The sequence below is a fragment of the Onychostoma macrolepis genome, chromosome 25 (genome assembly GCF_012432095.1).
Source record: "Onychostoma macrolepis isolate SWU-2019 chromosome 25, ASM1243209v1, whole genome shotgun sequence".
Classification (NCBI taxonomy): domain Eukaryota; kingdom Metazoa; phylum Chordata; class Actinopteri; order Cypriniformes; family Cyprinidae; genus Onychostoma; species Onychostoma macrolepis.
The window spans coordinates 10,580,330-11,512,829 of NC_081179.1; the positions used below are offsets into that span (position 1 = coordinate 10,580,330).

General features: G+C 36.1%; 38 protein-coding genes, 3 long non-coding RNA genes and 1 pseudogene across 94 annotated transcripts in view; 23 read left to right on the forward strand and 19 right to left on the reverse strand.

Moving 5' to 3' along the window:
* Window positions 1-15,323, reverse strand: part of wt1a (WT1 transcription factor a) — a 23,621-nt gene extending 8,298 nt beyond the window's left edge. The window contains 6 exon segments of the mRNA XM_058766857.1: window positions 972-1,071; window positions 4,820-4,900; window positions 8,607-8,709; window positions 11,387-11,509; window positions 14,653-15,015; window positions 15,018-15,323. Coding sequence (XP_058622840.1) covers window positions 972-1,071; window positions 4,820-4,900; window positions 8,607-8,709; window positions 11,387-11,509; window positions 14,653-15,015; window positions 15,018-15,048 — 801 coding nt within the window. The 5' untranslated portion in view covers window positions 15,049-15,323.
* A 15,786-nt stretch (window positions 15,324-31,109) lies between these two features.
* LOC131534169 (coiled-coil domain-containing protein 73-like) lies at window positions 31,110-43,518 on the reverse strand. Of its 4 annotated transcripts, none has more exons than XM_058766847.1 (19): window positions 42,889-43,007; window positions 40,377-40,422; window positions 40,145-40,282; window positions 37,962-38,033; window positions 37,665-37,736; window positions 37,498-37,533; window positions 37,294-37,368; window positions 36,732-36,770; window positions 36,132-36,267; window positions 35,766-35,845; window positions 35,500-35,628; window positions 35,364-35,423; window positions 35,152-35,256; window positions 34,384-34,494; window positions 34,111-34,251; window positions 33,808-33,961; window positions 32,373-33,623; window positions 32,177-32,295; window positions 31,110-31,534 (listed from the first exon to the last, which is right to left on the reverse strand). In XM_058766847.1, the coding sequence occupies exons 1-19, from the start codon at window positions 42,990-42,992 to the stop codon at window positions 31,301-31,303; spliced, it is 3,102 nt and encodes a 1,033-aa protein (XP_058622830.1). In that variant the 5' UTR covers window positions 42,993-43,007; the 3' UTR covers window positions 31,110-31,300. The 4 variants fall into 4 exon arrangements, with proteins under 4 accessions (XP_058622830.1, XP_058622832.1, XP_058622833.1 ...); XM_058766849.1 differs by lacking the exon at window positions 42,889-43,007 and adding an exon at window positions 43,362-43,518 and having other exon boundaries at window positions 31,111-31,534; XM_058766848.1 differs by having other exon boundaries at window positions 31,112-31,534; window positions 42,894-42,977.
* On the forward strand, window positions 43,404-57,611 carry tcp11l1 (t-complex 11, testis-specific-like 1). 5 transcript variants are annotated; one of them, XM_058766855.1, is made up of 10 exons: window positions 43,404-43,542; window positions 45,475-45,625; window positions 45,714-45,846; window positions 46,090-46,210; window positions 50,938-51,158; window positions 51,231-51,367; window positions 51,521-51,696; window positions 56,052-56,233; window positions 56,319-56,491; window positions 56,574-57,611. In XM_058766855.1, exons 2-10 carry the CDS (start codon window positions 45,478-45,480, stop codon window positions 56,789-56,791), a joined length of 1,509 nt encoding a protein of 502 aa, XP_058622838.1. In that variant the 5' UTR covers window positions 43,404-43,542; window positions 45,475-45,477; the 3' UTR covers window positions 56,792-57,611. The 5 variants fall into 5 exon arrangements, with proteins under 5 accessions (XP_058622838.1, XP_058622837.1, XP_058622839.1 ...); XM_058766854.1 differs by lacking the exon at window positions 43,404-43,542 and adding an exon at window positions 44,685-44,945 and having other exon boundaries at window positions 45,472-45,625; XM_058766856.1 differs by lacking the exon at window positions 43,404-43,542 and adding an exon at window positions 44,685-44,945.
* A 1,634-nt stretch (window positions 57,612-59,245) lies between these two features.
* On the forward strand, window positions 59,246-95,986 carry hipk3a (homeodomain interacting protein kinase 3a). Its single transcript, XM_058766846.1, is given in 17 exon segments — window positions 59,246-59,267; window positions 59,270-59,320; window positions 62,206-63,385; window positions 78,452-78,575; window positions 83,518-83,637; window positions 83,787-83,873; window positions 84,577-84,761; window positions 84,850-85,012; window positions 85,106-85,229; window positions 88,702-88,823; window positions 88,969-89,087; window positions 89,185-89,346; window positions 89,495-89,788; window positions 90,986-91,132; window positions 91,228-91,487; window positions 94,005-94,135; window positions 95,558-95,986. Coding segments are annotated over 17 exon segments (3,720 nt in total).
* Window positions 95,987-100,789: 4,803 nt separating this feature from the next.
* On the forward strand, window positions 100,790-150,986 carry kiaa1549la (KIAA1549-like a). Of its 5 annotated transcripts, none has more exons than XM_058766840.1 (23): window positions 100,790-101,407; window positions 120,879-121,229; window positions 122,384-122,992; window positions 124,151-124,266; window positions 126,336-126,558; window positions 126,822-126,955; window positions 127,084-127,252; window positions 128,483-128,542; window positions 128,979-129,130; window positions 129,603-129,774; window positions 131,818-131,978; window positions 133,192-133,227; window positions 136,569-136,756; window positions 140,679-140,806; window positions 142,723-142,847; window positions 143,077-143,315; window positions 145,294-145,423; window positions 146,582-146,950; window positions 147,097-147,194; window positions 148,799-148,938; window positions 149,046-149,203; window positions 149,410-149,484; window positions 150,411-150,986. In XM_058766840.1, exons 1-22 carry the CDS (start codon window positions 101,206-101,208, stop codon window positions 149,437-149,439), a joined length of 3,990 nt encoding a protein of 1,329 aa, XP_058622823.1. In that variant the 5' UTR covers window positions 100,790-101,205; the 3' UTR covers window positions 149,440-149,484; window positions 150,411-150,986. The 5 variants fall into 5 exon arrangements, with proteins under 5 accessions (XP_058622823.1, XP_058622825.1, XP_058622824.1 ...); XM_058766842.1 differs by having other exon boundaries at window positions 149,046-149,197; XM_058766841.1 differs by having other exon boundaries at window positions 140,682-140,806.
* Window positions 150,987-200,868: 49,882 nt separating this feature from the next.
* Window positions 200,869-272,808, forward strand: spon1b (spondin 1b). Its single transcript, XM_058767642.1, has 16 exons — window positions 200,869-201,544; window positions 202,879-202,985; window positions 209,208-209,341; window positions 217,643-217,716; window positions 218,100-218,216; window positions 219,716-219,864; window positions 253,624-253,688; window positions 255,347-255,548; window positions 257,597-257,737; window positions 259,193-259,268; window positions 262,912-263,097; window positions 266,755-266,925; window positions 267,039-267,206; window positions 268,581-268,745; window positions 268,958-269,221; window positions 271,589-272,808. Exons 1-16 carry the CDS (start codon window positions 201,316-201,318, stop codon window positions 271,750-271,752), a joined length of 2,412 nt encoding a protein of 803 aa, XP_058623625.1. The 5' UTR covers window positions 200,869-201,315; the 3' UTR covers window positions 271,753-272,808.
* A 24,984-nt stretch (window positions 272,809-297,792) lies between these two features.
* Window positions 297,793-327,593, forward strand: syt9b (synaptotagmin IXb). The gene is made up of 7 exons (XM_058768140.1): window positions 297,793-298,473; window positions 306,606-306,969; window positions 307,185-307,731; window positions 321,779-321,899; window positions 323,649-323,820; window positions 324,685-324,814; window positions 327,140-327,593. Exons 1-7 carry the CDS (start codon window positions 298,326-298,328, stop codon window positions 327,209-327,211), a joined length of 1,554 nt encoding a protein of 517 aa, XP_058624123.1. The 5' UTR covers window positions 297,793-298,325; the 3' UTR covers window positions 327,212-327,593.
* Window positions 327,594-339,200: 11,607 nt separating this feature from the next.
* Window positions 339,201-343,561, forward strand: olfml1 (olfactomedin-like 1). Its single transcript, XM_058767653.1, has 3 exons — window positions 339,201-339,806; window positions 340,279-340,564; window positions 341,349-343,561. The coding sequence occupies exons 1-3, from the start codon at window positions 339,696-339,698 to the stop codon at window positions 342,122-342,124; spliced, it is 1,173 nt and encodes a 390-aa protein (XP_058623636.1). The 5' UTR covers window positions 339,201-339,695; the 3' UTR covers window positions 342,125-343,561.
* A 1,600-nt stretch (window positions 343,562-345,161) lies between these two features.
* Window positions 345,162-399,185, forward strand: ppfibp2b (PPFIA binding protein 2b). Of its 14 annotated transcripts, XM_058766895.1 has the most exons (29): window positions 345,162-345,269; window positions 355,614-355,721; window positions 359,507-359,712; window positions 370,643-370,729; window positions 373,650-373,763; window positions 376,922-377,059; window positions 380,822-381,025; window positions 381,789-381,881; window positions 384,235-384,346; window positions 385,018-385,050; window positions 386,493-386,554; window positions 386,682-386,757; window positions 386,846-386,958; window positions 387,786-387,853; window positions 388,070-388,144; window positions 388,933-388,993; window positions 389,215-389,250; window positions 389,586-389,727; window positions 390,759-390,791; window positions 392,373-392,405; window positions 392,501-392,636; window positions 392,847-392,969; window positions 393,056-393,206; window positions 393,656-393,767; window positions 394,235-394,323; window positions 394,650-394,772; window positions 394,879-395,004; window positions 396,702-396,890; window positions 398,346-399,185. In XM_058766895.1, the coding sequence occupies exons 2-29, from the start codon at window positions 355,658-355,660 to the stop codon at window positions 398,547-398,549; spliced, it is 3,003 nt and encodes a 1,000-aa protein (XP_058622878.1). In that variant the 5' UTR covers window positions 345,162-345,269; window positions 355,614-355,657; the 3' UTR covers window positions 398,550-399,185. The 14 variants fall into 14 exon arrangements, with proteins under 14 accessions (XP_058622878.1, XP_058622881.1, XP_058622887.1 ...); XM_058766898.1 differs by lacking the exon at window positions 389,215-389,250; XM_058766904.1 differs by lacking the exon at window positions 380,822-381,025.
* A 100-nt stretch (window positions 399,186-399,285) lies between these two features.
* rep15 (RAB15 effector protein) lies at window positions 399,286-404,891 on the forward strand. The gene is made up of 3 exons (XM_058766909.1): window positions 399,286-399,651; window positions 402,778-402,849; window positions 403,820-404,891. Exon 3 carries the CDS (start codon window positions 403,859-403,861, stop codon window positions 404,603-404,605), a length of 747 nt encoding a protein of 248 aa, XP_058622892.1. The 5' UTR covers window positions 399,286-399,651; window positions 402,778-402,849; window positions 403,820-403,858; the 3' UTR covers window positions 404,606-404,891.
* Window positions 404,892-405,374: 483 nt separating this feature from the next.
* On the reverse strand, window positions 405,375-409,877 carry LOC131533967 (NADH-cytochrome b5 reductase 2). Its single transcript, XM_058766490.1, has 9 exons — window positions 409,363-409,877; window positions 408,505-408,663; window positions 408,333-408,405; window positions 408,121-408,227; window positions 407,885-408,014; window positions 407,583-407,666; window positions 407,378-407,463; window positions 405,885-405,984; window positions 405,375-405,777 (listed from the first exon to the last, which is right to left on the reverse strand). The coding sequence occupies exons 1-9, from the start codon at window positions 409,375-409,377 to the stop codon at window positions 405,605-405,607; spliced, it is 927 nt and encodes a 308-aa protein (XP_058622473.1). The 5' UTR covers window positions 409,378-409,877; the 3' UTR covers window positions 405,375-405,604.
* On the forward strand, window positions 406,765-415,059 carry LOC131533969 (uncharacterized). 6 transcript variants are annotated; one of them, XR_009269275.1, is made up of 9 exons: window positions 406,766-407,063; window positions 408,470-408,656; window positions 408,774-408,797; window positions 409,977-410,156; window positions 410,410-410,488; window positions 410,670-410,778; window positions 411,803-412,015; window positions 412,119-412,254; window positions 414,932-415,059. It is a non-coding gene; the product is annotated as an uncharacterized LOC131533969 (long non-coding RNA). The 6 variants fall into 6 exon arrangements; XR_009269272.1 differs by having other exon boundaries at window positions 406,765-407,063; window positions 408,470-408,670; window positions 409,983-410,156; window positions 410,410-410,778; XR_009269271.1 differs by having other exon boundaries at window positions 406,765-407,063; window positions 410,410-410,778.
* Window positions 410,772-417,868, reverse strand: LOC131533965 (ovochymase-2-like). Of its 2 annotated transcripts, none has more exons than XM_058766486.1 (16): window positions 417,693-417,868; window positions 417,428-417,600; window positions 417,240-417,335; window positions 416,986-417,137; window positions 416,640-416,835; window positions 416,356-416,470; window positions 416,131-416,264; window positions 415,902-416,045; window positions 415,060-415,190; window positions 414,582-414,675; window positions 412,832-412,963; window positions 412,240-412,320; window positions 411,801-411,978; window positions 411,656-411,710; window positions 411,313-411,505; window positions 410,772-411,075 (listed from the first exon to the last, which is right to left on the reverse strand). In XM_058766486.1, exons 1-16 carry the CDS (start codon window positions 417,866-417,868, stop codon window positions 410,918-410,920), a joined length of 2,208 nt encoding a protein of 735 aa, XP_058622469.1. In that variant the 3' UTR covers window positions 410,772-410,917. The 2 variants fall into 2 exon arrangements, with proteins under 2 accessions (XP_058622469.1, XP_058622470.1); XM_058766487.1 differs by having other exon boundaries at window positions 410,945-411,072.
* Window positions 416,004-420,093, forward strand: LOC131533970 (uncharacterized). 2 transcript variants are annotated; one of them, XR_009269278.1, is made up of 6 exons: window positions 416,004-416,097; window positions 416,198-416,318; window positions 416,417-416,607; window positions 416,744-418,305; window positions 418,453-418,574; window positions 419,407-420,093. It is a non-coding gene; the product is annotated as an uncharacterized LOC131533970 (long non-coding RNA). The 2 variants fall into 2 exon arrangements; XR_009269277.1 differs by lacking the exon at window positions 419,407-420,093 and having other exon boundaries at window positions 418,453-419,375.
* Window positions 420,094-420,187: 94 nt separating this feature from the next.
* far1 (fatty acyl CoA reductase 1) lies at window positions 420,188-451,478 on the forward strand. 2 transcript variants are annotated; one of them, XM_058766489.1, is made up of 12 exons: window positions 420,188-420,358; window positions 428,442-428,662; window positions 430,109-430,284; window positions 433,706-433,885; window positions 438,314-438,491; window positions 438,581-438,625; window positions 438,739-438,866; window positions 438,988-439,055; window positions 442,433-442,604; window positions 446,856-446,985; window positions 447,179-447,306; window positions 449,224-451,478. In XM_058766489.1, the coding sequence occupies exons 2-12, from the start codon at window positions 428,474-428,476 to the stop codon at window positions 449,384-449,386; spliced, it is 1,557 nt and encodes a 518-aa protein (XP_058622472.1). In that variant the 5' UTR covers window positions 420,188-420,358; window positions 428,442-428,473; the 3' UTR covers window positions 449,387-451,478. The 2 variants fall into 2 exon arrangements, with proteins under 2 accessions (XP_058622472.1, XP_058622471.1); XM_058766488.1 differs by lacking the exon at window positions 442,433-442,604 and adding an exon at window positions 442,827-442,998.
* Window positions 451,479-451,793: 315 nt separating this feature from the next.
* Window positions 451,794-460,972, reverse strand: dkk3b (dickkopf WNT signaling pathway inhibitor 3b). Its single transcript, XM_058766491.1, has 7 exons — window positions 460,668-460,972; window positions 460,057-460,182; window positions 459,853-459,933; window positions 454,431-454,523; window positions 453,308-453,452; window positions 452,566-452,716; window positions 451,794-452,111 (listed from the first exon to the last, which is right to left on the reverse strand). The coding sequence occupies exons 1-7, from the start codon at window positions 460,863-460,865 to the stop codon at window positions 452,054-452,056; spliced, it is 852 nt and encodes a 283-aa protein (XP_058622474.1). The 5' UTR covers window positions 460,866-460,972; the 3' UTR covers window positions 451,794-452,053.
* Window positions 460,973-462,034: 1,062 nt separating this feature from the next.
* mical2b (microtubule associated monooxygenase, calponin and LIM domain containing 2b) lies at window positions 462,035-500,999 on the forward strand. Of its 3 annotated transcripts, none has more exons than XM_058768069.1 (26): window positions 462,036-462,235; window positions 471,638-471,980; window positions 474,427-474,634; window positions 475,570-475,686; window positions 476,641-476,742; window positions 479,079-479,234; window positions 479,540-479,640; window positions 481,083-481,340; window positions 481,815-481,930; window positions 482,035-482,161; window positions 482,243-482,333; window positions 483,936-484,083; window positions 484,700-484,899; window positions 486,896-487,002; window positions 487,096-487,161; window positions 487,249-487,380; window positions 490,115-490,231; window positions 492,394-492,708; window positions 492,841-492,945; window positions 494,093-494,215; window positions 494,374-494,466; window positions 495,110-495,214; window positions 496,066-496,252; window positions 496,364-496,428; window positions 497,459-497,537; window positions 499,030-500,999. In XM_058768069.1, exons 2-26 carry the CDS (start codon window positions 471,717-471,719, stop codon window positions 499,068-499,070), a joined length of 3,423 nt encoding a protein of 1,140 aa, XP_058624052.1. In that variant the 5' UTR covers window positions 462,036-462,235; window positions 471,638-471,716; the 3' UTR covers window positions 499,071-500,999. The 3 variants fall into 3 exon arrangements, with proteins under 3 accessions (XP_058624054.1, XP_058624052.1, XP_058624053.1); XM_058768070.1 differs by having other exon boundaries at window positions 499,407-500,999; XM_058768071.1 differs by lacking the exon at window positions 499,030-500,999 and having other exon boundaries at window positions 462,035-462,235; window positions 497,459-498,045.
* Window positions 501,000-506,959: 5,960 nt separating this feature from the next.
* LOC131533850 (F-actin-monooxygenase mical2b-like) lies at window positions 506,960-509,221 on the forward strand. The gene is made up of 2 exons (XM_058766278.1): window positions 506,960-507,950; window positions 509,112-509,221. The coding sequence occupies exons 1-2, from the start codon at window positions 507,146-507,148 to the stop codon at window positions 509,219-509,221; spliced, it is 915 nt and encodes a 304-aa protein (XP_058622261.1). The 5' UTR covers window positions 506,960-507,145.
* A 1-nt stretch (window position 509,222) lies between these two features.
* LOC131534937 (F-actin-monooxygenase mical2b-like) lies at window positions 509,223-515,592 on the forward strand. The gene is made up of 5 exons (XM_058768068.1): window positions 509,223-509,375; window positions 509,678-509,771; window positions 512,317-512,416; window positions 512,492-512,565; window positions 514,422-515,592. The coding sequence occupies exons 3-5, from the start codon at window positions 512,340-512,342 to the stop codon at window positions 514,604-514,606; spliced, it is 336 nt and encodes a 111-aa protein (XP_058624051.1). The 5' UTR covers window positions 509,223-509,375; window positions 509,678-509,771; window positions 512,317-512,339; the 3' UTR covers window positions 514,607-515,592.
* A 2,252-nt stretch (window positions 515,593-517,844) lies between these two features.
* Window positions 517,845-530,616, forward strand: parvaa (parvin, alpha a). The gene is made up of 13 exons (XM_058768060.1): window positions 517,845-518,120; window positions 521,730-521,819; window positions 521,919-521,989; window positions 522,084-522,186; window positions 522,337-522,477; window positions 523,004-523,119; window positions 524,025-524,083; window positions 524,927-524,946; window positions 525,505-525,566; window positions 525,646-525,714; window positions 527,701-527,802; window positions 528,170-528,242; window positions 529,584-530,616. The coding sequence occupies exons 1-13, from the start codon at window positions 517,985-517,987 to the stop codon at window positions 529,658-529,660; spliced, it is 1,119 nt and encodes a 372-aa protein (XP_058624043.1). The 5' UTR covers window positions 517,845-517,984; the 3' UTR covers window positions 529,661-530,616.
* A 4,944-nt stretch (window positions 530,617-535,560) lies between these two features.
* Window positions 535,561-575,978, forward strand: tead1a (TEA domain family member 1a). 2 transcript variants are annotated; one of them, XM_058768057.1, is made up of 13 exons: window positions 535,561-535,625; window positions 536,707-536,808; window positions 548,641-548,895; window positions 564,878-564,942; window positions 565,381-565,443; window positions 567,706-567,840; window positions 567,929-567,969; window positions 568,088-568,143; window positions 569,126-569,250; window positions 570,861-571,034; window positions 572,835-572,975; window positions 573,714-573,866; window positions 573,980-575,978. In XM_058768057.1, the coding sequence occupies exons 3-13, from the start codon at window positions 548,694-548,696 to the stop codon at window positions 574,091-574,093; spliced, it is 1,269 nt and encodes a 422-aa protein (XP_058624040.1). In that variant the 5' UTR covers window positions 535,561-535,625; window positions 536,707-536,808; window positions 548,641-548,693; the 3' UTR covers window positions 574,094-575,978. The 2 variants fall into 2 exon arrangements, with proteins under 2 accessions (XP_058624040.1, XP_058624039.1); XM_058768056.1 differs by lacking the exon at window positions 535,561-535,625 and adding an exon at window positions 536,007-536,389.
* A 2,419-nt stretch (window positions 575,979-578,397) lies between these two features.
* rassf10a (Ras association domain family member 10a) lies at window positions 578,398-582,061 on the forward strand. Its single transcript, XM_058768054.1, has one exon. It carries the CDS (start codon window positions 578,508-578,510, stop codon window positions 579,828-579,830), a length of 1,323 nt encoding a protein of 440 aa, XP_058624037.1. The 5' UTR covers window positions 578,398-578,507; the 3' UTR covers window positions 579,831-582,061.
* Window positions 582,062-591,558: 9,497 nt separating this feature from the next.
* Window positions 591,559-638,051, reverse strand: si:ch211-266k8.4 (USP6 N-terminal-like protein). Its single transcript, XM_058768055.1, has 13 exons — window positions 637,973-638,051; window positions 637,717-637,888; window positions 636,597-636,722; window positions 636,190-636,313; window positions 635,891-635,960; window positions 634,451-634,565; window positions 634,147-634,264; window positions 629,178-629,290; window positions 617,684-617,788; window positions 616,280-616,461; window positions 616,014-616,123; window positions 603,108-603,302; window positions 591,559-591,894 (listed from the first exon to the last, which is right to left on the reverse strand). Exons 3-13 carry the CDS (start codon window positions 636,691-636,693, stop codon window positions 591,816-591,818), a joined length of 1,308 nt encoding a protein of 435 aa, XP_058624038.1. The 5' UTR covers window positions 636,694-636,722; window positions 637,717-637,888; window positions 637,973-638,051; the 3' UTR covers window positions 591,559-591,815.
* A 1,880-nt stretch (window positions 638,052-639,931) lies between these two features.
* On the reverse strand, window positions 639,932-642,190 carry LOC131533851 (serine/threonine-protein kinase pim-2-like; annotated as a pseudogene).
* A 573-nt stretch (window positions 642,191-642,763) lies between these two features.
* Window positions 642,764-665,579, reverse strand: smc1b (structural maintenance of chromosomes 1B). Of its 4 annotated transcripts, XM_058768039.1 has the most exons (27): window positions 665,375-665,578; window positions 664,561-664,749; window positions 664,366-664,478; window positions 664,070-664,273; window positions 663,756-663,994; window positions 660,715-660,973; window positions 660,258-660,398; window positions 660,056-660,138; window positions 659,652-659,859; window positions 654,543-654,728; window positions 654,219-654,404; window positions 653,968-654,114; window positions 653,564-653,701; window positions 653,320-653,436; window positions 652,771-652,877; window positions 652,511-652,652; window positions 652,196-652,341; window positions 651,958-652,111; window positions 651,760-651,855; window positions 651,519-651,675; window positions 647,123-647,277; window positions 646,884-647,035; window positions 646,699-646,768; window positions 646,504-646,614; window positions 643,220-643,366; window positions 643,034-643,142; window positions 642,764-642,910 (listed from the first exon to the last, which is right to left on the reverse strand). In XM_058768039.1, exons 1-27 carry the CDS (start codon window positions 665,481-665,483, stop codon window positions 642,855-642,857), a joined length of 3,921 nt encoding a protein of 1,306 aa, XP_058624022.1. In that variant the 5' UTR covers window positions 665,484-665,578; the 3' UTR covers window positions 642,764-642,854. The 4 variants fall into 4 exon arrangements, 2 of the variants coding, with proteins under 2 accessions (XP_058624022.1, XP_058624021.1); XM_058768038.1 differs by lacking the exon at window positions 642,764-642,910 and having other exon boundaries at window positions 642,948-643,142; window positions 665,375-665,579; XR_009269472.1 differs by lacking the exons at window positions 642,764-642,910; window positions 643,034-643,142 and adding an exon at window positions 643,905-644,551 and having other exon boundaries at window positions 643,248-643,366; window positions 665,375-665,577.
* A 324-nt stretch (window positions 665,580-665,903) lies between these two features.
* Window positions 665,904-668,576, reverse strand: cpa4 (carboxypeptidase A4). The gene is made up of 11 exons (XM_058768058.1): window positions 668,445-668,576; window positions 668,281-668,362; window positions 668,059-668,193; window positions 667,777-667,875; window positions 667,580-667,681; window positions 667,405-667,506; window positions 667,224-667,334; window positions 666,788-666,878; window positions 666,517-666,716; window positions 666,301-666,385; window positions 665,904-666,215 (listed from the first exon to the last, which is right to left on the reverse strand). The coding sequence occupies exons 1-11, from the start codon at window positions 668,507-668,509 to the stop codon at window positions 666,028-666,030; spliced, it is 1,260 nt and encodes a 419-aa protein (XP_058624041.1). The 5' UTR covers window positions 668,510-668,576; the 3' UTR covers window positions 665,904-666,027.
* Window positions 668,577-669,484: 908 nt separating this feature from the next.
* On the reverse strand, window positions 669,485-675,735 carry LOC131534926 (carboxypeptidase A2-like). Of its 2 annotated transcripts, XM_058768053.1 has the most exons (11): window positions 674,830-675,735; window positions 674,648-674,729; window positions 674,404-674,538; window positions 674,163-674,261; window positions 673,972-674,070; window positions 673,794-673,895; window positions 671,274-671,393; window positions 671,076-671,172; window positions 670,795-670,994; window positions 670,627-670,711; window positions 669,485-669,990 (listed from the first exon to the last, which is right to left on the reverse strand). In XM_058768053.1, the coding sequence occupies exons 1-11, from the start codon at window positions 674,892-674,894 to the stop codon at window positions 669,803-669,805; spliced, it is 1,272 nt and encodes a 423-aa protein (XP_058624036.1). In that variant the 5' UTR covers window positions 674,895-675,735; the 3' UTR covers window positions 669,485-669,802. The 2 variants fall into 2 exon arrangements, with proteins under 2 accessions (XP_058624036.1, XP_058624035.1); XM_058768052.1 differs by having other exon boundaries at window positions 670,795-671,172.
* A 1,519-nt stretch (window positions 675,736-677,254) lies between these two features.
* On the reverse strand, window positions 677,255-682,092 carry LOC131534925 (carboxypeptidase A2-like). 3 transcript variants are annotated; one of them, XM_058768050.1, is made up of 11 exons: window positions 681,974-682,092; window positions 681,414-681,664; window positions 681,233-681,314; window positions 680,989-681,123; window positions 680,754-680,852; window positions 680,562-680,663; window positions 680,378-680,479; window positions 679,770-679,889; window positions 679,291-679,668; window positions 679,104-679,188; window positions 677,255-678,366 (listed from the first exon to the last, which is right to left on the reverse strand). In XM_058768050.1, the coding sequence occupies exons 2-11, from the start codon at window positions 681,476-681,478 to the stop codon at window positions 678,179-678,181; spliced, it is 1,356 nt and encodes a 451-aa protein (XP_058624033.1). In that variant the 5' UTR covers window positions 681,479-681,664; window positions 681,974-682,092; the 3' UTR covers window positions 677,255-678,178. The 3 variants fall into 3 exon arrangements, with proteins under 3 accessions (XP_058624033.1, XP_058624034.1, XP_058624032.1); XM_058768051.1 differs by having other exon boundaries at window positions 679,291-679,490; window positions 679,572-679,668; window positions 681,414-682,092; XM_058768049.1 differs by having other exon boundaries at window positions 681,414-682,092.
* Window positions 682,093-682,236: 144 nt separating this feature from the next.
* Window positions 682,237-685,723, forward strand: atp6v1e1a (ATPase H+ transporting V1 subunit E1a). The gene is made up of 9 exons (XM_058768067.1): window positions 682,237-682,421; window positions 683,656-683,721; window positions 683,805-683,914; window positions 683,992-684,058; window positions 684,155-684,244; window positions 684,558-684,626; window positions 684,735-684,829; window positions 684,911-684,998; window positions 685,086-685,723. Exons 1-9 carry the CDS (start codon window positions 682,389-682,391, stop codon window positions 685,146-685,148), a joined length of 681 nt encoding a protein of 226 aa, XP_058624050.1. The 5' UTR covers window positions 682,237-682,388; the 3' UTR covers window positions 685,149-685,723.
* A 155-nt stretch (window positions 685,724-685,878) lies between these two features.
* Window positions 685,879-729,477, reverse strand: slc25a18 (solute carrier family 25 member 18). 5 transcript variants are annotated; one of them, XM_058768062.1, is made up of 16 exons: window positions 729,288-729,477; window positions 717,520-717,728; window positions 712,155-712,738; window positions 711,478-712,020; window positions 710,008-710,099; window positions 709,735-709,815; window positions 698,849-699,073; window positions 697,278-697,459; window positions 697,034-697,156; window positions 696,114-696,169; window positions 695,876-695,966; window positions 693,886-694,001; window positions 693,476-693,668; window positions 691,436-691,605; window positions 688,127-688,202; window positions 685,879-688,045 (listed from the first exon to the last, which is right to left on the reverse strand). In XM_058768062.1, the coding sequence occupies exons 8-16, from the start codon at window positions 697,295-697,297 to the stop codon at window positions 687,904-687,906; spliced, it is 987 nt and encodes a 328-aa protein (XP_058624045.1). In that variant the 5' UTR covers window positions 697,298-697,459; window positions 698,849-699,073; window positions 709,735-709,815; window positions 710,008-710,099; window positions 711,478-712,020; window positions 712,155-712,738; window positions 717,520-717,728; window positions 729,288-729,477; the 3' UTR covers window positions 685,879-687,903. The 5 variants fall into 5 exon arrangements, with proteins under 5 accessions (XP_058624045.1, XP_058624046.1, XP_058624047.1 ...); XM_058768063.1 differs by having other exon boundaries at window positions 709,735-710,099; XM_058768064.1 differs by lacking the exons at window positions 717,520-717,728; window positions 729,288-729,477 and having other exon boundaries at window positions 712,155-714,857.
* On the forward strand, window positions 700,191-728,528 carry LOC131534919 (chromatin remodeling regulator CECR2). Its single transcript, XM_058768037.1, has 18 exons — window positions 700,191-700,657; window positions 714,882-714,976; window positions 717,273-717,456; window positions 717,575-717,702; window positions 717,800-717,859; window positions 717,990-718,057; window positions 718,553-718,713; window positions 719,967-720,056; window positions 720,143-720,287; window positions 720,896-721,025; window positions 721,194-721,231; window positions 721,349-721,440; window positions 721,522-721,648; window positions 722,050-722,408; window positions 722,547-722,696; window positions 722,805-723,537; window positions 723,655-725,443; window positions 725,594-728,528. Exons 1-18 carry the CDS (start codon window positions 700,538-700,540, stop codon window positions 725,649-725,651), a joined length of 4,527 nt encoding a protein of 1,508 aa, XP_058624020.1. The 5' UTR covers window positions 700,191-700,537; the 3' UTR covers window positions 725,652-728,528.
* A 35-nt stretch (window positions 729,478-729,512) lies between the features above and the next one.
* On the forward strand, window positions 729,513-739,463 carry ada2a (adenosine deaminase 2a). The gene is made up of 10 exons (XM_058768048.1): window positions 729,513-729,631; window positions 731,471-731,804; window positions 735,417-735,636; window positions 735,713-735,923; window positions 736,023-736,150; window positions 736,423-736,513; window positions 736,595-736,703; window positions 736,849-737,006; window positions 737,153-737,355; window positions 737,494-739,463. Exons 2-10 carry the CDS (start codon window positions 731,504-731,506, stop codon window positions 737,582-737,584), a joined length of 1,512 nt encoding a protein of 503 aa, XP_058624031.1. The 5' UTR covers window positions 729,513-729,631; window positions 731,471-731,503; the 3' UTR covers window positions 737,585-739,463.
* Window positions 739,420-741,881, reverse strand: ribc2 (RIB43A domain with coiled-coils 2). Its single transcript, XM_058768061.1, has 7 exons — window positions 741,569-741,881; window positions 741,405-741,486; window positions 740,650-740,961; window positions 740,343-740,461; window positions 740,001-740,228; window positions 739,759-739,925; window positions 739,420-739,558 (listed from the first exon to the last, which is right to left on the reverse strand). The coding sequence occupies exons 1-7, from the start codon at window positions 741,683-741,685 to the stop codon at window positions 739,480-739,482; spliced, it is 1,104 nt and encodes a 367-aa protein (XP_058624044.1). The 5' UTR covers window positions 741,686-741,881; the 3' UTR covers window positions 739,420-739,479.
* A 302-nt stretch (window positions 741,882-742,183) lies between these two features.
* Window positions 742,184-746,692, reverse strand: LOC131534923 (probable polypeptide N-acetylgalactosaminyltransferase 8). Its single transcript, XM_058768047.1, is given in 11 exon segments — window positions 742,184-742,474; window positions 742,569-742,736; window positions 742,814-742,909; window positions 743,047-743,147; window positions 743,150-743,183; window positions 743,330-743,515; window positions 743,623-743,737; window positions 744,344-744,538; window positions 744,617-744,800; window positions 745,026-745,192; window positions 745,486-746,692. Coding segments are annotated over 11 exon segments (1,860 nt in total). The 5' UTR covers window positions 745,965-746,692; the 3' UTR covers window positions 742,184-742,339.
* A 144-nt stretch (window positions 746,693-746,836) lies between these two features.
* Window positions 746,837-750,993, reverse strand: ndufa9a (NADH:ubiquinone oxidoreductase subunit A9a). The gene is made up of 11 exons (XM_058768059.1): window positions 750,844-750,993; window positions 749,916-750,086; window positions 749,728-749,825; window positions 749,536-749,627; window positions 748,816-748,957; window positions 748,583-748,685; window positions 748,373-748,443; window positions 748,198-748,274; window positions 747,985-748,080; window positions 747,188-747,254; window positions 746,837-747,108 (listed from the first exon to the last, which is right to left on the reverse strand). The coding sequence occupies exons 1-11, from the start codon at window positions 750,896-750,898 to the stop codon at window positions 746,938-746,940; spliced, it is 1,143 nt and encodes a 380-aa protein (XP_058624042.1). The 5' UTR covers window positions 750,899-750,993; the 3' UTR covers window positions 746,837-746,937.
* A 598-nt stretch (window positions 750,994-751,591) lies between these two features.
* dyrk4 (dual-specificity tyrosine-(Y)-phosphorylation regulated kinase 4) lies at window positions 751,592-786,821 on the reverse strand. Of its 7 annotated transcripts, XM_058768040.1 has the most exons (15): window positions 786,698-786,821; window positions 786,038-786,107; window positions 766,710-766,793; window positions 764,956-765,099; window positions 763,954-764,095; window positions 763,618-763,781; window positions 762,689-762,825; window positions 758,043-758,183; window positions 756,822-756,960; window positions 755,737-755,818; window positions 755,321-755,493; window positions 754,966-755,026; window positions 753,805-753,934; window positions 753,542-753,708; window positions 751,592-753,238 (listed from the first exon to the last, which is right to left on the reverse strand). In XM_058768040.1, the coding sequence occupies exons 1-15, from the start codon at window positions 786,727-786,729 to the stop codon at window positions 752,970-752,972; spliced, it is 1,935 nt and encodes a 644-aa protein (XP_058624023.1). In that variant the 5' UTR covers window positions 786,730-786,821; the 3' UTR covers window positions 751,592-752,969. The 7 variants fall into 7 exon arrangements, with proteins under 7 accessions (XP_058624023.1, XP_058624027.1, XP_058624025.1 ...); XM_058768044.1 differs by lacking the exon at window positions 766,710-766,793 and having other exon boundaries at window positions 786,698-786,820; XM_058768042.1 differs by lacking the exons at window positions 786,038-786,107; window positions 786,698-786,821 and adding an exon at window positions 780,102-780,170.
* Window positions 786,822-788,488: 1,667 nt separating this feature from the next.
* Window positions 788,489-801,922, forward strand: c25h12orf4 (chromosome 25 C12orf4 homolog). Of its 2 annotated transcripts, XM_058768026.1 has the most exons (14): window positions 788,489-788,597; window positions 789,036-789,219; window positions 789,346-789,491; window positions 790,830-791,011; window positions 793,690-793,789; window positions 793,890-794,011; window positions 794,407-794,513; window positions 795,640-795,837; window positions 795,944-796,072; window positions 797,179-797,250; window positions 797,335-797,537; window positions 799,187-799,244; window positions 799,598-799,665; window positions 800,410-801,922. In XM_058768026.1, the coding sequence occupies exons 2-14, from the start codon at window positions 789,042-789,044 to the stop codon at window positions 800,500-800,502; spliced, it is 1,656 nt and encodes a 551-aa protein (XP_058624009.1). In that variant the 5' UTR covers window positions 788,489-788,597; window positions 789,036-789,041; the 3' UTR covers window positions 800,503-801,922. The 2 variants fall into 2 exon arrangements, with proteins under 2 accessions (XP_058624009.1, XP_058624008.1); XM_058768025.1 differs by lacking the exon at window positions 788,489-788,597 and having other exon boundaries at window positions 788,617-789,219.
* Window positions 801,923-803,781: 1,859 nt separating this feature from the next.
* Window positions 803,782-832,624, forward strand: LOC131534808 (solute carrier family 45 member 3). Of its 2 annotated transcripts, none has more exons than XM_058767843.1 (6): window positions 803,782-804,369; window positions 820,692-821,036; window positions 825,105-825,932; window positions 829,164-829,429; window positions 829,749-830,184; window positions 831,180-832,624. In XM_058767843.1, the coding sequence occupies exons 2-5, from the start codon at window positions 820,856-820,858 to the stop codon at window positions 830,166-830,168; spliced, it is 1,695 nt and encodes a 564-aa protein (XP_058623826.1). In that variant the 5' UTR covers window positions 803,782-804,369; window positions 820,692-820,855; the 3' UTR covers window positions 830,169-830,184; window positions 831,180-832,624. The 2 variants fall into 2 exon arrangements, with proteins under 2 accessions (XP_058623826.1, XP_058623828.1); XM_058767845.1 differs by lacking the exon at window positions 803,782-804,369 and adding an exon at window positions 818,599-818,796.
* A 1,118-nt stretch (window positions 832,625-833,742) lies between these two features.
* On the forward strand, window positions 833,743-840,588 carry fgf6a (fibroblast growth factor 6a). Its single transcript, XM_058766796.1, has 3 exons — window positions 833,743-834,404; window positions 834,896-834,999; window positions 837,149-840,588. The coding sequence occupies exons 1-3, from the start codon at window positions 834,068-834,070 to the stop codon at window positions 837,323-837,325; spliced, it is 618 nt and encodes a 205-aa protein (XP_058622779.1). The 5' UTR covers window positions 833,743-834,067; the 3' UTR covers window positions 837,326-840,588.
* Window positions 840,589-841,772: 1,184 nt separating this feature from the next.
* tigara (TP53 induced glycolysis regulatory phosphatase a) lies at window positions 841,773-847,341 on the reverse strand. The gene is made up of 6 exons (XM_058766795.1): window positions 846,062-847,341; window positions 845,390-845,427; window positions 845,092-845,213; window positions 844,747-844,824; window positions 844,531-844,641; window positions 841,773-844,192 (listed from the first exon to the last, which is right to left on the reverse strand). Exons 1-6 carry the CDS (start codon window positions 846,091-846,093, stop codon window positions 843,806-843,808), a joined length of 768 nt encoding a protein of 255 aa, XP_058622778.1. The 5' UTR covers window positions 846,094-847,341; the 3' UTR covers window positions 841,773-843,805.
* A 548-nt stretch (window positions 847,342-847,889) lies between these two features.
* On the reverse strand, window positions 847,890-872,995 carry ccnd2a (cyclin D2, a). Its single transcript, XM_058766794.1, has 5 exons — window positions 865,008-872,995; window positions 863,438-863,653; window positions 859,962-860,121; window positions 855,334-855,482; window positions 847,890-851,747 (listed from the first exon to the last, which is right to left on the reverse strand). Exons 1-5 carry the CDS (start codon window positions 865,200-865,202, stop codon window positions 851,571-851,573), a joined length of 897 nt encoding a protein of 298 aa, XP_058622777.1. The 5' UTR covers window positions 865,203-872,995; the 3' UTR covers window positions 847,890-851,570.
* Window positions 872,996-902,212: 29,217 nt separating this feature from the next.
* LOC131534122 (uncharacterized) overlaps window positions 902,213-932,500 on the reverse strand; it is a 115,107-nt gene continuing 84,819 nt past the window's right edge. The window contains exons 2-3 of the long non-coding RNA XR_009269317.1: window positions 906,257-906,295; window positions 902,213-903,266 (exon numbers count right to left, since the gene is read on the reverse strand). This is a non-coding gene — a long non-coding RNA (uncharacterized LOC131534122). The remainder of the gene's footprint in view (window positions 903,267-906,256; window positions 906,296-932,500) is intronic.

Here is a 932,500-nt window from a genome sequence, read left to right on the forward strand (position 1 = left end):
TTTTTCTATCAGATATTTCTATCTATCTGACATTTTTCTATCAGATCTATCTATCTATCTATCTATCTATCTATCTATCTATCTATCTATCTATCTATCTATCTATCTATCTATCTATCTATCTATCTATCTATCTATCTATCTATCTGGCATTTTTCTATCAGATATTTCTATCTATCTATCTATCTGACATTTTTCTATCAGATATTTCTATCTATCTATCTATCTATCTATCTATCTATCTATCTATCTATCTATCTATCTATCTATCTATCTATCTATCTATCTATCTATCTATCTGGCATTTTTCTATCAGATCTATCTATCTATCTACACTGCAAGTTGAGAAGTCATTCTAAGTTGCCCATCATGCATTTATACAATGAAGAGGGAACGAATAAACAGAGAAGTGAAGAAAGGCATCCCATTCTGAGCGAGAGCAGCTCTGGAGTATCTCTTCTTTTACAGCTTTAAGGCTGTTGACAGACATTAATTAAGAGCTAATGATTTATATGCATGAGCAGCAGGCAACTGGAAACTGCAGCTTTACGGCTAATGGACTTTTTTAAGTGATTCCTATTTGCTTTTCATCCTGAAATGCCTTTCAAATCTCTCAACTATTCTGGCAGGGGCCTGCTTCCTCTCGCATAGCGTTCTCATTGCGTCAGATGGTTTTCTTCAGCACCTTCTTTTTAAATTACATTTGTCTCTTTTTTTATTAGTTATTTAAGGCACTGTATCACACTTCTAAATCTCGAGTTTTTCATTTCTTTTTGGATTATACATCATTTTAGCAAGTTGTATAATCAACCTTTTGATTAAGGGTTGTGTGTGAGGTGTTTGTCAGTGTCAGTGTGTCTTTGTACGCTGTGGCCTGACCTTGGCCCGATGTGAGCACATCCCAAGAGCACAAAGAATCTTAGTTTGTCCTGAGAGTGAACTCAAATGAGCTGTGAGCAAGAGATACTGACCTGAAGGCCTCTGAAGACGCCGTGGGTGTGGATGCGGTACTGCGTGCTGCAGCTGTAGACCATGGGTGTGCTGGGGTCACTCTCATAGCCTCCTGCATGGCTGTTTGTGATTAAACAGGAGAATATTTAGAGTTAATGTCATCATATGGAATAAAGTAAGCTTATTCCAAAAAAAAAAAAAAAAAAGGAAATGCAATTAATTTTTCTAGCTCTAAGTATAGGCTAAATCTTGTGATTTTTTTTTTTTTTGTATTTTTTTTTTTTGTTTGTGCTTAAAACAAGAAAAACATTGCCAGTGAGGTATAATAAAAAAAAAAAATCACTTCTGTTTAAAGGGGCTAAAAAAAAAAAAATTTTCCAGCAAGGATGCATTACATTCAAAATTTACAGTAAATACATTTAGAATGTTACCAAAGATTTCTATTCATCGGAGAATAATGAAAAAAATAAGGTATCGTGTTTCCACAAAAATATTAAGCAACACAACCATTTTCAACTTTGATAAGAATAAGAAATGTTTCTTGAGCAGCAAATCGGCATATTAGTGTGATTTCTGAAAGATCATGTAACACTGAAGACTGGATATTTTTAAATTATATTAAAATAGACAAGTCATTTTAAACTGTAATAATATTTCACAATATTACTGTTTTTACTGTATTTTGTGATCAAATAAATGCAGCCTTGGAGAGCATAAGAGAAGTATTTCAAAAGCATTTAAAAGCAATCCCAACATTTGAACATACTGTAGTGTATATTAAAAACAAGCCATTGTATAATAAATTTTTACTCAAAAATAAAACAATACTGATTAACAAAATTATTAGCTTTTTCGTAATGTTAAAAATGTTAAAATTTAATATATATTTAATGAACGAACTTTTAGTTTTAAACTTATACTATAAGTTTTATAAGTTTGTACTATAACTAGAATAAAACATGTCTATGTCTGTTGATGCATGTAAAACATCAACAATTGCTCCACACTAAAGCAACTGTTCACCAAATGTAATTCTACTTAATAACTTTCTCATTTATGCGCAACAGCAGATACAGTCCTTCCTAAATCTCTCCATGCATTATTTCACAAAGTTTGGATGACACAGAGGGCATTGCTAGTCATAAAATACACAGAGTCATGTCTTTGTAATTCATCTTGACATTGGGGCAAATTGCTCCCTGTTTCAAAGAGCAATATTTTTGCCCTAAACATTTGAGGTAGGGCCAGTCAGAGAGATGAATGGGGAATGTATGGTCTTGCTCACTGTTGAACTTCTGCCTGAACCTCAGCGGTATTGCTTTTTACGTCACGCTGTAAATACACGTTTCTCAGGACAATTCTACACCATGTTTCTCCGCTTTGGAGAAAAGACCACACATTATGGAAACTGTTTTTCGTTACTGTGCAGATCTTTCCCAAAATTTCACAAATTTAGGTTCATGAGGAATAAAGTTCTCTTTGTCTGACCAGCCAGACAGAAAAGACAGTCCAAAACAGCGTCCTGCAGTAAATCTTCTCACAGTTCATTCATTCACCCAAGCCGAACCACCTTGGGCTTGCGACAGGCATGGGATTTGGAGGTATGTGAAGAGCTATAGATAGTTGGACGTGTATAAGAATGATTAAGTTTGGCTTGAGGAGCCACAGCAACGCTTCCATGGCAGCCCCCTTGAGATCGATCAGCGTGTCTGATTTTTCCTCAACTGAAACCAGCCCCGTCCCTCTCATTTATCAGCATATGAATCATTCCGTCACCCAGGGCTCCTCAGACTCTTTCAGGGAGGCTGGGGAGAGGTCATAGCCTCCTCCCCGCCTGGCCGAACGTGACTGCGGATTCTCGCTCTGGTCCCAGGGGGAGTAGAAGCTGTCCCATTGTGCACTGATGCACTTCCATCTCCCCCCTGCGTGGCTCCCTTCCTCCCAGCGGGCCGGCGCTCGGCCTGGTCAAGGCTGAGGTGCCACTGCCAGAAATATATGGCAGGATATCGTTCTCTAGCCAGACAAAACAGAGGCTTATTCTGCATGTGCACACTCTAATCTCTGGCACAAACAGAAAGATAAAGAAAGTTGCAGAGAATAGATTTTTAGATCATGTGAAACTGGTCCAATTGAGTTTTTCAATGTTAAATATGCAGACACGACTATAAGTACATCTACAGGTTGATTTCGCCGAAAAGTGCACAACTGCAACCGGATCTTATGAGAAAACTAGTATTTGTTTTGTATATTTATTTTTTGACATTTTTGCCTTTATTATGATGTGGGAGAGGGGGGGGGGGGGATCGGGACTGTTCGGGATTCGAACTCAGGACGCCCGTAGCGCAACGGCACTGCATGTCGGCGTGCTGCCAACAAGGCTACCTGCGCCGACGAAAACTAGTATTTTACAGGTTGGTTATTTAGTATGAATTAGTAAAATGTGTGTCACATAAAAACATACAATTTTTAGAAAAAAGTACATACAAAGCTCCACCCCTAACCCCACCGCTAAACTGAATCATATGATCTTTGATTCAGAAGTCATTCGTTCAATTGGACTGCACTAGCTGCGCTGTATATTTCTGATTCGCTAAAAGGAAATGGCTCATAAGAGTCATTTGTTTGGGAATCAGAAAACATTGTTTGCGCTATATCTTTTTGATTCGCTAAAAAACAACTAATTTGTTCGTGAATCAGAGTAAACTGGTTGCGCTGTAATACACTACAAAGAACCGACTCATTCACAAGAGCCATTTTTTTCAGAATCGGACTATACTGATGAGGTATTTGTTTCACTAAAATGAAGCAGTTTATTAGAGTACCTGTAATCTATAATCAGTAACTGTGATTACATTGATCAAGCTGTCTGTTTAGCGCTGTTTATTCAGTTGAAGAAGAAACGCAGGAAACTCAGTACGGTATTCCGCAAGAATAGTGAACATCACTCGGTTCTGCTATTTAAAAAAATGGAACCAGTTTTTAACAAAAAAGAAGCGCTTCTTAATTCTGACACCTATCGTTTTATCCAACCAATAACAGAAGTTTGGGATGAGCGTTTAAGAAACCTGTCAGTATTTTTGCAATTCATTTTGGTGGCGCTAGAGGCGCAAAAATTCCACATTTCACCTTAAAATAAACATTTAAAAGGCCCGTTCACACCAAGAACGATAACTATAAAGATAACTATATTAGCACCCAGACCAGTGGACGATATCTTCTTTTTATTCTAAGCGCATGCTCATCTGCTGCTTTAAATTCTCAAGCTCATTATAGCAAGATTGATTCTGATTGGGTGTCAATGTTTTTATCGTTCATCAGCTGGAAAAAAAAAAAATTGTTTTGAAAGTGAAAATCGTTTCTCTGTGGTGCGGACTCTGCTATTCTTTAATATTGAGAACGATTTTTAAAACTACTGTATATAGCCTATGTTTATCGTTAGCTTTAAAGTTATCATCCTTGGTGAAACAGGTCTTATTACTCAAATAAAAAATCCATTTTATTTTGTCATTCAACTTGTAAATAAAGTGTATTTTTTTTTTTTCTTCTCTTTTTTTTTGATCTGGCTAGTATTGTACTATCTGCAATGAATCTGGTTTTCTGACATCCATGGCAATGTACCATAAAAGAAACAGAACCCAAACCATTGTGGTTTGCACACATAATCCAACTTGAATTCAGACTTATTATCAGGCCCTCACAATAATTTCAATTCCCATTTTATTTTCCCAGCGTAAATACCAGCTTAAATGAAGCATATTGTAAGTTTTAACCCGTGACACACTTCTCTTCTCTTAGCTGAAACAAATGTGTGCTTATTCAAATCACAGAAGAATTTCGTACATGACAGGAGTGGGTCGCGTCGACCTACCTCTTTATAGTGGACGCCAGAGGGTTGACGGGATTCCACGCCATGCATTCCAACTGTGACGCCATTTGATATAAATTATCACTGCTGGGATTGAAAACAACAGAAATACTATTTAAGAAAATATACATATACAGTAACTTCCTGTACTACAAGCACTCTTAATCTTAAAAAACAGCAACCACTGTTAGATGTAAAGAATGTGTGAATGAAAAATAGCCCTTTTGACAAAGGCATCCTGGGTAACAGCGAATGAATGTGTCATATGTGCAAAAAAAAAAGGAGGTTACCCACACCAGGGGTGATCAGTTAATCAGGACATCCCTCTGACCAAAAACCTGCCATACGTTATTAAAAGCCTGTCTGTAGGACCATTAGTTACCCTGCCAGGTGCTCACCCAAACACATAGTTTGGATTTATCTACAGCAACTCTGACATCATAGTGTTTCATCATAGACAGGCAACAGTGTACGGCGGTATGAACTGGTACCTGGTACTGCGCTTGCTTCACTGCCGAAGAAACATAACAGTATTTCAGCATCAACAGAGTTTGTTTTGAGAAAATGCTGGCTGAAGAAACTAATTTGACACGTTTGTGTTAGAAATGTTTCAGGACTCTTTCGATAATGATAACTTCTGCACATCAATAGTATTTGTGGCATAATGTTGGTTACCACATAAATACAATTTGTGGTATTTTTTTTTTTTTTAAAGAGATTAATACTTATATTCAACAAGGATGCATTACATTTATCAAAAGTGACAGTAAAGACTTTTATAATGTTACAAAGTATTTCTGTTTCAAATAATTGTTGTTCTTTTGAACTTTCTGTTCATCAAAGAATCTTAAACTCTATTAAACAATAATAATATAATTTTCTTAAGCAGCAAATCAGCATATTAGAATGATTTCTGAAGGATCATGTGACACTGAAGACTGGAATAATGATGCTGAAAATTCAGCTTTGCATCACAGGAATAAATTAAATTTTATCATATATTAAAATAGAAAAAGTTATTCTAAATTCTAATAATATTTCACAATATTACTGTTTTTACTGTATCTTAAATAAATCAAATAAATGCAATCTGGGTAAGCATAAGAGATCTCTTTAAAAAACATTAAAAAAATCTTACTGACCCTAAACTTTTGAATGGTAATGTATATTTTTAGTGCATTCAAAAAAAGTCCATGCAGAAAATGTATTAAACACAAGTTAAACAGTATTTATGGAATAATGTTGGTTACCACAAAAATACATTTTAAATTATTTTTCTTGCATTAACATTTTTTTATTGATTGTAAAAATCATGATTTTATTGTGTAAAAATTGCTCACTTTACTGTGCTTACTTTGCATTATCTTTACTTTGTAAAGTTATATCCAATGTTACTATTCATTGCCATAGCTATATAACGCCTAAATCATAAAAATGATTATTTATACAGCTCTGCATCTTAAATAATACACCGGTTTTAAAAGAAGAATTAATATCAGTGCTTTTATAAAAAGAACCTGGTATATTCCTTAAAACAGAGTAAAATATAATGAAGCCAAATAGGTTAGAAAGCAATTTTTTAAAGCTATATTAAATTTTACAATCCATTGGCATGACAATGTAATGCTTAAAACCATAAAACTTTAAAAATACTACAGGCAAATTACTATTACTAAGGCAAGCCTTAAACTTTAAAATACTCACTGTTTCAAAAGTAAAGCCACAAGATGTACAGTATAAACACTATGTGTTAATATGATTTAAGTATGCATTATGCAAAAATTGCTTACTAATCTTTTCTTTGTAAAGTTCTATCCAATCTTATGATTCATTGCCTTACAATTAAACCTTAAACATTAAAAAGACAGTACAAATTGATTTACACAGCTTTGCAGCTCAAATAATACACAGAAGAATTAATGTCAGTGCTTATATAAAATGAGACTTGAAAAATAGTTTGTTCAAAGATATAATATATGGTCTGGTAAGCTCCCCCGTTCAGCTTTGCTCTGTGAACTTGGTCTGGATCTTTGTTTTTCCTTTTAGACACACCAGACACAGATGCAGGAAGCCTGTAGATTGTGAAGAGTTTACATTTTCGTACACTGCATCTGCTTTTGAGATTAACAACGACCTAATTTTACTTTGAAAATCTGGATGTGTTTTTATTCCAGCCACCTCGTGCTACCCAAAAAGCGCTTTAACCGGAGGCCTGTGTAAATACAGGGCTGTAGGTACCAGGCATTTGATTTGAAAAGCAGCACAGTATTCTGATTTGAGGATTCACAGCCGCCTCGCTGCGGCCCGATAGGAGACTGTTTATTACAGCGCCGAGAAGCTGCAGTTCGACCTGAGTCAAAGTCCTCTTATCATCCCAATTCTGTTATTTTGAATCTTTATGTTCCCTCTGCGCTGGAAAAACAACATGGCGAAAGCATCCGAGGAATGCGAGATCATTTCGGGGCTGTAGTACTCGCGCTGTTAGCCGAAGTTGCGAAGGGAATTCCACCGAGAACAGTTAACCACTTATCAGAATGAAAGAATTCAGAGCTGGTCTGAAAGTGCAAACGGGTGGTGGATTAAACCGTTTATCTTGGCGTAGTACACAATGCTGTTCAGCACTTGACCTTTATTAAGCACGTTTGACAGAACCCAGCTTTGATTTGGCAGTGTGTTGTTAAATTAAATTATACCAATTTGCATTTTAAGCCGTGACACACTCATATTTTATATTGATGAAATCTGCAATTTTTTTTTTGTTTGTTTGTTTATATAGTGGCATTAGAGATTACATTACCGTTTAGAAGTTTGGAGTCAGTAGGATTTGTATTTTTTGGAAACGCATTAAAAAAGGACACATTAAATTTATCAAAAGTGACAGTAAATACATTTATAAAGTTACAAAAGATTTCTATTTCAAATCAATGCTGTTCTTTTGAACTTTTCATCATCACTATTCATCAAAGAATCTTGAAAAAAAATATTTCCAACATAATAATAATAACAATACAAGTTTCTTAACAAGCAAATCTGAAGGATCATGTGACACTGAATACTGGAGTAATGATGCTGAAAATTCAGCTTTGCATCCCAGGAATAAATTACATTTTAAAATATATTAACGTAGAAAACAGTTATTTTAAATTATAATAATACTTCACAGTATTATGGATTTTATTGTGTCTTTGGACAAATAAATGCAGCCTTGATAAGCACCTCTTTGAAAAAAAACATAAAAAAATATTTTAGTAGTGTATATTTTTAATGCGTTTTTTATTTTTATTTTTTTATAAAAGTACCCGAACTTTATTCGAACATCCTGTGCCTCCTTTTCCTCCTCTTGTTACCTAACTTCCGCACTTCCTCTACGTGCTCAGTGGCAGCGTGACTTTTTGGAGTCGCCATAATAACAGATTTTGACGTGTCTCTGATTGTTGCACAGGCCTGGTTATTGAACAGAACTGGATTTGAACTTCCTGCACCCCGTGTGTCCTGACAACTATCAGTTGTACTGTCTGGACGACTTTTTTTTTAAAGAATTCGGTGGCCATGTGCATGACTTTCTCATTTCATATCTCATTTCCTTCAAATCTTTTTGGATACATATTACATTTTGTGAAGTCTGTTTTTCGGTTATGAGGCATTTAAGAAACTTCTGAAGCGGCAATGATTTACATGTCTTGTAGAGAGAGAGAGAGAGAGAGAGAGAGAGAGAGGAGTCAGATGTGTAAAGAACATGTTTCAGAAGGCCTTGAGATGTTATTGGTGATGGATAGGACTGGAGCTGTACCTGTTGTATGGGTTCCTCAGGAGCAGAGCCTGACTTCCTGTACAGCTGTCAGAGGGAGTGTGGCAGCCGTATACCGGAGGAGGAACAGGATACTGCTGCTCACCTGAAATGCAACAGAAATATGAACGAAAAGCCTTTGATAGTGTTTATTTCTGGTATTGATTTGATTTCTAAGATCTTATACCCAGGCTACAATATCTCTGTATTGGCCAAAAATTAGATTTATATATTTTATATGAATATATTTATATTAATATAAAAAGAATCTAAAGTAAATAATGCTACTTGTTTTTATTATTGTTAATTATAATTAATAATATTTTTATAAACACATTATTTTTACATAAATTTTATATTATAGACATTAACGTAAAAAAAAAATACATATTGTACAAATAACTTTTTATTTTTCTTAAATTTTTCTTGTGTATTATATTTACATGCCCTTTTATCTTGTGTATTATTTAATGGTCTTTTTGTTTTTTGTTTTCGTCTTATTGTCATGGTTTTAAATTAATCTCAGTATTAATATAAACATTATATAAATATTGTAAAAATAATTATAAAATGTTATAAAAATACAAAAATAGACACTTTTGTATATGTTTTGTATTATTTAATGGTCTTTTTGGGTGTAATACTTTTTCTATTTTCTTGTCATGGTATTAAATTATAGCGTATAGTATTAATTTTGTCACGATACCAGGAAGCACGGAGACGAGGAGATGAGGAATACACAAAATGAGAGTCTTTAATATCCAACTGGGTAACACAGAACACAGGCAGGGAAAACATTCAAGAACCGACAAAACCTAACTGAAAGGACAAGACCTTAAATACACAGGACAATCAGGGAGGAAGACGAGACACACCTGGAATCAAATCAACGTGAGGGAGAAACTGGGTCACAGGGAACACATGGGGAGCAAAAACACAACAAAACAGTCCAGGGGCATAACAAATACACATTATATACATTTTTCCTATTTTCTTTATTTTTTTTGCTTTTTGTTTTTGTCTTATTGTCATGGTTTTAAATTAATCTCAGTATTAATATAAACATTATCTAAATATTGTAAAAATAATTACGAAATGTTATAAAAATACAAAAATAGATACTTTTGTATATCTTTTGTGTGTTATTTAATGGTCTTTTTGGGTGTAATATTTGTACTATTTTCTTGTCATGGTATTAAATTTACTTGAGTATTAATATACACATTATATAAATGTAAAAAAAAGAATTATAAAGTACTGTAAAGAATAAAAAGTTTACTTTTAATACTGTGTCTTCTTTAATTGTTTATATATATATATATATATATATATATATATATATATATAAAATCTAGAAACAAATGGTGCTATATAGCACTAAAAGTGGTTCTTTGGCTCGTAATCATAGGGGAACCACTTTTGGTGCTGTATAGCATCAAATCTTGGTGCTTCAGTGGTTCTTCACCGGTTCTTTGGCATGACTGAGGAGCTATATAGCACCACTACCATATACAGAACCTGTTAAGCTCCTGTATGGTTCTTCAGCGGTTCTTCAGTGGTTCTTTGGGGTGATTAAGGTGCTATATAGCACCTGTTAATCCCCTTTAAAGGTTCTTTACAAGCCAAAGAACCACTGTTGGTGCTGTTTAGCACCATTTTTGTTGAAGAAAAACAATGCAATATGGCACCTCTTATGGTTCTACATAGCACCATTTGACAAAGGTCAAGATATGGTGCTATATAGCACCTAAAGTGGTTCCCCTATGATTACGAGCCAAGAACCACTTTTAGTGCTATATAGCACCATTTCTTTTTAAGAGTGTGTATATGTTTTCTTGTCAAAGTGTTCTTCTTAGTTGTGCAGAACTTTGTTTTAAATAAATAAATTATAAATTAATACATAAGTCAATTATTTTAAATAAACACGACTTGATTCAGTGCCTATGCAAGAGATAAAGAAAAAAATGTTTTGAAGAAAAATACAATTTTTCCTTAATAACACAAAATGTTCTAATATTTCACCTCGATCACTCTTTGGTTAACCACATTGTGTGATTGTGTTTTAATAATTCTCAGCAGAGTTTAATTAACGGGAATGAACATTTGTGCACTCTGTTTGTCTTGAGTCCCTGATGGAAAATATCCATGCCTGGATGGTCAGAGTATCATAACTTTGCTGTTCCAGCGAAACGCATGATCGAGCATGTGTGGCATAGTGCATCTTACAAAGGGAATATGAGCGTGAGGGAGGGTTATGGAGATGCAGCCGAGTACACTTAGCAGTTATGAAAACAACAGGCTGACTTTCTTTGAAGCCATAAAGCACGCAGACCTCTCCCTCTCTGTTTCAAAGTGCAAATGAGGAATCGCTGCTTTGGCTCATCCGGCCCCCGTATTGTGGATGCGTCCCATGGTAGTTCTAAACATTCCGAAAGGCATCTCGCATTGCCACAAGCGCAGAGACCTCAGGCAGAATTTACTGCGGCACAGTGAACACCAAATTGTCCGGTTAGCTGTTTGCTGATGTTTAACATTATGACGTGCGTAAGAGCAGAGAGGACTATGGGGAGAAAAAAAAGGTTTCAGCTGATTTACTGTTCAGCAATGGGACGTTTTGTGCAACTTGCCCCCTGAATGACATTACAGAGATCGCTCTGTAAGTTCAAAGAGCAAGGGCCAGATCTCAAACACGCAGAAAGTGTTTGTAGATTAGAATCTCTTCCAATATGAGCATTTGTACAAACACTATAAAATGTAATTTAGTGCATGGTGTGTGTGTTTACCCATGTTGCTTTGCTGCGTGATGGGGTCCTCGTGTTTGAAGGAGTGGTTAGGAAACTGCGAGGTGTGATGGGAAGGTGTGTGTCCGTAGTTTGTGGCTCCATCAAAAGAAACAGCACCGTAACCTGTGACAGATAATATAAATGAAGTATTGCAAATATAAATAAATATATATATATATATACGTACAGAGAGAGAGAGAGAGAGAGAGAGGTTTAAAATACATTTAAAAAATATACATATATGCATTTTTACTATTATATAAAAAACTATTATATAAAATATTATTTAAAAAATACACACAGATCTTATGTTTTGGAAATTTTAGAATTGCATAATTATTCTGTAAAATATTCAAATATTTGTTGACGTGGAAATATAAATGAAGTTACAAATATTTATTTTAATGTTTAAATATCTTTCACATATATTTTAAATATAGATTTTGTACCATTCATGTTTTAGAAATTGTAGAATTGCTTAATCATTCAGTAAACTTCAATTATTACTTATTTTAAGATATATAAATGAAGTCAGAAATATTTTCATAATATTGTGAAATAAAAAGAAATATATTTATTATTATATGCACATATATATATCTGTTAAATATGTTATGTTAAATATACATTTTGTGTTTTAGAAATGGCAGAATTGGCAAATTCTATTCCATAAGCGTATAAAATATTTTCATTTGAGATGGAAATATAAATGAAATATTTTAGAATATTTTACTTATATATCTTAAAATATTTTAAAAACTTTTAACTATATATATGTTATACCATTTTATTTTAGAAATTTTTAGAAATGGCCTAATTACTCCATAAACTTCAAATATTTTGTTAATATAAATTAAGTCAGAAATATATATATCTAATTTCTAAAAAATCTATTTTAAATATTTCAGAATTGCCTAATTATTCTGTAAACTTCAAATATTTTTAGTTGAGATGGAAACAACCTATTTAAAACATCATCAGAAAATCTGTATTAGCGGTTATTAAACAGCAAAACACAGCTATTCTCCAGATAATAGGAATATTCTTCCTTGGATCCTAATCAGTGCTCCGTTCCCCAGCGGGGGTGAGCGGACAAGCTGTGCGAGGAAAACAAACGCTGGCAGGACGGTGTAGCCGAGAGCCGACACCAGGTTTAGGGGTGAATCATGCCTCGGTGTAACCCCAGGTCAGACTTAACATCGTAAATCACGGTCTCCCACCACCATCTTCATTAATTACAAGCCAACCACTTTCACCTCAGACAGAGAAAAACTCATTAAAGATGACCATTTCTCTTCCACCCTACCAGGTCTCAGCAAGAGTTTTAACCTGGGAGTCAGTGAAGAGCTGGAAGTGTGGCCTGATATTGCTTAGAGTGGCACTACCCACAATTAATTGTAACTTTAAGTTTCCAAAATGCAATTTAGAACTAAACGAGTATCAGATGTCTTAGAGAGTGATTGTGTTTTTTTTTTTTAAAAAAAAATTATCCTACGTCTGGGTTAACTCAACCACTGAAGATGTTATTTATTATTATTGATTATCTTATTTTATTACTATTGACAGAGGAGGGTTAAAAGTTACAAAATATTAATTTGAATAAAATGTAATTAAATTACTCCCCCTCCCAAATAATACCAAATAGCAAGTATTGGAGTAGCAATGTGGATTAAAATTGTTAGAAGGACTGCAAAATATGTAGTAATTTTGTAAGTTGTTTATTGATGAATAAAACGAGATCTAAAATCATAAAATGCATAGAAAATATGAAATATGAATTTTATTTAACTAGTAATACAGGTGTCCAAACAACGTATCGTCAGAAAGAATAAAACTTTTTTTTTTTACTCTTCTCGTTGTGTGTCTCTATTATCTGTTCTTATTTATAATATCTTATCCAGTCAAATATAATTTCAAAAAAAAAATTTTTATTCTGTTAATTACTTAAATACAGTCTCCAATGATTACTGAATGACGACATGTATTCAAATTTAGTCATTGTTACGTAAAATAAAAAATTAGTAGAATAATATTAGCAGTTTTTCATCTTTATTTTAAAAGATGCAGTTTGTCAAGTTTAAACCCCAAGCCAGAAACCTCAAGTTTCTTCACACTGACACAGTAATGAGTCAGATGCTTTAAACGCCTGTGTGATGAGGTGTTTGCAGCATATCTGTAAAATAACTGGGAACTGTTTCGCCAAATACAGGAGCACTGAGATACATAATTACTCAAGGCAGACAAATATGTGTGAGCTGATGGACCTGATGATGGATAAATCACAGAATACATTTACTCATTAACTTAAACAAGTTCATACAAGCAATCTACAAAATTTACACAGTTGTCCAATAAAATACTCACACTCTAAAAAACTCAAAAATGAGAAGATGATAAACTCTATTCTTTTTAACTGTCAATAAATTGTCTTAAAGGAGGGTTTAAAAATAATGACGACCCGCTGGAAGTCTTAATTGCTAATACAAATGTATTTGAATAAATTAAAAATGATTGTAGAAATGTGTAATTAATTTAATAAATTAAATATAATTATAATAACATTTATAATTAATCATTAAAAATTACCAAAAAATAAAATTAAACGTTTTTGCGAAATCAATATTTCTGAACACTCTTGTCCTACTTTGACATTTCATCTAATTTGTTAATAGTGTCTTTTAGGCCAATAGCTGAGTCATTTAAATGGTCCAGTTTCAACATGTTATGACATTTAGAGTGATCACAGCTAAAAATAAAGAGCAGAAAACTCTGAATTTTACTTTCATTTTTTTTAAGAAGTGCAACACAAAAGCTGAAGCTTTATTAAGCTTGAATTAAATGTATTAAACAGATGAAATCTAAACTGAATGACTGAAATAAAACAGAAGTTACAATAAGCTGTCAATTTATAGGCCCCATACACTCTTAAAAATAAATGTTTCAAGTGGAAGTTTTTGCCGCGATGGGTTCCACAAAGAACCTTTCAGTGAGCAGTTGTTAAAAGAACAATTTGTCTTAGTGTGATTAATATTTTAATCATCTTTTTCCACTATTAAGAACCTTTTGTGGAATGGAAAGTTCCATTAATGCCAATAAAGAACCTTTATTTTTTAAAAGTGTAACTCTAAAAATGCTTTTTGCCCTTAAGAAATATATTAAAATGTATACTTATTGATAAAAACTGGCTTATCTTATTCAAACATTTCAAAGCAATGTCACAAAGAAGCAAGAACAGAATAACAGCGACATTTAAAGCAGTTTCTCACCCTGATTCCTGGAGCTGGGCTGGCTGTCCATGCAGTTGGAGAGGTAAGGGCCATTGCTGAACATCCTGGGCTGACTGGGTGGAGGCTGGCTGGATGTAGGGGCCCCGAAGGCTCCGTACCTGCAGGCCCCAGTGCCAGTGAACTGTCCAGAGAAGTGCACGGTGAAGGCACTCAGCCCGCAGTGAGGGTCTTCATGGGGGTCGGCCGTGCCCCAGCTGGGCTCCTGTTTGATGAAGGAGTGCGGGGCCAGCGAGCTGTAGGGAGTGCCGGTGTGAAAGTCCAGCATCGGAGCCCACTGTGGGGTGCTGCTCACGGGCAGGGCGCAGTTACCGTTCCCCCCGGGCAGTGGGGGCACGGGAGGAGAAGAGTGTTGAGGTCACGTACATCAGAACCCATTTTTGGCTACTTACAAAACAGGCCCAGCTGAGAGACGTTTGAGTTCGGAGCTAAAATCCCAAAGTCAAGGTGTCATCGCTGAGTCAAGTTGGGTCACGGCCAGAAAAAAGTGCAACGGCTTTTCGTTTTCAACAGGAATAGTCCATGTCACAATGGGAGAAAGCAAACGGGGGCTCGGTCGGGAGGTCCCAGCAGGGCCGAGTTCTCGCAGGCTCTGTGAATGGAGTGAGGAGAGAAGAAGAGATGTTCCTCCTTTCTTGCGTGTCTGTTTTCTTTGGAGGCCCAGGAGCTCACACTCTGAGGAGTCGGGAGGAGGAGGAGGAGCCACAGCTAGTGAGGAAAGATGAGCGTAACACTTCATTCATTTACTTCTCCCTGTACAATACTCCTCCCTGTATACTCATACAGCATGCTGGGAGTCTCAATAAACTGTGTGTGTTTGTGGGAGTCGGGCGGACGGATAACAATGATTCAGAGACTGGCTTTTTATGAGCTTTCAAACACATTTTAGCAGACACTGTAAAAGTGTTAATACATGTACTTCAGCCTTCGGCTGCGCGTGTACAGTACTATGCAAATGTCTGAGGTGGTTATTTAAGAGGCAGAAATAAACTTAAATTCCGTTTTGAACTGGAATTTTTAAATTTGAATTGATTTGTGAAAGGACAGGCTTTTAGTTTCATTTATCCTTTTAACTCTATGCTCCGGTTAAGCAGTCTTTAATTTTGTTTCAAGACTATATTTTGAGGCGCGTGACCTCGCAGCCTAGTAATGACCGCGCGCAAGCTCGCGCTTTATCATTAACATCCATCAAACTTAATGCTTTTTTTCTCTCGTTCAGACGGAAGAATACGTATTAAACAAATGCAGCTGCCCTTTTATAAATTAGTGCGTTTTATGAAACTCTTCTAGAGCATTATGGCCGTAAGAAATTCATGCATTGAAGGCAAAATTATGAAGATTATTTTCTAAGGGGATTGTTGTAACAAAATCTTTATGAGAACGGATATTGTTCATTATTAACTGTGTGTTATTGTTTGTCACGTTTTTTTGATTTATGGAAGATGGAAAACCCTTAAAATAGATCACTGACTCCGCAACTTTTAAACGAGGATAGCATAACAGCTATATAATAATAATAATAATAATAATAATAATAATAATAATAATAAATGCCCAATCAATTATTGGTATTTAATGTTTTAAAAATGGGCTACCCAAGCGGCCGTGTCAGCCCTTATATCGCATAATTTATCGACAACATTATAGGCTGCAACGTGCCTCGATTTCTTTCCTTTTAAAAATACAAATTTTAAAATGAACTTAATGTATAGGCAGCAATGAAAAGACAAACTGTAAAGAAAATAGACAAAAGATAGTCTTATTTCTTCTTTTATTTTTTTTATTTTTTTAGTTATTAATATTTCATAGTTGATTTTTATTTTACCGTATTCTTAGATTTATTCATTAAGCTCTATTATTCATAATGTTTCTCATTGCCTAATATTTATGAGCCGAAAGCGCTGCATAATTAAATGAAACTACTTGCTTTCTGATGATTCAACTCACTGCTAATCAGAAAAATAAGGCTAACCTTGAGGATCCATAGGAACTGTGTTTTAAGTGCAGGGCGATTTTTGTTTAAATTAAAAAAGGTTTCTTATCACCATTTCAGTATCGAGTGAGAAACTTATCTGCAGGTGCTTCACTTGAACCTTTGAACTGTTGAATAATTTAACAGTCAAATACAAACGGAATGAGTAACGTTCTTTTTATTAAAAAAAAAAAAAAAAAAAGTTAAGTTAGAATGTCACATTTTAAATGTAATCCGTCGGTCGTTATGCAAAGCAATGAAGAGCGTTTGATTTATCGAATCAGAAAGAAATTCCACGCAGGCAACATCAGTTAAAGCTCATGTAGAAATGTACTGATGAAACGGTTTTGTCTTACAATTGGCGACCATCAAGTGCAGGACGATGAAAGGCCGATGAAAAATACGCGATGTTGCGATGAGGACATGAGGAGGGATGAGTCAATTATAACCCTGCAGAATCTGCCGTGAGGAAGAGAGGACTTACACACCCCTACACACACTCCCTCAGCAAGGGCTGAGTTCCTGCTTAACCTCTGGCTCACTGTCTGGAAGAGAGTAATATTACTGGAGTCCACAACTCCAGCCTGAGATGGACCTCATCTGGAAGTCCTCATGCCTTCAGGTTGGAGATGTGAAAACAAACGAATCCTGTATTATATTGTTAGCACTTAGTCAATTTTTAGCTTTAACTTTTAAGCAGGGCCCATGGACATTCATAACCATTTGTAGAATACTTGCAACAACAATAATAGACAGTGACGAAGGTTTTAGTTCCACAGTGGTTCGAAAAAATATGGTGTGACACAACACACGCCCGACATCCAGACGATTTTATGGTCCAAGATGAAACAATATAATGATGTATTAATAGAAGTATGCATAATTATTGTAAAATACTGGCAATATAGTGCATTTATCTGTAGAAGAACTAGGAAATAAGATGGGGTGATAATCAAACATTGGTGAACGATGTACACACGTTAAAGTACACATACCCTAATATGAATTATTAGACCTATATACTCCAGTAAAAGTATAGACTACGTAAGTTTAAAAAGCTTGATTTTAAGTTAGACTATTTAAATATCATTAGGAAATAGTACAAAGCGATGGCTCATCATTTATTATTTTGCAATTTTATACGCTCTATCCTACTGCCCAATACATATTTGGAGAGACACGAGACAGAATAAAGCTTATGGAGGTTTGAGCAACTTAGTTCTCGCGCAATCAGTTCAATAATAAATAAACTCGAATCCTGAGGATGAAATTTCTTCCGGTTTTTGTTGCATTTTGAGTCAGACAGGGCAAAGTTAATTGAGTTGAGTGGCATCTCCAGGTAAATTGAATCAATGAGTTTTGACTCGTGAATAGCTGCAGCCTCCATTTCGAAAATGAATCATTCAGTTATATTTGTGAACAGATTCAACATGTTCATAAACAAGAATCGTTCAAGTCTCGGTTAGCCTAATGAATCGCGCAGGTTTCTTCAGTTTGAAAGAGCGATTGCTGCAAACAAATAATGACAAAAATGGGGATTCACGGAAGCAACTTTTCTTCTGAATATAAATTCAGTATAAAATCAATTTTGATTAAAAAAAATAAAAAATCCTAAAGTAGTTTATAATGTATATAAGTGAGTGTGTTGTTCACTTCACAGACATTTGGTTCCTTGATGAAAATGTTGGCTGATTTATTTTATCACAGGGGGCAGCTTTTAGCCTTCTTGAAATTTTCTTTTGTTTTGATGTATGATCCCTTTAAAGGTTATCTTTTCTGTTTCTAGTCTTGCCATCCATTTTGCTTTCATAGCAACAGTTGCACACAAACATTGCAGACAACACTACCGTATATTGCAAATCTAAGAGGTGACTGTTGCTATAAACTTTACACTATGAGGAACAGAAAAAAAAAAATCAAAAGTCATTTAGACTACCACATAATGAATAATGTATTTCATTACACATAAACAACCACTTCCTCCATTTCAATCACAAATGTCTTTAAATGAGTCTGAAAGGCGACATTCAGTCACTATGATCTCAGAAGCCTTCAAAAGGTCACGAAAACTGCTGGATCTGAATCATATTTCGCTGCCAGTTTTGTACACGAAGGCCATCCCTTAACCAATTAACCGAAATCCGTCTTTATTTGTCAAACGTTTAGGCCTCGGTGTAGCCGGAAGTATTGGCCAAGGAGCAGGACGTGGCTAAGCAGAGGCAGTTCTCATTGAATTGATGAGCTGAGATCTGGTCCTACTTCACCATCTGGAATTGTAGTCTGGGGTTCTGCTGAAAGCTGCTGACCCAGGATTCAACTCTTCAACTCAGGGAAGAGGAGAGCAAGGAAAAGAAAAAGTCTGTCATGTCAGCAGAAGTCACTGTGTCAAAGTCCTTTATCTTGTCATCAAGCTGAAGAGCTTTGGAATAACGGCTTGGATTAAACTAGCTCTTTGGCAGCACCAAGAGGCAGAGATCCAAAGTAAAGGGTAGATGGAAGTTACCAATCTAGTCCCACGTACTCATCATTCCAATAATGATTTGTGATCATTTGTGTTGTATTTTTACATTGTTATAGGCTACTGTACTGTAAAGGGACAGTTCACCTAAACCATGAAAACTGTTATATTTTACTTGTTCCAAACATGTATGACTTTCTTCTGTGCAACACGAAAGAAAATATTTTGAAAACATTAAACCTCATTAATTTCCATTGAATGGACAAAAAATAAATAAATTCAATTATTTCTATATAAAGAATACATAGCCTATAGGCCTAGGCCTAATTATTTTTTCGTCTGTCTTCTATTTTTATATTCTTCATTACATGAAAACTCAAACACATCGTTCCTTGTTATTTTGAGGGAAAGCAGTCGAGGTCTGTACTGTAACACGATAGCCATTTCTAAAATTATGATCAAATTATTCTTTCGAATCGATACTTTTGAATCGGTTCACAATAAACGAGTCATGCTCGAACTGGACTGATAAGGTGGAGCGAGTATCCAGTTATCGTCTCAACCGAATTGTTTATTTCAGATGCAAAATGAGGCAAAAACCGCGAGGAATATGATGCTCAGAACTCACGAACGCGGAGGATTTTACTGATAGCGCGAAAAGTGAAAAAATTTAGGAAACCGTTGCCTTAAAATGATTAAGTACATATTAAAAAAAAAAAAAAAGTTAAGTGAACTTTACAATTCAATTAACTTATTTTTTTAATTATCATTTACTTTAAAATTTTAAGGCAACGGGTTTCCTCAATTGTTTTAAGTTAAGTCAACTTATCACTTTTTACAGTACCTGAAGTGTATCAGAAAGAGCTTTATTGCCAAGTATGCTTGCGCATACAAGGAATTTGTTTTAGTGTCACAAGCTTCCAGTACACAGAGACAATAAAAAATTAGGATGAGAATAAAAATACACACACATGTAAATATAAATAGAAAAAAAAATTAATTGAACAAATAAAATAAATTGTATGTACAGTTGTGCTATAGATGATAGAATAGGAATAGAATAGAGTGAGATCCAGGGATGGATGTAGGTGGTAACAAATAAATAGAAGGTTACTGCATCCGGCACTAACATGTTGTTGAAACTGAAATGGTGAGAGAACCTGAGTAACACACAAGCTAGATGAAAAATGTAATAATGTTTGGCTTCAATTAGGCCGAATACAGCACTATAGGCCTACTGAGAAAATAATGAGTTTTAGGTAACACTAGGTCTCACCTCATCTTCTTTGCTGAACTCCCTTGTTCGCACACACAACACCCACTCTTTGCTATTTCTGCTGAGAAAAAAGACCATAGGTTTTTCTGGGCTCTCCCGAGGGGTCGGAGAAATTCTGTAGATGTCTAATGCCGCATTTCTGAAACAACAGCAGAGAAAAAGAATGGCTCCCCTGGCCATTGAAGTGCATTTTTCCACTTAACAAACAACAAATTATCTTAAAATAAAACCTAGCCGACTTTTACCCAAGTGCTCCACAGGCTCAAGAAAAACACAGCGGTCCAAGTGACCCTGAAAATATTTTGTTTTTCCAAAGCTTGCTATTGCATCAAAGCGATCTGACTTCAAGGTAGAACCTCTACCGACTTCATTTGTACAGCAGACTAATTGATAGCCCCAGATGATTTCCACTTGTTTGATGAATCTCTCTTGGAGTCCTCGGAGAACATTTAAAGGAAATGAGAAATGTTACTGCTCACCCATGACAAAGGACACCAAAGTTTGAGTATGCTTGTGGAGTCTTGAGCTAACAGATTCCACTTGAAGCGGCGATTTATTGTAAACATGAGAAGACTTGTGATTAAAGTCGTAAGTAATGAAACAGACAGGTCCGAAGACCATGGACGACAAATGTAACGGATGTCAACGCTGACAGAGAACACACTATCTTTGTCAAATAAATAAAAGCTCTGTTAGCCACAGATGTGTGGTGAAATGAATCATCGTCCTTCTTATCAGCAAGGGGCTTTGGTGAAATGCTACGTTACATCTCTGGACGTGAATTTTCTCTTGTCTGTTTCAAAACAATGCCCCACTGTTCATGACGATTTTTCTCACACTCACAAATATGCAGGTTCAACACGATTGGTCAGTGTTTCTGATGTTAGAAATTCCTTTTGATACACAAAGTGTGTCCTAGACAGACAGGGAGGACGGTAAAGCCACTGATATTGAGGGTGAAAATTAAGAGCTCCTTTGTTTGGCGGCTAAAAAAAAAGGCCTTGGACACTCCCATGGCTTTTATCTGCTGATACCGGGGTCCGTTCACAACAGTGCGGTTTGCTGACCCAAACGCCACGTGCAAAGTACCAGAAACACGGCTGCACAGGTGGCACAGGGAGGTTCAGTACTGCTCTTTTTGTGGCATATTATCACAGAAAATACTGTTTCAATGCAAGTAGGGCCAGACAGACTGCTTTAAAAGTATGGCCAAAAGATGTTATGCTTTAAGATAAGACTAGACCAGAAAAACATTGAATTTGCATAATCAGAAGTTCATCCACAAACATTCCCCCTTGAAAGAATCATTTCAATCTATTTACAGATCAAAAACTAAACAAGTTAACATTGAATTACACATGAAGTTTTGAAGAAGAAGATTGAAATAGTACTTTCCTGTAAAACCCTAATATTACTGCAAAACTCAAATAATACTCTAATATTCTTTGAAACTTTAAAACTTTGTGCAGTATATGCACATTTGCTCGACCAGCATGAAATATGTAGTTTTTTAGTGTAATATGAGCTTACGAAGTGCAATATATGATTCTATGATTGTCTGATTTTTATACCTGAATTGAAATATAATTTTGTCAAACTTACATAGATTTTGGTCTTTACCGCACTTAAAACTGTAACTGTACATGCAACACTGTACTATTCCCGTTAAAGGAATAGTTCACCCAAAAATGACAATTTTGTTATCATTTACTCACCCTTATGCAGTTCCAAACCTGTGTAAGTTTATTGTTGTTTGTATGTTGAACACAAAAGAAGATATTTTGAAGAGCCAAACAGTTGTTGGTCCCCATTGACTTAGTAGGGAAAGAAATACTATGGATGGATTACCAGTATTCTTCCAAATATCTTCTTTTATGTTCAACACAAAAAAGAAACTCATACAGGTTTGGAACGACATGAGGGTGAGTAAATGATCCCAAAATTTTCATTTTTGAGTAAACTATTCCTTTAAGATGGCCACCAAGTGATGGCCAGAATTTTTTTTTTAACTGCAGGGACATGTCCAAATAATTTTCTGTGCTAATTTACAAACTGTACACAGACTTGTCCTTGAACTAAAGTTAGAGACTGTTTGAGACAGTGCCAATTTAGCATTTTTTGTGATGTGTTTGGTTCTTTTCAAAGAAATGTCAAGTGATTAGAGTGAGAAGTGAGAAAAAATCCTAATACTTAAAAAATGAATCATATTAAAGCTCTTAATTTTAAGCATAGTTTGCATTTTTAGGGCAAAATTAGCTCTGGAACTTGGCCTTGTTGGTGCTACACAAGGCCTGAGGCATTGGGAGATGCTATTAAAATAACATGCAGGTGGTTGTGGATTTGTGGTGAACTGCCGATAAGGCAAAGGCTGAGAATCGTCTGAGATCCACTGAGGTATTTAAAACACTGGCTTGCCTTCAAAAAGTCAGAACGCAGAGAAATTCAGCATTTAAACGGATGCGGGAAAGTGTCCAACGTTACCTAAACATGGAGAGGGTATCAGCCGGAGTGGTACCGCCAGCTGCAAGGCCATTAATTCATTCAATTCGGTATGCTCACACTGGAACAACCTTGAACATGTGGAAAGAAAAAAGAAAAACATCAAACATTTGATTTAATTAGAACTCCGAGGGGTTTTAACAAATGCATGAACCCCTCTGACTTACATATCATCCTGTCAAAGCACCATTATATATTGCTCTTATACATTATGTGCTATACATACTATTGTTCTAAACGCAGGGTGATAGTTTTGGATGGGAGACATCGTGAAGTCTTTCGCTCTACAAATAGCACACAATGGAACACTTATGAAGAAAGGGCTCCTTGTTTAATAAAAGCTGAGAGGTCTATATCCTAAGCACACACTATCAATCTCTGGAGATGAAATTTTTCAGTCTCCACTTAAGTTTATGGGGAGAGAAAACTTTACAGAGGCTGGCCGGGCTCCAGGAGAGAGGAGAAATTATGTCGGGACATTTCTTCAAAGATAGTATCTCTATGTTTGAGCGCCACGGCATCGGTTTAGTAGGAATCGAATACCACATCTACAAATCACTACAAAGTGCTTATCTTGAGCCAAATCATGAGCGCTGAACTGAGCAACAAGTCAACTTTGTTGCAAAAAAGGGATCAGATCTGGAAATAATAAATGCTGAGGATGGATTGGTTTGATAAAAAGTCAAAAGCGCATGTAGATACACCAACACAAGAGGTTGTTGTGGGTGCAGATACAGGCTCTTGTTTTTCTTGCGGTCACCGTTGAGATGTTTTTGGATCCATGACTCAACTAGATAGTGATATCGCTCTGTAGGTTGTTTGTGTACTGGTTGTTTTCGGTGGTAGGGCATGTCGTGGAGTGCGTGCTACTGTCTAAGCGTTATTTGAGGAGACATTCTGTTCCGTATCTTCTAGTCCACAACACACAAGACCATTTTTATGGTTCAGCAATTAAAAATGCTAGTTTGGCATAGAGACGCTTGCAAATCCTTTCATGCCAGATCATTTGGCAACAAACTTACAAGAGTACAGTTACTTGAAGAGAGATGTCTCTGACTGCGTACGGGTTCATGGGCTGGTCAGGATGAGGGGCTTTCCACAGAGAAGACTGTTTTTAGTGTTATCATTCTGCTCAAGACTTTCACTCCAATTAGCAATGAAAACATCAGCATTCAAAACAACACAATGTGTTGGATCACTCAAATATCTTGTGATGTCTGCGAATAATAATTTCAATTAAGCAAATCATTTAAAAGATTTAAAATGGCTAATTATGATTAATTTGGCAATCACCATAAAAAACCCTTCCAAGTTCTTACAGTCTTGTGAAAACACTAAGAAAAAAAAAATATCTAGTTGTACTTCTCACAATTGTGACTTTTTTTCAAAGCAATAGGAAATTTATAGCTTCTATTGCAATTTTGTCTCAATTGTGACTTTTTCACAACTGCGATTTATTTTAAATCTTGTAATTGTCTTAACTTCTCAGAATTGTTACTTATCTCGCAATTGTCATTTCATTTGTATCAATTGGGACTTTCTCATCATTTCTATTTTAAATCCCACAATTATCTACTTTTCTCAGAAATGTGACTTTATAACCATCTTATATCTAGTTATGACTTTCCTGCAGTTTCGACTTCTCAGAATTGCGACTTTTTATTTCACAATTATGGCTTTATCTCGCAATTGTGACTTCATTTGTATCAATTGTGACTTTCTCAGAATTGCGACTTTAAAACTCACAATTTGACAAATCTTGCACTCATGACTTTCTCGCAATTCCAACTTCTCAGAATTGCAACTTTATAACTCACAATTTGACATTACATCTTGCAATTATGACTTTCTCGCAGTTGTGACTTCTCACAATTTCGTCTTTTTCACAATTGTGGCTTTATCTCGCAATTGTGACTTCATTTGTATTAACTGTGACTTTCTCATAATTTCTACTTTAAATCTTGCAATTGTGACTTTCTCGCAATTTCAACTTCTCAGAATTACAACTTTATAACTCACAGTCTGAGATATCTTGCAGTTACGACTTCAAATCAAAGTTGCAGCTTTATATCATGCAATTGTAACTTTATATCACACACTGTGGCTTTATTTCTGAGCTTAAACCTAATCTCGCAATTACCTTTTTAAATTTTTCCTCAGGCAGAAATGGGCTTCCATAACAAACCCCTCAAATCTAACCAACTTATTCGTTTTCTCTTAGCCGGTCAGCAGGGTGAGCGGTTCAGTGAAAGCACACTATATAAACACTCCTCAGGGACCAGAAAGTGATCCATCATTGTGCACTGCCATTGTAATGCTTCTAAGACTGATTAAGTCAAAGCCAGCTAAATCATCTGAATTCCTGCTGTGCTGTGGCCCTTGCTTTCTAGATTAAGATGAAAAGGCCTGCACATTCCTCATTTGATAATTAATGATGCAACCGTAACCCATTTCTGACGGTTGCGTAAGAGCTCATTAGCCATTTACCTTCAATAAAACACATTTGGATGAACGCATTCTTTATTAAATGTCTACAGCCTGAATGAAGCATCAACTGTTTACTTTTAGTTAAAGAGCATGCGAAAGGTGAACGTCCTCACTGAGATCCAGAGACACAGTCTGGATTCGAGGAAGTCGTAAAGTATATTTGTAAATGCAACATGGGTGATAACCAAAAAAAGAAAATCAGCTTGTGGCTTCCGATTTTGTTTAGGAATGATCTAAAATTGGAGTCAGTGGCACCAATAAGGCAGAATGGAACAGATCTGAATCTAATGACCTCTGAGCTCATTTTTCCTGTAATCGGACAGGTCATGAGGTTACACCAGTGGTCATCAATCTAGCAGTAGGGGATAAATACACATCTCTATTTCCCGCTGAAAATCTGACAGACTGATTTAAAGATTATATTGTGCTAAAATCAGCGAGTTAAAAAACATAGACACTCAAGTCATGCCCATTTTTTTGTCTTTAAGGGGGAGTTTGGTTATTAGAAAAGTAAACAAGATATCCAACATGTGGAATGCCAAATGCCAAAAAAGCTTTCTTTGGGAACAAATCAGTTCTTATTATTTGACAAAGGAGCTGTCACACAAACATAAACACTGTGAAGAGTTTTGTAAACCAAAATCTAAGATGTGTGTAAAAATGTGAATTATGTTAGCATGATGACTAAGAAATTAAAAGGCAAGTGCAATCTGTCTCTTATGCCTCTACTAAAAACCAAACTAAAAATGGACAAATATTGGAACTCAAATTAAACACATTATTTTATATACTGTCCAATCAAGATGGTTTAATTATAAATTTAAAAACATTAAATTGAAAACAAGAAATATTATGCAAAATAAAAGGCTGTGTTGAAAAAAAAAAACAGCACAGGATATGCCGTTCATGCAGTATACAGTATGTGATAGCGAGAAAGAGCAATTGAGAAGCTTAGCTCATCACTGAGGAGCAGTTAAGGGTCGCCGACTGAACGTAATGGTGCACATCATTGAAGCCTCACTGAGGGGGAGGCTCTCCGTATCTATTTTCTCTCTGGGTTACAGAAACAGTCTGCCACTTAAATATCAAAAACAAAATGAGTGAAACAAAAAGGCCTGAAGCATTAGGCCATGAATAAATGTTGAGAAAGTTAAAATCCAAACTGCTCGCGGACAGTATTCATATTAAGCTTTTACCCCTTGTGGATTACAGATATACTTCCATTCAAAAGTTTGGGGTCAACATAATTGTTACTTTTTTTTTAATTAATGCTTTTATTCAGCAAGGACACATTACATTCTAAAGCTTTTTATTCAGCAAAGAATCCAATTTTTTGTTTTAATCATGTTTCACACAAATGTATATATTACAGTACAAGTTATTTTAAATTGTAGTAATATTTCACAATACTACTGTATTCCTGATCAAATAAATAAATAAATCTTCACTGTAAAAAAAATTCCGTAGCTTTTACAAAATAATTCTGGCAGCTGTGGTTGCCAGAATAATTTTGTAAAAAACTGAAAAACTGTAAACACATTTACAGAACAAAACTGTAAAATTTACAGTATAAAACTATAATTTACAAACAGGGAAATTTGAATGTAAACCACTAAATTAAACAACACACACTGCTATTAAAATCTGTTTTGTACCTTTAACATACTGACAGCCACCATAATAAAAAGAGGTGGTAAAAGAGAAAGCCAGATGAAGAATCAGGGAGCTTCGCCACAAGCAGAAGTATATACTAATATATAGAAGGTGCACAGGGTCATTCGTGCAAACACAAAACACCATCATGGTAACACATGATACTTAAATAATGCAATAAACTTTCATTAAACAACAGATGTAGTAACATAAAGCCCAAATGTACATAACTGATAACAAAAACTATTAAAAAACATGATTATTTAAACAAAATACTTTCAAATGTGGAGTGTCACGCAGGGAATTCTGGGAATATCAGTTTACAGTTTTTGACTGTAAATTATACATTGATTTGTTATTTTTACTTCTAAAAACTGTACAATTAACAGCATTTTACTGTAAAATTACATGAAATGTCTGGTTAGATCTTTTACAGTTTTCCCCTGTATATAGTACAGGAACTCACAGTTAACATATTACAGTTAAATTTTACAGTTAAAATTACACTTATTTTTTACAGTGTTACCAACCCCAAACTTTTTTCCTCCATTTAAATTGAGGATATCAAATAATATTTAGATTTATACAAGTGTGTGTGTGTGTGTGTAATATTATGCATAATATTTCAATAAGCATACTGAGATTGTTTTTTTTTTTCATTGCAAATACTTAGAACCATTGATCAGTTGTGATTATAAAGACTGAAACCTTACCTTTTAGTTTCACTCACTATACCCAACTTGATTGACTGTGAAGTTTAAACTGACAAACTTTACAAGCACATAACTTTTATGAGTTTTTTTGAGTGTAGTACTTCAACCAGGAAGACCCTTGCTATACCCTTAGTAAGTAAGTAACCAAATACGTTTGTTGCTTAATGGATCTCAGCGTGTCATTCACTAGTTCTGATTTAGCACGAGGGGAGACCGTGTCGAGGAGGAGTCCGGACTGGGAGTAGAGACCGGGGGCATGCAAGTTTTACAAGATCCCCTGGAGTGAAGAAGCGCTCTCCATCATCTGGCTGTGACATCCCACCGAGTAAGACTTATGGGCTGACACCTCAATAGGGACACGGCTAATGCAGGACGGCATGTGGGTTAAGACAGGGCTCCTGATCGCCCCCCACCCATCACAGCCGAAATGGCTCATCCTTTAAGAGGTGCACAATGGCGGCTGAACAGATATATAGGTGGAGATGACATACTCCACGTATGGGGAGTACCGTTTACCCGTGTGATCGCTTCTTACCTCCTCAGAATTAAAAGCGTATGGGCCTGCCATGGTGGTCCTTGAGGGGTATAATTCAATCAAAACAGCTGTCCGCTGAGCATTCCTATTTCTCATTGGATTCGAAGTACGACGAGAAGATTAACAACTGGTTGAAAGAGAGAGGAAAAGTCAGAACTTTGCGTTTGGGCTAATTTAAGGCCATATAAATGATGTGGATGGTGAACTTTAAACTGTGTTGACCTTTGACAGTAGTGGGCAGGCTGGGATTATCTTCTCGTCTCTCAATGTGAGGTAAGATGAGAAGGCCAGAGTGGAGGTGATTCACAGCTATAGAGGGAAAACAACAGTATACTGCCTTTTTTTTTTTTTTTAAAAAGGGAGGGTTGGGGGATTGAACAAAGAGGTTAATGTAATTATTCATCCACGTGCCTGGTTTGGTGCACACTTTTGGCTTTCCTATTGAAAAAGGAAATTGTGGCAGGACATTTCGAATGGCATTTGGATACGCTATACTGAAACCGCAAAGCGAAAAACAAACAAATGATTCAAGTAAATTGGCTCTTTTTAGTGAATTATACGAATACACAACCAGTGTTTGGTGTAAGTGAATCAAAAACATGCAGTGTTACCAGTGCTCTCTGATTCCAAAATGATTGACTCATATGAGCTGGTTCTTTTTAATGAATCAGACACAAAATGCAACCAGTGCAGGCCGATTCCTGAATGAATGATTCTAATGAGTCAGTTCTTTTTTTAGTGAATTCAACAAATACAGTGAAACCAGTGTATTCAGCGTGCTGAACTATTCTATTCTATAAATATTCAAAAGAGTTGGTTCTTTTTGTGATTTAAACAAATACAACACAACCAGATGATTCCTGAACAAATTACTCTAAAACAGTTGGTTCTCTTTAGTGAATTAAACAAATACAGCACAATCAAATTAGTCTGATTCCTAATCAAAAAATTCTAATGAGTTGGTTCTTTAAATGAATCAAAAACATACAGTGCAACCAGTGCACTGATTCCCAAACAAATGACTCTTATGAGCTGGTTCTTTTTAATGAATCAAATCCAAAGCGATTCTAATGAGCCCTTTTTAGAGAAATAAACAAATACAGTGAAACCAGTGTAGTCCAATTGCTGAACAAATTGCTCTGAAAGAGTCAGTTCTTTTTGTGAATTAAACAAATACAACACAACCAGTCAATTCCTGAACATTATTCTGAAAGCATTGGTTCTTTTTAGTGAATTAAACAACTACAGCACAATCAGTTTTGTCTGATTCCCAAACAAATGATTCAAATAAGTCGGTTCTTTAAGTGAATCAAAAACACACTGTGCAGCCAGTGTACTCTGATTCCCAAACGTATTGTATTTATGACTCTTATGAACTGGTTCTTTTTAGTGAATCAAAGTGCAACCAGTGTAGGCTGATTCCTTAATGATTCTAATGTATCAGTTCTTTTTAGTGAATTCAACAAAAACAGTGAAACCAGTGTAGTTTAATTCCCAATCTAATGATTCTATTTAGTCACACCTCATAATTCGCCATGGAATGCAAATATGTATTCCTTAAAAGTACAAAAAGGAATTGTTAATGGAACTGTGGAACTGTTCAGAAAAAATAATAATAAGAGGAACCATTAAATATTTTATAATTTCTCAATCCATTTTAAGCAAAGCACAGTGACCTAAACTCGTAGCATCAACAACCCTAATAAACAGAAGTGGGCTTGTTTGTGCTGAATGTTATTCTGAAGTTAAAGGAACACATAGCGGCCTAGCGGTGCGCACACAGACGGGTCAGGCTAATTTGCTGTGGCAGTCAGGACACGGTGATGGAATGTGAATGTCAGCAGGCTCTGTATTTACACACGATATAAAACCGACTAGTAATTAACACTAGAGCCCTCCCGCGCTCAAGTGTAATTGACTGTTTCAAAGGACTGCCACTTCATAATCCAGTGTGTGTATTAAAATTACGCTCTCCATATTGCCCACTCCCTCTAAGGATAAGGGTCAGTACTGCTGGCACAGTGGCTGGAACGCATAAGATTTCTTTACGAGGACATTAACATTTTGACATATTAATAATGAGTAAGTGTATTAAGGTGAACCTCTGAGGGACCTTGTGCTTTCATCAGGAGGTGCGCATTTGCTTTCTGCTGGATGATTTTAGTACTAGGCAAACTGTTTTTGTGAGGCACTTAAAAGTGCTTAATTTGAGATAGAAACTCATTTGGTTTATTTTCCTAAAATATAGCTTATTAAATATTACCACATGGGCTAGTATAAGTAGCATTACAACATAAACCAGGTTCGTGCTGTAAGACAAAATGCAAGAAAAACAAAATTAAGATCTACAGATGACATATTCACTCAGATTTTTTTAATAAATTAAAAACAAATGCTCAATTGACTCAGTCCAAGTATCCACTTTCATTGTGACCAGTGTCGACATATGCAACACATTTTGTCATCTGTATTGCCCTAACATGTGTCCACACGGTCCCCACAGCCTATTTACCAAAGACATAAAGTTAATGGGAGACTAATTTGCATTTGTTAATTTGGCTTGATATGTGCTAATTGATTCTTCTTACTTGTATATTTTAATTATCCCAAGTTATAGTTGGCCACAGTTTGTGTATCAAATGTAAATTAGCAATGTTTGGCCATTAAATGCCCTCTGAGGAACGAACATGCTGGTCTGGGAGTAATGAGTGTTAATTAGCTTGTGCAGTGTAATTAACAGGTTTTATGTTTATTACTTACCTTGTTTAGCAATAGGTTAACATGATGCAGCGGATGCAAACATCTGACCCTTTTAAAAAAGTCTGCGAAAAATAAAGTTGCTTGACACATTGAACATTTATTTAGTTAAATTATTTGGAAACATAGTAAGCAATTAACACAAATATGGTATTCACTGTATCTACTCACAAGGAGGGTTAGAAACATACCCAAGCAAAAACATTTTAAACTCTGTAACGACTTACGAACGCATGCATTTCTAGCACATATCAATCAGTTTTGAGTCTTTTTGGAGGCATTAAACCTTCAGTTGACATAAATTCCTCAATTTTTGCAATTTGGCCATTATGTCAGATTGTTTTCGTTCTTTTCCTTCAGAGCTAGATTCCATAGGCCGGGTCGGTTTCTCCACGCTCTGGAGTTTGGGAGGAGGAACGGTAGGAGTGGAGTTTTGTCGCAGCCCATTACCCACAGAAGAAGAGGTTGGACTGCCACTCAGAGTCGAGCTGTAGGAGATAAGAACTTGATTCTCCTGCGGGAAAATAAAATGGGTAATAAAAGCACCATGGCACTATAACTTGATTTAATTCTGATGGAAGTATTGATGGAAATGAAAAATTAAATCCACCAGATTTGGACTACTTTGAGTAAAACACACTGCAAACAAGCACATTGAGAGTTGTTTAGAATTAAATGAACAAATCAATTTAAATTTCGGACACTTCTGCAGTGAATAGGTGTCATTAGAATGAGAGTTTAAACAGCTGATAAAAGCATCAACGCAAAATTTCTCCCATTCTGTTTTGATCTACATCTTTTATGGCTTGAGGGTGAGTAAATTTTGATTGATTTCATTGGAGTAATCCAGCAAAAAACTATGTTGAAACCGGATACTACCATGTTATCGAAAACAACAGCCTTGAAAACGATCTCTGGTTTATTCCATATTAGCCTTTTAGCTCCCTTTGGAGTTGGGTTGCATCTCTGTGATTTATATGCAGAGACTTTTGTCCTGCTGCTTTCTATCAACATTTAATTGAGAAAAATGCTGCCATTTCACCCTGCTGATATACTTCTGGGAATGGAAGTTGTCTTTAGGCACTCAGCGTGTGCTGCAGCGCATGCCTCTTACGTTAACTCACTAGATTCTTTGCTGGCCTGTGTGGAAACTTACTTTCTCTGTTAACATTTCAGAAAAAGACTGCTTGATAGCATTCCACTCTCCTTGACAGTCACTATTTTGGTGGGGACGCTTGCTTGAGGTTTCCAGTCTGTCAGGAGTCTTCATTATGGCTGTGAAAATAGGATTATTGTGGTCAGATACTGAGTCCTATTATAATAAAATACTCTGTTTACATTACAAGACAGACCTGTTTTTGGCAATTTATTCTTCATAAATATGGGAGCACAAAATGGAGAAACAAGTTCATGAAATCCAGAGGACCACAGCTCAGTTCTTAGCGGTTTTGGATGTGGCATCTTTTTCCCTTTCATAAATGTGTCCCATGCAAAGGACGACTGACATCTTCTATTTCCAGGATGGTTTGAAGTATCTACCAATGGAATGCTCTTCTGGTCAACATCTGATTGGCCATTTGCTGTTGTAGACCCAGGAGAAGAAGGATCTTGTTCTGGGTTTGTGATCTTGGCTTCTTCAGTAGAAACACTAATTTCAATCTGTTGAGATTTCAATGGTTCTGAATCATTTTGATCGTTATTTTCTGATATGACCTCCAATGTGTCAACTGCAGTCACTGAAGTGGTCTGATCAACAAGAGGCAACTCTTTAGATTCCAGCTCGTTGACCACATTGTAGAGGCTTGTTTCAGTTGAGCCGCCCACCTGGCTTTGTGAGTGTTCACAAATCAATTCAGGTGGAGAAAACTGATCTTTGGACTTGTGGAGGAGTATATCTGAAGTTATTGTGGCACTCGCAATATCAAAGTTGGTTCGAGGCTCCTCATGAACGGTTTGGTGGTATAGGCTTGGTTGGGCATCAATCATTTCTTCTGTAATGGTCGTTTTGTCGTAAAACACAAGTGTGTCTTGTGGATTTGAGTTTGCAGTTTTGTCTTCTGAAAATCTCTCTGCAGTTGTTTGACTTTCCTTTTGTGAAACTTTGTGGAGAAATTCAGGTGCGGCATTCTGGTGGTCTTTGACTTCTTTGGACTGAGATGTAGCATATCCCTGGCTGTCCATGTGTTTATCTGATGTCTGGGATTCAGTCACTTCAGAAGTACACAGATTCTGCTCCAGTGGTCTATCTTTTGGTTTCAAAGCCAAAGGGTCGCCGTCTACGCCATAAACAGACCTGGTTTCAGGCCCTGATAGCTCAGCAAGACAACTGTCTGTGTCACTTTGGACTGGGTTTGAGGGGCATGCTTTATCATCTGCACTGCAGACTGGCTCACTTTCACTGACACCGGTTTTTGTTTCATCACACAGCTTTGACAGTTGATTCATCATGGGATTGATATCCTCAGGCCTTAAGATGTTATCAGTTGAAACCGATGGTGAGACTACAGGTACTGTTCTATCTGCCTGCATTGGAATGTCAAGTTCCTTGTTGTTGTTCTGAGAGCAGCCATCTTTTCTAGCCTTTTGAAACTCGATGCTTTCATCTGTGTGAGGAAATGAAATGCATGCATCATTATGAGAGAAAAATTAGAAGTACAGGTAAGCTTTCTTGATAAAGAGACTCCAGTAACCATCTCCCTGCACTTCACATCATTCTGTATAAAAATATTAGTTATAGCGGCGCCAAGCTTGGCTGGAGAAGACAACTGTGCATTCTTTCTTACTTACCTGGAACGTCTTTATCAGGGTGACACGTTGGTTCATGGTTATCATGAGGACTGATAAGACTCTCCTCAAGATCTTCATGGAGACTGCTCACCTTCACAAGGTTAATCTCATTAGATGTTGTACAAAGAGAATTTTCTTGATCTTTTACGGCAATCTGTAATAAAAAAAGACCACAGTTAGATTAGAATTCAAATCACTTCATAAATCAAATACCATTTCAAAAGTTTAGACCTATTTATCCATGTCCAATCTACAAGCTTATTAAACAGTCACTGGTTATGAATGTATAAGTAATCATCCCACCTCAGAGTTATGAATTTCTTTGGCTTTATGAACTGCAGAAATAGACAGCTGTTTGCGCTCTTCTTCAAGTTGATTATAAGCCTCTTTTACCGCTTGCAACTCTTCTTTACCGGACTCCGTTGACATTTGCAATCGCATAATCTGTGTGAGAACACCGATATTCACTTAAAAAAAATATTATAATAATAAAAATACCATTTTAATAAAAAAAATTTGTGTCTCAATTCCAGCTCCTTTGTTTTTGTGTGATGCTTTTCCGGAACTCATCGTCACCTCTTTTTCCCAAGTAAGTTTAGAATTTTGGTATTCATCTCTCAAGCGAACAAAGCTGCCGTCTTTTTCTTTAGTCCTCTCTTGATTCAATTCATGTTCTGTTTTAAGAACCTGCAATGAAATTAATCACCCAGAAAATTTTTAATGCAATAATAAATTTTTATGTGTTTATTTAACCTGGACAGAGGATTCTAAACAGATGGAGAGGCCAATACAAATCAGTTGGCCTTTGTCATGTTAATAATGGTTTTAATCAGTGAATGACTAAGTGAATTAAATAGAGAAATGGGGGGAATAAAAGAGAAGGAGGCTGTAAACGGACATTAAACACACTTACTATTATTGAGTTGCACTTCTTGTGTTGTAAATGTGCAAAAGTGATTTTCAGTTCATTCAATCAATTTTATGAGTACTAGGTGACAATTGTTTACTCCTGAATATGCATACCTTATTAGGTTTGCCATTTTAAGAAAATTAAATTACAATACATATCTGGAAAAAGTTAACAGATTTTGCTTTTTTTTTTTTGCAAAATATTTTATTTTGTGTATAAATGTGTTTATCTAGTAGGTAGAGTTCATTTTCCTTTATTTAATTAGCTAATTTTATTTATTGTTTATTTGATCACATAATTAATATGTGAATTGTAATTGAAGTCTGTTTGTGGCTGTAGCCCGTTCCTTAGATGTGCACACAGCACACAGTAAAAAACATAATAATGCGGGGGGTTTTTTGTGTTAAGTGGAGTTGGGTTTTGGGAAGCCTGACCTGATATTCCTCACGGAGTTCGCGAAACTCCTGCTCTGCTCGGCTCAGAGCTTCCGTCTGTCTCTGCAGCAAACTCTGACTGTGGTTGAGGGATCTCAATACCTCCTGACACACACACACACACTTCATTTCATCCAAGTGTTAAGTCCGATGTTACCCTTGTTAAATGATACTAACGCACAAAAAGGTCCAGCTTTTTCTGAAGGGCTTACCTGCTTCTCTGCCCTTTCAGTGGCCATTTCATTTCTCAGTTTTTTGTTAAATTCTGTTTCCTAAAGACATAAAGTATAACATTTACAGACATCCTGGTATTACCTTTTATGTTTAACAAATTTAAAGAGATTCTACCACAAGGAGTTTGTGCTGAAGCAGTTGAAACTCTTGCTCTTTCAGAACATTCTGTAAACGTTCCTCTCCAGGTTTGCAGACCGATGACACTTTGAATGTGACCAGCTCTTTGTTGATTCTCTCCAAGTCCTAAATATGAAATAAAAAGGTGCAACAATTTGTGACACAGTGATGTAGAACTTCTTCTAACTTCAAAGCAAATCAATTTACAAAGCAATAGGAGTATCGCCAATGGTACAAGAATGATTCAGTGCTTGTTTTTATACCTCTTTCAAGGTTTTAATCGACGATTCTCGTTTTTCATTGATGGATGTGAGCTTTTTATTAATTCGCATGGCCTCTTCAACTTAAAAAAAAAAAAAAAAAAAGATTTAAAAAAAGTTTGGCATTGTTACACAGGCTTTCTTTTAGCATTCACCTACAAAGGCCAAATAATTAATGTTCAAAGAATGACAAATCAACTCAACATCAAATCTGTCCAGAGTGAATGAAGAAAAATGATGAATACCAGACTAAATGTTTTTCAGGTCTTTTAAATTAGCTGGAGAGTTTAAAGGCAAAAGATAATCAGGTTTACACCCCTGACTAAAGACATAAAGTAAAGTTTGAATTTATTTGTTTGTCAGTCAAACCATTTTGTTCGAGTTTGTCATGGGCCTGTTTGACCATGGCACACTGTCTGGAGATGGCAGCGAAACGCCTCTCCACTTCTCCCAGCTGGTTCAGGTGGCTGTCTTTCGTTTGTGTCTGCAGCTGCAACTTTTGCTCCTGAAAAGTTTAAAAACACATTGTCCTCCCTTCTAAGAGGAATATCCCCATTTGGTCGTACAAGTAATAACAGTTTTTCTCAGCAAGGGCAGACCGTGAATATATACCGCATCGGAGAGTTTGAAGACCTTTGTTTAACATCTCGGCTGAGTGCTCCTTTCTGCTAGATAAGGAGTCAACTTCCAAACATGCCTGAGGGGCTTTTATGTGAACCGCAGCCCGTTACTGTTTGATTGTCTGTATCAAACTGATTCCCCTCTCCGCCATCGAAAGGTTAAACAGAGCGAGGCTCCGATATAAAATATTTTAATAGTGGTATTTTCACAGCGGCGCTGGCGGTTCACGTGTCACGCCCTCCCTATCCGTTACTCCTGATGATCCGCTCTCCCTCTCAGTTCCTCCTCTTTAATTCTTCCCACTCCCACTTGCCTCTGTCAACAATTTATATAATTGGAAATCCTTACCAGCTCGCCTAATTTCTTCTCCGAACTGTACCTGAGCAACTGTAAGACAGTAGTAAAAGAAGGAGAAAGTGGTTTAGTGAGTTGTTTTCACTGAAAGAGCAGAGAGTGACATTTCTAAAAGTTGCAAAGCAGCATGAACAGATTCAGTGCTGTGGATTCGGGATAATTGCTGAAAAGGTTTAAACTGAAGCTGAAATACTTTAACTGTCATTTTATTATTATTTAAATATGATATTATATTAGTAAACATGGACACAAAAAGGCACATAAATAAGAGCAAGGAGTGTTTAGATATGAATCAAATTGCATTATCAAATGAAAGGGTAACAAGGGCCTTTATCGGCCAACCTACGGGTTTGATGAACCGTAAGAGAAACCATTCATCACCATGCAACATCATTTATCTGACAACGCCAAATAGACCTACACAGACCCCCACTCAAAGGTCAGCTATGAGATGGATTTTCCCACTGTTTTATGTATATGTCCCTAAAGCAAGAGAGAGGTATGGAAGATCTCGTCATGTAAAGGTGTGTGGTGTTATTGTATTGATTTTGTGTACCTGCAGCTGTTTTAGTTCTTCTTTGAGGCTGATGATCTCTTTGTCTTTCAGTTCGGCAGCCAGCTGGTTCTTACCCTTTAAGAGGTCATTAGTCAAACGATGATTAATTCATAATTTAATGAAGTTACTGTTTAATAAGAAAGATATGAATAAAAACACAAACCAATGCACAACAGATGGAAATGGAAATATAAAGTGACCAACCTTTTCTCCCTCAAATTTTCGGATTTGGGCCTGAAACTTAAAATTAGACACAAAAATGTATATATATACACAAGTTTTCATATATTTTTTGAAATATACTTCTTCCTCTTATTAATTTTTTTATTAAAATAAAGTCTTACACGCATAGGTTGAGTGAGGTGTCATACCTGCTTTTTTGCAGCGGCGAGTGACTCAGAATTTTCGTTTGAAATTCTAGAATTCTGACTTTGTAAAGACTCCTGAAAAATAATAAGCTGTTAATATTGACATCAACTTTAGCAATATAAATGGTTTATATCTATAAATGCTCAGTCATTTCCTCAAAATCAATCCCTTTTGCAAAAGTGTAAAAAAAAAAAAACCCTCTAACAAGGTCTTTTTTAACTTTTTTTTTTAAAATGGAATCTTAGGAAGTTAATGGGGGAAAAAAAAAAAAAAAAGTATTTTTATCAATCCTAACAAACCTTTTGCCATTCCAGCTCCTGCTTCTCCAGCACAAGTTTACAAATCTGCTCCTCATATCTTGTTTCAGCATCCTGTATCCAAAACGTATATAAAACACATCAATAATTAATATAATAATAAGAACGGACCATACGGAATTTAAACGATTTACATTTAATGCAGGTATCTGAACATCAGAGAGGAGATTTTCACATAAACCCATCATTGTCCTGCTTTCATCTAGGACTGCCAGTTTAACTCAGTGGTTTTCTACATAGTGGCTTTTATTTGCGTGTAGGAGTTTATTTACATTTTCCTAATAAAGTGTGCTACTAGCTGTTAACGTTTCATGGAAGGACAATAAATTGAATAAATGTGGTCTGCAGGTAAAAAAAAAGAAAAAAAAGAGCACTAAAATTAGCGGGTCATGTGAATCTTTCAGGACAGAAACTGATTGCATATGTGATTAGATGTATGAAGTCTAATAAAACAAAGGACACATAAAATGTGTTGAAATAAAAAAAGACAGCATGCAAAATATCACTCTAGAGTAGTGTCATGCATCAGGACAATGCACTTTTAGGATGTTCAGATTTCCTGTATCTGGCAAAACGGCTGACAACATCGCAAGCTAATACAGTCATTTTAATGGAACACACTTTGCACTCTCTTAAAAGAACATAAGAAGTGACGACATTCAGCTGAGGGTGTTTGTCTGGCAGGAAATCCTCAATCTTAACCCCGGCCCTATAAACCAGAGAACTACAAAGTGTTAGTTTAATGGCATGCCTGAGGATCACATTGATTTAATGTCTTTGTTCCTCACCAACCTCATAATAACAATAAAACATGAGAGATACAATTGTTTATTTTTGCTCGTACAAGCTTTAAACATGTCCAGCGTGGGATTTTAAGTGCTTTGCTCGAGGGTACCAGTCATGCAAGCAAATATGTGAATTTGTCAGGTCCTGCGGCATGACCCCATTCTAATGTATGTGTAACTTCTGCTGGCTTATATCCAGATGGACAGAAAGTGCCGTTTGCTTTTTGGTCTTCTGAACGCTCATGACACTCCTCCCACAAAATTACATTCCTCAGTTCCTCATGAACACGCCAAATAGAGCCGTGATGCCATTCGGATTCTAATAGACTGACATTCCTAATATATTGAGATGCCATTTAGCAGCCTTTTAGGGTGCTGATATTTGTCTGAGATTGCTCAAGCCCAATAAATGTGTGCACATGTCTTAGGTTAAAACTAGCATGAAGATTTCTCAGCCAAGAGAAACATTAGTAAGTGTCTGATGATCTGACACTTACAAAATGATTTTGGCATTTTAGAAATTTTTGAGTTGAATAAACCAGCTAATTTAAATGTTGCCACATCTAAAAAAAAAAAAAGTTTCATTACTTTCTGACATTTGCTTTGTTGCACAATTCAAATGTTAATATTTTTTGGAAATCCTGGTCGCTAATTATCTATGTAAATAAAGAAAGAAAAAATGAATGATCAGTAAAAAGATGAATAAGTAAAAAATATAATACAAATATTTAAAAAATGAAAACAAACAAATAAAAATGAGTTATTTCTACCTGATCTGATGATTAAAATACTTTCTTTACTGTAACCTAAGGTAGATATGTTAATTTAGTCATTTTAAACCAGATTTAAAATATTATTTTGTTGATTTCTGTCACAGTTATCACACTGTTTAATTAGTAATATTTTTTGCTAATTGTGAAGAAAAAACTAAATAAATAAATACAAAATATATTTATTAATATTTTAAAAATAGAGAAATATTAACTAAATGAATAGTATGAAGACAAACAAGTTTCTACCTGAACTGACACTTCCTTAAACTGTAACCTAATGTACTTTAATTTAGTCTTTTCAAATATATAATTTCATTGCTTTCTGTCAGTTATTGCACTATTTAATTAAGTAAATAAATACAGGATGTGAAGAAGTGGGGGCAAAGGAAAGGTGACACTAGAGGTTTTGCTATTTTTGTCTTTATCTCATTCAATCAGGTAATTAATTTAAATCGTCTTTAATTGTTAAGCCTGGCAGGGCACTAACGGTAATGCAACAACAAACACCTTAAAAAACAACAATGCAATAAACATCATTGTTTCCTCCAACTTTACATCTCTTGCTTTGTTTTCTCACACAAAAGGATAAAAGTAAGACCCCATATACCCTGTGAATATGCAGCTCTTCAACCGCCTCCAGAAGACTTGTTTTAAATTCCAGTACTTGCAGTGAGATGGTACGCCCGTCATTCTCTACAACAATGTTTGGGGTCTTCGGTTGGCTGAGGGCACCTTTATCATCCATCTACAGACAAAAACAGCAAGAGTGTGTAAATCTTGTAGTTTCATTTGCATATAATTTAAAACACATCGTTCTGCTTTGGAATATTTCCACTTACCATGGAGAAAAGCTCTGTTCCAGAGTCCACACTCGACTCCATGGCACTTGGGAAGAAAAAAAAAACATTAAATCAAACAATCTAAACAGAACCTACAGATCAAATCTGGTATTTTTGGTATTTAAAACAACAGCAATATGATTAAATACATCAATGGTCAATAAATCATTTAACTAATAGAAATTATTATAATAAAACCAGCAAAAAATAAAAATAACAACAATACATCAAACAATCTAAACAAAACCTACAGATCAAATCTGGTGTTTTTGCTTTATAAAAGTGAAGCGATATGATTTTAGCCCAATTGCAGGCTTTCTGTGGTTGCGAAACAACATCCACATTAACATAAAATTCAACCAATGCGTGGTTATGATTCAACCAATTTCATATCATTTAGATAATATTATAGTTATTAGTAATATTTTTTAATTTCTATTTTTGTATTTTTCCTTTTAATTTTAGTTAAAGTTCTAGTCATTTTGCTGTGTTTTGTCATTTTTATTCATGTTTTTAAATCAGTTTTAGCTTTAGTTATTACTATGGAAGCCCATTCCCACCACAGGATAAGAAATAAAAAAGGTAATTGCGACTTTGTTTCTCACAATTGTTTTTGTTTTGTTTTTTTTGCAATTCACAGTTAACATCTCTCAATTCTGTTTACCAACAGAATTGCAAGGAAGAAAAGTCATAATTGTGAGACATAAACTGAGAATTACAAGAGAAAACGTCTGGATTGTGAGATAAAAATAAGCCGCAATTACCTTTTATGTTTTTTTTTATCATGTGGCGAAAAAACAGACTTCCATATGTTTCAGTACAATGAAAATAATAATAAAAATAAAAATGTTGCCTTGAAAAAATAGTTTAAGTTTTTATATGTTGTCATTTCAGTCAACAGTTACTTTATGTCGAGTAATGAAAAATAAATTATACAAAAGTAATAATGAAAAAAAATTTTTTTTTTATGGATTTGCTTTCAGTTTTTGTTAAATATAATAACCCTGGTTGATCACAAGTGCACATATCGGCTCTAAACATAGCTCATCCCATCAGAATTTAGAGCTAGAACTATTGGTTTTATCGTACAGCATATGACAAAAACAATACTACTACATAAATTTTGCCTCATAAGAATATATAGACCACAGCTATAGACAAAGTTCAAGCCGTTGCATCAGAAAAAGCATTTTAAATCCCATCTCGGAACCTATCAAGGTGAAAATGGCAGCATGGTAAGAGTGTAGGCTAATAGGGGTCAGGGCCATAACACCGGATGGACAGATGGCGCTGTCATTCAGAAGGAATTATATAAGATATTTAATTTGACCTGTGCTTGGTCCGCTGTCTCCCCATCATCATGACTGACTTGGAAAGTGGGAGGCCTTCATTCTGCCTGGTGTTTTAATAGAAGAAAGGCTTTCGTCCATTTAGCCGCTGCTGATATATCAATCATGTGCAGGAATTAAATGATCCCGTTAGAATTCGCTACTATCACAAATGACCTGGAGGGCCAATGTCTTTATTCGCTTCCTCCACTGATTCACCTCAGCAGATATTAAACAACTTTATAAGCCATGAAAGGCAAAATTAAAAGGACACCATCCATAAAATGGGATAATTCCCTGTCTGCGGTATGATGTCCATATTACTGTCATAGCTGCTGATCTGTAAATGTGAATGGCAGTGGACGGGACTTTAGGTGAAAAGCTGCTAGAAGTTAGAGCAGAGATCAGATTTAACCTTTGACCTCAGCTGGTCAAACATTGGTTTTGCTTAAGGGGAGAAATTTGGATTTAATGTCTGAGAAGACTTTTAACCCCTAAATATACATTATTACCATAAACACTGTTCTGAAATATTAAGTAATATTCTGTCATGGTAAACAATGCTGATTTACCTAAACTGAAGTAAACGAGAGCACCTTTTCATAATTTTATTATAAGTAATATTTTTAAATACAGTTCTGCTGTGGTAACTCGTATTTTTACAAAAGCTATTATAGTTACCGTAAATTATTGTTATAGGCTAAAACATTTGTATCACTCTGGACTTACCCAGTCTAATACGTTTGGAAGATTAAAAATAGCACATTTAGCTATTAATAGCACACTTTACAAATATTTTAGTAAGGTAACGTTAAGCAAAGCTAGCCTATCTAGTTAGCTAAACTATCAAAACATTTATTTATTAGTACTTTTTTTCTCACACGTGACTAAACAGCTGAGACGAGTGCTGCAAATAGTTAAAAGAAAATTAACGATTGTTTAATAAGCATACATTTATTAAATTATTACTTTAAACAGGCCTTGGCGACTTTTGTAGCCGCACTGACTGGATTTGATGTGGTTGAAATCCAGTCAAGGTTACGCTATATCTTAAATAATAAATTCTGGGATTTCTGTGCACTTTTCTCTCAAATATCATCACCTAAGATGTTTAAAAGCAAATAGTGATTTATTATTTTTCCGAGCTAGTATTTTAAATCATGTCCCTCCGTAAACCGACTCACCCTACCTGTGTCGTCCATTCAGCCGCTAAGAAACGTTGCCTTTGCTGCCACCTAGTGTCCTGTGTGCACCATTTATGTTTATACTTTTGTGTATGTAACAACATTTTTTTACACGTTTATGGCATGGCATAATAAAAAATAAGTCAAATATTTAGGACACATTAATTACAGGGTCGAAGGAAACTAAAATCAACTTTTATGTAACTAATTAGGCTAATTTTGTTTCATTTTAGAAATATAACTACATATGTACATTTAATCACAACTGTGATTGTATTGCCTTTGATAATTAAATAATCTGGAATTTAATTATTAACCATTTCACCCAACCCTCCCTGTCCGAAGCACATGCGCTAGGGGGCGACTAAGGTGATCGTTCTGTTGGGAAATGTAGTTCTGTGCTTCAAAACACCGCTTTGGCCTCATTGAAAATCACATATCAAAAAACTACAAAGGAGCGTTGAGAACCGTACTTCCGTAAATACACGCATTAGGTTGTATGGATTCATCCAGAACAAAACGTTGAGGCTGCTATTTTGATACCAGCTGCGTCCCAGTTCTGCATCCTTCGGAGGACGCTCCGACTTGAGTCTTCAAGGATTTCCTGATGCGCGAGCAGGTGTTCCTGATCGCTGCTCCTGTCGCGCAGCAACGGTGCGAGAAGAGAGCTGCCATAGATGTTATTTGTTAATGAAAATAACTGGAGCCTGAATTGTTAGGTTTTGACTTTTAATTACCGAATTACACTTTAAATGTAAGCATTGGGTTTCGACTTACTTGAATATTGTAATGACATGAAAAAATACAAAATATAAAGCGGTTATTTTGGACCGCTGGTCTTTGTGCTAACGTTACCCTGTCAGATTTCCCTACCTCCCATTAAAACAGTATTACTTCTTGTAGTTTCAACTTATAACACAAAAACAAAACAATGCGCAGAAATGACTTTGCTTAATTTACAAATAACTTAAATTACAAAAGTAATGTACAGAACAACTTAATTTTTAAGTTTCACAGCAGACACATTTTCTCCAGAACTGTCCTACAAGAAGAGAAAAAAGAAAGACATGAAAATTATTAGGGCAGGGCATGCATACAAAATACTCCAGAAATCATATTTCTGGATCATCAAGTTTGCCTAAAACATTTGTGGACACATCTAGCATGGCAGCAGTACAATTAATTATCTAATTATTAAGTAGCCTTATCTACTTCTTGTCTTATTGTTGTGGCCTGCCAGAGTTTTTGTCCCCAGTAAAGGAATTATCATATTCAGCCCTCAATTTAATAAATACAAGAACTTTTGCTTCAGACCATCTAACAAATGAATCTGTGCAGCGGTATTGTTAGTTAAGTTCACATTTTTTAAGACCTGACTTTTAACATTTGTTTCGCTAGCTATTTGAGTAAATTAAAACACAATACTTACATTTATAAGTGTATTTGTCGGCCGCCACAGAACCATCACCCATTATTTGTTTGAATAAAAGTCCTGTCGTGACCGGCGCGCTGTGAATTCTGGGATAGGGTAGGCTGCAGACATCCATCTGATGTATCCTTCATTTGCCGGAGAAACGGAGGGTGCTTCTTTAACATACAAAAAGATCAAATTAATGAATATTTTATTAAATGACCTATTATTAGGCTGCTTCTTGCAAAATTTCATATTTACCGCAGTAAATTCACTAATCGAAATCCTTTATTTATTGTTTTTAAAAAAGAGGTTCAACAGTATATCCAAACTATTTCATCTTCCAATAATCTTAAAGCTCTTAAAACAGTTAATCTATTTCAATTTATTTTGTTAAAGCTTTGTTTTGGATTATTTACTTATTGTTACATACATCTAGAAATGGTGCTTTGCATGTAATGTCACCTCTTTGTACGTAATGTTGATATTTTCTGTACTTTTATCTTTGGTACCTTGGCATTAATTAAAAAAAAATGAAGTCGCTTTAAAATTACGTCAGCCTTCGTCGCGCCGCGGTGAAGCAATCGGACAACAAATACGCACTTCGGAGGATGCAGCTTACGAATTGTGACGCAGTTTATATGAGGTGAATTGCAGCTGCATTAAAATAAACTTTAGACGGGCGTTCGGTGTTTTAACTAATCAAGGTAAGCTGTAAACGAGTCTAATGTAATTTTGAATATTTTGGCTGAATGAATGACCGGATGTTAGAGTGCAGACAGATGCGACAGAGCATCAGCCTCTCAGAGGTTTTAGTAATGAGATCAGGCTGGTTGTTTATGTCACAGCGCAGTAAACCAGATCAATGTAGATAAGCTAGTGAGTTTATAGAGAAAAAAAAAAAATATATATATATATATATATATATATATATATATGTATATGAATACGACTAATATAGAGGGATGAGGCTACTAGAGAGCAATTGTTCATCGCCTTAAAAGGCACTCTAGGCTTTTCCTCCTGCTTCGAAATAAAAACAAAACAACTTCACACTCAGCTCGTTGTCAGAAAATGTTCAGTGTTGGCATTTCAGTGTGGAATTGGATAGAGCAGCTGATACTGTAGTCTGTGTACAGATTAGTTTAATTTCCCAGCTTTTTTGTTTTCAGCAGAAGATGCCCAAGGAATCTGATGAGTCCTCCAAGGAGGAGCAGAGTAAGATTGACAAGGATGGGATAGAAAACACTGCGGAAACATCAGAAGAAATGATCCGGAAGAGGATCAGAACAAATACTCCCAGTCCTCACAGACTCACCCCCCAGTGTAAGGAGAGAATTTATTATATTTTACTTAAGAAATATATGGCAGTTTTAACTCTAACAGTGTTAACATTGCGTTCAAACACTCACAGCCAGTCCACCCAGGTTTGTGTCAGTGGAAGAGCTAATGGAGACAGCCAAAGGAGTCACTAATATGGCATTGGCCCATGAGATAGTAATGAACAGTGCTTTTCAAGTCAAGCCTTATGAGCCAGAAGAGAGAAGGTAATAGACTCTATAAAAATGTTATCATGACACTGTCATAATGTTCTCAGTGAGCTAAACATATATTTGAAATGTTAATATGCTAATTTAAAACTCTGATTATACTGTATTGCAATGCAGTGATTCTGAAGTGATACATATTGTGGTCAAATATTCACTTTGGGTTTTTTTTGCTCTATGTTTTTAATGGTTTGATTTGAGAATGTTTAGTAATGTTCCAACATATCATTCTTGTGTACTCAGTTTGGAGAGACGGGTCAAAGAAATAATGCAAAAAGCATTCTGGGATTGCCTTGAGTCACAGCTGAATGAGAGCCCACCGTCGTACAGCCATGCTGTCACACTGGTTGGTGAAATTAAAGAGGTAAAGAAAAGAAGCCAGATCTACTCATTATCATATTGTATATTAATTAAATTTGTGTATATATGTATATTTGTGCTCAAAATTATTCATAAATCTGCATTGTTAATCCTTTTGATCTTTTATTTTAAAAATGTACAAAAAATCTAACCTTTCATTGGAGAATAAGAATTTATAATGGGAGAGAAATCTCATTATGAAATAAATGGTTTTCTCTAATACACATTGGCCACAATTAATCATCTTTTATTCAATACTTTTTGAAACCTCCTTTTGCCAAGATAACAGCTCTGAATCTTCACCTATAATGCCTGATAAGTTTAGAGAACACCTGACAAGAGATCAGAGACCATTCCTTCATCCAGAATCACTCCAGACCCTTCAGATTCCCAGCTCCATGTTGGTGGTGCTTCTCTTCAGTTCACCACTCATTTTCTGCAGGGTTCATGTCAGAGGACTGGGACGACCATGGCAGAAGCTTGGTTTTGTTCTCAGTGACCCATTTTTGTTTTGGTTTTGATGTTTGTTTGTGGACCTGTTGGAAGATCCAACCATGGCCCATTATAAGATCATTAGCATGGAAAGACAGTCAGTTTTAAAAAAAATTTATATGTTGGTATTTAATTGAATCAATGATGCCATGTAGCTAAACAAGATGTCAAGGACCTCCTGCATAAATATAGGCCCACAACATTAAAGATACAGCAGTATATTTCATTGTACACATGGGGTACTTTTTATCCCTGTGTTCACCAAACCCATCTTGAGTGTTTGCTGCTAAAAAGCTCATTTTTTAGTTTCATCTGACCATAGAAGCCAGTCCCATTTGAAGTTCCAGTCGTGTCTGATAACTGAATATGCTGGAGTTTGTTTTTGGAGGAGCTCGGAGAATCATCCCAACCCCCGGAAAAACATGTGGTGATGTAGGAGCCGGTTTTCTTTTTCTTTTCTTTTTTTTTTGAGGCTTTCTGATCCCAAGATTCAACTAATCTCTGCAATTCTCCAGCTGTCATCCTTGGAGAGTCTTTAGCCACTCAAACTCTCTTCCTCACTGTGCACGTCCTCTTCCAGACAGATTTGTAATATCTTTAGTTGATTGGAACCTCTTAATTATTGCCCTGATGGGGGAAATGGGGATTTTTAATGCTTTAGCTCTTTTCTTACAGCCACTTTCAAAATTTGTGAAGTTCAACAATCTTTTGCGGCACATCAGAAATATATTCTTTGGTTTTAATCCCTGTGATCAATGATTAAGGGAATTTGGCCATTGTGTTCCTCATATTTATAATCCTGTGATACAGGAAGCCAAGGGTGTTCCTAGTCACCCTGGTGTGATTAAAAAATACAAAAATGAATGGGAATATACTTCATATTAGCTGTTTTAATCATAAGAATTTCTAGAGGTACCAATAATTGTGGCCATTGTGTACTAGAGAAAAATATTTATTTCCTAATATGATTTTCCCCCACTTTCACTTTTTCTTTTTTTTTTTAAACTTCAATGAAAGGTTAGACTTTTTTTTTTTTTTTTTTAAATGAAAGATCAAATGGATAAACAATTTTCACAGCCACCTTTGATCAGATTTACCAAGGGTATGAATAATTTTAAGCACAACTGTATATATACTGTTCCAAAAATGTTTTATTGGTAGTGTAATTATATTAGTGCTGTCAAATGATTAATCGCGATTGATCACATCCAAAATAAAAGTTTTTGTTTACATAGTATATGTGTGTGTACTGTGTATATTTATTATGTATATATAAATACACACACATGTGTATATATTTAAAGGGCTCATCGGATGCAAAATTCACTTTACAAGTTGTTTGAACATAAATGTGTCTTGGAAGTGTGTGTACACATCCATCCTATAACGATAAGGAGGAGTCTGTAAGGAGTCTGCTCCTCACTCCATGGAAGAGAGGGGCGGGGCGAGCAGAGCTCATTAGCATTTAAAGCAACATGGACTAGAATGGCTTGCTAAAAACAGAGCTGATTTTGACAGGGTAAAAAAGTTGTTTTTTACACTAACATACTTTGGTTAAAATTTCTCAATGGTACAGACTTTTCATTAAAGGTCCCATGGCATGAAAATTTCACTTTATGAGGTTTTTTAACATTAATATGAGTTGCCCTAGCCTGCCTATGGTCCCCCAGTGGCTAGAAATGGCGATCGGTGTAAACCAAGCCCCGAGTATCCTGCTTCACCTTTGAGAAAATGAAAGCTCAGATGGCCCAATCTGGAATCTTCCCTTTATGTCGTCATACGGGGAAAGGTTACCTCCCCTTTCTCTGCTTTGCCCGCCCATGAGAAAATGAGCTACTACCGTGCGAGGCGAGCGCAAGAGACATCATGGCTTGCAAACGAGCGAAGCATGATAGTTGCTCAGTGTTTGGATGTACAAATGAACACCGAAGTATTTTTTTAGTTCCTTCATCCGAGCCTATGGCTAGCATTAGCTACATGATAATAACTGTAACAGCATACATAAACAAACCAACTAAAGTACCGTATCCAGACACAATATTTTAAACTAACCATTCGGAGACATCCTGCTGTAACCGCTGAGTTACAACTTCTTCATCCGGTGCTTCTCCATCCGGATCAGATTCTGGGTCAAACTGAAAAGCTTGAAGGACTGTGTGTCTACTAGGGCTGCAACAACGAATCGATTAAATCGATAAAAATCGATTACTAAAAGCATTGGCAGTTGTGTCGCGCGACGCGGAGACGTTTGATTATTTAAAAAAAAAAAAAAAACTTTAGTTGAGCGCGGAGTGGAGTGAACACACTCGGTCTCTCTCGCGCACGGATGCTAGCAGAGTTTGGCGCCTCATAAATAAAAAACAAAAAGTAAAAAAAAAACGAGCGGAGGTAGAGGAAAGATACATGGCGGAGGCAGAGAAATCCGTGCGACCCAAGTCATCCAAGGTGTGGGAGCAGGGGCGGCGTTTGCGTATGGCAGAGTATGGCAGTTGCCATACCCTAGCCCAGTCAGGTGCTGTGAAAAATTATCCAAACTTGAGTCGCTTATAATTCGTTTTTATTATTTTAAATCAGAGAGTTTTAAAAATAGTAAACCAATGATAAGCATTAAAATAACTTGTCAGTAAAACTTCGTAACGCCATTGGATCATCAAGCTCTCAGCGAGACCTCGTACCTTCACCCGCCTCCGTTCAGATTGACGCGCGCACAGCCTGGAGAAGATGAGATCTCTGCTTTTTCGCAATGCAAGGGTGAATAAATAATTGGTGTTTGAATAGTACAGCGTTTTCTTTACTCAAACACTATGTCAGTAAAGGATAATGTTTTTGTGTGTTTGAAGAGTGGAGAAGAATTAGTTATTTGGTGTCTATATACGTTTTAAATATCCTGTGCATTATGTGCATAAGCGCTTAATTTGAGATTTTGGCCAAGTGTATTAAACAACAAGAAAAACTAAGCGCCCATATAGCTACAATCAAAGTTATATAACCTGTAAAAGTTGATGAAAGCATAATGCACTTAATGCACTTATGCACTGCATAACAGCCGTTCTAACGACAGACAAAACACTCCATCTCCGTCATTCTCTGGTCAAAAACATTATTAACTCCATTTGAGCTTGATTTTCATATAATGTTAAGTGCAGGTGTCTGATACAATACCAACGCTAACGACGCAGTGTTGTTAAATTATTTAATTTTTTGCACTTCCCCAAAAAGTCTATATATTTGGCAGATGTAAAGCATACATGTGTATGTTTTTTGTGTTAGTCCATTTTTATTTTATTTTATTATTATTATAACAGCTCAGGGATGTTCAAGGAGCAACATGTTTGTGCACTTTCTAAAGATTTTAGTTCTGTTTTTGAATAAAGGGTTGGAAATGAATGCTTTTTTTTTTTTTTAATCCGATTCATCGATTAATCGAAAAAATAATCGACAGATTAATCGATTATTAAAATAATCGTTAGTTGCAGCCCTAGTGTCTACGAGCCATTGCGATACATCCACTGTCGACATTAGCGCATGGTAGCGCATGGTAGCTCATGGTAGCACAAGCTGGTTAAGGCCACACTCCCAACCTCCACCTTGCCCCGCCTCTCTCCTCCTCATTAGCATTTAAAGCTACAGACACAGAAATGGCACGTCCTAAGGAAAGCTCTTTGTGGGACTGCCTCATAGTGGCTGAAATTCTGCACCAAGGCTGAATTTCGGGAAACAGACTTCAGATACAGTTTTAGGGACCACTTAGGCCTATATAAAAGCATCCAAAAAGCAGCATGTCATGGGACCTTTAAGACCCTAAAGAATCATATCAACTTGTGGAAAATGGGCATCCGATGACCCCTTTAAGAAAAATGTGTTACGTTTATATATTAAATGTTTATTTTGTAATATAAATTATATGAATATAAATATGATACATGAAATATATACATGTAAACATTTTCAATATATATACTGTATGTGTATTTATATATACATAACAAATATACACAGTACACACACATTATGTAAACAAAAACCTTTATTTTGGATGCGATTAATTGTTTGACAGCATTTATATATATATATGTGTGTATGTGAGTGTGTGTGTGTGTGTGTGTGTGTGTGTGTATATATATCTTGATTAAATATATTAATATTATGTACTTTCTTAACATATCTGCATCTTAACATTTCATATAACTAAAAATGTTTGAAGGTGTTCATTAGTTCCCTGTCCCCCTGTTTTTCCAGACCCTGCTGTCTTTTCTATTGCCAGGACAGAGCCGACTGAGAGGGCAAATTGAAGAGGCTTTGGACCTCTCATTGATCCAGCAGCAGGCTGAGAATGGAGCTCTAGATATCAGTAAGGTAGCTCAGTTCATAATTGACATGATGGGCACCTTTTGCGCACCCTGCCGTGATGAAGACATCAAACAGCTGCGTGAAATCACTGACATTGTGCCCCTTTTTAGGTAAGTCTCACAAACAAATCAAGGTGAAGGTCACGTGACTTCAACTCCCAATAAAATTATGTTTCTTTGCAGGTCTATATTTGCAGTGCTGGACAAAATGAAGATCGACATGGCCAACTTTGCTGTGAGCAGCCTGCGACCTCACCTCTTACAGCAGTCGGTGGAATATGAGCGGAAGAAATTCCAGCAGTTCCTGGAGAAACAACCCAGTAAGAAAAATCAATTACTTGTATAGTAATTACACAAAATCAATGAATGTTATGTTATGCAGGGATAACAATGGATTAAAAAAACATGGATAAGCTTCTTGCACTTCAGTAAATGCTAATCTCTTTAATTGAGTTATGTATTCATGTTTGCAGATGCTTTGGATTTCACAAAGAAATGGCTCCAGGACACAGCAGATTATATAACCGGAGGAGGAACGGAGGGTGGAGCAACATGCACACCAAATTCTGCTCAACTTCCTCTAACTATACACAATCATGCCTATTTACGACTGTTAAAATGGGACCATGATACTGAGTCTTTTCCAGAGGTAATGTATTATTAGTGATAAGTGATCATTTATTTTTTAAAATTATAAATGCAATTCATACATAATATACCTATTGTTTCTAATTTCTCAATTGAAATATATTTTTGTGGAACAAATAGTTTAGATATTTTTTGACCCGCATATGGCCAAACTGTCTTGAAACAAATGTTCTGATATCATAATGAAGAATTTTAGTTTAATTTAATTTAATGATATTTGTTTTAAACAAAACAATTCTTGATTCTTTTTGGGTCATTATGTTTTGTTTTTGTTTTTCAATTTATGGGAAATTCAGAAAGAATCCATTAAATTAATCAAAAGAGACAGTAAGCAATCAATATAGATTGAAGCAATCAATCAATCAGATTCCAAACTCTCCACCATGGCCAACATCAAAGAGCTGTCTAAGGATGTCAGGGACAAGATTGTAGACCTACACAAGGCTGGAATGGGCTACAAGACCATCGCCAAGCAGCTTGGTGAGAAGGTGACAACAGTTGGTGTGATTTATTCGCAAATGGAAGAAACACAAAATAACTGTCAATCTCCCTCGGACTGGGACTCCCTGCAAGATCTCCCCTCGCGGAGTTTCAATGATCACGAGAACGGTGAGGAATCAGCCCAGAACTACACAGGAGGATCTTGTCAATGATCTCAAGGCAGCTGGGACCATAGTCACCAAGAAAACTATTGGTAACACTACGCCGTGAAGGACTAAAATCCTGCAGCGCCCACAAAGTCCCCCTGCTCAAGAAAGCACATGTACAGCCCGTCTGAAGTTTGCCAATGATTCAGAGGAGAACTGGGTGAAAGTGTGGTCAGATGAGACCAAAATCAAGCTCTTTGGCATCAACTCAACACGCCCTGTTTGGAGGAGGAGGAATGCTGCCTGTGACCCCAAGAACACCATCCCCACCGTCAAACACGGAGGTGGAAACATTATGCTTTGGGGGTGTTTTTCTGCTAAGGGGTCAGGACAACTGCACCGCATTAAAGGGACGATGGACGGGGCCATGTACCGTCAGGGCCAGGGCATTGAAAATGGGTCATGGATGGGTATTCCAGCATGACAATGACCCAAAACACACGGCCAAGGCAACAAAGGAGTGGCTCAAGAAGAAGCACATTAAGGTCCTGTGGCCGCCAGTCTCCAGACCTTAATCCCATAGAAAATCTGTGGAGGGAGCTGAAGGTTCGAGTTCCCAAACATCAGCCTCGAAACCTTAATGACTTTGATCTACAAAGAGGAGTGGGACAAAATCCCTCCTGAGACATGTGCAAACCTGGTGACCAACTACAAGAAACATCTGACCTCTGTGATTTCCAACAAGGGTTTTGCCACTAAGTACTAAGTCATGTTTTGCAAAGGGTCAAATACCTATTTGACTCATTAAAATGCAAATCAATTTATAACTTTTTTGAAATGCGTTTTTCTGGATTTTTTTTGTTGTTGTTCTGTCTCTCACTGTTCAAATAAACCTACCATTAAAATTATAGACTGATCATTTCTTTGTCAGTGGGCAAACATACAAAATCAGCAGGGGATCAAATAATGTTTTCCCCCCACTGTATATATATATTAGTGCTGTCAAACGATTAATCGCATCCAAAAGTTTTAGTTGGCATAATACATGTGTGTTCTGTATATATTTCTGTATATATAAAATACACACACATACAGTATATATTTAGAAAATATTTACATGTCTATTTATATTCATATAATTTATTATTATAAATAAATATATTTGATACAGTGAGGAAAATAAGTATTTGAACACCCTGCTATTTTGCAAGTTCTCCCACTTAGAAATCATGGAGGGGTCTGAAATTGTCATCGTAGGTGCATGTCCACTGTGAGAGACATAATCTAAAAAAAAAATCCAGAAATCACAATGTATGATTTTTTTTTTTTTTTTTTTTTTTTATTATTAAAGAATAGGAATATCAACAGAACTTGGCAAACAGTTGGCTGGTCACCTTTGCATCTTTACATAGATCTTATTAACAGAAGCATACAGAAGTCAAATTACAGAACATAAAGACATAGACACAATCCATTTTTCCCAGTATTGAAGATATGTGTCCATCCGTAATTTTAATGCGAAAGTGATTCTTTCCATATTTTGTACACTGGTTACAATGTCCAACCATTCAGACCTTGTTGGAGGTTCAGACTGGAGCCACTTTCGTGTAACAGCTTTCTTGCTGGTTGCTAACAATATCTTTAATAAGTACTTGTCTCTCACCATCAAATGAGCTGGCAAGTTACCCAAATAAATTGTAGAAAAAGAATAATCAATTGCATCATCAAAAATATTGTGTATTACTTGTGTTACCTCCTGCCAGTATGGCTGAATGGTTGGGCAGCTCCAAAATACATGAAAGTGATCTGCTAGTTGTTCCCCACATTTCCTCCAGCACAAACCACTACCCGTCTGACCATTCTGAGTAAATTTTAACTTGGGGGTTATAAAGTACAATGTATGATTTTTTAAACTATTTATTTGTATAACACAGCTGCAAATAAGTATTTGAACACCTGTCTATCAGCTAGAATTCTGACCCTCAAAGACCTGTTAGTCTGCCTTTAAAATGTCCACCTCCACTCCATTTATTATCCTAAATTAGATGCACCTGTTTGAGGTCGTTAGCTGCATAAAGACACCTGTCCACCCCATACAATCAGTAAGAATCCAACTACTAACATGGCCAAGACCAAAGAGCTGTCCAAAGACACTAGAGACAAAATTGTACATCTCCACAAGGCTGGAAAGGGCTACGGGGAAATTGCCAAGCAGCTTGGTGAAAAAAGGTCCACTGTTGGAGCAATCATTAGAAAATGGAAGAAGCTAAACATGACTGTCAATCTCCCTCGGACTGGGGCTCCATGCAAGATCTCACCTCGTGGGGTCTCAATGATCCTAAGAAAGGTGAGAAATCAGCCCAGAACTGCACGGGAGGAGCTGGTCAATGACCTGAAAAGAGCTGGGACCACCGTTTCCAAGGTTACTGTTGGTAATACACTAAGACATCATGGTTTGAAATCATGCATGGCACGGACGGTTCCCCTGCTTAAACCAGCACATGTCCAGGCCCGACTTAAGTTTGCCAATGACCATTTGGATGATCCAGAGGAGTCAGGGGAGAAAGTCATGTGGTCAGATGAGACCAAAATAGAACTTTTTGGTCATAATTCCACTAAACGTGTTTGGAGGAAGAAGAATGATGAGTACCATCCCAAGAACACCATCCCTACTGTGAAGCATGGGGTGGTAGCATCATGCTCTGGGGTGTTTTTCTGCACATGGGACAGGGCGACTGCACTGTATTAAGGAGAGGATGACCGGGGCCATGTATTGCGAGATTTTGGGGAACAACCTCCTTCCCTCAGTTAGAGCATTGAAGATGGGTCGAGGCTGGGTCTTCCAACATGACAATGACCCGAAGCACACAGCCAGGATAACCAAGGAGTGGCTCTGTAAGAAGCATATCAAGGTTCTGGCGTGGCCTAGCCAGTCTCCAGACCTAAACCCAATAGAGAATCTTTGGAGGGAGCTCAAACTCCGTGTTTCTCAGCGACAGGCCAGAAACCTGACTGATCTAGAGAAGATCTGTGTGGAGGAGTGGGCCAAAATCCCTCCTGCAGTGTGTGCAAACCTGGTGAAAAACTACAGGAAACGTTTGACCTCTGTAATTGCAAACAAAGGCTACTGTACCAAATATTAACATTGATTTTCTCAGGTGTTCAAATACTTATTTGCAGCTGTATCATACAAATAAATAGTTAAAAAATCATATATTGTGATTTCTGGATTTTTTTTTTTTTAGGTTATGTCTCTCACAGTGGACATGCACCTACGATGACAATTTCAGACCCCTCCATGATTTCTAAGTGGGAGAACTTGCAAAATAGCAGGGTGTTCAAATACTTATTTTCCTCACTGTATATAAACATAACCTATTTTTCTGAAATATATACATACATGTGTGTGTATTTATATACATAATAAATATACACAGCACACATACATATATTATGTAAACAAAAACTTTTATTTTGGATGCGATTAATCACGATTAATCGTTTGACGGTAATAATATACATATACTCAAATATTTAAATACTCAATGGTTACTCCACATGACAAATGTTTGAGTCATTATTGTAAACTTTTCTTTAAAATTGCCCCCCCCCCCCAAAAAAAAACCCCAATATGAAACCAGCATGAAAACAAAGTGTCAATTTCTAATAACTTGCATGTGTGTTTTAAACTTTTTTTTTTTTCTTATTTCTTTTGTCATTGATCCCAAAACTATTCTTTTGCCTTTTCCTCCCTCCTGCTATCAAACAGACTTTTCTCATGGATCAGGGCAGATTTCTGGAGATGCAGCGGGAGCTGGAGCAACTGGCACTGGTGGCCTCGGTCCTGCTCATAGTCTATAACAGTGCTGGCGAGGCCATTTCTGGACTCCCAGGCCTCATGGAAAGACTGAAGAAAACCATTAAAATTCTGTTAGCGGAGATGCACACTTCGTACGTTTGTAGATTATATTACATTGTGTTTCAGAAGCCTTCTGTACACTTCTGTAGAGAAAACAATTGTACTTTTCTCTTATAGGTCCTTTAAAGCGGATGAAACTTTTGCTGTGGTTGCAGAGAAATTGTGTGTGGAGCTCAGAGGATGCTTGTCTCAGCATGGCTTTTCCCCATTTTCCTCTGACAGAGAGAACACGTTGAAAGGCCAAATTGTAGCTGCAAAGTCTGCGGACAACCCCATACGCAAGGTCATTGGTAAGCGTGTTGGAATCAAAAAGCAGTTGGATTTTATTTAGAAGTGAAGAACTCTAATCTAAAACTCTACTTTCCCTATCAGACTCCCGAATCCAGACATACCTTCTTGGCTTCCTGGAATCAAGCACCCACCGGTGTGCTCCGGCTCTCCCTGGAGGTCTGACACCCATCAGCAAAGAGTTAGAGGAGATTGCCGTTAAGCTGGGACGTTTGGTGACCTACAACAAGCTAGTTTACTCTCCGTTCTATCACAAGATCCTCCAAGATGTTCTGAAACAAGGGGAAAGTTTAGATGTGTAAACAAAACTCCTGAAATACTTAACACTAGTGTTCCTGGCTTTCACATTCTGTAGCTACTGTATGTACAAATTAAAGTGTCTGTAAATTAGCTAATTAACCCCTTGAAGCTCACACGCTAGCACTAACAAATATTTAAGGGTTAAGAGTCCTGACCTCCTCTCATTGCATTCTATATCAGGGAATATTTATGAACGTTCAAGAAATTTGAATTGCCTAAAGCTTGGATTACTTTAGGCAATAACTGATAACTGTTAGAATAGCATACTGAAATGTAATTGAGGAGAACCTTGCGAATACTGTTGTTGTGTGCAACAAAATAAAAAAGAATACTTGCATTTTACAAAAGATTCACTTCCAACAACATTTTGAGTAGTTTCAAACATTTGCTGTTGTAGCCTGATCCCTTCCGTAAAGGTGTTATTGAGGTTTCCGGTTGTGAGGAAAAGGATGTACAGTACAGCATTTGACTGGTGCCTTTTTTTTGTGAAGTGCCACTCATATTTTTCTCTTTACTGCTCATTTTAACCTATAGATTACTCCCATGTTGTTCCCATGTTCGCGGAACACTTGGAACACCAAGCATGGTCTTTTTAGAGTATTCTTGATTTTAAAAAAAACAATGTTTCTATCAACACTGAGCATGTTTTACAGAAGACAGCTTCACCTCACAAGCAACTATATTCCCCAACAGCCCCAACTGCACATTTCTCTGTTCTACTCTCATGAAGCTCTAAGGTGTATCTTATTAATGCAGTATTACTAATGGTTATTTTAAACTGAATGCTGACTCCCAATAAAATGGTTAATGGAGGTGTGTAGAAGCATTGATTTTGTTTACTGTTTTTTTTTAATGCAATTCATTTGGCATTATATTGCATGATATTTAGTTTTGTTTTATCCAGTATTAATCAGCTATCAATATTAAATCAAATAAAATTAGTTAATTCTGGAAAACATAATCTTCAGATATATCAATATAAAAATTGTTTTTAATTATTGTAATTAAAAAAAATGTAATTACATGTTATTTGTCATGCATACAATACAGCAGTTATTGGAATAATAGATTTAAATGTTATAATTCAAAAAATATCAATATTTTATATTATATAAAATGTACTTTATATACAGTAAAGTACTATATTTTATATTTTAATGTTATATATAAAATATTTAGTTTTATCTACTTACATATTTTAAGTTACGTTTACTAATTACTACATTGTTTCATATTTGATAAAAGATTTTTAAGTTATCAATTATTGTAAGTTAAATTAAAAAGTATTATTGGCTACAAGTTGCATTACTTTCAGATATATCAATTATTTTATTTTACAGTTTTACAGTAAAATAAATTATAATTTTACTGAAATACTTTTTTTATTTTGCAGTGAAAGTGACATTTCTTTTTCTTTCTTTTTTGCATAGTTTAATTATTTAATGTTTATTATTATTATTATTATTGTTGTTATTTATTTATTTTGGCAAAAATTGTGAAGCCTTTGGCCAAGCACAGCTCTTAAAAAAAAAACACACACATTTTAAACATTTCAACTGATACGTTCTGTTCAATTTATATGTTAATATTTTTATGTTATCAGTTATTATTGTAAGTTTAATTAAATTTGTTAATTAATGGTTATGAGTTACATCACTTTCAGATATATCAATCTATTTTGTAATAATTATGTATACAATATAGAAAAATATTTAAACGTTACTATATTATATATTACATTTTAAAGTAAAATATTAGATTTCAATAATTATAAATGTATTTTTATTAAATGTGTTGACATTTTCAGCTATTTTATGGCAAAATAATTATATAGACAATATAGCAATATTTACGTGTCATTATGTTACATTGTATAAAAATGTTTAATTAGCATGCAAATATTTATTTTTATAACATTTACATATTACAATATAACATTTATATATATTTTTTGTTTTGTTTGTTTTTTTAGACCTGCGCTTTGCCCAAAACACCTCCTCACGCGCTGCATATCCCCACCAGAAGGGGCCACTACACAACAGAACTGTGTCCTAGTTCCGTGGGCGTCTCATGTGTTGTGCGTTGACTCTCCAGCCCTGTCCACGGCAGTACAGCAGCACAGCAGTCGGATTCCTCTCTCAAACTCACAGGAAGAAGCGGCTCAAGAGCATTCTCGATTGAGTGCTCAGCTGAGAGAGCTCCAGCGAGTTGAGCTGACAGAGTTTGTCCGTCGCCGTCAGGAGGAAACAAACCAGGGGGGGCTTAAACGTCCTCGACATGACGACAAAAACCTCCCCTGACCGAAACGGATATCCTTAACTACACGCTGGACCCTGTTCGGTTCCCGTGGATGGCCTAGCAGGCGAGTTATGCGCAGTTGAAAATGAGGGAGCTTGTGTTTTTTTCTCCCTCGTCGTCCAGCGAGAGGACAAGATGGCAGCGCGAGCGCGTCGAGCATGTAGTGGGTGCGAATTAAACCCGAACATGTTCACAAAAAACCCGCAGTCCGACCACAGCTGCTGTCTGTGAAGGTAAGGAATATTTTAACGAGTTGTACATGCATAAATACGCTTCTGATAGTTAATAGTGAAGGTATCAAATCAGGCTCGACTTCGGAGTTGTGATCGCGAGCTCGTAGCTGTTGCGAAAAAAGTTGCCACGCCACACCAAAAACTTTAAAGCAATGTTTCGCAGGGGTTGACAATGTGTTTTGGCAGCTCTTGCGGTCCTGGGTTTACTAAAAAACTAAGTTTTTTTTAATTTTTATTTCTTTTACCCCACAACTTTTTATCTTTAAATGTTCGCGAAGACTTGCTGGTAACCAGCCAAACCCATAATGTTTACCTAAATCCTGCTACTTAAAAGCATGGCGTAAAGAAGTTCAGTTGATGTATTTAAGCATTAATCATTTGCGTTGTAAGTGTTCGTGCATATGATTTGTAGATTTTAAAGTGAGTTGTTTTTTTCCCCCCGTAGAAACTCGCCAGTTGTTGATCTTGTACTATAATCTATAGTATATACTATAATCAAGCCATATGCTGCTCAATCCTCCTAAAATGCACAGGTCTGGTAATCGGTTAGCAGCTGATTTCTGCTTTCGTCTGTAACTTGACAGTATGCTGGTAAGACTCAGCAAAAGTTGAACCTAAAAATCTCTTGCGTAATATGCAAGTTGCATTTCCTGTCTGCACATTGAAATATAATCTCTCATGCATTTCCTATAGAAGCTAGTTCAGAAAGCTGTTTTAAACTGTTGTTTAATATTAGAACAATGCTTATTTCATGTATATTTTCGGCTGGGAAAGTTTTGTTTGTTCCATAACTTCATGTAGCGTTCCTACTGTCATGGAAAACCTGGAAATATTATGGAATTTCCATACCTGTAAATGAATATAGATTTTTTCCCCCTCCCTAGTTATGGTCAGCTGTAAAAATTTCTTTGGCAAATTTTTTTTATTTTTTTTGTAATATCCTAGAGAGTAAATGCAAGAAAAGTGTATTACGACATAACGAAACACAGAGGAACACAAGTTCCTCATTGTTATCGCATTGTTATTGCAAAATATTTAATTGCTGTATTCAAATACCTGTTATTTTTAGAATGTTAAATTTAGCTTTATCTACTTGTTTAATTTACATTGTTTCATATTATTTTGTGAAATGAAATTAATTAATATTGTAACTTAATTACTAGTTAAAAATTACTTTACATCTATATATATGTAAATATTTTATAATATTATCTATAAAATATAGAAAACGTGTGTTAGTCTAGTATATTTTTTAGTGAAATAGATTATTCAAATAATTAGGCTATTTTTACTAGGTGTGTTAATTCTGGAAAACCCTGTTTTCAGATATATTATTATTCCTAATTTTATTGGTTATAATTGTTTTGTGCATTTTATATGTAAAATGTATGTGTGACTTGAGAAAGAATCATGGACAAATTATGGAATTTCATTCTACCCCTTGCCAATATGCCTAAGAATACTCCAAAGAAAACACATATTACAACATAATGAAATGGGAGTATTGTAAGTTCCTCATTGATATTTCATCATCGCTGGGAAAATTTGTGTCTGTCAATTCAGTAAAGTTTACTTCCCAATCATTTCCTGCCGTTAAACTTTTATAGCCTGAGCAGTTGCAGTATCAACAGGTGTCTTCCCTGTGCCATCTCTTGCCTAACCCCATTAGGTCTTGACATAGGAAAAGGTCAGTCACCACCTGCTTATAGCAGAAGGCAGTGGCGTTTGAAAACAGTAGAGAGACCTGTAACCCAAAACCTTTGCTGGTGCCTCCTTGCTACTGGGGGATTACACTACTATGGGACAGACCTCATAAAAACACTCCTCCAGATGGGACTGTCCTTTTAAAGCTGTTGAGTCAGTCTCTGGTTGCAAACCTAGATGTTGTTTACACAGTCAGGAATATAGACGTAATTGAAATGCATGATTTAAACCTGGAGTTTGGTATGGTAGTGTGAATGAATGAGGCCTTTTATAGCGGCTCTGGAAGTGAAATCCATCAGATGTGCATTCTCCATAAAACAACGTGACATGTTTGCACCCCTTTTATGTTTTATAACCTCAATATTTGCCGTTATGACATCCAACCTAGTGTGCCAGAGTGTTAGCGGGCTTATAAGTGTGTGAGGGAGTTAGTATGTGGGTGTGTAAGAGCCACACCTGTCCTCGTGTCTGAACTTGTGCCATATGTTGTGCCAGCATAAGTAGTCTGTCTCCCACGAAACTAAGACAGCTAATCCCTATTGGTCACTTGTCTGTCTGAATCTGCTAATATGATATCACTGGTTTTATTGCACACTAGGGCTGAACGATTAATCAAAACTAAAATCAGAATCGCTATTTGGCTTATTAATCGACGTGCAAAGGCTGAGATTTATTTAAACAAACATATGTTAATGTATTAGAGTGAAACGTGATACTGTGTTAATTTACACGCATAACAGTGTTTAGTGTCTCAGTTCAGAATTACTACTTTACACAATCTGTATTTCTGCAATCGCTGCAGTTGCTTTGCTTATAACGTGCAGTTGAGACGCAACACTCGCCAAACATTTCACCAGCTTTTTTTATAATGAAGTTTAGAAACCAAAAAACAAGAACCTTTTTGCTAAAATAAAAATTGTCATAAAAATCATGCACTCCCATGACACACTTTACAATGCTTTTGGAGCTTTATAAATTTTTCCTTCAGGCGTTAGTGAGATCTTTTTTAATTTGGCCTCTGTTTTTCATGTAATTCATTCAACAAACCCTCTTGCTTATTTTGAGGCTCTCATAATAGCATAAGGTTTTGTTTTGATGATTGTGACTGTATAAAAATGTAAACAGTATCTGTGAAATGACTAACACAAGCTAACGCTTTTCTTCCCCTCTGTCCTTTATAGGTATGGCCTCACAAGTTACGGTCTGCCCACCACATGTTTATCAACCCCAGACAAGTGCCTTTTGCAGAGCGAAGAAAATCGATCCCAGCAGCTGTGTTTACCATGAGAAGATCCCTCGCACTTACGTGGTCGGTGTGAATCTAGGCATTGCGCACCCTACCGATATTATACCTTTATTGAGAATCGAAGCTTTGACTAGCGAGAAACAGACTGATACAGCTCCACAGGAGCTCCTCGGAAGGGCTTCCTCGCCACACAAACGTGTGGCATTGGAGGGCGACCTTCAGTATTTCTCCAGAGCGGCCGCGGCAGTTGAAGAAGAAAGTGGAGACAGTGGCCAAAACAGCCAAAGTAGTAGTAGAAGCAGTGGCGGTGCTCCAGAAGGGCCGGAGCGAATCGAGAGGAACGGTGGTTTGAATTCGTTTGACAGAACCCAAAGATGTGGGTTTAAATGCAAAGGGGAGGAGCTTGAGAACGGCAAGAGCATCATGCAGATAGTAGAGGAGCATTCGACTCTACCTGCCATGTTGCAAACAAATGTTGGGAGTTCGACCGCAGTAGGCGTGGCCCCACCTGAGCAGAACGCAACCAGGACGGGAGCCGTGAGCGGGACAGGCGACGGCGACTATCAGTTGGTCCAACATGAAGTGCTGTGCTCCATGAAGCACACCTACGAAGTGTTGGAGTTCTTGGGACGTGGTACGTTCGGTCAGGTGGTCAAATGTTGGAAGCGAGGCACCAATGAGATTGTGGCGGTGAAGATACTGAAGAACCACCCGTCGTACGCCCGCCAGGGCCAGGTCGAGGTGAGCATCCTGGCCCGACTGAGCGGGGAGAACGCCGAGGAGCACAACCTGGTGAGGGCTTTCGAGTGCTTCCAGCACAGAAGCCACACCTGTCTGGTGTTCGAGATGCTGGAGCAGAACCTGTACGACTTCCTCAAGCAGAACAAGTTCAGTCCATTGCCGCTGAAGGTGATTAGGCCCGTTCTGCAACAGGTGGCCATGGCGCTGAAGAAGCTCAAGAGCTTGGGCCTGATTCATGCCGATCTTAAACCGGAGAACATTATGCTGGTAGATCCCGTGAGGCAGCCCTTCCGTGTAAAAGTGATTGACTTTGGCTCTGCCAGCCACGTCTCCAAAGCTGTGTGTTCGACGTACCTGCAGTCTCGCTACTACAGGTAAGCTGTGCTTTATTTTTTTGTTTCCTCTAGCAGGCTGACTACCGGTTGTCATGTCTGTGTTTAATCATAAATAGACTTTTGGAATTTTTGGCAAGTATAAAGATATAATTTGTGGTGTTCGTTTAGAGGAAGTCGAACTGAGGAAGGTTTACTTAAGCCGCACTTCCTGTCAGGACAATTATGTAATTCTGTCTATAGCTTTTGTCAAAGTTTGATGGTAAGCTGTCTTTGTAACCGCCATGGAACTACACCCATGCTAACTTTATGTAACTCCTAAAAAAAAAAAAACATGACGCACTGAGTTTTCGACTAGTTTGGTTCCCTCTCATCTGCTTTTTTTTCCTAATGGGGTCAGTTCAGTCCGTGATGGCTGTACTTTGTGTCTCTATGTGGTTGGCAGTTCTTTAGGAAGAATGTGGTTTGCTGAAGTGATTCATGGAACGTGGAAGAACATGGAAACGGTCTTAAATTTAGAACATTCCAGATGTTTGTGTTTTAAGTTTTCTGTCAAACTTAATTAGTATTTTTTTAACCCCAAAACTTCCTTTCATGCTTTCTGTCTATATTGTAGATGGATAATGAAAACTCAACCACATGTTGTTCTAAAGATGACTTTCTTGCTTTTTCAGAACACGCAGTGCACAGTATATTATGCATTATGCTTTCAAAAAGTTTTGAGTCGGTAAGAATTATTATTATTATTATTTTCTTTTGATTTAGCAAGAATTCTGAACTTCTATTTGAAATGAATAGAAACCACAAATCTTTGAATGGTAGTATGTGCATTTTGAAGATTTTATTTGATTTTTCAGCTGTTTTTGTCTGTTAGTGGGGTACAAGACAACATTAAACTCAATAACTTTCACTGTGTGGACAAACACTTTTCAAAACATCTTAAGAAAATGGTTCAGGTTTGGAACAGCATGTGGTTGAGTAAATTGTTATTTTATTTTTGGGTGAACTGTCCATTTAAGTCATTTTTGCCACTGAAATGCATACGAATAGGTTTTGAACATAATGTGACATTGTGTTGCGGAGTACAGTCTGTCTCTGTAAACGTACGCAGTTTGTGGGGAAGCTATCAGCGAACAAGATAAAGAGGAACTAGGCGCTAGTTTAAATAGGCCATTTGAACTCTTTGTACTTTGGCACAGCCGCAGTTTGATGCCTGCAACTGTATGAACTCACGGCCCATGCAGGTGTCACATGTGAATGCGTCGCTTTGCATGGGAATGAGATGCACTGAGGAGCGTGTCTGTCTGTTGGTAGTGCTGTCTTTGCACTCAAACGAAGTGTGATAACACAGATGTTTTTATAGAAGGTTATAAATAATCATTCACACTCGCTTGTTTGTCCCTTTTTCTGGGTATTTGGTCATGGCTCTTTGCATAGTGTTCATGTTAAATCATTCCAAAAGTACTGAGTAATTTTAACAAACAACATGTACTTAATGTGCAATTATTTTGAGTGGTTTGTAATTGCGCATTGTTTGCTATTGTAAGAAATTAGTCACAAGTAATGTTTTTTAACATTATCATTGTAATATAAAGTTCTTCCCCTTCTATTTGTTTGTAAAGTGCGCATTTTGTTCTATAAACAAACGTAAGTGCTTATGCTTAACTCGATTAGTGTTCAAGTATTTTGTTAAACCTAATATTTTTAGTTATCAAATTTGAAGGATTCTCATATATTACGCTATGCCTTTGCATGTCAGATATTGCTTTTTTTTTCATAAGCCCCATGTTGTGGCCTATATATGTAGCATTTGCATCCCAAACTGGGGGAAAAGGGCAGCGTTTTCCATTTGTCCCCGGTTTCTGTCGGCATGATCGATGTCGTAAGAATCCATAGCTTGTTCCCAGCACAGATCTGTCTCACCTAAATTTAGGGCGGATCTCGTTGTGTTCATAGACGCTGTGGTATGTGAGGTTGTCAAGACAAGCATTTATTTTTTGTACTTGGAGCAGGCTGTGTTGAGCACGTACCCATGTGTCAGGAAGTGAAATTTTGCAGGTGTTGTCAAATAGCAGAGCTGTTTTTGTTTCAAACTCTTTTAGAACTGGCGTCTGTTTGTGAAACATTTTCTCATTTTTATGAATAGAAGAGTGACATTTTGAGTGAAACCTTTTAATAATTTAGGCTAATCTTTTGTACAGCGATGTAGTACTTATGTTTTCAGTTCAGTAGCATAGAAGGATATTTTTGCATTCTAATTAAACTGTTTTGGTTGATAATTTAAGCTTAATTTTCACCCTAGTCAAGCAGAAGTTAATGAAAAAATGTCAGTGTATTTTAGACACATTTGTCACTGAATATTAATGATGCTTCAAAATATTATTAATGATTTCTTTTGTTAACAGCAGAGCCAAAATTAAAGTGTTCATTTAGCCGAAAACTGAAACCAAAGATTTTGCTGATTAAATTTGTGTGCTTTTGTATACTGTGATATTTCAGCTGAACAAATTTGACACTTAAGCACCATTTTTGCTAGGAAAGTGTGTCCATGCTTTTGACATTTTGTTGTAGCTTATCCACATTAGCCGTGTTTCGATTACCCTTCAAATTGAGTGAAATACACCCAATGGAAACACATACATTTCGCAAAAACTCCCATATATCGCAAAGGTTTTTACACTCACATGAGGTGCTTTTTCAGGCGATTCGAAAAGGAATATATCACAAAACAATATATTCGCATTTACAGGTCACCTGGCGTACGTAAAAGTCATTCTGATCATTCTTTAAAGTGCCCCAATATGCCATTTCCAGTATTGCCTTTCATGCAGTATGTAATGTAGCTGTTTGTGAAGAAAAAAAAAAAAAAGCAGAAAGTGCACAATAAATAGTTATCTCCCAAAATAAAGAATCGCCTCTGTACAGCCTAAACGAGTCCTTAGTAATTCGAATCCCACATCACGGGGTAACACATTTGCATAATTCCCATGCTCTATGTTGGCCGGTCGCGAACTTGACCCCACCCACAAGCACTGATTCTCTAATCTCAGGGAGTTTAACACTGGATTCATAGAGCGCTTGCTCTAGAAAGATGCTCAGTACCCAGTTTATTTGGACCAGCTGGCTCCACTGAATCTCAGACTGTATGATTAATAATTGATGTTTATGTTTTCCATCAAGCATTCAGAATATGAAACTATTGGTCTTGGTAGAGAAGACTGGGCCATCTGACCAATAAAAGCAGAGTAGACTCACGGAAAGGAGGGGTTTAGAGAGACTGAATCTTGACTGAAACTGCTTTGAACGAATTGTTTGCGAATCACTGAAAAATGAGGTGGTATTAAATGCATATTTTGAGAAAACAAAAGCATTATTTTGACCTTGCATGCATGTAAACCTTTTGTAGTAGACTCCCAAAGCAATATTAGGAACCTTGGCATAATGGGGCACTTTAATGTACTATAATCTTCTCAAGTATAAGGGGCTTTCCTTGCCATTAGGTAATGCTTTGATAACCCCTTATTAACACTGCATTACAGCTCTGAAACGGCCACCAGAACTGATCGCGACCACTCTAGTCAATGTTTATACCAGCCACGCCACTGCATGATTCAGAAGCGTCCCAGAAGTTGCTCTACTTGCTGCTTCACAAAAGATACACACCTACGTCTCCTTCGATTAAAAATAATGGTTAGTGAGGTGGCTGCAATATACGTAAACCTACAACATCCATCACCATGACTTATAGCTAGAGGAAAAAAATAAGTTTTAGTTGCATAACGTTTGTTAATGGAAATGCTGTAATTTTCGCAATAGTTTTTTGACAGTTATGAAATATCACAAATTTTGTGCAAATCAGTAATGGAAATGCAGCTATTGTGTGCATGAAATAAGCAGGAAAAAAAGCATCATCAGAGAAGTGCTAATTTAAAGTCACTGTTTTGGCCCTCCAAAACTATTTTGTCCGAAACCGAAGAGTTCGGTCACATTGGAAATTGTTTTCCAAAATTGTGGTGCATCACTACTTGATAATGTTGCAGAAAAGGATATCAAGTGTTAATAGTGGTATAGTCCCTAGTTGTAAGTCTGGTAATGTACTAGTGGCCCTTTGTTAAAATAACCACTGTGGCCCATTAATAATTCACTGTGTTGCTTAGGTCAGTGTGTGTTGAGTTCCACGTCAAGTGAGGTACCTGCTTTGGTTTCAGGTTGCTACAGGAAAGGGTCATTAGGTGCCATGGATTTTTATGGCCTCCTGAAGTGACTCATCCTGTTGTTTCCTTGACACCCATGCTGCCTTTGTTTGGCTGAATCATAGGATTCTTTCTTCTCAACTCAAAAGTAGTTTGAAGTATCCAATAGTGGCCACTTAAATGTCCATCCTTTCCATGTCCAAGTGAATTTTCCATATTCTGGTTAGCTTAATTTTTCCTCCTTTTCTCTGTTTATGGGAGATTGTCAAGAATTATAACCTGGAGAAGGCAATGCACTTTTGTGATGCGCAGAAAGCCCTTAAGTTGATTTTAGTCTGCTTTAAGTGATCCAATACAGTTGATGAAGCCACTTTAAGTGACAAAAATAAATTTGTAGTGTTGCAAAATTGATTTAACTCAAATCAGCTCCAGGTTTCCCCATTTAGGTCTGGGTTTTGAAACGGGCTGTTTAACCACCAGAAGGATAATGGTATCAGAACATTGGAAACAGTGTTAAAACCTAGGAAAACTGATATACATAGGGCAGTTGCATAACAAGCCACTTGCATTTAACAGAAGGCCGAGTGACAGGACCTGTGTCTGGCCTCAATGGATTGTGTGTGCTGTTCAAATAACCAGCAGTATGTACTCGGAGTCCTGCAATATATACCCTAAAGTTGGGCAGGTGAGAGAGGCCCTCCATGTGGTTTCAGGGTCCTTGGATTTGCTGAATTTTCATAATTTTGGAATGCTAATTTAGTGCCTGTTTTTATGTGCAAAAGGAACATTTTTGGTACTGCTTGTAAATGTCAACTTGTTTTTCCTAGATTTGCTGCCTTCAGATTTTTTTGGTTAGTAGCTGTGCCTAATTTTATCCATTTTAGTGGTATTTCATATCCTGTAATGTACATCTTAGCAGTTTACTTCATACCTAGAGAAGTGTGAAAGACATTGGCCTTGTTTCAAAATGCAGACACTATCATATCTGTGCAGGCACACCCATAGAAATCAAATGACAGGTTTTGCCACCAGCCCATAATAAGCATTATGCAACACTTCTGTTTTTTGTTTTTTTTTCCGTCTCCCTTATTGGTCATAAAGTCCTTACACTGGCCTCACCTCTGCTTTAATAAATCTGTTTTTGCTTCAGGAAGATGTGGAGTGAATCATTCAGCTGAAGTGCGTTCAAATTTAAGACTTTGACGTTGCCCAATGTCAACCATTTATTCTTATGCCCACACTTTTTTTTGTTTTTGCACGTTTTCCCACTTAGCTTCCTTGAAGCCTCACAATAAACAAGACTAATGGTTCGCAAATAATGCACAACTAAGTGCAGCCTCCTGCACAGCATCTAAAAGCATAAGTGGGCCAATGTAGCATCGCTAGCAGCAGTTGTGATTTGTTTTTCACGTAAGACTACGGTCTTCATGCATCCATATGTATAATAAATCTTGACCGAGACCTGCATTCATCTTCGGCCTGAGGAATGACCGTAAGTATGAACGTCTGCTTTCTGTCGGTGTGTTTTAGATCATGTGAATGCCTGGCCCCCATTTGGAACGGACTTGCACTCGCTTCAGATGAAGAAGACCTAATTGGCCAGATTCCTGGACTAATGAGCAGCCTGAAGGGTTCGGTGGTATGATGCACTTGGAAAGAGAGCAGACATCTAGTTGTTTGTGTATTCCAGGCCCTTTGATGCAGCATTCGTGCATCGCAGACATGGTGTCAGTGGGTGGGTCAGGCTTTGTTAAACTAGGTTTCGAATGCTATTTGACCTCTGACCAGATGGTAGTTACTGAACCCTTACATGTCCGTCATGAATAGAGGCACCATGTTTTCATCCTTGGTGTTCATTCAGGATGTGTAGTCACTTGATGGTCTGATCTTGACCCTTTCACATAATTGACTTTAGCGTAGCCATGAGACAAGCACTGCCAGTAGCATTCACTTTAGTATATGGATCAATTTTGCTGTGTGCACATAGTGATGCATCATGCAAATTGTCCATTGCTGGTTGCGTTTAGGTCAGCGGTAAATCGAAATTGAAATCAGGCCGAGAAGGTTTATGACTAGTGGTTGCCAGCTGTGTTTTAAGAGCCTGGAATCAGTTTCTGCACTTTGATCCATTTGTCAGATCATCTTGATATGTCGTGGTCTGTATATCATCCACTTGAGGATGAAACCTGATCGCACGCCGCTTCCTGTAACAGCTTACCTTTGTTGTTCGACATTTTGAATTGGGACAGGGTAGGTTACCGGTGTGAAGCCCTATACCTTCCTTGGAACCTGGAGTTTGTTTTACATGCCATCTGGTATAAGGTTCCAATTTCATCTGTAGAAGCTCCTGGCTCGCTTCCCAAACTTCAGAACTCACGGCATCAAAAGATTTTATGCGTGCGATTGCAGTCTCATATCACCTTAGTCACTTCTAGATCCAGTCCTACTCAAAACCTTCACATGAAAGGCTGTTTTTTTTTTTCTTTTTTCTTTAGGCGTAAGCTAAAAGAACATACTGAATCTGTGCCTGCAGAATTCCACAAAGTTCCGTAGATCTGTAAAATTCTACAAACGCTTTCATTACACATTCTCTTGAAAATTGACTAATTTGAATTTGCTCTCAACTAGGGCTGTGCAATTAATCGTATTCGATTATCATGCGCATCTCGTCAGTCAAGCCGGTTTCGTGATTAGCAGTAAATCGCCATCACCTGCTTTTTAGATGGAGCGGCAGTTAACACACAGAGCCGTAGTTCACGGACAAGCTACGCTAAACCGCGTTCATAATCGAAGGCGATTCGTCTTCGATTATGAACGCGATATTGCCTAGCTTGTCATACGATTACAATTAATTGCACAGCCCTACTCTCAACTATTAATCAGAGTGCAGCACTCTTTGTTTAACACCGTTAAAATTGCACTGGTATCAGGACAGAATAAAAAAAAAAACTACAGATCAGCCGAATCATCAGATGTTAAGCAGTTAGAAGCCTTTAATGCAGCTTCACTGCTTAACTCGGTCTTCTCATGAAAATCTAAACCAAATCAATACCTAATAATATAGCTGTTCATGCTGTTGCTTCCTGAGATAATAAGGCCTTTATAGTGGATTATTTTCAGCTCCGTCTAATGTACATTGATTCCATTGAAGCTGGCCAGACTGTCTGCATTTCTCAACATTTCCGACGGGAACTGAAATGATGCAGCATTGAAAAGGCTTTGTTTATTGCTCTGGTGCCTCTGCCTCATAACGCTCCATGCAAACAACACTTCCGTCTCTAAAGAGCTTGAAGAAACTGAGCTTAATTTTGTTTGTTTTTTAAGAACCTGGTTTGTTTACCTGGCAAAATAATTGGTTGATCTACCTGAATCAATTTATATTCATATTATTGAGATGCTGTAATAGCTTTATTAACATAACATTTTGATTTAGTTATTTTTATATTTTCTGTTTTCATTTTTTCAAATGTCTACATAGTTATTTCATTTCAGTTTCAGTTTCAGTTACAGTTGTTATTTTAGTACAAATTAAAATTAAACTATATAGGCTATGCACAAACCCATATACATTCTGCTGTTCTTATCTTTATTTAAGAACAATTAATCTAAAAACAGTGATTTTTTTTCATTTATATCAATATTTCATACCTGCTCATCATGAGTATAAACTCATTTTATATTTTGAACCAGATGGTTTTTATTTCTTTAGTGAATCATTTCCAAAAACTGATTCAGTTACTCTTTGTAAACATTTTGCTAGCTTCAATATGTTTTGATGTTGTTTATTACTACACTTTGTTATAAACTGCTGTGTCTTCTTGTTTTAGCTTCATTTCACCCATTCTCATAACCTAAACCCTCTGATGGGAATCTGTTTTGCTGTGACCTCAGGAATGCCTAGCTTCCATTAAAAAAAAAAGATTGGTTGGTGCTATAAACCCTAAACTCTCTTCTGGAATAGCTCTGCTTGCGAGGTCCCACAGAATGTGATTTTCTAGCCAATGTGTTCTCATTGTACACTCTGCTTCTAGAACTACAGGGCGGTGCACGAGCCAGGCTTTAGCTATGAGTGGTATGTTGTACCCTTTGGGCGTTAGCCGGGGAAAAACATTAGCTTGTCTGTATGTTTTGCAACACATGACTGTTATGGTTGGAAATGGGAATTAAGGGACTTGCTTCATGCTAGAAAAAAAAAAAAAAAAACTAGTAATGATGCACTCATAAAGATAAATGTTCCAAAAGGGGGTTTTCACAGTAATGTCCCATTTTTGGTTCCCCAGAGAACCTTTCATTAAACAGTATAAAGAACATTTCACTAATTTAAAGAACCTTTTTGCACTATAAAAGAACCCTCTGTGCAATCAAAAGGTTCTGTTGATGTTCGAGGTTCTTAATGGAACTGTAGATGCCAGTAAAGAACCTTTAGTTTTAAGAGTGTAGCTGCCACTTCTTCAGGACACGTTCTCCAAAAACTAGCAAACGTATTGTGGGTGTTGTCTGACATATCTGAAAAAGGGGTGTCGGAGGTGTTGCATGACAGATTTGCAGCTTACAATCGCGTTTCATGTTACTTTGCGTGTTATTAAAAATCCAGTACGCTACATGATGTACGTAATGGCTCGGGTTGTGTAACTCAACCTAAATTTCCTTTCAGATTTCCCAAACCCCCATGATATATGTACCTTTTTGCAAAAGGACGTGTGGCCCTCACGGAAAAGTTTTGGATGACTTGTAGGGGAAGTCCGAATAACTGCTCTCTGCAGTAGGAGATTAGATAAGTAGTGTTTGGGTGGGATTTCGAGAGCTCTCTGACTGGACGCTGAGCAGGAGGGGCGGAAAAAACCCAGTGACCCATGTCTTCTCTATCTCGTTCACAGAAGCTGCTGTTAATGAAAGGCTTTAACACTGTTTCGCTCCTGGCAGGCGCGTGTGGATCATCATCTGTGGCTACGTGTTCATATTCGGCTCTCTCCGGGCGGTTGACTGTGTGCCAAAGAGAGTATAATGTCCTCGCCCCTTTTGTGAGCAACACAAGACGTTTAAAACCCTGGGGTTAGGCTGGGATGATCAGCTGGGGGCGGATTTCTGAAACTCCCACACCCTCGCACGCTGCCTGTTTGCAGTGAGAGACTGCTGACAGTGGTTTTGACACAGCTGATCTCCCTAATCTCACGTCCCCTGACACGTTCCGCCGCCTTTGTTTTTTTTTTTTTTTAACATCCCCCGGCTGAAATCCCATCCTGATCATCGCGCTTTTAGACAACGTGCCTTACGCTTGTTTTTTGAACAGCTGCAGAGCTCCGTTGGTCTTCAGAGAGGTTATTGTGTGGTCAGGGCTCGTCATCCCAGTAGCCGCTTTATACTGCGGCCGCTCTAGGCTTTCCGGCTGCAGCTTGAACCAGATGACTCTGACCCCCCTCCTTCCCATCCCGCCGACCTCACAGGAAATAACTGATGCTGGACAGGGGTTCAAATTTAGCATGGCTTTGCTTGACAAACACTGACTTATTGGTTCGTACTCGCTCAGAAAATGGCCTTCTAGCATGTGGCCACCATTAGCACTGCTGGTAAATTCCACCTTTTAGTCTTTCTTTTGGTCTTTAAAACATGATCTTGGTAGAATCAGGTTGCACGACAGAGAACAGTGGATACACAACACCTCCCTTTGAAAACACTTTTGGTAAAGTTGACGCAGATGGTAAATGTTCTCATGTTGCTGTTGTTTTCATCTTAGGGGTGGGAGATATGACCAAAATCTTATATATTTTGTTTCACAGCAAGGATACATATCACAGTATAGTTATTTTTGCTTTAAATAAGGTCTTTATGATATAAATTTTTGATACCATAGAAATTTCATCATTCTTGTCACCGGTGTCAATATCACAAAAAACTAATACTAGACTCATTTAATAAAAAAAGTGAGTTTTTTTTTTTTTTTTTTTTTTAAACTCACTGAAGACAAGTAAAAAATTGGTGATTTAAATAAGAAACTAATTGCAAACAATAGGACAAAAAAAAAACCCTACGGAAACTAAGAAACGCTACACACATTGTATAAAGTAATCAAATGTAGAAAAACACTGCGTATTCTTCACTGTGTAAATTTAAAAATATATTTCTTTTTTATTAAAGTTACAAAAGTGATTCAGTCAAGAGCAGTGAGAGATTTGTTTTCTCTTTTGTTGTTTGATTAACATGAATAACAGACAGCAGGAATATTAGACTGCTGTCACTTTAAGAGCTACCCAGATCCAATATACTGTTTTCTTTCACAGCTGTTAGCTTTCAATTAAGACCTAAATTAATGTGTTTTATGAGGATACTTGCAAAGATGGGTATTTTGACACAAAAGTGTGTGTATTTAATAGGGTTATGCCGATAGACGATAGTTTACTGTATTGACGATAATCGGAGATATATCTGTAGCTGCTTTTTGAATAACTGAGGAAATGTAAGCCTTATGATTAGTAACTTCACAATGTTTCTATTCAGTTGTTATCATGTTAAATACAAATTCAGTCACATTAAAAACATCAGGTTGTTTTTAGCCTTATTCTGGAGTTGGTTCACTTTCTGGCAATAAAACTAAGTAAATAAATAGCACGATAATATCGTGTATTGGCGATCTCACAGGATGATATGACAATTGAGCATATCGCCCAACATTAGTATTTAACCGTTCAAGGCTTGTAAAGCAGCAGTAATAACTCTGTTCAATACTCCCGCGCTCTTATGATCACCGTCTTCACGTGCGGACACCTCTCCGACAGCACTCAGAAACAATCTCTCGCGCATATAGTGAAATGAGTTCTCTTTCTCTGCTGATTGCATTTCAACAGCTTAAAATCACTTGTTTTTAAACTGCAATGCTTAAAAACACATGCGATAGAAATAACAGTCCAAAATCTCTGCTGGTTTATCGTGTCTACCGAAGAATCGCACACCCCTAAATCTTACCTTATGTTGTTGGCTGGTCCAAAACAAATCTGATTGTTGGAGAGATCAGGACCTATATCCATCAGTTTCATGACTATTGCAACAGTAGGAGCTGTCATCTTTTGCTGAAATGAAAATAATTTTCTAGAATTGAGTTCATCCATCGTAGTAAGCATTTATCATCATTATCGTGTTGCCAGGGACTTTGTTTTTAATGAAATAACATTACATTTTTACTCTAACTCATGTTTTCAAATATTTGTATGCGTGTAGTTGCGTGAAATTAGAAATAACGAGAATAACATCACACTGTTTGTTTTTAATTCACACTGTTCTTGGCTGTTGTTCACAAATTGAGCTTTGCACTGAAATAAGCACTATATAATCTTACTCTAGGGGAAAAGGCTTGAACATTTGAAGTCTGGTCTAGACTCAAGCAAACATAACACGGGTGCAAATGCCGCCTCTAAATAGTCTTAACAGTAACTCTCTTTGTTTGAGTTGGGAAGTCCAGACCTGCCGTGTTATGTCATCATTCTTTTTGACCTGATTTCTGCAACTTCCCCTGATTCTTTTACCTGAAATGCAACTTCCTGCTGACTGTGGGCTCATGGGAATTTTTTTTTTCTAAGATTTGCAAAACCACAATGATGTAAATAGCATTCTTAAACCTGAGTACATTTTTTTCGAGCGGAAATCAATTGCGGTTACAATAGAATTTGGCAGTATGCAAAATTAACATGTTAGTGATTACGGACTGGCCTAATAGCCTCTCGTCCTTCAATGCCCCTTGCTATTAGATTTCTCTGTGCAGCCGGAGCGTGTGGTATTATGTGTAACTTATGTTAGGCTTTGGATTTAGTCTGTTTGCCCATCGCTATGCTGGAGGTTTATTGGGGTTTAGTCCGTAAGATCTTGTGCAGAATATAGAGCACTCCATTTGTTCTGTCACTGTGCCAAACATACTCATGTTTGTACTGTCAGTTAAGCCATACTGTTACCAGGGCAGAAAATAACTTCTCGTGCCACGATTTTAATAACAACAGAACTTTAAACAGTAGTAGTTCTGTGAAAACAGCAACTGTCTGTAGAGTTCTTAACTGTGTTCTTATGTTTTTTTGTTATGTTATGGCATATTCACTATATATCATGATATAAATGTTTTTGCAGGACATTTAATGGTCTGTACATGAACCATGCTGATTTGTTTAAATAGTTTGGCTAATTTAGTAGCAAAGTATATTCAATATGAATTTGTAATAGTTTTAGCTCTATCCACAAAACAAACAAACCGTTTTTTTTGCTATGTTTAAACCCATTCTGCAATTTCTTTCTTCATAATCTCTGAAAATGTAAAGGAAAACTCCTGCGAATTCTGTTAAATTATTTTTAATTTATAGTAATAATAATAACGATGATGATAACATCACTATTAAAACTATTTGTTTGTATTTTACTTTATATTTTATATATTATTTTATAATAAAAAATATCCGTGCAGGTTTTGTCTGGGCTTAGCTATATTATTATTTTTTTTCAAATACAAATATATTATTAATATTAGTAATAATAATTATAATGATAATATGAATTTTAGTAGTAGTAATAATGATTATAATAATTGTTGTTATTATTATTATTATTATTATTATTATCATATTTTTAATAAGAAATAACCCTGCAGATTCTGTCTGGGCCTAGCTGTATTAATCAATTAAATGCCTTATTAAAATTGAAATTCTACTATAATAATAATAATAATAATAATAATAATAATAATAATAATAATTATTATTATTATTATTATTATTAAAATTAAAATTAAAATATATTTTGGAAGAATAATACATGTTGTAAATAATAGTAATAGTGTTTTTTTTATATTCAATATTTCAGTAAAACACTTGAAAGATACTTTTATCTTATTTTTTTTTTCATCTGTGTATCAATTGAATTTTGCTTCACACCCAAAACCTTACAAGATTATTGCATTTTTTTTCTTCACTTTTGCATTTAAATACTGTAAAGCAGTCCCATCCACTTATAGCTGCACAAACACACCTAGCATTGCACCATGTAGACCATCCCAGCACTTTTGTGTTTGACTGACTTGGTGATGACTTCTGTTATAATGTGTCATTCTGTGTGCGCAAATAATGGGTTGAGCAGCTTAAAATTAATCACAGCATTTGCTGCTGCAACACCTTTGACTAGGAAGACAAAAAATGCAATAAAGAAAAACCTGTAAGTTAATTTCAAAGCACTGAATTTAAAAGGCAGTGTCACATAGCCAAGCTATTAGTGAATTATTCACAGCAGCTTTTGTTACCGCATACATAAGGTACTGTTGGTAGTTACAGCTGCTTACTAGTGACCTGGCATGACACATTCTGGTATCAATAGCTGACTGTTTTAACTGTGTATCCTTTAGGTGCTACATATATGACAAGCTCGGACATACAACAGAGCGTTAGTGCCTGAGGAGTTTGCTCTGTAGTTGATTATTAATGCTTACCAGGGTTAATTGTGTGTCATCAGACGACTCCTCTGTCATCACCCACTTTTGGTGTTTAGATCCGTCCTCATCTGTCGCTAGGCAGCCAGCATTTTCCCTCCGGTTGTCACGGTAGCAGATGTGTATGGGCCCGTTGACGTCAAAGCCCAGAACCAACGGCAGACCCGCTCTGCATCAGACCAGGAATGTCGCGTCATTAGGCTCAGGTTCATATCAATATGGATGCAAAGCATGACTCTTGAGCTCAAGTAAGAGTGAGAGTGATAGTATTACTCAAGTTTCTCAAACCCAACCTACTGTGTCATAAAATATTATGTTTCAAGGTGACATATCATGAAAAACTGACTACTTCCGTGTTTAAGTGCTATAATCAGGTATCAGGTGTATCTACCAACCCAGAAAATGTGGAAAAGAACAACCAAGTAATTATTTTCCTCTGTAAGCGTGTGGAAAAATTAGTGTCAGATTTCGCTCCCCCTGTGACGTAGAAAGGGGACCTTATTATATTGTATAACCGACCCTTAATCTGCGAGTTTCCACCTACAGCGCCACCATTGTGTTTTCGCAAGCGACAATGGTGTACCAGTTCTAACGCAATGGCGAAAGTTCAAGCAAAGCATGCTAACTGTTCTGTCATTGGCTGCGCGAGCACAGAACACTATTTAGAGTCCCAGCCTCAGAGGAGACAAGAGAGCAGTGGATTTGATTTCTGTCCTGTGTATTACACTGCTGCCACACAGATCTAATATAAACATACAATTTCTTTCCCAGCTGTTTACCTTCACAGACATAACCAATTGTTTTTGTAACTCGTGTGTTTAACAATCTTGTGTGTATTTGACAGTTTAAGCGCAATAAGACATAAAAGAGAACTTGGTTTAGTACTCACATGCCGTGTGACGGATGCTTTCTGTACACTCAGAAAAACGTATGTATGAAGTTTAAACTAATATGGTTTAAAACGCATGATTTCAGTGCGGTAGACATGATAATCAAAACCAAACGGATGTTTTTTGGTAGAGTATCTGAGGTACAAGCTGTAAAAACACAGCCCTATTCTGGAAAAGGGGGCTAATTTGCATTTAAAGAGACATGCACGAAACCAGTGCGTTTCCGCTTACACTCAAAATAGGCATTTTCAAAATTATATAATAAATGATTGGTGGTATTTTGGGCTGGAACTTCAGTCACATTCTAGGGAATGTGTACCTGAGACTTGTATTACATCTTGTAAAAAGGGGCATAATATGTGCCCTTTAACATTAGATGATGTGTATAAATCATCTTGATATTATCAATGATTTTTTCAGTTCGTATTGTAGCGTTTGCTCATTCAAACAAACGCTTCTTCGTCCTTCTCCAGAGCTTTCGTAATGAAGTGTCCTACTGCTTTTCAATCAACAGCTTGTTGTCAAGGTAACACTCCATTAATTCTCATCCTTTCCTGATAATGTGTTCCAGGGCTCCAGAGATCATCCTGGGCTTACCCTTCTGTGAGGCCATAGACATGTGGTCACTGGGCTGCGTCATCGCTGAGCTCTTCTTGGGCTGGCCGCTTTATCCAGGAGCGCTGGAGTATGACCAGGTAAGATCAGCCAGTGATCTCGGATAATGACCCACTTTGTTGCGTCTCTAATAGGTGGCATTTTGGAGGATGACATCATTTGCTTTTTTTCAGTGGAAGTCTTTGTGAAGCGTTTCTTCTCAAAGAAAATAAAATTGATGTCGTTGGTAGTAGCAGGCTTGTGCAAAACTACACATTTTCAGAACCTATGAGTTGGTGAGTGCCTGTGTAATAAAACAAGATGCAGGCGTCTTGTGACTTGTTTTTAAAAGAGACTATTTTTAACTTGAATTCAGCATGTTAACACAAGTCGTGTCGCAAAACTCAGTTAATGCACAACATGCTAGTTAGAGATTGACCAATAGTGGATTTTGGACGACTCTAGGAAGCACCAACAAAAATAACTTCATAAAAGTATAATTAAAATGTATGCGAAGAAAGATAAAAGTATATAATGTATAACCAAAAATGCAATTAATTAAATATTTTTATTTAATTTTTTCTTTTAATTTTATTATTATTATTATTATTATTATTATTGTTGTATTAATTAATTTTTGAGATCATTCTTGACACCCAAATAAATAAATAAATTAAAAAATGTATATTAATAGGGTAAGCCCAAAATTAAATTAAATTTAATTTCTTTTTATTATTATTATTATTTTTTTTACAAATCAGCCTTAGCTTATCCCATTTAAAATCAAATAAATTAAATTAAATAGTATATTTTATTTTAAGAAATCATCCTTGACTTACCCTAACAATGTCTTCGTTCATTACTATGTAATAAAATAAAATCATTATTGTAAGGAAATAATATAATATAATATGTAATAAAATAGAATATAATATAATACTTAGATGACCATTGTGAATCTTGGTGCATGTAGATAACACTGTGAATTTACACTAATTTAATTGCACATTTTTATTAAACTATCTGGGTAGTATTTTCAGCCATCAGTAAGAGTATAGTGTGGTATTTAACACATTTTTCCATAGAAAATTGCATAATATACAAAAACTAGTTTGCAGATTATATAATGGACTAGTTTTATTTATTTATTTATTTATTAGGTTTGTCAGCTCAATACTTAAAGCGAACATCTTCAGATAACATCAAAGATGACTCACACATTAAAAACATGTGAACGCATTTACCGTCATGGACCAGTGCTGCTGATAAACCAGATGTCTGAGGTGGTGTAAATGGCGCTTATGACAGTAGCAAAACTAGCCGGCTGTGTAAGAATAGGGTGGTTTGGGTTTGCTGACCACAAACCCCCGAGCCGCCTGTCCGTGCCAGCAATGGGTCTAGTTCCACTCCACACAGCAGAATGTATTTATAACCGAAAGCCCCGCTCGCTCGCACACACACGCACCCTCTCTCTCTGCACTCTCAGCAGGTTCTCACTTCAGCGCGCTCTCTGTGTTTGTGCAGCGCTTTGGCAACCCGATCATGTCACTATAACACCCCTAAGATGCCATAAACACTGCTTGTTTAACACGGCTGTGTTGAGCCTCAGCGCTTGTAAAAGGAGAGGTGGCGTCATTGTCGAGAGAGGAAGAGACAGAGAGGAATGAGAGCAAGCAGCCAAAGAGGGCTTTGTAGTGGCTTGTTTTCACTGGTAGAGGCCCACTATGACAGAGTCTTTCTGAGAAGCAACAGATGCACGCTTGAAGGCGAACGTCGGCAGAGTTCACTGACCAGTAATACTCGGTTTGCCAAGGCAACAAGAACAATGGTGTTTTTACACAGAGACTCATGCATTGATGGGGTTGAACTGCTCCTGCCTTTCCTAAAAAGACAGCGCTGCAGTTAACCAAACACTGTTTAATGCCTTTGTCATGTTATTTGCGTTATGAAGTCATTGCGTTTATTTATAAAAGGATGCTATGGCAAACAAATCACAACAACACAAAAGCAGTTGCTTTTTTTGTTCTTAATTTGTTTAAGGCATAGGTAGTTAAAAGGGAGTAATGTGGCATAATGATCTAAAAGATCTGAGGTGATGACCTGTTACTACGAAGTCGAGTTAGACAAGTTATTGAAATCTATTCAAATGAAAATGCAGGCTGTTTTGAGGTCATTAGTCATTTCTGGAAATGTGTTTTCAGCATTTTGTTGATTAAATAATCGATACAGAGGGCAATATTTGTCCCTGGAATTGATTTTTAGGGACTGTTTTATTTATTTATTTTTTCTTATAACTGTAGACACACTGTTGTTGTTTATTTCTTTTAAATCATTTTTAAATGCATGTTTTGTCTATTTATTTGTACTTTTTTAAATCAATGATTTGAAACTAATTCTCTGTGAGCTGTAATGGCTGATATAGAACCCTGTGGCTTCCACGATGTGGAAAATGTGGACTGAATTGTGGAATCCAGTCATAAAAATGTTATTTACTGTATAATGTGGAGTGTCACAGAATTTGCCAAATTTTGGATGGATACATCAAAAGTAGATCAGAAACCGTGACGGAAATGTTTCTGTATGTAATGATAGTACAAATGCTAATAATAAAATTATTATTAAAACATTATTTTTAAAGGAATATTTACCAGAATTTATTTAGCAGAAAAATGTAAATAGACAACAATTAATTAGAGTGCTTTTGATTAATTATTATTTGTTAAATTGATTTTGGAAAATATTTGGTAAAAATAAAACTGAATTTAAGGGGGGAAAAACATTTCATAGGGCTTAATGTAATTTTTGTTAAACTTTTAATAAATTGCTGTAATATTGTTAGTTTCATGATTTCAAGTAATTAGACTTACTTTTTGATGAATAAAATTTTATTTAACCATTTAAAACGGAGTCTAGAAAAAAATTTAAATGGGGAAAAAAAAACATAATTTATAGCGCCCCAAAATGAAATCCATATCAAGTAGCTATGAACAGTTCACAAGCTACACTACCTTTCAAATGTTTGGGTTCCGTTAGATTGTTCAGTCTTTTTGAAAACAGTCTTGGATAACTGTTTTCTATTTTAATGTCTTAATGTAATTTATTCCTGTGATGCAAAGCTGAATTTTCAGCATCATTGTAATATGCTGCATGGATGCTGCACACTGGTGATGGTTGAGGAGAGAAGTAACCCCACACTTTTGAGTGATCATGTATAATGGTACTGTAAATGTTTTTGAGTAAATTTTCTATTCAGTTTTCTGTTTAGTGTTCGAAAGCAAATGCTGGTCTAAATTGACAGCTACAGGTCAGCTATGAACAGTTCAGAGATGCTAGCCTGATACCCGTTTTAAGTGTAGAATAACATGAAATATATTAAATGTTAGACGGCAGATAAAAATCCCATTTGAAATGCACTATCGGGGCCATTTTTTTCATCCACATCGTACATTTATGGAGCGTTTTCGTCACTTTCAGGATCATTTTTGTTACTTCCAGCGGCATTTGCCCTGATCCATGGTTCATTTCTGACCCTGTCATTCACTTCAAAGTAAAAGCAGCATTTCTTGACTAAGGTCAGCTGTGCCCTTGAGTGAGACACTTAAATTTAAGTTGCTTTATAGATGCTGTCCATGTAATGAGGTGTACTATAAATCGATCTGGATTAAAAACATCAGCCAAATGGTAAAGAACGCATTTCTCAATGTTGGCTTGCCTGTTCGGTGTGAGAGGATTGACATCTGTTGTGGGCAGAAAGAGTGGCCAACATCTTGACTTGGCATCTTAACAAAGCCTTGAGTAGCAGCAGACCCCATACTGCGCTCTGTATTAGGAGTGAAACACTGATCTTTCCATCATGAAACACTACTCAGAGCTTGAAATAACAACTGAAGTTATTTGCTTATTTTTGTCTCTTTTGTTGTGCGGTTTTTGCTGATTCATGTTGATGTCACTGTGTGGTTTGTAGCTTCGTGAAACCTTTTTGTTTCCATCCTGAAGATGCACAATCACAGGTGACGTCAATTAATATTTGATGCCTACAAATAAATTCAAGCCATTTTTATCTTTAGTAAGCACAAGGCCCATGGTATGAAAATACCTTTCTGGGGTGCGTTTCCCAAAAGCATCGTTAGCCAACTATGGTCGCAAGTTCCGTCGTTACCAGCATAGTTCAACGATTCGGTGTTTCCCGAAACCATAGTTCAAACGAACGTTCGCAATCAGCGTCGCAAACTTACGTGGTTGGAACTGCAGCTCTCGATCTGTGGTTAGAAGCATAGTTTCTTGTTAATAAGATATATGGGCTTAAATAAATGTTTTTGGGCACAACAAGCAAGCTAACATGCAATACTATCTGTATCTCCCATTCTATCTAAATATAAAATGCATTTTAATTATGTATTTTTGTAAGTGCCATTTTTGAAAAGTGCGCATGTGCATAAATGCCTAAGGGAAGCCCAGAGTGTGACGTAAGAGGGAACTTGCGACGAATCAAACATCAAATAAAGCAAAATGACAGGGAACAAAAAATAGTAAATTAGTCAGTAGGTGCCATGTTCAATACAGCAGCATCTCAGAGATCTCTAATCAGTTAAATGGCAGAAGTTATTCCTCCACCACATGCATGTGACGTCATTACCAATGGACCTATGTTGCTGAACCAATGTGGTTCAAACGACGGAGATGCGACCGTGTTCGGGAAACAGTCGTGACTAGTTAGTTCGTTTCCAAAACAATGCATCGTACTTTGGTGGTTTATCAGCGAGTTAAGTCGTTGTTCGGGAAATGCACCCCTGAACGGTTCGTAGGTATTTTGGCACCGTTTTCCTGTTGCATACCACTTTCATGGACCTGCCTATTCTAGACCAGCCTCATCTCATATTACTTCCTCTTGGAATAGTGGCAAAGTACCACATGCGTGTTTCCATCTTGTTGTTCTTTGTGAATCGATCAAGAGATTCTTGTCAAGAACGTTGAGATGGATTTAGCTTTACTCATCAGAAATGACAGTGTTGAGATCCACTAATTCTGTAAACATCTCCGCAGATTCGTTACATCTCTCAAACTCAAGGGTTTCCCGGAGAGCAGCTTCTGAACGTGGGGACGAAGACGGCCCGATTTTTCTGCAAGGAGTCCGATTCACCGTACGCCACCTGGAGACTGAAGGCAAGGGGCCATTTATCGTCCACTTAACCAGACATTGCTGTTATAAATTTACAGCATAGCTCTCTGGATCGAGTTACTGTCTGCTCCGCATAAAGTTTTGATGTAAAGTTCTTATGTAATGACTTCAAAGACGCTTCCTTTTTCTGCAGACGACTGAAGAACATGAGACAGAAACGGGACTGAAGTCCAAGGAGGCGAGGAAGTACATTTTCAGCTGTCTAGATGACATTGGACATGTACGTTTTTGCTTACAAATGCTTGTTTCTCATCATCATGAGAAATAAAATTGAGAAATTGAGTTGTTATTATTAGTAGTAATATTTACAACACTTAGCATTATTATATAGAATAATAACTATTCTAATTATAATGTTATTTTTATTTTATATATATATATATATATATATTAATTTGATTAATTATAACAATTGATAATTTATATACAATATTGTATTATATTGTAGGTCTATATATAAAATAATTAATGATGTTTTATTATATTAATGTTTTATAAATATGCTCTCTCTCTCTCTCTCTCTCTATATATATATATATATATGTATATGCATGTATATGCAAGTAATAAAAACAGTAATTGTTGTTGTTATTAATACTATATATTATGGTTAATAATAATATACAGTAATAATATTAACACCATTATTTTATAGTATAATAATGATTCTAATATAAATGAAGAAATTATATTATATTTTAGTTAATACTATTAATGTTATTTTTATTATATGCAATTTCTATTAATAATAATGTTAATGATAATTTTTATACAATAATATTAATTAACATAAATATAAAATTATGCTGCAAACGATATGCTGTTGTTCTTGTTTTACATATATATTATATATACTATTATATAAAAATAATAATAGTAGAAAAAATATATAATAACTCTTATTTTTTGTATTCATTTATCAGGTGAATCTAATGCTCAACATGGAGGGCTGTGACCAGTTGGCAGAGAAAGCTGACAGGAGAGAATTTGTGGACCTGCTAAAGATGATGCTGATGATTGATGCCGATCAGAGAATCGCCCCTTCAGATGCACTTACCCACCCTTTTGTCACTATGCAGCACCTGATGGATTTCCCCCATTGCAACCAGTATGTCCAGACTTTTTTTTTACTGCCAGTTTCACTGACTGTTTTCTCTATTATGTGTGGTCATTCTCAAGGAATGTGTCTCCAACAGTGTCCAGTCTTGTTTCCACATCATGGACGTGTGTCACTTAAGAACCAGCATGTACGATACTCTCAACCGCAACAAAGCACCCCCACTTATGAAGCCTGTGACGCTTCCAAGTGCTCCAAATATCACTGTCGCCTTCAACAAAATGCCATCTGTCCACTCTCAGGTAAAAGCGCACACTCTGAAAAGACTTGGGGTTTAAGTGCAAGAAGACGACAGATTGTTCCTGATAGTTGATCTATTTACCTTTCCGCTTTAGACCCTGGCGCCGTCTGCTCCACCTGTGGTGCATCCGGGAATTCCCATCCAGACAGGAAGCGCCCAGTTTGGGTGTAACGAGTCCTTTCAGCAGGCACTCATTCTATGCCCTCCTGCTCTTCAAGGTAGTAGAAAGCACATCGTAATGGGATGTGCATAATAATTTGAACTAGGGATGCACGATTTGAGGCATGATTGCATTGCAAATTTTCTAAAAATCTTCTAAAAAACAACAAAAAAACGTTTGTTGTACTTCATTTTAGGGCTGCACAATTTGACCTAAGATTTTGTGATTATGTTTCTAAAAATCTAGTGATTTAAAATGTAATTTAAGAAGAAGAAAAAAACTTGTACTTTGTAGGGCTGCACAATTTGGCCTAAAAAATGTGGGACTATTTAAATCAATATGATTATAAAATAATAATGATTATGATAATGTTTCCTGTAAAAATAATTGTTGTAATTATTACTATTGTTACTACTAAATTAAAATATTTAAAAAAAGAAAGAAATATTACTTTTTAGTAATTTTTAGTAGTAAGAAATATTTCACTGTAAAAACATCCTTTAAGAAAAATAATACTAATATAGTAATAATTTTACAGTACTAATATTTATGGCTGGCTTTATTTTCAAACATTAAACCTAAAAGATCTTAAAGCTCCTCTTTTGTTGACAACAGCCAGTTTATAAATGCTTATATGATTATAGAAGAATCAATATGATTATAAAATAATGATGATTATGATAATATTAATTGTACTGTAAAATGAAATAATATTAATTTACTTTATTATTATTATTATTATTATTATTATTATTATTATTATTATTGCTAAATAAAAATATAAATACATTACTCCATTACAGTATTTAAGAAAATAATACTAATATAATAGTTTTATTGTACAGGACAACCATCAAGCTTTTATAATAGTGGAAACCGTAGGGAGATCTCAAAGCTTCTCTTTTGTGGACAACAGCCGGTTTATAAAGTTGCATGATGCATTCTTAAATGCATGTTATAAGCGACATATCCATATTGCAAATTTAGAATTTATTTAAATTAATCTTGCAGCCTTAATTTCAATTGAGCATTACTATTGATTTTCAATGTAATAAATACTCTCTGGTAGGGCTGTAGGAATGCACTGATACCACTTTTTCCAGTACTCGCCCGATACCGATACTTTTGTTTTTGGTACTTGTCGATACCAAGTACCGATACTGATATTTTCATTGCATTTGTGCATTTTTTAAATATTGGGTACAGAAACCAACAGAGTATGTATAATGTTAGTTGGTTAACTTAATTTATCAAATAGATAGTCAAACCAAAATTTATTCAGACACCTTCAACATTTCTCACATTATCACAGTTTATTCGCTATAGTTTATGGTAGTAAAATATGACAAGAACTCAGAGTTAAACTGTGTCAGAACAAATTCAGCTCTATAATATCAGATAACTTTGATAGAAAGGTATGTGATGGATTACAATCAACCAAAATTATTCAGACAGCTGTTAGTATGACAATATTTACACAACTATCAATACTTTGTCAGGCCACCCTTATCCTTAATGACAGCCTGTAGTCTCCTGGGCATGCTGTCAACCAGGTTCATGCAAACCTGAACTTCAGTTTTTTTCCCAGACTCGGTCTGAATAATTTTTGGTCCCAAATTTGTATCAATTTTATTGGTAGTCCACTGTATGAAGAATTTTTGGATATAATGTCACAGTTTACTTTATTTTGCTATCCTCACTTACATAAATGAACTATAGTGTCCTGCACCCACTAGTAAAAAATATCAAAAATTATATTTGGTCTCTGAATAATTTTTGGTTTGACTGTATATCCTTCATTTTCACACTTAATTATGCACATTAAAATTGTACATAGAGCAAAATTTTTTTTTACATGTATGGTACATCTTTAATTCAATTGCATTAGAGCTGCTAAAATTACGTGCTTTGCTGTAATAATGCAGGGAACCACTCGTTATAAATCTCCTAACTGTGATACTTTCAGAAATAGAAGTCGCGTTTTTCTTTGCTTTTCTTTCTAATGCAGAAACACTCATGAAGCAAGCAAAACATGCACAACGTGCGCACGTATTTGTTCTGGTGCAGAATGAGAGGGACAGTACAGCCTAGCGCATTTCACACAGGCTGCTAGTTTCACTTTCGCCAGAAAGTCGTGTATGCTTAAGGTTGAAAATAAATGATTTATTTTATAGTGAATGCCCCTATAAATTCTTATATTTACGATTCAGTTTTAATCCAAGTGATGCATGCTATGTGAGTGAACATCAACAAAGATCACAGAAGTGCGCACTCGCTCGCTCTATCTCTCTCTCCCTCCCTCCCTACCGTTAAGTAACTTGTGCATTGTTTTGCTTACTTGTTTTTGACACATCCGACTGAACTACAAACGTTCCAGTGATGTCTGTGAGAAAAGTAGATTCACTCGACAAGCTTGCGCATCTGCGCGGCCGCGCGCTCAATCCACTCAGCGCTTTGCTTTTCAGTTCGCACACATCAGCTATAAAGGCATTAATACTGAATGTTTAACATTATTCATTGCGTACATCTGCTTCGTAGACATCCTTAATCTCTAATAACTCCATTCTGCTGCATGTTGTCCTGTTTCTTTGTCTGAATATGACACTTATCACATGCTGTGAGGTATCGGGGCATTTTAACGAGTACGAGTACAGGAGCTCAGTATCGGGCCCGATACCAGTATCGGTGCATCCCTATAGGGCTGTCAAAAAAAATTTGAATTTCGAATATTCGTTAAATTTCAAATAAAAATCCACATTCGAATGCGAAAACGCTGCATTCGAATTTTAGATGTGCGTCAGGCAGCCTTATATGTGGCACACAAGATGCGATGACGATGTAGGTGACGTTGCATTTTAATGGGTTTTTTTTTTTAGCCTATCCAGTTGAACCCACTGGATGCGGCGCTGCTCATTCAAAATATTGCAGAAAAAGAGAACATCAATGCGGAGATGTTGTTGTTTACCTCAGAACTGAAACCAAGCTGTTCACACAACGCATATCGCATTTTCTAGAGGGACATCTATCACTGTTGCACTCGTGTCTCGCACGAGAGCCGCATGTTTAGAAAGCCATGTAAAATTAATGTAAGTTCAACTTTTAAAAAAACATGTCTCGACTTTATGGCGGTTTTTCAGCATCCCACTGCATCTCATGTTTTCGGTCCTTAGTATTAAACTATACATACTTACATGATGCTTGTTGTTTCTAATTGTTTAAGCAACGTAATTAATTATATATGGTTTATAAACATTATTTTAAACATTATGCACTTTTTTCAAATATAGTCTTGTTTTTTTATTGCTTTGAAGAAACTTGCATTAGTACAGTAATATTTTGCTCAATGCGCCCTCTTGTGGCCTCGAGAGAAGCCAAAAGCTTTTTTTTTTGCCCCTAACAGAAATTATGCCTTTTAAATTTGAATATAATTTGAATTTTGATAATATTTTAGTACAAAATTTGAATTTAGTTTTTTAGCCTATTTGACAGCCCTACTCTGTGGAGCTGAATTTGGTTGCTTGACTCTACAGGACTCCCTTCAAACCCAAATCAGCCAGCAGGATATTCGGTTAGAATGGAGAACACTCTTCCTCTGGTGACCCAAGCCCCAGCTATCCAGCCTTTACCCATGAGACCAGGAGTTATAGCACAAGTAAGTCCTCATTTCACAAGATGATGTGGAAAAATAATGGAAAACAGCCGAGGGTTGTTATTCACGTTGACATAACAGTTTCGATATTAAACTCGAAGCCAAATACATTACAAAGGTTCAGCATTGCCCTTTTTTGACCTTTCAGCAGCCCTGGTCCAACAGAACTCCACAGATCCTGGTGCCAGCTTGGCAGCAGGTCCCACCACCTGCTACGAGCTTGGCATCCGATACAGTTGTTGGACCGCAGAGACGAGGAGACTGGGGGTAAGAAGATCAAGAAAGAGCCGCACCTCAAATATCAAGTGCTGACGCCACCACGTTTCGGTGACCTAAAATGTGTTGTTTTTTTAATCCGTTAAAGGAAAGTGCGACCACACAGCAGCCATTACAGTTCGGTGATGCCCCAGCCTATTGTTCCCAACCAAATGGCTGTGTCAGCCCATCAGCCTATAAACATTGGCATTGCTCATGTGGTCTGGCCTCAGCCTGCATCTAACAAGAGGAACAAACCCAGTCAGAACAGGTGAGCAACAGCCTACAGTCATTGGCAGAGCCTCAAAACACCTCCATTCGAACCTTATGATACTCTTGTTAGGCAGCTCATTTGGGTTTTTACTGTTTCACCGAAAGGCAAAGTTGACCTGATTATTATCATTTGTGCTGCTTTTTAGGAGTATGAATGTCTCGCACTACACGGACACACACCCCTCAGTGTGTCCGTCACCAAAGATGGCGGACAGGTTGGCGAGTGCGGAGCCACAGCCGAGCTCTCCTGACAGAGAGGTGCAGACCCAGGTGAAACCGGAACCGGAGCAGGTGGAGGAGGGTTGCTGTAAGGTGGCGGTGGCCAATCAGCAGCGAGAGTCTATTATTATCAGAGAGTCGCCCAGCCCAACAGTAAGCGTCATTAGCATAAGCAGCGGCACAGATGAAGAGGAACAAGCACAGAGGTGCTCCCTTAACAAGTGAGTTGAACATTCATTATGCACAAGTTTTAGTGCTTTTTGTTTTGTTTTTATACAGTAAAAATACAGTAATATTGTGAAATGTTATTACAATTCAAAATAACAGTTTTCTATTATAATATATTATAAAATGTAATTTATTCACGTAATGGCAAAATTGAATTTTCAGCATCATTACTCCAGTCTTCAGTGTCTCATGACCCTTCAAAAATCATTCTGATATGCTGATTTTCTGATCAAGAAACATTTCTTATTATTATCAATGTTGAAAACCGTTGTGCTGCTTAATATTTTTGTGGAAATCGAGAGATACACTGTGGTACTTTTTTTTTTTTTTTTTTTTTTTTTTAACACAAATAGAAAGTTCAAATTAAGGCCCTATGATATCCATTTTATTTTTTCCAAATTGTTTGTTCCATTTAATTTTTCTGGATTCCTTTTTTTTTTTCTCCCATCATTTTAATTTGTCTAGACTCTGTGTTAATGGTTAAATTTTATTTGATTAATCCAAAAGCATGTCTAATTAACTGAAATCATGAAACTTACACAATTTAAGAGCAATTTATTAAAAGTGTAACACAAATTAAATTTTTAGGGCCCTATGAAATACGTTTTATTTTTTCTCAAATTCAGTGTTATTTTTACCGAATTCTGTTTTTTCCATTTTATTTTTCTGGATTCCATTTAAGTGCTTTAATTATATTTTAATAATCCAAAGCATCTTTAATTAATTGACTTATATTTTTAAAAAAATTAAATCATAGAGCCATATCAAAAGAACAGCATTTATTTCAAATGAGAATCTTTTGTAACATTTGTCAATTTCTTTACAATTATCTATATTTTTGAAAAATTTAATGCATAATTGTTGGATAAAAGTATTGTTTTATTTCCCTTCCCTAAAAAAAATGCTACTGTAAATATTCAGCAACCTGGAAGTAGTGGTGTGAATTATTTCACAGATTAGCCAATCATAACGGAGGTCATTTGCATATAGAACTCTTAAAGGTGCAGTAGCACCCTCTTTAATTCTGAGGGTCAGGTTTTTTTATGACTTTTTGTCCAAGTAGATTTCAGGGAAATAAACAATATGCTACAAAAAAATACTGTCAATTGTGGACAAAAATTTCAGATTCTGTTTAGCTTGCATACATATGGCCCTCGTAGCTAAATTGAGTTGCGCGTGTTCTTTGACAGGTGTAAGGGCAGTCCGGAGTGTGAGGCATGCACAGGCTCTCTGAACATGGAGCGAGTGTGTTCCCTCAGCAGTCCTGATAGCAGCCTGAGCACCAGCTCCTCAGCCTCGGCACAATCCAGCCCCTCGCCATGCAAAAGACCCAGCAGGTGCGGTATTTCATTTTTAAAACCAGTAGAACTGAGGTGAGGTTGAGTCTACGTGTATTTTAATGCAGGTTGTTTTCTCCTGTGACTTACTGCAGTATATCGGAAGACGATGGCCATGAAAGTGGGTGTGAAACAGTAGATGGCTCGCCCCCTTCAGACTCCTCCCTAGGGCCCCACGACAGCCCCTTCCCTGAAAGACGCTTCCTGACCAATCAGAATCAGGAACCCCAGGCCAGGCGTGGACACCCCAACACAGCGCTGAATAAACCTGCGGTGAGGACCGTGGTGGTGCCGCCCATGAGAGTGCTGAACAATAACCATCATCCCAACAATGTGCAGCACACAATCGGCACAGGTATGGAAGAATAAGTCCAGTTGTAGGTTATCAGAAACATGTAAAAGGTTCTAATGGAAGTTAAGCAGTTGTTGGTGATTTTGATGTTTTCTTAAAATAACGTTCCGGGTTTGATACAGGCTGTTTTGTACTAAGAAAAATCATGTTAATTTGTCTTTCATAAATAATTCTAATATGCTGATTTGGTCTTCAAGAAACATTTTTCATCAATGTTGAAAACAGTTGTGCTGCTTAATATTTTTGTGGATAATATTTCTGGTACAAGTTTTTGATGAATAGAAAGTTCAAAAGAACAGTGTTTATTTTAAAACTAGGAATTAGCGCTGGAAGATATGACCTAAAATCAAAATCTCGATTAATTAAATACTTAACCTTTTTTTATTTATATTTTTGCCCTCATAGTTCATTAAAGGTTTGTACTATAAGTATACTCACCATTAAAGGTGGGATATTTTTTTCTAATAAAAGAGTGTATTTCTTTGTGATTTTAAAATAATTAAAAGAAACAAACCATTTATGGTTATTTGTTGAATATTTTGAACAATTGAAATCAAAGCACACATTGCTTGAAAAGAAGTCTTATGGAAAAAAAGTCAGTTTTATTGCAAAAAGCAAGTTTCCTAAAAAAAATTGAAAATAACTTTTATTTTGCATTTTTTGCAAACAAAATAAATAAATATTGCCATGTCAAAAGTAGAAAATAACCAGCATCTCTTGCAAATAAAATACATGTTAAATAATGTTATGCGAAAAGTAGTATAACTTGTATCTTTTGTAAATTAATATTATTTTAAATAATGCAATGTGAAAAGTGGAAAATAATAACATGCATCTCCTGTAAACAAATGTTTTAAATAATGTAAGTAGAACACTGCTGATTAAGAGAAAGCGCAGGGCCCCATCTCAGTGATTTTGTCCTGTCACTCTAAAGTATTTACTCTAGGTTCTTACTGGCCATTCACACAGAACATGTCTTTGTGTCTAAAACTGTGAAACGCAGCGCTCCGAAATGGTTTAAAAATAAACGCAGAATGCCTAATCCGCCATGTTTTGTCAAATACAAAAGTTGCCATGCCAACCTACTACTGTAAACAAATGTTCGCAATGCTTGCCCCGCCTCTGGGGTCTTCTGATTAGTCCACTGTTTTGGAACTGACATTGAGTTGCACTGCGTGTAAAAGTTTAAATTATTTTAACACGCCACTCACGTGCGAGATGCTGCAAAAGACGTGAGCACAATGGTCATTCACAACCGTATAGCGTATCCTTGCTGAATAATAGTTTAAATTTCTTTTTATAATGGTATTTATTTCTTATTCTTTTTATATATTTTAATGGCTTTACATGACATGAGTTTGGAGTATAAATTAGCAAAAACTAGTGCCGCCTTCCCTTTTTTTTTTTTTGTGATAGAACATATTTAAGCGTCACAGCTATATTTTCAAAAACGTGTTTTAACGTGTATCCAAGTGTGATGCTATGCTAAATAGATAAAAATGATTTTCTTTGCCATTGGACCACAAAAAACTGTTTGAAGAGCTGAACTACTTTTGTCAAACCCAGAATGTTCCTTTTAATGTCTTGTGCAGGTTAATGTGCTACTTAGCGAAAACGTAAACTTGACTTGCTTCGTCCTGTAGCTTTTGACAGTTGCTGCTCGTTCAGATCTAGTTTTGTGAAACTGTTGTTTGTGTTCTATACAGACTGGTTTCTCTAAATGGATTTTTTTTCTTCCCCCAGTCTCAAATTGGGCCATTAATACAAAGTTCCTTCTGCACAACCAATTTTTTTTTAGTGTGGTCACAGCCAATGTCTACTTTACAGGTCATAGGAGAGAAACAGGAAGTTGTCACAGAGGCTATCGCAGGTGATTATGGGTATAGCGTGCACTGCGACCCAGTGTCTTGTGCGCGACATCCCAGTGTTGAGTGAGACCCTTTCGGTTTGAGCTTCCTCTCCCATACCTGATCTCTTCATTCCCGTCTTCATTTTTACTCTGCGTGTTGACTGCCCTAAATTTATTTACACTTTTGTTTTTTTGTTTTTTGGAAAATATTTCCCCAGCCTCCCCCTTTCGTACCAAAGCATATCTGTCCTGTTTCCTACGTGGAGCCAATGCTTTGTTTTCGACGCATGCTATGAAAGAAATATTGCTGGAGCGGTAAACTCTTTCAGATGCTTCTCATGGCACTTTACCCAGGCAACATGTTTGTTTTGGGGGTGTCCATGGAAAGTTTGAGGAGAGTTTATGTTTTAGATACATTGCTATCTAAGTTTGTTTTATAAGTTTTCAACCTCGCAGTTCATACTTGTTGGTTTTGATGTTTAATTCATTTTCTTTTGAACAGAACGTCAGTGAATACTGGCAGCCGATTCAGTTCGTACAAGCTGCAGTTCTTGTGCCAAACTGCAAATGTTCATTTATATAAGCTGAAGTTTTGCATTTAAGTTTTGTCATCTTTCTTGGGCGTTTTATTTAACGACCACTCACTTTTTGGTCTTTTCTACTTTCTGCAGTCTTAGAATCCTCCTGCCAGTCCAGAGGTCGCTGCGGCCCAGGACGACTGAGCCACCTTTCCACACCCACACTGCCCCGCCAGCAGAAACTGAGCTCTTCATTCCAGCCACAGCCGCCAGGCTTTGGCCAGGTATGTCTTTTTGGCTTTTCTCTGTAATACTGTACAAATTGTAAATGTAGAGAAATTTTCTGTGGTTCATACTAAAAGTTTGACCATCTACATCTACATTTTTTTAAGTTCGCTCAACTTTTTTTTTTTTTTTACAGTGTAGCAATTCATACACTGTAAAAAAAAAAAAAAAAAGTTGAGCGAACTTAAAAAAACATTTTTTTACCAGCTTCAGCAGATTTTTGAGTTTGCTCAACTTGTTTTTGTGGGAGATTCTCAAATTTTGTTGCCTTAATTTTAAGTTGGCTCAACTTTTTTTTTTACAGTGTAGTTTATGGTGTAAACTAAAAACTATTGGTCTATTTAAAAAAATAAATAAATGTCACCCTATCATTTTTGTAAATGCATGTTTTAGATTAAGTCCCCTTCTGATTACACTTGGATGTCCATCCCCAAAAAAAGGAAAAGATTTGTCACTACTTCCAAATTATTGTGATTTTAAATAAGAAATACATTGAGACTGGGCAGTTCATAGGGTCTTTCAAATGCTATTTAAAAGATTAGTTCACTTCCAGAATAAACATTTCAATGATTTACTCACCCCCATGTCAGCCAAGGTGTTCATGTCTGTCTTCAGTCGAAAAAGAAATTAAGGTTTTTGAGGAAAACATTCCAGGATTTTTCTCCATATAGTGGACTTCAGTGGGAGACAATGAGTTAAAGTACCAAATTGCAGTTTCAATGCAGCTTCAAAAGGCTCTACACGATCCCAGCCGAGGAATAAGGGTCTTATCTAGTGAAACAATCAGTCATTTTCTAAATAAAAATGTATATACTTTAAGCACAAATGCTCATCTTGCATTAGCTCGACCTCACGCATTACGTAGTCACGTTGGAAAGGTCACGTAGGTGGAAGTACCGGCCCAGTGTTTTCAAAGCAAACATGCAAAGAAAGTCAAACACCCTTTATGAAAAAAGGTAAAACTACGATCTCAAATGTTTTTGAAGTTGGAGGAGAAAATGAGATGTTTTTCACCTTACCCTACCTTTTTGAACCGGAGTACACAGATGAAGAACTAACCATGCGTGACTTTTCCAACATGATTACGTAATGCATGAAGTCTTATTTATTTTATTTATTCATTTATTTTTTAGAAAATGACTGATTGTTTCACTAGATAAGACCCTTATTCCTCGGCTGGGATCGTGTAGAGCCCTTTGAAGCTGCTTTGAAACTGCAATTTGGACCTTCAACCCATTGGCCACCATTGAAGTCCACTATATGGAGAAAAATCCTGGAATATTTTCCTCAAAAACCTTAATTTTTTTCCACTGAATAAAGAAAGACATGAACATCTTGGATGACATGGGGGTGATATCCTTTAATGACATCCTTTAAATTGTTGAAACGAAACTGACATGGTTTTGTTTCCTCCCGCTCAGGTCCAGCATTACGGGTCGTGCCACAAGGAGTGGAACGGCAACTACCGGCAGCCACGCCGGCCACAGGCTTTCATCCCGCCCACAGTACACGGCCCCACCTTCCCGCTTCCGCACGGCAGCCCCACACACTCGGCCGGTCACCCGCCACCTCCCGCCCTCCTCTCCTATCCGCCTTCTGCACCCGTGGCCCACCTCTTGCCTTCGCCATGCCAACCGCCGGCCCCTCGGCCCGTCTTGCAGCCCGCCTACAGCCTGGTGCACCACCAGGGCATCAGCGTGGGCATCAACCACAGGCTTCTGCCCTCCCCCACCCTGCTCCCGCAGGGCCAGTTCAAAGCCCTCTTTCCCCCGCACTCCTATGTGGCGTCACCCGCCTACGCAGGCTTCCCCCTCAGCCCCAGCAAACTCAGTCAGTACCCATACATCTGAGCTGGAGCCCGCGGCAGCCGCGCGCACGCAGCCGGCACTGAGCCGCCACATCTTTCTTTTCTTATGAAGTTTGACAACAGTGATGATGATGCAAATCGAGCTTTATAGATATCATGGAGAATAAAACAAACGAATGCGTGAGTGAGCGAGTGGACAAAAAACACAAAAACTCACTTTTAATGTGTTTTTGCACATTTGATACAACAAAATCCCTAGTCGCGAGACCCTCGGCGGAGGGCCGCAGCAGATCCCCTATGCTATTTTTCGATATTGCCTTCTGACGTGCATATTAGACTCTCGTTCAAGCCATCGCTGTCTCCAGTGTGTGTGCGAGTCCCCCTTGTGGCGACCTGGTGTTACCTGTCCGTATTTTTCCGTAGCTCCTCAGTGTTAAGTCTCCTTTAGATCGGTGTTGGAAAGGTTCTGTCACGCTGCATGTCTCTGCATGGGCAAAAACCGATGTCGGACTTCAGAAAAAGGGGGGGGAAGTCCTGCAAACCGTCGCTTTTTGCCCTCTGTGTATGTGTTGTACGACTTGCTGCATTGAATCCATAGGGGTTCAATAAACAGTGCCTTAAAATACATGTTGTTGCAAGTTACCCCGACTCCCACATGCAGTCACAAGTGTACTGGACTGCAGCACTTGAAAAACTTTCAATCGTTCTTTGTGATTTTTATATTAGGGCTGTTTCATACCGTAGATCTTTTGGTTTTTTTCGTGCTTGGTGCATTAGCGCGTTCGTTGGCTTACATAATCTCTACATCGGTGTCGTTTCTACTTATTTCATTCATCTCTTGGGGTCGCGACGGGAGTTTTTGTTCGGAAAGCTGATTGGGTGTCGAACCAAACACGGCCTAATGGGTCTCGTGTCAATAAAATCTCGCTATTCGCGCCAAGATTAGGCTCATGATTTGCCCTGTAGAACAGGCGAAATGTTTAGTTTGACGCCTTAGATGATTTGCGCAATATTCAGAAGCGAAACAGTCCTTTACGTGTGGTATTTACAGGTGGATGTATTGCGCTGAGTGGTAGCAGAGTTTGATTCCTCGAGGATAACGTGCTTCGCCGTAGCAGAGGCCGATGAACTATGTATAGAAACGTTTGAGTACTTTCATATTTGATAATCTGTTTCTACTCTAATAGTATTTACACTGTTTAATGAAACTGCAATACAATCCATAGTTTTCGGGGTGTGTTTTTCGTTTTGTTTTTTTCATCGATTCTATGTTATTTTTAGAGTTAGAAGTGTTATCGGTGTTGGATTTGTATCAGCAGATAGCTCTTTGATGATATTGTATGGTTTCATGTTTGCTTTGTGCAGAATTATTCAGTATTGAGTATCCAACTGTAAAGTCTATCGTTGCTGGAGTATTCAGTGCTTTATAAGACGAGAGTTGATCGTGTGCAATTTCCTTCATAGATGCATGTGACAAGATTGGATTTTGTATTCCCTCTCTCACCATTTAATTGCTTTTTTGACGCTGGCTGTTTTGATTTCGAACATTCCGTCAGGGAGAAATAGCTTTTTTTTGTGTGAATTAATTTTTTTTTATTATTAGATTTGAGTTTTTCCATTTATAGGTGCATCCTTTCATTATGCTTTCGCTACACCAAAGACAGTAATTCATTTCTTAAGCAGAGTAGCTACTGTTTTAGCGTAGACCTCGAACGTAGTGTAGTTGAGGCCGTATTTAACAGAAAAATCTATGTAAAAATGTTGAGGTTGATGTTTAGCTTTTTGGGCAAGTTATGACTTTGTTTCATTTATTCTTGAATGTATCATAGATAAGCTGCTATATACTGATTGCCACTTCATAATAGCTGTGAAATTAGATTAACTTTGTTCTTAGCCTTCTTATTTTTATATGTCTAATTACCTTGAAATAGAAGTGAGATTATTATTATTATTTTTTTTTTCGTTTTTGTTTGTTTGTTTTTGGGTTTTACCGTACTGACTGGCATCAGAAGCATTTTAATGCCTCTCTCTGTTTTGCTTTCTTTTTTTGAAGTGTCATTGTAACTACTGTATTGCAAGTAATGGAGATTTTGGGGTTTTTGTGTGCGTGGGTTTGTTCTTTTACGTTTCGTTTGCATCAGTGTTTTATCTGTTGTTATCTTGGGGCTAATCTTACGTATTAGATGCATATTGGTGTATATCTATCTTAGTACGTATATTTGCATTTTGTTAAAGTATAGCTTGCAGGATAGATTTAACTTTGTTTTAAATATCAATATAAATACTATATTCAATGACCCATTTCAGACTATTAATTTCAGTAATGCTATTAGCACTTGATACTTTCGATAAACTAGCCAAAATTTCGGGTTTGGGCAAAAGTCTCATTTGGGCGTCTCATCTCAGTAACTACAGTGCTTAGATTTTTTATTTAATTTCCCCTCTTATTATTGTAAGTGTACATGAAATCGTATCAGGTATGTTAATGTGTTTAGACATTAAAAAAACGATACAAAATGTACATTTTGCTTGTTTTAAAGCGGACTGTTCTGAATTACTAGGGCATCCGTTCTCATTTTGTGGGCGATTATTATATGGGTGTGTTCGTTCTCGCACCGGTCCCTGATCTTTAAAGCGAGCGACACTGCATTTAGTGCCTTTGAAATATGCTTCAGACCTTTATATCCCTTTTACAAACACTGCCTGCCAGCCTCTTCCTCTCTTTCAAGCTCCCTCGGACGACGAGACCGAGGAGTGAAAGCGTAACTGCAGTGTTTGATAGTTGTAACTGAAGTGCTGTTCCCGACCAGTTGCTTAAAAGTAGACATCCTGTCAGATGTTGATAACCTGATAACCAATAGCGAGTGTAACTTGATAGTCATGCAATGCAGTAAACACCTTTAAGGTAGAAAAATGGAGGTTTGTTTCTCAAAATTGTGGAAAGGAAATCCAATCATGCTTGATTAATCTATATTTTTATGACCAACGACAAAAAACAATAATGAAATGATATCAGGGATTATGATTATTATTATGCTGACTAAACACCCAAGACACGGTTTTCTCGTATTTGGGGAGCTATACATGATACACTGTGAATGTAAACCACCATTTGTCAAGTAGAATGAACATTGCCCTTTATTATAAGAGTTTATTGCTTTAGCGGCGCCGACTTCATGGAGATACAGTCCAAAAAGTGGTGTGGTTTTTCACATTATGTCCCTATATTTTATATATTTAGCATGTAGCACTAGAGACGAGTACTAAATTGCTACTCATGCGCACATTATATGAATTCAATGCATTAATTCACTGCATTTCAGAGATGTTTTCATTCTAACAAGGTCTACCAAACCCAACCTGATGAGAGCGAATCTTAGCGCAATCGCTAAGGACTGAGGGATCTGCAAACTAAAGTTGAAATGTCTTTGAAACTCCCAAACCAAACAGATTTTGTTTTAGTTTGTTTTCTTTGATTCGTGTTTTTCTTTTAGACGTTCTTGTACAGTTAATTCAGGGTCCTTGTATTTGTCATATGTGCTACTGTGTAACACTTGCCGTAGGATTTGGGTTGGATTGCTTTAGATCTATTTTTAACTCTTCTGCAGATTATATTTTAGTAAAAGTTAAATCTCACTGCAAGTTATCAGTAATATTTAGACTTAAGAGCAAACAGACTTGATTTACTAAATCTGAACTGTTACTGTTTTCATATTTGTACATTTTTTGTTTTTTTGTGGCTTTCTGTTTGCTTTTGATTTCTATGCTACATTAGTTTGCCATGTAGCCACTGCACTGTGCAATATTCACTATATGAGGACTGGGAAACCTTTTTTGTTTTTCCTTTTATTTTTTGGATGTAATGTCTCTTACAGTTTGCGGTCGTATTTCTCTCTAGTTCTCAGTGATTTATATGTGACCAAGCCTTATGTACTTTGTCACAAAAAGCGGGTTTTCCTGGTTACTATTGGTGAGTGTCAAATTAAAGAAATTATGGTGTATTGTCAAAATTCACTTTGAATTAAAATATATATTGCTGCGGGCACACATTGTCTGTTTGTCTTTATTCAAAGAAATCTTGAAGACATTATTTTCCAACTAGAAATGTTCATTTCAATTCTTATCACACAAAATACAAGGGTTTTATTTTCTGCACATTGTTTTCTATTATATTTTTTGTTATAATTCTATGTAAAATTAAAGCACAAATAATATGGTATTAGAAAACCGTACTTGACAAATAACCAAAACGAACCGAAACGGTCTGGACTCGAGTTGAAGTTGACGAAATTGCGCCATCATGTGGATGGAATCCAAATCTTTATGACGTCTGATATAGGTGCTTCCGGTCGTTATGTAACAGACACTTACCATATGAGCACACAAGGACATTTATTCTGCTAAAACCTCTTTAATAAGTACACGTATTTTAATACCCGGATATTTATTTGAAAATCATTTGGTTTTAAGGAGCAGTTTCGGGTCAATTCATGCTGCAGTTCCACTGAATTTGTTTACTTTTATATTTATAACATTTTAACTGCATTATTTAACTATATAACGAGAAACCACTGAAAACTTGTGATTTTAAGATGGTATCAACATTACATTTTGTGCAACTAAATGAACTTTGAAGCTTTCGGTTTTTGAAGGTATAGCAACACAAAATATTACATTATTAGTAGTTTTTTTTTTTTTTTTTAATAGGCTATGCCAATTTATGGCATAAAATGTGTACAATCATAAAGAATTTCATAGAATGCCCCATAATAACAGGCTGTATGATGTCGAGGTTTTCATTGGTAGCCTACACATGGGCACCAGTCATCCTCGTGCAAACCCAGCAGAGGTCGTCTTCCTCTCGCGCATCAGTCTTTATAATAACGCGCCTCATCACCAGTTCGCCTGCATACGCCGGCTTGGAGACGCGATATTTTTTCCCAATCAAAAGCAGCCGATTTTCCGTCGCAGAATCATTGATATAATAGCGGGATTTTAGGATCGACGCTGCTGGATTCCTATGCTGATTATGCGTTTGATGAAGCGCGATGGACAACCTGCTCCTGTAACGCGCGCGTGATTGATGTGGTGGTCACGGATGCTTCTGAATGCGCTTTGCAGACGCATCGCCTTTAAAGTTTCAATGCTGGCATAGAGCAGAAAAACAGTGGAGAGAAGACCTCAGTTTAAGGAACTGGAAAGGATAGATCAAATGTCTTTTTCGGGACCTTTCGGCCTATTGCTGAATTTATCTCTAGCCAGATGGCCCCAAGAAATGCGCGTAACAATTTCTACATTTTGGGCTCCGGTAGCGGGAATGGCAACGCTGGAACCCAAGGCACGTCGGAATGGATAGGCTTGTCCTTGTGCCGAAAATGTGTTGACTTGGACGGAGTGTGGACCAAGTGTCTGATATCTGTTGGAATTACATTGCTTCTGGTGCCGTCCATATTTGCCATAGACGGTGAGATATATATATTTTGGGTTATTTTGTTGACAACCTGTTTGAGTGTCCAGGTTCCAAACCTTTCCAAAAAAAAAAAAGGTTATTTTGTTTATGTTTAATTTCTGAAACTGTACGTTTGAATTTGAATTTAGAAATTCGAATCATTTCAGTAGAACTATATATTTTTTGGAGGTTCTAATTGTTAAACGCAATGCGGAATATAAACTGACCCTCTTATGAATACGTTCTTTTAATGAGTCATCTAGATTAAAGACAGACCGTATATGTTTGATTAGATATTAGCCGCCTGTGTGTTTGTTCTGTCTGCTATATGTTTCGTTCCCTATGGCAGTTTGCGAGCAAAACAGCAGAAACAAACAGACACAGCAGAACCTCTCAGACAAAAACAAGATGCAGGTAGCCCTACATCACTCTGAAGCACTTGTGTATAAACAGCATGTGACGTCTGATCACGGCATTCGGTGCTGCAGTGCTGGGCGCTCTGTGTTCGCTCCTCTGATATATTTTTATTATTTATTTCCAGTTCTTGCTGATTTTGCGCACTCGCAAAAATCACCAAGTGGCGGGGGGAATATGGAAAAGTAGCTGAGGTGAAGGAATTTGGAGGATTTGATTGATCTCAGTTACTCGAATCCTTTGAATTACCAAAAAGATTCACTGATTCGTTCATTTTCTGTTATATCGATTCGCTATATAAACAACTGATTCGCAAAAATAAATAAATAAAAAATCACCAGTCTATTCCCGATTCGTTAAAATCTCTCACAAACTGTATAGGATATTTTGTTCATCCACTTCGAGACCATGAACAAAATGTTTTGTTTATTGATTTCATTGGCAAACTACATGTTTTGTTCATTCAAATTAGTTAACGAACTAGATGTATGGCATTAAAAGTTAGACATGAACACAGCGCCCAAGCGAATTACAGTAGCCTACTGCGCGCACAGTAAAATGTAAACCTGAAGAAAAATTTCGAGCACAAAAAATATGATTGTGTGCACACATGCCAGGACAAATAACAAAACCATAGACAGCAAGGTTACTACCACGGTCAAGGCACAGAAAGGTAGTAAAAACATCATTAAAATAGTCCATGTGACATCAGTGGTTCAACCTTTACGAAGCTACAAGAATACTTTTTGTGTGCAAAGAAAACAAAATTAAGGACTTTATTCAACAATTCCTCTCCTCTACTTCACCCCGGTGCCATTTTGGAGAATATCACAACACATGCGCATGCTATGATCAAAATGTAAACAATGTATGCGCGTGGTGCTGCATGCGCTGCGCTGTTTACGTTCAGATCAAAGCACACGCATACGTTGTTTAACGATGTTCTTACTACGTTTCTGGGCCTTGAATGTGGTAGTACCCTTGCAGTCTATGGAGGGGTCAGAGGGCTCTTGGATTTCATCAAAAATATCTTAATTTGTGTTCTGAAGATGAACAAAGGTCTTAGGAGTTTGGAACTACATGAGGGTGAGTAATTAATGATACAATTTTCATTTTTGGGTGAACTATCCCTTTAAGTTTTTGTTGCGCTCAGAATGGCGCAGTTCTGAAAAACAAACAAAAACAAAAAAAAAACCTATCACTTCCACGATTTAGAACGGATTGCTTTCATATTCTATGCAAAGCGTACCTAAGACACATTCACTCCAATGACAGAACGTCAAACGGACTCAGTTCAACAGCAAAACCACTATGTGCACCTTGTGAACAAAAAATGTGTATGAAAATACACTAGAACAATTTGTTCAATTAAATTATTTATTCAACTACAAAAACGGTTTGGTTCAGGTGGCAACTGCAATTACGGTTTACTGCTGTAATTCGTTTTGAAAGCCAAGACAAGCCAAGATTTAAATTCAATTTTATTTTTTATTTTTAACCATAAACTAACATTCTCACAATCTTCCAGGAACCAAGAAGTGTTAATTGTGTCAAAAATACATAAGAAGGGATCTTGTGATGATTCACATTCACAGTTATTACACATCATAAATCTAAGTCTTTTGCATTTTTATTAGAGATGCTAATTTTCAGATTTTTTGGAAGTGTGACCTGCCGATACCGATTTTTTCCAATTTCGATTTTCTTTCCAAGAACTATAATTGACAGCATATACAAACAAAAATCTATGCAAATTTCAATGCAAAAAAAATAATTATTTACATAATAAAAGAAATTATTAAACATAACAATTCCCCCAATCTGGACTAAGTTACAGATTTTCTCTCACTTAAACAACTCTCAAAATAAAGTGCTCTGTGACTGGAAAGAGGAAGAAATAGTTAACTTAAAATGAGTCGCTGTATGTAACAAAACAGATGTCATTTCCTACTATGTTTATAAATGGTCACCCCCCCCCCCCCTTAACCTTATTAAATATGTCATCTTTCACATCAAATTCTTACTTTGTTTCAATTAATTCAGTTAGCATAATAAGAAACTGTAGAGTTGTTACCATTCAAATGAAATTAGTATTAACAAACTCTGTCTTTCCACTGCTGAGGAAACAGAAGCTGCATCTGAAGTGGCATTAGATGCATTTACACAGACTGTTTGATGAAGCTGAGGTGCCATAAATGCATTTACACTGCAAAATTTCAAATGCATAAATTATTTTATAAGATTAATGTTTTACATATTTTTTTTTTAAAACATACAAATAAATGTTGAAAAAATGCAATGATACTTTTAAATATGACTAAACCACCAGTAGGTGGCGGCAAGTGTCTGTTTTAATGAGTGAGTCATTTATTCATTCATTCAGCCGATTCATTCAAACAGCTGATTCATTCAGAAACGATGCAAGTGACTGTCCTTATGAATGGGCCACTGAATCATTGACTCACTCGATTCGTTCAAAATCACCGCTGTGTGTTGCGCGGAGACACACATTTGACCACCATAATCTATCTCTAATTTTTTCCCCCCTCTTTAGGAAAGTCATAGAAACGCTGTTGAGGATTTTGTCTTTTTCTACTGGATAAAATGAGAACGCAAAAAGTATATTTGTTGAGGCTTCCATTCACAATTATAAAAGTTTACCCAATAAGACGACTTTCACTTCTCAGAACCCTGGAAGTGTTAAAAGCACCCATTTACCAAACAAGTGAATACATGGCCATGAAATATTTGAGCTATTGAATTATTTTATTATCTTGTAGAAACTGCAGAGAGACAGAACGCCAGCACAGCCAGTCAGTTATACAGTGTTATACTTGACTATAGTAATTTATTCATTAATAGTTGACTGCCGAACGATGCAACTAACCAATCAGAAGCAAGTATTCTAAAGAGCTGTGTAATAATAAGATACAATTGATTTTCAGTCTACGTCAGTGACAGTAGCAAAGTAAATCCGTGTTGTTGGCCATCTCCTGACATATCAATTGTTTTATCTCTTCCTAATACCCCATCCCCATTCCTCCTCAAAATGATACTGAAGTATAGACATTTCTAGTGGTACATTAATACGGCACTTCCAACCCCATTCACTTCTCTACTAATGAAAAGTGTTGCAATATATCTGTAGCCTTTGCCTGAGGACCAGAAGCGCATTTAACCAAAAAATGATTTAATTTGTGCAAACAAGTTCAGCGTTGATTATTTGAACTAACTCCAGGCATGACGTCCCTTTCTCGAAACAGCACAGATATCAAAAAGGCAGATTAGATTTTCTAAATCTAGAATTACAAGATAAATACATTTCTAAAGCTAGAATTACACCAGATTAGTTTTATTCGGGCACGCAGACATGCATCGGTCTGGACCATAGGCTTAATACACAGAGGTAAAGAGCCTATGCCTTTTCATTCATAAATCCGCCATTGTCCTTTTGGCTTTGAGCTGGGGCTATGGCGTATGGCCAGACACACTTGTGGCTTGCTGAGGATGAGGCATCTCTCCTCAATGCCCCTACAGTGATGCTCCTGCTAGTCAACAGGAGCCTGCTGTGCTATGTTGCCATGGGAACTGATCTACATTTTTTTTAAGCGGAGTGGAAAGAGCGAGTGTATTACCAGAATGACAGTGATGAACTGCTCCGTTTGATTTTCAAAGGCCTTTTTGTGGCCTCAGACCTGCAGTGACTGAGTTCAGCAATTAGTTGAACAGAACTAAACCGGATTCATGCTTTAATTGACTATTTTGTGGGATTGTTGTTTTGTCACCTGTCAGTTGAAAGGTTGTGTGTAACGGGGAACCATAGCCAAGTTTTAATGGAGTAGGCATAGTGTTTTTCCCCTGTGATCTGGGTGTAATTATTATAGCGGGTCTCTCGGTGCTTCTTAAGAAAAATCGATGGTGGTTTTGTTCGATAACTCGCATTTGAAAACACGGACCAGTCAATCTGATCCTCTCAAAATGTTTGAAGCATCACTGCAAAACCCATCTGTTCACCCTCAGGAGGAGAACTGCATTTAAAAAAAAAAACATGCAATGACAACAGCGGGAGTCTTTGATTCACAGCCATGTACTGTTCAAATGACTGAGAACAAAGGGAGAGCTCTTTACATAGTTAATACTGCCATTAAAATGATTTGCAACATAAAAGACTTTAGGGAAAAAATGAAATATGACATTGCTGTGAAATATTGATGTGCTTAAAGACAAGGTTGGCACAATATATTATGTATTAACTGGGCCTGTCAATCGATTATAAAATTTAATCTGATTAATTTCATTATATACTGATTATATATTAATATTTGCGGAGAAAAAGCATATGAAGATAGTTTCAAGACAATATATTATAGTTGGAGATGAGTAAAACATTAAACAGAAATCAATAAAATGATTATTTTGATATCTTGCAATGCATTTTTCTGAGACTAAGGCTGTAATTATCTACAGTATGAAGAGTGTGTTATGTTAAGTAATTTGGGTTTAATATTATTAATAATATTTTAATGAATTGGTATTAATAATATAACCCACTATTAATTAACAATTAATAAATATAATAATAAATAATAATTCTAACGACCCCTGAAGTTTAATACTACTAACAATCAATCAAAATAATAATAATTCATATTCTAAACACACCCCTAACCAGAATATTGAAGCATTTTTCAATGGCTAAGGCTGTAAATATCTACAAAATTATGAAAAGTGCCATTTAAGCTGTTTGGTTTGAATTAATTGTAGATGTTTAATACAATGAATAATAATTAATAAAAAAATTAACAACAGTAATAGAAATACTAACGATAATAATTATAATAATTCATAATTTGAACACACCTCCAACCATACTGTTGAAGGAATATCGATACAGTGCTGCCTTTCCATTATTTTTCAGTGTCTTCTTAAATTCACAATGTGGCCACACAGATGTCAAATAGTCGGTGAATTGTATCAGCAAAGGTGAAAAACCTAAATAAAGAGCATGGTTTTATTACTTTAAGCCTTTTGGCTTGTGCTTTAACCATTCATTTTGTTTGTCTTTACACACTCCATAGAATTACATTAGAGCCGGAATAAGCTTTGTTAGCACCAGGATTCTTTCCAGAGGGTCAGCGCCTGCCAGGAAAAAGATGCTGCACACACCACAACTAGTGTTGAAACGCTAAAATATCACATTTTAACAACTAGACGTGTGGCGCCTCAAACTGAAGCACAATTACAGTTTCCAGTAGGACAGAAGTCGGTCTTTTAATACGTATTTCTCTCAGTCTAATTACTGCCACTAGAGTCCTGAACCAGTTAATTATCTGCTGATGTCAGCTAGGACCAAAGCAGCTGATCTGCTTCCCTGACTGACCGTTTTCACAGCTGACATGTTCTCATTTCCGACGATTCCATGCTTCATTAGCGAAACAGTCCGTGTGAAAGTTGATTATGTCGAGTCTGATGCGCACGCTCTGTTTCCATATATAAAAAAGGTTATTCTTTTCCTGCTTCTTTCTTATGTGGCCTGCACAAATTCATGACTGTGCTAAAATCCTTACCAACAATTTGTATCGACGTTCCTCTGTCGTTGTAACAAATATATGGTGATTATATTCTTCTATAAGGATATATACTCGAAGGTGCATGCCTGGGACAAACATGCACATCTAATGCTGAAATAACTGTTGCAGTTATGAGTTCAGTAGCGACGACAGTGACTGTGTCATGATGGATGATCAGTACACAGCTTTGACAAGCCGTTAGCAAACAACCCATCTCTAGAGATGAATTACTTCAATCAGGTTGCCCACCACCTCTTCCGTCTTATGATTTGACCTGTGGATTCAGGATGTTTGGAGCAAAAATGGTTAGAGATTGTTTTCCTTGGCAGTTTATTGGGTAATTCTTCATGATATGAAAAATACTGTTGTACTTACTTTTTTGGTAGCATGACTCAGACTCAAGTGTAGGCCTAGACTAGCGTAGATAGTCTAGCATACTTTATTTAGAATTCTCATTGAGGATAACTAGGTATGAATAATGGGATCTGACAGTATTTATTCCATAACATTGTTATGATTTGTATTTGCTTTGCAGTTTTCGGAGTTATTTGTATGTAACGGTGTCATATAAATGTACAATATGATATTGTGACATTTGGAATTGTTACGAGCCAGATTTAAACTAGCAATATTTGATCTGACATTTATTGCATGACGTAATTATTTTCTGTTGGATGATATATGGGTTCCATAATATGACAGCATTTTAATGCCACTAAATGCTGTCAAAAATAAATAAATAAATGTAAGATTACAAGAATGAAGTCATATCATTGTGAGATTAAAGTATTTTGAGAATCAAGAGTCAGAAGTCTCAAAATATTACTTTATTCTTAAAACATTATGACTTTAACTTTGTTTTGTTACTTTATTCTCGTATTCCTATGAGTAATTCTGACTTTATTCTCAAACTATTCCAGGTTTAATTTCAAATAAGACTTTATTCTCAAATTGTTACAACTTTCTTCTCATAATATTTCAACTTTATTTTTATAATCGTAGAATATTTTTTTATTTTTACTTGGCACTAAAACGCTGTTATAATATTGATTATTGGCCGGTGATCGTATTTTTCCCATGTAATGCTTCCATAAAATTTATCTTCAAAAACTCAAGAACATTGTTAAATCTTTAGCGAATAACAAAATGATAATCCATTTTTCATACTGTCCATTATAATGTTATGATGCTTAAATTCACTTGTTGAATTTGTTAAATTCAATTTTTTTTTTTACTTTACATTTAAACAAAATGGTATAATTTAATATATAATATATATTTTCAATAATAATTTAGTGTTTTATTTTATATTTATGATTAATCCCATCCAAAATAAGTTTTTGTATATATAATATATGTATGTGTACTGTGTATATTTATTATGTATATATAAATAGTAAATATTTTGAAAATATTTACATGTATATATATTTATATTCTTATATTTCAGATTATATAAATATATTTAATATATAAACATAACATCTTTTCTTAAATATATACATGCATGTGTTTGTATTTTTATATACATAATAAATATACACAGTATACACACATATATTATGTAAACAAACCTTTTATTTTGGATGCGATTAATCGTGTTTGAAAGCACCAATTTATTTAGACAAAATATTATATTTTAATGCATAATACATATTTTACCATCATCCATTTATCGGTTGGCAGCCATAACATGAAAAATATTGATCTCTAATGTTTTGTATTAATTCTACAGCTTCTTGGTCATTTATTGCTTTATTACAGCTCTCTTGTTTGTCACTTGCCTATGAGGACATCTGCTATAACACAAGCCAGTCATTTTCAGGTCACGTGCATCGAGCTAATACTTAGATCCAGCCATCTGATGCCAACCATCTCCCTAAAAGTGTTCCTTTGCCAGGAGCGATGACAAACAAATATGTTTTATTTAATCTGTTTTGTTAATGAATGAACAGATTATGATGTCCATTATCCAAGCCATAAACCAAAGAGTTATCGTTTTGCTCCCTTTTACTCCCTCACTTTCATCTATTTCGCTTAGATCAAGGGATTGATGCTGACCCCTGCCAGATTAATACACAATTTGGAAAGCCCATAATGAAATTGTGTGCCAGCTCACACCTGAAAATCTCCTCAGGCTTATGAAATAAGGTTTATGGTGGGGAGGGGCTAATCTGGTTTGTGGGCAAGAAAAAGGGGCATTACGGGGTCAATGGATGCATAAACCGAGACATCTTTTGTTTTATGGTGCTTTTCGTATTGCGGTGCATGTTGGTAATTTAATTTTAGTTTTGTAGCTTTTATAGTGCATTCATTTTTTTTCAAAAGTACTTCAAAGCTCCAGACAGGCTCAGCTGTTCATGTTTCGGTGTCTGATGTCTGTCTGTCTTTTGGGCCTGATCAAAAGCTGCGTCCTCATTTTACTCTGCTGTTAATTTACACGGAACTCATAACTGTGGCCTGCTTTGACTCTAGAGGTGTTTGAAAACTAGTCAAAACGTCGTTCCAGCGAACACGCAGGAAAACCGGAGCAAATATCCAAACTAATTAGGCATGTGCAATCGCATAATTGTCTTTATGCTTGCGGAATCGCTTGCATAATTAAATCAGACGGCCGTCTTTGTTCTTGTTGATAGAATCGCCACATTCGATTTCGTTCCTACCCTTAAATATATTTAATGGCTAAACTGTTGCTTTCGTAGCTTGAAAGAAAAGTACTATGCTTTATGTTCACACCTGGAATTTCACACATGACAGTGCTCATTAGATGAGAAAAAGGAGAGAGGAGCTTTATGCATAATGAGCTCTGTCCTTGTCGAATCTCCGACGTCATCGGCTTTACCCTAATAAAATCCCTTGGGAAAAATGATGCCATGTAAAAGGAATGGGATTATCTATTTTTGCCTCCAGAGAAGGCTGATGTTATGTGGCCATGTCATGTTTACAATGCTAAAGCCCATAATATTCAGTGGAATTCGTGTGCAGAATGCATATTTCGAGGACTCTCGCTTGCTCTGCTCCGTTCCCTCAGGGTCAGATTGGCTTGAACATAAGAGATGGTCTGGAAAACTGGGAAAGAGACTGAGGGGCCAATTCACTAAACAGCTGCGCTACTTTTCTGTGCTGCATTACAGCACCAAAACCTGCATCTATATTCACTAACCAGCCGCAATCCAGTTTAACTAGGTGCTAAATGCACTGAAATAACACTTTTTTCGTGAGTGTTTAAATTAAAGGATTAGTTCACTCCAGAATTCAGATTTGCTAATCCGAGATGTTCATGTCTTCCCTCAAAAATTAAGGTTTTTAAGGGAAACATTCCAGGACTTTTCTCCTTATAGTGGACTTCAATGGGGATCAGCGGGTTGAAGGTCCAAACTGCAGTTTCAATGCAGATTCAAAGGGCTCTAAATGATTCCAGCCAAGGAATAAGGGGCTTATCTAGCGAAGCGATCAGTCATTTTCTAAAAAAATAAAATAAAATATTCTATACTTTTTAATCACAAATGCTTGTCTTGCACTGGCTCTGCGATGCGACCCAGTGTTTACAAAGTGCACGTGCAAAGAAAGTCAAACGCCCTTTACGAAAAAGGGTAAAACAACAATGGTGGACAGTTTGAAGTTTGAGGAGAAAATGAGATGGAGTTTTTTGCCTCACCCTACCTTTTTGAACCGAAGTACACAGACGAAGAACTAACCATGTGTGACCTTTCCAATGTGATTACGTAATGCGTGAAGTCGTAGACATGCGTCGCAGACCTGGTGCAAGACGAGCATTTGTGGTTAAAAAGTATAAAATATATACATTTTTTTTAGAAAATGGCCGATTGTTTCGATAGACTCAAATTCCATCTAGATTTAGTAGATGAAAATAACATTTTAGTTGATGAGAGAAATTGTTTATTTTCCCTGTTTTAGTGTGTTGTTACGGAAATAACATGTGACTTACACATTCTGACTAGCACGTAACTTGAAGAGTTCAAGTTCACATGTGAATTGACATCATTTTGTGCAGTTGAAAGTTATAATGTTTACATATACAATAATTATATGAATTGGTCAAAAACAGTTGGAAATGAAAATCCAAGTGGAAATCATTTTCTGAAATGGTTACTGAATTGAGATGTTTCTTGTAAAAAGTAAATGAATCCCTAGATTGTTCAAGGTATAATAACAGTATTTCACACTTCAAAATCTTCAGAGTAAAAATGACTTTTTCAGCTTTTTGAGTTCCCTATGCAGAATGATTCACTTTTTCCAAGTATAGCTATTCAAGTCATTCAAGCTATTCTAGTTGGGTTGACGGGGGAAAGAAAAAAAAAAATTACAACTTTTTTTTTTCAGTAATTTAACTGACGAGATTAACATTCATTTGCAAGCCAGCTTGATTTTGAATTTGATTACAATAAGGTCTGTGGTTGGGATTACATAAGAGACTTTACGTTCAGTTTATTGAACAACATAAATGGCATGGTTTTATACTTAAATTTAAAAGTACATTTTGAAACTTGTGTTTTTTACAAACATAAGTTGCTACATAAAGATTATAAGTTATTTGGTTTGTTACAGGGATAGTTCACCTCAAAAATGAAAATCCTGTCATCATTTAAAGTAAATGTCTTGTAAAATTTAATTTTTCTAAATTTCTCGTAAAAAAAGAAGATATTTTGGGGGGGGAAAAGGTTGATGGTCCCCATTGACTTCCATAGTATTTTTTTCCATTGTCAATGGGGACCATCACCTGTTTGGTTACTCATTTTCTACAAAATATCTTCTTTTGAGTTCAACGGAAATAAGAAACTCATACATGTTTGGAATAACTGAGTAAATGATGACAGAATTTTCATGTTTGGTGATTTAACCCTTTAAGCAAGTAAACTAGTAGTGGTTATTTTGAGTTACTTATCTAGCAATTTGCATTTGAAAAAACACACTGGCACTAAAATAACAAAGCATGCGCGAAATGATGCTAGCAGTAGCCGCTATTCATTCTTAGCAAACTCCCCTTGAGAGAGCGAGACACTCATTCACTTTTAATGGGGTTTGCAATAACCTGCTTTGCTCTTGAGACTCTGAAGTCAAGTGCGTCAAAGGTGTCCTGCACGAGCTCCTGAATATTCCAACACGTTCCAGAAGGGAATATGGAATCTTTTCCACTCTGTGTAAAAATTTATATCACTTCCAGTCAATGCCAGAGCTGAAACTAACCTATTCTGACAGTTGTGTAATGCAGTGAGAGGCTGGGAAAGTAAAACAAACACGGAAAAGCATTAGTTGAGCCTGCAGGTTTGCGCAGGAGGCTGAGGAGACACATGCTGTTACTAGAATTGATGGGAAAGTAGCGTGAGGGCTTGCAGTATTTCACTTTTGCTGTGTTGGCATGTCGAGCTCTCGGCATCTGATTGCTAATTTCATCTCGAGTCAAAATAAATCAGTCGTTGCATGCGTATTGTTTTGGTTTATGTTGTTCTTGCACTCCGTTATATGTTTGAATTTTTTAAATAGTAGATGATGTAATATTTCCGACTACTACATGAGTCTTTTTTAACCCTCCGGTGGAGAATATGATTAGTGTAAGTCAGTCGCATACACATCGTTTCCCCCCCACCCCCCAGACTCGACGGGAACTAGATGACCTACCCAGAGCTCTGCACGGAAGTCACATGACCCCCTTTATCCAATCAGCCGCTGCTCGGTGATGCTTACACAGATGTGTGATGGTGTTTGCCTCATCAGTTAGAGAGGCTGGAAGGGTACAGGCTGTTATTTTAATCAGATCTGTGTTTGTATCTTCGTCAATAATTCATGTCATCATCCTTTCAGCTAAACGGAGCCACAGCTTTTATGATTACAGCAGCTCAATGGCTCACTTTTCAGGATTGTGATGTAAAGGGGGGAGAAACTGGTGACATTATTTTAAGCACATTTCCTACCCAGTTTACATTCTCATTACTGTGATGCAAAAATCTAATTTTCATTACTGTGCTGGAAAAAACAAAAAAAAAGCAATGATATATGGTTATGCTGATTTAAATGTAAAAATCATTGTATTTCAGTCTTCTTTACTGTAATTTTGTGGTGAAATGTGCATGTAAGTAATGTCACAATTCATTTGGATGTTTTTATGCAAAAACTTTATTTATTTGTTTATTAGATGGATAATATTTATTTATTTATTTATGGCCACATAACTTCATTCTGAAAATAATTGAGGATGGATGGTGGAAATGGATTGAAGTTTCCTGCTCAAGTGAAAGAGGATTCAATCTTGATTATTTGGTTGGCATCTCATTTCTTTCCAATAGAATATACTGATGAATATATACAGTATGATATTATCTCTGTTTTGGCCTTTTTGCTACTTTTTCAACATGACAGTGGAAAAAAGACAGGAAATGATGGCGAAACCATGAAAGAAAATAATCATAAAATGTCACGAGACAAACTCAAACTTCCATTTCAACAGTGTTATTTTATTGTCATTGATTTACTGTTATAGATTTTGATTAATATTTAGATTTTTTAAGTGTAAAGTTTTTATTTTATTGTATTTTCTCTTTTCATTTTATTTAAAGTTTTGGTAATTTTTTGGTACGTTTTCTTATATGTCTACACTGTAAAAAGTGATAAGTTGACTTAACTTTAAAAAAAATTGAGGAAATCCATTGCCTTAAAATTATTAAGTAAATAATTTTTTTTTAGTTATTTTTATACTTATTTTTGTACTTATTTTTTTAATTGTCATTTACTTAAAATTTTTAAGGCAACGGGTTTCCTCAATTTTTTAAGTTAAGTCAACTTATCACTTTTTACAGTGTATGCATTTTTATTTTATTTTTTTCAGTTTTTCTTTTAGTTATTTTTATTACATCAAGTATTTTTTTATAGTTTATAAAATTTTTTGAAGAATCTTGAAAAATCTAGAATCCAAAAAACAAAAAAATACCAAAAGCAGTATAAATGTATTATAACAGTGATTTATATGGCTAGTGCACTTTATTTAAAGTATTCTGAAGCTGTACAATAGCTTTATGTTAGGACAAGACCAATATTTAAGTTAAAATGATCCCCCCTTTTTGTGTATATCAAGAGCTGTCTAACAATCTTCATGTTCCACAGAAAAACTAATAGCATGGGTTTGAAACGACATGAGGGTAAATAATTTATGATTTTTGGGGGTTAACTATGCTTATAAATGGAAAATCAGGAGTTAAAAACAGTGTGTTACATTTAATATACACCCAGGTTCTTAATTAGTGTTATTTAGTGATGTTTAACACAAACATTGATGCAGAGTTCGGCCATGTCATGTTGCTTTTAGACGCAGGACCAGATGCTTAGCCAGCGCTTGAATTATTCAAAGATGGGCTGTGCTCTGCAGCACTTACCCATCCCTGTGTTCTCAGCAGGTGTGCCGCCGTATATCAACTCTAAAAACACATATAGCCATCAGCAGAAGGATAAACTTTAATACAGCTCAAATCTCAAATCTGCTTGCCACTGCTGTTACCTCAGCTCCCGCCAAGAGCACACTGTTCCCTGTCTCTCAGATTTATCCCCTGCCTCATCTAAAAACAGTGATGGTGTTGGTGTGTGTGGGTTGTGCGTGTCCGCCATGCCCCTAATTTCCTTGCTCACAGCATTTTAAAATACACTGAAGGATGTGGGTTGTTGCTTAGTTTAAGGAAGGCCCTAAGGTGTTGTTTTTGCACCGGCTGTTCATATATTATGATGCATATTTTCCCTTTGCCTTAAGAAAAAGGAAGACAGAACTGGGATTTTATGCTTGAAAGGGATAGTTCAAATGAAAATGAAAATGGTGTCATTTTTAATCAACCTCAAACACGTTGTCAGGTGTCTGAAACAAGAACTTCCAAGAATAGAATCTGAATGTAAACATGAATACCCAAAGCAAATGTGCTGTGTTGTCTTAATTTAGTCTGGCCTTATCCAGCCCTGCCCTGCTGAGAGCAGTTTGTTGAAATGGGAGTCAATTGTTTCTTTTTTTATTTTCTTGCTGGCAGCTCTTCGTGGTTTAGTAGCTACAAGCCACTGTCATTATAGCCAAATTTTATGGTACAGTATGTGCTATGCCCTGTACATAATTAATTTACCATTACTGAGTGGCATAATTGGTGTTTTGAACATCATGATTAATAAACATGGTGCTAAACTGCTACAAAATGAGAACAGACCCTCATCCCCAATGGTACCACAGTGTTTTTAAGAATATACCTCGGTATTCTTTGACGTATCTTGGAATGCTATTGAAGTATAATCATGCAGTACCATGGTTTTACCACCTGACACCATCGTTGGCAATCCATGGTATTACCGTGTTGAAAGTTGAAAAACAGAAACCGGGTGTTTTTGAAGAATGATAGAAGACCTTGTTTGCAAATTTGGTGCATTTATCTCCACTGTTTTATGTATCTGAGCAGTTCGGAAATGAAAGTCCAATGTGTGGCACTTAAAGGTCAATGCTCTATCACATTTGAAGATAGCGTACCACCCACATTAAACCCTACTCTAAACCTAACCAATAGTGTTAACAAAGGCAAAAGCATAACAAATAGCATTTGCTGTAACAATCATGCCGTTTAAATGGATAGTTCACCCAAAAAATGAAAATTCTGTCATTAATTACTCACCCTTATGTTGTTCCAAACCCATAATACCTTCTTTCATCTTCGGAACACAAATTAAGATATTTTTAATGAAATCCGAGACTTTATGATCCTACATAGACAGCAACAAAACTGCCATATTCGTGGCTCAAAGGTAGAAAGGACATCGTTAAAATAGTCCATGTGACATTTTGGGTGAACTATTCCTTCAGGATTTCTTCTATAAGTCGTGATTTGCATTTCAGGGGACTTCTACCCAAGCGCCTCTCAATGTAATGCTAAACTAGGTGTGCTGCCGAGCATTTCTACTATAAAGTTGGTTATATGATGCAAATGTGTAAATATCTTAGTTTACACATCAAGTGTTTTGAGGTCATAACATAGTACTGAACAATGAGCTGCGTTAAAATAAATCAGTTATCTAGTTACTTCAATTATCTAACTACTGGTGTTCATTTGAGCTTTAAACTGCGGTGAATTGTATGTATCTATATGCTTTAGGATTTTGTGGCACAGTTTTTCCAATGAGACTTTTAAAAAAATAATTAATAGAAAAAAAGTCATTTTTTAGCCATGATATCATCTTTGAACTGTATACGATACTAATGCCGAAATATTTCCACAGCTGAAACTTTTGTATGTTGTCTGCTGTCAGTGTGTAATAATTTTGATATGCAATTCTCAAAGTGCTTTCTCTCCTGAGGGTTGATGGGTGTCCATTTGGATGACATCCCATTCCGTGTCAAAGCATTTAATCTGCTTCATTGCACATAGACGCCCTAATCTGCTTTGCTGTAAAACTTTATGATGTTGAAAATATGAAACACACCACAGGTTTAGAGAATGTGAAAGTGATTTTAAAATAACAAAATCCTCTTTGCAACTTATATTTATTTTTAGTACTATCAAGAAAATATTTAGATTTATGGTGTACCTATCGATAAAGGGAAAGTTCATCCAAAAATTAAAAGTCTATCATCATTACTCAAACAATGTCATCATTGCTTTTATGCAATAACAGTGATTGGGGACTGGAGATTTCAGGCTTAAAAAGAACACAAAAGCATAAATGTATTATAAAAACATTACGAGGGGTGAGAACCAGAAGGGGCGTAAGTGACATTTTTGGTGAAATGGAGATATATATATATCAAATGAAAGCTGTTAATGAGCTCTTTCTACTGGCAAAAGCACTCTCATCCATGAGTGTACAATTTTTTTTATTATAAACAATTGAAATCAGTACACAAAGTCAGATCAAACTATCGTAAAATGTTTGTTTCGGCTCTCCTGTAAAGTTGGTGAAATGTCACTTACACCTTTCTGGTTCTCACCTCTCAATTATAAATGTAGTCAACGTGATTCATGTGTCATATTTCAAGTGAGGCCATAGAGAGATTTTGAACAGACCTCAAGAACCACATCAGTCTGATTTGTTAACAAATCAATCATCAGTTTTGTGAATTGGATCAATGGGTTCGTTGAAAATATCTGAACAATTAATTCACAAACTAGAATCACAACTGCTTTGTTCACAAATTGGACATTGTTATCACTTTTCAGGGAAAATCAACTTATCTGTCAGTCTGTTTTTCACAGAAACCTCAGAAGACCTGGAATATAGTGCATGAGTCATACAGTATGTTTGCTTTTATAATATTTTGTGGTTCTTTTTTGTCATTTCTGAGCTTGACAGCCTCAGTTCCCATTCCTTTCGTTGTGTTGGAAAACAAATGGCCAGGATATTCTACAAAAAGCATCCGTTATATTCAAATTTGATTTGGAATGAAATTTTTGCATGAAATATCCCTTTAAATATTTACTTTATGATAAACAGATGTAATGTCGTTGCCTTCGTGATGCCACAACAAGATGCAACAAAAGCAGATGGGATCTATGAATAGACTACGGACGCAGATCTGTCCTGCTGGAATGGCGTGACTCCATGCTTCGGTTCCCCATATACTCCCTCATGGGCTTCAATGGCTTTGGCCTGTTACCCATCAGCCCCCTTCACCACCTGTCCTCATAATGGAGAAGGTCCATGTCTTTCTAGCCCACTGATCTCCAGTTACATTAAAGCAGGACAACTGCTTGGACAACATGTCCTTCATTTTTAACACTTGACGTCATTGATTAGAAAGCTCCCATATATAGAACAATATGCAGTGGCAGTGAGACCCTTTTGAGACCAGGCCACGCACTTGGGGACTTTGATGGATGAAGCCATCTTGGCATCTATCATCCTGTCTTCTAATCAGCTCGCTCTGTTCTGCCTGGCAGTAGAGTTTAATTGGCTCAGCTCACTGACCCAAGTCACGTGACCCATTATGGGGTACGTAAATCTTCTCAGGCCGGCAACAAGTGTACTTAAGTGTCTACAGCTTTCAGAGTTCATTGCTATCCCATTCACAGGAAGTGCAGTCATTAGGACGATGGGTTGGATGTACAGCCAGAGCCCCCTTCACACGACATCTCATCTTCTCTCTAGCTGCCTGTTAATCAGGACAATCCCATATGTTCTAACTGTCAGAGCAGGTGGCTATCTGTTGGAGAATAGGAATTCAACGTGACCGCTTACAGAATCTGCACACACACTCTTTCTCTAGAAAATCATTTTTAATTAGTATGTCTTGTTTTCTTGGTAAAAGATCATATTAATACCCAGTTAAAAGTTTTGATTTTGTTCTTGCAATATAGTGTGGAATCTAACCACCCATCCATCTTTATGATAGACATTTTTTGTAATGATGGATAGATCACCAGATTACATTTAAATGTTAGATATAATAGTAAAACTGATAGTATAGAAAGGTAGATAGTGTAGTAGATAATCCTATCCATCTATCTATCCATCTATCCATCCATTCATCCATCCCTCCATCCCTGTCTGTCATCCATTGCACCAGATAATTCTACACTATCTATCCATCCATCCCAGGTTAAAAAAGTACACTTCCATAATGTACTTAAAGTGCTCTATTTTTGCGCGCTAATTTTGTGCTTAATATACAAAAAAAAAAAATGATTCTTTAGTATTTCTTAAGATAAACTAAGTGTACTCAACTGTGCTATTTTGGGACACCATGAATATCCATCCATCCATCCATCTAGATTTGTAGAGTCACATCATTCACATTTACTCGTGCTTTTGCAACATTTTGTGCAGATGTAAGTTGCAATATTATGTTTATTTTGTTTGTGACTAATCTCATATAGGATCTGTTTGGGTGAGTTAATTAACCCGTAAGGAAAGAACTGAAGCATTAGGCTGCTCACTAGGAGCACAGTAAGAGAGTGAGAAAGAGACCAAGAGAGCTCTCAGCACCCAAGAAACCCTGCACATTTCTAATTTGGTCCTCCGGCTAAAGGATTTATGATTAATGTCCTCAAGTCACTATATTGTATGACTCCAGCCACGTTATGTTCCCCAAGATAAAAATAAAGTAAAGAGCTGTAAAGGTCGATTAATCACATTATTAATCATCTCAAATCGACTCGCCAACAGTCGTGGATGGCAATCGAGAGAAGGGCTGCTATGATTTTCTTTTTTGAAACGTTAAGCAAGCTAAATAATTCAAAGCTACCCAAGAGAGTAATGTTATTGTAGATGGACTTTAAGTAAGTGCATTAAAACATTCTTTACTTGCCTTCACTATACATGTACACTTTTGCACTGCAAAATAAATAAATAAAATTAAATTAATAAAAATAATCTTAATCAGCAATTTTGTCTTTTTTACAGTAAAAATGTTAATACAAGATACATTAACTGAATTTAAACATTTTACTGTAAAACTTCCAGGGAATATATTTCAAATTAAGTAGTTTCCTTGTTGTAAGCATATAAAACCAAATCAATTCTGTTTTACATTTACAATTACAATTACTGTTTTATAATTATAATTACTTAAAATATTTTTCTTATAAATGTACATCTCAAAAAACAAGCAAGGAACATCAATGAACGAGTTTACAAAAAATATCTAGATTAAATATTAAATAAGAGCAAAATTCATTAAAAATGCCTGGCAGAAGAGAGAAATTCTGATTGCTATACATGTTCTATAAATGTTTATATGTTTTTAACACAAGATGCATTTATCTTTTATAGAGACAATAATACTTGTTTGTTTGTTTTTAAATAATCTTGAATAAAGTTTAAAAATATTTTTCTTCCTTTTTTTTTTAAACATATATATACTATATACTATATTTGGCTATATACTATAACAAAATTTAGTGAGCTTTGTGCTTTAAACAAGAAAATTACCTGAATTTTAAATATATTTTCTGAGAACACATTTTAATATCTCACTCAATTTTATAGGTTTGCAGTAAATGTATATTGTATTAAAATATTTGTATTGTTAAAAAAAAGAAAAGGACAAAAGTGTTGATTAAGAAAATGAATGTTATTCTTACTATAAGTGTAGTGCTTTTAGTTTATCAAGATGCTAACGACAAACTCTATTGAAATCGAGTCTTCGGTGCAAAAACGTGTTTCAAAATCGGTCACTTAAAATATTCCATGACACGATGCTCCCTTAGAAGACAGCTTATGTAGGCAGCGAGGCAGCCTGCTAGGTTTGTTTCCCCATCATTTTTTTCCTCAATTTTTTCGCTGTCTCAAATACCTTGAGAGCAATTTAATACAGCGCATTATCATTAATGCTGATTAAATAACAATGTGTGTCATTAGGTTTGCAAGCTTAATGCAGCTGCCTCTAATGCTGTCAAGTATTTAAAATCTTGGCTCCACAAATGAAATCATACACTTATTATTTAGATTTCCTCTAGTGCATTTCCTCCTATAAGACAAAGACAGTAAATGTTTATGATTTTGCACCATAACATCTCCTTTTTCATTACCAGATGAAGCAAGACTCGAGGCATCAGGACAACCCCTCAGTCCTTCCCAGGACCCAACCGGAGCCCCAAACATCACAGTCTCTTCGCCGCTGCTGGAGGACGAAGACTTCGCCTCGCAGTTCCACTCCCCACCAGCGAGGGCAGAAAGCACAAGGGAGCAGCCTGTGTTCGCCTCGGTGCAGACCCTGCAGGTTGCAGAGACACAGCCTCAGGCGCTGGTGCATTCTCTGCCCTCCCCACCCGGCAACAGTGACAATCGCACCAATCAAAAGTCCCCTGGGGAGCTGGCCGTCAGAGCGCCAAATCCACCGTCCCCGGCACATAAAATCAACAGTGTCTTGACCACTAGCTCAGGTACTGCTAGATTGTGAGTCTTTGAATCAATACTGTGTACAGAAATCAAGAAGTGGTGTATTTAAAGAGGTTTCTTTTCAGGGACTTTGCTGATTTGATGTTGCCGTCATCCTTTCTTCACCATTTGTTCATCATCATCACCATCCTCATCATTTTCAAGGTCATTGTGTTTGTTGTTATCGTAATCATCATCATCAACATCAACATTTTTTGCAATAATATCTTTAAAGTCAACATGAAACTGCATTCACATCCTATTTTACTTGCGCAATCTGAGTAAAAAGTGAACAAATTTAGGACTTCATCAGGATTTGATTGGATTGTGAAATATTAGACTGGTTAATATTACAGAAATTAATACTTTTATTCAGCAAGGATGATTAAATTGTTTAAAACCATGACAGTAAAAATAATGTTAAAAAAGGTTTCTATTTCAAATAAACACTGTTCTTTTTGACTTTCTATTCATTAAAGAATCCTGAACAAAAATAGATCACCATTTCCACAAAATTATGAAGCAGCACGGCTGTTTTCAACATTGATAATAATAATAATAATAAGAAATAACTGTTGAGTAGTAGTTATGTAGTAGTAGTTTTTATTAATACTTTGAGTTTTTATATTTGTCATATTTTTTTATAAATATATTTTGTTTTTATTTTAGTTTGTTAAATTTTGAGTAATTTTGTTGTGCTTTGCCATTTTAAGTAGGTTTTTTTTCTGTACAGTTTTAATTAGTTTTATTGCAGTTTAATTATTTTAGTACATCAAGTTGTACCAGCTGAAATAAAATGTTTTATTTTTTTATTATTATAACCCTGATTGGGTCAACTTTGATTTCATGTTGACATTAAAGCTGAATTATGTAATTTGTGCACATCCCAACTAGCCCCACAACTCTCATCGAATTTGTTCGTCTGATCAATGGAAAATTGATAATTATCTTCAGTTATATTCGGTTTGATGACACTAGTGGTGCACAGATTACACACTTCAACAAGTCCCGCCACTGCATAATCCCCCAGAGCTACATCCATCCTCTCCCACATGTCCTACAGTGTGTGTCATTCTTCACCATCAGCGAGCATTCATGTGTGCCCTCGATCTCACTTCTTGCTCCTGAGGTGGCTCACTCAAACGTTCTCTGCTTTCAGACGAGACTCTTAGTGAATTCCCCAGGAACCCCGATCTTCCCACCGCCCCGGGATCCTCTTTCATGATTGTGGCACAGACAGATGCCGCGCTCTCTGACAATGTGACAACTTCGGTCTCAATTTCCACTTTTAACGGCACCTCTCCTGAAAGAGCTGAAAACGCTTCATCCGGCGCCTCAGCGCACAACAACTCCCACACTGTGACCAGCGACAGTCTGCAGCTCACCACAGTGACCACCACGACTGTCACGCCCTTAACTGTGACATCAACGACTGTGACTCCGCCCACTGCCGTCGTTGTGGCAAAAGAGGTCGCGACCACCTTGCCGACCACGACAGCCACCCAGACCACAACAACAGAGACAGAACCACCGACGACAACCACCACTACCACTACGACAACAACTACCACCACCACCACCACCACAAAAGTAGCACCAACAACCACAAAAACACCCACAACCACTTTAGCAACCACGACAACAACAACCCCTCGTCAAACCACCGCTGTATCTACCTCTGGAAGTACCATGACTAAACCGAGCAGTTCTCCACCTGGCAGTTCACCTTTGACCTGTAATGTGACCGAAAGATTATGGGTGAAAACAGGTGAGACCATATTTACTATATTAGCATGTCTGCGCTGTTTTCAGCGATAATTCGATAAAGGAATTTAGGCTAATTTAGTTACGGCACAGATGCACCACCAATTAGTGCAAATCAACACAGTTTACATTCCATTACAGCAAATTCAGCAGGTTATTGGGCTGAATTATAGATTGCGTTGAAATAATGTTGTTTAAGTGATAGAATTGGCAATAAAACAAAATGTCATATGTAGACCTAAACAGTGTTTGTGGGGGCAAAATCAATCAGGACACCTATTTTTCCAAGTTAGCACAATTTTGCTTTTCATGTAAATGCTTTTGTGGTTTGTTGCATTTGTTTGCCTAGTCTAATATATTTCAGTTTTTTCAATTAGAATTGAATTGTATAATAAATAATTAACAGCTATGGAATAAACATTGATGAATAAACATTCATGCATACATTAAACATAAATAATAATAATCAAAGCTAGGACATTTAAATTATGCTCAGCTCATATATATATATAAACATATATCTTGTACAGTGCTTTATTTATTAATTGTCATTATAATCTATTCTGTTCTTGTAATAAAAATAGGTTTAGGCTATGGCATTAATAGAATAGAATATGATATAATACAATATGAAAATAATAAATTATAAAATAATAAGTAATAAAAATTGATTATTTACATAATGAGTTGAATTTTTTTTTTTTTTTGTGCATGTAAGCACACTTAGTTAGATGTTTAGCCTAGACTAAAATATTTCAGTTTTTGCAATTAAATTTTAATTGCATTTAAAAAAATTGTTAACGGCTATGAAATGATAAACAAACATTCAAACATGCATTAAAATGAAGTAACAAATCCATTTTGACATTTAAATTATGCTCAGCTCATTACAACAGAGCCATAGGACAAAACCAATGTAAAAATGCACATATCTACTTAATCTTCTGAAATGCTTTATTATGCAAATAATATTACCATATGCAGTAATTTTACTCCTCCTCTCCCACATTCTACAGTGACAGCATATGCACTGCAGTAAAGCCAACATATGTTCACTGAAAACAGACATGTTTATAGGCATGGCTGTCCCCCTTGGGATCTGAGCTGCTTTAGGATGCTTAGAAAATCACGATTTTCATATGTGTTGTATTTTTTCCCCCAGTGGTGTCCATCCAGATGCGACGAAATCGCCTAGAATCTGGAATGAGACAGGACCTGTCTAAAGGTATCACGCAGGCATTGCAGAAAGCGTTTAACGACAGCAACATCCGTGTTCAGGTTGGTGGTTTTGCATGTGTTTTGAGCCAAAAGCCACTATGCAGTTATGAAAGTTCAAACGTTTGGGGTTGATAAGATTTGTCAGAAGGATTTAATACATAATTTAAACACAGTAAACAGACTATATGCTGCAGCAATAATAAAAAGGGTAGTATGCTTATCCTTTTCTCTCTCTTCCATTGCAAGTACAACATGAAATAAGAAATGCTAAATAAATAATGAAAAGAACTAATCAGAATAGTTGGTTGCCATTGGAAACACAGTAAAATATGCTTTATACAGTAGAATCAAGATAAGCACAGTGCTTTGACCACAGTCCTCTGGGACCTTATCACTGTTGCATCATGGGAATCGTAGTTTAGCAGAGGACAATGTAGTGGGAGGCTGCGTGGGAGGTGTTTCCTGTTTATGTTCAGTATGCAGCTCATTGAGTGTGATTGCGTAGAACATCTCCCTGTTTTCAAGCGTTGAGAAAGGACCGTCTTATGAAACACTTGGTTTGAAGCCTAAGGAGCATTCGCACGTCTGTCCGTCAGAAAGGCGCGTCCAAAAATAGCGCAGTGTTGGTACCTCAAATGCTGCAAATAAAAAAATTGATATCATGGTAACAGCAGAGACAATGTGCTGAGGGGAGCGCAGTTGCCTAAATAGAGATTTAAAGGAACAGTTCGCTAAAAATTGAAATTCTGTCATCATTTAAACACCCTCATGTCGTTCCAAACCTGTATGACTCTCTTAAGTTTAAGTTATTAGTCATACAAGTCATTTGGGTTTGAGCATTAGTAAATGATGACCGAATTTTCATTTTTGGGTGTACTGTCTCTTTAATTGTGAATGACCACTGAAAAGGTTGTTATTAGCATTTGAAGAGCGACCGTCTGTGTCTATTAGGCTCTGTACCGAATGACTCAATCTGTCTCTATATTCGTCCGTTTCGCTCACTGTGTGATTTTTTTCCCTCCTCTTTCTCCTCCTCCTCGTCAACTGTCCATCAGATCAGAGGTTCTGTATCATTACAGACCCTGGAGGTGATCAGCAGGAGACGACACAATCACTATCTACACATGAACAGAGAGAGAGAGAGAGAGAGAGTGTTTATGTTGGAGTAAAAAGAGAGAGATGGTCAGTCAGCTTGGCTCAATATGATGAAATTTATTCATGTGGGATTTGTATTAGCATTTGCCTCAAGCGCTTAACAATAAACAACGCCAATAAGAGCATTTGTGTGAATATAGCACTATAAATAAAAACAGCATATGATTTCAGTAAGGCATATTTGAAGATCTAAAAACTCGTTAAAATATTGATACTGTGTACACATTTTACACACAGAGTAGTATTTAATTTTAATTTGTCCATGCATTGTGGGAGATTCTTGTGTTTTTTCCACAGTGTGTCATTTCCTTCACGTCTCAGTTGATGTAGTGTGTTTCATAGCGTTCTGTGATGGAAATGATATTTTTCGAGTAAAACGGCTGACTCCTTTTTTCTTGCTAAGACTAATTTAATAGCTTGAATTTTGTGTGTCCTAAATACACACAATTAAATAATAAATTGTTAAAATAACAGTTTGACTGGAAATGGCACAATAGAAATATTATTTATAATTTTTTTCATAATTTTGGAAAATGTAATTATTCTCTCAAAGTAAATATCAAAACTAATTATGTCATCATTTGTTTAGATTTCTGTAGTTTAAAATGTAATAATTTGTATTCTTATGATGGATTTTCATATTTTAAGACTGAAAGTCTTTGTGAGAACAAAAACATGATCCTTCCGAAATCATTCTAATATGCTTAATATATTTGTGGAAACTGTGAAATAATTTATTTACACTAGAAATCTTTTGCAACATTATAAATGTCTTAATTTTTAAACGATTTAATGTATTCTTGCTGAATATAAAAAATCTTAAGTGTTAAAAATCTTGCTGACCCCAGACTTTTGAATGGCAGTGTTCTAGGACCATTTGAAAAGAACTAGCCAAAGAGCTGATGAAAATAAATTGTGTCAGATATACACTACCATATATCCATGTCATTTTACATGATCTGTGTTCTTTCTAGTTGGAAAGAGATATCTGCACACCTTCTAATGTGACTGTGGGCTACTACGTCTTGAGAGGGAAGTCCGTGTTGGTGGCCTCTGTTGTGATGGACACATTATTTTCCTATGGCTTTGACAAACTATTGAATGACATCAGAGGGTATGTCCCCGTGGTGTTGGCCATCCCCAGTCCTGTGGCCCCATGGTTGCCCAGCCTAGGCATCCACCTGCAACTCAAAACGGGTACGATTCTTTTCCAACTGAAGTTTATTGGAAAATCTGACTGGAAATGATCTATCTGACCAGTTTTATGCTTGAGCCCCTTTGTTTACCCTTTTTTGCATTATGTATCCAACCAGTCTCAAGCCCACCACCATTTATTTTTAGTGAAATTGCATTTTACACTGTTGAAACTTGGTAACTAGAATGATTGGTAACTAGAATGATTGGTAACTGGAATGTGGAATCTGTTTTTGTTTAATAGTTTATTGTTTTTCTACATATAGTTCTCAGGTTTGTTGGGCCAATGGACAACATCAAGTCTTGCGGCTTCATCCAAATGATGGAGCAACGATTGGAAAATGTGTTTGCTGAGGCACAGGAGAAAGTGGAGGACTCTTATGGGACTCTTTCTGTTGAGGTAGTTTTTCAATTGAACTTGAAAACAAAGTTTGATAAATGGCTTATCTTCAGAGGTCTGATAACGCCATTCCTCTGAGGAGTCGTTTGTTGGATTTAGATTTATGGTTTGTTTGTGTTTTCGAACAGATTCTGAACACGTATCAAACTGGGAATTCGTTGGCAGTCACTCTGGTGTACGTGGTGTGGAACGGTAGCACTCCGTTGAACGGTACTGTGTCCAGTGGTCTCCTTAACCAGCTCACTGCCGAGCTGGTGGGCTACTTTCTCTTCTTCCCCCCTCTGATCATCGCGGAGCGTAAGTTCTAGCTTGTGTTTACTGCTTGATGTTGCATTGACTTGCTGCACGGCTCGTGTTCATGCAAATTGAAATGGTAGTTCATGTTTATTTCTGTTTGAATCCATGAGTTTGTTTTGCTTGAGGCAGAGATCTTCAGTTTTGGTTGATCCAAAAGACATTTTCCTTTTTTTGATGGGTAGTTGATATGAAAATATTTTGGGACGTTGACTTGTCTCTTGACTTGCTATACTCCATTTTAAATTATTTTAAAGGGATAGTTCACGCAAAAATGAAAATTCTGTCATTAATTACTCACCCTCATGTCGTTCCAAACCCGTAAGGCCTCCGTTTATCTTCGGAACACAAATTAAGATATTCTTGATGAAATCCAAGAGCTTTCTGACCCTCCATAGACAGCAAGGGTCCTACAACGGTCAAGGCACAGAAACGTAGTAAGGACATCGTTAAAATAGTCCATGTGTAATTAATGACAAATGACAAAACTGTCCATTTAAACAGATATTTTTCCCTGTTTTTAAAAAAAATGATTATTATTATTATTATTAATTAATATCTCACCTTAAAAGTCCAGATGTGCTTCAAATGAAATCATGTAGACATAAATATCATGGAGATTCAAATAATATATATTAATTATAACAAATAAAATTATTAATATAATATATAATAATTAATAACACATGATGTATGCATTTAATAGGGTTTTACATTCAATTTTTTTAATTATATTGTAATACGTAATATTCAATTATTAATTGTAATATATAATTATTACAAATATAATATGAAAGAAAACAATATATTAAATAATTAATGCAATATTTTGATATTGCATTTAAATAAATATGTATGTATTTAATGAATATTGTGTTGACATTCAATATTCGCTTTTTATTCAAGTTTTTTTAAATTAATTAAATTAATTAATTTAAGTAAAATATCATTTTAACAAATATAACAAAGAATGTAGAAACAAAATGCCTGTGTGCTATGGATAAGAAAACCTTTTTTGTGAAATATACATGTTAAAAAGCAAAATTTTTGATTGCATTTTTTTTAAAATAAGTAAATAACTGATCAGCTTATTTTATGTTAACAATAACTAAGGATAACATTAAAAATTCACAATTATCCTTACTAATGTATGAGTAAATGATGACAGACTTCAGTTTTTCCCAGAATGGTCTTCTAATAAGCATCTGTCTGTCTTTCCCTCTCTTTTCACAGCTCTAGAGTACCATAACCTTAACACTTCAGTAGCAACTCGAGATTACTGGGTAATCACAGGTAATTACCTTAACAGTTCAGCTGCTAACCAGCACCCAGACAGCTATTTGCCAGCGTGTGTTACGTGATTAAGTCTAGCTAATGTTTTTTCCCTGCTTCTTTTAAACACAGAGTCTTCTTCCTTGAGGAGAACTATCGATGTATTATTTAGCTTCCTCCATCAACTGATTTGAGATCATATTGGATCAGAATATCGAGTGTGAAAAAGCTATTTCTAGCTTTAAGTTCTTGCACTCAGTGTTCTCTCCGTTGCTTTAGCTAGCTCTTCCTCCCCCTTCTTTCCCCCGTTCATCCTTTTTTATCACTGTCAGGAGAACGAATCCTTTTACCAAGGTCAATTCTATAGTAATTGCAGTTTTTTAGACTTAAAGTGTAAGAAAGGTATGTTCTCTTTGTCACCTTGCTTCATCCCTCTTTGTTCTCTCTCTCTCCGCAGTAATTCAGGACGTTGACAGCTCTTCTCTTGAGGGGAGTTATCAGAGCTTTGCTAGTCTAATGGAGCAGCGGTTGGCGGAGCTCTTTCTGCTTGCCAGTCGACGCGGCCTCCGCTTCAGGAGAGCCACGACTGTGGGCGATTACACTGTCCAGGTGTGCCATCAGTTTGTTCTTTGCTAATTTTTCTTGTTCTGAGAAAATGGACTAAATATTTTCATAACTCATCCTGCACTACACAGGTTTTGTCCAATCAAATGCTCTAGAATGAGAAAGCCCCGCCCCCAATAGAACCTGCAACAAATTAGCAAGTGGTAAAATGTGTTCATGGCTGCGACATACTGTAAAAAAAAAAAAAAAACTGATTTATTATTTAAAACAGTGGATGGGGACTATGTTAATCACTTTTAACACAAAGAAGTTAGCCAATCATAAAAGAGGTCATTTGCATATAAACGTGTTTTGCCGCAAGAAAATTCTACATGGAATTCAAGTGAAAAAAATGTGTAGAGTATGGCCCATTCAAAACTGAAAATTGGCCTCATGTCCAATTCAATTTAAGGTTTAGAGTTTCTAACGTTTATAGTGGAAATATCAAACATGAACTCAAGGTGTTTTCCTCATTCAGATGGTCAGCATTCGGCGGCTGTCTGGTCCTAAGAACCCAGCTGAAATGACCTACTACATACAAGTAGATGGTTCTCCCATAACTGGCACTGCTGCAGCTAAGACCCTCAGCACGGTGGACTCTCAGACAATGGCCCTCACTCTAGGCTACTTCGTCCAAGTTCAAGCAGAGCGTATGTATATAATTCACTCGTCTAGCCCTGTTTCTTTCCGAACCATCATTTAGTTTCTTTTTATATGCAGGAAAACTTATGCTTCTGTGAGTATTTTCTGTATATCTTATTTAGAACTACTGTTTATGTTTAAGGTGTCAAAAGTGATTAGTACATTATAGTTTATGTTAATGGTGCTTGCTAATGCTTATTCCTACGGCTGTTGTTTTGAAGCCTAATCAGAACTATTCAATTCAGTGTGCAAGTTAGTCAAACACTGTTTATGCTACTGACACCAGTGATATCTCACATTGTATGAATCAAATTCGATGAATTTTTGCAAAAACGTACAGTTTTAATCAGCTGGATATGAAAGCATGTTTCCACTATAGAAAAAAAAATACAAATGGTAATTGCAACTTTTATTTCACGACTTTTTTCTGCAATTCTGAGTTTGTGTAACAATTCAGACTTTTTTCTCGCAATTATGAGAAAAAAGTCAGAATTGCGTGATATAAACTCAAAATTGCAAGTTTATGCCTGACTATTCTCAATTTTTCTTGCAATTCCAAGTTTATATCTCGAATTGTCTCGAATTTTCCTCCACAGAATAAAAAACATAAAAAAGGTAATTGTGACTTTTTATCTTACAATTCTGAGTTCATATCTGGCAGTTCTGACTTTTTTGTGAGATATAAACTCAGAATTGTGAGATGAAAAAAGTCATAATTACCTTTTTATTTTTGTTATTCTGTGGTGGAAACAAGCTTCCATATCTGGACAATAAAATTAGCAGAAAGAATTCTTGGGTTTAGACTTAAACCCAAATTATACTTTAATTTTTAAGCGTACGCAAGGATATAACTTAGTTTATTTTTTTCATCAGTCGATATCGATAATTATCACGATAAATGTCAAATCATTACTTATTTCCAGTTTGTAGTGAGTTCGCGCTGCACTGCCATTTAAACTTTGATCCGAGTGGATAAACGGTCCGTGTGGCACCGTTAGCGCTGTTTTGTTCCGCTTTTGGCGCATAAACATTATCGAACGATATCGTTTTATCGTTTTAAAATTATATCACAATAATTACTGTTATTGATTTATTGCCCAGCCCTAATATAAGTGTAGTGCACATAGTTTGCATGTTTCCTAGTTTACATGTAAAAATTTAAGTATACAACAACAAAAAAGGCAACTCTAATTTAAACAAATACAAAGGCAATTTTATTGGTCATAACTTCTGGAAAGAATAGTGCAGACACTGAACAAGGATGGAACTTTTTGGAGTGCATGTGTTGACCACCTATGTTTGCGCATGTTATTGAAAATATAATATAAATATAATATAATAAAAATATACAGTACTACATTTGGCAACACACATTCTCTAAGTGCTCATGTCAAAATCGAAGTATACTTTTGACGCCATTTCTGGAGACCAAAAATCTCAGGCTTGGCAAGTAAATATCTAGCTAGCAACCTTGCCTTGCCATTAGCTTAGCATTTCTTTAGCAATTCTGCGCCACTTGCATTTACGGCAGAAAATGTGAAAATCTTTATTAATGCAAGAACAGACGACTGAAATATTTTATCAGTGAAACTGTGGAAATGAACCGAAAATTCTACTTTGACTTAATAAGGAACCAAAGAAAGTGAGCATGATAATGCTGACTTATTTTTCCAAATGAGGTCTATAGCTATCTCACACCGCGCTAGAGAAACCGCAGGGGATTTGGGTGTAGAGAGTTTACACAAGTTTACTGAGCTCTCAACTGGGGCGTCGAGCCCAGTTTGTCTGCCGGAGATGAGCAAAGCCCCAGTTTTGTATGAATAATACACAATCAGACCCAGCAGTGGGGGTTTAATCTCTCAGATAAGAGCTACAGCCGAAAGACAGATTCAGCTCATTAGGAGCTAACCACAGACAGTAGGAGACAGAGGGGAGTTGGATTACTGTAAGAGAGTGTGCTGGAGACGCACAGGCGTAAATCATGTTCAAACGTTGTGAATGAGTCTATTGATTTCCAATCTATGTTTGTGATTGTGTTTGTGTGTAAACAGCGGTGGTGAAGAGTCTGCCTAGTAACCTCTGGATACTGGCGGTCCTGATACCTGTATCGCTGGTGATGGTTGTGGTGGTTATGGCGGTCGCTATCATATGCAGGAGAAACCGAACCGTATTCAAGACCAGCGCGTTTCGCAATTTTCATCCCCGCACCAAGGTAGGCGCTTCCAAACCACGACTTTTCAAATAAACACATCACTGTCTTGTCCAAACTAATATGATGTCAGCATCATATTAATAAATAAAAGTCCAGTGACAATTGGTCTCATTCACTAATAACTGGAAGAGAGATACACCAATATTAATATTCTGACTGACAAAGATAAAATGATAGTTCTTTAAATTTATAACAGATATTCTTTTCTCTGAAAAAAATTTAAATAAAAAAAGCTTAGAACCATTTGATAAATAAAACGTTTAAATTATTTTAAACGTTTTAAAATATTAATTTAAATTATATTAATTTAATAAACAATTTAGAAGAATTTATGATTTTAAATATTCATATTTTATGTATTATTTTATTTTCCAATCATTTCTAGTTAGATTATATTTTTATTATATAAATATTTATTATATTTCATGTTATAATTATTAATTAACATTAATTATATTTATGTGTGTGTGTTTATGTTAATTACATAAACTATATAGAAGAAATTTTGTTTTGAAGTTATTTCTATTTTATTATTATTTTTGATTTATAAACATATTAATTATTAATATTAATTACAGTTATATTTATGAATCTCACACACACACACACACATATATATATATATATATATATATATATATATATACACACACATATATATATATATATATATATATATATATATATATATATAATTTAAAACAGTAATAAATGTCAAATAAATTTTTATTAATCCATATTTACAAATATAATAAAAATAATAACTGTATTGTATTGAAAATAATAACTCTAATACAATAACTCTGTTATAACCGATAACATTCATGAGCACAAAAGAAAATGGTACCATACAAAATTTCTGTTTGATTCATGTGGATTTGTTTTTTTCTTCTTTGCAATATTAATGAATCAGGATTCTTTTAAATGAAGGAATGAGACCCATTGTTGTGTCATACCGATGATGTTATCTCATTTTGACTACTAATAAAATATCCTGCTTTCCTTCATACTATTCACAAAATCCTTTTATTTTTTTTATTTTACATCTGAATATGTTGCTGGACATAAGCTTTTGAAATAGTGGCTTGTTCCTCAAACACTCAATGTTGTCACCACACATGAGACGTGCTGTTTAAACCTTGGAATGACACATTTCACTTTAACGCCCCCAAAATATCCCTCCAATTGTGTCTTCACTACTTTTCCTGTCCAGACCTCATATCGAAGAGATGGGAGTTATCACCACCAGGTATTTCTGGCTTGTGCATGGTGCTTGGCTGCATGTTTGTAGTCCACGCATCCTTAATGTGCTTGTGGGAAATCTGTCCGCAGGGGGAAGGGGAAACAGAAGGTTATCTATCCTCCATGTAATCGAGTAAGATCTAGTGCACTGAGAATATCTTCGATCTGCAAAACACAAATATCTCCTTTATTGTACCTCCATTTGAGATTGCAGGACAATGACTTATAACAGAATGGGGAAGATTTTAAATATTGCCATAGTGTTACTGCAATTATGATTTCTTTGTCACGATTATGAGGCTTTCAAATAGATCCAGACCAAATGCAGGTTAAGAAATTAGGCCACCCCAAGCTGAGTGATATGCCAAGGTTACATATATGCATAATTAGGTGAAGTTTAAATAGATTGCAAAGACTTTTCATCTAAAACAGGATACATTGAATGACCCAACAGCAAGGTGCTATAGGATCTGCTATATGTGCTCATGTCTAGAAGGAAGTTTTCACAGCAAATCACAGTTTCAGATCATTAAGATTTTTTTCCAAAGAAATTAATACTTTTATTCAGCAAGGATGCATTAAATTGTTCAAAACTGACAGTAAAGTCATTTACAGTTACAAATATTAACTCTGCTTTTTATTTCTCAAAGAATCCTGATTGAATGTATATCAAATTCTACAAAAATATTTAACTGCACAACTGTTTACAACATTGATAATAAGAAACATTTATTAATCAGCAAATCAGCATATTAGAATATTATTTCTAAAGGATCGTGTGACACTGAAGACTGGAGTATTGATGCTGAAAATTCAGCTTTGCATCACAGGAATTAATTGAATTTCAAAATTTATACAAATAGAAAACAGTTATTTTAATTGTAATTGTTGTTTTTTTTTACAATTTGACTGTTTTTACTGTATTTTTGGTCAAATAAATGCAGCCTTGGTGAGCAAAAGAGACTTTCTTTTTTGTGTAGAATATTTAGCAGAATGTCTAAGCTGCTCTTTCCATATAATGAAAGTGAATGGTGACCTATCAAGCAAAATACTCAATGAATAACAGCTTAAATTCAGTCTGTGCCTCACGCAAAGTTATCAAATGGCTTCAAAAGACTTGATATGTGATGCACAATTTATATAAACTGCTTTTATGATGTTTTCATATGGCTTTTTGTCCTTTTAGGAGCTTTACAACACATGATCACCATCCAGTTTAATTGTATGCAAAAGAGCAGCTTTGACATTCTGCTAAACTTCTGTTTTTGTGTTCCACTGAAGAAAGTAAGTTAAATGGGTATGAAACATGAGGGTGCGCCTTTTTGAGTGAACTATCCCTGTAGTATAACTGTATTGTTTTTAGTAATGAAGTAAAACAGTATGCAAATCAATTGTAATTATAATAATCGTCTCTTTGATCATACTCCCTCTTAGCCGTGTTCTCTGATCTGAAAACATTCCCTACTCCGTCCAATTAAGACGTCCTTTCAGGAACATGATTTTGCTTATGCACGGTAATTTGCGGATCAGTGTATAAAGTGTTCCAGTTTCACGCAAGAGCGTCCCATGTTAGCATAAGGGAATTGGAGGAGGTGTGTGAATGTTCACTGTATGATCAGAATGAGAATAAAGTCATATAAGGATTTCAGATCCAGACACCGATGATTTGTCAGGCTCAGACGTGATCAATTCCATGTGTGTGCGCTTGCATGATTTTTGCTTCAGCCTGTCGATGTGTTTGAAAAGTCCTTATGTGTTTCCCCAGCTTGTTTGCACAGTTCACATCCGTGCAAGACTTACAACCTGGATTCTATGCTTAAATCAAATTGAACTTGGATTAAACTAAGATTTATATAAGGGGTTTGTGGACTGTCACGACCCGCGTCAGCCAGTGAAAGACTCTGGCTCCTCTCAAATACAATCGGATGGAGCGCAAGTGAATTATAGTTCAGCTGAGCATGTGAATTATATTTGAGTTGGATTTGACCTTATCCAAGGTCAGCGTCTAATAGAGAACGCTCAGGAAGATGATACTAATATTATAATGTTGCTCTTCACAGAAGTTTATACTTTTACTGTTTCTTTTTGGTGTAACATTTTCGCTAGTAATGCATGAGAAATCAGTACCTAACAATATTAAAATATAATTTAATTTTTTAATTTTATTAATTAATTTAAAACTATTTAAAACCAATCATATACACAATTTATATATATATATATATATATATATATATACTGTATGTGTGTGTGTGTGTGTGTGTGTGTAAGATAAAAAAATAAGAAAATAATTAAATATAAATTCATAAATGTGTTTAAATATTTAATGTATAAATTATATTCATAAATTATAAATAATTATAATAATCAATATTATACATGCATACATACATACATACATACATATACGTACATACACACACACACACACACACACACACACTTACTGTTTCTTTTTGGTGTTGTCAAAACATTTTCGCTAGTAATGCACAATAAATCAGTATATTAATAACTGATTTAAAATGTAATGGAATTTAATTTAATTTACAATTATTTAAAACAATCATATATACAATTCATATATAATATAAATAATGCAAATATTATATATATAGATATAGATGTGTGTGTGTGTGTGTGTGTGTATGTATGTATAAATATATATATATATATATATATTCATCCTGTGCATTAAAATATTATGATTCCAATGTAGCATTTAGAATGATTGATTATTTTTTGTTACTGTGTTTTATTTTTAATTTATTACAAAATTTTATAGAATTTTAATATTGGTTATGTATTATTTATCGGCCATAACATGAAAATAATTATCAGCTTGTTGCACTTGCCAGAATTTTAATATTATACATTAATCATAATTATTTTTGCGATTCTGTTTGATGACACAAGGTGTAGAAATGATACACCTCTCTAATAGATCTTGTAAATGTGACAACAGCACGTGCAAAGCGCAACCTATAATGAATTATTAATCAAATTAATCACACATTTTCCCCATTTACATGATAACAGCGATGCCCTGTCACACTTTTTTAAGATCCAACAGGCACCCTGCCTCTGTGCGCCCAGTTCTGCAGGAGATTGATCCATAATTCATTAAAACGAGGGCTTCATAGCTCTTCCATATTAAATATCTCATGGCAACTTGATGCATCGTATGCGGGCTCCATGAAATATAGTTAGATTCAAAGTACCTTCAGCCCATGAATAAATTAGGATGGCCAGCATTCCCTTGCTGATTGAAATAAAATGCCCGATGCTGCATTGTGTAACTCTTACTTTCTTCTCCCCCCGTCCAATTACGGCACATCATTTCCTGTGCAGCCCGTGCAGGGCTTTGACTATGCCAAGCAGCACATGGGCCGGCCAGGTGAGGAGGCTCTCACTGTCACCAAGGACACACTTGTCCTGTCCCTCCCGGTACGGGACGCCCCTCTTACACAAGACAGGGTGGCGGTGTTACAAGATGGTACGGCCTCAAAAAGACCCCAGTCGACAGAGATGCATCTCAGGTGAGTGCTTTTATTATAGAACAAAGGAAGTATGTGCATATTTTTAGGCGTACCAAATGGAATAAGCTAGTATGATAGTATATTGCTCAACTCTCTATAGAACACTAAAGCCTTTAAAGCTTGAGCGTCATAAATGTTTTAAAAGCCATCCAACCCGATATGACCACACAGTTCTATTTCAGTTGCATTTCTTATCTTCTTCCACTGAAAAATCAAGTACACCTCAAGTATGACGTATAATTACCACTGAGCGGATTGAGCTCTTGACTTTAAGACGCAGCAGGGACAATGAGAATCGTGGAGGGAAGAACAAAGTACACTGTGTGCTTAAGAACAAAGGCATTTGTTCTCTTGACGTATTTTTAGAATCGAAATCAAGAAAGACAGACACTTATCACCAATGCCAACATCTGCCTGGTGCATACTGTATGATTTTGCCCATGATCTTTTTTATTTGCATGCATGTATATCTGTAATGGACAAGTAATTGTGCAAGCTTAGATTAACTTTTCCGTTATCTAATACTCAAAGTCAAAATTTAAAAATGCTAATTATTTAATAATGTAAATCTTTAGGAAATCAGATTTTTTTCTATGCACACCAAAGCTGTATTTATTTGACCTAACATACAGTAAAAACAGTAATATTGTAAAATATTATTAAAATTTAAAAGAACATTTTTTGATTTCAGTATATAAAAAAATATATAATTTATTCCTTTGATGGCAAAGTTGAATTTTCAGCATCATTACACATGATCCTTCAGAAATCATTCTAATATGCTGATTTGCTGCTCAAGAAACATTTCTTATTATTATTATCAATGTTGAAAATAATTATGCTGCTAAATATTTTTGTGGAAACCATGATATTTCAAGATGTTTTTGGTGAATAGAAAGTTTAAAACAACAGCATTTATGTAAACAGAAATCAGCAGACTGAAATAAATGTCTTTACTGTCAGTTTTGATCAAGTTAATGCATCCTTGCTGAATAAAAATATTAATTTATTAAATTCTAAACATTCAAAAAGGTCTGTACGTTTTTTTTTTTTTTTAATGTAGAATTTAAAACTTTATTTAATTTTTTTAAATTAAAATTGTAAATTTTTATACATTTGGACAAAATATTGCATGCATCCTTGAAATATATAATCATTGCCTTTGTTATGATAGATCAAAATGACCTGTTAACAAATGCCTACTTTTACCCCAGTACGAAAGGCTTTTGTTTACAAAAATAAATAAATAAATAATTATAATTAAAAAAAAAAAATATATATATATATATATATATATATATATATATATATATATATATAATTTATTTTTCATTTTTTCAGACAAAGTATCAAAGTATTACTGAAAATTTGCATAATGACTTGCTTGGGTTTATATTTCGGGTCATATTTCAATTTTGCATGTCAAAAATGGTGTTATGTAACACAAGTGTCCTGTCAATGCTGTTTATTTGGGACCAAAGTCATAACTCATATGTATATATTATATATTCAGACTATCACGTGTCTCATCAGGGTTGTATTGAACATGCAAAAAATGTAAATGACAGATTAAATCAGAAAGTGTTCACTGGATTTAAAGCCCTTGATTCTTTAGATAAATTTTTTGGTGTGTTATTCTTTGTCCCCATTGCTTCAGAAAAAGTATTTTTTCTTCACAAAGAGCGAAACCTCCCAAGGTCCTTTTCTGATCCTGCATAAAAATGCAAATGAAAGATGGTAGGAAATTTATCAGCGTTCAGTTCGCACGATACTCTCGTCGCAAAAACGGCCCTTCAAGGTCATTAAAACTCACCACCCCGCATCTCCCACATCTCTGGGTTGCTTAACCACTCTATGCGGGCCATGGGATCGTAAATATGCCTTTGCGTCATACGTGGGACAATGCGACAGAGCAAAAAGCACTGATCCTTGAAATGGTTGCAGTGTGGCTTAGTGTTCCTCTCCCTCTCATTGTTTCTCCTTCTCTCACTCTTTCTCGATTAGCATCCGCACTTAGTTAGAATACAATTAGTTGGAATACAAATGTATTCTGCCGTTTGTTATCTCTCCTGAGTGGCTCGATTAAAAGGAAATGAGCCTGCAGAGAGCAGGGCTGGGGAAATAATTATTTGGAAAAGCAAATGCGGTAAATACACAAGCATTTAAACCTGGCAGAGACAGACAGAGATGCATGCAGAGAAGCTAAGTACACTCACAGCTACAGAATCATGTATGATTCAGTGTGCCCATAGGCAGCTTGGGCAACGCTCGACCTAGAAGATGTGTGCGTGTGTTGGTGCGGTGGTGGCGGTTGCGAGTCCAGCGGGGCTGGGTGTTATGTGCATGGCAGATTGTTGGCACGCATGCCTGAGAGATTAGCAGATTTAATGTAATATTCATATTTTGTTGACTGTGCCTTATTACCTTCATCTAAGAGAGAGATGGATTTCGGTTGAAGCTTTTATTTTGATGTGAAAATGAAATAGTCCTTGTTTCTGTAATTATAGGTAGTTGCTTTTATGGTTCCCTGAGCTTTATGGATGTTATAATCTAAAATTAAAGTATAAAATCAATGTAGAACCCCATTTTGAGCTCACTTTATTTCTGTTCTTCTGTGCAAAACAGATTTACTGAGAATTTCATACAGTACATGAATATAAATGTATTATGTTATTGTGAACAACTCATTTGTTTGCATTTTATATATATATATATATATATATATATATATATATATATATATATATATATATATATATATATATATATATATAAATTGCAAACCAATGAGATATATATATATATATATATAATTCATATATTAATATCATATATGTAATATAATAATAATAATATTGTAATTATGTATGTGTAATATATGTTATATCATTATTATGTACACTTAAAAATAATTAAATAATTTCAATTGAACTTTATATAATTTAAAATATATTGTTTCTCTATCTATCTATCTATCTATCTATCTATCTATCTATCTATCTATCTATCTATCTATCTATCTATCTATCTATCTATCTATCTATCTATATTCGTCTCTTGGGATCTTTTAGTTTCTTCACAATTCTTATGGTGTGTTCACACCAAAAGCTAATTAATTATTTGCATGAGTAGATTACATACAAAGTCAATGCAAAGACGCAGATAGACGTGAGTTCGCGAAGGGTGGTGCAAATGATGCAAATTGGGCTACGCAATTGCCACAACTGCGCAATATTCCCCTCAAACATGTCTTCTGCGCAACTTGAAAATTTTCAACACGAGCGGGAATTTCGCATGACGCGTTGACGCACAAGCAAATCAAAGCTTATTGACACGTACGGTTGTATCAGAAAATTGAATATTCCCATTGCTTTTTATGGTGTGTGCATGGGTTGTAATGTTTCAACTTGCGTGGAGGACACGATTGAGGCGAATACCATGGCAAACGTATCACCCTGCGCGAATTTGCATCTTTGCATTGACTTTGTATGTAATCTACTCATGCAAATAATTAGATTCGCTTTTGGTTTACACACCATTAGTTATATGCCATAAACAAATGGTCTATAGATTTCCTTTGTCCTAGCAAGTCAGTGTTAATGTGATATGCTTGCCAACAATCTTTCCAGTAGTGATGTGTTAGAACTCTCGCTGGCACATGATATGCATTCTGATATGTGGTCTGTGGCTCATTGTGGTTGTTGTTCCAGATCAGGATTCGTCCTGTTGTTGAACATTCATTTAAATGGCACAAAACATGATGAGTGGATGCTCACCCTACGGTGATGTCTGCTAAATGACACCACTGTAATTTAATGCAGGTTAACAGAGGCCAGAGGGCCCTGCAAGGCAACTGTTAACCCTGCATCATACTGCATGCAGCAAACTAACCATTGCCTCTGTTGCCATGGCTACCCCGCAGCAGGTTGCCAAGCGAGGACGGCTCTGTTTCGAGCAATGAATCTGGGAAGCTGAACACGGGCAGAAGCTCCACAGCTCGGAGATCAACGGCACAGAAAGCACCCAAAGAAGAGCAGCACACAAGAAATGGTGAGAAAGACACAGAGATAAAAGGAGCAACACAATTATCATTCCTTAGGATCATAACCCATTTATGAAGCCCATAATTACAATCAGGAACGCTGGATCTATATATATAAAATAAAAATAATACATTTACTTTAAAAGTAAAATTGCATAAGATTAAAAGATTAATTTAAAAATATAATAATATGTATAACTTATGAGAACTTAAATGGTAAACATTTGTACGATTAGAAACATTTGTAAAATTATTATATTATATTATATTATTAGTGCTGGGCAACGATTAAATTTTTTAATCACGATTAATCACATGATTTTCATTGTTATGCACAAAATTCAATAATGAATTCAAAAGTAGTGTATTGTGCATTTTTTTCATTTAAAAGTACTGCTATATGAACAAAAATGCAATAGCATTTGGTTTGCAAACACTTAACACACAAATAAGGTGCTTTTTTTTTTTCCTTTTACATAGTAGCAGTTAAAATATTTATTGTAAATCTCAATTTAAAAATATTTTATAGTTTGTTATAGAAAACAAGTTATGCTCAGAGTCCAGAGCCTCGATCATAACATTATAACAGGTACCTTCCGAGTAGAGACCTGCACGATCGCGGGACCCAAGGCAGCAGAGTGTGGCGCGGGACAACACTTGATGGGCAAGTGTGGGTGCGGGTGGGTAGAGACTCGTGTGTGCGGGATGTGGGTGAATAAGGGTGTACTCACACTAACAGTGCCTGAGCACGTTTGACCTCCAAAGCCCAGTTCATTTTACTAGCGTGATCACTCCGTGTTGCCCAGCCCTATATATTATATTATATTATATTTTTGTGGGAACTGTGATACATTAATTGATGAATAGAATTGAAGAAAAAAAACAGCATTTACTTGAAATATAATTATTTGTAACCAGTTATTTTCAATTATATTCTGTCACTTTTGATCAATTTAATCATCCTTGCTGAATAAATGTATTAATTTCTTTAAAAAAAAAAAAATCTTACTGACCCCAAACTTTTGAACAGCAATGTATATGTAATTTATTTTATAAAATGTTTGTGCTTTTGCATATATTATATTATATTATATTAACATTTATATTTATCATAAATATTACAATAAATATAAATAAATATAACATTTAAAAAAAAGTTTAAAATACGACCCTGGACCACAAAACCAGTCATTATGGTCGGTTTTTTTTTAAAATTGAGATTTATACATCATCTGAAAGCTGAATAAATAAGCTTTTCATTGATGTATAGTTTCCATTGATGATACAACTATTTGAAAATCTGGAATCTGAGGTTGTAAAAAAAATAAAAAATATTGAGAAAACTGCCTTTAAAGCTGTCCAAATTAAGTTCTTAGCAATGCATATTACTATGTTTTGATATATATATATATATATATACACGATAGGAAATTTACAAAACATCATCATGGAACATGATCTTTCCTTAATATCCCAATGATTTTTGGCATAAAAGAAAAATCGATACTTTTGACCCATACAATGTATTTTTGGCTATTGCTACAAATATACCCCAGCGACTTAAGACTGGTTTTGTGATCCAGGGTCACAAATTTTAAGAAACATCAGTCCTGTAACTGAACCTGTAACAAGTATTTAGTTCTCATAAATGTTTTATGAGGGTATTGAAAGCCTTAAAACAACGATACAGTAATATTATTCTCATACAATTTTTTTTTTAAGTACAGGAGCTTCGCCATCCAAGATATCTCACACACCATTAAACCCCCAAACTCATAAATAAGTGATTTCTCAGTATAATGTGCACCAGTGGCTAGTGTCAGACTCTGTTTTTGAGTATTTACAGCTGCACTCTTTGCTTATCCCCTTTTTACCCTCCTACTGTAATTTTATGACTGCACGAGTCTCCTGTGTCTGTTTGCAGACCATTATGATTCTCTAACTGGCTCTCTACGCCTCATCACCATCAAGCCTATGGCTGCCCCACTCAACTATTCCTATCCTGACTCCTCCAATCACAGCCAAGACTCTGTCATCCTGAACGGAGAGGTGAGCTCGCTGTCACTGTGGAGATGGGCCACCTCATTAAGAGGCTTTTATTGTTGATTTATTTTTACCTGTTTTGAGTGCTTGTCAGTTTACTGGGCAAACCCACACAGAATCTGTTCCACACATTTTCCCTCTAGATCAGCAAAAAAGGTTCTATTTAGACTCACTTATGGTCAGCTGAGTAGCACAAAACTGGAGTAAATAAATAACATCAGATTTTCACCTGCAGGTCAACATGGGGCTGAAGCAGAAGTCGGACATCGAGCATTACCGGAATAAGCTGAGGTTAAAAGCTAAAAGGAAAGGTTACAGTGACGGGCCGGTCACTAGCAGCAGCGGCAGCGGCAGCGGCCACATGTACAGCCATCGAGACCGGCTGAGGCGAGAGAACGCTTCCCTGGACCTGGAAGATCTGAGGGGGCCGAAGGATGACAGGAAACCCTCCACTTACGTAAAGTACCGCAGGAGGTGGGCGGAGATTAAGTCCCTGTTCTCAGTCATCCCAAAATATTTTGAGGAAAATAAGCCAGTAGCGTTTTCCTAGATAAAGGATAAAAAAGGAAAATGAAAGGTGGAATTGTTTCAGATACAGTGTATATGTGCTAAAATTATGGGGCTAATTTACTAGACAGGTAAGGCACTTTTGCAATAGAATAAAATAGAATAAATATAATTTATTTATATAAATATTTATTAATTTTTTCTTACACCAGTGGCAAAACTTTTTGCTTTTAGGAAAAATGTAACACAATTAAGTATTAATATAATATAATATGTAATATTGTTGATAGTTTTGTTCATTTACACACAGTTCATTGAAAAAAACATAAGTAAATGTAAGCAATTATTGGTAACACTTTATAATAACTGCACACTATGAATCATTAGTAAAGCATTAGTAAATAGTCAATTCATCCTTTATAAAGCATTGTTCCAACATTAATATGCATTAGTAAGCAGTTTATAAATTAATTATTAATTTATCATTTCTAAATTACGTTATTTACAAACCAGTTATTTAAGAGTTGTCAGTGGTTCATAAGATCATTTAGAAAGTGTAAGTAAATGATTAATTTAACTATTTAAATGTACATTTATAAATCTTATTATTCAGACACATGATAATAATTGTTCAGTTTGTTAATAAATGCTTTATTAACACATTCCTGCTGTAATTCCTGATTAAGTCAGGTAGTTATAAAATATTTAGTAGTTGCCAACCATCTATTTTTGTGAGCTCATCTAAAGTGAGGACTATTTATACCTTATAAAGCATTTACAAAGCAGATTTAAACGCTAATTCATCTCCCAAACAGAAACACAGAGGGATACAGAACACAGAAATGTTTTCAAGATGCAAAAAAATGAAACTGTACAACTGTACAAACTTTTCATAGAAAAATAAAATAAAATAGAAATTGTACAGTACAGTTTCTTTTTTTTTTTTTTTGCATCTTGAAATAAATATTTCTGAGTTCTGTATCCCTCTGTGTTGTGTTTGTTTTTGTTTGTTTCTGTTAGGAAGATAACCGAGCCTTATAAATCAAGAATAAGGCATTTATAGCTGTATTTATAAACTGCTTACTAATGACTATTAATGTTGGGACAATGCTTTATAAAGGATTAACTAACTATTTACTAATGTTTACCTAATGATTCATAGCGTGCAGTTATTATAAAGTGTTACCCAATTATTTTATAAAAAATATTTTTTAAAAATGGTGCTAAATAAATTTATAAATATATTATTATTATTTTATATTATTTAATTTATTAATTCATATATATTTCTTATGTTTGTGAAGGAAGTTTCTTATGCCTACCAAGGCTGCACTTGTTTGATATAGTAAAAATAGCAATATTGTGAAATTTCAATTAACTTACATTTTACAATAACATTTTTCTATTTGAATATATTTTTCAAATGTAATTTATTCCTGTGATGCAGTTGAATTTTCAGCATCATTACTCCAGTCCATTTTTTCCCCAGGATTACAGAAAGTTAAAAAATAAATATTTTAATTAAATAGAAAACTTTTGTAACATTATAAATGTCTTTACTGTAACTTTTGATCAATTTAATTTAATCATTGCAGAATAAAAGTATTAATTTATTTTAAAAAATCAGACCAACTCATACTTTTGAACAGTTATGTATACATATAAGTTTTTCTACAATGTTTGTGCCTTTGCATAATTCGTTTTATTGAATTGTGTACTAAAATAACAGTTCATGCAAATAAACAACACCATTCATTCTTAAACTCTCCCTATGGCATGAATAAAGAGCTCTTTAATGAGTTGAAATGTTTTCTCCGGTGTTTGGAAATCAATATTTCATTGTGTAGAAGAATAAAAATAAACCACAATGTAAAATTAACCATGACTGCAATAACCGTGTTGGTTCGTAAGACAATACTGAACTTTTCAACCATTCTTTCAACAGTGACTCCCACAGGGAACCTGCATACTGGAGCAGGCAGTCTCTGAACACCCCGAGCCCTGTAGAGACAGAGATGGACATGCTGGTCATGAGGGAGAGATCTAGGAGGGGCATCCGCAACAGCGGCTACGATGTAAGCGCTGCTAGCCTCTTGCATCATGGGACCCTAAATCCCTGTAGTCTTTCCACACGGCGCATGTCATTCACAGTTCAGGGAGCCGGCAGAGAGTCTTTTTGCTTTAGTAATGACTCTCAGCTCAAGTTTGCTTTGAGGCTTAAATGAAGGCGATTACCTTTAGCTTTAACTTTAAACCCAGTTTATGACGGTAAAGAGCTTGAGATGATGGTAGCTGGTGCTCTAACTCTGAATTTTGCCCACGTCATCATGAAACAGAGCAGAACATCATTAAACGTAAATATTATATTTACGTTTAATGATATATATACACAGTACACACACACATATATTATGTAAACACAAACTTATTTTGGATGTGATTAATCATGATTAACCACGATTTAACAGCACATTTATTTATTTATTTATATTTCATTGACATAAATCAATAAAAAAACATTTAGCATTTAGATAAATTAAGATCTTGTAATGAGAAATTAAAAATATAATTTTTCATTGTTATTTTTAGTTTTATCACTATAATTTCTGTAGTAGTAATTGGTAAAATATTTAGCTTTTATTTGCATATTTATCTACATTTTGATAAAATATTTTTGAAATATGTTAAACATTTTTAACAAATAGCAAATACTTTATTGACATGTTAATCTAATTTATTTATAAATGTATTTATCTTTTTTTTTATTAATATATTCATTTATTTTTTTCTTAATAGAAATGTCAGTTTCTCAATTGTCACATTATTGACTGTCACATTGCCAAAAGGGGTAGATAAGGTAGAAATACATTTTCAACTGATGTTTAAGGCTGCATACATTAGAGGGAAACTAAAAGATGTTTTCTCTATATTAGTGATTAATATAATATTTAGTTTAGATTGGAAATGTGATATTGGATAATAGCTGTGACTGTGCTGAGCTTTTAAAAGTGCTGAGTTTTCAGAGTATTTGCAGTGCGGTTGACCTACAAAAGTATCCAAAAGTCTGAGTCTTCTCTAAAAAAAAAAAAGAGATTTAAAATCTTAACTAAAACTGGAAATGAATAGAAAGTTTCAGCACTTTGAAACATCTCAACCTGAAAAGTTTTAACAAAAAAAAGAGTTGAATATTTAACTAGTCATTTGTTGATGTCTCATCGCTGAACCCACCTCAGGGTGAGCCCGAGCCATTTGAAGAGACAGATGTGGACCGCCTTCTGAGTTCCTTGGGTTTTGGCGGTGGTCACCAGGGCAAAGGTCACTCTGATTCATCCACCCTGAGCTCGCAGCCCTCGATCGATGAAGTGAGGCAGCAGATGCACCTTCTCTTGGACAACGCCTTTGGTTTGGCCTCTGCCGAGCCAACCCCGAGCAACCACCACCACCATCACCACCACCCTCACAATCCGTATAACCCCAGCCACGGTAGCCCTTACCTGGACGGAGTTACCAGCGCACCTGGGACTATGAACCACCCCAGTGGAGCTCTACAGCGCGGCTCTTCCTTTGGGCCGGATATGCACCAGTGTAGCCTCCCCAAACCAGTGAGTGCCATTCTTCAGTGCTACTCATGTTTGCAGTTTACAATTTGATTGTTTGTATTGATTTTGGGCATATAGGGTGATATGCTGATATATGTCACCATATAAGTATTCAGAAAGTTCACTGGTGATTGTGCTTGGCTCTGCAGGGGTTCAGGTTTACCCAGCTGCCTGATATGGGTTTGGGTTCCCCGCCACCCCTCATCCCTCCAAGAGGCGGAGCCCCACCTGGAACTTCACTAAGATGGTGAGAGAAACCTCAAAATACACATTCATACTCATATTTGGATCTTGCATTATATTATATTGATGGCATTGTTTAAGTGCATGCACCAAAATCAAGCATAAAATTCATTAAAAAAAATATAACTAGACTTAAAGGTCCCCTGAAATGCTTTGAAACACGCAGCGGAGACAAGTCCCCCCCAATAATTACAAATTGTCAAATAACATTTTCAGTCTGCTCTGCCTCAGCGGGCTAACAGCGCTCGTCAATGTCAAAATAATTGAACTGGCCAATCAAATCAAAGTAGGCGGGGTTTAGCATTCACAGATGCTGAGCGTGCCGCAAAGATTGAAAACATTGAAAGAGAGCGAGGTAAGATGGAAGCTGCACATCATTTAATGTTTTACAATAGAAATGCTAAATGACCGCCAGTTATATTCAGTAAAGCAAACTACTCTACTTTTTTTTCTCAAATATGCCCATTTTGAGAGAAATTAAATGTGCGTGTTAATTATCTACAAACAATAAAACTGTGAATTTAGTCCTACTTCAAAAACACGTCATTGCTGAGAAATACAATGTAGCGATTCAGTATGGATTTGCGGGGAAGTGTTGACAAGCTTCTGTGTGCAAGTAATAATGTGTGTGCGTGCGTCAATTAAAGCATATATATAACTTTTATTTTGTATGCGATTAATCACGATTAATCGTTTGACAGCACTATATTATATTATAAATTGATAGTATTTGCATATATTTGCAAAAAAAAAATTTCATATTTTAATTATATAGATTTATAATTTCATGGGGTATTTTATATTAATTATATACTTCTCTAAAATGGTGAGAGAAACCTTAAAATACATGTTCATACTCATATTTTTGTACATTTTGTTTTGGATCATATATATTATATGTATCCTTTTATGGCAGGCCAAATGAAATCAAATTTAGAAAAGAACTAATCAATCAATAAATTAACATTTAGCATATCAAGTTGAACAAATTCAAAATGCATTTATTAGTCATTTTGTAATGAGAAATTAACAATTCTTTTCTATTTTTATTCAGCAATATTTTTAAACTAGTAATTAGTCAAATATTTAGTTGACTTATCTAAATATGAATTAATGAATCAAATAGCACATACTTTTTTCCACATGTGAACAATCAAGATATATTATTAATTATATCTATTGATTTATCTTTAATTCATTCATTTTTTTCTTAACCGCTTTATCAGTTTCTCTGGTGATCATTTACTGTCACCTTGTCCTTTAGAGGTAGATCTGCTAGAAATACATTTCCAACTGATGTTAATGAACATCTGAGGCTACTGTCCCAACGACAAGTTTTTCTGCACATTTTTTTCCCCTGACAGTGTCATAGCACATAGCATTACAGCATCACATTGCCAGCGTTATTGAGATGAGCCTCATGTATATTCAAATAAGCTTTTTTCCTCTGAGATGCTGTGGCTGGCATGCATTAAAGGTGCTTTGCATGGTTGTCAGTGCTGCTGACTGCATTGAGGTGTGTTATGCGGCTCTGAGGCGATGCTGGCCAGCGTTGCCCCCTGGTGGTTTGATCACATTATAACAAGACTGCTTCATCTCTTCTTGTAGCTCCACTCCAGACATGAGTCTGAAGCCTCGTGTCTCTGAGGCCTCAGAGATGAGTCAGCACAATGGCACCCCCTACCTGCCAATCAACCGAGCTCCTTTCCCTGCTGTCACTGTCGACGAGTCTATGACAAGCTACTCAGGTCAGTGTGTTTTGGTAAACATGATTATAATACCACATTTTGAATCAATTTGGGAGATGTTTGGTTTCCAGACATGTCAAAAAACATTTGCCTTCCAATGTTTACAGGAAACCCAATGACAGCAGTATATGCCATATCTGCCAACCGGCCCGGCTACTCGGACTACTTCGTCCTGTCTCCTCCGTCCTCCTACCGGAGCCCGTCTTGGATGTCCTACCCTCCAGAGCCAGAGGACCTTCCACATCAGTGGAATGACACGGTAAAGGCAAGCTCTGTTTCTATATACAGTTCTTCCAGCGTGACTAACCCTACCCGATGACTCCTAACACATCTGGTATTGTGACCTCATTATCTTCACATCTTGTTATTATCCTCTAAGAATCAACAGCCAACCTTTATTCATCTGGATTGTGTCTGTTGTGTTATCTTAAAAGTAAATGTCATTTTCTTTCTTTTGAAAATTTCTTACAGAACCAGTGTCACCTGGAGACCATCTGCTGAATTGGAGTCCTTTCTGATGTTGAGCAGACACAGTAATTTACCAGGGTACTTTGGAGTTTTAGATTATTAGCCATTTCCACAGCCACATGAGATGATTATAAATAAAACATTTTAAAATTATTGGAAAATTATTTAAAAAAATGAAAAAAATTGGATAACACTAATGGTCAAATGTTTGGATACAAATACATTTTTCTAAGAAGTCTAGACAGCATTTTTTAATCAAAAATGAAGTACAAACAGTAATATTTAGAAATATTAATACAATTTAAAATTTTTCAGCAGTCATTACTCCAGTCTTCAGTATCTGGATCCTTCAGAAATCATTAAAATATGCTGATTTGGCGCTCAATTAATAATGGTTCTTATCATTATAATCAATGCTGGAAACAAATTTTTTGCTTGCTTAATATTTTTGTGTAATCCCTGATACTTTTTTTATAAATAGAAATTTTAAAGACCATCATTCATTCGAAATAGATTTTTTTTTTTTTTCAATCTTACCATACTTTTAAATGGTAGTGTATCACAGTTTCCACAAATGTATTGAGCAGCAAAAACTGTTTTCAATATTGATAATTATAATAAATGTTTATTGAGCACCAACTCAGCATATTAGAGTGATTTCTGAAGGATCATGTGACGCTGAAGACTGGAGTAATGATGCTGAAAATTTAGCTGTTTTAACTGTTAATTAATAAATGTTTTAATTAAGTAAATAAATAATAAATTCAATTATAATTGTACATTTATTATTCATTTAATTCTTAATTATAAGAGAAATTTAAGATTTTACATTATCATTTTTTGACCTTTTTAAAAATTATATAATCAAATACTTGTCCATACAAGGCAATATAAACAAATGAAATCTGTATTTGTTGTTTTGTTTTTATTTTTTTCTCACCCTCGTGTTGTTTCCAACCTGCATTTTGGAATAGGTTTGGGATGACATTGGTTGTATCTTTCAGGGTTTGAACCACCAAAAAGAATCTTCGCCTACTCTGAAATTTCGGATTCAGCGGCCCCAACCGACCACGACGCTCGGCCGAACGGCCAACCAGACCCACAAGCCACAAACTCACCTGCCAGCCTAAGCGAGATGCAGCACCCGTTATTAATCAACGTCTACAGTGAGGGTAAATCACCACAACAACCGCGCTGAACAAACAACAGGTTGCCTCACTGGTCAAAACTGTGTTTTCTTAAAGCTTTTTCAAACTAAGAAGTGTTGTATCTAATGCAGGTGGTTTTATGTGTGTTTTAAACACCCAAGTTACTAATAACGAAAAACTAAAACGTATTTTTTGTCCGTCTTGGGCTTTCCTTGCTTCATCAATGCCTATCTGTGTCTTTTGCTCTCATTCATGCATTTTTTAAAGAAACGGATATTATTGCAGGCGATTCTTTTCGGGCACTCCGTACGGTTTACGTAAAAAAAAGCAACGATGACGATGAATGATGTAAAAGAAATCAAACATTTGGAGGGTTGCGACATCCTGTACTGTATTTACTGTAGTCACAATGCAAAAAAAAAAAAAAACAAAGTATAAGCTTTTTTTCTTTCTTTCAAAAATGCCATAGTTTGTGCTGTAATAAAGTGTTTCACGATGCACAACTGTTCATAAAAGGCATGAAACGTTTAGGTTTGACGTGGGAAGACAGCCATAAAGGTTTAGTGGACAAAGAGATTGATAAATGATGAATAGATGAAGGGATTCATATTTTTACTAGCCTTTTTGTAACTACTGGAAGAGTAACTATAACTACATATTTTATTGCCTTATAAAAGGTATCAAAACATATATGAAATAAAATATGCAGCATACACCAAAATTGACTTGAAATTTGATTTAGAATATATTGATCATATAAAATCTAATTAAAACTGTAGCATACTATCTTAAGACATAAATTCACTATAACTAAGCAAGTACGGTGATACAGAAGTAACATTGGCATGTGTTCTTAAGAGAATGAGTCTAATGCATGTAGTCTGGACATATGATTCATAAGGGCTTTGTATGTCAAGTAAGTCCCATATTTTCTTTGAGCAGTTATAGGATGGAAATCTATTGTAAAAAGGTTTATCACAGCAGAAGTATCCCATTAAATAGAGGCTACCTGTAAATGTACTTTACAAACCTTTCGTTTTTTGGTTAAGGCCCATTTGCAGAATGAATCAAGCTACATAATCGGATTTTGAAAATTACATAATGCGTGTTGTGTAAATTATTACAAATACCACTATTGTTTGATTTGTGTTTAAATAAATGTTGTCCTTTCCGTTTAACTTCGGTGGTGCAGGGGATGTGCAAATATCTATCATGTAATTGTTCCTTTTTAAAGCATTTTCTTTTCATATTTTTATATCAATTGAATCACCCTTTTTTGGCCAACAATGGAGGACATTCTGCTAAAAACTGTAAAATATTGTGCTTCAAATGTAAAAAAAAAAAAGAAAAAAGAAAGAACAAAAAAAATGCCTCGTTGTGAACCTATGTGAGAAAATTGTGTAATATTCATTATGTGTGCATCATCTCAACAAACAAGATGTTGACTTCTTTTCCTACTTATACAACACTAAACAACTCCATATTTGCCAGATGTACTGTATATTTTCCTTCATTACTGTAAAAAAAAAAAATCGCTTTAAACGTTCTACTTAAGTTGTTATTTTCTTTTCTTCCTGATTATTTTATTTAGCATAACATGTAAAATAACCATCATTATAATGGTTTAACGCTTTGAAGGACTCATTTTTTTGTGGGTTACACACTGAATCAAATCTAATAAAAAGTAAGAAACATTTGATCATTTAAAAAATGATAAAAATGGCTTATATCGTGTGTAGAGTCTTATTTTATTGCATGTAAACAATACTTACGACCTTGCTAGCCTAGCTTTGCTTAGCGTTTCATATCCTTCCTGTCCACTAGAGGGCAGCACTCCCCCTTTATTTTAGTTCTCCACTGCAACAAAATCTTCCTCCGCTACAAAAATCATTCCTGGCATTGATGGAGAGGCTTTTATTCACTTTGTAAAATCCATTATGTCCCCTAACTCTAGTTTAAGCACATTTCGAGCCGTATTTTCAGCTTTGTATATCAAGTTGCAGTCCCTTGTTTCTATGCCCTTCCCTTGAGGGGATCCATTCACTCACATCTCTACCTGCCAAGGTGTCTTTCGTCGGCCTGAGTTGTGGACTGTCCGGGAGGGCAGGCTGTCAGACCGGCTGAGGTGAGTTTCTCTAACGACGCAGATGCTGCCGGAGGGTAAAATCGGCCTGTCCACTTCTATCTCGTCTGTGGCCCTTTATCTGTGACAGCAAAGCCACTCGGAGCCACACGAGTCACATCAATCACTGCTGGGACGAGGCTTCTGTCTCTCCCACATGTCTGGCAGCATTTAAAGCGCTATCACTGTTCTCCTTATATTGCAGGTAAAGCTATATGAAGTAAATGGATTTTTGGTCATAATTCACGCCAAACGGCTTACATTATGACTATAGGCCGGCAATCATTTAGTTTAATGGTGACCAAAAAACACTCTACTACTTAAAAAAAACAACCTATAATTACCGGCTATTGTGAAAACAGGGTGATGTAGGACACCTTTGCACTTTTTAGACCTGCAATTTATTGTCAGCCCTTCAGACCAGCAACCAACAAGATTTTTTTTTGTGTGTAGATCTATTACTTAAAAAACATTGTAAATGCTGTGTGTGTATTTTGTTTGTTTGTTATACACACACATTAATAAATATTAAAATAAATTATATGTTGTCTGCCATATCAGTGATTAAGGCATATTTATACATTTTATACAGGCACAGACACACATACAGTCATGGCCAAAAATATCGGCACCCTTGGTAAATATGATCAAAGAAGGCTGTGAAAATTAATCTGCATTGTTAATCCTTTTGATCTTTTATTAAAAACATTCACAAAAATCTAACCTTTCATTGGATAATAAGAATTTAAAATGAGGGGAAATATCATTATGAAATAAATGTTTTTCTCTAATACACGTTGGACACAATTATTGGTACCCCTAGAAATTGTTATGAGTAAAATATCTCTGAAGTGTATTCTCATTTATATTCACAATTTTGAGCACTCCATGGTGATTATGAACATGAAATTATCCAGCCATGGCTTCCTGTTTCACAGAAATATAAATAGCAGGGAAAATAAAGCCCAAATTCCCTTAATCATGCATCGCAATGAGAAAAACCAAAGAATATATTTCTGATGTGCAACAAAAGATAATTGAGCTTCACAAATTAGTGCAGTGGCTTTAAGAAAAGAGCTAGAGCAGTGAAAATTCCCATTTCCACCATCAGCGCAATAATTACGATTTTCCAATCAACATAAAATGTTACGAAACTGCCTGGAAGAGGACGTGTGTCTATATCGCCCTAATGCACGGTGAGAAGGAGAGTTTGAGTGGCTAAAGACTCCCCAAGGACCACAGATGGAGAATTGCAGAAAATAGTTGAGTCTCAGGGTCAGAAAACCTTTTTTTTTTTAAATGTCAAACAGCACCTACATCACCACATGTTGTTTGGGAGGGTTTCAAGAAAAATTCTCCTCGCTCATCCAAAAACAAACTCCAGCATATTCAGTTATCAGACACGACTGGAACTTCAAATGGGACTGGCTTCTATGGTCAGATGAAACTAAAAAATGAGCTTTTTAGCAGCAAACACTCAAGATGGGTTTGGTGAACACAGGGATAAAAAGTACCCCATGTGTACAATGAAATATACTGCTGTATTTTTGATGTTGTGGGCCTATATTTCTGCTGGAGGTCCTGGACGTCTTGTTTAGACACATGGCATCATGGATTCTATCAAATACCAACAGATAAAAAATCATTAAGTGACTGACTCTGTTAGAAATCTTATAATGGGCCACGTTTGGATCTTCCAACCGGACAATAATCCAAATACACACCTCAAAAACAACACAAAAATGGGTCACTGAGCACAAAACCAAGCTTCTGTTGGCCATTCCAGTCCTCTGACCTGAACCCTGTAGAAAATGAGTGGTGAACTGAAGAGAAGAAGCACCAACATGGAGCTGTGAATCTAAAGGGTCTGGAGTGATTCTGGATGAAGGAATGGTCTCTGATCTCTTGTCAGGTGTTCTCTAACCTCATCAGGCATTATAGGAGAACATTTAGAGCTGTTAAACTGGCAAATGGAGGTTTCAAAAAGTATTGAATAAAAGGGTGCCGTTAATTGTGGCCAATGTGTATTAGAGAAAAACATTTATTTCATAATGATATTTCCCCCCATTTTAAATTCTTATTATCCAATGAAAGGTTAGATTTTTGTGAATTTTTTAAATAAAAGATAAAAAGGATTAACAATGCAAATTAATTTTCACAGCCTTCTTTGATCATATTTACCAAGGGTGCCGATATTTTTGGCCATGACTGTATATATATATATATATATATATATATATATATACAGTATATATACTCTTTTATTCAATACTTTTTGAAACCTCTGTTTGCCAGTTTAGCAGCTCTAAATTTTCTCCTATATGCCTGATGAGGTTAGAGAACACCTGACAAGAGATCAGAGACCATTCCTTCATCCAGAATCACTCCAGACCCTTTAGATTCACAGCTCCATGATGGTGCTTCTTCTCTTCAGTTCACCACTCATTTTCTACAGGGTTCAGGTCAGAGGACTGGAATGGCCAGCAGAAGCTTGGTTTTGTGCTCAGTGACCCATTTTTGTGTTGTTTTGGAGGTTTGTGTTTGGATTATTGTCCGGTTGGAAGATCCAAACATGGCCCATTATAAGATTTCTAACAGAGTCAGTCACTTATTGATTTCTTTTAATCTGTTGGTATTTGATAGAATCCATGATGCCATGTGTCTAAACAAGACGTCCAGGACCTCCAGCAGAAATATAGGCCCACAACATCAAAAATACAGCAGTATATTTCATTGTACACATGGGGTACTTTTTATCCCTGTGTTCACCAAACCCATCTTGAGTGTTTGCTGCTAAAAAGCTCATTTTTTAGTTTCGTCTGACCATAGAAGCCAGTCCCATTTGAAGTTTCAGTCGTGTCTGATAACTGAATATGCTGGAGTTTGTTTTTGGATGAGCGAGGAGAATTTTTCTTGAAACCCTCCCGAACAACATGTGGTGATGTAGGTGCTGTTTGACCCTTTTTTTTTAAGGTTTTCTGACCCCGAGACTCAACTATTTTCTGCAATTCTCCAGCTGTGGTCCTTGGAGAGTCTTTAGCCACTCAAACTCTCCTTCTCACCGATACTAAAATTAATATAGCAAAACTCTTCCTTAATTCAAATTCAATTAATATTTGATTGTATAAAATGCAAGTGCATATATTACGTGACCAAAACTTCACTGATTCTAGCATGTCATACATGCACATTTGCGCTTACTGTATCACATCTGTATGTGCGTTGATCAGTTGTAAATAAAAGTTAAAATTAAATCTGAATTTATGAATGATGCACTCACTTGTCAATCTCTTATTTCTCTGAAAAGATCAGGATGAGAAAGCGACAGATGCTTAAAAAGGTTTGATGTGTTGCCTCCTATAGCAACGCTTGCATTCAGGTGCAATAAGGTCAGTTTGTTCACCTTTATCATCTGTTTTGTAGGCAGAGTAATGCCATATTTCACTTTTAAACTATACTGTTCTCTTTATTTATTAATTTCTGGGTGCGTTGATAGAGTTTCATCTGTTTGAGCCATCGCGTTGTTCTGTTGTCACATTTACCGGTTGCACAGCAATTTGGGAAGCACTGCCACCTATAGGTGCACTTTGGAACAGCAGTGTATGAAATACCGAATTGAGCAAAATTATGATATCGTACCGTTTGAAATATAGTATATACCTTTATTTTTCCAGTACAGGTATACCGCGCATCCCTACCGTGCATTAGGGCGATATAGACACACGTCCTCTTCCAGGCAGTTTCGTAACATTTTATGTTGATTGGAAATTCTTAATTATTGCCCTGATGGTGGAAATGGGAATTTTCACTGCTCTAGCTCTTTTCTTAATGCCACTTCACTAATTTGTGAGCTCAATTATCTTTTGCTGCACATCAGAAATATATTCTTTGGTTTTTCTCATTGTGATGGATGATTAAGGGAATTTGGGCTTTGTTTTCCCTCCTATTGATGTTTCTGTGAAACAGGAAGCCATGGCTGGATAATTTCATGTTCATAATCACGCTGGTGTGCTCAAAATTGTGAATATGAATGGGAATATACTTCAGAGATATTTTACTCATAAGAATTTCTAGGGGTGCCAATAATTGTGTCCAACGTGTATTAGACAAAAACATTTATTTCATAATGATATTTCCCCCCATTTTAAATTCTTATTATCCAATGAAAGGTTAGATTCTTGTGATTTAAAAAAAAAAATAAAAGATCAAAATGATTAACAATGCAGATTAATTTTCACAGCCGCCTTTGATCATATTTACCAAGGGTGCCGATATTTTTGGCCATGACTGTATATTAATCTATTATTTATTTAAAAACCTTACAGTACACTTTTTATTTGATGGCTACGCCACATGATATTTTTAAATTGTCATTATTTTTTAATTGTTCTTAAAAATGGTACAAATATTTTCCAAAACCTTATTAAACCAACATTAATTTATTTATAGGAACTACATTTTATAAAATATTTGTCTTTACTCATATATATTTGTAATATATTTGCTAAAATATGTTTCAAAATCTATTTATGTAATATATTTTCAGCCTATAAATATTTTTGCCCATTTTTGCATATTTTTGAATCTATATTTTAAAAATATAATTCATGTGTATAGTTTTTAAAAGTATTTCAGATATATTTTGCCCACCATACATTTCAATCCAAGAAAATACATTCATGTCACATTTGACGAAAAAACTATTTGTTGACTGTAATACGTAAACACATTTGATTAAAAATAAATAATGAATAAAACATAAATGTAATATTGGAAATTTATTTTCTTGCCCCCAAAATATATTTTGGTATATGAATAATATGAGACTAGTAATTTTCAATTTCAAAATTATATATTTAATTGAGCTTAACCGTTAAGATCATATATTTAGCATATATTTAAAATATATTTTGGCCAGAAAAAATATATTGTTTTGCGTATTATGGACAGACTTGTACGTCATTGACCCTTATGCAATTTACTGAAATTGTCACTTTATCTTTTTCTTACTGATCCTTTGGCTTGTCAAAGATGTTTGGCCTTGGAGCTAGAGCAGCAACTTTACCTTAGGCTTGGGCTACTTGCACTGTTGTCAAGGATGTAAATAAGCATTTGGAGCCCTTTCAAGCTCTGCTGGCTCAGCTCGTGTGGACTGCCTGGGAGGCCTGGTGTAATAAGAGATGTTTAATCGCCTCTTTCAGTAATTAATGTGCAATCACTGAAAGGCAAACAAATGGGAATTGCACAGCACTCAGCAAATGATCAGAGTGGAGGGTATCAGCCACTCGGAGGATTTACATTTCCACCGAGAGAGAGAGAGAAAACACAGCTTAAGTGAACTAAATATGGTTAAAGCTAAAGTGATTCTCATTTAAGAAAGCCATAAAGTGACATAATGCGAATGCAAGCATGCATTTTTAACAAGTTTGGGAAAGTAAAAAATGATAAAAATGTGGGTCCTCGAGGCATCACGTGGCTCTTGGATTACAGAGGGAATGTAGGTAGGCGAAGCAGTGATATTATTAACCGAAGATGTTTACATTTTAAATACGCCGGGAGGATATTTGCATATTTATCTCAAGCGGCTTAATTTTGCACTGTCCGTGTATTTCCTGCATCGCAGCTCTTTACACTGGTTAAAGCATAACAGCAAATACTCATTTTGTGTTATGGTCCCTGTGGTTTATTACAGCTCTTTTGAATATTTAATAAACATGGCACTATTTTGGATGCATATAATCTATTCACTTTAGAATCTAAAAATTTCTAAAGCCAAAGAATTTTAACTCAAATGAGCTGCTATGGGATATGCAAATGCAAATATTCAAGAACTAAATTAATTTTGGATTTGAACTGAATTAAGTAACCTTAAAAGAACATTGCCACATTCCAAATCCATCCTGGAATATTTTAAAAATTAAGAGCTTTAAAGCTGCTGGAAATGATTTTTGTGCCACTAGCGTGATCAAATCCATATATTTGATCATAATATATATATATATATATATATATATATATATATATATATATATATATATATACACACACACACACACACACATGCACAGCAACAACAACAACAACCTGAAGGACTCAGGGAAGGTGTGGTAACAATCCAGCAGTGATACTAATGCTGCACAGCTCTGGTGAAAGTGGCAGCTGCGTGCGATAAGGAGCTTACTGGATGACTGCCTGAGTAATTAATAGTTGGAGAGGGTGAATCTATGTTTCAGCTGCTCCACACTGGCTCTTTGTAGACTAAGAACAATGACCCTCACCACCCAAATGCCTTCTCAGTAAGACAGAAGGCTGCTGCAGCACTCTCTAAGTTCTTTGTATCCTTTGCAACACTGAACTGTGTGCTTGACAACCATTCTATAAATATACTGAATGCAGCATTGTTACCATTAGCTACAGACCACAGATGAGTAAACTATGTTCATGCAGCAATAATGATTTTTTTTTTCTATTTTCATTTAATAACTGTTTTTGTGTTTATATTTTTTTATGTAATACAACTTACATCATGTAGTCTCACAACATGCCCTGTTATTATTGCTACTGTATTATTGCTCAACGTGTGTTCTTTGTAGAAATAACCAATAACTTTTTTAAGGTAAACTATTGTTGTGCCACTAGTGGCACCCAAAATAACTGTAAAACCAATAATTAATTAATAATAGTGTGACAGTCGGGTTCTGGAGGTAAAAACTTGTTCATTTTCTCCATAGATAAATAGATTTTTAACAATAACCTACAAACCATCAAAGACAGGATGTTAATCGGTATATGCTTTTGTTGAAGCCATCTGCTTTATTATTTTGGCTTATTTTGTGGTGAAAAACTGCATTTCCCATGACGCTGTACTAGGGTGGCCATACTGGACTCGTCCTGCACTGTAAAAAAAAAAAAAAAAAGTTGAGCTAACTTAAAATTTTAAGGCAAAGATTTTTGAGTTTTCTCAACTTGTCTTTTTAAGTTTCTACGACAAAAATTTGAGAATCTCCAACAAAAATAAGTTGAGCAAACTCAAAAATATGCTGAAGCTGGTTGCCTTAAAATTTTAAGTTGGCTCAATTTTAATATTGCCTAAAACATCCAAAGTAGTTTGACCAATAACATGCAGGTATTGTACATAATCGACCAATCGTGGCGCTGCGCACGAGAAGGTGAGATCTACAGAGAATGATTAAAGCGATGCAAATATGCGCACGTGTTTGTTCTTTCGTTTGACTTGAAGCATCGCTGCGCACCGATCAAAAAAGATACCAAGGTAGGTGCGAGAGCAATTTGAAAGTGTAAGGAGCCGTCTGCTCTGCTCTATAGCTCTCATGAATGTCACAACGATCTACCTGCACAGTGCAAACAGCCAAAACCTGGATATTTTAGGCAATATAGAAATCCTGGCAAGGACGCGTCCCGTAAAAATGGCCCGTATGGTCACCCTACGCTGTACAGAAATCTTCTCCAAACGAAAACGGCAAATTACATATTTGAACTACGCTGTCATGATACTTAAAGTTATAGTTCACCCAAAAATTACAATTCTGTCATTAATTACATTCCGAACCCCTGAGAGCTTCGTTCATCTTCGGAACACAAATTAAGATATTTTTGATGAAATCCAAGAGCTTTCTGACCCCGCATAGACAGCAATGCAACTGACACGTTCAAGGCCCAGAAAGGTAGTAAGAACATCATTAAAATAGTCCATGTGACATCAGTGGTTCAACCGTAATTTTATCAAGCTACATGAATAATTTTTGTGTGCAAAGAAAACAAAAATAATGACTTTGAATGAATGATGCATTCATATAGCGCTTTATTGTGTATTGCTGTACACCCAAAGCGCTTTACAATCATGTGGGGAGTCTCTCCTCAACCACCACCAGTGTGCAGCATCCACTTGGATGATGCGACGGCAGCCACAGGACAACGGCGCCAGTGCGCTCACCACACACCAGCTACAGGTGGAGAGGAGAGAGAGTCATAGAGCCAATCAAGTGGATGGGGATTATTAGGAGGCCATGATTGACAAGGGCCAGTGGCGGGAATTTGGCCAGGACACCAGGGTTACACCCCTACTCTTTACGATGAGTGTCATGGGATTTTTAATGACCACAGAGAGTCAGGACCTCGGTTTAACGTCTCATCCGAAAGACGGTGCTCTTTTGACAGTATAGTGTCCCCGTCACTATACTGGGGCGTTAGGACCCACACAGACCACAGGGTGAGCACCCCCTGCTGGTCTCACTAACACCTCTTCCAACAGCAACCTAGTTTTCCCAGGAGGTCTCCCATCCAGGTACTGACCAAGCTCAGCCCTGCTTAGCTTCCATGGGCAACCGGTCTTGGGCTGCAGAGTGATATGTCTGTGGTTGTTCAACAATTTCTCTAATAAGTGTCTGTCTCCGCCAAAATTCACAAGAGTGATCGAGACAAACAGAGTGCAGTTCCATTTGTTGCCAGTAGTGGCACCTGCTCAGAAATAAGTATAGCTATTCACCGGAGTAAAAAGTATGACAAGAACCGTAAATATTATGTGCTATTTAAGTGTTACAAGTGAGCTAAACACTCCTCTCCACAGACTCTGTTTCTTTCATAGGTGTTTTGGGTGAGTCATTTCCTAGCGCTAGACTCGACTAGAAAAAGCAAGATGTCAGCTGACTCAGTGAACATCCTGATGCAATGACTAAGAAAATAACTTGGGCTTTTAGCAGAATGTTTGTGAGTCAAACTTAATGAAGCAATATTTTGGATTTGAATGCCAAGGACGCTGAGTAAGTGCTCTTGGTTGAGCCAGGGCGCTAAAATGTCTCATTAGTGGGACGGAAACGGAACAAATCTTGAATTAATGAACTTGTTGGTGTTCTGTAATTTCTGTCTGATCTCCTTTCGGCATCTCCACCGTAATCTTCCCGTTTTTACACGGGCGATAAGAGCGCTAAGCTCAGATGCCTTGTTTGGCCAGAAGCAATTCCATTTGGATTCTCTCTGAGGGCTCATTATCAAAGTCTCATCTACTAATAAGAAGGCAAGGCTATAATTATAGCTCAATATACCTGGCAGAGCTACATCTCTGATTAAATTGTTGAAGGGCAAAATGAGAGCCTGAAAGAGGGAATGAGGTAGAGGCATTGATGGAGGTGGATGGAGGATAAAAAGGTTTTCAAATGATAAAATTTTGCATAGACTGTTCCCTAAGCTGAATTTTCTTATTCTGATTGACAACCGTTTCATGAATTAGGAATTGTTTTGTGTCCTGCGGGAGATGTTTACTTTGCATTTGATTAGATGTGTATTTTTGTTTGCTCTTAGAAGATGGTTATCATAGATGATTTTGACTAGTTCGTGCCTTTCCCTGGGATCACCTAAATCACCCAATCTTAGAAATGCAGTTTTATCCGCGGAACATTTGATTATTTGCGCCTCCGCTTTCTGTAATTTACATAAATATTTGCTCGTGTGCAGACTTATGCGCCTCACAGTCACTGGAAAATTGTAGCGAAAAGTAGGTAGAAAATGTTCAATCATTTTTCTGTCATAATGTTCTGTTCTTAGACGTTTTATTTATTTAACTTTTTTTTCTGTCAAAGCAAAATATTCTATTCCTATGCTTGTGTAAGGCAATGACTCCATGCATTTGCATGCCGCTTACTGATTGGCCGCGTCTGCCTTATGCAAATGAGCGCTGGTGAAGTGGGTTGCAGCAGCGTGCCGTACCGTTCAGAACACTAGTGCAGCATCAGCAGTCTGACAGCTACAGACGCTCGGTCTGCTGTTTTCTCTTATCTGTCCGCTCACACTGTCCTGAACACCCTAGAAGCAATGCAGGTACACATTTAAACGCAATTACTCTACACTGGGAGACACAGCAGCCCACACAGAGTACTTTTGTTTTCTGTAGCATGCAGAATGCAGATAGCTGTTCTATTCTGACAGGTCAGCATTGTATTAAGTAGAAAGGATTATTTAAGGGTTATTTGAGGTGAGTGGGAGTAATTGTAAAAAGTGTACCCTTAATACTTAAGATTTTGCTTCTGAGGCGTTCTATCAGTAATTACATGTGTTAATTGAATTTATAGTTTAATAGAGTCGGGTACAGTTACTTTAAGAAACTAGAAATACTCCCAGGCCAGTGTTAACATGCATATGCTAATATACCTGTAATGGTGGTAGATGAGGCTCATTTCCACTGATCTAGTTGCTTTCTAATGTTCATGTAAATAATCTAATACTTTCCTAGAATGTAAAGTGTACAACAAGGGCACACTATGTTGAATGTATATCCCACAATGCAATGCACCTGACTTTCAATTGTTTTCTTTACTCATTATTTAGTTGGACTGGCCACGATTGAAGACATTTTTGTCCAAAATTGGATCAAGATGCAAAATTATCACTTTTTCCACCTGTATGGCACTCATTGACTGTAACATGCTATATTTAAAAATATGAATCATGATATAGCATATACTAAACAGTATGCTAGTATCCTTGCGTAGGCCTTGATTGTTTGATGCATCTGAAATTACATCTCATTCCCAATAGGGGGCGCTGTGTGTCATTTCATCTTAGGAGAGACCTCTTGTCAAGATGTAATAGTTTAGAAAGACTCGCAGATCCACTTTTCCCTCCCATGATGCATCATGGTACCAAATATCCTTTTCTTCCCAACTGAATGATACAGCATGACAGCCATTTTTGCCTTATCTGGCTGATTGTCAAGTGTGAATCGATTTTCAGCGGAGGCTATTTTCTGTGACTGTAATTCTGTCACATTTTCCATTTTCTGTGCGTCTTCTCTTCTTTGAGGAGTTAAATAAAATCGCTGTGTCTCTTTTGCCGCTGTCTCTCTTTTAATACTATTGTGAAAGGGAGGGTTTTCACAATGAGCCTGATAGCTGAATGTATTGTGTCTTTCAGGGCTGGTGAATGTCGTTTCACAGCCTCTCTTCCGACCCCTTATTCTGTCTTCCATTCTCTCTGCCTTTCTCTCTTATTCTCCCTCTCTCTCACCTTTAGGAAACAATAGATTCACTGCATGTCCCTGTGGCTGACTGTCCCCTGCCCACACACATTTTCTCTCCATCTGTCACTACATTTTCCTACCTCTTCATCTATCTCTCGGGCCATCTATCGACTGTGACTGCCAGTGGGATAGTGTGTGTGTGTGTGTGTGTGTTTTAGGCTCACCACCTTATGACCAGCTGCAACCTGCTCCACTGTCAAGCTTTTCTGAGTCTGAATGTTTTGTGCTATTCTTGTCCTTGTCTCTTATCTTTCACATATTTTGAGCCCCCACACGGAGCTTTTCACTAGGCAACCAAAACTTTTCCCTGGCTGACTTTTAGATATCCATTTACTTGGATGTTTATTTGTAGGTGCCATGGAGACGATATTTATGTTTTTTTTAATGTTTTTGGAATATTGTTCACTGAAAAATTTTTGCCTCTAATTGCGAGGCTTTCTGTAGCATTCTAGACATGTTTTGTCAGGTACTTGCCTAAAATTGTATGCCATGTATGTCTTCTCAGTTTGCTTCTTCTGAATTACTGGTTTTATTTGAGTCAGAAAAATTAGGTTATTTAACTTCAAACATAAGTCTCTTTATAGGATAGGTTGTGGTAGCACTAGCATTGAACAAATTTGTGTTTTGAACAAATATTTCTTGTTTAATACCATGCTCTGACTCTTTTTGTTCAGATCTCTCTCCTGTGAAGTCTGTGACTGGTTTTGGCACAAATTAATTGTTTGTGAACAAACTAAACGAATGTGCCATGTATTTTTGCGAGTGAATGAGAGATGTAGTTTGTGACGTTGTCTGAACTAAAGGTGGCATGTTCATTCGTAACGATTTAACAAAAAATACTGACTGGATCTTGGTTCTATCGGTTGGTTGTTGACTGGATCAAAGCACTTGTGAATGTAATCTTGCGGGTGTTTATGGTGAACAAATGATTGAACAAGCCTGCAATGCATTTTACCGAAAGATCCAGTTAAAATATTTTGATTTAAAATTATGAGGTCAAAACTAATTTAGAAAAATGGAAACGTATGCATGCATAAATTGTTCACAATAAGATCAATAACGTGTTAGCAGCTTACCAACTTTAATTGTTTCTGTTAAGAATTACTTTTATTTTGAATCAATTTGTCTAATTAATGATTGAGTGACGCTATTAATAAAAAAATAGACAAAAGTAAGTCATAATAGACAAAAAGACGTGGCATTTCGCCATCTAATTGTCTAATGTGGTAGGTTCTCTGAATGAACCGGTAACTGAATCCGAATCTTTTTGGTAAACCAAAAAAAAAAAAAAAAAAACATTTAAAGGTGCACTAAGCAATATTTGAAAAATGCTTTTGACCACAGTGTCGGACCGAGTACCTAAACACACTTAGCCAATCAGCAGTAAGGGGGTGTGTCTTGTTATGAGAGAAGAGACCGCTCAATTTGAGTGCACAGGACCGATATTAGCAGATCGACTATAGATAGAGAGATACGGCCGATAAAAGAGGAAAATATCAGAGAAACAAAAAATTAAAAAGAAGGGTTGCGATTAGGTAGGAGGTAGGACCCACATAAATATCGGTGCAGCTTTCCAGCGGCGGAGAGAAGTCGAGGAGCGGGAAGGGCTTGAATCAGACCCCGAGGTTGCTTTGTTTTTTCTTGATAGGTGAGTAACGTTGATTTTGCTTTGTTTCACACAACTTATCCGTGTTGGCTTTAGTTTGAATATGTTTGCGTGTCATCTTCACTCGTTTCCGCGATCGTCATTGCTGTGGTTGTGTACGTACGTGTGGGGCGGAAATATCAAAATAGGGGCGAGGTCTTGTTGGGCTATGGGCGTGTTTGTTTGGCGCTTTGTGCACCTTTTAAATAGGTGACTAGGTGAATCAAAATAATCTATCAAGTTTTTTTTTGTTTTTTTCAGTTTTGGTCTCTTGGTCTAAATGGTTTGTCAACATTTTTAAACCGATAATTCATTTAGAAACGTCCTCACTTCCATTCTTTGCCATTCATTCTCATCAGCTGACTTGCTCCCTCCCCCTACATCAATTCCACCTTCTCAAAGACATCATGGTCATGGTTCCTTGACTTACATTAGTGTAAACTGGCTTTTCATCCAGCCATACCAGTCATGGGGCGCTGGTGATTCCAGGCATGTTTCTCATTAGTTCTCAGTCTGGAATTATGTGACAGGGCAATCATGCCTCCGTCATGGCTGTCCACTGGGATCTGGACACGTACTGGATCTCTGCGACCTCCATGGCCCACCGCTCTTGTGTGGTACAACCACTGTACCCCATCCCCCCTGTTCTCAAGTCACATTAAACTCAGTGTGGCTGGGCAGGGAGCTGAGTGATCGTTTTCTTGACACAGTGCTAATAACACTTACTGGACAAAAACTGCTTACACTAGATGTAACCACAGGGAAAGCGGTAACTGGAACAACCTCAAGTGGGCAATGGAGAATTGAAAAAAATGGGTAAATTACATCCTAAAATGAGGTCTTAAACCTTTATTTCTCTCTCTTTTTTTGCTCTTTCTGTATGTTGCAACAAAGAGAAATGAATGGCCCTTGTTATGCAAAAAGGTATTAACCCATTGTAGTCTGCAGGCAACTCAACCACTTTTTTTCAACTTAACATATTTTTGGGTGACTAGATGTTTTAAAAACAACTGGCATACAAATAGACAACCAGATATTGACAACTTCTTGTGTCTTTTTTGGCCCTTATTGTCACCATCCTTATGGGATTTCTTTAGAAATTAAACAACCTTACAGATAAATCATATACATGATAAAATACTGCAAACGCTATGGTCATATGAACATGATTGTGCAAATATTTTAGCCAAAGCTTATCTTAAATTTATATACCCTCTGTGAGGATCCTAAGATGGCATCTTGTGAAAGCATGTTCTGAAAACAAGCTCTTTCGTTTTTTATCACTGAATGTCATCTTAGTCTCCAAATTTTTGCAGATAAGAGAAAAGTTCATTGGGGACTTGCTGTTCTAGTATTTTATTTGTAACTCCTTTTTAAGCAGATTTTCCAAACTGTTATACAAAATGCAGTAGACTAAACTGCAATGTTATTTTACTATGATTTATATTTTAATTTTAGGATTTTGTTACGTTTTTGTCATTTTTATTAGTTTTATTTCATTTCAACTTAGCTTTAGTACTTTAATATTTATATTTTTATATTAACAGAGCATGTCGTTTCTTTACATTTGACCAACATACTATTTCACATGAGTTCCAGAGTTGAATCTATGTGAGAGAATTCATACTTGGTTAACAGTTTAGCGCAGTCTGACAAAAGAAAAATAGAGCAGTGTTGATTTACAGTGTTGTGCTGTGAGGTGCTAGATATGTGTCCTTCTGTAAGCGTAGAGGGGTCACGGTAACATACATCCTGTTTCAGGGTTGAATAAAGACATCCTCCTTTTCTATCTCCAGAAATCTAGTGACAGTGGGAGTTTAGATTCTATCTATCTGTATGTCTGAATACTTTGCAGGCAGGCAGGCAGACAGACAATAGGTGAAATAGTGGGCATAATACACTGTATAATACTCACTATTCCATGCAGTGAGCTTGTATATGGCACAAACTTTGCCTACTGCGCATGCGCAGCATACTATATTGTTTATAAATGTTGAGAGGAACTGATTCCATGGAAGGACTAAAAATCATGTTGGCTGATTGTCACGATATCAACCAGTGCTTTCCAATTTCATCCTGAAAACTCTGGCTGCCAGATCCACAGCAGGACTTATCCAATACGTAAGAAAGTTTATTTTGGCAGATAAAAATAAAACACAGCATCTTACTCATCCCTCATGTTTAGTTAATATTGGTTAGGAGGGAAAAGGATGTGAACTGTAATCCAATGTTTATAGAAACGCTAAGAGTTGTTTGCGTGTCGCTTTAGCTCCCTTGTGCACTTTTGAAATTTTCCGTGCAAAAACAACCCACCGAACCTCATTAAAGCAGCAGACGAGAACTGATGCAACTGGCAGGTCTTTTGTGGTGTTGCATTCAAACGTCAGCAAGGTTCTGCATCATGGGACAAATGCATTAAACCTTTTAGTAAAACACAGAAGTAATCAAAAGTGAAGCTACAGCTAAGCCTAAAAGGAGATACTGTATGTAATAATATATTCAGATGATAGATGTGATCAACATTTACAGTTGCGTTGTATTTAATATAGCCTATGTTTCTTTTTCAATTTGTGATTGCAGATAATGGGTGATTCACTTGGATGCTTTATAACCAGGATTGCAGTCCATGCTCTGGAGCTACAATTCAGTAGGCTAATTAGCAAATGAAGAGAGAGCATGACAGTCTAATAGCACAAAATTGCCCCTATTTCCTGACAATCTCACTGTAATTTAAGTAAAGAATACCAAGCAGCCAAATTGTTGTTTCAGCTGAGAGAGGGCTAGTAATGATCCACGGCCCTCGTTTCAAAACCGCAACATGTACCTGGGACAAAACAGTCCTAAATGATGATCACTACAAATCACCATGTTATGACGTCTCTGTGCTCTGGAGACCTAGGTTTGTGTGCTTTTAAGACTGCAGAATGGACCATCACATATTATTATGTTTTGATTGCCTTATTGACTCATGTCTGGTCCAAATCCATTTTTGAGGCTTCTAAATGTGTGTGTTGCAGGTATAGACAACTGAAATGATTACTTTCAGTTCATTTTTTTAAAATATTTTCATTCATTCATTTATTTATTCATTCAGTTAAATACATTTATTTATTAAATTCAGTTATTTATTTTATTCAATCTTTTTTTTATGAATACATTTATCTTTTTTTTGTTATTTTGTTTATTCTTATTAATCTGGTGTATTCTATGTTTTATTAATTTTCATGTATTTTCTTTTATATAATAATACATTTATTTTATTCAACAATTGTATTAATTCAGTTATTTATTCATGCATTTTTATTTAAAGTTTTTTTTTTTTTACTTTTTGAATTTTTTACTAATGCATTTCATTTATTGATTCATTCATTCTATTTTATTTTATTTTTAATAGTGCTGTCAACCGATTAATCGCGATTAATCGCATCAAAAATAAAAGTTTTTGTTTACATAATGTGTGTGTGTACTGTGTATATTTATTATGTGTATATATAATACAAACACATTCAGTATATATTTTGAAAATATTTACATGTATTTACTTGATTATATTTATATTCATATAATTTATATTATATATAAATATATTTAATATATAAACATAACACATTTTTCTTAAATATATGCATGCATGTATGTGTATTTATATATACATAATAAATAAATATATACAGGAAACATACATGTATTATGTAAACAAAAACTTGTTTTGGATGCAATTAATCGTTTGACAGCACTAATTAAATTACATTTTATTTGATTATATATTTTATTGTTCTTCTTCATTTAACTGTAATTTATTAATATTTATGAATTATTTATTCATTCAGCTTATATCAACTATTTCAATTGACGCTTGACATTTCTCACATCCTGTTTTGGCAGGAACTAGGTTTGTACTTGTGGCAAAGGTTGAGTGTGAGTAACATCTTGTGATTCTGAGTCCAAACCAAACACTTTTACGGCCTCCTGCACCCCCTTGCTCCGAGTGTCAGGGCTAAAGCGCTAAAATGGAGAAAAATGCACCTTGCCCTCATATTGAACACATAAATCATCAGAGCATGGAGGCCTTGACTGCTGTTTCCTTTCCCTCTAATGGATCCCTCGTTCCACACCTCTTCTCCTTCAGCTGAGGATCAGTAAAGGTTCAGTCAGCTGGGTGTGAAAAACACCCTGGGAGATGATCATTATCTAGATCATCCTAGTTCCCAGATGCTCTGAGAAAATTGGTACATTCTGTGTTTTTAGCTCATACATTTTCATTCTATCCTTAGGATGTTACAAAATATATGCTAGTTTTTCTAGGGAGGAAAAATATTTTTATGAAACACACAAGTATAATGCATATTTCATATACAGGGTCCAAGCGGTTTTACTGACTACCATATATGTTACAGTAAAACTCTTCTGAATATATATATGAGTATATGTATGAGAGAGAGAGAGTTGAGAACACATGCGTTAGTGGAGTTAAAAATTAAAACTAGTATTAGAATTATTTTTGTAAATGATTTTCCCCCATAATTTGAATTATGGCTCAGTTTGAAGATAAATTACCACAGTCTTTGAGTTTATAATGTGTCAATCAAATGTATTTTGAATGATAGCTTAATCTTACAGCCGTCTCTCCTCCAGTCATTTCAAATCATTGTTTACAGCATGATGAATGCATTGTTGCCTAAACTGTGAAATATCAGATATTCAGCCTTGCAGAAATAATAGAGCAACTCACGCATTGATTATGTTACCTGTGATCTTGTGATTTGATGAGCAACCCACCGGGAACAATTAGATCCAGTAGAAATAGGAAAATGGACAAGTTTGGTGTCCGAACATCTCTTGAATGTTGATGGTTTCATGCTCTCGGCAGCCAGTAATTTGCAGGGCATTGCAGCATAGTTGTGGCACAGCCTGTTGTTAGGAAGACAAATTAAGATATTTTTGATGAAATCCGAGAGCTTTTGACCCTCCATAGACAGCAACGCAACTACCACGTTTAAGGCCCAAAGGGTAGTAAGGACATCGTTAAAATAGTCCATGTGACATCAGTGGTTCAACCATAATTTTATGAAGCTACGAGAATACTTTTTGGTACTCTAGTGAACAGGCGTTGACTGACACGGAAGAGAAGAAATTATTGAATGAAGTCGTTATTTTTGTTTTCTTTGTGTACAAAAAGTATTCTCGTGGCTTCATGACCTTGAATGTCTCAGTTGAGTTGCTGTCTATGCAGGGTCAGAAGCTCTCGGATTTCATTGAAAATATCTTAATTTGTGTTCTGAAGATTCACGAAGGTTTTACGGGTTAATGACAGAATTTTCATTCTTGGGTGAACTAACCTTCATGTTGTGTTTTGGTCTTTTTGACCCAGAGAGGTTTTCTCTTTCCTGAAAATTCTAGTTAATGTTATCGCATTGGACTAAAACCTACTGACTTCGCTCACACAGGGTTATAGCAACTTCCCCAGATGATCACTTCTCAAATTTTTTGATAGGTTTTGTACTTTTTCCTCCCAAATTTGTTAAATGTGTGGTGTTCCTGGTCAAGAATGACCGGCCTAAGCAATTGCTTACACATTTCTCGTTATGCTATATTATCACCAAATGTTGGATTTATTCTTTTTATCAACCTGCTTTCTTTCAGTTAGCACAGGTTTTGTATTTCTTTTTGGAACTGATTGATCATAGCTTATGCACATCAGATTTTGAATGAATATTGCAAAAATTATCCACAAATAATGCCTTTTTTTACTCAAAAAGTGAGGTGCATTAGTTCAAATCAGTAATGTCTATGATCAATCCGTTCCAAAAAGGCGTACAAAACATGCAAATATAAGCTGACAAAATATTGAATCCAAGATTTGGTGATAGTCTAGCACAACAAGAAATTTGCAAGCAGTTCTGAAAAGGCCAGTCATTTTTGGACTGGGAAAACCAACATAAGTATGGATGATTGTATAGTTATTATTTGCATTCATCGTTGTTTTCCCCCTGTTGTCAGAAGAGTCCTGTGCCCCATTTTTGGGTTATGAACCCCTGGTAGAGTGCCAGTGATAAAGCATAACCACATATTTCTGCTTCTGTGCAAAACAACACTCAAACATCTCACTTCGGCTAATGATCAGCATATAAAGAGACACAATGCCTTGCAGGGAATGACAGGTCAGCCTTACACCTGAAGTCCCTGCGGAGCCTTTGACGGGGACACTGTGCAATCAGAAAGCCCTGAACTCAACGCCAACACATACTGGTGCAAATTGGCTGACACCGCACCATCCAACGGTTTCAGGTGCTGCAGATCATTAAAATGATGATGGATATCACAGTGAAGGGCATATACGGCACCGCAATCCAAGCTCAGTGATTTATTCACAATATTGATAAGCACACTTTCAATCTGCTGTCACACTAAAGTTGAATCACCTAATGTGAAATTGAAATAAGCACACTGAATATATCAGAGTTGCAGTGAATGACATTACTGTGAAACAGGAAATAAAATAATTGACAAGAACAAATGAATTTCAACCTAAAAACTCAAAGCTTCATAGAAATATTCAATTTAACTCACACGGTATGTCTTAACATCAGTAGGCAATAACATTTCCCATTCTGTGACAGTTTTATTCCATATCTTGCACTAAATTGGATTCTGAAGGAATGTATTGGAAGGTTATGAGGAGCAATCTGAAATCGCTTCAAGGCTGTTTTGTTTTTTTCTTGGTGTTTTTCTTTCTTTTTAAATCTTACTCGCTGCAATATTCCTTCTACAAGGTGAAGCACTTGAGATATCAGTAAAGAGACTGCTACGCCCTGGGTATCTCCAAGGTGCAGTTCAATAAAGTTTCATTTTTGTGTTTCATTTTGTAAGAAGCCAAGGGCTACGTAGAACATCAGCTTGACGGCGGCAGAATCTCTTGGTGTGAAACACAGTTACAAAAATAAGGAAAGAAGTGACTCATGACACATTGTGGCAAAATTATATTTCACAGCAGCGTTGCAAAACTCATATCCCGTGCCAGATGTCACTAGCCTGCAGTTTGTCTTCCGGAAAATTCTTGTTGGTAGATTTTGGAGATTTATAGGGCACCTAAGTGTGAGGTTTCCGCTTGTAAGCTATAAACTACAGACAAATTACCCCGCATTTCATCATCAAATGATAGAAGACTTTCGACATAAATCTGGCAAATAGCTTCCAAGCTCAGATTCATCAAAAACAAGCTTCGTAAGGTGCTTTGTAAGGTTTTTCAATTATCTGATGATGAATAAGTTCAAAATAAAGACCTTGGAAGTGCAATGTTGTTTGTGAATTAACCTAAAGGCACAATGACGGAGGATATGAAATGGCCTAAAGCTAAACACCTTCGGTGGAAATGGGAAAGCCTTGTGAATTAAATGAACCTGAACTTTGCTTAATTCATCTCCATTAGCTTGAAGCTAGTCAATGTCTTTGTGTTGAAACAAATTGTCTTTCAGTATCATGCAAAATAAATAGTGCAAGGCAGAGAGGCTGTATAAAGTAAATGGCTTTTATGTGGAGATAAGATTTTTGTGATATTTTACCAGTATGTTTTTGTTTGAAGTGAGTATGTGTATAATTTGAAAATGGTTCAAAATAGCAACTGATACATTTATTAGATTAGATTAGATGAGATATAAATGATTTCCTGTCATTTTCAAATTACAAATGACAAAAAAACAGCAAGTAACATTAAATTAAACAAACTTTTTTTAATTTACAACTTCAAATGTGCAGTAGGCTCCAAGGGTCTAGGCACAAATCTCATTTGATTTAAATCTAAATTAGAAAAAAATAATAATAATAATATTATTAAAAAATTATTTTCTGCTTATTTTAATTTACTAAAAAATATAAAAAATTAAATGTAATTTTAAATTTAAAAAATAATTGATCGTGTAAAGTCCTGAACATTTCAGCTGAAATGTATTTTTAACCTCAAAATGCTCTTTAGACAATTCTCAAATCATGCTGGAAAATCTTATTATTATCTTTTCTAGTGATCTCAGAGTCCATGAAGACGCAGAATAAAATTCTTTGTTGATTCTGATCATATGAGAAGTAGTGTCAAATTTAGACTCTGTCAGAAACAACTGTGTCAGAACTTTGGCTGTTTCTTTAAAAACTAGTTCTTTCTCAAAACATTGTCTGGAAGTGTTTTGACTGGTTTACCTCAGTCAGACGCAACTTTACAGGCTACGGGCATGTTAAGCGTTCCTAAGGTATCTAAACAAATGCTCAGCATGTGGGACTTCAGTTCAGCTTGTATCTTCACAGACTTACAACTTTTGTGTTCAGTTGCTGTTCACGTGTTTATGTGTGCATTTGCACATGTATTGCCAAGTAGCCCAAAAAAGTGATCTTCATTTTAATGCTTTTGGTGGCCCATTGATCTACATCTTTTTAAATGATTGTTTATGTGGTTAGACATTGATAAAGCTCCTCTCACCTGCTTCGACCCAGAAAGAAAGACCGAAATCTCACAGTATGACTCATATCTCCAGAGAAACTGTTCACAAAAGACAGTCATCTTGGACACAGAAGTCCAACAGAGGTGTGTAGAAAGTGATAACATTTAAATTCTCCCTGTGACTTATCAAAAATCATTATCTCTGAAGGTTTGGAAAGGTCAGTGGTGAAGAAAACAGACGATGTGGATTCAAACAGAGATAAAAGATGAAAACACAATCTTTTCATCTGTGGGAAGGAACTGAGATCTAGTTTATTAAGCTTTGGATGAGGCATAATGTCTTTTGACTTACAGTGCCATGAGTTTTGAGTTTACAGTAATAATCTTTATAAAAACTAATGATGCAAAAAGAAAACTATTATAAACGGTCTGATTATTTTCTCGGTTGGTTTAATGTGGTTCTCTGTAATCAAATTGTGCATAAGAATAAGGATCCAAGTTGAGTCCGGTGCCTACAACAATTTGCAAATCGGCTTTATTCAACGCTAGATCTTGTGCAAATTGAATCAAGCTTCATTTGATTGTGTAAAATGTATGTTAAACGTAATTGCAGTATTACTGCGAATCCGTTGTTGCGCTTCGAGTGACATTTACGCAATGTTAGCCATTTGTCAAGACGTCACAACTCCAGCAAGTGCAGTAATGTGAATGTAATAGTGATTTAAGCAGCCGTACCCACAAGTCTTTCAAAGTGAGATTCACGCTAATGCAGATTTATGAAGGGCGCAGCGTCCGTTCTGCGATTAGGGATATAATGATTTCATACAGCTAAGCCAGGACGCCTGTCACGACGTGAATCCGGATCCCAATTATTCATAATTAGATCCCTGTACTCACAGTGTACTATTGGAAATCATTGTGGCTTTCTGTTGTTGCTTTCTTTCAGCCAACCTGATGCTGAGTGAAATTGGCATTGCAACCCTTAAAATAATATAATTTTTTTGGAATTTAACAAAGCTTTGTTTGTTTCGCTCAAGTAGATACTCTCTCGCACTTCAGAACAGACAGAGAACATTACATACATTATGCTTTAAATGAAAGAAGATACCACAGAGGAGTATTTGTATAGACGGTGCAGAGATATTTTTGGTTAAAACTGTCTTCCTCAGCAAATACTTCTGTTATGAATGTGTCTGCTGGACAGCGGGATTAAAAGACAGAATTAGATAAAAAGCCAATAGCTTTTGCTTTCCAGGGATAATAAAAATCAAGCATGTGCCTAAATCCCAAGATAATTCACTTACTGGCCTTAAAAGGATTGTTCACTTGTAAATGAGAATTCTGTTATCATTTACTCACCCTTGTGTCATTCCAAACAATCGTATGACCTCCTTTTATCAAAGCAATTAAAGTATATGGGGCCAAACATTATTAAGCTTCAAAAATTACCATAAATTGCTATTTATGGAAAAATGTATATGTATAATGCTGTCATTTCCACAAAATAATCCCAGACCGAACCCTTGGAGCTTTTATTAAGCCATAATATGTGAAGATGTAATGTTTTGATTTAAAATTATTTAAAATTTTACTCAATCAGCTTAGCAACAAGACGAACACCCAACCCGATCTCACAGCAATTCGTACATATTTTACTAGTTGGCTAATTCGTACGAAATCGTACAACCTCACTTATCTGAATTTGTACGTTTTGTGAAATATCTTATGTATTTTCCAAGGTGGCAAATTTGTAGGAATTCATACGAATGACCACCCCAACCCGACCCTAAACCTACCCCTCACAGAAATCATACAAAATCGTACAAGTGAGGTCGTACGAATTAGCCACATTGTAAAATACGTACGACTTGGTCGTGAGATAGCGTGCACCACAATAATATTACAGTAACATTAATACTGAAGTCCTCTAAAGTGTTTTTCACTAATCACTAACTGAGACGCAATATGGTGGCAGTTACATTTGTATTAAACAAGAAAGCAAGTTAACAGTGTGATTAAAAGAGACGTGTAAGTAGAGCCGGTTTCAATTTCTGTGAACAAGAGCAAATATTGTTAGCGGCCTTGGTTCCCTGTGTATTTTTCCCACATAGAGATAATAAGTCTGAACTGAATCAAAAGTCATGATTCAAACCAACCAGCTATGAGGTGAATCACATTGCAAAGGTTTTACGCAACAGCTTCATTGAAGGGAAGAACTACAATCCCATAAAGAATTGTGAATTATGTAATCGAATTAAAAACAATGGATAAATATGAAACTATTAATTTATGTTGCTTGTGTACATAGAACCTATAGTTTACATTTGTTGTATAGTTTGAGAGCATTGGGAGACTGATTCAATTGTGTTCTTTTGGTGCGATTTGCTAGTCTCAATTCCAAAGCTGCTTTAATGCAAACCTCCAAGGTTAGCAAAAAAGCGTAATACTACAGTATACACAACTCTGACAGAAATTTAAGCTGTCTAGGCTGTAATGTGATTGGTTATCAAGACACACATGATCCAATTTGACCGTTACACCTTCTCCAGTTTTAGAACCGTGAACCTTGATATCTCTCAGCAATTAGATCATCTCTGACAATTCCCTGATTGGTGGAGATTTCTCTGAATGGGTTAAATAATAATGCACTGCAAATAATGCAGTCTTAAGCCCAAAACACACTGCACGATTTCCGGCTGTCCCAGACATCGTGAAACAATTGTAGCGATTTCTGTGATCATGGCTCCTAATCGGTGGTCCTGTGTCATACAGCGAGACAAGTTCATAGACCAACATGTCTACAACATGTTGTAGCCAAGTTTATTAGATCCATGTCGCACAGTGTGACATGCAATGATCTTATAGGTTTGCTAAAATCGTGTACTGTGTCTTGGGCTTAATAGCTTTAACTGACAGATATACCATCAGTTAACAACCTCGAAGCACACAGTAGTTCTCTTATGGAGAAAATGAATTGTATTTTTACTTCCAGAACCCAACAGTTACACTCAATTACTGCAGTAAGTATATGACTGCTGAATGCTGCAAATATCATAATCAAGTATTCCAGAGAGCCGTGTAATGAATATAATCAACTAAATATAAGAAAGTCAGTAATTTGGGTTTGGAATGACCTGAGAGTGAGTAAATGTCTCTGAATGTAATATGCTGCAACCAATAAATTAGTATTTATTCATGTCCTTCCTCGGGTAATAAATGTCTCTTTCTCCCCTCCAATTAGGTGGAGGAGGAGCCTCTCCTTTTCTTCACTTGTTCATATTTCCATGTGAAGAGATGGCTGGAACAAATCCCATTCTTCTGGTTCAGTTGATTTGTTCCTCTAATGGTGTCTGTGCCGGGTCAAAGGGTTGGTGGCAGGTTGACACATCACCCACCCAGTGTGTGTGTGAGAGTGAGTTAGCCTCCTCACCTGTCTCTAAGTGCGGGCTCATTTCTCAGCTTGATATTTGAGAGTTATCAATTCCAAGCCAATCAATCCGACCAGAGAATAGAAGGTGGATGTCAGGGGGTCTGTAGTTTAGTGTCGAAGAAGCAGACACTTTAGGCTATACTGCCACAGTTTGAGAAGATAATGACTTTTACTGTGCTAACATCCATTGGGAAATTACTGGCAGTGCCAAAAAAGGAGGCGGAGAAAAGAATGAAAGATTGGAAGGAAGAGCGAAAAGATCCAGGTCATAGTGATTTCTTGTTTCGGAGCCCCAGGGCAGGACAGTTCCACTGTAAGATGTCCATTTCCTTGATAACCCACTATAACGCGAGAATGGAAAGCGCAGGAAATGCAGCTCCATTAGCATGCCAGTCTTTGTGCAGTCTAAAGTGACCTAAAACCTTTTCTCCACCTACATCCTTTGACTGACGTTTCTAATTTAATTCCAAGAGTCTGTTATTGCAGCTGGGCAGATGCAGATTCTTAACTGGAAGGCGCTTTAATTGTTTCCATGGCAATTAAGTGTACACAGCTGTGATGAATATTCTGAAGCACAATGGAGGGATGAGCAAATTGACCCTGAGTAAACAAATCAGACTCCTTCTCACAGCCAATAGAAAAGGAGCGGAGGAAGTGCAGCATAAGAAACTTGGAAAAGATTTGGTGGGCCTTCATGTTATAGGTGAATGAAGGGGCAACATAAATATTCACTCTGAATGAGTGTTTTCGACTAAAATGTGTAGAAAAAAGGTTATTTTAATTAATACTGTTATGTTAGATCAAATAGAAACACATTTGCATTTATGCAACAGATTTTGGAGGTGGAACTGCATTGTAATGGTTACACCTATGGTTTTATTCAAAGCAGCTAATTTTCAAGATATATAGATGTCTCCAAAAAAGACACAAAGGCATAATAAAACATAATAATAACATCTCAAAACAACTCATACTTTAGTCCAAGTCTTCTTCTGAAATATATCTATTTTTTTTTAAAGAAAAACTCAATAACATCAACAAGAGTTCATTAGAGAAGCAGTGATGTCTGGTTCATGAGCGAATCATGAGTCCTTTGAATCAAATCCTTTATTGATCTAGTTTATAGAACTGAATGAATTGCATGGAAGCATGGAAAGTCATTTGGACCACTTTTATGATACTTTTAATGGTTTTTCCATCATTTTTTAAGCTTGACACCCAGTCCCCATTATCATTCGTTGTGTTGAAAAGACTTGCAGGATATGCTTCAAAAAACAATATTTGTGTGCACTAATTCACAACGTTTAACACTTGGCTTCTGCCAAAGAGTGAATCTTTAGAATTTGTTATGCACATGCTCATTAGTTTCAACATGTCCATGGTTTTTACACGGTATTTTCTATATTTTTCACAGAAATGTGAATTTAAAAAGACATAAGTTATTAGTTAAGCAGAAATGACAATTATACTTTTATCTTTTATATATTTATATATATATATATATATATATACATACAGTGCCGTGAAAAGGTTTTTGCCCCCTTCCTGTTTTTGTTTTGTTTTTTTGTATATTTGTCACACTTAAAAGATTCAGATCATCAAGAAAATTTTAATATTACACAAAGATAATGCAAGTAAATACAAAATGCAGTTTTTAAATGATGATTTCATTTATTAAGGGAAAAAAAACTGTCCAAACCTACCTGGCCCTACGTGAAAAATGAATTGCCCCCTCCTGTTAAATCATGAAAGAACTGTGATTAACCACATTATTTTAGAAAGCTGAGTTAAATTTCACTAGCCAAACCCAGGCCTGATTACTGCCAGACCTGTTGAATCAAGAAATCACTTAAATAGAACCTGTCTGACAAAGTGAAGCATGCTTAAAGAGCAACACATCATGCCACGATCTAAAGAAATTCAAGAACAGATGAGAAACAAAATAGTTGACATGTATCAGTCTGGAAAGGGTTATAAAGCCATTTCTAAGGCTTTGGGACTCCAGCAAACCACGGTCAGAGCCATTATCCACAAATGGAGAAAATTTGTAACACTGGTGAACCTTCCCAGGAGTGGCCGGCCTACCAACATTACTCCAAGAGCGCAAAGACGACTCATCCAGGAGGTCATAAAGAACCCAGAACAACATCTAAAGAACTGCAGGCCTCACTTGCCTCAATTAAGGTCAGTGTTCATGATTCAACAATAAGAAAGAGACTGGGCAAAAACAGCATCCATGGGAGAGTTCCAAGGCAAAAGCCACTGCTGACCAAAAAGAACACAAAGGCTCGTCTCTCATTTGCCAAACAATATCTTGATTATCCCCAAGACTTTTGGGCAAATATTCTGTGGACTGAGAAGAGAAAAGTTGAACTTTTTGGAAGGTGTGTGTCCCGTTACATCTGGCGTAAAACCAACACAGCATTTCATAAAAAGAACATCATACCAACAGTCAAACATGTTATATAACATATTTAATATATATATAAAAAAATTTACAGTGCAGATAGACTGAGAGACTTATTGTTAAATTCGCCAATAAAAAATCCACTAGAAATCCAATCCTCAGCTCAAAATGTCTTCATAAACTTTAAAATGAGTAAAGCTACAAAAATAAGCTGCAAACTTTAATAATAAAAGCATTGCTGTTATATCAAAACACATGGCAAGCTTCATGTGCTATTGGCCCCAAGTGTGCGCTTTTGTCCGAGTGCCAGTATGTACTATGGGAAATGTGAGTTCATTATCTGGATCCGTTCTGTCCTCTCACTAGAAACGAAATTTCTTCAATTGCCAGTGTGCCACATGTGTATACCATCCTATAAAGCCTTTGTCTGATTGTTTAGTGGTTTATGCAGCATCTGCGAAGGTGCAATCCACAGCGGCCACAGAAGCAATGACTGTTATTCCAGAAATTGGACTCAGAGATGACAAAATGTGTTTATACTGACACAACATATGCTCGCGTTCAAAGCCGAGACATTGTAAGGGTGTGGAGGCGCTCGTTCCAAGCTCTTGGTAACACTTGCAATTTAAAACTTCTGATTGTGAAACATAAACAGCTTGAGCAGAACACAGCGTTCCTCTGTTAAATCATCAGCAAAGCTTTATTTAACTTCACACAATGCTGGAGAACAGACTGTGCGTCTTTGTCACCTGATTGCATTTGCTGCAAGAACTCTATTATGTGTGTAATACATTGTCACCTTCTCCCAGTTTGGTCCACGCATCCCTCGGCAGTGTTTGTGAAGGCTCAATAGAGAGGCGTTTTGTCACTGGGATCTTCAAATGCTAAACATTAGCTATTGTGCTGTCGTCCTACCTTTCGTGCCTGAGAGAGCCATGGGAACAGATTCTCACATTCACATGCAAATACTCCGAAAAGCATGCATCTCTGTTTGCTGTGTGGATAAACTGGATACTCGTCCTCTCTCTCCCTCTCTCTCTTTCTCTCTCTGCACCTTTCATCTTTTCTATCAGAAGAAGCTGTTTGCTTCAAAGATGAAACCATTTTCACAGGCCTTTCAGAACCACAGATTTTAAGACTTTTCTTTTGAATGCAGGAAAATTTTGTGCTGATAAGAGGAAGTGGAAGATCATAGACATCACTTTTTGATTAGTTAAATAAAGGAATGACAATAAATGTTCACAGGGGAATGTAGAGCATAGAGATTTCTCGATGGTGAAGAAAATGTTATTTACTGACAGGTTGACAGACGTCCAGGTGTGGTATCAATAAGTACTGCCATAATAAATAACAAAATAATCACAGCTGCAAAATCCAATTCTAGACCAAACATCTGTAATCATAGCATTGAACTTTTAACATTTAATGCATTTTTTTTTTTTTTTATCTCGTATTTTGCAAAAAAGATGACTTTTTGACCTGGAGGATTTTTTCTGAAGAACAGTGGGCAGTTTAAAGGCAGCGTTGGTGATCTGGTTCAAAAATATGTGTTGTTTTGTACTGTAATGTTTTCTCGCTGGTGAATGAGACATGAGGTAATCCTCCGCCAACGCCATCTCTCATGGTGTTGCTGGTTAGCCTCTGGTCTGCCAGCCTCTCCAAAATCGCCTAGGGATAGTTTACTCAAAAATGAAAATTGTCATTAATTACTCACCCTCATGTCGTTCCAAACCCCTAAGACCTTCGTTCATCTTTGGAACACAAATTAAGATATTTTGGATGACATCCGAGAGCTTTCTGACCCTCCATAGGCAGCAACGCAACTAAGAACATTGTTAAAATAGTCCATATCACATGTACAGTTCAGAACAATTTTTTTTGGATTTCATATAACTCTTTCTATTATGTTGCACACTTTTGATCAAAATATGTTTGATATTTGAAGCTATACCAACCACACAGATGAGCCAAGAGAAACCTTATTTCTTTATTGATCGACAAAGTCTGGTCTAGACTCAATATGGCAACATTTGATCTTTTAACTATGCTTTCAGAAGTGAAAGGGGTGTTATTTTAGGCCAGAATTTAATGAATACTGCAAACATTGACTAAAACTTCAGAAAACGGTGTCCATGTACCAAATATTCGCCACCTGTTGTAGATGAAATGTAGTATATTAAAAGAACATGCTGTAGTCAGTGTGTCCGCAGAGATTGTAAGAATGTGATTGGGGGAAAAATGGTTTTGTAGAGGTTACAATACGATGCGTTTTTTTTTTTTTTTTTTGGTTCCATATCATTTACAATGATACACTGAATATATTCTGAACAATCAGTCAAATGTAAAAATGTGATCTTAAAGATAAAATGCTGGTAACACTTTATTTTTATGGTCCCTTTTGAACATTCTGTTGACACTAAGTAATGTTGCAACTACATGTCAACAAACTCTCATAAGAGTATTAGTGGACGGTCTGCTTCATATCTACTAACTCCTTATTGTGTTGGTCTCCCAACAGATATTCTACTGACTATAACTAACTTTGCAAGAACGTGTCAACTTAATCTATCCCTAACCCTACCAGTCAACTAATACACTACTAACACTCTAATGAGATTTAGTAGAAATGTAGGTGCAACATTACTTATAGTCCATAGAATGTGTTAAAGGGACCATCAAAATAAAGTGAAACCAAAATGCCAGCCCTCACCCAGAAATGTAACACACTGGTGCTTTAGACCAGAAATAACATTTTAAAAAAAGTTATGAAAATCCAGTTTTTAATGTTATTATGTAAGATTAAAAGTTGGTTGCACAATCACTTTTTGACAGATTAACCATTCCACTGTGCTGCTGAGAAGAAAGAGAGAGAGATTTTTATGAGTAATTTTCTTTGATCTTTTATTCTAATTTAAGCAAATGGTCTCGGAGGATAAGCTAATATAGCAGTTCTGTGCTCGCACAAGTTCAAACAAGCCAATGCTGTACACAGTTGTTCTGGTGATGAAAGACAGAAAGAGACAATAGTGCTGTGTTCAAAGCAAATTACATAAGTTGCCAGTAATTACAAAAAGAAATTTCACTCGGTTTATAAATCAAAAGTTCCAACTCGATGCCATCATAAAAGATTCTATGATGCTAAGAAGTTATGCTGTGTCAGTAACTTTAAGGTTAAAATTTTAACTCTGTCATGATTTGATAGAACAAATCATTTATTTTAATAGTTCATAAAACTGGTTTGTATGTGCATGAATCATACTGATCCAGTTTCTGAATTCAATTCACTGACAAAATAATCCAGGTAATTATTGAATAATAACTTAAGCTTTGCTTGGGTTCTCACACATATCGCCCACCTGCTTTTATAATGCTTTTCTGTTGCTTTTGCTGCCTTTTGAAATTCGAAAGCTTCAGAAACTCAGTCATATGAGTCATCTTGAAGAATAATATGAGTTTCATTACAGAATTACTTTTAAAGAACAAAATGTCCTGAACTGTACAATCATTTACTATATTTTACTTTGTGCATTTAGTTATGGCATTAAAGAAAATGATTAGATGCAACATTCCATTCCATAATTTGAATCAATACACTACTGCTTCCCTGAAATTGTTTTTCCGTAACAGATAGCATGCATGAGAGTGCTGGGCACAGAGTCAGGAAAATCTGTCTTTTTCCTTGTCATTGCTTAGTGATGAAGCACTTAAACCTCAAATTGAATTAAACCTAAGGTAAGTGGAGCAGTGTTGTGGCATAATGTAACGAAACACACAAAGTATCAATGAACAGTTTGACTGTACAGTGGATTTCAATGATTTATACACTGTAAAAAGTGATAAGTTGACTTAATTTTAAAAAAATGAGGAAACCCGTTGCCTTAAAATTTTTAGGTAAATGATAATTAAAAAAAATAAGTTAAGTGAATTGTTAAGTATTTACTTAATAATTTTAAGGCAACGGGTTTCCTCAATTTTTTTAAGTTAAGTCAAGTTATCACTTTTTACAGTGTAGGTATTTCTTTAACTATGGGCATGTTTTAAAAATAAGATCTGATGGAAACGACAGTGAAAATTACATTTTTGTTTCATTCTTTGCTAGATTATTCTATATATAAAAAATAAAAAAAACATTGTAATAATTTATATTTTTATGGTAGATTTTTAATTTAAGTTTTCAATTTAAAGGTCCTTGCACACTGAGTCTGAAATGTTCGTATTTTTTCATTTTTTTTCTCGTGTTCGTCATCCTTTCTTATCAAAATGCTTGTTACGGATGCAAAAACGCAAAAAATCGAACCTGGTCCGAATTTTTTTATGACGAACAAAAGTTTCGGAGGCAGTGTGTAAACATGATTGACCCAATGTGAGGTAGTATTTATTTTTATCATGTAAAAATTTTGGATGAGAATTTCGGACTAAGTGTGCAATGACCTTAAAGTCTAAAGACCTTAAAATTACCCCAGCATTAAAAAAATTTAAATTAAAAAGGAAATTGCAATTCTTTATCTCATAATTCTGCCTTTTTTCTAGCAGTTCTGACTTCTTTTCTCAAAATGTGAGGGATAAATTGAATTAAAAATATAATCTTGTAATTCTAAGAAAAAAAATTGTAACATATGAACTCACAATTGCAAGGAAAACTGAATTTCTTTTCATTTTTTTATTCCATGTTAGAAACAGAATTGCAAGATGTAAACAATTCAGAGAAAAAGAAAGTCAGAATTGTGAGTTTATAGCTTGCAATTCTCTTTTTTCTTAGAATTGCGATTAAAAAAGTATTAATTGTGAGATTAACCGCCGTAGTTCCCTTTTTCATTTTTCATTCTGAGATGGAAAATAACCAAAAATAAAGACCATAAGTTTTCCAGACCATTTTAATGCAAGCATCCTATAATACAAAGACAAACAATGAAATCTGCCACTTGTAATAAAAATGAACTGCTGCTGAAAAAAAAGTATTGATATTTTATTATTAAATATTTTATTATTAAATATTGTATTATTTAATTTCATGATTACATTTTCTCTGTTTTCTTCTTTTTATTTTATAATATTTAATTTTGGGTTTTGCAGTTTGTATCCATTTACTGAAATTTGGGACACATCTAAATAGTTTAAAACCTTTTTTTGTAATTTCAGTAATTAAATAAAAATAAATATACAATCTTTTTAGAGAGACAATAGAATGGGTAGTTGAAAATATCAAGCATAACTTAAGCAACCAATTAAGACTAGTTGGTTTGGTGCAAAATGTTGTTTTGCAGCTGTAATTTTCCATAAATTCAATTAAATTACTGACTAATTTAAGCATCAAATAACTAATGCAAGCATCCTGTAATGCAAAGACGAACAATGAAATCTTCTAATTGTAATAAAAATGAACTGCTAGGGCATAAAAATGCCTAAAGTTGAAGAAACACCCATAAATGCTTCCTTACTGAGCCATAACATTGTGGCAAGCGTATGAATAATAGACAACATAACAAAATGTGTTTTCATTTCTGAAACTATTTAGGAAGTATTAGTAAGAATCAAAACTAGCAACAAAAAAGCTATCATAAATCCCAAACAAAACACCGTTCCCATTAACTGAGCATTTGCTGTTAAAAATAGAAAAAGAGTTTCTCATGTAATTGGAAAATTGCTTTACTTTTGTGCTTTAGTGGCTTCCATTGGGATTTGTTTATTGTTTCTTGGCTGCATTAGGGCCAAATTCAATAGATTATGAAGAGAAACATTTAATCATTTATGGGGGGAGAAATTGCTTTTATAGCTGCACACAGTTAAGTGAAAACGAAGCAGGATACAGGCCTGCACAAATACGTCTTACTTAAGAGGCCAGATATATAATCATATATTCATAAGACATCCAAACGGGAAGTAAGAACTATCAAGGCAATTAGTAAAGAATTGCGTATATACTTTTTTTTTTTTTTTTGGCTCAAATATGAAGTACATGCCAAAAGTCTGCAAGCAGTGTGCATTGCCAGAACCTCCCTAGTCCTTTTAAGGCAGGTGGAGTTATCTGAACTGAATGAGTAATGATTGTTGGCTCCGTCACAAACCTACTGCAGACGTGTTTGTTTAGCAAGAGTCACCCTGTATAAGTGAGTGCAATGTAGCAAGTCACTTAGGATGAGATTTTCACTTATCTATGAGAAGCACCGTAGTCTAAAGCTCAGGATGTGACGGCAACAGAATTTGTAACTGCCATTTTTCTTTTCTGTTCAGATACGGGATGTTTATAGAAGCATAATTTAATGACAAAATGTTTGGTTGTTTCGAAGTTTCTCTGGCAAATTGCTGCATGTGTTACAATGATTAAAAAAGAACGGCCTTATCAACATGCATTAGACACAAGCTCGTAGCAGCCACTATGACTTTCCAAGTTCATCTCATAATAGCGGTGCTGAACTGAAAAGCTGTATTATTTAATTAATGTAATGTAGTATTTATTTAATTCTTATTACAAAATTTTAACCAGAAGAAGATTTAGCTTTAAAGATTAAAACAAGCTTTAACCTATTTTTACAGTGGTAGCACTGAAAAAATGTAATGATATTCATTATCAAATATTTCATTTGATATTTTATTATTAAATTTCATTATAAAATTTTCCCTGTTTTCTTCTTTTAATTTTTTTTAAAATAATGTATGTTGAGTTTTGCAGTTTTGTATCGCTTTTATTGAATTTTGGGACCTATCTAACTAGAAACCTTTTTTAGGCAGGCACCTAAACCTTTTTTTGTAATAAAAAAAAAAATACAATCTTTAAAATCAAAACTTTTTTAAGAGACAACAGAATGGGTAGCTGAAAATAAAAATTAAGCGTAAATTAAGCTATCACTTAAGGCTAGTTGATTTAGGGCCAAATATTGTTTTGCAGCTGTAATTTCCCACAAATAAACGCACGCACACACACACACATACACACACACACACACACACACACACACACACAATCAAACCAAAAAGTACAGTGGTCTACCAGTAAAACTGATAAAAATTTGGGAACAAAAAATATTCAGACACTTTGACCTGACCATGTTTTGCTTAAAGGTCCCATGGCATGAAAATTTCACTTTATGAGGTTTTTTAACATTAATATGAGTTGCCCTAGCCTGCCTATGGTCCCCCAGTGGCTAGAAATGGCGATAGGTGTAAACCGAGCCCCGAGTATCCTGCTTCACCTTTGAGAAAATGAAAGCTCAGATGGCCCAATCTGGAATCTTCCCTTTATGTCGTCATACGGGGAAAGGTTACCTCCCCTTTCTCTGCTTTGCCCGCCCATGAGAAAATGAGCTACTACCGTGCGAGGCGAGCGCAATATTTTTTTTTTTCATCGAGAGACATCATGGCTTGCAAACAAGCGAAGCATGGCAGTTGCTCGGTGTTTGGATGTACAAATGAACACCGAAGTATTTTTTTAGTTCCTTCATCCGAGCCTATGGCTAGCATTAGCTACATGATAATAACTGAAACAGCATACATAAACAAACCAACTAAAGTACCGTATCCAGACACAATATTTTAAACTAACCATTCGGAGACGTCCTGCTGTAGCCGCTGAGTTACAACTTCTTCATCCGGTGCTTCTCCATCCGGATCAGATTCTGGGTCAAACTGAAAAGCTTGAAGGACTGCGTGTCTACGAGCCATTGCGATACATCCACTGTCAACATTAGCGCATGGTAGCGCAAGCTGGTTAAGGCCACACCCCCACCCTCCACCTTGCCCCGCCTCTCTCCTCCTCATTAGCATTTAAAGCTACAAACACAGAAATGGCGCGTCCTAAGGAAAGCTCATTGTGGGACTGGCTCATAGTGGCTGAAATTCTGCACCAAGGCTGAATTTCGGGAAAGAGACTTCAGATACAGTACTAGGGACCACTTTGGCCTATATAAAAGCATCCAAAAAGCAGCATGTCATGGGACCTTTAAGCGTTTTTTCTTTAATTGCTAATGCGACCTTTTTGACCCCTGATAAAGGGAGCAAGCCGAAACAGAGTGAGAGAGCTAATGCGACCTTTTTACACCACAGACTGAACAAAATTAAGCATTGCTTGGTAATTGGTTGACCAAAATTAGTATTATCTAATTGTTTACTTAAATTTAACAGCTGACAGCTGATGGCTATTCAACCTAATTCATTACATACCTTTCTATCAAAGTTATCTGACATTATCAAGATGAATATGTTCTGACACAGTTTAACTCTGGGTTCTTGTCATATTTTATTACCATTTTCTGAACTATGGCGAATAAACTGTGATATAATGTGAGAAATGTTGAAGGTGTTTGAATAAATTTTGGTTTGACTATCTATATATATATATATATATATATATGTATGTATATATGTGTGTGTGTGTGTGTTGAATATGATTGTATGGTTTTGAATTGGGTTGAGTCTGGTGGGGGAAAAAATGCTGGAAGTTTGTGTAAAAACTGAGAAAATGAGATTTTTTCCGCGTCTCCCATTTTGCTGAAAAATAATCAAGATGATGTTACTTGTTCTTAAAACAAAATATTGTCAAAATTATGACATTGTTATATGATTTTAATTGTTATGGCTCGTTTCCACCGAGCGGTACGGTACAGTACAGTTCGATTCGGTACGGGTAACCCCGATCAGGCTTGCGTTTCCACTGCCAACAGTACCCTAACTTGGTAGGCGTGGTGTATGCCGGAAAGTAGCGATCGACGATAAAGAGCGACAATAAGCACAACGCTGCCTCTTTTTGTTAAATGTCAGTTTTAATGAACAATAATAGCCATTAGTATAAGTACAAAGTATAAGAGGCTTATATAAGAGTAAATAAAGACAAAAGCAAACAATTCAGTCAAACGTATGCTACAGATCAGCGCTGTTCTACGGTAAAGTTCAAAATAAATATATACATAACTTTGTGCTCAGCCAAAACGATATGACCAGAAACAAATCATAGATTCATGAGACCACGAATGCCTGTTAAATATAGCCTACCCAAAGCGAATTGTATCTCATGTTTAATCACTACAGAGACATCAGAACCAGCGGCAAATGTCGGAAGGACTAGCCGAGCTAAGGCTGCTCTAGGCGGGTACATGAGCACTGAGTGCCAGGTGATCGCATAGAGCTCTGAAATCGGCTTAGCAAATTTTCAAATAAACTGCAGATTTGAGTTTTAAACAATTACATTCTCACCTGAAAAACTCTTAAAACTACATTTCATGACAGAATAACAGTATATTTAGAAAATTACGTGGGTTTTTGGGCAATGACGTTTCACAAGTCCACAAGAACAGACAAGAACGCATATTGAGAAACGGCTATTGTCTGTGTGAAAATATAAAATTAGAAAATACACTGTTATATTTTTTTGTGTTTGCGCACTCTGATGTAAATAAGCCCAACACTCACGGACAGCAGAGTGGAACTAGTGAAGGAGAAGCTTTATCCCTTTGTATCACCCAAAATTGACGATTCTAGTCAACCAATCAACATTCTGCAGTGAGTTTAGCTCCACCCTTTTGGTACCCTTTGCGGTGCTTGGTACCCTAACAGAAGGGTACCAAAAAAGTGGTACGGTTCGCTATTTTGGTACCATTCACAACTTCTGACAGTGGAAACAGAAATAATTACCGTACCGTACCGCACAGTGGAAACGAGCCATTAGATGCAGCCAAGAAGGCCAAAACCTCTGGGATAGAACAGGCCAACTTTATTTTTAAAATCTCAATTTTATAGGGGGCGCCAGACATTTACCAAAATTTACCCTGTTTGTAGAAAGTGACAGTTGTCGCCTGTGGGCAGGAAACAGACATTTCTTGCTTAAAAATAAAAGGCCAAGTGTCAAGTTAGCATATATTAGCTGTGGAGCGCAAGACATATTTTGTTTCATTTGACCAAATTAATATCCACTCAAACACCATGGAATTTGCATATATATTGGATGAGGCTGAAAAACGGTCCAATTATGACAAAGTATTTTTTAGCATCATTATTTGGTCAATTTATGCACAAAAGCTTAATCAGGATACTGTCTGCAGTTGCCATGGAACATTTTTGGCAAATGAGGACTGTTGGCATTCTTGAAAAAGATTCAATGACATATTATCATATAACATTCCGACGCTGAGCCAACCCAATACTGATGCGAATTAATTGCATAATAAATTTGAATTAATTTTTTTGGTCTTTAGGGACACGACAGTGCCTCTGGGATTCCGCCGAGTGCCCACAATCCGGATTTAATTAAAAGTCTATTCTCCATCTGATATCCAATACACATTTAACCATGTCTATTTGGTTTGCAGGTTTGATTATTCTCCCATCCAGGCTTTTTGTCTATTTCTACATGATTCCATGCTTCATTGAGATGGATTATTCTGCTCTTCCTTGAGGTTGAGGTGCTTTGTTTTGTTTTTTACAAAATTTAGATTAAAATGATGAAGAGTGTGTGTATGTTTTAGTTTTGCTTTTAGAGTTTAACAAAGTTAAATCACTAAAACACTGACATGCTTAAAGCTAATTTATAAATTTGTTTTAGAAAGGGTATATTTCATGTTGGCTTTTTTTAAAATTTTGTTGATTCATCAAATCTGGAGAGGTAATTTAAGGGCAAATTGTCTCTCCAAATAAAACCTGCACTATACACTGCACACTATAAACTGCACTATATCTATCTATCTATCTATCTATCTATTTATATATATATACACATACACACACACACACACACACACACACACTGCAAATCAAAGGAGCTTGGTGTATAAATTGATCAAATATACTACTGGAAGTACTTATTTTCTGCTGTCTGCTGTCAGTGGATTTTCCTTGCACTTATCTGCTCAATACAATTTGTGCCATTTGTAAATGCCATACATTGCTTAAATTACTGCCTTGACGCTTCATTTCTCTGATGAATCTTTCCATCTCACCCTGAACTACCATTAGATGGCAGACCATTTAGAAAAATGATGCATGAGCCAAAATACTTGCAAACCGACTCTCTCTGACAGTATACGCCACATGCGGTATAACGTGTATATTAGGTAAGCATCTATCATATATGTGTATGTATACATACAAATATGTTAGTGTTATTTTAGCATCACTGTAGTTTTATGATTTTGAAATTCAAAATTTTATTTCAAGTAACAATTTTTAGAATATAGAATATTCTTGCTCTTTTTTTGAAGAGTGAAAAAGAGCAAAGATCTGGCAACCCTATCCAGCTGGTCCTCTATGTCTCTTTTGTGGTGTTAGTATCCACTCTGATGTCTGATGCGATAAACACTTAAGCTTTGGCCCTTGTTGCATGTTAGAAGTGTGTCCTGCACCAAGGCCGAATCAAAGTGTACTTCACAAGCCGCTGAGTGCTCATTAATTTCCTTCTCTCTTGTCAGTTGCAGTCGCACCCAAACCACACTTTTGAGTTAAGTGTCATCCTTTGGCTGTGTTCTACTGACCCTTGAGTCCTCTAGAGTCGACTATGAGAGGAAAAGGTTTCGGATGAACTACTGTGTAAATAGGAGTTGAAAAGCTGTTTTTGAAAGCTATTTATTTTATAACCATTCAAGATGTTGCAGTATATGGGTGGTTTGGCCTTTGGCCCATAATTCTTTATGGTTGCCTTTCTTATATGTAATTTAAGCAGTATAACATTTATTTGATTGACTTTTTCCCCCAATTGAGCTGTGTTAAAATATCAGTTTTCTGATTAATCACAATCTTCATATGAACATCCCTGATGTTGATTATTAAAATCCCATGGAAGCATTTCTTCAAAAATTGATTCTAGTGATGAAAATTATAAATGATTATATGAGTTGGCTCTTTATAGTGAATTAAACGCATGCAGCTCATCCGGTGTAATCTGTTTCATAACAAATTACTCCTATGAGTCTTTTTTTTTTTTTGTGAATCAGATACATGCAGCCAATCAGTGTAACTCAGTTCCTGATACAAATAACTCTTATGAGCCCATTCTTTTTACTGAATCAAAAACAGGCTCCTTTGAGCCTGTTGTTTTTAGTGAATCAGATACATGCGGGTAACCCAGTGTAGCATGATTCCTGAAACAAATGACTCATATGTATATTTTTTTAAAGAATGATTCAAAAAGACAAGTATATGAAGAGAGAATTTATTTCATATGTAAGCAAAACAGTCATTCTACAAAGACATCAAAAAGTATCAGAATCAAACCAGAAATTGGAATGCTGATTGTATAGGACAATTTGGCAAATTTATTTTTAAACTGTTATTTTATTTATTAAGCTCTTCATTGTGTATTATTGCTAGGCTAATAGTAAAACTAACCACTTTTGATATATCTGGTAAAAGTGCAAAAAGTAAGAGTTTTTCTGTTCTATCCTTATCTGCACAGACTCATAGTTAGAATTAATAAAAATTTAATTTGAGTCATATTTCCTCTCCACAGCACATTTATATTCAAGAGATACGATTTGCTGTTCCAGTCATAATGGACTTTGATTGTATTCTGCTGCTTGGAGTCACAAACACAAACCAAAGAGAACGGGGGCAGCACATCTAGTTTCATTCAGAATATTAAATCTTTCTGAACACAATACTAAAAGCAGTGTCTGCTCAAACCTTGTTTTTTTTTGTAACGTGACATACAAAGTGGCTGTTTTAGCAGAAAGAAATGGCCTAAGCCCTCTCTTTTCGGATAAGAGAGGTAATTACAGTGGTTTGGACAAGGCTGGTGCTGTCGGGCAAATTCAGAGCACAAAACGGGGAGATTAGAATACGCAAAAAGTGCCATTGGGATTTCAGATTACAGGTGGTCTCACACATAACCAAATTATTTCAAGATGCATTGTTTCATCTAGTATTCTGACAGTGGATTCGGGTTTGGAAAGAGCCTGCTTGCAACCCATTCTTCCCTTATGTCATATGTATCTTTTATCATCGCTTTTTGGGTGCTTCATCCCTTCTTAAAATCAGCTTTCTGGAGGCCACAATATTTATTAGCTTTTTAAAACACTAATACGACGTTTAAAATTACATCCAGAACTCATTATTCTGACACATGGTGCATCAAAAGGAAATATCTGAAGCAGTTTCCTCAATGATAGAATGAGTACATTAAGCTCCAATTAAAGCAGGAAGGCAGAATTTTGCGCTGTTTGCCATGACTTCATTTGGAGTCGAGTGGCTCTGTATATCAGAAATCAACAAAACAGGCTTGAATTTACAACCCATTTTAAAACAATTAAACTGGATTTATGGGGCCTTCAAATTGCTTGCAGCTTTTTAAAGATGTTTTAGCAGCGCCATAAAAAGCACTCTCGCAAATAACAAAAAACAACTTTGGCAGGGAAATGCGATATTAAACTTTTTATTGGCTTGTTACGGTAGTTTCCTCGCACCCTTTTGTTGTTTCATATTAAAAGAATAGTTTGCTGTTATGTCGTTCCAAAGCTGTTTGAATTTCTTTCTTCTGTGGAATATCCTGGCCGCTTGCTTGCATGTAATAAAAGTGAATGAATCACCGTAAATGTGCACTATATTCCATCCGATAGCTTTCAGTGAGGAAAACTTGAAATTTGATTCATTATTTACGGAGTTCATGATGTCTGATTTATGAATCTTTCTTTTTAGTCTGAGCTTTTAAATGAATCCTTAAATTCAGTTCATAAAACTTGTCTGAATGATTCATTCACAAATGATTCATTTATGATCTTACTGAATCAAAGATCCAGTTGCAGCGGTTGACAGCTCACTGGAGGGAAGTTTCACATTGAATAATAGTTCAGTTTCGATCTGTTTCTCACACAAAGCCATTATTTGGCTTGGAATATAACAAATGGATCATACAAACACTTTTATGTGTTTTTTGGTTTTTTTTAATTGTTTTTTTTTTTTCTCTTAAGAACTAAGATTGTAAGTCATAGAGATCTGAAGCAATATGAGGGTGAGTAAATCAAGACAATTTTTGTTTTTTATAATTGATTAAGATAACTATCCCTTGAAATATTTTTGGCCTGGATGGTAAATACTTAAAAAATTGTTTGTCTGAATTGAAACTTTGCTGGCAGTTTAAAGCTGCTTATAGTTTAGAAACTACATTAATTTCTCATGACATTTTTCATGAGTGCACACAGTGAACCGAGATGACTTTTCAAACCAACTTTGATTAGAAATTTATTTTAAAGACAATTTAGAGAAGGCTCCATCCATTCACGATAAATCAGAAGAAAACAGACAGCACGTTCATCAAGTGCAAAGCAAAATAATGACTCTCTTTCTACAATAGATGAATTTATCATTGTCAAAGCACATTCGTTTTGTCATGCTTTGACCTCAGTACATGTTGTTGACAGTCTGAAATGATGATTCGGATGAGAAACAGCAGACATTGACCCTATCTGTCACTGCACATTTATGCCATGCATGGTTGCATGCTCGAACTGCAGTTTTACAAGGCCATATGACGCACTGGAAGTGGAAATAATGGTTCTGTTTTTTTTGGGACTCAAGTCTAACGTTGTTTGTCAGGGAAACTACCACCATCTGTGACACAAATTGCACTAACCTTTTCCCGAAAGCAATTCTCATACATCCATGATTCACAGTTAACAAAATCTATGAATATCATGTTATATATCAGAAAATACCTGCAGCAAAGTTTTCAACCAACCTTTGTACAAAAACTCTGAACCACAAGGTGAGTGTCTTTGTTTTTCTTTTTTCTGCTTTTCTTTCATACTTCACGTTTTTGCTCTGACAAACAATGGGCAAACATTATCTATCTATCATAGATCGATAGATAGATACAAACTTACACTGGCATTAATATCAGCTCAAAAACTTTCCATGGCCGAGCAGCTGCATGCAAGCCTCACATCACCCAGTACACTGGCCAGCATCAAATGGAGTGGTCAAAAATGCACCACCACTGGACTCCGGAGCAGTGGAAACTTATTCTGTGAAACGACAAATCAAACTTATCTGTTTGGCAGTCTGATAGACTGGGACTGAGTTTGGCAGATGCCAAGAGGACATTACCTGCCATACCAAGACATTTTGGCATTGCTATGTTTCTAACTTTGAGGGAACAGTTTGAGAAAGGCCATTTTCCATTCCAGCACGACTGTGCCCCAATGCACGAAGAAAGGTCCATGAAGACATGGTTGGATGAGTTTGGTGCGGAAGAACTGGTCCACACAGATCCCTGACCTCAACACCATCCAACACCTTTGGGATGAACTGGAACGGAGATTGCGAGCCAGGACTTCTTGTCCAACATCAGGGTCTGACCACACAAATGCTTTACTGGATGAATAGGCAAAAGCTCCCACACTCCAAAATCTTCTGGAAAGTCTTCCAGAGAGTGGAAGCTGTTATAGCTGCAAAGGTAGGACCAACTCCATTGTAATGTCAGTGTATTTAGAATGTGTTGCCATTTAAAGTCACTGTCTGTGCATCCCCCAATTCAGGATTATGAAAGTTACATTTACATTTAGTTATTTTGCAGACGCTTTTATCCAAAGCGACTTACAATTGGAGAAACAGGCCTTCTCTGCTTTTGCCATAAACCTTGACAAAACATTTACATGATATTACTATTTGGATTCCTGACAAAAGGAAATGCTACTTTTAGAGATGCTTAGGAACAAGCAGTTTCATTGTTTCCCTTTGGAAAGACTTTGAAAGGTCAAGGAGAATAAGTCAATATGATTACAGTACACGACGAGACTCTTCTGTTCGTTTTATTTAACTGAAATCTTGTCTCCAGGTTTAGAAAACTGCTCCAGTAATCTGTGTTTAAATGTGTTCCAGTTGTCCGAACTATATCTGCGTCATTTCCCAGACAGAGGCTTTATCAAAGGAGTAAAGGCAGGCTTTAAATTTCAAGCCAGAAAGTACAAAACACCTTGTAAATCAGCTACAATGAAAGTCTAAAACTATCACCTATACGATATGCCAACTGAGGTAAGAGAAAACGCAGACCTCATGGTCGTTCTTCATAGCTACGCCTACTAATTATCAAGGGAAGGTTCGAGGATGGAGGGTGTTTCAGGGGAAATGGGCATATGGACTTTCTTTGCATCACTTGCCTCTCAGTCAATTAGAATGCTACTAAGAGAAAAAGTCCCCAGCACAGTACATTAGCCGCCAGTGATTTGAACATTTATCACTTCAGGACAACAGGCCACTGCGCTTGCCTGCATAATGGTCCTTACCACTTTGGGGGCCAAGCACAATGCTCTGTGTGGACATAACTACCCCTGTGCTCATCTAGTACAAGCAGCCAAAACTTCTGATATTAAATCCAATAAAAGTCTATGTACCTCTCTTGCAGAGTAACCTTGAGTAGTGTCATTAAAGACACCGTGAGCTGGTTAAATCTGTTTAGATTTATGTCTTATCTTGCAATGGACAATGGAAGCATGTTTCTGCTTTAGAGTAAAACTATTATTTTTACTCTATTATTAGAGTGGTCAGAACTGTTGTCAGAACTGTTGGTACCCTTAGTAAATATGATCAAAGAAGACTGTGAAAATAAATCTGCATTGCTAATCCTTTTGATGTTTTATTTAAAAAATTCACAAAAATCTAACCTTTCATTGGATAATAAGAATTCAAAATGGGGGGGAATTATTATGAAATAAATATTTTTCTCTAATACACATTGGCCACAATTAACGGTACCCTTTTATTCAATACTTTTTGAAACCTCCATTTGCCAAAATAACAGCTCTGAGTTTTCTCTTATAATGCCTGATGAGGTTAGAGAACACCTGACAAGAGATCAGAGACCATTCCTTCATCCAGAATCACTCCAGACCCTTTAGATTCACAGCTCCATGACGTTGCTTCTTCTCTTCAGTTCACCACTCATTTTCTACAGGGTTCAGATCAGAGGACTGGAATGGCCAGCAGAAGCTTGGTTTTGTGCTCAGTGATCCATTTTTGTGTTGTTTTTAAGGTTTGTTTTTGGATTACTGTCCGGTTGGAAGATCCAAACATGGCCCATTATAAGATTTCTAACAGAGTCAGTCATTTTTTGATTTTTTTATCTGTTGGTATTTGATAGAATCCATAATGCCATGTGTCTAAACAAGACGTCCAGGACCTCCAGCAGAAATATAGGCCCACAACATCAAAAATACAGCAGTATATTTCATTGTACACATGGGGTACTTTTTATCCCTGTGTTCACCAAACCCATCTTGAGTGTTTGCTGCTAAAAAGCAATTTTTTTAGTTTCATCTGACCATAGAAGCCAGTCCCATTTGAAGTTCCAGTCGTATCTGATAACTGAATATGCTGGAATTAATTTTTTGGTGAAAGCATTTTCATTTCTTGATTTTTATATTTTGTTTTTTTTCCTGAAGTAAGTGCTGTTTGATAATTTTTTTTAAAAGGTTTTCTGACCCTGAGACTCAACTATTTTCTGCAATTCTCCAGCTGTGGTCCTTGGAGAGTCTTTAGCCACTCAAACTCTCCTTCTCACCGTGCATTAGGACGATATAGACACACGTCCTCTTCCAGGCAGTTTCGTAACATTTTCTGTTGATTGGAAATTCTTAATTATTGCCCTGATGGTGGAAATGGGAATTTTCACTGCTCTAGCTCTTTTCTTAAAGCCGCTTCACTAATTTGTGAAGCTCAATTATCTTTTGCTGCACATCAGAAATATATTCTTTGGTTTTTCTCATTGTGATGGATGAATAAGGGTATTTGGCCTTTGTTTTCCCTCCTATTGATGTTTCTGTGAAACAGGAAGCCATGGCTGGATAATTTCATGTTCATAATCATGTTGGTGTGCTCAAAATTGTGAATATGAATGGGAATATATTTCAGATTTTTCAATGTTTTTGTGTTCTCTCACAAAACCTTGTGTTCCCTGAGAAAGTTTGCGTTCGCTTGCAAAGCTTTTGCGTTTCTCTGAGAAACTTTGCATTTGCTCGCAAAGCTTTTGTGATGGAAATAATATAAGATGGGAGGGTAAACTATATTTTAATGCTTTAGAGTGCAAATGAACATTGTTCAGGGAAAATTTGCTGCTTTTTCACAATTGCGACTTTTTATTGCACAATTGTGACTTTCTCACAATAGTAGCTTATTTCTCACAACTAGTTCTATTTCTCATATTTGCGACTATATTGTAATTGTGGTATAATCCTTTGTTTCACCTTTTTTTTTTACTCTGAGACACTTAGTGTTTGACCCCTAAATGTATTTTTTATTTTTTATTTTTTTAAAACTGCAAGGTTCTTTTACTTAAAACATGAAAGTAAGCAACAAAATACAGAATCACAATTTCAGACAGCTGTCAATCAAAGAGTTCTCCTGGGTCTGCATCACTTGGGATCAACAAGCACCACAGCCTTATGATGTGTTATTCATAATGCTGAGAACTGACTAAAACACTTTGACTTGAAAAGCGCCGAGTGGCTTTTAGCTCTGCAGGTCCACTCCTGCCCCGGTCTCCAGCTGTCTTAAAGTCTGCTGACGCAGCATGTGATTAACATATACATGAGAGGTGTTTCACACCTGAGCTTTTAAACAGCATTTCACTGTGCCGTATGTGTCCAAAACTATTTTTCTATCAGTGTTGCAGCTTTAAAATTCACTATGATGTTTCAGGATAAACAGAAACTTCATATGATGTATGCCAACGTACTCAATGACCTCGTTGGATATCAAAACTGTCATGGAACTTTTTCAGCACTTAAAAGAGAGCTTCCTGGCAACCTCAAACATTTCCTTAAGTAGTAAAAGCTGTCTCCGTGAGACATTAAATTGCCATCTGGCTTAATCACCGATAGGTTTGACTCAAGTCAGTGTTACCAAAATGACATCTGGACGCAAAGCAGTTTCATACTGCGATAGTTACTTAAAGGGACAGTATACCAAAAAATGTTAAATTTTCACCCTTAGGTCTTTCTAAACCAGTTGTGTTTGTCTGGGGAACACAAAATTAGATATGTTGAAGACTCATTACTCTGCTATTTTCCATACGAATGTGTGTATATAATATTTTGCTTCATAAAAATAAAAACAAAGTAGTACATACCATGTGTTTCCTTATGCAAAGCTACCATATAACTTCTGTTGGCTTTAAATAGTGCATATGAACTACTTTTATGAATTCTTAATGCTGTTTTTAAGCTATACTATACATATACTTAAAATATCTATACATTTTTTTTTTTTACAAAAAATAAATTACACAGGTTTAGAATGACACGAGGGTGACTAAATGCAATAATTTTCATTTTTTGAGCAAACTACTGTACTGTATCCCTTTAAGATGACTAGCATATTTAAATAGTCTTGCCAGCAATCAGTCAGACCGCAAACAAAGTCTATGATTTATCTGGTTGAGATGAAGTGTTTCACTGCTTCCTCTATATTTAACTGACTCTTAATTATATACTTCTGAACTTAATGTCACTGGATTCCATGGGTGAAAAAACTGGACCAAACAGAAACTTCCTGGAATAAAAAAGTCAGTCCTCTTGCCATTCCCCCTCTGTCTACCCCATCTAAACTTTCTTTTCTCATCTCTTTCTCTAGAGTTGTGCAGCCTGTGCCAAAGATGAACTGAAGCATTAACAAGCTCAAATGCTGCTGGTGTGTTTCTTGCACACAAGCCCCAAGCTTAGTGGGGCAGTTCAACCAAACAAACCTTCTGCCATTTTTCACAGCCCCTTGAGTTGTTGCAACCCCAGGTAGATCAATAGGTTGGGTGACAAGATCACACACAGGTTAGTGAATGTGTGAGGTGCCAAACTAACAACTCAGCCTGGAAGGTCATCCTCTATAGACATTTATGGGTAAGTTTGGCCTTTGTATTGTTAGAAAGTGACTACTTTGGTTTGCCCTTTTGGTGAAGCATGCTGTTTTGTCCTGAATCTGTCTACAGATGGCTTGCCAACAAACCAAAAATAATTAGAAGAATCCTATTCTCAGAAGTTTAGTAAGAGATATTTGTTCCTTGGCGTGGAAACATTACATAAAAAATAAAAAAAAATGCTATGATCCAAGGCACACAAATGATTTAAAACCCTTTATACAACCAGCTGTTTTATCATAGAGGAAAAAAAAAAAAAAAAAAAATATATATATATATATATATATATATATATATATATGAAATATCCAGGTGAATAAAGGCTTTTTAATAAACCATCTGATATTAGGATATCAGAAATTGATGTAAGGAGTTTGTATTTTAAGGTGTCTCTTTTATAAAGGTTTAAATAACCGCATTTGTAAATAGGGAATGGGAAATCATTTTTATTACTATGGCATATTTCCAGTGGGCATTTGTGCAGTCAGTCAGGATGCGTTAATGACATCTGCTGGTGTGCTTCTCTAACTTCCCTCTGATCAGACAGATATGCAGAGTATGCAGATGTTCAGAAGTTATTCTTGTAGATCAGTGATTCTTAACCAGGGCTAGGGGGCCTCAACAAATGTTTAAGGGGGCCACAAAATGATTTAAAAAGAGAAAAGGCTGCCTTGGCATTCGATTAAAAATAATATGCTGAGACCAAACTGGTGCAAACTCAAAGGTTATGGTAATAAAATGCATATTTACAAGTCGTACCAAGTTACTAATATGATGTATAAAACAAATAAATAAATAAAGGTTATTGCAACGTTTTTCTCACAATCCCAAGATATAAATTTACAACAAAAGAAAAAAACTAGTCTGAGTTTACACGACTATGAGTTTTGGAAGTCGAAAAATCAGTGTTTTCTCGGTCCATGATCGTTCTGAGCGGGTTTCTCTCACTATTGTGAAATGCAAATCCCGAAATGGAGCAGGAGCAGAGCGTGATTACAGAACGCTTTAAACAGGGAGAAGAAATCACTCCGATCCACTAACATTTGCTGATCCAGTCCTGGTTTCAGTCTGTATTTTGTTTGAAAAATAAGTTACCCCATAATAATTACTTTTATAGAACTGTTGTACATTATACGTTTATGTTGTAGTAGCCTACTGAAGATCAGCACGGTTGTGATTGAATATAGATGTTTAGTACATCAACACAGTGTGATAATGATACTGCTTGATTATCATGTAATTGGGGGGGATCTTGTTTTAAACGACTGCTGGACCAGGAATAAAAATGCGGTTAATTCCTCATATTAAAAACATGAGCCCTCAAATCATTCCCTTGCATAAACAAGCATAACAGACGGAGGAGTTCCCAAAATCATCCTCCATGTCTCCTTAGTGCGCAGCCCCCTGTGATTCTTTTCTCCTGCTGCTGCAGCTCACGGCTGTTCAAACATTCGCGATCTCTCTTTCTCCTCAGAGCGTCTCACCAAGAATGTCAGGCGTCTATGTCTAGGTTTTGTTTAAAGTCTGAATCTATTCTCTTTAAGTCTGAGCTCGGTTATCAAGGAGACCAAATAGGTATTTCTCAGTGTGAATATCCTTTGAGTAAAGTCAACATCTGAGTCTTCTGTCTCCTCGCTCGCCTTCAATCAATCTCGCGCTCCGCGGGCAAGGGACTATCAACGGTCCGCAATCTCCACATCTCCTCAGTGGGAATGGATACGGTGTCTGTTCTCTTTTATTCGTGAATGGACCCCAAAATAGACAAGTTTGGTCGATTTATGCTTCTGTTTGTTTTGACCGTCTTTTCCAGTTCTTTGACTGCGTTTTTTTGCTTGTACTAGACTGCAAACTTGTGTTTGGACAGGCAAAGAAGGGGCAATGATGGACAAAGACGGAATGGTTGTGCTGTTAGTTTTCTTAAATGTGCTTTTCATCCATACGGATGCGTTCAGAAGAGATACCGCAGAGAGACACTCGAGGTCCGAAGAGGGTTTCTGCCGGATCTTGCGGACGCAGACGCGGGGCGCTCGGAGAGACGGACAGAGCGAGTTTCGCCTCAGAGTTGAAGGAGACCCAGAAACTTACCAACCCGGGAGCACTTACAGAGGTTAGAGGTCACAAAATGTTGCTTTTTGGCCAATTTAAGTGGCTTTTAATGCATGCCTGGGCAAAAACAACATGCGCAGAGTTTGTAAACATTGGTGCGTAAAGTGTCATCTTTAGTGCATCTTCTACAGGTAAACCAGTTTGGCTGACACTAAAATGCTAAAAAGCGTTTTATATGGTGAATATGAGTACTTATTGAAGAGAATTTCGAAAAACTTGTAGCACTAAAACCTAGTATGTTTACCAAGAGGACACTGAATAATGCAGACTGGAAGTTTAGTAACGCATTTTGCTTTGTCTTTTTTTTTGGTTGGATACTTCAAATTTCTATATAATATTCACACATTTGTCTGTATAAAGTAGGTTAAACGTACAATTTGTAACTTAACAGTGTAAATTAATGTCGAGTATGAAGAGCGCTGTAGTTACAACACTATATTGCTATACTGTAACACTAGCCTAATAGAAATGTTACATCTTGGATGGATACTTTGGGCATGATAATCAAATTATGATTGAAATCTCACTACAATTTTATTTAAGACATTTTCATTCAAAATATATAGTTCTTATTCAGAACAAGAACATTGAATAACAAATATAGAAATGTATTAAAGCAAACAACTCTAACAAGTGTTTCAAATGTATTCTGTAATTGTTTAGTCCCTTTTTTAGTAAAAAGGTGTGTTTCAGCATCCATGTCTAGTATTTTTTATTTTTTTTAATGTAAATTTAATATTGTCATATGTCAAATGATACCTGCTGATTCAGATGAAACCAGTTCAATGAAATTATACTTTCAAAATGTGTTTTTGTCCATTTAAATCCTTTGTTTTCCCACAGCTTTTACTGTCACCTTAGAAGAATCATGGTCATTGCTAACCCGTTAAACTGTTACAAAGCACTGTTACAAACTGTTACTAACCAGTCCTACCTACGCAAGTAAGAATTTGTTCGAAAACATCAGAACAACTGTTAATTTTCAGTATAACCTGGGTTTTATTTGAATGTTGACATTATAATTCATCTGTCAGGATCATTTTAATGTCAAAATGCTCCATAACCTGATATTCACAGAAATTTAGATTTGTGTAATTGGCCTTCAATAAGCAGTAGATGCCTTTTTATGAGGGTGTTATGCCCGGCGTGTTTGTACATGCATATATATTCACCGTTCCATGTGAAAAGCCCTTGCACAACCCACACGCAAACGTACATGCCAAATGTGAGAGCAGTTTGCGACTTGCCCTGGCACACTGTTGAGGTCTGACCTACTGTTAAGCTCATTTCTGGTACCTCTGACCTATATTTTGTTCTCTCTCTCTTTCTATCCAGTGAGTTTGTATGCCTCCAGCCCATCTTACTTTCGTGGCTTTACCCTCATTGCTCTGAAGGAAGGAAGGGTGGGCGTCACTCCTGACGATTACGCCGGCACTTTCAAGGTGAGAGATTGCAGTGACCCTGAACTGCCTTGAACTATGGCAGTCAAAGATGACAGTCTAATTGCAGTCTCTGCGAAATGATTTGCAGTTTATGTTGGGTTGCGTCTGCACGTTTGTATTTAGATGTGGTTTGTTTTAGGACGAAAAATGATTATTAACCCTTTGATGCATAAATTAAAAACCTTTTTTTTTTTTGGCCCAAAATGATGGTACTAATGTGGTGCATCAACATTTTATTGGCCAGATCAAAAAAATTTATATTATGTGTTTGGTGCATGAACACTTTTACTTAAAAAAAAAAAAAACATATATTGACGCTAAAAAGTGGCTTTCAAATGCATGTTTCTTGGTATTGAGTTCACAAATGCATGTGTCTTGAGTATCATGAAGTTTTCTTTAGACTTTCGGAGACAAAATGTCATAAAATATTTATGTTACTATACTATATATATATATATATATATATATATATATATATATATATATATATATATATAGAGAGAGAGAGAGAGAGAGAGAGAGAGAGAGAGAGAAATAATTATTGTATTGTTTTATTTACTTGTGTGTGTGTGTGTGTGTGTGTGTGTGTGTGTGTATGTGTATATATATATATATGTGTGTGTTTATTCTTTTTTCTCTTCACCCAAAGTTATGCATTTTGAGATAATATTCTAGGGGTAATTGGAGTATCAACTCTTTTGTTGGTGGTTTAGGTTGTCATAAGTAAAAAAAACACTAACATATGGTGAGGAAAGTCATGGAATTATAAGTAAAGGTCAAAGGAAACCAACCTGATTAGATAAAAATGGCTGTTGTGGATGTCAGCATCAGAGGGTTAAGTGTTTTAGGGATTTCAGATCCATCTTTTGCCAGCGAGCAGAGCTGCGTGTAGTAGTCTCAGACATGCTGCTCCTCATTGGTAACGCACTGACCGTCTCAGAGCCGTGTCCTTTCTGAAAGACAGGACCCCTATCATTTAGTGCTCTCCACATCAAGCCGCAGTGCTTCCCAGACTGAAGCAGGAAGGCTGTTAGCGCGGCATCTCTCCCCCCAGATCTCATTAGCTGTGGTTGCCGCTCAGCACTCCTTACCGCTGTGTTTTTCAGCGCTCAGATTGCCTGGCGGATGTTAGCAGACGTCCTCTGTTGAGGTCTTTAACTGGGGATTCTTATCTTGACAGACTAAACTGAATGAACAAAAAAACACAATAAAGGCAAATGCAAAAGGACAAGAGGCAAATTATAAAAAGCTGTGGTTTGTCCTAAATGTCTAAGGAGCAATGATGAAAAAGGATGTTTGAGATGTTGAAAATGAAAATTATTTTAAAAATGTAGTTCAAAACACAAGTGCAGAGTTTTTAGAAATGGAATCTTTGTTTTAATTTAGGTTTCATACATTATTGAATTTTTTATAGTGTTGTTCATGTTTTTTTTTTGTTTTTTTTTGCAAGTGAATCGTTCATTTATCTTAAGGTTTTATATATATATGGTTTTATATTTATTTATATATATATATATATATATATATATATATATATATAAAACCTTAAGAGTAATATATATTATAACGTGTGTGTGACCCTGGACGACAAAACCAGTCTTAAGTGTCAATTTTTCAAAATTGAGATTGATACATCATCTGAAAACTGAATAAATAAGCTTTCCATTGATGAATGGTTTGTTAGGATCGGACAATATTTGGCTGAGATACAACTATTTGAAAATCTGGAATCTGAGGGTGCAAAAAAATCTAAATATTGAGAAAATCGCCTTTAAAGTTGTCTAAATGAAGTTCTTAGCAATGCATATTTCTAATCAAAAATTAAGTTTTGATAAATTTACGGTAAGAAATTTACAAAATATCTTCATGGAACATGATCTTTACTTAATATCCTAATGATTTTTGGCATAAAAGAAAAATCGATCATTTTGACCCATACAGTGTATTTTTGGCTATTGCTACAAATATACCCCAGCGACTTAAGACTGGTTTTGTGGTCCAGGGTCACATATACTAGTCAACATTTGAAGTGGATCAAAACCTTTTATCAAAGTTGTCCTAAAACCAAAATGCAAATGTCTTAGGACAACTTTGATGAACTTTTTGATCCACTTCAAAAGTTGACTACTGTATATATATATATATATATATATATATATATATGTATATGTGTATATATATATATATATATATATATGTATATATATATATATATATATATATATATATATATATATATATATATACACTTTACTTATACTTTACAGGTACTTTTTCAAACCTGCTTTTTAGTATTTTTACAGAAATGTCCATGAAATATTATAAATTATACAATTTAAATTGATATTTAAATTTTTATTAAAGAGAAATATTTTTAAAATTCAGAAATGTCAAATATTTAATTTAAGTTCTGTATTTTACTGAAGCCTTTTTTATATTTTTGTATAAAGTATTTTTAAATGGAATCGATCAAGATTTAAAAAATTAGCAGCATCTCATGAACCCTTCTTTATTTTTTTATATTTATATATACAATATTTTGTGTGATATAATGTCTAACATGTCCTCTGTAATATAATGACACAATTTATAACATGGGAATCTATTTTTACAAGCCCAAGTTTAGTAGGGAGCTTGACCCATTTATTAGGTTGCTCTTGTATAATGTGATTTTTGCCCATTGAAAATGATTGCTAACACATTTGTAGCTTTGAGAAGTTCAGTTCAGTAATATGATCAATGACCCTGACCATGACCTGCATTATCTGCAAAATAAAACCTGTCTAGATGTTTGCTGCATTACGTTGAAGATGTTAAGCTCAGAAAAGTTTGCAGACATAACCTCATTCCGAGTTGTTTGCTACCCGTGTCTGTTTACAGTGCCTTTCAAAATATTCATATTCATCAGTCATCATGACAGTTCATATACAAAGCTGTTGCACTTCTTATGCTAGCAAGGATTGACAAACAACTCTCGGGCCAAACCAGCATGGCTGAAATAAACATCGCGACATCGCGCCATTCGTTTTGCTTAATCTCTCCAAGGAACCCCTTGAAGATGAAACATCCCCAATTCCTTCAGGAGATGCGGTTATTCACTCAAGCCACAGAGTTTTGTGCGTGCGAGAGAGACAAACCGAAAGAGGGAGAGTAAGAGAGCAAACAGAAAACGGCTTTCACTGTCCCTCAGGAGCAGGGCCACACAGCCCCGCCAGGAGACACAATTAAAACAAACACGCCTCTCCTCTCCTCTGTTTTGTACAACTTTCCCCCAGCTGGTTCGCAGCATTTTTAAGGCAGCCACTTACAGCCCCTTTTTACCCAGGAAACAATGCACCAGGCTGCTTGGCCTGCATGGCCTCTTTTAAAATAAACACTTGGAGAGCGACTGTTGCACAGTCCTACGGCTCAAGCATATCTTTACAAAGTTTAGCCTAGTTTCCCTATCAATTCAGAAGTTTCCGGTTCACTGTTTTTTTTTTAGTCTGAACAAGGGTGCGACAAGGTTGCTTGAGATGCCAAAATTGCAGCTTTTACTTTCTTTGCAGAAATGAAGGACAGAACCAGAGGATACTGTGTGCAGATTTAGGTTTGCATGAGTGTATGTGTGTGTGAAAGAGTGGGAAGTGCAAATGGAGAGAGGGAGAAAGAACTTAATGCACTACGCGCATGGATTTTACTCTTCGATGGACATTTGGCAGCGATTTCGTTTTGAAACATGCAAACAAAATTGTACTCCTCCATCCCCACTGGAATTTTCCATCACTTGGACAATGTGATTTTACAAACAGTAGAAGTAATGTATATCTGGAATTCAAATTACATGTACTTTAAAAAATATATATATATATATATATATATATATATATATATATATATCCTTTCCATTCCCTTTTATCCCTATAAATTCTAGGGTGAATTTACTAAATGATTTTGCATGAGATATTTCAGTGCAGTAACCTGCATTATTTACTGAGCACACAAAATCCCATTCAACCAGACAGTGAGTGTTTAAATTTGCTGTCATTCATTTTAGCATAAACACACTACTATTCTTTCTAAATTAGGCTTTTATATCACTTTTTTCCATAAAGCTCAGTGCTATTTGCTTGGTGCAATTAACTTTGCAATATTACCGCCTGAGGAAAGCAAGTGATTAAACAATGTTATTAAAAATGGAAGTTTAAATTACATTTTTAGTTATAATGGAAGCAGTAATTAATCGAATGATGACCAAATGAAGAAGAAGAGCATTATAATCAGACATTTAATCAGCATTTTAAAAAGCCAATTCATATGCGTGGATTACAGAGGCGCATTTGTCTAAATTACTGACTCTTTTTTTTTTTTTTTAAGTTGTAACAAATGTTGAAAATCCTAGTGTGTCAAATTGTTGCCTCGTGGGTTAACATGAGCTGTAGGTTTAATTAGCACAGAACCGTCAGTTACAAATATTTGTCCTCTGCACTGAAAGATGTTGAAAGGTCTGTCATGTACAGTTAGTCATCTTGGCCCACAAAATGAAATTTGATTCTACATCATTGAGCTCATTTACGGTACTAGTTTACGGTTTAGTTGGAAACTGTTGCGTAATTGGGCTAAAAAAAATGAAATTAATTAGATTCTTGGAATTTCGTATGCAATTTGTTTTTATTTTATTTCCAAGGCTCTTCAAAAAATGAAAATTATTTACTCATCCTTGTGATGTTTCAAATGTGTATGCTCTTATTCTGGCATGGAGTTTTTCATATAAATTTTGTCCATAAAATTACATTTTATAGTGTCCATAGTTTGTATAACTTAATAAAAGACAAAAAATAAAATAAAATACAGTAAAATATAACATTTACTATAGTAAAGTATAAATATAAAATATAGTGCACTATATTTCAAGTCTTTTAAATGGTACAGTAGTTATTTATGCTATATACTAGTGTTGTCACGGTACCAAAATTTCAGTATTCGGTACCGATACCAATGAAAATCCACGGTTCTCGGTACCAATTTCGGTACCACATGCTAATTAAAAAACACACTATTTTTAATAATAATGTCAAACAAAATAAAATGTACAAAAATCAATGCCATTCTTTATACTTATTTAAATTGTTTCAAGTTTTTCCGCAATTAATAAAAGTATGAAAAACAGTAAGCAGTAAGGTTTCACCCAGATTTCATTTGTCTTTTAATTAATGAAATTTAAACACATTTTATTTTTTTGGTAAATAAAGGGGATATGGAAGAAATATTGTATGATTATTTCTTTAAAAATAAATATTAACTTTTTTCAATAGTAGTAATAGTATCACATACATTCTACTAAATAATAGTAATATATTTCTGGCACAATGTCTTTAAGATTAACGTTTATTTTGACGGGTTGCCGTGAATACCTTTTATTTCTGTGTGTAGGTATATGATATGACGCTGGTTTTACTCAATGAAAAGGTAAAATGCTCGTGAAGTGACTCTCAGAGCAGTTCTGGAGATGTTGTTTATGTATTTATGTCCTCATTGAGACGGCAGATGCTGAAATCACCACGAGCGCTTCAGTGTGTGTAGTTAAAAAAACAAAAAACGCGCGTCTCTACTTTTCATTCATTCACACAGAGACTCGCAGAACATGCGGGATTCATATCTGAATCGACTTTTGCGGCTTAATATTTACTAGTCCGTGTCGCGATTTGATTTAAGTATAATAATGTACTTTTGATTGATTCATCTAAACTTTGACAAATTCCGTGGCATTCCATGCTAAACTGTAAATTCCGTTTTTATAACTGGATTCCGAGATTCCGTCCGCGTTTTCTGCATCGCGGAAATCATCGGGCCGTATGCGTCAAGAACCGGGTTGACCGGGTACTCGGTACCACCGGTACTTAAAAAAACCTGGTACCGTGACGTTTTCATTTTTTTAGTACCGACTTGGTACAACACTACTATATACTACTATACTGTTTATTCAAAAATTTAAAATGATCAAAAATGTCAATACAAATATTTAGCATGTTACCAAAATATTTCTATTCCTCAAATCATTCTTTTAAAACAGTATCATAGTTTCCACAAAATATTTAGCAGCAGTATAATAATATCGCACAGTGTTTCAGCTTTTACTATATTTTTAATCAAATGAATGCAGCCTTGGAGAACATAAGAAACTTCTTTTAAAATCATTAAATAATCTTACTGAACCCAGTAACAATGTTCCCTGTTCCACAGCTCATTGATGAAAGTGACACACAGTTCATGACCAACTGCCCCCCGGCTGTCACAGAGAGCATTCCCAGAAGACGCACAAGGATACAGGTGTTCTGGACAGCGCCACCTTCTGGCAGTGGTTGCGTCACTCTCAAGTGAGTTGTTGTATTACTTTTCACTATTATTATGGTCTTGGATAGCAATAATTGAATGAGAATCCATGGATTTAGGCTAAAAATACGAAAGTCTATGGTGCTGAACTGATAGATTGTTGAATAAATAGAAAAAGAAAACAGAACGGGGGTACAGTCTGGGGCTCTACACTGAGTTTAGTGTCTAGAATACAATACTGAGTCTGAGCACTTGTCTCATTTAGTGAGCGTTTTATCAGTCACCTTCTGGTAAAATATTGAAAAAGGAAAACAAAGTCTTTTTCGATCATATTTAAAGCTGAGTAAACAGAAATAAATTTAGGACCATCGATAGAAGATGTGATTATGATTGATCGATGTTGGGCGGTTATTGTATATTAATCTTGAGCCATTGAAATCGCCCTTGAGTCTTCCCAATATCTATTGGGGGCTGCAAATCAAAGATGATTAAGAAACTTTGAAAGCTTAAAAATATTCTGAGCATCCAAACAACATCCTCCCACTTGAGTTTCCTTTACATACAGCAGGCGCACAGACACACAACAGTGGTCTTCAACCAAACAAAATCTGAATTATCTGTCGGTGTTGTGGTGTCAGTGTTTCCACTCCACCCCCTCATGTTTTCATGCTGTCTTTGTATCTTTATCTCTCTTTCTCCTACTCCTTTTGAGGTTATAAACAACTTTAAGTGTGTTTGATGCATTAAAGACATCTGAAAGTCTCTCTTTTCGCTCTAGTTGGACACGGTGCGATGCGTATGTGCATTTTTCCACATTGTGGGTGCCTACCCTCAAAACCTGCTTTCCAACAACTCTCACTTTCTGAAAGCCTCTGAATGCCGCTGTGTTGGCCTGTTTACACTTGTTGTGAACCAATGAGGTCTATAATACCAGGAGAAAGCTCTCCGTTAGCATTCTCATTTATTTTAATGGGAAGAATGCCATTTGAATCCTGCCAGTTTTGCTCATGGACATTGGACTTTTTTTGAGCCAACCACCTGTGCCCTTAAAGAGCTTCAAATATTGTAAACATAACTCAAATGCGCTTGTGTGAAATGCAAGAACCAATGAAGTTTGTTCTTATATGTCGCACAAACACGTTTGAGGTTCCACAAGAACCAGTGAGATTTGTTCTCGTACATCACGCAAGTACATTTCGCAAGAACTAATAAGGTTTGTTTTTGCATGTCATGTAAGCATGTTTGAGGTGTTCTTGCGTGTCAAGTTTGGTCATGCAGTTGTGTCTCTTCAGAAGACCTGCACTGTGTCCAAATATGCCTACTTTCTTACTATATAGTAGGTGAAAAACAGTACATGAAAAGAGTAATATGTCCAAATTTATAGCATTCAAAAAACTGTTGTATTTGAAAAACGGGTGAAAAGTATCCGGCTGACCTACTACTGTTGCGAGAGACTGAAGTGTGCATGGACACTTGATTTAAATTTTTTAATGGTTGTGAAGTAAGTTTTAAAATGTTTTATCTACAGTGTTGGGCTAGTTACTCAAAGAATGTAATATATTACTCATTACTAGTTACTCCTTTCAAAAGTAATATTGTTACTTTACTTATTACTTTCTGGCAACAGTAATTAGTTACACTACTAGTTACATTACTTTTCCTTCACGCCCCACAGAAGTTGTAACTGTGTATCTTCCAGATAAAATTCTTCTAGAATGTTACTAACAACATATTTCTGCCTCATCATTTGACCAAAATCCACATCGGATCGCAGTCACAAGTTCTCACAAACACTCAATAGTGATTGATAGTGGCATTTAAGTAGAAGTGTTGTATTCATCCCATTAATTGTCATGTGTAGCTTGAAGTCATTTTTCCGTTACCCATATGCGATTAAATTTCGTTATGCATTTTATCAAATCACATGAGTTTGTAAGAAACTGTTACATTTTCCAAAAATATTTTAAATTATATTAATATAATGTCCCACATGCTGATCAGAGGGATGCAACACCAGAGTAAAGTAAAGCCACAACTTACACAACAGATCTTTTTTCCTGACAAAATCAATATAATGCAATATTTCTATCTGCTGAATGTAAGCTTTTCCATATTCCAAGCTTGCCTGCTGCACTGGGGACATCACATGCATGTGCGAGTCGTGAAAATTATGAAAGTAAATCTAGGAATTATCTGAGTGTTAGATTTGAAATCAGCGGGGTTTAGGCATCAAAAGTAACAATGTAACTAAGCTGTTTTATGGAAAGTAACTGTAATATTATTACTGAAATCTTATTAATAATTAGTTACACTACTAGTTACTGCAAAAAGTAATATTATTACAGTAACTAAATTACTAGTAACTAGTTACTGCCCAACACTGTTTATCTACTAGACATTATGTGAACGCAGATTTGGAGTAAGCCGTTCGATTCATATGGATTTCTTTTACAATGTCTTTATGACCTTTTTTAAGAGTTTTCAGAGTTAGAGTGGAATGGACGTTCAATGGAGAAACCGAAATATCTCAGGTTTAAATACAGGGTTCAAATATCTTAAGTTGTGTTTCGAGGATGAATGAAAGTCTTGTGGATTTGAAATAACATGAGGGTGAATAATTGATGAGGATTTTCAGTTTTGGGTAAACTTGCAACACAATCACATGGTAATTCAGAACTAGTTTACATTTTGGAAAATTGGTGGCTAATTCATAATTTGTACTAGTGTTCATTTCGTTAACGAAAACTATGATGAAAAATGTTCGTTGAGGAGCTTTTTTTTCCCATGACTAAAATGAGATGATGACGAAACGACAATATGGTCAATAAAACATATGCAATATCGTTGATGATAAAAGAAAAAAAAAGTTTTTTATTTTCGTCAAAAAAGGAGGCAAAATATTATTGTGGACTGCTGTACACAAGCTTCCATGTGTATGGTTTCCAGATATCAGGAGTTAAAATCCCCAAATCAAGGCTTTTCTGCCAGTGTTACCAACTGCTTTCAATTGGAAGTAGCTAAAACTGGTAGCTAAATGTCACTAGATGACATCATAATGGCAAATTCACTGATCTATATAAAGATGAATATAGATCAGTGGGCAAGACGAGAACTTAGATAAGGTTTGTCCAAGAAGTTGTTATATTTGTCCCTAAACCTTTGAAAAAACAGTTTTCTGCCCAGTGATTTGCTTACTTTTTGCAATCTGGCAACCATTCGCATGCGCTCACTCTTCATTCTTCATTTCGCTCTTCTCAACGATGATCTGAAACAATGACAAACAAGTAAGCTGGAGTTTAGGGTTCTGCATGAGAGATGTTCAGCTTAAATGAAAGTGTCAATCAGTCAGCCTGTGTTCTGTCATGAGATTTTAACAGGTTTGTGAATAAATATTTTTTTTTTTTCATTGAAAAAATTTCCACGTAAAAGTGATGCAACTGCTTAAATTAGGCCTCTGAAAGTCTTTTTTATTTTACTTAGAAAAGATTTTAATTTGCTTGTGTAGCAGTTGTGAAATGAAATTGATGTTGAGACAATTAAAACCTTCACAGTGTGAGTATTTATGAGCTAGCGTACATCTCTCATTCTCTCCTGTTCTTTATCACCTACTTACTCATTCATCCCTTTTGTCTTGTCTCTGACCCCCTGTCCTCTTTTTTTTACTTCTTAAAAAGGATAGCAATCTCTCCTCCACCTCACTCAGAAACCATATCACCTACCCAGGTCTCGTCTCCATCCATCTGTGAACTTGAGGAATTATTATTGTAGCTTTTAATTTATCCATCTGTCTTATTAGGGCAGGGATGTCTGTTTTTTTTTCCAATAAACATTTTCAGGGAAGCATCTGCTGTGCCAACATGTTGGATCTGCTGTCACTTCGCTTTGGCGTGTCAGAACCGTGGAGACATTGCACCTTGTAGCACCGGGCCGAATGCCAGCGCTCAGGCACCGAAACACAACTGGCAACGGTGCCCAATGAACATCAAATAAAAGTGCAATTACATCTGGAATCCCTCCAGCACTTTTCTAGTGAAATGTCAAACAGACCAGGGATTGGAAGGAAGTTTTGATCTGGATTTTGTTTCCTTTGATTCTCTGGTGCCATCAAGCTGTGGAAGCCAGATAAGATGTGGTAAACGTGATGGTTTTGTTGACAAGCTTTGGGACTCTGGAGATAAATGACTTTCAGGTGCTCAGATGAGACGATCAAGACCAAATACCAACAGAGGAAACGTCTTAAGAAGTTTTAAGAAGAATGGATCAAGTCTTGAGCAGTCATACTTTGTTGGCAACTATTAAGGTCCTTTCATGTAACCTTTACAATTTTTTTACAAGTCACGTCAGTTTCACACTAAACGAACATATGTTCATAGACCCTTTGGACTACAGGCATAAGCTGTGATTTGTCGTATAACTATTAGGGATGTCCCAAGCCGATTTCAAGGATCGGGATCGTTTTGATGATGGATCATCAGTCATATTGGTCACAGACGCGGAGATTTACTTTAAATTTCCTCAAGCTGTTCACTCACTAAAAACTCCCACAGATCATGTTTTCATGCCATTTTAAGTCTTATTTTGACGTCACAGAGTGGTTATATCTAAGTGTGTGAGTTGTTTACTTATTTGTTTTTTTTTAATTAACGCCTTTCCGTTAACGCAGTTATATTGTTCATTCAGGCTGATTCGCGAACGCCGAATGTGCAAGAACACAAGAGGCGGGTGATTTATCACATGAACCAATCACAGCAAAACATAACCAGTCATATCAAATCATTTTGCGATGGAGGCATTGCCTCCTCTCATGTGATTTTACCCAATTCATTCTCAGTTACCCCCCACTAAACCCACTTCACACTTTAGGGGGTCTGTTAAAACTCAGTGGGCTCAGGAGAGGCGAGACAGACACGTACTCCCGTTGTAACTTTACCTGCTGGAGTCACTGTTGGACAGTGTTTCTTTAGAAAAATTAGTGATTTATACATTTTTTTTAATGTTATATTTTGTAATATTGGCATTGTTTTATTTTTGTACTATGTTTTTTTTTTCTCATCCATTGTTATATATACAGTATATAATTTTACATAAACAATTAAAACAAATTTGTTTAATAAATAATATATTATTTATTATTGTATATACATATTTTCATTCAATTTCATGTTTTATTGTAGTTAATAGATTAATATTTATAGTTCCTTTTTAAAATTATGCATAAGAGTCAGGTTCAACCATTCATTTTATACTTGTGAAACAATTGTTTACAAATGTTAATATAAAAACATCTCCATTTCACCCTCTAACTCTAGCACTCTCTATTCTAGTTCTATTTTATCTACTTGTTTTCTTTTTTATATAGAGTGGGGCAAAAAAGTATTTAGTCAGCCACCAATTGTGCAAGTTCTCCCACTTAAAAAGATGAGAGAGGCCTGTAATTTTCATCATAGGTATACCTCAACTATGAGAGACAAAATGAGAAAAAAAAAAAATCCAGAAAATGACATTGTAGGATATTTAAAGAATTTATTTGCAAATTATGGTGGAAAATAAGTATTTGGTCAATAACAAAATTTCATCTCAATACTTTGTTATATACCCTTTATTGGCAATGACAGAGGTCAAACGTTTTCTGTAAGTCTTCACAAGGTTTTCACACACTGTTGCTGGTATTTTGGACCAGTCCTCCATGCAGATCTCCTCTAGAGCAGTAATGTTTTGGGGCTGTCGCTGGGCAACACGGACTTTCAACTCACAGACTTTCAACTCCCTCCAAAGATTTTCGATGGGGTTGAGATCTGGAGACTGGCTAGGCCACTCCAGGACCTTGAAATGCTTCTTACGAAGCCACTCCTTCGTTGCCCGGGCGGTGTGTTTGGGATCATTGTCATGCTGAAAGACCCAGCCACGTTTCATCTTCAATGCCCTTGCTGATGGAAGGAGGTTTTCACTCAAAATCTCATGATACATGGCCCCATTCATTCTTTCGTTTACACGGATCAGTAGTCCTGGTCCCTTTGCAGAAAAACAGCCCCAAAGCATGATGTTTCCACCCCCATGCTTCACAGTAGGTATGGTGTTCTTTGGATGCAACTCAGCATTCTTTCTCCTCCAAACACGACAAGTTGAGTTTTTACCAAAAAGTTCTATTTTGGTTTCATCTGACCATATGACATTCTCCCAATCCTCTTCTGGATCATCCAAATGCTCTCTAGCAAACTTCAGACGGGCCCGGACATGTACTGGCTTAAGCAGGGGGACACGTCTGGCACTGCAGGATTTGAGTCCCTGGTGGCGCAGTGTGTTACTGATGGTAGCCTTTGTAACTTTGGTCCCAGCTCTCTGCAGGTCATTCACTAGGTCCCCCCGTGTGGTTCTGGGATTTTTGCTCACAGTTCTTGTGATCATTTTGACCCCACGGGTGAGATCTTGTGGAGCCCCAGATCGAGGGAGATTATCAGTGGTCTTGTATGTCTTCCATTTTCTAATAATTGCTCTCACAGTTGATTTCTTCACACCAAGCTGCTTACCTATTGCAGATTCAGTCTTCCCAGCCTGGTGCAGGTCTACAATTTTGTTTCTGGTGTCCTTTGACAGCTCTTTGGTCTTGGCCATGGTGGAGTTTGGAGTTGGACTGTTCGAGGTTGTGGACAGGTGTCTTTTATACTGATAACGAGTTCAAACAGATGCCATTAATACAGGTAACGAGTGGAGGACAGAGGAGCCTCTTAAAGAAGAAGTTACAGGTCTGTGAGAGCCAGAAATCTTGCTTGTTTGTAGGTGACCAAATACTTATTTTACCGAGGAATTTATCAATTAATTCTTTAAAAATCCTACAATGTGATTTTCTGGATTTTTTTTTTCTCATTTTGTCTCTCATAGTTGAGGTATACCTATGATGAAAATTACAGGCCTCTCTCATCTTTTTAAGAGGGAGAACTTGCACAATTGGTGGCTGACTAAATACTTTTTTGCCCCACTGTATATATATATATATAAAAAATCTGTTTTTTATTCTAACTACTTGTTTTATTTAAAAAGAAAAAAGTGCCTCTAGCACTAGCATACCCTATTTTTTCTATTCTATCTACTTGTTTTATTTTTATGTATTATATAAAAAACACATATACTGCTACATATACTGCATATAGCCTATACGGCATTAGGCTAACCAAGACTTGTCACAGCACTTACATATTATTGCTCTTTTGTTGGTTTTGATTGCTTCTATTGTCCTCATTTGTCCTCATAAAAGCATCTGCTAAATGACTAAATGTAAATTAATTTCATTCAAACCGTAGTAATTCAATAATTTATAATAATTAATTAGTACAAATACACCTGTAGACTTGACTCCACTTTATTTTTTGCTGCTAACTTAAAAAAAAAAGAATTTGGCAGCGGTTCACGCTGTTTTCGTACAGGGTTGGTTGTGAAAGGACCTTGAAGAGAAACAGTAATCAAACATTTTCTGTCAAACAGTGCACTACTCTGCAGTAATTCAATAATACAATTACATCTTTTGATTTGATCCCACTTTATTTACTTTATTTTAGCTTTGGGTGGCAATTCGTTTTGTTTCTTTTGCATTGTGTTTGCAGTGAAAGGGCCGTGAAGAGAAACAGTATTCGAGGTTCTTTTCTATGTCAAATAGTGTGCTATTCAATTTCTCAAAATGCACTTTGCAAAGCACAGATGAGCCAAAAATGTGTCATATTGCAGACACCTTCACATTTTGATAAGGCCAGCACCAGATTCTCTTGTAAGCCACCCACATAAAACATGGGATTATTCTCAGGAGAGCATAGCGTTATGGTCAGACCTATTGCATACCGCATCCTTGACTGACAGCAACAGCAATGGGCTCTAGTGGGACAGTAGCAGGACTCGCCATTGATATTCCACATGGGTCGATCTAAGCCGAGTGTGGCTAGGTCTCTGGGGTACTCCATCAGCGGCAGGTTTAAAAGAGATTCAAACCTCCACCGCCCCCTGAACATAGATGGTACTCTTGAATACATTTGCTTTTTCTCCAACGCTTGCTAAACATATTGGCATCAGTTGATGTCTCTATACGGCTTCATTTTAAAAGCCGAACTGTTTAAATCATTCAGGATGCTGACTGGAGTCATTGAAATATGCTCTCGGATAGTAGCATTATGCAAATGCAGCATTATGCAGAGAAGCCTTTGTTAAAAAGATGCATCGTCTGTTCCCACTACAATACAATTTTGAATGTGATAATGGTGGTACAGTAAATGTAAAAGCGCACTTTCTCAGAACTATATCTAAAAGACAGATAAAAGGCAGAAAAAAGTTGGATGAACATTGTAATGTCTTCATTACAGGGCCAGTGTTGTGCAGCGAAGAATCATTTTCTTCCAAGATGAGGGCTCACTTACCAAAAGACTCTGTGAGAAAGGTAATTTTAAAGCTGGGTTTCTCATGCACATCCCTCTGATAACATTTTTACATCTACAGAATCAGTTTTTTTTTTTTTTTTCCTGGTATGCTCAGTGAATAGACCTCTTTTCCTGTCATCTGCTCTTGATGTTGCTAAATAAAATATATGCTTTGTAAATGGTTGTGTTCATGCATGCCACATGAATTTGTGTATGTTTAATGTTTGAATAGGCTAGAGTATGTGTGGAAGGAGGCGGTTAAATGCACATGTGCATTGTGACAAGAAAAGGAGAAATGTAGATTCTCAGCAGTTGGTTGAAAGTAAGGATGTAAAAGGGACATAATGGACGCAATGCAGTTGAAGATAACTAACTATAATCTTCTGATCATTGTGCATTGCAGATCCAGTTGCGACGACTGAAAACCCTGTTCAAGAGTGCTGTGCTTGTGGAACTGCCAAGTATAGAGTCACTTTCTATGGAAACTGGTCTGAGAAGGTGCATCCCAAAGACTACCCAAGTAAGAACAAACCCTTTGTGACACAAGAGCACAGTAATCACTATTGTTATTGTTAATTAAAACTAAAACAATTTAAAATGGTTTTCATTTATTGAAATAAAGTCCAAATATTAGATGAAGAACTTAAGCTTAAAAATCAGAAAGGGTGCTAACTGAAATAAGTTTAAATTGAAGTACTAAAATAACTAAAGCTACAACTAAAATTAATACAAATTAAATCTAAACGAAGATAAAAAAAATAAAACAAAAAACCTGATAAAAATGACAAAAGCACATACAGTAACAAATTTACTAAAATTAAAATAAAAACTAAAATATCAGTTGATAGTAAAATTAATAAATCAACTCAGATTAACATGATTAAATATTATGTAAAATATTATATTATTCTAATATAATATTATCACATTGTGAGGTACATTGTGCTAGGGTTGTGCAGTATCCTTTTACATTTTTACAAATTTGACATTCATTCATGTTTAATTTTATTATTTGTCTGTACTATAAATCAAATCAAATGTAGATGCTGAAAATTTAGTGATTAAAAAGTTTGCACTACAATTGTAATAATGTGACAGAATATTATTTAATATATAGTTACTTATATTTGTAATTATTTTCAGTATATAGTTGCTAATATTAGTAAATAACAATAAAGTATGAAATATCAGATTTTGTTCAGAAAACCACCAGACAACATCTATTTTTTATTATTGTTTTTGTTTTATTTTAGTTTTAGTTTTTTATTGATTTATTTTTTACACAGAAATGTAAGTGTAAAATGTAAGAAAGTAAATTAAATGTTAGACATTTGCTATATTCCATGCATTTTCCATCTTCTCTTTAAGTTTGATATACGTGTTTGAAATCATCCAGCATCTTTATAAGTGTAACGTGGCAAAGACTTTTTTTTTTTTTATATATAAATTTGAAAAATGTAGTTTTAACAGTCAGGTAATACAATTGAGTTTTAAAGAACACTGAAAACATATTCTTGATATGTTTTAATGCCACACATCTCCAACTTGAAAATTTGAACAAAGTGTCTTGCAGAAAGAGTGGTAATATGGGCAGAGGTGGGCAGCAATATCTTTTCCCTGCAGCTTTAGCTCTCAGGGCTGGTTTGCTAATATAGCAGTCAGCAGGAGAGCTGCTTCGTTACCTATGTGTGTGGCAGCAATGATCCAATCTGTTATTTACTGTCTGGCAAGCAGGCAAGACTACAGCCTGGGCCACGATACTTTGTGAGATAAGAGAAGCCAGGCGGATGTTGTCACATAGCGCACTGCTGCTAGTTAATGGGTCTGTGGAAACAGACGGTGATTTATGCAGTAGGTTCTTTAAAGACAGAGACAAGAGTAGAAGCTTAGATGTGTGAAGATACACACTAGCGAACAAGGTACTTCAGAAGTGCAATTAACTGGGAGGATTTAGCTTTATATAAAGATGCAGCTCGAGAGATCTGTTATTTGCTCACCACTGTTGTTTCTGTCCCAAAGGACGTGCTAATCATTGGTCGGCTCTCATTGGCGCGTCTCACTCGAGGAGCTATGTGTTATGGGAGTACGGAGGTTTCGCTAGTGAAGGAGTCAAGCAGGTGGCTGAGTATGGATCACCCGTCAAAATGGAGGAGGAGATTCGACAAAAGGTAGGCCTTCTGGCTAAGTGCGACGAGATGAGATATCAGGATCAGACAGATGAAGTTCAACTTGAAAGCTAATGTTGAAGTAATTGCTCGACTTTCAAGCCAAGATGTGCTTTTAGTGGGATTAGCAGCTGTTTATCCGACAGAGATTGAATTTAAAAGTTTTTCGTTGGCCAGGATTAGGCTCATTACATTTCTGATGGTTTTTCAATTCGCTGTTTGTTTAGGATTATTTTAAAACTAGCCAAAAGGGACGAATCTGAATGAATCGTTTAAGTAAACGAGTGTGTGTTTTTGAACTCTTTCGCTTCCAATGACACTGAAAATCTTCCTTGGAAGTGCATGACTTCTTTGATTGCTTGATAAACAATCGGCTCTAGTTGACAAAATGGAGGAAAACAAATCAGTCTGCTTTATTGTGCTTAAAAGCTATTTTTTTCATCTTTTAGCTGACTTGAAGACATAAAGTTTAATAAGGCATAACAAGACTCGTTTTGGTTGTGAATGACTCATTTATTCAATGATTGATCAATGACTCACAATAGATGAAAAGACATTTGTCTCAGCCTAATGATATAATTTACAGAAAGAATGAATCATACTGGTGAATGGAATCAAAAGATTTGAGTCACTAGGATGAATCAAAATCCCCAGTACTAGAAGTAATACCCTCACTGAAGTTTTTCATCTATAATAATTGATTTAAAGTTTTGTCAGCACCCACAAAATCAAATCAAATTCCATTAGCTTACTTATTGCTTTCACTCCATCAAAAGTTGCTTGGCACTCATTTTATGTTTCTGAAGTTCCCCACGCACTCACGGCATCGGAAATAACATGTCAAAGGTCGATCAGTTAACGGAGTTTTCTGCCTAGCATCTTAATTAAACACATTAGTCAGTATCAACTAATCTTCACATTGCTGTAATTTAATGTTAATTTCCGTCTCTTGAAAGACACATTAACAATCGCATGCAGTCTGAGACGGAAGGTCATTTAGCAGCTTTGTAGGAAGGTGTGTGCAGTATAATTCAACGTTAACACGGGCTGCCTCCATGAGGATTTTAAAGGTCACCTGGGAAAGGTTCATACCCTACATGTTCCCATTTGTCTTTCACACAATGCTCTGTAGGTGGATTTGCAGTGCACATCTTCAGACATCTCAGATTGATGATCACAGAATCTTTACGGCTTCACCCACATGCAAATAGGACAGACATTTTGTTTTTAGGCAAATTAATTTCTAATTAAGTGTTGGATGTGGAATCCTAGAGATATAAGTTAGATATAATATACACATACATAAAATATTTATATTTATATATATTCTATATATATTTATTAAATTACAAATAATTAATTTCATAATTTTTGTCACCAGTGTAAATATCGCAAAAAACCAACACTAGCCTGAATTTAAAAAAAAAAAAAAACACTCAAGCTCACTGAAGACAAGTAAACAGTCAGTGATTTAATTAAAAAAAAAATTAATTACAAGCAATAGGACAAAAAAATACAGTAGAACGAATAAATATGAAATGCTACATACATTGTATAAAGTTGGGGCTGGGCGATTTTTACGATTTTATCAATTCATTCGAATTTAATGTTTTGCCACGATTTTATTTTTTAGAAATCAAGGAATCGTGATTTTGAATAGCAATGTTACCATACTTTACAATAGAATTAGACACTTTGACAGTATGCCAATGATAACAGTAAAGAGAAAAGAACGATCCAACCGCATGTCGGCGCACATGATTAACCGCTCACGTAAGACACACTCATATCGCACAGAATGTGTTGACAAAGATGCGACGTAGGCAGTGGAATAGGAAAAACATGCGAGAAGATAGGAGTGAACTTCTTCGAAAGCTGCTGTTCATCGTTTTTACAGAACATTTATAGTTAAATACAGTCTACTGGTATTATATACCTTCAGTCATTTTGAATTTGAATTACCTTGACTTTTGGGATTTTTTAAAAGCATTTTCTTCGTATTTATTTCTGAACATATAATATAAGATACGTTTGTAGAAGATGTAGTTGTAGTTTTTGCATATTTTCTGCGAAGATATTTAACAAGTGATTTGTTTAACATTTACATCATGATGACAACTTCATGTGTGGTGCACTTGGAATAGTATTGTCTTTAACTAGAGGGTAAATAAAGAAAAAGTTACTTGAATCATGTTGTAGTTACATTTTCAAGTTGACTAGTTAAAAATTTTAAAAAACAGAGAATCAGTCAAACTTTCTGAAAAATTGAGATTTAAATTTTTTGCCATATGTTCCAGCCCTATATAAAGTAATCAAATGTATAAAAACACTGCATATTCTTAACTGTGTAAATTATATAGATATATTTCTTCTTATCAAAGTTACGAAAGTGATTTAGTCAAGAGCAGTGAGAGATTTTCTATCTTTTGTTGTTTGATTAATATGAATGACAGACAGCAGGAATATTAGAGTGCTGTCACTTTAAGAGCTACCCGGATCCAATGTACTGTAACACGTTTTCTTTCTCAGCTGTTTGCTTTCACTTAAGACCAAAATTACTGTGTTTACGAGAATACTTGCAAAGACGGCATTTTAACAAATACAAGTGTGTGTATTTAATCGTTCAAGGCCTATAACATTTAATTATTTAAAAAAATATATAGTATGTATGTATTTCTCAAAAATAAAAAAGTATTCGTTTTGCAAAATATTAAACTTTATTCCTTATTTGTATAAGGAATTATATATCGTGTATAAAATGTGTGTATACAGTATATGATGTTTTACTAAATTAAGCACAATTCTGCATCATTGCAATAACACACTGAGAAAGATAATTCACTTCTGAGTAATAGATCATAAGATGTCTCATCAGTTTTCATTTTTCACATACAGTATTCCTAGAAAGTCTTTGATTTTTGTTGATTGTCTTGGGGCATGGCTGACGAATTTGCCCACAATTATTTATTGATCTGTGCTACAGGCACTTTTGTGCTGTCAACATTTGTTTCGTTTGGCATTGCAAACAAGTACATTAAAAGTCCTGTCAACACAGTTCTTCCAACAAAGCAGAAAATTCACAAGTAGTTTAAATAAGTTCAACAATGAAAAATCAATATTAAAAATACAAAGACACATAGACACAATACAGAAGTGCAGTACACAAAGCCACCGGCCAATAGAGCTGCTCTTTATTATTCCTTTTTTGAAGCTGTCAACTGTCTGTCATTCCAGAATTGATTTTGTTTTCTTCTATCTTGTCCATTTATTTTACAGCTCTTTTGTGCTTTCAGGGCTTTTTCCACATGCTTGATCTCCGTTCTGATACTGTTGGTTGGTTTTACCTGACATGATCATTCATCTTTTGAGGTGGTGCGGACGCTTTGTAGCCCCAGTAAAGGTGAATCTGTCTGCAGGGGCCCTTTGAACTGATTTGCTTTGTGGCAGTTTTTTACTTAGTTTTTCAGCTTTTAGTAAATGAACCTCTGGGGATCATTCAATAATCTCAAAAGATATGATGTGCACTATGCTGTTTGACTTTAAAGAGATAGTTCACTTAGTTAAATGAATTCTGTCATCATTCACTCAGCCTCATGTTAATCTAAACCTTTGATTTTTTTTTTTTTTTTTTTTTCAGTGAGAAATTTAGATGTTTAACAATGTTCACGCTGTTATTTTCAATACAATGAAAATAAATGATGACAAGAGACTGTCAAGCTCTAAAAATGACAAAAATCCCCATTAAAGTATCATAGAAATTGCCTTGCAATGTAATAAGTCGTATAGACTACTTTTATGATACTTTGTGGTACTTGATAGCCCCTGGTCACCATTCACAATTTCACAGAAAGGAAAAGAGCATTATGGACATTTTTCATTTTTGGGTGCATTATTCCTTTAACATGTTTACATTTGTATTGCAATATACTTCTGATCATTTTAAAGCTTTTAGCATAAAATGGTATTTCAGACTTCTTTAGCGTGCAATTTTCCCTGCTATTCGCCAAGAGGAAGCAGCTTCCAAAAACATTGCAGCGCTACTGTAAAATCAGTCATCAAAGCCTTCTCCAAAAACCATCACAGTCATTTACTGTCATTTTTGGCAGGCATCATTTCACCATTAGGCACATTGCTTTCGGGAAAGCAATCGCAGAACATTCTCAGCAGAAAAGAGCCATGCGGATAAATATTTCAGTCGTAGATCACGCTGCTGCAGTCTCTTCTGAATGCCAAATTGCGACAATAGACAGGAGTCAGTAATACGTATTCAACAACATTGCAGAGAAGCTCACAAGCATTCTTTTGTAAGTATAGACTTACAAAAGAATGCTTTCACACTTTCCCTCAATTTTTCATTCGAATTTCAAAGCCTGACCTTAAAATGAAGGGGAAAATAATCCTATAATGAGCTAACGCTTATAATAGACTAAAACAAAACAGCTTTGCATTAAGCCAGAAATATCGCTCTAGTGATAAATTATACTATTATCTTGTTTACGACTGCTTGCTCAATGGCTCTACCTTTAAAACTGAAGTCAGGTAGCACTACAAAGTCAAAAGGTCTTTAATTTTCTTTCCTGTAGCTGGCGTATGGACAGAGATGTAATCTTTTTCTAGTCTTTTTTTATTGCTGGGCCGCGGAATTCAAATCATCTTTTTCCCCCGTCTTTTTTATGATGATTAAAATATGTAATTTTCATTTCTCCCGGAGTCCCCTGGTGAATTTTGACCTTGAGCTTACGGTTCACATTTCCACAGACACGTTTAATTTGGAATAAAAATTTGGAATAGCATTATAACATGCTTCGCTTAGTTAATGAGGTGGACATCGTGATTACAGAGGTGTCATAAAACTGACTCTAGGAAGGTCAGACTGTTTTCAAGCTTTTGGAAGATCTCAGACGTTGGGAAACAGGAGCTTCTGAGGCAATTTCTTAGCATTTGTTGTCCCAACTTAGCTGTTATGTCATTATGAATCTTATTATCATCTCATCTCGGAGATGATATATTTATCCCACAATCTATCAAAAGCACAGTGTGAGGCAAATGGGAAAGTGAATGAATTGTGCGTTGGAATGAAGCTTTCCCCGAAGAGGACAGGATGCTTAATGCTTTACGAGCACTATGATGTACATAACTGTGAAATATCCATTTGTGCTAACAGTATGGAAGCTCTCTATTTACATGCTAAATACGCCGCGAGAATCTTTATTGTGCCGTATAGGTGGGTGTTTGCTTGTGCCTCTTAGCAGTCTCTGTTAATTAGTGTCTGTATATGCTAATTAAACATTGCAGCATTGATATGAATTTGATGTTTAGTTTTTGTTGACCCACTAAACATGAAGTGCTTCTTTCCTTGTGTTAATTGTCAGCTGAAGCTGTGAAGCGTCTACTGTCATAACTGGTTTTCAGTCTATTTCCCTGTGATATACAGTGCTGCTGCTAAAATAATGTATTCCAGCTGTGAAATTGTCATTGAGAAATTTAACGTAATTTAAAGCTAAAATGTGTAATTTCTATGCCATTAGTGTCAGCAAATGGAATATATACAAATGGAAGTTCAGGGTTGGCCAGATTTTTATTTGTAAAATGTTTTGAAAGAAGCCTCTTATGCTCACCAAGACTGCATTCCCTATTAAAAAAGTCCTATATTTATTTCATAATTCAAATCTATTAACATATTTACTGACATGTTGCTTGAAACTTACTGATATAAAACTTATAATTAAACTTTATTTGGAGTACTACTTGTGCACAATGCACATTCCTTAATATTAAGCCTAAAATGAGTTGTAATGTCACTATTAATAAGAACTGTATTATCTTTTAAATAATATTGGTCTTTAAATGCAAGATATTTCAAGTGTACCTAAAGTATACTTGCAATAGTTACACAACAATCAACTATACTTCAGTATATATTTAGTTGGACTTCTGCACAATTAAAGTGCATTAAGTAAAAAATGTGTTGCTCCAATTTCGCAGACTTTAGTTATAGTAAAACTATAGTAGTATACTAAAAGTACAATTGCAGGGTATTTTTATTAAGTACATAAATATGTAAATGTATTTGTAGTATACTTAGCATGAAATAATTGTATTTCAAATACATTTTATTATATTTTTCACTAGGGTTTATATGATCAGTAACACAGTAAAAACTGTAATCTTGTGAAATATTATTGTAATTTAAAATGTTTTTTCTATTTTAATATTTCTTAAATTTAATTTATTCCTTTAATTTCAAAGCTGAATTTTCAGCCTCATTATTCCATACTTCAGATGATCCTTAAGAAATCATTCTAATATACTGATTTGCTGCTCAAGAAGCATTTCTTATTATTATCAGTGCTGAAAACAGTTCTGCTTAATATTTTTTGGAATACATTTTCAGGATTCATTTTTCAGCGTTTATTTTAAATAGAAGTTTTTTTTGTAACATTATGTCTCATTATGTTTTATTTTTAATTGCATATATATCATCATCCGTATATATCATCAATCAGAGAAATGAAGCACCACAGTGTTTGCTTTTTTATATAGTTGTCTGTGCATATTAAGCTGACATAGGAGAGAGCATTTTAACATTGAAAAAATGTACACCCTTTAGCTTCAACTTAATTCATTTAATGCTAATTCCTAATAAAGATACTATATTTTTCTTTTAATGAGTTTCTCAAAAAGAATTGCAACTGATTTGCATTTCTTTTGAAAGTGTTAATGACAGCAATTTTGAATTTGAACGTATGCACATTGTGTTAGCCTGAGATAAGTTTCTAGCACAGAAACCCTCAGAGTTCCTCATTAGCAGTGCAGGTCATCAACAAAACAACAAATTTCTACCATTGCGCTGTTCAAACTAGCAATTAAAGATGAAGTCAGTCCCCATGGAAACTATATTTAGAGTAGACAGACTCATTCTTGCCTATCTGTGTGATTTAACTTCTCATTCCTCTCTTGGATATGTCGTGCCAAATCCAACGAAAGACCACTTTAGAATAAAAAGCACCAAAGGGAAAATAAAGAGTTTTGTGCCCGTCTGCGACTCGAGCTGCAATGACAACATTCCTAATGTCTAATTCCCACAGGCTGAGCTTGTGGGGCTTTGGATGGTATCCATCGGATTCTTCCACACCATCCCAAAACTTCTGCTCGCTGGTCCCATTGTCCGTTTTAGCACGACGTGGCCCTGCAGATGGCCATACTGTTTAGAAAGATGTTTCAGTGCTTTAGTCGAGAACAATTGTCTTGTTTCATCCGACTGGCAGGTTTCAGGTTGCCTGTCAGCTTTGCTTTGGATGCTGCACTGAGACATCGGCGTATGAAAAACAAAGCTAATGCTTCTTCTGGCGGTAGTTCCAACAGGCATTACTGATGTAAAAAAAGAAAAAGGTCCAGCGAATTGTTCCAAGGCTTTCTGTAAACAACGTAAAGTGCTTTAATGTGTGTTTAGTGCTTGAGAAGAATCAACTGGAGGAGTAGGACTACAGTTTGTTTCCAACTGTCATGTTGTTTTTTGCATCTAGCCCAGGAAGAAGAATTGGGTTTGTAGTAGCTAATGGGAATCTCACCAAACACATGAATAAGTCACAGCTCAAGGGACCCAGTTCTCACAGTATAAAAAGCTATGGGGCCAAACATTCTATCATTTGGAATTTCTCCAAAATGTCCTCCAGACTTTGGGCGTGTTTGACGTCAAAGCTTTGTTTTCATAAAGTAGGCTACTAATACACACCCCTTGTTTTATAACCCTAGTGTTCAGAGGGTTTAGGAGCCTTAAGTTGGAACTTTGGCTGTGCAAGCACAAAATGAACCCTCTATTGATGTGCACACAACTTCTGTAATTTCCACTTCGGTGTGTGTGTGGCAACCTGCGTAAGCACCGCGGTCCAAAGGTGCTCAGGTCATGTGTTCCAGTAATCCTTGGGATCATGATGGAATTTGAAACATCTGGGGTGGACTTTGCTGTGATAGCGGGGACTCAAAGCCTAAGATCTCCATACAAAGCTCTGTGTCGCAGCTTAGGGTTGGCAGCCGTGTCTCTCCCAAGCACCCCCAGGTGTTTCCAAAGCTCCTCTTCTAATCCTGAGAACCTCCAATGTACATCCCCAACAACAACCTCCCTGAAAACACCTACCAGTGTTGGGGGAGCTGCTGAGCTTCTGTTTTTCCAAGCTATAAGTTTAAGCTGCTTATAGTTGAAGTAGTTCAACTACAGTGAAAGTACAATTTGTTTCATTATGTTACATTCTTACTCCAGTAAGTGTCTTTATGAGTGAGTCATTGATTCAGTCATTCAGCTGATTCATTCCAATATGCTGATTCATTCAGGAAGTAATCAAGTGTCTGTGTTTATGAGGGAGTCATTGAATCATTTACTCAACTGATTTGTTCAAAAATACTTATTCCTTCAGGAACTTAAAGGGATAGTTCACCCAAAAATGTAAATTCAGTCATTAATTACTCAGCCTCATGTCTTTCCAAACCTGTAAGACTTTTCATTTATCTTCGAAACACAAATTAAGATATTTTTGATTAAATCTTAGAGCTTTTTGACCCTGCATAGACAGCAATGGAAGAGAAGAAATAGTTGAATAAAGTCATTTTTGTTTTCTTTGCGCTCAAAGAGTATTCTCATAGCTTCTATTTTAACGATGTCCTTGCTACCTTTCTAGGCCTTGAACATGTCATTTGCGTTGCTGTCTATGGAGGGTAAGAAAGCTCTCGAATTTAATCAAAAATATCTTCATTTGTGTTCCGAAGATGAACGAAGGTCTTATGGGTTTGGAACAACCAAGAATTTTCATTTTTAGGTGAACTATCCCTTTATCCCCTCCAATGTTCGTTGCTTGGATGCTTGCAATCATTAATTCTACTTTGTTTTTGTTTTTTTATAAAATACATTTATATATTTTAATGATTTAATCATACAGTGTTTAATAATTTTTATATTTTAATGATTTTTTCTGATATGTGGGAACTAATTTTAAATAATCACAAAAAACTGCTTAATTTACATACAAATAAGCTGATTTACTAAAATGAATCACACCATAGTGCTACATATAACTCATTAAAACATTTTTAATTGAATGAACCAATGCATACTGTACTATATGAGTCTTTGTTTGAGGAGATGCTTTGTCAAAATATGGAAAAATAAATGTTATTCTTTTATATTGTCCGTTTAGAGACCTCTGAAGCATTATGTGATAGTAGAGAGGTCTGCGGATATGTAATTAACAGTGACACACTCTGGATGTAGAGGTCAATGGAGCGATGCTGATTGGGTGTATTACATGGATATGGAGCTGTGCTTCCTTTGACAGCGATGTGATACCTTGCTGCGACTCGGAAAAAGATTATCCCTTGAGCCGCTCCTGGTGGCTACATGTATAGATGAAATTTGACTTTACTAATTTCCTGTGTAAATTAAAGAATGAACAAGAGAGAGAAAGAAAGATGATTGTGTGATATAGATAGAGAGACTGATTCCAGTTCATTATTACCAGGTGATAATTAAGTCCAACCTTCAACTATAATAAGAAGCGATAGAAATGGCAAGTGAACTAATGACAAGGGTACAAAATAGTGCATGAGGGTTTCTAGAGCCTGTTTTTCGAGAGGGGTTTACAGTGCAAACAGTTAACAACTGTTAAAATATTAGATAAAATACTAGGTAGATAGATAGATGCATAAATACATAGATACATAGGTACTCTAGATAGATAGAAAGTCTATCTTTATTTTTGGGCGCTCCATTAGAAGCCTGCCAGACCTCTTTGTGTGAGATGAGGCAAGACCGCCTACCACGTCCTCCTTCACTTTCGTCTGAACCCCACTTCTGCATTTCAGAGGAAATTGCTGCGAACCATTCGGCCCCAAGTCTGTCAAGCGAAAAAAGCAAACGCTAAGCACTCACATCTGACATGTTACAGGATGTGCTCTCATTTTTTTCCATCTCTGAGGCAACAGACTTTAAAGGGAATCTTAGCTACCATACAGCCCTTCAAAGCCTACAGCCTCTCTTTGACTACTTGAATTGAAAATAGACATTAAAATTGGGCTCCAAAAAAAAAAAAACATTCTAAGCAAATAATATTGAAAAAAAAATCATTTTAGTTTTTGGTTTGTTTGTTTACTTACTATTCCAAAGCTTTCAAATTTCTGGGACACAAGAAATGCATTTTCTATTGCTACATACTTTTTTAATGTCAAACCAAAAAATATAACGAGTTTGATTAATGTATATTTTTGAGTCCTTTGTAAATAGTCCCATTTGTCCTGTTCCCAGCATGCACTGCGGCTTTCGTTATTAATATGGTTGCAGTAGTAGTATCTGGATGACTTTGTCCTACGGCTCAAAATGAGTGAGAAGTGATTCATGTCAAATATTGATGTCGGCAGTTTAAGGTATATTATAATTTTGCCTCGTCTTGTGAGTATTTATATCGTGAATATTCATGTGATGATGTCAGTTATTTTAAGATAAGCACTTTTCTCTCCATGATGTGCACTGCTTTCAGATAACATGAAACACATAATATTGAATATTTAAATGTATTATGTAAATGAAGAGAACAATTTGCATGCAACTCTTTATCCTAGAACTGTGACAAAATGGCATCACAACTACACATTTAAGGCAAATTCAGAAAAATATTAAGAATTAGAATTTAATAAAATGTAATATAATTAATTGTTATAATCAGTTAAATAAGAAGTCGTATTTTAAAAGTACAAACATAATTATAATAATTAGAGGGTTTTTATTTGTAATTTGTTAGCATTGTGTGTGTGTGTCTCAATTAATGTTACTCGATATGTAATTGATCATGCTCGTTTCCCCAATTTTTACTGTAAAATTTTGTTAGAATTATTTTATTTAACATTAAATTACATTTGTTGTTATAATTATTAAATTTAAATGTATTACTTAATTACATTTAATTTAATGACTTTTTTATTCAATGTTATTATAAACTAAATAAGAATCCAACTTTAAAAAGCCATGCATATTATTGCCTTCATATTTGAAGTGTTTTATGCACAACAAATATTTATAGTGCAATCAATAAAGGGTCAAACTAGAGCTGCAGCGAATGACCAAAATATAACCCTATTGTTCCTGCAGAAATTAGCATGCCAAGAGCCATAGCAGTGGCGTATAGATGTACATAAAAGACAGGCTGGCGATATTTCAGGATTCAGTGGACACACATGGTGTTTCACAATGTTCATTCCCCAGAGGAACAAGAGCTAGACTCTCCATTCCAGCATCCAAAGAATGTAAAAGAATGGCTAGTGTTCCCATATTGAGATTCAGAGGGTACGTCCAGGTCCCTCGACTCCCTCTAAGTCGGTACAGTCTTCATAACCCGGCACTTGGACAAAACACAATAAAGCCACATTATGCGATGCACTTTCTTTAATTCATGAGGGATCCCTCATAAATCCGTTTTCAATAATGGCCCTTTTTCCCTGCCTTGTTTTCCCTATGTAAATGAGACCTCGGCGGCAAAGGGCCGACTGACAGTAATCTTCCGTAATTTGGTTTGTGCGGCTCTGTGCTAGCGCTCTGGGAGGCCTGAAAGAACACACATCATTCAGCGGGAGGTCAGACAGTGCACAAAACAAACTGACAAGGCCAAAGCTCACACACACTGCCTGACTGACAGCTGAGAAGCCTGCATACTCAAAAGGCCAGCCAAGACAGTGAACGATTAAAAAAAGAAAGCTGTTACGATTCTAGCGTGTGTGTCTGAAGAGCTGATGCTCATTTGAATGGACTGTCTTTGTGATTGATGGCAGGTCGACACACCTGTTACACGCTGACGTCATTCCTGCATTTTAAGCAGATTTGAGAAAATTAAGCTTCTTGGTCATGGTACTTTTTACCATTAGGAATTTAATTTGTAAAGGCACTTATCTAATATTATGTGTTTTATTGTTTTTATTAATTGTAGAGTCATAATCAAATGACTTTATTTTACTTAATATGTTCCTTTGCATGATTTGTTGGTGCATATTATAAAAAGTCAATAATGTTTGTCTTCTTAAAAGAAATGCACAATATATAGGTTATTGGCCATGTAACGCCCCTGGGCGTTCTGTGAGTGTGTGTGTGTGTTTTTCTCCCCATGTGCTCCCCGTGACCTAGTTTTCCCTCATGTTTGATTGTCATTCCATTCACCTGTGTTCCCTTAATTATCCTCATTAGTTCCTTGTTACTTAAGCCCAGTGTGTCCTGTGTCCAGTGTTCTGTGTCGTCTATATGTAGTGGTCGTTTTCCTAGTTCTCTGAGTTCTCTGTATTTGAGTTATAACAAATGTGGTTTCCCAATCCTGCTCCTACTCCTACATTCCCAATCCTGCTCCTACATCTGTGTATATATATATATATATATATATATATATATATATATATATATATATATATATATATATATATATATATATATATATCGTAGCTCACCATAAGCCATCACCCTCCACATACTGCTCCAATGAGCACGCTCCCTCCTTTCCACCCGTGCTTCCCTGAGTTCTCTCAAGTTCCTCTCCAGTCCTCATCCCAGAAACAGCAGCCGCCCCACTCTCAAGTCCGCCGGCCGCTGCACTCTCAAGTCCTACGATAGCTACAGCATCCTCTCTAACTTCAACTCAAAAGGATGAGGAAGAAGAGAAGATTCACAGAGGTTCGAGCCCCTGACCAGAGTCGAGAGTTGGCTTCAGCCCCTGACCAGAGTCGAGAGATGGCTCCATTTGGCTGATGGCTGCTATATGTCTCCGGCTGTAGGCCATGGAGGCTCTCCCGCCATGGCTCCCCGGACTACCTGCTCCGCCATGGCCCCTGTACCGGTACCGCCCCGTACTAGCCTGCCTTGAGAGGCCTCCAGGACAATATTATAATATATTTTTAGAATAATTTAATTTAAATTTAATTTACATGTAATTAAAATTACATTTACATTTATCTTAAAATTAATTAAAATAATTATTACAATTTATTAATTACATTTACTTATTTATTTCATTTGTAGCATTTTTTTATTATTATTAATTAGACAAAATTGTATTGAAATTTAATATCAGCAATTTATTAGTTAGTGGCCATAATTTACGTAAACAATAATAATCTGTATTGGGTAGCATTTTAATATTGTGCATTCTATTGATGCGCGGATGAGCTAAAAACGTCACCTGAATCCGCAGCTTCAAATAAATTATCCACCCGCCTCCCGCCTACACCTATATTTTTGTCTGATTTAGATAACCGCACCTGACCTGCACCAAATCGTCACATTCAGGGTTCGTACAGACATGGAATTTTAAAACAGCATAATTTCTAGGCCTGTAAAGTTTTGCAAAAATAAATAAACCCAGAAAGTTTTGGAAAAGTCACAGATATCTATTGCACAATTCTCTGTATAAAAGAATTATGTTTAATCAGGTCCTGAATTTCGGTGCGGTATTGAGCATGTATCGCATTACTCATTCCCACAGCTTTCGACTTTAAAATGAGAGAAATTCCTGCAAAACATTTATTCAATATAGAGTGTAGGTGTCACGGTGCACACAGCAGGGAGGAACAAGGAGACGAGGATAACTCAAAATAACAGTCTTTAATGAAAATCCAATAAAGGCAAGACAAGGCAGGGCAGGGCAGACACACAGGAACACCGGGAGTAACGAGTAGACCAGACGAAAAGGAACTAAACAGGCAGGAACTAAATACACAAGATAATTAACACACACAGCTGGACGAAATCATAATCAAATTTAACAAGGACAGGAAAAACCATATAAGGACACAAGAGGGCGGGAAACGCACGACTACTGACAGGACTGACAGTAGGTTAGATGAGTAAATAAATCCACACAAACCATCAGATCAAATCAGTCATTTGAGTGATTCAGCTGGACCGTGTCCTCTGTCTTTGACCTTCTCTTCACATCGGCACACTGCGATACAAGATTTTAGCTCGTGTTTCGGTACAGTTGACAGAATTGTCAATTGCCAAATCGGTCACTGTTGCATCGTCACAAAAATGTATTATTTTCACATCTTTCTAAGCCATTTGGTACTCGCACTCTCCAGAGGCTAATGTTAATGTAAACAGTTGCGAAAGAAAATGTATGTGTATCAGTATTGGTCTTGTGACAGCAGCCTAATAAAGCTGTGCCGTCTGTCATTAATGTTAATCAAACAACAAAAGACAGAGAAAATCCCTCACTGCTCTCGACTAAATAATGTTTTATTGAATAACTTTAATGGTAATTTAGGCCTACAGTTTATTCAATTTCTGTAGCCTATTAAAACACATTCACATTTTAGGAAGTGTAGTTAATATTTGCATCATTAATGATTTATCTTACCCACCCGCAAATAATCAGAATGCATTTTTTATTACTCGACCCACCCAACCCGAGGATTATCCGCAGCGCCTGCGGATATAACCGCCATCCACGTATCACTAGTGCATTCCTACTTTCAAAATATTTCATCAGTTTCATTCGCAATTTCTGCTTGGTACTTGATACTAAATGGTTATCATCTTTCTGGTATTAGTCCCAAAAAACATACTTCCACTAGTGGCGTATCTTTAAAAAAATAAAAATAAAGAACTTTTTTTGTTCTTGTTAGTTTAAGCTGTATCGACCATTACAGATCAGGCTTTCAGCACTGTTTGCCTTCCAGCAGAAACTCACATCCCTGCCCATAATAGTCCCACTGCGGTCTTGTCAGACTGAGAGATGATTGGCTGTAGAGCTTCAAGACGAATGAGGGGGAGAGTGACAGGTGGTGGAAGACAGACTTCAACTCAGTGAAAGGGGAAGATGTGGACAGAGGAGACTGTAAAGGTCTTTCATTTGGACGGTTTTGAAAAATGCTTCACTGGATTCTTCACTGGAAGTAATGGAAGGAGAGGGACTAGGCACTTTTGAGTTAAAAAGTTACAATAGCTCACAGAAAAAAGGATTACTCTTGTGCAAATCTGAAATTAAATAACTGGAGAAGACATTTTAGCATTCAGTATCACTTCAGTTTCAAGAATGAAATGGTGCATTAACACTAAATCAAGTGTGACAGTCTAAATAAAAATGTGAAATGATTCGTCCAAATTAAGTCCATTGCCTAAACTGAAATGTTTCCTGAGATGTCTTGATCAATTGCTGGATTCCATTTTACTGCACTGCTGTGCAGTTTGGTTTGTGCTGAGCCACATCTGTCGGGTCAGCAGGTCCATCGCAGCTCTTTTTTCAGTCTGTCTTGAAAAACATGAGGGATGGAAGCTGCATGTCAAAGAAACAGACTTTCCCGGAGGTGTCAAATGTCTTTAAGGTAGTGATGGCACTTCAGTTGTGCTGTACTGTCTTCAGTTTTTGAGCCATGCCAGACGCTTGGGTGGAAAACTCACTTTATAGTGTAGCTATAGTCTCGACAAGTAGATAACAACCAACTACTTCAGCATATCTTTAGTTGGACTTCAGCACTACTTCCGCACAATTAAAGTTCATTTTAGTATTCCAGTTTAGTATACTACAAGTACAATTGCAGGGTATTTTTATTTAGTACATAAATATCTAAATGTATTTGTATTATACTTAGCACAAAATAAATGTATTTCAAATAAATTTTGTATATTTATTTTTCACTAGGGTAGTACTGTATATTTCAGCCAGCTACTGATACCTTTTGGAGGGTCTTTTTGCTCTGGTTTGCACAGGTGTTAATGAAGCACCTCAGGGCATGACAGTGTGGAGTGTATTTGTTTGCATGTGTGTAGTCCTGGGGTTGTCTTTGTGGTCAGGATCAGACAGATATTGTCACCATCCACTGGTGGGGCTGTTGGCAGATATGTTCTCCTGAGCTGCAGGGTTTGATGGATCCTAGTTCGCTCTCTCTCAGCTCTGTACTCATTAGGCTGCTTTGTGAACAGACGTCGGCTGATTTATGCTTGTTGGGTTTCATTAATTATGCCGTGTGTCATTCAAGCAGATTAGTTATTTCTAACTTTTCCAGTGGGTGTCAATTTGAAAACGAAGAACAGTTGAATATTTATACTTTTTTGTTGTTAATTAAAGGGACAATTCACCTAAAAATGAAACTTTTGTCATCATTTACTCACATTCGTGTCATTCCAGAATTGTAAGACTTCATTTCATCTGTTGAACACAAAAGAAGATTGTCTTGGAAATGATATTTAATTAAAATTGTTTGGAACCTACATTCAGGGTTGAGTAAATGATGACAGAATTTTCATTTTTGGATGAATTATCCCTTTAAACCCGATGAAAATGTCTGATGGTGTGCATATTCAAATAGGTGTCAGAGATCAAGTTTTAAATCATCCATATTCATGAAATAAGTACTTGAGCAATGATCCAGATGAGACGAATCATTTGGAGATAATGACGGTGACAGTGAGGAAACCCTAAAAGGCCAATTGACAGAGTTCTGCTGGAGAAACAACAATGGGTTGTCATTTTCCTTATTAATTTACTCAAGGAATAATCAAGGTATTTACATAGTAATTTATGCTAATTTGCTCTTGTGAAAAATGTTTAGCTCATGCCTGTGGAGCGGTATAGAAGCGCATTAGCCGGACATGAAGGGGTTTATTCTTGGCAGACGGTTTCTTGCCAAAGTGACTTTGAGAAAAGAAAGTTCGGATTACATAAGTGGCAATTACCAAAGCAGGTAGCTAAGGTTAAATAGCTGAGTCCCACGTACGAATGAGAAGGTAATGCAATTACAAACAAAGTGCTGATTCTGTCACAGTGCTAGATGCAAGTCAAATATTGCCTTAGCTGAAAAAAGGTGCGGTGCAAATGAAGTCTTTGTGTTAGTTTCATGAAGTAAGTGATGTTACTTATGCAAGTAGAAATAATTAAAAATGAAAGGTTGTTATTCCCAAGCTAATGCATTTAAATTAATGGTGCATAATTGCAAACAAACTTTCTTGCTGTAATAGTTCGATTCTCGCTGATTGCAATTTTTTTAACACTGATATTGTCAGACAATGTGAGAAAAATCATGTGAGGGGGTAATTCTTTATATGTTTAGGAAATATAAGTTTATCCAAAGACAGCCGGATGACATAAATTGTAATGAAATGTATTTATTTATTTACATTTTATATTTTTATACTTTGATTTTATATACTTTCATTTTCTTAAATGGAGTGTGCCTTTTTATTATTATTATAAATCATATGATAATTTAAATTATAATCTAAATATGATAGTATTGATTGCTTATAACCAAATGTATAAACTTGATGAGACTTAATAAAACTTTTGTAATGTCTTTATTTTTAAAAATCCATTGACTGATATGACAGTTTTTATAAATCAAATGATAATTTAAATTATGATTTGAATATTATAGTATTTATGTATTTGTTTAACAAAATGCATAAAATTAATGAGACTTTAACATTTTTATAATATTTATATATTCAATTTCTACATTTTATTTTATATTATATAATTTTATTTCCCTATTTAGTACCCTATTTCTGATGATGGCCAAAGTTCACCTCTGCTTAATTTACTGATAATTTACACATTTAAATACTGCACATTGTGAAAGCAAAGAAGCTGCATACCTTTGCTACGGTTCTCTGACCATGTCACATACCTGAGGTCTACGTTCATATTTTATTTAGCCAAACTGGACATCATTCTATCTAGCCTGCAGCTAATCTGTGGGATATTCGCCGGCCTGACAATGAAGAATTGCCTCCGAGCAGCTAGCGATAAGCCGCACGATTAGAGATCTGATCTGCATGCTCATTACATGTCGAGGGATTGCTTCCTTAACGAGATTAAAACAATGAATATGCATCACACAGCCCTTAGGGCCATTCATAAAAATGCATCCCAGTGTTAAACGTTTATTTTAATAACCTTTACCTCAACCCCCAAATGACAACAGCTCACCAAAACCCAACACCACACACCTGTTGTTTGTTAGATGTGACAAAACTCCAAATGAATTGCCCTCTGGTCCAACACGTATGCAATCAATATCACGCCGGCCATATGAATTAGCAATTATGTCTGAACTTTTCGCTCGGGGGCTCTGTGGCATAGCATTTGAAAAACAAAATGATTAAACACTGCTTTTTTTTTTCTCCCAGTATAGCCTTTCTTTTCATTTTTGTTTAATCATTTTGTTGAACGTAAAGCATGGCTGAGTTTTTAAAGTGGGATGTATCAGAATGCTCTCATACAAGAGAAACTAATTACAAAACAAGATACAAAAACACTCATAGAAAATGAAAGTCTGTGGAGCTTCAGGATATGAAATCTGATGATTGTTTACCTGTGACTTCTGCTGTTTCTTCTACAAAATGGTGTGTGCATATAGTAGATGATTTGTTTTCCACGTTCTTGATTGTAAGCTTCGAGACTGTGTATTCCCATCCGGGTTAATCTAGCCTGAGGTAGATGTACGTTATCCTGTCTGCGCTTATAAGCGTGATGGAGACTGTTATGGCTTCTTCACGTCAAAGCAGATTAACTGGTAGTCGCTGTAGCTGTAGCACGTATAGGAAGTGATATCTTATCGCTCTCATCCTTCGTGCACGGCATAAACAGTCTCCCAACTGACGTCTTTATGATGCCTTGTCTCTGTTTAGCATACCTGCTCTTTATCTTGGATTTATATATTGCTGTGGAGTAGCGAAATGCATAAAGATAGTGTAATTTTGCCAGTAACATGCTACAGTACACAGCAAGTAGCTTGACAAATCGCTGAATTGGTTTGTCTGAACAGTTCATTCGAATGAATAATTCACTGATCAAATAAATGATTCACTGATTCATTTTACATTTTTTAAGCAAAATGTAGCTAAATGCTGGTGTTTTTTGCTTCTGTTATATGAATTAGTTTGCATTTATACTTGTGCTGGTTGTGTTAATGCACAATTAAGTTCATTTTAATGCTGTTGTGTTCATTTAGATTTTTTTCTTTTGTTTTGTTAAAATGATCTAATTCAATAAAATTTAGTTAACAACCTTTTGATAGCTTGAAAGTACTAATGGAAAAATAACGTTTTGTAGACTGATATTTCCTTGAACCAACTGCTCAAATTCAGTGAAAATTGGTGTTAAAGTCATGCAGATTCAGTCCAAATACATTTTTCTCGGTTGTAGTGCTAGCCATTTTGTTGTTTGTAGAAATAAATTAAAATACAATACAATAAAATAAAATAAGAAAAAAGAAAATAAACAATAATAAATAGAATAGAATAAATTAAAATAGAATAAAACAAATGATACACTGATTAATTTGAACAATGTATCTTCAGTTTTGAAGCAAAGTACAGTATTTAGCACCTGTTATATAAATTTGTTTGCTTTTATACTTTTGTAAGTTTTGCTAACTCAGATGTTTTTATGCCAGATAAATCATGTAATTAAATTGAATAGTTTCATCTAATCTCATGCATGTACAAAGATAATACGTATCTTTAATATCGTTAACAACTTTTTGAAATGGTAGCTTGAATGTACTTCTGTGGAAAGATGTAGTTCAGCCAAATTTAGTCAAAATTAAGCAAAATATGGTCTTGTATGCTCTGATTCAGAGAAAACTGGTATCAAAGCCATCTAGATTCAGTCCAAAAACTTTAAAGCCATTTTTCTCGTCATTTTTCTTTAGTCTTGGTCGTTTAGTTGTTTGTAGACAACAAAATGAAGAAATTTGATCCATTCATTTTGTTTTCTGTCATTCTTTTGTTTACCTGATGCTTTCAAGAAGTAAAATCTCCCACCGTTGCGGTTTCATTGTCCTCAACTTCTGAATGACATTTTTTGTGGGGTATAGGGGTTCACTAAGGTTTTCATTAATCCTCCATCTTAATTGCTTGACTCGCTTACCTCACGTGTCACTTCCTATTAGCAGCGTTTGGATGTGTAATATGCGGAAGACAAGATAATTACAGAGAGATGGCTTGGGTAGTGCACAACACAGAGGAAAGGTTATTTGCATCTGTATAGAGCCTGGGTGCCATAGAACTACAAAGTGTCACGTCTGAATGTGCTGCTAATGTGTTTAGCTTGGGTTCGACATGCAAGCTGTATTTTCCTAGCTAGCCTCCCAAGTGGATACTGCATGAATTCAAATAGAAACTAAAGAAAGTTTGAAATGCTGAATAGTTGCACTTGAAAGGTTTGATGTTGCCTTGTAAAAAATTGGGGAGTTTTATATATATTTATACAACAGTTCTTTCTGTTCGTCGATTCTGATTGGGAACTGAATCGAGACTTCTTCAGGAGTGTGATATTCTAGTGATAACAGAACCGTTTGTATCACTCCGCTTGCAGTATTTCTCACAGCTAGTGTCATGGCGGAAGCCCAAATCCACAATAATTTTTATAAATACTGTTTTTGTGTCACGGAATATAGTTTTAAGAGTTTTTTTTAGACGACAATGTAGTTCTTTAGACTTCAAATATGCGGTTTGTTTATAAAGATTTAAAAATTTATTTTGATGTTTAGGAGATGTGAGCATCATGTGGACTTGCTCAGTCCAACTCTCTCTCTATTAATAAAACATAAAACATTGCTTTTAATACAGTAATATAAGAAATTGGCAATGAAACAGCTCAACGTTACTAGTTCTAAAGTAATATTTTGGAATTAATAACAGAGACTTGGGCTCAGCTGTTAAACTGTCAACTTGATATTTGAAACATTGGCGGAAGGTTTTTTTTAAAGACACTCCATTGTTGTTTCTTATGTATTTACACACACATTCCATTGAATAAGCCATATGGCACTGCTACTTGTGTGAGATTTCTCATATGTGTGTGTATATATATATATATATATATATATATATATATATATATATATGACACACACACACACACACATACATATATATACAACATTACACATAAAAGAAAAATGAAAAAATAAATGCTTATATAAATAAAATAGTCTGTGTGTGTGTGTGTGTGTGTGTGTATATGCATGTGTGTACAGTATATACTGTACACACATGCATATATACAGTATATACTGTGCTAGCACACACTATTATATATAATGAATATATATATATATATACACACACATATATATATATATATATATATATATATATATACACACACACATATATATATATATATATATATATATATATATATATATATATATATATATATATATATACACATATATATTATGTTCAAACTTTATATAATATTTTGTTATATATTCAAAAATAAATATATAGAGTTTGTTTTTTGTTTTATTTATATTTATCAGTTGAGCCATTATTTATTTTTTTATTTTTTTATTCTTCTTATTTTTATTTTTATTTAAAAATGTTTCAGAAGGTTGCTGCAAGTTAAAAAAAATATATATATAAATTTGGACCAGAAAAACAATCCTGATTTTTAAAGTTCACGTCATCTTTACAGAGGGCCTATTCCAAGAAGATAACACGTTATTAAAGCTTTGAACAATGTTATTAAAGAGACTAATGGACATTTTAGCGATCCATTAAATTTAATGATCACTTTGGCGCTCAGAACAGGATATCAGATTTATCTCTCTGTGTCACGAGATTTATTTTGGAAGCTCGTGAACAAACAAGCTTTTTGGCACGGCAACATTTTCTGAAGAGTTTATTGGAAGTGCATTTGTTGTTATTCATCGCTTTGACCAGGTCCTGCGCCACTCATGTCCAAATCAAGATAACATGAACTCCAACGTGTTCATATTGCAGATGTGCCAAAAGTCCTTCGGAGGAACTTTGTCGTAAGCCTTCAAGCCTGCTGAGGTCAGCAGGTCTATTTCCCTGCCAAATAGGTCTATTCCCTGGGCTGGCGGGAGGTCGGAAACTAATTACAGAGCGCAGGGGCAAGGAAAAGTCAACTCATTTTCTTCCACCTCCTTATTGGTGGTTGCACTTCAGCGTGTTGGTATAGCAACCAACATTGAGGGATACACTTTGGCCATAATGGATTTGTGAAATAAAGCTTGTTGCACTTCATACAATGCCTCTTCCTGTCAAAATATACACTTTTAGGTGGCTGCAACCCACAATACGATAGCATAAGCCTGGAATATGTCTCCAAGCCTAATAGACCAATTATGTTATGTAACACAGTGACCTGTGCATAAATATGCCAACCAGAAATTGGTGACTTTTAAATGTCTATAGATTTTAAGGTGGCAGCTGCCCAATTAGTAACTGATCATTCTCTGAATTTTTGCCATCTGGACTCGTCATTTCGATGCACAAATGAGAACCAAGGCTCACGTTGCTAAGCTACATGGCAACATCTGCAGTTATTCCAATTTTTGTTTGTCTAATTGGATTGAGTTTAAGTCCAAGAGCTAATGAGTGTAGGAACAACGGCTGGAAATCAAGTGATACATGCTGGCATGTCGGGTTCGAATAATAAGGTGTAATTGGAAGGACCGATGATAATGGATATGGCTTTTCAGAGCCAATTATAGCTTTATTCAGCTGCTAAACATATTAGCATCTGTGTTTTGTTTAATTACACATCTGTTGAAATTCATTTCAACCACAACAAGAGTAAACCAACATCATTGACTATCATAATTAAGTTGAAGGGTCCTGAAAAGATTGTTTTCGGTTCTTGCCATTTGAATGCAAATAGAATCTGAAATTAATTTGAATTTATAGTTTATTCTACAAATCAGGTGTCATTTGTAGCATCATGAATCTATATTGATCATCATCAGTATAAATCAATTCAGTTATAAATAATTTCCCCCTTTTTAAAGTAATAAAAGATTCCATAAAATAAAAAGACGCTGTCATAATGTCAATATACAAACTTTTATCTTCATATCAAATCATTTTTTCATGTTTTTTTTTTTTTTTTTTACAGTATTTATTAAATGAATCACCTTTACAATCTAGAAAAGCACTCATTTCATAGAATGACTCTTATGCGGCGATCTTTTAATTCATCCAAAATTCATGCTTCCAGAGCAAACGGAGAGAAAATGATTTTTACTGCTATAGTGTTTTAAAGTGACTTGCAATCTGACGAACTTTGACACTCTGTGCTTGAAGTAGTTGTTGGTTTATGCTAATGTTTTAGCCAACTTTATGAAATGCTGCTTTAATTCTAAAGCTTTTTTTTTTTTTCCTTTGCTTGCAGGAGTGAGAGAGAATTTGAGTGTGGACAGTCATATCTCTGTGCACTTATGGCCGAAACCATTGATTAATGAAGCTTAGCGAAGCACTTTCTGGCACGAATTATCTCGTAGAGTGGTAGCTTTCAGTGAATACTCAGAAGATGATTTTACTGCTCTGCGGTTGCACTTTCAAAGTTTAGGAGACTTAATGGAGTTGTGTGACAATGTCAGTTATGTGACATTGAAGTATTAACTTGGTCTTAGATGTTTCTCATGAAATTGCTTTGGAGAAATATAAAAACAATACAGGTATATAATTATAAAATGATTGTGGATAGCATAGCTCAGATAATTAGATTTTCTAAGTTAGATGAGAAATTAGTTGTTTAGTTAAGAGAGGTAAATCTATTGTATTCTATCGCATATGCAATCTTACAAATGGCAAAGAGCAAACGTTTTTAGCTTTGAGCATTTTTAAAGGAATAGTTCACTCAAAAAATTACTTAAAATGTACTTAATCCGAGATATAGATGAGTTTGTTTCGTCGTCAGAACAAGAAATCAGTATTGGTATCAGTGATACTTCCCTTCAGTCGTAAAAAAGATGCCACTAAACAAATATTAAAATACATACTGTCTTTAAGTTGTTTGTACATTAATTTGAAGATTGCATGTGAAATTATTGCAATATTGCAAAATTATATTTAAAAGCTTTAATGTTAGGTGAGATTAATAGCGATTCATTTCAGAAAAAATGTGCGATTAATTAGTTAAAACAATTTTAATCGATTGACAGCACTAGTTTAAAGTTAAAATATCTAAATGATGGATTTGTTTCTTACAAACACACATCTTTTTTTTCACAAGATATTAATTGATGGACTGGAGTTGTGTGGATTTCTTGTGGATTATAGTGATGTTTTTACCGGCAATTTGAACTCTCAGTTTGACGGCACCCATTCACTGTGGAGGAACTTATTAAGCTCCATTTAAGACCTTTTTATTCTCTTTTTTATTTGTAGAAAACGTTTGTAATGGGGCTTTAAATAACTCATAAACCAATACCCAGATCCGAAGAACCTATTGTGAAACACAGATAATGTTTTTAATCTCCATTTAACAAAACAGAAACTTCTTTAAAGGCAAAATTGATGTCTGAATGCATGAATGCTGAATCTATTTCATAAGAGGTCATTTGAAACTTAAACAGTACATTAAAATGTTATAGAAAAGTTAAAGAACTTTCTGTGTGGGATAGACATTATGAATGCCACTGAGTTGTGACATTTTCCCGATGCCTGCCGGCTGTTGGCCTCACCTCTCTCCTTCATCAGAGTGACAGAATGAACGACTGAGAATTTTTTATGGTGACTTTAGACCGAAACAACCCTTCGGCCCGATTGAAAGGTTATTATAGAGAAAATGAGAATTTGAAAAAAACATTTGTTATATAAATGTCTTGTTTTCTTATTTTAGAAGTACTATATAGGATTGACTCAAATCCATAAGGCAGCCCTATACATTGTGAGAAAGATCGAGCAAGGGAGAAAAAGAGAGAGACTGAATGTTATCTCATTTTCTCCTGTCTTGCGTTTCCCAGGATTACATTAAAGCCTGGATGGGGATCCAGTAAGAGTTAGTTATTATTAGCTCAGTTCCCTCTTGCGTTTTAGCAATATTACCATAAACACCGTCAACCCTTCTCCCACTGTAAACGCCGCAACAAAGGCCTCCAAACCCTGGATGAAATTATGAGCTCTTTTGATGTTGCAATCTTGAGCCTGATAAAAAGGGACGATTGAGCTTTGTTTTCGTTCGTTTGATCTGAATCATTGGTGTGTTGCTTGGCATCCCTTTCATGTCAGAATTATTAATTGTGTCTTCACCTGTATGAAAATTATCTTTCGCTGTTGTTATGTTTTTATTCAGAACTTCACATCAGCGATACATGGCTCCATTTAAAATGGAATGTTGAAAAGGGGGTTTGATCTGTCAACCGTGAGACAGTTGTGCAGGAGACCGGGGCTAGTTGTCACACAGAAAGTTCTATAATTTACAAGATATATATAGGATTTTTAGACAATATTCAATGTAGTTTGACAGTTTGAAATTATGCTGCATAGTGCCCGATTAATCATGACTCTGTCTTTATTTTTAGTGTTTCTTACAGTGCGACTCTGTGCTATCGATTTTTCCTTATCTCCATTTTGAAAGTCGCATAAGTCATTAACCAGCAAAGTTAAAGAGAATAGCATTCTCATTAAACTTTTCTCTGCTTTTAAACAATTCCAGATCTGTTGCTGATTAAGTGAGCCTTTGTGTAATGGACTTGAAAGAACGGTAGACTTCTTGCGTTACTGTGAAATCACGCACCTTTCAGCAGATCCATACTGAAGATTGTGAATTAGTGAACAATAGCCTATAGGGATTTACTGAGACTTCTTATTGAGCATGGCCAATTAAAAATAGTGTGTGCCAGAAAGACAGCAAAAAATGATTCATGCATTTTACCAGTGCCAAACTGTAGGAAAATAAGTGTTTTATTTATATATATATATATATATATATATATATATATATATTTATTTATCAAAAAAAAATGTAACCCATAGACAGCTTCCAATTAAATTTACAGTTACAGGGCTGACCATATAGCAGTGAGGATGTCTATTAGTTTGAGGTTGTATTGTATTGTGTTGCTAATGATATTAATTAGAGTATGTTTTGTACATTTTTAATATCTGTGCTGCTGGAGTTAATGCCAGTTCACACCATGGACAATAACTCTAACGATAAATGTTTAATATTTAAAGCAGCAGATGACAAAACTACAGTGCGCGCTATAATAAACAGAACGTCATTGTCCTTTGATGTGGATTCTAATATAGGCTAGTTATCTTTATAGTTATCGTTCTTGGTGTGGATAGGCCTTTCGAACACAAAAAAAAGTGGAAAGTGTAAAATTCAAACCTGTATTTCCCATGTGAGCACCGCAGCGTAGAGTATCTGGAGCACATGCTCCTACAAAATGATTTTTTTGTTAAAGTGACCCTATTGTGCCATTTTTAAGGTTCCTAGTATTGTTTTGGGAGTCTCCTACAATAGGTTTACATGCATGCAAAAAAGTGAAAAAATAAAAATATGCATTTAATATCACCTCATTTTCCAGTGACTGTCAAACAATTCTTTCGAAGCAATTCTAAGAATCAGTCTCTCTAAACCCCTCCTTTCTGTGAGTCTACTCTGCTCTGATTGGTCAGATGGCCCAACCTGTTGTGATTGGTCAATCGCGTACAGTGCATGGTGGAAATGACACGCCCATTACTATAGTTCCATATTTTTATTGCTCGATAGAAAATATATACATATATTATTAATCATACTTATAGTTTGAGATTCAGTGGAGCCAGTAGGTCCAAATAAACTGGGTACTGAGCCATCTTTCAAGCGCAAGCGTTTTGTGAATCCAGTGTTAAACTCCCCGAGATTAGAGAATCAGTCATCAGGAAAATTACGTGTTTGAGGGCGGGTCAAGTTGTTTGTAGCCAGCCAACGTGGAGCATAGGTGTGCATTATGCAAATGTGTTACCCCATTACAAGTAGTGGGATTCAAATTTATAGTGACTCATTTACGCTGTTCGGAGTCGATTCTTTCTTTTGACAAAATAACTTTATCGTGCTCTTTCGGCTTTGCAACTTTGCAGATCGTTTGCATTCACATACAGCTACGTTACACACTGCATGAAAGGCAATATTTGAAATGGCACAATAGGTGCACTTTGAAATGATCACGTTTGCTTTTAAGCATGAATGGGAAATTATTTTTGATTAATTTGCATTGTATATTTGTTTTTCAAACCAGCACTTTACCAAAAATCTCTAAGGCTGAAAACAGATTTTAGATGATGTGAAAATAAAATGTGCAAAAGCCTTGGAAGTGTGACTCTGAGTTGTTAGCTCTGACTGACACCTCTCTGAGCACAACTCAATTACTTCCACCGCACCACGCTCGTTTGATGGACAAGTCCTGTGGGAATTGCGGTCATGGGCAGCACAGGCCACAATGGTCCAGACAAGGTCAAGATTACCGATGATTCAGAACTAAAAGGCAACACAAAAGGGCCAGTAATGTACTAGGACTGTTGAAGGATTATTCTGAAGGGGGGTTATTGGGTGATAAGTAGCAATGACTCTGAAAGAAGCGGTGTAGATTGGAAAAAGTGATTCAGAGGAGAACTTCAGTACACGCTTGCCGGGCTCTGGATGGCTGGTAATTGCTGTTTGCCAAATGAGTGGCACTTCCAGAAAACTCAATATTTTTCTTTGTCACTCTCTATCTACTCTCAGCTCTCTGTGTGTGTGTCGTAGAGAAGAGGTCAAGGTTTGGCTGGTTAGCATGGTTCGGATAGTCCCATGCTGATAGGTTGGTTAATGACATTACTCTTACTCTTATTTTTGTTTTCAAAAAATGCATAAAAAGTGCAATTCATGCTTAAAATTAATTGAATACACATTTTCCATTATGAACATGATTTTGAATTGATGAATTCAAATTAATTTTGATATTTTAAAAATGACTTGAATACACATCTTCAATGATGAATATGATTCTCATTTCTGAATTAAAACTAATTAAAAAAATTTAGGTAGCATAAAGTCTAAATTTTAGGGTGAAACAATTGGCCTTGTACTACAATAAAGAAAAAATGCAATTCATACGTAAAATGAAGTGTATACACATCTTACATGATGAACATGATTTAAATTTCAGAATTTAAAATTAAGTTTGTTATTTTTAGGGGGCATACACTGTAAAAAATGACCGTAATTTTAACGGTAAAAACCTGTTAAATGGTTAATGGTAAGTTCCCCTAATATATACGGTGAAAAACTGTAATAGACATTTCATACAATTTTACGGTGAAATACCGTTTTTGGAAGTGAAAAAGAATATAAAAATTTACAGGGAAAAACCGTAAATTGACGTTCCCAGAATTCCCTGCATTGCATTTCAAATTTTGTTTGAATTTGGTGTTTTTTCTTTGAAATAACTTTCTTTTTTCTTATCGGTTATGTTTTTTAGGGTTGTATGTTACATCTAATGTTGTTAAATTAATGTTTATAGCATATTTCAGTTTAATGAGTCTCACCATGATGGTGTTTAGTGTTTGTGTGAATGACACTGTGCACCTTCTATATATTTTATTATTTAAAAGCTGCCTGTGATGGGCTTTGGTTCATCGTGACTTTCTCATCACCACCTGCATTTGGTGGTTATCAGTGTATTTCAAAGGTACAAAACAGATTTCAGTACTTCAATAGGTTGGTATATTAACATTATATCAGTTGATGAAATTACGGTATTTGACTGTAAATTTAAGTTAAAACCGTAAAACCTAAAATGTTGCTACCGTATTATTTACGGTAGAATTCCGGCAACCACAGCTGCCGTATATTTTACGGAATTTTTTTTACAGTGTAAAGTCAATGAAGAAAAAGCCTCATTAGAGAATGGAAGGCAATAAAATGCAAACCTTTATGAGATTGGCATTATTATTTATTGTTGTGTCAAATTAAAAAAAAATACTGAACATAAAATATCGTATACTGTATATGGATAAAACATGACATTTTTAGAGACATTAAATGTAAACATTTATTGAAATGGTTTTCCACTATATGAAACTAACATGAATGTAAAGAGCACATTTCTAAGAACTTCGAGTTTAAACTACATTTTGCTTTTCTGTATCTTTCTTTATTGACCCAGATGCCATAACTACACCATTATGGGGGCAAAAAGCATCTTTCTCCATTGACGGTCATCCAGCAGCTGCCGTTGGTAATATGTGAGCTGCATGCCCAGTCACTCAGCTCATGTGCTTATATGAGTCTCTTTTGAAGCCTGCAGAAATGGAAAGGTGTATATGACCTTCCCCGAGGCATTTCTCCAAGAACCCTCTGAGACCCTTTGGCTTCTCAGCAGTCACACTCCTCTACCTCTCATCCTTTGTTCCTCTCCTCTTCTGTCGCGCTCCATCCCTCTGGCAATTTGGTCGGGGTCAGTTTGGGGCGACGGTCTGTGAAGTGTAAAACCCGTTTTCAGAAACAGCAGCCAGGGACCCGGAGTGACACAGTTCTCATTTGCTGCACAGCAAGGATGGCCCACAAGCAAATTCATTGCGTGCAAGTGAAAGTCAACAGTTGTCCTTCTTGTATAACAGCCTGAGAAATATAAGGCAAGAACTACAGGTGAATAGAGTAAAAGATTTCAGTTACCATACACTGTGAGAACTGTGTATGGTGTGATTTTTCAAACATTGTAAATAAAACAAAGATTACTGGACCATGACTTTTGAGTTGTACTTCAAAATGTAACGTTTATTTCAATGTTGCTTGCGGTTTTGTGATATTTGCAAGCAATTTCTGAGTGAAAATTGTTTGTACACCAGTTTTTTTGCATACTTCATAACTGTACATTAAGCCAATTGTTTTGTATTACCAGTTTTTAAAATTTTTCTTAAATATGCAAACATGCACTAATTTGCATAAAAGTCCAGAACAGAAATCTGATAACTGTATAAATATTTGTATAAATTATTTATAAATTAAAAAATATTTAAACAAAATGAAAATTAAAATAAGTTTGAACCAGGTTTTATACAATTCTCAGACTTCTGTTCTGAACATTTATGCAAATAAGTGCATATTTAATTAGACAACACCTAATTTGCATATATAAACAGAGTTTTTAGAGAGGTCATTTTGGATATCTCTGTTTTATCACTCCATAAATCACACATTTCACCACAACTTTAGACAAGATGTTATAGAAATCAGGCAAATCTTATGTGAACAACTCTTTTGTAAAAATATTCAGAATACAGTACAATTAAAACTGGAAAGTCTGCTCTGTAGTTTGGTTCTGCTACTGAATTAGAGATAGACATTTCCTTTAAAGAAATGTGTTGTAATTGAAATCTAAAGACGCAAATGGATAAAGCGTAATAAAATTAACACTTATTTTGGATATTTTCTTTCAACTAGTCTGAAGAAAGGGTTTAGGTTATGGAAGCAAAATAACCCAAAATCTTAAAATTGTACCATTTTCTTAGTGTCTTGCCTCAACACAATAATTGACCAAAAAAAACAAACAAAAAATAAAAATAATAAATATATATATATATATATATATATATATGTATGTGTGTGTGTAATTTTGCACTCACCCTTTTGTTGTGCCAAACCTGTATGACTGACTTTCTTCTAAGTCAGTCAAAAGATATTTTGAAAATTGTCCCAAGTGTTGTTTTGGGCCCCATTCACTTTTCACTGTATGGACAAAAGTAGCTACAGTTCTTCAAAATATCTACTTCATCTATTTCACAGAAGAGGTCATAGAGGTGTGGAAGGGCATGCGGATGAGTAAATGACTGCATTTTGGATGACCTGTCCCTTTAAACACTGTAAATAAATACTGTCATTAGCATTCATACCGCGATACACAGGATATCTGCATCCACAAAACAAACACCAGGCCACTGCGTGTGACCTGTATGTGAAATGCGAGTGAGTGGCCCAAAGAATTGAGAATAAGTTTGCGACCAAAACACCAAAACCAAAAGTGCACTTGCCTCAAGGTGATAAAAGCTGAACTAGAAACAGGATCCTTCAGGGAGCTGCAGACTCTCTCAAAGGTTAAAAATCGCCAGTGAGCCATGAACAAAATGTCTTTCTGTTTTCTTGAAGCTTCTCTGCTACATCCCTCCTTAAAAACCCTCAAGGAGGTCAAAAAGCTTCAGAAGAACTTAGTTTCTGGCCCACGGTTTGGCACTGATGTATTATTATTATTTTGCACCACAATCGATGTTCGTGTTCAGAGCACTGGACCGGTTTGTTTCTTGGTTCAGCGGTTTGGCGATTTACTTTGAGATTTCGCTCCCATGTTGTCAACCTAAGTACACTTGATAAATCCTCCGAATAAGCAGAAGTGAAGTCCATTTGGCCCGTTTCAGGCAGTATATTTCTTTCTGGTTCGAATGCAAGGACCCAACTTCCAGAGTGGTGGAACGTAAATTAATATCCTCAAGCATGTGCGGCACCATCTGCCTCTTTGAAACATATTCATCAATTTGGCCAATTAGCAGATTAATTGCTTAATTACTCCGAGGCAGCTGTGTATTTCTCACGAAAATGCCAACAACGCCAGAACCGAGTCTTATCACAATCTTACTTCTACAATTCTTTGTTTGGTTGCAGCTGTTATTGAATTTCTGTTGCAAAGTGGGTCTATTGTTGAATCAGTTAGTGTGTCGATAAATATAGAAGTTGAATGCACAACAATATGTCTTTGTTGACTCGAGTGACCTGTGTGTGCTATTTCTGAGGATGAATGCAGTAACAGCGAATTTACTTTTAGTGCACTTGACCTAAACTGATTTTTAAACCGTTTTTAAACTCCCAAACTCCAGCAAGCATTGAGTAAACAAGTATATATTGATTTTTATGGTGTTTTGTATTGGTTGTATTTGCATTAATGTAATTCACGCAGGCCATTAGGAATGTACAAACTCACTTTGTACGTCTGTTTGATGTTGGGCGGCAAACTGTGAGTGTGCTTTCCTCACTCTGCTCTGCATCAAAAGAGCATGTGCCATCCGCATGTTAATTTTTCAGTAGTCTCACTTTCATTGATCTGATGGAAGAGTTTTTGTGTGCATTTGTAATGATGGGTCACTTGCTGCCTGTAGATTGAGGTTAAGTCAGGGGGCTCAAAGACATCTCACAGGTTGTTTTTAGTGCCTTTTTGACACTCCTGACCAGACCTGAATCTATATGCTGAACTGTCTTTGGTGCAAAATGGCCTGTCATTACAAATGTCCTTACAAAGCTCTTACTGTATGTCAGATTGTCAATGGAAGTGAAGGATAATTTTGTGGGAAAAACATAGTAAAATATTTGTACTGAAAGCATTTGCATTCTTTATTATTGATATATGTTCATAATTTATATATATATAAATATAGTATTTATTTATATTTTAAGTTAAGATTTTTTATTATTTAATTCTGTTTTTGTCGATTTTCATTTTGTAGCACAACAGCGCTGTATGTCTGCGTGCTGCACAAGGCTGTCGGCGCTGACTGCAATCTGCCTTTTGTCCAAAGAGTTTTATGTAAAGATTTTTAGCCAGTGTTAGTACTTCAAACACATTGAGCTGTGGTGCTCATGTGGGTGATGTGGGTTTGAATCCAGAAAACAATATAATCAACAATGCCAAGGTCATGGGTTCGATTACCAAGGAATGCATGGGATGATAAGACATATATTGAATGCAATGTAAGTCACTTTGGATAAAAGCATCTGCCAAATGCATCAATATAAATTTTGGTATCCCCTTGAAATGCTGATTTCAGACTGTCCCACCTAAAAACTAGTTCTTGATCTTCTCGAGTGTTTGAAATTATACAACAGTGTCATTGTTTTTACATAATCTGTTGATATTCAAATTCACTGCAGGAAAGTACTATCTTAATCCATTAATTTTAATGACCAAAACCATTTATATTATGCTGTGTTTCAAACTCTTTGAGCTGTGGTGCTGATTTGGGAAATGTGGGTATTAATTTGAACTGTGTTGTGTCCCTATTTTATTTTCCCTGCCCTTCCGCTCATCATTTCCTGTTAGCACCTTTTATTCCCCATCAATAAAATGAAAACATTTATTTCATAACATCTCCAAAGAGCTAGAATATAATATAAGGATACTTTATTTGGATAATTTTTCATAGCCTAAGGCAACAAATGAATATCTCTCTCTCAAAAAAAATAAAAAAGATGCCTGTGAATGTACTGGTCACTTTGGGACAAAAAGGAAAACTTCCTGTAATTCAATTCTATTTTAAGGCCTCTGTTTAAATTGAAACTATACACTGTCTCAGTATGCAGTGCATTATCAGACAGAGGTCTACATTTTGAACCGCTGTAGCACAAGCTCCATTATGCTTCAGTATTACACCTGAAACTGTCAGTGGTAGCGGGAACCTTCAGGATCCTGTCTGAATGTTGGAACAGATCGTCAGACACTTCTTTGAGCTTTTATTCTGGCAATCGCAGCCACACAAGCTCCCAGCAACCCCTGATGAATATGTACAGGGATTGCCTTTCTTACTCTTTCTGTGCCTGCCGATCTCTTGTCTGTTGCTTTTGTCTCAATCACGCTCTCTTACTTTCTTTGTTCCTTACTAATGTGGTTTTATTGTAGCTGTTTCTTGTGGTTCTCAATAAAGTATTGTTAAAGCTCGTCTGTCTTTTCCCTTGGGTCCAGGTATCACAACAACAAATGGATCAATGCACCAAACAATAGCAGAAATCTTAAGCACACAACCTGAAGTGAAGTCTTGTCATGAATATAATAGTGTCAGAGGTTTAGGAAGAGAAATAAAGCATGGAATAGAAACTTTTCTTTTTGTAGTGCTGGAAAGATAGACAAATTGAAGAAAGTAGAACACAAAATCCTTGCTGTTTTGTTTCAGCTCACTTGATGTTCTATATATAGGATGCAATAAAAATTCACATTCTCTTTTTCTGTCTGTTTCTCTCCGTCTGTCTCTCTCAGGGTGATGATGTTATGACAGTTATCAAAACCAAAGCCCAGTGGCCCGCCTGGCAGCCTCTTAATGTGTAAGTTTCTATCGCTTTTGTACTTTTACATTCAGACAACAGCCCCCAAAAAGTGTTTTGACACTTTAACCACACTTAAAATAAATGAATGCCATTGCATTAGCCTATATGACAAAACATCAAGCCAAGAGTGACTTAAAGTGTCCAAATTTAATGAAGGCAAAGAATCTCCATATACAAGGAGTCCTTTATGATGTCATGTATATGAAACAGTATCATGAGATTTTGAAAAAAAAACTAAACATCCAGAAAATTGTTTTTGGTTTCCTGCTGTTCATACAGGGTGCTTTTTTTTAAAGTTTAAAATGAAGAAATATAATGAATACTTTTATTCAGCAAGAGCATAATAAATTGATCAAAAGGGACGGTAAAGATTTATAATTTTACAAAAGATTCTTATTTCTAATAATAAATGCTGTTCTTTTGAACTTTGTAATTATCAAAGAATCCAGAAAAAATGTATTACTATTTCAGGATATATTGATATTAAAAAAAAAAAATTCTTGAGCAGCATATTAGATGATTTCTCATGGATCATGGCTATTTTAAATTAAAATACAGTTTTACTGTATTTTTGATCAAATAAATTCAGCCTCAAAAAAAAAAAGAAAGGTAACAACCCCAAAGTTACCAAATGTCTCTATGGTCTTGCTTCTTGGATGAGTATTCTTCAACACTAAGGCCTGCTTCATAAAAACTCCTTTAGCACCTGCTGGGTATGTAGATGTTTCTTTCCCTCTCACTAACGAGGCGGTTAATGTTTTATGTGCGGTTTTGTTTAGCGAAGGCTTCCGTTTTTTGATGAGAGTAGCATTTCCCCTGCGGTGCTTTTGCGATTGAGGTTAATGGCCTCCCTCCAGCTCCAATACATCAGGACATTCTCTTGACCTATTTTAACATCAGACTGTCAATTACCACAACCAATTTACCCCATGAAGAGGGAATGCCAATGGCAGACGCTAATTATTTCCAACCAAAAGTCAAACATACGAGGCACTTTCCACCAATCGTGCACGCTGTGGTATCCAATAACTTGTTTTTTTTTTAAGCATTAGAGTCATAAATTGCAATTTTTTTGTTGTGAAACGTATTAGATATGTTTGTCTTACATGAAATTAGGCTAGCAAAGTAACTTGTATAGGCAGTTTCTTACAATACTATTTTTAATTAACTTTAGCTACCAAAAATGTTTTTTTATTTTATAATAAAAAAAGTTTTATTTTATTTTATTTCTTAGCTGTGTCCCACATTTTGCACATCTTTGGTTTTGATTACAAAACTTGAGTTTAATTCTCATCTGCCTGGAGTGCATGGCTCTCTCTCTCTTCCTCTTTCTTCTGTTCTCAAGTGTGGGCTGTGCGAGTCATAAGGTGCTGGTTTCATGATGAATATTTAATATGTGTTAATCAATAGATCCAAGTAACATCTTCAAACATGCAGCCTGCTCCGCTCAAATGGCAGCAGTTGCTTTGGTGATGGTTTGTTATCAGGGCAATTAGTTTGATTAATTACCATCTGCATGGATTCTTACAAATTATGCCTTAGCACATAATACATGACACAGACATCTTGTAAGTGGCATTATGTTTGTCTAAAGTCCTTTCTCTGAAACAACTTTATTTTTGGATGACTTTACCTTTTCCCTTGTCTTCTCTCAGGCGTGCCGTCCCCTCGGCGGAGTTCTCGGTGGATCGAGCCCGTCATCTCATGTCGTTCTTGACTATGTTGGGCCCCAGTCCCGACTGGAATGTGGGATTGTCAGGGGAGGACCTGTGCACCAGGGATTGTGGCTGGGTCCAGAGATTAGTGAAGGATCTGGTGCCGTGGGATGCCGGTACTGACAGCGGGGTCACTTATGAGGTCAGCTTTCACAGACTGATGACATTGTTACATTAGAACATACTGTGAGAGCTTGCAGGATGGAGTCCATACACTGAAGCTAGCTTTTCATAACTTTTTTCTTCTACTGTATGTTAATCTGAGATCTTGTCTTGTACCAATTTTAAGCAGTATGACAAGACATCAAATCAGTTGCTTGGTTTGTCTTATTTGCATTGAATTTTGGTTTGTCTTATTTACATTGAATTTTTGTTACAATCAGGGCAATCAATAGATCATCTTTCTAAATATTTAATCGTGTTTAATATATTTTTTTAGTAATTAACATGTTAATGCGTTCAGTTCTAAGAAAACTCAATAATAGATTTCAGTTGTGCAGATTATTAAAATTAAATTAATATTTACACTCAGAAGATTAATGTGTGTAACTGCACTCCTGCCTGACTTGCACAAAAACAAAACAAAAAAAGGTTTTGCAAAATTCATGCAAACACAGACCTCAGTGCAAATGACCAATAATTAAATAATTAAATAAAAAATAATAATCAATATTCAACCGTTCATTATTTATTATTATTATTATTATTATTATTATTACTACTACAACTACTACTACTACTATTATTATTGTTTTGTTGTTGTCGTTGTTATTGTTAAAACAATTAAAAATAAAATAGTTAAAAAAATATTATAAAAGACCCACAATACAACAACAACAATAATAATAATATTCAATATTCAACCATTTAATAACAACAGTAATAATAACACTGTTGTTCTTGTTGTTGTTAAATAAAAATGCATTAAAAACTATGGTTGTTTTATTATTGTTGTTGTTGTTAAAACAATAGTGTCAAAAAATTAAATAGCTGAAAAGTATTATAAAAAAACCTACAATGCAACAACAACAATTATAATATTCAACCATTCAATAATAACAGTAATAATAAAACAGTTGTTGTTGTTGTTAAATAAAAAATGCTAAATATATTTTGAAAAATAAAAAACATTTTATTTGGTAAAATATGATAATAAATAAATAAATAATAATCCAAACTTTATGGACTTGCATGTATAAATGTTTAACTTGTGGGTGATATTTCACTTGTTGAACTTTATTGATTAAATTACTATACAACTAAACAAAGATACATGGGTTTTTGATTTATAAATAAATTATCATAATGGGTGTCTTTTATTTATCTTTAAATGGGAGCTCTGACATTTTTGAATGCACTCTGATTAGTTCTGATCAGCAGGTTTCTGATCAGTTTTTCAGAAACCACTCAGAACAGAATGAAAGTTATAATGTCAAATTAAATAAATGTTTTAATGGCATCAAACCCATTAACTTTTACGGCAATAATTACAAGGTAATGGAATAATATTTTGTTATGCCCTGAAGGTTTGATGTGAAAATGAACACTACTTTCAATTCATAGTGCTTCCACATTGTCTCATATTTAAAGCTTACTTAAAATTGCTTATGAATATACAAAATCCAAGGCTGCACTAGATAAGTAAATAAATACATAGAGGAAAAAAGAGGAAAATAAATAAACCCGTTTCCTCACTGTGTCCTATGTTGTTTCTAGTGTCAATAACATCTTCATATTTACTCAAGAGCTGTTCAGAGCAAACAGTATTAAGTCTTTGCACATCCCAGATACTAAGTGGAACCAGGACTTCACACGCTGCCCCCTGCTGGTACGAGACAGTCCTGAGTTGTTCCTTGAAAGAAGTAAGAAGTCAGCTTCAGAAGTTGAACTCTTGAAGCTTAACCAAGCAGTTGGAGCAGCAGTTGGTCTTTGTTTTGCAGCGTTGCTCTGAAGGCGTCGGAGTGGAACGCAAGTAACTGTCAGGTGACTCAAAGTGCAGAGGCAGGAAACAAGGCCATAAATCACTCATAAAGGGAATATTACAGAGTCAATGAATGATGCATATGGAGATGAAAGGTGGGAGGCCCTGGCAGATGGCATCCAAAAGTCACATACTCTACCTCTGTTTTTCTCTTTCCCTCCCTCCCCTCTCTCTCTCCTATCATCCTCCGTTTCTTATGTATATCCAAGTCTCCCAACAAACCCAGCAATCCCCAGGAGCGGATTCGACCCCTCACCAGTTTGGATCATCCACAGAGCCCCTTTTATGACCCTTCCGGTGGCCCCATCACACCCCTCGCCCGAGTGGTAGTGGAGAGAATCGCAAGAAAGGTGATTTTAAAAGCGGTTTAAAAAACAGCTAGTTTAAAAAAATTTTTTTAAAAAAGCTAGTGATTTATTAAAGGGTTACTCCACCCCAAATGAACATTTTGTCATTAATCACTTTCCCCCATGTCATTCCAATCCCGTAAAAGCTTTGTTCGTCTTTGGAACACAATTTAAGATATTTTGGATGAAAACTGGGAGGGTCCCATTGACTGCCAAACAATAAACACTGTCAAGGCCCAGAAAAGTATGAAAGACATTGTCAGAATAGTCCATCTGCCATCGGTGGTTCAACTGTTACATTATGAAGCTACCAGAATACTTTTTGTATGCAAAAAAAAAAAAAAAAACGACTTTATTCAACAATTTGTCTCCTCTGCATCAGCGTAGTGCCATTTTGGAGATTATTCTCGTAGCTTCATAACGTTACGGTTGAACCACTGATGGCAGATGGACTGTTCTAATTCTGATTCTGAATTGTTTGGCAGTCAATGGGACAGTCACAAGCCTCCCGGTTCTCATCCAAAATATCTTAAATTGTGTTCTGAAGACGAACAAAACTTTTACAGGTTTGGAACGACGTGGGGGTAAGTGATTAATGACAAAATTTTCATTTTGGGGTGGAGTAACCCTTTAATAATTTAAATGTAAACTCTATATTTGTTAGCACTAATAATTTAATACCAAATGTAATCTTCAAATTAATATCCATACTGTACATTATGATGTGGTGATGCCTGAAATAAACATTTTTAAGCCTAAAATTTATTTTTATTTATTTATTTTTTACTTTGGATTTTTTATTTATAATTATTTAATAATTATAATTATTAAATAAATAATTAATTATTTATAAATAATATAGCATACAGCGTATTGTCCACTTATCAGTTATTGCCCATAACAGTGAGCATGTGTTTTTATGAATTTATTATTGTTTATTTCCTGTTCTTTAGCAAAATGGAACAGTTTTTTAATATATAGAGTATTCAGTATGAACAGCTGTCTTGTTTAATATAGCTACTGACCCTGAATTGCTGAGTCATAAAAGTCCATTTGCTAAACAAACTAAAGCAATTGCTTACAAAAATGTGTCAAAGCAAGCAGTCGTGAAACACAAAAACTCAGCAACGCTCATAACACATCTGTTATCCTTCAAATGACAGTGTTTGGAGGATTCTGTTCTAAAATAATCCATTCCGGAACTTATCGACATGAACCAGATCTCTTAATATTCCACACCAGATGTTTCATCTCTATCTCACAGCTGGGAAGAATCTCATCTCTAGGCTTTTGAGTGGGGTAAAGCGTGGGATTGCCTTGAGCCAGCTAGTTTACAATCATCTGCCCTCAGAGAATCTTTTTTTTTTTTGCGCGGGGCTTAGCGTGATAGTGATCAGATGGCAAATGGTGGATCTTATCAGGCGCTGTGATGTTGATCCATGTTCTTCCAATCTGCAGGGAGAGCAGTGCAATACCGTGCCCGACACCATAGACGATATCGTTGCTGATATTGCTCAGGAGGAGAAGGAGGAAGGTGCGTATGGCTACACTATCTTATCCAATTTGTAGCACCTCATTTAAAAACATAGCCACTGGACAATTTAATGAATAAGGCGGCCTGCAGGTATCTTAGAGTAAACCTCCCAATGTCCCTTCTGTCACGGTTAAGTCAAACAACAGGAAGATGAAGAAGAACTATATGCTTTACCATGGTGCACTTCAATTATGTTTGTTGGCTAATGCACTCTGCCAGATAATTACCTGTGGTTTCCCTCCAGTTTCTTGTGAGTTTCAGGAGTGGAAAGATGGGGACTGGAATGAACAAGAGCTTTGCTGCTTTTAAAGCTAAAGAGCGTCATTTCTATGCTACTAGCAGCTATTAGTCCTGCTCTGAACTCAGCCAGTGTTGCTGTCAGGCTGGTCAGGAAATGTTTTTATAGCAGCACCTAGCCACAGTGTGGGATAAAAAAAGAGACAGAAAGATAAAAATACTCAAAGAAAAGTCAATTTTTAAATGGCATTTCTATGAAAATGTGCTAAATATGTACTGACCCTCAGGCCAAGTTGTAGATGAGCTTGTTTCTTCATCAGAATGGATTTGGAGAAATTTAACATTACATCAGTTGCTCACCAGTGGATCCTCTGCAATGAATGGGTGCTGTCAGAATGAGAGTCCAAACAGCTGATAAAAGCATCACAATAATCAACAACATGACTCCAGTCCATCAATTAATCTCTTCTAGTGAATAGCTGCATTTTTTGGATTTGATTAATTTGTCATTAAGACTTTTGACTAAAACACGAATCTTCTATCTATTGCTTTCTCCAGTGAAAAAGTCGTCTAATCTAAATCAGGAGAGAAATATGCTCAGATCAAGCACCGTTTACAAGCGAAAACAGTCCAAAACTATTCTAAATAAATATGTTGATGAATTTTAATGTGAGGATAACAGGCGAGTGACTTTTTCAGTGGATGAATTGATGCATTATTTTGTCTAGAAGCAACAGTATAAATTTAAAGGGATAGTTCACCCAAAAATGCTAATTACCCCATGATTTACTCACCCTCAAGCCATCCAAGGTGTATATGACTTTCTTCTTTCAGACGAATGCAATCGGAGATATATATATAACACACACACACACAGGTGCTGGTCATATAATTAGAATATCATCAAAAAGTTGATTTATTTCACTAATTCCATTCAAAAAGTGAAACTTGTATATTATATTCATTCATTACACACAGACTGATATATTTTAAATGTTTATTTCTTTTAATTTTGATGATTATAACTGACAACTAAGGAAAATCCCAAATTCAGTATCTCAGAAAATTAGAATATTACTTAAGACCAATACAAAGAAAGGATTTTTAGAAATCTTGGCCAACTGAAAAGTATGAACATGAAAAGTATGAGCATGTACAGCACTCAATACTTAGTTGGGGCTCCTTTTGCCTGAATTACTGCAGCAATGCGGCGTGGCATGGAGTCGATCAGTCTGTGGCACTGCTCGGGTGTTATGAGAGCCCAGGTTGCTCTGATAGTGGCCTTCAGCTCTTCTGCATTGTTGGGTCTGGCATATCGCATCTTTCTCTTCACAATACCCCATCGATTTTCTATGGGGTTAAGGTCAGGCGAGTTTGCTGGCCAATTAAGAACAGGGATACCATGGTCCTTAAACCAGATACTGGTTGCTTTGGCACTGTGTGCAGGTGCCAAGTCCTGTTGGAAAATGAAATCTGCATCTCCATAAAGTTGGTCAGCAGCAGGAAGCATGAAGTGCTCTAAAATTTCCTGGTAGATGGCTGTGTTGACTGTGGACTTCAGAAAACACAGTGAACCAACACCAGCAGATGGCATGGCAGCCCTAATCATCACTGACTGTGGAAACTTCACACTGGACTTCAAGCAACATGGATTCTGTGCCTCTCCACTCTTCCTTCAGACTCTGGGACCTTGATTTCCAAATGAAATGCAAAATTTACTTTCATCTGAAAAGAGGACTTTGGACGACTGAGCAACAGTCCAGTTCTTTTTCTCCACAGCCCAGGTAAGACACTTCTGACGTTGTCTCTGGTTCAGAAGTGGCTTGGTAGCCCTTTTCCTGAAGACGTCTGAGCGTGGTGACTCTTGATGCACTGACTCCAGCTTCAGTCCACTCCTTGTGAAGCTCTCACAAGTGTTTGAATCAGCTTTGCTTGACAGTATTCTCAAGCTTGCGGTCATCCCTGTTGCTTGTGCACCTTTTCCTACCCACATTCTTCCTTCCAGTCAACTTTGCATTTAATATGCTTTGATACAGCACTCTGTAAACAGCCACACCTTTCAGTAATGACCCTCTGTGACTTACCCTCTTTGTGGAGGGCGTCAATGTTCGTCTTCTGGATCATTGCCAAGTCAGCAGTCTTCCCCATTATTGTGGTTTCAAAGAACAAGTGATACCCAGAATTTATTCTGTAGGGATGGTCATTAATTGAAACTCAAATGTAAATATTCTTCCTTAGTTATATATTTCCTTAGTTGTCAGTTATAATCATCCAAATTAAAAGAAATAAACATTTGAAATATATCAGTCTGTGTATAATGAATGAATATAATATACAAGTTTCACTTTTTGAATGGAAATAGTGAAATAAATCAACTTTTTGATGATATTCTAATTATATGACCAGCACCTGTGTGTATATATATATATATATATATATATATATATATATATCCAAGCTTTATAATGGCAGTGAATGGGTGTTGAGATATTTGAAGCCCAAGAAAGTGCGTCCATCCATCGTAAAAAGTGCTCCACACGACTCCAGGGGGTTAATAAAGGCCTTCTGAAGTGAATTGATGCATTTGTGTAAAAAAAAATCCTTATTTAAAACTTCATAAACCGTAATCTCTAGCTTATGCTAACTGTCGTAGGCATGTTCGTGAGAAAGTGGCGTTCCAGCAGATGACGTAGGACGCAGGCGTAGCTTAATCTCCGGTGAGAAGTGACAAACATGGAAGCACAGTGGAGAGAGCAAAACGCCAGTCATGAATTAGAAGTACCAGATGAGGATTTGTAAAGAAAAATGTTGGAGGATTTCGATATAAGCCAAGAGGAGACTGGTTTTCCTTTGCTCTAAACAAAACTTTGTTCTCAAGAGACTAGCATATTCTCAACAGAGCTTACGCTACATAGTACATCCTACGTCATCTGCTGGACCAATTCCAATTGTATTCCTCTGAAAGAAGATAGTCATAAACACCTAGGATGGCTTGAGGGTGAGTGAATTATTGGGAAATTTTCATTTTTTTGGGGTGAACTACCCCTTTAAAATGTCTTAATAATGGATGTATTTCTTACAAAAATGCAGCCTTTCACTTCAATGACATTAACTGCTGGACTAGAGTCATTTTGATCACTTGTGGATTATTGTAATGTTTTTATCAGCTGTTTAACCTCTCATTCTGATGGCACCCATTCACTGCTGAGGATCCACTGGTGAGCAAGTGACATAATTCTACATTTTTCCAAATCTGTTCTGATGGATCTACATCGTGAATGGATGAGTACATTTTCAGCAAATTTTCATTTTTCGGTGTACTATTCCTTTAAGGAAAGCTTTGTAAGTGCTACTGCTTTTCATGAACCATGCAATGTCCTTTAATGAGTCACTCACATTTCCACAGCTGACAACACTCCAGAGACGTGCATCTACTCAAACTGGTCTCCGTGGTCAGCCTGTAGCTCCTCCACCTGCGATAAGGGTCGACGGATGAGGCAGAGGATGCTAAAAGCACAGCTGGACCCCAACGTGCCCTGCCTGCATACCCAAGACTTTGAGCCCTGCATGGGGCCGGGCTGCAGCGAGGAGGGTGAGCTAGATAACGCTGGTCTCCAGCTCTCCAGTGCATATAAAACCCTTTGAGGCTGATGGATTTAGGGATCACTATCTCAGAGCGTGCCAGGAAGGAAGGTGCATAGAATAAGGGGGAAAAATGGAGGAAGAAGGAATAAAAATGTTGTGCAGAAAAGCATGTATGAAATGCTGAGTGGAGCAGGTAATTAACTGATAGTCTTGTTAGTGCGAGTAATGTAGAGAAATGCAAAGTCTCTGTTTTCAAGGTTACGCAAACCTTTGCCGACCTCAAACTGCTGTTGTGGAGTTTTATGCCTGCAATCTGCTCGAGCAGACCAGGGTATTGATTCCCTCGTTGGAGAGGTAGACGCTATAAACCATAACCATAAACTATATATTGTGGTTTATCGTTTAAAAGAATCAATACGACATTTGCACTTTGGTAGGTTGGCCGTTTGGGTCAGAGTATAAAATCTTGGTAAGTTAAACTGCAAATAATGTTTTCTCTTTTGAGTGCTTGGCTGTTTTTTCTTAGACCTGTATATCGACACACCTGTAAGGGATGCACAATCAAATTCAAATCACAATCGCTGTATGGCCTTCTGTGACCGCAAAAAGCTGTCATTTAATTAAGTAAATATAGTCTCCATGTGCTGTGGGTTCTAAACAGCCATTATTCACCAGTGTGACAGAAATAGGTCGTTTTCATTTTTCCACCAAAATAAAGGCAGAATTTAAATGTTTAAAGAATGAGTAGAATTATATTTTATGGTATAAAAATATTCTAAAATGCTCTACATTTTCAAAATATTCCAATGTTTTCAGTACAATATACTACTGAATAAAAATATTGTAATTTTACTATATTCTCTTACTATAAATCCTGCCGCGGAACAGAGAGCCATTCATATAGTTTTCTATTAAATTACATTATATTTGTCCCAAATCATTGTGAATGTACATAATGACTTCACCCTAGGCTATAAATTATGTATTGTGCATTTTTCAGCAAAACGTTTGTCTTTCTGTGGTCTGTATGCTTCATATAGAGAGCTGTAATATTCTAAATATTCTTTCTTTTTTGATAGAATGTGAAATATTATTGTATGTAAATATTGTATATTATGAAATAATTTAATTTCAGATTATATTTAAAAAGTTCTAAATATTCAAAAAAAATTCCATTGTGTTTAGTATATATACAATTGAATGAAATATTGTCATTTTAGAATATTTTATCAATAGTATATGAAATGCTGTATAAAATACAATATACTATATAAAAATATGCTCCGATATGTTCTAAATATTAATACAAATTATCACGACTAAAAAGGACCAAAAGTCTGAGTCTACTTTGAAGTACAATGTGAATGTAAAGGTAACTGCCTGTATTTCGGTCTTTCTCTCCAACTGGCGTCTGTGACATTCTCTCTTTTTTTTTCTCTATCTGTCAGCGTGTCTGCCTCATCTGTACCTCTCCATCCTCTGATCCGTCTGTTTTTCCACATCACGTCTTCATTCTGTCAGCTCTGACATGAGGCTTTTAAAGATGTTGAAGGCGGCTGTTTCTCGCCAGCACTCGCTATTGATTAATAGAAACTGCATTGCTTCACATAGACTCTCTTTTGTTTTTAATTAATGGGCCGTTAAGGGCCTGCATTGATTGATAATCCACCATCCTGTTGACAGGCCGACACTGGGGCCTCTGGGGGCCCCATCAGGGCCACGTTTATTTACAGCTCTTATTAATGATTCACTTAGTTCTGCTTTATTAGGTAGTGCTCGCTGCTGGTCCCAAATGGGGTCTGCAATTCTGCACTGGAGACAAATCTATGGAGAGTCGCCCCAAGTTCATCCATCCCGTCTGATAACAAATCTATTTACAAGCTCTGCCTTAGAGATAATTGGAACGGCTGAGGTGAGATAAAGCATGGCTGGATCGGTCAATTTGATCACATCTGTCAGCACTTTATAAGGGGAGAAAGGTGGAAGATACGAAAGATGAACTGTAGAGCACGGCAGCATTGAAAAAGGATAGAAAAGGATTGTAATCTTACAGTCTGTCATACATAAAGAAAGAGGATTATGGGAATGGGTCACTGCATTGAATCGCTCTGTATATAGTGAAGAGGGAATATCTTACACCTGTTTTCTTTATCATAATAAAGTAATTCGTCACGAGAGGCCGTTTTTAATGCATGGCCAGTAAATCATTAAATTGATATTAATATTTATAATAAACCCTATTATTAATAAGTGTATTAATAATACAACAAATAAAAGTGTTATTAAATTATTTATATTAAATATTATATTTGAAGTTAATTATAATATTGTAAAATGTTAACTACGACTACCAATAATAATCACAATCATTTTTTCATTATTATTATTAATATAATTATTATTCAATTCTACACATTAAATATTTAAATAATGTTAATTATAATATTATATAATTTACAGCAGTAATAATAATAATTGTTGTTGTTGTTACAATAAACAGTTTTTCTGACAATATAGTTCATTAGCCTATTGCTAACTTACCACCTATAATAACTGTACACATATAATAAATGAATTATTACTGAATTCTACACATTAGAAAATAAACTTGTTGTTAATTATTATATTGTATATTTAATAATAATAAAAAATAATAATCATCGTCATCGTCATCATCATAAAAGATTATAATAAACCAATTTCCTGGGAAGTAATATGGTTCATTATTATTATTATTATTAAATTCTACACCAAATATAATTAATAATTTAATAATAATAATGATGATGACAGTAAGCAAATTTTGTTGCAAGTAATATAGTTCATAATTATTATTATAATCATTAATTAGTAAAATATTTAGGGTGTCGAATTTAATAATAATAATAATAATAATGAACTATATTACTTGCCAAAAATTCGTCATTGTTATTATTATTATTAAATTTGACACATTAAATATTACTTTTGATGTTAATCATAATACTGTATTATTTAATATTATTTAGCAAAATATTTAGGGTGTAGAATTTATTAATAATAATATTAATAAAACAATTTTATGACAAGTAATTTAGGGTTACACTTCATTTTGATAGTCCACTTTAGACATTCTACTAACTATAAGTAACTTTTTAACTACATGTCAACTAATTCTCATTAATTTGCAACTACATGTCTACTAACTCTCAGTAGGGTAGGTTTAGGGTTAGTAGAATAAGTTGACATATACTTGCAAAGTTTCTCATATACAATATGTTCTATGTTGTGGACCCATCAAAATAAAGTGTTAGAAGATATTAAGCAGACAGCCTACTAATACTCTAATGACTGCTAGTTGACATGTAGTTGCAAAGTTACTTACTGTTAGTAGAGTATCTAAAGTGGACTATCAAAATAAAGTGTTACCTAATTTAGTTTAATTAGCCTGTTGCAAACTTACCATATTAATATATTCTATAATCTTACATAGACACAATTTGCTTTGTCCACAAAACAAATTTCAAGAATTAAAGCATAAATCTTTAGATCAAAAGTTTTTGTGAGAAATATAATTGCTGTCAGATGTATCCATTCACTCATCACCAGATCTCACAGTATACTTTTAGGAAAGATTTGTGACATGCAGTACCTCATTAGCATATGACTGTGTTCTGTTCCCTAGAGGCGTCCACATGTATGATGTCAGAGTGGATCAGCTGGTCTCCGTGCAGCGCCTCGTGTGGAATGGGCATGAGGTCCAGAGAGAGATACGTCAAGCAGTTCCCAGAGGACGGCTCCAGCTGCACGCTGCCAACCGAGGAGACAGAGAAGTGTGTGGTCAACGAGGACTGTTGTAAGTTATATACCGTATATGTTGTATTCATGTTTTCATGAGCGTTCAGTATAAGTATTTAGTCAAATAACTATCCTAAAATAACGTTAGACATATGTTTATGTGTGTTTCAGCACCCAGTAGCTGTGTGGTCACCGAGTGGGCTGAGTGGGAGCCCTGCAGCGTGAGCTGTGGAGTGGGGATGAGGAAGAGAGAGCGCATGATGAAGATGGAGGCCTCAGATGGCTCGCTCTGTCGAGCACAGCTGGTGGAGGCAGAGAAGTGTATGATGCCTGAGTGCAGTAAGTATGACGCCACGAAATGTCAATTCAGTCAATTCAATCCAACACCCTCTCATGGGCCAGGCAAGATGCCCTGCTTCACCAGGCTTGATTCATTACCAGAATTCCTCTTTGCTGCAAGTCGATTTCTAATTAGACCTGCTTGTCACTTGCCCCGGGTAGGGCTGGACCAGCCGTTCGTAAAGTCTTATTTAAATTGAGGCATCAAGTTCACACTTGGGGTTTTGTAGCAAAGTCAGTACTTAATTTGGCTCCATCATTTGTTTTAAAGACGAGACATACAGAAGCAGGTCATAAACGCTTTGTAAAGTCATATAATATCACCTTTATTTATCTGCTAAACAGCTTTTAAATTTGTAAATAGAAGTAGTATTTAATCGCTGTCCATTTAACATGTAACATGCTTCAAATTGAACAGTAATTAAGTTAACCTTTCAAATGTGATACATAAATAATCACAAAATATAATAAATGTTGTATAATTTAACAACAACAATAATAATAATCATCATCATAATGGAAGATGAATTTTTAAATAATTTAAATATGATTGATCTACAGTGGATGAGAAAACCAGTATGCATCATGGCAAAGTTTTGGTCTGAATACTATTTGTTTGACAAATATTTTAAAAATAGTTTATTTGACTGGCTATACAATATAAATCTAAAACATATGCTCTAAAATATACTTAATATACTTTTACATTTTTATAAACATAAACCATCATCACATGTAGCAATATTTTATAATACAAAAGATTTATATGTAATATGTAATATTTAATGTTATTATTTGCCATTTTCCTTACTTTTTATAGTAAGGAATAGTCCAATTCTCACTATTAACTATTAGCTATGATTTTTGCCTTAATATACTCTTAATTTGCTGCTTATTAATAGTTAGGTAGTTGTTAAGTTTAGGTATGGGGTAGAGACTAGGGTATCTAAAATATGGTCATGCAGAATAAGGCATTAATATGTACTTTATAACTACTAATAAACAGCCAGTATGCTAGTAATATGCATACTAGTTAAGAGTGAGAATAAGTCCTTAAAGTGTTACCTTTTTTAAACTTGCAAATTTATAAATAATATTGAATTAATATATTTATGCTTGCAAATCTTTAAGAGTTCATGTATAATTTGTATAGTTTATCTTTGTGTTTAGCGTGCTTCATCAAATGACTACTTCTTTCAAAACAAGTACTAAAACCTAGTATGCACTAGATTAGGTGGACTGCAAGTGTATGCACTATAAATTTAAAGCAGACTACAAATGTAGTATGCACTAGACACCGTGCACCTCTAATTTAGTATGCCTTGGGTTTATGAACAGTAGTAACTCTTCATACCTTCATACTCGTGTGTGTAGACGCAGCGGTGTGTATGCTGTCTCCGTGGTCAGACTGGGGAGAGTGCAGCGTTTCTTGCGGTGTGGGCATGCGTTCCCGTCAGCGCATGCTGAAGACACCCATAGAGCCCAGCCTGTGTCCGGATGAGCTCGAGCAGGTTGAAAAGTGCATGTTTCCTGAATGTCGTGAGTAACACACACACACACACACACACACACTTGTGTTTTCATGTAAATACTAGACTAACCCTAATGCGATTTACCAATTGAAGACATCCCTAAATGGAGGTTTTGTGATATTTAATTCACAAAATTGTCCTCAAATTGTAGTACATGCACAGAAATACACACATGAATGAAATTCTCCCTTTTAATTCTATCCTCCATTCCTCCTCCAGCCACGGACTGCATGCTGTCGGAGTGGTCAGCGTGGTCCGAGTGCAATAAGTCTTGTGGGAAGGGTCACATGATCCGCTCACGGATGGTCAAGCTAGAGCCTCAGTTTGGAGGGATGCCCTGTCCCGAGACAGTCCAGAGGAAGAAATGCAAGGTCCGCAAGTGCACGAAAGGCTCCCGCGCCAGCGAAAAGAGGAAGAGACAGGAAGCTTCAGACAGGAGGAGAGCAAAACCGAGCAGGGAGTCTGTGGCAGAGGAGAGCTCAGGTCCAGAATTATTTAGTATTTACTTATTGCAAGTTTAACTCTACGTCAACAGATCCTTCCTGGAAGCAGGATTTATGTTAATTGCACATAGTTTGTGCAGCTGAATCTGACTATAAAGTCAACTTGAAGTTAAAGTTAACTTTTTTATGTTCCTGGCTTTACTTTGCATGATTTATCAGAGGCAGGTATTCCAAAGAAGTCTTTACAATCTTTCAGTCATCAATGTGTAATAACTTTAACAGCCTCTTTAAAACTTTTCTTGGCTGATTTCACCTTGGTACAAAGCTGGTACAAAAAAATGTGAAATGGTAGGGAAAAATGAAATGTTTTTGCGTTGTCTCGTGATGCATTCTCCTGAGAATGCTTGTAAAACCTGTTTGCTCTCGAAAGAGACTTCTGCACAGTGCTTCACTCTTGTAATTATTGCACATAATTACTTGAGTAAGCTGTACAGAGCTCTAAAAAGAGACAAGGTGATGAGAAAAAAATGAAATTATATTTCATTTTTCATTTGCAAAACTTATGGGATCCCACAAGAAATATTGCTTCCGGGGATGAAAATAATATGAAGTGGCTGGGAAAACGGAAAAGCTTTCACAAAGTTTCTCTATGGAACGCAAAAGTTTTTCGAGCAAAAGAACAGTTTCTCTTTGGGAATGCGAAAAGTTTTGTGAGTGAACCCAAAAGCAGTAACCATTTTCAAATAACCATTGAAATGATGTGATGATGTGAAATTACAATTTTTTCACAATCCAGTCAGTTCCAAAGGATAAAATTCTACATCCCTAATCCTACCCAAACTTAACAACTACCTCACTATTAATAAGCAGCAAATTAAGAGTTTTTGAAGCAAAAGTCGTAGTTAATGGTTTGTTAATAGCAAGAATTTGACCTTAAAATAAAGTGTGATTGAAATTTTTATCACCCTTTTTACTATTCGTTAACTTCCTTTGTATATTGTTCCTGAAAAATCCTGCTAATTACCTTGTTCCAAAACTTAGTGAGCTGCCTACAGTGGAAATATTTCAAGTCATCATATGTGTGCTCTTAAAAGGCAGAGAACTAATAGAGCTGGTTTGTTAGATACTTTTTGATCAAACTCTAAACCATGCATTTGCATGTATTATTTATGGAGGCAATCCCAAAATACGTTGCAACAAGGTCTGAAACTTATAAAAATTGTTCTGTGACATTAAAAGTGAACGTTGGTGCCAATAGCCTTGTGTGCAGTGTGCTGATATATCACGCCGTTGCACTACAGGCGTCACGTTAAAGCTGAATTTTCAGCATCATTATTCCAGTCTTCAGTGTCACGTGATCCTTCAGAAATCATTCTAATATGCTGATTTGCTGCTCAAGAAACATTTCTTATTATTATCGATGTTGGAAATAGTCATGCTGATTAATATTTTTGTGGAAGCAATTTTTTTTTTCAGGATTCTTTGATGAATAGAAAGTTCAAAAGAACATTTATTTGAAATAGAAATCTTTTGCATCATTATAAATGTCTTTACAGTCACTTCCGAATAGAAATATTAAATCCTTTAAACTCTTTAAATCTTACTGACCCCAAATTTGGAATGATATTAGAGCAGCATTCCAAATCATTCACTTGAGCATTAAGATGCATCCTAACAAGGCAAAAATCTCTTCGTAAGCAACAAAGCAGCTTACTGTTTTGGAACAGAGCTAATATTTTTGTTATTGATCAAATTGTTCTCCTAAGCTCCCTGTAAATCTTCTGTATTGCTCTACGTGAGTCGATCAATACATCCCATCTTTTAAAGCTCTGCCACTCTGTGTGAGTCGGAGCATCTCTTATACACACACAAACACACACACATTATATTGTCAGCATATGATGAAGTGATTCAGTACGGCTACAGATGGTGATGTAGAGGATGTCCCAGGCTCATTGTACTAGAGAAGTCTCTCTGGTCTTGCCGCTTATTCCTAACACACATGGACACACACGCTCATACATCACCTTTAACTGTGCTGTCCCCATCAGCTGTGGAGGACACTGGTGATATTCACTTTTGGCACTTTATCTTGGTCACCCTCCAGCATGCTTAAAAAGCCCTCAACTTCCCCAGCTCCACCTGTATCGATCTGTTACGGGGTGATTTCATGTATTTTATCTATGGGGCTTATTATGTTATATGTGCAGCAGCAGTATTTTCTACATGCTCACAGCAGCAGCATTGCAGATCTATTCCGCCAAGACCAAACACAATAACCTTGTCATGATGCTAAACCCTCCGAGAGTTGTCATGACAGAAGTTTATTGGTGAACTATTTCATTAAAGGGCCAAAATCCCCCTTACACAAAACCCCCCTTGATTTTCTTTTACTCTCTTCCAACAGCCTGTCCGTTACGCCCGTGGTCCAGCTGGACGGAGTGTACCAAGCCGTGCGCCGGGGGGATCCAAGAGCGCGTGATGAACTTAAAGAAGAAAGGCAAATCTTCACAGCCCAACCACTGCAAAAACAAGAAGGAGATCCGTGCATGCAATGTGCACCCGTGCTAAAAGTGACTCTCTATCACTGTAACACACACACACACACCCCCCAACACACACTGAATCAGCCCTTAAAGAGGCTGAATAGGGCAGAAACAGCGTAGTTTTAACCTAAGGTTTCCTGAAGCGGGACTGGCAAGGGGTGTGTGTTCCAGCTTGTAGGGTTTTAGAGTAACACACACGTGGACCAGGCCTGTTATCCGTGATTAGTTTTAGATGCCTTCTTAGCGGGCGTATATACTGTATCAATGTATAACCGACTCTTTTCAGTACCACCTTCACTAAAACATCAGTGTGCACTTCTTTTTTTTTAACAATAATTACATTTTTCTTTCATTTGTTATGCACAACCACATTCTTTTTGGGTAAAGGTCAGCGGTCAAAACAGATACGTAGCATTTCCTGTAAACAAAACATGGTTCTCTGCATCCCATAAAGATTTTGGATGCAATCCTATACTGGTTTGTAAAGGAAAACAGGGCGTGATGTGGGATTCGCAAACAGTTTCTAATCCGAGGCTGCCTCTATTGAGCGATATCAAGGTGGGTCACTCACAATTGATGCCCAATTGATTCAGACAGCATGTGTTTGGTGAGGACAGAGGATTTTTTTTTCCTCGACTGTGAAATTTTGGGAAAATCTAGTCAAATACAGGCTTAGGGTGATGCATTGGCCGGGATACGGATAGTTTAACATTGTATTTCCAAACTAAAAAGCACAGGTAAACATAACCATTCAACCTTTTTTGGATTTATTTTATAAATCGTGATATATTAACTTGGAGTTGAAAATAGATTGTGACTTTTTATTGCATTATTAGATGTATAAGAGGCTAATGTGAAATATTAACTCATCTGTAGGGAAAGAAGGCGTTTAAATTAGACTTTTTCTTACTTTTATTGTGGAATTTTGATATTTAGCTTCAAAAAGTCTTGCCAAAGTCAAGTGTGGATTTTCTTTTTCTCTGTCGCTCTCTCTCCCTTTTTTCTTTTCACTCATCCCTTCTTCTGCAATATTCTGCTATTTTGGAATAAATCTTTACAATAAAAAAATTATGTGACTACATGTTTCGGATTGCTTATTGCCTCAAAATATATATATTTAAAATATAAAATGTATATATTTATTATAAAATAATATGCATTTAAACATTTTGCTTTTTCATATTCTTTCCTGGTCTAGAACAGTTTCTCTGTCTAACCACTAGAGGGAGACATTGGCTAAAGTTGCGCTACATAATTATGTTACAAATGCCACAGTTCGTCACCAAGTGACATTGTGATCATTACAATTAAACTTCACGACAAATGTGGCTGGAGGATGAAAACTTAAAGGAATAGGTCAGCCGAAAATTCTGTCATTCACATGCGTTATATATTTCTTCATATAGGCTATAACAGTGAAAGGCGACTGAATCTGTCATAGCATCTTTTAGCGTCTTTTTTGTGTTCCATAGATGAATGAACGTCTTGTGTATTTGGGACATCATTAATATTACAGTGTATATGTTTTTTTCTTTGCATAGGCCTACATTCTCTTAGCTTATGGATTTAAGAAATATCTGATTTAAGAAACATCTGAGATTTTAATTGGCCTAGAATTGGTTTTAGTCGTGGATAACTGCCTAAAATAGTCTGCTAGCTCTATCAAGCAAGGATGTGTCATATTTAGTGACCATGTTTACCTTGTAGCCTATTACACTTTGGTAAAAGCACAAGCGTCGAGCTGAAGTGCTGAGCTGTTACACGGCATTGGCGTATAATACATTTAGGTTTGAACTTTACACCGCGTGCCTTTTAAACCTTTCATGAAACTCCTACGGTGATTTAGCTCGACAAGTGTGGGGTAAACGGCCCAGGGGTTTATACTTTAAACACAGGAGATTTTCCTCTCTTGCTAAACATGATGGGAGCAATTTATTGTTAGAACGCATCATGTCTCGGCTAGAACTGAGCACTGAAATTAATTAAACTGGGCCAAACACAGCAGCTTGGTAGTCATGGTAACACGCGCTGAAGCCTTAATATTTCTCACACATGAAAGAACGACCGGGCAGTGGATTTAAAACTCCTAAAGTTTGGCTTATGAATATTAATGAGACTATGTGACGTTTAACAGTTGGCGTGCCTCATCTGTAAGCTACTTTAAAATGGTCTATAGTTTTTCAATAAGTTTGTGGGACAAAAACAGCAGCTTTCAACTAAATGCTATGTATTTTTAAGTATTAAAATAGATATTATACATCGTATATTGTCATATTACACTAAATAATGTTTTATACAATAAAAAGAAGTTAAATGCCACAGCATGCAAAGAAACTATACGCCCATTTTAATTGTTTCATTTAATGAATCGTCCAGACCAGTTGATTCATTAAAATTAATCTTAAAACAAAATTACCAGTGCATCAAGTTTTGGGTGTGTTTCAGTATGGTAAGGTGGCCGAGAGAGCTCAATGCCGGCAAATAGAAAAAACACCTGCAAATTAAGAAAACAACTTTCTCAATTTGACAACACACATGCTGCAAATGCTCACAACACAACCAAATAAAGAAACCCACTGCAAATAGAAAAAAAAAACACCTTCAAATTAATAAATCAACTTAATCAGTTTGACAACACATGCGCTGCAAATGCTCACAACACAAATAAAGAAACGCGCTGCAAATAAAATTCTTTATTTGGTTGTGTTCTGAGCATTTGTAGCACCTGCTGTCAAATTGATGAAGATGTTTTCTTGATTTGCTGGTGTTTTTTCTATTTGCATGTGTTTTCTGAAGTTGCAACGCGTTGAGCTCTCTAGGCCACCATAATATGTGCTTGATTCACTGCAAGAAGAATCGGCTCTTAAGAGTTATTTACATGGAACTCGGACTTCACTAGTCATGCTGTATGTTAAATTTAGGCTTTGTCCAAATATCCACACTTGCAGTCTTTGCATTTGACCACTTGACTACTTAAATGACGTATTTCCTGTATTTGGCCCAAGTGTTCAAGTGAGGATGAAGACCACAAGTGTGTGTCGAACTTTTCATTACCTGATGGGACACACACTTATAGTGTTGTAAAAATGCAAGTGTTTACATAGCTTTATTTTTATTTTAATTTGAAATACTTTGCATTTTAAAATCAACTTCTAAATGTCTGTTTAGGGGTCCGTATAACATGACATAATTTAATTTGTGGTGCTTCTAATTAAGTGATAAAAAGCAGTTGCAAATGTTGTACAAAATAAATATCACCACTACTCATCTTTGCACCAATAAAACGTAAAAACACAGTTTTTCTACCAAATTATATGTAATATTTAATTATTATATTAATATTTAACTTGCATTGGAAAGGTTTCCGTGACCTCTCGCGAGATCTCGGCAAAAAGTCCCACGATTTATATCCAGAACATGATGCATGATGGGATACGCTTAGCCTCGGTATTCGAGATAGTGTGGATTTAGTATCCATTAAGGGCACTGCACTTTGGGATTTTGAAGACATGGGACAGATTTGCACACTTACTTTGAACACTGCATAAAATAGAATTGTCTTGTTAAGAGTAATTTTGAAAACCGGTTCTGAATAAGGGGGTGTTTACGCGACACAGTTTTCAATTAAAACTGAAAACTCTATACATTTTGGCCGTTCACTTACAGTGAGTTAGTTCAGGCTGTCTGACAGTATTAAATGCTATTACATGGTGTTCAATGTAATTGGTTTCTTTCAGAGATGCCTCCCCTACATTCAGCTTTGCTTGAAGATTTTCCAGAGGTTGTGACCATTAGTTTGAAGAGCAGGTTACTGTCGGTGGGTTGGTAGAGACAGCCTGGATGTGTGGGGGAAAAATGTGGGTGAGTATAACAGTATATAGGTCTGTGGGGGGGTTGTAGGTGGGCAGGGCCTTCATGTTATTATAAAATGATGGAAACCATGGGAACATAATAGTTGTACTGTGGAAAGACCATGAAGCAGAGAATATTGTGCAGGGTACAAGGTGTTGAGATGTTGGTAATCCATGAAACGCATTTTAGAAAACATTATGTGCATCTATACGTACATAAAAGATGTTTCCTGGAGCCTTTTGTGAATTGAATGCTCCATTGCAAGGAATAAAGAATAGCAAAATTAGTATTGTGGGTTTTCAAATGTCACAATGCATTTCACAAAAAGAAAATTTGAAATGTTAATCTTCAGGCATTGGACAGAAGGCCGTTCAATCTCTTGAGAACAACAGAACGCAATTCTGCCTTTAGAAGCCATTCAGAAAGGTGCCACAAACAGCCCAAAGCGAGAAAGGAAAATACATGGATTGTGTCTTTTTCTATGCGTTTAGATGTAAGATGCGTATTCAGGTTGATTTTTCTTTGTTTGCTGCACACACTGTCCCTGAATGTTTGCACCATTACCTGTGATGAAAGTGGGCAGTAAAACAGTGCTGACAGCGGTACGTTCTGCTCTCATGTGTGATGGGAATTCAAGCTCAGGTGGTTTTAGTTTCTCTCGAGAACTACAAAAGGAACATGAAGAGCATTGACTGAGCTACCATTATAATCTGGAACACCTTGCATACGCAGACTTTGGAGTTTTATTATAAAATAGGCATATATTCTATTCATAAAATTACCTAGCGAGTCATTCAGAGTTGGAGAGATGTCCTTGTTGACTGTTCAGTGAGTCAGTAAGCTGATGACTCAGTAACCTAGGCACCTAGGCTTTTTCTTTAAATGAATCATAACAGGATTCATTTCTCTTCAACACACAGTAAGTTGTAGCCAAACCGCTGATGATTCTGCGACTGGTTCTTCAAGAACATTTTATTTTTTGTTATTTACTGATTTTATTTAAAAGTAATACAATTGTTTAAGAGACTGTTTGAGTGTATTGGCACTGCTTTGAGTTTTTTAAATTGTTTGATCATTTTAACCACATCAGTCATAAGCTGTTTGTTTGCGAGAAACAAATCTTTTATTAAGGTGATTTAACTTGAAACAGTCCATAATAACGCTTCTTTCACTTAAAAGTTCCCTGCTATCCACCGACATATTTGTTTAGAACTCTTTTAGCTTATAAACGTTGTTTGAGTTGTGCATATTTCTCTCCTGATTTACACAAGACTTGTTCACTGGAGAAATAAAGCAATATTATGGATAGATGACTTGAATTTGGGCTGGAAACAACTGTTTGAATTCAAAAACATCTTAATGATGAATTTACAAACACGCAGCTTTCTCTTCACAAGATGTTCATTGATGGTTCCTGGATTATTGTGATGTTGTTATCAGCTGTTTGGACTCTCATTCTGACGGCACCCATTCACTGCAGAGGATCCATTGGTGAGCAAGTGATGTAATGCAACATTTCTTCAAATCTGTTCTAATTAGGAAACAAACTCATCTACATCTTGTATGGCCTGAATGTAGGTACATTTTTGGGTGAACTAGTCCTTTAAGGTGTGGTCAAATTCACGATTGGCGGATTTTCACAGTCGAAATTGCATCATTTTAGGAATACTTGTGTTTGAGAATTTCGTCCGCATGAAAATTTCTTAACGAATTGGTCACATGAATTCACAAACGAATTGACCTACAAAACTACTTGGTTTGAAAGTGACTTCTGTGTGAGCGGTGCTTCATACATCGCAAGAATTTCAACAATAGACAATGGACCTTTTTGTTGGCAAAATTTCACTAAATCGAGCGCACCTTTAGACGAACAACACTTCAGATGTCACATTCTTTTAATCAAACTCTTAAATACATTTTTAACACAAGCTTCAAGTCAAACGTAATATCACTAATTGTTAACCCAAGAACTTCTTTGGGAATCATATTGAGTCGTTCATTAAAAAGTTCTGAATCTGATCTACAGGAACATCTAAAATGGTGTTTGCTGTATGAATTCTGTGGTCTCCTGTGTTCTTCTGTTCAATTTATAAGTCAGTTAACCTTCATTGTTGTACCTCGTCCTTAGAACTCTCGCTGGTGCTCTTGAAGGCTTCAGTCTTTACAAATCTGATAAGAAATGCAGAAAAATCAATGTCATGTCCAGACACGGCGAGACATGTTTGCTGGTGCAGGACTCAGCTGTTTTATTTCGCTCAACCAGCTGCTGGCCTTTGAGTCAAGCACAGAGGAGAACATAAATTTTTGGCACAGGGAAGCAGAGGGAGATATTCTCACTTCAAGATGACTGTGAATCTTTGTGTCTATTTGTTTATTCAAATGCATATGCCTATAATGCACCTCCCACATGGCTGGTGATTTTTACGTTTCTATGATTCTCCATAGGATTGCAGTGGCTCCAATTGCATCCTTGATCACAGACACACAGAGCAGCACAGAACATCAAGGCCTGAACCATTATTACACTCAGCTCAAAAGAGAACAGCTATTATATCTTTATTGCTGTGAATAATTGCTTCAAACTGCGCATTAATGCACACTGTACAGGTTAGAGCTATACAATGAATGAAACACATCCGAGCATTGAACATTTCTGAATATTAGCATTCTTTGTTCTGTTCTATTCATTTCAGTCCTGTTCAGTTCTCCTTTATTTCATTCTATTCTAATTATTTGGTTCGGTTTTCTCTACATTTTTCAGTTCAGTTGTTCTATTCTATAGCATTCTGTACCTATTACTAATTAGTCTATTAAACCAACATCCTGGAGTTTCAGTTATGTATCTGTATATATTCATGTACAGCATACATACATAGCCCATGTTTAATTGTGCATGTGTATGCATGCATTTCTAATAATGGCACATCCTTGTGTTTTTACAGGTCACTGTTTGGTATTGCCCTCTATTAAAGTTTAATAAGTAAGTGTTTGGGGAGGCGGGGGACAGTCAAGTCTTCCTGCTGCTCCTCCCTGTGAATGCCACCATAGTTAAGACATCTTTTATTCATGTGTTGACTTTTTCTAGCGTGTCTTTGTACTCCATTATATCAAATCCCACTGAGCGTCACCATCACCAGTCACTCTGCTCAAGATACACATTCACCGCAAAGCTGCCATACACATATCATTATTTTAAAAAATACAGGACTTTAGTTTTGGACTGGAGTCAGACATACAGTATATATAAAGGATCTGTCCCTTTAGCTAGAAAACAGCCATGAGCTATGATGTGCAACAGGTGGTTTTAGGGGGAGGGACTTTCTCATTCTAGAGCATTTGATTGGGCAAAATGCATCTAGTGCAGAATGAGTCATCAATATTTTTCATACATTTTCCCAGAAGATAAAGGGTCTGTTCTGAAAGATTGTGTATCTTTAGTCAGATGCATTTACATCGTAACTGTGTCACAGATGCAATCAACCGGAACTGTCTGTAAAGGTGGGAACCAAATGGTCCATACATTTAGAATAACAGTACTCCTCGGGAACTTCTTGTAGATTGCAGGATCTCCAGCGGGAAATCCTGACAGTATATATTGTTTCTAGCCATTTGTCTTTAGGTATAAAGTTCTGTCGTACGGACAGAACTTTGGGAGAAGCTATGGAGAACTTTGGAAGAAACTAGGAAGAAGTTAGGACCCTTACAAGGGTTAAGATTGTTTGAAGGATGACCTGCTAACATCGCTGCTGAAGATCTGCTACACTGCTACCTTCAATAAATTCTTCTCCCCACAAAAACTTTGGTCAAGCTTACTTATTTTATGTATTAGAGAAGTCTAGTACATTGGCGAGCCACCCAAAATACTGCTCAGCCAAATACAGCAAAATCTAACAATTTGGCGGGAGACAGCCAGGAGAGACTGACAAGAAGAGAACTCACCAACTGCAACAAGAAGTGAACAAAAGAGTTTTGGAGATTCTACAGTTTTTGTGTTGAAGATCAACAGAACGCATTTGTGGATATAAGTTATTTGAATCAACTGGATACTGTCTCAAAGATCCTAATTTGGTGAGTGAAACTATCAGCTCTCTAAAAGAACTTAAAGAACACTTTTTTCATAAGTAAGCAGACCAATCAATGTATTGAGCGTAGCCATCATAATCAGTGTAGCACTGTTTTAAGAGTTTTAGGCTTAGACCTTTCTCTTGAATCTGTAGGAACCTTTTAATTGATTTAGTTCATTCTCCTGAGACTGTAGGAGCTATAGAAATACCATTTATGGCTTCGTCCCGTCCTAGAGTCTGTAAGAATCATTTTAGAAAGAGGTTTAGTCCATTCTCATGAGACTGAAGGAGCCATGGACATGTAGTTCTAAGCTTAGTCCTGTTCTCTGGAGTCTGCAGGAATTGTTAAAGAAACAATTTAGTCCGGTGATGATTGTAGAAGCAGAAGCTTGATACTTTCTCTTTTTGTTTGTAGGAATTGTGTAAAAAAAAAAAATGGACTAAAAACTATTTAGTCCATTCGTCTGGAGACTGTAGGAGCCATAGATGGCATTGGGGCTGATGTTGCTGCAAGAATTGGGAATTCTTGACTGGGTGCTAATTCAGTAGCCACTATTTTAGATATAAATAATGTTCTAACTTGGTTAAAAGAAGATGGGCATATAGCCATGAAATTATAAGTTTGTTTGCCTTCTGTTGAAAGATACAGAAAGATCTAACGTATATTGTCTAAGGGACAAATTTGAAGCAAAGTAATTCAGCCTTCTGAGCTAGGACTTGAAGAAGAAGTCTTATCACTCAGGATTTGTCAGAAAATTAGCCTTAATGTGAATGTTTTGTTTTAAATGTAGTATTGAAAACTGAGATATAAAAATATTGATTTGTCTGTGTAACTGAAATGGTCAGTCTAACAGACTGCTGTGAATTTAGATCAGAATAAGCACCTTTTTACGGCTCTAACACCTTTTGTTCTGTTTTCACACCTCTGAGGGCACTTTTCCTGTACTTGCCATGGCTGAGTCTGCAAGAAACAATGGTAATGGCTCTGCTCTGAGACCAACAACAGAAAGACATGGGACAGAACCACCAAATGTGACCATTAGGCCCTTTCGCACCGCAGGAACCCACTTCTTGGCGTGGAACTACCCACTTTTTGGTGTGTTCGCACCGTGGGAACTAAGAACTGTTTTAGTTCCCGGAACTCCGTTTGGAGGAACTAATTAGCTCCTGCTTCAGAGTAGGGTCTAAAACAGTTCCATAGGAACTATCGTGACGTCAGTGTACGCTGATTGGCTAAACGCATACGAAAACACCCTCACCCGCCATGATTTAAAACGCTGTGTAAACTGTGTAAACATCGCATCAACTTATATTTCGCAAGAATGGAGAACAGCGATAGATGGACGGACGCTGAAGTGCAGGCACATTTGAACATTTTGAACTCCTTTCCGATCTTTCAATCGTTTGACGTATACGTCGACATTCCATGTCCATTATTGTGAACCCCGCAAGACACAACAACAACACCGCTCCGATCACAGCGTCCTCCATCATTTGTAAATGGGTTAAAACCAAAGATTTCTAAAGCCCTTAAAATCAGGTATGATGACTGGGACAGCACTGGAACAGCATTCATACAGATTGTTGAATGGTCAGCAAAGATTGAAAGAACACAGGAAGTCAAACTCCGAGCTTTGCGAGCCAAAACTTTGCCATGCAACAACCGGACAATTGGGAATGAGCATGAAGACAGTGAATATCTGAGATGCTCAAGAGCAAAAACTCAGGGAAGATGCAGACATTGAAACGAGGAAGGACACTGGGTTCGTGATTGTAAGCTGAGTTTGAGACATCAAAGTGATGAAGAGAAAAACCTGTTGAAGAGGTTTCAGCAATTGACAGCCAAACAAAAACAGACTCTGCTAAATGCTGTGGAGCCGCAGGGAAACTGAAGAACCTCTCTCTGCAGCACCAGCTAACGACATCTCATCCAAAAGCTGATGGACTCCATGTGTATGCAAACAAGACCAGTGAAGACATCCTACAGAAGGGAAAAGCATACACAGAAACCTCAACAACTGAAGCCAAAGATAATGTCCTAGTAGGCAGTGCTGCTAAACAAGCCGTAAAGGAGAGAGGTGAACATACAGCGGCATTAAGACAATTTCAAAAAGACGCAAAAACAGTTTTGCATAGTAAAAAGATTCAAACTAAAGTGTCCAGAAAACAATCTTCCATGTTAATGAAAGATGGAGCAAAACTGCATGATGACAACCAACGCATTAAGGAAAACCACAAGGAAAATGTACTATGCCCTTTTGAACGTGTCACAGGCCGGCCCATGTCCAATGAAAATCTGACATCTGACAGCCTTGTCCAAACTGATGAAAGACTCAGCCTGGCAGTACACAATGCCAAGAATCAAGTTTTGGCGCCTCCAAAGGGGGCCCATGGTATAGTGCCTAACAAATGCGTAAAGATTCAAAAAACTCATTTGTCACAACAAGAATCCAGGTGGGAAAGACCACTTGAGGATCTTTTAGTAACTGATGCAGCAGTTAAAGCGCAGGGAAACAATGAGTGGATTGATGAGAATTTGCGACGAGGGATAGATGGCAGTAGTGTTTTTCAGAGTCCAGATATGGCGGAACTAGGGTTTATAAGGCTCTAGCTTGTCGCCTGAGGACGAAGACATGAACATTTCACCACTGATAAACGCTGTAGTGTCCTGCCAACATTAAATAGGGACAGTTTTATTGGTAATTAGGCATGATTTGTTTGATTTGCCTTTTCTCTTGTGTGTGATTGCAGGTGTTCCAGCATTCCAGAGGATGAGCAAAGACATCCAAAGCTTGGACCATACTGCACTGGCCACGTAGATGAACACGCCTGAACATCCACAGAACACAATGACATCCACCACTTCCACAAGATTGCAACATCAAAATAAAAAAGGACTTAGGCATTCAATATAATATTATATTAAGTAATGGAGCCTGTATGCAGCATTCTGTATTCATGATTACTGAAAGGTATGTTTTTTGATCAAAAATGATCAAAGGGGGGATTGAAAGATTGTTTATCTTTAGTCAGATGCATTTACATCGTAACTGTGTCACAGATGCAATCAACCGGAACTGTCTGTAAAGGTGTGAACCAAATGGTCCATACATTTAGAATGACAGTACTCCTCGGGAACTTCTTGTAGATTGCAGGATCTCCAGCAGGAGGTCCTGACAGTATCTATTGTTTCTAGCCATTTGTCATTAGGTATAAAGTTCTGTCGTTCCTAAACTAGGAAGAAGTTAGGACCCTTACAAGGGTTAAGATTGTTTGAAGGATGACCTGCTAACATCGCTGCTGAAGATCTGCTACACTGCTACCTTCAGTAAATTCTTCTCCCCACAAAAACTTTGGTCAAGCTTACTTATTTTATGTATTAGAGAAGTCTAGTACATTGGCGAGCCACCCAAAATACTGCTCAGCCAAATACAGCAAAATCTAACAATTCACACAGAAAATGTTTTTGCGTACCACTGCGCTGCTTTTCATTTGTTTTCTGCAATGTTTCCATCGTGCAACACAGCATTCTAAAACTTTTAAAGGTGTTTCTAGATTTTTGCATTTAGTGTTTTCAAATACAAAAGTGTGCTAGCATATAGATGACCTCAACGCCAGGGTTTCTGTGAGTCTTGATAAGTGATTTTTTTCTTTAATTTTCCTTTCCACAAATTATGGCCCTTTTAATCTTAAATTCAAGGCATTCATTGTATTATTAAATGTTGCACGCATTTCAAAAATGTTATATCTTCCTTAGGATTTTTATCTTGCTTTTATAATATAAATAATTATTTAAATATCCTTAAATCAAAATGCAGTAGGGCAAAAAAGTATTTAGTCAGCCACCAATTGTGCAAGTTCTCCCACTTAAAAAGATGAGAGAGGCCTGTAATTTTCATCATAGGTATACCTCAACTATGAGAGACAAAATGAGAAGAAAAAAATCCAGAAAATCACATTGTAGGATTTTTAATGAATTAATTGGTAAATTCCTCGGTAAAATAAGTATTTGGTCACCTACAAACAAATCCTGCAGTGCCAGATGTGTCCCCCTGCTTAAGCCAGTACATGTCCGGGCCCGTCTGAAGTTTGCTAGAGAGCATTTGGATGATCCAGAAGAGGATTGGGAGAATGTCATATGGTCAGATGAAACCAAAATAGAACTTTTTGGTAAAAACTCAACTTGTCGTGTTTGGAGGAGAAAGAATGCTGAGTTGCATCCAAAGAACACCATACCTACTGTGAAGCATGGGGGTGGAAACATCATGCTTTGGGGCTGTTTTTCTGCAAAGGGACCAGGACTACTGATCCGTGTAAACGAAAGAATGAATGGGGCCATGTATCGTGAGATTTTGAGTGAAAACCTCCTTCCATCAGCAAGGGCATTGAAGATGAAACGTGGCTGGGTCTTTCAGCATGACAATGATCCCAAACACACCGCCGAACAGCGAAGGAGTGGCTTCGTAAGAAGCATTTCAAGGTCCTGGAGTGGCCTAGCCAGTCTCCAGATCTCAACCCCATCGAAAATCTTTGGAGGGAGTTGAAAGTCCGTGTTGCCCAGCGACAGCCCCAAAACATTACTGCTCTAGAGGAGATCTGCATGGAGGAATGGGCCAAAATACCAGCAACAGTGTGTGAAAACCTTGTGAAGACTTACAGAAAACGTTTGACCTCTGTCATTGCCAACAAAGGGTATATAACAAAGTATTGAGATGAAATTTTGTTATTGACCAAATACTTATTTTCCACCATAATTTGCAAATAAATTCTTTAAAAATCCTACAATGTGATTTTCTGGATTTTTTTCCTCATTTTGTCTCTCATAGTTGAGGTACACCTATGATGAAAATTGGCCTCTCTCATCTTTTTAAGTGGGAGAACTTGCACAATTGGTGGCTGACTAAATACTTTTTTGCCCCACTGTACATTTGAGGTGTAAAAGTCTTGTTTTTTTTTTTTGTTTTTTTTTTTGAGAAATGTAGCAAAATTAAGTGATTTTCAGTGAGTCACCTCACTTTGTTCAGTTTCTCAGAAAAGTTGAATGAAAACAAAGAAACCTCAAATGACGACTTTATTCACGCAACTAAAACGCAAAGAAGATGCAAATAACGACTTCAAATAACGACAATTTATTTTCATCCGTTTCAGTGTTCGATGTGCGTTCATGAGAGAACCACGACGCATGCATGTGATGCTGCTGACTCAGGAGCCGTACTGTCGTGACTAGGGATGTGCCCGCACGGATAATGGCTTCAAAACGAATAACGGATTTATCCGAATAACAGAAAAAATATTCGGCAGACACAATCACGTGTTTGCTGGAACAGCACTACATTAGTGAGGTCTGTGGTTGTTAAGATTTGTGCAATAATAATTGCTTTGATGGCGTTTTACACAGTTTCGTACAGATAATATCATGGTGATGATTGCGTTTGTCTATCGAATGTGGTCTCCTCAGCAATAAACTATCCGCGCGCTCCGTTTTTGATTGCTGCCTGTCAGTGCCGGCGAAGCAGTGTTGCCAGATATTGCTACAAAATACAAACACAACCAATCTCCTGAAAAATACACCAAAATAAGTTTAAATCTTGTATTTTGCAAATAGGAAACAGAATCTCTAACCTCCACCTTCATCCTCCCACTTTATTAATGCCCTAATTACTTTATTAACGCTGTTACATTAAGTATTAAAACAAGTCCAGCGACGCTTATAATAACTAGATCTGGCAACATGGCGGAGTGGAGGCTGCACTTGCGCCAAGCTCCTCCTTCACTCCTGCGTTTCGCAGCTGCTGCGAGTCAGCCGCATGAATTTATTCAGGGACATGATTTTAAATAATTTTTCATAAGGTTTTCAAATTTTATTTTTGAACATGAAACATTTACGGAGGTCTGGACCTCATAGCTGGCTATGGGCCTGGATGTGTAAAGTGAATGAGTGTAAAAACGCATTACATTTACCCTTTTCGTGAATGGCATTACATTTGATTAAGACTAAGAAAAGCAATGTTTGATCAAGGCTTTTGGAGGGTCCAAATTATTTGTTGTGCTCTGTTGATAAAAAACTCGTAAATGACTCGCAACACATGATCTAAGTTACTTAAAGTTCAAGCGAGCTTTATTGACATTCTGCTTTGATAGGCTACTGAACACTATCTTTCCATTTCTATTTCTTTTTTCTACTAGTGCTCTTATTTAAGATTATGGATGCTTGTCTCTTGTCAAATTTGTACACAAAGTTTCACTGGAAAATAAGAAGAATAAAGTTATTTTTCTTTTTTGATAAAGTTTTTAATAATAGAAGATATTTACAGTTATAATTTTAATAAATAATACTTTCTTTAGTTATACAAGGCATATTTGTTAAATGAAAACTACGAATCGAACAGATTTGCATTTAAAATGGTATTTTCATGTAATTTGACGAACTTCCGGCTTAAGCCACGCCCACTTCCGGAATACAGCTACAGATACAAATAATTTTGAGATGGTCACAGATACAAATAATGGCTCCGCTGCACACCCCTAGTCGTGACTGACACGGAAGAGAAGAAATTGTTGAATAAAGTCATTATTTTTTCTGTGCGCACAAAAAGTATTCTTGTAGCTTCATAACATTATGGTTGAACCACTGATGTCACATGGACTATTTTAATGATGTCCTTACTACCTTTCTGGGCCTTGAACTTGTCAGTTGTGTTGCGGTCTATGCGGCAGGGTCAGAAAGCTCACGGATTTCATCAAAACTATCTTAATTTGTGTTCGGAAGATGAACGAAGGTCTTTGGAACGACATGAGGGTGAGTAATTAATGACAGAATTTTCATTTTGGGGTACACTATTCCTTTAACTTACATTATTTTGCTTCTCACGTAAGTGTATCTTGATTTGAGAATCTTTAGACATTTGCACTGGAAAGTAGGATGAAAATACTGAGTGAGAGTAGTGAGATTGTTGTAGTGTGATCAGAAGGTACATTTAAAGTTATTTCCATATTTTAGTCATTGAAAGCAGAGCTATTTGAGCCTTAAGCTATTTTTTGTTTGTTTGTTTTTGTGAAATTAATTAAAAAGTAATGGAGATCTGTAAGAAACTGTATTTTGAAACTTTTAAGTTTGCTCGTACAACTCATCGTTTGCTCCCTAGACATTTCCTTTTGACGTTTTCTGTTCCCTTCCATTTATTCCTTCCATTTTCTTTACTTGGTCCTAAAAATTCTAAAACCTGCAAAAACCCATGAAGCTATAACAGAAATGGATGAAATGCCACAAAACTCCCACTTTAAAGTTTTTGTGGAAGTTCCATGATGGACTGAGTGAATTTAGAGTAAGGTGAACTCAAGGCTGAACTTTAATAAGAATGCGATCCGGTCCCCACCGCAAATGCAAAAAGATGGATTTGTTTTGGGAATATTTGGAGATGAAATTACCCAGTCCGTCTGACTATTTTCTTCTTTGAACCACATTTGTGTTCAGACTGCGTTATCAAACATGATTTTTAAATGAACGCAATCATCACCCAGTAGCTTTGTAAATGATTCTGTCATCACTCACTTTTGTTGACTAAGCCATAACAGCGTATCCAAAAATAGCATGCATTCTATGCCGCATCCTTGAGAGATTTCGCAAATGCCAACATATGCCACAGTACTGATGCTGAGGTGACATTTTAAAAGGTAACAGCATCGGTTTGAAAAATGACTTTACTTGATATTTTAGGGCGCACAATTAAAGAGGGGGTGTTTTCGAGGAATCAAGGCAGAACATCGTGGGCTTATTTAACGAGTTGCCATAGAAATATTCTGTAAAGAATTGCAGCCACAGGTACATCATGAATACATCTTTTAATAGTCACACCATTTTTTTAGAGACAATAACATTTCACGAACAAGGGGAGAAGAAAATGTTAGATCATTATTCCTTATAAATATTCCTAGAAATATTAAAACGCCACAACAATGTGTGCTTGGACTCTCAAAATAATTATTTTTAGCATTTTGATTTTGAAAATAAACCATCAACAAATTTACTTACAAAAGCTGATATTATGTCATATTGCAGTGGACACAGCCTCCCACCTGAGTGAACCCAGCTGCTCTGACAGACTTCAGCAGCCATTATTTATTTTTTAACCTCATTACGGATGACACAAACAGCTCCTTCGGCAGAGGGGCTGTTGCCATAGTAACAGAGTGCAAAAGCGCCACATTGACCTCTTATGGGACATGGCCTTTCAAAGTTTTTATTCTGTTATACACATGGTCAAGCGATCACCGTGGACATGTGGCCTACATGATGTAATATGTCAGTGTCTCGGTGACATGATGTCATTGGTCAGTGATAGCAGAAAGAGCAAATTTGACCTGATTGAGTTGCTCTTAGAAGGGCAGATGCCTTGTTTGTTTCACTCTGACGTGTGATTTATCAAGTGGTGGAATATACAGACTGTGTTACCGTCTTTATTTGTTCTTCGGGGGGCTCGACTGTAATGAGAAACAGTGTGGTGAGTTTCAAGCCAAAGGCCATAATCATGTGGCAGTCAGGCACCTTGGATTTTAGTGATGATAAACAAGGAGCCCGCTGGCATTCTGGGAAAAAGTGTGGCTCCTGTTGTTCATTTAAAAGTACTTTTGACCGAGATAAAGATTGATTTGTACCTGCTTAGAATCTGATAACTGTTCTAGTAGAAGAACCTTAAAGGCACAGTTCCCTCAAAAAAAGGGAAATTTGATCATTTACTCACCCTTATGTCGTTCCATATGACTTTTTTTTCTGTGGAAGAAAAAATTATTTCATTTATTTTTAGCAGAATGTCCAAGGTGTGATTTTTCCATACGATAAAAGTGAATGGTGATAGAGGATTTTCAATGAGTAACACCGTAAATCATCATAAAATCCATCATAGAATGCATTAAAAAATGTCATTTTTCACACAGAACATTATATGATTTCAGAAGAACAGGAATATAAGATTATGAGACATATGGACAATATACTTTTTGATTGTAATTTTTTATTTGATCATTTTTAGAGTTTGACAGTGTTCTTATTGTTAACTAAAACTATTTTTAAAAATTTCATTGAAATAAAGCTGAAATAAACTTTTAAAAATTAAACGAAAAGCTAAAATGAAAGCTAAAAATGTTGCTTTAAAGTAAAAAATAATTTAAAGCTAAATAGAAATATTTTAAAAACTAAAATCAACAAAAGCACAAAATTCCTAAAACTTAAATTAAAAACTGAAATATAAACATATAAGCTATAAAATAATACAAAAATAACACTTGTTTGACAGCTCTTGGTCACCATCCATCTCACTGTATGGAGGAAAGTAGCTAAACTTCTCCTTTGGTGTTTCACAAAAGAAGGTCAGGCAAGTTTGGACAGAATTTTCATTTTTGAGTGAACTGCCCTTTAAAAAAAAAAAAAAAGTGTTATTAAATCCAGTTTGGTTTACATCACAAAGCTGAATTGATACTGCTGTAACTGTTGTGCAATGGCTCACTGGAGCACTGATACGACAGACTAAGCATATTATTTACTGCCGTGGATTGATGGGATACTGTGTCGTAAATTCACACATTGTTTGTTAAGCCTGCTGCATTTGTGCCTGTGGAGCTGCTGAGAGAGGTGCAAATGCAATCTCAAAGAAATCTGAATTACATCATAAATTCCATTTGGACATACTGGGCTATGAAAAGATGATCAAGTACATAGAGATCAAAGCAACACTACTCAGTGTTTTGACTCAAACAGAGTCATATATGTCAAAGCTTTCCTACCTGAAAATACAAATCAAGAGTTGTTGTAGAACTTTGTAAAAATAAAAAAAGGTTTAAAAAGAAAAATGAAAGAAAAGAAAAATGGGTAACACTTTAGAATAGGGAACCACAAATACTGTAAAAACAACTTAACACTGAATATTTATATACAAAGTTCTGTCATAAAACTTCAGATGGCACAGGCCAATAGTTTCTATGCAGTTGCAGCGCACTTCAGAAACCCTCCACCTTCCCCAGCTCCACCTGTATAGATCTACTACAGCATGATTTCTTGTATGTTATATGGGGGTTATTCCATACATACAGGTGCATCTCAATAAATTAGAATGTCGTGGAAAAGTTCATTTATTTCAGTAATTCAACTCAAATTGTGATGATTTTGGCTCACATTTAACAAAAACCCACCAATTCACTATATCAACAAATTAGAATATGGTGACATGCCAATCAGCTAATCAACTCAAAACACCTGCAAAGGTTTCCTGAGCCTTTAAAATGGTCTCTCAGTTTGGTTCACTAGGCTACACAATCATGGGGAAGACTGCTGATCTGACAGTTGTCCAGAAGACAATCATTGACACCCTTCACAAGGAGGGTAAGCCACAAGCATTCATTGCCAAAGAAGCTGGCTGTTCACAGAGTGCTGTATCCAAGCATGTTAACAGAAAGTTGAGTGGAAGGAAAAAGTGTGGAAGAAAAAGTTGCACAAAACCAGCCGAGAAAACCGCAGCCTTATGAGGATTGTCAAGCGAAATCGATTCAAGAATTTGGGTGAACTTCACAAACACACAGATGTGTCAAGGAATTTGGCTACAGTTGTCCTCTCCTGAACCACAGACAAGGTCAGAGGAGTCTTACCTGGGCTAAGGAGAAGAAGAACTGGACTGTTGCCCAGTGGTCCAAAGTACTCTTTTCAGATGAGAGCAAGTTTTGTATTTCATTTGGAAACCAAGGTCCTAGAGTCTGGAGGAAGGGTGGAGAAGCTCATAGCCCAAGTTGCTTGAAGTCCAGTGTTAAGTTTCCACAGTCTGTGATGATTTGGGGTGTAATGTCATCTGCTGGTGTTGGTCCATTGTGTTTTTTGAAAACCAAAGTCACTGCACCCGTTTACCAAGAAATTTTGGAGCACTTCATGCTTCCTTCTGCTGACCAGCTTTTTGAAGATGCTGATTTCATTTTCCAGCAGGATTTGGCACCTGCCCACACTGCCAAAAGCACCAAAAGTTGGTTAAATTACCTTGGTGTTGGTGTGCTTGACTGGCCAGCAAACTCACCAGACCTGAACCCCATAGAGAATCTATGAGGTATTGTCAAGAGGAAAATGAGAAACAAGAGACCAAAAAATGCAGATGAGCTGAAGGCCACTGTCAAAGAAACCTGGGCTTCCATACCACCTCAGCAGTGCCACAAACTGATCACCTCCATGCCACGCCGAACTGAAGCAGTAATTAAAGCAAAGGGATCCCCTACCAAGTATTGAGTACATATACAGTAAATGAACATACTTTCCAGAAGGCCAACAATTCACTAAAAATGTTTTTTTATTGGTCTTATGAAGTATTCTAATTTGTTGAGATGGTGAATTGGTGGGTTTTTGTTAAATGTGAGCCAAAATCATCACAATTAAAAGAACCAAAGACTTAAATTAGTCTGTGTGCATTGAATTTATTTAATACACAAGTTTCACAATTTGAGTTGAATTACTGAAATAAATGAACTTTTCCACGACATTCTAATTTATTGAGATGCACCTATATATGCAGCAGCAGCAGCAGTATTTCTTACATGCTCACAGCAGCATGTCTGTGGATGTATTGGCAATAGTAAGTTTCCACCAAGGTCAAACATATAACATTGCCATGTACATTACCATGCTAAACTCTCAGAGAGTTGTCAGGACAAAATTATAGGTTATTTATACACTATATTGCCAAAAGTATTGGGTCACCCCCTTCTAAAGAACAGGTTTGACTACTTTAGTAATTTCCGTGAGTACAAATCTTAATGTTTAAGCATAAAATGATATTCTAGGGAATCATGTTTCTAATTTTAAAGCAACAGTTTGAACAGGACCCTTTTCTATTCTAACATGACAATGCCTCTGTATAAGGCAAGGTTCAAAAAGAAATGATCGATTTAGTCAGTGTGGAAGAACTTGACTGGTCTGCAGAAAGCCAAGTCCTAATCCAAGCTGAACACCTCTGGTGTGACTTTAAATGCAGATCTTGAGCCAAAAACTCTTTACCAAACACCAATGACTTGTGCATACACTATATGGACAAAAGTATTGGGACATCCCCTTCTTTAGAACAGAAAAAGGCACTTCCAAAACTGTGGAATGTGTGGAACTGTGTGATGGAAACATAATTCATGTATTTAAAAATTGTATTTCCATCTCTGTTGCAACAGTTTTGGAAGTGTCTAAAATGACTGTACCCATATGTACAAGTCATTTGCGTAAAGAGTTTTTGGCTCAAGATCTGCATTTAAAGTCACACCAGAGGTGTTCAGCTTGGATTAGGACTTGGCTTTCTGCAAATCTGTCAAGTTCTTCCACACTGATTAAATCAATCAAGTATCTATACCAAAGGAATGAATGTGATTGTAGCACACAGCAAACACTGAAGACTTAATCAGATACATCCCACAGTGCTCTGTGTGTGAGAAAGCAGCAGCTTGGAGTTCACAGGACATTGTCCAATACAGAGATTTGTTGATGGGGAGTGTGGGAATGGACAGTACTAATGACTGGCTTTGATTGAACTTTAAGTGGGTGTGTACACTCAGTCACTTCATGCATTTTGATTGGATTGCTATCTGATTCAGCGTGCACACTAGTTTGGGAGCCAGGGTTATTATTGTAAACTAAATATATTAAAAACATTTTTATTAATTGAAATAAATAAATAAATATAGATAGATAGATAGATAGATAGATAGATAGATAGATAGATATAATTTTTAGTATAAATATACTTAAATATACTGCAAATCTTTGATTGATTCATTGAAAAGGACCGGATCAAAAGAGTCATTTGTTTGTGAACCAGGCATCACAGCTCATTTTTCAATAACCCAACCTTCCCAGCTCTTAGAATTTGATGCAAATAATAATATTAGTAAAAAAAAATTGTAAAAAAGTGTAGAATTTTTTATTATTTATTACTTAATTAATTAATTACTTAAACTAAATTAAAAATAAAAAGTTCAAGTACCAACTTTAAAGGGTTAGTTCACCCAAAAATAAAAATTAGCCTGTTATTTACTCACCCTCAAGCCATCCTAGGTGTATATGACTTTCTTGTTTCAGACGAATCCAATCGGAGTTATATTAAAAATTGGGTCCCACTTTATATTAGGTGGCCTTAACTACTGTGTACTTACATTTAAATTAATCATTTGGTACAATGCACTTATTGTGTACATACATGTTTTTACATTGTACTTATATTTTTTAAAATACCTATATTTAATTACATCTGTAATTAATTTCTGTAATTACATTTATAATTACACTGTTGACCCATCCCTTACACCTTAACCCACCCTTAAACCTACCCATACCACCAAACCTGTCCCTAACCTTACCCGTATCCCACCTCAATAGCAGCAAAAGAGTTTTGCAATACAATATGAACACAATAAGTACATTGTACTTATTTTTTGATGCAAGTACATAGTAGTTAAGGCCACCTAATATAAAGTGTGCCCAAAAATTGTCCTGGCACTTCTAAGCTCTATCATTGCAGTGGGCGGGTGTTTCTGTTACACAGTCCAAAACACGTTAAATAAAGCGCGCGCATCCGTAATAAAACGTGCCTCACACGGTTCAGGGGCATGAATAAAGGCCTCCTGTAGCGATTCCATGCGTTTTTGTTAGAAAAATATCCATATTTCAAACGTAATAAACACTTTATGCTTCCGCGTATGACAGTCAGCGGAAGTGATAGAATAGTGTTTATTATGTTTGAAATATGGATATTTTTCTTACAAAAACCCATGGAATGGCTACAGGAGGCCTTTATTCATGCCCCTGAACCATGTGAGGCACGTGTGCAATCAGTGCAATGGAACATGGGAAATGTAGTCCAGGGTGATGTGTAACAGATTGTGTGGTGTGAAAGTCAATGTAATCGGAGGGCGACCTCTGGTGGCTAGCGGATGGAAGTCCATGAACCAGATTCATGACAGTGATTCAACTCAAAATAAATAAAAATTAAAACTGAAATAAATAAAAAATCAATTAAACCTAAATAGTAGTGTTTAAAACGTATTAAAAAAACACACACACACACACACACAACAAAACAAAACCACATAACAAAATAACAATAAAAACTATAATTTTAAATATAAAAATATTAAATAAAAAATGAAAGTAAATTCAAAATATTAGTACAGTATATAAATAATGCTAAAATAATGCTGTTAGGAGCTCAAAGATTGTTAGAAATATCTGAACTACTTAGAATTCCTTAAAAATGTTCCTGTTTTGTTCCATAACTTGAATTACACATAATCATATCTCAAACATGAATTTTAAAAGCCGTGTACTTTAAAAACAAATTGCTAACAAAATCTACCACCATTGTGACAATCAAGACAATCCATTTTGAATGTTAGACAATCCTTTATGAATGTTAGAATCAAGTATAAAATCATAGAGCACAATAAAAGAGGACAGCATTTCATTGTGCTTACACAAGATTTATCAACATAATGGTCAAGGTGATGTTCTGTGTAGCTGTCAGAACACTCCACATAGTCTTCAAACAAGTAGAGCGTTCCATGTTACATAAGTGTGCTCTGGCAAAGCTCTTTCTGAACGTTCTTCAATAAAAGGCAATCTGATCAAGCCCCAGTATAACGTCATATACTGATAGATACACAATGGCTGTGAGGCTTCTTTTTGCTTCAGCCAGCACATAACACACTTGAATAATATGTGTTAGCTGCTGGCATCAACATGTCCAACATTAGAGACTTATTTGAACCTCCCAGGACCCCACGTTGAGTTATGCTTCATGCTATTTATGGCTAAGGGGGAATAGTGGAGGCTGCTGCTGAAGTTCAAATCACAGATCAGAATAGTTTTTGTCACTTTAAGATCAAAATGTGTTGAGTAGTGTTTGGAGTTCTGACTCAGGCTGAAGAAATCAACTTGATCTTTAAGAGCTTTTTAAGCATATCTCCAGACAGTGCTTCCAAACCATTAACAAATGCAGGCAGTATTGTGCTTGTTTTTAATATTACCGTCTGGAAAAACACCATCAGTCGGGCTCCAAACTGTGATTAAAATGGTCACAAATGCAACACAATAAAATCTTTGCATCACTAATTTAGAATCTAGAGTTTAGGGGAAATTCTGTGTGTGTGTGTGTGTGTGTGTGTGTTTGTTTGTTTGTTTATTTGTGTGTGTGTGTGTGTGTGTGTGTGTGTGTGTGTGTGTGTGTGTGTGTGTGTGTGTGTGTGTGTAAATAGACATCACATCTCGCAATTCTGAGTTACATCTCGCAATTCTAATCTTGGAATTCTGAGTTACATCTCGCAATCCTGACTTTTTCTCTGAATTCTGAGTTGCATCTTGCAGTCCTGACTTTTTTTTCGGAATTCTGAGTTACATCTTGCAATTTTGACTTTCTCAAAATTCTGAGTTACTTTTCACAATTCTGACTTTTTTTGTGATGGAATTAAAGCTAATAGCAACTTTTTATCTCACAATTTTGACTTTTTCTCAGAATTACTTCTCACAATTCTGACTTCTTTGTGACAGAATTCAAATATAAAAAAGGTAATAGCAACTTTTTAGGTGCATCCCAAATCGCGTACTTATGCACTATTCTATTCACTCGATCAATGAATTGCTCAAAACCATTAGCATTTACTGACTTAATGAACTGCAAGTCATTTTTCGGTTATGTCCAATTGACAATGAATCAGACAGTGTTTCTGAGATTCAAATTAGTCTGCTTAATTCTATTTCATTAGTCTATTTGGTTGAAATAAAACAATATATGTGACCCTAGACCACAAAAACAGTAATAAGGGTCAATTTTTTGAAACTGAGATTTATACATGAAATAAATAAGCTTTTACATTGATATATGGTTTGTCACGATAGGGCAATATTTGGCCAAGATGCAGCTATTTGAAAATCTGGAATCTGAGGGCACAAAAAAATCGAAATATTGAGAAAATCGCCTTTAAAGCTCTCCAAATGAAGTTCTTAGCAATGCATATTACTAATTTAAAAAATAAGTTTTGATATATTTAAAGTAGGAAATTTACAAGATATCTTCATAGAACATGATCTTTACTTAATATCCTAATGATTTTTGGTATAAAAGAAAAATCGATCATTTTGACCCATACTGTACAGTCGATTGCTACAAATATACCCGTGCTACTTATGACTGGTTTTGTGCTCCAGGGTCATATATAAATAAAAATTGTATTCTAAAAACATCAAAATATTTAAAACTTGTGATGATTTTTTTCATGGTAATGTTGAATCAACTATAAGGAAAACTTATGGAGTAAGACTGTAAGTTAGTTGACATAATACATTTTATATGACACTGATATGGCACAATACAATCAAGATCAGAAGTGGCAATTTAAAGTTGGAGAAGAACAACATCCTAGTTTTTATAGCTTAAATTGTCATAGTGTGTATATATACTAAAAGATCCATCCCTTCATCACAGTGCACAGCAGTGACGGTTGTTAAAAGGTAAATAAACTGCACTCAATGACCTAAAGTGCTTCTGAACAATCATTTTTATTGAACAAAATGTCATTTGACTCCTAGATGACTCTTTTTTTTTTTAGTCTGGTGCCCTGTCAGTGAGATTCGTATCTCATAAAATCCATCCCTAAAGACATTTTAAAGTTAGTCAGAGAACATCATCTCTGCCAAGCAGACGGTCCCTTTTTGTTCTATAAAGACAAAACAGAGCACATAAACTAGCCATAAAGGTAAAAGAAGGCCAGCCACTTAGCCGTGGCTCTAAACTGACTGCTTTCTTTCAAAGCGACTAAACATCTGTAGAGAAACACGACCGGTCTCTAGATTAGTCCCGTATGAATAATCCAACAGGAAACACAGAACCTACATTATCACAGAGAACAGCTCTGTCTGTTGACTCTGTGAAGAATGGCTGGCACTTACAAAGTGTGAGAGCTAATTAAAACACAAGATGTGGCACCACACCGCCATAGATAGGAGCAAAAAGAGAGAGAGGGGTAAAAGGAAAGCCAGGGTGAGGAATCTACACATCTCATTAGCCCTTTATCTTTGGATGTGGGACAGTCTGCACTTGTCTTAGCTTTGACTTCAGTCTTTGTATGTCTCGTCACATTGGTTAATTGTTTATGTCGGAACACAAGGAGAGTCTGTGTGGAGTTTGAGTCTATTAGCTGCTACGGATGGGTCTGGAGGACGAGAAGGGCGAGGAGAGAATCCACTTAAGTCTTCTGATGTTGTCTTGGAGCGTCATGGAGCTCTAGATGCATGAGTCTTTGTACTTGGAGGGAGAGAAGCCTCTTATTATTCCATTACAGGACTATTGGTATTGGAAAAGATATTGGATCTGTTCTGCTTTATATAATCCATCAAGAAACTGGGATTATCTTTGTCAGACGTCTCTTGTAGTTCATGTGCAGACAACACAAAGTGCATTGAATGTGTTTAAGTGGAATAATGGTGGTTTACATAACAGAATATTTTTTTAGATTAAGTTTTAAGGCTCAGTTCATTCATCCTTCTCAAAACCTATTAAATTAACCTATCATTGCATTCTACTCATTTAGGTGTAACCAGTTGTTTTGTTTGGTTACAGTTCTTTAAAATTTAATTTTATTGATAGCTCTATATATATATATATATATATATATATATATAATTAATATTACAGTATTAATATTGGTTGGGTCAAGTTAACGAGCAATGTGAAGTCAAATGACTCTTTCGAACCGGCTCTTTTCAGTCTAAAGAATCTCAGTCACAGGCCTATATATATATATATATATATATATATAATATTAAATGATATATAGCTCTATCTATCTATGTATCTATCTATCTATCTAAATTGCAAAGTAACTTAAAAATAGCCTTCGTAAAATAAATTTAAAAACGTTTGTAATTTTAAATCAAAAAGTAATGAAAAAATACTACATTTTTTCCACAAATATAGCCTATACATATCCTTACATCACTTCATTTTCAAGTTATAGGACACTTATCGTTTTTTAATCGTAAATTTAACCACAAGGACAACCAAATTGATAAGCTTCAAAACCTTTTTATTTGTATTTCACGTAGCCTATAGGCTATTTGCAGCTGCTGACATTGTTCATCAAAAAGTTTCTCTCTGAAACCATTTTGGCAGATTTTTTTTCTTTCTGTTTTCTCATTCTTCAATTTCTCTCCAACTTGAATTATTATGGATTTGAGGAGCACAAGTGGGATTTAGTAGCCAAATGATGCTGTATAAGTCTGGTGTGGAGAAGAGCAAAGCTGGAGTGGGAGGAGCAGTTTTAGATTGGCAGAAGACAAGGGATCCCAGAAGGCTTGTACTGAGGGAGATGCGAGCCAGCCAACAGCTTTTCATTCATGAAGATGCAATTCAGCACCGACACTTGGTGTTTTCTTCGGGTGTAGCCCAGCTGAGTGAATTCAACCAGTGTCACGGAGCGCTATGCGCTCAACTGGAGCCGTTCACATGTGTGCAAAACTTATGGGTTTGATCTGAACACCGCTGGACACTGTTCAATTCAACTTTCCTTATGGGATTGTGCTGGGCGAGTATGAAGAGCGCTGTCAGAAGCTGGAAGTGGCGGTCAGCAGTGTCTCGATAGGCGTTATAGGAGTCTTCATTCAGGAGGATGCTGGTGGGAAATGCCTGCAGACAGAGAGGATGAGATTTGTGGAAAGGCGCTGGAGCTTCTGTCCGATCTGTGCTCGAGGGGAGAGGTGCACGATAAAAACTGCCTGGATTTCACCTACTATTTCCGCGATCTCGGGAGACCGAGATATTCGGACTCTGGTAAGGAAATTGTTTTATTCCTGTCTTCAAATTAAGTTTTATTGATGTTTTGTGTATTCATAACTAATCAAATCACATTTAAACAGTCGCGTTCAACTGCTTTCAAACTACATACGACCCTTAAACTTGTTGTCATGGCACTTTCAACAATTTGTACTTGCTAGAAAGTTAATAGAAGCAAATTTCCTTATTTAAAATATGTAAATTTCATTAATGCGTTCGGCTAATTAGCAGCTAGCATTGGAGTTTGCTGTCACTAAAGTAGGCTAACCACACCCAATAAATTATCTAAAACAAACAGTATTTATTCAGATTAACGCTGATATTAAACTATTGTTGTCAACGTCTTATGTACACAATTCAGGTTATAGATTTTTTTCCCCCTAAATATTTTATTTTATTTTATTTATTAAACAGACTTAAGTCCGTTTTTTCTTAAATTGTATGTACATTCAAAGTAAATAGTTATTATTTTAAAATAAATGTGATATAGATATAGATATTAATATATCTGTTTTATTAGTGTAGTGAGGACGAGTGTGTACATACACACACACACACACACACACACACACAAATAAAACAAGCCCCAATCATCATTCCCCACAGTCCAGTATTAATGACCTATTTAGAGCTGTCCTGTATTTTAGCCAATGCAGCCTACATTCATTCAGATTTGATTCTGCAGCATATCAGATGCAGTGTAATTTTAGCACTAATATTGTTGCTAACCTTTTTTGTGGATTTATGCATTTAGAAGTTAAATTAAGCAGTGATTATACAGGCATTCAACGTTCCTAGAAGGCTTCACAGGAAACTTGTGAATCCCCAAAACAACCTGTCATCGATGACAGAAATAGCGCATTGCTTGATTCAGTATGAAGTATGTAGGCTTAACTAAACATTAGCTTCACTGAACCTTCATTCATAGATCATAGCCTCTCCTCAGACGCCGTCGTCTTCATCCTCAGTGACACAGACAGGAAGCCATTAGGATTCCACCCCACCCTGCTACTCTGTAGACTTTCTCCTTTGCGATTACCCAGCATTGGCATCCGTTAACACGAGGCCTTCAGACCCCATGGGAGAACGATTCATACTAGTAATTCGGTCCCTCAAGATGGATTGTACAAGAATTTAATGAAAGGAAACAGCTGAGTTCAGAGGAACCCAGTAAATATACTCTTAGCCTGACGGGAATTCACATGCATCGCTGCAAAGTGCCTGTATGGAGGAAAGTATTTTGTAATGGAACCCAAGGGAACCCGGCACTTTGAGAGGTTAATAACACATCACTGTAATGGACAGACAGTTCAGACGACATGGTGTGGACACATATTGACAGGTATTTGTGTAACTGACAGTTCAAACACAGGAAAGACAGCGTTCGGACAAGTTCATGACATGTCCATGAGCCATGCTGATAATATGTGCCAGTGAAGGGCTATTGACTGTGAAGGTTGTGTACTGTTATGTGAGTCATATTTATTCATAGCTATAGTTTCTACTACCGTTGACATCTGGACTGTCATAAAAGTCTTCGATTGGTCGACCTATAAACACTTTTCTTCCCTGCGGTGGAAAAAACTTTGTGTCTTGCCGTCAAATTCGCAAACAGCCTCCTGGCTTCGTTCTGATTGGCTAACAGCTGCTAGCATCTGCGGTCTACCACCTGGAATTACAGAAGCAGAAATAAAAATAGACGTCGTGAGAGGTTGAGCTGGGTAAATATGGTCTTTCGAACTACCTACATGCTCATAATACGTATGGTGCGCGATTAAACAGTGTTTTTGTGTTCAGATGTGTCTGGATTTATGTCACACCTGCTGATGCTCAAGCAGACACCTGCTTAAAAAGATGCATAACAATATGATCTCTGGGAATGTAGTATAAAATGAACGTGCAAATTAGGATTGGAGGCAATTTGTCAGGAAGATCTGGCTCTAATCCACTTGACACCTTAAATCCAATGTCTTGACTTCTCTGGCAAGTGTCCCGACCTTTCTTGGAGACATTCAGGTGTGCTTACCTCAGCTGGAGGGCTCATGTTTCTCTGTTTCATATATAAAAGTGAGTTCATCTTTGCTCAAAGGACAAAAAAGACTAGGAGTAAAGAGAATGCAATCTGTTTTTCTTTTTTGGAGAGTGATGGTAAACAAATTCGCTTTAAGCCTGTGTCATTAATCTTGTGCTGGATAAGTGAATAATGTGATGTCAGAGCTTAGAAATGAGTTTAGTGTCTTGTGGGATTGTTGAATCATTTTGAAACCATGAGATGCAATCTTTAGTTTCCCTATTTGTAACCAACACAGATGCAACATGAAGATGTTTCCATAGAGATGCACTGATCTTTCTGAATGCTTCCTGTTAATGCTTTAAAACAAAAAAATATCCATATTGAGTGATCAAGCTTAATTGTATTTGACTCCTTTTAAATCAATCATTTCAACCAATTTTGGAAATGTGATTTCCAGTTATACGAGTACAACTCTTAGATATTTGAAAGGAGAAAGAGCTAAAAAGACATGTTTCTTACATTTTAATAGATATTTAAATCAGAAATGATATCTAACAACTATGTAAACAAACAGGTGATGCCTCTATAAAAAAGGCAGTTGGACATTTTAACTTTAAGTGGGACTTGTATTTGTCTAACAAACGTGTGATTGGCTCTTTTAACTGTAAGGCGGGGCTACGGCTGTCATCTTGAATGCTATGATTTCTCCCATTTGTTTTTTTATATAAGTATATTTTTTACCAAAGACGACTTCAGAAAAACTCCAGAAACACCAAAAAGAGTTCATTAGAACCAATCTCCCACACTTGATTCATTTGGCGTGAGCTATTAGCTGCTCACCTGCTAGTCACATCTTTGAGGCATTTTACATTTCACAAAAGTTTCGTTATCTTGTAAATTCAAGTAAATTTCATCTGCACTTTTGCCACAATGTAAGATGCCCTTTACTGTTTCATCATCTCAGCCAATAACTCATACCCTAATATTTATGATATTCGGAAATCTACATTGCATGATCATTATTTTTTAGTTCAGAGTTAAGCTTGGTGTCCTATTCAGTGAGTCCCACACTGAAATAATATGTATGAAATATTATCGGACTGAATATTTGTCCCAGTGAGGCTGCTAGGCAGAGCACGTTCCCTGTTGCATCATTTATACATATTGTAACAGTGACTGTAGTGAATGTGATTTTATTTTATTTTTTAAAGTGTATATATTTACTTTTATTGTTTTCTATTTTTGTATGATCTGAGGTTGGGGTAAACCTTCGACCCTTTTTTTTTTCTTCTAAAAATTTTACAATTTAAAAATGTTTAATATATTTTTATATATATCTAAAAGTGTTTATATATATTAGGCATGGGACGATAACCGGTTTCATGGTATACCGCGGTTTAGGAAATTCACGGTTTCAAAACCACTAAAATTCTCCGTTAAACCGTTCCTGCGGTATGCGCAGTTTTTTTACATGTCGTCAAAGACGGAAAGTGCCGGACTCCCTCAGTTGTGAGCAGTGAAGAGCGTAACGAGTCACACGACCCCTCCTCCTCCGGACGGCGGTCAGAGAGTCACCTGTGTGAAGGATGATGGCCGCATGAGGTGAATCCCTGGAACTTTTCCCCCCGTCGAAAAAGGCGAAGTCTGCTGTCTGGGAATTTCTCGGGTAACGCAGACCAATCATGTTCCGTACACAACGATGTTCCGTACAGATGAACTTTTGGCGCCGATCGCTAAATAAATACTTCCAGGTCGTACCCAAACGATATATCTGTGTCGTCTTCATTTCTCCCTCTTTCACCCTCGACCAAGACAGAGACCCATTCGCCGGTTGTTTCAGTGTTGAAATAAACACTATTTGGCTTGCTACCGAGGCAGATAACATACCTAATTAACTAGCTAACGTCAACTAGTTTCTCATTACTTCACAGAGCGGGGAATAGCAGACTAAAGTACTACGTTTCTGCGATTTAGTACAATAAATTTAGCTGGTATCACGTCTATAATTTTAAGCCTCCTGCCATTGTTTACATCTGTTCAAAATCACGTCATTTAAAAAAGAAACAAACTGCTGGCTCAGGTGTCTTTGCCACTGTTTGAGTATTATACGGACTAGAGAGACCCTGTCTGTGTGTGTGAGAGAGAGTGAGACACAAACGCGCACTCTCCTTTGTGTATGTGCACACATCTTTGTACCTCACCGCTCATAACTTGGACTGAAAAATGAATGTGTAGAAAGTGAGCATATCTCCAAAAACCTTGTTGAGCTGCAGGTTTAATGACTGCATTTTTTATTTTTTACAGAAATTGTTTTGATTTATGTTTTTGATTATTGAGCTGTAGGTTTAGGTTAAGTGACTGCATTTTTTTCATTTAGAAGGATTTTTTTTGTTTTTTTACAGAAAATAATTTATTTATGTTCTGATTATTGTTGAGCTGCAGGTTTAGGCTTAAGTGACTGCACGTAATTGAATTAACAAGAATTCAATTATTTATATTAATTATTTAGCCTGACATGTTTACCGTTCCAAAATGCTCTATATGTTTCTTAAAAATAAAATGTGTTCAGTGGAAAAAACGTTGTTGTTTTTTACCCAGACATTTAAAAATAACATATTTTAGAGCTGTAATCGTGAAACCGTGATATTTTTATCTAAGGTTATCATACAGTCAGAATCTCATACCGGCCCATGCCTTATATATATTATTATACACTCACACGTTTGTTTTTGTGAAAAGTGGGGACATCCCATAGGCGTAATGGTTTTTATACTGTACAAACTGTATGTGCTGTTGCCCTACACCATGGTTCCTCAAATCTTTCCCTGGAGGGCCAATCTGCTGCAGAGTTTAGCTTCAACCCTTATCAAACTTGCCTGTGATTTTCTAATGATCTTGAAGACACTGATTAGCATGCTCAGGTGTGTTTGATTAGGGTTAGAGCTAAACTCTGCAGGAAAGTGGATCTCGTGGGCCAGATTTGAGGATCCCTGCCCTACACCAACCTACACCTAACCCTACCCCTTACAGGAAACTTACTGCTATTTCAGATTTTCAATACACTCCATTCTGTGTGATTTATAAGCGTTTACAAGTGCTGGATGTCATGCACATAGTTTAGTGCACTGTTTCGCAAATGAAGCCCATGGTTAATTTACTGTGTCATTGAAATCCCACTGAGTCTATTAAAGTCTATGGAACAGTGTTGAATGCCACTAATACTGATTACACCTTGACAGCATTACAAAAAGGAAGAAATGATTAATCCATTCAATTTATGATTTCCCATTATGAAGCCTTCAGGAGGATCTGTTTTGTCAAATGATTCTAGCTTTTATGAGCACTCATGAAATTTCATAACAGCTAAATCAAGAGGCCGGCACTTAATATCTAGTGCAATGCTATTCTCTCATGATTTATTGGGAAGTATATATTTCATCATTGTTATAAAAACAGAAAGACCCAAGATGTTTTGAAAGAATGTTTCCCCCGAGTTCATTATTTAATCATTATTTTCTGAAAAATAGTAGAATGTTCACACTGCTCTTATGAAAGTGAGTGGTGACCACAGGTTTTATGATGCTTTTATTTTTTGTCATTTTTTAAATTTGGCAGCACCTGATTGCTTTATTATATGCAAAAGCTGCATTAAAGGTGCCATAGGTGATTGTCTTCAGAAACATTTTTTGTTATTCTGGTTGAAAGTACATCCTGATAGCAATCATTAAAGGGGGCACACAGCTTCACCCAATCTCATGTTAATCTTGAGTACCTATAGAGTAGTACTGCATCCTTCATATCTCCAAAAAGTCTTTAGTTTTATCATATTTATAAAAGAAAGATGCAGCTTTACGATTCATTGCTCTCTACTCCCTGAGCAGGGGAAGTCTGTTTAAGTTTATTTCACTTCGGAACATTCACTCACGGATTTGCGCTGCGCAGCGTCTTCACACACAGACGAAACTTACTAGAGAAGTGTTAAGTGTGACATAATATACCTCTGTAAATAAATACAATTTAAATTCACGTCTCGCACACTTTAATGCCCTTTGTATGGAATATACGCTTTGAACTGGAATCATGGCGGAATATCTGGTGATGTCCACTTCACAGGGCACTTATTACGGTCGAACAGAACAACCGCCGGACGTGATAAGATATACATATGAAAAGTGCAGAGCGGGGAGGGCGCGAGGACTGTAATTGGAAACCGTTGATGTAGCCTATTGTAGTAATTTAATGTTGTCTCTGGTATTCTGCTCTTTGAGCGTATGTGCGTTCGGGGGGCGTGGCGTTGGACGGCGATTGCAGGGAGGGTGGAACGTTCGCTTTCAGTGCTATCAGGCTAAAGTTAGCATTTTCCGAGATCTTCTATTGCACCTTTAATATACTGCATAACATCTCCTTCTGTGCTCTAGACAGGAAGAAAGTCACACAGGTTCAGAATAACATGGGTGGGAGTAAATAATGACAAAATTACATCAATTTTTAACTGAACTATCACTTTAAGGACACCCTAAGTCTGTCTCAGGTGTGATAACCTGCAGTCTGAATTTATGCATTTTCTTTCCCCGGTATAGGGAGAAAAGATCGGAGTGGACAGAAAAGCAAGCAGAAGGCAGGGCACTCTGACAGGGATTCATTCAGTCCACACTAAAAGCATCTCTTCCTGGGTGGCCTAATTCAGAGAAACCATCTCAAGGGGTTGAGAGAGAGAGAGAGAGAGAGAGAGAAAGAAAGAAAGAAAGAAAGAGGGAGGGAGGGAAAGATACATAGAGAGTCAGAGTGGATCTTAAATGTTGCATCTATTACTGTGCATTCAGCAGCTAGAGTTAAGCTTCAACTCCAACCCAGATATTAGAAATGCCCTCTACAAAAAGGAAGAAAAATTATTAAATGGCTTGTAACAGATGTCTTTCAAGCATTTATTAAAGCTCACTTGTTGAGTTGAGTTGAGTCCACCTAGGATCACAGGGGTTGCCATTTGTAATGCCTGATCAAACAAAAACTTATAAGCTGCATAGAATACAGTAGTTGAAGGATATTGGCTAACTTTGCAGACTAATCCAGTCATTTAATTTCTCTTAATGATTCTTTTAAATAATTTGTTAATTAGTGTAAAATTATAGGCCCATTCACACCAAGAATTACAACTATATTAGCCACACCATAGCACAATGATCTGTTTAGTATGAGTGCGCACTGCAGTTAAGACGTCTGTCACTTTAAAAGAATAGTTCACCTTAAAAATTTAAATTGTCATCATTTACTCACCCTCAGGCATTCCAAACCTGTATAAATTTCTTTCTTGTGTTGAACACAAGAGAATATATTTTGAAGAATGCCAGTAATTAAAAAGTCGATGGTCCCTATTGACTTCCATACTATTCAAAATTCTTCAAAATACACTTTTGTGTTCTACATAGGAAAGAAACTCATACAGGTTTGGAACGACATGAGGGTGAGTAAATGATGACAAATTAAAAATGCTTTTAAATGCTTGCGGGTGAATTCTGATTGTCTGTCATTCAGTTGCTGTGTCTCATTTCAAAAGCTGCACCCTTCAGAGGTCCCGTTTGTTGACAGCATATGTTATCAAGGCTGTCCCATTTCAGAAAGTAACCACTACATTCCAAATTAAGAAAGAAATTACAGTAATTTAGACTTCACTAGGAATAAGTCAGTTTTATAATGGTACTTTTTTTTTAATTTGACAACCTCGATTACATATGCAGCCAACAAATGGGACCTCCAGAGGGTGCATCCAATGAAATTAGACATAAATAATGTTTATATCATTCAGTAGCTAGGAAGAATCGTTCTGAAATTGATCCCAACTGCATTGTTTCTCAGTTTTGTCTCTATTCTCATAGAATTGTAATGATTCACAGACAGAAAGCCTTTTTTGATTGTCTAGTTTTCTGATATCCACTCTCAATCTCTTTGAGAGTTGTTTTGCTAACTTTGTTAACATTTAGTTTTTTCAGCTGGAAACAAGAGGGTTATTTAATATTTAAACAAAAAAAAGCTGCTTACAGCATTTCTATTCTATAAATATCTTCACAGTTTTGAACACCATCCAGTGACTGAATTTCTCTCTTGGTTATTGCTCCAGATGTGTCTGTGAGCCTGCTGTCCCTCTTGGTGACCACATGTGGCTTGGCGCTGTTTGCCGTCTCCCTGTTCGTGTCATGGAAGTTATTTTGGGTGCCATGGCGAGATCGCTTCTTGCCCGGCCTAAAGGACCAGCAGGGCGAGCAGCAGCCGGTCCTGAACGAGGTGGAGGGCCTGGAGCGGGAATACAGCGAAGACTTCGAGAAGGATCCCAATGCGCCAACGGTGCTCCCGGAGTCGGCCATGAAGATCAGCCACACGTCCCCGGACATCCACCTGGAGGCCCAGACTAAGGCCAAGGAGCTCAACCACATCCACATTGCTCGCGTACAGCGACAAGTCACCGAACCGACCTCATCTGTCAGGTGAGTCATGTTTTCCTGACTTCATCAGGCGTAATCACTCACCCACCATTGATATTCATTTAGCAATTCCCAGCTGGCATTTGTCAGACAGTGTGGGCCTTGGTGACCTTCAGCTTTAATTAAAGTTCTTCTCAGTCTCGTTATTCAGAAGATGTCTAGCATATGAAACTAGCAAATGGCCCAACAGACGTCTGCCCCCTTTCTTCTCGTTTCAGGCACAACTCCATCCGGAGACAGATGAACGTCTCCAACCCCGATTTCAACTTGGCCCAGTTCCAGAGACAGGAGTCCATAACGGGTCCAGGTTTGGGCCGCATCAAGCCTGAGCTCTACAAACAGCGGTCGGTGGATGCGGACGACGGCAGACGAGCGGACAGCTGCGGCCGCTTGCACTTCATCCTCAAATACGACTGTGACTTGGAGCAGCTCATCGTGAAGATCCACAAAGCCCAAGATCTACCTGCCAAGGACTTTACGGGAACGTCCGACCCGTATGTGAAGATCTACCTGTTGCCAGACCGCAAAACCAAGCATCAAACCAAGGTGCACCGCAAGACTCTGAACCCCATCTTTGACGAGGTTTTCCTGTTTCCTGTGGCGTATGCTGAGCTTCCCACGCGCAAGCTCCATTTTAGCGTCTACGATTTCGACCGCTTCTCGCGCCATGACGTCATTGGTCAAGTGGTGGTGGACAACTTCTTGGATCTACCTGACTTTCCGCAGGAAACCAAGCTCTGCAGGGATATCCTTTATGTTAGTGCGGTAAGTCTGCTCTAGTGTGTTTATTTATATATATACTGAACTTGCTCTTTCAGTGTAACATTTTATGTGCTCAGTCCTCTCAAATAATGTTGACAATGGCAGAGTCTTCAAATAGCAAAATTCATGAGAGGAAAGCAAGGCAGATTCGTCACCATAAGGATTTCAGGTTTGATTTAGGTGTAGGTTGTATTAGCTGCTGTATGAAGTGTTGCAACACTGTGGGGGCTTCGAGTGCATGGCTCAAGATGGTTTTATCCAGGTACTGGAGGCTGCTATTGGAAATCTATGCAGGGAATTTGTACACTGATGATAGTGTCAGTTTAAATTAAAGCAAACACGAGAACTGTGTGTGTTTCCCTTTGATTTCAGTAATTATAATCATTTTTAGATGCATATATTTTCTGTTTGTATTTATTTGCTTTTTTTGAATTATTAGTGAAATCAAGGAGGGAAAATCTATAATTTACAGTAGATTATAGATTTTTTTTTTAAGGAAATTAATTATTTTATGAATCAAAGATGCATTTTTAAATTGTTACAAAGTTTTTCTTTTGAACTTTCTCTTCATAGAATCCTGGAAACATGGTATCCACAAAAATATTAAGCAGCACAACAATAATTCAATAATTCAACACTGACAATCATAGGAAATGTTTTATGAGCAGAATATTAGAATGATTTCTGAAGGATCATGTGACACTGAAAACTGGAGTAAATGGCTGTTTTGACATCATAGGAATAAATAACATTAAAATATATTAAAATAGAAAACAGTTGTTTAAATTGTAATATTTCAAAATATTACTGTATTTATGATCAAATTTAATCCAGCCTTAGTAAGTACAAAATAAATGAAGCAAATCATTGAACTGACAAAAAGTGTGTTATTTCTTCTAAATTGTATATTGTCTAGTTTTAACTTAATTTTCATATTGTGGTTAGATTCATCAGACAAAAGCTTTTGACTGTTGTGACAAATCTTACCATTTATTAAAGGGATAGTTCACCCCTTTAGTAGCTTCATAACATTACTGTTGAACCACTGATGGCACATAATGATGTCTATACTACCTTTCTGGGCCTTGAACGTGTCAGTTTCGTTGCTGTCTATGGAGGGTCAGAAAGCTCTCGGATTTCATCTAAAATATCCTAACTTGTCTTCCGAAGATGAACGAAGGTCTTATGGGTTTGCAATTACTTTAGGGTAAGTAATTAATGACAATTTTCATTTTTAGGTGAACTGTCCCTTTAAGGTCTTTCATAATTTAAAGTAGCTTTAAGTAATATTTAATTCACAGGTCTAATATTTTTATTAGTTGTACAGTACCTATACATAAAAGTGTGTATATACAGGAAAAAATATATTTATTTATTTATTTATTTATTTATTTTTCAGCGTTATTTTTCAGAGATCAGATTGAGCTTCACACAAATGTGTTTAAATGTGTTAAGATCCCTGACCTCCATTCTAACAGACTCTCCAGTTCGAACACTACTGTGCACTTTGGCAAGATTATGGTGGTGTTAACAGTTCTTTTTAACACTATAAGTGATTATTAGACCCATGTGACCACTCTGAAGTAAAGCAGTTAATAGTCATACTGAAAGAACAAGTGAAAATATTTGAGCATGGTTTTCTCTCTCCTCCGATCACTTTCATGCTTCAGAGGTAGCAACATAAAAATATACTTTGAGAAGCGTGAATATTTCATAATCACACATGGCCCACGTAGGGTTGACCTATATTTGAAATAGCTGGAGAGCTTGCTCTGACATGAATATACGGCGGTTTTAGGGTTATTGTTTTAAACAGGAGAGTGCAGGATAGATGTCTGATAGGGGAAATTGATCTGTCTCACAGGTGGACCTGTGCCAGCTGTCTGGAGTAAATGCCCTCAGCCAAGAATGAAACAGAGCATTTTGTGTGCAGGCTTTCTTTTCATGACATACAGTACTTAAAAAAATAGTTCACCCAAAAATTAAAAATGTAATTTGCTCACTCTGATGATATTTTGAAAGCCATTTGACTCCTGTTTGGCTGATGACTCTCATGAAATTTACATAAAAAATTTTCTTTCACAATTTGTTTTGAAACCGAATCTGTAATTTTAAATTGTAAACTGATGTATATGCAGTGACCTAAATGTTCTCAGCTATTTGGGTGTAAGACGCTAAAATACATGTCAAACTACATCCTTTAATATGGCACAAATTGTATTATATGGAATGGTGGGCAATCGTACACAGTATATGAACATTATCAATGCCGTAAATGTCAACAAGTTTGTATTTATATTATTTTAATGTAATGGTGATTTCATGTCTTTTTAACTTAATTTCACCTATTTTATTTATTTATTTTTTACATTTCTTGGAAAAAGCTCAAACCTGCAAATTTCACTGGATCTAGAGGTTAGCTTGAAGTAGTAGCAAGCGTCACAGGCTGTTTCAGTGCATATAAGTGGGCCATACCTCTAGGGATTGCAAGCTTGGAGGGACACAATCCACGCGTGCCATCCATGCATTAATCATTTGTGGAGGCTTGATTGTATATCTAACATAACTAATGTATAACTATACTGTGAGAGAAATGAATTTGGAGAAATGTAGCATTACATCACTTGCTCACCAGTTGATTCTCTACAGTAAATGGGTGCCGTCAGAATGAGAGTCCAAAACATCACAATAATTCACAACACAACTCCAGTCTATTAATTAACATATTGTGAAGCGAAAAACACTCTGTGTTCGTAATAACTCCATCGTTAAGAAATTTTTAACTTAAAACCATTTTTACTAGCAAAAATGTGCATCCTCTATCCATAATATAACACTTTCACTGGAGGAAAACATTGTTATGGATTATGGACATTTTGTTTTAGCCTGAAGCGTCAGTTTAAAGACAAAACACCTCAATGATGGATTTGTTTCTTACAAACACACAGCTTTTCACTTCACAAGACATTAATTGATGGACTGGAGTCTTGCGGATTATTGTGATGGTTTTTATCAGCTGTTTGGACTCTCATTCTGACGGCACCCATTCACTACAGAGGATCCATTGGTGAACAAGTGATGTAATGCTAAAAAAGACAGAAAGAAAGTTCAAAAACACAGTTCATGTGTATCAAGAAAGTAAATAGGGTCTATGTTTTGAATTTATGTTGCCTTTAAAGTGCCCCTATAACGGCTGTACACAAAGCAGCACTGCAAACACTGATTTAAATGAAATCGACCAATCGGACCAATCACCGCAGATTAGCATCACGCAAAAGAGGGGTTTGGAAAAATTAATCATTGAGCTAATCGCTTGGGAGTCGTTGAACAATTAAGGTAAAAATAAATGCATATTATAAGAAAATGAAAGTGTTTTTTGACCTTGCATGCATGTCAACCTGTTGCTGGTGACTCCCAAAACCAAAATATGAACCTTTCATAACCCATAATAGGGGCACTTTAAAAGCGCAGGTTTCTGCTAATTATGATAAATCATGTTTACTCGAACACTGGTTGACCTTATTGAATAAAGTCAACGTTTGATTAATAAAAGTGCAAAAATGAATTAATAAAAAATTCAATTGTGCCATTTATCTGTATCTTTCTGCCATCTCAATTTGATTGTATCGGGATATAATTGGCATCGATCAGCATTGAACAGAGTCACACAGATGTCAGAGTACTCTCTGCCTTCATGCTAACTCTCTGTATTACTTCAGGGATTCTGAGTAACTTGTTAAAAATGCATGAGTTCCAGCAGCACAACCGGTCTTAGATTGAAATGAAATACAATCCACCATACACGATCATGACATGTGAATACAACTTTCCAAATATCACTTCTGGAAAAAAAAGGCAACCTTAACCTTTCTGTTTTTTTGAGCGCAAGTAATTTGCATTCCAATCTGAATGAATGATTATGTTTGCTCAGATCTGTTCAAGGTGTAATTTGGCTCTGCATATAAATAAAACACAAGCTAGTTAATGTACGAAAAGGCCAATCCATTCCACCCAGCTGGAGAGAGAAAGATTGAGGCATCTCTAATCCGGAAGAGTAAAAGGTCGATCAGCAGGATTTAGTGCTATTGAATCTCCTGTCAGGATTCACCTCTAACCATGAGACATTTACCTTGTATTATGACTGGAATGACACTTTTTGTAAACTTGAAACAGAGGTATGTGGGCTTTAATCCAGTTATTCTTGGCTTTCACTCACTTAGGGGAGACCGGGAAAGATTGTGACATTTCACATTGTGTACATGCATGTCCTAGACTCACATGGTGAGGCTCTGGTGACATTGTTTTTCTGCTCATCCAGGCTGCATTAATTTGATGGAAACACAGTAGGAAATGGATATATTGTGATCTATTTTAAAATGTGGTTTATTCAGAAATCATTCTAATATGTGACCCTGGACCACATAACCAGTCTAAGTCGCTGGGGTATATTTGTAGCAATAGCCAAAAATACACTGTATGGGTCAAAATTATAGATTTTTCTTTTATGCCAAAAAACATTAGTATATTAAGTAAAAATCATATTCCATGAAGATATTTTGTAGATTTACTACTGTAAATATATCAAATGTCGTTTTTGTTTAGTAATATGCATTGCTAAGAATTCATTTGGACAACTTTAAAGGCAATTTTTTTAATATTTAGATTTTTTTGCACCTTCAGATTCCAGATTTCCAAATAGTTCTATCTCGGCCAAATATTGTCCGATCCTAACAAACCATACATCAATGGAAAACGTATTTATTCGGCTTTCATATGATTTATAAATCTCAATTTCGAAAAATTGACACTTAATACTGATTTTGTGGTCCAGGGTCACATATACTGATTTGGTGCTCAAGAAACATTTCTTCTTATCATCAAAGTTGAAAACAGTCGTGGTGCTTCTTTAAAGGGGTAGTTCACCCAAAAATGAAAATTACCCCATGATTTACTCACCCTCAAGCCATCTGTGGTGTATATATGCAATACAATCTGAGTTACATAAAAAAATGTCTTGGCTCTTCCAAGCTTTATAATGGCAGTGAATGGGAGTTGAGATTTTAAAGTCCAAAAAAGTGTGTCCATCCATGGTAAAAAGTACTCCACACGTCTCTACACCTAGGATGGCTTGAGGGTGAGTAAATCATGGGGTAATTTTCATTTTTGGGTGAACTATAGAAATTTCAAAAGAACAACATTCATTTGAAATAGAATTTTTTTTTTAACATTATAAATATACTTACTGTCACTTTTGATCAATTTAATGCATCCTTGCTGAATTAAAAAAAAAAAAAAAAATATATATATATATATATATATATATATATATATATATATATATATATATAATTTTTATTTTTTTAAATACTACTGACCTCATGGAAACTTTAGGAAAAAGTTGCCTTTAAAGTAAATTTAATACAATTGTATTCATCATAATCCCATACAACCATTCTACAGCAAGCAATATAGCAATCTAACTGAGTTGGAGGGACTTCTAACAAAGCAAAGCTTCTATTTTTTTTATTTTATTTTTTTATATTTTTTAAATACCTAGACATGAAAGTCAGGAGTGTTTCAGCAAACATTTTGAAATAGTCTGCAGTAGAAGTCAGTAAAGCCTGTTCCGTTTTCAGTACCATTGTAGATTATAAAGCTTTACAGCTATGAAAGATGCAAGTCCACATAGGCTGTAGTTGCACACAGAAAAAGTTGTTGAAAAGTTGCCAAATGTTTTTATCATTTTTAGTTTAGATATTTTGCTGATGACACTATGTACCTTTATTAAAGTAACTGAGATAAACTTTGAGGTTGTGAGATGTAGAGACACAATTACAAGAAGTAAAGAGACGATTTTGAAATATGAAGTCACAGTCGTGAGATCATTTTTCAGTTTTAGATGTAAAATTCACAATTGTCAACAACTTGTGAAATGACTCTCTGAATTTATAGTTTAATTTTTATATATGAAATGAATGTGTTGTGCCAGTGCTATGAGTACAAGACTATCTGTGGTCTGGTCAGTGATTTAAGCAAATGCTAACATGCCTATTTACATTGGCCTGACTTTCATTGATGTTTTCATTATGCTCTGTCTTTCTGATGAGGCGACCAGCCCTTCTGCCTGCTAATAGGCCCTTGAACGAATAGGGGTGGGTGGGACTGGAGATGGAGAATCACACTAGATAGACTCTCTCCGAAACATATTCAACCTCTTCACAACTGCACTATAATTTCATTCACTGTGCGCAAGTGACCATAATTCTACCGCTGACTTGATTTAAGTGCCTATGAGAGCAGAGGCGTCTGTTATCCTATAGTCTACAGATGGAAGGGCATAATTCAATTACTTCGCCTGAGAGGAATTGGTTTCACGAGGTCCAACCCTTAATGTCTCTCGCACACAAAAAGAGGGTGTGGTCGGCGCATTAATAGCTGTTTGGATGCTGTGATCCGCCTCTTCCCACCAAATCCCGCCCACTTCACCATGCCCTTAATAATATAGAGGTCAGGGAAAGAAACCATACAAAGGAGAAGATTAGATTAACAGTCATATTTTGCTATTTTATCAAGATATTTTTGTTTGGCTACAACAAATCAATTCATTTGAATTTCATTATATATATATATATATATATATATATAATTTTTTTTTTTTAAATACTACTGACCTCATGGAAACTTTATGAAAAAGTTGCATTTAAAGTAAATTTAATGCAATTGTATTCATCATAATCCCATACCACCATTCTACAGCAAGCAATATAGCAATCTAACTGAGGTGGAGGGACCTCAGTTAGATTGCTATATTTATTTCATAATATGGAATAAATGAAAATGTTCTTTACTCACCTTCATGCTCTTTTTAGAGGCTTTTTGTTGTCTATTTTTTGTCTTGCTTCAAAAGAGATATCATGAATTAATCATGGCAACATGATTTTCCATTACTTTAACTCCGTAAAATAATGTAACCAATTTCAACTTTTATTTTAGTTTTGTAGTGTATTGTCCATTTAAAATATCAATAAATCCTTGAAATAATATAGATTTACTTGAGAAGCAACACTGACGAACATGTTAAGAGTTGTTAGAGAATATATTTCAGATTAGTTTAAAATGTATTCATGTAGCTTTTATAATTTTTGATAGTGAAGTTGAGAATTTGAGAAGCAACATTGCATAAAATATTAAGTGCATAATCAATAAAAGTATATTTTGTCTTACTGCACCAGTGGATTTTTTTTCACTTGATTTACATATAAATTAGAAAAATGAAATAATCAGGCATAAGTGTAAATCAAAAGGTGAAAAAATAAAAGTGCTGCTTCTCAAGTAAAGGTATTTTGTTTTAAGGAGTTTTAGATTTTTTTTTTTTTTTTTTTTTTAGTAAAAATGACTAATCAAAAAAATTTTTAATTAAGAAGTCTTTTTTTGCAGCGTTTCCAAGTATTAAATCTCATTCACACAAATGCATGTTCAAACTTGGCACGTAAAAATGTGTCACAACAGGTTTGACATCAGTGACAACGTATATATAAATATGAGCATATTTTTTTTGAACATAAGCACAAATTACATGTGAAATCTCAAGGTTTTTCTGCGAAGACTTCAGTCATTTTTGTCACACAAATCTACTATGACTTAATAATTTATCTCTTATGTCCTGTTTTTGGACCTTACCAGCTCGTAAACATGCTTCAGTCTTATAAGGAAAAATATCAGCATAAACATTCTTTAAAATTTCTTCTTTTGTGTTTCATGACTTCAACAAAGACAGAGGTTTGGAACAACATGAGGGTGAGTAAATGATGGCTTTTAAGTGAACTAATACTTTAAACAAAAGCCTCTAGGTTTTTATTTCTTCATTTTGTGAGCTGCTTGCTTTAAAACACAAAGCATTCATCATTATAATGAAGCAACCAGGATTTGGCTTGATGAGAAGAATCCAATTTAGGATTTAATTTGCAACAAGAGTCAACCTCTCTTACCTCTCTGTTAATAAAGGTTGTGCTTCGTATGGATGAGACACAGGCAACAAGAGGAAACATTAGCTTGTTCCTTACCCTCACTCCCTTTCCTAGATGCTAATTATGTGCAAAAAACAACAAACACAAACTGCCTACATTACATCAAGCCCACAGGCCATTACATTTATTGATCTTTCTGCATACTTTGATGTTACTAGGATGCCATCCAATATGAGAAGAAATATAATTCAAATAAATTTGCTAGGAAAAATTATTTTGCCATTTTAAAAGCAGAGAACTACGATGACGTTTTAGTGCCACGTTAAAAAAAAAATTGTGGACTGGAGATTTGAATTTGTGTTTCGTTATAAAACTGTTTTTGAAAGCTGAGACTTTGTTTTATATTAAAAGCACTAAAAGCACAAAGCTTAAGCTATTGGGTGGCTGGCGCTCTACAAATAACGAATGCAATGGAAGACATTAAATATTATTTCCAAGCATACTGTCCCTGCGAGTATGACACATGGTATGATTTCTGCTAATAATCCCACATATATTTGTAGTGTATTAAAAAAGGGGTTAAATAAGAGAGCTACAGCGCCCCCCAAAGGAACGTCGATTGAGTGTGTGAGCTGATGTTAAGATAAACAGTTGTTCCTGTTCAGTCTGTTAATAAATATCATATTCTTGATATTAAGCTGTTTCTGCGAGTCCTTAAAATTGGCATCCCAGTAAGATGATGTGGCTGCTTGGACGCAACAATATTCAGATCAATTCCGGAGGTCTGGCAACTTCTCCCGGTGCTCTCAATGCCGGCCATTTGCATGCGCAATATAGGCTGTACTCTCAACATATTATAACTTTAATTTCTACTATTTAAATTCTCGAAACATTTAGACTTTATTCTCGTAGTATTTCGACTTTATTCTAGAAACATTTCAACTTTATTCTCGTAGTATTTCGACTTTATTCTCGTAATTCCGACTTTATTCTCAAAACATTTCGACTTTATTCTCGCAGTATTTCGACTTTATTCTCAAAACATTTCGACTTTATTCTCGCAGTATTTCGACTTTATTCTCGAAACATTTAGACTTTATTCTCGTTATATTTCGACTTTATTCTCGTAATTTCGACTTTATTCTAGGAATATTACGACTTTAATCTCGGAATCTTCGATTTTTTTAACGTGGCACTAAAACGCCGTCGTAGAGAACAGTTCACTTTCGTTCTTTATTTTAAAAAAAATTAATAAATAAAATTTGACCAATTTATTGTGCTCTTGCTGAATAGAAATAAATTTAAATAGTAAAAAAAAAATAATAAATTGTTTTAAAAATTACTGACCCAAACCTTTTGAGTAGTGTATATTTCTTCTGCTGAACACAAAATAATATATTTTCATCAATAAAAAAAAAAAGTAGGATTCAAACATGCAGACCCCAATAATTTTTTTAAATATTTTCTTTTGTGTTGTACAGAAGATAGAAAGTCATACATGCACTCTTAAAAATAAAGGTCCCAAAAGGGGGTTTTCACAGCGATGCCATAGAAGAACCAGTTTTGGTTCCCCAGAGAACATTTCAGTGAACAGTTCTTAAAAGAACCATTTTTTCTTCGTGTGAAGAACATTTTAATAATCTAAAGAACCTTTTTCCACTGTAAATAACCTTTTGTGGAATGAAACTTTTCTGTGAATGGTAAAGGTTCTTTGTGGAACCATTGATGCCAATAAAGAACCTTTATTTTTTAAGAGCGTGTTTGGGAAAACATGAGACTGAGTAAATAATGGCACAATTTTTATTTTTAGGTAAACTGTCCCTTTAAATAAGCTAATGGTGTTAGGAAAGATTGTGTTTGAAACTGTATTTAAACCTTTGGAAACAAAGACGTTCATCTAAACTTTTTGCATGATGGTAAACTGCTCCTTAATCAGTGTTTGAACTGGGTGTTTGAATCCTGTTCCTGCATTGAAAACGCAATTAAAGGTGATAGAGAACTAGTTACACTGGGGAAGTGGACTTGAGTCTGAGTTCTGAGAGGCAGGAAAACGCCAAGCATTTCCAGTTCATCCCTGTAGAGCATTAATGAACACGGCTCTCAGCATAGCCGTCAGGAGCGGACGCAGCACTGCGACCTGGCCAGATAATGAGCCTATCTCTGCTGCTTGCTTCTTTGACCTTTCTGCTTCACCGTAATAGATGGAGCCTCCCACTGTGCGAGAAGCCCGAGGGCTCTGAACTGCTCAGGATGGGACTGATCTATCTTAACAGGCCCTCTGAGCTCCTCAAATACACACAATCACAGATGATTAGATGTGTCAGGAAGCCTTAGAAGCCCAATGAGGTGTGCTGACCACTCATGCAGTTTCCTTTACAATGCCCAAAGTCTCTTCGAGAAAGACAGGAAGTCCATGACTGGTATGCACACACATTATTCACTAAATTAGCCATTTTCTTCTTTTTGCATCCTTAAAACAAGTCTCCAGTATTTCAAAAAGAATCCAAGATTAAGTCTAAGTTTCAAGCCTTTGAGGGAGAGTCTAAGTCAAGTCTCATGTGTTTAGGTATAGGCCAAGTTTAGTTTTCTGCAAAGTATACTACAAATACATTTACATATTTATGTACTTAATAAAAATACCCTGTAATTGTACTTTTTAAAAATTCTAAACTGGTGTATTTAAACTGTGTGGAAGTAGTGCTGAAGTCCAACTAAAGTATATTTGATCGTGCTAAAGTGGAACTATTGCAAGTATGCTTCAGGTACACTTTAAATATCTTGCATTTAAAGACTGATATTATACAGAGATCAATCCTCATCAATAGTGACATTAAAACACATTTTAGGCATAATATTAAGAAATGTGCATTGTGCAATAAAGAATACTCCAAATAAAGTTTCATTGTAAAATTATATCAGTTAGTCTGAAGTGATATGTCAGTAATTATGTTAATGGCCCTGAAGTATAGTATGGAATAAATGTATTTTAAATAAATTATGGCATAGGTTGTTTTTTGTTGTTTGCTGGGTTTTTTTTTTTTTTAAGGTCATATTTGAGTTTCCATCTGTGATGACACTTGTTTTCAGATATTTTTTCTTGAATGAATTAGTTTATTTTTCTTACCCCACTGGCACATATATATTTTATTTAATATTACAGAACTAGTTTGTTTTATTTATTTATATATATATATATATATATATATATATATATATATATATATATATATATATATATATATATATATATATATATATATATTATTGATTTTTTATTTGCTATTTTTAATTACTTTGAAAATAAGGAGATAAATGTGCCAGTGTCAAAGATATATTCTCTGAACACAATTCATAAAATCTTAAAATGTTTGTTTACATTTCAAAAGTTTGGGGTTGCTAATATTTTTTATGTTTTTGGGGGAAACAGTTGCAAAAAAAATGTTTTTTAAAGTTATACTCACCAAGGCTGCATTTATATGATACAGTAATAACAGTAATGGGAAATATTGTTAACATTCCATCCAAATAACTTTTTTCTATTTGAAAATATTTTAAAATGTAATTTATTCCTGTGATGCAAAGCTGAATTCTTCAGTCTCAGATGATTTTTTCAGAAATAATTTTAATATGAAAGAAACATTTCTAATTGTACTGAGTATGAAAGAAACATGTCTAATTGTAATGTTGAAAACAGTTGTTCTGCTTAATTTTTAGTGGAAAAGTGATACATTTTTTCTAGGATCCTTCTGATGAATAGAAAGTTTTGATCAATTTAATGCATCCTTCCCTAATAAAAGTATATGATAAACCTACTCACCCCAAACTTTAGGGTAATGTGTGTAATACTTTGCAGTTCAAGACAAAGTTTTTCCTGTAATGCCAACTGATGGGCCTCTTGCAACTTAGATCTTATATCCGTGGAGGGGAGAAATATATGGGAGGCTAAGTAATGATAAAAGTTCTTACATGCTCTCAGCAACACTACACACCCCTCAGATCCCAGTGCAGAGCGTGTCCATTAACATAGATCAGTTAATAATTGACAGCACGTGAAAGTTCTGGCAGCTGTGGGATCGGCCAGTGCTTGGCTGCCATGCATTAAAGGCCCATTTGGGTTCAGCACACACTTTGATTCATTACTAATGTATGGCCGTCGTCTTCTCTTCCATTCTCTTTGGTCATTGCATTAACGCACTGAGATAAACCACAGAGCTGCTTGTATGCCTAGCAGTTGACCGCTGGTGACCCACGAACTACATGGTTACCTAGATCGCATCGGTTATATCACAATTGTGCTCTAGGGTGATGCATTTAACCCTGGTTTGCTTCAGAGGGATTGTCCAAGCAGTTAGTTAAGCTGGTTAGCATAGTCTGTTAGTCTAGTCCATCTTTTTCCATTGACTGCATAAAATGTATATTATATAAAAATAAAAACACACACACATATACATACTGCTGGCCAAAGGTTCAGAATAAAGTTTTTTTTTTTTTTACTGTTTTATAAAAATATACACATGCATGCATACCACTGGCCAAAAGTTTAGAATATATTTTTTTAAATGTTTTTTGAAAGAAGTGATCAAAAATACAGTAAAGCAATATTTTAAAATTTAAAATAACTTTTTAAAATGTATTTATTCCTGTGGTGGCAAAGCTGCATTTTTACCTGATTATTATCAATGTTGAAAAGAGTTTTTGCTGCTTAATATTTTTGTGAAAACAGTGATGCACTACTACTCAACAATGTTTACAAAAAAGTACAAAGAACAATTTTTAAATATCAAAAATAATTAGTACTTTTATTCAGCAAGTATGCATTAAAGTAACTAAAAAGTGACAGTAAATACATCTATAATGTTACAAAAGTTTCATATTTCAAGGATCATGTGACGCTGAAGACTGCAGTAATGATGCTGAAAATTCAGTTTTGCATCACAGGAATAAATTACATTACGAAGTTTATTAAAATAGAAAACTGTTATTTTAGATGGTAATAATATTTCAGAATATTACTGTATTTTTTTAATCAAATAAATGCAGCCTTGGTAAGCATAAGAGACTTCTTTCAGCAACATAAAAAAAAATCACAATCATATACAGCAGTACATCAGCTTGTGAAAGACTTGAAATGCATGCGTTCTTCTGGTGCCATCAGCTAGTTAGTGCTGTTATATTTCTGTCGTATTCAAATAAACAGTCATTATCATAAATTTGAGTGGTGTGTGTGTGACAAGATCACCATTAAAGCGATAGTTTATGCTTTGTTGGCTCCCAATACTCTGAGGCTCATTATGATGAGATGTTAATTATGGATTGCATTTTTAGTTTGTTATACGAACGTCTCTAATTTAAAAAAAAAAAAAGTGCAAATTGCATCTATTTTCAGAAGTGATAATTAGACAGCAGGTTTCTGCTCGCTGTTAGGAGTGGATAGCAAAGTGCAAAAATAGGATTCCCTTGAGGTGAAGCACTTTTCTGTTCCCATAAATTTGTATTGAGTGCTTACGATACATCAGACAACCATAATAATGTGTTTTATTTCTTAAACGGGCTGTATTGTATGCTGTTTTCCCTTTGATATCAATTTATAACATTTCTTGCACCAAAAACAGGTGTAATTTAACTGTACATGACTGTTTTCTACCCTCTTTCTGACCTTTAAATATGAACAGGCTGTTGTTGCATGTGTAATGAGTTGCAGTGTTTGCTGTGGGATCAAATACGATTGGCACTGCACTATTCTTCAATAGCAGCATCTTTGCCAAACTTGAATTACAGTGAGACACATTCATAAAACAATGAGTTCCTTTCAGCTTTCTGTATGAAGAAACTTCTAAATATAAAATGTAAGTGTTTAAAATTAAAAGTGTTTAAAAAGCAATTTCTGTACAAGTTGCATCCAGGAAAGTGTTTGTTTATATGATACTGCACACTGCTATGGATTGAAGGAATAAATAGACCGTTATAATGAGTAGAAGCTCAGGGAAGGCTTGGTGAATGTTATTTAATTTGCACTAAATCAGCTTTTATGATATGATTCTTTAAGTTAATGTATCCTGTTTCTGTTTCTATGTCTCTTCTAGGATAATGTGGATCTGGGAGATCTGATGTTTTCTCTTTGTTACTTGCCAACTGCCGGCCGACTGACAATAACGATAATTAAAGCCAGAAATCTTAAAGCCATGGACATCACAGGAGCGTCTGGTAGGCTCCCCATCGTCCTGACCTCTAAATGACTTATTGTCTCAGCAGTAATGATTTTTTGGTGTCATCATGACATGTTAAAACATAGGGCGTCCAGGGCTTTCTAAAAGAGCATTGATTTAATTGACCAAACACTTGAGAATGTGGCAGAAGATTTTACATACACAAGTAGCTGCTAAGTGGGGTTGGGAAAAATCCAGAATTTCTTTTGTAGTTCATCCAACCACAAGTAACACACAGGATGTTGCACTGGAGTACAATCAGATCAGGTTGAAAAGAAAAGCAATTGAGAACATTTACAGAAGTGCTTTTCCACCTTGGTGCATCATATATATATATATATATATATATATATATATAGGGTACAACGGGGCTAAAGTCACACCTTAAGAAAAAATGTGCTATTCACTGTGCCTAAAATGTATAATTGCAGAAAATTGTATTGAACATTAATGGAGCAACAGATTTTGTGTGAAAAACCCCACACACGGGGTAAAAGGCACACATTATTGATATAAATATTTCAGCTAAAATAATGCTTTTTTTTAAATAATGTCTCAGTTAATGCTTGTTCACTTTAGAAAAATTTGTACTATTTTCTGCTTATTTTGAAAAATAAAAGAATAAATTTTGTTCAATAAATATACTGTCGTTAAAATGTTTATATAAAAAATATATTTTAAAATACAGAAACAAAATCATTTTAATAAGTAAAGATTCTGAAAGCATTGAAGGAGATCCAATAATAATTGAATATATATTTACAGTAGTAACAACAAATGATATTTTATTATATGATATGATTAATATCATGTTTTTAAATATGGTGGTTTCATTCTAAACATGGTGATTATCTCTCATATGGACACCCAACATAATATATGATATTTACCATCTGAATCTTGTCATGTCAACAAATGGAAAAGTCAGCCATCTATTAATTATCATGTTAATTACTGTGCGCCTTTAGCCCCAACAGCAGGAGCGCTTTTTACCCCAAATACCATACTTTTACATATTCTTTCGTTATTTAAAAACTGATGCTTTAATTATCTTGAACAAAACTGAAAATTGTTAAGAGGACTTTTGTCTCAAAATATATATGCATTAATTTTAGTGATTTGCTACTTAAATCTACAACATTTTAAAAAACATAAAATATTAGATCAAGTAAGCACAGAATCAACTTTGCATTGCGTCAAGGATCAGCCAAATAAACACGTGCATCTTGGAAAGCGAATGTTTTTGAAAGTGCTACGCCACGTTTTTGTGCCATTTAGTGGTTTAGATGAAAATAATAATAATGATAATATCAAAGGCCCCCCCGTTGTACCCTGTATGAATATGAATATATGAATAAATGAGTAAACAAACGAAAGACCGAACAAACAAACAAACAAATAAATACATAAATCATACTTGTGGTTTGTTTGTTTGTTTGTTTACTCATTTATTCATTCACACTCATGTACTAACAATGGAATCCATACTTGTGATTGATTGATTGATTGATTGATTGATTGATTTACGTGCCGACAACTGTACCCCTGAAAATGAAATGTGGAGGAAATAATTAAATAATTGAACAAACAAACAAGCAAACATTTATTTATGCATTTAATTATTTAATTTTGAATTCAACGATTTATTTATATATTTTAACATTTATTTATTTAATTTTGAGTAATTTGGCCCTCCATAATTTCATATTCTGCTGAAAATATTTTTGTGCTTTTTGTGTCTTTTAAGATCCTTATGTAAAGGTTTCTCTAATGTGTGACGGCCGGAGACTGAAGAAAAGGAAAACATCAACGAAAAGGAACACTCTCAATCCTGTCTACAATGAAGCCATTGTTTTTGATGTTCCGCCTGAGAACATCGACCAAATAAGTCTTTTAATAGCAGTAATGGACTATGACCGGTAAGAAACTAATGTGTCTTAGTAGCCTTTAACTTAAAACTAGCAACATTACTCACATCGTAGTGTTATATCATTGTCACATTTACATCTGAGCGAACTGAAGAAATGATCAGACACGTATGAATATGTCGCAAACTGATTCATTTACATGAAGAGATTCAGAAAATGACTGATTCATTGTTCATGCACAACTTTTAAAAAGCTCCTTGAATTGAGCTTTAATATGGCTAGCTGCCTTTTATTAGTAGGCTATCTTGTACTGGCTTGTTGAAAAGACCAACATATACCAGCAGCAAGCATCCAAACCAGCTTAAACCAGCTTGGTCTTGTTAGGTAAGCCTGTCTTTTCGAAGTCGCTACACTATTGTTAGCCCTTCAGTTTTAGCAGAGCTAATCCAAACGTACAGCTAGCAGCGTGGAGGGAGCTAGTGAGCATTCACTGTCAGATTTGAACTGAAAAAGAGTCTCATTTAAATTAAATATGCTTTTAATTTTTGCCAAGCACAGTGCTCAGAGACTATAGAAGTTTATTCTTAGTGCTGGTGGGTGATCTGAGGAACAGCCTGAGCTGTATATTCCCAATGCAGCCAGAGATTCATATCAGATTTAGATCACTGTCCTGTTTGAGAAGTACGAACCGCAGCATTTCGGTGTCTCATTGCTGCTGCACAAACAAATGAATAGAGAACGGATGGAGACAGAGAGACCTAGTGTCCTTGTGATGCATAGAGTGAAAGGTATATAAAAATATCTTGCAAAAATCAAGGTATTTTTCACTTTAAAGTTGGAAAAGAGGCATTGTTTGTGGGGTGTCATGGTTCGGCTGTCACATTTTAAGCTTGGATATGCTGTTCTCATTCACAGCGTAGGTCACAATGAGGTTATTGGCGTGTGTCATGTGGGAAACCGAGCTCAGAGTTTGGGACGCGATCACTGGAATGAGATGCTCACGTACCCACGCAAACCCATCGCCCGCTGGCATCCGCTTGTAGAGGTAATGTTGAGCTTACCATTAGAGCTTTATTTCCATTTCAACAGAATGATTTGTTTTCTGTGAAGTGTTTGGAGACCTAGATTCACTAACAGCCTGTTAATTACATTTGCTGATGTTTTGAGGTCTTCTGAATCAATCTTTAAATTTACTCTTGGATCCAGGGCTGTTTGTTCTGAGTATTCTTCTGGATAATATAAATAATAAAAGGCATATTCAAATGTTAATAGACATATCCATTTTGCAAGCTAAAAGGCACAATGCCATCTTTTGGGAAAAAGCTGAAGAAGCCCACAATATGATGAAATGTCCTCGTGCATAGATGATATAGTTGGAATGAGATTTCAATTCCTTCTATGCTCTAAATGCCTGTTGGTGCTATTACAGCTGCTTTAACTCCCATTTTATTTTTTGTTTTTATTTTATTTTTGTATTTATTTGGTATAATTTATTTTATTAATTTGATTATATTTTTATTTACTCTTTATCAATTTATTTATTTATTTATTTCATTTTTATTTTAATAATAATATTTTTATTATGTATTCATTATTTTGTATATTTTATTATATTTTTATTTATTATTATATTATTATTATTTAGTTTAAACTAGTTGAAAATACAGACAGTCTTGAAATACTTTGATATTGCTTTAACTCCCATTTTTTTAATATATATTTTTATTTTCTTATTTATTTGCTACAATGAAACATTTTTTTGTTTGTTTATAGTATTTTATTTGCTTTTATTATTTATTATTATCAATTTTATTCATTTACATTTATTTTTAATAATAACATTTTATTATGTATTTATTATTTTGTATATTTTATTTTGTGTTTTTATTTTTTATTACTTATTTGTATTATACTCTATTTTTAATATACATTGTTTTCAAAGTTGTGGAACAACACACAGACGTGACATACTTTGATATTAATTTTGATTTACCTCCCATTTTGTTTTGTTTTGATATTAATAATGTTTCATAAAAATGTTTATCATTTTATTTATTGAGATTTTTTATTTATTTATATTTTTATGTATTTATTTGTTTTTATATAATTTTCGTCTTTTATTATTTAGTTTATTGCTTGTTTGTATCATACACTATTTTTATGTACTTTCTTTTATAGTTCTCATAACATACACACACTTTACCACATTTTAGTCTTATTTATATTCTTATTTATACATATTTAGTCTTACTTTAGTCTTATGGTGATTAGGAACAATAGTATCCTACTTCCTCCTTATTGTCTCACTGTGACTCTCTTGGTGTGGCAAGTGTCTAAAAGCAAATAGGTGTTGTTGAAATGTATTCATATGTTAATTTTTACATTTATGTTTATAATTATGCACTATAATAATGCTGTGCTCTACTGCATTTGGCTTCCTGACATCAGGGATTTTTGAATAAGTCATTTTGCAGCTTAAGTTCAGATGTTTTTGTTTTATTTTTAGGATTGGGAAGAAAGTGTTTAGTTCTGAAAGTTTCATTATGTTTACATAAGATTCGATCATATGCTGCCTTTATTTCATCATGCAAAACAGCATTGCAGAAGTTATTAAGAGTCAACCAAACCTATAAAAGTTTGCTGAGGAAACAAACCATAAAAGCTAGTGAAATGTTATTTCAGGTGATAAGATTTTGTCAGAAAAGTCCAGTGTAATGGCTTGTTTATGTTTACCTCCAATCCCTTTGAGGAATCCCATAAAGTCTCTTTTAGGTTAACACTCATTTTCATCATCATCTTTCCAATTTTTTTTTTTTTTTTTTTTTTAAAAGCTTTTCACACATTACTGCTCTGAAATCTTGTCTTGCAAATCTTTGACCTCTCAGGAGCACAGGCTACACATCTTCAATAATTCACAATCCCTGTCCTCCTCAACCATGTTATGCTCCCGGAGCCGCCATAACATTAAACAAATGGGAAGCCAAAACATCTATAGCCTCGGCACAAGTGGCATAAACAAATACAAAAATCGCATCTCAGAAGACGGAGGTCAGCATTACGTCAAGCAAATCGAAGCCATTTTAGGGAAATCTGAGGTCGTTGAGAAGATTTCGTGAAGATTTCAGCTGATTTTTGCAGCCGTGGCACAGCTGCAATTGATTCGAAGGCAAAAACGAGCCATTCGGGTGCTAAGAGGGCCATTGTGACAGTACACTCATAATGACATTGCAGCACTTGGGTCCTTCAGTGTCACGGAATTCAATTTGGTTTCCTCCCACGATGTGTATTACGTGTGCGCTTTAAATATGATTTTCAGCATCTGATCTGATTTGAGTTCTCCTCAGCTAACCCTGATTTTTCTCTCTGGCAGTGGGTTGGTCAGAGCACGGCCGGCGGGAGCCAAGGCTCCTGTAATTCCCTGAGGACACCTCCTTCCCCGTAATGGATGCCGTCAAATTTCAGCCATGGAGACACCCGGCATGGTCCAATTCACAACTTTAATGAAAAGGAAGGAGCGAGAGAGAGAAAAATATCTCGGTTCTGTTAAAGGTCACTTTAAATGTGTGCACACACTCAATGCAGTACACACCCAGGACTCTTTAGCCGTAAAGTTTCCTGGATAGAAGAAGAGTGTCAGGTCCACTGCATGTGAAGTGACTGTGTGTGAGCAGTATTTGGTTATAAAATGAGCCTTGAACATTGTTCTGCTTTTGTTGAATACTTTAGTTGAGAGGTAAGTATTTTTGACATTGTCATGTTTTATGTATCTGTATAACACATTGTAATACACTAATATTGTTTGAAGTGTAGTGCATGGGGTCTATTTTGTGGTATTTTATTGTAAAGTCTTACTGTATAAAAATATATAAGAAATGCATAAGTCTCGAGTCATCATTTATGCCAAAACTAAATACTGGAAAGAAACAGAAACTTAAAAATGATAATAATAATGTATAATAATAATCATTCCAAGACGTTTGAGATTAAGATTTTTAATGTTGTTGAAGAAAGTCTTGCATGTGAAGATGGTGCTCATAGAGCGTGGGAGTATTAAACAGAGTTATTTTTGCCAATTTATAGGCCTTGAACAGTTACCTGCACACACTTGTGTCAAAATGCCCGTCTTTGCAAGTATCCTCTAAATTTAAGTCTTAGCTGAGAAAGAAAACACACGTGTAACAGTACATTGGATCCGGGTAGCTCTTAAAGTGACAGCAGTCTAATATTCCTGCTGTCTGTCATTCATGTTAATCAAACGACAAAAGAGAGAAAATCTCTCACTGCTCTTGACTAAATCACTTTTGTAACTTTAATAAGAAGAAATGTACATTTAATTTACACAGTGATGAATATACAGTGATTTTATACATTTAATTACTTTATACAGTGTATGTAGCATTTCTTTTTTTTTTTAAATAACTATATTGTGATATATATTGCCATCGTGAAATAACATTTCAAATACTGTGGTGTAAGATTTTGGTCATATCGCCCACCCCTAGTGATGGCAAACCTCAATTTTCAGCATCCAATCAGAAATCATTCTAATATGCTGACTCAGTGCTCAAGAAACATTTATTATAATTATTAATATTGAAAAAAAAAATGCCCTGCTTTATTTTATTTTTATTTATTTATTTTATTTTACTTTACTTGTAGAAATAATTAACAATGAAGAGTATTTGTTTGAAATAGAAATCTTTTGTAATATGAATGTCTTTACCGTCACTTTTGATCAATTTAATGCATCCTTACTAAATAAAAATATTATTTTCTTTAAAAAAACAATTGTACTGACCCAAAACTTTTGAATGGTATTTTGTTCTTTTATGTTTGTTTTTTTTTGTTGTTGTTGTTGTTGTTTTGTTTTTTCAGATGTTTACATGTGCTTCTTTTAAATATTTAATCATTTTATTTTTATTTGTTTGTCCAATTAATATTTGAATCTGGTTTTACAGAGAAGGCCTGGCCAAGAAAGACTGCAAGCAGATCCAGACAGTATAAAATTTTTACATAAATACACAATGCAATTTAAAAGTACACACACATAAATATGAATAAAGAAAGAATTGCTACAACAGTTAAAATAAAACAACCTGATGCTTCATTTAATGCTGAAAAGTATCGGTACAAATCCCTCAGAAGATAACTTGTATGCAATATCTGTATGCAGAGTATTGCTAAACGGCCATATGTTGCACTGTATGAGGGTTATTTGTGTTTTCTGATATTTCTTACTGTGAAAATGAAGTTAGATTTCAAAAAACTAATGTTTTGCTTTCTTGAATGAGCAGAGCAATGAAAGTGGTCAAAGATATGAAGCTGAGCTTTCATTGTAATTTTTGCTCTCATGATTCACCCTCTCGTCCTCACTCTTTTTAGATGGTGCCATCAGGCTCTGACCACACATGACTGATGCTCGTCTATCCTAAAATCAGTCGAGGGTAAAAGATCCTATACTGAGCTCCCTGACAAAAGCGAAAGAAATTGCAATCTGCAAGATAAGATGATTGATGGCTCTTTAATCAATGTCCTGCTGCACTAAGGCTTCCTGACGTGTGGAGAGACCTGGGTTCACATCAGTGCGAGGGGTCTAAACTTTTAAAATGATGCTTGTCATACTGTGCTTTTTACCGGAGTCAGCGGGCGAGGACTGATGATAGAAAAGATGCTCCTGCCAGTTGGCAGGTGGAGATCACAATTACTGACAGCTGGTAGTGAGAGCTGATTGCCAAAGACGCATGTAGAACTTTAGTCAGGAAGATTCAAGAAGTTATAATATAATAAGAACGGAGTGCTTACTGGACATGTTTATATATAATTTGTTTGAAATACAATTTTAAAAATCATGAAGTAAAATAATGTTTTCTGAAGAAAACTTACTTAAAATTAAGCTTTAAAAAATATTGTAGGGTTGTCACAATATCAACATTTCAGTAATTGCTACCAATACCAGAAAAGTGTTTGCAGTACTGGAGTATATATTTGCAGTATATAATCTGTTAGAGATACAATTTTAAAAACTATAGTAAAATTATTGTTATTATATTTTTTTCTGAAGAAACATGAGTAATTTACTTGAAATCGAGCTTTAAAAAACATTGTAGGGTTATCACAATATATATATTTATATTTAAATAAACTAATTAAAGGCCTAACTATTTATCAGTTAGACAAACATTGATTGTTTTTAAATATTTATGTGAATATTATATCAATATTAACAAACTAAAGTATACTTGGCCTTCAAGTATGTCAGTTATGCAAGCATAGCTTAACTTTTTAAATGTTTACATTAATATTTAGATTATTATTAAACATTGCTTCATTTTCTCACACATACACACATTATATATATATATATATATATATATATATAGTTCTAAACCGTTTTCTATTTTTCTCATCAACGTTGTTTAATTAATATGTCGCTGTTCTACTGCTAAATGTTTTGAGGTATTAAATGTGTGTTGTTACATGCCAAAGTTTAATACTTTGGGTTTGTTCAAATCTTTAAGTACAGGTAAGAGTGATATTGGCATATTAGCTCAGCAAGCACAACTAATAACATCTTTGGGCTAAAAGTAGCAAAATTTGACAAATGACAAAAAAAGACTCCCGTCATGACCACAAAACTGTCTAGATTATAAAACCAATACAGCTTCTAGCAGGCTTCGTGGATTATAACGACAGCGTTTTAGTTTTGTCGCATTACTCGCTCTTATCAGCAACAGGGTGTTTAAGTTGTTATTAGGAGCATTCGTTTTGTAAATTGACCGCAGCTAGACCTCCTTTGCCGTGAGACCCATCAATGTTTACCTAATGCAACCTGAAATTGTACGATGGCAAGATGTGCTAATGGCTCACATTGCTAATCAAGGAGCTGGCACTCAGGGGTAGAGGAACTGTCAAGGGTGAAGAGGGAAGAGTTTCCAGTAACCGCTGTGTTCTGTGGGCCCCACCGCTTCCTAATTACTGCCAGCGTTATGAATTATTTAACAGCGTGATCTCTGTGATGTGCAAAACTGAGGCAAACTTTGTGCTCTCAGATCATTCCATGCGGCCGATCTGTCACCAGACGGCAGGGAGCTTTAGTAGCGCAGGCATCGTGGGAATTATGGTCCTGTCCAGCGCCGTCTGCACCTTTTCTCTTAATTCGCTCTCAAGTCTTAAAATCTAATTATGCTCATTTACTGGTTCCGGTAATGGGGCTCTAATCAGACTGACTTAATCAATGATATCCAGTTGATGGAGTGTTAATGGAGAGCCCTTTAGGGCCTTGGTAAGGTGGATCTGAAGAGTTGAAGTACACATACATTGCTTTTTAGGTTATACTGTAGGTTTATGGCATGAATATATTAAACGAAAAACAAAAAATGTAAACGTTGCCTTCAACTAAACAAAAATTGTAACTTGAATTATAACAAAAATGTACTAATTGCAATAAAACTAAAACTGATATAAAAATAAATTAAAAATCATTTAGAAATATATATTTTTTTACAAAATACATATAATAATAATAATAAAACTGACAAAACATAAATGACTAAAATGTAGAATTAAAATGAAAACTGACATATAATACAGCATAAGACACTTCTTTTCAACCTGAAAATATAAATAAAAACTATATATATATTTTTTTAAAGCTTTTATATTTAGATTTTTAGATTAAATAGGTAAATCAAGTAAAGCTGAAATCAAATCTAAAATGAAAGCTTTTAAAAAATATATATATATATATATATATATATATATATATATATATATATATTTTTTTAAAGCTTTTATATTTAGATTTTTAGATTAAATAGGTAAATCAAGTAAAGCTGAAATCAAATCTAAAATGAAAGCTTTTAAAAAATATATATATATATATATATATATTTATTTATTTATATTTATATATATTTATTTATTTTTTAAAGCTTTTATATTTAGAATTTCAGTTTGAAAAGAAGTGTCTTATGCTCACATAGGCTGCATTTATTTGATCAAAAATACAGCAAAAACAGTGAAATATTATTATAATTTATTAAATTGTTTTCAATTTTAATATCTTAAAGTATAATTTAATCCTGTGATGCAAAGCTGAAATTTCAGCTTCATTACTCCAGTCTTCAGTGTCACACGATCCATCAGAAATCATACTAATATGCTGATTTGCTGCTCAGCATTTCTTATCGTTATCGATAACAATAAGAAATTTTGATATCATGATATCGATGCTGAAAACATTGCTTACTATTTTTGTGATAATTACAAGATTTCAAAAGAATAGCATTTATTTGAAGTAAAAAAAAATTTAACATTATTAATGTATTTACTGTCACTTTTGATCAATTTAATGCATCCTTGCTGAATAAAAGTATTAATTTCTTTAAAAAATAAAAAATCTTACTGACCCTAAACCTTCGAAAGGTATTTTATGTGGTATGGTTTCAAGGTACTTCAAAGAATGGTACCCTGGTACATGAAAAGAAAATGTTACTCTTATAAATTCCTAGAGAAAAAAACACTGTTAATTCATCAGCAGATCAAAACCCAATAATGATAAGTGACACAATCACTTATAATCTACGTAAATATTAATCACACACTGAGAAAACTTTTCACCGAAGTGATTCACACTGTTCTTAGCCTCTGTTGCTAAGTGGTAAATCGATTAAATTAGCATCTATAATAAACCAATGAACTATACCGAACAATATTGAGTGGGAGAGAAACATTCATATTTTCTCATTATTCTCCACCTACACACCTGTTCAAATACAATTTGGGGAGTCATTCTATATTTGCTTTCATCTGCCATTGGTTGCATTCAGAGCAGTGTTATATAATGCCAGTGTGCTTAGTAACTAATGACTTTTCTTTCGCAATAACATCTGCTACAGGATCTGGAGGCTTTTGAAAATGTAAAATGATAATATCAATAAGAGTTATTTTCATTTAAATGTGATCACTTGACAATGTGTCACGCCTATCTAATCATTTTTGCTTTTATATCTGTGGTGTTATTTGACCTAGACATTCATGATTAGATGTTCAATGAAACGGTTTTAAATGTCAAAGGCGATCTGTGGAAATAGTCTTACCTGGTTTAGGGGGTGTTTACATGACACCGTTTAAAAAAATAATAATAATAAATTATTTACACAACAACAGATTTTTGGGAGCTTGAAAATGCTATCTTTTAAAAACAGGTTTCAAAGTGGCAGTTTTTCAAAACAAAAATTTGTGATGGAAAATGGTGATGTTAAGCGCATGTGGTATCACGTGTTCAGTCTATAAGAATGCATATTTACATTTAGTCATTTGTTAAGTCATTAGCATATGTCCTCAGGCATGTAATGTTTCATCACAAAGTGACATCGCCAAGTACTGACGTGTATAATACAGCATTTTTAGCTGCTTTCACGGATCTGTGTGAACAGGGATGTTGATTATGTATACATTTAAGTAGTTTGTGAGTGCACGACATGTGTAGAGCTTTATGGGAATGATCGGCTGCTAAAGTGTTCTTTTGGCTCAGTTTGCTTGTTGCAATTCTCTGATGAGGGTGAGTAATTAATAACAGAATTTTCATTTTTGGGTGAACTATCCCTTTAACAATCTTGCAACTCACAGTAGATGTAGTAAGTATCATTCAAAATCAGTTGCCCTATAGAGAAAATGAATTGGACTTTTACTTCCGTATCTTTATAAAAATGAAAGGGGATCCAGTCTGTCGAGTTCCAGAAAATAAATAAATAAATATATATATAAAAAGAAGCACCGTAATGATGACGTTTTCATTTGGGGTGAAATATCATTTTAAAATAAGAGCCTGGATTTTGTATTTGGGATCATCTTTTTACACTCAGTCATAGTTTAAAAAGACAACTAGCTAAAGATTGCACCACTATTTTTTGTGAAATTCTGCAGGCATAGCACACAATGTCTTCAGTAATAGAGTAGCAGTCCAGTTACAGAGACAATTCTCTCCACACTACTACAATCCCCGCACACTTGTTCTGACGGCAAACCGCATGACATATCCACGGATGATTTGGTTAATTACCTCAATTCTTCTCCTTTTGCACCTTTAAATTAAACTTGAGAGTGGGTGTGCTAACAAGGGTCGCATCCAATTAAGCCGAATTTGATATGGCTATGTGTGATTTTCTCTGCTAATATGTGCATACTAAAGAGAACACTTTCTGAAGTGCTTTCTAAATCAGATTATAGGTTACACAAACATATGCTGAAGCCTTCAATGCTCAAATGGTAGGCTAATTTATCGGTTTTGCCATTTAGTGACATCAGGTGCATGTTACAGTGGTCCATTGGAACTATTATTGATGGTTCATTTAGCCAAGCAATGTATTCTTACTGTATGTGACTACAGGCTTGTTTTGATTTGCTTAACTATGGGTTTGCCATTTTATTTTTGTCTCTCATCCTCTTTATAATCCTCACAGGCTATATCTCCTCTCTCATTACAGTTCAGAGGTGAATTGTGCACCTCCAGCCTTAAATGGAAGCCAATTAGGTGAGCAACGCTATGGTTACATGTCCCTGATTTACAACCCAGGGGAATTCTGCAATATCAAGGCTACACAGTTAGCACACATTACTTATTTGAAAAGCCCTGTGAAGGATTGATCATCTATCCGGTGTAATCGTCAAGGGTATTCCGTGCTCTCACAATTGTCCAATAATGGTTTGTTATTGGCTGCTAAGCACGCAGTTCATACACAGAACAATTAAGTCTTCGTCCTGCAGCTATATTGCTGTCCAAAAAATATGATGGTACCCATGATCATTCTTTATTGTACACACACAAACATTTATGCATGTTAATACACTTTAATGCACATAAAAACCCACAGATAAGCCCATTTATATTGAACTGAACCATGATGAGATAAGATTACAACACCTCGCTCTTAAGCATTTACATCAAGCGCAATCTCTACAGAAGTGTTTTTTGATTGGTGGGTCTTAAATGGGTTTGCTCTGATGTTTAAAACTATGCTAAATGCAAGCAACCAAATGCAACTAACCATATAATCATGCATAGGACAGGGATATGATTTTTTTTTTTATTATTTATAATTAATATATTTTATTTTAAATATTTTATTTATATAATTTTAAATGCATTGAGATTGCATTGCATTTTTTCTCTTGCAAATTCACATAGTAGAAGTTGCATGATGTGCCTTCATCCTCGAAAAACCTAAAAAGTTATTATTTATTATAATAGTATAAAACAGACTAAATATAGTGGAACAGACAATAAATAAATAAATAAACAAGCATATGAAAATTAACTGTGCCCATTTTCTTAATTCATTTTTAATAACAAGATTTGATATTTTGAATGATATTTAACCACTGAATTTTGATTTTCATGAAAATTCCATTTCCATTTTTAGTCACCTTAGTGCTGGTTTGCCTCTTGATGTCCAATGTAAAATTTGGGTTCTAACACACACACACACACACACAAATTATATTAAAAAAATGGGTTAAATAATGTTGATTAATAAGGATATGGCAGAATTTGCACAAGTATCGTGGGTGTGCATTCTGTTTTTTCCTCCTGTCAGATTCTATCTATAATATCCATCTGCGTAAGACGGATCAGGTTTCAGCAAGAACACCGAAGCACTTAAGAGTATGTGATGGTGCATAATATATCAGCATGGGAATATCACCAGATGTCAGGGTGATCCAACTCACTAAGATATATATTACATTATTTAGCATTTTTATCATTTTAATGCCAAAAAATGTTTTTTTTTCTCACAATAATATTTTTAAATGTTTTTTTGTTTTTTTTGTTTTTTTTTGTGGTGTCAGACTTTTGGACTCCAGTGTATTTTTCCCTAATGCGTATGTGTACACAACACACATGTTAGTAGACCACATGAATATTCAATTCCTTGTATACATTAAAGTGGAATAAATAGACTGCTTTCTTTCCCACTAAGTCCCAAGGTGCAAGACAGAATGTTTCAATGGTGATTAATTTTCTTCAGCGCAAGCTCAGGAGAAAGACATTCAGGTCTCTGTTCTCAAAGCATGTTTAATAAACACTGCAAGGCTAAGCAAGTGCAATCACCAAAACAAAGACTTCAACAACTAGTCAAAGAAAACATCAAACAGAAGACACTGTGACAAGGTCAGTAAATGCAAACAACTCTTATTTCAGACAAAGCAAATAGTCCATGTGCCATAACAATAGCACAGTCTATAGTGTTAAATAACAGATTAGTGCCAAATAGCATATGCTGTCTTAAAGTTATGTTTTAATAGCATGTTCAGCCTCAGACAGGACAACAGCCATGTGTTCAGAAATCTAAATGACTCTAATATGATTTTTAGCATTTCAAATTTCAAAGAGTCTGATAACATTCCTGGGAGGTGGCAAGGCAATAAAGGCTGAATAAAACCAGTCCAAGAATAGAGCCTTGAGGGATCCCTAATGTTATAGTTGTTCCAGCTAAGCAATAACCCTTGATTGAAGTAACGAATATTCGGTGTCTGGTTTCTTCTCAAAGTACAGTACTAAGCAGACAAGACACGTGTAACTTCCAAAGAAAAAACAGGAAAAATCAGTTTAAGGGTCCCTGCACATAGAGCTAATGCTTAATTTCATGTGAATATGATTTTGCACATCTAATGCTTAATTTCATGTGAATATGATTTTGCAGTTGGTGTTAAAAGTCAATTAAGTAATTTCTACATCTCTAGCGACACTATACTACTGTTTTCAAACAGGTTTCAGAACACTCGGTGAAGAGTGTTGCATTCAGTTTCCAAACACAATCCCTGTCTGTGATTGGTCAAGGAGACAGATAGCCCCGCCCCCAGATGAGCATTCTGGTCACTGATAGCGTAAAATACTTTTCAGGGAAATTAAGCTAGACATGGATTATGTACAGCTGAGAAGGTATTTTAACAGAGAAATTTGACACTTCACCTATAATTTTCAATTGCTACTGTTCTGTTTAAGTCTTGATGTCTGCTGAAGTTACTGATGTCTGCTTACTCTGTTTTTCTTGGTTCACTGAAAATGTACAAAATACAAAAGTAAATGTGAACAGTAACACCCGTTTAAAATGTTATTTAAAAAATAGAGCCTTTACAACATCTTATACCAATATACGACATGCAACATCCCAGCTAACAAGCAATATTCTCAGAATTTTGTCTTAAAGTTTATCTCAAACATTCCAGTAATGTTAAAATATCATTCATTCAGAGTTGTCTGGTCTTTAATAATGTTCTAAAAACTTTAAAACAAAAATGTAATTTATACATTGTTCATGGAACCTTTTAGTTGTACATTCATGTAGCATTTTTAAATGTTACTATTTGTTTCAGAACATTCAGAGAACATTCAAAAGTAACTTTTCCATAATATTTGCAAAATAATTACATGTAATGTCCCCTTAACGTTCGCATGAAAATGTTTTTTAAACATTTAAAGAACCGGGCATTTTTAACATTCAGAAATAACATTTTCATAACTTAACAGTAATGTAAAATTTTAGATTTTTGTTAGCTGGGATTTTATCATGCCCCTATATCTACAGTCTTTTTTTTATATCTGCTCAGTCTTTTCTTCTTGACACAAAGGATGCAAATCTTTCAGGAATCATAAATTAGTGCTTTGAAGTTTCCTGACAAAGTCATGAATGTGTTGTTGCGTATGTAGTTTGAAACTGCTGGGAGCTGGTAGGGATAAAACCCTAAAAAAAGATGAGAGGGAATTATGGAAGTGTGTCAGAGGGTTGGCTCAGTTGTGGAGACTGTATGGGGACCAGGCATGCCCTCATTTGGTGGTAGAAGGGACGTTTGGGTCTGTCAGTGTGTTGTCTGATATTTCCGAACAGATTCACCTTTTCACACTTATTAATTTGTGTATAAAAATTCAACTATAGAGATAAACACATTCATTTCTAGTCAGTTACCTACTGCAGAACAAAGATCCAGGGGGCGGAGTTGGATCCACATCTAGGGGGTGGAGATGGGTGGGTTTAGGGATCAGGGGTGGGGACGGGTAGGTTTAGGTATATGTAGGGTGGGAGGAGATCTAGATCCAACCACGCCCCCTGGATTTTGTGTTCTGCAGTGAGGACCATCTCGAATTTCAGGGATCTGTTGTTTGAAGTGTATGTATTTTGTGTACATAATCGTAATGATTAGCATTAGATGCAACTCCCCAGAGCAGAGATGGTCATAAGTCCAAATAATATTAATACAGACATGTACATACACTTTTATGGGCTTAATAGGGACAAGAAGTCACTGATGATATGTTGTTAAACTCATTCAGTATTGGAAGAGACACCAAGTTCCATGGAACGTTTGATGAGGGCTTTTGTCTCACTTTGCTGGGGTAGAGTTCGGTCACCAGCAACTTAGACATTGTTATTAATGGAAGTACTTTGGGACAAGGTGTGTTTAAGTAGTTTTAAAATGATTTTAATAACATTTTGCGCATGTGTGTGTGTGTGTGTGTAAATACAAATCTGGGGTAAATATAGCTCTTGTTATATAGATTTGTTGTTGATTTTCACTTCATGTACAGTATTTGCAGTGTGATTTACTTTAGTAAATTGACTCCTTGAATTTTCAAAGTTATGATTGAATTAGGCCACAAAAGTTTCCACATCAAATGTTTCTACTTCATTTGAGCCTGTCGCTTTCCCTTTGCCGTGTTTTCTTTGACAACAAGCTCAGTACCCTCATGACAATCAAACCTCATTTTTAACAATCGCCCGGGCTTCATTTCCATTTCAGTTTAAATGAAATAATAATAATACAAATGAAAAACATGTACCCACAGCAAATTAATGAGGCATATATAAAGAAGATGTGATCTGATGCTGTAGTTAATGCAAAATACTTGTTTTGTGATTTCTATTTAAGATGAGACACAATTTTGAATGATGCCATTATATAACAGCCTAAATAATTGACTAGCGGAATTTGGGCCAGTGGTGTCAGGAGCATATAAACGTCTAATGGGAATTATCCAAGGGAAAATGCAGAATTTCAGATAATCACTGATAAACTAGAGATGATGGAAAATGGATATCTCTCTAATCTGTGTAAACACACTCTCACTGTCTTTGCAAACAAAATCAACAATGCACACGTGAATCCTGTTCCCAGAGTTCAAAATGTTGTTTTTGTATTAAGGCGCCACCTGATGGACAAACAGAATCATCACATTACAATTTCTCTGGGAGGTGCAACTGTTTAAAAAGAAACTAGCAATTTTTTAATCCTAAATAGTGTTTTTTGTTTAATGAATTAGTCAAACTCCTTAATTCAGGTTTGGGTTCAAAATATATAGTTGAATTTACTACTGATTCAGTATTTTGAAGACAAAACACAAAGTTCCTTTAAGCTTTGAGAATTCTTCCAAGAATAAAGTCATTTTTTCCCCCGCATCACTTATGTCTGTTTGTGTGCCAAAATCGAAGTTATTTTGGACAGCCAGCCAGACTGACTGAAGCTCCTGAAGGTGTCCTGATGTGTTTCCCGATCTCAAATTTCCAACTTGAACTCTTGAAAGGCTAATGGACAAATTGAAAGGGAGAGAGGCAAGTATGGTGTATATTATACAGTAAATATGCAGTAATTTGAATCGTATGATCTGCAGAGTTGATTTATCGAGTGAAAGCGTGTCAGGACATCTGGAGTTTATTACAACTAAAAACACAGCTTGTGAAGACCTGCCTTTTCAGCATCTTCCTTCGAATACAGTTCCAGCATTTGAATAACAAACAACCAGTTGCCTCTGGACTCAACCTGGCTCCATTTTACCAGACTGATATTAGATAAGAAGGGAGTTCTCTCGGTTTTATTATATAACGCAAACTAAACAAGACAAAAAGAAATCAAAGGTGAAAATATACATCATGCTTTTGTCTTTGGTAACTGTATTTCTTTTGCTTGGAATGGGACAAGCTCAAAGGACAACTCCTGATTTTATCATGGAATATTTTCAGAGACAACTTCAGCAGCTTGAGGTAAGGCAATTTTTCTTAAGATAGCTGATTTTGTGGCCAAGTACATTTGTTCTTTTACATGCTTTAACCGAAAGCAATGTAATATTTGAATCTACGTTTAAGTAGCTTACTATGAGCTAAACTTTAAGATATAAATCATTTTAACTACTCTTTTTGGTAAGTGCAATGTTTTCCTGGATTTTATTTATTTATTTATTTTAAAACAACAATCTTTATATCAGAACAATGTAAAATTTTGATAACACTAATGTGCAAGACTAACAAGGATGTTGATCTGTGTCCTACTTGGCCAAATTAGGGGGTCAAGGTTTAGCTGGTTAGCAAAAAGCATGTTTCTCCGTGTTTTGTTTTCAAGCAAAATATACATCGCAACATTTAAAATATAGCAGATGTTTTACCAGTTACCTTACTGTTCATTTTTGTTTTAACATGTAATCAGTCAAATGGAATTTTTGTGCATTTATCTGAAAAGGGACGACTGATCAAATGCGAGCAAGACTTCCAGCACTTCAGTCAAAGGATGTATGACATGTCCAAGGAGATACATGGCGAAACAAGCAAGATGAATGTGCTGAAATCAGAGGTCAAAGGTCACATTGACACCTTTGCTATGCGTTTGGACCGAGTGGAGAGAGATGTGGAATACCTGCATAATAAGATCCCTGACACCGTTCAGGTTGACATTGAGGACTCGTTGATCGAACACCAGGTGAAAGAAGCCAAACTAAAAAAGACATCTGTAATCCCTAAGGGCAAAGGTAAATAAGATGTTTAGGGATCTATTATTTTGAATTAAGCTCTACAACTTTCATTTTCAGGTAATTTTTTTGGTTAGAGATTTCATTTCCTGAGGAAAACTGTATAAATAATTAGATTGCATTTGAGATGTTTAATTTTTAAAATGTCTACAAGAAAGTATGCAACAATATTTAAATCTTATACTATTTTGTATAAATAAATTAATACACTAATAACCAAAATTGGATATTTTAAATGCTACAAGTTTAATACATTTAGGCAGCACAACATTAAAATGTACAGTATGAAAAAATGCATATTTATATTAACATTGATAAATACAATAATCAATTATAATTAATTATTATTATTGTATATTAAAGTATATTAAAATTATAATTATGATAATTAAATTATAAATATATTTATATATTATATATTTGCTATCCCAGGAATAAATTTAATTAATTAATTATTAAATTATTAGTGTTATTAAAATAAATAATTTTAAATTTGCGTTACATGATGGCAAAGTTAATCTAAATGTAAAAATATTGCATGCAAAATTAAATATTCATTATCAATCCAACACCAACACTGATAAATTAAAATAATCTTTAATATTACCTCATAATTGATATGGTACCAATCTATTGTGCAACTCTATAAGGAAGACATAAAGCATGTAATCTACATAATTATTACATATAATTATTAATAATAAATAATTATAATTATTACTATATGCTACAGCTGCATAATGTTTTTTTGTTTTGTTTTGTTTTTTTACCTTGATTCTTCCAGACTGCAGTTCAGAAGTTGTGGGTATCAAGTCTCTCAAAATCGTAAAGAAAGCAGGCGATGCCAATGGATCCTGGATGAAGGATCCAACAAAGGGTTCTGCTAAGATTTACTTTTTTAGTGGCACTCGAAACAGTACAGTATTAGCATACACCTCTCTGAAGACCTTCACCGAACCAAACTCCACCAAAAAAACAGAAGTTATCCGTCTTCCTTTTCCCTGGCACGGAACCGGCCATGTGGTCTACAACGGCTTTGTGTACTACCACAGCGCAGACACCAGCAATGAGATCCTGAAGGTCCACCTCAGCAACCGTACGGTGGCTGATCGGTTGCTGCTTCCTGGAGCCGGTCGGATGCCGGCATATTCCCTCAATCCTCACACTCTGCTGGATCTCGCCGTAGATGAAATGGGGCTCTGGTCGATCCATGCAGACCCAGACTTTGGCGGCAACCTGGTGATCACCAAGCTAGACCACAGTAGTCTGGCAGTGGAGCACACATGGGATACCAACTGCAATAGCCGTGATGCAGAAGCAGCTTTCATAATCTGTGGAACCTTATATGTGGTCTACAACTCCCACTATGGTGGAAGGTCCAGCATCCAATGCTTGTTTGATATCCATGACACCATCTACACTGAGAGCATTTCTGTGCTGTTCTTGCCAAAGCGTTACACCAGCCACTCTGCTTTGCGTTTCCACCCAAAGGATAAGCAACTGTATGCTTGGGATGATGGTTATCAAACCATCTATAAGTTAGAAATCAAGAAGATATAGGATAGGTCAGTTCTACATAGTAGTTACAATGAGGTCCTTTTAGTGCTTTATTCTTCTTCCCAATCACATATAATCTGCTTGTAATTTAATGGAAGGCACTTTGTAGTTGTGCCAGACTGTCATTTCCTGAAAAACAAAGGACTCTTTGACCTCCTCGGTTCAGTCAGAGAACCGCAAGTATCATATGTGCACTCTTTCTATGATTTGAGACAGTGAAAGATGTTTGTCCAACAGCAGTAGGCTACTCTATAAATAAATAACATTATATGAAAGAATAGACTATCTGCAATGCATATGTCTCTTAAAGAAGTTTGCCTTTCAAATTTACTGTATTTCTGAGGTTTGAAATAAAACTAGGCTATAATGTGCACCACACAAAGCTCAATTTGTGAAATAATTATTTTTCTGACATATTTTGGAAATAAATAATCGATGATAATCCATAGCTTAGTTGTGATTTAACAATATATTAGGGCGTTTCTTCAACTAGGGGCACTTTTAGCCTTGTGAAGTTGAATTAAAAAAACTTTTCACGGAACACAGTCTCATAAGTTTAAATAATTTGTCTAGTTTTAAGGTCTGTAAGAGGACAAACTTAGATTACAAGAGAAATTGTTAATATTTTACATTTTTTCCAAACTGCAATGAACAAATGTCATTTCCACCACATCTCAATATATAGCTGTTATTTAAATATAGAATAACTTATGCCACTCAAGAATTGTCTAAGATCATTTTTGTAACTAGTTCTACCAGTTTTTCCACAATGTACAATAATTATACATTTGTCAATGAGATAAGTTAACTGCCCTAAGGACCAAATGCTGAACTGTACACCTGTCACACTCTGAAATTTAATATTGGTTTGGGTAAGAGCTTATTAGAAAATAAATAACTTGAATTTTTATATTAAGTAGAGCATGATCTCATAAATTGTGGATACATTTTTAATGTGTGATGAGAACTTTTTAAATATTTTAAAAATGTGTGTGGTGATGGAAATGACAGGATGGTGGTGGTAATGACAGCCGGGTGTTGTGGAAATGACAATGAATTAACGTGAATGTAGAGAAACAGTAGAGATATTTATTAGAAAAAGTCTTAAACTCATCACACTCATTAAACTCAATTCACAAAGTCATTAAACATAACCACACCTGTTTTTAGTGTAGTGCTGAGTTTGATGTATAAAACTGATTTGTCTCACAGCTGAACGGTTACAGTGCATACTGTAAATAACTGACACAACTGATGGCAAGGCAAAAATATAAGCAATAAATGATGCATCAAAATGTCAACATTGTGAGATAATTATGAGGCTATATAATCGTGAGAGTTTGATACTGAAATGTTCTTATTGGTCTCTTAAATGAACACTCATCTTCTGTAAAGAGTAACTGTAAAGAACACCTGAAACTGTATCATTTAAACAGAGATTTTGAGCACCTTGAATGTGTGAGTGTATGTTTGCATGTGTGTGAGAGAGAGAGAGTCTCTCTTCATATTTAGTAGGATCAGCTTTTATTTTGTCCCTATAGTCCTGTGACCTTTTTTTGTTGTCTTAGGTGACATATTAAAAATAGATAAAAATGAAATCAATTAATATAAAAGTAACATAATTTAGAAATAAAAATAATATCATAATATAAATATAAATATAAAAAGTATTGTAATATATTATAATATAAAAGTATTACACAAATCTACTCTCACAATCCATATAAATTGTACTTTGTAACCATAAATGTCATTTTCTCCACATGCCGTGAAAAAAAATTTTCATTTGTGAAAAAATGGAAGATAGCTTCACTGATTATCTTTGAATTAATACTTAGCATTTCATGTATGCAAAATACTCTTATTTAACTTAAATTTTTTAGCTTTTTAAAAACACCCGTGAAGGTACAGCATGTTTGGAAATGACGTAGAATAAATATATTAACTGATCAAGCAATATTTACCTTGATTTTTCTTCATTTGTTGTTGATGGAAATTTAAATTTCCTCCATGTCCAACATGTGCTCTGATGTCACTGAACATTTCCATAGAAACCACCTAAACAATCTTTCACACAAACTTTTTAAAGGGACATTACAGTTTTGTGGTGGAAATGACACCAATACTGTGCGACAGCTATGTTTTTGCATAAAAAGTAATATTGATAGTGGTCTCACATTAAATACTATAATGTATTTTAATTCTTTTACTAGTGCTTAATTCAGGTACATTAATAGTTAACAGATAAGTCATATTTTTAAACTGTATTTGAAGTTTAAAAGTCTGGGTGTGCGACAAGGAGAAAACAGTGATTTTGACACCTATAAGGAGGTTGAAAAGTATGAAAAAATCATAATAGAAAGGTAGTAAAAACGTTTTTAAGGTGGTGTTATTGTTAGTTTGACAAAGAAAGAGGAATTTGTCCAAAATTATATGTATTTTTAAAAATATGACCAAAGAACATAAAAGTGCCCATAGTCTAAGAATCACCCCTTAACATATTCACAGGTCGATTTTCAGGAATCATATACTTTGGTTTCTGAATTTTGTTTTGAGCTTGCAAGCTTGTTACCTGCGCTGCTAAACGCCCTGTCGTTTTGCGCATGCGCACTTGTGCATACTTTCTGTGTTTGTGAACTTGAACGGCCTGCACAGAAGATGGCGCTGCTATTCTCCATACAGATTTCCATCACCACCTGAACATACGGTCACTAGTTGTAACAGAGGCAGAGCATATTTGAAGACAAAGGCGACACTACAAAACAACGCATTTGAAATGTTTACTTTATACGCTTATTTTATCGTTTATCGGTTACACGTGAAACTAAAGAAGAAAGCCTCTTTTACCGCTCTTATACTTTTAGAAATATTACCCCCTCGCTACCTGTTCTAAATTAAAAGAGTTCCACTGTACTTTTTCCTTATTAATAATGAGTGTTACTTTAGTTTATCTGCACATAATATGGAAATAGTTTCGCGATAAGACCCGCCTCTTACAGCACATGACAGATGATTGGTCAGAGGAAACGTACCTCATATTGCTTTATTATATGGAGCAGCGCAGTTCGACGGTAACACATGAGCTGGACGACAGCTGACAACAGGAGGATATAAAATCAGTAGGGATCGGGAATTACTTACATTACAGGTAAGTTGAATTAAAAAAAAACAAACAAAAAACTTCCTGTTAATATTCCTTTCTTGGTGCACAACAACTTTTTCAGAATTATAAGCAGTACTAAATTGTCTTTCCCATGTGTAGTGTCATACAAAATAGGCTATCAAGAAAGTTTAGGTGTAGTAAAATGCAATTAACATCAATTTCATTTTCTTCTTATTATTAATAATAATAATTGTTAATAATATTATACGTTTGTGTGTTCCTGTGTACGCTATTTTATAGAATTGTCTTGACATTTTTCATAATATGCATAACGTGAATAAAAATTGCACTATAGCTAGTGTATGTGTGAAAGAAGTTAAATGTTAATATAGCATATATTTATAGTACATAATGAAAATAATTAGTATATGTGAAGAGCCTCTAAGCCCCATCTGAAATTTTCTTCTAAAATTAGCATTTTTATCAGGCTGCTATATTTATGTTCAGTTATTTCACTTTAATTGTATAGAAAAGAACCTATGCATTGCCATTAGAGTAAAATTACTGAACCTAAACATAAGAGCCTGGTAAAAATGCTCATTTTAGATGAAAATTTCAGACGGCATGCTCTTAGAGACTTTTACACTATATATATTGTAGACCATATATATTAGTATTCTAATAAGCAATAAGCTATATTATGATGACAAGCTGAAGTTTAGTATCTAATGCAAAAATATATAATATAGTGCATATACAGTATATTCATTTCTATTCCAAATTTTCTTGTATTCATTATTTACATTAATTGTACATCAGCTATACTATACTATGATGATCAAAGAGCAATAATCACTGGCCAGAAACTTAAACTCAGATGTAATCGCTCTGTCAAATCCTGAAGGATCTAGGTACAGTAGATAACTGGGTCATACAGTGTTGGATGAACTGTCTCAGATGAGCCATTATCTGACTGCATATTCTCAAAGTATTCTGCTATTTGTTTTGCAATGAAGCCTATTACAGTTCTTGTCTCTGCCTGTTACTATTCATTGTCCATGTTTGTTTTACTGCCAGTTTTTATTATAGTGTATAAAGCCTCTTCCTTCAGTCCTGAACCCAGTAGGCTCAGTGAGCAGCCACACTATGTGCTGCAGTGGAGATTTCACTTGGTAATGACTGTGGGGTTCAACAAAGCTGTCTGTGAAGATCATGTGCTTAGGAAAAAAGGATAAAGGCTTTTTTATTTGACCACTTCCCATGGTTTGTGAAAACAGCAAACAATTGTATTGCTCTTTGATGACACCACCGTAGAATTGTTGCCAAATTAAAGCATTTAGAAATAGAGTTTAATACCTTATGGATGAAATTTTAGATGTTATTGTGTTTGTTTAAAGGATCATGTTGTAATGTGTAGCTTTTTAAGGTTGAATAATGTACAAGCCCTTACTGTCTTCATGACCTTTGACTTTATTCTCCATCCCTCTGATCTTCACTTTTTTGTATTCAGAAAGAGGAAGAGCAGGGAATATCGCTTACAGATTAACAGTTATTAGCATCTTAACAGTTCGATGTTTTCCTGTCAGAGCGAATTAAAACAAGATGTTGATTTTGGATGTTTTTTTGGTTATTATTAGTGGTGGTAAGGTTGAACATGAGTAGTAGTTTATGAGAACAGATGAAGGAGAGCATGGTTGTTGTGAACAGACACAGAGCCCTGAGGCTCTTCTACTGTGTGATTACCGTGAGCTTATTTCCATAGAGGTGCACATACATGTCCTGACTGACCAGTTTTACCACAACTGTTTAATTCCCAGAATGATAATATGAAAATTGTGACTATTTTCTCACTGAGATCAACACAGCTAACAGGGAACGTTCTCAGAAGTTTGGCTAATGTTCTAGCAAAGTTAAGAACAAACATTCTTCCAGTAGTGTTAATAAAATGTTCGTTCAGAGTTATCTGGTCTTTAATAATGTTCTCAAAACAATAACAAAACGTTCTTAGAATATATTTTTCTTAGCTGTTTTGTTATTAAAAGACATAGTTCACCCAAAAATTAAAACATTGTTTGTTTGTTTTTTTCCTGTATGACTTTACATCTTCTGCAAAAGAAGATATTTTGAAGAATATTTTTGTCCATACAATGAAAGTCAATGGGGACCAAAATAATTCTGAAGCCCAATGACTTTCATTGTATGGATAAAAATGTACACAGCATATACATTTCTCAGAATATATTTTTTTGTGTGTGTGTTCTACAGAATTAAGAAAGCCATACAGGTTTGGAATGACATGAGAGTTTTAATTTCATCAAATATGCCATTTAATGCTTTGCAATCCTCAGTATGCTTTCTTATTCTGAGGGTCTTTGGAGGCTTGTAAAGTTAAATACAGTTTAATGAGCATCTAAACTTCACTTCAGGTGTCACTCTTTGAGCTATTTACATGAATTCTCTCGTCACTTTGATGTGTCCATCTTCTAGGTTGAGATCCATTTTGTACAAAACACTGGAACCAAATCCCATTCCATTCTGGTTCTTGAACGTCTGCAGTTGGCATCTGACTTTGTGTGAACCCCATTCTGCAGACTAAGATAGAGAGCAATGGAGATCCCATGCAATATGCATTGGGTGGTATTGATGTCAGGGACCTGTAAGACAGAGCCGTGACGTTTTGCCCCATGAGCAGGGCTTTCCTGTGCCGAGCGGCTCACTGACATTTTCACAGGCCTCGGTACCACAGTCGAATGCACCTGCTCAGGATTGACATTTCTCTTGTTACTGCGGAGGAGTGCAGCATTCAAGCCAGCTGCCACAACGCATCCGCTCCGGTGAGTACAGCTCGCAATCGGCCAGAGGTTGAGCCCGAATCGAACTTACATCCGCCTACACCGAGCCATGAATCATTCTGAGTACGGCGGTCCATGCGTGTAACATCAGAGCTGTTTTGATCTCTTGGACATTCTGATGTTAATATGTGTAGAAGTGTTATGTGGAAACTTCTTTATTAATGCGACGAAGCTTCCTCTCGGTTATCCGTTTGTTGATCACACTACTCCGCCTGTGCTTTACACTGTAAAAAAATGATTTCTAGAAGATTATTGGAGTACTTTATACAATAAAATAATATTTCAGTCTTTCTTTACTTAAAAGTTTGTGATATATATATATATATATATATATATATATATATATATTAGGGCTGCAAAACGATTAGTCATGATTAATCGATTCAAAATAAAAGTTTTGTTTACATACTATATGTGTGTGTACTGTGTATTTTTATTATGTATAAATACACACACATGTATATATTAAGGAAAAATATGTTAGATTTATATGTCAATTATTTATATTTATATATAATATAAATTATATGCAAGTGTTTACATACAAATACATACAATCCATACAAATATTTTTTAAATATATACATATATGTGTGTGTATTTATAAATACATAATAAATAATACACAGTACACACACATAGTATGTAAACATTAACTTTATTTTGAATTGATTAATCACAACTAATCGTTTTGCAGCCGTAATATATATTAAAATTTAAAAATATATATATATATATATATATATATATATATATATATATATATATATATATATACACACATACAAGAGATAGAAATGTAAGAATAAATACAATAAATAAATATAAAAGTTATTTTTAAATGGAAGCATGTCGGAGTAAATAAATATAAAATAAAAATAAATTAACACATAAATAAATATAAAATAAATAAAGAAGATAATAAATAAAGAGTGGGAAAGTAAAACAAAACTTAATTCAGGACTAAACTGAATTAAAGATTAATTGTATTTGTTTTAGCAAGTAATTTATTCCTTCATTTAATTTACTGGTATTACATTTCATTTATTTATTTAATTACTTACTTACTTACTTACTTATAATTTTTGCAGGTTTGGTCCTCCATATGTAATTATTTGTTAAATTGTCTAACAATTTATGAGTGAAAATTGTTTCAAGAGGAATCTACACCTTTTTTTTTTTTTTTAGTGTAGTCATACAGTGCTGCAACTCTATCTCCTTGTTATTTGAACTGGGTTTGTTGTGAATGACTTCACATGTATGAAAAGTAACCTGTATCAAGAAGGTAGAGCTCGCGGCGGAGCCTAAACCTGCTTGTACCATGGCATAAATAGTCGTCTCATTGTCTGCCGTCACACAGATCCCACAACAATGAGGCCTTGTGTTAGCCACTGCATTTGAACTGCGCTACAGGTCACCTTTCTGCCAGTATAGCGTGTTTAACCAAGGGATGCGTGGTGCCCACGCGATATGTCAGCACGTCGGGATGGTTTAATGCTGAGTGGGGACGGTTAAGCTGTTTGAGGACTGCTGCCTTTGATGTTCTCATATTAAGCTGTGTTGACGTACTGGGTTTATTGGTCTGACACCTAATGCTGATGCCACTTCCTCCCGCTGCAGTATTTCTGCCCAAGGCCGTTTACAGTTGCTTTTCCTTTTACCGTACATAGTGGGAATTTTTTAAGAACATAGATGGAAAATACTTCAATGGAATGGCTTCCAGGCAAATTTAATAACAATTAAAATCAAGTATGTTTTTAGGTTTCAAACAAGACCATAGTCAGCACAGTGGATTTATTCAAATAATATTAAATATACCAACCAACCATTTATTTATTTATTTGTTTATTTAATATATATATATATACACTACTGTTCAAAAGCTTGGGCTCTGTAGGATTTTTTTATGTTTTTGAAAGAAGTCTCTTATGCTCACCAAGGCTGCATTTATTTGATCAAAAATACAGTAAAACAGTAATATTGTGAAATTATTCCTAATAATTATCAGCAGTCATTACTCCAGTGTTCAGTGTCTTTTGATCAATTTAATTCATCCTTGCTGAATAAAAGTATTAATTTCTAAAACATTATAACAATATATAAACTAATACTGACCCTAAACTTTCAAACGGTATTGTACAATAATATCTTAACATTTTATGGGACCTGTTTTTACTATAAGATAACTGTTATCAAAGTAAGAAAACAAGCCTTTCCTCAAATGTAGTTATTTATATAAAATGATATTTAAAAGCTGCTATACATAATACAGCAAATTTGGAGTTAAAGAAGTGATAGATATTTGATGTCTGATTGACTATTCAGGTTTACTAATGATTACTCAAACTCATCAGTGCCGCCCCAAACATGTCCATGGTCAGAATTTTCCCGCATTTCAGTAAGGGACAACCCTGGATGTGCCTGTTCATCATTAACTGCAGCATAGCTCCAAAATACAGGGACTTTCCGCAGTAGCTTCTGTTTGCTAATCTAAACTTCCTGGAGTAAATTAAGTAGAACGGTTATTCTATCTAACACTACAGTTTGCTTTTTGGTACCAGACGCCGGACTCACAGTCTCTGACAGTTTTTGAATCCCATGATGAATAGCAGTAGCTTGTTAAAACACAATAAGAGAATTAGCTTGCTTGTTTGGTTTCACAATATATCAAAGGATTTTGGATCCAAAAGGTCTATAGATTCTTGAAGGGTCTGCTTGTAAGTGTTATCTAGAGCAAATAGTTGAGTACTGTCAAAACCTGTCACATGTCAAAGTAAAGCAATCAACACTAGACTGATGAATCTCTCAAAAACAAATCCAGGTCATATTTCACCTCTGAAAATCATAATAAATTTTTATTATGTGGGTCATTCTAAAGAATTGGTCCAATGTCAGAGTTGGAAACATCTTGAAAAAAAAATGTGTCTTGTGCAGTTAATTCTCATATCGTATTTTCAGAAAGTTCTGGAATATTTGTCCTCTCCCAAAATTTGTCACTACCAAAACACAATAATAATAATTTAATTAGAATGGTTATATTGACCTATTAATAGTTTGCTTACATCTAGATTGTAAATATATATATTTATGCTATTTTATTAATTTTTATTTTATTCTGGATGGTTGCTTACTATCTGAATTCAAAATAACCCAACAGCAATTCTGTATGATATTCTGGTCTCTAGACATCTAGACTCTTGTCTCTTCTTCAATGTAAGTCTATGGGATTGCTATTACGTATTAGTAGAGTGAAGGATGCTGCAGTTGAATGGTAACAGACTCAAACTTAAAACTCAAAGATTAAAAATCCATGTTTCCCCCATCAAAGCCTCCTCGTGAATAGCCTGTGGTTTGGATGGCCTTGCACTCTCTGTGAGAAACAGTGTGAACGGAAATATTCAGACTGCAGTTGTTGGGTTTGGGTGGAAAGACCCATTTTGTGTAACTCAAGGTCCCATCGTTTTCAAGTTTCTCTGTTTGTGTTGGCTTATCAAGGTTTTGTAAATACAGAGGATGTAAGCAGCGTGGACTTGAAGGGTGTCCGACATGTGATGTGTGATGTCTCCAATCATTATTGAGATAGCATCGGCGTTCAGTCACCCGCTAACTCTTGACTCCGGGTGGCGTATCTGGAGCACTGAGGGGAGGGGCTTGTGTTGGAATGTGTCAACACTGATAGAAGAAACACAGACTTACTGTTGAGGAACATTTCAGAACTTGCATTACTTTTCAGTTAATCAAACATTTGAAAGATGTGTTTGAGGAGCTCAGTAAGTTAACTGAATTCCAATTACAGACTCTACACACATTTCCTTGTAGTTTTGTGTTAATAAATAATTAATTAATTAACAAACAGGGCAGATGGAATAATATATAACAATTATATACAATTATACTATTGAATGCTTGAATGGGTCTTTGAATGCATGAATCTGATTGGCTGTAATTATTTTCAGGCGAGCATAGTTCCAGGCGGGTCTTGACCGCATTACACGTCCATATCACTTCGCCAAATAATTTCAGTAATTTCAAAGGTCCTTATAGCCTACAACAGCAAAAGAACCAAAACCCACAATGACACTGGCCAAACAAATAAATATAGTAAACAATAGGATAAAAAAACGACAACCACAAAATTACATTTTATTATGTATGGAAAGCACATACTCTATCTCTCCCACTTTCTCTCCCTCACAGACACACATACATACATTGTAAATAATTAATATAATATTAAAAATATATGGTTTATTATTAATAATGTAATAATTGTATATTATAATCTTATAATATTGTTTTTAATGTAATTCGTATATATTTTAATGTGAGTGTGTATATATGTATGTATGTATGTGTATATATATATATATATATCAACAATTATATAGCATACCTATTTTGTTAATAATTATTATAACATTTAAAAATATGATTTATTAATAATAATATATTGCATATTATAATCTAAGAATATTGTTTTTAATGTAATTCTTATACACACACACACACACACACATATATATATTTCATATACAATTCTATATATAATACATATTTTTATGTTGTTAATAGTTAATATAATATAATAAAAATATATGATTTATTATTAATAATATATGGTATATTATAAACTAAGAATATTGTTTTTAATAGAATTCTTATATATGATATTTTAACATTTATATATATATATATATATATATATAGTTTCATATTATTATAATTAATAAGTTAATTGTTAATAATTGTGTTATATATCTCAAAAGTCTGACTCTGAAAGACAACTAACTAGTACTGATTCTGATCTAAGTGTCAAAAGAATTTGATTGAGTTTTTACTTTTTCAGTGTATTTAATTTTATATGGTCTTCAGGATTTTTTTGGCAGCCAGCAAAATTCCTAGCAAGTTCTACTTGATTTGTTTAATGAGGTCTTGGAATTAAATCTGTTATTTGCTTAACGTACTGTTTCTATATAAATGTGCTTTAACTGTAGCTGACTGGCATTGAGCCCAGGTGAAACACACCATGGAGAAAAACATACACAGGTGGAGCATTTGAATGGAAATTGTCCACAGTGGAGCAATAAAAAGCCAAACCACAAAAGATGTAATGCATGGGAACAAACTCTTGATGTGATTTGTCAGGCTGAAACCGATGACACAAGAGAAATTCTGTGGTTAACATTATCTTCGTCAGGTTGATTTAATTGCCTACACTGAAATTGCTGAGTTTGTAGGTCAGATAAGAGCGCCTGGACTTTTGTAGAGGGTCGGGCATCTAAAATGGTTGTGATTTCTCATTAATGTCAGGACATTGAGGGGTTGTGTATTTGTTAGCACAGAAATGAACAAACCTGCAGATTATTGGACTTGAGGTGAGAACGCAAAGCTTGTTTCGTGATACTTATTTGATAAACAATAGAAGTGTATTTCTGTGCCCTAAAAACTGTGCCACCTTATAATAAGTGAAGAGGGATGAAAAAGCCTCATCAGCGTGATCAAATAAGACGTGACACCTTTTTTAGGGCAGATAGCACATGACAGAAAGCCTACACACCCTTATCTGCTCGAATAACTAGGGTGTGTGTGCAATGCTTGAGGTTGTACTGGATTTTCCATTTTTGCTTGTATTAAAAAGCATGCTATCTATTAATGAACTGCACCAGGCTGCGCTCGTCTCTTCTTGTCATTTAACTGAAGGCTTATATTCACATTCTTATCAGGGCTGTGATTACAGCACTGTTGTATGATTACACTGTTTCAGCAGTGAAAGATCCCAACGCCCCGAATAGAGTCAACACTCTCTTGTCGTGTGAGGCTAAATTAAGCTACATAATGAACGGCATTGTGGGATGTGCCCCCTTTAGCCCTCGACAGTTGTCTTTTGTGACCCTCCACCCGAGTGGCATGTGTCCGTGCCACCCAATTACAAGAGTGCAATACAAGAGTGACCTGACATTTATGAAATATAATATCTTTGTGTGGTATGAAATCCTTCTAATGTGATTCATTCTTGACCTCCTATAAGAATGAATAAATTAATAAACTAGATTTTTATATTTTTAGAGGAAGCACCCGTACAAGTCACCACTACTATTATGAAACTTATGATATTAAACAGCAATTTATTAAAAGTTTAACAAAAAATTTATTTTTAAGGCCCAATGAAATTTTTTTCCCTCAAATTCAGTTTTATTTTTTTACCAAATTCTGTTTTCCAATCATTTTAATGGTTTCATTAAATATTAAGAATCAAAAACATCTCTATTTAATTGATTTTATTGAAAAAATATTATTTTATTTATTTCTTTTTTCCCAGTGTGTTTACATTTTTCTGCTAAATAAATTCTGGTAAATATTTTTTTCTGTTAAATATTCCTTTAAAAATAATGTTTTAATAATAATTTTATTAGTAGCAGTACTATCATTACTTTCACGGTTTCTTCAAGTTAAACCAAACTTTTATTTTGACGAGTTGCTGTGAAGACCTTTAGGTTTCTGTTTGTATATGATATGAAGATAGATTTACTTAAAATAAAAGGTAAAATGCTCATGAAGTGACTCTCAGAGCAGTTCTAGAGGTTACGTTCATGTGTTTATATACTCATATATTACAGTAAATGAAACCGCACGACTGCATCATTCATTCACACAGAGACACACAGAACATGCAGGATTCATATTTATTTAAATTCCGTTTTTATGACTGAATTCCGCAATTCTTTCCGCATCACGGAAATCATAGGGCCCTAAAACTGTGCAATAAAAGTCGTGAGTACAACAAATTTATAAATCTTTTTTACTTTTAAGTCAGTTAGGACAATCCTGCATGGAAAAAAAAATTAATGCAAAATGCTGCAAATCCATGTGACAAACTTCACCTGCCAAAATTAGCCAAACAACGGTAAACGTGAGCGCACATTTACTCTGAGGCAGAAACAGGCTTCCATAATTTAGAGCCGCCTCTTTGTGTTTGTGTTTGCTTATGTGTGCCTAAATATATGATGTATGAATGTGCCTATTACACATGCCACAAGGCATGACAATAGGGTGAAACTTGACCCTGACAGGCTTAATTATTCTCAAATTTCCCTCCATCACTGTGGTTCCACAGGGAGAAAGTCAAGCTGCCTCGGGATACGTCACAGCAGAGAGTCAGAGGTTAACACTTGGGAAAATACTAGCTCTTAATATGAAGACCATTTTATCCTATAGCTTCATAGAGCTTGCAATCAAACGCATACAAAATTTTCTAAATACTGCCTTGTCATAGTGAACAATATGATTTAGATGTTGTTGTGTAAACCACATTTACTCTAGGGAATTTATGTAATGTCAAGTTACATTACAATACAGAAACGCAGCAGTCTTAAACACACCAAGCTGCTACTTGCCGTCAGTTGAGATTCATAGTATTGGTTCACACACAAGATTAATTTTTTTTACTCCACCCTCAATTTCAAAATGCACTTTCCCAGCAACTGTAATTGTGACTTTTATTCATTATGTTGCATAATTACATGACACATTTTTGCAGGTCACTGAGAAGCAAACCAGCAGATGCAGTAGACTGCTGGCGCCATGGCCTCAGATGCAAGTCACATGTTAGAAGCAGCCTTGGAACAAATGGATGATATTATTGCTGGTAAGACTTTAATTTAGCTTCAAGCGAATTTGAAATCCTCCTGATGAACTTGTGCATGGATCACATTCGTCTAAATAACAATGGACTGGTCCACAATTATGTCCATTGCTTCTTTGCTAAGCAATTTAGGAAAATTTTTCAGGAAAATAGGTCGGATAAAGGTAAATCTTGCAGTCTGTTTCTGATTGGCTGCTTTTCAGGAAGCGATCAGATAAGGCTCTGCTCCTATACAATGTTTTTTCAACATATCTCTTGATCTGTGCAAACTAATTGGATTCCCTCAACGCTGCATGTGTAAAGCTTTTTCAAAAAAAAAAAAAAAAGATTACATGCTTTTGAATATTTTGAAAGAAAAGCTCTTTCCAAACAAAGATAAAGCTGAATAAAAAGCTTTGCATAGTTTGAATTAGCTAATATATTAATAATTATAATAATTGCTAAATAATTTTAATAATTAATTTAAAAAATAAGATATACAGTAATAACTTAATGATGCATGTAATATTTTTAATATATAAAATTTCCAGAATGAGCCATAGGGTGTGCAATACTGTTTCAGTACAATGTTTTATAACACAGCAGCCAGTTTTGGAGGGGAAGTTTTTAACAGGGCTGAGTAAGGAGAGGATGTGGGGGCTGTGTAGCCCCTTAAGCAAGCTCAGCGATTGCCAAGATGATTTAACTAATAGAGGATAAATGTTTAATGTGGGCAGTCAACAATTGAAGGCCGGGGGATGGAGTGGAGCATGCAGTTTGCTGTCTGAGCGAGACAGTGAGAGGTACGGTGGACTCAGCTAGTCCGGAGGGAGACATTCCCTGTGACAAAATCTGTGATAAACACTATTTATTCCAGTTACACAACCTAAGGTCACACTGCCATTAACTTTTAGGCAAAACAATGATGGCTTGCTTACTTTTAATATGGGGTAAAAAGAGCAGCATAAAAAGCGATCTAAAGACCAAAAGCTCATATTTCTAATTTAGGGGTCAGTAAGATTTATTTTTTTATTTTAATTTGTAATTTTTTAATTTTTAATTTTTAATTTTTAATTTTTATTTTTATTTAGAAAGCAAGAAAGAAATTACTTCTTTTATTAAGCAAGAGTGCATTAAATTGACATTTATAATATTTAATAAAAATATTTTAAATTAAAATAGATGCTATTTTGAATGTTCAGTTCATCAAAGAATTCTGAAGAAAACTATTTTCAACATTGATAATAATAAGAAATGTTTCTTAAGCACCAAATCAGCATATAAGACATTTCTGAAGGACACTGACGACTGGAGTAATGATGCTGAAAATTCAGCTTTATCATCACTAAAATAAATGTAAAAATATATTCAAATAGAAAACAGTTATTTTAAATTGTACTAATATTTCATAATATTACTGTTTTGTTTTTTTATCACATAAATGCAGCCTTGGTGAACATAAGAGACTTCTTTCAAAAATGTTTTAAAAAATCCTAAAATGTAAAAAATTAATGGAAAGACCCAAAACTTTTGAACAGTATGTACATACTGAATATTAGAAAATAAACTTTTATTGTGTAAAATAATCTCTTTTTAATTAAACTAAACTATTTTTATTGATTATTTTCAGTGTCCTCCATGTTGTATTTTTTTTTTCTTTTCTTTTTTTCACTGAGCTAATATTGATAAGGAAATACTACGTTTATTTAATATATAAATATTATTGCATTATTTACAGTTCAATCATATTGAGATATGTTAACATAATGTGAACTTATTTGTACCATGTTATGACATTTTGAAATGCATACCACACATGGTCTATTAGCTGAGTAGTCCTGAAAGTCATGAGTTATAATTGTCCTGAATGAAGGCTGCATGTGCCAAATATTACACATTCTGGACTTCAAATATAGCACAGGCTTATAAATTAATTGCTTATGAATTAACCATTAATGTTTAGTAATCAGATGTCATACCATGTGGCTAATCCTGGATCTAGACTTTAAATGAGTATCTGTCTGTGTGTCTTAAGAATAGGAGGGTGTGATGAGAGTTGACCACAGGCATGTTGTGTCTCTTTGGTTCTGCTGTGTGAACTGACTCATGACAATATAGAAGTGTTGTTATAAAAGTTGCTCGATGTCCTTGAAATGCCTCCATCTGCTGGTGACAGTTGGAACATTTCAATTACCATAAAGATGATCCAACAACTAGCATTCTAGCCTTATATGTTATTAATAGACTTTCCAGTAGTTATTGTTTTGTTCTGTTTTGTTATTTTAGGTGATTTTTGATGATAAAGGGATATTGAATAGCTTGGGCAAGAATAAATATTCCACTCTGTCTGTTTATTGTTTTTATTTCCAAATAATTATGAATAGCTTAATTTAATTTAAATGTATTTATTTTATTTTATCAAAACATAATGGATATTTGTGATAAGTAGCAGAGCAAAAGTAAATATTCTACTATGTTAGTTTTGTTTTCAGATAATTTCAAATAGCATTTTATTTTATTTCATTTCATTTTATTATATCAAACCTAATTGATATTTGTGATAAGTAGTAGAGCAAGAGTAAATATTCTACTATGTTAGTTTTTTTTTTTTTTTCAGATAATTTCCAATAGTATTTATTTAATTAAATTTTTATTTCATTTTGATCAAAACCTAATGGATTTTTGTGATAAGTAGCATTGCTAGAATATATATTCCACTATGTTCGTTTTTTTTTTTTTTTTTTTTTTCAGATAATTTCCAATAGTATTTATTTTATTTTATTTTATCATTTTAATTTTGGATTATCAAAACCTAATGGATATTTGTGATGAGTAGCAGAGCAAGAGTAAATATTCCACTATGTTAGTTTTTTTTTTGTTTTGTTTTTTTTTAAGATAATTTCCAATAGTATTTTATTTCATTTTATTTATTTATTTATTTATTCAATTTTGATTTTATTTTACAGCTGACATTGCATTGTTAGGGTATGCTTCCGTGCACAGCTTCTCTCAGTAACTGGCACAACACCCCCTCCCCTTCATTAAAGCAACCAATGAGGTCATTTCATGCCTTCAGTCAAGCAAAACACTTGCGCCTGAAGTTATGCATTTGTATAAACAGTTATGTACATTAGTTGCACATTCTTTGCATGCATATAAGAAGCATTTCTTTGCATTGTTCACATTACTCTTAACACCACTTATCTTCTTTGAAATGACATATGGAAACAATACAAATCTTATGAGACACGTAAACTAATGGAAAAAATGTGTAACATTCTTATAATTGCATAAGATAAACATTGAAACGTGTGTCTCTTGGTTCTGGTCGTTGATTCTGGCATTTAAAAATGGAACAATATCATCATACACTTTAAAAGTGTTATAGAATCCTGATGGGTTCCAGATGTTCCTGTAAATTTGTTACATCTGATTCCATAGTATCCAGATGGGGAACTGTTGGAACTGTTGTTCCAGATGATGCAGGCGACACGTGGCTGCAGTGGTGTGGGTGCTGATGGTTAATATGATGTGATGATGTATGACATGGCGTGATGGTGCATCTCCCCTGCTCTCTTTCTGTTTGTTTTTCCTCTCAAGTCACTTTTTGCCCTAGCTGTTCCATAGATTGCATCTTTTTTCATCATTTTTGCTACTGTGATACAATAAAAACATGACAAAAAAAGGAATGGATTTTTAAAAATATGCCAGATTCGAACCTGTGTCACCCATATGGGAGTATTACCACTAAGCCAAAGGTCTAACCTCTTCTATATTTTATTTAGACCATTTCGTATTTCTGTCCGCAGGTTCCAAGGCTGCAGTGGAGTTCAGTAACGGGCTGTATGATCTGGGCTCTCCTGTGAGCGTAGGGCCGCTGCCGGTTCTACAGCTGGCTGAGGAGCTGAGACTGGCACTGGAGCTGCAGGCCAGGAATGAGGACCGCAACTCACTGCGCTCCCAGCTGCCCTGCACCACTGCACAGACTCTCATGGAGTGGCTGGAGAAAGGATCGGTGAGGCACTTGAAAGTGTAGCCTATAAAACCATTGTGAATTTTATGATAGAATAGTATCAGAGTTATTCAGTTATTATACAGGCTTATAATTCATTTAACTAGCGTCCTCAAGTCAGCTCATTCACCGCTTCTCTGTTTAGCCTGGTGCCATCTTTAAGTTTTCAGTCAGCATTTGGATAGTGTTTTCCTTATATAAATATTTACACACCGTGCAGTGATACAGATGTTAACATGTTTCTCGGATGATAACTGAACATTTTTTATACAGTGTTTGTCATGTTTTGCAAACAAAACCTTTTTAATGTAAATGTGGTGACGTGATTATAAGCAGCAAATAGACCATGCAAGTGTTAGGCTATTCAATAGGCAGCTGTACTGAGTCTTAAAGAGATAATTCATTGATCAATGAAAATTATTGCATTGTTTTCTCACCCTCCTTTTTTCAAACGTGCATGACTTTATTTCTTCAGTGGAATACAAAAATAGAATAAAAATGATAAAGAAATAAACAAAGGAGGGAAAAAACAACATTTAAAAGTGTTATTTTAATATTATTTATATACTGTTATAGTATTCATTCACATTTTTAATTATCTTTTATTCATATATTTTTGTTTTATTTGTCTTTTATTTTTCTATATTTGTTTTTATTTCAAGTTTAGTCTTCAGAATTTTAGTACTTCAACTTATTTTATTTCAGTCAGCAGCCGAGGCAACATTTCTCATTTTATGTTAAGTTTTTTTTAACATATAAATTGTTTTTACATGTAAATATTATTATTACTAATAATATCAATACGGATAGTAAATAATATGAAAAAAATAATAAAATTTAACAAATGTACACAAATTAATGTACATTAATGCACACAAATTAATATAAAAAAAATCCTCGCAAACGATTTTTACTAGTTATAGTTAACAATAGCATATAAATGGGTCCATATGACTTGTGCACTATATTCCCAGTCGTCTCCAGTAATTTAAAATCTTTGTGTGAACAACAAATTGAAATCATTATATAACTTAAGTTAATATTCACTGAAAATCTTCCCCTCCAGTGAGCTGTTTACTTAAGAACCACTGCAACTCATTGAGTCAGTCATTTGAACTTTATTATCTCGAGGTCAGAACTGTGAACCGACTCAATGAACTGACTCGAATGAATGATTTGTACACAAACTCACTGACTGAAACCTAGTGAGCACAAATGTTTTTATGGTGCTTTTTTTTTTAAGCGGATCTGTCACTGTATTAAAAAAAAGAAGAATCTTCAAAAATGTTCCTTTTGCGTTCCAAAGAAAAAATAACAGCTTACAGGGTTGAAACAACATGATTACATAATGATAATTAGGATAATTTTCAGTTTTGAGTGAGCTATACCTTTAAGTACAGACTCTTGCCTAATACAGGGCCTTTTCTCATGTGTCCCAGAGGCAGTTTCTGGCCCAGCGTTTGCGTGCGTATGCGTGTATGTTGCTTGGATGTTTTTAAAAGAGTTTGGATCCCCTCTGAGACATTGATAGGGTTGTGCTTCCTGCCTCTCTCCCTCTCTTCCCTCATATCCCTCACTCCACGCAGTCACTCTCTCCTTTCTCTTTACTGTTTTGCTCTGCATTAAAAACGATCTGGTCACCTTTAGCTTGGCTTCATCTCCTCCAGGGTAAGTCTGCAGCTGACAGCTCTGCTGACAGCTTATACTACTAGATTATTTTGTTGATCTGTAACCAGACACTGCACGCATATTTGCTCTCTCTCAGAATAGTGTTTTCTTGTTTTGCTGGTATTTGTTATTGGCAAAAACAGTCACAAGGTTCATTCAGACAGTTATTTGTGTATCCTGATGGAAAATGCTTGCACATGATTTTCATCAGTATCCTGTGGTGATTTCTTGGTCAATGAGCATAAAATCTCAGAAAGAGCATAAGCAACCTGTTGGCAGAGCTCAAGGATCAATCAAGGGCCATGTTTTTGCAGTGATCTGACCTAAAGCTAAGCTCACATTAAAGGCCCTGATATACTTCAAGCGAAGTTGAAGAACAAACTACTGCCACATAATTTGAACAAAATCAGGCCAAAAGATGTTTTCAGCTGGTAAACACATTCAAACTACCATTGGTCTGTGGTGATTACGTAATTGTGCCTTCTTTGAGATGGAAATCCTGTCCGGTTAATTTCTTCAAATCAGTCCGTCGAGGTTCTTTATAGTAATATAGTAAGCTTTATAGTAATATAACGTAGTATAGAGAAGTTGTAATTGTAATTAAAAGTGATGCTTACACTGTACATAAACATGATGTAACTTGAGTGCAGTACCGAACTGCAAAGTTGGTGCAAAAATACATACATCGATATGATCAGATGCTTTCTTAACTGCTGTTTTCTCACAGCTGTCATTTTTGATGTGTTTATTTTGTTATATACATATTTACATCTAATATTTAATCGAATCACTGATTACAACAGCTTTGGTGGTGTCGGGATGTTCGCAATCAGCAGTGTTGGGGGTAACGCAAGTAATGCGAGTTACGTAATCAGATTACTTTTTTTCAAGCAACTAGTAAAGTAACAAATTACTTTTTAATTTACAAGAAAATATCTGAGTTACTTTTTCAAAAAAGTAACGCCAGTTACTTTGTTTTCCCATTTATTGACTGAGAAATCGGAAGTACAGAGGCGTTGTGTGCGAACATGATATTACTGTAGTTCTATACTAAATGTGATTGTGCATTAATTCATCCCACTCACAAAAAAAACGATTTAGTATTATTCATCAAAATTTATTAAAACAGTGAAATGCAAACTCAGAATATGACGCAAACCTGCAATAATTAAATGTTAAATAACACAAATGCATCTAATCCCATTTTATTAATCAATGTCTTTGCTGCTGACTTTTGATGATCCAGTTCAACCAAACTAATAAGCAAAAATGACTTTAGATAAACTAACAATTGTGCTTCATTGTTTTTTTTGCTGAAGAGTGTTGAACCTTCTTCTCCTGCGTTCTACTGTACAGACGTGAATTTACTTTTCCTTCAGCCTGAGGTTTATTCATTACACTTTTTGATGTAAAGGGCTTTTACATTTGCTATAAATAGAACTTATATTAAAAGCAATCAAGCCCTGCTCATATTTAAAAAGTAACGCAAAAGTAACGCAAAAGTAATGCAAAAGTAACGCAAAAGTAACGCAAAAGTAACACAAAAGTAACGTAACGCATTACTTTCCATAAAAAGTACGTAATTAGTTACTTTTTTAGGGAGTAACGCAATATTGTAATGCATTACTTTTAAAAGTAACTTTCCCCAATACTGGCAATCAGTATCTCTGTTCGCTGCTCAGGTATTTCAAACTTCTTTTGACTCAAAGAATGAAAAATAGTTTGTTATTCGGGACCCTGTTCGGCTAATTTTTGCAGACAAAATCCAGTCATTTTAATAGAAATCCATGCAATTGGGCAATTTTGTGTAAGGGCAAAAGATGTACCAATGCAGATTTTGAAATAGATTCAAATTGGTCTCACTGCGAATTTACCAACAGGGAGCTGCTAAGTTTGAAAGTGACTTGTGTGTGAGCTGTGCCTTATACATTGCTACCCTGTTAAAGGGATGGTTCACTCAAAAATTAAAATTCTGTCATCATTTATTCATGCTCAAATTGCTCCAAACCTGAGTGAGTTTCACAAAAGAAGATATTTTGAAGAATGTTGGTAACCAAACAGTTTCTGGTATCCATTGACTTCCACATTATGGAAAAAATATACCGTCATTCCAAAATATCTTTTGTGTTCAACAGCAGAAAGAAACTCATACAGATTTATAACAAGTGAAGGATGAATGAATAATTTTTTTAATTTTCCTTTTTGTGTAAACTATCCCACAATGGACCTTTTTTGTCTGTGAAATTTCTCAGAAATTTTGCTTAAGTGATCGCATCTTAAAGGGGCCTCCTAAAAATCCACGGGGTCCTTCTACAACAGCTGTGTCTCTGAGTGGGATCAAAAACACTCATGCTTCCTAATTATAGCCGGTAAAAACATTGCAGGAAATGCGATCAATTCCCGATAGTGAGCCGTTCACATTAAAGGGGCCGCATTACGCTTTGTTCTTACACGCCGTATCTGGGTTTACATGCACATGAGGAATGTTTGCAGCAACTGCAGAAACGAGATAAGAGAGGTTGTTCATCTCATGACCAGAGACCCAAGACCTGTCTGTAGGTAAAGCGTGTCTGTTTGATAGTATTTAAATATGTCTACTCTTGTTTGTGTATGCGTGTGCACGTGTGTCTGGTGTGTCTCCAGCTCCGCAGCTGTCAGGATCAGAGACTCTGCCAGGTGCAGCTGAACTCTCAAAGCTCTGGATAAGTTGCATGCTACGCTAATAAGACAATCCTCTGTGCTTGATCTCAGGGTGTAACCTTTAATAATGCTTGATAGCTGACATAATCGCAGCCAGCCTCGCTCAGAAGAATATGTGTTTTTAAAGTCTTAGAATGGAAAAAGTTCATTTAAATACACCAAAAGACAATGCAAAATAGCCAAAGTGTCATTTGTTGACTTCATCTGTTGGCATTTAACAGTTTTGACAACAGTCCCCACGGTGACCGTATCCCCACTTCTCTGCGTAGTACACAAAACCTCCCTATGACGCAAACAGGAAATGCTAGGGAAAGTGAAGGAATACTATAGAAGTGGTTGTAATGGGGATGGTGTGGTTTATTGGCTGAAACCCAGGCCTGGTAACAATCACAGGGCCCATACTGAATGTTTTTGCATTTTGTATTATTTTATGCACTTATTTGAGGGAAAACATGTGGATAGTTAACCATTTATGTTTGTTAAAACATTTGTAGGATTGTTTTCCGTGACACACAAAAGTTAATTTTTTGAAGAATATTGTGGATGCTGTTTTCAATGGGGCTCCAAAAATTACAAAAATATCATACCATAAAAGTGGTCTATATGACTCATGCACTCTATTTCAGGTATTCTGAAGCCATACGATAGCTTTATGACAAACAGACTGAAATTCATCTCTTTACTATCACTGAAAAGTCCACACTAGCTGTTCCTGACAGTGTCTGATTTGTGAATGAATCGTTTTTTGATTCAGAACTTTTTAATGATCTGAATCATTTCACAAAACCTGTCTGAAGGATTTGTCCGTGATTTAGACTTGACTCATTTACAGCTCACTAGACCGAAACAATGACCTAATAGACCAAATAGACCAGTTTTATTATCAGTAAAGGAATCCTGTTAAATTTACAATTAAAAAAAAGAAAGGAAAAAAGAAAAAGGCAATTGTGGTTGTCAAAAATTCAACATAAAAAAATGGCAGCAATGTTTCAGGTATTACAGGAGACATTTTGGTGCATGTATATCATTAACCATATATTTCATTAAGTTATATGACACTTAAAAATGCAATAAACATTTACTAAATATCATAAAATGTAACTCAACACATCCTAATGTACATTTCCGATAACAAAAATTACATAATCATATTTGATGTGTTATACAGGGACTTCTGGGAATGTCCTTTTACAGTTTTCACAAAATTTATGGTTATTCATCTTCTTTACTTCCAAAAACATTTTATTTTACAGTAAAATTACATATATGCATGTATACACTGGATGTACAGTTACATTTACCATTGCTCTGCAAAATTTTGCTGGTGAAATCCAGTAATTTTAGTGGGAATTCATACAGTTGGGAGTTACATATAATGGGATAACATTCCTCACACAGATTTCTCTCATGTTCAAGTTTGACATACAAAGTTTCTGCGTAGACCAACAGAAAGAAGCTTAGTTTGAAAGTGACTTATATGAGTGGTGCTTTATATTACATTACATATAGCTACACTGTGGACAGTTTTTTGGGAAATTTCGCTAATGTGACCATGCCTTAAACAATGACAGAATATTAATTTTGAGTTAACAATCTCTTTAAGTAAGTTAATTATATGATAGTTTACATAGTGGCATGTTAACCTACAGGCCTGACAAGATTATTAAGACAAGGTTATTAAGTTGTTATCTAGTATTAACCAGGCCAGTTTGTGCTTGTCAGTCCCTTCACAGTCTTTCTCTCAGCTGTGTTTGTCCATGAAGGAGACAACTGGACAGCAGGGTTGCTTGTAAAGGTAAAAAGACACTTAGAAATGGATGGATGTCTTCCACAGGAAACAGGGTCTTTGGTCTAATGGGTTGCAGTCTTGAGTAAAAACAGATGGGGGAGCGCTGGAAGGCAGTGTGACTGTAAATGTCCCCCTCTCTGTCTCTAGCTGTGTTTAGACAGAGACACTGGCTTGTTTCGGTTCAGACTTGTACTGGAACTTAATTAGAGCCGCTGTCTCACACAGAGAAAAGAAAAAGGTTGAAAGAAAGGGAGGGGAAAATTACAAATATAGAGCCTTTCACATGTGAAAGAGGGAGCTGAATGGTGTTTTGTAGCAAGTAACATCAGGGAGTGGAAGTTGTGGATTGATGTTTTGCGTCTGGCACACACACACACACACACACAAAATGAACTTCTAAGTGTCTGGCTGGACAGCAGATGCAGGGGGTCTCGAACAGACGTCTGGCTTTAGAAATGAGATTTGTGCAGTTGCTTCAGCATGTTAAGAGTTCCTGCCTTCACTAGCCAATATAAGGAGGAGGAGAAGGAGGCGTCTCCGTAAAACAGGCAGACAGAGTCACTGAAACACAGAGCTCAGATCTCGGCCAGCCGCTGCAGTCGCTCGATTGTAACGGCTCGAGATGGGCCTTCAGCATGGAGGAGGAAATTGACTTTTATAAGCATTTTACTTGGCTTAAAAAGGTAAGTTGAAATGTCTGCTTTTCTACTGTAAGTCATCCACTTTATGGATATTTCCATTCAGCTTTTATTACTGTTTTTTTTTTTTTTTCATTTGAGCAGTATATAATAAGAAAGAGACCATGCACAGTCAACCAGACATTATTGCAAAATTTATTATGGAATATTGATTTGAGTTTAATTATTTTACGATCTTTAGCTGTGTGTTATCATAAAGTTTCCACTAAGAAAAAATAGTCCACTAAAATATACTAAACAATCGGCCTAGCAACAAGATGAACACCATGATGATACTACACGACCACATTACAATATTAATTATAAAGACCTGATTTTCACAACAGTTGCTAAGTTAGACGCAAAATGGTGCTGTTATTATTTTATTTTTGAGATACTGTTATAGTTTCTTTTAATATTATGAATTAGTTTTTATTGTTTATTTTCCATTTTAATTCTAGCTAAAGGTTTTGTAATTTTGTTGTGTTTTAGCGTTTTATTAGTTTTTTAATATCTATATAATTTTTATTAATTTATTATTTCAGTTTTCGCTTTAGTTATTTTAATACATCAAGTTAAACTAAGTGAAAATTAATATATGGATGTGGAAACAAGCTAAAAAACATGTTTGCGTTTGTTTTTTTAGTTTAAGTTTAGTTTTAGTTACGTGTAATAACCCTAGATGGCGACAGTTGCATGAAACGTGAGTTCGCGGTGATACGAGAGATGTGAAAGTAGTAGCGGTTTCTGTTACCCAGATGAGCAGACTGATATAGAGTGGTTGGATTTGTGTGGAACTGGTTGTTGTTGTTGTTCAAAACGACAAGCAGTATTGTGCTGGTGTGGATGTGTGCCGGGAGCTTGTGATTTGCAATTGTACAAAAGCGCTTTTTATCCTGTCCAGCTTCATTGATTCTGAGCTCATGCTCTTGAACACAAACAAAAACGCTTTCACTGACTAACACTTGATACTTGGAGTAGTAAATCAGGCAGTAAAATTCAATTTAAAGGTGGGGGTATGAACATCAATGTGCACACCTGTTCTTAAAGTGCAAGAGGCGTTAAAAAGCTTGCTTGCCACGGTTGATGTGGTTTACAAGGCATTGTGGGATTGTGGTAAGCCGGAGATGGGGCAGAATGTGTAATGCTGCAGGAAGGCAAACGATGTAAAACTCAACCGGCCATTACATTCCAAAGTAAGAAAGAAATTACAGTAATTACACTTCACAAGGTGTAACAGTGTAAAATGCTGGGTTGGAAGAGGAATGGAACGCATTACTGTATTGCAGGAAGGGTGGTACTGTAAAACTCGCAATATTGTCATACATTCTTGGACAGTGGGGTAATAATGATCACTGTAGTTTCTTCTGAAGTCGCTTCAGGCCTTTACAGTTGTGCGAGCAAGCAGTGGGACATAAAAAGGGGGAAATTCCAGAGCCTGTGGGTTGTCTTGCTTATAAACATCTGTCTGGTGAGGTAATAAATGGAATTGGTGCTCTAGAGAGCATCATGAATCTCGATGTTTGAACTCTGCTAAAGGTTAAATTAGCTGTAGATCAGGACATGTGGTGGACATTTGAAACGAAGAGACAAAGTTGCTTTCTGTGGGTTTGGGTTTTTTAGTTCATTGTACGGTAAATTTGTTCCAGTTGAGGTTTACATGGTTTCCAGGTTAAAGCTGAAGCGTAGTTTATGAACCACTAGCGCCACTGAAAGGCATAATGATAACTTATAAACCGTTAAAGACAGAACTACTGTAAGCTGCGAGGTATATGAAACCATCATTTTTTTTTTTTTTTTTTTTTAAATAATCATGTTCAGCAGCAGAATTCTTGGTGAAAACTACATTACCCATAATTCTGCAGAGAATCCCCACCAATCAGTATATTGTCCATGACATCAAAAGAACTGTCTAGCACCATGCCCACTCCCATGAAGCACTAGTATATATATACATATATATATATATATATATACACATGATCAACATCTTTAAATTAAGTTCATATTTATCCATCGTTTATAATACGATGATATCATTAGCAATGCTTTATGAGATTGTAGTTCTGTCCCTCATTAAAGCTGTTAATTACAGTTTAGTTGTTAAAGAATTTGAAAGATTTGTTGGCATGAAGGCAAGTCAAATCTGTAATAACATCTATGAAGTGATATATACAGTTCAGTGGGCTGTTTGTCACAATATGTTCATATTTACTCACTTGAAGAATGAAAGTTTCATAACTATTGTTTAAATCACTGCTGTTACTTTTAAGTTTTTTTGAGTTCCTCACATTTTCTTTTGTTCTCATTACCTGTTTCCCAAGAAAGAAATAACCTCAAGTTGATTTTAAACTTGCTTTGGACTGCAATTACTATGCAATGAAAGCCTCATGTGTGAGGACTGAGCTCTGCCTTTAGACGGGCTTAACCCTGTAACTCCTCCAGCAGCCGGCCCTGTAAACCCTGAGTAGACAGCTTTATTGTGAGAATTGACAGCCCTGGACACAGCAAAAGCTTTTAAAAGACAGAGATTATCCGTGTGGCTCTGCTAGCTTAGCCCTGACAAGTGATGGTGTCTTATCTTGCACGCTGCGACATGCTGTATTTACTGACATATTTTCTGCTGATATAGTCTGAAGACTGGACAGAAGATTTATTTGATCATTAATCTTTTTTCAGCTTATGATAATTTGTTATGCTAATTGGCAAATGTTCTATCTGTCTGTCCATACATCCATTTGAATTGCATACATAATATTTGCTGAAAAATTGACCTTTCGCAAAGACCTGCCCCCTTAGTTACTGTTGCCATTTCTGACAAGCCATGCCGCTCGCATTCTCACGCAGTGACAAATAGGCTAAATCGCAGAGCAAAGAGCAAACTAACAACGCACCGACAGACAAGACAGAGCAGGTTACTTCTGGTATAAAAGTCTCAACTTTCAAATATTTCCATCTTTTTAAAGAAATTCAAACAATAAATACCGTTTTGTGGCTCTTTAATGTGTCGTGACAGATCGCTGTAGCGCTTCAGTTCAAGCGGCACGAGAACCGATTATCTTTTCATATTTACTTTAAGCACAAAATAAACATGTATGAACATCAGAAGGTATTTTATTTCAACCACGGAAAGATGTTAATACACATAATTGTTTATGTCCACCCAAGTTAATCTGCTCTCCTGTCTGATTTGTTTGTCGGAATTAATAGCGAGCTGTGTTATGATTGGTCACACTGCCTGTCAATCAAACTACTTGTGAAGATTTAATTATGATAATTTAAAGAATCTATCTATCTATCTATCTATCTTTCTGTCTATCTGTCTGTCTGTCTGTCTGTCTATCTCAACCCTGGGGCACAACATGCTGTTGTTTCTTTTTCCATTGTTATTGTGACCCTCAAACCTTATGCAAATAACCTCATTAATTTGTAATGAGCTCCTTTATTGTTTCTATTGAAGTCAAAGCTGTCAGTTAATTTTTGGCGCCAGCATGTCATTTAACACATTCAAAAAACACTCAAACATATTTGGCTTATGCATATTTCTCTTTGTTAAAGTTTATTGTCTTTGGCAGCGAGCCATTTGTTCTTAAAAAAAAAAGTGGACAAGCAAGTTAGCTTCTCCTCTTGCACACCTCTCTGTTGACTTTCAGTTTCTGTGTGTGTGTGTGTGTACCTGGTACTCCCTACATTATGGAGACCAAATTCCCACAAGGATAGTAATACCAATAATATTTTACCTTGTGTGGACATTTTTTTTGGTCCCCACGAGGAAAACAGCTTAAAAATCATAAGGAATTATCTTTTTTTTTTTAATCTAAAATTGCAAACAGTTTTGTGTGAGGGGTATATTTAGGGTAAGGGGATAGAAAATACAGTTTGTATAGTATAAAAACCATTATGCCTATGGAATGTCCTCATAAAACATGAATGTCCCCACAATGTGATTATAACCTGAAACAACTTACGCTGAGGGGATATTTGGGTCCTTGTGAGGAAAAACAGCCACTTCAAGCGATCAAATTGCAGATTGAAGTTCAATTACAATCCAGAAGACTTCTCTGTGTAATAACACATGTACATGTGTGTGTCTCCACAGGTTAACCTCCAGTGCTCAAGCAACAATGAGACCTATCAAGAGCGGCTGGCGAGATTAGAAGGGGACAAAGAGTCTCTGGTTCTCCAGGTGAGATATTTCACTCAGGCCTCCAAGGCATTTCAACTCAGCATAATAGTCACAGTGTCAACACAATGAGAAGACAACTAGCCAACATGCTTGTAAAACCTCACAGGGTCAAACCGGGGGACTGTGGTGTCTCTGTGAACAGAGAGACACGTGACACTGCCGCTCTGCAGCCCTGGGTGACACAACTGCCTGTCTAATGCACAATGGGATGGTCGTAGAGTGCATAACTATGGGCCAATCTGTGGACAGGTTAGGGGGTTGGTGTTACTCGACATTTTACAAAGCCACGATGGTGGACACCACAATGAGAGTTTAGCCATTATCAGTTTTAGAATGGTATATGTTTACTGTAAACTAGCAATCTTGCTTGTGTTCATTTAACAGAGATTATTCCAAAGCAGACATCTGACTTTAACAGTAAATACATGTCCAGAATATGTGTTTGCTGACTTATATATCATTAAATTATTATATGCGATAAAAATGCCACAGATGTTACTATTTCTGTTTTCAAGGTTCAAGGTTGCTAGGTGGTTTCTAGGGCATCTAGTTGGTCACTTGGGTATACTAGATGCTTGCTAGAGTGTTGCTAGGTGGTTTCTAGTGTTGCTAGTGTGTTCTAGATGGTTACTAAGTTGTCTACTAGGTGGCTACTTGGTGGTTGTTTACTAGCCCAGGTAAACCTAACTAACCCATCTCTAAGTCTCTATAAAATTTTGGTCCTTAGATTTTGCAAAGGATTTTATTTAGTGAGGCATTTTATCATCCACCAAACACACGAAATATGCACACTGTATGCACACTAAGAGCAAATTGAATTATTCGCGCAAGTAGATTACATACAAAGTCAATGCAAAGACGCGAATAGACGCAAATTCATGATATTCGCCTCAAGCCTGGTTTATACTTTCCGTATTAGCACTAGCGCAAAGGTATGGAAGGCCAAAAGCGCCAAAAACACGTGAATTTTAACGCGTATTTCACGCTTATTTAACACGTATTTAACGCCTTAACAACATGTATTTCACGCGTTAAATACGCGTATTTAACACGTGAAAAATCAGCGCGCTAAATACACGTATTCAACGTGTTAATTACAGGTGAAATACCAGTTAAAAATCAGTTTGAACGGGTCAGTGTCATTGGCTGCTGAAGACTTGGGTCAAACCATTTATGTGAGCTTAGGGGGGTGTACCATTCATAGACCATTCCTACCACCATTTAACATGCTATAGATCAGCTTATTTAGCCTAATTATTTTGTCTTTTGTCTTTTTTTCCCTTTTCTTTTTGTGTATAGCTTATATAAATAATATATTTAAATTGCTGTAATAGGAAATATTACATAAAAAATAAAATTTCCTCATTTTTCTCCACTTATGCTTTTTTTTTTTTTTTTTTGTAAATAAACAGATTAGTGGACATTCTAGTTTTAACAGTGATCAAACATAAGTTATCATCAAAGCATGAACAATTTGTGGGGAAATAAGTTAATTAAATACGTGTTAAATACGTGTGAAATAAGCCTTAAAATTAACTTGTTTTTGGCCCTTTTGGCCTTCCATACAAAGGTGCGCATTTCACGTGATGGTGTGCGCGGCATTTTTTGTAACTTGGTTTTGTAAAAGCTACGTTTTTTTTATATATATATCCATATACAGTATTTTGTTCTAATTACACAAATAATCTCAAGCTTTACGGGGTTTTACATGATTCTTTGTTTCTCCAAATTTTCACTTGTGTCCTCAAGATGAACCCACAACCTAATACATTTATACATAAAGAAATTCATTCATTCATCAACTCTATGCAAGACGCCAAGTGCTACTTCCTCTCTGATTCCTGATGGTTTTAGTTAACAATTACTCCCAGTCGCCCCCTGTCGTTTCAAAGAATTGTACAACGGTGAGCACGACAAATTTGGGGCGGTGCGTTCGCAGTCAGCGGAGGCTTGTGCTGCGGATCCAGGTGAAAACATAAACAAGGCTTCAATAATGTCTTCCGCGCAAGTTGAAAAATTTCTACTCGAGTGGAAAATTCGCATGAAAAGTTGAAAAGATATATAAATATATATTATTGACACTATTGTCCAGTTTGACACATCCGGTTGTATCAGAAAATGGAGGAGAGCATTATTATGTTTTTATTCGCACGAGTGATGCAAAATACATCCCTCGAGTAATCTAGAGCAAGTATAACGCAATGCGAATATTCGCCTCGCTTTTGATGTGAACAAACCATTAGGAAAATACTAGCAAACCTCTCCTCAGCACAATTTAATCATTTTATTACTGTAGTAAGAACATTGAAGATGAATTATTATTAGCTGCCGCTCAAACAAACCTAGCAATGTTTTGTAATCACCACAGAGTATTAAAGGCTTACTTGTAGTTGTCTCTGCACATTAAATAGGGGTGAAAGAAAGTATTATAACATTAAAAAAATTTTTACACCCTTCACCTTTAAGAAGTTAGGTTGTCTAACTCTGCAACAAGTGTCAAAAAAGTTTTCCTTCTCCATAGTCCCGCCCCTCCTTATCTCTGATTGGTGGATTGTCTTGAGCTCTTAAACACTGATGAACATGGTTGGCTCCTAATGCCCTCAAGGTGTTGTTCTTCTCCTTTTACCTGTCCTGCTGGTTGGCAGTCCTTCAGTTGGTGCTGAACAAAAGGACACTTTCAGAACAATTGAAACTCAAGCAGGCTCACATGTTAGCATGGAAGTGTGTCAGGGTTAAGGAATGGCCGTTTTTAACCCAAATGTACACATTTGAAGGACTACATTCCTCTGCTGTTTAGACTTTGGAGTTGCATGTGTGTTGCAATCGTCATTAGTGTATCTGTAGGAGGAAACGACAGAGAAACACTGGCCAGGTTTCAGGTTAGCTTGAGTGAAGTTTGTCTGCTCTCTGTTGGTTTTAGGTGAGTGTTCTCACTGACCAGGTTGAAGCTCAAGGAGAAAAGATCAGAGATCTGGAAAGTTCCCTGGAAGAACATCATCACAAACTCATTTCTACTGAGGAAATGCTCCAACAGGTAAGATCACATACTTGCTGTCATTTACTTCAAGTTTTAAGCAGATAACAGGGAGATATAAAGAAGAGACATTTAAAATAATTCAATATTCTACATGATGGTTTTGGTTGAAGAATTGTGAACACTTTCTAAAACTGTGTTTGCCACCTGAAACTTGAGCAATCTGGTTTTCCATCAGTTTCAGATGTAACTGTGTAGATTTGACTCAGATTAAATGTTCAGACTTAGTACATATTTTCAGTCTATTTGTTTTATGTGTGTGGCTCACCACTACTGGCATAATTATAACTTCGAACCTTCATATCCATGTATGTCTCTGCAAAGTTAGTTGTTTGTTTGTGTGGATGTTATATCATCATAAAGTATGAGGAATGTGCATGTTTTTGTGTGTTTACTGTGTGATTAACTGGTTTAAGCTGATGGATTTGTAATGAAACTCTTTTAGCCACCATGTTAGTAGCTGTTTGCTGGCGACAGTTTCTTTGATTTGCATAGAGAAATGGTTTAGTATAACTTCTAAAGTACTGTTTATGAAACAGCTATGTTCCTTTAGCATTGCCAAAAGTGAAACCACAGAAATAAATGCTTATTTGTGGGGAGGATTTTAATGTTTTTAGTATCTGCTGAAAAAATACACAGACTTAGAAAGGATTTGAGTCATTGTGTACAAAAGGTTAAATGATTAATGTGTTTTGCGCATCCATTTTTTTTTTCTTTGAATTCTGCAAGTAAATTATTTATTAATTCATTAAATAGTATTTAAAATTATTATAAGTAATTATAACACAATAATGATAGAAAATATTGTAATGTTATTTAGATATATAAAGAATAATAATGAATTTTAGAAATTATATAATCTGATCATGTAATTGTTTGACATACCACTTCAGTTTCATACCAATTTAAGGTTATGTTAGTGAGAACTGCCCACTTTGCCTGAAATCATGTTCAGGATTGCATAACAGGATGGCTGTGCCAACAATCATATCAAGATGCAATGAGATGGCGAGATAGAGAGAGCCCTCATGTTCTCCTTGCTTGATGGGGCAAGTAAACTCACAGCTTAGACATGGAAGTTTTCTTAAATACCATAGTTCTTTGTTGGCTTCTTTGTTCAGTTTGATGTTGAAACGTGCAGTATTGCTTACCAACAGTGCAAAGAGCTGTTTTATAGTTTATTTATTATGATTATGTATAGTTTAAGCCAAGGTTTCCCCCAAGTGGAAGTTTGTGAACCCCTAGAGGTTTTCTGAAGGAACTGCAGGAGATTCAAGAGATTTTGATGGAAATATCAATGCTTAATTCAATTTAAGCCCTCGTTTGTTTTTGCTTTATTTAAAATTGTATTAGTTTTTTTAAGTTGTGTTGATTTTAAAATGTATTAATTAAAAAAGTAAATATTATTTTTGTAAGAAAAATAGCATTTCACAGTGTTTCAAAAGTGAAAATGCAACATTGTAAAATTCATTTTATTCTGAAATGTTCACATTCATTTGAAGTATATTTTAAATAATTATTTATAGGTATAGGGAGTAATAGAGGTTCAAATGACAAAAAGTTTGTGACCCTTAATCTATTCCAGTAGTTTTCAAAGCAGGGGTCCGGGGCCTCAGCTATCTTCTAAAAGGGTCCTCAAGATGACATAAAATCATTTACAATAATGTTTGAAGATCCAGGGTTTTCACTGTCTTGAAAAACTTGGGGAAAAAAGTGACCTCATTATAACAGTTTTATTTAAATAAACTGCTCTAGACTTGGTTGTCTTATGTTACATGGGTGTTTTTGTACATTGTAATGTATGAATATACATTTTTCTAGATATTCGAAGCTGTATAATATTTTATTAGTTAGAAATGACAATTTAAAAATATTTTTCATAAATCCTTAACCCATATCCAGTAAATCACATACAGCTGTAAAAGTCATGGGGTCTTTAAATATTTATTGTGGCCAATGAGGGCCTTGGAGTTTCAACTGTCGAAAACCTCTGCAGTATATGATGATCTAGTGGTTGGTGGCTGTTTGTGATTCATGTTCACTGGATTTTACAGAAGCAAGAGATCATCATTCTACCAGGAAACTTTGTTGTATTCATTGGTTTTCATCCAATACCACTATTTCTCAATTGCATATATCCACCTTTTTCTTCCCGTAAGAGTGGGCCCAGCCATTTGTAAATTCTATGGGTCTAGTTTCCCCATCTCATCCGCATCCAGCTATTTTTGCAGCTTGATATTGAAAATTGTTGTCTTGCCATATTATTTTAATGTATTATCTTAATTATGAACACACTGGTTTGTAAAGCAAACAGTTTTACCATTTACTGCATGTTGGTATTCTTCTCTTTATTTCCCTATAGCAGCTAATGTTGAAGAAAAAGGTGGATGCTTCTATTAGATTAAACCAAGTATGAGAAAATAGATTTAGACACATGAGCATGCAGTCTGAACTTTCTGATCGTTAGAACAACATGGGACTTAGACTTTTGTGTCCTGCTTCAGAAACTACAAAGAGGAAGTCATAAGGTGAAAGAGGAAGTGCAGTTATTTGAAATCCTCAGTCAGTGTGTTTGAGGGTGATTCTAGACAAAGTATGAGGCATAACTAGGACCAGAAGAAATCTACTGAACTTTTTTGCACTGGTTGTACGGAAATTGGAATAAATTTGTCAAACAATTTAATAAACAGATGTGCACCAGGTGTATGGTTTAGGAATATTGTAATCATTCAGTACAGTAGTAAATATCAAAATACCACAGTTTTACCACCTGGTACCATCATTGCTTCATTGTAGGTTTTTAATGTGCACAAAACAATGTATGCCCTTTTGAAACACTTGTTAGCAAAGGTTCTCAGAGTCCTCCTGAATTTAGCCCATAGTATCAGGAATGCTGAGAAATAAAGTTTCCCTCTTTTGGCCCTCCTGACTTTCTCACATACAGGCACCAGAGAGTCAGAGGAAGTAAAAATAGCGTTCATTGCTTGAGTATATTTAGCGGCGTTTAGCTTCGGCCTAAGCGTTACTGTGAGACAACTTGGCCAGTGGAGCAGCGAGGAGCGTCTGTGTGCCGTGTGATTGTTACTGTATACAGTACAACTGTGTGGGTGTGTTTGTGTGTCACCATGTGTTCGCTAACATGTGTGTGTGTGCTTTAGGAGCTCTTTAGCCGAACCTCACTGGAGACGCAGAAACTGGAACTCATGGATGAAGTTTCCTATCTGAAACTCAAGCTAGTCGGCATGGAGGAGGAACACAACCACGTAGATGAACAGCAGAAACATCATAAAGCCGAGGTACTGTATCAGTCTGGGCAATGGGTTCATCTGTTATGAGATGGTATTTGATAAATATCATATTATTGTAGCTCCTTAAATGATAATGATTTAGTCCTATGGCTGTTTACATCCTCTATTTGTGTAGTCTGTCTTGTAGGGATGTCACAATACTCGATACCAATACATTGTTTTCATGATTCTCCATAGCAATTTTATTATCACAGCAAATAATTGACTTTAATAAATATTAAAGAATAAATTAGCCTTTATTTATATATTTTTCCTTATTTTAGTTTGAACTTTGAGTAATGTTATGTGCTTTAGTCATTATTAGTTTTAGTTTACGTTTTTCATCTAATAATTTTTATTTCATTTCAGCTTTATTTAAATGACAGAACTTTTTTTTTTATTTCAATTTAGTAATTATTATTTTCAGATTTATTTAAATTAAAATAACATTTTAGTAAATTTAGTAACAATAACACTTTGTACTATTTAAACTATAGAAATATAATACAGTATTTATTTAAAATATATGTGTAAATGAATGTTCAAGTTGTGTGTGCTTGTATAGAGTATTAATTATTTATATATCTTTTATATTTTATTATCGATTTGGTACCGATATACCAGTAATTTTGACACCCCTACTATCAGGAATTGTCTGACAACTGTTTTCTGTTTCCTCATAAAATAATACTGATGAATACTTTGTAATACTGGTTTAGATTTGTTGACTAGGAATGATTTTGGTTGACTGGATGATGTTATTTAGGTCTTTTTAATTGAGTGTGTCTGTGTCTTTGTTGTCCACCTGTTGGCTCTAATTCAGTTGAAACCACACACACAGAAGCAGTTGTTAAATACATTTAGAGGTATATTAATAAAAAGGTATATGGTTCTATAGAAGAGAAACTGATTTTGGACACAACATTGTGGTTACCAAAAGCATCATGTTGAAATACAAGATCAGTAAACATGCTCAAAATGTTTAGAGCTGACATTTAATCTGATGTTTCCATGTGGCGCATGGAAACATAACTAGGGAACAGGGAAGTTGTGGTGGCATGTTTATGTTTTGGTGTGTGTATATGTAGATCCTGTAGATTTATCGCCTCTTAACACCTAATTACTTATCGGACTTACAGTGTAACACACTGTGCAGAGCCAGCAAACTAAACGGAGACTCAGAAAAACTTTAAAGGAGCATCTGTTCTGAGCTTTATTTTTCTTGAACATACTGCATCTCTGGTTTTCTGTCTAAAAATGGAATGGTTCCTTTTTGAAAGCATTTTCCAAAACAAGAAGTGGACGGGTTTCCAAAAGCCATGGGAAAACCTGGAAATATCAGAGAATTCAAAGCCTTGTAGAGCCATGGGAATTAATAGAAATTTAAAGTCATGGGAATTTTCACACATACATTTGCCTTGGTATACTCACTCAGCTTAAAATATTTCATCTGCTTGCGGTCTATATTGAAAAAGCCATTGGTCATTAGAAAACACTCGCTTTTCAGTTTCTATACAAGTATGTAAACATTCTCCTAGTGTTTGATTTCAGGTAGGTATAGCAAGGACTCCAAACAGGAAGGAGTTTGATTCTGAGCCAATAGACGGCTCGTTTTTATGTCTTTGTCATTTGTTTGAGCCGGGCTATCACACAGACTCAGCCTTTCCACACTGACAGTGTGCTTACAGAAACATGATTTACAGATATGTACACACACCCAGGCAATTACACATTCACATTCAAACCCTATGTCCCACAGATACTCCCGGTGCCGAAAAGGCAATGCGCTGATAAGGGAAGATGCTAATCAGTAGAGACACAAAAGCATGCGGTGGACCTAAATGGGAGACAGTGACAGGCAGTTTGATGAACGTAAAATGACAGACGCCAGAAGTGCTCAGTGCTTGTCTTGACGAGTGTTCAGCTGCACACAACATGCACACACTTTTTAACACGTACTGTATCTGCAATGGGTGTCATTCACCTTTAGAAATGAAGCGGAAAGCGAAGGAAAAGCCGCTAATGGCTTTTCAGTAATGTGTGTTGCATTTTCGGTTTACGGGGTATGCACGTTTCATATTTATACATTTTGGAATTTGAATGTGTAAATCTGTCTAGTCAAATCGGTAAAAATTGCACAAATCTTGTCACCAAAGCGTGTGCATATTCTGTGACTGGTTAATGTTGAAATTTCTGGGTTTACAGAGTAATGACTCAATCTTTCTCATAAATCCATAGCGTCACTGCACGCTTATGGTTGTGTGGTAACTGAGCTCTCCTTGCATTTGTTTCATCAACAAACACTGGCCTCAAGGGTGACAGCTGCAAGGCTCCATTCAACGGGACGGAATGGCAGAAATTTACTTTGAACATACCACAGGCGCAAAACACTTTCACCACACACATCTCCCCCACTCACAAACCTTAAACATAGAGCTAAATATAAGCTTGGAACGTGTACCTTATCATCAGCTTTAGCATCAGCAGGGAATATCATATGAAACTTCCTCTGGCTGACAGCCTTTGCATTTCTGTCAGAATAGCCAAGATTAGCCTGACTAATCATTCACTTGTTCACAAGTGAAAAACAAACTGAACATTAACATACTCGTTGCTCGGATTGTAATCAGTACATAGTACTGTCATATATGCCAGACAAAGTATTACATTATTATTTATTACTCATCTGGACATTTATTTGAATCTCAAGCACCTGCATTTTATCTTCTGAAATACTGTGTCTTGGTTCCTCATATAGACCCTTCTTTAAATTGAAAAGTAGGTCAGTAGCTTTTTTTTTTGTTGTTTGTTTGTTTTTTGTTTGTTTTTTTTACTGGCAAAGAGTAGGTCACAATTCAGGTCCTTTCACCACCTTTACCATTTATACAGAAGAACATTATTTCAAGCATGACACATAAAGTGTACAGCATGGAAGGTATGTGTATATATACAGTACACTGTTGGACATCGGTAGTGGACAAATTAAAAAATAAGAGACTGAATAGTGTTTTAAGAGAATTTATTTTCTAAAAGTCCAGAGTTAAACACTTGAACTAACAAGGGTTAGTTCAAATTCTGTCATTAATTACTCACCATCATGTCGTTCCAAACCCATAAGGCATTCGTTCATCTTTGGAACATAAATTAAGATATTTTTGATTAAATCTGAGAGCTCTCTGACCCTCCATAGACAGCAATGCAACTGAAACATTCAAGGCCCAGAAAGGTAATAAGGACATGTGTAAAAATAGTCCATGTGACATTAATTTAGAGCTACGTGGTATTGTCATGAACGCACATCAAAGACCGCTACAGAAGAAAATAAATTGAATAAAGTTATTTTTGTTTTCTTTGCGCACAAAGTATTCTCGTAGCTTCATAACATTAAGATAGTCCATGTGACATCAGTGGTTCAATTTTAACGATGTCCTTACTGCTTTTCTGGGCCTCGAATGTGGTAGTACCCTTGCTGTCTATGCAGGGTCAGAAAGTTCTCGGATTTCATAAAAAATATTCTAATTTGTGTTCTGAAGATGAACGAAGGTCTTATGGGTTTGGAACGACATGAGGGTGAGTAATTAATGACAGAATTTTCATTTTTGGGTGAAGTATCCCCAAAAGTGCACAAAGCCAAAAAAATAAATATGCCTATTCAGAGAACTCCGATTAATCTCAAGACCATCTATGTTTATGTGTAACTATGTTTCCAAATCTGATCAACATTTTTCCTTTTTTTTTTTTTTTCTGGCTTTCTTGTTTTTGCTCTCTCAGAGTGTGGTTAATCTAATTAGTGAACTACAGGAGCAGATGTGTAAATTCCAGGAGGAAATCAGCAATCGCATTCAGGAGCAGCGGGCCCTGGAGAGCCTGGGGGACAGTGGCACACGCGAGGCTCTCGACCAGAGCCCCGATGTGGGCCTTGGTGCCTCGGATGCTGAGGAATGCAGCTGCCGCTGTAGAAGCGGAGGAGAGAATGTAGGCAGATCCTCATTAAGTGGTGGACTTACTTCAAGACCCTGTTTTTATCTCCTTGCTTTACCCTAATACATAACCATTCCCCCATCTCACATTTGGACACTCCAACAGGAATTACTACTAACTGCCTCTTCCTACAGTGAATCCAATGTGTCTGCGGGCTCCACTGTGGGAATCTCATAGTTATTGGTGTTAGCAGTGTGTTCCGATGACAGAATGTCATGATTTATTTTGGGTGTAAACCTGCATGATGGAAGTTCACTAACGCTAACGGTTGCTGAGTAGATCCAGAGAGCTTCCAGAAGGGCTGTGGGCTTAGTGGTGACTCTATTAGATTCTTTCTCCTTGATCAATTCTGGCAGTTTTTGAGGACTCAAGGTATCTTACCTAGTTTAAGAAACTAAGGTTTTCCAGGAATCTCCAGAGCTTTCTTGTTTTAACTGCACGGTGTGTGGGTTTCATGGGTCAGTCCAAACCCTTTCTCCTGGAATCCTTTGTATTGATATGAAAGCCCTTAGTATGGAGCCCCTGAAGTGGAATTTGCAGAAAAAAAGCTCCTGGAACTTTCGAGTGCACACAAAAACATTTTTCCACATGCACAAGAAATTCTCAGGGTTTTATTTTTTTTCTGCAAAATCAATTTAGGAGCTCTGTACCTTGGAAAGAAGCATAGTTTTTCCAGGAGCCGTTGCCAGAATGGTTGGATATTTGCCACCGCAAGGTGGTTTGTAATTGTTGTTCCTTGTTTCTGCTTATTCATCAGGCTTTGCTACAAGAGCTTCACCTTCTCAAGAGCAAAGTTGAAGAACTTGAAGGGGAGAAATCGCAATATGAGAGGAAGCTCAAAGCCACTAAGGTAATGTATATTTAATCTGGAATCCTATTAGTCTTCATTCTAGTAATTGTTGCTTTTGTGGTTCTGTTTTGTTCCTTATTAATTTTAACTGCCCCATCAGCATTTACTAAGTCTCTTTATCCATATTGGCTTAACCCCAAATGCAAACTCTTGTCAATGCAACTTCTTGCTTTTATCCCGTAACTCTTCTGTACATACTAATTTGAGTTTTTATTCAATTGTTCATTGCACTCTCACAAACTCTTAAGCTCTCAGCATAATGAACGTCCCTCTTGCGTTCTCTTTTCCTCCAGCTTTCTATCACCTATTCCCTCCATGTCTGTTACCAGTCGCTCATGACCAAGCTTTCTACACTGAAGCTCACGGTCGAGCACACTCAGGTAGAACGACAGCATTGGGAGGAGCGCTGTCGGACAGCTCAGGTGCTTAACCCTGCTCCCCCTTCTTATCCCTTGTCATCCTCCCTGAGGAGTATGACACAAAGGAGAGGGCGATGATGGCCCTGTCCCAAAATGGCACCCTCAGTCCTTGCGGTTCTTGAGTCCATATGACATAATGTTGCTGGATAACTGACCACGTCCTTCAAGATCTATTGATGGCACATGCGGAATACGCTTTTGAATCATAAAATGGGACACCCTTTGGTCTTGTGGAAAAAATTAAAGACCACATGACCGCAAGTTTGCATCAAGAGTGCCATTTATGACAGGGTTGCGTTCATAATACTTCCACCTCTGCTCAAGACTTGGAGGTCTACGTTTTCCAAGCTTTGTCATAGTTTCTTGAAAATGTCCACTCCTTTGGTTGTTATGCCTCTCTGAGCTCCCAGTCCTTGTGCCTCTCCAATCCAGGCCACTATCTTGCAGAGTTTAACTACATCCCCAATCAAACAAACCTGAACCATCTAATCAAAGTTTTCAGGATCACTCAAAACTTTCAGGGAGGTGTATTGGAGCTAAACTTTGCAGGAAGGTGACCCTCCAAGAGCAAGATTAGACACCCGTTTTATGTAACAGGCACTCAGTCAGTTGTTGACAAGCTGCTGAATATTGTACAATAATCTTACAGCTTAAAGATCTCCAGTTTTTAGTGCTGACCTGTTTAGACAGCTTGTAATTGCTCTTGAAAGTTTGAGCCAATAATAGAGCTCCACATGGTTCAGTGGCAATATTTTAAACCACATTATGTGTTGAAGTGAGGTAGTGTAGTTAAACCGGACATGTGGATAGGCTGCTATAGATAATCTATCTCTGTTTGCCTTGTGCTCATTGACGAAATAAGCATGTGTATGTTTGTGAGTATTTGCGTGTTAGAATGGGTATGCATGACTTCATCCTCTGGCAGATTGTTACAGTAGGTTTGTCTGTCTTGGGAACAAGGGTTGAGTAGTTCAATATGGGGATATAAACAGATTCACACGCTATATCTGTACAGTACATTATTTACATTACATATGTCTTTTTGTTCTTCTATAGCCTGTTATGAAATGCTACAAATACATTTTCCCTAGTTTAGTCATGTTTGCCTGTTACTACCCACACAACCTTCTCTCTGTATGACTAAACAATGACAGATGGAGGAATGTTTATTTGTAGTGCCATTGGTGGCACCGAAATTACAGGAAGGTCGTGTGTGTTGCTATGTGCTAACATTTGAGCATTTACAAGGTCACGACACTGATGTAAGGAATCTGCTGCCAAAGAATTTTTAGCCAGTCTTGATGTTCTGATGGGTATAGCTGACGTAATCTCTTCAAGCTGATGTAAAGCGAGATCCAGAAATCTATCATATTGATATAGATAGAAAGCTACAATGTGGAAAGAGTTGTTGTGTTTTATTATTTAATTATTTAAAATAATTTTGTGCCTTTTTTTCAACCTTGTAGCCTGTTATAGTACCAGCATAGCTACTTGAATTGGTTTTCTGGAAAATCATGTCTTGAGCATGATGGTGGTGGGACAGTATATGAATGTTAGCAATATGCTACATATTAAACAAAAAGCTTACTTGTTTGTGGTAGTCCAATTTTTCTGTTTGCTGTTTTGTGACACTATAGTGTGTTTTTAAGTGAGGAAGTATCATTTGTCACCCCCAAAATGGTGAAGGTCATTTAACCTGTTTTTAACCCCATTGTGCCTGTCACTTTTGTGTTGACAATGTCAGATTCCCCCTGTTCTCCCAAAAAGCATTAATATGATAGTCCATTTTGAAGATTCACCGTAATGTTGTGTAAAATGTGGACCTCGTTGTCTTCTTTCTTATATGAAAATGTTAATAAAATTCTGGTTAAAGCTGAAGACATTTTACCGTTATCTGAAACATGCTAATCTGCTAACATGTTTTTTTTTTTTAGACTGAGATTGCCAAACTCCAGCAGCTGCTAGCTACAAAGGATGCTGAAATCGAGTGTCTACAGAATCAGCTTCTGTCCCGAGGAACCATCAACAATGACATCACAGAGAGAGGTACCTGTAAGAAGTTTAATCCTAATGGTTGCTGAAGTGAGGCCTTAGTGCAGAATAATTTAGCATTACATTAATAAAAAATGACACTTTTTCACTAATAAGGTACAAAATAGGAACTGAAAACCTTAAAAATTAAGTCATTTTAGTCATTAAGTCACTTGCAAATGGTTAACGCTTAACTTTCAGAAAATGTGGATTTCATTCTCTTGTTACCCCTAAGTTTGACACAGTTCAAAACCCTGATTACTTTGACTGTTGATTATTGTTATTCTAGCAGAAATATCAAAGTTAAATAGACAATATGTATATAATACTAAATCTGTGTGTGTGTACGGAAATAAGTAACAGGGTTGCATAAAAACATTGTTTAATATTTATTTCTTATTATAACATGGGTAACAAGGATGATTGATCTAACATGCTAGATTAATTTTACATTAGATGATAATTTATCTAACGTATCTATCAGGTTTCACAGATTTATGCCTCTGCTGCTTTTAAAAGTGTAATCTGACACCAATGTGTACTCTGTTTGTGGAAAGTACCAAAAACTAGCTGCATGGGAGTGACGATGTGTGTTGGAAACTGTTCATGTAAGTGTTGAAATTACTAACATATGGATCTTTTTGGTAATCACTATGGCCTCTGCTGTTCACCACTCCCTGTTGTAGAGGAAGTGTATAAGAGAAAGCTGAGAGACAAACGTAAGCACACATTTCAAAGTCTCAGATCCTCCCATGCTGTCCCCCAGCTTGATTCAGCTGCCCCTTAGCGTCTTTCTCTGTCATTCTGACTAATGTACACTGGCATGCTGTCAAGCTTGTCGCACCAATCCCCTCAATGGCTACCTGTGTGTGTGTGTGTGTGTGTGTGTGGAAGGGGTGTTAAGTGGCTGATTCATGCTTGTCACACCCCGCAGCCACTCATTGCTTTCCCATGGGTCTGTCAGCTAAAACTCATTAATACAGGACCAGGGCCAGCTCAAAGAAAGAAAAAGAAGAGATGAATCAACTACTCATAGCTGCTATGTTTTGTATGTTGCTGAACTTCATTGTAGCACATTGTAGCAGTTAATCTCATAATTTGAGCATTACTAACAGCCCAATAGTGGGTGTGTTTTATTGCCTGTGAAGTGTTATTCAAAGCCATCACAGTGTGTGAAAAGACTTTGATTATAAGTATAATCCTTTTTATATGTGATGTTAAATAGTACATAATTTTAAAAAAAATCATAAAGTATGCAGTAAAATATATGAAAATACATAAATGGCCTTGGCTTCATAATATGGAAAAATTTAAAATGTGAAATAATATATTAATAAAAATGTAGAAAGTATATTAAAGTACAGTGGTGCCATTATAAGTCATAGTTGACTTTGATTTTATTTGTAATTTATTCCTATATATTCTGTTGAATATATTACATAATAATTACAAATATTATTAAATTGACCCATTGTATTTTAAATTCATTGTAATGAAAATTATAATCACTAAAATGTTATATTAATTTACTAATGAATACGTTAATGTTTTTTTAATAATAATAAAAATAAAAAGAGTGTGAAGGAAGGTTTCTCTGCTGGAAATAGTACTTCTAAGGAGGTCAAGCTGGATTTTCAAACATGGTAGCTGGTTCGCTTAATTTAGCTCTAACCAGAGGTTTTTGACTATAATGTCAGTTACACAGACAATTTTTCTGAGCATGACATTCTACTATAAGACTTGGAGTAATTCACTGCTTGGCAAAAAGCATGTACACAAGCATGTACACACTTCGAGAGAATGTTGTTTTAAAGAGTGTTTCACCTGTCAACTACTGTATTTCTCCTGGCAAACCTTCAGAAAGACCACCACATCTTTCTGAGCTTTTCTGGAGGGCTGGTTTACCTCAACATCATCTATTTGTGTGTTTTGTAAATCGAGTGTGTCACTACAATGCAGTGTTGGGGAGTGACTAACTAAATGTAACAGCATTTTATTTAGCTTGAATGTAGTTTGGAAAAAAACAAAACTTCATTTTAGGGAATCTTGATGTAGTTTAACATCGAAATGTAATGCTACTTATAGTTTAAAGTAGCTTCCCCAACACTGCCATAATGATATAATGGTGCATATTAAGTTTTGTTTGCTCTTTCTGTTCCAGATCAAGAGCTTCAGAGGTTAAAAACTGGAATGGAGACCCTAATAGCTGCCAATAATCAAAAGGTAAGTAAACATCTGTGCGCTTTGCATTTGTTAACAGGTCTAAAATCTGCAGGAAGCAGCATGCGTGTTATAACAGGTAGAGGGGTTTGCTTATGGACTAAACATCAACTCTATTTTGTTTCTGAAGGATCGACACATAGAGGAACTCAACCTTCTGTTGGGACAGTACAGAAAATTGAAGGATGGCTTGGCCCTTTCTCAAGGTACCATTGACGAAATCTTAATTTTACTGCTTTAATGTTTTAGTCACGGTTACTAGATGAATTTAACACTGAATCTCTCTCTCTTTAGTGGCCAACGATACGTTACAGTCTGGCAGCAGTGAAGAAGATCTTAGTGGCAATCGAAAAATAAGAGCCTTGACGCATAAAGCATACTCTGACATTGTCAGATCAGAGCTACAGGTACCGTTCAAGGTTTTAAATGGGTCATATCACAGAAAAACTGCATGATCTTGCTTTTTTGAGTTCTGCTTACATTCCCTTTCTAGTACAACCAGACCATTAATGGAAAAATGGGTCATTCAGAAATCATCACAATGTCACAACCATAAGCACATCAACATATGACTGCTCATGTTTTCAAATCCACTAAGTGGGTAGTTTTACATGAAGCAGTTAGCCAGTTATAATTTAGATACAGAAGTTTTATGCACTTTTTTTTATTTAGACGGTTGGGGTTAAAAATACAGAAAATTGTGAAATAATGTTCCATTTTAAAATAACAGTTTTCTGTTGGAATATATTTTAAAATGTAATTTATTCCTGTGATGGCAAAGCTGAATTTACTGCAGTCTTCAGTGTCACAGAAGTCATTCTAATATACTGATTTGCTGCTCAAGAAACATTTCTTACTTGAAAATTTGAAAAAAGCTGTGCTGCTTAATATTTTTTGTGGAAACTATAATACATTTTTCCAAGCATCTTTGATGAAAGTTTAAAATAATTTATTTGAAATCTTCTGTAACATTTTAAATGTTTTTACTGTCACTTTTGATCAATTTAATGCATACTTGTTGAATAAAAGAACTTAATTTCTTTCAAAAACAACAATCACAAAACAGTGGTGTACAGTATTTGAGACAATGTGGAAAACATTGTGAAAAATTATAAGTGGAATTCAGGAGAAAACCTAAAACACAAAGGCGTAGATTATGGTCCATTTGTCTCCATATTTCCATTCATCTTTGGTTCGGTTTTATGTTAAGTTCCATTTATTTTACTCTCCACAGATGTCTTCCCGAGGCCCGTCGCCACTCCTGGTCTCTCCTCCATGTTTACAGAGAGAACTGGACTCCAGGTGAGCGAGAGTTTGTATTACTAACAGTACACTGATGATAGCAGAGTCTCAGTGGGCCGCTGTTCTTAAAGGCAATAGGGATCAGGAGGCCTCTATGGGAGAAGGACCATTTTGCTGCAAACTCGCTGTCCCAATCGTTCACCCAAGCTAATGTGATTTTGTCAACTCTATCTCTTTTCCTTGCACTCCGTCCCATTCTATCCTTCTCTGGCCCAGCTGTCACAGTATACAGCCCTCCATGGAGACCTCGATGGTATCCATTGGCGACTTGGGCTTTTACAGCAGACAATGGCAAGTGGAGTGTGTGTGTGTTTGTGCTTGTTTAAAAAAAGGCTTTCTAAAGTAGCAGTGGCCTTGTTCTTGTAATGTTTTAGCCACACACACCACACACGCTGTTACTAATCGGTCTAGTTATAGCTGGAGTATTTCCTGTGATATCTCTAAGTTTTCAATATTCTTTGGGTGCATGTTAAATTAGGACATTATGCAGAGATAGCAGAAATAATCATTTTTGCAGTATTTGTGCAACTAGAAAATCATGTTGCAATTTTTTTTTTTTTTAGGCACAGCGGAAGAGAAAAAATAAATGGTTAAAAAATAAAATTGAAAAATGTGTGTTAATGGTGCAAAAGCTTTGTAAAGTGTAAATGTAATTATTTTTTTTGTTTTTTTTCATGTTTTCTCTTTCAAATTAATAATGCTGTCTTGCCTTGATTACATTTCGTTATTTTATTTATTGGCAAAAATTAAAATAAAATTTGACAGGATGTTGTTATTCTTGAACATTTAAAGTGAATAAATTCATTCTAATTTTGTCGCTTAATTTGCATTTGAAATCAAATAGCAAACCAGTTTTCATTTTAATCTTTATCATTTTATTTTTAAAATTGGGTTGACTACATAATATGAATGTTTTTGGTGTCTGATCTTCTAATTTCAGTCATCTTTTGTTTTTGTTTTACCATGTGAATGTGTTTCCAGCTTACATTTGTTAGTAACCTGAACCAACAAGATGCTCTTATTCTGCAATAATGTACGCAAAGCTTGTGTAATATAAATGTGCATGGTTTTATTTTCAGGTCAATGCCACGGATGCTGTCCACCAGCTTGGAAGAACTCCAGAGTGGAAGCTTACAGATGGTACAAAAACCTGAATCATTTTGTATAAATATGACTCTTTTGCTTCTTGTGCCCAACTAACTCATATCATTAACAAAATGCTTTTAGTCTGAATGTCTCAACTCAACTCAGATCTCTTTGTTGCTTGATTAACATGAACGTTTTGTGATTTTGTGTTTCAACTAACAATGTGACTCCTCTAACTGAGTGTATGTTTGTGTTTTGACTTGTTTTTTCTTAAGCATGTAGTGGGCCAACCAGTAGAGGCTGTTTTAGAGGTACTATTAGCTAACATAAACCAATAAACTAAAGCAAACACAACACCAGAAGCACAACAATAGCCTTTGCTGTATGCACATGCATTAGTTAACACAATGTATGCATATCTTTTTGTTTGCCTGGCTTATTTTAACAAAAATGCTTAGACCTAACAAAGATGCTTAGACCTTAAATTCTTGTTGTTCTAATAAAATGTGTATTTATTTATTTATTTATTTATGTTTAATTAAATTCTAAAGCGGTTTGTAATAATGCATTTTTAATAGAATTTATAGCAATATAAAAATCTCAACATAAATATTTAATCACTAAGATAAATGCATTTCTTCCACAGAACCGATATAATCCTGAAAATAACAAATACCAGACGCTTCCAGGCAAGTTTAGCCGTCCAGAGCAGAACGGAGTGAGACTGCAGCCGTCTTCTCCACTGCAGCTGTCACCTGATGAAAGTGAAGACAGCGAATTCAACCTGAGTAAGCAATTTTCTCACAGCACTCAGTTCTTTGTGTTGAAATCATTTGTTATGTGGGCTGTGTCTGAAAACAAATTTAAGTGAGCCTTTGAGGGAACCATGCATTTAGTGTGTGCAATGTTTGTTTATTGTTATAAATTTAAGTAATAGTTAACCCAAAAACTCTCATTTTGATGGCACCCATTCATTGCAGAGGAGCAAGTCACAAAATGCTAAATTTGTTCAAATCTGATGAAGAAACACCAAAACAAACAAATAAAAAATAAAATAATAATTTTGTTAGGTAAAAATAATTAATATCATATAATATAATTAGTGCTGTCAAGCGATTAATCACATCCAAACTAAAAGTTTTTGTTTACATAATATAAGTGTGTGTGTGTATATATATATATATATATACATATATACATACACACACACACACACACACACAGTATATATTTTGAAAGTATTTGCATGTATTTATTTACATTCATATTTATACATTATATTTAATATATAAATGTAAAATTTTTCTTAAATACATTCACGCATGTGTGTTTTATATATGCATTATAAATATACACAGTACACACATTATATAAACAAACTTTTATTTTGGATGCGATTAATCGTTTGAGAGCACTAAATATAATAATATAATATTAAATATTAAAATATAAATAAAAATGAAAATATGGACATTTCTGAATAAATGTACTTTTTAGTATGTTTCTGTATACTGCCTGGATTTTCTAGCTATCAGACACAGCCATAATCTTTATCATATGACTTTTGACGTTATTAATACTGTATAACCTTAGCTGGTGTGATTGTGCTTGTTTGCTCTTCTATTTTCTGAAAACTTTTGTCCTCTAAGCTTTTTGACCATAACAGCTTTTTAACCATCTTATTCTGCTTTTTTAACATTATGGTGTCTTTGCATGGGCTTTTGTGTATCTTCTCTTTACTCTTTCTCTCTGACTAATCCATCTCTTGGGCTGTGTGACTGTCTCCGCATGTGTTTCCCCTCTCTCGCTCGGTGCGAAGATCGCTGCCGAAGCGCCAGCGCTCCAGCTTTAGGTATTGTCCTCTCAATCTCACGTTAGCATGCGACCACAGAGCACACGCTTGCTGTGTCATATTGGATTTAACCTAAGCTCTCCTTTCCTGATTCTTTAAAGCTGAAGCAGAGGATTTTTATTTTTCTTCTTCCTCTCTCCTCTCCTCTCAGAGATTAGACTTAGTTTATACTGTATGAGCGTTGCTGCTTTGCTTTGAGTTTAAACTTGATGTGATGCAAATATAATGTACTGTATATGGAAAAAAAGGAATAAGGAGAATTTGGAATTTGGGTTTCATATAGGCTACAGAAGTTTGATGCTAAAAACTAGAAACGTTTACAAGTGTTTGCCCTGCTTTCCTAAGAAATGTATTTTGAATATTTTACTTTTTACTAAGTATATATAAAAAGTATAAAGTACTAAGTATAGTTCAAATCTGTTAACATTTACTGACATTTCACTCGAGACTTACTGATATAATAATTAAACTTTATTTGGAGTACTACCAGTGTTGCCAAGTCCGCGGTTTTCCTGCGGAATTGGGCTACTTCAACACTGTTGCCGTGGGTTGTTTTTCATGTCCGCGGGTTTAAGCAACTCTAATAAAATTATATTTAGACCCTAAAAAAAACGATTTTTACCTGGGGACCCCCCTCGAACTGCGATTGGGCTAGTTTTGAGTAGCAATTGGGTGGGTTTTGTTTTGAAAACCTGGCAACCTTGAGTACTACTTCTGCACAATGCACATTTCTTAATAAGAAGCCTAAAATGTGTTTAATTCTCACTATTGATTAGGATTGTGTGATCTTTAAATAATATTGGTCTTCAAATGCAAGATATTTAAAGTGTACCAGAAGTAGCCTATACTTGCAATAGTTCCACTTTAGCACAATCATATATACTTCAGTATATCTTTAGTTGGACTTCAGCACTACTTCCGCACAATTAAAGCGCAATAAGTACAAAATTAGTTGTTCCAATTTAGCAGATTTTAAGTTTAACAGTTTAGTATACCAAAAAAAAATTGCAGGGTATTTAATTAAGCACATAATACGTAAATGTATTTGTAGTATACTTGCAGCATAAATGTATTTCAAATACATTTTAGTATATGTATTTTTCACTAGGGTTGGTTTGCTTATTTACTTAACCATTCCCATGGAGGCAGTTTATAAACTTGAAAGTCATACATTTTTACATAGTGAAGAAAAAAAAAGAAAAAAAAAAAAATATATATATATATATATGTGTATGAATGAATGAATATTTATTTGAATAATGCATTTTTTCTACATATAGTAAAATTTACTTACAAAATTATTGATGCTATACATAGACTCAGCCTTGATGGATTCATTAATTGACAATCATAAGAAAAATTCTTATTCAAACTTAAAGAGCTGATGTAATTATATATTTTTAAAACGTTGTAAGGACATGTTAAATTATTATTTTTTTTTTCTTTATTTTTTTGTTACTGTTGTTATTATTGTTATATTATATCCATAGAAATAAAAATTAAAATCAGCTCTGCAGCATTGTGACATAAGTCTTGGCTTTCTTTTCCTCTGCTCTCTTGCATGGCTAATATTTGGAGCAGGGCCACGGGGAAAGCATGATCAGTTTGCGCTTGGTGGGTAAAGCTAGAATAATGTGTATTCAGTCCAATATTGAACTTACTCAGTTGTGTTTCTATGTTTTTATAAGTAGATTACTTCCTATTCACAGGAAAGGCGGAGAAGACAGATGACTCGACCCTGTCTGACCTTTCGCCCATGTCGTCTGGAGTAGAATCAGGTCAGCAGTCTCCAGTTTCACCAGAGCACAAGAAGAACCAGAAAGGCATTCGAAAACTGTGGGGAAAGTGAGTATTTGAGTTTTTTTTATTAGCAGCTTTCAAAAAACCATTGTTTTATAATATGATTTATTTTTAAATGATGTTGTGTGAAGTACTTATGGAAATTAGTGTAGGTGTATTTTCATTTTATCCTTCAGGATATGATTGTATCATGATGACCTGTGATATTATTGGCTACTATTCGGTTTTTACAACTATTTTTGGTCTGGTTCACAGGATCAGGAGAACACAGTCAGGCAGTCTTCCTGCAGACACTTCTGATTCTGACTTTAAGCGAGGGGGTTTCAGGGCCACGGCCGGCCCTCGACTCACCTGCCTGGGCACCGGTGCCTCTGCACGGTATCTCAGCACCTACAATGAGATTTACTAGACTGAAGCAAGCACCTTTACTCCTGTTTCTAATATACTACATTTGTGTTCTGCAGTGACATGAACACCCCCTTCTCGAAATGGTCATGTGAACAGGTGTGTGCATGGATGGAGGAGTTTGGTCTGGGTCAGTACGTGAATATGGCCAGACAGTGGGTCAATAGCGGTCAGACTCTACTCTCTGCCTCCTCGCAGGACTTCGAGAAGGTGAGAGATACTTTTGACACAAGTAACAAATTCAGACCTGTGGCTTACATCAACAGCGTCCAGGTTTTAACAATCTGATTTCCTCATTCAACACCTGGCGGTCCATGTGAAATGATTTGGCTATGCCTCTCGCTTCAGGTTGTTGTGGTGCCAATCACTTCCTGGTTTAGTTCATCCTGCCAGGGTGGCTTTAACCTCTGTTCCACATCAGTAATGCTGTGCGACTTACTAATTTGTTCTGCCATCAAACCCACTCAATTAAATGTTTGGATTTGCTTTTCAATGAATCCGAACGGTTATAGCATTTACGTGAGGCTTTATGCTTCTTTAATTGAACATTACTAAATATTTGTTTTCAGTTCTTGACATTGGATAATTACTAAAGAACCAATATGCTGTTGCAACCATCTTGATTTCTAAATTGTTTTTCTTTCCCCCCCCACATGTAGGAGCTGGGAATTAAACATCCGCTACACAGGAAGAAGCTCCAGCTGGCTCTGCGCTCAATCAGCACCAAAATCACAGAGAAATCCTCTGAACTGGACCACATCTGGGTCACACGTATGTACCATAAACCAAACTTACGAGAAAAATGCAGACAATTTTCATCATTCTGCATATAAATAATAATTAATAAATAATACTTTATTCACAGTTCACAAGACTAGTACTGTAAAAAAAAAAAAAAACAATTCATTACTTATCAGTATATTAATTCAAATATAAAAATGTCAACAAATGTCGCCTTTAAAATCGAAAAATACTTAGAATTAATAATTTTTCTTTTTTTTTTTAAATGCAACATTTAAATAGTTGCTCTTTTATTAACTACATTTTAAAACATGAATGTGTAAATGTGTATTTAATTGTACACTTAAACTTATTTGCATTTTTTTTAATGAATTAATAAATTGATAATTAATTTACTTTAAGTGACACTCCTAGTTCTCCATAAATACACATATGTATTCTAGATAATGTAAATAAGAAATTACTCGCTGTATACAGAAACTGTTATTTCTACACAGGGTGGCTGGATGATATTGGTTTACCGCAGTATAAAGACCAGTTTAGTGAAGGACGTGTGGACGGTAGAATGCTGCAGTACTTGACAGTGGTAAACATCTTCGTTAACTTCCTACGCTCTAAAAAATGCTGAGTTAAATACAACCCAGCGCTGGGTAAAATATGGACGAACCCAGCGATTGGGTTGTTTAGACTCAGCGGTTGGGTTACTGCCCAGAAGGTTGGGTTAAACATTTAACCCGACTGTTGGTTGAAAACAACCCAGCATGTGTTCTGTCCAATATTTACCCAGCACTGGGTTGTATTTAACCCAGCATTTTTTAGAGTGATATAGTGCCTTGCCAATCAGATTAGAGGGCTGGAAGTAACCATTACATCATATGTGATCAATACTGGTATTTTGGTCTTATTTTTCAGAATGATCTTCTGTTCCTGAAAGTCACCAGTCAGCTGCATCATCTCAGCATCAAGTGTGCCATCCACGTCCTACATGTAAACAAGTTCAACCCCAACTGCCTCAAACGAAGACCTGGAGATGAGGTGTGGATTAAATAAATAGAAACAAAAAGATCTACTTGATCTATTTCAACACTTCCAGAACTGATAATGCTCATGATTTATATGTAAATTCGTGTTGTTTTGGCAGAATCAGATGTCACCTTCTGAGGTTGTTCAGTGGTCCAATCACCGTGTGATGGAGTGGCTCAGATCGGTTGACCTGGCAGAATACGCTCCCAACCTGAGAGGCAGCGGAGTGCATGGAGGACTCATAGTGAGTAACTCAAATCAAACTTTGTCTCCTAAATGGCCGCTTTTCACTTGGGATCAGAGGTGGGTAGTAACGAGTTACATTTACTTCGTTACATTTACTTGAGTACATTTTTTGAGTAACTAATACTTTTAGAGTATATTTAAAAATGGGTACTTTTACTCTTACTCAAGTACATTTTAGTGAAAAAACGGTACTTTTACTTCGTTACAGTGGGCGACGCTCCTCTCGTTACGTTATCTTAATGCAATACAAGTTAAAAATCCTTCAATTTATTCCAAACGCGCCGTCTACTTTTTTTCTGGGCAAGGAGCGGTGCCCGTTCGCGAATGATTCATTCTTTTGAGTCAATTCTGTTCGAAGGCGTGATCAAACCAGTTGGCAAACCAGTGAGTCAGTTCGCGAATCGGTTTGAATGATTAGTTCAGTTCCCTGCTGCACGTGCTGAGTCGTCTGAAGCGGTTCTCACTCAGAGTTGTAACATCAGGAGCACTGAAGACGTGTCTTTGGATCTACAGTCAGTTGAAAGCAAATCTGCAAAGGCTGTGGTTTGCTAGCTATGAAGATCTTTATTAGACGAACACCGCGTGTGCTGTCGGTTCCACAGGTATAGATTCGATTACAGTACACGATACCATGACATTACCAGTTTGTTGTACATGTACCTTACACATTAAATACAATGTATAATTTATTCATTAAATAAGCTGTCACAGAGTATGAAATGAACACCCGCCAAACCCTTGTTAGTTCCAGGAGGAATGCCTTTGCCTAGACACAATTAATATTGATATTTTCACAATATTTACGCTTGCAGAAATAAAGGCTACATTTGTTTACATTTTGCAGAACAGACGGAAGAAGATCCGTCAATGTGCATTTGTTTCGTTATGTTCAGATGTTCTGTAGCGGTCATGGTGGGAGTTTTCACTCTTCTCCGTGTCAGAGGTTATATACATATATACATTTATAATACATAATTAATATACTTTAAAATATAATTTAATTCAGTGATGCAAATCAGAATTTTTATCAGCTGTTACTCCAGTTTTCAGAGTTGTATGATCCTTCAGAAATCATTCAAATATATTGATTTATTACCAGTGTTGTTGAAAAAATCAGCATATGCTGGTTGGGTATGTTTTGAAGCTGGGATGCTGGTTTAAGCTGGTCCTTAGCTGGTTGGACCAGCATAAACCAGCAGTGGACCAGCTTAAATCAGCTCAAACCAGCATCCCATGCTTCAAAACATACCTAACCAGCTGGTTTTTTCAACAGGGAACAGTTTTGCTGCTTAATATTTTTTTGAACCTGTGACATTTTGTTCAGGATTCTTTTATGAATAGAATATGTGTGTGTGTGTATGTATATATAAATTTAATCGAAATATCTATAGATCTACATAAAAATAGACTATATTCAGTATATGATCCAAAGTAACTAGTAACTAACTACTTGAGTAGTTTTTTTACTTTTTTACTCTTACTCAAATAACTATTCAGACTATTACTTTTACTTTTACTTGAGTACAGTTTTTGGGTACTCTACCCCACCTCTGCGTTGGGCTGATGAACACCCAGCAACCAGCCATCCAGAACACCCTAGGAAATCCATAGCAGCACATTAAAAACTACTCGGAACACCACAAAAAACCTCTCAGAACACCGTAGCAACTCCAGATCTTCTTTTTTTTCCCCCAGATCTTGGAACCTCGTTTTAACTCGGACACGCTGGCGATGCTCCTGAACATCCCCCCTCAGAAGACTCTGTTGAGGAGGCATCTGGCCACTAACTTCAACACGCTGGTGGGCTCTCAGGCTCAGCAGGAGAAACAAGAGTACCTGGAATCATCAAGCTACACACCGCTGACCACCACCGCTAAAGTCCGGGTGAGAAATCGCAGATTTGTCCTCAGTTCACATTTGCTGACCACATCTTTAGAAACACCTTCATCTCTGCAGCTGAATGAAGCTGGAAGCCCTGACACACGCAAACGCATGCTTCAGCTGTCCGATTCCTGTTTAATCTCAGCTGATGCAGCACATGTGTTTTGACACTTCCTTTTCGCTTAGTCCATCTAGACCAAATGTGCTGAGCAAGTGCTCCTACAGTGTGTAACACACTTACTAAGCACAATGAAGCTTTAGATTAAACATTTCCATCATCTTTTAGGCAGCTGAGCTACCCATTCATTTTCCCGATAACAGAAAGAGTGTGTTTAAAATACGCTACCTCTGCAGAGAAATATATGATTTCCTGTAAAGATGACACACAGCATTAAGGGTCTCTTATTATTTTTCTGTTGTTTTGAGTCTTTTTGCAACATTTTGAAGCTGATTCTGGAGATTCATGGTCTGGTCTGTTGTCACAATTTGGTAGTTTCAATCACAATTTGATAATTTGCAGAGTATCAAATCAAGATGTGTATCGTATCATAAGGTAGTTTCTGATATCCAGCCCAATTCAGTTCATTAATTTTTATTCATTTAAATGTAATGATTAATTAATAAAACTGGTGGAATTTAATAATAATTCATTTAATTTGGTGGAGGGAAAACTTATAATTAATAATAACAATAATAATATTAATAAGTTTTCCCTCCACCAAATTAAATGAATTATTATTAAATTCCACCAGTTTCATTAATGAATTATTAAATTTAAATGAATTAAATTTAATGAAATGAATTGGGCTGGATATCAGAAACCACCTTTTGATACGATACACATTTTGATTAAACAACAATAATAATAATAATATTTTTCCACCAAATGTAATTATTTTTCTTCATTGTTATTAAATTCCATTTAAATTAATATTCAAATAATAATTATAAGTAGTAATAATAATAATATTACTTATAATTATTATTTGAATATTAATTTAATTGAATGTTAATTATAATGAAAAAATAATTATTAAATTAGGTGGTAAAATGTCATTTATTATTAACAATAATAATAATAATAACAATAGGTAAAGTAGTAATAATAATATATTGTTGTCAGATAAAACAACTCAAACTAAAAGTGAATTTGGGCATTACAACAATGTACAAAATGGATATTCATTTTGGATACTTGATTTGCTAAAGTGTTATTAAATTATTATGGTTTTAAATATTAACTTTAAGTAAGCATTTGATGATGGCAATTAGGTAATTTAATTGTAAATTATAATTTAAGGTCATTTAAATGTAAAAATAAAGGAAATGTGCATGCACAATTAAATATGAAATATAAGAAGAAATCTCTGATATCTATAAATAACCGTTATACTGTTAGTCTATAAATGTTAGTCCCTATTATTCATGCTGTTTTATTCTTCATTTGTTGTTCCTCAGCCACGTAAAATAGGTTTCTCCAGCTTTGGTCACCGTAAGAAGCGCTCTGACGACTGCACAGACTACATCTGCCCTCTGGACGCTTCACAAGCCCAGGCCCTGCTCAACGGGGCCAGCCGGCCCTACAGCGGCTTCAGGGGCCTGAGCCCCATCTTCGACAGGGACCCAGAGAGACGGGTGCAGGTGGGAGCTCTACAGATCTGACGCTCTACTAGCTGTCACCGCTGAGCTTGCAGCCAATAACCCTCCACCCATATCCCACAAAACCACGACAACCTCCCAACAACACCCTGGGTCTGTTCAGTGCCATTTAATAACATCCCAGCATCCCTCATTGACGGACACAAGACAGCAGTATGGACACTGCAGGAAGACTTGGATCCAAGGGTTTAGTAATGTAAATGACATCATCTCACAAAGGCAGCAGGGTTTAGCAGAATAGTGCCATTTATCCTGTGATGGACAGTTGGACACATGCAACTTTATATCATTTTTTGTGAATCGTAAAAAAAATGTATTATGAGATTTATCTAACAAGTATTCCATTTTTGTAACCTAACATCTGTGCTTTTTTAAAAGGCAGTGTGTACAATCTTGTGCAATATTTGCATATTTTAGGGATTAATTTAATGGTATATTTATGGTGAATTTTTAAAAGGCATACAGACTACTATTAAATGTTCAGCAGCACATTTTAAATAATCTGATGAGGTTATTTTCATACAATAAAATGCACAGGAGTATTTTTATATGTAGATATCTTGCCTCTTCAGATGAAGATACTGTAACGATATATAATCCAAAATATCGTGACATAATCAATAAACCACCTCAATCACAGTCATATTGTGGCTATATATTTTTTCCCCTTAATTTTATCATTGGTGATGAATATGTTTTCCCGGCTGTATACATTTCAAAACTAAATCATATTTTTAATAACAAACTTTGAAAAGTGACATCGACATGCATGATTTGCAAACATTAAGCATTAACCTGCTGTCACCCATGCATCTGGCCACCATTTTCACAATGTGGAGAAGTGCATGCTGGGAAAGGACTTTCATGTACTTGTGCAGGTACTTTCTCTCTTCATAATATTTGCACTTCATTATCACCCATTGCTTCTGCTTAATATTCCATCTATTATTAACTATATTTGTACTTGCCTATGACCAAAAGATGAATATGAACTTACATTATTAAGTTGATTATATTTAATGGATATCTTGGTTTTTAGCTATTGCACACTAAAGGATCAGGGATGCAGATCGAGGCTTTATCCAGGGGAATTAACAACCTCACAGTAAGTGGATAACTTGCTTTTTTAACTCTAGAGTATCTATTAACAAATTATTATTCTAATAGTTTGTTAACCTAAATATACAGTATATTTAAAATGATACAATTATAAAATTTAAGAATAAAAACTACATAATTAAGCAACGTGAATATTGCTGTAGTTTCCAATGCAATATAACTGAAATATATGTATAATTTACATATATTGCTCTAACTGACACTACTTATAGTATTTATTATTATTATTATTACATTTTTAGTAGTTGTAGTAAGACGACTCATTCTGTTGAAACTATTAAGGGAAAATTATATTTTGTATTTATATGCACCAGTATAACAATTGTTTTAAAAAGTTTTGCTTTTGAGAACCCTGGAAATGTTAAAAAGGTCAAATGGCCAAATAAAAATCACACTAAAAAATTGCAATATTCACATTGCTTAATATTTTTATTTATTTTTTTTTTTTTAAGCAAAATGATCAAAATGAAACTTCTTGCAGTCATGGCCAAAAATATCGGCACCCTTGGTAAATCTGATCAAAGGAGGCTGTGAAAATAAATCTGCATTGTTAATCCTTTTGATCTTTTATTTAAAAAATTCACCAAAAATCTAACCTTTCATTGGATAAGAATTTAAAATGGGGGGGAAATATCATTATGAAATAAATGTTTTTCTCAAATACACGTTGGACACAATTATTGGCACCCCTAGAAATTCTTAGGAGTAAAATACCTGAGAAGTATATTCCCATTCATATTCACAATTTTGAGCACTCCAGGGTGATTATGAACATGAAATTATCCAGCCATGGCTTCCTGTTTCACAGAAATATAAATTGGAGGGAAAACAAAGCCCAAATTCCATTAATCATCCATCACAATGAGAAAAACCAAATATAAATTTATATATTTCAAAATATATTTCTGATGTGCAGAAAAAGATAATTGAGCTTCACAAATTAGTGAAGTGGCTTTAAGAAAAGAGCTAGAGCAGTGAAAATTCCCATTTCCACCATCAGGGCAATAATTAAGAATTTCCAATCAACATAAAATGTTACGAAACTGCCTGGAAGAGGACGTGTGTCTATATCGTCCTAATGCACGGTGAGAAGGAGAGTTTGAGTGGCTAAAGACTCTCCAAGGACCACAGCTGGAGAATTGCAGAAAATAGTTGAGTCTCGGGTCAGAAAACCTTAAAAAATTAAAAAAGGTCAAACAGCACATACATCAACACATGTTGTTCGGGAGGGTTTCAAGAAAAATTCTCCGAGCTCATCCAAAAACAATCTCCAGCATATTCAGTTATCAGACACGACTGAAACTTCAAATGGGACTGGCTTCTATGGTCAGATGAAACCTAAAAAATGAGCTTTTTCGCAGCAAACACTCAAGATGGGTTTGGTGAACACGGGGATAAAAAGTACCCCATGTGTACAATGAAATATACTGCTGTATTTTTGATGTTGTGGGCCTATATTTCTGCTGGAGGTCCTGGACATCTTGTTTAGACACATGGCATCATGGATTCTATCAAATACCAACAGATAAAAAATCATTAAATGACTGACTCTGTTAGAAATCTTATAATGGGCCATGTTTGGATCTTCCAACCGGACAATAATCCAAACACAAACCTCAAAAACAACACAAAAATGGGTCACTGAGCACAAAACCAAGCTTCTGCTGGCCATTCCAGTCCTCTGACCTGAACCCTGTAGAAAATGAGTGGTGAACTGAAGAGAAGAAGCATCATCATGGAGCTGGGAATCTAAAGGGTCTGGAGTGATTCTGGATGAAGGAATGGTCTCTGATCTCTTGTCAGGTGTTCTCTAACCTCATCAGGCATTATACGAGAACATTTAGAGCTATTAAACTGGCAAATGGAGGTTTCAAAAAGTATTGAATAAAAGGGTGCCGTTAATTGTGGCCAATGTGTATTGGAGGAAAAAAATTCATTTCATAATGATATTTCCCCCCATTTGAAATTCTTATCCAATGAAAGGTTAGATTTTTGTGAATTTTTTTTTTTTTTTAAATAAAAGATCAAAAGGATTAACAATGCAGATTAATTTTCACAGCCTTCTATGATCATATTTACCAAGGGTGCTGATGTTTTTGGCCATGACTGTAGCGCTGTGGCGCTATGAGTATCCCGAGTTCAAATCCTGACTTGTGGACCTTTCCAATCACGCCCCCCTCCCCCCTCTCTTCCACTTCACTTCCTGTCATTACTACTGTCCTATCACAATAAAAGGCAAAAATGCCAAAAATAAATTAAGAAGGGAGTGAAAATTCAGTATATCACTCAGCCCTAGTGTCACAGGTTTAACTCTGCTTAACTAGTTTTAACTTATGCAGATCTTCAGACTAATCCTGGCACCCTCACCTCCTCTCACTTACAGTACTTACTCAGCCGAGACGAGCTGCTAAGAGGAATGAGACGCAGCCAGACCGCCATAGTGTGATCGGCCTGCGCCACATTGACTCCACTGTCCCGCCAAGAGCGTACCTCAACCTAACCCACCTCACCCTCAAAGCTTCAGGACCTGAACTGTGTAACACAAGAGTAACGCAATCCTACCTAATCCAGCTCAAGAACACAGCTCTACTATTTCTGTTATTGTATTACTAATTATTTTTGATGTGTTATGAGGTTATAATGTACTGTTTGGCAATCAGATCTGTGTTGGAGAGAGTGAACAAAAATATGATTCTGTGTAATATGTGGACAGCACTTTTCAAAAGCCTTTCTGATAGTTGAAATCATCTACCTCAACCGTTGTGTTTTTCTTAAAATATTGCATTGTAGCCAATGGAACTGGATGCGAGTAAATCCTTGTTTGCCCAACACTTTGTCATTTTCTTAGGCTGTTTTACTTAATCTTTTTCAAAACTGTGTCATATGTTAAAAGCAGTTTGTTTTTCAAGAAGGATATGGTTGTTTGCTTGCTATACCTCTGTTAAATCCACTCCAAGAGTTAAAAGGGGTTTGTTGTGGTGCTAGGTGGCTTTATGCTGTGTATGACGACTTGTCCAATGTGTCCCATGACCCAACTGACAAACACAGTGACAAACTTTGGGAAGTCCTTATATGACGGCTAAGCTTTAAATGAGCACACTTATCTTAATAGGACTCCAGAGAAGAGAAGAGAGATCCAACTGCAGGTTCACTCTCACCCAATACAAAGGAAAGAATAATATTGGTGAGTTATTTTACCTGACAACATTTTACATGCCCATTGACAACTATTTTATTATAACATAAACACTGTAATGTTAGTGATGCCACCTATTTTATTTTTAATTATATTAATATTTATTTTTGTTAATAAATGTTCATTTGTAATAAGTGTGTGTGTGTGTGTGAGTACACACTACCGGTCAAAGGTTTGGAATATTTTTATTTTTTATTTTTATAGTTTTCAAAGAGGTATTTTATTCTCACTAAGGCTGCACTCATTTGATCAAAAAATATTTATTGTGAAATATAGTTTTTACTCCAGTCTTCAGTTTCACAAGATAATTCAGAATTCATTCTGATGTATTGATTTTCAGCTCAATTACTATCCAATATTATTGGTGCTCAGTTATTAATAATGGTGGTTGTGGTGGTGGTTGTTGTTGTTATTACCCATGTTAAAAACAGTTTTTGCTATTTTTGGGGAAACTGATATTTTTATTTGTTGAATAGAAAAATTATTTATCATTTAATGCATTTAATGCTGAATAAAGTATTAATATCTTTTTTTTAAAAACTGACTGATAGTGTATAATTTAATATACATACAGTACGTACATGCATACATATACGTAAATATTTCCTAAATATACAAATATTTTTCTTAATGTGTGTACGGTGTATATTATTATGTGTAAACAAACTTTTATTTTGATGTGATTAATCACAATGAATTGGTTTTGACTGCCCTAAATAAAACTATTCAGTTTTAAAAATGCAAACATTACAAAGTTGATTTAATCAGTTTGCATTCTTGCTGAATAAAAGTATTAATAAAAAAAAAATTAAGTAACACATTAAAATATTTTTAATTTTATGACTTTTTTCTGTTAATTTTCATTCATTTTGAATCTGACTTTTGATGAGTTAAAGCAAGATTTGAAGAAACGGTAAATGGAAAATGCAATAATGTAATTATGTATTAATATTTCCAGTGTATAAGGGAAACCACGCTTTGAACTAAACCAGCTGGAATGAAGCAAACAGATCTGCAGTACGAAGCCAAAACCAGCTTTTTCAGAACCTTATGGGCTAAACCCAACAAAACCGCCTCGGCAGACCTCATCCACCTCTTTAGCAACTGCATCCAGGCGGCTTCATCCAGAACAAAGGAGTATCTGCTCTTCAGGGACCCAGAGAACAAATTGCACCCAAGTCCTTCAACCCTAAGCGAGATCTTTCTGATGACCTACATCCAACACAGCAGCCTGCTGAATCTCACCGACACGTTCAACTGCACGGCCATGACCCCAGAACAGAGGATCCTGCTGGGTGCCCACTGGGTCTGGGCCGTGTTGGATCAGCCGAGCAAGAACCCCCGAATCCAGATCGCGGTCCAGGTGTTTCATCTGCCAGAAAGAACAGAGGAGAACGACGAGGAGCTGTCCTTAGATATCTACAGCAACATCATGCGCATGGCCGGGATGGATGTGGTGGAAAGAACCCAAGCTGAGAGGATGGTGGAGTTCTGTTCTTCCATCGGCAGAGACTGTTATGCGCTTTTCCTCTTTTTTGGGCGCCAGAACGACGAGGGGAACATCTACGGACTGCTGAGCAACAATCTGCAAGCAGCTGTGGGGAAGTGTGTGAGGATTGACCAGGTCTTTATCGATCACTTCTTCAAAGGTGCGAAATGCTTCATCACTCCAAGTGAGATGTTGCAAGCAGTGGTTGGTAAGGAGGGTGGCAATCCTCTGACCATGCTTGTTAAGTTCACTTAACAGCTGAGCTGTTTTTACTAGATTTTATACCTTTTTGTGGGTTTATTATAATGAGCAGCTCACCACTTGGTAACAGATGCTTTGAATGCAGCCCTGGGTCTGTATGTTGATGTTTTCCCAAGACTTTCAAGCCTTATAACTAGTGTCTGGTCTATGTATGTCTCCAGCAATACTTAACTGTTACTAGATGCAATTAAAATGCAAAATAATGTGCAGAAATAAATATTTTTGCTGACTAGTTTTGTACCTTGTCTGTTTTACTACCTCGTAATGAAATAAATTCATTCACCGAGCAATTTTTTTTCTACAGTATTCAATTTAGTAAAGTATGTTTGTCTCTCTCTCTCTGTGTGTGTGTATATATACTAAATTAAACTAAACGAAACTTCAAAGTAATTCAGAGGACGATTATTCTAATTAAACCTTTTTTTTTTTTTTTATAAACAAATATTTGTATTTTTTATTTAGATGTTCCGCTAATTAAAAAACCTTGTCCTTCATCTTTTTTATCCTTTTACAGCAAAAATAATTGTCATTACCTAATATATTAAGTCTTGTTTTCAAAGAAATCTGTCAAAATAATAATATTCTAATTATCACATATATTATATTTATATATTTTATTTAAATGCACCCATTCATAAATAATTTTCTTGATTGTTATTGGTCTTGATCATTGTCAATAATTAATATATTATGTCTTGTTTTCAGAGAAATCTATAATCAAATTTTCTGAGGTTTGTAAGAAATGAAAAATTTTATTCAAAAGGTGTTTTCCTTTTTTATTATTGTTTTCATTATTATTCTTGCCCTAAATATCAGTGTAAAGTAATACAAATTTTTTAAAAACATGGAAAATAACTTTAAACAAAAAAAACAAAACAAAAAAGATCTCTTTTTAAACCAACATCTGGCAACAATTTGACATGTTTAACAAGATGTAAACCACCTTTTACAAATTATCAGAGAATTTGTTTTGCAATATCAGTGGCAGGAGACTTAGTATGCAAAAGTATTCTCTGTTTTGTAGCCCAGCTTGTCGAGGTTTGGCAGACACGCGTACTGGATCATGGGGGGTGGACCGCACATCACGATGAGCACATCACTGGCCGGAGGCGGGAGATGGTCTTTTATCATGTCAGCATCAACAAACCCTTTGCTGTATTTCCACCCTGTCACAAGAACATAGACAGAAAACCCTCACAGTCATCTCTACTGCAGGGCAGTCAAATGATCATTATTAGTCTCCATCTAGATATTTATATCAGATGAACTGTACCTTCAGAGGGCTTGTCCAGTGTGTACCACAGATTGAGTTTATCGGGGTGATTTCTATGAACTTCATCCAGCTCTTTGCGTAACAATATGTCCTTCTCGGTCTGTGGGAGTAAAACACACTTTCTTAGAGCACAGCTGACAAACAAGCTGTTCTGATGTTTAAGTGTGAATGATGTGCTTCTTGGCAAGTATGTAAAATATAAACACTTGTGAAAAATATAGGTCCACATAAACCTATATTTTTCATAAACCACATAAACGCTTTAACAGCGGAGGACACTTATTCTGTTACACGGTACTGAAGAAGACATGATAACGGCACCGTTTCATTTTTGGCATGACCAATCAGTGAAAAGGGGCGTTTAATTCCCTCCCACACGTGGAAATTGCACATTCAAGCTGTTTATCCATTTTCTACCCCTGAATGTAAAAACGGCAAATCAAGGCGATTTCTTGTTTTTTCTTTTTTTTTGAAAAAACGAAAATGGTGCCATTTTCTCATGTTTCTTTTTTCAATTTTAAATCAAAAAAACGAATGAACGCAACGTATATGGACCAAAATATACTACTGTAATTCTAAACAAGTGTTTAGAAATCTCAAATTAAAAGTTTAAATTTTATTTATTTTTTATTTAGAGGACCCATCATTTCTATGAAACTTTGTATATATATATTTTTTTTTTATTATTAATGGAAAATTATATTTATACTTGTATGCTCCCCTATAATTCAGAAACCACATAAAAATTACATATTAGATATTAAGTCTTGTTTTCAGATAAATCTATCAGGATGTTTATTTGTGAAATGTTCAGACTTGTGTTCAGAAAATATCTGAATTGTTTATTTTATTTTATTTTGCAATTTAATTATTTTTACTAAAGTAAATTAATCTACTTTTATAGAACCAATTTTGATTGGTTTGATTGGTTTTGTCTTGTAGTATGGAACGACTTTTTCAAAGTTTCAAGCGTCAACGTTTTATTTCGCGCCCTGCTTACTTGGAGCGGGGAAAGTGAAAACAGAAAACCCGGAACGGATCTCAAGCGGAGAGGATATGCAGCGCTCCCCTCCACTCACTAACTGACTCCAGTCCTGCTTTCCGCCTGTACAGCTTTTACAACCGTTGGAACTATTTTCTTGGGTGGAGAGAAATGTATGCAAGAAGAAGCTAATTTATGTATGAAACATAAGTTTTTCTATATCATTTACTTAATTGGGGATGTTTAGATGTTGATACTGGAAAGCAACACATGAACAAAACATTTCTTAACAAAAACAATATTTTACTAATAATAATTAGTAAGAAAGAGAATTCTGTAGGCTATCTCATTAATTAGTAGGCCTATGTCACATTAGGCTCCAAATTTCATTGTCAGAAACATATTTTTTGCAGTGTTTAATCTCCATTCGCATATTGATCTTCATTGTTACAGTATTGAATTGCTTATTAATTTATTTGCATAATGAATATTCCGTCATAATGTGACTGACCTGGTTGGCAAATATAAGTGAGCACTTGGTGTTGTCAGCTGGATCTGCGGTTATACTCCTGATCAGCTGTAGCATTGGAGTGATGCCTGAAAGAATGAACGTGTCATCTTCAATTAATACATAATTTGATGAATTATCTTGGCAGCAAAGCCTGGAAACCTACTAAGAATACTTTGGAGCCCGTTCAAAATATGTCCATCAATACCTGTTCCTCCAGCAATCATGCCCACGTGTCTGAACTTCCGCACTTTGGGTTCAGTTTTTTTATCAGGTCGAATAGCAAACTGCCCTGTAAATGTCAGTAAGGAAATATATTAGCAATCTGAAGCATTTAAATATTTTAAAATGCATCGTGTATGCAGGTCATGCATTTGTTATAGCAATTTTAAAATAATAAGACATCGCCCTCTAGTGACTGAATACACTACATCAAACAAAACAATGGTGTACACATATTGTAAATTATGTGAGAAGTATGTTAGGCTATTATATTGTATTTTTCCTTACCATTTCCATTGTATACCAGTAATCCATTTGGACCCCTAAAGTCAATGGTGTCTCCAATCTTCATATCATTCAAGTACTGAGACATCTTGCCTCCATCGGGATAGTTTGGATGAGTATTTTTATAGTAGACCTTACGTGAGATATTAAAGAAAGGAATTTTTTGAAAAACGTATGAAGTATAGCCAACTATAAAATATAACCAGTCATTTGCAACTACAAAATGTATTGCATCGCACCTTAACAACTAGATCTACGTGTCCCTGGTCCTCATCGCTGGACACAGGTGTGTATGCACGAATAACCAGATTCCCATTCACCTTTGCAGACAGGTAAACATGCTGACCTGTGACACAGAATACAAGATCCGGCTTAGAAAACAAGTCAGGTGATACTGTGTCAGATTTCAAGGTCAGGTGACGTGATAAAGGTATATAGCGCAATGCCCTACCAATAGGGAGACCAAGAATGTGAGAAGAGGACGGAAGACCAAACCGGAATTTTTTCGTGTCATGAGTGATTTCCTGTTGCAAAGCAAATACAAGTAGTTCAGTTGAGTTGCAGTAATATTCATGCTTTCCTTTGCAGGAGAAATCTCTGTTCACATTTAAATTCTGACTGACCTCTTTCTCTATGAGTGGCAATGGATATTTCACATTGGGATCTTGCAAGGTTTTTGGAAACTTGCTTTGCTTCTGATCTCCATTGGACCCTCCTGGTTTTAGGAGGAGGAAGAGGACTGTGATCACCACTATAGATATCCCGATTAGCACAGGTACTGTCTGCAAAGTACGTTAAACACATTACTAACTAAATAATAAAATTATCAATATAAATGTAAAGTTTAATTATACTAATCATTTTAATTATAAATGCATATCTTTCTTTTCAGGAAAGGGACTAGAGAGTGTTAAATGTATGTATTATTTAATACAATTTAATTATTTAACAATTCGACACTACATAATTCCTATAGTTGCAATATTTTAATGAATTAACTACTATTATTCTATATTTTTATAGAATAATAATATATAGAATAACATATTCTACTAGTTTTAAAATTAATATGAGCTGTAATAATAAAATTAATTATATAAACCACATTACTTTTTCTATAGTTTTTAATGCATGAGTTCACATAATTCCCATGCTTGCATATGTTTTGATGGCTTAACTATTATTCTAAAATGTTAAAATAGTCATAATAACAGAGTAGGTGTATTTAAACATTTGACAGTATACAGAGCAACTAACACTTATAAACTATTGGCATATTGTGCTACATTCAACATTGAGTTGATAACCTGCATATGTCTGTAATTACCTCTCACCTTCTTTCCACTGCTGTCATTCGAACCAGAATAAAATCAACAGACAACTGTGAAACTGACAGGGAGGAAAGGGAAGGTGCTAATTGCTTTTGCAAAGCAGTGAATTTGTGAAAGTGCAGTAAATTTAAAAAGGGAGAAATTACTCACTAGAACTTGATCCATGCTGCAGTCTTTTTCCTGTACTGTATCCTTTAGTATGGTCAGGGTTCAGGTTATGTGAGGTAGAATTTGTTCATGGTTCATTTCTTTGCTGTATTCCAACCTTTGCACCAAGGCCAGTTGATAGTAGAAGAGTAGATGGAGTTAATGAAATGCAGCCAATTGGAGTAGGCCTCTCAGTGGCCCTAGCCAATAAGAATAGAATATTCAAATGAGCAGGCAGTGACAGAGCATGGCCTATGGTTGTTCGTGTATGTGTGTGAATGGTGTCCGATCACCCCACTGCATGACAACACATTCAGAGGGATGGGTCAAGGAAACCCCTCAAGTACAGTATGTTAGGCAAAGGCCATTAGAGTAGGAACAAAAATGGCTGACATTTTTGAAGTTTTAAAATGTTTTATTCAAGTTAGCAAAGGTGATCCCATTTTTTTTTTAACTAAAAAATGTTTCAGAGTTCTTTATAAAGAAAGATTTTACAAAAAAAAATACTGAATTTTGCTAACAGTTTTTTTTTTTTCTGAACAAGAAATACATATGCTAGTAAGTAAACAACAAATGTTAATGTGTGAGGTTTTCACTCCATGTCTAAATGCTGTGAGATCCAGTGCATGATGGCTGGTACTGAGGAATATACCGCAGGCTTCTGGATTCCACCACAAGGTTCTCCCCAACTCTTCACTCCCATCAGAACAACACCAGATGTGTTTGTTAGACAAACGAGAGGTCCAGCAGTCCAGTGAGTCTAGAGTGAAACAATATTCCGGAGAAAAGAAACAAATGTAAGCTATTATTCACCGAAATTTGCATTTCCGCATCAACATTTGCAACATTGACTTCAAATGAATTGCTCACCCAAAAAAATTTATTCTGCCATTATTTTCTCACCCTCATGCCATTCCAGAATTTCTTTGTTGAGCCAACAGTTTTCAAAATATCTTCTCTATTTTTGAACGTGGTAGTAACAATGGTGCTCATTAGCAAATTTGGTCTGTTTCTCATATATTGTCATTACTTTTTCTGTGCTTTTTTTAGAGCTTGTGCTGATTAATCTCCTTTCGTTGTTACATCAAAGAAAGCCATAGGCTGCAACTGAAATCACATCTCTCTCTAGGTACTTCTTTTGAATATGTAATTACTTTGCGACAGCTATGTATGTTCTGTATAGCATGAATGTAATGCGGATGCGCTACATCTGTCATGTTGTCACTGTCATGTTATTGATGTTGTTACTGATGTCACAAGGACTATTTTAACGATGTCCTTACTTCCTTTCTGGGCCTTGAATGTGTCAGTTCCGTTGCTGTCTATGGAGGGTCAGTAAGCTCTTGAATTTCATCAAAGATATATTAATTTGTGTTCTGAAGATGAACGAAGGTCTCATGGGTTTGGAACGACATGAGGGTGAGTAATTAATGACAGAATTTTCATTTTTGGATGAACTATCCCTTTAAATAATGGAGCACGCATTTTAAGAATCATTACCAAACTTACCCACTAGAGGTCAGCATTTCTTCAATTACATTTCCTTATAGTAAACAGTTTAGTGTAGTTTACAGTTCCTCACCATGCATGACTCTCCACTGCTCAGTCCAACACATAGCATAGTAGGTGTCAATGTAGTTCTGTGGTGTTGTTCACACACTGCTCGTTCCAGCACTGATATTTTTAGCCGTACAGGTCTGCACTGCCCATGTCCTGCTAAAAAGAGTGCATAACATTCACCTAAAGCTCAAAATGTGCAACAGAGAAATTAAAATGATGCTTTAGGAAAGTTGTTCAAGTGACATTCAAGTTTTGAAAGTTCAACACTAGGTCAGCATTCAATTTATTCAACAAGTAGTCATGAAATGTTATGTTTGCACACACACAGATATCAGCCAGACTATTGTGTAACCATCACAATGGTCAACTTGTGAAGGCAGACGGGTGACGTACACATTTGGCTGGTCCACGCCGGAGCCCAGCAATGGAGGGAGGGTGGGATTTCCTGTCCAGCAGAGGGTAGACAGACAGGCTGCGTACTTTCACTGAGATTTAATGGAGAGCTCAGCTTAAGCAAAGCCACATTGTAGTCAAGAGAGAACGGGCTGTAATGAGGGTGTACGAGTACTCCAATCACATCACAGATCTGAGAAATAAATATGTGTTAAAGGAATAGTTCACCCAAAAATGAAAATTCTGTAGTCATTTTTGGGTGAACTATCCCTTTAAGACACAAGATGAATGAATTTGATCCCAAATCCAATGTTCTTGTTCTTCCTGTCGATGTCCTTCTCACCTGTTTCTTTGAGCCTCCTGCTGTCACTGATAAAAATCTCAAATGTTGTTCTTCCCTACAAAGAAATGATCAATCATCATAAATAAGGTACTATACTATTTTGAATAAGTTTGAATGTCTTTTTCCAATGGTAATTTTTTCTCACAGTTTATAGACACAGTGTGCATCAGTAAGGATCCATTGTGACTGGATGATCGCCCCACTGCATTCATAACCTGCACCCAAACTAATGTTCACGTGCCACGACAGTTTCCCATCATCCTCTGTTGTCCTTGGGGTATCCAATCCAGAGGTAGCAAAGATGTCAGGCATTCCATACGGAGCTGGGAATTCAGTGGAACATGTGCATGAATGCTTGCGGTAAAACCAAATACACATTCACAGTCTGTTCAGAGATAAACACATTCTCATTTGTGACTCAATATGTGTGTGTTCCCTTATTTTACACATTTTTTGACTCCAGCTGGATTCCACGCATTCTAAAGGCCCTCTGAGACAAGGAGTCTCTTTTAGAGCTCAACAAAAAAGTCAATGTGACTGTGGACAGCAGAAAGGACAAAAGCAAGCGTGTGTGCAGCACAAACCAGCCTGCAAATGTGGTGAGAGAACTCTGCTGTCATCATCTGCTTCTTCCCCCTGATCTTCAAACGCCGTCTCTCTGAGATCTGTGATGACAAAATCATTTTTGTCATCATTTCACACATCAGTCTTTGGTTACAAACTCAGTGGTGTCAAAGAAAGACTTAGTATGTTGGGTTCTGTATATTAAGCATTATTCATTGTGTCTTTGTTGCAGAAATGACAATATATTTTGTTAGGTATATCTTCTAATTTAATATAAATATTATAATTATAAATTATATTGCTAACATAATCAAGGGAAAAGTAAAATTTATACACAATGTATATCATACATGACATGACAATATCAAATTATTTTTTATTTTTTTAAATTAAGTTTTATAAAGTAAAATATATGTATAAATGCGCATAGACTGTAATGTGTTTTTAACTTTTAACTTTACTGTTGACCTTTCAGAGGAAGTATAAATATTTTTAGGCTGGCTTGCGTGTTTAAACTGTGGCATACTATTTAGACATGTGGGTCAGGTTTGTGGTTGGTTGAAATGTGAACACCTCCTGAGCGCATTTTTCTTCACTCATGTTGACTCTCACCTTTTTCGCTGATAAAAGAAAAGGAGGCGTTGAAACCATGGGCAGAGATGGTGTTGTCTGTGCTAAACTGTAGAAGCATTGTGCGACCGTAGCTGAGAACAGCTGGAGGGACACTCGCGCCACATATAACCACTTAAAACACAAAAATTAAAATAGCAGAGCACTTGAAGACTACATTTCCCATCACGGTACAGTGTAAAATCTTTAAAGGGATAGAAAAATATATGAATCAAGCCTACGTCCTACGCCATCCGCTGGAACTCCACTCTCTCATGAACGCACGTACAACAGTTAGCGAAAGCTGGAGATTATGGTTTATAAAGTTTTAAATGGATATTTTTCTTACACAAACACATCGATTCACATCAGAAGGCCTTTATTAAAGGTCCCATGACATGCTACCTTTTGGATGCTTTTATATAGGCCTACGTGGTCCCTAATACTGTATCTGAAGTCTGTTTCCCGAAATTCAGCCTTGGTGCAGAATTTCAGCCACTATGAGCCAGTCCCACAATGAGCTTTCCTTAGGACGCGCCATTTCTGTGTCTGTAGCTTTAAAGACCAGAGAGGCGGGGCAAGGTGGAGGGTGGGGGTGTGGCCTTAACCAGCTTGCGCTACCATGCGCTAATGTTGACAGTGGATGTATCGCAATGGCTTGTAGACACGCAGTCATTCAAGCTTTTCAGTTTGACCCAGAATCTGATCCGAATGAAGAAGCACCGGATGAAGAAGTTGCAACTCAGCGGCTACAGCAGGACGTCTCCGAATGTTTAGTTTAAAATATTGTGTCTGGATACGGTACGTTACTTTAGTTGGTTTGTTTATGTATGCTGTTACAGTTATTATCATGTAGCTAATGCTAGCCATAGGCTTGGATGAAGGAACTAAAAAAATACTTCGGTGTTCATTTGTACATCCAAACACTGAGCAACTATCATGCTTCGCTCGTTTGCAAGTCATGATGTCTCTCGAGGAAAACTCACACAGTAGTAGCTCATTTTCTCATGGGCGGGCAAAGCAGAGAAAGGGGAGGTAACCTTTCCCCCGTATGACGACATAAAGGGAAGATTCCAGATTGGGCCATCTGAGCTTTCATTTTCTCAAAGGTGAAGCAGGATACTCGGGGCTCGGTTTACACCGATCGCCATTTCTAGCCACTGGGGGACCATAGGCAGGCTAGGGCAACTCATATTAATGTTAAAAAACCTCATAAAGTGAAATTTTCATACCATGGGACCTTTAACCCTCAGAGCCATGTGGAGTACATTTTATGATGGATGGACGCACTTTATTTTCCTAAAAATGTTTTTCTGTACAGCACTTTGGTCCACTTCGGTGTTTTTAAGATGCTTTATAAATAAAGTTTGATTGATTGATTGAAAAAATCCTGACCACCATTCACTGCCATTATAAAGATTGAAAGAGCCAGGACATTTTTTAATACAACTCCGATTGTATGTGTCTGAAAGAAGAAAGTCATTTACAACTAGGGTGGTTTGAGGGTGAGTGAATCATGGGGTAATTTTCATTTTTGGGTGAACTATCCCTTTAAATGCTGTTCTATTCATCAAAGAATCCTGAAAAAAAAAATGTATCACGGTTTCCATAAAAATATTAAGCAGCAGAACTGTTTTCAAAATTTATTTAAATAAGAAATATTTCTTACATTTTAAGTACTGTTTATCCAAAGAGAAAATAGTTATTTCAGATTATAATAATATTACATTTAAAAAATTGTTTTGTACTTTACCTATTTCATCCTTGCCATCAATGTCTCCAAACACTGTGAGTGAATCGTATTTGCAGTTCTCTGACTCCTCAAGGTCAAAGTCGTCAAAGTCAAGCTTTAAGGCACATAGCGAAGTTATTCCATTATTATTAGCGTGTTAGCATATAGCAAACAGAGTGATATGATTATGCACATAGCATAGCTAAGTTTGGTTTTCTGTATCATAACACAAAAAATCTGAAAGGTTCTTAATTTGAAACAGTTTACATTGCACTTTGTAAACAGCAGGAAACAACCAGCTTTACATGACTGCTGTGACGTCATGGCGTCGCTCTTTAGAGTCTAATTGAGTATCACATTCTCTCTTGCAGTGAAACTGATCAGAGGTTCCAATCTCACTGCATGCATGCATTCATGACCGGACAGACAGGTCACGACTGGACAGAGGAGACACCAGGCAATGACTGGGCCAACACAAGAGCTGAAGAGTTGTTTTTACCTTGACTATGTGGCCTTCTGGGGCATAGATGACCCAGCGGCAAAGAGTGTTGTTGCTGTAGGCTTGCGGGTAGGCGGGGCTCTGCACAGCCCCCTTGGGCTGTAACAGCACCACTGTTCCACATTCAGCCCCTGCACAAACACAAAAGGAGAAACTGGTGGAATGGAGCCCGGCCGATGACGTTGCAGCACGGTGTCACATTTCTGTCTGGCAAGGGTCATACTGAGGGGAGGAGGGTGGTGATTTGAACCTAGCTCTTACCTTCTCCGAACTTACCACTGGTAGTTGTCCCCCTGGCAGACATGTAACTATGGAAATGGTCCCATTGAGAAAAGCTCTCCGCTCTCTGAGGAGCCTATCGGCAGGAGTGTGATAACAGAATTCTACAGGGGAAAAGTTAGTTTGCCTCTCAACCTGACTGGGGAAATGAACACACCTTGCAGACCAAGTGATGAAACCAACAGATCAGTCGGGCACAACTTGTGCTGCTAAGGAGAGCACAATTAGGGTGGAACGTTTTTTAATAACAGGACTGTATGGATACACAGACATGTAAATGAGGCAATGCTCGAAAACAACATCATCAGGCCTGTGCAAGCATGCTAATCAAGTACACAGTTAGCAAGCATGTTGTTCCAAGCATCCATGCAATGCATGGTGATCAGTACTATACTCTACAGCTGCACAGCTTATTCTGCATTGTCATTGTACTGTCACCAAACAGGCTTGAATCTTCAGATTTCTGCAAGCATTATTGTCACTTTCAAGGAACTTTGTACTGTAGGATTTTCAGAATTGGGTGCACAACAACAAGAGAAACCAGTCGAACAGATTCAACTCACCAAAACTGTAGTCCTTGTCAACGCCACTGAATTGGATGGAAAATCCTGCACCTGTGCTGCTTACATCAGACCCAAACTGCACTATGATACTGTGGGAACCAGCAATAAGGATCAGAGATGGAGGTTGACCACCACAGAATCGACCTGTTGAACAAGGTCACAAGAAAACATGGAACCTCACAACCACTTGCAGAAGGTAGAACAACAACAAAGCCATAGTTTCTCCCACCTATTCGCCTGTCTTCATCCACATACACAGTCAGATGATCGCTGTAGCACTGTGTGTCATTCTCCAGGTCAAACTCTAGGAACTCCAGTAGAATATGTTCTCTAGTGGGAACTTGAATGGACCACAGACACATCCTATGGCAAAAATGTAAAGATAAACTGCTGTGAAAGTTTCCGATGCTGCCTTTGGTTTGCAAATATCTAAGATGCTTCAGATGTGACTCACTCATTGTTGTTGTAGCTTTGACCTGGGTGAGCTGGATTTCTGATGATGCCTTCACTTCCAGGTACAACTCCATCAGGTACACCGCACAGGGACCTGTCTGCAACTATGTTGAGTTCTATAGGCAAGTAGTCATTATTTAAATTGACTTGCAGTACCTACAGAAACTTGAGGTTAATGTCTTGCTCAAGTGCCAGTCTTTCAGTTACTAAACCCGAGTATTAACCACTACCAGTCCTACGAGATTGAAAGCAGGTAAGAAGCTCTAACTCGATCACAGTACCCACCTTTTCTAAGATTAGACTTGATCCATGACAGGAACATTAAGACATCAGTGAATACTCCAGGTGAGCCTCTTCTGGATGAGGGTTTGATCTTGTTGTTATTCCAGCTTCGCCCACAACCCTTACCCCATGATGTGACTCCCACAGCCACCCAGCGTCCATCTGCTCTGGGGCAGAGGAGGGGACCCCCAGAATCCCCCTGGAGCACATGAGGACAGAGAGGAACTCAAAGCCATCTTTGGACCATCTTTACCAACCTGAACCACTCTCATAGGTGTTAGTAATTTGCGGGATGTTAATACTGTAATTCAAAGTTAATGTTGGGGGAACATCTTTAGTGTCAACTTACTTGGCAGGCATCTCTCCCTCCTCTCTCTGGGCCAGCACACAGGACTGTGAAGGTCTTCTGCCCAGGTCTAAGTGTTTGTAGGACATGTTTGCACTTGTTTTGCTCTAACAGGTTCAGTTGCACCTCCTGAAGAACCGAAGAAAGTGGCCCTTCTAAAGAAAAGGCAGACCTCTTCACCTTTATGGTTTTAGATATTTGAAATCTTTCTCTCAAGTATTAATTGTTATTTCAATGTTGTTCAAATGACTTCTCACTCTCAGTAATACGACCCCATCCACCAACAACACACATGGTCTTGGGTGGAAACCTCTCACCAGGGTAAGGCAGGCAAACAGGCTTAATAAAATCACCTAGAAAACACACATATTGTGTTTATCTCTAAAAATAGTTCTAAAACTATATGAAAATACATAAATTGTGGTAATCTCACAGAATGACTTGCCAAAGTGAATCCGTCCTTTGATCTCAAGCAAAGCAATGTCGTAGCTCATGGGAGAGGAGCGCTGATATTTTTCATGGAACTTTATGGACTTTACCTGGAAGTTCTGCTCCCCTCTGTCAACTTTTGTTTGGTTTAAATCACCTGCTACAGCCTCAATTTTGTGCAGGAAGTCCCTAGGGCAGGCAGTTATATTTGAGAGAAAGTCACTGAAGTGTTGACAGAGTTAAAAGTTATGATTAGTCATGGTTAAATTGAGTGGACCTACGTGGATACACTTGCAAAGCAATGAGCAGCGGTCAAAAGCCAGTGTTCTGTCAAGATCGCTGCAGCACAGAAATGCGATCCTCTGATCCTAAGCGACACCTGTAGATGATAGAATGAATTTTTCATACTGACATATACTTCAATGCCTTTTGGAATGTAAAAACTGTAGTATTGCATTAGTTTATAATGCAATTTGTAAGGTTGAACAGTTACGTGCCAGCCACGGATGGGAACCTCGTCTGGCCTCTGATCCTCCAATAACCCTCAAAGAACGGTCAAGGATGCCTCTAACCTTAGTAGATCCACATTTTGCATCTGGGTATGGCAGGACAAAACTTTGTCATTAATCTGTGACTTGTTCCCGTACAAATGAATTAAACATTTTCTTACCACTAGCATGAACAGCAAAGGCCATTCCAAGACAACCCAACAAGATGAGAAAACCAACAAAGGTTCTGTAGGATAATTCAGACATTCTGTGTCCTCTTCTGTTAAAGACTAAGATCGGGGTATTTATAGAAGGGATGGAGGGGTGGTCTTTTTGACAAATGGAGTACTGTGGTTACTCATTAACTTCACACAGGAAACAGGCGTGTTGAACAGAAGATTGCATGGTAAGCATCTAGCATGTTACATAAATGAAATGTAAATTTTATACCAAGATATTTTATATGTGATAGTTTTTCAGTCTACTGACTGATCCACTTTGACAATAGAATACTTAAATATTTTGTGCATGTGTTTGTCTTATTTTTCTGTAGGTTACAAAGAGCATCAGCAGAAAAAAGATTTTACAGCCACTTGTGATTCAGCTGAAGGAGAAAAGTTCCTCCATTGACAATGATGTTTCCCTCAAGGACCAGAATGACCTTTTAATCTAAAGGTTTATTGGAAGCTGTTGGATTTTTAGCACTCTCAGACTTTTTGCTTAAAATTGTGCACTCACATTCAATATGTAATAAATATACAATTAATAATGAAACAGAATGAAGATATTAGGCAATTTATGAATTCATTTAAGTGGGAGTTTAAGTAGATTCTTTCTCTCATAATTCAAATCTTTAAAGAGGATATACTCAACAATTCCAAACATTTCTGAAAGGAAATGGACATTATTTGTTGTATGCCGTTTTAGCTATGAGTTTAATGTGTGTATTTTGCAGATTCCTATTGAACTTTAATTTTCTACCAGTTAAACTAAACCCTATTATCTAGTTTGATCTCACACATTTTAGACATTCGAAAGATTTGTGAATTCGTGTACTAGATGCATTTGAAAAAAACCATGCCAATCCACTCTGCTTTGCCTGTGTCAGAGAATTTACACAAACCAGATGTCTAGTAAACAGTAGGGAAGCTCTTCTTAATACAAAAGACAATTGTAGCTGTGATGGTATGAAACTCACCACTGGCGACACCAAACCAAACAAGGATGGGTATCCTGTCATAAAATTGTCAACACATTTGTGCTTTTGTCTGCAGAGAACAAAAGCTGAAGAAATTCTTCTTGCAAAAAGAATCTTAGACAAATTGACTTGTCAAGTTCAGTCTATTCAACCAAGGCCCCAAATCACCACAAACAGAAGCTGAGGGGGAGAGAAAGATATAAATTCATATGCTGTTTAAACCCAACTGTCAATTGTTCCATGCAAATGTAGTCCAGCACAATAGTTCTAGTGAACTATAATGCTCTTTTGTTCTGTTATATCCAACAGGAGTCTCTTGAGGCCTGTTACCTGGAGACCATGGTAAACCACAGTACATAAGAAGCCAGATAAACCTGAAATTCTTTGTTTTATGTGGATTCCCAGCATAGATTTACTTTTAAAAACCTCTGTACCAGTATTTGACAGTAACATGATTTTCTCAATGTATCATGGAAGTTACTTTGTGGGGGCTTTTTCTTTTTAAAAGCTTAAAAAGAAATATAGGATACATTAGATCTAGAATCTTACTAGGCTAATAGAGTTATACTGGAAGCTGATTCATGTTGTGTTAAGTGATTTGAAAATGGTTCAGACTGACAAGATAATTACAGGCTATGTAATGGATAAATCAGGATTATTTTGCTCATATTTAGGGAAGTGCCATGCTGTTAGCAAATATTGCAAACCATACTTTCAGTTGCAGTCTGCAAATGTAAACTGCCCCATTTCATTCAGGTTATCCAGCATAGGTCACAAACTTTTAGCCATACTTTTTTTTTTTTTATCTATTCCTTACATTTTAAGGACTGACATACGCCACTACCACATTGTTCTTAATGCTATTGGATTTTACAATAACATTTCAGAGGCACTATTGTCCCTTGAGGGATTATGGACAAAATCCTACTCTGAGGAAGAATCTAAAACCCGGGATGATTTTTAATACACTGTGATCTCTTTCCAGAACCCGTTAAACTCTCACTAGCGAATATACACTGAATATTTCAGATGCATACCAATTGTTTTGACTCTACATAGGATTATCACGAAAAGCGTCGTTCCTCGCGTGTGGTGGGTTGTGACGTCGGTCCTCTCCTGAAACGCATCATTTGGCAACCCATCACAGTTCCTCTCCAGCGAAGCTAAGCTACAACCCCACTGCGTTTCCCATCACTGCTGGATAGGGCACTTTAGGATCGCCTCGCAAAAAACAGCGCGGGGAATATACTAAACATCTCAGGTAAGCGTTCGAGTGCTTCAGTTATATTCTTTGCTGCCTCGTTCTCCCTGAGCTCAAAATCGAGTTTGCACGTTTTTAGAGAGTGAATGCTAGCCGTTAGCACACTTTCGCATGCGGGGTTTTCAGCGCTGGTGTGTAGGAAATCCTCCCTGAAAGACGCACAGCTGGAAAGTAATGCTAAGCTGCTTTTACCAGTGCTTACAGTAATTTAATGCACAATTTTATCGAGGAATTTCTCCTTGTTCCATTTTCATATTGGTGACTATTTCTTTCGCTTGAAGAACCCGTTGATATTAAAAACATAGGGTCTGTTGAATTTTTTTGTTTTTTTATTGCAGTCTGTGTGCTTTAGCTTTTATTATTGTACAGTTATAAAATATGTATTTATTACACTTTATTGCCTTATTAATTGTGTGCATTTATGTGATCATTGATATTTTCATTTTTTTTTTAATACGATTATAAGTTAAGGAATAAACCTTAGAATTTGTGCAGTGAGGTTCAAATGTTACATTTTAGTCAAGAGTTCAGGGCGCCTGAGCTTCTTATGAAATGTGAAGCATGTGTCATTTTGGCTCGAGCTCAACGCTTAGTAGACGATTGTGATTCATCCCGGTGACTCCAAAAGATTTGTTCAGCTGATTTGTTCATTCACTCTTTCCGCGCGTTGCGGCGTAATGTCTGTAGGTGGCGACAGATGTGTTTCGTTTTGTGTGTTTTAAGTGAGTCATTAATGCTGCCTTCACGTGCTATCGGAAATGTCGTATTTCCCACTTATGAAGTCGTAATTACGAGCTTGTCGTATTAGTACTTTAATGTCGAAAAAAATAAAATGTAGCCTCCCATTGGTTGACAATCATATAAACATTCACTGCGCTACACATACATTTTGCTGACAATCCTGGGATTTCGGTCAAATACATGCTTATTTCACTGCTTATAAAACATACAATATGCTTCGAATGATCGTTCATATCTAGCCTATAAATACACTACTTTTTATCGACAAGACAAAGGGATGTAGTTGTTGTGAGAACAGCATTGACAGCAGCAATGGTTGTCCCCTCCACCATGTTTAAAGTTTATGACCCGCCCAACTCGTTAACTCTGGTATCAAAATTATTTCCAAATTTCCCAGTAGTCAATACACTCAAAAAATACTTCATTGGATGAACACAATTGAAAAAAAAAAAAAAATTGAATTGAGGGCAGGATTTCCATCCAATAAATATGTGTAGCCTCAATTCATGCAATGAAATGTAATTGAGTTGAGCCAACTCAATTTGATCAAATACAGTTTAAATGAAATTAATACGTTTATAAAGTTAATTTTTTTATGTTTATTGAACTCAAACTAAAACATTTATTTAACTGAAATTCTAAAGTCAATATCAAACAAACATGAAACGAAGCAATCCAGTTTAATTGATTAGCTTATTTAATGAGTGCATTTATGAACATTTTCACAAATGTTATCTATTAATAAAAACTTTACTCTGTAAAGGTTTTTTTTATTGTTAGGCATTAGCCGTAAGATACATCCATGGCATGCCCAAAATAGTTGTTTTTTATTATTAAAACAACCTTAACTCATGTTAGCAGGTCCTCAACCCAAGCACATGCTCTACACTTTACCACAATTGTAACCACCCCAAAACACTAACATACCAGAAACTCTTTTAAATACAAACATAAAACAACATTAACAAGTCTTCCAATTGTATCATCTTGATTAAAAAATGCATAAAATAACATTTTATTTCAACATTTACTCTCCTTATCCAGCCCTGTGCAAAGCATGGGAAGAGGAAATTCACTTCCTAGTTACACAATTTACCATTTATGTACTCTCAACTCAAATGAATTAAGTAAAGTGGTTGTAAAGAATTGTGTTGGATTAACTTCATTTAGTTAAGTAAATTGAACAAGCATCAAATGTTATTTTTGTCCTACTTAATTAAAACAAAAATGCAACTGTTTCAAGTAAGTTTAACACAATGCAATTGTTTAAATGGGAAACCTAACATAATGGTGTTAAATGAAAATGATTGTTTTAAATAAACTGAATAGTGTTGTAGAATTTTATTTTTTATTTTTTTTGGAGTGTATGACTGGAGAGCAGAATATGTGAGCGGAGTGGAGCGGTGTGATTTTCGCTCGCTCCAAGAGCGCTCCACCACCACTCCATCACGAGTACAATTCATGCCAACGACCTGTAATCTAACTGCATATTTAGCAAGAATTCATGTTAAACATATTTAGCTAGCTTGATAGAGAAGGATCACTCAAATCAGAAAGAATGTGAAGGCTATGATGACAGCAATGGACATGAGCAGGAAGTTATAGTTTTCCAGGAATTTGTTTGTTTCTTCTAGATACTGAATATTTTCAGCTGAAAGCATGATTTAAACAAGTACTACAACACATATTCACTCTCAATGATGCGTTCAAACAAATGTAATCTTACTGTGCTACTTCATCTGTATCCGATTTCAAATGAGCAGAAATTTGTAAGAAATGCATCGATCTGTTGGTAAAATAACTGACGAAAACGTAATTATTTTCATCACAAACAAAATTTGCACTGCAAAAAGCAGCAATTATAACTTTTAATGCTGACAACCATGTTATTAGCTTGTCATGTGGTAGGAAAAAAGTTGGCACACTAGTGTTTCAATAAGCCACTTTGAAACTCTCCTGTTATTTTATTTATTTTTTAATATACATTATGAACAGAACTGTGATATTTCAAACATACTGAAATATTTTAGACGCGGAGCAGTGTTTCTGATATCAGTGAGCAAGGAGTGGAGCGGGAAATGGTGAACCCGAAGCGGAGCTGGAGCGGAGTGATTATTAAATGCTCGGAACGTGGAGGGGAAATTGTTGACGCTCCACTCCGCTCAAATACTCTGCTTGAGAGGCATTCACGTTAATTTCCGATTTGGAAACTCGTATTTACAATAATTCCGATGGCACGTGAAGGCAGCATAAGTCATTTACTCAACCAATTTTGTTAAAACATCAAGTCACTTATGACTGAAATGTAATCAAACTTTATTTAATTTACATGTCTACAAAACTAATAGACTCCAGAAAGAGTGTCTAAGCATATTTTCCCTCCATTTAGTCAACTCTACACAGAATTCATCAGTCCGTTGTGAACGAAATTGACTCTCATGACTCAAATAACCTTTTCTCGTACATTCAGTCATCAGGTCCCTTTTTTCACAAATGAGATTTGTCAATTTAATCAGTTTTGCTTTGCTCAAAGCCCAAAGCCGGCTTGAGTCGTTCGGACTCGAAACGCTGATTGATCGTTAAAGGCGTATTCCTTAAATAAGTCCAACCAATGCTCATTCATCTAGTCAAATGCTCCTGTACTCATTCTGTAGGCTAATTAGTTTTTAAAGAGAGAAAGCAGTCTTGCACTTCAAATGTTGAATAGCTGAATGGAAAATATGAGTTCAAGACTTAAAGTAAACAAGAATTATTTGTTCACTTAAGCTCTGGGGTGGTTTTTTGGAATTTTCGCCTAAATTTGCAGAGTCAAATTCAAATGTTTACGTACACACATACAATGGAGGAAATGGGGAAAAAAAATGGTTTCATTGTAAAGAAAACCCTTTGAACTATAACATATGAGTGTAATTTTTTATAAATAACATTATATGCATTTCAGATAGGTGCTTTTTGACTTTGTAATTTTTATATTTTTTGAAAATCTGTAATTCAGGTTCTATTAGGGCCTGCTCCCTGCAACTTACTTAGTTTGATGCCACTAGATGCCAAAATGTACCAGAAAAAAATAATTTTTCAAATAACTGCTTCAAAACAGGAGTTAATGCATCATAAATGAAGCGAGTGAAATTATCATATTTTGCATCTACATGTCATTTTGAGTTTCCTTTGCAAAAACAGGCTATATAAAACAAATTACACCCAGAATCCTATTTTACTATGTGCCATAAGCACTTTTCTTGATTATTGATTGAATTATGTTTCATTTTTATGTTTTTCTAAGTAGTAAAATGCAAAATTGCATAAACGAATTGGACCAAATTTCACATTTTGTGTTTTATATGATCAGTTTTATTCTTTCAGGAGACACAAGACTGTATAAATTATAAAATATATCTAGTCTATCACAATCTAAAATAGAATCCACATCATCCAGTCTTCAAAAGAGTCCAATGAACTACATTTCCCAGCCGGAACATGGCCTCAGCGCTCAACTAGACACACTCTCTCTCTCTCTGCGCACCCTCCCCTCTGCTGACCCAGAGGTGTCAAGTTCATAGACTGTAAAAAAGATGGACGATGTGTCTCCTCTTTCTTCCACTATAGAAAAGTGAAGCGAATACATTTCAGTATGGCCGCTGCCATCTTGACTAAATAACGTCAAACGAACAATTGAACATATATCAGCGTGACAACAACCTTAAATGACCAAAACCATATTTCGAAAATTGTATTGGAATTGGAAATGTAATAACATTTTTATTTTGACTGAAGTCCCATTTATTTACATGAAAAGGGTGGGGTTTATGACCTGTACTGCAGCCAGCCACCAGGGGGTGATCAAAGAGCCTGCAGCTTCACTTTTAAGGACGAGTGAGACACACCCCGCCAAGTTTCACACCTCTGACTAGCTGGAGAGCTAGAGCCATATGCAGTCTGACCTATTGAAGCCCCTGAGCTGCACAGAGTTGTAGATTATCAGAGCTGCTTCACCAGTGCACTTAAAGTTTGTGGCTGTTTGTGTCTGACTGAAGCAGTAGTACGAGTAGAAAAATGACAAAAACAAAATTAGCAAAAAAGTGAGAAATTTGACATTGAGATTCTATTGAAGATAACTCGATCTGTGATTGTCACACAATGAAATAATCTATATAGTCAGATTCATGAGCTTTCTTGTGATATATGACTTGACTGTATTGTGAAAAATATAAAAAATACACATTCTTAGGAAAAATTCTTCGTAATCGTTAGGCGGAAATTTGTGTGTGGGACGAATCCATTTCTAAGTTTAATTTTACTGCTTTATGTATCATAAAACCAAAAGTTATGGTATTCTTTGTAAAGAAGAGGCGCTAAGGTTTCAAATGAGACCATATATGGGCTGATACCATATAAGGAAGGCTAAGTAAATGAAGCATGAACATTCTTTGTGATTTTGGACCCGTATACAGGTCCACAGAGTTTAAGTGGTTTTAAAAGTTTTGTTCTGATTCATAACGCCATACAAAATGAAATGAAAACGCCATTCAAGCTGACAAAAATGACACACATTTTCATTTTCTCATTTATAAATGAAAATATAACTATTTTGTTATAACACGTTTAGAACCTTTATAATAGTAGTGTTTATTATCTAGGGCCTACTTTGAGTATATTCAAAAACAGCATCAGGAATGAACACCAGTCTAACAGGGCTTATTTGATTTTGAACATTTTTGGTCTGTATCCCTGATTTTTCTACTTCTAAACAGTTAATTGCATATTTTTGCCATTTCATTTGGATGAACATCCCCACTGTTGTTGTTTTAATGAGGATCACAAGACGTAAAGGCAGTGCAGTCTTGTGACAACACCATGTTTTCCTGCCGCTGTATCTTTGGTTGTGTACTTCAGTACTGAGATCTGTCGGTGTAATTTTTTTACTATGCACACACAGGATATTCGATCCCATTAGCCTTGAGTACTTTTATTTAGGTTCTTAATGGAAAGCTTTTAAGCTAAAGCACTCATGACTACAGTCATTCTGTTGTTATTACATTGGTATTTGTTTACATACATCTTATTTGTTACAGTAGTACAATTCCTCAGGTGCCCCAGTGCACAGCAGCTGCCCATGTGACACATGAATTATTCAAACTGAGGATGTGGGATCTAGGATCAATTTGCATCTGGTGTACATGAAAGGGACTTGATCATGTCAGATGGCCCCATATAGGATGGTTATATCTCCACTCGGTTCTTTCTCGGACGAGCGATCAGTTTTCAGGGGTTAGAAAATGCCAGGTTCCCAATAGGGACTGATTTCTTTTGCCTTGAACTCCCGTTTTAGCTTTGCTCCCTGTAGTTGGACGCTGTTTAATGCCAGTGTCACTGCAGAGGCAGCCCTGGGTCCTTAGTCACAGAAGTGCTGAGTGGCTCTTGGAAAGAAATCACACTGCACAACGTCTTGTCTCGCCTTCTGGAATAATCCACCTGACCCCTACAATTAAACTGGCATTCATTAGCTCCAGATTGGCTGCTTGACCTTAAGGCAAGTGTGTCAAAATAATCCATGCACTTCACTGAAAGTTTTTGTGACTTTTTGATACAGATTGTGCTCTGAAAGTCAGGAAACAGCCCAGAATTTGTTGCCGTGTGTGTGTGCATACTCTGTCCGTGTTTGGGGTGCATGCAGCTGTGGAACTTGGCACCGGTGTTATGCAGCAAACAATGCGTGGCTGCAGCACCGGACAGAAAAATGCTGCAAAAACAGCTCATCGCCAGTGTTCCCGCAAACCAGCGGGAACTTGTTATACTGAGTGGCCTGATAAGTTTACGGAAAGGGTCATATGATGCGGCAGGATGCATCAGAAAGAAAGTGGCAGGCTGAGATTGAAACATCATATACTGAGTTGAATGTGTGTAAGATATGTGAAACTGAGCCCAGAAATGGTCACATGCAGATTAGAATACATCCTGTATCTTTTTGAGTTACATGCGTTTTTAGGCTTTGCAAATGCAAACATAAACATTTGGTTTCAAACATTTAGTTGTCAGTTTTAATTTTAGTTTTTAAATGTTTTTTGTGTTTTAATTTTGTTAGCTACTGTGAATTTAAGGCTTTTTGTCTGTATGTACAAGTATAATACATGTATAACTTTCAATGACAGAGAGTAATATTTTTAAATATTAATCTAAAAAATATTAAAAATATTTTGTATAAACATATATTAAGGAATAAAAATAAATCTTTGTATTTTTAAATTATATATATACAATTATAAATTTAAATTCATACAATGTGTTGTAATTGTATTTTTAAACTAAGATTTTTAGATTTAGATTAAGATTATTTTCATATTTTTGAAAGAAGTCTTATGTTTTTCCAAGACTGCTTTTATTTGATCAAATTATAGCAAGAACAGAAATATTGTGACGTATTATTGCATCTTAACATAACTTTTTTTTTATCTTTGAATATATTAAAGTGTAATTATTCCTGTGATGGCAAATCTGAATTTTCAGCAGTTTCTTCTATGTCACAATCTTCCAGAAATCATTCTAATGTGCTGATTTGCTGCTCAAGAACCATTTCTTATTATTATCAACGTTAAATACAGATATGCTTCTACATATTTTTGTTCATTTTTTTCAAAATTATTCAATATCTTATTCAATATATATTATTTCACATCTATATGAAAAATAAATCTTTTGTAAAATTATAGATGTCTTTACTGACACTTTTGATCAATTTAATGCATATAAACATCTTACTGGCCCCAAAACTACTTAATGGTAGTGTCTAGTGTATGTGAGGGGAAAACAAATGGCAGGGCAAGTAGAAGTCTAAAGTAGGAAAAAATCTTAATCTCTTATTTTATTACATATTAACCCAGTATCTGCTGTGGATGAGCTGTATTGGCTTGTTATCAGTGGACAAGAGATAAGAATAATAAACCTCTTTATACTGTTGTGATTTTACTGTGCCATTCAATTTGTCCTATCAATTAGTGATATGTAAAGCTTTTTGCGGTCGATGCACCTTAATGCCGATTAGGAGCACTTTTATTGACCCAGCAAGTTAAAATCCAGCTGCGGTCCAGGAGAGTAATACAACACCAGGTCTTAAGAGGGCATTACACATTTTTATTAAGTTAAGATTTGAGTGTCATGCAGAAATCGTGGGCTGAGGTCTTGGCAGGAAAGGAAGGAAGGAAGGAAGGAAGTGACCTACATGAAATATTTACCGCATACTGAAGAAACAGCACGATTTCTGAAGCAAAGAGTGAGATCCATTGTGAAATGTGTGCGTATTTGCAGTGTGATACTGTGTGACAATATTTCTGTTGGTGTTCTTCAGGGGTGTAACAGAGGAGGGAAGGTGCACTCAGGATGGTCACCATTCCGGAGTACTACGTGGGAAAAAATGTTCTCATCACAGGGGCCACAGGCTTTATGGGGAAAGTACTTCTGGAGAAGTTGTTACGCTCTTGTTCCGGTGTCAAAGCTGCCTATGTGCTTGTCCGGCCCAAAGCAGGACAAGCGCCTGATGCCCGTATTGCTGACATGATCAACTGCAAGGTGAGCAAGTGCAGGTCTGGGGGATTTCTTGAGAACTTCATGGTTTCTTCTCTCAATTCTCAATTGAGTTATATACATTCATGGCATAAATTAAGTGTAAGGTAAGGCAATATAGTTTTAAAAAATATACAGGATTTTTTTTAGTTGTTGTTTCCCAAATCAAGTGAAGAATCAGCCAATTGGAGTCAAAATGTTTAATGTGAGAAGTAAAGTTTAAAACAGTTAAAACTTGATAAATTTATTAAAATTCCACTACTCCTATTCCTTTTTTTACTAAAAATATTTTAGTCAGTATTATTCATATTTTCTTAGTATCTATTCATATTTTTGAATTTACTATTCAATTTTAGTCTTATTTTAATACATCAAATGTTTAGTACTTCAACTTTTCAGTTAAGATGCCAAAGCAACGTGTGTATTAGGGATGTGCATCTCCATAACTGAGGCCAATGTGATACGCAAGTCGATGCATAGCCAACGATACGATACACTGAAGGATACATATGAAGCAGCTACTGATGCGACGTGATAGGATTCACCCCTATTACAATGCAATGCGAGTGAGACACACCCGGTATATATATATAGAGAGAGAGAGAGAAAGCTTAATTTTCATTAAAAAAAACCTGTTTAAATAATTTTTGTTTTAGGTAACAAAAACAACACTGATTATTATGCTTATCATGTTCTATTTTTTTTCTGCCAGTAAATTATTATATGTCATTTATTAAAATGACATTAATGTTCATATATAATATATATATAAAGCTCACATTTATATGAATTATATATATTATATATGAATTATTTGTCACTGTTTTTAAAATCCAGTAATTTTTGTAAGACTAGGAACTTATAACCTTAATATTCTATTTATATTTTAATATAGATCATATTTTTTATTATATGTATTTATTATATATATTATACATTTTTAATACTGTATATATTTTAATATAATAATAATAATATATTAATAAATATTTTAATATTTAACTTTTTCTTTTATATTAGTCTGATAGTCTTCCCAGCAGGAAGTCCAAAGAAGATTTTTTTCAAAGAAGAGTTTTCAGCTTCTGAATTCTCTTAATGCATGAATTCAATGCCTAAACTAAATCATTTGTCTTTGATCTATTCTTACTATTTAAAATGTCTTATGGGATTTATGATTAGGCCACAGATGCAGTATTCAGATCACGTGTTCTATTTGCAATGACTTTCAGGATGTTTTGAATGCTCTAGATTGCGCTGATAGATCTTATCTCTCACTCTTTGCTCTTTACACAATTATGTTGTATGCACATTTCTGGCCTTTTTTAGGTTATATTGATTGCAGTGTCTCATAGGCTGTGCGTGACAGGAATTCATATGTGTTTACTGTAGTGCTTGGCCAGACTGTGATATCTGATTATGGTGAAAGTGATCTTGAGCCTTTGAATGTTGCAGCTTTTTGACAGACTGCGAGAGGAGCAGCCCGATTTCGCAGAGAAGATCGTGGCGGTCAACAGCGACCTGACGCAGCCAGATCTGGACCTGAGCACAGAAGACCAGGAGACTCTCACGGGCAGTATTAACATTGTGTTTCACTGCGCTGCCACTATCCGCTTCAACGAGCCTCTGAAGTAAGCTGTAATCTCCACCCACAGGATGACACAAAGCTTTATCCACAGCTATGAGTTTAGATGCTTCTGATTATTTAGGTGGTTATATCACTGGAAGCAACAGAGTTCTTTATAACATGTCGCTTAAGTCATTTCCTCATTTCATACTTTAACATTTAGCCATTTAGTAGACGCTTTTATCCAAAGCGACTTACAAATGAGGACAATGGAAGCAATCAAAATCAACAAATGAGCAAAGATACGCAAGTGCTATAACAAGTCTCAGTTAGCTTAACGTAGTACACGTAGCAAGGTTTTTTTTTAAGAGGCTTTTTTGCTTTTGTTAATTGTATAATAAATAAAAAAGAAAAGGAATAGATGGAATAGAGAAGATAGTGGGTAACACCTAACAGGTGAGTAATTACCTAATTAAGTACTTAGTAGTTGCCCTTGTACTTAACATGAAGCAAAATGTACTTAACATGTAACTAAACAGCCTGTAATTACAGTTTGTAATTATGTAGATGTAATAGGCAGCTATTGGGGGTTGGCATCATCTCTTCTCAGGTGTTCGGTCATCTCAGGTCTTTGTAAGGGCTGGATCCAGACTTAAGCTTGTGTAATTCCTAGTTACCACGGGATGCCAATCCCATGGCAGAAACAAAGAAGGTAATAGAGAAAATTTTGCGTAGCTGCTGTTCCACCTAAGCAAAAAATTATTTTCAAACCAAGCAATAGAATGAAAATGTGCATTTGATCAGATGTAACTGAAGTACAAGGTTATGAGATAGATTATGTGAATGCTTGGCTAAAGAGATGTGTCTTTAATTTAAATTTAAACAGAGAGAGCGTGTCTGAACCCTGAACGTTATCAGGAAGGCTATTCCAGAGTTTGGGAGCCAAATGTGAAAAAGCTCTACCTCCTTTAGTGGACTTTGCTATCCTAGGAACAACCAAGAGTCCAGAGTTTTGTGACATTAGGGAGCGGGATGGATTGTAGCGTGATGGAAGACTAGTTAGGTACACAGGAGCTAAACCATTTAGGACCTTAAAAGTAAGTAGTAATATTTTGTAACTGATATGGAACTTAATAGGTAGCCAGTGCAGAGACTGTAAAATTGGGGTAATATGATCATATTTTCTTGACCTGGTAAGGCCTGGTAGCAGCTGCATTTTGGACTACCTGTAGCTTGTTTATTGAAGATGCAGGACAACCACCTAGCACTGCATTACAATAGTCCAGTCTAGAGGTCATGAATGCATGAAAGTTTTGACTGTAGAGGAAGAAACAGTACATCCGTCTAGATGCAAATTGTAATCTACGAGAATGTGTGTACTGTTTTTTGGTCCAATAAGTAATATCTTGGTCTTATCTAAATTTAATAGAAGAAAATTACTGGTCATCCAGTCTTTTACATTTTTAACACACTCTGTTAGCTTAGATAATTTAGAAGTTTTATCCGGTCTTGTTGAAATATATAGTTGAGTATCATCAGCATAACAATGGAAACTAATCCCGTATTTTCTAATAACATTACCAAGGGGCAACATGTTTATTGAAAATAGCAGAGGGCCTAGGACAGATCCTTGTGGCACTCCATACTTTACTGGATTTAATTGAGATGATTCCCCGTTTAAATAGACAAAGTGATAGCGATCAGTAAGGTAGGATCTAAACCATCTTAAAGCCTGCCCTTGAATACCTGTATAGTTTTGTAATTGATCTATGAGTATGTCATGATCTATAGTGTCGAACGCAGCACTAAGTTCAAGTAAAACTAGCAATGAGATGCAGCCTTGGTCTGACACAAGAAGCAAGTCATTTGTAATTTTAACAAGTGCAGTTTCTGTGCTATGATGGGGCCTGAAACCTGACTGAAATTCTTCATAGATATAATTTTTTCAGGAAGGAGCACAATTGAGCAAACACAACTTTTTCTAAAATTTTAGACATAAATGGAAGATTTGAAATGAGTCTGTAATTTTCCAGTTCACTAGGATCTATTTGTGGTTTCTTAATAAGAGGCTTAATAACCGCCAGCTTGAATGGTTTTGGGACGTGCCCTAGAGATAACGACGAGTTAATAATATTAAGAAGCGGCTCTTCTGCTACAGGTAACAACTCTTTCAGTAATTTAGTGGGTACAGGATCTAATAAACATGTTGTTGGTTTAGATGCAGTGATAAGTTTTAGATCTTCCTGTCCTATAGTTGTAAAGCACTGCAGTTTTTCTTTGGGTGCAATGAATGAAGCTGAATTACAAGACAATTATCGTTGTATTATTATTATTATTATTATTATTATTATTAATAGTAGTAGTGGTTCTAATAGTTATAATAATACTGTCACTAATGTATTTCTACTACTATTGTTTTTATTACTACTTTTATAATAACTATTATTGGAAATGCTAATAATACAATTATTAATGATGCAACAAATGTATTACTATTTGCCAGAATAATAATTATAATACAATGATGTTTTCGCTAATAAAATGTATTATTAATATCAGAAATGGTAAGTAATAATACTGTCATTATTTTTGTTTTACTTCACTTCTTTGTGTTTATTATTACTGTTATTATAATTTTAATGCAAATAATACATGATAAAATAAATGTATTACTATTTCCAGTAACAACAACAACAATAATAATAATAATAATAATTTTATTTTTAAAGCGCAATAAAATTATAACGTTATTAATGGTAGAAGTAGTAGTAATGGCAATTAAAGTACTGTCATTATTATTGTTTTACTTTTAAATACTATATTATTAATATTAATGCTAATAATAGATTTTGTCATTAATTATAAAATATTTTTATTTATAATATTCTCATTAATAGTAGTACAAGAAATAATAATACTGCAATTATTGTTTTTTTTTTTTTTTTTTTTAAACATGTTATTAAAATATTTTGCATTATAAGTCTCTTTCTGCTCAAATTCTTCTGTCACTGCTGCATTTTATCAGATCAGACCTGTAATGTCCGATTAATGAATCTGGAGCAATGTGCGTTCAAAATGCATGCTAAAGTTTATGCTTAACACACAAATGCTTCAGAGGTGTTCATGCATTCTTCACCTGACTTCATTTTTCTTTCACAGCGCTCACGTAATGCACCGCTGCACCAGAGAGACATAAATGCGTATTTTATGCGTCATTTACATTATATATTTCCTTAACTTTCATTATTATATATTTACATTATATATTTCCTTAACTTTCCTATTCTGATGTCTGTAAGTTGAAAGGTTGAAACTAAACTAACTGCAGGTTATCGTGGTTAGATCAATTTTTTTAAGGTTAGGTGGTTTTGTACAAATTGCAATAGATCTATCTTCAAGTTAATCAGATCTGCTCATGCTTCTGCAGAGTCATTGCAGTTCAATGTTTTTTTTTTTTGTTGTTGTTTTTTGTCCCTCTGCTGCAGAGATGCTATGCAGTTGAATGTGCTGGCCACGCAGAAGATGGTTAACTTGGCTCACAGAATGAAGCATTTGGAGGTGTTTATCCACGTGTCCACAGCCTACGCCCACTGTGACCGTGAGCTCATTGAAGAGGTGGTCTATCCACCACCTGTCGATTACAGGAAACTCATAGACACACTTGAGTAAGTCTTGGCTCTCCAAAACACTCTTGTCTTTGATGCTGCAGTCCCCTTCCTCATTATACTTAGTCTAAAGCCTGACTTTTAATGATTAATAAATGAATGTCAAGGACATATATAGTATTTAACATGTTCTCCATGTTTGACAATGGCTGCTTTCACACATAAAGCCTTTGTTATAAATTTAACAATGCTTTTCCAGTTAGAGATCATGCATAAACAAGGACTCGTTGTCAAATGCTAGCTAATTAGCACTGGTAATTATTTTATTTCTTTCCAGAGGTTTACTTATTTAGTTTTTCATGACCATTTTCCACACTCTGTTATTTAAGTATTACTTATATAATCTAATTGTAATTGTTAATATTTTGAATTAGCTTTTATTTTTATAGTTTCAGTTCATTTTGATGATTTTAGTTCAAGTTTTATAAATTTTATATACATGCATATAAATATACATGTGTATATACATACATATGCATGCATACATACAGTGCACAGCATAAATGAGTACACCCCCTCTAACACTTAACAAATTCAGCAATTACTCTTTACTTAGATGACATGTTAGGGTTCTTTGGAGATATAATGTTCCAACAAGCCTGCATGATCAATTACCAAAGAAGAATGTCAAAATTATTCAGCAAAATAAGATTTTCTTATCAAAGTCATAAAATGTTGTGTTACAAAAATGAGTACACCCTTAAAAAAAGAAGGAAAAAAAAGTGTATAGGTTTAAGGCTATTTTTGATCAACAGGTAAGTATATTTTAAAATACTTTTAAAGACAAGTAATTTCCTGACAATTAAAAGTGTTATATAGCCCACTGAATTACACATACTCCGACTTAATGCTGGCAACAGTGGAAACACTTGGGAAAGAACTGCCATGTGGCTTATTTCTTAGCATAAAAGAGGACAATGGTACAAGAGGAATACCAAAATATTGTTTTAAGTGTGAAAATATAGCAGAAGTAGCACCGACATTCAAAAACAATGGACTCGTGACAAGGCTCCTGAAATAATCAGGTCTTCACTTTAAGTTTCTTTTAGTTATGAGTGAATTTTTGCTAGAAAAAGAGCAGGAGAAATAACATGCAAGTGTCTCAGAGCCGGCAATAGCTATGAAAAAAGTGACACTTTATCTCACAAAGTATGACGCAGCCTGCAGAAGTGACATGCATGGTTGTTGTCACCACTAGAATCGCCTACTGTAGCCAAAGCAAAATAAACTCATTTAACCTCTTCCAAGGCCCATATTTACAAAATAGAGACTTCTGGGAATCCATACTCTGGTCTCAAGAGACCAAGTCAATCATTTTTGATCCAAAAACATCCAAAATGTTCTGGTGTTGCTAGAGGAGGAGTACAGTGAGAAGTGCTTGGTTCCCACAGTGACGTTCAGTGGTAGTAAAGCTCTTATATAGGGATGAGTAAGTGCTGAAGGTGTGAGGGAGTTGTGCTTTATCAATGCTGTAATGAATTCACACACTACTGTGTAATGGAATACAAAAACTTGAAACCGAAGATGTTACCCTCCCCTCATTCCCTGCATTATTGGGCATTTTGTCAGCATGACAATGAAGATATTCATTCTCCCAAGGTGAAAATCCTTCAGTGGACATGTATTTCACTCAATCTTAATGCTCTTGAGCAGCTGTGGGGGATTCTGTAGAGACGAGCTGAGCAGAACTCCCCATTAAAGACCAGAGCATTTAAGGAGGTCGTCCTCCAGGAGTTAAACAGGACAGATGTGAAAATTTGCCATGAACTTGTACACTCAGTGCTAAGAAGGGTCAGAGCAGTATACTGCTGCGAGCCAAGTTCTGGAGGACATACTAAGTACTATAATATTATACATTTGCTGAATTAAATCTAGGGTGTACTCATTTCTGCAATCCTTCATTTAAACAAAATTGGCTAATTTACTTATCCTACAAAAAATATTGGCATATATTTAGTTGTTTTTATTAAGTATACGTTTAATGCATTTAAATTTTACCATCTTTCCATGAATTATATTAGTGATCATTAAGAAAATACATATTTTATATTTATTCAGAGGGGGTGTACTCATTTATGCTGCGCACTGTACATACATATACATATACATACATATATACAGTCATGGCCAAAAATATCGGCACCCTTGGTAAATATGATCAAAGGAGGCTGTGAAAATTAATATGCATTGTTAATCCTTTTGATCTTTTATTTAAAAAATTCACAAAAATCTAAACTTTCATTGGATAATAAGAATTTAAAATGAGGGGAAATATCATTATGAAATAAATGTTTTGGACACAATTATTGGCACCCCTAGAAAAAATATTAAAAATAGTAAAATATCTCTGAAGTATATTCCCATTCATATTCACAATTTTGAGCACACCAGCGTGATTATGAACATGAAATTATCCAGCCATGGCTTCCTGTTTCACAGAAATATAAATAGGAGGGAAAACAAAGCCCAAATTCCCTTAATCATGCATCACAATGAGAAAACCAAAGAATATATTTCTGATGTGCAGCAAAAGATAATTGAGCTTCACAAATTAGTGAAGTGGCTTTAAGAAAAGAGCTAGAGCAGTGAAAATTCCCATTTCCACCATCAGGGCAATAATTAAGAATTTCCAATCAACATAAAATGTTACGAAACTGCCTGGAAGAGGACGTGTGTCTATATTGTCCTAATGCACGGTGAGAAGGAGAGTTTGAGTGGCTAAAGACTCTCCAAGGACCACAGCTGGAGAATTGCAGAAAATAGTTGAGTCTCGGGGTCAGAAAACCTTTAAAGAAAATTGTCAAACAGCACCTACATCACCACATGTTGTTTGGGAGGGTTTCAAGAAAAATTCTCCGAGCTCCTCCAAAAACAATCTCCAGCATATTCAGTTATCAGACACGACTGAAACTTCAAATGGGACTGGCTTCTATGGTCAGATGAAAAAAAAAAAAAAAGAGCTTTTTAGCAGCAAACACTCAAGATGGGTTTGGTGAACACAGGGATAAAAAGTACCCCATGTGTACAATGAAATATACTGCTGTATTTTTGATGTTGTGGGCCTATATTTCTGCTGGAGGTCCTGGACGTCTTGTTCAGACACATGGCATCATGGATTCTATCAAATACCAACAGATAAAAAATCATTAAGTGACTGACTCTGTTAGAAATCTTATAATGGGCCACGTTTGGATCTTCCAACCGGACAATAATCCAAACACAAACCTCAAAAACAACACAAAAATGGGTCACTGAGCACAAAACCAAGCTTCTGCTGGCCATTCCAGTCCTCTGACCTGAACCCTGTAGAAAATGAGTGGTGAACTGAAGAGAAGAAGCATCATCATGGAGCTGTGAATCTAAAGGGTCTGGAGTGATTCTGGATGAAGGAATGGTCTCTGATCTCTTGTCAGGTGTTCTCTAAACTTATCAGGCATTATACAAGAACATTTAGAGCTATTAAACTGGCAAACGGAGGTTTCAAAAAGTATTGAATAAAAGGGTGCCGTTAATTGTGGCCAATGTGTATTAGAGAAAAACATTTATTTCATAATGATATTTCCCCCCCCATTTTAAATTCTTATTATCCAATGAAAGGTTAGATTTTTGTGAATTTTTTTTTAAAATAAAAGATCAAAAGGATTAACAATGCAGATTAATTTTCTCAGCTGCCTTTGATCATATTTACCAAGGGTGCCGATATTTTTGGCCATGACTGTGTGTGTGTGTGTATATATATAATGTGTGTGTACATATAAATGTTTTTTTTTTGGCCTGGGCAACGATTAATTGTGATTAATAGCATCCAAAATAAAAGTTTTTGTGTACATTTTATATATGTGTGCACTGTTTTTAATGTTAATATATAAATACACACACATACATGTATATATTTAAGAAAAATGGTATGTTTATATATTAAATATATTTATATATAATATAAATTATATGAATATAAATACATACATAAAAATACATATAAATATTTTTAAATATATACTGTATGTGTGTGTCTCTATATATACATAAAAATATACACCGTACACACACACACACACACACACACATAATGTACACAAAAACTTTTATTTTGGATGAGCTTAATCATTGCCCAGCACTAATGATTTTATACTTAAATCTTTTGAATTTTTTACAAATATATTTGATCATTTTTTTAATATGAATATATATATATATATATATATATGTGTGTGTGTGTGTGTGTGTGTTTGCATAAATAAAAACATACTAAACATGTTAAAACATACTAAACGTACACACATACAAACATAAAAATGTAACAAACTATAAAACAGAAATAAGAAAATGACACAATGAATATTGAAGCTATTCCAAGCAAGATTAACTAGATGAAACCTAGAGATTTTTGCTCTCCCTCAACTTTCTGGATTTATACGACTCTGACAGGTGGATGGACGACAAACTGGTCTCTTTAATGACACCAAAGCTGTTAGGTGAGCGGCCTAACACATACACGTACACTAAAGCCTTGGCAGAACAGCTCATCCAGCAGGAGTGTGGAAACCTCAATGTCGCCATCATCAGGCCCTCGATCGTAGGAGCCAGCTGGAAGGAGCCGTTCCCCGTAAGCATGCTCATTTCCATCCTCCCACCTAATTAAAAAAATACTGCCTTGATTTTGAGCCCTGCTCTTTCTTTTCCACTCTGTTAAAGGGCTGGATTGATAATTTCAACGGGCCGAGTGGGATATTCATCGCTGTGAGTGGCCACTTTGATTTTTTAGAGTAGATTTAGATGCAGTGGCATTTCACTTTGTATGATTGTTTATTGGTACTTCATGTTAAAAGCTTTTTTTTTTTTTGGTTGTGCAGGCAGGAAAGGGGATTCTACGAACAATGAGGGCTTCAAATAACGCTGTCGCTGACCTCGTGCCAGTCGATGTGGTCATAAACACCACTTTGGCTGCTGCCTGGTATTCCGGTTCCCAGAGACATGCCAGGTCGAACATCCACACAAACACCAACAGTCACACTAAAACCCTCATACACGGATCACTGGAAAATAAAGTCATGGAATAAATGCCGCTAGTTTTCTGACAGTGTCGTTTGTCTCCATCACAGGCCGAGAAGTATGTTGGTGTACAACTGCACGACGGGCGGGATCAATCCATTTCACTGGGGTGAAGTTGGTATGAATCGCTTTTTCAAACAAATCGCTGCACAGTGGCCTTCAAGCGCTTCATTTTCCCCGTTTCTTTTTTGCTATCGAACTTGTCAGGTTTAATGAATGAGCATGAGAAAACTGACATGTTTGAACAAGCGTATGGGTATAGTATGGGCGTTAGCTCATTCATTCTTTCAGTCTTATATGGGAATGGATTTAGCTTGGATTTGATAATTCAGACTTTAATTTTTGAGACTTAACTTCATAGCTGTCTGGTTTCCACTGACGTGAAGTAGGGTGGGGAGGAATGAGTTATGATAACCTTTAGTGGATGAGTTATGAGTGGTTTTGTGATACCATATTTGGTTTTTATAACCTTTCATCACCATGTTGTGACCATAAAATCTGGCTGTAGATCAAAATCTATCTAAATGGAAAAAGCAACATGGCAACAAAGTAATTCTGTGTCCTTGATATATAATATATTATATTATAATACTAAACACTTAATTTAATCAAATTAATCAGTACGTTATACATTGTCATTGCTCAAAAAAGTTTTTTTTTTTTTTTTTTTATGTAGTGGACAGAATTATATTTTATTGAATTTTATGGATTTAAAACATAATTAGGTCAGTCATGTTTTATTATATATATATATATATATATATATATATATATATATATATATATATATATATATATATGATTATATAATTTTTATTTCTTATATTACTAATATCTGTAAATTTAATCTATATTAATTAAATATAGGGGTGCAATGGTCTTGTAAATACTTGATATGTCATTTCAGACAGTTACTTTTTTTTTTTAACTGCTAATATGGATCTGATTTATTTATTTTAACTTTTTTTTACATTTTGCATTGCACACACCAAATGTGTCTCAAATTTTATACATATATTCAATACTAGCTGTAAAACTTGTTTCAGTGAGAAATCCTTAAGGTCTGTGATTTAATTTGAGCGATGCAACTCCCTTTTAATGAAGCGTTTGTGAGAATATTACTCTATGCCTTTGCTGCTGTTGTTACTGTTATGACAACAAACAAGTCTTTAGTGAACCCTTAAAACAGGTTTGACTTATGACTATGATGATGAGTGACTGAAATTCAGTCAGACTGGATATATTTGTATCTATTTATATTAGAGATAATAGATGAACCACAGTACAAGTGTGTACTAAGTCTTACTGTTTACATTTTCTACTGGAACCATTTCACCCATAGTTAATTAGTTAAAATACAAATCAATATTTGGTTATAATCAGCATTGTGTTGCAGTTGGAGCAGTCCAATTATAAGTAACATGACTTGGTTGCCCTGCCCATATTTTCCCTGCCCAAGCCACAGAAGGCTTTTATTTCTAATGTATCAGATAGAAGTGCATTTGTATGTGTATATATAAATATATAAAAGTAATTATTTTTATTTATTAATTTTTTGGTGTAATGTGTTATATGCTTAGTATGTAATATAGTTTAAATTTAGTATTTATGATTTAGCATTTTATGTATTATTATTAATTTTTTAATATATATATATATATATATATATATATATATATATATATATATATATATATATATATATATATATATATATATATATATATATATATATATATATATATATATATATATATATATATATATATATACATACATGCATGCATACATACATACATACATGCATACATACACACACACACACACACACACACACACACACACACACACACACACACACACACACACACACACACAAACAAAAACAAACACAAACAATAGGTCTGTCCAGTTTATTTTCTAACTCATTTTCAGTGTTCCAGCAGATTCCTTCCATCGTAGGTAATAGTTCGTTTTATGGGTATTGTAATGGCTAATTCAACAAAAACAACTGAAACCTCTTCAATATGCCAAGTGTTCTAATACTTTTAGCCACAAGTGTGTGTATGTGTGTGTGTATATATATATATATATATATATATATATATATTAGTGGTGGACATAGATTAATTTTTTTAATCTAGATTAATCTCACTGTAATCTTGGAATTAATCTAGATTAATCTCACTGTAATCTTGGAATTAATCTAGATTAATCTAGATTAAAATGGCTCATTTGAATTCTGCCAAGTAGATAAGTAAACAACTAGCAGTCATCAAGAATTTAATATTGATAATAACATTGAAGACATTGTATGATTATTCCTTAAAGATAAGGTTTTAATAGTTTTAGTAGTAGTAGCCTATTACGTTCTGCCCAATGTCTTCAAGTGAAACCGAACTTTTATTTTGACGGGTTGCCGTGAGGATAGTTTTTCTCAAATGAAACGCTCGAATGCTCATGAAGTGACTCTCAGAGCAGTTCTGGAGATGTTGTTCATGTATTTATGTCCTCATTTAGTGAGACGACAGACGTTATCGCCGCAAGCGTCACGCGGTCTTCTGTATGAGTAGTGAACAAACCCGTGCTTCTGCGCCATACATTAACACAGAGACACACAGAAGTCATATTTAAATAGACGTTTTGCGGCTTAATATTTACAAATAGGAGTGGGAGTGTGCCCACTTGTGTGTGCGCTTACGTTTGTTTGTGTGTGTGTGTGTGTGTGTGTTTGTGTGTGTGTGTGTGTGTGCGAACTGGGGCGGAACTCCGCTGTGCGCGCGATACAGAGAGCGCGACCATGTAACTTAGAGACAGAAATGACTTGCCGATTTCCATTGGCTTCTTAAAAATAAATTTCCCCTGAAGCAAACCCGGCGGCTTCATAGCTGCATCCATGTTAGCACGCATACACACAGGTTCGAAGACTCGTTCTCGCCCCCTACAGTGCAATTCGGCTAGGTATACATCCGCGCTAAAATATCAAGGTGAAAGTCATCATAGCTTGCGTAGTATAGACCCAGCTCCCAACCCAACTTTGAGAATAGATTAACGGCGATATTTTTTTTAAATATCACGTTAACGCCGATAACGGCCCACCACTAATATATATTATCAGTATGATACTTTAATATTTTACATATTAGTATATTTGTTACATATTTATTATATTATATAGTGTTTAGTATTCAGTATAAAATATTTTATTTATTTATTCATATTATGTATATTTATTCATTCCTTTTAGTATATTGCGTTTAATTTAAAATAAATTACAGTTCTGTTAACTGGTCCAAAATACTCTCACCATCTTTATTGTTGAGCCCTGAATTTCACAATATGATGCTTTGAAAAAGATCTTAATATTTGGATAATGCCAATTAAATGAGCCCAATACTTATGAATGGAAGAAACTATCAAAATTTTGCTTTTTAACCCTGAACCAAGTCATGCACAGCTGTGCCCTTTACTGTTGAACCCCTTTTTGTCTCTTAGAGTACCATGTTATATCCACTTTCAAGAGGAACCCCCTCGAGCAGGCCTTCAGGCGGCCAAATGTAAATCTCACAACCAATCACCTTATCAATCAGTACTGGATTGCTGTAAGCCACAAGGCGCCAGCATTCCTATATGATCTCTTCCTCAGGATGTCAGGAAGAGAGCCCAGGTAAATCCAACTGCTTTGCCCCTTTCCTCCTCCCCTGCTTCCTCCTCCACGCTCGGTCTAGCCATCACGTGTCGCTCTCCGTGTCTTGGGCAAGGATGCATAACCCACTCGAAGACTGGGTTCTGCACGCTTCCCGTCCACGTGTGTGTGCTTATCCATGTGTGTTGTGTAGCTGTGTTTAAAATGCTCTTGTATGTTGTATGCCTGTATTCCTCTCCACAGAGTACTGCATAAACATGACGTTCAAGACCAACCCCTTAGAACAGGCTTTCAGACGCCCCAATGTTAACCTGCGATCCAACCCTTTTACCAATCAGTACTGGACCACAGTGAGTCACACCCTTCCTGCCCTGCTGTATGACGGGTTTCTCATGTTGACGGGTCAGAAGCCCCGGTAAGGTCTTCAGTACCCGCTTCTCCACCCCTTTGTCCTCCCTTCTCCCCTCCCTCACCTCCAGCACTGGGTGTTGGGTGCGTGGTGTGGCATGGTGGCAGGCCGGCTGGGAAGGAACCGTTCAGGAACCGCCCAGCCTGGTCATCTGCTCGACTTCATGGCATCGGACAAACGCTGCTGCCGGGCTACCATAAAGTGCATGGAGTCCTGCACGCTTTTTTTATTTTTTTTTTTGTGGGAAAGGAGATGGATCCATACCATAATACCATCTTTTGTTTTTTTCTTCTGAGCCATGCCATTAAGTCTTCAAGAGAGGTCTTTTGGTCTGCTCTTGTAGCACATGAAAACATACTGGACGTTGGGAATGATAGTTTGGTTAACAGCCTTTACTCACTAAGCAGGTCAGAGTGCTCAGCTCAGATCAAATATGGACTGTGTGCACTAACATTTTCCATCAAAAAGTCAAACTGATCAGAGAACAGCACTCATAAATAATGGGGCCAGGTACCAAACTCTCTGCTCTAAGAATTGTTTTAACTCACTGGTTTTCAAACTTGGGTCTGGGACTATATACTAAATTATGAAATTGTTTATACATTTTATAATAATTTAGAAATTTATTGTAATTGTACATAATTAAATCCCCCCCCCCCCCACAAAAGTGAAATATACGGCCATGTGTTTTATTGGCAATATGTGTTTTAATTTGACATTTCACATTTTTTTCAGATTTTGATTGTTTTCTAAAGAAATCAAGATTTAAATTTTTATACTGTTAAATTAAAAATTTATCTTGATCTCTCTATATAACTTTCTATAGAAGAGGATTAGGGCCAAGCAATAATAAACAAAAACAAAATCAAAAAAGTCATTATAATGCGAGATTAAACTCGTTAAATTTCAAGAAAAAATGTTGAGAATAAAATCATTACATTTCAAGAAAATAGTTGATAACTTATTAATTTTCGAGAAAAGGATGTTAGGGCTGTCAAAAAAATTTGAATTTCAAATATTCGTCGAATTTCAAATAAAAATCCACATTCGAATGCAAAAAAGTTGCATTCGAATTTTAGGTGCGAGTCAGGCAGCTTTATCAGTGACACAAGATGCGATGACGATGTATGTATCATTGTATTTAATACTTTTTTTTTTAGCCTATCCAGTTGAACCCACTGGATGCGGCGATGATATGTTGTTCATTCAAAATATTGCGGAAAAAGAGAACATAAACATGGAGATGTTGCTGTTTGCGTCAAAACTGAAACCAAGCCATCACACAGAAAGTATATTTATCGCATTTTCTAGAGGGACATCTATCACCATTGCATTCGCGTCTCGCACAACAGAGCGACATGTTTAGAAAGCCATGTAAAATTAATGCGAGTTCACCTTTTAAAAACATGTCTCGAGAATTTATGGCAGTTTTTTCCCCATCCCACTACATCTCATGTTTTTAAATAGAAAAAGTACTCTTTGTGATTGGTTTTCGGTCCACATTATTTTAAACATTATGCACTTTTTTCAAAGATAGTCGTTTTATTTTATTGCTTTGAAGAAACGTGCATTAGTAATATTTTGCTCCGTGTGGCCTCAATCTTTTTCCCCCTAACTGAAATTATGCCTTTTAAATTCAAATATAATTCAAATATTGATAATATTCAAGTACAAAATTAGAATTTAGTTTTTCAGCCATTTTGACAGTCCTAAAGGATGTTAAATTTCAAGAAAAATGTCCACGAGCATAACTCTCTGCGACCTATGCCACTGCAGATGCAGTTTAACGCTGTCCAATGAGATAAAATTAACATGACACGAGTGTGCTTATTCTCAGCATTTTATTTTCAAATTTTGTACTCTAAATTAAACATGCTTTTTTTCCCCTCGAAACAACAAATTTATTCTCTAAATTTTAGTTTATTCTCAACATTTTATTTAGACTTTTTTTCTCTAAATTTAACTAGTTCTTTCGCGAAACATGACTTTATTCTTTAAATGTAATGATTTTATTCTCAATTTTATTTTGACTTTTTTTTCTTGCAATTGAACGAGTTTATTCTCGCATTATAATGACTTTAATCTCAAGATAGTTTTTTTTATTATTATTATTGCTTGGCCCTAATCCTCTTTTGTAATTTTCCTCTAATAGTGGATAGAAAAATATTTGCTGTTAACATAATACATAATTTCCTAAGACTATTCTAATAATTTGTATATTTTCTTACATTGACAATATATGAAAAAAAAAAAAATTATTATTAATTTATAATTCGTCTCAATGTGTGTACTATTATTTTTCTCACGCCAATGTAGACACTTCTTTACTCATAAAATATACAGCTGCCTGTATATCTTAAAAAGGTGGTCCTTGGCATTAAAACGGTTTAAAAGCCTCTGGTTTAACCCACCAAGAAAGAAATTACAAGGTCACATCCTTCTAATTTAAAAAAATTAAAAAAAATAAAAAAATGAGAAGGGAAGCACATTTGACAATTATCCATTCATGCAAAAATGCTTTTAATTGCAGGGAGTAGATGTGTTTGGTACCTGGAGATGAAACGACTGGTTATGCACCTTAAATCTGAGGTCTTTCAGTTCAATGTTACTTTCTGCTCATGCAGATTCAATGAATTTGTTGTGTATTGCTGATATACATCTGGTTTAAGGTGCAAGTGTTTGTATAATTTATTGGTTTTAACACCATGAGAATGTTTTGAATTTGATTTTTAAAATGAGGTGTTCTAATACAATGCATGTAGTCATTCCCTATCCAACCCATAAGAGATCTTGATGGGGAAACTGGGCATTTCTGGACATTTGCATTCAACTTCAACAGTGCTTTGTCAGATAAAGCCTGAAATTTGGCATACCAGTGCATCTGGTAGAGTTTATAGAGGTACACATAGCATCACACAGAAAGAATCAAGAATTGTTAAGTACACAAATGCGCCCAGGTGCCCTACAAGGTCCTGCAAGGTTTTAACAGTGTGATCAGTGTTCAGCCAAATCATGGGAATCCACAGTCATGTTTGCCAAAGGTTTCTGGTTCAAAACTGCTGCTGTGGGATCTAACCTGTAACAAATACACTACAGGATGAATGGGTTGGAGGAGTATTTGTTTGCGTTTTTAGTTTTTTATTTTATCTTAGTTTGTTTTATTTTACTTTTTTGTTTGTTTTACTTGTTTCATATTTATTTTTTTGTTTAGTTTTTTTTTTTTTTTTTTTTTTTACTTTGTTTGTTTTCAGTTTTTCTTTTTCTTTTATTGTTTTGTTTATTTTACTCCTTACTTATTTTTAATTTCATTTGTTTCATTTTTATTGTTTCATTTAAACTTTTTTACTAAATCAAACCAAAATATTTTGCTTTATTTGGGAAAACTAACCAGTGGAAGACAGTTTTTTTTGCCTCCAAGTAAAAGAAAAAAATAAATAAATAATAATTTCTTGTATTTATGACTTTGTCTCACAGTGCAAATTATTTATTTTTCTTAATTGATAGGTGATGATAAACATTGTGAATATTTAATATTTTAAGCTATATATCACTTTTGTTTTACTGAGAGGCAGAAATGGGCTTCACTAATAACTTGAATTTTTTTTATATTATAGTAACAAACATTTAATTCCATGCAATGTTTTATCACTAAACATTAAGTCATTTGCAAGCTATGGTTTCTTCAAACTACTGTCGTAGTCTCAGCCACCATCTGCTTTTATTAAACCACTTAACCTTTTGAGGATTAAACAAGAGAAAAAAAAGGCACAAACTACACTTCCAGCCCCCATCAAAGCTCATCCGCTCAAATTTTATCTCCTTTTCTCCTGCTCACTCCATGCATTGTTTCCGTGGCGACGCAGGATGATGAAGACAATCACTCGGTTGCACAAGGCCATGATGGTGCTGGAGTACTTCACAAGCCACTCGTGGGTGTGGAACACAGACAACGTTACCATGCTCATGAACCAGATGGGATCTGAGGACAAGAAGGTGTGTGTGTGTGTTTATGTATTAATACACTCACAGTCTGCTGTTGGCACAGTTTAATGAGTCGCATCTGTGATTCTGAATCATGTCACTTAAAGCGTGTTGTCAATTAACAATTAATTCAAGTGGCTCATAGCTCTGACTTTTATCAATGCTTGAACGCAGTGAATGTCTTAAACAACTTTTTCTTGCTCAGGCATTTAACATTGACGTCAGGCAGTTGCACTGGGCAGAATACATGGAGAATTACTGCATGGGCACTAAGAAGTATGTTCTCAATGAAGAGTTGTCAGGACTCCCAGCAGCACGCAAACACTTGAACAAGTAAGTATTAAAGTTTTCTAGGTTACCTTCAGGGTAACTATTAAACTAGAGGGACATTCACACTAATATGGTAGTTGCTGCACAGTCATATTCAACTGCTCAACTTTGGCATTCATGTGGGACAGAGACATGAATGTCTTTTGGTCGCTGTGAATAGATGTCAGCATTTGGTTTTACATATGTGAACTTTAGCATATTGAATGAAAATTCCAAGATGCGCATACATACATACCTGCTTGAGGTGAATACATTTATTCACTTGTTTTATAGTCTGATGGAAACTTTATTTCTGAATAAATTCCTAGTTGGGCAAAATCATGTGACTTTTCCTCACTTTTGGGCGGTTTAACACTAGGGTTTTTTTTGTGGCTAGGAATGCATCATATATCAGTATCATACTGGTAATTGGCCAGTATTAGATATTTTTAATTTATTGTTATCAGTTGTATAACAAGTTGTATAACAAATTTTTCATACTCTAATGCTCAATCTTAAAAAAAAGAAAAAAAAACTAACTAATTTAAAATATTTCATTTTATTTTTTATTTTTTATTTTTTATTTAGACAAATTAGTATGGAATTTTAATATCAACCATTTATTGTTATTGGCCATAGCTTGGGAAGAAATGACTGGCTTATCAGTATTGGCCAGAATTGTAATATTAGTTTTAATATTAATATATTATTCAACATGACACAATGTAATATATGATTAATATATTAATATTAATTTGAATATTTAATGAGTTTTGGTTATTTTAAATATGTGAAATATATTACTGTTCAAAAGTGGAATAATTACTTTTTTTTAGTCTTACCAAATCTGCATTTATTTGATTTAAATGTACAGTAGAAACACTAATATTATAAAATAATATTACAAATTAAAAGGACAGTTGTCTATTTGAATATATTTTAAAATGTAATTTATTCATGTGATGCAAAGCTGAATTTTCAGCATCATTACTCCAGTCTTCAGTGTCAGAATGATCGCATAATCTTATTAACAGCTTATCTCCTGAACCTGCAACTTTCTATACCATGCTATTCAGCGCCAATCCTGCCGTGCAGCCAAATTCACTGGTTAAGGTTAGGGTCAGGTGTGGGGTAGGTTTAGGGGTTAGCATTTTTGTAGCATAGTGTAGGAAATGAACACTGTGATTGACACAACCAATAAAATGTTTAGAATCATCTGTGGGGCGGAGTTTGCGCTGAAGTTGATTGGGAGAAAAATGTGCCTGTCTTGTCAATGGGAGGAAGCCACGCCCTATTTTGGAGCTCCCACCCCGTTTTGGAGTTCACGCCCCGTTTGGAGATCTCCAGGCTGCAGTTATATTTTGGTCTGAATGAAAATGCAAATTCATTCTTTGCCACTAGGTGCTCACAAACACTGCTTTAAATGATATCGATCAATCGGATCAATCACCGCAGATTAGCATCATGCGAAGGAGCGGTTTAGAAAAATTAATCGTTGAGCAAATAAGGTAAAAAATAAAAGCATATTATAAGAAAATGACAGTGTTTTTTTGACTTTGCATGCATGTCAACCTGTTGTTGGGGACTTCCAAAACCAAAATATCAAACTTTCATATCATAACCTGTAATAGGGGCACTTTAAATTGAAAGTTCAGAAGAACAGCATTTATATTTGAAATTGTTCTTTTGTAACATAAATGTATTTACTGTCACTTTTGAGCTATTTAATGCATCCTTACTAAATAGAAGTTATTTTTTTTTTTTAATCTTACTGCAAAACCTTTGAATGGTAGTGTATCATGCAACAAAAACTGTTTTCAACATTGATAATAATCAGAAATGTTTCTTGAGCAGCTAATTAGCATATTAGAATGATTACTGAAGGATCATGTGAAACTTTTTCTTAATTTGTCCATTTTAATTTGTTTTCTTTTCCTGCAGGCTGCGGAACATTCGCTACACTTTCAACACCATTTTGGTTGTCTTAATCTGGCGCATTTTCATCGCCCGTTCGCAGATGGCCAGAAACATCTGGTACTTCGTCGTCAGCTTGTGCTTCAAGTTCCTCTCCTATTTCAGAGCCTCCAGCACCATGAGATACTGAATCCACCCCAACTGTCCTTTCCCACCCCTCTCTCCCGACGGCTATGCACACACTTATGGTCAAGCGTACGGGCGTAGTATCCACTATCCTCCCTTCCTGCGCAAATGCACCCTCAACATCACAGGGTGCAAGTGCACTCAACTGCTATGTAGAAAGCATGAATTTTCAGGGCTCGAGGTCTATGAAGCTCTCTCAGCACAATGAGAGCGACTGTGTCCGTGCCGAGCGCGTTTGAGCACTTCGTGTACCTGTTCCACCTCCTGAACGCAAACATCTTGATTATTATGGTTTACATACATGCTCATTTTTGTTGGCGGCATTGGCCCCTTTCCAACTGTAATCAACGAAGCACAAGGAGGAGAAAAAAAAAAAAGAGAGATGGCTTTGTCTCAGCTCTGTGCCTACAATTCAAAAATTACCGTCATCATGTGCCCAATGTCTTTGTTTGATTCATGTCTTTTGCCTTACTTCCTTTCCAATACCTCTCACCATGGTCGAGATGAAAGTGATTGACATGTCACCAAATAATAAGCGTCTTGAGTGTCTGATTCCAGGCCTTATGTTTGTCTTCACAATCTTTTCTTCAGTCAATACCAAAATGTCATATTGAAATACTTTTTTTTATGTACTACTTGACGTTTTTGTGAAAGCAATCAACCGCTTTTAATCAACATTTCTCTGATATTAATAAACGTGTTATTTTTCCTCAGAAATGCTAGAAAGAGCAAGCCTCAGTTTTTTCACCTGCTTAAACCTGTTGCCTTTTATGAATTATGAGGCTTATTAATAAACATGAGCAGACGGGTTTGCGTCGACGGTTCGTAAAGCAGTTGACGTTTTACAAACAATTCACAGATTCGTTCCGCTCGTGTTTTATAAATAAAGTGCGATGATCGTCTCTTGCCATAACTTATTAGCGTTCAGGTAATGAGCTTTTGTACATAAAAAAAAAAAAAAAAAAAAGTTATCTTTTGCGTAAAGCTTTCTGAGGATATGTTAGCTTTCGAAATTTAGGTAAGATGTACGCTACTTTAGCGTCTTTGCGTTCTTTTGCGCTTCGATCGAGTCCATATCAGAGGAGGGTGAATGTTAATTTTGTTGTGTTGTGTTGTTCTTTCCTCTTTTTTTTCACCCAAATTATTTTGTGAACTGTCTGAATGTTGAAGCCATGTGAAAGAGCTAATGTATGTTTTCTAAATCGTTCTATTTAGATAAAGCACTGTAATTTAACATTGTCTGCTACCAAGTATTTTTCATGTTTGAAATAAATAGGAAGTGATTGTTTATGACGCAAAATGACAAGTGAAATGAAGAGTTGTAAATGCACCGTATAGGCTACTCTTATGGTCACACATGCTTCCGATCACATTGTCAAGTTATGTTTGTCATACAAGCCGAACTCTTTGCACAGCTAATATACTAGGAAACGCTAGTTGATGAATATTGTTACTAACTGTGTGGATTATAGATGAACTATTCTGTCTTTTCTATTAACGATGAACTGATTTAAAAAAAAAAAAAATCCTTGCCTTCATTTTTGCGCTTCTATGAGAATCCATATTTTTATGTGGGAGTTTGAGTGGAATAGTGATTTTGAAAATGAGTTTTGTGTATTCAGGGTCTCATTAAGAGTTTTTTTTTTTTTTACCCCAAAATAGGGTAAAATACAAAGTAAATAAATAGAGCTTTTTTTCCCCCCTATAATAGTCAAATTATCTTTGTAGTTTTCTTTGTGATGGGTAAAATTAGGCTTCATTTGGTTTCTTTTGTGTGTGCGTGTGTTTGTGTGTGTGTGTGTCAGGTCACCTAATGTTTCATTTCCCACAGTATTTTATAACGATAATATTAACATTTTCTTCCTTAAGATCAAGCTGAAGTCAGGCCTTGATGGGACAAATGTACATTGTTTCCCTTTCTTTGTTTTGTCTGCCTTACTTATATATCCTGTAATTATCAAGAAATAAGTGAACTGTTCCCTGCAATGTTATGCTGTCTGTTTTCTGAGAATTGCCACATTAAAATGTCAGTGGAGGGTTAAAATCAATGGGTGCCTTTCGTTTGTGAACCAAAAGAAATAAACTATGTGAACTTATTCCGTTTTAATGAGTCATAATTGGTTGTGATTGTTTTATAGATCTTAAGTGAAACTTGCAGTAAAATATTGTCACAGAATCTGTCTTTTTGTTTTTTATGATAAAGCTTATATAATAGTTCATGAGCTGGACTGTAAAACATTTACTCTCACAGATTCACATTTGTATGAAAATAAACCAGTAAATGGCTTGCCTCATCCATATCTACCACAGCTCAACACTGCCATCTGCTGTCCACATTTCAACAAGTGATTTACGTTTCAATTAAAATTCTTGCTTTTAAACATTTGCTTTTCAAAACAAACTCAAAAATGTCCAGAAATCATATTTATTTGGATGGTATATAATGCCCAGCAATGTCCACATATTTAGAACGTTGTCATTATTTAACAATATTATACTTTTAAAAAAACATTATAATTCTATTTGTTGTCGGTAGTGGCATACAAATTACACCAAAAAAAAGTTATAAATTAAAGCTCTTCCCATAAATTAAGATGAGAAAGAAGGCACTTTAATGTTACAAATAAAGACAAAATTACAGATTCCAATAATTCAGTTTCACTGGGAACGATCAGTCTGCATTTCCTTCACCAGATGCATTCCTCTCATCTACACACACTGATTTATTCCTGTAACATCAAACAACAGATACATTTGAGTCTTTGTTCTCTGAAAAAAAAAATCTCTTATTAAATCTCTCTTATTTAAATATATCATGTACATGTATAAATATGTATTGATTTGTTCTCTGAAAAAAAGTCCTCTACTAAATGTACATTTTATATACAAAATTTACATATAGTTATATGTATGTGAAGAAATGCATACAGTATTTGTAAATAAATTTTGTGTGTGTAAATATATGTATATTAAACATAAAATATAAATTTCATAGTGCCCACAAGCCATCTGGTTCATGGTGCGCACTAAAATATCAAGAACTTTTTCTTAACAATTTGAAATTTGATTGGCTGGCTAAATTACAATTATAAAAAGCATAGACATCTATGTAAAATTCATTATTTTCTTGGCAGACCTCCCTAGCTGTGTGTTAACACGTGAGGAATGATGACATTGTCTCACTTGAGAGGCTGGCAGTGCAGGCCTGTAGCACAGGGGCAGTGCTCCTGCGGCCCCTCCTCGTCCCACAATAACAGATCCATCAGCTGATTGGGGTGACTGTGGCAGCCCTGGCCTTCCTGTGGCTTGGGGCGGCACACGGGGAAAAGCAGGGCTGGAGAGAAAAAACAGGAATATTAAATGGAGGAGGGTGGGTGAGAAAGAGACTATAGAGAAAGGTATAGCAGAAAGAAGGAGATTAAGATGAGGTGGACTCCAGACCTCAGGAAGTATAGTGATGTATCAAAACCACAGCAAATGTTGTTGGTTTGTATCTTGTGTGTGATTAATGCATATTTGGCAATGATAAGAAAACTGAGGAATGCTGTGAACTGAGTGAGCAAGGAGTGCGATTCCAAATTCAAGGAAACAATTATTTAGTACTTTGAAGGGAAATCTTCTGAGGCCCAGTGAAACGGGGTATTTTTCAGATGTTTTACTATATAACCAGCTGCTTATTGATATCTAATATGGTTGCTTATACAGGCACTTTTATGTCCCAAGGGTTGATTTTATTAAAACTTTTCTTTTAGTTAACTTTTACTTATGCCTTTACTTATTTTTGCTACTTTTAAAATGCATTTTATTTATAGTTTTAGTTTTACCATCATCTCAGACTTTAAATCTTAATACATGAAAATCCATTATAAAAATCTGAATTGTTACACATGTAAAACTATGATAATCTAAACAGAAAGTACAGAACCTTTGTGAAAGGCGCAACAGTGTTGAGGACTGCAGTCGCTCTGGTACTGGCAGATGGTTCCTGACTGTCCTTTGGTTCTGTTCTGAGCACAAACACCCCACACACACAGCTGATCTCCACAACACTCCACGTCCTTTGTGCACTCCTGTCAATTTAAGAAGCAGAACAGGAATTTAGTAAAAAGGAAAGAAAAATATATATTATAGTGTATATAACATAACACATGTAGAGTTTTTTTTAATTATTAAACAATTCAATATATTTTTACACAATATTTAAACATATATATATATATATATATATATATATATATATATATATATATATAAATAAATAACTTTTTGGGAAAACAAAACATTTAAATAATATAAAATATAAATTCTAGATGTAAACTATAAAATATTTGCTATATATATTCAATATATAAACAAATGTACAGTATATATGTAATGTATATTTAGAATACACCATAATTTACAAACAGACAGATATAACAAAAGATAAAATGACTGATAAATAGATAGACAGACAGAACGATAGATAAACAGACAGACAGACAGAACAATTGATAGAAAGATAGACACAGACAGACAGAAATACAGACAGAACAATAGATAGATTGATAGACTCACAGACAGACAGAACGACAGACATAAAGACAGAATGACAAACAGACAGACAGAACGACAGACAGACAGAACAATAGATAGACAGACAGACAGACAGACAGACAGATAGATAGATAGATAGATAGATAGATAGATAGATAGATAGATAGATAGATAGATAGATAGATAGATAGATAGATAGATAGATAGATAGATAGACAGACAGAACAATAGATAGATAGATAGAACGATAGATAGATAGACAGAACGATAGATAGATAGACAGAACAATAGATAGATAGATAGATAGATAGATAGACAGACAGACAGACAGATAGACAGATAGACAGACAGAACAATAGATAGATAGACAGACAGAACAATAGATAGACAGACAGAACAATAGATAGATAGATAGATAGATAGATAGATAGATAGATAGATAGATAGATAGATAGATAGATAGATAGATAGATAGATAGATAGATAGATAGATAGATAGATAAAGGACAGACCATATTTGTCGTCTGGCACGGGACACATTTGGAGGTGATGATCTCATACAGGCAGAAGCTGCTGTCCCCACAGTCCTCATCAATCATACACTCCTGAGTGAACAAGAATGAAACTGACATTATATAATTACAGAAACTGTTATTACAGTTACAGTTGAGCAAACATCCCAAGGACCCCTTGTGCGGTCTTCGGTCATTTCTGACCGGAGAATTTTACATTTTGAATTTTTAAAAATCGTAGCTTCACCAGAATGGTACGAAACTCTGTGACTTTTATGGCACTTGGTATGTGAACACACAAAAAAATTGAGGGCATGATTCGAAAAAGTTAAGTGGTCGTAAAAAAAATAGTCACACTCATGGTCTTTGGTCAAAAATGACCGACCATAGGAAATGAATGGGAAACGGGAAAAAATTTAAAAATACAGAAAATTTTTGTGTGTACAATCTACAAATCCCCAGCAATGCAGAAAAACATTGCACAGCAATGAAGGGGTGAAACTCTAAAACATCTAGAGTGCAAAATCAACACATCCACTCATACACACGCACACACACACACACTTGTACACTCCCCCCCAAATGAACTGGTGTGCCTGTAACACAGCAACTATGTAAAATAAAATCAATAATTCAACTACAATGCAGTTAAAAAGTGGACAACAAGGAATGGGTTATACTCTAAAACATCAAGAGTGTAAAACAGATACATCCACTTACACACACTCACAGACACACACACACACACATACACAATTATACACACTCAAATGAATTGGTATGGCTATAACCATATAGCCAAAATGAGTTAGAAGAGTGAAATAAGAGGTTGAAATCAGATCAGACCCTGAAGGATTAGGCTCTGATAAAGCATTCCTCTTCATTTTTGTTACATTTTTATAGTTTTTCTAATGTTTTGTGTAACAAAATGCTTTCTGTGTTCAGGGTTGACTGTAGTAATAATAATGCAAAAAACTATATAATAATAATAATAATAATGCAAAAAATATATAAACCTTGACAAAAAGTAGTCTTTGAGAATGCTTAAATATACATTTATATCCACAACCTAATAAAAGTAAACAATTATGTCTAAAAACAACTAGGGAATTCACAAGACTCTCTATAGAGTCCTATACAGGCAACTAGTGGTTACACCATGAAATTACATGTTTTTTCTTTCTTTGTTCACACCAGGAGGTGCTAATCTGCATTCAAAAATTGGATTTTAAAGGCCTAGTGTCTATTTTCATCTGAAATACTGCATAAATTGAAAAAAAAAAAAGTAAAATTTGAAAACATTTTTTTTTTACTATTTTCAATGGGGAAAATGTATCATAATTATTGCATAAATATTCATTAGTACCATAACATTTTCTCAAAATACAAAATAAAAAATATAATTGAACAAAAATATATTAGATTGATTTAACTGAAGAAAAAAAAAAAATTAATTTCAGGTGTCCAGTCACTTTTGACCGCGAAGACCATGAGTGTGACTCCCAAATAAGGAGTGCACAATTAATACAATAAACTGGTTCAGGATACGACATCATAACTCCGTGTAATGACAGTGACAAATTCCCAAAAGACATCTTCAGATATCCTGACAGTGGCAGGCAGTAATAGAACCCATCTTTTGGTCACCATTCTCTTTCACTGTATGGAAAAGAGCAGTGTGCACATTCACAGAAGAAAGTCAGTCTTCAAGGTTTGGAACGACATGAGTACATGATGATAGTGTTTTCCTTTTTTTCTATTTTGCGGGAACTTTAACTATAGTTTAGAGACAATGCTGTAGGTTGCTCAAAGAAAAAGTATATTGTAATAGTAAGTAATGTTTTGGACTTTAGGTCAGGAAATTCCAACGAGGTGTTTTGAAATTCAGTTGGGGACCCAAAGAAACGCCCACCTACCATTAACTGAAAACCACATTTGTGTTGTCTGGAACATCCGCCTCAGCTACACTTCCCGTTTTGAGTGGATATAACAATGTTTTATCAAAAACGGTCGTTTGTGTGCTTGTACTTTGTTAGAGACACTGGAACTCAATATGATGGAAATTTTGTGATGGGAAATAAGACATAATATTTTGAACATTTCCATTGTGCTGAAAATATTTACAAACAAACTGGATGAAGAACAGAGAATAGTCTCAAACTGGCCTGTGGTTGAATACGGAAAAACAGGAGACCTTTTTTAATACCTGATGACGTCATCATCCGTGTCAAAATTAATTCCACATTTACAAAAGTGGAGGTGCAGAAATCCTGTGAGAGCTGGAACAGTGAACTACCACTTAGCAGTCAACATCAAAGCCAAAGCCGTACCCTTCCCCCCAGAGTTACAGCGTCTGGAGTCTAGACTAATGTGAGTGAGTCACATGAAAAAAACTCTCATCAATTCCTCACGTACAAAAACAACTTTCTTGAAGAACTGGAGGTTCAGGTCCAAGTTCTTCTGGAAGACAGAGTACAAAATGGAAACTTGTAGAAAACACGAACAAAATTATTAATTTAATTAATTAAATATATATATATATATATATATATATATATATATATATATATATATATATATATATATATAATTACATTTAAATTTAAATAACACTTTTTTTCTTTTTCTTTTTTTTTTACAATTTTTTCATTCTTAATCATGAAATTGAATAAGCAATATACACATATATATATGGCCTGTGGTTGAATACGGAAAAACAGGAGACCGTTTTAATATATACAGTATATATTAGGGCTGTCAATCGATCAAAATATTTAATCACGATTAATCGCATGATTGTCATGAGTTAACTTGCGATGAATCACAACTTAATCACACATCTTTATTTGTTGTATTTGGTTTGGGGTTGGGCGATAAGGCAAAAATATCACTTTTTTTTTTTTTTTTAAATATCACAATTCACGATTTTATCACGATTCTTTGTCATGTTGGTCACAGTGGTTTATTTTCAGGTAGGCTACAATAGAAGAATTCAAGAAACTGAATGAACAAATATAAAATTAAAACACTATATAGATTGATTCTTATTAAAGCAACTGTATTAAAGTTTTTCAGTCAAGAGTAGTGAGTGATTTTTCTCTTTGTGTTTGGTGTTTTATTAACCCATTTAATCCCACTGGTCACAATAGTGACTGTAAAAAAGGTTTTCATTTATAAAGCTCTAAAAACCTTACTGACTGATGTTTTAGTGCACTTCCTGCAAATACGAAAAAATAAAGCGTCTCAATTAAATATGTGCAGTTTCACATGATTAGTGCAGATTGTCACATGACCAGAGCAGTTTATTTCCTGTTTGCACCTTGAGAAGATGATAACTGCATCAAAGCTCCAAAACGAAAGGCTAGTAAAGTATGTTAACAAAGATATGACAAAGATTTTTGGTACACATTATCTTTAAGGTGTCTAGTATTAATATATGAATTTACATATATTCAGTTTTGTTGAGTGTGGTCATAGAATGAGTAAACATGTTGATGGTCACAATAGTGACCGGTGTGATAACAGTGAATTTAGGTTTACAATATAAATCCAGTTGCAGTTGTTAGTGAAAACTGCACTAAAATGTTGCAATGTCAAAATATTGCACTAAATTAAAAATTCATATGTTACAAAAAATGTACAATATTGATGTTGTAATACTGGTAGCACTAATATAAAATATATTATATTTTTTAGTAAAAATTATATTTTACAAAAAAAGTAACAATTTTGAAATACATTGATCTCAGTGTTCCTATCAATGTTGTATAAGTTTTTTTTTTTAATGCATAATTTTAAAATGTTTAAAATAGCTGGGCTAAGATATATAACAATTTTTATGACTGCAGAAATATGTTAATTCAGTACACACATTATCCCACCGGTCACAATTGTGATCGACCATAAAACACAATTTTTAATTTAACTTTTCCAAATAAAATTAAAAACATTTTTTCGCTAAGTTGGCAATACTGTGCATCTCCATTTCTCCAACTATGGGTTAGGCCACTGGTCAAAAAGAAAATGCGCGCTGCGTTAATAGTTAATAAAATTAGTGTAGTTAAAATGAATTTGCATTAACGCGTTATTAACATAAAAATGATTAAACATTGTAATTAAAAATAATTAATTAAAACGTGTGTGTATTCTGTATTTAGTTCACAATTACTTTATATCTTTAAATAATTATATAGTTATTTAATAATAATTAACGCATTTAAAACTAAAAGAAAACCAAATAAAATGATAAAATATAATAAAGTAATATTTTTACATATGAGAGACACACACACACACACACACACACACACACACACACACACACATATATAAGACCAAATAAAAAGATAAAATATAATAAAATAATATTTTATATATGCTACACATACATATATTTAACATAAATATTTTTATTTATTAATTGATTTTATATGGTAATACATGGAATAATGTATTGATTGTTCACATCCGGTATATATTTGGCAATAATGACCGGTATCATCCCTCACATATAAATTTATCTTTTAACTCTGAGCTCAGATTTGCCACTGTGCAAAATGAGAGAAAACCACTAAGTGCTGCCTCATGGCAACATGGCTGCTGGCACAAACTCTCCACCACACATTCCCAGCGCACCACTTTCCATGCATTCTTTCCAGCTGTTCTAATTTCACCATATATTATTGTGATAATGCCAAGAGACTGCCAGGCCAAAGAGCCTCTAATGACACTGCCGTCTGTTAAATTGTTATAGAAATGCATAAGGACCATATGTATAATGTTTATATGTTTTACTCTGGAATAGATATAATTTATTTAAATCAAAAGCAATTAAACAGAGTTACTGCTATTTAAGAGAAAATTGTCTTTTTAGTCTTGAAAACTAAGACATGCTGTGTTTATGGTTTTTGGTCCAGCGTTTAAAATATTAATTCCTGTAGAGGACATTTTTATTTAGCCTTATAAGAAATAAAAGCTTATATTTTAGTGGTAACCACAGCAACAGTGCAACACAAGTGGAAAGAGGACTGATACGGACCATCTGTCCCTCAACTACTTTATCAAACGGTTTACAAGAATTCAGCATGTTTAGAAAAGTCTCTGTAATGATGTGCCACATGTTTTCCAGGCAAACAGCGGATAGTTTGATGACCGATGAAGTGGAAAATCCATGTTGGTTTTAATAAATAAACTCTGCTTTCTAACCTCAGGTTGCCTGAGGTGATGAAAACTCACTGCAGGGTTCATAGCTGCCCAGAGTGACCAATGCAGCCGGACACCGTTTACTTAGGTTGTGCATTGAGAGTTTGATATCTGTTTAATATGACTGGAAACAATCCAGACCACTTTTCTAAAATTAGATAGTTTACAACAACTTAAAGTTATAGGAGATATTAAGGCTATAGATGAGAAATAGACTCACGTGATCTACTTCATTCCACCGTTCAGTGTTCTGAATGAGAGTTCTGGAAAAATGAGTCTTTCCAGTCTTATTATCCGTTTCCTAGAGGAAAACCAGGTGTTTAGTTATAGCTACAAGTCATTATACAAAAACACTTAGGCATATAAACGCAAAGCAATTCTGTTAATGTCATATAGCTAGTGAATCAATAAATATAAGAAATACCTTGTCGATTCTCTCTATCAGCTGAACAGTCCGATTTCCAACCTTGATCTCTGTTGTAGTTTCATTGTGAAAACTGGCAGGGAAGTTGCGTCCATGTAACAGCAATTTTGAAGACTCATTCTCCATCTGATTCAAATAAGATTATTATTAATATATGTGAATGTTTTGATTGTAATTTTTTATTTAACATTGCTAATTCGGAAGTAAATTCGCTAAAATGAATCAAGTAGCGAATCAATTCTTTGAACCAGTTCATTTCGAAAAATCAGTTCAAAAACGATTCGGTGTGAAGTAATTAAGTTCCGTTTGTTGCAGCAACTGAAGTCTTTTAGAATCAAAATATACTTACATTTACATTAAACACTACACAAATTAATCTACATGGGTAAACATTTTGCACTTTTAACTAAATTTGCTATTAAAAACTAATCTGTCGATGAGTCGGTTCGTTCTCATTCGTTCGAGGTTTTGTGAACCGGTTTTAAAAAGATTCGACTCAAAAGAACAATTCGTTCACGAATCGGTCAGCGACAATCCTCCTGCGCAAGGACCATGGCACTAAACAAAATTCAAATGTTAATCTACTCAGATTGATTTTTCTCTTGTCATACCTGGTGAACAGCCTCCTCTAGTTTTTGCTGCGTGTCCTCCATAAGTTTTTCCACTTCCTTAAACATCTCGTTTAAAGTTGTTTGTCCCTGCGCCACATGCTCCTCCAGGGTTTCGGTGATGTCCAGATGTCCCCCTCTGTGAGCTGAGCTGCCCACCACAAAGCCCACGGAAAGGGATATTATCAAAAATTTCAGCATCGTTTTGTGCTTAGACGAGTCACCCCTGGCGGGAATCACAGACCCTGTCTGTGCCTGGGACGTGGTTTATTTGGAAACTTGTGAGGGGAAAAAAAGACCGGAAAAGGTTTTTGGCTCCCACTATTGCATCTGATGGCTCAATTATTAAAGCGACAGTGCACTGGCCTTCAAAAATGAGGGTAACAAATAAAACATATACCTCGACACAAACAAGTTTTGTATTTGAATATATTTTACAATGTAATTTATTCCTGTGATGGAAAAACTGAATTTTCAGCAGCCATTACCCCAGTCTTCAGTGTCAGATGATCCTGGTGCTTAAGAAACATTTTTAAGTGAAGAGTTAAGAGTTTAAGTTAAGAAACATCTATTTATTTATTCCTTCTTAATATTTTAATTTATTCTTAATATTTTTAAAGAATTTGTTTGTAACATATATTTTGCTATTTCAAATAAATGCTCTTCAATTAACTTTGAACTGTTCATCAAAGAATCCTGAAAAAAATGCATCACAGTTTCCACAAAAATAATAAACAGCAAAATAATAATAATAATAATAATAATAAGAAGAACCATTATTAATGAATAACTGAACACAAAATCAGCATAATGATTTCTGAAGGAACATGTGACATTGAAGCTGGAGTAATGGCTGCAGAAAATTCAGCTTTGCATTACAGGAATAAATAAAGCAAAAAAAAAAAACAAATAAAAAAAACAACAACAACAACAAAAACACACATTTTGAATATTAAAATAGAAAACAGTTATTTTAGATTGTGATAATATTTCACAATATTGCTGTTTTATTGTATTTTTGATCAAATAAATGCAGCCTTGTGAGTGTATAGGCCTACAGGCTATATAGATTATTAACTTGAATATTTACAATTATATAATAATAATAATAATAATAATAATTTTTACTTTTCTTGTAAAAACTGCAGGCAATATTTAAAATTATTTATAACATTCTATAATTTTATAATTATGTATAATATTCATACACATATGTAAACCGAATTACCTGTGATTTGTATTGCTAGATTTTTTTTTAATTTTTTTATTAGCGACAGCTGTGTGTTGTCAGTCCAAATAGATTTTAATGACTTCTTGTTTCGTCATGAGTTAGTCTGTTTTTGTTCCATATAGACTCGTGAAAATCTCATTGCACACTGGGCTTTGCCCAGCTCTGCCTTTTCAATGTGCATTAAGTGTGCACATTCTTTAATAGTCCAGTAGATGGCGACAGAGTACAGCATCTCGTTCACCACTCATTCACTCGCTGCCTGTTCTAATGAAACACCTGCCAGCATGTGTGTGTGATTAAACCTGCTGCTCGCGCCAGCATAGCTATTCCTCTGGTGTAGGTAAGACAAAATGCACGGTCATCATATTTATCAAGACTCAACGGTAGTGTAATATCAAAAACAATGAAAAATAGATTTGGCGTAAAGAAGATACACATGTGATGGTCTATTTTCTGGGAATTTGGTAAAACTAGAGTGAATGTTAAAGGAGAGAGACCAGGTGCTGGGAACACGAGGTGTCTAGGTCAGCTGGTACAGGGAAATACAACATGAGATGTAGTGTGTGTGTGTGTGCGCTTGTTTAGCTATACTTGTGAGGACCAGATGTCCCCACAAGGATAGTAAAACCTAACATTTTTGACTTTGTGAGGACATTTGGCCGGTCCTCACAAGGGAAATAAATTATTAAAAATACTGAATGAAGTTTATCTCAAAATGCAAAAAGATTTCTGTAAGGGGTAGGTTTAGGGGTAGGGTTGGTGTAGGGCAATAGAAAATATTGTTAGGTCAGTATAAAAACAATAGAAGTCTATGAAAGTCCTCACAAGTATAGAAAAACAAACGTGTGTGTGTGTGTGTGTGTGTGTGTGTGAGAGAGAGAGAGAGAGAGAGAGAGAGAGAGAGAGAGAAAAAACACAATGGCCGAAGGGACCCAATTCATGCATTTCTGGGCAAACTGTGCAATATTCCAATCATGCATGCAAGATTTGTGTTGTGCAATGGACATAAAATCAGTTTATAATATAAACGCATGATGAATATTTAGCCTAAACTTGTCCTAAACTACTAATGAAACACCATTTTGCAGATATAATTAGTTTGGATGGACATATGCACCCCCATAATATATTTCACAACACAATTTTATTTTTATTTTTTTAAAGCATTCTTACATGACAGCTTTCCTAAGCTCAAACCTTCGAGACAACTTGTCCAGAGAATGAAGTAAAATACAGACGACAGTGGGATTCGCCTTCCAAGTATATCTGAACTTCCCATTGGGCGTCATGGGAAGCGCCGCCTCTAATTATAAAGCGCATAAAGAGCCAGTGAGTCTCGAGCGCGACTGATATCGACAGCCGAGTGGATGGAGTCATAAAATACAAACATTTTTCTCTGTGTGTGACATAAGTTAGAGCTCAGATACGCTATACGGATAATATCGGCCGCTGTCAAACAGATTCTGCGGCTGTCGCTGAAGCCTAAAGTCACATTACAGCGGAAAAAGTAAGTTTGCTGATCACTTCATTTGAGCGCGTGTCAGCGCATGAGCTGCTGGGAAACTTAAAGTGACGCGCTATATTGGGCACGCGCTGCGTTGACAATACACTGTTGCCATAAATATCAATACATTGTAATATTAAAACAAATAAATAGGATCGGTATTATTTGTGTTACGATAATGAATTGAATAAATTATGGCAAGTTTGTATTGGATTTCCAATCAGGTGTTTGATTACATCTTAGTCAGGTTAGTTTCAAAAGTGGTGTAAATAATTTACTACAGCCTTTGGAGTGCTCGTCAGCTGTCTGGGTTTGGTTTGTAGTTTATCTCTTAGATAATGGCAATACAGCACTAAAGCATGATATTTATATAATATTATCTGTTGTCTGATATAGTCATTGGCTAAACTGACAACATTCAGTTTTGGGAAATCTATCTGAAGGACCGAGATAAAGCTATGTGTTTCTCATCCAACATGGTCTAATATGTAAAAACCTGCTCCAAAACACAGTTACCGAATAGATTTTCCAGGAAAGTCTCTAAGAGACCAGTTTTGGTCCCTTGTTAGGGCTGTTCTCAGGTAAACAGTTGACAGGTGTGAAGATGCTGAGTAAGATGTTTTGAACATTAAGCATTTTCCAATGGTGACGGTGTTTCTTATGAAAGTCCTGAATTCTGTTATGTAACATGAATAGTTTTGGTCAGACTGGAGTGTTATAATTCTCCCTGTTGTCCTGGATGACTCATTTTAGTGTGAATTTCTCAGACTTTGAGATCATCATGCTCAGACTGGCATCCAATGTGTCTCAGTTGATGAATCATTTACTTGCAGGTGTTCCTTCTCTATTTGTGTGCTCATTTTATTTTGTAATGAACATGTGTAGTGACTTGCACAGATAAGTATTTGTTCTTATTTTGTAATACGTGTGTCTATGTCCTAAATTTCCAGCAGTGCTACTGAAGTTTAACACCCTCTTGTTTTTATATGGGCTTTCCTAACACAATGTGTGAAATGCACCGTAAGTTGTTTGCTTTTTTTGATCTGTGTAGTCTCTGTTGAAGATTATGTGGTTGTTTATGAGAGCTTATGGATATGTTGTCCCTCTGCTGCCTATAGGGCAAAATGATAGTGTTACACAATCTGCTCTTCCTGGAATATGCCATTGACTTATAAGGGCCATTCTGAGCGCAGAGAAAGACAGAAATACTCTAGAACTATGGCATTACTCTTTAAAATGGATTTCTGATGAATTGACCACAGCTTCACCACAGGCATGAGGAAAGATGTGCAGTGCAATTGTGAGAAATGAAGATGCAAATGTTGGAAATGAGAAAATTTGAGAAAACAAATAACTATGTGAGAAATGAAGAAAATTTGAAAGTGTTAAAAATAGAATGTAATAAAAGAATGTGAGGGGGGAAAGCAAATATGAGCATTGAGCAATAAACCCAATTTTGAGAAATGAAGTCACAATTGTCAGAAATAAATTTGCACTTTATTTGCAAAGTTATGGTTATGATCAAGTCACAATTTTGAGAAAAAGTTGCAATTAAGAGATATTAACATTTACAACAAATAGACAGTGAAAAATAAAGTTGCAATTATGAGATGTACATTTACATTTAGTCATTTAGCAGATGCTTTTATCCAAAGCGACACGTGATGACAGTAGTTGCGGTAATGAGGAATAAAGTTGCAATTTTACGAAAAAGTAACAGTTGTGAGAAATTAAGCAAATCTGAGAACTAAAAAATGTGAGAATAGAATTGTGAGATATAAAGTCGCAACTGTGAGAAAGTTGCAATTGTAAAAAATAAAGTTGCAGTTGTCAGAAGTGAAGTCGCAATTGTGAAAGTTACAGATATCATTAATAAAGTCACTATTATGAGATATAAAGTAGCAACTGTGAAATATGAGGCTGCACAGAAGTTCATGAGGTGGACAGAGGAAATGACAAACAAGGGCCAACACAAATGCTGTCGGAGCTTTTCTGAGCCTTTTAGGTTATTTCCAGTATTTTATGTTTTTTTTTTTTTTTTTTTTTTAAATATGACTCTCAGTGGAAGTTCAGTTAAAAATGGCTTGACTCCAATTATCCACAGATGTGAATGCTGAAAGTTTATCTGCTGCACTGCGGAGTCCATCTCTCAAAATAACACAACCAGTCCGTTCCTTCTGGACTGCCATAATCCTCTCATACTTTTCTTGTGGGTAGTATGTCACAATATGACACGCTCAGAAAAATACAAGCTTTTTTGTGGAATTGCATACATTCTTCTGTTGGATTCTGTTTCACATTCCCTCCAATTTGCAACACTGATTCGCTTAAGGTGAAGGCAGGGCTGTTCACGCTAAAGCAACCCTACCGACTGGTTGGTCAGACTCCAGCTGGTTCATGTGGAAGCAATAATGCTTCTCATAGTGGTTTGTAGTTTTTCATGACCCATCTGAGCAAAGCATCTGGACACCTGTATTTATAGAGTTGCTTCATGGTGTCATTTGATATCTTGACAGGATTGTTACTAAAAGTGTTGAGTGGTTTATATTAATACCCAGCTGACTGGCTCCGTTATTTTAATTAACCACAGATATGTAGTTTTGCATGTCGTTGTAAAGGTTTTCCATTTGTAAAATGGCAGTGTATGAGACCAAAGAGTTGACCTGAATCTCTTCATTCTAGCGAATACATGGTTTACTGTTGGCCGTCCTGTTGTAGTGTAACGGAAAGACTTTAATCCAGAGTAAACAAAACTTTTTGAGTTGAAACCATTTGGGTGTGTTGGCATTTGACCTGCTTGTCTGGAGCGGCATCACGTTTAAAGTCTTTAACTTCCTCCATGTTTCCTTTATAATCCTTCCTTCTGTTCCCAGTAGGTTAGAGAACGTTAGAGGAAGTGGAAAGTTGTGGGTTTGTTATCGTAAGGATTACGTCGTCCACACAACAGGATCAGTTAAAGATGCTGCCAGAAATCTTGATGTCTGCAGGGTACCGAATCTGACAGAATCTCAGAAGAATGGAAAGATGATTCCGTTTTAAAAGTTTAAGCAAACTCAACTAGGATTATTTACCCCAGGACTTCATTAGCCTACTGCTGAGGCTTTGAACCTGTACATTGCTGTACGGCTATAGAATCACACCATGGTAGAACTTGAAACTTGAGAGCTGTCTATTCTGAGCAGGAACCACCAGAATGTTTCTCCATGTTATGTGGGCGCCCATGTCCGCCTCGGAGTGAAAAATAAAATGGGTAAAAGCCTGTTCACATCAAGAAGGATAACCATTCTGTTTATTTTAAGCACATTCCGCTGCAGTTTTGTCATGTTTAAAGCAGGATTCTGATTGGCTGTCAGTTTTTTTTTTTTCCCGACATAAAAACATTAATTTATATTTTAATGAATAAACATTAAACAAATCTTATTTTTTGGAAAATAAAGGGGATCTAATATTGATAATAACATTGAAGAAATTGTATGATTATTCCTTAAAGATAAGGTTTTACTAGTAGTAGTCTATTACGTTCTGCCCAATGTCTTCATGTGAAACCGATCTTTTATTTTGACGGGTTGCCGTGTATACCTTTACATTTCTGTGTGTATATGATGAGGATAGTTTTTCTCAAATGAAACGGTCAAATGCTCATGGAGTGACTCTCAGAGCAGTTCTGGAGATGTTGTTCATGTATTTATGTCCTCATTTAGTGAGACGACAGACGTTAATATCGCCGCAAGCGTCGCGCGCTTCTGTATGAGTGAACAAACCCGCGCGTCTGCGCCATACATTAACACAGAGACAGAAGTCATATTTAAATAGTCGTTTTGCGGCTTAATATTTACAAATAGGAGTGAGAGTGTGCTCACTTGTGTGTGTGTGTGCGCTTAAGTTTGTGCGGCGTGTGTGTGTGTGTGTGTGTGCGAACTGAGGCGGAACTCCGCTGTGCGCGCGATACAGAGAGCGCGACCGTGTAACGTAGAGACAGAAATGACATGCAGTCGTGCAAATAAGATAATTAACATAAGGCTATTTTGTTTGTTTAATAAAACAACAAGGTATCATTGAATGACTTCTTTTGTGGTCTGACGCAATATAGAAAATAAAATTAACTTGACTTTCAAGGGGGGCGGGCCTGAAAAGTCACATTGGGGGATTATCTCCCATGCAAGTCAAAAATACAATCTAAAAGTAGCAATTGAGAGAGAGTCGCAATTTCAAGAAAAGCCGCTAACGAAGTCGCAATTCTGAGAAACCGATTCGCAATTAAAAGAAACAGTTGCAATTGCGAGAAACGCAGTTGGAATTGTGTGATGTAATGTTGCGCAATCAATTGTGAGAAAGTCGCAGTCATGAGAAATGGCAATAACGCGAGCTGAATCGCAATTATGAGAACTGAAGTACGAATTGTGAGAAAGTCGTACAGTAATTGTGAGAGATAAAATAGTGATAATGAGAGTCAATTACCTTTTCATTTTTTTTCTGGCAGAATTGGGCTTTCATAACATTAACACTGCAGTACAGCCAGATTTAGTAAAGTGCAACAAGCTGCTTTTAGTTGATGGATCGTTTTCTCTCAAATTTCAAAATGCAACTTGGCCTACTGTGTCATTATAGCATATTTTCTTACCCTACAGAGTATTCAGACTTTGTTCATACATCAGTTTTCTTTTGAAAATCTCAGTGTAAACGCCTTACGATGCATCTTTGTTTTGCACAGCAACACACAGTGTATAGCAGTTATATATCTAGTGGGAATATTCGGCCTGCTGTTGATTTTGATGACTTTAGGGATTCCTGGTTACACATGGGTGTTGCCCTGTTCGCTGTCACTCGAGCAAATCTCTACTAAACGCATTACTCTAGAGAACTCATTAAGGGTTTGACTTACATCTTCTCCTTCATCATGCCCTAACGTATGATAATTTGTGCTGTTTTGCGGCTTGCAGAATTTGTTGGAACGAGTGATTGTATATCATTCTCAGGAACCATGATCCCAAAATAGCTGATTTTGCCTCTGCATATTTTTTCTTTCTAGATGGTTTGCTATGATAATTACTACTTAAGAGCTATATTTTAGTTAAGAGCTATATTTTGAAATCCTAAAAAGTGTTAACATTTTAGCATTTATGTGATGCAGAGGGGCTGCTTTGAATTCTTTGTCCACCACAAAACAGTAAAAAGTGCACAAACAGGAAGGACTTGGGCCTCATACAATATCAGATATCCCTGCCTCTGGAACTACTGTGCAAAAAAATCTCACACAGCAATTTTTTATGAACCTTTATTTCTGACAAATAGGAAAATAATACGTTTTTTTTGCACTTTTGACTGTGTTGGAAAAAATCATTGGGAATAAGTGTCCCTGTAAGGAAATAACATTTCAGACTCCTATTTGATTTGCTTTATTTCACAGGTGTTCTTGGCGAAGTATGCGAGCATGTCAAAATTCTTTCACACAGGGTTTTTCTTCCATACCTCTTGTGCAGGAATACCAGTGACACTTTGAATTATCAAACATCTTTGTTTCAAAAGAGAAGCACCATTACTGTTTTTAAAGATTGACCAATACTAAAAAATAAATACCAATAAATAATCTGTATTATTAGCAGATAATTGATCATGTTACCAATATATTATGAAGCCTTAATTTCAACTGATGTGTTTTGCCATTACCGCCAAACCAAATCTATTGTATGTGTCCAAAAACGTCCTATATTGCTTCACTCTACAGTTGATGGCATCAGCTACACATTATGTTTGTTTCTTATAGGTCAGCTGGCTAACAATTACCAACGTCACCTCAACCAGTGTAACCAAACTCTCCAAGGCAGCAGCATTGCTCTCCGATTACTTTTGTTTGCCTGTACTGTAATAGTCTTTTACTCCAGGCAGTAAACTACTAATGCATATTGACTCAGTAGGGTGTACTTATCCCACAAACATGAATGACTGCTTATTTTCAACATTGAATAAAATAAGAAATGTTTCTTGAGCAGCAAATCAGCATATTAGAATGATTTCTGAAGGATCATGTGACGCTGAAGACTGGAGTAATTATGCTGAAAATTCAGCTTTGCATCACAGAAATAAATTTACCTTTCAAAATATAGTCAAATAGAAAAGTTATTTTGAATTGTAGTAAGATTTTACAATATTACTGTTTTTGTGTTTTTATCAATTAAATGCAGCCTTGGTGGACACACTGTAGTAGAGAAGGTCAGTTCCCGTTTGTGTGTTCCTGTAGGTCACATGAATAATATTAGTGTTGTAGGAATGTTGGCTCTTAGGAATTCCAGTTTGAAGTGGTGCCGCTTTCTGCTGAATCCACTGGTTGAACCCTTTGATGGTTTCTCAAAGCTGAAGCTCCTGCAAAAAGATCCGTCAAGTCCTTATGCTGAAAGACCGCAGGTCTCAGCTGTCATAGTCAATTTGCTTGGCGATCACTGTGACATTAGCATATGGTAGTCTTCAATGACTATTAATGATAGACAGGATGGGCAAATGTGCATGATCCTGTTGAAAAATATCTTTGAAGGCAATCGCAAAGGGTGTTAACTTGAATTCCCTTGCTTGCAGTTGTGCCATCTGTCGAGTGGCTGTTCCTAGAGACACAATATGATTTGTAGCTTCTAAATGAGGCCTGTCTTGCTGTTTTTCTTATGATTTTCTGCCAGGACAACTTTCCTGGCACGTCTTGCTTCAAGAAATATCTCACTGCCTTTTTAGCATGGTTAAATTTAGCTATGGGAACTCTCCCACACTGCACTGGCTGCAGTGACCATTGGTGACATGTAAAAACTCACTGCTCTTGTTGGTCCTTGGAGAATTCAAGGACCGGGAATTTGGGTCATGGTATATTTTTATGTGTGTTTTTGATGGTAGAGGACCAGTGAAAATGGTAACAAACAATGGACGTGGCTGCACAAATGAATCAGGAGACGGCAGCTAATGCCACCCTGCAGATAAATGAGAAGGTCTTGCCAGCTGCCAGATTTGATTAGGCTGTTGAAACTCAAGTGACCCTCAGGAGTGTTAATGGAGAGAAAGATGCAGGACTGCTATTGGGCTCAAGCTTTTGACAAGTCTGCTCACTTGTTCAGATGACCTCCGGCTCTGGTTTCACTCCCAAATCAACCCTGCGTTCGCAACTGGAAGACAAATTGATTTCCTCAACAAAATGCATGATTTTGTTGTTCCAAATCTATTTACACGCTTCTTCTGAGAAATGTTTGAAGAATGTGCTGGCAGCTCTTTGTGTATGAAAATATTTTCTGGCTCACAGGTTGTCTACAACTGGGCCAATCTTAGTGTCCTGATTCTCATTAAACATTCCTTTGTTCTGTCCCATTTGCTCTGCATGCATTAATCCTGTCAAGCACTCGACTCTGAGTTAACGTGACTCTTCTGGCCTATTTTACAGCACATGCCAAGTGTTTTTGTGTCACTCAGCTAAAAATCTAGAGCATTTTCATTTAATTTACCAGCAGTACTTCAGGACAGTATGCACTGTTTTTACAAAGGCATTGTCTGTTGGTTCACATTGACATGTACATTGCTATTAGGTATTTGTCCAGCTGTTTACTTTTTATTTTAGTTTATATATTTTATATTTTTATTTTATTTTATGTTATTTATTTTTAATTCAAAATATGATGTTCCCCTTGCATGGGACACCACATTTCCTATATATAATTATCTTGGGGACAAAATACATTTAAGTTTTTTTTTTTTTTGTTTAATTTTATGTATTTGTATTATTTATTTACCTGTTTTACTTTTACTGTATTTTTTTTGTACTTTTTATTTTTTACTATTTAGTACGGCTTATTACTTATTGTATTTAGTTTTATGCATTATACCAAATTATTTGGTGAATGTAATGTTGTTGTTTTTTTTTTTATCATTTAAATTCACAAATTATTCCCAGTTTAAATCCCCCTGCTTTTCATGAAATTATGTACATGTGTATGTCCCTAATTCTTATAAGGACAGTGCAGTTTTATTGATGATATTGACCTTTATATACAAACAGCATTGACGGGCTGCAATCAAAGCCCTAAAGCAATAAATGAATTTACAAAATGTGAACTGCCTACCATTTTTAGTAATTTCACCGCACTGTATACCCATATATAGGATGTTTTTTTTCCACATACGGATGGTTGATTGCAGATCATGAAATTTATGGCACTTTGATCCCCGTGTAGAAACACACAAAGCCCTCTCTTCCTTTTCTTTCCTCAGTCTTGAAAAGGAATGCCAGCACCAACCAACCCCTGACTGAATCCCCTGTCCACAGAGGGAAAGAGTGAGTTAAAGAAGGATGGGGGAAACGGAGGACGAGCGTACGTCTCAGGCCGGCCAGCTGTTTGAGAACTTTGTGCAGGCCACTACCTGTAAAGGCACCCTGCAGGCCTTCAGCGTTCTCTGCAGGCAGCTGGAGCTGAACCCCTCTGACCACAGAGGCTTCTACAGCAGCCTGAAAGCTGCCATTACCAACTGGAAGGCCAAAGGCCTCTGGGGGAAACTGGACAAGAGAGCAAGCCACAAGGAGTACAGTAAGGGCAAAGCCTGTGTGGACACCAGAGTAAGTCTATAGAGCTCTAGACATGTACTTAAAATCTCATACTTCTTAGAGGAAACAAAATCTTTAAATAAAGGTGCTTTGAAAGCTCACTTGGAGATTTTAATTGATGATTTTAATTGATTTATACATGTTGTATAAGATGACAAACTTGTTAGTTGTACATTTATGGGATTCTTTGGCTAAAAATGTCACACTTTGCTGCACAACTAAAGAGAATTTAAATCGCACCAACAACTCATTTTCATATCCATATTTGTTAGTCAAATCACTTTTTCCCTGATAAAAATGGCTGAGATCACTATTGCGATGGCTGTTTTGGCACTGCATCTTGTGTTCTTTCTATTTATAAAACAGAACAGGAAATGAGGATCAGCATCATTTAGTTTTAGCCATTTTTCCACTGCAGTCAACCGTTGGACTGAAGGGTCAAAGGTTACGAGGTCATGAGTCAGGGTTTTTGTCGATCCAGAGCTCATTTAGAATAGATTTTACCTCTACAGATGGCCTAAAATGCTTGCGTTTAACAGATCCGAATTGTCATGTTAGCTTTAGCAATGGTTTGACTGTAAAAATATGCCATTGAAATCCCATACAAATGATTTTCCTCATCAGAGTGATTCCGTAATGTTGCTTTAACTCATGAGAATGGCATGATCTCAATGTTGGAGTGCCATACCATGCTAATCTGGGCTTACTTTTTGTGGAGGCTGCATGCTAGCAAGTGTTTGGGCTGGTATTATTGTGTTAGCTTGGGAAAATAAGTCGTCTTTGTTTAACTATAAGTTTAGGGTTACTGTCAAAATCTGCTATGCATTAACTAGACCACTGTGTTATTGTGTAGGTGTTTGTGAACGGTCAATGGAAGAGTCAATCTCAGGTCACTTGATTTAGCAGACGTGTTGAGATTGTGCTTGGCGTATTTTGCATAGTGGTTTTGCCTGTGGACTTATTGACCTCATTTGAGCTCGATAAGATGTTGAAATAATTGGAAACTTTAAGGAATATTTGTTTTGCAGTTAAGTGTCAGTTTAAGAGAATGAAATGCTAATCTCTGGGGCTTTAGCTATTTATTTCGAGTGTTTTATCTCGGTCTATGCTACGATTATTGCTGTTAATATTTTGGAGCAAGTCATAGTTTGTTTGCATAGGTTTGCATTGTGCGCTTAAGGTTTATCTCGCACAAATTTCACATTATTTCACAACAACAGTATTAAAGGGTTAGTTCAGCCCAAAATGAAAATTCTGTCATTAATTACTCACCCTCATGTCGTTCCAAACCCGTAAGACCTTCGTTTATCTTCGGAACACAAATTAAGATGTTTTTGATTAAATCGGAGAGCTATCTGACACTCCATAGACGGCAACACAACTGAAATGTTCCCAGGTCCAGAAACGTAGTAAATACATCGGTAAAACAGTCCATGTGACATCAGTGGCTCAACTTTAGTTTTGCAACGCTATGATAATACTTTTTTTTTTTTTTTTTTTTTTTTGCGCAATAAAAACAAAAATAACAATTTACTCAACCATTCTTCTCCCCCAAGTTACGTCTTACCGTTTTGGAGAGTACCTCAGAACGTATTTCACGTAATCAGCGTTGTTACGTTCAGGGGAAAGCATGAGCCTGAACGTAATCTGCGTATTAAGCATTGTTTACGCTTGGGGGGGGGAAAGCATGCGTATGCGTTGTGATACTCTTTAAAATGGTGGACGACGTAACTCAGGGGAGAAGAATGGTTGAGTAAATTATTTTTGTTTTCTTTGTGCAAAAAAACTATATACTATCCCTTTAAATATATGAATGGCATATTTAAGCTTAAAGAGTTTATTTTATAAATGCACCTTGTTCAAACACCTCTAATGTGAAAATGATTGCCATAAGTGGTCAAACTATTACATTTCCCAAAGCCAAAACTTTGAAATTGTCTTTCCTTATAAACACCACCAGGTTAGTGCAGCAATTCATTTTGTGTTCAATATCTTCTTCTCTCCTCACTGTTACACGCCCTTGCCATCTAATGACAGGTAATAAAAGTGTGATTAAAGTGTTTTTGCCATTTTATGACCACTTTTGAACCAGCCTTTTATGGATATGTGAGTTTGTACACCATATTAGGTCAAGTAAACCGTAACAGTTGTCATGTTTTTCTCAGAAGCTAGAGTCATAATCCCTGCTTTGTTCAGAGAGACAAGTAGAGACGTTACCCAGTCCCGACTTGTGTTTGAACTTGCTTGGATTGGGTTTAAAGAGACAAGTTGGGAGGTGAAATCATACCATTTGATTGTGCCAGAAGAATGGGCATGCACAAATTGGTTTTGATTGGTCAGGAAGTTGACGTGTTTAGAGTGAGTCTTTGCTTCCACTTCTAGACCCTCTCCAAAAAATGCCCAACAGTGTCATTCAAATAAGTCCTTTAAATAATGCCAAACTTGTTTGTTTCCACAGTGTCTCATCATTGGTGGCGGTCCCTGCGGCTTTCGGACTGCCATAGAGCTGGCTTTACTTGGTGCCAAGGTGGTGGTGATTGAAAAAAGAGACACCTTCTCCAGGAACAATGTCCTGCACCTTTGGCCTTACACCATCCAAGACCTCAGAGACCTTGGAGCCAAGAAGTTCTATGGAAAGTTCTGTGCTGGATCTATAGACCACATCAGTAGGTCAAATCTGTTTTCATTCTAACCAGAAACCAAAATTTAGTTACAGATACTCATTCTTCACTGATATCCCTTCTAGTCATCGAGAGATACCATAACAGGAAAACAAGATATGGTTTCATCAGATGTTGCAATCACATGCAGGGATTTGCGTATGAGCTTGATGGGAAAAACAATTTAGACACACTGATGTTCTTTTTCTTTCAAGCTTTGCCAAATGAACCTATTGTAAGTCTGATATGTTCCTCTTTAAGGTCCCTGAGATGGGACCAGTCCAACCCAACCAAAAGAGATGCAAAACATTTACAGTAGCTGGGATTATGCAAATGTATTTTTCCATCCTTATCTCCTTAAAAATACTGGATACTGTCTGAGAGTTTAAGTTCATGCTGCACAATGTGTATATGCATACATGCCTAAAACTTTGAACTGATAACTTGTGACTTTGAGAGTCAGTTGTTTATGAATCATACTGCATTGGTCACGCTGTATGATTTTGCAAGCAGCCATTAAGACAGCACAACAGAAATGTTATTTTTGTACCTTTTATTTGTGCTTTTTTTTTTTTTTTTTCAGCCATTAAGACAGCACAACAGAAAGATGTTTTTATTTATTTATTTTTTGTGCCTTTTATGCATGCTTTAAATTTATTTATTTTTGTTATGTTCTGTGTTTGTTTGTTTTTTTTGGTCAGTTTTTTTGTGCTTTTTCTTTTTTTTTTTTTTTATTTAATTACATTTTTAATTTAATTATTATTATTTTTTTTTTATAATCTTGTCACATTTGATTCAGCCTCACAAGCACAATATCAACATTACTGTAATGGCCTTGTCTCCAACACCAGCACATCCTCAGTAATAGTGCATGACAAAATGAACCGTATAAATTTGTTTCCATGCTAGTGGAACTGATGGTGACTTTCTCCCATTTTCAGGTATTCGTCAGCTGCAACTCATGCTGTTAAAGATTTCTCTCATTGTTGGGGTTGAGGTGCATGTCAACGTGGAGTTTGCCAAGCTTCTTGAGCCACCTGAGGACCAAGGCACTGATGGTAATTGGCAAATCATGCCATCTAGCTTTGAGGACTACATTTACTGTCCACAATACACCCTGACAGACCTGAGACACGTGGATCACCCAGGCATCATCATCATATAATCCCACACAGTCATAAAATAACTATAAATATGTCCAAGACACCCCGTCACCTGTTTTCTTTACACCTCATTTGGTCTAGAAAGGGTTGGGTAATCATTACCTTTCATCTTATGTCATTTCTTGGCAGATTTACACACCCTTTTGCCAGTCGCCCTACACGCATATCCCCATGCACACCCAGGACAGTGTTTAGGAATGAGATCACAGATAGAAAGAAGCTGTAAACCGGTTTTCAAATTTATCTACTGTTTACGCTCTGGGCTATATTTCTTGCAGCCTATTTAACAAAGCTGGTTAGGGAATGCTCATAATTTTCTTTTTAAAAGTGTCATTTTAACACCTACAATGGGCCTAACATTGGTTGAATGTCAGTTTACCCAGGGATTGTTGTAACTTCCTTCAAGATCCTAATGGATTTATGGAAGTAAAAGCAGGGCTAAACCAGATCATGAAAACTGACACCTTCCCACTATGTACCCTTGACGCACATACACGACTGATACCGAGAAGGTTTGTGTCGTTCCTCCACGTCAATGGCACTCACCAGTCTGCATTGTGCAAATGATAAACCCTCGGTTCTGTACTATATATAAAGTCAGGGGTCATTAGGGTCTATAGCGCCTCTCCTGCTATGTATTGCTTGTCAAAAGAGCACCATTGGCCTTACGTCAAATTATACAGGCGTCACACATGGATGGAACATGAAGGTTGTGTTTCCAGATACAAGTAAGCTTTTTTTCCCTGGTGGCTTCACACACTGAGCTGGCTGTACTTTTAAAGCTGCAGTAAACAAAAGAAAGGCCAAGTTATTTTGTTTTCCTTTGAGCTTCTTCATTCTGCATTCCAGGGCCTGGATGGAGAGCGGAGGTCCGGCCGGCCGATCACCCCGTCTCAGACTATGAGTTTGATGTGATCATTGGAGCAGATGGAAGGAGAAGCACTCTTGATGGTAAGAAAATATTTACACAGTTTATATAAAACTAAAAATAAAATCTTCACCCTACATAGTTTCTAAATGGCTTGGGTTTGAAATGGAGGTGTTTTTCTGTTTCCATAAATCATTTGAGGTTAATTATGTGTGCATCTTAATTTATCCTCTCGTAAATGAAGGAACTCTGTTTGCAATGAAATTATCATATCTTCTAAACAGGCATATCCTTCTTGTAAAAAACGTTACTTCCTGTAAGGAATCAATATTAATCTTGCCTGAAATATTCCTGGATCTTAACTGGCAGAACCTGATGGTAACGGTTAACGCAAAGGTATTTGCTAAGGCAGTATATTTGCAAATGATGGCCAATGTCAAGGGTTTTATTCCCAGGGTGTTTACTATATATTTAATTATGTATCATCCATATAAATACACACACACACACACACACACACACACACATATTATTGCTGTCAAAATTAGCGTGTTAACTATTCTAGCGTGTTCTAGTTTAACAGCATTAAAAATTTAACACGGGGGTGGGGCTAGGGTTGCTCTCCAACTTTGTCTCAGCAACAGGCACTAATCAAACGAGCGTGAAAAAGGTACAGGTGACAAGGAGCTTCAGTAGAACATCAGTGAACTGCAGTCAGATGAGATGTTTCAGGCCATAATTATGTCAGTAAAAACGAATTTTCCTGTCAGCCATTATACTGTGCTCGTAACACATGCTCTCCAACTGCATGCACAAATGCGGCGGCTGCAGCACATGCTGTAACGTATATCATTTTGTATTAAAGCGCGAAAAACTACGAGCATGTTATGTCGTCAGTTAAGTCATGAAGTTACTAAAAAGGCGATTAACAATATGGGTCACATTTAAGAACACGTCTCTGAAATGCAGTGGTTTTAAAACTGTCCTGGAGCACCACAGCACTGTCTCCCTCATCTAACATACTCGATTCAACTCGACAGCTCTTTATAGAGACTTTAAGACCAGACGTGGGTCAGAAAAGGTAAAGAGTTGTGAGAAAATGCGATGCGTGTCAGATCCGCGTTACATACAGCAGCAGCAGTTCTTAAAGTAATAGCACCCAAATAACCTAATAACCAGCTGTGATGTCTGTTAATCAAAGAAAAAAAGAGGAAATCTAACTTTTGTAGCTTTAAGGATTCATCTATATTTTTCTATATTATCAGTTTTTAACTGTTTACTTTTAACTGTTTTAAATTCACTTAAATTAGTTGTTGTTTTTAAAGTCTATTAAGTGTTCAAATTGATAGCTCTCAATTACACTGTATAATGGTTATAACAATGGTTAAACATTAGGAAAAAAATGTTAGGTGGGATTAATTGTGCCTGCTTCCACATACAAACGTTTCAGTTGTCTTCTTTAAGCAAGTTATGGTATATTTTGGGGTTTTGTTTGCTAGACATCATATGGTGGACCGAACTAACATCTTAGAACACTATATCAGAAAAAAATACACTCTGTAAATGTCTTTGTGAATGGCACATATTTAGCACTTTCAGACTGGAATCTTTTCATCTCATGAGATTTGGCTCTCAAGCATAATAAATCTGCTAAAAGCTTTAACATGTTCACTCAGTCAAGAAAATTGCCCCAGTGACTCCAATTTCCAAAAACTCTCTGTCCTACATTCAGTCTCCCATTCCTTGAGAACACGGGTCAGCTCTTTGTGTTTGACAGGAAGTTTAACTCGCTACAGCAGGGGTGGAGCGGGACTCCTTTCATTGCTTCCTGCTGACACAGTTAGTGGAGTTCACAGACATTGAGCAGGAAGGCAGATCCTAGATCAGACTTAAATCAGCTCTCCAAGTCAGAACAAGAAAACTTTGATCCATGCTGTGCTAAATTACACCCAGACTTGACACATGCATTGTTTTTATGTGGGATAGTGGTAGTAAACAAACACTTGGTGTATAAGTGCTACCATGATGATAAAATGTTATTTTGCTTTTATCACACAGAAAGGTGCAAAGACTGTATTGTGTAATTTGTTGTTGTGAAAACAGGTCAGCGTGACCTGAAAGGTCTTGCACTTTTATTTTTGCAAATATACGCTGCCTTAGCAATTACCTTTTATCTATTGATTTAAAAAACAACAAAAAAAAAACAACAACTGTTGACTGTTTTAAAGCACCTTGCATCTTATACATATCAGTAAAAAAAAACACACATATATATATATATATATATATATATATATATAATTTCCCCCCCAAGTTTAAATTTAAACTTGGAACAAACGTGAGCAATAATAATAGTGATGTTTCTGTTAGCAATCAGCACTAAATGAAATGCAAAGCATTATGTTGCTCTCTACTCCAGGCTTCAGGAGAAAGGAGTTCAGAGGGAAACTAGCCATCGCCATCACTGCAAACTTCGTCAATCGCAACACGACAGCCGAGGCCAAAGTGGAGGAGATCAGCGGAGTGGCCTTCATCTTCAATCAGAAGTTCTTCTTGGAGCTCAAGGAGGAGACAGGTGTGGTGAAGCTCCTGCATGACCGAAACAAAATCTGCATTCTTTAAAAACGATGACACATTACTTAATGTTTTTAAAATATAAATTACATAATACAAATCCTGACACATTATTAGCATCAGTGTGTAATGGTCCCACTCCTTAAAGTGAGCAAAACTGATCATCTTCTGAGGCAGATGTCATTTTGAATACGCCCACATCAAAGTTAATAATATAGCTTAATTCATCGTACCAGCAACAAACCAACACCAACATCAAAACAGTCGCACAATCATGCTAATGGACCTAATTTATCTTTTGTACAGGCATTGATTTGGAAAACATTGTCTATTACAAGGACAACACACACTACTTTGTCATGACTGCAAAGAAACAGAGCTTGCTGGACAAGGGTGTGATCATCAATGTGAGTAAATATTTGAGTAATATTAAGTAATTTGATAGATTTGTATATTCATATGTAAAACATGTATACATCAAGGAAGTATTTGTTGTAGTGCTGTTTAGTGTTTAATTTTTAGTTTAGTTTTATTTACTTATTTTAAATTTGACTTCTTTTAGCAGCAAGGTTAGGATTGGAGTTGGTCTTTAACTTTATTATAAGCTTAATTTGTAAACCATGTCAAACTTGTAAAAACAAGCATTTGTGTGTCCTATGGTGAATATTAGTCATCCTATGATAGACATTACAAAATATTTTACTCTCTGAAAGCATTAGAGCGAAGTTTTTCAGGGTTTATTGTGAAAATAAACTCTCAGGAAGCCTTGTGTTGGCGTCTGTGTCGGACATGGAGTATGATACAGGATGTTACAGCACAGCAGCTGAGTGATTGAAGCTCTTTGAGTGTTTGGAGTTTGTCTGGAGTTTTAAACTCTCACGCCCTTGGACAGCAGCTCCTGTACTCACATTGGAGACTGTAAAATCCCAGGTCATCACTCCAGCATAATAATGATGATGCTGCTGCTACTGTCCAATCTGCTTAACTTTTAAGCTACTTGTTGCATTCAAATTTGCCCTATTGTTTTGACATGACTTGATAGGATTGTTTGTGATTTACTTAACATCCTGCACGTGCACCTTAAACTGATCTCAGTTATCAGTGGTCTGGTCCTAAAATGTATTTAGATGTATTGCATAAACCTTTTTACATTTTAAATTAAAATAAAATAAAACAAAACAAAAATGCAATAACATAATAAAAATCATAAATAAAATTACATTAAAAAAATAATAATAATGTAAAATAAAACAAAACAAAAATGCAATAATATAATACTAAAATAAAATAAATTAAATTAACATAAAATAAAACAAAAATGCAATATAATAAAAATCATAAATAAAATTACATTTAAAAAATAAATAAAAATAAATTAATGTAAAATAAAATAAAACACAAATGCAATATAATAATAAAAATCATTTTTTTTAAATAAAATGAATTAAATTAACATAAAATAAAACAAAAATGCAATATAATAAAAATCATAAATAAAATTACATTTAAAAAATAAATAAAAATAAATTAATGTAAAATAAAATAAAACACAAATGCAATATAATAATAAAAATCTTTTTAAATAAAATGAATTAAATTAACAAAATAAAACAAAACAAAAATGCAATAATTTAATAATAAAAATCATAAATAAAATTACATTAAAAAATAATAATAATGTAAAATAAAATAAATTAAATTAACATAAAATAAAACAAAAATGCAATAATAATAAAAATCATAAACGTACATTAAAATCCAAAATAATATAAAAATGAAATGTATAAAAAAAAATGTTTGGTCATAATTTTTCATTTAAAAGTATGTTTCCTGTTTTTTCCTTTCCCAGGACTATATTGAGACTGAACGGCTGTTGGCGAGCAACAACGTAAACCAAGAGGCTTTGCTCTCTTACGCCCGTGAGGCTGCAGATTTTGGCACAAACTACCAGCTTCCTTCTTTGGATTACGCCATCAACCACTACGGCCAGCCAGATGTGGCTATGTTTGACTTCACCTGCATGTACGCCTCAGAGAACGCCGCGCTGGTGAGGGAAAAGAGCGGCCATCAGCTGCTGGTGGCGTTGGTTGGAGATAGTCTGCTGGAGGTAGGTGTCATCATATCCCATATATAGTTGCATTTTTAATTTTATCAGTTTTTCTCATTTAATTAGAATTTTAAAAAACGAATTGTATTAACATATATCTGAATTATGTGTTGTATGTTATCATAATAAAAAAACATGAATGTTAGGATATCTTTATCCTCCTTTTGCCTTAGTAACAGCAACTCTTAAGCTGCATAAAACGTAAATAATTATTCATTTTAAATGTTAACTTTTTCTTTTTAAGTTTGAATGTTCCAAAATTTCCATTTATTTTGTGGTTTACATTTTTTTTTTTTTGTTTTTGGACACTTTGACCCCACAGTGTGTCTGAAATTAAACACAGGAAAAAATAGTTTACTTTACTTTAAGTTTAAATATTCCTGATTATTTCAACTTGCCATTTGACTGTACAGTGTTTTGTTTTGAGTAGCTTGTAAACATGGAATGTTTTCTCTCTGTCTCATTGGTCTCCAGCCTTTCTGGCCCATGGGGACAGGATGTGCTCGAGGGTTTCTGGCTGCCTTTGACACAGTGTGGATGATAAAGGCTTGGGCTCAGGGCAAAGGGCCCCTTGATCTTCTGTCAGAGAGGTGCGAACTCAATCCATCAACCAATGAACACATTTGGTCATGTGTTTTTTAATAATTTCATTTGTTTGTCTTGACCTAATGTCCTCTTTGTTTGTTTATCATAGGGAAAGCATCTACAGGCTGCTGCCTCAGACAACTGCAGAAAACATCTCAAAAAACTTTGAGCAGTACACCATAGACCCAGCCACACGTTACCCCAACCTCAACTCCACCTGCGTACGACCACATCAGGTGAGACTCATGCACATTATCACTATATGTAGATCTATATGCATCTCCTTCCTCCCCTGAATGCTAAACTTCCTGTCTCAGGTACGGCATCTGTACATTAACGGCGAGCAGAGCTTGAGTTCTCGGGAGCGCAGTGGATCCACACCCAGATCTGTAAACATCTCCAGACGAGGTAGATTCAGAATTGTCTCTTACAAATTCAAGTGATCCCTGCTTTTGGTTTGCAACAACTTGCAATTTTTTCTTATTTCTGCATTTTCTCTTAAAATTGATGGAAAAAGAGGGCAATATCAGGTAATGATTCCCCTTGATTGTGCTACTGTTGACACAAAAGCTCTTTATAAAACTTCATATTGAAAATTTAACTTGTTTCATAATTACAATGTAGAATTAGTGTCATATTTCCACTCAACCCAACTTTTAAAATCTCATTTGGTTTCATTTTACTATAATTGGAAAATGGATGATGTGATGCCACAAGATCCATATTTGTTTTATACTGGCTCACATGGATGTGGCCTCACAGGAACAATAATTCCCACACCCTCTACTCAATCAAACGGGTCATGTTACATGACGGAAAGGGTCAACAAAAGCGTGTGTGGACTTGTAGTGAATCTTATCACTCACAGTATGTATATGTATGTGTGTGTATATGTATGCATGTATGTGTATAAAAAATACACACATTTAGCAGACACTAAAGCAACTTAAAGCAATTTGTCACAGATCCAATATATTATATAACGCCAGGTTTATTAGACAACTAGATCACACACACACCCATTTAGGGTAATACAAGTCCACTTTATTTATTGACCACAATAAGATATAAAAAACTTTTTATAATTTCTGAATTACAGAGTGCACTTCGAAACAATGCACGATAGATAGATATAGATAGAGAGAGATAGATAGAAGGTATTAAATAATGTATAACCGGTGTTGTTCAAAAGTTTGTTCAATAATTTCTTTTGTTTTTGGTAGAAGTCTCTTCTGTTCACCAAGGCTGCATGTATTTGATATATTAAAAACAATAATATTGTGAAATATTACAATTTAAAATAACTGTTTTCTGATATGGTTTTCTTTTTTAGTGTAATATTGTAATTTATATTTTCAAAACAGTTGTGCTGCGTTATAAATAGGGCTGCATGATTGACAAATTTATGTCGATTATTCCCTTGAAATTGCAATTTATTAATTACAATTATCACAATTTACATTGATGTTTATGCAATTGTTTGAAGCAGACACATGCCATATTTTTAGATGAAAATAAACAAGCTGAAAACACTTTAACTGAAAAACGTATTGCTTTTCTGTAGTATTAAGCCTCAAATGTCAACTATACATTGGATTGGTTTCTTCTTTAAATAAAAAAGTAAAAATATGCATGGTACTACAATCACACCTTAAGCACGCAGAATAACATAAGTGGACTTAAGAATTAATTGCCGCTTTGAACAATTATGTAATTGTGGCATCTGTAATTGTAATTGCGATTAGACATTTGATTATTTGTGCAGTCCTAAATTATAAATGTTTACCCTCACTTTAAAAAAACAAAGTTGCTGAATTAAAGTAATAAATCTTAATGACCCAAACTTTTGAACAGTAGTGTACTGTATATGACTGGCAGGTATTATAAAGAGCTGTTTAATTTGTCAACATTCAAAATTTTGAATGAATACATGTATATTGGATTACAAGTTTCATAATTTAAAAAACAATTCACTGTAAAGCTCCTAACGATGGTGTGTATTGATTTCAGAGTCAGAGGTGCGTCCCAGCCGGCTGCTGCTGTGGTGTCAGAAGCAGACCCAGGGCTACAGGGGAGTGGATGTGACCGACCTCACAACCTCCTGGAGGAGCGGCCTGGCTCTGTGTGCCCTCATTCACCGCCAGCGGCCGGACCTCATGTGAGCGAGACATAACACACAAACTGGCTATCGTTCAGTCCCATGATCACACCCTCATACAGTTTGACAAATGCTCCATTATTTGGCGGCTCTTTGATCTCTCACACGTGGCGGTACCTCCTTCCCTAAGCCATCAAAACAAGTTGTTTGCTTGTACTAAAGAACAATAGCTTTGATATTTCAACTTCGCTTCCCCTGCAGCTTAGTGAAAGTAGTTCAGTTCACTTCAATAAGGTGACTATATCAAAAGGGACCAATAGGGAAGTGAAACATTTAATTTACCAAATAAGAGGAAGAGGTTGCATTATGATTTACATCGGCAATTACATCATAATTTTCACACTTTCTGTCATAAATCTTGCCGTTCCTTCTGGATGTGAAAGAAAATGTGTCGGCGAGATGTGATTCATCATAAATCAGCTTGTCCAATCATCACACCATTCTGTGAGAGGGTTTTCGACAAATATTATGCATCACCAAGGATACAGATTGCGCGAACACAGGTTCTCGGTGCAATGGAATGGCATTCAGACCTGATAAGTTTTTTTTCCCTATTTTTCTCTCATTTGATCTGCTTATGTATCTCACTTCTGTGGTTTCTTCTTGATCTCTCCAGTGATTTTGACTCCCTGAACGAGGCAGATTGTGCTAAAAACAACCAGTTGGCGTTTAACGTGGCAGAGCGGGAGTTTGGCATCCAGCCGGTCACCACAGGAAATGAAATGAATGCTGAACGAGGGCCAGACAAGCTCATTATGGTGCTCTACCTCTCTAAATTTTACGAGATGTTCCGCAACTCACCTCAATCTGTCACAGGTACCTCAATAAAAACCCAAATGAAGTTTGAAAGTCTAGTATAATTCTGAAAGTTTAAAAAAATAAATAAATAAATAAATATACTTTATTCCAAATTAAGTGTGGGAAGATCTCCAGTGCCACCGTTCAAAGACTCAAAAATTTGAACAGCTTGTCCATCCCTGGACATCCAAAAATTCAACATTAGTCATAAGACTTATATAGATTAAATGCTGCATTAGGCAGCTGTCATGTTGAGGAAGAGTTTTTCATATAATGGTCTGGATAGTGCTGCATGACTCAGAGTAAGGCATTTTAAAAATGTTGGCATGCAGATGTAGCTTACAGATTGTAAGGCTGTGTCATTGCTGATAGTGTGCATTTGTGTATCTGCTGTGCACATGTTTTTCGCTTTGAGCGTTCTCCAACTTAAAAGAAATAAAAAAATAAAATTGTTACATTACTTTTAAAAAGCCCTTAAGCTTCAGCATCATTTTATAATGGTTCAGGGTGTTTATTGATATAATCTAATTTGTAGAATGTAATATTTTGCTGTTGACTAAGTGTTGCAATCTTAATACTGCTAAGATTTTTAAAACTAAAAACAGTTTATGTAACAGTTAATTATGAATATTATTTTACATATTTTATATTACAATAACGAGCAATAATTTAATATAACATTAATGGTATAATAGTTGTAGAAATAATAGTACATTATAACAATCTATACTGTAACTATTATAAAATTATATTAATGTTCAATTATAAGGAATTTTGTGTGTGAATGTGTATGTAATCATTTTTTTTTTAATGTGTGTGTGTGTGTGTATATACACACATACATACAGTGGGTACGGAAAGTATTCAGACCCCCTTAAATTTTTCACTCTTTGTTATATTGCAGCCATTTGCTAAAATCATTCAAGTTCATTTTTTCCTCAATGTACACACAGCACCCCATATTGACAGAAAAACACAGAATTGTTGACATTTTGCAGATTTATTAAAAAGAAAACTGAAATATCACATGGTCCTAAGTATTCAGACCCTTTGCTCAGTATTTAGTAGAAGCACCCTTTTGATCTAATACAGCCATGAGTCTTTTTGGGAAAGATGCAACAAGTTTTTCACACCTGGATTTGGGGATCCTCTGCCATTCCTCCTTGCAGATCCTCTCCAGTTCTGTCAGGTTGGATGGTAACTGTTGGTGGACAGCCATTTTTAGGTCTCTCCAGAGATGCTCAATTGGGTTTAAGTCAGGGCTCTGGCTGGGCCATTCAAGAACAGTCACGGAGTTATTGTGAAGCCACTCCTTCGTTATTTTAGCTGTGTGCTTAGGGTCATTGTCTTGTTGGAAGGTAAACCTTCGGCCCAGTCTGAGGTCCTGAGCACTCTGGAGAAGGTTTTCGTCCAGGATATCCCTGTACTTGGCCACATTCATCTTTCCCTCGATTGCAACCAGTCGTCCTGTCCCTGCAGCTGAAAAACACCCCCACAGCATGATGCTGCCACCACCAGGTGTTAGGTCTTATATAGTCAGGTGTGTGGCTTTCCTAATCAAGTCCAATCAGTATAATCAAACACAGCTGGCCTCAAATGAAGGTGTAGAACCATCTCAAGGATGATCAGAAGAAATGGACAGCACCTGAGTTAAATATATGAGTGTCACAGCAAAGGGTCTGAATACTTAGGACCATGTGATATTTCAGTTTGTCTTTTTTAATAAATCTGCAAAAATGTCAACAATTCTGTGTTTTTCTGTCAATATGGGGAGCTGTGTGTACATTGAGGAAAAAAAATGAACTCAAATGATTTTAGCAAATGGCTGCAATATAACAAAGAGTGAAAAATTGAAGGGGGTCTGAATACTTTCAGTACCCACTATGTGTGTGTGTGTATATGTGTATATATACTTTTTTTTATTTATTCAGGTATTTTATTATTATTGCAGGTACATTTTAGCATTGTCCTGCTAAAACAGTTACTAAACCAGAGTTTTGTGTTGTGTTTGCAGGTGTACCCAAAGAGACTACTGCAAATAATGAAGAATATTCATCAAAGACCACAAACTCACTTTACAACTCACTAAATCACGCTCTGCCTCGGAAGAGAATCCCAAAGGTAGCATTTTTGTCCTGTTAATTTAACTAATGTAAAATGAGCCAAAATCTAAACCTAATAAAGTGTAAAACACTACCACTTCTGTATCCCAAGGTTGATAAAAAGTTGGAAGACAATGACAACAAAAAGAGGAAGAAGGCCAGCAGTCATCTAGAGGAGGTATGTTAGCTTGTCCTATGTGTCTTCTTTCTAAACATCCACAGTTTATTGCTTTGCTTCTGCTAATTGGTCCGTTTCTTCCCCCAGCTAATGTCCAATCAGAGTGCGCCCCCTGTAGGTGAGCGAGAGGAGCAGAAAGAAAATAAGGTGCGCTCCATGGCAACTCAGCTGCTGGCCAGGTTTGAGGAGAATGCACCAAGCTGTGGTGTGCGCAGACAGGTACGGTTCCACTTCTCTTTTATTCTTTAAAGCAGCCAGGGTCCATCAGGAGACATTACTTCATCTATGATCCTTAAGATCTCCATAGCTGCTAAAATGACAGGAAGTATAGTGAGCCTCTTTGTGGACTCTTCATTTGTCCTGTAGTTGGTTGTTTTAGTATTTCAGAAACAGACTGTAAACTGCTCATGTGGCACTGATACTCTGGAGTCAGTAGAACGAGCAGCAGGGATCTCAGATCTAATCCGGCTCTTGAACCGTGCCTGTAATCCCGTATGAATACCTGTCTTTGTGCAACGAAAGTAAATCCTCTGCTTCATCAGATGCAGAATATTTCGATTTGGATAGTGCATTTCAAAACATGACTTTTGTTTGTCACGGAAGAAAGTGTAAGATTAATGCTGTGAATTTGGGATTTTTTTTCATGGGCTGTTTGTAGAAAAAAGACGTGGATTCTGGAACATTACTTTGATAAATATCTGCTATAATGAGTCTGTGACACTTTACAATAAGGTTGACTTTAACGCATTAAGTATAATGCATTAAGTACAAATTTCTTTAACTTTTACAGCATGATATAATCTAATCAGATATATCTATGTATATATTTTTAAATCAAATAATTATAGAATTCAGGTATAAATTACCATATATTAATTTATTATGAGCTTACATGAATAACACTTGTATATTTATAGATTAAATAAATCATAATAATATAACAACAGTATATTGAAAAATTATATTAAAATGTATTGTTAAATAATGTTATTGAGTTAAACTTTATAGTAAAGTGTTACCAGTGTCTAATTTGTAACACTTAAAATGAAAAATGTTTTGCTAGTCAATTTTAGAAAACTAAGATCAGCCTAAAACTAACCAAAAGAACCAGTCAACAAAAACAATTAAATTAAAATAATTTAATTAGGGCTGTCAGTCGATTTAAAATTTGTAATCTAATTAATTACATGATGTGTCGATTTAATTAATCGCTAATAAATTTGATTGTGAAAATACCCACATGATTATTTAAAGCTATTTTTGTGTTAAATGAGAGAGTATCAAGTAGACATTACAAATACTAGCTTTAGAAAGAAATATTTTATTTGATTCAACATAATTTCTTACACATAAAACATTTGGAACATAAACTATGGAACATAAAAAGATAATTTGAGAAACATCTCAGTAATGTTTGTTAATACAATTAAAATCACTAATAACCAAAACAGCTTTGTTACCAACAGTCATGTTCCAGTAAATGACAGAATTTACATTTTTTACGTGAACTATCCATTTAATGTTTTTATTATTATTTAGTTTTTTGCAATGATACTCTAAATAAGAAACTAAATCTGCCAGCAGGTGGCGGTAAATGTCTTCGAGTCATTCATTCATTCGCTGATTCATTCGGGAAAGAAGTAAAGGGCTGTGTTTATGAATGGGTCTTTGAATCATTGGTTCACTCGATTCGTTCAAAATGCAGATTCATTCAGAAACTAAACACCCCTGTGTTGCTTGGAGACGCACAACAATTCTGCTGTGGCTAAGATATGTTCTCTGCAAAATTGAGCAAAAACACATAATGTGTTTAAAATATAACACAATATCAACTTCTTATTTACTGAACGGTTACATAAAATCACTTTTTCATACAAAAACTCATACAGGGGCATTTTTTGCACCAATATCTTGAATTTTAGGGCATAACTGCATTTATGGAGTTCTTGCCCTGTATCGTATTTGTCAACAGTCAACAATATGAAATGTAAGATGATGTACAGGTCTGGGGATGGGGCCAGTGCCTTAACTGCATTAAAATATTTTAATTGCGTAATTTTTTTCATAACTAATTAACGCGTTAAACTGACAGCCCTTTGCAGAATCTGTGAAAATGTTAATTTTAACAAAATAAGAGCGATCATACAAAATGCATGTTATTTTTTTATTTAGTGCTGTCCTGAGTAAGATATTTTACATAAAACACTTACTAAGTAAATTGGTGCTACAAGTGAATGTAGACACCACAATTATAATGAAAAGAATGGATGGATATTTATTTTAAGATTTTGCTAAAGATTCTATTTAACAGTGTTATTAAATTAGTGGGTTTTTTTAAGATTCACTGTAGCTTAGTTAGCACTATATGATCTAAATGTTAAAACAGAGAAAATTTAAAAACTTAAAATCACAAATGTTTTGCTAGTCAATTTTTGAAAACTAAGATTAGCCTAAAACTAACTACAAAAACAAATAACATTTCTACTGTTTGTATATTAAATTTGATAGATTTGATACAGATTTTCAAAAAGTGTGTGTGTGTGTGTGTTACAGAAAAAGTTGAATTCAGAAGAATGATTGTTTTGTCTCTAGTTGTATTCTCTTAATGCAGTGTAATTGTGATTTTTCACAGTCGTCCTGCTGTTTTTCTGCAGCCGGCTTTCCTTTTTTGAGATTAGCAGCGGTCATTAAATGGTCTGGCTGCTCAATTATAGGCTTAAAGGATGTAGGTCACTCATGGAGTGTTAATACTTCATAACTGAATATGAACAGCTAATGAACTTTCTGTGCAGTGCAGTCGAGTTGTTGATCATAAGCCAATCTGTGGTCTTAAATTTACTTTCCTTTTTCTGTGGCTTTTCTAGCTTCTCTCTGATTTTCTCTTTCTTTCTGTCCTGTTTCTTTCTGCATCTATCTCTTTCTATCTCCCCGGGTGCAATGTTACTGAAACTAGTCTGAATTTGAGACTGACAAACCCGTATCTCTGGACATGATAGAAAACCCGCGCTTTGCCAAACCTAAGAGCCAGCCTGCACCTCCTCCACCCCCTCCACCCAAACCAAAATGGCAGGTATGCTCCGCCAGCGGGAAAGATCCGTCATTCCACATCACCCACAATCCCATGCAGCAGTGTATTGATTCCATTATGTGTCCACTGCTAACGTGACGGACATCCACCACGCAACGTGATTTACACGAGTAGACCATGTCACTAGATCGACATTTCCTTGAATAACAGTTCTATCAGTCAATCATTCCATGTGTGTTTTCTGCATTCATTGATGTTCCAGAAACAACAGTGAATGCTGATCCAGGAACACAACACAATTTGTGTAAATCGTATTAAATGTCATTTTTGTGGTATGTTATTTTTAGAACAGTCGTTTAAAGTTTGAATTTAGACTTTTTTAAAAATACTATTTAAGACTATTTTATCGACTATTAAGATTATTTATTAAAGACATTTTTAAAGTTTAAAATAAAACACTTAACTAAAATAAATCAATGCAAGTGAATTTAGGCATCACAACATTAAAATGTGGTGTTTTTTTTTTTTTAGGATTTTTTTTTTTTAATGCAATTTGCTAAAGATTATATTTAACAGTGTTAATAAATTTATTTTTTATTTAAACAGTTCTTGACTTTGACTTTAAACTTTTAAATTTTAGGGAAGCATTGATATATGCACTTGTGCCAATAATTATTTTCATTATATGGCTGATATTCAATATTTTTATAAAATATTTTAATTTATTTCTTAAGAAATTCAAAACTCTTTAATTAAAACTCAATGAAATGTAATAAAACAATTCAAATATAAAATGCATTTTTTTTAAAAAATTCTGAATAAAACACAAAGTAAATTGATGTTACAAGTGAATGTAGACACCACAGTTATAATGAAGTATGGATGGATATTTATTTTAAGATTGTGCTAAAGATTCTATTTAAGTGTTATTAAATTATTATTATTATTTTTATTTATTTATTTTTAAGATTAACTGTAGGTTAGTCAGCACTATATGATCTAAATGTAAAAATAGAGAAAATTAGCATGGACCATTAAAATATCCAGTATCTACCAAGTAGAGGTCTGCGCGGACTGTTTTTTTTATTTTTAGTCCCGCTCCCGCAAGGTTTTATTCCGCACCCACCCGGTCCCGCGATATATTCACTCTTTGTTCACCCGCTGTCCGCTTAGAATAATTTTCTTCCCGACCCGACCGTTCCCGCTAAATTTAGATCTCGTTCCAGAATCTCACATTTAAATTTCCTCTACTAAAAGAAAGAGAGAGAGGCTAACAAATAAACATGTAGCCTGCACAAAATTATATTTGTTATTTTATTCGTCTTGTCAAGAGTCTTGAATTTATTGACAGCAAAATGTTAAATTAATTTTGTGTCTTAAGACATAAAATTCGTTTAACATTTTGCTGCCAACACAGTAGGAAAAAGTGTATTTTTATTCGTCTTGTCAGGATACAATTCGTTTAACATTTACAACACAATAGGAAGAAGTGTGGGAAAAAAAAATGTAGGTTGTACAAAAATAGCCTATTAGTTATTTTATTCGTCTTGTCAAAATACTAAAGTTTAACATTTTGCTGTTAACACAGTAGGAAAAGTGTCACAGAGAAAAATAAATAAATACGACACCTGTCATTTAAAATTATAGGCTAAGCAAAATATAAACTAAGGACATTCAAGGACAGCGCATCCTCACTTTGCTCCATCCTTATTCTGCTCTGTCACTCATCGACAACCTGCCTGTTCTGTCACCACCGGTAGGCTACAACCTGCTCTGAGGACCTTCATGCACATGCTGCGTACACATACCCCGCAAATGAAACGCGTGACGCAGAGAGCACTGGTTCATGCGTGCAGCGCGTGCATAACAGTCCTGAGTGCAGGTTGTACCGGTGGTCAATGAGAATAAAGTGCAGATATGCTGTTCTGAAAGGACTTCGGGAACAGGATATTGTTAAACCGCCCGCTCCCGTTCAAATTACACAAGGAGTTACCAACCGCTACCGCGTTTTATTCGGGAATTTAATCCCGTGTCGCAAGAAATCTGGTCGAGAGCCACAGGAACGCAGACCTCTACTACCAAGAGATACATTTTTAAAAAAAATCTGCTGATAATCAATATGGCACCAATATATCATTCATCCCTTATAATTTTTGAGTGAATCTGGCTTTAGCTTTGACAAATTGTCACCTGTGTCCTTTCAGCCTTCTCCTTATCTAAGACTGCTGGAATCTCACACGCAGAATGAGACCCATCATTCTGACCACCGTATAGAAATCCAGTCCAGTCACAGTCACACAGAAATCCAGTCCAACTATAAAACCACAAGCGTTCACCACACTCTCCAGCTCACTGGAATTCCCTCAAGTTATCAAGTCAGTGAGTCTCGTCCCAGATCTCCTCACATTCCCTTCAAAGTGCTCCAGCCGGCAGACCCCTCAGATTCACTCCCGTCATTCACACCAGCCCTGGGCGGCATGTTGCAGTGCCTACAGAAGCTGGAAGAGGAAGTCAGTCAGGTGAATGGTGTGATGCATCAATCCAAACCTATTACATTTCTGACTACCTATTATTGCTACAGACAGTCATGGTTTTACTTCCTTCCTCTCTTGTGATGCTTTCTGTCTCTTTTGCTTTTGAATACTTTGCAGAGAAAAGTGCAGGCTGAAATTACTAGACAGTTCAACAAAAAGAGCATTAAAGAGCGAGCTCAGCAACTGAGCTGCCTTTTCACTGGCAAACCACCTCAACCTCAGGTGAAAAGCAAAACTTATGGTTGGATTGCGTCAGTAATACTAACGCATGATGGTACAGCCCTGCTTACTATGTGCTCTCAAAACTTCAGTGGCCGGTTTAGTGTGTTTTAACAAGTGCTGTGTGTTGCGTTTTGGTTTTTGTCCTTACTTGACCTCATGAGGGATTTTCCCTTGAAAGGACTTAAATGTGCCAGCATCCAGCATCTCTCTTTCTCCATGCTTTATGTACAGTGACCTTTTCTTTTTCATCCTGACTTACATAATTATTGAACGCAACGACTGAGGCAGAAGAAACGCAGAACAGTTTGTTTGGTCAGCACGCTTTCATTTCAGCAGAACTAATCAGGAATGCATAAAATAGTCACATTGCGGTTGGCCACTTTGCTGAATGCAGTCCTCGGTTTTCTCTTTCTGTCTTTCTTTCCCTTTTTCGTTCTCTCCTATAGAGAGAGACTGAGATCCTCACAGTTTTTGACCAATATGATTATTGTGTAACTGATTTTTAAAAATTGTTCAATTTAAAATATTATTAAAACACTAATATTATAATTGTACTATGTTTAGTAGTAGTACTATTTTAATTTCTTTATAAAAATAATGTAAACTGTATTATTTCAATATCAGCTCCACTCACAATAATAACTGATCCATTAAAATGTTATATTTTATTTTAAAAACAATAAATTAAAATTAATAAATTTTTACATTGTTTAATAAAATATTTTTAAATAATTTAAAATATTTGTAATTTTCTTAATAAATTCAAAATTAAATATTAAAACACTAATGTTATTATAATTGTATTTGTATTATCATATTTATAACTGATTCATATTTAATATATTGTAGCAGTGTTTTGTTTATTTATTGTAACTTTCATATTTTATTTATTGTTATTAATTATAAAATGTTATTTAATACATTAATGTTTTAGTATAATCTGCACTAAATATTACTCAATACAATTTATTTTTAGTAGTATTTTATTAATTATAACAATAAATATTTAAATGCTGTATTTTACTATTAGCTATAATAATAATAATAATAATAATAATAATAATTCATTTGTTACTAGTAGTAGTGGTAATTTATTTATTTAAATTTTTTTTTTTTTTTTCTACATCTTCCTGCTCTCTTCACACAGGCAGATGAAAGCTCTTCTGCTGTTTCCTCCTCTCCTTCTAAAGCCTTCTCATTTCACGCTATCCCAGAATCCTCTACTCTTTCCTGTCGTCTGTCTCCTGTTCCTTCAGTCCAACACCAGCAGGTAAAACATTGTGATTATACTGATAATAGTAATTAGAGGAGCTCTCTTGTTTTAGACTACATAAACACTCTGAACTATAACTGTGGTTTGAGTCACATTTCAGAATATCAGAATCTGTGAGTAATTAATGTTGAAAGGCATTTTCCCATTGGTTGTAGTGCAGTGAAGATTCAGAAACACAGCTGAAGCACGATAAACACACAGATCGCTCTGAAATCAGACGTGTAGAGTGCCTTGACCCCTCCAAACAGGTATTCAAGCTGCTAATAAACTGAAAATAATACACTGACCTTGTCCTTTTGATGTTTTGCCATTGATAAAGCAGTTATGTTTTCCTTCATATTTTGTACAATTCAGAAAATGAATTGGTTTCTGACTAGGGCCAGTGTAAAAACTGTCACGCATTTCTTGCACGATTTACGTTATAAAATGAGCACATCGCTCCTTTTGAAGGAACATCACATTTGTTACACATTGAATGCATGAAAGAACACAATCGTCGTTTTTATGTAGTAGTTTGCAGAGAGATTACAACACTTTAAGATATGTTGCTTTTTCTTAAGTCCCTATAGCATGAAGAAATAAGATGACGGTAAAACTGATCATATTTCTATATAGCATTCCTTATATATAGATAGAAATCTATTAAATGGGGGTATAGAGATAGGGCATCGTTTCTTACAACAACAAAAAAGAACCTTCATGAAAAAAAAAGAATGCATTTAAATATTGTAAATTTGTTTACATTTTAATTTACATTTGATTAAAAAGTATTTGCTTTTTCACTTTCATATCTGTATCACTCTCCACTATGGTTTGAATATCTACCACATTTCTTCTTTTTCTTTCTATTCTCCTTACCCCCCCTTCATTTCTTCTTCTGGTGATTGTCAGAGAACTGTGGGAAAGGTTTCTTCTGCTATTGGTGTTAAAGCAGCTACACTGGCCATCTTATACGAGACCGATCACAGACCTAACAACCCTTTCACCCTCTCGCTGGTAAGCAGCTTCTGTCCCGGGACAAGATGATGGTTAGGAGATAAGGTTGTTTCTTGAAGCTACAGAATCCTCTGAAGTTTTAAGAGGAGCCCTGATGTTCTTGTTCTTTTTATTTTCCCAACAAAGATTTAGTCTGTATTGCAAAGTTACAGCCTCAGGATGTAGGCCAATGTCATGAGGTTTTCTTTTATTTCTCAGTTGTTTTCTATTGTAAACTGGTGTCTTCAAATCTTGTGATCTGTAGAAAGCGGAAAGAAGTGCAAAAACAGCATGTTCTTTTGCTGACGGCCACAACTTTGTGACATTTTCTGTAGTTAAGAGAGTCTTTATCCACAGACAGAGGCTGTAATATATCTGGGGCGGTAATATATATTCTTGTATCTGGCTAATCGAAGCACAAGCTTTTAGCCTTATTTTTCAGGACAATGCTTCATGCTTTGGCTTAAGCATTGATTCATTGGTTTATTGATTTATTGACCGATTAACTAAATATTGTGAGATTTCACAGTGTGAAACTGACCTGCTAACTTAAACTTGTGATATTTCACTGTGGTTCCTAGCTGGTTTTGCCCTAATTTTCTCACTAAAACAGCTGATCAATGTGCTAGTAATATGGCAAAATACGTCAGCATGCCTTGTAACCTTCAAAATATATTTTAATTTGTTTTGATTTTTTTTCAATTTAGTTTATTTTTACATTATCAAATTATTTGATTTTTTTACATTTTATCCATGAATAACCATCCATGAATTATCCATGTGTCTGATCTCATTGCAGTGTATTAGAACAATGTTGTAACAGCAAAATTTAGTTACTAACTTATTATTGAATGGATGATGTTGTGTTTCAGACCAGCGTGCGGAAGGAGTTTCCCCCGGGTCTGGGCGGCAGCGACACCTGTCACTTCTGTAAGAAGCGTGTGTACATAATGGAGCGGCTCAGTGCGGAGGGATACTTCTTCCACAGAGAGTGCTTCCGCTGTAACATCTGCAGCTGTACGCTACGGCTGGGTGGTCATGCCTTCGACTCCAACCAAGGTTTGTTAGCATGAGATTGCACTTATAATTCCATTTTTATTCATTAGACTGCTACATGCAGTATGTAGTCTTGAATGGAGGAAATGATTTACTTGAATTATTTTCTTGCAGGCACTTTTTACTGCAAGCTGCACTTTTCTCAGAGAAAAATCAGCAGTAGGCATCGAAGAGGAGAGGTAATGTTAATACATTTTATTAAACAGATGTGGTCAACCAATAAATTAGTCAGTTATACTGTTTAGAATTAGTTACACGAAAATATTTGACAGCAGAATGCTGCGATAAGACCAATAATAATTTATTTAAATCAGTTATTTAAAGAATTTTTATTTACATCTGATGCACAATTTATTTTAAAGTTATTTGTAATTTAATAACAACACATACAATTTGTAGATGGGGCAAAACCGAGAAAACTGAAAACAAAGTCCAAACAGTGACATGGTGTGACAATTATTAGTTATAGGTGGTGTTGTGTTTTTAATTATTATAGTTATTATTAATAATAAAGATAATCTAGATTTTAATAATTATAATGATAATAACTTTTCAGAATGATTTGTATTGTCATGTTGTTGTTGTATTATTATTGTTGTTATTATTATTGTTATTATTCATACCTATGACTAATAATAGTAATCATTATTATTATTATAATTATAATTATACACTTAATTATAAAAGCCATTTTTATTATTTATAATAGTATATAATTATTAGTTATTAGAAATATAATTATTAGTTATGGGTGGTGGTGGTGTTTTAATTATTATAAATATTATTAATAATCAAGATGATGTACATTTTGTTAACTTTTCAGAATCATTTTTATTATTCAGTCATGTATTATTAATGATATTATTAATACCTATAACTAATAATAATAATAACATTAATAATAGTAATCTAGTGTTTTTATTATTATTATTATTATTATTATTATAATCATCGTCGTCGTTTATTATTATTATTGTTGTTGTTGTTTTCTTTTAATTATTTACTTATTAGTTATTAGTAATATTTGTTGTTATTATTATTATTATTATTATTATTATTATTATCATCACTAAAATATACATTGTGTCTGTCTGGTGCAGTCTACTTGCAGTATCCTGTGCACATTTATAATGTACATTAGATGTAACTTTTAGTGTAGTGTAAATGTTACCATCCTCTTCTGTTTTATTTACATCATCATTATTACAGATCAATGGAGTTGGCAGACCCTCGTCCAGCGCTAGTTCTGATTACACGGCCACCGACGGCCTCCGCGGCCCGTCCTCAGGTACCCTGACTTCCCTTATTAGGAAACGTCTGCACTGGCCACTGCACGTGGGCCGCACACTGTTCGGTACGCCCCGCCAGCTTGCCCGCTGGATGTATAAGGCGGCCCGGGCTGTAGGGCAACACCTCAGAGAGCGCCAGGAGGACTATGTATTCCTTTATGAGCTACTGAGTCTGGGTGTGCCCTTCATATATGTGCTGCATGAGATGACGGGCCAGATGAGCCGAGAGGCCATCGCTCCCTCCCCGGTGAGCATGATGGAGTCAGTCGAGCCGTACCGGGGGCTCCAGCTGCCTTAAAGGGTCCTCGGTACTGCTGGACTGACGAGGGAAGGGGCTTCTTAAACTCTGTAGACCGGGCCAGTCCCTTACACTGAAATACTTAGTTTATTGCTTATAATATTAGTTATTTCTCTGTACCTTTGACAGAGTTACGTAATTTGAGTGAGAAGCTGAATTTTTTGATCTTCTTAAAGGGGCAGTACACTTTATTAATTTTTTTTTTTTTTAAGACTCACCCTCATGTCTTTCCAAACCTGTATGACTGACTTTCTTCAGCGAAACACAGAAGATTTTTTTTAATTAATAAAGTGTGTACATACAGTGAAAGTCAATGGAGTCCAAGGTTATTTTTTTGGATCCCATTGACTTTCATTGTATTGACAAAAACATCATCAACGTGCAAAGTATGCTATTTTGTGTTCTGCAAATGAAAGTAAGTCATACAGGTTTGTAACTACATGAGAGTGAGTAACTGATGAAAGAATTGTCATTTTGGGTGAACTGTCCCTTTAAAAAGCAACTATGGCCCTATAGAGTTTAAGAAACATTAAGTTTGTAAATATTCCTTTGATTTGAAAATGTAAGATCCAAAGCTGATAAACTAAGAGCACTTTACTGAGAAGGGTTGTGCCGCTTTATCCTAACTGCCTGAAACTGCGACGTTAAGGTTTGCATCTCCCCTTGTTCAATGTGCAATGGAAATGCCAAACAGTATTAAAATGCATTTTGACGACTTTGTTAATGAGGAAATATGATGCGCTTTATCTTTTTTGTTGTTGTTAAAATGTTCACTTTTTCTTAGTTTACAGCCTTTTGGGGAATCGAGATGTAGCTTATAACCAAAATTGATTTTTTTTTCTTTTTTTTTTTTTCTTATGATGTAATGGAAATAGTCTTTGTTGGTCAAATGCATCATATTCTGCATTGATTTCTAATGTAAAAGTGGAGGAAATGTCCTTCGGTATCACCGTGAATAGGGTACCTTCAATTGTTTAATCAATCAGTATTCAAACATTCCACTAAATGTGTGGTGTTAAACTTTAAGTGTCTTTTTTGTTTTTCTTGCACTGTTTTATCAGTGTTTAAGTGTACTGAACATGCATCATTATAGTTCTGGAAAATTCACCCTTGATTTTAGTGCTATTTCTCTCTCAATTTCCTACTTTCTCTTCATATTTCATTCTTTTCATCCTTTTCTACATCATACATAGTCTGTTTCAAGTTTCCAATGCTCCAACCTCTGATTGGCTGAACCGTGAGAGCAGGAACACGATTGGCCTGCATGGGTCAGGTGATCAGGTTGTTTCGCTTTGCACTGGCTCCCTTAACTATAATATTAACCCTCCTATTGTGAATGCAGCATGGGTCTAATGTATGAACATTTCTTATTAGATGTCCCAAACATCGCTGTCCTTCACCTAAAGTCGGCATTACGTTTGTTTGTACCAGAGCTAACGTACTAACAGAAGTGCACTTGTACGCTTGACTATCCCAGCATGCTTTTTAAACACCTGTTTTTCTAGTACACGGCGTCCCGTAAAGTAACCTCCCTTCTTGTTTCTCTCCGTGTTTGTCCTCTCTGTTGCAGAGGCTGCTTTACTATCCCAATCCCATGTAAGAGCACTCTCTTGTTCCTTTTCCTAAAAACAAACTGAGGTCGTCCTATAAGAAGACTTAGTTTTGCACAATTTTTCAAGTCCTTTTAAGGATTGTTTTTTGTAAATTTTAGCTTACTATTTCTTTGTATATTTCACAATAAAAGACTGTTTCTCCTAATTTATAATATATTTAAAGCCTGTACGCATAAAATAAATTCATTTTTATCTCTAAAAGTTTGTTTCTGCCTTTTTGTCTGCCGATTCAGTGAGCTTCCTGTGTAACCCTCAGCAAAGATGTATTTGTATTCATCAATGCAACTGCCAAGCTAATAAGAAGAAATGTAACCCAACTATCACAATTAAGTATAGGCTTAAAAAAAATAACCCTGTACCAGATATTTCGCACCCATGATTCACAAACATAACCCTCCCCCTTTTTTGTTTTTTCACTTTTTAACTTCACATCCCATTTTTTTTTTTTTAAAAAGCATTGGAACTGCAACAAACCATCTTTAATGAATATTCTTAGAACATACATCAGACCCATTTTAAATTATGCCTGAATTCCTTTATAGTCAAACTTAACTTGGTTCTTTTGGGTCTTTTCTATCCTGTCCTTTTATTTGCTTTTTGTAGGTGATTGCACTGCCTCCTATTTTGAACTCAAATGATACAACATAATCATTTCAATTATATTTTTTTTATTATTAGTGCTGTCAAACGATTAATTGCATCCAAAATAAAATTTATTTATATTTAATATATTTTACACACATAATAATTTAATATAAACAACATTTTTCATAAATATATACATGTATGTGTTTGTATTTATATATACATAAATATACACAGTACACACATTATGTAAATAAAAACTTTTATTTTGGATGTGATTTAATCACAATCAATCATTTGACAGCACTATATATATATATATAATTATAATTTTTATTTATTTACTTATTTATTTATTTTTGTTAAATCACGCTATTAAACTGCCCTTGGGGTCTCTCACACCCCAAAGAGAACATGAGGGTTAAATTTAATTTCATATCCATGTTTCATTTAATTAATCTTCCTACTTTGTGTAGGCAAAATATAATGATGGTAAACTGTCAAATAATTTTTGGGGTTTTTTTGTGTGCAAGATGTACAGGGTTAAAAATGAATGGAAAAAAAAAAACTTTTAGAAACATCTTTAAAGACTTTGTGCTATGTCTTTATCTCGTTTGACACACAAAAGCATTATTGACTGCAGTATTCAGCATATTATACAGGAATGACTATCATAGTGTGCTAAAGGGAAAGAGAGCTAAATAGTAGGGGTGTAAATTGGATGGTTCGTCACGATACGATATCGATTCTCATTCCCACGATACGATATTTGCCGATACCTCAAAAAATTCTACGATATGATTATGATTCGATTCGATACAGGAGTATATCAATCGATATTTCGATATTATATAGGCCTACCTATTTTAAACAACCCTATACATTTTTATTAACTCACAAATGCAACCAAAATATATAATGAACATTTATCAGAAATTTTCACATCCTGTACCTCAATTGGGACATTCACAACAATGAAAATAAATAAATAAATATATTATATAATTATTTATTTATATTTATTTATTTATTAAATATAATATCTTTTTTTTTTTTTTAAAAGCATTGGAACTGCAACAAACCATCTTTAATGAATATTCTTAGAACATACATCAGACCCATTTTAAATTATGCCTGAATTCCTTTATAGTCAAACTTAACTTGGTTCTTTTGGGTCTTTTCTATCCTGTCCTTTTATTTGCTTTTTGTAGGTGATTGCACTGCCTCCTATTTTGAACTCAAATGATACAACATAATCATTTCAATTATATTTTTTATTATTAGTGCTGTCAAACGATTAATTGCATCCAAAATAAAATTTATTTATAATATATTTAAAGCCTGTACGCATAAAATAAATTCATTTTTATCTCTAAAAGTTTGTTTCTGCCTTTTTGTCTGCCGATTCAGTGAGCTTCCTGTGTAACCCTCAGCAAAGATGTATTTGTATTCATCAATGCAACTGCCAAGCTAATAAGAAGAAATGTAACCCAACTATCACAATTAAGTATAGGCTTAAAAAAATAACCCTGTACCAGATATTTCGCACCCATGATTCACAAACATAACCCTCCCCTTTTTGTTTTTTCACTTTTTAACTTCACATCCCATTTTTTTTTTAAAAGCATTGGAACTGCAACAAACCATCTTTAATGAATATTCTTAGAACATACATCAGACCCATTTTAAATTATGCCTGAATTCCTTTATAGTCAAACTTAACTTGGTTCTTTTGGGTCTTTTCTATCCTGTCCTTTTATTTGCTTTTTGTAGGTGATTGCACTGCCTCCTATTTTGAACTCAAATGATACAACATAATCATTTCAATTATATTTTTTATTATTAGTGCTGTCAAACGATTAATTGCATCCAAAATAAAATTTATTTATATTTAATATATTTTACACACATAATAATTTAATATAAACAACATTTTTCATAAATATATACATGTATGTGTTTGTATTTATATATACATAAATATACACAGTACACACATTATGTAAATAAAAACTTTTATTTTGGATGTGATTTAATCACAATCAATCATTTGACAGCACTATATATATATATAATTATAATTTTTATTTATTTACTTATTTATTTATTTTTGTTAAATCACGCTATTAAACTGCCCTTGGGGTCTCTCACACCCCAAAGAGAACATGAGGGTTAAATTTAATTTCATATCCATGTTTCATTTAATTAATCTTCCTACTTTGTGTAGGCAAAATATAATGATGGTAAACTGTCAAATAATTTTTGGGGTTTTTGTGTGCAAGATGTACAGGGTTAAAAATGAATGGAAAAAAAACTTTTAGAAACATCTTTAAAGACTTTGTGCTATGTCTTTATCTCGTTTGACACACAAAAGCATTATTGACTGCAGTATTCAGCATATTATACAGGAATGACTATCATAGTGTGCTAAAGGGAAAGAGAGCTAAATAGTAGGGTGTAAATTGGATGGTTCGTCACGATACGATATCGATTCTCATTCCCACGATACGATATTTGCCGATACCTCAAAAATTCTACGATATGATTATGATTCGATTCGATACAGGAGTATATCAATCGATATTTCGATATTATATAGGCCTACCTATTTTAAACAACCCTATACATTTTTATTAACTCACAAATGCAACCAAAATATATAATGAACATTTATCAGAAATTTTCACATCCTGTACCTCAATTGGGACATTCACAACAATGAAAATAAATAAATAAATATATTATATAATTATTTATTTATATTTAATATATTTTACACACATAATAATTTAATATAACAACATTTTTCATAAATATATACATGTATGTGTTTGTATTTATATATACATAAATATACACAGTACACACATTATGTAAATAAAAACTTTTATTTTGGATGTGATTTAATCACAATCAATCATTTGACAGCACTATATATATATATAAATAAAAAATAAACAATTGGAAAAACAATTCTGGCTGCTACTAAGTCTTTTCTACAGATAACCAAATGACAAGCAATAGCAGAAAATAAATACAATAGAACAAAGACACAAGTTCAATAAACAGTGCTTTTCAAGTTTTTCAGCTCAGTCTAAAATAAATTTTAAGGTACGCTACAGAAATGTAGTAATCAAATGTAAAATAACTACATAATCTTCACTGTATAAATCAAATATAGATTAATCATTTTTGATGTTACAAAGGTTTAGTCAGGAGCAGTAAGCACTTGTATTTTTCTTTGACAGCATTAGATTTATTATTAGTTTGATTCCACTTTAAGAACGAAAGCACAGGTTTAATATTTTATAGCCTACTGATACACATGCATTTTCTTTCTCAACGGTTTACGTTAAGACATATGCCTAACCGACTGTATTTACTTGAATATTCGCCAAAACGCGCATTTTGATGTAATTTTGTCTGTATTGATTCATCCATGCACAAAAAAGCGGACGAGAGCTCAATTCGGTATTCGCGTGGTGTAGACGCTGTCTGTGTGCGCGCAGAAAACTTCTCTCACAGCTCTCCACTGTTCCGCAAATCCCGAGCGCCTTCAGGCAGTCCTTATATCGAGTCCTGATACCTGAGTTTGAACGAGAATGCACGCATTGGCGGTAATGCATAGACGGACATTATGTGAAAATGTGGACAGTGCCAAAATATAGGTGCTTATACAGATATCGATATTTTACGCGTGGCATCGATGCATCGTATCATCAGACGTCGTATCGATCCATATCGATGAATCGTTACACCCTTAAAAACACTAATCAAAACAGACATTCATATCTGGAGAGTGTTTCAAGGTTAGAATGTCTGTTTAACATGAATAAAGAGGTGATGAATTAGTTAATATTTAGCTATGTGTTCAGACATACTGTCAGCTCATGAAAGCTTATTCAATTACCTTATACTGTCATTCAAGCAGGAATTCAGCTTTACAAACCATTTCATTCAAGTGATCAACTAAAGACTGCCATGGAACATTTTACAAGCTATACATTGGTTAAAGTTCCTCTTCAGTGACACATGGAATATTAATATTAATAATGTAAATTAATAAACCAAACATGTTGTTGTTGTTGTTATTATTAATTGTTGTTGTGCTCGTGAAATACAGACATTAAGGCACAGTATGTAAGCCTAATCATTTCTGAAGATGGAGGGCATGATAGCAGGGTCTGGTTTATAAATTCAGTTTGTCATGTGTGTGCGTGGACCCCGCAGGAGCCGAATCAGACTCCAGATCTCAGAATGACCCGAAGGGTTTGTCGAAGCCCAGCGCTCCGGCTGAGAGTGCAGAGGTGCAGGCCCTCTCAGACTCAACAGAGGTCATAAACATGAGGTTGGTCCACAATATTCACTTTAAATGTTACGCCCCGTTCACACCAAGCATGTTAACTATAAAGAGAGAGTTCTAAAAATCGTTCTCGGTACAGAATAACAGAGTCCACACCACAGCTATAACGATAAAGGCACAGAAATGAAATTGTTGGAATCACTTTCAGAACGATTTTGTTCCAGCTTATGAACGATACAAACATTGTCACCCAATCAGAATCCATCCTTCTGTACTGAGCTCGAGAATTTAAAGCGTCATGCACGCGTGCGCTTAGCCCCGTTCACCAAGAACGATAATTATAAAGATAACGATATTAGTATCCACACCAGCGAACAATATCGTCTGTAAGCGCATGCTTGAACAACGAAACGCTTCATTTACCATGACGAGGAGCTACAAAATGTCTATATTTTAGACTCCACAAGTGTTATTGGGCCATATGAGAGAAATATTGTTTTAGTTCATTATTTCTACATTATCTAGAGTGAACTTTTTTTTTACATTTTAATAATTAATAATAATTGTATTATTATTATTATTATTATTACTGCACTGTTTTAATAAATGTTATTAAATAACTAATAAGTGTGAAAGCTGCAAAGATCCTGTCTAATACTTTCTTTTGCATATTTTGGAGTAGTGAAGTCAAAGATTCATCTAAAAAGCCAGATCCTGCAGATCCTGCACCTGCGTGTCCTGATTCTCCGCTGCAGAAAGGTCAGTCAAAACTTATGTTTTCCTCATAATGTCAGAGGATGTCATATTTTTGTCTTTTACAATGGCCCCAAAATGTGTTTGGACACTTTTCAGGTCACATATCAAAGGGCACATCCCTTTTATGCAAGGATGGCTTAAACGTCCAAAAATGACACTTTTGCACTATTAATTAGTGGATTGATTTATAGTTTATCTCTGAGTTTCCTGCTTGGATTTTGGTCTGTTTTTTGAATGAAGTTAAGGAGTGGCAGTGAAAGCCAGACTTTCCCATTGACGGTGTATTATTTTTGGCCTGTGGACGTGTCTTGCAGCGGGCTGAACATTTTGTTCGGTCACACATGTAGCTTGTTAGACAGCAGCTGTTGGATTTGTTTGCTTAGCTTGTCTTTATTGGCAATTGGCTGAAAACACATTCCAAGGTGAAACAATAAATGAACATTGAAACTTTGCATTATGTATATTGAAATAAAATGGTCTTAAATGATCAATGTCACTTTAAGCGCTCACTCTGATTTCCTCTTTTCAGCAGTGAAACGCTCCACAGCCAAAGGTGAAATTACCAGCAAAAACAACGTCTGGAGGAAGAAAATACGATCCAGTAAGTCTAGTTCACTCTCCCACGAATAAAACCAACAATATGGAAACCTTCAAAGACATGGCAGAAGTGTTTTTCCTTCCCATTAAGCTTGTGTTGCCAGCCACGATCTTAAATTCTAACTTGAGTTTCTATGCACGAGTTATTTATCTGCTCAAGGTTGATAAAGAGCTCAAAATAATGAGTCTCTCCCACTCTGTGTCTCGACTGAACATGGTGAATGATTCGGCCTTGCTTGTTGTAGTGCCTGTCATGTCAGTTGCCACACGTAACTAATCTGAATTCATTTGTTAATCCTGACTGGATTAATTTCAAACGTCATACATGATCTATTTATAAAAGCTAATGCAGCTTTTGGTCACCTGATCACATAAGCTTTATTATTAGAGCTCAGTTTCCTGGTATTTTGCAGTGAAAGCAAAACTCTATATGTTATATACATTAGAAATTCAGAGGCAGATTTCTGTCTTTTGTTGGATGCTGGTCATATCCTCTCTCACCAGAGGGCGCTGCTGGTCTGTTTCACAGCTATTGTTGAGATCATGCAAAAGCAATTAGTACAAGCAAATATTGCTTTCTTTTCAGCAAATTTTAATTGTTTTGACTACAGTTAATTCCAGATCCTTATTGGAGTTATTAGCACAACTTAGCCATCATTTACCATGTCCGATTCCTTGCACAGTAACTTGGCCAATATGATATTTTAATTCCAAGTGAAACTTATCAGAGTGAATACTGAATTTCACTATTTACTTTCTGAATTAAAAAGTTATTGATTTAAATAAAATAAATATGGTGTATATATATCTGTATATGTATGTGTGTATATATATATATATATATATATATATATATATATATATATATATATATATATATATATATATACCACAATGCATGAATAAATACATTTAGCAATGGAAAAAATATTGTGCTGGTGACATACAGATATTTTTATATCATTTCTCAACATGGAGAATGTGATGATTATTATTATAAATTGTTTGTTCATATAATTATTATTCATGTGTTTATTCTCCATTTTTATTTTTTATTATTTCATTAGATCTGTGATCACTTATCAAAGCCCTTTGTGGCATCATTTCCTCACACAGCTCTGCCCCTCGTCCTGATTAAGAAATTTCACCGTGGAAAACCAGACGATAAAACTGATGCCCTCGCAGAGGAAGATGGAAACTCAGACTTTGAGGAGATCCATGAATCTGTAAACGGATTTGCATTCACTTTTTTGGGCTGTCAATCTGTGTAATATCATTGTCTAACCACAAATGATCAGTTACTGCATCCAGCTGCTCTACAAATTGTACTTGGGAGGTTTCTTGGTCCAAATGATCAAAATAGTGTTTAATTTGATCATTCTGTTAACAATTCTTCAATTGCTATATCCATGAGCTGTTAAAGATAGTGTCTTTTCTTACACAGCTCTCCCCACAATGGCTGCAACATCGACTGTAGAGTCTGACTGCCCCCTAATGGAGGACAAGAAGTCAACACCCATCGAAGAGATCCCAAAAATCCCTCTATATCGCGCACATTTTCTTCCCGAATCCCCAAAACCTGGCACTTCCTCTCCAGAGCCTGTCATCACAGCCGATCCCTCAGAGGCGAAGTCCCTCAGCCCCAAGAAGAAGCTCACGCTGTCTTTATCTGAAAAGGAGAAGCTGCTCAACTGGGACTTGGCCGCTCCTGGAAAGCCCTCGACTTCTGGAGAAGAACAACGGGACAGAACCTCAACGAATCCTCCAAACGATCAACCAGAACCAGAAGCTCCACCAAAACCAAGCCGTCCTCAACCTGAACCCACTCCTCCGCTCCTTGGCTTCCAGCAGTGGGCCAACAGTCTCCGGAAGTCCTTCTCCACCAGCAAAGGAAAAAACCCTGTGGTCCTCAGAAGAAACAGACCTCTGAAAGCCAGGCCGTTGTCTGAGGGCTCCTTCAACCTCGGTGGCTTGTTTAGCAGCAGCATTCAGAGCAACCAGGATGAGGAACACAGCAACATATCTACCGATGACAGTCAATCCAGAGTGAGGACAGAAAGTGAGCTCACCACATTACTGGAGCAGGTGGCTCTCAGCTCCAAGACCCACAAGGGCACAAAAGATGACATGGCCTCCTTACCGCCCAGAAAACTCAATTTCTTCTCCTCTCTGCGCATTAAGAGGAACGAAGGAGCAGATCAGAGGAAAGGAGACAACCAGAAGGACATCTTGACCATTCTTTCCAGGTTCAGAAGCAAAGGTAATTGCAGGTTAAAGTGACCTTTGACACTCATCTGCAGTTGAAAATGCCTAAATTAAAATGTAAAAGAAAAAAATAAGCGCAGAGCATTTAACAGGTGCAGCAACACATTCATTCATCTGAACATAATTTCACTGTTTAGTGATTAAAGTTTTGATGCCATGCACCGTTTGCATGACGTACGCATGTGCACAAAACCCATGTTGCTGCTTGTTAACTTCATTGTTATTATATGCAGCACTGTCATCTCTTATATAACATAATATAATCTCCCAGTGGCTTTCATTATATTCCCTGCATGCAATATTCAGGTAACTGTGGAACACACTGCTTTAATCTTGTGATGCATCAAAACATTTCTAGAAGCCAAAGGAGGGAGAAAAGCGTCATATACATACCACATTGTTTGCTGTACAATGTTTTGATGGCATAGTGATAAAGTTTAATAAATGTCATTTCTAATAATAGATCTGTTCTGATGAGCTGGTTCATGCACATTTATGTTCATAATCAGCATAACAGTTTTTTTAGGCCAATATATGTGATCATATCAGTTATTTTATTTTTTAATCTTTATCAACTGATATTGGGTTTGTTTATATATATACGGTATTTTATATTATTTATATAAATCAGATTAATCTTTTCTTTCTTTTTTTTTCTTTAATTATTAGCCAATATTTATTTACTTGCTTACTGATAATTTCCTGTTTTTGTAAATGTGCCTTGACCTACAGTTAACTAATAATTAACATTTTGTTGTTATAATAATAATTATTATTATTAATTGTTTGTTTGTTTGTTTATTTACTTATTTTGATACCAACTCATACAGTAAATCCCTAAATAAAGATGCCTTGAGCTAAAATAAAAATTGACATTATTATTAATGTATTATTTTAATTCTAATCTCATTTGTCTATCTATTTACGTTCTTATTTTGATACTAACTCATGCAGTCAATCCCTAAATAATTAAAGATGCCTTGAGCTAAAATTAAAATGGACATTATTATTGTTATTGTTTATTATTATTATTATTGCCACCCCATATTGGGCTTTTATTGTTTGTTTGTTTTTTAATATTTACTGATAAATCCTTTAATAATAAACATTTTGCATATTTAAATGATACATTATTGTTGTGGATTTGTCTCCACAGCGCCTGCTCAGCAACAACAACAGGAGTCCAACTCATCTAGTGAAGAGGAACAGGAACCAGACTCACAAAGGGTAAAAGCTCCTCTACTTCTCTTAAAGAAACACAACTAAAGCTATTCCAACAATTTGTTCAAATCTTCTACATATTCAAACAAAAAGCCCTAATTTAAACCGTCACTTTGTTTATTATTTGCTATAAGAAAAAGAGAAAACAGCCGTCCAACAAACCAAAAGAGATCAGCTGAAAAGACTTCACCGGGCTCAGGTATGACATACAGACACATTTATCAATATAAATGACCCATAGATTGCTATAGTTTTTAAATAAATGACAGTAATATCATTAATAGCATTTGTTAAAATTAGGGGGTGGGGATCACATTTATTTATGAACTATACTTTCCTATATATTATATTATATATTATATTTTCAGAGGGAATTTTTTTCAGATTTAGCCAGTTTCTGGGGACATTTCCTGTAAATTTAACTACAAAGTGTATCTACTTTGGAAACATGCATATGAATTAGATATAGTCCAGTTACTCAAAGTATATTGTAATTGGCAGGTAATCCAAAGACAGCTGGAGGAAGTTGAGGAGAAGCAGAGAGCTCTGGAGGAGAAAGGTGTGGCTCTGGAGAAGATCCTCAGAGGAGAAACTGGTACGGCACATTCTAACACGTGTTATTACATCTGGAAATATATTATTTAAAGTGCCTCATTATCAGTCCCATTGTCCTTACATGTCCCCCGTCTCCACCCACTCGCTCTGTGATGGTGATATGATTATTTAAAGGGGTGTTATGACACTTACAACTTTTATGTCAGTTGCTGACAGCTATGTGAATTAAGCGCACAATGCTCTATCAAGCGTGCAAACTTGAGAAATATTTTGCCGTCAGGAATGAGTTTTCGCAAACTTATTTCCACAAACTTGTTTTTGAATTCATTATTATATCATTATACAAGTTATTGTTTTTTTACCGTTTATTTCATGTCACACAGGAAGTCATAGGGCGTCAAGTCACTTGACAGGGCGTCTCTATGTGGACTTCCTGTTATTCTTCAAAGATTGATTTGATAATGAAAAACTAAAATGGGGCAACTTCTTGAGCAATTTTGCCAGGCAAAATTTTTTAGAATAATGTTGCTTAGGCACTTTCCCAATGAGAATGGGTAACAAAATAAATATATTTATTCAAAATGATATATTTCATTACTTATAATTTTTAATTATATGTAGTATGTATTTATTTTTGTTATATTCTATTTTTAATTGTTTTTTTTATTGCCTTTGTCAATGTACTGTGACTCAATTTGTACATAATTTAAAATATAAAATAAATAATTACTAAAAAGAAAATGTAAAATACACATAGTACATTTAAATTATGTGTGCTTTTATTTGTAATACTTAATTTATATTTTTATTTAATTTTGTATTTTAATATTATATATATATATATATATATATATATATATATATATATATATATATATATATATATATATATATATATATATATATATATATATATATATAATTTTTATTATTATTATTTTTTATATATATAATTTTTAATTTAAGTAATTTGTATGTTTTATTGTATGGATTATGTATTGTTAATGTCCATAGAAAGAAGCCACATCAGGACTAACCCCTGGATCCATATGGCATGTACACAAAGACAACCTGCAAATAAGCTGCAGTCTTATTGTTTGACTTTTTTTAGAGGGGGAAATTAGAGATTCAAATAATAGTGATTTGCATTCGAACTAAATGGCCATTTAGAGTCAAAATTATGTTGAAATGACTGCAGAGGTAATGGGTTCTGTAAATAGACAGAGAAAGGGAAAAGTGCCTTCGAAATGAGCTGAAAATGTGATGTTTCATTATTTTGGTGAATGTTGATCTACGTGGGGATTATTAAAGGCAACAAGTCTTTCCGAATGAAAAAACGCCAAATCGCAGCAGCCTTTTAACATACTGCATAATGAGTTTATAATCATATTTTGAAAGCTCTAATTATAAGGACTGTATATTGAATTTTAACATCTCCTAGAAATTCACTTCTCCTGCTTCCTCAGAAATTCCACTTTTGACATCCAACAACCTAGACAGGCATTGTTAGGCATTAAGAAACCAAATGAAACTACTAGGAAATTCAAAGATGGAACTTTGCTCCTAAATTTATAGTTGAAGGCTGCCATAATGCATAAAGCAAGAAAATGCATTGCTTTAAGTGTCATGTGACATCTTATTCCGGCTTTGTTTCGTCAAAGTACCTCTCTCTCTTTCACAATGCTGCAAGGATGCAGGCGGTATAGAAGACGTCCTTTTTGTGAAGTGGACCGCAAGGATACAGTGTGTCTTCTATCAGCAGACTTCATTGAGGGCAGAAGAATGCTATTAATAAATACATGGGGGCGAATCTTTTGTGACGGTGCACTTTGACCTGCCAGAATCCAATGTTTGGCATGTTTACGTGTCTTTGTGTGGATAATTGTATTAAGATGAGGGGCTGTGGGGTGCGCTTTTTTGTTGAATAGGTTCTTTGTTAACTGACATTTGCGGCCAAATGGATGGAGAGTTGGAGTATGTTGTAGACAATCCTCTGAAACTGTCAGTGTGGGAGACTCGAACTTTGTGGCTCTATAGGTGACTATTAGCTCAATTATAGTAGTATTTGGTTTTTGTCTGACTCAAAAGTATTTAATTATTATATTATTATAGTACTAAAATATTATTAAATTAATATTATTATTTAGTAAATATTATTACTAAAAATTATTTTATAGATTTGAACAATTGAGCATGCATGAGGTTTCCAAAGTCACAGAAAATCTTGAAATATCAGGCCTAGAAAATTCATGAAAATCTATTATTTATATATATATAATATTTTTTTATTGTATTTTTAATTTCATTTATTTTGTTTAATTTTAGTATTTAGTTTATTTTATTTATTAATATTTACATTTATTTTTAAAAGTTTACATTTTAAATTTTTTTTTTGACTGGAAAAGTCATAAGGCAAATTTTTTCAGTAGCAGTTTCAGAAGCTTGGGACTCACATTGTACACTGTAGATGAAATGTTTAGCAGCGAAGTATATTCATTTCTGACACCATCATATGACTGAGTCATATTAGTCGTATTATAGATTTCAGTATTCAGTAAATTTAGTCTATGATGTTGTTTTCACAGGCGACGACTCCACAGATGAGACCATGCTACTGCAGACCTGGTTCAAACTGGTCCTGGAGAAGAACAAGCTGTCGCGATATGAGTCTGAACTCATGATCTTGTAAGTACTGTGACTCTTGCAGTTTTTTTTTAAGCAAGGTTTTTATATGCGTTTTACACATGCTCCTGTCTCTAGTGCTCAAGAACTGGAGTTGGAGGACACTCAAAGTCGGCTACAGCAAGACCTGAGACGACGAATGGACACTGAAGGTTGGTTTGTTATGATACGTACACACAACTGTTTCTTATTTAAATGTTGTTATTATTATCAATTATTATTGATGATCAGTTATTAATAATAGTTCTTTTAATTAATAATTTTTTTTTGGAAACCCTGCTGCAATTTTGTTCAGGATTTTTTTTTTTTTTTGGCTTTATTACCGCTTTTGATTAATTCAATGTGTCCTTGCTGGAAAAAAAAAAAAGTATTAATTTATTATTTTAAATTTTTTGTTTACTTAACCCAAACTTTTGAATGGTAGTGTATCATAGTTTCCACAAAAATATTAAGCAGCAAAAATGGTTTCAACACTGATAATATAAAAAAATGTTTCTTGAGCAGCAAATCAGCAGATGAGAATGATTTCTTAAGAATCATGTGACAATGAAGACTTGAGCAATGATGCTGAAAATTCAGTTTCAGCCTTGGTGAGCAGAATAGACATTTTTAAAAAACATTTCAAACTTCAGACAGATGTCAGATATAGAGCAACATAAAAAGGGTGGTTTAAGACCTGATCTAGGTCGTTGTCTTGGATGTATTCAACATTAAATGTAAAAACATGTAGGTCTGTGGACCAACTTTTCAGATATCAAATCTGATATTGGATTGGATGATTGGTTATTAGAGTGATAAAATATTGTAAGTGGTGGCACATTTACTTGTGAACAGGAATTGATAGCTGCTGAGGAAGGTGATAGTGTCTTCATTTGCAAGTCAATGGTTGGTCCCTCAGCCTCCGGCAAACACAAGTTTATTTCAGTTCTCGATGGTGGTGAAAGCTCACTGTTTACCAGTGAGACACATGTGGCGCTAAGCCTGCGATTGCTGCAGAACAATGCTTGATTATATTTACATTGAATCATTTAGCAGACGCTTTTATCCAAAGCGACGTAAAATATGAGAACAATAGAAGCAATGAGACCATCGGGAGTGCAGCAGTATACAAGTGCCATGACAAGTTTCAGTTAGCCCAGCACAGTACACGTAGCTAGGTTTTTTTAAATTTTTTATAGATAGAATAGGTAAGTGTTAGTATTAGTTGGTCAGGTGCTGGCGAAAAAGATGCGTCTTTAGATGTTTCTTGAAAATGGATAAAGATTCAGCTGTTCGAATTGTGATTGGGAGGTTATTCCACCAGCTGGGCACAGTCCAGGAAAAGGTCCGTGAGAGGGATTTGGTACCTCTTTGTGATGGCACCACAAGGCGTCGTTCACTTGCAGAACGCAAGCTTCTGGAGGGTGCATAAGTTTGAACTAGTGAGTTTAGATATATTGGTGCAGTGCTAGTTGTTGTCTTGTAGGCAAACATCAGTACCTTGAATTTGATGCGAGCGGCTATTGGTAGCCAGTGTAACCTGATGAAGAGAGGCGTAACGTGAGCTTTCTTTGGTTCATTAAAGACCACTCTGACTGCTGCATTCTGGATCAGTTGCAGAGGCTTGATAGTACATGTGGGAAGGCCCGCCAAGAGAGCATTACAATAGTCCAGTCTGGAGAGAACAAGAGCTTGGCCGAGGAGTTGTGCGGCATGCTGGGACAGGAAGGGTCTAATCTTCCTAATGTTGTATAAGGCGAATCTGCAGGAACGGGCCGTTGTAGCAATATGGTCTGTGAAGCTTAACTGATCATCGATAACAACTCCAAGGTTCCTGGCCGTCCTGGAAGGAGTTATGGTTGACGAACCCAGCTGTATAGAGAAGTTATATAGTGTTATAGTTGTCATAAGACACATTTGATGTTGTTCAAAGTGATTAAACCTTGTTACATGGTGAAAATGCTATATTGGCAATATTTTACCTTATTATTGACCATAGGCCTCTCTTTGTTTTTTCCTCCGTTTCCAGACTGCGAGAAGAGTGCCAGTGAGCTGGTGGAGGAGCAGAGCCTGCTGGTGGAGATCATGAAGGTGGTGGAGAAAAGAGACAAACTGGTGAGTCTGCTGGAGGAGCAACGGCTGAAGGAGAAAGCCGAGGACAGAGATCTGGAGAGCATGATCCTCTCCAGAGGCTATCAGTTCCACTGGACCTGAACTTCTCACACTGGATGAAGAGCTGCTGTAGTGACCTACAAGAAGAGAGAGAGCCTTATTTGAAGATCAGCTTCTGGATCTTGAACAAACGCTTGTTTAACTGAATGCTGCCTTGTGTGTTCTTGAAAAGAAATAAACCCAGAACCAAACACGTGCCTCTTTATTAACTGAAAATGATGAATGTTAGATTTCAAAACACAGGTTGCACAGCCACAGAGGTGAGAGGACCGACTGCAAATGTTATTCACACTGGTGCAATGATATTTCTATACTTAAAGCTATTTTTCTTGGACTTGTTTGATTTATCTTCCTGTTTTGTTGAAACTCTTAATGAATGTTTGTTCCGTTCTTCAGTAAATATTCCAATAGAGGCCAAAGTTTAACGCCAGTGATAAAGTGTCTGTTGAGTATTTGCTTGTTTCTTAGTCTTGCAATGAACATGATATCTTAAGTGACCTTAAATTGCCACCGTTTCTAAAGTAAAACCAAATATCATTGTTTCAAGAATCAAGATGTGCTTAAGAGGATGTATAAAGGGCTCTGGTTTTATTTTTGTTTGTCTGTTGCCTTGTGTAATTTATTTAATAAATGTAAAAACAATGAGTGAACTCTAATTACCTCCAGAAAAATTTCTTAAGATCAAATATGAATTTGAATGTTTAATTTCTATAAATGTGCATATACTAACACTGAAAATAATTTAAGAATATTGGACTGACATGACACCTTCATAATCATGACATGACACATGTCATGATTATGAAGGGTTTTTATGCATGTTTATGACAACTGTCATAAGCGTCATTCGCTCAGTTAATGCAAAGATTACATTGTTTGAGATGTCTTTGTTATGGGCTAGGTTAGGGTTAGGTCAAATAATGTCATCTTTGCATTAAAAATGACAACTGAGCGAATGACACTGAATGACAATTAAAAATGACACTGAATAAACATGCATAAAACCACCTTCATATTCATGCCGTGTCATGTCCTGATTATGAAGGTGTCATGTCAGTCTTATGCACACCCCTTCAAGTGAAGTATTACCGAATATTGTTATAAATTGTATAATATTTGATAAGCTTCAGTATATTATAAAATAATATAATGAATAAAAATACAGTATATTATAAAATATGAAATATTGATTTTTTTTTTTTTTACATATGAATTTCAAAATGTTTAGTCTAATTTACGCAAACTAACACTGAAATATTGATTTGTATTATGTCTAAGTATACATAATACAAGAAAACTTCCCCCACTTTATATTAGGTGGCCTTAAAGGGGTGGTTTACTGCTTTTTTTCTTTGCTTGATTGTGTTTATGGGGTGCAATATAACATGTCTTCGTGTTTCGTTTGTTAAAAAACGCCTTATTTTTCATATATTTCACCTTTATTGTAAGCCGCTTTCTCCTCTCTCATTTGAACGACCTGTTGACTTCCTGATTCTCTGAAACCACTCCCTCAGAAACAGGCAATGGGCTCAGATTGGTTAGTTGGGCCGGTGTGTTGTGATTGGCTAAACTGCGTACTGCACATTGTCCGGAAACTTCACGCCCATTACCTTCACGGGCGACAGTCGCATGTGCTCCGGTCAAATGTAAATAATGGTGTCAATATTGCCGTATCAGTTTGAGCCAGAATCAGACCCAGAAAGCGGTAATGAAGAGAGTCAAGCAGAACTTCAGCAAGCACGGCTCTTACAAAACGTTTCTGAATGGAAGTTTGCTGTTGTGATTACATATAATTTTTTGAAGTTTGTACACCTTTGTCTTATACACACAAAATAGCATCGAACTAACTGGCTACTATAACCAAACAGCGTTGGCTTGTGTTTACGTTCTTGATCAAATCGAAAAATTCCGTCATAAAGTACACATGGAAAATACATTTACAAAATTAGTACATAATTACAAATTCGGGTCCAAAATGTTTATGCTGCGTTTGTCAAAGACACACGAAATAGCATTTAACTAACTGGCTACTAAAGCCAGCGTTGGCATTTGTTTACGTCCTTGATAAAACTAAAACATTAAGTCTGAATTTATACATGCAAATACATTTAAAATTATGAAATCTTACTTACAGGTTGTGGCCCAACAACTGCTGCCTCTGGTTTTAAAGTTGGAACCGCTCCATGTTTTAGTAATAGTTTCTGTGTGAATCCGGCATTGAACTCGTGTAGATTCTGGAAGCTGTCTTCCGTAAAATGCGCAGCATAGAGAGCTAAATTATGATTGTAATTGTCAGGAACATAATCAAACATAAATTTTAACCATTGTTGACGAACTACAGCGTCGAACACAGAAGACCTGACAGCTGGGCGAAAATAACACCGTTTCGACGGCATGGATACAACTCTCCACTATAACTCTTCCTCTTCGACAAAGCCGCAGAACATGGCATTGCCCCCTTTTTTGCATGTTCTGGAGGGAGGGGTTGATGCAAATTTATGGGTTTGTTATGTATGCAACCCGGGAAGTATCTCGTTTGTAGTCCCATATGAGTCGTTTTTGTAGGCATTAAACTTCCTGATTTTTAAAAGACGATATCTCCGCTTGCGTTGAACTTTCAGCGCAGCAACTTTGCAGATACTGTTCATGCACCAACAGCAACACACTATTACACACTGTTTAAAATGAAAAAAGTGTAATCGCAGTAAACCACCCCTTTAACTACTATGTACTTACATTTGAATTAATCATTTGGTACAATGCACTTATTGTGTACATACATGGTTTTACATTGTACTTATATTTTTAAAAACACCTATGTAATTACATCTGTAATTAATTTCTGTAATTACATTTATAATTACACTGTTGACCCATCCCTTACACCTTAACCCACCCTTAAACCTACCCATACCACCAAACCTATCCCTAACCTTACCCCTATCCCACCTCAATAGCAGCAATAGTGTTTTGCAATACAGTATGAACACATTAAGTACATTGTACTTATTTATTTTTTTGATGTAAGTACATAGTAGTTAAGGCCACCTAATATAAAGTGTGACCTTAAATTTAAATTTATTATGTGAAATATTATAAAAAGCTCGTTTAAGCAAATCGGTCAAAGTCCGTCATTCTTATTTCATTTGTTTGTTTGTATGCATTGTTTTAGATTAGGCGCTTCATATCTCCCCGCAGTACTAATAAAATTGGCTTTATTGTATGATATTGGCAACTTTCTGAACAGTCTCCTTTGGAAAAGAGGGTGGGATCAAAGGATAAGGGAAGCTCGTTTTAGAAGGCTGGACAAATAGCTGGAATTCCGTTTCCGTTCCTGTTCCTGGGATTTTACTCACTCCCTCAGCGGGGAAAATCGCATATTATTTACACTTTTCTGACCTTGGTTGTTTGTTTGAACCGATGGCGTCTTCCCCGCAGAAATCTCCGTCTTCTCCAAAGTCGCCAACTCCAAAGTCTCCGTCCTCCAGAAAGAAAGATGACTCATTTCTGGGGAAACTTGGTGGGACTCTGGCTAGGAGAAAAAAGGCGAAAGAAGGTAGCGATTGAGTTTAAAACGCTTTATTTTGCACGTTCTAAATATTAAACAAACGAACTATTCGTGACAGTTTTGATCTGAAGTCCTCAAATTAATCCTTAAATAAATTTCTTCAGAAGTCTGAATAATTCCCTCCTCCAACTGTATGGGCGCAGGAATACGTTTATTAACACTGTCAGCATCTTTATTCCTCGTATATACTTTAAAACCCGAAAAAGAAAAGATAACGGGTGTTTTTAAAGTAGCGAAAAATGTGATGTTTACATTCCAAAGTTTGTGCCGCGATGTTCGATTCCCGGACGAATCGTTCGTTTGAGTCGGATCTTTTTAATAAATCACTTTACAAAAGCGGTCTGAGCGATTCGTTCACGAATCAAACTGAATCGGTTCCTCCGGTTTTTTCCAACTCAGTTGAATCGACTCATTAAATCGAGAACCGTCTCTTTTGAACATGTCCAGCTCGTAGTACTTATTTGAGGCGAAAATAAAATTAGAAATGCAAGTAACGTTAGTAGAAATAAATGTACAGTAATAAATATATGTGATTTTCATCATTAAAGGTATAGTTGACCCTAAATTAAAATTCTGTCAGTGTCATCATTTACTCGCCCTCAAGTTGTTCCAAACCTGAGTTTCTTCTGTTGAGCACAAAAGAAGATACTTTGAAGAATGTACTAACCACTAACCAGTTGACGGTAGCCATTGACTGGCACTACTTAACTCGACTGTAACTTACTCAATGACGCATTGACGTCAAAAACGTGGCACAACCATGAATATCTGTTCAGTTAAGATTTTACCTTTAGTCATGAGATTTTTTTTGTGTGCTCCATTTTGACAAGTAGCACTTTAAAGTATGCACCCCGGAGACATGATTATACAAATCTTTCAAAGTATTCAACCACACCTAAAAATGTCTGAGTCATCAAATCATTCTGAACAAAACCTCTAGACTACAGTCTTGAGAAACACTAATCAGCCGTTTATAGACCTGAAATCACACGTTGGCACATTGTAAAGTGTTCTTAAGCGTGGTCTTCAGCTAACACCCAGCTTTGGCAGTGTTCTTCTAACCATGTAAGGTATCTTTCTGAATGTGCAGGAATGATAGTTATCTCAGCCTTAAAACAAGAACAGCTGCGGCTCTAGGCTACAATACCCAGTAATCCCGACGAGTTATAGTGATCCGCATCCTTAACAAATAAAAATATATTAGTTTTGTTGTTGTTGTCTTCTCCAGGGTAAGTAAATTAGGCAGTGTGCCTCTGCCCATTTCATTGGAGTGTTTCTTCTGGGTTTGCACGATTCCCAGAGTGCACTTCTGCAATGATTGCGTCGCATCCATCAGCACTCGCAAGGCTGAATTAGAGGAAAAAGCAGCTGAGCCTTCTGATACTCTGACTGTCTATTTCTCCGTCTCCTATTCACCCACACAGGACAAAAACTGTGATCTGGATGGGTAATTGATGTATGATTTGATTGGATGAGGAATATTTTGTGGCTTGTACCCAGGAGGCAGTGCATTTTATGTTTATTACTTTCGTTCCACAATTGGAAATATGAATTAAAAGGGTGCAGGATGACTACCGCAACTCAATATTATTATTTAATCAACCTTCATGTTATTCCAAACCTAGTTAGTGTATTTTTTTTTCCTCTGAATTAAAAAACTAAATTTATAATGTAGCTTTTTATTTATGTAGCTCTTTCCAAGCAGAATCTTCTGGTGGAGTTTTAGGTAACTGGACAATTTCTGAAGAAATTGTGGTGCTTAAATTAAACATCCACCCAGTCAACCATGTTAACCTTAACGCTCACCCTAGTACAAGATACATGAGGTCTTTGTCGTGCCGTTGGATTGTATGCGCCCCACGTCAGTGAGAAGAAGCAGCGGGAGAGCAGCTGTGCGTGAGGTCGAGAGGGTGTTGATTAATAGGATATCGTCCTCCATGGGAGGCCTCTGGAATCCAGAACAGGATGTTCGCATCCCCATAATCAGCGCTGTAGACGGTGATGCATGCTGGGCTGCGGTGGGAGCGAAGAGCTGGGTTGTTTCTCTGAGGATGTTGAGAATGTTGATGCCTTCAAGTTCTCCTAAAGCCTAATAAAAATATGCATTTTTACAATTTCTTCTGAAAATGTGAACTGTGATGCTAGGTTGTTGTGGGTGGTTTGCCAGGGTGTTGCTATGTGGTTGCTAAGGTGTTTTTGGTTTTTGTGGTGGTTGCTTACTAGGCCAAGTGAAAAAAATGAAAGCCATCCTGATGTCTCTGATACTCTGGTGGCTAAATATTGTTCATAGCACAAACAATAATATTTAGTAACTTAATATTTCATTTAATATTCAAAATTTCTAAATTAAATTTAATGTATTTTGAATATACATTCATTTTTTAAATTTATTTACATATTTATTTTTTGATTATTTACTACTTTATGTTAAGGATATAATATACACTACTGTTTAAAAGTTTGGGGTCAGTAAGATTTTATTTAATGCTTTTTAAAATAAGTTTCACTTTATTGTAAGGTCCAATTCTCACTATTAACAAACCATTAACTATGACTTTTGCCTCAATAACCTCCTAATTTGCAGTTTATTAATAGTTAGTAAGGTAGTTTAAGTTTAGGTATTGGGTAGGATTAAGGGATCAAAAATATGGTCATGCCGAATGAGGCATTAATATGTGGTTTATAAATACTATTAAACAGCTAATACGCTAGTAATATGCATGCTAAAACAGCTAGTTAATAGCGAGAATAAAGTGTTACCCATTAAATTAATAAAAAGTGACAGTAAAAACATTTATAATGTTAAATAGATTTCTATTTCAAATAAATGTTGTTCTTTTGAGCTTGAACTATGAACTACTCATCAAAGAATCCTAAAAACATGTATCACAGTTTCACAAAACTATTAAAATATATTAAAATAGAAAACAATTATTAAAAATTATAAATATTTCACAGTTTTTCCTGCATGTTTGATCAAATAAATGGAGTCTTGGTGAGAATGAGAAACTTAGGTAACACTTTAGTATAAGGACCAATTCTCACTATTAACTAGTTGCTTATTAGCATCCCTATTAATAACATCTTTGGCTGTTTATTAGTACTTACATATTCTATATTCTACTGTATTCTACATCCCTAATCCTACCCAATACCTAAACTTAAAAGCCTTACTAACTATTAAGAAGCAGCAAATTAGGAGTTTATTGAGGGAAAAGTCATAATTAATAGTGAATATGTTTCCTATTCTAAAGTGTTACCATTTAATGAGTCCATCCATGCTGAAAAGTATTAATGGTAGTGTACAGTAATATCCACTTTCACTCTAAATGATGTCAGGTTACAGAAGTAAAATGACTTTTTCATATGGACTTTAAGTTTGGGAAGTTACAGGATCCTTAACCCTAACTATCTACAGTAAAAGAGATGCTTCTCCACAGCACTCATTATAATCTAACAAGGCAAATGAACTTATTGTCAACCACTATAATCGCAATATGAAGTGAAAAAACCCTACTCAATTTCTTTTTTGTTTCTTTTTTTTTTTATAAAGAAATAATTTGTCATCTCTCACCCAATGTGTCCTGTATCCCATAGTATCTGAGCTGCAGGAGGAGGGGATGAACGCCATTAATCTCCCCCTGAGTCCCACACCTTTTGAGCTTCATCCTGAGGACATCATGCTAGGTAGGTGAACCCGTAGCCTCATTATTCAATTGATGCTCGCTCGGGTTAGTAATATGCCCTTACACCTTCCTTCTTCCTGTCTATTTCTCTTCCTCACAGAGGAAAATGAAGTCCGCACCATGGTGGACCCCAACTCAAAAAATGACCGAAAACTCCAGGAACTCATGAAGGTTTGTGTTTAAAACCAAAAATGTAAATTCTGTCATTATATATTCACCCTCATGTCGTTCCAAACCTGTACGCCCATGATTATGCCCAAATTAGGTGCTCATCGACTGGATCAACGATGTTCTGGTTGGGGAAAGGATCATCGTGAAGGACCTGGCTGAAGATCTCTATGATGGGCAGGTTCTCCAGAAGCTCTTTGGTAAAGCATTTCTGTTTATTTTACAATATGGCTACTTTGTATTGGTTATATCTGACTAAATATCCAAGAAAGCTCTATCTGGACTCCTCGAGATCTTCTCCGATCTCCATCTTCTCTATTCTAATTTGGCCTTGTGTTTCCATCCCGCAGAAAAGCTTGAAGGTGAGAAGCTGAATGTTGCAGAGGTGACTCAATCTGAGATTGCCCAGAAACAAAAGCTGCAGACGGTTCTGGAGAGGATCAATGACGCTCTGAAGGTCTCCACCAGGAGCATCAAGTGGAATGTCGACTGTAGGTCCCTAGAGCTCCAAGCACGAGTCATTCAAAAGCTCCTAAATAAGACAAGTGTTATGCACTGTTAAACATGGACCTGTATTAGGCAGTGAGTCTTAAAGCGTCTACTTAGACATGCTGTGGTGCACAAAACGACAAAGTAACGTCTGTTTAAAATGCTATTGATGGGTGTTTCTCATAGCTTAGAGCTTCAAAGGCTTGGAAAACACTTAAGGTGATGTAACAGTGTCTTTTAGTGGATTTCAATCGCTCCACTTATGTGGAAGAGACACTAAAGAGATTGCAGGTCTTTTTCTTGTGTTTTATGAGGCAGAGATTTATGTGCTATTGATTTTCGTATTAAATGGAGGCGAACATCAATCCTGTGTCCTTAAGTAACAATTCACAGAGCTGAAGCTACATCTCAGCTTGTTTCGTGCCAATACTGGTTTTAATCCATATAATTCAATGTATTTTTCTCTGTCTTTCTCTCTCTCGCTCTCTCTCTCTCTCTTCTTTTTTATAATCTAAAACCATTTACTAGCGGTTCATGCTAAGAGCATTGTGGCCATCCTTCACCTGTTGGTGGCGCTCTCACAGCACTTCAGAGCCCCCATTCGCCTCCCTGACCATGTGTCCATTCAGGTGGTTGTGGTCCAGGTACGTACCTCTGTTTTAGACTGAGATGTTCTGTACCTGAAAATAATTTTTTGTTGTTATGCTGCTAGAAGTAGATAACATCAGGCAAGTTATGTTTGCATTTATAACACTCTGATAAACTCGTCAGACAAATTCTCTCATAAATCTCCACAAAATCACACCGAAAGGTTCAATTGTTGTTTTTGACCTACCAATCTTTTTCAAAGTATGTCTTTGAAGAAAAGAAAACAAGTCTGAAAAGGAAATGTAGATGAAAGCTAATACGCTTTAGTAACTGATGCTAGCTAACTGATCTGTATTTTGTCTTTTGTCTTAATATTTTTAGATGTATTTCTGCTTAACTTTGCTATTGAATCAATACTAATGGTAATAATTAATATTTTCTTGCTTTGTTTTGATTTTGAACCAAATGTGGAAGGTCCTCAGTTAGCTTCAGTAACTGATGCTAGCTCAATGAAGTCGATGTTTTTATCTGCATTTTCTCATTTTTCTTGCTTTCATTCAGTATTTCCTTGCTTTATTTCTATATACTGAATCAAATACAGATATTTATAGTCCTCAGAGTTAATCTAGTCAAGGAAAAATTGGAAATATTAGGAAATGTAATTTTCATCCCTGGTAAAATAGTCAAACTTAGTAACATATCTTGTATTACATTTTAATTAGTTACCATTTTTTAATTATACATTTATATATCTATTATTAACCGTTCATGTAGGAGAATAGATTTGAAAATGTTGTCTCAGACTTCGTCATCTTGTATTTCTCCTGTTGTGCCTGACTAGAGGAACTCAGTGTTTTCCCATAACAGATATTTCGATAGGACAAACGATAGCAGTTATTGCTCTACTGGAGATTTCTGGCTTCTGTTCATATTTAATCTGTTCCTTTTTTCTTTCCCTTAGAAACGAGAGGGCATTCTTCAGTCCCGTCAGGTTATGGAGAAGATCACTGGCAACACGGAGTACGTCAACACTGCAACCCTAATTTCCAAATGTCACCTCCATATGTTAATAAATGTGTCAATATCAGGGTTTAATAATCTTTTGCACCTTTTGTAATGATTCCTTTCATATGTTTCAATCATTATGCGCTAGATCGCTGATTACAAGATGGCGTTTGGATTAGCTTTGGCGCTGTTTTGTCACCCTTTGTGTGGACACACACACATATGTGCACAGCTGACTGTATAGTGGTCCAGCAGGCACCTGGCAGCTGGGGAGATAAGTGTGTGTTTTTGCACGTGTGTGTGTTTGTGGAATACTTCCTGAGGCTGTTATCGCACACACAGTAGCTGCTGCTGCCCAGGCTGATGGCTGGCAGGAGTGATTAGAAAGTGAGGAGGAGGGGGCCTCATGGGGAGGAAGCCCTGTCCAGGGCTGTCCCAGACTTGCCCGATCAATTTGATCACCCTTCCACACACCCAAATGGCAGCCACCTTTTCTGCCTGGCTTTCAGTGACTGTAGAATTAAGAGAGATAAATTACCCCCCCCGTGTTGTACCGGAGATAAATGAATAAAATTCTTGCTATAAGCATTACAACATTATAATGTACAGTATATTCCTATTCAGGATACAGGATATTCATTTTCAGATTTGCTAAAGATTTCATTTAACTATGTTATTAAATTAGTAGTGTTTTTATAGATTAATTTAGCATTACATGATGGGAGACAATTAAATATTAGATGACAACTGTTAGATTGATGTTATGTGATGATTTTCTGACCACATGCTTATGTGTATGTTAGTACTAGTTTCAATCAATTCAATGTTTCAATCATTGATGTTTTTTTATGTTCGCAGGGCATTATCTGGCAGACATGGTAAGTGTTATTAAATTATTATTTGCATTTCCATTCCAACATGCTACTGTTGAAAATTTGGGGTTAGTAAGTTTTTGAAAGAAATGGATGCTTTTATTCAACAAGGATGTGTTAAATCAAAAGTGACAGTAAGACATTTATAAATTTACATAAGATTTCAAATTAATACTGTACTTTCTATTTATCAAAAAACAAAAAAAAGGTATCAAGTTTCCCCAAAAAATATTAAGCAGCAAGTATTAAACTGTTTTTACATTTAAAAATTAGAAATTTCATTTGAGCATCATATTAGAATGATTTCTGAAGGATCATGTGACACTGAAGAATGTAGAAATGGCTGCTAAAAATTGAGCTTTGAGTAAAAGAAAAATTATACTTTAATAATTAATGTTTTTTATTGTCTTTGAAAAAGAAAATTCAGGCTTGGTGAGTATATGGGACTTTTTTTCAAAAACATTTAAAAATCTTACCAACCCCAAAGTTTTAAACACCAGTATTTACTATTCCTTTAAAAGTTGCAGTTGTGTTTCTAATTACTGGATGCATTATTATATTCAGAGCGGGATGCGTTTGACACCTTGTTTGATCATGCTCCTGACAAGCTGAATGTGGTGAAGAAGGTATGAAAGAGTCAAAATATTAGCCGAATTGACGTTCTTAAACAAGCCTGACCCATACATATGCATCTGTTTTGTGCAGACTCTAATCACCTTCGTCAACAAACACCTGAATAAACTGAACTTGGAAGTAGCTGAACTGGACACACAGGTAACACATGGGTCAGCACAATAAATATATTGTGATTGTGGTAAACGAGAAGTGCTAAGCCAGGATTTTTTACAGTGATTTAATAAAATGGTAGCAGCAGCAATGTGATAGAAGACCAATAAATTAAGTTCAATAAATTAAGTGAAATTATGATTCTGTTATTTTAATTATAATACAAACCTGTTTGACTGTGACTGTGCACACTTTTACATGGAATTGCAATGGGAACTGAAGCTTTCAATCTTCAAAATGAACACAAAGGCACCATAAAAATAGAATTTAAAGTAGCTCATTCAGCGTGTACTCTATAAGTTTTCTGAACCCATACGATAGCTTTGTTTGCAAATATGTGACCCTGGTCCACAAAACTAGTCATAAGTAGCACGGGTATATTTGTAGCAATAGTCAACGATACATTGTATAGGTCAAAATTATCGATTTTTCTTTTATGCCAAAAATCATTAGGATAGTAAGTAAAGATCATGTTCCATGATGATATTTTGTAAATTTCCTACCGTAAATATATCAAAACTTCATTTTTGATTAGTAATATGCATTACCAAGAACTTTATTTGGACAGCTTTAAAGGTGATTTTCTCAATATTTAGATTTTTTTGCACCCTCAGATTCCAGATTTTCAAATAGTTGTATCTCAGCCAAATAGTGTCCCATCCTAACAAACCATACATATATAGCTTATTTATTCAGCTTTCAGACGATGTATGAATCTCAATTAAAACAAATTGACACTTATGACTGGTTTTGTAGTCCTGGGTCACATATTGATGGTCGATATTCTTCGCCTTATTTGTCGACCGTTTACGAATGCCAAATATTCCATATTAATATATTATCAGTGCCGAGTTAAGCCTTTGCAGGGTCCTGGGCGAACGCAGCTTTGGGGGCCCCCGTAACCCACGTAACCCCCCACCCTCCTTCCGTTACACACCAATCAAAATAAAAAAATGCGATCAAACACTGTATAAAGATGCGCACGATACTCGTGAAATAAAAACAAACACAATGCGCACGTCATAATCCCATAGGAAGCAAAAAAAATTATGTACATAATACGATCAATAATCACATCTTTGCATTCGACCGAACCGATTTGCAGAAATCAAAACACGAATCCCACTCGCTGTGAAGTGGGAGTGACCAGGCGGCAGAGGATTCCGCTTGGTCTTAAAGCCTTCCTTGAGCAGCTACGTTCGCAATTCAAACAATGCTTTGGAAAAATAATAATTTATTTGTATAGTCTAGGTGGTCATACGGCATATGCCTCCAAATACGGAACAAACTGATATCTTAAATACGGGACGACTCCGTGTTTTACAGAACGGTTGGCAACCCTATATAAAATGCATAAGAGAATTGACTCAGGGCCCCCTAGTGTTCGGGGCCCTGGGCTGCAGCCCATGTTGCCCATGAGGATAACGCGGCCCTGTATATTATAATCAAATAATAAGATAAATGATTTCCTGTTCATATAAAATTCTGTTATAATGTAAATATACACAATATAAGAAAATTCGAATGTATAAGTATCTTATGCTTACCAAGGCTGCATTTATTTGATCACAAATACAGTAAGAATAGTCATTTTGTAAAATAATTACACTTTAAAATCAATATTTTCTATTTTAATGTATTTTAAACTGTAATTTATTCCTGTGATGCAAAGCTGAATTTTCAGCAGTCTTCAGTGTCACATGACCCTTCATTCTAATATTCTGATTTGCTGCATAAGTGTTCAAAAAACAATTTTTGCCTAATATTGTTGTGATAACTTGATACATTTTTTATTTGAAATAGAAATCTTGTCACGTTATGTCTTCACTGATTTTTTTTTTTTTTAATAAATTTAATGCCTCCTTGCCGAATAAAAGTAGTTTTAGTGTGTCAGAATTGTGTGTTATGTAAATTTGTATCTCTCGATTTGGCATCAACGACAGGACTGTTATTCTGACCGAAGTGTGTTTGTAGTTTGCAGACGGTGTGTATCTGGTCCTGCTGATGGGACTTCTGGAAGGATACTTCGTCCCCCTCTACAACTTCTTCCTGACGCCTGAAAATTTTGACCAAAAGGTATAAATTAGCAGTGCGTCTGCGGTTAGCGTGCTTCAGTATGAAAGCCACCCTGGTGTGCTGTGTTGAGTGTCATTGAGAGGGGGTGGTGTTGACAGTCAGCCCAGAGTACAGGCTGCTCACCTGGGTCACATCCAGCAGGCCCAGCCTCTGCCAAATGGGCATGTCGCACCAGGATGCATCTGTAATCTGCCTCTGCACAGGAAACGGATAAGTGGGGTGATGTGTAGCTTCCTTCTAATGTCCAGTGCTTGTGTGTGGATTTCAGAGATAACTGCTTTAGGTCCATCTACAGTCCAGTTTGGGGAAATCACTTTTTTTTTTTCTTTTTTTTTTTTAAACGCATGCCTTTCTTTTTTACCTGCAGGTTCATAATGTGTCTTTCTCCTTTGAGCTGATGCAGGACGGTGGCTTGGAGAGGCCCAAACCCAGGCCTGAAGGTAATTATGGCTTTGTTTGCTCCAAATCCAGTCATTGTAATTGTGTGGTTGACAGGCCATTTTAAAAAGATTTGTCTTGTCAGAACTGTACTTGGATACTTTCCCAATACACAAGTGTTGCTCTTTCAGCCTGAATGTATACATTTCTTAAATGTCACATACAAAAGATAATTGAAAAATCATTTAAATAAAATTAAAAGCTTTTTTGGGATGGCTTGTGTTGTAAATGTAAGTTACATAATAAATACATTTTCTTATGCTCATCAAGGCTGTATCTATTTGATAAAAAATAAATAAATATCAAATAAATACAGCCTTGATGAGCATAAGACACTCCATTAAAAAACATTAAAAATCTTACTGATCCCAAACTTTTGAGCAGCAAAAGTCTTTTTTTATTAAAATTTACATTTTTATTAAAAGTTTTTTTTTTCTTTCCTTGAGAGTAGTTAGTTAGAACTTTTTCTTTGCTTAAGAATATGTAGTTACTTATTAATTTTAATTCAAGAATACATAGTTCTATTTTCCTTACTTAACAATAGTTAGTTAGCAATTTCCCCTCCTTTTTGAATAATTAATATTTAATTAGTATAGTTAAATAATATGTAATAATAATAATATATAATAAAGTATTAATATTATAGGTACAATTATTATAATATAAAGTTATTATAATAGAAGTATGATGTAATTAATAAATACCTTCTCTTGAGAGCTATTTCAACAAATCAGCAGTTCACAATATACAATAGATGCAATACCGTGTACAGCATCCATATATAATATACACATGCAAAAACAGTCTTCCTGTAGCTGAAACAGAAGAGCACAGTGCTAGAACCGCTAAGGGTTTAATTTACAGGGAAAGCGAGAACTGATAAAATATGTGTCTTGAATGCAGTGTAAGTTCCTTTGGATAGAAGAGTCTGTCAAATGCATAAATGTGAATAAATACTACACAAAAACAGCTCTGTATACACTACTATATATTTATAGTGTTTCAAAGTATTCTTTATACTGTGTGTGCATTTGGTTGCGTGTTGCATTGAATGATTTTCAGGTTAAAAGTGTGTCATGTTTTTTTATGTGTGTGTGTGTGTGTGTGTTGTTTGCATTATGTCGTTCAGAGTCCTTGACGAGTTAAATACATTATTTAGCATTGCATCAATCCACTTCATGCTTTAAATCAATCCAAACAAGTACCGCAACTGAAGAAACTGTGCACTGTATCTGCGTTTCAGCTGCTCAAGAGTTCTTCAGGCCAAAGCAGTTGGAACTCTATGAAAGCTATTGCAAAATGAATAATTTTTTTTCTTTTTTTTTTTCTCTGATTTGTTACAGATATTGTGAATTGTGACCTAAAATCAACACTCCGAGTTCTTTACAACCTTTTCACCAGGTACAGACATGTGGAATGATCTAAAACGGGAAATATGTCTATGTGGACCGCTATTTCGAGTTTTAATGAGGCTGACTGACAAAATATGCTGTTCATTTTTTTGGAGTATTGTACAATACTAATACTAATAATTGTGTCTTTTAAGTATTTTTTTTCTTTTCATCTAGATGGATGTAAAAACACTAAAGAAAATAACACTATGCATATAAATGTTTTTGATAACAGCATTCCATTCCTCAGATGAAGCGTCAAAGGCATAAGTTCGCCTTTTACCTGTGGAAATGCAATTAGCAGTATAATCCGTTTGAAACATATTAATCCTGAAGTGCCTAAACAGACGTATGAGAGAAAATACCCAGCTTGCAGACTTGCACTACACATTATATCACATAAAACACTATATTATCTTGCTTCACAGTATCAGCTCTTTTACAAAGTCAAGCCCAGCAGCTGTGTTAGATTTAAGGCAGCTGTTTCCAAGTCGCTGTTTGACCAAATAATTAGTTTAGTTGTAATGAGTTGCTGTTTCACTGCATATCTTAATTTTTGAAGGCTTAGTATTGATTTCTGTGCTAATGTTTTTATAACTGTCTGCACTTGCATAGCTTATCTGAATCAACCAAAAATGTTTTTACTCGCATGCTGTTTTCACACATATCTGGCGCAGTTTGTTGTTTTGAAGAACTCTGAAACCCGATAGTAATTTATTTATTTTCTTACATCTTAAAACACGGTAACTTGGATCACTATTGGGGGGAAAAAAGTATTTAAACTGAAAGACAGTAGTGCAACTTTTATGTTTGTGGAAACTATAAAAAAAATAAAATAAAATACTTTTTTTATACCTTTTTGATGCAATTTTGTTGCAGTAGAGTCATTTGTAAAATTCAATGTCCATGTTTTATCTCCACCTGAAAAATGTTACAAAATCTACATTAAACATGGATGATCGTCTAGCCCACTGTGATTGTCAGATTTGATCTTTCCATTCCATTTCCTCCCTCTCTGCCGAGCCAAAGGCTGCGTTCTTGAGTGCTGTACTTTAAGGCGTCTTGTCACTGATAGACTCAGTTCACTTCACTCACTGGAACAGATGCTTACGGCGTTCAAAATACCGCAGGGATGACCAGCAGACGTGGGCTCTCTTTGTCCTTACTTAAGTGGAAGGCTGTTTGGGGGTAATTTAGTTCCATTCAAACCCGTCTGCATCCACATGGGGAACCGGTGCTTGAAAAATCGTTTTAACATTCTTACTGGATTCTTTCAAAATGGCAGTAAAACAAAATGATTGTCTAATTTTGATCTCTTAAACAGTTTGGCTCCATACACTACAGTGCTTGAGCTTCGTGGATGGTTTTGTTCCTTATAACCGCCAATAAATACCAAAAAACATTCTGATATGGAACATCTTGAATTGAGTCACTCTCAGAACAAATACTGTTGTTTTAAACAGAAGAGAAATACTCTAAACTTGTATAAATTTTTTTTAAAGCTCTTAGAAAGAACTAGTTTCGTTCTTCCATTTTCCAGAAAATTACTTTTCTACCTGAAGCGCTGAAATTGTTGTGCCTGATTTGCTATAGAAAATGTCATATCTTTATGTATAATAGTACGATTTTGGATTTTCTAAAGAAAATATGTCCAGCACAACTCACCACAACAGTTCTGTGCGTAGTCTGATATGCTAGTCTTTTTTTAAATGCAGGTCTATAGGGTCTTATCACCAGTTTATTCAAAAATAGTAAGTCCAAACACTTAGAAAAGTACATTTGTGGTCACACTAGCAAAATTTGGTCCATTTTCCACTGTCAATAGCATAATTTTGCATAAAGCATCGCTCACATAGTCGTGTTTGAACCAAGTGGCTTTCTGTTGGTCAACATGGCAAATTCACATGGATATCCTAAAGGGGAATCTATGTGCCATGTGAAATTCCAGATTGTGTTGATTCTTATTGAAATGACTAGATTTTGTCTTTGAAACAACCTTAATATTACACTTACACATCAAACCATGTGATTTTTGGGATATCACTTATGTCGGTAGCGCAAAAACAAAGTTGTTACATACATACAGTGCCTTTTTTCATACCCCTTTTTTTCACATTTTATGTTGCTGCCTTGTTTTAAATTACTTTTTTTCCCCACATCAATCTACACTCCATACACCATACTGACAAAGCAAAAACAGAACTGTCACAACTTCGTAAAAAAGTACATTGCATAAGTAGGGTAAGTAAGTCAGGTTGGATGGGGGCAGATGCACATTTTCAGTTTTCTCCAGAAATATTTGATTGGGTTCAATCCCAGGCTGTGGCCGGGCCACTCAAAGACATTCACAGAGGTGTCTATAAGCCACTCTTGCTGTGTGCTTAGGGTCATTGTCCTGTTGGAAGGTGAACCTTCTGCCCAGTCTGAGGTTCTGAATGCACTGGACTGGGTTTTATTAAGGCTATCTCTATATTCTGATGCATTGAGCATTTCTTCCACTCTGACGGCCACTGAACAACAGCCCCACAGCATGAGGCTGCTGCCAGCACACTTTACTTTTGGGATGGTACTCTGCAGGTGATGAGCAGTGCCTGGTTTCCTTCAAACATATGCTTGGTATTAAGGTTAATCAGACCAGAGAATCTTGTTTCTCAGAGTCTGAGGGTCCTTTAGGTGATTTTTTGCAAATTCCAAGTGTGATTTCATGTGTCTTAACTGAAGAGAGGATTGAGTTTGGCCACAATGCCATAAAGCCCAGATCGGTAGAGTGTTGCATGGATGTTTGTCCTTCTGTAGGTTTCTCCTATCTGCATATATTATCACGGAGCTCAACTAGAGTGACCATCAGGTTCTTGGTCACCAGTCTAACCAAAGCCCTTCTCCATCAGTTGCTCAGTTTGGCCAGGAGTCAAGCTCTAGGAAGAGTCCTGGTTGTTTCAGACTTCTTCCATTAAGGGTAACAGATACTACATGCTACTGTGAAACTTCAATGAAGCAGAATTTTTTCTGAATTTTTCCTCAGATGTGTGGCTTGACGCAAACCTGTTTCTGAGCTCTACAGGCAGTTCTTTGGACTTCAGGGCTTGGTTTTTATTAAGACGTGTGTGCCTTTCCAAATCATGTCCATTCAGTTGAATTTGCCACAGGTTAACTTCACTTGAAGTGTAGTAACATATACAAGCAATATGAATGCTCCGGAGCTACATTTCAACTGTCCCAGATAAGGGTATGAATACTTATGCAATATTTTAAAATAAATTTGCAAACATGTTAAAAAAAATGTTTCGCTATACATAGCTCTGTTTATTTAAAATATTGGAAGAGAACATTACAAATGGAACATTATATAACATATTATGCAATTTTCACATATTATGACTTCCTGTTATCACAAAAGCAGGTGATTTGTGTAATCTGAGGGGGAAATTACAGAAAGGACACCTGGGTAATTGACTGACCTGTGCGTAATGTTCTGAATTGCAGTGTTGCCACCACTAGATTGCAATTATTTTGTCTTTTTTTGTAACATTTGTTCTTTTTCTCTTAATCTTCTTTTTTTCTCTTTAATTCTCTCGCCTCTCTCTTCATCTTTCTCACTTTTTTGTTTCACTAATCATCACTCTTACTAACATGCTTCAAGAGTGCTTGTATTTCTAAAGGTTAAGAATGACAAAGGTGATGAAGGAGGAACAGAGACCTCAAAAGTGAATTATAGGTTCGGTGATCCTTCTGAATTTGGATTTCGGAGCCCCATCCATCTTTGTCAGTGTCACTTGATGGGTCGGACCTAGTGTGTGGATTTTCAAAGTTACGGTGGCTTGAAATTCAACTGAACATCAAAGGTAGAAGAGCATTCATCCTGAACATCAAACATGCCTCTGAGGGTTCATTTATAAAACATTCACAGGAAAGACATGACCTCCAATCTGCTAAAGAGCATTTATACTCGTTTTGACTGTAGTTGATTCATACAGACATTTCCAATCTGAATGTCATAACTAAGAACAATTCATGTTCTGTTTGACCCATGTGCACCTTTCTCTGTGAATATCATTCTCGGGTAGAGAAACGCTCAAGGTGTTCCTCACTGTTTCCTTTTCATGCCGTTTTTTTGATTGCGTCCCTATAGAATGTGAGAACAACATTCTGCTAATGGCAGGCTCAGGCACGCTGGCTTGCTCTCACGGGGTAACAGTAACAAGTTAACAAGCTGCTTCATTGCTTGTTCTCCAGATCCAATTATATGACCATTTAATTACACCCCTTCATCTCGCTCCTGCTCTCTCCTTCTATAAAAGCGCATAATGATTTTCAAGGATTTTCACGTTTACACTTTTTGTTTGCCATTACTGTGAAATGTGTTTGCTGGATGTATTTGTCATGTTTCAATTTTTATTCAATTAACAAGTGCTGTTTTTGATGAGAGCAATGTTTTTTCCCCCCTAACCTTCAAAATCAAGCCTCTTTTTTATTTTAGTGTTATTTATGGTATATTATCAATTAATTAATTTATTTATAAAAATCAGTAAAATTGTGAGGAAACACACTGGTTTCCATTTTCTGTGGGGACATTCCATAGACGAAATGGTTTTTATACTGTACAGACTGTGTTTTCTATCCTCTTACCTTAACCCTACCCCTCACAAAACTTTCTGCTATTTTAGATTAAAAAAAAAAAAAAAACTATAACTATAATTTACAGTCTGTTTTCCTCATAGGGACCAAAGAAAATGTCCCCACAAGGACAAAATTTACTATATTACTATCCTTAATGTAGGGAATGTGAGGTACACGCATCACATCACATATAACCATGTTTATTTATTTATTTATTTATGGCAGATTTGTATAAGAACAGTTTTACTACAAATACTAAAGGTTAAACTATGGTTAGTGTAGCAATAGCGTATTTGGTGGTTGCCATGGATTACCTAAATTAACCATTTTTTGTTTAGTAAAATCATGTTTGGTTAATTTTCGTAAGGTATATAAACTAGTGTTTCCCCCCCACTAAATCTCTGAAAAGTGGGCTTCTGATTATTGTGGGCTTTCTGTTTCGATGTTATGTAGAAACAGTCAAAGCATTTTCTTAACAACAGCTTTTGTCTGTTTTTACCACAAGATGGCAATGGTACATATTGAGTATTCTATAATCAGCATTAACAACCCTTGTGTGGAAGCTTTTCTAGTGGAAATTTTGTGTAATATATCTTTACACAATGTAGACTAATGTAATGTAGGCTAAATACATCCGTGTAAACCTTGTTGAAATTAATCCAAATGTAATAAGAAGCCTGAGTGACTTTCTTTCGAGCATTATTATGTGTGTGTGTACTTGTTTATGGTACATTGTGGGGACCAAATGTCCCCACAAGGATAGTAGCCTAAAACCTGAAATTTTTTGACATTGTGGGGACCAGCCGACGGTCCCCACGAGGGAAAACAAATTATTAAGAATAGTAAATGATGTTTCTCTGAAAGTGTAACAATGCAAACAGGTTTTCTGTAAGGGGTCGGTTTAGGGTTAAGGGATAGAAAATATAGTTTAGTCAGTATAAAAGTAATAGAAAGTCCCCACAATTCACAGAAACAAATGTGTGTGTGTGTGTGTGTGTTTTTGTGACAAATGAGAACATAAATTTGTATAATGACAAGTGTATGACATAGGTATTACAAGGAGAAGGTGACTTTTCAGGACATTACCCCATGTCCCCAGTTTTCAAAACGCTTATAAATCACACAGAATGGAGTGTATGGAAAATCTGAAATAGCACAAAGTTTCCTGTAAGGGGTAGGGTTAGGTGTAGGGCACTAGCACATACAGTTTGTACAGTATAAAACCATTACGCCTATGGGATGTCCCCACTTTTCACACAAACAAACGCGCGCGCGTGTGTTTGTGCTTGAGAGCGAGAGATAGTAAAACGTCATTGCTCCTCTTTAGGCGGGAATGTAGCGATTTATTGGCTTTGACAAAAGGTTTCAACAAGTAACGTAAGTCTGCTTCTTCACATTACATCGTCGACATTATAAATACGTGAACTTCTCCCCAAATCTTTTACTTCAGTGTTATATCTTTAAATAATCAAGTGACCGAATCTTCTTCACTTCCAAGCACTGACACATGTTTTAGTGCTGACTGCAAGAAAAAAATGAGTGCTCTGCAGTAGCTATCGTCTTATTAGTTAGCAACCTATTGTTTCGAGTCTGCAGGTGACATCATGGTTTAGAAAATGTGTAATATTGACTCATACGACTAAAATGTAAAACGAAACTCTCGTTTTTTTTTTTGTAGAGCTCGATGACAGTTATGCCAACAGTTGAAAAAAAATGTTGGGAAAACCTAAGATGAAGAAAAGCTCTTGTAAATGATTGAATAAACGATTCAGTTACGTTTCACGATGTCACGATGTGACTTCATGAAGGCCACTGTAGGAATCGCTTTAGTGAAGGGATTCAAAAGATTCGAGTCACTGATGAATCAAAACTCCTCACCGCTCCAGTCACACGCGGCCCCTCCCTCCGCCTAGGAGTTCTGCGAGGCGCGTCACTCCGGCCCCGCCCCCAACGCAAACTCAGTTCTTCGCGTTCATTTCATTCTTGCCCTCATTCCGCGCATACTTCACATCGTTGTTAGATACGCGGAATAGTCGCGCTCTCGCGCTCCGACGAGAAGAAAAAAAAGCGATCAGCTGGAAATAAACCAGAGCGTGCACTCGATCCGATTGCACAGCGTAGGACACATTTAAAAGACGGAGGTACGTTTGACGCTTTATTGTACTAAGTTGTCGCGAAGTTATAGACTCTATTTAGATTCTCTGTAAAATTGCTTTAAAGTGCAAAAATGGTGCGTTTTATTTTTACTGCTAGTTTTGCTAACACTTTACGTGTTTACTGTTATGTATTGTAGATTAATACGTAAATATTACGAGAACAGCGGTTGTAGTTTTATTCCCAGTTTTTAAAAATGACATGGCAGAAATAAACAGCCTGTGCTTCACGATGAAAAATCCCAAATACACTGTGCCAAAAGAGGCAGTTAAATAAAATGATTCATGCTTTCCTTTTTTTGTAGATTGTGCAAACATCCGCAGAGATTTTCATCACTTGTGGAGGTTCAGAAAACACTTTTTCCTTCGATCCGTGCCAGCCAGTTTACCACGATCTCGTTGTACCAGTAAGTTCATATTTACTTTAATAGTAAACCTCACGCTGTGATTCATGTTTCTGGCATGACTGAATCAGTGTCATTGATTTCTGGTTATTAGCGTGACCTCGGTGACTTGTGGATGTTTAGTCGCTTATTTGGTCTGGCTAACACCCCGCTCCCGTTTGCTTTCCTGAAAAACGCCAGTTTTGTGTACATAAATAAAGGATTAGGGAGAAAGTCCATGGTCCAGCCCCTGTTAATAATTAATCTGGACGTTTGAAAGCCCTCAGACTAAAATTAGTGCCTCTGAGACTGTCTCAAACCTAGTGTGCTGCCTACCTGGACTGCATTTTGGGGCATCATTTGTCATATTTTGGGACACATTCTGTGCCATTTGTCACGTTTAACTACTAAAAGAGAGTGAAATATGCGTTTATTGCTGTTTTCCAATAAAGTAAGACTGTGTTTTGTTCAGTTTAAAGTATGTATCTGACATGTAATAGACAAAATGTTAAGCGTTAAAGTAACTTACTGGACTTAATTTTGTGCAAAGTGTTTATTTTCGGCTTTGTGAAAAGTTTAATAAATGAGTGTACACTTTCATTTAAAAGCCTTATACTGTAGTACAGTACTTTAGAGGAAGACGGATTATTAGTTTTTTGTTGTTTGTTGTTCCCCCTCTCCCACTGCTGTCTGACAGTGGTTTGTTGTCTCAGATTAGATCGACCCCCTTCACTATTGTGTTGCTGTTTTGACTTGCCAGTCTATTTAACTTGTGTAAACAAAGTAGAGACCCTTTTAAAACTGAAACACCAATTCTCACAATCCAAAACAATGCATATCACTGATAAAAAAAACAGTATCTGTGACAGTTTTCATTCATAATTGAATCAAAACCTAATAAGTATCTTATATATATCTTATTATAAGCATATATGTGACCTAAACGTTTTTGTGTAACTAAAACATGGCCTTTAAAAATGAACTTGATGTATAACATTGTAATATAACCTTTCAGAAGGAGAGAACCAGTTGACGCAGTTAGTTAATTTATCTGTTTTCTCTTTCTGAAACTTTGTCAGAAGAGGAAAAAAATGTGCCAGATTCAGTAGACAGGGCTTCCTCTGGGAGCACGGGATTGTGGGAAAATGGGGGAAGGGGCCCTTCATTGTTCCTGCTGTTATTGAAGCAGGGGCTCGTGGAGCGGCTGAATTACTCCACAAACAGTCCCGCTCCCATGCTGACATCTGGTTTGCCACTTAAGCGCACCTGTAGGCTGAAAGATGCTAAACTGTGTGTATTCATTCTGGCGCTGGGCTAATTCAGAGGAACGGCCATTTGTTTGACTGTTGCTGCCACTCACCGTCTAGCCAACTCCATTGTTATGCCAGCAACAGGCGATAGTGGTGGAGGCACCATATGGCTTGTGTGTGCCTCGATGTTATCTGGTTATTTAGCTTATCAACACCATTATGTTGCATTTTGTCCTTTCTTTTACATGTCTTTTTATGCAAAGAGGGTGATTGAGTAAGTTTAGGGAGGGCGAGACTGTTTACATAGCCAAAGTACAATAGTTAGGCACTTGTGATTAATGTACCTTTGCTTTCCATACAATTTTAGCAGGAAATAAATGTACATTTTTGACTTGATCTAATGCAGTTATTGTTTTTTTGTTTTGTTTTTTTTTGTGAGGGGAAATGCTAAGATTAAGATTTTCATTAAAAAAAGTATATTTCAATATACTTTCAGTCAGACATTTGTCATCAACATTGTGAGATATTTAGATTTTTCGTAATGAAAGGTCAAAAATAATCCCTAGTTTTTTTGAGCATTGCTGTATTTTTAGAAATAAGTTCAGATAGGCGAGGTGAAGATGCCAAGGATTTAAGCAACAGGTGCTTATGATCTGTATTGTATGAGGAAATATAAATTTGGCTTATCTAAGGGAGAAAATGTGGACTTGTAATTTACTGCAAAAAAAGCTTTTGGCGTAGACTGGTGCTAAATTTGACCAGATTACAGAATAATGTAACATTTGTCTTGCGAGTTACATGTGTTCATTGCCATTTCATCCTTTTCTTTTGGCATGCATAATAACAAGTCTTGTATGATAACTGGTTTGAGGAGGGGGCGGAATACGAAACCCCGAAAAGATTTGTCGGAGCAAAACGCGAGAGGGGGGCCTGAAGGGGCGACAAAGGAAAATTCATATGTAATGAAATTTGGGTTGAGAGTTTGTCAGCGGAACAATGGCTCAGTGGGACTGTGTGTAGCAGGGGCACGGGTGGCCAGCTTTGTTCAGGGAACACAGGAACAATAGGGTGTCCTCTGTGGCCCGGGGCAGCAGGAGGCCCACGCCGTGCCCTGAGGTAAACTCTGTTGTCACAAAAGGACCGCTCTCTCCACACAGCCCACCGCTCCACGAGACCAAGGACAGCCAGAGAGAGACCCTTACTGGAACTCTGCCACTGACGTCAGCACGTCTGCCCCGAGATGATCGCTGGACGCCCTTTTAGCTAGCTTGTAAATGTTGCTGGATTTAGCTTATGGAAAAGTTGTTGAGTGAATTCAGAAACAAAACAACAAAAACAGAGACTTGAGTGAAATACACAGATTATAGACCAGTTGTACTTGTTTTACGAAAGAAGACAAAAAAAGAAAAAGTTTTTGAATGGATTACGAAAGAAACAAATAGATACTATAGCTATAGATAGACAAACTGATTACTTGATTGAATTAATGGGAACAAAATAATAAATAGATTATGGAAAGGTTTTATTGTCCTTGGAAGAACAAGATGACTGATTAATAGACATATATACAGAAATATAGACAGACAAGCAGATATTTGATTGAATTAAAAAAGAAACGTATAGAGAAACAGACAGATGGATCTTTCTTGAGTGAACTAAAGTAGAAAGAAAGAAAGAAATAGAATATGGAAAAGTTGATGAGGATTGTGTGATCTTTGAATAATTAAATTGATATTTAAAGTGTACCTAAAGTATACTTGCAATAGTTGCATTTTAGCTCAATCAAATGTACTTCAGTATATCTTTAGTTGGACTTCAGTACTTCCATACAATTAAAGTGCATTAAGTACAAAATTAGTCGTTCCAATTTAGCAGACTTTAAGTATAGCAGTTTAGTATACTAAAAGTACAGTTGCTTAAATAGTACTTAAATATGTAAATGTATACTTAGTGTGAAACAAATGTATTTCAAATACATTTTAGTACATTTTAAAGTGAAATAAATAAATAAATGGATAAGTTTTATCATGCCTGCGTCAAAAAAAAAAAAGATAGATAGATAGATCGATTGATCCTGAAAAGGACAGTAAAAGAGACGGAAGAAAAGCAAACTAAAAACAGTTGAAATGTTCTGGGAATACACATAATAATGTTTTTATTGTGTGTATAGATCATGGCTTTGAGAACAGAAGAGCTTTTCTTTGTGCATGTTATTTTATTATCATAAAATCTGTTTTTCCTCAGCTCAGTGGAAACGCCAGAACAACAGCTTAGGGAGAGTCAGAGTGAAATCAGTCACTAAATGAGTCAGTTCCTGACATAAACGCAAACCTCAGAGTTCCAGTTAAACACCTCCCGTACAGCATTAATCAGAGGTGGTCTTACAGTTTGTCTTTCTTTTATTTCATCAAGTTTACCATTTATGCACCTGTTTAAATAGCATTTCAGTGTAGAGTTAGTACCTTGATCATAAAATACCTCCATGTAACGATAGAATAGTGAATAGAGACCTGCTCCTGAACAGAACTAACAAAAAACAAGGCACAAAAGCTTTCTTTTTCCTGTTAGGACAGTAGATTAAAAAAAGACACCGCTGTGTCCTAGATGGATTTCAGGAGATGCCAAGAAAGGGCGAGCAATTCTGTTTTGATAGAATTTGATCAGATGTACTGAGAGTTTTGAAAAGACTTTCTTCTGCGTTTATAAGAACCGTCTGTGTTCTCTGCGCGAAACCGTATCTGTGGTAAATCAGGAAGCAAGTGCGGTTCATGGCACCCTTTGGAGTAAATGTATTTGTCCCCTGCTGGACGGTCAGGAAAGGTTATGAGCAAACACTGGTCATGCTTCTCGGGAGCTCACACTTATTTGAACACGTCGTCTCTTCCATTTCCTGGAGGAGGCATTGTGGGACAGCGTGGGGAGTGTGGCACCCCAGGAAGGCATCGGATAATAGCAGGGTCTGACTCAGCGAAAAATAGCCTGCTTTAGAAGAATAGAGCCTGTGGAGTGATCACAGAGCATTTCTGCCCCACAATACCGGGGAGGAAGCCGGTCCACTCCTGGACTGTCTTCAAGGAAGTGGATTTTGTATATGGCCTCTGGCACTGTAGCGACTGAATTTGGTCATTTAAGTAGGACATGGTCTTAAATCAGTGTTCTTATAGCAACCAATTAGATTTTAGGAATGTGGAGGTGACTGATAATATCTGTGGCAGTCTTTCTCATGAATGTTAATTAGGTGATGTAACATTTGTTTTAATTAGGGATGCACAATATATCGTATTATATCGTTATCGCCATAACTTTGTTTGACTTTTTTGAAGGGATTTTTAGAGATTTATTAGAGGATTTTTTAAACTTTTTTTATATTGATATTTATATTTAATTATGCATGATCATTTCCTTTATTATTATTTTTAAATGGCCTTTGCCGTCATCTAATCTCACTTAAACTTATTCTTTAAAAACACTAATCATTTAATACTGTTAAATAAAATCTTTAGCTAAACACGAAATAAATATCTGTTTTAATACTGTACATTACAATGTTGTGATGCCTACATTTATTGTAGCGTTTACATGGATTGATTTTAGTGTTTATTTTAAATTTATTTAGACGCAATAATATACAGTTTTAATATCATCCATTTATCGGTTATCGGCCGATATTAAAACTGATTTAAAAAACTAATAATTTTACAGATTCATATTGTATTCATTGTTCAAGCTCATTTCCTCTATTTTTATATTCGAATTACCTTTGCCATTAAAGTTTATTTTTTGACACTTTGTGATGGCTAAATTCACGTAACATTTAAAATTATTTTATTCAATTATTTATTTATAGACAAAAATAGAATAAAATTTTAATATTGGCCTTAAAATGAAAATAATAATCAGCTTATCTGTATCAGCCAGAAATGTAATACTAGTCATTGTTCTCAACCACTCATTGATTTTTAAGGGCAGGTTAAGATAGGAATATTGTTCCAGAACCAACAAAGGATGTTGATCCTGGAACACATCTTACTTTTGTAAATCAGATTTGTTTCTTTTACACTCGCTGCATCTGATTCCATGTTGCTAAATTTGAATAAAAGTGAGCGCAAAACCAAAACCTAGCATTATTGTTTGGTCAAGCCAGCTTTCTCTGCCCACTCTGCCCACTCGACAATAACTTTCCAGAAGTCCAGCCGTCACTTTTGGGTCATTAGCACTTGGTTGAGAGGATTACATAGCCACGGGGAAAGCAATAACAACGGTGCTTACATGCCTGCCGCCCCTTAGGAGTCCATGCGGTGCAATTCACAGACATATTTTCGCTTGGATATTAGCGGGTTTGTATGACCTCCAAAATTGCATTGAATAAAGTCATAACCTGGGGAGCAAGTGAGCCAAGCTGTGCAGTTTCTGTTCAGTTGAATGAAGCCATGGATAGTACATCTTTAGATTTGTAAAATGTCATCTCAAGGATGGCTTCTCAAAGACTTACATGTTTTGTAAGACCCCCGCTTTAGTCGTCAGCATGACGAATAATTAATTTGAAGCACATGCCAGGTTATAGAGATGAAGGCACTGAAAATGTATTACAAGGTTGAATTTTTTTCTGATTAAAGATGATTCTTTGCATATCTTTCTGAATAGGATCCACGGCCCTTTTCTTTAGAACCCTTCACATTTCTTGCATCTTCAAGACGTCTTCCTCCGATGTTTTTTTTTTTTGGCAGTCTTTCTTTGAGGAAGGATTCTCTGGCGTGGTTCCTCCGCAGAAATAAAAGGACACGGTTTCATCTAAGCAAATACTACACTGACAATCACAGTACAAGATGTGCTGGCCGCTATACAACACATGCCATTGAAATGCAAAAGCCTCTCTCTCTCAGAGAAAGTCTGAAAGAAGGGATTTTTAGGTCATTCTTAATTGAATTTCCTGGCTGATGACAGAGTAATATAGAGACTAATAGCATTGTGCATGCATCTCGTGTCACCGCTAGAAATGCACTGGAGGAAGGCTCTTTGCGATCACTTACAGACACTGGATATATGAAAACCCTTCGTTCATTATGTCTTCACTTAATAACTTAATAAGCCTTCTCCGTTATGTCCTATGTAGCTCATGTTATGAAAGTGGAATAGGCTTACGAGGGTTAATGCAGCCATTCGTTTCGATTAATTGAATGGAGCATGTAGTGGTTACAACTATTCTTCTTTTTTTCTGTTATTGTACACTGAAATCAGATCGTTTTTGTTCACTATTGTCTCTTCAGGTTGCTGAGATGAACATTCATTGACATAATTAACAAATATTTTATGTTGTACCTTTGTTACATGTGTATATATCAGGAGTTTTTCAACTTTTCAGTGGCAAGGACCCCCAAATGTGAGGATCCTTTGAAAATATGAAGGCAGTTATATATTTGAAAGTATACTGGATTATTTAGAATGTCGTAAATATTAATAAAAAAAATAATATAAAAAAAATCAATTATTTTTTATTATTATTCTTTAGCTTCATTGTTGCATTAAAGCCAAAATATGAAAAACATTATTTATATTTATGAAAATAATTGAATAATAATAATAATAAATAAAAATAATTATTTTATATTTTTTTGTTTAATTTTAGATTTTTCATTTTTCAGCACATTTATCTCATTTAAACTATCTTATTTTTTTTCCTCTCTACACGTAACACTGAAAATATCACAAAACAAAATTCTAAATCTAAATGATTATGAATCATATATATGTGATATATGTATGTGTGTGTAAGCGTTATAAGTGATATGCAAATTCATTTTAATAAAATGGAAACTGTTTTAATTCTAATTTTTTAATTCTAATGTTGTGTAGAAACAAATATAAATGCAGAGTAATTATAATATTTTCTGTTAGAATATATTTTGTAATTTTTTTCCCCTTCTCAACTTCAACTTTATCTTCTTTTTTTTCTCTAAAAACTGGGGCCTAGAGAAACAGTATGTGCACAGAAACAGTCCAGTTGTTACTTACCTTTAACTAATCACAGTGCAATTACAAATATCTAACACAAGGTACGACTATAATTCCTGGTAAACCGTTTCTTTAATGCATTTAAACTAACCAAAGCCGCAAAGTGGAGGCGAGCGGAAATGTAGTGGTTTTCTGTCGACCCGGCTGCCAACTTCATCAATAGGGAGCCGCTAATGTGCAGACGAGAGCCGGGCGGTTCGATTACAGCTTCATTTGGTAATGAAGTGAGAGCGAGAGGCTCCCGTGAATGCTTTAAAGAGCTCAGCGTGATGGTTTGGAATCGAATAAAGCAGATTTTGTGATTTAGACACATGCAGGAGAGTTCGCTAGCATTGCGACACAAATCAGACCCCACGCAAACACAGTCTGTACTCATATACATATCATTACATTTAATTACAACAAGCTGGCGCTTTAGTGGTGTTCTCGCCCGTGGACATGAACACACACAAGCGTATGCGCGTATACTGTGAGATACCCTCATCCGTTGGCAGCGCGAGTAGACCAGAGGGAATGAGACAGCTGCCCGGGGTGGATGTGTGCCTCCCAGTTTGTGCGGGATCGCACCCATGCCTTTCGTTTGGCTGGCTGAGGCTGCCTGGAGGGTGAAGTGTATTGTAAGTGTGACCACAGTACATTGTTGCATGACTAATCTCGGCCTTCCATCTGCCACTGAGGCCCCGGCACAAGCACTGCGCTCTCCAGCATCAAGCACTGCCATATTGCAGCAGTCACAACATCTTGGCTTTGACTGGCACTCTACTACAGCAGAAGCGCCCGGGTGGACCCACTGCCCGCCTCACAGTCAGGAATTATGGGACGTTACATATGCAAACATTACGAAACACACAGATTCGTCCAAAGCTGACGGCTTGTGCAAGTGTCTTTTTTTGAGAGAACTTGATTGTGATGCACGATGTGTTTAGTTTAAATGGATGGTTCACTGTGCCATCATTTACTCACACTCATGTTGTTCCAATCCTTTCTGTTACGAAACACAATAGAAAATATTTTGAAAAATTTTTCATTTTTTGTCCCCATGCACTGACATTTTTTCTCAGGTTCGACGCAAGGGTGAGTAAATGGTAATAGTTTTTTTTAGCATTCTGTTCCTTTAAGATGCATAGTTGTACTGTTTTTAACTTGCCACTCCAATTTTAAATATTTAACGCCGGTGGTGGGATGCTCATAAAACAGTTTGCAATACAATTCCTCAACAACTTCTCTCTGAAGACCAATTTAAAGTGGATGAATTAAAAAACGCAACTTTTTCAAAATAATTTTTTTTTACTATGCAACAGCTACAACATTGCAAGCTAATAGATATGCTAATTAAAGCCATGCCAATTAAAACCTTACTCTAAAGGCCCATTCATACCAAAAACGATAACTGTAGCGATAACTAGATTAACATCCAGATTAACCACCAACGGACGATAGCGTTCTGTTTATTATAAGAGCGTGCTCCAGTTTTTTCATCTGCCGCTTTAAATCAAGCTCTTTAAAGTTGAGTGGATTCTGACTGGATGTCAGGGTTTTTAATAATTTACTAACTGGAAAAAAAAAATTCTTAAAATGATTCCAATGATACTCTGTGTCGGTATCGTTATAGTTGAGTTGTGGACAATTCTCATAAAACTATTTTATGATTATTAAAACTTTACAGTTATCATTATAGTTATTGTTGTTTGTGTGAACAGGCTGCTAAAAATATCAATACTAAAAATACAGGAAAAATCATGAGAAATAAGTCAACTCCACTAATCGATTAGTTGGTTGTTGGACAATTAATCGATTAGTCAGCCTTCCTTGCTAGACAAGTAGGTTATTTCTTTCTTTAGTTTCTTTCTTTTGCCTTTCATACAGCTTCTTTCTTATTGAGTTTCTTTCTCTTTTGAAGTGTGAAGTCTTGTAAATTACAGGGAGGATGTGTGGTGTGTCGAGAGCCGCCTCTCTCTCTCTCCGATTAAACCATCACACTCAGGCTCTCTTTAATCTTCTGCAGGCCAAACCACCATCCTGCTTTTGTTGATGCTAATTCAAAACTCATGTAGAATCTCTCAGATATCCGAGATATTACCATACATGTAATTATAGCATGTATTTCTGGTTTGGTCTGCTGGTAATGCGCAAGATCAGGGATTATTTGCATGAAAGAAAACCTTGGCATGAAATAGACGCATAAAGCTCAACTAAAATGTTTGCACTCTGATATAGTGCACTGAATGTACAAATACTGTATTCGGTAAGTGTTTCCATGATTCGCCAGAAGTGGAAAACTACAGATTGCAGTGTAATTGTGGGCAAAGCCAAAAGTGCACACATGACTGTGCTGGAAGTGATTACAGTTGAGTTCATCTCCAAGTCAGGGAGATGATGTTTAAGAGAGCAAGCATTTAGCAGTTTGCAGCATGCACAAATTTTATCACTCTCTCTCAGCAGTACGAGTGAGTTTTTTTTTTTTTTTTTTTACCATCGTCAGCATTTAGTATGGCAAAAAAAGAAACATTCACAACTGTGAAGTGTTAGTGAGACACCCAGTCACACACTTTTTCACACACATTTAGCTACCCAAATGGAGACTTGCAATTGATGATATTATTTTTATATACAGCTAATTATATTGTAAGCTTTCACAATTAGAATAGCTGGAGACAAAAAGAAAGTGCACTAACTGTATTGAATGTGACTTTTAAAATTATACTTTAAAAAAACTATACTTGCAATGTTATTTAAATAGATAATTTAAATTTACAATAATGTAAAGCATTAGGTGTGCTCAGGCAGTGATGGGCTTTGTGAAATCTTTTGTCCTGCTGTAAAAAATTTAACTTATTTTTAAGTGTTCAGTAACATACGTGATTATAATTTTAACTGTAGTGTGTTATTTGACATTATATATAAAGCCAATAAATGTATTAAATTAGAATTTCATCATTACAAATGTGCAATTACAAATATATTTAATCACATGACATGCAAGTTTTAATAGAAATTACATTAAAGTATAGATTTGGTTTTAAAGATTTACCATAAATGCTTGTCAGTATATTTGGTAATAAACTTTAACCACTTTTCAAAGACAATAGAAGACATTATGAAATTAAGATCCCATAATCTCTACTTAATTATGTCAAAATGCTCTAATATTCAGCTGATTGCATTTAATATCAATTTAAAGTATAATATATACTCTGAAGTATACATCTTTTTCACAAGTTTCCAACACTTTGTAGACACACATTAACACATTGTGAAGTGTAGCCTTCTCAAATTTGACAGGAAACACATGGTAGTGCTTCTACAATAGGCAGCAATGTTTTGACTGGGCATTTCCCCAATTAGCGTAGCCGCTAGGCCAGACGTGACTCAAGTTTTGTAGTTTGCAATCACTCTGTGTGACCATTTAGATGAGATTTGTATGGTTTTAACACTTCATGGTTTACCTCAAAGTCATACGCAGACATGCGTTTGATGTCGTAGCGCTCTTGGCTGTTTATTTGAGAATTTGGCTGCAATTGGATGTGATTTTCTGCCAGATTGTTGCAGTGTTTCCTTGATTTGTAGCGTAATGGTTCTAATGAGATTGCGATTAGCCGCAGCGTTTTTGCGCAAGCAATTTTCCTTTAACATGAAACATACTGTGTGGCGCTAATGTTAAAGACAGTGACTTATAGGAGTGATTTGGGTTAATCACTCTCTCTCTTAAGCTACAGGATCAACATTTGTCATTCAGCAATCTTCTACCACAAATTTAAAAGCTGGTCTGACATCATTGCCAGCTTGTAAGTGTTCCCTTCTAAGACAGCAGCTGTTTTGGTTTAGCCTAAGTGCCACTCCTAAATTAGCGTGGCTTATGTGTTTTCTCATTTCCTTCATGGGCTTTCAATCATGTGTTGATCTTTAGCTTTTGGTTTGATGTTTTTTATGAGTGATGAGAGAATGTTTTAATTGTATTTAATGTGCTCAGCGTTAATTATTATTTTTCATTTCCAAACCACAAATAGATTCACTGTGTGAAGTTGTAAATGCCATTTTTGAAGATGCAATGGCATTATTTAACAGGCCCAGTTTTCTTCCCTGCATAAATGTATTTCCTTTTTAAACAGGAAGTTTGAAGTAGCCAATAGAGTTTATAATGTCACAGCCATGAGCCATGATTTGCTAGTAAGTTGTTATTAGGGGTGGGACATTCTTATTCTAGAGAGCATCTGATTGGATGAAAATCTTGATGAAAAATGAGTCATGACATTTGATCAGTTTTTCAGTTTTTTTTTGTTTTGTTTTTGTAGTATCAATGAGATACATTTATTTTATTCCAAGTAAAAATGAATTTTTATAAATAATATAGTCAATTACTATGATTTTGTACTGCATAATGATCGCATTATGGTAATACTATGGTATTCTTTGAAGTATCTTGAAAAACCATTATAAATAGCATAATAAACTAATATGGTAATTCTATAATTTAATTTTTCTTCCTGTTCACCCCTGCTTGAATTGTTGTGTTTACAAAGACTTATCTTAGCTCTTTGCAGAAAGTTAAACAAGACCAATCATGGTTGTTTTTTTTAATGGTTGCTCTTCCCAGGTCAGTGTGCCGAGAGTTCTCCAGGCTCGGGCTCCGAGATCCCAGCTGTTGCCATGGATCCCAGCAGCTGGAGCGGCAGTGAAAGTGCCGGCGAGGATATCGAGAGGATGAGCGACTCGGCCGATAAGCCCATGGACAACGACGCTGAGGGTGTGTGGAGTCCTGACATTGAGCAGAGTTTCCAGGAGGCCCTGGCCATCTACCCACCCTGCGGACGACGGAAAATCATCCTGTCTGATGAGGGGAAAATGTATGGTGAGTTGAAAAAACTGCTTGAGTTCACACAAACCAGACCAGCTTTTCAAGTTTGAATTGAACCAACCAAATGAGCTCAACTTTGAAATCAAATTGACTTTAAATATAGAGGTTTTACAAACAGACCTACGTATTTTGACTAGCTATGTAACATTATGACTGCTGTTGCAGCTTGTTTTGACTGCTCGCAATCGTGAGTTGTTTGTTGAGGTTGGCGGGGAACAGGCTCATCAGAAAGTTCTCAGGGAAGTTGTTAGTTGTTTGTCCTCAGGGTGAGACGATGAGGTCCGTCGGGCCTCTGAAACTGGAAAAACGGGACTCCAGCGGGCCAGGCGGTGGAGCAGGCTGGCTGTCCTGGGTTCTGTTGTAAAGTCAGCGTGAACCATTAGTTAGGAGCAGATGGTCGTGCGGCTGACACCAGCTGCGCTCCCAATTCCCCCCCACCTCATTCCCCAAAGCTTCCCCCCTCCCCTCCACGCCTCCCTCAAACTCCCGGCTGGGCTGATGTCATGGAAAGAGGGAATACTGATTTTCTTTTCTCTTAGGATATTGAACATGCTCTTGGCCTTGTCCACAATGAAGCCTCCTCACACTGCTTGGACTTGTATCCAGCTGTCTTTATTAGGTACAACTCGGAAACCAAACCAGATGCATGATGGAAAACGTGGACAAGCTTATAAATCATAAAAGCGCTGCTATTTCTAAAGTTTTTTTTTCATGGTTGCAGCCCGCCTGGGGATGCAGGTTCGAATCCAACTTGCCGTTTCCTTTGCGTTTTTCCAATTTCCTTTTCTTTTAAAACATTTATGTTAATGCAATTGGCACACACTTTTATCCAAAGCGACTCACATTGCATTCAAGGTGTTTAAGTCATGCATTCACTGGGAATCGAACCCACAACCTTGATGTTGCAAGCACCATGCTATACTGTTCCTTTGAAACCTTTCCTTTGAAATCCTTGGTGAAACTTTACAATAAGGGTCTCCGCCCAATGCCTTGTGGGCAGTGTGCCGACGTATTGCGCAATTGCACTACAAGCGTCCCGAGTTCGAATCCTGACTTGAGAACCTTTCCAAATAAATAATAATACATTAGGCTACATTAATAAATAGTTGCTCATTGTTAGTGTTTTAACTAATATTAACAAATTGAACCTTATTAAAAAAGTTAAATGCCAAAAAAGGACATTTCTTTCCCAACAGACACCTGTTTGTTCCCATGACCACAGTAGTTTTTTTCTTCAGGCATTTCCTTCTAAATAAATTGGCTGGTGTTCGTGGGGGGTTTCTTGGGTCGCTGAGGCAAACCTGTCACCTCCTACGCTGCTGTCCGTGTAGCATTCCTTAGCCTCGCACTTGCCATCACCTTCGTTATTTCATCGTCCATAGCAACTGAGATTTAATTTATCTGCACGTACCTATCACAGACCCATACAAGTCAAGATCCCGGTCCCCAGTCCTGTCGCTCTCCAGGTCTGCCAGCGCCGTGTGGTTAATTAGCAGCCATCCCTATAGCAACCGCCTTTCATTTCAAAACAATATGTAATTTTTTTCCTTGTGTCGTGGCTCAGCTTATCTCACTGTTTACCTGAGGGGCTCTTTAGCCTCAGAGAGGCACAAGAACTGGACTCGAGACAAAGAGTTCAAGTTTTTTGCTATATATGGTACAAAGCGCTGTGGCAGCTGCCATGTGGTTTCACAGGTGAACAAAACACTTGTTTTTCCCACAAATCTTTTCTTTCTTCTGTTTTTTTTAGTGTAAATTTAACTGTTTGTTGCATGATATTTATCTTTTTTTTCTCCTTTGTGAGATTAGTGCCCTCTCTGTCGACTCTGATATCACAAACCATTTGGCTCTGCTTTGCTAGTACTTATTTCAGGCAGAGAAAGCATGCCATAAGTAGATTTGACAGTCCCCCGCTGGGTTCGATGAAAGAAAGATCTAATCACACTGGTTTCACATCTGAGGGGATATACTGTGAGGACTTAACATAATCTTAGCCAATTAATATTTCTCAAGTGATTTATATTCCAGAATCCATATCCACCTGCACTTAAGAAATGTATTGTATCGTTTGCAAGCACAACATACTTGGCCATTCTGTGGTCGTATATATATTTTAGTAAAATGACTGTCTTTGCGAGTGAAAGCAAACAGCTGAGAAAGAAATATATATTGGATCCGGGAAGCTCTTAAAGTGACAGCAGTATAATATTCCTGCTGTCTGTCATTTATGTTAATCAAACACTGCTATTGGTTAACTTTAACTTTTGTAACTTTTTAATAAGAAGAAAAATATATTTAATTTACACAGTGAAGAATATGTAGTATTTTTATTAATTTGATGACTTTATACATTGTATGTAGCATTTCTTGTTTATTTGTTCTACTGTAGTTTTTTGTCCTGTTGCTTATAGTTAGTTTCTTATTCTTATTTAATCGCTGACAGTTAGTGAGCTTGAGTTTTTTTAGGCTAGTATTAGTTAGTTTTTTGTGATATTGACACTGGTGGCAAGAACTATGAAATTGCTATGGGCACAAAAAATGTTTTATATTATAAGGACCCAATTTAAAGCAAAAATAACTATATCGTGATATAGATATCATTATTGTGGAATACAATTACTCATATCGTGATATAAGATATTGGTCAAATCACCCACCCTAGTCAATAGTCTCTTTCTTCTTGTATAATAAAATTATTTGATCGTAAATTATCATGTTGTGTATTTATTTATTTTTTTATATATATATTTTTTGTATTATTTTATAAGTAGCCACACTGTTTATTGCCATTAATTTGTTATGTGTGGACCTATTTTCATTCTGAAAATGTCATTTTTGAAGTATTTACTGTCAGACAAGCACATTTAGCATATGTTTTTATGACTTATAATTTGAAATTTATGTAAATCTGCTTTAAGATGTTTAGCGTATGTTTGTAAATAAGTAAAAAACCTGAAATTAATGCTATTCAGTTGCTGCACTCTTTGAGGGGTATTTCAGTGCCGTATTTGTGCTTGCTGGGTGTGTTAAAGTGCAAAATACCTTTTATTTCATTTAATTTAAAGGACATTTTGTGTGCAGCTCTATTCATGCAAACAGAGCCTGATTCGTTCCTAATTTTACCTTACAGCACCATGTCTTTCTGCATTTCATAATGGCAAATTGTGAGTGTAAAATTATGAATAGACTGGTGTGCTCAGGCAGTGATGGGCTTTGTGAAATATAATGTGTGCCTCGGAGGATTGGAAATACTGTGATTTTAAGCTGTGTCTTTAACAATGGGATAACAGACCCGCTCTGAGACTCTAGTGCCAGTTTGGGCTATATCACGTTCCCCAGGGGAAACTCGTGGTTATGGGAGTTATCGTCATTCTGTTCTGGCTAACTAGTATGCCGTTGAGTCTCTGCCATCAGCAGAAGTACATGAAAAGGCGATCCAAAATCACAAAACAAGCCCCCACTCTTTTCTTAAGGTATTTTTTGTTTATTTTCAGAGATGAAAGACAAGCAATGGACATACACATTCATTTAAATCAATGAAAAATCTGATTATACTTTTAGCCTTTTTGCCTCTCTTTTTATTTATACGAACTAACAATTTTAATGAATATATTGGGGTTAGTAAAGTCCAGTAGTTTTAGAATAAAATAAATAAATAATACATTTATTTTTTTTATTTACTTATCATTAATTGATTAATTATATATTTTATTATTATTAATATTATTATTTATAATCAGTTATATAATGGTACTGTTTATGTTTGTTTGTTTTTTTGTTTAGTTTTTTAATGATGATTATTTAGTTATGGAACAAATCGCATGTTTAATGTAAACACCCCCTAATAAAGTGTCCAACTGATGTGAATAAAACTACCTAAAAACAAACCTAATTATTTAGGATTTCCTTAAAACAGATTGGTCAACTAAAACTAGTTGTTCTGGCCATAAACCAGCTGATTTTGCAAATCTGTGGTTTCGCACCTCCCAAATAGGCGAACGTAAAGTTAAGGAGAAAACAATCAATGTTGCGAGCCAGATTCAAATTCATGTTGCCCACGTCAGCACCACAGCTCAAAAAAATTATGATGATTTTTGATTGAACAGTACACTTTCATAACCAAAAAATATGTTATTGTCATATTAGATTTTATCTCTTGTGATTTGAAAATCATTATTAAAATAGTTTTAAAATAAGTGAGATGGTGTTACTGAAAATTATAGCTGTAATACACCCATAAGTGCTTACTCACTGCGCTTAAACATCTGATTATGTTTTAAACCTTTACAAAATCCCAGTTCTGAATGACAAAGCGCCACACCTCCACCTACGGGTATGTTTAGAGTCACACAGAAGACTTTCTTACATAATAATAAATGAGCAGGAAGCTTGTCAGTGTGAGATGTGGTTCGATGGAAAAGGAGGGACTCAGGTGGGAAACAGGTGTTATCTGAAAGAAGTGTTTGCAGAATCAAACAGGACATTGCTTTTGTGTTTAGGGCTGTATTGTGCTCCAGAGGAGGTCCCTGGATGTGGGGCGTTTTTAAAAAAGTCTTCACTTTTCAAGGTCTACGAAAGAACTATGTATATTCCCACTTTAAACCTGCGCTTTTCTTCTTTTGTGTTGCATAAAATGGGGCCGTGGAGCAATTTTCCCCATTTTCTTTCCCAGAGGTACAGAGTTTAATCATGTTTCTCAAGGGACGGCGTGTGAATTTGAAAAAGGGGCTTAGTGCAAGGAGCTACGGACTCCCGGAAGACCGTATGGACACAAGAAATGAGTCCTGTCTGAAGCGCATTAATGTTCTCATTTGGCTTTGATAGGTGTGAGAGGCCTGGATGTTACCTCACCGAGAGCCAGTTAGGAGACAGGACACAGCATGCTTCATCCTCACACCTCTTAACTGTTTGAGACGGATGAGTGATTGAAACAGACACTGATATCATGTTACAGAGAGTCCTTGAGCCGCATAATACACATTATTGTTGCTCAGTGGGAGCTGTAAAAAAACAAACAAAAAAAAAACCTTTTGTTCATCATTAGTGTATTTTATTCTTTTCTGCACTGAAAATCTTTTTTTTTTTTTTTTAACTGGTCATGTTTTTGTATGTGAAGCATGAATGATTTTTGAGGTCTTTTGAAATATTTTGACTTATTTGTTGTCAGTTAAGATTTTTGATGTCTTTTGACTAGAATTGTTTTCATTTATTTTAAAGTTATTTTATAGATGCATATTTTATTTTATTTTATTTTAGTAATGAGTGGGATTCGGGGGTGATGTCTTTTGACTAGATAGTTTATTATTATTATTTTCTTTATTAGTAGTATTTATTATTATTATTATTATTATTTTGTAACTTGAACAGCCTGTGATGTCATCCAAAGAGGAATGTTTTTTTTAGAGCTGCATATTTTATTTTATATTTTATTTTAATTTCATTTATTTAAAAGCTGCTTTATAGATATATTCTATTTTTTAATTGTAATTTTTTTTTATTTTAGCAAAATGAGCGAGATTTGGGGGTGATGTCTTTTGACTAGAATTTATTATGATTTTAAAATACAATTTAATTTTTTTTATTATTATTGTATATATTATTATATTTTCATTATTAGTATTTACTGTTATTATTATTATTATTATTTTGAAACTTGAACAGCCTCTGTGATGTCATCCAAAGAGGAAAGTTGTTTTATAGATGCATATTTTATTTTATTTTATTTTTGTTTATTTATAATAATACTGGTATTAGTAATAAAATACTACTACTATTAATAATAATAATAATTTTATTTTTGCAGCATTTACTGTGAGATAATATTATCATGAGCATCTTGTGTGTAAATGAACACAGTGCTACGCTTCACTCTGAAACATTTGTTTACTCAGAAATGTATTTAATTATATTGCAGCTTTTGCGATTTGACAGTCAGAATATTGATGATATGACAATAAAGCAATGTTTCCCTAGGCTTTTTAAAAAACATTTTTTAGTGGCAGTTACTGTAAAACTGTATGATGGTGATGGTGGAAAAAGTTGCTTGTGAACAAGACTTCAACTCCAAAATATTTTGTGCTGTTGCTACAAATGCAAAAGGGCTCTTAAAAATAGAATAATTGAGACCATACATCTTATTTTGGTAAGTGATCATCATCACATTTAAATACACATTAGCTCAGTTAGTGTGCCTTTGTTATACAAGTTTCTCTCTTCAATCTAAAAGTCATTTGGTTGTCAAGTTTACCTTGGCAGATAAACAAACTCAATTTATAGCTCACCTTTCATGAAGTTTGCAGACAGTAACTTTATCAAGCAAAACAAAATGAGGGAGAAAGTGAGATAAGGCCCTTTCACACCGCAGGAACCTTTTCATAGTACCCGAACTAATTGTGGAACTACCCACTTTTTGGCGTGTTCGCACCGCGGGAACTAGGAACTGTTTTAGTTCCCGGAACTCCGTTTGGAGGAACTAATTAGCTCCTGCTTCAGAGTAGAAAACTAAAGTTCTAAAACAGTTCCATAGGAACTATCGTGACGTAAGTGTACGCCGATTGGCTAAACGCGTATGAAAACGCCCTCACCCGCCATGATTTAAAACGCTGTGTAAACACATACTGTGTAAACATCGCATCAACTTATATTTCGCAAGAATGGAGAACAGCGATAGATGGACGGACGCTGAAGTGCAGGCACTTTTGAACATTTTGAACTCTTTTCCAATCTTTCAATCGCTTGATGTATAAGTTACGTCGACATTCCATGTCCATTATTGTGAACCCCGCAAGACACAACAACAACACAGCTCCGATCACAGCGTCCTCCATCCTCCTGTTGTTAACGTTGTTCTTCTTTGTTTTCGTTGTTGAACGCGCACAAATGACGTCGCTGTCGACCAGCTTACGTCACTTATTAGTACCCACTGTCGGTGCGAATGCAACCCTTTAAATGGTAACGTTACTTGGAAATAGTTCGCGCAAAATCGTCTCAGTACTTTAGTACTGTACTTTTAGTTCTGGAACTAAAGCGGTGCGAAAGGGATTATAGAGTTTGAGAGGGAGAGAGCGAGAGGTCATTTGGGGTTGTTTGGATTTTCCATGTGTGATTTCCAGCAGGCTGGTGTGATGTTTCCAGCCAGCGCACCATGTTAGGACACAGTCAGACAAGCACACTTGCTCTCACTTGCATGTCCACACACACACACACACACTCTCTCTCTCTCTCTCTCACTCTCTCTCTCTCTCTCTCTCTCTCTCTCTCTCTTTTACGCACACACAGGAAGCATGCTTAATTGCTCCCATTAAAGAAAACAGCTCCAAACTGAGTCCTTCCACTCTGTGTTTCCAGTTTCTTTTCTATCGCAGGAAGAGGAGCTTTCAGCGTTCTAGAGCTCTTTCAGTACTGGACTTTCATACGTATACACACTTTCACGGCTTTTAACATCAAGCCCTGTCCTACTTGCTGTGCTTCCTTCTGTTTGACAGTGAAACATCCAGAATCCGTTTTCAGTGCACCCCCCAGTTACCTTGTTGTTTTATTACTAAATAGCCATTTAGTTTAGTTATTTATGTGACTGCATGTAATTTCTGTCTCTACATGGGTTGTAATATGTGTTTACTGCTCTCTGTATCGCGCACGATGGAGTTCCGTTGATAAACTACATTTTATTTATTTATTTTTAATAAAAGCTTACAAAGAGAAGCATTTCTTTGATAAACTGCATTTTAATTTCATTTTATTTTTATAAAAGCTTACAAAGAGAAACTTTTTCTTGATAAACTGCATTTTGTTTTATTTTATTTTTATAAAAGCGTACAAAGTAGAGCATTTCTTTGATAAAATGCATTTATTTTATTTTATTTTTACAAAACTTTACAAAGAGAAACATTGCTTTGATAAACTGCTTTTTATTTTATTTTATTTTATTTTTTATAAAAGCCAAGCAAAGCATTTTCTTGATAAACTGCACACAAAAAGACCAGAAACATGTAATAAAAAAATTAATTTTCATTTTCACTTCAAATTTGGTTCTAAAGAATGTTCATGCTGAATTTTGTAACTTGTCATTATAGTAATAATAATAATAATAACTAATAAGTAATATTATTTTGCCCTTTTAAAGGTTAAACTTTATTCTTAAATTTTATAGTGGTTGGTTCAACTTTTGTTGTTTTTAAATGTGCTTTAGGAATAAAGTTTGACCTGAAAAGTCATAGTGGTGTCCGGGCTTACTGAATATATTTGATTTTTACCTTATTGTTTTCAAGTTTATCAAGTATAATTTTGGTCCATCTGATCATGTCCGTGACTTTCCTCTCAGAACTGATTTCTCTAAATAATCGTAGCGGTTTTGGCGGGATGAGGGGTGTGGGGGGTGTCCACTGGAAAAGAAAAGACTGTCCGTCACGGTCTCTTGCCATCTGGCCTTGAATTTCCTCTCAGACCCTCCCTCTGAAAATGGTTTGCGGACGGAGGGGTGTCATCGTGTTACGGGCTCTACCCGTCACAGAGGACAGCTGGCTAACTCTAATCAGATGGTAGCAGGCGTGTGTGTGTGTGAATGGCTTTATCTGGCCGCACCCCTCGGTCCTGCTCTCAGGGAAACACCTGCATTGAGCTTGCAGATCGTATCAGTCTAAGCTGACTGACTCCCAGAGAGGGGATTGTTCAGACCACCATCTGCTTTTGGAGGCTGACCTTTACTTATAACCATATGGCATTTTGTCGTTCCTCACTGTTCATGCTCGTGCACTAAATGAGCAGGTAGATGCGTCTGTTAGCGTGACTGGACAGTCAAGTCAGAATACCTTGATTTGTCAGAATCAGACCTCTGTGTGTGTAAGCTGTGTATTTATATCATAGTTGTTCAGAAAGAAGTTCTCTGAATTTAGATGGCTGAGGTGATGGTTTTGGGACATTTTATTTTTGTGGGGAAAATATTATGGTGCATAGTTGTTAACTGATCTGTCACATATATCTGTTTTCAGTTACACATAAAAATCTAATCGTAATTTAATAAATATAAATGATACCATAATCATTAAATAGTTATTATAAAACATTTTATGTCTATAAAATATATTTAGTTTATTTAATTTAGTTTATTTGTATTATTACTAAATTTAATTTTTTTGTATATGATAATAACAATTAACTGTAGTTTTTTATTATTACATTTATTATTGTTGATGTATTATACATAATCATTAAATATTAAATAGCTATTATAGCACATTTTATTTTCATAAATTAATTATTAAATTAAATTGAGTTTTTTATATGATAAAACAATTAACTGATATATTATTATTATTATTGTTGTTGTTGTTGTTGTTGATGTTTTATGCCATAATCAATAAATATTAAATAGTTATTATAACGCATTTTATGTTCGTAAAATATAATATTATTAATTTAGTTTATTTTTATATCTATTAAATTAAATTTAGTTTTTAGATGTTAATAACAATTAACTATATTTTTATTATTATTACAATCATTGTTGTTTTTGTTGTTGTTATTTAATGTCACGAAAGACTACATAAACTTTCTATAATAATAAAAACAACAACAATGAATATATTTTTATTGTTATTATTATTTACTGTCACAAAAATGCTAAATACAAGTAAACAATGACAAAAATACAGAAATATACAATTCTTATATAACAATATAAATTAGAGATGCTTTTAAAATTTTGATGCAAAATGCCTGTTTCAAGATTTTAATATTATTGAAAATTATATCTATAATCATTCTATTCTGTTCTTTATTGTTGTGTTCTGTTGCTTAAAATATAATGTAAACCTACTGATAAATTATCGATCTCTATGATGCCCATGGAAATCAGCTATGAATATTGCTCAGAATATAGTCTCAGTTTGGACTCGTCATTCCTTAGTCATGGACCTCCTGCAGAAAGTCTTTGTACTGTTAGTTTAGGCCATTGTGATTCTAATAGCAGCCTGAGACCTCAGAGTCATCCATCAGAGCCATTGTCCCAGAGATTCAGGGTTTCTGTCCTGCCCTGAGACCAACACCCCGATACTTGTGGGTCATTTCAAATGCACAAAGATTTGTGAGGTGAACCAAATGGTTTTATCCAATGTCATCACTTTTCTGAGAGTTATTTTAGTTGACAAGATGATTGCCATATCATGAACTTGAGTGAGTGAGCCACGTGTCTCAGCTTCTGACGTCACCCAAAAATGAAACTTCTGTCATCACTTAAGCCACTCGGTACACACCAAGCCGACGGTCGGCCGTCGGGAAGTTTTTGTTCGTCGGTCGACTAAGTTTTCTCAGTGTGTTCCGCGCCGTCGGCTGAAGTTGGTCCTTGTCGGCTTTCTTCCAACTGATTTGACATGTTGAATCGGTGTCGGAGCTCGTCGGTCAGTCGGGCCATATGATCGTTCTGATTGGCTGTTCAACCAGTGCGTGAGAAAGGTGCAGAACGGACGTGCTACTTGGCCGTCTGGTGTACAGCGTCGGCTTGTTGTGTCAGGGCAACTTTAGACCCAGCCGCTGCCGACGTGAGCCGACCCCGCAGTCTGCTTTCGTCGCCACTAGTTCATCGGCGTCGGCTTGCTGTGTACCGGGCTTTACCCTCATGTCATTTCAAACCAACTTTTCTTTTCCTACAGGTCACAAAAGAAAGATTTTGTAGACTGCCATCAATGTTTTAAAGTTTCAAAAAGGACACAAAAACATGAAGCATTCTCACTATATAAAACATGCACTATATTCCAAGTTTTCTGAAGCCATATGATAGATTTGTGTGAGAAACATAGCAAAATGTAAGACATACAGGTTTGCAATGACATGAGAGTGAGTAAATGCTGACAGAAATCTCATTTTGACTCAGTTGTCCCTGTTAGACATTGAAGAATTCAGGTTTGGATATCACGGCATAAATCATATGCTTTCATTTAGTTTGCTGGAAGAGACTGATGGCAGAGAAAGCTGTCAGCGCTCAATGATTGACGAGCCCCATTTTTGGCGGCATCTTTCCCCTCTGAAGACACGCTGAGGTTAACCCTGCGTCAGTGTGAGGTCCATTTATCAGCTCGCTTTTAATTGCAAACAGTGGGTGTTCTTCAGAGCTGCTTTACTTTATGCTGATCAAGCTGAAATTGTAATTTGATGACCTTTAACCCACCACATCCTCGGTGGCTTTTGTGGCCTGCCCTCCACCAGCATAACATCAACACTTTTGTAATGCCACTATAAAGGAATGCCATCGACCCCCTCGCTGGGTTTTTTTTTTTACTGCTAATTCCAGTGCATCCGGTAAACCTCATCTTGTACTGTTCTTGGTCAGAGACTCAACTGCAAGTGTTTCTCAACCCTGTGTTTGCTCTTAACATTTTTGTCATCACTCATTTTAAATGATTCACTGTTGTTGAGTGAGTCATCACCAAACCTGAACAAATTTCTGAGAGAACAATATTGCTGAGTCATCAGATGATTCAGATGTCCTGTTATTGGTGGATTGTCAGCCATATATATATTATATTATTCATTAAATTAATTATAATTTATATATTATATAGTTACATATAATTAATATGACACATAATAAAACATTACCATGTATAATATAAAATGCTAAATGTACTTTAAATATATACAATTAGTGTAATATTAATGTATTAATAAACTATATATATTATATAATGTAAAAACTGTGTACAAATAGTGTGTGTGTGTGTATGTGTGTATATATATATATAAAATATGTTATGTATTATATAATTACTATTGTAATATTAATATTAATTATTTATTAACTAATACATTTTTATTTATTATTGTTTAATAATAAGATTGATGATGATGATTATTATTACTTTCTTTTTAACATTTTTATATTAGTTATAATATTAATATAATTTATATGTAATTAAAAATATATGCATTTCCATTTTGTGTTAATAATAATAAATAGTAATAATAAACAATAACATAGTGTATATATACTGTAAATACTGTATGTATGTGCGTGTGTGTGTGTGTGTGTGTGTGTGTGTGTGTGTATGTATATATATATAATACTGTCAACGATTAATTTTCAACTCATTTTCTACAGGGTTCAGGTCAGAGGACTGGAATGGCCAGCAGAAGCTTGGTTTTGTGCTCAGTGACCCATTTTTGTGTTGTTTTTGAGGTTTGTGTTTGGATTATTGTCCGGTTGGAAGATCCAAACATGGCCCATTATAAGACTTCCAACAGAGTCAGTCACTTATTGATTTTTTATCTGTTGGTATTTGATAGAATCCATAATGCCATGTGTCTAAACAAGACGTCCAGGACCTCCAGCAGAAATATAGGCCCACAACATCAAAAATACAGCAGTATATTTCATTGTACACATGGGGTACTTTTTATCCCTGTGTTCACCAAACCCATCTTGAGTGTTTGCTGCTAAAAAGCAATTTTTTAGTTTCATCTGACCATAGAAGCCAGTCCCATTTGAAGTTCCAGTCGTGTCTGATAACTGAATATGCTGGAGTTTGTTTTTGGATGACCGAGGAGAATTTTTCTTGAAACCCTCCCAAACAACTTGTGTTGTAGGTGCTGTTTTCTGACCCCGAGACTCAACTATTTTCTGCAATTCTCCAGCTGTGGTCCTTGGAGAGTCTTTAGCCACTCAAACTCTCCTTCTCACCGTGCATTAGGATGATATAGACACACGTCCTCTTCCAGGCAGTTTCGTAACATTTTATGTTGATTGGAAATTCTTAATTATTGCCCTGATGGTGGAAATGGGAATTTTCACTGCTCTAGCTCTTTTCTTAATGCCACTTCACTAATTTGTGAAGCTCAATTATCTTTTGCTGCACATCAGAAATATATTCTTTGGTTTTTCTCATTGTGATGCATGATTAAGGGAATTTGGGCTTTGTTTTCCCTACTATTTATATTTCTGTGAAACAGGAAGCCATGGCTGGATAATTTCATGTTCATAATCACCCTGTAGTGCTCAAAAATGTGAATATGAATGAGTGAGTATCTATATTTCATAGATATTTTACTCATAAGAATTTTTAGGGGTGCCAATAATTGTGTTGTGTATTAGAGAAAAACATTTATTTCATAATGATATTTTCCCCCATTTTAATTCTTATTATCCAATGAAAGGTTAGATTTTTTAAATAAAAGATCAAAAGGATTAACAATGCAGATTAATTTTCACAGCCTTCTTTAAACATATTTACCAAGGGTGCTGATATTTTTGGCCATGACTGTGTGTGTGTGTATATATATATATATATATATATATAGTAAAGAATTAAATAAATCTAATTTTATAATACATACACACACACACACACACACACACACAAAAACAATATATATATATATATATATATATATATATAAAACAAAAAATTCTCATACTATCACCAGGGAGTGTTGAGTAATAATCAGCTGAGATTCAGTAATTCTGTGATGATGGTGTTGTTTATCTGATCTCTTGTTGAGAGTCAGCTAGTCTCTTTGATTAGTTTATGCTTTGGTTTGTCTACCAAACTCCACAGGGGAGACTCTCAAAACTCAGCACTCGTCGACAGGCTCTCTCACTCTCTCTTTCTCTGTCCTTGTAAGTCCCCTTTCTCTCTGGAGGTTGTTTTGCAGGTTTGCCAAGTCCAGCTGAGCATGTTTTCAAGTGACTGAAAAGAATGAATTATGCAGCAGTAAGCATGCTTACAGCTGGCCGTTTGGAGTGTCTTTGATCTGAGAGCGGAGTGTGCATGAATGCCCGCATTGTGAGCGTACAGAGCGTGTGTGTGAGTGAGTGAGTGAGTGAGTGAGTGTGTGTGTGTGTGTGTGTGTACACGCGTGTTTGTGTTTGGAAGAATAGGGAGGCCCAGGTCTGGGTTAGAAGAGATTACACTGCAGGCACGTTGGGTAAAGGCTAGCTGGAGAAAATACCCTGATGCTGTTTGTTGGCTGACGGTCAGATATTGTCCTTAAAGGACTAGTTCAAAATGAAATCATCTACTCACCTTCATGACGTTCCAACATGTCTTTTTTCCATGAAACACAGAAGATGTTTTGTGGAAGATTCACACAGCTGTTTTCCATATAATGAAAATACATTGTGACTAGAGACTGTCAAGCTTCTAAAAGCACTATAAGCTCAGTAGTTCATATCCACAATATATTTTCATAGCTCCATCTTTCAAGTGTTCTTAAATTCTGTTTCATAGGATTAAGGAGGAATAGACAATAAATTTATGCACTGAAAACTTTGCCTTTGCCATCTCATTTAAATTGCATTTTTAATGTTAATATAGTGCAATTCATATTTTTTAAATAAATTAATAAAAAAAATTTATATATTTTTTAAATTATACTAATGACATTTAATTAAAAATAATTTAATTTAATTTAATTTAGATTAGTTTACTGTGAGTTGTAGGACAGTGACTGGCTAATGTTACACTGATAATCTTGTCATATCAGTGCTAATTTACTGTGATTAAATATGTTTAAAAAAAAACATTTAATTCAATATGTGAGGAATAGACAATAAAGTTGTTATGCACTGATAATCTTTGCCTCTGCCATATCATGTAAATTGCATTTTATTAGTGTTAATTTAGTGCAATTTATCATTTTTAAAATGAACTAATGAAATTTAACTTAAACATAATTTTGATTAATTTTTTAATTAATTTTTTAATTAATTTTTAATTTAATATGAATTACTTTGAGTTGTAGAACAGTGAGGCTAATGTTAAATGATATGAAAATATAACGGTAACACTTTACAATAAGGTTCATTAGTTAACTACATTAGTTAACATGAACTAATAATGAACTGCACTTATACAGCGTTTATTAATCTTTGTTAATGTTAATTTCAACATTTAATAATACATTATTAAAATCTTGTTAACATTAGGTAATGCACTGTGAACTAACATGAACTAACAATGAACATCTGTATTTTTATTAACTAACGTTAGCGACGATTAGTAAATACAGTAACAAATGTATTGCTCATGGTTAGTTCATGTTAGTTAATACATTTACTAATGTTTAACTAATGAACCTTATTGTAAAGTGTTACCAATATAACAAAGGATATTTTGACTTCAGAGCCACTTTTAGTCTATTCAATGATTTACACGTCTGCCATAATATTGTAACATTGTATTTGAATTATCTTCATCCTTTATCATTTGGTATAACCATTAATTGTGTTTATTATATATAAAAAAATAATTAATCTGGATAATTAAAAGCTTGAATCGATTGACAGATCTAGTTTGTGTTGTATAACAGTTAAGCTAATTTTTCATGTATGTATTTTTCTTTGTGAATATATTATTATTCATGTATGTATTTAATATGCATTTATAGTCGCCACTACTGGTGTAATGGTGTAACCTTAAATGTGACCCTGGACCACAAAACCAGTCTTAAGTCGCTGGGGTGTATTTGAAGCAATAGCCAAAACTACATTGTATGGGTCAAAATTATTGATTTTTCTTTTATGCCAAAAATCATTAGGATATTAAGTAAATATCATCTTCCATGAAGATATTTTGTACATTTCTTACCGTAAATATATCAAAACTTCATTTTTGATTACTAATATGCATTGCTAAGGACTTCATTTGGACAATTTTAAAGTACGGTAGATTTTCTCAATATTTAGATTTTTTTGCACCCTCAGATTCCAGATTTTCAAATAGTTGTATCTTGGCCAGATATTGTCCGATCCTAACAAACCATACATCAAGCTTATTTATTCAGCTTTCAGATGATGTATAAATCTCAATTTTGAAAAATTGACACTTAAGACTGGTTTTGTGGTCCTGGGTCACAAATACTGAAGTTTTGTAGCAAACTAAAGCAAAACAATGAATCAATTCACTTAAATAATTTGTTTAAACAATGTAAATAAAGGTTATATAATGTTACTGTCTATTAACAAGTATTTCTTTATTTTCTTTTACAGGTCGTAACGAATTAATCGCCAGATACATCAAACTCAGAACGGGAAAGACACGGACGAGAAAGCAGGTTAGCAGAGCTGCTTCAAGTTCTGAGCGTGACATGAAATAAATAATGCTGCTTATAGAGGCTTTTTCCAGTAAACTCACATTGTGATGAGCCAGACTTTGTTTATGGCTTCATCCAAACGTTGTCTGGCTGGCTTACTGCCTTCCCTAGTTACCAAAGCGCTCTTCACTGAGTGGACACCTGTTGCTTTGTGCTCTCAATTCAGTGCAAAGCTTTACAATTTTACCGTAAAGTCAGTTTGACTTAAAAACAGAATTTTTAACTAATTAAATAGCCGATCACTTTCTTTCTTTCTTGTTGCTGAACAAATAATGTGAAAGGTTGTGTTGGATGTTCTGTTTGTAATTAAAGTGCATGTTTTTGTGGCTAATGGCAGGGGGCCTTTCATCTCCATGGTTACAAAATGCTCCTTTTGTGTTTGTGTGTGTGTGCGACCAGGTCTCCAGTCATATCCAGGTTCTTGCCCGGAGGAAATCCAGAGAATTTCACTCCAAGCTAAAGGTACATGCCAATCTTGTGTTTGACACAGTCCGTGTGTGTGTGTATGTGTGTAGTTTCTCAGGCCATATCCATACTGAACTGTGTGTGTGTGTGTGTGTGTGTGTGTGTGTACGAGTGCCCTGCTGTTTGGCTGTCTGTAACCTAGATTTGCTGCTTGTGACTGGGCTGCTTAGTATGCAGTCAACTGGCTAACTTCTTTTCTTCTGCATGTTTGTCCGTTTCCTTCCTGCTTTGCACAAAAGTGTGTTTGTTTTGGAAAGGCGTCACATGCACACCGAAATATTTAATGTGTGATATACGGGTTGACTTGAGTAAAGTTGTTCAAGGACAGTCACACAATTTAAAATGCAGTGTGAAAGTCAAAGCAGGCGTGCCACCTTTAGACATTATTCAGTATGTGAGTACCTCTCCAGTTGCAAATTTTTATTTTTTTGTCTACATGTAGGTTCAGGTCACTGGTATTGATTACTGTACATGTGACCCTTGACCACAACACCAGTCATAAGTAGCATGGGTATATTTGTAGCAATAGCCAACAATACATTGTATGCGTCAAAATTATCTATTTTTTCTTTTATGCCAAAAATCTATGGAATATTAGATAAAGATCATGTTCCATAAAGATATTTAGTCAATTTCCTACTGTAAATACATCAAAGCTTAATTTTTGATTAGTAATATGCATTGCTAAGAACTTCATTTGGAAAACTTTAAAGGTGATTTTCTCAATATTTCGATTTTTTTGCGCCCTCAGATTCCAGATTTTCAAATAGTTGTATCTTGGACAAATATTGTCCGATCCTAACAAACCATACATCAAAAAATAAATCAATAAATCTAAATTTCACAAAACTGACCCTTGATTTTGTGGTCCAGGGTCACATATATACACTACCATTCAAGGAAGTTTCTTAAGCTCAGAGGGGGAGCATAAAAATACAGTAACAGTTATATTGTTGAATATTACTATAATTTGAAAGAAATCCTTTCTATTTAAATACATTTTAAAATGTAATTTATTCCAGTGATGGCAAAGCTGAATTTTCAGCATCGTTACTTCAGTGTCACATGATCCTTCAGAAATCATTCTTATGTGATAATAATTTCTTATTATCAATGTTGAAAACAGTTGTGCTGCTTAATATTTTGTGAAAACCATGATTCATTTTAATCAGGGATCTTCTGTTCTAGAAAGTTCATTCAAACATTTTTTTTCTGAATTATTCTATTCTAGAAGGATCAGAAGAACAACATTTATTTGAAATTTATAAATGTCTTTACTGTCACTTTAAAACAATTAAAGCACCTTTGCTGAATAAAAGCGTTCATTTATTTTAAAAAGCAACACTTTAATATTGTATTAAAATAATAATTCTAAATTGTCATATACAACATAATGTATAGTGGTGTGTAGATGCTGATGTTGTCATTGGTTGACCTGAGGAGAGCAAAGGATCGTGCTTTTGAGCAGCTGTGGCATCTGGTGGTTAAACAGCAAATAACAGTCCACTGACAAAACCTCGGTTTAGTTTTTCTCTCTTTTTTCTTATTTATTTTGGTGCTTTTTCCAGGGAATTGGTTACTCATTTTAATTGGCAGCGTCTATGATGATACAAAAGGCTCTTCTTTTAAGCATATGCGCTCTAGTACTTGTCAGCCTGCTTGACCACAATGTAACATTTATCAGACAGTCTGACTGACTGCTGCTTTCATGCGCCGCAGCTGACTGCTTGCATTTATACAGCATTTCTTACAAAAACAGAGCTCACATTCTTCACACAAGGCCTGTTTATTCACATAAGTTTGTCTATTAGCATGAACAGTAAATGAGAGAGCCTATTAATCACCACACAACAAAAAGTATAAAGTCAAAACTAACAACATAATTTACATGCCGTGCATTCTAGAAACTCACAACCCTTTAACAAACCTAGTTATGGCAACATTTGAGGGATATTGCTGGTCTGAAGTATTCGTAGATTTAAAGTAATTCACTTTTTTTTTTACACTTTGCATTTTCGGATTCAAAGGTCAGTGGCAAAACTATTATCCCATTTAGCTTGAATTGTAGAGCAGTTTAAATGGGCCTTATCTGCTTTTTCATAGCGTCAGGTTTTAACGAGACAAATTCATTTAAGGAAATGATGAGATCCTTTGCCCTTGAGCCAGGGTTAGATTTTATTTCATCTAATAAAATAAATGAGGTTTTATAACAGTAGCAGAGCAGGAGCTAAATCTTCTCTGTGGTGTGTGTCGTTGAAGGACCAGACCGTGAAGAATGATGCGATCAACAGGATGGCGGCCATGTCTTCAGCGCAGATCGTCTCGGCCACGGCCATCCACAGCCGGCTGGGGCTCGTGGGACTCCCTCGACCCACCTTGCCTGGGGCGACAGGGGTAAGAGACCGCTTTAAAACCATTAGTCTCCCATGCGTTGGTATTGTTTTACACTATAACACTGCAATACATTTTACTCCGTTTCTAGATTTGGCAAGTGTCAACAGGGCAGCCTGGTTCCTCTCAAGAGTAAGTGTATATAACGTAACTAACTTGAATACAGTATACATGGACAGATTAAAACCTGTACAAACAACTTGTGAATTAAAAATGACACCTTGTGATAATCACCTCTCTTGTTCCTCAGTGTGAAGCCGTTCACACAGCAGAGTTACCCCATCCAGACGGCCACAGCCATAGCAGGTGTATATACTCATTGTTAACATATGCCTTTGATACTTTTATGAAGATGTAAGTTTGCATAAACCTACTTAGATTTTGCATATTTTTAAAAGAATAATTCTGGTTCTTATATTTGCTTGGATAAGCCACTCAAAACTGTTGCTTTGAATTAAAACAGCTACTATTGTTTGTTGTTTATTAATGTATAATAATGCATTTATTAATAGTTTAATAAAATGATATTAATAATTTATAATATAATTGTGTTTATAATATGCATTTAAAAAATGACATTTATTTATTTTTAAAATATTTTAATTTAAAAATGTAATGCATTAAAAGAGAAAATAAGAAAAAAAAAAGTTTAATTATTGAATTAATATTTATATTATTAATGTATAGTTATGATCCAGTACTCATCCAAAAGTGGGCCTCACTCCCTCAAGTGCGTGTGTGTGTGTGTGTGTGTGTATGCATACACACACACAATAATATTAATATAATAAAAATAACATAATACAATAAAGTGAACATTACGTTATGGCAAAATTATTAATTATTAAATTAATATTTATATTGTATGATTTTATTTATAGCTAATAAATAAATCAAATTATTTTAATGATATCATATTAATACAATGTGATGTAATATGTGAAAGAATTCTTAAATTCTTAAACGTATATTAGTAATGTATAATATAAGTTTGTTTCTATATTATATAAATAAAATGTATATTATACTATCTTATATTTATTAATATTTATTAATCTTATAATATATAAATATATTGTGTATACTATTATGTTATATCATTTAATGTAAGAAGTACATTACGTGGTGTATCATTATCAATAAAAAATAGTATATATAATTTATATATTATAGTAGTATGTAATATATTATATTCAGTATATTTATTCTATTTAAATTATTCTTAATGGCTCTTGTCGTATTGCTTTAATACATTACTTATGTTTTGAAATGCTGTGTTTGTGTGTAGCTTACGAGTCCCCCACACCCCTGGCAGCCGCAGCGCCAGCGTGGCACGGCCGCTCCATCGGTACCTCTAAACTGCGGCTGGTGGAGTTCTCCTCCTTCCTGGAGCATCAGCGGGACCCAGATTCAGTGAGTCAGCACACGTACCCACAACCACTGCAGAGAAGAGCAGCCTTGACCTGCTTTAGCAGCCGCAGCGCCACATCTTCACTACTGAAGACCTACATTTTTGCATACGACAAGCACCTTTCAGCAGCTCTGCAATTTTTATTACTTTATAAACATTATAAAATATTGTTGTATTTATATAAAATATATATATGTGTGTGTGTGTGTGTGTGTATATATATATATATATATATATATATATTAGTGCTGTCAAACGATTAATCATGATTAATTGCATCCAAAATAAAAGTTTTTGTTTACATAATATATGTATGTGTACTGTGTATATTTATTATGTATATATAAATACACACACATAAGAGTATATATTTTTTAAATATTTACATGTATATACATTTATATTATTATATTTTATATTATTCATAAATATATTTAATAGATAAACAACATATTTTCTTAAATATATACATGCATGCGTTTGTATTTATATACATAATGTACACGGTACACACACATATAAACGATTAATCGTTTGACAGCACATAAGTATATGTAAGAAATAATAATATAATAAATAATACAGAAATATGCATTTTTATTTATTAATTTAATTTATTGCATAAATACAATTTTACCTAATCAGACTTATTAACAGCTTATGTTGATTATAAACTACTTTGAATCTAAATGAAAGGATCAGTTTTAGTATTATTGCATGATTTTATTTGCATATTGTTGGTGTTGGTGAGAGATTGCTGATGATTTAGCATTTAGCCTTGGATCATGGACCTTGTGCGATGCTTTAGAGAAATGCAAATCCACTGACACCAGCTGCAGGGCAGTGGGCTCTTATTAGAGATGGTCATGATGACCGAGGTCACATCCTGTCTTTTTCCTGATCCACTGATAATAATGCAAACCAACACAACCTCACATCTCCACCAAACTCATTTGGAGTTCAAAACCAAATGAAGCGCTAAACTAAAAAAGATATTTTCTGGTAAACTACAAGAACCCAGAAGTGTAGCTTCAGAACATGCTTCTTATGATCCAGTACTCACTCCCTTATGTGTCTTCAAATTAAGTGTCTTTAAGCACTGATCTGACTACAGTCATGGCAATGGAGACCAAACAGCATGTGTAGATTAAAAGTGAGACCACGGGAAGAAGTTGTTGTGACCTGCAGGTTACCAGAATGCCTTGCATCCGTGTTAAAGCAGACCTGTGTAATGGATCATGTTGGCAGCATCTCTATGAAATGCTTGTCCCTCTGGTCTGGCGTGACAGCGGCTATTAATCTTGCGTTTGTAGCTATACGCAGAAGGACTTGCGTTCTCAATACAGTCATCCAGTCACACAAATGTTCAGCTTTGGGGAAGAGGTTCAGAACGTACTTGAAATGCCTCACAAATGCAATCTGAAATGCTTCATTACTCACACAAACAACACTTTGGAATGGCATTTGAACTCATTGAAAAAACGATATAAAAAAAGCTTGTTGCCCAGGCAACGTCTTACGTAGTAATTCTTGCGCAAAATAAGAGTATGTTAGTTAATTTTCTATAGCCTGTAGTAATGTTGCATTGATCTAATTACATCTCTTTCTGCAGTACAACAAGCATCTGTTTGTGCACATCAGCCAGACGAATCATTCGTACAACGACGCGCTCCTGGAGACAGTGGACATACGTCAAATCTACGACAAATTTCCTGAGAAGAAGGGCGGGCTGAAGGAGCTGTTTGGAAAAGGAGCTCAGAACGCCTTCTTCCTGGTTAAGTTCTGGGTGAGTCTTCAGTATTTGAGTTTAAGTGTAGCTGTTTGCTCATGCAAATCAATACAAATTGTTTGAATCATTTTCCAATCACATTTCCTTTTTTCATAGTTTCTGTAATTTACACAGTGGCGTTATTGCATTGTGGTGAGATATATTCTGAATATATTTATATGTAATATGCTTTAAAATGAGTAAATTATGAAATAATATAATTATTAATAATTCATCAGTTTTGTACAAATTTAGTTTGAACTTTTGGGCTCTTTTAATATAATAATATTTACTATAAATAATTTTCATATTAATATTCAATATAAAAAAATTACATTTTAATAAGAAATTATTAATAGAGGGGCCTCTTTGAGTAGGGGCACATTTGGCATTGGCTTAAAAATAAATAAATAAATAAAAAATAATTTTCACATTTCACATAAAAAAAAAGTTAATATTTAATTTTAATTCTAATATGAACTTTAATTTAAACACAATTCATTTTTATGATGGCTTTTATACGTCTGGGATAAGGATAGTTCCTAAAATAATTCATGATTAATTTCTTCACATTTTCACTTTTGCCTTTTTTAATGTAAATTTTAATACAATTTTAATTGTTCATAAACTTAAAAAAAAAAAAGGTTTAAATTAAAAGATATCATAGCCAGTATAAAACTGATGTTTTTGAAGTGTGTGTGAATTTTGGGTTTATTTAAAAAGATATAATAATGTTAATTGTCATATTGATACTATTATTGATATAATTATTCATATAATAATATTAACTATTACAATTTTTCAAATGTTGTGAAATATAAAACTTTAAATATCGATAACTAATAATAGATAGTTGTTTCTTTACGTATGGCAATTTTGAATTTATTTTAAAAAAATATTTTTTATATATTAAATACAAGCGTTAATCATAAACTTTACATTTTTATATGTATTAAGCATTTTAATATTTATCTTTAAATAAATAATCTTTTTAATGTAGGCTTTTTATAGTTTAAGACTGAAAATCTAACCTGGGTAAAATCTATACATAAAAGACATTTGAAAAATAATCTCCTATGACATTAAGAAACAGCCGTATATCAGCATTGTGTAGATTTCAGCATCAGCTGTTGAAAAACAGCACTAGTCACCTGCGGCAGCTGAACTGGTCTGATTAAAGCCAGCAGTGGTGTGTTTAATCCAGAGCGGTCTGAATGTGAAACTTTAATACTGCTGATGCTGGATTTGATAGGGAGCCTTTATTTGAACACCTGCCGCTCTGAGCGACAGGTGCAAGCGCATGAGCCGAGCAGACCACCACATCCTGTACATTCAAACACCGCTCTCTGGAGGTTAACACTCATTACACTCTTGCAGCAGATACTAGTTTTGGATGGTGGCCTTGTTTATCTTTTACTAATGGGTGTTTTAGGACAACAGCAGGATACAGTGTTTTTATCTCTATGCAATATTTTATTGCCTTGAAATCCCTGAGACTGTTTTTCAACAGTGTCTGATGATGTACTTATTGTTTTAAAATAAACTTGCAAAAAAAAATAAATAAATAAAAAATAGCCAGTCCAGGTATCTGTGGCTTTGATGAATATGACAGGAGGTTTTATTCACAGCTTCAAATGCCCAAAGAGTTTGCTGTTGACATAAAGCACCTTTTATTTATAAGTGTCTGACATATTACTCGTTTATTTATCCAACTGTATGCAAACCCTGGGGGTGGAATTCAACACATTTGTTTTTGTCAGTGTTTTCTCTCCTTCTGTTTGTTCATTGTCACTGAGCTTTTATCTGGTGTGTCCGCAGGCCGACCTCAACTGTAACATCCTGGAGGATTCTGGGGCATTTTACGGCGTAACCAGTCAGTACGAGAGCTCAGAGAACATGACCATTACCTGCTCCACAAAGGTCTGCTCTTTCGGGAAACAAGTGGTTGAAAAAGTTGAGGTGAGGAGTGATAAATAAATAATAAATGATGAATAAGTCAAATAAAGCTTTTGTAGAAAAAGATGTTCATAAACATCAAAATATTGTTATATTGAAAGTAAACTTAATTTACAATATATACAGTTTGTTTATTTATTTTATGCTATATAAGTCTATTAATTTCTTTATAATTTTATAACATTTACTTTTTCTGTAAAGCTCATTTAATATTTTATTTGTGATATTGTAATATCATCATAATGTAACATTTAAAATATACTATTTAATTTTATATGTAATTTATTGTAAATACTGTAATATTTAAAATCATATACATAAAATTTAATATAACCTGTATATCTGTTATACTGTAATATTGAAAATCATATATTTGAATTTTTAATTGTTAATATATATTTATTTTTATATACATGTAACGATTTAATTTGAAAATTAATTTAATATATTATATTTAATATAATAAAAGTATTAAACCACAATATTAATATTATAGTACATTATATTTTAATAAGTAATTTAATATTATACTTTATTTAATAAGTATTTATACTATATAATTTAAATATAGTGTGTGTGTGTGTGTATTATAGTATGTAATTTTGTAATTTATTCATATGATATGTAATATATTTATATTAATAAGGAATATTGTCGGCTATTTAATTTTAGATTATAAAATGAAAACAGTATTATTTAAAATAAAATTTTTAATGAAAACTTTTTTTTCTCTTCTGGTAGACGGAGTATGCGCGGTTTGAGAACGGCCGCTTTGTGTACAAGATCAACCGGTCTCCCATGTGTGAATACATGATCAACTTTATCCATAAGCTCAAGCACCTGCCCGAGAAATACATGATGAACAGCGTACTAGAAAACTTTACCATCCTATTGGTAGGTCCTACAATTCCCATTGCACATGTGTAAATGCGACTCTGTATTCGGCGTCAAATGGGGTCTTGTGTTGCCGACTGCTAAAAGCTTGAATTCCTGCACTGTTCCCACAGGTGGTGACGAACAGGGAAACTCAAGAGACCCTACTGTGCATAGCCTGTGTGTTCGAGGTCTCCAACAGTGAGCACGGCGCTCAGCATCATATCTACAGACTGGTCAAAGACTGAAGCTCCTCGACTCACACGAGTAACACTACGAGCAGACAGCCAGCGACCCACAGAGAACAGTGGAGACTTTATATTCACTGAGGCTTTTAGGCTACACAGCTGACGACCGCCAAGGGCGGCAAAGCCTAATGGACTAAGAAAACCCTTTGAATGACTCACGACCTCGTTTTAAGTGGCTGTGCCTCTGTCAGTCCCACCCAGAAGGCTTTTGTCACGTTTTGGGTGAGGTCTGGAACGAATAATTACATTATAATTTGTGTATCTCTTGTGTTTTGGTGTTTATTTTCATTAACATGTTCGTGTGGGTGAAACGGTACGGTTTTGTTACTTTGTTCAGATGTCTGTTTAACTTGGTTGATGTTTTAAACCAACATTAATGTGTTTTTGAAAGAGCATTGCTTATATAAAATCGTATTGTCTTTTTTTTCTGTTGTTCAACCTTTTATTCTCACACTGAACTATGTTTCAAAGACTTTGCCCCTGGTATTTTTTGACCTTTAGTGGATTTAACTTTAATGAACGAACATAAAAAGGTACTGTATTATTTATGTGGAACTACCTGCCTTACACTGCACACGGGCTGTTCCAGTGTGACCCACAGTTATGTATATTAAACACTAAGAAACAAATCATTTTCTTTTGAGAAACTTTAAAAACGACAAAATTCAACCCCAGTTATTAATGTGAATTTTCTTTGCATTTAAAGCTGAAGTATGTCATTTTTTCTGTCTAAAATCCTGCTATCCCAGCTAAACATGCAGAGACTCTTAAAGAAAATTATGAAAATTCCACATTAGTTTTGATCGAGCCGGTGTCGACCAATGGCGTGAGCCGGGGGCGGGGCTACATGTTCCATCAATGACTTATTCGGAAAGCTGTTTTGAAAATATTTATTTTTGAAATTCCATTAGGTGGCGCAAAAAATTACGTACTTCGGCTTTAAGAAACTTAATGCGTTATTTCTTCTCATATCAGAACAGGCTACACAAGAAAGGGAATTTACATAGCAAAATCACCAAAGCATATCGTGCCTTAGTGTTTATCATCGCAGACGTCGTCTAAATTGTGAGTAAAAGTGGGCTATGTAACCTCACATAAAGTATGTATTTTGTCCCACATTTATTGTCTGTCCAGTCCAAGCGAAGTAGGTCACATCTCTCTCTTGTACACCAAATAAACACATTCTATCACTTATGTTCATGCCAAGTGAAAGCTACAGGTGTTGAAAGTGCCTTTTGTGTGTTTTTCCAGCTCAGAAAATTGTTGACACCAAAAAAAAACAAAGCGAGTCAGATTTGGATTCTTTCACCATAATGCCTTTGACATTTTAAAAGCGGGGAGAAAAATAATTAAAACTGATAGAAAAGCGTTACTGCTCTCTCATTTTGATGGAAGGGTATTTTAATTTGAGTAGGAATCAGGTATTTGTTATCTACCTTAAGAAAGCAGTTCGTTGTGGTGTCATGTATGTAGCGGAAGGGCGATACGATTTCATGAACACAAAGGCATTAAGTGACTTTAATCACAATGACAAGCAGACTGACGAGAGACAGTCCAGTGCTTAAAGAGCCCACATTACTCTGGGTAAATCGGAATCAAACTTATTTACCACACAAGATCGTGTTTTGTTTTTGTCTGCCATGTTTTACACGTTTTGCAGAGTATCTGTTAGTAAAAAGAGCATTAAAAGAGAACACTAATGTATTTGACGCAGTTCTTGTCTGTCTGTTTTCAGTAAGAGCGCTTGTCTGGAGAGCACTGAAACGTTGAGTTTGGTAGCTTTTTTTTTAATAGGTGGACTCATGTCAAATAATTGTTTTCAGTTGTGTATATTTTCCTTGAGGGGATGAAAATGAAAAAAAAAATAAACTTTTAGTGTTTGTACTGCAAACTGTTTTGCTTAGCGTTTCTATTTTCTCTCCTGCACTCAGTAATTAGCAGCATATTTGTTTACACACACGTTATTTTTGAGAAACAAATATTTTACGAGTATGAATGACATGTGGCTTGTTTTGATGGAGTCTGCTGTACTTTTGTTTTTTTTTTTTATAATATGTAATGTTTCTTACAATCACTAGATGGCAGTACATTGTAAATAATGACACGCTGCTACACTACCCTGTTTTCCGCAATCACTTTATTCATTTTCACAAAATAGAATTGAATACAAATTAAATGAACGTGATTATATATAATATAAAAATGTAAAATATATTATTTACTATAATTATAAATGTAATAAAAATTATTATGAACATAATCACATATTATTAGTAGTATAGTATTAATATTGTTATTATAGCTATATTACTATTTGTCACTGAACATTGAGCGCTGGACCAGCTAAAGAACAAATTCAATTATATGGTTGATCGCTCATTAATGGCCAATAATATATTCTATATTATTTTGTCTAAATGAATTACAACAGTAAAAAATAAATAAAAAATCAATGGTTTAAAATGCTACAACTGAACAACTGAATTTATGAAAAAACATTATGAAAAATTCATTAATTTTTCATTCATTTTCAATTAGCTAAATATTACATTTCTGTTCAATTATTACTAACAGGCACTTTAAATCTTGTCTATATGTATAATTAATGTGTATGTATGAATATATACACATATACACATATAGTATATACACACACACACACACAGATTAATATAACAATTATTATCGACAGGTCTACATTAGCACAACAGAACTCTCGATATAATCCTGACGGCAGGAAAGTTGTCTTTTGCCGTCTCTCATCTGGGGATATTACAGCCTAAATCCGCACTGACCGATGGGAAATCTGAACATCCGGTTACGCACAGCTGGACAAAACCAGTGTAGTGATTTACGTTACAGTCACTGACCTTTTTTAGACTAACAATAATAAACCTCCCCGTAGTGAAGTACTTTACAGGCTTAGGCCTACAGTATGGTCTAAATCTCATATTTTATCAAATGTACATTACGTCATCAGTGGACGTACTAGCAATTTAAAGAACTAGTGACACCAATAATATTAACAAAGATTATAGGTTATATAATGTTTCATGTGGACCAGGGTATTTTGTGTCATGTTAGGCAAGTTATTTTCTCACTGGGGGTAAGTCGTCATTTGTTTTAAATGTTTAATAACAAGGGATTCCCAAATGTTTTGGTGAGCCAAACCTCTTTGACCTGAATATTTACTTGAAAAGATATTTTAAGTCAATATTTCAATAATTTAACAACACTCAGTGTTCACAGTTCTCCAAGTTAAGTGTTTTAATTATTTATTTAGCGTTTACATTTTTATGATATAATTATTAGCTTTCCATTGTCTTATGTTGGTTAATGACATGCAGGTAAACTAATATAATATGTAATCTTTTTAGCAAGTGTTTTATTTATTTAACGTTTACATTTTTGTGATATAATTATTAGCTTTCATTCTGATAAATCACATGCAGATAAACATGTCAACCTTTTTAGTAAGTTTTATTTACATTTTTCATTATTTGTTTTAATTTTACATTTTTATGATATAATTATTAGCTTTTTTCATTCTCTGATGCTGCTTAATGCATACAGGTAAACTAATAAAATGTGTCAACTTTTTATTAAGTGTTTTATTTTGATAGTTTGATATTTATTTTTTAATTATTTATTTTAGTTTTACATTTTTATGATGTAATTATTAGTCTTTTTTCTCTGAATTTGGTTAAATGGCATGAAGATAAAACGTCAACATTTATATTCATTTATTTTTAAAGAATAGTTTTATTTATTCATTTACTTATTTACATTTTTATTAAGCAATTAGTAGCTTTTTGTCAACTTAATACCTCCAGGGGCTGATGAACCCCAATTTGGAAAACCTTGAATTACAATACTTGTTAGTCAAAAAAACAAAGATTCAGTTTTCAGTTCAGTTTCAAAATTGCTTTGTGATTCATGGTTGTTTTGTGTGTTTACATTTCGCTGAAACGCCTATATAGGCGGTTTAATGGCAGATTCCATTGTGACAGCCTACCCAAGTAGTGTGACAACATGCCCCATTGTTGGTCAACATATGTTCAGTGAAATCTATTTTTCCCTGCGCAGTAGTGTTGGAAACGTTCAGATGCTGCTTTCAAAAACAATGGCATAAAAATGGAGTGAAAATATTCGCAGCATGCGTTTATGATCATCTGAGTGCATTATTATTATATAATGAGTGAAGTTGGAGTTTAATGTCATGTGATGTTGGGACTCGGTGGGCGGCGCCTGGGCGCTCAGAAACACGCTGCTGCTGTAGTTCAGAGTCAAACACAACTCTCAGCGCGCGGAGGCGACTCGTCTGTCTAGCTCATAAACTTTTACCGCGTGTAACAATTTATCAATGTGAGAGTGCAAAGTAAAGCCGGTTTCGCGGACCTCGATGTGAATTATCATGGAACAAGAGGAGAGCAAAATCTCGGTGTGGGTGTGCCGGGAGGAGAAGCTGGTGTCCGGACTGTCCAGACGCACCACCTGCGCGGATGTAGTGAAAGTGCTGCTGGAGGACCAGAACTTCCAGAAAGGCGCGATGCTCACCGGTCCTCCACAGTCGTACTGTATCGTGGAGAAATGGAGGGGTTTTGAGCGGATCCTGCCGAATAAAACCAAAATCCTGCGGCTGTGGAGCGCCTGGGGCGAAGAGCAGGAGAACGTGCGCTTCGTCCTGGTCAGGAGCGACGCGTCGCTGCCCAACAGCGGACCGAGGAGCGCCGAGGCGCGGGTCGTGCTCAGCAAAGAGAGCCCTTGCACTACCAAAGCCACCATGCAGATTTCACAGGAAAAACAGCGGAGGATGGTGCGGAAGGCTTTTAGAAAGTTGGACAAAATTAATCGGAAGAAAGAGGAGGCTTCAAAAGACAAATCATCTGCGGAGAAAATGGAAACGCTCGTCCATCTCATTATTTCGCAGGATCATACTATCCGACAGCAGATACAGCGAATAAAAGAGCTGGATGGTGAAATCGAGAGGTATGAATCGAAAGTTCACTTTGACAGAATGAAAATACACGGCGTAAACTACGTGCAAGACACTTATTTGCTCGACCAAGGTTTGGATAGCGATTCCAGCGCGCATCCGGACGCGTCCTTTGCGCAGTTTGAGGAATACGCGTCACGCTGCGACCAAGTCATTCAACTTCAGGAGGAACTGGCCGAGAGGGAGGCTCTGATGGAGATACTTGCAGGTGAAATACAAGAAGAACTCAACCACAGGTGGATGAGACGGCGACAGGAGGAGCTATCCAACAAAGACGCGGAGAGCAGCGGAGAAGAAACGGCTCTCAAGGTGACTTCGGTCCCTGAGGAGCCGGTCCCAGTTGTGCCGGACCTCCTAACAGACAATGAACTCCAATTAGAGGAGGAGAGGATCAAAACACAACTGGATACGAGTTTATACATCGGGCTGCGCTTGAACACCGATCTGGAGACGGTGAAGAGCGACTTGGATATGAGTCAGGAGCTTTTGGACGCGAAGGAAAAGGAGTTGAGGGAATTACTCGAGAAGGTTCACAGATTAGACGAGTTGGAAGAGAAACAGACGGATGACAGCAAAGATGAGGGAGAAAGCGAACAACTGCCTTCCGTAGACAATGTTTGGGTAGAGCAGGCGAGGGGACTGTCCAAAACATGCGCCAATGATGATGATTCGGACACCGGATTGAGTTCAATGCACAGCCAGGACTCGGATAACGCACCTGTTTGCGAGTCACTTGTGTGACAAGACGATTTACAATCATTCAATACGGCGCGAACTCAGGGAACATTTCGCCTCTGTTGATTTCTCTTTATAAGAGAGGAACGCATGTCAATTATACCAGTGTAGTGTTATGATCGCCTCACTTATACACATGGAGAATAGCTTGTACGGTGCCGCTTACCAAATTATTACTACCTAACCAATGCATAGACTGAGATGTCCACTGTGTGCTGACTAATGTTGCAATACCAACAGTAGGCTATGTATTTGTTTTCCGTAGCCTTATGTGTAAAAGCTAGCATTAGAGTTTTGTGGGGTTTATTGCTTCCCAAATTTGATATATTCAAAATTTGCTACTGATGACTCATCGTGCACTACACTGATTTTTATCTAATCAGTTCTTCTCTAGAAATAAGCAAATGAAACTTCATAGTTCGTTGCTGACGCAGCTGAAGTCTATTGGCTTTTTAAAATATAAAAACATGAGCCTTTCAATATGCCCCACCCATGTCCCTTTTAACAGAAAATACAGAAGAAGAAATCTGACCAGTGCAGCTGGTGTTGGGGGCGGGGCATTCTGACTCTGTAGAGCATCTGATTGGACAAAAAACTATAGTGCAGGATGAGTCATCAGTATTTTCGGTCAGTTTTACCAGAAGAAAATTATTCACACACACACATATATATATATATATTTTTTTTTTTTAATGTTTAGCATATAGAATTCCTAGAATTAACGCACATGGACTAAAAACCACAAAGCTCTAATCTTGATTTAATGGGGTCTTGAGAATTATTTATTGTACAATAGGCCGATCAAATATCTGCATTGAGCAACTATGTGCTAATCACTTCCATGTTCACCAGCTGACTAATTAGAACGATTCGCTAACAGCTTTTACCCGAGGAATCAATTTGCATAACCAGAAAACATCCTGAGCTGTGGGAAATGAAGTTATGGGAATCAAAAGGTGCGTGCGACGTGCCGCTGTTTATTCATACTTCTGAGGAGCTGATGCGTGAATCCCTGTTTGCTCTCAGTAAAGAGAAAGACTGAAGCGATTTCAACGAGACAGCTCCAATTAAACCAAATGTACAGTCTTCTAGACATACTGGAATTTGCTGTTAAGTCATTTCTGCTTTTTTCTTTATAAACATTCATTTTTTTACTCAAGGGACCTTTTAGGATCAAATGATCATTTTGTAATTGACTAATCTCATACAGTATGATTTCTCTATTGCAGCTAATAGCAAAATTATCAAGTGGAATGTTTTTGAATGCTGTTGTAGCATTTCATCTAAATTTGTGGGCAATTTATTAATTATATCTTAATTAGAATTAACTTCAGAATCAAACTTAAAAATGAAGTGTAGTACAAATGCATTATAAAACAATCATATCCTCACTTAAAACATGCCAGAAACTGTACATTTTGCTCCAGTGTGAACTCAGCATCATAACCAACGCAGAGTTTCTTAAGTTTGGGCAGGGCATCCATCCAACGCAATGCAGCAGAGTCACCGAGTTCAGGGATTCTGTGCTGTATGAAGAGGATTTAAGAGTTAAGCCTTAAATGTGATGTTTTAAAACAGAGGAAGAAAAGGGAAAGAACCGCCCTCCCACTTCATTCTCAATTGAGTTTTAAGACATGAATTATGACATTTGGAAAAGCCCAAATATGTCAGCTCCCAGATAAAAGAGGCAATTGTGTAGAAAAAAAAGAGCGTTTTATGTTCGACCTCTACAAACTTTAAATCATATGAGCATCAAATTAGAGTTGAATAGAAGTCCTCTATGATTTATGCTCTAAAATAGAGCAGTTTATTTGTTGATAAATAATTAGCCAGTTAAAATGAAGCAAATCCATCAGAAGTCGTATAAAAGGGGAAAATTCTGGGTCTGGCAGCAGTGAGTTCTGTGATTAAAGTCGAAGAGGAGGAGGAGGGGGACAGATGATAAAGCACCATTAATCTGGATTGGATTGAACCATTTTAAATAAACAACAGCTCTGACGGGTTTGGAAGAGATTCAAGAACAGCTGGACGAGCAGGGAAGCACAGCGTGCCAATGTGGGACAAACAGCAGCCGTGTTGAATCAGGCGACACGCTGAGAATGACATTCAACAAAACCTTCAGGATTATTCCTGGAATCGCAAGAACTGCTTTATTGTACAAATGTAGATCTGATGTTTACCATTATTTATTGTCCTGTTTATCTGTGTAAAATAAAAGCAAGGGATTGTGACGATAACCCAGCGTGTTTACAAGTTCAGAGCCCAGCAGGCTCGTGTAATTGTCGTAATTGAGATCCCCATACAGTTCTGGCAGGATCAAAGACGTGTCATTCAAAAAGTCCTTTAAGCACTTTAAATTACATCTCACAACGAGATAGTAATGCAAGAAAGTTCATTGCGAAGGGGCACATTCAATAACCGCTGTCATTCATTACAGGAAGTGATGCGTGAATGATTGACACATGAAAAAAAAAAATACCTCAAAGGCAAAAAAGTGCACCGATTTTGGACTTGGCATCAAAGATAATGCGTGGAATGAACTGTAATTGTTGTCTTAGACTTAGTTTAGATTACCAAAGCGTAATAAACAAATTTGAACCTCTCAGACTAGAATGAAGCTGCCATTGTTAGCAGTAGAATTTAACAAAGAAAAACAGGCTATGCAGCTTTTATCGTAAGGAATGATAATTCGTTTTTTTCTTGATAAGGAACTATAGGTTTCCAATGCAACCAAAACAAAACACCTCCTTATTTTGTCCATAACTTTCCTTCAGACACCCATTTCTGAGAAAGACAGACTTTTAACTTTTACATACAGTATACATACTGGAAGAATAAGTATATTAAAATGATTTCTGAAGGATCATATGACATGGAAAACTGGAGTAATGACTGATGAGAATTTACATCGCAGAAACAAACTACATTTGAAAATATATTAAAATAGAAAACAGATATTTTAAATTGTAGTAATATTCACCCAAAATACAGTTTTTACTGTATTTTTCATCAAATAAATGCTTCCTTGCTAAACATACAAGACAAAAAAAACCCGATAAAATCTTACCAACCCCAAAATTTTCAACATATATATTAAATGTTATATATTAACTCTGTGAGCAATGTGTGTCTTTGATGATGTTATTCAGCAAAACTGAAGGTGTTTTTTCCTGCCCTTCCCACATCTGCTAAGGTGAATTCCTGCTTTTCCATGATATTCAGTCAGTAGTGAAGCAGCACTAACCGGTTTCAGTACGTTCAGTCATAATGTCAGTTGATGAACTTGTTATATATTCAGCAGCTGGGAATGAAGCACTGTTCAATTAGCACAGAGCTGCTGAGCATATTACAGCACCCAGGTGCACACACACCTGCCTGGGACAATCTCAGCAAATACAGGTCAAATTATAAACATGTTTGTATGGAAAAGGAATGAAAGGTGTCATGACAGTGAATGTTAGGGAAATGAGCCAAGAAGCTATATATATGCAATATAGAAAGGTTTTGTGAGAGCACACAGACACCAAACTATATTATTTAAAAAAAGGATGGATGTTTCATAGTCAGAATGAACATTTGGAAGGATGGATGTTTTGAAAATACACAGAGTGAAAAGCTCTGCAATTGCTGACACAAATGCAGATTGAGCGCTGAAATCTCTCATTAAATGCCCTCATGTGACTTGCACAAGAAGATTATAAATAATAGTTTCCTCGGGCAATGCCTCAAGAGAAGATTAAGATTGGCCGGGAGAGAAGTTTAGTTCAATTCCAATGACAGAGATCACAGACGTCATGGTGAAAATATTCATCCGGCTATATTACTCACATAGATGAATTTATTTCCACCTGTTCTGCCTTATGCATGTGTTCTGCATTGTATCAGGACTGACTGAGTATTTTCGCTCAGATTATGCTTGGAAAACTTTTGTAAACAATAATAAAATTATACTAGAAGAAAATAATATAATAGAAATAGAAAAGAAAAAAAAACGAGAAAAAATAAGGGATAAACTGATGTTTGTTTTAACTGAGTTTTGAATGTGGGGCAGGAATTTGTAGTATAAAGAGGTCGTCCACAATTTATTTTTTTTATTTATTTCTCTGCATTTAACCTCAGTGATTTACAGTAAAGGAATGTGAGTTTGTAATAAGGATTACTCATTTACAAAAGGTAAACTCATCTGGCCCGTTGCCTTGACCCCAGTGACAGCCAAAGACAAACCCAGTCGATGAGGAAACAAGTTTTGGCTGAGACATAGTGTTCCTCAGAACGTGGGTTCTACTTCACTGCATTTTAATTATTCTTCTATGTAAAAATGTGTTATTTATGGAAGCACATTTCCGTCAAGGAATAAAAAGGAACTTCTGATTTTCAATGACTTTTTAAATCGCAATTCTTAAAAAAATTACCTTTTTATTGTTTATTCCATGGCGGAAACAAAACAATATAGAATTGCAAAATGTAAACTCAGAATTCATTAAAAAAAGTCCGAAAAGTGATATATAAACTTAAGATATAAACTTCGGAGTCTTTTTTCTCAGAATGCCAAGAAACAAAAGTCCAAACTGAAGATAAAATGCCACAATTAGCTCCTTTATTTATTTAAATTCCATGGCAGAAATGGGCTATTTTTGATGTTGCAGGGCAGTGAAACGACAACTTTTTGAACAAAGTTGAACTACTTTTAACTTGAGCGTGTTTATTGTGACTCAAAACGGTTAAATAGAAGATCGCAACAGTTAAATACGAATGCAGAAATGCTCTCTGTGTGACAAGATGACATTACGACAAGCCTCGCACACTTCCTGTGTTTTCCCAGAGCACCTGTGCATGACGCTGAGCTCCGTCTGCACTACAGTAATAGTCTCAAATCAAAAACACACAGGGCGGAGGAAAACTCAAGGGGCACTGAACAAGTTTTCTGCAGAACAAGTTGGGGCACTTGTTCGAAAGAACAAAAAACAAAACAAATTTTCTTCCAATTTACCTGTCAACGATTGTAATCTCAAATCAGAGACAATAATGTTAGCCTGTACGCGACCTGGCGGCAAATAACCATGATGCAAGCATACGTAATTGCATACTTAACAGGACTAAAGTCTGTGATTCTTAGGACTGTTTTACATCGCATGCACTGACATCTGGTCGAAAACTAGAGGTAGAACAATTATGGTTTTTAAATTTCTTATAAAAAATCTAATTATGGTTTGAAGAATTAGCTAATTGCTTATGCATTTTTCATCTGACCCTGAGGAGAAACGAAGTAGTGCATGCAGACAGATGATGTGTTTGTGTTTTCAAAACTACTCACAGCATGCATCACAACTAATTGTGGTTCTGATTACATGAACAAAGAACTTGGACATAGCTAATGAAAAAACAACAACAAAAAAAAACAATGAACAGATTAGCATGATAAATCCAGTCAGGTGACATCATGAGTTAACTCATTAAATCTGTCTGGAGAAACAAAATCTTTCTTTTTGTCGGGCTGAAGATGCAAGAGTGGGTCAAAATGAACGCACCGGATGCTCATTTTAACACTCAAACATCCCATAATATGAATCTCAGGAAGCAGATGGCTTTTCGCCCTTTCCTGTAGAATGCTTCCCAAATGCACTGACGAAATGAGAGGAACAGAAATCAAGTGGGAGTGTGTGCGCAGGTTATTTTGAAAGAGAAAAACAGAAATTCAGACTCTTGTTACAGCTGTTTTTCCCTCCTTTTATTCCAAGGAACCTGCAGAATCACAAGGTCATTTAGGGGGGACTGTCAAGAACAGATTTTTTTCTTTGTTGTAATGTCTTAAAATATATATATATATATATATATATATATATATATATATATATATATATATAAATAAATAAAAGGCATTCGAATATTTCGTGTTTCCAAAGTCCACTTTTAAACTTACAATACATGAATTATTACATTTAAGCTATGATATCTACCGTAAACAGTGAAATAAACAAATAATTTCAGTATGTATTGTGTGAAATTATAGAAATTATAGAAATACATAAATTATATATGGATTATAAATTTACATTATAAAACTATAACTGTCCCACAACAATTTTGCCACTATTTTGTTTTTAAGTGAGAAAAGGAAAAAAAGAAAGAAAAAAACAAAAACTTTAATTTGTGGCAAAATTGATTGATGTGGTGGAAATGATGCCTCAAATGTACCTCAAAATTATTTTTTTGTCATTTAAAAACTCAATAAACAAAAAGAAGAAAATAAAGAAGGATGTAAGGAAATAAAGATGGATATTACTTGTAAACAGTATTTTAGTTTTATGTCATTTTCAATCAAGTTGTAATTTTCTTAAAATTATGCAAAAAATTAATTAAAAAATTGTAATTGATTGTATTCATGAATACATAAAATATTATCCGTGAAATGGATCCTTTTCACATTTTCACGGTTTTTAGAAGCAGAAGTCATCATGATTGTATAATTGGGTAATTATTGGGTAAACTTGTTTTTTGCATTCTCATTTGCTCCAATAGCAATAGGGAAAAGAAAAGAAAAAAGAAGAAAAAAAAAAAAATTCACAAATAGTGTTTCTATGAGTTTCAAAAAGAGGAAAAGATATCGAGAGATGGCCTATGAAATGGGTCCATTAGCCTTAGCAAGACAAATGAGTCACTTATTTTATTCCAAAAATGCTCAAATGACACAAAATTCCAAAAATGCTGGAAATGACCCTGTGGCAGAAAGAGAGGAAGGTAAGACTCACTGAAACACTGCCAAAGCCTAAGAGATGGCGTAGACACGTTCTTCAGGGGGCGGAAGCTCTTGAGTAAGGAAGTGGTCAATAATTAAGCCCTTAGCTTTTAAACACGGCCCGGGCAGATGTTAACGTGTTTCTAACGTGTTTCTAACAGCAGGGAGGCAAATTATATCCTGGCCTACGACATCCCTTTAGGACAGAACCGAGACTAGCTCTCATCTGTCCCGACCCAAACAAGTACATGAAAACTGCCATTTGACCCAATAAAAGCACCTATAAATACAACATAGCCTGTTGGCCTGAAGGTATCTACTTTAAACAGGTCGAATACATACACTTCACTTCCGTTAGGCCTTTGGGTGAAAAACCAAATGACCTGGAAACCTCAGGAAACTGGATCATATTGGAATGAGTCAGAATTAAAGGGATATTCCACCCAAAAATTAAACCTTGTCATCATTTACTCACCCTCATATCATTGCAAACTTGAATGAGTTTCTTTCTTATATGGAACAGAAAGGAAAGATATTTTGAAGAATGTTCAAACATTTTCGAATCCCATTGAGTTCCACAGACTTCCTCAAAATATTATGGAAGTCAATGGGACCTGAAACCATTCAGTTACCAACATAGTATGACTTCCATAATACTTTTAGTCCATACCATGTTGGTAATCAAATGGTTTTGGGTCCCATTAACTTCTGTAGTATGGACAAAAAATAAAATACAAAAATAAGATTTTTTGAACCATTTTGGGTCTTCCACAGTATGGACAAAAAATACTATGGAAGTCAATGGGACCTGAAAATATTTGGTTATCAAAATTCTTCAAAATATCTTCTTTGTTTTCCACCAATTTTTGGGGTAAATTGTCCCTTTAAACTCACTGTAAATGACATTCATTTTCATTTAAGCAAAACGCGATAAAAGATCCATCCTTGGACCAAAGCAGATTTTTGTTTTCCCACACATTACAAACAAATATCTTCAATAAGTTTCTTGTGATGAAATATAAATGGTGCGTCACATTAACGAGCGCATTAGAGAGAGGAGGAAGGGGATGTTTCTCAAATACAAACAAAGCTGACCTCTGTGCACAGGCAGGTTTAGGAGAAGCAAACCATCCAGCTTTGATCCTGAACTAGTGGCTCTCAGCCATTACAAGGTCATGGAGGTTCACTCAAAGCATTCCTCAACTTAATAGGTCACTATGCTAATGGATTATGTGGTGATGGGTGGGAGTGGGTTGACACAGGTATGCAGGATCACTCAGGGACTGTGACACACTCAGAGGGCCTCTTAGACGTGTGTGTATATGAGAGAATTTCTTATAACAGCAAATGCGTTCTACATTCTTGATAAAATCTTTTCCTCATACATATTAGGGGTGGGCGATATTCCGGTAGACACGATTAACCAGTAGAAATGTGTTAACATTTTGGATCATCTCTATCGCGGTTACATGCTCATATGATGTTGTTGTGCTACGAAAAATTGTCATTTGCACGCGTGTTTAAGCATTGTGTTTTAAAAACAAGTGATTTTAAGCCGTTAAAATGCAATCAGAAGTGAAAGAGAACTCATTTCGCAATACAGTATGCGGGCACACAGAGAGGCGAACACATGAAAACGTTGCTCAGAGTATTGAACGGAGTAATTTTTGCTACTTTATAGGCCTTGAACGATTAAATACACAAACTTTTGTGTGTCAAAATGCCTGTTTTTGCAAGTATCTTATATTGGTAACAGTATATTGGATCCGGGTAGCTCTTAAAGTGAAAGCAGTCTAATATACCTGCTGTCTGTCATTCATGTTAATCAAACAACAAAAGAGAGAAAATCTCCCACTGCTCGACTAAATCGCTTTTGCAACTTTAATAATAATAATAATAATAAAAAATTACAGTGAAGAATATGCAGTGTTTTTACGCATTTGATTACTTTTATACAATGTATGTAGCATTTCTTATTTGTTCTACTGTAGTTTGTCCTATTACTAGTAGGCTAGTTTCTTATTCTTATTTAATTGCTGACTGTTTACTTGTCTTCAGTGAGCTTGAGTTTTTTCTTAATCTAGCCTAGTCTTTTTTTGTGATATTGACACTGATGACAATAATTATGACATTTCCATGGTATCAAACATTTTGATATCATTAAGACCTTATTAAAAGCAAAAATACATTTATAATCTTACAAATGACTTCCATTTCAAATAAATGCTGTTCTTTTCGATTTTCTATTCGTCAAAGAATCCTGAAAAAAAATGTACCATGAGTACCAATTATAACGGATCAATCAGTCATTTGCAGTGACTCATGGAATTATAGTTCATTCCCTAATTAACTATAAGAGGACCTTTGGTCTTTTATCCAGATTTTATTTTTTCTTCAAATCAAATTTGTAATGTTGTGATTCATCTCAGAGCTGGTTGAGCTTGTTTAAGGCTTAGAAGTCTTTGAGGAATTTTCTAAAATCATTACGATGAAAATGAATTGAAAAAAATACTACTAGAATCAATACAGCTAAAAAAATAAAAAAGTATCCGGTTACACCCTAGCAATCACACAACAGCAACCCACAACATCCTAACAACCACCTAAAACACAACAGCAACCACCTAGCAGTCACTTACAACTTCTCAACCACTTAACCCATAGTAACAACTCAGAACACCCTAGCAACAACCTAGCAACCATCCAGAACACTATATCCACATAACAGTACATTAAAAACACTCAAAACACCTTAACAATTGCAGAGCTATGACCTGGCAACCACCCACAACTTCTTCAGAAAATCTGGTCTACACTGAAAAATATTTGGCCGAAACTATTTTTTTCATGAATTGCAAGTACATTCCACAAATAACTATAAACAAATTGCAAGTAAACTTTAATTAAATTTTGAAGAGATTTTGAAGTAGAAAGATTGAAATATATATGAAGATAATAATCTTTATTTATAACGGCGAAAAAATCTTTTTACAGTTTACTTCTTAGTTTTAATTTGGGTCCCATTTTATATTAGGTGGTCTTAACTACTATGTACTTACATTTAAATTAATCATTTGGTACAATGCACTTATTGTGTACATACATGTTTTTACATTGTACTTATATTTAAAAAAAAATACCTATATGTAATTACATCTGTAATTAATTTCTGTAATTACATTTATAATTGCACAGCTGACCCATCCTTTACACCTTAACCCATCCTTAAACCTACCCATACCACCAAACCTATCCCTAACCTTACCCCTATCCCACCTCAATAGCAGCAAAAGAGTTTTGCAATACAATATGAACACAATAAGTACATTGTACTTATTTTTTGAAGTAAGTACATAGTAGTTAAGGCCACCTAATATAAAGTGGGACCTTAATTTGTAGTAACACTGTGCACAGTATGTTGTATTAATACGCTACACAACAACAACAATTTTAGCTAGTATTCAATGACTAATATTCAGTTTAACATTAATTCGAGCCATTAAAGACGCTTTGGATGGGTGGCCTGAGCTACTGGCTCTTCTCCAAGCCTTAAACAGCATTGAGGTGAAATGAGCCAGTGAAAGTGTGAGGTCTGTGTGTCTAAATCGAACAAGACTGATGATAAGACTAACTCAAAGTAATCAATCAGCTTTTCACACGACCTGTGTGTGAATGGAGGTCTTCATGTTGACTTAGCAGGCAGACACGTTGAGAACGGCACACGATTACGAATTCGACTTGCAATTGATGTCAACAGCGTGTGGATGCGGAGCCGTTTGAGAACTGAATCTATATGCTCTCTTGCAAACAGAAAAAGGCCTTCGAGGGGTATGAAGTGAAACAAACAGAGGAGATTTGAGAGAAAAACAGAAACCGGCTCCTCCACTGTTACATGACATCAGTGCAGGACTCGCTCGCGTGTGGCACTGCTCATCTGAAACCTACACCTCAGATAATTACAGGGCTGTGACAGTCAGACGCTTTATGACACACCCTTGCATAAGCACAAACACTCACTCACGCTTCATATAAAAAAATAAAAAATAGGAGTTGCTGTCTGTGTTTTTGTATGTCGTCACTGGACTGCTACTGCCAACCTCTTACTATAGGATGTTGTGGAGCCACAGCAGAGAGGCCTGTGGGATAAAAATTGATCCACACTGCTCATTTAGTCACAAGGTCGGTTTTTCATTGAAATATACAGAGTATTAAAACTGCTTCTTTTATTTCTCTCAAAATTTAATGAGACATTTTACACATGAAAACAAAAATTCAGCTGAAGTACAGCAGGATCAAGTTAGCAATAAATTATATAAACATAGCATAATCCTAACAGGATGGAAATAAAGAGCTAGGAAGTTAACCATTGGTTAATTGTTTTAAATTAGGGTGTGATTTTTTTAAAAGTCTTTTTAAAAGTGATTTTTTATTTTCCAGTTTATGTAATTTTATATAACGAGATACAATGCTATAACATGTCTATTTTATTTTTTACCAATCTTTGTGTAGCTGTTTTCCCAAATGAAAATGAATTACAAATTAAACTCCAATTATCTCCAGAAAACAAATTTAGTTTGAAACATCTTGGGCGAGGACAGACGGAGAGATAGATAGATATAGACAAATATCAGACAGACAGACAGATAAATAGACAGACAGACAGACAGACAGACAGACAGACAGATAGATAGATAGATAGATGGACAGAAGAATGTCAGATCAACAGACAGACAGATAGATAGATGGACAGAAAAATGTCAGACAGACAGACAGATAGACATAAATAGACAAACAGACAGACAGATAGATAGACAGATAGATAGATGGACAGAAAAATGACAGACAGACAGACAGACAGACAGATAGAGAGATGGACAGAAAAATGTCAGACAGACAGACACATAGATAAATGTCAGATAGACAGACAGACAAATGACATACAGATAGATCTTCAAAAATTAAAGACAAGAAGCCATAAGTTCATTATGAATACATTTTTTATTAAATGAATATAAAAGCTACATTAAAATACGGACATTCCCTAAATTATTGACTGAATAATAGGTTTTGAGAATCCTACATTCATACATGAACAGATGTACCTTATGTAAAGCTGGTAATGCATATCAGCAATACGTGGTCAGAGACAGTGAAGGAGGAGTCAGGCAGGGCCTGCTTTATTTGTCAAATGACTGTGTTTCATTGAGCAGTTATGAAGTGAGCACATTTTGTTCCGTGACCAGTTCCTCGAGGGCTCAAATTAGCTGTGATTCTCGCACTTGACTTGCTGTCATTGGGCAGGTGATGAAGTTTCTCTCGTTCAGCGCCACATGCCTGTGTTTACAAACACAGAGAGGTAGTTATTCAGGGTGTGCATCAAAATGACTTTCAGAACAATAATTGCATAATAATTGGGACAGTCCCATGATCACAATGATAATGGCCAGAGACTTTGTACCTGCCCAGGTCATGGTTCATTTACGAAATCGAACCTGTGACCTGCTTGACTATAAAACAATGTTTAAAAAATTGAACGTATACATGCTTCATTGAATTGCATAACTAACATTACAACTAGCATAGATTCAAAACAACAAGGGCAATAATGCATATCCCGCGTATGTAGCCTTATGTGAACCACTAAATTAAATGTAGCCACAAAAACAACCCGCTGTAACAACTGTTCTTATGGGCCCTGCAGCTTGTGCTATACAAAACTGAGTGCTAAAAGCATGAGGTGTTCTCAGCTGAAGGCACCTCAGGCAACAAGAGCACTCTCGTCCTTCATTTCCTCGCTCTCGTCTCTCAGAAGCGCTCGAAATATCACTTTGGTCTTTGCTGAACATCATCTTGCTCTTAAAACCACTCAAAAAAATAATTACGTTCAATGAACCTACTTTGACTTAAAATATATCCATTAAATGAAGGCTACAACAAAAATCGAATGGAATCAAATATTTGAATGGATTTGATCTAGTTTTGTATGAAATGTATTAAGTTTGGGTTGAGGTTAGGATTACAAGATATTGTACAACAACAAATATGAAAACGAATGTGTGACCAGACAACATATTTATATACATGTCTGTTTTAGTTTTAGTAAAAATTGACATCCAACCAATTGACATTTTAATTTGAATTATTAAATAAAATAACCAAAACTTATATATTTCAATATTATATAAAATTATTAATATTGTTTACTTTTTTGTGTATGTATACACAGTGCCCTCCAAAAGTATTGGACCAGTGAAGACAAAATTGTTCTTGTTGGCTGTGGAGTCAAGACATTTGCAAATATGATGAAAAGATGAATATGAGACAAAACTACAGAATGTTACATTTTATTATTAGCCGTTTCAACACATACATGTTTTACCAAATAAAAAGAACAGCACTTTTAGAGTTCATCCCACTCATTGATGTGAGCATAAGTATTGGGACAGTTGAACATAAGGCAGATATAAAAGATTAAAAGCTATTATTTAGTTGCAGATCCCTTGCGTGTAATCACAGCAGTGAGTCTGTGACCCATAGACATCACCAGACTCTCTGTCTCATCCTTTGATGCAGCCAATTCTAATTGTTGCTTGTTTTGGGGAGTTTCTGCCTTTACTCTCCTCTCCAGCTGCTGAAATTCATGTTCAATCAGATTTAAATCTGGAGATTGACTTGGGCAATCTAAGACTTTACATTTCTTTGCCCTGATAAACTCCTTGACTGAACTGGCAGGGTGTTTTGGGTCATTGTCCTGATGCAATATGAAGCACTTCCCAATGAATCTGGTGGCATTTTCTTGAATATTGGTAGGCAAGATTTTTTTGTACTCTTTCAAATTCATTCTTCTACTGTCATCATACATTTAAGTCATCAGTAAAGTTGAGAGGGCCTGCTCCAGAGGCAGCCATGACACCACCTCCACCATGCTTTACAGATGAGGCTGTATGATTGCGATCATTGCAGTTCCCTTTTTTCTCCACATTTATGCTTTCCCATCACTTCGATAAAGGTTCATCTTTGTCTCATCTGTCCAAAAACACAGTTCCAAAACTCTTCTGGCTCACCTTTGTGCTTTTTTGCAAACTCTAATCTTGCCTTTCTATTTTTGGAGCTGGTCAGAGGTTTGTATCTTGCTGTGTAGCTTCTGTAATTCTGTGTCAAAGTCTCCTGAGGACAGTAGATTGTCAGAGCATCACCCCAGCTTTCTGGAAGTTGTTGGTGATTTTACAGACACGTCTTTTAGGATTCATTTTCACAGCTTTTATGATTTGTCTGTCATCAACTACTGTTGTTTTCTCAGCCGATCAGGTTGTTGTTGGTTGCTGGTGGTTTCCAAACTCTTGATTTCTCCATGCCCTTTGTTTTTGCTATAGCTATAATTGACTTCCTCTTTTCTTTTAGCATCCGAATTGCTTGCTTTTCTCTCAAAGTCAGCTCCCTCATTTTCATCCTGGTTTGTGTGTGTCATCATCGAATGCAAGATTCAGAATGCAGAAGTAATGGATATAACTGATACGACACATTCCCTGCTTTTAATATCTGAAGAATTAATGCAACAGGACACAGCTGATCACTTAGAAAGACCTGTGAGGCAACTGTTCCAATACTTATGCTCACATCAGATAGAGGGATGAAACTCTAAAAGTGCTGATCTTCTTAGCTGGTAAAACATCTATGTGTTGAATCACCCAATAATAAAATGTGACATTCTGTAGTTTTGTCTCATGTTCATCTTTTAATCATATTTGTAAATGTCTTGACTCCACAGCCAACAGAGCAGTTTTGTCTTTACTGTTCCAATACTTTTGGAGGCGCTGTGTGTAAAATATATATATATATATATATATATATATATATATATATATATATATATATATATATATATATATATATATATATATATATATATATATATATATATATATATATATATATATATATACACACACACACACACACACACACATACAGTGCCCTCCAAAAGTATTGGAACAGTAAAGACAAACTGCTCTGTAAATTATTCACATATATTTAATATTTATTTAATTTCTCAGTAAATATATTTCTAAAGGTGCTGTTGACATAAAATTTTCACAAGATGTCGGTAACAACCTACGTAATCCAAACATACAAAGAAAAAAATACAAATAAGTTCATAAATTAAGTTCTGTGTAATAAAATGGAATGACCCAGGGAAAAAGTATTGAACACGCTTACTGAAATTTATTTAATACTTCGAGCCTTTGTTGGTAATGACAGCTTCAAGACGCTTCCTGTATGGAGAAACTAGTCATATGCATTGCTCAGGTGTGATTTTGGCCCATTCTTCCACACAAACAGTCTTCAAACCTTGAAGGTTCCGTGGGCCTCTTCTATGAACTCTGATCTTTAATTATTTCCATAGATTTTCTATTGGATTCAAGTCAGGTGATTGGCCGGTCATTCTAGCAGCTTTACTTTCTTTCTCTGAAACCAATTGAGAGTTTCCTTGGCTGTGTGTTTGGGATCATTGTCTTGCTGAAATGTCCACCCTCATTTCATTTTCATCATCCTGGTAGATGGCAGCAGATTTTTATCAAGAATGGCTCGCGGACCTTTCCCAATCCCGTACCCCATCTCTCTCTCCAACTTCGTTTCCTGTCTAACTACTGTCCTATCAAATAAAAGGCAAAAAAGCCAAAAATAAATCTTTAAAAAACTGTGATATAGTTCCTCTTCTGTCCATCAAAACACCAAGCTTTAAAAGTGTTTTCTAGCTTTGGAGCATCACAAATCCATCAGCTGGAGCTATGAATAGGACCGATTTGCTTCCACATCACTACGTCCAGACAACAAGAGCCCAGTGGTGGCAAAATGGCACGCCAAGCATGCTTTCAGATTAAAAACACCATCACAATGTGTCTCTCTCAAGCTCCATAGCCTGAGACCTCTACAGTCCATCAAATGATGGGAGTATGAAGCATGTGTCCGTATGGACCAGCTGCTTCCCGCTGCACACCCTCTGGGGTCTACAGCAATTGTGTTTAAGCAGATTATCCTGCAGAGTTTAGCCATGCAGGATTTAGCCGTTTGTCGGCACTGTGAGGTGCAGGAGGCCCAGCGAGAGCCATTGAGACAGAGCGGCCTGGTGGACAATGGAGGTGAGGAACGGCCAGACCCAGGGGAAAACAGCAGGTTCGGACTGTCTGGAAACCTAGAAACCGAGCACCAGTGATCATAAGTGACAGATGCCTCTATTTGCAGCCGGGTTGGTATATAATCCAAAATAATTAAACTTTACTTTGAGAATGACAGACAGAATGAGATCTGAGAGACATTAAATGGATATTCAGAAACTACTGAGTGTTTTCTGTGGAACACAAAAGAAGATATGTTGAAGAACGTCGGTAACCAAAATATCTTCTTTTGTGTTCCACAGAAGAAAGAAAAACAAACAGGTTTGGAATGACATTAAGGTGAGTAAATGATGATAGAATTAACATTCTTTGATGGACTATCCCTTTAAATCACATATTCAAACTTGACACACCAGATTTGACGTCAGTGACACCAAACACCACTGGTTCTTGTGTACAAGTTTGAATATGCAAAATAATTCTCCTATATTCCCCACACAAGCCTATTCACCTTTACCACTTACGAAGACATAAAATGTAGTGCATCAGTTATATTAACAACTTTTTGGTGCTTTTTGTCATTTATGTTCACTTGGGGCCCTATAATATTTTCTGGATTCCGTTATAATGATTATATTAAGTTTTTGTAATCAAAAAGCATGTCCAATTAATTAAAAAATGGCCCTGTGTTTTATTTATTTCCCCCTAAATTCTATATTTTCTGTTTTAATTTGTCTAGATTTATGATTTAACACAAATGTATTATCAAAAATAGTGGTAATCTACGGAGCCCCTAAAGGGACATTGGCAAAAAAAAAGAAAAAAAGACGACTTTCGCGTGCGCACGAGAAACTATCGCGTGGGCACGAGAAACTATTTTGAGCTCAGGCATTACAGTTTCCGGTTGCATCACTTCTGCCATCTTACAAAGAAGAAAACAAGAGCATGCATGTGCATGAATTAGCCTAATTGAGGTCTATTTTGGCCTTCAATACTAAAACATTGTGTCTGTTCTTGCATTCGGACACAGATAAATCATCACTGAACAGCATAAGAACAGCTTTTTCTCTCAGGCTATATTCCACCTGAACAATAACTAACATCTCAGGACTGTCCATCTGTACATAACTTCTCAAAACTTTTCATCTGTAAAATAGCACATTCATAATTCTTTCTATTTTCTCTATATGTTGTACATAACCTAAAACATTTGCACATTCATAATTCTATTTTATCTATGTTTTTATTACCATAGTTATTGTTTTTTAATGCATTGTCTATTCTGTTTATTATTAGCCTTATATTTCATTCTATTACCTTAAATTATATGCATGACTACACTCTCTCTGTACTTTCTCCACTGGATGCTCCTGTCACCAAGATGAATTTCTTGTGTTTTTGTGTGTGTAAACACACTTGACAATAAAGCTCTTTCTGATTCTGACATTTAAAACGCATTTTGAGGTCTAGAAGGATTGGTAGCTACAGTATAAAAGCTCAAATTTTAGATTTCGATATGGCAATAGCCTATTGTCCCACATAAAACTTTAAAAGCCAGTCAAATATGTATATAATCGAAAGCGATTATTTATTTTTGATAATTATTACTTTACTTCAGTTTGGTTTTCAATAACTGCTGTTAGTTTCGTTTCATTTTTGTTTTTTATTTCTTTGACATTTTTCTTTCTTTCTTGATAAATAAATGCCTTTATTTTCGTTAAATACAGTTCCTAATATAACATTTTACGATTTTCAAACATATGCTGACGAAAACAATAAGATCGCACTAACTGACATTTGCAAAGCGAGTACATAAGACGTGCCTTTCCTCGAGTACGCAATCTCCCTTATAAAGTACAATTATTGCGTATTGATTTTATTGTCACTTTATTGTCAAGTGTGTTTACACACACAAAAACACAAGAAATTCGTCTTGGTGACAGGAGCATCCAGTGGAGAAAGTACAGAGAGAGTGTAGTCATGCATATAATTTAAGGTAATAGAATGAAATATAAGGCTAATAATAAACAGAATAGACAATGCATTAAAAAACAATAACTATGGTAATAAAAATATAGATAAAATAGAATTATGAATGTGCAAATGTTTTAGGTTATGTACAACATATAGAGAAAATAGAAAGAATTATGAATGTGCTATTTTACAGATGAAAAGTTTTGAGAAGTTATGTACAGATGGACAGTCCTGAGATGTTAGGCTATTGTTCAGGTGGAATATAGCCTGAGAGAAAAAGCTGTTCTTATGCTGTTCAGTGATGATTTATCTGTGTCCGAATGCAAGAACAGACACAATGTTTTAGTATTGAAGGCCAAAATAGATCTCAATTAGGCTAATTCATGCACATGCATGCTCTTGTTTTCTTCTTTGTAAGATGGCAGAAGTGATGCAACCGGAAACTGTAATGCCTGAGCTCAAAAAAGTTGCTCGTGCCCACGCGATAGTTTCTCGTTCCCACGCAAAAGTTTCTCGTGCGCAAGTTTCTCGTGCCCACGCGATAGTCTTCTTTTTTTTTTTGCCAATGTTCCTTTAGGGGCTCAGTAGTAATCAAATGAAGGCATGAAACATTAACAATTTAATGATTATATTATTATTATTACTTTGTGAAGTTATTTTGAATGCATTGTACATCATACTACTGAATTATTTATCCAAATGTTGCAGAAATCATAGGGCCCTAGTCACTGCATGCTTTCGCTGTATGGAAAAGAGCAGTGTGAATATTCTTCAAAATTTCTCCTTTTGTGTTACATGGAAACAAAGTAAATCATATGGGTTTGGGATGACTTTTTCGATCAAATGATGACACCATGTCTCCCCTAACATCTGCTTAAACTCCTTTTGAAACAGGCACAGGCACTCTCTTTAATACACTTGACATCTGCTGCTGGTTAAAAGTATGTGGAACAAAATGGAAAAGCTAGTAAAGTACCAATATAAGCACCTTTGCAGATGATGGGTGTTAGCGAATATCTACAAATCTTTTGTTCGTTAACAAGAGAACCTTGGTGGCCTCTTGACCCCGGACAACATAACACTGTCCAAGTGTGGCTTGGACTTGAACATACGTGAAAAGGGTTGGAATGATGTGACACAGCCCTGAAGGCAAAGCCTGAAAAGCAGAATGACAACCTATGAAGCTACATAACATCGCACAAACAAAATTGCAGTTGGGATTTTCGAACATTTTGACATTTTTAGTATTCTAAAATATTTAAATATTTCATGTAATCCGATATTTCATTCAAAACATACAATAATAATATAACCTCCATAATAAATAAACGTATTAAAAGAAGAAAAGAAAAGCATGCTTTTGTTGGACCTTGTACTGTACATTCGAGAAGCCATTAACTACCAGAGACAAAGCCAGCAACTGCACATGGCATCAGATAAAGATATGTAGGGCCCTATAAAATCCGTTTTATTTTTTCCAAATTCTATTTTTTCCATTTTAATTTTTCTGCATTCCATTTTTAATTTCTGGACTCCATTTTAATCGACAAATGAAAGTCTATTAATCAAAAAGCATGTCTTGAAATCTTGAAACTGCATATTCACAAGGTCAGAAATTTCGAAATGTATTTCTGTGCATATTAAAAATTACTAACTGTGCACTAATTATGTTTACTACACTGTTATCTTAGCATTGTCATACTTATTGAAAACAAAGAGTCAAATCTCCTGTGCATTTCAAGTTGTTGCCTATGTAGAGCGTTCCAAATCAGTTGAGAAGTTCATTTAAAGTGTTGTATTGGAAGAGAGCTAAAGCATTACTCACCTCTGCCTAAGTTACATTTACAACAACCGAGTGACCATGCACTTTAAAAACTTCGCACGGACTCGGGTTTCTAGATGGCTGAAAACATTCCCTAATGACCTGGTCTGCTGGGGCAGACGCAGCCTTCTAAACAGCAGGGTGATGCTGGGAAATCAGGAGCTAAGCCATAAATAAGTAAACGCCACTCCGGCTCAGTGTTGTTAATCATGGGAGTTCATACTGTATATATTTCCCTTCACCACATCTTTCCTCAGTATTGTTTATGCAACATCTAGCATCTGCAAACAGCCACCAACACAGTCACCTGAATCTCAATGTGATCAGATAAGATCAGCAGTTCCTTGATCAGCTTTCCTACTTTCGTTCAGTGTTGTTGCGTAACCATCGCACCCGAGTGAACGACAATGGCTATCACACCCCTATCCAACAGCCCGACACGAACCTACACGCATAGACGATTGTGTGCTGTATTTCAAGCCATGTATCCCATCACTGCATTGGAAGGGTTGCCAGATATGCTGTAATCTTTTCCCCTGGGAGCCCCTAGAAACCAGATACAGAAGAGGAAGCTCAAACGCTGGGCATGGTATCACATGTCTCCGCTGCTCATACGGAGCGTGACGCACACATGGCATACAGGGACAGAGGTTTTTCCCATAGCCTCCCACATTCTGGCTCTTTTCAGAGGTGGGACGTCTGGTAATCACATGATTATGAAAAGAACCACACCACAGATTCAGCCAGGTTATGTCTCCGCTGCTCATACAGAGCGTGACGCACACATGGCATACAGGGACAGAGGTTTTTCCCATAGCCTCCCACACTCTGCCTCTTTTCAGAGGTGGGACGTCTGGTAATCACATGATTAGGAAAAGAACCACACCACAGATTCAGCCAGGTTTGTGAAGATGGCAAGCTGTGGTGGGGAGAAAAAAAAAAACACACAAAAATGATTCCACTGGAAGCACTGTTAACTTCAAAGAAGGGAAAAAAAAGTTCAAAGTAGAATTTTTCCTCTGATGAACTACGTATAACTACTATATAGGAATCATTCAAATGTTAAAATATTTATAAAATACAGAGGTTTTAAAATATATATATATACACACTTCTAAAGTACACTAATATATTTTCTAAATATATATATTTTATAAAAGTATATTTGTTGGTTTTTGTTGGTTGGTGGGGGTTTTATTATGTTCATTGCTAAATGTTTAAAAGAAAACAAAAAGAAACCAAAACAGAAAAAAAGAAACAAAACTAAACAAAAATCAAAACATAGCAAAAACTAAACTAAATCAACTAAAATAAAATGAAAGCAAAACAAAGCAGACATAAAATAAATTGTATTAAATAACAAAATGTGTTTAAAAGAAACCAAAAAGAAACAAAAACAGGAAAAAGAAACAAAACTAAGCAAAACAATGCAAAAACTTAAAATATATAAAAAGCTTAAAAATGCACAAAAAAAACCTAAAAACAAACAAAAAAGAATAAGAAAACAAAACTGAGATAAAAGCAAAACAAGCAAACACAACCAAGTGACACAGATTAACAAAACAAATTGTATGCTGTTACTGACACCTCTGAAACCAAAAAGAAAACCTTTAGACAACATTTTCTTTATGCTTAATTTGTTTCATTGTGTTTGCATTTTATGTGCGACAAGGGACTTTTTTATAAAACCAGAAACTTGCTGGAAGAAACCCGAGTCAGTTAGCCTGCATAAAAGTTTCTTTTCACCTGATTCTCTATGCATGTGAATGAAGAAAAATGTAGTTAGACCTCTTTTATACTTCGAGGTAGCAATTAAGATGTTCCTGGCAAGGATTCTGCTTTAGGAACTTTATTTTGAACTCCTTATTAACTGCATTATTGGTTCAAGGGGGGATTAAAATTCTCAGAAGGTGATGCTGAAACTAAAGGAACAACATGTTTGTTAAACACGCACACGCACACGTGCACAGACACACACATAAGAGAACGACCTTCGCAACAACCTTACAGTCCCAGTCAAGGAAAGTTTCACGCTCCCCCCTGACATCATTACAAGTGCTACAAAGGACAGTGCAAAGGCACCAGGAAGGTGGATGTTAAAAGTTAAAAGGCCAGATGCTTGTTTTCATAGCTGGTGTGACTCTTCTGCTCCTGTGTCAGCTCCTTCCATAGAAGGGGGCAGGTGGAAATGGCAGGACATTGGCCTCTGGGGGCCCGAGGGTTTAAATACAGCCTGCTGACATAACTGACCGGAGATCAACGCTTCTGCTTCATTTTTCCGCCACACCTACTGCTTTTCCGCCTGATCCCAGAGGGTAAAGATGCTGGATGTAAAACGGTGATACAGTCAGGGCTCAAAAAAGGGATGCAGGCATAATTTATTTTTATCCTCATAACGCTCATAAGCTATCTTTATCTTCCTCTTTTTTCCAGTGACAGAGACGACACAGGCCTGCTTAAGTGTGAACATGGAGGAATTTGGAAAGGTAGGAATTCTGATAAATATAGAGATGCACCAATATAAAAATTTCAATACAGATAACGTGATAATTGTTTATGTTACAGCCAATAACAAATAAATTGTCGTTTTGAATCATTTTAAATGCTGTAAGTGAATTAGGCATTGCAACATTATAATGTACAATATAAAAAATAGATATTCATTTTAAGATTTGCTAAAGATTACATTTTCAGCAAATGTAAGTAATTAAATTATGAGTGTTTTTAAAGATTAACTAGGTGAGTGTTTGAAGACAATTAAATATCGTTTATTGGCTGATATATATCTAAATTTAAACAATTTTATTGATATTATAAAAGTACATTTTAATACTTCAGATAGCAATTTTGCAGCTCAATGAAGTAAAATAAGTTTGTTTTTTAATCTAATATTTATATTTTTTAGGGCTGTCAAAATGATTAATTGCGATTAATCACATGTGTGTGTGTGTGTGTGTGTGTATATATATATGTGTATGTATGTATGTATGTATATATACACATATAAATATATATAGTCATATATAAATAGGAATAATAGCGATTAATCGATTTGACAGCCCTAATATTTTTTTAAATGCGATATCCAAAACCAAAATGGGGATGATATACTGCACACCTTTAAATATGATACGTTTTTATATGTTTTTGACTTATACCTTGCAAAATATATGTACAAGCCCTGAAAATTGCTTTATTTTTACAAAAATTCTTGACTTCCTCACTGAGATCAAAACAATCCACAGGTATGCCACTCAAAAGTGGTGAAAAAAGCCCCTAAAACTCCCATTTACCTCATTAAAGTATCACCTTTCATTGTTCCCTGTGCTTTCATTTAAATCCTTATCCATTGTAGAGAATCCATACGGTCGCATTAATCACTTTGAATGTGAGGGATTGGGTCCAGATTAAAGCATCATTATAACTAACCCCTCTTCAACAAGTACAAAAACCTGCCAAACCAAAGCAATGTGGCCACCTGTCAGTTTAATCCCATCCCAAAGCATAGAGAATGTTAAAACACATTAATTATTGTCGGCACTGGCGAATGAATGTTTATGATGGAGGAGCAAATGCCTTCACTCCGCCTACACAAAGCAAAGATGTCTTAATCTTGAAAGTAAATGATTCAGTACCTGCTTTGGGTTTCTTGACATTCACCAGTCTTGCTGCTCTCCGGCCGCTCGAACGTTTGAGCTGCTGTCTGTTGAGATCTAGAACAGCGATTTTTCAGCAGGAGGGAACTTCCTCGTCCGGACTGACCTCGGCTCCTTCTGCGAGCCACTTTACCCACGGGCCCTGACCTCACACACCAGGCCGAAGAGCTGGAGCTGTGAAGAGACAGAAATCAGTATTCAAAACTTACTCGGGGACATACAGCGACCCCAGAATGTATCTGGACACCTGGCCATTCACAAAGAACACATTTTTACATTTCATTGCCCTACTGTTCCATTGTTTATCTATGTAAACACATGCTAGATGGACATGTTTAAGGAAAGAAACTCATACAGGTTTGGAACAACAAAGTTGAGTAAATTACACTTTTTTTTTTAAACAATCAATTTCATTGCATAAACCTTGTGGCATCTGCAAACAAATAATGGGAGAGTTTCTCAGAACCAACTTCACATTGAGATCTTTTTCCGCTTCTTTTTTGCTTCTTACGGGATCATTTTTACACTGGAGCAACAGGACACCATACACACACTGATTTATCTGAACATCAGAGGAAGCAGCTGTAGTCCTGATACACCCCGTTTACTGTATTCACCCAAACATACACACACACACCCTCATCTCAAAACACATGTAAACATAGTCACACATGATCGTCACCACTGAGTAACAGATGACCAGAGAGAATTCAAAACATTAGCATGGCTATTGGCCTAGAACTAGTACTGATCACATTCAAATGAACATTACTGTTTAAATAAACCAGTTTTTTTTCTATTACTAAGTACTAAATTGTAGTAATATTTTTTCTTTAAAGGGCACCTATTATGCAAAATCCACTTGGACATAAATGTGTGTTGGCAGTGTGAGAACACAACCACCCTACAATAATAAAAAGCCACCCACTCTTTGTTTTTTAATCCCCTTTAAACCAAGTCAGTCTCACTAGGCCTGCCGTTTTGATTCTCACGCAGTGTGACGTCACATTTCGGGGGGCGGGGCCACGGCGGTTGATTGACAGCCCTGCATTGCTATAGTTTCCACCCTCAGTGGTTACGCTGTCCTTCATTTTCTCCGCGCTCGAGCAGATGTAACGTCAACAATGTTTCGCAAGCAATCCCGGTGCTCTGTGTTTGCATGTAAGACTGAACATAAGAGTCTTCATTTTCTTTGTGACATTGCGCTGTTTCGTCCCACTTTCAGTGCATTTTACTTCCCGGCCATATGTACGGCTGAACACCGGTTCGCTCTCTCTCAGTTACGGTGCTTCTACCGGCTGTGTTTATTGCTGCAGATAGGCGTATACGCGACACCCTCTTCTTGGCAGGACTATGCAGCTCATTTGCATTAAAGCTATACACTCCAAATCAGCGCGTTTTTAGACACACCCCAAAAATGACATTTTCCAGCTGTTATAATAAATGATCTGTGGGGAATTTTGGGCTGAAACTTCACAGACACATTCTGGGGACACCCAAGGCCAATATTACATCTTGTAAAAAGGGGCATAATAGGTGCCCTTTAAAAATATCATTCAAATCAAAATTTCAATATATTGATTTTTGTAGGTAAATATACCTAAACAGCATAATCCCAATACATTTTAAAAATATTTATATCAAATTATAAATAATAATATTTTATTGCGCATTTGAGCCAACTTGTTCTGCACAATAATAAAAAAAAAATGATAGAATGGTTTCATGTAATATAATTAAAAACAAAAATTAACCTGGGAAAGGGAAAAGCTGTTAAAATTATTTTCACAATTTACTTTGAGATACAGACTGCACTGGCAAAGAATTTGGTTACACTTTATTTTGACAGTCCACTTTAGACATTCTACTAACTATAAGTAACTTTGTAACTACATGTCAACTACATGTCTACTAACTCTCAGAGTAGACTGTTAGGTTAGGTTTAGGGTTAGTAGAAAACTTGCAAAGTTTCTGTCACCTCTTTGAAACTTAAACAAATTAAAGCCAAACCTATGCCTTGGTTAAACAATCACACACTTTCTCTGCCGCAACTGTAGACAAGCTGAACGAAAATGGAAGAAGTCCAAACTTCAAGTTGACTATGAAGTAGTGCAGGCTGCATTAGCTAATTTTCAAGCAGCAGCTAGGGCTGCTAAAATAAAATATTTCTCTGATATTATTAATCAAAATTGTCATAAGCTTAAGACTCTCTTTTCTATCATTGACTCCGTTCTCAATCCTTATGCAAATTCTCATACTGTATCCTCTTCCTTGACATCGGATAATTTTCTTAGCTTTTTTCTCAAAAAGATTGCTGATCAGAGACCACAGTCTGCGATAACTTTCTGTGATATTATTGAACCTCCTTTGTGTGCTCCCACTTGGAGTGCTTTTGAACCCACCTCACTGTCTGTTCTACAAGAAATTAGCGCCCAACTAAAACCTACTGTTTGCTCATTTGATATCATTCCTTCTCGTATTCTGAAACAATTCTTTGAGACCTTGGGACACAGTCTTTTGGCTATTGTCAACAAATCACTTAGTTTGGGGACCTTACCAGTTGATCTCAAACATGCACTGGTAGTTCCATCTCTCAAGAAGGCTAATCTTGACCTTGCGGATCCTGCTAATTATAGGCCTATAATAGGGTGATAGTATTGTATTAGTGTTATTTAGATCTTACTGCTGCATTTGATATGATCGATCATAATATTCTCATTGCCCAACTCAAGTCCTATGTGGGCTTGACAGGAACCGTTTTAAGTTGGTTTAGTTCCTATTTAAAGGATGGGAGAATCTCGGTTCGACAAGGCACCAACATTTCATCAGCTGCTAACCTCCCATGGGGGGTCCCTCAGGGATCAATACTTGCTCCAACACTTTTCTCTCTGTATATGCTCCCTTTGGGCTCCAACTTTAGGAATCACGGTGTCTCATTTCACTGTTACGCTGATGATACCCAGATTTATTTGCCACTTAAACGCTCTGATAGCAACACCTTTGATACTTTGTTGGCTTGTATGAAGGATATCAAAATCTGGATGTCATCAAATTTTCTCAACCTTAAATGAAAAGAAAACTGAAATTACAGGTGCTGGTCATATAATTAGAATATCATCAAAAAGTTGATTTATTTCACTAATTCCATTCAAAAAGTGAAACTTGTATATTATATTCATTCATTACACACAGACTGATATATTTCAAATGTTTATTTCTTTTAATTTTGATGATTAGAGCTTACAGCTCATGAAAGTCAAAAATCAGTATCTCAAAATATTAGAATATTACTTAAGACCAATACAAAGAAAGGATTTTTAGAAATCTTGGCCAACTGAAAAGTATGAAAATGAAAAGTATGAGCATGTACAGCACTCAATACTTAGTTGGGGCTCCTTTTGCTTGAATTACTGCAGCAATGCGGCGTGGCATGGAGTCGATCAGTCTGTGGCACTGCTCAGGTGTTATGAGAGCCCAGGTTGCTCTGATAGTGGCCTTCAGCTCATCTGCATTGTTGGGTCTGGTGTCAAGAGGAAGATTAGAGACAATACCCCATAGATTCTCTATGGGGTTCAGGTCAGGCGAGTTTGCTGGCCAATCAAGCACAGTAACACTATGGTCATTGAACCAGCTTTTGGTACCTTTGGCAGTGTGGGCAGGTGCCAAGTCCTGCTGGAAAATGAAATCAGCATCTCCATAAAGCTTGTCAACAGAAGGAAGCATGACGTGCTCTAAAATTTCCTGGTAGATGGCTGCGTTGACTGTGGACATCAGAAAACACAGTGGACCAACACCAGCAGATGACATGGCAGCCCAAATCATCACTGACTGTGGAAACTTCACACTGGACTTCAAGAAACATGGATTCTGTGCCTCTCCACTCTTCCTTCAGACTCTGGGACCTTGATTTCCAAATGAAATGTAAAATTTACTTTCATCTGAAAAGAGGACTTTGAACCACTGAGCAACAGTCCAGTTCTTTTCTCCACAGCCCAGTTAAGATGCTTCTGGCGTTGTCTCTGGTTCAGAAGTGGCTTGGTAGCCCTTTTCCTGAAGGCGTCTGGCGTGGTGACTCTTGATGCACTGACTCCAGCTTCAGTTCTCTCCTTGTGAAGCTCTCACAAGTGTTTGAATCGGCTTTGCTTGACAGTATTCTCAAGCTTGCGGTCATCCCTGTTGCTTGTGCACCTTTTCCTACCCAAATTCTTCCTTCCAGTCAACTTTGCATTTAATATGCTTTGATACAGCACTCTGTAAACAGCCACATCTTTCAGTAATGACCTTCTGTGACTTACCCTCTTTGTGGAGGGTGTCAATGTTCGTCTTCTGGATCATTGCCAAGTCAGCAGTCTTCCCCATTATTGTGGTTTCAAAGAACAAGAGATACCCAGAATTTATACTGTAGGGATGGTCATTTATTCAAACTCAAATGTAAATATTCTAATATTTTGAGATACTGATTTTTGACTTTCATGAGCTGTAAGCTCTAATCATCAAAATTAAAAGAAATAAACATTTGAAATATATCAGTCTGTGTGTAATGAATGAATATAATATTCAAAAAGTGAAACTTGTATGGAATTAGTGAAATAAATCAACTTTTTGATGATATTCTAATTATATGACCAGCACCTGTATACTTTTTGGTCCCCCTAGTGGCATTCCCTTAAAATATCGCAGTAATCACTTTGTTAAATCCCAAGCCAAAACCCTTGTTAAAAACTTACGTGTTTTGCTTGGCAGTGAGCTGAAACTCGATAGTCAAGTAAATTCTGTGGTTAAATCCTGTTTCTTTCATCTCCGTCTTCTCTCAAAAATCAAGCCTTTCCTCTCTTTTCAAGACTTTGAGGAAGTAATTCATGTTTTTATATCATCATGTTTAGATTACTGTAATTCACTGTATTGGGGAATGAATGCCACCCTGGCCCGTCTCCAGTTGGTCCAAAATGCTTCAGCAAGACTCTTAATGGGCGTACGTAAATTCACCCATATCACTCCTGTCCTAGCTTCACTGCATTGGCTGCCTGTGTGGTTTAGAGTGGAGTTTAAAATCCTTGTTTTTGTTTTTAAGTCTTTAAAGAATTTAGCTTCCTCATATTTATCTGAACTGCTTTCCTTACATAACCCTTCTCGAGCTCTTAGATCTGGTAGTCTTAGATTGCTCACTGTTCCTAGAGTTAAACTAAAGAAAAGGGGGGCACGTGCCTTCGCTGTAGGCCCCAAACTATGGAATAGCATACCAGTTCATGTTAGATCTGCTCCTACTTTACAAGCTTTTAAATCTCTACTCAAAACGCATTACTTCTCTATTGCTTTCAATGTTCCTTGATGTTTCATGTCCGGTTTCGACTTGATGGCAATTCCCGGTTCTATTTCTATAATAAATAAAAAAAACAATAAAATCACAGCTAAAAACCAAATTACATCAATATATTAAAAAAAAAAAAAAATTATATTATATATATATATATATATATATATATATATATATATATATATATATATATATATATATATATATATATATATATATATATATATATATATATATATATATATATATATATACATATATATATACATATATATATATACACATACACACAGTGGGTACAGAAAGTATTCAGACCCCCTTAAATTTTTCACTCTGTTATATTGCAGCCATTTGCTAAAATCAATCAAGTTAATTTTTTTTCCTCAATGTACACACAGCACCACATATTGACAGAAAAAAAAAAAATTGTTGACATTTTTGCAGATTTATTAAAAAAGAAAAACTGAAATATCACATGGTCCTAAGTATTCAGACCCTTTGCTGTGACACTCATATATTTAACTCAGGTGCTGTCCATTTCTTCTGATCATCCTTGATATGGTTCTACACCTTCATTTCAGTCCAGCTGTGTTTGATTATACTGATTGGACTTGATTAGGAAAGGCACACACCTGTCTATATAAGACCTTACAGCTCACAGTGCATGTCAGAGCAAATGAGAATCATGAGGTCAAAGGAACTGCCTGAAGAGCTCAGAGACAGAATTGTGGCAAGGCACAGATCTGGCCAAGGTTACAAAAATATTTCTGCTACACTTAAGGTTCCTAAGAGCACAGTGGCCTCCATAATCCTTAAATGGAAGACGTTTGGGACGACCAGAACCCTTTCTAGAGCTGGCCGTCCGGCCAAACTGAGCTATCGGGGGAGAAGAGCCTTGGTGAGAGAGGTAAAGAAGAAGCCAAAGATCACTGTGGCTGAGCTCCAGAGATACAGTCGGGAGATGGGAGAAAGTTGTAGAAAGTCAATCATCACTGCAGCCCTCCACCAGTCGGGGCTTTATGGCAGAGTGGCCCGACGGAAGCCTCTCCTCAGTGCAAGACACATGAAAGCCCGCATGGATACCTGAATAAGATTCTCTGGTCTGATGAGACCAAGATAGAACTTTTTGGCCTTAATTCTAAGCGGTATGTGTGGAGAAAACCAGGCACTGCTCATCACCTGTCCAATACAGTCCCAACAGTGAAGCATGGTGGTGGCAGCATCATGCTGTGGGGGTGTTTTTCAGCTGCAGGGACAGGACGACTGGTTGCAATCGAGGGAAAGATGAATGCGGCCAAGTACAGGGATATCCTGGACGAAAACCTTCTCCAGAGTGCTCAGGACCTCAGACTGGGCCGAAGGTTTACCTTCCAACAAGACAATGACCCTAAGCACACAGCTAAAATAACGAAGGAGTGGCTTCACAACAACTCCGTGACTGTTCTTGAATGGCCCAGCCAGAGCCCTGACTTAAACCCAATTGAGCATCTCTGGAGAGACCTAAAAATGGCTGTCCACCAACGTTTACCATCCAACCTGACAGAACTGGAAAGGATCTGCAAGGAGGAATGGCAGAGGATCCCCAAATGCAAAAAACTTGTTGCATCTTTCCCAAAAAGACTCATGGCTGTATTAGATCAAAAGGGTGCTTCTACTAAATACTGAGCAAAGGGTCTGAATACTTAGGACCATGTGATATTTCAGTTTTCTTTTTAATAAATCTGCAAAAATGTCAAAAATTCTGTGTTTTTCTGTCAACATGGAGTGCTGTGTGTACATTAATGAGGAAAAAAAAATGAACCTAAATGATTTTAGCAAATGGCTGCAATATAACAAAGAGTGAAAAATTTAAGGGGGTCTGAATACTTTCCGTACCCACTGTGTATATATATATATATTTTACAATAAGGTTGTATTAATTAACGTTAGTTAATGCATTAGTTAACACGAAGTAACAATGAACAACTCCAATGTTCAGGATTACTTAATGTTTTGCTAATGTTTACTTGCACATTTACTAATGCATCTCTTTACATTAACAGATTAACTAGTTAACGTTGTGGTTAATGCACCAGATAAAATGAACAAAATTAACAACACATCTGTTCAGCATTACTTAACCTTTGCTCATGTTGACTTATTCACATACTAATGCTTCTCTTCACATTAATAACTTAATTAGTTAATGCTGATTAATATATTAGTTAACATGAACTAAAAATGAACAACATATTACTTAATCTTTGCTCATGTTAACTTATTCATATACTAATGCATTAGTTCATGCATTAGTTAACATGAACTAACAATGAACTATGCCTGTAAATAGCTTTATTTAATTGTACTACATACAATACATACACAAGTTTATTTAGCAGCTAACACACACAATGGATAAATCTGTTAGTGTATGGTGTGGTGTGCTGTCACACTATAGGAACAAAACTGTTAAATCTGTTTGTTTTTTTTTTGTTAGTGGTGGGCCTAAATCATGTTATTAAACAGTCTACAAATGTTAGTTAAACATTAGTTAATGTTGGACTAGTGTACAGTTTACAATAAGGTTCAAATTCCCTTAATAAATGCTGTTAGTGGTAAGTCATGTTAATAAAAAGTCTACAAACATGAGAAACATTATCAGTTGATGTTTAGATGGTTTCCAATTTTACCAATAGCCCTAATCAGTGCCCAAATGGGAAGTTGGTATTGTTTATCCATTGTGTGTGTTAGCTGCTAAATAAACTTGTGTATATACTGTATGTAGTACAATTAAATAAAGCTATTTGCAGGCATAGTTCATTGTTAGTTCATGTTAACTAATGCATGAACTAATGTATTAGTATATGAATAAGTTAACAAAGATTAAGTAATGCTGAACAGATGCGTTGTTCATTTTTAGTTCATGTTAACTAATATATTAATCAGCGTTAACTAATTAAGTTGTTAATGTGAAGAGAAGCATTAGTATGTGAATAAGTCAACATGAGCAAAGATTAAGTAATGCTGAACAGATGTGTTGTTCATTTTTAGTTCATTTTATCTAGTGCATTAACTAACGTTAACTAATACAACCTTATTGTAAAATATATATATATATATATATATGTTTTTAGATGTGATTTTATTGTTTTTTTTTTTTATTTACTACTAGGGCTGGGTATCAACTTCGATACTTTTTAGGCACCGACCGAATTGCCTCGATAACATTGAGTATCGAAAAACTTCTTGTCGTTCGGTACCAAATTTCGATACCTATGGGGTTAATCTCATCAACGTCAGTGAGGCAATAAACCTGTTAATCTGCAGCACTAGGTGTGTTCGACTAGAAGCAACGCGGCGCAGATCGATCAGTGTTTGACATCCGCGAGAGCGACTCGAAAGCGTACGGAGCAGTCTGCTACTACACTAGGGATGCTCCTTAATTTGAATTAAGCAAGAGTTTTGCTATATTAATTTTAGTATCAATAATATGAAGGGAATGTTTCTGCTGCGCTGCCGATCGCTAATATGAAGCAGCCGAGAGAGTGAGATTTATATTTAATGCTTTTTCTTTGGCTATCTGAGGCTGAAATCTGAAAACAATCTGAGAGAGAGAGAGAAACAATAACGTGATTTTGAATATTACTTTGACTGTTAGGATAACACTTTACAATAAAGCAACATTTGTTGCATTAATTGAATTACTTCAGTTGTTTTGTTTTTTTCTGTAGGTTTTTTGTTACGTTTGATACAAAAGGTATTAAGATATGAATCTGTTTTTATCATTATTATTTTAATAAAATTGTTTTCAATTCACTTATCTTTTGAGGCTGGATATTTGTCACCTATGGTATCGATTTAGTATCGATACCGAGGTATTACATTCTGGTATCGTACTGAAGCCAAAATTATGGTATCGAGCCATCCCTATACTACACACAGCCTGAAGTGTGCGTGACGCTCGCCGTGATTAAGCGTCTGCCGTCTCACTAAATGAGGACATAAACGCATGAACAACATCTCCAGAACTGCTCTGAGAGTCACTTCACGAGCATTTTACCGCTTGATTTGAGTAAAACTAGCGTCATATCATATACACACTGACTGAACTGTAAAGGTATTCACGGCAACTTGAAAATAAAATAAAAGTTTGGTTTAACTTGGAAGACACTGCGGCAGAAATACATTCCTATTGTTCAGCAGAATGTACAACAGAGTTCCTCAAATCTTTCCCTGGAGGGCTAATCTGCTGCAGAGTTTAGCTCCAACCCTGATCAAACTCACTTACCTGTGATTTTCTAATGATCTTGAAGACACTGATTAGCATGCTCAGGTGTGTTTGATTAGGGTTAGAGCTAAACTCTGCAGGAGTGGGCCAGATTTGAGGATGTCTGATGTACAAACTTTTACTACTAGGCTACTATTAAAATTATTAAAACTTTATTTTTTTAAGTAATGATCACACAACATTTCTTCCATGTGTTAATTGTAATAGTAAACTGTTTGCCAAAATAAAAAAATAAACTTTGATTTTCAATAATTTAAAGAAAAATGAAATTAATGTTTTATGCCTTCATTTGAAAACCAGAACACAGAATTTCTGAGGAAAAATAAAACATTTCATAAGGCTATTTTAAGAATAATTTTGAATAAACTAAGTTTTTATTCATTCAAATAATTAGACCTACTACACCAGAATTTAATAACAATAAAACATATGGTGAAAGAAAATAAAACACCCACTTATGAAAGAGGATAAAGATTTTCAATTTCTTGAAGTCTTTAACAACCTAGAATAAATTAATAGAAATGACGATTCTGTCTGAGCTATGCGTTTTAAAACAAACACGCACTAGTGTAAACGCAGCCTAACAGATGTGTAAACTGAAAACTACTTGAACTTCATTAAAATTATTTGCACTGATTTATTGTGTTGGATATATTTTGTTCCTTTGTGCAGTGGCTCAGGAGATGAGGCTTTGAGTCTGTATAAATGCCAGCAAGCTGAAAAAATAAAACCAAAGTTTTTTTGAGATAATGTAATCTTGTTAAAACTGATTTTATAAAATTGGTATCGAAAAAAGTATAATTCAGGAACCGGTATCGAACTCAAGGTATCGGTATCGAAAATGTTTAAACGATACCCAGCCCTATTTACTACTTATTTTATTTGATGCTGTAAAGCACATTGGTCAGCTGCTGCTGTTGTAAATGATGCTATATAAATAAACTTGAACTTTAGTCATTTTGTTATGTGATTGTCATTTTTATTCATTTCATTTTTTTTAATTTTTGTATTTAGCTTGAATTTATTTTATTTGTGTTAAATTTACTATCATTTTACTATTTTACATCTTATTTCTATTTTAATTTATTTTATTTCATGTAGTTGCTAAGGCAACATTTCAAATTTTCACGCAAGTTCAAATGTTTTATCTAATATTTCTATTTAAGCTTTACTTTAATTAAAAAAACTATTTTAATAGTATTAGTTAACAACAACAAACAACGCTGCTTAATTAAACATTCACTAAAAACAAGTTTAAATACCTTATGCAAATTTGTTTTATTTATTTATCAAAAGTTAGTTATACCTGCATGATGCAAAATACTATTCTAGAGTATTCTGATCTGTTGTGCAAAGCTTTGAGTTTTTCAGTGTCATTTCTGATACCATATTTATGCAAATTTGTATTTTCTGACTGCCATAAAAACCCACTCGAATCCCCGAGTGCATCCACGACTCTGCAACCCATCAGTAAAATGTGTATTTCTCACAGGGCCAATGAATGTTTGCATTTCAACGCAGGCTGTGCTCTAGGGCATTTATACCTGGTTTTCTGGGATCAGGGTGAAGTGTTGAAAACCTGAGCTGGGGGATCGGACACACACAGAGAAACAGCCTCCTTATTTCCTCCTCATGTCAAATTAGAAAAATCCACACTCTGACTCTCAGTCACCCTATTAAGTCTCAAGGATTTCATTCTACTGACACTAATGCGGGAGCTGCTGAGAATGACCGGTATGTAGACATGTTTTTCCTACTTTTATTAAGAGAAAGGTTTGTGAAACACACCCAGGGTGTTCAAACATTGAAATTTACAGCATAATTTTAATTGAACGGTTTCAATCCTTCTAAGTCTATCAGGTAATACGCTCAATGAAGTCACTTTGAAATATGGATTCAACTGCTTTCAACCTAAATATCTAAATTAGCAAATTACAAAAAACACCTGCCACCTTAAGTATGCGCTATATCTAGGCATTTCAGCAATGTTCTGTATGAACACAAGCTCTCATAAGAAAATGCGATGACGTGCAAGTGAACTTGAATTTCCTGCACACAGATAATCAGATACACACACATGCAAACAGGTGAGTAGACACGCAAAACTAGCCAGAAGCCTTTTCTCAGACAGTTAAAGCTCCAGAACAAGATTCATTCCTGCTCAGACAAAAGTACAAAGCCATAAATTATGTCACTCTGTGACGAAGAAGAAAAAACAAAAAAACACAAGGACCTAATTTGTGACATCCAGCTGTATTTAACTACTTGAGTGCTGTTAAATGCGAAATTATTTTATTATTTATTCATCATTTACTTCCTCATCTTGTACCAAAACCTGCATGACTTTATTTCTTCTGTGGAAAGCAAAAGAAGATATTTCAAAGAATGCGCTGGCTGCTCTTTTACATGCAATTACAATGAACGATGACTAGAGCTGTCAGGCTTTGAAAAAGCATTATTTAAGCATCATAAACGTTGTTTATAAGAATTGCGCAATTCGTTCACAAACTGCACATCTCTAAATCTCTCAAAAACTTGCTATAAGCTAATGGAGTTCAAGATTTTTTTTCTTTTTGGTAACACTTTATTTCAATAGTCCACTTTAGACATTCTACTAACAGTAAGTAACTTTGTAACTACATGTCAACTAGCAGTCATTAGAGTATTAGTAGACTGTCTGCTTAATATCTTCTAACACTTTATTTTGATGGGTCCACAACATACTGACTATCAGAAACTGCAAGTATATGTCAACTTATTCTACTAACACTAAACCTACCCCAACAGTCTATTCTGAGAGTTAGTTGACATGTAGTTACAAAGTTACTTATAGTTAGTAGAATGTCTGAAGTGGACTATCGAAATAAAGTGTAACCTTTTTTTATCGATTACTACTTGAAAACTTTTCTTGCATTTCATATTAATAATAGTATTAAAATACAAATAAAAGAAAAAAATAAGTAAATAAAAAGAAAAAAGTTTTATTTATAAATTTGAATAGTAATTTATGTATTTATTTTATTTTATTTACATTTTTATTTTATTTTTAATTAATACATTTGTGTTCCACAGAAAAAAGAAGGTCATGGGGTTTTGGAACAATAGAATAAATAATAATAATGGAGTAAATAATGAAAATGTTTACTGGGATCCAAAAACTTGAGTGTATTATACTTGGTTAAAAGTTAGTTTTTTTAATGAGGCACAGGTATTGTAGTCAATTGAAGCATTGTACCAAGTAACTATATTTGAATATAAAAGGGGACAGATTGTTTAGCCTCTTTTCTTTATTTCTTTCACACACCTGTCTTCAGTGGCACCTCCATCTGAATCTTGAGAAGTGAGCTGCTCCTTCTTGACCCCACCCAGAGTGGAATTCTGGGAACGCCTGCTACTGCTCCTCCTGGTTCGACCCTGAATCACATACATTCTCAGACTGACATGTATAGGAAAAATGCACAGCACAGCAAGAAAATGTATCAAGTGTTTCTTCTCTCAGATATCGGCAGTTGCTGCTGACGCATGGTCATTTTTGATTTCAAATTATGCTGGTCATAAAATGAGATGCACCTGTGCCTGAGTGAAGGAGATGGAGGTTCTGGTTTTGGTTTTGGGTAGGAGGCCGAGGGCAGGGGTCCTCTTGGAAGGAGAAGATCTGGCAGCTGCATTGTACTTGCCTGATTCCAAAAGGTAATGCTGAGCCACTTTCAGCAGCCGTGTGAAAACATTCTTAGCGCTAGAGCCAGGAGCCGCTGGAGAATAAAAGGGAAGTTTATTAACATTTATATGCACATAAACATAATACATACACACAAATAAATATAAATATAAAATCAATATAAAATTAAATACGAATAAGTATAAAAAAAAAATTATGATTTTTGCACTTCTATCTGGTGACAGCATAATATAAATATAATTCATAAATTCAGTAATGAAATACACACTTATATACATACTTGCATACAGACACATACATACATACATAAAATCAAATTAATATGAATTTTTAGAGAAATATTAAAACAAAAGATGAAGTTTGTGATTTATAGTGGCACCAAATGGAACATCAAAACTGTCTGTCTGTCTATCTGTCTGTCTCTAGTGACACATAAATCAAACACTTGTTTTGAAGCTGGTCTAAAAGGGTTTACTTCATTTTTGAGTCATTGTTAAAATACCACATGGAACTGCAAATATAACTATATTTTCATACATTCCAGAGAAAATGTGAGTGGTTCTATACTTCTATCATGCACATGACTTTAACAGATTAAACTGGAAGAAAAGTTATTTCAAAGCCACTTTTAAACCACTCTGCTCTTTAAAAGGTAAATCTAAAAGAAGTACCGATGGTTGAACTTTTGTGAGCTGCACTATATTCCAGGTACAAAACAAATATCACACCGCAGACGGCCCACAGCACAAAACTGAATGTTATCAGACTCTATCACATTTCCACAGGTGCTGCCGGCCTGCTCTTGCTAATGCAGGCTGTGCGCTGGAGAACAGATATCCATGCAGGCCACATGTGCCACTAGGGATTCTGCCAGTCCCCTGTAATCTCATCAACACAACAAGGAAATGTGGGCTGTATTGTATTTCAAAGCGTCTGTTTTGGTGGTTTTGAATCGGGCAGGTGACAGAGTACAACTCTGTAAAACTCGAGTGTAATTCGCTTGACATTGAATGCGTGAATCGGTGACCTGAAGTACAGTGTGTCAAAGGTTTTAGCCTATTGTCTTGATTTCTTTTTCTGGGCTTTCTGCCAACAGTATTAACTCATGCCGTGTGATTGGATCCAAGCAACGCTATAATCTCATGGATGATAAGGCAGGGTGCCATCTTAAGGTACTAACGCACTTTCGTTATGACACTGTATCCGTCTCTCGTAGCAATGACCCATTAGGTTAAGAGCATGGAGGTCCAGACCTGCCTAAATTACTCATAAATCATCTCTATGAACCGCCTCACCTTTCTTGGAAGTGTTCCTGGCAACTTCTTGAGAAGGTTTTTCATCTTGTTGTCCATCACTGAGAGAACTTGTACAGCCTTTTGCGCTTTCTTTTTTCACTTTCTCTGCAAAGACAGATGTGAAACAAACATTTTTATATACAATGTATATGAAGCATCTAATAGGACAAAAATGAATAAAATAAATATTTTTTAAAAAAGGAAATACATTTTAAATTAAATGATATAAATACAATAAAATAAATACATTTAAAAAAAAAAAGAATTGAGATTTATTAAAATTACAATAAAAAAAAAGTTTAAAATCAAACTAATTCTATGAATTTTAATACAAAACATAAATAAATAAATATTAACATATAACAAACATGCGCGCACACACACACACAGTATATACTGTAGTGTATGTTTGCCCAAAGTGTTATGGAGAAAGCACATTATTTTGTATGGAAGCTTTTCTGCCCCACAAAAAGCAAAGTGAAAAATACCGCAGACACATGCCAACTCATTGCAAATTACAAATTACAGCAGCAGTAAATGTTTGTGTCGCATTTTTAACTATACAAAGAGTCAAAGACACATGTGAAGTACTTCGCAACTACAATTAAACCTTACACCCGGGCTTTGGAGAAAGCCTTAATTTCACAATCAGTCTTCATCAGCGGCAGTTTAAAGGCTTTAGTTCACAGTGGTTCTCATAAAAACAAGTTCTGGCACGTTCATAAGAAAACGCTGGAAGGTACCGTAGCTCATCCTGCCTCCCTGAAGCACCGAAGGCCCTAAAGGACACATATAAAAAAGGAAACTTCTCATTTACTATATTTTCTGATGGATTTTTCAATGGCACACAGCTAAAATATGACAGAGATAAGTTATTGAAACATTTGAAGGGGTTTCCCTTGTAGAGATTCAGGGGTATAATTTGGTAGGGAATGAAAGTTAATGGACCACGTCACCACAGTCGACCTAATGGCATCTGTTTCAAAGAGCAGGATCCGAACACATTAACAGTGCAAAATAAAGGTTTATCCTAATGCAGTAATGACAGGACTATTCTGAGAGAATCATAAATAATCCCATCATTTTTGTGCTGCTCGATAGGAGGAATTCTCATTGTATTTTCTCCGCCAGTTGACGCCACAAATACAAAAGATAAAGTTGGCAGAAGGTTAGGATAAAGTCTCATTAACTCGTCTACGCTTGCAGACATTCTCCAGCCCTCACATACGCTCTTTGAAGAAGAAAACGCCCAGCTTTAGGTGATGCTGAAAAGCAGCTTTCCTCTCAAATGACTCAACTGATAACCAGAAGGCTATCGTACTCTATCAGACTCTGAAATAGGCTGTGTAAACAATGATAGCTAACGCATTAGTGACAATACACACACATCTGGTGTGTATGTGTGCTACTGAGCACTCAACCACTGTTATATTATGAGAAGACATTTTAAACGCAGCGTACTGTATATAGATAACATTGGTTAGGTTTACCTAGTTTATTTAGATCTCAGAAAACTAGGTACAGTTTAGATCTATAACATTCTAAATAATGGCAACACCTCAAAGTTATGATCAATGCTTAAATAAAAATTCGGTCATTAATTACTCACCGTCATGTCGTTCCAAACACATAAGACCTTCGTTCATCTTTGGAACACAAATTAACGTATTTCCGGTGAAATGCAAGAGCTTTCTGACCTTGCATAGACATCAACGCAACGGAGACGTTCAAGGCCCAGAAAGGTAGCAAGGACATCATTAAAATGGTCCATGTGACATCATTGGTTCAACCGTAATTTTATGAAGCTATGAGAATACTTTGTGTGCAAGGAAAACAAAATAACGACTTTGTTCAACAATTGTTTCTCTTTGTCCTTTTTGTTTTCTTTGCGCACAAAAAGTATTCTCGTAGCTTCATAAAATTACGGTTGAGCCACTGATGTCACATGGACCATTTTAATGATGTTCTTTCTACTTTTCTGGGTATAATATTATGTAATTTTATCTAATAGAAAATTTTACATAATGTGGGAAAACAATTATATTTTTATGCCATCAATCAAAAATACAAAATATAAAAATAAAAAAAAAAACGTTTCAACTGCCCAGGTTTGTGCTTGTGTATGTTGTGATGTTTTATATTACATGTTGGTTGTTTCTGTTTATTGATGTCGATGCTGCAGAAACTGCCCTGTTAAAGGAACACGCCACTATTTTTGAAAATAGGTATGCAGTTGAGTTTTACCGTTTTTGAATCCATTCAGCCGATCTCCGGGTCTGGCGGTAGCACTTTTAGCTGCAGCTTAGCATAGAGCACTGAATCTGATTAGATCCGTTAGCATCTCGCTCAAAAATGACCAAAGAGTTTTGATATTTTTCCTATTTAAAACTTGACTCTTCTGTAGTTACATCGTGTACTAAGACTGACGGAAAATGAAAAGTTGCGATTTTCTAGGGCGATATGGCTAGGAACTATACTCTCATTCCGGCGTAATAATCAAGTTTGCTGCCGTACCATGGGTGCAGCAGGCGCAATGATATTATGCAGCGTCTCTCACAAATGTCTCCATGGTTGCAAGGCACGCTCCCTGTGCAAGCAGGTGGTCACGTTGGTTATGTTGACAGAAGTTAGCCTATTTTCAGGCGCTGCGTAATATCATGGCGTGTTCCTTTAAGGGACAAATAAAGAGTACTGTCTACTACCCATAAATATGGCATAATAACTCAAATTATAGAGCCCTGAGGGCAACACAGCAACTAAATCTATAGAAAATAAGACATCTGATTGAAATATATAAAATATTATGAAGCTCTTCATTTCAAGAGCCTTATGCAACAAATCACATTACTGCACCAGATCAGATCTGCTACCGTCACAATCTGCTTGTGCATGGCATGTTTGGTTGAGTGCGGGGCTGCAGGTCAGTATGGATCAGCAGCGGCAGCATATTCCTGCTCTGAAACTGATATCTGCCACTTCCTCTGACGCACAAAGAGCAACAAAGTTGGCCTGACAACCAGTAACCATGGCGTCTGTGCACAGGAACTCTGCAAGAACAAGATTAAACCTGAAGTTTCCTTCTGGACGCCAGTTCCCAATTCATAAAGACTGGATCTCTTGTAATAAAGTACAAAAAGAGAACGAACTACATAAAAATATAAAATATAGTATAGTACAGTATAGCATAAGGGGGTCTTAAACTAATTCCAATTGTGGAAATACATATTTTCAAATTTTTTCATCATATATCAAGACTTTATTTGGATGATCCTAAAATTCGGAATGTTAATTTCCAGGATTCAATTTTTAAGAATTTTGATTTTAAATTTTAGAATATCAATGTAGTTTCCTTTTGAACCTCACAACATATAATCACTAAAAGCTCAAAATATTAAAATAAAATAATAAATATAATAAAAAATACTTTATTATAGAAAGTTGATATAATACGAATTCATTGGTACAAACAGCTCAGCTCTCTCATGTAATGTTCATGAAAAAAGGCAAAATAAATAAATACATTTATTAATTAATTTTAAAAACTAAAAATACATACATTTAAAATAAATAAATAACATTCAGAAAATCTGGTAGGTAATGTCATTATTAGTTTTGTTTACTGGGTTCATTAGAGTGGAAATATTTTCACAAGGTTCATAATTATTCTTAAATCACGCTCATGAAAGAGGTGTGAACATGCAGGATGTCTTATCAGTGTCCAAAATCCAGCTTCAAAGCTTCCTGTTCCCATAATTTCCCATTAAAACTCCCATAACTCACTACCATTACACCTGGAGGGAGGAGGCTCAACGTTCTCATGCACCAGAAAAATGTTTTAATAAAAGTTTATTATACATTTATTTCCGTTACCTTTATACCTAGGGGCCCAGTATATCTTTGTTGGATTTCCCGGATACCCTCTAGCAAACAACACACGTCAAACGGAGTCCAAACAAAACCCGCAAGAATCAGCTTTCCATTCGACAAAGTTATTTAGTGTAACATTGTGCGTGCAGTTTGCACATGCCAAAATATTACACCGCAGGAAAACAGATAACATAGAGCCTAACAATGACAATAGTAAAAGTCCTGAGATGGAGCCAAGGAACACAATAGGTTATGCATATGAATACAAAGGAAATGGGCTGACTTTTGAACTTGCAGCCAAACAATCCATCACAATATAAAAAACACTCAAGTAAAGAGACCACCACTTAAAACATTTAAGATTAAAAGACCTGCACCTCCACAAAGTAAAGGTAACATGCTGGTGATTAAACTACTGTAATGTCCTGCTTTCCCTTTGATGAGATTTATGGTACAGCTGTGGGACATGTGATTACAGGAGGTCATAACTAAGATGGGTGACAAAACACCCCCTCATCTAGAAACAAGCTCACTTAGTTCACGGGATAGTTCACCCAAAACTGACAATTCACTCAATTCTTTCAGAAAAGGTAAGAAACATACAGGATTTTAAAACAAAAATAAAATGAAAAACTAAACTAAACAAAAAACAAAACAAAAAATTAGAATGGAAAATTCTATAATAATTTAAGCTTTTAATGTCCATACAATGGATGTCAATGAGGTCCAATCAGTGTTGTTTTAGATGCCATTGACTTTCATTGGACAAAAATGGTTCTTTAAAACATCATCTTATGAGTTCCTTTAAAAGTCTCACTGGCTGACTGACTTCTGGCATTGGATTTGATTGAGGCAAAATGACATGAAAATATTTACTGGTAAACCATCTGTTTATGATGGAGATGTCACCATGTGTGCTGCTGACGCAATTTAGACTGACCTTTGAGGATATTAAAAAGATTGAAGCAGACATGAGGAGGTTTGGCAGACGGTAAAACACAAAATCGAAGCATCTTCACACTGATTAACTGTGCTCCTTCTGTTTGCACAAATCCTGGGCTATATTCCAACCAACCTTAGGGAGAAACGTCAATGATTTAGATATATTTCAGATTCTGCACTATTTCTAGGTCACTATTCAAAGAAGCAAATGAAACAAATTTTATTTATACATGAAAATATCAAAAATATAAATAAAAATATTTTACATGTAAATAAATTATATAGTAGTATATATATAGTATAATATACATTTATTTTTTACATGTAAGACATGTATTTACATAAATTTTTTTTTATCAAAACAGCAGCAAGTGCCATGCAGCAACTACATGCTCTATTATTACTGTTATTTAATTATTTTATGTACAGACACACATTTTATAAAATGTAAATAAAAATAGTAGCAAGCTCCATGCAACAACCATATACGCAGTCTTTAATTAGCTTTAAATGGCTTTCCTCAAAACTACCTCTTTACTTCACTCTGCTTTTGGTTTTCAAAGCATGTCTTTCCAGGGCCAGGTAAGGAGGTCACGAAAGGGCACAAAGGAGGATTTGTGGAGGGAGGCACCCCACTGCATTGTGCTTTCCGGCCATCAGTCAGGCCTGAACCATCTTTGAAAGATAGTCATCTATCAAACCCTCAGGAATATCAATCACTGCAGGGTCAAACTGCAAAGGCGGGTCAAAGAAGAACCACTTGCTGGTCTTTCATTTTAATCACTAACCATGGCTTTCATGGACGGCACTCAGAGATAAAGCCGGATTCAGCCGTGGAGGAGGGTGAGAATACAGCACGCTCAAATGTTTGCTTCTAGCCATGAGTTTAATGCATCTGCAGCATGTTAAAATAAAATAAAATAATAAATCTTAATTTAAATTAAGGAATGATCAAATTCTTCAACATACGTATTAATTGAAAGCTGATACAAATTTTAAAATGCCGTTTGAACTCAAGCAATCAGTTTCTAATTATATGTTCAGACAGTTGGCTTTTGTAATCCATGTGAGGTGGCAGATCATTTAGGAGTAGATTTGAAGGCATCCATAAGCTACTGACCTGCTGATGCTGAGCTTAGACTCATCACATCCAGGACTCAACTTTAATGGGCCTTTAAGCCCGATTGCAGGTCAGGGGCCAAACACCCAACAAGAACTTGAGGAACCTGGAGAAACTGTGCTGAAGATCCTTTTTTCTTTTTCTTATTATTATAAACACCCATATATAGACCCGTCAATCGCTTCAAATTTCGAATAAAATTCATTATATGATACACAGACTGATTAAATTAACTGCAAACAATTGCATATGAGTAATTGTAGGGCTTCGTATGAGCATCACTGCTTTGAAACAAAAGCTGATACAGGACACAGTTACAAAAGTCTAGAGCATCTTTCAATAACTGCACTCTGAGAAGCCCTTGTTAGTTTTAATGGGACGGTATAAAAATATCCCAATGGATATGAGTCACAGTAGCATAAACCAACTGAAGTCCAGCATAGCGTGTCTGTTAATTCCACTGCGGTTTGGCTTTTTCCTCCACTTTAAATTACTGGGTTGTTATACTTTTCACTTTCAAGTTGTGTCCCAGATTCTCTCAAGTCCTTCTCTCAAAAAGAATTGCCCGAGAGTCCTTACATATTGCAAATCCAAAGGAAACTGATAAAAACAGGGTTTAGCTTTCAACATTTGGAAAAGACTTCAATCTTAAAGTATGTTTAAGAATTTTTTTTTTTAAACGTTCTCCTGCAGACAGCAAAAATAAAACATTTGGAGATTGATTTCCCCAAAAAGTCACCATAAAAAAACATTGCTTTTAGTCTGACAGCAACACTGATAACAATATCTCTGGGACTGAATGACGTACGGCCTTACTTTTTACTTTTTAATTTTGTAAAACTAAATTTTTTGAATTACAGGCCTGAAAACTTTAGAGGAAAAACTTGAAAAGTGCTGTTTCTGACTTGTCACCATTGGCATATAATGCAACAAAGATTGCTGAAGTCCACAGATTTTACTAATAGACCTACCAATCTCTGTGTAACAATAACATTATGATGCTGCCATCTTTCTGAAGTCATTTTTAACCCCCTGTAATTTGGCTCTGAATCTCAGGTGAAAATTGCCATTTTGACCCCCCTCTACAAAAAAAGTGGATGACATTTCATATTTTGACTATCATCACTATACATGTTTAGCTTTCTTCAGAAAAATATTAGCAAAATCAAAAATTTGAACTGGGGAAGTTTCAGAAATTTGGTTGATTTGACAAGGAAAGACTGTAACTGTCCAACACATGGAAACAACATTCAATCACCTCAAGATAAACCTCTAATCTCAACCAATAGAAGTTCAGGACACAGATGAAATGGTCCAAACTGGAAGGCCAGCTGGATGATGGGTGGCCTGATACTGGCGACCCAGGAAAGCCTTCAGTCATTAGTGGATTTATAGCCAACATAAGGCTCTACTCAAGAGGGTAGGAAGAATTTCACCTTTCTGACCTGCTTAAGCCGGGCCTTAAGCTGCGCTGCAGTCTTTTGACTAAATGTAATGAAGCCATCTCTTCACGCTCATCAACTGTGTGCTGCCCAGAATGGAATGGCTTGTGTTGGTCTTTGTCTGTTTCACATCTTCTGAACAAGTGCTGGGCGGTTATTTGATTAAGCCGGTCCGGCGGGAGCACTCGGGTTACAGAAAATATTAGCCTTCAGCAGAACATGCTCGGGGACAGAACAGTCAAACGCAATGAAGGGCTGACTTAATCAGCTCATTTTACAGGATTAGAGGCAAAATGGCTGACTATTGTGTTTGCTCAGGCACAGAGCCCTGCTCAAGGTGACCAGAGAAGCAGATTCACAGCTAAAATACAATATAAACGGTTTTGATAGCCGTTTTATTATTCTTCAGTCAGCACTGTACCATCCCAAAGGCCAGAGTCACCATCAGGGGTCCCACTTAGGTCTTTTATGGTATTGCATACTTGTTGGCAATGCAATTATTCCAGGTTCAACAAGTTTGAATTGAAAGTGATTATAAAAAGAGTCGTTATTTTAGTTTTCTTTGCACACAAAATGTATTCTCGAAGCTTGAAAAAAATTAAGGTTGAAACACTGATGTCACATTGACTATTTTAACGATGTCCTTACTACCTTTCTGGGTCTTGAACGTGTCAGTTGCGTTGCTGCCTATACAGGATCAGAAAGCTCTCGGATTTCATCAAAAATATCTGTCTTCTATGCGTCTTACATGATTGGAATGACATGAAGGTGAGTAATTAATGACAGAATTTTCATTTTTTGGAGAACTAACCCTTTAAATAAAAAATACATGCACTACCATTCAAAAGTTTTGGGTCAGTAAGATTTTTTTAAATATTTTTTAAAGAAGTCTTTTATGCTTACCAAGGCTACATTTAGTTGATGAAAAAGAAAATATTAATTTAAAATTATTTTCTATTTGAATATATTTTAAAATGTATTTTACTCCTGTGATGACAAAGCAAATTTTGCAGCATCATTACTCCAGTCATCAGTGTCACATGATCCTTCAGAAATCACTCTAATATGCTGATTTGCTGCTCATTTATTTTTCATACTGTTACTTTTGATCAATTTAATGTGTGCTGAATAAAAATGGATTAATTGCTTTTCCAGAAAAAAAAGGCCAACTTACTTGCCCCAAACTTTTTAACACACGGTAAGTGTATATGATTGCATACATAAAATGTAAAATTGTAGTAATTATTACATAAATATTTTACATCTTGAATTTAATTACACCTGCAGAAAGCAGCTGAGTCACTGCATCACAGATGGCTGGGAAATCACAGCGATGCACCACAGCGCTGAGATAGCAGCACACCTCAGGATTCTGCCAACACACTCTCAAGCAAAATACAATCCTGCTCTCAGGGCAACAAACACCTTTCTGTACTGCACAGCCCCATGGGAGCCTATACAGCAATCATCAGTGATGTCTATGCCGCAATATTCACAACAAATTAACTTGCTCTTGTAAGCTATAAAGCTTGACTTTCAAACGGGGATACAGACTTAAAGTGATAGTTCACCCAAAAATAAAAATTCTGTCATTAATTTCCCTGTAAGATTAATTCATCTTTGGAACACAAATTAAGATATTTCTGAAGAAATCTGAGAGCTTTCTGACCCTGCATAGACATCAACGCATCTGACACGTTCAAGGCCCAGAAAGGTAGTAAGGACACTGTAATTTTACCATGATGTAGCTTCATAACAGAATACAGGGAGAGAGGAAATCAGATCAGTGAACTCATGCTTTTTGTTACTTAAAGCAAACGTCAAAATACCTTCAGGCAGGTATGAAGTCACGGACAGGTGTGCTAAAAACCTAATAAACATACAATCTATTTAAAGACACAGACCACTAAAAAACTATTCAGTCAACAGTAAGTCAGCTGTGGTCGTTCTGTGGTTTCCTGACATCCAGATGTTTCCCAAATAGACCTTCCATGGAAGCTCAGGTGCAGTGAGTGAAGCCTCTATGAGTCAGTTCTCATTACCTTGTTAAAAGGTGGACAGAGAGGGCTGACGGCCCCCCGGATGACTCACAATGACTCACAGAGCTTTGAATGACAGATTCATACTGTAGAAATCACTGCTGGGCCTTTCAATTACACCAGGGCCCCCCAAAAAACAGCTCCAGCACGCACAGCCACCCTCAGGGAATCTCTCTGTCGTTAAAAGCAGATGAGTCACGGCTGCCAGACAGAGAAGTACCCGTCGAATGGGATTCTGTCAAACCTGCGTTAACACTACTGTAAATCACCAGAGGAACTTAAATAAATCAGAAGTTGTAAATGAGCTTATGGCAACAAGTGAGAAACCTGATGATCCCAGTGTGGGTGGACAACAAGAGAATATGGAGGTTTTTTCATTGGGAATAGAGAGTGTGCAGACAGTGGCAAGTGTGGTGATTTTAGTTGGGGTAAATAGTTATGTAAGAGTGATTAGATGAGAAAATGAAAGCATTTGTCATAAGGTGGAATGTGAATTCATGAAAGGGACTATGAGATAAACACTTAAGTAAAAGGTTAAAAGTACCTGATATTTCAAGAATCAAACAGCAAAAGTGAAAGATCAAAATAAGATATAAAAAGCTAAAAGAAAGTGTAGTAAACGAATGAATAAAAATAAATACACATACATCTAATAAAAAAATAAATATTAAATTATATAAAATTAAATAAAAATTATATAAAATTATTTTAAAGATTACATATATTTAATTATTATAACTATTTAACTAAATAAATATATATCTAATAAATACATAAAAATAAATTAAAATATATATAAATTATTAAATACATACACACATATACATATATACATATATATATATATATATATATATATATATATATATACACACACATTATTATTAGAACATTAGTATTTTCACCAGCTAAAAAATGGTTTTCTTTTGCTGTAGTGTGTCAGTAGGACATATCAGTTTACATTTCCCAACATTCATTTTGCCATTAATTGTAATAATCCAGTGAGGGTTTTTTTTTTTTGCACAAGACAACAGCCAGTGCTCCACACAGAGATCTGATCATCATCAGTCTGTCTGGAATGACATGAAGAAACAGAACAAACTGAGACAGACTAAATCCAGAAGAACTGTGGCAACGTCTCCAAGATGCTTCAAGAAACCTACCTGCAAAGCTACAGTACTGTTAAAAGTTTTAGGCACTGTAAAATGAGGATGCAGTCAAAAATAATGTCATAAATAGATTTTCTTTATCAATTAACTTCTATTAACTAAATGAAATCAACATTTGGTGTGAGCATCCTTTGCGTTTAAAGCAGCTTTTGCTCTACGTGCACTTGCACATAGTTTTTCAGGTAGCTTTGCAGGTAGGTCTCTTGAAGCATCTTAGATTTTCTATTCAAGTTTATAGACTAAACAGTACTCCAATACTGGGTAGAGCAATGAGACATGGTAAACTTATATAATTAACTTGATGTATATAAATAAGTTTAATACTTCATGAACCATTATTGTGTGAAAACAATGAAACCTGCATTAGGACACAAGGTCTGTTCGCTTGAGCCTGTTGTTACTGAACACAAAGATAGCATCCAGCCTGAGCACACTTAAGAGTGCGCTTTGTACACCCAGGCATGGCATCTTCCCCTGGGTCTAACATGAGATGCAGCTGACATTTTGTTCCCTAAAAGCCAGCACTTACTGGCTCATCCAGTGAAAAGCATCCCTGTTATTGGTCCCCTAACAGACGCTGATGACCGAAGAGATTGAGTCACCAGGCTGTCCCTATCTAATGTCTCTGTCAGCCCATTACACTTGACCCTTATTCCTGAACTCAGCATCTTGCTTACAGCACAGTAGACTGCTGAGGCACATGGGACAACATACTGTACTGAAGGTGGGCTCATATGTACAGTACACTAAACAAACAACTCGGACAAAGGAGGAGGTCTTATGTAAGAGGGACTGGAATGTCTGCGCATGTTTGGATGGGAGAACAAGCGTATTCATTGTTGTAATCGACTGAATGTTGTAAGCTGCCCTTGCGTGCTCGGATGTTTAATGGTGGGATTGTGGGTATGTGTTTACCTTCATCCTGACCGCCACCGACCTCCTCCAAGACCAGGTGGTTCATGCAGTTGATTTCCCACTCCTGAACGTCCGTGTTCCAGAGGGCCGGGATCAGGACACGATGCTGGGAGCTGGACACACATGAACACCACAACACAGTCAAACTAAGATAATGACTTTTTACATTTTCCTCAAGATTGTTAGGACAAAAATCCTAATATTAACCAACAGAAGTTTTCATACTGGGTTTCGGGAAGCCACAGGAAACCACAATTGTTCAATAAAGAACAATTAGCTTTAATACAGTTACAATTTGAAAGTCAAATATTTAATTTGTGAAATATTTCATTTTAAATTTTGTTGTCTTGATAAGTTTATCACGACAAGTTTATTATAAATACTTAAAGAATATTATTTGTAATACATATTCATAATATTTAAATACACACACACAATGTTTTAGTAAACTGGAAATACTCATGCATAAATATACACATAAATATGTATATTATATATTTATGTACAAAATTTAAAAGTAAATGTTTATACATAAATAGATATTTTTGATTATAAATATGTATATTATATTTAAATTAATATTACAAATAACATCAATACTTTTTAAAGACATGAATACTAAAATATTGTGTGTGTGTGTGTGTATAATTATGTATACAAGGTAAAAACTCTCCAGATAATATTTTGACAGTAATATTAATAATTCACTTGTTTAATTTAGGTTAAAATATTATTTTATAAAAAAAAAAAAAAAATTATTTTATATATATATATATATACACACACACACACATACACACACACAAATATCTATATACTATATACAATATACAGATATACAAATATGCACCATAAAGTTTGAAAACCTCTGGCCTAGGTGACGTCATCAAACAGAAAGTTTGTTTCAAATGTTGATAAAAGATTATGGTAGATTAAAAAAGGTTTATCTATCATCTACATTTACAACTTTTCTAAATCTGACAGTTCAATACAATTTAGACACAAACAGAAGACAGCACACGAGAAATTAAAACATCTAAGATTAAAAAAAAAAAAAAAACTTTTCTTTCCCTTGCTATTAAAAACAAATGTTATCCCTGTGAAAGCAGCCCTCCTAGCAGAAATAAACCTCGTCTGCCTGCGATTAATGTCACAGTGAGTTACATAAGCTCTGAAGTGGCCTTGTCAGGGAAAAAGTGGCACACAAACGATCTGTCAAGACTTTGCAGTGGGCAACACGTCAACAGGACTGAATGGGAGGAGGAGGCCAGGATTGTAAAAGAGTGCAAGGACACCCCAGTCCCTTTTATGAAGACCTGACGCTGTTCACAGTCTCCGGTGACGGGTGACAGACAGCCGCATCACTGTGGAGACCAAAGAGCCAGCTAGCAGTGATGCCAACCTAATCGCCCTAATTTATTAATTACATAACATGAGCTGTAGAAATTAGTCATCACAGCTGGGGGGGGGGAGTGTTAAAACCAGCTTCAGGCCAACCGAGCTGGTTTTCCCAGAATGGGAACTCGGGAGACTGGTTTGAACCACCTTTCTTTTTGAGGCAAACCTACTTGTTTCTTCTCTTTTCACCTCTTTCTTCTTTCCGTTTCCTTCTTTGGCCTCCTAAGCGAGGCGACTGCTTCGTTCTCAGACGGCTCAGTTCTCTGCCTAGCAAAACTCTGATACTCTGAATCAGAGGGGAGCATTTAGGCTTGACCTTGTCGGCATTGCCGTCGTGCCAGGCGAGCAACGTGAACCCATTCCCTGATGTGTAGGAGCTTTGTGCTGACTGCCATCTGCATGTCAATGCCAAATATCCCCTTTGAAACTGGCAAATGGCTTCGTTTGCCCTTATAATCCTGTAAAGTGGCTGACAAAATGCATGGATGTTTTTTCACCAAGCCACAACAAATAAACACATTTTTAAATGTTAATCGAAGATCTATTCAGAAAGGTGAGTTTTATTTGCACACATGCATATAAAAGAATTCCAGATCAGATGGCAAAGGATTCTTTGGATTGGCATGACACACTACTGAATAAACAGCAACCATAGAAACAATTTAACAGCTTAACAATATGGCCTGGCTTCATGTGTCTTTGAGTTCTGCTATACTAATGAAAGCGGTACTCATGGCCACATCGCCATGGCGACTATAACATCATCAAATCAACATATCCTCTATGAAATGAGAGCCACTGATTTCTGTCTGAAGTTTACGTCATCATGAAACCTAATTTTATCTTTTTTTCATTTCCACACTAAACAAGTGTTTCTTTTTATAAATGTAATATATAATTCCTTGAACTGCTAGACCAGGTCTGGTCTCTCTCATCCTCACAACAGTAGAAGAAACATTATAATGAATCTGCTTGGCTTCACTTGACCATACTGGCAAAAGAAAAATCGCAGTTAAAATATTTGTATAATATGAGTTTTAAAACCAGATCATATTGGGGCTTATTTATTTGTTTTACTTGCATATGTTTTAAAAGTTTTAACTCATTATTAATTTTCATACTGTGCATACTATTTTGTTGCTAGATTTAAACATGCAAAATTCTAGATGTAGTGCAATTTAGAGTAAAGACTAATTAAGAAATAAAATTAAATGAAATAATCAATACATTTAAAATATTGGTCATCATTATTGGAGCTTTTTATTTTTACAGAATAAAATAATTATTGGTAATATCGTTATAAGTCAAATTTGAAATTCATCCCAATTATTAATATCTCTCAATACAGCTAATAATTAAGGGAGAAAATCCTTTAAAGGTATAGTTCACCCAAAAATGAAAATTTGATGTTTATCTGCTTACCCCCAGAGCATCCAAGATGTAGATGACTGTTTCTTCAGTAGAACACAAACTGAGATTTTTAACTCAAACCGTTGCAGTCTGTCAGTCATATAATGGCAGTCAATGGCACCCACGGCTTTGAGGGTCAAAAAAAACATACACAGACAAAACCAAATTAAACCCTGCGGCTCGTGACGATACATTGAGGTCTTAAGATACAAAACAATCGGTCTGTGCAAGAAACTGAACAGTATTTATATCATTTTTTACCTCTGATCCACCGCAATGTCCAACTGTCCTGAGCGCGTTGCGTTCACAACATCCGGCGCATGATGCGTCAACGTGCTCTGGCATAGTAGACGCATGCGCGTCTAATTGTTTCAATCGCATTGTTTCAATCGCTTCCGCGCATGCGCTCAGGACAGTTGGACATTGCGGAGGTAAAAAATGATATAAATATTGTTCAGTTTCTTGCACGGACTGATTGTTTCGTGTCTTAAGACCGCAATGTATCATCATGCACCGCAGGGTTTAATTTGGTTTTGTCGGTGTATGTTTTTTTTTGACTCTCAAAGCCGTGGGTCCCATTGACTGCAATTATATGACTGTCAGACTGCAACGGTTTGAGTTAAAAATCTTTGTTTGTGTTCTACTGAAGAAACAAAGTCACCTACATCTTGGATGCCCTGGGGGTAAGCAGATAAACATCAAATTTTCATTTTTGGGTGAATCATCCCTTTAAGGAAAACACATTTATTTAATTTTATTTAAATTAATACTACCATATTAGTTATCAGCCAGTATTAGAGATTTTTGAATTTATTGCTATTGGTTGATGCTGGATATTTAATCGTTCATGTTCCTATCTTCTATTTTGCCAGAATTTAATGCTCAAAGTTAATCTTTAAAAACAACAGTGATATAATAAATCTCTTATATATACACAGTGGTGGCCAAAATTATTAGAACACCTGGACAGACCTGAAAATATTGACCTATTTTTGCCACCAAAAAATGATTTCATTTCATAATGTTCATGAAACATGCAGACAGTTGCTCGGAGCACAATAAATATCAGATGAAGTGAGTCGTACAGTTTTTATCCACGTTTAACGTTTAACTGGTTTTTACACCTTTTGCAGCAATTACAGCAGCACATCTCTCTGGCATAGTGTCAATATATTTCCTGAGAACTTCAACACTAATGTTATCCCATGTCTTCTTCAACTCAATCTATAGGCTTTCCTTTGAATGTACAATAGATCTGTCCAGTTTACTTTCTAACATTTCACTCTATTTTTCATTAAGTAATCGTTTCTTTGCTGCTATTCTGCCAACAAGTCCTTCTTCTCCAAGTTTCCAATTCACAGTTCTTGAAGACACCGTTGACCATTAGTCATTGTGGTGTTGATCTCGTCACACAGTTCTCGTGAGGGCTTTCTTCGGTCCTTAAGACTGAGAATTTTGAGATGCTTCACATGTCTGTCTGAAAGTTTCTTTTTTCTACCTCTCCCCTTTCGGTTCTGGTGTGAATTGGTGGCATCATGGCGGTCTAACGTGTACTTTACAGTGCTTGGACTGCATCTCACGTCCTTGGCTATGTAGCGGTAACTCCAGCCAGCATCAAAAAGGGCCTTTATTCAAACCCGTTGCTCACTTGATAGCTCTTTCTTCACCTTAGCCGTATTCAAAGAGCAACATGTGCTTCAAGACTACTTCTAGAGGCTTTGCATTTATACCAATTGGTGGTATGGCCTGACAAAACCTTGATGTTACCGATCACTTAATGAGGATAGGCCTTGTGCATTCAAAAGAATCTGTGTACAGCTGTGTACTAAAACTCTTGCATCACCATCAGTTTAACCACGATCATACCTAACAATGCTTACACAAGTAATTTGGCTTCTTCTGTGTGAAGGAACATGATTGTGTGACATTGACAGTGAAACAGGCCTAGCTTGTTTTTTTGGAAGGAAAATGACCTAAATCTCCTTATGATGGCTCTATTCTATGGTTTAATGGGTATTGTAATGGACAATTCAACAAAAACCTCTTAAATATGCCAAGTGTTCTAATAATTTTGGCCACCACTATATCTTTTTTTTTTTTTTTTCCTTATTTAGTCATTTATTTTTTTAATTGAAATAAATTGTTATATCAGTGCACTCACACGTCCACAGGCACTCGCAGCAGAATTGGTAGTACTGTGGTCTCCTCGGTCATGTTCATGATACGAGACTCGAGCAGCAGGATGATGGTGAGGCCGGTGCGAAATACAGCCTGCAGACCTGTAAAGAACATAAAAAACTGATCAAATCAGATTCAAGAAACCTGTTTGAAAACAATCATTTTCTCTTCGGTTTAGTGATGCTTAAGGCGCATAAATAACACATTTCACCTCTAATAAGCAAACATGCCAGCTTGACACTTGAGGTGTTATTATTCTAGGACAAAAGGATAAAGGGGTGTAATACCATGCAGCATGATAAGATCCCAAATGGCCAATACTGAGTCCCAGCACGGCAGCGAGGTGAAGAGAGTGAGAAACCACTGCATGATGAAATGTAGAGAAGACACCCCAAGAGTCTCCTACCAGCAGAGGAGACAACACACTCCTGTCAACATCTACAAACAGGACATATTTCTCACAAACAAATAAATAAATAAATATTTTAAGCTTGAAAGCTCCGGTCTCACACTCTAATTTAATGAAAAAGAGCGATTGGCACATTTTGATAAAGTTCTTCATTTTTGTGTTCCACACTAGAAAGAAAGTCATTTAGGTTTTTTACATCACGATTGCGATTAAATGAAAGATTTTTATTTATGTTTTAGGTATGTCGCTGCACTTTGCCCTCTTTGTAAGTTAACAGCATCATCTTTTGTGATCCAGTGCTGTGGTCTAATAGCTCAGCTTTTCAGACAGCTGCGCTGCGTCAACACACAACGAGAAGGAAATCCCTTAAGAGTTCACCAAGCTGCACAAATGCTCTGAGGGGGTGGACAGCCACCACTATAAAAAAACAGAAGAGCTCATTTGAAAGCCCTCAGGAAAAGGTCTATAAGATGGTGACAAATCTACAAGGGGTGTTAAATGTGAGAGGCTTCTCAAGAGAAAGGCTATGATCTGCATAAACTCTAGAGGACTGAGACATTTTACCCATTGTGTGTATTGCAGCATGCGCCTGTTTTTAGCAAAAAAGGATATTTAATTGATATATATCTGGGTAGATTACTTACAAATTGTAGTCAATTCCTGATAACAGATTACATTACGAAAAATGTAGTTAATAACGTAATCTAGGTTACTCATTTTAGGTATTGTTTTCTGACTACTTTTAGATTATTCTTTAACAAACTTGTTTTGAACTTACCATTAAAAATACTGTACTGAAAATAACATATTTGAAAAATATTCACATTTTTTTATAACAACATCATAAAATGCATTAAACACACCAGAGTTTCCCAAACTGGGCTTAATGTACAAACCGCAGTGGGTTTGTGAGTTGATAAAAAAAGCATTAAATAAATCATAAAAATGTCAAATAAATTATTTAAAAACTTGAAAGCTAAAAATTGAAATATTTTAGTTGTTTACATATAAAGATATTTGTGACCATCAAATGACATTGAACTGTAAACATGCAAATGTGTTGTTAAATTATTGAAATATTTACTTCCTCAGAGATATTTCAAGTAAATATTTCATGTCAGATACTACTCGGCTCTCAATATAAATGTACATATATATAAAAAGATTTGACAGAGGCAAGTTTCAGGGCTTAATTTCATCTGCATTTCATAGGCAGAAAAATAATATGTAATTAAAATTTTTATTGAGCAATTTTTTTTAATTGAAAAAAAATAAAAATAAATAATAAAAAAAAAAAAAAGTACACCATAATTCTCACCAAGTGCTGGAAGAGCAGAGGTTTCCTGTGCTTCAGGAGCTGATGAAAAACCAAAGCATGATGCTGAATCCTAAAAATAAAATAAATGATTAAAATAGATTTTTAAATGGTTGACTAACCAAACAGTATGTAGCCTATTTTCAATTACTGGCATCTGCAAAAAACATTAACTTGACTGATGCGTGTTATATATCCAAAATCTTCCAACAGCTCTGTCAACAGATGTTTTTAGTGTAACTTGAGTAAACCTTTGTAAAATAAGTTTATTTATGCATCTTATGTGCAGCTGAAGGTCTTACTTCTTCAGGGAAGAATCAAAGAGCTCTGAGAGATACTTGGGCTTCTCTAACAGAGCAACCAGAGCCCAGAAAGCCTCCTCCTCAGACAGGATCATCAGGAGCACAGCAGCTATATAGGACATCCCTGAGCACAAAACAAACCTTGAGGCAACACATACTCCCATTATGACCTGAATGTCAAGGGCAAACTAACTAAATTAGCTCCACAGAAAAAAAACGCAAACAAAATTATGGCCATGACATGCAATAGCAAGAAGATAGCACTTGAGTGCCCTCTTCAGACCAAACCTCAGTATATACTGAGGTTAAAAATGTGTGACAGAACCATTAAAAGCACAGGCGCAAAGTTCAAGAAGATTTCAGTAATGCCAGTGACCTCATTTGTGGAAGTAAAGGCAGTTCATTACCTTGTACGTATCCAATCTGGGGATTGTATCGGGCAAATGCGGTAAGAACTCGGAAAAGTTTGGCCTGGCCCTCAATAGCCTCTGGACGGTCCCCCATTAGAGTGCGATGGGTCGGAAATGACCTTCCTATATAGACAAATATGGAACTATCAAAACATTTTAAACTCTATATACAAAAAGTTCTAGAAAGATCACATAAAAAGTCAAAAAAAGGTTGGTAAAACTAACGTGAAGTAGTTTTTAAGTAAGAAGTATTTCAGGCTTTTGTAGCTCATAAGATGGTTCCAGCAACACCAAGGATATATATTTGATTCCCAGTGCATTGGTGCACTTTGGGTTAAAATTTAGGCCAAATGCATTAACCTACAGTACATGTGCAAGAATAGAGGGAAAGTGTTTATGCAGCGCCCCCATGTGGTTTTCAGAATACTGGCCAAATTCAAACAAAAACACTGCCATCTGAGCCAAATTACTGCTTTCACTTGAAAGTCCCATTCTTTCAAAAATGAGGCAGTCAACCACAGTTTTTAGCAGAAAGAAAAAAAATTAACTTAAAAATATACACATGCATTTTAATTAACATTTTATAAATTACTTGCCAAAATGTACAGCATATATACATATACAGAAATATATATATTACTTTTGTACCTTCTCTTCAACAAAAATTCTAAAAAAAAAAAAAAAATTGGTAATAAGCAAAAATAACAAGACCAATTATTAATAACTGAGTATTTATTAAAAACACTAAATGAGCATTTTATAATGATTATATGTGACAATGATAGCAGGATAATGGATGCTGAAAATTCAGCTTTGCCATCAGAGGAATAAATTACACTTATTAAAATAGAAAACAGTTATTTTAAATGTTAATAATAATTCACAATACTACCGTTTTAACTGTATTTTTATCAAATAAATGCAGCCTTAATAAACATAAAAGACTCATAAAACATTATTAAACATGAATTATTTCAAACATTTTTTATTCCAAAGTTATTGCATTATTTTCATTAATTCAAATAAAAATACTCGCATTAATGCAAAACAAAATAGTCCAAATGAATGTATGGAAAATATCATGCAATTTTAGTGGTCATCCAAAGGCACAACTCACGCAGGTCGAGGGCGATCTGTTTGAAGAGCGTCAGGTCAGCGCTGGGGAGATCTGATGCCTGTCCACTGCTGATCTCATTCTCTGTATCCACTAGAGAGTCTATAGTAGGGATGATACTGTACTCACTGACTCCAAGATCAACTAGAGGTTTACGGATCTCAGTCTGACATGCCTGAAGTAAACAATCAAAACGGGTTACTACAAGGGAAAATGAGTTTGCATAGTAATAAAAATACATATATTGATGGGGTTGCACCTCATAATCAAAAGAGCTGGCAGCTCGGAGACTGTCGATATTTAGGAGGCATTTCCAAACTCGTCCACGTATTGAAGGAGGAGTAGCGAAAAGACAGAATACTGTACTTTTCAAAATGGCCGCTACTGTAATGGGTGGAGTCTTAATGTAAGCTATTGAATGTGTTCAGCACGAAGAGCTTAATCAGGTGTACTAAGTTTCATTTTTCTAGAATTAGGGGTTTGTGAGTTAATTTTCGTAAGTGACTTGCTACACATTGAATTTGTATAGAATCTTCAGAGCTATGGCCTTTTGATTTACACAGATTCTGAAGCTCCATAATTCAAGTGACTCAACTCAAAATTAAGATTTTGTATATAGATATGTACTATTTAATAAGCTTAGATGAGATGATACTTTGAAAAGCACAACATCTGGAAAAGAAGCAACTTCAGCATCATTTCTTGCCACAGCAAATATGCTGGTCTGGACATGTGTGACACGGATTCAAACCCACGACCCAACGGTTCACGAAACAGCGGCTTAGCAGAGCGCGCCACTCAGTTGAAGCACTTTTACTGGGCTGCAGAGGAAAGGTTTAGATGTGAGAATGAGCTCCCCAATATAGTGCTTTAGCATTTTAACCAGCGTAATATGCAAAGTTAATTTAATTGTAACGCAGCTTATGGTTAACTTGATAGCTGAAGAGTCGCATTAAATAGTATGGTAACTGGTTAGCCTGTAACTTATTAGCATGATAAGCTTACGAGCAAAAGGCGACAAACACGGGCACAGTCAACTTTCCAGAGGAATTTCTTGGGAACGGTAGTGAATATCAAAAATCTGTTCAGTCATTTCTGTGCAGCTCAGTCCGAAGATCATCTGAGCCAAGTTTGGGAAGAATTGGACAGATTTTGAAGGAGGAGTAGCAATAAAACTGTTTTTCATTTAATTCAATATGGCTGATACGTACATTAATGGAAAATGACAAATGAGACAACGTCAGAATCGGCATGACCCAAGGAATCCATAGACATAAATATTATATTTTTCTGACTGACTGTTCAAAAGTTATAAGCGAAAATGTGAATTTTGGTATGTCACGACCCATAGGTGGCGCTATTCCCAACTTTGGCATGGACCCTCAGATCATGGTGTTGATGATGCGTACCAAGTTTCGTTTCGATTGATCAAAGTTTGGCGAGATACAGCCTCTGAACCAATTTTGGGTCGACCTCGTTAAGTTCACAACATCATAACTTTTGAACAAACATGAATAAAAAAAATCTGTTCAGTCATTTCTGTGCGGCTCAGTCCAAAGATCATCTGAGCCAATTTTGGGAAGAATTGGATCAATTTTGAAGGAGGAGTAGCGAAAAGACAGAATACTGTACTTTTCAAAATGGCCGCTACTGTAATGGGTGGAGTCTTAATGTAAGCTATTGAATGTGTGTTCAGCACGAAGAGCTTAATCAGGTGTACTAAGTTTCATTTTTCTAGAATTAGGGGTTTGTGAGTTATTACCATTTCAATGTTTAATTTTTGAACTGGTGGTGGCGCTATAGAGTTGGTTCTAGAGACCCCAAAGTTGGTCAGATCACTAGTCATGGCCATCTCTACAACTGTGCCTATTTTCATCATTTTCCTATTTTCCCTTCATAGGGCTGCCATAGACTGCCATTGGCCTAAAATAATAATAATAATACAGCTTGGCCCTAATAAAGAAAACATACGATTTCAATAGGGGCTACAGCCCATTCTGGGCTTGGCCCTAATAATAATAATAATAATAAAGAAAACATACGATTTCAATAGGGGCTACAGCCCATTCTGGGCTTGGCCCCTAAATATGCTGCTATGGAACCACCTCAGGCCAAGGCACCAGACGCTACCAAGGCATTGCACAAAACTACTATGCTGTAATGATATATATATATATATATATATATATATATAAAAACTACACTGGTAATTCTGGGACCACGATGACAGGTGGCAAGGCATTTCGGGACTGTCCAGGTGCTACCAAGGCTTTCCAGCTCCAAAAGACACTAAGGCATGGAATGGCCATTCCCATCAGCTGACGGAAGATCAGGCAAATTCTGTGGCTTAAACCATGACTGGAGAAATATTTCATCCAGTCCAATCCTCCAGCTTGGGTCTTGCTGCAGGAGACACCGAATCAGATAGCAGCAATCTGAGCAGAGCGATGGGAGAGAGGAGAGACGGGAGAGTCAGGTTATAACTTTTAACTTTGACTGTTCTAAACTGTAGGTCAGAAAATCCGGGAAAATTCCTAAACTTGGCTCAGATGTTACTTTTCCCTCCTTTTCACTTAGTTCTGTTTTGTACGATTTAGAATCATATAGACAGTTGGTCTTTTTTGTTGTGATGAATGCCATCTTACCGTCTGACAAGCCAGGCTCAAACCATTCGCCTCAGCCTATCTCCAGCAGGTCCTTGTTTTTGGGATAGCATCCACACACCATTACGAACAGGAGAACTCCCAGTGACCATACGGTAGCAGGTTTCCCGTAGTACCTGCCCTCCATGTCATATTTGGGAGAAAATACTCTGCTGTGCCTGAAGGAAAGACATTTTGTTTGATAAGTGAGCTTCAAAATAGTTGGATATGGTTTAATTCATCACTGGAATCCTAAACCACACATTTGATGAATAATACATACTCCAGAAGATGTCATTGCCAGTTTCCCTCATCAGATCCCCACATCCAAAGTCAATCAGCTTGACTTCAAGGGTTTCAGGATTGATCGAGAGGTTGTTCAGCTTGATGTCGTGGTGAAACACTCCACGTTGACAGCACATGCCACATGACCAGCTGTGCTGCATCCTCATTAAGGGTGCCACCACAACACTCAACATAATCAAGCAGATCCTCACGAGGTGAGGGATGTTCCAGGACCGTGATGGTCAGGCTGGTCCTGCCAGTCCAGCAGCTCAATGACCTGTGGAACTTTAGGACCCTTATTAACCAGGAGTAACAGGCCGACCTCTAATGGAAGAGGTGCAGGATCACCAGGCTAGAAGAAAGATCATTTTTAGGATTTTTAGATGGGAGCGTTGTACTAAATATGGATACAGTCCAGTCTTGGATAAACTGTTTACAGTTTAAATCTGTGACAGTAGTAGTCTACTTACAATGTTGATGCAAACCATGCTCCTCATCTTCCTGGCAAAATTTTTGCCACCTGTTCAACAACAAAAATGGTTACAATTTAATTTTAGACATGTCAAGGGCACTAGATAGTGGACAAAACATACACCAAGAGGACTTGAAATGTACAGAGTGAGATAAAACAATTTGCTAGCTAAATATTCAAGATAAAATCACAATACCTCAAGGCCTCCAAGCGTTTCCCTTCATAGACAGCGCCGAATCCTCCCTCACCGAGCAATCGGCTCAAAATGTTTTGATGATTTTCAGGTTGACTGGAACAAGGCTCTTGAAGACCACTGTCTGCTACAGCACAGTTAATGTCCTGCAGAAGACTTTGCTCTAAAGTGGAAAATATCAAATGTTTCTTCAGTTAGGGCCATTTTTGATTAGGGTTAGGCTTATTCTCAACAAGGATATTTGATTTCTCTCTGGTATAACGGCATATCAGCCTGCTCCTGCACTTGCAAAGAAAAACAAAGAGGATGCCTTCTCAACACCATCTGTCCTCATCGTCACTAATGGACTGAAGGTACTCTGCTCCGTTGCTGCTGGATGTTGAGGGTGTACTATCATAGAGGTTGTACACCTGAGAGCTGTGTGAACTCCGTTTTCTTTTCTGGCTGCTGGTAACAATTGTCCACTTGGTTTCATCTGTTTAAAAAATCAGTTCACAGCCTTAATCCAACTTCAATTGGATTTGGATATAATGTGTGATGGTGTGGTTTTTGCGTACAGAAATTCATGACACTTTCTAATTTCCCCTAATAAAGTCCTTATTAATGGAAACCCATATTTAGGTGAAAATGCTGTAGATTTGACTGATTTACCATCAGCACTTCTCTCATATTCTGGTGAAAGTTGTTCCTGGACTTGCTGAGCCTGAAAATTCCAGCCACATTTCCCACCTTTTCTCTTGAATCTATTTTGTTCGATTCAGAATTACAACTGGTCTTCTTGGTTGTGATGAATGCCATCTTACCATCTGACAAGCCAGGCTCAGTCCAGATGTTGTATTCAATCATCTGCAGGTCACTGGTTCCTGTAAAGCAGCCACACACCATTACAAACAGGAACACTCCCAGTGACCATAATGGTTCTTATTACTGTCAATGCTAAAAACAGTTTTTACTGCTTAATTAATATTTTGTGGAAACCATGATATATTTTTTCAGGACTGTTTAATGAATAAGAATTTCTTAAGAACAGCATTTATTTTTTACTAAATTTAGTTTAAAAATTTCTTTGCTATCACTTTTGATGATTAATTACACCCTTGTGAATGATTAATTCCTTTTTCATTTAAATTCTTCTTTTACAATTAACCTAAAATAATCTTAGTTACTCCAAACTTTTGGCAGCCAGTGTATGTGAAGAAATAATTATATATAAAAAACACGCTAGTGTTCTCACATGATCTCATTTCACTGCATGTATAAAGTTACAGTATCACTGCAAAAATAAATACTAGTGTTTTGCATTTTTAATCCAATGGTACCAAAAACTTGGTTGCTATATTCAGTTAATTCATTCCTCTGGAAATTGAAGGTTAAGTCAAGTGCATTGAATTCTTGAATAAAACATCCAAAGCGGTGTGCTAGTTGTATATCATTCATTTTGGAAAGTTTCCTTTATTGCACATAAAATTATTATTTCAATCCACTCAGTGCAGAATACATTCTGCAAGCACAAATGCAGAACAAAACAGAACATCAAAAAAATAGCTGATCAAAAACAAGCACTTTCTTCTGAACAGGCAGGAGAGGGCTGATGTCCTTCAGTACCTGACAAAAAGGTAAACCGCTTTCAATACACAGAATTCAATAGTTTTACCACTTAAGTGACAACAAAGAGTGACCTAAATGTTTTTACAGGAACTTGGTGCACAGTATTGTTGAAGGAATAACCTTCTGTTGCAGGAACAGTGGGATTCCTGGAGTCACACAACAGATTCCTCAAGGTCCTGTTCACTCTGTGAATCTGAGCCAACAGTAGGGTGGGGGTGTCTGGAAACACCTGATGCACAGAAAATACATTAAACACAAAGTAGGTATAAAAAAAAAAAAAAAAACAAGTTGATACACAAAACTCACTTTTTTCATCTCTCCTTGGCTGAATTTGTCTTTCACTTCCATGTCATTATCTAGGTTGGAACATAACTTCTCTCGCACCTGCTCTAAAGCCTGCAATCCCATCCACAGAAGATCCTTTTCCCTCTCCAAGTCCTTCAGCTTCTTCACCTGCAAATAAAGCTCATGCTCTTACATTTTAAAATGTAAAAAAAAAAAAAAAAGTTTGGAGTTTCTGCATGATTATCAGCGACAATATTAGTGTTTGTTTCCATAGCTACCTAAAAAAAAAAAAATTACAAAAAAATTTCACAATTGCGTTGAGTAAACAAAATAAAAATAGATCACAATGTGTGTGTTAAGTAGCTGTGAACTTTGAATATTCCCCTCAGAGCTGGACAGGAATGTCGTGATGAACTGTGATAGTTGACATCTGTGAATATGAGAATAGTTGGTTTGAAAGAAATACTGATGCAACTCTTACTCTAGTTTGAAAATTAGAGATTACAAAGTTAATATACCATTTAAACTGGTACATAAATGACTGAATTTATGCTTGTCACCCTTTCTAAACAACGTGAATGGGTTTAGTTCATCTAACAACATATACAGTCACTTCAGTTACTGTATATTTGAATCACTTCAACTAAAAGCATAACTAAGAAACAAAACACATTACAAATAAGCATACAAGAAAAAACAAACTAACCCAGAGGAAGAAACGCAACGCATCCAGACTGGTAGGACTGTTCCTCAGAGGGACAATGACCACGGTGTAAGATGCCATTGGAGTTGCTAAGGAAAGCAAAGCTTTATATTTCAGGAGACAAGAAGAGAAGCAGGGACAAAGAAAGAGAGAATAGAGTAACAGGGGCTGATGTTTTGCTGAAACCCCACCCTAGTGACAGAGAGACAGGTCAAAGTGTACAGTTTGCACAACGACTAATAAAGAATGACAGAAACCGTCACAAATGCAAACAGTAAAACTGTATTAAAATCATATTCCACATTGAACAAATGTAAACTGGCATTGAACAATAACACATAAAACCGCTTCAACAAACACTTTTCAAGTTGCATCACAGAACAACCTCTTAAACATTCAAATGTCAACACAAAATATAAAAACAGCTCAAACCTGCTGAATGAGATCTTTAGGTAATTCAATTTAACAGTTCAACATTCAATTTTTAGATATTAATTAATTAATTTTAACTTTAACAACTAATATTTGATCCTTCATTATCAGCCGTCCACCCATCATTTGTCCTTCTCTCTGTCTGTGGCGTTCTCGTCATTGAGTGGGTATGGGGTGAGGTCCAGGGTGAGCAGACGGCTAAACATGCATTCATCAAACTGTGACCACAAGCAAAAAAAAAAAGGTGCATGACAAATGAGACAATTAAGATCTGAATAAGATGCATCAAAAAAGACCCCTTTAAAGACTTTTAAATAAACTTGATAAATATTAAAATAAAATATTATTTCCAAATATTCTGTTAATATTTTGTTAGATTTTCCTGCATTTTTTGAGCTATAATGTAAGAAAAATATGGTTAGTTTTGAAGGAGCTCATACAATACCTTTCAAAAGTTTGTTTTGTCAGTATGTTTTGAGTAGGGGTGTCATTGATATGGATCGATACATCGATACGACGTCTGATGATACGATGCCACGCGTAAGATATCTGTAGTATAAATAGGCACCTATATTTTGGCACTGTCCACATTTTCACATAATGTCCGTCTATGCATGCACACAACCAGCCGCGTCTACACCGCGTGAATACTAAATTGAGCTCTCTTCTGCTTTTTTGTGCATGGATGAATCAATACAGACAAAATTACATCAAAATGCGCGTTTTGGCGAATATTCGAGTAAATACAGTCGGTTAGGCATATGTCTTAACGTAAACAGTTGAGAAAGAAAATGCATGTGTATCAGTAGGCTATATAATATTAAACCTGTGCTTTCGTTCTTAAAGTGGAAGCAAACTAATAATAAATCTAATGCTGTCAAAGAAAAATACAAGTGCTCACTGCTCCTGACTAAATAACCTTTGTAATATCAAAAATATTTGATTTATACAGTGAAGACTATGTAGTTATTTTACATTTGATAACTACATTTCTGTAGCGTACCAGAAATTTTTTTTAGACTGAGCTGAAAAACCTGAAAAGCACTGTTTAGTGAATTTGTGTCTTTGTTCTATTGTATTTATTTTCTGCTATTGTTTGTAATTTGGTTATCTGTAGAAAAGACTTAGCACTGAGCCCATAGTAGCAGCCAGAATTGTTTTTCTTTAATATTTAAAAAAAAAAAAAAAGTGTATATGCCTATTTTTTGTTGTGAATGTCCCAATTAAGGTACAGGATGTGAAAATTTCTGATAAATGTTCATGTTATATATTTTGGCTGCATTTGTGAGTTAATAAAAATGTAGATGGTTGTTTAAAATATGTAGGTCTATACAATATCATAATATAGAAATATCGATCGATATACTCCTGTAGCGAATCGTATCGTAGAATTTTTTGAGGTATCGGCAAATATTGTATCGCTGGGTATGAGAATCGATATCGTATTGTGACGAACCATCCGATCTACACCCCTAGTTTTGAGTAATTAATACTTTTATACAGCAAGGGCACATCAAATTAGTAAAACGTTCAAATAAAAACATTTATAATATCACAAAAAAAATTCTATTTCAAAATTTTTTTCCTTTGAACCTGCAATTTTTCAATGAATCCTGAAAAAAATAACTAAATGTACAAGTATTGGCTGCTGACAATTCAGCTTTGCCACAGGTATAAATTATATTTTAAAATAGAAAACATGCATAATAAATTTTAATATTTCACAATAATACTGTTTTTATTGTACTTTTTGATCAAATAAATGCAAACTTTATGAGCATAAGAGACTTCCCCCAAAAACATAAAAAAAAAAAATCTTGTAGTGTGTATTTTAATTTGTGTTGTTGCTGTTGTTTGTCCTTTTGGTAATACAGTTTAATAGTTCACTATTATTCCAAAATATGGAAAACTGAAATGTGTAAAATGAGCAAATCTTTGACAAATATTGTAAATACTGACAACTGTAAGATTTGAATGACACTGTTAATATGTCAAAACACGGTACATTTTTTATATCCGAATTTTGTTTTATGAGTCCACTACTATACAAATGACCTCAAAGGTAATAGACATGGACCACCTGGTCTCAAAACTTTGATTTTATGGGGTTCTAAATTGAGTTCGAGTGATTGATGTGATACAGAGCAAGAATGTGTGGATGTGTGTATACCATTGAATAGACTCCAAGAAGAGCGTCTGCCCGTGAGTAGAACTCCTCCTTCAGGGAGATCACAATGATCTGGCAGCTCTCTCTGGACATCATACGGAAAAATCCTGTAACCTGCATGAAAACCGATGTCTCTCCATCATGGCAGATAAGAGAATATCAGAATTTTTTTCTTTTTTAAATTGAGGCTCGTCTTACCTTGCCAATATTTGTGTTGTCCAGGGCAGCATCCACCTCGTCCAGCACAAAAAACGGGGCAGGACGAAAGCTTAAAATGAAATGAAGATGATCTTTACAGTTTTCTCCAACTGCAAATACATGTCTATTTATAGTCAGATATTACTTTACAAGAAATCGGTCAATGGGTTTAAGTGATTTCTCACCTGTGAATGGCAAAGACCAAAGCGAGAGCAGCGATGGCCTTCTCTCCTCCTGACAGGTTGTCCATGGCCATGAATCGTTTCCCAGGAGCCACGCAGTTATAGTTGATGCCATCCAGGTAGGGCTCATTTGGATTCTCAGCACTTAGAATAGCCTGAAGGACATGTGCATACAAAGTGTGATGCAACAATAAAATGAATGAACAAGTTACTGAATGAATGAGTAAGAGTCAAGTATGGACCTGAGCGCTGGCATTCCTGCAAAGTTTTTTGTAGATCTGGTCGATGACGACAGACACGTGTTCAAAGCACTGGCTGAAGAGATGGAAGCGTTTGGACTTCACCTGCTCAAACTCCTGACTGCATTTCTTAGTGGTGTGTGTGCTGGTCTCAAATGCTGATTTATAGAGGGTTTGATTATTAAGGGGAAAAAGCACACAAACATGATCATGGTTTTGTGTCAATTATGGATGTTACAACAACAAACGTAAGCTGAAATCAGGGTTATTATAGTTAACAATTGTTAACACTGAACCAAAATCTTCCCACTCCCCAAATATATTATTATTGTTTTAATTTTTTTTTACAACACTTGCTTCATATATTTATAATAAGCATAATTTAAAAGTGAAACAAGTCTGTTCTACCCTACAAAAGGTAAAATAATTACAACACTGCAACTGAGAAAATGTTTAGATTTAGGTCAAATTTTTTTGATTGATTTGTCATTAACTTCTAGGGCTGCAAGATTAATCGAATGCAATAGTCATGCGCATCTTGTCAGTAAAGCCAGTTCTGTGATTAGTAGTAAATCTCCATCACCCGCTTTCAGATGGAGCAGCATTTACTATGTAGCATTTGGACCAATCAGACACACAATTTTGCATTTGATTTAACAAATCAATTAGTTATTAGATTAACAAATGGTCACAGACCCCCCACCCAATACACATAGTGAGTGCCAGGATGTCTGTGAACGCCTCCAGGCCCCCCTGGTGCCATGGCAACCCATCACATAACACTAGTTTTATTGCTCAAAGGAATGCAAGCAACTCTTACTACCTTTTTCCTATAAAAAGGACATTATGCCATAAAATGGACTCTTCTTTAATCAATTCATAGAAAAACCTTTCTTTGAATGAACACACATATCATTAGGTCATTGTGTATATTTTTGCTGCTCTTGTATATGTTTTTGTGTATTGTATACTGTTTTATGCATGCTTATAATAGATCACTAGTTAATATCACTCTAACTGTAACATGTTTGGTCTCTATCAATTCCTATTCGGATGATCTAATTGAGAGTGAATATTACATGTTGATACCTATGCAGCATATTAATGTCCTAAGAATATTTAATAGTTTGTATATCAATGTCCAATCCAACCCCTGTGCAAATTACCATGCTCTGAGACAAAGGGCCATAAACCCCTCCTGTATTTCCAAACTCCCGCTTGGAAATTCAGCCTCTCATTGGTCAAGCCCATCCTGAGAGGTGTGACTCTTTGCAGACTTTAAAGGGCTCACGCAGCTCTTCTGAAAAGGTTTTCTTGTGCACTCTCTTCTGCTAAAAATCCCGGACTGCTGCCCGTGTGGAGAGCCTGAGTCGGTACCGGCGTGTCCGGTGGCTCCAACATATCTCAGTTTTGCGGTTCTGTTAGATCCTGGAAGGATGTGAGCTAGAACTCTTCTGAAACACTTAAGTTTTGCGCCAGGCTTTGCGGCCTTGACTTTCCATTCAACCAAAGCTCCTCGGACCTCAGAACACAGAATAACATCTTGTGGAACTCATCACTCTTCAACCCGGAAGAACGTGATCGCGAGTCCAAAACCTTGAAACCATCCAGACTTTTCATCCGAGACTTCATTCCAGACACAAGCCAACAGCCATGGAAGTGCAAGTATGGTACATCTAACTCAACTAAACAGAGATTTAGTATAAGTTAGAGACCCCGTTATAAACGGCGCTGATGGTTTTACTCAGGTGGTTCACTGACTCACTTTAGCTCCCCTTTTGTATATACGCGTGAGTGTATGTATGTTTGTTTGTTTGTTTAGATTAGTTATGTGTGTTAGAGTTTAGTTAATAAAAGTTGTGTGCACAAATTACATGAGTTTCTGGTTCTGCCTTGCAAATTAATGTCCCTTTACAATTCTGACCCTTTGCTACATGCTCTAATGCATTAATATTTAAGAAAGTATTTTCTGTGGCCATGAAAATATCCTTTCTTAGAGTTGATTTGAACTTGCACTGAATGGTCACTGGACGACCAGGGGTGCGTTTCCCAAAAACATCGTTAGCCAACTATGGTCGCAAGTTCCGTTGTTACCAGCATAGTTCAACGATTCGGTGTTTCCCGAAACCATAGTTCAAACGAATGTTCGCAATCAGCGTCACAAACTTACATGGTTGGAACTGCAGCTCTCGATCTGTAGTTAGAAGCATAGTTTCTTGTTAATAAGATATATGGGCTTAAATAAATATGTTTTTGGGCACAACAAGCAAGCTAACATGCAATACTATCTGTATCTTCCATTCTATATAAATATAAAATGCATTTTAATTATGTATTTTTGTAAGTGCCATTTTTGAAAAGTGCGCATGTGCATAAATGCCTAAGGGAACCCCAGAGTGTGACGTAAGAGGGAACTCGTGATGAATCAAACATCAAATAAAGCAAAATGACAGGGAACAAAAAATAGTAAATTAGTCAGTAGGTGCCATGTTCAATACAGCAGCATCTTAGAGATCTCTAATCAGTTAAATGGCAGAAGTTATTCCTCCACCACATGCATGTGACGTCATTACCAATGGACCTATGTTGCTGAACCAATGTGGTTCAAACGACGGAGATGCGACCGTGTTCGGGAAACAGTCGTGACTAGTTAGTTCGTTTCCAAAACAATGCATCGTACTTTGGTGGTTAATCAGCGAGTTAAGTCGTTGTTCGGGAAACGCACCCCTGATCAGTTGATGGCAATTTAATTCTGCTACAGTTATCACTGTCAGCCGATATAAATAATTGTAATTAAAAATAATTAATTGTAATTATATATAAACAATTCCCTTTTAAGCTAATTTGCTACAACTACACAGAGCTGTAGTTCACTAACTAGCCGTAGACGATTTAATCGTGCGATAACGAAATCGAAGATATTGTTCTGTGATAATAATAGCTGTTTGCGTAGCTAGTCAGTAAACTACGGCTCTGTCGTAAATGCTGCTCCATCTGAAAGCACGTGAAAAAAACACATTTAATAACATGTTTTTACTCCAAACTCACTTCATAACATCAGTCGAGTGTTTGAAATAAATCCTTCTGTGAGAAGATGTGGCTTCTTTAACAGAATAAGGCACGCAACATATTTCATAGTATTCTAAGCAGTGATAAAGGCTGTCGATTAGCATCGCATTATATACTTTATTATAATGAAAATTATAAGAATAATGTTACAACCCTAGGATGTATGTGTTTTATGTGAAAATGCATTGTTGGTATGTATTCCCGCCCTTTGGGTGTGGTTATGTTTCCTCTGTGTGTGTTTCCTCTCTCTCTCTCACTCTCGATTGGCAGATGCAAATTGCCCGCAGGTGGTGCTCATCAGAGAGCGTGCTGCAGACGGTGTTGCTACAAAAGAGCAGAGTGAACATTGTTTGGAGAGGCTCACTTCTCTTCTGCTCCAGACTTGTGTTGGGGGATTTCTTCTTTAAAAGATCTGTTGACTGTTGTGTGAAGTTAACTAATCATCCGTTGAGTGTGAACTTCTGTGAGTAGTTGTATTCCTGTTGACCAGCAGTGTGTGCTGAAACAACGAGTGTGCATGTAATTACTTTAAATTACCTACCTTGTTAAGGTATTAAAAAGGTATTGTAACTTATTTTGATTTATGGTTAGATGGGAAGCTGTAGGGGGAGGGTGCCACTTTTGTTTTGTACTTCTGTTTATCCCTGTTTTTTGGTTGGTGAGGGAGTCAAGGAAAGCTTTTGTTTATTTCTTTTCTTTTACCTGGTTAGGTTATTTAGTATTCCTACTGTAAGTTAGCTGCTGTTTTGTTTGTTGTTTTGGCCAGGCCGTCTCCTGAAGACATTTATTGCTTCCTTGATTCTTACTTTTATAAATAAATTGTTTGAGTTTGACAAGTAGTGGTTGTTGCATTTCTGGGGCAGAGGACTGAGGTGACTCCTCCTCGTTTTATTCATGTCTTCCTTTTTATAATATTGGTTAACCGGTTACTCCCACTCCCAACCCTAGACTGGGGAATGGGAACGTAATAATTTATAATAAGAACTCAGATAAATCGTATATTGTCGTAGTCCTGTGTTTATTAGTCATGTTGAATCAATGAAAGCAGTTCATTCAGCTATGGCTATAGGGATTTCCTGGATTTATTCTGCTGGCTTATGAGTTTCAGCGCGAGAGCGCCCTCTGGCCTTCGGATGGAGAAGTTACTACTACTCAAAGAACTGTGCTTCACTGACAAGACTCGCATGACTATTGCAGCTTTTCCCTTATGCCGATTGGGATTTCATTTTATAGCTGTGACCGATCACAGTCTAAGAGATCCAACTTCAGTCTTCAATTTTAGTAGTAGTCCACACCCTGATATAAAAACTTGCGTATATTTGTCCCTTACCATCCATTACTTCCCGAAAGCTGTCCTTCACCTCTCTGATCTTCTCTAGAGCTTTCAGGTTGGGAGCTCTGGACATCATGATCATGGACTCCAAAGAGGAGACACCCTCTTTGAGCTTCTCCAACTCCGCTTCCACTTCACTCTCTTCAGTGGGGGCCTACATACACATAATAAAATCCAAAACAACACTCCCACAAAAGAACGACTGTTGTGAGTGACAGTTTTAGAGTCGTGCTTTCACCTTAAGGCCACGGTCCAGTGTTGAATAATCAAACACCATCTGCGCCTCTCGTTCATAAATGTCCAGAGTGCTGATGCTCTGAGACTCTGAGTCCAGCTGCAATAAAGTTTGAATACACTTAACAGCAGAATAACAAAATAATAATAGGGAATAATCTGTGCTGCCTTGCTTCAAATAGATTTGACACTATGTTTGCACCTGTATGTCACTGATGTCATCTAGCACTCCAGAGATCAGAGTCAGCGGGAGGCCGTCTATCTTACAGGCCAGCAGCAGGTTGTGTTTGCCCAGTCTCAGCTGTTCCACAGCTGCCTCAGCGCAGATTGTTTCCTTCTGAAGCTTCACCAGTACCCTTCGGACAAACACAAGCAATAAAAGTAGTAAAATCAACAATGGTCTAACCATTGTTTTGCAGATCAACCATTATCATGCCCACTTGGATTTCTCCTGCAGGCCTTTAAGAGTCTTGTCAAGCTCTGTCTTGGCATCTTTAACTAAAGTTGTCTTTTCTGACAGCTGGCTGTTCAGGTCGATGAGATTTGATTGCGTCTCCTCCACAGCTATCAAAAGTCTGTCTTCCACCTGGTGGAGATGTGGGAAACAGACAGTAGTACTTCAAATACTAAAAGTACAAAAAAACATCAGCAAAACCCAAACATGTCAGAACCATTTTATATATCCAGTCCAACATAACACAATTCCCATAATTTCCCTGTTGTTTCTCTGAAAATAAAGTGAAAAATGAGTTTGCCTCTTTCAAGCTGATAACAACGTTCTCCTCTTTTCCTATGGTCTCTTCTATCTTCTTCATCTGTTTGATAAGTTTCTCCAGCTGAGCCTGTTCGTACTCTATCTGGGTACTTAGACGGGTATGCTGGGACTCAAACTGCAGGCTGGACAATCAGGAGATTTAATAAGCTAGAATTAGTCTGCATTATATTTCATGCTATATACAAATGCACACATGGGTACAGCTATAATATGGGCAGGCTCTATTTGTGCAGGTCTTACCGCTTCTTCTCGAGCTCCTGCTGCATTCGGAGATAATCCTGCTCATACTCACGGATGTTAGCCATACCGATCTCTGCGCAGAAGTCCGCAAACACAACATCCTCCGACTAAGATGAAAGTAATAAACGGAACCATGTATGAACGAAAGATAATCACTTAAGATTGACTATAATTTCATAGAGATTGCACTTCCAAATATGAATTTGCAGCCAAGTTTATAATGTTTATAATGTAATGTATTCCTGTGATGGCAAAGCTGAATTTTCAGCAGGCATTACTCCAGTTTTCAGTGTCACATGATCCTTTCAAATAAATATTGAAATATCAAAAATAAATACTGTAAAATTATCACCATTTCATAGCCATTTGGTGTACATCTGTGCCACCTTACTGTCATTATTGGCTTGTATCACTGAAAAAAGCCTATACTGGTCGTTCACTGAAAGATTTTTCTGGCTCTTGAAAACAATTCTAAAACTCGTTGATATTTCCAGGTTTTCATGACCACAGAACACAGCAAGAGATGATATTACACTTAAATGAAATGACCTGATTAATTTTGTCTCTGACAGCCTTCATCTCATTATCCTTTAGTTCTACACTCTCAGTCTGGATCTCAATCTGGGCCTCGAGGTTGGAGAGCTCACTTCTGAGTTTGGAAATCTCCTGAAGTTCACACACACAGACACACACACACACACACACACACACACACACGGCTTACATAAGAGTATCAGAGCGGTTTAAAAGTAATGAAAAAAAAAAGTATAGAGAGAAAGAGTGTGTGACTTGCAGCCTGACAAGCTGGGATGCTCTTCTTGAGTATGGAGTCCAGTTCGGAGTTGGAGTATTTGAGGCGAGTCTGGTTTCCCTGAGAATGAGCCCTGATCTGTTTTAAATCCACTTCCTTACGCTTCAGCTTCATCAGGGCCTGCACATAAATCAACAACATTATCATACATTTTATCACAGTAAAAGTTATAAATCTATTCCATACTAATGAGAATTATTATTCAAGGTAGCCCCGCCCACAATTAAATCTCATTGGTCCAAATTATTATTCCATACAACTGCATATTAAACATCCAGCACATGCTGACTGGCAGTTACTTTGTTCCGTAATGCAATGAGAAATATTTTTATTTTTCACTGCTTATCTGCTGTCAAACATTTCTATTCGTAATCCAAGACACTTACACGCAACTCAGACGACAGTTGATCCTTCTCTTCCTTCAGTTTGTTCATATCCTTCTCCTCCCAGCGTCGAGCTTTACTGCGCAGGTCCATGGAGCCTCCTGAAATCACCCCAGACTTGCGAAACAAGGTGCCATCAAGAGCCACCGTCTAAAGAAGACATTTTACACGTGTAACATGCCATAGATATTTGGGATCAATAACAGTCAATGTGATTGGCCTAAAATGTTGGTGATCTGGTGGCATGCACTCACCTGAAGGCGCTCAGGGCCGTCAAAGGCAATGCGACGGGCATCTTTCAGAGTCTCGCAAACCAAGGAGTTCCCACACACATACTGGATCACCCTCTTAAGCTGAGGGTCATTTTGAGCGCACTGAACCACATCCACCACCAACTTGGCTCCCTGCACTTCCCTCAGACGCTCGTTCAGAGTCCGCACCTGATGCACACATGGGGAAAGAACACTCTTTACTAATAGAACCATATAAAAAGATGTTGAAACCTTTTGAAACGACTTAATGTAAATAAAAATAAAAGCATAATTACTCATTTTGAAGGGTTTTCACTGATCACTTACATCTATATAGTCAATAGGAAGGAATGTCTCTGGTTCTGCTCTTTCTTCTTTCAGAAATCGGATGCAGTCATGAGCCACTTTCGCAGATGTGACAACAATAGCATTCATGTTCTTGCCAAACACCTTGGTGACAGCAACCTGGTATTTCTTGTGGATGGGCTGGCACAAATCCACTAGACGGCCATACTGAAAAGAGTTAAGAAACCAACAACAGATTTTTTGTTTTAAGGCCAAAACATGCATAAAACTCTAATATCTGTAGCTGAGGTGAACTACAGTTCAAAGACTTAGGGCAGCAAGGTGAGCTTTGTTTTAATGTTTAAATTTAATGTTAAATATTTTTCAGAAGTTAGTACTCAGGGTCTGCACTCAGTTTGTGACATTCCTGTTATACAGTATTTTAGAGTAAACAGTAGGGAGGCAACAATACAGTTAGCCCACGGTTCAATAAATCACACTTTACACTTTAATCAAAACTCCAGTACACTTCTGTATACTGTATACAGGGGTGCAAACTCGTCAGGGGTGAAAAAGGTGAAAAAGCTTTTAAAAGTAAAAAAAGTCAAAAGTAATAATTATTATATTAACAAACAATTATCATCAATAAATTATATTAATTAATATACAAACATTTTACTGTTTAGATTTTTATAAGCTCTGTGTGTTTGCAGTAGTGTTGTCAAAAGACCCGGTACTTCGGTACCAAGTCGGTACAAAAAAATGAAAACGTCACGGTACCAGGTTTTTTAAAGTACCGGTGGTACCGAGTACCCGGTCAACCCGGTTCTTGACGCGTACGGACCTATGATTTCTGCGATGCAGAAAACGCGGACAGAATCTCGGAATCCAGTTATAAAAACAGAGTTTACAGTTTAGCACGGAATGTCACGGAATTTGTCAAAGTTTGGATGAATTAATCAAAAGTAGGTCGTCACACTTTAATCAAATCGCAACATGGACTAGTATCTGTAAATATTAAGCCGCAAAAGTCAATTCAGATATGAATCCCGCATGTTCTGCGAGTCTCTGTGTGTGTGTGTGTGTGTGAATGAATGAATGAATGGCAGAGACGCGAGTGTTTTTTTGTTTTTTTTAAACTGAAGTGCGCGACGCTCGCGGTGATTTCATCATCTGCAGTCTCAATGAAGACATAAATACATAAACAACATCTACAGAACTGCTCTGAGAATCCCTTCACGAGTATTCTAACGAGTATATCTGAAACTTTACTGTTTACTATTTTTCATACTTTTATTACTTGCGGAAAAAATTGAAACACAATTTAAATAAGTATGAAGAATGGCATTGATTTTTGTAAATTTTATTTTTGTTTGACTATTATTAAAAATAGTGTGTTTTTAATTAGCATGTGGTACCGAAATTGGTACCGAGAACCGTGGATTTTCACTGGTATCGGTACCGAATACTGAAATTTTGGTACCGTGACAACACTAGTTTGCAGGGTAAAAACATGAGTCGATTTTCATATTGGTCTGAACAAAAACAACCCAATGTTCATGCAAATACAGTTCTAGGACTGCATAGGACCCTATTTTTGGGACAGCGCCATCTATTCCAACAGAGGAGACCTGATTCAAACATCAAACAGACTAGATCCATGGAAACCATAAATTTTTTTATCATTCCATCTTATTTTTAATGTAAGAGCTAGCGTGAACTTGAGTATTTGAGGGGGTGTCAGTAATCTCCATTTAGCCTATTTAGCTGTGCAAAACAGTTCATTGTGCTGCTGGATGTTGTAAATTAGTATTTGTATTCAAATTATTTTACATTTATTAAAGTATTAATAATCACACTAATTTGTACCGCAATTGTTTTACCGTTTATTGCACTTTAAGTGGGTCACACATCAGACATGAAGCGCTGCGGCTAATGAACTGAAGTCTCGCACAGACACAAGTCTTTCTTTCCAAGAAAAACTGAATTTAAAACCAGAATATATATAGAATATATTGAAATAAATTAGGTTAAATATTTCAAGAGAGTTACCAACGGGTATGTTTAGGGTTAGGACAATAATTAAGTGTATTCAATTAAACAACTACATAATTCCTTAAAAATAATATACAGAATTGAATAGCAAGTGCTATAAAATAGTATGAGCCGCTAATAAATACATACTAGTGCTGTCAATCGATTAAAAAAAAACAACTACTAATTAATCGCATATTTTTTCCTGAAATGAATCGCGATCAATCCCACTTAACATTAAAGTTTTTAAATATACTTTTATATTGCAATAATTTCACTTTCAATCTTTAAATGAATGTACAAACAACAAAGACAGTATATTTTTAATATTAAAGGCATCATTTTTTATGACTGAAGGCCAGTATCACTGATACCATTTAATAATGATTTCCTTATAAAAAAGAATTCCCCCTAATATTTAACATTGACTATAGTCATTCAACATTACATTATTAAGAGCTTTCAATTTTAACATTTATTGAACTTTAAAAATAACTTCTAATTTAAGTGAACTTAAAACAATCTTCACATAAAACCATTATAATAAATGTCATATTTACCTGTGCCCCTCAGCAGAAATATACAGAAATTGAATAAAGTTATCAAACACTAAATTCTAAACTAAATATAGATGGATCCTTAAAACTATAAAAGTTATTGATTTCCTCTTTTTTTCTTTTTGTTCTTGATGAACAGACATCACAGCAGCTGGTTATTAGGTTGTTTTGGCAGCTATTTCTTTAAGAGCTGTCCCTGCTGAACGTGACGCGGATCTGACACGCACCATTTTTTTCTCAGACAGTGCTGGGCTGCTCCAGGACAGTTTGGAAAACCATTTCAGAGATGTTCTTAAATGTGACTCATATATAACATATTACCGTATTGACCCGAATATAAAGACGATGTTTTTTTCTCGGAAATACATCTGAAAAAACGTGGTCGTCTTATATTCAGGGTATAGAGACTTTTACATGTCAATAATACACCCACAACAATAGGTGGTGCCAAACACACATAAAACGAGTGTGCCATGAAATATGTAATGTAATGTGCTTTGTAAAGATTGCGAGTGAAAACAAAAGAAAAAGAAAAGCTTACAGCGGCACGAGTCGTGACTGTCATGTTAGCTTGATGGGAACAAACTTCCTCTGTAAGTGATTTTAAAACATAATTCAGTACCCAGATTTGAAGACTACAATAAGATTTCACTTCTACTGTTCATAACATTTTGGTAGGCTACTATGAGATGGATAGCCTAAATGTTATATAATTCAGATGGGCTACCTGTTAGTTTTATGGCATATCAAAAAGCGTATATTTTTAAATGTCATTGTTGGTACAATTTACCAGTATTTACTAAAATAGGAAAAATATGCAATATGAAAATAATTTAAGAAAAAATGTGTTTTACAGAGAAAAAGACAAAACAAGATTTGGTTTTCAAAAAGCCTTTTTCCAAAAGGAAAAAGGGGGTCGTCTTATAATCAGGGTCGTCTTATATTCGGGTCAATACAGTACATGCATGCACAGTTTTACGGCAGCTTTAATCACCTTTTTGGTAACTTCATACCTTAACTGACCATGACATTACATGCTCGTAGTTTCTTTCGCGATTTGATATCAAATGATAAAGGCTACAGTGCACACCAGCACCTTTGTGCGTGCAATTGAAGAGTCCGCGCTATGAGCACAGTACCGTTTTCGCGCTCGTTTGACTCGCGCCTGCCGCTGAAGTGAAGTGGAGCACGCATCTGAAACATCTACACTTTGATGTGCTCGTAAAGACGTCCTGCGACTGAATAAATGCACTTCTTGTCAAGAAAAAAAAAAAAAGAGACACAAGTAGTAGTTATGAGTGGGGTGGCCAACCCTAGGCTAAGCCCCTGCGCTAACGGCGTTAAAAAAATTTAACGCGTTGAACTGAAAAAAATAATCGCCTGCGTTGACATGCTAATTTTGACACCACTAATACATACAAAAAATAAATAAATAAAATTATTATTTTTTTTTAACTATAAGGTCCTAGAAATGCAGTCCTGAAACTGAAGCCTCCAGTACTGCAGGAATACCCTACTAACAACAGCCTTACTGAACATACACACTCATTCTCTGCCAGCATGTCGGCTCAACATCGTGATGTCTATCAGCCATCGGCGATGACATTGTCTATCGGCCCAACCCTAATATGTCTACTTCAAATTTCTTTTGAGAGACGTATTATTTTTATGGATTGGCCATTATTTAGTGCAATGTAATGTACAAATGTAATGTCTGTTTCATTCATACTGGATGCCTGAGGGCACCCTCACGCAGAAAATCCACATATGAATTACAGAAGAAATAGAGCTCAAAACGCTCCAGGAAATCCCTAATATGGACAAAAGCATCCAGCTATAGCTGTAACTGAATAAATGAAGATATAAATGCTTTGAGTGATGACATTCAAAGAGAAAATTAAGACAATAAACACTCCCCTGCGACAATTTTAAGTTTATCTGTGTTCTTAAAACCACCTCGGGTATTTTAATAATTAATAATCCATTGCTAATTGACATATCCTTTATTACAGTATTGATGTGGTTTCTTATGACACAATGATGCAGAAATATATTCTGATCAGGACGGAAGTTATTTCTAACAATCATCTGATGTTGTGGGGTATGCTATAATGCTTTTTTGTTGGACAACAGGTTTAGAAATGCTCTACATTACAAGTCATTACAAGGGAAGATGCTTGGCGTGTGTTGCTTTTTCTGATGCACGCATTTCCTAATCTCAGTGCGCAGACTCACGGACACACAAAAATAGAGCCAAAGAGAAATATGTATATATAAATTATTTAAATGCAAAAACTAAAAGAAAAAAGAAAAACGCTTTGATTGGTCGAACTCTTTAAATTTTTGTGTTGCTTGTTTTGAATACTGCGCATGGACAGAGGCGTCACCAGGTTTTTGCATAGTTTAGAGTGACGAATCGTACCAGCGTATTTTGAGGTCAAAATGCATAGCCGCTATGCAAAATTCGTAGAAACTTTGACACATTATAAATGTCAGATAACAGATCTAATCTGCTTAATTGAATTAGGGGGCTGGCTGAGTAAGTTGATTGTTACAGTACCACTGTATCAGGATAGAGTCTCCGGAGGCTTTCCAGGACTTCATCGCGTCTCTGCTGTCGTCGGTTCTCTTGGCTGTCCAGACGAGCATTCTGCAGCTTGGTCAGCACCTGGGCGAGCTCCTCATTCACCTCCTCTATTCTCACATGGCCCCTCGCCAGCTCCTCTGCCAGCTGCTCCTCCTGCTGCCGCTGCTCCTCAAGAGCTTTCCTTCAAAAAAAAAAAAAAAAAAAAAAAAAAAAGAGTAATGTGACTCCGACAGCTCTACTGAATCATGTTAATCAATAAAAAAAAAAAAAGAATTCTGTTACTGCAATATCCTGTCAATTTAAAAAAAAAAAAACACTTGCTACATGGTGTAAAATTTCAGCTCTTATTAATGCAGAGGTACATGAGGTAGTCAAACCTAGTAGTGTTGACAAATTCCTCCAGCTTTTCTGCCCTTCTGCTGAAATCTTCCAACCGAGTCTGAGAGTGTTTAATATTTGCCTGCAATCATTTATATCCTAACATTAATCACACCTAAGGCCATTTTCCTTTATTGGCATTTTTGTGTGTAGGCTATGTTTTATATATCTTCATGATGTGGCAGAAAGACTGAAGCCTACCTGTATCTCACTTTTCCTCCTGAGGTCAAACTGGAGCTTCTCGCAGTCGGCTTTTACCTCCCAGTGCAGCTTCTCTGCACTTTGGTTTAGAACGGCTCCCTTTTTCCTGGCCAGCTCTTTGAGTTCCTTATACCGCTCCATCTGCAACAAGACAGTGTGTAACATGTATATAAAATATCTAAATGTTTTACAGTCAGCCTATTCAAAATCAGCCCTAATTATGACCCTAAAATTTCAAATGAAAACAGTTTCTACTATTAAAACATTTCTACTGCTGATACAATCAATGCCATGTCAGTGAGAAAAAAAATATTAACCAGTCATGTCACTTTTTACCATTCAATACAACCTCAAGAGATAAAATTCAGTCCCACTCCATTTTATTTCAGTGATTATTTTCCACTGCAATTATGTTGTCTTCGTAGAGAGATCCTGTTCACAAAACATTAATTGTAACCTGGCTCTCCTCTAGCTGCACTCCAGCTCCTCTTTGAGCCGCCTCTTCCTCCATCTGTCTCTCAGAGGCCTTCCAAGCCCTCTCCAGCTCAGCCAGCTCGCTCCGTAGCTCCTGCAGTTCCTGCTCCTTCTTGGCCTGCTGACTTCGGTTCTTCTGAAGCGATCTGCACGCCTCCTCCACTTTTTGCTCGTGGTGGGAGGTGTTCACTTTAGCTTTGATGTACTGAGGCCTCTGCTGATTGAGAATCTGCTCCTGAGATCTGGAAGAAACATTATACAGTGAGACTAATATAAATATATATACGTGTGTGTGTGTTTGTGCGTGCGTGTGTATATATAGAGTCATGGCCAAAAATATTGGCACCCTTGGTAAATATGATCAAAGAAGGCTGTGAAAATTAATCTGCATTGTTAATCCTTTTGATGTTTTATTTAAAAAATATATATACCGTATTGTCCCGAATATAAGACGATGTTTTTTTCTTGGAAATACATCTGAAAAAACGCGGTCGTCTTATATTTGGGGTCTAGACTTTGACATGTCAATAATACACCCACAACAATAGGTGGCGCCAAAAACGCATATAACGAGTGTGCCATGAAATATGTAATGTAATGCGTGTTGTAAAGATCGCGAGCGAAAACAAAACAAAAAGAAAAGCTTACAGCAGCATGATCGTGACTGTCATGTTAGCCTGATGGGACCAAACTTCCTCTGTAAGTGATTTTAAAACATAAGACAGTACTCAGATTTGAAGACTACAATAAGATTTCACTTCTACTGTTAATAAAATTTTGGTAGGCTACTATGAGATGGATAGCCTATATGTTATATAATTCAGATGGGCTGCCTGTTATTTCAATGGTATACCAAAAAGTGTATATTTTTCAATATCATTGTTGGTACATTTTACCAGTATTTACCATACTTTCAAAACAAAAATTAAAATAGGAAAAATATGCAATTTGAAAATAATTTAAGAAAAAAATGTGTTTTATAGAGAGAAAAACAAACAAACAAACAATAAAACAAGATTTGGTTTTCAAAAAGCCTTTTTCCAAAAGGTACATCTGGAAAAAGGGGGGGTCGTCTTATATTCGGGACAATACGGTATATATATATCTTCACAAAAATCTAACCTTTCATTGGATAATGAGGATTTAAAATGGGGGGAAATATCATTATGAAACTCAGAGCGAGGGTTTAAACTTGTATTTTGAAATCGCGATGTACAACAAATTGCACATAGAAATATGTTGATGTATTCTCCTGTGCTGGCATGGGTCTCTAAATGGGTTTCTAAAAGATTTACTTTATAAATCTAGTGAGATAACGCACACTGTTAGTGTTTTCCCAAACTCACAGCATATGCAGAAAAAGAGTTTGTGGACCGAACTGCTGAGATGGAGACACGCTTCACGCTTGAACAGTACAACACAAAACGCGTCAGACTTTATATGCGTTCCCAAATGAAACCTAAACACACCTGCACATGCAATAAAAGACCGAATATAAAGCGAGCACCATCAAAGGTGTTACCACAAACTCAACTTTATACTGATATTGCGAGACCGCTTTTCACCTCAAGGAGTAATATCACGAGATCGCGAGCGCTCCGGGCAGCCGGGTGAATTGGCTCTGTATTTATGCTGCCTTCACGTGCTATCGGAAATTTCCTATTTCCCACTTATGAAGTCATGATTACGAGCTTGTCGTATTCAAGTGCTTTAATGTCAGAAAGGATCAAATGTAGCATCCCACTGGTTGACAATCATATAAACATTCACCGCGCTACACATGCAGTTTGCTGACAATTCTGGAATTTCGGCCAAATACATGCTTATTTCACTGCTTATAAAACATACAATATGCTTTGAATGATCGTTCATATCTAGCCTATAAATACACTACTTTAGCGTCAAGACAAAAGGATGTAGGCCTAGTTGTTGTGAGAACAGCATTGACAGCAGCAATGGTTGTCCCCTCCACCATGTTTAAAGTTTATGACCCGCCCAACTCGGAAGCTCTGGTATCAAAATTATTTTCGAATTTCCCAGTAGTAAATATGACTTGAGAGGCCGTTCACGTCCAATTAGTAAACTCGTATTTACGACAATTCTGATAGCACGTAAAAGCAGCATTAGACACGCTGCATCGTCAATTTAGCGAGAAATTATTGTTTTTGTCGAAAACAAAAATTAACACCAATTTCATATATACTGCCTTTTAAACGTTCCAGTACTTGTCAAGTACCTTTTCATTAAAATGGCTGTTTTCAAGGGTTTTCCAGTACTTCAAGCACCTTGTACGAACCCTGAGACTGTTTCTGATTAAATAAATCAGTAATTGGTGCCATAAAATCATGAGTATGTTTTGATTTAAAGGTCAGAAGCTATAGCTTACATGAACACAAAAATGTTTTTTAAAAAATAAATAAATCACAAACATGCCACTTAAATTAAATAATTGTGTATATATACACTCCGATTTATTCATTAATGTGTAATGTTATTTTTTTAAACAAATTATGAGCTGTAAAAGAATTTTTACAACTATTTTGCTTTAGATAATTTACAAATGTTAAATCAAAATAAAATGTTAAGTTTACCACTGCATCTTTCTGAAGAAAAAAAAAAAATGCAGTGATTAATATATAGTTTATTTATAGTTATTTTCAAATCTTCAATGTACTGTCATTATAAAATAACTATTGTTTATTTAATTCTAACAAATAGGTTCTTGTTAAAAACTAACCAAAAGTAAAAATAATTATATATCGGTATCGGCATTGGCTATCGGACAAAATGAGTTGAAATTTATCGGCATATCGGCAAAAATCCAATATTGTACATCCCTAATATACACATATATAATTGTTATTTAAAAAAATATATTAAAACAATTTAACAAATATATAAAAGTATAAATGTATGGATTTTAAAAAATAATCTAAATTGTTTAAATCTACATATTTTATTTATTTTTAATTTAATTTAATTTTATAGACACTGGCAGTCAAAATGCATTGCCGGTGACTCAACCTGATCTCCTTCTCCAACTGCTGAAGTTCTCGATTCAGGCGCCCATGTTCTCTCTTCTGAGCCTTCACAGTTTGTTCATAGACGTCCAGGCTGCTCTTCTGCTGCGCTGCGGCATCCTGCATGTCCCTCAGTGATTCTGACTGTGCGTCTATCTTTTTCTCATTGTGGAAAAGCTGAAAGAGGGTCAGCTGGAGTTTGTTTTCTCTGTGTTCATCCACCAGCGCCTGATATTTTTCAGCCTGACAAGATCGAGACAAATACATTGTCAAAAGGATGTAAACATTTTGACATCTGACAGGTCTTTAGTTTAATACCTCAGTCTTATCTTTGAAGACTTGTTTCTTCTCAGCTGTAGCTGCTTTCTTCCTGTTAAAGTGGAACTGGGTGTCCTCTTTGGCTTTCTGCAGGGCCGCTAGCTTGGCATCATATTCGGCTCTCAGCTCTCCGGAGCTGCTGATTCGTTCAAACATCTTTGTTCGTTCTTTGGCATTCATCATGGCAATTGACTCCACAGCACCCTGATGATCAGTGTAAGAATAAATATTAACATTATAAATTATCATTAAGACCGATAACCAAATGCTACAGCACTTGTTGACCACTGAAGCACCTGATACACCAGACAATTCTTCGCTTTCACCACAATGCCAATCTTCTCCAGCTCTCCAGTGTACTTTGCCAAAGTGATCTGTTTACCATTCACACGATACTCAGAAGATTCCCCTATAAAAAAATGAGTCATACCAACAGAAAACAATTAAATTTGATCTATCATATATTTTAGCCTGAGCTCAATCACACTCACCTGAAATGCGCCTGCTGAAGATCATTTCTTCGTTATTGTCTCCACAGTATATCATACTCACGCTGGCGAAGGTGGACGAGGGTTTGCCGATGTGGGCACCATGGATGAGATCTCTGATGTGTCTGACACGAAGATTTACTGCTCTCTCTCCCATCACAAATCCAAGAGCATCCATGACGTTAGATTTGCCTTGAAAAAAACCCCCAACAAGAATCAATAATTGTTATCAATACTGATGATGCCTCCTAAACATTTTAGCATGCAAAACATCTACACCATTCATATTTTTGCTATTACACTTAAAAAAAACTGTGGTGGTACAGTGAGAAGATACCAAGGTATTTATATGGTATTCTTGCTATATTTTACTAGAACAGTATACAATACAAAATAAAATGCTATAACGTCATATATCAATAATGCTGAATCTTATATGTCTGATATTTCTTAAAAATGCCTTTAGAACGCAAAACGACATGTTTTGGCGCCATTAATATTATTAAATGTATTTCATCGCACTCTTTCCCATTCAAGAACCTTAATGTCATTAGATTTGCCAAAATCTATACAAAATAATAACGTAAAAAGAGACATAAAATACAATTAATAGACAGATAATAACGCAATCTAAGTAACGTAATGTTAAATGTATTGGACATTTTTCTTCAAAACCGTATGTAGCACGTTAACCATCTAATTAATGTAGGTTATTTAGCATAATTACTATTAAGTTAATTAATTTTGCGCTAGCGATATACAGTAGCGAACGGTTTTATAAGATTAGCCACGCAAATTAGCTTAATTAGCAACTTACCTGATCCATTAGTGCCAATTATGCAATTAAACCTTTTAAATGGTCCAATAGTTTGTTTTCCTCGCCAGGACTTGAAATTTTCGACGTCTAACTGTTTTAAGAAACCCATGTTTAATTTGCGGCTGAGCCAGATAACTGCTTTCCTCAAAGAAAGCTGCTGACAGAAAAAAGGAGACGGCGGGAAAACTGCGTCACACTGCTGAATCTGCCGATTCGAATATCACCTCAAAGAAAAATAAAACATTTAGAGGCACTTAATTAATCCAAAAATAAATATTTATATTTTGCATCAAGTAAAAATATCATAAATATACATCTAGGATTAATTCAGAATATAATTTTAAGTTTTTTAATCAAATAATTCATAAATGTACATGCATATTCTGATATTACTGTCCCAAACTACTATCTTGATATAACACAATGTATTCAAAAATAAATCATAAAATAGGTTTTTGATTTAAAACATACAATAAAAAAAAAAAAAAAAAATTAAATACACTGTGACTGAGGCAAAATAGTAATAAAATAATTGTGAAAGGGCAATATTTTGTCACCATACAATGGCAAAAAATATTTTCATGTTTTTATTCAAAATAACTACTCCAGCAAAGGGTGTATGAGACCTTTATTGAACCTTCAATACATTTCTCTCAATAAGGGTGATTACGAACATATTCCATAATGTATTTGAGACCAAGCCAGGTCTCCTCTGCAGTGGGGATGATCTGGTTGGCAGGCAGCAGGAAACCGTAGTAGCCCGTATCACGCAACTCAAAGGCAAAGGAATATTTGATGCCAATATTGTAGGTCCAATCGATGCTTCCACCACTTGCTTGGTCTGAAATATAACAGGCCACTATCACAATCAGAAAACAGTCAGAAGCCATATCTTGGTACTCAAACAGAGCATGCAGTCTACTTACAGATAATTTTGCAGATGCTACCGACTTGGTATCTGGTGTTATAGAGGGAGGTGAGTTCTTTAATTGCAGCTGTCCCAACAGAATGCTACAATAAATGAAAACAACAATACAAAATATTAACAAGAAAATACAAAAATTAATAAATACATCTGAAAACGCGATTATATAAGACAAACCAGATTTATAAAAATTTTTAATGGATATGAATTGACTTACAAGCTCAGACTTTTCAGGAATGTCTGTGCATGTGTAACCATAGGGATACATTAACAGTTGGGAGTAAGAGTGCATGGAGATGAAGGATTTGAAATTGCTGTGGCCCCTGATGAGGTCCACAACGTTTTTCACTTCCACCTCAGAGTTGGCAAAGGGCCCATGGTAGGATTCGGAACAGGGGTCCTTGCTGGCTCCTGGACCTGGCAGAACATGTCTACAGTTACTGTATATGGTGAAATATTGCAACAAGACAATGATGATATCTACATACCACCAAAACCAGCATCCCAGTTCCTGTTGGGATCAGTACCACGGCAGGAGGAGCCAGAGTTCACTGAGCGAGTTTTACGCCACATACGGTTCTGAATGTAGAGAACATTTGAATGCATATTTGCTTCATGTTTTTGACTGTTACATACATTAAGTGATATTTGGAACAATAATTATTGTATGAAAGGTTTTAAAAATTTGCATGTCAACACATCAGAATATGGTTATATGGTTAATATATAGAATGGGCATTGGAATCAAAAACCCCTGCTCAATAAATCCTCCGACTCCAAAAAATTGTTAACCATTTTGCAAGCTCTTGAGTATTTTTCTTTCTCTAAATTGAGAGTCTAATAAGGCTGTCACGATGGCAGGTGTGATTGCTCAGGAGTCTGGACATCTACCAAAACAAGTTAGTTCAACAGCAGGTGACCTACATTTGTGTGAGTAAAAACATATCCATCAGGGTTGGTCACAATCATCAAGTAGATATCCATTTGACCAAGGAGAGAGGTCACAGAGGGATCAACGCCATAGTCTGAAGCAATCTAAAGCAGAAAAGATGATTATTCCACAAACTGAAAATGATTTTTTATCACTTTATTTCATTCATCTTACCTTGTTGGCGATCCACACAGCAGAAGCCTGAGTAACCCACTCCCTGGAGTGGATTCCAGCATCAACCCAGATCGCTGGTCGACTCACACCACCCGTGCTGAACTGGAATCAGTGCAAATAGATTCAACAAAACCTGTGTTCACAATCACATAATCTGTACTGTATCAGACTTTACCTTCAGGGCATACATGGGACGGTTCTCATAGGAGTTGCCAATGCGCACTTTAGTGATCAGGTTAGGGTGACTTGCAACAAGCGTGTCCATAAAACTGTATAGCTGAAGTGAATGAAATATTCAGACATTTGTTCATGTTAGAAAAGCTTATCATCATTCCTATATCATGCAAATTGTTTTATAGTCCATGTACTTACAGTCTCCAGGTCATGATAAGCAGCAAAGTTGAAACTCTTGGTGCTGCGCTCCATCTTTGCATTACTAACCATTTCTGCTTTCTCCTTGTCCAAAAGTTCCTGAGGCACAGAAAAAACTTGTATGTTACAGTTTTATTTGCGGTATTAACAGCTTCTGGGACAAAATGAAAATTCTAAATAGCTTTACCATGTAATTTCTAGTGATATTGATTTTATTGATACATTTTGCACAGGCTGATCATTTCAGTTCATGTTTTTGTTCTGCATTTCAGGTATACACACCTGCACATTGTTGATCATGACAGTGAAAGGGATGTTGTTTTTCTTGAGGAAGTCCTTGACAGCATGCAGACTGGAGTTAGGCACACGGATGTCAACAGGCCGTTCAGTTGAGAAGCCATGAGTCCAGAAATCCAGCTACAGGATTATATATATATATGCAATAAAAACTGTTGGTATTCAAGTGAAAACTGAAATATGTCAGCAGATATAAAACGGTCATACCCCAGATTCCACGTCCTCTTCCAACTCCTTCAAAGCATGAATGTGGCTTTCAGATTCAGCATGGATTCTGAGAACTTGGTCTCTATTAAGAAAGAAAATAAGACAATTACACATTAAAAACAAGAAACGAGGCTGACAATAAAGAAAAAAGTATCTGAACTTACCCATTAAAGAGCTCCTCGCAGTGAACTGCTGCCAGGAGCGCAAAGACTGCTAGATAGAGTCTCATGTTCTCCTGTTCTGGGAATGATCTCTACTGTAGGTCTCTTTCAGGGAGAGCTGCTTTTATACACTCAGAAACATTTGTTGAGTTCTCAGTAATATCAGTGCTGATGCAGGCTGATATGATTATTAAGCAACAACATCTTTTGTGTAACTTTTCCAGGTGAACACTGCTGCAAAATTTCTCAGGGCTTCTAAAATTAGGTTGGACACCATTCAAAAGGTGATACAGTTTAAAGAGATTTAATTTCACACAAAAATGTTTTCCATAAACATTTATTCATCATTTACTCACCCTCAAGTGACTAAACCTTAGCGAGTTTGTAATAAAGTGCGTATGAAAAAAATTACTATGGAATTTTTCCTGAACTATCCCTTTAAGTTTGTTCACAAGTTAGCAGGCTGTTACATGAGCGGTTTTGAAAAAAATAAAAAGCTGCTGGATTTGCAAAATTCATGCCATTGTGTCTTAAAGTACTGCAAGAACCACAAGTGTTCAGGCTTTGATCTTTCAATTTGTTACAGAATAATGTACAGTATACACCAGATTTTATATATAAATATGGTGGAAACAATACATGAATTATGGGAGGTTTTAACACTTAAAAACCCTCAAAGTAATTCAAAACAAAATGCTTGGGTCTTAAAAGTGTGTGTTCTTTTTACTTTTATGTATATGTATACATGTCTCTTTTGGATTTTCAAACAATGTTAGTTATAATTCGGTTGCTAAATGCTTTCCTTTAAAGGGATAGTTCATCAAAAATTAATATTTTGTTATTATTTACTCAGGCTGTTCCAAACCTGTATGACTTTTTACCCCTTTTTTCTTTAGAAGAAAGAATGACATACTGTTTTGTAACAATATGGTTGAGAGTAAATAATGACAGAATTGTCATTTTCAGTGAACTATCCCTTTAAGACCAGTATTGGATGGTGCATCAACAAAACACAAGTAGACCTACTGGTTATATTGTTTGTTAGTTTATTATAGATTTAGACATTTTGTTTAAACTGTGCTTAAAACATCAAAACAGTTCATAGGTAGGTAGTCATTCTAAGAGGCGCCAAAAGACAGTTGAAGTTACACAAGACAAAAGGCAAAAGATTTGGATCTGAGAAATTTGAAAAAAAAAAAATTTTGACTGAAGAGATGGGTTTTGGTTGAAGAGTGGCATTTGGGATGTAATAGATCTCTGTCAAAACTGAGTTATTTGGACAACATTGAAGCGTAATATCTGAAACGGCACACATTTCATATATCCTCTAGGACCTTTACTGAAGCTTTAGTACATTTCTCTCAGTAAGGGTGATCACAAACATATTTCATAATGTATCTGAGAGCAAACCATGTCTCCCTTGCAGTGGAAACGATCTGGTTGGCAGGCAGGAGGAATCCATATTCACCAGTGTCACGCAACTCGAAAGCAAAAGAGTATTTGATGCCACGTAGGTAAGCCCAGTCAACACTTGCACCACTAGCTTGATCTGAAATGAAATGTGAATTTGGCAATACTGAGACAACTTTTTATTCCTGGATATTACATAGATATCATAACACTTTTAACTTAAAATTTTAAGGCGACCAGCTTCAGCAGATTTTTGAGTTTTCTCAACTTGTCGTTTTAAGTTTATACAACAAAAATTTGAGAATCTCCCACAAAAATAAGTTGAGCAAACTCAAAAATCTGCTGAAGCTGGTAAAACAATTTTTTTTAAGTTCGCTCAACTTTTTTTTTTTTTTTTACAGTGTAGGCCTTTCGATATGATCTGTAAATCAAACATTTTGTGATACTGTTCTTCAAAATATACAACAATAAAAGCTGTCACTGGGGTGGTTAAAGGTACATATTTTTATCTTATTTATCCCTAAATTGGGAATAGTTTACCCAAAGTGAAAATTTGCTTTGGAGAAGGCGTTATTATGGATTATGGACTTGATTTTGGTCACTTTGAACTAAAATGTATTTTGTGTAACTGTTTACTGATTTTCTGAGAAACCTCAAATTTCTTCTATGGCATTGAAAACATAAAACAGACTTTTTGACAAATCTATATTGTTAAATGTGAAATTCCATGTCTCGGTAAGTGGTTAAAGTATAACCACTTCCACAATCCGCTTACCAATAGTGTGGAAGATGCTTCCAACTTTATAAACGGTGCCATGCCAGGAATTGAGGGCTTTGCTTGCCTTTGTGGCCACATCATGCTAGAAAAAAACACACAAAAAATATCAGTGTAAGATCATAAAACAGAAAAGATTCAGAAGAAGACCATAGATTTTTTTTTTACCAGTTCTGGCCAGTCAGGAGCATCTATGCCGATGTAGCCATAAGGATACATTAAGAACTGCATGTAAGAGTGAAGGGTCATGAAGGATTTGAAATTGCCGTGGCTCATGATGAATTTTGCAATGTTTTTCACTTCGATCTCAGATTGAGAAGAAGGACCCCGGTAGTCTTCAGCGCAGGGGTCATCACTTGCTCCAGGACCTAGAGAAAATGTAGGCACATTTAATAAAGCAAAGTCATTCGAATCTGTTGCAACAAGAGAAAACAACAATATGAATGTACCACCAAATTCAGCATCCCAGTTTCTGTTGAGGTCGACACCTTGGCATTTGGGGTTAGAGGTCGCAGACCGGCTCTTACACCAGAAACGGTAAAGCGGCTGAGGTAATGTTATTTATCAATTTATGCAGTATTAAAAACATATAAAATGCTTCTAAATATTTATTTGTGCTTTACAGAAACCAGTGAATGGCTGCTTACACTGGAAGAGCGGTGAGTGAAGACATATCCATCAGGATTGGCCACAATCATCAAGTAAATATCCATTTTACTAAGGATACTGGGCACAGGGGCACGGTTTTCCTTAAAGTCTGTGGCAATCTACAGAGTCAAAAGGTTCAGAATGTTAACTTTATGTTATGTAGACTTTTATTCAATCACCTAAGAGGAACTATTTTTTCTTCTTTCAGATTTGGCTGAATTTGTAATTTTCTTGAGACTGTTTTAGCAACTTATCACTCTGTACTTGATTTGTCAGCACATTGGCCCAACGTTCAAACACTAAACAGTCATGTTTTGTTTATTTTGAAGTCAAGCTTACACGAATGCTACTATAAACTAGTTTCAGAGTTCATTGCTGCTGCACAAGCTCCCTTTGCTTAAAATAAAATAAATTAAACTAAATAAAAAAAAATCATAATAAAATAAAAATATTAAATTATATAAATTAATCATAATAAAATAAAAGATAAAAAATTCATTGTCCTGAGTTGTATTTGCTGAAAATTAGAAAAAAGATTGCAACTGTGCGTAAAAGTAAAAAATAAATGAATAAAAGAATTAAAAGAATCTCTAAGCATCCATTTTATTAATAAGGAACATTTTCCCAATAATTGGCATCTTAAACAGGATTTAAAAAAAATATATATAGAGTTAATGTGCAATGGCAAGTGATCTACAAAACTAAATGTGCAGGCAGATATCATCTTTCCCATCAGAAAAGAAAAATATACAACCCGAATTCCGGAAATGGGACGTTTTTTAAATTTGAATCAAATGAAAACTAAAAGACTTTCAAATCACATGAGCCAATATTTTATTCACCATAGAACATAACAAATGTTTAAATGGAGAAATTATACACTTTTATCCACTAAATTAGCTCATTTCAAATTTGATACCTGCTACAGGTCTCAAAAAAGTTGGCACGGGGGCAACAAAGGGCTGAAAAAGCAAGAAATTTTGAAAAGGTTCAGATGGAAGAACATCTAGCAACTAATTAAGTTATTTGACATCAGGTCTGTAACATAAAATTGATGTCTTAGAAAGGCAGTCTCTCAGAAGTAAAGATGGGCAGAGGCTCTCCAATCTGTGAAAAAGTGCGTAAAAAGATTGTGTAATACTTTAAAAACAACATTCCTCAACGTCAAATTGCAAAGGCTTTGCAAATCTCATCATCTACAGTGTATAACATCATCAAAAGATTCAGAGAAACTGGAGAAATCTCTGTGTGTAAGGGACAAGGCCGAAGACCTTTGTTGGATGCCCATGGTCTTCGGGCCCTCAGACAACACTGCATCACTCATCAGCATGATTCTGTCACTGACATTATTAAATGGGCCCAGGAATACTTCCAGAAACCAATGTCGGTAAACACAATCCTTCGTGCCATCTGCAGTTGCCAACTAAAGCTCTATCATGCAAAAAGGAAGCCATATGTGAACATGGTCCAGAAGCGCCGTCGTGTTCTGTGGGCCAAGGCTCATTTAAAATAGACTGTTTCAAAGTGGAAAAGTGTTCTATGGTCAGACGAGTCCAAATTTGACATTCTTGTTGGAAATCACGGACGCCGGTTCCCCCGGGCTAAAGAGGAGGGAGACCTTCCAGCGTGTTATCAGCGTTCAGTTCAAAAGCCAGCATCTCTGATGGTATGGGGGTGTATAAATGCATACGGTATGGGCAGCTTGCATGTTTTGGAAGGCACTATGAATGCTGAAAGGTATATAAAGGTTTTAGAGCAACATATGCTCCCCTCCAGACGGCGTCTATTTCAGGGAAGGCCTTGTTTATTTCAGCAGGACTAGGGCTGCACGATATATTGCATGCGATTGTCATGCGCATCTTGTCAGTAAAGCCGGTTCCGTGATTAGTTGTAAATCTCCATCACCTGCTTTCAAATGAAGCGGCATTTAATACACAGAACTGTAGTGCTGAATTGGCCTGCCTGCAGTCCAGATCTTTCACCTATAGAGAACATATGGCGCATCATTAAATGAAAAATAGGTCAAAGACAACCACGAACTCTTCAGCAGCTGGAAACCTATATCAGGCAAGAATGGGACCAAATTCCAACACCAAAACTCCAGAAACTCATAACCTCGATGCCCAGACGTCTTCAAACTGTTTTGAAAAGAAGAGGAGATGCTAATGCTAATGGTAAACATGCCCCCGTCCCAACTATTTTGAGACCTGTAGCAGGCATCTAATTTGAAACGAGCTCATTTTGTGCATAAAATTGTACAATTTCTCAGTTTAAACATTTATGTTATCTATGTTCTACTGTGAATATAATATTGGCTCATGTGATTCATCATGTGATTTGAAATTCTTTTAGTTTTCATTTTATTCAAATTTTAAAAAATGTCCCAACATTTCCAGAATTCGGGTTGTAGTCTTACATTCTTATATTTACCATAATAGTTTAGCAAAACAAGAAAATAGCTCTGAATATACTATGACAAACAAACACTTAAGGTATAATTCTTCAGCAATCTCACTCACCCTGTCAGCAAGCCACACTGCAGTCGCATGAGAAATCCACTCCCTCGCATGGATTCCAGCATCAATCCAGATTGCAGGTCTTTTCACTCCACCAGTGCTGAACTGGATGCATTATAAATATATAACAAATCAGATAGTGGTATGTAGATATCAGTTTATAAGCATATCATCTGTTTACCTTCAAGACATACATAGAACGGTTCTCATAAGTGCTGCCAATCTTCACTTTAGAGATCAGTTTAGAGTGATTTGCAAGCGTGTCCATAAAATTATAAATCTGAAAAGAGTGATTAAAAAAAATCAGATGTTTTCTTAAGGTTAGAAATAAGATTGTGCATGTTTTTTGCAAAAGTCAGCCCATGTACTTACAGTTTCCAGGTCATGATAAGCAGCAAAGCTGAAACTTTTGGTCTTGCTTTCTATTTCTGCATTGCGAACCATTTCTTCTCTCTCTCTGACCAAAAGTTCCTGACACACAGAAAAAGTTGTGTATTACTGAAAAATCACATCTATTGAAATTTATAGGATTATAATCAATGGTTGACATTCTTATACAAATTGTGTAGTTTATTAATGTTATTTTGTATATAGATTTTTGTAAATAACTCACCTGCACATTGTTGATCATGACAGTGAAAGGGATGTTGTTTTTCTTGAGGAAGTCCTTGACAGCATGCAGACTGGAATGAGGCACACGGATGTCAACAGGTCGTTCAGTAGAGACGGCATGAGTCCAGAAATCCAGCTAGAGGATCACATAATATATAATCCACAATCTGAGAGATTTCCATGTCATATTGCACATTTATGATCAAACAAAAGTAAAAATATGTCAGCAGGGATTTAACAGATACCCCAGAATCCACGTCTCTTTCCAGCATTTTCAAAATCTGAATGTGGTCTTCAGATTCTGCATTGATTCTTAGAACTTGGTCTCTGTTAAGAAAGAAAAAAAAGACAATTATACATTATGAACAAGAAGCAAGGCTGACATACGTTAATAAGTCATAAAAGGAGGAAAAGTATCTGAACTTACCCATTAATGAGCTCCTCGCAGTGAACTGCTGCCAGGAGCGCAAAGACTGCTAGATAGAGTCTCATGTTCTCCTGTTCTGGGAATGATCTCTACTGTAGGTCTCTTTCATGTAGAGCAGCTCTTATACACTCAGAAACCGTTGAAGTTTTACCCTTTTTACGGCTCTTCTAACCATATGATGACTTGCATACTTAAGTGACACCCTTGAACTTCCTTCAATATATTCAGAGAACTGCTCTAGGTCTAGGCCTGAGTTGTAAAGTCAACTGAAAGGTGTGAGGCCACAGTTTTTTCCCCTTCCTCTCGTGCATTAGTATGTTTATGTTTGCTGGTTGGTCAAGAGGAAATGTACACAAGGATCCTTTCCCTATAGGGATGGACCTTTTATATCAAATGACATGGAAATTGCCAATTCCATGACAAACGGGGGATGGAGATACCTGTTATTTGGACCACAAATACATGAAAGAGAGTCATTTAATAAATGTAAAGATATAAAAACAAAATTGGGACAAGGAACCAGAAAAACCTAAATTAAAAAGAAAACATTGATTCTCAGTCATTCAGTGTTATTCACGTCTAAAAAAAAAATGAATCCAAAGCAGGCTGAATTATTTGTAATCACAACATTATTGATGCATAAGTTAACTGGGTATGGAAATAGTTTATTCTGAAACTGATCTGTATCTATCTTTGCCTTCTGTAATAATGGTGTCAGCTGAGACACAACCACTTCCTGTTAACTATGACACTTCAAAATTCTGATGAAAGTATGCCAGACCTCTCGATGGTAAACCCTAGTGTATGAGCGACATACAGAGACAAGGCTGGACTGATCAATGGTGAACCATATACAGTGGTGTGAAAAAGTGTTGGCCCCCTTCCTGATTTTTTTGTTTTTTTGCATGTTTGTCACACTTTAATGTTTCAGATTAATCAAAGATAACACAAGTAAACACAACATGCAGTTTTTAAATGAAGTTTTTTATTATGAAGGGAAAACAAAATCCAAACCCACATGGCCCTGTGTGAAAAAGTGCTTGCCCCCTAAACCTAATAACTGGTTGAGCCACCCTTTGCAGCAACAACTGCAATCAAGCATTTGCGATAACTGGCAATGAGTCTTTCACATCGCTGTGGAGGAATTTTGGCCCACTCTTCTTTGCAGAATTGTTTTAATTCAGCCACATTGGAGGGTTTCTGAGCATGAATGGACTGTTTAAGGTCATGCCACAGCATTTCAATTGGATTTAAGTCTGGACTTGATTTGGCCACTCCAAAACCTTAATTTTGTTTTTCTTGAGCCATTCAGAGGTGGACTTGCTGCTGTGTTTGGAATCATTGTCCTGCTGCATAACCCAAGTGTGCTTGAGCTTGAGGTCACAAACTGATGGCCGGACATTCTCCTTCAGGATTTTCTGATAGAGTGCAGAATTCATGGTTCCATCAATTATGGCAAGTCATCCAGGTTCTGAAGCTGCAAAGCAGCCTCAGACCATCACACTACCACCACCACGTTTGACTGTTGGTATGATGTACTTTTTATGAAATGCTGTGTTGGTTTTACGCCAGATGTAACGGGACACACACCTTCCAAAAAGTTCAACTTTTGTCGCATCAGTCCACAGAATATTTGCCCAAAAGTCTTGGGGATAATCAAGATATTTTTTGGCAAATGTGAGACGAGCCTTTGTGTTCTTTTTGGTCAGCAATGGCTTTTGCCTTGGAACTCTCCCATGGATGCTGTTTTTGCCCAGTCTCTTTCTTATTGTTGAATCATGAACACTGACCTTATTTGAGGCAAGTGAGGCCTGCAGTTCTTTAGATGTTGTTCTGGGTTCTTTTATGACCTCCTGGATGAGTCGTCTTTGCGCTCTTGGAGTAATGTTGGTAGGCCGGCCACTCCTGGGAAGGTTCACCACTGTTCCAAGTTTTCTCCATTTGTGGATAATGGCTCTGACCGTGGTTTGCTGGAGTCCCAAAGCCTTAGAAATGGCTTTATAACCCTTTCCAGACTGATACATGTCAACTATTTTGTTTCTCATCTGTTTATGAATTTCTTTAGATCGCGGAATGATGTGTTGCTCTTTAAACATGTTTCACTTTGTCAGACAGATTCTATTTAAGGGATTTCTTGATTCAACAGGTCTGGCAGTAATCAGGCCTGGGTTTGGCTAGTGAAATTTAACTCAGCTTTCTAAAATAATGTGGTTAATCACAGTTCTTTCATGATTTAATAGGAGGGGGAAATTAATTTTTCATGTAGGGCCAGGTAGGTTTGGACAGCTTTTTTCCCTTAATAAATGAAATCACCATTTAAAAACTGCATTTTGTATTTACTTGCATTATCTTTGTGTAATATTAAAATTTGTTTGATGATCTGAATCTTTTAAGTGTGACAAATATGCAAAAAATTAAAAACAGGAAGGGGGCCAACACTTTTTCACACCACTGTATGTGACCCTGGACCACAAAACCAGTCTTAAGTGTAAATTTTTCAAAATTGAGATTTATACATCATCTGAAAGCTGAATAAATAAGCTTTCCATTGTGGTTTGTTATGATAGGACAATATGGCCGAGATATAACTATTTGAAAATCTGGAATCTGAGGGTGCAAAAAAATCTAAATATTGAGAAAATTGCCTTTAAAGTTGTCCAAATGAATTCTTAGCAATGCATATTACTAATCAAAAACGACGTTTTGATTTATTTACAGTAGTAAATTTACAAAATATCTTCATGAAATATGATCTTTACTTAATATACTAATGATTTTTGGCATAAAAGAAAAATCTATCATTTTGACCCATACAGTGTATATTTTTGGCTATTGCTACAAATATACCCCAGCGACTTAAGACTGGTTTTGTGGTCCAGGGTCCACATATGCTTGTAAAAACACATTGCAAAACCCACTCTCCCCTGAGAAGGAGAAGGGAATCACACCAGTGATGCACAATCACTTAAGATATTAATGTGAAAACTTGCTCGTCTTATAACACTTCTTATAAGTTAATAGGTATAGCTAACCTTATAATGGCTGCCATAAAGACTGTTGAGGTTGAACAAGACAAAACTCAGCAGATTTGACCCCAAAAATACTGTGATTTTTTTTTTAAATGTCAACTGCTATAAAAGTTATTGTACAAATTTGAACACTAACCATCACAAAATAGATTTGAGGACTTTGTTTGCATTGTGAATAACGATAAAGGACTGGATACAAACTCTGACCTCTGTCAAAATTGAATCAAGGCATTATGGACAATGCTGAAGCGCAATATATCAAATGACACATGTTTCATAGCATTCTCTGTGACCTTTATTGAAGCTTCATTACATTTCTCTCAGTAAGGGTGATCACAAACATACTGCATAATGTATCTGAGAGCATACCACGTCTCCCTTGCAGTGGAAACGATCTGGTTGGCAGGCAGGAGGAATCCATATTCACCAGTGTCACGCAACTCAAAAGCAAAGGAATATTTGATGCCACGTTGGTAAGCCCAGTCAACACTTGCACCACTAGCTGGTTCTGAAAAGAAGCATGCATTTTGCAATACTGAGACCACTTTTTTAAAACTCTTCAGTCATGTCTAACGTGCAAATTGACCTTTCAAATCAACACATTCTACCATAACAAACTGAAGAAGAAACAAACTCATCATCTGTCACATTTTCATGTTTGAGTGAACTCTTCTGTTTAGGTACATATACAGCCAACTTTTGAACCATTTTTTCTGAGCATGAATACGCTTTACTTGTTGTTTTGCTTGGACAACGTCTTCTAGAATATATCTTGAATATTCTTCAGTAAGTATTGATAAATAAAGCACATCGTTGTCTAATTAAGCATACTTTACTGTTATATTTTGGCAAATAAATTTAAAACCAAAGTGGAAAACAGGCTGTAGCTATATAGAGTTTGAATGAGAAAAGATGAATGGATTATGAATTATGATTATGATGATGATAAATCTTGCCAAATATGGTCACTGAATGCAATTTGTACTAAAATGTATTCAGTGTAATGTAAACCAATCACAAAACCATGCATAATTTAGAACACGGACAAAAAAAAAATAAAGGTTCTTCACTGGCATCAATAGTTCTATGAAGAACCTTTAACATCAATGGAACCTTTTAAAGATTGTTTAGATTATTAAAATCTCTGAAAAATGGTTAACACACTTTTTGTAATCTATACTTTTAAATGGGATATTCCATTTCTTGGTAAGTGGTAAAACAGATCCACTCCCACAATCCGCTTACCAATAATGTGGAAGATGCTTCCAACTTTATAAACGGTGCCATGCCAGGAATTGAGGGCTTTGCTTGCCTGTGAGGCCACGTCATGCTTGAAAAAAAAAAAAAACAGACACAAAAAATATCACTGTGAGATCATAAAACAGACAAGATTCAGAAAGCCAAGGAGGTTTATGGGAGTAGATTTGCATACCAGTTCAGTCCGGTCAGGAGCATCTGTGCCACTGTAGCCATACGGATACATTAAGAGCTGCTTATAAGAGTGAAGGGTCATGAAGGATTTGAAGTTGCCGTGGCTCATGATGAAATCTGCAATGTTTTTCACTTCAATCTCAGATTGAGCAGAAGGACCCCGGTAGTCTTCAGCGCAGGGGTCATCACTTGCTCCAGGACCTAGAGAAAATGTAGGCACATTTAATAAAGCAAAGCCATTCGGATCTGTTGCAACAAGAGAAAACAACAATATGAATGTACCACCAAATTCAGCATCCCAGTTTCTGTTGAGGTCGACACCTTGGCATTTGGGGTTAGAGGTCGCAGACCGGCTCTTACGCCACAAACGGTAAAACTCCTAAAGTAATGTTAATTAGCAATTTATGCAATTATAAAAGCTTATAAAATGCTTCTAAATATTTATTTGTGCTTTAGGCAAACCAGTGAATGGCTGCTTACATTGGGAGAGCGGTGAGTGAAGACATATCCATCAGGATTGGCCACAATCATCAAGTAAATATCCATTTTACTAAGGATACTGGGCACAGGGGCACGGTTTTCCTTAAAGTCTGTGGCAATCTACAGAGTCAAAAGGTTCAGAATGTTAAAAAGATATTACAAAATGAAAATAATAACTAAATAAAAAAAAGTACATAAAAATAAATAAAATAAAAGATCTTGCTAAAAAGTTAATTGTGGCTGCACGTGAGCTCTCTTTCTGGAAAATTCAAAAATAAATAAATAAATATTAAATAATAAAAGATCTTGCACATACCATTAAAATAATAAATAAAATGAAATAAAATCTTGCTAAAAAGAATCTCTAAGCATCCATTTATTAATGGACCTTTTACCTGACAGTTGGCATCTTAAACAGGGCATCTTGTTGATTTTTTGTTTTTTTAATGGAGCTCATGTGTAATAGCAAGTGAACTACAAAAACCAAATGTGCTGGCAGATACCATCTTTCCTGTCAGAAAATAAAAATTAAAAAAACAAGAAAATAGCTCTGAATATACTATGACAAACAAACACTAAAGGTATAATTCTTCAGCAATCTCACTCACCCTGTCAGCAAGCCACACTGCAGTCGCATGAGAAATCCACTCCCTCGCATGGATTCCAGCATCAATCCAGATTGCAGGTCTTTTCTCTCCACCAGTGCTGAACTGGATGCATTATAATTATATAACAAATCAGATAGTGGTATGTAGATGTCAGTCTGAGTTTATAAGCATATGATCTGTTTACCTTCAAGACATACATGGGACGGTTCTCATAAGTGCTGCCAATATTCACTTTAGAGATCAGGTTAGAGTGACTTGCAACAAGGGTGTCCATAAAATTGTAAATCTGAAAGGAATAATAAGAAATTCAGATGTTTTGTTAGGTTATAAATATTGTTGTGCATGGATTTTTGCAAAAGTCAGCCCATGTACTTACAGTCTCCAGGTCATGATAAGCAGCAAAGTCAAAACCCTTGGTCTGGCGTTCCACTTCTGCATTGCGAGCCATTTCTTCTCTCTCTCTGACCAAAAGTTCCTGAGACACAGAAAAAGTTGTGTATTACTATTACTTTACCAAAAATCACAACTATTGGAATTTATAGGATTATAATCAATCACTGATCTTCTTCTACAAATTGTGCAAAGGCAACAGATTTTTGTAAATAACTCACCTGCACATTGTTGATCATGACAGTGAAAGGGATGTTGTTTTTCTTGAGGAAGTCCTTGACAGCATGCAGACTGGAGTGAGGCACACGGATGTCAACAGGCCGTTCAGTTGAGAAGCCATGAGTCCAGAAATCCAGCTAGAGGATCACATAATATATAATCCACAATCTGAGAGATTTCCATGTCATATTGCACATTTATGATCAAACAAAAGTTAAAGTATGTCAGCAGGGATGTAACAGATACCCCAGAATCCACGTCTCTTTCCAGCATTTTCAAAATCTGAATGTGGTCTTCAGATTCTGCATTGATTCTGAGAACTTGGTCTCTATTAAGAAAAAAAAAAAGACAATTTGACATTTTAAACAAGAAACAAGGCTGACATACGTTAATAAATCAAAAAGAATAAAAAAGTATCTGAACTTACCCATTAATGAGCTCCTCGCAGTGAACTGCGGCCAAGAGCGCAAAGACTGCTAGATAGAGTCTCATATTCTCCTGTTCTGGGAATGATCTCTACTGTAGGTCTCTTTCATGTAGAGCAGCTCTTATACACTCAGAGACATGTGTTGAGTTCTCAGTAATATCAGTGCTGATGCAGGTTAATGTGACTTTTGTCACCTGATGCAGCCAAGTTTTGAATGTGTATCTGCTCCAGGTGTGCATTGCTTTGTGTTTCTCAGTGAAAAAAATAAATAAGAAGAGGGACAAAGAAAAGTTTAAACTCACATGAAATCCACTTTATAGCGTGTATAAATCAAGAGTGAAAGATACTAGCCTTCACAGCTGCTCATGTCAAGGCCGAAGGTCAAGGCGAGAAATTATCTAGGTATTCGCTAACTTACTTAGTTTCAAACTTAAATATATTTAGCATTACTTGGATTTTAATCAATACTTTAAATGTGCAAACAATGACAATCAAATGCTAGCCTTTAAAAAGTCATTCAGAAATACATGTCTGCAGAAGTAGGGTACAAGGAGACATACTGTAGCAAGTGGTCCAACAGGGTTCCCCATTGAGAAAATTACCTTTTATCATAATATTTAGTCTTGAACGTTTAATAGGATTAAATATATTTTCTTACAGTTGTTCACAATTGCAACTTTTTTAAGAATGAATAACCTACTGCACACAGCAAGTCATAAAGTCTGTTTGAAGTCAGAGCTCAAACAAGAAAATGGAAAATGGGCGGAGTCTTAACTCGGACGTGACGCTTCAAATCACGTGACCCCTTCATCCTTGTCAGCTGACGCTTGGCGGAACAGTAGTTTAGTCCTGCTGATTTTAGTTATATAAATAAAGTAGTGGATAGTTTAATTTAGTAGTTACAAAGTTAGTCTTAAATATTTCCTTTGATAAATCTCTCTTAAGATCGCAGTCAGAGCCTTAAAAACATCAGCCATGGCGCTCAGCGATGCCGCCGTACAGAAACAGGTAACGTTAAGAAAACCAGAAGTTCATAAACTAACTTTAGAGTTGATTTAATTAACCATTATATTTCAGATCAGGTAGCCAAAGTATAAAAATGTCTGTTGTAAGGCTCATTACACGAATACGCTGCACTTTTGAAGTCCCATGACTTATATAACGAAACATTACAGGCACAAATCTGATGGAATACGTTTAGGATACAAATTTTACACTGTATATGTTTTATAAACTAATAACTGGTAAAAAAAAAAAGTGTCATTATTTTGGTATAATCTGAACTGATATTTAGATAAACATTTTTTTAAGAATGTGAAAGTCTCATTACTTTTAAAACTCATCTCAGCTTTAATCATAGGATTATATTTTAATAACGCTGATGTTGTTTATCATATGTGACCCTGGACCACAAAACCAGTCTTAAGTGTCAATTTTTCGAAATTGAGATTTATACATCATCTGAACGCTGAATAAACAAGCTTGATGTATGGTTTGTTATGGTCGGACAATATTTGGCAGAGATACAACTATTTGAAAATCTGAAATCTGAGGGTGCAAAGAAATCAAAATATTGAGAAAATCACCTTAAAGATGTCCAAATGAAGTTCTTAGCAATGCATATTACTAATCAAAATTAAGTTTTTATTCATTTACGGTAAGAAATTTACAAATTATCTTCATGGAACATGATCTTTACTTAATATCCTAATGATTTTTGGCATAAAAGAAAAATTTATAATTTTGACCCATATAATGTAGTTTTGGCTATTGCTACAAATATACCCTAGCGACTTAAGACTGGTTTTGTGGTCCAGGGTCACATATTTGTTATGAATTTTATATTGTTTGTAATGTGTCCTTAAGTGTTTTGAAAGGCGTATATAAATAAAATGCATGATTTTATTATTATTTATTATCTCTTTATATTCCATTCACTTTGAAGAGGACAAAGGCACCATCTCAAATCTAGAGTGCATTAATTAATATTGTGTGAGCGTTTAATACTGTCTCTTATGAAGCCAAAAGAGGAAATCTCAGTTGTCCATCCCACATCCATGGACTTTCCCAACAGCACTGATGCAACACTTTCAGTCTCATTTCCCCATCATTTTCTACCCTCATCGCCTTTTATTTTATTACATCATCTCAATGAAGGATCAGAGTGGCTTGGAAACTCTTACATTGTAATTTAACGTAGCTTTGCTCTTTTATTGACACCGATCTCTTTGCATCTCTCCAGATCAAACACATGATGGCCTTTATTGAGCAGGAAGCCAATGAGAAGGCAGAAGAAATAGATGCAAAGGTAAAGTATAAATGCAGTGATTAGCGTAAGTGCATGAATATGGTCTGGATTTGTCTGGAGCATCCTGCGTATGTGGCTTGCAGGCAGAAGAAGAGTTTAATATCGAAAAAGGACGACTGGTACAGACTCAGAGGTTGAAGATAATGGAGTACTATGAGAAGAAAGAGAAACAGATTGAACAACAGAAGAAAATGTGAGTTTTAGGTCTTTAAATGAGTAACATGAGACCTTCTTTAGATTATTTAATAACGTCTCCATTCAAATCCGCAGCCAAATGTCGAATTTGATGAACCAGGCCAGACTGAAGGTACTCAAAGCACGTGATGACATGGTTAAGGTATGGTGATTGTGTAATTTTGACATTTCTATCGTTTATACTTTTATAGAATTGCAAGAAATCTCACCTTCATCTTCCTCATGTGATTCTTTGCAGGATCTCATTAATGAAGCACAACAACGGCTGGCCAACATTGCCAAAAACCCAAATGAGTACCTGACACTGCTGGAGGGGCTGGTGTTACAGGTCAGGTGACTTTTATTTTAAATAAATGCTTCTTTTTATCTTTTTATTCATCAAAGAATCTTTAAAGTATCACAGTTTCCAAAAAATATTAAGCAGCATAAATGTTTCAGTAGATAATTAATCGGCATATCAGAATGATTTCTGAAGACTGGAGTAATGATGCTGAAAATTCAGCTTTGCCACAACAGAAATGAATTACATTTTAAAATATATTAAAATAGAAAACCTTTATTTTAAGTTGTAATAATATTTCACAATTTATTACTTTTATGATTAATAACTAATTTATTACCTTTTCTTTTTGCCTTGGCAGGGATTTTATCAGCTGTTGGAGCCCAAGGTTATAGTTCGGTGCAGAAAGGAAGATGTAGCGATGGTGCAGGTGAGCTATATTAACCATCGATCTGTTTACATCATATTCTGCAACATGCATATGAACTATACAAACCTTTTACATTTTTAAAGAGGTTGATATACCTGTTCATAATAGGCTGCTGTTAAGAAAAACATCCCCATCTACAAAGAGGCAGTAAAGAATAATATTGAAGTGCGCATCGACGAAAACAACTTCCTGCCCCCTCATATGTAAGATCACTCAGTTTTGTTAAAAAAAAGGCTTATTATACATAATTAGACGTGTTAACTGTTCATGCTATGCATCCTCAGTTCAGGAGGTGTTGAAGTCTATAACGCTGATGGCAAAATCAAGGTGTCCAACACACTGGAGAGCAGATTGGACCTTCTAGCGCAACAGGTAGCGAATCCAATCACATTGAAGAAACTGGATAAAAACTGTTTGTTGTATTCAGGTCCTCATGTTCTTTGCTTTTCTGTTTTACAGATGATGCCTGAGATCAGAGTGCAACTGTTTGGTGCCAACCAAAACCGCAAGTTTATGGACTAATGGTCTGATACTAAATGTGCTTTAGTGGTAGTTTGGAGAACAGTGAGATTCAAGAGCCCTGATAAAGTGACAACAAGGTTGGATGGGAAGTTTTATTTTTTTTTAAGGTCACTTTGTGGATTTTCTGAAGTTTCTGTTGCAATTCAGGAAATTCAACTGATCATGTTTCAGCAATAAGTTGCTTTCTCTCTTTCTTTTGTGTTTTTCTTGGAAAAAAAACAAGCCAAAGAAAGTGGTTTAAAATGAAAGGCTTATCATGTGTGCTTATGTCACCCTATACCTCTCCTTTGAGTGTTTATTTAGCGCTTTCTGTTTGAAAATCATGTCATCTGTAGGGAAAGTGGACACCTGACATCTCATCTCCGCCTGTTTGAACAAAAAGCTTTAAGCACTCAGGAATTTACATTGTTTTTGCTTGGAGTGTTGTTAGCTAAGCTAGCAGCCTATCAGGTTTTCCCTGGAAAAGGGAAACCCTCATTTGATGTCTTAAAATATGGATGCCTCTGTACTTGTGTTTTCATTTGTAGTACAACTGCATTATACCACAGAGAAATAAATCAAATATATTTTATTTATATTTTGAAACATTTCTGTGCCCATTACAATATAAACAAAACATTGCTTGTTGGTTACATCAAGTCAGAAATCTGGCAGAGGCTTAAAGATGCTACATGTACCTCAAATATTAAAAACACGCTGCCCTCTTGTGGAATTCAAATACACGAGATGCAAATTAGCATCAGTTGTGGTGCACAAACAATGTTTTGCATAATCAAATGACTCCAGACCATGTTTTCAAGAAACATCAAAATACAAAAGCTCTTCAGTGATTTAATAAGCAGAGATGCCTATATCAGTGTTGCATATTTAATACAGATTGCTTGTTGCTCATTACAATTATTTAGTATAACATATGAATATGAAGCCTCTGAGATATATTGTTTTTTTTCTCAAAAATCAAGTCTTGTCTTCCAGGAATATGCCACTACATATGATTAAAATTATCTCTTTCTTGGTATTATTAAAGTACTGTATTTGAAATGAAAATATCTTACATTTTTATGCTATTGTTTCTTTTCACAGAAGTACACTCAAAATTAAACCATTCAAGATCTCATTTCTCTATTTTTCACTCTACCGAATGTGAAAAAACTCAGTTCTCTACATAAGAATGAACCATATATATATATATATATATATATATATATATATATATACACTTTAAAAGCCACTGGTAATTATATTTTGTTATTTTTCAGTGAAAGACTTGAGTGGCAAAGATAAGGCTTTGTTGCATTTTAATTTATTGTGCACTCAACAAAATCATTTAAAGAAGCATTAAAAAATATTAGGTCAACATTATATAACCTACAAGGAATTTTGTCCCGCAGAGGAACATATAATAGAAGGACAAGGCCTCTGCTGCAATGTCCAGCAGTCTCTTCACAAGTAGAGACTGAGATTTACTGAGAGACGAGAATTAAAGCAGCCGCCCGAATAGGTCAGCAGACACTAAACCCAGTTTCTGCTTATTTTTTGCTGTTTAAATGGTGGTAATCAGCAGTACAAAGCCAAAACATAAATTTAAATGATACAGATACATATCAACTTTGATTCAGGTCTCCTCTCTATGGAAGCCCGTTTTTGCCACAGAATAAAAAAAATGTAAAGTTAATTGCGACTTTTTATCTCACAATTTTTTCAGAGAAAAAAGTCCCAATTTTGAGCTGTAAACACAATTCTATGGACAAAAGTCAGAATTGAGATATACACAGAATTGTGAGAAACAATCGCAATTACATTTTACATTTTTTCATCCAATGGTGGGAAAAAAAATACAGAATTGTGAAATGTAAACTCAGAATTTTGAGGAAAAAAGTCAGAAGTAAGAAATATAAAATCAGAATTCTGAGCAAAAAAGTCAGATATAAACAGAACTGCAAGATGTAAACTCAGAATTGTGAGAAACAGTCGCAATTACCTTTTTTATTTTTCATTTGGTGGCAGAAACAATTGTGAGATGTAAACTCTGAATTCAGAGAAAAAAAAGTCAGAAGTGCAAGATATAAACTTAGAATTGTGAAACATAAACTTAGAATTGCGAGAAAAAAGTCAGAATTGCGAGATGTTACTTCACAGAATTGTGAGATAAACACACAATTGGCTTTTATAAATTTTTTATTTGGTGGCAGGAAAAAGAAAACAGAATTGTGAGATGTAAATTCTGAGCACAATTCTGACTTTTCTTTCTTAGAATTGTGAGGAAAAAAGTCTGAATCGTAAAATAAAAAGTTACAATGATCATTATTTTTTTATTCCTTGGTGGAAATGGGCTTCCATGCCTTTCTAAATACACATCGACCCTGTTCACAACCAATAAATTGATTATCACAAATCATGTTGGTTTAAAACTGATTGTAGCTATAGGCATAAAAACTATTAATTGGACAAAAATTGTGGACAAAAATCCCTGCCAGATTAGTCAGAACAGGACCCTGTTTGTAGTTTTTAGGTACTTAAACATGGTTAGAGTGCAATATAGGCTTTTATGTTAGCGTTACACAACCCTCCTCTGTTCTCCAAAGTGTCTGAACCTCCTTTGGTTGTGAATTTCCCTCCATATTTACCTCATCGCAAATAAAGTCGGGGGGCTTCTTTTAACATCACCATGTCTTCCTTCATCTCTCATCTTCATCCCTTGGCCCATGTAGAAACAGTACTGTGTGTTTGATGACTGAGGTACCGTCACCTGCCGCTATCCCAGCAGCCCCAGCACGTGCTCGCCGACGCCCAGGAAATACACGCCCTGAGCGATGCCAAAGAGCGGAGCGATGACCAAAGCTCGACACGTTGCTCCTTTAAGAAACGCAGATGGTCCTTCACGTTTTAAAACACGCCTGTGAAAAAAAAACATGAATGTGGAAACTGTGTAGTACCATATAACACACAATAATAAGTCATGCAAATATAAAGCTTACTGTACGCAGTCGATGATGCCTCTGTAGGAGTCCTCTCCTTCCCCTTTCTGTAAGGTCTGTAGACGGGTCTTTATAACTGAAAATGATAAATATTAATAGAAACATTAATTTATATTTTTAAGATGTGGTTTCCCAAATGCAGGTTATAATATAGCTGCACAGTAGTTATGATTCATTTCCAAGAATTGGTTCTTTCAAACAGTTCATTTCAAAGAACTGTTTAAAAAAAAGAAAAAACTATTTAGCAATTCTTTTGAAGGGATAGTTTATCCAAAAATTTAAGTTCTGTAATTTACTTCTTCTGTTGAACACAAAATAAGTTGATGGTAGCCACTGACTTCCATAGTATAGAGGGTGAAAATAAATATGGGGGTCAATGGCTACCGTCAACTGAAAATAACTTCTTTCGTGTTTATCAGAAGAATTTTCGTTTTTGACTAAATGTCAAAAATCATAAGTCATGATGTTATTGTCATATGTTCCCCGACATACTACATTCTCTAAAACCATTTAACTTCAATGTATTATTCTTAAATGCAGTGCTAATTGCTTATTATGCAATTATTTAATATAAAAAAGAAAAACATTCTCTGAAATATGATAGTAAAGCCACATGTAGGATATCTAGTTTTATTAAAAAAGGTATTTATTATAATTTCATTTGTCCCAATTCAGCTTGTTGCAGCATGATTCACTTCATAACAAATGTAAAACTCCAAGTAAAAGTCTACACTGAGCAACACTAATCAATTTATAAATACTCAATTAACACTTGTGACTCGAGAATACGCTATAAATAATTCCGATCCATGAACAAAATGGTCAGATCAGTTTTGTAAACCAATTCATATAAAAGTTCTGATTCCAAAAAAAAAAAAAAAGATTTGTTTAATAATCAACATTGCTACTGTATAGGTTCCCTTGGGGAATTCATGTGTTTATGGCTGATTTGTTTAAAAATTCCAAAAAATTTCTAATATTGAAGCTGTTGGTTTTAGTTAAACATTAATTAGATGTTTCTGCATAAGGACTTCAAGCCAGTGTTGGGGGTAACGCATTACAAGTAACGCGAGTTACGTAATAATATTACTCTTTTCAAGTAACTAGTAAAGTAACGCATTACTTTTTATTTTACAAGAAAATATCTGAGTTACTTTTTTCCCATTTATTGACTGACAGTGCACTGTGTGAACATGATGTTACTGTAGTGCTAGACTAAATGTGATTGTGCATTAATTCATCCCACTCGCAAAAAAACTGATTTAGTATTATTCATCAAAATGAATTAAAACAGTGAAATGCAAACTCAGAATATGACGCAAACCTGCAATAATTAAATATGTTAAACAACACGAATATATCTAATCCCATTTTATTAACCAATGTCTTTGCTGCTGATCTTTGATGATCCAGTTCAACCAAACTAATAAGCAAAAATGACTTTAGATAAATTAACAATTGTGCTTCATTGTTTTTTTTGCTGAAGAGTGTTGAACCTTCTTCTCCTGCGTTCTACTGTACAGACGTGAATTTACTTTTCCTTCAGCCTGAGGTTTATTCATTACACTTTTTGGTGTGAAAGGGCTTTTACATTTGCTATAAACAGAACTTCTTGTATTAAAAACAATCAAGCCCTGCTCATATTTAAAAAGTAACGTGAAAGTGACGCAAAAGTAATGTAACGTATTACTTTCCATAAAAAGTAACTAAGTAACGTAATTAGTTACTTTTTTAGGGAGTAACGCAATATTGTAATGCATTACTTTTAAAAGTAACTTTCCCCAATACTGCTTCAAGCACATAAACTTTAATTAGTGTCTGTGTCCATGCTGTATGCTCCCCTTAAAAAAGATACACAGGACTAATTAAATGATGAAAAACTGGGTGATAGGTTTCCTGTATTCTATTTATGAGCTTCTAAACAATGTAATGTTGCACACAGTACTGCCAAACCTTCAAACAGAGACACTGAAGCAGCTGCCAGTGTTTCCACTGTCCACATAATCCTTCTCCTTCTGTACCCTTCACTGATGTTTTAGGTGACAAAGAATTGTCTCTCGGACGATACAATAGACGTAGAGACGAGCTATAAACAAAACGCTTTCTGAATAGAACTTGAAAGCAGACTTTGCACGTTCTTCAAAGCAAATGAAATGTTTCAGTCTACAGATCACAGCAGGATTCTACCACAGCACATAGACTTCACTAATTAATCACTCAGAAACAAAAGACACATTCTGTGCCTTTATGAAATGATGGGAGTGACCTAGTTAGCGAACAGTTTGGTAAAAATGTACTCATAATTCATCACAAAACAAAAAAGCTGATTAGTATTAATTATTTGTGCTCACATTTCTTAAAGATCTTTTTAAGTGATTTGTTCGATTAATCTTCAGAACTACAAATAATCAGTACTTTTTAGAGAAATGTTAAAAATATTTTGAGTACTTGCGCAAATGACTACAGAAGGATACATCTACATCTGTTTAGTTCTTTTTTTTTTCCAACATCGACAGATACAAAAATCTGTTAATATTTTATATATTGAGGAATACTGACAAATTTAGCATTCCCTTAAATGCAGTAGTTAAATGCGGTAAATGCATAAAATAAATAATAATATTTAATAATACTTATAAAATAACAAGTATTCGCTAATAAACAAACAAACAAACAAAAATAGGAAATGTTGCTTTGGCAACTAACTGAAAAAAGTATGTTTGAGTTGAAGTACTAAAATACAAAAATAAATAAAGCTAAATATAAAATAAACTAATAAAAATGAAGCACATAAACTACTTTAACATCAACTAAATTAAATAGAAAACTGAAAATACAAAAATAAAATCAAACTCTAAATATTCACAAATAGAATATTATATAAAATACATATATTAATAAATACACTACTAAGTAAATAATATTAAAATAACATTAAATGCAATCGTCACTTTGTTTTTCTAATATTACTAGCTGCTAATGAGAACTATAAATATATATGCAGTAGGGAAGTTTGAATTTATTATACTAGGATTATATAGGATATACTATATAATTACATACATTAAATATATTAAAACAATACATAAAACTAAATAAATAAATAAAAGCAATACAAAAACTGCAACAACTGACTATCAGCACCCAAGAGTTTCTCAGCAGCGCAGTAGAAGTGTTGAAACAGGATTAGCCCTGATTCTTACAGGCTTGGACAGCTCTGACTAACTGAATGGGACATTTATCTGCATACATTTCCAAAGGAGAGAGAGCAAACTGTGTTCCTCTGCTCCTCTCTTGCCTGCATCTCACCATCCAGGGGAGTGACAGCTACTGCCGCCACTGATCCGGCCATGCAGCCAGCCACGAAAGACTGCAGGAAGGGGGCCCGCTCCTGGGGGTTGCTATGGGGATCCTCAGTGCGGCCCACGGCGTTGAGGTTGGCGAACAGCGGGAAGTAGATCATGGAGAATGGGACATCCCTGCACAGAGAACAGACACAGAGCCATAGAATGTAGACATAGCTGCAGGACGTTATTGATGAGTCGTGATTGATCGCGGTGTCTGATTAGTTTTAGTCTGTAAATGTAAAATGTGGAAGTGTGAGCGTAGAAATATAATTTAGGCAGTGTAGGCTTCAGACGTGAGACAACAGATTGGGTTCTGATTAGAATTCCATCAAGAAGAGAATTCCGCCTACGGTTAATTAGAAGCTATGAATAACAGATCAGAACTGACAGCTGGCAGGTTACATCAGTTCAGCTGGGATTACATCACAGACTGCAGGGGAGTAGGTGAGTGGGTTTATTTGTGTGGGAGGTGTTAAAGGTGAAAGGTCAGGTGACGTATATCCATCCTTTTGTAACAAAACAGTGCGTGTTTGCTGAGAGAGCAATCACTTAAGTTAGTTAAGACAGCACGTCACTGAAAGTTTGCAAAAGATCTAGAAGTTGATCGGCTAACATAGCTCAGTTATTTGACCTAAAGGGATAGTTCACCTTCAGTTGGGCCCCATTGACTTGCATAGTGTTTTTTGTCTCCATACTATGGAAGTCAATGGGGACCAGCAACTGAAGGTGAACTATCCCTTTAGGTCAAATAACTAAGCTATGTTAGCTGTTAGCAGATTCTATCATTATTTATAAGGGTGGTATGTGATCCAAATTTTTATGACTTTCTTTCTTCTATGGAACATAAAAGGTGCATTTTTAAAGAATTTCTTGGCTTCTTTTACAATATAATGTAAGCGTATGATGATTAAGCTCTCAAAAGACCACAGAATTTCATAAAAATTGTCCATATGACTCATGCACTATATCCTAAGTCATACCATAGATTTGTTTGATGAACAAACCAAAGTTGTTATTCTATTAAACTCTTCAGTAGGCATGTCTGATTCATGAATTAAGGCCTATTCACACAATAATTAAAATGATAAAGTTCCATATGATAATTATAATGTTTATGACACACAGTCACTGGAATCACTTCAGCTATTTTTTTCAACTTGTAAGTAATAAAAACATAGACAGCCAATCAGAACCACTCAATTTTAAAGAGCTCAAGCATTTAAAGCAACAGACTAATGTTTACTGATGTAGACACTAATCTAGATAACTTCATAGTTAATATTCTTGGTGTGAACGGACCACCATAAAATCAAAACGGACAATTCTTATTTATTTTATTTTATTTTAATGCAATATTGCAGTGTTAATCATAAATGATTCATCCATGCACAACATTATTTTAAAAAATTCTGTCAATTCGTTTAAATCAGTTCCCTAATGACAAAATTAAATAATTTTTTTCTCATTTAAGGAATGGTTTCGCCTGGATATACAAATATATAGGGAAGCAAGATGATCGCAACTTCCATTTAATGTAGACTTTGATCTGTCTTATGAGTTTGATCTTTGCAATTAATTTGTTGATCTTGTTCACAAAACCAATTTGAACGATTTGTGTACAAATCAGACTGATTCGATTCTTGAATTCTATCCGATTCAGTGAACCAGTCATAAAGGCTGACTAGAGGGAAAGATTTTAATGAATAACTATTTAAAATATAGTCTATTCATGACTAAATGATTATTTGTATTGCTTCAGAAGAAGCACACGAGTCCTGTGAAGTACTTTTACAGTGCTTTTGGTCTCTTTTTTCTTTGACATTGAAAGCTCCATTACCAATATGTTCAAAATCGATCCTTTTAGGTTCCACAAAGTCATGCAAAGTTTGTGGGAGTAAATGATGACAGAATTTTCATTTGTAAGTGAAGTACTCATTGAAAACATCAAAAATATTCCTTATAGTCCATATTCCTATAGGTTATATGGCTGATGGTCTGTTACCTCATCAGTGTAGCACCTGCTCCCTTATAAAGTCCCCTGAGTCCTCGGGTCTTAAGTAGCTCCAGGGTAATACGGGTCGCTGAGGGTCGAGGAGGGGTGTTGGTGCCTGGCTGTGCTGCTCGAGAGGCAACCAGCGAGGGGGTCGGACCAGCGGCAGAAGCAGAGGCAGAGGCAGTGACAGTCCGCTGAGCAGCTTGTAAAGAGTAAAGTGAAGAGGTTACAACTCATATCTTCAATATCATCTTTATATTGTATCTTGTAGTGTAATTAAAACTGGAGCTGCTGCTCGGTGGACACCATTCTACTCAAACAGCTTATTTCTGGCTAACCTTTGTACTTAGTAAGGCATCCTAAGATAGAGACCTACATAACTTGGATGACACTCACGGGAGAATAATAAACACACTTACCCAACCTTCCAGCATCCTGTAGTTGTATTTTTAGCATTTCCATGGGGGTGGTGACTACCACCTGACAGGTTCCGGCTCCACAGCCCGCAAGGATTTCCCCCCACAGAGCTAATTTTCTGTGGGTGATAGATACAATGACAGATGGGGCAGATGAGAGCATGATCATTATTGCATTTACCAAAGAAATAATTGCTTAGATTAGTCAGCTGGTGACCTAAATGCCTCTATGGAATAGCTTACAGATAATGTTGTCTAATAGGTTCTTTGTTAAGAACCATGATAAAAACAGTCGCCTGCACTGTTTTCCTAACACCGCTGCTGAATCCACAGACTCTACCGAGCCAGTTCTTTTCAGCAGAAACACAAGAAACATCCAGCACAACCAGCGCAGTCCGAGTCTCAAACTATTTACTCTAATTAGCCAATTTATTTGAGTGAATCAGAAACATACAGTGCAACCAGTGAGGTTCGATTTTTAAACAATGACTCTAATGAGCTGATTCATTTTAGTGAATCAGTAACATACAGCAGAACCAGAGCGGTCCGATTCCTAAACAATGACTCTAATGAGCTGATTCATTTTAGTGAATCAGTAACATACACAACCAGAGCGGTCCGATTCCTAAACAATGACTCTAATGAGCTGATTCATTTTAGTGAATCAGTAACATACAACAGAACCAGAGCGGTCCGATTCCTAAACAATGACTCTAATGAGCTGATTCATTTTAGTGAATCAGTAACATACAGCACAACCAGAGCGGTCCGATTCCTAAACAATGACTCTAATGAGCTGATTCATTTTAGTGAATCAGTAACATACAGCACAACCAGAGCGGTCCGATTCCTAAACAATGACTCTAATGAGCTGATTTATTTTAGTGAATCAGTAACATACAGCAGAACCAGAGCGGTCCGATTCCTAAACAATGACTCTAATGAGCTGATTCATTTTAGTGAATCAGTAACATACAACACAACCAGAGCGGTCCGATTCTAAACAATGACTCTAATGAGCTGATTCATTTTAGTGAATCAGTAACATACAGCACAAACATACAGCAGAACCAGAGTGGTCTGATTCCTAAACAATGACTCTAATGAGCTGATTCATTTTAGTGAATCAGTAACATACAGCACAACCAGAGCGGTCTGATTCCTAAACAATGACTCTAATGAGCTGATTCATTTTAGTGAATCAGTAACATACAGCAGAACCAGAGCGGTCCGATTCCTGAACAATGACTCTAATGAGCTGATTCATTTTAGTGAATCAGTAATATACAGCACAACCAGAGCGGTCCGATTCCTAAACAATGACTCTAATGAGCTGACTCGTTGTAGTGAATCAAAAACATACAGTACAACCAGAGCCATTGTGTTCTACAGTAAAATGAAAGTCATACAGGTTTAGAACAACATGAAAGTAAGTAAATGATGACAGAATGTTCATTTTTAGGTGTATTATTCCTTTGATTCCAATGTGACCATTCTTTTCAGTGAATCAGAAACTAGTGCGGTCCGATTCACAAATGAATTAACCAATACTTTTAGTAGAACAAACACATACTGCTTTCAACTAACTGTGAGGTTTAAATCAATATAGCTTTTTTAGACAAATATCATATGTGGGAATGTTGCGGAAACCTGTTTGAAACAGTCATTATTGTGTGTATGGGTGGAGGGGGGAACTATTGGGAGAGTAACCCCTATCATAAAAATAACTGTATAAGAAGGACGTAAGAACTGTTGTGATGCCTCTGGTGACCTGTATGTTCAATTCTTTCTTTATTTATTTAGTTTTGTTTTCCCCTTTTCTTTTCTCTCTTTTCTTTTGTATTTCAGAGTTTTGTTATAAATTGAAAAAAGAATCAGTCATTATTTTTTCAACTCCGCTAGTGCTGCAGAATTTTTTTCTTTATGTTTAAACTGTAATGAGACGCTTGCTTTTATAAATGGTTAAAATGATAATAATAATCGTGGTGGTTACCCATCTTTGGAGAGCTTCTGTCTGAAGACATCATTGGCAGCCAGTTTAATGGCTTTCTCTGGAGTGACCAGTGTCAGATTCACGGCTGCACCTAAGAGAAACACCGTAAAGTGAAATTCTGAGAACATAAACATAAGCAACATATCCCAGAACATGTAAACAATTAAAACTTTTAATATTTGAAATAACACTGTCCTCAATTTTGAGTCAGCACTAGACAAGAAAAGAAAGTTCATACCTCGGTACATGCCAAAGTAGCCCTCCACTTTGATCGTCTTTGCCAAACAGTCCAGCCTTCATAACAAGACAGAAATGTTCAACATGATTAATTAAATACTCCAATCTGGTTGTGAAATATGCTAATTGAAATGTAATGAAATTTACAATTTATTATAAACTACCCCTAACAAATGCATTGTAAAGTTGTATTTCTTATTAATGTTTGGTAACAACTAGAAATAAATTCTCTTAAACTCCCAAACCAAAATGTTCTCTATGTCTGTGTATAATGAACAGCCAAATTAGACATTTACAAAGAATTCTTAGAAGGGTGAGTAATGTGCGGAAGAAAGAGCTTAAAACATAGCAGCCTGTCTCTTGCCCACAAACCACTTGGGTATTTCGCTTGTTACATAAGTGTACAAAGAAGACAAGGGCTCTTTACGCACCATCACTACAAAGAGTACTTCTCTTCATCTCAGTGGTATCACACATGCATAAAGATATCTTAGAGCAAGCTACTTAAAAAGGGATGAAAAAACATTTGGGAGCGTGAACAGATCAAAGATGCAAAAGCATGCGACTCAAGTTGTTTTGCATCTTCTGAGTCATTCAGTAAAATCCAAACAAAAGTCCTCCGCCCAGAGTAAATCACTAACACGTGCTGCGTTTGCAATTCACTTTATTTCAGTGAAACCATAAGCAGTTGTTCTTTAGATTCAGAAATGTTTTTCAAAAATAAGTATACACAGGGCCATAAGAACTTTTTGTGCAATTCAAAGGTTCCACGAATGTTAAAAAGGATCTTAATGCAACCACAGATTCCAATTGAGAACCTTTATTTTTAAAGTGTAACAATCAAATCAAAAGACCCCAAAACAAAGTGGGGGATACGCAATGCAACATAGTTATTGGACCTCATAAAGATGTTGAACTCACATTCCACTATAAACGCGAGCACCCTGCTGGTTTTGGAGGCGGGTCTTGGCCAGATCAATGGGAAACACGCAGGTCACGCCCACCAGTCCAGCCACACCCCCATTAATCAGCTTAGCAGGGAGGCTGTGAACACCAGGAAACAAACATGCACATGCAGGACAAAAACCACACACAAAAACAGGTCAATATAACGGCTTAGATTCTCAGATGGTATATCCGACATCAGAGGAAGTGGAAAATTTACCTCACTTTCTTCTCGGCCATTTTGGCCACACTTTAACTGATTTCCTCCAATTCTTCTCTCTCTGCTGCAAAAGTGTCAGCACAAACCGTCCACGACCCACCCGGCCAGCCTTCACACCTTCACACCTTTCCTTTTAGGATGAACAGCCACTCTTTGGTCAAAATAAATCACCTTGGAACTTGCTGTTAACCAAGACAAAAGAGAAATACAATTCAGGATATCTGTGATTCCAGAATGACTTTTTAGAATAACACACAATATTTCTGCAATAAAAATAGGCTTTCCATTGGTTGCACAATCACTGATTTTACTTTCTGAATAGTGCTTTTCTATGGTGCACAAACAGAGAACATCCTCCTTCCTAAAGTCTCTCTAATCTTGCTGCTAATGAGGTTGTGACCTCTTGAATTAATCTAGAGAAGAGAGCTAACAGGTGAGGGGCTTATCAACATGATTTCCTGTTCTTCAACACAGTATCAACTACGTTTGTAAGAAGATGCAAATATAGACATCTTATAGAAAATCTTATGCCAGTATATCAGTGTTTTTAGTTTTCTAGAGTAGATGAATGTAAAGTATTGTAAACTTTATTTGAGTAGTAAAGGAAAGGAAATCTCTATATCTTCCTGTAATTTTTTATAAAAGCTTCTAGTAGTTAATGTTGGTTACTGCATTGACGAACGTTAACTAACAATGAACAGTAAATTGGATACATTTTTTACAGTATTCATTATTTTGATTTGATTTATTATTATCTCTGTTAACATTAGATAATAAATAATCATGTTCATGTTGTCTTGGTTCCATTAAATTATACTAACATACACAACTTTTGATTTTAATAATGTACTATGTTACTATTAACATTGACTAAAATGATTAAATGCTGTATAAGTATTTTGATTGTTAGTTCATGTTAAATAATATTAACGTAAGTAAATGGAGCCTTATTGTAAAGTTACAATATTTAATCATTTAAATATTCTCACAATTAATAAGGTGTCAAACTGCAAACATAACAATTACAGAAAAGAATTTGAAGTTTAAAATAGTTTTGAATGGAAGTCAAACCACTGAAGCCACTTGAAATTTTGTCAGCTACTCATTACTGCAGGGATAATTGCAGGATTTCTTTATACTTTCTCATTGTGTCATTCTTTTTCTTTCTTTCTCTTTTCCCTCACTTGCCCTAAAGTCCCCCTCTCATAACCTTACTCTCGTGTATGGTTCCATTAACTCTCACCTCATTTGGGGTACCATTCTCTCTTTTTCTCCGGCATACTCACATCCTCCCTTTTCTCTGTCCCTCTCTCTTCCTCTCGCTCTGTCTTTTCTGGAGCCCAGTGGCATTCTGAGCATGCCTTTCTCTTCAGCACTGCTTTCTTTCAACCCTGCTCTATTCATACCCCTCCACTGCCAAAACACAGACAACTGAGATCTGGCCCCCCTCCTCATCCTAAAGCACTCCCTCTCTAAGACTTTTTACAACTACCCCAAACAGATCCCCCCTCACGCAAGCCTGCATATTTGACCAGTTCACAAGTTTGAGAGAATGATTATCATGTTCTTACCTCTGTCAGTGCATTGACCGGTCGGATCAAGCCGTCCACTTCCCCCTCTGCACGCTGACAATGTGTGCAGCAGCCGTAGTCAGGCACAAGAGATCCGACAGAGCCAGCCGCCACTCAGGGGCCGTTGCACAAACACAAGCATTGTCCCTCTATGCTTAAGTCCCTCCCTCTTGTGGCGACTCCCAGTGACATAGACAGGGAATGAACAGCTTTCCACTAATGAAACTTGACACACATTCACACATATACATACAAACACAAGCATGCACATTGCATTACACAACTTCATCTCAAATTACAAAAAAAGAACCACATTAACATTATTATATTACAAATACATTTTAAAATTATGCTTTTAAAGTTTCACATATTAATATACACTTCATCCATATCTGCTACATCCACTGGACAGTTGTGGCTACCAAATAATTATTGATGATCATAATGAAAATAAATTGCCAAAATGTCATAATTCACATAAAAAATAGTATAGTCTTTTTTTTTTTATAAAATGAAAAATCATTATTATTCACCACAACAAATAATAATCTGTGCATATGCTACTGTTTGGGAACAACATTTTTCAATTATTCATATGAAGTTCTTGTAAACTGAAAAATAGAAAGTAAATCTTATGATATATTAACAAATGATTTAACAAAAATGATTAACAGACAGACAGACAGAGAGACAGACAGACAGACAGACAGACAGACAGACAGACAGATAGATAGATAGATAGATAGATAGATAGATAGATAGATAGATAGATAGATAGATAGATAGATAGGCACACCGACAGTGTGCGATACGTGTCAACAGGGGGCGCTGGATCCTTATATTGAACACCAATTTGTTATTAAAATCATTACGATTAGTCAAATGGTACTAGTCATAAAAACTCTGATGTTTAAAAAATAATAATTCGATCTCAGGTCTTATGTCACTTTATTTTTATAATCACTATGCCAACAACACTGTTTAAAAACAACTCTAGCGCAGTAAATTACAGTGCTAATCGACTTTTGTGGATATCAAACAACAGCCACAACAGAGCCAATAAACGACTTCATTTCTTATTTTAATGCTACTTCAATTAAACGTTTAATCAAACAAATATTTTATGACAGAAAAACCACTAATTAAACACAAAATGTCAGTGTAATGTATTTTCATCCTATCTGTCGTTCACATCTAGATCAATCGCGAGGATTCTCCAAATAATAACAACAGAGCAACTTCCCTTTCAACGAAATTCAAATGTGTTCATTCCCTTTAAATTAACATACCACTTCAAAAGAAGGTTACACACCTGACCGCAAAACTGACTCAGTACGATAGTTTTTCTCTCACTGTGACTCGATCAGGTCAGCTAGTTCTTAAAAGTGGATAATATTGCAAACAACAGATATCACAAAGGTTTAGTTTGATTTGTTTTGATATTTTATTTGTTTTGGTGCGCGTAAACCCCTCTCCCCGTGGCAGATGGTAGCGCCCAGCCCATCTGTTCTCCTCCTGTGAAATGCGGATTGAAACAGATTGTACGACTCTACGGGTCGCAATGGCTACTGCATCGCAAGGACAACAAGTTTTACTGTTCAGTTAAACAAGTCCTATGTGAGGAACACGCCGGACGGAATCGTCTAAGCCACACTTTTTAATGCGAGACACTCGTTGGATAACAGAAAAATGTCCCAGGGATGTGTAACTTCTGTGGAGGAGATCCAGTCTTGGTGGGAAGTCCCCGCCATAGCGCACTTCTGCTCTCTCTTCAGGACGGCGTTCAATTTACCAGACTTTGAAATCGAGGTAAATTATACCTGTACGCATTTATGCCTCCGTTTCCTTTCCGCCAGGTTCATTAAAACGAAACTAAACAAAACAAACTCAACTTGGCCTCATTTCCCAGCCACATGACTTTATGTTTGTTGCTTTAAACACTCACGCATTTAGTGAGTTAACGTTAGTAATTGTACGCCAACGCAATTCTCTGATAGTGCTACAGATAAAGTCAGTTATTTAGCGTTGGTTTATATAATAACAGAACTAAACCGTCCAGCCAGACGTCTAAGTTACCCAAAACACTGGACGTGCTGGCTGTTGTGTTTGTGATTCTTTTTTACTTCAAAATCAGATTTTATTAAAGACAAAACTTGTTTTGTATGTGGTTAGTAGTGTTTGGTTTTGTCTTTGTTTATAAACTGCGTGACTGAGTTGGGTTAACCAAGTTATATATTGTAGGCTAGACTTTATTTCGCCTCGTTGAAATTCAACAAATTGATCATATAAACGGCCTGTTCGTATTTTAGCATTAACTTTAAGGGTTTAAAGTCGTGTGTTCATTCTTGTAAGACCTGTTTTCATTCTTTCATTTTGAGATTCACGCCGCAAGTGGCGTCGAATAAGACTGACTCAAACTTTCTAGTGACTTGATTAACTGGATCACCTGGACTTGTTTTGTCGTGCTGTGTGGTTTAAGCATGGTCCTTTGTTATAAAAACAAGCCAAGTTCATGTGTTGTTCGAATTGGTCGTTGTTCCATACAGTCTGTCTGTTTTGTTTTGTTTTGTGTTATTGATTTAGTCACTTTACAATGATGCTGTAAAATTAGTCTCAAGTTGACCTACCGATGTGAATGTAAGCCAGAAACCTTTAAATTGAGTCGTTTTTACATTGACACCTCATTTTTAACATCTCCCCCTTAACTTACATTTGGAAACAACAGGGAATTTGTCACAGGCGTCAGTAAACTCGGTCCATCTCGACCCCCACATGTGTGAAACGTGCTGGTCTCTGGCTTTGTTATTGCAGGAGGGATTGGAGGTGCTGATCACCGCGTGATACTTCCAGAAAAAAAGTTAACTGGCGTGATCAATTAGGAATTGCACACTAGAGATCAACAGATACTGCCCTGTTTATGGCAGATTATTTTATGAGAGATTGTTATAAGTGTCTGTTATGCAGAAATGAATTTTAATTGTTTTTTTATTTGTTTTTATTTTTATTTTTATTATTATTATAACAACACCAATTATTAGTGTTTAATAATAATAATAATAATTGAATTATGCGGCTGCTGATGTTAATTATAAAGATTAATTTATTTTATCCAGAATTATGTAATAACGTTTCTTGTTTAAGAATAAATTGCTATAAATTATTCAAACAGTACTTTTAAATAAGTTGCTTTGCCTGTAGGTGCTATATTTCAGAGACGAATGATGATCAGTAGATTATTGTAAAAAAAAAATAAATAAAAAAACACCTAGCCAATTATCGGTTTCTAATTGTTATATTGGATGATTGTTTTGGGTCATGTTTGATTTTTTTATTTTTTTGGGTCATGTTTGATTTTTTTTTTTTTTGCAACATCCATCTTCCTGCATAAGTTTACTATGTGCACAGTTTGGTAATCTTATTTAATGCAGTGATCGCAGATTACAGGCAGCGTGTGTCAATGCAGTGTCAAAGGATTTACATTCAGAGGGTGGGAGTCTGTGTCAGGCGCAAGTCATTGACCGTTTCGCGATTCATCCTTGCATCCTAATTGCATTCAGTGTAGGTGTCCAAGGTCATTCAGCACAAAAGCTCTCAGTCCCACTTCAGTATCCTGGTAACTTCGCAGCCGTGCGTGAATGGGACTGTGAATAATCCAATCGTTTGCTTTAATCTTGTGATTGAGACGTTTTTCAAGTCATCCCTCACATTGCGCCAGTCCTCTATTATAATCTCAATTGTCCCAATGCTTATTAGTGTTGGAGTGGCTGTTGAACACGGTAAGGATTCTGTTGTCTTTGCATTACCGCAGAAGGTTGAACATGTTTTGTCATTGTAAATTCTTGAGTTGCAAGTGCAAAAATGTTGAATTTAACTTTTTTTCTTGCATCCACTTTGTGTCTTTGGATGACTGTCAAACTTTGTCATCTCATTTGCGTGAGCCAGTCAACACAAGTTGATGGGAATGTAATCAAAGCAGATTTCCCAGCAACTCGTTCAAAGATGATTTGGTGATGCATCGGCTTAGCTGATATTTTCATTTACCTCACCTGTTGGTTTTCAACCCTTGTTAATCTTATCCAGGGCCATGTCTAAAAAAAGCAGGTGGATAGTTCGGTAAATAGATTGCAAATCCAGTTGTAAGAGGATATACAATGTCTTTTACGTAGGAGAAAGCCTACCCTATAAGGTGGCGGTATGACTGGCTGTTTGAACAGATTTACTTTGCACATTGATTTTTTTTTTTTCATTCACCTGATTTGTCATGTACCTCTTAACAATCTCACCTGTTGAATATTTGTTTGTCACTTCAATCAAACTTTGACTTCTGAACATTTTATAATAATTATAAACAGGGAAAAGCAAAGTCAAAAATCTTGTTTTATTAAATAATCTTGCTTTATTTTGCCACAATAAGGCTGAAAACCACTGAAAGATTGAATTTGCTGATGAGTGTCACAAGCTTTGTGTGTCGAACACCGTGGATATTACAAAGGCAATGATCCAGTGTGAAGTTTAAGGTGTTGGCCAGCTCCTTTTCTTCTCAGGATCTGTTCCGGGGGCCGACAATGGAGATTCTTCTTGGCAAGCTGACAAAACGGCTCCTTGCACATTGTTCCTTGGTTACACTTCACAGTCGCGCTTCATATCTCTGCCCTAGATGAGAGAAGGGCTCGGCAGGAAGAGGCCTTATTCGCTTGGGCTCTCTCCGTGCTCTTTGTCTGTGTGAAGCACGCTTGATTTCCTGGCAGTGTGGCTGTGAAACGAGCCCTGAAATCCCACCGCCTCAGAGCTGAGGGAGGCCGAGTCCTTCAGGATGTCCCCCCTCACCCCTCATACACAAACACAGCCAGAGGACAGAGCCAGCCGACTCTACACAGAGGATGAGAGTTGGTGTTTTGTTGCTTGTCTGTTTTCATATGTCTTCATTATCAGTTTGATGGTGTCTAGAGAGTGGGTGGATAATTGATCTGTGAGCATTTGTTCCAAGTGTTTGCCTCTGCAAAAGATCGGGACTTAATTTATTTTTTGAATTGATTATATTTGGTGGGCAAGTCAGAAATGTGGGGAGCTGGAGAAAGACAAGCGCATTGAGCTGATTACTCAAATTTCTCATTTTAGGGAACCAACATCACAAGCACTCTTCAATTGTGTAAGAATTGACTGTGGTTGCGATCATTCGATCCTTTTAGTAGATTTGCAGCCATTTCCATTTCTCCTAAACCAGATGCCAGTTTGTCGACTTTTTTTGTTGACATTTTTGCACTACTTTTCAAAAGTTTGGGATTGGTAAGAATTTTATTTGATCAGAAATACAGTAAAAAATTAAATAAAATAAAATGTTACATATTACGATTTAAAATTCCGTTAATGCAAAGGTGAATTTTCTGCATAATTTCTCCAGTCTTCAGTGTCACGTGATCCTTCAGAAATCAGTCTAATATGCTGATTTGCTGCTCAATAAACATTTTAACGTTATCATCATTCATCAATGTTGAAAACTGTTGTGCTGAATTTTTTTTTTTTTTTAAACAATTTTTCTCCAAAATTCTTTGAAACTGAAAGATAAAGCAGCATTTATTTGAAATAAAAATATTTTGTAATGTTATGTCTTCATTTATCATTTTAATGTTTCTTTGAATGAAAGTATTAATTTCTTCAAACTAAACAATCTTACTGACACCAAACATCTGGGTAAATGAAATAGTCGCAACTAATAAGTAGTCATATTTTAAGGAAATAGTGATAAAGACAAAGTTTTAATTACAAGAAACAAAGCCACTTTGTGTAAAAAAGGCTCAATTATGAGAGTCACACTCTTTAATTATAAAGTCACATTAGATATAAAGTTGCAAGTTCTTGTAATTGCAACTTTATATCTCACAAAGTTACAGTTTTTTATATAGAGTTGGTAATGGTAATCCATGTCTATTATTCATTATATTTTTTGTTGTTGAAGATTTGCAAGGATTACATTTTTACAGGGTTTGATGCAGTCATCCTTGTAATTGACTTTTCATTTGATCCTCTTGTGGCTGGACTCATTTTGCACAGGTTTGCTAGTTGTTTCTCTGTCTTTTCTAATGAGAATCTGTGACCGAGCGAGTTTATAATTCAGACTAATTAACGCTTGTCTCTGTCAGAGATCACATAGGCCATTGTGCAAGATCTCATTAAGCCTTTGTCAAGCTCTGACGTAGCTCTTCCACATGTTCGCTGACAACTGTTTGTCTCATCCATGATCTTTACATGGCAGAATTTTCTCAGTGTCTTCTCAGTGGATTATAACAGACTCCCTCCCTTTCATCTTCCTCATCTCACCTTCAGCTCTGGGTACAAGTGCCCCCTTATGCTCTTTCCTCCACCCAACTTGGGGTTGTGTGTTCTGCCAATGTTGAATAGAGCCTCATTCACGTTCCTCCTCGCACACTGCTGCTCCATCATTGGCCCTGGCATGAGCATGACTAAATCACAGATGGTGGCTTTCTTTGCCTCTCCCCCCGGAGAGCCGAGATGGTCGTAACTGGGTGCTGGTGTTCGTCTGGGGCACCTTTTCTTTAGGGCCTCGCGGTGCTTGATTGTAAAGGGAGATTTAATCTCAATGGGGCCTGGCGGAGCGGGAGCCGACAACAGCTCTTGTTTTGAAAAGCAGATGGATTAAGATGAGGAAAATGGATTTGTGTCAGGAGGATCTGTAGTGCGCTCTCGTTTTGCTCCAACACCGGGTGCCGATTGAGAAGGATGGCCGTGAGCGTGTATGCGCGTGCATGTGTGAAGCCTGTGTTGAATTAGCAGCTTTGATGTGTGAGCCGAGGGCTCATCCTCAGTAGAGCTCCTGTGGTTTTGAGGAGGAGGAAGTGAGCTCTGGCTGTGGGATTTGCACCATCAATAACTGATGGGTCATCAGGCCTTGTTTCAGACCCCAGATGCTGTGGCTTGAAAAGGGCCGCTCTCACCCACCTTCATTCTGGATGTTTTAAACAATCTACTCCAGTCAACCAGATGAGAAGACTTTCAAGCATTCTTAACTGTATCACTGTTAATTAGTTTGCCAAGACACCTTCTTGTCCCGCACTGTTTGCAATGTGAATGATTTGTGGTCTTTTGTCATTATCATTTGTGATAATGATCTTTATTTGACCCTCTAACTCTAGCACTCTGTTCTAATTTTATTTGATCTGTCTTCTTTTTATTTTAAAAAACAAACACACATTTGACCCTCTATAAATTGTATATTTATTCTCTAACTGCTAGCTTTTCTTGTAAAACTAACACTAGCTTTTTTCCCCCTATTCTATCTACTTGTTTCTTATAAAATAAATAAATAAATAAAATAAAAAAACACTAGGTTTCTTTTTTATATATTCTATCTACTCGTTTTCTTTATAAAAAAAAAAGACTTGTAATAGCACTTGCATGTTGTTGCTCTTTTGTTGGTTTTGATTGCTTCTAATGTCCTCATTTGTAAGTCGCTTTGGATAAAAGCGTCTGCTAAATGACTAAATGTAAATGAATGATATCTGTAAGTCTTCAGACTTAAGATTTTTGCCATTGTGATCAGTTGTTCAAAAGTTTTGAAGTCAAGGAATAAAAAAGTAATACTTTTATTCAGTTAGGACACATTAAATTTTTATAGTGTCGGTAAAACATTTATAATGTTGAGATTTCCTTTACAATTAAAAGGTGTTCATTAATGCTTTGTATTCATCAAAGAATCCTTTAAAAATATGAATATGAAAAATGTGAATTTTTCATCATTCATAGAAATGTGTCTTGAGCAGCACATCATTATATTAGAGTGATTTTTGAAGGATCATGTGACACTGAAGACTGGAGTAATGATGCTGTAAATTCAGCCTGGCCATCACAGGAATAAATTACATTTTAAAGTGAATTAAAATAGTTTTTTTTAACATTTTAATATTTTACAATATTACTGTTTTAATGTATTTTTGATCAAACAAATGACAATCTTATGACTCCAAACTTCTGCTAACATCTTTATTTTCTGAAATACTAGACAGATTTATCAGCATCTCTGATTCCAACAATGGGGCCTTAAACCGCTCATAACACCTTGGCAACTGCATAACAACCACCTAGCATCATGGCGTCAAGTTTTGCATTAACTTTGCATTCTTCGTGTGCTAAATAATGACCTCATGCAACAGTGAATCCATCATATGTGCACAACACTTCTGCCTTAACCACCGTATCCATCCACATTGTGATCACCAACTCCCCTCCCCCACCTCTGATTGACAGGCGAGGGCAGAAGTAAATGTATCAGATGGTTCCACATGGGGTACGGGTGGAGGGGTTTGTACTCTGTGGTGTTTGTTTCAGGCAGCTCCATTGTTGAAGCGCCCCATGGCTCCCAGTGTCTGTCTCCAGTTTGAGGCTGCTGCTCCACACGCTGTTGCTTGTTTGTGTTTCGTCTGGGATGAAATCGAAGCCCCCATTGTGATCCTAGTTTGTCGGGTTGTGTGTTAACCCGCTTAGAGTGTGACTGTCAGGTGTTCCTCAGAGCGACGTGCTGTTTTTTTTGCTCGTGGCAGCATGATGCAAGAACCTGCTGGGAGCTCGTAAGAGCACGATGGGAAATCTGATGTTTAGTGTGTCATTGGGGATTGCAGTTCTCTCCCCGCAGACAGTTGAGTAGGTGGGGGTGGCAGCGATGGGGGCTCCAGCGGGAATGTCACCCTGCAGGATGGAGTTGGATGGTGGGGGAGGCTGCGCGCATGAGACGTGAGGGACCCTCAGCCTACAGCGGAGGTGGCAGAGAGAGAGCGTGTATGTGTGTATTTTGGAGGGGTGTGCTGGGGGGTGTCGATGTGCTTTGAGAGGCGAGTTTGTAACAATGGCCCAGCTAGACCCACTCATCTGCTCTTGGGAACAGTTGTTTGGAGAGAAGCCATGGTTGTCTTGTCTGTTATGCTTATGGTAATGTTTCCTGGTTGTGCTCACATCACGACACACTCTGTTCACTGATGTTAAAAATAGCCAATGTCAGTTTGCTCTGACCTCTTTTTCAGACCAACTCAACCTGAACTCTGAAATTGGACTTTCTTCTTGGTCTTTCTATGCTATAAACAATCAACCCTGTCTTATTTTGAGTATTAGCCTACTACTACATGCTTGAAAAGTAAAAGTGAAAGTGACATGTGGCCAAGTATGGTTACCCATACTCGGAATTTGTGCTCTGCATTTAACCCATCCTAAGTGCACACACACAGCAGTGAACACACACCCGGAGCAGTGGGCGGCCATTTATGTTGCGGCGCCCGGGAAGCAGTTGGGGGTTCGGTGCCTTGCTCAAGGGTCTCACCTCAGTCGTGGTATTGAAGGTGGAAGAGAGTGCTGTACATTCACTCCCCCCACCTACAATTCCTGCCGGACCTGAGACTCAAACTCGCAACCTTTGAGTTACGAGTCCGACTCTCTAACCATTAGGCCACGACTGCCCCCTTGGCTTACAACTAGTTGCTAGTAAATGTAGCTTAATTCATACCTACTTTGCATACATTTGGGTTGACGCTTTGGGTCCAAAAGTCAGACTTGAGTCACACCTAAATTCAGACTAAACTTGGACTCATAAGCAACTGACAAATTAACTTGAATTACGTTTAGGCCTACAATGAGAAATATTTTATCTGTGTGTATATAGTGGAACTGTTTAGATAAGCAAGTCTCTTCTATAGTCTGTGTTATGGAAAAAAAACTAATTTTAATGAGTGGTATTTAAAGACGAAATAAGATTTTTAATGTTATGCTTTTTCATATTAATTCCCCATCCTTTGAATGTTGATTATTAATTTTAAAAGAAATGTTATTAATATAAAATTGTCAAATCTTTTATTTTAAAACTTCTAATATAAAAAAACCCCATTTGTATTATACAATGTTTAATTTTTTTTTTAAACTTATTTATTAATTTTTTAAATTATGATTTTTACTTTATTGACAAGGCATGGTTTAATCTGACATTTGTTTAGCAGGAATACTTTAATAAACAGCGAATATTGTGACATTCTTTCAAACTTATGCTGCCACTGTAAGTAATTTTGATAAGACTTATTTTTGTTCTGTGTTCATAAGTGTCATTGTGTATGTGTTAAGTCCCAATGCTCTGTTTTGTTTTACTTTTCCTGGCAAACTAGTCCTGTTTTAATGGTCCATACATAATCACATTATTGCACCTGGTGGTATAGGCTAATATCCTGTTCAAAATGTTGGCAACAAGACCACCAAGTGGAGGCCACGCTAGAGACTTGAGAATATGGGGAGGCCATTGTGAGGGGAGGTTTCCTAGAGTTAATGATCCCTATTCAGTCGTCTGTGCAATGATCCCAAACCCTGGATGTGTCTGGCCACCCACCCATGGCCACCTGTTGCACCTGGCCCTGACATTGAGTCGGGTGGCCCAGCTCTGCCGTTTAAGCTACCCTGCTCTTGACCCTTTGTAAAATTTGACTGGTGGGTGGTATGACCAAAATATTATTGAAATTGAACCCAAAAATATTTAGCATTTTACACAACCATATAATAATGCCTAGTTATAAATTTAGTATTTAAAAAGTTAAAGCTACATAATTTAATCTGATTATTTTGTGATTTATTTATTTTATTTTATTTGAATTAAATAACTCCTTAGTTACAAATAGAAGACATTAAAAAAGTAATACATTTATAATTTCACTGGATGAGCCATAATTAATGTAAAAGTATACAGTATATATTGTACTTGCAGTAGAAAGGGTAAATAGCTAGGGTTGTCATAGGACAGAATGTCTTGAAGAGTAAGTGGTAACAATGCACTCACTGTTGACTTGGTTATTTGGGCAGCAACTTTATGCATGGTTAAGTTCTTGGGAAGAGAGGAACAATACCTTATCTGGATTGTATCGCTCCACTGTACGTTATCCTCAACCACCAGTCCAGTCCAGCATTGCTCATCAGAATCTGTTGCACTGCAAAAAGTTATATAAGAAGAAAGTCTAAGTTATTTTAAGATCCACAGTTAGATTGTAAAAGTTTTACTTCATAATGTTGCTGTACGGTTATGTAGGTTGAAAGTGTGCTATCAAGAGATACGGTTCAGGGAGTGGGGTGGACATTATACAGATAGAGGAACGTTCACTGTCTTCCTGTTGCTCCCTTACCCAACAAAAGCTGTTAATTGTCCGAATACCATCTGTAGAGTTTCTGGTGTGCACCAAGGACTGATAGTGGGTGCGGCTCAGTTTTGCCAAAGCTGTCATGGCAGATACACAAACCTTTATCAGTGACGTTCAGTTAGCTCTGAGACTACTGAAAAGTTCATTTAAAAATTAGGTTGTATATTTTAATCGGTGTCACTTCAAACATTCCTGAACTACAGATGTCATATAACCTACCATGTCAGCCATGTTAAAGATTTGCTTGAACTATTAAAGGCATAGTCTATTCTTAAGTTTTCCTCTATTCTTAAAAATAGTGCTGGGCGGTATGACCAAAAATTTATATCACTGTATTTTTCTAAATTATACCGGTTTCACGGTATATGACGGTATTATTATTTTTTTCATGCATGATTGGGTGTTAACCACATTTTCTACTGACTGAGAGAGTAAAAACTGCAGTAGATTGACTTAGAAGAATGCCCTATTTTACTGTCATGATGAGCGAATATTGTAGAAAAATTCCACACTAAATAGTGACTAAACACGACTCCTTAATGCATGTTAACCAGGAGTCACTCATTTATAATCGTGACATCATCTGATAAAATCAACATGCATCTAACGTTACACTAAAGAGCGGCTATGCGGTGGTTTTGACTATTACTTTTTTGTCTGATACAGTGCACTGCCTGCGTCTGAGTGACAAACTAAAAAAACAACAACAAAGAAAGTGCATAATATTAACAGATGAACTATAATGCTCATATTTATAATTCCAAACAGTCAGTTAGCAGCAGGTGCTTGGAAACGCTGTTTTGTACTCATTTACTGATGAGTCTGCTGCGGTACGGCCAGCTGAATGCGGTGCTTCTCTGCTGCTCACTGCACAGAACAGACGCAGAGAGAGGCAACACTGAGTCAGACCTCGCGCTCGCGGGGCAGTACTGGCGACATCTTCCAACTGAACCATAGCTAAGCTAAGCTAAGGTTTATCCAAAAATGTCGCTAGGTTTGTCAGTTTGTATATTCTATGGAAAAAAGCCGCGCTCGTGTTTGTGAGATGCGGGAGCTGATGGCAGCGGGCGGTGGATATTGTGGATGAGTTCTTCTGTGTCATCACGTTCTACTAGTTCTACAGCTTCAGAACTTTCACGCTTAGTAACACATACAGCTGTGTCCTCGCCACAATGCAATAGTGAAAAGAGACCCCTCCCAAATGAATGACACCGGTATTGTGGTATTTTTAAAAATTGATATCATAAGAAAAATAAACACTGGTATTCTGTATGAACAGGTATACCGCCCAGCACTACTTAAAAATATCACATGGGGTGAGTAAATGATGACAGAATTGTCATTGTTGGGTGAACTCTCTTTAACCTTGGACTTGACTGAAAATGTTACTCCTAATGACTCATCAAATGCGATTACTTTGGTTTCTTGCCCAACTGTGCTGTGCACTTGCCATACCTGTTTTGCTAGTTGGTTAAGAAAGAAGATTGAGGTTGGAGATCTTCAGGGAGCTGTTAAAGGAGACTTTGTGAAGGAAAGGACACGCACAACATTAATTCCCCTTCTCTGCCATCTGAGCCACTGAATGGCACTTCAAAAGCGAAGTGGGGTTGTTTTAATCCCCCGCAGTCGGCCTCAGGTTTGAAGTGTGATCAAAGTCGAGGCTGCACTGATAGATGGGCCCACTCTGGCCCTCTTACTGTCAAGGGACCAGGAAGTTTTGTAGGCGTAACGGAGGATCTGAGGGATGTGTGGAAGGCCAGAAAGGCCCATCACTCGAAGATGATCCTAGATGTTCATGACAACCCCAGACACTCAGAGTGTGAGTGAGTTTTGAAGAGATGGATACAAATAGATGAAGACATGAAGAGGTACAAAAATTTGCCCGGCCATAAGCCTTTTTGTTACGGTGGATCCATTTCACCTCTGGACTTCCTGTCCGAGCAGACTGTCTCCTTCAATAAGGAGTTTCACAGACACTTTAGAGTCTTTATTGAGTACCTGGAGGGCATAATCAATAGCTTTTAAATTTCTTCAACAATCAACCCAAAATAGTCTAATAGATTCAGCATGTTAAGCAATACCACTGACATCTTTTCCTAGAGAACAATCTAAGGACAATGCATTTTTTTCACCTTAAGCACAAACGTGTCTCATCCTGTTTTTCAAGCTCTTCCTCTGTTTTTCCTCCTGCTGACACTGGGCTCCTGGTTTCCGTACCTCTCCATAGCCAGGAGGTGTGTGAGCTGACCCTCTGTGACCCCGTTCTCTCTGCCATTTCTCTAGAGAGAAACCGCAATCTGCAGCTTGAGTGAATCTCACAATGAATGGATGGGCTGCCTCTCTCGCCCTTGAGTTAATTTTGTAGTGTCACTCTGCTCTGAAGGGGTAAAGGGGGAGGATGTTTTATATGGGAGCTGAAAAGTGCTCCCTGTTGCCTGAGGGACTGAGCGGCTCGCTGAGTCCTCGTGAAAGGAAAGCAACCGCAGTCGCTAAGCTCCTTGAGATGGACCAGTGATGGAGCACTGGCCATTTACATTTCTCGATCTCTCCCTCCCTCTTTCTTGGTGACATTGGGCATCCTGAGGAGAGAGAAGTGCATGCTGGGTCAGCCTAGCCATGGCTGTGGGCTCATGCTGTCGCTTAGCTTCTCTTCTGCTCCTTTCAGTAGGCTGGAGTTTGCAGTCCCACTTACTGCCGCTTCATAAACCCTCAATAGCTGCAACACAAAGGAAGAAGACGGGGGTCAAGGTTAAACCACAGTTCCATCTTATTCGCTTTATCAAGAACCTGGAAAATTTTTGAGTGCATTTTCAGTGCAGTTACTCTTAAGGATTTTACCATACATCCAACTTGTTTGGTGTTTTAAAGTCAGATGGTTTCCAATCATACTTTTGTACTCTTGTAGTACTCCGTTAATTCACATTGACAGTGACTTATTGCTTTTTGTATTGGTTTTATCTAATGTTTTCATAGCCTGTTCAGATGTCTAATTTGCTTTGAATTGTCATTAAGCTGAAGCTTTCATCTAGAGCAAATTGCAGTACACCAATTATTGCAAAAATCCCTTCAGAGCAAACCAGGCTGAAGTGTCTTGCCAAAGGTCATGATGGTAATAGTTTATGGATTGCCCCTTGAAGGTACTGAGCCTGGTGCCTGGATATTTCGTGACTTGGCTACGCCAGATGTTATGATGTAATGCATCAGTTTGCTTCAGGAAAAAGAACTTCTGACCAAAGCTGTGCCACCGTTGGTACTTTACCTTCACATGAATCACATTGGTGAATCACATCACAAAGTATGTTTAAATGCACTTTAAAAGTTTGATTTTAGTTGTACTAAAGCAAAGAATTGTCTTTTTGGTGACACTTTAGTTTAGGTACCAATTCTCACTTTTAACTTGTTGCTTGCATGCATATTACTAGCATATTGGCTTTTTAGTAGTCAAGTCACCTTTTATTTATATAGCGCTTTTAACAATACAGATTGTGTCAAAGCACTTAACAGTATCAAATTAGAGGATAGAGTGTCAGTAATGTCTAATGATAAGATTAAACACTCAATTTTCAGTTAAAGGCATTTCATTATTAAATTCAGAGACACTGAATTCTTCATTAACTTTGGACTTTTATTAGGACTATTAAGTAGTCCTAATAAAACACAAGTTAATGCCTTATTCTGCATGAATCACTTAATCCAACCCCATACCTAAATTTAACAACTTTACTGAAGTTTACTGAGGCAATGTCATAGTAAAAGCTAGTTAATAGTCAGAACCGGCCCCCAAACTAAAGTGTGACCATCTTTTTAAAACTGAGATTGACCAGTGATGGACAATAAATTGCTTTAGTCCAACTAACTTCAAACTTTTGAAGTGCAAGGTTGAGAACCAAGGGTGCCACAATTTGGAAAGGCTTGGAAAATTTGTTCATGTTAACACCACTAAACTAAAATGAACTATACAAGTTATCGTACTACATTTGGGCTCTGTGTTGTGTGCTTGCAATGAATGCAAAAGGTGCATTTAATCCTTTTAAATATTTGCATATTGGATTGTGTTATTTGTGCTTGGACAGATGAGGACTGTAGCTTTCCTTCACGAAACCCACTGTAGCTTAATTATTACTGTACATACTTAAATGTACTTACTGTGACCTCAACTCTATGTGCTGATTAACCAGTCAAAGTTGACCTTGGGCTAAATGTCACTAACACACAGGTGAGAAAGCAAAGACATATGAGGATGAGTAACAAACATTTATACAGGAAGTTGGGTTTATCCAAGCCAAATGGTATGTAAAGGTGCTTTGTAGTGGTGTAATCATACAGCTTAAAAGATCAAATTAAGGTGACACCACTTTCATCCAACATTCAGTGCACATTTAGAAGGTGTTTTTAACGTGGCTCTTGCAAACAAAAGAAGTTTGTCAAGTTGGTTCCTGAACTGGCTATGGTTGAGTGCCATCACTCTACAGGCAGTTCCTTGTAACGGCAATTTGTCTTTCTCTGGTTTCAGACATAATGCATAATGACAACCTTAGAAGGTAGTCAAACATGATCTGTTATTGCATCCCTTTACTTTTAGCTTTAGTAAGAGTTTTGTAACAGGATGTTATATTGTTTCGCTGAAAATGTCAAACTACCAAATGAAATTCATAAATCCACATACTACTGTGAGTGCCTCACGCTATGTGGCTTTAGTTAGCCACAACATTTTCTCATCAGTGAAAGAGTGGTATAAAAATGTCAGGCTGGGCTGTTAAAACTGATATCATTTCATCAGTTCGTAAAAGCAGCTGCTAGTTAAACTCAACCCTGCTATAATATCTAACCTCCCCTGCCTGCTGCTCTCTGTTTGATAGGAACTTGAGCAAGCACTACTGAAACAAGACCAAGACTTCCTCTCAGACCTCCTCTGCTCCCTGCTGAAAGGATGCTACCAGCGAAGAGACATCACGTAAGCACATCACCATCAGTATTTCCTGTTCCTACCTTAGTCACAATGTAACTGAAGTAGCGACAGTTCTGTTCTTCCATATTATGGCGTACATCAGAGTAAAACTGATTAATGAAAATAAATGTAGGACAAGGATATTTTAATTAAAAATTGTGACGTCAAAAAAAATTACAAAAATGAAATAAAATAAAAAAAGGCTAAACATGCATTTAGAAAATATATAATTTAAAAAAATAGAAAATAAAGCTTAGTCAGTACTTGTGGCATAATGTTGATTTCCATAAAAAGTAATTTCCACTTACCCCTCATTTTCTCTTATAAAAAAAACAAACAAAAAAAACAATAACTTTGTTTACAGTGAGGCTCTAACAATGGAAGTGAATGGGGCCAATCTGTAAACTTAAAACAATACAAATAAAATATTTAATAGTATAACCACAAGACTTAAACAGTATGACTATTAATGTGATTTTAGTGTGATAAAATTGCTTGCTAAATTAATTTCACAACCTTTTCTATGTAAAGTTTTATCTAGTTTTACAACTTTATTGCCATAAAAACATAATGCCCTAAAATGACACACAATTATTTAAACATCTTCACAGTGCAAATAGTACACACATTTTTACATAATATAAGTGTTTTTATAAAATTTAAATTTTCATATTTCTTTTAAATCCTCCTGAAAGAATTGCCCCATTCACTTCCATTGCAAGTGCCATGCTGGAACCTCTTTAATCTCTAAAGAAAACATGGGATGAAACAATTTTTTTTTTTTTTAGCTTTTAGTATTATGCAACAAATGTTGTTGATTGAGCTTAACTTGTATTTAACCTAAAATATGCCTTTATTGAGTACTGTACTGTTTTTGGTGATTTAGCAACCCTGCTCTGTGCTCTTGAAAGATCTTGCGCATGTCATTGCCCAACCCACATCCTGTGTTTGACTCGGAATCCATCTCCATCTGCATGTGACCAGTTGCCCGTAGTAGCGCTGTAGTCGTGCAGCTAGGTTACCTGCAGCAGTAGTAGGTCAAGGGACCATGGGCCCCATCCCTGTAAAGAGTTTGAGTTATTGTGTGAGTCAGTGCTGTGATGAATGACTGGCCCCTAAAGGGAGCTCCCTTCCATAGCGGTGCCTCATCAGCAGCAAAAAGAAGTCCGGTCGATGACTGGGTAGGCAAGAATGATCCCTTTCGCATACTCAGGCAGGCCGTTAACAGGACGCAGGGTTTTATTGGATTCGACAGCAACTGGCATCCAGGGGGAGGCCGTGGGGCACTGGCCTTTCACAGAAGTGCCCTTTTCATTCTACATGTGCTAAACGCCCCAGCAGAATGGGGGAGGGAGTGTTACGGATGAGAGAGAGAGGCAGAGAAAGATGGAATGGCAGGGGGCCTGCAGCTGTGAGAGAGATCGTTCTGCTTTCTCAAGATAAGCCTATTCTTTCTCTCCTTTTTCTTGCTCTACCTTCTCTCTTGTTGTCCTGAGGTTTATTCTTGCCCTACGCATTAGTACAAGGAACTAGGTTTTGGGTTGATTGAATTGACCCCACCTGGAACAAACTCTTTTAAAAAATTTTATATAGCCTGTGTCATCACAAAAAGACACGGTAATAGAACTTAAATCATATGAATAATTTATTCGTGAATTATCATAACTTAAAATCGATGTGAAAGGCTGCTGCAAAGTAGATAGTTTGTGTTGCTTTACGTTCACTAGCAAATTTTGAAATATTGAATATAAATTGCTGGATGGAAACAACAAAGTTGTGAATAAAATTGTTCAAAAACTTGATTTGCTTAGAAGACATGTAGACATTGCAGTGGTAATTCCTAATGGGCATCCAAAGAGTCATGTGACTGCATCAAGACATTTGACTGAATAATTCACAGAGACCACTGACAGTGATTACTTTCCAGAAATATGTTGACATGTTGTTGCTTCCAGACATCAGGCCAGCAAATGTCTTGTTGCCTATTGTTAGCAAACCTGAAGATTGTCAGGGCATTTTGAAAACTCCTAGAAATTACATTTACTAGAAGAGCCACAGTGGTCTCTTCCATATATATTTATATTTTTATTTTTTATTATTATTATTTTTTGGATATATGGGATGGAAACCCGGCTTAATTTTTGCTATTTTATGTAATGTTTTTTGAATGAATTTGGATGGAAAGTTTAATTAATATTTAGTTTTTGACATTAGTCAATTCTAGATATACAAATGCATGTAAACCAAAATATTCCTTTTTTTTTTTTTTTTTTTAATTTCTTAAATTTTATTTTATTTTTAGGATTCAGTCCTTTAGCAGTTACCTGGAAGACATTATCAATTACCGCTGGGAATTGGAAGAAGGGAAGGCCAATCCACTGAAGGAGCACCAGTTTGAAGAGCTGCCACCCCGCACACAGGTGGAACTCTTGCACAGACTCTGTGACTATCGTCTTGATGCTGCTGATGTCTTCGACCGGCTCAAGGTAGCAAGCTTCTCATAGCACAAAAACAGATACAGCTTTTGCATTTGTTTGTTTAATACTCACCATAGCAGAAGTGATCAAGATGTGTTTTGTCTAAAATAAATCCTGGGTTTTGCAGGGCCTGGATGCAGATAGTTTACGTGTTGAGCCTCTGGGCCAGGATGGGTACGGGGCCCTCTATTGGTACTTTTATGGTACGCGGCTGTACAAAGAGGAGCCAGTCGAAGCAATGTCTCCCCAATACAGGTATGGAGAGGTGCTTTCACAAAAGCCTACAAGAAACAATGGCATTCATATTTGTTAGCGTATATAAAAGAAACCTTTGCAAAAAACATTTTCACAGTGACAGAGAAAAGAAAAGAAGAGGGAGGCCACCAAAGAAGTCTGAAGATAGACTGGCCATGTAAGACCTCTTTAAACATCTGTTTAATGCATTGTATTAAATGCTGTTGTACAAAGACTTCCTAGTCATAGTTTGGAGCTTTGAAGTTGCATTATTTAGAAAGATAAGTGTCTAATCTTGCTTGTTTTAGGGAGGAGGAGGAGGAAGACTCTATGAAGGAAGAGGATGAAATTGTTGTGGAGCCCAAGCCTGTAATAGGTGAGACACTGGAAACAAGTATTGCTGGTTTTAGTTTGTTTTAGGCCTAAAGATGTAGTGTTATTGAAGAACCATTTTTCCTTCATTTATTATTCTGCATCGTAAGTGGCTTAAAGTGCCCAGGGCGGCCGTAATGCATGTCTGCTGCAATGTGCATGAAATGCTCTTTCAGCAAAAGGAGCTTTCATTTTTGGAGCTTTCATGACACAAGTTGAAATTAAATGCTAGTAACTGTGCCAGCAATTCTAGCTTGGTGAATAGAGATTTCTAAGAGATCAAAACTCAAGCTACTGGTTGGTAGCTAAATACATTTAGTAGCATCTGACAAATTATTATCAGGATGCTTTGGTTTTATTATAAAATTCTTGTATTTTGTTAATTTGTCATTTTTGTGTACCTTGGAGGTTTTTAACTGATCTTTGAACATGAATAATCCTTGATATTGATAATTTTTGAATCTGTTAATGAGGTGATATTTGTGTAATGTGTTGTCAGAGCGTGAGCGTGGGGCCTGGTCTCTGGTGTGTGACACAGAGCAGCAGTGGGTCAATCTGGCCGAAAGTGTTAAGGACAAAATCTCTCCTCAGGACCGTCACCTGCACCGCATCATCACTCAAAACTTCCTGCCTGAGATCAGAAACATGATTGAACACAAGGTGAGATAATTCACTCTGTCTGATTGCACCTCGTGATGTAATCATGGGTCACGTTATGAGTCATACCGGTTATATAGGTTATAATCTTAGTAGAGATTGCCATCTCTATGGTGGCATTTGCAGTTAAGCAATGTCAGTAGGATGTTTAAATGTTTCTTTGAGAAGTCCTTTGAGAACAATTTGATTAACCTCTTGTAATTTAGAAAACATGAATAAAATTCTTAACTACTTTTCTTAATATATTTTTTAAATGATTTCAATTCAAAATGTATTGTTCTTAAAATTATAAAATCAAAATCAGGAGTAATTATCCTTTATACACTGGCTCGAGATTAATTTTCCATCCTTAGGGACAATTGCAAGTGCTCCAGAATAATTTCAGAGGCACTGAGTATCTACATAGTGCAGCAGATTAGTAATGCTCAAGTTTAGATCAATATAATACTCAAGTTTAAAGCTATTTCCATATTAGATCATTTTCATATGCACATAGATAATAGATTAACTGATCTTTGCTTTATCTTAACAGTGAGAAACTGACTATATCAGATGCATGTTGATATGCACATTTTGCAGTGGTGTTGACATGTCATTTCCGTGGCTAATCAAGACCTATTAGAGTGTCTGGTTGCCATAACTACCATGCTCCCAGCAATCACCATTACATACCCTCACTGTAAAATGTACGTCTTGCTTCAGTGCTTCCAGCATTATGCAACTTCACATTTTCCACACCTGTACATAGATCTGTAAAGAACCAGATATTTTCTTTCGCAAGCTTGGTGCAACTGGTTTTAACTTGGACCACTGCCTCTTCAAATCAAACCCATCCACCCACTCTCTCACACATGCACACAAGCAGTCCTCAGCCCTGTCAGAGCCAATCCATCTAGCCGTCGTCATGTGGCAGGCTCTCACCTTGAAGAGAGCTGGAGCATGGTGATTGACGGTCTGCAGCACTGCAGGTTTTTTGACCTGTTAAGTGGTGATACCACAGACACTCCATCTTCTAGCATGGGATTAAGTGTTGTAGGGTAATGCACAAAGCTGAAGATCTTGAATATACTGAGATGGGGGCGAAGATGGGCCTTTGTCACCATGGGCTGTTTGGTTTTGTGATGACACCCTTTAACCTTCCTTCAGCCTCTTGGTTAAAACAAAAGGCATATTCAGGAGGGGTTGATACCACCTACCAAGTGACCTACCTAACACCCACATGTGTGTGTATAACTGACAAGGTTATTCTTCTCCAGGAGAAAGAGATGAAGCAGAAGCTTCTGAATCTGCCCAAGGAACCCAACATTCATCACCACACTGAACAAAATGGCAGCAAAGAGAATGGGGTTGGCTTTTTTAAAACGTGTCAGCAATTTCTTGTTTATCTATGTGATGTAAGCTATGGTTTAATTTATGAATTTGTGCCAAGCAGTCACGAGCCACAAATGAGGTGGACAAGCAGAAGGAGGAGGACCTGGAAAGGCAAGTCCTGCTCGCTGAACAACGGAAAGAAGAAGAGAGATTGCTTCAGGAAGAACGGGAGAGAGAGGAACAGGAGAGAGTCAAAGCTGTCGAGGGTGAGTCACACTCAAGGTAACCGGTGACCAAAGTTTCCTCAGAAGCATGATCAAACACACACCGACGCTAAAGCACATTCTGTGGTCTTGTCTCAACATGGCGGTTTTGAAGTCAGCATGCTTTTAACCCAAGGCTGCTTTAATCATACAAAGAGCTGAGCTAGGGGAAACGATCAACCTCACTCCTCGTGAGAATCATCCAGCTCTGATATCCCCTGTCAGCGGGTTAATTAACTCTTGATTGTGCTGCTGCTGATGGGCCTATCCACATTAATGTATTATGGATGAAGATCGGGCCTGCAGTTCTCTCCAGTGGTTTCTTCCTCGATCTCTTTTAATCCTCCCAGCAGGGTGTGTCAGTCAGGGCCTTTAATGTCAGCATATAAAGCACTTCTCTCCTTTATCTTGCCTGTGCCCTTTGATCAAATGTGCCTTCTAAAGCTGCCTGATGAATTGCTCATATTACTACTTGATTTCGTTTGTAAACTTTTCATCACCTTGGCCCAGGCAGAAGTGGGCAGGTAACAAGTGCACTATTAATGGTAATAAAAAGTGTAAAGTGCTTTATTATTCTGTCATTCACTGATGTGTTTTTCTATGTTGTTCAGAACGTGCACGTAGAAGGAAGCAGCGAGAGGAGAAGGCCTGGTTGCTCTCTCAAGGAAAAGAACTTCCCCCTGAGCTGCTGAATCTGGAGACTCACTCACCTAGTCGCCGAACACGTCGCACCAAAGAGTTGTAAGGACTTTGTTTTAGCTTTCAAACGCAGTATTAGCTTTGAATTTTGCTAATGGTCTCCTAACACGCATTTGATGTTAATTTTATTTTTACTTAATATGTGTAAGCTTTTGTGTAGTTCTGTGTGGTTGTTGCTATTCGGTACTCATTTCTCTTTTTATATTGTAGTTATGACATAGATGATGATTACACTGCTCTGTACAAAGGTACGTTTGGACAATGGTGTTTGTGTTGTGGTCAAACCACAGTGTTTGTTTCCTCATTCACTACTTACAGTAAAGTAGAAGTTCCACTGAAATAATGTAAAATTATTTTCTTGTCAGTGTTGGAGGCCCTCAAAGCACACAAAGATGCCTGGCCTTTCATGGAGCCTGTTGATGAGTCTTATGCCCCCAACTATCATGAAATCATACAGGTGAGCATAGAAGATGTTATAAAGAAATTTGTTTTACCTTGTTAAGAATAATTCAAAAAGTTACTTAAAATGTTTTGTCAGACTCCAATGGACCTGTCCACCATTGAGAGAAAGCTGAATGATGGGGAGTACGTCGCTAAGGAGGAGTTTGTGGCTGATGTAAAGCTTATGTTTGAGAACTGTCTGGAATACAATGGAGAAGAGAGTGGTAAATATGATTTAATGCTGTTTTGTTGCCAAGTTAAGCAGAAGTGAAACCATTTAAAAAATAATCTGCTCAACAAAATGTAGGAATGTATAGCAGTATTTAAAAATTGATGAGCAAAGCAAGTCATACAAGTAGTGGAAGTATGTGGAGAGGCTCTGACATTGATTAATAGAGAGTGATTGAGCTGTCCTCTAGTGCACCAGGTCCTGCAGTGCCACAGAGACATTCCAGCCCCGCAGTTCCCCTCCCTGGAGCCATTCATCAATCAGAATGCACTCCCCTGGGGGTGGCGGGGTCAGAGGTCAACTGTGGTTCTGTGACCTGGTTGGTGTGCTTGCTGTGTATGGGGAGATGAGATTGTGTGTGTGCGTGCGCTTGTTTACCTGTCTGTATCTCCTTAGAATACACAATAATGGCTGAGTCCTTGGAACGCTGCTTTAGCCGAGCCCTACTGAAGCATTTCCCCGCTGAGGATGGCGACACGGACGAAGAGTTTCATGTGAGCAGTGAGGACCGTGACCGCAAGGATAAGAAGAAGAGCAAAAGTCACAAACAGTCAGGTCCTGAGAGCTTGATCAGAGCCACTGAGCAAGTTCAAAAACGCAAAACATCCAATAGTGGAAAAGGAAACAATCAGCAACAAGACACACCCAAATCTGCTTTACAATACCCTCCCCCACACTACACCAATGGTCCCCCACATCCTCATAACATCCACCCAGGACAGCAACAGGCTGGCATGCTACATCCTGCTCAACAGGTTAGACTATACTCTCTACACAAAAAAATTTGTTTATTGTTGACAGCTGAAACAACAGTTTTGACTTATCATAAAAGTTTTTCTGGAGCACTTCTTATTGTCGGTACTTCATAAGAGATGTGATCTTTTTGCCTATAGTTTCAACAACCTGCAGGTCCTTTGGGACCAGGAATGTATGCTCAACGAATGATGATCGACTCTCAGTATCCATATCCTGGACAGAGACCCCTCATGTCCAGGCCACAGGTGGATCATGGAAGTCAGCATTTACCTCAGTACAACATGCAGGTATATAGTGATCTTCATCCAGCAGTATTAGTTTCAGTCCCTTAAAAGTCATTAACTCACGTCTTGAAGGTTGTTTATAATGGTTTTCTTTCTTTTATTTTTAATCAGGGTTCCCACATAAATGGTCCACATCTTGGTCCTAGATACCCAATTGGACCTGATGGCCAACCACTTCAACCTCCAAATCAGCAACATTCTTATCCTGGTCCTACTCATGGTCCTTCTCTTGGCCCAAGGCCAATGACCCTTCAGCCTGGAGGTTTCTGCGCCCCTCCACCTGAAGGCAACATGTACCCTTCACAGCAACATCCAGAAGGGCAGTCCATGCAGCCTATGGGGAACCGGTACCCCAGGCCAGGTGTCCCAATGCATAGTTCCTACCCTCCTTATGGCCCCCATAGTATGAACGTTCCCAGGATGTGGCCTCCCATGAATCATCATGGGCAGCCGACACCTGGTGGACCTATGATGCAAGAGCAGAGTGCAACAAGTCAGCATTCATACAATAACAACATGATCCATCCTCCACACAGTACTGGTTATGCAATGACAAATGGTCAATATAGAATGCCCTCTGTCAGCTCCCAAAGTCCCATTGGCCAAAGACCACCAGGGGCCCCTCAGGTCTCAAGGCCACATTTGGCTTCCATGCTTGATAGCCCAGAGATGATTGCCCTCCAGCAGCTCTCAGCCTCATCGTCTCATCGTGTTGAGAACTTTCAGCCCGACCCACAAAGTGGTGGTAATGCTTCTGCTGCATTGTCTTCTCCTGAAAACCAGCTCATCAGGCCTGTTAGAGATGGTGCTGCAGACATCCAGCACACTCCCGTATCGCCCAAAGGTAAGAGTTGGTATTCCTTGCCATATTTTGGCATTACACTATTGCTTTCAATAAAAATGGGATGTGCACCTGCAATGATTTAAGCACATATTAAAACACCAATGTATATCCTGACAGGTTCAAGTCCAAAATCTGGTGATAAACCATCAACTGGAGAAAATGCTCTAACTGAAGCTGACAGCCGTTCTCATCCCAATCCAACAGAAAAATCTGAGCAACCTTCTCTAGGAACAGCTCTGGCATCTGTGTCTAATCCAAGCATGGAAGGTCCCAGTCAGAATGAAGAGAAACATAGACTGTCAAATCTAGAGAAAATCCACAATGACAACCCAAATTCTCAATCCCAACAAGGTCCCCCACAGCAAAAATCTGTGGATGACTCTTCATTACCCCTAAATGGTCCTCAGTCAATGTCCCATAAAACCCCAGATGAAATTCCCCAGTATCACTCTCAACAAATCCATAAACATGTTCCACCACAATTTATTCAGAATGGTTCTCAACGGCAGTCTCAGAATGTTCCTTCACATGTTCTGCAGAATCTTACTCAACAGATGGCACAAAATGCATCTCATCAGTATGCTCAGAACAGCTCACCGCAAGTACCACACAATGGATCAGTCAGAGGGCCACAGGCAGGACCTCTTCATGGAATGCCACAGATTCCACCTCAGGGGGGTCAGCCTGGTGTTCATCAGCCTGCAACCCTCAGCTCTCTACCGCCTAGCCACCCTGTATCGCATCCACTTGCTCAACCCTCTCCAGCAGATCAGGGAGACCAGAGGCCTTGTGAGCCTACCAGCAGGAAAGTGTCAGGTGGGAGTACAGCTTCCCAAGATAACAGCAACGCTATCATGAGAACTGATTGTGCCAGCGGGCTTTACAAACCACAGCCCTTCAGTCCAGAGTCACAAACCCAGCTAGGAAGGCAGGAGCTAGCACCCCTTCACAATCAGGCTCCTCCAATACACTCTCAGGTTCCAGAGAGTAACACTGTGACCCAATATGGTACAACTGAGCCAGCACATCAACACTTTGGCCCACAGATGGGTAGAGGATTACACCCGCCAAATCACCAGCCTTACCCAAACCAGGGACCACCATCACAGGGAAATAACCCTCATCAAAATCCTGCACACTATCCTGCTTATCACCAACAAGGTGTTCCATACCAGTATCGCATGGCCACACAGCACCCTCAAGGCCAATCCAGCATGTATCCTCAGTTCCAGCAGCAACAGCAGCAGTTTTATCAGCACCCCCGACATGGCAGACCTGGATTTCCATCTGAGGAGTGGCCTAGACCTCCATACCAGCCTCAGCACCCAATGATGCCCAATTCTTACCCATCACCATCCGTTGGAAGTTTTAATGGTCGACACAAGGACAATAGCATGTCTCCACATGGCTCGGATGGATCTGTTGGGAGCTTAATGTCACCTAGTCCTTTACCCGATGGGTCCCATAGCAGTGCGTTGGAAAACAGAGAGGATGGCAGCCCTGCCAAGCAGGCAAGGACTGAAGAGCCTTCTGAACGGTCTGAGAGCCCAAAGGAGATTTTGGACCTGGACAGCCACAATGCAACAGCCCGACATCGTACTTCAGCTCAGCCACACCCCAGTTTCCCATATGGGCCTCGTGGCATGCATCCCAGCATGCAGCAGAGTGGTCCACCCCATATGGTGGCAAGTGGGCCGTATTCTGGCCAGCACTTTCCCAGTGGACATTTTGCACCACAGCATCCTCATCCACATTTGATGGAAGCTTTACAGAGGCCCCAGCACCTGCCTTTCTCTCCAGGCCAATCTCGCATGGCTATATACAGGCATTCAAATGTTGCAGGACACTTCCAGGGAATGATGATTCCTCAAAGAGCAGTGGTTGCAGAACACTTCCTTCGCACTGGGTAAGAGATCTCATTTATCTCTCAGATCTTATGATATAATTGATTTGGGTCCAGAAGAATGATACACTTACACATTCATCTACATTTGTCTATATAATGCCTTCACATCAATTTTCCTTACCTTTAGTAACCCTTTTTCTTGTCTGATAGGCACCAGATGTTGGGTACAGCATCTCCCAATGGTCCAGGTAATAAACAAGGAGTATGAAAAGTAGGATTTCATTGGAAAATCAAGGAAAATGTATATCTTTTACAACACTGTTACATCCTGAATTATACAAGAAAATGGAGACAACAACAAAAATTAGGAAGATTGTTGATATGATCATTTGCTGATATAGGCAAGCTCAGGCATGCTCTCACTACCCACCTAGAAGACGTTTTTGAGATAGTGATAATCCATCCTCGTCTGGATTAGGCACTCCTTTGCAGTGAGGAGGAAAAGGAACAACTCACAGTACCAAGAGGTGGGATCATTGACCAAGGAAGAGCTGTGAATCTTCAGTCCTGTTAATTGCTGAAATACTATTTGAACTCCATAATACTGGTCTGCAGCTTCTCTTTTCAGCCTGGAATGTCTCTTTGGCCTCATTCCCTACAAAGGAACAACATCTCCAATTTCCTTTGGATTGGCTGTTACTTGGGAAGTAAATAAACTACTTTTTTTTTTCCAGTCCATGAGAAGAGCAAGATATGATTTACCAGTTCATGTTCTGGTTTAAAGTTAAACTCAGGTGTAGTAAATAAGGTACTGGGCCTACTGGAGCTTTTTCCAAGCTCTGTGGACAAACTAGACCCGGTTGCCTTCATGTATTTGTTGAATGTTCTGTGAAAGATTTTAGATATAGTAGTAATTCAACTTAAGGAATAAAAGATGGATCTTGTGCTCCACTGAGAAACGCCTCACCTGGAGTGTTTTAATGAGGTGATGTTCATCTCAACTAAAACACAGTATCCACTTGATTTCTGGTGATGTGCATTCTTTTAATGCCACTTCAATTTGAAGATTATCTTTTTTTTTTTCTTAGACTGGAAGAGAACTTGGCTGCTCTATTTGTTATGCACTAGGAATAGTCTTTCATACTGGAATTAGTGGCCTTGGACATAAATTAGATGTGTGCTTCTTTGTATGGGACTAAATTCTAACTTTTCACTCAAGTTGTCTCTATCTCGGTGTTGTCTTGTTCCATATTGATGTGTCCTGCTAGTTTATGTGTGCACAGAATGAATCGGATTTCAAATACTGAGGTAGCCATCTTTCACCTCCTAATATCTACACAGTTTTCTAGTAATCCATGACTTTTGGGATTCCTTGAAGGCTGGTTTATTGTTTCCACCTGATATCATTCATCACTGGTCATCAATCTTAAAATGTTTTTTTCACACATTGGAATGTGAATTGAATTTTTGTCACAATTTTGTCACAACCAGCTGGAGCCGCAATACTAAAAATGCATTAGATGAGAGAATATATATCAGCCTTAAAACTTGTAAAAGTACCACTGTAGCTCCTTTTATCAAATAGGAGAAATGTCGATGTGCTCATATTTTACATGAATGCTTCCTCTTTTAATTCAATGTACTGAATGTGTCCTCAGGGTGTAGTGGTTTTAATACGGGTATTGTCAATAGAATATTCATTGAAAAAAAAAAAAAAAAAAAAAAAAAAACAATTGCAATGAAATTTCACTGGAACTGTGGTTAACTTCAATTAATCTGTGATCTTCAGTACAGACACAGGTACCGGGCAAGCATTACTTGGGGTTAATGGTGTTCTTTGAATTAGTTTTAAATGCTTTTTTTTTTTTTTTTTTTTTTAATAGAGTGAGAAAGGTTGATCGGAAAATGAACTAGAATGGTTTTGTTCATTTTAATTGCTCCTACTATTGTTGTCCTGCACTAAATGAATTACTTTGAATATCTTCTTTTTTTTTTATTGTTCTCTTGGTCTGTCTGAATTACTATTTTTCTCAGTTCTTGTTGACAAACCATTGAAAAGAAACGGCAATTTGTGAGAATATGGCAGCAAGAATATCTACCTCATAATGCCAGAATGTGGCACATTCTCCATTCCCTTCATAGACACATGCGGAGATCTTTTTTTTTAATTTAATTTTTTTGTACACTTAAATATCCTTTTATGATTTACAGCTTGCTCCGTACGTCAACACTATATATAGCCTTAATATGTTCACTTGCAATACCAAACGGTAACTAATTTATCAGTGCCAAGATTGAACATGATTAAAACATCTGCATTCCACTTTTTGAATGTTGGTGTTTACAACCATAAGTGAAATGAAGGCAGCATCCTAGAAAGTTTTGCTCTCATTTTGCCATTTTGTGGAATCCATGCCGAAGTGGAAAAGAGGTTGTACACGTTTGTGCGAAGGATTTGACAGTGATTTTTGTTGTACACTGAGATCATTTGTCCCAGAAACCTGTGATGGTGTGACATGTCAGACAGTAATATTTTAGTATTTTTGTGGACGTGAACTGTTTATATGTATTTTATGAACTAGGGATATGGAAATATTAGCAGCTGTGAGATGACATGGACATTGTCCACCATTTTGTACCTGTCTTTGCTCATAAGTGAAGATGTATCACTTTAGCAGTCTGTCAGAGGACTGTCCTTTCTCCACTGTTAATATGTAAAGGGATGATTTAGTTGTAATGGACTACAAGAATGTGTGGATTTTGTCGTGTACAGATGTTTTTATTTTCTTTCACCTATTGGTGGGTATTGGGTAACAGATCTGTATCTCTTGAAATCCACCCTTCCACATCTCTGCTGTCATTTATTCTGTTTGTACTGGTTAAGAAACTAGTTGGTTAAATGTGAATCATATTTATTTGCTCTTTGTTTTGTAAATTTGTCTTTTTTTTAATATAAATGTGTTCTTATGTTTGTTTTGAAACGGTTCACTTTACCTCAGTAACGAAGATGGCATCCAAAACGAAAACCTGTAACTTTCATTATGTGAAGTTTACAAGTTCTTATCTGACTGACAAATTATTTTGGAAATGGACCGAAGTATTTTCTATACTGTACATTTCTTAGAATAAATTACGTTTCATTAGATGTTGCTCTCCATTTTTTGTTCATTTGCCCTCATAAAAATACAGTGCATTACTAAAGGTGACAGTGACATTTTACTTTGTTCACAACATGGCGTTTACATGGTGGTACTTTTAAGAATACAACGGTGGAGTAAATGCCTGAAAAACCATGGTAACACTTTTGATAACTCTTAGTTGCACTAATGACTTGGTACTAAGCTGGGTTGCATTTTAAACTACACGTTAGCAGGCATGGCCATTATACATATACTGTATATGTGACCCTGGACCACAAAACCAGTCTTAAGTCGCTGGGGTATACTTGTAGCAATAGCCAAAAATACATTGTATGGGTCAAAATTATCCATTTTTCTTTTCTGCCAAAAATCATTAGGATATTAAGTAAAGATCATGTTCCATGTAGATACTTTGTAATTTCTTACCATAAATGTATCAGAACTTTAATCTTTTTGATTAGTAATATGCATTGCTAAGAACTTAATTTGGACCACTTTAAAGGTGATTTTCTCAATATTTAGATTTTTTTTTTTGCACCCTCAGATTCCAGATTTTCAAATATTTGTATCTCGGCCACATATTGTCCTATCGTAACAAACCATATATCAATGGAAAGCTTATTTATTCAGCTTTCGGATGATGTATAAATCTCAATTTCGAAAAAATTTACACTTAAGACTGGTTTTGTCATCCAGGGTCACATATAGATAACCGTGATATTCTGTTGCTTGCACTACCGTTAGTGTAACGTTACGTTACTCACAGAAAGTCTCAAGATTTCAGTCAGGGTTCAAACGCCTGAGAGACCTCACTGGAGATGGCAATAGTGAAAGATATCGCTTTCGTAGTCCTCACTCGTCGCTTTATGGAAAAAATAAGACCGAAATTAATTTAATATATTCTGTAGTTTTTGAAGACGCTGACAAGTCTTTGTCCTCAGCATGTCTTTTGTCCACGAGCACTGGCACACAGCGGAACCAATGAGCGTCAAGGAAAGGCGTGACGTCACGTTCTGTTGTGGAAGTCAGCAGTGGAGTAGAAGTAGCTGAAGCTTGCATCTTTTTATTGCCCAGGTTGTTGTAGAGATACGGCGGACTCATTTGCCAGGTAAGACCTGTTCACTCTGTCTCTAAAGGTGTTTATTTTCTGAAAGTTTATTTGGGTTTTATTCATGTAACGCGATTTAATGTGCTTGGTGAAAAACTCTTGATATTGGACAATTAAGTCCATTCGCAATTAAATCGATCGAAATTCGAAAGGCATGTCAGGACGTTTTTGATCTAACGTTATATCAGCATTATAAAGAAATCATGTGACTGTGACAGTAGCTAGACAGCACAATCATGACCGATAATAGGAAGAGTACTGCTCGACAGGCCGCTTGTCATGTGGGTTGTTTACAAGTAATTGGGTCTGTAACAGATGGTCACATTGTTTTAGTAGGATTGATAGATTTCATTTATATGATACACTATATTGCCAAAAGTATTGGGTCACCCCCTTCTAATGAACAGGTTTGACTACTTTAGTAATTTCCATGAGTACAAATCTTAATGTTTAAGCATATAATGATGTTCTAGGTAACTGTGTGTTTCTAATTTTAAAGCAACAGTTTGGACAGGACCCTTTTCTATTCTAACATGACAATGCCTCTGTGTATAAGGCAAGGTTAAAAAAGAAATGATTGATTTAGTCAGTGTGGAAGAACTTGACTGGTCTGCAGAAAGCCAAGTCCTAATCCAAGCTGAACACCTCTGGTGTGACTTTAAATGCAGATCTTGAGCCAAAAACTCTTTACCAAACACCAATGACTTGTGCATACGCAATATGGACAAACGTATTGGGACACCCCCTTCTTTAGAACAGAAAAAGGCACTTCCAAAACTGTGGCAACAAAGATGGAAACATAATTTGTGTATTTAAAAATTGTATTTCCATCTCTGTTGCAACAGTTTTGGAAGTGTCTAAAATGACTGTACCCATATGTACAAGTCATTGGTGTTTGGCTTAAGATCTGCATTTAAAGTCACACCAGAGGTGTTCAGCTTGGATTAGGACTTGGCTTTCTGCAGACCTGTCGAGTTCTTCCACACTGACTAAATCAATCATTTCTTTTTGAACCTTGCCTTATACACAGAGGCATTGTCATGTTAGAATAGAAAAGGGTCCTGTCCAAACTGTTGCTTTAAAATTAGAAACACAATTCCCTAGAATATCCTTATATGCTTAAACATTAAGATTTGTACTCATGGAAATTACTAAAGTAGTCAAACCTGTTCATTAGAAGGGGGTGACCCAATACTTTTGGCAGTATAGTGTATGTTTTAGTTTATATTTTGCTTATAGAAGTAAATGGTTTCCAACAGCTGACAGCTGGTGGTTGAAATGGTTGAAACTGGTGGTTGAAGGTTGAATCTGGTTTCGATGTAAATCTGTTGCTGGGAGAGTTAAAAAAGAAGTGCAAGCAGTGGGCAAATCCCCTTGTTTCAACGCTGCTTGTACATTCAGTCTGTAGACCACTAAAACTAACAGCTAACTGATATGTTCTAATGAGTATTTTTTTTTCTTTGTGTGTTTGTGTGAGTGTTTTAAAACAAAAATTGAATGTTATAATCATTTCAATTGATTTACACTCCTAAGAAAAAAATGAGTTCACTTTTTTTAACAAAAAATAACATTTTACAAATTAATCATTGGTGAGACCAATGCATCTGCAAATAATGTTTCTACAAACTTAAATTTTTACTTAAATTCATCGAAATATAATTGACTGACACGAATGGACACAGTAACTAAAAACACTTACAACTTCTTGACTTTTACTGCATCAACTTTTAGTATTAAATACAAGACCATCATATCAATCATTGGATAATAAACAAAAAAATCACTTTGTGCACCTTTAAATAATTAACCAACTACTTGTTTATTACTTTTCACCAATAGCACAGAGATCTGTGGTCGAATTACATCCCAGCCATGCACGCAGTGACACTAAGAGACCTGATGCAGATATGGATGCTGTTTCTGTGGTGTGCATCGTGTAACTGTGGACCAGATCCCAGGAAGCGGGAGGCTCTGATAAGGCTGGAGGCGTCTAGACGGACAGGAGGCAACATAACACTGAACGAGAGAGAGAAACTGCTTGACGGAAAGCTTCAGAAACTGAAGCAGTATGATATGGAAGCAAGACAGTTCCCACCGTCCATGCATTTCTTCAAGGCGAAGCACCTCATCGATCAAAGTCCTGTCTTTAGTTTGCTTCAGAAGATGCCTAAAGGTGTAGTAATGTGTGTGTGTGTATATATATATGTATATATATATGTGTGTGTGTATATATGTATATACATACATACATACATACATACATGCATGCATACATACATGTATGTGTATGTGTGTGTATATATATATGTGTGTGTGTATACAGTGAGGAAAATAAGTATTTGAACACCCTGCTATTTTGCAAGTTCTCCCACTTAGAAATCATGGAGGGGTCTGAAATTGTCATCGTAGGTGCATGTCCACTGTGAGAGACATAATCTAAAAAAAAAAATCCAGAAATCACAAGGTGCTAAAATGAACACCTGAGAAAATCAATGTTAATATTTGGTACAGTAGCCTTTGTTTGCAATTACAGAGGTCAAACGTTTCCTGTAGTTTTTCACCAGGTTTGCACACACTGCAGGAGGATTTTGGCCTCCTCCACACAGATCTTCTCTAGATCAGTCAGGTTTCTGGCCTGTCACTGAGAAACACGGAGTTTGAGCTCCCTCAAAGATTCTCTATTGGGTTTAGGTCTGGAGACTGGCTAGGCCACGCCAGAACCTTGATATGCTTCTTACAGAGCCACTCCTTGGTTATCCTGGCTGTGTGCTTGGTCATTGTCATGTTGGAAGACCCAGCCTCGACCCATCTTCAATGCTCTAACTGAGGGAAGGAGGTTGTTCCCCAAAATCTCGCAATACATGGCCCCGGTCATCCTCTCCTTAATACAGTGCAGTCGCCCTGTCCCATGTGCAGAAAAACACCCCAAAGCATGATGCTACCACCCCATGCTTCACAGTAGGGATGGTGTTCTTGGGATGGTACTCATCATTCTTCTTCCTCCAAACACGTTTAGTGGAATTATGACCAAAAGTTCTATTTTGGTCTCATCTGACCACATGACTTTCTCCCATGACTCCTCTGGATCATCCAAATGGTCATTGGCAAACTTAAGTCGGGCCTGGACATGTGCTGGTTTAAGCAGGGGAACCTTCCGTGCCATGCATGATTTCAAACCATGACGCCTTAGTGTATTACCAACAGTAACCTTGGAAACGGTGGTCCCAGCTCTTTTCAGGTCATTGACCAGCTCCTCCCGTGTAGTTCTGGGCTGATTTCTTACCTTTCTTAGGATCATTGAGACCCCACGAGGTGAGATCTTGCATGGAGCCCCAGTCCGAGGGAGATTGACAGTCATGTTTAGCTTCTTCCATTTTCTAATGATTGCTCCAACAGTGGACCTTTTTCACCAAGCTGCTTGGCAATTTCCCGTAGCCCTTTCCAGCCTTGTGGAGGTGTACAATTTTGTCTCTAGTGTCTTTGGACAGCTCTTTGGTCTTGGCCATGTTAGTAGTTGGATTCTTACTGATTGTATGGGGTGGACAGGTGTCTTTATGCAGCTAACGACCTCAAACAGGTGCATCTAATTTAGGATAATAAATGGAGTGGAGGTGGACATTTTAAAGGCAGACTAACAGGTCTTTGAGGGTCAGAATTCTAGCTGATAGACAGGTGTTCAAATACTTATTTGCAGCTGTATCATACAAATAAATAGTTACAAAATCATACATTGTGATTTCTGGATTTTTTTTTTTAGATTATGTCTCTCACAGTGGACATGCACCTACGATGACAATTTCAGACCCCTCTATGATTTCTAAGTGGGAGAACTTGCAAAATAGCAGGGTGTTCAAATACTTATTTTCCTCACTGTATATGTATGTATATATATTAGGGATGCACCGAAATTAAAATTCTTGGCCGAAGCCGAACAAAATGGAACACTGGGCCGAAGGCCGAATACCGAACATGGTTTTTCGCATTCTTTTTCCCCAGGCCTGTTTTTCCATTTTTTTTATTTATTTTTTTTGTCACCACTGCATAAATTAAATATCCAAAATGTGCTTTTTACTGTTTTGTCCTGCTTTTCAAAAAAAAAAAATAAATAAATAAATTACAAAACAACAATTTAAAAATATTTACTTAACACTGAACATTTTTTTAACATTCTATCAGACATTATACCAACAAAGCAAAATTTAACTAAAATTAATAAGTTACTAAAATAATATTTTTGGGCCATTTTGAGACCTCCTTCTTGAATCAGGCATGTATTTTTTTACTGTACAAATAAATGCAGCCTTGCTGAGCAGAAGAGAATTCTTTTAAAACATACTACAGATCCCAATTTGAACACTATTGTGAATGTTATAATAAATGTATAGAGCTGTTGTAGGGTAATTATTATTATTTTTATTTTACTTTACAGAACAACAGTAAAATTACAATACTAACATTTATGAATGTTGATGGAGTTGTTGCTTTTTCTTAGACTTTATTTTGGCAGAAACCCGCTGGAAGATTTTAGTGCTTCTTTTTGTTGACAACAGCATGCAGATATTTAAATGATTCTCATTACGAATTTGGGAAGATGTTTGTAGCACTTATCACATTGTCATGTGTCTTTAAAAAAAAATGTTACTGAGCAAAAGACGAGTAGGCTACAGTGTTTTAACGCAGATGTTCCTCGCGCTTTGGACTTTGAACCCTGGCACCGCGAGCTCGTGCAGCGCTGTTTGAATACATGCAATCCCTGCTTGTATTAGAAAACATAACATTCTGCAGTTTATTTACTAATCAGTTGAGGCTATTTCGCGATTTCAATCATCATAGTAACCAGCATCAACCACCTCTTCCTCTTCTCATCGGAGACATGAGATGCAGCGCTAAGCATCTAACTGTCGGTGCTTCGTGCTTGGAATTATTTTTGCGTCTTTCTCTGACAGTTTTAAATACTTTCACACTGCAGACGTGTTTGCTGCATTAGTGCGCGCCTCTATTTGATCGCGTCACGTCATTGTTCGGTACAATTTATTCGGTCTTTTCGCTTATTCGGCCGAACACCGAAAGAGATTTTTTTGCTATTTTCGGCCGAACAATCTCGGTTGCCGAACATTCGGTGCATCCCTAATATATATGTGTGTGTATATATGTATATGTGTATATATATGTATGTGTTTTATTCAATATATACACTACCATTCAAAAGTTTGGGGTCATTACAATTTTTATTTTTTTTTAAAGACATGAATACTTTTATTCAATTCAAGTGTGCTTTATTGGCATGACAAAAACTATACATTTGTATTGCCAAAGCAATTGCAGCTGGGCTGCTTATAAATAGTGCATATATGTATTAACAGAAAGAAAGAAAGAAAAATAATAGTAATAATAGTAATAATAATATAAAAAGTATTAGCATGTTTAAATTGGTCAAAAGTGACGATGAAGACATTTTAGAATGGTTTCTGAAGGATCGTGTGACACTGAAGACTGGAGTAACGATGCCAAAAATTCAGCTTTGACATCACAGGAATAAATTACATAAAATTAAATTAAATAAGACTGTTATTTAAATTGTAATATTTCACAATATTACTTTTTTTCTTTTTTTTTTTCTTACTGTATTTTTGATCAAATAAATGCAGCCCTGGTGAGCATAAGAAACATCTTTCAAAAACATTCATAACTTTTGAAAGACAGAGTATACATAGGCAAAGTATGAACAATATAAACTCCACCTAGGCTTAACTATGATGATTTATCTGATCTGTCTTTTGTCCAGGTGCGGCCCTGCATGTTCATGACTTTGCTATGGTAGGTGTGGATTGGCTGGTGAAGAACGTGACCTACAGAGAGAACTGCTACGTGTGTTTCACAGATGAGCAGACCGTGCAGTTTATCTTCTCCTCTGGACAGCCTGCGTCTCATCCACGATGCTCATCATGGACTTTGCTAAGATCCCTCAGGGAGAAGATCAAAAACAGCACTGATTTGGACAACAGGTATAGCCTGAAAAAATACAGTGAATCTGAGACTGTAGGTGATGGATGTTTGTCTCAAATGTTCATTTGTATCCAGTTTCATTCGAAATCTCACGCTCTTCACCGAGGACCCAGACAGAGCCTATCCTAGCCAAGATACTGTGTGGAAGAGATTTGAGCAGGCTTTCTTGGTGGCCTACGGGTTGGTCACCTATGCACCTGTGTTCAAAGACTACCTCTATGAAGGTCTCAGACAGTTTTATGAGGATAACATCATGTATGTGGAAATCAGGGCGCTGCTGCCAGTGGTATGGATTAATTTTCCCTTAAAAAATAAAGAAATTCAGTTTAAAATTGTGTGTACTGTAAATAAATACTAATGTGCTCATTTTTATTGTAATTTCAAGACGTATGAACTTGATGGCAAACTAAATAATAAGGACTGGAGTATGAGGGCCTGCCAGGACGTTGTGAAAAGATTTACAGCAAACTACCCAGACTTCTTAGGAGCTCGGGTGATTTTTACCATCCACAGGTGAGAGAAACATTGCAAAAGAATGTAAATTATTATTGTGATGGCATTAGTCTTCAGTGTCACATGATCCTTCAGAAATCATTGTTATATGCTGATTTGCTGCTCAAGAAACATTTCTTATAATTATCAGAGTTGAAAACAGTTGTGGAAAGCATGATCCATTTTTTTCAGGGTTCCCCAATGAATAGAAAGTTCAAAAGAACAACGTTTATTTGAAATATTAATTTGATTGAAGATTTGAATGAACAGAAATCATTTCCTGTTACTCTTAGAGGTATAAATGCAACCGAGGCGGTGAAGACAGTAGAGGAAGCAATGACACTACACAGAAACTTTCCAGATATAATGGCAGGCTTTGACTTTGTGAGTATATGATGAGCATATTGCTGAAATACACAATTTGTGAATAAACTTTGAAGAAAACATTTGCTTTTATAACTCCAGGTAGGACGAGAAGACCTTGGAAGACCTCTGTGGTACTTCAAGGATGCTTTGAGTCTACCTGAAGACAGGGGTGTTAACCTGCCCTACTTTTTCCATGCAGGAGAGACAGGTTGCTTTTGACATCTTGGTTCTTTCATCTGGTACAAAGCAGTGTAACTCAAAGTCATCCTTTAGGCTCAAAAAGATTGAGTGCTTGTTCTTTTTTACAGTTGCTATAGTAACATCTGGTAACGTTATTCGCATTTCCCACACAGATTCACAGGGAACAGATGTCGATCAGAACCTCATGGATGCTCTTCTATTCAACACCACACGAATAGGTCACGGCTTTGCTTTGGCACGTCATCCTGTAGTTAAAGAGATGTCTAGAAAGATGGACGTACCACTTGAAGTCTGTCCAATCTCAAATCAGGTATAGCATTATCCATTATGCCTATAAAATAAATAATTTTCATATTTCCAGCTTTCCACTTTGTTTTTTTTCAGTCTTTGCTATATTTATGATTCATTGTCTGAATAGCCACTTATTTGAAAATACAAATTTGAACTCTTTGTCAGGTGTTGAAACTGGTCTCAGACTTGCGGGACCACCCAGCGGCAGTGCTGATGGCTGAGGGTCATCCTGTAGTGATCAGCTCGGATGATCCAGCTCTATTTGGGGCCACTGCCCTTTCACACGATTTCTACGAAGCCTTCATGGGCTTTGGAGGAATGAGCTTTAATTTAGGCACGTTGAAAGAGCTGGTCATAAACTCCCTCAGGTAACAGATAACCACAACTGTCATATTTTAGGTTTTATTCAGACATTACTTAAAAGTTTGTGAGTTTTTCGGTCATTAGCATAATTTACAACTAGGCTTTACTTGTAACTTATTTGTCCTTTCGCTTTTTATTTCTAGGTACAGCTCATTGCCGAGTGAAACTAAGAAAAAGGCTATTGAGGTATTGTTGGTAAAATGGGACAAGTTTGTCTCGGAAAGTTTATCGTAGACTATTTCAACAGGTAGTCTCTAAATCAGGATGTTTTAAACATGCTCTAAGGGCATTTTTTTTTACAGAATGTGTTCCCCTTATGTTTGTCATATTGGTGAACATACTGGGGTGTGAATTCTGCAATTTAGCTGTTACTTGATGTGAGAAACTGAATGTATTATCTTGAATTGGCCTGTGCTGCCATCTGGTGCAGAATCTGTGTACTGATTATCTTGACTTCCATTGAAACAAAATGGAGGACTCCAGTCCAGTGCTTGAACCTTCAGGCTGATGACAGCAGTTTTGTGAATGCTAATCGAGACTTTAGATTTTTATGACAGCAAAGTCACACAACATATAGGCGTTTACAAGGTAGACCACTTCAGGACACCTGATGAACCAGAAAAACTGTGATGTACAATGTCAGTTAATTGTGTTTTATTTGAAAAAGAAGTTCTGAAAGGAATAGTTTACCTAAAAAAGAAAATTTTCTGAAAATGTACTCCTCAGGCCATTCAGGATGTAGATGAGTATGTTTCTTCATCTTCCTCACCAATGGATCCTCTCTGCAGTGAATGGGTGCCATCAGAATGAGAGTCGAGACAGCTGATAAAAACATCACAATAACCCACAAGTAATCCACATGACTCCAGTGAAGCAAAAAGTTGCATGTTTGTAATAAACAAATCCATCAATACAACGTTTTTAACTGCAAACCGTTGCTTCCACTTAAAATAGTGTCTTTCATCTATAATATTGCTTTCTCCAGTGAAAAATATCTTTCTGATATCTGAATCAGGAGGGAAATACACAAAGATCAAGCACTGGTTACAAGTGAAAAAAGTCCTAAACAAATGTGACCCTGGACCATAAAAGCAGTCATAAGTAGCACGGGTATATTTGTAGCAATAGCTAACAATACATTGTATGGGTCCAAATAATCTATTTTTCTTTTAAGCCAAAAATCATTAGGATATTAAGTAAAGATCATGTTCCATGAAGATATTCTGTGAATTTCCAACTGTAAATATATCAAAACTTAATTTTTGATTGGTAACACATGCATTGCTAAGAACTTCATTTGGAAAACTTTCAAATAGTTGTATCTCGGCCAAATATTGTTGTAAAAAAGTTGTATACTCGGCCTATCCTAACGAACCATGCATCAATGGAAAGCTTATTTTTTCAGCATTCAGATGATGTATAAATCTCAGTTTCAAAAAATTGACCCTTATGACTGGTTTTGTGGTCCAGGGTCACACATGTTGGTGGATTTTGATGTTAGAAGACAAAAAGGGATAAACTTTTCACTGGAGGAAGTGTTATTATGGATTATATATTTTGGGCAGAAGCAAAGGTTTAACGTTAAATTCACAACTTCACAAGACATTAATTGATGGACTGGAGGAGTTGTGGATTATCATGATGTATTTATCAGCTGTTTGGACTCTCATTCTGACAGCACCCATTCACTGCAAGGGATCCACTGATGAGCAAGTGATTTAATGCTAAACCAAGCCTGTTCCAATGAAGAAACAAACTCATTTTCATTTTTGAAATTTTTTTTTTGTTCACATTTTCATTTTTGGGTGTCCTATTCCTTCAAAGTTTTTAAAAGTACATTTTTACTTTAACAACCTTTGTAGGCTGACTAAAGTTACCTGATTTCAGTTGTTTATGAATATGAAACTTATTTTGTTTACAACATGAATGTTTTAAAAAAACAAGTATTGCAACTCTATATGACATTCGCCATCTTTACTGACCTATTAAAAATTGTGCAGCTTTCCAAAACACTTCAAGCGGAGTCCCCTGTCTATTTAAAGTCAAGGTTTAGTGTAAAATGATCCGGTGTATTGTCCTCGACTACTGAGCCCTGATGGTGTTCATCTTTCAGGTTCCCTCTGTAATGTTTATCTACTGCTGGTATTAAACTGGGAAAAATAGCGCTCGTCCGGAATGTTTGTGTATACATCCTGGAGATGTTTCTTTCTGTAAATAGAAAGAGTGAATATTTCAAAATGTATTTCAGTTATCAAGGCAACATTTTTCACTTAAATCATTTTTAATAGTTTTAGTTATCAATAACAAAACTCCTGTATAGTCCACTGACTTGAAATGCAAACTCAATATAAAAATGAATTAGTAGGTGTGGTAATCCAATATAGTCAGCCAAACCCTATTTTACTCACTGAGCATCATGGGCCTGAGCCAGCTGTGCGTTGGTGTTGTCCATTGTCCTGCGCAGCTCCTTATTAATGCGTGCTTGCTGTCTTTCTAGCAGCAGTGCAGCACGGGCGGATGTCATACACTTGTGATGCTCCTGAAGCTCCTTCTCTCGTTGCTCCATGACAGCACGCTGCACACAATTGTTTGATTCTTATCACTTAATGTTTGAAACATTTCAGAAGTGCCATTTAATGCTGGGATTTACCTTCCTATCTTCTGCTTGCTGCAGCTGGTATTGTGTGTACTGCTGGAGCTCTTTAGGAGTCATTCCCTTGTAATAGTCCCTGCGCAGGCGAGACAAACCCAGCACACTAATATTCTGCTCAGGGTTTTCCATCAGCAGGTCTCCATTTAGCTGGTTCAGGATGTCCGTCTGGTTGTTTTCCTCCTCTTCATGATGCTCTTGTAGACGTCGATTTGTGATTTCTGCAGCCTGAGGTGAAGAAGCAGCAAGGAACATCAGGAAAATGATGGCTAATTGTGAGTGCTGATAGCTCTTCCTGAATTTTAAAGCCTAACTTGTGGACTTCAGTTGTCAGTGTCTCACCAGTGCAAGATTAAAGTCTTTGGTGGCGATGGCTGCAGCTTTCTTGCCTTGTTCCTCCATCTTCTGCAATTCAAGAGCTCGACTGTCTAGAGCCAGTCTGCTTTGATCATACTGGTGCACTATATAGTTTGTAAAAGGAGAAAACAATCATAGTAGGGCTGGGAAATACAGTGCATTCATTCACTATAACTTTTCAGCAAGAACATAGCCAAACATTTAAAACTGGGACCAAGTGTCACTGAAAAATTTGTAAAATGTAGTTTTGGGGCTCATATGGAAGGGGTTACCATTCATCCAGTGAACTTACTTTCTTGTTGTAACTGTTGTTTTGCTCGCTCTAGTTCGTCTTGCTGTTGTAGGGTCCATGCTCTGAGCTGCTCCTGCTGCTTCCTCAGCCTGTCCTTCTGGGCCAGATCTTCTCCAGTCAGCCCCGGCAGTATCCGCGCCCCTTCCTGCTTCTTCAGCAGCTCTGGATCGTTCAGATCAAACTCACGCCGGTTGGCAGGTTGTTGAAACTGTTGTCTGAATTGCACAATGGCTTCATTCAACAGGCGCTCATCTTTCTTTTGCTGCTGCTCCAGGACACATGCTACACGATCACTGCACAGCAGCTCATCAGCTAAAAAGAGAAAGGAAAAGGGTTTGAGTTAAGTTCAATGTAAATGTAAAAGTTATCCACAACTTTTTGGATGAAAAAGTAATGAAAATACCAAAATTCTTGTAAAGCAATTACATCAATTAATTTAGAAAAGGTGTGTACATAAAATATTTCTTTAAATCTAAATCACAAAGTTTTCTAAGTTACTTATTTGCTTATTATTATTTTAAGATTACACACACACACACACACATATATATCTTCCGCCTTTTTATTACATTTGTCCTCCTTTTTTTCTTTTTCAGACAGTTACACCACTTGGACTTTTTTTCAAAAAAAGGAATTGGGGATTTTTATTATTATTAATGTACTCATTGTATGAATAAATAATATATTAAATATTTTATAATAACAGATTCAAATCAAAAATAAAAATAACAAAATAGAATCCTTATACAACTCACCATAGATTTTAAATTCATTCGCTTGGTGTTGGTCCTTCTCTCTTAGTTCTTTAATTTGGTGGTCGAGAGCATCTTTGTCAACCTGACCAAGAGAGAAATCAACAAATTAACTTTTTTTTTTACAGTTGTATAAAATGTATTCCACTAACGTTAAACAAACTTACTCCGATCGTGCGGACTTTATCATTGAAGATCCTCTCTCGGCGTTGCAGCTCCCTGTTTCTCCTTCTGTCGAGTTCAACAGCTGCAACTCGGTCTGACAGAAGCTCAACTTGATTCATTGTATCACCACTTTAATTCGATTTAGCGAGTTGTTTTAATCGACTTACTGGTGGTCACAAAACGAGGGAAACCTATAAACAAACACGTTGCTAAGAGACTGAAGATACACGTTTGAAAATTGCGCCCTCTCGCTGTTGTTTTTCATGCTACAGAATGGCTGAAGTAAACACACCACGCTCACTCCAGAAACATGATATAAGATACGTTTATAGGTAATTCAACACTTTTCAAAACTTCTGCTTTGATCCCGTTTTTTCATATGGGAATCCATATGATAATGTTTTCAATTTTTAAGTGGTTATTTAACTTACATTTGTTATGCTGTACACCAACACCAGTGTCATTTTACTGTAATAGTTTTATCAGTGTTTGAGCAAAATTTTGAAATGTTAGGCCTACCAGAAGTTTAGCATTGAAATGATACTGATTACATCTGTCACAGGACACAGAACTCAATGACAAGTCTCAATGTAATTAACCCTGTCACCTGTGTCACGTTAAACCGCAGTTGACTTAAACTTGACACAAAAAATAATTCACAAACAAGAACACAATCAAATGTGTATTTCCATTCACATACATGTACACACATATTTTGAGGTTTGATACATCTTACTTCCTTTACTGCATTTTCACTTCTGTGAAATTTCCTTTTAAAAGTCTTTGATAACATGTTGTATTGTCCATTTTTGGCCTGTGCATGTTTGCAAAATAAGATAATAGTAGGAATCCTCTCCTTGTCCGATCTCAAGACATCGATTTGTGTTTCTGTTCCTTATTGCATTTCCCTAAAAATAAAACAGAAAACAGAAAATTAATTTTCTCTGATAATAACAGTACGGAATGACCACACATTTAGCAATGTGCTGTGAATTACTGTACCTGAGAAAAGTCCCAGTATATGCTCAATCCTTTCTCTTTGGCATTTTTACAGTCATGCAACGCTGGTGTATTTCCACTACCAGGATCCATTAGACAACGGTTCGAGTTATACGTGTGGGATTTGATGCCTCCGATGTAGATTTCTCCATTACGGTTGTAATAACAATGCTGTGAGAGACAGTCAAATGAAGAGTGCTTTTTGGATATGGTTACTTAAAGTAAAGGTTTACACTCACATACAGTACCTGAGGGTCATAGTAATGACATTCATACAGAATAGGTACACTTCCAGGAACTTCACCTTGATCAACGCAGTATCTTTCCTGGATGTCATTCTTCAGCTGCCATGAGAAATAAACAGCGGCAGATTAGGGATAAATAGTTTAGATGGACCAACTATCTAATAAACTTTATTTATATCTATTTTGGAGGGGAATTGTATCAGAAGACTTTGAGCAACTATGAAATAACATCTTACCGAACCATAACCAATTATGTCTTCCAAGCTGTCTAGCAGAGGATATACATTTTCCAGATACCATTTGAAGGGCTTGCATTTGAGTTTCTCTCGTAACTTTTTCTTTCAGTCACGTCACCAATATCAATCCCATGATTCTAGAGGAAAAAAATTTTTTTTTTTTTCTTCCCAACCAGGTCCAGGCTGATATGACAATCAGTGAAATTAATAGTTATAAACAAGACTGATAATATTCAGCTTCCGCTTGAGCTAATGTTAAAACAATGTTTACTATTCCTCTCACCTTTAGAGGGAGATTCCAGGCAATATTCACATTTGATTTATATTCATCCAGCCAGATTTCAGCCACTCTCAGGGCGTTTCGAATCATGGGTTTGCTGAGATCTAGTGAATATGGCTTATGTTCTCTTTCAATGTGTGCAATCTTTGAACATGGCACCACTTCAATACTCCCACCGCAGAGCCAGACCTGAATATATATATATATATATATATGTCAAATACTGATCAAATTCAATCACTTTCACATTTATTATATTCATTCTTTTGGAGCCACAATGTGTATTACTGACTTACACGTATTGCAAGTTCAACATTTTCACCTCCATAAATTGTCATTCCTTCATCCAAAACTCCAATTTCTCCCAGGAATTCACGATCGGCGACAAGAATACCCATGATTGAGGGACTCCTAACAATGCAGAAAAATTCAACTACTTATACATTCTACTTCTATCAAATCATAAACTGCAAACTGTAGCTTATATATATGAAATAAAGTATGGTAATAGTTTACAGACATTATGTGGCACTTACAATAATTCCATTCCCAGCATGATGACAAAAACGATTAATTATGAGTACGTTAAATAGTTGAGGAACAAAAAAAGCAACCGTTTTAATAAATGTTGCATTTAGGAATGAAATAAGCAACCGTCTTAATAAACAGTGTATTATTCACTTAACCGATTAGTTCAAAAACACAGATTCAGTAATGAAATAAGCAACCATTTTTAATGCTGCATGGTTCGCTTAACCGATTAATTCAGGAATCTAAATAAGCTACTGTCTAAATAAGCTACTGTCTTTATAACTGTTGAATTATTCACTTGACCACTTTGTTAAAAAAAACACTGATTGATTTATTAACAGCATTGTGTAAGCTGGAGACAGATTAAGGTTGATTGTGTTTTGACATTTTATTTTTAAAAATGTATGTGTCACATTCCAGGGGCATTTAAAATGAACAATAGAAAGAGAAGATGATTAACAATAGTGAAAAAGTTAGACCACTTACTTCCCTGGTACTGATGGGTCATTTCTGTACCATTCTGGCCGGAAGGACTCGTACATGCACCAGAGGTTCCAGTCGAACCCATGAGCAGATGGAATATACTCAATAACCTCCAGTGTGTCAAAAAGCACATTGTCAAACACTGGTGACAGCACTACTGTCCTGTCTGCTTTGATTCTTGCAAGTAGTGGCTCTGCCCTAGAACAACAGGGCAGTTAAATGTATATTTAGCAAAGATAAGATCTCTCTAATTGCTAAACCTGAGCTAATATTTACCATTCCATATGAACTTCAATGTGCGCATCCAGAATGGCTACCACCTGACCTGTGGCCACTTTCCAGCCTGAGATTCTTGCCTTCGCAAGCCCCATCTGCCTTTTGTGTCTCACTTTCTTGATTAAGCCAGGTTTGTCTTTATTAATTACATCAACATATTCATCTAGAGCCAATTGCAGATCCTCTGTCAAGAAATGAAAAATATGTAATAGAATAAATTGCTATATTGAATGATTCATATTTAGAGTCTTTCTATATTTTCCATTAATTCTGTTTATTTTTCTTTATAAATATCAGATTCATGCTTGACAATTACATAACTGCTAAAACAGTCTAATAAAGTCTAATGTTACAAAAAAAAAAATTATCAAATAATTAAAATAAAGCAAATATTTCAGGTAAAACTAACCATTGGAGCTGTAGTCGTCTACCAGGATGATCTCCTTCAGCAGACGAGCAGGAGTTTTGTCAATGATGCTGCGGATTGCCCTTTTAATGACTGACAGAGCCTCATTCAGATAGATCAGAATCACACTAATGGTTGGCAGGTCCTTAGGGTAGATCTTCACAGCACATCTGCATATATATATATATCATCAGAGGAATAAATTACATATGAAGAGCTCATTTGCAAAAACAGATAACTCTGTTTTTAACAATTTTCAAAAATCAAGTTTTTTCAGTGCATTCCAGTTCATCTCAATTAAACTGCAGTTGGGTTATTTGGATTAGGTTAAAAAAATACAATAAAACAATAAAAACATGGTAACATAATAAAAAAAAAACTGAGTTATCTGCTTTTGCAAATAAACTCTTCATATTTTAAAATAGAAAATATATATTCAACTAGAAAACAGTAAAACAGTTACCTGATGTTTCGAGTATCGGGGATTGTTCTGTTCAGTGGTAATCTGTCACTGAGGAACACATTGTATCCAAACTCCTGAAACTGCCTCTCTGCTTCCATCTGTTCCTCTTCTGTGAGATCAGCTCCCCATGAACTGAAGAGAGGTGAATTTGGATACAACTTCTTTTTTGTAATTTTCTGTTCCACGACAGCCTCTTTGACTTTTTGATTTTTGACCTCTATTACTTTGGCTGAAATTGAAAGTATACAAGTGTCGAGATAATGAATAAATATTATGTTCTCAAATGTAATGAGCACAAACTCACCTATTTTATAAACTTGATCTTCTATTCTCTTCAGTCTTCTAAGAACCTCCAGATCTTCTGGCCTTTGTAACCTGTTGTCACTATTAACCACCTGTCTGATAAATGACATGTACACGAGACCGTAAACTACGACAGCAATAACTAACAAACACACGACTCTTGCAGCAATCTTCATTTTCAAATTGTGTTAGTGGCCATGATTTAGAAGAAAGAAAACAAAGGAGGTATACGAATGCCTGTACGTAAAGCTGACTGTCAACTAAGGTGTACTTTGATTTACGCAAGACACCTTCGACATGAGATATGGGAGTGGTTAAAGTATTGCTGATTTGGTCAGAAGCATAAAGTCAAAGTTCTATAGAACCTATTAGTGCCTTACATATAGGAAGCTGTATTTATATGTACAATTTCAAACAGTTTTGTATTTAAATATATTTTAAAATATAATTTTCTCCTGTGATGCAAAGCTATTTTTTAAGCAACATTACTCCAGCCTTGGTATCACAGGATCCTCCAGAAATCATATTAATATGCTGATTTAGTACTCAAGAAACATTTCTTATCAAAGTTGAAAACAGTTGTGCTGCTTAAATGCTTTTCAGAATTCTTTGATGAATAGAAATTTCAAAACGACCATTTATTTGAATCACTTTTTTTGTAGTAGCATAAATATCATACTGTCACTTTTTCTATTTTTTAGTAAAATTTAATTTTTAGTTAGAAAATATATTTTTAAATAAGAAACATGAGCTGTAGCAACACAAGAAAACAAAACTCTTGAATTAAAAAATACACTGAATAGCCTGACCTTCATGTGATCGATACTAATTTCTATCGAACATGTACAGCCCCATAACTTAGCATACAGATCACAAGTCATTTTAAAGACACTGAATATTAAATATAAACTCTTGTAACTATGCTGTTCACAAAACATCTCACATTTTTAAAATCACATCTGTAATTTTTTCTTTCATTTGTCCCCACAAATGCAAGAAAACATATCGCACTCGAAAAGGAAAAGGGGAAAAAAAAGTGCCAAGGCTATAAGGTTGAATATCTTTATTTATGTACAGAAAAAAGTAAAACTAGACAACACATGAGGACCAGCAGAGATCTGACTGGACACAGGAGCAACTGCCTCTTGATTAATAGCTGACTGTTTTGGCAGGTTTGGTCTCTCCAATCTCAGCGTCCAGGTAGCGGAAACGGCGATGACGACGCAACGTTTCAATGGCCCTCTGCTCGATGGAGGATGGCGTGATGCCCAAATCCTCCAGTCCTGGAAGGCCAGGGTACTTCATGTCCGTTGTGTGGAACTACAAAAGATGGTTTCATCTATTTATGTTCTTGACAACATACAAAATATAGAATTTTGTAATGCTCTGAAACACATACCCGGTCGACTTTATCACGGGTTGTCCAGGGCTCGAATGGGTTCATCTCAAAAAATCTTGCGACGAGGCTAAAACCAGAGAACACAAAGGTAATATATGTGGCTGCCTAAACCAAATTAAACTTCTGTAAATTGTCAGGTCAAAGGTGAATTTTTATCATTTTTCTCAAAATACATTCTCTTAAACCATGGCATTAAATGTGACATTCACTGCAAAAAAATGTATTATCTTCCACAGAATTGTTTTATTTTCCAATACAAATATCTAAACATCCTTAAATCAAGCTAAATTTACGTGAGATGCAAGCTAAACATATTTCTGAAAAACCGAACAAAGTTTGTCAATGGGGTATAAAAAAATGTTTTCCCTTTGAATGGAGTTGATTTTTCAAAATGAAACTCACTTCACTTTATAAATTTCTCATAAAACAAGACTTCTAGTTTTGCTTCTTAAATAAAGTTGATTTAAACATTCACAAATACTCATGAAGAACATCACTTTTTGCTTTGTGATCCGAAGCTACATCAAAAGATATAATTCCAACGAAGATCTGTTGCAAGTTGTATTTTCAAACTCTGAAGTGTTACTAACACAAGACATTTACACTTAAAGGGCCATATTAAAGTATTATATCATATTGTTCCAATTTATTCCCTAAATTTTCTTTAATTGGTCTTAAAAAGGTCTTTAAACTCATAACGTTTACCTTCATAAAACCTGCAGAAACCCTGTGTAGGTGACACTAGTAGCATACTTCACCTTTAAGATGTGTGAATTGATTTTTCAGGAAATGCTTACTGATAGAGAGGGCGAGGTATGGGGTAAGCCAAATACGGCCTGTGGGACAGCGCGTATATGTACTCCACCAAGTCATGAAGTAGATACCGGTTGGGCCTGTGGAGCAAGAGATTCATTTCATATCGTTTTGGACACAAGAAATCATAGATCGGAAAGTATGAATCTTCCAAAATAAGAAGACTTTATTCCAAAATAAATTGGGCTGGTTCTTACCCGACTAATGCATATGTTTTCCCATTAGCTTCGGGGTCTTTGATGGCATTGACGATTGCTTTGGCCACATCCACCACCTTTAAAAAGTAAAATATTGCATCTTTAATCTGAAATAATCATAGACCATGATCGTAAATATTTACATTTACTTGTGTTCAAATGGGTTGATACTCACATGAACAGGCTGTTTGACTGTCTTCTTGCCCATTGCAATAAGAGGAACCGCTTTGCCAAACCAACGCATGTCTAAATAACAATTACAGCAAATATCAATTTAACAACTGGGTGAACTGTACCTTTAAGACAGACCAAATTCCACTTCTGTCATCAAAAACACATACAAGAACAAGGCATATTTTTTTAATAGTTAGAATCAGACACCTACTAGCAAAGTGGTTCAAGAATCTATCCTCTCTTCCAAAGCACTCAGAGGGTTTCATAATGACGGCATCAGGGAACTCTTCCTGCACCACTGCCTCACCTACAGCCTGCAGGAGTTAAACAGCACAATTATCCACTTTACCTTTGTAGAATGCATTACTATTGACTTTATCTACCTCTGCAGCCTAAATTGCTATTTGGTTTTTAATTAAGCGTGTTACATAATTAAACCATTACCTTATTCCTTAGGTACTTGGAAGGGCTGCGGATATCTGCGTTAAGGTGGGACATATGGATGAACTTTTTGATTCCGGCTTCACGAGCTGCCTTTGCGATCTGCTGGGGGATGGAGACGAAGACGTCTTCGAACTTGTAGTTGCTTTAAAAAGGGGGGAAAAGACAGCATGTTTAATAGAAAAATAATCCATTTGAATACATCCACAGACCACATCGAGGTATCCAAGTTAGAGTTTAGTTTAATTCAATCAAATGATTCATCAAATGAAAAGCTCATGTTTTTTGAAACAAAATCATATATGAAATCATGATATGGCTTACTGCAATTATCAAAATGCTTAAGACAGCCATAAAATCATAAAATAAAAATGTAATAATTTAATTATAATATTTTTATTAAAAGATTGATTGTTTTTGTTTTACAGTGAATTACTCCAATAGTAAGATTTTTGTTTTGTTTTTATTGAGTACCCCCATATGATTTAGTAATATAATAATAATAATAATTATTATTATTATTATTATTATTATTATTATTATTTAGACATATTGATATATAATCACAAAAGTTTGGGCAAATTGTGCAGCCCTATAAACAAGCACAGCAAACATGAAATTTCTTTTAATCATTTTTTTTAAATCACATTACATTGCATTTTTTTTTTTAGAATAACCACAATTATATTTTTTCATAAATCGTGCAGCCCTATTTTCTAGTACCTGGTCTCCCATTCTCTTCCCACAAGGTTGATCACCACGTTGGAGTGAGAAATCGCTCTTTTGATCGATTCCTTATCCCTTGCATCCCATTCCTTTAAAAGCATCATAACGCATTTTATTAGTTTAGGCCACTTTTATTAGTTAGGAAACTCTTCCTCTGGATATAACACAAATGGTGGTGAGTGCATTTACCATAAAGATGATCTGGCCCAGATCACCCATAGGTCTAAGATACATGAGATCGTACTGGTCACATCGGTGAGGAATCACGATCTGGGAGCCGATACGTCCTAAAATGAACCCACAGAACTTTTCAAACCAATGAAATGGCAACGGATGGTATATAAGTGAATGAGGCGATGAATAATATTTTGACTCACCGAGTCGGTTGACAACATATCTCCCCAGGAAGCCAGTGGCTCCAAACACTGTCGCAGCTACTCCACTGGAGGATGAGCGGCCTCCTTTTCCTTTGGGGACCACGGCATGATGGATCTTCCTGTGCTGAACCGTCACAGGACCAGCCGCCAGCAACACTGGAGAACAGGTGCCTGATGACAGAAGAAATAAACTAAACATATCTCAAATATGTCTTCTGAAACAATTCAAGTACATTGATGAAACTGTATCTTAACCCTATAAAGCCTACTGTATAATACTTGGTACAGGCATTTCTAAGGCCTCTAAATGATCAACAATGGAAACTTGCCTTCAATATGATACGAAACATAAAACATATGCAAAGTTTTCTCTAAATGATTTAAAATCTAAACCTACAATAAACCATTCACTTAAAAAAATAGTTTTAAGGCTTTTCTCATTTGTCAGGCTTTACAGGGTTAACTGAGGAAAAAGGCAGTACGACTTTAAGAATAACAATACTTAGCAAAAAAATATTACATGTTAAAGGTTGCAGAAATGGGCATTTTGGGTATCTTATGTGCGCTTGTTATGTCTATAAATACTCTCTAGGTGTGTTTTGACACATAGTCTCCGTTAATGCTGCACCACACACAGCATACAATTACTGCATTAAGCTGAAAACGATAAAAAAATAATAATTATTACAGTAAAACCGCCCGTAGATGACATAGTAGCATATTTCTGACAATAGTTATATATTGCAGCTGTACTAATGCACAACTGAGGCCTGATGTCTTTAGCCGGGGTCACAAAACACAAGACAACGATTTTGTTTAAACATCATCTAATCACTTTATCATTCGTCTTGTTAACATTCTCAGCCATATTAGTGTTTATGTACAGTCACATTGTCTGTATGGTAAAGTAATCTAACGGCGAACTCACCTGAAAGCTTGGGAAGGACACCCGCAGGACGGCAAACCAGAGCGACAGCCGCCATGATTCTAGCCGTCAGCGCGGAGGACGGCGGCTGAGGAGCTCAAACTCAAAGCGAAAAACGCGAAAGCTAAATGGTACGGACCGTGCAGTAAGAACTTACAGAAAGATTTATTTTTATTTTTTTAAATATGATGTTAAATACCTCAAAGAAGCAAAAACTAAGCTATAAATATATTACAAAAAGTAAGCAGAAAGCTTCGGGTTCGGACATTAGCCTGTTTAAAGGATTTTTTCCCACACTTTGCACTAACATTACGAGTTGAGGTAAACCTATAAAAGTACTTAAATGTATTATTTGTACTTATTTTATTGTTTAAACGCAGTATAACCGCCTTGTGTAACATAATTGTGATATAATTATCCACATGTGGAAAATTTAAACAAGTTTCTATGTTTCAAGTTTTCTCTTTTTAAGCTACATAGGGCTTTGACAAGCAGAAAAATACAAGTTATTCTCCATGTTATTGATTATTTATTAGTTTCGGTAACTTTTTAGTTCCAAAATACTTTTAAAAAATCACTGTAGTTTTAAAGAATATATTATAATAACTTTAAAAGAGTCTAAGTAATATTACATTTACCAGAATTTCATTAGGGTAGTAGTAATGAATAAATATTCCCTCGATGAACACATACAATCCATTTTGGGCTAACGTAAATAAATTATATTGAATAAGTCAAAAATCACATTCAGTACGGTATTACATCTTTATTGTCATAGGTATGACAGTATTTTACAGACATTATTCAAGAGACAATTTAAATTATTTCTTTCTAATACTGAAAGGCACTACCTAACACCCTTGATCCAAAACGTTCTTCTAAAATCCCATAAACAAAAATTGTCAAGAAACAACAAGGGAGAGAGATAGCATATGGTAGTAAAAATCTCTTTTTCAATTATAACAGATAAACAATATGAGAACAAGTAAAACCTTGTCTAATGTTTACATGACTTTGTGGCATCCACACAGGGTGCATGGTATTTACCTTAAGAGCTCTATATACAGGAAAATATACTATTACAATCCAGAAAATGTTGTATTTTTAATTCTGTATAAACATACAATGATCCACTAATTTTACTTTAAACAGCAACCTTCTTGACCTTCCCTCTAAATCTAAATCATAATAATCATAACCGTCATCATCAACAACATTGCGATCATTATCTGTCGTCATCAATACAATCACGCAAGTATTGTGCACATTTTGATGATCTAGTGTGCTTTCCATCAGATATAGTCTGCGGATGTGTTTCTCTAGAACAAAAACGTATATAATTAATCTTTTTGGCTCAGTAATTATTGCACCGACAGCTTACAAACTCATAGAAATAATAAAAAACCTGGCAAACGACAACAAAGCATACAAACACTGTTAATCCATGCAGTAATATTGCACAATAAAGCAGCTTTGGTACCCAAGTTCACCTTGAGCTCTATTAACGACATTGCTAAAAGCTTTGATGCTTTGAAAAGTAAAATGAAAAAGCACACTAGACCCAATAAACATGCACATAGCATGATGCTCCGCAAAATATGCTAGTGTTACAAACGATCTCATAGTAATAATCCTTTCAAAATACATCACAAGCACCAAAATGATACCAAGTTATTCACTTTACTTAGAAATCAATAAATCTTTTGAATAGTCAAAAACACAGACTACCACTCTTTGACCACTAATCTAATTCCTCTAGACTGGAGAGTGAAGATGTGCTCACACTAGACTATAAATAGAAGCTCCATTTATTTATGTGATTTTATTTTTTCTTTTATTATAGTGTGTGATTTATTCATTATTAAGAACAAAAGCCTTACAGCATCATATCCTCTTGCCAAAATTGTCATAAAATCATTTTTGGATGCTCAAACTCTAGTGTGACCACAACTTTACAGACCACAAGTAAGAAACTGCTAAAAATAAATAAATAATTAGTTTGACTTTTTGTACTTTTTGCCATACAAGAAGTCAAACTGTCTAAGCCGCACAACAGGTAAGTCCAGACCAAGCGGCTGAAGTATAAACCATACACTATAAAAACATTACTCGTTCTTTTCTTTGGGGTGTTATACAATAGGAGGGAGAAACTGAGGCTCCTGTCCTTCTGAAGAATCAGTGCTTGAGCCTGTCTGAGGTTTGATGATGATCTGAACGGACCGCTCTCCACCTGAGTCCGACTTGCTATCTTTGCTGACACTTTTGCCTGTGTCTTCACAGTTGTCTTCCTCGGCTGACGCTCCTATTGGACGCAGACGCTCTTCTGATGCCGTCTTGCCTCCTTTGCTTGAAGTGTCGCTGACCCTCTTATGTTTGTCGTCAGAACCAGATTTATCAGCTATGGAAAGATAAAAGATAGAAATTATATTTTGCATAACATAATAAAAGGTTAAATTAATTAAAATGAATGACATGTAATTATATTAAATTAAAATGTTACATTAAATATTAATAAAATATTTAATGTCATTATATTTCAGATTTATTATCATAATTATATAACACTTAATTTATTTCAAAATGATCAATTAAAAATGAATGAATTCAAGATATTTTCCAAACATCCAAACATGTTTAGGGCACTTGTATATCATTACCAATAGTTATAATCAATCATTATTGTACAAGAACATATTCTGACCCTTGCTTGTCCTGTTTAAAGTTGCTTTGCGGTAAGTGAATTCATAATTGTTGTCAATGTCTTTCCGGATAGGCCGAGGTTTAGGATGGAGCTTGTTGAGACGTCCCTCTGTGATCCACTCGTGCTGCATCCCTTCATCGGGTGTCATGCGTTTTGTGGGATCCCACCTACAAGAACCCAATGGTACAGGTTGAAAAAATCTATTTATGTGTGTTGCGGTGGTAATAAATATGAAATCAAATAATTTACTTTACTATACATACACAAGGCAACGTCGAATGAAGTCAAGAAATTGAGGATCGTTGGTCTTCAACACACTGGCAAGATCTTTTGAGTTGGGTCGACGTTTCTTCCCTTTGCTGTTGGTGATATTCCTTGGGTTTCCTTTGGAATCTGATTGGAACAGATTAATGTCAAGACTTCAGTCAAAATAAATTAGCATGAACAAAGTCATTTTTAATTAAATGTTATTTGAGTAACACTTTACAATAAGGTCCTATTTGTTAATGCAAATGTAACTAAAATGAACTAACAATGACCGATTGATTTGTTATAGTATTTATTAATCTTTGTTAAGTTTAATTAATTAAAAAATACAACCGCTCATTGTTAGTTTATGTCAGCTCAGGACCATTAAATGATATTAACAGATACAACTTTTGAAGTACCGTATTGACCCGAATATAAGACGATGTTTTTCCTTGGAAATGCATCTGAAAAAACGCGTTCGTCTTATATTCAGGGTCTAGACTTTGACATGTCAGTAATACACCCACAACAATAGGTGGCGCCAAAAACGCATAAAACGAGTGTGCCATGAAATATGTAATGTGTGTTGTAAAGATCGCGAATGAAAACAAATGAAAAAGAAAAGCTTACAGCAGCATGATCGTGACTGTCATGTTAGCCTGATGGGAACAAACTTCCTCTGTAAGTGATTTTAAAACATAAGACAGTACCCAGATTTGAAGACTACAATAAGATTTCACGTCTACTGATAATAACATTTTGGTAGGCTACTATGAGTTGGATAGCCTAATTGTTATATAATTCAGATGGGCTACCTGTTATTTCAATGGTATATCAAAATTTTCCAATGTCATTGTTGGTACATTTTACCAGTATTTACCATACTTTCAAAACAAAAATTAGAATTGGAAAAATATGCAATATGAAAATAATTTAAGAATAAATGTGTTTAAAAAAAAAAAAAAGATTTGGTTTTCAAAAAGCCTTTTTCCAACAGGTACATCTGGAAAAAGGGGGGTCGTCTTATAATCAGGGTCGTCTTATATTCGGGACAATATGGTAAATGTTGAAACTAGCTGTTTAAAGAATTATTTTTCATTGTTAGTTCATAACTAATGTTAACAAATGGAATCTTCTTGTAAAGTGTTACCATTATTTGTAAGCGATCTACTTACCAAAAAATAACCTCCGTCTTGATGCAGTTTGAACAAAGTCATTTGGAGGAAGTCCCATAATCTGCAAAATTAAAAATCATGTTCAGCAACCAATGCATTTCAAATAACTATAAAAGAATCATTAAATCACATAAAGTTATTTAATCAACTTTCATTCACAGAATGCAAAGACTCTTTCAAAGACTTTGAAGACTCTTTTCTATGCTTTTTCATGCAAAAACAATAAACTATGAGTGAAGGTTTATGACATTTTTATGCTGTTTTTGCATCCATTTTAAAGCTTTAAAGCTCCAGTTCCCATTAGTTGTACCTGCGTGGTTTCACTACTTCTTTGACTGCTAATACAGTCTCTCACCTCCATGATACAGGCAATCTGCTCCACTTCACTCTCTCCTGGGAAGAGGGGATAGCCAGTGTACAGCTCTGCTAAAATGCAGCCTAGACTCCACATATCTATTGCCATGCTGTACGGATGGCCCAGAATCACCTCTGGTGAGCGGTAGAAGCGGCTCTGAATGTAAGTGTACACTGCAGATGAGAATAGAAGAGGTCTATTAGAGCTACATGAATATGCCACTTTAACAGCATGAATTAGCTTAACGGTTCTAATAACACTAAATCATTGTTTCTCAATTTCTGGGTCACAGGTCTGTTTAAATGGAGGGGGAAACGAGACTAAAAGCTAATTATAAAATGCTGGTAAATCGTGCATAGTTAGAACAGTAAAAAACATTTCTCAAGTCTATGTGTTCATTACACAGGGGTTTTTACCTCTCTGTTGCTCATAGCAGCTTGATCCAAAGTCAACCACTTTGATGTTTCCTTGTCCCCTTTGGGACAGGAGAATGTTCTCCTATTAAGACAAAAATAAAGGATTACAGGCGTTTTGTCAAAATGGTCATTTTACTGGTGAATGCATTTTTTTTTTTAATTTGAATTAGAAAACAGCTAAACAAGTTATCCAGCTGAATGTCCAGCTGCTCTTTCTCAAACTTTGAAAGTGGATGGTGACCATGGCTGTCCCTGAACCCCATCCACTTTCATTCTATGGGCAAAAGGTAGATTGGGTATTTTGCTAAAAAAAAAAAAAAACAAACTAATTTTCTATTCCACTCAAAATAGAAGGTTACTGGTATGTAAATAAATAAATACATATTTTAGTATTTTTACATCATAGTAATATTTGATGTACTGATTTTAATGTATTCTTTTAAATAATAATAATAAAATTAATATTTTTTATTAATAATTAATTAGTAACTTTACATAATAATATAGATTTTAATATAAAATACTGTTTAATTAAAATCCTTAGAGGTCAGTAAGATTAAAAAAAAATTATGCTCACCAAAGGTGCAATTATTTGATCAAAAATCTAAACAATGAAACAATAACATTATGAAATATAATTACAATTTAAAATCACTGTTTAAATCACTATTTTAATATATTTTAAAATCTAATTTATTTTTGGGATGTCAAAGTTGAATTTTCAGCATCATTACTCCAGTCTTCAGTGTCACGTGATCCTTCTCAAATCATTCTAATATGCTGATTTGGTGCTCAAGAAACATTTCTTATTATTAATATTGAAAACAATTGTGCTGCTTAATATTTTTGTGAAAACCGATATATTTTTTTTCAGGATTCTTTGATGAACAGAAAGTTCAAAAGAACAGCATTTATTTGAAAGTGAACTCTTTTGTAATATTATAAATGTCTTCACTTTCACTATTAATCAATTTAAGGTGTGCTTGATGAATAAAAGTATTCATTTATACTGCAGGTTTTTTAATTTAGCTTTTCATTTAAAAAAAAAAAAAAAGTGATTCACAGTTTAACAGACTTCAGTTTACCGGTTTAAGGTCACAGTGGATGATCTTCTCTTTGTGCAGCATCTGGAGGCACTTGAGCAGTGAATGAGCAAAACGCCGAATCAACCCCAGACTGAAGCCCTGGAAGTTGTTCTTCTTAATAAGCTCGTAGAGGTTCGCTCTGCATGGAGACAAGAGTCACAATTAACATGTAGCTATCTGTGACAATGTTACAGGATGATGTTAATGGCTAATACCTTGTGAACTATATATAGATATGGATTTGAGTATGACAGTATGCCATTTATCTAAATGCCTCTAGAGGGCAGCACAGTCATTTTTGGCACTACCTCACACTGAACTTTGGACAAACACATCCATTGTCACTTAACAGCCTCCTGTCTTTAAGCACATCCATAAAAACAAAATCTCACTATTAGTGTTAACCGCCAAGCATTATGCTAAAGAGCCCTTTGAGAGGGAACTCATGAAAGTCATTATCTTTGGCAGTAGGGAGGCCTAAAACAGCAGCTGTGAACAGCCTAATGTAATCGGAGACTTCACACCATGAGTGGGCAAGGAAAGAGATAGGGGCCTAATCAAGGCATTAACTAAAGGATTCTGTGACTGTAACCGAAGACGGGGAGGACGCATCTGATGTCCTCTAAAGGTCAGACTGCCAGAGATGAAGCTGCTTTTCCTGCAAAGCGACTTAATTGATCACTTTACCCAGAGCCCTAAAGGTCTTAACCAGGAAACTCTCACTTCACACCTAAATATGGCAACCGTCCGGACAAACCACCACCCTGGGCTAATGTGACATCTAACTAATGAATCATAATAACTAATTTGATGATCTGCAACAACAAAACATAATTTTGTTTACCCGTTTTTACCTTGGCTATATGGTCTACTGGAGAACTTAAAGCCAACATGAAATCAAAATGGAATAATAAATATCTACATAAAAAATAAATAGATTAAAAAAATATGTAAAATTAATTACAGTACTTTTTAAAATGCATTCAAATTAATTTGATTTATTTTTAGTTGAATATCCCATTTCACTCATAAATATGGTAGTAAAATGGCTTTATAGTTACTTTAAATAGATGTCTATAATAAGCTGTAGTTACAGGGAAGTATTCTATTTAAGTCCAGTACGTGACTCCCACGTTTAACATGTGTTACTGTACAGATTTAATAGTATCAATTGAAATAGATTATGTGTCCATCTAAATGATTCCAGTATTTTACACCCACCCCAGCAGCTCGAAGGAGATGCACAGGTGGTTGCGGAAGTAGAAGTACTCCTTCATGTGAATGACATTGTGGCAGTTATCTCTGTCTCTTCTCCGCACGGCATCTAGGATCTTCAGCTCTACAAGAGCCTGATGATGGAACCTGAAGGTCAAAAGAAACATAGCTTACCAATTATTATTAACTTTATCAATATGCAGAATATTATTACTATTTTTCCTAATGTGACAGTGTTTCTACAGTAAATGACGATGTTAATGTGTTTGGTCTTGGCGGAATAGATCTGCTATGCTGCTGCTGTGGCAGAGCAAGTATCGAGACTTGCTACTGCGAATACATCCACAGACCTGCTGCTTTGAGCATGTAAGAAATATTGCTGCTGCACATATAACATGTGAAATAACCCCCATATAACATACATGAAATCACGCTGTAGAAGATCTACACAGGTGGAGCTGGGGAAGGTGGAGGGTTTCTGAAGCACGCTACAACTACTACAACAAGTGCTAGTTGTGCATTTAAATGTTGAGCATAGGGGTGTGCGATATTGAAAAAAAATGATATCTCAATATTTTTGGGGATTTTTTTGATAACGATAATTAGACAATATTTTGCAGAGTGTGTTATTGTGCTGATATCTGACTACCGTGGACAGCTGCCGTTTTTGATATTCTTCATATTCTGTGTGGTCAGTTCAAATTAGTGATAGAAATGAATCTTTTCATATAAGTTTAAATTCATTTTTACCTGCGATTTTACCTTTAAAAAAGCCATTTTTTCCTAAAAGTGTGCATCTTTTGAATCAAATTGTTACATTTAATCAGTCAATTAGAATGATAAGACATTTAGGCTGTTACCAAACAAATGAAACAAAATTAATCTTTGCAGAAGTTGCATCTGAAGAGGCATTTACATACTGTGTTTAGATGTATTTACACACTGTTTAGGACATGGAGTGCTTTAACCTGCAGTTACAAATGCATAATATTTTGATATTTTAAACATAAAACATCGAATACTGATATTTGAAATTATTTTAAAATGAAAAGATACTTTGAATGTGAAATTAAAATCGCCAGTAGGTGGCAGCAAGTCACTGTTAATAAGTGAGTCATTGCGACTGAACCGAATCATTTAAAGGGTTGATTCATTCAGGAACGAAACAACATCGTCATGTTGCTCAGAGACGCAAAACAGTGCTGTAGCTGTTTGGAATTATTTTTTGTTGGCGAAATGGAGCAAAAACAGGCATTATGGTGTTTAAGTCTCTAAATATTAACTTATTGTTTATCGAACTGTTGTATAAAATCAGTATCACATTTGTAATCATGCTGATTTTTCAAGAAGAAAACGGCACTGTTCATGTGATTTTCTGCATGCATTTTCTGCCCCCGTATCTTGAATTTTGTGATCATTCTTAATGCATTTTATTAGACTGAATCATGCAGTGAAAGAACACACTCTAAATGCGCACGCGCTCTAGTCTAGACTTCATCACGTAATGTAAGCGTGCACTCCATAGGTGTTCTGTTTGGTTTTTGCAAAATACTCAATAATGTCAAATTGCACATCGTTAAAACAACAATTACGATATTATCGCAGACGATATATATCGCACACCCCTAGTTGAGCAGCAAGCTCATTGGCTGCTGATACGAAAAGAAACCAATCAGCTGAGCCATGTGAATGATTATGTCATTATGTCAGATTGAGTTTGAACTTGTCAGACTGCGCCATCTAGAGTTTCATGACAGAAATTCGGATATTCGAAATACGGCCAACATTTTAGATGCTAAGGCTACTTCTACATTAATCCAGATACATTTGAAAATGCCGTTTTTGTTTCAAATCACTCTTTGTCCACACTATAGTGTTTTCAAGCCAAGAAGTTCCTTATCCACACTGAAATGTCAAAAAATGCTAAATTCAGCTCACTGCACATCCGTAAAACCTCTTTAAAGATTATACAGTTCTCACACTATTCTTCTGGCAAGATAACGGTTTTAGTACAATATCTCACCATGCATTGATACATCCAGGTTGCACTGAAGCACCATTATATGTGTGGTCTAAAACACAACTGCCCTCATGTTTTGCCACAGGACAGCAATCGCAAAAATTCTGTCATCTGTCATCGGACTGTGATATGAAGATTGTACAAGGGTCAGTATCACTGTAGGGTGCCTTTTGGTGTCCTGTACATAAATAACTCATTTGCCATGATAACTTAACATAAAAACAACTATGAAAGGGTGTGTTATATTAGGCTAAGTTTTTATATTCATAACAAAAGCATTACTTGGCTCTTTAGATACATTTTCTAGATTTTTCTTAGTTTTGTGTAAGAGGATGCGTGTTATTTTGCTATGTCCCATGCACTGCTCATTAAATTTGATTGAGTCAAATCATAAAATGTAAATTTTTTGTCCTCTATTAATATTTTGTTAATTTTTTGTTAAACTCAATTTGAGTGTATTGATCAGTTGGTCATAAAAATTATATTTTTATTTAATAAAATAGAAGAGTTCATCCATGTCCCCTGAATGGTTGTCCACCCTGTCGTGTTGGGAAAGCCGCCCATTTAAGAAAAGGCCATCCCCTTTAGTGACATCAGGACAACAGATTTTTTGTCCCTTCAGTGGCGGGAATTTCAAAAGCTGAGGTGAATAAGTTGGTGACTTTTCAATTGACAAATTTTCTTCGTCTGTGTTTGCTTACTTGCTTTTCCCAAGCTTAACATGTCCACCCTGTCAGCATAAAATATGCCAGAAGTGATTAGAATACAGTATTTTCAAAATATGTAAGTTTAAATATACCAAATTCTCTTCAACAACCAAACCAAATATTTAGCTAGTCACAGTTTGTTGTAAGCTAATATGCTAATTGAAGCTCAAAATGTCCACCCTGTTGTCGCTCCAAAATGTCCACCCTGTCGGCCATTTAGACTAGATAGAGTGGACAGACGCATGACAGGGAGGACTGAATGAAAATGAATGGGGAGGAGGTGGTATATCAATGTGATTGATGTAATTATATTATTTATTATTATTATATTATTTTTTAGAAGTTGAATAAATGTTTCATTTTCATATTTTGTCATGATTTGTGTGTTCTGCATTATGTGTCCACAACGTCATGTGCTGGTCCACCCTGTCATCTTGATATTTTACAATAATATTTTAAATAATAATTCTATCATATCTGTATAATCCAGTGTGTTCAATAGCTAGGTGTGGGGGCAATAACATGCAAACAAAAAACTGCATTAAAATAAATCACAGTTTTCTCCAAATAAAAAAAATACATGTGTGAATTGTATGAGTTTCTTTAAAAACACATGGTTTACATAAAATCTTTTATGTATTTATAATTTGAAAGCAAACAAATAACCCTGTTTAGAAAAGGAACATCATACCTTTCAGAAAATATAATTTGCATCTTAATTTTGCGATGAAAACGTATTTAACAGTAATGTATATGTCCATGACAGGGTGGACATATCTTATGGTTTATGCTTTGAATAATGGCCCATAATTATCTAAAAAAGAGCTAATATGTTTCTATAGTACTTGAGTGTCTACTGTTTATGATATGACAAAGCGAATGGGAAATTAAAACCAAAAGTTTTGAGTATTGTGAGGGTTTAAAGGCACTCTATGGTGATATTGACCCACAAAGTAGCATATCTTTAGCAACATTGTGAAAATGAACAGCCCATAACAGGCACAATACTGGTCTAAACATATCTATCGGTACAATATGAGGCATGTGATTAAACTTGCATCATTTGCACACTAGAATGTGAAAACAGTGTTTTCTGATTCATCTACTTAGGAGAGCGTCTTCAAAAAGCTACATTTTCGCAGGACAAAAACGTTGTCTCAGTGTGGATAGAAGGCAAAAACGCAGAGAAAATGATGCATTTTCAAATGTATTTGGATTACTGTAGACAGCCTAAATGTATGGACTTTCTAGCTAATTTTAATGCAACTATTGTATATTATATAAACCTAAAAAAAGACTTCTGAGAGCAAATTCAGAGCAGCTTTTCAGTATTCAGCACTGAGCTTTGCATTTTGAGAGGGTTTAAAGTTAAAGCATCAGTCAAAGCAGGTGCGATGGCAGTTGAAGGGCGTGAGATCAGTTCTGCCCAGACACGTAATGCGATACCCAACAGACACCTTTTAACACCTTTCAGTGTATCAAGTCCAGTGTAAGCTATGACCCAGTTAAGCGCTGTTTAAAGACATTTTGATGGCCTTATGAAGGGAAAAGTCTGAAAAAAGGCTTATTTTAGTAAGGCAGTGGTTTTTAATATTGTGTATATTTTCATTGCTATTTATAATGGGGACAGTGAAATATTTAGCTAAAGTTTAGCTTCTAACTTTAAGTTCAACTTAATATTATATTAATAAAAGAAGTGTAATTATTTTTGAATTAATATCAATTCAATTTTAATAATATTTTAATATTATATTATTATTTAGTTCACATGTACATTTTTTCACAAAAGTTAGCTTGAAATCAAACAATAATTGACAGACCCCCTTGGCAGTACCACCACGGACCCCCTAGGGGCCGCTGATCGCGATTGTACCAAAGATTGCATGGGAATGAGAATGAATAAATGAACTAGAGGTTCATTTTACCTCTTCTTATTCCGAATGATCTTGATGGCCACCATCTCATTTGTCTTGTGATCCAAACATTTCAAGACTTGGCCAAATGATCCTTTCCCAATCACCTCCAGGACTTCATAGCGATAGCCTATATGGTCATGCAGGACCTGCACAGAGTATTTAGAGGACAGAGTCAGCTGACAAACAGGTCAGCATAATTATTCCCGTCTCCTTTGCAGTGGCAGACTTCCTGTTACTTGGAGAAACATCTCAATGGTAATATTGAGATGCATAAATGTTTCTCATTTGTTTATATCCTAACTAACACTCAGGCACATATCGGGACTGCCCAACATGTGACACTGTTTACATGTTTTGACTGCAAATGCCTGCTGTATGACTGTTTAAATTGTCAAGCCTGAAGGCATTCAGTCTAATGCCCAGTAATCCTGAGGAACGTCTTTCTGAAAAGGCACATTCATGGAGGATGGGGTGGGACATCAGACATGAGAGTCTGGGAGCCTGTAGCTGAATTAGACAGCCTCGTGCTGTAATGCAATTTCATCATTTATCGAGAAGTTGAAATTGAGGTCAGTATGTCACCCACTAAGCTGTTTGCCAGAAGCCATAAAATAAATGTTAACTGAAATTAAACGAAATCTAAAAAAGAACTTGTAGCTAAAAGCAAGTTAACTAACATCCTAAAATAACTAAAAGTAAAACCAGAAGTTAAATAAAATGTATAAAAACTATATAGACATATAAAAAAATAAATAATTAAAAAATAGAAAAACATACAACAAAATTTCTTTAACTTTAAAATTAAAATGGAAAATATGAAAATAACAACTAATTCAAAATATGAATAAAAACTATAATAGTATCTCACTAATACTAAAATAACACTGGCAGGCGAAATAATGTAATCACAGAAAGATATACGATATATCATATTTAACCTTTAAGTAGCTGCCATGCTCATCGTCATAGCCTGAATTCTGTGGGGATCCCTGGGAGCCCTCAATCTTCTTAGTGTCCAAACCCAGATACCAGATCTCAGAGTAGTCCATGATCTCCTCCTTCTCATATTCTGTTAGCTGGTTTTGGAAGTGCTTCAGTGCCGCTGTTTGGAAGATGAAGGAAGACATGCATAAATAGTGAACATACTAGTATGTAATCCAATTAACCAGAGAGTTACCAGAATATTAGAGTGGTCTAATTCTATTTTCAGTGATTATTGCATTGATTAAATTCTAAAATACATGAAACAAACAAAAATCCAGAGCACTTCATACTTGTTGGAGACATAGGCAGCCTTTGTCCCTCATATGTCCTGATCTTCTCAAACTTATTGATGATGCTCCTAGTTAAGGATTCGGAGAGGTTTTCCACAGATGAACCAAAGCGATTGGGAAACTGTGGCCTCGGCCTCTCCTCCTGTGTTACAAGAAATGAAAGTCAGAATAGAAAAGGTCTTTATGTAGCCATTATATGAATTGTTTTTTCTTTTCCTGTACAAATCCCAAAAAAACTACAAAAGCGGTCCATATGGCTTGTGCACTATAAAGTCTTTTGAAGCTATACCATACGTTTGTGAGGAACAGACTTCAATTTCGGTCACTTTAATAGTAATTTAGACTATTTTATGGCAATTTCAGTGTTAGGAAGGTTACTTTGTAAATGCAATAGGTTACAGATTACAAGTTACCCTATTTAAAATGTAATAACTATTTAAGTTACTTTATTAAAGTAATTTAACTGATTACATTTGATTACTTTTTGATTATTAAGTTTCTAACTAATGTTTTCAACTGTCAAACATTCAATTGACACACAACTTCAATTAAGTTCATTTTATTTTAAAGCAGTCACCATAAAATCAGACTTGAGCACCTCTTTTCACTTTGAGATTGTTCTGAGGTTAAATACAGATTTGAAATCATAACAAGAAATGGTAAATAATACAAGAAATATTCAGATGTAACCCCTTTGTAATTGTAATTTAATTACACTTTTTTTTTTTCTCTGAAACTGTAACAGTAACTGTAACTGATTACAGTTACATTTATTTTGTAATTCAATTACATAATGCTGTTACTCCCCAACAATGGGTATTTCTGATGGGTCATTTGTGATTTTTGGAGATTGACCGATATAATTAAGTTAACAGTTGTTATATGGAAAAAATCTGCATCAAAACAAATCTCGTTTTGTGTTGTAGAGAAGTCATAGAAGACTGTATAGACATGAGAGTGAGTGATGATAACTGTAGTTTCATTTTCTGAGTGTTATCCCACCTGATTCCCTTGAGTGCTTTGCACCAGTTGTTTGACGATACTGGGTAAGGTTCCATTCGAATGCAGAAGTTTGCCATTGGTCACCAGAACTTGCTTGACCGGAGCCTCTAGCTGGGGCAAAGTACCAACCCCCGTCCCACACTTCTAAAAAACAAAAGATACAATACTCTAAGTACTTTTCAACATGAAAAACTCTACAAATCAGTAACAAGGGCCAAACGGGGGGAAAGATACGTGAGCTTCACACAAGGCTAGTGGCCAACGGCCCCAGTGAACCGGACCCCCTGCGTAGAGGATGGAATTTCAGCGGCGCTTGAGACTGAGGTGGGGACAAAAGCAGCGATACAGCAGTCTTTCACAACACACCCCATCAGAGGAACCAATATATGCTCTAAATCTTACATTTGGGGTGTAATAAAAGTGAAGGATACAGATTTTCTCTATACTGTTCCTTTTTTCAATATATTCTTATGGAAGGAGTCAAATAAAAGGTTCCCTCGCTATGAAACAAATGTAGGGCACTGCACAAGGGAGGGGCTCGTTCATAGCTTGCAGGTTTTCCCCCATCTCACGGTTCAAAGCCAGTGCTCAACAAACTTCTGGGCTGAAAAAAGAGCAAGTGTGTCTATAGATAGATGCGATATTCAATCTCATATGTTCTGGGGATACTGCAACTTCTGCCAACTTGATCATGACACATAGAAACAGTAGCTAAATATAGCATAGGGGCACCTGCAGAGACCTACAAGAATACAGTAGGCTGTGCGTAAACAACGTGCACTGCTAAGGTACCGCAGCTGTGCGTTCAAACCACAATCGAATCAACGGATTTCCACATTCAGAGGCACTATGCCAAGCGGTTTATTATGAGCAGCTGTTAGCACCTGTGAAGAGATTGCTTTTAGTTAATGACAACTGTTAGGGGGTCATTTCACACTCAACATTAAAGATTTAACACAATGCTTTCCATAGGTGCTTGGAGGGATCATCCATTGTCATCTATATATAGCGGCAAATAAAGGAAGAGCCTATTCACACATAAGCATCAGCTGTATATTTAAGCCAAAAAATTTTGAGTAATAGTGTTGGGAAGTTAATTAATTAATTTAGTGAATCAGTTTGTTTAGATGATTTGCTTCATTCATTACATAAAATAACTGCTCACTGATGTCTTTGCGCAACACGTCTTGTAAATACTGCTGTTTATTATTAAGTCTGTTAAATTTTTCATGATAAATTGACGCGAGTGGCACAGAAATTACAGACCTTCACCTGTGTCACGTCAATATTCAAGATTAGATGATGCCAGCTGTAAAATATAATAATCAGACAACCAATTATCTGAACGTTGGAGGAACGTGTTTTCCACAGTGTCTACAGTAATTATGGTGACTCAAACAATTCAGTCCACCTGTGGAGTTGAGTAAGCTTAGGATCCTTGTTCGTAATGCCTGATCCAACTATTCCAATGCCAAACTTTTGAATGGTAGTGTATATCATAAAGCTATTTTGTAGGATTTCTAGTCAGGCATTATCGATTAAGAGTTCTTTCAGTCAATGAAATCGCTTTGCGTCCTAGACAGATTTGATTCAACAGGTAGACCGAATTGTTCACAACACCTGCACCCATCTCACAGTTTTCCTCCCAGACAGAACCAGCCTTACAGTAGAATGATTCACAAAGCCGAATCAATACAAATGAATCATCACTGTTAAGTAACCGCTTATGTCTTTCTCTATGAATATAGTCTCACCTGTGAGTAGGTGCAGTTGGGTCCTATTTTTGTGTTCTCGGCCTGAGACCTGTGGGGGTGAGGGAAAGCCTCGGGTCTGGCTGACTGTGAAAGAGAGCGGAGGAAAGACGTCATGAGCGTGACGAGTGGGCGCACTCTTGCAACCCACATCCACAGTCTTATGTGTGGGATGCTGGCTATATAACTCCAGGATTCATCTCCGCTCGCTCTGTGTTATTCAACACAGTGGATGACTCATGTTCAGTACACCAAGGTTGCTTGTTTTTAATTCAAAAGCACGTTAATAGCATTTCAATGATGCCCACCACGTCAAATGATTCAGTTTGACCTCATGGTAGAGGGCAGTCGTGATTTGCAGACTGGTACTTCACACTTCACAGCAATCAGCTCCTAACTAATGTTCCTCTTGAGCACAAACGCTGAGCGTTCAAGGATATCAGGGGACCTGCGATGACTACAATCAGTCATGATTGCGGACATGCGAGAAAACAGGCCCACATCCATCTTAATCAGTTGGAGCGTGCGTCAATAGTGCCGACAGACAGCATAAGGACGGATGAAAAGCTCCAGCTAAACTTAGAGCCTCTCGGGTGGTGGGGGGGTGAGATACAAAGAGAGGATATTGGGTGGGCCTGTAGCAGAAGTCAAACAGATTGGCCAAGAAACATACAGACAATGGGATAATCTCACCTGTATACACACCTTGGAGATTTATGTGGGTCTCACACCCTTAATCCACAGGGTGATTATTTGCAGAGTCCAAAACATATGGTGGTTTTTGGCCAAGCAGCGGGAGGGTTAGCCATGCTGATGTGTTGGGACTTAACTGCATTCATTCACATGCAGCGAAGCACATTCTGGCTTATGGAGGGATCAGAGAGTACATGGATTCCAGTGTGACAGCAACAAAGAGATGCATTTAGAAAACAGGCAGTAAAAATTTGTTACACTTAGACTGCGGCCGGTCAGCTGTGCAATGTGAGCCCCGGGCCTTAAAAGACTCATTCAAATATTAACACCTTTGAGTTGCTATGTTCAGGACCAAGGGCTTTGTGTTACAATGTGGGTCAGTGTGCAATGCAAGGGTGAGATAGATTCGCCAATAAAATGCTTCAAAAATTGCATTCCTTGGGTGATTTGACATTTTTCTGATCTATATTGATTAGGGATGCACAAAATATTGGTACCACAACATTAAAAATTATGTTTTCGAAGTTGTAAATACAACCAAGATTACTGGAATACAAGACAATGCTATTTATTTTTATCCGCTAATGTAAGATTTAATTTATAGCAATTGGTTAATATTGGATTTTTAATTGTAAAATTTAATTTAGCTGCAAGCTCACTTAAAGTTCATCTTTAAAAATGTTAACAATTTAATAACACTGTAAAATGTAATATTTAGTAAATCTCAAAATGAATATAAATTTGTCATGCTGCTTACAGGTTAATGTTGTGATAGCTAAATTTGATTGTAGCATTTATTAAAACAAAATAGAATAGAATTTAAAAAAATCATGAATACAATTTTTGGCCAGAATTTTTATATCAATGCATCCCTAAAACATACTCTTAAAAATAAAGGTTCTTCATTGACATCTATGGTTCCATGAAGAACCTTTTACATTCATGAAACCTTTCCATTTCACAAAAAGGTCTTTATAATGGATAAAGTGTTCTTTGCACTAAGAAAAATGGTTCTTATAAGAGCAGATCACTGAAAGGTTCTTTGGGGAAATAAAAATGGTTATTCTGTGGCATCACTTTGAAAACACCCTTGTGGAACCTTTATTTTTAAGAGTCTACTGTGAGCTAAACCAATGACTTTCACTCTACATTGTGCCCAATTTTATATCCCGTATGCTTTTTTAACAAATAAATTGGTGTTTAAGCCCACCACCAATGGTTTTTACACATTTTGGTATCACATACACAGACAGACCAATAGATGATTTAGGTCACCCCAATAAAGAAGAAACTATGGTCATGGGTGAAACACAAACCACACCCTAAAAGGCTCAAATATATGCTGTCCTTAATACTCAAGACTCTTAATGCCTTTCATAGTAACTTGAAGCTCAGTACTGAATCATTTGCTGACAGTCACCTTAAAGGATGGTTCATACTTAGACACTGGCTTGAGGTTTTTTAAGCATCCTAAGCATCACATGTTCAGACCAAATATACTCATGGGGTGCAAGGGGTGCTTTTAACATCAATCTTTGACAGAACACAGACAATGCACTGCTGCCAATGCAATTCATTACACACAGCAGTGGGATAAATCTCAATGCTGGAGTGGCAGGCTGAATAGAAGATTGGGACTTACATAATTTATTGTAACCTTGCACTCTAAACTATATCATCAATAAAACTGAAAATACACAGAACGGAACGCAATCAAATAGAATCTCATATTACTGTGAGTTACGATTCTTAGAAGGCGAAGTGCAATGAAATCTGAGCAAATAACCAAATAAAACAACCTGAGGAAGTTCTTTATAGTCCCTTACAAAATTACCATGGTAACCACATTTTCTTCTTCTGAAAAGTATATATAGGCTTAACTATATATACCTATATATTTTATACACAAATATACACATACACACACTTTTCTTTTGATAACAGCATTATATGTTAGCCCTATTGTAATTATAGTTTCCGCCAAAATAAAACAGTTTGTAAAAAATAAAAGTAATACCAATATAGAATAATTAACATGCGTATAATTGAAATAAAATAAATCTAATTTAAAAACCTTTTTTTTTTCTTTTTAAGAACAGTGGAGACTTACCGCTATAACAGCAATAAACTGTATGATATATCATTATGGTATTACATAAACTGTGCTTTATTGCTACATTTTAAAAGGCGTACCAATAAAAACATAGCCTACATGTAGCTATAAATTATTTCACATAGCCAACTGTAGGCTATAATGTTAAAACTTTTTTTTTTTTTCATAATAGCCTAACAGCAAACTTCAATCCAAGCACAATCAGATAAATATGCTGCAAATATAAGTTTTGATGAAAAGCTTTTAACAAGAGTGATCCTAAATGCATGCGAGGGAAGGCATAAATTGCTAACCTTCATACATTACCTTGTTATTAATTTCAGGAAACATGTCGCTTTTTGACACGTGGATTTTTAACACATCCAAGTCATAAGGCATGAGAAAGAAAGAACGCGTTCGCTATTAAATCCAGCAGGAAACTTGCATGTGCATCTTAAGAATCCTGTAAGACACCGGAACCCGTTCTAACAGCTCTGGAAAATAGCAGCGAGAAGTTCGCGAAATGAAGTGTTTCCCGATGAGGCGGAGAGGGGTTGAAAAGCTTTCGTCAGCAGGAGATTAACGGAAAGAGGCAAGCTGTCCGTCTGCTCCACTCTTGACGTGTATGTCCACCTGTTCAGGTTTTCCAGCCTGCCTGCACTCTATATAGATTTGTTTACGTGCGCTTACCTATCACTGAACCCATATTCCTTCCATCCTAGCACACTGTATTTGTTTGCCAAGTCATGGCGCTCCTAAAGTGGTAATCCAGGACAGTTATGGCACAATGTCCGAATGTGCAGCTGCACAAGTCAGCCTCTAATAACACAACCGGTTCGCAGGCATGAGTTTTTAGTGTGTAAATTAGCCTACTTGCCGCGAGTGCCTCCGCTCAAAATTTCCTCGCTTTGACAAGAGCTTTGAGTATGCAACGGCACCGCCTTCGCCACTATCTGTTTACTGCTCTCTCTTTAAGTTTCCATCTGTCAACGAACGATGGGACCCCACTAAATAACGCCTATCAGTACATCGTCATTCCCAAAGCCATGTGTATTTCAAAATGTCAGAAGAGCAGTGGGCGAGCCAAGAGCTTAAAACGCCCCTCACTCAACCTTATCAACTCCGTGATTAACTGGGCTTTGATTTGAAAGGAAGATCGTGTAGTTGCATTAGTGAAAAAAGTCACTTTTTACACCTAGAAATTAATAGTAGGCCTACTGCTGACAAATGTGTTTAGTTGAAACATTAAGGCTGAGCCTGAGCGGTGAAAATAAAGCGATTTTATTCTATATAAAGGTGGTCCCCCATTGTGGGGGCAGACATGTTGAGATCACACAATATGAGACACCTTTGCTTACAAAAAAAATAAAACAATAATGGTATATAAGTATTTTTTTTTTATCAAAACATAATTATAACAGAACAATAAGCACAATTATAATACTAGTAAAATATATATGCTCAGTATTAAACATTATAACAATTACAAATAATATATATAAAAAAAGAAAAATCATGAACATGTTCCTCAAGCCATAAGGCGTTTTCCTATCATTGAAGCGCAGAGTACTAACTTCATATTGGGGTTGTGAGATGAGTTTTTAATAGCTTTTTTTAAGTTGACATTGGCACAAAATATCAGTTTGCATGTTTCCGTAGACCAGCCAATTAAAAAATCTCACAGTGGGAAAGTGAGAATGTGTGAAGAGCCCCTAAGTCTGCCTACGACAGATAGGCTACATCTTGATTGCAAAATTGATCGCTGTGAGCTTTAGTGATATATTTATGTTTAATGAAATATACAAAAAAAAAACAATATCTTTTTAAACCATTTGTAATGTCTATTGAATTATTATCAGATGGCCATTAAATGTCTCTTTTACTAGAGACAGTTTGACTTATTCTAGCTATACAAAACACTTCAAGCCTTCATAAATGGCAAATATAGAAGGTAGCAAGTTGACACTTTTTTTCACACCTATTCCCTATAGACTGGCTCTGCTCACATGTAACAAGCATGGCAGAGGCAGAAGCTTTTCACTGTATCTGATACAACGTGACTCAGTATGTAGGCTTATTATCGAACCGCCTTTCTCAAATGTCAAGCTAAGGCGGCCTGTGTCTACTAATTTAGGCCTAAGAACAATAGTGATTCTGAAAATCAGTGATAGTATGGAGAAAAAGAGGAGGGTTTCCCATTTAGTTTTAGCATAACCAAACCACAGTTCATGGCATTTGGATTGGATTTGAACATACTGTACATAGTGAATGCCTCTATGAATACCTATTATAGTATTTTTGAAATCTAAATGCATATCTAAATGCATTGAATATCTTTCCAAACACACATTCTGTTGTTTTTTCATTGTAAAAGTAGAATTTTGAAGGAGAATTCGGTAACACTTTCTATGAAGCCCATATTTATAATACATTATAGGGGTATTCTTAAGGCATTATAATGAATGCATAATGCATTATAAAAAACCTTATAATATGTTATATCTTCTTATAAACAATCATCGCATTTGTGGTTATAACTTTTAAGATTATGATTATTTATAACACAATGAACACCATATTAAATCTACTTTTACATTTATAATGGACTATATATCTTGACACTATTTAAGATCTGCATATTATCTTACTGCATATTATCTAAAGTGTCAGCATATATTTAGCAGACATACTACTAATACTCCAATGACTGCTAGTTGACATGTAGTTGCAGAGTTACTTAACAACAGCTGTCTAAAGGGTACCATCAAAATAACCAAACTGATATTAAAATAAAAATAGTTCAAAGCAAATGTGTCATATTACACATTCATCTGATCTGATATCTGATCTTATGGCTGTTTGAGAGAAAAAAATGATTACTATTATTATTACTATACTTATAAGTGGTCATTGATGGCTTTAAGTAAAGTAGAATAAGAAAGGTGGCAAGATATGAGACTTATAATACATTATAACTCTGAGAAATATAATCCATTGTAACTTGGATGCAACATGTTCACTGTGTGTTATAAATCATCACACTCTTAAAAGCTATAACCACTAATAAGTAAATATTATAATACATTAAAACTGTTCTTATGAATATTCATAAGATGATATAATATATTATAATTTTTTTTTTTTTATGCATTATGCATTCATTATAATGCCTTAAAAACACCCTTATAATGTATTATAAATATGGGCTTCACAGAAAGTGTTACCGAATTTTCCAATAGATCCATACAACAACAGTTCATCCAATGCAAAAGATAAAAACACTATAAAAGCAGTCCATAGTAAAGTTTGGAAAGACACGAGAGGTCGAGTAAATAATGACAATGTTCGTTTTTAGGTGAAACGTTTTATGCTGTAACCTGCATTGAGAGCACAAACTAGACTGTCTACAAAAGACAGAGATAGATCTGTAGAGAGACAAAGGTGTGGGACAGAAGAACAAACACTCTCACTGTGGTGGGAGGAGGGAAAGAGGCCTGATTATGATTAGTGTTTATGTTGCATAACACAGAGGCACTCTAGTAATCATGGTGAGCTATGGGGATGAACTGTTCCTGATGGAGTGCTCATTCAGCACAATGGAGCTCAGAGAGGGCACATGCATGACACCTCTTTCCCAGCCCAATCCTCAGCAGCCTGCCAACATCCCATTCAAGGCTCCTTTATTAAGAAACTAACAGCTCTGCGTGACTGAAACCAGTCATGGAAACGTGTGAGGTAAATACCAACACTCACACATTCACTGCTATGGATGTAATAATGATTAAAAGGTGATAGACTACTTATTTGCATTCTAAAATCAGCCATTTAGTAAATGACTTTATTAGCATAAGTATTTAATTAATGACTACGAAGGCCTTATACAGCACAGGGAAATGCTAGAGAGAACTGATCAGGTTTTTTGAACAAGGCTGAGTCAGGAATCCTTTGATCATCTCAACACTTTGTTCCAAAATGCTTGTCTTTGAGAGATTCACCTGAAAATGAAAACTCTGTTATCATCCACTCCCCTTAATCTAGACTTTCCAGACAAAGTGTATGTCTGCAGCTGTCAAGCCCCATGACTCGTGCACTATTTTTCTAGTCTTCTGAAAACATACGATAACTTAGTGAGAAACAAACTGAAATTAAAGTTGTTGTGGTACTTTTCTAGAGCTTGACACACTCAAACGTGGAAAAATGCGTGTGTTTATGGATACAACAGCTTGGGGCGTCACTGAACCATAATTTTTTACCCCTATAAGGTTCATAGAAGTACCCATGTACAAGGTACATATTACTACTCCAAGGTACTATCATCCACCTTTAGGGGTGCATTTAAGGGTACTTCCCAAGTTGACAAGCTGTTGTACCCCTTAGGGAGGGGTTCTCAACTCTGGCCCTCAAGGTCCACTTTCCTGCAGAGTTGAGCTCCAACCATTATCAAACACACCTGAACAAGCTAATCAAGGTCTTCAAGATCACTAGAAAGTTACAGGCCGGAGAGTTTGATCAAGGTTGGAGCTAAACTCTGCAGGAAAGTGGACCTCGCGGGCCAGAGTTGAGAACCCCTGCCCTAAGGGTTCAGTTTTTGTACACTTTTTCTCAAAGTGCAGCCACTTGTCACCAGCTGCTTTATGTAAAAGAGCAGGACGGACATTTTGCTCGGTAATACCTTTTATGCATTGAAAAGAAAAATATTAATTTGTTCTGAGAGCATTCTATTTATCATCTATTTAAGCAACACATTAATTAGACCTAGCTGTTCACAACAGGCTGTAAGGCATCATAGATGTTTCCAAAATCAATGTGAAGCTTATCTGACTTGTAAACTAAAGAGAAATAATCACTTTGAATTTGAAATATCACATTTGCAGAAAACAAATCAGAACACAGAATTAAAAGGATAAAATCTGGGATGTGAACAAAGCCTTTTCGAAAACATCTACTGTTACCAGAAGCTGAAATGCAATCGAGCTTATCTACAGTTGTAGGTACACTTATCCATGATTCATTAGCAATACTACAGGGGGTGGACATTTTAGGAGACAGCACATTCTGCCGGCAGAACTCCACAAATCTTTACCTCAGGTTGAACTCTCCTGTTCCTCTGACTCTGTCGGGTGCCCCAGCAGTTCTGGAGGATCTCAAAGCCACAGCAAGATGGTGTGGTCCCTTCTCCACCCATGGCAGGGTTTCCCCATGCTGCGGTAACCATTGGCCTCAGTCCCCAGTCCCACTACGTCATGTCCACTTGCCGGTAAGGAGCCCTGAAGTTAACCACAACAACTTCTTTGATCTTTGACGATCTAGAGCTCCACAGCCCAGAATGAACAACCGGAAGGGATCCCCTTATTTCAGAATTCTTCAGACATGTGCTTGTGCAAAGATGCACAATCTCTGGGATTGAAGAGGATGTAGTCGCACTCACCTCTCTGCTCTGGATCTAAGAGTCCGTTTCACATGCCATCTCCATATCTCTGTTCGAGGTGATGTGTGCTGCAGGCAGGGATAAATGGGTGGCTACATGGGGTGCTCGGGGAGAGCTTGGTGACGTGTGGACGAGACTCCACAAGGGAGCCATCCTAAGCCGGAGGCTGAGCAGTGGGGGCTCTCAGTTCCATCTTCCTCTTCCTCTATGGGAAGCATCAGGGGAGCGATCCCTGACAGTGGAGCTCCACTCAGGGGCAGCATAAGCGACTTCTGTTGGGACTTCTGGTAACTCCTCCCTCCCAGAGGCCGTCTCCTGGAGACAGAGCCGGAGATATTTCCTCCCCTCCACCGCTCACATTCCCCCAGGACGCTGACAAACAGCAGTGAAGTGCAGAGAGGAAATCTTATCTCCCGGCATGCACACATAGGCTTTGGTTTCTCCTGTTCCAGCACAGAGTGAGTGGGAAAACTAGCCCTGCCCTTCATAGTGATACCTCCGCCATTTGCCTCCATAGAGGATAAAATTTCTGACTGTTTCACCCATGGGGGCTTGGAGTCTAACGTGTATACCCACATCTCTCAGCGCCACTTAGGAGAGAACAAATTGGATCTTGTGCACCTGCCATCAGCTGAGAATGGGAATGTGTTTACCAACTTTGTGTTTACATTGTAACTGACATTTGGAAGACCTTAGACATATCACTTTAATTGTGTCACTCAATGGTTATGTAACAGATGTGTTGCCTTAATCACATGGCCACTGGGGTTTTCAATGTGAAGTGGACGTGTTACAATCTACTATGACATTACAGGTCTTCTGGCAATAAAAGAGTTTTAAAATAGAAGAGCTTGGAACTGTCATTAAAACTTTGCCTATGCTATCAAATTTCTCCAGAGGTAACACTGAATCATTTGGATTAAGATCAGTTCTTGTAAAGTATTTTAAATACCCCAGAGTTGTCCAAACCTGCCCCTGATGGGCCACCGTTCTGCAAAGTTTAACTCCAAGACACCTGCCTTAAAGTTAAAGCTATTCTGAAGACCTTGATTAGCTGGTTCATGTGTGTTTTATTAGGGTTGGAACTAAGCTCTGCAGGACAGTGGCCCTCCAGGACAGAGTTTGGACACCCCTGTTCCACTGGAAGATGGCACTCCAAGAGCAGGATTGGACACTCCTGTAATACACACATCAACAGTAAATTTATGTCAGGGGTTGCCATTCTCAGTCCTGGAGGCCAACCTTCCTACAGAATTTAGCTCTAACTTGGTCAACACACCTGGGGTGCATTTCCCAAAAGCAACTATGGTCATGAGTTCCGTCGTTACCAATAGAGTTCAGTGGAACTAACGCCTAGGCTATAGTTAGTTAACAATGGTTTTGGGAAACACACCCCTGCCTGCGAGTTTCAGGTAATCCTTTTGACCTTGATTAGCTGGTTCAGGTTTGTTTAATTAAAGTTGAAGCTAAACTCTGCAGGGAGGTGGCCCTCCAGGAGCAAGACTGGACAATATAGTTGTGAATACAGTTGGGAAATACTGTTTAGAATTCAGTTCCAAGTTCTTAATCTAAAGAAACGTTATCGTTGTGGCAGTAAAAAAAAAAAAAAACTGAAGAACAGAAGCAATTCCTGATAATAAAGTGAATTTGGAGGATTATAGTCATAATCCTCATGGAAGAAAAGGTATGATTTTAACTTACTGTTGCCCTAAAATTACATCTAAGCCACTCTTACAAATGCAAACTTTAGTATACATTAGATCAAATATAGTGGCTTCTACAAATGATGCTAGACCTTATGAGAACAAACTTTCTAGCCTTCCTATTTCTAGCTCATCTAATCTAGTGTTAATGCTACTTATATTGATGGTGCAAACTGGGTGTGGCTACAAAGTCAGTATCACCCATGATATTACAAATGTTCAACAATGTATATATTCATGAATGCAACAGACTGATGGCTAATGACCTAGCTGGCAGATATGCAAGTTAAGCATATGTAGTGATCAGCAAGTGGATATAAGTCGATCAGGTGAGAATAGGGTCATCCAATTGAGCAGGTGTTGCAGAGTAGAGGCTATATGGATTAACCACATGTGACACGTTTAGGAAGCCAAAAGATAAAGTCGAGGTAAAGTCCACACCTTTGCTAAGATGCTATTTTTGCACATGACCATATATATGTGCGTCTTATTGAAACTACAGATGGCAGTCTATTTTAACAGGTCAAGTATATTGATGACCAATTTAGGCCTGCGCTTGCACTAATATAATTAAACAGTCTTGTAACTGAAAAATAGTCAGTTGGGTGACCTAGTGTAGTATTGTAATTTTTAATAATATTACTAAGAAAAGGCTAAATATTAAGGAAGGTCTTAAGGAAGCATGTAAATAGACTTTTAAAAGTTGGACTATTTTTAACGTAACATACTAAAAAAACGCAACACTCAGCGAGATTATTAAAAAACAGAACAAGCCTTGACACAAAGTCTAAAAATGTCGACCTGAATATGTGTAGCTGTAACAGCACTACTTAAAGGATGCATTTATAGCCACTTGCCAGTGATTTGCCATACAAACTCTCTAACAGCTAAAGCTTTCAGGATGCTAATGAAATCACTGTAACCTGTACTATTGATACACTTTTAAATATTATATACTCATAAAGACTTTTAAATTCCTAAATGCCTGTGCAAAACCTTCCAAGATGATGTGGGAGGTTGCCAGGGTGTTGCTATGTGGTTGCTGGAGTGTTCTAATTGGTTGCTTAAACCAACAATGCCGACTTTTAAGTCTCTATGATATGTAATATAGATCTATGGGACTCTTCACTCGTCTTTTGCTGTGTCATTCATATTCGTAGCACTAGCACCCAGGACAATTCACCCACCAAACCCTAGTTCTAAATCTTAGCAAGCACCATTAAAAAAAAAATGAATGAATGAATGAATAAGAACAACACTCCAATCTCTCATGAATACAGTGGATAATGATGCTTGAGATTTACACATGTCCATGTTCAACAGTAGAGTCGTTCAGTGAGTGGGCAGAGAGACAGACTGACAATGTCCCACTCATTTGTGCCAGCATGGGCAGCATGAGTAACATTATCTATCAAGGTCAGCTGTCTGGGCCAGGCCCCACATGGGCTAATCCCTATCACACACAAATACACAAACCCATGTGCATACACACACACAGAGGATGGGACAGGATGGCAATGATAACATTCAACATCTATTCATGTTTAAATTACAGCTGACATCTACAGTAATTACTCTGAGCAGCTTTGCTTTTGTTGCCAGGGATTTCATTTTGGCTTTGACCTAGACTTTAAATGTGCTGAATCTTTGAGCACAGATGCCCCATGTACTGTCTAGGCTAAGGATTGTTCCAAAATGACCCAACTTTTTTCAGCAGCTATTTTTAAACTTGTGTAGCTACAAGCTACACAACATTTTAAATACTTAAACAGTTTACAAGTTACCAACATTGAAGTTATTAAAAGCTGGCACACCTCACTATATAAATTCTACACTGTGTATACAATCACACTAATAACAAATTTTAAGTACACACAACTTGATGTATAGATAAACATTTCAAGACAAACGTAACCAAATGTAAAACATTCAACAGTCTGATTCGAACTGCTGACTGAGATTTAAGGATTCGTTAAAAGAACCAGTTCAAAAGAGTATTTTATTTATGAATCGGGCTACACCGGTCGTGTGACATCTTTGTTTTGTGGGCAGTCATCGCGGACAAAAACTCAAGACATGTTTTTTGCTATTTTGCGGTCTAACACATCATGTTAACTTTAGACTGCTTGCAAGCTAAATCAAGTAAAATATATTTTAAATATTCAATCTAGTAAGAATTTTAGTGGTGTTATATTTCTAAAATAACTGCAAGAAAATCGGCGAGGGCAAACTTTATCGCTACAGCCATCAAAACACCACTTGTGGTTGGTGACAATAACCCGACTTGTAGCGCCGTTTCGCTTCGGGTGCCCCGACTCACCCAAGTTTGAGTCACGGCTCACTAACCCTAACCCTAACCCTACTACCCCATTTCACTTCCTGTCTAATGACTGTCCTGTCAAAATAAAGGCATAGAATGCCAAAAAAACTCAACAAAAAACAAACAAAAGCACACCATTTGTGTACAAATTCATTACCACCTTCACCAATACATTTCAAGACAATCACCTGCTTTGAGAAATATTCCTGTTATTACGCAGAATCCACATGCAAAGCACTTGAGAGAAATTAAAGAACATAAAAAATGTTTAATGGTGGATGCCATTAATTAGATGTTGTGCACTTGAAATATTTTTAATGTTAGAGCTTTCAAGTTTCGAACACATACAGTCCAAACACTCAGGTTACGAAATGCAGTCCAAAGCTAATGCAAGTTATATAGTCATTTAGTGTGTTTGTTTTATAGATTATATAGTTATTGAAGGGGTGAGCTGAGCAATGAGTGTACAAGCTTTCTGTCCTCTGTTGAACCTAATGCATCTTTTTCAGTCCGCTGTCCAATGGCGATCTTAAACTTGAGTGTTAAATCAAGGATATAAATATGCAGATTCACTTCTAGGCTATGACACATCCTTGAAGACATTTCCTAGACTTAACAAATGAAGATCTCACATAACAACTTTAAAACCATCCCTCTCACATTTGACCATAATTTATGCAGTTTACCAGTAAAGATGTTTTTCTTACAGAATTATGGGCATCAGTTAACCAAGCTCAAGAGACTAGTTACGGCAGTGTTCTCTGGTTGCCTGGGTGAAGGGAGAAACCTCACACCCTAGAAACACCAAGCAAGGGACTACCTTGTTATTGCAAAAAGAATATCCCCTATGGTTTATGTACAGTATGTATATTATCTTAAACTGAATTACAAACACATGAAATCAGCACAACTTATGCCTTCCTTTTTAAATAAATGACTTAATCTATATTATTATAATATCTATAATTGCATGGAATAGACCCACACTTAATACATAATAACACTCTTCTTTTTGTCCTTTTGTCTAAAATGACGTATCGCAATTTGGAAATTCTGAGCCCTAAAGGATTCACAACCATCTGACACTACAGCATCACATACCTGCCTATTATATAAAGTGTTCTTCCGTAGTCTTTCATCACCCTGTTCAATATCTTACCTTCTCTCCTCTGTTTTCTCCTTCCCCTCTCGCTGATTCTGCCCTCGGGCCCATTTCTACCTCAGGCAATGCTGAACAGTGTTCGGGTGAATCCAGGGAACGAATTAAATAACAAATCCAGTCCTAGAATGGACGGCAGCTACAGCGTGGGCTGCGATGACGCTGTTTGGGTGCTGTAGAGCTCCAGCCAGTAAGCCTGGTGTCTGGTGCTGACATGTTTGGCTCACACAGCAAAGGAACCTGACGATAAGGCATTGAGTGATGGAAGCAGGTGCAGTCAGGCCACCACGCGCTCATCTTATGCCATCCGCAGGTTTGGTTTTACTGCACTCACATTCTTGTGCTCTTCAGAAACGTGTTGCATAATGTCAGTGTCACGTTCAGGTAAACATAAATTTAGTGTTACATCACTTGCTCACCTATGCAGTGAATGGGTGCCGTCAGAATGCGAGTTGATAAAAACATCACAAAAATTCACAATACGTCTCCAGTGCTTCAATTAACGTCTGTGTTTGTAATGAACAAATTCATAATTAAAACATTATTATCTTCAAACTGTTGTTTAAAAAGATGAGTCCTGGGGCCAGTTGCGTAAACTTAGTCTCTATGTTAAGACAGTGTCTTAAGAACTAGTCTGACCAACTAGCAGTTAGCCAAAGGGTAATCAGTCTTATTTTTGGATTCAACTCAGACTAATCTACATTTTTATGTAACTGAATAAAAAAAAAATATGACTAGTCTTAAGGAAAAAAAATTAGCTGACTAACTTTTAAGACTAGTCTTAACCTTTTATGCAGCCGGCCCCTGTATCCACAATATTGCTTTATTCGGTGAAAAGTAATTTTATCTGAACAAGCAAAACAACTCTAAACAAATATGTTGGTGGATTTTGATGTGATAGAGGACAATAGGGGATGGACTTTTTCACTGGAGAAAATGTTATGGATTATGACTATCTTTACAGTTAAAATGTCTTAATGATAAATTTGTTTCTTACAAACATGCAGCTTTTCACTTCATGTTAATTGATGAACTGGAGTCGTTTGTGTATTATTGTGATGTTTTTATAAGCTGTTTGGACTCTCATTCTGACGGCACCCATTCACTGCAGAGGATCCATTGGTGAACAACTGATGTAATGCTAAATTTCTACAAATCTGTTCTTATCGTGAAACAAACATCCTGCATGGCCTGAGAGTGAGTAAATTTTCAGTTTAACCATTTTGTGCAGTTTTTTATCTATATAATATTAATATAATATGATATTTATATAACTAAATACATATACATTTTATGTGATATGAATGAACACAATTAAAGAAAGAAGTTTTGAAGACATGGTGCATTGTGGGTAGTTCAAGAGCTATCTGTTTACTAAACACTATCTGTGGCATTAGACCATTGGCGGCCAAAGGAGTTTTCTGTCACACAGGTAAGCTGAGAATTGTTATGTCACTGTCCTTAAAACAACCATAAAGTACAGACACAGACACACACGTGACAACATCGGTCAGAGGGCAAGGTGATCTTCCTTTGTAACAGACATAACACAAAATCTACTGAAACAGTCTGTGCAATGCAACTGACACATTCAAGACGTGTTCACAAGAGTACTATGAATGATGCGAGTGTGTTCTGGATGTGTGGCGCCTTGTTTACAAGCAGAGGATGATGCATGTCTTTATAAACATGAACCAGGGCTGAATCACTGATGTCACATGGACTATTTTAACAATGCCCTTACTACCTTTCTGGGCCTTCAACGTGTTGAAGTTGCATTGCTGTGTATGTAGGGTCAGAAAGCTCTCGGATTTCATCAAAAATATCTTAATTTGTGTTCCAAAGATTAATGAAGGTCTTACGTGTTTGGAATGGCATGAGTGTAGGTAATTAATGACAGAATTTCTATTTTTGGGTGAACTATCCCTGTAACTATTTTACGTTTTGGCAAATTGGTATCAAATGTGTATGACTTAACAATCTCAGTCGAACGTTTTTGTACAATCTGTTTAAGCCCCACTGAGGGTTAAGTTTAGCGGCAGACATTCATGCTTTATTTTTTACTAAAAGTCTTACATTTTTGTACAAGTCAAATCTTACAAATTCAGACAAATTCACCTCCAATTTAATCATTTTGTTTTCTCGAGGGGACAGTTTCAACTGGAATCAGACAGACTAGTTTTGTGAATCAGTTCAACCAATCCTTTGAATATATTCGACTCAAAAGAAGGACTCCTTAATGAATAAAACTTTGCCATAAGCAAGTTGCATTCTGTGAATTTCGCAAACATTTAGAGATTCTGTTTAGCACCAAATGACCTGAATCTGGTGCTGTTGGGAACCATTTTTAAGAGATCTATGTTAATCAAACAATATCCCTTTTAAAACCACAATAAATCATCACTATTTAGTTGATGACATAACCACTGTAATCCAAGCATCTCATCAAATTAAGAGAGCTCACCTGTTCAACACTCATGTTTTTCAGGTTTGCGATATTGCATCATATGGAAATGCACACCTCTGGCAAATACGCAACTCTATGTCGGCTTGTGACACATGTCAAGACTTAATCAACACGCGATTAATCAGCACTGTCTGCGTGACAACAGCTCCGTCACCAGTGTAGTGGAACAGTCGATCCCATTATATCATAATCACCATCATATGATGATGTAACTCCAATATTTGTTTATAAACATACACCTCTGATAATGTGATGGATTAGATGAGGCATCTCAAATACAGAACTGCTATTATGTAATATCTTTCCTTGTACTCAATATTGTCAGACAGAGATTCGTTGTGTGCTTTTATAATTTGAGTTTGAGTGTCAACACTAGTGAAGTTTACTCTAATAATGATACAGCCTCATAAAGAGACTCTTGAGTTAGTAAATCCCCTTCAAATCCTATTATGACTAGTTAGGGTGAAGGGGCAACCCAGCTGTCCGCAGAGCTGTGTCCTCTGCAAGGCAAGGGGACGGGGCTTATGTTAGCCCACTGAAACAATGGAACAGATAACAGACGCTGGTCAAAGACAGGGCAACCTACTGCTAGCTGTACTGTTACAAACCCTCATGTGCAGAAACCTCATTGCGGAGGAAAGGAAAGATAGGCTGTTGGCATGCCGTTTACATGGTTAGGGATGATCCAGAGGGCCGAAGAAAACTTTCATTCAAAAACTGCCTGTCAATAATTCAGATTGGCTGATACTAGTACATTATGTTGGCTTGGAAAGAGAGGGGAAGCTAGTATACATTTCTTAAAAAATAAAAGGTTCTTTATTGGCATCGCTGGTTCCATGAAGAACCCTTAATATCCATAGAATCTTTACATTGTACAAAAGTTATTAAAGGTAATTTTCTGAATGTACTAACTAAAGCATAAAAATACCATAATGTGTATGCAGATAATTAGAAAATATCCTAAATTCACATACTTGTTTCACTGGAAAACAATGCTAAAAACAGTTACTCTACTTAATATCTGTTTCTGTTTCGGGCTGTGTGATTCCGCCCACTGCCAATTTACCCAATAGTATTTTGACACCCTGGGTTGCCAGTTGGTGGAAAAACATAGCGTATTGCAGCCATGGAAGCCAGCAAACGAACTGGGTCAGAGATTGCAGATTCTACTTAACCTAAAACGTCTTGTCATCCATCTAAAAAAGTTCTATGACCAGAAGAACATTAAAATGCATCGCCTTTTATTGTCAGTTGCGCTCGTTCCTGTTGCGTGTCCTTAATCTGGCAAACCCCATGAGTGTTGAGTCTGAGGAGAAGGGGGCGGGAGAACCAATATTTTGAATTTGTACTGCAGTACCCATTTCAGATGCTAGCTGTCAATATTAAATACTACACCTTTAAAATGTTCTTCACAGTAATAAAAAATGGTTCTTTTATATGGCTGTGAAAATTCCCTTTTGGAAGCTTTATTTCAAGAGTGGTTTAAAGACTGATCACTTAAATGTTCTTTGGGGAACCTAAAATGGATCTTTGATGCCATTGGTGTGAAAACCTCCTTTTGGAACCTTTATTTTTCAGAGTGTAATTAGGAAATATTCCCTGGTTTGTATTTATGTCGATTGCTAAAGCTTGCACACTTATGTATGCTAGTGTGAATGTGTAAACACTGGACGGTTTTGTCGTGTAAATCAAGTGTGTAGGGTGAAACCCGCTGGTCCCTGACACAACCGAGGTGAATTGCCAGGTTTAATTTGAAGTATCCAATATCATCAGGAGCGCAGTAAGCTCCCATAAGAAACATTATCGGGTGAGGAGTTCATCACGATAATGGCTATATCATCAACATACGCTCGGTGGGAGGTCTAGGGCCTGCCAACACTTAGTTTATCAGACACCAAATCCAAATTAGTCAACATATTGGATATGAAACTAAGATGCGTATGAGATTGATATCTCAACAGCGTTGCTGTTTTGAACTTGCTGCTTATTAGTATATTGAAAATAAAGTTTGTAGTTTCTAACAGCACTAAACATAATTGCAATCTGTCTGTTTAAACTGAACTGTTTTCTGAAGATATATAGCTAACTCAGACAAAGAACGTGTTTTTGCATTACACTTTTCTGTTTTTCTATTGTTTTTCAATGTAAAAACATGTCGCTGTACCTTGCTCTTTCTATTTTTTATATTTTTGCATTCTGCTACAGTATGATCCCTAAAAGTGTCTTTCTCCAGTAATGTTTCATTATTAATAATGCTTAATAATGTTTTTCGGTGTAAATCACAAATATATTAATATAGCAGATATTTTTTGCAGTTTTTAGATGGCTCTTGAAAACATAAATAAAAATTGATTGATATTTTTCCCTGTTTGGTGCCTTAGATAATTGCTATTAAAAGGTTTGAGAAATGCTTTATAGTATTTTCATAGTCACTCACAGAAAAAGTCTTTAACCCTAATCTTAACAAAACTATATATATATAAAAAAGAAAGATTTTTACATTCATTTATAAATAGCATGACATAAATCCTCCCAGGCTTAAATTAGAAAAAAATATGTAGCAGTAAGTATAGATGGACGGTATGTTCCTCGCGCAAACCGGAGCTAATGATAGCACAGCACCATGTTCAGATGTGCCACATTCAGTGAATCTCTCCTGCAGTCAAAGCAGTGGTGGGAACACAACACCTCTACTAAAAGAATTGAAACCAGCACCAGTCCACCTTTCAAAGCGGCAGCTGTTTCCATGGCAGCGTAACTTGTTGAGCAGAAGTGGGGTCTCTCTCAGAAACCCGGCTGCCTCAAGGTCTAAACTGCCTCTCACTCTGATTGAAATGCGCTCCTTCAGAAAACAAACGTTCCAGTTTTTCCTCTAGCTGACGTATTAATGTGAGGATCTTGTTCAGATTGAAAATGATATCTTCATTTATTCACCACAGTTGTCATTTTTTGTTAAATCTACCCCTTCAAAAAACATGCAGCACTGAGGAGGCAGATTGCTGAGTCTAAAAAAACAGGTCAGCCATTAAGCAAAATGCAGAAACAGGTACCCACAGTTTCATATCATTACATGGTAACTGCTTTATGGGTTTGCTGTTGCATCAGAGTATCTCCAGGATACTAGACTGGTAAAAAAAAAAGAAAAGAAAAGAAAAGTCTTTAAGAAAGAGCTGTGCTCAAAACAAAGGTAGACTATTGTGTATCTGTGCAAACCAAACACTTCTCAGTCTGCCATTGGTCCAACAAACAGATCCATATGCCCCAAACGCATGCCTTGGATGAGTAATTGTTCTTGACTGTAGTTGTCTATGCATGTAAGCTGGGCAGAAGATCTTATTTTATCACTGAATAAAGCTTCAGTTTTCTTTTTTTTTTAAAGCCATCATGAGCAGAGGTTTATTTATGTGCACATAGTGCTGCGTGAAGTTATGACTCATCCTTTTTGGACAATGCATTAAAGTGCACCTACCTTTTTCACCAAAGGAAGACTAATGTTCTTCTCCTTCATGAGCGTCTCTAGTTTCTTCCTCACAGCTTTTCTGTTCAAAGCAAAAAATATCTCTGTTTTAGAAAATGCTTTGAGTAAAAAACGGTGTATTTACTCTGAATCAGTTTTTACTCAGAAACTGCTGTAAATTTCAATAATAATTACAAAGAAACATCAATTAACACATTAAATTAAATGTGAAGTTTTGAAAATTCATAATAAATACTAATTTGTATAGGTTCTATGAATGAATTGTTCTTATGTAATTGAATTACATTTTAATTACATATATGAATATGTATATATATATATATATATATATATATATATATATATATATATATATGTATATATTCATATGTTCAACTAAATATATACACCAGCAGTTATCAGTGCTGGAAGCTATACTGCAAGCTACTAGTGACCCCAGCTGGTTAAAAACGTATTTATTCGTATAGCCTCTATGCATTATCTTCTCTACAGATTTGTTTTCTACAAACTCTTTATACGGCATCATAAGCTTTAGAATATTTCTGCCAATATCACAAGCCTTTTCAGATTGTATAACTTGCACAATTTTGAGCAAATACAAAAAAAAGAAAGAAAAAACAACAACAACACAATTAGCAGTTTCCTACTTACTTTTTGTCCATAGTCAGATCACTAGCCCTCATTCATTAGGGTGTACGAAAATTCATCCGCTTATGTCAATATCCTTCAGATGCAGTCTTTATGATGGAGAAGTGTGTACTGTAGTAAACGGGAGCGCGCATAGTGAAACTGATGGTGAGGGCGGCAGGCAGGGGGCGCGCCTCCCACGCACGTGTTCCCTCTTGTTGTGGTGGTCGACGTAACCATGGCGACAACGAGATTATACAACAAGAAATACCCTGAATGTTTCTGGAATGATAAAACTGTTCATTAAAGACACAGTCAAATGTTGCAAATTTTGTAAATGTGTGCAAGGTGTGTGATGTTTTTTTTTGTTTTTTTTTAAATAAATCTCTTTTTGATTTTTTTTTTACGATTTGTATGTGCATGATAATGATGTGCGTACAATATAATATGAATATAAATGTTTTTTTCCCCCACATATTATGTCTCTTATAATTCTCAAGCTTCTCACTGACGCTGTTGCAAACACATAATAAGCCTATAAAGCTACATGATATGCAGTATGATTTCTATTGTTTTACCATATAAATATCCATTAAAATAATAAATATGAATCATTGCCTGTCAATATTTATAATATGGAAAATATTTAGGCTATATCTATTTTTATGACTGTCCCTTCCATTAGAACAAACAATCAAGTTTTCTAAAAAGTTAATGTGTTTGCAACAGTGTCCATGAAAAGACATAATGTGTGGACAAAAACAACAACTTTATATTCATATTATATTGCATGCACATTATTTCCTATCAAACTGTAATTTTGTCAGAATATGCAAAAGGTGTGAAAATAGTATGTTGATATTATATGTATTTATGACACATGAAGTCAATTTTACTCCAAAAATATTTTAAATGCAATTTTCATCACTTGAGATGTGTTGGCAGTGTTCATGATTTTTAGACAAAATTACATAATTCTTCTGGGATGCCTGTGTATGCACTGATTTTAAAATATGGTATATAGTAGAAATAACAATCAAAGCAATTACATTTTACAGCTGTTTCTGTTGCTTTCTTGAAGCTCAGGTCACATGATGGTGTGATGATGCCCTCATATTTTCCTCGTGAGGATTTGAAAAGAGACAGTGCCGTCGCGTGATTTAGGCTTCAAGAGACAAAGAGCTCAACAAATGTGTCACTCTACCTGTAACTGATACAGCATGCATCTTTAATACAGGTCTTGTCTATGTAACAGAGAACAAATCCTGTATTCACACCTCATGCTTCTGTTCACTGACAACAGTATCCCATCCTCAATGATACAACGACACAAAATACTAATATTAAACTACTGCAGCAGCACGAAGGGGGTTGATAGTGGACACAAACATATATTAATGGAACATATTAATAGGTAATTTGTGGGGAAATAAAGTTTTAGTTATAAATGCATGTGAGCATGATCTTTAAAAACATGACCAATGATGAATTGAGGGATTAATTATACATTAATAGTTATTATATTAATAGTATTTATCTGATGAAACTATGCTTGCTTGTATTTAGGTGAAAATGAACATTTTCGTGTGCAAGAATAATATTTCATGTGATTAATGTGCATTTCATCAGTGTTTGCTTCTAAATTTACAAAAAAAAAAAAAGGAGAGAATTCAAAAATAGTTTTTGTTTTGATTAGACCATATGAAATCCCTTCGTCAGGATTTTGTGTTGAACGAAACACTTTCAGCAAAATAATATTTAGCTGACTTTGTATGTTGGTCTGAAGTATTGCGTAGTAATTATTGCGGAAATATTTTAAAAATGAAATTACAACAAACCACGATTCTCTTTTCGTGTGGAATCTGCTGTTACTAATCACACACTAGCGGATCAGCTGACAGCTAGCGGAGTGAAACAAGTGGAGGTAAGCAGGAAGTGTCTTGCAAGCTCATAATATTGGAGAATTTACTGGAAAATGCACGAATAATAACCGTATAATTCTGCTTCGCTTCATTTTCGAATATATTTCATTAGTATGTTGTGGTTTCGTCGACTAGCACGAGCTCGTTTCTTAGCGCTCAGTTCATTCATGTGATGTGAGCTGTTGTTGAATAGCATTTGTTAGTCACATAATTGAAATGGTGTGCTTATATGAACGGAAACTTACGTCTGTGTTTGTGTAACGAGAATTTCTGGCTACATAACATCACAATGGCAGAGTTATTTATGTTTATCTATTCCGGTGCAACACCTAGGAAGCTACCCTACCTAGACAGCATTCATAGTTATTATGCATAATTACGTCTGTATCTGTCGTCTATACTATAAAACCGTTATCGTTATGTCTGTTTTCTAAATGCAGGTGAAGATGAGGAAAAACAAAGGAAAAACCAATACAATAGAAAAGGAGTTTATGTTTGAGTTTAAGGCAGGAACACAGCACTGTGTTCTCAAAGTACCACTTCAGTTCCCTCTCAAAGAAAATGTCAATGATCTTCATGGGCGGATTATGCTGCTTCATAAAATCCCCTGTTTTGTAGAAAATGGTAATTGTATTAACATTTATTTGAGCATGTATATGATCAGATTCAACTCTCAGATTGTAAATGCATTATTTCCAAACCAAATATGAATTACTGTACATCCTCTAACTTTTTTTGCATTGATTTTAGACTTGAAAAACAGTCTGGTTAGTTTCATAGAGAGGGAAACGTTAGTGGATTATGACCGGGAGGCAGAAGCAGCCCTGCAGAGACTCACTAACGGAGAGGTCGACATAAACAAACTTACAAATTCGTGGGCCAAGGCCTATTCTGAGGTAAGAGCACTGTCTCAGTTTAAATGATTAAATAATATTGTATCATTGCATTCCTCCTACACCATCACCATTTTTACATACATTAGCAATTTTTAAGGTCCATCCTTTTTTCTTTAAATGTTAAAATATGTAATTACGTGTAATAATTATTATAATATATAATAAAACTACATGATATAATACAGTACAAAATAATATAATAATAAATAAAATATGATTTTTTTTTTTTTTTCATGTGTTTTCGCTTATCTGCTTTATATTATAGACTTTTTGGAGAAAACAATCTACTGATGTCATACTTATAGTTTTCTTTGCGTGTTAACATTAAAAAAAAAAATACAATTGAGAGAAATTGCACCCTTCTGTTTTTAATTCTAAATGAATTTCTTTTTAAAAATCTATCATTTAATAGTCAAGTCACATTTATTTCTAATTTTATATAGTGCTTTAAAACAAAAATTGTTTCAAAGCAGCTTCACATTAATAAAGGAAAATAACAATGTTAATGTTGTGAAACAAATACAATTTAAGCTGCAAAGCAGCTCTACAGAAGATACAGTGTCATTATTATTCATATTCAGCCCAGTTTAGTTCAATGTTGTTTCAATTCAGTTCAGTCAATGTCAGTGTTCAGCAATCATGAGTTTAAAAAATGAGTTTTATTCAGCTGTAAGCAGCTCTACAGAAGGCAATTGTCATTATTTAGCTCAAGCTTGTTCTCAGTGCCATTAAATTGATAATATTACTGAATATGAATTGTCTTTTAAACCACTAAATCACTCTGACTCTGCCCACACACGAAATTGCTTTGAATCTGAATATCTGTCCTATTTCCACCTTTAAGAAGGTCAACTGCATTAGCACTTCAAAGTATTGCAGTTTAAATTCTGCTTCCACTTGCTCCAGCGAGCTTATAAAAAGAAAGCAGAATCCGCCCCCTCCCTTTCCTATGAAGCGCTGTTGGCTCAAGCTATGCACACAGGATAACCATTTACATTTTACAGCAGCCATACACAAATACACATGGATGCTCTCCAATCTATTTCAAGCCCATCAAATGGCCTTTTAACGACCAACTGGTTGTTTGCGTAAAAAGATTCTTATGTTTTTATTTAGAGCAGTAATTAAGCTTCCAGGTTGTTCTGCATGTTCAGAGTATGAGGGCAAAAGCTAATCGTGAAGTATTAAAATAGATGTACAACTTATGCTTTCATTTAGAAACAAAGTATGAACAAAATTGATTAATTACATTGTATTAAGTAAATATTCGACTAGTTGGTACTCAACTCTTGTGGATGTCTGCTAAATGTCTGTGTTTTGGATCATTTCTGTGTGTAGACTACACTGGAACACGCCCGTCCTGAAGAAGCCAGCTGGGACGAGGATTTTGCAAGTGTTTATCATGAACTGATCCACTCCCCGGCCTCAGAGACTCTTCTCAACCTGGAGCACAGTTACTTTGTCAGTGTTTCTGAGCTCATCAGCGAGAGAGACATGGAGCTCAAGAAACTTCAGGAGAGGTTTGTCTAGAAGGGCGTTATGAGATGGAATTCTGTTTTATGAGGAAAAATACCAGGGAGTGTAATTTGGATAATGACCTCACAACATAAATGCAGAATGTTGCCATACTGAGTAATTAGCAAGCATAAAGGTCAGAAATAATATGCACTGCTTAAAGCTGCAGTCTGTGACATTTGGCGCTCTAGCCGAAATTGTAGCCAGAGCTGCTTCTCTCTGTTTATGTCTATGATGAGTCACGCAGGTACTGGGCTACTCCGCAGCGGTACCTACCCGAACCAGTCTAAAATAGTCCAAATATAAACACTTATTACAGGTGTACCGTAGTGATTCAGGACAAGTCAAAAACACGGTTTGGAAAATGGATTCATGGTATACTCGCTTATTATATAAATGTTGTAAATTTTGAACACAAAAAAGTTACGGACTGCAGCTTTAATTGCAAATTGTTGGAGTGCTTTTATTTGTGCACGTTTTTTTCATAGCAAATGATAAAATTACTAATTATTTGGACAGAAAATTTGACATTTTCCACAATACTTCATAAGACCAATAAAAAAAACATTTTTAGTGAATTGTTGGCCTTCTGGAAAGTATGTTAATTTACTGTATATGTACTCAATACTTGGTAGGGGCTCCTTTTGCTTTAATTACTGCCTCAATTAGGCGTGGCATGGAGGTGATCAGTTTGTGGCACTGCTGAGGTGGTATGGAAGCCCAGGTTTCTTTGACAGTGGCCTTCAGCTCATCTGCATTTTTTGGTCTCTTGTTTCTCATTTTCCTCTTGACAATAGCCCATAGATTCTCTATGGGGTTCAGGTCTGGTGAGTTTGCTGGCCAGTCAAGCACACCAACACCATGGTCATTTAACCAACTTTTGGTGCTTTTGGCAGTGTGGGCAGGTGCCAAATCCTGCTGGAAAATGAAATCAGCATCTTCAAAAAGCTGGTCAGCAGAAGGAAGCATGAAGTGCTCCAAAATTTCTTGGTAAACGGGTGCAGTGACTTTGGTTTTCAAAAAACACAATGGACCAACACCAGCAGATGACATTGCACCCCAAATCATCACAGACTGTGGAAACTTAACACTGGACTTCAAGCAACTTGGGCTATGAGCTTCTCCACCCTTCCTCCAGACTCTAGGACCTTGGTTTCCAAATGAAATACAAAACTTGCTCTCATCTGAAAAGAGGACTTTGGACCACTGGCAACAGTCCAGTTCTTCTTCTCCTTAGCCCAGGTAAGATGCCTCTGACGTTGTCTGTGGTTCAGGAGTGGCTTAACAAGAGGAATACGACAACTGTAGCCACTGTGTGTGGTGGCTCTTGATGCCTTGACCCCAGCCTCAGTCCATTCCTTGTGAAGTTCACCCAAAATTCTTGAATCGATTTCGCTTGACAATCCTCATAATGCTGCGGTTCTCTCGGTTGGTTGTACATCTTTTTCTTCCACACTTTTTCCTTCCACTCAACTTTCTGTTAACATGCTTGGATACAGCAGTCTGTGAACAGCCAGCTTCTTTGGCAATGAATGTTTGTGGCCTCCTTGTGAAGGGTGTCAATGATTGTCTTCTGGACAGCTGTCAGATCAGCAGTCTTCCCCATGATTGTGTAGCCTAGTGAACCAAACTGAGAGACCATTTTGAAGGCTCAGGAAACCTTTGCAGGTGTTTTGAGTTGATTAGCTGATTGGCATGTCACCATATTCTAATTTGTTGAGAGCCAAAATCATCACAATTAAAAGAACCAAAGACTTAAACTACTTCAGTCTGTGTGCACTGAATTTATTTAATACACGAGTTTCACAATTTGAGCTGAATTACTTAAATAAAATAACTTTTCCACGACATTCTAATTTATTGAGATGCACCTGTACACTACAGTTCCAAAGTCAGGGTCAGTTAGATTTTTTAAAATGTTTTTGAAAGAAGTCTATTATGGTCATCAAGGCTGCATTTATCTGATCAAAAATACAGTAAAAACAGTAATATTGTGAAATACTGGTACAATTTAAATGAACTGTTTTCTACTTCAATAAATTTTAAAATATGATTTATTCCTGTCATGCAAAGCTAAATTTTCAGCATCGTTACTCCAGTCTTCAGTGTCACGTGATCCTTCAGAAACCATTCTAATAATATTATGCTGCTTTGCTGCTCAAAAACAAAACCGTATTATCAGTGTTTAAAACCGTTGTGGAGCTCAGTATTGTTATGGAAACCATGATACATTTTACAGATAGATTAAATTAAATAAGATCATTTCTATTTATCTTTGATAAATACATAGTTAAAAAGAACATTATTTGAAATAGAAATCCTTAACATCCTGTAGCATTATAAATGTCTTTCCTGTCACTTTTGAACAATTGGTCGCATCTTTGCTGAATAAAGGTATTAATTTCATTTAAAAATGTTTTATTCATTATTGAATTATTATTGAATTATGGAATTACGGTTTATTAATTATTGATTTATTATATACTCGTAATATAGATTTTATTAGTCATGGGTTTTATTAGTATGTAAATGTTTGGGTATTATTATTTCTATTACTATAGAAAATGTTAAATAAATGAGATTCATCATGCATTTAAGCTTCTTCATGAGAAACATGTCCAAAATGTCCAAACTTTTGACTCCTACTATAATGTATATGAAATACTTGAATTTGTCCTTACAGACAGGCTGTTGAGATGAACAAAGTCATGCAGGAGCTGGGAAAGACCTTGTGTGACCAGGATGTGAATACCGTGGCTGCCCAACACTTTGATGCACAGCAAGTAAGACCAATCCGACAGTCAGATTGAAACTTAACAATAATATAAAACATATTAATGACTCCTGACTGCTCTTTTTGTTTTTTGTTTTTGTAATGGGAAGGTGCTGGAAAACAAGTGGGCCAGTGAACTGAAGCAAGTCACAGGTATCCAGAAACAAGAGTATCAGGAATGGGTGATGAAGCTCCACCGGGACCTACAGAACCCCAACAACAGTACAATAAAGTGAGTGAAAGACAAAGTTTTAAAGATACTGATGGAATTGAGTTGATAAATGATTATGCTGGGAGGTGAATAGTCGTGGGAATCGACACAGAGGAGCAGAATGGAACATCCTCAAAGACGCAGCTGACACAGATATTCCTCTGGTTATGACTCAAGAAATCCCGTTTTAGCAATTTCATTCAGTTTCATTCAGATATGAATGTTCTTGCCACCTCATTAGATGCAGTTTCAGTTCTGATTACATTTTACGACATCCCCGCTTTGACACATTGACACCGTCTAGCACATGAGTGAATAGTGTTACACTTAAGCCAATGGCAAAACAACTGTATTTATCTTTGTGATTGATGGACGCTTAAGAGCTTCAGAAGTTGAGCCTGTTATTTGTGTTTCAGTGAGGAGATCAAGGTGCAGCCCGGTCAGCTGGGGGAGGCAGGGGAAGCGGGGGCCCGGCTCTTCGAGGAGCAGCGACAGCTGGAGGAGAGCTTCACCATCCACTTAGGTATGGCGTTTCCTTGGAAACATTGGCCACTACAAAACGGCTCATAAAAATACCCGCATACAACAAACTGCCATGGTAATATGCGCCCACTTCCAATGTGTTTCCAATCTGTCTCTCAAGCTCATTATAAACTAAGTTTTGTGTATGTAGTAGACATGATCCACTAATGTTTGGCAACCAGAAATTGTCCAAATGCAGTTTATCTAAATTTTTGCTTGGATATTTTTTTATGCTAATGTTTGATAGTTTATTATCTAGTACAATGTCATTAGTGGCTTAAGGGTACATAAATATGTTAAGGATGCACTGGTTTTAAATTCTCTGTAACAACATAAGCTTGTTATACAAATGGAAATATCCATATTATTTTAGCTAAGTTGCTAATGTATTAAATACATTATTTAATTATCATTATATTATTAAATGCAGATTGACTAAGAGGTTTAGTAAGTGCATGTTAGATGACGACAAAGGTAATCTAAATGTAAAAATAAAGAAAATTCACAAATAAATGATCCAGTAATGACTAGTATACAGTAGCGTTCAAAAGTCTGGGGTCAGTGCATTTATTTTTAGAAATGAATACTTGTATTCAGCAAGGACACATTAAATTGATCAAAGTTGTCATTAAAAACATTTTTAATTTCAAATAAATGCTGTAAGTTTCAGCTTTCTGCTCATCAAAGAAAAAATGTTTTGTGGTCTCCACAAAAATATTAAGCAGCTTTTTTAATTATTGGTAATAGTAAGAAATATTTCTAGATCACCAGAGCAGCATATTAGAATACACTGAAGACTAAAGTGATGATGCTGAAAATTCAGCTTTGTCATCACAGGAATAAATTACATTTAAAACAAATATTAAAATAGGAAACAGTTAATTTAAACTATAATAATATTTTACAATTTTGCTATTTTACTACATTTTTAATCAATTAAAAGTTAGCCTTTTATTTGAGAGGCATACGAGGCCTCTATCAAAACATTTATAAATTTTTTAGAGACCAAAGCTTTGAAGGGTAGTGTATATTGAATATTTAATTACATCAAACCATATATAATTTTTAAATAAACAAAATATAATGGATAAAAAGAGATAAAGCTGTTTGATATACTTGTCTTTAAGGGGCTCAGCTGAAGACCATGCACAATCTACGTCTGGTGCGATCTGATGTTCTGGACTTTTGTAAGCACCGTCGTCACAGCAGCAGCGGGGTGAAGTTACGGCGACTGCAGACCGCTCTCTCGCTGTACTCCACATCGCTTTGCGGCCTTGTGCTGCTGGTCGACAACAGAGTCAACTCGTACAGCGGCATCAAGAGAGGTATCATATCTAATTTGTAGCGTTTCGTTGCAATGATCAACAGAAGTCAAAATCTAAAAGATAATATAAACAACAATAACATTTCCCATTGTTCCTATGGCATCAGACTTTGCAACAGTGTCTCAGGAGTGCACAGACTTCCACTTCCCCAGAGTGGACGAGCAGCTGGACATCATCCAGCAGGTGGTGCTGTACGCTCGAGCTCAGCGCAGCAGCAAGCAGAGAGAGCAGCCCGGTGAGTGACACAACAACTGTGTGTGTTTGTGACCGTCCAAAACCAGCACCTCTGCATTGCACCATCACATATCTGACTTCAGTCCTACCGCGAGGAAGTGTTCAGTTTCATTCGACAGGGACTAGCTACAATGAAATGCGATACACATTTTTTCAACATGCAGAAAGTGAAATGCTCTGGTACAGTTTTGCATTTTGCTAACTGTTTGTAATAACTGTTAAATATCTAATGAACACTGTTACATAACTTTTATTGAAAGAGAGAACGCATTACCATAATAATATCTTTTAGGGGTTTTTTTAAGTGATTTGCAGTGAAGTGAACCTCCGAGATTCAGATTTTATTGTATGGTAATTGTCACATTATTAAATTTTTTTTTTTTTGATCAAATAAATTTTTTTTTTTTAATGTTTTTTTTAAAAATTAAATCAATTTATTTTGGGGTGTAATACTGTTAAGATTTGTATTTTAGTCAAATTTTTCCACACACTGAAAAATTCAAACAGACCAAAAATATAGTTTTTTATTTTTCATATGCAAAAGTGACAAAAGTGCAAAGTGTATTAAAAACAGACCAGAGAGCAGACGTTTCAGCCCATGCTTTCTTCAGTGCTCATGAAGCAAAAAAAGATTTGTATTTTATTAATTGATATATTTTTTAATATTTTTCATTTATTTTTAAGCACATCCTCCCACCCTAGTTAACAGCAGCCTGCTTGTCTTACTAAAATTTAAGTTTAAGATTTACATTTTTTTAAATCGTTAAATTCATTATTTTATTTTTATTCATTATTCATTATTCATTATTATTATTTTTGTAGAAAATTAGCTCTTTTTTTTAAAATATGACAGTTAAGCACATTTTCCTCCTTAATTTGATTTCTGTAATGTCAGTAAAAATTATATATTGTTTAAATTGTAAATTAAGTTTTTTATATAAATTTTTATGTATTTTATTATTATGTATTTGTTGCACTGACATGCTGATTTGAATAATAATAAAAAAAAGTGTCCAGAAAGTAATAAATCTAATGTCAGTCGTTGTGGAAAATAATCATAAATATAAACTTAAAAGTGAAGAATAACTTCTTGAATTTGTTTTATAGAGATGCCAAGAAATGGAGGAAATGAAGACAAAAATAAGATCATGGACAGAAATTCCTCCAATATCCTCCCAGGTAATTTAAACATTGTCTCATGCTTTTAGCGCTCTGTTTGATTAGTCGTAACACTGGAGGATACTGTGCTCTCTTTCTCTTCAGGTGAATTCTACATCACACGCCATTCAAACCTGTCTGAGGTTCATATTGTGTTTCACCTCTGTGTGGATGATAATGTGCGTTCGGGAAACATCACAGCCCGGGACCCAGCCATCATGGGCCTGAGGAACATCCTGAAGGTCTGCTGCACGCATGACATCACCACCATCACCATCCCACTACTGCTGGTGCATGACATGTCGGAGGTAAGAGTAGATACATGGTCCTTCACTACAGAAACATTTTTATTGCTGAACTATTTTGTATAAATTTACAAACAGTGGCTTATGATAACATTTGACATTTTTTGTTTCAAGGTTTAAATCCCTGAAAGTGTCCACATTCTGAGCTTTTGAGTTGTTGCACGCATTGTTGATCTCTAAAAAATGGTAGTTGAGGACATTGCCAATATCGTAGGGTGTTCAAAAACCCAACCGAGCCTCAACTTTCTATTACTGGAATCTATAACAATCTACATTCTAAGGGTGTTCCAGAGCTTTCGTCTGCCAACTACCCTCATTTAAATGTTTTTTTTTTTGTTTGTTTTTTGTGGGAATTGTTGAGGATTTGGCCTTTACATTGGCATCTAGTTCTAGCATAGGCAAACAAACAGCCAAACAAAACATTCCAGTTCCAGCTTAACCACCTGCGTCATGCTACATCTCATCTGATGAATTTGCCCTCAAGAAGCAAAAGGCATTTTTATTCAATTGTGGTCTGTGCTTCTATTATTCAGTATGCATTTCTATAATCCTTGCAAATATTGCATCATTGTGCACACTTAATTACAGTAAATTATTAACAAGCCAAAGCATGTGATCTGACTTGCATTGATGTGCGGCAAATGAAAAGGACATGCTGTCTCTTAGAAACAATTCTGTACTATTTTGTGCTTATTAAAATGAATGAATATAAACAAAGAACGAAAGAAAGAAAGAATCTTTTTAAATGCAAGAGTAAACTTGGGCATTACAGCATTATAATTTAGCAAAAAAATTGATATTCATGTTATTAAAATTATTAGTGATTTTAAAGAATAATTTTAAGTGAGCATAACATGACAGCAAAGGTAATTTTTATAAAAATAGGAAAAGAGCATATGCGATTAAATATCTAATATCTGCCAGTATTATAACCAGCATTTGACATATAAATGAAATAATGGACGATAACCAGTATTTTGTGTCCTGATTAAATTCAACTCTTTATCTTTAGGATCAAACCAGATTAATTTGTCTTTTTTTAACTAGGATGCTCAACCTCAAAACTCTGTCGTCTAATTTAGAAATGGTCCATTTTGGATCAGGCCGTCTGGACTGACCAAGTTGTGGGTAAATGAAAGCCTCAATCACAGCCTCTCTGACCACAGGCCAATGTTGAGGAATGTTCAGTGTTCAGGAAATGTTTTTCATCTGAACAGGAACTGTGTGTTCTCCCAGCCAAAGACCAAGGATGGATTTAAAGCCGAGGTCTTAAGCTCGATTCGGACAGGATTCTTTTTAGGACGTATGTCTGTAAAATAATTGTTACTGTGGATGTTTGTAGAAAACGGCAAGATTGGTGTGGCTGCTGCATTTATACATTTCTGTTACACATGAATGAGCCATCACAAAATTATATTTATCTGTAGTGTTTATTTGGTAGGAAATATTAAATATATGGTTTTATTAGGAGTAACTAAATTCAAGAACAAAGTGAAATTTATTGGACATCTGAATAGTCCTACTTGAGAAAGTTCTTCACTTGCAAATGTTGCTCTACAAAGAGTGGTTTGGTATGTTTGAAACCTGGTTACCCACATGGTTCAATATTATCTCAGTCTGACTTCTTTTCTCTCTTTTTCTTGTCTGTACAGGAGATGACCATTCCCTGGTGTCTGAAGCGGGCTGAGCTGGTCTTCAAGTGTGTGAAAGGTGTGCAAGTAAAGATCTCAAACATAAACTGTGCAAAAACTGTCATTGATTATCAATATATTATATCATTATATCACATTTGTTTACATTCTGCTTATTATTCTCCTTAATTTGAAATGCATTGGATTACATTTTAGGAACTTATTTGATCTAATCCTGGGTTATAATATATTTTAAGTTTGAAAATTATTTTTTTTTCCTAATAGTAATTTGTAGTATTTTTTCCTATCAGTTTTGTCCAGTGTTTTTCACATCTACATGCCTACCATTTCAAATAAGACATTTTCTCCATTATCTCAAATAATGTAATAATGCTTAGCATACAAGAATTTAAATCTCTTTGGCTATTCCAGGTTTTATGATGGAAATGGCCTCCTGGGATGGAGGAATCTCACGGACTGTCCAGTTCCTTGTTCCACAGGTACATTTTGGCCTCACGGACAGTACAACAATGCCTATAACAATGCTAATAAGTGACTATTCAGGAAATGCACTTTACTGGCAATGGGATAAATTAAATTATAATACAGTCTTTATTTTCAAACAATAGTATCCATCGTTTGACACATGCTTATTGGCTCAGGGGACTCTTCACATTCACAGCTGCTTGTTTTACTCTTTAGCACCTTTTAAAATAACTCCCCTAAACTCTGTCTAGATGTCGCACACGCTGTATATTTACACTGTGTATGTATACACTACTGTTTTGGTTGGTAAAAATATAGTAAAACAGTAATAATGTGAAGTACCATTGCAATTTAAAATGAATGTTTTCTGTGTTTTAAAATGTAAAGTGATTCCTGTGATGCAAAGCTGAATTTTCAGCATCATTACTCCAGTCTTCAGTGTCACATGATCCTTTAGAAATCATTCTAATATAATGATTTGCTGCTAAAGAAACGTTTATTATTATCTATGGTGAAAATAATTAATATTAGAATAGAAATAGAAACCATGATTCATTTTGATGAATAGAAAGTTCCACAGAGCAGCCTTTATTTTTTCTGACAATGTAAAAGTCTTTACTGTCAGTTTAATTGCAAAATAACATACTTTTGATTGATGGAGTATTTGCTTAATTTGTTTTATTTACTAACAAAGTGAAATTGTTTAGCGGTTTAAGAATGTGGCATCAATCTGTCTTTCTGATTTTTTTTATCATCAGAGTATCTCAGAGGAGATGTTCTACCAGCTGAGCAACATGCTGCCTCAGATCTTCAGAGTCTCCTCGACGCTCACGCTAACGTCAAAACGCTAAACAAGCCACACACAGACACATCAGCCCTTGTAGCTGGCAATACGGAGGATATCTTCTCACTTTAGGTTCTTAATTTTCAGAGAAGTACAAACCGTAAGCTGTTTTGATATGCACTGTCATGCGATCCTGTCACAAGTGGCTTAGCGCTATGTCCTGATTATTTCAGTCATGAATTTTCACTGGAATTTACAGATTCGTACATGCATTCCACATCAAAAAACGCATTAAATATGAGGGAAGTGTTCAGAGTTGTCATACTGTGAGTGCTGTTTACTTAACGCTGCGTGGGAAACAGGTAATGCCAAGACAAGCTGTGTGTTTGTGCTGCATTGCAGTCGACCACCTTTGGCCCCTGTGTCATCGTTCCTCTCCACAAACACCAGATGGCGCTGTATTCGGTAGCTTTCACATGTAGTGTAAGGTAACCAAAGCTGCTGATTCAAATGTCAAATGAAACCAACCTTCCAAGCATTCTAAGTGATTTACCATGTGTTTGTATATTAGGTGCCAGTTGTAAACCCTGGCATGTGTACAGTTATATTTGAACTGTTTAATCTTTGGAAAGTGGGGAATTTAAAAACAGCGTCAACTTTTTTTTTTTATTATTGTAAATCTAACCTTTAATAGGCTTATTGGTCAGGCTAGTGGGAAAATGATGTCCAATTTTGTATTATATATATATTTTAAAGCCTTTACAAAGAAAATCTGTATATTAACTACTGTCTGTTAATTGTTTTGTTGGATTCCTCCTAATGAGGATATTAGCATACAAAGTAGCAAAGTACGGCTAATCTGAGAGTTAAAGCATTTGCATCTATATTAGCCTTTTGTCAGATACTACTGACATGCTAATTACATGTTCATTGTGAAATGTCAAAGTTTTGTAAATACAGTACACTCTATTTGATAATGAAATGAGTTTAGTTCACTATGTATATACATAGTGTTGTGGAGTAACTAGTTACATGTAACGGAATTACGTTATTTAATTACAAAATAAATGTAACTGTAATCTGTAACAATTGCTAAGAAAAAATGTGTAAATTACAGTTACTTCTGAAAATGTTAACTATTACAAAGGGGGCTACATTTGATATTTTGTACACGCATAAAGATATGATTGATTTCTTTCCCAAATTGCATTGACTGCTTTAAAATATTAGACACCAATGTTTCAGGAGTTCAGGACACATGCTTATTCCATAACTGTTTTATTTCGTATTTGGGTAAATGTATATGCTTTATTTTTGAAGATTAACTGTTTTTCCAAGGCATTGTTAAATGCCAGTGTTTCCTGTCGTAGCTATGCAAAGATTTGATTTCAAAACCTCAGAATGACCTCAAAGTAAAAAAAAGAGGTGCTTAAGTCTGATTTTGTGATGGCAGTGCTTTAAATTAAATTATTACAATCTTAATTCAAGTGAAGAAGGATTTTGAAAGTCTGACAGTAATCGGTTGTGAGTGTCTGTAGCAAAGTGAACTCAATCAGTCCCTAATGGCCCTGCAGTCTCGCTGTCATTGGTACTCAACTCAGAGAGCTTGTGCTAAGGAAATGTGTCACCAAATGTCTCACATTCTTGGTATCAGTTAGTGGTGGAATCTGGTCTCTGGTTACCCCTGCCTGGGGTAGGGGACATAGGTGCAGGTTCAGCAGCGGGCCCGTCTAGCACAACCACCTCCCCCTCTTCACTTGCTGTTTTAACGTCACAGCCCTGCTCTTTAGCCATCTGAGCCCTTACCATCCAACAACTGTGCCTGATAGAGCACTGTTTATTCAGCCAGGCCGAAACATTGAAAGCCCTCCCCAATGGACTGCCTTCTCCTGTTTGTGTGATGAGTGTAGGATGTGTTCATTTTAATTAGAGCTTATCATCTGCACACTGTCTACATGTGTCGTCACAAAAGGGTAGAAACAATAATTGGAAAGTTTATTCTCCTGGTGATTAAGTTGTCAAAAGAAGCTGACACTCAATTTAATAACATAGTTTTCTGCGATATGTCATTTGAACAGCAGAATAAGCCAGGCCCAGACATTCCTCATGGGATCTGATAGTGGCACGGACTGTTCTGTTAAATATGCATGTCTGCAGTAACAGCTCCTCCTCTCAGAGACCAACGTGAAGACAGCACAATAAAAATATATATAAATGTAGCTTTCTTGTAGTGTTCTAGCTGGTTGCTAGGGCATAGATAGATAGAATACTTTTGACATTGATTTCAATAAGATAATACACTGGGGTTTGTGAAGTAACTGCAGGTCTTTCAGGAGTTTAATGTAAAGCTAATAATACAAAAAAAAGTAAAAAAATAAAAATAAACATTTGTTTTAAATGTAAAAGATGAAAAATAAGAATTAGGGAAAACCAATAAATGATGAATAATTGATTGCTGAGATAGATAGATATAGAGGAACTGACGGATGGATGGACTGATGGATGGATGGATAAGTAGATAGATATAGAGGGACTGATAGATAGATAGATAGATAGATAGATAGATAGGTAGGTAGATAGATAGATAGATAGATAGATAGATAGATAGATATAGAGGGACTGATGGATGGATGAATAGATGGATAGATAGATAGATATAGAGGGACAGATGGATAGATAGATAGATAGATAGATAGATAGATAGATAGATAGATAGATAGATAGATAGATAGATAGATAGATAGATAGATAGATAGATAGATAGATAGATAGGGACTGATGGATGGATAGAGATAGATAGATATAGAGGGACTGATGGATGGATGGATGGATGAATAGATAGATAAATATAGAGGGACTGATGGATAGATAGATAGATAGATAGATAGATAGATAGATAGATAGATAGATAGATAGATAGATAGATAGATAGATAGATAGATAGATAGGGACTGATGGATAGATAGATAGATAGATAGATAGATAGATAGATAGATAGATAGATAGATAGATAGATATAGAGGGACTGATGGATGGATTGATAGATGGATAGATAGATAGATATAGAGGGACTGATAGATAGATAGATAGATAGATAGATAGATGATAGATAGATAGATAGATAGATAGATAGATAGATAGATAGGGACTGATGGATGGATAGAGATAGATAGATATAGAGGGACTGATGGATGGACTGATGGATGGATGGATGGATGGATGGATGGATGGATGGATGGATGGATGGATGGATGGATGGATAGAGATAGATAGATAGATAAATAGATAGATAGGGACTGATGGATGGATAGAGATAGATAGATATAGAGGGACTGATGGATGGATTGATAGATGGGTAGATATAGAGGGACTGATGGATGGATGGATAGATAGATACTCAATAAGAAAGACTATTTTCCATATTTTAGATTAATAACTCTGTTGAGCCTAATCTGGTTTGAGTTGGTCTCTCAGGCTGGCAAGATGGTTTGTTTATAGCCTATGCTATTGTAGGTACTATAATATATTATATATAGCCTATATTATATACTACTATATTATATATTGGGCGTTTTAGTATATTGATCCATTTAATAGAAACGCAATTATTTTGTTGAAAATAAGTAAAATTAGAAACTGTTTTTCAGACGCAAATTCAGGAACTTGAATGAAAACAGTCCCTGTGTCTAAAGTAAAATTCGGATGTGGCTCTCAAAACGTTGAACAAAGTGAAATTCCGTGCTCTTTTTTCTCTTCTTTGGTGGCTGACCTGAGCTCAATGCGAGGATTTAACCCATCCTCTCTACACCTCCCTGGTCCGAGCAGTGATTCATGCCTTTTTTCCCGGATAATTTCAGCACGTCACGGAGTCCTTCCCACAAAGTTAGGAAACAGCGGAGCGTCCGTGGAAGCACACGAGAGCCGCGTCTGGAAGGTAAGATCAGCCTGTTCCCTTCTCTATATTAGTGATTATATAGTATATATGAGTGGTCGAGCTAAGAGATGTTTCAGATTGAGTGATAATCGCGAGAAACTTGTTCATTGAATCAAAATAACTTCCGCTTCCTGCATGATAACGCTCGCGCCGCATAAAATCACTGGAGAGGAGAACAGCAAACATGTTTGTACCGTTATACAAACACACAGACTAGCGTTGTTTGCATGAGGGTTAATTTAGCTTGTTTTTATTACTGTAGAAACAGACAGCCGGTTTGCTCATTGGGAAGTTTAACGTTTAAAGCTTGACTCATTTAAACTCTCAAACTTCTTGTAGCCTACTCTGCGTTTCCATTATATTTGTACGGGGTGCCAAGTGCCAGGGTGGCATCGACTGTTTAACAATTAGAGTCGATTTTTTTTTTTTTTTAACTGAAGCATTTCTAAAGCTGTAAACATTTGGTGAAACCCCCGCTGTTTTGACACATGGCTGTGGGGGAGGTAAATACTTAAGTATTTTGAGACTTTGTTTAGTCTCTGCCTCATGTTTTGGCTGTGTCTCAAAACATAGCGAGCTGCCTGTCTAGACAGCATTTTTGGGCGTCATAGGCATATTTCGGCGTATTAAAGAGCGTTTCAAGCTCTAAACGATCGAGTCTCGCGTTTAAGTTCCTAAAATCGGTCTGAAAGATTCTGAACGAACTGACTCATTGAACCGAGAACTGTCTTTAGACTCTGCGTTAACAACTCGCCGACTATTATTCGAATATATTCGACTCAGAATGATCCAGGTTAATAATTCTTTATTGTAATCAAAATTGATAATGTAATAAACAACAAGATGTGCATTTGCCTTTATTGGGACATTTTAAGCATGTAGTATACCACTATAATAATATAAAATAATCACTGAATTGTTTATTAAATCAGTTAGTCTGTTAGTACCAAATGCAAGATAATGAACATGTTATGTTGCATGTTGGTTCAGATGTTCATATTTTCTAATGGAATGAACTGAAGCTGCAAAGGTGGTTATATTTGGTCACATTTCCATCCACCAGCACAGTTATTATGAGTCACTGCTGACAGCTAGACAATATTTATGGGGAGTCTAGACAAGTATTTATTTATAGCAGTCTCTCTTGACATTGTTCGCCTGAAACTATTTAATAAACAGAAAATGACACATTTGAAAGCTAATTTCTCTGTGGGAGATTGGAGTGTGCCTCTGCTATGTTTGTTTTATACCAGACAGACAAACCTAATTTAATAAGGTTTTTTTTCATTAAGTTTATCTGAGCATAAAGATGCTTTAGGGCTTGAGATCCAGCACTAACAGGGCTCATCTGCTACTTCCTTAAGAAATGTTCCTCACCCGGAATTCCCTTGCTAGGCCAGCTGTACTCAGCTCGACTAATACTACACAACAGCGGATCAGATCACGCAACCTGCAGAGCCTCTTAAGCCAGTCAAGGCATTTTGTTTTCTTAATTACACATGCTCCTCTTTCAGCCCTCAAGACTGTATAGACTATACTGAAGCACCTTTACTGCTGTGCAAGAGAACACATTTTGGTTGAATGGTGATCCTCTGATTTTTTTTGAATAACTTTTACATTTTACTACTTTGTATAATAACAACAACAATAATAATTTTAGTTATTTTAAGTTTAATTATTATTATTATTATGAAAAGTTGTAATAATAATAATAATATTTGCTATTTTACATTACATATGTTTATATATTTATAATAAGCATTATTAATACTAATATTATAATGCAAAGTTGTTCTGCAATTTAAATAATCTTAAGAAAAAGTATATATATATTTTTTGTCTGGAACTCATTGCCAAATAGACAATAATACTACTACTAATAATAATACTATTAATAAAAGTTGTTTTGCAATCTAAATGACTGTAAGAAAAAATTAATGAAATGTAGTAGTAATAGTAGTAGTAGTAGTAATAATAATTGTTGTTGTTGTTATAATAATAACAACAACTAGAACTATTACTACTACTACTATACAGTTATTTTGTGACTAATAATAATAATGACAACAACAACAATAATAATAATTATAATTTTGTTGTTATTGTGAGAAGTAGTGTAAATGACTACTAAATGACTGTAAGATTTTTTTTAATGTAATAAATAATAATAATAATTTATAATAATATAATTATAATAATTGTTATAACGATATAAAATAATATAAAAATAATTATAATCTCATAATAATAATTATAATGCAAAGTTTTTCTGACATTTAAATGATCCTAAGGAAAAATTTAATATTTTTTTGTCTGAAAGTCATGGCCAAACGGACTGCTTCAGATTATTTGTTGGTCCTTTTGCATATTGAGCTGTCCTGTACTAGTTACCCTATAATATCTCAACAGAAGAGAAGCAGTTGACTTCTGGAATTGAGCTAATTAAGCTGCTGTAACTTGCCTTGTAACTCAACTAGTTTTATAAACTCTTTTGATGGAGCTCAAATTGTCGTTAAAAGACGAATGCATTCCAGAAAGCCTCCCTTCGCCTCAAGGTCAGAGTTTACACCACTAACCTGTAATACAGAACTATTGCCAGCTGGCTTAAGGTGAATGATGTCTCCATGTCTACACCAAAGGGCCAAGTTTGCAGGATTCGGATGGCCGCCAACCAGCTTTGGAAAGTCACCTTCCATTCTCTTGGCTCAGTTTATTCCTTTCAAGTTGTTCATTCCTTTAATGTTTTCTGGACTGGATTACAGTAAATAATTGGAGCTGCCAGTGAAGTCCAGGCTGAGCTAGTGATGTCTGCTCAAGTTAGAAAATGAAATATAGTATACTCTGATTGATGTGGTGTATTCTTAGGACTTAAAGACAATGGTGGTGATTGTAGATTTTGTGATGAAACACTTTGCACTGCATGCCTGAGGCAGTGCGGTCTAAATGGTTTTATTTGCCCATCGTCCAAAGAATACCGGCAAACCTCTCATGACCCATCTTGTGTAAAAAAGCAAGAATGATGTGAAGGACATTAATTCGGATTCGTTCATACGTAGCTTTTTTTCAGTCATGTCACTCTCCCACTTGTAGAATAACATGATGGCAAGATGACAATAGTGATGAAAGCCTCTGAGTACTGACACAGAATGTGGGAACACTGCGTTTCAACATCGCTCTACCAACTGTTTATTTTCTGCCTCTGTGTTTGTGGTCTCAAAGAACTTTTATTACAAAGAACTGGGGAGTTGAAGCCTTGTACATAGGATATTTTTGGAATCCTTTGAAAAGATGCTGTTTGGTATAGTCGCAAACAACTGACAAGAAACTACGACTACTTTTTTGTATGTCCTTGAACAAATCGCCTTAGAGATGATAGCAATGTTTAACAAAAGTGTGTGAATTTATATACATTTATTATGTATTCAATATAGTTTTATATAAATGTAATATAACTACAAAATGCTTACCAAAATTGCAATTTATTTGATTAAAAATATAGGAAAAACAGTATTGTGAAATATTTTAACAATTTTAAAGAACATAATTTTCAGCTATTTTGGTGCTCGAGAAAGATTTCTTATTATCCATGTTGAAAATGGTTGTGATGCTTAATATTTTTTTAGGATACAGAATAGAAAGTTCAAAAGAACAGCATTTATTTGAAATAGAAACTTTACTGTCATTTTCTCTCTCTCTCTCTCTCTCTCTATATGTATATATATATATTGTGCCTTTCCAGCAGAAAAATCCTTATTTTTGAACCCTGCACAAGACCGACTGATATTCTTAGGCAATGCAATCTAGGTCTTTCCATTGTCTCAACTGTTTATATTTTTGGTTCTAAAGAAAAATGAGTCAAGGTTTGCAAACCTATCATCATGAATGCTTTGCTGGGGCTTTTAAAAGCTACGTTTAAGGATTTGTTTGAAAGTGTTTAATGTGCCTCTGCCGCTCATCGGCAACGTGGCTGCTAGACGTTTTGCATCTTAAACGTCCATTTTGTGCATAATTCAATTTAGAACCTTTTCTCAGAGTGTTTTCATGGAGGCCTCATTACGGGTCACAAAAAAAGCATCCACAGATTTAATGTCTGCAGTGGAGGCCCCAAAGCTAAGCTGTTTTTCTAATAGCAAGAAATACATTTATGCAGAGTATCAGGTCAAAATCACAATGGTGTACATGGGGCCCTGAGGACAGGATAAATGAGACTCGTCTCGAGTCATTTTCCCATGGTGATAAGACCAGATGTTGGTAGAGAAAAGCCACATGGACTGAAGGGTGGGAGAAGAGCCTCATATATAAACACTGATGCTTTGGTTGAATAAACAGATTCTGTATATGCCAGGAAACCCCAAGTTATGAAAAAAAGAAAGGGGATGAAATGAAAGTTTGTGATTTACTATCCTTTCAAGTAACTCAGGGTCTGAGCGACAGTGATAAATATGGGTTGGGGGAGAAGGTCTCTTTCATGTAGTGAAAAGGATAGAAGAACCTTTGATATCTGAGACGCACTGAACTCTTTGAAAGGATAAACTGTGATTTAAGTCAGTATGGCCATGTGCTTTGATGATCATTTCAGCTTGGCTATTGTGCCATAAATGTTGTTTGGTGGAGCATCTCCGTGTTTTGTTGATTCAGTGAGTGTTTGAGCGCCTTATGTGTGTCTTTTAGACTGTACACATCCACACCCAAGCTATATTCCAGTGCCTTTTCATCTGGAATTTCTACTTGAAAAGAACTTTACACTGCGAGTTCAGCAGTTTCCAAAACCATGACATAAATGTCTACAAGAGTAGACCAGGTGAGTTTTAAGAGGTGCAGGCAGTAAAAAGTCAATCCCTGGTTATGGATGGGCACGTAAACATAGAAAGAGCTCCTGAATGATTTTAATTTCCAAATTGCGTCTCCTGTGTGACGGAATTTTCCAACCATGAATGGCTGCAAGGCTTCGCCTGCTACTGTGGCACCATTTGTTCCATTCCCTACGGAAACTTCATTTAAATTGGGATTTTTTGATTATATTAATTATTTTTGAATTAGAATGGGCAATGAACTTTGATAGACTGCTGTCTACAGTAGATTGAAGGAGTTTTTGATATATTTTGAGAGGCATTTTATTTCTGCTCAGTAGTACCTGTTTTACTATGACTCATTTGGTGAATGTCTATCCTTACATGACTCACATAGATCTTTAAATTATAGAGGTACTGACTACTCACCGTGATTTTGTGACTTTCTGAAATATTTAATTTTGATTGGGTAATTGCAGCTTTCTGTAGTCAGACTGCCAAATGAACTGACTCTTATGGGTTGCAAAGGGGTGGTAAATTTCCTGAAACTTTCCAAAAATTCACAGAAGATTCCAAAAATCCTATAGAAAGTTTCCAAAATTTCTGGAATGTTTCCCAAATTTACTGGAAATTTCCACCTTTTTTGCAATCCTACAAATGAGTCAGTTATTAGTGAATCAAAAAACATAGTCTACACCAGGGTTCCTCAAATCTTACCCTGGAGGTCCAATCCACTGCAGAGTTTAGCTCCAACCCTGATCAAACTCACCTGTCTGTGATTTTCTAATGATCCTGAAGACATTGATTAGCATGTTCAGGTGTGTTTGATTAGGGTTACAGCTAAACTCTGCAGGAAAGTGGATCTCCAGGTCCAGATTTGAGGAGCCCTGGTCTAGACCGTAACCAGTGTACTCTGATTTCCAAACAATTAACTTTAATGATTCAGTACTTTTAGTGAATCAAAAGCATGTAGCGAAGCCAGTATAGTCTGATTCAAGAATAAATGAATCTAGTAAGATGGTTCTTTTTAGGGAATCAAAAAACAAACAGCTCTAACAGTGAAGTCTGGTTCCAGAGCGAATGAATCTAGTGAATCAAAAATCATACCCTGCAACCAGTGTACTCTTGATTTCCAGATGAATGACTTTACTGAGCCGGTTCTTTTTAGTCAATCAAAAAAAAAAAAAAAAAAAAAATACGTAAAGCACAAACAGTGTAGTCTGACTCCAAATTAAATAAATCTAGTATGGCAGTCCTTTTAAATGAAAGAAGAAAAAAAAAAGCGCAAACAGTGTAATCTGATTCCAGAGCAAATGAATCTATTGAGGCTGTTCTATTTAGTGAATCAAAAAAACATACAGACCAGACGTTCTTTACTATTCTCACTTCATAATAAGTAAGCAGCTTTATTTATTTACACATGTGGTCAGAATTGTTGGTACCCTTGGGAAATATGATCAAAGAAGGCTGTGAAAATAAATGTGCATTGTTAATCCTTTTGATCTTTTATTTTTTTTTAAATCACAAAAATCTAAGCTTTCATTAGAGAATAAGAATTTAAAATGGGGGGAAATATCATTATGAAATAAAAGTTTTTTCTCAAATACACGTTGGACACAATTACTGGTACCCCTAGAAATTCTTATGAGTAAAATATATCTGAAATATATTCCATTCATATTCACAATTTTGAGCACTCCAAGGTGATTATGAACATGAAATTATCCAGCCATGGCTTCCTGTTTCACAGAAATATAAATAGGAGGGAAAACAAAGCCCAAATTCCCTTAATGAGAAAAAAAACAATGAGAAAAAAAACAAAGAATATATCAGAAAATTCTGATGTGCAGCAAAATATAATTGAGCTTCACAAATTAGTGAAGTGGCTTTAAGAAAAGTGCTAGAGCAGTGAAAATTCCCATTTCCACCATCAGGGCAATAATTAAGAATTTCCAATCAACATGAAATGTTACGAAACTGCCTGGAAGAGGACGTGTGTCTATATCATCCTAATGCACGGTGAGAAGGAGAGTTTGAGTGGCTAAAGACTCTCCAAGGACCACAGCTGGAGAATTGCAGAAAAAGGATGAGTTTCGGGGTCAGAAAACCTTTAAAAAAAATTATCAAACAGCATCACCACATGTTGTTTGGGAGGGTTTCAGGAAAAAAATCAAGAAAAGAAAATGCTTCGTCATTAATCTATGGACACATGTAAACCTGGTTTTATCCTCCTTACTACAAATTGTTTGCTTTGCTAACCCAAGTTTGTGTCTTCTTAATGATGATTCTGGTCTCTGTATAAGCTTAATACAAAAGAGAATATTGTTTGCTGGTTTTGCAGCTGCGAAGAAGACAATAATACAGAACTGGTTTACACCGCACATGTGCGGAAAAACATATTGGAGCCATAGCCTCCTGAAAATAGTGACTTGTGAATGTACAACAGCGCAAATTAATGGGGCCAAGCCTTCTACTATTGATGCTTGGCAGGGTTTTTTCTTTCACACACTCGATTATATAAAGGAATGACTTGTTTTTTTGGGGGGGGGTTTCCCTCCCTCTCTCTCTCCTTTTTGACTGGACTTTTGAAGTATGTCTGTTGTTTTGTTTTGTTTGTTTTGAATGGATGTTGTGATGTTGTGTGTGAAAATAAATAAAAAGTTGATAACAAGAAAAGAAAATGCTTTCACCAAAAACAAACTCCAGCATATTCAGTTATCAGACACGACTGGAACTTCAAATGGGACTGGCTTCTATGGTCAGATGTAAGTAAAAATTTTGCTTTTTAGAAGCAAACACTCAAGATGGGTTTGGTGAACACAGGGATAAAAAGTACCCCATGTGTACAATGAAATATACTGCTGTATTTTTGATGTTGTGGGCCTATATTTCTGCTGGAGGTCCTGGACGTCTTGTTTAGACACATGGCATTATGGATTCTATCAAATACCAACAGATAAAAAATCAATAAGTGACTGACTCTGTTAGAAATCTTATAATGGGCCACGTTTGGATCTTCCAACCGGACAATAATCCAAACACAAACCTCAAAAACAACACAAAAATGGGTCACTGAGCACAAAACCAAGCTTCTGCTGGCCATTCCAGTCCTCTGACCTGAACCCTGTAGAAAATGAGTGGTGAACTGAAGAGAAGAAGCATCATCATGGAGCTGGGAATCTAAAGGGTCTGGAGTGATTCTGGATGAAGGAATGGTCTCTGATCTCTTGTCAGGTGTTCTCTAACCTCATCAGGCATTATACGAGAACATTTAGAGCTGTTAAACTGGCAAATGGAGATTTCAAAAAAGGGTGCTGTTAATTGTGGCCAATGTGTATTAGAGAAAAACATTTATTTCATAATGATATTTCCCCCCATTTTAAATTCTTATTCTCTAATGAAATCTTAGATTTTTGTGAATTTTTTAAATAATAGATCAAAAGGATTAACAATGCAGACATATTTCCACAGCCTTCTTTGATCATATTTACCAAGGGTGCCAACAATTCTGACCACGTGTGTATGAAAGCAATTACGAAATAACCCCTTCAGAGTGATACAAGGGAAATAATTGGGCTTTTTTTTTAGATAATGCTTGACCAACAGTCCCAGTGTTTTTTACTCATACATAATACCTAACAGATCGACTGATTCATAATAATAAACAGGCCTAAGGGATGATTTTCCTCAGTAGCTGTTGTGTGTCACCTTCTCAGAAAATTTTATCGTTCCTTGTGCTAACATAATCACTATTTTATGAACCAAAGATAGATGGCAATAAACTTAGTCATCGCAATAAACTTAGTCATCGCAATAAAGACCGATCCATAGGGAAGAACATTAGCACTCAGCCAAAGATGTACCACACACCGCCTCAATCACAAAGGTTATTTTGTGAAGTAAATAATCCATTACCCTTTATACGATACTTGTGACATTTTAGTTGTTCTGCATTTTTTCACAAATAGTGCAATAACTGTTCCTGTTCATTGTACCTACATTGAGTCATGCATCGTACTTTAAAAGTATAATTCACCCGAAAATGAATATTATGTCATTGTTTCCAAACCTGTATGACTCTCCTCCTTCTGTGAAGAATGTCTTAGTTTGTTTGTGTCTGTACAATGAAAGTCAATGGGGTACAGATTTGTTTTTTGTTTTTTTTCCCACTGTATGGACAAAAAACTTTAAATTTGGCCAACATGTTTATAGTGCATTAGTGTGAAGGTTAGGTTTTGGTGTTGAGAAAAGGTTGGGGATGGTTGTAGAAGATTTTGGCCTCAGGGTTGGGAGGTAGAGGTGTGAGAAAGGCCTGTCCTTATACGCAGTTTAACCTGATCTGGGCCATTATTGCAGGGTTTTTTTAGCAAGGAAAATGAGATGGATCAGTTGGTTGGCGGGTGGGTTGGACAAGAGGAGGTGGAACTGATATGAATCCGTTCTTTGTTTCATATCAGTGTTGGGCTGCTGTGCTGGGGGCCACGTTTAGTGTTATTTGGGGCCTGAGGTGACAGGATTTTGGTGTCTAAGAGAAGAATGTCTGACCCGCACAAGGGGTTTTCCATCACACAGGTCGGGGCAAATAAGAAAGAGCATTATAATGGGAGAATAAGGGTGAGAATGAATTTAAAGGTAGCAGAAGGAGTTAATGACATGGACGGTGTGTGCTGTTGAATGTATTTGGTAAGATTTCATTTTATGTATAACTGAAACACTTTCTTTCTTCCATCCTGATATTGCCTCGAAGCAAATTGTGCATGCTGTGAGAGAAATGTGTGTGTATGTGTGTAATCTGGCTGCTTTGAAAGTTCAAGGGCGATGAAGTCATGCTTCAGCTACCTTGAGAAGAATTCTAGTGTTTGGTATTTGCGAAGGCCATGAATGATGATAAACTCGGCATTGCTTGACATATTTCTACATTTTCCTGGTCATTTATTTTTGTAAAATAAAATATTTTACATATTGTTTTATTAAAATTAATAACACACACACACAGACGTAGATCTAAAATGTAAAATATAAATAATAATATGAATCATATAGTTAATTTATAAATCTGTCCTTTCCAGAACTTTCCGGTAATTTCATAGCACTCCATTAGAGAGGATCAGAGCTTGCTTTATTGTGTCTCTCAGGTCATCGGCAGCCCACATTCCTCTCTCTTTTGACCTGATAAGTGTCTTTCTGTATCCAGTGTCTATCAGATAACTCAGCACTCCTCTCCCGGGAGCTGCATAAAGCCTGAGTGTGAACAGATTGTGTGTCCGCACCTGAACCTGATACCGTTGGGTGAGAAAGTGTGGGATCTTGGAAGACAACCTCTTGCTTTTGCAATGCATTGTTGACGATATTAAGTATATCTTGACAATTATGTATTTTTTCTAAAATGAACTGAAATGATGATTTAATTCAATCAGAAGAACCATGATATGCAGCTGAGTGCAGGAGGTAAAGTACAGTAAAATCTATTTAAAAATAATCATGGCATGTTTTTACTACACTGCTAAAGTAACAAGGAAAATTATACAAATTTTGTAAAAATTAGAAATAAACAAAAACATTTATATATATTTTACTATGACATTTTACAACATGTACATTAAATTCTGAATCGATTAATTAAAATTGACTATTTTAACTTATTCATGGAAATGAATCGTTGTAATATATGCTAATCATCAGCAAATATCTGTACCTTCACAGTATGTTCTGTAATGTCAACTAGTGCCTTTTGAGTAGTTAATTCACAATTTTTTTTTATTTCTACACCATATTAACCTTTCAACCATTAAACTTCATAACATTTTAACTTTTTAAATTTAAAATTTTACTACATGTCTCAGATGTTTTTATTGAACAACATGAGAGCAAAATGTCAAACTGCTGTGTGTCTTTGAGGGAAGGTTTATCATATGATCGGGACCAAGTGCTGAGGTCAGGGGTCACGCTAAAGTGCCAAAGTATACTTCTTTTTTTACGTGTACAGTTGTACGCACAGCCTTGCAAAGTATACTTCATTTGACGCGTACACACAGACGTTCGACGTATGCGCTTTGCGTCAAATTGCAATACCTCCCCTGGCCTAACGGGGCCAGTGTTTGCGCAATCTCTCGCCACGAGTTAAAACCCATGTAAATATCTTTGTATTCTTTCATGCTACAGTTGTACAAATGAGGGTATTTTCTAGCCTCTTTGCACAATCTCTCGTCTATGTAGGCCTCCATTGTCACTGTAGCTAACCCGCATTCCGGTTTGTTCTGTTTATGCAGTTTTTCTTCAGCTACCTTGTGAATCGATACCCCCATGGCAAGGTTGCCACCTTGCGGATAAACTAATTACTGCAAGAGAGTTAAATGCATATGTGCGATCTGCGCGTACAAAGTACACGCGGTTACAAAAATCCGGCGGTGCACATACAGTACGCACGTACTATTCTGATGACGAAATTCGCGTCACGTGCACTGTATGCTGTCCCTCGCCTACGCGTAAAAAGTGAAGTATACTTTGGCCTTGACCGATGCTAGGATAAGATTTATGCACCCACAGTCGTGTGATCTCAGTTAAGAGAAGAATTATGCTGGGACCTTCTCTACAATCAAGACCAGGGTTCATCAGGAAGGAGTCCTAGACCAAGTCCGAGATATTCAGTCGACTGCTAAATAACTTGTCAAAGTGGAATGTTAAATTGTGGGACTAGAGCTCCACTGTCGCCTCGGTCTCATCTCACTTTCAGCCAAACCATGTTGAACATCATCTGAGGTTTTGGTTGGAAGTCAACTGTTGCTTGTGGTTCTGATGTCACTCTGGAGAAATGCTCTCCTCGGCTTTAAGCACAGACACTCGGGCTGTTGTTAAGGGTGTTTCTAAGACTCTTAAGACTTGATAAAAGCTTAACTGGAAGGGCTTGATTCCTCAGTATATCAAGTTACTAACATTGGCTCAATGTTCACAAAGCCTGTTTTGTATGGTAATAATGCCCTTCAGAGCCATTAAAGCTTATCTGCGGGGGCAGAGGGGGTTGCGTTATTGAATAGGTCTGGGATTGTGGTGTCAAAGGATCCTTAACCTGGTATGCAATGCTAAAACCATTTCAGATAAGGTAGTTAGAACATGTTTATGAAAAGTGTGCATTTCAGCGATCAGTAGACATTATGGAATGGTTTGAAGATGTAAAAGTGCTGGCTGAATGACCCGGTGCCTTTGCTTAGCGTGATTCATGTCACGGTAAAGGCACGCCAGGTTTAAAGCAAACACACGTGGCTTTCATTTGACACATAATTTAAGGCACGCCAAACATGCTGCTAAATTCTATACGGTAGCTCCATTTATAACTTCCAGCTTCCCCTGTGTCTCTGAACCATGATACCACTGGCATGATAACACTTTTAATGCCTCGTGAGTGACACATCTCCTTGAATTGTCAGTTTTCATTATGTCAAATTCTCCCCTTGGTAACAAGGGTCTGAAATTAACTCGAGTAACACAATCCTTCATGTTGACCTTAGTTTGCATTGCGTAAAAAGAATGTTCCATGGCATAGCCTAATGTTGATTACCAAAGTAAAATCTAGACTTGTACCTGTTTTTTTTTTTTTAAAGAACAAAATTTAAATGTTAAGCTCATACTTTTATTTAATCTCTTGTGTTAATTATTCAGTAAAACAGTTTGTTTTGACTTTGTAAACTTCATCATTTTGAGCTGAGAATACTTTAAGTAAATGTATGTAGCAATGCATTACAAATGAACAGTAGTTTTTGGTATCATGGTATTCATATAAATCTGACCTGCTTTACATGGTCAGTGAAGTTGAATAATTGCATTTAACTTTACTCATGCAAGGTTAGTCATAATGATGCACTAGTCATACAGTAGAAAATGTATCCTTCTAAGCTTTTTAACAATAATGAGTGACGAGTGACTGTCTTTTTGAGTGAGTCATTGATCCGTTTAACTGATTTGTTCAGAAACACTGACTCATTCAGGTATGAAATGTGATATCTTTATGAGTGAGTCATTGAATCAACTCAGCTCAACCAATTTGTTCAGAAACACTGATTCGGTTATAAACAAAACACAGCTACTGTTTGTTGCTCAGAGATGAAAATGGCAGAACAAACCAAATAACAATATTATTCCTAAAATGTATTATGTATTAACGTCTTGGTTGTTGATTAGTTTTATGAGTCATTTGACTTTTTACCGTTAGTATTGCTCCTCTTGTCTCTGTTTGCATGTTTCAGAAAGATTGTCAGTTTGTGTACTATTTATGAAGGTTTTTTTAGTACTTGATTCTTGCTGTAGGTTACAGGTCACCAGTAGATGGCGACAAGTGTCTTTTTCAGTTAGTCATTGAATAATTCGCTCAACCTATTTGTTCAAAAAACATTTACTCATTAAGGAACAAAGCAAGATCTTTATGAGTGAATCATTAATCAACTCAACTCATTCATTTGATTCATTTAGGAGCAAAACTCTTCTAATTTGGTTTGCAAGCTACAAAATTGTAACTAAAGTATAAGTGAATTAATATGAAACTTGATGTTTACTGATTATCAATTATGCCACAAAATATGTTGAAATATAGTTTAATTAATTAAAAATGAACCATATCAGAACTATGGTGAGAGTTGGAGATGGTGAGATAATTTAACCCATTCACATTAGAAAGTCTATTAACTACGATTCAGGGAAAACAGGCATTAATGTGCTTCTCTTTTTTCAATAGTTCTAGAAAAGTCGTCAATAAGGATGACCTTGAGGGCTACCCTCTGGATAGAGGTGGGGGAAGTGAAAAGCAGGGGGGTTGTCTAGGCATTGGGACAGCAGGGTGGAGGTCCTACAGAGATGGACTGGGATAGACCCCTGATGAGCTCCTTTTAGGAGTGAAGGAATGGGAGTAAAATAGTTGTGTCTGTGGAGCCTCAATTTGGCATATGCTTTGTGCCAAAGTATTGTGCTTGTTTTTTCTTTGACCATCCAATAATGGACTTTATGATGAGATCATTATTAGATATCTCTCAACATCACAAAATCTTGAGCCATTAATGCAAAAATGTGCACTTTTTAGTGGCGCTATAGCGGTTTAGACTCTATATTTAGATTAAGCATATTTTCCTTATTTATTTAAATACTTAAAATAAGTCAAACTATGGTGCTGAAATAACAAATGCTAATGAAGTCTTTGTTATATTTTTTGGTTTGTTTTGGTCTCTGGACTACAGCCCTATTTTAAAAAAACCTGTTTAATGAAGCTCTAAATACAAAATGAACTTGTAGATTTGAATAATTTCCGTAAAGTTTCTTCAAATGGAGATGATATGCTTTCTATCTGCCAACATTGAGCAGATGGCCCACATAGATGGAGGAATGTAACACCAAATATGAATTTAGCACCTGTTTGTTTTTCATCCTCCTGAAAGGTGGCGGCTGCTCTGAGTGTTCTCACACATGTCTCATAATCAGATGGCAGGGTGACAGTCAGCGCCAGAGAACCAGAGACGCAGAACTCGCCGTCGCTCGTGGTTTAATATCTGAGCTCAGGAAGAGCTTGATGTAATCGAGAGAGAGCTTCAGCACTTTAAACATTATCGAGAGCTACTCTGAAGCAAATCAAGTTACCTGAAGTGCTTAGAGTGAAGTAAGTGATCGAATATGGTCTGTTCTTGTTGAAATCTGTTTTTAGTCATATTTTCTAGAGCACTTTGCCTCTCATTCGTGTTCTAGCAACAATTATTTGCATTTGAAAAGCAAATAGCCTCTCTCTGCAAGGTCAGAATGTGAAAAGCTTGTGTTGTTGGACGTTTCGTGTCATTTTGAGAGAAGACGTCCTTCACCTGATTGACATGTCGTGCCCAGGAGAGTTGTGGGAGGAAATGATTTTCAGAGAGGGAGTGCGTTGGTGTTGTATTTCATATGAGATGCTTTGTTTGTACATGTTTGGAGAAGAACGGTGGGTTGTGGATGAAGTCATTGGTGGAGGTAAATGTTGTAACTATAGCAGATTTTAAGCTTGGCATAAAATAAACAGTTGCAACTAATGGTTATTTTGATAATCTGCTAATCTAATTATTTATTTATTTATTGACTTTTCAGGTGATTTATGAAACAATGACTCATCAGATTTTAATGTACTATTCAGTTTTTCCTGTTTTAAGAAGCCGTGCAGGTGCTAACTAACAATAAAGACTGATGAATCAATTTAAAAAAATACTTTTAATGAACTTGTGGCCAAACTTGGCATCCAACGTCAAAAATCAACAAAACGTCTCTTTTAGTAATAATAAAATATTATTATTTATAATAATAAAATAATCAATAAAATATAATGTGATATAAATAAAAATAATTACTGAAGTTTTATATATATATATATATATATATATATATATATATATATATATATATATATATATATATATATACACATATGTATGTATGTAGTGCTGCCTCATTAATGATTGCATTTAGAGGGACTGTTTTGTATGGAAGCCAATTTCTGCCACAGGAAAAAAAAAAACATGCTTTGGTAAATCATGTCAAAATAATTACATAAAATGTAAAAAAATATGACAGTCAAAATATGACACTATAACTCGTATAAAAGTCAAAATTATAACAACAAAAGTAAAAAGTGACAATTGTGAGATAAAAAGCCAAAATTATGACAAAATGTTTTTTGACTTTTTGCGTATTATTTAGCATGTCGTCATTTTGACTTATTATGATTTACCAAAACATGATTTTTTTCTTATGTGGCAGAAATGGGCTTCTATATAGTTCTGGGACACATTGAACAGAAGTACAGTAATTTTCCAATAACTGATTTTCTTATATTTTGTATTTTCACACAAATTGCTTATATGCTTATATTTGACATTTAGAATGTAAATAAATTTTGCCACTCTGATGTTTAGAAATGGGCAAATCTCAAGCAGTAGATTAGTTTTCATTTCAATTTTTAGCTGAATATTTAACTGGATGGATTTGAACTCAAATCCATATGTCTCAGCTTGAATACCACTGTGAACTTATTTGTTTTTTAATAAACAAATAGTGTTAAATTACTTCAATTCAGACTCTTAGACTTTAAGTCAACAACCATCATTGTTTGAAACTCTGTTCCCACTGGAATGATCCAGAATAAGCATGAACGACCTGCTGAAGAAAACAAACCCTGATATTAGTCATAAAAAATTCATAATTGCACATTCACCCCTGGTGAACGAAAAGCAGCCACAGAGTAATGCTCTCAATGCACTGTTCTCCACTGGAAATGGTAAAAATCTGACTCATTAATGTTGCTTTTCATGAACAAAGGCTGCTAATTAGAGGTGGCAACTGCAGTGAGGAGGCCCGGTCGAATCAGCTCTGAGTGAACGAGCTAATGACAGAGCGAGGGGAAGGCGGGCCGTCGGGCAGGGTGACCTTAATGTGGCCAGAGGGTCAGGAATGGAGAACAACATCTGCAGGAATGTGTTTTATAGTGATCACCACAAAAACAGATCATGCATACCTTTTGTCTTTTCTTTTCAGATCAAGAATGCTGAAGACACAATGGATCCCCTAGTTCATCTGAGCCCGTTGAGAGTCCGAATCTCTGCTCTCCCACACCCAACGCGCCCACCTCGTCCCTGGGCACCCGACCCTGTGCCTTTCGCCTTCTCCTGGAAGACTGAGTAGAGTTTTCACACCGACTCATGGGAGAAAAGGTGAACCCTTCCTGTGTAAATATGACTGGATGGAGGTCTCAGTGGCGTCTGGTCCTGCTCAACTCGTTGACGTGTGGCCTGGAGATCTGCGTGGCGGCTGGGATCACCTACGTGCCCCCTCTGTTGCTGGAGGCTGGCGTGGAGGAACAGTACATGACGATGGTCTTAGGTAAGGTTTCAGCCTAACCTTGGAATGTTGAATTAGGGTTTATGATTGGTTAATGTAGGGCTGTGCTGTAAACAGCAAGTCAAGGTTGTTTCCCACTAAGGAGTCAATCCTATAATGGGGGTCATTATCATAATTACTGGCTAAATCACTCGCTGCCCCGTCCAGGTGGTAATCAGGTGCTAATTGGAAGGCACCAGACTGCAGGAAGAGGCCTGGAGGCTCGAGGGGTCAGCAGCTGTGTGGAAGCTTGTATAGTTTTACTGCATCCTGTTAAAATTCTGTGGGACTTTCCTCTGGACTTTCATCAGATAATATAGTCATCATGGGCTGCCTTGGAGCCGGAAGCTTCTTTCTCAGATTTAGTGGGTTTGTGCAGTGGACTGTTATTTAAATGTGCACTTTTTACATTTCTCACCCACTATGTTCCGCTAATTATGTTAGGAGTTTTGAAATACAAGGTAATTGGTTTAAGATTGTTCCTTTGAAAAATTGGTAGACAAAGTGTTAATAAGTGGTTCTGATTTATTTATTTTTTGAGTCATATTTATTAAACTATTAGTATATATATATATATATATATATATATATATATATATATATATATATATATATATACATATATACACACACATGCATACATATACAGTGTCCTCCATAAGTATCAGAACAGTAAAGACAAAATTGCTCTGTTTGCTGTGGAGACAAGAAATCTGTAAATATTATTAAAAGATGAATATGAGAAAAAAACTACAAATTGTCACATTTTATTATTGGGTGTTTCAAAACATAATGTTTTACCAACTAAAAAGATCAGCACTTTAAGAGATTCATCCCTCTTATCTGATGTGAGCACAAGCATTGTGTTGTTGGCTCACAGGTCTTTCTAAGTGATCAGCTGCGTCCTGTTCCATTAATTCTTCAGATATTAAAAGCAGGGAATGTGTCATATCAGTTATCAGAGTCTTGCATTTGATGACGAAACACACAAACCAGGATGAAGACGAGGGAGCTGACTTTGAGAGAAAGGCAAGCAATTTGGTGAGAGAAAAGTGTTTATTACGTTTGAAATATGGATATTTGTCTTTCAAAAACCCATGGAATCGCTACAGGAGGACTTTATTCATGCCCCGGAGCCGTGTGAGGCACGTTATATTATGGATACTCGCACTTTATTTAATGTGTTTTGGACTGTTAAACAGAAACACCCACCCACTGCAATAATAACGCTTGGAATAGCCAGGACAATTTACTCAATTAACTCCGATTGGATTCGTCTGAAAGAAGAAAGTCATATACACCTAGGATAGCTCGAGGGTGAGTAAAACACTGGCTAATTTTCATCTTTGGGTGAACTAACCCTTTAAGTTCAACTGTCCCAATACTTATGCTCACATCAGAAAGTGGGATGAACTCTAAAAGTGCTGAACTTTTTATTTGGTAAAACATGTATGTGTTGAAACAGCTAATAATAAAATTCGACATTCTGAAATTTTGTCTCATATTCATCTTTTAATCATATTTTCAAATGTCTTGACTACACAGCCAACAGAGCAATTTTGTCATTACTGTCCCAATACTTATGGAGGGCACTGTATGTATGTATGTACTGTATGTGTATATATATATATATATATATATATATATATATATATATATATATATATTAATTAGTATATATTTATATAAAATAGTAATTGAAAAAAAAAACTTGGGGTCATTATTTTTTTTCTCAAATAAATTAATACTTCTATTCAGCAAGGATTCATTAAATAGATAAACATTCTATTCTTCAAAGAATCCTGAAAAAACGTATAGAAAATAATATTATATATATTAAAATTTTATTAAAAATATTATAAGCATCACAATGGTGATAATAATGCTAAATGTTTCTTGAGCAGCAAATCATTATATTAGAATGATTTCTAAAGGATCATGTGACACCGAAGACTGGGTTAATGATACTGTAAATTCAGCTTTGCATCACAGGAATCACTTACATTTTACAAGAAAATTTGTATTGAATTATAATGTTTCACAATGCCAAATGTCCAGCAACATGCATGATTGTTTTGATTCTTTTACTCCTGGAATAACCAGCCCTATGATTCTAAATATTTTGCCATATTTTGAAAAATATTTTTTCATCATGTCATATGAACAATGCATAATTTTTTGCCCACAAATGGCTTCCACATGGCTTTTGCTGTAAATTAATCTCTCCAAGTCTGTTTGCCTTGCAACCAAAACAGAAAAAAGCAGTTCACAAACGTGCATGTGGTCACTTTGCACCAGACAGACAGAAGATGTGTGGTGTGTTAATACATACTACACACCGCTCTCTTTGTCAACAGCTGCAGTAGAATGAAAGAAAGATCCTTTGTGCTCATTTCCATTCACAAGCAATATAAACTCATAATGTCGTTGCCATTAGAAGTGCTTTCAAAAGGTTTTGTGTGTGGTTGTACGTGATTCCAGAGGTTTTGTTGGACTGTTTCTTAATGGAGTGGGGTTTGGAGGCATTTTATTCATTTTAATGGTATGGTGACGTGAAAAGTACATTTCTTTAGTCTGGGCTTTTTGGACTAGATTGATGCTCATGTGATGAGTTGTTTGTGACCTCTTCTCGAACAAACAGTGCATTGTAGGTATACATTTTTATTTTTTATTTTTTTCCCCCATGGAACTTAAACCCATGACCTTGGTTTTGTTAAAGCCATGCTTTTCCATTGGAGCTACAGAAACAATTAGGATGACTATAATGAATTGCACTGTGTAGTATATAAAAGAGTCATATGATTAATTGTCTCAAACTGTTGTAAACAGTACAAAGGCACCTTTAAAAGGAAGTGGGCAGAAGCCCACTCTCCCTCCACTTTGGGAAAAAAACAGCTTGTGTTGACTTACAGGTGCAGTTGACCGACACTGTTAAATACATTTCTTTAGGGTAGGCAGTTCCAAGGTTCTCTACAGTATTCCTCACATTACACATGGTTTTTCGATACCTGCTCAGTGCCTTAAATGCGGTTGCCTTAAAATTGTTTTAGGTGTGATATTCCACACGTTTCCATTTTCCGGTTTATAGCTCTTGCGGAAATGTGTTTTTGTAGCATGTGAGAATGTGCAAGCATTGCCATGATCCCCCAAAAACCCCCAGCATAAATTAGGCTCAAAAACTCTATATACTCTACTGTTCAAAAGTGTGGGGTCTGTAAGATTTTTTTTTAAAATAAATAAATACTTTTATTCAGCAAGGACAAAATTAAATTAATTAAAAATGACAGTAAAGACATTTATAATACTACAAAAGATTTCTATTTAATATAAATGCTGTACTTTTGAACTTTCTAATTTCTTAGAAGAATCCTGAAAAAAAAAAAAACCTGCATCATGGTTTTCACAAAAATATTAAGCAACTGTTTTCAGCACGGCTAATAAACATTTCAAGACACATTCCTTTAGCAGCAAATCAGCACATTTGAATTATTTCTGAAGGATAATGTGATATTGAATAGCGGAGTAATGATGCTGAAAATTCAGCTTTGCCATTGCAGGAATGAATAACATAATTTGGTAATTAAATTTTTTACTTATTAAACAATTTTAATTTATAGTAAGAATTAATAATGCTTCTGTTAAATGTATGCAATTTTTCACAATATACTTTCAACTAATTAATGTGTTTTTATATTCCTTTTCCAACAAACCTATTAAGATTTTTACCATGTGCACTGAGTAAACTGACTCCAGTGAACTTTTAATTGCATTTTGAGCATGTTCAGGTCATCTTTCCACCACGCGCATGAATAAAAATAGCTGCTGAAGATCTAGACATGAATCGAAATGGGAATCAGTGCCCAACCAGTGCACTGAGTCATCTGCTTTAATTAGAAAATCTGTGGGGACGAGGGAGCAGAGCCAGAGACTGCTCACCTTAAACTACAGGCAGCATTACAGCAGGCTGAAGATGAAGCCAAAAGATAGAGGCCATGGCTGTGATTTTCTGACATGTTGTCTCCAATGGCAAAAATACTTTTCTTGTTTAATATTCATATACTTTTTCGGTAGGTATTGGACCTGTCCTGGGACTTCTCTTCATCCCCCTGATTGGCTCAGCCAGCGATCACTGCAACAGCAGCTACGGCCGACGGCGACCCTTCATATGGCTGCTGTCGTTGGGAGTTCTCCTAGCCCTTTTTATCATACCACATGCTGACGTGTTGGCCGCCAACTTGAGCTGGGGCAGCACCCGCCGCAACCAGGCTCTCCAGGTGGGCCTGCTCATCCTAGGCGTGGGCCTATTGGACTTCTGCGGACAGGTGTGCTTTACACCCCTGGAGGCGCTACTCTCAGATCTCTACCGTGAACAGGATGACTGTGGACAGGCTTTCGCTATGTTCTCCTTCATGGTAAGCCTTGGAGGTTGTGTAGGCTATTTGCTACCCGCCCTGGACTGGAGCGGTGGGCTCCTTTCCTTCTACCTGGGTGGTCAGGCTGAGTGCTTGTTCTCCCTCCTCATCCTCATCTTCGTGATCAGCGTGTTAGTGACCATGAAAGTGTCCGAGGAGCCCTTGTCCACCGTGGAACCGGGGCCGTCGGAGCCCGGACGGTGTTTTCCACGCTCGTGCTGCTATCTGTTTCAGTGTAAGCTGCGGTCTCTGAAGTCCGGCCCGCTCATGTGCCTGCTGAGGACTTGCTGGTCCATGACACCGGTCATTTATCGCAGCTACTGCCACGTGCCGCGTGTCATGCAACAGCTGTGTTTGGCGCAGCTCTGCAGCTGGATGGGTGTCATGTCCTTCATGCTCTTCTACACAGATTTTGTCGGCGAGGGATTGTACGAAGGAGTTCCCAGCGCCGCTCCGGGTACCGCTCTCAGGCAGCGCTATGATGAAGGTTAGTAAGTAAAATCAAAATCGACAAATCAAAAACTAGTAATTGATTTGTAAACTCATATTTGGCCTCGTATAGGGCTGCTCAATTTAGGGAAAATCTGATAATTTAAAAAAAAAAGTGTGATTACTGCATTTACCAGAAAATAGATTGGGTAAAAACTGCATTGTTGAGAGAAAAAAAAAAAAACGCATTTAAGTTGCATCGGTGTACAAGTCACATTTTATTATTTTATTAAGAAATGTTGTAAAATACTGATAAATAAAACATTTATAAACATTATAAACACTACAAACGTAGTTATTTTCTCACCTCAACAAATTATTTAAATTTAACGGTATTCAGAACAGGGATGAAAAGTATATGTATAAAATAACAATAAATTATAGTGGCATTCATTACAAACAACAATTATAAACGGCAAGTATAAAAAAATTATTTAACGTGTACCTCTCTAATTTGACACAAATCTAAATGTATTCATGTTTTGTGTGCATGAGCACATTTTAGAAGATAAAAGACATTCCACAAAATGTTATATATCAATATGACTTAACCAACCATAAAATTACTAAACCAATATTTATGGATGTCTCGATTTCTGAGTTTTCAAACATTAAACCATCTAGCTTTTATTTTGGTGGAAAACCGCATAGAGCTCTTAAAACTTGATGGCTGGCACATGTTGCATTTCCAAATGCACGATATAAATGACAAAGCTGCAGAAATGAGTTTATGTGGAGCTGCTCTGGGATACTAAAAAAGACCAGATCATGAGCTGCTCGCGTGTAACTGAACACAGTGCTGCATTGCACTCTGAAATCACATAAATTTAATTAAATTCACTTGCAGTCTTGCATTTGCAGCAATTTTATAATCACACTAAGCCACTTTCAATTAATACAGCCCTGGTCTTGTATGAATTGCCTACTTTTCATGATCTAATTCTTTTTTCTATTTTTTTTTCTAATTGAATATCACTCAGAAATACATGATACAGAAATAAATAGTTCATGCAAATTTATTATAGAGATGAAAATTCATGTCCTTCCAAACATGACTTTTGTGGAAAACAAAAAAAGATGTTTTAAAGAATGTTTCAGCTTTTTTGTTCATACGATGAAAGTCAATGGGGAGCAGTTTCAGCTAGGTGTTGAGTAAGTCTCTAAGCAGAATTTTTCCAGCGAAACTGAACATCCGGAACTGTTTTGTCATAATGTTGCATTTCAAGCAGGTCATGCAATGTTTGATTTCCCAAGAGATTAATAATTAATGATATTATTTATTTCAGAGTCGCTCTCCGACTCATGCGTCATGCATTCCCACTCAGAGGCGTTCCTGTTAATGTTTTGTTAATGTTAAGGGACATTTTGTTGGTTAATGTTTGCACATAGATTCTCAGTTTTGTCTAGAGTCTCATTAAAAAGCAAGAATGAAAATAAAAAGGATATCAGTGTTTGTTTCATAGAGTTCAGCATAATAAAAAACATTACCTTCAGCTCATTTCACTGTCTGCGGTCAAAAGGCAGTTTTTCTAAAGGAATATGTTTTTTTTTTTTCACTGTCCATAAACTTGCTTTCCTGCTGTTGGTGGTCTGTCATTTCCGTTCTCTGGCCATATCGTCTGTCTCTACACTGTGAACTTGTATTCACCTCCACATGTGGCCTCTTCCAGCAATGTTCATAAAAACAAATGCATGTCTTTAGTTAGTCAACAACTAGCTTACTAAATCTATGCCATGTTAAGCTAGCATCTGGACCTCTCCCACTGAGCTTTGACACCAGCAGAAAGCTCCTTTAGCAAAACATTTTGACAGATGTGGTTAAGATCAGTGTGCAAACAAATGAAATCTGACCGCAAAGTGTGCCCTATGTAACAAAAAGCGTTGGAGATAGTTGTTCAGTACAGTGAATATCTCGGCCCTCTGCAGTTTTGTTTAAATTATGAATTCCTTCTGTGAGGAAAGTTCCTAGCCTGTTTGAAGTACAACGCCAAAGCCTGCAAACACATGCCTTAGTAAACATCACTTGTTGGATTTATTCAAAAGAAACATTCTCCTTTATGCTCAAATGGGCAAAGCAAACAGTTTGAAATGGCCTCATCTGTCAAAATTACAAAGGCTGGGGATTGTTGTTCACCTGGACATGCAGTTGTTGAAAAGAATGGTGTGCCCACCGGTGTCCTTTTGAATTTGTGATAATTACCAGTTTACCGTATATTATCACTGTATGGAGTCAGTAAGAATTTTGAAAGAAGTCTCTTATGCTCACTAAGGCTGCAGTAAAATAGTAATATTGTGAAATTTTAATACAGTTTTCTATTGTGATATATTTTAACATGTAAATAATTCCTGATGCCAAAGCTGAATTTTCAGCATCATTACTCCAGTCTTCAGTGATACATGTTCCTTCAGAGCATTTTGCTATTTTGCTGCTCTAGACACATTTCTTATTATTATGAATGTTGAAAACAGTTGTGCTGTTTGATATTTTTGTGGAAACTAAATGATTAGAAAGTTCTTTTGTATCATAATAAACGTCTTTTCTTTCACTTTTGACAACTTAATTAATTCTTGCTAAATAGAAGTATTCATTTATTTCAGAAAAACTTACTGACTCCAAACTTTTGAACAACAGCATACATACATACATTCATATAATTATCTAATTTAAGGCATGTTGCCATAAACAAGAGATAAATATCATTAAGTCCCATTATACAAAAATGTTTGATTGTGCAATGCTAGATTGATAGACAAATATTTTTCACATAGCAATGAGAAGCGTTATACATTGCTGTGCTGTATTAAAGCTTTAATCAGGATAAAACCATATCTTAAAAGCTAACAGAAGCAGTAGCATTTACAAATAACAGCGTATCTAAAAGTATGAGACAACAACAAACAAAAAAAACATAAGAGCCGTGCTTGCACAAGTTCTGCGCGATCCTCTTCACTAATATTCTCTGGGAGCCCATCACGTATTTCTGAGGGAGGGGAAATGATCAGTGCGTTTATAGGAGAAGGGACAGAGTGAAAAATAATGCGTTTTTTTTTTTAAACGAAGCATTAACACATTTATACTGCACCCCATAAACACAATCAAGCCTAGAAAAAAAACAGTTAATCACCCCTTTAAATGCTTATGAATCAGAATCTGTCTAATCATACCTATAATTATCTAATCAGAACCAACCAGTTTCTCATGTGAAATTGTCTAACATCACCCCTGCAGGTATCCGTATGGGCAGCCTGGGCTTGTTCCTGCAGTGCGCTACCTCAACCTTCTTCTCGCTGGTCATGAGCAGACTAGTGCGTCTCTTTGGGTCCAGGACGGTCTATCTGAGCAGCATGGTGTGCTTCACCATCTCCGCTCTGTTCATCTGCTTGTCTAAGAGCGTCCTGTTGGTCACATCTATGTCGGCCCTCACTGGCTTTGCCTATGCCACACTACAGACACTGCCTTACACGCTTACCTGCCACTACCACAAAGAAAAAGAGGTAGGCATTTCATACTTGCATATATTTTCTGTCTTTTCTTGTATAGAAAATTGCATGATGTATATAGACTCAAAAAAAAAGTTTTCACTATTTTTAGAACGGAAAATTGTTAAAATTGATCACAAAAGCAGAATTCGAACTGGCAGAAACCAAATAAGCACCATATGTCAGTTAGAATCCAGCTTGCAACATTTACCTTATCGTTTACTGTCATGCCTTTATGTTGTCTATAAATAACATGGCAAAAATAAGAAATAATAAAAACTAGATCAATTTGTTTCATATGTCTCACTTGCTTCTCATTGCTAACGTCCTTCAGGTGTACATGCAAAACAGCAAAACCAAAAAAATGCACACAAATGGATTCACCATCACAAGGGATTCTGTTTGTCTGACACTAGACAACGGCCCTGGAGATCTCAACCACAAGATTGGCACTTCCAATGGGCATGTTCCTCACAGTAGAGATGAACCAGAGTATTACCCACCTGTGCATCAGAATGCTGCCCCCCTTGGTCTGGAGTCAGAGGATTTTGAGAAACGTGGGGTGGGACTAGACTTTGCCATTCTGGACAGCACCTTCCTTCTCTCTCAGGTCTTCCCCACCCTCTTCATGGGCATGATCGTCCAGTTCACAGAGTCCGTCACTGCGTACATCGCCTCTTCTGCCATCTTTGGTGCCATTGGCATCTATTTCGCCACCCACATCATCTTTGACCAAAAGGACCTCAGAAGCTGAAAGAAGCAGTAATCATGTGAGTCATTTCACAGTTGACCTTTTACTAAGCGTCATGTTAAATGTTACTGACTAATCTACGGAAAGGGATGGTAAAAAAAAAATGAGATGGGAGGAAAAATTATATTTCAATGCTTTTGCAATGCAAAAGTATTGCATTCCTCTGAGAAACTTAGCATTTTCTCACAAAACTTTTGTGATGGAAATAATATAAAGACGGTGGAAAATGCAAATGTTTTGCTTGCAAACAAAGCATTTCTCAGGGGAACGTAGTACTTTTGTGAGAGAATGTAAAGTTTTTTGGGGGAATACAATACTTTTTCAACAAAACACAAATGTGATGCGCGAGAATGCTAAGTTTCTTGGGGGAATGCAGTACTTTTATGGGAGAACATGTTTTGCAAAAGAATACAAAGTTTCTTGCTGGAATGCAATACTTTTGTGAGAACACAAATGTTTTGCAAGAAAATGCAACGTTTCTCGGAGTAACGCTATACTTTTGCAAGAAAAGGCAAAGGTTTGGGGGAAGGGTATACTTTTGTGAGAGAATGCAAAGTTTCTTGGGGGAACGCAATACTTTTACGAGAGAACATTTTGCGAGAGAATGCAAAGTTTCTTAAGGGAATGCAATACTTTTGTGAGCGAACACAAATGTTTTGCAAGAAAATGCAAAGTTTCTCAGAGGAATGCAATACAAAAATTTCGGGGGAACATAATCCTTTTGCAAGAGAACGCAATATTTTTTCCCAAATCTTTCAAATTTTAAATCTTTCCAAAAATTTCTCCCAAATTTGTGTATATATATATATATATATATATATATATATATATATATATATATATATATATATATATATATATATATATAATTATTTTATTTTTTACATAATGCCCACTTAGGGGCTCTGTACCAATCCTAGCTTAGAAACGTTTTTGCTTATTCTAATGCAAGGCTATGAAAGTCCTTTGTACTACATTTTACTGACTGGATTGTTTATCTTTTTTTCTTTATAGGTCATGTTTGCTTTGAGGATGAATTGTGTTTTCTCAGATCTCTATGGGACTAATGGACACATCAAACTGGACTTGATGTAATTCCTGTTGTGTTTTAAATACTTTTTGTAAAGAACTATTTTATTGTATATATATTTTTATATTGATAATATATAAATATATTTATATCCCTATGGGAATTTTTATGCAACCTGTTTTGGCAAGGTCTGTATTTATGTAGTATTTTAATCTTGTTTGACTTGTTTGTCAAACAAAAGTGTCTTAACTTTGTTTTGTTTTTTAATCTGAAGTCTTGGTCAGTAACCAAGACTAATAGCACAATATTGTCATGTATAGAATCTCAATCTGGTGTTCAAATGACAATCTGGGATATTTTTCTTCAGGTAACTTTACACACAGACCTAAGCTACCTATTCAAAGTGTTGCAAACCATGATCACCAATTGGACTTTTCTGTTACAGTAGGTTACTTTTGCAAAACTAGCATTTGTAATGTTCTATTTAAGTAATGCATCTGTAAGTACACTCACCATTGGTCAGATAGTGTGTGTGTGGAGCTTTATGTGTATGAGTGTTGTGGGGTGTGAAAAGTGGCAAGATTCTCAGGATGGACTTGTCGTCCAGTTGAAAAATCATCAGTCCAATCATAGCACAATGAACTAATAAAAGAGGTACTGATATTTTAAATGTTCACAAAATGTTCTTATCCTTTCCTTTTTTATTTTAAATGAACTATTTAAAGTGGTGACATTTATCACATCTAATGCAGTATGTCTGTTGTTTACAGTTAAAATTCAGATACATTTTTTCCTTTGTGATTTTCATCAAACAAATGCCATGAGCAATTTTGTTTTACTGGTAGGTTTCAGAAGATGTCATGCTGTGTTGTGTTATGTCTGTTTGTCCCCTGCAAAAGTGGCATATATATATATATATCAATAATTTTCACCATTCAATAAATTTCCATTGGATAATATACTTTTTTTCTTATTGAATGGTCACATAAGTGAAATATGTAACACTATTTCATGTTTCATTTTAACATTTCAGAAATTTCCTCTCCTTCTCCCTCTTGGGATTTTTATTATTATTATTTTTCTACATCATAAATCTTTAGTTCCATTGAATTAAATATAATTTATTAGGCTATATTAGAAAAAAAGAACACAAGCTAAATTTTTCATAATCTTTTCCTGAATGTTTAAATTACATTTGGTTAATCATTTTATGTCAACTGAGGATAAAACCTTTCAACTAAAGAAATGGCATCAAACTAATTTTGAAGCTGTAAATTAATGCAGTGACATGTTATGAAGTGGATCCATGTGACATGATGATGCCACACACAACTACTCAATGTTCTCTTTTGTTCCTTGAATTATAGACTTCTGAAGTGTTTGGATAATTAATGCCGTAGAAAAATGGGTCAGGATTTTGCATGTAAAAAAAAAAAAAACTGCATTGCGCTTTATCTGGCATCCATAGGGATTATGTCTGACTCAGTTTTAATTGTAGTTTATTCATTACTTTGGGCCCTGAATTCAGAGAAATTATTATTTGTTTCCATTCAGAGATGATTAAACATCTTATATATATATATATATATATGTATATATATGTATATGTATATAAAGATACCAGTTACTAGGAGTCTGGTCTTATAATTTGCGTTTTAGTAGATTATATTTTTAAATTTAAGCGTTTAAATGTTGATATTGCAGAAACCTTTCCCTGTAGGTTTAAATGATAAACTAATATTACCATAATTTAACATTTTGACTGATTTAGGTTAATTAGATTTGAGAAGTGGTGAGTTTTCATATGCCAGTCAAATATCATTAATCCCCAAGGAAATTAAAATAAAAAGCCTAATACTTTCTCCAAAAGAAACTGCGTTTTTAAACATTTGACCACACTGGGACCTCCCACTGTACAAGAGGATTATAGATAACTAATCATAATAATAATAGTAATAAATAATATACAAAAATGTAGAAAAATGTTTAACCCACTCACAGGGTGTAATTTGAGTGACTGTTAAGTATTTGACGCGTATGATATTTCAACATAATGAGACAGCGCCACCTGTCGGACACATAGGGTGTTTTTATGTAGGCTACCTGCCAGGTGTAAAAGACATCTATCTATCTATCTAGTTCTCAGTCAATTAAGCAACATCGGCGATTAATGGAGTTCAGCTCGCGCTCGGACGTGCCTAACGTCCAACTAGGCTATGTGTTTTTACCCAGATGAATAAATCAAGGGGGCACATTCAAAATATAGCTTAGTGAAAGCTTCCTGAGCAAACAGCGCAGGAAGTGTTTTGCAAGATTGACATGGCTCCGCGGTGACAACTGGCCTGTTTTTACACCTTCCTTCTAAATAAGGAAGCGGCCCGTCGGGCATATGACCGCCGGTCCAATTTGGGAGCTGCCAACGAAGCCCATCATCACGCCCCATGTTCTCTCGCGCTCACTCTCGCGCTCGCTCTCCCCGGGGCCGCTCGCGTGGATTGACAGCGATTGGGTTTTGGCGTTCAAACCGACCCCCATCCCCCTCCGGCGGCGGTGAGGTCAGCGTGATGTCATCCTGAAGGTGAGTGATGTCACCCCGAAGATCTCCCAGGCAAGGTGAGCTTGCATTTTGGTGAGTGTGTGGTGCTCCCCATCCAGAGAGGTGAAACATGGTAATCATCATCGCCGCCACCGCCACCAGCTCAAGCTCTGCCGCCCTGCTCTTCTCATCTGCCGAGGGGCTTATTGCGTTACACGCTCGCAGCCCCGACCTGCCTTCCAAAAATAAGCCCCTGCCACCATGCCGAAAGAAGAAAAACAAGAGTGGTATTTTTAGGGGCATTAATTTTGACCACGTGCCCCGAGGGTAAACCGGATGGCCACTGCGCAAAGGTTCCTCATCAGTATGTGCGAGAGCAGCGGGCGCTGGACGTGGACTGCGGTTGTTCTGCTGGGCTTTCTGCTTGGGATCGTGTCCTCCTACCCCATCTCGAACAGGACTAATGCAACTTCACTGGAGAAAAGGTGGGAGACGCTCTTCTCCCGCTCCGTTTTGGGGATCTCGGTGGAGAAATCGGACATGAACTGGGAGAGTGACTATTTGCTGGGCATTAAGAGAGTGCGGAGGCTGTACTGCAACGTGGGCATCGGGTTTCACCTGCAGGTCCTGCCAGACGGAAGGATAAACGGTGTCCATAATGAGAACCAGTACAGTGAGTTGCATCCAGAAATGTCATGCATGACGCGTTATACCAGGGATGGATGATAACTGAATGAACAGCTCATTTTTTATTTTATTTTAGAATATATATATATATATATATGCTAGATTAAATATAGTCTATATTTTAACATTTGTATTATTATTATTATTTTCGCATGTGTCCATCTGTTAAAATAAACCATAGTGTCAATCCCTGCCGAATTTCCCGAGGCTCAAACATGACACGAATGCTTGGACGAATTTAGACGCCAACTAATTTTACACAGCGTCCATCTGCTTGTCGTACATGCCAGAACTGCGGGGCTTTTTTCCATGTCACAGTATAAGAAATGAGCCAGCATGACAAAAAATGCCGAACAAAGGCTCTGTGCATCTCCTGGATCCACCCACTTGTGCAGAACGCATCCTGCAGATTGAGTAAATGACCTGCCGTGTGCCACATATTGTCATGTATGTAACACTGATGTTCTGTTCAATCAGGTCTAATAGAAATCTCAGCGGTAGAGAGAGGAGTGGTTAGTCTATACGGCGTGAAAAGCAAGCTGTTTGTCGCAATGAGCAGCCGCGGAAGGTTATACGGAACGGTAGGTATGCCTGTCGTTTGATTTCATTGTATTGTGCAGAAAACGCCACTTCAGTCTTGCAATGTTAACTGGGTCAGTGACAAATAAGGATTCATCTGGTCTGAGATTATAAAAATGCCAAGTTTAATGGCAAGTGTAGGCTAGTCTTTTTATGTCTTAAAATGGTTTCATAAAAAAAGTTTATGTAGCCTAGGCTATGTATTTATTTAATGGCTCTAAAATGTCAAGTGGTGTAACCATTAAGATAAAGTAGGGCCTACTTAGATATTTTCGAAGGCCTATGTACTTTGAATGAGAATGTATAGGCCTACAATAAAAAGACAGTTTTCAACAAACATACATTTCTTATTTCGTTTGACCTGAACAAAATGTTCCTTTCCTTAAAGGTCACAACACCACCTGACATTTTTGACTCACAAAATATCGGGCCGAACGGTTCTCGTTGCGAAACCGTGCCGTTCCATGCCGATCTAGGCCAGCTGGCACAGTTACGGTTTCTTTTTTAACTGTAATGTGCTGGCGCTACGAAATCAGGATTAGAATGTACATAACCTTGAAGACTGGTGACTGAACGCCTGATATTAGGTAAACATTACAGCGAGAGCGATAAGGAGGATGATAGCCACAAAAGTGTAAAAGTTCCCAAACTAGCATTTATTGACATAAAATTAGAATTGATAAATTAATTTGAAGTTAGCTAGCGTAATGTGTCTCACTGACCAGAAAGACGTGTAGAAAACACTTTAGAAACCATTATCCAAACATCAAACCAACGGCTTGTAATCGTACCGTGCCGAAACGTTTTCAAAAATGTGGGAATGGAAGTAGAATCGTTCGGCACGATGGTGTAATCTCTTGAATCAAGCTGAAATCAAAACAATTTTAATGTAGCCTACTAAAAAAAAAAAAAAAAAGATTCTTTCAGGAAAAAATAAAAAATAAATAAAAAAAGACATCGTCATTGACCCAAATGCATTTTTTTTTTTTTTTGCTGCCTTTGATTCATTTTGAAGTGCACACAAATATGAGCACCATTGTCTGGAATATGTCATTCTCTTTGGAAATGTCTTGATTCCTCAGCTTTAGTTGATCATACATTCAGTACATCATACATTCATTTTTAATAACTGTTGGCTCATATGAGCTGTGATGTTGTGCATGGCTTGAATGTAAATTTGACCTACTTTGCACTTGGATTACTTAGATGCCAGATCTCACCATGAGTAACACATTAGCTCATCTGATGACATACACTCTTAAAAAGAAAGGTTCTCTATTGGCACTGATAGTTCCATGGAGCCTTTCCATTCCACAAAAGGTTCTTTACAGTGAAAAATGGTTCTTTTTAAGAACTGTTCACTGAAAGGTTCTTTGGGGAACCAAAAATGGTTCTTCTATGGCATCAAAACCCCACTTTTGAAACCTTAATTTTTAAGAGTGTAGACAGAATCATCCAACTAAACTCCTTCTCAACCTTTGGAACTCCAGGGTCCTTCATTGTCAATTGTTTGTCACAATCAATCATTGTCAGTGGCAGCAGCTTTTACTTTGTTTTAAACACATCAATTAATTGTGAACTTAGAGCTTTGTTTAGCATACAGACTTATGTGCATGTTATTAACAGTTCCACATTTTTGTGCAAGCGATAAATCTGATGTATTGATAAAATCTGTTAATTAAAGTTACTTAAAAGATTTATGCTGTTGGCACAGTCAGAGATCAGTTAAGCAGACAAAGTCGTTTTTTCGTATTGGAGATAAAACTGATGGACTGATATGGACTGAGTTTGGCTTTTCAGATGTTCAGCTGACTGGCATCTTCATTAGAGGCAGCATGGGCCTTGAAAATGAATCTAACCTTCAATCCACATGCATGTTATGTGATGATTCTGAAAGATGTTGAAAAATTAATTCACACTGAGAAAATCTGAATTCTTCAGAAACTGGAAATTTTTTTAAAGCTTTTCTTAGATCATTACTGGTGTAAGATGAACTGTAGTGCTGCTTTGTGAGTTTACCTGCACTTTACCCTAGTTAGATTAGAAAGGAGTGTATATTGAGAGTATGTGATGGAGAAGTAGTGTATGGGGCTAAGAAGGAGGATGGGAGGAGTAATACCAAACTAACTATCTAATCCATACCATTTTTAGAGGGCCTTCCGTGACGAGTGCAAGTTCAAGGAGACACTGCTGCCCAACAATTACAACGCATATGAGTCTTCCATTTACAAGGGCTTTTATATCGCCCTCAGCAAACACGGCCGCTTGAAGCGAGGCTACAAGGCTTCCCCAGCAATGACTGTCACACATTTCCTCCCACGTTTATGAGCAAACCTGGCAATAACACAATAATTTGCACATGTTGGATGTTCTCGTAGGTAACCCAAACATGCTAAGAGGTGAACTGCAAAGAACTAAAATAACACTTACAGTATTTATTCTCGTTGAAATAATAATAATAATAATATATGTATATTTCGGTAGCTTACTTTGTGTCTGAACTTTGTGTACATGCCATTCTTTGCTGCTTATGATTTATATTATGAATATTATGAGAGTCGAGGAGCTTTTTTTGCTCTCACTTTTTATGGGTGCTTGCCATAACTGGTGTAAACCTTACCCGGCATTGGACTAACATCCCTAGCTTTTACAGTGAAATGGATACTTTTTATTACCTCAAAGAGCCAAGTCCGCATTGAAAAAAGTTATGGAGGGAAAAACAAATATCAGTTTACTCTGATCTTCATCTGTTCCACCATTTTTCTAGGAAGATGAAAGCACTTATTTTTCATGATTAGGTGGTGCCTTAGCCTCTGCTATTTTGCCTCCTTTTATGCATGCAAGAAAGAGGTTTTTGTTCCAAATTTAAATCAATAACCAAATAGTCAACATTAAAAACTGAACTCAGAGAGGGCTATTTTACGCCTCTTGTAAGTTCAGAATTTGACTAAAAGTCTGTGGACGGCTGGTCCTGAAAGGTTTGGGTGCTTCCATTTGAATGAATACTGATCAAGCTAGTGAAATGCACAGAATTGCATTAACCTTGAATTATGTGGCACGATTATATGGTAGCATAGCTGTTGCTTAGTGATAAGAAAACCGCTGATTTGATTTATCGGATTAAATATAGCGTGTGATTAAGCTCTTTTTTAATCACATGTATTGGTATTAGTCAGCGGCGTCTATGTTTTACCTCTACAGTCAGTGAGGGCTCATTCTCCAACATGTTGACTGCATACTTGAACTCCACCTCAGAAAGTCTTTGGAATGTAAAAACCAATACAACCGTCTTAATCTGTTCGAGATAACATAATCTGCGCATTACTTTATGTTTGAATATAAGCATAGACCTGAACACCTGTGCACACTCTTAAATTCCCAAGTCAGTTGACCTTGTCTAGAGAATTTGTTTCAAGTCGCACTTGAAATTTAATTGAACTTCGGTATTTGTAGGCATTCCCCTTCCCTCACCCCACTTTTTTTAGTTATACAATTACAGGAATAGTTCACCCCAAAATTTCAATTTGCTGAAAATGTACCCTCAGACCATCTAAGATGTAGATGAGTTTGCTTCTTCATCTGAAAAAAATTGGAGAAATTTTGCATTACATTACTTGTTCACCAATGGATCCTCTGCAGTGAATGGGTGCCGTCAGAATGAGTCCAAACAGCTTTAAAAAATCGAAATAATCTACAAGTAATCCACATGATTCCAGTCCATCAATTATTGGTTCATCAAGATGTTTTTAACTTCAAACGAGTCCTATTATTCATAGTATTGCTTGTTTTGTCTGAGGAGTTGTCTGAAGAGAAAAAGTAAGACAGATCAAGCAAAAACAGTCCAAAACAATTCAGAAAATATGTTGGTGAATTTTGATGTTACAAACACTCAACGTTTCACGAAAGATGTTAACTGATGGACTGGAGTCATGTAGATTATTGTGATGTTTTTATCAGCTGTTTGGACTCTCATTCTGACGGCACCCATTCACTGCAGAGGATCCATTGGTGAGCAAGTAACATAATTCTAAATTTCTCCAAATCTTTTCTGCATCTACATCTTGGGGTGAGTAAATTTTAAGTAAATTTTCATTTTTGGGTGAACTTCTCCTTTAAAGAAATAACAAACTCTTTTAAATTCAAATAATGCTAAACTATTATTAGAATATTCAGTTAAAGTCTGAGGCTCTCATTTTCCATCTGCTCACACTGCAACAATCAAGATCTGTTTTTATCTTTGCAACTATACACTTAAAACATGTGCAAAACACGTCATGTTAGAACACGTGTTGGATTTCTGTCGCAGCTGCAATGTGCAGGAGAGAAATAAAGGTTTTGATAATCACTGCAGTGCTAGCTAGTACATACTGACCTTGATTTCTCTTGCATTACTGCTTCTACTTGACATTTTGAGACATCTTAATGATACAAAGGAGAAGGATGTTATTTTTGATAACAGTTATGGCTGGGATGTTTGAGCCAGGTACACTGATATTTAGAATATATACAATGTGCTCATGGAGTGTGTTTGTGACTTTTTTTCTTAAAGCTATATTTCACCCAAAAAGATTACTCACCCTCATGTCGCTCCAAACCTGCGTGACATTTTGTCTTCTGTGGAATGTAAAAGAAGATATTCTGAAGAGTGTTTTGGACCCCATTGACTCTCATTATATGGGAACTTAAGAACGGAAGTTGCACGGGTTTAGAATGACGTGAAGGTGAATAAATAATGACAGAATTTTCATTTTTGGGTGAACTGTCTAAGCAAAATGAAAACTATGGTCTATGGTTATGGTCATTTTTTAATGTTCTGGGAATAAAGAGAGATTTTCAGCTGTACTATGTTGAAAATATGAACCATATATTAGTATTGACACCTATGGATTTAAAATTCTCTGTACCCCAAATAAGGCATGCAATGTGATTGCTTCAATGAAACTGTCAAAATGACTGCTTTTTTATGTATGTGATGACTGATGTTAATTTATTGATATGTATCTCCACTGTACCCTGTCCTCTATCACATTTCTGATCTCTTTAAACTTAGATGAAATGAAACGAATTTTGCATGATTTTTAATGCAAAATGATGGACAGAAATGTGCATCTAGAAGTTAAGCCCTCTAAACTAAGTGCTTATACAGAAACAGCTATTTCTTATGTAAGTTCCACCGGTTTCTTTGTACTGTACTTTGTCTCCAGCTTTGAAATGGCCCCATTTGCGGCTTGCGAGATGATTGTAAGGGGTGGTGCATGTGTGTGTGTGTGTCCTTGTACGTATGCAGCCTTTGTGTTTTCTCAGTTTTGTATTCCTGCACTGAGGGGCAGACGCCCCCTCCAAATTCCCCTCCTATTTTCTAACATATACCTCACCTTCTGCCTTAGTTCCAATTTGTTGAAATGATTGTACGATTTGTTGGAGACAACAAACTTTTTGCCAATCATTTTGTTCTCTGAAAAAAATGAAAAAAGAAAAAATGAGTAAGAATTCTAATATATTAAGAAAATGTTTCCTTTTATTTTTATACGTATGTGCTGTGCACAGCAGCCAACTGTATTACTGAAATGAAAATAAAAGGTTGTTTTTTAGCTTCTGTGTTTTTGCATTATACTTTAATCATAATTCAATTTCTTTTTTTATTTAAACCGTTTTGAAATGTTTAATTAGTAGGGGTTTAAAAATATGGATAGTATCAGCTGGGTTAGTGCCCCCTCATGTGGTCGAAATCAGAAATGCACGAGTTTTTGCGTAAAATTTCCATTTTATTTGTATGCACAGACTAAATAAACATACAAGTATCCTAGCAAATAAAATAACAATAAATAAATTACAGTTTTATCTTGTAAGGCTATAGCATTTACTTAAAAATATAAAATATCTTAAATATAAGATATATATAAGCAATAAAGAAGTTATTGGTCAAAATTTTTTCTCCCCAACTTTAATTATGTTTACAAAAGAAAGCATTAAAGAGGTGAGAAACTACCATCAGGCTTAATGGTGCAAAATATTTAGTAGTGCATAAGTGCTAACTTCAGAATTTGCCCTTTCAAAACTAGGTTAACTTACGTAAAGCTGGTGAAACCAGCCCTTGGTTACAACTGCCAGTTGTAGGTGATGGACTTCGGCAAACATGACCTTTGAACTAATTTTCCCCAGTTATATAAACTAGCATTGAGATGCCTCAGTGTATCCTGAGCTCTTGCCTGATTCAGTCCGATCATGCACACAGTCCCTCTTCTCTGTTTGGCTGCTCTAAGCACCTCTACATTAATAACTTGTCTTCCTATACAAAAGGAAACAATCCGAACAGATTTAACAAGAGAAAATCTGAGCAATATGGAGACCATGATCAGCACATACGGATATTTCCTGATGATGAAATTTAGTAAAAGAATGAGGGAAGCCATTTATCAAGAGTCCAAAGGTAAGTTGTTGTTTTTTTATACATAAACAGGCACATTTCTACATATGTTAATAACATTATTTAATTCATAAAGGAGCTGCTTTACTGAAGAAAAGAATCAAGGACTGCTTCTTACCACTTCATATTAAAACTAATAATATAATGTGCTTGGATACAACTAAAAACACATATATTTCAGTGAGTATTTTTTATTTTTTTTCATCAATATTGTAAAAAATATATGATTTTAAAGACTTTTGCAATTCTAATTACTATATTATGGAATAATATACATATAATTATTATAGCTAAAAGGATTTAATAATTAAAAAAAAAGCTTTAATAAAACACATTATTATCCTCAGGTTGATGGCATTAATAAGGACTGCTTTAAAACAATTCATGCAAAGAATTCCCATCATGATTTGTGTCCATGGAGGAGTGATGCAATGATCAAGCATGTTGGAGGTAAAAGCCACACCGAAGCTTATAGTGCAGAATTACATCATTCTCTGCAGTCAAACAACTATAAAACACATCGCAGACAGAGAAGAAGCCAGTATATTGACCCATCTGATCCCTTGGGATCTGAGAATCCGAGGTCAAGGACTGCTAATTATCGAAGACCAAATCGAGAGCATGAGCCCGAGTGCAGCAGTAATGTTTCTAAAGAAACCATCACTTCCTATGACGACCCTTTACATGTACTGCTCTCCAAGAGCCCTGTCAGTCCAAATTTACAAAAACAGAAGAAACACAAGCAAGTTGCACCATCGGATCCATTCTGAACAAATTACTGGCCTCCTAAAAATAAAAGTTCATTAATGATTTTATAAGCCTTGCACCAAAGAAAACCATCTGTGAACCACCCAGGAACCATATCAACAAGAACTGTATTATGATGCAATCTCAGGACCTCAGTGTAGTGTTGAGGTTAGTTTAGGTCACTGCTTGTCAGTCCTTTCACCTTTTCAAGTCAGTTAAAATTTAAACTACCTTGCAATGCTGCGCCAATGACATTGTTTTCATAAGAACTCTGCAAGAATCTTCTTAATTGATTGATGTAGTAATATCATGAAATACCAAGTAGAAATGTCATAGATTCTAATATGTATGAAATGGTGCTGGCCACCGCTGCTGAATTATTTATTAAAAAGTACTGATATATTTTTATTTATTATATTTTATATTGATGTCTTTAATTAAATTATTACCTCAGAAATGTATCAAATGCAAACTTTTAAATTGCATTTTTTAGTTCTATTAACTAATCTTTTCAAGAATTATTATGGAAGTAATTACCAGTTTTCATACTGTTTAAAATGTATAATGCATAATATATATATATATATATATAAAAGTGATAAAAATATAATGAATGAATTTAAACAATAAAAGGATTGTAAAATACTTTTTCTTAGCTTCCCGTCCTACTTAATGAGTTTCCCATAAATCTTTTAAATTTAGGCTCTATGAAAACCGTAATAGATGTATTACATGATTAAATTGTTGTTGTGATGTAATGTTTTAGTTTTTTTAAAATCTGATTTTTTTTATTAATGCTTGATGATAATGATTAGAATCGAGTACTATGACAGCAAATAGCAAGATAAAGATACTGACGATCTATTTAAAACTGATGTTGCCATTTGCATTGGAGTGATATCAGTTGGATTTGTTGACGTTTGTTTTTAGTGATTATGTATGCAACCAACAATAGATCCTTTCTTTCATCAACAGATTGTTCATGGATACAATTTGGGTGAATGAGTTTGCAGAAATAAATGAATTCAAACGTTCTCTCAACAAACACCTTAAAATGAGGTCAAAGTAGCTGAATATCTTCAATATTGACTGTTCTGTGCTGTTGAAGTACATGTCAGGACACTCTGCAACTATTATTCAAATATGAGGCACAAAAGCATATATATAAAAACATTGCATAATATTAGAGAAACTGCAGTGATTCAAATGAGGGGGGAAAAATACAAGAACATAGATGGAGGATACATTTATTTAGTTAAAATTTTACTTTTAAAGCATTTAAAATGAAATCAATAACTTAGACAAACAATATTACAGAATATTAAATAGTTTTAAGTCAATGTTTAATACTGCCAGTGTCTAAATGGTAAGCACACATATAAAATTATATAATATAGGACTCATAAATTATATATATATATATATATATATATATATATATATATATAAAACTGAAATCCTTCAGATGTTTTTTTAAATATTGTCTTTCCAAAAGTTGATGTTTTGAAGTTCTGTAATCTGGTTAAAGTGCTTGAACACAGAATGACTTAGTTTTTGCATAAAACATGTAAACATTTTGTTGATTTCTTACATTTTACCTTTTAAATTTTAAAACTGTTGTTCTTAATGTAATTCTAAGTCTTGATGTGATCTCTTCTGTTGATGAACACACATTTCACGTCTGAAAGTGCAGGATCCGCATTACTACATTTCAAAGTGATAAGAAATCGGCACATTCCGGTGTTGGGGCAGATGGAATACCTCTGAGAAGGGTCTAAACCACGGGGCATGGGGCACTTCAGGTCCTCAAAGAAATACTTCATAGCTATGCTCATATAAGCCCCGTGGCCAACCACCAAGGCATGGACAGGCACATTCAAGACTCCATCATCTGGAAGTCCTGCTGGAGCCCTATCGGTTTCATCTGGTAGGGATGTTTCACCATCTCGTATTTTGTCTTGATGTTCATTAGCTATTCGCTGGAACATAGCCTTGAGAAAATCCTTGATTCGCACTTTTACCTGAAAAAAAGCAAAAATGGCTTTCTATATACTGTACAAATATAATCAAATAGCATTATTAAAACATGCAATAAAAGAAATACATGTCAACTTTAGTATAATCACAGAACACTACCAAATGTCATGAAATAGAATAGTTGGATATCATAGACAGCGAAGGATACATCTATGATACCTCTACAACTAAGGTAACTCGGTAGAAAGGATGTGACACGATCATCGAATTTGGATGTACTATGTTGCATTTCTATATCCGTATGTGGAGGCAGCATTTTTCATATTTGGATGCAGCAAGTGTTGCCATTTAGTTTCTTTCATCACAAAAAAAGTAATTTTACCTGCTCCATGGTCTCTCCCTCAGGTGGAGTGAACTCTGGTAAAGGCTGTCTGGCTGCTTTAGCCATATTTTTCATTTCTATGACTCGACCTCCCTCAGCTATACCAAAACTCTGGAGAAAAGAAATACGTTTGAGATGCATATGAAAAGTTGCTCTGAAAGGACAGACTTTGAGTGGACATTTATCTTATTTTATCAAGCTGTAGTCTGTACTTACTCTCTCTTTAAGTGATGGATCTGCTACTAGTTCTATATCATGACAGGTTCTGTTCTTCCTCACAATGATCTCTGCAGTCTGTAATTTTACAAAGATGTGTTTATTCAAATAATAAAAGTGCCAACAAATACACACAAAGAAAGTAGCCTTTGTTACAAAAAGGGCATGTGCAACCTTATAAACACACCAAACATATGATGATAAGTATTATTGATAATTTCTGTATCACGTTAAATATATTTATGACCTGGAATTGATTTGGGTTATTTTGTCAAATTTGTGGAGAAACATCTCCCTCTACCTGTGGCCAGATTGTATGACTTCTACTAGTATGTTTCTGCTTACCTGCTTGGCACGTTTCATGTCACTGACAAACACATTAGTGAATTTTACATCCCTGAGGTACTGACTAGCAGCCTCAGACTGCTGAATCCCAATTTCAGAAAGCGGAGAGTCTATTTTCTGACCTAAAGCAAAGAAATTATAGATATAGCTTGTGGTTATAAGACCATTTGATGAGATACAGTAAATTAATGCTTATAATTAATAGGCTAATGGAATAAAGGAAGGGGTACTGATAGTTAGGGATAACAGATAATGTTTTTTTCCCTGAAAAAAAAAATTTATTAATTTAAAAAAATACCTTGTAAAAGGCCATCTTTGTTGCACTGCGTCTCACCACTGGTAAAGCAAAACGGTATGATCAATAAAAACGACATTTAATAACCAGCACACATCTTTTTTAAGTTAAGAAAGTTATAATTGTAACTTAATGGGTCTATTGTAAATAGACATGTAGTTAAAAAAACAAAACAAAACAAAGGATTCTACACAACGTCTTGCAATAAAGACAGCAGGCTTTGCCCATATCGTTCAAACATGGACAGTAATGGTAAAAAATATTTTTAGTTTTGTTTAATAGAGTAGACCACACTTTACATCAAATTTGCTTTTGACCTTTCACTGGAAGAGGGATTCGTACTGACCTTTAAGCATAAGCTACAACAGACAGGAGTAATATGATATGAGGAGCCCAGTAAACTTTAAACTAAAGTCCTACGAGTATATATAAACTGCACCAAATGTCAGAAAACATCATATATTATTACCGATCTACTGTATGTTGATATGTTACAATATGCCATGATGTTACAATTAAAACTGATGTAGCATGATTAAAACTATTCTCTTAGATCATTTTTATTTACCGTTACTGAATCTATAATGCAGTTATTATCAGTTGGCTATGTAGAATAGCTATGAAACGAACAAATCATTCATTCATTAAGTAAACAAAACAATGAAGGCAACTTACTGTCGGACTATCGTTAAACCAAAAGCGAGCATTGGTGCAGCTATAAAGATGCCGTTAACAGCGTCGTGAGGTTATATGATGTTCATCCTTTTGCGCCCAGAGTCAATCACAATCTGTCACGCACCTATTCAGTTTTCAAATAGGCGCCTAATATTTGCTACTTTGGGGTGAAAGCACTGACAGCGATATTTCTGTACTGTACTTGATTAGCCGGAAGTTAGTATGTTACGCATGGCTGGTTGGTCCGATTCAATTTCACAAATCGGTTCTTTTGAACGGTTCAAAAACATCACAGCGATTCTTTTGGTCAAAACCTATTAATGTCATTACGCGGTCCCATTAAGCTCTAAAGCTACATGTAGGCATTTTGTTTGCTTTATTTATAAGGGTCCTTTTTGTAATATAATTTATCCTATGCTAAATCTACTAAATGATTTAAATCATTCAGCTCCAGCTCAACCGATTCATTGGAAAGATCCGACTCAACAGAACAATCCGTTCACGAATCAGTCATAGCTCATCCTGACGTAGATGTTTGCTGTCATTGGCGCCAGTGGCGCGTGGCGGGATTTAAAATTGCATTAGGGCTGTCATTTAATTTTCATTTGTCGTTTTATTTTAAACTGTATATCATCGGTATTACTTTAAATCGACGAATAGGTACTTTATTTTAAATGTTATATTTTAATCGCTCACTAACTATTCCCAGAGGTGGACAGTAACGAAGTAAATTTACTTGAGTATTGTACTTAAGTACACTTTTTGAGTATCTGTACTTTACTCGAGTATTATTTTTTCTGGAAACTTGCGACTTTAACTTCACTACATTTGAAAGACAAATATCGTACTTTTTACTCAACTACATTTATATCAAGGTCCCCAAGTAGAAAGTCGTTATATTTAGCAGTTTTTACAATGAGTGCATTTTCAGATTCACTTAACTCTTTTTTTTTTTCTGCGAAAATCCGACCTGCGATCTGCCAGGACCTTCCTGTGTTGCCAAGTCTTACAGTATTTCTAAGCCCGCAGTTTTCCGCCTAGCTTTGAATGGACATTTGGCTGATACTTGTTACGCACATCTGGCAACCTCGGGATCTTCCCCGCTAAACTAATGTAAACGTCCGCGCTACTGCAAGCTAAAAGCGCTCTAAAAAGGCATGTGTTAACTCATTAAAGCCCTTTGGAAAATTAACCATGTTTTTACTATAGTAACCATAACTATGGTATTTGCAGTAAAATCACAGTATCCACAAATTTACTATTATCTCACTATAGTAACCTATAGTTTGTTTTCTTTTCAATGTTTGCTTTGTTTCTCTAAAATGAACCATATCATAGACTTCAATATCTCTTTGAAAAGAACTTTGTAACTTTTAAACAAGTATTATAATGAGTTCAATGTAGCTGTAGGAGTGTTAGATAAAAATAAAGATGATTATCTTCATTCAGTTGTTCCATTTTAATATGTTTTGTAACATAAAAGCTCTTAATTCCAAAGATAACACAAGCTAATCAGTGTATTCAGTAGGTTGCATTAGTAGCATAAGGTATTGTAAACATACAACAATGCGACAATAAAAAAATGCATTTACTTTTCACTTTTGATACTTAAGTACTTTTAAAAACATGTACTTCCGTACTTTCACTTAAGTAAAAATCTGTCTTTACAACTTTCACTTGTAGTGGAGTAGTATTTGACCAGTGATATCTGTACTTTCACTCAAGTAAGGAAGTTGTGTACTTTGTCCGCCTCTGACTATTCCTCAGTTGTAAAACAGAGATGTCGAATTATATCAATTTTCACCAAAAAGAGAACAGGAGACGAAAACTTATTTCATTGTAAGTTTATTGACCTTAGCATACAGCATGTCCTCTCCTTTAACTTCATTCATGCTCTCAATGACAAATTATTTGAGTTCAACAGAAATCCAAAGAATATCCACAGAGTTGCTAAACCCTAATGAACTCCTCATTTAGTTGTAATTCTTTAGCGGATAATTCTGGAAGGAAACACTGCTGAACAGAAAAGTTCAACCTCTGCTTTATTTTTGAAATGTGTCATTTTCCATCTGGCCTGTGTCTGATTATCAACACTGTCTTTACAGTCATTCTTTACCAGGTTATAACATGCTGGATGGGTTCCCATTGTTATTTTCACTGTTAACTTTGCCAATAAAAGGGAACAATAACATAGCACCACACTCTTTAAAGCAGATTTATTGAACAGAGGTTGTGCAACAGACATAACTGAGGTACATGATATGGTTATAGTGGAGGGAGGAGGGCTTTTCTCAATGTTGTTGCTTATTTGATATTTACAGGTTTATTTCCACTGATATGGGCCGTGTACATAAGACACAGCCAAACGTTCATCACCTCCTCCGTCTACTATTTCTGAAGTCCAGGTGGGAGCCTTGTAAGCTTGCTATTCATCTACTTTGGAAATTAAATTCCACTTAATTTACTACATCGGACACAGCAGAAATATCATAACCTCTTATTTGTGCTGCCCTTTCCAGGTTCCCGAAAAAACTGTTGTGAGTTGTGCGAGGTAATGGGAAAGTCTTTTATGTCCAGTAAACCTGAGGTATAGAGATACCACACTTACAGAATGTGACAGAGAAAGAAGAGGAGGAAAAAAGATTAAAAGGTAAAGAAACATGCCTTAATAAGAGCACACTGTACAAAGAGCATTTCCAGTCGAATACTCAATTCATGTTCTTCTTTTACCCTCTACTTCTGTATTCTCAAAGTATTCTGTAAGCAGTAAAATAATTATAATACAATTGTTTATAAAATAGCAGCACACTGATGTGACATCACAACTATGTAATGTTATTTTTGTGTATAAGATGAAACAAAAAAAATCATAGCTTTTTAGCAGCGGAAAAAAACAATAACAACTCAACAATATTGACACTTGATTGATGTCTTCACACTCTTTCCATCTCTCATCACTTTGGAATACAGTATCATACCCCTTAAGGAACGTAACTTCGGTCCATATTTAAACTCAAACCACTTAGCCACCCATACAATCTATTAACAGTACTGTAATTCATTTTCAGAACAGAGCTAAGAAAATAATAAGACAAGCTAACTTAATACAATAAGATTGACCCGGGGGTTTTGGTGTGAGGATGGAGGAAATGTGACTTGTGAAACTCAAACATCACTAAGAACTGTTTCTGGAGAAAGGAAATGCATGAGTACACATAAACATCTCCTTTACCCACAGAAAGACATGCACACAAACACACACGCATACATAGACGGACACAAACCTAAGCTCGACTGCCCCTTTTCAAGGTAAGCTATGAGAATTCAGCATATGAAAGCCGTTTTGTGCTGCTGATGCACCCTGTTTTTAGCCACTGTGTAATGACTTGTGGAAGTTTTCAAACCCCATGCCAGTTCAACCTTTGGAAGCAGCATATTCTGGATGGCTGGGTAGTGGATCTTATGCTTAAGCTCGGCAAAACAGGGTGAAAGTCTACATCAGACTCAAGGCACTACATAACATTTTTTCTGCAATGTTGCAGTTGCACAAGTCTTTTCAAATTGAAAACTGCCCTTGGAGCGTGCAAATCAACAAAAAAAAAATTCTTCCATTTCAATCTGTTTTCTGTCTTTCTGTTGTCTGTTTTTTGGTCTTTTTTTATTTATTTTTTTACATTTGCATTAATATTATTTAATTATTGTTGCTTGTTATACATTGGTTTTCAATGCTATAATGAACTGAACATGCCATGAACTAAACATGGGAAACCAGCCCAAAAAAAAAAAAAAAAGAAAAGAAAAAGACTCCTTAACCTTAACCATTTGTTATCCATGGCAGACATGCTCTCTGAACTGAAACCGATGGAGTAACCTTCCCCAGTTATGCGCTAGCAATATCAACGGAACTGGTTTAGATACTGGTCTGTAATTCAAACATGAGACATAAAAAACTAAAGGACAAACAAATAAACAGACAAATAGATTAAAGATCTTAAATATCAGGTGATATATGGAAACCATAGCTGTTGTTTCTCCTTTGGCCTCCTTTCCTGCTTCTCCTAACTCCATAGAAGCATCCTCATCTCAGCAGCATGCTTCACACCTCAAACCAACCAAGTTTCATCATCATCATCCTCGATCATTCTTGCCTACACATTCCTTTACTGCTAACAGCAATAGCACACATTTGTTTGCAAACAACTCCACAACTCATTTTTCAGTCCCTGATGGGACCAACCATAAATCAGCCTAAGGCTCCTTCAACATGCTCACAACAAAATACGTAATAACGTAATAAACTGTCTGTATACAATACATCTGTAATATTTAGTGGAAGGTTGCCATGAAGGACAACCTTACCCACATATTTTAAAAACAACTCTTCTTGCCTTTAGAAGATACAAGGGAACGTAGTCGTCTCTGTCCGCTCCCTGTTCTTGCCTCCTCTTGTTCTGTGCACTGGGTTGGGCTCAGCCCTCAAGCAGTTTCCAGGCCAGTAAAAAAAGCATTTAATATAAGGCACTGATTCAGGAGGCCCTCCAAGCATTGTGGAACCATGTACTATCCCCTGTCCAGTCCTTTGACCATGTGCCCACCACTGAACCAGTCTCTATAACCAAACACTTGCAGATAGATGATTAAACAAAGCCCACATGACTCACACAAGAGTGCTTGATATAGAGTAACTTGTACACACTTGCACATGAGCCAACATACACCACACATAAATGCATGCACACAAGCAGCTTGACAAAAGCTTATTTGAAGTGTCTGTAACTTTAGAATTGAGAGACAATAACTTGCTTGTTTAACAGAAATAATAATAATAATCATAATAAAAATAATATTAAAAGTCTATTCTCAAGATATAAGCCCCTGTTGCCCTAGCAAAAGAGCACTGCATTCTTAGCATAAGACTTGTGTCTCACCACTCCTTTTTAAATCCCTCTTTCTGGTCCTAATGCACAGCCAAGTGAATGGGTGCGTCCATTCATACTCATGGCACCTCATTGTGTGTTCAAGTTCAGGCATTCCAACATGAACCAAAAATTAAAAAAAAAAAAAAAAAAATCACAACAAAACAGGAAAAAAAACATAGCCCCACTTTTTGTACCCTTTCAAGCCAGTCTGATACAGTAGACTCTCTATTTTGAAAAGCCCTTTACACTAACACTTTTGCATTAAATATCATATTATTATGTTTACACAATCAAAAGAGTTTGCAAAATACTACACGCTTCCCTTCTAAGAGTCTGAGGCACCGTAGAGCTTTTTGCATCAGTATCAAATCATTTTAAAAATATCTATTTTTTGTATCTAAAATAGCTTTGATTTTTTTATTTTTTTTTTTCATTTATGGGAGCAATTTTTACTGGAAAATGAAGATAAAACTCTACAAAGACTAGCAAGCACTTTTTGTTGGGGTTGTTTGTTTTTTGTCATTTTTGTTTTTTGTTGTTTTTTTCTTTTTTTTCTCTTGAAGACAGATCACAGCATTCCTGCAGCAAGCTCACAAGTTGATGTCTCGTACATCGGTTGGGGTGCTGGACTGGTCTTGGTCATCAAGTGCTTTGCTGCGTGGGCCACCCTGTTCCTGCTGCTGCTGTTTCTGCTGCTGCCGGCGGCCCTCCCTCAGGTTATTCATCAACACTCTTTCAATCTGCTCCTGGCATGCCTTTAACAGATCCTGCAATGCATCAGACACAAGGCATTATACAAACGGACCACTTAAATAGCTTATATATATATCTATATATATATATATATATATAAAAACCAAACATGCACAGAGTTGCACTGCGAACAGTTAAAAAAAAACAAAAAAACAATAGCTGTACCACTGTAGTTTGCTATGTTAATTACATCCATATCCTGTGGATAAAACAAGGCAGTGTTTCGTTTAGGTTTTCATACCCTTTCATTTTCACAACAGCATGTAATGACCTAAGGGGATCTAACTTGAGCCCACCAGAGTGTTCTTCCTGCTCAGTAGAGCTAAGAACAAAAAACATTTTTGTAATAGATTTTTTTTATATAGATGCCCAATGCAACCCTGTGGGTGTCTCCAAAGAGCACATGACATATTTAAAATGGCTTTCACACTGTCACCAAAATGAGCAATAATGCCCTCTAGTGAAACTAAATGGATGCACGGTGATCAAAGCTCTCTGTCCTGTTTAGTGGGTATGTCTGAGGCACACCAGGCGTCTGTGGGAAGTTTGCTGTGAATGGCCCATGGGGAGGGCCCATGGAGAATGTGTTGCTTGTGGAGAGGCTGCATTCCTTTGACATTTACTGCTAATTAAAAGCTGATGGGCCAAAGTCTGAACTTATGTTATGCATGGCTCCTGGGCCATGTGTTTGATGCCTGTAGAAGCAGTGCATCACACAAGAAAATGAATTGATAAAAAAACATTAAATTTTTTTTTTTTTTTTTTTTTGAGGATGAAATTAGTATCACTCAGAGGTTGTTTTCTTTGATGTCATCATGGATAACAACGGGCACCATCCTTCTAGAGGTCTCCTTTTTCCCACCATGATGAGCCATTATTAGTCATAAAAAATAAATTCCTTCTAGAAAATTAACTAAAGCATAAAACATGTAAAGTAACTGCCTGTTTCTTACCACAAGAATGCCAGGCCTGACTTCCTAAAAGACATTTCCCTGTGTGCTGCTCTTTATAGCTGCGCAACCAAACTCATGCCAAGCCCCAGAGGCTTAATTCAGGCAACTCTAATAGCTTCAGTGTGTGACTACTGGTAAAACCAGGACTTGCTCTAGAAGAGCTTCTCAATTATTAGATCCAGAGAAGGGTGGTACTTGGTGAGCTTCAAGATAGAGTGGGTGGTCACTGCCTAATCCAACTCCGCCCTGATTAAGAACACTCTCTATCCCACCGGAACATGGCTACGTTTGTTACAAGTTAATGAAAATGGATCGAAATGCAGCTCTACTGGAGAACCAGCAGACTGTAATGTCACTCAGTGTGTGCCATCTTGGACAAAAGAAGCCTAAAGGAGAGCCTTAAAGTAGTCACAGAAAACAACGTCTGTTTTTTATTGGGAAGTGAAAGCAAGGATTGCCGGGTTCAGAGCAAGGCCATCACAGCATTGAGAAATGAAAGGGATTAAGATGTCCCAGAGGCCTAATGCAAGAGGCCAGGGGGCCTAACACATGATCCTGTGTACCAATAAAGCCTTGAAGTTCTTCTCTAAATAATTTGCAACTTTTCAGTTCCAAATAACATTTCGGTTGCAAATAACAGTCCTCATGACATTATGACTTTAGGCAAAGGAGCATTCTCAGCATGCCAGACCCAAAGTTTCTAACATTTCACCTACTTTTAGAAACTGAGGTATGTCAAAGGGTTTTCACTGTGCATTTTCTCTTCCTGGTTAGTTTTTCCATATGCAGAGCTTTAGCTTGTAAAGCTGTATTATAAGTATTCTAGAGGTGCACATGGACACAAATTCATGCCTCAACTTAAACAAACCATTTAAGGCCTCATTTAAAAAAAAACTGAAAACAACAGCCCAGTGAGCATCATTTACTGTATTTACTGTAGCTACAGTAACAAACTTTACTGTAAACACCCAGAGCCAGGTGAATATGTATTGCCTTTTGCTTCTTTCTTAGAGAGACTTTAGAGTATTTGTGGAAACTTCCAGCCAATTTTTCAGCCTTCCTGGTTTGGCATGCATGTGTGTACCTTACTGCTGCACAGAGTATGCTTCACCAGGTGTGTCTTGGGCTACACACACATTCCAAGGGCGACTGGAAGAGTCTGGCTGCCGCTATCATATGTCTACTGGAAACTACAGGCACTGGACACCACAAATGTCAGCAAGGTTCCTGGTGGGTAGGCTGGCAGCATCGTTTGGCATTAGGCTGACTTTCCTTCATACTCTGTCTGACCGCTCACCTCCCAACCTCTGCCTCAATCTGGAAGGTTCTCATACACTTAGGTAAAGTTAAGTACACAAAATTTTGTTTATTGAAAACTAGGTTTTTATGCTTTACTCCTGATATAGATATCTCTCTGTGTTTCATATCTCTGATTTACCAAATGGTCAAACAATTCCATTTAGATAGGATCTTAAAGATTTTCTCAACACAATAATGCAAACAGTTTGATTGCACCACAGCCCCCTGCTCCCACTGAATCATTCACACTGTATTTTTGGAACTGCGGCGGTATGTTTGCATCATCATCTACTCACCTTCATGTTGCTCTAAACCTATATGACTTTCTTTTGTGGAACACAATAGAAGATATTGTGAAGAATGTTGGTAACCAAGCAAATTTGACTTCCATGGTATGGACACTAAGACTTTTCTCATAATTTCTTCTTTTATGTTCCATGGTAGAACGAAAGTCATACAAGTTTATTCGACATGAGGTTGAATAAAGGATCATAGAATGTTCATGCTATGTGAACTTTTATTGTATGTTTTGGTATAGCTCAGGGTGAGCAGGGTAACGGGCATACACCATACCTGCATGTGTTCAAAGGTATGGCTTGTTGGCATCCTGCAATGTGACAAGTTGTTCATGGACCAGGCAGTTCATTCCTTCTGCCCTGGACCTCACACTCCTCAGACACTGAGCACCTTTACTGCTGTGTAGGACTATTTGTTTTTCCTCTGCTATGGTGTACGACTTCACACACACCACATGCTGGGGCAGCAGGCATTCTACCAGCAGCAGTGCACTCTAGGGTATCTTGAGGAGGGTTGACCTCTTCAGGTCAGGGCAGGAATTAAATGTGTTTCCTGGGTTCTTCTCTTAACCCTAATTTTCTATTCTCGTTTGCTTTTATTTTCCCCCTAAATATAAACTAAAGGACCTAAACAAAGCTGAATGATCATGAGGCGGTCGCTCGTGCGACACTGTGTGAATTTGTATGCAAGTCATATGCATAAAGCCATAGTATCCCTGACACATTCCCCTAGCCCTGCAGATTCTTTCCTTACAGTCTCTCAGTCAGGGTCAATCCCATTTCACTTCCAGTAATTCAGTGGCTGAATGTGAAATTGAATTGGAGCTGGACCCAAGCCCATTGAGTAAATAGGGGAAATGCACAACCTCCTCTCACAGTCCTACAGGCACAGCAACACTCGCCCCACAGATTACCAATAGTATTACTGTCCCATCCTATCACCAAACAAAACTGAAGAATCTTCTTATCATGGTCCCTATGCCTTGTACCTTGTATCATAATTATTTATTATAAGTTTTTGTATAATTTATTGTCAGAGCACCAATACTCACAACTTCTGTGTTTGTGATCTTGGCGAGTAACTCTGTTAGGTTGTCTCCCCACAGTGAGCGGTTAGTGCTGTTAAGCTGCAGGCCACAGATAGCTGCTGCCACGCTTCCCGTTGCAATCATGGATGGAGGGTGCATAGCAAAGTTGAAATCTGAGGAAAGAGCAAACCAAGCATTAAGATCTGTCTCGCTCCGAGTTCATAAAAAAATTACTTTACCAGACTTTTCTACAGTATTTTGAATAGTTATATCAAATATTATGAAATGAATGCGGAAATACAAATAAATAAAGCCCTTTCCATTAGGTCCGTGCACAGTCCTTTGCTAATGACTGCAGCCCAGGATAATGAGGGTTCACTTGGCTTGAAAAGAATCTGAAAAGCACCCCACCCCCATCCCTCTCCTCCAGTCACCCTTTGCAGATCGGCCCCTTTTCTTCCAGCTCCTAAGTAAATCGTGTGCTCCCTGAAAAAAAAAAGCCCTATAGCCTTCGGAAAGGATGGAATAAAGAGCCACAGTCCCCCTGCCAGTGCTCACTGCTGTAGGTCCTTTTTCCACGTGTGGTCACAGGCGTACATCTCAAAGACCAATAACCTTGTTAGCTTTCTCACTGTCATTCATAATGCAAATAAGACAGCTTGTGAACGGGCCTGAAGCCCAAAAGACGACTGACTGCGAGAGGGGGAGAAAGAAAGAGGAAAAGAGAAAGAAACGAACAGCTTAGGCTGTCTGCCCCCTGCCTCATTGATTTCTGTCTTTCTTCTTTTTCTACAGCTCCCCCTCTCCCTTTTTCAGACTGTTTTTCAACACTTTTTTAGACACATACCCCTAAGGTTGAATGGCACACATGCTCTAGCTTTGTTGTTACAACAGCTCTGGATTTGTATCAGTGTTGCTGCTATCTTTTAGCATATTAATTGAGTGTGGCCACTGATGGACCTGGGTCTAGTGAGCAAGAGAGTGTGGCTTCATTGTCTGAAACCATCACCTCATCTCATCCAATTGAGAGATGCGACATCAAGCCCTCTCTGTGGATTCCAATTCAACCCGACAGCCAGCACAAAAGATGGGTGTTGGGGGAGGGTGTTGTTGGGTTTTAGACAGCAGGGGTGGCTGAGGGGGGCACTAAGCATCATTCTTTAGTCAGTGTCCAGACCTTCGTAAGGTTTTGGCAGAAGAAAAGACCCTCCTACCCACCTCATTCCCCCCATGCCATTCCTCTGATGCAGGGCCACCTCTGGGCTCATGGTCCCACACTCCCTGGCAGTCTTTGCATTACCATATTGCCATATTCAATTGCAAAGCAAACTGTGTGTGATGGCTCTAAGGGTGATTTTTCTTCTCTTTTCTTTTTAGAAAAAAAAAAAAAATCAAAGCCGTGGGGCCTTTGATAACTGACGAGCATGCCTTCATTGCCGTCTTAACATTCAAAGCCAGCCATTTTCTCATTTTGCAGCTCAGTGTTGACAAATAAATGAACTTATTATACATTCTTCCCTTTGTAGTTGATTCCGGCCAGAGAAAATTTTATTAAAAGAAGTTCTGGTGAAGCGGAAGAAGACAAAAGCAACCACATTGCAACTCTTTGGGTCTTTTGCAGCAGATAGAAAAAAGCATACAGTGGAAATTGGGTGCCCACACACAGCTTGCATGCGCTGAGTGGGTTGCAGTCTGATTTTTTACACTCTAGACAAGACAAGTTTGTCGATGGAACAAGAGTATGCGCGTGCTAGCGGCAGAGCTGGACGCTCTGGTTTGTGAGAGTGGTACGGGAAGAATGGCTGTATTCTATACGCCTTCATTGATATTCATGCAGAGGATAAACAGTGTATGTAGCTGAGTGGGGACGCCTGTGATGGAAGGCTCCTAGTACGCGGCGGCTGGCTGGCCTGGTATACCAGCCTCTCACCCCCTTCAATGGACCATTCTCCTGCCCTCGCCACACTGCATCCCCAGACCTGTGCCAACACAGCAAGCTCCTTGGTGGGTGCAATGTGCTGTATACGCATTTAACTTGTAAATTAATTAAGCGTCCGGAAAGTTGAGGAACAGCCAAAGAAGCCGATGATTTGAGAGGCAATAAATCAAGCGCCAGATGCACATGCAGATGCACAGGTTTGCGTTAACAGAAAGTCTTGTTTCAAGCAGCCATGTTCGACCTGACAGATAAAGATCAAACATAAACATGAATTTGGCGTCACAGTTTCACACTCAGTCAAATGGAAAGTCAGGTAAAGCATGTAAGTTAAGATCTTAAAGTCGCAGAGTTAACAGAATAACAGAGTAAACCTGAAACATAAATATTCAACTAAATGCTAATTGTTTTTTAAACCTAAAACACAGAATATAAAATGATTTTTTTTAATAACTCCTAGTTATGTTGTGTCTCATTATGTAATAAATAATTCACATTAAAATAATCGGATGTCTGGGACATTTATGTATAGCATTACTTCACAGAATTGTATTACATTAACTGTCTATTGTCATTTTTTGAAAATGGTCCAATCTGCCACAAATCTTCAACTAGTAATTTCATCATCAAAAGCGGCATGTTGGTTTGCCCTGTCAAACCATAGTAAAAACAGATGAATTAAAAACAGGAACCCTCTTTGACTGTTAAAATCCTGTAACAACTTGTTTCAGTCTTGCTCCAATGCAGAGTCTTGAGCAACAGCAGTCAGGCCGGTGTGGGAGGAAACAGAGCCTCTTGAATGAGAAATGACATGAATTGGTAGATTTAATTTTCAGCCCTGCTGAACTCTCCACTGGTCGCTAGTTATTTCTCCGATAAGTCAACATCTGAAGATTATCTCAGGTATGTTCCTATATTTACAAACAATCTACGACGGAGAAGTAAAGGGGGTGCTGGGTGTTTAACAGTAAGAATGGGGTATTATCGCTTTTAATGAGCTTGTTCCTGTGTAGGCCTTCTACAGATTGCCCTCCGGAGAAACGTTTTATCGGGTTCTCCTTCTGCACTGACCCTTACATGCCTCTGCATATGAAATGGAGGGTTGTTCCTTTTGTCTCCTTTCTTGCGGTCTCTAGCCGAGCCTTCCAGTCATTTGCATATCTCTGAAAGGCCCCTCCATATTATTAATTAATACTGAACCAGTCTACTCTGCCTGACCAAATTTCGCCGAGTGCTCTAAACGGAACTGTTTTATCAAAAGAGAAGAACCATTAAAAATTAGCTGTCGTCTTTCAACACTCTTCTCTTCCTTTCTCATTCAGATACAGGGGCCTTGATTTATGCATGTCTCAGAAAAGAAGGGGACGTGGAATTCTCTGCAAATAAAGCAAACTGTACAGAAGAAAGAAAAGCAGCAGTCAAGGCATCTGCTCAGCAATTAAAATCTTTTGGATACCCCATGAATCCCTGTTGTTAAACTAGTAACTAGATTGTGTATATAACAACAGGGGTGTGTTTCACTAGCTTCTGACTTTTTTCAAAAAACCAAGTTATACAGCTAAATTATTCATATTATCCCAGTTGTCATCAGTGCCTATCCTGTCAAGCACAATCCAGTTTTCATGGATCCTGTTCATGTCAGGGCAGTTGCACAAACCAACAGGCGAATCAAAAGCTCCATGTTTAAAGACCTGCCAGCTCCTCCTACTAATCCCTCTCCCCTCATATCCCACTTTCCCAAAGTCAGAGTAACTCCTGAGGTTCCTGGGGAGCTGAGCAACCCCAGGGAGGAAGAGAAAAGCCTGAGGGAACAAGGGTGGTGCACTGGATCCCATTACCGCCTATGGTGATGTTGGGTGCAGGCTTGGCTGGGAGAACCAGCCCCACAAAGGCTCCTGATTATGGGAAAGTCGTCATGCCCTGGAGCATCTGGGAGGCGTGAGAAGAGGGGATAAGATATGAAAACATGACATGCTTCACTATTTGGCTCGGCTAGAACAATACACTCCTCACGTTTTCTCACCCTCCTCTCATCTCCATGTTTGATCTCCTAAAGGTGGTCCACCTCTAAGAGCAGGAATGTCCTTAACTATACAACTGCCCTTTGAAGTGTCACTGTATTCAGGCCTAGCCACTGATACGCCCGCCAAACATACCAGGCAAGCACATAAGGCTTCCAGAGAAATTCTCTCCATTACACATCGCTATTTCAGTCCACATAGTTTCTCATGAATGTAATGAGACGGCATCTGATAATTTGCCTGCAACGAGAACCTGAATAAAGTTGCCACAGATACTAAACCCACAGAAGTCGGCTTTAATTTCAGGTTTTGCAAAGAAAGAACTTAGATGTTTTGCAAAACATCACTTATTGAAGTGATGATGCAAGACATCAATACCAACTTGACTAGGCAGTGAATCTTTATCACTCATACTTAAAAACATGAATGGAAGACAAATGCAAGTTGCCAAACACTATCTTTCTTTCTTTTATGTAAATTTATGGACTAACCATGAACACGGTAGCTAATGATAAACCTAATTTCTAGATTGTGGAAAACACTGGCCACTTTACAAACTTATTGTACAAATGCACTTGAGAGAATATTCGTTTTAAAAGTGAGCAGGATAGCTTTTGTGCAGCACTACACAAATTAGCAGTTAAACATTCTTTGCGGGCAATTATTTATTTATAAACATCTATTGAATACACTACCTGTTGCACAAAGGGCGATGAAAGTCTGCACATGTTTACGGATCAGGTCCAGCTTATCCTCAGGCAGCGGAAGTTTCCTCATAATGTGCTCAATAAAGTCATTGGGAGTGACAGCAGCCAGATTCCACTTCAATTTGCCCAGGACAACCAGCTCCCATTCCTTTAAAAGAAGGTTTGAGGGAACAAGCAAAATCATTACAGATTCAAACCTAAATCATTTGTGTGATCAGAATCAATTAGCAGTACCTGAAGTAATCAGATCATTTAACTGGAATGACAAATTGCATCTTCTCAAGTGGCTTCATGTCTGTATATGTTTTCCTTCACTACGCTGTTAAGACACTGGATGCTGGGGCTAATGTTCTTTATCAACCATTTGGACAAAAGGTCTAAAAAATGATTTACTGGAGATGAGGTACTAAATGTGTTCAAATACTGCTGTTACTTATCTGAATGTTTATGTCAAACATTTAAGCCAGTTATGATTGCACAAAATCTAGCATCAGCAAAGCTCCTCCAGGACATGGTTTGGTCTTGACTACGCAAAGATACAAGCTGAAATCCTAAAAGCTACAAGGCTGAATGCAGGCACACTTGAGTTGAAAAATGGGTCACTCAGATTGCCCAGTCACTTCACAGAGACTGTCCAGCATCGGGTACTTTCCTCCTTAGCATAGAAGTGTAATTGTGAGTATGTTTTATAGCAATCTGTCAAGTCAAAAGAGGTCTGAGTACACATAGTTAAATGTTGGACCTGTCATTAGCCCATTTGCAACCACAAACACATTAATTTGAAACCTTATTATATATGTAAAAGTCTTTTAATTATTTTGAGTTGTAACCTCAATGGAATAAACAAGGCTCAGTAATGACCATGAAGTTGACTGTACAACACTGCTGATGACACTATTTCGTCTTTTGGGGGCACTCTTGATGCATAACATGAACTTGCTTTGACCTAACTCACAGTGACAAATGTAAATGTAAGATGCTAAGTCGTTTGGCTTCAGTCAACAAGAAGACAGCATCCTTCAAATAACCACTCCCCCTTCCTGTTTGAAGTGGGGTGAGTAACAGAGGAGCAAATGACTAACTGGGGAAAACTTGCACTCGTTGGGACAGTCCTTATGACTGAGCGCCTCGCTTAGATGGAGGTGGTTTTTCTCCACAAGTGAACCACATGCACTTTAGTCATGAGATGGCCCAGTATGGTTGCCATTACCTTCTGACACATACAGTATAGGTGTTCACAACTGCTATAAAGCACCCACAAAGGAACATCTACCCATGCAACACTCTTAAGTGAGAAGAAATACAATGGCAGCCATCCGCTGATGCATGATTTCTCCACTTCCTCTCTTTGCTGGATGTCACTGGTGAGTCACTCACCCAAAAGTACAAACAGCTACACGTTCTTGTCAGTTCTTTTCTCAGGGGAGGTTCCTGATGTGAACATGAAGCCTGATGACATGTTGGAGCCACATTCGCTCAATAAAAACCATTGACTCCTGGTACACCAAGAGAGGTATGATAGAATGTAAACTATGAGCAGAGGCGTTCTCCAAAAGAAAACCAATTACATGCTAATGTGAAAATGAGCCTTTGCGTTCTAACTGATCTGTGAAGTTTGGGCAGTAAAAAGTAGTATGCATTATCAGTTTGGTGTGTGCTGCTTTGTTCTTAAAAAGATATCAACTCGAAATTTAAATGTACTCATCCTCATGTATTATTTTATTTTTTTAATAAATACAACGCACATCCATGGGGTCCAGTCATTGTTGTTTTGGACCCCATTGACTTTGATTGTGTGGACAAACATTCTTAAATGGAAGAAGAAAGAAAGTCAATCAGGTTTGGAATTAAATGAGGTTGAGTAGATGTTGATTTTTGATGAATTTTCATTTTTGGTTGAACTGCCCTAATCAACTGAAGAAACAATTTTGGCAACTACTGAAGGTTCAATACTACATAATAAGATGTTAGCAAATTATTGTGTACCTGTACTGTCCAACTCAATCTTTGGTCATATTCTAAGCAGACCGTTGAACCTTTATTTGGCCATAAATGACCACAAATACCAGTTTTAAGTAACTTTAGAACACCATTTTTTTTTCTGTCAACTATCAACTCAGCAGTCACCTCACAAGTGCTCTGAGGCCAGCCCTAAAACTCACTGACACTCTTGCAACACAGCCCTGATGCAGGAACCCACTTCCTCCTTTTGAGCCCTTCAGTCATATCTCCAGGCTGTCACTGCGGTTTCATTTACAAGAACTTCTTGCCAGCTAACGAGGACAAAAATGAAGATGTGACTTGTGACAGCTGATCTTCGGCTTCCTGCATCTGTTGGACTTCGCAGACCAGCAGAAGCTCCAACAACAACAAAGATATAACAATAGGCTAGGCTGAGGTGTGGGGGGTGGGGGGGTCTGAGCTACTCTTTGGCCTGAGATACTACAGAACTGCCCATTTCTGCCAGAAAGACACTGATGAGCCAGTAGTGGAGCTGAGAAAAAAACTGTTGCAGGCCAGTTGCATATATATATATATGTGTGTGTGGGTAGATGACAAATAAAAATTGGACTGTGTCCTATGGTGACAATGTAGAAAATGTAGAAAAAAAAACTTAACATAAATAACATGAGAAAAATGTATCTTCATTCTTAGAGTTACAAATAGCATGAGAGAGGTTTATCTTCAATGTTAGAGTTCTTTCTTTTTCTTTTCTTTTTTGCATTTTTCCGTAACCCCATAGGACACATTGATATGTCAACTACCCATGTATATGTAAATGTATATATATGTGTGTGTGTGTGTACACACACACACACACACACACACATACATATATTATATATATATATATATATATGAAAAGAAGCTGAATGATGATTAGCTAATTAGACAATGACAAGTAGTCAGTAGGCTGTATCTTTCAATTGACAGAGTCTTAAAATTACTGGACTCCTGCATGACAATCAATATTCATCCAATACAGTATATACAGGTGGAAAGAGACTTCAGCCCTGATGTAGCTGTGGGTTGCATAGTTGCCACTAGATGGCGTAATAGCTCTGTCAAGCATTGACTCTCTAATACCATTGAGTTGATATTTGAATGTTTGTGGAGAACATCCATCAGTCGGTAGAATATTTTGTCAAACAGAACCAAGTCTTTGCTGTAGACTACTTTTAATTCTTATGGCATTGATTTGTAAACATACACACTATGAAAAATTCCATCACAAATTAAAGTATACAAGTATCTGCATAACCTGAAATTTTATTTTAAGTGGGATGACTAGCCTACCAAACGATTTAATGTACCCATAACAGCAGTATATACTGTAATGTTAACAAATAAACACAGCAATAGTATATATTGAGGAAAATTGTGAATAAGGTATGTAACCAATTTTCTGGCAGTCACTAGAGATAAGTTAGTTTCGGTATGCAAAGAGTTTATTTGGTGCTTACCAGCAGTTCCTGCGGTCTGATTGAGTTATCAGTGTAGATGCACAGCTTCTCTGCAGTTAATGGACGCGTCTCTTTCAATTTAGACGCAAGAAACATGCACACAGCGCCGAGCAACTGCAAGTTACATTTTCTTGTTGGTACCACCGCTAAAAATCGGTCCAAGTAGTTCATAGCCAGTGGAAAAACTTCTTCCTCGCATTTCTGTTCCTCGCAGACCTGGAAAGGGCAGGGCATAACTTAATAAGTTCAGAGGAAAAGATGCACGTGGCGCAACAAAATTAGTGTAATTTTTAAGACTCGCAATGACTATATATACATCAAATAAATATGCCGATTAAACGAAATACGTAGTATTGTCCATCAGTTGCATAGATAACAGGTTGTAAATCGTCACGGTAACATAAGAGATTGATTCCAAAAAAAGTGCAATTTCTGTCTTGTCGTTGTTATAAATGTATATATTTAATGGATGAAAAGGGGGCTCTAACATCTTTGTCAATAGACTCACATTCCTTTGGTTCATTCAGTAAGAAATGAATTCAAGTCACAATCGCCCGAGCCAAAAAACACCCATGCAACACAGTACGGGATCTGTTTTTTTAATTCGTCATATTTTCATAAAATATTTAAAAATATAAATAAATTGTCTAGGTCTACTATTCATATCTCTAAATATTCACCAACCCCTTTCACATCATTCCCGACAATTGACAAGCAATGAAATCGACGTTTTATATGATTAAAACACGATTCTTTAAACGAAGTAGCATGCGGTCTTAGAAGAGTGCGTCACCATCGGACCAAAATATTTTTTTCAAAAATTTTTATAAATTCTCCTGCTCGATTCACCTGACAATTTAAAACATGAAAATAAAGCTAAGGTCCTCCCCTAACGTTTTCAACATTCAGAGATTAGAAATATGAAAGATTCTGACAAAAACCGAACTTAATTCCAAGGCTATAGACTTCGATCAGCATGGGTTAAGAAGCAGTGCGGGCCCTCGCCCCTTCCGCAACCATATATTTCAAAAAATTGTACAAAATTATAGAAACGTAATTCCCAATATATTCAACCTTGAATATGTACCTTAAAGGCTCATTTATCAAGTCATGCACATGTAAAGAGTTGTTACGATCATTTTGTTGCGATAAAGTTGTGAAAGAAAAAACAACATGGCGATGGTTAGATCTAGCACAGCGGCAAGCATTGAAGTGCATACGTGTGCATGGAAATATTTATCCAAAAAATAAATAAATAACATTAAGCACGATTCTGTCCTCTGTGTTAACGGAACGGAAAACTTTAAGAAATATGCGCTTATGATCACTGACATATGTCGATATCCTCCATCCCCCTGCAAATCTAATCGTGAACTTGGTCCAAAATCAGCGCTTATGACTGCAATAAAATAAATAGCCCGACAAAATCGGATCTGCCATTTCGGAAATATTAGGGAAGCTCCTTTACTTGCATTCCACAATGCTTACATGACAGAATAAAGGAGAAAACACTTAGCTATACGTTTTGAAGATACGGTGTAAGCACGGAAATGATCGGATAAGTACAAACCTCCAACATCCAAGTCGCCACCATCCTCCGCATAAAGGGCTGAATATCTTTCTGAACGCATTTAAAATATGAACACTGGGGAAGAAACCTCTCTTCGATGGTCAACAAGCTTTGTAGTACCCTGTCATCATATAGAAGATTCGGGTCAGGACGGGCTCTTACAATGGTGTCCATCTCGAGACAAAGCAGTTCCATGATTGTTACAGTCCTTTTCGATCTCAAATAAGCCTACAAACAGTCAAATACAATGGTTGCGAAATGTCAAAAAGAGCAGAAAGGACTTCTCAGGCACATAAAACCAGTCTACAAGGCTGTCCAGGTTAGTCCTGATCCTGTTGCAAACTTTTCCCCACTAGTCTCTCTCTGCTCTGCTCCTCTCTCTGCAACATTTGAGGTCTGCAGATGTAAGGCTGCGTGACGCAAGCGTCATCTTATTATTGGCCAGACGCAACATGCTCGGTCTTCCTCTTCTTTTCCAGCCCTCTTGCTCTGGTTATCAATAGCCCCCGCAAGATGGTCAAGATTTGCAATATTGGCTGATATATTTATGGATCATGCACTCACCTATTAATGCGCAACTACTTTAACGACGCTGGGTAAACATAAACATAAACATAGACATAAACACAGTGTACCCAACCCAACATTCAACTTATATATAGTAGCCCATCTCAAAGTGTTCTAAAAAAGTGGTTTGGGGTTTTTATGATGTTATTTAGTATCAAATAATATGCATATAATATGCATATCCTAGTTGACCAATATAGTTGTGCCAAGCAGACATTTGCGCAAATTAGACCAATAAACCTTTCTTTTTGACTTTAAGGACACTAAAATGCCACATAGTCATCACAAAGTCGAAATACAGCTATCTTACATGCAACGCCTGTGGTCAACGAGATAGCTTTCTAGGAAATGCAGCGAAAGCATGAAGCAAGGCACGCTCGTTAGAGATAGCAGCTGAATGATAGTTATTCTCTTGAGCTGCCCCCAGTGTGTTATATAAAGCATTGTATCGTCTCAATTTAGGATCAAAAAGCCAAGCCTCAAAAGGAGATGTGAGCTTTCCAAAATTGTGATCTGCTGTGCAGGTGACGGATTTCAACATGCATAACGCACAAACTCATTCAGAAAGTCACTTAAGCTGCAAATCGGAGTCAAAGCAGTTCAACATTTCTTATAATAGGGAAATCAGTATTAAATAGCGTTAATGTGTCTTCAAAGACATTCTAGAGAACATCTATAGTGAGTAATTGATCACGGTGCATCTCGAGGTTCTCCAGCCTCTAACAGTGATTCTGAAGAACTCAACAGACCGCAGCTATGTTGCTTTTGCAACAGTTGCTTCGTTTCAACACTTTTAAATGTGATAGGAAATGTCTCTTTAAAACTTTTTTTTTTTTTCCTCTCTCGCTGTAGATTGTTTCCTCCCCTTTTGACAATGTGCATAGCCAATAGTTCTTCTGCGCCCTTCTGAGGCTTTCGGATTGTTACTGGGCAGACTTTGTCTGTGGAAGTTCACATTCTAAAGTGCCAGGAAGAACCTAATCTATTTTGCTGATCACCTGATGAACGTTTCTACTCCTCAGAGTCTGCCACGTGCAATGTCATAAATAAATTTACACAAATATTGCAGAGCGACAGCAATATCTGCAGCCCTCAGAGTGATGCTTTGAGAAACTCAAAAGATATTTTCATTATAAAAACCGTATCCTGTAAGATAAAGTGATACAGATGATAAAATGATTACAATTAATGCTTAAGTGGCAAAAACATTGAATAAAAATATAGCCTATTCTATTATTTTCAAAGTCAGTCTGCTAATAAGTCTATATTTTTATTAAATTACTTAACCTATATGAATTTAAATTGACAGAGCATGCAAAAATGATTTCTTTCAGCGACAGTATGGAATTTAGGGATAATTAAGCAATTCCAATTAGTCAAATGCTGAAACATCTGGTCATTTCATTTCCTTGTTAAAACATGCGCGTTATTTAAACTGCAGTGTTGCCCACACGCAGCCGACACGTGAAATTTCGCTAATGCAGGGCATCATGAGTAGGTTTCAGACATCCAAATGCTGCATTAATGGCTTCAAACAATGGGCACTACGAGTCATTATAACATCAAGGATGCATCCTTTTTCTTTTTAACGATACAAAGCTTTCCTTTTCTGGCGCATTCAAACTCTTATATCATTCAAATGTTCTTTTTAAATAAAACAATAACTAATAAATTACTCAAATAGGCTATTTATTATTAGAACGTTTTAGTTTTTTTTTGTTTGTTTGTTTTAAACGTACCTGTTTGAAAAAAACGTCACATTAAAGTTGCTTTTATAAGATTTTTTTCTTATTAGCATAAAATACACATAAACATTTATAAAATATATAAATATCCCTCTATGTCAGCAACGTTATGACTCCCCCATTAAGTAATGTGTAATTCAAACCATCTATAAATCAACGCCTATAGTTTCCTTTGAGCTCATTTCAAGGCATGCAAGCAGCCAAACATTTTTATATAGCCTATATATATTATATATAATTATTTTTCTTTTTTTTTTCTTTTTTTTTTACGCAGTCAACTGTAATATGAGCATCTTTTAAACGTCGGGATATATCCATCACAGTAAACAAACAGTCTTAAACAAAAAGACACGACAGAACATCACACAGCCCCTCTCAAATAAACATCCAAAAAAGTCAACTCAGGTCTGATTCTAATGGCTGTCTGTGGTTCACGCCTCTATATTCTAACCTGACCATGCTGTTTTTTCGCGGAATAATGACGTCACACAAAAGCAGTTCTTACTGGGCTAGTAAGAGTAGCTCGTGCTATTTCCCGGATGCCTGCAATTAGCGCGATATCCGTGAAGACACACCCAAAGAAAGTTTTGCCAGACCCTCCAAATATTATAGCTGATTTTACAATTAAGTTTTTCACACATTACCCTATGTGTTTTCTTCCATGGAAACTCAAAGAGCTTAAGTTTTAGGCTTCCATAAATCAAGGAAGTCTTTCTGTGTGGTCATTATCACACATTAAGACAAAGCAAACTCTAAAATAAGGACAGTTATATTCCTCAAATTAAAGGTGTAATGATCAGATTAAATATGTATATCTGATTATATATATATATATATATATATATATATAACATAATATTCATTTAAACACATAAATATCACAGTTATATGAAACAAGCATCCAATAGGATAATAAGAAAACTAATGTTGAGACACAAATGTTTGCTCATTTACAATCATCTCTTCAGTTAAACTCAGATATCAGTCTTAAGCATTACAGCAATAATCTACAGCACTGAACAAACACTTCCTTCATGTGAAAGCATTGTTGCAAAAAGCCACAATTAATAAGAAATTATTCTAGATTACTATAAATATTTTTTTCTAGAAGAATATGTCTGCAAAACAAAAGACATTTATTAAAAATAATAATGTACAAGCCACAACTAAATTATTCAATTTTTCTAAAAAATATTTTAAGAGGAAGATCTTTCTGTAAACATGTTTAAAACATGTTTGTTTATTATTATCAAACATAAATGAATAAAACAATCTTTGTGCTAACTAATGTTACAAATACAATTTTACACTTTTGTATCGTACTATATTATTTACAAAAATATTCTCCACCTTCAGTTAATTCTTTATTTAATTTCAGTATTGTTTTTTTTACTTACAATTACAAACAATTCTGTATTTGCATTATTGTTTAATTCTGCTTAATTGAACAGTTAAACAACAAAGGGAGAAAATATTTTTATAAGGTTCATCATCATAAATCACAATTTTGTATATTATTAAATTACTACAAATATTATCAAATTCCTTATTTCTCTGAACAAAGTAAATTTATTTCTTGGAGAATCATATATTTTGGAATAAGCAGGTGAACACAGAACAGGCTTGTATGTTTATAAAATACATGCATTTTTAACATTTTTAACAAAAATCATCAAGCAGCAAATGTCTTTAACATTAACAACAAAAATAAAAGTTAAATTCCTAGTTAAAAGGCACAGAAAGAGAATAACAAAATAACAGATTTCTCACAGTTATAATGTTGTGGTTGAGCAACTGCAGATGTCCTTACTGAATAAAAACAAGAGCACTTAGCCATCACAAAAATATTTGATATGCTTCATTAATTTATATAGTTTGCAATTATTGTAAATGGCAACTGGCTGAACCTGCTGTTGACAAAAACAAAAACAAGAGTGAAAATTTCTTCATCTTTGTTTGAACAAAAAAATTAAAGAGTTTACACAGAACTGAATAAAAAAATTATACATATATATATAAATAACAACTTCATCCAACTATGAGAAACAAATCTCTCCATTAAATTATCAACACATGTCATTAATTTATCTTACCTCAATATGCCCAGCATATAAAACTTACTCCAAATATTAATTAATTTAAAAAAAGGCTATTATTTATTTTATGGTTGTAAAAGCTTGGGGGTGTAAGTAAAGAGATATGTGTAAATATTTAATACAAATTTATAATGATTCTCAATTAATTCCTCTGTATGACTTTTTATAACCAATTAATTTGCTTGGCTAAAAGACCTGAACTGTAAAATGTTTTATGCTGCCTAACACATTCATTAGGATGCAAGAGCCTCACAAACTCTTTAAAACTCACGTTTATCTCATTACTTTAATCAAAAGGAAAATAATCTTATTGTTGACTGGAGATTTCTTTGTTTAGTCAAATAAAGGTAGTGTCCAATGGTTAATAACAGTTAAGCATAGTTGACACACTGGAAGAGATATTGTAACACTGCTTCTCAGTTTTCTCTTATTTACTAGCACAAACCCACAACAGGTGCAACAGACCTTAGGAAATAACTGTATAGAGCAGCAGTCACAAAATAGCTTAGGCATATCTCCTATTAGAAAAAAACTTTCTTTGGTTCACTTAAAATAAATTACTGGAGGAATCTGTGTTATTTTTACCCCATCATCATTTCAGACATCAAAAGCCAACCTGGACAATGTGACGACAGACATTTTCTTCAGACATAGTCTGTCTAGTCTAAATCGACAATGTAGATCCCTGTCAAAAGCGCCCTGCCATCATTACAGCATTCATACTCCCGACCCCCGAATCCTCATATAAACATCATAGACAACCGTCAAACCGGGGGCTCACTGTGCACAAAGACCATTCTCCCCATAAGTGCATGCAAATATTATTGTTTCCAAGATACCTCTTTACAGGTACTGTCTTTTCTTTAACACACCAGCACATTTTATGTTGGTCAGCACAGCTACTGCTGTCTTCCTCTCCTCTGTGCCTCTCATATCACAAGCCCTTGAGTTTGTCACTCACGCAACAGCTGCTAGCTGATACTTTACCATTCCAGTGCCCATTTTTCCCTCTCCCTCCGAGCAAAGAACCCACACAGAGAAACAAAAGCCTTGTTGGAGAATGCAAGGACATTTCGGGGGCAGGTTATGTCCCTCAAGAATTTGTCAGCACAAAAAATGCCATCCAGACTTTGCATGGCTGACACTTCCATTACTGGGAAAACATCCTGAGAAGTTCCACCTGGGAGCAAAGCATACTTCAGCTTTGTCAACAATGTAGCAGTCGAGATCAAATACGCTTTGAGCAGAAACACTGCTTTTTCTCTCCTCTATCTTGAAACCAGCTTGAAACTATAGTAACTTTTGTTGTTTTGCACTGAATCTTGTTGCTTTTTCTATCAGCTGAAAACCACCTGCAGCAAACTAGTGCGTAAGACTTCTTACTGCACTGATCCAAATGCGAGCTTTGCAGTTCTGTTTTAATCGTGTAGGTTCCTGTCATGTTCTCCTGCAATCCCACACTCACACCTGCACTGTATGCACAAGGTATGGCATCTTGAGATGGGTTTGCACCTTGGTTGCCCTAGTCACCTAGTTGTGTTCTTGGATAAGGACCTGTGGGTCCCTGGCAAAATCAGGTGGGGTTAAAGCATAGATGTGAGAGAGATCATCTGCAAATTCTCACGTTCAACATACTTCAGGTGTCACCTCATTTAGGGTTTTCAGTAATAGTGCTAACCATATATAGCCTAAAAACTCTTCTGAAGTTATACTAACTGAACGTGAGGGATATAAAAGTAAAAGTAAGCATACTTTTACAAAGGATAATTCATCCAAAAATTACAGTTCTGTCGTCATTTACTCATTCTCATGTCCTTCCAAACCTGACTGACTTTCTTTCTTCTGTTAACACAAAGAAAATATTCTAAAGACTGTGCTATTAGCTCTTTTCCATGCAATTACATTGAATTGGGGAATGAACATTTTACAGTTTTTTACGATTGCTTACACTCTAAAATTAAAAATAACACACACTTTCAAGGAGCAAAACCTCAGTCCAGATCTGAAGAAATATAAGCACATTCTCAGCCTCACACTTTTTGCAAAACACTACACACAGTGTTTTGCAAGACACTAAACACACTTCTTTACGTTAGACACAGAAATCTAACATGATGTCACTTCTTTTCCATTACAAGACACTGCTTTCCAAAATACCACCCCTATAAACCAATTCATCAAACACAGCCCTCAGGTGTGCAGACACTTAGGTGCTTAACTTTAACTCAACAATCAGGTGCAAGCACTATAAAAAGGCAAAAGATGAATTTATGTGTCTTCAAAAATGGAAGGCAATGTTGCAGTAAGAGGGAGAGGGAGAAACATCATTGGCCACAGAGCTATTTTGAATGTCCCGGGCCAACGTGGTGGTAACATCACAATATATGCTGCAATCATGCAGAATGGGGTCCTCCTTACAACATGGCCCACATATTCACATTTTTAGACAGACTACACAATATTGTCACAGCAGAAGACCAAATGGATGCAGAGCAGATGAGATACATTGTCATCTGGGATAATGTATCTTTCCACTGATCTGCTGTGGTCCAAAACTGGTTTCATAAGCGTCCACAATTTTCACTCCAATATCTCCCACCATACTCTCCCTTCCCCCTTTTTATTTATTTATTTTTGATTTTTTTTGGCATGGCAATGGATGGTTTACGATCTCCAGCCCTATGTCAGGATATCCCTCATTCAAGCCATGGGTCTGTGCAAGGATGGATTCGCCACTCAAGAAGATTCTTCCCTCACTGTCTTGCAAGAGAGGATGTGGACGAAGTGCTATGGCCAGATGCAGCGAAGAGATGATGTTGAGGGTCTTTTTTGTTTTGTTTATTTTTTTATGCTTTCTTTTTCTCTCCACAAATCTTTTTGTTGCTTATGTTCTATATTGCATTTAGAATATGTTCTGATTTTCAGTGCAATATGCAACCTTTGGAAATGCATGGATGTATTGAGTGATTTTACAATGTGGAGAGAAATAAATATTTTCATCAATGTACAGTGCTGGTCTTGTGTGTTGTGTTTGGTCAATCATGTTCTGTACTCTAACAATATTTCTGAAAAAAATCAAACCCAGACTACAGTATATCATTAGAAAAATGTAGAAATGTTACATGTGTTTAAGATTGAGCACCACAGTGTGTAAGTGGTTCAAACAGAATCAGGTTGTATGAACAATGTGTGTTCCATACGGTGTCAAAATGGGGCCATGTTATTGTGAAGTTTTGAATGAAGTGTTTCATTTTGCAAAAGAACTGAGGTGTTCTGCTATTTGTGTGTATGGATGGGTAAATTGTGTGTAGTGTTTTGACGAAACGAGCCTTGAATTTAAAATTGTGCTTAAGCAATCGTAAAAAACTGTACGTTCAAAAATGGCAAAAAAGCATCATAAAAGTGGTCGATGCTACTCGTGCTGCATATACAAAGTCTTCTGGAGTTTTATGATAGCTTTATGTAAGAAACAGAACAAAATATATGTTATTTTTCACTTTATTCAAATATATTACATTTTGAAGGCATCAAGGGGATCGTTCACCCAAAAATGGAAATTCAGTCATTACTTATTCACCCTCACATCATTCCAAACCTTCGTTCATCTTCAGAACACAAATTAAGAAATTTGTTATGGACCCTGCATAGACAGCAATGCAACTGGCATGTTCAAGGTACAGAGAGGTAGTAAGGACATCATTAAAGGTGCCATAGAATGGAAGGCTGTATTTACATTGCCATAGTTGAATAATAACCGTTCTGTACGTGGAAATGACATAACGTGAGCCTCAAACACCATTGTTTCCTTCTTCTTATGTAAATCTCGTGAATGCAAAAGACCACTGAAAAATAAGCGAATCAGAACATAACACCAACTGTGACTTTACAGTCGGGATCATTAATGTTTACGCCTCCAACATTTGCATATACCCGCCCATGTTCTAGGCCAGCCGAACCTACACAGCCGAACCATCAGAAGTTCTGCAGGTATTGTGAAGAAACAAGCGAGGACAACAACGAAAATGGCAGATCATGGAAATAAATGTTATGTTCCAGGCTGTGCAGGGGATGTGAAGTGCAGGGATGGGTTGGTTCAGAAAGGCACGGAGAGCAAATAACGTGTTCTAATAAAATAAAGCGAGCCACTAAAGGGACATGGTTAGCTTCTTGCTAGCGGTAGCCTGTTACATTACAGTACATAAGATTTCACTTACCACATAAACAGAGTAAGGAGAGATGTCTGAGGATGATGGCGAATGATTTACAGATCCAGAGCACCACTGACAAACATCTGATCTTGTAAAATGTGAGGTAAGTACTGCCGCTCTGTAGTATAAACAGAGTATGTGCTACCACGAATCTCGAAAGTGAAAGTGAAACTAAAAACCGATTGTGCATTCGAAAGCAGTTTCACTGCCCAGCATATTAATAGCGGCTCCCTGATGCCCGCATTTTATTTACAGTATAATTACCCAACGATATAACTGTGCAAGAAAGTATTGAAATATATATTTTCCCTGTGTTTCCTTCCTGCTGTGTGAGCTACTGAAATGAGCCGCACTGTCAATCAGAGCAGAGCTCAACATTGAGCCTCACTGTGAAACAGCCAATCAGAGCAGAGTTCAACATTATTATTCATGACCCTTCCAAATAAGGTAATAACAGACCATTTCATTCTAGGGAGAAATCCTAGGGTTGTAAATGGACATGTAAAACCGTTTCTGGAGAATTTATGCCCTTACCTAAGCCACGTACCTTCTATGTAGATATCAGAGAACAATTAAAAATATTGTATCAATGTATTCTATGGCACCTTTAAAATAGTTCATGTGACATCAGTAGTTCAACAGTAATTTTATGAAGCTACGAGAATACTTTTTGTGGTACTGTCATGAAAGCACATTGAAGACTGACACAGAAGAGAAGAAATTGCTGAATAAACTTGTTATTTTTTATTTCTTTGCACACAAAAAGTATTCTTGTAGCTTCATACATTACGGTTGAACCACTGATGTCACATGGACTATTTTAATGATGTCCTTACTACCTTTCTTGGCCTTGAACGTGGTAGTTATGTTGCTGGCTATGGAGGGTCTGAAAGCTTGATTTCATCAAAGATATCCAACCCAGGCTCATTGGAAATATGTGCCTCTAAATACTTTTCTGCAGCACCGTTAATACGTACCTTACTGCACGTTTCGCAGCAGTTTCAAAGTGAAACATCCAGTGAGTGATGCTAAAACGCGGGTTCAATACGTGACCGTACTTTCAAGGGGTTCGTACCGGAGCACTACATCACCGAAGTGCACTGCCGTATCGTGTGAGCTACCGAGTAAACCTACTAAATTAGAAAACTCGGTAACACTTTCTATGAAGCCCATATTTATAATACATTATAAGGGTGTTCTTAAGGCATTATAATGAATGCATAATGCATTATAAAAAACCTTATAATATGTTATATCATCTTATGAATATTCATAAGAACAGTTTTAATGTATTATAATATTTACTTATTTGTGGTTATAGCTTTTAAGAGTGTGATGATTTATAACACACAGTGAACACGTTGCATCCAAGTTACAATGGATTATATTTCTCAGAGTTATAATGTATTATAAGTCTCATATCTTGCCACCTTTCTTATTCTACTTTACTTAAAGCCATCAATGACCACTTATAAGTATAGTAATAATAATAGTAATCATTTTTTTCTCTCAAACAGCCATAAGATCAGATATCAGATCAGATGAATGTGTAATATGACACATTTGCTTTGAACTATTTTTATTTTAATATCAGTTTGGTTATTTTGATGGTACCCAGACAGCTGTTGTTAAGTAACTCTGCAACTACATGTCAACTAGCAGTCATTGGAGTATTAGTAGTATGTCTGCTAAATATATGCTGACACTTTATTTTGATGGTTCCTCAACAGACAAACTGACTATAAGTAACTTTGCAAGTACGTCAACATTCTAGCTACCCTAACCTTAACCTAAGCCTACTAATACTCTAATGAGAGTTGACATGTAGTTGAAAAGTTGCTTATAGTCAATAGACTAAGGGGACCATCAAAATAAAATGTAACCTAACATATAAACATTGCATTTTTTTTTTAAAGTTGAAATTATTAATTAGCTCACATCAAAATTAATATTAGCCTCACAGGGAACACTCAAATAACACTCCACACCTAACCACTTACAAGATCTTAAATAATGTCAAGATATATAGTCCATTATAAATGTAAAAGTAGATTTAATATGGTGTTCACTGTGTTATAAATAATTATAATCTTAAAAGTTATAACCACAAATGCGTAAGCATTATAATGTATTATAATTGTTGTTATGATTATTTATAAGACTATATAACATATTATAAGTTTTTTTATAATGCTTTATGCATTCATTATAATGCCTTAAGAACACCCTTATAATGTATTATAAATATGGGCTTCATAGAAAGTGTTACCGAAATTTTTTTTAATTCTAATTTTATAACTGAATATAAAGCTGGATATGTGATGCTAACCTTCAAATGCATCAGTTTTCAAATCTTGCAGCATGTTAAAATGGTTTTGAATTCATAACATATTATTCCTTAAGTAATTATGTGAAAATTAGGCGTTATTAATTCGAAACTGTGGACCTGTAATCATATCAGTGACATGAGGGGGAGTAAATTAATTTTCTTTTTTTGGGAAAAAAGAAAGGAACTACTCCTTTAATATAACTAAAGGATCTTAAAGGTTCAGCGATAGGCCCCCCATTCAGGCCTCTAGCCCTCCAGCAAAGGGCATTACAAATCAAACAGCCCTCCATCACGATTATCCTACCACACATGAATTCACAGAATAGCCCCACACTTGAGTCAGGCTGCAATAATCTGATCCTTTTGGGAAATTCTAGTGTCGGGTGTAATTTACGATCCGTATCTTTCAAGTTCCCCCTGCCCCGCTGCTGGCGTCAAACCCCGGGAGCCACCGTGTGTGTGTTTGCAACATGTGTCGCTTGCTATCTCGCTTGCTGAGGCACACAAAGGTAAAGGGAAGCTTAACATCCTGGGAAAATCTCAAACAGAGTGAAATTACCTTGATCCAAAGATTCCTGCCGCATACCAGCTCGATGAACCCATAACACACCACAGTAGAACAGCTGAGAGAGATAAAGGGCAGTCCAGAGCACGACAGAGTAAAATAAAAGAATGAAATACTTAAATATAAAGATGACTATAGACAGGTTTTTGAGTATTGTAAAAACCATATTCTTGACCAGATACCCCAAAACAGGAGCCATGAAGAGAATTGATCAACTTGACACGTCAATGGTGATCCAGCCGCACCTCCCCGCAGGACAGACCCAAGATTCTGTTTGGGTTTATTTAAGAAGGGTGGAGGTTGTTTTGGCTGTGATGCTATTGTGTGAACTTAATACTGGGGGGAAATTTTCAGGGATTTGTGGAATTGCACCTTTTAAATGTCAGACAAAATAGTGTTGGATGTTGCATTCTTTTAGTTGGGCGAGTCTGAATCTCCTGGGTTTTAATTCTGCACTCTGTAAACTTAGGCTTTATGATACTGGTTGTTCACACCTTGTTAACCTACAATGAACCCGAGTTCCCGTCACACTTCTGAGGTAAACAGAAGACTTTATGATAGGTTCTTTGCCTCCACTCCCTAAAACCAAAGATGAATCTGGATCAATGAAGGTGTTATCAGTCTTAGAAATTAATCTGTATAAAGGAGAGAAACTAAAATAATTAGAGAACATGTTTAGAGTAACCTCAAACTATGAAAAGAGAAAAATAACATTTTTAAATCTATCTTGTGTCCTGCACATGTATCCATTAGTTATGAACACCTTTTCTAAAATTTACCCATAACATTGAAATCTTATAATATTTGTACATAAGGTATTACCTGCCAAGCACTGAGGCTTTCAAGATTTTTGAAAAATAATTTGATTTAAAATGCACGCCAATAACAGATGATCATGCACTGGCTTTTATGACAATTCTTGACATTCTTTGAGTAACAGTGCTAACAAGGAAATGTACTCCAAAGAAAAGTTATTGAGAGCAAAAATGATATTAAATTGATCACTGGTTAAATAAAGACAGGGTATGTTTCCTTAAGTTGCCATGCAACTTGACAAAACATATCAAAGCTCTGAGTCACTACATTTGCTGCGGCCTATTCACTTATCTGAATAATGCATTGATAAAATTAAATCTATTTAATCAGACCATGGCAGTCAAACATTCATGAGGCAACAGCCCGCATAGAAACATTTAAAAGTGACAGCACACTTGTGGTTATAAGCTAAATTTTTAGAAATGTGGCGTGATGGATTACTCTGCACTGAGCAGAAAATGAAAATGATAAAAAAAAACAGAGCGGGGGAAACTAGGTTTTCAAGTCATTTAGAGAAAAGCAGTTTCTCAAGCTGAATGCACCTGCCGAGTGCCACTTTGTGAAAAATGATCAGCTCTATCATAACCTCAACATCTCGCTGAGCTCCTGCATGACAAAATGCATGACTCTGTTTGTAAGCCAGAAATATATTATTATATATTTTCCCATAATGGTGAGAATCTTGTTCTTAAAATGAGTAAAACACACAACTGCCTGAAAGCCACTTTATCAGATCTGAGTGGTTCTATTTTGACTTTTAACTGTTTGTTGTGTTTGGAGTGATTCCAAGCCATTTTAGATATTTATCAAATGATACCTCTATTCAAAGGGATTCGGTTCTGAATTTCCCTTTTCCGTTTCCTGAAAACATTCCCTACGTGTTTTGCCGAAAGCAGATGCAGATGTAGAGTGTGTTCTGCATGGGATGCTCACACCTGCTAAAACTTTATGAAACTGACTCTTCATAACTGAAATATTTAACAATAATTTTCACCTCAACCATCAGGCTTTACCATACAATAAATAAATAAATAAATAAATAAATAAAACAAACATATTTTACAAATATATATAAAAAGATTTTAGATGATTAAAATTAGTCCAAAATGTTTACCTGATTTCCATAAAGAACATTCATAGTTTCAGAATTAATCGGAAATTCTAAAGATTCTGCTGGGGGGAAATTTAACAAAACCCAGATTTGTTACAAAAACATATGTGCATGTGTCCGTTCATTGCTACTTGCATTAATGATGACATTATATTATAGACATAATGAACTTTTCATTTAGTTTAGTATAGTAAATATGCTTAGGATATACAGAACTTATACAATCATGCATCACTGCATGATAATGCAACAAAGAAGCACTTTCATTCACTAGATGCATTTTGTAACTTTAATGCAACCTTGAGAGTTCCTGATTTGAGGTGTCAATGCAAAAGAGTTGAACAAAGTTTACTTTATGCAAATAAGCAGCAACATGATGCATCGATTACCAGTAAGTGTGCATACTGTGATGAACAGTGTTGGGCAGTAACTAGTTACTAGTAATTTAGTTACTGTAATAATATTACTTTTTGCAGTAACTAGTAGTGTAACTAATTATTAATAAGATTTCAGTAATAATATTACAGTTACTTTCCATAAAACAGCTTAGTTACATAGTTACTTTTGATGCCTCAACCCTGCTGATTTCAAATCTAACAATCCGATAATTCCTAGATTTATTTTCATAGTTTTCATGACTCACACATGCATGTGATGTCCCCAGTGCAGCAGGCAAGCTTGGAATATGGAAAAGCTTACATTCAGCAGATAGAAATATTGCATTATATTGATTTTGTCAGGAAAAAAGATCTGTTGTGTAAGTTGTGGATTTACTTTACTCTGGCATTGCATCCCTCTGATCAGCATGTGGGACATTATATTAATATAATTAAAAATATTTTTGGAAAATGTAACAGTTTCTTACAAACTCATGTGATTTGATAAAATGCATAACAAAATTTAATCACATATGGGTAACGGAAAAATTACTTCAAGCTACACATGACAATTAATGAGATGAATACAACACTTCTACTTGAATGCCACTATCAATCAATATTGAGTGTTTGTAATAACTTCTGACTGCGATCCAATGTGGATTTTGGTCAAATGATGAGGCAGAAATATGTTGTTAGTAACATTCTAGAAGAATTTTATCTGGAAGATACACAGTTACAACTCATGTGGGGCGTGAAGAAAAAGTAATGTAACTAGTAGTGTAACTAATTACTGTTGCCAGAAAGTAATAAGTAAGGTAACAATATTACTTTTGAAAGGAGTAACTAGTAATGAGTAATATATTACATTCTTTGAGTAACTAGCCCAACACTGGTGATGAAGAAGTAGAAATGTCTAATAGCAACCAATAATACAGCAATGTGACGACCTCCATTAATACATCTTAAGTGCCACAAAACTGTAAGCTAATATTATAAACCCTAATACATATGTTTTTTTTATTTTTTTATTTCACATGTCGTGACGCATTTGGAGAGTTTTTACTGAACGTTTACAATCATGTGTCACTGCATGGTCATGCAACAAAAGAATCACCTTCTCATTCATATTTCATGTCTCATTTCATATATTTTGATAGAATCATTCCTATCATTAGAATCATTCCTGCTAGTTTTCAAGTCAGACATTAGCATGCAAAAATCCTGTATGTTAAATTTAATTTTGGAACCACAAATGATACAAATTGCTTCATAGTCTCAGAAAACATCTTGATCCCTGTTTTTAATTTTCCATTTCTCTGCACAGGACTCATTCTTAACTTTCTGCCCTTCTCCTGTCCACATTTAGGGTAGAGAAAGCCATTCATGATCCATTACCTCTGGAATTCCTCCACATAGTTGAGAAGCCAGTCCACATCACAGGCCGGCACTCACCTTTCAATCACTCCTCTGCCCTAATCACGTTAGCTCGTTCATAATCGCATTGCAATTACTGACAGGAGTGTGACCCTTGCTTTCCGCACTCCCAATCTAATACATGTGTTTCACCGAAGACAGAGGGATGCTTTGTGTCGGAGAAACAGGGGGACAAGGGGGGAAAAGGAAAGAAAACAACACTGACATGCTGTGTCATGCAAAGGCTATAAAAAGGGATGCAGCCTTTTTCCTGAATCATTCCGGACAGGAGAGCACTATTTTTAGAGGGGGGAGTGTAAGCAGTGGCCGTGGCTGGAAGCAGACCTGGAATCTTCTCCCCAACAAGGGCTTCAGGGGTCCGAATGCCCCGTTTCTTACTCTCTTTTTCTTCCTTTTCCCCTACCCCCTTCATCTCTCTGTCTGTCCCTCCAGGAAGGTAATCTCCATTACCCTCCCTCCATGCTGATTCAGAATTCAGAACTGTCCACTTCAATCTGGGGGTGTGAATGGTAAGAAGCCTTTCAATGAGGGAAGAGAAACTCTGCTGGGGATGTGGGATGGAAATGCCTTGTTCCCCCTGCTAATTTCTCTAGGGCTCGACTTCCACTCTCCGGAGCTTCCCAGCATGTCAAGGGTCAGCCCCCCCAGACCTCCTGACTGATGGGTCAACCCCCCTGACTTCCCCAAATCTCTCCATGAGAATGCCAGAAAGGGAGAATGGACAACAAGCTTCTAATGAACTGGGGAGGGACCAATCTGGACCCCGGTGCTCGGCCATAAAAGATGGCTCGGAGAGACCAAAAGACCTTTAAAGTGACGGCTCCTTCCACGCTGCTTAGCTTGAGTGGTTCAGGAAGTTTGCTGGCAGTGAATAGAAGCAGTTATGAACAGATGAGCCATGGAGAAAGGCACTGCGGTGACGGCAGTAAAGCTACCTCTGAATTCCTACGCAGGGCCTGGGAGCATGGGAATGCATTACGGGCTACAGCAATCATGCCACCAGAGCCTGAATCGGTCGCCCTTAGTCAAGCCTTCATGTGCACAATAGTAGGATTGAGTCTGGGGTCCATAAACGAGGTCAGAGGGAGGAAATAGTTAGTTCTAGAAAACAGCACGGTTCTTTAAACTCCTGTCACATGCTCCATCAAAACCATCATCTAGGTAATGTTGTTACATGTATCCAATTAGTGAAATTGAGACAAGGATAGTTACATCGCTGACCTGACCCTGTGAGAAGCACAGACAAACAAGCATGCAAAAATCTAATTCCTTTTGTGATGAACTTCAAAAAGTGTATTGGACCCAACTGACTTGCATTGTGTAGACAAAACATTTTAAGTAACTTCTTTTGTGTTTCGCAGAAGAAAGTCATACAGGTATGGAGCGAAGTCTTTGGGTGAACTATCCATTTAAGAACTCCAAGGATAAACCGCATCCTAGAATGCTATCAGGAGAGCAATGTTGGTGGTAGCAGCAAGCATGTAGACCATCTTCATTGCCAAGCCGTAATTATACCCAATAACACCTTTAACACAAGCAGGCTGTTGTTGCCGTCTCTCAGGGTGTGAGGTCAAGCATTTCCTGTGTCTATGAATGGTCACCATCATTGGAATTGTCATGCTGTGGCTGCTGCCCTCCCCTCCACCATTCATTGAAGAGTCATATAAAGTTTGCATCCCTTTTCCTTTCTTCTCGCTTTAATAGACCCACGTTTGCGTATACAGTACACAACATTCATTGAACCTTGAGCGGAGCTTCATAACAGAAATTAAAGTGCAAGCACACGAGTGGCCCTTAACTTGACCACAAAATTAAAAATTCACCTCAACAGCGGCAATGTTGTGTTTTGGACCCCACTGGATTTCATTGTATGGACTCTTCGAAGTATCTTTGAGTTGAAGTTGAGTAAAAGATGACAGAATTTTCATTTTTGGGTGAAGTATTCCTATCCACTTCAAGAATGTGAGTGACTAGTTCAAACTGTGATGCCAGGCATGGTGGGCTGGGGGGAGCGTGAATCAGTAGTGTACCAACAGGTTTGGCTTCCACACCCTGTAGGAAAATGAATACTCCATAATGACTGCTTATTAAAACATGAAACGTGGGTATGACCGAAAGTGTGCATTCCATAGGAAATCCATAACAAGCAAATACATGTTCTCTCATCAGCCGTGACATTTCAAACACACGGGGGAGAGATTAACTACATATTTACAGTAGGTCAGTGACCGCAATGAAAGATGGCAGAGTAAAAATGTCACTCTGAGCAAATTAACAGATTGTCATCTTCCTCGCAGGCCTGTGCGTAAACTATAACCAGGATATGATTAATTGAAAAGCATATTGTTGAGGAAGAACCACAGAGAGATGACAAAGAGGGACTAAAAGAAAAAGAAAAAAATAGATGATGAATATCACAATGGCAAACATACAATATCTTGTGCTGAGAGGTATTTTTAAAATACGACTGATTAAATCCGAATATGTAATTTAAAAGAATTCTACCAATGGGAAACTCTAAGACAGCAGTGTTCATCTTTCTTTTAGGAAAGAACAAAAGGCTTGTTAGCCCCCCTTGATAGCCCCCCCACACACGCCCACCCACTCGCTGCTCTCAGACTCTGTCCTGGGCCCTGCAGTCTGCTGCGATATAGATTAGGTTTCAGCTCTGAACTTGCACTAGCATTGCCAGAATGACAGGGGTGGAAATTTCGAAGAAAAGAAAGGACAAGAGGTAGAAAAAAGAACAGGAAGAAAGGGGTGTTTTAAATGCTGAGTAGAGGAGTTTGGTTATTATTGGAAAAAATCTAAGAGGTCATTCATGAGCCTGAGCCAAGCTATGAGGAAACTGCTCTCGTGTCTCCAACAGTTGGGAGATCTGGCCAAGTCCTACTTCAGCTGTTGTTCCAGGCCTTGCATTTATCACAGAGGCATTTCCCCCAGAAATCGAGAGACTCTCAGAGGCCAGGCGATCTGTCCCATGTCCTTTCAACATCTAGACTGCATGAAAAAGGATGCTGTTTGGGGAATTCCTCCATTTAAAACAATAACCATAAAGCAAGAAAAACAATATGACAACACCTTTGCACCAAATCTACATCCCAAAGCAGATCATGTGAAAACTTTAACTTTGGTGTGGCGCACCCTCAAGCTATTTCACATACTTTTCCCACCCCGCCTCCCCTAAAATTCCTCACCTTTAAAAAAAAAAAAAAAACTTTCAGAGTGGGGGAGTCCTGTATTTGACATTTGAGGGGTTAATGATTATGAGAAAAAAAAAAAAATGTCTTTCCAGGTTTCTGCCATCTGTCAGTTTTATGGACAGCCAAGAAGGAAATTGGGTCTTTGGGTTGTTTGGCCCGAAAATAATGAGCCACTGAAAATTATTGTTATAGATGACCCCTCAGCGCCGTCCTCATATGGACCAAATCCAGCTGCACTCTGCAAGCTTCAAACAATCAGGGATAAATCAATTGGATGTTATGAGGAGAAGGAGGGAGCCAGGCTGGGAGCAAGGTAATGACATCCGCTGTGCAATGGAATGGAGGTGCTGGGAATGCTTTCCTGAGCCATGTGTCGGCTACGAGGGTTTAAGCTACCTCAGCTGCCTGCACACGATTATCAGGGGTGGTGCTCGGTCCCCTTTCAGCACATGAGGCTTGAGGAGTACGTATGTTTTGTGCCGTATGAGGGGGGGGCTGGATGTTCCTCAGACAAAACAGTAGATAACATGGTGGGAAGGAAGCAAGTCTCGTGAGACACATTCCACGAGGAGTTAAACATATAGCATGCACAACAAATTCACAATTATGTATGATGAGTTACATAAATATTCCTTGTCCTTGTCGTGTGTGGTATGGTTCATCTATGGTTGCTGTAAAATAATAAAAGATATGATTATGACACACTTCGCACAATAAAAGAGGGTTGCATTTTCTTAGGAATGATAAGGAACTCTGGAATGCTTGTGAAAGGTGTCAGTTTGTCCTGAAGCGCTGATGCAAATCAATCCCCCGAGGAGATCCGAAACAGATCAATCTATCCTCGAGAAATGATTCACAATAAGCTTGGCATGCACATTCATTCCAAAGCCATATGATATCTCTTGTGAATCTTCTCATTGAATGAGCATGCTGAATACCACATTTATGCACTGGAAATTCTAGCAACCATCTAAAAGTGGTTTAGCATCATTTAGACACAATTAGCATTGATGCTAGCTGTACATACAAGTACTGTCCGACACTATTTATAGCTGCTGTGATGTTCTGCTCTATGTCATAACACTTGTGACAACAGATGTTGCTGAATGAAAGTGAAAGCTCGGGGCCAGAGTTTTAAGCGACATCTGTGAGCCCTCCTGCTACATCATGCTAACACAGAGGCCCTTTGCCCTCGGACAGGAAGTGCAGGCTGCAGCCGCTGCATTGCCGGCATTTCTCACAGCAGCCTGAGTTATGATGTGCCACCATCATCTGCTGCGTCCCAACAGCTGCCGGGACAGTTGTTGAGCAGTGGCGCTAGCGCAATTAAAATGGCCGGTAAGGCTCACTTTTCTTGAGAGTGTGTGTGCAGGTTTTGGCAAACCAGTTTTGGCGGTTTTGATGTTTGCGATGTGATATACTCACCCGCACAATAGCATTAATGACAACAGGAATAATGTGAAGATTAGGCAATAGGAGAGCTCTGCATCTGCCAAAGTCTTTTAGAGTACAGTAGAAAAGACCTTCACCCGTTCCGGCCTCATTTCTCCTATCCAGCAGGAACTGGGGACAGAAGGAAAAGAGAGAAGGGGAGGTGGGTTGTGGAGGGGGCTGCTTAGCACAAAGAAGAAGCCTGGATTAAGTCATGAGCAGCAAACGACATAGGTTGGATTTTTATCGGGTGAGATCACATCCTCTTTCCTCAGTGGCTGAGAGACTCATCCTCGGTCAGACAGCCGAGTGTTCGGCATGCCAAACGGGACATCCATTATTGGGACAGCGGCATGCGGTAGCACACACACATCAGCACGTGCATGCACGCTTTAAAGTTAACAGAATCGAATGCAAATTATCATGCAAACATATACAGTACCTCCTCACACGCAACAAAAGTTGCAATCGATGGAAAGTTGCATGCAGACGTACTGTACAGCCATCAGTCAAATCTACAACACATGCGCGCCTGAGCAGTCAGCACAAAGGGACAAGCAAGCAGAGTGTGTCTGAGCATGTGTGCGGGTAAGTAGCATGGGAGGGCCGCAGGGTTACATAACTGTGCTACAGCGGGGCCCCCCTTGTTCTCTTCCATATGGGGGCACCAAAGGTTTTGCGAGACCCTAGTGTGGAAGGAGCTAGCATAAGCGTTCACTACAGCACTGGGAGAGACTATACATTTGATGTAAAACCAGATGGCAGATTTGTAGTCAGGTTCGGGCCTTTGAATGCTCACATCGTGCTTCCAAAACCGGTTTGGAAGTAGGTCAGTTTGGTGCTCAAATTGACAAATGGAGGTGCTCGTTAACACCACGCGATGTACCAGGCTGAAGCGCTCCCTCCCTGCTGATGTCGGAACTAACCTTGACCCTCCAACAGAGGGGTAAAGAGGATACGACGCTTGAGATGGAGCACAGATGGAGATATTCTCTGCTTACAGTCTCGACACTATAAGGAAATCTAAGACAAGGAGAGAGGGAAAGAGAGAGAAGAAGAAGAAGAAGAAGAAGAAAAAACAACCTCGGAGTGTTGTGGGAATTTTCCTCCCTTCCTAAAATATTTCCTGTATGTCTTCAGCCGGGTTGCCTGTTTTTTACCCCCCCTCCAATTCTTTCCCTCCGCAGACTGCCTTTCACTTTGGGGGGCCCTCAGACCCCCTCAGCCGAGTGGGGAGCTTTCAGGGTACCCTGATGGATGCTAATGGGGGACTCTTTCAGATCATTTTACAGGGTCGGGCTTTGATCTGCCGGCTGGCTTGCTCTCCACAGGCTGGATATCCAGAGAACATGCAAATCCCCCCCCTCCCCTCGACACACACAAAAACACCTGTGAAAAAACTCCAAGAGCATGAGGGAAGAAAAGAAGAGCCGAGAAGAGTTCAGAGACACGAAAGAAAAGAATGAGAATGCGACTCAGAAAAGACAAAGGAAAGAGCAGAGGGAGAGTATGTCAAAAAGGCAGGGACTGAGAAAGAAAGAGAAAGAGCGAGAGAGAGAGAGACGCTTTAGGGGGGAGGGTGGTGGTCAGAGCCTGAGGCGGATGTGTCTGCGCTGTTGAGAATTAGGAAGGAAGAACTGGAAAAGAAAGTCCGGTGAGGGAACCTCGTCAGTAGCACGCAGCAGCCACACTTTGAATGGTGGTTAAGTGTGGGGACAGCTGGAGGCAGTTGATTGGCTAAGAGGCTATGGAACTCGTGCTTCCTGTGGCCAGCTGCTATACCCATGGCCCCAAGTGACAAGGGTTATAATTGATTACTATCTGGCAGTTCAGCAGAGTGTATAGAGTGCACAGAGCCGCTGAAGTACAGTACAGCTGGCTACACAGTAAAATGAAAGAGCAGTTTTTTTTCCTCGCTCTCTCTCAATCTTTTTCCTTTAGGCCACTGCAGGCATGGCACAGCACGTGGTCCGACATCATCTAGCTTCCTACTTTTGCCTTCCGTCTTGAGATGAAAATGGGACTGCATGTGAAAGCGGACCCTGAAAAGTACCTGACTTCAAAGCTATACATTTAGGTGCACGGATTGCTTGCAGACGTTGCACAGCAAACCAGAGCCATTCACCCGCGTTGCTGGAGACCTTCCTGTGAGCTCAACTCTGTGAGCTCCATATTGCGAGGAAAGACATAAAGGGCTCTTGTGCGCCGGTGCCCGGCTCAAGTCCTAATTCGCTTTATTAGTTTCATTGCTTTATTAGATTCCGTGCAAAGGGGAAAAGGGAGAAGAAATTATGTAAGTTTCTGAAATAAGAAGGATATTTTTGTAGCCTTTTGGAAGCAGAAAGCTGAGCCTGATCAAAGCCTCCTGGAAGACTGGCGTCGGACTGAGCTGCCATGCTTTGAGAAGGGAAGATAAGTCCTTTCTGTGGCTCTCAACCTTCCCTCCTCCTCCTCTCCTCCCCTTTTAGGTTTCTGTCTATGATGTCATGTTTTAGGGTTATTTAAAGGAAGGAAGGATGAAGGCTTCTCTCTTCAGCACCTCTTTGTACTAATGGAAAGCCCTCCTCAGGACACATCCGCCCCTATGGCCTCGCGGCATCCAGGGGGCAGGAAACCGCTCCGGCCAGATGAAAAAGAGGAAGCGTGAGAGGAGAATCCTTGCTGGACCCGATCCACTCCGACGGAGCCTTCTCACTGTAGCGGAGCCTGAATGGAGATGGGGGACGAACTCTGGAGCCTGTCCATTAAATGCAGTACCCGTTGTGTTACAGACTTGTTTTTTTGTGCACGGAGCGGTGATTTCTTTGGTTCTAGCCTCATTACCAGAAACAGAATGAGCAATTTAACAATGCATGTAGCTAAAAGGTGCATGCAGTGTCACTTTCTGTGTTTCTGTATGACTACGGGTAACAGGATGGAGACTGTTCACCTCAGGTGGAAACAATTCTGAGTCATCTCTTTGAAACTATGCAATGAGTACAGAGTTTCACACCCTTAAATCAAACTTCTCACAGGCCTATACTTACAAAAAAAAAAATCATCAAACCTGTTGCAGCGGCAATTAACAGTGTCAAGGATTTAAAATGAATTGTGGAAATTTAAGCTGTGATTTAAGCTACTCATTTGCAAGTTCAAAGTTTGTCTTTCTAGGAACTAATAATTATATTTTAGATTTTGGCAACAGTACAAAAACAACAACATTGAGAAGAATTCTCATGTCAATTAAATAATTTGCAATATAAATCTATAAACAAATAGTTTATATAAATAAATAAATAATAAATATTATAAATAAATAAATAAATTAGTAATAAGCAGCAATCTTAGCACTTATTCACCACTGTCTGCCTTTTAGCCAATCAGGTAGGACTACAGGGCCTAATGAATATTCATTACAGGACACCAAATAATTAATTTTCTGTAGCCAAACCAATTCAAGTGGCATAGTTAGTGAATAGGGAAAGAAAGGGAAAAGTCATCCTCGTCATCATTTGATTTGTTTAGTTCTCTTTTTTCCCTTCCTAAATCCCTTGCTCCATTTCCAAACAGTCTTGACTTAGTACAGTGTGAACGGGCTGGAAAAAGGCCTTTCCTGGAAGAAAGCAGGGAGACGTAGAGAAGAGAGCCTCGTGATGACTACAGCATAAGCAGAAGCATCAAGACTGCCTCCACCTCGGCTTTGGGCCCAGACTCCCAGATGTGTGTCATCCTCTGGCTCCAACTGCAGCTGAAGGTAATTTTGCTGGAGAGGAACCAGGGAGGGAACACCCCGCTAAAGTTGAGCCCCACAGACATAGCAGACAGAGCAAAACTCCCTCCTTTCCTCAAAGACACTGTTGTCAGAGACAGGGACACTTCGTACAAGCAGAGGGAGAGGCACATGGATGGAATGGGAGCGATGGATGATGTGATGACAACTGTGATCTCTCTTCAGACACCAACTCCTGTTCCCACACTACTATGGAAAGCAAGACCATTACTAACTTCCCCAAATGGTTTTGCAACATCAAGGTCTTGAGGTGCTGCTGCTTTCAAATGTGACATAAAAATGACGAAAGCAATAAAGACTTCTTTACATGCAGTTTTGCAGCATGCTTTACTGCACTGCTCTACCGTATAGTTAGTGCATTATTGTTTTGGTTTGTCTCTACGATTTTTCTTGTAGCTGGTGAGTTATGGGCCTCCTCGTGTCTGCTTTTAAGAGGCACCTAAAAATACCCAGTGAGGTAATGAGAAAGCCTCTGCACTATTTACATTTTGGTGAGTTGGGCTTTCAGAACAGACTCTGCTGAGAGAGGTGAATCTTTGAGATGACTGAGAGGGAAAATTGCTCAATGCTCTACACAGAACTCTACATAGATGGCTGGGGCTGAGATAAAAGGCACAGACATTAAGAAATGGAGAAGAGGCCAAAGCAGAGCAGTCATACGGTGAAACACAGTCAAAGGGAAAGGAAAGAGTGAGCGAGAGAGGAAGGTGCACAAGACAGGAAGACAGAGACAAACACGAGAGACAGAGGTCAAAAGAGACATAGAGGATGAGAAAGACCATGGCCCTGTCTGAACACTGAAAATATCCTCTTTCCTCGTCTGCTCTCCTTCATGAGTGCTGATACGTGTGAGGGCTGGAAAACAGAAAGCAAGATGGCGGCTGCTCAGCCTATACCAGTGCTTCCCTACCTGTCACCCCACAGCCTCATTACAAATGCTAAAAATTTCCTTTAATCAAAACCAAAGTGTAACTGTGTTCCTGTGAACTCATATTAGTTCATTTAGCATTGTTATTACAATTTTTTGTTGTTGTCGTTTAATTTGATGGTTTGAGTGATACAGAATCTGAGATGAAAACAACAAGAATGCGTTGTGAAGTATGAGGCAAGTAAAGGTCACTGTTGCATAATTCTACTTCTGTACAGTGTTTATATATATATATATATATATATATATGTATATGTGCACATATTTTCCACTACAACTGTCATTCACACGAATTGCCAAAACTTGAAACTTACTCATATAATTTTCTTTCCTTAAACTTAATTTAAGTATGCATTGCAAATAAATAAATACATAAATAATATTAGTAGTAATAATAATATATTTTTATTTAATTGCAATTATATAAAAATATATCAATAAATGAATAGTTCAGCCATGAAATTCTACTTGCATTCTAATTGGTTCATTTAATTCAGTGTTCCCAGCCAATAGGATGCACATATTTATTACCGTTTACCTAGGACATATTCAATGAATGCTATGCCTGCGCGCTATGTGGGTCCCCATTTTAGCCCACCTCCTCCCCAACACCACCTGTCTAGATTTGCTACGGGGGCTCTTCCTCTCTCTAGCAGCAGCAGCATGTTTTGTTTTCATTTTATGATTTGAGCATTTAGCAAGTCTACTTGCTCTGCAGCAGCAGCATAGCAAGTCAAGTCTGCCAAGACCAAACCTATGCACATTCTATTTACAGTAATACAAATTTTACAATCTATCCCTAGAGTTGTCATGACAGAAATTATATAAATAATGTATACAATCTATTTGTAAATATATTTTACATATAATTGAAATGATATATCAATAACTTTAATTGATTAAATAAATAAGATATAATAATAAATACATTTATTGTCTCAATTTCACTTTTATATCAAAATAAAGTGCTGGTTGGTAAACCACTGGTCCTTTTTCATCTGTTTGAGAATCAGCAGAAAAGAAAGTGATAAAACATGGTAAAATACCTGACAAGTATTTATCAGGTGAGAAATAATGAAAAAGGCAAAAACAAGAAGCAAAGCAACAATGAGGGCAAGAAAAAGTGAGATTAAATCTAGGACGATACCAAGTGTACTGTCTGTAGTAGACTAATTCAACTACAGTATCAAACTCTTATCAAACTGTAGATCGCATAAGCTTTGCTAGTTTCATGTTGTTGCACATAAATATTTTCTCTTTGCTTTGTTGCCTCAAAACCAGTTTCTGTTGCTTACAATGTCATAACTGTAATGAAAACTTCCAGTCGCTGTGAACTGCTGTCAGTGCAAGCGCTACATAAGAGCATTGACAGGGAAGGCCATAAACTAAAAAAAGAGAGACTGAGGCCAGATGAAAGTGGGCAGGGAGCAATGAATTGAGACAGAGCCAGCGGAAAAGGGAGCTGTTAGGGCTTTCAGGTTTCTGTCCCTCCGGAACATGACGTTATCTAGAGATGAGCCTGTGATGGTTTCTCATTCCAGCCTAATGGCCAGAGGCTTCTAGATAATGAACAGGATGGACAGATTTCCAAACCTCCCTGGGTGTGCAAATTTATGAATGATTGGGATCACGGCAGAGGCACGTGGAAGGAAGTACCATGTTTGTCCTTGTCTGCGTGTCGTCCTCTCCCTTGTGACAGCATCATTCAGTTCAGATTCAGATGAGTTCCTAATGTTTCACATACATTGACACAACACACTTTCCAACTGTGGGAATGCCAAGAGCAAGCAATATGCTACTGAGGTCAAACAAAGTTAGATAAGGCAAATATCAAACTCTCTGTAGTCTAAACACAAAACCAAAAGAAAGAGAACAAGGACCAACTACGCTAAATTAAAATCTACTGCCTATCAGGGCCTGCAAACTATCTTAACTGATTTTCCTCAAAGCTGGAAACAATTTGCAAGGTCTTGGGTGAGTAAAGTAATAGTGTAATACAGGCCTGATTAAGCTATTAAAGAGCTAGAGAGCTGAGTTACGTTATGTTTGAATGGAAGGGGCCCGAACACAACAAACCATAGATAAGCAGCTATTCACAAACGTGCACTTTTACACATACTTTGGCAGATGAGCTTTAACATGACACACTGCAATGCTACCAGAGCTGTAGATGATTCACATTCCCTCAGTCGAAATCATGTCAATCAATCCCGCTCCCTCCCACCCTAAAATAAGAAAAGAGGAGAAATGTTTGGGTCTTATCTGCAGGAAATAGCGTTTGATGAAATTACACTCCTGGGCCAGAGCTTGAAAGTGATGGCTGGGCCCCTGCACTCATTACCGAGTCCCCCGACACGCAGCCTGCCCTTGATCCTTGGCCGGACCCGACGAGGAACGCGGAAGGTAGACCGTGGAGGGCCGACAGAGCTGGGTGGCCCTCGCTCTGGGACATGTTCAACCATCAGTGTGGTATGTCGGTATGTACGCTGGTGCTCCTGTCCCCGTTCAGGGACCACGGGTTTGTCCTCAATGTCGGACAATCGCCACCCTGCCCGGAGGAACTCATCTTAGGGAGACGTTAGCTAGAGAAGAAATGAAAACAATCCTTTCTGGCCGTATTTCAACGGTCTAGTTGAACAATTAAATGAACAATTAAATTAATTTCTGTTCCCCATTTTTGACTTTATGTGAAAAGATAAGCATTTGTGTTCTGCGATCCCACTGCGTGTTCATTTCTGGTCCAACTACGTACCAGTTAAAACGTCAGCATTAGGGATGGTTAGAATTTTGAAAGCCATAATTTAATGTAATTTAACATTTACTGGTCTAAACTGTAATATCTTTTGTCATTTATTTTATTTTTTATTTACAGAACATGACAAAATATAATCCATTTTTAATTGAAATGAACCATCACACAAACTCATTATAACAAATATAGATTTTGCTTTCTATTTCCTAATATTTCGTTTAATTTTCCTTTTTTTCATGTATAGTATATGCTGAATTAATAGTAAAATCGTTACTAAAAACTCTTACATTTGTATTAAAATGTATATTTAATAAAATAAAATTGTAATAATTAATTAATAAAATTAAAATGATAGATTAAGTAAAATTCCTCTCAATATAACAGAGTGTATCAATACTTCGAGATCGATCTTCTCATTTCTAATTGCTATTTTTTCCCAGAACAGGCTCAAGTGTTTCACACAGCTGAAGAGTGTCAGACTTGACATGTGATCCTTAATTTATATTCTCATGAATAGAGTCAGCATGCATACGCTGGGGCTTTCCCCATTGGTAACCATAGAGACCCGATGTCATCAGCCCAGCACATCCCATAGGGCAGAGCTGCCGATCTATTTCCGATACTCGAGCGCTTCTCATACTCATGTATGGGACTTCGATTTGTGATGGCACACAAAGCCCAGGAACACTTCACCTGAGAAAAAGTCCCCCACTCCCTCGCTCAGGGCGCTGCACCCCAGGACAGACTTGTGGTTAATGCCTGACAATTCCAGAGCAATAGAAACCTGGACTGACACTTCAAAAGCTCAAATCTCAGGTTGCTGTCTTCAACGCATTCAAATGTCACACACCTTCGCTGCTTCGCCCATTGTGTGGAAGATACTAGATACTACACGCTCGTGGTTGGGAGATGTGCTTTCCACGCGATCTCTTGTTTGATTCATTGACCAGAAGTTCTCACATGTTCTCCAAGTTCATCGAGAGGACTATTAATACGATAGACACCCTGGGGACCTGCGCTGTATCCTTAATCCACAGAGACTCGGAAAAGGAAGTCATCGATTCTTCCCACCACTCACTCTGGGAATGAGCAGCCCTGCACTTTCCCTTTTACTAAACGGGATATTATTATTTTAACGTCCAATCGTGCCTTACCCACGCTAGACTATTTATGTGGTTGGGAGAGAGGACAGCAGGGGCCATTGGCAGTCTGGACTTGCAGAGGAGTCACAGCAGTAGCCATTTTCTTCTCAGAGAAAGAGCCTCCTCTCTGAGGAAGCTGACTTTGACTTTGCTTCCTAACCTCTAGAAGGACTAGAATCATCGGAGTAAGAGCACAATGGCCTTCCCATACAATGCTGCAGTAGAGGTGGAAGTTGCAGGTGAAAAGTACCACAACATTGCAAACATCAAGGTTATTTCCCAAACCTGTGGTGAGGAAGTAACTCTATATAAAATTCTATATAACTCTTCTAAAATTTCTTACCAAAAAGGTCTGAATATAATAAATCAAATAAAAAGTTCAAGTCAGTATTCTATTCAAATGTATTTATAGCACTGGAGATAACATGAAATTGCTAGAACTCACATGCTAGGAAACATTGATTCTTTGTTTCCCATGATTGTGCTTCCTATGTAAATAAATCATGAAATGCACATTTCCATGGTATATATGCTGCTTCAGTGCTCCATTTCTGCTTGGAGAAAAACATTCATATAAAAAATTTAAGATAAATTATGGATAAACCATGGATTTGAATTGGGACCACTAATTGGTGACCTCAGCTTTATTGCATAATAACCTTTAGTTTTATAAAGGTAAATTTAAGAGTAATTAAGACCTTTTTAAGACCAAGTAATGAAAATTTGAGGATTAAATTGAAGGGGACACAATAAGTCAAAATGTTATCCTAATGTAAATGTCTAGGGAACACACAATGAGTTGCATTAGCAACATTTCCAACCAATCTCTATTACTTTTTAATTAATTGTACAGAAAGAAAAAAGAAGAAAAATAGCTAGACCATGCAGTAGAATATTTAAATAACTTTTACTGTACCTTCTGTCACACTGCAAAGAAATCACTCTGTTTTTCCTCAGTATTTTGTCATCTTCTAGATAAATTTAAAGATACATTTACTTGAGAAGCAAAGTGACCAGATAAGAATTGTCAAATTCAAGTGGCATAGTTATGAATCTTAGAGCAAGAGTGAATAGAGAAAGAAAGGGGAAAGTCAAGTTTCTGTCAAATTGATCAAATTGAAGTTGCTTATTAAATGGGTCATCGGATGCCCATTTCCACAAGTTGATATGATTCTTTAGGGTCTTAATGAAAGGTCTGTAACATACTTTGATGAAAATTTCTCAATGGTAGAGTAAAACAACACCCATTTTTACCTGTCAAAAACAGCTCTTTTCACAGCAAGCCGTTTCAGTGCATTTCCCTTTAAATGCTAATGAGCTCTGCTATTCCCACCCCTCTCCCTCCGTGGGGTGACGCGCAGTTCTCTGAGAGACTGCAAACTTTAGCCACTTTCATCGTGAAACATGCTAACTAGCACATTATTAGGAAAGGCGATTTGCAAAATTCATTAAAAAAAAACTTATACTCACTTCTTCTGGAGGTGAAGCTGAATCACAAATGATTTGCGTGAACATAGACGCATTTAGGTAGATCGGGGGTGCATTCCCTTCAAAAACAAAAGTACTCTTCTGCGTTTTCAGTGGATCAGATGACGGGAGTAAATGACGACTGCTATGTTCATTAATACATCCAACAACAAAACACCTCAATTGCTTAGGAAACATTCTTGTCTACAACCTCTCCGGCGTCGAAACAATGGCGGACTGATGACAGCTCACTCAGGGCGGGTCTAAGGTAAAACGCTAGTGTCAATCAACAATCGTGGGAGGGGCCTGGATCCATGTGACATCACACAACCAAGAATTTGAACGGCTTGATTTGAAAAAGGGGATATTATTTATCTGGATTTAAAAAAAAACACTGGGTGGATTTTTGTCATTATATGGTTGTGAAAACACACTGCCAACACACATTTCAGTTCAAACAACTTGTAAAAGTGAATTTTGCATCCGATGACCTCTTTAAGATATGAACAATGGGCTCAGAAATATCACCTTAAAGTGGTCATCGGATGCCCATTTGATATAAGTTGATATGATTCTTTAGGGTCTTAATGAAAAGTCTATAACATACTTTGGTTAAAATTTCTCAATGGTAGTGTAAAAAACACCTTTTTTACCCTGTCAAAATCAGCTCTGTTTTCAGCAAGCCGTTTTTTTAGTCCATGTTGCTTTAAACGCTAATGACTCTGCTGACCCCGGCCCTCTCTTCCATGGGGTGACGAGCAGTACTGTTTACTTTAGCCGTGAAACTGGCTAACTAGCACATTATTAGGAAACGCGATTTGCAAAGATTCATAAAAAACCCTTGTACTCACTTCTGCTGTAGATGAAGCTGGATCATGAATGATTCGCACGAACATAGAAGCATTTATGTAGATCGGATCGGCGCATTCCCTTCAAAACGAAAGTAACGTTAATCCTCTGTGTCTTCAGCGGCTCAGATGTCGGGAGTAAATGACGACTGATATATTCATTATTACATCCAACAACTAAACACTTCAATCACTTAATCAGAGACATCTTGAATCAAATTTGAATAAATTGGCCATTTTTCAAGAATTAATTCCTGTAAATATATCCTGATTTATGTATGTTTAGATAGCCTTAAACAAAAACACTGAGGATGATATTTATTTTTTGCAATTCAAGCAAAATTTTATGCAATAACTTTATGAATTTAAGATTTTCTGCTCTGATTTATGACCTTTTTAAGATCTTAATTTGTTGAAGAGCGAATCAAGGCTTTTTAAGACCTGCTGAAACCCTGTTTTCATTGCATAAACAAAAACGGTTGAAAAATTCTTGATCTACATTACATGTACTACATTTGCCACCAACCACAGAACAGTTTGTGCCTTTAACAAACTACATTTAAATTAGCAGATACACTGCTTTTATCCTGAAAACCACATCAGGAGCCTTACTGACCAGAGTGCAATTTCTGTATCAGCTTTTTTGTGAGATTAGTTTGAACATGGATGAAAGCGAGTCTTAAAGGTGCCATAGAATGCATTGATACAATATTTTAAATTGTTCTCTGATATCTACATAGAAGGTATGTGGCTTAGGTAAGGGCAAAAAATCTCCAGAAATGGTTTTAAATGTCCATTTACAACCCAAGGATTTCTCCCTAGAATGAAACGGTCTGTTATTGGCTTATTTGGAAGGGTCATGAATAATAATGACTTCTGCTCTGATTGCTTGTTTCACAGTGCGGCTCAATGTTGAGCTCTGCTCTGAATGGCTGTTTCACAGTGCTGCTCATTTCAGTAGGTCACAGCAAGAAGGAAACACAGGGAGGAAAATATACAGGTGCATCTCAATAAATTAGAATGTCGTGGAAAAGTTAATTTATTTCAGTAATTCAACTCAAATTGTGAAACTCGTGTATTAAATAAATTCAGTGCACACAGACTGAAGTAGTTTAAGTCTTTGGTTCTTTTAATTGTGATGATTTTGGCTCACATTTAACAAAAACCCACCAATTCACCAATTCATCTCAACAAATTAGAATACTTCATAAGACCAATAAAAAAAAACATTTTTAGTGAATTGTTGGCCTTCTGGAAAGTATGTTCATTTACTGTATATGCACTCAATACTTGGTAGGGGCTCCTTTTGCTTTAATTACTGCCTCAATTCGGCGTGGCATGGAGGTGATCAGTTTGTGGCACTGCTGAGGTGGTATGGAAGCCCAGGTTTCTTTGACAGTGGTCTTTAGCTCATCTGCATTTTTTGGTCTCTTGTTTCTCATTTTCCTCTTGACAATACAGTTCAGGTCTGGTGAGTTTGCTGGCCAGTCAAGCACACCAACACCATGGTCATTTAACCAACTTTTGGTGCTTTTGGCAGTGTGGGCAGTTGCCAAATCCTGCTGGAAAATGAAATCAGCATCTTCAAAAAGCTGGTCAGTGGAAGGAAGCATGAAGTGCTCAAAAATTTCTTGGTAAACGGGTGCAGTGACTTTGGTTTTCAAAAAACACAATGGACCAACACCAGCAGATGACATTGCACCCCAAATCATCACAGACTGTGGAAACTTAACACTGGACTTCAAGCAACTTGGGCTATAAGCTTCTCCACCCTTCCTCCAGACTCTAGGACCTTGGTTTCCAAATGAAATACAAAACTTGCTCTTATCTGAAAAGAGGACTTTGGACCACTGGGCAACAGTCCAGTTCTTCTTCTCCTTAGCCCAGGTAAGATGCCTCTGACGTTGTCTGTGGTTCAGGAGTGGCTTAACAAGAGGAATACGACAACTGTAGCCACTGTGTGTGGTGGCTCTTGATGCCTTGACCCCAGCCTCAGTCCATTCCTTGTGAAGTTCAGCAAATTCTTGAATCAATTTTGCTTGACAATCCTCATAAGGCTGCGGTTCTCTCGGTTGGTTGTGCATCTTTTTCTTCCACACTTTTTCCTTCCACTCAACTTTCTGTTAACATGCTTGGATACATCACTCTGTGAACAGTCAACTTCTTTGGCAATGAATGTTTGTGGCTCACCCTCCTTGTGAAGGGTGTCCAATGATTGTCTTCTGGACAACTGTCAGATCAGCAGTCTTCCCCATGATTGTGTAGCCTAGTAACTGAGACTGAGAGACCATTTTAAAGGCTCAGGAAACCTTTGCAGGTGTTTTGAGTTGATTAGTTGATTGGCCTGTCACCATATTCTAATTTGTTGAGATAGTGAATTGGTGGGTTTTTGTTAAATGTGAGCCAAAATCATCACAATTAAAAGAACCAAAGACTTAAACTACTTCAGTCTGTGTGCACTGAATTTATTTAATACACGAGTTTCACAATTTGAGTTGAATTACTGAAATAAATTAACTTTTCCACGACATTCTAATTTATTGAGATGCACCTGTATTTCAATACTTTCTCTCGCAGTTATATTGTCGGGTAATAATACTGTATATAAAATGCGGGAATCAGGAAGCCGCTATTAATATGCGGGGTACTGAAACTGCTTTTGAACGATTGGTCGATCGTGTTATAGTTTCACTTTCACTTTCGAGATTTGCGATCACACATACTGTTTATACTATGGAGCGGCAGTACTTACCACACATTTTACAAGATCCGATGTTTGTCAGTGGTGCTCAGGATCTGTAAATCATTCGCCATCATCCTCAGTCATCTCTCCTTACTCTGTTTATGTGGTAAGTGTAATCTTATGTACCGCAATGTAACAGACTACCGCTAGCAAGGAGCTAACCATGTCCCTTTAGTGGCTCGCATTATTTTATTAGAACGCGTTATTTGCTTTCCGTGCCTTTCTGAATACAGACACCAACCCATCCCTGCACTTCACATCCCCTGCACAGCCTGGAACATAACATTTATTTCCATGATCTGCCATTTTCGCTGTTTTCCTCGCTTGTTTCTTCACAATATCTGCAGAACTTCTGATGATTTGGTTGTGTAGGTTCGGCTGGTGGCTGGCCTAGAACATGGGCGGGTAGACGTTATGCAAATGTTGGGGGCAAAGTGATCCCGACTGTTTTGTCACAGTCGGTGTTATGTTCTGATTCGCCTGTTTTTCAGTGGTCTTTTTTATTCACAAGATTTACATAAGAAGGAGGAAACTATGGTGTTTGAGGCTCACGGTATGTCATTTCCATGTACAGAACTGTTATTATTTAACTATGCCAAGGTAAATACAGTTTTCCATTTTATGGCACCTTTAATCGACTCTGATATAACACATTGCAATACTGCACAGCCAGAGTCTTACTCTGCTAGTCTGTACTGAAAAACCTGTGTGGCACTGCACTGATCAGTGTAACCCACTGCATCTAAACAGGGTTACCACACAGGAACTGTGTGCACGTGCGCTTGTATACGTCCACACACTCCAGAAGAATACGGAACAGAGCTGATGGCCAGCGGTGAGGCATGTTCCCAACTGCTCGAGGCATGTTCCCAACTGCTGGATGAAAAGAGAAAGTTCATGTGTCGACACACATACACAAACAGACACACGCACACAGCTGCTGTAGAGGATGCTGGTGGTATGCTGAAGCAGAACATCACGTGTGTACGTGTGTGTGTGTGTGTGTGTGTGTGCCTGTGTGTGTGAGAGAGCAGAAGCAGTTGCTCCGGCGATGTGGAAGTACCGTGCAGAAGTTCTCCCTCAGTTAGCCGGCTGTGGTGATCTGGTGCAGACAGTGCAACACGCAGGCAGATGTTTCCTTCATTGAGTCGTTGTGCACCGCCAAACAGGGCGCTGTAAAACAATGTTTGTGTGCACGAGCTTGTATGTGTTATATGTTTGTCTTGCATCAAGTTATCAAATCAGCAGTACATGGCCAACCAGACATCCTCATGGGATTCAATATTGTCCTGTCAAAACTCCACATGCCACTCAACCATTAAAAACAGCAATGAAAATGTTTGATGGCAAAGGATTTTTGATTTGATCAATATGTTTCCATTACCCTGTTTTTGTGCGCATTTTGAAGTATCGCATCAGAAACGAGTAATAGAAACGCCAAATTTAAAATAAATAAATAAATAAATTACTTGCTTGAGGTGGTTTTTGACTTGTGCGAAACATTTTTAGTGAATTGTCCCATGCGCATTAAAAAAGTCATGTGACTTTGCGCCATGGGATGGCATTACTAGAAGACCGATCTTGTTGCAAAGCATCTGAAAAGTTGTTATGCTCATTTTTAAATGCCTGAGCAAAGTCTTTCTGTATATTTGCCTCCCAGAACAACACGTCTGCGTTCCCAAACAGTAAGCATCCTCCTTTGAAGGCAATTGTGTTTCGTCTGCTTGCTCTGAAGTGCAAGTCATGTATTACATATGAAAATGATTATATTCGGTGGCTTCTCCTACTTTTCTTTGTGATATTTAGTGCCAGTTTATCAGGAAGTGATGATTTTGTTCTCTTTGACTCGTTGGATGGAAACGATGCTTATTTCGCAAATGTTTTACGTGATATTACAATTTTGCGCGCAAGTTAAATTTGCAACTTTGGATGGAAACCAAGCTAATGATAACCAAGAAAGTAAAAAAATTTGCATCATGGCAGTATTTAAATGACTTTTATTCAAACATGCTGTTGAAGAAAACATGAGAAAAAAATAAAACAATGGCTCAACATATTAACAAGGCACTAACAATGTTTTTAAAGAGAAATCTACAAAAAATATTATTTTTACATACAGTGGGTACGGAAAGTATTCAGACCTCCTTAAATTTTTCACTCTTTGTTAGCAGCCATTTGCTAAAATCATTTAAGTTAATTTTTTCCCTCATTAATGTACACACAGCACCCCATATTGACAGAAAAACACAGAATTGTTGACATTTTTGCAGATTTATTAAAAAAAAAAAACTGAAATACCACATGGTCCTAAGTATTCAGACCCTTTGCTGTGACACTCATATATTTAACTCAGGTGCTGTCCATTTCTTCTGATCATCCTTGAGATGGTTCTACACCTTCATTTGAGTCCAGCTGTGTTTGATTATACTGATTGGACTTGATTAGGAAAGCCACACACCTGTCTATATAAGACCTTACAGCTCACAGTGCATGTCAGAGCAAATGAGAATCATGAGGTCAAAGGAACTGCCTGAAGTTCTGGCCAAGGTTACAAAGGCACAGATCTGGCCAAGTTTACAAAAAAATTTCTGCTGCACTTAAGGTTCCTAAGAGCACAGTGGCCTCCATAATCCTTAAATGGAAGACGTTTGGGACGACCAGAACCCTTCCTAGAGCTGGCCGTCCGGCCAAACTGAGCTATCGGGGGAGAAGAGCCCAAAGATCACTGTGGCTGAGCTCCAGAGATACAGTCGGGAGATGGGAGAAAGTTGTAGAAAGTCAACCATCACTGCAGCCCTCCACCAGTCGGGGCTTTATGGCAGAGTGGCCCGACGGAAGCCTCTCCTCAGTGAAAGACACATGAAAGCCCGCATGGAGTTTGCTAAAAAACACCTGAAGGACTCCAAGATGGTGAGAAATAAGATTCTCTGGTCTGATGAGACCAAGATAGAACTTTTTGGCCTTAATTCTAAGGGGTATGTGTGGAGAAAACCAGGCACTGCTCATCACCTGTCCAATACAGTCCCAACAGTGAAGCATGGTGGTGGCAGCATCATGCTGTGGGGGTGTTTTTCAGCTGCAGGGACAGGACGACTGGTTGCAATCGAGGGAAAGATGAATGCGGCCAAGTACAGGGATATCCTGGACGAAAACCTTCTCCAGAGTGCTCAGGACCTCAGACTGGGCAAGGTTTACCTTCCAACAAGACAATGACCCTAAGCACACAGCTAAAATAACGAAGGAGTGGCTTCACAACAACTCCGTGACTGTTCTTGAATGGCCCAGCCAGAGCCCTGACTTAAACCCAATTGAGCATCTCTGGAGAGACCTAAAATGGCTGTCCACCAACGCTTTACCATCCAACCTGACAGAACTGGAGAGGATCTGCAAGGAGGAATGGCAGAGGATCCCCAAATCCAGGTGTGAAAAACTTGTTGCATCTTTCCCAAAAAGACTCATGGCTGTATTAGATCAAAAGGGTGCTTCTACTAAATACTGAGCAAAGGGTCTGAATACTTAGGACCATGTGATATTTCAGTTTTTCTTTTTTAATAAATCTGCAAAAATGTCAACAATTCTGTGTTTTTCTGTCAATATGGGGTGCTGTGTGTACATTAATGAGGGAAAAAAAATGTACTTAAATGATTTTAGCAAATGGCTGCAATATAACAAAGAGTGAAAAATTGAAGGGGGTCTGAATACTTTCCGTACCCACTGTATAACACAATCATAATCAATCATCTGTGAACTACAGTTGATGAGTGAATGAACACCAGTAAACAGAAGTGCATCCTGTATGAAATTATTTACATAATAACTTAGATAATGATGGACAAGGACAGTTTTCACATGTTGTTTTTGTAAAATGTTGATACACGTTTAAATTTATATATAAAATGTTTTCACTTTCTTTGGAACTAGATCAGTATTTTCGTCAACTAAAATGAGATGCCATTTTAGAGTAAAATCGAATAATTAATGAATATGATACTCATCAAAAGAAAAATCCTATCACTAAGACAAGAACTATAAAATATTCACTTATTTGAAACACAAGATACAGTAACTGTCATAATAAAATGGCTATTATGTTTTAACCAATCCTAAAAATCAAAAGAAGTTGGAACACATTTGTGCCAAACTCTTAAAAAAATTATCAGTTTGCTTTGCACACTAATGAGTGTTGCTAATTACATTGTACGTTATGCATACTTGGGGTCTTGCGATGGCCACTGCAGGTGGACGTCCTTCAACTCAGATATGGTTCAACATGGTGGCAAAAAAAACTCATTTATACAGGATGGTGCGATAATATCGGAGTTTATTACCAGGGTAAATCACTTGGAAAAAATTCAGCTGGATCTCAAAATATGCCATATACCGCCTTAAACCCTGTCGGGAAATCATGCCAGCCTATGAAGAACCTGGCGTTTTCTCTAGTGCATTTAATGGAAGAGGAAGTGATACAGGCTGGCCTCCAAATCTGACATTTAAAACAGTACCAGCAATGACACACAATCTAATGAGACAGATGGGTCCAATAAGCGGGAGATTGGGTGGCATGTCTGAACCGCAGGGAGAACTGACCGCAAGGAAAGACGCACTAAAGCGTTCCAGGAGAACGTGTAGCCGGGGTGGAGAGGGGTTTTAGAAACTGTGGCTCCTGCACAGAGCTCAACTGGAGCTCAGCTGCAGCCGGCAGCTGCACAGACCCGATCCCAGGAACTGAAAAGAGTGCAAGTGCAAATGTTCATGTCAAAAGTGTCAAGTCATTCTCACCAGAGGTTTCTCTTTTACATGACACACATGCACACACATTCACACATGCACTCCGTTCTACTAGCTTTATAAATATTAATAGAGACATTTATAACTATAACGTGTTTATTCCCTACATGCTTCAATATAAATTGTTGTTTTGTTTTACTTTAAAACTGGAGCTTGCTTGTCACACTATAACCACTACTTGTTGAAAAAAATAATGTGTTACTGTAAAATGAGCTATATACTGTCATGCATGTAAGCTACTTTTAGTTAGAGACTTCTCAACACTGTCTTTAACCAAAGACACACAACTTCAGAGTTCTAATGTGAACTCCTGGATTGGCAGATGAAAGCGGCACCATCTTTAGTACAATCCAAACAAGTGACTCCAGTCCAAGCAAGAGTTTATACTGTTCTCATTGGCATCCAGACAGAGGAACTGGCAAAGCACTTTAAGCCATATGTTCCACTGTTCATAATTGCCTCTGTGTCTATACTGAATTTATTTCATAAGGTTACAGACAACCTCCGTTTCAGGATTTACAGAGAATTATTGTATAAGAAAAGAGGCAAGAGTAAATTAAAGGAGGTTTAGTAATGAATGGGATCTATAAATAGCATGGAAACCCCTCATGAGGACATTTACAGGAATTCAACTGTAATTCAGGTTTCAGTGGTTCAGCGTGTTTAAGTATCAGATCATTTGTGATACTGAGAATCTTCACTGCTGTTGCTATTGGTATGATGGTTGGCCAATGTCTAGGTCAGAGTCTAAAGGTCAAACAGTTAAAAAATAAAATAAAATAAATAGGAAATCATTTCCTTATAAAGTCAGATAAATAATAAAAGCAGCATTTTATTAACTTTTGAGTATTTTATTAACCCAAACTTTTGAATGGCAGTGTATATATATATATATATATAAACACTGCCGCTCAAACGTTTGGGATCAGTAAGATTTTTTTAAAGAAGTTTCTTCTGCTCATCAAGGCTGTATCTATTTGATCAAAAATACAGAAAAAAAATAACAGTGATTTAAATATACTTCAAAATATAATTTATTCCTGTGATCAAAGCTGAATTTTCAGCATCATAATTCCAGTCTTCAGTGTCACATGATCCTTCAGAAATCATTCTAATATGCTGATTTATAATCAATGTTGTGCTGCTTCATATTTTTTTGGCGACCTGTGATATATTTTTTTTTAGGATTCTTTAATTAATAAGAAGTTAAAAAGAACAGCGTTTATTTAAAAAATAAATTGTGTGTTACAATATACAATGCTATTTAAAGGTTTGGGTAAAAGTAAAACAATTAATACTTTTAATCAGGAGGGATGTGTTAAATGAATAAATGTCATAGCAAAGACTTATATTGTTAGAAAAGACTTCTATTTTTAACAAATGCTGTTCTTTTTGTATTCATCAAAAAATCTAAGAAAAAAGTGTCACATGCAGGTTCCAAAAAACAATATTAAGCAGCACAACAGTTTCAACACTCATAATAAAAGCAGTATATTAGAATGATTTCTGAAGGATCACGTGACACTGAAGACTGGAGTAATGATGCTGAAAATTCAGCGCTGCATCACAAAAATAAATTCTATTTTAAAGTATATTAAAATAGGAAACCAATATTAGAAATTGCAATAAGATTCCACAATATTACTGTTTTTTCTGTATTTTTGATCGAATAAATACAGCCTTGATGAGCAGAAGGGACCCCCTTAAAAACAATGTATATATATATATATATATATATATATATATATATATATATAATTTTTATATATTTAAATCTAAAAATAAAATAGTAAATAAATTTAGTGTGCCTTAAATAAGAAAAATACCAAAAAGTAAATAAATATATATACAGCATATATTTTTTTTCCACAAAAAGTCTAACTTTAAATGTTGAAAAAATAAATGAGTAAATAAATTCACAACATAAGAAAAATTAAGAACAATTTCAAAAACAAAACAATAAAACATACTAAAAGAAAACGTAATAATAAAATATAATTAAAAAATATATTTTTTAATTATATTCTATATAATTAAAAGTCTATATATTCTGTATGCCTGAACTGTAAATGTATGCAAGCACTGAACCTGAGCCAAGTCAAACATATTTCACATTTTCTGAATGTGCAAGACATCTACTGTTGAAGGAGATATTAAAAGGCTGCAACATCTGAATCTAAACTACCACAACAAACAAAATACATGCAGACCTGAGGTTCACAGCTTGTGCAAAAGAACAACTGAAAAAGCCATTGTCAGCAACACCCGTTCCTGGTAAGACGTGTCCCTATACACACACACATGCATTATCACTTTACTGAAATAATGAGCCCTTAAAACAACACCCACCTCTGTGCTGTTACATGAAACTATGTGTATTTAGATACTTGTGGGAAATGTAGAAAAACTCAAAATGAAGCCAGAGTGATAGGATACAGTGAAATTGTTTGATGCCAGGCACAGACAGAAGGAAACAAGAAGAACGTAAACACAACAAACAAATAAAACTGAAATGAAGTGCAGCACAAGTGTCAAATCATGAAAAAAAACTCCATGTTCATTGATTATAATTAATAATTTCACTTCAGAACTGACATTAGTGTTAAAGCCTTTGTTACCACAGAAACACATTTACTTTAAGGTCAACATCCTATAGGTATTAGCGGGTATGTTGGTATTTTGTGCCACAAAACTTCATCACGTTACCAGCAGATATTTCCTGGTTCATAGCAGACAACTTCCTATATGTCCTTAAATTAAACTGAAACATTCAACCCTTGATGGATGCCAGAAAATAGCCAAATTCTTAGACAAACTGCTGTCTTATGTCATAGCAGGACATTTTTTTTCATAAAGAATGGCTTGAAAAATCAGATACAGAAGCTATAGCAGCTGCAGCGTCAGCAAAACCTTTAACCAGCACTTACTTGAATGTATGCACAAGCCTATATGAAATCCATGGTCACCTGCAAACCAAACAAAACAGAGAAACAAACAGTGATTACAGTGTTCTGTATGACTTCTTTCACAATCTAAACATGCTTCTGATGTTCTCGGCTGGCGCATGGGGCTTCACGGTTTGGTTATGGCACTAAACTGTACAGCCCAATGGACCATAGTGAACGCATCTTCCTTTTTGTGGAAAATCCATGTCCTCTTCATACTGAAATTGGTGGAATTCCCCTAATGGTGGCCAGTTTCAGAGGAGAGAAACCCCACACTTTCAGACCAGACTGGTTTTGTTACTCTTAAGAGTCTGGAAAGTGGAAAAACTGAAGAAGAAAAAAAAGTTTCAGCACACTTGAGAAACGTAATTCTGTATGAATTCAACACTGTGAATAAATAATAGATATGGAAAAAGTGTAGGTTGTTAAGATTACAAGAAGAGTCACTCAAAACAACAACCATCAAACCATCTCCAAAAGATTTAGACTTCATGCCGCCACATTTTACTTGAGAGATGCACATTTTGCTGCTGCTTCTTTTTGTTTTAAAAAAAACTAAATGCATTTGAACCCTAAGCTGAAAATCCCTGAAAACTGTTTTTTAATCTGTTTTATCATTGAATACATGGACGGAGCCACACAATAAAGACAAAACGCAAATTCACCAAAAAGTTGCGCCACTTTAGCACAAAAACTTGCATTATAGACCCTGTTTACACAGATATTCAACTCAATCTCCAATTATACAATTACAAGTTGACAGCTGAAATAAATAGCTATTTATAACCGTTATCAATATCTATACCACCTACTGTTATTTTCTTTTAAAATTGTATGTAAGCAGTAGGGCTTGGTGTTGACAAATTTCACAATTAGATTTGACTTCTATTCACAAGCTTGCGATTAGATTAGATTCGACTACAATTTTGATTTGACTCAATTCAATATTGATTATTTTGAATATATATCAGGAACAGTACATGGCATATTTTCTCAAGGAAAAAAAAACTAATGTTTTCATTTAACTAATGCTGTAAAATGTACATGAGAGTCAGCTACTACATTACAAAAGTGTTACCAACATTTAAATAGTGGCTGTCATAAAAACTTGACATACTTATTCAAACATAAATTAATTACCGAAGAACAGTAAAATATTATAATGAATATATCGAAATGCTCCTGTCTAGTTCATTTTTCTAACTGACTAACGAGTTTATAGTCACCGAATATGTTTATTTTCTGAGGTAAATGTGACGTTGTGAGACATGTGACAGGATACGGATTTCGGTAAGTTGTACTCTTTCTTTTAACATACCTTCGGATGTTCATTCATGTTTATTTAATGCTAAAAAAGCTGAGGAGATGAAAAGTAACAAAGTACAAAGATTATTGCGATTTATTGGATGGGAGGCGCACTACAATATTCCATTCATTAAATGAAGACAGGCTAGACTAATTGATTCTTGGGATTTAAGAATCAATATCGATTCGTAAAAATGAGACTTGAATAAAATTGAGAAATCGATATGAAGCCCTAGTAAGCAGCACTAGTAAGCATCTCTCTTTCCAGCTAACAGAGAAGGTAACGTTCTATCAAAGTGAGTAAGATTTGAGAGAGTGTTAAACAGAATCTTCATTTAAAGTTATATGGTCTTTAAAAACATTCTGAAAATGCTAACTCAAAAACGTTGTTTATATATCTTTCAGAGAACATTCAAAAGTAATGTTCACATAATGATTGCTAAAATATACTGTTCCCTTAGCAGTTTCTCTAATGTTTGCATAACCAAGAAAAAAATGTTCAGAGATGTAATTAGCAAAATGTTCTTAGAACATATTTTTGTTAGCTGGATTCAGCATATTGGTTGATTGACAGGTGAGTAGACAGTTTTTCAGTGCTGTCTGGACCCATCAAGACTTATTAGTCCAGTTCACCTGGGAGGAATGGAAAGAAAGTAGGCAGGAAACAGCAAATGTGAGAGTCCCAGCACACGAGGAGGAAATAAGGGGTGAGGGGGAACCGGTCGCATCCCTAAAGCTACTGAGATGTGAAGTTGTCAAAACACATATTTCAATGTGAACAAAGTGAGCAAGGAGTACGCATACAAAAGCGTGTGAATGGGCAGATGTCTGGAGCAGATCCCAGGCTTCAGACTCTCAGGAAACTCAGGAGATAAATGATGTGAGACTAAAGTTCTTCCATTGTTCCTTTTGCATTTAGAAGCAGCGCTATTATCATCCAAAAAATGTCTTTGAAACTTGAGTACTATGTGTATGTGCCACTGAATCACGCTTCTAGGGGGCTTTCAATGAAACCACCTGATTTGATAGTGAAAAGACAGATGAAGACAATTTCCTTTTTCATTTATACATAACACAGGTGGTCAATTGTGAAAAGAGAATTTTTATTGATTCAATACTGAATCAAGTTCAGGTGCTAATGTGGTTGAAAAAAAACTGTAAGTTGTGTTTTGGATGTTACCAGTCGACAGCTTTATGTGGCATAATAGTTTGGACTTATCTATAGTTTTTAAAATAATAATAATAATTAAAAAAAAGTTTACATATACTGTAATAAATAAATAAACATGTAAATAAAGTAGAGTATGTTTTACAAAAAAATTTCTGAGTGTTTTAATCTAAAGAACTTGCATTGGAAGTAGTGAAACTTTTTTTTTTACTAAAATTATTTTTTTTAAATAAAACTAAAACGCATACATTAATTCTTCTGTTAAAATGATTATATAGCCTAGTATCATTTGAGCTATAAAGCTCTTTTAATTAACTATTTTTAGTCATTTTGGTGGTTATGGTGTTATCATTGCAGTGAAGTTGTAATATTAGAAATAACTTTAGAAAGTTATTTTAGAAAAGGTTAGTAAGCAATTTTATTACACTAAAATCACGCTAACACACAACGGGATTTTAACATTTACATATTGGCCACATTCACTTGCATTGTAAGTGCTTCACTGCCACCCATACTTTTTAAAGTGTGGGGGGCGGGGGGGATATTTTTTTGTGGTAATCAACATTATGCCACAAATGCTGTCAATTAAGCTTAACTACGACAGAACCCTGGGATATACCTTCAACTAGCCGAACCAGCAAGCCTTCTTAGATCGACCATTTCAAGCATGTTAATTGACAGAAATGGTACTGTCCCCTGTTAGGGAGTGTCACTGTCAATCGCACACAAGAGTATATGTGGTTTGTTACATGTAGCACTGTTGCATGGTGTGGCGTAAGTACGTGTTTCTGCCTGAGTGCTGACTTAGCGCTGAAATATCTGCACCCTCCTGTTACAGCAGATTACATGATTTATGGGGTTCTCACAGTCTGCGCACCGCAAGAGATGTTTTGACCTTCTGAAAGATGCAATCGTTACTCCGTCTGTGTTAATGAAGCTTGTAAGACAATGCATGATGTGTTTTTTTTACTTTTCGCTACACCACTGTGGTGTGATATGCATACGTGTGTGTGTGACTGCTGACTCATGCTTTTTGCTTGAGAAAAGCAACATCTAGTTGCAGCAGCAAAGAATGCGACTGAAGGTTCTCCCAGAGCAAAGTTGGTCATCAACATATGCTATGTTTTAGTTAATGACAGGTATCAATCCTTGGTTTGATTCCAACAGCACTTAATGATTCTGGTTCATTATTAACTCCTTGAAGAAGCAATCATTTGTCTTAAATGATTTAAATTGGTGTGCATATACAGGTGCATCTCAAAAAATTTGAATATTGTGAAAAAGTCCTTTTTTTCATAACTTATTTCAAAAAGTGAAACTTCCATATATTCTAGATTCATTACATGTAAAGTAAAACATTTCAAAAGTTTCTTTGTTTTAATTTTGATGATTAGAGCTCACAGCTCATGAAAGTCAAAAATCCATTATCTCAAAATATTAGAATATTTCCGAAGATTGATCAAAAAAAGGATCCGCCAAACAGAAAAGTTCAAGATCTTTAAAGTATGTTGATTTATGCACTCGATACTTGGTCGGGGCTCCTTTAGCACAAACTCCAGCATCAGTGAAGTGTGGCATGGAAGCAATCAGCCTGTGGCACTGCTGAGGCACTATTGAGCCTTCAACTCGTCTGGATTGTTGGATCCAGTGTTTCAAGGACAGTAATCAAGCACAGTAATATCATTGTCAGCAAACTGGTTTTGGCACTGTGGGCAGAGGTGGGTAGAGTACCCAAAACTGTACTCAAGTAAAAGTAAAAGTACTTGAAGAAATATTTACTCAAGTAAAAGTAAAAGTAAAAGTAATAGTCTGAATAGTTACTTGAGTAAGAGTAAAAAAGTATCGGATAAAAAAAACTACTCAAGTAGTTAATTACTAGTTACTTTGGATCATATACTGAATATAGTTTATTTTTATGTAGATATTTAGATAAAATGTGTGTGTGTATATATATATATATATATATATATATATATATATATATATATATATATATATATATACATATTTGACCCTAGACCACAAAACCAGTCTTAAGTCGCTAGGGTATATTTGTAGCAATAGCCAAAAATACAGTGTATGGGTCAAACTTATACATTTTTCTTTTATGCCAAAAATCATTAGGATATTAAGTAAAGATCATGTTCCATGAAGATATTTTGTAAATTTCTTACTGTAAATATATTAAAACTTAATTTTTGATTAGTAATACGCATTGCTGAGAACTTCAATTGGACAACTTTAAAGGCAATTTTCTCAGTATTTTGATTTTTTTTTTTTTAAATTGACACTTATGACTGGTTTTGTGGTCCAGGTTCACATATACTGTACATATACATATACACACACATACACACACATACCGCCGTTCAGAATACTTTTAATGTTTTTTTTTTTTTTTAATGTAATTTATTTCAGTGATGCAAATCAGAATTTTTATCAGCCTGATTTATTATCAATGCTGTTCTTTTTTAGCATTCTATTCATAAAAGAATCCTAAACAAAATGTCACAGGTTCCAAAAAATATTAAGCAGCAAAACTGTTCCCTGTCCATATGCTGGTAAGGTATGTTTTGAAGCATGGGACGCTGGTTTGAGCTGATTTAAGTTTATGCTGGTCCGACCAGTTTAAGACCAGCACATGACCAGCTAAGGACCATCTTAATCCAGCAAAGGACCAGCATAAACCAGCATCCCAGCTTCAAAAGATACCTAACCACCATATGCTGTTTTTTTTTTTTTTCAACAACACTGGTAATAAATCAATATATTTTAATGATTTCTGAAGGATCATACGATTCTGAAAACTGGAGTGACAACTGATAAAAATTCTGATTTGCATCACTGAAATAAATTAAATTATGTATTATAAATGTATATATGTATATAACCTCTGACACGGAGAAGAGTGAAAACTCCTCACATGACCGCTACAAAACATCTAAACATAACGAAACAAATGCACTTCTTCCGTCTGTTCTGCAAAATGTAAACAAATGTAGCCTTTATTTCTGCAATCGTAAATATTGTGAAAATATCTATATGAATTGTGTCTAGACGAAGGCATTCCTCCTGGAACTATCGCGGGTTTGGCGGGTGTTCATTTTATACTCTGTGACAGCTTATTTAATGAATAAATTATACAATGTATTTAATGTGTAAGGTACATGTACAGCAAACTCATGTAATGTCATAGTGGTATCGTGTATTGTAATCGAATCTATACCTGTGGAACCATAGACAGCACAGGGGGTGTTCGTCTAATAAAGATCTTCATAGCTAGCAAACAATAGCCTTTGCTTTCAACTGACTGTTGATCCAAAGCCACGTCTTCAACGCTCTTGATGTTACAACCGCGACTCAGCGCGTGCGGCAGGGAACTGAACGAATCATTCAAACTGATTCGCGAACCGATTCACTGGTTTGCCAACTGGTTTGATCAAGCCTTCGAACAGAATTGACTCAAAAGAATGAATCATTCGCGAACGGGCACCGCTCCTTGCCCAGAAAAAAAGTAGACGGCGCGTTTGGAATAAATTGAAGGATTTTTAACTTGTATTGCATTAAGATAAAGTAACGAGAGGAGCGTCGCCCACAGTAACGAAGTAAAAGTACCGTTTTTTTTTCACTAAAAATGTACTTGAGTAAGAGTAAAAGTGCCCATTTTTAAATATACTCTAAAAGTATTAGTTACCCAAAAGATTTACTCAAGTAAATGTAACGAAGTAAATGTAACTCGTTACTACCCACCTCTGACTGTGGGCAGGTGCTAAAGTCCTGCTGGAAAAGGAAATCAGCATCTCCATGAAGCTTGTCAGCAGATGGAAGCATAAAGTGCTCTAAAATCTCCTGGTAGATGGCTGTATTGACTTTGCACTTGATAAAACACAATGGACCAACACGTCACGGCAAATCATCACTGACTTCGGAAACTTCACACTGGACTTCAAGCTTTGTTGCTTATTAGCAACAATTAGTTGCTTATTAGCATGTCTATTATTAACATACTGGCTGTTTATTAGAACTTATAAAGCACATATTCTGCACAACCATATTCTACATCCCTAATCCTACCCAATACCTAAACTTAAAGGAGTAGTTCATTTCCAGAACATCTAATTTTCTCCTCCAACTTCAAAATCGTCCTACATCACTGCAGAAATATCGCCCCAGTGTTTACAAAGTGAACATGCAAAGAAGGTTAAACATCGATTTTGAAGTTGGAGAAAATGAGATGGGAGTTTTTCGACAGAGCTAGATAAGACAAGTGTTTGAGGTTAAAATGTATATAAATTGTAAAAACATTTTAGAAAATGACTGATCTTTTCGCTAGAAAAGACCCTTCTTCCTCAGCCCTTTGATACTGCATTTAAACTGCATTTTGGAGGTTCAAACTTGGGTGCACCATAGAAGTCCATTATATGGAGAGAAATCCTGAAATGTTTTGCTTAAAAAACATAATTTCTTTACGACTGAAGAAAGAAAGACATGAACATCTTGGATGACAAGGGGGTGAGTACATTATCTGTAAATTTTTGTTGTGAAAGTGAACTACTCCTTTAACTACCTTACTAACTATTAATAAGCAGCAAATTAGGAGTTTACTGAGGCAAACGTCGTAGTTAATGGTTTGTTAATAGTGAGAATTGGACTATAAAATAAAGTGTGACCAAATTATTTTGAAATAATATAATAAGAAAAATGACTAATAGCATTATTTAATTTAATAACATTATTAAAATCACAAATATTATGTGATGTTATATTAAATATTATATTATATTAATTTTATTCTATAAATTTGAATTTAAAGGGGTCATATGATGTTGCTAAAAAGAACATTATTTTGTGTATTTGGTGTAAAGCAATGTGTTTATGCGGTTTAAGGTTCAAAAAGCACATTATTTTCCACATACTGTACATTATTGTTGCTCCTCTATGCCCCGCCTTTCTGAAACGCGCCGTTTTTTACAAAGCTCATCGTTCTGAGAAGCGAGGCGTGCTCTGATTGGCCAGCTATCCAGTGTGTTGTGATTGGACGAATACCTCAAGCATGAGACGGAAATGTTACGCCCCTTACTGTATTGTGATGCCGTGTCTCGGTGCAACGACACAAAAACAATAAAACCCATTACAAACGAGGCATTTGTTGCATCCAGTGGGGACATAATTACTGATTATAATGACTTATACTGTCTTTTAACGTGTCGCGTTGCATCGCGCCGCGTAAACATTACCATGTCTGCATTTGTGATTGGAAAAACGACAAACAACAAGCGCTACTCTACACAGCTCAAAACTCGCGTGTGAATAGTCAGTGGCAAATTCTTTAAATATGAAAACATACTTACAGGCTGTGAGTCAGAAGCGCCAGACTGTCCTTGCAAAGTTGGAATTGCCCCACTTTATAGAAAAAGTCTTTGTGAATAGCTGGCAGGCTACTCCCAAGTTCAGGAAATAGTCCTCCGTAAAATGCAATGCACACACTTGAATATTTGGGTTGAACTGTTCTGGAACAGTGTTGTAAATACAACTTAACCACTGATTTCTAGTTGTGTCCTCTTTTGGAAGCCCAAACAAAGTAGTTTCACTTTCACAATGAAACAGCGTCTCCAGCATGGCGCCAGCAGCAGAAACAACAACACTACAGCGAGAATAAAAGTCCCGCCTTCTTTCTTTGCTTATACGGTTGGGCGGTGTTTTGCAAATCTCCCCACACCGTGACGTAGACATGTGGGGGCGTGTTTGAATGAGCCGTTTTAGGGGGGCGTGGTCGAGTCTTAAATTTTATAAAGAATATCTCTTTGGTTTTGAGACTTTAGTCTTTGCAACTTCAGGGATCTTATCTATGCACAAACAGCTTGTAACACTCCAAAAAGAAAGGAAAACTTGAAATCGCATCATATGACCCCTTTAGAATTTCTCATTGTCAGATAAACAACTAGTCAGTAAACAGTTACTGACTGAAAGTGGATACAGCATAAGCAATAACTTCACTCCAAATGATTCAAATCAGTCAGAATGATTCAAATCTCATCTGAGTCTTTTTGTCCAACTGTTTCCAGATTTCATTTGTTTGTCAATATGACGGCACTACTCGCACTTCATGTTTGATGCACCAGAATTAGCGGAAGAACGCTGATGTTCAGGGAGTGCTAACAGAACTGAACATCATGAGAATCATTTGGTTTCAGTTTTTAAAAAACAACAAAAAAAATGGAACTGATTCAGTTTCAGTACTGATTCCTGATGGTCAACCATAATACTGGGTGCCCAAGATACTTAACACAGTTCTTCACTAGCTTGACCAACTCCAAACTTACTAGTATAAACCAGCAGCATGGAAATTCATGGGGGTCTAAACTTTTTTTTTAGCAGGGTCGTCAATCACGAGGGGAAACTTGCAAATGTGAAGACAAAAAGTCATCGCTCCTTTATCGTGTTCTTCTCCGAACCTTTCATCTTAATACTGTCTTTCTTTCCGTCTGAAAAGAAAAAAAGAGCTTTAACATAATGATTGGAATGTTGCTCTTTGTTTTGCGGGTGTGGTTAGAGCCGTTCACAAGTGTCATCCAGGTGGGCGTCAAAAGCGAGAGCTGGCATCAAGTCCAAACGCACCTCTTCAATGCCTCCAATCTCCCTTTTTAAACAAACTGCTTTGATATATGTGTGGACAAAAAAAAAGCTGAGTAAACAAGTACGCAATACTGGAAGGACGGACAATGTCTTTGGTCTGTTCCCGCTCTGCCAGCGGGACGGTTTACCTTCCCATTTAGTGAGTACATGGAGGATTAAGCCAGAATCACTTCCTCTCAGTGTCTTTGTCCATGTCTCTGTTTGTATCCTGGGAGGACTTCAGAGCCATGTTTGTTCACAGCTGACAGTGTCACGCAGATGTTTCTTTGGCGGCAGCACATGCTGGGATTGCATTGATGGAACTGTTTCACCTTGTCAAGGGATGAAAAAGAGGGAGAGACAGCAAAAAAGAAAGAGAGACACAGACTGAGACTGAATAGTCCATGAAAAGACATTCCTCTGCAGTTTTGTGGGGTTTCTTAAGAACTGAAAAACACTGGATACACAGAGGGGCATCATGCACCTTTTTTGGAGCTCGGTGGCCAGGCGAGATAAGACGTAGCCGAAGAAAATAAAAGCACTTTTCAAGTGTAAGTTTAAAAAGTTACTTAGTCTGGACAAAGAGCAAATTCTCAGTGAATATGCATTTTTCACATCATTTTTGAAGTGATTTTTGATGCACAGCTACTGTCCCAGGTGAAAAACAAGTGCACTTTCATAATGTACTTAAAGTGCTCTATTTTCGCGCACTACTTTTGTACTACTTAATATACTAAAAATGATCTTTTAGTACTTCTTAAGATAAACTTAAGATCATCTAAGTGTACTCAACTGTGCTATTTTGAGACACCATGAATATGAACTAAAATGCGCTTTTAACATACTATCTTTGTATATAAAAATTTATTTAGTTACCACTTGGAAGTGCACTTGTTTTTCACCTGGGGTGCCAATCTATTTTCCCCCATCCATTTTTTATTTTATTTTTATCTATTTACAATGTATTTACATTTATTAGGTGTGAATTTATTTCTAATAGTCTTATAACATAAAATCTAGCAAAATAAGTAATTTAAATATGTAATGAGTATGCTAGATATGGAAAGATGAATAACAACAACAACAACTCTTAAAGGGGTCATATAATGCCACATGCACTTTTACAAGTTGTTTGAACTGAAATGTGTATTTTCAGACACACTATAATGACAAAAATCCAACACTATAATGACAAAAATCCACCCAGTGTTTTTTTTTTTAATCTACTAAAATCTTTACCCCTTTCTCAAATCGAGCCGATCTCAGATGCCTGTCAGTGTGACGTCACACGGACGGAGGCCCCTCCCACGATAGTTTGATTGACAGTAGCATTTCAGCACAGACTGGACTGGTGTCTTACCTCAGACCCGCCCTGAGTGAGCAGTCATCAGTTGTTTCACCACCGGGGCAGATGTAGACAAGAATGACTCCTAAGCGATTGAGGTGTTTTGTTGTTGGATGTAATAATGAACATAGCAGTAGTCATTTACTCCCGTCATCTGAGCCGCTGAAGAGGATTAGGTTTTGTTCTGAAGGGAATGCGCCCTCCATCTACATAAATGCGTCTATGTTTGCGTGAATCATTTGTGATCCAGCTTCACCAACAGAAGTAGTGAGTACAAAGTTTTTTAAATGAATCTTTGCAAATGCCTTTCCTAATAATGTGCTAATAAGCAAGTTTCACGATGAATGCGGCTAATGTAAACAGTCCCTCAGAGAGCGGCTCCGAAGAGAGGGGCGGAGTCAGCAGAGCTCATTAACATTTAAAGGAGAATGACACAATAGGGCTTGCTCTGAAAAGAGCTGTTTTTGACAGGGTAAAAATGATTTGGTTTTTTTTACACTACCAATGAGAAATTTTAACCAAACTATGTTACAGACTTTTCATTAAGAGTCTAAAGAATAATATCAACTTGTGGAAAATGGGCATTATATGACCCCTTTAAACTGTGCCGGAAATTGCACATAATCAAAATGAATGGTTACAAAACCATTTGTATTTGTTGCCATCAGGTAATTTGTATAGAAGCCTGTTTCCATCACAGAATAAAAAAATAATAAAAGGTAAATGCTCGCAAAAATCAACAAAAATTTACAGCCGGAATTGCAAGATATGAACTCGTCATTCTGAGAGGGAAAAAAAGTCAGAATTATGAGATATAAACTTATAATTCTGACTTACTTTCTTAACATCTCGCAATTCTGACTTTTTCACAAAATTTTGAGTTTATATCTCGAAATTCTCACTTTTTTTCTCAGAATTCTGAATTTATATCGGGTTTTTTTTTTGTACGGAATAAATAATAAAAAGGTAGTTGTGACTGAGATTATCTCTCAATTCTGACCATTTTTTATCTTGCAATTGCAAGTTTTTTATCTCGCAATTCTGACTTTCTATTTCGCAATTGTGTATTTATCTCTTAATTCTGAATTTAAATCTCATAAGATTTAAATTCTCATTTTTATCTCATGTGAGATATAAACCTAGAATTAGAAAGAAAGTTTTAATTGTGAGATTAAGTTGCAATTATCTTTATTTTTTTTTAAACAAGCTTCCATAAATTAGATTTTGAGACCCCTAATTAAAAAATGCTGATCAGTGGAAGGTGAAACTCGATTGGATAGACCCAGTTTGGACATGCAAATCGATGATTTCTCTCATATTTCTTTTTTAGACAAACAGATTTTTTAAATTACAATAACGCTTAACTTATCAACATTAACTTATCACGTTCAGAATCTGTGTAGCTGAAGTCTATGGTAGGACGCTCACATTTCTGGAAACACACACACACACACACACCTTTGTAGGATCCATGCTGACTATCCAAATAAGGTAAAAGGATGTGAGTGTAGAATCCATATCAGTTCTTTGTCCTTGAGCACACATGAAGGCATGAATACTTTGTTTCTATTTCTACTTAAGTCCCAACCTGTAACTTTTGTAACATCAGGTGTGAAAAACTAGAAATAAAATTTGTAAAATGTCCAAGTTCTGTGATCAGTCATGCTTTAAGTGCTCTCCCGTCCACCCACAGACACACAAACATACAAGTTACAAAAACCAGGGGAGCGGCCCAATCAGGGGGGAGCGCATTCTTGCCGTCTCCTCACTCAGAGCTAACACAACATGTGGCTTTGTGGCCCCCCTCACCGCCTGCTCTGTTTAAGAAGGCTTAATGGGACATAGACCATGCACTTTTGTGTTACAAAGCACTGGTTCCTCTTCAAGTACCAGCACTGACAGCCGGGTTCAGGTTGGAAAAATGACCAGGCAGGTTTGGGCAGGTCCTCTCTAGTGGAATCTGGACCCAGCACATGAAGGTGCACTAGAAAAACCAAACTAGGGCAGAGAGGAAAAAGCTGGATAGACATATGAGATGTGATATGAGATATGAGTACCTAGCTCTACATTAGCAACTGTTGCTTAGCAACTGAATACGGCAAACTGCAGGCACCATATTGGAAAGGTCAAGATCTACTGTAAACACATGCAAATGAATAAACGGATGTTAGACAGCTCTGCATGTTGCAGATGATATAAAATTCCAATAAAAAAAACTGATAAAATGTTTCCAATGATTAATAATGGGGATAGCAATTGTAAACATCACAAGTTTGATATAAATCCAATTACAATTACTATAAATATTTGTTTCTACTTTAATATTTATTTAGTTATGTATTATTTATTTCTTTATTTATAATACATACATATATACACACACATACACACACACACACACACACACATATATATATATATATATATTATATTATATTATATTATATTATATTATATTATATTATATTATATTATATTATATATACATACACATGCACATATATATTAAGATTTTGAAAAGAAGTCTCCTAAATTGAGGTCCCCATGGGTACAAAAGCTTATAAATCATACAGAATGAGAAAGTATTTTTTGAGAAAGTAAAAATGCACAAAGTTTCCTGTAAGGGGTAGGTTTAGGTGTAGGGCGATAGAAAATACGGTTTGTACAGTATAAAAACCATTACACCTATGGAGAGTCAAAAGTTTTTGAACATTAAGATTTTTAATGTTTTTTAAGGAATTCTCTTCTGCTCACCAAGCCTGCATTTATTTGATCCAAAATACAGCAAAAGCAGTAATATTGTGTAATATTTTTACTATTTAAAATAACTGCTTTCTATTTGAATATGTTTTAAAATATAATTTATTCCTGCGATGTAAAGATGAATTTTCAGCATCATTACGCCAGTCTTCAGTGTCACATAATCCTTCAGAAATCATTCTAATATGCTGATTTGCTGTTCAAGAAACATTTATTATTATTATTATTATTATTATTATTAGCAATATTTAAAACAGTTGAGTAAATTTTGAATAGAAAGATCCAAGGATCAGCGTTTATCTGAAATAAAAAACTTTTGTTACATTATACCATAAATCAGAATATTAGAATGATTTCCGAAGGATCATGTGACTGGAGTAATGATGCTAAAAATTCTACTTTAAAATCACAGGAATAAATTTCATTTTAAAATAAATTCAAATAGAAAACAGTCATTTTAAATAGTAAAAATATTTCAAAATTTTACTGTTTTTCTGTACTTTGGATCAAATAAATGCAGGCTTGGTGAGCCGAAGAGACTTCTTTGAAATACATTAAAAATCTTACAGTTCAAAAACTTTTGACTGGTAGTGTATACACACTGTATGTGTCATGTGACTATAACTTTTACATGCTGGACACAGGCACTCTCACTACGAAAGCAACTCTTTGAATAGTCTACTTTGCGTCATTTGTGCCTTTACCTCCAGTCAGAACATCAATAAAGTGTCTGCTCTCTATTAACAAGACCACAAACCGTCATGACAACGCACACATAGATGTACACGGAGCGCAGCGAATGAAGCTGCTGTCAGTGTTGAACAGCTGCATGGACTTCTCTGGACCGGTCCCAGCCACCTCTGTCCCACAAAGAGCTGCTTGTGCCCTCTCAGTTCGGCTCGAGTCGACATGAAACACACACTCACAGGGCTAGGGTCAGACCCTGTTCTTTGTAAAGGGAGCTGTTGTCAGACCTCATTGGCAGACGGAAGAGTGGAGGTCAAATGTCAGCGGTACGGGGGGCAGGGTGAGGACTGAGGTGAGGTGAGGCAAGTCTGTCCTGGGTTGCTGCACCTCAAAGTAGCTGACATGCTAATGCTAACCCTAGTGTGTGAAGTATACAATACAATTCTTGTTCTTTTAAACAGGAATAGTACTGGCAAATTTTTCACACAATATGCAGAAACTTGTCTTGTGCAGCACATACACTCCCGGATTCACAGACAATGCTTAAAGGAATAGTTCACCCAAATATGAAAATTCTGTCATTAATTACTCACCCTCATGTCATTCCAAACCAGTAAGACTTTCATACATCTTCGGAAACACAAATTAAGATATTCTTGATGAAATCCAAGAGCTTTCTGACCCTGCATAGACAGCAACGCAACTACCAAGTTCAAGGCCCAGAAATGAAGTAAGGACATTGTTAAAATAATCCATGTGACATCAGTGGTTCTGATGAAGCTACGAGAATACTTTTTGTGTGGAAAGCAAACAAAAATAATGACTTTATTTAACAATTTCTTCTCTTCCGTGTCAGTTTTCGACACGCGTTTATGAAATTACTACGAGCGACACGTGTGTGATGCTGCTGACGCAGAAATTTAATTTCATGTCAACTTTAAGCTTAAATCAAGAATTTTATGCTATGGCTACTAACAGAGCATCTGTTTGCAAGTGTCTGGTAAAAACGGGTGCTCTGACTAACTTTTACAGCTACAAATACGTAGTTAAAGCCTTATTAGCAGCCGTTTCTATGGGCCACGATAAGTAACCCGTCCGCCATATTGGAATAGTCAAAGCCGGTCCGTGAACACATGAGAACAAGTTGTCTGTATGTCTGCAACCCTAGTTATCTATATCTGCAATAGACTTGAGTAGATGATTTTGCTAAATTAACACAATACAACAAGACGTAGCTGTTAGCTATGCTGCCAGTGAATGAAAAACAATGTTTTTTAATGTGACTCAACAAATTTATACCACTTTCTATCTGTTTTGCGTTTCTGGGCACAGCAGGTTTTTTCGTCACTGATGCACATATTTACTGCACCAGCAAATGCGTCAGAAAGACATACATTTCAAAACAGTATACAGTACACGGTTTCAGTTTGAGACTGATAGCAGAGGACCGCCTGTCCTTCAGCAGCCTTAAGGACAGTGGTTTGACATTTCTAGGTCACCGAGCTAGACTCGCTAAACAAACAGCTCGGAGATGCTAGGTGTTTCCCAGCACAGTGGCCGTACAGCATGACAAACGGCGCTCCAGGTCTGCGTAGAGTGTGTTGACAATGGTAAGGCAAACACAACCTATAACCTTTCCCACGGAGTCCCAGTAACCTGAAGATCATATAAAACACTCCTGTTTGCGCTAACTGTTACGCTAGCTAGCACATCGTTAGCTGCTGACTCACGATCGGCTCGTATCAAAGCGCACTGTCTTTTCTCTCACTGTACGAGTTTTTCTCACACTTTTGGACGGTGCGAATCAACTCTGCGACCTTTGTGGCGTTTTAAATATTTATGTCCGTTACGTCAACAGGGTGTGCGTCTCACGAGCCAGATGTGTTAGCTGCAGTGGCAGAGTGCCGCACTCAGAACGAGGCCGCACACATCACATGCAGTTTATTTTAGTCATTTCCTCTATCCTTCAGCTGTCTGTTAGGCTGACCACTCGCCCCTGCAGCTGTGGCCAATCCATAACCCCCCACCGTCCTCCACTTTTCTCCTTATCAGCACACTCCTGCCGACCCACAACTGTCCTCGGTGGGACGCCTCCTCCCGGCCCACCAGTACAGCGCTGGCGGGCTGCCAGATTTGTCACCTGTGGAAAGCGAGCACCTTCGCGGATTCGATCTGCTCGAGTATGGCAGTGGTTTTGGCAGGGCGCACTGGCACGAGGACCAGGCAGATGCTGGGGACTTTATATTGTCAGTATCAGATCAGGACTACACTACTGTTCAAAAAGATTATTATTTTTTTTTTAAATGAATGCTTTTATTTAGCACGGATGCATTAAATTGATCAAAGGCGACAGTAAAGACATTTATAATGTCACAAAAGGTTTCATTTTTAAATTAATGCTGTTCCTTTGAACTTTGTAGTCATCAAAGAAATGTATTTCTGGTTTCCATTAAAACCTTAAGAAGCAGAAAATGTAATAATAAAGTAATAGTAAGAAATAATGTAATAATAAAAAAAATGTCTTTTGAGCATCAAATCAGCATATTAGAATGATTTCTGAAGAATCATGTGACGCTGAAGCCTGAAGTTATGGCTGCTGAAAATTAAGTTTTGCTTCACAGGAATAAATTGCATTTTATAATATATTACAATAGAAAACTGTTATGTTGTATATTAAAAAAATAAGTTAAGTGAGTTGTCAAGTTCACAACTTTTTTTTTTTATTATTATTATTTACTTAATAATTATAAGGCAACGGGTTTCCTCATTTTTTTTAAGTTAAGTCAACTTATCACTTTTTACAGTGTATACATGCTGATTTCATTTGCGTTTAAAAGATGAATTTCTTCTGTCTCAGAGTAGAAAAATAAAATAAAATGGCAACTGCTACTTTATTTCTCCTAAATGTGACTTTGTCATATTTACAATTTTATTTCTTTGTAACTTTGTGACTCACAATTGCATCTTTATATATTGTATTTGTAAATCCGTATCTCACAAATGCACTTTATTTCTTATTTTAATTTTAAACGTTATCTCACAATTAACGGTTTTATTTTTTTTTCTTTGAGGCAGAAAGTGAAAAAGCTCAATATGTAATAGCCTATTTCTGTTATTATTATCATTTCTTAAAGATGCTAAAAAACATGAAAAAAGAAAGCTGGATACCTCAAACATCTGTTTATGTAAATGAGCAGATGTGGCAGCTGAAGAATTTGCCATGCAATTTGTGACGCAAGCCGTGCTGTTATGCGACGCTGTAAATGCAAGTAACAAGCAAAGCATGTAGACACATACATGCGTACAATCACTGCCTCATTCAGCCGCCTGACAGTCAGAAGCATTGAAGCCCAGAGCTGCACAGGAAGTGGCTGGTATTTAAGTGGACATGCCAACCAGAACTGGTCCGGCTCATCCGTCAGCCCTTTATTTTCTGCCCTTATAATCGGCATGTCATTTCAGTATGCTGACTTCATTATATCTCAGCCTGATTTGCATGAAAAGCTCCTTTATGTTACTTGGCTGTTGGATTGGTGTTACTGCTGAGATCATCAGTACGATGGCATTCCAGTTGGCTTGGAAAGGTTACGCTGCGTTTTTATAAAAAACTTTAATAAAACAGTAGTTTGCGAAGCATTTACGAGTGCTTTAAGGAGATATATAGAGTGTCAGCGTCACAGCTATGTTGTATATTTTAGTACAGCCTGAATGCTGTATTAACCAATCAGCATCCAGAACAGGATCAATCTGTTTTATAATGTGCTATAAAAAAATCATTCTAACATCAAACAGCAATGATAGTTAACAAACCCACAGTAAAACCGTTCCCCTGTTAATGAAGTAAATCGCTGGCATTCAGTTGCTCTTTAGTCAAACCTAATTTCCAGTGTCTTGGAATTCATTTCTACAATGCTATTTCTGCAGAGGAATTTGCTTAATTTCACCATTTTTAGCCTCAAAATAGCAGAATCCATCTCATCTGACCAAACCATGCCAGTTAAAGGTCAGCTATGCCCCACAAGCCCTATGACCCATAAACTAAGAGAAGATTGTTCACATGACAGGAACATTCCCTGGGGTATGATGGCTGGGAATGGGGAATAACTGCAAATAGCCCAGGGTGAACTTTGATTTGCATATGGAAATTTGCAAAGTGATGACATAACATATACTGTCAGGTGAGACAGGTGAACCTTAGATCACTTAAGTCATTTAGGATAGGTTCATATTCAGAATATGACCAATAACAATTACAATAATTTGTATTTATATATATATATATATATATATATATATATATATATATATATATATATATATATAATGTGTGAGTATAATTAATTATGTATGTAAATATAACATACTGATCTCATTCAGTCAGCTGAACTCCATCTGCTAAATTAAGCATGCAACATAATGTTGTTAATATGACAACAATGTAGCAAATTGTACAATTTTTATTGTTTTCTGTTGCATTTAAAAATAGCAGGCAAAGTTAAGTATGCTGTGCTGATTTTCAGTATGTAGACACATAAATACATAAATAGTAAGTGTAATATTCTAGTTCGCTATTCTAAATTAAGCCTCCGTCTCTGAATCGCTTGTAGTAGTCAGCAGTGAAAAGACACTCTGATTTGTTTGGTTTGCGCCCTCTATGGGCAACATGAGGTAGTGCGCTATCCGTCACAAGTTTACTCAGTTGTCTGTTATCAGTTAGAGGTTACCGTTTTATTGAACAGGGATGTATCATAACTTTACTGTAAGAAGAACAGGAAAAGTTGACCGAGCAGGGAGGTGGCAATTTCACTATGACATGAAAGATACACAAATGATTAGTATAGGGTGTGTATGTGTGACTGAGAGGAGGAAAGGGTGAGAGATCGGAAGGGTGTGTGTGTGTGTGTGTGTGTGTGTACATGCGTATCTATCTATCTATAGTCTGTCTGTCTATCTATAATACATATTAAGTGTATAAATATATTAGAATAAATTGGGTAACACTATTTGAAGGTGTCCTTGTTACACGTTACATGTACTTAACATAACAATAAATTGTGCATAATTACATGCAAGCAACTCTAAGCCAAACCCTAATCCTAACCATAACCATATAGTAAGCACATGTGGTTAATTCACATTACTCCGTACTTAAATGTATAATTAGGATACCTTAAAATGAAGTGCAAGCTAAAATAGTTTTTAAATATATAATTTTAAAAATACATATTAACTGTACTTTACTTGTTGTAAGTACATAAAAAAATTATTTTTAGATGATTGATTAAACAAATATTTAGAATACATTTACGGTAGAATTTTATGGTGAGACCAAATCAAATTTTCATAATTTTGAAACCACAAGGGAAATTTTGAGAACTTCTGACATACGTATTCAAAGACCCCCTGAAGACAGTCACAACAAACTACCAAGGCTGATGATGCATTCGCCACCACACACACCACCATCATCATTAATATGATGTTACTTCTAAAAACATGCTTTTTACCACACAAAAAGTACCATGTACCATCCAACTACCCATAATTCCCATAGTTACTATCTGTCATCTCTCATGCACCAAGTTCAGCTTCCCACACCACACAGCTCCATGAACAGACGCTGAGATCGCACTCATCGACCCCCCCAGCGCTTTTCCCAGGCCAGTCTGATAAAGGTGAGGGTCATGTAATCTTATCGGCTGGACCGCTCATGTTATTTCCGCTGGCACCCTTTCACACCGCTGTTTGTGCACAAATGGCCCTTCCAGAGCCCGAGCCGCCCGCGGTAAGTCTTATCAGCATGAATAGTGAACCGGGGACAGGGAACGTGACCACCTCAACAAGGAAACGCAACACTGCAAACACATTCCCCCTCCTGAGACACCATCGGGTCCAGAACACATTCAGGGCCACTGTTAACCACTGGAACAGGAGGGCAGAGACAGCCCCTATAGGTTACTGTAAACTATCAGAGAAATTCAAGTAGGTGAAGCATTGATTACTTCAGCGGAACTGAGAAACAAGCCTGACAGCTGGGGGATCTGAACAGATCATTGTCATTTAGCTTAATGGATTTGTTTGGCAGAATGCTGAGCTCTAATGAGCTTTGAACCCGGTGGAGTTGGTACAATTTGTTAATGTTTTAAGCTTCTTATGCTCACCAAGGTTGCATTTATTTGATTAAAAATACAGTAAAAACAGTGAAATATTATTACAATTTAAAATAACGGGTTTAATTTTTTCCTGTGATTTCAGCATCATTGCTCCAGTCTTCAGTGGCACATGCTCCATCAGAAATCATTCTAATATGCTGATTTGCTGCTCAGGAAATGTTTCCTATTATCATCAATAATTTGCTCTTAATACTTTCATATAAACAGTGATACACTTTTTCAGGATTCTTTGAGCCATTTTGTGAAATATGTGAAATCTTTTGTAACATTTTAAATGTCTTTGCTGTCACTTTTGATTGCTGAAATGCGTCTTCAATTAATAAAAGTATTAATATCTTGACCGATGTCATAGTCAAAAAACTCCAGTGTGCAGATGAGATGTCCCATCCACCTTCAAGATTTACGGTCATGCTTATTATAACAATAATTATTACAGCCACACAAGCAAGTATACTTTCTGAATTTATACCATTTATACCAATACATTTACAAATAATGTGCATTACTTTTGAATTTATTATTAATATATTTATTATATATTCTAAACATTAAGAATTTATTATTTTTCTAAAATATAAATAACATTTATTATTATTATACACTTAATTTGAAAATATCACTTGCCCATAACAATGACATACTGTATTCTTATGCTCTATACAAACAAAGGGTTTGACACGACTCGACAAAACTTTATTATAAACAATAACGCAAAATGGTAGGGAGAAAAAAAAAGTAACTAATACACATTCAATAAACAACTATGTTTCAGGAGGAGTAACACACTAGCTTGTTAACTGTTCACATTGTGAAGCTATACAATATCAGTTAAAGTTTCTGTAGTAAAAAAAATAAATAAAATAATGTGACTAAAACTGTAATATCTCTCATAATTCGGGCTTTCATCTACATCCTTAAGCAGGTAGGATATTGTTCCCCCACATCCTGCCATCTGATAAAGACCCCATCCTCTCAAACAGCGATCTTCTGTTAGTGAGCCACTCTTTGCTGCCTTCAGCTTACGCACGTCTGATCCGCGCTCCCCCTTTACCACCGGCGGGGTTCGAACTCAAACAAAGGAAAACAAGTGAGGTTTGTGCTGGTAACAGGTACCATCTGCGTCTGGTTACCTACCCGGCAGTGGTGCATGGGAAAAAAGAGGTAGCGCTCCTCTAAAATGAGCTGGCCGGAAGTGGCCCCTGAGCCCCTCAAAGCTGCTCCAGAGCACAATGTCTGGAGGTGTTACTGTCTCCTGTTTTGTGGTGTTAAATCATGAAACAGGAGCTTTATTTTACACAAGTCCTGTAAAATGCAGCTCTTTTAATCTAGCTTTACTGAGTCCAATCATCTCCAAATGGTTGTGAGTTTGTGAGTTTAATTTACACATGGAGAGAGTGATGGACTTGAACCTATTACAAGCCTATTACAAACCCACAGCCATACAAGCTCACCGTATGTATCACATATAGCACATGCAAACACCAATAACAGCAATAATTATGTAAAATACATAGATTGTAATGTTAGCATTATGGTAACCATAGCACACAAATACTGGGCACTAAAAACACATGAGGTTGTCGCGATGTATTATGGGATTGCCCTCTCTATGAATTATACAGTATGTGCGATACTGCCTTGAAATTTGGCAGAAACTTAAACTAAAAGGAAAAAAATGTATAAAATACTGTAAAAACATTAATATTGTGAAATGTTATTACATAATATTTAAATAATACTTAAAATGACAAAATTACTTAAAATTTATATTTCAATATATTTTAAAGATTAATTTATTCCTGTGATGCAAAGCTGAATTTTCAGCATCATTACTCTTGTCTTCAGTGTCACATGATCCTTCAGAAATCATTCTAATTTGCTGATTTACTGCTCAAGAAAATTTCTTATTATTATCAGACTTTTAATATTTGTGCTTAATATTTTAATGGAAACTGTTACACTTTTTTTCAGGATCTTTTGTAACATTTTAATTGTCTTCACTTCGCTAAATAAAAGTATTAATGTTTTTGCAAAAACTAAATAAATAAAAAAACCAAATCACAAAAACATTTGCCTTACCTGAAATAAAAAAAAAATTTTTTTTAAATGTATGCTGCCACCATTTTTGTTTCGTTTAACTTGATATACTAAAATAACTAAAAATGAATAAAAACTACACTGACTGAAAATAATTTGGTAACAGTTTTCACTAAGAAATTGCTAGTAAATTTCACAATTGTTTACAAAGAAACAACAACACACTGAATTAAATGTGAAATTTTAGAAATAATGAAATAGTTTTTCCTGTGAAATGTACTTTAATAGTCTTTGTTTTATTTACAATTTGCACCATAAATTACTTCAAACTTCAACTAAAAAGTTAAACTAACAATATATAAAAAAACTAATTTAAAATATGAATAAAAACAAATAGTATCTCAATTATGCTAAAATAACACTGATCTTATAGAAAGTATAATATCTTAAAATGCTCACTCTAGGTTTGAAACAGAGTTAAACTATACTTTGCCAAACCACTGTTATAACTTTCAATCAGCTTTACCTCTGCCAAAAGACACATACCGACTTTCAATCAAATATAAAAAAAAAACAACAACATTTTCTTGGAGCCACTTATTCCTTATTTGGGGAGTAATATCCCAACGCAATGCAATTGGGTAGAAAATAGCACTTCCTAGAGCACGTCTCCATTTAAAACCATGACCAAAACCATGACTTCCTCTGCTCTAAATTAGTTCCATTCCTCTTTTTCCTTAGGATGCTCTTTTTGGAACACATCTAGGAGTTGGCCAGGGCCTGTGTTTTGGTTTTTGTTGTGCAATGCACTGGAGCTTGAAGGAAGTGTTGAAAATCACTTGATGACTGTAAGAGCTCCGCTACAGAGCCGTTGCCAGCTCTTCCATCATGATTTGGGGAGGAATCTCAGGGATACGGATGCTTAAAGGAGCCTATTACGCATTAAAAAGTCAAGACTACCTCTAAACACTCATCCAATCATTATTTGTTCCATTCTTAATCTGAATATTTTTGATAAGCACTGAGGAAATGAATAAGCAATAACTATGAATTCTTTTGATTCAGTGGGGACTCCATGTGAGCGGGGAATGTGTTTTGAAATCCCAACCACAAAACTGTCTTTTCTCTCAATTCAAATCAAATTCATGAAAGTGTAAAATTGCGTGTGAACTCACTGGACAGAAAAAGAGGTGGCCACAGAATTGCCTGCATGTAAACTATCAAGAAAAGGGAAAAAATAGCAAACTGCTATTAGTATGTTTATCCAAATTCAGCCATAGATTGTTAGGAAATCTGTTTTGTGATGCCTTATCTCTGGCTTGTGTGCTGTGGTCAGTTTTACATGGGATGTCCTGAGGGGTAAAAATGAGATAATACAATGTTTCAATGCTCAAGTCATTTCCTCAAACACATCACATGAGCTGTGAATGAATGAACCCTGGTAACACAACTTCCTGACAACTAGATAAAGAATTCCAGAGTCGAGGGAAAGAAAACTGGCATGTTTTCAGAAAACATACAATTAGACCATAAACCTGATAGCAGGGCTCTTGAGAGGTGACAACTAAACTTTCTAGAAGTCATCAGGTTGATCTGTTGTTTTTGACCAAAAAATTATCTGTTCCTTGGTTGCGAGCATGCATTTAAAATGATATAAGATATATATACATGTATTGTAACAATCAAAAGTTTGGGGGCTGTATGATTCTAGAAAGAAAAGAAAATAATACTTCTATTCAGCAAGAGCACATTAAATTCATTAAAAGCTACAATGTAAAGATATTTATAATGTTACAAAAGATTACTCTTTCAAACAAGCACTGTTCTTTTTGAACTTTCTATCCTTCAAAGACTTTAGATAAAAATGTTAAGCAGCACAACAATGTTTCTTGAGCAGCAAATCAGCATATTAGAATGATTTAGATCACGTGACACTGAAGACTGGAGTATTGATGCTGAAAATTCAGCTTTGCATCACAGGAATAAACTACATTTGCAAATACATTCAAATAGACAACATACATTTTTTACAATATTACTGTTTTTACTTTATCTTTGTTCAAATAGTGAACATAAGAGAACATAAAAATCTTACCGATCCCAAACTTTTGAACAGCAGTATTAATAACAATAAAGCTCAGTTCACTCCAAGAACGATAACTGTAAAGATAGCGTATTAGTGTCCACACCAGCGAACGATATCGTCTGTTTATTCTAAGCGCACGCTAATCTGCCGCTTTAAATTCACGAGCTCGTTACAGCAGGATGGATTCTGATTGGGTGTCAATGTTTTTATCGCAGTGATTCTAACGATATCGTTTCTCTGTGCCTTTATGGTGTGGACTATCTTTATCGTTATCTTTATAGTTAACGGGTAAATAAATAAATATAAATTTGTGTAAATATATGTATGCTGCATTTAATAATCATTATATGCAACTTTTAGTGGTATCATTGCAAGCACATTACTTATCAAAAAAAGTAACTAAAAGTTACTTTTAGAAGCAAGCATTCCCGACACTGTTATGCAATATGTAATTAGTCAGAATTAGTAGAATCACTTTGGAAATTACACATCACTGAAAGTATATGAGATAAAAGAGGTTATCTGCTCTATTTTTGGTCAGAACTGTGACTTTTCTCTTCAAAGTTTCCTCTTCAAGATAACATCATGAATCTAAAACAGTTTTAAAGGACCAACAAACAAGGGAGCTTTGATGTAATTCAGGTGAGATCTGGGACTGGCCCTGGGCTAAATCCGGACACCTGTAGGCTGTTAAATGTTAAAAGGTAAAGGTGACAGGTTAATGAAATACATTTTTGTTTTAGGAGTATAAAGACTACTGCTCTAAATCAAATAAGAGGCGTCAATCCTTGAAACACCTAAAAATATCCATTCAGGTTTGGAAAACAAACACAGTAATCATGAAGGATGAAATCATACGGTCAGGGTGAAAGGTGCACGACAGATCTGAGGCCAAAAATAGGACGATCAGATTAATGGCAATGAGTGTCAAGCCCTGAAAGTCAGCATCTTCCGCATGTCCTTTTTTTTCCATCAGTTTAAGAGCTGTCATAGTTGCCCTTTGCCCTGGGGTTGCTGACTTGCAGTTTGCCACTGGCAAGCACTACAAACAGGCAACCGCCTCCATGATCTCTGATCCCAGAAGGGGTGGGTTCCACATGTGGGTCAATGTATTTATTTCAAAACAGAAAATGAGAGAGAGAAACGGAGAGAAATGTTGGTTTGCACATGTCATGTACAGCAAACAACTCAACACTGATTTCTGCCACACATATCAACAGGTTTTTAGTGCATCTGAACTACAACAATAGCATCAATGTGTCTGGCTACCTAGAGGAAAATGTTAGGGCTCAGAGTTTGCTCTTTCATAGCTCAGGAGGCTTAAAGGGATAGTTAACCCAAATATTAAGACAAAAATTGTCGTCATTTAATCTTTTCGTTTGAAACTTGAATGACTTTCTTTCTTTTGTAGAATACAAAAGACATTCTATAAAATGCCTTTTTTTTTTTTCTTCCATACAGTCAATGGGGTCCAATAAATGTTGTTTTGGCCCCAACTTTCATGTATGGACAAAACAGTTCTACAGCATTCTGATTATCACAGAACAAAGAAAGCTGAGTAAATCATGACAGAACTGGTTTTGTAGTGAACTTCCCTTTTATGGAGTATTTAGTTATGTAAAATCATTTAAGTATAAATTTTGTCTCAGATTTTCTCTTAAAATTCGTAATAAAATCAAATCAACAAATAAAACCAATGTTGGCCTATACGTCAAGAGTACACAGCTATAAAGAAATTGTGGATAACTCATCTCAGTTCAATCTTTAGTCTGATTTTAAGAGAAATGTTCATATTAAAATCTGTCATGGTAAATTTGAATACAGTTTAAGACATTATCAAAATTTCTCCTGAAGTGTCTGTCACACATGACTAGTGTTGGGGGTAACACATTACATGTAACGCGAGTTACATAATCAAATTACTTTTCTTAAGTAACTAGTAAAGTAACGCATTACTTGTTAATTTAGAAGGAAATTTCTGAGTTACGTTTTCAAATAAGTAACGCCAGTTACTTTGTTCCCATGTCTTGACTGACAGCTCTCGTGTTGC

Excerpts from the sequence above, each read along its gene's own strand:
- fgf6a (XM_058766796.1), top strand. The coding sequence starts at position 834,068 with ATGGCCACTGCGCAAAGGTTCCTCATCAGTATGTGCGAGAGCAGCGGG. Across the intron at positions 834,405-834,895 it reads CCATAATGAGAACCAGTACA|GTCTAATAGAAATCTCAGCG; the intron begins GTGAGTTGCATC and ends CTGTTCAATCAG. Across the intron at positions 835,000-837,148 it reads GCGGAAGGTTATACGGAACG|AGGGCCTTCCGTGACGAGTG; the intron begins GTAGGTATGCCT and ends TACCATTTTTAG.
- LOC131533965 (XM_058766486.1), bottom strand. The coding sequence starts at position 417,868 with ATGCAATACTACAGTTTTTACATTCCAAAAGGCATTGAAGTATATGTC. Across the intron at positions 417,601-417,692 it reads TGCTTTGCAAGTGTATCCAC|GGACTTCCTGCACAAAATTG; the intron begins GTAGGTCCACTC and ends TGCCTGCCCTAG. Across the intron at positions 412,964-414,581 it reads TGATGGCAAGGATGAAATAG|TGGTTATATGTGGCGCGAGT; the intron begins GTAAAGTACAAA and ends TTGTGTTTTAAG.
- olfml1 (XM_058767653.1), top strand. The coding sequence starts at position 339,696 with ATGCTTTTGTCTTTGGTAACTGTATTTCTTTTGCTTGGAATGGGACAA. Across the intron at positions 339,807-340,278 it reads GACAACTTCAGCAGCTTGAG|GGACGACTGATCAAATGCGA; the intron begins GTAAGGCAATTT and ends TTATCTGAAAAG. Across the intron at positions 340,565-341,348 it reads TGTAATCCCTAAGGGCAAAG|ACTGCAGTTCAGAAGTTGTG; the intron begins GTAAATAAGATG and ends TGATTCTTCCAG.
- si:ch211-266k8.4 (XM_058768055.1), bottom strand. The coding sequence starts at position 636,693 with ATGGGGGACCGTCCAGAGGCTATTGAGGGCCAGGCCAAACTTTTCCGA. Across the intron at positions 635,961-636,189 it reads TTTGATTCTTCCCTGAAGAA|GATTCAGCATCATGCTTTGG; the intron begins GTAAGACCTTCA and ends TTTTATTTTTAG. Across the intron at positions 629,291-634,146 it reads CTGCGAGTGCCTGTGGACGT|CTCCCAGCATCGTGTCCTGA; the intron begins GTGAGTGCACTG and ends ATGTGTGTCCAG.
- parvaa (XM_058768060.1), top strand. The coding sequence starts at position 517,985 with ATGGCGTCTTCCCCGCAGAAATCTCCGTCTTCTCCAAAGTCGCCAACT. Across the intron at positions 524,084-524,926 it reads AAGATCACTGGCAACACGGA|GGCATTATCTGGCAGACATG; the intron begins GTACGTCAACAC and ends TTATGTTCGCAG. Across the intron at positions 528,243-529,583 it reads GCCCAAACCCAGGCCTGAAG|ATATTGTGAATTGTGACCTA; the intron begins GTAATTATGGCT and ends GATTTGTTACAG.
- dyrk4 (XM_058768040.1), bottom strand. The coding sequence starts at position 786,729 with ATGAGGGCTAGTGATCTGACTATGGACAAAAA. Across the intron at positions 762,826-763,617 it reads AGCATGGCAGCTACTTAAAG|GTCCTGCATGACCATATAGG; the intron begins GTTAAATATGAT and ends TACTCTGTGCAG. Across the intron at positions 755,819-756,821 it reads TCCACTGTGACCTTAAACCG|GAGAACATTCTCCTGTCCCA; the intron begins GTAAACTGAAGT and ends TTGTCTTAATAG.
- ribc2 (XM_058768061.1), bottom strand. The coding sequence starts at position 741,685 with ATGAATCAAGTTGAGCTTCTGTCAGACCGAGTTGCAGCTGTTGAACTC. Across the intron at positions 741,487-741,568 it reads ATAAAGTCCGCACGATCGGA|GTTGACAAAGATGCTCTCGA; the intron begins GTAAGTTTGTTT and ends TCTCTTGGTCAG. Across the intron at positions 739,559-739,758 it reads GCTCAGGCCCATGATGCTCA|AAAGAAACATCTCCAGGATG; the intron begins GTGAGTAAAATA and ends TTCTATTTACAG.
- LOC131534919 (XM_058768037.1), top strand. The coding sequence starts at position 700,538 with ATGTCCCAGGGATGTGTAACTTCTGTGGAGGAGATCCAGTCTTGGTGG. Across the intron at positions 717,860-717,989 it reads TCTGAAGATAGACTGGCCAT|GGAGGAGGAGGAGGAAGACT; the intron begins GTAAGACCTCTT and ends TGCTTGTTTTAG. Across the intron at positions 718,714-719,966 it reads GAAACATGATTGAACACAAG|GAGAAAGAGATGAAGCAGAA; the intron begins GTGAGATAATTC and ends ATTCTTCTCCAG.
- tigara (XM_058766795.1), bottom strand. The coding sequence starts at position 846,093 with ATGCTCGCTTTTGGTTTAACGATAGTCCGACA. Across the intron at positions 844,825-845,091 it reads ACATGAAACGTGCCAAGCAG|ACTGCAGAGATCATTGTGAG; the intron begins GTAAGCAGAAAC and ends GTAAAATTACAG. Across the intron at positions 844,642-844,746 it reads ATCCATCACTTAAAGAGAGA|AGTTTTGGTATAGCTGAGGG; the intron begins GTAAGTACAGAC and ends TCTTTTCTCCAG.
- atp6v1e1a (XM_058768067.1), top strand. The coding sequence starts at position 682,389 with ATGGCGCTCAGCGATGCCGCCGTACAGAAACAG. Across the intron at positions 684,830-684,910 it reads AACTTCCTGCCCCCTCATAT|TTCAGGAGGTGTTGAAGTCT; the intron begins GTAAGATCACTC and ends ATGCATCCTCAG. Across the intron at positions 684,999-685,085 it reads TGGACCTTCTAGCGCAACAG|ATGATGCCTGAGATCAGAGT; the intron begins GTAGCGAATCCA and ends TCTGTTTTACAG.
- rassf10a (XM_058768054.1), top strand. The coding sequence starts at position 578,508 with ATGGAACAAGAGGAGAGCAAAATCTCGGTGTGGGTGTGCCGGGAGGAG.
- tead1a (XM_058768057.1), top strand. The coding sequence starts at position 548,694 with ATGGATCCCAGCAGCTGGAGCGGCAGTGAAAGTGCCGGCGAGGATATC. Across the intron at positions 568,144-569,125 it reads GACGGCCACAGCCATAGCAG|CTTACGAGTCCCCCACACCC; the intron begins GTGTATATACTC and ends GTTTGTGTGTAG. Across the intron at positions 573,867-573,979 it reads AAAACTTTACCATCCTATTG|GTGGTGACGAACAGGGAAAC; the intron begins GTAGGTCCTACA and ends CTGTTCCCACAG.
- LOC131534926 (XM_058768052.1), bottom strand. The coding sequence starts at position 674,894 with ATGAGACTCTATCTAGCAGTCTTTGCGCTCCTGGCAGCAGTTCACTGC. Across the intron at positions 674,262-674,403 it reads TCATGATCAACAATGTGCAG|GAACTTTTGGTCAGAGAGAG; the intron begins GTGAGTTATTTA and ends TCTGTGTGTCAG. Across the intron at positions 674,071-674,162 it reads CTTATCATGACCTGGAAACT|ATTTATAATTTTATGGACAC; the intron begins GTAAGTACATGG and ends CACTCTTTTCAG.
- LOC131533850 (XM_058766278.1), top strand. The coding sequence starts at position 507,146 with ATGGCTGCAACATCGACTGTAGAGTCTGACTGCCCCCTAATGGAGGAC. Across the intron at positions 507,951-509,111 it reads TTCCAGGTTCAGAAGCAAAG|CGCCTGCTCAGCAACAACAA; the intron begins GTAATTGCAGGT and ends TTGTCTCCACAG.
- cpa4 (XM_058768058.1), bottom strand. The coding sequence starts at position 668,509 with ATGAGACTCTATCTAGCAGTCTTTGCGCTCCTGGCAGCAGTTCACTGC. Across the intron at positions 667,335-667,404 it reads CTGTGTGGATCGCCAACAAG|ATTGCTTCAGACTATGGCGT; the intron begins GTAAGATGAATG and ends TTTCTGCTTTAG. Across the intron at positions 666,717-666,787 it reads CTGGGATGCTGGTTTTGGTG|GTCCAGGAGCCAGCAAGGAC; the intron begins GTATGTAGATAT and ends ATGTTCTGCCAG.
- spon1b (XM_058767642.1), top strand. The coding sequence starts at position 201,316 with ATGATGGACAAAGACGGAATGGTTGTGCTGTTAGTTTTCTTAAATGTG. Across the intron at positions 218,217-219,715 it reads GCATCCCAAAGACTACCCAA|GACGTGCTAATCATTGGTCG; the intron begins GTAAGAACAAAC and ends TCTGTCCCAAAG. Across the intron at positions 268,746-268,957 it reads GTGCATGTTTCCTGAATGTC|CCACGGACTGCATGCTGTCG; the intron begins GTGAGTAACACA and ends TTCCTCCTCCAG.
- LOC131534808 (XM_058767843.1), top strand. The coding sequence starts at position 820,856 with ATGGGAGAAAAGGTGAACCCTTCCTGTGTAAATATGACTGGATGGAGG. Across the intron at positions 825,933-829,163 it reads CAGGCAGCGCTATGATGAAG|GTATCCGTATGGGCAGCCTG; the intron begins GTTAGTAAGTAA and ends TCACCCCTGCAG. Across the intron at positions 829,430-829,748 it reads ACTACCACAAAGAAAAAGAG|GTGTACATGCAAAACAGCAA; the intron begins GTAGGCATTTCA and ends AACGTCCTTCAG.
- ccnd2a (XM_058766794.1), bottom strand. The coding sequence starts at position 865,202 with ATGGAACTGCTTTGTCTCGAGATGGACACCATTGTAAGAGCCCGTCCT. Across the intron at positions 863,654-865,007 it reads TGGCGACTTGGATGTTGGAG|GTCTGCGAGGAACAGAAATG; the intron begins GTTTGTACTTAT and ends TGCCCTTTCCAG. Across the intron at positions 851,748-855,333 it reads AGATCACAAACACAGAAGTT|GATCTGTTAAAGGCATGCCA; the intron begins GTGAGTATTGGT and ends GATGCATTGCAG.
- LOC131534937 (XM_058768068.1), top strand. The coding sequence starts at position 512,340 with ATGCTACTGCAGACCTGGTTCAAACTGGTCCTGGAGAAGAACAAGCTG. Across the intron at positions 512,417-512,491 it reads GAGTCTGAACTCATGATCTT|TGCTCAAGAACTGGAGTTGG; the intron begins GTAAGTACTGTG and ends TCCTGTCTCTAG. Across the intron at positions 512,566-514,421 it reads ACGACGAATGGACACTGAAG|ACTGCGAGAAGAGTGCCAGT; the intron begins GTTGGTTTGTTA and ends CTCCGTTTCCAG.
- ndufa9a (XM_058768059.1), bottom strand. The coding sequence starts at position 750,898 with ATGGCGGCTGTCGCTCTGGTTTGCCGTCCTGCGGGTGTCCTTCCCAAG. Across the intron at positions 749,628-749,727 it reads TGGGCCAGATCATCTTTATG|GAATGGGATGCAAGGGATAA; the intron begins GTAAATGCACTC and ends ATGCTTTTAAAG. Across the intron at positions 747,109-747,187 it reads CCCGTGATAAAGTCGACCGG|TTCCACACAACGGACATGAA; the intron begins GTATGTGTTTCA and ends CATCTTTTGTAG.
- smc1b (XM_058768038.1), bottom strand. The coding sequence starts at position 665,483 with ATGGGTTTCTTAAAACAGTTAGACGTCGAAAATTTCAAGTCCTGGCGA. Across the intron at positions 659,860-660,055 it reads GAATTTGTCAACACTACTAG|GAAAGCTCTTGAGGAGCAGC; the intron begins GTTTGACTACCT and ends TTTTTTTTGAAG. Across the intron at positions 651,856-651,957 it reads ATGACATCAGTGACATACAG|CTGGACTCAGAGTCTCAGAG; the intron begins GTGCAAACATAG and ends ACTTTATTGCAG.
- c25h12orf4 (XM_058768025.1), top strand. The coding sequence starts at position 789,030 with ATGCAGGTGAAGATGAGGAAAAACAAAGGAAAAACCAATACAATAGAA. Across the intron at positions 789,220-789,345 it reads CCCCTGTTTTGTAGAAAATG|ACTTGAAAAACAGTCTGGTT; the intron begins GTAATTGTATTA and ends CATTGATTTTAG. Across the intron at positions 791,012-793,689 it reads CTCAAGAAACTTCAGGAGAG|ACAGGCTGTTGAGATGAACA; the intron begins GTTTGTCTAGAA and ends TTGTCCTTACAG.
- ada2a (XM_058768048.1), top strand. The coding sequence starts at position 731,504 with ATGCACGCAGTGACACTAAGAGACCTGATGCAGATATGGATGCTGTTT. Across the intron at positions 735,924-736,022 it reads TCAGGGCGCTGCTGCCAGTG|ACGTATGAACTTGATGGCAA; the intron begins GTATGGATTAAT and ends TGTAATTTCAAG. Across the intron at positions 736,151-736,422 it reads GTGATTTTTACCATCCACAG|AGGTATAAATGCAACCGAGG; the intron begins GTGAGAGAAACA and ends TGTTACTCTTAG.
- LOC131533967 (XM_058766490.1), bottom strand. Across the intron at positions 408,406-408,504 it reads TGCCACTCATAGAGAAAGAG|GAAATCACTCATGACACGAA; the intron begins GTCAGTCAGAAT and ends GCTTTGCAACAG. Across the intron at positions 405,778-405,884 it reads ACTGGACAAGCCCTCTGAAG|GGTGGAAATACAGCAAAGGG; the intron begins GTACAGTTCATC and ends TTCTTGTGACAG.
- kiaa1549la (XM_058766840.1), top strand. The coding sequence starts at position 101,206 with ATGGCCCCAAGAAATGCGCGTAACAATTTCTACATTTTGGGCTCCGGT. Across the intron at positions 129,775-131,817 it reads CGTCCAAGTTCAAGCAGAGC|CGGTGGTGAAGAGTCTGCCT; the intron begins GTATGTATATAA and ends GTGTGTAAACAG. Across the intron at positions 136,757-140,678 it reads TCGACAGAGATGCATCTCAG|CAGGTTGCCAAGCGAGGACG; the intron begins GTGAGTGCTTTT and ends GCTACCCCGCAG.
- tcp11l1 (XM_058766855.1), top strand. The coding sequence starts at position 45,478 with ATGCCCAAGGAATCTGATGAGTCCTCCAAGGAGGAGCAGAGTAAGATT. Across the intron at positions 45,626-45,713 it reads TCACAGACTCACCCCCCAGT|CCAGTCCACCCAGGTTTGTG; the intron begins GTAAGGAGAGAA and ends AAACACTCACAG. Across the intron at positions 51,159-51,230 it reads GACATTGTGCCCCTTTTTAG|GTCTATATTTGCAGTGCTGG; the intron begins GTAAGTCTCACA and ends GTTTCTTTGCAG.
- ppfibp2b (XM_058766895.1), top strand. The coding sequence starts at position 355,658 with ATGGCCTCAGATGCAAGTCACATGTTAGAAGCAGCCTTGGAACAAATG. Across the intron at positions 370,730-373,649 it reads AAGAGTCTCTGGTTCTCCAG|GTGAGTGTTCTCACTGACCA; the intron begins GTGAGATATTTC and ends TGTTGGTTTTAG. Across the intron at positions 389,728-390,758 it reads AGACAGCGAATTCAACCTGA|ATCGCTGCCGAAGCGCCAGC; the intron begins GTAAGCAATTTT and ends CTCGGTGCGAAG.
- rep15 (XM_058766909.1), top strand. The coding sequence starts at position 403,859 with ATGAAGCAAACAGATCTGCAGTACGAAGCCAAAACCAGCTTTTTCAGA.
- mical2b (XM_058768071.1), top strand. The coding sequence starts at position 471,717 with ATGGGGGAAACGGAGGACGAGCGTACGTCTCAGGCCGGCCAGCTGTTT. Across the intron at positions 484,900-486,895 it reads CTCACCTCAATCTGTCACAG|GTGTACCCAAAGAGACTACT; the intron begins GTACCTCAATAA and ends TTGTGTTTGCAG. Across the intron at positions 487,003-487,095 it reads CTCGGAAGAGAATCCCAAAG|GTTGATAAAAAGTTGGAAGA; the intron begins GTAGCATTTTTG and ends CTGTATCCCAAG.
- LOC131534169 (XM_058766847.1), bottom strand. The coding sequence starts at position 42,992 with ATGTTGTTACATACACAAAAGTATAAACATAAATGGTGCACACAGGAC. Across the intron at positions 37,534-37,664 it reads TCGCCGCTGCAAAAAAGCAG|TTTCAGGCCCAAATCCGAAA; the intron begins GTATGACACCTC and ends TCTAATTTTAAG. Across the intron at positions 36,771-37,293 it reads AAGAACTAAAACAGCTGCAG|TTGCTCAGGTACAGTTCGGA; the intron begins GTACACAAAATC and ends ACTGTCTTACAG.
- slc25a18 (XM_058768062.1), bottom strand. The coding sequence starts at position 697,297 with ATGGCCGAGAAGAAAGTGAG. Across the intron at positions 695,967-696,113 it reads CTACTTTGGCATGTACCGAG|GTGCAGCCGTGAATCTGACA; the intron begins GTATGAACTTTC and ends TGTTTCTCTTAG. Across the intron at positions 688,203-691,435 it reads AGCTGTCACTCCCCTGGATG|TTATAAAGACCCGTCTACAG; the intron begins GTGAGATGCAGG and ends TATCATTTTCAG.
- LOC131534925 (XM_058768050.1), bottom strand. The coding sequence starts at position 681,478 with ATGAGACTCTATCTAGCAGTCTTTGCGCTCTTGGCCGCAGTTCACTGC. Across the intron at positions 681,124-681,232 it reads AAAGAGACGTGGATTCTGGG|CTGGATTTCTGGACTCATGG; the intron begins GTATCTGTTACA and ends GTGATCCTCTAG. Across the intron at positions 678,367-679,103 it reads AAGCATCTTCCACATTATTG|AACCAGCTAGTGGTGCAAGT; the intron begins GTAAGCGGATTG and ends GCTTCTTTTCAG.
- syt9b (XM_058768140.1), top strand. The coding sequence starts at position 298,326 with ATGCCTGCAGACAGAGAGGATGAGATTTGTGGAAAGGCGCTGGAGCTT. Across the intron at positions 306,970-307,184 it reads GAACCGACCTCATCTGTCAG|GCACAACTCCATCCGGAGAC; the intron begins GTGAGTCATGTT and ends TTCTCGTTTCAG. Across the intron at positions 324,815-327,139 it reads GCTGGCATCCGCTTGTAGAG|TGGGTTGGTCAGAGCACGGC; the intron begins GTAATGTTGAGC and ends TCTCTCTGGCAG.
- dkk3b (XM_058766491.1), bottom strand. The coding sequence starts at position 460,865 with ATGCTGAAATTTTTGATAATATCCCTTTCCGTGGGCTTTGTGGTGGGC. Across the intron at positions 459,934-460,056 it reads TGATAGAGAGAATCGACAAG|GAAACGGATAATAAGACTGG; the intron begins GTATTTCTTATA and ends GTTTTCCTCTAG. Across the intron at positions 453,453-454,430 it reads CGTGCCAGACGACAAATATG|GAGTGCACAAAGGACGTGGA; the intron begins GTCTGTCCTTTA and ends TTAAATTGACAG.
- far1 (XM_058766489.1), top strand. The coding sequence starts at position 428,474 with ATGGTCACCATTCCGGAGTACTACGTGGGAAAAAATGTTCTCATCACA. Across the intron at positions 433,886-438,313 it reads AAACTCATAGACACACTTGA|GTGGATGGACGACAAACTGG; the intron begins GTAAGTCTTGGC and ends CGACTCTGACAG. Across the intron at positions 438,626-438,738 it reads CGAGTGGGATATTCATCGCT|GCAGGAAAGGGGATTCTACG; the intron begins GTGAGTGGCCAC and ends TTGGTTGTGCAG.